The 1,134,649-nt window shown below is 33.5% G+C and overlaps 28 protein-coding genes, 7 long non-coding RNA genes and 2 other non-coding genes across 67 annotated transcripts; 22 read left to right on the forward strand and 15 right to left on the reverse strand.

The window, feature by feature from the left end:
* Positions 1 to 247: 247 nt before the first annotated feature.
* On the forward strand, positions 248 to 51,343 carry LOC135127879 (1-phosphatidylinositol 4,5-bisphosphate phosphodiesterase gamma-1). 2 transcript variants are annotated; one of them, XM_064054544.1, is made up of 13 exons: positions 248 to 459; positions 865 to 1,262; positions 8,513 to 8,814; positions 8,872 to 9,027; positions 9,075 to 9,235; positions 9,294 to 9,573; positions 17,024 to 17,865; positions 25,908 to 26,085; positions 41,150 to 41,431; positions 41,558 to 41,713; positions 41,891 to 42,533; positions 50,399 to 50,541; positions 50,652 to 51,343. In XM_064054544.1, exons 2-13 carry the CDS (start codon positions 890 to 892, stop codon positions 50,772 to 50,774), a joined length of 3,639 nt encoding a protein of 1,212 aa, XP_063910614.1. In that variant the 5' UTR covers positions 248 to 459; positions 865 to 889; the 3' UTR covers positions 50,775 to 51,343. The 2 variants fall into 2 exon arrangements, with proteins under 2 accessions (XP_063910614.1, XP_063910613.1); XM_064054543.1 differs by lacking the exon at positions 248 to 459 and having other exon boundaries at positions 580 to 1,262.
* Positions 26,128 to 33,947, reverse strand: LOC135127881 (uncharacterized). The gene is made up of 2 exons (XM_064054546.1): positions 33,495 to 33,947; positions 26,128 to 27,445 (listed from the first exon to the last, which is right to left on the reverse strand). Exons 1-2 carry the CDS (start codon positions 33,519 to 33,521, stop codon positions 26,606 to 26,608), a joined length of 867 nt encoding a protein of 288 aa, XP_063910616.1. The 5' UTR covers positions 33,522 to 33,947; the 3' UTR covers positions 26,128 to 26,605.
* Positions 51,344 to 52,318: 975 nt separating the features above from the next.
* On the forward strand, positions 52,319 to 53,785 carry LOC135127880 (aurora kinase C-like). Its single transcript, XM_064054545.1, has 2 exons — positions 52,319 to 53,030; positions 53,079 to 53,785. The coding sequence occupies exons 1-2, from the start codon at positions 52,502 to 52,504 to the stop codon at positions 53,618 to 53,620; spliced, it is 1,071 nt and encodes a 356-aa protein (XP_063910615.1). The 5' UTR covers positions 52,319 to 52,501; the 3' UTR covers positions 53,621 to 53,785.
* A 3,258-nt stretch (positions 53,786 to 57,043) lies between these two features.
* LOC135127882 (uncharacterized) lies at positions 57,044 to 58,852 on the forward strand. The gene is made up of 3 exons (XM_064054548.1): positions 57,044 to 57,171; positions 57,223 to 57,363; positions 57,412 to 58,852. Exons 2-3 carry the CDS (start codon positions 57,341 to 57,343, stop codon positions 58,772 to 58,774), a joined length of 1,386 nt encoding a protein of 461 aa, XP_063910618.1. The 5' UTR covers positions 57,044 to 57,171; positions 57,223 to 57,340; the 3' UTR covers positions 58,775 to 58,852.
* A 41-nt stretch (positions 58,853 to 58,893) lies between these two features.
* Positions 58,894 to 60,733, reverse strand: LOC135127883 (mitochondrial inner membrane protein OXA1L-like). Its single transcript, XM_064054549.1, has 7 exons — positions 60,602 to 60,733; positions 60,394 to 60,492; positions 60,265 to 60,342; positions 59,685 to 60,215; positions 59,471 to 59,635; positions 59,151 to 59,418; positions 58,894 to 59,099 (listed from the first exon to the last, which is right to left on the reverse strand). The coding sequence occupies exons 1-7, from the start codon at positions 60,665 to 60,667 to the stop codon at positions 58,942 to 58,944; spliced, it is 1,365 nt and encodes a 454-aa protein (XP_063910619.1). The 5' UTR covers positions 60,668 to 60,733; the 3' UTR covers positions 58,894 to 58,941.
* Positions 60,734 to 65,915: 5,182 nt separating this feature from the next.
* On the forward strand, positions 65,916 to 79,407 carry LOC135128383 (uncharacterized). Its single transcript, XM_064055294.1, has 5 exons — positions 65,916 to 66,022; positions 77,071 to 77,449; positions 77,497 to 77,704; positions 77,756 to 77,951; positions 78,009 to 79,407. The coding sequence occupies exons 2-5, from the start codon at positions 77,099 to 77,101 to the stop codon at positions 78,208 to 78,210; spliced, it is 957 nt and encodes a 318-aa protein (XP_063911364.1). The 5' UTR covers positions 65,916 to 66,022; positions 77,071 to 77,098; the 3' UTR covers positions 78,211 to 79,407.
* A 4,148-nt stretch (positions 79,408 to 83,555) lies between these two features.
* Positions 83,556 to 85,526, reverse strand: LOC135128384 (cytosol aminopeptidase-like). Its single transcript, XM_064055295.1, has one exon. The coding sequence runs from the start codon at positions 85,423 to 85,425 to the stop codon at positions 83,776 to 83,778; it is 1,650 nt and encodes a 549-aa protein (XP_063911365.1). The 5' UTR covers positions 85,426 to 85,526; the 3' UTR covers positions 83,556 to 83,775.
* Positions 85,527 to 99,262: 13,736 nt separating this feature from the next.
* LOC135127884 (centrosome-associated protein 350-like) lies at positions 99,263 to 124,165 on the forward strand. The gene is made up of 8 exons (XM_064054550.1): positions 99,263 to 99,330; positions 99,425 to 102,025; positions 109,057 to 109,545; positions 109,799 to 109,923; positions 110,152 to 110,583; positions 121,404 to 123,190; positions 123,250 to 123,341; positions 123,391 to 124,165. The coding sequence occupies exons 2-8, from the start codon at positions 99,494 to 99,496 to the stop codon at positions 124,096 to 124,098; spliced, it is 6,165 nt and encodes a 2,054-aa protein (XP_063910620.1). The 5' UTR covers positions 99,263 to 99,330; positions 99,425 to 99,493; the 3' UTR covers positions 124,099 to 124,165.
* LOC135127885 (kelch domain-containing protein 4-like) lies at positions 124,096 to 125,947 on the reverse strand. Its single transcript, XM_064054551.1, has 4 exons — positions 125,742 to 125,947; positions 125,522 to 125,692; positions 124,922 to 125,474; positions 124,096 to 124,872 (listed from the first exon to the last, which is right to left on the reverse strand). Exons 1-4 carry the CDS (start codon positions 125,853 to 125,855, stop codon positions 124,172 to 124,174), a joined length of 1,539 nt encoding a protein of 512 aa, XP_063910621.1. The 5' UTR covers positions 125,856 to 125,947; the 3' UTR covers positions 124,096 to 124,171.
* A 17-nt stretch (positions 125,948 to 125,964) lies between these two features.
* Positions 125,965 to 127,697, forward strand: LOC135127886 (tumor susceptibility gene 101 protein). The gene is made up of 6 exons (XM_064054552.1): positions 125,965 to 126,156; positions 126,210 to 126,294; positions 126,342 to 126,680; positions 126,732 to 127,120; positions 127,179 to 127,312; positions 127,360 to 127,697. Exons 1-6 carry the CDS (start codon positions 126,112 to 126,114, stop codon positions 127,544 to 127,546), a joined length of 1,179 nt encoding a protein of 392 aa, XP_063910622.1. The 5' UTR covers positions 125,965 to 126,111; the 3' UTR covers positions 127,547 to 127,697.
* Positions 127,698 to 129,847: 2,150 nt separating this feature from the next.
* Positions 129,848 to 132,164, reverse strand: LOC135127887 (uncharacterized). 3 transcript variants are annotated; one of them, XR_010280296.1, is made up of 6 exons: positions 131,919 to 132,164; positions 131,522 to 131,809; positions 131,260 to 131,466; positions 130,778 to 131,204; positions 130,280 to 130,697; positions 129,848 to 130,221 (listed from the first exon to the last, which is right to left on the reverse strand). It is a non-coding gene; the product is annotated as an uncharacterized LOC135127887 (long non-coding RNA). The 3 variants fall into 3 exon arrangements; XR_010280294.1 differs by having other exon boundaries at positions 130,280 to 131,204; XR_010280295.1 differs by having other exon boundaries at positions 130,280 to 131,215.
* Positions 132,165 to 145,653: 13,489 nt separating this feature from the next.
* On the reverse strand, positions 145,654 to 340,990 carry Sls (sallimus). 5 transcript variants are annotated; one of them, XM_064054558.1, is made up of 65 exons: positions 340,874 to 340,990; positions 338,633 to 338,796; positions 330,936 to 331,128; positions 321,564 to 321,677; positions 320,097 to 320,937; positions 319,681 to 320,045; positions 319,054 to 319,436; positions 303,048 to 303,318; positions 296,934 to 297,374; positions 269,203 to 269,325; positions 264,754 to 265,180; positions 264,511 to 264,699; positions 264,196 to 264,452; positions 263,711 to 264,145; positions 263,299 to 263,655; positions 258,660 to 258,836; positions 255,098 to 255,586; positions 254,772 to 255,044; positions 254,532 to 254,723; positions 252,565 to 254,482; positions 251,636 to 251,799; positions 249,590 to 251,351; positions 249,335 to 249,541; positions 249,123 to 249,283; positions 245,139 to 246,543; positions 244,665 to 245,072; positions 244,365 to 244,477; positions 244,082 to 244,262; positions 243,954 to 244,031; positions 232,475 to 232,588; positions 220,704 to 222,276; positions 220,425 to 220,654; positions 219,783 to 220,374; positions 218,961 to 219,733; positions 217,038 to 218,894; positions 216,845 to 216,988; positions 216,394 to 216,795; positions 214,741 to 216,339; positions 211,928 to 214,686; positions 209,980 to 211,867; positions 209,695 to 209,926; positions 209,285 to 209,643; positions 208,596 to 208,938; positions 207,105 to 208,539; positions 203,829 to 203,958; positions 191,453 to 199,105; positions 190,056 to 191,285; positions 189,826 to 190,000; positions 189,541 to 189,770; positions 189,301 to 189,375; positions 188,158 to 188,262; positions 186,982 to 188,108; positions 186,868 to 186,931; positions 186,675 to 186,725; positions 177,699 to 186,239; positions 160,008 to 177,445; positions 157,442 to 159,533; positions 150,671 to 157,315; positions 150,192 to 150,509; positions 149,174 to 150,142; positions 147,657 to 149,030; positions 147,293 to 147,601; positions 146,807 to 147,106; positions 146,453 to 146,758; positions 145,654 to 146,401 (listed from the first exon to the last, which is right to left on the reverse strand). In XM_064054558.1, the coding sequence occupies exons 2-65, from the start codon at positions 338,791 to 338,793 to the stop codon at positions 146,211 to 146,213; spliced, it is 75,708 nt and encodes a 25,235-aa protein (XP_063910628.1). In that variant the 5' UTR covers positions 338,794 to 338,796; positions 340,874 to 340,990; the 3' UTR covers positions 145,654 to 146,210. The 5 variants fall into 5 exon arrangements, with proteins under 5 accessions (XP_063910628.1, XP_063910624.1, XP_063910625.1 ...); XM_064054554.1 differs by lacking the exon at positions 157,442 to 159,533 and adding an exon at positions 246,760 to 249,042 and having other exon boundaries at positions 167,444 to 177,445; positions 340,874 to 340,988; XM_064054555.1 differs by lacking the exon at positions 157,442 to 159,533 and having other exon boundaries at positions 167,444 to 177,445; positions 340,874 to 340,988.
* LOC135127889 (cuticle protein 19-like) lies at positions 291,555 to 301,940 on the forward strand. The gene is made up of 3 exons (XM_064054559.1): positions 291,555 to 291,683; positions 301,369 to 301,448; positions 301,503 to 301,940. The coding sequence occupies exons 2-3, from the start codon at positions 301,434 to 301,436 to the stop codon at positions 301,833 to 301,835; spliced, it is 348 nt and encodes a 115-aa protein (XP_063910629.1). The 5' UTR covers positions 291,555 to 291,683; positions 301,369 to 301,433; the 3' UTR covers positions 301,836 to 301,940.
* LOC135127891 (uncharacterized) lies at positions 303,658 to 304,221 on the forward strand. The gene is made up of 2 exons (XR_010280298.1): positions 303,658 to 303,804; positions 303,862 to 304,221. It is a non-coding gene; the product is annotated as an uncharacterized LOC135127891 (long non-coding RNA).
* Positions 306,557 to 307,589, forward strand: LOC135127890 (uncharacterized). Its single transcript, XR_010280297.1, has 3 exons — positions 306,557 to 306,741; positions 306,838 to 307,215; positions 307,278 to 307,589. It is a non-coding gene; the product is annotated as an uncharacterized LOC135127890 (long non-coding RNA).
* A 1,016-nt stretch (positions 340,991 to 342,006) lies between the features above and the next one.
* LOC135127892 (uncharacterized) lies at positions 342,007 to 345,780 on the forward strand. The gene is made up of 2 exons (XM_064054560.1): positions 342,007 to 342,097; positions 342,159 to 345,780. The coding sequence occupies exon 2, from the start codon at positions 342,159 to 342,161 to the stop codon at positions 345,642 to 345,644; it is 3,486 nt and encodes a 1,161-aa protein (XP_063910630.1). The 5' UTR covers positions 342,007 to 342,097; the 3' UTR covers positions 345,645 to 345,780.
* Positions 345,781 to 348,119: 2,339 nt separating this feature from the next.
* LOC135127893 (uncharacterized) lies at positions 348,120 to 351,315 on the forward strand. Its single transcript, XM_064054562.1, has 2 exons — positions 348,120 to 348,191; positions 348,247 to 351,315. The coding sequence occupies exon 2, from the start codon at positions 348,247 to 348,249 to the stop codon at positions 351,181 to 351,183; it is 2,937 nt and encodes a 978-aa protein (XP_063910632.1). The 5' UTR covers positions 348,120 to 348,191; the 3' UTR covers positions 351,184 to 351,315.
* A 182-nt stretch (positions 351,316 to 351,497) lies between these two features.
* On the forward strand, positions 351,498 to 353,626 carry LOC135127894 (uncharacterized). The gene is made up of 2 exons (XM_064054563.1): positions 351,498 to 352,839; positions 352,888 to 353,626. Exons 1-2 carry the CDS (start codon positions 352,837 to 352,839, stop codon positions 353,518 to 353,520), a joined length of 636 nt encoding a protein of 211 aa, XP_063910633.1. The 5' UTR covers positions 351,498 to 352,836; the 3' UTR covers positions 353,521 to 353,626.
* Positions 353,627 to 354,023: 397 nt separating this feature from the next.
* On the forward strand, positions 354,024 to 364,640 carry LOC135127900 (muscle M-line assembly protein unc-89). Of its 2 annotated transcripts, XM_064054575.1 has the most exons (4): positions 354,024 to 354,149; positions 355,414 to 355,479; positions 360,404 to 362,362; positions 362,410 to 364,640. In XM_064054575.1, the coding sequence occupies exons 1-4, from the start codon at positions 354,080 to 354,082 to the stop codon at positions 364,623 to 364,625; spliced, it is 4,311 nt and encodes a 1,436-aa protein (XP_063910645.1). In that variant the 5' UTR covers positions 354,024 to 354,079; the 3' UTR covers positions 364,626 to 364,640. The 2 variants fall into 2 exon arrangements, with proteins under 2 accessions (XP_063910645.1, XP_063910648.1); XM_064054578.1 differs by lacking the exon at positions 355,414 to 355,479.
* A 413-nt stretch (positions 364,641 to 365,053) lies between these two features.
* Positions 365,054 to 523,902, reverse strand: LOC135127902 (epidermal growth factor receptor). 5 transcript variants are annotated; one of them, XM_064054580.1, is made up of 7 exons: positions 523,627 to 523,902; positions 438,353 to 438,737; positions 394,385 to 394,630; positions 368,463 to 369,999; positions 368,005 to 368,406; positions 366,519 to 367,950; positions 365,054 to 366,465 (listed from the first exon to the last, which is right to left on the reverse strand). In XM_064054580.1, the coding sequence occupies exons 3-7, from the start codon at positions 394,542 to 394,544 to the stop codon at positions 365,764 to 365,766; spliced, it is 4,233 nt and encodes a 1,410-aa protein (XP_063910650.1). In that variant the 5' UTR covers positions 394,545 to 394,630; positions 438,353 to 438,737; positions 523,627 to 523,902; the 3' UTR covers positions 365,054 to 365,763. The 5 variants fall into 5 exon arrangements, with proteins under 5 accessions (XP_063910650.1, XP_063910649.1, XP_063910651.1 ...); XM_064054579.1 differs by lacking the exons at positions 438,353 to 438,737; positions 523,627 to 523,902 and adding an exon at positions 429,679 to 429,889; XM_064054581.1 differs by lacking the exons at positions 394,385 to 394,630; positions 438,353 to 438,737.
* Positions 523,903 to 531,290: 7,388 nt separating this feature from the next.
* LOC135127896 (protein NDRG3) lies at positions 531,291 to 571,829 on the reverse strand. 10 transcript variants are annotated; one of them, XM_064054565.1, is made up of 10 exons: positions 571,644 to 571,829; positions 560,073 to 560,299; positions 546,486 to 546,554; positions 546,124 to 546,323; positions 545,950 to 546,070; positions 540,849 to 541,137; positions 540,527 to 540,796; positions 535,106 to 535,190; positions 533,979 to 534,023; positions 531,291 to 532,441 (listed from the first exon to the last, which is right to left on the reverse strand). In XM_064054565.1, exons 2-10 carry the CDS (start codon positions 560,282 to 560,284, stop codon positions 532,296 to 532,298), a joined length of 1,437 nt encoding a protein of 478 aa, XP_063910635.1. In that variant the 5' UTR covers positions 560,285 to 560,299; positions 571,644 to 571,829; the 3' UTR covers positions 531,291 to 532,295. The 10 variants fall into 10 exon arrangements, 7 of the variants coding, with proteins under 7 accessions (XP_063910635.1, XP_063910641.1, XP_063910636.1 ...); XR_010280299.1 differs by having other exon boundaries at positions 532,350 to 532,441; positions 533,913 to 534,023; positions 571,644 to 571,815; XM_064054570.1 differs by lacking the exon at positions 533,979 to 534,023 and adding an exon at positions 534,271 to 534,317 and having other exon boundaries at positions 532,424 to 532,441; positions 571,644 to 571,817.
* Positions 571,830 to 572,270: 441 nt separating this feature from the next.
* On the reverse strand, positions 572,271 to 572,344 carry Trnai-aau (transfer RNA isoleucine (anticodon AAU)). Its single transcript has one exon. It is a non-coding gene; the product is annotated as a tRNA-Ile (tRNA).
* Positions 572,345 to 589,597: 17,253 nt separating this feature from the next.
* Positions 589,598 to 590,954, forward strand: LOC135127897 (putative nuclease HARBI1). Its single transcript, XM_064054573.1, has 2 exons — positions 589,598 to 589,968; positions 590,025 to 590,954. Exons 1-2 carry the CDS (start codon positions 589,751 to 589,753, stop codon positions 590,896 to 590,898), a joined length of 1,092 nt encoding a protein of 363 aa, XP_063910643.1. The 5' UTR covers positions 589,598 to 589,750; the 3' UTR covers positions 590,899 to 590,954.
* Positions 590,942 to 591,908, reverse strand: LOC135127898 (uncharacterized). The gene is made up of 4 exons (XM_064054574.1): positions 591,802 to 591,908; positions 591,512 to 591,606; positions 591,368 to 591,448; positions 590,942 to 591,315 (listed from the first exon to the last, which is right to left on the reverse strand). Exons 1-4 carry the CDS (start codon positions 591,902 to 591,904, stop codon positions 590,944 to 590,946), a joined length of 651 nt encoding a protein of 216 aa, XP_063910644.1. The 5' UTR covers positions 591,905 to 591,908; the 3' UTR covers positions 590,942 to 590,943.
* Positions 591,909 to 592,124: 216 nt separating this feature from the next.
* Positions 592,125 to 593,991, forward strand: LOC135127899 (uncharacterized). 2 transcript variants are annotated; one of them, XR_010280302.1, is made up of 5 exons: positions 592,125 to 592,208; positions 592,318 to 592,605; positions 592,661 to 592,863; positions 592,919 to 593,843; positions 593,902 to 593,991. It is a non-coding gene; the product is annotated as an uncharacterized LOC135127899 (long non-coding RNA). The 2 variants fall into 2 exon arrangements; XR_010280303.1 differs by lacking the exon at positions 592,125 to 592,208 and having other exon boundaries at positions 592,513 to 592,605; positions 592,919 to 593,344; positions 593,425 to 593,843.
* A 28,152-nt stretch (positions 593,992 to 622,143) lies between these two features.
* On the forward strand, positions 622,144 to 623,493 carry LOC135128192 (uncharacterized). Its single transcript, XM_064055086.1, has one exon. It carries the CDS (start codon positions 622,144 to 622,146, stop codon positions 623,491 to 623,493), a length of 1,350 nt encoding a protein of 449 aa, XP_063911156.1.
* Positions 623,494 to 624,262: 769 nt separating this feature from the next.
* Positions 624,263 to 625,426, forward strand: LOC135128193 (uncharacterized). Its single transcript, XM_064055087.1, has one exon. The coding sequence runs from the start codon at positions 624,263 to 624,265 to the stop codon at positions 625,424 to 625,426; it is 1,164 nt and encodes a 387-aa protein (XP_063911157.1).
* Positions 625,427 to 627,138: 1,712 nt separating this feature from the next.
* LOC135128385 (uncharacterized) lies at positions 627,139 to 628,124 on the forward strand. Its single transcript, XM_064055297.1, has 4 exons — positions 627,139 to 627,445; positions 627,505 to 627,596; positions 627,648 to 627,880; positions 627,967 to 628,124. Exons 1-4 carry the CDS (start codon positions 627,436 to 627,438, stop codon positions 628,037 to 628,039), a joined length of 408 nt encoding a protein of 135 aa, XP_063911367.1. The 5' UTR covers positions 627,139 to 627,435; the 3' UTR covers positions 628,040 to 628,124.
* Positions 628,125 to 629,761: 1,637 nt separating this feature from the next.
* Positions 629,762 to 631,103, reverse strand: LOC135128386 (uncharacterized). Of its 2 annotated transcripts, none has more exons than XR_010280384.1 (5): positions 630,804 to 631,103; positions 630,660 to 630,748; positions 630,554 to 630,576; positions 630,428 to 630,496; positions 629,762 to 630,376 (listed from the first exon to the last, which is right to left on the reverse strand). It is a non-coding gene; the product is annotated as an uncharacterized LOC135128386 (long non-coding RNA). The 2 variants fall into 2 exon arrangements; XR_010280383.1 differs by having other exon boundaries at positions 629,765 to 630,376; positions 630,433 to 630,496; positions 630,804 to 631,098.
* A 12,550-nt stretch (positions 631,104 to 643,653) lies between these two features.
* On the reverse strand, positions 643,654 to 655,037 carry LOC135128387 (uncharacterized). 2 transcript variants are annotated; one of them, XM_064055299.1, is made up of 4 exons: positions 654,924 to 655,037; positions 652,133 to 652,363; positions 644,153 to 644,245; positions 643,654 to 644,101 (listed from the first exon to the last, which is right to left on the reverse strand). In XM_064055299.1, exons 3-4 carry the CDS (start codon positions 644,233 to 644,235, stop codon positions 643,948 to 643,950), a joined length of 237 nt encoding a protein of 78 aa, XP_063911369.1. In that variant the 5' UTR covers positions 644,236 to 644,245; positions 652,133 to 652,363; positions 654,924 to 655,037; the 3' UTR covers positions 643,654 to 643,947. The 2 variants fall into 2 exon arrangements, with proteins under 2 accessions (XP_063911369.1, XP_063911368.1); XM_064055298.1 differs by lacking the exon at positions 652,133 to 652,363 and having other exon boundaries at positions 654,924 to 655,034.
* A 36,823-nt stretch (positions 655,038 to 691,860) lies between these two features.
* Positions 691,861 to 806,132, forward strand: LOC135127903 (peptidyl-prolyl cis-trans isomerase FKBP2-like). The gene is made up of 3 exons (XM_064054585.1): positions 691,861 to 692,169; positions 789,997 to 790,273; positions 805,661 to 806,132. Exons 1-3 carry the CDS (start codon positions 691,964 to 691,966, stop codon positions 805,841 to 805,843), a joined length of 666 nt encoding a protein of 221 aa, XP_063910655.1. The 5' UTR covers positions 691,861 to 691,963; the 3' UTR covers positions 805,844 to 806,132.
* LOC135128388 (uncharacterized) lies at positions 797,786 to 799,867 on the reverse strand. Its single transcript, XM_064055300.1, has 2 exons — positions 799,758 to 799,867; positions 797,786 to 799,463 (listed from the first exon to the last, which is right to left on the reverse strand). The coding sequence occupies exons 1-2, from the start codon at positions 799,810 to 799,812 to the stop codon at positions 798,385 to 798,387; spliced, it is 1,134 nt and encodes a 377-aa protein (XP_063911370.1). The 5' UTR covers positions 799,813 to 799,867; the 3' UTR covers positions 797,786 to 798,384.
* Positions 806,133 to 806,179: 47 nt separating the features above from the next.
* Fhos (Formin homology 2 domain containing) lies at positions 806,180 to 1,085,650 on the reverse strand. 7 transcript variants are annotated; one of them, XM_064054590.1, is made up of 17 exons: positions 1,085,434 to 1,085,650; positions 1,049,340 to 1,049,429; positions 1,049,010 to 1,049,124; positions 1,041,989 to 1,043,722; positions 1,041,031 to 1,041,937; positions 1,039,810 to 1,039,855; positions 895,666 to 895,775; positions 839,125 to 839,183; positions 817,365 to 818,279; positions 817,168 to 817,314; positions 816,163 to 817,058; positions 814,709 to 815,305; positions 814,443 to 814,660; positions 814,199 to 814,391; positions 807,073 to 807,346; positions 806,951 to 807,013; positions 806,671 to 806,761 (listed from the first exon to the last, which is right to left on the reverse strand). In XM_064054590.1, exons 1-16 carry the CDS (start codon positions 1,085,452 to 1,085,454, stop codon positions 806,958 to 806,960), a joined length of 6,378 nt encoding a protein of 2,125 aa, XP_063910660.1. In that variant the 5' UTR covers positions 1,085,455 to 1,085,650; the 3' UTR covers positions 806,671 to 806,761; positions 806,951 to 806,957. The 7 variants fall into 7 exon arrangements, with proteins under 7 accessions (XP_063910659.1, XP_063910661.1, XP_063910663.1 ...); XM_064054589.1 differs by lacking the exon at positions 806,951 to 807,013 and having other exon boundaries at positions 806,180 to 806,761; XM_064054591.1 differs by lacking the exons at positions 806,951 to 807,013; positions 817,168 to 817,314 and having other exon boundaries at positions 806,180 to 806,761; positions 1,085,434 to 1,085,648.
* LOC135128156 (uncharacterized) lies at positions 833,582 to 836,223 on the forward strand. The gene is made up of 3 exons (XR_010280351.1): positions 833,582 to 833,665; positions 834,202 to 834,306; positions 836,093 to 836,223. It is a non-coding gene; the product is annotated as an uncharacterized LOC135128156 (long non-coding RNA).
* LOC135127494 (uncharacterized) lies at positions 885,358 to 885,941 on the forward strand. The gene is made up of 3 exons (XR_010280237.1): positions 885,358 to 885,518; positions 885,568 to 885,806; positions 885,855 to 885,941. It is a non-coding gene; the product is annotated as an uncharacterized LOC135127494 (long non-coding RNA).
* A 13,508-nt stretch (positions 1,085,651 to 1,099,158) lies between the features above and the next one.
* Trnai-aau (transfer RNA isoleucine (anticodon AAU)) lies at positions 1,099,159 to 1,099,232 on the reverse strand. Its single transcript has one exon. It is a non-coding gene; the product is annotated as a tRNA-Ile (tRNA).
* A 13,780-nt stretch (positions 1,099,233 to 1,113,012) lies between these two features.
* On the forward strand, positions 1,113,013 to 1,127,464 carry LOC135127909 (paramyosin, long form). The gene is made up of 11 exons (XM_064054597.1): positions 1,113,013 to 1,113,270; positions 1,113,413 to 1,113,469; positions 1,114,167 to 1,114,253; positions 1,114,307 to 1,114,473; positions 1,121,045 to 1,121,282; positions 1,121,925 to 1,122,686; positions 1,122,736 to 1,122,848; positions 1,125,791 to 1,126,115; positions 1,126,164 to 1,126,358; positions 1,126,412 to 1,126,789; positions 1,126,842 to 1,127,464. Exons 1-11 carry the CDS (start codon positions 1,113,157 to 1,113,159, stop codon positions 1,127,034 to 1,127,036), a joined length of 2,631 nt encoding a protein of 876 aa, XP_063910667.1. The 5' UTR covers positions 1,113,013 to 1,113,156; the 3' UTR covers positions 1,127,037 to 1,127,464.
* The last annotated feature ends 7,185 nt before the right edge of the window (positions 1,127,465 to 1,134,649 follow it).

Here is a 1,134,649-nt window from a genome sequence, read left to right on the forward strand (position 1 = left end):
TTCGTAATTAAGTGGTCATTGCAATATCTAACGACTACGTGTTTTTAACTTTAAAGCGAATTAAGTTGATGGAAAATACTTTATTGTTTAAAAATTTGTTATTATTAATTTTGAAATATTTGTTGGTTATGCAACAAATAATACAACCGAGTTGAAAACAAGGATGCCGATCTGTCAACTTCACTGTCGTCTTGTCAATGCACCGTGATCCGTGTCCTTGATTAGCTCCGCCCACCCTTCCATTCTTTTCCGCACTTGTCAAATACATGTCAGCTGTCAATTTGCAAGAGGGTTATCAATGTGGATTAAAGCAGTTAAACAAATTTATTCGCGTTATCAAACGATCCCAATTTGACAATGTTTCATATCCAAACACGTGAGAGTGCAATTTCCTGTTGCTGAAAGGGGAGAACCACTGGACATGTATTGTAACAAATAAGCCACACTTCCTGTGTAAAGGTACCCAAAATAGCATACTAATCTAATAACTGTAGGTTCACATCATGAATTAAAACGCCACATTTCCACACAACATCGTATTTACCGCCACTTTGCGCGCCTGCCAGATAATTATTATCTTATCTACCCATTTCGAATCAATTCCTTGTCTTCACTTACAGTTATTTATAACTCGCAGTATGGAAACGAGCCTTACAGCATGGAATTCACGGAATTGTGCTTTGTTTATCGTGTTGGCGTGCGGCAGGAATGATTCCTCACGTTTGTTGCTCACAGTTCCTAACAGAATCCATCCGGTTCAAATCTATTAGTCTAATAATAAAAACCGCGACGATTTTTACTGCGCGCCCCCGTTTAACTGAAAATGATGTTTCGGAACAGCCCTTTTGAGAACAATTTTCGTAGCTTGGATCAAGAGAGGATCAGCAAAATGTTCGGGATGTTCAACGGGGCCTTCTCGCCGTCGCCGGGCTCAGGATACATCCCGGAGATGGAGCAGATCATCAGTCAACTGGAAAGGGGCACTTTGGTGATGAAGTACTCTCTGAGAAAAAAAGCGGAGCATAAGACTTTGGCTATACGGAGAGAGACTCGGCAGATTGTCTGGACACGGGCCACTACTACCAACGCCAGGCCAGTCCATGATGGTGCTGTTGACTTGAGGAAGATCAAAGAAATTCGTTTAGGGAAGAATTCCAAAGACTTTGATAAATGGGCGGACGATTCAAAGAAGATTGAGAATCTCAAGTGTTTTGTGGTGTATTATGGATCTGAATTTAAGTTGAGGGTCCTCAGTATTGCTGGTGAGTCTTATGAATTTATGGCAAGATAAAGAGGTAATTAATACATAATTAATCTAGCGTGGCTAATGACTTTATTTGCATATATTAAAAAATAAATTGTTCTTGCCACATAAGCAACTAAAAAAGAAGAAACAAAACAAACAAATCTTGCTGTTTGTTTAGTTCGATTGTACAGTGGAGATAAAAGAATGATATTTTAATGTACTTTTTTATTGTATGTGATTTATGTGTATATCATTACATTGCTTTGTTATTAAAGTACATTTAGATGTTTGTTGGAATAATAAAAGTCAGTTCGCGGAAATAAAATAGTCATTTTAAATATTGCGAAATCGAATTATAATTGAAAGTTTTGCTTGATATTTTTGCGGCATACAATATTTTCCGAGGACATCTTTTTCTGAAATAAAATAAACATAGAGGCTACATATTTTATTAATAGCTATATTTGTTTATTGTTTGTTTCCTACATTCCTCATTTCTTTTGCTAGCTGAATGAGAAATTTACGAGCTGTATGTTACCACTGTGAAAAAGAAAAATGTTATATTATAATTTTATAAATTTTTAAAATTCGTCTATTAGTTCTGAAAAAGTTTTACGACCATATTTATTGTTTTCTAAGTATTTTTTTACGAAGTAACTATAAACATATACATATATTGATATTCTAACTGCCAGTGTACATTTTTTATTATTTCAAATAAACATATAATGTATTTTAAATATACATCTTAAATTTTTGGTTAAAAAAAATGACAAATAAAAATTAATGGTAACATTAAACTTAATTTTCATTGAGTCAGCTCAAAAGAAAATAATTTTCAATGTTTCTTATTCATGAATGTCCTTATTAACAAAAGTCGTAAATTATCAGTTATCTGCTCAATATTAATTTTACTACTTCATTATACCAATATAAACTAACAGAAAAATGCGATTACCTCATTAGACAGTGCTTAATTTGACACTATCAAATTTATTTGTTGTAAATTTTGTGAAATCAATGCAATCGTACCCAATATCTGGATCTGGTGCCTTCAATTTTGTTTTGCATTATTAAGTGGATTGATACGAGGTAAAAAATTTATTTCAGGGACATTTTATTATGTAATTGTCTGCTTTCATTTAACATTTCTTGGACACCCAATTCCGAGTATCGAAGAATTCTAGCGAACATTTTTTACGAATTCAGATAAATCGGCCAACTCAAAATATTTATCCACCAGTTCGTATTAGTATAGAAAAAATAAATATGAGGAAATCATAATAATAAATTCGTGTGAATACCGATCAATTAAAATTTGAGTTGCTGCTTTGGCAGTATTGTAACTTCATTAAAAACAGTAAGAAATATATTTTAAAACATTAATACTACGCTTCCACGAAATTTTGATTAATTGGTTTGGATAAATTATGGATAAATATTTTTAAAGGTTAGTGTCAATGTCGAGAATTATTTTCATATAAATCGCAGTAATACCAACAAAATTATTATATGGTGCACTTTTTGGTATTTTGAAAAATTAACTGCGCTAATATAATATTATTTATGGTTTCTTGAAATGTAAACGTTATAAATTACTTTACTGCAGACTCTGTGTTTAATGATGTTAGGATATGCATGGTTATTGGTTTTTTTATATTTGTTTATTTATTTTTTATTCTGTTTAGGATTACTAGATATATTTCAAATTTAACCAAATGGGTCCATTCAGTAGTTATGTACACTGTCAAAAATGTGAAAAGTAAAGTTAGTAAAAATTCGGTAGTGTGTTTAAAAAAAATAATCAAAACTTGTTTTAAGCCAAATACATTTCAAATGTTAATAAAAAAAACTGGACAAAGGTCCTTCTTTAGAAATGATAAAAGTGTTTTTGTTTGTGATAAGCTCTATAAATTAAAAAACGTAGCCGTTGAAAGTGAGCATGCCCGCTACAACAAGAAATAATAAGGATTTTGCAATTAAGCTCCGCCTCCTTGGCTCACGACGAATAAAAAAGTCATCACAATTGAGATAGGGCGGGTGGGCGGGGCTTATATATATATATTTTTTTTTTCTTAATATACATAGCCATATTTTCACAACAAGAAACTTAGAACGTGGGTTAAAATGGTACATTTTTGAAAGGAAATATGGATTTTGCAATTATGGGCCGGAGCCTAACTAAGTTTTCCATTTTAAACATGTTTCAAGTTTCAAGTTGTGAAAAAAAGTCTACACATATTAAAACAAAAAGCCAAAATGTAAGGCCCGCCCACCCACCCTATCTCAATTGTGATGATTTTGTTTATTCGCCATATTTTGAGTATCGTGTTGTTCAAAGAATACTAAGTATCTTCAGAAATAAAGGCAAAATAGAAACCCCGCCCACCCATCCCATCTCAATTGTGATGATTTTTTTTTCCTAGAAACTTAAAACACGTTTAAAATGATCAATTTTGGTAAAGAAATATGGATTTTATAGCCCCGCCCCTCGGTTTACGACGAGTACAAAAAAATCATCCGAATTGTGATATATTTCAGTTTGGGATTTTTCGAATTTTTGATTCTTCAATTTCTCGATTTTTTCGTTTTACGATTTTCAATTTTTGACGTTTCTAAATTAATTAATCGATTTTTTGATTTTCTCAGTTCTCGATTTCTCAACTTTTCAATATTTCGATGATTCAGTTTTTTTATTCGTTAATTTTTCAATTGTTCAGATTTTTCGACTTCGATTTTTCAGTTTTTCGATTTCTCTGTTTTGGGATTTTTCAGTTTTTCGATTCTTCAATGTTTCTTCCGTTTTTCCATTTTTATATTTTACCTTTTTTTTTCTTAATATACTTAGCCATCTTTTTTTTTAACATGAAACTTAGAACATGGTTAAAATGGTACATTTTTGCAAGGAAAAATGGATTTTGCAATTATGGGGCAGAGCCTAACTAAATTTTCCAATTTAAACATATTTTAAGTTTCATGTTATGAAAAGAAGTCTACATATATTAAAACAAAAAACCAAAATGTAGTCCCGCCCACCCCCCCTATCTCAATTGTGCCCCCTATCTCAATTGTGATGTTTTTGTTTATTCGCCGTGCACCAGGGGGCCAGAGCTTAATTTATTTCTCGATTGTTCAACTTTTCGATTTGTATTTTAATTTTTCCGTTTTTCGATTTGTCGATTTTTTAACTTTGGATTTCTCAATTTTTTTATAAGTATTAATTTTGGGATTTTTTCAGTTTTTATTCTTCAATTTTTTAATTTCTCGATGTTTCTTTCAATTTTTCAATTTCTCGATTTTAAATTTTTCGATATTTCAGTATTGGGATTATCCAATTTTTCCATTCTTCAGATTTTCAATTTCACGATTTCTCAATTTTCCTATGTTTCAGTTTTACGATTTTTCAATTTTTCGACTTTTCAGTTTGTCAATTTTTCGATTTTCAATGTGACGATTTTTTAGTTTTTTGATTGTTCTTCCATTTTTCAATATTTCAGTTTAGGATTTTTCAATGTTTCCATGGCACGATTTTTCGATGTATCGATTTTTTTTTATTTTTACCGATTGTTTTTAATGTTTCAATTTCTCGATATTCGACTTCAATTTCATTTGGACTTTTCAGCTTTTTGATCTTTCGATTTTCCAATTTTTCGTAATTTCTCTTTTGGAATTTTTAATTTCTCGATTTTCCGGTTTTTCGATTCTTCAATTTTTCGATTTTTTAATGTTTCGATTTCTCAATTTTTCGATTTGTATTTTAATTTTCTGGTTGTTGATTTTTCAGTTTTTCGATTTTTGAATTTTTGACATTTCTAAATTGATTAATCAATTTTTAATTTTCCCCATTTCACGATCTCTCAGTGTTTCGATGTTTCAGTTTTGGGATTTTTTAGTTTTTCGATTCTTCAATGTTTTCACGCCACGATTTTTCGATTTGTCGATTTTTTTTATTTTTACCAATTTTTTTAATTTCCAGTTTCCAACTTTTCAATTTTTCTTTCGATTTTTCGACTTTTCGATTTCATTTCGAATTTTCAGCTTTTTGATTTTTCGATTTTCCAATTTTTCGTAATTACAGTTTTGAAATTTTTAATTTCTCGATTTTTCAGTTTTTCGATTCTTCAATTTTTCGATTTTTTGATGTTTCGAGTTCTCAATTTTTCGATTCTTCAATTTTTTTATTTTAATTTTTCAGTTTTTAGAACTCCCAATTTTTTAACTTTCGATTTCTCAATTTTTTGATATTAGTTTTGGGTTTTTAAAATTTTTTTTTTCTTCAATTTTTCGATTTTTCAATTTTTCAAAATCTCGATTTAAATTTTTTCGATATCTCATTATTGGGATTTTTCAATTTTTCGATTCTTCAGATTTTCAATTTCTCGATTTCTTTATTCTTCGATTTATCAATTTTCCTATGTTTCCGTTTTACGATTTCTCTATCTTTCGACTCTTCAATTTTTGGATTTTTAAAATTTTCGATTTTTCAATTTTAGAATTTTTTAATTTCTCGATTTTTCAATTTTTCAGTTTCTCGATTTTAAAATTTTCGATATTTCATTGTTGGAGTTTTGGAGTTTACCAATTTTTCGATTCTTCAGATTTTCAATTTCTCGATTTCTTTATTTTTCGATTCCTCAATTTTCCGATGTTTCAGTTTTCATGATTTTTCAATCTTTCGACTCTTTAGTTTTTCAATTTTTAATTTTTGACGTTTCTAAATTTTTAATTTTTCGATTTCCCAATTACTCGATTAATTGATTTTTGAATTTTCCATTTCTCGATCTCTCGACTTTTCAGTATTTCGATTTTTGAGTTTTTCAATTTTTTGATTTTCTGGTTTTTGATTTTTCCGTTTTTCGATTTTCCAGTTTTGGAAATCTTAATTTCTCGATTTTTCAGTTTTTCGATTCTTCAATTTTTCGATTTTTTGATGTTTCGAGTTCTCATTTTTTCGATTCTTCAATTTTTGTATTTTAATTTTTCAGTTTTTCGAATTCCCGATTTTTAAACTTTCGATTTTTCAATTTTTTGATATTATTTTTGGGTTTTTTTCAATTTTTTTCTGTTCAATTTTTCGATTTTTCAATTTTTCAATTTCTCGATTTAATTTTTTCGATATTTCATTATTGGGATTTTTCAATTTTTCGATTCTTCAAATTTTCAGTTTCTCGATTTCTTTATTGTTCGATTTATCAATTTTCGTATGTTTCCGTTTTACGATTTTTCCATCTTTCGACTCTTCAATTTTTGGATTTTTTAATTTCTCGATTTTTCAATTTTTCAGTTTCTCGATTTTAAAATTTTCGATATTTCATTGTTGGAGTTTTGGAGTTTACCAATTTTACGATTCTTCAGATTTTCAATTTCTCGATTTTTTTATTTTTCGATTCCCCAATTTTCCGATGTTTCAGTTTTCACGATTTTTCAGTCTTTCGACTCTTCACTTTTTCGCTTTTCAATTTTTAATTTTTGACGTTTCTAAATTTTCTATTTTTCGATTTCCCAATTACTGGATTAATTGATTTTTGAATTTTCCATTTCTCGATCTCTCGACTTTTCAGTATTTCGATTTTTGAGTTTTTCAATTTTTCGATTTCTCAATTTTTCGGTGTTTCATTTTCTGAATTTTTTGATGTTTCGATTTCTGGGTTTTTCAATTTGTTGATTTTTAGGCTTCCGATTTTCCAGTTTTTCGATGTTTTGATTTTTCGTTATTTCAGTATTGGAATTTTTCGATTTTTTAAAATTTAGATTTTTTCAATATCCCGATTTTTAGTTCTTGGATATTTCTATTTTTCAATTTTTGGATTTTAAATTTTTGATTTTTCAATTTTTCGATATATTAGTTTTGGGATTTTTTCAGTTTTGTTATTCTTCAATTTTTCGATTTTTTAATTTCTCGATTTTTCAATTTTCCAGATTCTCGATTTTAAAATTTTAGATATTTCATTATTGGAGTTTTGGGGTTTACCAATTTTTCGATTCTTCAGATTTTCAATTTCTCGATTTCTCAATTTTCTTATGTTTCAGTTTTACGATTTTTTCATCTTTCGACTCTCCAATTTTTCGATTTCCCAATTTCTCGATTAATTGATTTTTGAATTTATCATTTCTGGATCTCTCGACTTCTCAGTATTTCGGGTTTTCAGTTTTTCAATTTTTCGATTTTCTGGTTTTTGATTTTCACTTTTTCGATTTTTTAGTTTTTGATATTTCTAAATTGATTAATCGATTTTTTAATTGTCTCATTTCTCGATTTCTTAGCTTTTCAATGTTTCGATTTTTCAGTTTTTCGTTTTCTCAATTTTAGGTGTTGCAGTTTTTGAATTTTTCGATCTTTCGATTCATAGGTTTTTCAATTTTCTGATTTTTCGGCTTTCCGATTTTCCAATTTTTCGCTGTTTTGATTTTTCGTCATTTTAGTTGTGGCATTATTCAATTTTTCAACATCGCGTTTTTTTTAGTTTTCCGATAATTCTATTTTTCAATTTTTGGAGTTTTTAAATTTTAGATTTTTCAGTTTTTTGATTTTTTTAATTCTACATTTTTCGATTTTATATCTTGACATCTCGGTTCTTCGATTTTAGAAATTTTTCGACTTTCCGATTTTTGTATTTCTCCATTTTTTTTTGTATAACACGATTACTTAAGAACATATTTCACATGGTAATTTCTCGTAGAAAAATAAGGATTTTACAATTAAGCTTCGCCCCTCGGCTTGCGACGAATAAACAAAATCATCAGAATTGAGATAGGGCGGGTGGGCGGGGCTTTAATTTTGCCTTTTTTTTTTCTTAATGTGCATAAAATCGATATTTCCTAATACAAATTTTCCATTTTCCAAGTTTCATGTTGTGAAAAGAAGTCTACACATATTAAAACAAAAAGCCGAAATGTATAGCCATATATTTTAATTATAAATCATATAAAAAAATAAACTGACTTTTTACAATATTTGTCATATTGGGTTAGTGAACTAACGAATTCAATCGATATTTTCACTGCAAGTACATGGTAAAAGATATGATTTTTTACAAATTATGAATCAATAATAAAATAAGTAAACATTGATAAGTTTAAATACTTCCGTTTTGCACTTGAGTAATCCTAATAATAGATTAGTATGACGTTATAGGTATCAGGTACCGATAGGTAAAGTCGTAAATTTTCTGTACAATTCTGACAGGAAAAGAAAAATAGTACTTAAAAAATTGACCAATATATATTTAAATTCATTTCAAAAAAATGTTACTTTCTTGGTTTTAGCACTATCCGAAAAAGAATGTGAATTGTGGGTGAAGGGTTTGCGTTACTTAGTCAAAGATACCATTAACGCCCCCTACCCTCTCCAAGTACAAGTATGGCTCAGGCGGGAGTTCTACGCCATGGAGAATTCCTCAGAAACCATAAACATTAAAGACTTAAAAGCGTTCCTACCTCGAATAAATTACAAAATTCCGACGAACAAACTTAGAGAATTATTTAACGAAGTCGATACGCGGAAACGAGCAGAGATTGGATTCGACGACTTTGCCGTTCTGTACCAGAAGATCATCTTCGACGAAAGTGTAAAGTACTGCCTACTCTAATTCACGCTTTAGCTTATTTGTTAACGGTGATTTTAGAACTGCGCCGAGATTTTTGATAAAGTCAACCTGTATTCATCGAATATGAAAACCGTCAGTCTACAAGAATTCCAAAGTTTTTTGTTAAAGGAGCAAAACGACGAGTTGAGTATCGACGACCGGGCCGTCTCCCGATTTATCTGTGATTTTTTGAAGGTGGGTAGGGTTTTTGAATTTTCCGAGTGATAGTTTTCGGCTTGCAGGACCCTCAAAGGGAGGTGCAGGAGCCCCATTTCACGATTGGTGAATTTTTGGATTTTCTTTTTTCGAAAGAGAACGACTTATGGGATCCGTCGAAAGATACGGTGTACCATGACATGTCCAGACCGCTTTCTCACTATTGGATAGCGTCTTCTCACAACACGTAAGACATCCACTTTCAAAATTCGTATCTATTCTTTATCATTTTTTTTTGTGTGAAGATATCTCACCGGTGATCAATTATCAAGCGAATCTTCAGTAGAAGCGTATGCCAGATGCTTGCGAATGGGCTGTAGATGTATAGAGTTGGACTGCTGGGATGGTCCAGATGGTATGCCGTTCATCTACCATGGTCATACTTTTACGACCAAAATCAAATTCATGGATGTGATCCGGACCATAAAAGAACACGCTTTTGCCACTTCGGAATATCCGGTGATTTTATCGATTGAAGATAATTGTTCGTTGCCCCAGCAGAGGAAAATGGCGACTGCTATGCAGGTAATCTAGAGTAAATTGATGGGATCGTTGTATATCTTTATATCAAATTTTTTATGTACATTTACATTGTTGATTTACATTTTATCGATTGGATGAATAACAAATCAAGTTTTCGTACGTTAAAAAAGGCCACGTAGATAAATAATAAAAATAAAAAATTCTTGAAAGAAGTAATAGGTCGACAAATTTACAAATACTTGAATTTTAATCATGTGCAAAATAATGTATTGTACAGGATGTTTCACAAGTTTATATTTTGTGTTTTGCTACTTTATAAATAATGTTTGCCATTTTATTCAGTGGGCCGCATTTCTCTCAATTACAACCCCTATATTTTCACTGAGGGCTAACCGACATGGCTTATTTTACAATCGCTTACTAAACCTTCATAATCATATAATTTTGAATTAAAAACTAAAATTAATGAATGCATTTGATTAGCAATTAACAACAATAAAATTCATTTAATTTTTTTTTAATTATTCATTACGCATCTATTTATTTATAGCTGTTTTAATTATTGCAATTAATTTTTAAATATTAAGTGTTGTACTATTGATGGAAAAAAGTACACTAGCAAGCTTTGAAATTTATCTTTAAAAAATTATGTTGGCAACACCAACACGCCCCTTGTTCAGTTTGACAGTTACGGTCAAATAACTAACATTATATAAAAATAAATTTCACGACTCATTAGAGTATTTTTTTCGATCACATGGTACTTAATTACGATCGTTTATAAAGTAACTAATGTAAATTATTTTGATTTAATTACACAACAGCAAAAATATAACATATTTCTGTATTTGTGGTTTATGAATCCGTGTTGATTTTTATTCTCGACATCGAGATTTTTGGAAAAAAATCAAAATATAACAATTTTTCGAATTTTTGATTTGGCGGCTTTTCGATTCCTCGATTTTTCAAACTTCGATTTCTGAAATTTTCAATTTTTTTCGATTTACGATTATCAATTTTTGACGTTTCTAAATTAATTAATCAATCGATTTTTGATTTTCTCATTTCTCGATTTCTCAAATTTTCAATATTTCGATTTTTCAGTTTTTCGATTTCTGTTTTGGGATTTTTCAGTTTTTCGATTCTTCAATTTTTCTTCCATTTTTCAATTTGTCGATATTTCAATTTGGGATTTTTCAATGTTTCCATGCTTCGATTTTGCGATTTATAGATTTTTTAAATTTTTACCGATTTTTTTTATTTCTAATTTTCACTTTTTTCAACTTTTCAGCTTTTTGATTTTTCGATTTTCCAATTTTTCGTCATTTCAGTTTTGGACTTTTTAATTTCTCGGTTTTCCAGTTTTTCATTGTTCAGTTTCTTGATTTTAAATTTTTCGATATTTCAATTTGGGATTTTTCACTGTTTCCATGCTTGGATTTTGCGATTTATAGATTTTTATATTTTTACCGATTTTTTTTTTAACTTCAATTTCCACTTTTTTTCGACTTTTCAGCTTTTTGATTTTTCGATTCTCCAATTTTTCGTCATTTCACGTTTGGAATTTTTAATTTCTAGATTTTTTGATTTTTCGATTCTTCCATTTTTCGATTTTTTGATGTTTCGATTTCTCAATTTTTCGTTTCTTCAATTTTTCAATATGTATTTTATTTTAATTTGTCAGTTTTTCGAATTTTCGATTTTTGAACTTTCGATTTAAAATTTTGTAATATTTCAGTATTGGGATTTTCCAATTTTCCGATTCTTCAGATTTTCAATTTCTGGATTGCCTAATTTTTCGATGTTTCAGTTCTACGATTCAGTTCTGTCGACCCTTGAATTTTTCGATTTTTCAATTTTTAATTTTTGACGTTCCTAAATTTTCATTTTTTCAATTTCCTAATTTCTCGATTAATTGATTTTTGAATTTTCCATTTCTCAATCTCTCGAGCTTTCAGTATTTCGATTTTTCAGTTCTCAATGTTTCGATTTTCGGGTTTTTGATTTTTCAGTTTTTCGATTTTTCAAGTTTTGGCATTTCTAAATTGACTAAACGATTTTTTAATTTTCCCATTTCAGGATTTCTCAGTTTTTCGATTTTTCAGTTTTGAGATTTTATCAATTTTTCGATTTCCCAATTTCTCGATTAATTGATTTTTGAATTTTCCCTTTCTCCATTTCAAGACTTTTCGGTATTTCGATTCTTCAATTATTCGATTTTCTGATTTTTGATTTTTCAGTTTTTCGATTTTTCAATTTTTGACATTTTTCTAACTTGATTAATCGATTTTTTAATTTCCTAATTTCAGGATTTCTCAGTTTTTGTATGTTTCAGTTTTGGGATTCTTCAGTTTTTTGATTCTTACAATTTTTTTCCATTTTTCAATTTTTCGGTTTGGGATTTTTCAGTATTTCCACGCCACGTTTTTTCGATTTATCGATTTTTTTTTATTTCCAATTTTCAATTTTTCGATTTTTCTTTCGATTTTGGCCTGATTTCGATTTTTCGACTTCTCGACATTTCGATTTCTCGATATTCGACGTCAATTTCATTTCGACTTTTCAGCTTTTTCATTTGTCTATTTTCCAATTTTTCGCAATTTCAGTTTTGAAATTTTTAATTTCTCGATTTTTCAATTTTTCGGTTCTCCATTTTAAATTTTTCGACATTTCATTATTGGGTTTTTATCCAATTTTTCGATTTTTCAGATTTTCACTCGATTTCTTTACTTTTCGATTTCTCAATTTTCCGATGTTTCAGTTTTACGATTTTTCAATCTTTCGACTCTTCAGTTTTTAGATTTTTCAATTTTTGACGTTTCTAAATTTTCAATTTTTCGATTTCCTAATTTCTCGAATAATTGATTTTTGAATTTTTCATTTCTCCATTTCTCGAGCTTTCAGTATTTCGATTTTTCAGTTCTTAATGTATAGATTTTCTGGTGTTTGATTTTTCAGTTTTTCGATTTCTCAAGTTTTCGCATTTCTAAATTGATTAAACGATTTTTTAATTTTCCCATTTCAGGATTTCTCAGTTTTTCGATGTTTCAGTTTTGGAATTTTTCAATTTTTCGTTTTCGCAACTTCTCGATTGATTTTTGACTTTTCCATTTCTCCATTTCTCGACTTTTCAGTATTTCGAGTTTTCAGTTCTTCAATTTTTCGATTTTCTGGTTTTTGATTTTTCAGTTTTTCGATTTTTCAATTTTTGACATTTTTCTAAATTGATTAATCGATTTTTTAATTTTCCCATTTCAGGATTTCACAGTTTTGGGATTTTTCAGTTTTTCGATTCTTCAATTTTTCTTCCATTTTTCAATTTTTCGGTTTGGGATTTTTCAATGTTTCCACGTCACCAATTTTCAATTTTTCGATTTTTTCGATTTTCCAATTTTTCGCAATTTCCGTTTTGAAATTTTTAATTTCTCGATTTTTCAATTTTTCGGTTCTCCATTTTCAATTTTTCGACATTACATTATTGGGATTTTATCCAATTTTTGGGTTATTCAGATTTTCAATTTCTTGATTTCTTTACTTTTCAAATTCTCAATTTTCCGATGTTTTAGTGTTACAATTTTTCAATCTTTCGACTCTTCAGTTTTTAGATTTTTCAATTTTTTTTTTGACGTTTCTAAATTTTCAATATTTAGATTTCCCAATTTCTCGATTAATTGATTTTTGAATTTTCCATTTCCCATTTCTCGATCTCTCGAATTTTTAGTATTTCGATTTTGCAATTTTTTACATTTCTAAATTGATTAATCAATTTTTCGATTTCTCGATATTCGACGTCAATTTCATTTCGACTTTTCAGCTTTTTCATTTGTCTATTTTCCAATTTTTCGCAATTTCAGTTTTGAAATTTTTAATTTCTCGATTTTTCAATTTTTCGGTTCTCCATTTTAAATTTTTCGACATTTCATTATTGGGTTTTTATCCAATTTTTCGATTTTTCAGATTTTCACTCGATTTCTTTACTTTTCGATTTCTCAATTTTCCGATGTTTCAGTTTTACGATTTTTCAATCTTTCGACTCTTCAGTTTTTAGATTTTTCAATTTTTGACGTTTCTAAATTTTCAATTTTTCGATTTCCTAATTTCTCGAATAATTGATTTTTGAATTTTTCATTTCTCCATTTCTCGAGCTTTCAGTATTTCGATTTTTCAGTTCTTAATGTATAGATTTTCTGGTGTTTGATTTTTCAGTTTTTCGATTTCTCAAGTTTTCGCATTTCTAAATTGATTAAACGATTTTTTAATTTTCCCATTTCAGGATTTCTCAGTTTTTCGATGTTTCAGTTTTGGAATTTTTCAATTTTTCGTTTTCGCAACTTCTCGATTGATTTTTGACTTTTCCATTTCTCCATTTCTCGACTTTTCAGTATTTCGAGTTTTCAGTTCTTCAATTTTTCGATTTTCTGGTTTTTGATTTTTCAGTTTTTCGATTTTTCAATTTTTGACATTTTTCTAAATTGATTAATCGATTTTTTAATTTTCCCATTTCAGGATTTCACAGTTTTGGGATTTTTCAGTTTTTCGATTCTTCAATTTTTCTTCCATTTTTCAATTTTTCGGTTTGGGATTTTTCAATGTTTCCACGTCACCAATTTTCAATTTTTCGATTTTTTCGATTTTCCAATTTTTCGCAATTTCCGTTTTGAAATTTTTAATTTCTCGATTTTTCAATTTTTCGGTTCTCCATTTTCAATTTTTCGACATTACATTATTGGGATTTTATCCAATTTTTGGGTTATTCAGATTTTCAATTTCTTGATTTCTTTACTTTTCAAATTCTCAATTTTCCGATGTTTTAGTGTTACAATTTTTCAATCTTTCGACTCTTCAGTTTTTAGATTTTTCAATTTTTTTTTTGACGTTTCTAAATTTTCAATATTTAGATTTCCCAATTTCTCGATTAATTGATTTTTGAATTTTCCATTTCCCATTTCTCGATCTCTCGAATTTTTAGTATTTCGATTTTGCAATTTTTTACATTTCTAAATTGATTAATCAATTTTTCGATTTCTCAATTTTTCGGTGTTCAGTTTTTGAACTTCTAAATTTTTCAAATTTCTGGTTTTTCATTTTTCAGTCTTTCGATTGTTCGATTTTTGAGATTTCTAAACTGATTAATCAATTTTTTAATTTTCCCATTTCTCAATTTCTTAGCTTTTCAAAGTTTCGACTTTTCAATTTTTCGGCTTTCCGATTTTCGAAGTTTTCGATGTGTTGATTTTCGTCATTTCAGTTTTGGAATTTTTCGTTTTTTCGATTCTTCAATTTTTCTTCCATTTTTCAATGTTTCCAATTTTCAACTTTTCGATTTTGGCCTGATTTCGATTTTTCGACTTCTCGATCTTTTTATGTTTTATTCGACTTCAATTTCATTTGGACTTTTCAGCTTTTTAATTTTTCGATTATCCAATTTTTCGTAATTTCCGTTTTGAAATTTTTAATTTTTTAATTTTTCAATTTTTTGATTCTTCAATTTTTCGATTTTTTGATGTTTCGATTTCTCAACTTTTTGATTCTTCAATTTTTTGATATGTATTTTAATTTTTCAGTTTTCGAATTATCAATTTTTCAACTTTCGGTGTCTCAATTTTTCTTATATATATATATTTTGGGTTTTTTTCAGTTTTTTTTATTCTTCAATTTTATGATTTTTTAATTTCACGATTTTTCAATTTCTCGATTTAAAATTTTTCGATATGTCAAGTATTGGTATTTTCCAATTTTTCTATTTATCAGGTTTTTGAATTTCTCAATTTCTCAATTTTTCGATTTCCCAATTTTTCGATTAATTGATGTTTGAATTTTCCATTTCTCGATCACTCAACTTTTCAGTATTTCGATTTTTCAATTTTTGACATTTCAAAGTTGATTAATTGATTTTTTAATTTTCCTATTTCTCGTTTTCTTAGCTTTTCAATGTTTCGATTTCTGGGTTTTTTGATTTTTTGATTTTTCGGTTTTCCGATTTTCCAATTTTTTGATGTTTTGATTTATCGTCATTTCAGTTTTGGAATTTTTCAATTTTTATTTTTTTTAAATTTTAAATTTTTTCAGTATCTCGATTTTTTAGTCCTTCCATAGTTCTGTTTTTCAATTTTTGGTATTTTGAAATTTTTGATTTTTCAATTTTCGATTTTTTTAATTCTACACTTTTCGATTTTACGATATCTTGACATCTCGCTTCTTTGATTTTAAACATTTTTCGACTTTCCGATTTTTAGATTTCTCTATTTTTCAACATTTCAATTTTGGGAACTTTTCAATTTCTGTGTTTTTCAGTTTTTGAATATTTTAATTTTTGAATTTTCGGATTTCAGTTTTTTTTTTGATTTCTCCCCGAGAAATAACGATTTAGGTTCACAATTTTTGTTGTATAAACTGTATTCTGTACGAAATTCGATACTTCAAAAATAAAATATACCGGGTGTCCCAGTTTAATATCTCAATATCATTTTGTTCTTTATGGAAATGGCTTCAACTTTTTTTATACTTTTTAAGTGTATTAAACAGATTTTTTTTTAATTTTCACTTGATTTGAATTTTTTATAATGAGTGATTTAGCAGCTTTTGAAATTTTTAAAGCATTAAATTAAACGAGTTACATACAAATTTTGCCGTATTGAAAATTAAAAAAAAAAAAACACTGAATTTGACACACTTAAAAGAGTTTTCTTTTATTTGAAAAGAAAAAGTTGATGTCATTTCCGAAAAAAATAAAAGCAGTGTAATACGTGCTGGAATTTTAATTTTGTAAATTTCAACTTTAAGCTTTGGCAACACTTGGTATAAGGAAATTTTATTGCCAAGTTACGTGATAATAAGTGGCGGCAATTTTGGCTATTTTTAGACCGATTCAGATTTCTTGATCCGTCTCTGATAAATAAAATTCTTTTATTTAGAAAAGTTCACATAAATAAAATTTGTGATCTAATAGGCGTTGGTGTGTAGGTTTATGTATTAAGAAATTGAGAATGAATCAGAATTTCCCAGATTTTACTATAGTACTTTCCTGTCTCGATTAAATAAATTCAAAATTCAGGAAAGTATTTATTTTTCTGTTTAACAAACTACAATTTTGTTAATTTGTGTGGGATTTATATCTCCTGTTTTCCCAGCCGCAGGAAGTTTTTGTTTCAGAGTTGGTTTTGTTTATTACTATAAGAGATTCTTCCTGTTGATATTCGCTAATCACATTAAAGTGACAAAAATTAGTGGCGACCTAAATTATTTCATCACACTTATTTTTAAAAGCATTGTTTCTAAAAGCTCGCTTTAAATTTCTATCTTCTACGGAACCAATCAATGTTGTAGATACAAATTTTTGATGATGTTGATAATATAGAGATTTAAAGTATGTACTTATAGAATAAATTTATTAACTGGTGTTTGAAAAAATGTTGTTCGCAACGTCAGGAAAGTGTCTTTACCGAACCCCATGTAATTTCGATGTAAATGACTCTTATTTTGACACCAACAGGAAGTCTTTGGCGAATCTCTCGTCATCCACCCCGTCGAAAAAAATGAAAAACAACTCCCCTCCCCGTACCAGCTGCGTCGCCGCATCATCCTCAAACACAAGAAACTTCCAGAAGGCCAGGACGAATCCTCCTTCCTCATCCGCAACGAGGGTAGCGAGATGGACCTGCGCAATTCTGTCCACAACGGCATCATGTACCTGGAAGACCCCGTCGACAAAGAGTGGAACCCGCACTTCTTCATCCTCACCCAGAACAAACTCTTCTACACCGACAGCTACAAGCCGGACCAGGAGTCCGAGCGCTCCGAGGACGAGGACGACAGCGCCGCCTTCCAGCGCTCCAAGTCGGACGTGCCGAACGAGGAGCTCCACTTCAGCGAGAAGTGGTTCCACGGCAAGCTGGCCAAGGGGCGCGAGGAGGCCGAGCAACTGCTGAAGACGTACTCGCACCTGGGGGACGGGACGTTCCTGGTGAGGGCGAGCGTGACGTTCGTGGGGGAGTATTGTCTGTCGTTCTGGAGGAACGGGCAGGTGAATCATTGCCGGATCAGGTCGAAGCCGGATAAGCAACACACGAAATACTATCTGACGGATGCGAAGTACTTCGACAGTTTGTACAGTCTGATAACGCACTATCGGAACTGTCCTCTAGTCACTGCGGAGTTTTCGATTACGCTGCAGGAGCCGGTGCCGCAGCCGAAGAAGCACGAGACGGAGGAGTGGTACCATCAGCATACGGGGAAGATACAGGCGGATGAGATTTTGAAGAGGGTGAAGACTGAAGGGGCTTTCTTGGTTAGGCCCAGTGAGAATGATGCAAATTGTTATACTATTAGTTTTAGGTAAGTGGATATTATTTTTATTTGTACAAAAAATAGCGGATATTCGCCGCCACTGGTCGTATTAACGTCTATTCTATGACGAGTAATAAAAATAATAGTAATAGGTCGAAAAAAAAACGTTAAACGTAGTACTCAGGTCAGATTTTTTTTTGACTACGTGGTACCCAAGATTGGAGTTTTTTTTTTGTCGGCGCTATTTATGTAAATGAAAATCTTTTCCATGACCCTTAGAATACGAAAAAATAGTCCTCCCATTTCCACCGGATTTTTATTAGACAGATAATCTCCGATTTCTATTTGTGGTTTATGAATCCGTCTTCAGTTTTTATCAGCATCCAAATTTTTGGAAAAAAAAATCAAATTTGTATAACCATATTTTACAATTTAACTGTAAAATTGCAAAATCGAGTGCTTTGAAATCTTGCAAATGTTTTAAGTTGATCAGAAAAATCGTTTTGTCGAATAAATGTTATTTAAATGTTGTGGTTTATGAAGCCGTGTTTAATTTTCACGCTAGCCATCGAGATTTTTAGGGAAAAAAAATAAATATTGTAGATGTAACAATTTTTCAGTTTCTCAATTTTCCGATGTTTCAGTTTTGGGATTTTACGATGTTTTGATTCTTAAATTTTTCGATCTTTCGATCTATCGATTGTTTTAGTTGCGAATTTTCCAAATTTTCAATATTTTTGACATACAGTAGCGTCCGGTTATAATGAACTCAAAAAATGTAACAAAACTAGTTCATTATATCCGAAGTTCACTATTAACGGAAAAATAAAAACTGCGTTTGTTTAAATTCAATTTACTTCAATTCTACGTTGGGAACAATTCAAAAAATATTTCTTGGTTTATAAACTAAAAATAAAAAAAAACATAGCTATTTATGTAATTACATATAACAAGACGTCACATAAACACAAGTCTACTTGACAAAATCAGTTATTTTTGTCTGTACATATCTATTAGAAAAGTGAATGTCACTAATATAGCGTTCGAGGTTGCAAAAGCTGTTCCATATAGGCTCCGGAACAGTGCGCGATTCTAAAAAGTTGCGAGTCTCTGCCATTTTTTGCGCCATTTCATTAAGAGAAGGAACATAAACATCAACATCTTCATCAGACTCATTTTCCTCACCCTCGGCCTCGTCACTTGTTGCCATGACTGATGTCACTGATTCTATAATCTGCTCGTCAGTTAGTCTTTCTGTTACCGTTATGTCGTTATCAATTTCCACATATTCTTCAAAATTAAATTCCCCGATTTTCTCTTGCACTGCAATTTCAATTGCATTATCCACATCTGTGAAAATAAGTCCAGGATCATCTTCATGTTTTTTTAACCATTCTGTTAGGGGAAGCTCATCGTCTGCATCAAATTCAGCACTTTTTTCAGAAAATCCTCCATGCTTGAAACAGTTTGCTATTGTATCTTTGCTAACCTTTTGCCAAGCCATGTGAATAAAATTTACAGCATCTAAAATGCTAACTGAAAATGTTTTTCCGTTGTCCATAGCCTCTATCATCTGCGCGAGTAAAATTTTCCTATAATGGCTCTTTAATGAATGAATTACACCTTGATCCATCGGTTGTAATTTTGAACTCGTATTCGGTGGCATAAAAACTAATTTAATTTGGTTTAGTTTAATCTCAGGGTGAGCTGTACAGTTATCAACTAAAAGTACAATTTTCCTATTTTTTTGTTTTAATTGTTCATCCCATTCAAGCAGTTCATTTGTGAAAATTTCAGAGGTCATCCACGCGTTACGGTTTGATTTGTATTTTACGGGCAATTGTTTATTTTTGAAACATCTAGGATTGGCAGATTTGCCTATAACCAACAATTTCCTTTTTTCTGTTCCAGACATATTGGCAGCTACTAAAACTGTAATCCTCAATTTAGATAACTTTCCTCCAGCACAACTTTCTCCCACAAATTTTAAAGTCTTATCAGGAGTCATTTGATAAAAGAGCCCTGTCTCATCAGCGTTAAAAATGTCTTCACTGTCATAGTTTTTCCGAATATGAGGCCAAACATTAGTTAACCAGTCATTAACAACATTCAAATCTACTGCTGCAGACTCACCCACAATTTTTCCTGTTCGGATATTATGTCTTCTTTTAAAACGTTCAATCCAACTTTTAGAACACTTGAAGTCTTTGTTTTCGATTTTACTACCCATTTCATTAGCTTTTTCTTGTAGAATAATACCACTTACAGGAACGTTTTCTTGTCTTTTTTGTGTAAACCACTTAAGAAGCCCTTGATCCATTTCATGGTGCTTTGATTTTCTCATTTTTTTACACGTAGAATTTCCCTGACCATACGCTGATAAAATGGCTTCTCTTTGCTTCCATATCATAGAAACAGTGGATTTTATCAAGTTCATTTCCTGGCTAACATCGCGTTGTTTAACACCACTTTGTATTTTTTGTATAATATCATACTTGTCCTTTAAGGTTAGAGCTTTACGTTTTTGTTTTTCCATTTCGAACAATGTTATTACACAAGTAAGTACTTATGTAGCGCTACTTCGACACAGTGACCAAGAATCGACTGGCACAGAAAGCAAGTTGGTGGGGAAATGCGTAGCGCGTAAATCAGGGAATCCCCGAAAAGTTCATTATAAACGGAAAACTGCACTTTATTTTGAATAATATTTAGTTCATTTTATCCGAAAGTTCATTACAAGCGGATTCAGTGATTCATTATAACCGAAAAAAAATACATTAGATATATGGAAAAAATTTCGTTACTTGAAATACAGTACACTATAGCCGGAAGTTCATTACAAGCGGGTTCATTATAACCGGACAATACTGTATTTCGATTTCTCAATTTTTCGATTAAATCGGTTTTTCGATTTTTCTATTTCGCGATATCTCGACTTTTCACTGTTTCGATTTTTCAGTTTTTCAATTCTTAGATTTTCAGATTTTTGATTTTTCAGTGTTTTGATTTTTTTAAAACTTGTCAATTTTTCGACTTTTCAGTTTTCAACTTTTTGACGTACATATTTCCAATTTTTCGTCATTTCAGTTAATTAATAATCAGTTAATTGAATTAATTCAGGTTCTCGATTTTTCATTTTTTTTTTATTCAATTTTCCTCCGATTTTTAAATTTTAGATTTTTTAATTATTAAATTTTTCGATTTTTTGATGTTTAGATTTCTCAATTTTTCAATTCTTCAATTTTTCTATATTTTAATTTTTCAATTTTTTAAATTTTTCGACTTTTAGGATTTCGATTTTTCGGTTTTTCAATTTTTCGATTTTTCGACTTCTCGATTTTTTAATTTCTCTATATTTTTGTTTCGAGTCCTCGATGTTTCAGTTTTTGAATTTTCGATTTGTCGGTTTTTTATTTTAAATTTTAGGTTTTTGAATTTTTCGATTTTTGAAGTTTCGATTTCCTCGATTTTTGAATTTTTCACTTCATTGATATGTATATCAATTTTTCGAATTTTTAAAAGTTTTTTGATTTTTTCAAGTTTTCGATTTAAAAATTTTTTCGACTTTTTCATCATTTCAAATTTCTCAATTTTTCATTTTCTGAATTTTTACATTTTTGGATTTTTTCGATGTTTCGAGCACTTTCAATTTTTCAATTTTTTACATTTCTAAATTTTTAATTTATCGATTTCTCATTTTCTCGATTAATCAGTTTTTCGATTTTACTATTTCTCGATATCTCGACTTTTCACTGTTTCGATTTTTCAGTTTTTTAATTCTTCGATTTTCAGATTTTTGTTTTTTCAGTTTTTCAATTTATATATTTTTTTTTATTGTAAATTCTTCAATTTTTCAATTTACAGCTTTTTTGACCTATTTCGATTTCTCAATTTTTTGATTTTTCGACTTCTCAACTTTTTGATTTCTCCATCTTTTTATGTTTGGAGTTTTTGATGTTGCAGTTTTTGAATCTTTCGATTTCTCGGTTTTTCGATTTTGAATTTTAGATTTTTGAATTATTCACTTTCGATTTTTGATGTTTCGATTTCTCGATTTTTCAATTCATTAAATTTTTAGAGTTTTTGATTTCTCGATTTTTCGACCAAGAGTACGATTTTTTGATGTTTCGATTTCTTGATATTTTGATGTTCCGAATTTTTGATAATTCGATTTTTCGATTTTAAACATTTTTCGACTTTTCAATTTTTAGATTTCTCGACTTTTCAATGTTTCGATTTTTCAGTTTTTCAATTCTTAGATTTTCAGGTGTTTGAATTTTCAGTTTTTCGATTTTTAAAGTTTTCAGTTTTTCGACTTATCGATTTATTTTTTTTTTTATTGTAAATTTTTCAAATTTTCGATTTACAACTTTTTTGACCCATTTCGATTTCTCAATTTTTCGATTGTTGGGCTTTTCGATTTCTCCATCTTTTTATGTTTCGAGTTTTCGATGTTTCAGTTTTTGAATTTTCGATTTCTCGGTTTTTTTATTTTAAACTTTAGATTTTTGAATTTTTCAATTTTTCGATTTTTGATGTTTCGATTTCTCGATTTTTGAATTTTTCACTTCATCGATATATCAATTTTTCGAATTTTTAAAAGTTTTTGATTTTTTCAAGTTTTCGACTTAAAAATTTGTTCGACTGTTCGGTTTTTCAAGTTTTTGATTTCTTAATTTTTCATCATTTCAAATTTGGGAATTTTTCATTTTCTGAATTTTTACATTTTTTGGATTTTTTTGGTGTTTCGAGCACTTTCAATTTTTGACATTTTTCAATTTTTAATTTATCGGCTTCTTATTTTCTCGATTAATCAGTTTTTCAATTTTTCTATTTCTTGATATCTCGACTTTTCGCTGTTTCGATTTTTCAGTTTTTCAATTCTTAGATTTTCAGATTTTTGATTTTTTAGTTTTTCGATTTTCAAAGTTTTCGGTTTTTCGACGTTTCGATTTATAGTTTTTTTTTTATTGTAAATTTTTCAAATTTTCAATTTACAACTTTTTTGACCCATTTCGATTTCTCAATTTTTCGATTGTTGGACTTTTCGATTTCTCCATCTTTTTATGTTTCGAGTGTTCGATGTTTCAGTTTTTGATTTTTCGATTTCTCGGTTTTTTGATTTTAAATTTTAGATTTTTGAATTTTTCAATTTTTCGAATTTTGATGTTTCGATTTCTCGATTTTTCAATTCATTAAATTTTTAGAGTTTTTGATTTCTCGATTTTTCAATTTTTTGAATTTTAAAATTTTCGATTTCTCGATTTTTTGATAATCCGGTTTTTCGATTTTAAAAATTTTTCGAGTTATCAATTTTTAGATTTCTCGATATTTCAGGTTTTCGATTTCTCAATTTTCCATCATTTCAATTTTGGGAATTTTTCATTTTCTGAACTTTAAAATTTTTCGATATTTTGGTTTATCGATTGCTCGACTTTCAATTTTTCAATTTTTGACATTTTTAAATTTTCAATTTTTATATTTCTCGATATCTCGACTTTTCAATGGTTCGATTTTTCAGTTTCTCAATTCTTAGATTTTCAGGTTTTTGAGTTTTCAGTTTTTCGATTTTTAAAATTTTTGATTTTGCGATTTATATTTAGGTTTTTTTTTAAGTAAATTTTTCAATTTACAATTTTTTTTTTGACCTATGTATTTCGATTTCTTCATTTTTCGATTTTTCGACTTCTCGACTTTTAGATTTCTTGGTTTTTCGATTTTAAATTTTAGACTTTTGAATTTTTCTCTTTTTCGGTTCTTCCATTTTTCGATATGTATTTTAATTTTTCAATTCTTTAAATTTTTAGATTTTTTGATTTCTCGATTTTTCAAATTTTTAAATTTTTGATCTTTTAGTTTTTCGACCAAGTATACGATTTTCTGTTGTTTCTATTTCTTGATATTTTGATCTTACAATTTCATGATATTTCGGTTTTTCTATTTTAAAAATCTTTCAATTTTTCGATTTAAAAAATTTTTCGGCTTCGATTTTTGATTTTTCAATTTTTAGATTTCTCAATTTTTCATTATCTCAATTTTGGGAATTTTTCTTTTTCCACATTTTTAAATTTTCCGATTTTTTGGTGTATCGATTGCTCGACTTCCAATTTTTCAATTTTTGACGTTTCGAAATTTTCAATTTTTCGATTTCTCAATTTCTCGATTAATCAATTTTTCGATTTTTCTATTTCTCGATATCTCGACTTTTCAAAGTTTTGATTTTTCAGTTTTTCAATTCTCAAATTTTCAGGTTTTATGTTATGTTATGTTATGTGTGTCTTCGGATTTCGGTTTTTCAATTTTTCGATTTTAAAATTTTTGATTTTTCAATTTTTTTTTACAAATTTTTTTTTAGTTTAAGTCTTGAATCTCACAGCTGAAATCGGTCAGTTATCGCTATGACGTTTTACGCAAATTTTGCTCTTTTTTAATAAAATTTAAAATGAAAATCAGGTGTTCTAGAAAATTAAGGTTTTCACTGTTGCTGTTACGTTTTTCTTCTATTTTTACTTCCCGAGAAGAAGCTGGGAGGTATTTTCGTCAATTTGTCATCTTTTTGTGTTAATAATCTGTCGTCTCTCTGACAAATAATATCCGAAACTACTGACCTAATTCTTGTGAAATAATAGGTCTGTTTTAAGAACATCCTCCAGATGATAAAACGTAAACCAATTGCCTAATTATCCCCACTAAAAATTTGATGACGTAATCTTAAAATTTTGCTAAACAAATCCCATTTAAAATGGCAAAATAGTATAATAAATAGTTGGTAAGATGCTAACCAAAATTTGTGTAATCATGAAGTTATGTGTTATGAATTTGCCTTGATTTTATTTTCTGGTATTATAATTTTTATTACTCAATATTTCTCGTAGTAACACTGGTCTTTACGTACATAATACTAACTATACGAAACATGGGGTTAGTAACAGGCGCATTAGCTTAGCATCTGGAGTGTCCAGGGTTCGATCTCCGATATGTCCTTTTTTTCCGTTACACTATAACGGGTTTACCTGTACTTTGGAGTCTATACATGTCTCTTCTTTAAATTATTAGACAGATAATGCCCGAACTTCCTGATTGATTACATTTACCTGGAAATTTTAGATGTACTTGAAGATTATCATGTAGTTGGAGATATCAAAATATTTTTAAATAAAATATGTACAATTTACAATGTGCTACAGTCTTGTCGCAAAGATTACATCAAAAATTTCTTTGAAATTTTGGTTGGATACTAACAAGGATTGCAGTGACAACAAATAAAAATACAATGGTGGTATGATTAATCTTACATTGTACACATCAGAATCGATATACTTATCTCACTAAAAAATGAATGTCATCATTGAAAAATATTAAACACATCTTTATTTAAAATAATGACATTAAGGTGGCATTTGTATAATTAAATTTGCAAATCTTTCAGGACAATATTGTTACTGAAAATATTGACAAATGAGAATAAATAATTACAACAATACATATATCAGAAAGTAACAGGTGCGGCTAAAATTCTTTTTTCGATTTTTTACATAACGCTAGCACCTTGCTTGTCATTTAAGCGTTATTATAGCATTATTTTTCGCACGAATACACTTAATTGTCGTCAGTGGCGTTTATGGTATAATTGATATCGATTCCCTGAAAGACACGGTTGATGGCGTTATCTCAGAATTTTGTTGAGTGAATTTCCTTGAAATGGACACCGCAAGCGTAAATCGTTTTTAACAAAAATAAACATTCGTGATTTTTGGGTTAATTTTATTGGTTTTGGTGCATTAGATTTGACAGGACAAAGAAAAATCAAATCGATCGAGTTATCTCATGATGATTAAACATCAGGCTTGGAATTACTTGGTGGTGATAAGCAGCGTAATAATTATTTGAGCGTAGTTCATTATCGTTAAATAACTTGCATTGTTGAAATACTGTGCTTTCTGATATATTAATTAAATCAGAGTGTATGTATTTATTTTTAAAATATTACAGGAGGTAGATAAAAAAAAATAAATGTCAACAAAATTATTTTTTAACCGAAGAGTTTAATTAAGTTTCTCTAAATTTTGTTTTTTTTTTTTTTGTTTCAGGGCAGACAGAAAAATCAAACATTGTCGAATTAAATTGGAAGGACGATTATACACAATCGGTAACGTTGAATTTGAAAGTCTGGTAGAATTAATTAATTATTATGAAAATCACCCTTTGTACAAACGAGTCAAGCTTAGTTATCCGATTAGTGAAGATGCCGTGAAGAGAATGACAATGGTAAGTTTCAGAAACTTTATTAAAAATGATTTTGAGCTGCATTTGTACATTTAATTGCACGAAACCGACCCCACTAAACTATCAACCTAAAGCCGCGCTTACACGTACAAGTTCCTTACAAGCTCGTCGATTTATTTGTCTGTTTGCATCTGAGGTTGGACTTGAAGGCAAAACTTGTACGTGTGCATAAGGCTTAAGAAGTGGTAAACACAATAATTCATTAAGTAATAATTCTTATACTAACAATAAACCTATAGTACGGGAACATTTGTACGTACACTTGGTGTAATTAATCAGTATAACAAAAAATTTGAAGTATTAAAACATTCAAAATTTTAATGTCAGTTCAAACAAATGTCATTTTTTTTCTAATTAAACACATCTTTTTGTTTTTAACAAACCTATTCCTAATCAGTCTCATCTTCGTTATAATTATTTCGAAATCAAACATGATAATAAAGTAACGCACCAAAAAAAAAATTGGTGACGTCATATGTTACTTTACCATCCATCTATCAATTTACATTCCGTCAACGGACCCACCCTCATACTGATTAGGCACCGCCACCGCCTTAATCACATGAAACGTGGGCACATATGGCACCTGCATGTTAACATTTTCCGGTTGAAGCGGCTTCGGATAATACGCGTATTGATCGATCTCCCACGGTTTCTTCACCCCCGGGTCCTCCGCCGGCACGAACGGCACCGGCACCACGAACTTCAACTGCTGCTGGTACAAGTGCATCTCTTCCGAGGTTGGCGCTTTCTCTGTTGTAGTCGCACCAACCGGTTCAGAGCCTCCAATCGAGTAAAATGACGGAAAAAAATTCCGAAAGTTATACCCGGGGGCCGGCGTCGTGGTCGTCGGGGGCGGGGTAGTGGGCGTGGCGGGAGCAAACTGGCTCGGGATGCTCTTGTGCCAGTAGTAGATGGTGCGGCCGTCGCTCATGATCGTTTTCTGCAGGATGACCGGTTCGAGCTTGATGTATTTGACGGGGGCGGGGCTCGGCTTGGGCGTGGTCGGGGGCGGCTCTTCGCTCGTTATGTAGAAGCCGGAGATGTTGCGGGGCGTGGGCGTGGTCGTGGAGATGAGGCGGGCCAAGTGTTGACACTTGATTTTTAACTCGTCGAATGGAATGGGGTCGCTCTTCTTTTGTTTGTCGTCGGGGGGGTATTTGGTGATGACGGGGTAGTCGATGTGGTGGTTGGAGATGATTTTTTTTATGGTGTCTGTCTGGCGTTGGACGAGGTCGGCGATTGTTTGGTTGTGCGTGACGGAGGTTTCGTTACGGACGAACACTCGGTCGGGTAAGGGGGTGGAGGTGGCGGTGTGTAGGGTGCTTAAAAGCACAAACACCTACAAAGAGGGAGATTATAACGTATTGTTTTAATTATATATTTTTTATTTTTGACAAATATTTTAAATATTTCAAGTGGTATCAGAGAAAAATGCGCAGTTTTTAATAATTTCCTTGACGATGTCATCAAATGTTTGGTGGGGATAAGTATATTAACGAGAATAATTTAATTATTACGTAAACCTAAATTGAAGTTTTTTTTCTTTTTTCTTTTATTATTTAGTGTTTTCTACTAAAGTCTCCAGTAAACAAAAGAATGTTGTCTTGATAACGGCTGACTATTTTTCATTTTAAGCGCTGATTACGTTAATGTAGAATGCAAAATGATAATGAACCTTAAGATTGACTGTAGTAAACACCATGAGTAATGTATTGTTGACAATTACGTCACAGAATAATCAAGAAAGTGTGTTTTCATGTCCACAGCTGGCGCCTGTTTGTGATTTTTTGTCAGGTTGGCAATATATTAAAATTTTATGATGGCATCCCTGATATGTTGGATCTTATTAGATTTTTAATCACACTCACGTCAAAATTGACAACTCTAAACTGACGTGCTAACATTGCTGCCAATAATTCAGAATTTTCAACCCAAAAATCATTAATAGTCACATTAATACTACTGTTGAATTAAGTTGGTATCAAATAAAACTCCTCTAGAGTTTACTTTTACAGTGGTAAGTTGGTAGTAAAAAACTTCAAATTTCATGACAAAAAGGTCAAAATAAAATAAATAAAAACAACGTGTTTTGCAATTTTTCAATTTTTCGAGTTGGCAATTTTTCGATTTTTGAATTTTTAAATTACATCTGTAATTTTTAAATTACAGATGTAATTACACTCAGCGCATGGTCCTCGACATGTCATTAATTATTACAAATAGAAGAAAACTCAAAGACCAAAGTTAAACGGACTATACATATTCTAAAATTATTTTTAGCTATAAAGAGTGTTCTATTTCTAAGGCGTAGCATAGCTTAGTTATTTTTTGGTGAAACACCTTGTATATTTTGACATATTTTGATTGATCCTTTCTTAGGCTTTACACATACCATGCATTACTTTTGAAATTCCGATGCCACGTTGCCTCATTATTCACAAAAAAAAAAACGCAATAGGGTTATTTTTAAAATCTGTTGTACAATATGTTAAAGAAGTATAAATAAAAATACGCGCTTTGTTGTGGCATCAACTAAATCAAATTTTAATACAATTTTCAAATATCCATATTTCAGTTTTTTCAAATGGAACACCTGTATTTTATTACTGCATCTTACTCTATTTCTTGTCCATTTCTCGATTTTTTCATGCATCAGTTTCTCAATGTTTCAATTTTACGATGTCTCGATTGTTCCATTTTTCAACTTTTAGATATTTCAGTTTTGGGATTTTTCAATTTTTCGATTTGTCAATTTTTGCGATTTTTCAATTTTTTGATTCTTCGATTTTTCTATGTTTCAATTGTTCAATTTCTCGTTTTTTTTTTTTTCAATTTTTCTATGTTTCAATTGTTCAATTTCTCGTTTTTTGTTTTTTTTTCAATTTTTTTATTACACAATTTTTCAAGGTTTCTCAATTTTCCGATATTTTAGTTTTACGATGTTTCATTATTTCGAATGCTCGATTTTTTAATTTTTCGGTTTCTCTATTTTCCGATATTTTAATTCTACGATTTCTAAATTCTTCATTTTTTCGATTTTTAAATTTTTCAGTTTTTCCATTCTTCGGTATTTCGATTTTTTGACTTTTCGATTTCTCGATTTTTTCACGTTTAATTTTCCAATGCATGTTTCAATTTTTCGATTTCCCAACTTTTCGATATTTCAGTTTTGGAATTTTTCTCAGTTTTTCGATTTTTCACTATTTGATTCTTCAATTTTTCTGTTTCAATTGTTCAATTTCTGTTTTTTTTTTATTTACCAGTTTTTCAATTTTTTGATTACACAATTTTTCTTCATTTCGGTTTTTTAATTCCTTATATTTTTTCGATTTTTAATTTTTGGGTTCTCAGTTACCCATATTCCAGCTGTATGGTTTTTCTTTTCTAATTTCCGGTAAAATTTTCAGTTTTTCAACTTTTAGATATTTCAGTTTTGGGATTTTTCAATTTTCCGATTTCTCAATTTTTGCGATTTTTCAAATTTTTGATTCTTTAATTTTTTGATCTTTTGATTTTTCGGTTCATCAATTTTTCAATTTTTTCATTTTGCGGTTTCTCAATTTTCCGATATTTTAGTTTTACGTTTTTTCTTTTTTTCGAATTCTCGATCGTGTAATTTTTCGGTTTCCCAATTTTCCGACATTCCAATTGTACGATTTTTCATTTTTTAAATTCTTCATTTTTACGATTTTTCAATTCTTCGATATTTGAATTTTTAGACTTTTCGATTTCTCGATTTTTTCATGCTTCAGTTTCCCAATATTTCAATTTTCTGGTTTCTCAATTTTTCGTTTTTTTAATTTTTTGATTTTTCAGTTTTTCAATTTTTCTTTATTTCGGCTTTTTAATTCATCAATTTTTAGATTTTTGGATTTTTTTATTTTTCGGTTCCGATATTTCAGCTGTACGATTTTTCTTTATTAACTTCTTCATTTCTTCGATTTTCCAACTTTTAGATATTTCAGTTTTGGGATTTTTCAATTTTTCTGTTTCAATTGTTGAGTTCCCCGTTTTTTTAATTTTTCGGTTTTTCAATTTTTTGGTTACTTAATTTTCGGATATTTTAGTTTTAGAAATTCCATTTTTTCGAATGCTCGATTTTTTAATTTTTTGGTTTCTAAATTTTCCGATATTTTAGCTCAACGATTTTTCATTTTTTCGATTTTGAATTTTTCAATTTTTCCATTTTTCGATATTTCGATTTTTTGACTTCGATTTCTTGATCTCTTTAATTTCTTACTTTTCAAATTTTTCAATTTTTCGATATTTCAATTTTGGAATTTTTCAATGTTCCGAATTCTCAATTTCTCGTTTTTTTGATTATCTAGTTTTTCAATTTTTCGATTACGCAATTTTTCTTCATTTCGGGTTTTGATTCTTCAATTTTTCGATTTTTAATTTTTCGGTTTCTCAGTTTCCGATATTTCAGCTGTATGATTTTCCTTTTTTAAATTCTTCGTCTTTTCAATTTTTCAACTTTTAGATATTTCAGTTTTGCGATTTTTCAATTTTTTGTTTCTTTAATTTTTTAGTTTTTCAATTTTTTGATTACTCAATTTTTCTTTATTTCGGTTTTTTGATTCTTCAATTTTTCGCTTTTTCAATTTTTCGGTTCGTCAATTTTCCAATTTTTTCATTTTTCGGTTTCTCAATTTTCCGATATTTCAATTGTACGATTTTTCATTTTTTAAATTCTTCGTTTTTTCAGTTTTTCCATTCTTCCATATTTGGATTTTTCGATTGCTCGATTTTTTCATGTTTCAGTTTCCCAATATTTCAATTTTCCGGTTTCCCAATTTTTCTATGTATCAATTGTCCAATTACTCGTTTTTTTTTGATTTTTCAGTTTTTCAATTTTTGGATTTTTCGATTTTTTAGTTTTTCCGTTTCTCAATTTTCGGCTATTGTAGTTCTACGATTTTTTATTTTTTCGATTTTTCAATTTTTCCATTCTTCGATATTTCGATTTTTTGACTTTTCGATTTCTTGATCTGTTTCATTTTTTACTTTTCCAATTTTTCAATTTCTCGGTATTTTCATGTTTCAGTTTCCCAATACATATTTCAATTTTTCGATTTCCCAACTTTTCGATATTTCAGTTTTGGGATTTTTTAATGTTCCGATTTCACGATTTCAATTTTTCTATGTTTCAATTGTTCAATTTCTCGTTTTTTTGATTTTCCAAATTTTCAATTTTTTGATTACTCAATTTTTCTTTATTTCGGTTTTTTGATTCTTCAATTTTTCGATTTTTTAATTTTTCGGTTTGTCAATTTTCCAATTTTTTCATTTTTCGGTTTCTCAATTTTCCGATATTTCAATTGTACGATTTTTCATTTTTTAAATTCTTCGTTTTTTCAGTTTTTCCATTCTTCCATATTTGGATTTTTCGATTGCTCGATTTTTTCATGTTTCAGTTTCCCAATATTTCAATTTTCCGGTTTCCCAATTTTTCTATGTATCAATTGTCCAATTACTCGTTTTTTTTTTATTTTTCAGTTTTTCAATTTTTGGATTTTTCGATTTTTTAATTTTTCGGTTTCTCAAATTTTTGATATTTCAGCTGTACGATTTTTCTTTATTAACTTCTTCATTTTTTGATTTTTCAACTTTTAGATACATATTTCAGTTTTGGGATTTTTCATTTTTCCGATTTTTCAATTTTTAGATTTCTTAATTTTTGCGATTTTTCAATTTTTCTATGTATCAATTGTTCAATTCATCAATTCCCCGTTTTTTTTATTTTTTAGTTTTTCAATTTTTTGATTACTCAATTTTTTTCCATTTCGGTTTTCTGATTCATTTTTTCGAATTTTTAATTTTTGGATTCGTCACTTTTCCGATTTTTTTTTTGGTTTCTCAATTTTCCGTATTCTTCTAATATGTATGTTGATGTGTCTTAATAAAGTAAAAAATCGGAGAAACAATCAACTTTTAATATAGAAAATACTCAGCAAAAAAGAAAGAGAACAAAAAATAAAATAAGATGCAGGAATAAGGAATAAAATGTTCTTCAGATTTTAGATTTTACCTACTTTTCAATAGTTATTTTATTTTCGAATTTTTCGTTTTTGCAATTTTTAGATATTTTAATTTTTCGTTTTTTCAACAGTGCGATTTTGCAGTTTCTCGTTTTTAAATTTGAAGTTTTTCAATTTTTCGTTTTGATAATAATAATATTGGGTTTACTTTCCAACGGATAGGTCCATATAGGAAAAAATCTGATTAATAAACAAAATAGCAGAAAATACACTATAGCGCACCTAAATACATGTTTCGAATATCAGATATTTAGAACTTTCAGCCTTTATTTTTTAGGTATTTTAATTTTTGATTTTTTCAATTTTTCGAGTTTCCAATTTTAAATTAAATTTATCAAAAATGCGATTTGCTATTTTTCGAGTTTTCTGTTCTAATTTGTGGTTTTTAACTTTCGAATTTTTCAATTTTTCGACATGCAATTTTTAGTTTTTTAAATTTCCCGTTTTTAAGTCATTTTTTCGGGTTTTCACTTTCTCAGTTTTTAATTTTCCGATATTCCAATTTTTGTTTTTTCAAATTTTCGATTGCAATTTTCGAGTTTTCGCTTCTTCGATTTTGCAATTTTTGGTTATATACAGGTGAGTCACTAAGCGAGCGGTCCTCGATATGTCATTAATTATTAAAATAGAAGAAAACGTCAAAGACCAAAGTTGAATGGATTATACTTTAATATTATTTTTAACTATACAGAGTGTTCTGTTTTTAACGAGTAACACAACTTGTTTTTTTTAAATGAATCTGTTCTTAGGCTTTACAGTTTACTTTTGGAATTCCGGTGCGACCTCGCCACCTTATTTCAATTTTCTTGAATTTTTTTGGCAATGGAAGAGTCCACAAAAAAATCGCAGTAGGGTTATTTTTAAAGTCTTTTCGACTTTCCAAATTTTGAATTTTTCATTTCTTCGATTTTGCTATTTTTTGAGTTTACAATTTTTAGTATGTTACGAATATCGTGTACATAGTAAAACTCGAATTTGGCTAATTATCCCCACCAACAATTTGATGACGTCCCCTCAATTTTTTTTAGTAATTGCTATTTAAATTTTTTAAAATAACTTACTCCTATACTTGTAGTTTATGAATCTGCTTTTTTAGCAAACAAAATCTAAGTCAGGTCATCATATTTTATACAAGTATAGAAGCACTCCGTGGGCGTGCCTCAAAAATGTTGAATTACTAATGCGGAGATTACTGGTTCGATTGACTTGTGGGTGACATTTTTTTTATTGGTTAATCAAGCCACAAAATATTAATTTTTTGTTGTTTTTAAAAGTCACCATAAACATCACGAGGACTACACACAAAAAACAAAAACTAAACAAAAAAAAAGCGTATAAAGAACTTACCAGCGTTCGCGAGAAAATCCTATCCATTCTGCAACAAATCACAGATCCCTCTTGATCATTCTGACAGCTGGCACCTCCAACCTGTTGCTTCCAGCACCTTGCACTTGACAATGAAACCGAAAAATCACTGTCTGTGACTCCCTTCGTCGTTTTTGAACCCTCGTTCGTTTGGAATGCAGATCTCCCGTCTCTGTTTCCCCATATCACTTCCGTCTCTCTCGCCTCTGAAGGGTTAATACGAGAAACAGGTCGCCTCCGAACAGGTTCTTTTGATACGCGCTGCGTCCGTCGCCCTTTAATTATCGGATTATTCTAAAAGTAGTTTTCTTCGTGTTGCGTTACGTGAGTCAGTGGGTCGAGGAACTCGGAATGTTTCGTTTTACAGATAATTTTTTCCTTTTTGATTGAGTGGAAGTAAAAAATTCTTTAGTGCTGTCCGAGAGAGATATGGAGACGAGGTGCGTTAATGGTGATGTACGGGGTGGGCCGGTTTGGGTTTTTTTTCGACGGTTTCTCACGGATTTGTTCCGGTTTAGGTGGATTATAAATTATTTATGTTGGCGGGTTATTAAGGCGCTCGCTGTGTTGAATATTTTAATTGTAATGCGGGAAGGGGGTGCCATTGTTATGCTGATTTTGTGATAATGATTCCATTTTCGGTTGTTTAACGCTTTTTTTTATCTAACTAGGTATTGTTGAAGGAGTTTACAGGAAGAGGGATATTGTGTCGTAAAGTTTAATGGTAGATAAAAATGGCTAGAAAAGGGGGGAAATGTGATGCATATTATTCGATGAGATTACTAGAAAACAGCTTTTTTACCGAACTAATTTACTGATATTGACTATTATTTTCTGTGAAGTTTAATGCTTTTAGGCTGTGATTTTATTGCTGTATGAAGTACATCAAATACAATTTTTTTTATATATGTATATAAAACAATTTGATGATGTTATCCCAAAATTTTGGATATTAAAAGCCAATTAAAATAAATAAATTTTATTTTCTAGCATTTCTATACGTGTCGTTTACGAACCCGCTTTTTACATATTTTTGGGAAAAAATAAAAAATATATGACAACATTTTACGATTTAACCTAAAAACTGCAAAATCGAATTGAAATCTTGCAAACGTTTTAAGGTTATCGTAATTAACCAAAATTGATTTGTTAATCCCCTCCCCCCAAACTTGATGACGTCATCTCAAAATTTTGCTGAATAAGTTCTAATATGTATATGTTATTTGTTCGTGTACTTCCCGGGCATATTTTTTCGACGTTTCATGACCCCTAGAGTACAAAAAAGTAGATCCCCGGTTCGACTGACGTGTGTCGATTTTTATTACATCGGTAATTTTGTCAAAATGTGTGTTAGGAATATGTTCTAGATGGTAAAACGCTAACCAAACTTTGCCGGATCATTCTCATCAACAGTGTGATGACGTCACCTCAAAATTCTGCATAGTATAAAAAAATACATGTTATTTAATTTCATAAAGTAATTCCTACACTTGTACTTTATGAATCCGTCTTAATTTTTTATCGTAAAGATCCAGATTTTTAGAAAAAAACAGTGTTTATGTCAACATTTTACAGTTTGACTTTGAAATTACCACGCACTGACTGCACATTAGAGTCTGGTTTTGCTTGTTAGTGTTTCTACTAATAGAATACAGTAATATTGTAATTAATGATCATGTATACCAAAATTAATATATTTGTTCCTTCCAAATAGTCGATGACTATTTGCCAATATAAAATCCACTTTTCGTCCACTAAAATGGTTAAAACGAAATCGGGGTGGGTGGGCGGGGCCACTTTGGATTTTTTAAGCGTAGATTTGATTACTTCACAAAATGATTTTTTAAAGTTACGGTATTGTTTAGTTACTTCAAAAATGTTTTTTATTTTCCGAGCATAAAATAAAGAAGAATAACAGGATCATTCTGACAAACTCTAATTTCATGTTTTTTTTTTTCTTTAACTACTGGACTGATTGATAACTGTGAAAATTTATGTATACTTAATGGTTATTTATGTATCAAGAAACTTATGTATTATCTCTAAACTTTGGCCCTTGAAAGCGCATAAACTTCATGTAATACACTTGGTACACACAACATTTTATGTCTTACCGTTTGTTTTTGATATTTACATCTTTGCACTTTCTTTTATTGGTTGTATTTACTCCAGAAGAACTAACTTATTTCTTCGGATTTAAACAGGGAATTAAATAGGATTTATTTATTCATTTATTTATTTGGTTTCTTGGATTTTTTAATGTTTTCAGTTTTTTGCAAGTTTGGAATTTTAGGCTTTTGGTTTTTTCATTTTTTGTATTTTCTGGATTTTTTTAGATATTTGATATTCGATTTTTTTGGATTTTTGAAACTACCGGATTTCTTGAGTTGCTTGGGTTTTTTGGATTTCTTTGGTTTTTTTTTTGGTTTTGTGGATTGTTTCCATTTTTCAGATTTATTTTTTAATTTTTATTTTTTGCTATTTCTGTTTTCAATTTTTTGGATGTTTGGGATTTTTTGGAATATTTTCGATTTTTTTAATTTTTGCAATTATTGGATTTCTTGAGTTTTTTAGTTTCTTAGGTTTCATGGATTTTTTAAATTCTTTTGAGTTTCTTTAAATTTTTTGGATGTCTTCGATTTTTTGGATTGTTGGATTTCTTGAGTACTTTTGGGTTTCTTGTAGGGATGTACCGACTAGTGGCCGACCGGTCGGATAAGCCGACTATTCGGCCGTTTTTCATCGTCGGCTGCAGTCGGCGACTAGTCGGCTAAACAGCCGATCGGTCGGCTTTTTTTATTAAAATTAAAATAGTATATAAAACAATTAAACCCGGTTTACAGAACCTCAATTAAATATTTAATAGCGATTTAATTTTTAACCCTGCGTTAAAGTACCATGTGACCGACTCTACGCCAATCAGACGTCGCTAATGGCCTTGTTAAATGCGCGATCAACTTAATCTCAGTTAAAATATTGTATAAACTGGCCCTAAATTGTGTTATTCTTTATTTTTGTACTGAGTTACTGAAAGAAATTAAATGTTAAAATTATCCAAAAAAATTTAACATATTTTTTGGAAAACAAAGGAACTTTAGTTATTCCTTTTATTAAAATAGAACAAATTAGGGATGTACCGACTAGTGGCCGACCGGTCGGATAAGCCGACTATTCGGCCATTTTTCATCGTCGGCTGCAGTCGGCGACTGGTCGGCTAAACAACCGATCGGTCGGCTTTTTTTATTAAAATTAAAATAGTATATAAAACAATTAAACCTGGTTTACAGAACCTCAATTAAATATTTAATTGCGATTTAATTTTTAACCCCGCTTTGAAGTACCATGTGACCGACTCTACGCCAATCAGACGTCGCTAATGGCCTTGTTAAATGTGCGATCAACTTAATCTCAGTTAAAATATTATATAAACTGGCCCTAAATTGTGTTATTTTTTATTTTTGTACTGAGTTACTAAAAAAAATTAAATGTTAAAATTATCCAAACAAATTTAACACATTTTTTGGAAAACAAAGGAACTTTAGTTATTCCTTTTATTAAAATAAAACAAATTTTCAAGGTAGTCAGAGAAATAGAAAAAAAAACACACTGTCTGTCGCATTTATAAACCGGTTTTAGCAAAGCCGAACAGTCGGCCGACTAGTCGGTTTTTACTGGCCGAACAATCGGCTAGTCGGTTAGTCGGCCAGACCTACAGGTAGTCAGAGAAATAGAAAAAAAAAACACCCGGGTTGTCGCATTTATAAACCGGTTTTAGCAAAGCCGAACAGTCGGCCGACTAGTCGGTTTTTACTGGCCGAACAATCGGCTAGTCGGTTAGTCGGCCAGACCTACAGTCGGTACATCTCTAGTTTCTTGCATGTTTTGGCTTTTTTCCTTTTTTAATTTTTCGATTTTTTTTTATTTTTTGCGATATTTTCGATTTTTTGGATTTCAAAAGTTTCTTGGGTTTTTGCTTTTGGGTTTTTGGATTCTTTGGGTTTTCTCAATTTTTGCATTTTGGAAATGATTGGATTTCTTAAGTTTCTTGGGTTTTTGCTTTTGAATTTTTTCGATTTTTTCGTTCGTTTGGATTTTTTGGTGTTATGGATTTTTTGAATTCTTTGGCTTTCCTCGATTTTTGGATTTTTGAAATTATTGGATTTCTTAATTTTCTTAGGTTTCATGCATTTCTTGGGTTTTTTGCTTTTGGATTTTTTCGATTTTTTTTTCGTTCTTCCGGATTTTTTCGATTTTTTGATGTTATGGATTTTTTGGATTCTCAGGATTTTCTCGATTTTTGAATTTTTGGAATTATTGCATTTTTTGAGTTTTGTGGATTGTTTGGATTTTTTAGATTTTTTTGATTTTTTTTGCCATTTTTATATTTAGATTTTTTGGATGTTTTCGATTTTTGGGATATTTTCGATTTTTTCAATTTATCGGAATTATTGGATTTCTTGAGTTTTTTTAGTTTCTTAGGTTTCATTGATTTTTTAGATTTTTTTAGATTTATTAAATTCTTTTGAGTTTTTTAAATTTTTTGAATGTCTTCGATTTATTTGGATTATTGGATTTCTTGAGTATTTTTGGGTTTCTTGCATGTTTTGGATTTTTGTTTTTTTTATTTTTTCATTTTTTTTTCTGGATTTTTGCGAAATTTTTCGTTTTTTGGATTTCTGGAATGATTGGGTTATTTGAGTTTTATTTAGTTTCTTAGGTTTCTTGGATTTTTTAGATTTTCTTGAATTGCATAAATTTTTTGATAAAAAAAAATCAGTTTCGATTTTTGGATTATTGGATTTCTTAAGTTTCTTGGGATTCTTGCACTTCTTGAGTTTTTGCTTTTGGGTTTTTTGGATTCTTTGGCTTTTCTCAATTTTTGGAATATTCGATTTTTTTATTTTTGGAAGTATTTGGATTTTTCTAGTTTCTTAGGTTTCATGGATTTTTTAGATTTTTTTGAATTTTTAAATTCTTTTGAGTGTTTTAATTTTTTTAGATGTCTTCGATTTTATCGATTTTTTTGATTTTTGTTTTTTTTGAGTTTTTTTTTTAGTTTTTTTAATTTGTTAGTTTCTTGGATATTTTCGATTTTTTTGGATTGTTTAAATTCTTTGATTTTTTTTTTTAATATCATAGTTCAGATTTTTTGGATTGTTGGATTTCTTAAGATTCTTGGATTTCTTGGGTCTTTTGCTTTTGGGTTTGTTGGATTCTTTGGGTTTTCTCGATTTTTGAAATTATCGGATTTCTTAAGTTCCCGCATTTCTTGAGTTTTTTGTTTTTGGTTTTTTCGATTTTTTTTTCGTTTTTTTTTTCGATTTTTTCGATTTTTTTGTTCTTTTGGATTCTTTGCAATTATTAGATTTCTTAAGTTTCTTGGGTTTATTGCATATCTTGGGTTTTTTGCTTTTTATTTTTTTTTTATTTTTTAATGTTATGGATTTTTTGGATTCTTTGGATTTTCTCGATTTTTTTAATTATTGGATTTCTTAAGTTTCTTGTATTTTTTGGGTTGTTTGCTTTTAGATTTTTTTTTTCGTTCTTTCGGATTTTTTGATGTTCTGGATTTTTTGAATTCTTTGGATTTTCTCGATTTTTGGGACATTCGATTTTTGGATTTTGAAATTATTGAATTTCTTAAGCGTCTTGAGTTTCTTGTATTTCTTGTATTTTTTGCGTTTGGATTTTTTGTTTGCTCTTTCGGATTTTTTCGATTTTTTGATGTTAAGGATTTTTTGGATTTTGTGGATTGTTTGGATTTTTTAGATTTTTTTTTTGATATTTTTTTTGCTATTTTTATTTTCTGATTTTTTTGGATTTTTGGGATATTTTCGATTTTTTTAATTTTTCAGAATTATTGGATCTCTTGAGTTTTTTTAGTTTCTTAGGTTTCATTGATTTTTCTTTTGAGTTTTTAAAATTTTTTGGATTTCTTCGATTTTCTGGATTATTGGATTTCTTGAGTATTTTTGGGTTTCTTGCATGTTTTGGATTTTTTGCTTTTTTATTTTTTATTTTTTTTTTGCGAAATTTTTCGTTTTTTGAATTTTTGGAATGATTAGGGTTTTAATTTTTGGAATTATTGGATTTTAGATTTTTGTGGATTTTTTAAATTCTTTTGAGTTCTTTAATTTTTTTGGATGTCTTCGATTTTTTGTATTTTTGGTTTTTTGAATTTTCTTAGTTTCAGACTTGGATTTTTTCGATTGTTTAAATTCTTCGGTTTTTTTTAATTTCGTAGTTTCGATTTTTTTGGATTATTGGATTTCGTCAAGTTTCTTGGATTTCTTGCATTTCTTGGGTCTTTTGCCTTTGGGTTTTTTTGGATTCTTTGGGTTTTCTTGATTTTTGGAATATATGATTTTTGGAATTATCGGATTTCTTAAGTTTCTTAGTTTCTAACATTTCTTGGGTTTTTTGCTTTTGGATTTTTTTCGTTTTTTTTTTTATTCTTTTGGATTTTTTCGATTTTTTCGTTCTTTTGGATTTTTTGGATTTTTGCAATTTTTTGATGTTATTGATTTTTTGGATTCTTTGGAATTATTGGATTTCTTAAGTTTCTTGGGTTTATTGCTTTTGGATTTTTTCGATTCTTTTCGTTCTTTTGGATTTTTTCGAATTTTTGAGGTTATGAATTTTTTTGAATTCTTTGGATTTTCTAGATTTTTGGAATATTCGATTTTTGAATTTTTGGTATTATCGGATTTTTTGAGGATTTGTAGATTGTTTGGATTTGTAGATTTTTTTATTTTTTTGTTTTTTCGTTTTTATTTTCTTGGATGTTTTGTTTGGTTTTGTTAGATGTATTTTGGATTAAAAACATTTTTTTTTTGATATATTTGATATTGGGATTTTTGGAATTATCGAAATCATTGGATTTCTTGTTTTTTTTTGCATTTCTTCGTTGGGGTGGAGTTAGTTTTTTAGATGTTTTTGTTTTTTTATTCATTCAATTTTTTAGATGATTTTTTGGATTGTTGGGTTTTTTTAGTTTTGAGGATTTCTGGCATTTCTTGGGTTCTTTGGATTTTTTGGTAGTTTTTTTATTTTTTTTTACAAAATAGAAATTGATTTTCTGAGCGCCTTTGACATCTTGATAAGACATCAAACCTATTTAATAATTGCAAGCAAAACAGATTTTTTTTATTTATTCATTCCTCTAGAAATTAAGTATTGTGCAGTAAGTCAAAGGTTTTTTCATAACTTTATACATTTAATTCGTAACGAATTCCCTAAAACCTCAGTAATTTACACTAATGGAATACCAGAACTGTCAGCTGTGTAGTTCACAATTGGTGTATTTTCGGTTGCATACCCACAGACACTTTAATATGTTTTTTTTTTATTTTTTGAAATTTTAGACAGAAATACACAAAAATAGACTATATTGGGGAGCAATTTATTGTAAAACGTATATAACACTACTTCACTGGGTTGTATAAATAAACTTTTAAAATTGTTAATTGTGGTATCAGCCGGTGCATTTTTGGTATGAGTTAAATTTAAATGAAAAGTGTATTTTGACAACACAGCATAAGTAATAATAAGAATTTAAGTTATAAGTTACCTAGTCATTCTATTTTTTTAACATGTCTTCTACAACGACTAACCTCTTTATTATTCGTGACAATTAGGAACAAGACGACGCTGTCGGTTACAACAGTACGCCCTCATACATGGACCCCAGTGCTTTCACCCCTCCAAAAATCACCGTCAAAGCTCTCTACGACTACCGAGCCCAACAACCCGACGAACTCTCTTTTTGCAAACATGCGATTATTACCAACGTTACCAAACCAGAAAACAGTGCGGGTTGGTGGCGAGGCGACTACGGAGGGATGAAACAACATTTCTTCCCTGCCAACTACGTCATGGAATTGGACCGAATGGATTCTCAAGACGGCAGCGACGATGGGGTGTGTATTCACTATTCAATCGTCCTCAAAAAATGACGTTAATATAAGTAAAAACGCCATTTTTTTCCGACTACGTGGTAGTACCAGAATAATTTATTTTTTATTTTATTGTTTTAACAACCAAAGTCGGGAGAATCAATGCTGCAAGGACAACTCGACATGAATGGTGCTGTTGTAGACTTGTTCCATAATCCAGAACGTCCAGGCCTTGAATGGGTGTTGAAGATAGTGACTTCGACGGCTTGTACACCGTTGGAGGTCGCAGTCCAAACGCGCGATTTGGTAAGGCCCGTTAAAGAAAACAGTTATTTTATATGTAGATACAATATTAAAGAAAAATCTTGATTAAATGTCTGTGAGCTGCATGAGTGTTCACAAAATTAACCACTAATTATCTAATAATGCAGATAGTTTTGTATTTTTGCTTACTGGACACTACTTATGTTGTAATTCCCGCAGGCTCTAGAATGGTTAATGTACATTAAAGAAGTAGCCCAACGCGCATGCGCCCTCGAAAACCAACACCGCGAAATGGAGCGCACCTTCCGCATCGCCAAGGAAATGTCCAATTTGATTATCTACTGCCGTTCCATAACGTTCAACATGGACAGAGCCCGCCAGCAGAACTTCATATTCTACGAAATGTCATCCTTCCCCGAAACCAAAGCCGAAAAGTTGATCTGTCACCAAGAGAAGAAGTTTTTCGTCAAGTACCATCAACTTCAATTCTCACGGGTGTACCCTAAGGGCCAGCGCGTGGACTCGTCGAACTATAACCCCATTAACATATGGAACATGGGCTCGCAAATGGTGGCCCTTAATTATCAGACCGGCGACAAACCCATGCAGTTGAATCAAGCGAAGTTTAGGGACAACGGAAATTGTGGGTATTTGTTGAGGCCCGATTTTATGTTCAGGGATGAGTTTGATCCGGCTGATAAGAATACGTTGGTGGGAGTGGAACCCTGGACTGTTACTTTGAGGATTATAGCGGCGAGGCACTTGTGCAGGCCGAGGAGGGGAACTGCGAGTCCGTTTGTGGAGGTCGAAGTTATTGGGGCACCGTTTGATTCGGGGGTTAAGTTGACCACAAAACCGATTGGTGAGTTTTTGAAGAGTTCGAATGGGAATAGTAACGCATTACGAAATTTGAAAGTCGTTTTTTATTATTGAGTAATCAGGGGCGACTTGTCTTATGAGGCAGGTGAGGCAATGCCCCAGCAATCAATTTGCACCCTATTATTATTTTTATTATTTCTGAAAGATACATTTCTGGCCAATAATTTTTTTTTTTTTTTTAGTATTATAAAAATATATGTGAAAAGTTATTGTTATTCTTATCTTGGTATGTGGGTATTCGCTGTTCCCATAATTAGCAACACACCACAGACAGGCAAAACTGATGCCGTTTAATATGTAGACTGTCCGTAATTCACCCATAAGCGATTTGTGTTGAAAAAATTGGTCGAACACAGCCCAACAAATACTGCTTCTCTGAAAAAATATAAAATTTGATTTTGCGGAATTTTACTTTTTCGTGATAACTTCTATGGAGTAAAAACAATATAGAAGGTACTGGTCACAGTGTTACAGAAAAATGAAGGTTTCACCTTCTTAAAAAAGACAATTGGGAGCCCCTGGAAGATCTAATATTATTAAAAAAAGACACTTGTTGCCCCCGAGAAGGTTTCACATTTAAAGAAAAAAACATTTTTGGTGCCCCCGAGAAGGTTTTACGTTAAAAAAAAAGACAATTGGGACCCACGAGAAGATTTCGCATTCTTAAAAAAATACATTTGGCCCCCGAGGTTTTATATAAAAAAAAATATATATTGGCACCTCGGAAAAGGTTTCACTTAAAAAAAAGACATTTAGCGCTCCTGAAGAGGTTTTACATTTTTATAAAAGACAGTTGGGACCCTCGAGAAGGTTTCACATTAAAAAAAGAGGTTTGGGTCCCCGGGAAGGTTTTATATTAAAAATACAAAAAAAACAGTTGGGACCTCCAAGGTTTCCCATTTTTGGGTTTTGTTTTTTTTTTAATTTTTAAATTTCTTCAATTTTTTAGATTTTTGTTTTTAATAATTTTTATTTTTTGCTATTTCTATTTTCTGATTTTTTGGTGTTATGCATTTTCTCGATTTTTAGAATATTCGATTTTTGAAATGATTGGATTTCTTGAATTCCTTGGGTTTCTTGCATTTCTTGGGCTTTTGCTTTTGAATTTTGTCGATTTTTTTCGTTCTTTTGGATTTTTTCCATTTTTTAATTATTGGATATTTTGAGCTTCTTAGGGTTTTTGGGATTTGTGGATTGTTTGGATTTTTTTATTTTTTTTTTATTTTTTGGATTCAATTTTTCCATTTTTTGGAGGCTTCTTGAATTTCTTAAGGTTTTTGTACTACTTGGGTTTTTTGGATTTTTTCGTTTTTTATTAATCTTTTTAATTTAATTTTTTTTCGGGTTTTTTTATTTTCTTGGATGTTTTGTTTGGTTTCTTTGATACTTTGGATTTTCTAGTTTGTTTTTTTATTCATTCAATTTTTTAGATGATTTTTTGGATTGCTTTTTTTTATTTCGAGGATTTTTTTGCTTTTTGGGTTCTTTTGGATTTTTTAGTATTTCTTAGATTTTTTTTACAAAAAAGAAATTGATTTATCGAGCGCCTTTGACATCTTGGTAAGACATCAAACTTGATTTAATAATTGCAAGCAAAACAGTTTTTTTATTTCTTTTATTATTGGATTTCTTAAGTTTCTTGGGATGGGGTTTTTGCTGTTTTTTTTTTCGATTTTTTTTTGTTTTTTTTTTTTTAATTTTTTTGTTATGGATTTTTGTGTTCTTTGGAGTTTTTTGTATTTTTGGAATATTCGATTTTTGGAATTATTGGATTTCCTAAATTTCTTGGGTTTCATGCATTTCTTGGGTTTCATGTATTTCTTGGGTTTTTTGCTTTTGGATGTTTTCGATCTTTTTTCTTTTGGTTTTTGGAATTATTGGATTTCTTGAGTTTCTTGCATTTCTTGGGTTTTTAGTTTTTGAATTTTATGGATTCTTTGGATTTTCTCGATTTTTGGAATATTCGATTTTTGAATTTTTGGAATTATTGGATATTTAGAGTTTCTTAAGTTTCTTGGGTTTCTTGCATTTCTTAGGTTTTTTGGATTCTTTGGGTTTTCTCAATTTTTGGATTTTTGGAATTATTGGATTTCTTAAGTTTCTTAGGTTTATTGCAATTCTTGAGCTTTTTGCTTTTAGATTTTTTCGATTTTTTTTTTGTCGTTTTGGGATTTTTTGGATTCTTTGGATTTTCTCTATTTTTGGAATATTCTATTTTTAGATTTTTGGAATTATTGGATTTCTTAAGTTTCTTGGCTTTTTTGCTTGTAGATTTTTTGGATTTTTTTTTAATTTTTTCGTTTTTACTTCCCGAGCGTAAGCAAAGGAAGTATTGTAATCGAGTCCGTCGGCCGACTCTCTACTTTTACGTTTTCTCGATCTTTCATGACCCCTAGAAGACGAAGAAATAGGTCTCCCATTTCCGTCTGTCTGTCCGTCTGTCCGTCTGTCCGTCTGTTGTCCCGGATTTTTATTAGACAGATAATCTCCGAAAGTACTCGACCGATTGTTGTGAAATTTTGTACTTATATTAAGAATATCATGTAGATGGTAAAACGCTAACCAAAATTTGTCTAATCATCCCCACCACTAAAGCGATGACGTCACTTCAAAATTGTACATAGTAAATGGGTTTTCAATTGTATAAAATAACATAGTCCTACACATGTAGTTTACAACTCTGAATCGACTTTTCACCCGAAACGTCCAGATTTTTGGAAAAAAAATCAAAATTATAAAACAACATTTTGAAATTTAATTTTTAATCTGCTAACCAGAATGCTTTGAAATGTTGCAGATGTTTTAAGGCTATAAAGAGCATCATAAATCTTTAGTCAAAAAATATTTGCTTATCCCCTCCAAAAACTTGATGACGTCAGCTCAAAAGTTTGTGGAATAAATCATATCTAAAATGTACAAAATATGATGAGTCTGTACTTGTGATCTATCACTCCATTCATATTTTTTGGATTTGCATATACAGGGTGACTCAAAAAAATTAATGAATGCGTAAATATATTTTATTGATTTAATCAGGAACTACAAAACCGAATGCTCTGACATCTTGCAGATGTTTTAAGGTCATAAAGAGCATAATAAATGTTTAGTCAAAATATATTTGCTTATCCCCTTCAAAAACTTGATGACGTCAGCTCGAAAGTTTGCCGAATAAATCATATCTAAAATGTACAAAATATGATGAGCCTGTACTTGTCATTTATCACTCCATTCATATTTTTTGGATTTGCATATACAGAGTGACTCAAAAAAATTAATGAATGCGCAAATATATTTTATTGATTTAATCAGGAACTACAAAACGGAATGCTCTGACATCTTGCAGATGTTTTAAGGTTATAAAGAGCATAATAAATGTTTAGTCAAAATATATTTGCTTATCCCCTCCAAAAACTTGATGACGTCAGCTCGAAAGTTTGCCGAATAAATCATATCTAAAATGTACAAAATATGATGAGCCTGTACTTGTCATTTATCACTCCATTCATATTTTTTGGATTTGCATATACAGAGTGACTCAAAAAAATTAATGAATGCGTAAATATATTTTATTGATTTAATCAGGAACTACAAAACGGAATGCTCTGACATCTTGCAGATGTTTTAATGTTATAAAGAGCATAATAAATGTTTAGTCAAAATATATTTGCTTATCCCCTCCAAAAACTTGATGACGTCAGCTCGAAAATTTGCCGAATAAATCATATCTAAAATGTACAAAATATGATCAGTCTGTACTTGTGATCTATCACTCCATTAATATTTTTTGGATTTGCATATGCAGGGTGACTCAAAAAAATTAATGAAGGCGTGAATTTATTTTATCGATTTAATCAGGAATTACAAAACCGAATGCTTTGAAATCTTGGGAATATTTTAAAGTTATTATAAGCATGGTAAACTTTTGTTCAAAATGTATTTGTTCATCCCTCCTAAAAAAACTGATGACGTCACCCTTAAATTTTGCTGAATAAATCCTATCTAAAATGCAAAAAATATGATGAGTTTGTACTTGTGATATATCATTCCATTCATATTTTTTAGATTTTCTTAAGAGGTGGTTCAAAAAAATTAATGAAGTCAATTTATTTTATTGATTAAATTAAAGGCAACACTTATTATTAGTATTACACCCCAACCAACCCAATTTGGTAGACACAAAATTTGTTAAAGGAAAAACTCGGTTGAAACATAAGGGTAGCACGCTTATTTACATCGACTTTAACATTACAGACCTGCATTTGTTTTATGCGCTCACTTGGTTCCGCGAATGTGAAATAGACATGTTTATAATCAACCAATTGTGAATTTCACCGTCAAGAATTAAAATAAAACCCAATGTTTTATATAATAAGCGGAAGTCGAAGCAATAAAACCGATGGTCGTTTCGTTTACAGTTTCTCTGTTTGACTCTCACGTATGCTGTTACGCTTGTCATCTTTAATTAAGAATGTTTATACATAAACGATTTTCAGTTGCCTTTCATATTACTAGACAGCGGCTTTTTGTCGGGATACGTCACGATAATAGGTGGGGACGCGCTGGATCGCCGGGACTCAGTAGCGGGTGATAGATAATCACTGAATTTAATCAGTACTAATTCCATAAATATAATTAACGATTTATTAATCAAACGGCTAAGTAAATGAAAACGGGAATTAACAGCAGAGTGCAACGAAACAGCGTTATTCTAATCTCAAATAAACGAAGTGCAGTCCGCAACCGCAATGAATTCGCATCCCGTACGAGCCATACCGAGTTTGGCCTTGCCTAGCCCGACAGAAATCCGCTCTCTAGATATTACACACCGGCGCCGTATACGTGAGTAAATTGTTTCGTTATTTTATTGATTATAAGAAATCAATATTCAAAACGACCCAATTCATTTTCCCGAAAATTTGGGAATACAATAATTTTATTCTTAGTATTACACTACATCTATCCCAACTGATATACGTGTCCTTGCAAAAATGTTGATGACGTCATCACAATTTTTTTTTAAATTCCCACTACAAAAATGTAATGAGAAAAAAACACAATAGGCATGCAGACGTCAAGTTTCCGACAGCGAGGGAAGTACTGTCTAAACTCTTTAGACCAATTTTTTTTTTTTTGTTGTGGATTTTCTAGATTTTTGAAATATTCGATTTTTGGAATTATTGGATTTCTTAAGTTTCTTAAGGTTTCACATTCTTAAAAAAAGACAGTTGAGACCCGAGGTTTTGTATTAAAAAAAAAAAAGATTTGGATCTCGGAGAAGGTTTCACATAAAAAAAAGACATTTGGCGTTCTCGAGGCGTTATATTTTTAAAAGACAGTTGGGACCCCCGAAAAGATTTCACATAAAAAAAAGACATTTGGCGCTCCCGAGGACGTTTTACATTTTTAAAAAATATAGTCGGACCCCTTAGAAGGTTTCACATTCTAAAAGAAACATTGGGCGGTCCCGAGAAGATTTTACATTTTTATAAAAGACAGTTGGGACCCTCGAGAAGGTTTTACATTTTTAAAAAGACACTCGGGACCCCGAGAAGGTTTCACATTAAAAAGATAGATTTGGGCCCCCGGGAAGGTTTTATATTTAAAATAAAAAAAAAAAAAAATAGGGGGGACCTCCAAGGTTTCCCATTTTTGGGTTTTTTTTTTTTTAATTTTTGAATTTCTTCAATTTTTTAGATTTTTTTAAATAATTTTTATTTTTTGCTATTTCTATTTTCTGATTTTTTGGATGTTTTGGATTTTTGAGATATTTTCGATTTTTTAATTTATGGAACTATGTATTGGATTTCTTGAGTTTTTTTTAGTTTCTTAGGTTTCACGGATTTTTCAAATTTTTTGGATGTCTTCGATTTTTTCGATTATTGGATTTCTTGAGTATTTTTGGGTTTCTTGCATGTTTTGGCTTTTTGGTATTTTTATTTTTTCGATTTTTTTGTATTTTTGTGATATTTTCGATTTTTTTGAGTGATTGGGTTTTTTGAGTTTTTTTACTTTGTCTCCTGGATTTTTTCGATTTTTTTGGATTGTTTAAATTCTTTGATTTTTTTCTCGATTTTTGAAATTATTGGATTTCTTAAGTTTATTGGTTTTTGCTTTTGGATTTTTTCGATTTTTTTTTTTGTTATGGATTTTTTGGGTTCTTTGGAGTTTTTTCTATTTTTTGGGAATATTCGATTTTTGGAATTATTGGATTTCCTAAATTTCTTGGGTTTCATGCATTTCTTGGGTTTCATGTATTTCTTGGGTTTTTTGCTTTTGGATGTTGTCGATCTTTTTTCTTTTGGTTTCTGGAATTATTGGATTTTTTGAGTTTCTTGGGTTTCTTGCATTTCTTGGGATTTTTGTTTTTGAATTTTTTGGATTCTTTGGATTTTCTCGATTTTTGAATTTTTTGAATTATTGGATATTTAGAGTTTCTTAAGTTCCTTGGGTTTCTTGCATTTCTTGGGTTTTTTGGGTTCTTTGGGTTTTTTCAATTTTTGGATTTTTGGAATTATTGGATTTCTTAAATTTCTTAGGTTTCTTGCAATTCTTGAGGTTTTTGCTTTTGGATTTTTTCGATTTTTTTGTTCTTTTGGGATTTTTTGGATTTTCTCTATTTTTGGAATATTCGATTTTTAGATTTTTAGAATTATTGGATTTCATAAGTTTCTTGGCTTTTTTGCTTGTGGATTTTTTGGATTTTTTTTTATTTTTTCGTTTTTTTGGTGTTATGGATTTTCTAGATTTTTGGAATTTTCGATTTTCGGAATTATTGGATTGCTTAAGTTTCTTAAGGCCCCCGGGAAGGTTTTATATTAAAAAAAAAAAACAGTTGGGACCTCCAAGGTTTCCCATTAAAAAAAAAGACATTGGTGATTCCGAGAAGGTTTTACACTTTTAAAAAAGACAGTCGAGACCCCCGAGAAGGTTCTCCATTTAAAAAAAAAGACTTTTTGGGACCCACGAGAAGGTTTCACATTCTTAAAAAAATACATTTGGGCCCCCAAGACGGTTTTATATTAAAAAAAAAACAGTTGGGACCTCCGAGAAGGTTTCTCATAAAAAAGACATTTGGCGCTCCCGAGAAGGTTTTACATTTTCAGAAACCAGTCGGGGCCCCCGAGAAGGTTTTAAACATAGAATTCTTTGAAATGACGTCATCAAATTGTTGGTGGGGATGATAAGCAAAATTTTGGTTAGCATTTAACCACCTACATGATTTTCTAATACACATAGAAAATTTGACAACAAGCGGTCCAGTAGTTTCGGAATAAAATTTAATAAAAATAGATACAGACACCAGACAGACAGACAGACGGAAACGGGAGATTACTATTTTCGTACTCATGAAACGTCGAGAAAATATAAAAGTGGCCATTCGTCCTATGAGCTCGATTACTATACTTCCTTAGCTTATGCTCGAGAAGTAAAAAGATAAAATTGAGGTTTGCCTTTGGAAGGAACAAGAGTTAGAAAACCAAAATTCGAAAATCCATCAAATTGAAAACTAGAAAATTTGAAATCGAAAAATTGGAAAATCGAAAAAGTGAAAACCAACTAACTAAAACAGAAAAATTATAAGATAAAAAATTCAAAAGTACAAAAATTTAAAACAAATTCGAAAGACTGTGAAATCTAAAAATTACATAACAAAAATCGGAAAATTAAGAAATTTTAAAAGTGGAAAACTAAAGAATTTTTAAAAATTCAAAAGTGACTGCTGTTATAAAAATTCTCAGGCAACACAATATAAATAAACGCGGTGAAAGCAGTAAAATTCGAATGAGACGGATAAGTTGAAAAATCGATTAAATGAAGAAACGAAAAATTAAAACTGCTGTTTTTCAGGCGATAACGGATTCAATCCTAGGTGGATGGACGAAGTAATCGAGTTTCCAGTGTATAATCCGTATTTTGCGCTATTAAGGTTTTTGGTTCAAGATGAAGATGTTTTCGGTGATCCAAATTTCATAGGCCAAGCTACTTATCCCGTGAGTACATATATTTTATTCTGTGAAAATGACAGTTCGCGTTGTTGTTCCTCAATTTTCGGATAGGTGGCGCTAGTTATTACAAATTAATTACTTAATTTGTGTTATAGGTGACGTGTTTGAGGACGGGTTATAGGAGCATCTGGCTGAGAAACGTCTTCAGTGAGGATTTAGAATTAGCCTCACTGCTTATTCACATTAACATAAAACAAACTTCCGTAAGTCCTCCATAATTTAAGGTTCAAGAAAACGTGTGGTGATAGAACTTCAAAGCGACTTTCTTGTAGCGCGTAGAAATTAGAACATGACAATATCAAGTAAACATTTGTTAAAAGACTTTACAATATTTTAATTGACTTTTGCAGGCATTTATATTTATACATATCATCAACAAAACAGATTTATACACCTTCTGAATCATATCATTTTAGAAAAAAAAGAGATATCTATTTTGTATGAGATAAATTATATTTTCGGAACGTCCTTCTGTTGTATCAACAGTTTTGGCTTCACTTTTTGTATCAGTATGCAAATAGGTGTGGATGCATTTTTTTATATTATCGTGTATTGAGCCAAATAATTTTATTAAAGTGTTATTTTTAGAGTTTATTGCCGCAAGAGGCGCCATGTAAACTTAGGTCATCCATTTCTCGTTAATAGTATAGCAATGTTAAAGACTAAACCGGTCTAGACTTAAGACTGTTGCGATCATTTTTACATTTATTGCAATAAATTATATACAGAAATTATATTAACAACTTGTCTTCTTGTTAATTATTGAGAATAAAATGCTTTAAGTGTTGATCTTACTTTACTTCTTCTTCCTCTTGTAAATCTGGATCTTTCTGTTCACCCAACATGATATACAAATCAGCCGGTCTTCTAAAAAAATATTCCACTAAAAGAACTGGTCTCCTTTCGGTTTTTGTCTGAATAATGTATCTATTTTCGCTCCACGGCAAAATGCTTCTTGACTCCACTTTGGAAATTTCTCCAAGATGAAAATTAAACTTGTCCTTTCCAAAAAAATAATGCCCATAATTTATACCTATATATTTATTTGTTCTAGGCACTTTATATATCCTAACAGGAGTCCTGGAAACCATCATTTGTGTTAATACAAGAATCACGGCGAAAATCGTTACATAGACAATTTCTTCGTTCTCTGAAGATTTAGCTGTTGCACTCCACTCAACGGTTTCTTTCCGGTTTCTATATTCACTTTTAAAAAACAGAGCCATCAACATCACACCCCCAGTCACTAGTGATACAATCTGGGCCCCCAGAATATAATTACTCATTGTGTTTCTATAAATCATCGCAAAAGCATCAGGAACATCGTCGGCTTCCATAAGATCTCGTTTTGAACGCCTTGTTAAAAACTTGAAGAAAAATGAGCGGGTGCCGGTTGGGGGGCTACGATCAGGAATTTTTGATAAAGAGTGGAAGCCGTTAGTCTTCATTAAAGTAACTCTGAGGCATCTTCCAACAGCGCAGAAGCCATGCAAACGTGTGAATAATGCCATTTTATCCCGATTTGTAAAACATTTGGTATCGTGAAAATTATTTTTAGGTTAACTTGAAACCTAACCTAAATTTGCCTTGCCTTGCATGACTTCCAACTTGAAAATTTTTCGGTTGAGAATGAAAGTCCCTAGAATTTAATTTCGTGGGGTATTGAAACGTGATTAAGCTCACTGGAAGTGTTTTTATCGTGATTTTTAATCCAATTTTGTGATGTTTTTTACTTTAAACTAGTCAGCAGCGAGCGCAAAATTAATTATTTTGCTGCGTCCTTGGATTGGTAACAATAAATTACCGTTAGTTCCGCGTCAGTTCATGGTTGGCAACAGTGCAAAAAACCGTTGGCCGCAAAAAGTGACGTCTTTAAATGTAATTTATCATCAGCAGTTTATTTATTCGCGAAAATCCAAAACTATCGAACCAAGTTGTTGAAGTCATGTCCCAAAGAAAACTTAGTGCGGGTGTCGTCAATCACAATAAGGAAAATGTGCCCCACAACCCTCAAAGTACAACAAATAAATGCCAAATCAAGAAAGTGCATCAGATTCAAAAGACTGGCTTAGCGGAGACCACCACACACCTCAATTTGGCCAAAAACGCTCATGTGACGCCTCCACCGACAGAGTATCCAGAAACAACCATTCCAGCACAACCCATAAAAACAGCAACTACGAACAACGACGGAAACAACTCACGCCGTTGGACTCTAGCCGACTTCGATATCGGCAAACCTTTAGGTAAAGGAAAATTCGGAAACGTGTATCTAGCACGCGAAAAGCAATCAAAGTTCGTTGTGGCGCTGAAAGTCTTGTTCAAAAGTGCAATTAAAGAGTACAACATCGAGCACCAAGTCCGCAGGGAAATCGAAATCCAGTCACATCTCAGGCACAATAATATTTTGAGGATGTATGGTTACTTCCACGACGAACAACGAGTGTATATAATTCTTGAATATGCGCCAAATGGTGGGTACTCGTTACTAAAATTCCGACTTTTTATTCTTTGTGTTGTAGGTACTTGTTATAAGGCGCTCCAAGCGAGTCCAGATAAGCGCTTCTCTGAAGAAATCAGTGCGCGTTATATTCGACAAATAGCGGATGCTTTAAGTTACTGCCATACTAAAAAAGTGATTCATAGAGACATTAAGCCTGAAAATTTGTTACTTTGTGCCAATGGTCAGATGAAAATTGCTGATTTCGGATGGTCAGTTCATGCTCCATCCTCACGCAGGACTACTCTGTGTGGAACTCTGGATTATCTGCCACCAGAAATGGTCCTTGGGAAACCTCACAATGAAAAGGTTGACTTATGGAGCTTAGGAGTTTTATGTTTTGAATTTTTGACTGGAAAGCCACCGTTTGAGTCGGCAGCTTATGAAGAGCTCTATAGAAATATCAGTAAGGCATACTACAAGTTTCCTCACTATGTTTCAGAAGGAGCCCAAGATCTGATTAAGAGACTTTTAGTGGTAAATCCCAGTGACAGGTTGGAACTGAATGAAGTTCTAAAACATCCATGGATTCTTGCTCATACTTCACATGAAGCCAGTAAATAATTGTGATTTCTATTTTAATTTATTAAGAGTGGGTTAGACTAAGCATGTGACATTGACTACCACATGCTATACTAAATGTTTACGGGAGTCGTCTTTTGGGACTCGTTATACTGTTATTCATGTGGTTTTACGTATTTACTCAATAAATGTTTTAATTAAACTTTTTTTGCTTGTTTTGTTTTGAAAACGCGACATCGGTAAAGTAGGTTTCACTTCACCACGAAAGGGGGGAGTGCGCAGAACAGTTTTGGTGTTGTGAAAGCAGTGGCAGCGGCGATTAAAATTTAAAAACATGTTAACGTTAATAAAATATCAGTTTTCTATTTTATTAACGTTGACGTTATAGAAAGCGAATTTCAAGATTTGTTAATGCCGTATTATGATATGGAATAAAATTGTTTAAAACGGAAAATACCAACAAACGGCAAAATCACGTAATAACTTTTTTTTATTTGAAAAACACCCTGTATACATAAAGTATGACGAATGTCGCCGATTTAAATACTCAAAACCAAACTTTCAACGGAGAAAAATGTGTGCACACATTTTTAGTGAATTAATAAAACATCCAGATGAAGTAAGAAAATAAAATGTAAAACTTGGGAAAAAGCTAAACGTAGTAATTCTCATCCACCCATTCTCTAATTTTTTTCTTCTGAAATAAGAAATAAATCTTATAGCAAAAATTACGATTGGCGCTTTTTCCACTTTTTTAAGCCTAGGTTCTCCTAAGTCCCACCCTCACTCTACAGAAGAACATAATTAACCCCGCCCACCCACCCCACCTCTATTTCAGTGATTAATTTTATCTGCTCTGAATGAAAGGTGCATCTTATACTGACCTGAAATAAAATTTGTCGTTACAATGAGAAGAGGGCGGGTGGGCGGGTTTAGTACTGCTAATATAAGACAGATTTTGGCAGATTTTTAAATGACATATTCTCTAAGAAAATAGACGTGTTTTATTAGAACAAAACACCCTGTGCACATAAATTGTTCAATTTGTTACACGTGTATTAAAGCAAGGCGACTAAAAAAATTATATGCAAAACTACAATCCTCCATTTTTCAAAATGGCGGAACTGAAAACAAATATCTAGAAAACTCTGAATGAAAAAAATTTTAGTTTTTATTTGTACGATGTTCAAATTATTCTTGATCATTTGATCTACAAGACAAATATTTTTAAATAATTTTCACATGCGTCCGACAAGAGAACATGCAAACATAAATCGAATGTATAATAACGTCAAGAAATATTTTTATTGGTCAGGATTAAGAAAATCTGCAGAAAATTTTGTACACAAATGTGAAGAATGTCACAGTGAACGATTTAAATATCCAAAACCCTACATTCAATAACGTCAAGAAATATTTTTATTGGTCACGATTAAGAAAATCTGTAGAGAGTTTTTACACAAGTGTGAAGAATGTCATAGTCAACGATTCAAATATGCAAAACCCAACATTCAACGGTGAAAAATGTGTACACAGATTTTAAATGAATTAATAAAACATATAGATGAAGTAAGAAAATTAAATTTAAAACTTAGGAAAAAGTTAAACGTATAATTCTCACCCCCCCCCCATTCTATTTTTTTTTTCTTCTGCAACAAGAAATAAATCTTATAGCAAATAGTACAACAAGAAAAAAATACGATTGGCGCTTTTTTCACTTTTTTTACAGCCTAGGTTCTCTTAGTACCAACCCTCACTCTATAGACGAACATATAATTAGCCCCGCCCACCCACCCTGCCTCTATTTCAGTGATTAATTTTCTCTGCTCTGAATGAAAGGTGCATCTTATACTGACCAGAAATAAAATTTGTCGTTACAATGAGAAGAGGGCGGGTGGGCGGGGTTAGTACCTGCTATGATAAGACTGATTTTGGCAGATCTTTAAATGACATTTTCTCTAAAAAAATAGAGGTGTTTTATTTGAAAAACACCCTGTATACATATAAATTGTTTAATTTCGTACACGTGTATTATGACAAGGTAACTAAAAAGTTATATGCAAAATTGCAATCTTCCATTTTTCAAAATGGCAGAACTGAAAACAAATATCTAGAAAACTGTTATGAAAAAAATTTAGGTTTTATTTGTATGATGTTCAAATTATTGTTGATCTAGAAATATGACAAATATTTTTAAATAATTTTCACATGCGTCCGACAGGAGAACATGCAGGCATAAATCGAATGTATAATAACGTCAAGAAATATTTTTATTGGTCAGGATTAAGAAAATCTGCAGAAAATTTTGTACACAAATGTGATGTCATAGAAAACGATTTAAATATCCAAAACCTAACATTCAACGGTGAAAAATGTATGCACAGATTTTAAATGAATTAATAAAACATCCAGATGAAGTAAGAAAATTAAATTTAAAACTTGGGAAAAAGTTAAACGTAGTAATTCTCACCCACCGGTTCTCTAATTTTTTTCTTCTGAAATAAAAAAATAAATCTTATAGCAAATAGTACAACAAAAAATTACGACTGACGCTTTTTTCACTTTTTTTAAGCCTAGGTTCTCTACAGTAGAACATATAATTAACCCCGCCTACCCACTAAGACTGATTTTGGCAGATGTTTAAATGGCATTTTCTCTAAAAAATTATTAGAGATGTTCCACTGGAAAAACACCTTGTGCATATAAGTTGTTTAATTTGTACTTTCAAGAAATAGCAATCCTAATGAAAATAAAAGAAACTGTCCAAACAAGTTAACGTCTCATTGCTCGTCTTCTCCTTTTGTTGTGTCCTCTCGTCTTTTTCTTCTTGTCTACATTTATCTTCCTGTGTCTCGTGCTTGTTCACTGCTTTCATTTTTAAGAAATCTGTCTTTTTCAAGACAATTTTACTTGTATTCTTTTTCTTTTGGTAAATATAATGTGTTGTAATTGTCTTACAAATTAAGAAGTGTTTTGAAAAAAAATAATCCTTCAATTTTTAGTACGTTACTGTCCTTTTTGGATTTAAATCAAGTGAGAATGTTCACTTCAAAAACTAGAGAAATAATGGCAGGGGTTATGTATTTCATGAAACAAGAAGCCAAAGAGGGAACTCCAGTTCCCATAGTAAATTGTAAAAGAGCAAGGAAAAGTCAAATCTGGGGAAAAATTAAGCTTCTCTACACCGACAAAAACAAAACCTGTGCCGAAAGTCACTAATTAAACGAAAATGTTGAGAAAACCAATCGTCAAATGTTCTACGATTTTCATGTCACTGAGTAGAGGTGGCCAACAATATCTGATCACCTTTTTATTTTTCATCGATTTTTTTATCAAACAAATTTATTTTTATTTTTTTGTAGATTTGAAAGAAATATACCTCAACACAGCCTTCCTTCTCAATACATCGACGTTACGCCACTGCTAGCCAGACCTCGCACAACTTCGCCAACATTCGGCACACATGTCATAAATGTCAATAAAATTAACAACATAACCTACTTTGAAAGTTTAGAAACATGAAAAAACCAAAGACCATTTAGCTTTCGAAAACACTCATCACCATGTCTTCGTCACAATTCCCCGAGGATCCAGTAAATCCGATTTTATTATGCAGCCACAACCGTTAATACCGTGTGTTTTAGGTCATGTCCTCTCAGTTAATCGAAGCTGTGATGAACAACGACGTCTCAACGCTGCGACGCCTGCGAGAATCGGGTGTATCGCTAGCTTGTAGGCAATACTCTTCTTCACTTGACAATAATGGCACCTGCAGATGCACCAACGTAACTTTTACTAAACTTGCAAAATCCTTATTTATTTTCCACTTGTAGGATCGACGCGTTTGATTATTTACTCACGCTGGACGAAGTCCCCAAAAACGCAGTCAATCTGCGCAACAACACCCCTTTATTTGAGGCCTTCGTCCGCGACTGGCAAATTTTCGCGATTAAACTGATAAAAGCAGGTTGCGAAATTTTTGACACTTTTAGTGACGGCAACACGGCACTGCACTGGGCCATTCAAAACGGGTGGATTGAAGTGGCCGAATTGTTGATAGAAAATGGGTTCCATGTAGATAAGTTAAATTCTCAAGGGAAAACCGCCCTAAATATTGCTTGTTGTTTCGAATTGGTGGATGAAATCTGGATGTTGCTGTTCTACGGAGCTGATCCTCACCTAGCGCGTTGTTTCGATATTTGCGCAACGAAAAGCGTGAAAGCTGAAGTTCAAGAAATATTTCTTGACCATTTAATCGGGTACAATGTAAGTTTTAATCTCATGACGTTTGCGACACTTCTTACGAATAACGACAACGTGAATTTTATTAAAGTGTTGCAGACTGCTAATGATATTAACTACACGAGTAACGACTTACGAGATTTCTGTTCTCGTATAGTGTTTTTTGACCCAACATTATTCCAGACGTTTTTAGAAAAATTTCAGGACATTGCCCACAATATATTTACGCGGCGGTATTTAATAAACGTGTTCCTTAGTGAACAACGCAAGGAAAATTTGGCAAACTATATCAAAAATTTGTTTGTTTTATTTGAAAGCCCGTTGTCGAATTTTCTTGTCGATGAGGTTCATTATTGCGTGGCGGACGAAGGAATTGAATTAGTGCCATATATGCTCTTTAGTTGCGTGGAGTATGACAAAACACCGGAAACGGCAACTTTATTGTTGTGCTTTTTGTTAAGTTTGGGGGTTGATTTAACTGTTCAATGTATGGATGTAATTTTTTTAAGTTATGGGTATTGTAATTTGTTTAAAGTGATGCTCCACATGGATATTGTTGATACGCGTGATCTACAAGTCAATTATGTGGTTCCCCACATAATTTATAATATCAAACAAACGAGTAACACGATTGCTAAAAATATCGTTCAGTTCAATTTTATAGATACCAATATTTATAAAATTTTTAATTATTTTGCGCTGCCAAAATGGATTAGGATGTATGTAATAGATCATTACGAGTATGAACCCAATAATGCGTTAAGCAATTTGAGTACTTTGACAGTAGTTCCAAGTTTGGTAGAACTGGCGAGGAATTGTCTGCACGAGTATATCGTTTATAAATTCAAAGTCAAAAACAGTAGACAGTTTTATACACTCATTAAACTACTACCAATCGCACAAATTCACAAAGAGATACTTTCATATGAGAGGCAGTTATACTTCTTAGATTAGTTTATCTCTTTTAATTTCTCATAGAAATATAATACAAATTTTTATATTTTATGTATTAAATAAAACTCTAAAATTGTTCGCTTGGTGACCTTTTTTCACCTACATTAACCACAAATGTATCAATTTGATAAACACAAACATTTATTAATAACTTCGTTATCAGATAATTACCGTTTTTTCGCATTAATTGCGGTCGGATTTGTTTGTTTTGTCGGATCATATTTGTAAGTCTTGACTACTGGACCTCTGCCGGCTTTTTGAAACTGTAATTCGTCCAATCGACGCCGGTCTTCTAATTCACGAGTGATCTTGAGATTAGTCCACGCTAAAAAAAATTAATTGTCAAAAATTTTCCAAAACGACGTATTATATTTACAGTCTTTTATTCCTTCAGTGAACCCTTTTGGCTGAACTGGCAATTTACGATGGGTGATCATTCTCTCAATCTTAAAATAATCCCTAACAGCTGGTATCCTTAATATCCCCACTTGCGCTAAAGAGATGAAGTTACTAGACACCCAGTAACACAATATAGCTCCAGGGAAATTAATTGTGAACGGCAAAATAATCAAAGGAATAGCTCTCAGAACATATTTCATAGTTTGCAAATTCTGTGATGACAACTTTGCTGTATCTGTTCCCAACTACAAAAATTACATTATTAATAATAATAACTCAATCATGTCTCTGGATTACCTCAATGGTAGCATAAAGTGTTGCACTTGTAATCAATGGCATTAAGAAATACTGATCAGGGACAGTTAAATCAGTGAACCACCACAACCCCCCCGTTCGTAAACTATCCACAGGAACATTCGCCATTTCCCTCAGCGCAATAAAAAACGATATAAACACGGGAGCCTACAATCCAACTATTACTCCAGCCAATTAATCATACCAAAAACCATACCTGTGCCAACGGCACAATCATATTTTTAAGAGGATTCAGTTGTTTCTCCTTCATGAAGAGCATCATTTCTTGAGAGTACCTTGCCGCTTCTAACTGATTTCCCGTCTGCCGCGCCTCAGTCATTTTTAACTGAAGCATTTGCAACTGCGGCATGTAGTTATTCATTTTAGCTGCATTTCTTTGCGCTACGACCACCAAAGGGAACATGCAAAAACGAATAACCAGTGTTCCAATAACCACAGCTTCCCACCACGGTATTCCTAAGGTAACGTGCAAATATTCGAAACATGTTTGCACCAAGCCTACGGGAGTTTTCCCCCCGAGCCCCAAAGAGGCGAACGTGGCTTCACCCAAGGCGTTTATTTGACTCACGACTTCCGCGGCCGCTTCAGGAGCTTCCAATGGAACTGGTGGGGGTTCAGGAATGGGTTCAATAATTACATTGGGAGTGGCAGAGGCAGCCGTTGCGACGGCAGTACTCGAAAGAAAGAATTTACTATTAAGTATCGTTCTTTGTGTGGTTTCATTTTTCTGGAAAAAGTGAGGTTAGGTTGGCTGGCTTTAACCGCAGCGGCTTTACCTTGAAGTTAAACTTGTCTTGGATGGACGTGAGGGTTCTAGAGATGGTTTGTACCAATTGTGAGTTGTTGACAATGTCCTACAACCAATTTTGTTAACTTTGAGTCTAATTTTGGCGGCGGTTACTCACTTTGCATTTTTGAAAATGTTTGTTTCTCACTGGAGGCGATTTACTCGAGTTGTGTAAAAGTTCGACTGCTTTGGTTTGTTTTGTTCGCACCAAATTTGTCTGAAAAATATAAAAAAGTAATTATGGAAAATGTGACATAACCTATAAATTTTGACACTTCGCGGAATTTAATTGTTTATAAATTATGGAGTTTAAAGGTGCTTCGTACCTGAATATTTTGGATAGACTTGGTGTAGATTCGGTACTTATATACTAAATTACTTCTGGTAAACATTTTTCTTATGTTTCTAATAAATAAATATTTGACGTTGTTTGAGTTTGTATCAAAGAGGGCGCTGAAGTCGCGCCATTTGCAAAATTTGAAATCACTCCCATATATGTACAATGAGTTGCAAAATGTATGGAATATACTGTTGTTTCTACAATAATCAACATCACAGAAAGTGGTCTTTGTATTGTTTGAAACAACAGGAGCGCACTCAAGTCAATATCGTCTCTAAGCGATTTATCTATAAGCCGACTTTCGTTAGAGCTGATATGAAACACATCCACTACGAAGAACTAACCTATTTATGGTTTATGAATCCGTGTTGAGTTTTTACCTTAGACGCTATTGAGATTTTTCGTCTTTTCGATTTTTCGATTTTTCAACTTTAGCAGATGTTTCCATTTTACAATATTTCAGTTTTGGTCTTGTTCAATTTTTCCATTGTTAAAAATTTTTGATTTCTGGATTTTTTTATTTTGCGATTTTTAAATATTTCGAATTTTCAATATTTCAAATTTTGACGTTCCTAAATTTTCAGTTTTCCGATTTCTGAACAATTTTTTTTTTATTTTCCCATTTCGTGACTTCTCAAGTTTGGATTTTTTCAATGCTAGAATTTTTCGATTTTCCAATTTTTTGTTTTTAAAATGTTTCGATTTATCAATTTCTAACTTTTCTTCTGGGGTTTCGACCCCTCTATTTCTCGATCCTCTGATTTTTTGAATTTTTCGATGGTTTGATTTTCGGATTTTTTACTTTTGGGCTTTTCAATTTTTCGAAGTTTCGATTTTCCAGTTGGCCGATTTTTCAATTTTTTAAATTCTGTAGTTTCGATTTCTCGAATTGTCGATTTTTCAATTTAAAATTTTTATTTTTTGAGTTTTTGATGTTCGGATTTATCGATTTTTCAATTTTAGCGATATTTTAATTGTTCAATGTCTTAAATTTTAGATTTTTCTATTTCTCGATTTTTTTTGATTTTTTACTTTTTCACTATTTGTATTTTTCAATTTTTCAAATTTTGACGTTGCTAAATTTTCTGTTTTCCAATTTCTCAATTAATTTATTTATGATTTTCCCATTTCTCGACTTGTCAAAGTTTCGATTTTTCAGTTCTTTAATTCTTAGATTTTTGGATTTTTCGACTTTGCTTGTTTGGTTTTTCGATTTCTCAATTTTCCAATTTTTTAATTTCTCAATTTTTGGACATTTCTTTTAGTTTTGGGATTTTTCAGTATTTCAATTCTTCGACTTTTCGATTTTTTGGATTTTTTGATTTCTCAATTTTCCAACTTTTTCATATTTTAATTTTTCAATGTTTTAAACTCTAGCTTTTTCAATTTTTCGAGTTCTTCTATATTTTAATTTTTCAATTTTCCGAATTTTTAAATTTTCGATTTTTCAATGTTTTGATTGTTCATTTTTAAATTTTCGTTTCGATTTCTCGACTTTTCGACTTCTCGATTTCTCAATTTTTTGATTTTTCAATTTCTCGATGTCTTAGTTTTTGAATTTTTCGATTTTTTACTTTTCGGATTTTCGATTTTAATTTTTCAATGTTTTAAATTTTAGATTTTTAGACTTAGATTTTTCAGTTCTTCAATATTTTTTAATTCTTGAATTCTGACGTTTCTGAATTTTCAGTTTTCCGATTTCTCAATTAATCTATTTTTTGATTTTCCCATTTCTCGACTTCCCAAAGTTTCAATTTTTCAATTTTTCGATTTTTTAAGTTTGCGATTTTTGGATTTTGCTTTTTTGACTTTTCGATTTCCCAATTTTTAAATTTTTTGATATCCTAATTTTTTGATATTTTGTTTTAATTTTTGTGATTTTTCAGTAATTCGATTCTTCAGTTTTCTTCTATTTTTCAATTTTTCGACATTTCATTTTGAGATTTTTTAATATTTCGACTTTTCCATTTTTCGAGCTCTGGATTTTTCGATTTCTCGACTTTTTACTTTTTGGATTTCCAATTTTTCGTTTTTTAACTTTGGGTTTTTCAATTTTTCGAGTTTCTAATTCTTCTATATTCCAATTTTTCAATTTTCAGAATTTTCAAATTTTGAAGTTTCTGAATTTTCAGTTTTCTGATTTTACAATTAATAAATTTTTTGATTTTCCCATTTCTCGACTTACCAAAGTTTCGATGTTTTAGTTCTTCAGTTCTTCAATTTTTCGTTTTTTCAAGTGTTTGATTTTTCAGTTTTTCGATTTTTCGACTTTGCTTTGTTGACTTTTCGATTTCCCAATTTTTCAATATTTGAATTTCCCAATTTTTGGATATTTTGTTCAATTTTGTGATTTTTCAGTTTTTCGCTTCTTCAATTTTCTTCTATTTTTCAATTTTTCGATTTTTCAGGTTTTTTGATTATTCAATTTTTCGATTTTTTAAGTATAGGATTTTTCGACTTTGCTCTTTTAGTTTTTCGATTTCTCACATTTCCAATTTTTTAATTTCTTAATTTTTTGGATATTTTTTTCATTTTTGGAATTTTTCAATATTTCGATTTTTCGACTTTTCGATTTTTGGACTCCTGTTTTTTTTTCTCAATTTTCCGATGTTTCAATGACACGATTTCTCAATTTTTGTTCTTTTCAATTGTACGATTTTTCAATTTTTCAATTTTTGACGTTTCTAAATTTTCAGGTTTCCGATTTCCACACTAATCGTTTTTTTTTTTTATTTTGCCATTTCTCGACTTACCAAAGTTTCGATGTTTTAGTTCTTCAGTTCTTCAACTTTTCGATTTTTCAAGTGGTTTATTTTTCAGTTTTTCGATTTTTCGAGTTTGCTTTGTTGACTTTTCGATTTCCCAATTTTTCAATTTTTGAATTTCCCAATTTTTGGATATTTTGTTCAATTTTGTGATTTTTCAGTTTTTCGCTTCTTCAATTTTCTTCTATTTTTCAATTTTTCGATTTTTCAGGTTTTTTGATTATTCAATTTTTCGATTTTTTAAATTTGCGATTTTTCGATTTCCCAATTTTTCAATTTTTTAATTTCCCTATTTTTCGATATTTTGTCCAGTTTTTCGATTTTTCTGTTTTTCGATTTTTCGTTTTTCCAATTTTCTCATTTAAATTTTAGATTTTCTAATTTTTATTTTTTCGATTTTTTAATGTTTTGATTTCTCCATTTTTCAATTTTAGGATCTTATAATTTTTCAATGTTTTACATTTTATATTTTTAAATTTTTCGATTTTTCAGTTTTTCAATATTATTTTATTTTCAAATTTTATACATTTCTGAATTTTCAATTTTCCGATTTCTCAATTAATCTATTTTTTTATTTTCCCATTTATCGACTTTCCAAAGTTTCGATTTTTCAGTTCTTCAGTTCTTCAATTTTTCTATTTCCCGGATTTTTGATTTTATCAATTTTTCGATTTTTTAAGTTTGCAATTTTTCGATTTCCCAATTTTTCAATATTTGAATTTCCCAATTTTTGGATATTTTGTTCAATTTTGTGATTTTTCAGTTTTTCGATTCTTCAATTTTCTTCTATTTTTCAATTTTTCGATTTTTCAGGTTTTTTGATTATTCAATTTTTCGATTTTTTAAGTATACGATTTTTCGACTTTCCTCTTTTAGTTTTTCGATTTCTCACATTTCCAATTTTTTAATTTCTCAATTTTTTGGATATTTCTTTCATTTTTGGGATTTTTCAATATTTCGATTTTTCGACTTTTCGATTTTTGGACTCCTGTTTTTTTTTTCTCAATTTTCCGATGTTTCAATAACATGATTTCTCAATTTTTGTCCTTTTCAATTGTACGATTTTTAAATATTTCGATTTTTCAATTTTTCAATTTTTGACGTTTCTAAATTTTCAGGTTTCCGATTTCCAAACTAATCTTTTTTTTTATTTTCCCATTTCTCGACTTACGAAAGTTTCGATTTTTTAGTTCTTCAGTTCTTCAATTTTTCGAGTTTTTAGGTGTTTGATTTTTCAGTTTTTCGATTTTTCGACTTTGCTTTGTTGGCTTTTCGATTTCCCAATTTTTCAATTTTTGAATTTCCCAATTTTTGGATATTTTGTTCAATTTTGTGATTTTCAGTTTTTCGATTCTTCAATTTTCTTTTATTTTTCAATTTTTCGACTTTTCGATTTTCCAATTTTTAATTTCTTAATTTCCCAATTTTTTGATATTTTGTTCAATTTTGTGGTTTTTCAGTTTTTCGATTCTTCAATTTTCTTCTGTTTTTCAATTTTTCGATATTTCTCTCATTCTCCCATTTATCACTCTCCCTCATTCTCCCATTTATCACTCTCCCTCGATGTCTCTCGAATTTTTCTGTTTCAATTTTTAAAATTTTTGGTTTTTCAATTTTTCGAGTTTTCAATTCTTCTATATTTCAATTTTTCAATTTTCGGAACTTTTAACAATTTTTGGATGTTTCGATTTTTCAATTGCCCGTTTGTTCAATTTACAATTAAAGAATTAATTTGCCTTCTTCGGAAAGCTCGAAGACATCGCATTTAACCTCATTAATTATTTTTGACACATTGTTGTAAAAGATAAATGTAATGCAATTTTTGTGCAGTTATTTTGGATCCTTTATTTCTTCTGGGAATAATAATATTTGAATGAATATGATTTAATTTTAAAAATATTTATTTCTGTTAATTTTAGAAACTACGCAATGAGGTAGAATGACGTTCCATAATATTTAAGATTTTTTTTATTGGACAGAAGAGTGTCAGTGCCGTAATCAGAAAAACATTTAATTAAAAAAATTATATTTAAATGGCACTAAAAAAACATGGAAGTAGAAAACAAATAGAATGCGATTAACTGTCACTTAGAAAAAGGAGTTCTTTCTTTAAAAATTATTAAAAAAAAAAAGATTAACTAAAATGCCCATATACGATGTTTTTGGCATTTATTCCCCTTGAGTCACTTTAAACTTGGACTATGATTTACTAAAATCCGCTAGAATTGCTATAAATAATAGTGCACTTGGAACTTTTCGACTTCCTGTTTGTAAATTACAAGAAAAGCCCGTCAGTTAAAAATATCCATTTTATGATCTACTTGAAACGGTGGCAACCGCGCGCAAATTACAGGATCACCTACTGATGGTTGTTAATCATTTCACTTCGCTTACACAATAAAAATTTATAGCAATATAATTCCTACCACAAGTCATAATCCATCGATTATCGAAGATTATAAACGCGCTATTTGTTCTCCGCCGACCCAAAAATTAAACAAATCCAATTAATTTATTTCAGCCAGGACGAATCAGAGTTGATGTTTGCGCATTCCTCTCGTCAGATCACCAGTGCAGTCGCCGTCACACCGAGGGAAAGAACGACGTCGACGTCGCGACGCCGCGTTCTGAGAAAATGTTCTGTAAGTTGCATGTATTCGCATGGGTTTTGCACATCCATCGCGTGCTTGTTAACAAAGAGATAAATCCATTTTCACCTAATTATCTCGCTCATTAATCTTTAACGGAGAGGGATTTTTCGGGTGCAGCATTCCCATTTCCTTGTGGCGCAACATCTTTAGCTTGTTAGATCGATCATCCGCCAATCTTGGTACGTGGGAATTAAGTTTATATTTAGTGCTGAAATTCAAAACATTCAGATGGATGGTGGAAGAGCGAGGTGGTCGGTATCGATTTCGGGAGATGAAAAATGCCATGCCGGCGCATCTCAGCGCTTTTCCATCAGCTGATGTTGATTTTTCAATGCTTTGAAGATTGCGAAATTGGATAAATTATACACGAGGCAGGTTTATTATTGTTTCGATGGTTTGATAAATGTTTAGAGTTGGCGTTTTAGCGAAATTTGTTTTCTTCGGAAAGCTGATTTCTGCCTCATTTTCTCTGCTTGTTCCATTTCATTTCAAATTCTATGCATACTTAACACTTGAAATTCAGAGAAGTGTACGACAGATGTGTTGCTGTGGGATTGTCTAGGGACTTTCCAAAGTGTAATCGACTTGTGTAACTTTAATTAACAGATGTAATGTGTTTTACTTCACAAACGTGAGCGTAATAGGATTCATTTGAGAAAAGGCTAATTTCACATTTCCGTCTGTCTGTCTGTCTGTCTGTCTGTTGACTATTACATTAGACATGTAGCCGTCGCAATTACTAGATCTATTTTGTGGAATTTTGGATGTATTTTAAGACCATGTGTAGACAATTTTTGTTTTATCCGTCCCCATCAACAATTTGATAATGTCATCCCAAAATTAATAAAAAAAAAAACTATATGTACAAATAGTTATAAAAGATCATACATCAAGTTAGCTTTGAAATTTCGGAAATTTTGCCGCTTTGTTGTGATGACTCATAACCACTTGTTAGATAGGCAACAAATAATTCAGCTGTTTGAGTAAAGGTAAAGAACCGTGTTAATCGTTTGTTACAAGATATGGTTACAAGTAAGTTTTTCGATTACAAAATTTTGTGTTGATGTCATCCACATTTTGGATAGATGTATTTTAATACTAATAATAAAAGTATTGTATTATTGTTATTCTTACTCTCGATTTTTCAATTTTCTTATATTTTTCAATTTTTTAGTATTTCAACTTTTCGATTTTTCGATTTTTCAATTTTCTCATTTATCACTCTCTCTTTCATTCTCCCATTTATCACTCTCTCTCATTCTCCCATTTATCACTCTCTATCAATCTCCCATTTATCACTCTCTCTCTCATTCTCCCATTTATCGCTCTTTCTCATTCTCCCATTTATCACTCTCTCTCATTCTCCCATTAAACACGTTCTCTCATTCCCCCATTTAACACGTTCTCTCATTCTCCCATTTATCACTCTCTCTCATTCTCCCATTTATCACTCTCTCTCATTCTCCCATTTATCACTCTCCCTCGATGTCTTTTGAATTTTTGTTTCGATTTTTCGATTTTTTTTGTGATTGTTCAGTTTTTAGATTTTTCAATTTTCTTATATTTTTCAATTTTTTAGTATGTCAACTTTCCGATTTTCCAGTTTTCTCATTTATCACTCTCTCTTTCATTCTCCTATTTATCACCCTCTCTCTCATTCTCCCATTTGTCACTCTCTCTCATTCTCCCATTTATTACTCGCCCTCGATGTCTTGAATTTTCCTGTTTCGATTTTTCGATTTGTCAATTTTTTGATTTTTGAATTATCCGATTTTTCAGTTCTTCAATTTTTCGATTTCCCGGGTTTTTGATTTTATCAATTTTTCGATTTTGTAAGTTTGCGATTTTTCGACTTTGCTTTTTTTACTTTTCGATTTCCCAATTTTTCAATTTTTTAATTTCCCAATTTTTGGATATTTTGTTCAATTTTGTGATTGTTCAGTTTTTCGATTTTTCAATTTTCTTGTATTTTTCCATTTTTTTGTATGTCAACTTTTCGATTTTTCGATTTTCCAATTTTCTCATTTATCACTCTCTCCTTCATTCTCCCATTTATTACCCTCTCTCTCATTCTCCCATTTGTCACTCTCTCTCATTCTCCCATTTATCACTCTCTCTCATTCTCCCATTTATCACTCTCTCATTCTCCCATTTAACACGTTCTCTCATTCTCCCATTTACCACTCTCCCTCATTCTCCCATTTATCACTTTCCCTCGATGTCTATTGAATTTTTCTGTTTCGATTTTTCGATTTGTCGGTTTTTCGATTTTTAGTTTTCGGCTTTTCCATTTTTCGATGTTTCGATTTTTGAATTATCCGATTTTTCAGTTTTCCATTTTTTTTTAATTTTTAAATTTTCGAGTTTCTATTTCTGGATTTGTTGATTTTTTAGTTTTTCAATTTTTAAATTTTAGATTTTCGAGTTTTTATTTTTTCGATTTTTTAATGTTTCGATTTCTCCATTTTTCAATTTTAGGATATAATTTTTCAATGTTTTAAATTTTAGATTTTTAAATTTTTCGATTTTTCAGTTCTTCAATATTTTTTTAATGTTTCAAATTTTAAACGTTTTTGAATTTTCAAATTTCCGATTTCTCAATTAATCTATTTTTTTATTTTCCCATTTATCGACATTCCAAAGTTTTGTTTTTTCAGTTCTTCAGTTCTTTAAGTTTTCGATTTTCCGGGTTTTTGATTTTATCAATTTTTCGATTTTTTAAGTTTGCGATTTTTCGACTTTGCTTTTTTTTACTTTTCGATTTCCCAATTTTTCCATTTTTTAATTTCCCAATTTTTCGATATTTTGTTCAACTATGTGATCGTTCAGTTTTTCGATTTTTCAATTTTCTTATATTTTTCGATTTTTTAGTATTTCAACTTTTCAATTTTTCGATTTTCCAATTTTCTCATTTATCACTCTCTCTTTCATTCTCCCATATATCACCCTCTCTCTCATTCACCCATTTGTCACCCTCTCTCGTTCTCCCATTTGTCACCCTCTCTCATTCTCCCATTTATCACTGTCTCTCATTCTCCCATTTATCACTCTCCCTCGATGTCTCTTGAATTTTTCTGTTTCGATTTGTCGGTTTTTCGATTTTTACTTTTCGGCTTTTCCATTTTTCGATGTTTCGATTTTTGAATTATCTGATTTTTCAGTTTTCCATTTTTTTTATTTTTAAATTTTCGAGTTTCGATTTCTGAATTTGTTAATTTTTTAGTTTTTAGATTTTTAAATTTTAGATTTTCCAATTTTTATTTTTTCGATTTTTTAATGTTGCGTTTTCTCCATTTTTCAATTTTACGATATTATAATTTTTCAATGTTTTAAATTTTAGATTTTTAAATTTTTCGATTTTTCAGTTCTTCAATATTTTTTAATTTTTCAAATTTTACACGTTTCTGAATTTTCAATTTTCCGATTTCTCAATTAATCTATTTTTTGATTTTCCCATTTATCGACTTTCCAAAGTTTCGATTTTTCAGTTCTTCAGTTCTTCAATTTTTCGATTTCTCGGGTTTTTGATTTTATCAATTTTTCGATTTTTTAAGTTTGCGATTTTGCGACTTTGCTTTTTTTTTACTTTTCGATTTCCCAAATTTTCAATTTTTTAATTTCCCAATTTTTCGATATTTTGTTCAATTTTGTGATCGTTCAGTTTTTCGATTTCTCAATTTTCTTGTATTTTTCCATTTTTTTGTATGTCAACTTTTCGATTTTTCGATTTTCCAATTTTCTCATTTATCACTCTCTCTTTCATTCTCCCATTTATTACCCTCTCTCTCATTCTCCCATTTGTCACTCTCTCTCATTCTCCCATTTATTACCCTCTCTCATTCTCCCATTTATTACTCTCCCTCGATGTCTCTTGAATTTTTCTGTTTCGATTTTTCGATTTGTCGGTTTTTCGATTTTTACTTTTCGGCTTTTCGATTTTTCGATTTTTGACTTATTCGATTTTTTAGTTTTCCATTTTTTTTTAATTTTTAAATTTTCGAGTTTCGATTTCTGGATTTTTTGATGTTTTAGTTTTTCGATTTTTAAATAATAGATTTTCGAATTTTTATTTTTTCGATTTTTTAATGTTTCGATTTCTCCATTTTTCAATTTTACGATATAATTTTTCAATGCTTTAAATTTTAGATTTTTAAATTTTTCGATTTTTCAGTTCTTCAATATTTTTTTAATTTTTCAAATTTTAGACGTTTCTGAATTTTCAATTTTCCGATTTCTCAATTAATCTACCTTTTGATTTTCCCATTTATCGACTTTCCAAAGTTTCGATTTTTCAGTTCTTCAGTTCTTCAATTTTTCGATTTCCCGGGTTTTTGATTTTATCAGTTTTTCGATTCTTTAAGTTTGCGATTTTTCGACTTTGCTTTTTTTTACTTTTCGATTTCCCAATTTTTCAATTTTTTAATTTCCCAATTTTTCGATATTTTGTTCAATTTTGTGATTGTTCAGTTTTTCGATTTTTCAATTTTCTTATATTTTTAATTTTTTTAGTATTTCAACTTTTCGATTTTTCGATTTTTCAATTTTCTCATTTATCACTCTCTCTTTCATTCTCCCATTTATCACCCTCTCTCTCATTCTCCTATTTATCACTCTCTCTCATTCTCCTATTTATCACTCTCTCTCTCATTCTCCCATTTATCACTCTCTCTCATTCTCCCATTTAACACGTTTTCTCATTCTGCCATTTATCACTCTCCCTCATTCTCCCATTTATCACTCTTTCTCATTCTCCCATTTATCACTCTCCCTCGATGTCTCTTGAATTTTTCTGTTTCGATTTTTCGATGTTTCGATTTTTGAATTATCCGATTTTTCAGTTTTCCATTTTTGTTTAATTCTTAAATTTTCGAGTTTCGATTTCTGGATTTGTTGATTTTTTGGTTTTTCGATTTTTAACTTTTAGATTTTCGAATTTTTATTTCTTCGATTTTTTAATGTTTCGATTTCTCCATTTTTCAATTTTTCGATATTATAATTTTTCAATGTTTTAAATTTTAGATTTTTAAATTTTTCGATTTTTCAGTTCTTCAATATTTTTTAATTTTTCAAATTTTAGACGTTTCTGAGTTTTCAATTTTCTGATTTCTCAATTAATCGATTTTTTGATTTTCCCATTTATCGACTTTCCAAAGTTTCAATTTTTCAGTTCTTCAGTTCTTCAATTTTTCGATTTCCCGGGTTTTTGATTTTATCAATTTTTCGATTTTTTAAGTTTGCGATTTTTCGACTTTGCTTTTTTTTACTTTTCGATTTCCCAATTTTATCAATTTTTTAATTTCCCAATTTTTCGATATTTTGTTCAATTTGGTGATTGTTCAGTTTTTCGATTTTCCAATTTTCTCATTTATCACTCTCTCTTTCATTCTCCCATTTATCACCCTCTCTCTTATTCTCCCATTTGTCACTCTCCCTCATTCTCCCATTTATCACTCTCTCTCATTCTCCCATTTATCACTCTCCCTCGATGTCTCTTGAATTTTTCTGTTTCGATTTTTCGATTTGTCGGTTTTTCGATTTTTACTTTTCGGATTTTCGTTTTTTCGATTTTTGACTTATTCGATTTTTCAATTTTCCATTTTTTTTTAATTTTTAAATTTTCGAGTTTCGATTTCTGGATTTGTTGATTTTTTGGTTTTTCGATTTTTAAATTTTAGATTTTCGAATTTTTATTTTTTCGATTTTTTAATGTTTCGATTTCTCCATTTTTCAATTTTCCGATATTATAATTTTTCAATGTTTTAAATTTTAGATTTTTAAATTTTTCGATTTTTCAGTTCTTCAATATTTTTTAATTTTTCAAATTTTAGACGTTTCTGAGTTTTCAATTTTCTGATTTCTCAATTAATCGATTTTTTGATTTTCCCATTTATCGACTTTCCAAAGTTTCAATTTTTCAGTTCTTCAGTTCTTCAATTTTTCGATTTCCCGGGTTTTTGATTTTATCAATTTTTCGATTTTTTAAGTTTGCGATTTTTCGACTTTGCTTTTTTTTACTTTTCGATTTCCCAATTTTTCAATTTTTTAATTTCCCAATTTTTCGATATTTTGTTCAATTTGGTCATTGTTCAGTTTTGCTTATATTTTTCAATTTTTTAGTATTTCAACTTTTCGATTTTTCGATTTTCCAATTTTCCTATTTTTCACTCTCTCTTTCATTCTCCCATTTATCACCCTCTCTCTCATTCTCCCATTTATCACTCTCTCTTTCATTCTTCCATTTATCACTCTCTCTTTCATTCTCCCATTTATCACTCTCTCTCATTCTCCCATTTAACACGTTCTCTCATTCTCTCATTTTCACTCTCCCTCATTCTCCCATTTATCACTCTCCCTCGATGTCTCTTGAATTTTTCTGTTTCGATTTTTCGATTGTCGGTTTTTCGATTTTTACTTTTCGGCTTTCCGATTTTTCAATGTTTCGATTTTTGAATTATCCGATTTTTCAGTTTTCCATTTTTTTTATTTTTAAATTTTCGGGTTTCGATTTCTGGATTTGTTGATGTTTTAGTTTTTCGATTTTTAAATTTTAGATTTTCGAATTTTTATTTTTTCGATTTTGTAATGTTTCGATTTCTCCATTTTTCAATTTTACGATATTATAATTTTTCAGTGTTTTGAATTTTAGATTTTTAAATTTTTCAACTTTTCAGTTCTTCAAAATTTTTTTAATTTTTCAAATTTTAGACGTTTCTGAATTTACAATTTTCCGATTTCTCAATTAATCTTATTTTTTGATTTTCTCATTTATCGACTTTCCAAAGTTTCGATTTTTCAGTTCTTTAGTTCTTCAATTTTTCGATTTCCCGGGTTTTTGATTTTATCAATTTTTCGATTTTTTAAGTTTGCGATTTTTCGACTTTGCTTTTTTTTACTTTTCGATTTCCTAATTTTTCAATTTTTTAATTTCCCAATTTTTCGATATTTTGTTCAATTTTGTGATTGTTCAGTTTTGCGATTTTTCAATTTTCTTATATTTTTCAATTTTTTAGTATTTCAACTTTTCGATTTTTCGATTTTCCAATTTTCTCATTTATCATTCTCTCTTTCATTCACCCATTTATCACCCTCTCTCTCATTCTCCCATTTGTCACTCTCTCTCATTCTCCCATTTGTCACTCGCTCTCATTCGCCCATTTATCACTCTCTCTCATTCTCCCATTTAACACGTTCTCTCATTCTCCCATTTATCACTCTCCCTCGTTCTTCCATTTATCACACTATCTCATTCTCCCATTTATCACTCTCTCTCTTTCTCCCATTTATCACTCTCTCTTTCTCCCATTTATCACTCTCTCTCTCATTCTCCCATTTATCACTCTCTTTCATTCTGACTTCCGCATATTGAATGAAACACTACATTTTATTTTGATTTTCAATGTAGTAATTCACATTTGATTAATTATAACTTATCTAGATCTAGCTACGACCTTGTTTAGGGGTTATGAAATATCGAGAAAATATGAAAGTACCAAATTGCCCGATGGTCTCCATTACTGTACGTCCTTAGGCTATACTCCATAAGAAAAAGAGCTTGAAAGTGTTTATGTTTATACATCGGAAGAATGTCACGTAGAAATTAGTTTGATTTGAATGAGTTCGTCACCTCAAAACAGAGGATCAAAACTATTAAGTAGTAAGCTACAATCGACAAAATGTTGTGAATATCATTATTATTTTCAAGTTTAAAATTTTCAATTTTCCAACTTTTGATTTTTTCAATTTTTATATTTTGCAATTTTTCGGTTGTTTATTTTCGTTATTTTTTCACTTATTCGACTTTCCATTGATTTTTTCCAATTTTACTTTTCCCAGTTTATCGTTTCTTCAATTTTTCGATTTGCAATTTTTCAATTTTTTTTTTTGTTTTTTCATTTTTAAGATATGCGACTCTTCGAGTTTTAATTCTTCAATTTCTCTTTTTTTTTCTTCAGTTTTTCGATTTGCAATTTTTAAAGTTTAAAATTTTCAGTTTTTCAACTTTTGATTTTTTCTATTTTTATATTTTGCAATTTTTCGGTTTTATTTTCGTTATTTTTTCACTTATTCGATTTTTCAGTGTTTCGTTTTTACTTTCTTGGTTTTTTCAATTTTAATTTTTTCAGTTTCTCGTCTCTTCAATTTTTCGATTTGCAGTTTTTTAATTTTTATTTATTTATTTTTTTTTTGTTAGTATTTGTTAACATAAGACTGATTTTAGGAAATCACATACCCTCTAAGAAAATAGAGGGCGGGTGGCGGGGCTAGTACTTGCCAAGATAAGATTGAATAATATTAAGAGTAGTCACTGGAATGAAGAGGGGGTCGTTGGACGGGGCTTGCTTATAAAACTCTTTAGAAAAACCTAAATTCAGCTCCGCCCACTTTTTGTTACCAACTTAATTCATTTAATGTAAAATTTGAATTGAAATCTATTTTAACAAGCGGTAGAATCTCCTACCCACCCTTATTCCGTTTTCATCATTCGTTCTTGTTGGCTCTGAAGAAAGAATTTCACGAGTTTTCAATTTTTAATTATTCAATTTTTCGATTTTTCAATTTTAAAATTATATAATCCAAAGAAATATTGAAAATAAAGGAATTGTAAAAAGGAAAAATTGTGCTATGAAATCGAGACACTAAAAAACAAAAAATCGAGAATATGAAAAACAAAAATCAAGAATTTGAAAAATTGATGAAACGAAAAATCGAAAAATCAAAAACGAGAAACTGAAAAATCGAAAAATGAAAAAATTGTAAAATCGAAAAATTGTTATATGGAAAATTTAAAATCGAAGAAAACTGAAAAACGAAAAATTCTAATATCAAAAAATTGATCGAAGGTAAATAAACCCCGATTTTTCAAAAAATTACAAGATTTGATTTTGCGAATTTTATTTTGAACTCCAACGGGTTGTCCAGAATCGCCAATTGAAATATCCCAATTTTTAAAAATTAAAAAAAAATCGGATTTCACTCCGAATATTTTGAAAATATTGCCCCGTGACCCTAAACACGCTATACTTTTGGAATCAGCACGTCAAAATATGTAACCTTGAATATGAAAAAAAAGAAAAAACTGGTCGAAAATTGTTATATCCGTTCTTTATGCAATTTTCTGATGACGTCATCAACATTTTTGCAAGGGCGTTAATTTTTTGAGGCGCTTATGCTTATGATAACTTTAAAACATCTCCAAGATTTCAAAGCAATCGGTTTTGCAGTTCCTGATTAACTCAATAAAATAAATTTACGCCTTTATTCATTTTTTCAGTCACCCGGTATAAACAATTCCGAAAAATATGAATGGAATGATAAATCGTACGTGTAGACTCATAATATTTTGGACATTTTAGATTTGTTCAGCAAAATTTTGGGCTGACGTTATCAATTTTTTGGAGGGGAGAAGCAAATATATTTTGATTAAAAATTTATCATGCTAAAACTTCTGCAAAATTTCAAAGCATTCGGTTTTGGAGATTCAAAATTAAATTGCAAACTGTTGTTTTATAATTAAGACAGACAAACAGACAGACAGACAGACAGACGGACGGAAAAGGGAGACCTATTGCTTTGTACTCTAGGGGTCATGAAAGGTCCAGAAAACATAAAACTACGGAGTTAGCCGACGGATTCGATTACAATACTTCAGTGTTACAATAGAAAAGTGATTAAAAATATTTGAGTCTAGTTTCCGTTTAGGTTAACCGCTAACATTTTCCTAGTACTTTTTTTTTAATTCTAAATTTAAAATCAATAACTGTTTCAATGTAAATTCAACAACACCTTTGCATCTGCTGTGGGCAAAATGCCACAAAACTTTCATTAATCCAAATCTTTGTTTTTAAGACCTAAATGTTTTTTTGTAACAATCGTTTGTTCAACTTTACTTGTGGCAGAAGTAGGTGCAATCTAAAATAACAGTGTAATATTTTAAACTCATGTTTACTTCCCGAGCGTAAGCGAATAATAAAAACTAATGAATAAGTCAATTTATTTTATTGATTAAATCAGGAACGGCTAACTCCTTTTTCCGAGAAAATTTTGGGAATACAACAATGTTATTTTTCAATTTCCATTTTACACTAAATAAAAAAAGTCAGTGAAATGGAGAAAGAAGGAGGGCGGGGCTAAATTTAGCTTTCTTCTAGTTTTATGAGCAAGCAGTAGCCCCGCCCACCCACCCCCTCTTCATTCCAGTGATTACTCTTAATATTGTTAAGTCATTTAGCAAAATCAATCTTATCTTAACTACTTAAGTACTTGTACTAGTCCCGCCCACACAATTTTTTAGAACTAGTGTAACAAACTTACGAAAATCTTGTGTTGTTTTGTCTTCAAGAAATAATTTTTTTCTTGAACTGATTTATTTTTTAAAATGATGCATCTTGTAACTGTTGTCACTTCTACAACCTTCAGAGCTAGTGATCTTTATTCACTTCTTCTCGTTCATGTTGATCTTAATCTTTATTATTTTGTATTTAATTTTTTTAAGCCAATTGAATTAGAAAGACCCAGACAGGACACATCACTTTTGGATTCGTTTTTAACCATTAGTTACATCGTCACCAAATGCGACCAAACATGGCATTACCCGGAAACCACTCAACTTGACTTTGTACTAAATTTGGTTAGTTTACCTTGTCGAAAGCACACAAATGCATGAAAAAATTGTTCTACAGCTCTCATGTATTCTATTTTGAAAATTGCTACTAATAATAATTTACGTTTAATGGGATGTTTAGTTTATTTATACTTGCTTAAGTGTAACATAACTGTCTTAGACATTGTGATGAACTGTTGGCGCTGCTGAAAAAGCTCGAACTTATTACAAACAAGTCTCGGATATGTTTACTACAGTTAGAACGTCAAAATGTTTCTAGCACAGCCGATACCAAATTACATTTCTGCATTTTTGGAAATTGTCTAAAAACGGGATACCTTGATTGATTTAATGAAATGAAAAACACTGGAAGACCAAATTACATACAGATGTTTTGCGACCAATAGCTGCTAACATTTTGATCTAGTTTTTATTTCAGGACAAGGTCTAGTAAAAGACAAATCACCATGGCTGTAGACATCCTCGATGAGGATCACTTCGCCATCAGCGCCATCGTGACCGTATGCATGCAAATTATCTTCTTCACCATCGCTGCCACCTTCCAAATGGACAAACTCACCGACTTCTGTGGAGGTATCAACTTTATAATTTTGGCACTTCTGACTTTCTTCTGCGGCCAAGGAGGAAATAAGAAAAGTTACGACAGCCGGCAACTCATGGTCACCGTGTTTGTGTGTCTGTGGGGATTACGTCTATCAGGTTACCTTCTGTACAGAATAATCAAAATCGGGCGAGACAAGCAATTCGAAGACAAGAAAAGCAACACCATTCGATTCGCTATTTTTTGGACTTTTCAGGTAAGCTAGATTTGTGGCGACTTTTCTTTGACAAGGGTAAAAATCAGGCTGTTTGGGTCTACGTGGTGAGTTTACCAGTCATCATCATTAATTCGCCAAGACACGCGATTCCTCCGGCTCCGAAGACTATGACGCCGTTGGATTCTACAGGAACTTGCTTCTTTGTGGTTGGATTTTTGGCAGAGACTTATGCTGACTTGCAGAAGTTTTCGTTTCGGCAAGATCCGGAAAATCAGGGGAAATGGTGCAACGATGGTGGGTCAAATAGTAATGTGTACCACACTGAGAGTTAATTTGATTTTGTAGGTTTGTGGAGGTTGTCAAGACATCCGAATTACTTTGGCGAAATTGTTCTTTGGTGGGGGATTTTTGTAATCTCTTTGAACGTGTTAGAAGGATTCGAATGGATCGCCATCATGTCGCCTCTTTTCACAACCCTCATCATACTGTTCTTATCAGGGATTCCAACACTGGAACGGTCTTCCGATGACAAGTACAGGGAGTACGTCTTGCTATTTTCGTGTCATTTTAAACCTTAAATAATCTTAATTTTTTACAGTATTTCAGAGTATCGTTACTACAAGTCTTCGACTAGCCCTCTGATTCCCATTCCTCCTGGTATCTACGTCGAAGTTCCGTGGTTCCTCAAATTTATTCTCTGCTGCGAGTACCCGATGTACGATTGGTTGGATGAAAAGTACAAGAGCAGCAGCATTGTCAAAGAATCCACCAGCGCTTCCTTGGCTCAGTCGCAGACATAACTATAGCTACACGCTGGTCATAATCAGATCAGCACTAGTTCGAATGACGGCAAAGTTCAGATCACAGCCTTGTAAACAGTGGGGTTATTTTTGTGGTAATTGCTTGTTATGAACCAAGTCATAAGGGGTAATTATTATTAAGAAGGAGGGTCGAATGAAGAAGTGATACCATGTTGATGCAACGTATACTTTTCGGTCAATGTTCTCTGTTCTTGTGGTGTTAATGAAGATGAGTGGCTGGATTTTTGGGGGTGTTGTAGTCAATATAATTACATTTAAATTGTTACAAATTAGAGATTATGAGACTTTAAAATGGCCTAAGAAAGTATTATTCAAAAACGGTAGGTAATAAAAATTAGTGTGTAGAAGTTCCATTTGAACTAATTCTTGGAGTAGATCTTTCTAGCATATCAAAATTAAAATGTAGGTTGCTAGAAAAAAGAAGGTACAAAATAAAATGAGTGACGAGATCAAATATACTTCGTCAATAAAGATTTCTTATGAACGACTAACTTATCATTTTAGTTAATTTACGATTCTCGCAAATTTCTGTGATTATAGCTAACAGTACTTGAATATTACGACTACTATTATACGATAAGGTAATAACAAAGTAGAGAATTTTAAAGTCGAATGTAATCAAAGTAATTCCTGGATTTCCCGTCTTTTTTTCTACCATTAAAAATCTGGTCACTTAAATTCACTTAGCAATAGATATGTTGACAATGTTTGGATGCTAAAAGTACCTACCTATTAATGTCGTTAAGTATTTTTATTAGAATACATTTAAAATTTAAGGTACTAACTGTACTGCCACAAAGTTGAAAGACGACACAAAAGCTTATGACAAAATTTCAACAGAAGGTTTCATGAGAGTTTTAAAATAGGAATTGAAGTTCGATTTTACCTAGAACTAGAAGTTGCACAGTTGGTGCAAATAGATTTTCGAGAAACAAAATTGTTTCATACGTTTCTGAAGAAGCTAAAAGTAGTTCCAACGGAAAATATGATCAAAAGTTCAGTATTTTAGGTAGAGCAATACTATACATATCTAATGTTTGAATTTAAAAACAAAAAGTATTTTAATAGCCTGTACAAAATGTCTGAAACGAGTGCAGAAAATGAGAATAATAATACTGTTATTTATTAAAGTTTATGCATGTATACAAGAGTCGAAATAAAGTATTTGCAAAGTAATTCTACTGACTGCAATGTTTGTGATTTTTTTGTCAGGTTGGCAACATATTTTATTATGGCATTCCTCATTGGCATTGTCAATTGCGAACTGACATGCTAACATGCTGCCAATGATTGAGAACTGTCAACGGTACTAGATGTGGACCAAATGTGGCTTTCCTTCCTTCTGATACCCCAAACATCCCGCCTTAAATTGACATGTGAAAAAAAATTGAAAAGCACGAGCGCAGTTTGGGGCTCCTGGTTGTGGCTGTTCTCCCCCCACGACGGTGATTCTACTCTATCGGCAAGCACATACCACTCAGGACCGCTCTATCACGAAGACACGTGTCATGCTACCAGGTATTGCAACAAAACGCGAGCGTCACGTCATCCCGACCGCTCCCCTGACCTCTATTCAAGACCTGTGTCTTTTGTACAGATGGCGCGATCGCCAGCTCGACAAGGAACCGCGCACTTCGCTTCCGCCACGTGCTCCTGTGTTATTTACCACAGTTTTATTTAAATGTTCCATTTCTATAACTCTGATATTAAATTACAACCGAACAAGTGTTAAAGTTTCAAAAGAACAATAAACAACATTTAAATTCGCCATACACTCTCGTGAAATTTGAAACAGCAAAGAAATCTCATCCGAGATTAAGATTGGACATCAGACAATTTATGTGATGGAAGCGTTAATCAACAAAATATTTACATGGTCAAAAAAACTAGCAAAGATTTATAAAACAAAAAAGATCTGGTGTGTAGTAAAACTTGTGCAAACAAAAGAAATTACGTGAGGTTAGGAACTGCAGAGCATGAAAATTTACGTTCAATAAATTATACAACAAAGAAAATTACTGAGGTGAGATAGAGAAAATTGTATGAGGTGAAAAATTGCAAAGCTAACAAAATTATATAAATTTAATATTTGCCACACTATCAACGATTCAAACAAAGAATTTACATGATGTTAAATTATGCCACACTTTATCAACGATTCAAACAAGGAATTTACAGGATGTGAAATGATGCCACACTTTATCAACGATTCAAACAAAGGATTGTGGGAACACGTTAAGTTAATTTAACTGCCGTAAATGAGTCATTAACAATCTTGTGTGAGGAACTAAGAAGTGTTATAATGTAACACTTCTTAATGTAAGCATAAGCATCCTGAAATCTTATTTATAACTTGATAGACAAATGATGAGTCGAGTCCTGACTAAATGAATTTCATGAAATCTCCTGTCAGGTGCTTTCAACTGAGCTGAAGTAAAGAAAAAATGAGCATTTGGTAATCCTTCTTGCAAAATCAGAAGTATACCAACGTACCAACAATGCTTGTGACTTTCTGAAACAGATTTTTTTGTAGATTAGCCTGACTAAAGCTAGATAATAATGTGATAATCCAAACATCCCGCCAAATTTGACGGGAACAAAATTATAAAATCCCCAAAAAATTCAAAAATTTGGCCCTTAATTGTGATCGTCAACAAATGTGGAACCCTAGGCTGTGTGTGTGTTGTCAGTGCAAATATTTGAATATCGCAATTTTAAAAATACTAAAAGTTATTACAGCAAATTTGAATTATGGTAGTCGAAAACCCAGTTTGTCACCTTCCTCGGTCATTCTACTCCATACATGGGTATAACACATACTCCACATTTCTATCCTCAAAAAATTGCCGCATATTATACTCCTTAGGTACCCAGTCTTCGCAAACTAGCCAGCAAGTTGTGCGTCTCATACCGACACGTGTCTTCCCATGCAGTCTCAATTTCAACTTCATTTGGGTAATGATAACACCGCAAACTTTACCTAGAAAGCGTGTGTTCCGTTTTCGCCAAGCGAACTTGTATCCTTTTTTTTCGAGTTCAAAAATCTCTCTCGAAATGATAACTATGACTAATTGAGTATTAAAATTACTTAAATTAATTACGTAATACTTTACAAATAATTTTACACAACAAAGAATTTACATGACGTTAAATTATGCCACACTCTATTAACAATTTTAAACAACAAAGAAGTCACCTTTTGGACCTCAACCCCCAAATCACATACAACAAAAAACAGACCCATTCGATAGGATCAAAATCAATATCAGCTGGTTTCGAAAATAATTAGACCTGTAAGGAAATATTAAACCCCTCCCGTGTTTTAGAGTCCACGAAGGTATGAATTTAATGGCAATTGTTCAAGGAAGTCAAGAAGTGGGTTACAATGTAATACTTAAGTAAAAAGATCCAGAAACTTTAGTTATAACTTGACAAACAAAAGAGTGATGTCTGAATAAGTGAATTTCCTAACACGTGGTTTTTATGAACAGCTTCATGACTGTAAAATTGTGTTGGAACTAGGAACAGTTGAAAAAAATTGGTCTAAAGAGTTTAGACAGTACTTCCCTCGCTGTCGGAAACATGACGACTGCATGCCTATTATGTTTTTTTTTTCGCAGTAGATTTCAAAGCATTCGGTTTTGTAGTTCCTGACTAAACCAATAAAATAAATTTACGCATTCATTTTTTTGAGTCACCCGGTATATGCAAATTCAAAAATTATGAATGGAATGAGTACAGACTCATCATATTTTGTATATTCTAGATAGGATTTATTCGGCAAACTTTTGAGCTGACGTCATCAGTTTTTTGGAGAAGATAACAAAATATATTTTGACTAAAAATTTATTATGTTTTATTGTAAAACATTCACCTATTTATGAAATGTGCTCCTTATATAATCAAAACTTATATGATCTGGAATTATTTCGTTAAGAAAAACTCCTCCTATCTGGGTAAAGTAGTAATCTTATAGCTACTGACATGATTTTATTTACTTTCATTGCACCTCCATCGTTACTAGTTGGTCTGTCATTGGGTTTGTTTTCAACCTGTTGACCAACTCACACATAATAATATTAATAATAATAATAATAATGCTCTTTATTACTTTAAAACATTTGCAAGATTTCAAAACATTCGGTTTTGTAGTTCCTGATTAACTCAATAAAATAAATTCACGCATTCATTAATTTTTTTGAGTCACCCTGTATATGCAAATCGAAAAAATTTGAATGGAATGATAAATCATAAGAAGAGACTCATCATATTTTGTACAGTTTAGATAGGATTTATTCGGCAAACTTTCGAGCTGACGTCATCAATTTTTTGGAGGGGATAAACAAATATATTTTGACTAAACATTTATTATGCTCTTTATAACCTTAAAACATTTGCAAAATTTCAAAGCATTCGGTTCTGTAGTTGCTGATTAACTCAATAAAACAAATTCGCGCATTCATTAATTTTTTTGAGTCACCCTGTATATGCAAATCGAAAAAATTTGAATGGAATGATAAATCACAAGAAGAGACTCACCATATTTTGTACATTTTAGATAGGATTTATTCAGCAAAATTTTGAGGTGACGTCATCAAGTTTTTGGAGGGGATAAGCAAATATATTTTGACTAAAGATTTATGATGCTCTTTATAGCCTTAAAATATCTGCAACATTTCAAAACATTTGGGTTAGTAGACTCAAAATTAAATTGCAAAATTTTATTTAAAATTTTGATTTTTTTCCAAAAATCTAGACGTTTCGGGTAAAAACTCAATTCGGAGTCGTAAACTACATGTGTAGGATATGTTATTTTATACAATTTAAAATCGATTTACTATATACAATTTTGAAGTGACGTCATCGCATTAGTGGTGGGGATGATTAGACAAATTTTGGTTAGCGTTTTACCATCTACATGATATTCCTAATATAAGTACAAAATTTCACAACAATCGGTCCAGTACTTTCGAAGATTATCTGTCTAATAAAAATCCGGGACGGCAGACAGACGGACAGACGGACAGACAGACGGAAATGGGAGACCTATTTCTTCGTCTTCTAGGGGTCATGAAAGATCGATAAAAAAGGTAAAAGTAGAGAGTCGGCCGACGGACTCGATTACAATACTTCCTTTGCTTACGCTCGGGAAGTAAAATTACAAATATTCCGGATATTTACTTGTCCAAATCCAAATTCATTTCCTTATGCTGTAAATGGGAAACAATACGATACAAAATTCCTTGTGTCCTTGTAATTGATTGTCCGTCACAAATAGGTAAGTGTGCATTAAACATAAAAATTAAAATAACAGTAGTCACTGATTTGTTTTAGTAATGTGCATGTTTGTTTATTTCGATATAGAATAAAACATTTACAGAGTAAAATTTTAAAATTACAACTCGTCTCCATTTCGAGTGACATCTAAAAGCCCGCGTCACATTCAAATTTATAATTTTGATTTTGTTATTTACATTATCGATGAATTGAAAGCTACTACCAAAATACACACAATAGCCAGATCCAGTTTTAATACAGTAATATTTATTCACGGTTGCAAACAAGCTGCGATAAGAATTCAACAAGTGTACGGGTAGGTCGTCCAGACATCCCTTCTCGTAAATATGGGTAGTCGTATCCGTTGCTGTACATCACCCCATGCGTATCCATATGCAGCCAGTCCCCACACGGAACAAACTCGTTCAAAAAGGCCGCCACCCTGCACGCTTCTCCATCCCGGGGCTTAAACCCTCTTCCGTACGTCTTCACATCTACAGAAGGATGATGCCTCGCTACTAGATGCGAAAAATGTTCCCACAGAGGAAATCGCCACACCCTATCACCAGTGTGCATAGAAGCGGCCAACATGTACTCCCACAACGCCTCCGAGTTGCTAAACACGCCACTGGCAGCCTTACCCAGCGACTTCTTCATGTCCGAGGTCATAGTTCCCACGTCGACGATAAGGCGGGGCCAGAAATTCTGGGCGTAGACGAGGGCGTCGGCTAAGCATAGCCGCCCACCCGTGTCCGTCGACTCGATCTTGATGCTCTTCCCGTTCATGGCCTTGACGATGTCCCCGGGCCGCATCGCAGCGCAGCCCGGCATGTTCTCGCAGAGGGGGATCAGCGCGCGAATGTTGAGCGGTAGCTGGAGACCGGCCACCGCCCTGCAGGCGGCGACAACGCACGCGGCCCCGCCCATATCCCCTCTCATCTTCTCTTGCTTGGGGCAGGATTTCAAGCACAGACCGCCGCTGTTGTAGGTGATGCCTTTGCCGATGAGGACGACGGGCCGTTCGTCCCTTGCCACCCCGTAGTAGCTGAGTTCCAGGAAGATGGGGGGCTCGCACGAGCCCTGGGCTACTGCTAGAAAAGCGAACATCTTCTGGGTTTCCGCCCAGCCTCTTACTTTCACCTCGACGTTGACGCCGGCTTTGCAGAGGACCTCCACGGCGTTCTGGGCGAAGGACGTGGGGGTCATGTAGTTGGCGGAGGTGTCCATTAGCTGTCTGGCTAGGTTTTGTGCGGCGGCTTTCTGTAGCCCGATCTGCCAACCGGTCCAGTCGCAGTCGTCCCACAGTTCTAGCTGGGGGATGAGAACCTGGTACTCTTTTTTCTTCTTTTCTTGGTACAGCCACACGCCTAGAGCCGAGCCTTCCGCTGAAGACTCCGCGTGGCCGAAGCTCTCCACGAAGATCTTAGTGACTCGTAGTTCCTGCAGGGCTCGACAGCCCGCCGCCGCGGCGATTCGGATGGCTTCTTTACCTTCGTCCATTTGCTCGAAGACGTCGTAGCCTTGGCATTCCCGGCCTAGACCCACCACGGCCACGGAGCTTATTTCGTTCTCGATGTTGTAGAATATGCGGACGACTCCTTTTTTTGGTGGTGGACCGGCGTACCTGAGCAGCTCCACGAGCCGATTACACACGTATTTGTTGTATCTTTCTCCCGTTGGAGTTAGCTTTCCGGGATCGAGGGGATCATCAGGATTGGTATATAAACCTAGGACTAAACCTGTGCTTAGGTGACTCTTGCATGGATCTTCTTCCACTTTTGCCGCCTTGTGGCAGCCTACTCCTGCTGAACTTCCCGCCAAACTCTTCCCAGCCGAGTCTCCTGAATATTTTCTGAGCACTGTTCGACTTAATACACATGGTGATTTTAAGACAAATCCAATGAAACGGAGTGCCATGTTTTACAATTGTTTAGCAGTTTTTTACTTGTACATTACTCACAATTTTAGTTTTTTGAAAAGATTTTTCATCAGTCAAAATTTTCAAATGAATGGTTTGTTTATCTGGTTACTTTGGAGATTTCTTTTTTATTTTAGATGGTATGATCGTTCTCGTGTACTTCGTATCTTGAACTATTTTGAAATGGTGACGCTGTAAACTAGAAAAATATTTCTTGGGATGCTAATTCGACAGTACAAAATTTATTTAGAAACTCAATTTCAGGAATATCGAAAAACCTGCATTTTTTCGTAAAATATTCTTGACATATTCCTTGTAAAATTTCGCAGTTGTGGTACATCGGAACTGAGCTGTGGAGATCTCTGATTTCTTTTTTATTCTTTATATCATGCCAACTATATAAAAATGACATTGTCTTCTTTATCGGTGTCTCAACTCAGAACCCCTAAAAATGTAGGATATTAAATGTTACTTCTGGGCCAGGACATTTGGCGTCTTAGAAAACAAGGCAGAATCTTACAAATTAGTAGCTGTTTGCCCAAAAGCAGACAACCGAAACAGACCTAAAACCTCTCAAAAAGCATTCATTTTTATGCACCCCAAAAGTATCCAAATATCTGTAGACCACCAAAAATTGGGTACATGAAAAAATCGTTGAAAATCACCCAAAATCATTCAAGAACAGTCTAAAAAAGTTACAAAATACCTTGTATTTAGAGATTCCAAAATGGCTTTCTATTTCTGGACCAGACCAATTGGCGTATGAAAAAAAAAGAAAAACAACATCAAATCAAAGAGGTGTATTTGGCGCCTTATTATTACAAAACAAGACAGAATCCTAAAAATTTGTATGTTTTCCCAAAAGTGATCAATCGAAAAAGACTTAAAATCCTTCAAAAATCATAATTTTTTATGCTCACAAAAAATACTCGAAAATCAATAGACCACCAAATGGGCACATGGGAAAACCGTTGAAAATCATCCAAAACATAATTACATTAAAAGCACCCAAAAAACCTTACACAACCTGTTGTTTTTAAAAACTCCAAAATGACTTTTTATTTCTGGACCAGGATGTTTGAGCACATTAAGAATCTAATAAAAATCATGGAAATTAGTCCCAAAGAGTTTTTAAAATTACTGAAAAAGAGGTCAAAGTCCATTTTTAGATACACTGAAATGGCTTTTCATTGATGGAGCAGGATAATAACTCGTAAAATAAAAAAATATATTGTGGTGACCGAATTTGAATCAAAATTTTGGCGCTGAAATTAATTAACAGCGGCGCGAAATCACATTTGAATAATTTGAATTTGAAAAAAAGAAACAAATCAAAAATTGTGGGCAACCAGGTGCACGGTAACGCTTGTTGGATAGTTGGACAGTTAATAGCGCTAGGGAATCATTATCGTTATATTTCGGTTCGGTGTAGTGGCTGCATTTGTGAAAGGACGCTGTAAGTAGCTAGGTTTAAATTAGCTGGTTTGGTAGTTAATATAAGGGAGGAAGCCTTTGTGTAACGACAATCAATCGTAACCGACGGCGCTCAGTTTCCCCAATCCGCGCGGCTAATTCTTGCGGCTTTTAATCGGAAAAATGTTAATTTTCGGGACCAACGCGGACCACACGTGCTGTAAATTTGTTTTTATTAGATATGAATGAGAGAGAAGAAAAATCAAGGAGATATAGAGATGGAGGAGGTCAAGAAGATGATCAGCGAACTTGCGACACAAATCAGAGAGTATATGAAAAAAAGTAATAAACAATTATTGAACGAATGGAATACACAGTTTAAAGAGGAGCTTAAAACAATAAGAGAAGAATTAAAGCAAACAAGAGATCAACTGCAGGAGCAAGATGAAGAAATTAGAGATAAGTATGAAGAATGGAAGAGAGCTAAGGAAGAAATGGGAAAGAGAGTGGGCGAAGTAGAAAGTCAACTAGATCGAATGGAGAGAGAAAAAGAGTAAAGTTAAAAGCGCCTACAAAATTGCAGAGAAAGTTTATGTAGTGGAATTCGAAAACAGAGAAGAAAAAATAAATGTAATGAAAAGCAAGAAGAACTTAAAAGGGTCGTCAATTTACATAAATGATGATCTGACGAAAACGAAAAGAAAAATTCAAAACAAGATAAAAGAAGAGGCAACAAAAGAGAGAAATAAAGGAAAAATGGTTAGAATGGGATATAAAAACTTAACTGTAGCCGGTAGAAATTTTGAATGGAATGAAGAAGAGGGCAGAGTTAAGAAGGCAGAAAATGTTTAGTAAAGAGGAAAAACGGAAGGAAACAAGGCAAAGGAAAAAGAAAAGGAATAAAAGATGCAGATAGCGAAATCGGAAAAAGGGAAGCTGGTACAAAATTAGGAGAAAAAGGGGTGAAGGTACTGTTTTAGAATGTCAAAGGGTTGCGAAAAAAGGAAAAGGAGTTCTGGGACTACGTGGGAAAATTTGATGTTGTGGGGCTAGTAGAGACTTGTGTACAAAGAGAAAACTAGGAGAAATTGGAAGAGACACTACCACAAGAATATGTGTGGGAATGTCAAGGGGCGACAAAGGAAAAGAAAAAGGGGAGAGCAAGCGGGGGAATAGTAATGGGAATTGGAAAAAGGAAGTAATAATAAAAACGGACTAATGAAGAAAGTAATACAGCTGGATAACAATCGATGGGAAATAATAACCATTTATAGCAAAAAGATAAACATAGAAAAGGAAACAAAAAAAAGGAGATGAAAAAATACTTATAGGAGGGGATTTTAACGCAAGATTGGGCGATAAGGGGACAAGAATAATAGATAAGGAAAAGCGAGAGAAAAGAGGATCAAAAGATAAAGCAAATAACAAATAAGGGAAAATATTGTGGCAGATAATAGAAGAAATGGGATGGGAAATTTTGAATGGAAACAAGGAAGGAGATGAAGAAGGAGAATGGACGTACGTAGGGGCTAGGGGAAAATCAGACCACATGCCTCTAGAAATAAAAATCAAAGGAAAATAGCAAGAGTACGAAAAACAAGAGAGAAGAAACGAAAGAAAAGGAATAGAAAAAAGAATATGGGATGAAGAGGGAATTCAAAGATACAGAAGAGAATGTAGTGAGTTGAAGAGAAAAGCAAGGGAAAAATTAAGAAAATGGAAGAATAACAAGGGAAGGAAAGAAGAGTACCTAAAAGTAAGAGAGAATTATAGGAGAAAATGGGAAGAAAGAAAAAGAGAAAAACGAGAAGAAGAAGAGAAGACAATAAAGTCGCTGAAAACAGAAGAAGAAGAAGTATGGAGATATATAAACAAGGAACGGAGAAGGAAGCCTGAAGTCAGTAGTAATACATGAATGGAAAAGACACTTTATGGAATTGTTGGGAGGTTGTGAGGAAAAATGCTGCAAAATAAATAAAGAAATCACAACGACGGAGGAAATGTGGAGAGGTTCGTAAATAACAGAAGATGAAATAGGAAGACAGATTCAAAGACTGAAAAGAGGAAAGGCACCAGAAGAGGATGGAATCCAGAACGAAGCGTGGATGTTCGGGACAGAAGGAGTGAAAGAAAGGATATGGGAAGTGGTAGATGGAGTTTGGAAGGGAAAAGGGTTTCCTCGGCAGTGGAGAGAAGGTATAATAATTCCATTGTTTAAAAAGGGGTAAAAAAGTGATGTGAAGAACTACCGAGGGATCACCTTGCTCAATACGGCTTACAAGATATACGCAATGATACTAGATGAGAGGTTACGAAAGGAGATGGAAGCAAAGGGTATGTTACCAGACGGTCAGGCAGGGTTTAGGAAAGGAAGAGGTACATCCTGCGGTATTTAGTGTGAAGAGAAATAAGGACAGAGGGTGGACGAATGTACGCATTGTTCATAGATTTCAAAGCAGCGTTTGATAGCGCGAATAGAGAGAAAATGTGGGAGTTTTTGAGGAGAGAGGGAGTAGATGCGTACTTGGTAACGAAAATGGAAGAAATATATGAAGAAACAGTAAATACGGTGAGAGTGAATGGAATAGAGAGCGAGAATTTTTATACAAATAGAGGAGCGAGACAAGGATGCCCACTTAGCCCTGCATTGTTTGCAACTTATCTAGGACATATAGATGAAATGTTCAGAAAAGCACAGACAGGAGGGGTGGTAGTCGGCAAAGAGAAAGTGTGGTCGTTGGCGTACGCAGATGATATGGTGATTGTGGCAAAGAAAAGAGAAGAAATGAAAACAATGATTAAAAGTTTGGAGAAGTACGTACAAAAAAAGGAATTGGAAGTGAATGTGGAAAAAACAAAAATGGTGGTGTTTGGGAAGAAAGTAAGAAAGGAGAAGGAAGAGTGAGCATGGAGAGGAAAAAACATTGAACAGGTGAAAGAATTCCAGTACTTAGGTTATACATTAATGAGCAATAACTCAGATAGAGCCGATATTCAAGAAATGGTGCAAAAAGTGAACAAAGTAATAGGAGTAGTATGGGGAATAGGAGAGACAAAATGTGGACATGATTATAAGAGAAGAATGATGATGTTTGATAGCTTGATCAAAAGTGTATTTATGTGCGGAGCTGAGATTTGGGGATGGAGGGAATATGAAGAAATAGAGAGAGTGCAAGAAAAATACTTGAAATGGACATTGGGATTGGAAAGTATACGCCGAGAGAGTGGGAACGGGTAAAAGAACGGTCGGATTTGAAGAGAAGTTCAGTGAGAGAGGTGATTGTAAAATATTGCAAGAATGTTGGAAAGAAATAAGAAAGGAAGGGGGAAAACATGTTTAGAACGAAAGAGGCAAGTATTATGGAGGAGAGAGATATGGAATGGGAAGGAGTATGAAAGAAGAACTGAGTGTGACAGATAAGGATATAGATAAGCAAGAACGCAGATCGAGAATATCGGATTCTAGATCTAATCAGTGGCGTAGCTAACTTCCACTGCGCCCCCCCCCCGCAGTTTATAGTAAGCGCCCCCATACACCAAATTTAAAAAGTAATATAAAATTAATATGAAATTACTGGTTTACCAGTAGTGGCGCCGAATAGCACAGATTTACAAATAATAATAATTTATACACATAATAATTTTTAAAAATTGTTAATTGATTATACTGGCTTCATTCGACGTTGTCGAGAGTTCATAAATTCGCGTATGACACTGTCGAGATCTAATTTTTGGGATCGATCACACTCAATGCTAAGTTGGTTAATCGTGTTTGACTTATCGTGCTTCCCAAATATGATTTAATTAATTTTAATTTAGAAAAAGATCTTTCTGCCGATAAAGAAGTCACCGAAATGGTTAAAAATAGAAGTAACGCAGCGCAAATATCTGGTAAACTACTCGTTAAAAAATTATTGTCCATAAACAGAAACTTAGCAATATCTGTAATTTTAGTTATTTTTTGCTGAATAATTTCACCAACAACAATGTTTTTAAAACTAACGATTTGCCCACAGATTGCACTAGAAATATCTTCTTCGTATTTATTTGCCAACTTTGATGCTGCCTCCACCAATTCTTCGTCTGTACTATTTAACATTTCCTGTGGTTCCAGAAAAGAAAAATAGTTTCTGACGTTTTTCATGCTTTCAAACCTATCTTTAATTTGAATGTTTAAAATATCAAGAGCAGGATAGAAAACGGTTGTTTTAAATTTTTCAGTGGGATCTTTCAAAACGGTATCTTCATATAATTCGTCATGAAACAGTTTTACTCTTTTCATACGTCTATTTGAAAAAGAATTGTTAATTTTCCAGGTATCAGCACATTTCCTTTATTCCTCCATTATTTGTTCAAAATTGTCACGTATACTTTAAAATTTGTCTTTTAGATGTTCCATCCATTTACAAGCCTCATCTAAAGTAATATTTGAACTCTGTAAAGTTTTTGAGACCAAATTGACATTTTCTAAAATTTTGCATTGAAATACTAATAGAGCAACAAATTCAAATGAATCCATTTTTTTACGAAGATCTATAGCTTCATCCATTTCACTTTTCTTTTTTGACAAACAGCTCATATCTGTTGAAAGATTATATCTAATAGCAATTAGAGAATCAAATTTCGATGACCAGCTGGTGGGGCATAACTTTTTTAAAGTTTTTTTTATAACACACTTATCATTTTCTTTCATCTCAATGTTAAGTTGTTGCCATCCATTCTTAACAGAATCATTAAGGACTAAATTGAGGTTATGTGTAGCGCAATGAACATATTCGGCGTAATGATGTTGTTTCAAGTTCTTCCTTTTTTTTTATATCATTTTCCCGATTTTTTAATTTTCATTTTCTGGATTTTATATCACAATTTTTCGTTTATTCAATTTTTCACATTTTCAAATCCTCGATCTTCCAATCTTCAATATTTAGATTTTACAATAATTTTCGTGTTCGACCGCAATTTTTCGATCTTTAAGTTTCTCAATTTTTAATCTTTCGATTTTTGAATTTTCCGTTTCTTCAATTTCTCAAGTTTTTAGATTTCTCGCAGCTTTCGTTTTAGAAGAACGTACACCTGATATCTTATTATTAAGCGAACATTGGCAATGCATCGACCAAATTCAGTTTATAAATTTGGAAAATTATTCTTTATGTTGTAGCTTTTGTCGGGATAAAAATAAACATGGAGGGGTAGCGATCTATACTAAGAATAATATAAGGTCTACAACTTTACTAGAATTTCAGAAACAATCGGTAGCTAACATCATTGAATGCTGTGGCATAGATATATTGGACATGAACCTTATCGTTATTGCTTTGTATAGGCCTCCTTCTGGAAATTTTAACCTATTCTTAGATCTTTTAGCGGATATGCTATCCATAATTCCCTATAACAAAACAATTATTGTTACAGGTGATTTTAATGTAGACTTCTTGAATGACTCCCCAGATAAAAAGTACTTATTAGATTTACTAATGACATTCAATTTAGTTCATCCATATCTGAACCGACTCGGAATCATGCCTGTCTTGACAACATTTTCATCTCTGCAGACACCCCCCGTTATTACACACAAGTGTTAAATCTTAGTCTAGCTGACCATCTTGCACAAGAGATAGGTATTTCCAAAAATAATTCCCCTAATCAAAATAAAAAACCACCTCACTACAAATCTATACGTAATTTCAAAGAAGAAAATTATCAACATTTTTACGATGCACTGAAAAATCAGGACTGGTCCCCATTATATGATATAACTGACACTGAAGCAGCTTTTGATTTTTTCATGTCAATCTTTAACAGACTTTTCGACTTGTCATTCTCAATAAAACAAATTAAGTGCACATCTAAGGAACACAAAAAAAAGTGGATTACACCGGAAGTCCGTAACTTAAAAAAGACTGTTTCCCTATATGCAGATCTTAGTAAACACTTTCCCATTTTTAAAGATCAATTCAAAAAAATAAATAAAGAATATCAAGAGGTGTTAATAAAATCAAAGCAAAATTACAACGAACACAGGTTACTCACATCTTCTAACAAAAACAAAACAATGTGGGAGATTATTAGAGAATCTTCAAATAAAGTAAAAACAAGGGGTGAAATACGAATCTCTGAAAATGGACATGTCTTAACTGACCTAGCTTGTGCTAATCTGTTCAATAAAAATTTCTCAGAATTGGCTCTAAATATAATTGACGATAACACAGTAAATAACTCCGATTTTCTACTTAATAACATTGATTTATCGCCCTATAGTTTAAATTTTTTACCAGTCACAGGTTCTGACATTCTTCAGATCATACACAAACTGAAGAATTCTAAATCTGCTGGACATGACGAAATACCTAATAGCGTCTTTAAAAAAGTGGGAAAAACTATTTGCGAACCTATAGCACATATTATCAATTTGTCGTTATTAAATGGTCATTTTCCCAACTCCCTAAAAAAGGCTATAGTAGTTCCACTGCATAAAAAAGGTGACGACCAACTAATCACCAATTATAGACCTATTAGTATTTTATGCAGTCTATCTAAAATTTTTGAACACGTTATTAACAATGGTATTACATCTTTTTTGACAACACATCAGTTAATAGATCCTTCGCAGCATGGCTTCACAAAAGGAAAAAATTTAGACACAGCATTGGCAGCTTATCTTTCTATAATCTCTACTTGTATAGACAAAAACATTCCCTGTCTGGGATTATTCATCGACTTCACGAAGGCCTTTGATTGTGTAAGTCATTCCCTATTACTCAAAAAATTAGAACGATACGGTGTAAGAGGTGTGGCCTTACAGCTGTTTAGGTCCTATCTATCCGGCAGAACACAAAAAGTATTGGTAAATAACACCCTTTCGGCAGAAGTAGGCATCACTGTAGGAGTGCCACAAGGATCTATTCTTGGTCCTATTCTGTTTATAATTTTCATTAATGACCTATTAATGCTCATCAAAAAGTCTTTTAACTGCTCAGTAATGTCATATGCTGACGACACTAATTTCATAATCACAGGTGGCGATACCACTGAAGTCATTAATAAGGCGACAAATATTTACACTTTGGCACAAAAATGGGTCACAAAAAATAAACTTTGTATTAACCACGAGAAAACGACATTTACTTTTTTCTCCAATACCGTAAATTGTGCTGAATTCACACTCAATTTAAATAATATAACCATTGCGTGTTCGCCGTCTATCAAACTACTGGGTATCTCCTTCGATAACCATTTAAAATGGTGTTCATATATAGACCATCTATGTTCTAAATTAGCGTCTGTCTGCTATGCTCTCAAAAACATAATGAGACAATGTAACTTCTCCACGGCAAAGCAACTTTATTTTGCTAACTTTCAGAGTCTTCTAAAGTACGGTATTACGCACTGGGGCCTTTCTCCTGATTTTAACCGTGTATTCATATTACAAAAAAGGGCAGTAAGAATTTTAGGGGGCCTAAAAAACCGACACTCTTGTAGATCAACTTTTCACCAACACGGAATCCTGACGCTGCCAAGCTTATATATATGTGAAATTTTATCATACACATACAAAAACATAAACAACTTCAAAAATAATAGAACAGAACACGAACACAATACAAGACACAAGGATTTGTTGTTACCAAGACAGCACAAGACAGCTCACTATCAGAGAAGTTTGCATTTTAATTGCTGCAAATTTTTTAACAGTCTTGACTGCAACATTAAAAATGCGTCTAATTTTCTTGTCTTTAAATCTGAAATAAAAAAATTTCTATTAAAAAAAAATTATTACGCAATTAGCGAATTTCTAATATAGCATATCCGCTATATTTTATTAAATGTATAAGTTTCTAATGTACTGTACCTTTATGTTAATTGTTTTGCTTTGACAATTCGTTCTTAAATCTATTATAATTGTTGTGTAGATTTTTCTGAAAGTTAATAAATTATTATTATTATTATTATTATTATTATTATTATACTTTTGCGTTTTTTCATTTTGAGTTTTCAATTTTACAATTTTTCTATTTTATAACTTTTCCATTTTGTTTATTCGGAAAGTAGAAACTTCGAAAAATTGAAAACATGGAAAATTAAAAAATTGGAAAAAATTGAAAAAACAAAAAATTGCAAAATCGATAAAACGGAAAATCGAATGGAATTTGTTTTTACAAATTTTTAACTTCGATTTTTTAATTTTTTTAATCTGTATTTCAATTTTTCGATTTTTGGAATTTTCTGTTTATCGATTTTTTTAGTTTTTCGATTTTTCCATTTATCTTTTTTTTAAGTAAATATTTCAATTTTGAATTTTCTGATTTCGGCCTATTTCGATTTCTCGATCTTTTGAAATCTCAAGTTTTCGATTTCGATTTCTTGGTTTTTCGATTTTCAAAATTTTCGATTTTTCTAGTATATATTTTAAATTTTCGATTTTTTAAATTTTCCATTTTGGCTTTTATAATCTTTGTTTCGATTTCCCGATTTTTATTTTTTAATGTGTTTCAATTTTTCCATTTTTGGAATCTTCGATTTCTCATTATCTCAATTTTCCAATTTAAAAAAATCTTTCGATTTCTCGATTTTTAAATTTTTGACTATCTCAATTTTTCAACATCGCAATTTTGGGAATTTTTCAATTTCTTTATTTTTCAGATTTTCCATATTTTCATTTTCCCGATTTTGTAATTTTCATTTTCTTGATTTTGTATCACAACTTTTCATTTTTCCATTACCTTTATTTTTTCAATGTTTCTTTGGATTTTATAATTTTTTGTTTATTTAATTTTTTACATTTTCAATCTTTGATTTTTTAAGTTCTTGGTTTCCAATTTTTTTATTTTTCGAAGCTTTCATTTTGCACTTTTTCAGTTTTACAATTTTTCTATTTTATAATTTTTCGATTTTGTTCATTCGAAAAGTTAACAACTCGAAAAAGTGAAAAATTGAAACAATGCAAAACTAAAAACCGAGAAACTTAAAAATCTAAAAAAATTAATGAATCGAAGAATGGGAAAGAAGAAAAACCATTCGAATTGAAAAATTGGAAAATCCAAAAATTGTAAAATCGAAAAATTATAGAATCTTGAAAACTGTCAAGTCCAAAAACTGTGACATTCAAACACCGAAAAATTGAAAAATTTCAAAAACGAAAAACTGAAAAAGTGAACAACTTTATAAATTATAATTATTAGGAGTGTTACATAATTAAAATGAAAACTAGAAAAACTGCAAATGAAAAATTAAAGAAACGGAAAATTGAAAGCCGAAAATTGAAAAAATAAAGAAAATTAAAAATCCACGCGAAAAATTGCAAATCGAAAAATTGACGAAATTAAAAACTGAAAACTCGTGAAATTTGCAAACTCTAAAATTTGAAACATCTAAAAGTTGGAAAATCAAAAACTGAAAAATCGAGAAATTGAAAATTTTCAAAACTGAAAAGTCGAAAGATTGAAAAATCGAAATTTTGGAAAATCGAAAAACCGAGGAATTCAAACTGAAAAAGATCGAGAATTCAAGATGTCGAAAAATCTAAATATCTAAAATTTAAAAAATAGAAAAATTACAATAACGAAAAATCTAACCTTAAAAAAAACACAAAATTAAAAAGTCGAAAAATCGAGAAATCGAGAAATGGAAAAATGAAAATTTAGAAAAACCAAAGATTGAAAAGCATAAAAAAATTAAAATCGGGAAATCGGAACGTAAAAAAAAATAAAATCGAAAAATTGAAAAATTTTAAATTTAAAAATTCGAAAACTTGAAAAACCGAAAAACTGGAGAAATGAAAAACTAAAAAATCGACAAATTGAAAAATCTCAAAACTGAAAAGTCGAAAAATTGAAAAACCCAAAAATCGATTTCCGGTAAGTCGAAAAATCAAAATTTAAAAAGTTGAAAAATGAAAATATCAAAAAACTGAAAAATATAAGACATTCTCAAAATTGAAATGTTGAAAAATTGGGAAATCGAAAACTTGAAAAATCCAGAAATCGAAACAAAGAACGAAAAGTAAAAACATTTTAAAATCGAAAAAACGAAAAATCAAGATGTAAGAAATCAAAAATTCTAAAATCGAAAAATTAGAATACACATTAAAAAGGTTAAAATCGGGAGATCGAAGCATAACAAATCATAAAATCGAAAAATGGAGAATTTTAAAAATCTAAAAACTTGAAGAAATAAAAAATTGAAAAATGGAAAAGCCGAGAAATCGAAATTAAAAAATTGAGACATCAAAAGATCCGAGAAATGGAGAAATCGAAATAGCCCGAAATCGAAAAACCGGAAAATTTAAAACTGAAATACACATTTAAACTTAAAAAAAAACGATAAATCAAAATATTCAACATTCGAAAAATCAGAAATTTTAAAAATCGAAACACCGAGAAATCGAAATATCAAAAAAGTGAAAAATTTTAAATTAAAAAATTGGAGATATTGAAAAATCCCAAAATTGGAACAACGAAAACTTCAAAAATCGATAAATTGGAAAGAGGAAAAATCGGAAAATCAAACAACTGATTAATAGAGAAATTGAGAAATGTAAAAATGAAAATTTAAATAAGGCAAAAATTGAAAAATTGTAAAACTGAAATATCGAAAAATTAAGTAAACTAAAAATCGAGAAATCAAGAAATCGAAAAATTGTAATTCAATTTTGTTTTATTTTTCCACAAAAATTTCGATGTCGAAGATAAAAATTCAACACGGATTCATAAACCATAGGTACACTGTCACTTTTTTTAATTTATATAACATTTATTTGACAAAACTGTAGAACTGAAGAAACGAAAAATAGAAACATTGAAAAACTAAAAATCGAGAAAAAATTAATGAATCAAAGAACGAATTAAATCGAAAAATGTAAAGTCCAAAAACTAACATTCAAAGATCGAAAAATTAAAAAATTCCAAAAACGAAAAATTGAAAAAGTGAACAACTCCAATAAAAATTATAATTATTATTACATATCTAAAATGAAAACTAGAAAACCTGCAAATCAAAACTTGAAGAAACGAAAAATTGAAAACAAAAAAAATTGAAAAATCCAAAAACTGAAAAATTTCAAATTGAGAAAAAGAAAAAATATAAAAACTCATTCCTCGCGCGTTAAAATATCTCGATTATTAATCGCCTTTATTAACAAACTTGTTCGTTAAATAGTTATTAATTTACCTGATCTCATTTTCAATTCCAATTCTTTAAAAATTGCACATTTTAAAAAAATATATCGGTTACGTTACGGTCTGCGCCCCTTTTGACGCTGCGCCCCCCCCCGCATTGCAGACTATAGAAAAATAGTAAAGGATGAAGTACCAAAGTACACACACAGAGAGAGTATAAAGGTGAAAAGAATGATGGTGAGATTTAGGTGTGGAAATGAAGAGAAAACAATAATTTTTGGATGGATGAAAATGACAGAAGGTGTAGGATATGTTGGAGAGAGGGAGAAACAATAGAGCATATGCTGGAAGGTTGTGAAGGATTGAGAGAACCAGGAAAGTAGAGAAGTATGGAAGATAAGGGAACTATGGCAAGGGGTGGACAAGTAGAAAGAATAGAACATTTATTATACATATAAAACTCGAATATTTATTTTATTTTATTTATTTTTATTTTTATTGATTTATCTGATGTAGATTAAGTTAATTTGTACCCCTACTGGGAATATTATTAAGGCTGTAAGGCAAATAATAAATTAATACTACTACATTAGATATGAATAATATTTCTTTACCTATAATACTGAATTTTTTATTATATTTGATGAAATTTGCCTGAGATATAAATGTTGCATTGCGACAAGCAGTACAATATTAAATCAAACCTTGGTATTCATGAACGTAATCAATCATCATAATATTGGATAGGGATACGCTAAAATTTGTACCTATCACTGTTGTCTGTGTAATTATAAACACTTTCAAAGATCTGTGTTAAACCAACATTAACAAAAAGCACATGAAATCGCCATGGATAACGAATACTTGAACTTTACCTCAGAAACCGAATTCAAGATTTGGAAAGGAAAGATTGAAGAAGAGACAAGATTAAAACTTATGCAGCAAAGTGTACCCCAGAAATTCCGGAAAACAAAATTTGTTTATTTTTATTGCTACAGATCTGTATATTTTAAAATAAGGCAGTTTGAGATAAATATTAGAGGTCAGAAAATGTCTTCAAATAGTCCTTTTGCCATTTTTAAAATAAAGTGTAGAGTATGCAACCCCTCTAACAGCGCAATGTCACTTTCAATTTTCAATTCAGTTCGAAATTTTGATTTTCAGTTACCCAAATACTTCTCTTCGAAACGATCGCGTTTTTTATAGGTTATTTAAGTGCTGTTTTGTATCGATTTGGACCAATCTTTTTCTTAAAGATTAATTCTCTTCATTTTCCACCTACTGTACAGTGTTTGACCTTGGCCGGCTATTTAAATTCCGGTTGTGTGGCTGTGAGGTTATGTAGTGAACGGTTGACTTTTTTAAATGTATAAAAAGGTAAAAAAATAGCAAATTTACAACAGAAACTGTTCGTTAAATTTACAAATTAAATGAATTCCACTTTATCTAATGATAATTTTTTTAATTTCAGTTGAGCGAAGAAATCACTACTCGTAATTGTGTCTCGTGAACAGTATTAACCATCGCAAATACTCAAGCAATGAACATACATTCCAACAAACCCAGTAACAAAGAAGTACAAGACGTCAGTGCACGTGTAAAGAACACAAAACTAGAAATCCAACAACTCAAGCACGAATTACAGCAACTCCTCAACTCAGGAACTCAGTCTGCGCTCATTAACAATGTCGAGCAAGACCTTGCCATTCCTGTTCCACTCACAACCCCGGAGAAACCGCGTCGTGACCCCCAACCCACCAAACACGCGCCTCCAGTGCAGAAAAAGAGCGAACCCACAAGAACCAGCCCCCCGAAAAAGGTTAAAACTTATAATGTAGCGGACGCTCGTGAGTATATAAAAAAGCAAAAGGAAAAGCGCGCTGAGGAATTGAGGGCTCAGATCCACGTTACTGACAATCAGGTAGAGTTAAAAAAGGAAAAGCTGCGGGAGCTGCACCAGAAAGCGTTAGAATTAGTCAATAAAAATGTACAGTTGAAACGTGAGCGATCGAAATCGAGGGATCGGGGGCCGCCGGTTCGACTAGACAAAAGCAACGCTCGATATAAATCTCAAGAAAATGTTGCTGGGGGGCGCCTAAACGTCCCGGCAAAATCGGCTGCAACGCGAGCTAAGTCACAAGAGGCGATTAAAATTCAAGAAAGACCGAAATCTCAAGAAAGGGTTAGTCGGACGCGTACAAGTGGTGGGGGTGTTACTGGATTGTATAGACCTGCGCAGAAAATAGATCCGAACTATTTGTACCCTCCAAAGTCTAAATCAGTAACAAGTAGAGATGTTGGAGAGTTTGACAAAACACGTTTTCCACCGTCAAATAAAGTAGAAGTGGCTATAGATCTAAATCAGGGAATGCTTATTTCAAGCAAACCACAAGAGAAACTAAAGTCGCCCTCTACATTACAAACGCGAACTAAATCAAAAGAAAAATTACAAGGTGCCAAATTTCAGAAGCCAGATGAAAGAACCAGTAGAACACGTACTAGAGGAAAACGTGTGGAAACAGTTGTTGCGCCCTCTACATCTACACAGAACCTAATTCCTTATATCACGTTCAATTCAAGCAATACAGATCTAACTGATTTTAAGGAGACAGTTTTCCTGCCTTTTCAAAGTCCAGAAGTACCTCTAGATCTCAATGAAAGAATACCGGAACGCGATTTAGCTCAAAGTAATAAAGACGACAAAACTCTCCATAAAAACATAACCCAAAGACCTAAAAAACCCAAACAGGTCTTAGAACTTTCAGTGATGACTGATGCTTGCCTTAAAGATACGAAAGAAACCCAAACCAATCGTAATTTCGAAAACGTGGCTTGGATGCAGCCCCCTCCTGCTTTGCCTTACCCCTACAATTTTATCAATACCGTGAAGAGAAAGCTGCAGCAAGCCATAAATTCGCCACGAAGTTGCGTGGATGTGGGTGTGCAAAATTCGGGTGATAATTCCGAAGAAACTCCAAATGTTGGACGTACGAAATCTAAAGAGGAAATTAAAGAAATGTTGATTAAGAGTACCGGGGGCGATTTGAGGTCGTTTGCATCACACAAGGGTCCCAATCTAGATCTTCAAGTAGTCGAAAATCTAGAATTGGTACCCAATGGCGGCGGTAAAATCAAGTCTAGTAAAGACGGAATCTCGAGGAATTTGTTCACGGGTTATGACAGCGAGTCAGATACTTCAAAGAACATTCCAGAAATTTCAAGCGAGAGTTTGGCGTCTGCGAGTTCCAAACCTCACTTGAGTTTGGATAAATTGAAGAGTTTGAAACTTCAAAAATTATCAAAGTCGTCACATATTGACGATAATAGTGGTGAAAAGGATAGTTATAGCTCTGATTTTCAGAAAGAGAGCGTCAGTACTAAAAAGTCTAAATCCACTAGCACGATTAAAACAGTCGTTAGTGAAAACAAAGCTTCTGATGTGTCTGCGTCTGACATATCTTTAGGTGGTAATTCATTTTCTGGTACCGCCACCAATTACGCAGAATCAACACACAAAACTGACAAACCAGAAAGTACTAAACACTCAATTCAAAATTTTACCAATTTTATTAACAAGTGCTTACGGGGCGACGGCAATTTTCCAAAATCTTCCAATAAGTCGTCAAGCGATAGTCAACCGTCTAAAAGTACATCTAGTTCCAAATCACAACTTGTTACAGAATCTTTGGTTCTGAAGCAACCATCCGTTTCACTAACCATCCATAACGGTCAGTCGTCGGACAGAAAAAGGGTTTTAATGAATACGATTACCATAAGATCGGGTACCGAGGACTTAAGTTTCGAGAATCTAGGAAACGGGGATGATTCACAAGGAAGTTTTAAGTCACTGTTGACAAAGGACAGATCTTCTAGAAGTAGCGCAGGATCGGTGCCAGAAATTTTGGTTGAAGACACCAGTACTAAAAGTGTCGTTTCAAATGACAAAGTTAGTACGTCTTTGAATTTAAAGCAACCGACGATGTCGTTGAAAGTTCCAAGGGGTCAGAAGCGGGGCGATGTTGTCCAAAGCCAAATGAAAAATATCACCATTAAATCTTCAAGTTTACCGAATGTAAGTATTCTGTATCTTGAAAGATTCAGATTTGTCGTTCGTTTTTATGTTTATAGTCTTGGTTGTTTATTAATTTTATAGCGAAAAATGTTTGACTTCTTAGATTTTTTTTTCGAATTATTTTCATTAATTTTATATTTTGTTATATTCTACATTTTTGTTTTTTTTTTTTAATTTTCAAAAACCGGGTTTATTTTTTACGGTCGTTACAGCGTATATCTAGAACAACAGGTCATAATTCTTTTTTTTGTTTTGAATTCAATTTGAAGAATTTGAAACCTCCGCTTTTTCGTTTTGTTGTTTCGTATTTTATATTTCTTCAAAGTTTTATTTTGTTGAGTTTATTTAGGTTTTTTTTAATCTACCGTGTTTCATTCTTGTGACATGATCATTTTTACGATTGGCTTATTTTAGTTTTTCTTGACGTGGTGGTGGGGTGAACCGTTCTTGATTTATTAAAAAAAAGGATAACCTGTCTAAAGAAGAAGAAAGTTTAAATTATAAGAATAATAGTAACGTGTAATAACAAAAACAGGGCGGATTCATAAAGTACAAATATGAGAGTATATTTTTGATAAAATTTCAATTAAGTTGAACAAATTTTGGTTTACACGATATTCATAACATGAATCATGAAACGTTGAGAAAACATGAAAGCAGCTATTAACCAAAATTTGTGAAATCATCCCCATCAACATTTTGACGACATCTTACTTATTATTTTACGTAGTAAGGATTGTCAAAATTTTATAAAATCATATATTCTTATACTCGTGGTTGATGAATCCGCCTTAAATTTTATCACAATTACTTTGTAAACGTATTGTTGGTCTGATATTTACATCAATAAATAGTGGATTTCGGACTCGTTCTCTGCCGCCCGTGATGGTTCGAATCCCATCGTTGTCTAATGTTTTTTTTACTATAGGAACTATCACAAAATAAGTAAAATTTTTCAAATTCAAATTTTTAAATTTTTCGAAACTGGATCGTAATGAAGTTCTGTCTTAAACTTTAGACAAATTTTCAAGTATAATTATTTTTCTGCTTTCTAATTATTTTTCCAGTTCGCCATATTTACTTATTTTAGATGATGTGTCATGTTTTTTCAAAGTGTGTTTTTTAATATATTTTTATATAGTTTATGGGGCGACTGGCTACTTTCATGTTTTCTCGACGTTCCATGGCCCATAAAATATGACAAAATAAGTCTCCCATTTCCGTCTGTTTGCCTGTCTGTCCGCCGTCTGTGTCGTCTGTTTTACAATTTCTTTGATGTTTCGATTTCCTGATTTTTGAATTTCCTAATATTTCAGTTTTTCGATTTTTCAACTTTCAATATTTCAGTCTGTTTTTTCAATTTTTCGATTTTTAAATTTCTCGATTTGTCAATTTTTCAGTTTCTCAATTTTCAATTTTTTGGCTACTCATGTTTCAGTTTTGGGATTTTTCAATTTCTCTATTTTTCAAATTTGCCATTTCTCGATTTCTTTATTTTTCGATTTTTTATTTTTCGATTACCCATCCCAATTTTCCGATATTTCACTTTTTCGGCTTTTCAATTTTCGATTCTTCAATTTTTCGATTTTAAATCATTTCATTTTTGGCGTTTCTAATTTTCCGATTTCTCTGTCAATGGACTTTTCTGATTTTCTCATTTCCCGGTTTCCCTGGACTTTCCGAAGTTTCGATGTTTCAACTTTCGGTTTTTCGGTTCTTTCAGGTTTTGGATTTTGCAATTTTTCAATTCTTCAATTTCTCGATTTTTCAAATTTCCCATTTCTTGATTTTTATATTTTTCGATTATTTAATTTTCCGATATTTCACTTTTTCGGTTTTTCAATTTTCGATACTTCAATTTCTCGATTTTAAATCATTTAACTTCTGACGTTTCTAAACTTTCGATTTCTCTGTTAATGGACTTTTCTTTTCGTATTTCTCGATTCCCTCGACTTCCGAAGTTTCGATTTTTCGGTTCTTCAATTTTTCGATCTTTCAGGTTTTTGATTTTTCAATTTTCCGATATTGGGATTTTTCAGTTTTTCGGTTTTTTAAACTCTGCAATTTTAGATTTTACAATTTTTTTGATGTTTCGATTTCTCGATTTTTAAATTTTTTATTATTTCAGTTTTTCGATTTCTCAATTTTTCGAATTTTCGATTTTTTGGTTTTTCGATCTTTTGATTTTTCGAGTTTTTAACTTTCAATATTTTAGTCTGATTTTTAAATTTTTCGATTTTTAAATTTCTCGACTTGTTAAATTTTCAGTTTCTCGATTTTCAATTTTTTGATTACTCAGTTTTTCGATGTCTCAGTTTTGGAATTTTTCAATTTTTCGATCTTGCAGGTTTTTGATTTTTCAATTTTTTGATGTTCCGTTTTTTCAGTTTTTTGATTTTCCAATTTTTCGTTTCTTTAATTTTTCTATTTTTTAAATCTTAGATTTTTCGATTTTCTAGTTTTTCGATTTTTTAAATTCTGCATCTTTAGGTTTTATAATTTCTTTGATGTTTCGATTTCCCGATTTTTAAATATTTCAGTTTTTCGATTTCTCAATTTTTTGAATTTTCGATTTTTCTGCTGTTCGAATTTTCGGTTTTTCGATCTTTTGATTTTTCGATTTTTGAACTTTCAATATTTTAGTCTGATTTTAAAATTTTTCGATTTTGAAATTTCTCGATTTTCAATTTTTTGATTACTTAGTTTTTTGATGTTTCAGTTTTGGGATTTTTCAGTTTTCTGATTCTTCATTTCCTCGATTATTCAAATTTCCCATTTCTCGATTTTTTTTATTTTCCGACTACCCAATTTTCCGTTATTTCACTTTTTTGGTTTTTCAATTTCCGATTCTTCAGTTTTTCGATTCTATTTAAATCATTTAATTTTTGGCGTTTCTAAATTTTCGACTTTTCTGATTTTTCCCTTTCTCGATTCCCCTCGACTTTTCGAAGTTTCGATTTGAAATATCGGTTTTTCAGTTTTTTGTTTTCGATTTTTTCGATCCCTCAGGTTTTTGATTTTTCAATTTTTCGATGTTCCAATTTTTCAGTTTTTTGATTTTTCAATTTTTCGATGTTCCAATTTTTCAGTTTTTTAATTTTGCAATTTTTCGTTTCTTCAATTTTTTTATTTTTTAAATCTTAGATTTTTTGATTTTTCAGTTTTTCAATTTTTTAAATTCTGCATTTTTAGATTTTACAATTTCTTTGATGTTTCGATTTTCCGATTTTAACATTTTCAGTTTTTCGATTTCTGAATTTTTCGAATTTTCGATTTTACTGCTTTTCGATTTTTCGGCTTTTCCATCTTTCGATTTCTCGATTTTTCAACTTTCGACATTTCAGTTTGATTTTTCAGTTTTTCGATTTTTAAATTTCTCGATTTGTCAATTTTTCAGTTTCTCGATTTTCAATTTTTTTATAAATAAGTTTTTCGATGCTTCAATTTTGGGATTTTTCAAATTTCCCATTTCTCGATTTTTCAATTTTTCAATTCTTCAATTTCTCGATTTTTCAAATTTCCCATTCCTCGATTTTTTTATTTTTCGATTCTTCAATTTTTTCGATTATAATTAATATAATTTTTGGCGTTTCTAAATTTTAGATTTCTCTGTTAATCGACTTTTCTGATTTTCTCATTTCTCGATTTCCCTCGATTTTTCGAAATTTCGATGTTTCAACTTGCTGTTTTTCAGTTTTTCGATGTTCCTATTTTTCAGTTTTTTGATTTCCCAATTTTTCGATTCTTCAATTTTTCTATTTTTTAAATCTTAGGTTTTTCGATTTTTCAGTTTTTCGATTTTTTAAATTTTGCATTTTTAGATTTTACAATTTCTTTGATGTTTCGATTTCCCAATTTTTAAATTTTTTTTGATAGTTCAAGTTTCTCAGATTTCTCAATTTTTCCAATTTTCGATTTTTCGGCTTTTCCATCTTTTGATATCTCAATTTTCAACCTTCGATATTTCACTCTGATTTTTCAATTTTTCGATTTTTAAATTTCTCGATTTGTCAATTTTTCGGTTTCTCGATTTTGAATTTATTAATTCCTTAGTTTTTCGATGTTTCTATTTTGTGATTTTTCAATTTTTCGATTCTTCAATTTCTCGATTTTCAAATTTCCCATTTCTCGATTTTTTAATTTTTCGATTACCCAATTTTCCGATATTTCACTTTTTCGGTTGTTCAATTTTCGATTCTTCAATTTTTCGATTTTAAATCATTTAATTTTTGGCGTTTCTAAATTTTAGATTTCGCTGTCAATCGACTTTTCTGATTTTCCCATTTCTCGATTTCCCTCGACTTTCTGAAGTTTCAATGTTTGAACTTTCGGTTTTTCAGTTTTTCGATGTTCCGATTTTTCAGTTTTTCGATGTTCCGATTTTTCAGTTTTTTGATTTCTCAATTTTTCTGTTCAATTTTATGATTTTTAAAATCTGGATTTTTAGATTTTACAATTTCTTTGATGTTTCGATTTCCCGATTTAAAATTTTTTTAATATTTCAGTTTTTCGATTTCTCAATTTTTCGAATTTTCGATTTTTCGGCTTTTCCATCTTTCGATTTCTCGATTTTTCAACTTTCGATATTTCAATCTGATTTTTTAAATTTCTCGATTTGTCAGTTTTTCAGTTTCTCGATTTTCAATTTTTTGATTACTCAGTTTTTTGATATTTCATTTTTTTGGTTTTTCAATTTCCGATTCTTCAATTTTTCGATTCTAAATCATTTAATTTTTGGCGTTTCTAAATTTTAGACTTTTCTGATTTTCCCCTCTCTCGATTTCCCTCGACTTTTCGAAGTTTCGATGTTTCAACTTTCGGTTTTTCAGTTTTTCGTTTTCAATTTTTCGATCTTTCAGGTTTTTGATTTTTCAATTTTTCGATGTTCCGATTTTTCAGTTTTTTGATTTTTCGTTTCTTCAATTTTTGTATTTTTTAAATCTTTGATTTTCGATTTTTCAGTTTTTCGATTTAATAAATTCTGTATTTCTAGATTTTACAATTTTTTTGATGTTTCGATTTGCCGATTTTTAAATTTTTTAATATTCCAATGTTTCTATTTCTCAATTTTTCGATTTTTCAATCTTTCGATTTTTCGATTTTTTAGCTTTCGATATTTCAGTCTGATTTTTCAATTTTTCGATTTTAAAATTTCTCGATTTTCAATTTTTTGATTACTTAGTTTTTCGATGTTTCAGTTTTGGGATTTTTCAGTTTTTCGAATCTTCTATTTCTCGAATTTTCAAATTTCCCAATTCTCGATTTTTTTTATTTTACGATTACCCAATTTTCCCATATTTCATTTTTTGGTTTTTCAATTCCCGATTCTTCAATTTTTCGATTCTAAATCATTTAATTTTTGGCGTTTCTAAATTTTCGACTTCTGTGATTTTCCTCTCTCTCGATTTCCCTCGACTTTTCGAAGTTTCGATGTTTCAACTTACGGTAAATCAGTTTTTCGTTTTCAATTTTTCGATTTTTCAGTGTTTTGACTACTGAGTTTTTCGATGTTGCAGTTTTGGGATTTTTCAGTTTTTCGATTCTTCAATTTCTCGATTTTTCAAATTTCCCATTTCTCGATATTTTATTTTTCGATTACCCAATATTCCGATATTTCACTTTTTCGGTTTTTCAATTTTCAATTCTTCAATTTTTCGATTTTAAATCATTTAATTTTTGGCGTTTCTTAATTTTAGATTTCTCTGTTGATCGACTTTTCTGATTTTCCTTCCCATTTCTCGATTTCCCTCGACTTTTCGAAGTTTCGATGTTTCAACTTTCGGTTTTTCAGTTTTTCGAATCTTAAATTTTTCGATGTCTCGATTTATCAAGATCTCGACTGTTCGGTTGTTCAATTTTTCGATTTTTTAAATCTTAGATTTTTCGTTTTTAAGTTTTTTAGATTTTACAATTTTTTTGATGTTTCGATTTCCCGATTTTTAATTTTTTGAATATTTCAGTTTTTAGATTTTTCGTGTTGTCTGTCGTCTGTCTGTCCGTCGATTTTTATTAGACATATAATTTCCGAAATTACCAAACTGTCAAATTTTATTTGTGTTTTTGGAATGTCGTGTAGATAGTAAAACGTTAACCAAAATTTGTCTGAACGCCATTTAAAGTTTATAAAATATAAATAAATAAATTCCTGTACTTGTAGTTTACGAATCCGCTTTTAGTCTTTATTCTTGGCTATATTTTTTTGAAATTTTATTGTAACATTGTACACCACATAATATACAATAACGTTAAGGTTGCAGATTCGATCCCCTCATAAGCCATTTTTTTCCTTACACTGACTTGACTGGTATTATCATTTTTTTTTTCGAAAATACTGAATTCCTGTAATTAGTATTTCAGAGGCGAGGAAAGTTCTCTAGCGTCAGCTACAGAAAGTATTGTATTTTATAATAGGATCATTTTGAGGAATGGCTAATTTTATGTTTTCGTCCTTTTTTTTGAGATCATTTTTGTTTTCATTGTTTCGGTTCTATTTTTTTTTTTTTAATAAATGATACATCTATACTTGTGGTCCATTAATCCGTCGTAATTCTTTATTTTAAACATCTAGATTTTCAGAAAAAAAATCAAAATTATACAACATTGTACAATCTGATAGAAACTATTAAACTGGCTGCTCTGAAATTTTGCAATTGTTTTTATTCTGTCAACATTTTATGAAATAATATACTCTTGTATATGTGGTTTATGAATCGGCCTTGAGTTTTTGACCCTAAGCATCTAATTTTTGCAAATACCAGTATAAGAACACTGACGTGTGGTGGACTCTATGACCGTACCGTGAAGATATTGAATTACTAACGGAAGGCCGCTGGTTCGATTGACCCATAGGTCACAATTTTTCTTGCACTGTGACTGGTATTATATGTATTTTTTATCATTAGTAGTGCGCGTGTCGGAATTCACCTACGTATCCTTGTCGAAATGTTGATCGGGACATAATGCGTTCCAATCAAAGGCAGTGGCGGTTCTTTATAGTGAATTCGGGTGTTTTATCACTTTTATTGTTTTAGAACACCGTTAACGAACTCCACCTGAAATTCGAAGCCGAAGTCCGCCTCCTCAACGACTTCAACGAATCATTCAAACAACTAAAAGCCGTCGAAGAGGCTTTCGAAAACTTGAAAAACAAACACGAAACGAACTTAGCCATGACGAAAACTCTCCAGAACGTAGACACCCAAACCTCCGTTGTCACCAAAACTTCTACCAACGTCAGCACGGAAAGATCACCCAGAGGTTCAAAAAATTCCTCCATCAATTTTTCGAGAGGATCGGAAGTGGCAGAGGAGCTGAACGATTCCATCGCGAATAACAATCGAAACACCTCCAAGTCGTTGCACAACAGCTCTTTCTCAACCGATTGGAATCTTAGCAATTTGAACGCGTCCAGTGTTACCAACGTATCCACTGACGAGGGAAGATCGAAGTTGTCTATATCTGGTTTAGATAATTTTGACTTGAAATTAAGCAACTGTGCCAGCATATTGTCTCTAAATATAGTAAGTATGGTGTTTGTCTTTATTTTTTTTTTACAAAAAAAAAATGTCCATTTTTCTACGAGTGAATTTTCTGATATCGTCGTTACAACATAATTAAACACTCATACCATACCTAAGTAAACATTAAACACGCCAAAGATAAGAATCTCCATTATTATACTTATCACTCTCTACTTGGAATGTTATTGAAATAACAAAATAATAAGGATATTGTTATCGAACTTTCGTTTGACGACAGTATTGTGGTTTCTAGTTTGATCAGCTTATCAAGGATGAGGACACTAGGATCCAACAGTTGAAAACTATAATAAAAATTCGAGAACAGGCCCTACTTGACAGAACTAAAAGCGAACTTGTGTGGCTAGATATTCAGAAAAAGTGAGTATATTATTATTACCAACACTCAAAAGTTAAATTTTTCTCCACGTTGTTATCGCGATAAATATTGCTATAATCATTGTTTACGATTTTGTTGTTGCTTTTTGATTCCTAAAATGATATTTTACATAAAAGGGTAGGTCATTAACGTAAACTAAAAATAGCAGACGTTTCAGTACACATCCCTGTGATACTCTTATTATTGTCCATTTTTCAAATTTCTTTCAGACAGCTCATAGAAACAGGCAAAATCGAAGAAGCCTCCCTCCTCAAGAAGAAACAACGCGGAATCATCCTCAAACATGAACAAGAGCGCAACGAAATCAAAAAACTGAAACAGATGCAAAAGGAAGCATCCGAACACCGGAAAAACACCCTCAAGCAGCAGAGAAACCTCATCAAGCACCAACTGTGCACGGACAATATGTTGTCTCAAATCACGGTGAAAAAGCGCAAGGAGAGACGTAGCACGGGACCACTGAGGGTGGTGCAGAGTTGCAGCGAATCCATACATTCCGAAACGTCGATTTCGCTGAAAAGTTCTGGACTCGAGGATATTCTCAGTATCACGTCCAAGTCGCTGAGAGTGTCCGAGGAGTCCGAGTACGATCTGTCGAAGGTGCTAAAAGAGGAAGAAATGCCGGTTTCTACAGCGAAAAGGTGAGGAATGATGAATGTGCTGACTCTGCGAATTGCGGAGAGTTAAGTAAGCGCATTTTTGCGGCGGGAGGTAGTCGTGGAAGTAAATGCGGTGGGTTGGCGTCGGGTGGGTTTAAGTTAAGTGAGTTGTCGGTGGGGGTTAAGTAAAGTGAGCGCTGAGTGGAGTTGCAATGTTTCGGATTTTGTTTAACGAGTATTATTAAGTATAAAAAATTCAAAAATACACAAAAATATTTTATAGCCCCACAACTTCAGTGGTTATGATGGAACTACCCATCGCGTGCACAAATTAGACAAAATTAACTATGACGAATAATTTCAATATTGACAATATTAAATATGGAACCAAATTTACCAAACAAATTAAAATACGTTGTTTTGAATTGAGTTTGTTATCTGACATAGATGATTGATAAGTAGGGAGTAATCGGAGTACGTGAACAATTCTAAAAAAATTAAAATCTCTCACTAGGCACATTTTTTGCGAATAATAAGTTTTGAGGTTATTAACTTTGCAATTGTGTTAATAAATAATGTTTAATTGTTAATGTTCATATCTTGCAGTAATTAAAAATAAACCGCGTAGATTCAAATTTGTAATCCTAAATTTCAGGTAAGACTTGTTAATAAAATTTTGAAGTGACGTCATCAACTTTTGGAAGGGATGCTGAGACAAATTTTGGTTGCCATTTCACCAACTGCACGATAAACAAATTAACCAACTACTCTTCATAAAATGTCAGTAGACGTTTAAGAATTACCACCTTTGCGACAAGAATTATTCGACATCTCATTAATTATTCGAAATAGAAAAAAAAGCCGAAGATTAAACTTGTACGGCATACAGTAAAATTATTTTCGACTATACAGTGTATTATAAAATTTTAATATACGGAGTGTTTATGAAAAATCAAGTGTACAATTTTCAAAGATCAATATTTCAGTTTTTTCAAGCAAAACTGCCCGTATTTTATTACAGTAGAACCTCGATAATCCGAATTAGTTGGGATTAGCAATTTGTTCGGATCAGCGAATTTCCCAAAAATCTGAAAGGGAATTGATTCATACACTGCTGAAAACAAACTTCAAGAAATAAACCTTACTTTTTTTAAACAGAAATAAAGTATTCTTAAGCAACAATGGATAAGAGATAGATTCGAAAAAATATCACTCCGTAACCATAGACACGCTATATTTTTGGTATCAACATGTCGGGATCTACATACAGGGTGTCTCAGAAATAAGTACATTAATTTTAATCAGTTATAGAGCTCATTGAACTCAACAACTTTTTTTAGTAGAGTTTTGTCAAGAACTTTTTAATTATCAAGTTAAAAATTGTTAAAGTTATACCCGAATTAAGGTTACCCGCCCATGGATCCTCAGTCACCCATGGACACTAATAATTATTGTAATTAATAATTTATGGTCAAAAACAGTTACTAGGATACGTGTTTTCCTAATCTTGTCAATGTGACAAACATTTAGAGAGAAATTGAAAATCCTGCTCCCTAATCGCGTACGGAATTTCATCGGCCCAAATGTGGGTGTTGAACACCTTCCCTCGTGTAACCGACCTCATCAGTTGATGGTATAAGAGATACAAAATTTGCTTGTTCGTTTATTTTTCTATTAACCCACTCACAAAAGTTTTGCCTACGTGGTAAGTGTGTTAGTTTCAATAACTGAACTTTCTGGTCCTGAAAGGGGTACATTTGTTCTCTGAGTATCCTCCAAATACTACTCTCTGATACATCACACTAGACAGTGATGCGTGCTAGTGCCCGGTCGAGCTTCGACACTCTTCAAAACAGCCTCTTCAATATTAGCAATTCTATTACTACGTAACTTACCCCGATCCTGAGGTGCAGGTTTAAAAGATCCGTACTCTCGAAAATGCTGCAACGTTCTTAAAACTGCGCACATTTGGCAGACGATTTGGGAGGTTTTCTGAAAAAATTTGTTGGGCGCGAGTGCCGTTTCCCCGAGCTTCACCGTACGTTAGTTAAAACGATATCGGTGCATTCCAGATTTGAAAACAAAGCCATTTCAACACATTTCGTCTATAAATTAGAAATCTGTACCAAACAAACTTTAAAGAGACAACGTTTAATAAAAACATTGACATAAAAATGATTGTCAGTGTCAAAACGGTTGCTATGGTACCTTCTTCATTGTTGTAGTGTTGCTATTATTTAAGTTATTATTTAAGGTGAACATAGACGGCTCGTGAATATATGGGTGGGAAAATTCGAAATTCGACTTGAGTTTTCGAAAAAATGCTAGATAAAAAAGTTGTTCCGTTTCACGAGTTCTGTTACTGGTTAAAATTAATGTACTTATTTCTGAGACACCCTGTATATCCCTGAATTTTTTTTGAATTTTTAGATGATTTTTTCAAAAATGAAATTTTCCATCATGTATTCGTATTAGGTATCCTTATGCAAATTTCGACCCATTCTCGACGATTTTCGAAATTTAACTAAATACATTTTCTTGTAGATTTTGGGCCGCAGAAGTCACTTCTGGCTTCATTTCTTCGATAGCTTAGACTGTTTTTCCAGAATCGTCCATTGAAATATCGCAATTTTTAAAAATTTCGAAAAATTCGAATTTCACACCGAATTTTCCGAAAATATTGCTCCGTTACCATCAATACGCTATATTTTTGGAATCAGCATGTCGAGATCCACGTCCCTGAATTTTTTCGTAATTTTTAGACAACTTTTTTAAAAGTGAAATTTTTTCAATGGTCTCCCCTTCTTAAAATCTCGGCCAATTTTTGACATTTTTGAAACTTCACTAAATACATTTTCTTGTAGATTTCGAGCTCTAGAACTCACTTCCGGCATCATTTCTTTTATAAGTACAACCGTTTTTCCAGAATCGACCTTTGAAATATCGCAAATTTTTAAATTTTCAAAAATTCGCATTTTATAGCGATTCTTTCGAAAATTTTGCTCGACTTCAACTAGCTTTTGTTCGGATAATCGTGGGTTCGGATTATAGAGGTTATACTATACTGCATTTTATTCTGTTTTTAAATATAGAAAAAACTTAACAAAAGCGACGAGAACAAAAACATAATAAAGTGCAGTAATAATATACAGGATGTTCCATTTGATAAAACTGAAATATCATCTTTGAAAACTATTGCTGTTATTTAATGTTTTTATAAACACTGGATATTAAAACCCGATTTTATTTATACCGCAATAATTCTTTATTTATCTCTCCACAAAATATTGTAACCTAGGTTTAAAAATTAACCCCATTGCAATTTTTTGTGGGCTCCTCCATTGCTAAAAAATTTCAAAAAAATTGGAATAATTTGACAACGTCGCAACGGAATTTCAAAAACAGAATCTATGTTGCAATATTTTATGGACTGATAAACATAGGAACCATTAATTCATTAAATACAACTTTAATATACAGAGAATATACCGGGTGTCTAGAAAATGGCGGATTAACTCTCCGTAATCAGTTGGTGAGTCTGGAAAAATAGTAAAAAAATTTCTTTTTACATTTTGGTGGAGTTATAATGATTTTAAAATTGGTTCTTTTGCTACGTTTGACAACTAAAAATGTTTGACGTAACAAAAATTGTCAAAGTTTTCAATATCCTACGTTTAAAATGGTCGTACTTAATTTTAGGTCCCTTAGTTTTTTATTTGCGGTTACATTTAAAGGAATCTGGTGTTTTGTTGTTGGATGAACTTGAAAAAAATCTTTTAAGTTTTTAGTGTCTTATTTTTTATGAATTTGAATTATTTTTTTTTTAATTCGGGAGACACTTGGGTATCCATGGTGTATTATTTTGGGAGCCCTTGAAGATTTTTTTTGTAAATTATTTAAAACAATTTTTTCGCAAATGGCATATCTTCTGAGAACATAGCGGGCGGGTGGGCGAGTTTAGTACTTGGTGAGATAAGACTGATTTTGGCAAATGACATACCTTCTGAGAAAACAAAGGGCGGGTGGGCGGGGCTAAGACAAAACTATTAATCTTGTAAAAACTTGTTAAATTTAAAAGTTGTTAAATCTGCAAATTTCGATAGTAACGAGTTAAATTCCTAGATCTACCCAATCTACCCGAAATGAGTGTTACAGGTGGCTCAAAAAAATTAATGAATGAGTCAATATATTTTATTGATTAAATTAGAAACGGCTCACTCAATTTTCCCAGAAAATTTTTGGAATAAAATACCATTATATATATTTATATACATGTCGTTGCAAAAATGTTGATGATGTCATCACAAAATTGTGTAAAGAAAAAACTCGAAAATGCTGGATATGTTTTATTGTACTTTAGGAGCGAGGGAACTTCTGTCGAAAAAACTTTAGACCAATTTTTTTAATCTTATATTAGGGGAAATTCTGAATCAAACCTGTTAAAATTTAATAAAAAATAAACAGCCAATCAGATTTAGGAACTTAACTCGTTACTATGGATATTTGCAATTTAACACTTTTAATTTAACAAGTCTTTACACGATTAATAGGGATAAAATCAGTCTAGTCCTAGCAAGTACTAGTTGTATTTTTGGAAAATTCTGATCTGACCTATTTTTGAGTTAATTTTGGGACCCGTTTTTTTTTTGAAAAATTAAAAACAATTTTGAGGTTTTAGGTATTCCTGTTTGGAAAGAATTTGAAAGTGCTTTGGTGCCTATAGTGTCTTTTCTTACAATAATTTAGTTAAATTTATTAGAGAATGTGTATGTCATCTGCCAAAATCAGTTTTATCTTAGTAGGTATTAGCCCCGCCCACCCGCCCTCTCTTTTCTTAGAGTGTATGTTATTTGCCAAAATCAGTCTTATTTTATCAGGTACTAGCCCCGCCCACCCGCCCTCTCTTTTCTTGGAGGGTATCTCATTTGCCAAAATCAGTCTTATTTTACCAGATACTAGATCCGCCCACCCGCGCTCTCTTTTCTTAGGGGGTATGTTATTTGCCAAAATCAGTCTTATCTCAGCAGCTACTAGCCCCACCCACCCACCCTCTCTTTTCTTGGAGGGTATCTCATTTGCCAAAATTAGTCATATTTTATCAGGTACTAGCCCCGCCCATCCGCCCTCTCTTTTCTTAGAGTGTATGTCGTTTGCTAAAATCAGTTTTATCTTAGAGAGTATCTCATTTGCCAAAATCAGTCTTATCTTAGCAGCTCCTAGCTCCGCCCACCCACCCTCTCTTTTCTTAGAGGGTATCTCATTTGCTTAAATTTCTCTTATCTTAGCAAGTACTACCCCGCCCACCCACCCACGTTCTCTTTTTTTGGAACTCCCGAAGGCCCCGTACATAACGTACTGAAGAGTTAATCCACCATTTTCCAGACACCCGGTATAAACTTCACGTTATTTAAATATCGATATTTTATTTTTTTCAAATAAAAGAGCCAGTATGTTGTTACTACATCTTACTCTTTTTTTCTGTTTCTTTCAATATGTTGGTGTGTCCATTAAAAAAGTAAAAAATATTAATAATTATCAACCTTAAATACAGGGTGTCCCAGAATTCGCGCCATTCCCGTGAATGACATGTTCCCTGTCCCGAACTGTGCCGTAATTCGCAAAAAGAATTGTCCAGGCTTTAACCGTGTGAGAACTGGAAGGCGATTAAGTTGACCAATAGAGAGGCTGCTTTTATATCCGAACGTTTCTATGTTCAAAGTTACCTATGCCAAGAACAAAAAATCGGGTAATACTAAAGTTGAATGAATTTTTTTCGAATCCCCCTCCGTCAACAAAAGGAAACAGAAGTGTGGTTATAAATTTAATCATTTTGACAATTGTTTGTCATAAACTGTCACGAAGTTCATCACTGACCTGAACAGACGCTTCTGCCCCCAAAGATGACTGATTAATGTACACAGAGACGTCAAGGTTTACTTTAAGGCAAGTAGCATGGCACAGAAGTTATTTCTGCTGCCATTCTAGTTAAATTGTGTTTAACTGGGCTGTACATGTCATAAGAGAAGCTGTTTCATTTCATCGTAGGCAAATAATACATTTATTACTATTCTACATAGAGTAGCTACCGAAGAGCAGGTATTAGAAGTGATTTTCTTAGAGCCCCGTGAATAATGTGTTGTTCTTTTTAACGAAAATTAGTACATTTTCAGAATGCATCATATGCCTGATATTAAGTTTATCGTTATTTCTAAAAAAGAGTACCACATGTCCATTCAAAGAACGTTATTAAGTGTATTTAAACATAAATATCGCTTTTGATTAATCAGTGATTATGATTTTCAATAAACAGTATCAATTTTTACTGAACAGCTTTGTTGCTGATACCTAATCTAAGCAACGAAAAAATAGACGAGACTCCACTTCTCTGGTGTATTAAGATCATAGGTATCTGCTGTGGTGTCAATCATGTGGGGAAGATACTGAAAACTGAGACTTATTCAAGAATAATATTGATGTTGCACATGATGATTTAAGACAGTTTCTTTAAAGTTGTGAGTACATACTTTCTAGAGATTGAAAAGATACGAATAAAAATTATAACAATAGTTGCAATTTTTTTTAAGAACAATACAAACAATTTATGGAGAATGTACACGCTATGCAGCCACTGCTGTGCGCGAATATACAGGTCTTTTCCCCAATCATCGGCTCCTTGACCAGCATGTGTTTCGTCGTTTGTTGCATCCAGCAAAAGAAGATGGATCTTTTCAGCCTATGCGGAAAGCCGTGCTGGGGCTCCACGGATTATACGCATAGACGGTGAAGAACAAGTGGCACAAATGATTGGATGCTCAAGATCGATCATGGATCGTATCCTTACAGAGAAAAATCTGCATCCTTACTATTGACGAAAGTGCAGCATCTGCGACGAGCCGACTGCGCGACGAGTGCATGTTGCTATATGGTTACTGCGACAAAATGAACTAAATCCTGATTTTTCACGGCACATTCTTTTCGCCGACGAATGTTGATTTTCCCGAAAAGGAATATTTAATGCGCACAATTCACTTCTGGGCAAACGAAAATCCACATTTCGCTAACGTGAGAGCATATCAAGAGCAATACTATTAATCTATGGGCTGGAATCGTTGTACTGTAACGTTATTAAACAATGTGCTCAAAATGACCACCATTAACTTCAATGCAAGTTCTAGCTCGTTGAATTATGTTGTGTTGTGTATTATGCAACATCTCAGGAGTAACTGTAGCGTAGGCTTCGTGCAGTCTCTCTTCCAGTTCTTCTAACATATCTAGGGGTTCTCTATATACGTAATTTTTAATTTGATTCCAAAAAAAAGTCCAAAGCAGAAAGGTCTAGAGATCTAGGAGGCCAGATATTAGTACTGCCACGCCCAATCCACCTATGACGATACTCTTTTCAATGTTCGTCGTACAAGTATCGAATTATGTGGAGGAGCGCCGTCGTGCTGAAACCACATATTCCGCCGTACATTCAAAGGAACGTCTTCCAACAATACCGGAAGCTCTAGTCGTAGAAAATTAGCATATGCATCCCCATTAAGGCGATCAGGTAATCTGATAATTTTATCAGATGCATTAAAATTTTTACCACAGTAGTACCAATGATTCCAGCCCATAGATTAATAGTAAATCGCTCCTGATATGCTCTCACCCTAGTGAGATGTGGATTTTCGTGTGCCCAGAAATGCCAATTGTGTGCATTAAACATTCCTTCTCGGGAAAATAAACATTCGTCGGTGAAAAGAATGCGCCGTGTAAAATCAGGATTTAGTTCATTTTGTCGCAGTAACCATTGAGCAAAATGTACTCGTCGCGGGTAGTCGGTTGGTCGCAGATGCTGCACTCTCGTGTAATGGTAAGGATGCAGTCTTCTCTCTTGAAGGATACGATGAGTGGTCGATCTTGAACATCCACTAATTTGCGCTACGTAGAGGACACTTCTCCTAGGATCCGCTTCCATGTTTCCTAACACTTGCTCTTCAGCACCTACACGTACATTCCGTGGAGCCCCAGCACGGCCTTTCCGACTAGGTTGAAAAGATCTTCTCTTGCTCGATGTAACAATCGGTGAAACACATGTTGGTCTGGGTGCCGACGATTATTCACGGGGCTCTAAGAAAATGACTTCTAATACCTGCTCTTCGGTAGCTACTCTATGTAGAATAGTAATAAATGTATTATTTGCCTACGATGAAATGAAACAGCTTCTCTTATGACATGTACAGCCCAGTTAAACACAATTTAACTAGAATGGCAGCAGAAATAACTTCTGTCCCATGCTACTTGCCTTAAAGTAAACCTTGACGTCTCTGTGTACATTAATCAGTCATCTTTGGCGCAGAAGCGTCTCTTCAGGTCAGTGATAAACTTCGTGACAGTTTATGACAAACAATTGTCAAAATGATTAAATTTATAACCACACTTCTGTTTCCTTTTGTTGACGGAGGGGGATTCGGAAAAAATTCATTCAACTTTAGTATTACCCGATTTTTTGTTCTTGGCATAGGTAACTTTGAACATAGAAACGTTCGGATATAAAAGCAGCCTCTCTATTGGTCAACTTAATCGCCTTCCAGTTCTCACACGGTTAAAGCCTGGACAATTCTTTTTGCGAATTACGGCACAGTTCGGGACAGGGAACATGTCATTCACGGGAATGGCGCGAATTCTGGGACACCCTGTATAAAAAAATACTCAACAAAAGAGAAGAGAACAAAAAAGAAAAAAAAATGGAATAATAATATAGCGAGGATGATGTTCTATTTGAAAAAACCGAAATATCGATATTTGAATATTGTTATTATATTTTTTGATACACACTATATTAAAACCGAATTTATACCACAATAAAGCGTGTATCTTTATTTATCTGTGAACAAAATATTCTGCCGCAGGTTTAAAAAATCACCCTATTACGATTTTTTTGTGTGCCCTTACATTGTTAAAAAATTTCAAGAAAATTGGAGTAACTTGACAATGTCGGATCGGAATTTCGAACACCTAAAATTTTCACTAAACCAAAATTAAGAAGTTTGATGAAAAAAATCGATCAATTTGACCAAAAAAATAATCATTTGACTGTTTGCCAGTGAGTGGTTTTCGGAAATCTTCGTTCGGCGTCGCGGTTCTTCGGAAAACTTCGGCTGGCGTCGAGAGTCGTTCGAGAATTTTCGGAAGATGTCGCAGTATGATAAAATAACATTAATTCAAGTATCGTCGTTTTATATCTAATTTGATTGAAAGTATTTTAGTTATTAGAGCAGTTTTAAGTAAAAAATATTTTCCGTAATAACTTTGATAACAGTGATTTTTCGGCTAAAAGTTAGAACTTTGTATTATTTTGAACAGTTTTAGTTGAATTCTTTCAAATAAATAAGGTAGTTGAAAATGAGAGAAATTTGATTATTTTCGTTGAACGCCGCTTCAACTTAAAATAAAACTGAGCCATTTGCGTGTGATTAATTTAACAGAAAAGTAGAACGCATAATATTGATAAAAATGTTTTGATTTCGTATAAGGTACAGAATTCTCACATCTTCAATTTTGTTTTTGTTGCCTACTTTTACAACCTCGGCAATTTAAAACATTAAAAACTGACCCAAATTAATGATTTAATGTTACGTTCTGCCACAGATGCTACATATTTTTTAAGTTTTTAATATTCGAGTTCAGCGAAAATATATTCTGGAATTATCAGCTAATAACTGATCGTCGTTTTTGCGAATAAATTGGCATTCTTGTGTAGCTGTACAACAAAGCCTTAAGTAGTTTATTTTTTATCAACCGTCGTAGATCAGACGGACGTTTCCTAAAAAACATTTCAGATTTATGGTCGTCGACCTCTTGTTGTTTTATAAAAATATAATAGACAAGCCAAGAGCTTTTGAAAAGGATCTAAATGTCTGGACTATTTTATATTTTTTGGCGGATGTTGAACCAAAACTTGTTTTTAATAACTTAGTTCGTTTCATTTATTTTTTATTTAAAAAAATGAAGATGCTCATTTTGAAACTGGGTTTTCAGGTTCGTAGTAGCCGTAAGTTAGTTAAGAATTGCGTCAGTTCTAGATGTCATCGCAGACTTATCGTGCTACCTTACCAGATATTTATTATAATTGCTAAATCTACTAGTTTTAAAAATAAACACACGCAAAATAGAAGTTTCTAGCCAGTGGTTTTAAAATCACGCGTATCGAAATCCTCTTCTCAATAAACAGGGCACCCGAAATAGTTGAGACCAAAGTCTGGTTCTTATTGGATGATGTCGAAGCGGTGTTGCCCCCATTGGTCGCTCCACGTAAGAAAAGCGATACCCATCAAGTGGTGATTTGCGTTTTGAAAATTTCCGGTTTACCAGTACTTGACAGCAACCTCACGTCGTCGCGTCGTGATCGTCGCCAGCCCAAGCCGTCCCCGATTTTTTAAGCACTAACCTTGGCGCCGAAAAAAGTTCAGTGGTGCTTCCGAGAGCCCAATGTTTACGAAAGTTCGCGTGTTTTTCGGCCGATTGGCGACCGGCTCAACAGAAATAGCCTTCATCAATTACGGCCGTTGAAGTCTATTATTACGAAAGAAATTAGAAATGATTAAAAACAGCCCGCCTAATATTAGATATCCTGTTGGCGGCGTTCCAGAGGCGACTTTTCTGTTCGGAAGCTTCCTATACGGAGGAAATACACGCTTCAAAATTAGTCAGCACTCCATTCAGCGCCACCGCCGCTCCTGCTCTCTGTTATTATTAAGTCCGCCCGACGTAAACAGGAGTAAAGTGCGCGCAGTTTCGTTGTTTTTCGCAAAAAAGACCATGTCCGCGTCGTAGTTGCGTAACTGGAGCGAAAAAAACGGCGGTTCGATTTTCAGGACGCTGTTGATGCGAGAGGCCGCGCTGCAGAAGCGCCGCAAGGCCGCCGAGGAGTTGCTGCGATGGCACCGGAAGCTCCTCGACGAAGAGCGCAAGATCAGCGAGCTGGAGGCGGCGGCGACGTCCGTGGTGAGGCAGGAGGGACCGAAGGACAAGTACAAGTTCAACGGCAAGCAGCTGAACCAACTATGGAGAAACATGACGGGCTGTGACGAGAAGAAGTTCGTCGAGGACAAACTCTACGTCATGTCGCAGACCACGCTGGAGCGGCTGTGCAAGAGCGCGAGGCAGCACTCCGGCAGGAATAAGAGGCCGCCGAAGCACGAACGCTCGAACGAAATGAGCGGCGTCAGCGACGCCAACAACTACTCCTCAGCGTTCGAGCCGGAGTCCGTCCAGGAGATCATCTCGCAAGAAGAAAAGACAAAGATATCGTCGATTTCGGAGCTGATTGATAATTTTAGCCGGATCGAGGACGAGATATCGACGTTGAGCAAGAAGTCGGAAGATATCGTATCGCTGAAGGAGTCCAGTCGGGTTGAGGAAGAAATACGCTTCGAGAGAGATGAGTCGGAAAAGACAGTACCTGAGGAGAGCGAAGCGAGCAGCAAAGATGTCGAGGACGAAGAAACGAGCGTCACTGAGGCGGTGGAAGAGTCGTCGATTAAGTTGTCGCCGAAGGATCTCGTTCCAAAAGAAGAAGTAGAGGCCACTCCTACACCTGAACAAGTTTCGACCAAAATTGAAGATTTGGAAGAAGCCAAGTCCATTCCAGAGGTTTCGACCACCACAGAAGACCAAGAAGAGAAATTAGAAGAACCAAGTGCTGACAAAAGTGTGGAAGAAATTTCGACACACAAAGAATCAGAACGGGAGATTCCGTCTAGACCAAAGGACCAAGACACCATAGCAGACCAAATTTCTAAAGATACTGAAGAAACGAAGCATACTCAAGAGATTCCATCTTCGCTAGAAAAGGAAGACGCGACGAACGACGATCAACTATCGATTAATGAAGACATAGAAGAACCAAAATCGCCTGAAGATCAGGCCATTCCATCAGAACACACGTCTACCAAAAGCCTGGATTTGGAAGAAATTCAAAATCTAGAAGAGTTATATCCCGTTCATGAAGTACACTTAGAAGAACCGAGTGAACATATATCAACTGAAGATGACAAATCTACCTCTGGAGAGGAAAAATCAATTAGTAAAGAAGAGCAACCAATTAGTGAAGAAAAAGATGCAGAGGTAGAACTGTCCACGAAAGAAGAAAAGCTAACATCTCGAATTTCCGTTGAAGAAGTAGAATCCGATGCAACACCCGATGAACAGACAACAGTTAGTACAGAAGAGCAACCATCGACTGAAGGCAAAGCTGGATTTATTGAAGCGAATTTCCACGAAGTAGAAACAGAACTGTCTTTGGAAGAAGCTCTAGAATCGGCATTTAAAATTGAAGAATCTCTAAGCAAACTAAATGAGAAGTTAATTAGCGTGAAGAAAGACGAACTAAGTGCGGATTCGTCCTCTGCGAAAGAAGTAGAGTCTGTGGACGAAACATCAAATAAAACCACGTCAAAAAGCTATACTTCTAGTTCTGTACACACAGACGTTGAAGAGAAGACCCCAGACAAGAAAACTAATAATCAGATTGACGTCAAAAAACGAGTTTCTGAAATTTTGGCTGATGCTAGTCCGACTAGAGGAGACAAAAGTCCTAGACTTCAAGATCTGTATGTAACAGCGTATGACGTAGGTGCTACAAATTCTTCAGAGTTCACTGGTAAGATTTGAAAGTCGTGAAGAAGAAAACGATTGATTTTGTGTTTTTTTTTTGTCTAGAATCTTACATAGATGGTCGCCCACTGCCTCCCGATATTTATGGAAGCGAAGCTGAAGAATTACGAAGGAAGCAACTAGCCATAGAACAAGAGGTAACATTTTCGTTGTAGTCTAAATCTAGCACTGACTCTCTTTCTTCAGATCAAACAAATAGAACTGCAACAGAAAGAGCAACTCCCGTACGTGTTTATGCGCGAAATCCCCAACAAACCGCCGCCTCCTTACACACCTCCCTCATCTCTTTCGTCCATTTCCCAGACAATCCTTCCCTCAGAAGTCAAAGAAATCAACGAACTCGCTTGCTACAGTTCCAAAGTCCTCTACAAAGCCTACCAGAACAACAACCTCGACAAAGTGAAATTCTCCGAAAACGGCTTCAAACTTTTTTCCAAAGTCGAAGTACCCAAAATTTGCGCCGAGTACGTTTTCGACATTTGTAGAGACGTGGCCAGGAACCACTACAAACAGTTCGAGAAGTGCGAAGAACCCACATGGCTGGCCACCAAAAAACCGCAACTAACGCGGAACAAACCACCAGACGTGACCGGTCTGGAAAAAATTTTGAACAAGAAATTGAAGGAACTGTTTGGATTCAAGAAAACTCAAATCGCCGAAAGTGCCATAATCAAGTGGGGGAGGAAGAAGCGGGACCACGTGGACGAAGTTTTAGTCATAGAATCTCAAGAGGAGGAATCTCAGTGGACCAACTTTGATAAAGACGAATTAATCGTGAAAAACCAGGTGACCGACGATATTATGAAGATGTTACTCGAAGAAACTGCAGCCGTTTTTGCCAAGATATTCTCCAAGAAGAAAGTTGTAGGTCGAGCGTGTGATAAGTCTGAATGAAGTATTTTTTTTAATGTGTATAATTGTTGATTTTCTTTTATAAGTCTGAATAAAGTATTTTTTTAAAGGTGGGTTATGAGTCGACTTCCATTTCGGCATCTGATTCTTCGCTTTCTTCACTATCGTCATCGTCGTCGTCGTCGGCGTTGTCGGATTCGTTGTCAGATCCTAACCACTCTTGTTTTGACGTATCATCAGCCACTATCGTTTTCCACTCTTCTAGTTTCTTCAAGTCAATGGAATAGAAGTCGTTGAAGGTGATTTGTTTGTCACCGTCTTCACACATTCCGCCGTATAGATATAAAACGCCGTGTTTGATTGCCAATCCGCAGTTGATTCTAGGCGAGGGTTGAAAAATTTTCGCTTGACTCTCTCCCACGACTTTTTTATCAGACGTAGAAGTCATCGCGGGACCTACAGTGACTTTAAATATCCCATCATCGGAAATTGTAGTCGTTTCCACCGTTTTTTCAATTTTTTCCATCTCCACATCTTCATTTTCCTTTTTACTACTATCTCTACTTTCTTTGTTCTTCTTCCCAGAAAGTGTGATATTTTTCCAGACAAGTTTTTCTAAATCTAGAGAGTGGAAGTCGTTGTAGAACACACCAGAGAGGTTTTCTTCATCATCTTCCACGTCGAAAACGCCTCCATAGCAATATGCCGCTGTATTATTAGGAGTGGAAGTGATGGGCATGCTGCAACGCGGCGAAAAATGGGAGCCCCCTAATTTAGTTTGAACCCACTTCCATTTTGTGCCAGTAGTGTCATTTTCTAAAAATTAACAATGAAAACAAATCAACACACAAAAAATGTTACTTACTGTCAGGCACCAACAAAAAGGCGTCAGTATAAACGTGCCCTTTATCCACATCTTTCTTAATTTTTTCTTTACTGTACCCCCCATAAATCAACACTCTTCCGTCACTTAAAGCCACCATACAACAAGCCGATCGTGGCGCAGGCGCCGTTCCCGTGGGTTCCAATTTCGTCCATTGATAACTCTCTGTATTAAAACTATAAACGTCATTGAAATATTTATAATCTCTTAAATTGTCGTGGAAGCCCCCAAACACTATGAGATTCTTCTTCACATAAACCATCCTGTGGCCACTTCTGGCAGTAGGACCATTAGGTGCCTGCACTTTCTCCCACTTTTTTGCCGCTATGTGATAAACCCACAGATCTCTATAGTGGTAAAATTGGGCTTGGGTGGGGCTTGCAAACTCTCCTCCAAACAACCACAGCTGGCCCTTGTTTGCCGAACTTGCTACCATTTGGTGGCTACAGCGCGGCGGAGGTCCTGCCGGAGCCTTAACCACAGTCCACGTGCTCGTAGCGACATTGTAAAAGAACAAGTCATTATACAGCAACGTCTAGAACGTAAATATTAACACGTGTTTGGTTTCAAAGTCGAAATTACCTTCTGTCCATTGTAAAATTCGCCCCCGAATAAAATCAGCTGCTCTTTGTCTGGATGCGCAATGAATGTGAAGTTGAGACGCCGCGTGGGGGCTTCAATCACACTTTCGACCACTTCAAGCCTCTTCTTTTCTTCTTTTTCGATTTGTGAAATGATGTTTTCAATGTCTTCCTGTAATTATTTACGGTGAACACATTGTTGACAAAAACACACGACTCACTTCTCCTATTTTTTGTAGTTCTTTTTTGATTTTAGTGGACATTTTTTTCTCGGTTTTGGCGGCGGTTTTCTCAGCGCCTTTACCCTTTTTCTTGTCTTTGGTTTTCTTACCCATTTTTGTAAAAGTCGGCACTTGTGCGAGGTTTGAGGTTATATTAACTAAGATGTTGAGGTTATGTGTAGTTGTTTTTTTAGTGGCGAAGTTGTTGTTGGCGACAGTGTTAGTTTTGGAAATGTCAAACGTCAAATGTAATTAATTAAAGAGAGAATTATTTTAATACTGATGTCATTGTGCTCATTGAACAATTAGTGTACATACAAAAGCAAGAAGTAAATAGTTGTGTGTGAGTAAATAGAAATAAGATTAAAAAATGGCTGGGGTTGACGAAAGTAGGTTGCGTGTGTGGCTCTCTAAGGTTTGTACGTTGTTTACTATTGAAATATTTTTATAAAGTTGTAACATTTACAGTACCACAACTCTGATGTAGCCGCGCGAGATATTTTAAGTGTAGTGAATCATTACCAAGGTCTTGTGCCAGTACAGGAAACATACAGTAAGTGCACATTAATAATTCAACACTTTCTCATGATTAGTTTCAAGCATTCAATGATGGGACCCCCATGGACTTAGTAAACTTAAACGGCACAATCCCGGTTTCTTACAAAGGGAACACTTATAACATCCCCATTTGCATCTGGTTGATGGACACTCACCCCAAAAACGCACCTATTTGTTATGTGAGACCCACATCTGACATGTCAATCAAACCGTCAATTTTTGTTGATCAAAACGGGAAAATATACTTGCCGTATTTACATGACTGGACATCAGGGTCCTCGGAACTATTGGGGCTTATTCAAGTGATGATTGTCACATTCGGAGACCAACCACCAGTTTTTGCTAAACCAAAGGAATCTGACATGCCTTACCCTAGTAATTGTTAGTGGAATCACAAAAGCTGACAGTTTGTGTTTATTCTGGATTTTGTAGCATTTATGCCGCAAGCTGGTGGTAATTATCTACCTCCTTACCCACCTACTTCTTATCCACCCACGTCAGGTTTTGGTGGTTACCCACCTTACCCAGCTTCGAGCAGTTTGCCATACCCTAGTTACACCCCATACCCAACGCCATACCCACCTTACAGTGGTAGCGGGTATGGGGGTCCTGCTCCCGCAGTAGGGGGCACAGGCACAATCAAAGATGAACACATCAGGGAGTCTTTGTTGACCGCTATCGAAGAAAAATTACTGAGGCGGATGAAAGAGCTGTTTCAGCAGCATCAAGCCGAACTGGAGACGCTCCAAAGGACTCATGATGAGCTCAAACAAGGAAAAGTGAAATTAAATACCATCTTGAGTCGGTTGGAGAAAGAACAGGTAGGTGTTTTTTTATTTGTTGTGTTCAATGACAAGTATCAGAATTATTTATTTACAGAGTGATCTTGACAAAAACATAACGGTGCTAAAAGACAAAGAACAAGAGCTTGATAAAGCTATAGAGAGACTTAGCAATGAGGAAGAAATTGATGTTGATGACGCGGTTACGACTACAGCGCCTTTATATAAACAGTGAGTGGGTGTGACGTGTTGTATCTTTTTTAGTGGTGGTTTTTTAGATTGTTGAATGCCTTTTCTGAAGAAGCAGCGATAGAAGATGCAATTTATTACATGGGTGAAGCCTTAAGATGTGGGGTTATTGATTTGGATGTTTTTCTTAGGCAAGTTAGGACTTTATCTAGGAAGCAGTTTATGTTGAGGGCTTTGATGCAGAAGTGCCGTCAAAAGGCTGGGTTGGCTGTTTAATATTACAGATATGAGGTTTGCTCTAATATTACTCTGTATTTTATTAAGAATGCAATTATTGTAAGTTGTAATTTTATTAGAGTATATAATTATATGAAGGCATAGTTTTAGATTATTGTTTATATTCAAATCAAATATTTAATAACTTAAATGGTTGTTTTATTGGGTTGAAAATTGACAGCGGTCACTCGAATTTGCTTCCTGTCAAAACTGACTTGGTTGTCGGCGATATTTAAATTAAATCAAAATTTGTCATTGAGAATTATTAAAGTTTCACCCTGTCAGCCTAATTTTGTTTTTTCAGAATTGGTTATTTAATTTTTTGACAACACAAACAGCATTAGGTGACCACGCTGTATAATGACGTCATTTTCATCTATAGTGACGTCATTTTCATGTCGTGACGTTTGACAGTTCGCACAATACGAAAATACGGTCTTCAGTTCCCGGATTTGTCGTCTGTTTAGTTGTTATTTCTTATCTGTATATGTGTTGACAATCTTTGGTGATAGTTTACGGAACACGGCTACGAATTTCTAGTGGAAAACGAAAACACAGTTATTTAGGTTAAGTTACTTTGCTTATTTTGTGTCGACATTTGTAAACGTGGTGCCTTCTGACTTTCTTATGTTAAAATATGTAGTTGGAAGACTTTCATTAACCCAGCTCATGGTATGAGAACCAATTTCTTATGCGAGGTACGTTTAAATTTTGAATTTTCTTGGCGCTTGCGTAAAAGTCTCTTTTGGCTCGATACTCGATAGTGATGTCATCAATTAGCCAAATACACTGACGTCATCCGAGGTCATCAAGATGGCAGCGTTTGACAAGTAGCCGGTTTTCTCATAAGAGTCAATGCTAATATTTTCGGAATTCATTTAAATTTGAGAGTGTGTCAACTATGTTTTTATAGTTTGGTAAGTTTGTTACAGTTTCTAGACTGTGTAGATATCTGTAAAACGCACCATAACGTTTGAATATTCTTAAAAAATAATGTTTTCCAATGTGATGTACAGGTTAACTTCGCTGCATCTTATATTATTTGTTTTGCAAATTAATTCTGTGTTAATGTACATCAATGTTTTTTAAATACACTAGCATCTTAATATTATAATATTTTGTATTTTAGGAGAAAATGCCTAAATTTTATGCTGTTGTGGGTTGCGCGAATCGAAGCACCAGAAATGCAGACAAATTTTATTTTCTTTTCCCAGCAATTAGCAACAATAAAGGTAAATATATACAGGATGGGGAAAAAAAGCGGAAGTTTTGGTTAAAAGCCTTGAAACGAGTACAGTAACTACCTATTAGATTTACAGTTTCTAATAAATTACTACATTGGTGCTCTTTTAGGTAAACCTGCAGATTTGTCGGATGTGGATCACCCTGATTATGTTCCATCACAAAATTTAGGATATCAAAATAAATCCACTCATAATACTTGTAATGTTGAAAGACACAGTCGTTTAAAAAAGAGAAAACTGAATAAATGCCTCTAGACTTTTGAATGCACGAATTTCATTGTGGGTTATTTTACTTATTCCAAAAATAAAAAAGTTTAGAATGGTATTCATTGTTATGATAGGGACATCGTCTAAACACAAATTAAAATCACTTGCACTCATTTTATAAGGATCTACGCCGTTTAAATTGTTTTAACTTTTGTACATATCTATTTTTCTCTTTGACGGAAAGACATCGTGCATAATCACTTAAATTATCCATACTTTAAAAACAAATCACACACCTTCACTTAAACCCGTCACATTAACCTCAAACGAAAATATTAATTTCCGATTTACCGCTTAAAACACACGGATGTATTTTGGGTGACGAGGAATTCAGACCAAAACAGCGTTCTGTATTTTTATTTTTATTATGTATTTTTAAACTCAAATCGCCAAAAAAAAAGCACCCTGATACACAGAAAAGGTATGAAAGAAGCTAGTCACATGTTTATTTTCTAGATAAATACCCACACTTTTAAATAAAATGCGAAAATGTTAACATTGTCACTTATGGAGTTTCACGGCGCTTGTCAAACGCTGAGTTCCCGCCACAGCGTGACGTCACGTGTTATTGGCTAATAGCAGAGATATGGAGAAGGAGAATGAGCTTCCCCATGCGCAGACGAAATCCTTGGTCTAAAATTGAAAGCAGCCATTTTATCAGTTGACTGTTGCCAACATAATCACAAATCACTAACAGAACTTGATATCCCTAGACAATTGCTTCATTATTGGGCGGGAAGTTTAAAATCATTAATTACAATCACCTAATAATAAATCACAACTAAAATATATTTCACCTTATACGAATAAATAAACATAATTATACTTCAATATATTTATTGATGCGAAAACAGTACTAATTATGTGTACACATGTCTAACAGAAGTGCCTTGAGCAAGACATGAAAGTCGTTTGCTCAAATTAAACATTCTTATTCGCATGTAGGCATTAATTATTTGTTTAATAAGAATATATAAATGGCCTTCATCGATGGCCACCGTCTCGAGTGCGTGGGTCTTCTAAATTAGGAAAAAGAAGGCTGGCATGCCGAAAGTTTTAAAAAATTGTTCATCGCTTGGAAGTTTATCGGTGAGTTGCAAAATTTTTCGTATTAACAGTAACAACAAGTCTTCACAACCCCAGCAAAAGGTTTAATAAGCCCACCTAAAATCAAAATTTTGTTAAGACTTAAAAAATAACTATTGTAAGTATTTTATTTTACCCATGTTTTTTTTGTCCAATAATCTGTAAAACTGTAAGTCACTTCCTCGTGTTTCAATGCAAGAAGAAATGCAGTCTGCGCGCTTAAACGTCTTCACCAGCATTTTGACAACATAGCTACCAATATATGCCACGTTTTCTGCCACTTCACTCAGCCCAATAAAATTAGACGTTCATAGTCATGATCTGCAAGTGCTTCAGTCAAAATATCGAGATCATATTTTTTCAAGACAAACACGTCAACTGATTGTTGAACATTTGTGCTCTTTTGCTTTGGGCCAATGCTAACAGAGAGCAGACAGGTGGTGCAAAGCACTTTACAATTTCCTCCTTCCCTCGTTATGTTTGTAATTGAAGCAATCTTCTAAGTTTTACAAAATCGTAGAGGAGTAGGGTTATTGTTTCACCCATTTCTCGATCTGAAAACAGAAAAATAAATACAGATTTGTGTAATTCCAGTGCATAAAAAAGTAATACAATTGTTTTTTTAAAAGCTTACCGCACTGAGCAGAAGAAAATTTCTAGATGATCTTGACTACATTTATGTTAGCAAGTCATTCAATCTCTTACTACTAACAAATTCATCAAAAATTCCCATGAACGACGTAGCGGAAATAACAAAGCCCAGAATTGACGTTTTTCGGGGCGTGCACCACAAAGGCCCGCCAGTGACATCCTTCAAATTCAGAAGATACTCACTGGTGTCGATGAGAAATGGACGCCACATTTCTTCATTGTTTTCTCTCAAAGGTGCCTTAAAATTCTTAGCACGTACACTTCGGGAATTGAGAATATCAAATAAAGAATCTATCCTTCTGATGAATTCTATTGTTGTTTGAGAACCTTGAAAGTCACTAATACCAAGATCTTTTAAAAATTCAAGTGCATCCGCAACTCTTGCTAAGAGTTTGTGCTGCTAAACTCACCTATAATAGAACTTAATTATTGTCAATAAGGAATATTGTCAGGAAAACAACTTACTTTCGATTTATGTTTCCATCACTCCAAATGTGCCTTTTTCAACTTGTTTGCAACATTTAGGAATTCATCATTTTGTAATTCATGTAGTTTCTTTATGTAACGCCAGCTTATTTTATTTATTCCCTCCTGTCAGAACTACTTTTTGAGTTCTTGCTTTTACTTCCACTTGTACTGCTACTGCTTTTTCCATGGTATCTCTGCGCAGCACTAAATAATAATTATTAACAGTAGTAAAAAATTCAATATAATAAAATATTCAAACCTTAATGTCCTCTTTACACCTTGAGGTATAATCGATGGAGACTCTTCTCAAATATCAGCTGAAGTAGCACTCACAGTACTCATTGAAGTTGAAGAAGCTTCTAGACTTTCATCTAAATTCACCCTGGGAATTGCGTTCGATTTCAATCGTTTTCTCTCATTTACAACAATGAAATCAGTTGTTGTGAAATGATCTGAGCACACCAGCTTATACTTAGTCAGTTTGAAGCTGTCATCTTTTTTCACAACAATCAGCCACTTTTTTAAAAGTTTTCAATCTTTCGGAAACCTAAAATCAGATATAATAAATATTGATCACATAGTATTGCAATAACCAATTGTTATTAATTATAAATATCTACGTATTCGATTTTAATAAGATAATGAAGAAAACTTACTGATGAAAAGATACACCTTCTGAACGAAATCGTTGACAATTTTTACAGTGAGAAACTGTACAAGACATGTTTGTTGTCAATAATAATGTCCTTTAACACTAACAAGCACGTTCACACGTACACTAACGGTAAAACAAATTAAGTAATAATTTTAACTCCAAATTACAACTGGTTCAACAACGTCGTAACCTCGTAGGTAAACAAAACTTTAAGGTTAACTGATAAAATGGCGGCCCCCATAGTGTACCGATGCGCAGAAGTCGAAACTCATTCTCCCTCTCCATATCTCTGGCTAATAGCATTGTTTAAGTATATTATAGTTGGACAACCTAATACAAATTTTACTTCGCCTAAATAGTGAGCTTTAGGACAAGGAATCCAGGGGGCGTGGGACAAATTTTTCGTCAACGCGCATTTTCACTACAGTGAGCCAACGTATTAGGTTTATTTTACTCTAAATCAGATGGCGCCATCAAACATTAGCAAAGGCAAACACCCTTTACTCTGCTCTTATACGAGGAGTTATCCATAAATCCATAATTAACATTGTTCCGTAAACAGTAATGTGTATAAACATATATGTACAAAATATGAAAATATACTTGACATAAAAAATATGAAGCAACGCGTTGTAACGTGATAAGAAAGAATTGAATTTAAATGAATTTGACGCATATTTTTATTTGACTATATCTGAAGACTGACAGAAACTTTCCAAGGGTTTTTAAACTGGTATAATTGTTTAGTTTTACAAGATTAAAGTAAAATTAGATTTTAAGTAAAATTTAGATTCGTGGTGTTACAAAAATATTAACACAAAATGAAAATATATGTTCAAAGTAAATAACAGAATGACATAAACTTTCGGCGTTAACATTACAAATAATTACAAGAGAGAAAAAAACGCATAAACAACTTAAGAGGCATGTTTGTAATATCGAGTTGTTAAAGGCTGCTTTGAAGATTGTTTGTTTCTATGAAAAACAATTGCTGTTATCGGACATTTTGGTAGATTTTGTTCCAAAAATACGAGATAACTAATTGTTTCTTGAACTAGTTTCCGTAACTTCTAAAATTTAAAAAGGATACGCCGTTCTGCTGTAATAAAATCTAGAATAAGGTCAAAATCACACTAATATTACATCTGATTTTGTTAACCACATGAATATAATTTACATTAAAATAAGTTACAGACATTGTTTGAAACGTTTATTATAGTTCGAAAACAAGATAAAATAAATAAATAAATAAATAAAATGTGCAGTTTATAAACTTCAGAATTTTAGTATAAAAATAATCATGTTTGAACCTTTATTTTGTCTGTTCCATTTTATTGGGTGTATTGGGCACCTCTCGGGACATAACACCGACATCAGTGCACCGACCCAACGTTCTTCAACCGATGGGATGATTTATTACTTCCGTTATGCTGGCCCTACACACAGCGATTTGGTTTTCGGATTTTCGGCTAGATCTGCACAGTTAACTCTTTGCGCACTGCACACTGACATAGAGTATTTTGTTCACGCGAGCATCAAAAACATTACGCCGAAAGCACTTCTTCAAGTGTTATTTTTTTAAGATGTCATATTTGTCAGTGTTTCCAAAATTTTCTTCTTTGCACAGGTCAACTAATTTTTCGTAAACCGCATTTTAAAATTTTTGTTATTGTATTTTTTACTTTTTAATTTTCTAAGGCATGAAAAAATCCCTTATAGGTTTCTATGAATTTATTAACGAAATCAACTTGTGTTAATTAATACCAATAGTGATTATGATAATTTTATAATTATCATTTTAATGAAATTGTGTTCTTCACTTCGCGAACGACAGCAAACAATTTAAAATTACCGTTAGTCAAGCACCTGAAAATCCATCTCTCCCAAATATGTCTTTCTTGGCACGATTTGTAATCCGAAGTCTCCCTCCACATGCAATTTTTCGTCGCCTGAGAACTTGTTTGATCTACAGACCAAAGCTCACTCAGGCCAATATCGGCTTTAAGCGATTTATCTATAAACCGATATTCGTTAGAGTTGATGTGATACAGTACATCCACTACGAAGAACTAACCCATTTCGACCATTGGACTTTACAACGAATAAGTGAACAAAGTTCTTGAACATCTTAACGATTTAATACATAATGTTCCCGAATGACAAAATTTACATTTCAAATTGTATTATCAAATTACACTCTCCAAAATTTGTCACGAACAATGAAATGACGCAATCTCCAAATTTTACAATAGTAAAATTGTAGTTTGGCCCCGTTTACGGTTTATGCATCCGTGTCGAGTTTTCACCTTAGACGTCAAGATTTTTGGAAAAAAAAATCAACATTTTCCAATTTATAATGTTATGTATTTAAATTTTAAAAAGTAGAATAGTCCTGATCTTGTGATTTATACCTAAATACGCTATTGGGATTTTTCGGCTTGTCGATTTCTCGATTTTTCAACTTTAAATGTCTCAATTTTTCAATATTTCAATTTTGGGCTTTTCCGATTCCTCCATGCCTTAAATTTTCTAATTCCCGATTTTTTTATTTTTCGATTTCTCAATCTTACGATGTTTCAATGATACGATTTCTCAATTTTTGTCCTCTTCAATTTTACGGTTTTTAAATATTTCGATTTTTCAATTTTTCAAATTTTCACGTTTCTAAATTTTCAGTTTGCCGATTTCTAAAGTATTTTTTTTATTTGTCCATTTCTGGATTTCCTAAAATTTCGATTTTTCACATCTTCAATTCCTCAATTTTTCGATTTTTTAAGATAACGATTTTTCAATTTTGCTTTTTTAGATTTTCGATTTCTCAATTTTCCAATTTTTTAATTTCTCAATTTTTTGAATATTTCTTTCAGTTATGAAATTGTTCAACATTTTAATGTTTCGACTTTTCGATTTTTGAATTGATGGATTTTTTTTTGATTTCTCGCCTTTTTCCTTTTTGGATTTTCATTTATTGTAAACTTTAGATTTTTCAATTCTGGGACTGTTTAATGCTTCGATTTCTCAATTTTTAAACTTTTCGATGTTTTAATATTTCATTTTTTAAAATTCTAGGTTTTTCGATATCTCGAGTTTTCAGTTCTTCTATATTTCAATTTTTCATTATTCGATTTTTTGAATTTTAATTTTTGATTTTCCAGTTTTTCTTTTTAAAAATTTTTCGATTATTCAATTTTTTAATTTCTCAATTTATCGAATTCAGATGTTTCCTTGTTTTGATTGTTCGATTTCTCAATTTTTCAATTTTTAACTTTCTTTTTCGGCTTCCGACTCCTCAATTTCTCGATCCTCCGATTTTTCGATTTCTCGAAGTCTCAGTTTTTGAATTTTTCGATGTTTCGATTTTTGGATTTCTCGGTTTTTCAATTTTTTTCTTTTGAGCTTTTCAATTTCTGGATTTTCCAATTTTTCAATGCCTCGATTTTTCAATTTTTCAAATTGAATTGGATCTCTCGATTCTTCAATTTTGCGATATTTTAATTATTCATTGTTTTAAATTTTAGTTTTTTCGATTTCTCGATTTTTTGACTTTTCAGTTCTTCAGTATTTAAATTTTTGAATTTTTCAAATTTTTGCGTTAAATTTTCAGTTTTCTGATTTCTCAATTAATCTATTTTTGATTTTCCCACTTCTCAAAGTTTCGATTTTTCAGCTCTTCAATTCTTCGATTTTTCGACTTCGCTTTATTGGTTTGTCGATTTCTCAATTTTTGGATATTTCTTTCAGTTTTGATATTTTTCAATACTTCGATTCTTTCATTTTTCGACTTCTAGATTTTTCAATTTTTTATTTTTGGATTTTCAGTTTTTTGTTTTTTATTTTAATTTCTCAATTTTTCAACTTTTTCATATTTTAATTTTTAAATTTCTAGATTTTTCAGTTTCTCGAGTTTCCAGTTCTATATTTTAATTTTTTAAATTTACGAATGTTTAAATTTTTTGAGATCTCAATTCACTGAGATTCGGATGTTTCGATGTTTTGATTATTCAATCTCGCTTTATCAATTTTTTCCATATTTAAGTTTTCGATTTTTCGATTTTGGCCTACTTCGGTTTCTCAATTTTTTGATTTTTCGACTTCTCGATTTTTCGACTCCTCGATTTTTTTTGTCTTTTGATTTTTCGATTTCTCGATGTCTCAATTTTTGAATTTTACAATGTTTTGATTTTTCGATTTGTTGGTTTTTCGATTTTTTGCTTTTCGGTTTCTCGATTTTTCGATGTTTCGATTTTTGATTTATCCGATTTTTCAATTGTCCAATTTTTAAATTCTCGACTTCTCGATTCGTTGATTTTTCAGGTTTTCGATTATTAAATTTTAGATTTTTATTTTTATTTTTGATTTTTTGATGTTTGGATTTCTCCATTTTTCAGTTTTAGGATATTTTAACTTTTCAGTGTTTTAAATTTTAGATTTTTCGATTTTTTAGTTCTTCAATATTTTTTTATTTTTCAAATTTTGACGTTTCTGAATTTTTAGTTTTTGGATTTCTCAATTAATCTATTTTTTTATATTCCCATTTTTCCACTTCCTAAAGTTTCGATTTTTCAGTTCTTCAGTTCTTCAATTTTTCGATTATTCAGGTTTTTGATTTTTCAATTTTTCGATTTTTTAAGTTTGCGATTTTTAGACACTGCTTTTTTGACTTTTCTGTTTCTCAATTTTTTAATTGCCTAATTTTTTGATATTTCGTTCAATTTTGTGATTTTTCAGTTTTTCGATTTCTCAATTTTAACTTTTCAATTTTTGAAATTATTAATTTTTTTCGATTTTTTGAGTTTTCAGTTCTCTATAATTTCAATTTTAGGAATTTTTAAATTTTCGATTGTCCATTTTTTTTTTATTTTTCGATTTTCCAATTTTTCGATCTTTCGATTTTTGAATTAACCGATTGTTCAATTTCTCGATTTTTAAATTTTAGATTTTCCAATTTTTATTTTTTTGATTTTTATATGTTTCGATTTCTCGATTTTACAATTTTCCCATATTTGAATTTTTCAGTGTTTTAAATTTTCGATTTCGAGGATTTACTGTGTTACAGTAGTCATCAGTCATTACTCATCAAGAACGATTATTGCTGTGCGTTAAAATGCCTACATACTGATCAAGCACGTACATACAAGACACATTTAAGGCTGTTTTAGTATAATTTTTGCAATTCTAAATTTATTTCTTGATGTCTAAATCGTATATATTTAAATGGTGATGAATATTTTGTGATACAATCTTAGGATAAAATGCATTTTAGTTTCAAAAATAATATGTATTTAATGATTTGACTACTGTTAATAAAAAAAATACGTAAGAAGATGTTCATATTGAATTAATTTGGTGTTCATAGTTTGATGATAATCCATGTTATTCTGGAGGCAAATTAGATGACTTGTTACTTATTAATTAAAGTAGTGGTCGTTTAATTTCGTATACCTTTAAAGTGGACGAAGGGACGCATATTTGTTAGCCATGCAGTTCATGGATAATAGGTATACCGCGATAATATTAAATTTTTGTTACCTTAACCTTGAAACAGGTATGCACTACATATACATATATTACAGTAAAGTCTTCAACACGTACGTTTACTTATTTTGTGACTGCTCCCCGTACAACGTACTGATTAATACGTCCGTTTACTACCTTATCGACATCACGTGCTTACGGACTATTTTTACCCCCTTTCGTAAGGTACCGCCACTTGATAGTGAAGCGAGTGAGATGTAAAATATATATTCATTCTTTTCTACATGGGAAAGTGATTGTCCGTATAGGTTGTCCAACTATAATATACTTAAACAATGCTAATAGGAAGCATGGGAGCATGCGACCGAAACGTGCAAAATGGCTACCGCACAAAAATTGTATTTACTTTTTTCCCCGACGTTGATTTTATTTTAAATCATTTTATAATAATTTAACTTTGCAAATTTTCCTCTTGAAAAAATAAACTTAGCAGGCGTTGAGTCGAAATGTCAAAATTTTTAAAATGACGGAAAACGAAGAGTGTCGTGAATAGGACGAAAGTGCTTGTACACAATAATTGTTGCCAAACAAATCAAAAAGCAGGTATGAGACACACTACGAGTTATTTTAATTGTTTTTTTTTTTAATTTCAAAACAGAGTTACTTTTAATAAGTCAACCATTGAGGAGGCTTTACAACTCTTCCATTTCGTGTAGCTAACATTAGTATATTACATACCGAGGCAGAAAGTATTTCATTCTCGATACAGGAATGATACTTTTGCCGAGTTTTGTATACTATTTTGTTCACAATCGTTTAATAATGCAAGCAATAATCCTACAATAATAAAAAAACCTGCCGCCATGATAATACGTGCGGTTTATTTCGGTAAGATATTAACACTTAGTAGGCGCTGGGCGATTGACATTTTGTTAAATTAGTTCATGAAAATCACAGCAAATTTGTAACCAAATTTGCATTTTCCCAGTTTTTTAACAAATAAAATGTCTGATGGTGAAAGAGAGTTGTGAGAATTTGCAGAAAAATTAAGCATCAGCCGTCACAGATTGTCGCTGAAAACTTTTAGCGACGACATGCGTCAATTGTTCACATAAACTCATTCGTAAATAATTTAACTTTGCAAATTTTCCTCTTGAAAAAATAAACTTAGCAGGCGTTGAGTCGAAACGTCAAAATTTTTAGAATGTCGGAAAACGAAGAGTGTCGTGAACAGGACGAAAGTGCTTGTACACAATTGTTGCCAAACAAATCAAAAAGCAGGTATGAGACATTTTAATTGTTTTTTTAATTTCAAAACACAATAACTTTTAATAAGTCAACCATTGATGAGGCTTTACAAACTCTTCCATTTCGTGTAGGTAACATTAGTATATTACATACCGAGGCAGAAAGTATTTCATTCTCCAGACAGGAATGATACTTTTGCCGAGGTGTGTATACTATTTTATTCACAGTCATTTAATAATGCAAGCAATAATACAATAATAAAAAACCTGCCTCCATGATAAGACGTGCGGTTTATTTCGGTAAGATATTAACACTTAGTAGGCGCTGGGCGATTGACATTTTGTTAAATTAGTTCATGAAAATCACACCAAATTTGTAACCAAATTTGCATTTTCCCAGTTTTTTAACAAATAAATTGTTTGATGGTGATAGAGAGTTGTGAGAATTTGTAGAAAAATTAAGCATCAGCCGTCACAGATTGTCGGGAAAACTTTTAGCGACGACATGCGTCAATTATTCACATACACTCATTCGTAAATAATTTAACTTTGCAAATTTTCTTCTTGAAAAAATAAACTTAGCAGGCGTTGAGTCGAAACGTCAAAATTTTTAAAATGTCGGAAAACGAAGAGTGCGTGAACAGGACGAAAGTGCTTGTACACAATTGTTGCCAAACAAATCAAAGAGCAGGTATGAGACATTTTAATTGTTTTTTAAATTTCAAAACGCAATAACTTTTAATAAGTCAGCCATTGATGAGGTTTTACAACTCTTCCATTTCGTGTAGGTATTAACATTAGTATATTACATACCGAGGCAGGAAGTATTTCACTCTCGATACAGGATACAGGAATGATACTTTTGCCGAAGTTTGTATACTATTTTATTCACAATCATTTAATAACGCAAGCAATAATCGTACAATAATAAAAAACCTGCCGCCATGATAATAATACGTGCGGTTTATTTCGGTAAGATATTAACACTTAGTAGGCGCTGGGCGATTGACATTTTGTTAAATTAGTTCATGAAAATCACACCAAATTTGTAACCAAATTTGCATTTTCCCATTTTTTTAACAAATAAAATGTCTGATGGTGAAAGAGAGACTGTCGCTGAAAACTTTTAGCTACTGCATGTGTCAATTATTCACATAAAGTCATTCGTAATAGTGCCGGTTATTTGTTTGCGTTTTGTAACGAATTTCAATGGCAAAGAAGTCGTAAGTACATTTTTAGTATATAATTCGATTTTTTGGTTAACAGTGACCATATAAATGTAACAATTAACTTTTCTATAAATTCGTATCATACAACGCTAAAACGCTATGCGTATACGACACCGATGGGAAGTATCGAAGTGACGTCATTGCTATCGAAACGGCAAAATTCAATTTGAAATTGCGTCGAATCGATTCTCCCCTAGTCTTTGGTCTTCTTTATCATTATCACAATCGCTACTTTCAGAAAAATTTGACAGACTAAAACTTGTGCGGCCGCCATTGCAATAAATAAAGGGTGTTTCAAAATGATTTTCATCTAGTTAGCTTTGAAAGCGCTTCAACTCCTATCTTTCCCTTGATGAAAATCTGTAGCCATAGGCGACTAGATGAAAATCATTTTGAAACACGTTGTACTTTCGTCTGACAATTTGACATTCAATGTTCAAATCGACAGTGCCGCAGAAAGTAGGTCATTTCTGACCGCCTAAGCGTCATTACTGACCGCTTTCAGGCTTTTCCGATTCGTTGAAAAACGTATCGTGGAATCACTGACTTTCTAACCTTTCAGGGGTCGGAAAAGCTGTATGTTACTGACTGATTGTCAATAAACATATCATCATTTGATATTTTTGGTGTTGGTGTTTTAGTAGGTGTTCGTATTGTCGTTGTACTTGTATTTATAATATATAAATATTTAGAATTTATACGAAGTACTGAATTGTTTTCTAAATTTTTGACTAAATAAGATCTTGGAAATTTCAGTTTGTTTAATATCGTTCCTTTTATCCATATCTTTTTAGAAAAATCCCAAATATACAGGGTGAGTATTATAAAATAAATTTCACTGCAACACAAAATACATATCTCATATGTAACTCTTTTTATTTCATGTTTATAAAATGTACAAATGTATAGTTATCTAGTAGTTAATTTTGACTTTCGCAATAATTCTATTTGTCAATTTTGAGCTCCGATCAGTTTTAAGTTTTTGCGATAAGATGAGGGTTAAATACACGAACGATGAAAAGGTTGATGGAGAATGCGGAAAAAATGCTGTTGTAGCAGCAAATCTCTACGAAAGAAGATATCCCGATAGCCGACATCCATCCGATTAAATCTTTAGATGCGATCTTTAGCGAAGAAAAATGTTGCTTCTCCGGTGGGAATCGAACCGCACGTTTACCGCTTGCCGGGGGGGTGACCTTACCACTAGACTACGGAGGAGCTTATCTTTCTTCGCTTACTACTACGTATTATTGTGCCGCCACAGTAGTTTAGAAAAAACGTTAAGACAAAATTGGCCGAAAAAAACAAGAAATGGAGGACTACTGGCTACTGGTGTCGAAAATGAAATTCGTGTAATTGAAGCCATAGACAATGACCCGCATGTGAGCCTAAGATTTATAACACGACACGTAGGAATATGTCGATCTTCCCTTTCAAAAATTTTGAGAGCGAATGAGTTCCATCCTTACCATGTGACATTAGTACAAGATCTAAAAGAAGACTTTCCCAGAAGAATACAATTTTGCAATTTTATGCAACATCAACTAGAGTTCAAAGTTTTGTTCAGCGATGAAGCAAGATTTGACAATAACGGGGTTGTTAATCGGCACAACTGTCACTATTACTCCCAAAATAACCCACACTGTATCAGAACAGCTCATTTTCAAAATGTTTATTCTATAAATGTGTGGACAGATTACGTAATTGACCCATATTTCTTCGAAGGCTACTTAACAGGACACAGGAATCGATAATTTTTGGAAAATTATTTTCCGGGGTTATTAGAAAATGTTCCTCTCAACTTCCGACAAGAGCTGTGGTTTCAGCAGGACGGGGCACCACTTCATTATCACAGAGTCGTTGGGGACTATCTTGATGAGACGTTTGCAAATAAGTGGATTGGCAGAGGCAGTGTGAAGGCATGCCCCCCTCGTAGTCCCGACTTAACACCTTTAGATTTCTTCCTCTGGGGGGTTGTAAAAGAACAGGTTTACCAAAGTCCTATTCGTAATTTTGAAGATTACGGTTGTCTTGCTTAAATCGCATCGAAATGTGCGTACTTACGCTATTTAAATTTATTTAATTGTTCAATTTATTTATTACATTTCTTTGAATTAATATGTTGGTGTTTTTTTTAAATACATATTTCATTTGTGAAATTTTGATTGACGACTTTCAGGAACAGTGACAACTAGTAAGGAGATTACCTACGTGGATCCTAAAATCGTATGTGTTTATTTTGGAATCTAACAATAACTGATAGATGTATATTGTGTTGCATTGAAAATTGGTCCGCACCCATTAAGTTCAAAAGTCTAGCTACTTGTACATACCTTCATCCCTTTACATCTCGTTTCAGTCGCATCAAAAAATCTCAATTTCTTGTTTAAAAATTCTAATGTTTTTCTTCAGGTTGCCGTCAAGCCTTAAAGCTGCCGACTTGTTAAAATCCATTGTAAATATTTTCTGTAATTTCTCTTCTTTTTTACTTAACTGTTCTTTACTTATTTAGTGTTCGCAACGCCATGTTTTATATTTAAATTCGTAGGTTTTCAAAAATTCTTTATTTCAAAATTTTGTCTTATTTACCTTATATTCCCTGTTTCATAGCTAACTATTTACACTTCTATCTAACTAGATTTACAATCTATATAAAAGTAAGACTAATTAATTATTACACAACAATATTAATATATCTTAATCACACCGAAAGGCGTTTTCCTACAAACACGAAATTATTAAAAATAAATCAATCTATTTAAACATTGTTAAATTAACCCCAAAAATGTGCAATTTAGTGACCAAAATATGAAAAATAATTTTGGCTTTCTCATTGTAACGTACAATGTCGTGATTATTGCGTGATCTACTCGAGTGGATGTCATGTTTTTCGATCCTTTGTGTTCACTTTTGAAGTAGCGCGTTTTCGCGTTTTTTTATTTTAATTTATTATTAATAATAATTATTATTAGTGAAAATGTGTTGTGTTCGTGCTTTGTACAGGAAGGGAAGTGTCCTCGTCGAGAATATTTTTCCATAAAGGTCCGAAAACGGTATAAGTACGTTTTGAGTTTTAATTTAGCGGGTCTTGATTCGTATTTTTGCGTTTTTGGATGAGATGGTAATTTTTCCTGTTCGTGGCGGCGTTTTAAAAGTTCCAATTTTCTTCCTATTTTTAAATTTAGTGTTAACAATTTGTGCATAAATTAGATTCGTGTTTGTAACTTTTCGTAGATTTCGATTTTTTTTCAATATTCCAATTTTCAATTTGTTTCATTGCTTTTCGATTTCTCTATTTTTCAGTTTTTCAATTCTTCGATTATTTAAATTTTTGATTGAATTTTTTCGATTCGTTGGTTTTAGATTTTTCAATTTTTTTACTTTTCGATTTTTCGATATTAAAATTTTAAATTTTTTTACCTCTCGATTTTCAATTTTTCTATTCGTCCGTTTTTCTAATTCTCAGTTATTTTGAATTTGTAAGTATTTTGATTTTTCGAATTTTCGATTTTTGATACTCGAATTTTCAATATTTCTACTTTTCGATTTTTCAAATTTTCAATTTTTTTAATTTTTATACATTCTTCAATTTTTAGATTTGTCAATTTTTTTACTTTTAGATTTCTCAAATTTTCACCTCTATTCTTCAGTTTTTCGTATTTTTATATTTTTTACTTTTCGATCATTTTATTTTTCGATTTCTCGATTTCTCGATGTTTCAGTTTTTCAATATTTCACTGTTTCGATTTTTCAACTTTTCGGCTTTTCGATTTTCCAAATTTGGAATGTCCAAGTTTTCGATTTTTCGAATTTTCGATTTTTCGATATTCTAATTTTTAAAATTTTGATTCGTCGATTTTAGAATTTTCGATTTTTCAACTTTCGGTGTTTCGTTTTTTGGAATTTTTGTTTGTTCGGTTTATCTATTTTCTACTTCATTAGATTTTCGAATTTTCGGTTTTCCGACTTCTCAGATTTTCGGATTTTCGAAGATTTGATTCATTTATTAATTTTTTAGATTTTTGAATTTTCAAATTGTTTAATTCCTTTTCGAATTCTCGATTTTCCAATTTTTCAATTCTTCGATTTTTCTAATTTCCGTTTTTCCAAATTTTCGAGTTTTGATTTTTTTAATTCTCGATTTTTCAATTTTTCCACTTTTCAGTTTTATTAGACTTTTCAATTTTATCACGTTTCATTCTTTCGATATTAATATTTTAATTTTTTTTACATTTTGATTTTCAATTTTTCCAGTCGTCCAGCTTTTCGATTTTTCATTTATTTAAGTTTTGGATTATTTAATTTCTCGAATTTTCGAGACACGAATTCTCGATTTTTCTAATTTTACATTCTTCAGGTTGTAGAGTTGTCAATTTTTTTACTTTTAGATTTCTTAGGGCCGGTTTATAGAACAGCGAGTTAAATATTTAATCCTCGATTAGTTTAACAGAGAATTAAAATGTGGAATATGAGCCCGTGATTGGTCCAAACATGCGCGTTGCCTCGCAACGGACCTCAATTAAAAGTTAATCGCGAATTAACTTTAACTTCGCTTTCTATAAATCGGGTCTTAATTTTTCGATTCCGTTGTTCAGGTTTTCGATTTTTCGTTTTTTTTACTTTCCGATTTTTTGATTTCTCGATGTTTTGTTTTTTAGTATTTCGATGTTTCGAAATCTGTTATTCGTTTTTTCGATTTTTTAACTTTTCGGTTTTTCGATTTTTATTATTTTTCTTTAATTTTAATTTTTCGATTTTTTTGATTTTTCTAAATCTCGATATTCGAATTTTTGATTTTGCGGCTTTTCGATTTTCGATTTTTAGGTTTTCGAATTTTCGGTTTCCTGGTTTCTTGGATTTTCATGTTACTGAAAATGTTTGATGCATGGAATTTTCAATTCTTTTTCGATATTCGAATTTTCAATTGGTTTCATTCGTTTTCGATTTCTCGATTTTTCAATTTTTCGGTTGTTAAACTTTGCGATTTTTTGAATTTTTGATTTTTGATTTTTTTAATTTTGGATTTTTCAATTTTCCCTTTTTTCAGTTTTAGACTTTTCAATTTTCAAATTGAAATTACTAGTGAAATCAACTCGTATAAGCGTTGCTTGTAAGTTATGGAGTTAAAAATTTATAAAGTGTGGCGTAAGAATTTACGAAGTACTGGAAACCTAGAAACTAGAAACGCTAATGTAATGTTGAATTGAACAAATTTTAAATAAAAAAGACCTGTATTACTATATTAAAATTTCAAAAGATAAACTTCTGTTGAACTAAAATTTTCTTTATTTACAGTAAGTCCGTATATTGAAGATGAGGGGAATCGCTACAAATAATAGCAGAAGAAGAAGCTATAAAGGTAGGATTTTTTTTGTAGTGAAATTTTATTAGTGAGCGTGTTAAGTCCCGAGTGCGCGTGATAATTTATCAGTTTATATAAGTTATAAACGTTGATCTATTTTGAAAGAATCGTCCAAATTTAGGTAATTAATTTTAGTTTTCATGTTGATATTTATCTGAAATACTAGATTTTCAACCCGAATGAATCAGGCTGCTTAGTTGATTGCGTCCTTTGCGGGGATGGAACTACCAGCGATTAAAACCTATGGCGCGTGTTGTGGCTATGCTCAGGATAAATAGACTTTCACGAGGGGACGCCCTTCGTCACGCTATCGCTCCTAACCTATCCTGGAATTACCCAGTTTTTAAATATTTTGATAGATACAACGAACTTGAAGTATGTTTACCAAGAATCTGGGAACATTTTGTTAAATCAAAGGCAACATATTTTTTATTCTTTAATAAATAACGGTAATTAAGTACAAGAGAATATTGAATATAATCCCCAATTTTCTGTAATCGATCTTAAAATGCACCTATATTTTCTCTCTGCGAAAATTGGCAAGTATATTTAATATCAGTTTTGGTTTACATAAACAAGTACTGTAGATAATAAATAATCATTAATAAGGCACTGCATTCGTCGTTCAAGCTTATACAACAAAAATAAAAATCAAACAAAAATCAAAAGTGTTTCGTATACAGTTGAAAAACTTGTTAGCAAATTTAAGCAACAACTCATTCATTTTTAATTCGTTTTTCGTTTCATTTGAGTAAAATCATCATCAGTATCACAGTATCCAAGTAAAACAAACAGAGCTTACATTAAAGTCGATTAGTTTGCCTCGCAATTTGCAAAATTTATTTAAGTACACTTTAATGATAAGCTCTCATTCCTAAGTCAGTTATAGTCAAAATCATTATAAAAGGTCTGGTAACAAACAATAACTAATCGTAACGAAATTATATACATCTAAAAAGTAACTTCAAATATATTACAGTTTACTTAAATAGTTTTTTGGCGTGACACCAAATCCGGAAGAAATATTCATCCTTGCGTAAGAGCTGACCTTTAGCGTAAGAACTGATGTCAGCGTCCATACTGTTTTCTCTCAGCCAAGATGTCGTCGTTTCTGTACTGTACGAAGTAGGTTCTTTGTCGGTGGCCTCTCTGAAGTCGTCTTGGTCGGCATCTGCGGGACAAAGCGGTACAAACACGACATTAAAATCAACCAAACAATTACCTCCCGAAGGAAGGACCTTGAAGGGCTCATCCGACTCCAAAGGTTCACTCAAACCTATCTCATTCTTCGCGAAAATCCTAATCATGTACTCGTGGTCTTCTTGGAGGTCTCGAATCGTGAATTTCTGCACTCCCTTGTTGACGCGCCCAATTTCCATCCACATGGTCTTCTTGGTGTCTCTAATGGCCACATTGTAACCAAGAAGAGGAGAACCGCCGTCCCATTCTGGGACACCCCATTCGATAACGATGGCGTTGGGACCGATGGTGCGGATTTCCAGTGGGGGCGTGGGAGGTGATGGTACCGCTGAAACACACGTTTTAGTGGTGGCTTCGAAGCTATACTTGGACTTACTGGCATGACTTCTGAGTTTCACGACCTCAGTAGCTGCTGGTACGCTCAAACCGATGGAATTCTCAGCGAATACTCTGAAGAGGTACTCGCTCTTCTCTTTGAGGTTCTCGAATGTGTATGTGAGGCAGTTTGCTTCTAAAGTGTACACTTTCTCCCATTTGGCGACGTATTCTAGTCGCTTTTCTACCACATAACCTGTGATTTCGGTTCCTCCGTTGTTTAGAGGAGGTTCCCATGTGAGGGTTGCACTGCGACTCTGGATGTCGGTCACAGTGAGATTGACTGGAGGCGATGGTGGAGCTGAAATGGAGGTTTTAGTCGTTGTTCGACACCAAAGTGGTACTCACTGCTTGTGGTCAGTTTAGTGGGCGGAAATATGCCTAGCAAGCAATAAAGCGTCTCGTCTGTCTTAGCAAATTCGTATTTTATCCCTAGCAAAAGCGAAAAAGCGGAAGCTGGGTTTGGTTGCAAGTGGGTGGTACTTACTGATTCTGGAACCTGCGACTATGATATCTTCGGGTAAGTAAGGGTCGCTTACACCGATGGAGTTTCTAGCAGTTATTCGGAATTTGTAACCGTGATCCTTTTCTAAGTTACTGACTGGAATGTTAGTGATATCACCTTTGGTAGCACCGACCTTCTTGAAGGCCTTCTTCGAGGTGGCTTCTTTCATTTCAACGATGTATTCGATGATGGGGGAACCACCGTCGCTTTCTGAAGGTGACCAGTTCAAAGTGAACGAAGTGGCAGACATGCCAGAAACCTCCAAAGGTCCTCTCGGAGGAGACGGTTTATCTAATTGAAAACACCAATCATGGGGATGATTTGTACAAATAAGTACTCTACTCACCTCCAATTTTGAGTTTGGACGATGTTTTGAGAGTTTCAACCGTGCAGGTGTACTCGAACAGATCTTCTTCAGTAACTTCGTGAACGACGAGTTTTCTGAACGTCTTCTCCGAGGTGAAGGTGTATTTGGAAGATTTTTTGATCTTCTTGCCTTGTTTCAGCCATTGGACTTCTGCGTCTTCTCTTGAGAGTTCCACTTCAAACTCGGCGTTGGATTTAATAGGAACTATGGTGTATTCTGGAAGAGTCTTCAAGAAAGTCACAGTTGGTACTTGGACGGTCAAGCGTGCACTGCTTTTCTGGGTACCGACTTCACAACTGTAGACACCTTCATCTTCAGGTTCCGATTTATAGATCTTCAGTTTCTGGCGTTTACCATCAATAGATAACTGAATGTGTTCTGAGAACTGAATTTCGGTACCATCTTTGAACCATCGTACTAAAGCATCTCCTTTACTTAACTCGATTTCGAAGACGGATTTTTCGCCCCTGATTACAGTTCTGTCTTGCAGAGGGGTAATGATCTCTGGTGGCAGTTCTATGACGGTTACTTCCGCTTTACTTTCTTGATCGAGCAGGGTACAACTGTATTCACCCTCATCGTGGATGGAAGTGCTTCTAATCAACAACTTCCGCACTCCTCTCTCCTTCTCGATGACATATTTAGTGTCAGTTTCTTTAATAACGGTTCCATCCTTAAACCACGTTACGTCAGCCGCATCCGAAGACACCTCAACTTCCAAAACTGCGACCTCCTTTTCGGGAATTTCTATATCTTGCAGTTCTCGTATGAATTTCGGTTTAGTTTCAATAACCTTAAGCGTAGTCTCAGTCTTTTCTTTCTTGACGGTACATCTGTAGTGACCTTCGTCTCTCGTGGTGGTCTTCTTGATTACGAGTTTGTGTATTCTGCCGTTTTGAATCACCACTCTGTGATCCATTCCACTGATTTCGACGTCATTGTGGAACCACTTGGTTTCAGTCGTCTTGTGAGAAGTTTCACATTCGAACTCGATCTTCTCAGTTTCTTTGCACTCGTAAGTCTTCTTGAGTTTCTTCGTGAAGGTAACATCAACGTCTACCGTGATTTTAGCACCATGTGAAGCTTTACCAGCTGGGTTACTCGCGATACATTTGTAATCACCGGTGTCTGTGTCAGCGTCTGCTTTCTTGATAGTGAGTTCAATATTTTCGCCATCGTACGAGATCTTCACTCTTTCTGATGGCTTCAGAGGTTTGTTGTCGCGTAACCAATAGACTTCTGGGACTGGGTTGCCGACAACACGGGCGAGTAGCTTGATGGTGTCGTGTTCAGGTACAGTTTGTTCCTCGAATCGTTCGACGAAGAGTGGCGGTTCTGCGTTGTCTGGGAATTCTGAAAAGTAAAACCATTAAAGAGTTTGTAGTGACAGCCAAAATCGAGGGATAAGTAGCCAGCGAAATAAAATTTTAATATATTTAATTGTGTTTCTTTATTTGAAAAGCGGTACAAGCGGGAAAAACGGTAAATGACTTTACCCTCAACAGTGAGTTGAGCTGTTGTTTCAGCGGTACCAACTGAGTTTTTAGCTTTCACAGTATATTCAGCTGTGTCTTCCATAGTCGTGTTAACAATGGTGATGGAATAGGTGTCGCCGTCTTTCTTAGGTGTGGGTTTCTTAACAGGTTTCCCGTTCTTGAACCAACTAATCGTGGGTGCAGGATTGCCAGCAATGGTAGTGCTAAGTATCACAGTTTCAGTTTTCCTAACAGTAATCGATTTCAAGGGTTCCAAAATTTGTGGTGCTTCCTTATCACCGGTCTTTACTTTAAGGGTGAATTGCACAGTGGATTCACCTTCTCTGTTCCTTGCTACGATCTCATATTCGCCTTCTTGGTTCTTTTCAACTTCTTTAATTTTAAGAATAGTGGTATAACTGTGCATGTCAGAATTGATGATGATAGTGACGTTATTCTTCGTGGTGATCTTTCTGCCGTTACGGAACCAAATTATTTCAGGTTCTGGTACAGCGACCAATCGGCAGTCGACAACTACATCAGATTTTTCTGGAACGTATTGGGGTTTGGGTTTACGGGAGAATGTAGGAGGGATGCCTTCCAGAATGTCTGCGAGAGATGATTCACGTGACATGCTCTTTCTCGATAAGCCGGTGATGTCGGAACCATGATCTGATAGTGGTAGTTCTACGATTAGTTCCGTGGTACTTGAAGCAAAACCAGCTGCGTTCTTGGCGACACAAGTGAAGGTTCCTGCATCTTCAGGGAACACTTCTTTAATGATCAAAGTCGCTACGTTGTCTTCGTCGTAGAACATTTGGAAGTCAATCGATGTTTTGATCACTGCGGTTTGACGGAACCATGTGATTTGAGGTCGTGGGAAACCTTCGACTTGGCATTCAAACTGGACGGTGTAGCCGTCGGGAGTGATTACGGGTTGGAGTTTTTCTATGAATCGTGGAGCTACAGATTTTTCTTCGGGTTTGGGCTCTGAAACGCACGTTTGAAGTTACAGAGTAAATGTAGGTCGAATACTCACTTTCAAAGACTGGAAGTTTGTCGATCTTTTCGTTGAGTTTCTTTTGGACGTACATGGTGTAGTTTGGTTCGTCCATGAGGATTTGTGCAGGTACCCAACCTTTCTCCTCTGTTAAATGTTTCTTAACGAGCCACCAGTCGGCGTTTGGAGTTTCTATAACGTAAACTCTTTCACCTTCAACAAGATCGATGGCTTGTTCTGCTTCCGCTACGTAAGAATGAACGGAAAAGTAGACGTCACCTTCTTGAATAATTTCTTGAATTTCTGGTGCTTCGTCGATGGTTTCTGATTCTTTTGTAATACTTAAACTTACCGCTTCTAGAAATGATAACTTTGTTACCAAACACTCCATCACTCTGGCACGTAATAAATATGGTATGCATGAAGAAAATAAAAAAATAAAAAAAATGGTGCAAATAAAGAATAAAAGCTGAAATGTGAACCAAGCGGTGCTGTAACCGAAAATATATAAATACAACCTTGATCGAATGATGGTTTCCTCTTCTGCTTCCGTTTCAAGGTTATAGATTCCTCATCAAAACCAAAGGGAATTTCTTTCTTTAAGCCAAGTTGCACCTCTTCCTCTCCTTCTTCAAGTATAGAATATTTCCTAGAAGGTCTACGTAGAGGAACATTGTAACTTTCAGATTCGTCATCGTCGTATGGTAGTTCTTCAGCGTCACTTCCTTCATCAATGATTTCTTCAATTTGTCCCTCTTCTGCTTCGATTTCTTGCGTAATTTTAATTGATTCACCTACACTTTCTTCATTGTAAGTCAGAGGCTTGGGCTTTTTCAGCTTGACCTTTCCTGACATCGATATTTCTTCTTCTGCATATGAATCAAGTGAAATCTTGAATTCTTGTTCCACATCTTCTAATCGTTTTGTTGTTTTCGGTCGGAATGTGACGTTTTCTACTTCAGTGTATTCCGGAATGTCTGTTCTGGAAGGTTTTCTAACTTTCTTTAATTTCTTAATGGTTACTTCTTGTTCGTCGTGCTCTTCAACGGATGGTACACGTGGTGGAGGTGCTTTCTTCTTTATAGTGAATTCCTGAACGACGTCCTCTGGCGGTTCTTGAACTTCGAGTTTTTTAACAGTTAGTTCAGCTTCAGCTTCGTCCTCTTCCTTCTTAGGAGCAGGTTTCTTTTTAATGGTGATGTCTTCTTCAACTGTTGGTTCTTCAGGTTTCTCTTCGGGTTCAGGAGCTTTCTTGATTGTTATTTCTGCAGCAACTTCGTCCTTTGGTTTTGGTTCTTTCTTTTTCTTCTTTGGAATCTTTATTTCTTGCTCGGTTGTGACCTCTTCTACGACCGGTTCTGGTTTCTTTGTAATTGTTATTTCTGCCTCAGGTTCTTCCTTAGGTTCTTCAGGTATCTTTGGTTTCTTCTTAAAGACAACTTCTGCGACCTCTTCCTCTTCTGTTTTTTCTTCTGGTGTCGGTTCTTTCTTGATTGTTATTTCAGCAGCTACATCTTCTACAGGCACCTCAGGTTTCTTGGGAATTTTCTTCTTCTTTACAATCGTGACCTGGTCGGTTGTAACTTCTTCTGTCGTGGGTTCTGGTTCTTTCTTAATTGTAATTTCAGCGGCTGGTTCTTCCACAGGCACCTCAGGTTTCTTGGGAATTTTCTTCTTCTTTACAATCGTGACCTGGTCGGTTGTAACTTCTTCTGTCGTGGGTTCTGGTTCTTTCTTAATTGTAATTTCAGCGGCTGGTTCTTCCACAGGCTCCTCAGGTTTCTTGACTTTCTTTTTGATGATTACTTGTTGAACCGTTGTTTCTGCTTCGTCTTCTTGTTTGGGTGGAGGTTTCTTTATTACGATCTCTGCCTCTGGCTCCTCTGGTGTTGGTTCTGGTTCTTTTGGTTTCTTTTTAATTATGACTACTTCTTCAGTGGGTGGTAATTCTTCTTCTTTCTCAGGTTCCTTCTTTATGGTTAGTTCAACCGGTGCTTCTTCTTCTGGCTCCTTAGGTTCCTTCTTCTTTTTCCGTTTAATAGTTATTTTTTCAGCATCCTTATCTTCAGCTTTCTTGGGTGGTTCCTGTTTTTTAATTTCTACTTCAGCTTCAGGTTCTTCCTTTTCTGGTTTCTTGAAAGGCTTCAACGTAATTTGTTCAGGTTCTTCCTCTGGTTTGTCTTTTTGTTTTATCCTAAACTTCACATCTTCTTCTTCTTCCGGTTCTTTCTTTTTAGGAACTCCCTTTATAATTTTAAGCTCTTTTTCTTCTGGCGTGGGTTTCTCTTTTTTCTGCCGTTCGTACTTCGACTTTTCTTCTTCAGGAATCTCTTTTTCTGGTTTTTCGAATTCTGGTTTTTCGAATTCGATCTTTTCTGGCTCTTCTCGTTCGTAATCAGTTGGTGTAAATTCAATTTTATCTTTCTTTTCTTTAGGTTCTTTTTTAACTTTCTTTATTTCTTCTTCTTCTTTCACTTTGGGCGTCTTTTCTTTAGGAGCTTCCTCTTCTTTCACTTTGTCTGGAACTTTTCTTAGCTTAATAGCTTCGTCTTCGTCTTCTGGTTTTTCAGGAACTTTTCCTTTGCCGATCTTTATAGATTCCTTAACTTCTATTTCCTCTTCTTTTGGTTTCTTTGGTTTCTTTTCAAACTTAAATGCGTCATCCACTTTTTCGAGTTCTTTCTTTTTGAGTTCTTCCATTTCAAGGTCAAGTTGTTCCAAGTCTAGCAGGGATTTGTCGGTATCTTTAGGTTTTCTTCGTTTTGTCTTGATTATTTTTTCAGCTTCCTTAACATTTCTCGATATTTGCCCTTGATCTTTCACAACTTTCTCCAGTTGCGTAATAACTGGTTTTTGTTCCGCTTCATTGGCGGGAGGAAATTCTACGTATACGATTCTACTCTTTAATCTTGGCAGCTTAGCCTTTTTAGGTTCAGGTTTTTTAATCACGGGACGCCTCTTCGGTTTGACTTCAGCTGGTTTTGGTTCTTCTTCCTTCTCTTTAGGTTTGGCTTTAACTTCGACGGGAGCCGGTTCCTCCACTTTAGGTTCATCTTTAGGTTTGGGTTTTTCTTCTTCTACTTTCTTTTCCTCTACTACGGGTTTCGGTAGCTCTTCTTCTGGTTCTTCGATAACAGGTTCTTCCTCTGGAACTTCTTCTTCTCCTGGTTTTGGTTTCTTGACTTTTATAACAGTTTTCTTGATCTTTTTAATTTTGGTAACGTCCGTTTTTTCGTCTGGTTTTTCTTCAGGTACTTGCTCTGGCTTCTCCTCAGGCTTTTCTTCGGGTTTTTCTTCAGGTTTTTCTTCAGGGACTTCTTCTTTGGGTGCAGGTATTTCTTCTTCTGGTTCTATTATTTCTTCAGGTTTTTCGTCTTCAACGGCAGGCTCCTCTGGAGCAGGCACTTCTTCTTCAGGTCCTTCTTTTGGTTTCTTTCTTTTAATAATTACCTTTTTGACTTTCTTTTCTTTCCCTGGAGTTACAGTTTCTTGGTCTTTTTCCACAGGCTTTTCTTTAGGTATCTCTCCGTCTTCAGGTTTAATTACTTTAACTACCTCGACAGGTTCTTCGGGCTTTTCTTTTGGAATTGGTTTTAGTTTTATTTCTTCAGGAACTTCCTCTGGAGGTGGTTTCTGTTTGTATGTCAGTTTTATTTCTGGTACTTCTTCCTCTTCCTGAGGTTTAGGTTTACCTTTAACCAATTTCATTTCAACCGTCTCTGGTTCTGGTTTTTCTTTCTTTGCCTTAGGTTTCTTTGGTTTTTCCTTTTCCTTTTCTTCCTCTTTCGGTTCTTCTATTTCTGTGGGCTCATATTTTAACTTTTCAGGTTTGTCGTGATCAATATCGTACGGTTTGAACGGTTCCAATTTTGGTTCTTCTTTTTCTTCTTTTTCTGGTTTCGGTTTTTCCTTCTCTGTAACCTTAGGTTTCTTTAATTCAACTTCAACTTCTTCTTCTTTTGGCTTTTGTGGCACTTTCTTCAGTGTTACAGTTTCGTCCGGCCCAAGTGGCTCTGGTATTTTGCCTTTACCAAGTTTGATTTTAACCTCTTCTTGTGGAACTGGTTCCTCTTTTTCTTTTGGTTTTCTTTCGTATTTGTATTGACTGTCTACTTTTTCTAGTTCTTTCTTTTTTATTTCCTCCATTTCTAAATCCAGCTTTTCCAGATGTGTTAAATCAATATCGCTTTCCTTGATTCTGATAGGTTTCTTCTTTTTAACTTTCTTCGCTTCTTCAACATTCCTCGATATAACGGCATTATCTCTGTAGACTGGTTCAAGTATTGTAATTTTCGGTTTCTGTAAAATTTCGTCGATTGGTGGGAAAGTAACGTGCTCAATCCTACTCTTCAGTTTTGGTTTCTTTATCTTTTCTTTGGGTACCTCTTTTTGAACAACTTTTCGTGGTTTGAGTTTGATGTCTGCTAGATTGATCGGCTTGCTTTCTGGTTCTTTGATCTTTACGTGCTGTACAGGTGGAACTTTTGTTTGTTCAATTACAATAGGTTCTGGTTTCTCTTTCTTTCGCACCTCAGGTCTCTTTTTAAACTCATCATCTACTTTTTCGAGTTCAGCCTGTTTCAGTTCTTCTACTTCTAAATCTAATTGCTTTAGTTTTTCTGTTTCTACGACCACCTTCTTCTTCTTCCTTCTCTTTACTGTTTCTGCTTCTTCTATGTTTCTTGATAAAACACCGTTCTCCCTGAACACCGGTTCCAGATCTGCGATAATTGGTTTTTGTTCTGTTTCAGATAATGGTGGGAATGTTTCATGTTTTATGCGACTCTTAAGCATTGGTAACTGAACTTTAGTCCCTTCGACTTCTTTCTTTTCAACTTTAGTTTTCTTTAATTTAATTTCAGCGAAGTTAACTTTTTCTGGTTCACTGATCTGCAGAAATTGTGCTTTTTGCGTAGATTTCTTTATAATGAACAGACGTTGTGGTTTTTCTTTCATTTCAGCTACTTGTTCTTCAGCTGGTTTAATCTCCTCTTCGTCAGGCTTTTCTTTCGGTTTCTTGATTTTGATAATTTTCTTGCGTTTTTCAGGCTCAGCCGGTTTTTCAGCTGGTTTTTCTTCGGGAACTGGTTCGGCTTCGGGTACCTCTTCGACTTCAGGTTCAAGTATTTCTTCCTGTTCAGGAGTTTTTTCTTCAACTTCAGGAATGAGTTCTTCCTCTTCTTCCGGAACTTCTTCTTCAGGTTCCTCAATTTCAGGTTCCTCTACCTTTTCGTCGACCTTACCTTTGGTTTTTGGTTTTTTGATGATGATCTTTTTCTTCTTTCTCGGTTTCTCTTTATCTTCTGGTGGCTTGAACTCAATGTCATCTTTTTCGAAATCATGAGAAGGAACGGCGTCGAGTTTAGCAGGCAATTCTTTCTCCACCTTTTGTGGTTCTTCCGGCTCTTTAGGCTTCTTGAAAGGTTTTAATTTTATTTCTTCCGGTTCTTCCTCTGGTTTTGGTTTTTGTTTAGCTTTGAATGAAACATCCGGCTCTTCTTCCTCTGTTTTAGGTTTAGGTATACCTTTCTTGATTGTAATTTCATCGACTTCGGGTTCTGGTTTTGCTTTCTTTTCTTTAGGAACCTTGACTTTCTTCTTTTCAGGTTTCTCTTTATCTGGTTCTTCCAATTCGAATTTCTCTCTTTCTATTTTTTCCGGTTTTTCATGATCAATATCGTACGGCTTGAATTTGATGCGATCATCTTCTTCCTCTGGTTTCTCAGGTTTCTTGGGTTTTTCTTCCTTGACCTCTTTCTTGGGTTTCTTTTCAGGTTCCAGTTTCTCTTCTGTTATTTTTTCAGGAACTTTTTTCAATTTAACTTGTTGGTCTTCTTCTTCAGGTTTAGGCACTTTACCGACTCCAATTTTCAGTGGTTTCGGTTCGTCTTTGGGGACGGACGGTTTTCTCTTTGGTTTTTGAACTCTGTATTGATCATCGACCTCCTCTAACACAGGTTTCTCTCTTTCGCCCATTTCGAGATCTAATGTTTCCAAGTCCTTGAATTCTTTGTCGAAGTTCTTAAGCCTTCGTTTCTTGGTTTTTGGAGCAGCTTCCGCCTCTTTGATGTTCCTTGATATAACACCATTGTCTCTATAAACTGGTTCTAATTCACTAATAACTGGAAGTTGTTCTTTCTCAGTCTGAGAGGGAAATTCTATAAATTCTATGCGACTCTTGAGTCGCATTTTTGGTATTTTGGTCTTCGGAACATCTTTCTTTGCAGGAGCCTTTGGCTTACGAAGCTTAATCTCTGCAAAATGTTGAGGAAGGTCCTTAACTGGTACGATTTTGGATTTGCTGGGTTGTTCTTGTTCCACGTGTTCAATTTTCATGAGAACGGATTTCTGTTTGCGCAAGCCCGGTTTCTTAATTTCTTCTGGAGCTTTTTCTTCAGGTTTTTCCTCTTCGACAACTGGTTCTTCCACCGGCTTTTCTTCAGGTTTAACCTTCCTTTTCTTTTTCTTTTTCTCACCAGGAACCTCTTTTTCTTCAGGAGCTTCTTCCACTGGTTTTTCTTCTTCCACCTCTTCAATTTCAGGTTCTTGAGGAACTTCTTCTTGTGGTTTAGGTTTCTTAACTTTCTTTTTGGGCTTTTCTGGTGTAGGTTCTTCTACTACAGGTTTTTCTTCTTCAGTGACATCTTCGAGCGCCTTAACTTCCTCGACTACCGCTTCTTGGAAGTGTTTTTCTTCGGTTTTGACCTTTCGAATAATAACCTTTTTCCTTCCGAATTCGTCAATAATTTCTTCGGTGACCTCCTCTTCGGGGAGTTTCTCTTCAGCTGGGACTTTGACTTTCTTCTTCGGTTTCTTTTCTTGTTTCGTTGTTATCTCCTCAACAACCGCTTCTTGGAATTCTATTTCATGTGTTTTCACTTTCCTTATTTTCTCTACTTTCCTACCAGTTTCCTTTAATTCGGTTGTTTGTTCTGGGGCAGCTTCTTCTTCTTCTTCATCGGCCACTTCTTCGATCAGGGGTTTCTCTTCTGGTTTCTTTGGTTTTGGTTTCTTTACCTTTTTCTTTTCTTTGGGAGCTTCTTTTTCTTCCGGCTTGTAACCGTCGATTGGTTTTTGGGTTTCGACAGTTTCCACAATAACTGGTTCTTTAATCTCAGTTACTACTTCTCCTTTAGCGGTAATTGCTTGTTCTGTTACCTCACCTAAAATATGTTTATAATATAGAACTGTTCATCATCAAAGGAATTTTTAGGTAATGTGTTTGTTATTTTTAATGTTTTGGGGAGTTAAGTATTGAAAGTGTGGGAGAGAATAATTGTATTTCTTACCTAGTGGTGTTTCTGTTGTATGTTCTAGCGTGTGTACTTCTGTAGTGGTTTTTGTGGTTGTGTGAGGTGTCAGACTAGGAGTTATACGTTGTGGTATACCAGGTGTTTGATCGAAGTCTGTGACAGTTTCAAGTTTCAGTGGTTCTGTGAAATTGTTGTAAGATGTGTAAATATTAACAGTTATTTCGGGTAATTTGTCATCTTCTTGTACAGTAATTACTTCTGTGATTTCAGGTTTACCGTCTACATCCCGTTTGGTGACTTGTTTCTTAATTTTTTTCTTCTTGATCTTACCGTCAACCACTTCTTCACTTACTTCGACTTTTTCCGGAAGCTCTTCAGTTGGCTTAAGTTCGATAAATTTCGGAAGTTCATCCGGAACTAATTCGATAATCGTAATTGTGGTTTTCGGTTCTTCATCGCCTTCCTGAGTGGTTTCGATGTTTGTTATTTCCTCGACAGGACCTACCTGTTTTTTGATGATCTTCTTTTTGGTAACTTTTTTAGAGGGTACGCCTTGTTGTGTTGTTATTTCAGTAACTGTAACTTCTTCAGGAAATTCAATTATTGTTGGAGTAACAGTTTCAGGTTTTGTCTTTTCTGGTTTAAACGCTTTAAGCATTTCTTCAGCTATTGGTTCAATGGTCGATGTGTCATGTAAGATAGTTGTGACAGTAGTTTGAGGTTCTTTGTTATCTTCTTCAACGGTAACAATTTCAGTAATTTGTTGTTTACCATCGGCGTTATCTTTTTTAATGATACGTTTTTTAGTCTTTACCTTTTTCACTTTGCCATCGACTACTTTTTCTTCGATATCAACTTTCTCGACTTCTTCTACAGGTTTGGCTTCGATTATTTCCGGTATGTCGTCAGATACAATTTCTTCAATTGTAACTGTAGTTTCAGGAGGTTGGTCTTCCTCGGTAGTTGTTTCAATTTTAGTGATTTCTTGTACAGGCCCAATTTGTTTTTTAATGACTCTTTTTGTTGTTACTTTCTCTATCGGTCCTCTCTCTGTAATAATTTCGGTAACTTTTACTTCTTCAGGTAGTTCGACTATCGTGGGCTGAATTTTCTTTTTCTTGATCTTTTCAGGTTCGAATGGTTGAACACTTTCTGTCAGTGGTTCTGCAGTGACAATATCGTGCGTTCTAGTCTTTACAGTAGTCTTAGGTTTTTTATCATCTTCTTGTATAGTAATAATTTCTGTAACTTCAGGTTTACCATCAACTTCTTTTGTTATGGTGCGCTTTTTAACTTTCTTTACTTTCACTTTATCACCTACCTTTTCCTTTAATACTTCGACTTCTTCCTTTTCTTCAATTACTTGAGCCTCTTTGATTTCAGGTATTTCATCTGTAATAAATTCTTCAACTGTAACAGTTGTTTCAGGCTCCTGATCCTCTATTTCTGCGGTTTCAATTTTGGTTATTTCTTGTATCGGACCGATTTGTTTTTTAATTACTCTTTTCGTGGTGACCTTTTGCACAGGCCCTTGTTCAGTTATTACTTCCGTTACTTTAACTTCCTCCGGAAGTTCAACTATTATGGGTTTAACTTTCTTTGGTTGTCTCTTATCGGGTTCAAATGAAGTGAAAGATTCTTGTTCAATTGGACCTTCTGAAGAAATATCATGGACTAAAGTAGTAACTGTAGATTTAGGTTTTTTGTCTGTTTCTTCAATGGTTACAATCTCTGTAATTTCTTGTTTACCATCTTTGTCTTTCTTTATTACCCGTTTCTTAACTTTTCTCTTTTGAATTTTATCTCCCACTATTTCTTCTACTACGTCAACTTTTTCGGGTAGTTCTTCAACGATCGTCGCTTCCGCAACGTCAGGAAGCTCTTCAGCTATAAATTCTTCAACAGTCACTTTAGTTTCAGGTTCTTTACCTTCTTCCTCAGTAGTTTCAATTTTGGTCACCTCTTGAATGGGACCCGTTTGCTTTTTGATCACTTTTTTAGTCACCGTTTTCTTTTTGGGTAAGCCTTCTTGAGTTTGTACTTCAGTAACTTCAACCTCTTCCGGTAATTCAATAATTGTTGGTTTGATTTTCTTTGGTTTGGCTTGTTCAGGTTTAAGAGGTTCTCCCTCTTCTTGAGGGATCTCTGTAGGGGAAGTGTCATGAACTAAAACATTAACTGTAACTTGAGGCTTTTTGTCATCTTCTTCAACAGTTACAATTTCTGTAATTTCTTTTTTGCCGTCTTGGTCTTTTTTGATGACTCGTTTTTTAATTTTCTTTTTAGTGATTTTGCCGTCCACTACGTCTTCAACGACTTCGACCTTTTGCGGTAGTTCTTCAATTAGTGTAGTTTCTTCGGTAACGATTGGTTCGTCAGTAATAATTTCTTCAACTGTAACAGTAGTAACAGGTTCTTCACCTTCTTCTTCCGCTGTCTCTATTTTAGTGATTTCTTGAATGGGTCCTATCTGTTTTTTGATGACTTTCCTTGTAACTGTTTTCTCGACGGGTTTTCCTTGTTTTGTGATGACTTCGGTAACTTTTACTTCAGGTAGTTCCACCACAGTAGGTTTAATTTTCTTTCGTTTTGCTTTGTCAACCTCGTGCGGTTTTGTTTCTTCCTCAAGTGGTTGAACGCTGGAAATGTCATGAATCAGTGTTGTAACAGTGGTTTGAGGTTTCTGATTATCCTCTTCAATTGTAACTATTTCTGTTATTTCTTGCTTTCCATCTTTATCTTTTTTGATAACGCGCTTTTTAACTTTCTTTGTTGTTACTTTACCCATTACAGTTTCTTCAATAACGTCAACCTTTTGTGGTAGTTCTTCAACTACTGTAGCTTCTTCCGTAACGATTGGTTCGTCTGCAATAATTTCTTCAACTGTAACAGTAGTAACAGGTTCTTCACCTTCTTCTTCTGCTGTCTCTATTTTAGTGATTTCTTGAATTGGTCCTATTTGTTTTTTGATGACTTTCTTCGTAACTGTTTTCTCAACGGGTTTTCCTTGTTTTGTGACGACTTCGGTGACCTTTACTTCAGGCAATTCCACTATAGTAGGTTTAATTTTCTTAGGCTTCGTTTTTTCAACGTCACGAGGTTTCGTTTCTTCTTCAAGCGGTTGAACGCTAGAAATGTCGTGAACCAGTGTTGTAACAGTGGTTTGAGGTTTTTGGTCATCCTCTTCAATCGTAACTATTTCTGTTATTTCTTGTCTTCCATCTTTGTCTTTTTTAAGTACGCGCTTTTTAATTTTCTTTGTTTTTATTTTACCCATTACAACTTCTTCAACAACGTCGACTTTTTCTGGTAATTCTTCAATTGCTTTAATTTCTTCGGTAACAAGGGGTTCATCCGCAATAATTTCTTCAACGGTAACAGTGGTTATAGGTTCTTCACCTGCCTCCTCTGTTGTTTCAATTTTGGTAATTTCCTGAATCGGACCGATTTGTTTCTTAATGACTTTCTTTGTAACTGTTTTCTTAACAGGTTTTCCTTCCTTTGTAGTGACTTCGGTCACTTTCACTTCAGGCATTTCCACTACAGTGGGTTTAATTTTCTTGGGTTTAGTTTTACTAGGCTCGTGAGGCTCTGTTGTTTCCTCCTCAAGCGGCTGAACAGTGGAAGTATCGTGAATTAGAGTTGTAACAGTGGTTTGGGGTAATTTATCGTCTTCTTCAACAGTTACAATTTCTGTAATTTCTTGTTTGCCATCTTTATCCGTTTTGAAAACACGTTTTTTAATTTTCTTCGTTATTTTCTTGCCTCTGTCTACTTCTTCTACAATATCTACTTTTTCTGGCAATTCCTCCACAACTGTGGCTTCTTGAAGAGGAAGCACCTCGTCGGTTACAATTTCTTCGATTGTTACAGTGGTTTTTGGCTCTTTACCTTCCACTTCGGCGGTTTCAATTTTCGTGATTTCTTGTACATTGTCCGTTTGTTTTTTAATTACCCTTGTCTTGGTAGTTTTCTTAACAGGCCCTTTCCTTGTTTTCACTTCAGTAACTTTAATTTCTTCCGGTAGTTCGACGATTACTGGTTTAGCCTGTTTAGGTTTGACCTTTTCTGGTTCAAACATTTTACTGATTTCATCTTCAATACTTTTAACGTCATGCAATTTTGTGACAATGGTCTTTGGTTTTTCGTCGTCTTCTTCTATGGTTACAATTTCAGTAACATCTGGTTTACCGTCAACAATCTTTTTCAGAATTCGCTTTTTAATTTTCTTCGTTTTGACTTTGTCACCAACTTTTTCATGTACTACTTCTTCTTTTTCGTGCTCTTCGACAGGTTGAGCTTCGATAATTTCAGATACTTCGTCTGAAATTTTTTCCTCTACAGTAATTACAGACTCGGGTTCTTTTCCTTCTTCTTCGATCGTTTCTATTTTTGTAATTTCCTCAATCGGTCCTGTTTGTTTTTTGATTATTCGAGTTTTAGTTACTTTCTTGGTAGGACCTTTCTTAGTTACTACCTCAGTAACTTTTACTTCTTCCGGTAGTTCAACTACTGTAGGTTTCACTTTTTTCTTAGGCGTTTCTTTTGTGTCAAGTGGTTTAGCCGTCTCTTCATCGATTGTTGAAACATCGGGGATTATAGTTGTGACAACCCTTTCAGGTACCTTCCCCTCTTCTTCTATTGTCACAATTTCAGTAATCTCTTTTTGACCTTGGCCATTCTCTTTTTTAATTACTTTCTTCTTGATTTTCTTTCTTTTTATTTTTCCTTCAACTATTTCTTCAACAACTTGTACTTTTTCGGGTAATTCCTCCACAGGTTTAGCTTCAACAAATTCAGGAGTTTCGTCAGCTATTATTTCTTCGATTGTAACAGTCGTTTCGGGTTCGTTATCTTCTTCAGTAGCTGTTTCAATCCTTGTAATTTCTTGAATAGGACCAATTTGCTTCTTAATTGTTCTCACTTTTTTAGTAACCTTTTTAGAGGGAGCATCTTCTATTTTGACTTCAGTAACTGTAACCTCCTCAGGCAGTTCTACAATTGTCGGGGTTACTTTCTTCGGTTTTCGTTTTTGCGGTTCAAGTGGTTTCGTTTCTTCTTCAGAAGGTTCCGTGGCAGAAATGTCGTGAACGACTGTCGTGACAGTGACTTCTGGTATTTTGTCATCCTCTTCTGTTGTAACAATTTCGGTAATTTCTTGTTTACCGTCTACATCCTTCTTGATGACTCTCTTTTTGATCTTCTTTCTTCTTATTTTACCTTTAACTTCCTCCTCAACTATTATTTCTTTTTCTGGTAATTCTTCAACAGGTTTTGCTTCAGTGATTTGAGGAATATCGTCTGCGATAATTTCCTCTATCGTAACAGAAGTCTCTGGTTCTTTACCTTCCACTTCTTCGGTTTCAATTCTAGTGATTTCCTGCATGGGGCCGATTTGTTTTTTGATAGTACGTTTTGTTTTAATTTTCTTCTTTCTGCGAATTTCAGTTATTTCAGTTTCTTCTGGAAACTCAACTATGACAGTGTTGGAGGAATCAGGGACTACGATAGAGGCTGTGATTTCAGGCTTTTCGTCATCTTCAACTGAAACGATTTCAGTAATTTCTTTCTTGCCTTCGTCGTCCTTTTTAAAGACGCGCTTTCTGATTTTCTTCTTTTTGATTTTGCCTCTAACCTCTTCCTCAACTTCCTCGACTTTTTCTGGAAGTTCTTCAATAACTACTCCTTCGGTAAGTTCAGGAAGTTCATCAGATATAACTTCTTCGACCGTTACTTTAATTTCTGGTTCTTTACCTTCTATTTCTACGGTTTCAATGTTGATCACCTCCTCGATAGGTCCTACTCGTTTTTTAATTACTTTCTTTTTAATAACTCTCTTTATTACTTTTCCCTTTTGAGTTTCCTCCTCCGTTTCTTTAATTTCCTCTGGTAATTCTATTACTATGGTTGGAATAATTCTCTTTTCAACTTTGGGAGCTTCAAGGGGTTTTTCTTCAGTGGGTTCAACTGTAGTAATAATTGTTGTTTGTGGTTTTTTATCATCCTCTTGTACTGTAACAATCTCAGTAATTTCTTTTTTATCACCTAAATCTCGTTTCAGTACTCTTGTCTTTACTCTTTTCTTTTTAGGCTTTTGGTCAACTATTTCCTCAATCACTTCTTCTTTTTCCGGAAATTCTTCAATATATGACACTTTTGGTACTTTGAATTCTATTTTATCTAACAGTTTAACTGGAGTGACTTCATCATCACGTTCCTTTTTCCACGGTTTTAGTTTAATAGTCTCTGGTTCTTCGTCAGGTTTCGGTTTTTGTTTATATTTTAATTTAATATCCTCAACTTCTTCGTCCGGTTTTTCCTTAGGTTTACCTTTAATTAACGGAGTTTCTGTTTTTTCGGGTTCCGCCTTTTCTTTCTTTTTAGGTTTATATTTACCCTTCGGTTTCTCTTTATCGTCTTTTTCTTTATCATGATCGATTTTTTCTGGTTTCTCAAGTTCCGTATCAGGCACATCAATATCATAGGGCTTAAATTTGATTCGATCAGTTTCATCTTCAGGTTTCTCCTCTTTAGGTTTCTGTTCCGGTTTGGGCTTCGGTTTAGCCTTTCCGGGTATCTCTGGTTTTTCTTCCCCAGGTTTTTCAGGTACTTTTTTGAGTTTGACGATTTCTTGTTCATCGTCTTGTTTAGGTATTTGGCCTTTGCCAATTTTTAATTTTTCCGGTTGTTCCTCGTCTTCCGGTGAGGGTTTAGGTTTTCTTTCGTATTTTTCTTTCGGTTTATCTTTTTTAATTTTTGTTTTTTCGGGAAGTTCTGTGTCCTCGGGTGTTTCCAAATCAGCAACGAATTTCTCAATATCTTTTACTTTAAATTTCTTTTTCTTTAAGACTTGTTCTGCTTCTTTCACATTTCTAGAAAGTTCGCCGTGATCTTTAAGGTCACGCTTGCGCTGAGTGATAACTGGTGTTTGTTCTTGCTCAGATTCTGGTGGGAAAGTAATTCGTACGATTCTGCTCGTTAAACGAACCTTGGGGAATTTAACAGTTTTTAGTTCTTTCTTTGGTGCCCTTTTAGGTTTCTTTAATTGACTTAATAGAGGTATTTCTTCTTTGCTGACTATTTTTACTTTTGTGGGTTCCATTTTAATAATTTCTAGTGTCATAGGTTGAGGTTTTTCTGTTGTTTCTGCACCATCCGGTTTCGGTTTGTCTTTTTTCACCTTTTTAATAATCTTTTTAGGTTTGGATGGATATTCTTTCACCGTGACTGTTTGTTCTGGCTTTTTATCGTCTTCGAGGACAGTCACAATTTCAGTAGCTTCTGTTTTCGGACCCACTTTTTTCAGCAAAGTTTTCTTTTTTGTGACCTTTTTCTTTGGCACGTTATCACTTGTACTGATTTCAATAACCTCTTCATCTTCAGGTAATTCTGTAAGGGGTACTCCAGGTTGCTGATACAATTCGTTATCTTTATCTACTTCTTCCGTACTTATAGTAGTTTCTGGAGTTTCACCCTCTTTTTCTGTTGTGACAATTTTTGTTATTTCTAGTTTATCGCCCTTTTTCTTTTTAATTGTACGTTTTTTGATTGTTTTTTGTACCGGAACCCCTTTCTTGTCGATTTCTTCAACTTGTATTACTTCCTCAGGTAATTCCTCAACGGCACTGATTTCTGGAAGTTCAATTACTTCTTCTTGTGGCCTTTCTGGTAAATCATGAGCTAATGCTTTTTTGAGGAGCTCGACTTGAATCATTCCTACAACATCTCCTTCCTGCTCTTTTTGTGCCAACGTTGGTACAAATAATATTTTTTCGCCTTCGCTTGGCTTTTCTTCTTTTGGTTTCTTTGGTTTTTTAACTTTTTTCTTCGTAGGTTTACCTGGAACTTCACTTTCTTCAATCGTTACTGTTATTTCAGGTTCTTTTCCTTCTTCCTCTACAGTAACAATTTTTGTTTGTTCTTCTTTATCACCTTTTTGCTTTTTAATAGTACGTGTTTTAACTTTTTGCTTTTTAGTTGTACCGTCAGGAGTGGTCGTTTCTATTATTTGCACTTCTTGAGGCAGTTCTTCTATCAGAACTTCGGATGGTTTAACGCTTTCTAGTAATTGTTCAGGAATTTCGGTTTCCTCCACCGATACTATAGTCTCCGTAGGTTTTCCCTCCTCCTCAACTGTCACAATTTGAGTATCCTCTTGTTTGCTGCCTCTACGCTTTCTAATTTTTCTAATTTTTACAGTTTTCTTTTTCGGTTTACCTTCTTTGGTTATAACTTCGGTAACCTTGATTTCCGTTGGAAGTTCTTCAATGTAAGTTGGTTCAAGTGGTACAATATCTGCAATTTCTTGGTATTCCTCCGGTGCGTCGATTTCTTCAACACACACAGAAAATTGTGGTTGTTTGCCTTCTTCTTCGACTGTTACAATCTCAGTGGTTTCCTGTTTGCTACCTTTGCGTTTACGGAGTTTCCGGGTTTTAACAATTTTTCGTTTAGGTTTGCCTTCCTTAGTTATAGTTTCGGTAACTTGTACCTCCGTAGGCAATTCCTCTAGGTATACAGCTTCCTCTGGTTTGATTTCAGGTATTTCTTGAACTGTTTCCGGAATTTCAGTTTCTTCCACAGTGACACTTGTCACAGGTTTTTTACCTTCTTCTTCCACTGTTACAATCTGGGTGTCCTCTTGTTTACTACCTTTGCGTTTACGCAGACGTCGCACTTTCACTGTTTTTCGAGTGGGTCTTCCATCTTTGCCTATAGATTCGGTTACTTTAATTTCAGTTGGAAGTTCTTCGATTACTGTTGGTTTTTCGGGCAAAAGTTCAATCTCTTCAGGTAGGTTTATTTCTTCAATCGCGACCGTCGTTTGCGGTTCCTTTCCTTCTTCCTCTGTTGTGACAATTGCTGTAATTTCTTCCTTGTTACCATGGCGACGTTTTATTTTTTTGGTCGTGGTTTTTCTAGGTTTGCCTTCACTACTTACCGTTTGCGTAACTGTGACTTCTATCGGTAATTTTTCAAGTGGTTTTGTGATTTCTTCCGGTTTTTCAGCAACTGGTCCTTCTTCAACAAGGATGCTAGTTACAGGTTCTTCACCTTCTTCTTCCACTGTTACAACTTTTGTTCTTTCTTCTTTCAACCCTTTGGGTTTTCTTACTTTTCTAACTGTGGTTTTTTGTCGTTTACCGTCTTTCGTGATGGTTTCAGTTACTACCACTTCAGCAGGAAGTTCTTCTATGTAATCAGGTGTTTCAAACGGAAGTGCAGGTATTTCTTGAATTTCTTCAGGAACGTCGATTTCTTCAATCGATACGGTCGTTTGCGGTTTCTCCCCTACTTCTTCTACTGTTACAGTTTGTGAAATCTCTACCTTACTTCCTCTACGTTTATTCGTCTTTTTGATTGTAGTTTTTCTAGGCTTACCTTCTTTAGTGACTGTTTCGGTGACTTCTATTTCAGTCGAAACTTTTTCCGGCTGCAATTCTTCAGGTGTTTCAGATTCTTCAACTGATACCGTAACTTCAGGTTGTTTACCTTCTTCTTCTACAGTTACTACTTTTGTTTTTTCAATTTTACTACCTTTACGCCGTTTAATGTTCTTAATAATGGTTTTTTTAGAACTACCTTCTTCAGTTACCGCTTCACTTACCTGTACCTCCACTGGTAATATTTCGATGTAGTCTGGTTTCGTTTCTGGCATTTCTTCAGTTTCATCTGGAACCTCTTCAATACATACCGTAGTTGTAGGCTTTTTACCCTCTTCTTCTACTGTCACAATTTCTGTTTTCTCAACTTTGTCACCTTTGCGTCTGCGAAGCTTTTTCACGGTCGTTTTTCTAGGCTTACCCTCTTTAGTTACCGTTTCTGTAACTTGTATTTCAACAGGCAATTCAACAATATGATCCACTTTTTCAGGTTCTAATTTTTCGATCTCTAGATCTTGGCATTCTTCGAAATCATCAACAATAACTGTTGTTTTCGGTTTCTTTCCTTCTTCTTCCACTGTCACAGTTTCGGTCTTTACCTCTTTACCATCTTTACGTTTCTTTATTTTCTTTGTGATTGTTTTCTTGGGCTTACCTTCCTCGCTGATCGTTTCCACTACTTGTATTTCAGTGGAAATTTTGGCTTCCTTTAGATCTGGTGTTTCGGGTATTTCAGTTTCTTCAATAAGAACAGTAGTCTGTGGCGTTTTACCTTCCTCTTCCACTCGCGTGACTTTTGTTTCCTCTATTTTTCCATCTTTGCGCCTCTTGATTTTCTTAACAATTGTTTTCCGGGGTTTACCCTCTTTCGTTTTGGTTTCAGTGACTTGGATTTCAACTGGGAGTTCTTCAACATATCGAGGTTCTTCTTGCTTGATCGCTGGAATTTCTTCTAATTCTTCAGGGGCTTCGATTTCTTCGACTGAAACGGTTGTCGTAGGCTTCTTGCCTACTTCTTCAGTTGTTACTATTTCAGTTTGTTCAATTTTGTCGCCTTTGCGCTTCTTCAGTTTTCTAACAATCGTCTTCTTGTGTTTACCACTGGGAGTTACGGTTTCGATAACTTGAACTTCTGCAGGTAACTCTTCTACGAAATCTGGTTTCTCTGGAACAATGGTTGGTATTTCTTCTAGCTTTTCAGGAACGTCGTACTCTTCAACAGAAACCGTAGTTTTTGGTTTCTCACCCTCTTCTTCAACTGTCACGATTTCAGTTTTTTCCACTTTAGCACCCTTATGTTTCTTTATTTTCTTAACTATGGTTTTTGTGGGTTTGCCTGTTTTACTCACAGTTTCAGTCACATGAGTTTCTGTAGAAATAGCTTCTTTAAATTCAGGAATTTCTTCAATCGCTTCTTGAATTGGAATTTCCGCCGTCGTAACTGTCGTTTCTTGAGGTTTACCTTCTTCTTCCACTGTCACGATTTCAGTTCGTTGTTCTTTGTCACCTTTACGCTTTTTAATTTTCTTTATTGTAGTTTTCTTTGCTTTACCCTCTTCAGTTACAGTCTCAAACGTTTCTGTTTCTTCCGTAGATGGCATTTCAGGCAGTTGATGCGCCAAAGCTTTTTTCAGTAGTTCGGTTTGAATCATTTCTATCACATCTCCCTGTGGTTCTTCTTCTTGTTCTTTCTTTTTCTCTTCAATCAAAGGAACGAATAATATTTTTTCTTCTTTAGGTTTCTTTACCTTTTTGATTTTCTTTTTAGGTTCCTTTGGTTCCTCTTCAGCAACTTCTGGTATTTCCGTTTCTTCTACGGAAACTGTTACTTCCGGTTCTTTACCTTCTTCCTCGACGGTGACAATTTCCGTTTTTTCTTCTTTACCATGCTTACGTTTTTTGATTTTCTTTATAATAGTTTTCACTGGTTTGCCTTCTTCAGTTACTGATTCGGTTACAACAGTTTCAGTTGATACTTGTTCAGGTTTAAACTCAGGTAATTCCTCTACTTCTTCTACAACAGGTATTTCCTGGACGGTCACTGTTGTTTTAGGTTTCTCACCTTCTTCTTCGACAGTCACAATTTCCGTCCTTTCTTCTTTACCACGCTTACGCTTCTTAATTTTCTTTACAATAGTTTTCACGGGTTTGCCTTCCTCAGTTACCGATTCGGTTACGACAGTCTCGGTTGATACTTGTTCAGGTTTAAATTCAGGTAATTCCTCTACCTCTTCTACAACAGGTATTTCTTCGACCGTCACTGTAGTTTTAGGTTTCTCACCTTCTTCTTCGACAGTCACAATTTCTGTCCTTTCTTCTTTACCACGCTTACGCTTCTTAATTTTCTTTACAATAGTTTTCACTGCTTTGCCTTCTTCAGTTACTGACTCAGTTACAAATGTCTCAGTTGATACTTGTTCAGGTTTAAACTCAGGTAATTCCTCTACTTCTTCTACAACAGGTATTTCCTCGACGGTTACTGTTGTTTTAGGTTTCTCACCTTCTTCTTCGACAGTTACAATTTCCGTCCTTTCTTCTTTACCACGCTTACGTTTTTTGATCTTCTTTACAATAGTTTTGACGGGTTTGCCTTCTTCAGTTACTGATTCGGTTACGACTGTCTCAGTTGATACTTGTTCCGGTTTGAACTCAGGTAATGCCTGTACCTCTTCGACAACAGGTACTTCTTCGACGGTCACTGTTGTTTTAGGTTTCTCACCTTCCTCTTCTACAGTCACAATTTCCGTTCTTTCTTCTTTACCACGCTTACGCTTTTTGATCTTCTTTACAATAGTTTTGACGGGTTTGCCTTCTTCAGTTACTGATTCGGTTACGACTGTCTCAGTTGATACCTGTTCAGGTTTAAATTCAGGTAATTCCTTTACCTCTTCTACAACAGGTACTTCTTCGACGGTCACTGTTGTTTTAGGCTTCTCACCTTCCTCTTCGACAGTCACAATTTCCGTTCTTTCTTCTTTACCACGCTTACGCTTTTTGATCTTCTTCACAATAGTTTTCACTGGTTTGCCTTCTTCAGTTACTGATTCGGTTACGACTGTCTCAGTTGATACCTGTTCAGGTTTAAATTCAGGTAATTCCTCTACCTCTTCTACAATAGGTACTTCTTCGACGGTCACTGTTGTTTTAGGCTTCTCACCTTCCTCTTCAACAGTCACAATTTCCGTTCTTTCTTCTTTACCACGCTTACGCTTTTTGATCTTCTTCACAATAGTTTTCACAGGTTTGCCTTCTTCAGTTACTGATTCAGTTACAAATGTCTCAGTTGATACTTGTTCAGGTTTAAACTCAGGTAACTCTTCTACTTCTTCCACAATAGGTATTTCCTCGACGGTTACTGTTGTTTTAGGTTTCTCACCTTCTTCTTCGACAGTCACAATTTCCGTTCTTTCTTCTTTACCACGCTTACGCTTTTTGATCTTCTTCACAATAGTTTTCACTGGTTTGCCTTCTTCAGTTACTGATTCGGTCACTACTGTCTCAGTTGATACTTGTTCAGGTTTGAACTCAGGTAATTCCTGTACCTCTTCTACAACAGGTACTTCTTCGACGGTCACTGTTGTTTTAGGTTTCTCACCTTCCTCTTCTACAGTCACAATTTCCGTCCTTTCTTCCTTACCACGCTTACGCTTTTTAATCTTCTTCACAATAGTTTTCACAGGTTTGCCTTCCTCAGTTACTGATTCTGTTACGAAAGTTTCAGTTGATACTTGTTCAGGTTTAAACTCTGGTAATTCCTGTACTTCTTCTATTACTGGTGTTTCTTCCACTGTTACTGTTGTAGTAGGTTCCTCACCTTCTTCTTGGACAGTTACTGTTTCTGTTTTTTCAACTTTGTCGCCTTTACGTTTTTTAACTTTCTTCACAATTGTTTTCTTAGTTTTTCCTTTATCAGTTGTACTTTCAGTGACATGAGTTTCAACAGTTTCCTCCTCTGGCTTTCGCTCTGGCAACTCGTGTCCCAATGCCTTTTTCAAAAGTTCCGCCTGTATCATGTCTAAAACATCTCCTTGCTTTTCTTTCTTTTTCTGTTCAATAAGAGGAACAAATAATATCTTCTCTGGTTCTTCTTTTTCCTCTTTCGGTTTCTTTGGTTTCTTAACTTTCTTTTTCGGTTCTTTCGGCTCCTCAACCTCCGGTTTTATTTCTTCAAGCGGAACCTCTTCAACAGAAACAGTTACCACAGGTTCTTTTCCTTCCTCCTGAACGGTTACAATTTCTGTCCTTTCTTCTTTACCATGTTGACGTTTCTTAATTTTCTTTACAATAGTTTTCTTGCCTTCTTGCGTTACTGATTCTGTAACTGAAGTTTCTGTGGAAACGCTTTCGGGCTTAAATTCAGGTAGTTCCTCCAATGGTTCTTCGATTGGAACTTCTTCTGTTGTCACAGTCTCTTTAGGTTTTTTACCTTCTTCTTCAACAGTTACAATTTCTGTCCTGTGCTCTTTACCATCTTTACGTTTCTTAATTTTCTTTACAATTGTTTTCTTTGGTTTACCGTCTTTTGTTACTGATTCTGTGACATATGTTTCAGTAGATATTTCTTCAGGTTTCATTTCTGGTAATTGCTCTGTAACTTCTTCCACAGGAATCTCCTCAATTGTTACAGTAGTTTTGGGCTCTTCGCCTTCTTTTTCCTCTGTTACAATTTTGGTCGTTTGTTGTTTGTCACCTTTACGTTTTTTGATTTTCTTAACAATTGTTTTTGTTGGTTTACCCTCGTCCGTTGTTTCTGTGACATAAGTTTCGGTTGATATTTTTTCTGGTATTTCCTCAATTTCTTCTGCTGGCACTTCGATTTCCTGTACAGAAATTTCAGTTATAGGTTCTTTACCTTCTTCTTCTACTGTAACAAATTCTGTTCGTTCTTCCTTACGTCCTTTACGTTTCTTCACTTTCCTAACGGTTGTTTTCACAGGTTTGCCTTCTTCAGAAACACTTTCTGTAACGAAAGTTTCCGTGAAAATTTTTCCTGGTTTAAAATCTGGAATTTCCTCAATTTCCTCAGGAACAATGACTTCTTCTGTAACAACTGAGGTTTTCGGTTCTTTACCTTCTTCTTCAACCGTAACAATTTTAGTTTTTTCTTCTTTTTTACCTTTGCGTTTCTTGACAGTTTTAATTGTGGTTTTAACGGCTTTGCCTTCGTCAGTGACACTCTGAACGATTTCAGTTTGTGTAGAGACTTTTTCCGGTTTAAATTCAGGTAACTCTTCAATTTCTTCAGGTACATTGACTTCCTCAACAGTAACTGATGTTTTAGGCTTTTTGCCTTCTTCTTCAACCGTAACTATTTTCGTTTTTTCTTCTTTTTTACCTTTACGTTTCTTGATGGTTTTAATTGTGGTTTTAACGGCTTTGCCTTCGTCAGTGACACTTTGAACGACTTCAGTTTGTGTAGAAACCTTTTCCGGTTTAAATTCAGGTAACTCTTCAATTTCTTCAGGAACATTGACTTCTTCAACAGTAACTGAAGTTTGAGGCTTTTTACCTTCTTCCTCAACAGTGACCGTTTGAGTCCTCTCCTCTTTTTTACCTTTGCGTTTTTTAACAGTTTTAATTGTGGTTTTGACCGCTTTACCTTCTTCAGTGACACCTTTGACCACTTCCGTTGTAGTAAAAACACTCTCAGGTTTAAATTCGGGTAGTTCTTCAACTTCTTCAGGTACATTAACTTCCTCTACAGTAACTGAACTTTGAGGTTCTTTACCTTCTTCTTCGACTGTGACCACTTTAGTTCGTTCTTCTTTTTTACCTTTACGCTTTTTGGTAGTTTTAACTGTGGTTTTAAGAAGTTTACCTTCCTCGGTTACATGTTGGACTACTTCGGTTTCGGTGGAAACTTTTTCTGGTTTAAATTCTGGCAATTCTTCTAATTGTTCCGGTTCGATGACTTCTTCAACAGTGACAGAAGTTTTAGGTTCTTTACCTGCTTCTTCAACAGTAACAATTTTGGTTTTCTCCACTTTATCACCTTTACGTTTACGAATTTTCTTAACAGTCGTTTTCTGTGGTAGTCCTTCTTCTGTTATTGTCTCAGTAACGTGAACCTCTGTAGATATCTTTTCTGGCTGTTCTAACGGTTCTGGTTTTTCTTCTTCTTCGACGACTTCCACAACTTCTTTGTCACCAATTCTGCGTTTAACCTTTTTGGTAATCTTTTTCTTACGTTTCTCTTTAACTTCTGTTTCTTCGGTAACTGGTTGCAACTCAACTTCTTCTACTTTTTCGGGTTGCAACTCAATTTCCTCGAGTGGTTCCGGCTTTTCTTCAACGATTTCTACCACTTCCTTGTCACCAACTTTACGTATGATTTTTTTGATGATTTTTTTCTTACGCTTTTCTTTTACTTCTTCTACTACAGGTTGTAGTTCGCTGATCTCAATTTGTTCAGGTTGTAATTCGATCTGTTCGAGAGGTTCTGTTTTTTCCTCCTCGATAATTTCTTCCTCCTCCTTATCACCGACTCTTCGTTTTATCTTTTTGATGATCTTCTTTTTGCGTACGCGTTTCCCTTCTTCAATGACAGGGCCGAGCTCAATTTCCTCGATTATTTCAGGTTGTAACTCAATTTGTTCTAAAGGTTCCGGTTTTTCTTCTTCTTCGACAATTTCAACTACTTCTTTGCCACCTACTTTACGTTTAATCTTCTTGATTATTTTCTTCGTGCGTTTCTCTTTTACTTCCTCTACTATAGGCTGTAGTTCGGTGATCTCAATTTGTTCAGGTTGTAATTCGATTTGTTCGAGAGGTTCCGTTTTCTCCTCCTCGACAATTTCTTCCACTTCTTGATCACCGACTCTTCGTTTTATCTTTTTGATAATCTTCTTTTTGCGTACGCGTTTTCCTTCTTCGATGACAGGGCCGAGTTCAATTTCCTCGATTATTTCAGGTTGTAACTCAAATTGTTCCAACGGTTCCGGTTTTTCTTCCTCTTCAACAACTTCAACTACTTCTTTGCCACCTACTTTACGTTTGATCTTTTTGATAATTTTCTTTGTGCGTTTTTCCTTGACTTCCTCTACTACAGGCTGTAGTTCGGTGATCTCGATTTGTTCAGGTTGTAATTCGATTTGTTCCAGAGGTTCTGTTTTTTCCTCCTCGATAATTTCTTCTTCCTCCTGATCACCGACTCTTCGTTTTATCTTTTTGATAATCTTCTTTTTGCGTACGCGTTTTCCTTCTTCGATGACGGGTCCAAGTTCAATTTCCTCGATTATTTCAGGTTGTAACTCAATTTGTTCCAAAGGTTCCGGTTTTTCTTCCTCTTCAACAACTTCAACTACTTCTTTGCCACCTACTTTACGTTTGATCTTTTTGATTATTTTCTTTGTGCGTTTTTCCTTGACTTCCTCTACTACAGGCTGTAGTTCGGTGATCTCGATTTGTTCAGGTTGTAATTCGATTTGTTCGAGAGGTTCAGTTTTCTCCTCTTCGACAATTTCTTCTTCCTCCTGATCACCGACTCTTCGTTTGATCTTTTTGATAATCTTCTTTTTGCGTACTCGTTTTCCTTCTTCGATGACAGGCCCGAGTTCAATTTCCTCGATTATTTCAGGCTGTAATTCGATTTGTTCCAAAGGTTCTGGTTTTTCTTCCTCTTCAACAACTTCAACTACTTCTTTGCCACCTACTTTACGTTTGATCTTTTTAATTATTTTCTTTGTGCGTTTTTCTTTTATTTCCTCGACTACAGGCTGCAGTTCGGTGATTTCAATTTGTTCCGGTTGTAATTCGATTTGTTCGAGAGGTTCTGTTTTCTCCTCCTCGATAATTTCTTCCTCCTCCTGATCACCCACTCTTCGTTTGATCTTTTTGATGATCTTCTTTTTACGTACACGTTTTCCTTCTTCGATGACGGGCCCAAGTTCAATTTCCTCGATAATTTCAGGCTGTAACTCGATTTGTTCCAAAGGTTCCGGTTTTTCTTTCTCTTCAACAACTTCAACTACTTCTTTGCCACCTACTTTACGTTTGATCTTTTTAATTATTTTCTTGGTCCGTTTTTCTTTTACTTCCTCTACTACAGGTTGTAGTTCGGTGATCTCGATTTGTTCAGGTTGTAATTCGATTTGTTCCAGAGGTTCTGTTTTTTCCTCCTCGATAATTTCTTCTTCCTCCTGATCACCGACTCTTCGTTTTATCTTTTTGATAACCTTCTTTTTGCGTACGCGTTTTCCTTCTTCGATGACGGGTCCAAGTTCAATTTCCTCGATTATTTCAGGTTGTAACTCAATTTGTTCCAAAGGTTCCGGTTTTTCTTCCTCTTCAACAACTTCAACTACTTCTTTGCCACCTACTTTACGTTTGATCTTTTTGATAATTTTCTTTGTGCGTTTTTCTTTTACTTCCTCTACTACAGGCTGTAGTTCGGTGATCTCAATTTGTTCCGGTTGTAACTCGATTTGTTCGAGAGGTTCAGTTTTCTCCTCTTCGACAATTTCTTCTTCCTCCTGATCACCGACTCTTCGTTTGATCTTTTTGATAATCTTCTTTTTGCGTACTCGTTTTCCTTCTTCGATGACAGGGCCGAGTTCAATTTCTTCGATTATTTCAGGCTGTAATTCGATTTGTTCCAAAGGTTCCGGTTTTTCTTCCTCTTCAACAACTTCAACTACTTCTTTGCCACCTACTTTACGTTTGATCTTTTTAATTATCTTCTTTGTGCGTTTTTCTTTTACTTCCTCGACTACAGGCTGCAGTTCGGTTATCTCAATTTGTTCAGGTTGTAATTCGATTTGTTCGAGAGGTTCTGTTTTCTCCTCCTCGATAATTTCTTCCTCCTCCTGATCACCCACTCTTCGTTTGATCTTTTTGATGATCTTCTTTTTGCGTACTCGTTTTCCTTCTTCGATGACGGGCCCAAGTTCAATTTCCTCGATAATTTCAGGCTGTAACTCGATTTGTTCCAAAGGTTCTGGTTTTTCTTCCTCTTCGACAATTTCAACTACTTCTTTGCCACCTACTTTACGTTTGATCTTTTTGATTATTTTCTTCGTGCGTTTTTCTTTCACTTCTTCTACTACAGGTTCTAATCTAGTTTCTTCAATTATTTCAGGCTCTAATTCGATTTGTTCTAGAGGTTCCGTTTTTTCTTCTTCAATAATTTCTTCCTCCTCTTTATCACCAACTCTTCGTTTGATCTTTTTGATGATCTTCTTTTTGCGTACACGTTTTCCTTCTTCGATGACGGGCCCAAGTTCAATTTCCTCTATTATTTCAGGCTGTAGCTCGATTTGTTCCAAAGGTTCCGGTTTTTCTTCCTCTTCAACAATTTCAACTACTTCTTTGCCACCTACTTTACGTTTGATCTTTTTGATTATTTTCTTCGTGCGTTTTTCTTTTACTTCCTCTACTACAGGCTCTAGTTCGGTGATCTCAATTTGTTCAGGTTGTAATTCGATTTGTTCCAAAGGTTCTGGTTTTTCTTCCTCTTCGACGATTTCCACTACTTCTTTGTCACCAACTCTTCGTTTGATCTTTTTGATAATTTTCTTTCTGCGTTTTTCTTTTACTTCCGTAACTTCCGGAATTTCGATTTCTTCAGTTACGACACTTGTTACAGGCTCTGCACCTTCTTCTTCGACGGTCACAATTTCGGTTTTTTCCTCCTTTCCGTGCTTACGGCGTCTAACTTTTTTGACGGTTGTCTTCGTCGACTTTCCTTCATCTGTAACCGATTCTGTTATGTGGACTTCTGTTGGTAGTTCTTCTACGTATTCGGGTTCAAGCGGCTGAACTTCTTCAACTGCTGGAAGCTCTTCGACTGTAACTGTAGTAACAGGTTCTTCACCTTCTTCCTCAACGGTGACAATTTCTGTATGTTCTTTCTTGTCACCTTTGCGTTTTTTGTACACTTTACGTTTGACAGTTTTTACTTTGGTGATACCATCTTGTGATGTGGTTTTTATTATCTGTGTTTCTTCGGGTGCTTCTTCTATTTGTACTTCTTCGGGTTTAAATTCTGGTAATTCTTGTACCTCTTCAGGTACTTCAATTTCTTCAACCGTGACAGTTACTTGGGGTGTTTTGCCTTCTTCTTCGATTGTTAATATTTCTGTATCTTCTTGCTTACCGCCTTTGCTCTTGCGGATCTTTCTACGTTTAATGATTTTCTTTGTGATTTTTCCATCTGTTTCTTCTTCTACTTCCTGTACTTCTTCTGGTAGTTCTTGAATTATGGGTTTCTCTTCTTCGACAACTCGTTTTTCTGTAATAACCTTCTTTTTCTTTTCGGTCTTCTTTTGTCTCTTGATTGTTATTTCCGTGTCATCTACTACTTCTGGTTTAACTTCAACGATTTCTGGCCACTCTTCTGTTACTTCTTCGATGTCGGGACTTACCTTTGCTTTTTCTTCTGGCGCAATTTCGTCTAAGACTTCTTCGATAATTACGTCACCTTCTTCTGTTTTTTTGCCGCGCTTTTTGATAATTGTTTTTTTGGTAACAGTTTGGGTAATTTCGTCGCTATCGGGTACAGATTTAAATTTGGTAATGATTTCGTGTGTTTCCTCTGTATGGCTCTTGGGTGTGTCATCTTGTTGGATAACTGAGGTGTGTTGCTCTGCTGTTTGGGTCAGAGATGTGGTTTGTGTAACTCTGGCTCGTGTTTTGTGTGGTTCTGTTTCATCCAACGGACCTGTAATTGTAACGTGTGTTTATATACAAGAAGAACATCAATGCCATGTGTCAAGTGTAATGTGTGCATTTGTGTTTGTATACATTTGTAAGTGTAACATGGCGGGAGATGTTAGGAGGTTTAATCTCTTTCTTTAAGCTCGTCTCTCATTTTAGATCATTTTTGATTACCATTTTATTTATTTATTTTATTTGATTTATTTTTATTTCGTTTAGTTTTACTCGTTTAGTCATTCGCTGAAAGGCGAACTCACCTTCTTTCTCCTGTAACTGAACTTCGCTTATCTCCAAACTCGCGGAACTATCCTCCAATACAACTTTAACAGTCTTTGAAGAAGTTTTTTCCAAATCAAACGCTTCCAAATTGCCCGTTGACTTCATTTCAGTAACTATGAGCCCGTGCTTTTCTGTCAGGTCGCTCTGAGCTTTCGTTAACTTTGGCTTTTCGGTCGTGAACTCATCACTGGTTTGAAGTGGAATAGTTTCCTCTTTCAAGGAAACCGGCCGATGGACTATTTCTTCTTGTGCTGTGGATTCCTTTGCCAGGGCTTCTGTTATTTCCTTACCTAATTGCCCTTGTGTGGTGACTTCGGTCACCGTCACACCTTCCTTCAAAAGAATGTCCACACTGGCAGTCCTGAAAGTCGTCTCTTCGGTCTTTATTTTCTCTGTAGTACCTTGAACTGTCACTTCACTCTGAACCACACCTTCTAGAGGGATAGTCAACGTAGAAGCTCTTCGTACATCTCTAGCACTTTCAGTGAACTCTTCAAACGTTTCGTAAGTTTTAACTTGAGTTTCTTGACCGACTTTTCTTCCTTCTTGCAAATCGAACTCTGCAAGTTGTGTTGACGGAACTTCGGGCTTGAATTTCCCGACATCCTCTTGCACAGTTGTTTCTTGAACTTGAGGAGCTTCTTGAGGGCTTACGGTTTTATCAGCTTTAGAAGGTGTAATACCCTTCTCTTCAAATGTGCTTTCTTTTTCTTCTACAACAACTTCGGCAGTGGAAGCTGTTTTTCGTGTTTTCTCCAATTCCAAGCCTGCCAATTGTGTCGCTGGTTTGTCTCCGGGTTTATAAACTCCTTCCTTTTCGGTTAAAGTTACTTCTGTTACGCTTACAGTTGAATGGGGTACATGTTCCGAAAGAGCTTCTCCTTTGTCTGGAACTTCCGGTTTCAGGCTGCCTAAGTCTTCTTGTACTCGAGTTTCTTCAACCAAGGGAACTTCCTGGGGACTAACTATTCTATCAGCTGTCGTTGATTTAATCTGAGTTTCTTCAAACACTGATTCTTTTTCTTGAGTGATAACTTGAGCAGTAGAAGCGGTCTTTCTAGTTTCTTCTAACTCAAACTCTGCAAGCTGTGTTGCTGGTTTATCTCCGGGTTTGAAATCCTTCTCTTTTTCAGTTGAAGTAACTTCAGTGATACTCACTGTAGAGTGAGGAATGTGCTCTTGTAACGCTTGTTCTCCTTCAGGTTTCTCTGTTGTCAGTTTTGTGGTATCTTCACTGGTGGTTACTTCCTCCACTAATGGAGCTTCTTGAGGCGTAATCGTTTTATCGGCTTTGCTAGTTTTGAAGGTTACAGTTCCTTCGAAACTACTTTCCTTTTCTTGAATAATGACTTCGGCAGTGGACGCAGTTTTTCTAGTTTCTTCCAAATCAAATTCAGCGGATTGCGTCGTAGGTTTATCACCTGGTTTATAATCGCTTTCTTTTTCCGTCGACGTTATTTCGGTGATGCTAACAGTAGTGTGTGGAATGTGTTCCGTTTGGGCTTCGACTTTATCAGGAACTTCAGTTGTTAACTTTCCGGTGTCTTCACTCGTGGTTACTTCTTCTATTAAAGGAGCTTCTTGAGGACTAATTGTTTTGTCGGCTTTCGAGGTCTTAAATTTGACGGTTTCTTCAAAGATGATTTCTTTCTCTTGAGTCAAAACTTGAGCAGTGGATGCCGTCTTTCGTGTCTCTTCTAATTCCATCTCAGCTGAGAAGGTTGTAGGTTTATCGCCTGGTTTGTAGTCGCTTTCTTTCTCAGTGGACGTGATTTCCGTAATACTGACAGTCGTGTGAGGGATATGTTCCTGAAGAGCTTGTTCTTGCTCAGGAATATCTGTTTTCAGTTTCGTTACATCTTCTTCAGTGGTGACTTCCTCAATCAGAGGAGCCTCCTGAGAAGTGATGCTCTTCTCAGCTGTTGAAGTTGTAAATTTGAAAGTCCCTTCGAAACTAATTTCCTTTTCTTGTGTGATCACTTGGGCGGTTGAAGCTGTTCTTCGGGTTTCTTCAAGCTCGAAAGCAGCCAACTGACCTGCCGGTTTTTCAAGGTCTCTGAAATCACCTTCTTTTTCAGTTGACGTAATTTCAGTAATACTGACAGTGCTGTGGGGTACATGTTCCTGTAAAGCTTGACTTTTATCGGGGACTTCTGTGGTTAGAGTAGTCACTCCTTCCTGGACCGTTGTTTCCTGGATTTGAGGTGCCTCTTGAGCACTAATTGATTGTTCAGCTGTACTCGTCTTAAATATGGCCGTTTTTTCGAATTCTGTCTCCTTATCAGTTGCTGTGATTTCAGTAATGGAAACGTGTGTTGCCGGAACTACCGTCAAGTCACCTTTTTTACCTTCGACAGGAGTTTCAGAGAACGGAACTTCCGTTTCTTGAACAGTTCGCTCTGAAATAATAACGCTTTGCTGAGTTCCTTCACTGACTTCAGCCGTTTCCGTTTTAGGTTTGTCACTGGTGAGTTGGCCGATGTTCTCATGAAGCAGTACTTCAGTTTTGGAGCTTGTAGTCAAGTCGAACGTTATATTAGAAACGCCAAACTTCTCCTCCTTTGTAAAGTCGCTGACAAGCTCTTTTTCTTTCTCCTGTGTCGTGACGTCAGTAATCGTAACTGATGCTTTTTCGTCAATGCTTGGTTTTGCCTTCTTTGTATCAAAATCAGGTACCTTATCAAACTCTTTTTCCGATTCGTGTACTATACTTTCTGAAAGAATGACGCTTTCGAGAGTACTTTGAGTTACGTTTCCAGTAGCCGACTCTTTGGCTTCAGGTTTCAACTCGGCTACGTTCTCACTAGTGAGTACTTCGGAAGCTTGCAACGGTCTCTTGGTTGCGTCGTACTCAGTTGTAGCTTTCTCAGTTTTGGCTTCGAATTTAGTAAACTCGTCTGCTTGTGCTTCTGTGAAGGTTTCACTGGTGGTGATTTCCGTCAGAGTGTCGATTTTGGTGTCCGCTGTTTTCGTTGCGGGTTTAAAGGTACCTTCGAATTGTCCGAAGGTGTCGAGGACTTCCGTCACTCTTTGTGTCAACCCTTCTAAGACATTTTGTTCGGGGACAGCAGAAGCTTCACTGGGTATAGCGGGCACGAAGTCACCCACAGTCATACTAGTTAAGATTTCTGAGCTCTGCATGGAAGTGTGACTCACTACATTAACACTAGCAGTGTTTGATTCGGGTTTGAGTTGTTCCTCCAACGAACTCTCTCGTTCAGCAGTAATTATTTCGGACGTCGATATAATCTTACCTTCTTCAAATTCAACCTCTGCTTTCTTAGTCACGTAATCTTTCTTTTGATCGAGGCTTTCCTCCTTCTCTTGAACTATCGGTATCGACTGAATTAACTCCTCGAAGGTAGTGTGTTTGACAGACGCTGTTGATGTTGTGGGAGCTTCATGACTCAATTCACCGGGGAGAGTTTGTGACTCGACTTGAGTTTGCTCGGGTACTAGTTTGGCGTCAAAGCCAGTAGTGGCTTGTTGAGACTTTGGTAAGTCAAATTCCTTCACAAGACCTTCCTTGTCTTGTGTCAAAGACTCACTTACCGAAACAACTTTCTTTCCCTCTTCCAACGATACATTCACTTTTGTTGTAGCCGGAACAAATTTGCCTTCAAATTCTGCCTCTTTCTCTTCAACTAAGTTTTCAGAAATGATCAAACTTGACAAGGCTTCTTCATTTTCAGAGGCTTGTTGTGTTTCAGGTTTGGCGGTTTCGAATTTCTTGATATCAGCAGAGGAATCTATGGTACTCTGTTCTGCAACGGCGTGAGTTACGTCGATGTTTTTAACCGCAAACTTTTCAGAAGGCATTGTGATTGGAGCTAGAGTGTCTTCCTTAACGGCCAAAGTGGCTTCAGAGATGGATATTCCTTCAACTGGTTGCACATTAATATTAGCGGTTGCTTCGCTGGGTTTAACTCCTTTTTCAAACACATCTTCTTTATCGACGATCACTTGTTCAGACTGCATTAAGGGGGTGAAAGGTACAGTTTCAGGTACCGCTGTTGTTGTATCTCGAGTTTCAGGTTTCAACTCTCCGACACCTAAATCTGCTTGGGTTTGGAAAGTGGATGCTACACTTTTCATATCAGCAAAGCTTGTCTCAGCAACTTTGGTTTCAGTTGTTTCCTTTACGAATTCTTTCTCATTTTCATTCGTAATTACAGTTTCGACTATAACGCTTTGACCTTCATTGACTGAAACGACGACGTTTCTAGTTTCAGGTGTAGCAACCTCTAGAGGCAAGTCTGATTCTGTGGCAACCGTTTCAAGATTGACAGCGGTTTTGAAGGTTGAAAATTCAGATTGAGCTGACACCGTTTCTGGTTGAGGTACTTCCAAATCTTTGAAAGTGTCATGAATGTCAGTTTCGGTTTTAACAACGAGCTCCAAAGTATCTACACCTGTCTCAGCATGTTTACCTTCCGGTTTTTCACCCGGTTTTAGAATTGTCTCTCTTTCGCTACTTTCAGTTTGAGTGATTACTACTCCGGTGTCCTCTCTGAATCCTACAGTGGCGGTTTTAGTTTCAAAAGGTGCTTGTTCAAACGATCCTTCTTTATCTTGGACCATCGATTCTGATAAGATTATGCTTTCTAAAGTAGATTGATCGACATTGGCTTGAGCTGTTGTGGGTACCACTTCTACAACGTCTTTAGTAATGTTTTCGGCCACAATAATGTTCGTTTCGGCAACGGGCTGTACGTCAAAAGCTAAAGAAGCTTGACCAGAGGTCACAGCTTCTGGTTGTTCGTAAAGTTTCTCTTTATCTCCAGTCAACGTTTCTGATACAAGAGCAGCTTTAGTTTCTTCGAATTCAACTTCCGCTGTTTTTTCTTCCGGTTTTGTGTCTTTGGTAAATTCGCCTTCAGATTCGCCAATTATAGCTTCCAGATTGATAACGCTTTGAAGCTCTGATTGAGTTTTAACAGCTGTGGCTGTAGTTGGAGAAGACCTGTCATAGGCACCGAGAGTATCATCCGGTACGGTTTCTCCTACTTGAACTTCATCTTGCGGGGTTAAAATAGGAGCAGCTGTCTCAAAGTCCGTTGCTTTTTCCGTGAAATCTGTTTCCTTGTCGCCGGCCAAAACAGAAGTTACTGAAACCCCTTCACCTAAAGTATAATCGGCCTCTGCTGATTTCAAATCAGGTTTAGACTGCGTGAAGTCAGACTCTTTTTCTTGAACGACCACTTCTCCGGTTGTTAAGCTCTCAAGCAGCGAACTTTCACACGTCGCTTGTTTGGTGCTAACTTCTGGCTGAACAAATTTATCAACGGAGTGGTCGGGTTGAACTTCCGTTTTTGTTGCTATTACGTGTGAAGAAACAGATTGCTCACCTCGAGCTTCCTCTGGTTTGGCCATTCCTTCGAATGCCTTTTCTTTGTAGTCAGAGGTGACTTCAGTGACGTTAATGCCTTCGGTTTCAAGAAATTCCACAGTGACTTTCTTTTCGTCGGGTTTGACGTCTGCAGGTTGTAGACCCTCTTTTTCGCCAGCAGTGAACTGCGTTTGAACCAGAGGATGAGATACATCTTGTGCCGCTTTGGCCAGTTGTTTTTCAGGTGATTCCCTTGAAAAGTCACCAGGACTGATTTCAGGCAAAACTTCTTCCTTCAAAGCCACCTGTGATTCTGTTACGTTGAAGTCGGCTTGCGACTCCACCGGTTTTGAATATTCAAGAGGTTGTTCTTTATGATCTGTTACTATTTCGGTAACTGATAACTCTTGGCCAGGGATGATATCTACGTTAGCAGATTTCTTATCCGGCATGATGTCTCTGGGTAGAGTTTTCTCAATATCAACGACGTTAGTTTCCGTTACTATTAGTTCTTGGAAAGGTTTTGCATACTTCTTGGCTTTACCTGTCAGTAACTCTTCTTCTATTATTTCATCAGCGTGTACGACTGTTTCGATTTCAGATTTCACGATGACCTCCTGAAGGGTCAAGTTCGGTTGTGCCAAACCGTGTTGTGGCTGAACTTCAGGTACGTATTCCTCCTCTCTTTCATTTGTAATTATCTGTGTGACATTGGGCCCTTGTCGGGCTTCCGTGATATCAACCGCCACTTGCTTTGTCTCAAATTCAATCTTTTTGATTTCATCAACTTCTTTCTCAGCTGTCTCGCATTGTGTGATTTGGACACTCTCAAGAGTGTCTTGTTCCGTTTCTGCAACAACCGTTGAAGGTTGTACAGTGTCAAGTTTCTGCGTCGAGTAGTCTGCTTGAACTTCGGTTTTACTAGCAACCTTTTGTGCATCTATATCAAAAGTAGCTTGTTGAATGAGAGGTGATTCACCTGGCACATATTCTTTCTCCTTGTCGTCTGTGAATACTTCCGAAATGTTAAGACTTTCTCTTGGTAGCACTTGAAGCTCTGCCTGTTTTCCCTCTGGTTTTTCGTAATCTTTAGTTTCAAATGTTTCTCCAGCCACAGCTTCAGAAATAACCGTTTCAGTGTGTGTGGTTTGACTGAACTCTGCTTGGGTTGGTTTAATCCCAGTTTCATCTAGTTTGCTGGCGCTGTATTCAGGATTCACCTCTTCAACAATGCCAGTTGGAAGAGTGTGACTTGTAACGGTTTTACTTTTGTGACTTTCAGGTAACTCGAACTCCTGTAGTTGCTTCTCGCTTTCCATGTAATTCAGTTCTGTGACTTCTATTTGGTCTTGAGGTCTGGTGTAATTGCTCTCAGCTGTTTTCATTTCGGGTTTGTCTTCAATATAAGACGATTCTTTCTCGTTGATGTTAGTTTCGGTGATGTGAGTAGCTTCGAGCATTTGGATGTCGCTGACAGCAGTGTCTGTTTTGAATTTGGGGTAATCCTTGAATTCATCAGGTACATCGGTGGTATGGACTTCCGAAACTGTAAGAGACTCGACAGGTCTGACTGAAGTTTCAGCGAGAGACTGTACGGGCTTCTCGCCCAGATCTAACACATTTTCAGATTCTTGAGCGGTAACAATTGACGTGTCGTTAACTTCATGACAGATGATGGTGGTATCCGCGGTTTTATAATTAGGTTTGTCTCCTGGGTGGTAGCTGCCTTCAGATTCCACTGCCAGAGTCGTCTGAGTTGAAAATGTTTCTTTTGGAAGAATCTCTACGTTTGCCACTTCTTTTGGAAAGACTTCATCAGTCAAGTCTCTTTGTGGTAACTGACTGTCTGTCACACTCACACTGACTCCTTCCGAGAGGATGATGTCCTCGCTAGCCGATGCTTTTTCGGGACTAGGTGCCTTCGCGAAGACATTTTCTTTGTCTTGAGGTTGAGTTTGCGAAACTATTACGCTTTCACCTGTTGTGACTTTAAAGTCAGCCTTTTGCGTCGGTGGTAACCGGCCTGGAACGTACTCGCCTTCAGTTTCTGGGGCGACCATTTGGGACTGAGTGAGTGATTTCTGAGGAATCACCCCCATGGTAGCAATTTCAGTCGGAACGAAAGCTTCTGGTAAATGTTTTCCTGGTTTGGTTTCAGCTTCGACTTCTTCGACAATCAGCGACTCTCTAGTGTCTATACTTACTTTGCCTGTTACGGTAGACGGTTTCATCATCTCTAAGGTACTTTCGCTTACACCATGGAAGATCTCTTCTACATTGACACTTTCTTTAGTTGTGAACGTACCGCTGGCTTGGCTAGGCTTAGGAATGGAGAATTCGTCGAGACTTTGTTCTTTAAGAGACACTTCCACTTCAGAGATTTTTGTGGCTTCTTGCGGAAGTAAAGAAAAGTCGGCTTTAAATTCTTTCGTGTCTTCTTTGATCAACGCAGTTGATGTGTCACCTAATAGCACTTCTTGTACAGTGATGCCTTCCCTAGAGGCAAATTTAGGGAACGCCGTTGATAGAGTCGGTTTGAAACTACCCTCAAACTGTCCTGGTACACTTTGCACGTCTTGTTCACTAACTTCGTAAGCTTCACGTGTATCGATTGATTTTTTGGCCACGTAAGAGGCCGAAGTGACTTTTTCACCAATGATTTCTTTCTCTTCGGCTTGAATTTGCTGTTCAACCAAAGCAGAATGTGTGAGAAGATCAACAGTAGCTTTGGTTTGCGCGATATCTCCGGATTCAATTTGAGCAACTAACCCTAGAGGTGTGGTTTCTGAATATATTCCAGGTGTGATGAGTGGAATCTGTTTCTGCTTGGTAGCATCGAAAGGTACTATTTCGTCATACTCTTCTTCGTCCATGTCATATTCACCGACTTTAGGTCTGTGTGCTTTTATTTTTCGCGCTTTTAACTCTTTCTCTACTTCTTCTTCCTCTTCTTCTTCGATTTCGATTTCGCGCTCTTTGTGTTGTTTTTCTTGCGACTTTTTGCGCCGGATTTTCTCTTCTACTTCGACTATTTGTTCGATTTTCTGTCTGCGCCAGGGCGCTTTGGACTCAAGTTCTGGCTGATCAACGGGCAATTCCGTAATCGTCAACTTTTCGTCGGTTTGTGTTTTTTCTGGTTGTGTAGTGCCTTTGATAGCTGCCGTGCTTTCTTCCTCGATTTCAACGATTTCTGTGGAAGTGTATTTATGATTGTTTGTGTTCGTCTACTGATTAGTGTGAGTTTCTCATGCCGGAAGCTTAGCTTCAGTGAAGAGATAGTGGCTTGAGTGGCATGAGTGGCACGGTTCTAAGCATAGTGTATGAGAGACTAGATCTAGATTATGAGACTACTCACCTAGAGAGAAAAAAAGAAGCAGCACACAAAGAAGAAGCCATGCCGCACAGTTCTTTTGTTAGCGTCGCCGCTAATTTGACATTTCAGCCTTTAGTCGCTCGATTTGCACTAAGTTAGAGAAGCGCGTTGGTAGACGCAAAAATTTCGCCGTGTGTCAGTAGCATGAAAGCCACTGGCACATCTAATTAAAAATAAAAAATCTTTCTCGTTTTTTGTAGGTTTTAATTTACAACATCGAAAGTCATAAAGAGCGAGAAGCTATAAACTTACCAACTTCATCTTTTTCTTTTTTACCCTTTTGCGTAACCACTTTCGTAGTGTCTAGATATAAAAACTACATCAGTCTCTTTTGATAGTTTATTGAGGCAAAAACAACAATGCGTAAAATATAGGCAGGCAATAACGTAAAGTTTTTTTTCAACAAGTATGGCACTAAAACATGCACAGCTCACACAAAACTCACCTTCCAGGACTTCGACTTCTTCTTTGATGGTTACCATTTCTTTGAACGATGATCTAGTGAAACTCTAGAAACGAGCAATTAGCAAAACGATTCAATCTAACTATGTATTCGTACTTCTGTTATTTCTGAAGTTTCCCAAGCTCTTTGTATAAAATCTTCTGGAATGAAACTGGTGATGACTTCTTCAATTGTGACGTAGTTCGATTCGACCATTTTCATAAGGGCCCTGAACCCGACGGTAGCAGCCAGTTGTTTTTCATCGATGACTGCTGTTTCAGTAAGCACTTCTGAAATTAGGGCACCATGACCTTTTCTTTCCACGACATTAACCAAGGCCGACTGCGCTTGTGGTGTAGTAAGCGAAGGGAACTTGTTCTCGTGGTACAAAACGGTGACTTCTTGAGTACTCACTCCATTTCTGAGCAAATACCCAATTTCGGCGATCTCTCGCAAGGGATGTTCTCCGGGTCCAAATTCTTTCACGTTGATGAACTCCAACATTTCTGACACCTCTTTACCCATTTTCATCTCGCTTCTTCTGATGATCTTTTCCACCCTTTGAATGACGTCTTCCAGTTTGACTTCTGTGATGTCGGCGAATTCAGAGACGACTTCTTGAATGTCGACTCTGGCTTTGCGAGTTTTGTGTTTGGTTTCCTTAAAGCCTTTTACCGTTTCACCTGGTTGGATTTCTTCGGAGATCATAGGCTCTGTCGGTGACACGAGAGCCCTTGCCATTTCTTTTTCTTCGACGAGTTCTACGGTGTCGTCGATCTTTTTGCAACTGGCGACGGCTTCGGTGGCTACGGGTTTCTGTATGTCAAACTTGGGTGTAGCCTTCTCGGGCTTGGTTTCTTCAATATCGATTTGTTCGGCTGTTTCTACTGCAGTCACTTCGCTTACTTCCACAGGCTTGGTCTCTTCTTCACGCGTCTGCACGACTCTCTTCTTCCGTTCTTCACGTTTCTTCTCAATGACGACTCTTTCTTTTCGAATCTTTTCTTCCCGCTCGTGTGCTTTCTTGATGAGAATTAGTCGTTTCTTCTCTTCTGGTATTTCTTGTACGTATAGTTTGGCTTTGGTAACGGCTAAGCCTATGTCACTCACGGCTTTACAAACATATGTACCCACATGTTCGCTGGTGACCTCAGTAATAGTACAAGAAGTTTTATTATCTTCAATACGAACTTTAACCTTGTCGGTATTTCGCACAATTTTGTCATTATGATACCAGATAATATCTAGAATTAGTAAAAATCAGAAACAATATTTTATTTAGACGATAAGTACCTGGAGTTGGTGTTCCTGAAAACAAACATTCGAATTTGATTGTTTCGGTTTCTGTGGTTCGTACATCTGTGATTTCTTGGACGAATGTTGGTGGGCTTTGAGCAGCTAAAGAGAAAATGGCAATTAGCACGTGTGGACAAAGAAGGGGCGAAATTTGACCTACCTTCATCGTTAAGTTGCCTGGCCTTATAAAACGGATTTATTGGTCTAGATTAGAGAAAACACACAAAACAGGTATTAGTGCTCACAAATTAGCATTAGTGTTACCTTTACTAGATTTTTCTGAAACATTTTCGTTGGAGTCGATAAAAGCTGAAGCTAAACCACGTCCACGGTCATTCATGCACTCGCTTTCCAACAGCAAAAATTCTTGAAGTTCTTCTTGACTATCAGCGGTATGGAGTTGTTGGAAGGCGCAAGGATCAAGCTCTCGGGGTTCTAAAGGATACATCGTTTCTTCGTTGTAGTAGTTTTTGTACAGACCCTGAGCAGCATCGTCGTTTTTAATTCTCGGAAAAGTTAAATACTTCTCTTGATAATCATAGGCTACTTTTTCGGAAGGTAGCGGATCACAAGAACTTGACAGTTTGTAGCGGTTGTCATAAGACGCCTTTCGTCTATTCTCTGAACCATTGCTGCCTCGAAAACTACTACTTCTTGTGGATGGTTCACTCTTTTCTTCTATGGGAGAAAGAATGTAGAATGGTTGAGGCGACTGTCTGCTGTGAGTTTCCGCGTACACTTCTTCCGACTCTTCGTATTCTTCTGGCTCATCTACGATTGGTTCGTTCAAAATTTCTTCGACGCTTTCATTAGTTAAAGTGCGACTTCTTTCGCTCTTGTCTATCAGTTCCATGACCGAACTCAAGGAGTGTCTGTGGGAATTGAGATAATCGGCCATGGCGCTCTCAATGAAGCTCATTTTTGATTTGGTTGCATGATTCGGTTCGCTGTATATCGAAGCAGATGAAGAAGCTTGCGATTCCGTTGGTTCGTTCAAGTAGAATGGTTTCGAAGAGCTAGTAGGTGCGTCCTCATAAGGCTTACCTTCCTCTCTCCTTTTGTGCACAGGGGTTTCAAGACTGTCAGTTGACATGTCAAACGAACGTGCATGCGACACAGAAGCCTGAACGTTTGATTTACCTTTCAGTGCAGCTTGAAGTTCCTCCATGTGAGTAACCCATTCCGGTTTTCTGTATTCTTTGGTACCAAGGATGCCTAAAAGGAGAACTTTATTAGTAGATTAACAAACGCATCGGATCAGCTGTGTCAAATTGAAAAAGTATAGTTTGAAAAAGTAACATGAGGGGGAGGAAAAGGGTTGCTGAAACTGATTAAAATTATTAAAGTGATGTCTCGGATCACTTTGTTTCTCAAGTTTACCTTCGGCGCTCTCTACGAGTAACTGTGTGGTTGTCACAGCAACACCGAGTGGATTGTGTGCTTCATAGACGATGTCTCCGGTATCGTCGGGGTACACTTCTGAAATGGTAAGAATGGAAGTGCCATCTTCAAAGTTCTCGATCAGGAAATCGCGAGATGGGATGATTTCCGTTCCTTGTTTCAACCATTTGCCTTCAGGCTTAGGTTTGCCCACAGCTCTCACTTCCAATCTAAAATAAAAAACATGTAACTGGTACTTTAATAATAATGATTTGTGTAGCGTACTTTGTAACATCGCCGTCTTTAGTCGAAACTACTTGTGGCAACTTCTTGATGATCTTAGGAGCGCATTCTGTGTCACTATCCGAAAGGAATCCTTCGCTAATTGTTCTATCCGCCAGAAGGTCTTCTTCAGAACCAGTCAAATGACCCATCTCAGAGTCCGGTATGTATTCGTATGCTGTTGAAAGAACAGCGATTACATCACCAATTCTGATACATAAACACCCACGTACCTTCAACAATGAGTGAAGATTTGCAAACCGCTTCGCCCACTTTATTCACAGCTTTGCACGTGTAAATTCCAGCATTTTCGGGGAACACTTCGGCGATAGCTAGCATGCAGACACCTTCGCTGCTCTGAGAGATAACTACATCCTTAGCTTCCTTGACAGGTAAGTCGTTGAGGTACCACTGAACCTTTGGAATGGGTTTGCCTGTGACAACGCAACTGAAAGTTACCTTCTCGCCGTCCATCACTCGGATCGGTGTCAACGGTTTGATGAATCTCGGGTACTCGAGTTCGCGTGCCTCCTCCCATTCTGTTTCTTCAACGACGTTAAGGGAGGCGGTACAAGTGACTGAACCCACCGCGTTTTCCGCCCTGCACGTGATAGTGCCTGCTTGTTCTGGTGTGACGTCAGTGAGAATCAAAGTCGATCGATTTTCTTCGGAAACGATCTTCATTTCAGGTGTAGATATAATGGGTGTGAGTTTCTGGAACCACTGGAAGGAAGCTGCAGGGAACGATTCGACTTCGGCTTCCAAGATTACGACTTCTCCAACTGTGGCGTATTGTGGATTGATGGGTTGGACGAATTTAGGTGGCTGGGCTTCTTCGCTGATGGTCTGCGTGACTGTGACCGTTCCTGATGAACGGACTTCTCCCTTTGGATTAATAGCCTGTACTTCGTATTTGCCACCCTTCTTTTTCACCTTCTTTTTGATTTTTAAGACAGTCCTTTTTTCCTCTACTTTGACGTCATACTCCTCGCCCTGTGTGATTTCTTTGTTGTTCTTTAACCATTTGATTTCAGGTGCTGGTATTCCTTCAACTACTGCCTCAAGGACAATTTCTTCGTCTGGTTTAGCAACTACGGCTTTCACCGGTTTGATGATTCTCGGTGCCTGCATGACTAAAGGTTGAGTGACTGTCACTGCTTTGGAGATGATGAGGTTGGCTCGACATTCAGCTTGACCAAACTTGTTATCTGCTTTGACAGTGAAGATTTTCTCGTCTTCGGGTGTGGGTTCTAACAATTCTAAAGTGGCAATGCCTGTTTGAGGATTATAGGTAATTTGGCGAGTTGGAGTAGGAACCACTTCTTTATTGTCCTTGAACCACTTGACATTGGGAGTTGGTTGACCCACAACTTTACACCGAAGAACTGCTGCGGATTTTTCTTCAACGATTTGAGGCTTCAGAGGTTCGACGAAGTGTGGAGCCACGCCGCTTTCTTCTTTTTCTGAAATAAAAGCCGTTTAGACAATTGTAGTCAACAACAGACAGGCAACACTTATCATGCGATAAAAACAGTAAGAAAACGATATCAATAAAAAAATAAAAATAAAAAGAAACAAGTAGAAAAATAATAATTAAAAAAACAAACGAACTCCATTTCACACCAAGTACCTAGAATGACAAGATTTGCTGTAGAAGTGGCAACTCCACCGGCGTTGGTGGCTTTGCACGAATAAATGGCGACATCCTGGGGTTCTACTTTGGCAAATTCCAAAGTGACGGTGTTTTCGACAATGTTCCAGTAGACCCTTTCGGTGGCATGCATAAGAACTTCGTTCTTATACCAAGCGATTTCGGGGAATGGCGTACCCTCTACCTGGCATATAAGTTTCGTGGGTTTATCTGGTTCTGAAACCACAGGCTCAACCCGTTGGGTAAATTTGGGAGCGACGGTTCTCTTCTTAACATGTTCACTAATTGTTTTCTGAACAATCGATTTGTGGACAGTTTTCTGTTCACGAATGTCGATATCTTCTTGAAGGGGTTCTTCGGGCAGTTTATCGATACCTTCAGTTATTCGTTTCTGCGAAATAATTTCTAGTTCAGGGATTGGCTGACCATAGTCGTCGAACCTAACGACGCGTTTTTCGCTTGTCTTCTTTTTGGAAATAATTTCAACATTTATGGCTTTTTGGAACTGCACTTGTTCGTCTTCAGTTGCTCTTTCTTCTCTTATTTGTTCCACTTGTTCGGTCTTTCTTTCAGCCAGTGTTATTTGAGCCACAGATTGCTGGGTGGTAATTGCTTCTTGAATCTTTTCAGGTACATCTTCTAATTTAGTGGGCACTAATTCAGGCTTTTCTTCTTCTGGAAGTACTTCTGCTCCTTCGTCGTCTTTTGGAAGAGGATGAGATTTCGATTTCCTAATAATCTTTTGGCCTTTAGTTTTCTTGATTTCGGCCTCTTGGGGTTCTTCAGGTTCAGCAATTTCTTCCTTTCTTGGAATAGGTTTCAAAGTAACAACTTCTTTTTCCTCTTCTACCGGCTTAGGTAATTGTTTACCTCTACGCCAGGTTTTAACTTGAGGCACAACTTCTTCTGGTTTTGCTGTTTCTTTTGGTTTCTCCTCAGGAATTTCTTCTGGAATTTCTTCAACAACAGGAACTTCTTCAGCAGCAGGAACAACTTCTTCAGGTACATCCTTTGGACGTTTCTTGTAACGCTTCTTCTTATCTTTATCTTCAGGTTCTTCACGGTCTGAAGGTTTAAATTTGATACCGTCGTCTCTTTCCTCTATTTCTGTTACAATAGGTTCTTGCATTTTGATAGTTTCTAAAACAACCTTTTGCAGTGGTTCTTCCGGTTTTTCTTTTTTGAATGGCTTTAGCTGTATCTGTTCTGGTTTCTCATCTTCTTTTGGCTTTCGTTTACCTCTGGGCCATTCCTTCACTTCGGGCACTTCTTCTTCTTTCTGTCGTGGCTGTCGTCTCCACGGTGCCGTTGCTGTTTCTTCAATCTTAGGTTCACTTGGTTTTTCTTGTGGCACCAACTCTTCTGGTTTTTCTTCTTTTGGTTTTTCTTTATCTTCTCTAGGAGTACGCTCAATCTTTTGGCGATCAAAATCTGCTGGAATAAATTCGGTGTCCTCGGGTTTGAAAGGTTTAGAAGGTTCAGATGGCTTTTCTTCTTTCGGTTTTTCTCTCTTCACCGGTTTCAGATGTACTTCTTCTTTTTTGTCTTCATCTTTTGGTATTTTACCTTTGCCTATTTTAAGTGGTGCTCTTTCTTCTTCTAGAATTTCCGGTTTCGGTTTAGGTTCCCTTCGCCATGGAACTGACGGTTTTTCTTCCACTTCTTTTGGTTTGTCCTCTATTTCTACCTTTTCGGCTTCTTCTGGAACATATTTTTCACCATCCTCAGGAAGTTCAACATCTCTGTATTTTTTCTTTGGTTGTTTCTTTTCTACGGTTGTTATTTCTGGAGTTTCAGGCTTAAACTTCAATACGGGTTTCAACGTAACGGTTTCAAGTGATTCTTCCTCTTTAGGTTTCTCAGATCTCCTAACTGGCTTCAGCGTGACTACTTCAGGTACTTCTTCTTTTCTTTCTGGTCGTATTTTTCTTGGCTTCTCTTTGTCCTCAACTTTCAGTACGACAGTGTCTTCAACTTCTGTGACAGTTTCAACAATTACTGATTCTGGTTCTTTAGATTCTTCAAGTGGTTTTTCTTCTTCAACTTCCTGTGGAGTTTCTTCTTCTTCTTCTAGTCCTGTTTCTTTTTCTGGTCTCTTCTTTGTCTTATATTTTTTGCGCGATTTTTCCATGTCCTCTAAGGTTAGCGGTAGATTTTCATCTGATTCTCCTCCGGATAGTACGGCTTGTTGCGGTTCTACCAAAGGTTTAGGAATTGGTTTTAAACTTACAGTTTCCAGTGTTTCTTCTTCAATTTGTTTTATTACTTTAGGGGTTCTCCTAAGTTCAACGCCCTTTGTCCAGGGAGCTGGTTCTGGTTCTTGTTTTTCAATAGGTGCTGGCCTTGGTTTGCGCCAAGGCTTTGGCTCTTCAACTGGTTTTTCTTCTTCTACTGGTTTCTCTTCCTCTGTCGGTTTTTCTTCTTCAACTTTCTGTGGAACCTCTTCTACTAGCCCTGTTTCTTCATCTGGTTTGTCCTTCCTCCTTTGTTTTTTGGGTTTTTTAGTTCGTACGGGTTTGTCCTCTGCTGGTTGAAATTCGTCTGATTCTTCTCCGGATAGTACGGCTTGTTGCGGTTCTACCAAAGGTTTAGGAATTGGTTTTAAAGTTACACTTTCCAGTGTTTCTTCTTCAATTTGCTTTATTACTTTCGGAGTTCTCTTAAGTTCAACGCCCTTTGTCCAGGGAGCTGGTTCTGGTTCTTGTTTTTCAATAGGTGCTGGCCTTGGTTTGCGCCAAGGCTTTGGTTCTTCAACTGGTTTTTCTTCCTCTGCTGGTTTCTCTTCCTCTGTCGGTGTTTCTTTTTCAACTTCCTGTGGAGCCTCTTCTTCTAGCCCTGTTTGTTCATCTGGTTTCCCCCTTCTCTTATGTTTTTTGGATTTTTTCACTCGCACAATTCTGTCCTCTACCGATTGAAGTTCGTCTGATTCTTCTGCGGATAGTACGGCTTCTTGTGGTTCTACCAAAGGTTTAGGAATTGGTTTTAAAGTTACACTTTCCAATGTTTCTTCTTCAATTTGTTTGATTACTTTGGGAGTTCTCTTAAGTTCAACGCCCTTTGTCCAGGGAGCTGGTTCTGGTTCTTGTTTTTCAATAGGAGTTGGCTTTGGTTTGCGCCAGGGTTTTGGCTCTTCAACTGGTTTTTCTTCCTCTGCTGGTTTCTCTTCCTCTGTCGGTTTTTCTTCTTCAACTTCTCCTGGGGCCTGTTCTTCTAGCCCTGTTTGTTCATCTGGTTTCCGCCTTCTCTTATGTTTTTTCGATTTTTTCACTCGCACGAGTTTGTCCTCTACCGATTGAACTTCATCTGATTCTTCTGAGGATAGTACGGCTTCTTGTGGTTCTACCAAAGGTTTAGGAATTGGTTTTAAAGTTACACTTTCCAGTGTTTCTTCTTCAATTTGCTTTATTACTTTGGGAGTTCTCTTAAGTTCAACGCCCTTTGTCCAGGGAGCTGGTTCTGGCTCTTGTTTTTCAATAGGGGCTGGCTTTGGTTTGCGCCAAGGCTTTGGCTCTTCAACTGGTTTTTCTTCCTCTGCTGGTTTCTCTTCCTCTGTCGGTTTTTCTTCTTCAACTTCCTGTGGAGCTTGTTCTTCTAGCCCTGTTTGTTCATCTAGTTTTCCTCTTCTCTTATGTTTTTTGGATTTTTTCACTCGCACGAGTCTGTCCTCTACCGATTGAACTTCGTCTGATTCTTCTGCGGATAGTACGGCTTCTTGTGGTTCTACCAAAGGTTTAGGAATTGGTTTTAAAGTTACACTTTCCAGTGTTTCTTCTTCAATTTGTTTTATTACTTTGGGAGTTCTCTTAAGTTCAACGCCCTTTGTCCAGGGAGCTGGTTCTGGTTCTTGTTTTTCAATAGGTGCTGGCTTTGGTTTGCGCCAAGGCTTTGGCTCTTCAACTGGTTGTTCTTCCTCCGCTGGTTTCTCTTCGTCAGTCGGTTTTTCTTCAACTTCCTGTGGAACCTGTTCTTCTAGCCCTGTTTGTTCACCCGGTTTCCGCCTTCTCTTATGTTTTTTGGATTTTTTCACTCGCACGAGTCTGTCCTCTACCGATTGAATTTCGTCTGATTCTTCTGAGGATAGTACGGCTTCTTGTGGTTCTACCAAAGGTTTAGGAATTGGTTTTAAAGTTACACTTTCCAATGTTTCTTCTTCAATTTGTTTTATTACTTTGGGAGTTCTCTTAAGTTCAACGCCCTTTGTCCAGGGAGCTGGTTCTGGCTCTTGTTTTTCAATAGGGGCTGGCTTTGGTTTGCGCCAAGGCTTTGGCTCTTCAACTGGTTTTTCTTCCTCTGCTGGTTTCTCTTCCTCTGTCGGTTTTTCTTGTTCAACTTCCTGTGGAGCCTGTTCTTCTAGCCCTGTTTGTTCATCTGGTTTCCGCCTTCTCTTTTGTTTTTTGGATTTTTTCACTCGTACGAGTCTGTCCTCTACCGACTGAACTTCGTCTGATTCTTCTGAGGATAGTACGGCTTCTTGTGGTTCTACCAAAGGTTTAGGAATTGGTTTTAAAGTTACACTTTCCAATGTTTCTTCTTCAATTTGTTTTATTACTTTGGGAGTTCTCTTAAGTTCAACGCCCTTTGTCCAGGGAGCTGGTTCTGGTTCTTGTTTTTCAATAGGTGCTGGTTTTGGTTTGCGCCAAGGCTTTGGCTCTTCAACTGGCTTTTCTTCCTCTGCTGGTTTTTGTTCATCAGTCACTTTTTCTTCTGTTCTAGGTCTTCGCCAGCCTCTGATTTCTGGCTGAGGTTGCCCTGGTTTCTCTTCAATGTATTCTTCTTCAGGAGCACTTATTAATGTAGTATCTTCAACGTGAGTGGGTCGTTCTTCTTCTGGTTTACCAGCATCTTTTCGCTCTTTTCGCCATCTCTTACTTATTTGTTGCTCGTCTTTTACTGTCTTTTCTACGTCAATATAACTTTCGTCCTCCGTATGAACTCTTTGGCTTTCTTCAGTCTTCACATCTTTCTTAACTGTTTTGAGTGTTACTTTCTCTAGCTCTTCTTTAACAACTGTTTTGTCTTCTCTTGGAGTACGTTTCAAAGTAATTTCTTGTTTGTTCCACGGAATTTCTTCCTTCTTTTCGATTACCTTAGGCTCCTGTGGTTTGTGTTCTAGTGTTTCTGGAGTTTCTTTAGGACCGCGTCTCCATCCTCTTGTTTCCAGTTTGTTTTCTTCTACTTTCTCTTGTTCCCGGATTTCTATTAATGATTTCTCTTCGGTGTGTCGTTTCTCAGTTTCTTCGGTAACGTCTACGACCTGTTCTTCATGAGTTCTTTGCTTACTTGATTTACGCCATTGTTTGATTTCGGTAGTTTCTTTAACCTGACCTTCAACGGAAGTCTCTTCCTGTATGTCTCTACTTTCTGTAAGTTTTATTGTTTCAAGAGACACCGGTTTAAGTTTCACTATTTCTAATTCTTCTGTAGGAATCACTTTGGGTTCGTGACGCGCATGTTTCAATTCTACTTCTTCAAGTTTTTGGACAGAAATTTCCTTTCTGTCTCTTTCTACTCTCTTTAACTTAATCTCTTGTTTATTCCAAGGTATTTCCTCCTGCTTGGGTTCTTGTAATTTTGGCTTTTCGTCTTCTTGCGGGATTGTTTCGTCTTCTGGTACTCTTTCTTCCTTATGTGTAGCTGTAATTGGCTCTACTCTTTCATCTACTTTCAAAGTTGTCGTATCTTCAGTGTATGCTTGTTCTAATTTGGTAGTTTCAATGTCTAGAGATTTAATTTTTTGAAGAGACACAGATTTCAAATCAACTGTTTCTAGTTCCGCTTTTTGCAGTGTTTTACTTTCAGGTTTCATTGGTTTCAGTTGTACTTCTTCTAGTTTCGGTTTTTCTACTTCTTTAGATTCATGTGGTGTCCTCTTAAGAACAATCTCTTGTTTGTTCCATGGAATGGGTTCCTTTTTCTTTTCTTCAATTATTTGTGGTTTTTCTTCTTTCTTTTCAACTTTTGGAATCTCCTCAACTTGTTCTTCATCTTCGCGTCTGGGTCTACGCCAATCTCTTACCTTCGCTTTATCTGTTTCATCCACCGTTTCATCTACTTGTAACGTAGTTGAATCTTCGATGTGTGCTGTAACCAGTTTATCGGTTTTCGTTGCTTTTATTTTTTCCAGAGACACTGATTTTAAATCTACTGTTTCTAATTCTTCTTTTTGAATAGTTTTACTTTCACGTCGTGTTGGTTTTAGTTGAACGTCTTCTATTTTCTCTTTTGGAATTTCTTTGATTTCTTTTGGTGCTTTCCTTAAAGTAATTGGTTGTTTGTTCCATGGAAGTGGTTCCTCTTTCTTTTCAATGATTTGTGGTTTTTCTTCTTTTTCTTCTTGTGTTATAATTTCTTCAGACTTTTCTTCCTCATCCTGTTTTCGTACCTTGCGCCACGGTCGTCTTTCTTCGGTTTCATCTACTTGTAATGTAGTTGATTGTTCGTCGTATGTGGTAACTAATGTATCTGTTTCTGTTGGTTTTATCTTAAGTGATACTGGTTTTAGAGTAACCGGTTCTAATTCTTCTTTGGGAATAGTTTTTGTTTCTGGTCGTGCTGATTTCAGCTGCACGTCTTCGATTTTCGGTTTAGGAATGTCTTTCCGTTCTTTTGGTGCAGGTTTTAATTTTATTTCTTGTTTGTTCCAAGGAATTTGTTCTTCCTTTGGTGCTTCCGTTACGTCTTCAACTGGTTCTTCTTTTTTCGGCCTGCGCCAACCTCTTGTTTCTAATTCTCTTGTCTCCGTGACTTTCTCTCTTTCATCAACACTAAGTAAAGTTGTATCTTCCGTCTCCTCTCGCCGTTCCACACTCGTATCATCTTTTCTAGGTCTACGCCAACCTCTAGTTTCTGTTTCTTTGGTTTGTTTTACTTTCTCCCGTTCTTCAACTGAAAGCAGTGTTGTATCTTCAACATCCCTGCGTCGTTCTAAACTCGTATCATCTTTTCTAGATCTACGCCAATCCTTGACTTCAGTCTTCTTGCTTTCTTCAGTTCTCTCTCTTTCGTCTACAGACAATAAAGTCGTGTCTTCAACTTCTCGCCTAGTATCTTTATCAGTTCGTGGCCGAGGCCCACGCCAGTCTTTCGTTTGCAAAGTATCAGTCTTTTGTACTCTTCTTCTTTCGTCAATCTCCAACAACGTAGTATCCTCACTCTCAACGCGTCTGTCCCAAGAAGTAACTTCTTCAGTCTTTTCTTCACTCGTAAATTTGGTCCTATGTTTGAGATCAACCCTTTCCAATTCAGCTCTGGGGATTTCTTTAGTTTGAGGTCTGGACGGTTTCAGCTGTACCTCTTCTACTTGTTCTTTGGTAATCTCCTTCGTTGGTCTTTGCGTCTTCTTCAAACTTATCTGCCCTTGTGTCCAAGGTTGAGCCTGTTGTGGTTTTTGCTCATCAACACCCACAACTTTCTGAGGTTTAGGTGTCCGACGCCAAGGTAAGGTTTCATCACCAAGAGGAAGTTCATCTTCATCCATTGGTTGCACGCCACCTTTTGAACCAGGTACGAATTTCTGCGTGGTTTGACCTGGACCTCCTTGTCCAGGACCGAACTGAGGTTGTTTTCCGGTTTTGGTGGCATCTTTGGAAGTGAGGTCTGTTGTTGCTGGTTTGCGGTAAGTTCCTGGACGGCCTGTAAGTTTGCCATTGGCGGTTTTTTACAACGCAAAGTAACGCAGGGACGGCACAAGCAGAGATAGGTAAGGCCTGATTGGATTCATATAGTGTTAGTAGTTTCAGTAAGTTACAATTTTTTTTTTTTTGAGGAATAATTGGAATTTCGAACATTTCAGACGTAGTCGTTCGACGTCACGCCTAATTCCACGACCAGTTGGACATCGTACATCAACTTAAGTTCAATAACAGCTGTACTTTTGTGAAAATGAAAACAGCACGTGCCAATTAGGTTGTTTGTATTGGTCTGGCTTTCCCGTTGCTTTAAGTTCAAAGTTGTTTGGAGTTTGGTTGCCAAAAACATTTGACAATGTCTTTACGTTAACTGTTACCATCTTGCACTCTTCTGCCAACTTTAATTCTGTTTTCAGCAATTTTAATCTATTGCTGGGGGTATAAATTTTAATACCGGCGCCTACGGATTATTGCCAAGAGCTGTTGCAGTAATTCACATTCAGATTCGTGGGCTTGTGCCGTGAGATCGAAAATAAAGTGAATTAGAGATAACCTTGCCCGTCAAGCTTCAATTTGACATAAATCACGTCAACTTAACCTTTAAATTATTCACAAACATTTTTTGTCGCACGTTGTTAATTTTTGAAAGTGCAATAGTACCAGCTATACGCCCTTTTTATTAACTGCGGCCATAAACTGGTCTGGGTCAACAGTTTTTGGATATTTTTTGCAAATATCAAATCTAAATTTAAAAAATCTTAAGGTAACTTCAGGTTAAAATTTCCTTTAAACTACAATAATAAGAATAGTGTGTTGTGTGGTACTTATAAAATTAACTCCTTCTGAAGTAAGTTGTCTAAATTAAAAACAGTATTTTCCATGGCACTAACACATGTGCTCCCCGAACTTAAAGAAACAGATAAACATCTCTTAAACCAGTGTCAAAATGCTTAAAATGTACAGATAAACGTCATAAGGGCTGTTAATGTTTGTGATTTTTTTGTCAGGTTTTTTTTTGGAAAATAACCGAAATGTTTTGTGTGCGAATTAAAACATTTTTTCGAGAAATTTGAGATAGTGTCAAACTGAGACCTGTAATACCACCCAAAGCCCGACATACAACGTTAACTCGAATTCATTTTATTTTCAATCACACGGTAGAAGTGTAGAAAATTTGCGTAAAAGATGTTGACAATATTACAAAAAGTGAAATACAAATGTTTCAAAAATATTAAAGTCCTCATAAATATCAAAACGTCAAAGCCTTGGAAACGACAGAGAAGTTCATAACATTGATTAACACTGCATTAATTTTAACTTTGTTTTTAATTCGCATTAATTAGAGTATATTTTATGATAATTGACATCTCAGTGTGCGTTGGAAATTCAAATTTATGTTGGCAAAATCGTCAAAAAGCGCGTCTAGTGTTTTCAAATTTACATTGATTCAGTACATAAAAACAGAAAATGACAACCATAACTGTCAATTTGTCAAATATGTATATAGATTTTCTCGATTGAAATTTTAATTCATTCATAACCTCAAAATGGGTATTGACAGTTTTATAACTAAAATCGCTAAAGCTCATTTTATATTGTTAGGGGTAGTTTATGCTATCACAGCCAACCGAGATGTCAAAAATTCTGTAACAAAACTACAAGTTATATTATAACGGTGGCTATATTTCAGAAAACGTATGTCGGTACTTTTTTAAACCCTATTTCTCTGTACCTTTAAAAAATTTTAATTTAAACTTCAAGGCTTTCACAACTCAGTAACTTTTTTCGTAATCATGACGATCAAAGGATCAAAATTTTGTCTCCAAAACCTTCTGATAACACAAATTATCTGGCTCACCCGTTATTTCTGGCATGTTTTTGGCTGTTATTAACAATGCTTTACATTAAGGTATGCTATATTCGTCTTTAATACAAGCCCTCTTTGGAATGACATTGATTTCTAATACTAATAGTTCTTGAATTTTATTTGAAAACGATAAAGCCCCAAATAATATTTGAATTAAAAAAAAATCAAGACAAAGAATTTTAATTAGGGTTAAAATTTGAGGGTTTCAAAAATGAAAAAGTTTATGGTTCAATAAAGGGTTTTTATGGTTATGATTTAAGCTCCTGTTTTCAAATCTGAACATGAGATAACTATCTGAGTCAACATAATAAAAATACAACTGTTATAAAACCATTTGGAACACCTGGGCAACTTTGACGCATGCACATGGTCATCCAACTCGGTCATTATAAAAAATGGAATAAATATGATAGAACATCAATTAAGTAGAAGTAGATATGTTATACAAAATTCTGCATTGGTTTTTTCGTATATGCCTACACCATAGCATGATCAACAAGTACTCCTTGAGTTGGCAATATAGAATTAAATTCAGTTGATGCAAAAATGCTTGGCGTTATGTCACTTTTAATAATAATAGTCAATATCTAATTTTGACATAATTAAATGTGACTGTCAACCATGTCAGTTTTGACAACAGGGAGTAAGGTGGGGTGACAGGTCTACAGTATCAAAATTCATTGATACCAACTGAAACCATTGGTACTTGTTGATCACTGTATATAGTATGAATGGTGTTGCAATTTTAAAACAGTTTGTAAACTCATGTGAATTATTTACATTTGTTAATAATTTGTCTTGTGTCAGTGATTTCATCCATTGCCAATTAAGTCATAATCGTTAAATGCAGTCACTCCTACAAATAAAGCAAAATTTAAATTTAAGAAAACTTTTTATTTTACTAGGTCTTAGGTAAAAGGTAAAAATAAGAACTGCTGGTAAATATCACTTTATAAGCTCATTTGAAAGTTGCAGCTGACTTAATAAAAAAGCAAAAATGCAAAATAATATTATGTCACCGCGCTTAATTTTGTTCATGACGTAATTAGGTAAAAGGTGAAGGTAAAGTCCGTACATGGACATAGTCGGAATTCATGTCGAGGCAAAGATGAATCCGCCGTGACCAAACTCGGCCGCAGCAAGATGTAAACGTTTCAGAAAAAGTGATGTGTTTAAGTTTAAAATAGAAAGGATAAAATAATAAGAAAATGTCTGAAATTCCAAGTAAATGACAGATTGTTTTACTCATAGTAAAATAAATATATCTCTGCTGACGTAAGAGTGAAAGACATCCAAAATCTGTTCTATGATGCAGAATAATACGCGTCCCATAAAAATAATAAATGAGTAAGTCCGTCCAACAAATTAAATGAATCGTTCCGCACTACATTTATAAAAGTTTTTTCATAACTCGGACAGTTTTCATAACCCAGAATCCGCAATACCACAAAAAAAGCGCACGTCTGCGGTATATTTAAGGCGTGACTCAACACAAACATAGGTGTGCTGCAAAATTTCTGTCGGTGTTTAAGAGGTCGATGGTATCTCCGAAAATAGCCACTTCCAAAAAGCGCTTTTTCGAGACGGTGGTCTGTGCGGTATTTTCGTCAAAAGTTGGCACGACCGGCTCATTACTGCCAATCTTGATTAGAGATGCGACAAGATTGATTACAGAAAACTCGCGCCGATTTATTTTGGTTTTTCACATCGTTCTGACCCACATTTGCGCCATTACAAAAACAAGATTTTTTTAAATCGAAGTTAATTGAAGTTTGCGTTGGCATCTGGAGCCCTCGCGCCTGATTTATGACTCAGCCAAAGTAAATATTTTTCTCTTTTTTATATTTTTACCCCTTATCGGCGCGTCACGTGACTGTGGTTTTCGGTATTTTTACCGCCGATACTCACAAATTTGTCATCGCTTTGGTCGGCTATTTTCGTCGGAAATGAATCATGACAATGCTCACGCGTTGCGTTTGTATAGTACGCACCCCCTACTACCGCCGCCACGTGAGGCGGCCGCTCGAATCACTCAAACATGTGCAGTGGTGGCGCGAGGTCCGTTTCGTGTGCTGTGTGAGCGGGCTTGGCCGCGGAGATTCGCCCCGAGCCGGCCCGAGGGCTGCAAGGGGCGAATCTCCACGGCTTTCGCCGAACAGGGGTGAAGTGGTGGCGAGTTCCAAGTGATAGGGTAAGTTCGGTGTTTGTCTACTGAAAATTGAGCGAGAGATGTTTCAGGTTTGGAGAGCGGCCAACTTCAGGCAGCAGCGATCGGTGTAATTTTTTCGAAATAAATTTTTTCCTCGAGACTTGTGTTTTTCTCTGATTATAAAAGCCATCTGGCAAGGTGCGGCTGGGTCTCCTAATTTAGATTGGTAATGTAATACAGTGGAAGTTTAAAATAGTTCGGAGCGTGTGTCATGGTGCACACGACCCTACTTAGTGACTTTTGTTTACAACTAGACCGTGATGCATGCACTGCACCTGGTCGGGCTTTGTGGAGGTCACACTTTAAACGACAACTCTTAATAATAGCAGTTTATTAAATTATGCATTTTACGATACATGGTCATAAACAATATAATAAACAATAAGCCCAGCGTTCAGCAGATTAGTGCCAAAGCTGTGTTCACTCCTAAAATATCATCACTTGGAACTCGATTTACCGAATCACCTCTTAACAAAACTACAATCTAAGGACCAAATATGAGCTGCCTTCCAGTGACACTAATGGTTAAACTTTACTCATAAAAGAGCAGCACACATTTAAAGCTAAACAATAAATAAATTTGTAAGACTAGAAATTGTTCCGGGGTGGCAATCGACTAGGGATGTGAGGGTGTAAGGGTTTATTTCTTACTTTTGACGATCAGTTTGGCGGAACGCTCCACTTGGCCTGCCGAAGAAGTCGCTCTGCATGTAAACGTGCCGGAGTCTTCTTCGTACGTCGTTGAGATCAGAAGGACTGCGTTGTTGCCCTCATGGATCATCTGGAACCAATAAAATCGCACTTAGTTGAGGGAATGTGGGGTACTACGTGTGCGGTCATTGGGCTAAATTTGTATCTTTGATTGCGTTTAATGGCTTTTAATTCGTCCAGAGTTATTGGAGTGAAACGTTTCCACGTAACGGTAATTGCTGGAATGATCATACTGTTTATTTAATTGAAGGTTTTATGGTCGCTAATTGGCGGTTTTATGGAATCGTTGTTTGGGGAAATTGAGTCGCATAAATGTATTATAGGAAACGGATTATCATTAAATGAGCCTTGCTCTAAAAATATTCTTTCATCAAGTGCAAAAAGAGAAAACTAAAACTTTATCAAAGGATTGTAACAAAAACACAAAATTGAAGAAGTGGTCTAAGTTGTTACAGTGTCCAGATATAGATTGACGCGACCAAACACAACTGGTAAAATACCTGAACCTAAACAAATACTAAGTGTGAAAAAATGTAATGCAAGTCTAAAGTACCAGTTTTACAGGCATATTTTCACCAAGCAAGTTTGGGAAATAATAATGTAATCATCGTCATTTAAACAAACACACTGCAGTGGAAGTAAGTTAAACATAAATCCAGATTTCCGTTTTTGCAACGGTGGTGGTTGGCAAAATTATAACACATCGTAAACGTCATCCATGATTTATTATTTGCTAAGCTCGATTTGGCAACCCACAGCTGTGTAATTGTGCCTAAACATTAATTATTTTTGTTAATTACGCTAGCTAAATTTAAGCCCGGAAACAATGATGCTTGTGTTTTTAGCCATTTATTTATTTTTCAAAAAATGGAATGAAGTATTTGTTCCTACTTGAATTTTAATATATATTTTATAGCTAAGTCATTCAGCGAAAATTTGTAACATGTAAACGATTTGATTCAATTAATCACCACTTATTAGAAGAGATATAAAATTTATACCCACTTTCATCTAGGTAATATCGTTTTAAGAGAGTCTGTTCTCTTTGATTGATAATAAACTCTGGTGACTCATGCAAACAAGGAAGAAAATCAAAGTTGTAACTTTCCGATTATTACACAATTCTGGAATTTTTGGGGCGACCATTTATTACAAGTTTTGAACAGTTCTCTTGGGTGAATATATATATGTGATGATTAATACGTTGGAGTTATTTCTGGAGTACATTCAAATAGTGCAATGCCTGCGCATATCTTGCTTAAAATAATTTGCAGACACTTGTGTAGATCCATTACATTTGCAATTACTTTTTCAAAATGTATATATTTTGATTTTATGTGATAATAAAGTTGTTTATGAACAATTATGCATTTTTATTGCGCCATAAATTCACCTGATTTTGTTTTGATTTTTTGGCAGTGGGTTTTTATGTTATGCAATTCTTTTACACAAGAACGTAATTTAATTCAACTGAGCAAAGTAGTCGATTTATATTTGTGTCAGTTATCCGCAATTTTATTGCAATTACTTCCTTTTTGCCAGAAGTGAAAGTTTTATTGCTTTGAAAATCGACTTATTTTTAACTGTGTTTATTAACATGCATAGATATCTAACATCTGTTAAATTTCTGGGAACTGTTGCATAAATTGTTATTAAGTTTCTATTCCGTACTGTTTTGAAAACTACGTTAAGATTATTTCCATTGATCATGTAATAATGCATTCATTATATGCCTGAGGCTTATTAGAAAATGTCGAAGCTAACAAATTCACGATCGTAAGAAGTGCCCTATAAAGCGTAGTATTCAGGTTGCACTCAAATATTTTTTTACTCATAATTATAATAATACGTGGAGAAAACTTTCATGGCTAACGACTGACTGTAATCGTAATAAGTAAAATAAGTGCATAGAATTCAGACCTTCTTCCAGTTGTTGCTCACGACCGTAAATATTCACCCAATATTATAATGTTTTTTAATATTTTTCAAAAATCCAAAAAAGTTTACCCTAAGTTATTTTGTGCAGCGATTTTTTGATCATGGATTTATATTTCGGCAGAAATTCGTTCGGTTTCACAACCGGTCTAGCCTTAAGCTACTTGAGCCAGTTGGCAGCTCTTTCCATCAATACAAGTTAAATTTAAAATCATTTAAAAAGCTAATAATTTACTTTTGTGTTTGTACAGAATCTGTTTCGCTATAAAATCCAAGACAACATTCCAGTTTTTTTCCACTCTCGTAATCGTTTACATTTAGTTACTGAGTTTTTCCCTAAAGGCAAAATTTACGGTGTAGCGTATATAAAAATCGATATATTCTAGATTTTCAAATTTGGTTTAACCAAACTGTGAAAGTACTACAATAGTTTCTATAGTGTAAATTCAAAATTGTTAGTCATTAGAAATCTCACTATAAAATAACAAATGCAATGAACGGCAAAAGAACGAAATGATATTTTCGTACGCAGAACGAAATTGGTTCGGCAACAAATTCTGGGTGCTACTTTGTTACAATCTGATATTTGTTGTACCAACTACGACAAAATTCCCCAAAAATTAAATGCTTAGAAGATCTAAAACAATAATAGGCGGTATATCGGAAATTTAATATTTCTATATGAAAATGGTGGAGGCGCCGGGTGCACTCTTCAAGACGTAGGTGGTTCCAGTTTATTGTTAATAAAATATTACGGCAATGTGGAGATATCGGTTTCAGTAACTTATACAGCGTGATCAATAAGTCCTGTTTCACTTGATATGAATAAATTTTGTTTGAAATTGGTAGAACTGTCATCCAATTTTACTTCCTGCTGTCAAAACTGACATGGTTGACAGGACATTCAATCAAAATTTGTTATTGATTGTCATTAAAATATCATAACCTAACTTTTTTGACCGCTGCAAAATAACAGCGCCAAGTATTTTGATCAGATTTGGCAATAGCAGCACAAGAAAAATTTCTCAAAAATAGTTCTTTAATTCTATACCAACTCAAACAGTACTTGCTGATCACGGTGAAGACTTAACGACATGTACCTCTTAACATTTAAAACAACTGTAGATTTGATTTTAAAATTACCGTGAGCCTTTCTAAAAATATAAAAAAGTATACTTTGTAGCGTGTGTTTTTTCACTTTTCCTATTTAACCTCTGGACGCTATGTACATTTCCACAAAAAGTCCAAAGACGTTAATAAAAAAAAAACTATTTATCTTACCTGGAAATCTGGCGAATCGGGAATCAGGAACCCTTCCCTCAACCACTGAATGGTCGGTTTGGGTTTCCCAGCAACAGTAGTTTTAAACTGAGCAGGACTTCCCTCAGGTACGATAACATCCTTCATCGGTGTCAACGAAGGTGCTACTTCTTGCGTTTCCGGTGCCAGTACTTTCAAATTAGCTTGTAAAGTGACCGTACCGGCAGGATTCGTAGCTACACACTTGTACACACCCTCATCTTCAGGGAATGCTTCTGAGATCTTCAGCGTATAATTATCCCCATCTTTGACCATTTGGAAATACTTCGACGGTTTGATGATCTTGTCGCCCTTCTGCCACTTGATCGTGGGTGCCGGTTTACCGGCGACTTTGCAACGGAAAGCCACAGCTTGGCCTTCGCGTACTTTCTGGTCCTTCAAGGGCTCCACAATGGTGGGTGCTTTCTCGCTAGTGGGAGTGGTAGGTTTAGCGGGTTTCGACGGCGTAGCGGGTCTTTGTACCACGCAATCGGCTTCACAACGGGCTTCACCTCCGCTGTTGATGGCCACACATTCGTACTTTCCGGAGTCTTCGGGTACTACTTCGATGATGAGAAGTGTGTGGACTTCGTCTTCTTCTAGAGTTTTGTAGCGGATGTCTGAGACGATCTTCTTGCCGTTCTTCAACCAGTACACATCGATGGGTTTAGTACCGTTGATGCGGGCGTCAAATCTTACTAGTTGACCTACGTTGGAAGCAGCACTTTGTATCGTGGTGACGAAGCTAGGTGGTACTACTCCTCCTCTAGCTTGGCTTCTGCGTTCTTGAACAACCAAATTGGCGCTACATTTAGCGGTACCGCCGCGATTTTCGGCGACAACGCTGAAGACACCAGAGTCTTCCACGAAGACTTGGCGCAGGACTAGAATCGACTTAGTACTGAAGGTGTAGATGGTCAAGTCTGGGGAGCTCGTAATGGGGAAGTCTTCACGGAACCATGTGATCTTAGGTAGTGGATCACCGTCGAATTCAACTTCAAATCGGGCTGATGTGTTCTCAAAAGCTAAACAAGGCTGGATCTTCTTGGTAAAGACGGGTGGGTTGCTGGGAAGTACCTGTCCTTGGACTAACCGCTCTTGCGTTTTGGCTTTGTGTTCAACGTCTGTGGTTTCGGTGGCTGTGATATGACGAGTAATTTCTGTATCTCCGACGTTTTCTTTCTGTGTTTGACGTTGTTTGGTGACGTAGACTTCACGTCCGTGGACACCGGATTCGGTGGGGTCTGGTGGATAAGCACCCCTCTTTGAATCGATGATAACTTCGCGTTCTTCTCCCATTTCTTTGCCTTTGTCGGTCCTTCTCAGCTGCACTAGATCACGGTGTGGTGTGACTTGTTGGGTTTCTTTGGGTAAGTGTGGGATGGGTCTGAGATCAACTTTTTCAGGTTTTTGTTCCCTGTAATTTAATAGGTGGTTAGACACTTGTAGAGAAAAAGTGCAAAGGTCACTTACAAGGTTTCTTGATATTTCTGTGCCATCCCTCTGGCCAACGAACTCGACACGACTTTCTCGCCCGGAATAGCAAACTGGTGTGACGATTCCCTCAGTTTGATTTCTTTGATTACTTGTTCATTTTCAAGTTCTTGCAACTTGTTGTAGTAGTCATCGGTTTTCTTAGTCTTAACCGACTTCTGCCATTCCGTTTCTGCCTCTTTGAAGTCTTTAGACTGAACGTGAACTCCCGTGACGTTAATACCTTGTTCGCGTTGCAGCGTGTTACGTTCGTCGAAAATTCGTTCGAGTTCAGTTTCAGCGCGCTCCTTTTGGTACTGAGTCAACTCGAGATCGTACCATGCTAAAGTCAAACCGACCGATTAGATCGAACCGAGTGAAAGACAAGACATACACTATATACCATCATTGTTATAATATACGATCATCTAACACATGATGCACATTTCAGGAGAGGGCCAACATGCAACATACAACGATACTTATAAACAATGGCATACCTGTCTCTTACTCCTTTTTGAATGCCGACGTTCATCGAAGCAGAAGATAGGGAAGGACTATAAAGGAGGTAGTGTATAGGTATGGAGTGTTAAAGCGAAATGTCTGACACTTTTGCATGTTTTCACGGTATATGTGCATTATGTCAAGTATATAGAAGTATGTCTGTTGAGTACTGGTGCCGCACTTACGTCTTGGCGAATTCTTAAGAACCCCTCTGTAATCATCGTGTCTAGGAACGACCTTCAGTTCTGTTTCGGCGATGGCTTCACCGACGGAGCTGCGAGCGATCACTTCTACTTTACCGGTGTCGTACTGGCGAGTCTTTGGGATGTCCATGTGGTACATGCCGTCGTAGGTAAGCTTGTAGCGCGATCCGTTAGCAACTGTGTGACCGTTGACCAACCACATGACACGTGGTCGCGGATGTCCAGTCACCCGGCAGCAGAACCTGGCCCAATCACCTTCTTGAACGGCGCAAGGTTCAGGCCTACTGACGAAGACTGGAGCGGAGCGAGGTTTGCTCTCCTCGCTAGCTTCCTCAGGTACCCTACAAGATTTTCAATCAAATTCGTTCCAAATACAAATGAAAGCAACTTACACTTGCCAAGCGGCCTCCAATTCTCTGATCTTTTCAATACTCTTCATACCTTTCGGTAATTGTGAGTCATAGATAATTCCAGGCTTGCCAGCTGTCTTAATGATGGCTCTAGTTTCGTCCATACCGTACAAATTGGTAGCGCGGCAAAGATATTCACCGCTGTCTTCGGGGTACACCCAGCCGAAGTTCATTGCAACGTAGCCAAAATCGTAAATCGGGGTGAAGCGATTTTCTGTAAAACGAAATCATGAAATCGTCATACATCGACTTACCAGTTTGACTTACTGTGTGGAAGAGGTTTCCCGTTGAAGAACCACTCCACTTTCATGTTAGGATCACCAACTGGTGCCAGCTGGCATTCGAATTTCGTAGTCTGCATTTCAACCAACGTTTCTTGATTCAGAATTTGTGTAACGAATCGTGGTGGTTGCTTCTTGTCAACGTCGTATAAGTCATCTTCAGTTAAATGAATCTCTGATGTGTATTTTTTAATAGCAGCTTCCATCTGCATGAGAGTTTCTGATCTCTTCATGCCCTTAGGCACTTGGTTCTGGAGAATGATATTGGGCAACTTTTTGCACGTAACATTTGCTTTGGTGAAGTCTTCGCCGTAGTCATTAACAGCTCGGCACACATATTCTCCAGAATCCTCTGCGTATACGTATAATATCTCAAGGGAAACGAATCCCATGTCGTACACAGTTCTGTAACGGTGTCCAGACGGTAACAGTTTTCCGTTCCTGTACCATTCAATACGCAGTTTGGGATCATCTTTTGGTTCAACGCGGCATTCAAAACGAACCGATTCTGATTCTTCGATCGTCGTCGATTCAATTTGTGTAATAAACTTAGGCGGAGAATAAGTCTTGTCTTCTTGTGGTTTCTCAGAAACTTTACCACGTTCCAGTTCTTTGAGTTTCTCGGCGCTCATGCCCGCTGGAAGTTGAGACTCGTAGTCAATGTTACGTTTGGACTTTGAGGTTACGGTTGCTTTGGTGGTAGCGGAGCCCCACTTGTTGGTGGCTCTGCAAATGTATTCTCCTGCATCTCTGGAGTAAGTGTAGTCAATATCTAACGAAATGAAGCCAAAGTCGTTGATTTGGTGAACTCTGGAACCAGTGGCAAAAGGTCGTCCATTGTGGAACCAATCAATACGCATGGTCGGATCATTCGTGGGTTCCACGCGGCAGTCAAAGTGCACTGGACCGCCTTCAGGAACATCGACGTTGTCCTTAATTTCAACAATAAACCTCGGAGGATTTGGTTTCTCTTCTTCAGTTGTGATTTCCTCGCGTTTGTAAAGCGTCTCTTCAAGTTTTTGAATGCTTTCAGTTCCGGATTTGAAGTTCGATGGTAATTGAGGTTCTAAGATGATGCCCGTGCGACCTCTTACTTGCAACTTACATGAAACTGTAGCCTCGCCATGCCTGTTGGTGGCTTTGCAAGTGTACAACCCGGAATCTCTCTGATAAACACCGGATACTTCAAGAATTACGAAACCGAAGTCGTTGATGGTCTTGATTCTAGAACCTGCCCACAAAGCTTTACCATTGTGGAACCACTCCACTCTCATACTCTGGTCGTTGACTGGGATCAGCTTGCATTCGAAGTGAGCCAACGCATTTTCACCGAGAGTCAAGTCAGAGGGCGTAGTTATGAATTCTGGTGGCCTGCCTGTGTCGTCGTCAGGTGTAGCCTGAGATGGAATCACTCCAAGCCCTTCAAGTTCCGCGATTTTATCAATAGTGCCTTCCATGCCCTTTGGTAGTTGGGATTCAAGGATAATGCTTCTCTTTCCTTGAACTTTCATGGAGGCGGTAGTAACAGCCTCACCGTAGTCGTTAAAGGCACGGCATGAGTACTCCCCAGAGTCCTCGGGGTAAACAGGCGAGATTTCCAAAATAACAAAACCAAAATCGCAGAAGGTACGGAACCTGGAACCAGTTCTCAACGGTTTGCCATTCCAGAACCATTCGACTTTCAGTTTAGGATCGTCGGTTGGAATAAGTCGGGCTTCGAAGTGAGCACTCTCACCCTCTCTTAGGTTGTCCACGTTGGAGAGTGGTACCGTAAAAACGGGGGCTCTGCCTTTTTCTTCCGTTACTTTTTCGTCTCTTTGACGAGTTAGAGAATCTTCCAAAGTTTGAATCTTCTCTAATCCGCCTTCCATGCCCTGTAACAATTGTTATGTTAAATACAATATTGATGTTATGTTTAGAGTTAGACGACTTACCCGCGGCAGTTGCGAGTCCAGGATCAAATTAGCCTTAGAGACGCATTTCAAGTTGGCTTTTGTGCTATCTTCGCCATATTTATTATAGGCCCTGCATTCATAAATACCGGAATTTTCTTCGTAGCAGTACAAAATATCTAGAATCACGATGCCGAAATCGTGGAAAGTACGATATCTGTGTCCATGTGGTAACTTTTTGCCATTGTAGTACCATTCTACGACCAAGTCGGGGTCAGTCACTGGTGTCAGTCTGGCCTCAAAGTGGGCACTTTGTCCTTCAACGAGTTTAGTCACATCTTGTATTTGTGTTATGAATTTAGGTGGTTCTGTTACTGGAGTGGTAGGTACTTGAGCTTGTTGTCCCTGCAGACTTTCCAGCTCTCTAATCTTTGCGAGAGAGTCAGGTTGTAGAGTCTCTGAGAATACTCCACCTTTGCCATGTGCAGAGATAGTGGCTCTTGTGAAATCTTCGCCGTATTTGTTGTAAGCTCTACAGACATATTCACCAGAATCGTGGTCTTGGATGTACGAGATGTCCATCACCACGAAACCAAAGTCAGAAACGGTCTTAATCCTCGAGGATTGAAGGATCTGTTGCTCATTATGGTACCACTCGACTTTCAAGTCAGGATCGTTAACAGGTACCAAAGTACATTCAAAGTGCGCGGATTGACCGTCTTTGAGACCAACAATATCTTGAATCTGGGTCGTAAATTTGGGTTTCTGTCCCTTGATCTTTTCGGTACACTCGAGAGTGACGCTTTGTTCAGCAACGCCCCATTTGTTGGTAGCTTTGCAAGTGTAAGTACCAGAATCTTCAATTTTGCATCCTAAAACTTCCAACACCACCATTCCAAAAGCGTGAACGGTTCTGAAACGATGGGAGGCTTCGATGGTTTTGCCGTTGTAGAACCACTCAACCACCATAGTTTGGTCCCCGATGGGTGTTAAACCAGCTTCAACATGAGCAATTTCGCCTTCACTAAGATTAGTGAGGTGAGTAAACTCTGAAGTAAACACAGGTGCGTGTCCTTCATCCTTCTCCGGAATTTGGGCTTCAGGTCTGTTGAGAGAATCCTCAAGATCTTGTATTTTCTCCAATCCTTCTTGTCCTTTCGGGTGTTGAGTGCGTTCGATCAGGTTGGCTTTGCTTGTGCAGTAGATCGTGGTAGAAGTGAAAGCCTCACCGACTTTGTTGGACGCTTTGCAGGTGTAAATGCCTTGGTCTCTTTCGTAGACATCGGTGAGGTCAAGAGTGACAAAACCGAAGTCGCTGGTGAGTTTGAATCTAGTACCATGGTCCAAAGATTTGCCGTTGAAGAACCATTCGATCTTAAGATTAGGATCATTTTTAGGTTCTACGACACCCTCTAAGTGTAAAGCTTGGCCTTCTACAAGTCTAAATTCAGGGTTCAGTGGGGTAGTCCAGATCGGTTTAGCGAAATCGTGCTCAGGTGCGCTGTCTGCACGTCTGTATTTAGCAGCGAATGCCTCTTCAGTGTCCAAGATGGCTTCTAAACCAGCTTTTCCTTGTGGATGCTGGGTGTCAAGATAAATGTTGGTTTTTGACGTAACGCGGAGTGAACCAGAAGTGGTTGCTGAACCCTTGCTGTTGGTGGCCTTGCAAGTATAGATTCCGGCATCGTGCTCATAGACATGATTTAAGTCAAGTGCTACGTATCCAAAGTCGTAAGTCGACTTATATTTTGTACCAGACGGTAGAGGTTTCCCGTTGACGAACCACTCGATTTTGAGAGTGGGGTCCTTGGAAGGTTCCACGTTGCATTCGAAGTGAACGTTATCCCCTTCCATACACTCGACATTGTTCAAATGGCTGATGAATATCGGAAGCTCGTATGTTGGTTCTGCTTGTTCAGCACGAGGTTCTTGCGGTCTTTCCAAAGCCTCAAGTTTCGGGATAGCATCTGGGTGAAGAGTCTGGCCGAGTAGCCAATGACGGTCTTCAATTTTGAGCGTGCAAGTTGAAATGGCTTCACCCAACAAATTGGTAGCCTTGCAGGTGTAAATTGCCGAGTCATCATCTCTCAATCCATTAATGGACAAAGTCACCAAACCAAAATCGAATGTACTACGCAATCTCGTTCCGGTGGTTAAGGTGACACCATTCTTGAACCATTCGATTCTAAGATTTGGATCAGCTCTGGGTTCGACTTGAGCTTCGAGATACACGTGTTGTCCCTCAACCAGTTTATCGTAACTTTGAAGATGGGTAGTGAAAACTGGAGGTTGCTGGGGGGTGGTGTCCACGAACATTTCAGGTACTTTGTTCATTTCAGCCTCTTTGAGCTGGATCTTCTGCCATGCGTCGGGCTGTAGTGTATCTCCTACAATGTTGGATTTAGACTTAACTTTCATCGAGATTGACGACACGGCTTCTCCGGACTTGTTAATAGCTTTGCACATGTAAACTCCAGAGTCTTCTGGTACCGTAGACATAATGTCGAGTGTGACAAAACCGAAGTCGTGGGTTACTTTAAATCTGGAACCCAGCTTGAGCTCAACTCCATTGACGTACCATTCGAAGCGCAAATTGGGGTCACCAACTGGTACGACTCTAGCTTCGAAGTGGGCATGTTGTCCTTCCCACAATTCTGTAGGCCCAGTGAGAATTTGAGTAAAGATGGGTTTCTCGAAATGTCTTTCTGGTTCTTCTGGGCGTGGAGCGAGAGGTTGCTCGAGCTGAGCAATCTTGCGTTGAGCTTCTGGGTGTTGAGTTTCCAACTGGATGCTGGCTTTGGCTGTAAAAACGATTTTTATAATTTTACTAAATTGCTTTAATCAAATGTACTTACTTCTAATTTTCATAGAAGCAGTCGTGACAGCTTCTCCCAGAGGATTGGAAGCCCGACAGATGTAGACACCTTCGTCTTCATCACGAACGTGTGTGATGTCAAGGGAGACGAAACCAAAGTCATGCACCTTTGTGATTCTGGAACTATCCTCCAAAGGTTTTTCGTTGCGGAACCATTCCACTTTGAGTGTAGGATCACCAACTGGGATAAGGCGGCATTCAAAGTGAGCCGTTTGACCTTCTGGAATAGAGTCGATGTTCTGAAGAGGTTGGGTAAAGACTGGTCTTTGCCTTGTGGCTGGTTCCTCATGTTCAGGTCTCTTGTAAGGCACGTGTTCTTCTAACTGTCTGATTTTATCTAAACCTTCAGGTCGCTGAGACTCTAAGATGATGTTATCTTTAGCGATGACCTTCAAGTTGATTGAAGATGTGCACTGTCCTAGATTATTGATGGCTTTGACTGAGTATTCACCAGCATCTTCGGGTACCACATGTCCGATATCCAAAGCGATGTAACCAAAATCGAAGGTAATGTGGAATCTGGCGGCAGAAGGTAGAGGTTTGCCGTTGTGATAAAATTCAATTCTGAGGTTAGGATCATGGATTGGTTCCACTTGCGCTTCAAAGTGCGCAGTTTGGCCTTCATATATTTCGGTGGTGCCGCGTAGTTCTGTTACCAAACGAGGAGGCGTTGGGATAGGTTCCTCGACCTCCAATCGAGTAGGACGACCTTGGGCCTCTAGTTCTCTTATTTTTTCAAGACCTTCAGGATGGTGAGTTTCCAGCAGGATATTCTTCCTACCACCGACTTTAATAGTGCATGTATTAACAGCTTCTCCTACTAAATTAGTGGCTTTGCATATGTAAGTGCCACTATCTTCGGCGTAAGTGTACAATATGTCCAAAGCAACGTAACCAAAGTCGTGGGTTGTCCTAAACCTGTGACCTGCTTTCAGTTTAACGCCGTTGACGAACCAATCTATCTTGAGGTTAGGATCGTTGACTGGTTCCACTCTACATTCTAAATGTGCGTGGTCACCTTCTTTTAGATTTTCGAGGCTGACCAATGGCGTAAGGAAGACCGGACGTTGTTGTGGGGCTTCCACTTCTTCCTTTTTGGGGCGCTCGTAGCTTTCAAGATCACGGATCTTCTTAAGTCTTTGTTCATCCATGGTGTCAAGGTACAGTCCGGATTTGGCAATTACTTCAACGTTGGCTGTGGTAACAGCCTCACCGGCTGCGTTTCTTGCCCTGCACATGTAAGTTCCTGAATCTTCAGCATAAGCGTAAAGAATATCAAGGGCTACGAAACCAAAGTCGTAGGTGGTTTTGAAACGATGACCAGTTTGAATGGGACGGCCGTTACAGAACCATTCTACTCTCATTGTAGGATCATTGACTGGTGTTAAGGTGGCCTCCAAATGGGCACTAGAACCTTCAGGTAGGTTCTCAATGGTTTTTAAGCCACGACCAAATTGCGGCTTCTCTAGTAAAATAGCTTCCTCTTGAGTTACTTTCTTGTAGCGAGATTCATCTTCAAGGTGTTGAATCTTTTGTAAAGCTTCTTCGTGTTGAGTTTCACGAATTATAGATGACTTAGCTACAATGAAGGAGTGTTAGTAAAAGTAAGACATGTTTTTTTTCTAAGGCTTACATTTAACGTTGGTATTTACTGACGACTGTGCTTGACCCAAGCGGTTGGTCACTCTGCAGGTATATTCTCCAGAGTCTTCAGCATAGACTGTGAGAATGTCAAGACTGGCAAAACCAAAGTCGTATGCTGTTCTGAACCTATGTCCAGTTGTTAAAGGTTGTCCGTTATGCAACCATTCAACCTTCATGCTTGGGTCAGGGTATGGTTCAATGCGGCACTCGTAGTGAGCGCTTTGTCCTTCAATTAGATCAGTTGGTCCATTCAGTTGGACACTGAATTTAGGAGCTTGAGTTACAATGACTTCTTCTTCTTCACGGCGCTGGTACTTGGTGGAGTCTTCCAGTTGGCGGAGTTTTTGCAAAGCGCCTTCGTGCTGTGATTCCAATTGAAGGGAAGCTTTGGCTACAAAATGTGAATTAGTGGTGTTCTAATAACGTCTTTGTTAACTTACATTGGACGAACAAGGTGGCTGAAGTTACAGCTTCACCTAAATCGTTGACAGCGCGGCAAGTGTAGGTACCTGAGTCTTCAGGATTGACGTATTTCATATTAAGGGCTACGTAACCGAAATCGTGCATGGTGGTGAGTCGGTTAGCTGAAACGAATTGTTAAAAGTAATGCTTTCCAAAGAACACACAACTTACAAGCTTGAATTGGTACTCCATTACGAAGCCACTCAACCTTGAGTCTTGCATCTCCGACTGGAATTAATCTGGCTTCGAAATGACCAGCTTGATTTTCAGCGACTCTCAAGTCCTTGATCGGTAAAGTAAAAACTGGTGCTTGATTAACGACTTCTTCTTGAACGACTTGTCTCTGGTATCGAGAAGCATCTTCCAATTGAGTCAAACGTTGAAGAGCGCCCTCGTGGACGGATTCTGAATAAATAGATTTCTTCGAATGGACGTTGCAGACGGCTGAGGTTACAGCTTCTCCCAAAATATTGGTAGCTCTGCACGTGTAAGTACCGGAATCTTCTGGATACGCGTACAAAATATCTAAGGCGACGAAACCAAAGTTGTTAGTTTCAGTAAACCTTGAACCAGATTTTAATGGTTGCCCGTTGTGGAACCACTCGACTTTCATCGTAGCATCGGACACTGGGATCAACCTGCACTCAAAATGGGCCCTCTGACCTTCTTTAATGTCAATGTTTTTCAGAGAAGTAGTGAAGATTGGAGCTTGAGTAGTGCGCTCTTCTATTTCTTCAGCGCGATGGTATTTGGAGCGATCTTCCAAATGTTGGATTTGTTGCAGACCTATTTCATTCTGAGTGCTTGTAATAATTTGACCGGAAGCTCTACATCTAAGAACGCATGTAGTTTCGTCGACACCCATCATATTGGTGGCTCTGCAGGTGTAAGTACCAGAGTCTTCGGCAATCAAGTCGACGATGTCTAAAGCGACGTATCCAAAATCATGGATCGGTCTAAATCTGTGTCCAATCGTAATCTGTCGTCCGTTTTTGAACCACTCGACTTTCAAATTTGGGTCAGTGACGGGTTCCAGTTTGCACTCAAAGTGTGCATGATGGCCTTCAACCATGTTTTCTAGGTTCTTAGGACGGGTGACAAATTTGGGTTTAACTGTGACCTGTTCGTCAACAAATTCAGTACGCTTGTATCTGGAAGCGTCTTCAAGGTATTGTATTTTCTCAAGACCTGCTGGATGTTGCGTCTCCAGAAGCAAATCCTTTTTTGCGATAACTTTTACCGAGCATGATGTTACAGCTTCGCCTAGTTGGTTGCGAGCTTGGCAAGTATATATTCCGGAATCTGATGGATAAACGCTAAGGAGATCGAGGGCGACGTAGTCAAAATCGTAGGCTGGACGGAATCTGTGACCGGTTTTTACGGGTACTCCGTTACAAAACCAATCCACTCTCATGCTGGGGTCACCGATTGGTTGAAGACGACATTCCATATGGACGTTAGTGCCTTCAACGGTTTCAATGTTATGCAAAGAACGGGTGAACTGAGGAGCTTGTGAAACTGTAACGTCCTCATTCACGTGTTTACGGTATCTGGACGAATCTTCAAGCATTTGAATTTGTTCAAGTGATTGTTCATGTTGGGTTTCGGTTATGATGTCGGATCGTTCGATTACTCGAACACAGGCAGAGGTATGAGCAGAGCCGAGTTGATTGACAGCTCGTACTGTATATTCTCCAGAATCTAGAGCGGTGGCGTGGATAATATCGAGAGCGACGAATCCAAAGTCGTTGTATGTTCTGAATCTAGAACCTACGGTGATAGGTCTTCCATTCCAGAACCACTCAACTCTCATGGTGGGGTCTCCCATTGGTTCCAAGCGACATTCTAAATGAACGTTGCGTCCCTCACTTAGAGGTTGTGGGTCAGAGAGAGGTACGACGAAAATGGGTTTAGATTTTGATGTTTCAACAATGTCGTAGTGTGGTTCTACGAATTTGGATTCTTCAAGTCTTTGTGTCTTGTCGAAAGCCGAGCGGTGCATGCTTCTAGTGTCAATGCTGGCACGTGCTGTAATTAAACGGATAACGATTAATTATTATTTGACAAGGTACGGTGTTTGTGGTGATGACTTACTTTCAACAACCATGCTGGCTGACAACTGTGCTTCACCTAAAGCATTTCTTGCAACGACTGTGTAAGTTCCGGAATCTTCTTCCCTCACACTAGTGATGTCGAGTGCCACGTACCCGAAATCATGATATGTTTGTATTCTATTAGCACTCTGTATGGGTTTGCCATTAAAGTACCATTCAATTTTCAAAGTCAAATCACTTTGAGGCTCAACACGTGCCTCAAAATGCGCACGTTGGCCCTCAACTATCTTATTAGTACCTTTAAGTGGTCCCAAAAACCTTGGTTTTTGTGTAACTGTGACCTCTTCTTTAGAGGTGCGACTGAAGCGGCTCGTATCTTCAAGATACTGAATTTTTTCAAGGCCGCCAGGATGTTGCGAGTCGAAAATGATATCTTTCTTGCTCACCACACTCAGTTGCGCGTTGGTGACGGCTTGGCCGAGAGCGTTATACGCCCTGCAAGTGTAATTACCCACATCGTGGATCGTTACGTCTTTGATGGTCAACGCGACGTAACCGAAATTGAAGAAACTGGTGATTCTCGAACTCGCTTCTACAGGTCGACCATCCTTAAGCCATTCAACCTTAAGAGTGGAGTCTCCCACGGGTTCCAGTCTGGCTTCAAAATGCGCGAAACCTCCTTCGCGGATACCTATCTGGTCTTTAATTGGCGTTTTAAATTCTGGAGGTTGGGAACTTTCGGGCGTTTCTAAAACGTATTTTTGGTGTTGTTGTTGTTGGTAAGCTTCCAACTCTTCGACTTTTTCGATGTATCTGTAACCCACAAATGTAGTGAAAAGTTGTATGAATTCGTCAGTGTTACCTTTGTTGTTCCGGAATTCCCAAATCTCCGGTGACTGTAGACCTGGCATAAACTTGCAGTGTACTACTGCTGATAGCTTCCCCGAGCCTATTCACAGCTCGCACAGTGTAAGAACCTGCATCTTCGGCCCGTAGGTGCATTATGTTGAGAGAGACGTAGCCGAAGTTGAAGATGGTAGTGATTCTTGAACTGGCAGTGATTGGTCGGCCATCTTTGTACCACTCCACTTTCATCGTGGGGTCACTGACTGGGGTAAGTTGCGCTTCGAAATGCGCGTTGCGTCCCTCCTGCAGTTCGCCAAGATCTTGGAGTGGACGGATGAAGTGAGGTTTCTGGTTGATTGACTCCTCGAGGCTTTCGCTTCGTTGGTATTTGGAGTAATCTTCAAGTTGTTGGATGTATTTCAGACTGTCTGGGTGCTGACTCGTCTGTTCAATAGAAGCGCGGGGATTAACGCTGAGCATAGCTCTGGATTCCACGCAGCCGGTCGCGGTAGTCACGCGGCAAACGTACTCGCCGCTATCTCTTAAAACAAGACTGATGAGGTCTAAGGCGATGAAGCCGAAACGGAACACTATAGTGGCTCGGGAACCTGGAATTGAGCGGTTACCGAAAGTTCGTTTGTGTTTTTCAAGTACTTACTAGCTTCTAGGGGTCTTCCATTAACGAACCATTCCACACGCATGGTGGGATCTCCAACTGGTTCAATCCTGGCCTCGAAATGAATTTTGCCTCCTTCAAACTGAACTGCGTCCTGTAACGGAATAATAAACTGGGGTGGGGGATACACCCTATCTTCTTCGGGAGCCGCAGCGTGCGGCTTCGCGCGTTCAACATGACGGAGGTAGATCACTTCTGGACCAGGTTCGGGTCTGCAAACATTTCGTAAAAACTGATTCATGAAAAATAAAGATTTCTTACTCAGGTTCGATGACTTTCGTCGGTCGGGGTAGATGTAAGCGTCTCGGTTCTTGTGCGGGACCTTGAGGTGTCTCTATAAACAACCTGGCGCGAGTCGCGGTGGAGCCGGCCACATTCTGTGCGGTACATTGGTACCAACCAGCATCCGACGCCTTGGCCCTTGGAATATCCAAGGAAGAGGCTCCACCGTCAATCGCGATTCTGATTTCATGACTACTAGACAAAGGGACACCGTCCTTCTGCCAAGTGATTCGTGGGGTGGGGGTGCCAACGGCTCTGGCGTTAAGCAAAACGGGTTCTCCTTCTCTTACATTGACAGTGGTGAACCGTTCAACAAACTTAGGCGCTACCACTTGCTCCTTCTCGATAACATTCAAATTGCACTGGAAGGATGTCTCTCCGGTTTTATTGCGGGCCACGCAAGTGACCACACCGGAATCTATGCGACTAACCGTAGTGATCATGAGGGCGTGATTGCCTGACTCGTTGACGAGAATTTTGTGGTTGTGGTCATCAGTGACCTGGCGACCATTAATGTACCACGTAACCTCCGGATAAGGTCTTCCGGTGACTCGACAATCAAAACGGGTCATTTTTCCTTCGGTGACATCTCTGTCGCCACAAACTCGCACGAAGTTGGGGGCTAAGGTCTTTCCAGTATCAGTTTGTTCGCTTTCGGTTTGCTGGCTCTTGAAGGTGGATTCATGGATCAAGCCTTCTTGGGTGGTGACTGGTTCGATGGCCAAGTAAGCCGAAGAAACGATACACCCTTGTGGATTTTCTGCCAACAAGGTGTAATGTCCGGAGTCTTCAGAAGTGGCCTGTTTGACTCTCAACGTCGCTTGGTTATTCGAGAAACTAGACTCGTATTTGGACGTTTCTGTGATTCTTTGGCCATTTCTGAACCAGGTGATCCTGGGTCTCGGATTGGCGGATACTTTGGCGGAAAATACCGCATCTGACCCTTCAAGCAGCTTGGAATTCCTCGGCTTCTGCGAGATTTGTGGTGGAGCGGGTGGACCCAACGACCTCTCGACTGTCGTCGACAACTGGTAATCACTCTCGCCGACGAACCGTCTCGTTATCGATTCCCTGAAGGACACTTCTCGGAGCAGTCTGTACTCGAAAGTATCAATTTTAAAGTCTTCTTGGACGAAAGTCCCATTCGAGTAGGTCGTGGTTTGTTCGTGTCGTTGGAAGGCCTGCCTCTGAGGCATCGGGAAGCCTTCCGGTTGAATGAATACCGAGCATATGGCGGCGCCATACTGGTTTTTGGCCGTACAGACGTATTCGCCTTCGTCGCCTGGGCCGATTTGGTTTATCTGGAACGTAATGTCTCCAGTCGTTTCGTTGTAGGTTAGTCGGTGCTTATTGGATGAGAGAAGGGGGGCGCCTTTGCGGGCCCAAGTTACTTCCGGTTGCGGTTTGCCGGTGACGCGACCTTCGAAGGATGCCACGCCTCCTTGGGCAAAACGAGCATTGCTAAAGACCTTCTCGAAAACAGGGGGTTGGGCGTTGGGGCCGAATCCGGCAATCTGCTGATAGCCCTGTTGCTGGATCTGGCCGCCTTGCACTGAAAGAAGTAAAAGAGTTTTAGTCAAGGGTTGAGCTTCCATAGATTCAGTCTTTTAATGTTTGGTTAAGAAAGCCGGAAAATCGGAAGATTGAGAGCTAGGTCCGTTTTACATGCGACTTAATTTTATAAATTCTTTGTAACTTGGCTTTGAAGAAATCATGCTAGCTAAGATGGCGTTACTTGCTTTTCTTTAACATGCGGGTGTATTAGAAGATGCACCACCCAACCCCAATCGGTACTACGATTTGGTGGGTTGGTTTGAGGCAAGAATTTGCTAAATCTCTTCTAAATAACTCAAATTCCAGCAATCACACCGGACGAGTTCGTACCAAGTCCGCAATTGGATTTATAAAGGGTTTAAATTTGGCCACTGGCGGCACCTTATGTACGTTATGTAACGTTATTTTCGCAGCATATCACCTTGATTTTTTGAGACGGTTAAGTTCAAGCTCCTCTTATATTTTTAATCGTTATCAGCCGCTCTCAAGTGATTTGGCGCGAAAAGCCTAAACAAAAGTTGGATGTCCCCATAAACCACCCAAGGTTATGTTTTGACTTTCCCGCTTTCCCCTAAACCTCGGAAAAAGAAATTGTCTGCCTGCTAGCGGCATTTTTCGGATGACAGAGTCGGAGTGAGGCGACTGGACGACCGGGCAGCGACTATTTTCGACTTGGATCGCGTTACACCGTCCATTTTAGGAGCACCTATTTTTATCGTGCCAATGGGAGCACTCGATGAGATGCTAGCGCGCTTCATAAATTATGTAAATTTATCGGGCGCAGGCCAGGATTAAGAATTTTTCACGTGCTTTCCCAGCTGACGAATTTTTGCGACTTTTATGTTGGAAATTTTTCCCAGTTCCGTTAGAATCGGCACAAACATGTAATGACGGTAATTGGGCTTACGGTATTTTGACAGGAGTTGAGTGAGCACTCAGTACGTTATTCTCCGGTTCAATTGCGTCCGGTTTATAGGTGTTTCGGTTAGTTGGTTGTTTGAGGAAACGTAACAAGCTATAATGATAATGTTTACTTAATTAGTTCATTAATAGTGTTAATGTTATGCAATTGCGAGAGAGAGTGATCTGACGTCGGTATTGTCTACGGTTGTTGTTTTTTTTTTGCGCTTATTACTGAGCGATGGAGTTGGAACAGATGGGTTCAACATGGTGATTTCAGGGGTCCGAGATTGGAAAAGTATGCTCAAAAAAACTACTTTGTTACGAAAATAAAAACAGATGTAGGGTCAACGTCTGAGGATTTGTGCCATCTTCATTTGATAAGATCTTTGATTTTTATCATTTTTTCTTGAATTCTGCCGAAATATAAATAGCTGCAAAATCTTATCGAAAAACTTTTACACTTTTACATAATGCAGATACTTTTTCTTGACTATTTTTTTTTCATTTAGTTGCTATCATCGACGTCCATTTTAAAAAACGTATCCAGTGAACTGAGTGTTAATTAACATATAGTGCAAAATTATGGTGAGTGATTTATCATAACAATCATTAAAAACAGTGGTTATTTTGAGAGACTATAAACATGATGTTAGATGTATTGTGTAAATTATAATTCATACAGAGTGTACACTAATAATTGTCCCATCACTCCAGTATTTCAGCTCACTTTGTGACTGCAATTAACATATATCATGAAGTGATACTTATTTTTATTTGACGTCACAGTACCAATAGGCCTATATGTGAAAAGGCCGTTTTAAGGTCGTGTTAAGGCAACCTAATAATGTCAACAGAAATGACAAATTTTCTCCAATACGAGAAAAACGTTTTAAGTGACACCCCCTTCCGTTCAGCTGTTGAAGAAAAGCTCGTTTTATCCATTTGTTTGACATTGTGACGAAAATTAAGACTTACTTTGACCAAGCAAGGCTGTCATTTATATTATGACATATGTTTTGATAGTATGAAAGATATAAGTTGAAAATGTGATGCATGACAGCAAATGTCATAAAAAAAATCTGCAAAAGTATTTATTCTATTTGCTACCAGAATGTATTCTCAAATAATCCAGGTCAAGATTAACTAATAACTAATTAATTGAGGTGACACTTGTTGCCTTTTAGTTTAAAATTAGTTTTAATTTGAGAAAAAACAAAAGTTAAAATTAGTAAGAATCACCGTATTTTACAAAACCTGTTCAAATCAAATTTTATCAGTGTTGAGCATAGTCTCTCTAGATCACATTTTTTCTTACGTATTTCAATTCGGTCATTTTATAAAGGATAACCTCTTCATTCAACAATTAAGTTAATCAAACTTTCACGACTTAGACAATTCCAGCCAGTGGAAAAACATCACGATGCTTTTTTATAGCCATTGGTGATAAAACACTCTCATATATTTATTTTCACAGCGATGCAACAACGTGGTGGTCTTTTATCACCTGCAATGCACTGCGACTGACGTAAATTTAGTTATATTTTTTTAAATGACGTCTTATGATGTGTCCTCCAAAGAAGCGAATTTCTGCGAGATTTTATGCTCGACGTTCTTAAAGTAAAATTTTTACCAGTACAAAGTGGTTACTGCAGACAAAAACCCTCAAGTTAAAGTCCTCAAGTGTTCAACAGATAGATAATTACTTTACTTTACTAATAAAACCTCTAAGTTTTGTGATAGTATATTAGCACCTTCATTGTTTTCCATAAAAAAATTTAAACCTGTCATCAATGGGAACCTGTTCTCCTAGGGTAACGATATTTCAAAAAACAGTGTCTATACACAGTTGTTATACTTAAATAACAATTAATAATTAACCATATTTAAATTTTCCGCTTAGCTTTATAGTGACATGCAGTTAGTTGTCAACGACTACTAGTTCGATTCTCATTTTTGACAAGCTGCCAAAAGATAATTGCAGTTGTGATAAGTTACAGACATCCTGTACATGTCTTCGAACCTTCGATTAATTATAACAAAATATCAAATATAATATCAGGTAAATTTTGGATATTTCATTTGTTGTTGTTATAATTGTATTTTTTCCCAAATGAACACGAATATTTTCTAGAACTTCGTTTTCAAATACTGAAGACTCAAATTCGTTGTCGAAAATATTTTTTCCAAAAATTTTTGATTTTAAATATTAGGGAGACAATTTGAACGACAATGACCATTTATTATTTGAGTATGCTATAGATACATAATTCTACTTTTTTTTAATTGTATCTTTTTAATTATATCACTTAAAATTTTTGCTGTAAACAGATTGGTAACATATTTAAAGTTTTATGGTGGCATATCTGATGTCAAATTCAAATTCTGGGCATGAATGTCAAAACTGACAACTGTCAAATGACATCTAAATATTGCTGCCAATAATTCAGAATTGCCAACCCAAAAATTTGCTTCAATCGTAAAGTCTAATGAGTAAGTGTATAAACAAGTTCAGATCACAACTTCATTTTAAGTTGATAATTATCAAATGAATTTAGTTAAAATTCTGAAAATCCTGAAAATAGTATTAGACTACTGGTGTTTGACTGATTAAGCTTGTGTCAAAAACTGTCAAAAGTTTATGACAGACTGTATGACGCTAAAATTTTGACAGTGTTAAGCAAATAAAACCCATCTATTTACACAAAATAATTACTCCTAACTTTGTTGCTTTCATACAGCCAATGAACTTCTACTTCTGATATTTGAGACACAACCAAAAAAATACGAAATCAGTCATAATTAATACCGAACGAGTTTGTGTTTTTTTTTGTCAGGTTGGCAACATATTTAAAATTTTATGATGCCACACCTGATGTAAAATTGAACTTTTGGGCACCAATTCACGAGTTGCCATTTTCTCATTGGCTTTTTAGGCGCGCTCATGTCAAAATTGACAACTCTGAACTGGCATGCCAACACTCCTGCTTATAATTCAGAATTGCCAACCCAAAAATTTGCTTCAGTCATTAATAATCACCCGGAATTTAATGTTGATTAATAGTATAGCTTTCGATGCGACAGTGGAATCTGAACATCGCACATTTAGACTTCTTGGTTTACTAAATTTAGGATTCAAAACACTATATTTTTTCAGGAGAAATACAGAGTTGAAAAATGAGGTATTTGCTCCATGGTATGTTGTTAGGAAGGCTCTGAAGAACTTGAAAAAACTCTGAACCAAATTTTTAAAAATATTAAACTTCAAAATTTTTTAATTTGAATTTAACTGAAAATTTAAAATCGCAATAAAAATTGTCACAAATGCATCTGTCAACAGTAAAAAATGAATTGTTTAACTGTCTATGCAGTTCATTGAAGCAAATCAGAATTACGAAGTTAATTTTTCAGCTTTGACGTTCAATATTTTCAAAAGTTTGCTGCAGGGATTTTTTTGACCATTTTTTTCGAGTTCTACAAAGCCTTCTTAACAATGTTCCATCGAGCAGATACGTCATTTTTTCATCACCCTGTATGTTTATCATTTTGTATCCTGCTATATTTCACTTTTTTTTGTCTTTCATTTTTGGTACTCCTAAACAACTTAATTTTAAGAATTTTCCTTATGTATCAGATAAAAGTGAAGTTGAATTCTTGAAAATCGAACTAAATATGTATTTAAAATTTCCTAAAATGCCAATTTTCATTTTTTTTTTTAGATGCTTCTGAAACAACTGAAAACATTTCGCCAAAATTTGATATTTTACCGCCAAATTTACAGGATGTTCGAAAGTGCTCGTTAAAAATATTCGTCTTTTCCATGCTACGTGCCAAATTCCGATCCAATTGAAACGGAAATGCTCCCACTGAAATTTTTAAATAAAGCTTTTCGCAAAAAGATGCTGTTTTCTGTTTCTTCGCAAACACCAGTTTCGCATAAATATTTGCAAGTGAAATTGCGCAACACGAATCATGTCCGTGTTTATAAAACAAAATCCAAAAACAGAACTGAAAATTTCTTCCAACGCGCGCAATTTCGCAACTTATTTTTAACGGTGATTGATACGACTTTTCCAAAAGGCGGCTTGCCAAGGTTTGGCAAAACACTTACAAGAAGATTTTGAGAGCCAAACGCCAACATTAAAAAAAATACCATTAATCCTGACCGTGCTGGCGCAAGCCGCCTTTGCCATCCCCTGGTGGTCGAGTTTTGCACCCCAAAAAGCAGGACTGGATTAAGCAGGTCAGGAATCAGGTGTCTAGTGGGTCATGTGACTACAGGCTCGCGCTAGTCAGTTCGCTACTTTTGGTCCATACGTCGTTTCGTGTTTGGTTTAGGTAGTGTTATTTCGTGGCTGCAGCGATTTTGGCACCGTTTCCACAAAAATAAATAATAGGCCCGCTGAGAGCACTCCTGCTAAATATAGGCTGTCCTACAGGTCTCGCCCAGCATGCACTTATGCAAAATGAAAGCCAATGAGCATCGCGTCTTGCTGATGAGGATGAATCGGTAGCAAAGCATGAAATGAAAATCCTAACCTGTCGTATGACCGGTGACTTGTCTCGTGACGTGCTGCTCAGTCCTGACCACCCTCTGCTGAGTCTGCTGGGTCTGCTGCACCTGCTGGTGCGTCTGCGAGACCTGCTGCTGCTGCTGTCGATTCATCTCGTCACCACAAAAATCCGCACAAACACAAAAATCAAAATTTCAGAAAAAATCAAATCTGCACAAAATCACTATTGTAAAAGTAGTCTATGTCGCGTTTTCGGTGCCTTCCACGGCTTCAGTTAGCAGAAGTTCAAGTCATCATCCCCGATTCTTTACCAAGACGTCGGTCGTTTGCGAATTGCGAGCGAAGAATGCAGGAGGCTCTCCCACTGCGGACGCCACTGCCGCACTGGTGGGGGCTAAGGGGGCTATTTTCAGCGCGATGATACGCGATACGTGACGGCTGCTGCCCTGGTTAGCGCTTCTCTGACTCAATTTTGTTAATTCGGATGATAATTAGCCGTGCTCTTGTTGGCTGGAAAAGTTCGAGAGGGGGCTTTCGAGAATTGGCCCACTCTCGAGGAAATTGTCTTGCTAAGACTCAAGACGTTTTATTGCCTGGACACTTTTTTTTTGATAGCGCTAAAAATAAAGTGCGTTGGGAGAGGAGCTGCCGAACAATGGGGGACACCAGGTGCTAGGAAAACTTTTTTTTTTAATTCAGCTACATTCATTGTAGAAGTCGCCGAAGAAGTTCAAGAGCGTCGCTGTTTTGATATTTTTTTTTTGCAATAATTTATCGCATTTTCTGAAAAGAAAAAATGGGGAGCTAAATGCGGCCGCTTTTGCTAAAAATATACCGGTCTGATGTTTTCAGCTGAATCATTATTTACATATTTTTTTTATATTTATATAAAATAAATTATTTATTTATTTTATTTGAGGTGAGGATTTTGTTTTCTCTCGAGTAATTTTGTCGAGATGTGCTCATTATGATTTTTTTAAACAAACATCGCCGCTTCTACGGTAGTGAGGATTGAAGCTTGTCTAAATTTCTCTAGTTTATACCTAGTTAACTTTATCAACATTTGGTTAACAAACTTTTGTATTACAATAAATAAAAGTTGTAATTCTTTTCATTTAACAATGTGACAGTTTAGTTTTGTTGTAAAATTTCAAAATTTTGTGTTACTAATTTGTTAAGTATTAGCAATACAGTTGTTTTAGAACCACGATATAAATATTTCTTGCATTACGACTGAAGTTCTAGAAGTAGTGAGCTGCAGGTGAGATCATAAAAATCTATCTTTAGAAATTTTTTGTGCCCATTTTTGTCATTTTTAAAGTAACATTAGATTATTATATTGTGACAAAAATAGAGCAGAATGCAAAGATCTGAAAGCAAAAAAAAATTAGAGAGTTTTTACTATGTATTGGATCAGACAAACACTCTATTGCAAACAAGCTTTTTGCAAAAATTTTAATCATAATTTGTATTTTTTCAAATATTACTTTTATTTCAAATTTATGTCCCAAAACACTACTACCTTCTATACAAAGTGACTACGTATTCCAGTTACATATTACGCGGTAATTATGTCTAACCTAGAAAAAATTTGGCGGTAAATTAAGAATAAATTAAATTTATTTTTAAACTATGCAAATTATTACACTCGATCTACGTTTAAGCCTGTAGTAAATACCAGCATAAATTTTATGTAAGAGTTAAATCAAAAATTAATTAAAACATTTGTATTTTTGGAAAATTTTGTGAATATTATTTGGCAGTCATTTTGAATTACATTTTATGATGTGTCACATTTATTCTATTTTTTCGTAATTACGTTACCAATTTTTTCTATCGACCGATTCATTAGAAATTAAGATTATTGGCGCATCGAAGTGAGCGGTGCTTTTGCAGCTTTCTAGAAATATGGATGGCAAATTTATATTTTCGGTAATATACAGGGTGAGCTATTAATTATTTGAAATAGAAAAAAATGAAAGATTAAAATTGTAGGGTTCTTTTAAGACCATGTTTTAAGATTATTTTTCCAACTGTACAGTGTGTACATTCAGATTAACCTCTTCTTAGACTTTATAATCATAGATTATTTTTTAAATTCCGATGTAATATTGACGTTATTCCAATTTCCGTGAAATATATAATAAATAAAACGGAGTGTTAATGTACAAATAGGACACCTGTATTTTACTATTGCACATCTTTTATATTTTTTGTTCTCTTTGTTTTCTGTAATTAAAGTTCATCTTTATTGCGATTTTTTACATCTTTACGAGACATAGCGACATAGTGAGAAAAAAAAGAACAAAAAACAGTAAGATGGAGTAATAAAATATAGGGTGTTGTAGTTGAAAATTGTAATGGTTTAGATTTTTTATAAACACTCTGTATATTAAAATTTGTTTTAATCAATATCTCAAAAAAAAACTCGTAACTCTGTTTCTCTTCATAAAACTTTGTAAGACAGATTTGAAAATAACTTCATTGCGATTTTTTTGTAAATGCTTCCAGTGTTAAAAAATTTCAATAATAAACTATAGTTAAAGACCCTAGGAAAAATTAATCAGAATATCTACCAATATATAGGGTGTTCTATTTAAAAAACTAAAAAGTACTGTGCTATGCCTCAGAAACGAAACACTATATTATCGAAAATAATTTTAATGTACTATACTTAAAGAACAAATTTAGTCTGCGACTTTTTTCTATTATCTCTAATAATATAAAGAAAAGATATCAAGGCCGCGCACTTGGTGACTCACCCTGTATATGAAATATATGACAAACATTTATAATCACTGTATACAGGTGTTACAAAAATGACGCATAAGATCAAAGGTACATTGTTAAGAAGGCTTTGAAGAACTCGCAAAAAAAAATAAATAAAAAATTCGTGAACCAAATTTTTGGATGTATTAAACTTCAATACTAAGAATTAACTTCGTAATTCTGACATGTTTTAATGTGACAGTCTTAAATTCCTGTCAAAATTGATCTGTCAACAGTTAAAAATGATGTGTAAATTCTATGAAATTATTGTTAAATTATTAATAAATAATTATTTAATTGGCTATTAGACATGCAGATCATTAAAACAAATCAGCTTTCAAACTTAATATCTTAAAAAATTTGGTTCAGGCATTTTTTTAGAGTTATTCAGAGCGTTCTTGATAACGCACCATCGAGTTTATGCGGCCTTTTTGGAACATAAAATAATAATGTATAAAATCTGAACTATTATAACTTTTTGTAGTTTACAGTCATATATCTGGAATGACTCGTATTTTTGGTATATTTTTTACTAATGTAATTATTATTTTCAGGAAAGAATATAATGGTTATAGTACCACAGAAATGGGATGGGATGAAAGCATTATTATCGTGCGAATGTGAGGTTTGCTGACAGCGAGGCGTTAGCTGAGTTGTGTACTCACACGTGTGTGAAAATAATGCGGTAGGCTGTATACAAAATTTCACTTATGACAGCTTCCATGGCGCTTTAATTGCGCTAAAATAAGTAATACATTACTACACTAGTGCGGAAATGTAACTTTTTGCGGAATTCAAATGATAATGATCAGTGAAATTTGTGTAGACAAAATATTACACTGTGGCGATGCGATGGATGAAAAATTTGGAACATGAGTTTTAAATTGGTCAGAATTAATTCCTAATTTTTCCTTCATATAATTTCTATATATAAAGGTGAATTAAAAATACGATCTTTCGCCTAAGGGGGTGAAAAATTCAGCTTATTTAAAATTTTCTTAATTCATTAAAGAGGAAATGTGTTTTCCATCACAATAATTTAAAGATATGAGAATATACACGGTTTCTAAATTTATACAATATTATAATACTTACTATATAACCAAACTACATTTAATAAATTTTATAACTCAGTAAATATTTACTTTTACATTTTATCCATGGTATTTTATTTAATAATTACTTTTTTCTAAGATTTATAGTTAAAAAAATACGATCAAAGGCAGCCATGACTTTTTGAAAATTTGAGTCCATAGCTGCCTTTGATCATGATTTATATTGAAGAAAATGTGTAATTAAAGATATAAATCTGGTGATAAATACAATGATTTTTCTACAAAATTTGTGTACCAGGATCTAAAAATAGTTTATAAAAATTTAGATAATTTTGATTTGGATAAAAAATTCTGCGGAATTTGGATTTTGGGTACTCTTAACAGCAAATAATTTACGTAACGATGCAGTAGTTAGATCATAGCATAATAATAAACCTTAATTTTTTATCATACGGTGGACATTAAGCTCAGACGTTTTACAGCTTTTACGAAGCACTTTCTCGCAAATTCCGAACTTTTATTTATAGTGTCATCTAAACGTCATTGTACCTGATGTAAAAGGTGCACAAAATCCATTCTAAGTTTGATTATTACCTATGCTATACTCGTAGACGTGGTTTGAAGCAAGCAAGTAACATTATTTTGATCAGAATCTCGTTTTTGACTTAAAGATTCAACTTGTATTGCACTTAAGAGCTAAAAGTTCTTTGGTTTTCGAATACTAATTAAAAATCCTTTAAAATAACAAAATTTTATTAGTGAAATCTAGTAAGTCCATATAATAGTATAATATTTACAAAATTTTAGTACTTTTAGTTGGCAATCATGATATATGGCAAAGTTAATCATTAATAGTAATAGTAACTGTATGCATTTCTAGTAATGAACGACCCCACTCTCTATCTTTTTCAGTTGTAATAAGTGTTATCAAGCCCGCAACGAGGTCCATTCGACTTACCAGCTGAAGAATTTTGAGGAGATTCAGGACGCTTGTAGAATTCTAATTCAGGTGAAGCGCTCCTTCGACCGGTTTTCAGCTGACGATACGTTCCATACATATGAGATGGTACTCCTGAAATGTTCATAAAAAAAATGAAAAATGGCTTTAATAATGCATTAAGCTCTTCGATATAAACTCACACGAGTTTATTATTTACTTTTGCTCTAAAAATAGCGGATTAATGCCACTAAAAGCGTGATTCAAATGTGTTTATGTCGTACCGTTTTTATTGCCCTTGCTTGGTTGAGGGCATTTTTAATTGATTTGCGAATTAAAAAATAAAAAGAAACGCGGCCACGCTGCTAAAGTTAGAAGTGGCGTAATTTTATCTCAATGCACAAATCAAGATAATTTGGAAAATTTGAGGTATTGAGGTTTTTGGGTATTTTTAGCCCTGGTTGCTAGAGAAGAAGTTATGATATTAGATAAAGTCATTTTTTGTTCACAGGGAAAACCAAATATTTTTTTAGTGTTGTTATTATAGCGCCCACTTGAGTCCTCCCACATCAAATTATTTCGTAAACGGATTATTTCCAACTATTCCATTTATTTTCGATTTATTTTTGTAGCGCTTGCAACGAGCGAAAAGCGTCAGACTGTTACTTTTCTTTTATCTTCGTAACGGTGTTTTTCGCTACGGTTTTCATGTGACTTCTTCTTTTTCAGAAATAATAAATAGCACTGTCACATTAAATTTCGCAATGGATTTTACTTCTCTTTCTTTCCCTCTCTCTCTCTCTCCACTATTTTTTTTTTGAGCGGACATAAAATGAGACAAACGCTTCTTGTTTGCCATTATCACAAAATTAACACAAACTGATTGCCCACACTTTCGATTTCAGTGTTTGCCAACGCCGTAAAATTTAATTACTATTCGTTTTTTCCTGAAAAGTGTCCAATTATGCGAACACTTCAGCAAAGCTTTCTGCAATCAGACGCTAGAAATAAACAACATTACTCTCACAATAAGGAATTCGCGCTGAAAATATGCGCTTCCAATTTTAGAACATCCTGAGTGTAACAATTACCACGCAACACGTGGGAAACAATTCGCCAATAAAATCCCGAAAAACAGACTTTTCTAGAAGAAACACATTTTTTTGATTTGTTGAAACCGATCCAGATTGGCGTGATCCAAATTCGTAAACAGCCTCAATATCAAATAAATGTCATCATGCGTGATTTCACTGAAAGTATCATCCTCATATTCAGGCTCGAAGTGTGTAAACAATGTGCGGTTTTGACAAACTGAGCTTGCACTAGCCAAGTTTTGAGACGGGGGCTATTATTAGGTTGGAAATTCAGAGGATGAGTCAGGGGGTGAATTTTTTTGAGCTGTTACTCATTGCATTCGCCACATATGCTTGCACAGGTATGCTTTGAAAGTGAAGCCTGGAGCGAGCATTTTAACTTTCAAGGTGTATTTCGGTGATCTAAATTTATTGCTGCATACTTCTAAAAAAAGGACAGATAGAATATATTCTGCCAACAGATTTTCATATTTCAGAGGAACATATTTCGCTCATTTATTTTCCTAATTGGCTATTATGTGGATGCAGTTGTGGGTAAAACGTACCCATTTATCAAAAATTGAGTAACATGTGTCCACACTATAACGAAAAAGTGATTGCAGTTCAGTTAGTATTTATTTTATTTGTAACGACTGAAAAATATGTTAAATACAACATATAAGCTTGTTAGCGGTAAATTAACAACTTGAAGTTCCATATCATTAAGTTTTAAAACACAAGGCAAGCCAATTTTATTTTTTAAATGACATTCACAGTTAAATTTAACATAATTAAAAACAGAATTTTTTATATCAGTGACACACATGTCACATCCATGTCTCCTTTTTTTTTCAATTTAAAAAATCCACATCTAAGCAGTTTCGTTCAATTCGTTTATTATTGGCCACAAATACATCAAGAGCAATTTTTTGTAAAATCAAAATACGAAAATGGACGAGTAATATTATGATTTAATCTGCAACGGAGCAAACGTTCTGGATATTATTTTGCTTAAGTAGCATTTGCTGCTGCTATGATAATTTTTATTTTATTATTATCAAGTATAGGCGGGGGCAACATTACTGTATTCTCAGGTTTTCTAGAAAATGGGGTGAATCCTGACTTGGACAATAAAAAAATTGTTCGTGTTAGTAATTCAACATTTTTACTAGCGAATACCACACGTCAAGTGCCCTTATACGGGTTTAAAATTTGATGATACAATCTGGATTTTTTTGCGAAAATCTGCATGCCGACGGTAAAAAATCAAGGCGGACTCATGAACCACAAGTACAGGAGTATGTTATTAAATTTAAAGAGGGAATGAATAAATAAATTTTAATTGTTCTGCAGCATTTAATCAATGTTAGTATTTTGTCAATATTACAAAAATTTGGTTTCGCGGATTCAAAGACAAATTACGAGCCATATATGTACAAACAAATTTCAAGCAAGAATTCTGATTGTTTACGATAACATTAAAGTGCGTGCAAAGTTTCAGGATACCTGATTTTTTAGTTTTTCAGTTAAACTTTTGTTTAAAAAAGGGATAGATTTATTTATTTAGCAAAAATTTTGGCTTGTCACCTAGATGATATTACAACATTCAGTGTAGTAATTTCGGAAATTAGTTGTCTGATAAAATCGTCAAGGGTGAGTAGACAGACGGAAACGGGAGTCCTACTTTTGCCAGAGTCTACTAATTATAAAACGTCAAAAAAGTATGAAATTATAAAATATATAAAACAGACTCTCTTGAAGTAAGTAAATAACAACAAAAATTATAGATTAAGAAAAATTAAAACAGTTTACAGGTGCCATGTAATAATAATATAAGGACATCATTAAATTAATTTGTGTCTATCCTCAGTCTGTCATCTGTGTCGATTTTTATTAGACAGATAATAATAATCTTCGAAACTAATGGGCCAATTGTTCTCACATTTTATACGTATGTTAGGAATTATATGTAGATGGTAAAACGCTAACCAAAATTGGTCTAATCACCCCCGCATTTTTTTCCCAGTAAGCGCGAGTTGAATTTTTTAATTAACATACTCTTGTACTTATGATTTATGAATCCACATTTATTTTTCCCAGCTGTATAACAAGCTCTTTTAAGCGACGGTGAATAGGACGATTCCGCCTCAGTCTTTTCTTTTTTTTCCTTATACTGTTAATGCTATTATCTATAGTTTCACTTTCTGAACGTAAGCTAAGGAAGTATTGTAATCGACTCCATTGAACGATTGACTGCTTTTACTTTTTCTGGAACCCTAGACTACGAAAAAATCTGTCGGCCGGTGTAATATTGTATTTTACAAGTTAACTTCGAAATAGTAAAAACCGAATGCTCTGAAATCTTGCAAATGTTTTAAGTTTAGAGGAAACACGATAAATTGTTTATCAAAATTTATTTGTTAATGGCCTCGCTTAAAAATGATAGCGTCATCTTACAACTCTGGCCGAATAATAATCTTTAAATTTTATAAAATAACATGCTCTTGAAGATGTGATTTATGAATCCGTGTTGAGTGTTTTACCCTTGGCATCCAGATTTTTGGGAAAAACATCTAAATTGTATAACAATATTTAAAATTTAAACTGAAACTTCAAAATCCGAATTCTGTGAAATCTTACAAATATCGTAACTGAGTGTAGTTAATTATCAAATTTCATGTTCTTTTAACCGCTGATGTTTGTAATCTCAACCTGCTGATAGTTTAATTCTTTCGAACTATAAACATAAACAGTCGAAGTTAAGCTTGTACTGAGAAATTGAAAATATCTATATTTTTCCCCGTTGGTTATCTGCTTTACATATATATCACTTCATGTTGTCCACACTTGTGCGGGGTGTTAATTACGCCATTGGTTTTTACTTTATAGAGGTTATCAATTTTATAATTTTTTAAAGAAGCGAGATTTGTTGTATTATATTTCAAGGATGAGGGAAGTTCTATCGAAATAACCTGATACCATGTTTAGGCTCTTGTAAAAATAAGTGAACATATGTGTATGAAATCACTATCCTCTCTAAGAACTGTACTTTTCAATAATAATTGATACTTTAAAAGTCAAGAAAAATTAATTTTAGTTAACACCCTGTACCTAATTTATAAATTAATGTGTTTTAATGGAATCCCTTATGTAAATACCTGGTGACCATTAATGATTGAAGCAAATTTTTGGGTTGGCAATTTTGAATAATTGGCATCCATGCCAGTACGTCGGTTCACAGTTGTCAATTTTGACATGACCACGCCTAACAAATGTGTTGATTGGTTGAGGCGATGGAAGCTGTCATAAATGTCACTTTGAAAATCAGGAATGCCATCATAAATGTTTAAATAGGTTGCCAAACTGACTACGTATTATGAACATTTTTTATTACTTAATACAACGAACGTTTTACTGAATTTGTAAGTTAGCGGTCCAGTAGTTTCGAAGATGACTTCTTTAAACATTTTTCACAGAAATTGTTTGCCTAACAGACAACAGAAGATAGGCAATCGGAAACGAGCCAAGAAACGCAAAAACAGATCAAATTAAGACATTCGTCAAAAGTACCGTATTTAATCATCGCAAGTTGTGAATTACACCATGAAAAATTAAAATCAAATCCAATGTTTTATATAAGAAGTGGAAGTGGAAGCAATAAAAAAGTCTGGGTAACCATCGGTATTGTTTGCAATTTCTCTGTTTGACTCCCACGTGTACAATCTCAACAAGTGTTACCGCTTGTTGTCTTAAATTAAGAATGCTTATACATAAATGATTTTGCGTCGTCTCTGCTAATGCACACATGAGTAAACTGTTTCGTTATTTTATTGATTATAAATCAATATTCAAGACGACCCAATTCATTTTCCCGAAAATTCGGGAATACAGTACTTTTATTTTTATTATTTCACTACATCTATCCAAACTGATATACGTGTCCTTGCAAAAATCTTGATGACGTCATCGCATTTTTTTTTTAAATTGCCCCGCCACAGAAAAAACATAATAGGCATGCAGGCGTCATGTTTCCGACAGCGAGGGAAGTACTGTCTAAACTCTTTAGACTACTTTTTTTTGTATCTGTGGAAAGTTTACAATTTTATTAGAACTCGAGGAAGTTTGACAAATTTTGATTTTTCATATTGATTAAAAAATCGTACAGGTTGGGTCATCCTGACTTTGGACTACTGTTGATTCTGAATAGGAAATACTACCGAATACAAAATATTTAGAATGTATATTAAATAGAAATTCAAAATTTCCCACGCTCCGGAAGTACAGTCAAAGATTTCCAATTTAAAAAAAAAAACAAATAGATGATTAGATAATACTAGTCACAGTGTCAGAAAAAATGGTCCATGAGAGACTCGACTTAGCGACCTTCGCGTTATTAGCACGGAGCTTATAAACCTTTCGTCAACTTTCCGTTAAGTATTGCTATAAAAGATTGCTCTACAATTTTGTTTTTTTTTGCGAAAATCTTAATGTTTCCGGAAAAAACTCAAGGTGGTTTCATAAACCATAATACAGGAGTATGTGATTTTATAAAATTTGACGTCTTCGCATTGTTGATGAGCCTAATTAGATTTATTTTGATTAACGTTTTACCATCTAGACGATATTCCTAAAAACAGTACATACAAAATTTTAATTTTTTTTTTACAATCAGTCCAGCAGTTCCGGAGATTAGCTGATTAGACGAAGACGACAGACGGCAGAAAGATGACAGATGACAGACGACAGGCAGACGGAAGACAGACCGCCGGAAATGGAGACCTACTCGTATTTTTCATACACTAGGGGTCATGAAACGTCGAGAAAACATGAAATAGCCGTTCCTTAGCTTACGCTCGGGAAGTAAAAAATTATGTATTTTCTATATATTATCTGTTGGAAATGTTTTAATTTTCTAAACATTGTCTATCTATCACATTATGTAAAGTGGTCACGGTTTTTTCTCTCCAGAAAAATATTTCAACATTTGATTTATTGTCTTATTACAGTCAACCAGTTTCGGAGAAGTTCTTCAGGGCTTCGAGCGACGAAACATTCAAGAACGAATTCGGAAAACAAGAAAATCGTCCTCAATTAACAATTCAATTATTCGATTAAATAATAAGAATAAGTGACCACACCTCCACGAAATTTCTCATACAAAATGCATTGCTCATAGGTTTTGTATGTTGCCAAGTTAACCTGCATTGCACAATGATAATCTATTTCCAGTCGGTTTATTTTACTGACATTTGAGGTTAAAAGTTGATCTCTATCAAGAAAGTAATCTGTATTTTTAAGCCTTGTGTAAAAAATACGATTTTTCCGCCTACGGTTGTTAATATTGTCAGAAACATTCGTTACAGCAACACTTAGAAATATTTAAGAGTCACCGTACAATAAAAATAAATAATTTAAAAAGTTTATGGTCTAAAATAAGCGGACTCATTTTTGTGAACTTTTTAAGTACATAGTAAAACGCTAACTAAAATTTGTTTGATCATCCTCTCCAACAATAACGTCAAATCGAATTTTGCATGGTAAAATAACCCCTATTTAAATTTCATAAAATAACTACTCTTGTAGTTGTAGTTTATGAATCCGCCTTGATTTTTTAAATTATTGTTTTAATTTTTATTGTTTAATCCTACTAATAGTAAAGTTCATTTAAAACATATGCGTAGCATGCTTCTTCACAGGTACTTTAACCGTCCACAATTACGTTTATTTTGACTTATAAATGTTATCATAAAAAATAAAGTTCGATCTAAATAAGCTTAGGCCAATCTTTCTATCTAATCTGTTCTTGGCTCAGATTTATATTGACTTGGCCTAATATTTGTAAAGCTGGCTCAATTGTCTTACATAAAATTTGTGTAGTATTTATAATGATCACAAATTATTAAAAAGTAAAATTAAATTAAATTACTTTTATTACATAAATGGTAGAAAAATAATACGTTTCTAAAGAAATGCGTGGGAGTCTATTCATGCCTCACAATCTGTGCACAAATTTTATATTTAATTAATTTTTATGCCAAAGAAAAATCGAAAAATTAAGTGTAACAAAACAACCGGAAACCAATTTTATTTCTTAAAATTAGCGCAATTCAACTGCAAAAAGTTTGTTTGCAAGAAATATAATTAGGTCGAATTTTATTCTTAGAACTCACATGCCATGGCTTCCATTGGTTTCAATGCTACTTTTGAAATGTCATGATTTATATATATTACCCAATGCTAACTTCACAAGACAAACAATAATAAAACCCAGAAAACAAAATTTTTCGATATATCTAGACTTTCCAACACTAATAAAATGTGGAACTCGTTAAACTTTTCAAACAAAAAGTGTTCCTTTAACCATAAACTTCTCCATACATAGCGTTAGCAACAATAAACCATTACTTTCCAAACTAGGTGCTGGTACAATCGATCTCTTCATCCCTCGTTCAGATATCCGCTGTTAACACTCCAAATAAATCGAATTAACGCAAGATGCCTCACATACGTTTCTATTTTCGGACCACTTTGGGCAAGTTTCCATCATACGTGTAACCCATCTCCTGATTCAATTGTTTACATATGTACTTCGGATTAATTGCATCTATGCTTTCACCAGAAATAAAAAATGTCATCGCTATCCTCGGAGAATTGTGGTGGTCGTCAATGTGTCGACCATGACAAAAATACAAAGAATCCGATTTAGAAAATGTGAGTAATACCTGGGCGCAAATTGTGCCAAATCATTCATTCAGAGGCTAAAGTTAGCAGTGTTTATTGCTTTCCGAACAGGTTGGATTTCATTTTCATAACACGAAATACATGCAGATTTTAAATGAATCACGGTGTATTTCGAAAATTTGACTATTGTAATTTTAGCCAAGAATTAAATTTATTTGGCACGGGTGGGGCACACTGAACTCGGAAGAGTTTTTGGTTTATTTTTGACGAGTAGAATTAATTTGCTTCGGGAAGTTTTTCAAAATCGTTTTTCATTTTATGTTTAGATGTATACACTGTGCAATATTTCAGGTGTACGTGTTGGTGTTTTTTATTTATGTTGTCTATTTATATGTTTCCTGGTGCGAAAGGTTGTGCATTGCGGATAAATTGGAAATTTTTTTGTTCGAGTTGTTTTGTAGCACGGCGATTTTCGCATTTTTCTGTCAACGTAGACATCTATCGAGAAAGATTGAAACTTGAATTCTGTGTTTTAATTTTAGTGCAAAACATGAATCATCTAGAGTTATTTTTTAAGTTTGTCGGAGATGTTTTGTACTTAGTGATTTTTATTGCGGTGCTACGACATGATCATAAATTTATAAATACGTAAAAAATATTTTCCTCAATGTGTTGTTGGCGGTGTTTTGCAAGGAGGAATTTTTAGCTCGAAAAATTTAGGGTTATTTCCAGCTTAGATTTTATTGTGGAAGTTGCACTAATCTTACTTAACAACAATTTGATGACCTCAAAATTTAGCTTGGTAAACACCAGTTAAATATTATAAAATAACTCCTATTTATTAATCCATCTTGACTTTTTACCAAATTATATAATAACATTTTATTAGCGTACTCGAAATCGCATTGAACATAGCGAAGGTCTCCGGTTCGATCTCCTCATGCGACAGTTTTTTTTCTTACACTGTGACTTTTATTTTTATTTTATATTTATATATAATCTTGCAAATTTCAATCCCTTAAAAAAATGAAGTCAAAAAAATCTAATATAACTGAAATTTGGTTTCTAGACTAATTTTGCACCGCTAAGTTCTTTACTGGTACCAGTTATTGAATATTTTCACTGTTTGAAACGAAATCTTTCTTAAACTCATACTCAAAATCCAAGTTTAAAATTTGACGGTCCATAAGTCCAGAATGGCGTAAGATTCCGGATTCCGGTTTCCACTACTCGATTTCTTGAAGTCTTTTAGTCGTATTGATTCATTTTCAAGTCAGATTCCACGTTTGTTCGAAATCGATAAACGGATTTATCGGACGATGTCGTTTTTCGGAAATGTCGAGTATTTAAAAAAATCAAAAACAAATCTGTAGGTTCCGCAGACCTCTTTTGAGTTCGGAATCTTATTCAGGAAGGTCAAATTGCTAAAGAAAGCAATTTTCAGGCAAAGCGGCATCCATTTAAACGAGATAGCTTCACAAAACTTAAATCCTGAAAATGTCACAATACGATCTCTTTGAAAAAATAAAGTCAAAAGGAAAAACTCCGACTTAACTGAAATTCGGTGTCTATATATACCACTGAGCCCGTTACTGGCATCAGTTGTTAAATATTTTCACTGTTTTAAAAGAAATTTCTCTTTAACTCATATTCAAAAACCAAATTTTAAATTTGACGATACTTAAGTCCAGAACGACATAAGATTCCGGGTTCCGGTTTTCAAGTTCGATTTCTTGAAGTTTTTTAGTCACATTGGTTGATTTTCAGGCCGGATTTTACGCTCGTTTGGAAGCGACAAAACGATTTATCGGACGATGACTTTTTGCGCATTTTACAAAATCAAAAAAAAAATTTGGAGATCCGGGAGACATCTTCTGACTTCGTATTCTTGTTTAGGAGGGTTATATTACTAAAAAGGGCAATTTTCGGGCAAATCGGCGTCCATTTAAGCAAAATAGCTTGACAAAGCTTACTTGCTGAAAGTGTAACAATACGAACCCTTAGACACAATGAAGTCAAAAGAAAAAATTCCAATCTGACTAAAATTCGATTTCCAGACCAATATTGTACGACTGGCATCAGTTGTTGATTATTTTCACTATTTAAAGCGAAATCTTTCAAACTTAAAAATCAAATTTATCTTTCTGAGATTCAGATGGGAGATGATGAATGAGTGTTGCTGAAGTCTGTAGCTCTCTTTGTTACGACATTTTGGCAGATGATACTTTTCTGATCCCATTAAAAAAAGGTTTTCAAGTTCATTTTCGTTAGTTTTTTAGTCACATTGGTTGATTTTCAGGCCGGATTCTACGTTCGTTTGGAATCGAGAAATTAATTTATCGGACGGGGTCAATTTTCGGAGGTGTGGAAGTCCCGTAAACATTTTTTGCGTTCATTTTTTTGTTCGGGAGGGTCAAATTACCAAAGAAAGGAATTTTCAGGCAAATTGGTGTCCCTGTCCATTTAAGGGAGATAGCTTAACACAGCTTAAATCCTAAAAATGTCACAATACGATCCCTTTGAAAAAATCAAGTCAAAAAAATCCGATCCGACTAAAATTCGGTTTCTAGATTAATTTTGCACCGCTGAGTTCGTTTCTGACATTAGTTGTTGAATATTTTCACTATTTTAAGCGAAATTTTTCTTTGGCTGATACTCGAAAACCACATTTAAAATTTGACGGCCTATAATTCCGAAACGGCAGAAGATTTTGGGTTCCGGTTTTCACGATTAGACTTTTTGAAGTTTCCTAGTCGCATTGGTTGATTTTTAAAGCGGTTTCTGAATTCGTTTGGAATTTATAAACGGATTTATCAGATGGTGTCATTTTTTAAAAGTGTCGAGGATTTAAAAAATTAATGAAAAATAGAGACATATTTTGAGGGTTAAATTATTTAAGAGAACAATTTTTAAGCAAATCAGGGTCCATTTAAGCGAGATAATTGAATTAAATCCTGAAAATGCCACAATATGCTCCCCTATATTCGTAGTTTATGAATCCACCTTCATCTGTATCACAATTCTTTTAAAAACTTTTTGTTTGTGCAATATTTTACATTAAACACAACTTACTAAAACGTATCTGTGGAAGACGAAGAATTATTAAATTGTAAAACAACAGTATTTAGTGTAGTTTCTAAACAGATACTACTATTACATAGAAAGTGCATTATGTGATAACAGTTAAAAGACATTAGCTAAATAACACGTAGTTATACTTACCGTATTGCACCACCACAATATTAGTAACCTAGAGTTCATTGGTTATTAACTCGCTTAACTATAACCACTACGTCCCAACAAATATTTTGTCACTGTGTACTCCCAAAACCACCTGTGAGCACTGATAGGAAAAAATAAGGAAAGGAACCCAACACAATTAAAGAAGTGCTACTGCAGAAAAGCTTTAATGTCGATTATATAACAGACACAACAAATAAATGTAATAAATAATCGAATAGGTAACAAATACAGTCAATAGCAAGACTATAACTAGACATGACCAGAAAAGTTGTATATAGGTAACGATACCAAAAAAGGGTAAGTACTCAAATACATACAAAGCATCAAATCGTATGAAAGAAACCAGTCGTGAAGCAAATTTTCACAAAACTAATCTACATTAACGCACTTATTCACATATTATATCTCTTGGGATTCGTTTTGGCAGTGTCTGAAGCGTCGTTTCGAAATGAGCATGTTAGAGTACCACCACCCTACTTAAATGTAAGCCGAACGGCGCTCACCTGGCACCTGGAGAGTCGCTGTGGTGTTGGTCGAACCCACGGAGTTGGTGGCCGTGCAACTGTAGGTCCCTGCGTCCTCTGAAAACACTGTGGGTTAGCGGAAGCGGAAAAAGGACGAGGAGTACTACCAGGGTACGCTTGCGAGATGGTCAGTCGGCACACTCCGTTGCGGTAATGAAGCTGGTAGTCGTTTGAGTTTTCGATGATTCGGCCGTTCTTCGACCATAGGATGTGTGGGGGCGGCTCTGACTGCACGATGCACTCGAATTTGGCGGGTTGGCCGCTCACGACGGCAATGTTGCGGAGGGGCTAGAAAAATATAATAAATAAAGCACCAACAGCTTTAGAAGTATTTGGACTTCCTCGAGATCTCGTAAACAAAGGTTGTTAGTAGTAAGACAGGACACTAACCGTTATGAACATAGGTGCGCGGGCTTGTGCCGCATTTTGCGAAACTTTGCCGTGGGTACTTCCCGGGGTGCTAGGGCAGCTAGGCGGAGTCTCGGCTCCCTTTCTCCCCGAGGCTGCAAACATAAAACAATAATAAATAAATGCAGACGCACAGGGACAACAAACACCAAACAACCACAAGGCCACAAATTTTAGCTAAAACCAAAAACGTATCACACTCAAAAGCAACGAAAACTCCTTCAACGCTAGCGAAAGCCGTTCAAACCTGTCCAAGCCAAGCCAAACCGGCACACCAAGTACCTGCAAGTGCACTATTAAAAGCCGGAGATGTACTAGGTAAACTAGGTGATAGAGATACAGGGCTACAAGAAGACTGGTCCCATCTCGAACCTTGCAAGGTAGCACCACGCTTCCTATTTTCGCCTTCGTACTCTGACATCTCGCTTTCGGAGGTCGGTTCCCACTTGACATTTTTACTGGAAGGAGTAAACTTCTTCGGGCGGAATTGAGGAGTCGAATCTTTCTTAGAACTTTCGTGATACACCGGCATTTCAATATCACCAGTGCGTTTCGGAGGCTCGATTATGGTCTTTTTAGGGACCGGGATCTCCCCTTGCTTGCTTTCACCGGGAAGAATAATACCGAACTCGTAACCAAAATCGTACTTGAAATAGATGAGGCCTGTATCGGGATCTACGTGTTTCGTACCTGGAGGTGTTAACAGTTAGAAACCCTCACACCTTCTAATTACTAGAACTGTTTTTGACTACTCACCGTATTGAGCTGCTCTGGTTTCTTCCCGATACACTTGAGCGTCACCGTCTTCCACTTTCACAACAGGTTTCGGCTGGGGTTGCTTATTGACGTCACCCATTATGTCTCTGGCGAACTTTTGGGTCGTCGATTTGAACGCATGGGTCATGCTATCCATATGGTGCGAGGCCATTTTCGTTGCTTGAGCTTTCGTAATTTTATTATCGGCGATAAATCCATACTCTGGAGGACTTCCCGGATGCAAATCGTGCCTAACTGGAGGCTCGAAAGACCTACTCCTAGTCACAACCTTCCCTGATTTACTCTCCGTAAATCTCTTGTAACTGCTTTCGTGTCTCTTGTGTACTTCGCCGTCTGTCACATCAGTGGTTGTAACAGTAGACGGCATCAAAGGCGGCTGATCAAATTCCAAAGGCGACAAAACCCGCTCTTGTCGGCTCGGTAGACTTAAAGAACGATGAGAAGCAGGTGGTGCCTTCACCGGCCTGTAATGATACCCTTCTGAGTCGCTACCACTCGGAGCCCACTTGGGTTTAATCCGAGCACTTTCAACTTCACTCTCATAATCGCTTTCTCGGAATTCTCCCGGAACGAACTTCGTAGGTTTGGGAGGAGGAGGACCCCGACTACGCCTCTGTCGTTCAGGCTCCGCCTTAAACGGAAACGGCTCCAACTTAGACTCCTCCCTCCTTTGATCCCCAAATTTAATCACCTTGGTGGTCTGCTGCAGACTCACCGTTCTCCTACAATTCTCACTAGCTTCGTTAAAATGTACGACGTTGGAAGTCTCCGTTTGAATCGCATTGTGATAAGGAGCACTCGTTATCGACCTATAGTACTGCGTTTTTTGAGGCGGAACGTACCCCATTTCGGGGGGTGTTCCCGGCTGTATTAGCACCACCTCTTTTCGGACAGCGGGCGTGGCCACAATAGTCTCTGCCGGTAATGGTCTGGGCTTGACTGGCTGAGGGGCGGGCTTGATGATCTCTTCAAGTTTAACGCTAGGCTTGACTTTATCGATTGGTTCGAATTTGGGGCGAGGCGGGCCTTCGATATGAGGCGGCTTATCGAACTCGGTGGGGGGAGTCGGGGTACGACCCGACTGCTGTGAGTGTCGGCCACTGGGTGTTAAAAGGGGTCGAACGGGTCTATAAGCCGGTGCGCCGTCTTGGTCTGTGGGACGCCATACTGGTGGGATGCGTCCTTCATAGTCGCTTTCGTAATCACTCTCGCGAAATTCGCCTTTGACGAATTTCGAAGGACTAGGTGGTGGAGGACCGTGCGGTTTCTTGGAGCGTGGAGGTTCGGGTTTGTAGGGGAATGGCTCGAGTTTGGTGTGTTTTTCTTGTTGTTCGATATGTTGTTCGGAGGAGACGCTGGTGATGATGGGTGTGGCCACCAGTTCCTTTAAAAAACATTTTTTTATTTAACTGATTTTTGTTATAACGCTCTAAAAGTATATTTAAACAAAAAAAGTATCTTATCATATAAAACAAAAAAAAAAATGTGCGCATGCAATCTTGGATATTATTGCTGATGCTTGTTAAAACCACAAAAGAAATAAAGAGTCACAAATTAGTGGGGTCCCAATTAAAAAGCAGTACGTATAACACAACCGAACCTTCTTTGCCGAAGACACCGACGACGTGACGTGTTTCTTATGTTGGGAAATTCTAGGAGTGTGGGTTTTGGGAACAATGACCTTTTGTTGGGAGCTTTCCAAAATTCTTTCACTGCTCTGTGAAGTATGTTTATATTCCGATCTTTCCTCGTGCTTGTATTCCGTCTTAACAGATTTCTTCTGTTGAAAGAACGGTTCGTCTGTATCTGCCATATACCCATCGACACTCAGCTTGTGTTTAATTTTCGGCGACTCAGGTTTAGTTTTCTTCTCGGGAGCTGGCGCTTCCGCAAAAACCGGTGGCGATCCAGGTTTAATTTCCAGTGGCGGAGGAACTTCCTTCTTAACCTCGTGACTCCTTGTATAGTGTTTAGTGGTTTTTTTCACTTGTTGCACGGTCTCTTTCTTCCGTCTTGCCGCTTCCAGATTAATATCGGGCCTTGGAGGTCCTTGGAATTGCGGCGGGTGGTCAAATTTGGAAGGAGGAAGCGGTTCGGGTTCAGCTGATCGTGATCTGCTGCTTGCTACAAACTTTGGGGCTCTTACTTTCCGGTAGCTAGGCTCTTCGGTGTCACTGGCTGATGGCTTCCACTTTGGATGTATTCGGACTGCTTCAAAGTCGCTCTCATAATCGCTATCGGTAAATTTTCCTTTAATAAACTTGGACGGTGTTGGAGGAGGGCCGACTTTAGGTGGCTTAGGTTTTGCGGGTTCTGCCACAAAAGGGAAAGGTTCCAAGTCGGGGAATCGTTCGAAAGGTTTCGACGGTATTACAGGTGTGACTGCTTTGACAGGTTTAGCAGGTATTGGAGGCGCTTTTGGTTGCTCCTTTTTTGGCGGGAGAGGTGGCGGAATCGTCCGAACAGCACCAGGAGGAACTTTGGCTGGAATCCTCTCTAAATTCTTCTCTAAATCCTGCTCCATCATCTCCACGTAAGACTGACTTCGCTCGCGGGGAGGAGGTTGCGCGAAAGCTATTTCCGGCGGTGGACCTGGCTCCAAATACACTTCATCTGTAATATCTTGTACAGAAACCGGTCTAATCGGAATCAGGGTTTCGATACTCGGAACTGGCTGAATAGGAGGTGGAGGTACCCACGTTTTGATAACCTCAGACGGCCTCACATTCCTCTCTTCAGTGACTTCGCGTTTTTCCGTGGTCGTTTGATACTGAGACTGTACGAAAGAGCTATGTTGAACGTCCGTTACCTTACCGATGTAATGAGTAACCACAGGAGGCGGCGCTTCCGTTACGATTTCAGTCTTTTTGATAATTTGCTGAAAAGGGGTCTTTTCAATAACCGTCTTTGTTTCTTTGGTGACGTGCTCCGTTTTTTTCACTTCGGGAGTCCACTTTTTTTCGAGAGTGCTTTGCACTGACCATGATGGTTGAACTTTGGGTTCTTCTGGTTGTGGCGGAGGCCACGCTTTTTCTACCTGTGTTTCGGAAAATTTATGTGCCCAGGCTTTTTCCATCTGAAGAGCGTGAGGTGAGGGCTCGACACCTTTCACTTCGGTTTCTACGTGGCGGCTGAAACTCGACGAAGTCGAAGATTGGTAGGATTTTTCAATTTTCTCGGAAAAACTTTGCTGGGGTTTTTCTTCAATCACTTTCACTCTTTCTTGGACTTTGGAAATTGGTGGGTGGGATGGGTATATGATTTCTGCTGGTGGTTCCGGTGTGAGACTGATCTCTTCACGAGTGAATGATTTGTATTGTTGTACAATAGGTTCAGGGGCTTTAATTTCGTGTGTAAATGACTTGAATTCTTGGACGAGTGGTTCAGGTTTGGTTTCGATTTTTATGGGGATTGGAGTTTCTGTTTTTGATACTTCTTCAAATTTTTTGTAAACTTCAGATTTGATTGGCGTCGGAACAGAAATCTCCTTTGGGGGGACGGGAGCAGGTTCTTCCCCTTCTTTAATTTTTTTAACAAAATACTGAAGAGACGATTGTTTGGAAATGGAACTAGTTTCAATTCCAGTCTCTTGAGTCTCTACTTTTTTTTCTTCGAATATCTGACTTGACGGTTGGCAGATCTCAAACTCCGTCTCTCGCCTGAACTGCGGAGATGGCGTTCTTATAATCGGTTGGGGCATAGGTATTTCTGGCACAGTGTGCTCTAATTTGATGGTTTTCGACTCTTTAGAAATCTCCTGTTTGGTCATTGAGGTAAATTCGGATTTAGAGGACACCTGGGGAGGTTCTGTAATAATTTTAGGTACTTCGATAGGTTTGGGTGACGTAGAAACTGTAGAAGTCACTTTATCAGCAGCTGACGTCTACGTGTACAGAAAAAAGATGAAATAAACGAGAGTTCCACCTTCACCAAAATAATTAAAAATAAAAACACAAAACTCACCAAAGTTTCGTGCTTTCTCACATCTTCAAACACCACGGTTTTAACTACTTCTACCATAGTATCAGGTGTTGGTTCGAACACAGCTATGTCGGCAATACTCTGAGCTTCACCTCCGGAGTTCACAGCTCTCACCATGTACCGTCCAGTCATGTTCATCTCAGCTAATTGAAAAACAAAATACAGTGATATAATAGCACTAAAAACAAGCTTACCTTTTTCGATGACCAATGTGTGTGAATTTCCTAGCGACCTAACTCTGCCTTTGTCTCCAAGAGCTTCACCGATAGGTATGCCGTCTTTGTACCACGTAACCGTCGGGTCTGGAGTACCTGTAACCTCTACTTCCATAATTACGCGATCACCCTTTTTGATGACCTGTGCTTGAAGGCGGCGCCCAAAAACTGGAGGGAAGATGGTTTCTGCAACCACTCAATCACTAACCATTCAACACCCAAATATGAACTTACTTCTTACTACTAAATCCGCGGTACTAATAGCTTTACCCGCTTCGTTCACAGCAGTGCAAGTATATCTTCCAGCGTCGTCAATACTTGCACTTTTAATGATTATGGTAGCCTTATTCCGGTCAAGAATTATTGTCAAACCTGGACCTTGGCGAAGTTCTTCGCCGTTTTTAGTCCAAGTGACTTCAGGAGTGGGTTGTCCATCTATGATACCCTCTAGAACAACATCTACGTTTTGGTCCACGATTTTACCCATAACGGGTGTGACGAATTTCGGTGGTCTTGCTCTTATCACAGGTTTTTGTATCACATGTTCGATTGTTTTCTGTTTGGTTTCTTCCAAGCTACCAGAAGTGAACAGCGAAGATGATTTCTCGATGATCGTAGGTGCTTGCTTTCCCACTTGGTGGAACTCTTCGATTTTGTGGGACTCGCTGATTTGAGGTGCTTGTTGATTGATTTGTTTGAAAGTTTGTTGATCCTGAGAAGAAAAACTGTGAACTTGGACTTGTGGTTCTTGAATTCCAGTTGATGTGGTGATTTTTCGTGCAGTGGAAGTTGACGATTGAGTGTGGACTTCCCGATTTACCATGTAGGATGATTCAACGTGCTGAGTAATGTCACGGCCAAATTCAGGGAGGGTAATGGCTGAAACGCTCTGGACAGACAAAGTGGAGGCACAGCTAGCTTTACCCGCTTCGTTTTCGGCAACGCAGGTGATGGTACCTTCTAGATCTTTGCTGACTTCCGGTATTGTGAGCACCTGACGATCTCCGGAAGTGGAAATTAGTATTTTCTTGCCAGAAATGGGTTCGCCGTTGAACAACCACTTTACTTTAGGAGTGGGTTTTCCAACTACGATACACTCAAATTTAGTCGAGGTTCCGTCAAAAGCGACGCGGTCATTGAACATTTCTTTAAACACAGGTGCGGACTTGACTTCTTCGTGTTTGATGATCTCGGGAGGCTTCATGGATTTGACAATGAGTTGAGAAAAGCATTTAGCATCTCCCGAAGAGTTAGTAGCCTTTACGGTGTAAACACCTTTATCTTCGGGACGTACTGCATCTATTTCAAGCCTAATAGTACCATCTGTATCATGGACGATTTTGATATGGTCGGAAGCGGTAATTGGCTGGTTGTTGAGTAACCATTTGACCTCCGGCCTTGGTTCTCCTGTAACGATACCTTCAAAGGTCACTTTTTCCCCTTCTGATACCAACACATCTGAGAGCAGTTTTGTAAATTTAGGAGGTGTTCCTGGGGGTTCTTCGGGCTCTGGTGGTTTGGTGACCGCTTCTGGAGTCACCATCAGGGAGCACTTGCTTGAAGCTTCACCAGCTGAGTTGAGAGCTACCACTTTGTACACTCCTGCGTCTTCGGAGAGAGCTTCTTGAATAACCAGAGAGCAGCGATCTCCTTGGAAGAGTAACTGGAAGTCTGGGGACTCTTTCACTGGGCGATCGTCGTGGTACCAAATGACTTCCGGTTCCGGCTGGCCTACGATAACGCAGTCTAAGCGCACTCGGTTGCCTTCGGTAACCGTAACATTCGTTAACGGTAACTGGATAGACGGTTTGACAGGTTCCATATCACTAGCCAATTCTGAGTCGGATGTTTCCGTGGGAAGTCGTCCTTTGACCGATACACTGCACGCACTGGAGGCTTCACCTGCTATGTTCTTCGCGTTGACTATATACGTGCCGGCATCCTTCGGGAAAGCTTCAAACACTAATAACGTGGCCTTATTCCCCTCAAACTGCAACTAAAATGAAATTATATTTAGAGGAGTTGCAGCTGCGTCCGGGTCATGTACGATTCGCGGGGAGGGTAAACACCATCCGACGAAATTGCATTCTCTTCGACAAAAATGTGAGAGTCTCAGTAATTCGGAACTGTGCCAAGACGGAAAAAAGCAAAACCCACGTGTTTGTCGGTAAAAATAATGCGTTTACCGTGCGTAACTGCATTACTCATCGAAAGTCGATTACACAGGCGTAAAATCGAAATTGGAAATTAATAGTTAGTAAGGAAATGATTGCCGCTTACCTTCAGCTCGCGCGTTTCCTTTACAGCCTTGCCGTTGTGTGACCAAGTCAGGATTGGTGGGGGCAATCCAGAAACTTCACATTCCAATTTTATTTTCTGTCCGGCCCTCGCCATCACGTTGGACAGAGGCAAGATAAACTTGGGTGCTTCGATGGGCTCCAGAGCTGTATACATAAATTCGGTCGTGTTGTGAAATTGATCTAATTCAGATTAAGTGGGTTCGATGTATTTTTAATTTTTTCCTATTATTTAGAGAGCCCTCGTTCGTTTGTCAACAAGTCTCGATCTGCTGTTCGTTTTTCTTTTAAAAGCAATAAGGAAAAGTGTGGGATTAAACTGTTTATTCACATACAAGAAATATTTTTACAACACAACATGTAAAAATAGTACATTCTGGCAATTATTTCCGCAGTTTCATTCCAACGCAACGAACTACGTGAGATGATATCTAGTGTGATTTGTCGCGCTTGCAAAATTCAGAAACGAAAACGAAGGATACTTGCCAAGGTGCAATAAACTACGCCTTTGAACAGATCAAATTTAATCTCCTCTATCTAAACTTATTATTTTCTTTGCCAATAGTAAACAAAAATAAATAAATAAAAATCTGTAACCAAACCAATATAAAAAATCTATTTATAGAAAAGAAAAATGCTTACAATTAAATGCGGTTTATATTATTAGCTTTGGCATCATTTTTAGTTAAATCTTCTATTATTAGTTTCTTTTTGATCGTGCCTTTTTTATTAGGTCGAAGGTCCAGACATTATCGTCACCACAACTGTATTACCTCCTTATTTAAAAATTTTTGATCAACACGAGAAAATTTAAAATCATTCTTCAACTTGCCGCTCTATATAATTCGCATAGCACGGTGAGTATTATTACGAACCACAGAAGCAACGAAAAAGAAACGTAATCGGACTTACGTGTTACTGAAAGACTGGCAGTGCTCTGCGCGATCCCCAGTTGATTGGATGCCTTACAGGTATATTCCGCCTTGTCTTCTAAGTAAACTTTCTCAAACTTCAAAATGGCTTCCCCATTGTTATACGTGATGACGTAGTCCGGTGAGTTATCGATACAATCATAATTTTTAAACCACTGCACGGTAGGTAAAGGATTTCCTTCCACCTTGCAATGAAACTGAAAACTCGCCCCTTCACGCGCGTTTCCTGGCTCCAACAACTTCACGAAACTAGGAGGAGACAATTGTTCTTCAGGTTCCGTTTCTTTCACAGACAAACACGCATTCGTTTCTGCCGCACCCGCTGCATTGATTGCTTTACAAGTATACATTGCTGAGTCTTCGGCAAAAGTTTCTTCGATGGTCAACGTACACAAACCTTGGTCGAACGTGGTTTGATAATCGGGATTGTTTTGGATAGATATACCATCCTTGAACCATGTGACCACAGGAACAGGGCTTCCCGTTACTTGACAGATGAAAGTAAATCGGGAACCTTCTTGGATAATAGCGTCACTGAGAGGTGACGTGAAGACCGGAGCTTCTAGCTTTTCAGGAGGTTTTTGTTGAACGAGTATTTGGTGCACGCGAGTCACTTCGCTGGTTTGAATCCTTTGTGCTTCTAAGGCTCTAATTCTAGCTTCTTCTTCCGCTCGGAGTCTAGCTTCTTCCGCAGCTCTGGCCCGTGCTTCTTCTTCGGCCTTTCGTCGGGCTTCTTCGGCTGCTGTTGCTCTAGCTTCCTCCTCAGCTCGTCGTCGGGCCTCTTCTTCGGCTTTGCGTCTGGCTTCTTCCTCAGCTCTGAGTCTCGCTTCTTCTTCAGCTTTGAGCCTCGCTTCTAATTCTGCTTTTCGCCTAGCCTCTTCTACCGCTCTGAGTCTCGCTTCTTCTTCAGCTTTGAGTCTCGCTTCTTCTGCTCTTCTCCTAGCCTCTTCCTCAGCTCTGAGTCTCGCCTCTTCTTCAGCTTTGCGTCTTGCTTCTAATTCTGCTAATCGCCTAGCTTCTGCCTCAGCTCTAAGTCTCGCTTCTTCTTCAGCTTTGCGTCTAGCTTCTTCTGCTCTTCGTCTAGCCTCTTCCTCAGCTCTGAGTCGGGCTTCTTCTTCAGCCTTTCGTCTAGCTTCTTCGGCAGCTCTGAGTCTAGCTTCTTCCTCAGCTTTACGCCTTGCTTCTTCGGCAGCTCTAGCGCGAGCTTCTTCCTCAGCTTTACGTCTTGCTTCTTCGGCAGCTCTAGCGCGAGCTTCTTCCTCAGCTTTACGTCTTGCTTCTTCCTCAGCTATACGTCTTGCTTCTTCCTCAGCTTTACGTCTTGCTTCTTCCTCAGCTCTGCGTCTGGCCTCTTCTTCGGCTTTACGTTTGGCTTCAGCTTCAGCGATTCGCCTAGCCTCTTCTTCAGCTTTTCTTCTGGCTTCTTCTTCCGCCGCTTTTCTCCTAGCTTCTTCTTCAGCACGTCGTCTGGCTTCTTCTTCGGCTTTGCGTCGTGCCTCTTCTTCGGCTTTACGTCTAGCCTCTTCCTCTGCCCGTCTTCGGGCCTCCTCTTCCGCTCTAAGTCTAGCTTCTTCAATTTCTCGTAGTCTTTGTTCTTCAGCTAGCCTCAAATTCTCAGCTAATTGATTAATTTCGTTACTAATGCTGGTAAACGACTCGAGCATGCCTCTGTTTTCTTGTAGGACTTGATCAATTTGCGAGGTTTGCTGTGGGCCGAAGATTCTAGTCGCAAGTTCTGTTATTTTACGGATTCTTTCGTTCTGTTTTTGTTCTCCCGGTTTAAGGAAAACTTCAATTTCGTTTAGCAGTTCTTGGGCTTCTTGTGGTTTTTTAACGAGATTTGATTTTCGGGCAATGGTGATTAAAAGGCGGCTGCCCTCACGGAACCATTCGTTAGCCTACAAAATAAATATACAAAATTCATTATTTTCGCTACGCTATATTTACCTCCTCAACCAGTTCGAAGAACTGAATACTAAGGTCGATCAAATTTCTTGTTTCTTGTACTTGTTTCTTGAATGTATTCCATCGATCTTGCAACTGGGAAATTTGCTTTTGAATGTGCGGAGACTGAGCGTGGCGTTCGGCCAACAATTTCTCACCAGTGTTCAAGAAGGTTTGGATTCGTTGTTGCAGCATCTACAAGAAAAAAGTAAAAAGGGAACAATAAGACCGAAATAATCTTACGTCTACGGTTTTCTCAAAGTAAACGAACGCTTGGGAGGTGGCTTTTGCGGCGGCTAGAGATTCTCCGTATTTGCCCTTCATGTCGTCCAACTGATTGCTGAGGTCATCTAGAGTATCATTGATTTGATGCAAATCTGTATCAAATTGACATAATTGTCTTTGGGCTTCCAAAGAATCTCGTCGTTGGCGCCACTGGTTTTCCCAGTTGTCTCTCTTCAGTTCTAAGATGTGTTGGAGCTTCTGGATGTCGCTATCGGCAGGTTGGGGCGGTTCCTTAAATGTAAAATATTTCGTATACCTCATTGAAGCAAAAATAATTCACAAACCTGTTTGGTGATCCTGTGAACGAGGTTCTCGCATTCATTTCTGGCCCTGTTGAAGATTTGCAGTACGGTTTGTTTGGAAGCTTCATGGTCCCTGATAAGAGACTCAACCCCACTCAGATCGTTCACAACTCTAGTTGTTTGATTATTGAAATCTTCAACTTTCCTATCCAAGTCGACCAAGTTTTTGAAATAAGAAATTAACATCTCCAGGAGTATTTGATACTCGTTGCCAATATCGGACAACCGCCTGTGCAATTCCGATAGTTTATTCTTAACGCTGATGGTCTTCTCATCGCCGCTCTGCGCCCTGGCTATAAGACCTTCAGCTGTTTTTAACCTCTGCTCCACTTCATTCTGTGCTCGCCTAATGTCTGGCAGCACTTTTTCTAATTTAGCACACAAATGTGTCACTATTTCTTTCGGATTCGTCGAATTCGTCGTTATTACCGGATATAATTGTTCGTCGAGTTTCGTCACCCAGTTTATAGTCTGGAAATAAGAGGAAAACAGAGATGGAATGAGTTCTTGCAGCTACCCTCGCTCTATTTTAGAACAAGTGCCTAATAATAAAACGTGTCGTGATGGAGGGATAGTGTGGCTGGATTGCGGTTAGGAATGACGGGAAGAGGGTTCTTTGAGGTTTCGGTAAGTTTTCTTTGAACGTCGTAAAGAAAGTTTTAGGTGGGACGGCCTGGGTGGCTGAAAATTTGCGGGAAAACCGACAGTTTAATCTGGATTGGATTTACGTCTTAGTTGCATTTTATTACTGTTTTATTGTTTGTTATTTTGGGACTTTATGTCCGCTGATTAAACAATTAAAACTGATTTAAGACCGCAAATGTTCGAAATGTCGCAATGAAAATAATCGTCTGCAAGGATTTCATGACTTCAAGTTGGCAAAAAAGTGTTCTTGAGAAACATGTTTTAGAGTAGTTAAAAGAGCAACTAACTTACAGTTTAGCAAATCGCCACAGCAACTTATTGAATACCTACTAAATATAACTTTTGTGATCTCATTGAAAGTATTTTCTCATGTCGTGGTGATCAAGTTTCGGTTCTATTTTAACAATATTGTTTAACTTCTGTTATTTTACTTGGACTTAAATTTTTGTTAAATATTATGGTACTTCTTTACAAATACCAATGCTGCTAATTGTTATAGCAATAGCAAATAAAAAATCATAGAAGAAATTTTTCGATTACAAACTAGATTTAAGAAATATCAGGAAATATCACACTGAAAAAACAATTCAATAAAAATCATTGATCTGGCGCGGAGTGCGGGGAAATTGGGTGAACGATCAAACAATTGGACACAAGACACAGAGGGAAATTGGCGACCTACTTTTTCGTATTCTAAGAGTCATGAAACGTCGAGAAAACATGAAAGTAGTGAGTAGTAAAAGCCAGGTTTGATGACATCTGAAATAGTATGCCCAAACAAAGTCTATCTTCCTAAGTTACTGTTTTTAAATACACAGTTAACACGTTTTCCTTTAAAACCAGAAGAACTTATATTTATACCGAGCGTAAACCAAGGAAGTACTGTAATAGAATCCATCCGCCGAACGGCTAACTTCATGTTTTCTACATGTTTCGTGACCTAGAGTACGAAAAAATGGGTTGCCGTTTCCGTCTGTCCGTCGTCTGTGTCAATTTTCATTAGACAGGTACTGTTCGAAACTACCGGACCGATATTTGTCAAATTTTAGATATAGGTACGTTAGTAACATCGTGCAGATGGTAAAACGTAGACTAAAATTTATCTAACCCTACCCACAAACAAGTTGACGACGTGATCTCAAAATTTTATGTGGTAAATACTGCTAAATCATAAAAAATAACATACTCTATATTTGTGGATTATGAATCCACCTTGGTTTTTGTCATAATTATTTTACAGAAATTTGTATGCAATATTGTGCCTCTACTTTTTATTAGGAAGATATTGACAAGGAAACGATGTCTATTCAAAACACAAATCATTATTTGGCCGCTAAAACTACCCCGAAATTTTAATTTTTACTAAATTATAAAAGCGAAATTCAACTTGAATATAACAAATAATTTGAAAACAAAACTAAAATGTTTAAAGAAATAAAAAGCCAAAATTAAAACATTGTAGGAGACTATGCTATAAAGAATAGTTACTAAGCTTGGGTTTTTTTTCAAACACACGTTTTATGAAGAAATATATTCCAAAAAATGTTTAATTAATTAATTAATTAATTAGTCTCCTCTGCGTTGAAGAGACAAAATCTATCAAATTTCATTTTCTATTAACACAAATCCCGCAGATGATGTTTCTTATCTGAATGCACCAATATTCGAATTTTTTCGAAGTATGAACATAAACACTCCAAGTTAAGCATGTACTGAGAAGCTGACAATGGATTTTTTCCCGTTGGTTATCTGTTTTAAATATATTTCACATTTTACTTCAAGAGCGAGGGACGTGGAAATAACCGTCGAAAAATTTTTTCGGAAGAAAAATACTTTGGTTTCATATTCTGGAAGACAAATACACTGAATTTTTAAGTACTTTCTTGTGGATTTCTGAATCGGCTGAATATCGCTGTGACGTCACGTGCATATTTCGAGTCACTTTAAATATTAATTTTGAAAGAATAAATAACCGAAAGCTGAGAAATTTTTCTAATTTTGTTTTTTTTTATATATATAAAAACTTCAAATTCTGGCCTATCTAAATGAATAAAATAAGTAAAAGAAAATTTCACGCTGTTTAATATCAGATGTAGTTGAAATATCGCGAAAAATAGTGTTATTAAATACAGAAAATAAATAACCGCAAATTTTTATTAGATGTTTTTTTATGTTGCAAGTCTGTTTACTCAAGCATATTTTCCTTCTAAATTTACGGTGTTTATTTTTTTAAATCTTTTGTTACGCGTATGCCTGTATTTAAATATAGCCTACATATTACTAATTTATACAGTTAGGTAGTTCAAAATTAATTCGAGTTAACATGCTATTCTTGTCAGCACATGTTGAAAATGTAAAACTAGAATGTAAGTATAAACAAGCATTAGACTTGAGCGATTAAATGACGTTTCCATAAATAAAAGAAAAATATTAATTTTTCGAAGCTTCTACCGAAATTATGGCTGCGTAGTAACATAATCACCGTACTTTTTAAAAATTTAAACCGCACTCAATACAATTTTACACGATTTTCTTTCTAGAATACAATTACGAAAGTGCAATTCTCATTACCCTAAAAGACATCCAACAGAACATAATTTTGTCCATGATGTATAGTACCACTAATTACAAATTTCTCCAACAATTTAATCATCACCTAGTTTCTCACAACACGAGAAAATCACATCTCGTCACACAAAACGAGACAAATCATGTAAATTTACCCACTGGCTCAGCTTCTGCCCAACCCAACAATAAATTGTTTGGAAATAAATGTTTCGCCGCACGGATCACAGTTATATTTAGGGCACCAATTTTTAATCACGATCACGCAAAACGGAAATCATCAACGAAAATATACCATGGAAGATCAACAGAGAAAGAAACTCAAAACACTGACCTTGGTACTCTCAGCCATGGTTTGCTCCAGCCTGACCAGCACTTCCCTCTTCTCCACGACTTCGGCATGGAAGGTCTGCCAATTTCTGGTCACAAGTAGCTGTCGTCCCGACAGCCGTTCCAGCACGGACTCCACGCACAGACAAGCACGTTTCGTGTCGAGATACGGTTCAGATACCTACAAGATAAATTTAGCATAAGAAAAACCGCCACAACGGCTCTTTCCTGCTCGCTGGAAAGCGCGTGCATCAGATGGTCGATGGCTAATTGCACGGTACCACTGCTCATTACGGCCGTGTATGAAGAGGTACCGTGTTGATGGAAGATAAGAGCGGGATTGTTACGGAGGAATTAGCTGTGAACGGTCGGACGAGGTGCTTCTAGGAGGCTTAATTGGAAGTGGTTGGAAGTAATTAGAGGGTTATTAGAGGAATGAAATCTGTTTTGGGTTTAAAGACCAAAACTTACGAGGAGACGGTTAAGGTAATTGGAACAACTGATTTAAATGAATAATGAGATAAAATGAGGACACGAAAGGACCATAATAATTTTATCAGATGATGCTCATTTTGCCATAAATGCAATAATTACAGTTTTACTACACTTTAATGTGTTCCTATTATACCGGGTGATTCACAAGTAATGATCGTAACCGAGATGAAGATACATTTTCCGAGGTTTCATACATTTATTTCTAAATTTATCAAAAACATTAAACATATTATATAGTATATAGTCATTTAAAAGGCTCTAAGTTGTGCCTATTGACTTGTGCCATCCTGCACTCATTTGACCTAGCACCCCAATTACTTTCTATGGACAGGTCCTTGACTTGCCCTAAAACCCCCGTGGTTTTCTGTCGACCAATTTGACCTGTATTAGGACCGTTATCATTTTTTGTTGCCTATTTGGCCTGTCTTAGGACCTCCATCTTTTTTTGTCAACCAAATTGAGTTGTCTTAGGACCCTCATCATTTTTTGTAGATCAATTTGACCTGTCTTAGGACCCCCATGACTTTTGTCGGCCAGTTTGACTTGTCCTCAGTACCGGTATCATTTTTTTGACGACCAATTTGAGGGTCTTAGAATCCCCATCACTTTTTGTGGATCATTCAACTCAAGTTTCATCAGATGTGCCTCCGGGCTCCGGTATCGGCCCAATTTTCTTTATTTTATATGTTAGTGATGCCGTAAATATTATAAAGAATTGAATCTTTGAAGCTTCATTCTTCATTCCATTAAAAATTGTTTGGTGTGTTTTAAATAACCTTGACTTGGACGAATATTGTTACATGCAAGATCTGGGATTTTATAACGTAAGAATTATTAGCTGTTTTAATTATTTTAGTTGCAATAATAATTTAGAAAATATATAGATCTACGAATCCTTTGGAAATTGTATTCTGGGTTGCATTTCATATTCTGTCGGACTTATTATTACTCGGACTCACATAGCCCAAAATGTATTTTTCACACCTTAAAAGTTTTTGACAGAAAAATTGACAAGAATTCAGATTAAAAACAGGCTTTCGGCAAAATTTTAGTACTTTAAATAATTTCTCTCTTCTCATTTTGTCTTTTGGTCCAGTGCAGCCTAAAACAGGCTGAGCTATACGTGTGACGTCATACAAACATCCGACCTACTATAGAAATCTAAACTTTAAATGTGCGAATTTTGAATTCAATTATCATTCAAATATAAATACTAAAACCAAGTATGTCACTTGTCAAAATCTGTCATATCTTAGCAAGTACTAACCCCGCCCACCCACCCACGCTCTTCTTATTCTAAGGACTAATTTTACCTCTGTTCATTATGGATCCACTTTCTAGCAGACCAGATAAAATAAATCACTGAAAAGGCGGTGGGGTGGGTGGGCCTGGTTAATTATATTTTCTTCTGTAGAATGACAGTGGGGCTGTTAAAAATCAAGAAAAAAGGCTAACCGTATTTTTTTTGTTATACTATTTATTTTAAGATTCATTTCTAATTTGAAAAGAAAAAATGAGAGAACGGGTGGGTGGGCGGGGCTAAGTTTGATTTTTTTCTGTAAAGTCTTTTATAAGCAAGCAATAGCCCCGACCATCGGCGCCTACTCTCCATTCTAGTGACTACCCTTAATATGGTTTATTTAAGATATATTTAATTTATTAAAAAAATATCAAAAATTGCGAAATGGGCCAAGATTAAAAATGAAAATTTTTAGAATCGTTACACTGTACTTTAGAAGCTTCTTTTGGATTTTTGATAGTATTTACTTACATTAATTTTTTTTTTTTGTCGAACCTTTGAAAAAAGCATAAAATTGAATCACTGACCTAGCAATAACAACGCCGCCAAACCGCATTTGAAATATAAAAAAAGATTCCATAACGTAGGCAACCACGCGGCTTTGGGTAAGAGGATTGGAATGCAGGACAACGCAGGTAATTTTTAAGAAGTGTTTCTTGGCCAATTCTTGCTTAGTGAGTGCAATGTAAAGATGTGTTAAAAATAAGGATATGTAAAATTTAGTTTGTAATTTCACAAAGAGGTAACTGTTTACACTAAATGAATCGCATTCGATGCCACAGTCCTCAACAAGTAGAATTAATGTAATATCAGTTTATTAGCGATTTTCTATTCTGAAATATATACAATTTTGACTATATATAATTAGTTTCTGTAACAGGAACGCTTGCTGTACTACTTTGAGGATAACTCAATCAAAAACAAACTTTCTACGAAGAATTTTAATTCATTTTGTGAAAAAAATTACAATTCTTTAAGATTCACAGTCAGGTGATCCTAAATTAAAAATTTTAATATTCAAATTTTATAAAAAAAATACAAAATTCATTCTAACATTTCGTAAGATCCATTAAAAAATAATAAAGAAGTGTAGGTAGCACACAAGGGGAGATTCTTCTCACTCGAGATTTAGAATAGTTTAGTATGCCATTTAAAGTAATCTATTTTGAAAGAAAGGACCTTGGAAATTATCATCCGTCAAATTAACAACATCGAGGGAATGTGGGGTTTAACTTGTGTTTTTTTGGGATGTTATTATTTGTTATTTGTATCATTTTTCGAAAAGCTGAATGTTGAGATTTTATTGCTGAGACTTGATGAACTTCATCATATGAATGTTTATCTGCAATACCGGATTTCCAAATCTAGTGAATCAGGCTGCCTAGTTGGCTGGGTCTTCTGCGGAAATGCACGTAAACCTCAGGAATGCGAATGGTTAAAATCCATAACGCGTGTTGTGGGTGTAATTAGGGCAAATAAATGCTCACGAGGAGTGGGTTTAACAGCTGGTTTCCAGATTTACCCTCTCCAGAATGGAGGAATAAACGATTTCCCTCCATATTTTGGATTTTTCGCGAGTTTTATAATTTTGTTCACACAGAAGTAACTGTGGCGGGATGTTTTTGGGTCACCAGAATCTGGACAAGAGATTGATTGTATTTGTACATAACGTAAATTAAATTTTACAATTTTTAACATATGTATGACAATACGGCGAATCAACGTCTGCACAGATCACTTTCTTCATGAAATCTAAATTTAATTTTTTTTTCGTTAAACTAAACTTTTTTAAGAAAAGTTCAATATATGTAGTTCTATAGTATGTAAGAAATTTTCGGAATGTTGATTCTATAATAATCCATTTGTAAAAGAAATTATTATTATTATTTTAGTTAACGACATGTATATAAATCAGATTTGTACAGACAGTTTTTTTTTCCAAATTACTAATTAAAACCTTGGCTACTAGAAGTGTTCTTTATCAATGAGTATTCAGAAATTGAAAAATTTTGTAGTTGTAGTTGGGAACAAAAACTGAGAGAACACAATGACTTCGTTCAGATCGCGGAACAGAATACATTAACCGTATCTTCGCAGAATTTTTGCAAAAAAATGGTTCTCCGAAAATAATTGCTGTCAATTATAATCCTCTATAAAATGCAGTTAGTAAATGGAAAAAAGGCACTCTAGTTGACATGGCACGTTTCGGGTAATTCAAGCGAATCTACATCGTCATTTTAACCAGAAACTGTGAATACAATAAATTGCATTTGAAATGGTGCCTCAGTTTGTGAATTCAGATGCGTGTTGAACAAAAATCCAAATCAATACTGTATGTCGAGATATGTCATTAGTTTTCACTAGTCCAGTACCGGAAATATACATTTTGTAGCTTTTTTATAAGGAATTATGAACAATCAATAAATTTCATGAGATAAACTTACGCATTTTCGTTCGTCTATTAACTAATTTTATAAAATTCTTGTAAATTTTGGATCCACATTTTTACAGTTCATTTTTAAGTGCCCAGAACAAAATTTTTACAAAATTTAATAAGACTAATATCATATCACAGCTTACCGGTTCTTTAGAATCAATTTTTGGACTACAAAAACCCGGTGTGTCAAGTAAAAGATTTCACATGTTGTTCTAGGGCATTAGAAAACAATACAACACCACTGATGCACCACTTACAAAGTAAAAGTTTGTCTACATTCACAATAGAAAATTAGTGACAAATTTCACTCATTATTGTCCGGATCTTCACATCACGGAAAATGCTGTAATTAAGTTTCCTTACAAAGCAATTGCTTGTACCTAGAAATTGAAAACAATCGTTTCTCTTTACCTTGTTAGCCTGATCCATAAACGTCAGTCCCGTGTTCTTAGCAGACTGATAAAGTGGCACGAGCGACTCCCACTTTTCCTCCAAATTCCTCAACAGCTCATCCGTAACCCTATCCCTATTCTGCAACAAATCACTCTCCAAATGATCCATCTCTTTATTGACAATGTCCGCCTCCATATGAAATTTGACATAAATCCTCGCCAAATCCAACCTATTCTCCAGAATATTCTTCAACTGAATCCACCTTTCGTGCATCTCTTCAACTTTCGAATCGACTTCTTTGCGTTGATTATCCTCCAAAAATTCGAGTATTGGCGGTAGTGTTAGTATCAAAGCGTTAATTTCGTTTCCTTTAGTCTGTAAATAAGGTAAACAATAAACCACAACTACCAATTAAAAAACCCGTAAGTACCTGTAAATCGTTAAGCAGCTGGTTGTGTAAATCCAGAAAGTCTTTGGCTAGAGGAAGATTGTCGCCCATGTTTCTGTGCTCTTGGAGAAAAGCTTCGGCCACGCTTACCAACCAACCGCAAATTTCGTGGTGCTTTTCCAAGAAATTGTTGAGGGCTTTGTTTATTCGAATGTTTTCTTCGCGATGAGCCACACATAGTCGGTCCAAAGCGATCTTCCTGTTTTCTAACTCTTCAACCTTTTGTTTCACGCCGTCCGTACCCGCCCTTCCCCTTCCTACAAGATCTAGAATTGCGTGTCCTTCTGCGATTGGCGCACCTGTGATGTCTTCGATGGCTTTGGAGGTTTGGGCGTGGAGTTGGATCAGCTGTTGGGAGGTGGACGGCAATTTGGACGTCTTTAGTTGGTTTTCGAGTTGGTCTAATTGGTTCAGGGCCTGCAACAAGAAATTTACTGAAAAGAACTCAAATTGTGGTCTTTACTGACACTTTGGGCCGATTTGAAGAAAGCCAACACCCTTTCCAAGAGTCCCTCTCGGTTTTGTAATTCCGTGTAATAGTCTGACGTGGCCGAGAGAATTTCGTAAGCTTGCCCAGCCGCTTGCTCTCCCGCGAAACACCCGGAAGCAACGAGTTGTTCAGTGGCTTTGGTTATTTTTAGGGCTCGCTCTTGAAGTTGTTTGGCTTCCGGTAATAACTTCTTATGTTCATTAAGCAATAATTCCGCACTTGATGTGGAATCGCCTAAAATTAGAGTTTAACGTGACCATAAAATCGAACAATTCAGAATTTAATATCTTACCCAGTTGGTCGGTGCTGGATAACAGCTGACTCCTTTCGTGTACGATGTCATCGAGTTCGTGCAGGTCAGCCGCTAGAATCGCCAAAGCGAGACACTGTTCTAGCTGAGTCTTCCGTCTGTTGAAAGTCGCCTCTAGAACTTGTCTCTTCAGGTGCAGTTGGTCCATCCAACCTTGTACTTGTGAAATTGCTGCAAAAATTTTTTCGTTTAACTGAAACCAGACTTGATACCTGCAGTACCTACCTCGATTTACAGAACTTCGGATTCGATCGGGTCGCGAGTCGAGTGTGCCTTCGGCCCCCAGTTCTTTTAGCTTCCCCAAAAGTGTATTCCCCGCCTGCAGAGCCCCCATTAACGACTCCAGCAATGCCCTCCTCAAGTCATGGATCATGTTCAAGAACTCCTTTACCGCGTCTATCTCGATGGGTACCACTTTATCCGTGCAGGACGCCTCTAGCTCGTCTGATCTCTGGAAAAACTCTTGCGCTTTCGTGTGGTAGAGCACGTTCAAGTCCAGGATGTCCTTGCGCATCTCCAGCAGGCCGTTGATGTCCTTCCAGGCCCTCCCCAAGGACTCTGCCATGGCCGCGTAGACCTCAGCACGCGGTCTTTGGGTCGCGATGAGTTGGTCGGCTTGTCGAAGAAGCTCTTCCACTGGGCTTTGTTTGTTCTGCAATTACCGGAATTACAGAAGGAGTGTTAATTAATGCGGAGGTGCATGTTTATTAGTCCAGAAAAGTAAATAATAGGAGTATTTACATTCAATTAAGTTGCAAGAAGTGTGCCCGGGAATTATGTTTGCGTTAATGCACTGTAATTACAGGATGTTTGTATTCAAATTTGGCTGGAATTTTGGGTATTCTTATGCTGGTGAGGAGCGTGCTTGACCTTTGGAGGTACTATTTTAGGAATTTGGTGGCTTGAATGGATGGGAGTTCTCGTGGTTTGTGAACAAATTTTATTAATATGTGTAATGTGTTTGCTCTTGTAACGCCAAGGTTTATTTGTTTACTAGTGTTTAGATTTTTATGTTCGAAGTGGAAGGTTTTTTAATGGACTTTTTAGAACTTTCACTTACTGATATGAAGTTGCTCAACTGTGTTGTAGAATATGACATTTATTTCAAAGATCAATAAAGTAGTACCACTTAATCATCAAAATAAACTTTGTTTACTAAATCAGAAATGCTACGGTCAATTGTATAACCTTTATACTAATCTATGGCCCAACTTGTTTTAACGAAAGAGATGAAAAAGGGGGCGAATATTATTTGCATAGAAATCAAATTCCTAGGGACAGTTATTTTAGAGCTACCACTTTCGCCCTTTTTTGTAATAGTACCACATGATCGAAAAAAGCCCTCCAGTAAGTCATGAAATTTATTTTTAAAACAACGATGTTGGCAATACTAAAGCGTTCCTTGTTTAATGTGAGAATTTCGGACAAATTACTATCAAATAAAGTGTCAAATAATCATTATTTTAAAAATTAATTCCATGGCCTACTAGAAATAGTAATAAGTATAGTAGAATTTCACAGTCAGTTGAACCGTAATTTAAATGGCTTTCAGATTCAGCTTCACCAGTGTCAAATTATGCACAACGAAAGTTTCTACAATTAAATGTAATTATACAATGGAGAAAGTTTTTTAATTTACTTTCAATATCATTATTAGTTTCAATTGTCACCTTGTTGACATTATTTCTATTATATTCAGCAAATTTTTCTTTGTTTTGATTTATTTTCCAGTGCCAGTAACTTCCTAAGAATTTTTTTACCACAACATAACTATAAAAAATTTTGAAGTCAACTCTGTTCAAAAAAATAATAATATTGATTTGATATATGATATTTGTTTACCGTTTTACCAACTACTATTCCTAACATATATAATAACCATATAAAGTTTGACAACAATCGGTACAGTAGTTTCGGAGATTATCTTTTTAATGAAAATCTACACAGACGACAGACAGACAACAACAAGACAGACGATAGAAAAGCAGACAACAGAAGGACAGACGACAGAAGAACCAACGATAGAAGGACAGACGACAGAGAGACAATGAACGGAAGACAAACAGATGACAGATAGAAGACAGACGACAGAAAGATACACGACAGAGGGACAGACGACAAATATCAGACATACAGGCAGCCAGCCACACAGACATACAAACAAACGGGCAAACAGACACACGATAGAAGAACAGACGACAGAAGGACACAGGACAGAAGGACAGACGACAGAGAGACGACGGATAGAAATGAAACAGACGACAGATAAACGACAAAAGGGCAAATGTCAGAAGGGCAAACAATAGAAGAACAGATGACAGAAGGACAGACGATAGAGGGACGACAGACAGACGATACACAGATGATAAATAGATGAAAGACAAACAACGGATAAACGACAGAAGGATCCACGACAGAGGAACAAACGACAAATGTCAGACATATGTATAGGCAGACAGACAGACAGACGTCAAAAAGACAGACGACAGACAGACAGACAGATAAAATTAATTAATTTTTTGAAACATCCTTTGTAAGCACTGATAAACCATAATTGTTATTTTATACTTATCTGTAAAATTCTAGGATAACGTCGGCAAATTTAATATAAAATAGAATTGTGATTAGCGATTGACCATATTTAGGCTAACTTTAAAGCGCTTGCAAAATTTCGGGGTCTTCGTTTTTTTTATTTTCAACTTAAATTTTTAAATTTAATATATAAAATTCTCGTGTCACAGTGTTTGTAACCAAACTCGTCCGAAACGGCTTAACCGATTTTTATGAAATTTTTTGTGTATATTCGGTAGGTCTAAGAATAGGTCGTAAACTATCTTTTATACCCCTAAGTGATAAGGGTCGCCCATCCAAAAAATTTTTTGACAATTTGTTTTACAGTTATTTGACCAAAACTATCAAACTAAACAAGCAACGCGTTAGTATTGCCAACATATTTTTTTAACGACATTTTTCTCGTTTATAGGCTTATGATTATGACAAATTTAATTTAAAAAACTGATGTTGGCAACAACAACAACAATATTGGTTTGGTTTAACAAGAAATTTCATGGCCCACTAGAACACTTTTTTTTCGATCATATGGTATTTCATCTATTGAAGTTTAAAGCTAATGTAAATATTTATTATCTACTTATTAAGATCAAAAAATGCATTACTAAATTTAATTTTGATTCTCTATTGTCACTTAAATGTTACAATCACTGATTCAAGGTGTACATAAAATTAAGACGTTGTGGAAAACAAAAGAAACCCGGAACACTTTCAGTCGTGTCATTTAACTTCAAAAGTAATTTATGATTATCGTGAAGATAGTGAACATTCGTTTATTCATTCTCTCCAAAAATTTGATGCTATCTTTTCAAAACATTGTTTAGTAATTCTCTTGAAACACGATTTAATAATCGGATTAAGCTCGGCCATGAAATTTTACAACTGACTTGAGGGGTTACGTAAGGGATTAACGGATTTGTTAAATATTTAGGAAATATTAACATTTATTTATTTATGCTATCCGAAAAGTTGATGACGTCATTGTAGAGATTACACGTATTAAATAAATATTTACTGAAACGTATGTGACACTCGTTGGGCTTCAGAAGCAACGAAACTTACTCATTTGATAACACAAATAAAAATGTTTACTGCAGTTTATGGTTCCAGAATAAACCTGTCGTCTGATTAAAGCAGTTGATTTTTCTTTATCTCTTTGTGTAGCTACAAAGTTGCAACCAAAATGCGGTTCCTGCAGTGAATACGGAATAAAGCCGTTGAAAAACGCTTCTTTATGCGACACAACGTCACCTTCTGCCATCCCAAAAGACCTCAATATATTAAACGAGCAATACAATGTTGCGTTCACGGCATTCCATTCAACATCATAAACACAAAATAGCCAATCAAGAGATACCACCATTCAGATGCAAATTTCCCGAAGCATCTACATTCGCTTCTTTCTCTCAACATCTTGTTACAGTTTTATTCTTCCGAGCAACTTCACAGCAGCTATGAATACACACCTTTTTTAGCTTTAATAATAGAAATCCTTAACAATACTTCCATTCGTGTTAACAAGATCCTTATCTGAATTATTTCCGAGACATTATGCTCTGACAACAATACAATCGTAGACAATCGTAGAACATCTTTGTGTGTAAATTTACCAGGCGCTCATTAATAATCGTGAGATATGAATTGAAAATTGCTTACGTTGTGCATATCCCGGAATGGAACCGAAGGAAATTCAAAACCGGGGCTGTGCCTATTTTTAGTTCAATCTCGAAGTTAGTACTTAAATCTAAATAAATATGCGGCATGTTAACCAAAGCCGAATTATAGCGAGTTATTGAAAGGCGTTGGTTGCGTGGGTTGGAATATTGCGTGATGTGGAGTGGATTCTTGACCAAGGTGGTCTTCGGCTCATTCGCGAGCAAAAAGTGTGTCCTTTTTGACTCAAGTCAACGAACTAAAAGGAAAAATTTGACACTGGAGGTGTACATTATTTGTAACCAAATCTCACAACGTATAGATTTCCTCATGAAATCTGAGCCAGCCGACTGTCAAGACAGGTAGCTCGAATTTCTCTTTGTTGTTGCTAATAAACACATAATAGCTGTCACCTGATCCACTTACAGTTCAAACGTGCAAACCACTTACTTTTAACTGGCGAAGAACTTCATCATGGGCCCTTTGTAATTCCTGTGCTTCTGCGAGAGTGTCACCCAAAGTGGTCAGTTCGGGGGTGATTTCTAGGATTTTCAGGTTGATCCAGTCGCCACACTGAAAAAAACATCTCTTTAGTTTGGTAACTGCTGAAAGTCACGCTAAACGTTGCTGAAAAAACTGGCTAGACATCAGCAAATATCGTTTGGTGATTAATTTCCACCCGGGGCGAGGAACTAAATAAACTACCACACCCGTGTTTTTATTCTGTAATTGATAGGATTTTCGTAGGGGAGTTTAAGGAATTTGAGTAGTTGACTGTTGGGTCAACAAAGAAATACAAATTTGTTTAAAATACAGCATCTGCCAGTTTTTTCATTACGTGAATTATAAAGCTTATTTTTATAAAATTTCTCTAGTAAGTAGTCATTTTCCGACGAGGTGTAGTGGACTTGTAAAGTCATTATTCGGTTGATTTAGACACCTGTAAATGAGTTAGCACAAATTCTCCCCCAGGGGAATCCAAATTACAAGCCATATATAACTTACTGTTATATGTATATACAACAGATTTTTTTTTTATTTATTTACATAGCGGTTTACCACAATGTAACACGGAAGTGCAAAACGATGTGCAAAAATCACGATCATTCAGAAACTCGAAAAATAATAAAGGCATTGTATTCACGTGCGTGCAATAATATTTACCAAGATAACACCACGATCAGATAATTTTTCGCGAGACTTGATTTTGTAATATTTATCGGTTTTTGCTTTGTAAACAATCAAAACTGCGTAATTTTCTAGGGCAAACTGTGACATAATTGACATAATTAACAATAAAAATAAAATTATAAAGCACACTGGTGTGAGATTAGTTGGGCAAACTAATACGAAAAAAGAGCGCTACATAAGTTAGCACACAACGACTTGTTTTGGCAATAAATATAATCTGTAACAATTAATGATGTCATTATAGTTGATACGGCATCGCCGCTCTAGATTATTTCGTCCGATACTAAACGCGCTGAATTTGTGTCACCACATGTTGACTTGGAGTATGAAAATACGATGACAATAATTTTAACTCTGAAGCTCAATAAAACACCTTTTTTTACCGTTACGAATAATGTTTGCGGTGACATATTTACTAGGTTTTTGACGTTATGGATTACAATTTGGTTACATGAGAGGTCGTAAATTCGATGTCAAAAAGAACCGAATTGAGAGAAACTATGTACCTCCAAATATATAATATTAACGAAATATGGTACAATCGTGCAGGTGTGTCAATCGGGTTTAAGTTCCAAATATACCACATTTCAGGTTAAAAGTAATTAGCTGAACAACTAGACCATAATTCAATCACTGTCGGTGATACAAAGTGATAATACAGAAAAATATAAAATAATCTTAGAGAGTGTAATAATAAAAATTGGTCCAAAGTTACTTATACAGAATTTCCCATGCTCCTGAAGTACAGTCAAATAAATTTATTTTATTTATTTTGTGATAAATTGATAAGCCCTGTAAGTTAAAAAATATAAATAACACCAGTCACAGTGTAAGAAAAAAAGTGGTCCATGACCGTTGGTTGCCTTGCTCTTAAACTGTTATAAAATGTTACCCATTATATAATTTGGATTTTTTTTTCGAAAATTCAAGGTGGATTCATAAACCACAAATACATGAGTACGTTATTTTAAAAAACATTTATCAAACAAAATTTTGAGGTGACGCTATCACATTGTTGGTGGTGATTTGACAACAATCGGTCCGGTAGTTTTGGAGATTATTTGTTTAATAAATAGCGATATAGACGACACATGTTTTCTCGACTTCATGACTGACCCGTAGTAAGTCAAGAAACGTCGAAAAAACATGAAAATAGTCATTCGCTTAATTACTTTAAAACTGTACCGTAGTGAAAAACTGTCGAATTAACAAATGGCTTGGAATCTTCAAATCTTGCGTTTTAAAAGTAAAAAGATGTTTTAAATGTCGCTCCAAAATTAAAAAAAAAATCCATTATGTGGATAAAATCTGCGATTTTGTTAGTAGTTTTATGAATTCGAATGGTTTTTATGATTGCGGATGGTTTCACAATCAGTCCAACACAAGATTTTTTGGCCTAACCTAAATCTTAATTTTTTTGATAAAATTGTTCTATGAAGATAATAATATAATTATAGAAAATGAAATTCCTCTGAGTTTTGTAATAATTTCAGTGAAAGCAAAAAGTCTTCTTCCTGCGACTTTTGGCATAAAAAATTACCATATCAAACTGCTTAAATATATAGAAGAAAAATATAGAAAGACTTAGACCGATATAGAAATATGTAGACTGATATCGAAGGATATAGTTGAATATATATACAAAGATATAGAAGGAAATAGGGGAATACAGAAGGATATAGATATACATAGAAGGATATAAAAGAATATAGACGGATATAGAAGCATAGATTTGTAAATCTGAAAAAATTTCCGATAAGATAGATGCCCTGTCACGGCGGACCGATGTAGTCGAATGTAGAAAGATGTAGAAGGATGTAGAAGGAAATAGAGGGATATAGAAGCATGTAGAAGAATAGAGACGGATATGGAAAGATATAGAAAAGACATAGACGGATATAGAAAGATATAGACGGATATAGAAAGATATAGACGGATATCGAAAGATATAGATGGATATAGAAGAATATATTTTTATACAGGGCAAATCTCACACCGCGCAGTCCTCGATATCTCATTAATTATTAGAAATAGAATAAAAAGTCTAAGATCAAAGTTGTACTGTTCTTTAAGGACATTAAAATTAATTTAACTATACAGAGTATTCTGTTTTTGAGGCTCGACACATAACTTAGTTTTTTCAAATGGAATACCTATGTATTCTTACACATTCTAATTAACCGTTTCTTGGGCTTTATAGTCACATTTATTTTTGAAATTTCGATTTTCTTGAATTTTTTCCACCAATGAAAAGGTTCACCAAAAAAATCGCAATAGGGCCATATTTAAAATCTGTTACAATATTTTGTAGAGAGATAAATAAAGGTACGTTCTTTATTGTAGCATAAATAAAATTAAGTCTTAATATACAGAGTGTTTACAAGAAATTATGAATACTACTTCCAAAAATCGATATTTCAGTTTTTCTTATTCTGTTCTTTCTTTGTTAACTTTCTATACTCAAAGTTGATATAGTTGTTACGATTTAATGCAAGAGAACAAAAAAATTGAAACTCAATAAAATACAGGGTATTATATTTGAATAAACTGAAATATCGATATTTCTAAATTGTCACGTTTTAGATTTTTTTATAAACCATTGTATATTTAAATTCGATATAATTAATACCACAACAAAAATCGTATCTCTGTTTATCTCCGTACAAAAATTAAAACACAGATTTTAATAAAATAACAAAATTGTAAAAACTAGGCTATGCTGCATAAAGATTATTTAAAGATAATTTTATGGAAAAAATGGTTTTATTTATAAATTTGGAGATCCACTATTTTAAATTCAGAAGGATTAAAAAGTCCAGCTTGTTTATACCGAGTGATAAAATTTACAAAGTGTCGGTTTTTTCATGCTGATAAACGGAACACCTGTATTTTATGCCACGTGTAATCAGAATGACCTTTAAATACACATTCTTTCGATTCCAGGTTTCTTGAGGTTTATACTTACCATCGAAATTCCACAGAAACTATTAGAATAAACTTCAACAAGTTTGGTAGCAAAAGAAAGTTTACTTGAAGATAAAATCAATAATGTTAAAAATACAGGGTGCTTCATTTGAATAACATATGAAACCTGAGGATCTGCAAATTTAATCAGCTTATTACTTAAATAAGCTTAAGTATTGTTCGGCTTTTTATATGTATACCAATATAACTGGACAATTTCGTATAAAATTTCACCCCAAATAACAGAACTGTGAATTTTTATGTATGACTATTTTTTCCCATATAATTATATGAGATATTTCTTTAAAAAATGTGCAATATATAAAAGAAACAGCCGGTATATTTGAAAATGATTTTAGACTGCAAGGGTAAATGAGACTGCTTCAAGAATTGTTGTTTTCAATAATTCACGGAAAATGTGTACTTTTCCATCGCCAGACCTTTGGGACACCTATATACATTACGTATATTAAAATGGAATCTAATCTCTAACACCGAAATACAATCTACATTTCACACTCACAAATCTTTTTTTTAATATTTATGACTTTCGGACTAAAGTAGGTTAATTTTCTTGTCTGCTATTGTTGTTAGATATATTTTGTTTGTATTTTATTTACCTCAACATTAACAAGATTTTATTATTCTGACACCTTCGCGCTGTACGTGCTTTCATGAACGTTCATCTGAACCTTTTATCCATTTCAAATTAAATAGAGAAAGGCAAAATTCCAAGTATCCAAGTCATGACAGGGTGTGGCAAAATTTTCACATTATTTTAAAAAATTCGGTTTCACAGTCAAATCTAAAAAAATAAACCTTAGGTCATTAGCCCCAGGACAGATAATGCACTCCTATAACATTGCTAAAAACGTTTCAACATCGACGGATATGACCATCTAAACTGATAATAATAGAAAATATTGAGATTAAGTAAAGTAACAAAATGACATAAGTGTAAAAGACTCAGTTTTGAAATTCAGAGAAATACGAACTAAGTTATGAGCTACGTTGAAAACCACTAAAAAGTGTTTTGCAAAAACCAGCACTCAGTAGAGAGCATTAGCTTAATTTCTTCTTCCCAAGAAACGCAGGAACGCTGCATTAGCATAATTGGCACCCAACTGGGATCCATTGGTTTCCATCAGCAGGAAATTAGAAAGTGAAAGAAGTGGCCGGCAGGATACTAATAGCTCAAGTGTAAATATTCCTTTCAAAACATTCAAACATAACATCACTGGCTATTTATAGCACCTGGCAGACAGTCGATGGCACATTTCGGGACACCCACACGACGGATTATAACAACAATAACAAAATTGGGGTTTCAAAGATCTATAGCACTTTTATTAGGAGATAATCGGCCCAATTGTGTAACCCGTGTTGTTGCGGACGCAATAATTACTCGTTTCCATTCGAATGTTGAAATGTGGAGCGTTAATTTTCAGCTGTCAGTCATATGTTAAATTTGGAAGGAAAAGTCAATGTTGGCAGAAATAACATCATTAATATACTATTAAGTTCCAATAGAATTTTTCCTTGGCACTGGACCCCCATTCAGCTTCCAAACTGTTGCATCACCCACTTTTATACAACTATGTCGCAAAACCACAGGGCCCGAATCTGAACCCTGCGATAAAGAAAATGGAAAGTCTACCATCCACCCAGCAAGATCAATGTCTTGCAGCGCTCACGCTCACGACAAGCCACCCATCAACCGCCTACTCCAAGGCCGCCTCAACCCACAACACATCAATTGGACCAATAACCAGCTACTCGCCGGGCTGTTCCTCACCGGCTAATTTTGAATCTACCAAAACTTTGCACGGTTTCCAGTCAATGCCTACCGCAATATTGCCGGCATTATCTGGAACGGTTCAAGCGTGCAAGAAACTGTTATGCAACGTATTCAATTCAAATCGCACAGCGATTCGGACATGTCCAGTGGAAGTGATAATGTCGTTTTAATTCTATTAAAGCGTGATCTTTGTGTTGGTTTTGGCTTATTTGTTAGTCCAAAGGAGAGGACAGTTGGTCTTCACGCCTACAACGCTATGATTGTGTAACAACCGGTTTCTAAGGCAGTAATATGCACGAAGAGAGGATTCGCGGCGTGATTCGGAGTTGAAGTTTTGCCCATAAAAAGGAGAGGTTGAGAAATTGAGGGTGGAGGACCATTTGCTAAGTTTTTACTGTATATGGCAGCTAGCTGCACGAAAAGGTTGAAGAGATTCATAATCTGGAAGTAAAATATGAATTCTGAGTTTTCTAGGGTCTAGTTGGTATAAAGATTAATCTTTAAAAAGTCAAAATATTTTTTCAAAAATATCACTTAGAAGACCATCGTTTGCATTTTGCCCTACCAAATTTTTGTCATATTCTAAGTACACAGTTTTTATCATTTCTAATAGAAATAGAGTAATGACTAACAACTAAACACAAAACAAAATCCTGCAACATATCTAAAAATATTTCCTTGAATGTCAATGCCGGGAACCGAAAAATATTAATATCACTACTTCTTGAAATAAACACTGAATGGAGTTATTTAAACCGAACTTTTTAATGCTGTTTCCAGTAAAGACTTATTGAATAACTTTCTGGAACGATACTATCAAATTTTCGAGATAAACATACATATCTATAGTCTCTGATATATCAATAACGATAACGCGCTTTGTTTGGAAAATTTCAAAAAAATCGGATTACTTGTTTTTGGTGATATGTAAGATAAGACTTTAAATACTTTCCTTTTTGGGGAAGACCCTACAAATATTTTTCAATTAAAAAACTAACATTACTATTGTCAATCAAATGTGTAAAAAATGATATAGGTTTTTTTTTTATTCTCCTCGCTTGTATTATTTTGTTAATTGTGGAGTTTATTTCTGAAGCCGAAAATTTCTTTTTTGGAGAAGCAACCTTAGCTAGTTTCTCTTTTAATTTAATTTCCTCTACTTTCGCTTGATCTATAGCTCCAATTTCGGCTGGGATTTTGGGAGTGACAGATTTGTCTTTTAGAAGAACCATCTTTTCTTCTTTCTCAACAACGTCGGTTACTGTTATTTTCTCCTTTAACTTACGTCTCTACCTATGCCTCTTTGTGACATTAATTTCAGTTGGGATTTCAGAAGTGGAAGATTTATCTTTTGGAGAAGGAACGCTTTCCTCTTTTTTTCACAACCTCCTTTACTCCTAATTGATGCTTGAATGCAATTTCCTGTCCTTCAGACTCTTTTATGATCGATTTTAGTCTGGATTTTAGGAGTAAGAAACTTATCTTTCAGGAAAAGAACCATTTCTCCTTTCTCAACATCTCCTTCAACTGGTGATTTCTTTTTCAGCTTTATTTGCTCTACTTTTGCTTCTTCTATGCCCCAGATTTTATTTCGGATTTCTTTCTTCTTAGCAAATTTTTTTTCTGCTATTTCCTCTTTTATTTTAATTGCTTCTACTTTTAATTTTCTTTTGAATTTGAATGATTTTCGCTGGAATTTTGGGAATAGGAGATTCGTCTTTTGGAGTAGTGAGAATTTCACTTTTGGAGGAATTTTTTCTTCTTTCTTAACAACTTCTAGTATTGCTAATTCCTCCATTAATTTAATTTCTGCTACTACGACTTCTTGCACTTTGAGTTTCGTCGGAATTTCACGAGTGGTAGATTTATATTTTCTAGATCTTCTTATCTTCTTATTTTTTTAAATAACTTCCTGTACTGCTTGCTCCTTGATTTCTATTCTTCTGCGTTTTGTAATATTTTCCATGAAAGCAAAAAGCCTTCTTCCTGCGACTTTTGGCATAAAACATTACCATATCAAACTGCTGAAATATATAGAAGAGAAGTATAGCAAGACATAGACCCATACAGAAATATATAGACTGATATCGAAGGATATAGTCGAATATAGAAAGATATAGAAGGAAATAGAGGGATATAGAAGCATACAAAAGAATAGAGACGGGTATGGAAAGATGTAGAAAAGATATAGACGGATATCGAAGGGTATCGCCATATATCGACGAACACAGAAGAGTACTGACAGATATTGACGAATATAGACGGATGTAGAAAGATATAGACGGGAATAGCAGGGTATCGACTCATGTGAACGAAGTGGAAAATTATAGCCGGATCTAGGATATAAAATATATACATAGAAAGGCATAGACGAATATAGAATAAGGATATAAACGGATATTGAAAGATGTAGATGGATATAGAAGAATATAGAGCTTTTACGAAATGTATCTTCTTATTTTTTTCAAAAACTTCTTTTATTGCTTGCTCCTTGGTTTCTATTTTCTTTATTCTAGACTCTTTTATGAAGCTGGGATTTTAGGAGTGAGAGATGTAATTTTTGAAGAAGGTACCATTACTCCTTTCTCAACATCCCCTTTAACTGGTGATTTCTCCTTCAACTTTATTTTCTCTACTTTTACTTCTTCTATCCTGCTTCCAGTTGGGAATTCAGGAGTGAGAGATTTGAATTTTGGAGAAGTAAACTTTTTCTTCTTCTTAACAAACTTTATCACTTATTTTTCCTTCTTTATTTTAATTGCTTCTACTTTTACTGCTTCTTTTACTTTGATTTCCGCTAGAATTTCGGGGATGAGAGGTTCCTTTCCTGGAGGAAAAATCTTTTTTTTTTTGTTTGTCAGCATCCTCTTTAATTGGTGTTGTTCCTTGTTTTCTTTCTTTTGCTCTCTTCTCTTTGACGCTAATCTCGGGTGGCATTTCGGGAATGGGAATTTCACTTTTGAAGAAAAAACTTTTTGTTATTTCTCAACAACTTCTGTTACTTATATTTCCTCCTTTAATTAATTTCTGCTACTAATACTTTTTTGACTTCAACCGGAATTTCATGAGTGGTCGATTAATCTTTTGAGAAGAAGACCTATGTTCGTTCTCAACATCTTCATCTATTGGTGAGTCGGATTTCTTCTTTAGTGTAATTTGCTCCTCTTTAGTCTCTTCTATGCTTCTAAGTCTGGGAGATTTGTGTTTCACGGGTAGAATATTTCCTTCTCTTTCACCAACCTTTTTTACTGTATTTTCTTCGGCTTTTACTTATTTTTCTATTTTGATTTCCATTGGAACTTCGCGATCACTTTTACTGGTCAATCGTCCTTCAGTTTAATTTCCTCTAGTTTAACTGCTTCTTTGTCTTTGGTCTCCGTTAAAATTTTGGGAGTAGGAGATTTGTCTTCCTTTTGTTTAAATAAAAAGATTTTTTTTCTTTCTCAACAATCCTTTTTACCTGTGTTTTCTCCGTCAATTTAATTTTCTTTTCTTTATCTTCTATTGGTTTGATTTCCGTTGGAACTTCAAATTTCAAAAGTGGGAAATTTATCCTTTGGAGAAGGAATCTTTGCTGTTACTATGGTTTTCTCCTTTAATTTTCGGTTTTTACAACTTCTTTGATTATTATTTCCGTTGCAATTTTAAGCGTGGGAAGTTTGTCCTTTGTAGAAGGACTTTCTTAACAAAGTCTTTTACTAGTGATTCCTCTACTTTAATTTCTTCTGTGAGTTTGATTGCCTTTGGAATTTCAGGAGTAGGGAAGTTTTTTGGAGAAGGAATCCTTTCTTCTTTCTCAACAACTTCTTTTATTTGTGATGCCTCGAAAAAAAAGCTGTATGTGTAACTTGGAGAAAAAGCCTTTCTTTTGACTCGAATGGATAGCTCGAGGGACGCCACACTTAAGCACAACCTTATCAGAAAGTCTTCCAGTTGTCCTGGTAGTTATTTTGATTAAAAAAAAATATATTTATTTAAAAATTTTTAAATTTCACATTTCCCAATTTTACAAATTTATGAACTGAAAAACTTTTTCAAAATTTTGTCATTACAAAAATTATACAAAAAAATCTAGCATCGACCACTGAAAGTATTCGTATAGTTTCCCCAGTTCTAATTCGGTTTTATGATGTATTACAGTTAACTTGCTTAACGATAGATTACTTCTGCCGGCGATGAGACAGTCATAAATAAGGATTTAACCATTATACTGTATAATGGTTTCTGCACTTTTACATAATGGGGTACTATCATAAAACCGAATTAGAACTGGGGAAACCATACAATTTGACGGTATTGAACACAAAAGACTAGGTAACAAGTCTGCATTTTCGAACAGATGTATTAATTTCGTCACAAAACTGATGCTATTTAAATATCATTCATTTATCACTTGTTACAAAAGGCTATATTGTTTCCACTGAAAAAATGTATTACAGTTTTAGACTAATTGTTGTTTGCTTCATTACTAACAAAATATGTATCACCACCGCCACAGATATTTTAGGGCGTTTTGTTCAGCCGAAATTTAGACAGTCCTGATTCATCCAGTCTATATCCAGTGAACACTTTCCATATCATTGATGTAATTGATAAAATAAATCAGTTAAGTCAGAACAAAATAATATTGTTGAAACACATGCAGTATCATATCTCACGTTTTTTTTATCAATATTTAGATAATAATTTTTTAGATGGCATCATTAACTTCCTGGGAAAGATAAATACATTAATTTTAGGTAATCTTCTGTAATCATAATTCAGTCTAAGAGTATAAAATTCTAAAATTTCAAAGAAGCCAGTATCTAATCTACCTACTTGTTACCGATAAATTATAAAAAAAATAACTGCACAAATTGTATTCTTTCTTTGCAGATGAAGTTTGACTTTGGCAAAATTACGCTATTACAAGAATTTCCTTAGCTATTGCTGGAAAAGAAACTGTAAGCAGACCAAGTTTGCTACATAATCATTAATCAAAATTAGCAGTCGTAGTTGACATAAATGTTTTTCCTTAGAAACAAAATAAAATGTTTAATTTATCTTCGAGATTTATATGGTGAATCCCACCATATTTTTTCCTAAAGAGAAGTAATAAATTAACGATATTCTCAAAAAAATAAACTGTAACTTGTGGTCACATATTTACTTGATACACAAATTTTCTAAAATGACAGCTGTGACACAAGCATTCATTGTAATTTTGAGTTGAATTCAGTGTTGTATAAAACAGGTGTCATAAATTTTACCATTCTTTGTTAGTTATTTATTACTTTCATGGTAATTGTTAAATTTTCCATTGTTGTTAAATGTCAATAAACCATGAAATTATGCACACTATAATGTCAGTTGCATTAATTGACCCATATAAGTAATTTTTAAAAATAACAATCTTGTCGGGTTGATTAAAATCATTTTAATAATTATTGGTTGTGAAAGCCTGATTTAATTGGATTTTTATATTATCACATAGTATGCATATCAATTGCTCTGAAGAAGTACCTACATAAAATTTTAAACTTCTATTACTTATAAAACTAGTATAATACAAAAGAAAAACCAAAAGACCCAATTAAAAAAATCCTGTATAATTTTTGTGTGAACTTAAAATTTATTTTATTGTCTGCACATATTGATAACTTCACGTACCTAAACATTTAAAACTTCAAAAATTTTAAATTTTATTTATTTACTTACCGTTTTATGATAATCATATTAAAATTTACTCTTTACACCGAATTATTTATATAGCTATATATATGTGGCGTTTACATTTTCTGAATGATGAACCAGACGTGTATTTGCCAGAGCTAAATATTCTTAGAAATTAAAGCATTAAATTTGGTGTGAATTTAAAAACCAACACCAATCGCTGCAAGATGACCAAACCCGTTGCACTCTTGGCCCTCGTCTCCCCTACCATCCAGACTACAAAAATGATAATTATACCCTAGCGCAGACGAGCAAAACCGTATATGGCGATCGACCTTATTCACAGTGTAAATGCAAATTCACCGCTGGCATGGTTTATTTAAAGGTGTTATTAATTTCAGACTAGCACCATTAACAATGGATAAATATTTAGCGTCAGAGATTATAACATTATTTCCTTCAAGGTTTCTTGTCTAATGACTCACTCCTTTTTTTTTAAGACTAAATAAGGTACAGCAGCGTTGTTGTGACATAATAGAGAACGTAACAGGCTATTTTTTCGCCTTTTATTGATTTGTTTTAATCAAATTCCTTGTTATCTGTCATAATTGCTGAGCATAAAAACACGTGCTGATGTCATTCGGTTATATAAATAGTAAATATACAAGTAGCTCGTAGCCGGCTGATATTTAAAAAATGTAAATGTGAATAGTTCGTTTTCTTAATGCAATTTTCAAAGAGACTACCAACCAAATTATGTCACAAATTTACTAAAATGTCATCGTGTCGCTTTGAAATTTAATTTTGAAAAAGTTGTCCATGGTATGTGTTCTTTTAAGTGTATCTTGATAAGGTCTGTCAATAAAATCTCTGCGGTTGGTAAATGAAAATTAATTGGTACTCTCCCGTGGAGACGCACAATTTCATTAATTTTATTACAGTGTGTTAGCTTGAAGATACAGTTATTGCCGACAACGCTTGTAAAATATACAAAGAACTCAATAAAAATAAATTATACACAAACATGACATTAAATTACATACACAAGCACGTCATAAAATTATTAAGTGTCATTATACGAGAGTCGTGTTAGTAAATTTCCTCTATATTAAGTTTTGCTATTTGTGTGGAACTGTGGATCTGTCGTCGAACTTAGCCGCAGTTGTGGGAACTTAATGAAGTTGTTATCTTACTTTCCCACTCTTTGTGATTTCCGTTTCCATCGGAACAACAAGCAGTAATAAAGCTGTAAACAGTACTTGATAAATGCAGTAATTTGCAATTAAGTGAACTCGTAAAAACCAAATGCACTTGGTAGTAGACAATGTCGCGAAACGTCACAGTAAGCTTACTTGAAACTTTTTCACTCCATAGCTTCCAGCATTTGTGCTATACTATTAACTATTATACACCTAAATAAAAAGAAACGAAATGAATTTAAAAAACCAAAAACACAGCGATAAATAACAGACTGACATTTTAATGCAACGTGCGTCGATTGTCTAAACCACGAGAGGCCGTCCTGAATATAAATGAGCTTTCATCCAACTATTTCGACATTAGTTTCATTTCGAATGAGATAAAATTAATGACTCAAATTTCATTAAAGCGCTTCTAATCTAATTAATTATAAACCATGGGATTTCTGGTGGCCCATTTATCAACACGAACAATGGAAATAAGAGAGTTGTTTTAAGATAAAAATTGTTACAAATTGCACGATTCACATACATCATTACTGAATATTTTTCTAATATATCAAATGGTCCTAAAGATTCTAGTTTTTTCATTTGTGTAATTTTACGTAATGAAAAGTTCCAATAGTGCAATTTCTTGATTTCCCTTGTGGCTCTAATGAATTAATGCTGAAACTGGAAACGACTCAGTTATTAGAGTTTTCTATTTCAGTCCTGGAGGGGTAAAAACGAGCCACAAGCGTTGTAATTTGTAGCAATGTTCCTTTAAAATTACATAATTTAGATAAAATAGAAGCTTTTTTTAAAACAGTTACAGTAGAAATATTTTTTTGTATTGATTCAATTCACAAGATTGATGATGTTGTCTAAAATGCGATATAACGAGGCATTTACTACGCAAAATTTTGTGATGGCGTCATCAAATTGTTGGTGGGGATGATCAGACAAATCTTTGTTGGTATTTTACAATTCACACGATAAAATATAGATTTTTTTTTCATAAATTTTACAACAGTAACGCTTACGTCAGGGGTTTCAATTACACTGCTGACGTACGTTTTTGGTATTTTTTTCAAAAAGTTTTGTTTTATTTCTTTTTTTAGGCAACAAAATGGGTGTTAAATTCTCAATATATGTTCATCTTTTTCTTGTATGAAGTGCAACATTCGCTTATACTCGGGGTACAAAATGTAAACATTTAATGTGAAAATGAATATCATGTTCGTTGTAAAATATAACGTTATTGCAGAAAAATAACTGTTGACATTATAGTGTTTAAAGTCAGTGTGGAGACATAAATTCCTCTTTACAGTAAAATATAGTTTCGCTTTTAAATAACTGAATAATTCATTTACTGTTCTACATTTTCGAGCATCGTCCATAAGTCTACTATGGAATATCTGCTAAACTTAGAAAATGACTTAATGGAAGTTTAGCTTCATTTTAAATGCACATAAATTCTTAAATTAATTAATTTTCCTTGTTGTCTGACTAACACATAATTACTTACAATTAAATTCAGTCTGTAGTTTAACCGAAATTAAAAGCCTAATACTAGTTGTAAGTAATTCTATTGACTGAATGGATATGATAATTAGTGTTTTTTCATAACATGTGTATGTTAATTTTCTCAAAACCGAAGCGTGAAATTACGTGCTGAAATCTCGTAGTTCCACTTTCAGTGACATTTAGGTTTAGGTTACGTTATGAATTATGTTGGCAGCTGTCAATGCCATTGATATGCAGTCAAAGTGTAATGTAATTATGCAAAATGTCACGTAATTAAAATAATTAAATCGATGCAAATCCTGCAACCGTCTTCATAATTTTCTATTTTTAGTTCCACGATTTATTTTAGTTTTTATTTAATTTCCCACATAGTGAAAACTCTATTTTTACGAATCATGTGAACACAAAACACGTAATATTGCCAAAAATTAATTGCTGCGCCCGTAATAGTGTCAGGTATCTATTTCAGGCATTATTTCCAGTCCCCATGACGCAACCTCCTCCATAAAACGAATTATTATTATTTCCGCTCTTTTCATAAGTTGTTCGCCCACACAAATCGAGATTTTCCACAACTGCATTTTCTGCATTCATCGGTGACAAGATCTTGGCAATCCCACTCCTGACATTAACCCAATCATAAAAGTGTGCATTTATAAATTTCATGCAATCTTGGATTTCCACCACAAATTAGACCAGAATAGTGAATTACACTATTAATAAACCAAACGTAACGCTAACGTCTAAGCTACGTAAACTGAGCCAGTGCCAAGTAAGTCACATGGTAGATGCACTCGGTGCCATGTAAAAGCAACCAGGTGGAATTTTCAGGTTGGCTTTTTTTCCTAGTGGTGTTACGAGAGAACAGTCACATGATTGGTTATGAACACGATAATTGTCATTAAAAAGCAAGAGAGCTGAGAGAAATTGCGCAAATGGTCGTCTGACCCACATTGGCCAGGTATGCTCACAGGTGTTGGCTGCGACTTGTTTCTTTTATTGGTAAATGCGCATGCTGAAGTTTATTGGTGACATGAACTTGAACAAAGGGCAGCTATGTCTTTACGTTTCTTCAGTCGTCAAGTTTTGCAGAAAAGTCAAATTTTGACACGTGGATTCCTGAGTCGTGACGTCAAGGTTAAATTTGCGCTTAAGTTAAGTGATGCGAGCTCACCACTGACACGAAAACATCGAAAATCTGTTAACATTGTGAGAATGTGGTTGTGGGTTATGAAATATTTAAGTAAAAAATGCGATTTGTTATTTTGCAATTTTAAGCACGTATAATAAATGTCAGGAGTTAATGACGATGTCACTAGAACAATAAACGGTTTACCATAAATGTATGTACAGATTTTAGTGGAGTGGAATGGAATTATCTATGTTTCGTCAATGTCACTGGGATTGCAAAAACACTACAAACAGAGGAAATTTAACTGAAAATGATTCTTCGAATTCATTTAAACGTTCTTTGAAGAAACCTAAATTACGTTACAAAAATTTTCATATAGGTTTGTGTGGAAGTTGAGGATAAATATTACATTATGTATTTCTATGCAAGCAAAAAACAAATATTTTTGTTTTAGTGTGGTTTAAGCGTTATAAAAGCAACTGATAAGTCGTCTCATAAGATCTTCTTTTAATACTGAATCAATATTTGTTTTTGTTTAATAAACAATTGACAATATATATATTGTTCTAAATATTACTATCAAAAGTGGGCTTGACCATATAGGGGCCAGTTTTATAAAAACATTTGGTCAAAGGTGATTTCGACAGAACTTCTCTCACCCTGAAATACAGTCCAACAATTATCACATCTTTGAAACCTCTATAAAATAAAAGCCGGTGGCGGAAATAATAATACGGTCCACACGAGAAAAATGCACTCTCAGGACATACTTAACTTCAACCGTTTATGTTCCAAAATATTATAAAATTTTGATTTTATAATATTTAATAATTCTTCCCCACCAACAATTTTACAACGGCAACTCAACATTTTACGCAGTAAAGAATATTTGAATTTTTATAAAATAACGTAGCTGTAGTTTATGAATCCACCTTGATTTTGTTTTACTAATTCTTCCTCTACTTTAGATACGTAGATAATACGAAATTTGGCAGGCGGGTCACGTGGAGTAGGCAATCGAGCACCAACTTTGCAAGTGAAAGGCCGAAATTCGAACTCGATCCCCGAGTATTTCCAATTTTTTTCAATTAAATCAGGAATGATTCATTTGCTCGAAAATGAAAGAATACGGTAATGTCGCGCCCGCCTAGATTAAATAATAATAAAATAATAATTATCACTATAACTAACTCACTCAAAATAATATTCGGATCGTTTTGCTCCAATACTTTGCTCTCTTATATTTTGAAGAAGCAAGATCAATCATATGTCATTTTCTTTTAGTACAAATGAATAATTTAATCCGCTGCCTCTAACACTTGTTATCAGAACGTGCTAATAGTCGAATTCTTTCGAAGTAGAAACATAAACAGTCGAAGTTAACTGTACTGAGAATACATTTTTTCCGTTAGTTATCTATTTTAAATTACGTTGTTATTTACGCCACTCTATAATATGCTTTATTTTAAATCAAAAAAACCATATCCAAACTATCACATATAGGTTCCACACATGATACCAAAGTTTAAAAAATGTTTATCAATGCAAAAAAATTAATGAATAATTTTCCAACATTCTTGACAAAATGGGTGCATTAATTATATGACCTTATTATCTTCAAAATGGATTTCTTCAACACATTCGGTTCAAATAAAGCAGATAACAGGTTATACTGCTATCAAGAGATACAAGTGGTCAAGCATTAAAAAAAAAATTAAATAAATATGTTTGTTGCACTGTATAACTCTAATACTAGATTCACTTAATATATATTTTTTGTTAGTTAACAACTCCAAATTTCAAATGTCTTTTTAAAAAACTGAGGCATTAAACTGTACATCCTGTATATTAAAAAAAATATTATGGATCAGTAAGCTGTAATTGAAGTTGTAGTTTCTTTTTTTTTTTTTATTATTATTATTTTTTTTTATTTTTATTACGTTCCCCTACAGGCCGGTGGCCCAATTACAGGGGAACGGGGGACATACACAACACCCAGAGCTGGGCGGGAATCGAACCCACGACCCAAGGTGTAGCAGGCATGCACGAAGCTACCTAACCCATCCGGGTCCTCTTCTTTCTTATGAAATATAACCTAATTAACCTTGTTTTTTTATCATTAAGGACATGGCCTTTAGTCTGTCTAAATGTTCCATGGAGCATTTAAAAAATTTGTGTTTGTGAACATTATTATACAGGGTCATTATAAAATATTGTAGTCAACTCACCTATGAAAAACAAATGAAATTTTTCTCGTGCCGCTAATCACCAAAATGATTTGAACTGTTTTGAAATGTCACGAACGTCCAAACAAATCTGTCAGATGTGTCAAAAATTGAAATGCCCGGTTCGCGGTTTAATTTCATTTTAAATAGACACGAAAAGACGCCAGACCAGAGCATTAAGGGTTGCAGTGTTATCGAGCATTTGTGAACGCCACTGCAATACATTTCAGTTTCAAAAATTGTAAATTGTCAGAAAAACGTTTAAGGGCTTTGTCATGAATTACACCTTGGAAAGTCGATTGGTGTTGAACAGAATAAATCATCTGGTCTGTTTTGCAAAGAAGCAATAATTTTTCAAATAATGAAATCCAAAAAGTGAGGTTAAGTTTGTCGAAACCAATGAACACGGTAATTATTTAAAAAATTACATTTTTATAGGTACCCTGAAGGTAAAAATTGTGAAAAATCACGTAATGGACAATGGCAGAGCAAGTCTTATCACAGTTAACGAACACTATGAGTACCTAATGAGTTTTTGCAGTAAATAATTTTGCCAAAGTTGTGATCCCGCGAAAGTTCTGTTTGTAAATTGTAAGGAATCGTCAAAATATTGGTGCAAACATGGTTTGTGACCGGTGCTTTTCTCTTGAAAAAACACAACTGAAATCCTTGATCTTCATCCCTACAATAGGTGAAAACTGCTATGTCCAAACATTACCTTCAGCTTTGCAGTTTCTAGATATCTGAAACATGCCAGATCTGCATAACAGGAATGTCAAAGAGGTTCTACCCAAAACACGCCCACATGGCCATCCTAATATCAAGATTTTTCAAAATTTCTATAAGAAAAAAGATGAAAAAACCAATAAAATTTCAGGAGCATAGTGTTAAGAGTTCTGTAGCTGATTATGAGATCTCTTGAAACAACAGAATGTTTAATAAAGATTTTTAACTTTCCTAATAGTAAAATTACAATTATTACTAAACAGTAAGTTGAAGTAAGTTTTAAATTAAGAGAATGCAACTAACACCGAAAGAAAAATGAAAGTTACTGAAAATAAAAAACTTTATTGGAGTACCTACATACACTTTCTACATCTAATTTTGTTTATTGATCACATTCATTTACTTGAAAAAGTATCAGGCCTATGAATCGTCGTCTGCTAACCACACACCAACCTTCATTGCGTGTGATGGTGTTTCTTCAAAAGCGTGAGTATTTTCTATACACCAAATTCTGAAGTTCTGTCAGTTGACATAATAGCCTAACAGATGAAACCAGGCTTCATCAGAAAAGAACGACAAATCGAGAATCCCGTTATCGTCCATATCAGCTTGAAACCAACTACACTACCCAACGCGGCAAGGAAAATCAGCTGGTTGCAGCTCCTGAACCAACAAAATCTTGTACGGATGCATATGTAACTTCTCTTTTACGATTTTCTGACATGGGCTGTATGGTACTCCGAACAGTAAAGATTTTTGACAAAGCTTTATTCGGACTTTGTTCCATTCTCATCCTTAAATCTTCAACAACGTATTCACTAACTTGAGGTCTCCCCGTCGGTTTTCACTTAGAAATGCTACCAGTGTCGTTAAATCTGGCCATAATTCGCCATATAGCGTCTTCAAAGATTCTTCATCAATGACAACAGAACATTTCACTAGATACTCGTTTTTAGACGCCTCCACAGAGTACACTCCATCCCCATCCTCATTTAACACCCCATTACGGTAATAGGCATGATGATTGCGCCAAAGAACTAAAAAAATCATTTGTAACACTGACCATAGTTATTCCTCTCTGTTCATTACCTGAGATTATTCCACAATGATCTGTAGTTTTGATAAAAACTGTTTTTTGAGACACTTATTAAAGTTCTAACAAAGGGGAAGACAGCAAAAATGAAAACAAGACAAGTCAATTAACGCACAAAATGAGGGAAAACGTACCAGTACAAACGAAAAAATTATTGACATCTGACAGAATTTGATGAAGCGTTGAAACAGTGCAGCCGCTAATGTCAACTAATGTGGCGCTAAAAATAAAAATTCCAATATTAGTGTAATCCTTTCCACAAAACTGAAAAAGGCGGCACAAAATGTCACCAAAATCATGGCCTTCTTCGACTACAATATTTTATAATGACCCTGTACGAATTGTTAAATACTAGCAACTTTAATAAACAAATGTCCAAAATACCTTGTGTTTTAAATTTTGACAATTTGGCAGTAGATAACTTAAAAACTGCATTAATTTCGTTCAAATATGGCGGACAACATTTGACCTTTAGTGAAGACGTACCAACGGAATCTTGTGTAGGGATTTTTAATAACAGTGCAATTTCTCGAAAAACCCGTTTTGAAACACCGAAAGACAAGATTTCTCGTCATTTTGCACGTCATCACGTCATCTGGTACATTAATAACTGAAAATGAATCGTAGTTATTAGGTTTCTTTGAAATAATAATGAATTTTAATTATTTAATTAGGCAATTATTTATATATACAGTGGAAACTCTGGAAACAGGATCCAAAACATAGATAGTTTTATTTACAAAAAATGATTTGACATATATTCCGCGTAAATTTCAGGGTTGTATTCAGGAATATAGTTGCGTTTAAGGTTTCTACTTACACTCAGAAGGTTATTTTTGTATTCGCTAATTTTATTTCTCTGTATTCGGAATGACACTGCATCAGGAGCAGTAGAATCCCGTACCAGGGACGTACTTTTAAAATTTTAGTGTATTTAATATTTGGATTTTCACCCAGAACTGATTTCTCGTAATTTTTTTAAATAACTAATTTCCAAACTTCGACCAGAGAGTTGTGATTTATGGTTTTACGAATTAGGTGCTTTGACTCTTTAGCTTTTAAGTAGTAAAGTTTTATTAGTAGACAAATAGTGTTTGTTATTTTTTTTTTCAAGTACGAAACAATTCGCAATAAAATTTTCGTTAAACCAATCTTGTTAACAATAAAGTTACAACTGTTATGACTGTATTTGTTTCTGTTTTATAGACTGTATATTAGTTTATGCTAATTAGTCTACCGGCTGTTTTGTAATTGAATTAATTTTAATCTTTTGCATAAATATTTAGAAATAACAACTTTCGTGGGCCGATAGATTAAGGCGAATTTACCTTTCTTGCTTTCTTCTGTCTATGTCATACATGTTTTACCACCAGGTTTCTGTGCCAAATAATACTGAAGTTATGAATTTCATATAAAGCAATTATTTCTGAAAAATCTTTTGGTAAAATTTCAAAAAATTTGTAATTTTAAAATCATATGTACAATAATTTTTCAAAAATTGGAAAAAATGAATAATTTAGAGAATAAATGTGTCGTTACTAAATTGTACATGAAACCATACATACACTTTATCGGATTATAACTGAGTTAAGTGGCTGAAATTTCAAAGCCATCATCTTATTTAGTAATGGTGACACAAATCTCAGGTTATAGGATTAGGTATTACAGCGTAACGATATTATCTGGTGATCTTTCATTTACATAGTGGTTTCTGGTTATAATAAACTGGATTTGGTATCAGATAAACCCCCGGAACTTCTTCAAGTTTAGTGTAGGACTGTAGTTTAAAATACTCAATTTAATATGAAATATAAAAATATTTGAGCATTAATATTCATGAGTTTTAATACACTAAAGTATTAATAGCAGTGATACTCACTGAAAATAATTACTCCAAAAGCTCGCTATTACTGTGTAAATAAATACTGAAGCTTCTGTTTAATCTGTTTATCTTTGGTCTTTAATAGTTTAATTTTCTGTTTTTCTCAACTATTTCTGTTTCAAATCCGTTATTGTTTTTTTTCGGACTACTAAAATTTTAAATTTTAAATAATCACTTCTCGGCATCTTGACGCGATGTGCTGTCCGCCACCACCAGTTGTATTTTCTTTCAAAACACCAATGGAACTTCGATCCTGTTTTCCCGCTTTATGTTTCTTTAACATTCATCAAGGTTAGAATGGGATTGCAGTCAATGTTTGTATAAATATATCTATATCTCAAAATTTTAAAAATGCAAATAAATAAATAATTTAAAAGTGTTTACAAACGCAGAACAGCAGTTATTTCTACCTTCTTGTTATTCATCAAGTATAACAACCATTCCCCGAAATAATCTACGGTGGTTTGATGTGGCGTAAATCAGACATTTCGTATTTTTAGATACGCCAATCTAAACAAACTGCAGCATTGAGGTTGTGACCCAAAATACTTCCAGTATGCTTGATCTAGGGCATACTCCGCCAGAAGTTTCAATTCCAGAAAAATGGCGAAAATTTTGGCCAACTCAATGTCAAGAGTCGAGTATACTTAAGGAATTCACTGATAATGTTTATGCAACTACGTTATCTGCGACTTCCAGTTAAGGAATACTCAAAATAAAATTTACATAGATAAGTGTTATAAATAGAACACTTAGCAATTCACAACATTCGGTTGCCCACAAAAACCAAACAAAGCTGCCGTTCCAACTCAAACCCACAACGACGCCGCGGATTATTCATAATTCTGCATAAACAAAAAACCAGAACAAGGATGCCGCACATCGCGAATTAAAAAATAAGAACAATAAACACACATGCTACGCTCAGAATTTATTTTCACAAATTCGAAAAAATAAAAAAGTCAAAACAAACCGTCACAAATCAACACGCAAAACCGGCACGACACCAAAAGGACCGAAGAATTTATGTAAATGCAGCACCGAACCTGGCAATAAATTTGATTATTAATTAAGATAATTATGCCAAAATCACCAGTTTAAATTTTACAGAGCTCATAAATCCATTACTCGATGATGTACAAGGTGAGTCGGTTATTAAAACACGACGAACACCCTCCAACTTGTCCACAGTTTCGCCATTTTTGCCAGAGGAACGAAAGCGGACTTCAGTTAGTAGTCAATCATCATAAAATGTGGTAAACAAACGGGAATTATTGCTCAATCGCAAAAAAAGACCGGGGAAGAGAGACAGACGCCGGTCCGATATCTGTAAAATGGGCTATAAATACAAAAATACTTGCTTCTGGCACTAGTCCAGCGCGAATTTTCTTCGCAACAATTCGGGTATTAAGTATGAACGTTTTTATTAAAATCAAGTGGGTCAGATCGGGTCGATCGGGTGGCGCTTACTCAGGCGAGCCTTGAACAGATTTAATTTTGAGTCATTTTGTATGCACACTTAAAAATAGCGAAATCGTGTTTGCGCGCTTGAAAATACAGCAGGTGAGAGGAAATTCGCAATTAATGGATTCGCGTGGTACCAAAAAAACCTTCATGGTCTTTGCACAAAGGGCACTTTTAAACACCGGGTCAAAATAAGGTCGAACGTTTCATTAACTGCGTCTTTTTCTGGATACCAAGACTTCTACAACCCAAAATTAGCTAAACAAAGTTTTGGTCACTTTGAGTGTACGTTGGTCAAAATTTTTGGTATGACTACCAGACAAGTTTATCTTTTGCTTCATCTTCAAGTCCAAAAATAGCCGTATAAACAAACACCGCTCTGAAACGAATTTTGCAAAAGTGTCTTTTTGGCACCTACATGTAGCAAGGCAATGACGATCCTTGTTTTCCCGCTTTGCACCGCGATGGTACTGATGGTGGTGGTCTTGGCCATGGCCGAAGAAGTGGACGTTTCGTCTTTGGTATCCATTTGAATTTTTTTTTTTTTTTTTTTGATCACAGACACATGTCACACGCGCAACGTCGCGTCAATGGGCCTCAAATCCGTGCGATTTGGTGGCGTGTCGGTTATTTTCGTTCGCTGGGAACCTCGTCGACGGAGCCGCGAAAACACACTGAACCAAAATGTTGGTCGGCTTCATAACTGCAGCGTTACGATGACCACATCGTGTCTGTTCCCTTCTGTTTGGCCTGTTTGTTTAGCGTGTGTGAGTGTGTATGTGTGGCTATGACGTCGGGCGATCAACAATTGGTTGCATACGGATTTCGTACGTGATAAGGATTATCGGCTTTTTAAGTGGGAACGGTTGACCCAAGTTGAACTTGTGAAAATGCAGTAAGATGCGGCGGGTTTGTCATGGGCGTTGATTGTGATAAGAGTGTGTATGGGGTGATGGGTGTGGGTGGCGAATGGGTTTCTCAGTGGGTGCTAAATGAGGTGGTGACTCTCTATTTGTTATTTTGTTACCCTGGCACGCGTTATTAAATCAGATTTATGGTTCCGAATGTACCTAGAAGCAGGATTGCGGTCGGGACTTTATAAACAAACAATTGGATTTTAAACAAAAGGGAAGAGCGAGTCAGTCGACTAAAGAATCTAAAGTATTTTTGCCACAAGTGAGAAGTTTTACAGGGTCATCCTAATGTTGGCGAAGAAGTAGCAGATCATTCGACAAGATTGTATAATCGTATCATTTTTTAAAGATAAAATTATTTATGGGAACAGATGAAACGCTTAAAAATGCGGTCATTCAATAGAAATAACAAAAATATTGATTACCGAGCCGGGTGATAGGTTCGGCCTGGGAACTTCTCCGAATGGTTACTTTAGTGTTTTTTCGACGTTTCATGACGCTAGAGTATGAAAAAATAGATCTTTTAGTCCATCATGTGGATAGTAAAACGCTAATTCAAATTTGACTAATCGTCCCCACCAACAATTTTATGACGTCAGCTCAACATTTTGCACAACAAAGGATATTTAAATTTTATAAAATAAAATGGTCTTGTACCTGTGGTTAATGAATCCAGCTTGATTTTGTTTATTTTTAATATTCTTAGACCAATTTTTTGAAAATTGCAACATGTCACTTAGACGTTTCAAAATAATTTTTAGTAATCCTTGACACTACTTCAAATAGCAACAACGCCCTAAATTTATTATCGTGTTCACAACCTGCGTTATTTTTTTTTATACTGCAGATTTCCTCTAGACCTACTTTAGAACATATGTATTCATAATTTCATCTTCACACTCGCTTACTTTGACGCGCCAAATTTTCAGAATTTTAATATTTTGTTGCAGCAAAACGCACACATTGTCAATATGAAGAAATTTTAATGAAAAAAAAAAAATAGTATACGCTCCCAAAAATAGTTTACGGACTCATTTTACTCTGTTTTTATTTTCCATATAAGGCTTGACAGATTTATACCAAATTTTACTTCTAAGACTTGTAAGATTTTTGCAAAAATAAAAAAAAATTGAACTTAAAGATACGAAATGGTGGAAATGTAAATGTAAAAACCTCGAAATTGCTAATACATTTCTACCCTATAGTGTATTCTCTAATTTTGAATAACTTTTTTAGCAAAATATTTGGATTTTGAAAATTTGGAGTGTTTTCAAAAGTAGATTTAAAAGACACGTTAAAATATAAAAACGTCTTGTAAACAAATAATGGAATTAATGGAGTGTTGCCAGTTGAAGTGACACCGTAGTAAAGAAGTTTTAAGAATTGGCAAATTCATTTCCAAACTTATTTATGCGAAAATTTTTGGTTCATGACGAATTTTTCAAAAATAAACCATTGTACAATAAATTGCACAAAGAGAAAATTCCGTGATTATGTTTCTGATTTTAAAATTTGGTTTTAATTTTTAGAGTCTCCTTACCCAGTTTAATTTCTAACACATGACGTGAATATTAATGATTGAAGCAAATTTTAGGGTTGGTAATTCTGAATTATTGTCAACTATGTTAATATGTCAGTTCACAGTTGTCAATTTTAAAATTAGCGTGGCTAAAAACCGATGGTACCCAAAATTTAAATCTGATTTAAGGGATGCCGCCATAAAATTTTAAATATGTTGCCAACCTGACAAAAAATCACCAACATTAACAATGGTCACTCAGTGTTAACATACATTATTCCTATAAAAAAAAAACAGTTTTATCATTATCAAATTCTAATATTTTATTTAAATTTTGAGTCTTAATTTTTCCAATAACATTTTTTTAAAACTGGTGCTAGATAAATGTTCTGTGAAAAAATGTCTTTGGTTAAATTTCGAAAATTGTCGAAATTGAGGAAACTTTGATTGAAACATTTTGTTTTTGAAAAAGTAGAAAAAAAATCCCTAAAAATTTTGGGTTGTAAATTTCGTTGTGCTGATTCCAAAAAAGGGTGTTTATGCTCCTGGTGCGAGATATTAGGTCAAGTCAAAATGCGTATTTTTTTGACTTTTTTCAGTAAAATAACAATTAAAAAAAATTCCTCTCAATTCATTTTTATTCCAAATATGTTATCAACAATGATTTTCCTTAGGTCAAAATTACATTAGGATGAACATTTTCTTCTACCACCAATAATACACTCAATTGTACTTTGTATTGCAGGATATTTATTATAAGAAAGATTCCGAATGTTTTATTTATTATTGACTTATCATCTGAAAAGCCGAAATTTTGTTTTGTTTTGAAGTACTTTGAAAGAATGTCTGGGATCCTTTGCCTTGTTTTTAAAATAAATTTAAAGAATCTCGAGCACTCCTTGCGTTTTGTTTTTGAACTAGTTTGAAAGACCTCGAAGTCCCATCTTGACTTTGAAGTAATCTGGAAGGATTTCGAGAATCTTTCGATGTTTTGCTTTTGAAGCAATTTATTAGAATCTCGGGAACCCCTTGTATCTTATTTTTGAAGTAATTTAAAAGAATATCGGCTTTTTAATTTTTTCTGTCCGTACTTAACAAATTTTAATATTTTATTTATATGTTTTCCAAAAATGGACCAGTGTCCATTTGAATAACGAGTCAAAAATAAAGCTAAACATAAATGACAACGTAATAATACGCCAAAAATAAACAACAAAATCTAAAAAAATACCGACATTTTAAAAGTGGTTTGATTCTAAAGTTGCGTCGAACTAACAACATTTTTACGAGGAAGATTTTCGGAAATTGGTTCTATAGTTAAAATTCGGCTGTAAAAAAGGTGTATGTAATTTTAGTAAATATTAGTGACTTACCTTGTAATAAAGTCTTCTTTGAACTTCGATGTATATTTATGCATTATGTTTGTTATAAACTGTGATTCATTCCCACATACATTAAACATCCATTTCCTTCCATCAAAGAAAAAAATAAAAGTGAAATATCAGCGAAATAGCTCATATTTTCCGCCAGAATTTTTTTTAAATTATTTATTCTATTAAGAAATGTCATCACATTTCAAACCGTCGTTTGATTTAGTGACACCTCAAACCTTAAAATTCGCCGATAAACTCTCTCTACTTGTCTGTGCTGCAATTCTAATGATTAATCGCACATCTGGTTGCATACATCAACACAGCAACAAATCCACCATCGGGCAATTATTATTACCGCCACTCGCGCTCGTTTTATTTCTTTTCAAGTCAAAATTGATTTAGAACATAACTGACCCATTTAATTTAGCGCTGGTTTTAAGATTTTTGGCATCGATTCACCAGCATTTATCGCCCATAACTCGCGATAAATTTTAATGTGTCCTAAAATATAATACTGTATTTCGAAATAAAATACCCACTTCGGATATTAAAAACTGTATAAACACCTGTTGGAATTATGTCATGTTTGTTTATGTTCTATTTTCACGTGCGTTGTGAAACCCAAAAACAAGCAAAAAACGAAAGGTCGCTCGGAACGTCACACATTCGTTTTTCTTTCTTTTAAAAAGACGATGATTTTCTAAAAATACCCTTTTCTATCAGAGACGTCCCACTGCTAGTTGAATAAAATGTCCAGCTTTAAATTTATCGCAAAACAGAATTTGGCCGCTCACGCCACATGGAGACAAAATTAGATCAGGTCGGAGGCAAGCGCATGCAAATCAAACACACAAGTGAGAAAAACACATATATTAATAAAATTATAATAAAATAAAAAATAATCAAAATCAACACCTCTATATACATGACTGCACTCACAGCGACATAAAACATTTTTCCCTGATCTGGTTGTTGGGTAACGCTCGTACAGGGCAGGCGAAAAAATATTTTCTATCGCATTAGTAATAAGATTATTAATTATTATATAACAAGTACATATGTAAATACGGCACGCGCATAATGCACTAGCTTTCTATGGCAGACATGGGTTAAAATATTTCTTCGAGTAACTACTTTCTGCAGCTGTAATGAGCTAAAAGTACACAATCAGCGCTCCACTTGTTAATTAAGCTTAATTACGAAACAACAGTGGCACGGGACTGATCACAAATCGGCCAAAATCGGGCCAAAACTACATAATCTTACACAACACAGAAAAGTCACAGAGGCATTTTCGAAAAAATCGTCAAAATGACCCAAAAAAGGTACCTACGAACAACCACTTCATTCTGGTTCAGCGTGTAGGTTTTACAAAAAGCAAAATAACCCTATACAGCTTACAACCAAAAAACAGTTACACAATTTAACTTCACTCTAAAAAATAAAAGTTAAAAGACTTAAAAACACAAAGCAAGCCTCAGAAACATCCCTTGATGGCCTGTTTAGCAGTGCACAATCTCCACTCCTCCTCAAACCCACTTACCTCCTTCACTCTTTTCTCGAAGCCCTCGAGTTCCGGAGCCACAGAGACGACTTCTTCCCTCACGACGGCTCCGTCTGTTTTCTTCTCTCGGACGGTTTCAGATGTCAAAACGAAGGATGCCACGCCCAGGGTGTGTGAATGCTGGACTTTAATGTGGGTGGTTTCGGTGACCTCGTGGACTATTTTGCCGGGAGGTACCTCGGGGGAGGGTTTCAGGACGGCTTTGGCTGGAGGGAGTTCCGGGAGGCCCACCGCAAGGACCATTTTTTCCTTGCTGATGTCTTCGTTGATGGATTTGTCGTACTCCCACCAGGGGGAGTAGCGGTGTTCGCATTCTGAGGCAGTGTTGTAGGAGGAGGATCTGGAGTGCTGGAGGGTGCATTCGGAGGCGGTTAGGAATTCGTCGTCGGATTTGAAGTCGTCGGGTTTGGAAGGCTTGTGCTGAAAATACAGAATAGTAGCAATGAGACATTTTATTTTGAGGTTGAATCGATAATAATTGTATTGTGGTTCTTTTCTAGAAGTGTGACGAGAAATTTTAAAAGTCTCCGGGTTCAATATTTTTTGAAAATCGAATATTTTACATTAAGTATGTAATAATCATAAATTGAGGAAAAAACTGAAATTCTACTAATAAAATCTTGTATTTTTAGGTTAATAATAAATCTGTTATTTTTAACAATTTCATGAGTCATCAAAATTTCTCCGAATGTGTAAAGAATTAATCCTTAATAATATCCTATATGCACAAAAAATTTTCAAAAGTACAATCACGACAACATTTTTTTATTGATCTAGAAATTAAAAAAAGGCTCAAAGATAATTTACAAAAAGCATACATTATTTTAAAAGCTCCAGAATTTTCAGAACAAAGTAGTCGCAAATTGAACTCCTTTTTTAGAAATATGAATACTTATTATCATAAATAAATAAGAAAAAGAAATTAAATTATGCCTAAGGAATTCTTCTATTTTTACTTGACCAATTTATACAAAAAAAGTTTCAAAAATAAAAGTACTAGAACTATTTTTTTGACTTAGAAATTGAAAAAATTATTCAAGACTTGAAACTGTCCCAAAAATACTTTATCAAAAACCTACATTATTTTAAAAGCTCCGGAATTTTCAAGGCAAAACAAAATTATATTCAAAATGGCTCGATAGCGGCCTTCATTTTTTAAAAATCTGTTATATTAAATTTTGAAGGTTCTCCAAAATCAAGTGTTTGAAAAAATTTTGAAGATATTGCCATAAACCAAGTAATAACCATTGATTAAGAAAAGAAACTGAAATTCTATCAAGGACGTATTCTATTTTTACTGTAACAATTTCAAGAATGATCAAAGTTTGCCCTAATACCGGAGAGTTAAACAATTTGTGACTGTCGAACCATTTTGGATTTTTTCTGTTTTGAAAATTCTGGTCCTTTTATTTTTGAAACTTTTGTACGTATATTGCATATTTTTTTACAAATGTGAAATGCTAAATTTTGAAAATTCTCCAAATTCAAAGCTGTTTGAAAATCAAATTTTTCAAAAATATTATTGTCATTAACTAGAAATAAAACTACAAATTAAGAAAAAAAAAATTAAATTCAACAATTTCAAGAAGGATCAAAATTTCTGCTAATATCCTAGAATTAGACAATTTGTCATTGTCGAACCATTTTGATTTTTTTTAGATTAAAATAATGTAGACTTAAGGTAAATTATTCAAGCCTTGATTTTTTTTATTTCTAGATTAACGAAAAATTGTTTTAGTCCTTTTTTGATACGTTTGTACATTTAGTGCATTTTTTACAAATGTGTAACGCTAAACATTAAAAGTTCTCCAATTTCAAAACTTTTTGAAAATCAAATATTTCAAAAATATCATCATAAATGAAATAATTACTGCAAATTAAAAAAAAATGAAATTATGCATAAAGAAGCCTTGTGTTTTTAGCTAAATAATTTCAAGAAGGATCAAAATTTCTTCTAATATTAAAGAATTAAACTTGAAAAATATACAAAAAATACAAAATAGTTTAAAAAATAAAAGCATATGAAGAAATTTTGATGATATAGAAATTAAAAAAATTATTGAAGACTTGAAGCTGTTCCAAAAATAATTTACCAAAAACCTACATTATTTTAAAAGCTCCAGAATTTTCAAGACAAAACAAAATTATATCAAAAATAGCTCGATAGAGGCATATTGTCCTTTTTTGAGAAATTTGTTATGTTAAATTTTGAAAGTTCTCCAAGTTCAAAGCCCTTTGAAAACCAAATATTTTGAAAATATTGTAATAAACCAAGTCATGACGATAGATTAACAAAACAAACTGAAATTCTACCAGGAAAATCGTCTATTTTTAGATTATCCAAATTTCTCCTACTACCCGAGAATTAAGCAATTTGCGACTGTCCAATCATTTTGATTTTTTTTTATTTTGAAAATTCTGGAACTTTTAAAATAAGGTGGGCTTTTAGTAATTTTTTTTGTTTTTTTTTATTTCTAAAAAACTTTTTTGTATTTCAAAAGTTCTCCAAATTTTTAGTGATCTAGACATTAAAAAAATTATTATGTTAAATTTTTTAATTCTCCAAATTCAAATATGAAAATCAAATATTTTGAAAATATTGTCATAAACTAAATAATGACCATAGATTAAGGAAAGAAATTGAAATTCTACCAGGGAATTTTCTATTTTTAGTTTAACAATTTCAAAAATGATCAAAATTTCTCTTAATATCCCAGAATTAAACAATTTGAGATTGTCGAACCATTTTGATTTTTTTAATATTGAAAATTCTGGAGCTTTTTAAAATAATGGAGGTTTTTTTAAATTATCTTTGGAACATCTTTAAGCCTTTTTTTATTCCTAAATCAACGAAAAATGTTTTTACTGCTTTTATTTTTGAATCTCATTTGTATATGTAGCATATTTCTTTTTTACAAATGTGAAATGCTAAATTTCAAAAGTTTTCCAAATTCAAAACCATTTGGAAATCAAATATTTCAAAAATAAACATAAACTAAACAATAACTACAAATCAAAAAAAAGTAAATGAAATTATGCCGAAAGAAGTCTGCTATTTTTACTTCAACAGTTTCAAGAAGCACCAAAATTTCTTTTAATATCCAAAATATAAATTGTACAAAAAAGTTTAAAAAAAAAGCATAGAAAAATTGTTGATGATGTAGACATTAAAAAAATTTATTACATTATTTTAAAAGCTCCAGAATTTTCGAGGCAAAACAAAATTATAGATGAAGGCATATTGTCCTGTTTTTAGAATCTCTTACGTTAAATTTTGAAGGTTTTCCAAATTTAAAACTGTCTGAAAATAAACTATTTTGAAAATATTGTCATAAACCAAGTAATGACCACAGAACAACAAAACAAACTGAAATACTCCAGGGAAGTCTTCTATTTTTAGTTAAACAATTCAAGGATAATCAAATTTTTTTCTAATATCCGAGAATTAAACAATTTGCGACTGTCGAACCATTTTGATTTTTTCATTTTGAAAATTCTGGAGCTCTTTAAAATAATATACGCTTTTCATAAATCACGAACATGTACAAAATAGTTTCAAAAAAGAAAATCAATTTTTTTTTTAATTTTCAAAACTTTGAGATGTGTCAAAAATAATTTATCAAAAACCAAAAAAGTATTCGAAATTAGAATCTAAACTGTTCAAATCAATACAATTATTTTTGGATGATACCATTGTCTTCAATTTAACGTAAATCACTGTCAACATAACCTTAAATTAATCACTTTGGTCACTTGGTGTTGACAGAATACGTACATGTGCTTAATTTTGACACAGTACACCTGTCAGCTGACAAAAGGGTATGATGTGTCAGTCATGCAGTAGTACCATCTGCATAACTGGTGTCAGAGACATCATTTAACTCCTAAATATTTTTTTATCAATCAAATTTAAAGAGTGCGGAAATATCAAGTAAAAAAATTTTTAAAATGATTAACAGCCGGAAATATTTTAAGTTACAAATATCACAAAATTTTTAAAAATAAACCAAGTAAAGCAACAAAGAATTAACGTTGTCTAACATTCCTACACAGAACAAGCTTAAAAAAGCACATGTTTTCTAAAATTAACACAAACTCAGTCAGGTGTTACATTGTGTTTTTGTTACGTTAACATGATTAATGATTATATATCATGTACAATAACAATAATTTAAAACAATAAAGTGAATTAAAAAACTGCTTTTATTCAAAGCCGTAAAATGATGAAGAACTCCCTCTAATATTAACCCCCCTCTCTACTCGATCTTTTACAAATGAAAAATTTGAAGCCGTCTGGTACCATAGTAGGCCCTTTAAAATAAAAATCATTGCCATTATCATTTCATTAATACTAATTACGCATAAGGAAATGCAAAACAGGACCTCCTTTCACAAACAAAATCTGTTTAAATAGCCGCAAAACGCTGCGATTGTCAGTCAACTCAGGTCCAGCATCCAACAACAAACACATAGGCCAAAATGCAAGGTGGAGCAGTAAGTATCCGCATTTAATTAAAAACCCAAACAACTAACACTCAAAATTTCCAGGTTCTAGCCCTTCTAGTCGTCGCTGTAGCAGCAGTGTCCGCCCAAGGTGGTGAAGGATACGGCCACCATCACCTCGAGGAATACGTTGACTACAGGGCACACCCTCGCTACCACTATGACTACCATGTGCACGATCCTCATACCCACGATTTCAAGAACCAATGGGAACACAGGGACGGAAAGGAAACCAAGGGACATTACAGTCTTCTTCAGCCCGATGGAAGAAAGAGGATTGTGGAATACCGTGCCGGTAAACATGGGGCTGACTACAGAATAAAGTATGAAGGACACAGCGAACATGGTGGAATAGGATCTTTTGGAATTGGTTATTAGAGAAGGAACAGTATTATAGAGGGTTTGATCGAATGGTTTGATAATGCTCTGCTGCCTATGTTGTATATTGTTGTTGTATATTTTTATTTGTTCGCAATAAAACATGTTGACTTTTAGTTTAACTTGGCATTTTTTGTGACCAGCAACTGGTAATCCTGATAAACCTTAAGTCAATAATACCCTCTAAATTTTGCTGAAATGACCGCTATACCAGTACCATATATTTGTACCGATAACCGACAAAATAACACTGGTCAACAGCTAAGCTCTAACTTTTATTATAGCAGTCAATTATTATTTAATTAACAATTTTAAATGATATTATAAAGCGCTAAACCAAAACTTAGCTCTCATTTAAAAGAAATCTTAAAATATTATCCTTTGAAAAATACAAAAATCGTACTATTAAGTAATAGGAAACTTTCTATAAGGTGTATTTTTTTGTTATCAAATTGCTACAAACTTCTTGGGAAGCAATAAGAAAACTACGTTTAGTAAGTAGAAAACATGTTATCGTCATATAAAAAATTTAAAATTAACATATTCTTAAAAGTGCATTTTATGCATTTGCACTTTGATTATTGTCCCAAAAATTGTGACGACATAAGTGACCAACATGGAGAACGCTTTAATCTGGGCATTTTGTCGATAGAAAAACGTTACCAAGATCGATGGAACACCTAAATGCTCGCAGAATACTGCGGGGCCATCAAGCGAGAAATCTCCAATGAAATCTATCGGAGGCAACCGAAAAAACGTCGGTCTTAGCTGTTTCTTTTGTTTTTTTCGTTTTTTTGAACGACATTCGCTTTTTTTTCTTAATTATGGTTGTTTTTTTTTGTTAATACTACACTTTTTGCCGTTAAAGATACAAAAATTAAATTGTTTTACCTGATTTTGTGTTTCTAACATCACATATGCATATTTTTTTTAATTGAGCTAAGTTATAAGATTTATGCTCTTTGTTACAAACACAAAGACAAATTAAACGAAAACATTTCAATTATGTCAAAGTTAGAGAGAAAAAATTAAATTTTGTTGACCAGTGTAATCTAAAACTACTTATCAAAACTTATGCGCTCCCCAAACACTAAGGTCTTTACTTAAAATGTTTTAAAGTTTAAGAATAGGTAGAATCAAACAAAATTTAGTATCAGACAGTTGCACATTACGGTTAAAGTCCACAAACACCAATATTTCCCGAGTACTTACTTCCGGATTAGTAGGAGCATCCATGACGGTGTTCACCGACACGACGGTTTCCGGTTCCGAAGAAGTGACAGAGGCAAAGGTAGCTGATGACGTCAGAACGGAACAATCTTGCTGAGCACTGTGCAGAGCCTGGTCCAGCTCTTCAGCGAGTCCTGTGACTTCAGTCAGTCTTTCAGAAATGGCTTCAATGGCGATCTCGTTGTCGCCTGCTGATCCAGTACTCTCGCCTTCTTCAGAGCCTAAATCGGTGTCGATGGAAGGACTTGACGCACTAAGGGGCAAAAATAGAAAAAGTCATTAAAGAAACAAATGGAGTGGAACTAGGATTTTAATTTTTTAACGTGGGCAAGATACGTGGTGACAGTGTCTGTTAAATGACTTTGTTAATGGTATTAACGATTTTAAACCGTTTTGAAGAGTATCCAATTAATATGTTTTTCATAAAATTAAATTAATTTAAATCAGTGTAATATTATTTCTGAAATCAAGAACTGTAGTAAACACACTGGTTATCTTATCACTACAATGACATATCTATTGATAACAAAAAGAATCATTATAACTTTGACACATTCTTTGCGACTTCACAATATATTAGGTAACATATAAATCTAGATTAATTTTCTATATAAGTAGTATAAATCTTCAAATTCCGTTTGTGATTCGCAATAAAGCTTAAATCAGGTCACGTTTTTTCAAAATGTCTTAAGTACCCATCGAACTCTTTCACTTCCTGTGATTAAACACAAATCAACAAGTAAGTCTGTGTTAATTATAATATTACAATATACAGTTAATGCATTTTTATTTACAGATGATGTCGAACATTCAAATTTTCTTGTTTGTCGTGGTCGCCTTTTTAAAAAATATTTCAAATATTAATGCACAGTGCTGTATCAATAGTATGGACCTTTGGGGTATCGACAGTAGTTTGAGTCAGCTCAAAAATATAAATGACAAATTACAGTACATTGCTGATTCGAAATACCGGGAATTTGATCAAATAAAGAACGTATATATCCCACTTCTAGGCGCCTGTTGCGGTTTACTTGCATTCGTATTGTTAGCTTTGTTGTATATAATATATCAGATTCATAAAAAACAAAAATAGCTAAGTGTATAATTTGTATTTATTATCTATAAATATAATAAAATAGAGAATATTTTAAACAAATGTTCTGTTTTGCAAACTTTATATATAACATAGCGCTATTATTTATTTGTAGTACATATCAATTTTCTTTATCAAGTATATTGTCAACCAAGTGGATGAAATATGAACTCTCTTAGACAAAATCCAATATTTTGGGAAAATTAGATAATGTCAGATAATAATTTAATCTCAACAAAATTTTGTATATACTTTATCAACGATTCTGAAAAAAAAATCTTTAGTAAAGTATTTTACTTCTCTCTCGACTTTTCATGACCCTAGAGTATGAATAAATGGGTCTCTCGTTTCCGTTTGTCTGTTTTCCGTCGTTTCTCGCCTTTTTTGTTGTCAAATTTTGTATGTATATTAAAAATATCATATAGATAGTAAAACGCTAGCCAAAATTTGTCTAATCATCCCCACCAACAACTTGATGACGTCATCTAGCTAGAACTTGCTAAGATAAGAATAAGACTGATTTTGCCATTTTTGACATTTTCGACCATTTTTCAACTATATGCAAAAATTAGTTGAAGTTGAATTAGTTTTTGTAGATTTCGATATCCAGAAGTCATTTTCGGCTTCGTTTCTTCGGAAATTTCTACTATTTTTCTAAAATCGTTAATTGAAATACAGCAATTTTTAGAGTTTCGTCAAAATAATAGCTCTCGATAAAATTTTTTTAGATAAAAAAGGAAATTATTATTTTTTGTTCCATTATTCTAGTATTAGTTTCCACTCCCACTCGACAGAAGAACATAATTATACCCGCCCACCCACCCTATCTCCTTTGACTGATTTTGGCAAATGACGTACCTTCCAAGAAAATAGAGGGCGGGTGGGCCGGGCTAGTTTAGAAAAGAATGATTTTGGCACACGACATATTTTCCAAAAAGAGAGAGGGCGGGTAGGTGGGGCTAGTACTTGCTAAGATAAGACTGATTTTAACAAAAAAATTACGATTAGCGCTTTTTTTTACTTTTTTCACACCTTAGATTCTATTATTATTAGTTTCCACTCCCATTCGACAGAAGAATATAATTAACCCCGCCCACCCACCCTATCTCCTTTTCAGTGATTGATTTTATCCGATCTGAATAAAATGAATGATCTAATAAAATTAGTCGTTAGAATGAGAAGAGGGGGCTAGTACTTGCTAAGATAAGACTTATTTTGCCATTTTTGACATTTTCGACCATTTTTCAACTATGTACATCCAAAAATTAGTTGAAGTTGAATTATTTCTTGTAGATTTCGATATCCAGAAGTCATTTTCGGCTTCGTGTTTTCAGAAATTTCTACTGTTTTTCTAAAATCGCTAATTGAAATACAGCAATTTTTAGAGTTTCGTCAAAATAGCTCTCTATAAAAATTTTGTAGATAAAAAAGGAAATTATTATTAATTTTGGTTTCATTATTCCATTATTAGTTTCCACTCCCACTCGACAGAAGAACATAATTAGACCCGCCCACCCACCCTGTCTCCTTTGACTGATTTTGGCAAATGACATACCTTCCAAGAAAATAGAGGGCGGGTGGGCGGGGCTAGTACTTGTTTAGATAAGAATGATTTTGGCAAACGACATATTTTCCAAGAAAATAGAGGGCGGGTGGGTGGGGCTAGTACTTGCTAAGATAAGACTGATTTTAACAAACAAAAATTACGATTAGCGTTTTTTTTTACATTTCAAATCCTAGACTCTGTAATTTGTTTCCATTCCCACTCGACAGAAGAACATAATTAGCCCCTCCCACCCACCCTGTCTTCTTTTCGGTGACTGATTTTATCCGATTTGAATGAAATGAATGATCTTATACTGAACAGAAATAAAATTAATGACATATCTTCCAAGAACATATAGGGCGGTGGGCGGGGCTAGTACTTGCTAAGATAAGACTGATTTTAACAAAAAAAGTTACGATTAGCACTTTTTTTCGACTTTTTTCACATTCTAAATTCTATTACTAGTTTCCATTCCCATTCGACAGAAGAACATATTTAGCCCCGCCCACCCACCTTTGACTGATTTTGGCAAATTTTACAGGAAATAATATTTAAATTTTATAAAATAACATACTCCTATAATGTTAATAAGAAGATTCCAGTATAGTACATTTTAATGTTTTGCAACAATATTGATGAGTTTCGCTTTATGCCAAAACCTATATATGTGAAATGATGCCTCGTATGAACAAATTTGAGTTAATGTTTTTTCTATAGTTTCCTTTCACATTCCTTATTGTCAATTTACAAGACTCTCCCCTATGGGACACTGATTGGCTTATCACTATTGTGACATCTACTGATAATAATAAAAATGTGCGTGATAATTTTACACGTTGTTTAGCTATTTGACATTATATTTGGTAACCTATAAATCAGGACTGTTTCACTTCTTGCGTTAAAAAATATTTCAAGTATTGGTGCACAAAACTGTTGTCTCAGCCCTTGGGCCATCAGTGTGATCACGGACAGTTTGCCACGCCTAGCTTATCTGAAGGATATTCACTCAGTGTACAACACTAACACCATTATTTTAGGTATATGTTGCGGTTTACTATTTTTTTTTTTCAAACAACTGCGTTCCACTTTGTAAATTTTACTAATTATAATACGTAAATTGTACATTTTGGCAGGGCTTGCTTAATCCTCACCACTCTGAGTACGAATTGCACTTATGTCGAAGGACACAATTCCTTCTACGACGAGCGGATGACGCAGAGAGACACAATTATACACCACCCGTTGCGAGTGGACTGCCCGAGCGGCACATTACCCTCGCCCCACGAAGCTGTAGCAACTGTGTCGTCAACAACTTTATATATAACGTGCAAAGACGATGAAGACGAATGATGAACACACGAAATACAAAATTCCGCTTGCATTCCTTCAAAGTACTTAAAGATAGCTCTTATCACGCTTTTAATAATGATGAAAACAACTACTTTCGTTTTTATTTCATACTTTTTAGCTGGAGTGTGTGAATCTGTGCTTTCGTGTTATCTACCAAACAAGTGAGTACGTCTACGTTCGTTCTATATATTATTATAATTAATTATTGTGTTTTTATTTACAGATGATTTCAAGTACTCAAATTTTCTTGCTTGTCATGGTGGCATTTTTAAAAAATATTTCGAATAGTAATGCAGAAAGTTGCTGTGTTACCGGTACGGACATTTATGATATCAGGGAGAGTTTGCGTGATCTCAGATCTATAAGTTACGAATTAAGTGTTATTCGTTCCATAAAATCCAATGAATTTTATAAAATGGACAACATATACGTTCCACTTTTAGGGGCCTGTTGCGGTTTTCTTGCAGCCGTATTGTTAGCTTTGTTGTATATAATATGGAAAATTAATAAAAACAGAAATTAGCTAAGTGTATAATTTGTATCTATTTACAAAGTGTAATAATTGACCAAACTTGTTTCTATTCTAAATTTTGGAGATGACATCATCAAATTGTTGGTGGGGATGATTAGCCAAATTTTGGTTAGCGTTTAACCATCTACATGATAATCCTAATATATACATACAAAATTTGACATCGGTCTGATAGTTTCGGAGAATATCTACCTAATAAAAATCAACATAGATGGACAAGCAGACAGACAGGCAAACACACGCAAACGGGAGACCACTTTTTTCGTACTCTAAGCGTCATAACACATCAAGAAAACATGAAACTGGCAAGTCGCCCGATCGACTTGATTAGCCTAGGCTCAGGAAGTAACAAAAAAGTAGTTTTAGAAATTTGCGAAAATGAAGTCTACAGTTCTTGATTTCATCAACAAAATTAATAGAATTATGCATTTTTACTTCCCGAGCGAAGGACGTGGTTTTTCGACGTTTTATGGAAGCTACAGTGAGAAAAAATAGGTCACCGTTTCCGTTTGTGTGTGTCGATGATCGTATAGATGATAAAATCTCAACCAAAATTTGTCTAATTACACTTTGACGAGTAACTGTTATTGAAATTTTATAAAATAATATTCTCCTGTACTTGTGGTTGATGAATCCGCCTTGAGTTTTTTTTTTCACATTTAAAGTGTTATACCTAGTCGTCAAATTGACATTTATGGCAAGTCAGTAGCTGCAATCTTCTTAACACGGTTATTAGGTACCCTCATGTCAAAATTGACAACTATGAACTGACATACCAGCATTGTTATCAATACTTTTTCGTAATCTAGGAGCTATTAAACATCGAAAAAACAGAAAATTTGACGATATTGCAGTGCTTTTCCGATTTACACTCTCGTAATATTTAGAATTAAGAGAAATTCTTAGTAGTTTTATTTTTGATTACTGAAGAAAAGTTGTCAACTTGTACTCGACTTATGTTTGATAAAATCTCAGATATCTGTTGTACTTTATGTGAACTTAATGAGGTAAAAAGCAGGCGAAGATTTTTATGAGTGAGATAAAACTACTGTTTTTCATCTTAAGATTAATAAATAAATCTCTAAACATATAAATAAATTTGTAGTTAGGTTTAGCTGCCGTTTAATACAATATGTAGAAAGCCTGTTTTGCCATGCCATTAGTAATTATGTAGTGGGGGTTCTAGTTCATTTTTGGGGTGGAAAATTTGAACTCGTGCAGAGATTCGGGTTCTAACTCACTTCGGACACTATTGTCAATTGTGTCAACATAAATAAACTATTTTGAAATTGAACCAAAGCGCTTGAACATTTCACAACATTTTCACAACAGGCTATTTTGGCACGTAATTTGAGAAATTTTGACTTTCAGAGTGAAGACGTTCAACTTTTTTCTAAAATAGAACGAGAAAATGTTTAACTAGTTCAAGTTTTTTACTAAATTATTTAATATTGATATTTAATTACTTTTTAAAGAACTTGTTCAATATTTTACGGCGACAATGTACATCTCACAATCTGATTAAACAAACAATAGATTTAGTCTTCTTAAATATTTAAAACTTGTCACTTAACTGTGAGTTACAAACACATTTTCACTTTTGACAGCCTTTATTTGACGTTTGCCAAACAGAGCCATCTACTGGTTTCAAAAAGCATATAAATCACTATATTTGTGAAAAATGTACAAAAGCACTTGCTAAACACAGCAATACTAAATGTCTAATTAAATAAAATTAATTATGTATAACAAATATAATGGATTTAGAGCATTTTTATTTCAAACAATGTTCTTCAAACCAAGCAAATGTTTTAAAACTTTGCAAAATATTACCATAACTTTCGTATCATATTTTTTGAACGACGACAAGTGTTACTAAATGTATAAACAGATGTTATCGACACGTAAATATTCTGTGACATCTTCATCGAACAGATTCGCAATCGATCAGATAAGATAAAAAAATCCTAGTAATTAATTTATGAACGGATAAGTCTATTGCAACATTTTCCGAATTCACCACGACTGTACCTCATATCTAATTTAATCTTCGAAAATCACGCACAATAAAATATTTTGCTTTATTTTAAAAAAACATGAAAATTGCGTGGGCGTAGCTAAAGTGGGCTCGAAGGTGGCATCACGAGAATAAATATCAAACCCGATAATAAATTCCTACAATAAAAAAACATTAGTATCACGTTAGAATTAAAAATTATCCAACTCCACACACTCCGTGTTAATTTATTATTAGTACAGTTACCAAGAGCTTAGGGCCACTTTTCAAATAAATTTTTCTCACCAGAAGATGTTGAACTCGGGCCGGTCCGGCCGCCACTGGCGTAACTGCCGGCCCCACCACTTAAAATTCAAAATTAGAATTCAAAGCACATAAACGTGAGAATATACGTAAGATTTTGCGAGAAAATGAAGTTCGTTTGTGGAAACGGTCGAAATGATTGACACCGCGGAAAACGAAATTTCGCCTATTTTCAGGGGTTTTCTTCTGGAAGGTCTGCCAGAGTGCACTCGGCCAAGCCGACGTGCACGTCAAACAAAAATAGATTTCTCAATTGCCTGATGTTTTGAAATGGGAAAGCGAGTTTTCCGTCTGGCTAAAAATATTGTTTCATATCCACTTCGGTGCATCGTCTATTCTTTCTGTTTATCTTTAGGTAAAGAATTAATGGCACTAGGCCGTTTTAAATATAGATAAGCAGTGGGTAATCTTTTTTTTTAAGAAAGTGAATCAACAAGCGATTATGATCGTGCAATTAACGGACCTCAAATGAATCAAGATGTGGTCAGCGGTTTTGTTTTTAAACTCCTTTGTGATCTTTTATCTTTGTTAAAAAGCCAAGGTTAGAACGAAAATACAAGATCGTTATGAAAAAAAAAATGAAAAACAAAACAGACGAAGATCCAAAATAAATTTAAGAAACTTGCTTTGAATTGTTGAAATTATATTTAGATATTGTAACGATCAGTCGTTATTATAGCTTACAATAAGATCTCAGTACTTGCACTTAATTTACAACCTCAAAGGAAACATCGACTATGGTGATTTAATGATTTGTGTAATTAACGTTACGGTTGGCTAACTAAGCCAATTTGATAGTTTTGTTTGCCAAGACGTGCAAAATATCAAATCTATAATTTTTTTAAATGTAGAGTGAGATCATACCCTTAACACGGGATCCCTCTTGATACCAAAAAAACGCAGCTTTTCGGAAACCTTCACTCGAAAGCTCTAAACCTACGCAAGGTTATTACCATTCCAAAAACATTCCGAGCTTCCAACAGATTTAGGAATTTTTGTCAAACTTACAATAAAGCTTTTTCGATTTTCAGAGGTAGAAGTTTACGTTAATTTATGTTATAAAATTATAGATCTGCACACGTTCTGTTCCGTCATAAGTCATAGGTCAATTTAAACAGACGGTATTAATTGCAGATAACGACCGGAAACTAAGCAATCTTTTTCTATAAATACTTATAGGTACTAGAGATTAGCTAAAACTTAACGAAAATATCTCAAACAACAAGAGCGATAATTTTTGCAATTGTACTTGAAGTGTTTACAATTAAAATCTACGGTGAAAATAGCTTTGAATTGGCAATTGATATCGATGACGTCACAGACAATGTAGTATGTCAGTAAGAATGGATCTGCAAAGTAGAGAAAAAAGAACCAAAGCAAATAATTGGAAGTACGACCAATTTCCTATTCAATATTATATTATTACTCAAAAGAAAGCAGTAGGTACTTCAATAAAACATACTCCTATTTGTTTATCTATCAGAAGAATTATATTATAAAACCATTTCTTTTTTTTTTACTTCTCACTTGAAATTTAAAAAGGGTTCATTTATGGCATTTAAACTAATCTTCAACATTGATCTATTGAATTAAATTAATATAATCGTAGACCCGAAACGAAGCCATCGGGTTTGCTTTTGACTTAACCATTAACTTGAATTGCATATTTTAAAGTCATGTAAATTATTTGTTGTTTAATTCTTGATAGAGTTTGGTAATTTTGTTCCTCGTACAGTTACCATTTTAAGTTCGAGAAATATTGAATTTGAATTGAAAAAAGCGCAAAATTTCGTGGAGAAAGCGGAATACACGGTTTGTGCTTAAAACTGACGGTTTTTCTCAGATGTCATTTGCCCTAATATATGTTAAATTATACATTTGATGATTTTAATAGTTGGATCTTTTACGAAGATGGGGTACAGAAGATAATATGCGGCAGGTTTTTTAGGCATAGAAATATGAGTGTATAGTGTGTGTTATATCTGATAAATAGAATAAAATGATCGAGAAGGGGTCACAGACTGCCTATACTTAAGTTTCACAGCTTTTCCCTCTCCAAAATAGAGGAATAAACAATGTACCATTCATATTTTGCATTTTGATATAAGGGCACTTTTCCAACCATCAAAAAATACTAAATAGGGTGTAGTGTCCCGGTTCAAGTTATATTTAGCGGCAGAAAGAAGGCGTTTTTTTGTAATGTAGATTTTTTTTCTTGTGGAAATCTAACAGAAGGGCAAATTCACAATAGATTAACGGGACACCATGGTTACCCCCATGTGTAAGTAAAGTTTACCATGATTTTTAATTGATAATTCGTCGATCTCACGTATTGCAACGGTGGTGAGACGCGACATTCAGAAATTCGACACATTTTGCGTCATTTATTGTTTAGACTAACGTTGATTGGGCAGCTCCTGGATTTCCCGGAACGCGCTCGGGCTTGTTAAAAGCGATAAAATTGTTATTTAATTTCACCAAATCTCTAGAAATTACACATTTTATTTTCTTGTATTGTATTGTATAGAGCATTATGTACATTTAAGAACAACCTGTGTTTATGTGTTTAAAATTTGTAATTTTGTACTTGAAAAGAACGAGATTTTTTGTAACTGGAAAATACAGCCCAAAAAAAGAGAGAGAGAGAAAGAACTTAATAAAATTATTCCCACCATATTTTTGTGCCGTTAATTCAAGGTCACTCTTCTACCTTTGCATCAGAACACATTCCGCCATTTCAAAACACAACGTAGGGTCCCATCTTGTTGACGATCACAGTTATTGGCCATTTTTTCAAATTTTCGCGGATTTTTCAAATTTCGTGCGCATGTCTTAATTTTGGCGGAATGTTTGGGTTATTACAAGGGTTCCATTTTGTTGATGATCACAGTTCAAGGCCAAATTTACAAAGCGCGCGGTCCTCGACATCTTATTAAGTATCAGAAAGATAAAGTAATAAAACACAAAGTTTTCCATTTTGAAAAAATTGAAATATAGATAAGTATTTGAAAATGGTACAGTTGTAGAATTTTTATGAACACTCTGTATATTAAAATTTGATTAATTTGATACCATAACAAAGCGCGTATCTTTCTTTATCCATCCACAAAATATTATAAGGCATGCTTTAAAAATAACCCTGCGGCGATTTTTTGTGAAGCCTTCCATTGCCAAAAAATTTTAAGAACATTGGAATACCGTGGTACCATCGTTTCATTTTAAAAAAACCAATTTGTATGTTACGTCTTAGAAAACGAACACTCTGTATAGTTAAAAATAATTTTAGAATATAGTCCTCAAAGAACAGTACAACTTTGTTCTTTGACTTTTTTTCTATTTCAAGTATTAATGAGAAATCGACAAACGCGCGGTAAGTGATTCACCCTGTATATCATATCCGGAATTCAAAATTGCCAACACAAAAATTTACTTCAATCTTTAATAGTCACCCGGTATTAGAACACATTTACCTTCACAACACAATCTTTTCATTTTGTTTCTATGTCAATAGATCGAAAGTAATTGAACTACAATGGAAATTATACAGAGTTTCTATAAATGATTATAGGGTCGAAGTAGGTCATGGATGTGTGCCGCCTATCAATTTATGCTAATGTTACTAAACCCTCAAGGATTCACGACCGATACGAGACCTGCATAACTGGTTGCCTAAATTCTTCTTATCTCAAAAAAATTAAATTAAATTAATTCATTAAAATAAAAAGAAAGAAATTTATTGTGGTGAAACGTCACAGTTTGCCATTTTCTTCAGGGCATATATTCACTTTTTTTTTTATTTCAAAATGTTCTGTAATATCCTTTCGTCAATGCTTTGGACCCATTGTCCAATTTCATGTTACAACAGAAACTCTTGACTGTTGAGATCATCTTCTTAGGTTAGTCAAGTTATTTATCAGTATGCGTTATTAGCTAACCTTCTGTACTTGTGCAATAAACTTATCTTTTGACATTATTGTTTATTGAATGTCATTCTTTCATAAACTGGTATATACTATGTTTTATTTCATTAATTGCTATTACAGATAGAAAAAAAGTCAAAGACCGAAGTTGCACGATTCTTTGAAAACTATACTTTCAATTATTTTTAACTATACAGAGGTTCTGTTTTTAAGGCATAACACACATCTTAGTTTATTTTTAACTAGCTGACCCCGTGAACTCCGTTTCACCTACAATTTAATTTTGAATCTGCAAAATCGAATGCTTTGAAATCTTGCAGATGTTTTAAACATATGATAAGCATAATAAATTTTTATTCAAAATATATTTACTTATCCCCTCCAAAAAATTGATGGCGTCAACCCAAACTTTTGCCAAATGAATCATATCTAAAATGTCCAAAATAGGATGAGACTATACTTGTGATTTATCATTCCATTCATATTTTTTAGTTTTGCTTATAGGGGGTGTCTCAAAAAAATTAATCACTGACGGGCCAATTTCAAGTTGGTTTGCAATTAATTGCAAGCTGCGTTACTATGGTAACCTCGCAAAAATATAATGGTTTGTATTAAGAGTTCTACGAGATCACCATAGCAACGGAGCTTGCAATTAATTGCAAACCAACTTGAAATTGGCCCCTGAGTCAATTTATTTTATTGATTGAATCAAGAATTGCAAAACTGAATTTTGAAATATTGCAGACGTTTTGAAGTTACTGTTTGACATGGTAGGTTTTCAATCAAAATATATCTGTTTATCAAGCCCAAAAACTTGAAGACGTCATCTCAAGATTTTGCCGAATAAATCCTATCTAAAATGTGGAAAATATCATCAGTATATTTTCGTAATTTATCATTGCATTCATATTTTTTAGATTTGCTTTTACAGTGACTCAAAAAAATATATGGATCAGTCAATTTATTTTAGTGAATAACTCAAGAGTTGCAAAAATGAATACTTTGAGATCTTGCAGACGTTTTAAAGTTATTGTAGGCATGGTAAATTGTTAAGAATATTTATTTATTCCCCCCAAAAAATTGATGGAATGGCTCACTCGATTTTCGCAGATAATTTTGGGAATACAATACAGTTATTTTTAGTATTACACTGCACCAATCCAAGGTGGTATACCTACGTGTTGATAGTAAATGTTGTTTAGGTCATCACAAAATTGTGTGAAGAAAAGACTCAACTCGAAAATGCTGAATATGTTTCATTATACTTTTGGTGCGAAGGAAGTTCTGTCGAAACAACGTTCGATCAATTTTTTGACAATGGTTGATATAAATAAAACTCAGTAGATGCTCATACTCGAAATATGAAGTATCTACTCGAATATCAAATCAAAATATTTCTAGTTTTTCTAGATGATACTAATACTTCAGTAAGTAACAGTTGATGCTCAAGTAGCATCTCGATACAACAAAAAAGGACAACAATGACAGTGTTCAACCATCAAGGCAAAAATCGAGTCACCAAAATATAAGTTAGTATGGGGTAGACACCTTGAGATGGGAATCTCTATGGCCAGTGTTAGAAAAAACGCACTGCACAATTTATGCATAAATAAAAGTTAATTACATGAAAAGTTTTCGATATTCCTGCTCCTAATGTGTTTTTCAAACTGAATGCACCTTTTGACGACGGTCCACATTCATGAAAGTCACCATGTTTAGTTAAAATTCACTCTTACAACGATCCTACTGGTTTTCTAAGCTACTTTACAGACAGCTCAGTTATTTGCCACGCCGATGCTCATTTCTAGATTAAATGCTCACAAAACGCGTAGATGTTCAGTTTGTGGCCGGGGAGATACAATGTTTCCCAGTAGGTACTCAGTACATAGAGTAGATGTTCAGGTATATAAGAGTAATAATGAAGTAGGTACTTCGTACTTCGAATATAAGTATCTACTCAGTTTTATTCATACCACCCAATGTCTCGCTTCAATGTTTGACTATTATGTTGATTATGAGCACAACGCTGATCAACTTCCATATCCGTTTTTTTACGAAAAAACAAAGAACGATTTGAAATGCAATATACTTTTCACAATCGCACGATAGAATTAGTTTTGTATGACACTTCAGTTAGACGACAACCATTGAAATTAATTTGAAGTGGCGATTCCCATACAAAATTTTTAGGATTTTTTGATTTTTTAGCTGTTCTTTTAAGTTTCCCCTATTTTTTTAATTTATAAACAATCCCCGTAATATAAAAATTTCTTCAAATCGGTCAAGCCGTTTTTGAGTCTTAGCGAGACTAATAGGAACAGCAATTGATTTTTATTTTATAGATGACTAATAAATGGGGGTTGGTGGTAGAAAGGTGAAAATTTAGGGTTATGTGTATTTTTTGATGCCAAATCTTAGAAATATAAAAATAAAAAAAATTGTCAAAAAAATAGACAAAAATTTTTTAGGGTGGGCCACCCTTATCACTTAGGGGTTTAAAAAATAGTTTACAACCTATTGTCAGACCTACCGAATAGACATAAAAAATTTCATACAAATCGGTCTACTCATTTCGGAGAAGTTCGGTTACAAACATTGTGACGCGAGAATTTTATACATAATGCATTATTATTTTAGAACAAATTTCATTACCATAAAAAAGGCTATACTGACTCGACCTTAAAAGATAGACATATGCTGTCGCGGACTTTTCTTTAGAACTTTTAGAGGGGAACAATTTCGTCATACATGGTTTTTACGTAACTTTAACCGTTTAAGCAGCGTAAGCAACAGAAGCTGTCAAAGGAGGAATAATTTTCCCGTTTTTCCGAATTTTTCATTGCTACTTCGCTCCTAATGATCGTAGCGTGATTTTATATAGCCTATATGTAGATATGATACATGGACTATCCAACACAAAAAGATTTTTTGAATTTGAACCAGTAGTTTATGAGATTAGCGTGTTCAAATAAACAACAGCTTCAGCTTTATTATATTATAAGTATAGATTAAGCACACTATATATTTTTACATATTTTGATTGACCTCTTCAGTTTTCTTGAAATCTTTTGACAATGGAAGGTTATTAGGTAAGCTAAGGAAGTACGAGTATAGTAATCGAGTCCATCGGATGAATGGCCACTTTTATGTTTTCTTGACGTTTCATGACCTCCAGAGTACGCAAAAGTAGTCACCCATTTCCGTCATTACTCATTAGACACGTAATCTTCGAAACTACTGAACCGATGTTGTCAATTTTGTATGTGTATGAGGATTAGGAATTAGATGTAGATAGTAAAGCGCTAACCAAAATTTGACCATTCATTCCCACCAACAATTTGAAAATAATTGGAATAACGTCCTATTATAATTTCAAAAATAAATCATGATTGTAAAGCCTAAGAAGACAGCAATTAAAATACGTCAAGATATATATGGTGTTTTATATAAAAAACTAAGTTGTGTGTTACGCCTTAAAAACAGAACATTCTGTATATTTAAGAATAATTTTAGAATATAGTCCTCAAATAACCCTACAACTTTATTCTTTGACTTTTTTCTGTTTCAAATAAGAAATGAGAAATCGTGCTCTGTGCGCTAAATGACTCATCATGTTGGCATGTTTGGGTTATGAAGAACGTCTATTTTCAAACATTTTACTAAACTGGGGGACAGTATAGCAGTAGTAAACTTAGTAATGACCGTGAGATAAGTTATATGTACACAACAACTTACTTACAAGTCGGGTAATTACATACGTGAAAAAAAAGATATTTCAGTAAGTCACTGACTGCCCACATATTTATGTAGTGGGCATGTCATATTATGTACAACTTTTAATCTTTCTTGTATTTGATAAAGTAATAGATAAAAAGACGTTAACTAACTTGAAAATTTGACTAACAGGTGTAAGCGTCAGTTTAAACCATATAGCTAAATATCAAAAATTGTCGTTAAATAACGTAAAACTCATTTACTTATAATTTCCATTCGATATCTTATGAAAAAATATTTGTTTACTGAGTTCGGTATTCCTCTCAACAATAATTAGAAATAAAAAAAAAATGTTGTCCCACTGAAATACCTCGATATCAAATATTCGACCTGAATTAATGGTTGCCTATCTATCAGCCAACAAACATCGAAAAAACAATGACTTGATGTATAGTTTTGAAAACTTCATTCTACCCTATAAAATTTTATTGACAATAACGAGATGGACAATATTTATGGCTCAAACTAGTTCACCCGAATTTGTCGGAGAACATTAGTTGTATTCATAAAATAAAACGATGGTCCCTGTCCGAACTTGGATCATTCTGCTTTCTAACATCTGGGGATTATCGGCACGCGACAACTTCAAGTTGTAAATATCTTTTGCTATTGTACTACTGTCGGTCTCGCTATTGCTAATAAAATTTTATAGTGTAGAATGAAATTTCCAAAACTATACATCTTTTATAATCACGTTGTATATAAATATCGAGTGACTATTAATTTTTGTGATTTTTTTGTCAAGTTGGCGACATATTCAAAGTGTTGTGATGGCATACGGATTGTCAAATTGAAATTTATGGCACCAAATCAGTAGTTGCCATCTTCCCATCGTATTTGTTTGGCGAACTTATGACAAAAATAACAGGTGTGAATTGACAGTCCGGAATTGCTGTCATGAATTCAGAATTAGAGCACATTCACCTTCACAGCAGTACACTACACAATACTGTATTACTGGTTGCCTACAATCCAAAATAAAGTTAAATCCACTGACCAAACTTGTACGAGTACCATTTATAGAAGTTAAGCAAGTCGTAACTACCTAATACCGTATGATTGAAGAAAACTCCTCTAGTGGGCCGTGCAATTTATTTTTAACATACTTAATGTTGGCAACACTAACGCGTTATTTATTCAATTTGGCAGTTACGATCAAATAACTGTCAAATGAAGGGTCAATTAGCCAACATAGTTATTTTAAAAATAAAATGTACTATCTAACTATACGATTTTTTTCATCATACACTATTAGTTCTCTGAGAAAATATAATGCCTGTAAAATTACAATTAAAGTGGCGAAAATAATGTATACAATAATTAACAAAACGGACAATTATAAATAACGGAACCTGTTGGACTTGAAAAAAATCAACACTTATTTTTTACATTTTTATAACATAAACAAACGAGTAAAATTTTGGTACTAAATAAATTTTAGCAAAGTACTTACATGTCGCTGTAATACAAAGGTTCCTTCAATCTACTTCTTAACAATCGCCCTAACCTAACCATTCTTCCAACTTCAACCATCAGTTTCTCTCTTACACCAAAGTAATGTTTAACTCTTGCCTTCTTCTTCACCAAATCCATGAACGGAATTGTAGCCACAGCCTCTCTTAGATCCCTCAGTTGATTGCAGTGGTCCTCCACGGAACGGTGAAACACTGCGCTTACTCTTAATCTGGTCATTTGTTCTTGTGAAACGCTCAACAATCGTTGCCACGAGAATTTTAGTCCCCTATTAAGACCCTCGTGGTCCTCAAGGGGCAATTTGCATGATTGACGTAGCTGGAAGGAGGCGTAAAGAAGCTGACACCCATAATTGTAAGTATCCTGGAAGAAAATTACAAATATACTAAAACACAATTACAACACTACAGAATTAAATCATTCACAAAAAAGTGGGCCTGCAGCGGTTTTAAATGCATATTTCATTCATAATTGTTGCCCACAAGTGACATGGGTTAACAACATGTTTTACGGTACTTATGGAAGCAGTTTTTAATTTACATCTTAGTAAAAGCTTTTCCAAGTATCGGTATTACTGGTTGCCTGAAAACAGAAAAAATATACACACCTTTGCCGTTTCTTGAAAAGCCTGATGTTCATCCTTCTGGCCCTGAATTTCATATACCGTGCAGCCAACATGTCCGTGATCTTTGAGTAAAACTTGGAACAGTTCATCCAGCCACTGTATAGCTTGCGTTACATCCTTTTCATAATTGTAAATATGTGTAATTTGTTCCAGAGTCAACTTTTGCAACTCAACACTATCACTGAAGATATTTTTCCGCGCAGTAGTGGCGTCTAGTATGTCCCGAACGTTAACAATGTCTTCAGCATAATCCACATAAATTTCGCGTCCTAAAGCATCTTTGATGGGCATGGAGAGCATATCCGACAACTTTTCGCCTTCTTTGACCAACTCTCGTTCAACAGCATCTGCAAAACAAACGAAAGAACTCAACAACACAACAAAAGTTTGATCCCCACCTAGACTAGCTTGGCTTTCTTGCAATTGCTTCAACTTCTGACCTGCAGTTGTAAAATCAACAACTTTACTCCCCATCACCAACGAATCAAACACCTCCCCTGTCCTATCAAAGTACTCCGAAACCAACCGGAAAAACCTCAACGAAGTAATCAACACATTCCTCCTCTTCTCTAACCTCAAAGCAAAACTTCGACACACAAAATCCATGAAGTCCTTCTGCGACAACAGATCTTTGTACTGAAACGTCACCAACTCGCTCTTCGGGAACTGCTCAATCTTGTGCAACAATTCCGCGTACGCCCCATAGGTGTCCCAGCACTGCAACTCGATAGCTTCGTGCTCCCTCCTCAGCTCCTCAGCTGAAGCCACATCATAACCCACTTTCTGCTTAGAGTTCAAGAGATTCTCCGCAGGACCCAGAATCCAATTGGTTACTTTGACCACGCCGTCTTCCAGAAGACTCAAGTCTTTGGTGTCGATCACCGTTTTCTGGAGCTTCAACCATTCGTCTTCGATCTGCTGCTGTTTGGTCTTCATAGTGACGAGAAGGTGGTCGATGCGGTTAATGGTGTCGAGGATTTCTTGAGGAGTGGACATGGATTCGAATTCTGAGGCGAATTTGCGGGTCCGGTTGGCGTGCTCGATGGTCTGGAGGAGCTGCTGGCCGGTGTCTGTGAGGTTGTGCACCAGGAGTCGGGTCGCTTCGGCCATGTCGGTGCTAGCGGTGAGGACATCCTCCAGGTCGGAAGAGCGAAGCGTTTTGCAGGAGTTGAGGTACTGGAGGAGTTCGTCCAAGTCGCGAAGAGCCGTAGTGGTGTTGGAGTAGAAGTCTTCAACTTTCTGTAATTAAACAGGAAGACATTTTTTATCATTTTTTTCTGCATTATTACTTTTTTAATTTATTCCGCTTATGTGACCAATTATACGTTGAATGATTATGATTGACTAACGTGTCGATTGTAAAAAGCTCGTAACGTAGATTTACTTTTTTTTGAAACCAGCTGTATATGTAACGCGCGCGCTGTTGCCGTGGCAATATAACTCAATAAGCTTCCCGCCCAATTTCCAAAAATCCGCCTTATCCGCAACCCGGTCGTCCGCGCCAATCCCATTCGCAAATCGAGGTCACGAGGCCCGCCACACGTGACCCGTAACGCCGTGCCACATTTCGTCAAAGCCACCTGTCGTCAAACGCTTCCGCAACCAGCTGTGATCACGCCGAGATAACAAAACGCCAATTCTACGGTTTTATGGTCTTTTGATTAGACCATCGGCCGTTCCCGCCCACGACCATTGATTCGATCGACCCATGCATTCTTGCAAAGGCCATCGCGCCCATCCCACGCCGACTGTTGACTTCTTCGGCCGCCGAATTTACGATGATATCATCGCGAGGCCTCTTTTGGCTCTTATCGCCAAAATAAAACCGCGAAAGTAGCAAGGCCTGTCGAAAGAAGAGATCGTACCTGTCTGTTCTCGATCCACTTGTCGTGGTCGTAGATGAAGGTGCCGCCGAGCTCGAGAGGAAGCTGCGACTGGTCCACGAACTTGTTCAGGCGACATCTTGGAATGAAGATGACCTGTTAATGAAGAGAGATTTTTATTGGATTGCAAAAGAGTTGAGCGGTAGAGGGCAAGCGGTTGTGCGTGGAGAAAGAGCTACTCGGACTTTTCCTCGTGTTGGGTCAATGCTTTCGTGAAACTGGCGAAAAGCAATCTACATAAAATAACTATAATTCAAAATTAATTTGTAGTTGCTGCTAAATGCAAGAGGGATTTTAGTTTTTTGAACATCTGGTGTAAAAGCATTCGTGAGCTAAATTGATGCGGGTGGTCACTTGTTTTTGAAATTGAAATAAACGGCCACGTTTTATCTCTTGAGCTAAGTCATAAAAGGAAAAATTGAATGATTACAGAGAATTAAAAAATGTTTTCAAAGGCACTGTTACCTTTGGGGTGATTTCTTAGTATAATGTCAGAAACAAATCTTTCGAAAAACAACTTCTTAATCTAGGAGAAATTGTTAACCTTTGATTTCCAGCGGCTTTCAATTCTTTCAAACCTATATAGATTCTATACGAGTACAGAAGGTCATGCAAATAAAGTCAATGGAGTCAAGTCTGGCGACCTTGCAGGTCAATGAATTGTTCCAGTACGATCTATGCAATAATTTGGGAGTACAGCGTCTCGGACTTCCTGGATAAAATACCCAGGAAAATATCGTTTACACCAGTGATTTTCACTACTGATCGTTCACTAAATTGTTGTTTAGTTTGAGTTTTTAACTGAAGTTGATCCTGCCAGTGTTCAGTTACACACAGAAAATCAATCACACACCTCCCTATTAAGTAAATGTTCTAGTTGTAGTACACGTTAATTATAGATTGAACATTTTGGTAAATGATCCTAAGGCTGTTCAGATGGAATTTAGACCTTTCAGTTTTATGTTCATTTCCAATACAAATTTGGTGTTCTTATTTCAAAATTGTGTTTTGGTATTTGAATAACGCATGTAAGTTTTTGGAAAAAAAAAAACAAAATTGTCCGAGATTTTACAATTTAACTTAGAAATTGCACAAATGAATGCTCTGAATTTTTTCATACGTTTTAATGTTGTCGTAAATGTAGTAAATCGCTGATCAAAATTCGTCTGTTCGTTCCACCCAAAAATATGGGATAACCTCATATTAAAATTCCGTGAATTAAATTGGCTTGCACTTTATAATTTGACACTATCATTAAAAACTCCAAATTTTACAGTATTAGATATAATTTAAATTTTATATCCTCCGTTTATAGTTTATGAATCCGTGTTGAGTTTTTACCTTAGACGTCAAGATTTTTGGAAAAAATCAACATTTTCCAATTTTGTCGAATAAATGTTATTTAAATGTTAAAAAGTAGCATAGGCCTGAACTTGTGGTTTATAAATACGCTTATTGAGATTTTTCAGCTGTAGATGTCTCAATTTTTCAATGTTTACAATTTCAAATTTTCGATTTCTCAATTTTTTATTTTATTTCAAATTTTGACGTTTCTCAAGTTTCAGTTTTCCGATTTCTAAACTAATCTTTTTTTAATTTTACATTTTCTCGACTTCCCAAAGTTTCGATTTGTTTCAATTTTTCAATTTTTCGATTTTTCAGGTTTTTTAATTTTTCAATTTTTTAAGCTTACGATTTTTCGACTGTGCTTTTTAATTTTTCGATTTCTCACTTTTCAAATTTTTTAAATTCTCAATTTTTTGGATATTTCTTTCAGTATTTCAATTTTTCGACTTTTCGATTTTTGGACTCTTGGATTTTTTAATCTTTTGATTTTGAATTTTTCGTTAAACTTTAGATTTTTCAATTTTTGACTGTTTTATACTTCGATTTCTCAATCTTTCAATTTTTCGATGTTTTAATTTTCACTTTTAAAAATTCTAGGTTTTTCCATTTCTCGAGTTTTCAGTTCTTCTATATTTCCATTTCTAATTTTCAAAATTTTTGAATTTTCGATTTTTCCAATTTTTTTTTTCAGTTTTTCGATTTTTAACTTTTTCTTCACAGCTTTCCACTCCTCGACTTCTCGATCCTCTGCTTTTTCGATTTCTCGATGTCTCAGTTTTTTCATTTCTCGATGTTTCGATTTTTGGATTTCTCGGTTTTTCGATTTTTTACTTTTGGGCTTTTCAATTTTTCGATGTTTCGATTTTTCAGTTATCCGATTTTTCAATTTTTCAATTTTTTAAATTCTGGAGTTCGATTTCTCGATTTTCAGTTTTTCGAATTTTAAATTTTAGATTTTAGAATTTCTATGTTTTGATTTGTTGACGTTTGGAAAAATTTGGATTCGTTTTTCAATTTGGGATATTTTAATAGTTCAATGTTTTATATTTTAGAATTTTCGATTTCTCGATTTTTTGATTTTTCAGTTTTTCAGTATTTCTATTTTTCAGTTTTTCAAATTTTGACGTTGCTAAACATTCAGTTTTCCGATTTCTCAATTAATCTATTTTTGATTTTCCCATTTCTCGACTCCTCGAAGTTTGGATTTTTCAGTTCTACAATTCTCCGATTTTTCGATTTTTTGACTTTGGTTTTTTGGTTTTTCGATTTTTCAATTTTCCAATTTTTTCATTTCTGAATTTTTGGATATTTCTTTCAGTTTCGGCATTTTCCAGTATTTTGACTCTCCGAATTTTCGGTTTTTCGTTTTTTAAACTTTAGATTTTTCAATTTTTCGACTGTTTTATATTTCAATTTCACAAATTTTCAACTTTTCGATATTTTAATTTTTCAATTTTTCGAGTTTTCAGTTCTTCTATAATTTAATTTTTCAATTTTCTGAATTTTAAAATCTTCAATTTTTCAATTTCTTGAGACTTTTCGACTCCTCGATTTCTCGACCTTTTGATTTTTCGATCTTTTACTTTTCGGTTTTTCGATTTTTGAATTATACGATTTTTCAATTACTCAATTTTTTAAATTTTCGAGTTTTGTATTCTCGATTTGTTGAATTTTCAATTTTTCGAGTTTCTATTTCTCGATTTGGTGATTTTTCAGGTTTTGATTTTTAAATTTTAGATTTCGAATTTTTAATTTTTTAAATTTTTTGATGTTTCTATTTCTCCATTTTTCAATTTTAGGTTATTTTAATTTTTCAGTGTTTTAAATTTTAGATTTTTCGATTTTTCGGTTCTTCAGTATTTTTTAATCTTTCAAATTTTGACGTTTCTGACCTTTCAGTTTTCCAATTTCTCAATTAATCTATTTTTTGATTTTTCCATTTCCCAACTTCCCAAAATTTCGATTTTTCAGTTCTTCAGTTCTTCGATTCGATTTTTCAGGTTTTTGATTTTTCAATTTATCGATTTTATAAGTTTGCGATTTTTCGACTTTGATTTTTTGACTTTTCGATTTCCCAATTTTTCATTTTTTCGATTCTTCAATTTTTTTTCTATTTTTCTATTTTTCGATTTTTAATTTTTCGCATTTTCAGTTTATCGTTTTTTAAACTTTAGATTTTTCAATTTTTCGATTGTTTTATATTTCAATTTCTCAAATTTTTAACTCTTCTGTAATTTAATTTTTCAATTTTCCGAATTTTTCAATCGCATTTTAATTTTTTTTAATTTTTTGATGTTTCGATTTCTTCATTTTTCAATTTTACGATTTTTTCATTTCTCAAATTTTGACGTTTCTGAATTTCAGTTTTCCGATTTCTCAATTAATCTATTTTTCATTTTCCCATTTCCCGACTTCCCAAAATTTAGATTTTTCAGTTCTTCAGTTCTTCAATTTTTCGATTTTTCAGGTTTTTGATTTTTCAATTTTTCCATTTTTAAGTTTGTGATTTTTCGACTTTGATTTTTGGCTTTTCGATTTCCCAATTGTTCAGTTTTTTAATTTCCCAATTTTTATTATATTTTTGAATTTTTCGATATTTCAGTTTTGGGATTTTTTAGTAGTTCGACTTTTTACTTTTTGGATTTATAATTTGTCGTTTTTTAAACTTTAGATTTTTTAATTTTTCGACTGTTTTATACTTCAATTTCGAAAATTTTCAACTTTTCGATATTTTAACTTTTCAATTTTTAAAATTTTGTTTTTCGATTTTCTCAAAATAGTTTGTCAAAATCGAGTGAAACATGTGAAATGTGATATTGTGTTTGTAAATAAAAACATCTAAATAATAACTATTTCCCCCAGAAATTCTAAACGCTTAGAGTCGACATTGGCGTGAGCGCGCTGGGGTCTGTCGATCCAACAAGTTCTCAGGCAACGAGTTTTCCACGTGCTGATTTTAAAAATATCCCTACAAGTCCAGTAATCAGGCTTATTAGCTACGTATCATGTGACTAGAGAAGAAGAAGAAGGTTCAAATGATAAAAATTATAACAAAGAACAAAATCGAAATATATTATTTTATAAAATTTAAATGATATTGAATAAGGAAAATTCTAAAGTGAAGTGATTACAGTGTTGGTGGGGATGATCAGACAAAAAATTCCTTTTAACGTTTTACCTTCTAATATAAAAAGAGACTCTAGAAACACTTCAGCAAAATTTTGTCTCAGCAGGCAAAAATCAAAACTTAAACTTGGTTTAAATCAGTTTTGATTTGTTTTTCAAGCTGCCACACAAATTACAAACAACTTAGACAAGTATGTAACTGTATAGTTGTGAAAAGGTTGATTAAAACTCTAAAAACTCAACTTAATTAAAATCTTATTACAAAAATTTCACCAAACAGTATAAATCACAAACAAAGATTTATTACACGCATAGTTCTCATTAAGAAAAATTTCTCCGAAAGTTGTCCCAAAAAAATATAGCTTGCAGCATCAAATTTCACCTAATCTAAGACATTGTATAACATACTTCTTCAGAGTTTGGGTAGACTTTTTTATGCTTTTAATACTGACTGTGGAAAAGTAATTAGAAAGCATTAGCTAATATTTAATGGTTTTTTAAATGGTTAAACAGGATATTAAACTTAAGTTAAAAAATTATATGAATGAATAAATTTCATTTAAAGATTAATTTCCCTAAATTGAATGAATAATTATTTATTTTTTGTGCACTGTTTATTGTAACAAGATTATTATTTTTAAGATGTGAAAATTCATTTTGTGATTTTTGATTATTATTAAGCTAAGTTACTTTTTTTTATTACAGAACTATCAACTTTACAAAATATATAAAATGTTCAAGATGTTTTAAAAATGTCGAGAAAAATTCCTGCCTTACTGCTCTTATTAATAACTTTGGCCGTTTTGAACTTTAACAAATCTTTAAATGCAAAGATCCTTACTTAGTCGTCTATAATTCACTCAGGATTCCCCTCAACAATAATAATTGATAAAATGGAGAATGAAAAAGTTTTAACAAAAAAGTAACGATAAAATCTAAACCACAGCTGGCAATACACATAGGTACGTTATCGATTTAATATCTCCTGTTGCCATAGAAAAGCGTATTTAATATTAAACTATTCTGGAGGCCACATTTGATGATATCTTTGCTACTATATTAATTTTCAATTAAGGTGCTGCTTCTGTTTGATTATTATTTTCTAAAAACATTTGGAACATTATTTTCGTTATTAATTCTTAGGCAAGTTTTTATTTTTATAAGTCCAAATTAAATAAAACTATATATTACAAACAATGAAGAAATGATTTACTCTGTTTTCAGTCCTTAAATCACCGAAACATTATTTAAGATAAATTATAAATTTACCGTTTCTTTCATTTTTTGTTTAACATAATAAACAAAAATTGCCACATGTCTTTGGATTTCCCATGGAAGGTAATTATTACGATTTTTAAACTTCTGTATGCGATTTTTAAATAGTGGTTATTAAGATATCTGCAGACTGTGTTTATTTATTTAATTAATTTATTAATATTGTACGTTGCTATGGTCGTATCAACACACAACATGTTAAAAATAAACTACCTACTTGTTAAGCCAGATAAAATCACTGACTGATTAAAACACCTGGCATTTACACAAACTTATTGAGCTTTGTGGCTGGTCATTTTTTTTACACACACAATCGAAAAACATTGGTAGATATGACGGAAAGATACAAAAAAGATAAAACATAAAGAGAGAAAGATCTATGTTTACAAAGAGGAAAGAACCTATCTCCGAAACAATTAAAGCTTGAAAGCTTTTCATAGGTCAGTATGTTCTTATTTTCAGTATGGAGTGGACATCGAAATTATTGGAACTATTTTTCGGATGCGTTAATGACCTATTGTACTCAGAAAGACACCATTATGTAGTGCGAAACATTTTCCAAATCATTAAATCACTTTAGAAGATAAATTCTATTTCAACAAGTCTAATACAAATTTAAAAAAATGTCTGCAGTGTTGGTTTGAGTTGGTGAACAGTTATCTGTGTAACTAGTGTGTAAAGTGGCACTTTATCACACAAAAGTGAAGTGAAAAAAGTTTCGCGAACGAGTTACACACATAAACTGTGTGCTGTCAGGATGATTTTAACAATTAAAACTGAAAAATTGATTTAGTTACGTTGATCTAGCAATGAAAACTTGTTTTTCGTATCTGAATAAAGCACTTCTTAAAAAATTGCTGCGTTTTCCACTTTTTAGCTTGCAACCAAAATAATCGTTAAATATAATAATATTTAGAACTTTGGTTTTCATATAAATTATTCGCAAAAATCTTAAGTGAAATGGAAGACCTACTTTTGCATATTTCAAGCTTTTTGCATCTTATTGAAAATTTTGATAAAACAGTAATTTAGATAGAATTTAACTAAACTTGATTGGCCCTCAAGCTTGAAAAGTGAAAAACTAATGTACGTTGAAAGTACTACATAGTACGTGGTAATTAGTGCTATTTTACAGCCATCTAAATTAATATAATTTATCTATAAAAACAATTGGGAGTGTCGTTTCGTTGCACTTTCAATTTAATTAATATTTTATTGTTTCAAAGCATTACCATATTATTTATAACGTATTTTTCTAAGTATCGCAGTAAGCATTGATTTGATTTCAATAAAATTTTTGAAATACATTGCCAAATTTTCTGATGACGTCAAAAATTTTTTCGAATGAAGAAACTTATATGGTTCTTGCTCAAGCAGGCAAGGTTTGAAATTTTTTAATAAACAAACAATTTACATCAGTCGTTAAAAACGCAAAAGTTACGATCACTTTTTTTGGAAGATCTACATAAACAACTATCCACACACGACCATATATAAAATTATTATGAATAAAGAAAGATTCATAAATATGTATTAGTCGAAATTAATAAATTTTAATATCACCCTACAAAAATTTGCAAATTTGGAGGCTAAAAGGCTGTAGTCGAATTGTGGATTTCACCGATATGTAGCGGATTTCACTGAAAATTAGAACCACATGCCACTAGTTTATCCCAGGAAGTTTATTTAATTATAGCCTTAATTAAATGTTTTTCAAAAAATCCAAACTACTGGAAAGTCTCGTTGTACGACTACCTGTTTACGCAATGGTTTCCGTTTTATTGCTACAAAGAAGACATCGTTGAAAGTGTATAATTATATGTAATAACTTTTATAATTAACAATCAGTAACAAGTTCATACGAGATTACTAGTTCTCATGGAAAGTACTAGTATTTTTTAGACATGAAAAGCACCGAGATCTGATTTTAAGATATTTTCATTAAACTTTGACCTAAATAAAGTGTGTCAAAATTTCAGCCAAAGTCCACCCACAAAGTTCAAGTGTTTGAGAACGTCATGGAAATAAATGTACGTCAACGCGAAGAAACATAAACTGTTAAAGCATGAAAATTATTGTTTACTTATCTGAATTATGCAATAGCCTTGATGGAGCACTTTTGCTGTTTTACAGTTATGAAAGCAACAATTACCAACAACGAGTAATAAATCAATAAACTCTTTAATGCGACAATGACAATGGAGTAATTAAAAAATTGTTTCATGGTAGCTAGATAACATTAATGGTAATAATGGAAAATAACGCATTGACTAGAAACTATCTCAATGTGAAATAAAACCAGAAACTTCCAAAAATGTTAAAATTTTCTGCAGCCACTTCTCTAGGAAAGCAATTTCATTGAACACGTCACCGCTGAAAAATGTCACCACCATAAAATATCTCTATCTGGGTAAATTATGACCATGATACGTGCATAAACAGCAAAGCACTTTTAAAAACATACTGCGCATTCACACAAGTGTTTTTTAACAATAGTTTTTCTGATTAATTAGCTGCATAAGTTAATAAGATTCAAATCTTAACACCTTGATCGAAATCATTTGAGTACTACTTGTATGTTCACCGATAACATAAACACATTAGTTTATCTAAAGTGAAAACATACATTCAATATATATATTTTTAAACGATCGAAACAAGTGGAAACAAATTTGAAAGATCTAGAAGTTTTCGTTTTTAAATATGCGTAAAAGATTGATCTACTCCTATTTATGATAATTTTCATTGTTCGTACTCGTCACAACTGTTGAAAGATCATTTATATTCTCCACAATAATTGCCCCATTTGTGTTATACGAAAGTCAAAGTAACCGGAGTCTTCAAGCGAGTTACGAAAACAATGATGCGTGACTGAAATCAGCAGTTTCCTGAATTAATTCATAGACTTGTGTGTATTTTACAGTATTTATGAGTGAAAGTGGAAAATATGGTACAAGAATTGATGAGAAATAATCGTTCTTTCAACTCGGTTTTCAACATAATAATGCCAGTAATTAACACGTTACGAGAACGCTCCCAAAAGGTCCGAAGCTAAAACCAGTTTCAAAACTAGTGACTTTCGAACCGTTACTTGGAGTAAGTAGGTTGCATCATTTCTACAGATGTATCTTTAGAAAATTTTGCCCAAATATGGAGCAACAGTAGGAGTGTTGGCCGAGATTTATAAGATTTAATCGTCTCGCTGTTATTCATGTAAAAGAACAAAGTATATCAAATTTCTTACTTGAAAATTATAAACATTTGCATTATCCTCTTTTAAACCATGGACTCAAAGGTTAGCAGAATTAGCCAAACCGTGACTAATTTTTTTACAAACAACATTTATTTATGACCCCCTTTAGGAAAATTTTGTACCCACATCTCACATCCAAAATCCCCCTAAGCTCCCTCTCGAATTGTACCTTGAACATCTCCATTCCACTGTTGCTAACGCCAGTAACCCAATTAGTCCAGAATTATTGTTCAAAGTGTAATCTACAGGTATTATATGAAGTGCTTTATTTTCGCTTGTTTTTTTTAGATTAAAGGTTGATGCAACTTCACACTCGAGCACCGTAATTTAATCCTATCGGTTATTATTTTTACCTGGCCGTCGGTTTGCGTACAATTTTCCACTCGCTGCTTGTCCCAAAAGGCGTCCGGACGCAGTACTATGGTTTGAGCGGGCTCTTCCTGGGCGAATACGGTGCTGACTTGGCGAATGCAGGACCGGGCCACGCGCCAAGGACCCTTCCGGGCGTCGATCAGGACGGTGACGCCGCGGGTCCGACTGGATTCGCTTTAAAAACCAAAAAATAAAAATTAACCAACTGAAATGTGTTTTTGTCGTTTTTTATTTGTGATGGATGAGGTTTCTAATGTGTCTGTACGTGACACAATTTCAGATAATGAGGTGGTACTTAATGCATTGTAGTTATTTCTTTTTTGCAAACAAGTGGCACTTATGGTTTTTTTTGACCCGATTTCTCTCTGCTTTTTTTCGTAACTGGTTCTAATTGGAACAGATTTTTGTAGCAGTTGTAACATGTTTTTCAAATGGAGTATCATTAGTGTTTTTTTTTATTTCATTAATAATAATAACTTCGACCCATTTTTTCCTATAATACATACTTATTTTTACAGGAACTATAATTCAAGAGTTAATCTGACATTGGGTTTGTTCCACAATAGAAGAACATATAATTAGTAATAGTAAGATAGAATAAAAAATATCATCTGAAGGGTGAGCAATGAAAAATAACTGACTTATTGCAAAATCCCCATTACTATCACAAAAAGTTGAATTAATTTGCAAAAAGATAATTAATTATGGTCACTCTACACAGTTATATCTACTAGTTTAATTTAAATACTTAATGCACGCTATTAATAAATGATTTACATCTAGAGGGCCGTGAGTACGGTTTGACCTTTCCCCGAGAACTTTCGAAAATTCCTACTATTTTTCAGAATAGAATAAATTAATGTTTCGGATATTTTAAAAATATGGTTTCTAAGAGGAATATTTCGAAAATCTTGATCAGAGATCATCAACGCGATGTTTTTTGACTTAGCTCGTCGAGATCCCAGACTTTTTGTTGATTTTTGGCAACTTAGCCAGAAACTCAATTTTTCAATAACCGCCTGTATGAAATTTGTGACATTTCCCCAAGAATTTTCTAAAATTGCCAAAAGAGATTATTTTGTTAATTCGGATTTCAACAAGTTTTTTTGGCTTCATTTCATCAAAAATTCCTACTATTTTTCCAAAATAGTCAAAATGGAAAAAAATAATGTTCCGGATATTTTAAAAATGTTACTTTTAAATCAAATATTTCGAAAATCTTGATTAGGGATTCAGTTCGTCGAGATCTATATCCCAGAATTTTTGGAGATTTTTTGCAACTTCGCCAAAAGCTCAATGGTTCAGCATGTATGAACTTTCGAAAATTGCCGAAAGAGATTATTTTGTTGATTTCGACCTCTACAAGTTTTTTCGGCTTTATTTCTTCTAAAATTCCTATTCTTCCAGAACACCCAGCACGTTGTGTTTTTCGATTCAGGTCGAGTTCCATATCCCAGAATGTTTTCTAAATTTTTTTGCAACGTTGCCAAAAGCTCAATTTTTCAGCCTGTAAGAAATTTTTGAACTTTCCTAGAAAACTTTCGAAAATTTCCAAACGAGGTTCTTTTGTTGATTTCGATTTTTACAAGTTTCTTCGACTTTATTTCCTCGACGATTCCTAATATTTTTCCAAAATAGCAAAATGAAATAAATTAATTTTTGGGATATTTCAAAAATTTTAATTTGAAATTGAACAGTATTTCGAAAATCTTGGTCCGGTATCCTGAACACGTTGGTTTTCAATTCAACACATCGAGATCTATATCTCAGAATTTTTTGTAGATATTTTAACAACTTCGCCAGAAGCTTAATTTTTCCATAACCGCCTGTATGAAATTTTTAACATTTCCCCAAGAATTTTCGAAAATTGCTAAAAGGGATTATGTTGTTAATTCGGATTTCAACAAGTTTTTTCGGCTTCATTTCATCGAAAATTCCTACTATTATTCCAAAATAGTCAAAATGGAAAAAATTAATGTTTCGGATATTTTAAAAGTGTTGCTTTTAAATCAAATATTTCGAAAATCTTGATTAGAGATTCAGTTGTCGAGATCTATATCCCAGAATTTTTGAGATTGTTTTGTAACTTCGCCAAAAGCTCAATGGTTCAGCATGTATGAACTTTCGAAAATTGCCCAAAGAGATTATTTTGTTGATTTCGACTTCTACAAGTTTTTTCGGCTTTATTTCTTCGAAAATTTCTACTATTTTTCCAGAATACCCAGCACGTTGTGTTTTTCGATTCAGGTCGAGTTCAATATCCCAGAATTTTTTCTACATTTTTTTGCAACTTCGCCAAAAGCTCAATTCTTCAGTCTGTAAGAAATTTTTGAACTTTCCTCGAAAACTTTCGAAAATTTCCAAACGAGGTTCTTTTGTTGATTTCGATTTTTACAAGTTTCTTCGACTTTATTTCCTCGACGATTCCTAATATTTTTCCAAAATAGCCAAAATGAAATAAATTAATTTTTGGGATATTTCAAAAATTTTAATTTGAAATTGAACAGTATTTCGAAAATCTTGGTCCGGTATCCTGAACACGTTGGTTTTCAATTCAGCTCATCGAGATGTATATCTCAGAATTTTTTGTAGATATTTTAACAACTTCGCCAGAAGCTCAATTTTTCCATAACCGCCTGTATGAAATTTTTAACATTTCCCCAAGAATTTTCAAAAATTGCTAAAAGGGATTATGCTGTTAATTCGGATTTCAACAAGTTTTTTCGGCTTCATTTCATCGAAAATTCCTACTATTATTCCAAAATAGTCAAAATGGAAAAAATTAATGTTTCGGATATTTTAAAAGTGTTGCTTTTAAATCAAATATTTCGAAAATCTTGATTAGAGATTCAGTTCGTCGAGATCTTTATCCCAGAATTTTTGAGATTGTTTTGTAACTTCGCCAAAAGCTCAATGGTTCAGCATGTATGAACTTTCGAAAATTGCCCAAAGAGATTATTTTGTTGATTTCGACTTCTACAAGTTTTTTCGGCTTTATTTCTTCGAAAATTCCTACTATTTTCCAGAATACCCAGCACGTTGTGTTTTTCGATTCAGGTCGAGTTCAATATCCCAGAATTTTTCCTAAATTTTTTTGCAACTTCGCCAAAAGCTCAATTTTTCAGCCTGCAAGAAATTTTTGAACTTTCCTCGAAAACTTTCGAAAATTTCCAAACGAGGTTCTTTTGTTGATTTCGATTTTTACAAGTTTCTTCGACTTTATTTCCTCGAAGATTCCTACTATTTTACCAAAATAGCCAAAATGAAATAAATGAATTTTTGGAATATTTCTAAACTTTTAATTTGAAATTGAACAGTATTTCGAGAATCTTGATCCGAGATCATGAACACGTTGGTTTTCGATTCAACTCGTCGAGATCTATATCTCAGAATTTTTTGTAGATATTTTAACAACTGCGCAAGAAGCTCAATTTTTCCATAACCGTCTGTATGAAATTTTTGACATTTCCCCAAGAATTTTCGAAAATTGCCAAAAGAGATTATTTTGTTAATTCGGATTTCAACAAGTTTTTTGGGCTCTATTTCATCGAAAATTCCTACTATTATTCCAAAATAGTCAAAATGGAAGAAATTAATGTTTCGAATATTTTAAAAATGTTGCTTTTAAATCAAATATTTCGAAAATCTTGATTAGGGATTCAGTTCGTCGAGATCTATATCCCACAATTTTTGGAGATTTTTTTGTAGCTTCGCCAAAAGCTCAATGGTTCAGCATGTATGAACTTTCGAAAATTGCCGAAAGAGCTTATTTTGTTGATTTCGACTTTTACAAGTTTTTTCGGCTTTATTTCTTCGAAAATTCCTACTGTTTTTCCAGAATACCAAGCACGTTGTGTTTTTCGATTCAGGTCGAGTTCCATATCCTAGGATTTTTTCTAAATTTTTTTGAAATTTCGCCAAAAGCTCAATTTTTCAGCCTATAAGAAATTTTTGAACTTTCCTCGAGAACTTTCGAAAATTTCCAAACGAGGTTCTTTTGTTGATTTCGATTTTTACAAGTCTCTTCGACTTTATTTCCTCGACGATTCCTAATATTTTTCCAAAATAGCCAAAATGAAATAAATTAATTTTTGGAATATTTCAAAAAATTTAATTTGAAATTGAACAGTATTTCGAAAATCTTGGTCCTGTATCCTGAACACGTTGGTTTTCAATTCAGCTCATCGAGATCTATATCTCAGAATTGTTTGTAGATATTTTAACAACTTCGCCAGAAGTTCAATTTTTCCATGACCGCCTGTATGAAATTTTTGACATTTTCCCTAAGAATTTTCGAAAATTTCCAAAAGAGGTTATTTTGTTAATTAGGATTTCAACAAGTTTTTTCGGCTTCATTTCATCGAAAATTCCTACTATTTCTCCAAAATATTTAGTCAAAATGGAAGAAATTAATGTTTCAGATATTTTAAAAATGTTGCTTTTAAATCAAATATTTCGAAAATCTTGATTAGGGATTCAGTTCGTCGAGATCTATATCCCAGAATTTTTGGAGATTTTTTGTAACTTCGCCAAAAGCTCAATGGTTCAGCATGTATGAACTTTCGAAAATTCCCGAAAGAGATTATTTTGTTGATTTCGACTTCTACAAGTTTTTTCGGCTTTATTTTTTCGAAGATTCCTAGTATTTTTGCAAAATAGCTAAAATAAAATCAATGAATTTTTAGGACATTTGAAAAATCTTAATTTGAGAATTTTTTGTTGATATTTTAACAACTACGCCAAAAGCTCACTTTTACAATAATCGCCTTTTTGAAATTTTTTATCTTTCCCGGAGAACTTTCGAAAATTGCCAAAACAGATCTTTCGTTGATTTCTACAAATTTATTTCGGGTTTATTTTTTCGAAAATTCCTGCTGTTTTTCCAAAATATGAAATTAACATTTTTTTGGGATATTTTAAAAATGTTACTTCTAAATCCACTATACTTCGAAAATCGTAATCAGGGATCATCAACGCGTTATATTTTTCGATTCAGCTGATCGTACCTATATCCAAGAATTTTTAGCAATTTCTCCAAAAGCTCAATTTTTCAGCAACAAACTGAAATTTTTACGTCTTCCCGAGAACTTTCGAAAATTGCCAGAATTTTTTTCGACCTTATTTCGTCAAAAATTTCTATTTTTCTAGAACTGCGAAAATGAAATAAATTAATTTGACACTTTCGAAAAATACAGTTTTTTGGCACTAGAACTTGAATAAAATCTCTTATTAGATATATCGAAATTCTGGAGTCCACATTTTTAGATATCCTTTGTGCTTTAAAGAAATAAACGTTAAAATTTGATTCAAAGTTTGACAATTAATTGACAGATTAATTAATTTAGCAAAAATTCAAATGAAGCGGTTGATCTCGCCTGACAATTCTTTAGATCTGTCACTTGTCAAATTTGACACTTGTCAACATTGTGAAAATTTTTTATCACATTACTAAAGTTGGTCAAGGCGAATCATATTTGTACCAAGAGTTTATATTTTTGTTCAGAAAGAAAGAAAAATACGTTATTATTTTTTATATAGATATTTGTCAGCATTTTTGTTCAATTTCACTACTATTTTTAAAAATTACATCATTAAAAATATAAAATTGTGCAACTGGTACAATTCGATTATAATGTGGCTCTAAAACATCTATACATATCAAAAAAGGTATCTTTAAGAATATAGTATACAGGGTGAGTCACTAAAAAGCGATATTTCACTAATTATAGAGAATAAACAAAAAGTCACAGACTAACGTTGTAGGGTCCTCTGAGTAGCATACATTTAAAAATTATTTTCGTCTGTATAGAATGTTCTAGGTTTGATGCATAAATGCACAAATTAGTTTTTTTTTTAATGATACAGCCTACATATTTTTTACATATTCTAATTGACCCCTTCGTAATCTTTATTTTTGAAATTCCAATGCAACGTTCCACGTTATTCCAATATTCTTGAAGTTTCGTATAATGGAAGTGTTTATAAAAAAAAGCAAACACTTGGATTATTTTTAAAACCTGTGTACAATATTTTGTACACAGACGCGCTTTGGTGTGCTATAAATGAAATTGGCTCTTAATTTGTAGATAGTGTTTATAAATTTTTTTTTTAAATGTTCAAATATTTTATCGCTGGATCTTGTTTCCTTTCTCTATTTTTTAAGTATTTTCTATATTTAATGTTGATAGTTATTTTGATTTTCACATTGAAAAAGAGAGAACAAATATTAAGTAAAAGTAAAAAGCAATAATAAAGTACAGGTGTCCTATTTGAAAAAACTGAAAAATCAAAATTTAATTCAGTTGATACCCCCAACAACGCGCGCATCTCTGTTTATTTTTCTATAAAATATTGTAATAGAGGTTTTAAAAACCCTACTAATGAACAAACGAAAGTTTTTTTTATTTCCTGATACCACCATATTTAAAAATGGAATCTGGAATTTTGCACAAAAACTTTTAGTTATGTTATTTGATAAACAAAAAATGAACAGTGTTTTAACATATTTATATAGGGTGATTGAATTTGCAAACTGTCGGTTTTTTATTTTATTTAGATGAGACACCTGTATTTATCTCTAAGTAAGCTATAAAATGTTATATAAAATCCAAACGTCTATCTTTAAAAATGGTAAAGCTGTGAATCTTTAAAAGTAACCTATTGTTCCTTAGAAACGTACTTCAATATCTTGTTAACCTTTACATCTGCCGTCGTTTTTTCTCTTTTATCATAATCTAAATCTGTAAAAATATATAGGGTGTTTCCTTTCAAAAAAATACTAAACTGGTATTATAAATTGTGGCTGGAAGTCAGTTCTGTCACAGTGTATCAAGATAATTTTTATGGTAACACTGTTTTTGAAAGGAAGTAAAATTTAGCTTAACACCTAAAAAAAATTTTTAATTTTTCCTTTTAACGTGTACAATTTGTACTAATTTAATAACTAACCATTCGAAGCAAATATACAAACAAAAATGACCAAACACATTTATTTCAAAGTGTGATAAAGTGTTTATTAATGCATAATTAATTAAGTTCAATTGTTAGTTTCAGACAATAAAGTACCCACTTTTTTCAAAACCAAAACCGATAATCACCGATTTTTAGTTATTATCAGCGGCATCGCGATAAAGGTGTCATAGCCCTATTCAAAATTGAAGTTCGAAAACACTTTCTTTGTCTGTGCCAATGTCTAGATTCCTATTTTGACCAAATTTTGCAAAATAATAGTAAACACTTCAGACTTAGCCCCACGTCAAAATTCGTCACAGTTCGTATTTTCTTATCGATTAGATTTTTATAAAATGGAATGACTCGACAGTTTTTGGCACACAGGCGTAAATGCTCATTATTTTGAAGCTGTTGTCATCTCAATTGCCACTTATTGCAGAATAAACACTTAAATAAATTGGTGTAATTTTCCAAAAACAAGCACGATATTAACCACATCGCGAACAAAATTCTAAAAAAGAAACTATTATGTGTCAGTGAATAAGAAAACTATAAAACCGCCTACATTTTTCATTGAACTTCACACTCAATGAATCGATTTTGCTGTTTTTGGGCAAGTTCAACACTCGTTTAATGTACGATCGATTCATAAATAATGCAGTAGTTGCAAAATACCTCACCGAGGACAACTTCTTGTTTCATAGATAAACAAACACATTTTCATTACCTGAATATCGAAAGAAGGTACTGAAGAGACGGAACGATGTTGGGGGGCCGACTTTCAGTCGGCAGGTTGACCAGGAAAATGGGGCGCCCTTCCTTATCATGCCCTCCGGGTAGCACGACAGTACGCCCCTGCAGACATGATATACCGGGTCTCAGTTCCATGACCTTGACAATAAAAATTATTTTTAGCGGTTGTATATTCAAAATGTCACAAAGAGATTAATCGTTTAGATAAAAGTGATACAGAACACTCGAGATGTCAAAGTGTATTTTTTATCTCTAAATGTGTATGGAGATTTTTCGAATTGTGTAGATCGATAAATTTACGATCTGGTCTAAATCGGGAAAATTACTAGATAATGTTGTAACGACGGGTATTTTTAGAGGTTCTGTCACATTTGGAGAACCTCTTCTGTATACTTAGTAAAAGTTCAAGTTTAGTGTCTGACAATTTAATAAAACACGTTCTAATAGAATATGTACTAAATTCATTAAGTGTTCATTAAAATCGTAGTGGGAGATGTATTGGATTCAAATTTTAAAAAATGGTACAGACTAAAGTACTTGTGTGTTATGAATCCGCTTTGTTTATTACTTATAATTTATTAGTTGCATGCACTGTTTTTTAACTGCTTTAAATAAAATTCCTTTGAATCGTTATACGTAAACAATTTACAAAAAGATCCCTACTAGACAAACACGTCAAATACCATATGATCGAAAACAGTCGTAAAAATAACGATATTGGCATTAATAACTATGGGTTCTTCCCCAGAAATACGTCAATATATGTGGTCACACAACAAACATAACGTTTAAAAATTATACACCTCTTCCTTTTACTCTAGAAATGTGAACCATTTTAGAACCTTCTTTCCACACCTTAATGTTTTTCCGCTTTAAGTAGTTCGTTCCTCTTGTTGCTTGAATGATTCTTTTTTACTGCTTCTATCTGTTTGCAAGCGGAAAATTGTAGGTTAAGTGTCCGGAAGGGAGATAATCTGACGACGATATTCCAAGGAGATAAAAAAAATCGTTTATCTTAATGACAATGAAGTAACCATGAAATTAGTTCTGACTAAACGTCACACAATGAGAAATTGCATGAAATTTTCAAAATACTTGTCTTGGGTTATTTTTGAGAATCTTACAAAATTGTCATTCAAAAGAAATAAATAAAATTTTCTATTCAATTTTTTAATATGAAACAAAGGGCATTGCTGAATAAACATACATTTTTAACTGTTATAATCATCTAACTGGAACTATATATATACACACATGTACAGTGTATTCTATCAAATTACTTTATAACCGTTACCTATTTAGGAAGCAAATTATGCGATGGAGAATATTATACAAAAAAAAGTTCACTTACGAACATAATAAATTTAATAGTAGTGCTTCCGGTTTCAAAATCCTGTAATGCAAACTTGTATCAGATAGTGTAACAAAAATTTTAGAAAATGCCACTTGACAATACAGTTGCTGATTACTATTGAACAAGAAATTATAAGAAAATTTTTAAATCTACACACTGTTGGGTGAAATTATAACCGGTACCCGTTGATAAAAAATTGAAAAAAAAAAAGCCCAAGTAGACTTTAAGCTACTATATTCAAATGAAAGTTAATATACTTAATTGGAATGTGTAGAATATACAGTTACCAACAAAAAAGTAAACTGATACTTTGTCAGTGAACTGTCCACATAATTTTATCCGCTCTGTTAGGCATCAAGTTCATAAATTCGATCATGTTTTCAATCAAACATTTCCCTATTTCTGCTTCACCGTAGTAAACCGGCGTGAGCACACAATTAAGAATTTTATTTCGCCAGACACGCAACCGATTCGTAAAAATTAAACCTTGATAATATTATAAGCCGAAGGTTTATTTATTACTCAATGTTCCAACATTTCCTTTCGTAGCAACACAAATTTTTCCCCAAAAAATAGTAAACACTTCATGACTCACGGTAAGACGTCTCGTACTCACTGCTAATCCCGGAGCCGTGAGTAATTATAACTCCAAAAATCTCCATACGCTATTTTCGGCAAATGCAAGATAATAAAAATTAACGAAAAACAAGTGTTTGCGACACCACAGCGTATTGTTCTCACTATCAGTTTTTACATATTTCACAAACCCTTTTGATTCAAATCAATTACACACAAGTGGTTTGTTATTATCATTATTATCACAAAGCACACTCGGCGGTTAATTTCTTTTGCATTGCTTACCGGCAAATGCCACCAACTACCCAACGATCCCAATCTTCGTGTCACATTCTTGCACTGTTATTATGGGCACGTCAGCTCGCGCGGTACCACCGTCATGGTACTGCCAGTGGTTCGCTCGATGCTAGACATTTACAAGACCGGACCCAGAGTATGTCACGGTATTTGACCAATGCGCGCGAGAGATCGCTGCTTGGGCGAGAACACCAATAAATATTGATTCGTCGGTAGTTGAATGCCAACTTAGTTGACATTAATCCGTCAGAAAATCGGACAAGGAGTATGAAACCCCTAAAAGTCTTTTCAGGAAAAATGGTAGAATGTCTAGGCAAAGTACCAGCGACTGCCTGCGGCATTCCAACGGTACCTCGACACCGATCACGCAGCATTGCAATACACAACCATCGATATGCGATTCAATGGTACCACACCAATACGAAAGTAGCACAGCCTTGTCAACCCCAGGGGGTACTGACGGTGTTTAGTACCTCTAAATCACTAATTATGCAGGCTGAAACGCCGTATTCTTGGCAATGAACTTCGAAAGCTATCTTAACTAAAAATTAATAATTTTGGGCCGCGGAATCACCTAATCGGAGAATCTAAAGTTCTAACCGGGTTCTACTCGAAAAGATCTTGTTCAATAAAGAACAGAGGTCAAAGTATGGATGTACATCTGGTTTTTAAAATTTGTCATAAACACTCGAGATAATAATGTGTTACCATAATTAGCAGCCAGGTGACACCTGAATTCATAAGGGTCATGGTTCTTATCTCTACTTGAGGATCTAACTATCTAACCAAATGTTCGTAATATAAGTGGTTTCTAAAATTGATCTTTTGTCTGAAGTACTTCGAATAAGTGAAATTGATTCTGAAAAATGGACATGAAAAATTAATGCATTCAAAACACACATATTTAACCTTTACAGAAGGAACATATAAAAATATATATTTTAGAAAAAAAAAATGAAGCTCACTGGTAGTACTATTCAATCGCAACTATCACATGCATAGATAGTGTTTGAAGTGTGTTTATTAAGATCACTGCAATTTTTCAAGTACCACTTGAGATTGCCTAATTCCAGATTATTGGGAAAAAATGATGGCTTAGTTTAATTATGCACATGATCAAAGTACGAAGTACTATCATTTACAGCAAAAATGGGCCTATAAAAACTGCACGTCTCAAACCAATTTATCAGTGCGACTTCAAAGCTAGCAAAGGTAACAAATGAAATTAAAACAAAAAACATAAATTAATAAATAATTCCTGTTTCTTTCACAGATGAAGACGATTTTTGTGTTCCTTGCGCTTGTTGGTCTTAGCTTTGGTGCTCCTAGACCCCATAGTCCGGTGCACCACAAGCATGTCCCCAGAAGCCTGATTGACGACCTGCAAGACTTTTTGGACCTCCTGCCACTTGACGACATCAAAGCCATTGCTGACGATCATCTGCAAACCGATGGTGCTTTTGCCGCTGTTGTTATCTACCTTCAAGGACCTGAATGGGAAGCCCTCGTCGACGAAGTCGGCTCCAAGCCTGCCGTTCAAGACTTTATCCAATACCTTACCGATGCTGGTCTCCCAGTGACAGACATCATTGCTTGGATCCACGATCTCATTGCTGGAGCCGCTCCTGGAATTGAACCTGATGAAGATGGATCTCTCAGACCTCTCCTTGACGAAATCGAAGCCATCCTCCCTGTTGACGATCTCATTGCTTTGTTGAACGACAAACTCCAAAACAGCCCTGACTTCCAAGCTTTGTACACTGAAGTGTCCAGTGAGGAAGCTCATGCTCTCGTTGAAGAAGTCCGTGCCATCGATGAAGTTCAACGCCTTGCTCAACGTCTCAGAGATTTCGGTGTCAAAGTCGACGAAACTTTGGCTGTCATCTACGAATTCTTGGGTTGGGGTGAACCAGTTGTTAAAAAATCCCCCAGAAGCTTGATTGATGACCTCCAAGATTTTTTGGACCTTCTGCCACTCGACGACATCAAAGCCATTGCTGACGATCATCTGCAAACCGATGGTGCTTTTGCCGCTGTTGTTATCTACCTTCAAGGACCTGAATGGGAAGCCCTCGTTGACGAAGTCGGCTCCAAGCCTGCCGTTCAAGACTTTATCCAATACCTTACCGATGCTGGTCTCCCAGTGACAGACATCATTGCTTGGATCCACGATCTCATTGCTGGTGCCGCTCCTGGAATCGAACCTGATGAAAATGGATCTCTCAGACCTCTCCTTGACGAAATCGAAGCCATTATTCCTGTTGACGATCTCATCGCTTTGTTGAACGACAAACTCCAAAACAGCCCCGACTTCCAAGCTTTGTACACTGAAGTGTCCAGTGAGGAAGCTCATGCTCTCGTTGAAGAAGTTCGTGCCATCGATGAAGTTCAACGCCTTGCTCAACGTCTCAGAGATTTCGGTGTCAAAGTCGACGAAACTTTGGCTGTCATCTACGAATTCTTGGGTTGGGGTGAACCAGTTGTTAAAAAATCCCCCAGAAGCTTGATTGATGATCTCCAAGATTTTTTGGACCTTCTGCCCCTTGACGACATCAAAGCCATTGCTGACGATCATCTGCAAACCGATGGTGCTTTTGCCGCTGTTGTTATCTACCTTCAAGGACCTGAATGGGAAGCCCTCGTCGACGAAGTCGGCTCCAAGCCTGCCGTTCAAGACTTTATCCAATACCTTACCGATGCTGGTCTCCCAGTGACAGACATCATTGATTGGATCCACAATCTCATTGCTGGTGCCGCTCCTGGAATCGAACCTGATGAAAATGGATCTCTCAGACCTCTCCTTGACGAAATCGAAGCCATTATTCCTGTTGACGATCTCATCGCTTTGTTGAACGACAAACTCCAAAACAGCCCCGACTTCCAAGCTTTGTACACTGAAGTGTCCAGTGAGGAAGCTCATGCTCTCGTTGAAGAAGTTCGTGCCATCGATGAAGTCCAACGCCTTGCTCAACGTCTCAGAGATTTCGGTGTCAAAGTCGACGAAACCTTGGCTGTCATCTACGAATTCTTGGGTTGGGGTGAACCAGTTGTTAAAAAATCCCCCAGAAGCTTGATTGATGACCTCCAAGACTTTTTGGACCTTCTGCCACTTGACGACATCAAAGCCATTGCTGACGATCACCTGCAAACCGATGGTGCTTTTGCCGCTGTTGTTATCTATCTTCAAGGACCTGAATGGGAAGCCCTCGTCGACGAAGTCGGCTCCAAGCCTGCCGTTCAAGACTTTATCCAATACCTTACCGATGCTGGTCTCCCAGTGACAGACATCATTGATTGGATCCACAATCTCATTGCTGGTGCCGCTCCTGGAATCGAACCTGATGAAAATGGATCTCTCAGACCTCTCCTTGACGAAATCGAAGCCATTATTCCTGTTGACGATCTCATCGCTTTGTTGAACGACAAACTCCAAAACAGCCCCGACTTCCAAGCTTTGTACACTGAAGTGTCCAGTGAGGAAGCTCATGCTCTCGTTGAAGAAGTTCGTGCCATCGATGAAGTTCAACGCCTTGCTCAACGTCTCAGAGATTTCGGTGTCAAAGTCGACGAAACTTTGGCTGTCATCTACGAATTCTTGGGTTGGGGTGAACCAGTTGTTAAAAAATCCCCCAGAAGCTTGATTGATGATCTCCAAGATTTTTTGGACCTTCTGCCCCTTGACGACATCAAAGCCATTGCTGACGATCATCTGCAAACCGATGGTGCTTTTGCCGCTGTTGTTATCTACCTTCAAGGACCTGAATGGGAAGCCCTCGTCGACGAAGTCGGCTCCAAGCCTGCCGTTCAAGACTTTATCCAATACCTTACCGATGCTGGTCTCCCAGTGACAGACATCATTGATTGGATCCACAATCTCATTGCTGGTGCCGCTCCTGGAATCGAACCTGATGAAAATGGATCTCTCAGACCTCTCCTTGACGAAATCGAAGCCATTATTCCTGTTGACGATCTCATCGCTTTGTTGAACGACAAACTCCAAAACAGCCCCGACTTCCAAGCTTTGTACACTGAAGTGTCCAGTGAGGAAGCTCATGCTCTCGTTGAAGAAGTTCGTGCCATCGATGAAGTCCAACGCCTTGCTCAACGTCTCAGAGATTTCGGTGTCAAAGTCGACGAAACCTTGGCTGTCATCTACGAATTCTTGGGTTGGGGTGAACCAGTTGTTAAAAAATCCCCCAGAAGCTTGATTGATGACCTCCAAGACTTTTTGGACCTTCTGCCACTTGACGACATCAAAGCCATTGCTGACGATCACCTGCAAACCGATGGTGCTTTTGCCGCTGTTGTTATCTATCTTCAAGGACCTGAATGGGAAGCCCTTGTTGACGAAGTCGGCTCCAAGCCTGCCGTTCAAGACTTTATCCAATACCTTACCGATGCTGGTCTCCCAGTGACAGACATCATTGATTGGATCCACAATCTCATTGCTGGTGCCGCTCCTGGAATCGAACCTGATGAAAATGGATCTCTCAGACCTCTCCTTGACGAAATCGAAGCCATTATTCCTGTTGACGATCTCATCGCTTTGTTGAACGACAAACTCCAAAACAGCCCCGACTTCCAAGCTTTGTACACTGAAGTGTCCAGTGAGGAAGCTCATGCTCTCGTTGAAGAAGTTCGTGCCATCGATGAAGTTCAACGCCTTGCTCAACGTCTCAGAGATTTCGGTGTCAAAGTCGACGAAACTTTGGCTGTCATCTACGAATTCTTGGGATGGGGCGAACCAAAACATTTCTAAATTAGAAATTGTTGTTTGTAAATAATTGTAATTATGTTTATAAATAATTATTATGTACAGTGTTTTGAAAAATTTGTGATTTAAGATATCAGAAAATCGTTTCCTTATTAAACTAAATAATTTTTTTTTCAAAAAATCTGTTTTTATATCGGTAACGAGACGCTCTCCTGGTATTAATGGGTACCGTCTGCGTACATTGCTGCACACAAAAAACACATGAGTACAAGAAGTAGAACTGTAATTTTATCCATCAAAGCACCAAATATAGTAACAGCTTTCCTTTTCTATACAAAAAATTTTTATGATAGTTTAAGCCAATTAACTTCACAGTGGGTCATACCCATCATAAACTGCAATTTTAAAACTGGACAGACAGAAGACCAGTAATCCGAGCGGTTCTTCGCTACCCTTCTTCTAGTTGGATAGAAGCGACGCATGCCAGGCCGGTGGGATACTCAGTGGGCGTACAGCTTAGCCAACCCTTTGTGATGACATTGTAAAATTTTATTGTATACAAATCGACCGTTTTTACTATATGATCTAGCACTGAGATTATCATTGCAAGCGTTTATTGAACGCGAAAACGAAAACGTAGATCCTTTGTACTTGCCGAGCGTCAGGTCCGAAAATATTATAATAGGGTCTCTTTAACTAAGGGCTAATTTCGTGCTTTCCAAATGTCTCGTATAGTAAACCAAAAGGTATTAGGTTATATGGTCATCTTAAAATTATCCCATTGTGTCGAAGTTAAGTTGTTTACAATAGAAAAGGTTTTAGGTTCTTAAATAACTTGTCTACTGCAGTTCGACCGACTGCTGTCGTTTCGTTCAGGCGCGACTTTCACTAAATATCTAATTCTAAGCAAGAAATGTTTAGAAGACTATTTATTGCCAACCGGTAAGCTTAGTGCGAACCACACAAAGAGGGTATTTATTTGCGGTCAACTACTTTTATGATGGTCATAGTTATAACCTTATAGCTCTTGGGCTACTTTGCCTCCTAGGATCGGAGAAAGTAGGTTCCCATCTCCGTATGCTCGTCTGTCGTCTGTTGACGATTTTATTGGACTAGTAATGTCCGAAACTAAAGTACAGATTGGTAGTTTTTCCAGAAACAGTAGCGATTGTAGACGACAGGGCAGTTGACGTAACAGTTTCTGTGGCAAAAATTTGAGCCAAGTTAATTTTCCGTAATCTTTTTGCGATTGAAGATTATATTTATTTAAAACGTACAGCATTCGAAACAAAGAGAAAGATGCACACATATGAGTAAAATGTGCCGTCAAGGATTGTGCTTCTTGTAATTATAATGAGTAACCGAAAGTACATGTTTTCAAAAGGAACCCGTTTAGTTTTTTGCAACAATATTATTATTTCTTCTTTATTTTTTAGTTTGAGGTTAAATTTTGTTCACTTTGTGTTGTAAAGCAGCCATAAGTGCTACTTACACAATTATTTACGAATCAGATAGGCATAACATCTATTTACAAAACTGAATTAAAAATATTATTAAAACTATAATTCGATAGAATTACATGAACTAACACAGCTATTGTTCTGTTATAAAAAGTCTTGTAACTGGTTTTAATATTAATAATAAATAATAATAATAACGTTTATTACCCAACAGTCATAAGTAAATAAAATAAAATAAAATCAATATCAATAATGATTATATTAGTAACGAAATTAAATCTACAGATCTATAATGACTGCATGGTAAATTCGTCTAATAGAAAAGGATCAATAATGCCCCGTACTGAATAAACACCATGTTTTTTGAAATACAAATACTTTAAGAATCTTTTTGGCAATTTTTGAATATTTCTCTTATGGATTTTATACCACGGGACCATACTACCGAAGCATATTATAATCAACCCGAATATCTTGATGAAGCTATTTACTATCCCGGCTACACGTTTATTAAAAAAAACTAAGGCAGCTATCAAAGAGAACTCCAAGATCATTCATATTGTAAGTCTTGGCAAGCGATTCATTAGAAATTTTATACTCATATAATAACCAATTCCATTTTCTTGTGCACGTCAATCACATTGCACTTCATGTCATTAAGTACATTTAAGTTTATTTTCATACACTACAAAATGTTCTTTTGCAGTTTGAAATAGTCTTCATAAAAACGCTTGTAGTTCTGGATTTGTAAATTATTTAGAAAAAAAAACAAAGATTTCGATTGTTTTCACAAAAGTGAATCAAACTGATTTAAATTAAACAGATTACGTGTTTCTTGGTAATCACTCTAGCACTCTGTTTATTCGATATGTGATCAGAAAGATAAGCAAAAGAAACAATGATACAAGAAAATAATGTATTTTTAATTTGGATGGACCAGCTGTCAAAATGATAAATTAACCCACTTCTTTAACGTTATCTATAAGATTAACAATTATTTTGTTCTCAAGTAATTTAAAAATAGTTATCTAATTCAAAAATCGTCAATTGTTTACGATCATTTTGCTATAAAATCAATGCTTACTCCCTCCGAAATCAGTTTCCTTGGTGTTCCGGTGAAATCAAGACTAAGGTAAGCACTAAATATTTCATACCCTAAATTATTAAAATATTACTTCTCTGCTTAGATGAAACTGTTGTTGGTGTTCTTGGCGTGCCTGGGAGTCGGCTTTGCCGCTCCTAGTGTTCACCGTCCGGTAAAAGAAATTAGCCACAGAGACCTTCTGTCAGATTTCCTAGAAATCGTTGCCCTCCTTCCTCTCGATGACATTCTTGCCATCCTTGATGAACACGTCGCCAGTGACCCTGCGGTCGCCGCTGTCATCACCTACCTGCAAAGTGATGCTTGGAACGGTCTCGTGGATGAGGTTCTCGCCAAACCCACGGCTGTAGAATTCATCGATTATCTCAACAATGCTGGAATCCCAGTCGATATGCTCATTTCTGCCATCAAGGGCATCATCGATGGTGCCGTTCCTGGTGTTGATCCCGATGAAACCGCAAGTCTCAGACCTTTCCTAGACGAAGTCATTGCTATTATCCCTCTTGACGATCTTCTTGCTTTGGTCAACGACAAACTCCAAAACAGTCCTGATTTCCAAGACTTGTACACCACCATCGCCAGCGAAGATGGCAAAGCTTTGGTTGACGAAGTCCTCCAGATGCCTGAAGCTGTCCACATTCAAGAATTGCTCACCGCTCAAGAAGTTGACGTAGCCGGAGTTTTGGCCGCAGTTTACGAATTTTTCGGATGGGGTGCTCCACCAACAGCCAGAAAAATCAGCCACAGAGACCTTCTGTCAGATTTCCTAGAAATCGTTGCCCTCCTTCCTCTCGATGACATTCTTGCCATCCTTGATGAACACGTCGCCAGTGACCCTGCGGTCGCCGCTGTCATCACCTACCTGCAAAGTGATGCTTGGAACGGTCTCGTGGATGAGGTTCTCGCCAAACCCACGGCTGTAGAATTCATCGATTATCTCAACAATGCTGGAATCCCAGTCGATATGCTCATTTCTGCCATCAAGGGCATCATCGATGGTGCCGTTCCTGGTGTTGATCCCGATGAAACCGCAAGTCTCAGACCTTTCCTAGACGAAGTCATTGCTATTATCCCTCTTGACGATCTTCTTGCTTTGGTCAACGACAAACTCCAAAACAGTCCTGATTTCCAAGACTTGTACACCACCATCGCCAGCGAAGATGGCAAAGCTTTGGTTGACGAAGTCCTCCAGATGCCTGAAGCTGTCCACATTCAAGAATTGCTCACCGCTCAAGAAGTTGACGTAGCCGGAGTTTTGGCCGCAGTTTACGAATTTTTCGGATGGGGTGCTCCACCAACAGCCAGAAAAATCAGCCACAGAGACCTTCTGTCAGATTTCCTAGAAATCGTTGCCCTCCTTCCTCTCGATGACATTCTTGCCATCCTTGATGAACACGTCGCCAGTGACCCTGCGGTCGCCGCTGTCATCACCTACCTGCAAAGTGATGCTTGGAACGGTCTCGTGGATGAGGTTCTCGCCAAACCCACGGCTGTAGAATTCATCGATTATCTCAACAATGCTGGAATCCCAGTCGATATGCTCATTTCTGCCATCAAGGGCATCATCGATGGTGCCGTTCCTGGTGTTGATCCCGATGAAACCGCAAGTCTCAGACCTTTCCTAGACGAAGTCATTGCTATTATCCCTCTTGACGATCTTCTTGCTTTGGTCAACGACAAACTCCAAAACAGTCCTGATTTCCAAGACTTGTACACCACCATCGCCAGCGAAGATGGCAAAGCTTTGGTTGACGAAGTCCTCCAGATGCCGGAAGCTGTCCACATTCAAGAATTGCTCACCGCTCAAGAAGTTGACGTAGCCGGAGTTTTGGCCGCAGTTTACGAATTTTTCGGATGGGGTGCTCCACCAACAGCCAGAAAAATCAGCCACAGAGACCTTCTGTCAGATTTCCTAGAAATCGTTGCCCTCCTTCCTCTCGATGACATTCTTGCCATCCTTGATGAACACGTCGCCAGTGACCCTGCGGTCGCCGCTGTCATCACCTACCTGCAAAGTGATGCTTGGAACGGTCTCGTGGATGAGGTTCTCGCCAAACCCACGGCTGTAGAATTCATCGATTATCTCAACAATGCTGGAATCCCAGTCGATATGCTCATTTCTGCCATCAAGGGCATCATCGATGGTGCCGTTCCTGGTGTTGATCCCGATGAAACCGCAAGTCTCAGACCTTTCCTAGACGAAGTCATTGCTATTATCCCTCTTGACGATCTTCTTGCTTTGGTCAACGACAAACTCCAAAACAGTCCTGATTTCCAAGACTTGTACACCACCATCGCCAGCGAAGATGGCAAAGCTTTGGTTGACGAAGTCCTCCAGATGCCTGAAGCTGTCCACATTCAAGAATTGCTCACCGCTCAAGAAGTTGACGTAGCCGGAGTTTTGGCCGCAGTTTACGAATTTTTCGGATGGGGTGCTCCACCAACAGCCAGAAAAATCAGCCACAGGGACCTTCTGTCAGATTTCCTAGAAATCGTTGCCCTCCTTCCTATCGATGACATTCTTGCCATCCTTGATGAACACGTCGCCAGTGACCCTGCGGTCGCCGCTGTCATCACCTACCTGCAAAGTGATGCTTGGAACGGTCTCGTGGATGAGGTTCTCGCCAAACCCACAGCTGTAGAATTCATCGATTATCTCAACAACGCTGGAATCCCAGTCGATATGCTCATTTCTGCCATCAAGGGCATCATCGATGGTGCCGTTCCTGGTGTTGATCCCGATGAAACCGCAAGTCTCAGACCTTTCCTAGACGAAGTCATTGCTATTATCCCTCTTGACGATCTTCTTGCTTTGGTCAACGACAAACTCCAAAACAGTCCTGATTTTCAAGACTTGTACACTACCATCGCCAGCGAAGATGGCAAAGCTTTGGTTGACGAAGTCCTCCAGATGCCGGAAGCTGTCCACATTCAAGAATTGCTCACCGCTCAAGAAGTTGACGTAGCTGGAGTTTTGGCCGCAGTCTACGAATTCTTCGGTTGGGGCGCACCACCAAAATAACTTTTTTTTTGATAAAAATGTTTATTTGACACGAATCCCACTTCTACAATAAAGTGTCATGATATTTTGATTTATTTTGACATTATTATTTTAGAATTCCTTTATTTTAATAAACCAATGTAATACATAGTACCTACATATTTCTTATTTTGTTTTGAAAGAGAAGTATACTGAACCCACCATTTTATGTCCTTCTAACTTTGGACAACTTTAAAGTTAAAGATTCTCAACCTCTCGTCATTAAAGCCATAAACCACCAGCTTAACTCTGTAATTCAAGTAAATTTCAAAGTGTCACGCTTATGATTATCATTTTGACGAGGATTCCCACCGCCTGTGTTGTTATGACATTATTCGTCTAAATGAGTCTAAGTGGTCATAAAACTTTGTTAGGACCAAGAAATGGTGAGTTTATGTATAATTGTAAACAAAAAGGCAGTTGATTTAATTATCATTTTGTTGATTAAAAAACTCGGACGAAGTTAATTGCTGTAGAATTCAACGATTATCTCAACAATGCCGGAATCCCAGTCGAATTCATTACTGCCTGGACCAAGGACATCATCAATGATGAATGATGACACTCCAGGAGTTAAACCCGATGAAACTGGAAGTCTTAGGCCGTACCTTGATGATTCTGCATCTATCATGCTATAGAGGGGTATAAAGCTTTGATAAACGATAAACTTCACAATGACCCCTATTTCTAAAATTTTTACCTTACCGTTGCTAGTGAAAAAGTCCAAGCTTTGGCTGATGCAGTCCTCCCGATGCCTGAAGCTGTAAACATTCAGAAAAAACTAACCACCCAAGAAGTTGACGTAGCCAGAGAACTGGACGCAATTTACGAGTCCTTCGGATAGGGTTCTCCACCCACGCCCAGCAACAGTTCTCTTTTGCTAGAAATTTTTGCTGCGGGCCCTCTAGGTGATCTTCTTGCGGTCTTCTATGGACACGTCGGCTATGACCCTGCGGTCGTATCTGTCTTCGTGGCGCTTGGAATACTCTTGTCGATGAAGTTCTCGCCAAACCCACTGCTCAAGGATTCATTGATTATCTCAAAAATTCCGGAATCTCAACGGATTTGGTTATTTTTACCATCAAGAGTATCATCGATGTCACTCCAGGAATTGAACCCGATGAAATTTCAACTCTTAGATCTTTCCTCGACGAAAGTGAAGCCATAATCCCTGTTGACGATATCCTCCTTGTATTAACTGAAAAATCCCTACATAGTCCGTATTTCCAAGATTTCTACACCACCAAGATATCAAAGCTTTGGTTGATGAAGTCCTTCAGACGCCTGAAGTTGTAGATATTAAAAAAAAAAACTAACCAAGCAAGAAATTGACGTAACCGAAGTATTGAATGCTATCTACGAATTCTTAGGTTGGGGCGCACCACCAAAATAACTCTTTTGTTCTAAAAATGTCGAGTTTGACTTTGTTATTGATTGAATATCAATCTTTCTCTAAACTGTTATTTTGTTCCGATATTTTTTCTGCACGTTCTTATTCCACAAATTGTTTAAAAAAATCAACCTTGCAGTTTCCGATTGCCTTAGCAACCACTAAACAAACCCTAAACAGACGAAAAAACACACAAGACAAACCCTCCTTCTGAATTTCCTCAAACTCGAACCTTGTATACCAAAATGGTAAGTCGACTAACCCAAAACGACTTCTTTAACCCCCAAATTATCCAGGTTTTATTCGCTTATGTCGTATTTGCAATCTTGCAAACATCGTTCTCTCTTCCTGTTATGGAAAATGCCAGTCCTTTTGACGACCTCAAGGACTTCCTTCCTGTGAAGGAAATACAGGAACTGAAAACGAGACATCTTCAAAACGATCCGAGCTTCCAGGCTACTGTAACATACTTCAAATCTCCGGAGTGGATCGCCATGGTCGAAGACGTCCGCAACAACCCCGAGTGGATCGAGTACAAGAACTTTCTCAAAGAAGCCGGACTCGACTTCGACGTCATGATTAAACAGTTAAACGTTTGCGTTAACGATACAGATGTCACAGGTTTTAAAATAGAAGGGGTGCAGCCGAGTCTTGCTAGTTTCATCCAGGATGTGAAAGCTACTTACGGAATCCAGATTTTAAAAGGGTTGCAGGAATATCTGGAGAAGAGTGGCCAGAATGAAGCTAACAAAAAGCTGAGAGAAAAACTTTCAAGCCCCACTTCTAGGGATCTGTTGGAGAAGGCTTTGGCACAACCTGCTTTGCAGAAGATCATGATGAAATTGAAAGAAATTGGTGTTGATATTGACTATTTTCTCCAGATGATATACGGTTTTAGCGGATGGGAGATGACCACTATTAAACCTTGAACGTGTTAATTTTTATTTCTGTTTTCTATTTATGTTCTCTAGACTGGTTTTGTATGTATTCTTTGTGTAGTAATTGTTTTATTCAATAAAGAATTATTTTTGTGTATTATGTAGTTTCAGGTCTGTCAAACCAGTCAAACTAATTCAGCTGATCATATTTTTAAAACCTCAAAACACTGTGAATATGCACAAATGTAAAAATTAATAATTCATTGACAACTCAAGATAGGTATATCACTACAGTTTAGACGAGTAAGTAACCGCCCTTAATAAAATTATTAACGTAATGTTTTATCTGTTATAAATGCGTAATTTTACATGACTGATATGAATATTTCTTCACGAAAATAACATTATTAGAAATCTATTATCCATAATGAGGATCAGTAAGCCCCTAACTACAATTTTAATTCTTTCAAAGATTCAAATCCCGTGTTTTGTTGGTTCCTGACTATACGTCTCATTTCAGCATTTTCCTCATGGATATTGTAGCAGGTTCGTTCTATATTTATCTGGTGCTGGCACAGTGGTGACGGTCTTGCGAAGATGATAGTGTGCTATGGGGAACACTCACGCTAAGCCCCATCCTCGACCAAGAAACAAGAAACAAGTACACTGGAAAGCTGCAGGTAGTTGTGGTTTTTTGAAAATTCCATGTCAAGTTTGGCGGTGCTAGATCGGGCCGGACGATGGCTTTTGTAGATTTATAGCTGAAATTTGGTGTTATTTCTGTACGCGCTGTTTTTACTGTGTGGCTTATTTTTATCTGCGGCAACGCTGCATAGTCGGTATGTCATTGTTATTAAAATTTACTCTTGGATGAGGGGGCTTGAGATAGGAAAAGTAGAATACTGTAGGAGTTACTTGTACATGACAGATTTCGAAACTGTTTTTGTTGCTATTGCGACAAATAATAGCATCATAATTTGTCAGTGAGGAGCTATTGTTAATACTGACAGGTCTATAGAATGACAACAATGGAAAGATAACCGTAGAAGTGAACAAGTTTTGAAAATCCCCGTTTCTAAAAATAACGATTGCATGAACCAATAAAGTAAGCAAATTGATATCGTTAATAAGAAGTTTTATGGTGTAGTAAATTTATGAAAACAAAATAGCGTTTAACGACTTACCTGATTTCTTTATTTTGATTATCCCCCCTTGTTTTTTAAAGTCTGTTTTAGGTTTTCTTTTTTATAAATTTGGCACACACATGTAAAGAATTCTTCAAAAATGCTTGTTGGCTGTTTGTCAACTCAACTTTGCTTCAGATTAAAAGAAAACCGTTTTAACTTTCAGTTTGATGAATATTTTAATGTTGAAAAACAGTGGCGTAACGAAGCATGCGGGCTGAAACTTTTTGACTCTCATGATTTTTTTTTCTATAAAATTTGCGCTTTTGATATTCCTTTTTTTACGCCACTAATTCTAAAAGTATGAGCAGTTTGCGAATGTTCGGTCTATTTACGGCTGATTTAAAAAAAAATCTCAAGTAGTACGCTCTAGGTTATTTTTCAGCAAAATAACTCGCACGATGATGCCTTTTGCACTTTACAAGCAAGCTGCACCTCTGCATATTTTAATTTTTTAAATCTGGAATGAACTCTTGCACTGGCGTCTGGCACATTAGCTGCAGTAGAAGATGAAATTCTTAATACAGTGCCTTATTGGATACCACTTTTTTTCTTGTAAGGAATCACTTATCATTCCTTTCATTAATCTTTTTTTTTGACATTTTCATTTTCAAATTGTCTTGGGGAGTGAGTCTACACGACAGTAAGACAATTATACAGATGATACCCCATAGAAGCTTCGTTAAAAAGCAGGAAATAATCTTTGTACGGCACTGTGTTACCACAATCTTTAGATCATGATAAATTTAAAGATTGGCAGTTTCAGATGTTCAAGAAATTCAGGCAAATGTGGACAATAAAAGCCCTGAGCCTTTCAAGAGTTGTGGTAAGAAAGTAGAATTCCTAGAAAATTTCTAGCAGCTAGTTACATTATTAGACACGAGTGACTTGTACTAAGTGTCCAAAAGTTTGTTTAAAAGCAATAGTTGCCTAATTGGTGGAATTTCGATATGTGGCAACAACCAAATTTAATGACAATTTGAATGGGTTCAGATCTGAATACTTGTTTGAAAACACAGGAAGTGTAATCGAAATTAAAGTTTACCACGTGTAAAATTATGTTTTGGGGTAAGTCAACAATCATCTATGTGTTTGTACTATTTTCTGATTTAGCATGTGCTGGTTACATGAACAAAGTAAACCAATCAATTATGTTTAAAACAAACCATCACCTAATGGAATGATCTCTATCGATAAAATTTCTAATAATTGTACATTTTTAAAAAAAACATAAAAACAACAAAAATCCATTATCTTTTGTATTACACTTGAGTATTTAATAGTCCGTACTTAAGTGACATGTGTTAATAAGTGTAATGTATTATTAAAGATGCCATTAAATTTGGATTTTACTGCTGTAATCTTTCTATTAATAGGAAAATATTGCCTCTTGGACACAAAGGGACACCTAGTATAATCCACGGCGAAAATTGTGAAAAATTATCAATTATTATCCGTTGCAACCCGTGATTACTGAAGCATAGGTCTAACATTGCTTTTTTCTGATCTAGAGATAACGTTTACCAAGTAGGTAGGGATTTGGAGATTGTAAACACTTCACGCGAATTCAGCTTATTACCAGAAAAAAACTGAGAAACACCAACTTCACCATCAATAACAGGCGACTATGATTCTTATCGCAGATGCAAAGTACTTTGTTTTCGGATGGAGTTAATTAGTTAATACTACGTCGGTACTTATAATTTTACCTTGGTATTGTAGCTTAGTAATAATGTTTGTGTTAACTTGACCTGATGCACAGATCTCGTGAAAGTCGCATGAACAGCCTGCGCTAAAACCAACTGAGTCGACGTCCAGTTTACACAGGTAAAATCAAAAGAAGTGCGCCATATTCAAGTCATAATTTGCGTAAAGCGATAAAAACTTGTTGCTTAAAAATACCTAGTCTTTAACAGAAAATTGTAAGAGATAAAAACAACTTTCGTAAATACCTACCCACATTAAATTAAGATTCTTTGTATGGTTGTGTAACGCAGCATTAATTATTATTAATGTTGAAATTTCCATACATTCATTCATTGTATGGAAAATAATTATGTAGGTTACAGATTCGTATTTAATTAATCCCTCTTAAGAAAAACATATGTACTTACGTGTGAGACGAAAAATTGTATTATTGACAAAAATATACCAACATCGAATTCGTAATGCTTGCAGCATATTTAAATATAAATAAAACCATGCGTTTAGTTCTTGAGTTGTTTTCGTATTCATTCATTCATGCTGATTCATATTTTGACACGACGAAGTTATAGTTATTTTACGTTTTTGACGACATCATCTAGATGTTTTTTTAATTCTTATTTTCCGTCTTCCGCACAAAACAGGTCTTGCCGTTTCAAAACCAACTGAAAACGTCAATAAAAAAGTAAATAACATATTTTTTAGTTAGTGCTCGTGGGAGTTTGGCAACAGAATCCTACATCTGATTTTTGAATTATTTGTGTACATTAACACTATATGTAGATGCCTACACTTTTTATTTTTGTTTTGGCTGTATTTCCAGTAGGGGAACGTGGGGCAAGTCAATGTACTTAAGATTTAACTGTTTGTTCAACTTGAAGGCAAGAAAATATTACAACGAGAAACACTTTTTATTTTGGTGGTGTCATAATATCGGTATTTCGGTTCAAAAATCTGAGAAAGAATCAAAGATAATTTAGAGTTAAATTTAAATAGTCGCTAACGTTGATTATGAAAGGTATGGTCATTTCAACGTACTCAATTTTGTCCCTTACTGTTATGAGATCACTCGACTATAATTTCTATTTCAACAAGGCGGCAAAAGCATTTCAATGTAAAATCACGGTATTTACAAAAATCGTTTCATAAACATATGTTATTGGGTTTTTTCATTCGTTTAACATTACTTAAATGATCACTGAGATATCTTCAACCATCCGAAATTTTATGTCTTGTTTTTGAAGTAATTTGAAAGAATCTCGGATACACCTTGCGTTTTGTTTTTAAAGTACATAGTTTGAAAGAATCTCAGGGACCACTTTTGTTTTGTTTTTGAACTGGTTTAAAATAATCTCTGATTTTTTAAGTAATTTTAAAGAATCTCGGGGATCCCTTTTGTTTTGTTTTTGAAATAATTTTAAAGAATCTCGGGGGCCTCTCATGTTTTGTTTTTGAAATAGTTTTAAAGAATCTCAAGGACATCCTGTGTCTGGTTTTTGAAGTAGTTTTAACGAATCTCGCAGACCCCCTTTCTTCTGGTTTTGAAGTAATTTGAAAGAATCTCGGAGACCCCTTCTGTTTTGTTTTTGAAGTAGTCTGAAAGAATCTCGTGCACCTCTTGTGTCTGGTTTCAGAAGTAGATCGAAAGATTCTTGGGGGCACCCCCTGTTTTGCTTTTAAAGCAGTTTTAAAGAGTCTGGGGCACCTCTTGTGTCTAGTTTTTGAAAAAATTTGAAAAAATCTCGGGCACACATTGCGTTTTGTTTTTGAAGTAGTTTGAAAGAATCTCAGGGGCTACTTCTGTTTTCTTTTTGAAGTGCTTTAAAACAATCTCAGAGACCTCTTGCATCTGATTTTTGAAGTAGTTTGACAGAAACTTAGGCACCTCTTGTGTCTGGTTTTAGAAGTATTTTGAAAGAATCTTACGAACACCCTCTATTTTACTTTTGAAACAGTTTGAAAGAGTCTCGAGCACTTCTTGTGTCTAGTTATTGAAGTAGTTTTAATGAATCTCGAGGATCCCTTTTATTTTGTTTTTGAAATAAATTTAAAGAATCTCGGGGACCCCTTCTATTTTGTTTTTGAAGTAGTCTGAAAGAATCTCCGGCACTTCTTGTGTCTGGTTTTAGAAGTAATTTAAAAGAATCGGGCACACCTTGCGTTTTGTTTTTGAAGTACTTTGAAAGGATCTCGGGGGCCACTTATGTTTTGTTTTTGAAGTGATTTAACAGAATCTCGGAGACCTCTTTTGTCTGGTTTTTGAAGTATTTTTAAAGAATCTTGGGGATCCCTTTTGTGTTGTTTTTGAAATAATTTTAAAGAATCTCGGGAACCACTCATGTTTTATTTTTGAAATACTTTGAAAGAATCTCAAGGACATCCTATGTCTGCTTTTGAAGTAGTTTAACGAATCTCGGGGATCACTTTTGTTCTGGTTTTGAAGCAGTTTGAAAGAGTCTCGGGTACTTCTTGTGTCTAGTTTAGGAAGTAGTTTGAAAGAATGTCGGGGACCCCTTTTGTTTTTGAAGTGGTTTGAAAGAATCTCGGGGACCTTTTATATCTGGTTCCTCGAGTAGTTTTAAAGAATCATGGGTACCACTTTTGCTTTGATTTTGAAGTAGTTTTAACGAATCTCAGGGACCCCTTGTGCCTGATTTTTGAAGTGGTTTAAAAGAATCTCGGGGATCCCTTTTGTTTTGATTTTGAAATAGTTTGAAAGAATCTCGAGCACTGGTTTTTGATAGATAGATAAAGATAGATAGATAAGTTTATTGCACAACAGTACAAACGGTTAGTTAACAGTGTATACCTACTGATAATTAACTTAACTAACCTAAGAATAAAACAAATAAAATCATACATCAAACACAATAAAAAAGGAACACAAATTTAAAATTTATTAAAAGAAATGCCTAAGTCGGTACCTCGTAAAATATCAAAAATTAGCTGCTTTTTAATGACTTAGCTGGACATATCAAGAAATTGATCTAAGTGATTCACAATATTTTTGAAGTAGTTTTAAAGAATTTTGGAGACCCCTTCTGTTTTGTTTTTGAAGTACATATTTTAAAGAAATCTCGGGACTCTCTTGTGTCTGGTTTTTGAAGTTGGTATATAGTTTGAAAGAATCATGGGCATCTCGTTTGTCTGGTTTTTGAAGTAGTTTGAAAAAATCTCGCGGATCCCTTTGGTTTTGGTTTTGAAGTAGTTTGAAAGAATCTCGGGGACACCTTGTGTCTGGTTTTTGAATAAAAAAATCTGATACGTTAAACTTAGGTGTATTAAACACGGACTCTGAAATTTTTGGAACTATACGATAGCATTAAAAATTTTCTTTTAACTGTCCTCCAAAATATTTATGAAAATTTTGAATTAATTAAAAAATTACTAGTCTTTCCAATATTCCTTTCAAACATATAAAGACCTTTTAATAAAGACATCGGTTAATATGTCGAAATACTAGTATATACATGGTGCTTAAAAATGGGTATACTCAGAACGTTATTTTTTAGTTACTAACATTTTTTGGTGTTTTTTGCGTGGTTGGTGTACTACGTAAAAGTATTGAGACTCACAAAAATAAATTTCAACAAATTATTTACAGAGTACCAAAACATAAAATACTTTAACTTTTTTTACTAGTACATATCAGGTATTCAATTGAAAAAGTCATCAAGTTGACGTTGATTTTTTGTAAACATTGTGAAGTATGCAATAAACCTACAATTTAATAACGCCAACTTGATGACTTTTTCATAACAGATTATAATTAAGAGAATTTAAATAAGTAATTTGCTGAAAATTCAGCCGTGTAAGAAAAAAACGTTTTAAACCTGAATGTGAAGTCCCTGAAACTTTTTATAAATCAGAAAGCCCTTTTGACTACCTTTTTTTTTAAAGCACCCTTGGCAAATCTTGCATTTCCACCTCTAACACAAATAGTGATGTACCTATTTTAAGTCTTCGTCAGAGAGAAACCCTGACATATACACTTTACAACCAACCTATAGTCAATTTTGTTAGTTTCTAATACTACAATGTTTTAGACCGCCCCTCACCACCCGGCAAACCGCGCCTCTCATCCGACAGCGACTTAACACCCGACCTAGTGACCATCGTCTGGTTAAAACCCATCCGTGATGGCGGCTCTCCAATCACCGGCTACCTCGTGGAACACCGTCGAACAGGTTCACCCCATTGGGTCCGCGCTGCTCCAGTTCTTAGTCCTATCCCAGAACTTACCCTAAGTGGACTTGAACCCGGCTGGCGGTACCAATTTCGGGTACGCGCAGAAAATGCCGTCGGCTTATCAGACCCCAGCGAGATATCCGAACCCCTTACAGTCACTCTCCAAAAATTTGCAATCACCGCCCCCAAGTTCACCGAAGAATTGAAAGATGTGACGGTGCTGGAAAACGACAAGGTGGAGTTCATTGTCCACTTTCTGGGACAACCTCCGCCTAAAGTCTGCTGGTTCAAGGACGGGTTTGAGATATTCAGTAGTCGCAGGACGAGGATTTTTACAGAGAATGATAAAAGTATTTTGACTATACACCAAAGTGCGTTATCGGATGAAGGAGAGATTAAATGTACAGCCACAAATAAAGCTGGACATGCTTCCACGAAAGCTAGATTGTCTTTGGAAGCACCACCCAGTATACGATTGCCGCGGCAGTATGAAGATGGATTGTTGTTCGAAATTGGTGAAGTTTTACGATTGAAAGTGTCTGTTGCTGGACGTCCGACTCCTCTGGTTTTTTGGAGCCACGATGGAGAAACGATTCAAAATAACGATCGATATGAAATCGAATACGTCGATAAATGCTCGATTTTGAAGGTTGGGGAAGCTTCAAGAACCGATAGGGGAGAGTACCAAATTAAGGCTGTCAATAAAATAGGGGAAGATATTACTTCGTTCTTAGTTACAATAACCGACAAGCCGTCTCCTCCTGGTAAAGCCAGGGTTGTTATGACTCTCGGAAGATCAGTTACTTTGTCTTGGAGCATCCCTGACGATGACGGTGGTTGCAAAATCGGTAACTATATTATAGAATATTACAGGTTAGGGTGGAACGTTTGGCTTAAAGCAGCCACCAGTAGGCAACTAACCACGATCTTGGGAGACTTGATTGAAGGGAGCGAGTACAAATTTAGAGTGAAAGCAGAAAGTCCATATGGAGTGAGTGAACCTAGCGAAGAATCTGATATTGTTTTTATACCAGATCCCAAGAGAGGCATAACTTCGCCCCAAGCACGTAGCAGAAGTCAACCCAAAGACATTATTGATGAAATTGCAGCCCCTATTGCCGCCAGGAGAAAGAAAACTCAACCCAGATCCCAATCTTCTACCGCCAAAGTCGAAGCTTTTACTACCATGTGTGATGAAACTCCAAAACGACCAGACAGGAATCGAATTAAAAGTCCACCTAAAACGCCTGATCTTTCTCCTAAAGCTACTAGGAAAGAGTTCAGTCAACAAACTCTTATTGACAGAGCGTCTTTAGCCCGTGAACTAGCTTACGGAAGCCCGGAAATCAAGGTCAAGAAAACCGAAGTAGATTTACCAAAATCGAACTATATCAGAACTAGCCCTCCTGAAAGACCGCCTCCTGCTCCTGCTGTTGTTAAATCTCTAAGTCCCCCACCTGCACTTAAACCTAAAAGTCCTAGTCCGTCACCACAACCCAAAACACCAAGCCCGAGTCCCTCGCCTCAACCTAAAACACCCAGCCCAAGCCTTTCGCCCCAACCTAGAACTCCCAGTCCCAGTCCTTCTCCTTACCCTAGAACTCCTAGTCCAATCTCTCCACCTCCACCTAAATCACCTAGTCCAAGTCCCGCACCCGTCGCTAAAACCCCCAGCCCCAAATCGTCTCTCGTAAACGAAGACAAAAACAAAACACCAAGCCCCAAAGACAAGCGCAGCTTTCTTCGTGAAAAATCGGAAACTTTCGAAGAAAGTTCCGAGTTTATGTTAGTTCTGTATCCGGACCGTCAAGAAAAAGGTACCCATTTTTTTAATACCGTACAAAATAATCAAACTATATTTCAGGTTCAGGCCAACGGAGGTCTTCTCAAAACATAGCGTTTGATTTTGACGAATTCGATATTCCACCTCCGATTTCCTTATCTGCACCAGAACTGGGAGTGGAACCACCAATTTTCGAAAATCTCAAACCTTCAGCAAGTTCCACCGAGTTGTTACACGAGCGCGCCATGATGAGGTTCAACGAAGCTGCAGCCGCTGAAGAAGAAGAACTACGGAAACGCAGGAAGTTCAGTTATGACGGTCAACACACTATTGAAATACCGAAAATACAAATCAACTCGAAGGATGATACGGATATCGTTGGACTTGAACGGAAACCATCCCGGCGAAGATCTTCAGGAAGTGTCGTCCAACAACAACTTCTATGGGCGCAAAAAAGGTTCAGTTTGAAGAATTCGGGCGACTTGACTGAAATGGTAGAAAACAAACGACAAAAGTCGCCGAAACCTAACACCAGTCCAGACTCGACGAAAAAAGAAATGGTGCGGCAAAGATCCGAATCCGAAGAACGCGAAGAAGAAGAGTTCGAAAAAGTGAGAACTAAAATGGCACTCAAAGGTCAGTCGAGTTTTGAAAAACGCAGCATCGAAGTCGTGGATGAAGACAAGTGGATGGAAGATTACGAAGAGAGTTTATCGGAATCGGAAACTGAATCTTCGGAGGATGAACGAAACTATGAAGAAAAGCCGCCACCACGAGCGTACAGCGATGAAGATGAAGATACGTACCATCCAGGGTTCATGACTGGACCACGACAGCTTTCAGCAAAAGACGAACCTTTTGAAATCTTAACAAAACGCAACAAACTGCCTGACCCGAATTTTGTTCCAAAACCTATTTTGAAGAGAACGGAAGAAAAGGTGGAACCCGTTATTAAAGAAACACCGAAGGAGGTAGTGAAAGAAACACCAAAGGAGATACTTAAGGAAACAGCTTCTGCAAAAACGCGTTCTCACTCTCCTAGACCACAATTTAGACAGCCGCAGGATATCACAAGAGAACGGTCCCAGTCATTAGCGCAGCCAACACTGGGACCAGGAGTATCGAATAAAATTTTCCAAAGATCGTTTTCAGTTAGTGAGACGGAAAAGGCTAACATACCGCAAAACTTAATGCCTTCGTCTAATATTGCACCGGGTCAAAACATATCAGCGGTAGCTACACTTTGTGGAATCACGGCTGCAAGTATCGTAATTCCACAGGAACTATTACGGAAGAAAACAGACGAAGAGGAAGCCAAAGTTGTCGTCGATCATTATATGGATATTGTGAGAAATTATGGACAAAGAAAGAGGAGCAATCCGCAAATTATCACTAACTGGAAAACTATTGATGAACCAAAGTCGACTCAGAGAAGTTGGGACGCTCTTGAAGACACAGAAGACAAAGAAGATACAACTCCATTAAATAAGACAATGGAAGAACCTAAACCAGTCCAGCAACCTTGGAAAGCGCCTGAAGAAATCCCCAAACCTGTTCAGACACCGTGGAGAAGTTCCGACATTAAAGAACAAGTACCATTAAGACCCATGCAACCTACATGGTTAAATCTCCAGGAAAAAGAACCTTCTCCACCACCAGTCAAGCAAGAACCACTACAAATATCAAACACTATTAAACCTTATAAACCTGAAACGGTTCAAAAAAGAAGCGACAGAAGTCCGTCGCGTTCACCTTCTCCTCACAGAGTCCTTCCAAGTCAGCAGCGTGGCAGAAGTATGCAGGAAGGACGTCGTAGAATTTCCACAAGATCAAAAACACCCACAAAATCCCCGTCAAGACTAGAAAATTGGTCCGGACGTTCGCAGAGAAAATCTTCACCTTCTCCCATGAAAGTAAAGACCACCACTAGAAGAACACCATCGCCGTCTCCAATTCCACTCGCTAAACCTAAACCGAAATTGAAGGAAATCATGACGCAAACCTCTATCGGACTGGAATTAAATTATTCCAGTGATTCCAGAACGTCGACCCCGAACGACAAGCGCCAAGAAGAATTGCTGGCAAAAGCAGAGTTTAAAGTCAAGAGTTTCGTTGATTATCTTACAGATTTGGCAATGTTTGCTGTTGCTTGCTGGTTGTATTTATTCAGTAACGAACTTTTGGCAATCCCTGTTTTGTTGGTTATGGTTTACAGACAGTTGAAGAATGAAATTGGAAAGCGAATACCCAAATGGATTGTGCGACGGTTCAATAAAACAAAAACGACAAAAAAATAAATGTCTTTTCGAAAATTGTTACATTTTCTTTAGTCTTTGTACTCACTCCAGTTAATGCACTCCTATATTGTTATTTAGATTTTTGTGTAGTTGTATTTTTACTTTAAGGTTGTGTGAGAATCTTCGTCGATTTTAATCCTCTATCGTGTGCAAAATATTACGAGGATACAGTGTTATACGATATGTATGAAATCTATGATTTCAATTATGAATTATTTACTTATTTACCTTCCGGGGAACGAATGTATGTACATTAAAATAAACGATGTATATACTTCTTGCCAGTAACACTGTCTTTCAGTTGATATCACTAAAGTCAGCCTTTCCAAAGGGAGTTTGTTTTTTCCTGGACGGTTACTGAGGTATTATAGTTACGCTTTACCTTATATTCAGCATGTGCATAAAAAGGGGAAACAGAAACACTCCACTTATTAAATATATGTATTTATTAAAAATTTTTATAAACATACTACTATGGAAAAATAACAAGGCACATGTTCACATGAATGGCACAAGTCTAGTGCATACAGTAACAAAAATAATCTATTTCTACATAAATAAAATTATGTACAAATGAGATTTTGTTTTGAGACCGAACGTTTTAAGATCTTTCCCAGAATAACTAACAACTACAGGAATTCATTTCATATGGAATAAACAAAAAACAAAAATAATGAAAAAACAATAACTGGGCTTGTTCTAACCCTGACCCTGACGTTAAGTTGTTGAACCTCTTCTTGGTCAGAGAATAAAAAAAATATTTCTTTTCGTATTCACACTCTCTACGTAAGTTACAACGTTATTAAATTTATCACAGATACGATTGGGCAAGAATACATAGGACAGGCGCATCCGCAACTCACCCAACTGGTTATTTATTCGTATTCTTAAAAACTACTAAAAAATACGTTTTAGGTATATACAAGATCTTATAGACTCATTTTGTAATATGTATATACAAAAACCATGCCATATGCAATTAATGGCACCAATTATTGTCATAATTTTGACATTAGTTCCTAATATTAAACCTATGGGAATTAAGTAGCAATATGCAGTAGAACACAGCCTCATCCCCTCTTATATAACAAAAGTACGAAAGGCCGTTACTTGTTTGTACATCATTCACATCAGTCCGTCAGACGATAGCGCCATCTTTGTTCCGCTGCAGCGGCTGCAGCTCCCTCTGCAGCCTATCGAAGTCGTTGTAGTACTCGTGATCCGACTCCTCCTCGGAACTGCGCTGCGGCTGGAACGGCGGGAAATTCGTATTCTCAGGAATGGCAGGAAGACCTACAGTTTGGCTGGGAGCCGCTTCATTGCTCATAAGATACTCCGGATTGTCGATGTTGTTCTTATAAAAGTCTAAAGATCTAAACACACCACTTTGACTCGGATTGTCCGTGTTTTGGGAGTCGATTAGATCGACGTACGTAGACGCCCCTTGCGTCTGCTGCGGCGAAGGCATGAGGTAGTCGTCCTCGTCGACCGGCAAGTCCAACTTCAAACTCCCCACCTGGGCCTTGGAAGGACCCGAGTCGTACTCGTCAGACGAGACGTCGTCGCGAACCTTCATTCCATTCGGGAACGGAGGAGCGCTTGGAGGGTACTTGAGCAATTTCCGATTCAAATGGTTTTGGTACTGAGGGTTACAACTCCCGTCGGAGTTGGTCTGAGACGCCGACTTCCAGTACTTGTCCGGGGTCGGAGAAGGATACATCGAGGAACTCCAACCCATCGGGTGAAGAGGCGCCCGGGATTTGGGTTGAAGACACTCGTCGAACTCAGATTGGCTACCCGAGGTTTCAAGAGTTGACGCTAAATTGCGCAAGTCCTCCTCCTGCACAAACACAAAATTACACTCAAATCATTTTCCATGTTGTTTTAACGTACCTGAGTTGAGTAATTTCGGTCCCCTGGGGCTGCTAAATATCTTCCGGGTTCGCGCGACATTTTGCTGAAGTCTTCGGCTAACTCTTTAAAGCTGGGTCTGCCTTCGGCATCCAGGATCCAACACTTCACGAGGATCATGTAGACGTCGATACTGCATCCTTCGGGTTGTGGCAGCCTTTCCCCTTTTTCCAACAATTCGGGAACGTCTTTGGCATGCACGTTCTCGTAGGGTTTGCCTCCAAAGGTTAACAATTCCCAGATTGTTACGCCGAACGCCCAAACGTCGGATTTGTGTGTGAATATCCTGTGCTGAATACATTCCAAAGCCAACCACTTGATGGGCATTTTCCCTCCAGCCGCCTTGTACTCGTCTTCATTCACATCTAGTAATTTGGCTAAACCGAAGTCTGTGATTTTAACGGTTGAGGAACTTTGAACTAACACATTTCTCGCCGCCAAATCCCGATGGACTAAACGTTTTTCTTCCAAATATGCCATCCCTCGGGCGATTTGTGTGGACCACCGCAGGAGCTCTTTCGCGCCGATATTGTCACGATTTTTCCTCACGAAGTCCAATAAGCATCCCATGGGCATCAACTGCGTGACGAGCATGATCTCGGAAGTCATACAGACACCCAATAGTTGAAGCAAATTTGGGTGTTCCATGCTCGCCATAATGAAGGCTTCGTCCAAAAACTCTTGACTACTATTTCTACCCTGACTTGTGTTTTTGCTGTCATTCAAGACTTTGATCGCCACTGGGATTTTGTTCGTTTTGGAGTTCTCTCCTTCCAGTATCCAGAACCCTTTATACACTATACCGAAGGCTCCTTGTCCCAAGACGTTACCTCGTCTGAGTTCCGTCTCTTTGATTGTTCTTAGTCTCTTACAATTAGGAGCAACATTCGTTTGTCTCAAGGGTTCATCTTCAAGACCCGTCAACGCCATCGTCATTTTCAACGTATTCTCTTCGTTCTTAACTTTCTTGCGACAGATCCAGATAATCAAGAATCCCACTATTAACGTGATTACGGCCAAGACAATGCCGACCGTGGTTACAATGATGGTGGAATTGTTGTCTCCGAAACTCGTTGATGACATGGTAAGAGGTCTGTCAGAACAATAGGCGTTGGCGTTATCCGGAAATGCCCGGTGGGGGAATTCTGGCGGGCAAGTAGACATGCAACGGAACGACGAATTACTTAAAGGGTCTCCATTATCGTAGACTTTGTAATTTTCGCATAATACGCAGTTTTCGGGTCCCGGGCCTGTACACCCACGACATTCTGGATCGCATGGTTTGCATTCTTGAACTTCGTTATCGGCGTAGTCGTTGTATGGACATTCGTCTTCGCACTGTTCGCCCTTTTTGTAGTGAGTACATTTTTGACAAACTAGTTCGTGGAAGCCGTAGCCGGTGCAGAGTTTGCATCTGTAAAGACGGATTAAATAACAAAGCTATGAGAGTGTGGTGTGCGGTACTTACCTAGGGTGACATTTACGACAAATTGCTTTCCCGGCCATTGACTTCAGGGACTCGTGCTCTTGAGGTCCCAAGTATTCGTAGTAGTACCCATTAGGGCAATTCTCGTTTTTGTCCAAGCAATAATCGATGGTGGCGTTTTCGTTCATTATTGCTTTCTCACAGGAGTTGCAGCCGTTTATTCCGACCGTGTTTGAGGGTCCCATACAACCTCCAACGCAGTTCTGGTGGCAGCTCTTGCATTGTCCGTTCTCAGCGTACTTGTTAGTAGGGCATTCAGGAACGCAGTAAGGGCCGTCCTGGAAATGCTTGCAGGTGTTGCATTTGTCCGCACCAGGACCTTTACACGAAGAACCGCATTCCTCGTGGCAACGCTTGCACAAAGTGTGGCTTGCTTGATAAATCCTGAAAAGGAGTGACACTAAGAAGATGAACTTTGAGACAAACCGCGATTTACTCACCCCGGCAAGACTGAACAGTTGGCAATACATCGGCCTTCTATGTCTAGTTGGAAATGGGCGCACGATAAGCACTGTTCTGGCCCCGAGCCCCAACAACCATCGCTGCTACACTCGCTATCACAAACCAAACCCGCCTTTTCGCATTCCTTCGGATCGTTGTTGTTCGACAGCATCAACACATTTTCCCTGGTTTTACGTATCTTGTTCCAATTAATTCCCTCCGCGAAACACAAGTGCTTGTTTTCCAGGATAGCAACCGTCCCTGCGTTGAGTCGTCTCAGCGATCTGAGCTCAAGCGACCGTAAAGACGTCTTCACGATGTATAACGAAGTGAAATACTCGTGCAGTGACCTCCCACCTATCACTTCCAAGTTTCTGAAGTACGACAAGTTCGTGAACTTTTCGTGGTAGGCTTGGATGTTGATGTGCCCGGTTATTTCTTTGAGGGTACTAAACACTTCCAGCCTGTCTGGATCCATCTGAGTATATCGTTCCCCGAAAGTGTAATTCGGGTAAATGTGTTGGAACCCATCGAAAGTATTCTGAAGAATCATAATATCTCCTTCTATCACAGTACACCCTTTGAAACTATCGATGTTCCCCGAATTTATGGAAGTATCACTGGTACAAGTTTTCGGACAGGGTCCATCGCACGGAACGCACGCCCCTTCATGCGCTTTTTTGTGGGGTGGACACGCCCGAACGCACGCTCCATTATCCTTGAGCAAGTGTTCCGGACAGTTCTTCACACACGTAGCACCATATGCGTATTTCCCTTTCGGATTATTCTCCCACGAATACGTTATGGGATTGTAAATCTGCATGGGAGGACACTCCTGCGTGCACACCCCATCATCGTAAAAGTTTCTGCATGCTATGCAATCGCTTTGCTTAGGTCCCGTACACCCCCCGGCACAAAACAGATGACAACACTCGCGCGGGTTCGGCCCGAAACAACGTCCTTGGTAGCACTGGGGGCTGCAGTTCTCTTTGGAGAACTTCTGACAGTTCCTTTCGCCCTCGCCCCAACACCCTTTCTCGCAATTCTTGTGGCACGGAGGACATTCGCGCTCCGGCGACGTGAAATTATAAACGAAGAGGTAACGGCCCACGGGATCCGTGATGATCTCCTTCCAGTTGATAGTCTTCACGTGGCAGAGGTTGTAGTTGTTGAAGAGGCCAATGCTACCTTTGAGAACGTCGCGCAGTGCGGGTAGTTCCAGAGTGAACATCTTGGAGAGGGTGACCAAGAGGGCGAAATCCTCTTCGCGCACGTTCATTCTGAAGAGGGTTCTTCCCCGGATGATTTGCAGCCGGGGTAGGACGATCCGCTGGATGTCGACGTGGGAGATGAGGACGTACCCCGTCACTTCCCGAATGGAGTGGAGGAAGCTCAAGTCGAGGTTCTCGTCCTGGAGCCATGTTAGCTCGAGGTTGCCATCAACGTAGGTGCAGTTGCCGTAGCGGTCTTTAAGGTTCCGATAATGATGGTCGCGATTGGATGGGACGGACATGCGGCCATTTGTCCCGATGCAGACTGGAAAGGCAAAAAAGATGTTAGATTTGAGCACGCTGGAGAAAGAGTGCATTGACACTGTACTGGATGATGGATGCGTTGTAAGCGTGGAAGATGTCGTTAGGTGATTTGAACAGATGTTCAAAAACAAACAATCGAATGGTGTTGTTATTGACATTTGGAATGAAATTTACATTGGACATTTGCGCTCCGCAGGCCCGATTCGGTGTTGCTTAGGCTTGAATCGGGGTCACGTATGTGTTGTTTTCGGACTTATTCAACGTACGACGATTTGTTTTGAGGGGTACTATCTCGGAATTAAACCAACCGAGATATTTCGAAAGCGTGATAAGCAATTTAAATATTTAAATATCTTGTTGGTATTTAAATCTTTGTTGACACGAGAAAACGTTTCTGTTGGAGATTTTCCCGCGCTTACGCGTACGGTACCAACAACAGCGTACTTTTTCTCGAAACCTCCTGGCGCCAAAAATGGAAACAAAAACCCTTGCTTCCCTCAAAAAATCGCATGAATCTTGGACTGCATGTACGGCAAACTACTTGTTAATGCGGCGCCACCAACTCGTTCCTAACGGGAACCGGCACCCCGCACCCCCTCCAGGAGGTGCAACTTTCCTTACCTGGCGTGCGATTAGTACCGTACTCGAGAGCAGGTAAATTCCATGAAAAAAGACCAACAAAGCAAGGGCCACTTGAGCGACAATCGACGCGCACAAAAGAAAAGGAACACCGTTAGATTAATAAAACGACGTAATGGGTCTAGGCTGCATTCGGCAACAGGTCCTCCCACGCCGCCTACCGGCGGCTCCCCAAACCATTGCAAATTAATTACCTTAAATGGTCATCGGTTTTGCAACTTTACCGTTACGGGGCGTCCTGGGAATGGCCTTCGATTGTCGCTGTCCCATCGGAGTCACGTGACCGCGAAAGTAAAACCAGATCAAGCGGCGATGGGTTTTTTGTTTGTGGCCTAGTACGAAAAGGTCGCAACCACGATTTTCTAGGGGGAGTTTCACGGTGGAGAGTTGTGATCGTAAAAATGGTGAGGAATCCCACGCAACGCCCACTGGATATTGTCGACCGGATTATAAATAAACAAATGTTATAATGCGCGTTATTAATGGTAATTTCTGTGGCCATTTAAGCAGTTGCAATCATACGTCATTCGCGTTTCTTTTGCCTGTCTAAATGAAGGCATTGTAGGTTGATTGATTGCCGAAAGAAAGCGCAACAAAGGCTCTTTGTTGAGAGATAAAATCGAGACCTGATTTACACGATAAGGGCTGGTTTTTACCTGTTCCACACGGGCTACTTGGAGGGGAGTGATCTTGCTTGCGCTACCAAATGTTAAATAAGAAAACGCTAATTAATTTATTCGGAATGATTTGTGGTTCCGGCGAATTCTCACATTTTAGGTACGACTTTCACCACTTAGTTTCAACGAGCCGACAAAAAAGGTCAAAATTATTAATTGAGTAACACATTGCAGTTAATGCAACTGTAAATTGCGAAAATATTAGAAAACTGCAAAACCCAGTCACGTAAAAACATTTCAAAAGGTCAAGCAAGTGCATCGAAACAACAAACTTTTTTATTCCAAGACAGATCCAAGATTTAGGTCTATCGTAATCTATCTATCGTTTTCCACGTTTCTATGGATGACCTGGGACCAATAAAAGCTCACCGCACTCGAGAGTAGGGGAAGGCTCCACAAGGCAATGACAGACTGGCAACATATTTTGAATTCTATTTTTATGAAGTGGCCGTTAAAGCTACAAGTTCTCTGACAGATACCCTGGCTTTTTTATTGACTACTATGTATGGTTTTCGTTAAATGATTTAAGTACGATTTGAGTGGTTTTTGATAACTCAACCTTATCTAACCTAGAAAGAATCAAAGTTGGTGTCCTGCAAGGATCTATTTTAGGGTCCAGAGACTTTATTATGTTTACTAATAATCTTGTCCGTAATATTGAGACATCTTGGCAGTACTTGGTCGTGCGCATGGGCACCGACAATGAAATGAAACCCAGCCGTATTATTACAACTGTATAACAGCCAGATTGTCGAGAATGATAATAGCATGGAAGCAATTACAATGCTTCAAAGTCAAGCCCCTGATCCATCTCTTCGTTAAAGAACAATCATCCTTATCACAGCTTCGCGCTCTTATTACACGTAACCTACCCGATTCCGCGCGCCATCTGCCGTGTGATAGCGTACCATATGGTAGTCGCGTACGGTCTCCATTGGAAGTATCTCCATTATCGTAATTATTATCATCATCAATAATAATAAGGCAATCAAGTGGCCGCTGTTTAGGCCGCGTCCATATCGCTTTGTCTCGCTCGTGCTCACGGCCGCCTAATTGGTCCGCGTGCTTTTCACGATATCATCAGTACGCGGCTTTCTGGGAGTTCGGTTCATTTATTCCAGGACAAAAGAACTAATCAACGACAGACTGCAAGTCACTCTTCAATTTGTTGGCAACCTTGATGAAGGGCAACGGTCACTACGGGAAAATATGTAAAACGAAAATTAGTACTGCCGTGGTCGAATGCCTGACGGCGGAGTCACCATGCCTTATATGAAGATTTATTAACGAGTTTACGGCGCAAAAAATGCGTAATGAGATGGTACGACCAGATTGCCGAGGTGGTACCGTTTGATGCGGAATCGTTTGATCGAGCGTTTTGCGTTTCGACTTTCTACAGTGATTCTGCGGGCCTTTCACATCAGGTGGTGCTTCGGTACTGCGGTTTTGAGCGAAAATACGTATTTGGAGGCGTTATCGACCAAAAATGGAAGCTCTAGAACTCGTTAAATCACTCATGTGCTGCTTTTTGTAAGAATCTATTAGTAAATCCTTGCGCTACAAGTTTTTTGTCGTGTAAAGGATACAAGGAAACGGTTCGAATGGGATTGACATGGAGAATTAAAGCGGAGATCTGATGGTACTACTTTGGATGGATGCCGATGAACAACGGCGATTCACACACTGGCGAATGGCAACTTCGTGACGTTACATCACCTGCATGGTACCGAACTCGACTGGTATTCGTTTCATCCGCAAAAAATTGATATTTTAATCGATTTGGTATGACTCATAATAATTAATTTTTTTAAACTAGTCTTCCAGCTACACATGAAACGACTTTTTAATATACGGTTTGCACAAAAGAAATAGCTAATTTTACGGTACGAATTGATATTTGAACATTGTAGCCGAAAATTTTTTAAACGTTGGTCCAATTTTGTAACTTTCTAATGTCCTTCTGAAACCTGTCGATTCTTAGAAACACTAAGCACTTTTGTTACTAAATTAGTACCAGGTCCTAATGCACGTATTTTTTTACATACGGGGCTAATCTGATTCTATGAAGCAGACATTATTAACCGGTACTACCTTGACTTAAATTGGAATTTCCAAACAAAGTGTTCTAATAACAAGCATGAAGAGTCCAGATCGAGTTATTAATACACAGATTAATAAATTAAGTAGCTTATTTAATGGTACCATATAAAGCAACCGGCGAAAATGCGTGTAAGCAACTTTAATTAAAATATAAATAGGCATATTCTCGGTAGTACCAACAACGTACTTTGACACCCCAGCTTTTAATTTTTTTGGGCAGATTTATTGAAGTATTTGTGAATAAAATAATCGAAATGCGGCGATAAATCTTAACGTGCAGCGTTAGATTCCTAGTGCCCCGCTGAGAACAAAATGGCTTTTTTCATGGTACCACTTCTAACCCGACGAGGGTACACGCGACTGCCTGCCCGCATAAATAATCGCACCGTTTATAAAATTTATGTGTGACGGGGTTTTAGTAGAAAATCAATTAGTACCATTTACACGGAATGGGAGCAGATGAGATTTACGGTACCACTTTTCAATAATTACGGCTGGCGTATCCGTAAACATCGCGGCTGGCTAATGGCGCGATTATTCAGGTGATGGCGAAGGTACCATTTGGAATAAACAGCCCAGCCGTCTCGTCGTCAAATTATTGATAATCAGTACTCGTCCGTACCATTAGTGTCGGCAATTACGTGAGCTATTAATCGTGTTGACAATGACCAAGACAATATTGATTCTTTGTGAAATTCCCCAAGACCACGTACCACAAATATTTGAACGAAAAGGCCACGAGAGCAGTACCATCAATATTTGTTGGAAACTGTCGTCGACAATAAATTAAATCGTTGTATCAGGTGTGTCAACACGTTCTTCTTGAAAATTTGTCTTTACACGTCGGCACACAACATTAGCGAATCACGTGACCAGTACTGCCTATGGTACGACTTTCAAACAATTACACATGCGACTCGATGAAGATTTCGTTTCCCAGACAATTACCACGTCTGGAATATTTTTCGATTGTTTTGAAGAATTTTGCTTTTCTTATTGAGATCGGCACGCTCGAATATGGCGGCCATTAACATACATCAAGTGCATATCTCGAGGACGATTAAGGTCGAGGACCGTAAGCGTGACAGCTAATTTTTAAGAGCTCGCGGTCAGTAACGAATTTTCCCACAGAAGCGTAATCTGGACGATTTCGACGCCATTTTTCCACCTGTCAACGCAACTGCATGTAACTTAAGTAAGCGTAAAATTGTAATTTTAGAGTCAACGAAGAGTCCTTTATTTGGGTGTCGAGATGAGTCGGGATCCGATTACCTTACACAAAAAGCGGTCACTCTTTAGAAAGAGCGGTACCAACCGCAGCCTCCATCTTATATTCCTAGCAGGCACTTTGAATACCCTCGAAACAAAAAAATGCTAAATTGAGCGAAACATTGTCCATAAACTACCAACAAGATTAAGTTTATTGTTTTTGCGGTCAAGTGGGAATAGCATACTGTCTATGTTATGTGTCCGATACATCAAGGTTGCAAGCGCAGCGCTGGGACGTTACATCTGGGAGTACGCGTACTGGTTCGAACCCATGTAACGAACCCGTGTAATGATCAGGACCAGACACGACTGCCTATCGGCCGGACCGATTGTTCCAATGATGTAACAATCAAGCATGCGGGGGTAGTACTTATCAGACCGATTTATATTAGTCGCGGCCAGAGCCGTATTGTAAAACAAAAAGTGGCCGCATGAAGTCCGGGCACGTCATTAATCAAGATCAAGTCGTCTGGGTGCATGTGGAGCCTGAATAATCTACGACGTATCCCGTCCACGTACGTGTTTCTCCATGGAAAGGTACAAACCATCGAAAATCGGTACTACCGCACCGGTAACATTGTAACGTTAAGTTACGTCATTTTCATAATTCCGATTGGTCGAGGGGTGTTATCACGTGAGTTGCATGTAAGTGTTCGGTTGGTCATTTGCATAATTTCGATTCGCTTCGGGAAACGTGGAAACGTTCGTGGACTCACGATCGGTCACAAATTTAATTATGTGTAAGCGAACGGTGTTATTTGTTGAACAGGGACAGATTTAGGCGGCGATCGTGGATTAGAAAGCGACAGACGGAATTCTTGGCTGTGTTTCGGTATTTCGGTTGCTCGAAAATGTGGCTGCTGCGGATTGTGATTAAAGCAATCAATCACGGCCTAGGAGATTTTGATCGTTGAACACCTGCGTTTCTACAAACTTTAAAACCTGCAATTAATTTAACATTTTGTGTACTTTATACCGTAATTAAGATGTTTGCTGCTTTGCGGCTGCAAAAAGACTGATCCGTTAGGCGGCTGAAATTGCTGAGAGGAGAAATTTCTTGGTTTGTCCTTTGACTCTGCAATTTGTCGGATAAAGTTGTAGACTCGGAGTCAGTTGAATAATGAGTCGTAAATTAATCCAGTCGTGGATTTTTGAAAAAGCGTGAGAGGCGGGTTTACGACTCGTAGTCCAAAATTAAAATAACACGCGAGGTTTATAAACTCGCCGTTTACCGTTTAGTTGATTTTTTTCATTTCATAAGAATGTTAATTACTGATATAACAAGATTGCGAACATAAAGTTGTACATACGTATGAACTATATATAGACAAAAATTAACAATTTCTAGTAGTTACTAACGAATATGCTAATATAGTAAATTGATATTTATTATTGTGATAATTAATAGAAGACTTGTTTATATCACGACAGACTGTATAATAGTAGTTGTACTTGTAGTTGTAATTGTACAGACGGACTTTCTTGTTTTCGTAATGTTTCTGATTTTGTCAGACAATGGAAATAACCTGAGGCAATGGTATTAAGCGACCGCAACATGGACACAAAATTGTGTTTTAATTTCGGTCTTTTTTTAAGCATTATGTCAGCACACCGAAAATCGTACTATAATAGTAATATAATTTACAATAATAAACTTCAACGCATTTATTTATTACGTTTAATATTTTGCTTTCTCAGTTTTCACATTTTTTGTCCCGAAAAAAAAACTGACGTAGTTTGCTAATTAACCAGATGGGTTTCCTGAAAGTCTCAATAGTTAATTAACACGGAAATTAAATTAATTAAATAAGAGCAACAACAATGGTGTGACGTCCGTAATATGTCGCAGTTTCAAAGGTTTGTTTATAGTGCAACCTATGTACATTTCAATTGCAAATGTCCAACATAACATACTAAAGTTCAAGCTATAATACCTATCGAAATATTTTACTATGGATCAATTAGATGTCAGAAAAAATTAAACTATTTTTTTTTCGTAATGTATTGCCTTTTTTAAGACCTACTAAGTCTAATCGTCACTTTGTTATTTAGTTTCACTGTATTTATTCTCTATTAACTTAAGTTTTTATCATTAGCACTTTCCCGGATCGCTTTTTCCTGGACAATTTATTTTTTCTTAATTAAGGCAATTTTAGAGCGAGAGAGCTATCGAGATCTCATCTGTCAAAAAATGTAGATTTTTTTCATACTTTCCTTGTACTCTGATGTTCTTGTTGCTTTTTGTATTCTTACTTCCTGGTTTTTCAAATATAAGTACGTTTATATTTACATATAATATATTTGTAGATATTCTTATCTACGGTTTTTTTACTTATCTTTCAAGCTGTAGTTAAATTTTGTTTCTCAAACGAGAAATTTTGTATTTTCGTTCACGAGTTCTTTGACTTCATTCCATTTTTCCTTGTTGCTTCCTTGTCCAAATCTAATAATTGCCAAGTGTGTTTCTTCTCGTCCTTTCCATCTCTGGCTACCACCTACACACCAATTATTACCAAAATCGTTATTTACATTGTTTTCCTTAATTTGCCAACTATTGGGATTCTTACAGCCCAAGGTCTATTTTTTATTTTGTGTCCTTATTTACATAAATGTTTCCACTTCATGAACTTCTTCATAGTAATTGTTTTCGTTTTAGACTTGTTTGTTCTTGCACAGCGAGTTTTCTGTTCTTTGTTATTTCATAACCTGTTAGAACTACATTTGATTTCTTTTCGGTCTGAAAATCGATTTCAAATTAATCCTTGTTATTTACCTACACAAAGTTTCCTCTCTAAATAATACAAAATGCACACTCTTTAGCAATGCAAAAGTGATTATATGGCAAAATCAAATTTCATTTTCTTTTATGCGGACGCCGATGCTTATATAAATACTCAATTAACCATGTAATTACTAAGAGTTCATTTTCTCGTTGGTTATCTGATTTAAATATATTTTCTATCGTGCGATATAAGTGCGATTGTGCACAAAACAAAAATCGCAAAATCAAATTTTAGAGTTTTTCAAAGTAAATTACTTTCAGGGTCAGGTAAGTTCTGTCGAAATAAACTTCGACCAGTTTTTTGATATTCTGGGGTTACGATCATGAAATGTCGATAAAACATTAAAGTAGCCAAATAGATTCAATACTTTGGAACACCCCGTACCAATTTATTTTATGTATATTGGTAGAAATGGTGAAAAAAAATTAATTCTGTGTTGGGTCATTAACTGTTGAAAATTAAAATATTTTCCTAAGCAAAAATGACGTTCTGCTAATGAATAATGTTGCAGTATTTTAATTACGATTCGTCTAGTGTGCGACGCATCGATGAGAAAAAACTGCAAGAAATATCTGATAAGTAGACAGCGGATTTCTGTCGGGCTACGTCACGATTTTAGTGGGGACGCGCTGCATCGCCGGGACTCAGTAGCGGGTGATAGGTAATCACTGAATTTAATTGTCACTTGATTCCATAAATACAATTAACGATTTATTAATCAAACGGCTAACTAAATGAGAACTGGAATTAACAGCAGAGTGCAACGAAGCAGCGTTATTCTAATCTCAAACAAACGAAGTGCAGCCGGTAACTGCAATGAATTCCCATCCCGTACGAGCCGTACCGAGTTTGGCCTTGTCTAGCCCGACAGAAATCCGCTCTCTACTGATAAGCCATTGGCGAGAATTTTTTGTTCAATGGCGTGGTACGCAGAGGATTTCTGTCGGTTTTGATTTTGTCGAGGTCGTATGCGGTGTGCAAATTAGTTTGTTTAAGTGGTTTATTTTTGTTAAAAATAGTTTAATTTCGGGCTTAAAGTGAGAGGTGAGTGTTGTGATGTGCCCATGAGGAAGGAGTCTGCAAGAATCGGCGCGGAAGGAAAGGAAATCTGGATTTAAAGGGTAAGTATTGCGGTTAAATTTTACAAAACCCAATTCTCGATTTCGCATAATCTGTTTGCACAAAACTCTTCTGCAGCACCTCGTGATCACGTTCCTCACCGTCAAATGTGTAAATTCTTCCTTTTGCCACAAGAAAATTGTCAATTTCGCATTCGTGCACTGTGTTGCTAACATAACCTAACTTTTTATATTTCGCTTCGCATCCTGCACCCCCTTACAAACATACTCCTAAACGTGGAATTTCTTGCTCCGTGAATAATTTAGTTATTGGAATTTGTATGAATGAAATTGGGTGTGTATTTGGTTGCCTACCACAGAGCGAACAGTAGATATTTTTTTCTAACACACTGTAGAAGAGTTTTGTGTAAATCGTTTGTGCGAAATCAAAAAGTGCGTTCTGTAAAATTTTACCTAGGTTTTTATTGTTAATTATTTAGAAATTAAATCCAATTTTCATTGTTATCTCATTACGGATGATCTTTACGTTTACGGATCGTCTTTACGTTTACGCATGACTACAATTAGTAATATTGTTCATTCCAATTATCTTTATTGTTTTGTGAAACATTTAAATTTCAGAATTGTTTTGAAAACATTCTTGTAAGGTATTTGGGACAAACTTAACTACTACAACTAAAAGAAGTTCACTAAATTAGCAAAACTTTTTGAGTTTATCGGAAAGTATTTACTGAAGTTTGGGTTAAATTACTTTAGAATGTATTTCCAAACGTAGTCTAGCAGAGCTATTTTTATTAAACTTTCATTTCTTATTTTCTGGACATTCCCCTCTTTATGGAGCGAGTGAAAATAATGATCTTTAGTTTCCGTCTAGCTGTTTGTAGAGAATTTTTAGGTAAATATTCTCCGAAATTCTTTTTTTGGGTGTATTTTGAGTCTGTTGTGTAGATTTTTTCTCTTCACTTTGACCAAGAATTGCATGATGTAAATGTAAAATTTTGCTGAGAATTTATATTGTGATTTCGAAACTTTTTCTAATTAGTATTTTTTAAATCTTTTAATGTTGAACTGCACCGTTATTAAAAATTAGTATATGTATATACAGTTGTTAACTTTTGTGCTATTTTTCTTTGTGTACACAAAAATTTCATGTGTTTTTTGTTGCAGTGGGTTCATAAATGAAGACGAGTGAATTCGCTAAATTGTAGCAGAAGAAGAAGCCAAAAGGTTAGAATTTTGCATTAATTTTAAAGTGGGTGTTGTTCCTTAACATTTTTTTATCTTTCATGAAGGATATTTTGATCGGTAATTTTGTCTTATTTTTGTTTCATCAAAAATCTTTTTGACGCCTTTTTATATATTTTCTAGGTATTTTATTTTATTTTTTATGCACTATCTTTTCCTTAGGTGCGTATGTTCAAACAATTTTTTCCTTTCGATTTTTCGTGCAGAAAAAATGACTTTTTGTTCCAAGAATATTTAAAATATAGATTCATTATTATTGATTATAAACCGTTTTATTTATTGTTTGATTCTGTTCACAAGCTATTTTGAACATTTTATTAAACTACATATATGTAATAATGAAACGACTGGCCTTTGATACGTGTCAAGAATACGTCCTCATTTTAACCTCTATTTTTTGACTGACGTGTAGATGTAAGGTTTTTTAAATTTCGGTATTCAAAGTGATCAATTTTTTTCATGTATACCGGGTGTCTGAAAAATGGCGGATTAACTAGTCTCTGAAAAAGTAAAAAAATTCCTTCTCACATTTTCGAGGAGTTATAATGATTTTAAAATTGGTTCTTTTGCTACGTTTAATAACTAAACAACAGATTCATTGTTACAATAACTAGTAATAAAACTTAGTTAATATTTCTCTCGCAAATGACCATGTTTACCATTTCAGTTAGAATGTACAAAGACATGGTTGTGTTATTTTTGTAATAGTTTGATAAAATTCCATTCGACAACAATGTTTCCCTGATATAAAGCAAAAATCGAGTAAGCAGTTAAAAATGTTTGACGTATCAAAAAATCCTACGTTTAAAATGTTCACATTTAATTTTAAGTCCCCTGATGTTTTATTTTCGGGAAAATTTAAAGGAACCTAGTGTTTTGTTCCTGAATAAACTTGAAAAAATCTTTTGAGCTTTTAGTGTTTTTTGAATTTGAAAAATTCTTGAGTGCTAGTGTTTTTTTTTAATTGGGTGTTATTTTCGGGGGACATGGAGATTTTTTTAAATTATTTAAAACATTTTGTGGGACTTTGGTGTTCTATTTTCGGAACATTCGGACCTGACCTGTTTTCGAGTGAATTTTGAGACCCCGTTTTTTTTCTTTTTTTAATTTAAAACAATCTTCAGGTTCTAGGTATTCCTGTTTGGAAAAAATTTGAAAGTGCTTTGGAGCCTCTAGTGTCTTTGCTTATAAACATTTTTATAAAATTTCATTTGCTAAAAAAGACTCGAGCTACTAGCCCCGCCCACCCACCCTCTATTTTTTTAGAGGGTGTGGCATTTGCCAAAATCCAGTTTTATCTCAGCAGGTACTAGCCTCGACCACCCGCCCTCTCTTCTCTTAAAGGCTATCTCATTTGTCAAAATCAGTATTATATTGTCAGCCCCGCCCACCCACCCTTTCATTTCTTAGAGGGTATAACATCTGCCAAAATCACTCTCATCTTGGAAGCTACTAGCCCCACCCACCCACCCTCTCTTTTCTTAGAGGGTATGTCTTTTGTCAAAATCAGTCTTATATTGACAGCCCCGCCCACCTACCCATTCATTTCTTAGAGGGTATGACATCTGCCAAAATCACTCTTATCTTGGAAGCTACTAGCCCCACCCACCCACCCTCCCTTTTCTTAGAGGCTGTCTCTTGCCAAAATCAGTTTTATATTAGAAGGTACTAGCCCCGCCCACCCACCCTCTCTTCTCTTAAAGGGTATATCATTTGCCACAATCAGTCTTATCTTGGCAGCTACTAGCACAGTCCACCCAGCCTGTCTTTTCTTAGAGAGTATGTTATTTACCAAAATCGGTCTTATTTTAGCAGCTAGTAGCTCCGCTCACCCACCATCTCTTTTCTTAGAGGGTATGTCATTTACCAAAATCAGTTTTGTGTTAGCAGGTACTAGGCCCGCCCACCCGCCCTCTTTTCTCTTAGAAGGTATCTCATTTGCCAAAATCAGTCTTATCTTGACAGTTACTAGCCCCGCCCACCCACCCTCTCTTTTCATAGAGAGTATGTCATCTGCCAAAATCGGTTAGGACAGGAATTTTGAACATCTTCTCTAGTATTTAGTGGTTATGCTTTAATGGATTTTTCTTTTGATGGTTTTGTTTTTGTTTATAATTTTTAAATGACTACTGGTTCTTATGGTTTTGTCCTAAAAAAATAAAAGGGGGATTTCGGTCACCATCGTTACTTAGAAGTCAGAAAGTAAGCCGGAGGTATTCACGTATTAGGTACGTGCAGTGTTGCCAATTTTACTTTTATAAAATTACGTTTTTTTGTAATCTACATCATGAAGAATTTTTTGATAATTTTTTTGGGACTTCCTAACTCCCTGTACATAACATACTGAACCGTTAATCTGCCATTTTCCAGACACTCGGTATATACAAAAATTGAATACTCAATAAAAATTTCTTTCACACTAAATGTTATCGAATTCTTTTTATTTTACTTCATCCACCGCTTCTTTAACACACGTTTTTCTTTTCTTTGGTTAAACACCAATCTGCTATACTGTGTCAGGGTAAACTCGTTTTGGAATTAAATTTTCCAAATTTTTTCTATTCTTGATTTATCCCATTTTTGTTTTCACATTAATACCTGCTCGGGGGTCGAAATTTTAACACATTTTTCTGTCTTTAATTAAAATTCTTATTTCATAAATAAGATACATAAGATATAATATTAAAATACACTTTTTTTTTTAAATACAACCCTCCAGTTGAAACCGCAGCCAACATTGCCAATTAATGACGTGGGGCTGAAGCAGGCAAACTATTTCAAGCGTTTTGTTCACCGACTGACGATCATTTTGGAATCTCTCATTAAATTTATAGCTCCAAAATCCTTAAAATTCCAGTATTAAAGTTCAATATTTCAAGTATGCAATTATAAAATTTTTAAAAGGATAGATAATTTGAAAAACCAGAAAAGCTATCGTTAACAGAAAAAATGCGTAACTAAAGAGGCACTTTATAATATAATTGATGTCAATCCTACGTCATTCCAGGTTAGATGTCTGTAACGGAATATCATGTATTCTGGCGGCGTTTTAACAAGACAGAACGAAGAAATGGCTGAAGTACGCATTAATGCAAGTGCTCTAAACAAACCCCAAAATTCTGTCCAGCCAGAGTCGCCAAATTCAGAGTCGTATAATCGCACCTTTAGAAAAAACCAGTTTAAAATCGGAACCAACGTCACGACATAACGGCAACAGTTAGATTTCCTACAAAAAGTCTCCTGCGTATCATATCAGCACTCCTGGGGCCCCTTTTCCTTTCCACGTTCCACCACCACAAACATTTTCCTCGTTTTTCCTCCGAATTCCGAAAGTATAAGCAGCTCTTTATTACCGCAAACGGTCACTACTTTCCCTAAGTCCGTTCAAATCGTCGATTTAGGTCGTTTACACCGAGTCAAGTGTCTAGTTTGGAATGTCGAAAACACGTAAAACGTGAGCCAGCCGCACAAGACCCGGTCGATAAATTATCGAATTAAATTATGACAAGTGGTCCCCGGTAATGATAGCATCAATTAATTTTTTCCGCGGCTGAATTATTCACGATTAAACGGATTTTAAATTCGATCGGTATCTGGCCGTTTTGTCCCCCACAATGGGGTTATCTCTGCGTAATTTACGATTTATTGACTGTGAATTTTTACGGCTTAAATTAATGTCACGAGCCGTGTTTGCGCCGCTAATGCAATCGCTCATTGTGAGACACTTTTTTGTTTTGTGTTTTTTAAGACATATTTATGGTGTGGCCACATTGTTGTTGAATTAATTTATGCTCGGGTGTGCTGCAGGTATGGTGTGACGAAATCTTTGTGTACATCTGTGACGTAACAATGTGGTTCGAGAGACAAAAGACGAGAGGGTTGGCTGCGTGCTGTACATATTTACATAATGTGCAGTGTGTTGAGTGGAACGAAATTGTGGAGAGTGGGTATCTAAAGGTAACCCACTTACGGGTTTAAAAATGTGTTGTCAAATATTTCAAAATGAAGGACAGGAAATGTTGAAAACATCGGAAGGTGATCAACATGCCACAGATGCTTGCAGTTTCATATTTTAAGAAAAAAAATATTTATATAAAACTAATAAAGATAAGCATATAAGAAAACACAACAATAAATATTACACGCAAAAATACTAGAATCCTTATGATCCCTAGAATGTTCAACAAACAAAGTTAATCTATGTCACTGAAATTAGTAGAAATCTGAAGAGATAACAGTTACTGGAAAATAGAATTAAGAACATAAAATACACATCTCAACCGTAGTTTACTACTACCGAAAAGACGGTATTATGAGATAACTGTTATTTATTTAACATCAAAAGAAATTATAAAAAATATAAAATGACAAAGAAGAAACATAATTTTTCCGTATAAAATAAAGCAGAATTACGAAGGAAAACGATACAATTAGTGACATTTTATAATATTTTAAAGTTAGCCAGAAAGAATTAGTATATATGTAATTTATTCCAGAATCAAAAATTCACCACATGTTGAATTATGTTAAAAAACCTAACTATTACATAGTTTCATTTTTCTAAAATTGGTACTAGAAAGTTTACGCACTCCTTGAGGTTTAAAAATGGAAAGAAACTGTCAATGAAATGAAATGAAACATGAGCTTAGATTATTACTTCACCCTATAGTAAACCAAAAAAACTGCCATTGGCAACGTTGCCAGTTATATTTTCGAAGAAATTGCGGTGTTGGTTGATTGCTTTTGGAATAACATACACAAGTGTTCCATTCACGATTTTTTCGACGTAGGGTGCCATGAAAATTTAGTGTGTCGGCAGTCAGTACAGAATAATCAAAATTCCCTCAATTTTCCTTGTTAGGTTATGTTGTTTTAAATGTAAGGTTAGGAAACAAAAACATTGTTCCCACAAAATCATAAGAAACATCTTTTTACTGCTCCCTTTGTTAAACAACTCTCAAAATTCGATATATACTTCCTGTTCTGAAATAATGAATCCTGATAAATTTCAGTTACTCAGCTAATAACTTAGAGCTCTGGTAGCCTGTTACTATTACATAATTTTTATCAATGTATGGGTTTTCTATGAGACGACGTTCACAGGTAAAAACACCTTGACGAATCTTGTGATATTTATATACACTTCTTCAAAACTGGATGTATAAATAATGTTAGAGTACTCGTACTCGTCGGTATATCTCATTAATTATTATATGTAAATAGAAAAAAAAAGGTAAGGACGAAACTTATACGGTTCTTTGCGCAGCGTCTTCTACTTATTTTAAAGGAGTAACCCAACTTAGTTTTTTCAAATGGAACACCTGCATAGTTTTAGATATTGTAATTTTTTTTTATGGCCACAATTTATTTTTTAAATTCCATTGCGACCTTGTCACGTTATTAAAATTTTCTTGAAATTTTTTACCAATGGAAGAAAAAGTTCACAAAAAAATAGCAGTAGAGTTATTTTTAAAATCTGTGATGCAATAATTTGTGGAGAAATAAATAAAAATGTGGGCTCTGTCGTGACATAAATAAAATTGAGTTATATTGTACAGAATGTTTATAAAAAAAATTGAATTTATTACAATGTTCAAATATCGGTATATCAATTTTTTCAAATACATTCAAATATTTTATTTATCACTGCATCTTATTGTTGACATTTATTGCTATTTTTTATATACATACTTTTTTTAGAGATACACTGACTTGTCAAAAGAAAGAACAAAAAGTAGAGTAAGATGCAGCAATAAAATACAGGATGTTCTACTAAAAAAACTCAAATAACGATATTTGAAAATTATAAGGGTTTATATTTTTTTATAAATATGTACCTATATATCAAAATTTAAAATTTTATTTAATATAATAAATACCACAATAAAACGTGTACCTCTGTTCATCTCTTTATTAAATATTGCAACAGATTTTAAAAATTAGACCCTTGCAATTTCTTATAAACCCTTGCATTATTAAAATATATAGAATTGGTTGAAAAATTAAAGGTTTCAAAATAATTACTAGGAAAAATAAAAATTATTCGATTCTTTAAATACGCGAAAAAGTACAATAATAGCCATAGAAAAAAATTGGTCGAAGGTTATGTCGACAAAACTTCCCTCGCCCCTGAAGGAAAACATATCCAGTTTCAAATATATTTTGATTAAAAATTTACCATGCTCACGATAACTTCAAAACGTTTACAGACTTAAAATTAAGTTGTAAAATATTGTTATACAATTTTGACTTTTTTCCAAAAATCTGGATGTCTCGGGCAAAAACTCAACACGGATTCATAAACTACACCTGCAGGAGTATGTTATTTTATAAAATTTAAAACCCATTTACTATGTACAATTTTCAGGTAATGTCATCACATTGTTTTTTTTTAATTACCGATTTGTTTTACTTTATGAAATTTTGAAAATGTAATATTGTAACTTCGAAAACAATTTTTTCTAGGCCTACAAATGATACACAACCATCAAACACTGTAATGTTTAGATCGTGTTTAAAAAAAATGGTTTCTTCGCTCCTAAAACAATAAAACTACTAGTTCGATTTCTTAGGCAAATTATAAAAGTTAATTGTGCATTTTTTTTTATATTAAAATAAACTTATTGTGTTGTTAGGTACGTATTGTGTTCCCAAAATTGTAGAAAAATTAGATAAGCCTTTTTTTATTAAAAAAATTAAATTAACATTTAACATCCTGTACCCATAAACAATTCTAAAAAATTAAAATATATGACTAAAATCGAAACAATGTCGCATTTCGAAGCACACTTTTTAACATTATTTAATTTAATAACAATTGATATTGGCATTATGCCCAAATTTCGAAAAATTGGTTTGTAGATTCTAGGACAATCTGTAAAATTTGCTTTTACTTTTTTTCTTAGGATCAGAACTCGTAACATTTGAAAATATCGATCCATTAAAATAATACAAATAAAACAGCAAACCATACTACAAATTTCAAGCGAAATATACTCAACAAAATTTTAAGATGACGTCATCAAGTTTTTGGAATAGAAGAACAATTAAATTATGATTCATTAGCGATTTACTTATGTCTACGATAAGCTTAAGGCGTTTTGTAGTTTTTGCATTAAAATGGAAAGTTTTGTGGTATAATTTGATTTTTTTTTCCAAAAACCACTCGCATGCATAATTCTACAAAAATATAAATAAATATTATTTTGCAAATTTTTAGTTCAGGAAGTAAACAATTTTAAGTTCAAAAAAAACAAGGAAAATATGAATTTTAAGACAAAAGTCACTTGTTAGTAATTAAAATCAAACATCATTCAAAATTCACAGATATTTCTAGAATTTCGAGGGATAAAATCTCTTGGTGGTTCATTTAATTTTTTTCCTACGATTTTTTTAAATGAAAATCATTGAATTATAAATTTGCACTGAATTATTATAATTTGTTAACCAACCATATGAACGAGAAAAAAAATCGTGTAGCAACCTTTGAAATTTAACGTTAAAAAAATTATGTTCGTAAAGATTGTCCAGAATTATATGAATTTTATGGACTCCCAAAGTTAATTTGTTTTACAGCCCTGTTGTCAGTTTTATTGTTTAGCTGAAGAGCGGGGCGAACTCAGGTACAGAAAAGATCGGCTTTCCCCTGACAGGCTCTTTACCTATACAATAGAATTGACGCCTGAGCTGTGAAACAAACTAACATTGGGAGTCCATAAAATTCTTATAATTCTGGACAAACTTTAACACCAACGCGTTCTTCTGTCGTGTTAATCAGTTTGACGGCCAAATAACTGTCAAATAAAGTGTCAAGTAATTGCAATACCAAGATCATTATTTTAAAAATAAATGTCGTGATTTATTACACGACTTTAGGTTTTTTGTTAATAATAATAAGGCAAAGTCACATCTAAACTTTATAAATAAAATTTCGTCACGTAATATAGCCTACCGGGTCAGCTGAAGTACTTCGGTCTCTTATTATAAAATTAAACTTGTATTAATCTGTTTTATATTGTGGGGTGTTGCGGGGATAACAACACTGATGACCCAAGACAAGTAGAAAATGAATATGCTAAAAAAAACGGTATATTTATCCCACACTAGTCGAAGATTCGTCCAGTATTTCAACCGAGCTTGTAAATTTTTCCAAAATTTGGCGCCAATAAAAAAACATGTTCGAAGCGCACTCGGTTTCGACCACGCCGAATAAAATTTCCATAGGCACATGTTCCAATGTTTCGATCTCACAATTAAGTTTTTTCTTGTAGGATGGAGGCGTAACTAACTATGCGCTCGTCATTTTCACCGAATCCATTAATCCGCTTTGACCACCTGTTCGCTTTTTGGTAGTTTTCCGCGACGAACGCCACTGTTCCTTCGAAAAACATCGCCGAACCGCCACAGCGAACAAGGGGCCTAAACATAACCCGATACCATCTGGCCTTGAGATGTCCTTCCAGCTAGGCTAATTAAAAACACAACTGGCCGCATTATATAAGGGTCTATCTTCGATCTAACATGCTATTAAAGTTATTACAACGGTCATCTTTGAGTGACGTGCATTAAAAATACACGTCACGATTTTTGATTCGGTTTTAATGTGGAGCTTCGATTGGCGAAGGCTCGGTGCTTAGTATGGCATACCTTTCTCACAAATTGGTAATTAAAAGGACGTGATAATGCGGTGGAAGTAACGAGCCGGGATTTTTGAGAGCTGGCGAGGTGAAAGGGCGGATTTAAGACTCATTGTGTGCGGACGTTGTGTTCTGGCTTTTTGTTTTGAAAGTTGGGGCTTTTACATACGAATTTACGAGCAAAAAGTGAAGCGTGTACGAAAGTTTGTTGTCACCACATCGCCGCCAAAATTAATGGGCAGAAACGGCCGCATGGCAAAGGCGGTGGGTGCGGTTTTTTGCAATCATTAAATTCCAGGTTCGGAATCCCGATGACACAAAAACAATAATAATTCAGGCTTATGTCCTGTTGGCAGGATGTCTGATTAAAAACCAGAGGTGTACACAAAACATTTCGTTTGTTGAAAATTTTCAAACTAAAAACTAGGAGTATTTTGAAAACAAATAATTAAGAAAAAAATACTACGGTAGTTCTGTGCTCACAAAGTAAGTTAGATGTGGTCTGATTAGTGTCAAATAAATGTTTCTCGTCGTTTTTTCAAAAACAAACAAAAATGCTAAAACTTGCATATAGAAGCTTCTGGATTTCAAATTTGCATAATCTTCAAAACATGTTATCTACTGATTTGAAGATGTTGCACGACTTGTTATATTTGCACGACTTAATAAATGACTTCAGTGACCAGACTTTAAAATTCAGGCACTCCTCAAGACTTTTAATGCGAAAACATTTATTATACAGCACGTTTTACAGTTTAAAAACAATGCGATAAATTTTCGAACAAGAACTTTTAGGCATTGCATACACGTTCAAGGATATAGTACGTCTTTTTTAGTGAAATGTATACAGGGTGGTGCCTAGGTTTTGCACTGGAAACTCTTAACAGGCTTTTTCAATATATTTGTAAAATGAAAAGTTAAAAAATGTATTAATTTTATAGTCAGGGAGCTGTCTGATTGAAAACTCCATATATAGTGCAGATCCAGTCAAATTGTAATCGGCCTTGTAATGGAGACAAGTAACAAGAATCTGTTAATTTCTCGGAATTATTATGTAATTTATTAAATTTTATAAAACTGGTAACATTTTATGACGTCATTATGAGGATTTGAATGGCAATTACAGGGTTAGTGACGATTGTAAAAATGTTAACCTTCGGTGAAAATATGAGGTATGAGAATTGCGACCCACAGGAAAGAAACGAGACAGATTTATTTACAGTTCTAAGAATAAAGACACTCCTGTATATGTAATGTACGTGAAAAAATGTAATTATCTGATGCAAATATCATCTGATCACTGGGCTACTGCTTGTTTTAATTGGTTAAATATACCAGGTGTTCGTTCCACTCTAGTTATTATTTTAATGTAAGCAATAGATAAATACCGCGGCTACTAAAACATGACGAAACGGATGTTCATAATCACAAGGCTCAAATTAAACGCTAAAAATACTCCGATTTTCTGATCCCTTAATATTCTAAAATTTATCAGAAGTTTAATATTTTTTTTAGTAGAAATGTATTCTTTTATTCTCCAGATTCGTCATTCTTAATCTTTTCTCACATAAAGTTCTTTTATATTTGGGTTTGACTGTGATCTTCGGATTTATAAAACAATGCTTCTACAAATATTTTGAATAAAATTTATTTCATGTTTATTTTTAGTAGAAATTTGCTTTTTTTGATTCTTCAGATTGCTCAATTGTTCTTAATTTTTTCTCGAATGAGGTTCTTTTGTATTTGGGTTTAACTGTCATCGTAGGGCTTTATAAAACAATGTAGATGTGTTTAAGACCGCAAACAATGAAACATCAACGCATGAACTAAGCGATCTTCTTAAAGGATTATTTTCGATTCATATTTTTGTTTGATTTATATTTCTGGTATTTTCTTTAAATTTCCACGATGATGTAAAATTTATTTTTTTATTTATTTTTCTACATAGGGGCAGGCACGTCACTTTTGATGCCTACAATGTTATATTAACAAAAACAGCAGTGTTTCCAAGATTTCATGAAAATTTATTAAGCCTTTTGTTATTTCATCAATGAAGTAAATTACTTGTAATTCCCCAGATAAATTGTACAATTTCGAGTTTTTCAAAAAATCTACATCTACATATTACATCTTTTGCACATCTCAGGCAGCAATTACTTGGCAAAATTTTTAAGTGACGTCATCAGATTTTTAGTGATGGCTAACAAATTTGATTAGTTTTATCATTTACATAATATTCTTACGATAAATCAAACATTTCACAACAATCTGCAGTACTTTGGATTTAGGTAATGAAATTGCCAACAGAGGACAGATTAACAAACGGAAACGGGGAACCTACTTTTTACATCCTAGGACTCTATTATTGAATTTGCATCTGTATTCAGAAAAAGTTTATCACGTTGGGAAAAAAGATACAATAATCAAACTCCTCAGTGTATTATTTCCGAAATTTTAATGAAATCTTAGTGAAGATGCTCAACTTTAGTCATCGTTTATGAAAGTCCAATTTTTATTACTACTGTTGTCTTTGATTCGTTCGGACAAGCAAAAGCAGGCAGTTTATTCTGGGTTTCCAGTAAGCCCTTCTTCCTGACTACATTTACAATATTTCTCTAGATTATGCTACGCTAAAAAAGCAGGATCGTGTCATTAAACTCAACTTTGCCGTATGCCGACACCTCAATTAATAATAAGGGTCAACTTCCTGAGAAACAAAACCTGAGACACAGGTATAAGACGTCCCAAACCTCCGAACTAATTCAAAAATTGAAATCTGCGGTTTCTACTGTTCCCTTTTTTTTTCTGTGTAATTTTAAATCCAAACTTTAGGTCACTGGCCATTTAATTCCGGGTACAGTTTAAATCTAATAAAAGGATGGTTTTTATCCCACCAAAATAACGTCCGTCGTTTAAATAGAAACGTGGAATGTCAAATACGTATCCAAGGTATTGTTTATTCTAACTTTATTTGGTATTATGTTATTTTCGTATTTGGTACAGCAAGAGAAAATATTTTGCTTACTTAATTATAAAAACAAATAAAAAAAAGTACCTACGTAAGACTTTTTTAAAGCAAGACATGCGTCGTACGTTAGAGAAGAAACAACTCAATCGAAATTCTCGTATCACGATGAGCATATTTTCTTGAAACCAGCTGTTTACCTTTCGATATGAAGCCACAAAGATACAGGATAATTGACAGTCATTATGACAATTGAATAAACAATGAAAATACCAATTTTTTCGATAATGTACTTTTAAGTGGACAACATTTTAAAGAAAGTTCCATTCTACTACCTCAGGCCAATAAATAGTAAATGATCGTATTTTATTACTTCCCGAGCGTAAGCAAAGGAAGTATTGTAATCGAGTCCGTCGGCCGACTCTCTACTTTTACGTTTTCTCGATCTTTCATGACCCCTAGAAGACGAAGAAATAGGTCTCCCATTTCCGTCTGTCTGTCCGTCTGTCCGTCTGTCCGTCTGTCCGTCTGTCCGTCTGTCCGTCTGTCCGTCTGTTGTCACGGATTTTTATTAGACAGATAATCTCCGAAAGTACTCGACCGATTGTTGTGAAATTTTGTACTTATATTAAGAATATCATGTAGATGGTAAAACGCTAACCAAAATTTGTCGAATCATCCCCACCACTAAAGCGATGACGTCACTTCAAAATTGTACATAGTAAATGGGTTTTCAATTGTATAAAATAACATAGTCCTACACATGTAGTTTACAACTCTGAATCGACTTTTCACCCGAAACGTCCAGATTTTTGGAAAAAAAATCAAAATTATAAAACAACATTTTGAAATTTAATTTTTAATCTGCTAACCAGAATGCTTTGAAATGTTGCAGATGTTTTAAGGCTATAAAGAGCATCATAAATCTTTAGTCAAAAAATATTTGCTTATCCCCTCCAAAAACTTGATGACGTCAGCTCAAAAGTTTGTGGAATAAATCATATCTAAAATGTACAAAATATGATGAGTCTGTACTTGTGAACTATCACTACATTAATATTTTTTGGATTTACATATACAGGGTGACTCAAAAAAATTAATGAATGCGTAAATATATTTTATTGATTTAATCAGGAACTACAAAACCGAATGCTCTGAAATCTTGCAGATGTTTTAAGGTCATAAAGAGCATAATAAATGTTTAGTCAAAATATATTTGCTTATCCCCTCCAAAAACTTGATGACGTCAGCTCGAAAGTTTGCCGAATAAATCATATCTAAAATGTACAAAAAATGATGAGCCTGTACTTGTCATTTATCACTCCATTCATATTTTTTGGATTTGCATATACAGAGTGACTCAAAAAAATTAATGAATGCGTAAATTTATTTTATTGATTTAATCAGGAACTACAAAACCGAATGCTTTGAAATCTTGCAGATGTTTTAAGGTTATAAAGAGCATAATAAATTTTTAGTCAAAATATATTTGGTTATCTTCTACAAAAAACTGATGACGTTAGCTCAAAAGTTTTCCGAATAAATCGTATCTAAAATGTACAAAATATGATGAGTCTGTACTTGTGATTTATCATTCCATTCATATTTTTGGATTTGCATATGCAGGGTGACTCAAAAAAATTAATGAAGGCGTGAATTTATTTTATCGATTTAATCAGGAATTACAAAACCGAATGCTTTGAAATCTTGGGAATATTTTAAAGTTATTATAAGCATGGTAAACTTTTGTTCAAAATGTATTTGTTCATCCCTCCTAAAAAAATTGATGACGTCACCCTTAAATTTTGCTGAATAAATCCTATCTAAAATGCAAAAAATATGATGAGTTTGTACTTGTGATTTATCATTCCATTCATATTTTTTAGATTTTCTTAAGAGGTGGTTCAAAAAAATTAATGAAGTCAATTTATTTTATTGATTAAATTAAAGGCAACACTTATTATTAGTATTACACCCCAACCAACCCAATTTGGTAGACACAAAATTTGTTAAAGGAAAAACTCGGTTGAAACATAAAGGTAGCACGCTTATTTACATCGACTTTAACATTACAGACCTGCATTTGTTTTATGCGTTCACTTGATTCCGCGAATGTGAAATAGACATGTTTATAATCAACCAATTGTGAATTTCACCGTCAAGAATTAAAATAAAACCCAATGTTTTATATAATAAGCGGAAGTCGAAGCAATAAAACCGACGGTCGTTTTGTTTACAGTTTCTGTGTTTGGCTCTCACGTATGCTGTTACGCCTGTCATCTTAAATTAACAATGTTTATACATACACGATTTTCAGTTGCCTCTGATACGTAGGTATACGTGAGTAAATTGTTTCGTTATTTTATTGATTATTACAAATCAATATTCAAACGACCCAATTCATTTTCCCGAAAATTTGAGAATATAATAATTTTATTCTTAGTATTACACTACATCTATCCCAACTGATATACGTGTCCTTGCAAAAATGTTGATGACGTCATCGCAATTTTTTTTTAAATTCCCACTACAAAAATGTAATGAGAAAAAAAACACAATAGGCATGCAGTCGTCAAGTTTCCGACAGCGAGGGAAGTACTGTCTAAACTCTTTAGACCAATTTTTTTTTTATGGAGTCAGTTCAACAATTAAGAAAAGAAAGTCAAATACTGGTAACCAATCTTGGATTCACCATCTCCCATTGTTGTCACCAGTTCTTTCACCCATTAAATGTGTACCTATTTCCGAACCTCTTTACCTTCTATTATATTTACCTAAGATAAAGCCACAAACTTTCGTAAATCACGTTTTAAGATAAAGCCAGAATTTTCACCACACACTTTTTGAACCGAACCAAAACATGATCCTATCAAGCCCTATCGGCCCAAATTGAGTCGTAAATCCTTCAGTACCCTCCATTGTCCGACTTTTTCGCCACACTCGCAAAAACCCCAACAATCCCATCGCTCTTCCACGAACCGCGCTCGACTTACTCTTTCCCTTGATGGAGAACTCGTTATCCTGATGATGGTGGACGATCGGCGCCTTGTCCTTGGCGCCGCCGCCCTTGCGCCTGCTCCTGTACTGATGTCCTCCACATTCGCACAACACAAACAGTGCCAACAACACCAGGAGGTGGCGACCGGTGTCCATGGTGCTGGCACGGGTGAAACCCTCACATGGCGCAAGCTCCTCACCAGCTCGCGCCCAACGACAAACTGACTCTCTCTTCCATGGTTCTGAAACACACACCGGTTAGTTTACCTGGACTAAGGCTACAGGTGGGTACGCGGGGCGCTATCGAAGCCGAGCGGCACAAGAGCGCGCCAAGCGGAGAGCGTCTTGCCGGAGATGACCGATAGAAGATTGTTTGTGTTTGTTTTGTTTAGATTGTGATAATTTGTTCTCGGATTTGTTCAATTTGGTAGACCTAAATTACAAGCCGCATGTTAAGTGTCTTGGGGCTACTTTTCAGACAAAAATAACAACACTTGACACTTAAAACTACCTTTAGTAGAAGGTACAACAACTACTAATTGATTTCCGGGTTATTCTTAAGATTGTATCAATTGTATTTCTTATTTGAATTTAGTTTTTCTCATTGAAACATTTTGGCCCTCACTTTACACATACAGGGCGATAACTTTGCTTCAAAAAATTAATAATAATAAAATAAAAAATCATGCAAGTTTTTCAAAATAACTATTGAGAAAAGTCAAAATTATCCTATTGTTGAATTGCGCAAAAAAATACAATAATGCCGATAAGAAAAAACAACGTTAGTTACTCAACTCGAAATCCAGAAAGGGGTTGATTTGTTATAATTTGTTTTCGGATTTGTTCAATTTCGTGAACCTAAATTGCAAGCCGATTGTATACATCCCCTAAGGCTACTTTTTAGGTAAAACAAACAAAACTTGACATTTAAAATTATCTTTACTAGAACATATAAACGATTTCTAGATTATTTTTAATACCGTATGAGTGTTGTTTCTTGGAACGACCTTTTTTTTGTGACAAATTTTGGTCCTCAAATTTGAATTTAATTTTTTGTATCTACAAATTTTTGTCCGAAAATTATGTACATATACAGGGTGATGCATCTGTATTTTGTCATACTATTCCTATGTCTGAAACTGTAAGAGACAAAGTTGTATTATTTTTTGCTGTTGAAAAATCTTCCCAAAAAAAAGTACATGATTTTTTTCATTACTGTAACTCGAAATCTAGAAGAAGTTTAATTTGTTATAATTTGTTCTCGGATTTGATCAGTTTGGTGGACCTAAATTATAAGCCGTATATTTAGTTATCTTAAGGCTACTTTTTAGACAAAATAAACAAAACTTAACACTTAAAATTATCTTTACTAAACCTACAACATATCCCGATTGATTTACAGATTATTTTTAAGATCGTATGAATTGTGTTTCTTAGAATTATTTTTTCTTTAGTGACAAATTTTGATCCTCAATTTATTTATATATACAGGGTGATGCATCTACATTTTCTTACTCTTCTCATATTTGAAATTGTAAGAGACAAAGTTGTATTAATTTTTGTTGTTGAAAAATCTTTAAAAAAAATTACCAAGTCTTTTCAAATTAAGTATTAACAAAAATCAAAATTATACGATTCTTAAATTCTGTGAAAAAGTACAATAATACAGGTAAGAAAAAACAACTTTAATCAAACTCGAAATCTCCAAGACGTTTATTTTGTTATAATTTGTTCTCAAATTTGTTCAATTTGATGGACAGTTTTTAAATTACGTGCGAAAAAGTGCAAACATTTTGACAAGAAAAAAAAACTTTGATTTCTATAACGCGAAACTAACAAACCTTGACATTTAAAATTTTCTAGTTATGACTTTCAATAACTGCAGGTTATCATTACATCATTATAAAATATACTAAATAATAGTGGACCTAAATTCTACCCTTGGCTTACACCACTATTAACATTATAGATAAATGATTTCAATTCATTAAAAAAATGTTGTCTCCCTTTTATGGGCAACTTAACAACCGACACTAGTTTATTACAGCTTTCAGAATAATCTAATATCTGTAACAGAATACAATAAAGCACGTTTTCGAATACTTTTGATAAATCTGTATAAAATGTGGCAATATTTACAAGAATTTTCACATTTATCACAGATGTGGGGCAAAATGTCTAGTGACGGCAAAAATTAGAAAGGTGGGAAATCTATAATTATTTTATAACATTAACGACGTATTGTACTCTCAGTTTAAAGTGGTTTTTATGACAAGATAATAAACATTATCACCTCATTATTACCCCACGATGGAATAACAAAGTACAGCCCTCCAAGAAACCGACCACTTTCTTATTTATGACTGGGGATTTACTCCATTGTCCCCATCATCAACTTCGACATAATGGACCTATCATAAAAACCTCTTTAACCTGGGAAGACATTACTTTTAGCCATCCAAAATTTAAAAATTTTGAAAACATCACAATCAATCAAGCTAATTAATATTAAAAATTTAATTTAATTGAATTTGGAAACTGATACAATACAAATACACTACAGAGTGTGTAGAAACGTCAAAATCTGGAAAAGTAATAATACACTGAAGCCGTGACTCAAATCCCGGCAGCTTTGTTGAGATGATGGCAGGGTCTGGCATATTTTAAAGAATAAGGCACGAGATGTAATGGAAGTGGTCAAGATAAAAGCGGCCGGCTGTAAGAGGTTGTTGATGGTAAAGTGGAGATTTTGACGCAAGGTCGAGAAAGGGGCTTGACATTTACAAGACGGTGGCAAAATCGTACGTGTTGTTGCCATATTGGTTCAATTTGGTTATTAACATTTTCTTGTTTAATTAAGTCATTTACCGATGCGCGGTTATCTAAGCGGTAAGTTTAACCTTTCTTTACCATTTACGGACAGTAATTACCGGTTCATGAAATTGTATTGATATTTTGCGGTTTGGTAATTGACAATGACGTGACAATTTCTCACTAAAACAGGCTCTCAGGTAATTGAATTTGACTAAGTTAACAAATCGTCACGTGGAAAAAACGGTCCGTGGAAATGAAGACGTTGACAGGAGGACGTCCAATATTTCCCAACGACTATTTCTTTATTAGTGAACCATTTATACAACTAGTGTAATGTAAATCCAACTCAGCCTCGAAAACATTCCACTAGCAAAATTAATTCAGACCGATTCGTCTTAACCACGAAAAAAATCCCCCCGAAGCTCCTTCCACTTCGCCCGGATTTTTCTCCGTGCTCCGGTCAGCCGCCCTGGAACTCGTGACGCGTCTCCGAGTCGAAGATTCGAGATTTTGCGGGCGTGGTCGCCCCGGCCTGTATTATTACCGAGATAATAATTTCCAATTCTCATTCCACCTAACGATTCTCCGAACTCGTGATTAGCGATTGCTGCTGGAAGCTCCGATTCGTGATCCGGCGATCTATCCGGGATCCCGATTCCGGAGCACCGGGCCGTGACCACCGCGATAATTGCTGGAGCGCATTCCGTGCCATTGTGAAGATGTCCACGCTTAGAAAAACTAACAGAATTCATTATTAATCAACGAATTCGATTCACGTCCATTACAACCACCCAACACTTGCTTTCGAACCGTTCGACGTGTACGAACGGCTGAAGAGAATGCTAAAGAGGACGACTGCGAGGCCGCAGATAATCTATTTGTTATTAGCAAGCGGCCGGCTGAATTTTAACTAATTTCGGAGATGATTGCTGAATAAATATGTTTCTGCACGAAGAGGCGAAGATTTTTACGTGGAAAAGCTCGAACAACGTACGGTAAATATAATAATGCTTGAACAAATTCAAGAAATGCAGTGTTCACTATGTCGCGGACTCTAATTTACAACGAATTTTCCAATTTTTTAACCACCACTATACAACGATCAATCCAAAACGCAAAACTAAACGTGTCTGAATAAAAGGGATTGTGGTCAAGGGCACATCACCCTTGTTTCTCCGTTTCATAAATTACACACTCCAGGGAACCCCAACGGCTTTTGATTTAGAAGTTTGACCTTCTGGGTGGAATAAGAATGCAACTACGGCATTCTTCGGATAGAATTTTCATAATTAATGCAGAAATGGTCGCAGCAGTGATTAAATCTAGAGGAGCGACCTTCGGGCATGGTCACCGCTCATCGGCACAGAAATCATAATTTTACCATATACAGCGGGTTCCGAGAAGTGTGATTTGTTTTACCGTAGGGTTTAAGCCATTAGCGGTTTTTTCTAAGCGATCCATTAAATCTCAAACCTTCCACTTACCAATTACCATAAAACATTGGCTGTAAAGTTTTAAAAGGTCGATTTTCTATGGTGTTTTACCGAGTCATCATGCAGGTTAACAAATCGCTGTATGGGGTCAGATTCCGGGCACGGCGGCTGTCAGACCTTTTTCTTCTATCGTATGGGATCTAACAGACTACTAATTGTTAACAACGACCATATGGAGAAGGTAGCTCGAAACGTCGAGAAGTTAGCCACAAAAAGGGAATGCTCTTGCTGGTATTGGAAGTTTTGAAATTTTTATATAGTTGTTTTGGGCTTTACGAGCGTTTTTGTTACATTTCAATTCCGAGGAACTAATGGGTTAATAGCCACAAAGCCATAGTTTATGGTGCCATGAATAGAAATGAGCATACGATGTGGAATAGTCTTTTTTATGGCATTTTGTAGACGCAAATGACGATTTCTTAACTTTTTAACATTCTAGAAGGATACCTCAATATTGCTGAGGAGTGGAGCATAAACTGTCCACAGTGAAAAATTGAGCTCACAATTAACTTCATTTACGAATAATCAAATCGCTTATTACCAAAAGTAAATTATCCTTAACAACTATTATTATGCTGCATGTTTATTGCGCAGCTGTTTTTACCTCATTATAATTTCGGCTGTAAAATGCCACTCGCCATGCACTTCAACATTAATTAATCATTTTTAAGGATACATAAATTCGACAACATTTACTTCTTGAAAGTTGGCAGTCGCACTCCAAACAGGAAACAAACACTAGGAAAGTTATTGCAAATTTGTATGTGACATTCTATAGAAGCTATAAATGTCTTGAAATTTTTTTAACCTATCGCAACGAAAGTTTATAACTGATGTTGTTATTAAAACAATGTTTATTGCTACGGCATGTAAACGTTCTTGAGATTAGATTCTTCTGTGCCGTTGTCATACACGTTTGGAAAACGTTTTCAATGGAGTTGAAATTTTATTATATTGAAAAAATAAGGATCGCTCTAGTTTTGGTTAAAACTTTTGTGTAATTTTGCTATTTTGTCCAATTCGCTGATATTTTCCATTTTATTGATGTACACAGGGTGAGCCAAAAAGAACACGTTCCTCGATATATCACCAATGAGTACAAATAAAAACAAAATTAACTTAAAAGTTAAAACAGATAGTCACAGTGTAAGAAAAAAATACCGCATAACGTAAACGAACCCAGGTCCACGAGAAAAAGAAAAAGCAAAGCACAATCAACCAGTACAGGCGTATGTGTTTTTATAACCTTTAAATGATATTTATTATGAAATAATAATACAGCGTGTGCAACTATTTTTTTTTAATGAAACACCCCTATATATTTTTGCATAAATCGTCTATTGTTGTTGTGCTTTACAAGTAAATTGTATTTTTGAAATTCCGATACAAAGTTATTCCAATTTTATTGAAAATTTTTAATCATATAAAGGTTGACAGAAAAATCGCAATAAGGTCATTTTTGCTGCCTGTTGTGCAATATAGTAAATAGTGCTGAATAATAAAAAATATGTGATTTGTTATAGTACCAATAAAACTTAATATACAGAGTGTTCAGAAGAAAATTAATAATAAGAATGATAAGTTGACAGTTTCTGTATAATTTCTGATTTTGCTTGTTACAGACTCACCAAAATATGGGGAAAAATAAAGTAGAAAAAAGAGTTCGATTTAATAATAATATACAGAGCATTGAATTTGAAAATTATCATGTTTAAGATTTTTTTAACACTGTACAACATAGTAAGATTCAATTATTACACCCTGTACATTGATCACTTTATATAAAAAAATAACTTACGTTATCTGAGTTTCATATCTTATTCAAATTCCGAATCCACACAACCGTTCATCTATGGGTCAATTGCGCACCGCGGTAAAAAAAAATCTGGGGGTGGTCTTAATTCCAGAGGGCAGTTGTTCGCAACTACCTTTGAGGCAAGGGTCAATTGCGCGCTGTTCTTATAGTTTAAAAATAAATAAATACTAGCAGAAACAGCTGAAAGACCGCAGCGCGCAAGTGATCAACATCCCTATGAATAACGCCATTCTTATTCACAGAAAAATATCTGAGTATTAAGTTCTTGTAAACTGGTCAAAAGTTAGAATTTTTCTGGAACTTTTTAAATTGACGTCCACTAGCGAATTGAAAATCGAAATTCTGAATCTCTCCTTTTGTGGATAGAAACTTTCCAGAATTTACTTAAACTCCACCGTCATAAATCATAATACAGACAAATAACGAGCGTTCAAAAACTTCAGTATTTTCTCCTTTCTCGTTTCCAAATTATTTGTTTTTATTATTTTATAACTTTCTTCAATTCATGTATTGTTAAATTTTTAGTAGAAGTTCTCCACAATTTCCTAATATTCCAGTTACCCACTGCAGTCTTAATTATTCTGTCGTTTCTAAATAGAAGAATTATTTTTTTCAAGTGTAGTCCTCTAGTTTTTGAACTTCAAGCGTATACTGTGGTCGTAAATCTTCTTTTTCTTCTCATTTTCCAATACAATTTTATTTGAACTTTTTGAATTCATTGCAACTAATCCCTTTCGTCAAGTGTAAGTTCAACTGAAGTCGAAATTCTCTAACTCTTTAAGGTCTTCTTTCATTTCTTATTCCGGATTATAGAATTTCCTTAAAGTTCACTGGTGTACTATTTTAGAATCATTCTTCTTTCTTATCCCATTGCGGAACAGAATTCTTTTAATCTTTTTGTATTAAACGTTAGCTAATTTCTTTCTTTGAGAATAACGTGCTGAAGTCAAAAACTTTTTGGGAATTAGAATTTTGGCAAGTGACTCATGGAAAAATATCAGAGTATTAAATGTACTACTCAAAAGTTAAAATTTTTATAGAACTTCTTCATTTAACCAGATTGGCAATTTTTAATTTTATTTTAAGTACTTCAGCCAACGTTTTGAATAAGTTTTCTCAAAAACGAACTAATATATTTGTTCAAACACGTAATGATAAGTGATTTTTTGCTTTTTCTACTATAATCGCCAACATTTTCAGAAACAATCTCAAAATAGATTTCTGCTTGTTTTCAAAATAATACGAAAGCGCCAAAAACATAAAGCCTGAACACATTTTTGGTTATAACAGTTAACGACAAAACACAAAACCTTGATTCCTTCGAACAACGCAAATCACAAGTCAATTTCATTATCTGGCGGACCCTACTTTACATCACAATATACGATCATAAAAATATTTGCGCAAATTACTAGAATAACTGCGGAAAAGAATAAAAGAATTTTTTATTTTAACTATTTTGCTAGAATTAACCGTGTCGCGGTATTATATTCTACACAATACGATCAAAGATTTGCTAGAACCGGAGAAATTTACATTACCATGGTTATTACCATAATGAAAATCAAAACCGCATAAACGTTACTATGTTTATAGTGGTGGTATGACTACACAATTGAGTTGTAGGATGTCGTATAACTATAAATAATAAAATGGTAAAGATTGCTGATCCTGTTGATCATTCTGCGAGACGTCAACTCGCCTTAAGCTAAATCGCAGATCGTTAAACATCACCTACGTTGTGTTGTAGTTACACCTATAGACCATACCCTTCCATACTATTTCTTCTCTGTTTTTATCCAATCCATCTCGTTTATTACTATTACAACTTTAAAAACCACGCTTTTGCATAACTAAACGAATAATTACATACAACTAAGCGCAATGAAGCCGAACGCCAATTACGAGGAAGTTGACAACGACAAAACACCGAAAGAAAGCAGTTCCCAAGAGAAAAGCAAGCAAACCGCTAGACACAAATAAATGATCCGAGATCGAACCAACTATTGAAAACCCAACCGAATAAATTCCTCCACCCTGTGAACCCCCCACGGCCCTGCTATTAAAACCTCGCCGTGGGTGTAAACACCAACAATGGTCGAAAATTATCGGTTACAGGTCGATCGTCTCCGATTAGCCTCTCACCTCCAGCACTTTTTCCGATTCGTCGAACTTGAAAATTTGTTCCAGTCCGGCCCCGAGCGTACGAACGCAATTATCGACAATTTCCATCACGAAAGTCCCGACAATTATTCAAATGTGGGGACGCGTGCTCGCTTTTTTTTTATTGGTGAGGTCGTAAATTCGGCCGCATTTTATTCGCACGGATTTAAATCGAAATTGCGGAATAAATAAGACACGTAAGACTGGCTTTCGCTAAATATGGCGAGAACGACTTCCACTAATGCATAGATGCCGTACAACTACCAAACAAATTAGTAAGCACGGTATGTTTCCTTTTGTATCGTAATTTAAGGTTAGGTGGCGCCACGGCGGTGCTACAGTATTTATTGTGGAGGTTACACCCCTCACACGGCGTGATTGGGGGTTTTTTGTTCGGGTTTGATTTGTGGTGAGCGGAGAGAACGGTAATTAGGTGATGGTGAACGTGTAATTAAATGGCGTGTTGGCCGCTTTGTTCTTTGAGGTGGTGCCGTGCTGAGTCAGGGATGGGTTTTTGGGTGCACCGAAGGGGGCAAATGGTTTCCATTATAACATTGTGTAAAATTTCACAGTATCATTTCTAATATCAAAATTATCAGACGACTACGGAAATGGAACTCCTACTTTTTCATATTCTGGAGATCTACGAGGTGTCGAGAAAAAATTAAATTGGCATTCGTCAAATGTACTCTACTACAACAGAAACTGAGTATATAACTAAAGCCCTTGTCAGATATTGAATAGATTAAAGAAATTTATTAATAAAAAAAAGGTAGTTTTTATCCAGGAATAATAAACTTGCAGTTTTGGATACTTCTTAATGGGAAATTTAATATAAAACTAAATAGTCCAAAGTTATTTAGACTTCCCTTGCCTCTGAAGTGCATTTGAAAAAATATACTTTCTTCGAAAAATGAAAATTTGATTTTGCGAATTTGCGTTCTCAATATTATTTTGGAAAAAAGTTGTTGTTACTATTAATTCTTATTTTATTATTATTAGATACAGGTGCGCACAGCATGTTCCAGAATCTAATCCTTATTTTAATTCCATATGATCGTTTTTTTATTTTCTTTAATTTTTCAATTTCTCCATTTTTCTATGTTTCGATTTCATAATTTTTCGATTTGCAATTTTTCAATTTTGCCATTTTTGATATCACAATTTTTCAGTTTCTCAATTTTTAATTTTTCGATTTTTCAATTTTCCATTTCCTCCATTTTTCACGTTTTTGATTTTTATTTTTCATTTTCCCAATTTTTTAATTTCCTTTTTGTCGATTTTATTTTTTATTTTTTCAATGCCTCTTTTTTATAATTTTTCATTTATTCGATTATTCAAATTTTCAATCCTTGATTTTTCAGTTCCTCGGTGTTCCACTTTTTAAATTTCTCAATGATCCGATTTTCTGATTTCTTTAATTTTCAGTATTTCGATTTTACAATACATAAGGTATTTCGTTTTTTTCAAAGTTCCCCAATTTCTCAAAATCTTTCTATTTTTGAATTTTAATTTCATCAATTTTTCAATGTTCTTCATTTCCAATTTTTAGATTTTTCAAAGTTTACATTTTATACGTTTTGGTTTTTTTATGTTTGATTTTTCAACTTTACAATTATTCAATTTTTCCATTTTTTTGATTCAAAAAATTGAATATGGGAAAAATTGAAAAAATAAAAAATTGGAAAAAACTGAAAAATCAAAAAACTGAAAAAATTGCAAAATCGAAAAAGTGGAAAATCAAAAGACTGCAAATCGAAGGACTGAAGATAAGAAAAATTGAAACCAAAAATCGAGAACCTTGGAAATCGAAAAATTGAAAAATCCAAAAATTATAAAATCGTCAAAATTGTAAGGTCAAAAAACTAAAACACTGAAAGATCGAAAATTTGAAAAATTAAATATGTATCGAAAAATTGAAAAATTAAAAATTGAAAATTCGATTAAATGAAAAAGTTTTAAAATCCATTAGTTGAAAAATGCAAAAACTCTAAAACGGTAGAATTGAAAACGTGAAAAAAGGAAAAATGAATTTCACATTTAAAAAAAGAAAAATTACAAAATCGAAAAACCGAAAGATTTTAAAAATAAAGAAAATAAAAGACCGAAACGAAAAACTGCAAACTGAAAAATTGATAAATTGAAAAAACAAAAAATCGGAAAAAACTGAAAATTGTAAAATCGAAAAACGGAAGAATGCAAATCGAAGGCCCGAAGGAAAGACAAATTGAAACCAAAAATCTAGAAATTTAGAAATCGAAAAATTGGAAAATCCAAAAAGAGTCGTCAAAATTGTAAGGTCAAAAAACTAACATTGAAATATCGAGAACCTGAAAAATTAAAAATCGAAAAATTGAAAATTCGAATAAATGAAAAAGTTTTAAAATCCATTTAGTTGAAAAATGGAAAAATTCTAAAACAGTAGAATTTAAAAAGTAAAAAAAAAATGAAAAATTTAAAAATTTCGCATTGAACAAAAGAAAAATTATAAAATCAGAACATCGAAAAACTGAAAAATTGAAAAAATAAAGACAATAAAAACCGAAATGAAAAACTGCAAATTGAAAAATTGAAAAATCAAAATATGGAAAAATTAAAAATTTGAACATCCAAAAGTTGGAAAATCAAAAAAGTGGGCAATTCAAAAATGAAGAATCGAAAAATTGAAAAATTAAAAATCGAAAAACTGAAAAGTCGAATATTGAAAAAGTTTTAAAATCCAATAATAGAACAACTGAAAAATTATAAAATCGTAAAAATGAAAAAGTGAAATAGTTTTACCATTATTTTTACATATGTATTTAAAATGAAAACAAGAAAATTTGCAAATCAAAAATTGAAGAAACAAAAAATTGGAAAACAATGAAACTGAAAACTCTAAAACTGAAAAACGAAAAATTGAAGTGTCTAAAAAAAGTATCGAAAAATTGGAAACCAAAAAATTGCAAATCGAAAAACTGAAAAATCCAAAATGAAAAATTTCGCATTGACAAGTAAGAAAAATTACAAAATCAGCATAATGAAACCGTAAAATTGAAATATAGAAAAATAAAAAACCGAAACGACAAATTACAAATTGAAAAATTTAAGACACGAAAATTGAAAAATTGATAAATCAAAAATTTAAAAACTACTGAAATTGTAATTCCAAAAATTGCAAAATCTAAAAGTTGAAACATCCAGAAGTTGGAAAATCGAAAAACTGAATAATTTAAAAATGAAATTCGAAGAGTTGCGTATCGTAAAATTGAGTAAACAAAAAAAAATGAAAAACTGAAAAATTGCATATCGAATAATTGAAGAAACAAAAACTGAAAACGTTGAAAATGAAAAAATAAAATTTTTTTAAGTCAGATCATTGAAAAATCGAAAATTTGTAAAAATAAAGAAAATAGAACACCGAAAGGAAAAATTGAAATATTAAAAATTGAAAATTCGCGACATTTAAAACAAAAAGTTGCATAACCTACAGCTTGAAGAAACAAATAACGAAAAATTTTAAAGGTTAGAATTGAAAAAAATAAAGAAAATAAAAAAACAAAACGAAAAATTGCAAATGGAAAAATTGAAAAAATATAAACTCGAGTAACTAAAGTTGAAAATTTGCAAAATGTACACATTGAAAAATTCAAAGTTTGGAAAATTGAAGAAACAAAATAGAATAAATTTCAAAGCGTGGTAAAAGGTTTTCTTTCAATTATGTGGTGCCTGTAGTGCATTTATTTTTTACCTTGGATATTCAGGTTTAAAAAAAAATAAAAAATACATTTTACAAATTTAACTGAGAAACTGCAAAACCGAATGTTTTGCAACTTGCACATTGTTTAAGCCTATCGTACGTATGATAGATCCCTAATAAAAATTTAGCTGTTTATCCTCGTTTATCCTCCCTGAAAACTTAATGACGTCATCGCATTCATGTTTTTTAGAATTGCTTATACAGAATGACTGAAATAAATTAATGAATGAGGCAATTAATTTTATTGATGAAATTCAAAACTTACCTCATTTTTCCAAAAATTTCGGAATACAATTCAAACTGTTGTCATTATTATTATTACCTTGTCACAAAATTTTATTATAAAAAACTCATTTGAAACATAAATACCACTTTTTACCTGTACATATATTTTTGATTTGTGGGGGTTGTCAGAACAATTTAAATTTACAAAATCTAATTTTATAATCCATCTATCAAAGAAGCTCAATTTGTTTGAATGTATTTCGTTGCCTAAATAACTTTAGACCTCTTAGTTAAAAAATAGTGATTTCATTCAGAAACGAAAAATTGTTTTCATTTCTTGCAAAACCGGAAGTGTCACTACCAAATTCATCACTTCTCCACAATGACGTGGTTTTGTAGTTGACGGAAAATTTTCGACATGTACATTGTTGAGATACTCTGTTGAGATGTAACACCCTGTATGTGTTGTAACCTCGAGCTTGGGCGACTTCCAAAATTCACTAGACCCATAAACAAAAACACTTGACCATCGATGTGACCTTGTTATTGCATAACATCGAAACCGTTGGTTGGTTCGTTATTTCGAATTAGTTTCGGATGATTGTCTAAGGCTGCATGAAAAAGCGTAGAACAATGGAGCTGATATTAATTTTTTGTCTAGCTAATGAATGCAGAATAAAAATAGATTTGTTGTTTGCGTACCGGTTGATTAAGTCAGATGTCGTGTTTGAAATAATGGAATTATTCAATTAACTGTAAACGTGTAAGTTTGTTCGTAGTTTCAGGTTTCGATGTGGCGGGTATTTTGTTACTTGGACCGGTGCGCATTGACAACAATGTATTATGATAATTTATAATTTGACATGTTGTATTTGTTAGTGATCGGATGATTAATGACAATTTATTCTTGTCGTGGCTGTGTTTATTACTTATTCCAATTTCTCTTTTGTTATTTTGTCTTTGGCTATTGATTTCTAATGATGTTGCTGGCTCGCGTTGAAAAAAAAGCTACTGGGTACTACCTAGTTGCTGAATTTGATTAAGTTTTAGCCGCGGGAGATTTATTTATGAGGCTTTCAGTGTATTGATATTTGATTTTACCTTTACAAATGTCAATGTTGTTTTTGTCTTTGTTTCAAGCATTTTTGGGAGTGAGCAAGAAACGGAAATTTATCAAAATCGATGTGGTGGTACCACTTTTTCTTAAATGATGGATGTTAATGTCTTATTGTTTTGCAATGAAAGTAATAAACAATTTCTTTGTCCTCGATACAACATAGGCGTTCCTTCGACACATTAGAAGAATTGACTTTCGTCTATGACGATTTCGCAAAACTCGTTTCTATTCTAGTATTAATAACTTTTATACCGCATCGTCGTTATTGTTACCGATTTTTTAAACTCCGTATTTGCCGCTTGGTCGAAACAGCGATCACTTGTCAACTTGCCAAACTGATTCTGCCAATTTATGGAATGTGCTGAAGGTCGTTATGAAAGTCCGCAGAAAAATTTAAAGATTGTAAATTTTCGATGTAAACGTGACGGCACATTATTCATGGGCACTTTGAATATGTAGGAAGTATGTTGCGTGTGTATACTTAAATTTCATACAATTTAAGATAATTGAAATTCTGCGTTCGTGCGTTCACGCTATTGTCTGCGATTCTCACCCTAGCTTCCTTGGCCTAGATTTAAAAATGTGTTTTTCAGCAAAAATGCGTTTTTTAAATTTTTTGAGAGGTGACGTCATTGATTTTTTGGTGGGGTTGAACGTATTAGATTCGACGGGTTAATTTTTTTTGATCATGTCGATCTGGTGACAAGTCGGTTAAACATTAATATTTTTAAGACGTCGTGTGTAAACAGCAATTCTAAGAAATGAAAAGAGTACTCAAGCATAAACAATAAAGCGTCTCAGTGGTATTTTTTAATAAAAACATATTTAATAATTTCTTCACGCGACGTTATCAAACATTTTTGAAAAGAATAAATAAATTTTAAATAATCTGCATTTCTTGGACTTGTGTTTAGTACGTAGGTGCTTGCAATTTTTTGTTTCGGTTTTTTCAGTTAATCCACTTTATAACGTTTCGGTTTTATAATTTTTTATTTTTTCAATTTTTCGATTCCTTAATTTTTCATGTTTTCAAAATTTTATTTACATTTTTTTTTTTTGCAATTTTATACTTTTTTGTGTCTTCAATTTCAATTGTATTTGTATGTAATTTTATAAGTAATTCTAAAGACTACGAATCCATTCATAACCCACAAGTATAGAGTCATGATATTTTACATATTTCAGAGAGCATTTATTGGGCAAAATTTTGACATATTGACTCGATGACTATACTTCTTTAGCTTACGCTCAGGAAGTCTAAACACCCATAAATATATTTTTTTCCAGAATCGTGTCCTACTAAAATTTCGCTTTCCTTTAAACCCCGCTTGTCATTGTTTCCCCGAACTGCCTCCACGCACCTCCCGCATCTCACATCATTTCAAAAGCTTTCCCAGTAATCCGTCGGAATATTTATAAACCCAGCACTCTTACGAAACCTCCTGCCTTCGGACGCCGAGCACCTGTCAGCGTTTTTGTTTTGAAAGTTGATTAACAGCAATTAAACAGTAAAAAGCCCGTTTCACACCGCATCACGATAAATAACGACAGCCTCCTTTCACGTGCCGCCCCGTACCCATCGCAATTACCCATAAATCGTGGCGTGTGGTCCGATTAGCCGCGATTAAAAAACAAATGAACGCCGATCGTATCTGCCAACTGTCAGAATCCGTGAAATATGCGCGCCACCGGCGGCCATTAATCCGTTCGAATTTTTGCGCCACAACCCCCGACCAATCGGCCGGGCCGCGTCACGTGACGCAACCGCGCGGCCGCGTAGGCGGCGAATTTCACCGGCTCCTACGACGCGTATTCTAGGCCGGCCTACGCCGTCTACGATTATGGTGCACGTGCCACTCGACCCCCGAATCGCGGCCGGCCTTGGAAGATGCATGGCCCACTTGACGAAACGGGGTGCGTTCGAGTCGATAACCTCGATCTCGGGGGCCGGGCGCGATCCAGAGACTTACTGTCACTTGGTTTTAGTAATAACAATAATGATAATGTTAACAATGGGTTTATTAATAAAGATTATTTTAAGTGAAAATAATATTAATGTTGTTTGGTTATTTGATTGTTTGTGTTTGATGGGTTGGGAAACTTCATTCACAAATCATTTCATCATTTTAAATGCACTGCAACTGCAATATGTGGTAATTTGTAATCGTACGGTAAAAATTTAATGCGTGGGAGGTAGCTTTCGCATCGTTTAATGTTACATGTTTAAAATCAATTGGCCGAAGGTCATTTCGACAGAACTTCCCTCCCCCCTAAAATGCAACCCATCAAATCTTGCTTTTTTGAAAAATTATAAAAAAAAATGGAATTTTGTTTTCTGTTAATCTCTATAAATTAATAACCAGGAGCCTAAACTACAAGTGAAAAAACAACGAAAAAAATGCTTATCGAAAAATTAAACAATCAATAATTTTAAAACGAAAAGTCGTAAGATTGGGCAAACGAAACATCAAAAAATCGAAAGATCTAAGAAATAAAAATTTCGTGACAAACCGAAAAATCTAAAATTTAAAAAATCCAAAAATTAAAATATCGAAAATTGAAATGTTGAAAAATGGAAAAACCGAAAAAATTACCGGGATGTCGAGAAATCGAAAAATTGAAATGAAAAAATATATAAAAATCGGGAAATCGAAACATCGAAAAATGTATAATTTAAAAAATCGAAAATTGAAGAATACAAAAATTTTAATCTAGAAATTGATAAATCCCAAATTCGAAACGTCGAAAAACTGGACAATCGAATAGTCGCAAAATGGAAAAGCCTAGAATTGAAAAGTGTTAAAATATGAAAAAATCATTAAATCAAAAAATCGAAAAATGTAAAATTTAAAAAATCGAAAAATTGAAGTATCGGAAAATTGAAAATTTAGAAATTGATAAACTCTAAAATCAAAACGTCGAAAAACAATCGAATAGACGAAAAATTGAAAAAGCTAGTGAAGAAATCGAAAAAGCGAAATATAGAAATTGAATCATTTTTAAAACTGGATGAATCGAAAGACTGAAAAATTTAAAAACCGGGAAAATCGACAAGCCCAAAAACATGAAACTTAAAAATTCGAAAAATTTAAAATATCAATAACTCCCCACAATTTAAATGTTGAAAAATTGAGAAATCAAAAACCTGAAAAACGGAGAAATCGAAAAACTCACCGGGATATCGAAAAATCGAAAATATAGAAATTGATAATTCCCAAACTCAAAACGTCGAAAAACTGGGCAATCGAAAAACTGAAAAACATAGCGGAGAAATTGAATTGGCCCAAAATTGAAAAAGCGAAAGATTAAAAATTGAATAATTTTTAATACTCGATGAATCGAAAAACTGAAAAATCGAAATCCGAAAAGTAAAAAAATCGAAGATCTAAAATTTAAAAAACAGAAAAATTGAGAAATCGACAAGCGGAAAAACCTGAAACGTAAAAGATCGAAAAATTAAGATATCGAGAACATTACAAAATTGAAAAGTTGAAAAATTGACAAATCGAAAACTTGAAAAATGTAGAAATCGAAAACATAACCGGGATTGAAATTGAATTGAAATTATAAGAATTAAAAAATCGGAAATCTAAAATTACAAAAATCGAAAAATTGAAGAACTGAAGAGCTAGAAATTGATATACATATACCAAAATTAAAACTCAAAAAGTCAAAAAATCGAAAAACCGAGAAATTGGAAAGTGGAGAAATCTAAATGTCTCAAAATCAAAAACGGGAAAAATTAAAAATTGAAAAATTAAAAAAAGGTAAATCGAAAAATTTAAAAATCCAAAAATCAGGAAAATGAACAATCAAAAAATCAAAACATTGAAATCTCGGTAAATTGAGTAATCGAAAAATTGAAAAATCAAAAAATTTAAAACCGGAAAGTCCAAAAATCAAAAGATCCATCCATAAATCGAAATTGAAAAATAGAAAAATCGATGAACTGAAAAATTGATAAATCTAGAAATCAATAAGCCTAAAATTTATGAAATCAAAAAACTAAAATGTCGCTAAATAAAATTGAAAAATCCACAATTTAAAAAATCCAAAAATTGGAGACTCAAAATATGGAAAAACCTCTAAAGTGAGATATTGAAAAATTAATAAATGAACAAATGGAAAAATTCAAAAATCAAAAACAAATTGAAGAATCGAAAAAATGAAAACTCCCAAAATTAAAACATCGAAATCTCAAGAAATCTAAAAATTTAAAAATCAAAAACCCGAAAAATTGACAACTGATGAATTGAAAAAGTGAAAAATCGATATGATATGATATGATATGGGAAATTGGATAAATCTAAAAGTCCAAAAATTGAAAAATCAAAAATTTATAAACGTCAAAATTTGAAAAATTGGAGAAATCGAAAAATTAAAAATTGGGACTGATATAAGATTTTAATTTCTTAGGTACATATTTTGGAAATTATACATATTAATAATAAATACATATTAATATTTAAGGCTGTTGTTGCGCTAAAATCGATTCCATAAGAATCAACGGTAAAATAAGCCATGTTTATGTAATGTTATACTTTGTTATAACAATCACCAAATGCGGCAAAATATTCGTCTAAAATTTAACACTCAGTAACAATATTAATTTACTTTCGAAAAATGTGTTTCTTCTATAAAGTCTTTATACGATCCTTCCCCTTTCAACATTACAAAACACACATATGAAAACCTATGAACAGTAAAGCAATCAATTTTTTACGTAGTCGTGACCAAGCACCATTTTACCTCTGATTATTTATTATGGAGTTGAGGTAGATACTATTTCTTTCCCGGTTCATCGTAGCAATAGCCTTAAGTATTTAATCATTATCGTTGATTTGAAAATGCGATGATACCACGTACATGGTTCGAAAGTGTTTTTTGACGTTTGAACATTTTGCATTATCCATAATTACACAGCAACGGCAGACAAAGCAGATTACAAGTTTAAAACTGTGTCGGTCTTGACGTCAAATTCGTTTTTTGAGGTACGTTACAACAAATGCTCAAGTTTTGATAACTGATTTGATTTGATTTGCCAAAATTAGTTCAAAACTACTACCTGTGTGGGAGATTAGTTTGACAAGCGAGTGTTATATCTTATTGTAAATTGTTTATGTTTTGTTTAATATATGTTTATTAATCGTATATAATATTTCAAAAGTCGTCTCATAAAATTCTTACATATAGCTATACCTAACTGATTAAAAATTACGACTGTGAATCAGTATAAAAAAATGACATTTTCATTCGCAGCTGATTTACATTATTTAATAATTGGAAACAAATTTAGAGACATTAATTTTAATTGAAGTAGTTATTATTCGCATGGACTTATTATATTTTTCCGGTGACTGTCAAACGTGTGATGAAATATACTTATTTTGCTTTTTAAGTAGCCAAAATTATGAGATTTTGTATGAATTATATCAAATTTACCACACAACTAATTATGTGGGTAATAAACCGTGTTTTTAATTTTATAATATTTAAACGTAAATTAAAAATGTAATTTGAATACATTATTTATTATTTATTGCAATAAAAAAATACAAATGAATATGAATAATTATTAAAATTTTACATTTTCTTTGACATGAATTGTACATTTTATTGTAAATGTTAAAATAGTTTTCCGCAACCGAAAATATTTTGATTCAGAGTTAGCTACAGTTTTACCACTTCGTAGTGCACAAGCACTGTTTATTAACGAACAAAAAATCCCAATACTCCGTATTGAGGCGAAATTATTTCCATATCGCCTTGGAACTAATAAATATGTTTTTATTTATTTTATTTAAAAGAAACTGTAGAACCTCGTGGGTTCCATGGCCCACTAAGTGGAAAGTCAAACACCGTCCGAAATATGGGTAATTAGAAGCGCCATCGCAGCTGAGCATTCCTGGGCTTTTTTAAACATTTAGTAGGAATTTTTCGAGATGCCGTTGAGAAGATTGTTTGTCCGGCAAACAAAGATAACCCGCGCTGGGTTCTTCGAATGGGTGAAGAATGGGCGCGTTGGTTCTTTGTTTCTCCTTTTTCTTTCTTCATTTAATAATGAACTAATCAACTCGCCGTAATAAAGGCCGGGTTTGAGGTGTTTTTAATTGCGGCACATCGGCTTTGTAAGTAACACTTCGTGATGGCAGCAGTGAATTATAACTTTCATGGTTGGCTTTTTTTCGGCGAGGTTGTTATTTTTAATTTCGGTTATTGGTTGGATTAAAGCGGCGAGTGAAAGGAACTTAAATTATGTTCGGCGATTTCGATGTTCAACGTATAAAGCTTATTTAGGACATCAATAAAGATGTTTGTCAATTTTGTCATACATTCCGCGGAAAGATTGCCGATTTATACGCTTCTTTTTGTAAAAGTTTGGCCTTTTTTGTCAATTAGCACGGAGCGGTTTTTATTGATTAATGAGAGGTATTTGGTTCGTGTCGTTAAATAATTTGTTGGAGATCGGGCTGAAAGATGGGAGATAAAAGAGTTCTTGACGCGCATTTTTAAAAACTGAAAAATGTGCGCTCGTACTTCATAAATTCCTCAAATCTCGTGTCTAACGCGCAGATTATATCTCTCTTCGCATAACAGAAACATTTTTCTGTGGGACGGTTTTGTTTATTTTTACCTGGTTCGGCCGTTTATCTTGCTGAAATTCTCTCAGGCGGAACGTTTTCTGTTCGTAAGCCCTAAAACAGCAAGACATCTTTTTTGTGCGGGAATTATTTTACCGGGCAACGATGTTCTAAAAAGGTTTGGGGGATTTCAAGCATTGGTAATGCTTTCGAAGAAACAGCAAGGGTTGAAATAAGACGAATACGTTTGCAGAAATAAGTTTTCGGTTGAAATTCACAATATTTAAAGTGTTGATTCTCCCTAAAGTTGCTGTATTTCCAGAATTTCAAATAAATTGGAATTGAGATAATTTTTGAGACATAATATGTGTCAATTTAAAAAAAGAGTCTTATAAAAAACAAGCACTATTTAAACTGATAATTATTGCGTATTTTTTTTAACATCTTCAAATTCCAGGTCATCATGAATAAATGGACAATCTCACAAGTAAATTTTAAAAGCCTGTTTTTACTGCAATTTATACATCCAGCGTCAAAAAATAAAAAAGCATAACTAAACTACAAGTTTCCAATTAAATTATTATTTTGACATGACGTCCTGAATTCTTTGTGGAGGATAAAATTAAAAAATCTTACGGTTTATACATATTCACAATTTGAATGTAGTTCATATTTTTAATTGACCAGAAAACCTACATTTTTGTAATTTTTGATCTGTGAAACAAAAGTAATAGTAGATGGCTCAAAGTAGTCACAAAATGATAAAGGGTTGTAAAAAAATAGGCTTTAAAACAAATCAAAAATCAATGATTTAAAAAATCACATTTTTTAATCTTTTGATTTTTTTGGTTTTCCAATTATTTTATATCAAAACGTGAAAAGTATCGAGAAAGGTCAAAAGTCACAAATTTTAATTCGTTTATTCAATTTTGTTATTAAGTTATGAATTGTCACTTTATAAAATTTACTACGCAAATTTTTTAGGTCACGTCATCAAATTGTTGGTGGGGAATGATCAGACAAATTTTGGTTATCATTTTACCATCTGCACGATATTCCCAAATATAAATAAAACGTGATGTCAATCGTTCAAATAGTTTTGGAGATTAAAATTGTCTAATAAAATCGACTCAGATGACTGGAAACCTATTTTTTAGTCACTAGTCATGAAACTTCTACAAAACAAAACCTTATGCTCAGGAAGTTAAAAATCGAAAATTTGCCTTTCATTTTTTTTTTTTTTTAATATGTTATAGTCAGGTTCAATTTACTCGATTTAAATTGCATTTAAAAAGGCCGTGATATGATTTATAGCTGGGTAATTTGAAAAGAAACTTTAAAAAAACAAGAATCATTTAAGTCAGTGATTTAAATCACGGTAAGATATTTTATTGTATGCGCTCGTATGTTGCCAATTCGTTTAAACAGCCCGAATTAATAGTATTAATAAAGCAGTTTTTCGTGATTTAATATACTTACATGTTTTGTTACATTCAAATAGCGGATTTTCGTGAAATTATACAGGGTGTAGACCTGGCTATCTCATTAAAATATTGGAAAAAAGTCAAAGACTATACAGACGAGTATTCTGTTTTTAAGGCGTAATGCACGTAATTAAATTAAACGCCCTTTATATTTTTACATATTCTTATTAGCCTCTTCTTAGGTTTTATAAATGTAGTTTATTTTTGATTAATTAATTATTAATCCTCAAAATGTTGAAAATTTCTATTTCACAAAATATTTCCAAATAAAAAAATTATAAATATTTGCCTAAGAACTCTTCCCGTTAAGTATTAAATTAATCGTGAATTCGTAATTGTATTTTGCAATTTTTCGGTTTTCAGTTTTTCGAATTTTCAATTTTTAGATTTTTTAACTTTTCACTTCTTCAATTTTTGACTTGCAATTTTTCAGTTTTACGATTTTAGAATTTTTCTATCTGGCAGTTATTGGATTTTAAAACTTTTCTATTTATTTAACTTTTGAATTTTTCGATTCTTCAATTTTTCACATCTTCAAATTTTCGATTTGCATTTTTCGTTTCGTATCTCTTATTTTCTCAATTTTACAACTTTCCGATTTTAGAATTTTTAATTTTTTCAATTTTAGTTTGTTCAATTTTTCGATTTGGAATTTTTCAATTTTTTTTTTTTGGTTCTTCAATTTTATGATATGCAGTTTTCCGAGTTTTCATTTTCAGTAATTTTTAATTTTCAATTTTTAAGTTTTCTCATTTTTCAAATTCTCATGTCTTCAATTTTTTCAATTTTTCGTTTGTTTTTTTTTGTCTTTATTTTTTCAAGTTTTCCGTTTTCCCGAGTTCTGATTTTATGTAATTTTTCTTTTTTTCAATGTAAAATTTTTCAATTTTTCGATTTGAAATTTTTCGGTTTTCCATGTTTCGATTTTTTAACTTTTAGATTTTAGAATTTTTCGTTTCTTCAATTTTTGATTTGCAATTTTTCTAATTTTTATTTTGAATATGGAACGATAATTATACTTTTTATAAATTTTCATTTTTTTAATTTTAGGGTTTTAGAAATTTTTCATCTTCAGTTATTGGATTTTAAAACTTCATTTATTCGATTTTTTCATTTTTCGATCTTTCAGTGTTAAAGTTTTTATAATTCACAATTTTGACGATTCCATAATTTTTTGATTTTAGAATTTTTGGGTTTACCATTTTTTCAATTCATTTTTTTTTTTAAATTTCTGGATAATAGTTTTTCAATTTTTTGTTTCTTTAGTTCTTCGATCTGCAGTTTTCGATTTTGCAATTTTTGGTTTCTTCAGTTTTTCGATTTTTTAATTTTTGAACTTTTCGACTAAAAACAATGGAAAAATATTAGAAATCAAGAACTTGAAAAATTGAAGAAACGAAAATTGAAAAACTTAAAAATCGAAGAAACGAAATACATGTATACTGTAAAATCGAAAATTAAAGAAATCGGAATATCGGATAATTGGAAACTCAAAATTGTAAAACTGAAAAAGTTAAACATTTGAAAATCGAGACATTCAAAGATTGAAATTTTGAAAAACTGAATAAACGAATAATTATAAAATTGAAAAAATAAAAGAAATGGAAAACTAAAAATTGCGGTATAAAATCGAGAAAATGAAACATAGAAATTAAGAACCCGAGAAATTGAGGAAACAAAAATTAAAAATTGAAAATTAAAAAACTGAAAAATTCAAATATCGAAAAATTGCAAAATTAAAAAACTGCAAAATTAAAGTTGAAAAAGCGGGAACATTGAAAATGGAAACCTTGAAAAATGAACGAAAAGCCTTGGGATATCAAAAAATTCGTCCAAGGTAAAAAAATTCAGATTTTTCGAAAACACTTGATTTTGCTAATTTTATTTTTTTCTGATATCCCCTATAAGTTAAAAGAAAGGTATCAAAATTTTTGTAAGGACATGTACATATATCAATTTGGATGATATATAACGGTACTGTATTCCCAAATTTTCGGGAAAATTGAGCGAAGTTGTTGTTGATATAAGTAATTCTAAAAACTACGAATCCATTCATAAACCACAAGTATAAAATCATATTTTACATATTTGGCAAAATTTTGAGATGACCTCATTAATTCTTTTGAGGGAATAAACGAATAAATTTTCACTAACAATTTACCATGATTACAGAAACCTTAAAACGTTTGCAAGATTTCATAGCATGAGGCTTTGGAGTTTCAAAGTTAACTTGCAAAAATATTACGCAATTTTAATTTTTTCCCAAAAATCTGGCTGTCTAGGGTGAAAATTCATCACGGATTCATACACCACAAGTACAGGAGTATCCTATTTTATAAAAACAAGTTAGTTAGGAAAAAGTCTTTAATCGGCGCAGTTGAGATATAATGTGCCACTTCGCTACAGGTTGACTAACAATTCTCAGTAATTAAAAAATTACTTCTTAAAAATTTAGAAACTCGTTTTATGCAAGAGCAAACGAACGAGTATCTTTCGGAGAATTATAAGCAATTTAGTTTAAAAATAAAAGCTCTGATCTCAACAATAGTAACATATTCGTTTTAAGATTTCGTAGTGCTTTTAACAAATTGGCAACAACGCCGAGCTAGAATAGAGTATGGAGTTGTGTTTAAACCCGTCACCATTTAAACACATGTTGTTAAATTTGTGACGTGCTGTATAGTCGAGTCGAATATTTTCCCATCTCCGCTCCTTTTGATCTTTCTTGTACAAAAATAACCGCGAATTCCAAGAATTTCACACACATATCTGCCACAGCATCACCTAAAATTCTCGAAATACCTAACCCGCATTAACATCCTTTTACGACAGCGCGTACAAATTACGTATAACCGTTCAAGCTCTCTGCCATACCAAAAGTGGGTTGATCGTAATGAAAAAACCCGCTGGCGCCACAAATTGCGATGTAATATCATTGGCCAACACCTACGCAATTAATTTCAGCAGCGGCGAATTGCATCTAATAAATAAATAATTGACATTTACCGATGAACGTCGTTATTGTCGGCCAGCACACGATCCGATCAGAAAATATTTTAATGCCGAACGCTATATGGAAACAATCCCGCCGATTGCAGGCTGGCATTCGGCACGAATGAGAAATCCAAACGCAAATGTCAATGTCCCTATAAATACATATTTCTCACGATTAACCGAGATAAAGAATGTACACAGTTAATGGACCAATCGTGTCGGTGCGATAATTCAAATATTCCAATCGCTCACGAAGATGCCTCCAAGGTCACGAGCGACGAAAACAATAGTAAAAGAGGAAAAACGAGCCGCTCCGGCGGAGACTTGAACGGTGAGTGACAACGGGAACCCGAACGTCCGTCGTCGTGCTTTTGTCGGATCGATCATCCTTCGACGGACGGCCGAGCACGTGAAAGATAAGAATAGAAAGCCGGCTGTGGACGCCCACGAGACGTAATTGTCGTTACCGTAGTCAAGGATGGCCGTGGTGGGCAGAATAATGCACCTAACAGGCTGTTCCGAGTTGTCGTCGCCATTTAAAACGACCGCGACGTCATCAAAACACGGGCTTCATGTGGGATCGCGGTTGGCCGAGATCCAGCAGCATTCGGTGTGGTTATGGACAATGTGACGAAACCGCACGGTCTGTCACCACTGTTTTGATTTTGAAGTGTCGTAGGTTTCATAAATGGACTGAGATACCTACTATATCATTGCAAAGCAAAAATGCGTCACAAATAATTTATTAAACTGACCAGTCATGGAATAGAGTAGATTCCTTCTGTGGGTGAAGGTTCCAATATTTTATTTAATTATTATAAAGAAAAAAATACCGAAATTCGATACATACATTACTTATTATCATTATTATTTATATTGTCAAGTTGTAAGTAATAGAAACTGAAGGTATAAATCGTTCTGAATTTTTGAAAAATGTTTAAAATTTTTGAAAATCTTTTTGTGGAAAATCGTAGTACACAAGGTCATGTTAAAAAATATCAAGGCGTCTGGTTGTGAACGAATTTCACATTTATAGGTAATAATGGTTTCATCTACTCGTAACGTAAATAGTTATTCCTACTATTATCTAGCACCGGGAGCTAAATTTAACTTGTCTCATTCAAATGAGCCGAAAATTACATACTCCTGTATGTGTGATTCATGAATCCGTGTTGAGTTTTTACCCTTGACGTCGATTTTTGGAAAAAAAATAAGAATTGTATAACATTTTACAATTTAGCTTTGAAATTGCAAAATCTAGTGCTCTGAAATCATGAAAGCGTTTGAGGTTATAGGAAGAATTTTTTATTTTTGATTTTTCGAACATTTGATTAATCGAAAATTCGATTTTCGATTGATCGGGTTTTTTTTTTTCGATTTTTGGAATCTCTGATTTTTGGTTTTTCGATTTTCGTTTGTTTATTTTTCAAAATTCGAAATTTCAGTTTTTTTACTTTTAGCTTTTCAATTTCTCAATTTTTAATTTTTCGACTTCTCGATTTTTGGAATTTTCAATTTTTCAGTTTACCATTTTTCGACTTTTCGGTTTTTCATTTTTTCTGCCTTTCGATTCTTGGATTTTTCAATTTTTTAGACTTTTTAATTATTTTACTCTTGTACTTTTCGATATTCGGATTTTCAACTTTTTTTACTTACCGTTTTTTTCAATTTTTTAAAATTTTCGACTTCCCAATTTTTGGATTTTTCCATTTTTCGAATATTTGGATAAATCGTATTTTTGATTTTTTAATATTCGAATTTTCAAATTATTTCCTTATTGATTTTTCGATTTTTCAATTTTTCAATTCTTCGATTTTCCAAATTTTCGATTTTCCATTCGTAAGTTTTTAGACTTTTCAATTATTTTACTCTTGTACTTTTTGATATTCAGATTTTCAACTTTTTTTACTTTTCGATTTTTCAGTTTTCGATTTTTCGAATTTTAAATTTTTCATTTTTCCAATTATTTAAATTTTTCGTGTTTAGAATGTTCGGTTTCTTACCTTTCGATATTTCGTTTTTTTTTAAAGTTGCTTCCTTTTCGATTTTCCAATTTTTCAATTCTTCGATTTTCAAAATTTCCGATTTTCCGAATTTTTGATTTTTCATTCTTTTAGACTTTTTAATTATTTTACTTTTCGACTTTTCGATATTCGAGTTTTCGACTTTCAATGCCCGAATTTTCAATTTTCCCATTCTTCAGTTTTTCGATTTTATTCATTTTTTTTATTTCTCGGTTTTTCAATTCTTCGATTTTCAATTTTTTAATTTTTGGGCTTTTTAATTATTTGACTTTTGGACTTTTCGATATTCGAATTTTCAATTTTTTTACATTTCGATTTTTTGATTTCTTGGTTTTTCGATTTTTGATTTGTTCACTTTTCGAAATTCGAAATTTAATTTTTTTTTTTAATTTTTGGCTTTTTCAATTTCTCAACTTTTATCTTTTCGACTTTCCGATTTTTCGAATTTCGGTTTTCCAGTTTTCGATTTTTCGAATTTTTTTATTCATCAAATTTTAGATTTCGAATTTTTCATGTTTTTAGAATTTTCAGTTTCACCTTTCGATATTTCATTTTTTCTGCATTTCGATTCTTGGATTTTTTGAATTTTTCGAATATTTGATTCATGGAAATTTCAATTTTTTAATATTCGAATTTTCAAATTGTTTCCTTTTCGATTTCTCGATTTTTCATTGTTTAGTTTTTAGACTTTTTGGTTATTTTACTTTTCGACTTTTCGATGCTCGAGTTTTCAATTTTTTTAGTTCTCGATTTTTTGATTTCTCGAGTTTTCAATTTTCAATGCCCGAATATTCAATCTTTGTACTTTTCGTTTTTTGATTTATCGAATTTTCAATTTTTCCATTCTTCAGTTTTTCGATTTTTAAATTTTTTTACTTTTTTATTTCTAATTTTTTCGAATTTTCGTTTTTTCCATTTTCGTGTTTTTGTAAATATAGAGATTCATTATTTTCAATTTTTTTAATTGCAATTTCTCGATTTTTGAATTTTTCCATTTTTCGACTATTCGACGCCGACGTTTCGATTTTAGAATTTTCGATTATTCTACTACTTTCCATATTCCGTGTTTTCAATACAGATTTCGTTTCTTGGATGTTTCGAAATCTCGATTATCGAATTTTTGATTTTTCGGTTTCTCGATTCCGATTTTTATATTTTCGAATTTTCGTTTTTCGAATATTTAATTCATTGAATATTGGATTTTTTAATATTTGAATTTACAATTTTTTTATTTTCGATTTTGAACTTCTTCATTCTTCGGTTTTTCGATTTTTCATTTTTTTTCAATTTTTTGATTTCTGAAATTCTCATTTTTCGAATTTTCAATTTTCTGCTTTTTGACTTTCTGGAAGATTTTTCTATTTTTTCGATTCTCGAACTTTCGATTTTTCGGAGTTGTTATAGAGGTTATCACAAAGCAAAAATCTCAAAATCATATCTTATAATTTGCTAAAGAAGTAAAATTATTGGGCTTTACTTTAAGGGCGGTGGAAGTTCAGTCGACATTTTTTTTTAATATTTTTAAAAAAGTTAAAATTATATACATCAAACCTAATTTAAATATTGATACCACCCTAGCAACCGAAACGAGAAATTTTTTAAAATATCTGCGACCACGCAGCTGTCACTAATATTTTATTTATTTTATTAAATTTGTTATTCTCGAGGGTAAGTTAAGGAAGTATTGCAATCTGGCTAATGGCTACTTTCATGTTTTAACGACATTTCATGACCTCCAAGAATATGAAAAAATAGGTCTTCTGTTTCTGTGGTCTGTGTTGATTTTTATTCGACAGATTATTTCTGAAACTACCGGACTGATTGTCAAATTTTATACATATGTTAGGAATATCGTGTCAATGGTAAAACGCTAACCAAAATTTGATGACATCTCAGAATTTTAGTTAGTAAATGGTACTTAAATTTTACAAAAGGAGGTAGGATTTTCGCAAAAAAAAATCAATATTGCATAACATTTTATGGTCAGACGAATGTTCACGAACTGCTTTGGTTAGGCGTGTGGTAAGAACACAAAGGTTCGAACCCTTCATGGGCCACTTTTGTTTTTCTTTCAATGTGACTGATATTATCTAAGTGTCAATTTTTATAAAAATTCCGTCAAAAACAGTTTATTTAAAGCAACTAGTGTGTACACCTAATTTATTTTGACAAATTGACGTGTAAAATTGATTAAGTTTTATTTTCCTCTTATAATTGATTAAAAGTTTATAATTTTCGACGTTCGCTTTGAGCGTCCTCTCCACTTAACATTACCGGAGTGTCATCACCTTCGGACGTGTAAGCTGCGCTTAAGTTTTTTGACAGTTGCGCCTCGTCTCCGAACAAAGGGGTCGCAGAAATTCCCGGTAAATAATTGGGCATTGTGCGCGTTCCTTTTTTTACCATTTTCGCTCCATATGGTCGCCAGTTTCCAATTTAGCGAATCCGCGAACCATTTATCTTAAGTCTCGACTTTAAAGCCTTGTATTGTGTTTCTTTGGTCGAAATTCCGTTCGAAAAACGCACGGAATTTTCTGTAATGACCACCGCCCCAACCCCCGATCGCGAAAACCGCCATTGTGCAGCGCATAGCCGCGTAATTGCGGTAAATAAAATATAATTGCCTCTTGATATGTACAGGAATCTTGACAGGATGAAATATGGCCGGGTTCCGCGCCGGCTAACTGCCGACAGTCGAGCCACTTTCAAAATTAAAAACTGTCCATCGGCGACGGCTTGTCGCATTGCGATATTGAAATTTTTGAGTTACGTCGAAAACAAGAGGATCGATGACAAGGTCGGTTGGCCCACCTGCTGAAAGAAACAAAAACAGGTATGTAAAGGTTGTAAATTCCTACACAATGGCTTTTTGTGTTGGGGGGTCGTAAGCCCTCGAAGTTATCAACTCCGGCTGTGCGACAGGTAGATTTTACAGTTGTCCAAACAGGTACTTGAAAGGGGGCGCTTCGGGGGTGCGATTAAAGTCAAGTGGGCGACAATTTGTTAAGTGGTGTAACAGACAAGTGCTTCGGCGCCACCAAGTTTTAATTTTGTTGCGCTGTGATGCATAGAAGATTTTTTCTAACTACCGTGTGTCTATGGTGCATTGAATCGGACCACAAATCAATGTTGCGTTTGTTTACTAAAATAATTATGTGGAATCAGAGCAACTATTTTTAAATATTAGTCAGAAAATCTGCACGGATCAATAAAAACGAAGGTTTAACTGTTTACTACTGTTTGATACGGTTTGTTTATTAAAAAAAATGCCAATAAACTACTGAGCTATACCTACACTAAAATAAAATTTGACACTAATTTATCGTGGTGTGGCTAATTTTATCGAGTGTGACGCTTTTTTTTATTTTCCAAGAGTAGGTCAACCGATACCCACTCGGTTAAATGGACAAATTTTGAAGTGAAAAGTTTTTTTCAAACGTACAAAATAAAGGCAGGTTCATAAACCATAGGTACAAAATTGTCTTATTTTATAAACAACAACAATAATATAATAAGAAAAGTATTAACAGATAACAGACGCTAGAAAGACGGCAGACACGAAAACGGAAACCTAATTTTCATACTTTAGGGGTTATAGAACGTCGAGAAAACACAAAATTAGAGCTTACGCTCGAGAAATAAAAATGTGAAATACTCAACGGAAGTATTTACACATTGTAATAATAATAGCATTATCTATATTTTTACCTCTTGAGTGATAAGCGACCGCAAATGTGGTAACAGGATCATTTTGATGAATGTCTATTTTCGCGCTTCCTTACTGATTCATAGTTCATACATTACCAAAATAAAATTTCCCACTTACGTCTATTGTCTATTATAAACTTATTTATCTTTAAATTTTACATACACTTTATTAACATTTACGTCAAAAATAGGTTTGTTTATTCGCTTCAAACAAATTGATGAAATTTTTCAAAGGCCGTTTCTGGAGAAAAAAGATCATAGCTTGTGCACAAAAAAATTAAAAAGTATACACAGTGCTCGACCTCGCTTTGCTGTCCTTTAACGAATTACCAGTAATTTAGTTTTGCTTTTTACGAGTATCCCTTCACAAAATGCACCAGACTGTGACATTAAAATAACTCGAAACATTTAAATTTCAAAGTTTTAAACAATTATCTTTTATTATAAAGAAAACGGAAAAAATATAATTAAAATACTAAAATATTAAATACACGTTAAATAAGGCTTTTTCAAAAAAATATTCTGCTTAAGGAGAGGTATCTAGTAAAAATTAAGTAGCATGTATCACATGTGATGAGTGATAAACCTTAAACAGCAAATCATTTCTTTTATTTTTTTTTCGTTTGTAAAACACAAAAACAAGATTAGAGAAAATACGTTTAAGGTTGGCTGCGCATTTAAAATTTCAGTTGGTATTTCTTCATGGATTGTCCAACTAATTTCAAATTAAAATTAATTGACACATCAAATCCAAATGACACATATACGATGTTTGCATGTCAACACAATTAATGTAGCACGTTGGCAGCATAATTATCACATTCACAAAGCAAAATCCCCAATGAAGTTTGATGAACACAATCGTATATAATTCCCAATGTCAGAAAGCCGTTACTTTGGTGCCACTATCTATATTTACTTTTAGTAATTCATTTACATTTCAATTACTTCTTACCAAATTTACACATGCTTATTCCAAAAAAGTACAAATTAGTACGTCTTCAATTCTAAAATTTCTGCATGTACAAAATATTCACGTACTTGTTTTATCATCTGCTAAAAGCCATTGGAGTCTGCTGTAAAATGAATATGTATTAGATGGCCACACTAAAAATATTAAAAGTGTAGTGTGATTTATAATTACAAGGTATTTAGGTATTTAACATAACAGATGTGTCAGTTAATACCGAAATTTTAATTCTATATTGCGACTTGAATTTTTTTTATTGGCAGTAATTTTTGGTCACAAGATTCACGTACATTTTTCAAGTGGCATTTCACTTTTTTTCAGGTGGAAACGGGAGGCCTACTTTTTCATATTCCAGGAGTTACAAAACGTTGAGAAAACGAAACCTATTCTATCTTACACGCGGAAAAAAAATACATTCCACTTTCAAAAAATCATGCAAAAAGTCACAAGTCAAAATTAGGTTAGATTATTTTTCAACAGTGTTAAAAAAATGTTAGACTTTTGTGATCTGATACCGCCTGCATTACACTGAAATAAAATATTCAAACTCTCACACAATCGCCAGTGTACTATTAATAGAAGCAACAAACAGATGAAACATAAAGAAACATTCTTCTACCATACGTGTAGTATTTTATAATGACAGACTGTTGTATCATTACCATGTTATTGCATATAATTAAAACAAGATAATTATTATTTCAGTGATATACAACAGAACGTACTTAATACATGGTTACTAAACAGCATTACGACAAAGGATTAAGGGAAAGTTAAATAACATGTAAAAAAGCAAGCTTTATAGTATAACATAACCAGGCGAAAATTTGTATCAATCAGTTCTTATACTCTGGTTTTCGAAATTGCAATCGGAGACAATCACCCTGTATATCGAAATTTATTTGACTCACACAATTCTATGCAGTACTTAAGCAATGAAGGCATAAATTTCATGTAACACTGTTATGTCATATCTGACTATTAATCGTCGAAAAACACCAACTATATCATAAACTTTCAAGTTTAATATTTATATTAACTTTAGGTTTAACCACGTGTGAGTTCCTAGAACTAACTGATTTTGTAGTAAGTTTTCCAAATTTCCAAGGAAAAAATTGATTATACATTATTCAGTCGGCAAATATTTGTACATTGATTAACATTAACATTCATAAAATGAGCGCCACAACAACATCGATAAATTATTCACTACAACATTAAAAATATGAAAAAACGATCAGAAATTTATTCAACACGCCAAACAAACGTAGTCTTACAATCGTTATCAACGTAATCTTGTTTACTTAATTAATTATGGCCTGGAAAATTTTTAATTAGTAATTACAGACTGAAAATAAATTTTCTGAGATTTCAAAAATTTCGAAAAGATATATTTCTACCTCGATATGGCGTCAAATAACTCTCTAACCATTGATTAACACTTCTCGTATATTACTATAAAACGTTATACAATTTTTTTGCGAAAATCTGGACGCCTAGGGTGTTAAACTCAAGGCGGATTCATAAACCACATATATAGTATGTTATTTCATAAAATTGAATTCGCATTTACCACGCACAATTCTCAGGTGACGTGACGTCATTAAATTGGTGGTGTGGACAATTAGGCAAATTTTTGTCAGCGTTTTACCATATATGTATAGTATAGTCGTTCCATAGGAATGAGAAACTTTGACGAAGATTATAATTATAAATGATAAGAATTATATAACATAAGGAGTTCGATCAAACAAATACCTGAGTACTGTAATTCGCCCCATCCGTCTATATATAAACAGTCGCATTACTATAAAATATTTTTTGCAAAAATCTGGACGCCTGGGGTTTTAAACTCAAGGCGGATTTATAAACCACAAATACAAGCCTATGTTATTTTATAAAATTGAAACATCATTTACCATGCAAAATTCTGAGGTGACGTGACATGATTAAAATGGTGGTGTGGGTGATTAGACGAATTTTGGTTAGCATTTTACCATCTATAGTCGTTCCACAGAAATAATACCTGGGATTCTATAATCCGCCCAATCTGTTTATATATGAACAATTAGGTAAGATAATAATGAAGCTGTGGAAATGTGGCGCAAGGTTTCTTTGTCCTTATCATAAATTATAACTTTAGTCAAAGTGTCTTATTCCTGTGGAACGACTATACTTATATATCTCACGATCTTTTTATTAGCACGCGTTCTAACCAACTGGGCTAATGGCGGTTGATCAACACACTTCTCTTACATTACTATAAAATATTTACACAATTTTGATTTGTTCTTGCGAAAATCTGGAAGCCTTTGAAAATTTTTTTTTCAAATATCTCGAAAGATCAAAAAATGGACAAAAAAAATCAGACGTGTATCCATTGAAAAATTAAGATTTTTGAAAACTTGGCAAAAAAATCCTCAAAAAATCTCGACGGGCTGGATCGAAAAACTTAAATGATTTTTTTTTTTAATATTTCGAAATTTAGAAAAAAAGTTAAACTGATACGAGGAGGCATTGAAGATTTGATACTTTTAAAAGTTCTCTCTAACCAACTGGGCTTCTTTTATATTACTAGACAATGTTATACAATTTTGATTTTTTTTTTGCGAAAATACAAACGCCCAAGGAATTAACCTAGGGTATTAAACTCAAGGCGAATCATAAACCACCAGTATAGGAGTATGTTAAGTTATAAAATTGAAATAGCATTTACCACGCAAAATTGTGAGGTGAGGCGACGTCATTAAATTGGTGGTGTGGATGATTCGATTAATTTTGGTTAGCGTTTTACGAACTGTAGTTCGTAAACTTTAACGAATCATAACGATCATAACGTAAAAAGTACTATAATCCGTCCCTTCGTTTATATATATGTAAACAGTTAGCTGATATGAACTATGTATAACATCAAAGTGTCTTATTATTCTAAAATTTTACCAACAATCGGTATAGTAGTTTCGGAGATTGTCTCTCTAATAACTATCAACACAGAGGACAAACAGACTCTTCATAATCTAGTCTATAGAGTCATGAAACGTCGAGAAAACATGAAACTAGCCGGATGGCCCTACAATATTTTTTTTAGCTTACATCGGGGAAGTAAAAAGTAAATAAAGTCAGCAATTGAACAGAATTTCGAGAACTACGAAGAATGAAATTATGACAGTTTTGACTTCAATTTTCTGAAAATGACGTCATCAATTATCTTTCTAATTTTAAAACGTATTTTCATGACGTCTCGAATAAACTCAAATGTAAAAATCCATTTTGGAAGTTTAGTAAATTATCTAACTGAATCGTCAAAACAGGTGCACAGACGGGCATACGGAAAACAGACAGACAAACGGAAAATGAAAACATTGAAAATAAATTAGTACCCGGAAAAAAGTACGATTAATGTTGACAACGGGACTTCGAATTTTAATTTCTAGACTTGGCACTTAAAAGGAACGCCACGAATTTGGTGGAATAATCAAAGAAGGGTTAGTCCAGTTTGAATAGTACAATTTTGAAATTCCGCTCTGTGAAGAACTTGTCTGGTTCTCTTTGGGACCGCCTGAGTTACGTGGTAAACCCGACCTGCAGACACTGATTTGAAGTTTCATAAAATACTCGTAAAATTTCCAATTTGAAAAAGACGAGCTCTTGAACATCTCTTGTTTTCGCCTTATCTCCGCCGAATATCTATCAGATCTTGTCTTGTTAAGGGCCGAGTGTTCGAAATTCGGTTGGTACCCGTGTTCGGCGGTTGTTCCGCATAATGTAACCATCGTCCAGATTGATGTAAACCAGATAGTATTGTCTGGCGATGACAGTTACTTGTTTTATCGCCCGCCGAAACAAGAAGAACCATGTAGGCCGTGGTTAAGGCAAAATTCGCCCACATGGAATTTTTTCCACCACCAAACAGGAAATGGCAAAGCTACAACGAATTTGTGAAAGAAACCGCCCACGGCCCACGACTTGTCCCACTTCGCTTTCTATTGTTTATTCAAGAAATACTACACGGCCTCATTAACGAAAAAATCACACAAAGGTCTGCCACATGCGAGGGCGTTCAATTAAAAGCCAGCATCGAGTCGGCGCCGACAGACGCTCGCAAGTTTCGAAATTTGAATTTGACATAGTGCGAGTTGCGCATTTTTAATTGTTGACATACCTGTGTGCACTAATTTCGCTCTTAGTCCCCACACAGGTGGTCCACGGCCTGTTGGATGACACTACACCACCACAGCCACCAAAAGTCGCATCACTGACCACTCGATTGCCGATTTCACGTGATTTTGTTTTGGTTTTTAGTGTTTTTGTTGGGAAACAAAAGTTGGTAAAACCTGCGCACAGGCGACTTGATCTCCGGTTTCTTAGCAACTGGTTGGTGGACTTGTCTCGGAACTGGGAACAATGTGAGAGGTGGTAAAGGTAAGATTGTGTGTATCTAACTCTGTTTTTCGTTGGTCGCGTTATCGCGTGTGGGTATCAGAGTGTGCTGTGGTTTCATTTCCATGTGCGTAGGGATGCCGAGAACCGGGGATCCCCGAGGGGATTGAGCAAGTGTACCAACGCACGGTGCAAATAAACAAGCAAATAAGCACAAGTGCTTTTTTAATTGTGGGAGGTCAGATATGTAATTTCTCTGGAATAATGATTAAAAACTGACTATATAAAAATGAAGAAATTAAAAAACGAATAAATGATTGCGTGATTACTACTACGACAACCGTGATAATGATAACTACTTTTTTAAAATTATAATTAATGGCGTTTTTTACAGTAATCAAGGCACAATTTAAAAAATACTAATTTTAATGGTTGTAGTAAAATTAGTAAACACACAGTACGTCGCAAGTTGAAAACAAATAAAATACATACATAATATGTAATTTTATATAAGAAATCAATTTAATTAAATTAATACGAGGGCAAATATAAAACTGTCCTTTGTTATAATATCTTCGATATTTATTTATTAATGAGGCTCCATGTTTTTATACATGTTAAAAAAAAGAAAATATCGCTAAAAATATTAAGCGTTGATACCAGCTGACACTAGGAATCAATATCCAGAACAAACGGATCGAATTGCCATAAGTCGCCGTTTTTCGGGTTTTCGAGACATTTATTTTAAAAATCTCATTTTTTTTTTAAGGTTTTTAGGCAACTTCCAAAAATCTCAAATTTTGAATACCACCCCATACAAATTTATTGAGTTTTTGAAATTTTTAAATTAAAATCATTTCAAATTGCATTTTTCGAAAATGTTGGTAATCTTAGTAGGTATACTTTATATTTTTCGAATTAGCTCATTGAGATCCACACCCCAGAATTTTTGAAGGATTTTTGGGCAACTTTTCGAGAATCTCAATTTTTCGAGCTTGAAATATATGTGTTTGAAAAAACTAAAAATTTTTCTGGGATCGAGATATTTAAAAAACCAGTTTTCCAAATAGAATTTTTCGAAAATCTTGACCTGGGACCAATAACACTAACTTTTCGGATTAACTCGTTTAGATCTATATTCCAGATTTTTTTCTTTCTTTTTTTGATAATTTATAGGCAACAAAAATTAAAATTTTGCAATTGTATGCATTTATGGCCGTTTTTCGAGATATGGATTTTAAAAAATCTCCTTTTTAAACCGAATTTTTCGCGACCGTTAACACTTTAGTTTGGGAATTAGCTCGTCAAAATCTGTTTCCTAGAATTTTTTAACCTCTCCCGTATGAATTTATTAACCGTTTTTCGGAATTCCAAAATATTTAAAAAACACCATTTTCAAACAGAATTTTTCGAAAATCTTGGTCCGGCACGATTAACGGTTTATAATTTTCGAATCAATTCGTCGAAACGTATAACCTAGAATTTTTTTGTGATTTTTGGCCATCTTTTGAAAAATCTTAATTTTAGAATTACATATGTAGTTATGATTTTTTTTGCGTTTTTGGAGATTTCGAGATATTTAAAAAAATCTCATTTTCAAACCAATTTTCCCAAGATCTTGATGCGGGATCATAAACATTTTATGTTTTTAAAATCAGCTCATCCAGATTACGTCCTGGAATTTTTTGGCAACTTTTCAAAAATTTCAATTTTTCAGTGGGGCCGCCTATGAATTTTTTGTTCGTTTTCCAAATTTATATTTAGAAAAATTCTCATTTTCATACCTAATTTTTCGAAAATCTTTGTTCTGGACCATTAAAACTTTAAGATTTTTTAAATTTCTCAATGTTAAATTTCGCCCCGTATGAATTTTTTGACGGTTTTCTGAGATTTCGAGATATTTGAAAAAAATCTCTTTCAAATAAAATTTTTCGAAAATCTTGGTCCAGGACGATTAATACTTATATTTTTCAAATGAGCTCACCGAAATCTATACCCAGAATTTTTTCATGACTTTTGGGCAACTTTCGAAAATCTAAATTTTGGAAATTTTGACGGTTTTTCGAGATTTTGAGATATTTCAAAAATTCCCATTTTCACACCAAATTTTTCTAAAATCATGGTTCGGAATCATAAATATTTTGTTTTTTGAATCGAGCTCTACATTTTAAAATTGTTTGAGGATTTTTTGGCAATTTTCCAAAAATCTCAATTTTTCACCAAGCCCACGTATGAATTTTTTGATCGTTTTTCGAGATTTATATTTAATATGTATACGTATGTACATCTCATTTCCAAATCTAATTTTTCGAAAATCTTTCTCCTTGGCCATTAAAAATTTCTCAATTTTCAAAACTGCCCCGCATGATTTTTTAACATTTTTCTGGGATTTCAAGATACTTTTTTTCAAATAGAGTTTTAAGAAAATCTTGGTCCGGGACCTTCAATACTTAATATTTTTCGAATCAAGTTGTGGATATCTATATCTATATATATATGGAATTATGAATGTTTTGACCGTCCATTTTCAAACAGAATTTTTCAAACATCTTGATCCGGGATCATAAAGATTTTAGGTTTTTTGAATCAGCTCATCGAGATCTACCTCCCAAAATTCTTTAAGGATTTTTTGACAATTTTTTAAAAACCTCAATTTTTAAATGGGCCCGCCTATCAATTTTTTGGTCGTTTTTCGAGATTTGTATTTAATAAGTTGCATTTTCAAACCTAATTTTTTGAAAATTTTTGTTTTCGGCCATTGAAACTTTAAAATTTTTCAAATTTCTCAGTTTCCAATACTACCCCGTATAAACTTTTTGGCGGTTTTCCAAGATTTCGAGATATTTAAAAGATCTCTTTTTCAAATAGAGTTTTTCGAAAATATTGGTTCGGAACCATTAATACTTTATGTTTTTCGAATCAGCTCATCGAGATCTATATCCCAGAATTCTCAGATTTTTTTGTGAATTTTTGTCAACTTTTCAAAAATCTCAATTTTTCAATGAGCCCGCGTATGAATTGTTTGTTAGTTTTTCGAAATTCATATTTAAAAAAATCACATTTTCAAACTTAATTTTTCGAAAATCTTTGTCCTGGGCCATTAAGAATTTAAAAGTTTTTCTAATTTCTCAATTATCAATACCAGTTTTTTGAGATTTCGAGATATGAAAAATTCTCTTTTTTCTAATATAATTTTTCGAAAATCTTGGCCCAGGACCATGAACACTTGATATTTTTCAAACCAGCTCGTCCAGACCTATATCCCAGAATTTCTCGGTGATTTTTTTCAAAAATCACAATTTTGGAATTTTTTGACCGTTTTTGAAATTTCAAGATGTTTAAAATCCCATTTTCAAACAGATTTTTTTGAAAATCTTGGCTCAGGGTCATAAACAATTTATGTTTTTCGAATCAGCTCATCGAATCCAGAATTTTTTAACGATTTTTTGGTAACTTTCCAAAAATCCCAATTTTTCAGTAGCCCCGCGTTTGAATTTTTTGTCCGTTTTTCAAGATTTAGTGATATTTAGATAACTCCCACAAGATACATGTGGGAGTACTCAACTGCACTTAATTTACTTATCTTAAAGGGAATAAATCACCTTTAGACATACGTTCTAACCAAAGCAAAGCAACAATCCAGAAAAACCGCCTGCTAGTTCCGTTCACCATCCACAAGCACCGACTCCCAGCCATGAAATGTCGGTTAATGTTCCTCACCGCGACAGAAAGTAAAAATTTTTGATTTAGATAGACGCCGATGGGCACCTTTACCCCTCTGACCCTACTCCTCTCATTCCAAGCTCGCCGATGGTGCATTGTTCGAAACACAAGAACGTCGTCCTTTGTGCGCTCGCCTTCTTGATACTTAGATAGCTTTGGCACAGCCGGTAAGTCCGATGCGCCTTCTAGTCACGATGATTGCTGATAACAGTCCTGTAGAAGCAAAGTCGCCACCCCGCCGCCCCTCCACCCAAACGGCACTCCATCTAGATCGGCCGGTCACGAAGTGCACGCCATGCGTGATCACATCCACAACAAATATACGCGGTGATGGTCTTCGTGGCAAAATTCCACGCTCTGGGAGCACGTTCGGGGATAATTTAGGGCCGGCGATGGTGTTTTGTCTGCTGGAGGGGCCGCATGACCGCCAATTAGGGCCCGATGTCGTGGACAGGGCAAACTCGGTAATTGCCGAACGGAACCACTAGATTCGAATACGTGGTATATAATGTAAAGTAGAGAATTGGACCCAAAACTGACTCTTGAGGTACGCCCAAATGGTGTTTCAAAGTTGACGTGTGTGTGTCGATTCCAATTAGAGATTTGCGAAAAAATAAAATATTGGCCTGCAAGCGGGGCCTTGTGCTGCGTCCCAAAACGCGTTGGCCAAAGCGTTAAATTAACCGATATCCGATATTTGCATACCGCTAATGCCATATGATGGAAGGCCTTGTCGATTTAAGAAAATTTACGGCTCCTCCTAAATTCCTCGACAATTTATTAAAACGAATTTACAGCCACGGACGAAAAATCCAACATCGAAATGCGGCCCTATCAAGGCTGTAAATCTCGTTCCGCCGGAGAATATTTCAACGGCCGCATTCACAGCAGCATTTTTGGTTAAAAGCGGCTCCACACACGAATTTTCGGTGACGACGCGTCGAGAAAAAAATAACGCGTATGGCAGGTGACCGGAGTAATTTGTTTAAGTAACCTTGTTGGAGCCTACTTCGCTCCTTGCGAAAAACATTTTCTACAAATGTTCAAGGACGACCTAGAGTCAATCCCACTTGTGGTTGTGGAGGAATTAATTACGGTGGGTTTCCGTTAAGTCGTCGAGAGGTATTTTCGGCGAGGAATTTTTTTGAGATTTGAGCCTGTTTCGCGCTGCTGGAGCCCCGTGGAGGTTCTCCGGGCGAGCTAATTACAGATTTATTAACTAGTTTTGTCGGTATTGACACCGCGTGCATGCCTATGGCGAGGAGATGTTTCAGAGATGTTATCTCGCTGTTCTCGGGGAGATAAAAATTTGTTGTTGATTTTATGTGTAATATTTATTTCAGCGGAGGAAATTGATACGGGTTGTGATAAAATATGACGAATTTTTAGGAAAAGGACAAAAAACGTTGTGGCAGGATGTATTTATTTATTTGTGTAGTTTACAGTAATGTTAGATTTTGATGTAATCCTAGGGAAATACATTTGCGTTATTTGCCATTTCAAAATTATTTGGCTCAGTTTGGTCACAATAACGCTTAAAACGCATGCGGAAACAAAATAGCAAAATATCATGACATCTTGCTTTTGTTTTAATACACATAAATATTTACTGCTCTTGCAACATATTTTTTTGTAGAAAAATGCGAGTTTTAAATATTGAACTGAAATTTTAGGAGTACGTTCCTGATGCAAGATTCTATCTGCTAGTGGTACAGTATCATTTAGGCTCTGTTTTACTATTTTTGAGTTCTTATATATATAAAAAAAAACCTACTCTATATGTAGTGTTTTTGTGTTTCATACACAAAAGAGGTTCTGTGTAAATAATTACAGAGGTGTTTTATTTTCCGAGCGTAGCCAACCTAAATTCAATTTTTCATAGCTCCTAGGATTTGAAAAAGTAGGACTCCCATTTTTATAGAAGTAATTTTTTAAACTATGGGACAGATTATTGTGAAAGTGTAGATATAAGTATTTTAAGAATATCGTGCAGATTGTAAAACGATAACCGAAATATGTGTTAATCCCACAAAATTGTGATGACGTTATCTCAGAATTTTCCTTATAAATCGTATCTAAAATGTAAAAAATACTGTGTTTTCATAGCTGAAGTTTATAAAATTCAAAATAGTACAACAAAATTTACATTTTATTTTAAGAACTACGAACGTCATTATGTATCTTGAAATCTTAACGTTACCGTGAAAATGGAGTTATACCCGGTGTTTGGAAAATGGCGCATTAATTTTTCAGTACGTTATGTTTTTGGGAGTCCAAAAAAATTATACAAAAATTCTTTACGATGTAGATTACAAAAACAAAGTAATTTTATAAAAGTAAGCTCGTAATATTTCCAAATTTTGATAATTTTTTGTAAAAGTTGGTAATCGCCACTTGCTAGGGTAAAACTAATTTTGGCAAATGACATACTCTCTAAGAAAAGAGAGGGTGGGTGGGTGGGGCTAGTAATTGTCAAGATAATACTGATTTTGGCAAATGCCATATCCTCTAAGAAACGAGAGGGTGGGTGGGCGGGGCTAGTAACTGTCAAGATAATACTGATTTTGGCAAATGCTATATCCTCTAAGAAACGAGAAGCTGGGTGGGCGGGGCTAGTTGCTGCTAAGATAAGACTGATTTTGGCTAATGAAATACCTTCGAACAGAGGGTCGGTGGGCGGATTTAGTAGCTGCCAAGATAAGACTGATTTTGGTAAATGTCATACCCTCTAAGGAAAGGGAGGGTGGGTGGGTGGGGCCAGTGGCTGCCAAGATAAGACTGATTTTAGAAAATGAAATACCCTCTAAGAGAGGGTGGGTGGGCGGGGCTAGTATTCTGTCAAGATAATACTGATTTTGGCAAATACCATATCCTCCAAGAAAAGAGAGTGTGGGTGGGCGGTGTTAGTAGCTACTACGATAATACTGATAAGGGATCTCATTTGCCAAAATCCGTCTTATCTTCGAAGGTACTAGAGCTCCCACCCACCCTCTGTTTTCTTAGGGGGTATTTCAGTTGCCAAAATCTTTATCTTAGCAGCCACTGGCCCTGCCCACCCACCCTCTCTTTTCTTGTAGGATATTTCATTTGCCAAAATCAGTTTTAGCTTAGCACCTACTAGTTAGGATAAGACTGATTTCGGTGGGTGAGTTATTTAATTTTAGATCTTCGAAATTTTCATTTTTAAGTGTCAGCGACATAATAAAGACAACTTATCAATCATATTATAGTTTTCAATTTTTATTCAATCTGTTAAAAATGAGACTACCGAAAAGATTGCTTATATATATTAATTTCTTGTAAAAATTGAAAAATAAATATACAGGATGATCAAAAATCAGGATAAACTCGATGGTACGTTGTTGGGAAAATTTCTGGACCAAAGTTTTAAAAGTATTAAATTTCAACATAACTTCGTAATTCTAATCTGTTTGAGTGTACTGCCAAATAAATATTTAGTTATTAGTAAATTAATAATTTGCAGCTTATCCGTCATTTTTTGATCACTCTGTATAATTTCCTGGAAAGCAACACATAACGTCACAACCCAAAGCTAGTGGTATCAAAAACAAAAGAACTATATTTTTATAATCTTACACATTTCATGAAAAAAATACAAACTGGATCTGATCTCACTAGTCCAGACCAGACTTGACTTGACTTGACTTGATCTGACTAGACCTAACCTGACCTGACCCGATCTGATAACTTTTTACATAAAAAAGTATTGATAAAAAAATTATTTAATAATGATAATAATAATAATTTTAAGTATTTAATTTCAAGACTTTAATGAATACGTACTATCAGACAGTCAAAAGAATTTTGTCTTTCGCTGCCAGAGAGTTGGAACACCCTGTATAAATTATTTTATACCGAAAACAACCCAACAATTTAATAATCAAATTTATGAGATGAATTACGATCTTAATTATATGTTAAAAGTTTTTGCGGGCTTTTGTGAATTACAAAATCAACCATAAAGAATATAGGAAATGTGTTACAACAAATTAAATGAGACATTGCATAATATTTTAGAAATATCTTGCAATGAAAAATAAACTGATTGTCTCAGCAAAAAATAAGCAAATTGCTTACTAGAAATATTACACGATCTGCAGAAAAATAGGTATTACAAAACAGCAGATTTAATTTGTTGTTGAAACAAGTATTATAATAAATACGTTCGAAAGTAACACTTGCTAGTAATGATAACAAACAAACAAGTCATTTAATAATAATAGGCACAATAAATATTACACAAGTCTTAATTTTTCTTTGTTCATTATTTGTCTTCTCGGAAATAGAGTATACATGCAAAGTGCATGAAATTTAGAGAGTTACGCATTTTAGAGCGATTGTATTTTTTCGGCATTAACTCGAAAATATGAAAAAAATGCCGATGTTTCTAGTGTTTTTAAATCAGTCTTATTTTTTTTATTATTATTTAATTTAATGACCCTGTATATATATTTTTTTCTTTAAATTGGAGCAGTAACTCTTGAGATGAAACAACAAACCATCTATTATAACAAATACTAAGTAGTAGTACTTTTTTTTGTTACCGTCCATGTTTTGTAATTTGTATGTCGTAAACTCTTCACACCAAATAGTATATACTCAGAAAGACTTAATAAATTTTATTGTCACGAATTCCGGTCTATTACATTTATGTTTTCGGAAATGGCAAGACGCTCCACCGCCTAAAAAACAATAACAAAAACAAAACTCACCGTCACAACAATCCACAGCTTCCTAGATCCGCTCCTCCTTTGATGTCCCGCGCTTCTCTCCATCGCCGCTTCTCAGAATCTCCAATATTCAAGCTATAAAACGTCTCCAAAACGCAACATAAAGAAATAAAACATCCAGCATTGTCTAGCTGATAATAAAGAAAGGAATGCCACACGTGCACCGGCACCAATTAAAAACATAACCTAACGTAAAAAGGGCTCCGTTTGTCATATGATCCCTCGTTGAAAGGTATTTTTATGAATTTTTTTAATGAACGTCACATCCATCGCACCTCGTCTTAAGTCAAAACGTTTTACGGTGTCCCAACGCAGTCCATCATCCGAGGACGTCTTGATTGTAGTGATAAAAACGCGGTCAGCTTACCTGGAACAAAAACAAGCATGTTAACAGCATTACACAACGACTCACAAATTTCTGTGTCTCGAGCCACCACTATCATAAAAAATCGAGTTTGTGGTGGTAATGGAATATGGGTTTTATGGGTGTATGTACAGATCGTTGGTTCGCAATACGGCTGGAACAATGGAGAAGGAATGCGATTTGGTGGATTTATGGCGGTGGTTAGAGTATGAAAAGTGGACGTGAAAAGGTGCAGAATTTTAAGACAAAGAAAGAACAATGTGGCCGTTCTGGTCATCTGGCTGCAAAAATTGTAATTGTTACCGAGAGAAAAAAAGGAGGCATGGGATTGTTGTCTTAAACACCAGGCGCGATTGTGACCAGGTGTGTGGTATTGTCTACGATATTGATTTCATGTTATTTTGACTTTTATTTGACTCAAATGTCGACGCGTTTTGTCAACTATGTTGTTACGTGTTGAAGAGAAAATGGCCTACATTTGGAAAATTGCCTGTTGAACTGAAAAACGTCTTCTTTCATATACAAATAAAAAAAAAGTTGTTATTATTTTTCAAAAATACATTCTTTTCAAATTACCAAACCAAAGCTGGAAACGAAGACAAAGACAACGCAAGCTAAAACTTGTTTAACATTTTTAAAATTTAAAAAACTTCTTTATAATGCAGAATGAAATTCCGAACGCCCCTCAAAAATGAATATTTACAATACTGAACCAAAGACTGATAAGAATTGAGTTTCTGGCACATTATGGCCTGCCTTCGCGTCTTTACGACAAACCCAATCTTTTATTCATCAGCGTTTCTTCAAATTTATCGATGTCGTGCATTTGTCATTGTTATACCTCTCCATTTTAATGTTTTCATTTGAAAAATCTCTTCGTGTTTTTCTTGGATGTTAAGCTGGTCTCCAACAAGTTTTTGGACAGAAATAACCGCGTTAACCTGTGACCTCTACACTTAGGATGTTGATTCATTAGCACTCATGCACCTGATTTTCCTAAAACTTATATATTGCTTGCGGTTTTGTCAAAGAAAATTACGAAAAATATTTCTTACTCTTAAAACGTACACTTGTGTTTATAATATATGGTTTCCGAAGCAACACTTGGTGTCGAGGATGAAAAAACTTTCATTAATCACAAATGCTAATGAAATTACGTGATTTAAATAGTAAACGGTTTGAATTTTCGTCCGACTCGTGTTGCAGTGCAACTAAGTTGTTAGTGAACAAATTTGTTTTGTTCACTCGTGCCATAAATAACCATTATACTGGATTGTCATCGAATTTGATTTGTGTGTCTCGTCAACTGTAAATTTCACCTACTTCTCCACAAAACCTGAATCCAAACAAACACCTTCGAATTCACACCTCCGCTAAAAATAGCAGAAAACTACTCAAAACATCGCAAATTAACCTGAAAAACAACCCGACCCGTGCCCAGACCACAAACGTCAAGCTCCAGCGCCCACAGTAAATCACCCGAAGCCCATTCTTCTAAAAATGACCACATATGGTAACGCCTCTAATTAGTAATCACGTAGGCGTCCCGATCATTCCCTGACTTAAGTCACCTGAATTAGCCAATCGCCGCCTTGTATGGGCAATGCCCTAGCAGAAAGCAACTCATCTTTGCTTCTCTTACGTTTTATTATTTTATGCGTTCGCACAAGGCACGACTGCAGCGTTGCACATTATGTAAGTGTTAAAATTTCCAAGAATAACAACACCTCGTACGTATGTTATTACGAAATCGCCTCTTGGAAGGTATTTTTCTTCTTCTCCTTGTTACCGGCGAGTAATTAAATAACAGGATTCTTCAACGTTCTCTTCGCATAGCACGAAGATGATTCACGGCTTTGGAAGATGGACGAAGCCTTAAGGTCTTGGCAAGATCACGGAATATCGAAATGTGTACTCGTTGGAGATTGAAGGGCAAGTGTGAAGTGATTCATCCGGTAATTACTTCATGCAGAAGTGAAAGGATAACCTGTGTTCACCCACAATGTTGCCATAATCTCAGTGGTTTACTGTTGCTGAGTAGAAAAATGACGCTCGAAGAAGAGAGAAAATTGAAGATGCTACAGAAAACTAAAGCTAAATTTTAAACTACATTTTTAGTAACCCGTAGATAAGATTGAATTATTATTTTCACAAACAACACAAACCAGGAATTTTCCTGTTTCTACAGTTCTAAGCACAACAAATTCTTCCCATTTTCCAAGAATCAACAATAGCCGATATTTGTCGTAGAAGAACTTTTTATTTACACGATCGATAAGTTATCACGGAATTTTTCCCACCGCCGATCACATAATGACGTCTTTCACTGGTGAGAAAATGATACACACCTGACTCAATATCTTAAAATTACAAGTAATTATTGCCAACCGCAATTAGTTTCCTAAATAACAGTACTTAAGACGTGCCCCGGCGAAGTTTCACCTTTCAGCGAGAATCTTCCAAGACCACTTCGAGCTCTTCCATTGTTTACATTCGCTCAATTGCGTTTTAGTGTGAAAAGTCTAACGTTTGTTATTTTTATCACACTTTTCGAAGGTTGGCCCTAAATCAATACCGATAAGAGATGTAAATAAAATCGAAGAATTTTTTTTATCTCAGCAGATGTTGGTTGTAAATGCAGACAGTCAATATTTGATCGGAACTTTTTTCAAATTCGGAAGAACGCAGATATTGTGGTGTTGGATGATAAAACAAATACTGAATCGGAACTTGCAATCTCCGGGACAAGTTTTAATAAATTCAATCAAGATAGAGGATTAATTGTTTAGGTTTTATATCAATTAATCGTTCCAGATTGAGATCTAAGATATTAGAGTGGAACAAGTAAACAGGGATGTTGTTGATAATTTTTTTGAAGCAATAAACTAACTAGACAGTGTGACACCACTGACAAAATAAAAAATAATCTATTAACACACTTTAAAAAACACACGTTTTTCTAAATATTTGTACAAAATAACTTCAAACAACTACGATATTACAGTAGAACCAGACAAACTGCAATACCTACAAGCTACAAGCCAAAAAATTGTTGGAAATTACTTTTAATTACATTTTGATGTGATAATTCAAGTTTTCAAAATTCTAGAAAAAATCAAAAACTTATTTCTCTTTGTAAAAATGTTCCACAATATCCAGAAAATAACAAGCTGTTTGGGGTTTGAAAACGGATTATTTGTCACATGAGAAAATATTATGGCGCCACCCTGTATACTTATACATGTTATCAATTTACAGAAAACAATATCTAATGACATTTTAGAGTTATGCTAGTTGAACTTTATTTGATATTTAACGCAAAACTAAGAAGGCACGAAAGAATGTTAATGTTCACCCATTTTATTAAAGAATGGTAACTATATTTAGAAAGTAATGTCCGATTTTAGAAAAAAAATATTTTAAACACGATATCAAGGATTGGTAATATTATTTAAATTATTCTTTTTTTTATGATTTCTGAACTTAAGTTCGATTTGTCACACGAACGCTTTATACTTTTTAAATCGTCGCTTGGTTGGCACGAGACTTAAATACATAGTATGATATTCGAATATTACCTTTGTAGGTGGAAGATGCCAAAGTTTTCACGAATTTTTAAAATATGTGGTTATTTGCATCCAACTTTCCTCACCTCCGAAGCACAACTAACGCACTGGTACTGACTTCAGCAGCGAGGGGTTCGACGTAAATAAATTTGGACTTTTTTCCAATTTTAGGCGAATGACGTCATCACTTTTTCTTGTTGAGGTCTCCAGTGGCGTTTCGAAAATTTTAATAAAAAAAAACTGGTTTTAGCTTAATATGTAGTTTATTAAACAAACATATTATGTTTTAGGAGGTAGGTAGGGTGCGGCATTGAAGACAAGTATATATATTTTAATTTTGATACGGACAATGTGACACTAATTTCCACCCGTAACTGTGTTTCCAGATATTCAGGGAAATTAAATGAGCTATTTAAGAGCCAGTAGATAAAACAAACTAATTCATACTACAAACTTTTTTAACAAAATTTAGAAATGATTTTACCATTTTTTTGGAATTGATAAGTTATAGAATACAGTTCTGGAATTAATTATTATCGATACATGGATCACAAAAAGCGAATTTTGAAGGGTATATTGAAATTTCAGTTAAAATTAGAAATGTCTAAAATCTATTTTTAAATTCCATAATTCCGAATGTGAACTACTTTCATTCCTGAATTTCCGGGAAATTAGACGAGTTGTTTCTGAGATTTGATAAAATAAATCAATATGTTTTTAAACATCCGCTGAAAGTATGCCAAGTGTATTAGTCTAAAGTTTGTCTAGAATTATAAGATTTTTATGGACTCCCAAAGTTAATTTGTACAGCTGAAGAGCGTTTCGCCACGCTCTTCAGCTGTACAAATTAACTTTGGGAGTCCATAAAAATCTTTCAGGTACAGAAAACATTGGCTTTCTCCTGACAGGCTCTTTACCTGTACAATAGAATTGATGACAGGGTTGTAAAACGCATTAACGTTGGGAGTCCATAAAATTCTTATAATTCTGGACAAACTTTAACATTTCTTCCAACAACGATTCATTTAATCATTGTTTAAAGAAATCAATCTTAGCCAACGTATTGCAATCTCTGAATTACTATTAGTGCTTTGCTGAAAATATGAAGAACGTGTACAGGGTGAATAAAAAATGACGGATAAGCGTGATACTACATTGTTAAAAATGGTTAAAAAAATCCCTGAACCAAATTTTTTAAAATATTAAATTTCATAGTTGGCTAAGAGAGTTAATTCTACAAATTTGAAGTTTAATATTTTGAAAAGTTTGGTGTAAAAATTTTTTTAGCCATTTTTCTCGAGTTCTTCAGAGCCTTCTTAACAACGTACCATCGAGTTTATCAGTCGTTTTTTGATCACCCTGTATATCTGAACTTATTTTTTTAAGACAAACCAACTACACCAAGCAAAAAATTGAAACGAATTGTTAAAACAACAAACAAGAAGCATGAAGTTTCACATTTACAGAGAGATTTCTTTAAAATATTTTGAAGTGACGTCACCAGTTTCTTCCAAGGGGCAAATTAATAACTGTAAAAGTTATAGCGTGGATATTTACACAAAAACCTTAGGACACACCGTTAAAATAATTCGCTTTTGTTCAACAACTAAATGTCTACTTACTAAATAGCTGTCACTCCATCAAGAGCTCCAAGCTCCAGTGCTGTGGTTTTTATTTTGAAATTTTCAATGTTTTTTCTAAAAATCTATTTTTTCAAAAATTTCAAGAAGTGTTTTTTTAATTGTTTTAATTTATGATACACTATACAGGATGATACATAAATGACACACTATGACACATGTTCAGCACTGTTTATTCAGTAAAAAAAAATTTCAAGAATCTTTGGGCCCAAAATCTTGAAAACAGATCTTCAGAATTTAATTTTTCTTTCGATATTTCACCCATTTTTTAACTCACTAATTAATGTGGTGAACATGAAATCGATCGATTTTCATTATCCAAAATAATTTCGGAAATACCATGTCTTTCCCCATCGTTTTCTTCATTTTATAATATCACAAAAAAAACTTTAAAATTGGTCAGAATGAATCTGACAACATCTTGTCCTTTTCACATTTTGGTGGAATTATTTAATTTGCCAAAATCGATCTTATTTTAGCAGGTACCAGCCCCGCCCACCCACCCTCTCTTTTCTTAGAGGGTATCTCATTTTCCAAAATCAATTTTATCTTAGCAAGTACTAGCCCCGCCCACCCATCCTCTCTTTTTTTAGAGGGTATCTCATTTGCCAAAATCACTCTTATTTTAACAAGTACTAGCCCCGCCCACCCACCCTCTATTTTCTTAAAGGGATCTCATTTGCCAAAATCAGTCGTATTTTAGCAGGTTCTAGCCCGTGTTATCCACATAAGATGAATTCGAGCTGGCGTTGGCTACGCAATTGTTAGATCGGCAACCTGTCACTGTCAAAAATGAAAGATATGGGGCAATTAACGATTGATTCTTCCTTATTGTAATAAAATGAATATTGATGTACTTTGAGGAAAAGCCTTGAAAACGTACGTTGTGCTACTTTAACTAAGGTTTTAGCCAACTCAGAACATCGTTATTACATAATGAAGACTGATAATGAGTAAAAATAATAATAAATTAACCAATTAAAATCAAAACGGTGTAACAACGAACAATTACTCTCAAACGTCAAATTTACATTGGTGACCCTGTTGGTGACATTTTTCTAACATCGATCACTACACTGCAAGCGGCAAATCGATCAATCTAAAATTTGTTTGAGCCACCTACGATGTAAGAAACATTGATAATAAAATAACCCTTTTCAGTGTTGTTGGCATTTGAGTGCGATCATTTATTTTCTGATTTGCAGCAGGCTGTACCTAATGATCCGTGATTGGCATCATTGCTTTGAGAGTTACTTAACTTCATATGCGTTTGTTCATCAAAGGGGTCACACCCTGACATGACATGACATGACGTGAAAAGTCGCGACAAGCAGATGACATCTTTGTCAAGTAACCCCTCCGACGAACAAACGCATTGGTGCCAACCGCAAATTTACCAGACCTTCGAAGAATCCATCCGGAAACGCTCCGTCCCAGATTCTCCGCACGGTAAAAAAAGGAAAAGGCACCGCTGCGTCCTCAACATCCGCTCCAGCAATTTGGATCAAAGTGGGCGTTGTCACCGAGACTACTCATAGTAAAAGAGCAAGCGCGTGCGCTCGAGGAAATGTAAACAAGTTTTTTTTCCCTATCGGTGACAGTCGAAACTGGTTTGCGGAGATTTCGGCCCCGGCCTGCGGACGCCACTGGCGCGCAAGAATGTTCATTAGCGATCAGCCGGTTTATGCTTTGTTTGACCTCGCCGGAGATATCACCGCTGCGGCAAACGCGAAACCCGCGGTAATTTCGACGCCAGGCCTAGCGACCAGCGGGAAAAATGCGAATTCTTGGCGGACAGGGCCGTAGCGGGGATTTGATTAAAAAGTAATTTTTATATTTATTTATTTTTACAGGGCGAATTTTTAAATATTATTTCCACTGATAATAATAATAATAATAATATTAAGTTTACTGATCAACAGTGTAAGTCATTTACAGAGCAATATACCTAATACCTACCTGATAACAAGTAATAATAACGAAATTAACTGAATATTTTGTTTACATATATATCAGTAGCAGTCAAAAGATTTAGTGCTACGCATTACAAAGTCTAATAAGAATGACGTAGTTGAAACTAATTCGTAGACTTGGTAATTAAAATTAGGTAAAATTTACATTAAAATAAATACCTAAATCCGTAATCTGGTCGGTTCGAGTTAGCGTGTTGTTATACATGGTGTAATTGAAATACGTTTTTTGTGACTGAAGGAAACAATTTTACTTTTTCGATAATAATAATTGATGGCTAATTTGTTTACTTATTTAACTCCAATTCACTACTTGACTGAAAAGTTTTTGTACGTGAACTGCGTTCTCCAGTGAAACAATACATTTTAATAATTAGATACCGACGAAGAAAGGTCATTTATTAAAGTAAGAAACATCAAGGAACCGAGGTTTGACCCTTGTGCTATTCCTGATCTTCCTACGGAAACAAGTTAAACCAAAACCAAGTTTTTGTGATCTGCTTACGCCAAATTCATGCAGTTTAGATAAAATTAATCCATAATCTATTTGGTCAAGTTGTATCAATTTGATTTTTTGACAGCAGGTATTTTTTGCTGCTATTATGGCGTTCCTGTATACTTGTAATTAGGGTGCATTTTTTTTACAGTTCGATATTGATACCAGCCATACGGCAAAGAAATTACTCTTCTCGTACTATCCTTCTTTGGCACATACGTTATATTCCTCTCTTTCCAAATACAGGCCAGGTAATTTGCCAAGTTTTTTAAACTAATAATAGATCTACCTAGTCACTTTAAGGCGCCCAAATGACTACTTCCATCTGTGATTTGTTAATAAAAGCACATGTGCTTCTTAAAAATTAGAGACAGTGTAGAGACCTTCTGAAATAATTGGCACCTAACCTCACAAATTTCACGCTCAAGAGTAGAATCTTGTTCTGCTTATTTCAGATGGAGAAAAAAATTTTTATAGTGAAGAAATACATAATCATCGTCGAGTGAATCACCACAATGTTGATGAATTTTTTTACCTCAGAGCATAATTATTTAAAATTACAAATTGGTGAGAGGGCTGTAAGATTTAGATACAGAGTGTGGAGACAAAATCAATCGAATTTTATTTTCTATTAACGCAGATTCTTGTTATCGGAACGTGCTAATAGTCGATGTAACATTTGTGCACCTCGACCAAACATGAGTTACAGTAATCCCAGCAAAATTACAACGGTTTATCATATAGGTCTTTTAGAAGGATGTAACTTTTTATTTAATCCCAAAAGTAACTCCAGAGATTACCACAAATCGATGAATGGGAGACTCTTTCAAAATTGCATGGTTAATCAACTTGTTCCCGCTTGAACAATTTACAACAAAAACGTATGGTGGTAAGGTATACAACAGGGGTGAATGGGACTTGTTGAACCAGCGTGGGAAAAATTTAGACCTATTCCTGATATAAAATCTGGATTTTACCACGGCTACTGGCTGCTTTGTAAAATTCCAGATTTCCTGATAGCCCTACCCATGATGACATGTCTTTAAAATATTTTGAAAGTATCTCAGGGAACCCTTGTGTCTGGTTTTTGAAATACAGTTTGAAAGAATCTTGGGGATCCCTTGTGTTTAGTTTTTGAAGCAGTTTGAAAGAATGTCGGGGACCCCTTGTGTCCTGGTTTTTAAATTAGTTTGAAAGATCTCGGGGACACATTTTTTTTTGTCTTTGAAGTAGTTTGAAAGGATCTTGGGCATCCCTTATATGGTTTTTGAAGTAATTTAGAAGAATCCCGGGAAACCCTCGTGTTCTGCATTTGTGAAGTAGATTGAAATAATTTCGGAAACCCCTTGTACCTGGTTTTTAAAGTAGTTTGAAAGAATCTCGGGGACCACTTTTGTTTTATTTTCAAAGTAGTTTAAAAAAAATCTCGGGGCCCCTTGTTGCTGGTTTTTGAAGTAGTTAAAAAAAAATTCAGGAACCTCTTTTGTTTTGTTTTTGATGTAGATTAAAAGAACCTTGGGAATCCCTTATCTGGTTTTTGAAGTAATTTGAAAGAATTTCGCAGACCCTTGTGTTTTGTTTTTGAAGTATGTAGTTTGAAAGCATCCTGGGGACCCTTTGTGTCTGGTTTTTTAACTAGTTTGGAAGAATCTTGGAAATCCCTTTGTTTTATTTTTTAATAGTTTGGAAACATTTCGGGGGTATTTTTTGTTTTGTTTTTGAAATGGTTTGAAAGCGATACGAGGAGCCCTTGTGTTTTGTTTTTGAAGTAATTTGAAAGAATCTCCGGGATCACTTGTTTTTGAAGTAGTTCGAAAGAATCTCGGGGAACGCTTGTGCCTTGGTTTTTGAAGTAGTGTGAAGGATCTCGGGGACCCATTTCTTTGTTTTGTCTTTGAAGTAGTTGAAAGAATCTTGGGGATCCCTTGTCTGGTTTTTGAAGTAATTTGAAAAAATCTTGGGGATCTCTTGTCACGTTTTTAAAGTAATTTCAAATAATCTCGGAGAAATGTGATTAGGGGCAGGTGGGACCTCCTCAACAAGCGCGGAAAAATTTAGACAGGCGCTTGAGAGGCCCAAATTTTCCAATTTGGATTCGGGCACCGACGCTCTAATGTACCACGGCTCTGGAATATTCCCGATTTCCAGAGGGTCCCATCCGCGCCTGATAATTTATAAGTTTTGTATAAATATTCGCCAAAATTATCAATTTCTGAATAAGTTTAATACTCCAAATAAATAATGTTTCTTTATGATCTTTTTGGCAACAATGACCTTAAATAGACACATTGACGTCCGAAAATGCCACTTTCATGGTAAGTTATATTTAATGATACATAATAATTAATAAAAATAAATCATTTTAGAAATAGTTTGACAACTAAACAAGATATTCGTGTGGTTAAATCCGGCCCTGCGAGGGAGAGCTTGGTCGTGTAATGGACGTGTGAGGAGATAGACGGAAGAGATGATGGAGCGTTCGGACCGACCGTCCGTGACCTTCCTTCCGCACCGCGTCCCCCCGACGCACGCTGAGGATGGCTTTACTCACTACAAGAACTGAACGCTACTTACTACTGACCATTGGAGGAATTTATTGAGGTTTTAATGCGGGGTTATTCGCGCTGTGGTTTGCTTTTGTTGGGTTGTAAAAGCCGCATTCCGAGGAGTTCGCAACATCAGATAGGAGAAAGGACTTTTCTATTGTTGCTATCAAGTTTCGAGTAATAAAACGAAAAAATATGGGCATAAAAATCGTCCTTGGGCTATATGTCCGACATTATTTGCAAATTTGTGGTTTTGGACACATGTTGAATAAAAAATAGGAGCATCAGTGTATCACGAAGCTGGCTGTGTAAGCTGCACGGGGTGCTCCATCTAGCGACGATCGTTCGAACTTTAAAAGCACAACGGTAACGAATGTAACGATGACGCTCCTATTTTGAAGATGATTCGCGTTTCAGAGAAGAATGATGTGTCTGTAAATTTACTGAAGTAAGTTGGTCCTGTATTGTAAATGTTTGAGAAAATTACACACTCTAGCCTTCAAATCTGCCAAGCTGGACAGCGGCACGTAGGTTAAATACTTTCCAGAGAAGTTTATCTTAAGTTGGATTTTCATAGTTTTAGATAAACACTTGTAATGTATTAACAGAAATCAATTCAGTGGTCTCAACGATATCTAATAAAATCGCCAACAGACGGACAACACATGATACAAGACAAATATAACGGAAATGGGTGACCGACATTTTAATTTAACTACTACTTTGGAATGTGTTTCTCGTAAATTAACAAAAATCATAAATATTATGTCGCTATGGTAGGACTATTGGACAACGAAAGAGGATACTTTTCTGAACACTCATAAACAACCCGCTTAATTAAAATAATTACGTACTCATACCTGAAAGGTTTTAACTACATATTTATTCAGTTTTCATAATTAATGCAATTAATTGTTTATTTTTAAAGGCATATTTGCATACCACCCGTAAGGTTATTTTTAACTTAGTTACGCGACGACTACAAAATGAGTAAACACTACCATGCATTTATAATTATTATAACACGAAGCAATAAATAACACAGTAGAAGTTTTTTCTTCGCACAACATTTAAACATCTATTACTCCTTTGTACATCCCCGTTTTATGTACCTATCCATGTTGACACGACTTTTTCCCTTATCAGTGTCTACAATACTTCATGTGAAACTCAATCCTGCAACAGTTGCAAGAAGGTAAGATCGTGTAATAACACCATTTTTCGCGACGTTATCATCTACAAAGACACGACGGAGGTTCAAGACTCCAGTAAGAGCATAATTTCGCAAACATTCCTCTTAGTACTATTCAAACAACGCTGCTTTGCATTTTCTGCGAGTACTGTTTTAAAATATCGTTATTTCTTCAGGGTAAGTGTAAATTGCTCAATTACACTTCTTGGAATCACGCGAACAACCAGTCTCTGACAAACACAATTTTTATTGAAACAGGTGTTGTACCTGCCGTTAGGAATGCTCGCCAGCACCTCTATCCTTGAACCGCGCCGTAAAAAATAATAATTAGTAAATTTTAGGAATTCATTTGCACAAATTCCTCATCGTTCGCTAATTGGCGAAAAATATCCGTCGTAAGATCGACGGTTTACATCGAGCTTATGATGTATCCGTCAAGTTTTGTGGATAGGCTTTCATTAGTTTGGATGATTTTACGGCTGCCATAAAGTTGGGTGAAGAGATTATGATTTGATGGTATTCGTAATTGAGAGACAAAAAATTATTTGCTTGGCAAACTGGTCAAAATTAAAACCGAGCGTCATACACTTACTTATCTGAGTTGATAGCTATTTTCGCTAACTGAAAATAATTTTTAGTAAAAGCGATTTCTTAAAGAAAAGCGCAATTATTTTGAATTGGTTGCCCAAAGGATCATATTGACCTTGTTTAGATATACAGGTGAGTCACTCTAAGCGCGTGGTCCTCGAGATCTCATTAAATAAGTATTTAAAATAAAAAAAGCACACAGAGCAAAGTTTGTACGGTTGTTTGAGTAGAACACCCTATATATTTTTAAATATTCTCATCGGCCTGTTCATAAGCTTTAAACTAGCTATTTTTGAAATTCCAATGCGACGTCGCCGCGCTATTCAAATTTTCAATTCCAAAGGGAGTATCTCTGGTGTATATCTCCATAAAAATATTGTAACACAGATTGTAAAAATAACCTCATAGCTAAAAAAATAACGTGGCAGCGTCGCAAAAGTGAATTATGATTGTAAAACCTACAACGCGGCCACTAATAATATATAGGCTGCTCCATTAAAAACATTGTTGTTTATATGTTGCGGAACAAAAATAGCACACTCTGTATAGTTGAAAACGTTCATGAGTTCGCCAGTTTGGTTTATAATGATTATTTTTTAAATCTCTGTATTTACATAAAATAAATAACTTCATTATCACATAGAGGAACATAGATGTATCATATATCATACTCAACAGTTGCAATACCTGACTGTCACGTCATATGTCAAAAATGAAAGGTAATTCAATAAACGTCATCTTTGACATAATTAAATCCTAACTCCTTTTTGTCTACAGTTCTCAATATTTATCACTAAAGCTACTACTTTTCCACGCATATTTTTGATAGAAATTGCATTGGTGAACTTTTTGAAAAAAGTACTTTAAATGTGGCGACAATTTATATGAAATTTTCAATAACTAATATTTCAAAAAAAGTAAACGACATATTTTTTTTAAACAAAGTACATTTTCGAAACTTTTGTTGCAGTTACCTGACTCTAGGTGTTAAAGACTTAATAAAGTCAATCTTCGATTTTTGACAGATGACAATTTTGACATATTAGTACAAATTATTTTTTTTTTAATTTCAACTAATGACAAAGCTTTTCATTTAAAATAGTATTTGTGATTCTCACTTTTAAAATTTCTAATAATTGACATATATATGAGGTTTTTGAATACCGTGTGACTTTTCTTGCGTTTATGTTGGTATAACAGAGTTTATTCTGTGGCATTTCAAAATGTCAACACTGTCAATCTTGACAGCTAATAACCGGAAATTATAGAAAACATCATGATACCAATTTTAACTAAAAATCCAGGATTGCCAACAGACTCAGTCATTTCCAATCACGCGGTATTTACAGACTTTGACATATACCATTTTTTCACAATTTAAATTTCATATTTTCAAAAAACTGGCATGTCAGATAGTAAACAGATTAGAAAAAATTGGTTGGTCCAGTGTTATTTCAGCAAAACTTCTCTACCCTTTGAAGCTTTTTTGAAAAATTTTACAATTGGATTCTGCGACATTTTATTTGTGATAATCTCTATCAATAAAAAAGAATATACATAATACCATATGATCGAAAAAAGCTTGTCAAGTGTGCTTTGGAATAAAAAAAAAATGAAACTTGTCAAGTGTGCTTTGGAATTTGTTTAAAAAAAGATGTTGGCAATATCATTACTTTTGAATGACTGGCGTTATTTAAATTGTCAATTTGATATTATGTTTGATACAGAATGAGTTATCATTAACACTGGTTTACGTAGCCTCAAAATATAAACGCGACACTTACGTAAAATGAGAAAAATCGCCAATGCTAGCAATAAAATTAAAAAAAATCCAAAGCACACTTGACAGGTTTTTTTTCGGTCACATGATACAATGCATATCGATATAGGCAACAGACAGACGGCAACGGGAGAGCACTTTTCAGTTATACAGAGTGTTTTCTTTTCGGGCGCAATATACATTTTTTTTCAATGGAATCCCTGTGTATTTTTGTATTATTTTTAAAATCTATGTTACAATCAGCATTTTATTGACACATAAACAAAGGTATGCATTTTGTCGTGGTATCAATAAAATTGAATCTTAGCATACAGGGTGTTTATAAAATTATTCTAAAACATTATAATTTTCAAATAATCATATCTCAATAGTTTCTCAATGGATCAGTATGTATTTTATTTCTGCGTTTTAACTTGCTTCCGCATTTTAATGCGTTTATTAAAAAAAAAAACGAAAAATCAACTTTAAAATAAACACACTTCGACGCGGTAATTTTGGGTTATTAAGATATTAAGTAACTCAAAATCTTTATTTTTGGTCGGTGATTTTTTCCTATCCCGATAATCAATGAGCGTTGATTCGCCCTGTATATAAAGTTTAATTAATTCCATTAATTTAGATTTTAATCCACCTTCAGGTTGTTTTTATTTTACATTTAAAAAATTTAATATTCAACACATTTTTTGTAAATTTGCATTTTTTTTAACGAATGTGCATATTATTTGAATTGAGGTGTTTAGTAATTTTACGTGTGTGGTTGCATACGACATTTTTGACATTTTTAATATTTCACACGAGTTATAAATTGTTTTTGACAAGTTGGAGATGTATATGTTTTGTTATTCTGTCATTTTTTGACACTCGACTATTTGCCGTTTGTCGTAAGTCGCATTTGAAGTATGACAGATAATATTTAATATTCTTGATTTTTTTTTTAGAACAGTGATCTGGTTGCAAATACACTCTCATTTTACCATTTTAAATTTAAACTGACACGATATTGACATTTAACATAAATATCTTCGGACCTCTAGAACAATAACTCACGTATTATATTTAATCTTAAAATATAAATCCTCTCATGGCGAAAACTAAAAAATTAATTAACCAAACCTGCTGTGAACTTTTACCTTTGAAGTACAATAACACTGGTCGTTTAGCATTACTAATCGACAAATTAAAATTGTAAAATAAAATCTCAAGCTACAATTTCCTACTTTTGCATATTGCAATTATTTACACAACAACATAATCCACTTTCAGTGGAAAAACTTTCTAATCGAGTTACAAAATCTCAAAATAATTATTAATAGTTTAAATAAAAACATCTAACACATAATGACCACATTGCATAGCCAACTAATGAGCATAACATTTTACATGCCCCCTCTTTTCCCTCTTTATTAACTTACACGTAAAAAAGTCGTTTAAAGTAACGAACTTAATTAGAAAAAAAGAACATAAAATAACCGAATAACCGTTATGCAACGACATAATTTCATATTCGATTAATAACAACCTTGACTCTTACGCGCCATCTGTATCTAACACGTCGAACTAGAATAACCGTCGGTAATACAGAACCCAACGATGTCCATCATCAAATCCTGTATTACCGACACAATATAACCTTCGCCTTCTCAACACGAGAGGGCGCCTGACTCTCAAACTTGGGAATTAAACTTTTAAATTTAAATTGCTTGAGATGAGGATTATCGACAATCAGCGATTAGTTCCGATTAGCGCTAATTGATTAAATTTATTGCATTTGATATAACGCGCTCACTTAAACTGGAAAAGCAGCCAGTTGTGTCATTTCCTTGAAGTTTCCACACGTTTCAACACTTCCTTGTATTTACTATTACTCGCGAATGTGAACACAAAAAGTCCGGACAAACCTTGTGGGGCCGTCAAGCGTAAATTTAAGTACACTTTCTCATCACAGTGTTGCCACGACTCCCATTGTTTTTGAGACAATGGCACATCGGCGATGAACCCGAACCTTAGAATCAGAAGTGGGATAGTAAAGGATGATTGTCACTTTTTCTAATTGCGAACGATAGAAATGTGAAGGACAAAGACGTAACGGTAGAAGCTTTTATCTGGTTACTTGAGATTGCGTTGCAAAATGCTGCATTACCTTGCATTAAATCCGTTGTTTGTAAACGAAGGAGGATGATAAGGTGGAAAGTGGTGCGAAAGCGAAGATAATGACCTATCAAGTTGGCTGCGTATTTTTGGAATTTTGTCGTGACTTTTGGTTTTTTTGATTCCACCGACCGCCGAACTCACTTTTTCCCCAAGTCGACCGCGATCACGTGATCTAATCATCCATCAACAATGTATGATATTTCAATCACAAAAGCCGCAGCATCGTTTCTTTCTTTTCTCGGCCATTGTTGGCCCGGACTAAATCGTTCACGGATTTGAATTTTTGCATAGATCTTTCGATTATGGCACTTTATTAAAAACGTACATAACAGAACTTCCATTGTTCGGCCGTTGATGAACTTTTGATGGCCGCTGGGACGCAAAGAAGTTCGTTAAGACCATGTGAAAGGCGCGCTCAAGACGTTCACTGGAGATAGAAGACACAAACCAGACCCCAGTCGAAAAAAGAGTCGAGTGGTTCACTAGGGTCAAAAGACGTTTTAATAACACCCATCTAAACCCCTTGAGAAAATGGAGAAATGCAAGAATTGGGCCATAATTTAGGGCCGTATGGGAAAGTAGCGCTGGAAAAAATGCGTGTGGGAACGACATGTGGCGGGTTTTTGTGGATTTCAGTCACGTTCGGAGAGGAACGAAAGGAGGCTTTGGTTTTTTTAATAATTTGTTGGGGAGTCTGGCTGGGACGTGCTAGTGCTATATAGAAAGATATTCGTTAACAAGAAGATGGACGAACTAAAAGCAAGGAAAGATAAATTGGCGGCAACTATTATTGCATATTTTGGAAAAAAGTTTACAGCTATTTTTTATACAAATACAGAACAGTTAAGCAAATCAAAAATCCAGATCTATGAATAATAAACTGCTTGAACAGATTTCCACTACTTCCTATTTACTCAAAAAAGTTATTGAATTTTGTCGTTATACAAAAGTGTTGTCTTCATATGTGCTACAGTTAAATATTCATAACAAATAAACAGTCGCTTGTTATTATACAACATATGGACAAATAGAATTCCATTTAATATAGGCGTTGTCTGACAGTGGAAAATGTGTTACACTTGTGTCGCATGCTGAGTTCAAACCGTTACATCACTAATCAAAGTCTAAAGTTTAAAAATCCATCCGTACAATAAGTGTACGAAGTAAAACCTGCTATTGTTTTATACGCCTTAACTGGACAGATTAAAGTCTGAAAAGCAAGGGTAAACTGCGCCGTCGTGCGTTTTGAATTTATTACCATGCTTGGAACTTCAAATTAATACGGAATTCCGTTAATGTTACTGTGGCTAGGAATATTTAACAAAAGTTTGGATCATCTTTTAAAAATTTGTGATTGCCGTTTTAAAATCATGGCGTCACAGAAAAATAATATCGAGAAAAGGTTTCTAAAACATTACTAATTTTATTAAATAGCAAAGAAAGATAATAATAAAACCAAACACAAAAAATAATAACAGCAGGTCTGAAGTTATTTAAACCTGCAACATAGGTAATAAAATATGTTCAAATTCTTATAGGGTTTTTCAAATTACAAAAATAAGTATAATGTATACTGTGGCCTTTTAAATGCAGTTTTAATCAAAATAAATTGAACTCTGACTAAAATATAATATTTTTAAAAACAAAAAAGCCAATTTTCTTTTTATTTTAAGAAGAGGTATAACAAAACATTTATTAGCAATATTAAAATGTAAACATTAGAAACAGAATTAACATTATTACTGTTTACCAATGTAAATAAAAATGAAAAGATGACACACACGGATTTCCATAGTTGTGGACGTTTTAAAATCCTTGAAAAAGGAAGATTATAAAAAACTGAGTAAATATAATTAAAATTCACAACTTAAGGTAATTGAAAAATTAAAGAAAACAAAAAAGTGATTAAAAAAATTATTGAATTTTTATTATTTTTTCTAAATGCGTTTTTTTTTAGTCTTATTTGTTTATTTTCATGTCGAAGAACATGAATAAACTATAAAAACTGCTATATTTCAATTGGCGATTTTGGAAAAACGATAGGAATTTCCGGAGAAACGAAGCCGAAAATGACTTCTGGATCTCCAACTAACAAATTTTTGGAAATCGTTGAAAAATGGTGGAAAATGTCAAAAGTGCCAAAATCAGTCTTACTTTACCAAATACTAGCCCCGCCCACCCGCCCGCTATCTTCTTCAAGGATATGTCATCTGCCAAAATCAATCCTAACTTTGCAAATACTAGGCCCGCCCACCCTCCCTCTTCCCATTCTGGGGACTAATTTTATTTCTGTTCAGTATAAGATCATCCATTTTATTCAGATCGGATCAAATTAATCACTGAGAAGAAGACAGGGTGGGTGGGTAGGGCTAATGATGTTCTTCTGTCGGGTGGGAGTGGAAAGTTATAAAAAATTTAGATAATAAATGAAGCCGAAAATTACTTCTGGATATAGAAAACTACAAGAAAATATCTTCAACTAGTTTTCGAAAGTAGCGGAAAAACGGTCGAAAATGTCATATGTGCCAAAATCAGTCTTACCTTAACAAATACTAGCCCCGCCCACATACCCTCTATTTTTTTAGCGGGTATGCCATAAAAAAATTTATACCGAGCGATTTTGACGGAAGTTTAAAAATAATTGTATTTCAATTGGCGACTTTGGAATAACCGGTTGGAATTCCGAAGAAACGAAGCCGAAAATGTCTTCAACTAATTTTCGAAAATAGTTGAAAAATGGTGAAAAATGTTAAAAGTGCCAAAATCAGTCTTATCTTTTCAAATACTAATCCCGACTACCCACGGTCTATTCTCTTAGAGAGTATATCATGTGCTAAAATCCGTCTTACCTTAGCAAATACTATGCTTTAAGTCTGCATTTTTTTTATTATGACACCTCTCCGAAGTTTATATAAAAAAGAGGCCACGAACCCTCAAATTTTTTGAAACTGTTTTCAATTTGTTGCAAAAAAAAACAAGGGGTTCCTGAGAATTTTTCAAATTCTGTCAAATGTACAACATAACAAAACACCAGAGGCTTAGGAGGTTTTCTCAAATTATTTAAAAAATATAACACAAGGGGCTCTCACAAGGTTCATATTATTATCGAGTACTAATACTTAAAAACTCCCGAACAAAAAATAAACCCCTAAAAGTCTGAAATTGGTTAACATTTGCTGCAACGGACGACGCACGAACCATATTATAATGATCTCGCAAGTCATTATCATCAAACATGGCTAAGAACCATTTCGATTAAACCAGCTGTCAAACAAGAAAAAAATCGCATCGAAGTCGGTTCATGCGTTTGAGAGCCCCAATGCCATAGGGGTTAATAAAAGCAAACACTAAATAGGTGCCTACAAGATTCTTTCAAACTTTTTCAAAAACAAAAACCAGGGTTCCCGATATTTTGTCAAAATCTGTGAAAAATAAAACACAAGATTTTAAAGTTCTTTCATATTCTGAAAAAACAAACACACTAGAAGCCTTCAAGATTCTTTGAAACGCTTGTAAAAACAAAACAACCAAGGTATCCGAGATTTTTTTCAAGTTGTTTCCAAAATTTAACACTAGCTCGAGAAGTCAGGAAGAGGGAGTTAAAGTAGGAACCAAAAAAAACTGCCAAAATGTTCCACACAATTTTTTTAAATAAAATTTTGCGTCAAAAATAAGAAAGGCATTAAAATAAGCACCCTATGTTTTTGAAATTAGTACAATGAAATCTATATCCCAAAATTATTTGGGATTTTTTTGACAACTTTTTCGAAATTTAACTACAAACATTTTCTTAAGATTTTGGACTGCAGATGTTGGTTTTGAGCTCATTTCTTCGACAGCTTCTACAATTTTGCCCTTTGAAATATTGTAATTTTTTTTTGATTAAAAAAAAAGATCGAACCGTATACTTTTAAATTTTGCATAAATACGCTACGTTTCTGGAATCTATACGACAAAATCTATATCTCACTATTTTTTGGGAACTTTCTGGCAATTTTACAAACGCAAAATTTTTCAGTGACAATTTCGTCCAATTTTCGACAATTTCCGAAATTTAACTAAAGATATTAGCACCTCCTAAGATAAGATTGATTTTGACAAATGACATACCCTCTAAGAAAATAGAGGGCGGGTGGGCGGGGCTAGTACCTGCTTGATAAAACTGATTTTGGCAAATGACATACCCTCTAAGGAAATAGAGGGCGGGTGGGCGGGGCTAGTACCTGTTAAGATAAGACTGATTTTGGCAAGTGACGTACTCTCTAAAAAATTGAGGTGTTTGAGGAATGTCATTACATTATTTTATAGATTTCGACTTCCAGAAGTTAGTTTAGAGCTCATGTCTTCGATAGCTCCTACTATTTTCCCAGAATTATTTTTTGGAATCATCTTAAGCTCTGAATACAATTTAAGACAAAAAATATGAATAATTTTTTTGTCCAGATTTTGTTAATATAACACTATTCACTATAGTATCAGTTCCCACATTATTGTGAAAATTATGCCAATCGTTTCGTGTCTGGTCAATTATATTCTTGTCTTCTATTTTTTTGGGCAATAAAAATCAAAGAAGAAAAAGAGACAATTTTTCTGAAAACAGCTATTTTTCAAAAAACTATATCTATAAACATTTTTACTACAAACACTTTCACATTTCAATAAAAGTTTATTCAACAATTTTTGGAAAAGATACGATTATTAGGGTCTTAATAAAATTTTCAAGTAGTGTGCCACATTAACGCTAAACTCATTTTTTTTTATGTAAAGTAAAAAATAGAGATGGATTATTAAACCACAAGTAAGTAAAGGTAGAGATAAGCAAAGAAATTTTGATCAACGTACACCTAATTTGACACCACTTTTACAGACAGACAGACGGAAATAGAAACTTCCATGTTTCTAAACCGCCAACAAAACATGATGGACCTTCATCAAAGTGACACCTATACGCCCAAGAAATAAAGTAGAGTTTTAACCGTAAATACCGAATGAATTTTTTTGTGATTCTTTTTGTCAGGTTGGCAGCATATTTAAAATTTAATGGTGACGTGCCTTAATGTCAAAATGAAATTTTTCATTGTTTGATCATGTTTGTAACACTCTTTCATGTCAAAATTGCCAATTGTGACCTGACATGCTATCACTGTTGCCAATAATTCAGAATTGCCAACACAAAAATTTGCTTCAATCATTAATAATAATAATCACCCATTATTAAACAGCATTGCACTTTTTTAAATTTGATGGGTATTCTACTTTATAAGTATGTCAAGGAATATGGTGATTACGAAAACATTGTTACTGTTGTTTTCAAGATAAATAAATCAAAATATCGACGTCAAAATAACCACCACCTCTAAACTCATGTAGTTGCTTTATATTCATAAACGATGTTGTTAATAAACGTGACAAAAATTAAACAACAACAACACTAAACCAAAGGTCTTATCTTCTTTAAGAATATTTTAACCTTTAGTTTGAAAATATTTTATTATCAGCACGTCATCTATAATTTTATGAATACAAGACGATGGTATTGAAAAGAAATTAAAACTTGAATGTTTCTCGTAGTAAATATAGCAGATAATCGCGCAAAATTTTCAAAAAGGTAACTTTTATAACAGAAAATAATACGCTTGAATTAACGATCTTCACTCTTTGAGTATTTGAAAAATAAATTCTATCTATTGAAATATTTACACACCACTACCTACATACCTCCACACACACTAATAAAAACAGTACGTAAACACAATGTTATCAATTTGTAAACTAAATAATCACGTACAAATTTCCAAGAAGTATTGTTAACCTTAACCATGCCGTAATATTTCTTTTCTCTCCAGTAACTTCATTAAAAATAATAATAGTAATAATAATCTAATTTCCACACGTATTCACATAATAACCAAGCATAAAGAAAAACATGAAAAAATGACAAAGACGAAAGACAAGGTCTCGAGATCAGCATTCTTTATTCTTCGCAGATAAGGCCTCATATACTTCCATTGTGTCCATTGCATTACGAATCTATTCAATCTCTGCTTTATTGTTAGTTCTTCTACCTGTAATTTCCAATCAGACTATGGTGGGAGAACGCATAAAAGACAGGTGAGACGGGAATAAAGCAGTGTGAGAATGAATGATGGACTAGATGGTTACCATTCTCCGAGAAAATAAAACTAGAGAAAAGTTTGAGCGAAAAAGATGCAGAATATTTCGCTTTGGTATTTGCTCGAGTATTCATATAATCAACTTTAATGACAATAATTCATCAAACTGGTTCCTGACTTGTCGATTCGCTTTGGTATAACAAGTGAGAGAATTAAAATTCTAGACTGTAGCACGTCGTATATCAAAGTTATTTTTAGTAGCGGGGAAAATCATTAATAACACACATCCAGATAACCGAGTTTATTAAATTCCAGTAGCTATTAATTAAATCAAAAATTTATCAACCGATAATTCGACCAGTTAATTAAAATAAATCAAATTTGTAATCAAGCGACCACTTCATCAATATTCATTCACCCCTTCGCGCTCAAGAAGCTTCTTCATTACAAAAATTCTTTGTGTCCGTGCCAATAGCGTCAATAAGTGCACTTATGTCGAGTGGTTGGACGCATTCCCACCCTCTGGACACAAGTGGCTTCATCCTAATCTCGGATCTCATCCGCCAATGTAAAAATGAATAGATGAGGGCAGGATAAGATTCTCGTCTGGAAAATGCTGGTATCGCAGCATCTCTTCGAGAGATTTTATCACAAAACCAACAAATTGCATTGTTTCATCACGTACGAGCCATGGACGTAATTGGTTGACGTCCAGACCATAAAACCACAAGCCTAGATTGGACTGATATGGGAGAGAATGGCGGATTCTTGTTTTTCTTGAAAATTTTGTCGAGCCTGTTCGAGAAGTCGGTTTAAGGATGTGGTTGGTTTGATTAAATTTTTCGCACTGGAAACTGGATCGAGTCATTTTTACTTTTTATTTTCAAAATAAATGAGTATGATTTGGAATTTATAGATGAGGTTTGCGTTTATTTTAAACTCGACGAGTTATTAATTTATGCATCATCATTTTGAATAAGTGGAGCGAAATATGTTGCGAAATTCTTGGAAGATCTTGAAGTCAAGGTTTAGCTTAAAGCGGTTTGGTTTTTAAGTTTTTCTCAAAGTCTGCTACAGATAAAACTTATAACCTCTACAAATAATAAAGCTGAGTTTGACACCATTGGATTCAAAATTAACTATAATCGAAGAAACAGACCACATGATGAATCAGTAATTTTAGTTTAAACCAGTTTTAATTTAAACTAAATTAAAAGTACATTTGGTTTACGACAAATTTGTTTGTAACATTATAAAGGTTTCAGAGCTTTAGAGCTTAAAAAAGGGTCAACTTATTCAGAATAACTGAATAATCTTTCAAAAACGCTATGCTAAAAGTAAGATTTTAATAAATTTTGTGGTGACGTCATCAATTTTTTAGTGGGGATAATTGCATTGATTTTGATATGTACTGTACATCTGGAATTTCGGGGTCTTTGGTTTCATCAATAACATTTACTAATTTTCTGAAACGTTCTCTATAACAGTTCTGAAAAATCAACATCGTATATAAATTCTAAGTGAGATGTATTTATCTGATTTTAAAATGACGTGATCAGGTTTTGGGAAGGGTTGAATAGATGATTACAGAGAGACTAACAAATCACAGATCTAGAGATATATTATTTTACATATTTTAAATTATATTCACTTGTCAAAATTTTGAAATGACGTCATGAAGTTTTTGGTGGAGACGAATACACAAATTTTGGTTTATGCTTTACCATATATTAGATTTCTGACATCAGTTGAGAATGTCACAATAATCAGTCTCGTAGTTTTGGATCTCTCTAATAAAATCTCATGAGTTAAAACAAATAAATATATTACCAATCACAGTGTAAGAAAAAAGCTGCATATACAATTTGGATAAGGGTAAAAAATCAAGGCGGATTCATAAACCATAAGTAGAGCAGTTATTTATAAAATTTTGGATTTACTATGAAGCAATTTGAGTAGACGTCATCAAGTTGTTAATGAGGATGATTAGACATATTTTGGTTAGGGTTTTATCACATGCACGATACTGCTAACAGACATATAAAATTTAACAACAATGGGTCTAGTAGTTTCGGAGTTATATGTCTAATAAAAATCTACAGACAGCCAGACAGACGGAAACGGTAGACCTAATTTATTTTAATCGTTACAGTTAAAGCGTATATGAATATTATAAATAAGAATTAATTATTTAAAGTTTTGAAAAAAACGAGGTTAAACTGTTTCATGTTTGGTTAAATATGAACACACTGACTATCGATACATACAGGGTGAGTCAATACGTGCGCAATCCTTGATATATTACTAATTATTAAAGATATCAAAAAAGTTAAAGACCAAAGCTAAGCGGTTCCTCAAGGACTATAAAATTAGTTTTAACTACACAGAGTGTTGTTTATAAGGCGTAACTTGTTTTTTTTTTAAGAAATACTGTCTATTTTTACATATTCTGATTAGTTTTTTTCGAGGCCTTATAATCACAGTATTATTTATAAAAAAGTCTAAAACTTTACGACTTTTAAGTATCAATATTTCAGTTTTTTTAATCAGAATGCCCTGTATTTTACTACTGCATTTTACCTTGTTTATTGTTCTTTTTTTTTTTCAATATATAGGAGGTGTCCCTTAAAAAAAAAGTAAAACATTTCAATTTCAACTGTAAATATAGAACATACGTAACAAAAAACAATGAGAACAAAAAGCAGAATAACATACAGTAATAAACTACAGAGTGTTTTATTTGAAAAAACTGAAATATCGATATTTCAAAATTGTAATAAGTATTTTTTTATAAACACTGTACATGAAGACTCAATTTGATTTATACCACTACAAATTTATTCCTTTATTTATATCTCCACGAAATGCTGTAACCCAGATTTTAAGCATATACATAGTACGATTTTTTTTGTGAAGCCTTCCACTCTCAGAAAATTAAAAAAAAATGGAACAACATGGCAACGTCGTATTGGAATTTCAAAAATAAACTGTGGAAGTAAAACCCAAAAGGATTTAAATCAAAATACATAATGTAAAATTATTTAATGTGATTAATAAAAAAAAAATTATATATAGTTAAATTAATTTCAGAGTGCACTCCCCAAATAATCGTACAATATGGCCTTTGACTTTTTTTCTACCGCATAATCAAAAATGAATCTGTTGGTAGTACTTTTTAAACAAAAAGTGAACTTTTCTTGCGTTTACGTTGGCATGACGGAAGTAATTGTATGACAAATATGTCAATCCTGACGTGTGATAATAATAATACCATTTATTGCAACCAACAGACACCAAGTCCAGTTATAGGATACAATATGAAACAAACAACTTTCTTACATATAATTAGGAAACAAAATAAATTAAATGATTCTGAAATACAAATAATTTTAACATAAATTAAATTAGAAATTAGTGATAAAATTAGGTTATGTTTTGGATTCATTTTGCATATTAAAAATGTCAACAATCTGTCAATCTCGACGTCTGATAATCGGAAATTATAGAAAACATCATAACACCAACTAAAAATCCAGGATTGCCAACAGACTCAGTCATTTCTGATCACGTGTTATTTCTAATAATTAATAAGACATATCTGTGTAGATAAGAAATATATTTGTCAAAATTTAAACGTTTTGAGTCTACAATAGAAACAAAATTTAATCGATGACAGCTGACAACGCGAAAATGCAAATTATACACACAAGTATGGATTAATAAAACACATGCATTTTTTGCAACGCCAACTTGATAACTTTTTCAGTTGAACACCCGTCATCTTAGTCACATAAGTACATATACACAATGGATGCTGTTTGTCTTTCTCTCAAAAAGAATATTTTGGGGACATACACAAAATTGCATTTTTGTGTATGACCCAATTTGTCATTAAACTTACGTTTTAAATCACACACCCATATTTTAATTAAAACCATTTCGTATAAAACAAAATCTTGAACACCCAAAATATTTTGGAGATATAAAATTTCTTGAAAATCTTGTAAAATTTCTGAAGTTTCCAAAAACTGATGATATTGAAGGATTCAAGCGCCAATAGATAATGGCTTATTAATATCATTATAAGATAATGCTGATAAAATTAAGCCCCCGGTACATAACACAAATTCCTTGATTACTTCAGTTAAATTTATTTATTAATATTATTATTATTATTAGATAAATGATTAAAAAAAAGTATTTTGCAATTTTATACAGTTTTTTAAACAAAGTCTAATAAACATTATGGGTGATTTTAAAACAAATTAAAAAATTCTTGGAACCAAAATATTTCAGAACCATTTTTTTTAAATATACCTATGTACTAAACTTAACTTTTACAATTAAAACCTTTTTGAGCTGTGTTCTCATACACAATACCTATTATTTAATTTTTATTCGTAAAAAGTCACCACGAAATTCCGACCGCTACGCCACTGGTTTTCCAAATAAACCCATCTCAACAGCCAAGTTCAAGAAACTTCCACCTCGTACCACCGACATCCCGCCCCCTACGCCACTGCCCGCGATTCAGCGTAGATTGATGACTCAGCCGAAATCCAAACTTTTTTCTGACTTGTAATAAGAACGTCATCAGGACACGCAATCGAAGGGCGCCTCGTGTCAAAATCGTTGTTCTGCTCTGGCGGTTGTTAAAAAACTCCGATCACAGCCGTTAAGACTCAACCATCCGACGACGCATCGTCGTAAATTTGTCGAGGTTAAAGCCTGAGTTGACATTTCAACTTTTTAATCGATATAACATTGGCCATTAAGGCTGGCGTTTCGTTAATTGGTTTGATGGTTGTCGCAGGAAAAAAGCGGATTGCGTATGCAGGAGCGGAACGAGCGAGATTGCTCAGGATTTCGGGATTGATTGCTCACCAAACGAGTGACGAGATGATGGTCTGGAACGTACCTGGAATAAAAAAGCACATTAGTTTTGAAAAACGTGAAGCGGACGAACGATGAAGAGACTCATTCGTGTTCTATAATTCTATTTTAATGACAATGACGAAGACAAATCGATTGTCTAGGATCTATTTTAGTACGGATGGTTGTTTCCATTTGGCGAATGTACATATTTTTTGATAAAACATCAAGACGACTTTTTTCGTTTGTAGAAATCAATCTACAATTTTATTTTTATGGCATTTTAATCGAAGTTGTTTAATAAGAAATCCGCCTACATTATAATTTTTTTTAAATTAGTAATGGATTTTTTTTCCAGATCCTCAACACCGGAGCCAACCACTCACTAGCTTCTGAAATACGCGTGGTAATTGGTAAAGCGGTAAGTTTAACAAGTTCTATTGTCGAGCTGTCACATACAACTACATGAAACTTGAAAAGCTTGTAACGTAATGTACTTTTGTGTGTTGTAGTTACTTACAACGCAAATGATTAACTTGTTTACTTACAAATAACAAAGGATGAACGCAATTTTCCTTGTTTTTGTCGATAAACGTAGGATTATTTACAATTTTATCAGCTTCATTAATGCGTTTCTGAAGTTTATCATTTTATTTAAATACGACACTCGTATTGTTTGTAAAGGAAAACAATTCAGCTGTTGCTGGTAATTGTTTAAAAAAAATCTGGGGGTATTTAATAGACTTTTTTGTAATTCTTGGGAATGATCATAATCTATTTTTTGATTGTGTAAAATAAGTATATCAGTTTTCATATCTACGAGTGCAGTAACATAATAATAATGTAATTGTGCTATGAGGTATAATCATAAAATACGGTTCATGCACAAGATTTTTGTTCTCCGAGCGGAAACTAGGAAATATTGTAACAGGGCCCATCCGACGAACGGTACTTTCATGTTTTCTCGATGTTTCATGTCCTTTTGTATGTCGTATGTTTTTAAGAAGACATTTACTCGGGCATTTTCTTATACAAGTATGTCAAAATCTAGAAGTTTGGAAACTTTTTCAAAAGCAAAAAATTTTTCAATGGAAATGGCAATTTTCGTAATTTAAGCAAAAATATTTTCTTATAGATTTCGACTTCCAGTAGTTGGTTTCGAACTCGTTTCTTCGATATTTATCATTTTTCAAAAATCGCCCATAAAGTATTTCTTTTTTTTTGGATTTAAAAAAATATATATTTTTAAACCGAATATTTTTAAGTTTTACATCTGGACTATAAACACGCTATGTATTTGAAATCAACATGACGAAATTTATATATCCCGAAATTTTTTGGTAATTTTTTGGAAACTTTTTCAAAAGCAAAAACTTTTCAGAGAAATAACATTCAATGAAAATTTCGGCCAGATTTCGATCTCCTCAATTGATTTCGGACTCACTTCTTCCGTAAGTTCTACCATTTTTCCAGAATCGGCCTCTCAGATATTGCAATTTTTTGGAATAAAAAAATTATCAAACCGAATATTTTTAAATCTTGCACCAGGAACATAAGTATGCTATGTTTTTGGAATCAGCACGACGAAATCTACTGCATTCGAAATTTTTTTGACAACTTTTTCGAAAGCAAAATTTTTCAATGAAAGAAAATTTCGAAATTTGACGAAATATATTTTCTTATAGATTTTCTGACTCCTACCATTTTCCTGAATCGCCCACTGAAATATTGCAACTTATTGGAGTAAAAAAAATTCAAACCAAATATTTTTAAATCTTGCACCGGGAAACCCTTTGTTTTTCGAATAAGTACGACGACATTTATATCCCAGATTTTCAATGAACATTTTGGACTATTTTCGAAATTTATCCGAAGTCATTTTTTTATAGATTTCGATTTCCAGAAGTTGTTTGCGAACTCCTTTCTTCGATATTTCTATCAGTTTTCAAGAGTCGCCCACAAAGAATTTCATTTTTTTTGGATTTAAAAAAAATACATTTTCAAACCGAATAGTTTTAAATTTTGCATCTGGACCATAAACACGCTATATATTTGTAATCCGAATGACGAAATTTATATATATCCCGGAATTTTTAGGCAAGTTTTTCATGGGAATAAAATTCAATGAAAATTTCGACCAATTTTTGTCAATTTTCGAAATTTAACAACAGATAGTAACAGATTTCGATCTCCTGAAATTGGTTTCGGATTCACTTCTTTCATAACTCCTACCATTTTTCCAGAATCGTCTTCTCAAATATTGCAATGTTTTGGATTAAAAAAATTATTTTCTAGCCGAATATTTTTAAATGTTGCACCCAGGAACATAAACGCGCTATGTTTTTGGATTCAGCACGACGAAATCTACATCCCTAATTTTTTTTGTAATTTTTTGGCAAGTTTTTCAAAAACAAAATTTTCAATGAAATAAATAAAATTCAATGAAAATTTCGGACAATTTTTGAAATTTAACCAGAGATATTTTCTTAGAGATTTCGACGTTCAGAAGTTAGTTCCAGACACATTTCTTCGATAACTTCTACTTTTTTTCAGAATCGCGCTTTGAAATATTGCAATTTTTTTGATTAAAAAAAAATTCAAATCGAATATTTTTAAATCTTGCACCGATACCATAAGCACGCAGTTTTTGGAATCAGCAGGACGAAATCTATATCCCAGAATTTTTTGGGAATTTCTGGCAACTTTTCCAAAAGCGAAAATTTTTCAATGAAATAAAATTCAATGAAAATTTGGAGCAATTTTCAACAATTTTTGAAATTTATCGAAAGACATTTTGTTATAGATTTCGACCTTCAGTTCAGTTAGTTTCGGACTCATTTCTTCGATAACTCCTACTATTTTTCTAGATTTGTCCACTGAAATTTTAGATAGACAATCGTCGAAACTACTGGACTGACTGTTGTAAATTTTACATGTATGTAAATGGTAAAATGCTGACCAGAATCATCCCCACTAACAACTTGATGACGTCACCTCAAAATTTTGCGTAGTAAATATTATTTAAATTTCATACAATAACATACCTACTTCTACAGGATAATTCAGAGCACAACTGCATATATGGTCAATTATATCGAAAAAAATAAGTCAGAACTTCCACCAAAACTATAATCATTTCCCAAAAACAGAAAAGATATAGAATTTTTTAATTTGCTGCAGTCAATTTTATTAGCAAAAAAAAAATGCGTCAGTACCTTATCTTGGAAATGCCATTATTACATATTTCTTTAGTAACGTCGAAAGACTGAATGAACTATTACAATAAAAGTTTTAAGATTCTATCATCGGCATGTTTTAAAAAATTTACCATGCTGTCATAATCATTGTTTACAGATTTTTTGCCACATAATTCGCCATTAAAATTATGCAGTCGTGCTCTGAATCGTTCTGTGTACTTGTGGTTTATGAATCCGCCTTTATTTCTTAGGAGGCCATGAAATTTATTTTTAAAATAACGATTTTTTGCAAAGAAGAAAAGTTTCATCCAATAACGTAAGGACCATTGTTTTGGTGTGCTAGCAATTTTAAAATATAAACATTGACCTAAAGCTATTTAATTACGAATTCACTTGCCTCTGAAACACAGTCAAATTTGATTTGACAAAAATTGTATTTTTTTCAAAAATCCGTGCATAAAACTTGGTTTTGTATTTTCAAAGACAAATTTTCTTGCACAATTTTATTTGTTTTCCAAAAACCTAAATATCTAAGGAAAAAGTAAAAACGAATTGATACATCACAAACATTTTATAAAACTTCAAGATAATTTACCACACAGAATTGTGAGACGACGTCATCAAATTATTGGTGGGAATGAACAAACAACTTTTGGTTAACGTTTAATCCACAGCAATCGGTCCACTAGTTTCTAAAATTACGTCTCTAATAAAATCACCAACACCAGACAAGCGGAAACGGAAAACCGACCTTTTCGTATTGTACAAGCCGTAAAACGTAACGGAAACATGAAATTAGCCATACATGCTCGCTCTGCGGAAGTAAAAACATCTTGCAAGGATGCTTCCATTAGTTTTTGCTCGCACTGTATATTTAATCGTGTATATAAAACTTAGTGTTTTCTTAACCCAGATACATATATTTAGACCCAACTCGCTGCAGGAAGAATTGCACTCTAAAGTGTTGCAATAAATGTAAACACAGCTGCGTGATTTACTCGAAAATGAAAAAAAATCGCACGATTTAAAACCACGCGACAAAGAAACTTTACATAAAAGAAAATTTCTAAAAGTGGTTCGAATGTGCCATGTACCTAATTTTATTAAGGAATATTTTATTGGATATAACGCAGAATTTTATCATCACCCGTGTAATCAGTAATGAATTAGTAGCTAATGGAATTCTAATGTGACAAGAAAAACTGTGCTTTCAATATGCACACACACTACCTTTTACAAATTTTTCCTACAAATTACTTACATTGTTGTGTCTAATCCCAGTAATTTACCTTAATGTTTTTAGCAAATTATATGTTTAGTAAGTTACCATAGTATAAAAACAAACAGTTTAAAAAAAATCAAATTTATTCTCTCTCTTGAACTCGCGAAATAAAAATTCATTTCTTGAAGCAATTCGAAGAACGAAAATCTATTCCCGAAGCTCGAGTTCATTAAATATTAAAATTTGTTTACGATGACATCATCAACTTTTTAGAAATAATTGCGTTCTGTGTAATCTTACCTCCATATCAATGGTACTACTAAATCTTTTACCAAAAATTTCGTAAACATGTTGAATTTATTTACCACAGATAAAGGGCAAGTAATGTAGTCCATTACCATCTTCATGATAATCTTAAAATGGACCTGACATTCCAAAGCAATCAGTTCTGTAGTTTCGGTGATTATCTATCTAATAAACGAGTCTTCAGACGACGGAAACAAAAAACCCGCAGTTCTACAGCGTCAAGGAAATACGAAACTTGATACTTGAACCAATTTTGAAACCTTCTGGCAAAATCCAGCTTCCACTTTCATGTATTTTAAAAAAGCGCTTAGAATAACCACAGTCTGTAATTTGCACAATTTTTATTTAATTTGGTTTCTGCGGTTAATGTTTTCTGTAATTTCACTTTTTCGTGTCGTTCGTTTCTCGGAAGACGTTGAAAAATTCGTACGGCGATACCTTTACTTGTTTTACTTTTTGGTACCAAGTAACATTTTTAAATTTGTTTAGAGTGACGTGATGAATTTATTCAAACTTGTTTCTTTAGCTTTTTTGTGTTCATTAAAAACAAACACTCAATTTGCATTCAAGATCACTCCTTGAATTAATTCGTTCCTCGTTACAGCTCATTTGTGCCTTTAGGGTAGTGCCAACTACGTGAAAAAACATTCACTATGCCATAAATGGGAAAATAACAACAACTTTTTCATCAAAGTAAACACTCCAAACCTTCTCAATTATCAGCGCTCTTCCTCTCCAATGCGGAATTTCCATCTATAATAAACTCTCAGCTATGAATGTAATTACCACTGATTACAGCCTTCAAAATGTCGTTACCAATAACGGAAACGATAATCAGCACATCATAATCTATCTAATCATATCTAACAGAAACCTTCTTATCATCATTCAGTTTCCGCAAACCATTGCCGACCTTTCCTCACTCGTCCATACCACCATCATCCTCACCCACATCGGACCCAAACGACAAACATCTGTTAAATTTCAACCAACATGAGCATCAAATTCCGAAACTTTTCTTATCTGAACCGTATAAGTTACAAAACCGCCCAAGCAAATCTTGCCCGGCTTTCAGCCCATTGTGCCCATCCTCCCATGGTCCGACTCCAAGATTGATGACCATCGCGCCAACAATCGCCGACAAAATGCACAATGACAGCCCTGTTTCCAAGGGCGGTTCGGCTTTCAGGTGGACCACTTCAGAATTCGCAATACTGTCGTACTTTCGGTACTCGCGAAATTTTTTCGCAAATGCGAGTGTTTGTGACCCCCGCTGCCTGATAAATTACACAGAGCAAGAATTTTAATAATGAGAGTCCTCGATCAAATTGTGCTTTTTTTCGAGCAAGCGGTTGGCCCTCCTGCTGTCTTGTTCGCCCACGCGGACTTGAGGAATCACGATGTGCGAAACGTAACGTGCTGCGTTACGTAAATTATGTGTGGCGTGAATTTAAATTTAGAGTTGTGGAACTGGAATCGAAGCGGCTTTCGAAAAAACAAATTGACAAAAAATATAGAGCGGGCACGAAATTCGCGGGAAATATACGGCGAGAGTGGGAAGGTGGTGCTATTTGTCAAAGGTATTATTTTCGGTTTTGGGTAAATAACGAAGCAGCAATTTAAAAGAAAAGAGACAGTCGTAATTTATTGGAATTTTTTGAAGATAGATTTCGAATGTTTGTTCAGCGAGGTTGGCTGTGAATTTTGCGCTTCGTTCTGATGGTGGATTTGATTAGTCAGCAAATCTAGTAAATTTCAGGTGCGTAAGTTAACTATGAATTAAATTCCCCTAATCAACCTACAACAGATAGTTTGATAAAAAGAAATTATCATTGTTTTACTCGTCATGTGTACTGGATAAAAGATACTAAATCGAAATTAAAAAATCCTTCTATTATTATGAACAAGGCGGCACAGGTGCAATAACACGGTTTACTCTTTCTTATTATAACAGCAACGCTGTGAAATTTTCAGTGCTTTTTTAATTTTTTTAACTGCTGCTTCTTGGTAAATATAAAAATAAACTTAATCACACACTGTGATATAATGGATCACAACGCAGATGCTGCAAATATTTAATATTTTTATTTTAACTGTATATCCATAATTCGTTACATATTGAATATTATTTAGCTTTGAAACTATGACTAAGTTTACAAATGGCCACCAATGCAAGATGTTTAAGATTCGCAGAATTTCCAAGGTGAATAAATTAATTTGTAATGTTTTTTGTTTACTGACAATAAATCTAAGAAGATATTAATTCTTGGAAAAATTTCTATTGAAATTTCTGTGTACATATTATGTTTCAAACAAACTCAACATAACTAAGTATATTATGCACATTGAAAGTTTCGCACAAATTCTACTGGTGTTAATTTTGCACTTGATTTTCACAAATTTTGCTACTACAAGAATAATAAAAGGGTTAGTTGTGTGCTGCGGTCAAAAAGCTTTGCATATAATTTCAAAGGTGTTTACCATAAACAGCTATTACCAGCCATAATAGTTTACATCGATGTTAGTCACTTTAAAATAAGTTAGTAGTTACAGAAATAATATCAGATAAACAGCACATATATTTTTTATTAATCACTAGATATGTAGATATATAAAGGTTCATTTTTTAAAAAATAAAACAGTTTGTTGCGAAATGACTTGTTACTGTTACTTTTACACTGATTATAAAAGCAAATCTGCCGATTTTTAATTATGTTTTAGTATATTACTATGAACTTCGATGAAAAGCTAAACTAGGTACCTTTAGGTAATAATAACTCTTATAATACTCCATTTGCGCGCAAGTGTCCTATGATAATTTTGGAAATTAGACCAGCCACGAGGTGTAAATTGAGCCCCGCGTGCAAGTGACCAACACCCATTAAATTGCAGTAAAAGAACACGGCCATTTTTTTATTGACATAAACATACTAATTTAGATGTATTCAAAATAACACTAATTAGCACCCATATTAGTTTTCCACTTTTCAAGATAACGTTATTGAGCATATGAACAAATCAATTTGGGATGATTTTCTGTACTTCCTAAATCACTGTTTTATCAAAATTTTGAAAGAGATTTACCGTAGAATTTAATAAATAATAATAATAATTAATAATTAATTTAATAATTAATAATTAATTTAATAATTAATTTAATAATAATTTTAATAAAGCAGCTTTAAAAGAAAATTACTAGCACGGTGTACACAATAAGTCATATAAGTTGTTCTGGATTTTATATTTTAAGTTTAATTTAATTTAATCGTATATGCATTGTCATGTCCACGAACGTCTGTTGAAATTAAAGTTTATGTTATTATGAAAACGAAAATCAGACGTTGCGTAAAATTTATTTTTCCTAAAACTTACCTAAAGCGCTTATTTTGCCATTTTTCGGGCCTAAATACCCCCTTTTATCGTCTATTTTAGCTTTATTTTAGCCTAAAATCCCCTGTTTAGTCATCAGTTTTTAGGGGGTCGTAAACGGATAAAATTTGATTAACGATTTGCCATGTTTCCGATAAGTTTAAAACGTTTGGAAGGTTTCAAGCATTCGGTTTTGCATTTCAGAATCGAAATCTACAAGAAAATCTCTAGCTCAATTTCGAAAATATGTCAAATCTTATAAAATGCTATCCCCGCCCACCCGCCCGCTATTTCCTTGGAAGATATGATTTGCTAGAACAGTCTTATCTTAGCAAATACTAGCCCCGCCCACCCGCCCTCTATTTTCTTGGAAGGTATGTCATTTGCCAAAATCAGCTTTATCTTAGCAAGTACTAGTCCCGCCCACCTACTCTTCTCATTCTAACGACTAATTTGATTTCTGTTTAATATAAGGTCATTCATTCATTTCATTCAGAGCGGTCAAAATCAATCACTGAAATGGAGGCAGGGTGGGTGGGCGGGCATAATTATGTTCTTGTGTGGAGCGAGAGAGGAAACTAATAGAATCTAAGATGTGAAAAAAAAAGATGCGAGTCGCAACTTTTTGTTATACTATTTGCTATCAGATTTATTTCTTGTTTCGTGCACTTGACATGACTTTGGTGGTATTTAAAAAAAAAAACTGCCATATTTCAATTGGCGATATTGGAAAAACGGTAAAAATTTCCAAAAAAAAAAAAAAAACAAGGCCGAAAATTAATTCTGGATGTCGAAATCTACAAGAAAATCTCTAACTCAATTTCGGAAATGTGTCAAAATCAGTCATATCTTATAAAATGCTGGCCCCGCCCAACCGCCCTCTATTTTCTTGGAAGATATGTGATTTGCTAAAAACGTCTTATCTTAGCAAATTGATTGTTTAGATCAAGTTTTTATTGTAATATCTATTTTTCCAATGGCTAATTTCATGTGTTCTCGACGGTTCATAACACCTGGAATATGAAAAAGTAGTCCCTCCCGTGTCCCCATTTTTGTTTGACATGTGTTGACAAAATTTTAATACTATTTTAGGAATTTTGTATAGACGGTAAACGATATCCAAAATTAGCCTGATCCTGCCTATCAAAATTTTATTAAGCACATCTTATTTAAAATTTGCTTCTCTACTTGTGATTTATTAACCCGTTTTCATTTTCAACATTCTAAATGTAGACTTTTGAAAAAAAAAAAAACTGTCAAGGTTAATTCGCCCTTGAAGCATAGTCCAACTAATCCCATTTTTTTTACAAAAAAATAAAATTCAATTTTGCGATTTTGATTTTAAGACAAACTATATAAATTAAGCAGACTCCGTTTTTTTTTCCAAAAAACTGTATGCCCAAACTTGTAAAATGACGTAATCATTTTTTGGGCGCACAAACGAAAAAATGTTGATTAACGATTTTTTTTATGCAAGATTTCAGAAAATTTGGTTTTTGCAGTTTCAAAGTTAAATTGGAAAATGTTGTTATACAATAATTTTGATTTTTTTCCGAGAATCTCGATATCTAGGGCAAAAACTCAACACGGATTCATAAACCGCGAGTGCAGGAGTATCATATAAAATTTAAATAACATTGCTAATCGTAAATTTTGAAGACGACGTCATCCTATTGTTGGTGGGGATGATTAGGCAAATTTTGGTTAACGTTTTACCATCAACATGATATTCCTAATACACATATAAAATGTGACAACAATTGGTCCAGTAGTTTTGGGGATTATCTGTCTAATAAAAATCCCGAGAGACAGCAGACAGACAGACAGACAAACAGGCAGACGGGCGGACGGAAACGGGAGACCTATATTTCCGTATTGTAGGGGTCATGAAATTGTTAAAAGTAATAATAATAATAATAATAAAAGACTCAATTAATTTGTCTGGTTTATCTAGACTTCACAAACTCAATCATAATCTATCTACAAAACTGCAAGCGTTTGATTGTGCTTCAGGGGCGAGGCAAGTTTTGTCTACATGACTTGATATATAATAAGTAAAAATGTCTTATTCACGTGAAAGAAGAAATCATTAAATAATCACGTTCTAGCATTAATGAAAGTAAAACTAAATGTTAATCATGATTAAAATAAAATTTTACGGCGACGACTGTAATTATTCCAAAGTTACATAGACAAAACTTGAAGAACCTGAAGTCAAACATTCAAATAAATTCATTGTATTCGAAAAAAAAAAGTCGACAAGGATGGGATTCGAACCCGTTTGGGTTCATCCTTGTTATGTGCGTAAGGACACCCATGTGAAACACGTGCCAAATATTGCACACATTTTTTTGTAAAATAATTGCGACAAAAATCAAGACGGATTCATACACCACAAGTACAGTAGTATGGATTTTAAGAAATTTAAATATTTGATCAGCGTTTTACCGTAATATAATATTCTTGACATACAACTAAAATTTGATGGGTCCAGTACGCACGACACAGACGACAGACAGACAGACAGACGAAATGGGAAATTCATTTTTTCGTACTCTAAGGGTCATGAAACGTTGAGAAAACAAGAAAGTAGTAATTTTTTTGTTCGATATATGTAGCAGACAATTAATATATACACAGAGGGGTATTCAGAAAAAAAACAGCGGGATGCAACTTAAATAATGGCTGTCTCTATAGAGCATTCAAACTTCAAATAAAACAGGTTTTATTAATGAAGGCGTTTCAGATTTATAGCTGGCCAATTTTGAATTATAGAATTTTTATGCGTACTGTGTAGGTGAATAATTTTATGCAGTTATTTAATTGTCACCGATTTGTACTACAATTAACATACACGGTGTTTCATTTGCATTGATTTCTCAAGAGTATTTCAAAACTACTACCTGCAGGGACAAATCTATAAGTACAGTTTATTTTGGAATATCATAGTAACATTTTTACGTTCGCCAGAAGTGAAAACAACATGTTTTTTAAGTTAGGCTATTTTTCTATTTTTCAATAGTTAATAAACATTAAATGATATTCAACAAACGTTTCTAGTAAATATTGTTTCGACGATTGTTGAAAAAGAATTTTAAATTCCAAGTTCTTCGAAAATATCGTTATGTAAAGCGATCCGAGTGTTTGTTATTTCATTTAAAAAATAATAAACTTTTCATAAATTGATTTTATTTTTAACCATAATAATATGAAATTGGTATCGAGCTAATAACAACATTTTTTAATAAACAATTAAATATCGATTAAAACTTCCTTTCAACGCATACAATGCTATTACAAATCGACAAATTTAATATTGAACAAGAAAATAATTACTTCATATAAAACCAAAGTCATAGCTGAAGTTGCGAAATTTATCCTGAATTCACTATAGACTATACTATAGGATCCACGTGCCATGTTTATGACATTTTAAAACCGAAGGTTAAACAACAGTTTTAACATTTACAACATTTTACTAAAATATGTGTTTATAGAACCAAAACACAACTATATGTTAAAACAAAACAAAAATGCAGTAACTAACGTTGTTAAAAAATCTTTTGTTCCGCGGTATGTCACTCCAAAAGTTTAAAGGCCAAATTCTCATAATAAAACAAATAACCAAGACAGAACTAAATACCGCATTCCGCCTCGTAGTTCAACCAACAATTTCCCAGCTTTGTCTATTTTTCCCCAAGTTTCCGGCCCTTTCTCCGGCGCACGGTGCACGCGAATAACGACCTGGAAAGCACCAATAATGTAAAAATATTGTGAAATTTTGTTTGGGTTCGTTGGCTGCTTTGTAACACACTGTCACGGTCTACGTCCCAAGTATGCACTTAAAAATTATGTTAATTCTTTGTAATAGTGCTCACAAACCATAACTCGGCCGACTCGATCGCTCCCCTTGTGTGCAAAAAGGGCCACTATACAGGGTGCTCCTCGATATGTCATTAATTATTAGAAATAGCAACAAAGTTGAAGACCAAAGTTATATGGTTCTCTGAGTAACATTATTTTGAACAAAATAGAGAACACTTTGTATCTGTTAGCTAAAAATCATTTTAGTCTGTAATTCGCAAAGAACCAGTACCAATTAACGAGACATCGATGACCTCACCCTGTATATAGTATAATATACATTTAACAGTTCGAAGCGTTGTCAGCGCCATTAGCGCATCTTCGGTATGCAAAGGAGTGGCCGCATATGCACACAATCACGACTTCTTTCCATCGAAAATCACACTCGAACAATAGCCTCCGCAAGAAAATAACCAATTTTTTCGTCGCGTTGGAATTTCATTATCCGACATAATAGCTTAGAAAAACGAAGCGTAAAAAATTGCTGATTGAACTGTATAGCTTAAGTCGAGAGCTGTACCGTGAAGAAAATTGACCCCATGTATGCCGTTGCGACCACTTCTTCATCTTGCTCGTGGGATTTCAACTTCTTTCTTCTTCGAAATATGTAAAACGAAACCGATTGGAATTGCTGGCTGTTCGTGCCAAATCAATTTCTTCTGCCTGAAGTGATTCTCTGGCGGTTTTGCGCTTTTTTTGGCTGCTTCGTTTATGAATGGAATTGCGTGTGCAGAACAGGTTGGCGGGGTCCTGCGATCCTGCGGAACCAGTGCCCGCGGTAATTACGATGGTAACCGAACGGCTTATGCAGATTTCGGTGAAATGTATGCTTACATGTTTGCCAGCGATAACGGTGTTGAGCACTTTGTAACGAGCCTTTGTTTGACTGGTGCGGATGTTATGCAGGCGGTTGTATCTCTTTAAACTGGGAAGTTTGAAGTGACCATAACGGGGATTTTTTTTCACACTCGGCGAAACTGAGTTTTTTGCGTGGCTTGGTAAAAATTTGCATATTTTTGTGAAGATGACTAATTCTTAATGGAGTTTTTGCGTAATGCTGTTTTCAAAATTTATGAATGGTGTTCTAGTAGCTTGGAACGAAAGCTCAGATATGTTTTGATTTTGACGGGGTTTGTTTGAGATTAGAAATGTAAAAAAATATATAAAACTAACAAACTGTTAAAACTGTGTTTAATACAATCTGTTTCAGTTTTATTGAGCTTTTGAGTCATATCGTAAATTTCCCGACGTTGGACTTTATGATAACAAGACTAAGTTTTTATAAGCGTGTACTTTGAACCACCATTATCTAATTTTTTTCTTGATAACGGCTGAAATAATTGTTGGTTATGAGAAAAAGACGGTTTAAATGATTCATCTACCAATACATACAACAATTCGAATACTATTTTAAAACTGATAAATTTAAACTTTACTTAAGTTATTTCCCGATAGAAGAATATTTTCTGATTACTTTCAACAAAATACGTTTTGTAAAATTTGTTAAAAGTTTTATATCTACACGATATTCTTAAAACACATATAAAATTTTGTGAACTATCAGTCCAGTAGTTTCGAGATTATCTGTGTAATAAAAATCGACACAGACGGGCGACACACAGACAAACAGAGGGAAATGGGAGTCTTATTTTTTCCTACTCTAGGGGTCATGTAACGTCAAGAAATCATGAAAGCAGCCATTCGCCGGCTGAACCTAAAACGTCCTTAGCTTAGCTCGGGAATTAAAAAGAAAAAACTGTAACCAATCTGTCAGATTTCAACATTCAAGTGACTGAGGTCTAAATCAGCACTTTTCAGGCATTAAAGATAACTGTCGAACTATCGAATCAATTACTTTGAAAATATGCCCGAAATGCTACTGAAATGATAAATTTTGTCTGAAGGTATTATTTTTACCTGTTTCAGATAGGAATCAAAAATTGAGAAAAGGGCATCTGGAGGTTAATTGTTCTTATTTTTGCAAACAGATCCAGCTTAACGTTTCACTGTCTAATTTGTTGATTTGTTGATCCCGAAATCTAAAAAATTTGTGTCATTACATATTTTTCGACGTGTTCAAATTTTAAATGATGACGATAAAAAGAGGCTTTGACTGGTATCGGAACAAAGTTATACTTTGATTAAATGAGGTTTTTCTTTGCAGCTGGCTGTTATGCGTTAATTACAATTAATCATTAATTAACCTACTGAAAAAGTTTTTATTTTATGAAAAATGTTCAAACGTTCAGTGTCCTTAACGTATTTTTGTAAATATCAAATTGGCCGAAACAAAATTTTAAATCTTTTTACTTACCTGCACTTGGTTCATGAATTTGTGTTGAATTTTTACCCAAATTTTTGGAAAAAAATCAAGAATGTGTAACAACATTTTGTAATTTAATTTTGAAACTGTTAAACTGAATCCTGCAAAAACTTGCAAACATTGTAAGTTCTATGTAACATTGTAAATCGTTAATCGAAATTTATCCGTTTATCCCCTTCCCAAAAAATTGATGACGCCATCTCAAAATTTTGCCGCATAAATCCTGTCTAAAACATAAAATATTATAAATCTATACTTGTAGTTTATGAATGCGTTCATATTTTCAAAAATTACTTATACAGTGTGACCCAAAAGAACTCACGAATGAGGCAACTTCTTTTATTGATCAAATTAACGAACTGTTGATGACGTGATGACTTTTTTTGTAAAAGTTTGGATGCCCAAGGTAAAAACACAAGGCTAAATTTACTAAAAAAAAGGGAACGTTGATGTATAAAAAAATATGTATAAAATAATTAAGAGATAAATATATAACATAAATCGACACAAAGAGAATTTTTTGAATTTTTTTATTTTTCGATTCGCAATTTTTCGGTTTTCAATTTTTCGAATTTTAGATTTTTCAGTTTTCGTTTCTTCAATTTTTTCAATGCATTTCGATTTTAAAACTTTTTCACTTGTGCGACTTTTCAATTTTTCGATTTTTAATTTTCCAATTTTTCATTTCTTCAAATTTTCATTTGCGATTTTTCGAGTTTTTAAGTTTAAATTTTTCAGTTTTTCAATTTTACAACTTTTAAGTGTTTCAATTCTTACCTTTTGCTTTTTTTCGATTTGTTGGTTCACGAGTTTTCAATTTTTTTTTCAGTTTTTTATTTTCTGTATTTTTTCAATTTACGGATTTTATAATTTTTCGATTTACAATTTTTTGGTTTTCAGTTTTCCGATTTTTCAGTTTTTCAATGTTCTGATTTTAGAATTTTTCTTTTTTCGATTAGGAATTTTTTGGTTTTCAATTTTTTAATTTTCATTTGTAAATAATAATTTTTAAAATTTTTCACTTTTTCCTTTATTTAACTTTTCAATTTTTCGATTTTTAATTTTTCGATATATCAATTATTCAATTTTTCATTTCTTCAAATTTTCGATTTACAATTTTCAGTTTTCATTTTATTTTTATTTCTTCAATTTTATGACTTGTAACTTTTGAGTTTTCATTTTTCAATTTTTCAGTTTTTCGTTTTCCAATTTCTAGATGTTTCAATTTTTAGATTTATATTTCCATTTGCAACTTCACGAGTTTTCGATTTTTCGTTTCAGTTTTTTTGTTTTTTTTTATTTTTTCAAATATTCGGCTTTCCAGTATTTTTTTTCTCTTTTTCTGTATGAAATTTTTCAATTTTTGAATGTTTTTAGCTTTTGATTCGCAATTTTTCGGTTTTAAATTTTTCGAATTTTAGATTTTTCAGTTTTCGTTTCTTCAATTTTTGATTTGCAATTCCTCTAGTTTTCATTTTAAATATGTAATAACAATAATTTTTAAAATTTTTCACTGTATGTTTTTAGATTTTAAAACTTTTTCACTTGTGCGACTTTTCAATTTTTCGATTTTTAATTTTCCAATTTTTCTGATATTCAATTTTTCATTTCTTCAAATTTTCATTTGCGATTTTTCGAGTTTTTAAATTTAAATTTTTCAGTTTTTCAACTTTTGAATGTTTCAATGTTTACATTTTGCAATTTTTCGATTTGCTGGGTCACGAGTTTTCAGTTTTACGTTTCAGTTTTTTATTTTCTGTATTTTTTCAATTTATGGATTTTACAATTTTTCGGTTTTCAATTTTCCGATTTTTCAGTTCCTCGATTTTTCACTTTTTCGATTTTTGAGTTTTTCCCGTCTTCAATTTTCGATTCGCAATTTTTCGGTTTTCAATTTTTCGAATTTTAGATTTTTTAGTTTTCGTTTCTTCAATTTTTGATTTGCAATTTCTCTAGTTTTCATTTTAAATATGTAATAATAATTTTTAAATTTTTCAATGTATTTCGATTTTAAAATTTTTTCACTGGTGCGACTTTCGATTTTTCGATTTTAATTTTCCAATTTTTCAAATCGACCGACAGACAGACAGACGGAAAGGGGAGACATACTTTTTATACTTTATGAAACGTCGAGAAACCACGAACGCAACCTCGCCCGATCGTTGCATTCTTTGTATGTATAAACATAAACAATCGAAGTTAAGCATGTACTGATAATACATGTCTTTATTTTAGTTTATAACGGTTATCACAAAAAAATAACCTTCTCAAAACCAAATCTTACAAGTTTTCGAAAAATATGGTTTTACTGTACCGGAGCGGGAGAAGTTCTGCCAAAATAGCCTTCGATCAACTTTTGTGTTAGCAACATTCCGGACGACCTCCACATATAAATTCAGAATAATCCAAAACGGATCCAAAATTTCAGTTATTCTAATTATATTTCTGCTTCACGGATTTCAAATTGTAGTTCAATTTCCATGCATTCAGTCAGATTCAACGCATTTACATAACACTCGATATGAACCGGTAATAATAAATCTGCATTATTTATTGCTATCTTCCGGCCTTGAAATGCGTCTATGACACTATAAATATGTACATTAAAATTTCTGCGAACAAAATATAATAAGTTCTTTGATTGCAATTCCTTGCATTCATCCTTACATCATTTCCATTTTCTCACTTGAGTGCAGCAGCATTTTTTTATTTTATTTTTTTTTACCCACCATAAGCACATGCACAATCTATGTATATAGTACACACCTATATTGTCACTTAGGCAAAATTTACTTTACGTTTTTTCGTCTTTTCACTTCACTTGTCATTATTTCATGGCAAGTTTTTACAACCTTCGACCAGATCACCACACCTTCAACAATTGTCCTTTCTTCCTATCAAAATTGTGCGTTTATCTTCTTATCTTTACGCTGCTTTTAGTACATGTAGAATTATTTGTCACAGGGTGTATACTTGAGCATTTGTTGTGATAGAAAAATCGGATAAAATATTAGATAAGGTGTGAATGTTGCTTATGTATTTTTTTAATATAAACCAAGAGATTTTAATTTTTTTTGATCATTGTTTAATTTAATTTCCATGGGTATTTTCCTGTTTCGCATTATTTAGTCTCTTCGCTTCTCACAGTGTAAAAGTTTCCTATCAAAATCTAAAAACCTCACGAATGGGTGAAATCAGCACCACATAACCCAAATAGCCTAGCGTCTACATAACAACTGTACCTTGAAATTATATCTTTCCCAACACATTCCCATACTTCAGGATCCACATTCGCCGATTTTTTCCGTCCACGCAATTATTTAGTGTGATTCCACCATTTAGATTTTCCCATGAAATTTTAATGAGTCTCCATGAGAACCCGCGCTAATTGTCCGAGATCCGTTGCGAAAAACCTCCAAAATTCCACCCAGCGATATTTTCGGGCGACCGAGAGGAAGCTCCATCCACCCGTCATCGGTCGGATGCGGATCTTGTTTTGTCTTGAACAGGATGGGAGACGGTGCTGGGACGCACGACATCCGCTCCCAATTTTTACCAGCACCCATATGCATGGATTATCGCGGCTTGAAATTGAGTTATGACGTTTTATGCGTTAAGCAGATGGTAATTATTACCGTTTGTGAAAAAAGTGAGGAGAGATGGTTTTGATTTATTTCGTCGTGGAAATTAAATTAATGGCAGGAGCTGCTGGGAGATTAGAGATAACACCTAACACGCGTTCGGGATGCGAAGTTAATTAAAAATCGATGATTGATTGGGTACAGGAGCGCGATTTTTTTGGAGGTTGGTAGCAATGAAAAGGGTATGGCGGATTTCCCGCCTGAAATTGACAGTTTTGAATTGATTGTACTGGAATGTTAAGTCTGTTGGTTATTTATGAAGTTGGCTAGATTTATGCACTATAATCAGAAGATTTTAGTAAAAATGGAAAATTGTTTCCAATTAAATATGCATTAAATTATGCTTTTTTTCGTTTTGTAAAACTTGGAATTATAAGAGAAAAAGATGAATGGATCAAGTGGAAAAAACTAATTTGTAATGATGTTTTAACTTATTGATTTCAGGAGAGATTAAAACCGCTTTTTTAGTAGCCAACAGGTGTGCAACTCAAAACAAGTGAATGCTTGATTTGCTACATTCAGCACTGTTGTGTTTACGTAACGGACTTCATGCAACTACTACGTACTAAAGAGCAATTTATTTACGGCATTTAGCAGAAATTAATATAACAGTAATAGTGCTCATTACGGAACAATAAATAACGTGTCAGGAAAATCGGAAAAATTTGCAACTATTTTATTTATGTACTTACGTACACAACGAAATATAAACTTAAAATTTTAGGAATGTGATTCATAGTGATTCAGTGAATAAAATGAAGTTGACCTTAGTGGAAATAGCCGTTGCCAACGAGATCTTAAAAAGTTCTGACTCTTTCAAACCATACACAGGAAACTGTTAATTGTTTTTTCAAGAAAAAATTTGAAAAGCAATACTACAAACAAAAAGCAAAAATTCGTAATCGCTTAAAATTTCCATTCAAATATTTGATACCAAGAGATAAATAGGTTAAGAGTTTAAAAAGTATCGCCATACGTTTTCTGAAGCACAGCCAACTGCGATCATAAATTATGTTGCTCACCAGATACTATAGTACCTGAAGAGCTTTAATCTTTTACTAAACGGAAATTAAATATTTCCATGTGGATACAGAATTTGCGATTTGATGAAACTGTCGAAATTTCTATCAAAAAATGTTCCTATAGAGACTAAAAAGACTTTATTTTTGAACTTGAATATCTTAACCATAAAATACCGGGTGACTATTAATGACTGAAGCAAATTTTTATGTTTGGAATACTTAATTATTGGCAGCAATGTTCACATGTCAATTCATAGCTGTCACCTTTGACAGGAGTGCGCCTGATTCGCCTCACAAATTGATGAGAAAATGACTTCGTGTCCTAAATATCATTTTGACAATCAGGTAAAACCATCATAAAATTTTAAATGCTACCAACCTGACAAAAAATCACAAACATTTAATAGTCACCTGGTATTGAAAACAAGCACTACATTTCTAAATATTATAGCTGTTTTTGATACTGAACTTTTTAATTTAATAACATGGGCGGTTTTGACGAGAAAAATCGAAAATAATGAAAAACTACAACGCACTTTTTCAAAAATTACCATATTTTTTTATATTTTGTATATTTTTACTTTCAGAGCATAAGCTAAGGAAGTATTGTAATAGTGTTCATCCGGCGAATGGCTGCTTTCATGTTTTCTCGACCCATAACGTACAATAGAATAGGACAGATAATCTCCGAAGCTCCGATTGTTGTCGAATTTTATTTGTGTTAGGAATATCGTGCAGATGGTAAAATGCTGACCAAACTTTTTCTAATCATCCCCACTAACATTCTGATGACGTCAGCTAAAAATTGTGCGTAGTAAACGTACTTTAAATTTTATAAAACAACATACTGCTACACTTATGATTTATGAAAACAAAACTATCGTAAGCATGCTAAATTGGTAATCAAAATTTGTCCTATACGATCTTACTTAAAACGTGTAAAATATTATGTAATATATTGATATCTTCATTTTTTTTAGAATTACTGATACAGGCTGTCCAAAAAAAATTGTTATATTTTTGTCGAAATCTGTTCGAGATTTTGTTTTGATAATTAAATTTCCATAAATTTAGACTTTATATGCATAAAATATAACGTGCGGTTCTTTAAATTTTTAATCTAGATAGGCTGGTTGTTTAGAAACGTATGTCCATACGGGGTGCATATACTTGTCAATATTAAGTCAAATTAAATGCGAAACAATAACCTCTAACCCCAATAAAAAAACGAACACGCTGAAAACTGGTGTTATCAACGACATGACTTTTTATTACAAAGACAACCTAGACTAGAAATTTAAAGTTTCGCACATTATAAACCAAAAACCCCAATACTCCACCGATGGAAAACGTGGTTGAAGAAAAAAAGTAGTCAACTTAAAAAAATCCACTTGATCATGAATCTTGTAAGATTGGGTCAAAAATAAATTAGCCCCCAAAATAATGTTGGATTTTGAAATTTAAAATTTGCAATTATCTGTTAATTTTGGAGACAAATTATGAAGAAGAAAATTCTTAAACGCTCTAGGAAAGATGAATGGGTAACTCATAATTTTTTATATTTTCCAGCAAAGTGCTAATCTGAGCTTTTGCAATAAATGAGAAAAATTTTGAGTCTTGATATTTTGAAAACTTTGAAATTGATTTAAAATTTAAAATACGTATCAATACGAGTGAACGCTTAGACATCGGGTGTTGCATTAAAAAAGTCATCAAGTTGGCCTTGAAAATTAAATACAACTATGTAAACAACTCTGTCAAATGTGAATTATACATAAGAGTACGGATTAATAAAACACGTGCGTTTTTCGCTACAGAAAAACAAACCCAACTTGATAACTTTTTAAACTGAACTTATTATATTACATTATACACGCGCGGATCCCCCTGACACACGACCGAGCTACTTTATTTTGACCAATTTCAAAATTTTGAAATCGCATTTCATTTTGTAAATACAGTACAACCTCTATAATCCGAATTCACGATTATCTGAACATCCAGTAATCCGAACAGAGGCTATTTGAAGTCGATGCTTCTTTAATCCGAACAAAAACTCTGCAATCCGAACTGAACTTGGAAACACTACTTGCAAAAATGACGCAAGGTCTTTCTGCATACCTATGTTGTATGGAATATTTTGAAATTTTTACTGATACTGAATTAATAAACCAATTCTGGAAAAAAGGTTGAAGTTATCGAAGAAATGAGGCCCGAAATTTACAAGAAAAAGTATTTAGTTAAATTTCGAAAATCGTCGAAAATGGGTCGAAATTTACATGAGGAAAATCTCGTTTTTGAAAAAATTTCCTAAAAATTCTGAAAAAATTCAGGGAGATATGCATATTCCGACGCGAAATTTCGAAAACCGTCGAGAATGGGTCGAAATTTGCATAATGGAGGTAATATATAATGGAAAATATCATTTTTGAAAAATTCATCTAAAAATTCGGAAAAAATTCAGGGTTTACATCCCGGCGTGTTGATTCCAAAAAGATAACGTGTTTATGGTCACGGAGTAATATTTTTTTAGAATGTATCTATTAACCATTGTTGCTTAATAATTTTGTTTAATAAAATTAAGGTTTATTTCTTGAAGCTTGTTCTCAGCTGTGTATGAAGTTGGTATTCAATTCCCTTTCAGATTTTTGGGAAAATCGCTGATCCGAACAAATCGTAATCCGTCTTTTTCCCAATTAATTAAAATTAATAAAAACAACCAAATGTCACCCATGTTATTGTGAAAAAGAGTATACTAGCTAAAATGTTATAAATTTTTTTGTTTAGAACGAATTTCTGCGATAGGTAAAATCGCACCAAAATTGCCATACTGGAAAATCATTTTCAATTCTTAAGAAATTCGTTCTTTAGTAGTTAATGACGGTTTTCTTTTTGATTACATGACTGGAATCATATTGAATCCTTTTGCAACGGATTTCTCTTAAAAAAATTGAACGAGTAAGTTTTCAAAATTTAAATTTGTAACAATTCAAATTTTTGGGTTTTTAATACATAATTAAAAAGAGAATTGAATTCACTTATTTATCAAACTGTAATCAACCTTACGCCGCCACTGCCTTCGATTCGAATGCCTTATGTTTCGACAACCCTGTATCGACTTGTTTATATTTGGTTTGGCGCCTTCGCACCTCTCCACTAATGATAGGAAGGCAATTACATATTATGTGACTAAAGAAGAACGCTTACACAGTCAAAATTATAATAATAATAATAAATAAAAATAAGGCGAATTCATAAAGCATAAATACAGGACTTTTATAAAATTATTAAGTTAGTAGTTGGTAGTTTCGTAGATTGTTTGTATTATAAAAATTGACACAGATGGCAGACAGACAGATGATGGGCGACGTACTGTTTCATACTCTAGGAGTCATAAAACGTCTAGAAAACATTAACTTACACTCGAGAATTAAAAAAGGAATTCAATATTCAAAATACAACTGCTGTACATTTTCAAGTTAATTGTGAATCATGGTCACCCAAGAACATGTAGATATAATAGGTACAGATTTCCAAAAAGTGTTTTACCATATAGGTGATCATCTAGCATTCCACAGGGATCAAATCTTGGTCCTTTAAAATTTGTATTATTTATCAATGATAATAGAAACTATAACGTGGCAGATATTCACAGACTACTAAAAAATCTTCTGGGAAATGTATTCCAGGGAAGACTGTTTGTCCCTTCAAAAGGATTTAGAAACAATTTTAAAATGGTATTATATTAAACCGATTTTTTTTTAATTCTCACATGGAATTTGAGTTTATTTACAGAAATTTGAACGAATTTGAAATTTTTATGTAATTGACTACTGTTTTCTACTAAGCCAGATTAAATATATGAGTAATAATAATAATAATGTTGATGTTCCTTATCACTTCCTCAAATCTCCAGTAATAGCTATATAACTATGAACAAATGTAGACATTTCAAGATAAATTTTATGCTCGATCCAAGCAAACAAGCAACGACCTACAGAGCAACTCTACTCAAAAACCACAAAACCAAAATCCCATCGTAAACTTTTTATTACTAAACCCTCAGCTTTCTGATTATTATTCACTCCCAAATAAAATAACGTCGGCAACCAGCTTTGTTCTGCCAACATTTGCAAAGCACGTCTTGCGAAACACCTGCTGCCACCATCTGAACAAACTCAATACACATATGTGGTGCCACACCCCCCGAGAAAAGCCCTTCTCACGGTGTGGCCACAAGTCGCATTTCCAGCACCCAAGTAAAATCATCCGATTCGAGTTATTAAGTTTGATTATGGTCGCAGTCCTCGACGTTTCTTGCTCGAGCGTCGTTGAAATTTATACGGACAGTACATATGTGCCAAAGGGAGCCTTCGTACTGTTCAACAGATGTCTTCGAGGCGTGGGAAACGTAGAAGAGGTTAGTCTAGTCGCATTGTCAAACAATTAGGAACGATTACGACTCGTGTCACCGCGTACACGGGAGTACAATATCGTATGATGGGCTATTTTAATGGTTGACCACCAATTGGGAAAAAGCCGGAGAAGACGGATAGGGGTTCCAATAAAAAATGGATAAATTTTGAGAGTGAAATAGTAGTAGGGAGTGCGGCTGGTGGCTGAGTAAAGATTAATTAGTGGGTTTGTGTACTGTCGGCAATAACGAGACAGAAATAATTAAGGATTTAATTTCTATAATTAGAAAGGGAGTAATTTTTTTAATAATAGTACAGTTTTGGTCGCATTGCGTTGTACAGCTTTGGAGTGACTTTGGATCCTAACAAAAACTATCTTTGATGTCATACATGACCTGGTTTAATATATACCTTGTCTTACATTTTTTACAACTAGTTTTTGAGTCAGAATAGAGATGAAAATCAATAATGTAAGTAGCGTTATTCAAATAATTATTTTTGAAATTATTTTTATGTTACACCTAAAATAAGACTGTTTATAATAAAGCGTTCATCAAGAAGCTTTAAAGCTTGTTTTTGAAAAAATTCTCCACATCGCCGTCGCGCCAACAAAATTTAAGAATACTATAGATAGACTATCGATGAAGACAAGAGCTTTGTATTGAGTCCGTTAGGAAACTTTGTCGACATATTTGAACACAAAACTATTTCAAATTTCTAAAAAAATTACAAATTCTGTTTCAGAAACAAACCCAATGAAGATTATGATGCATTTTTTGCCAATATTTTTAATGAAATTAAACTATGTTTGATTACTATTTTCTCAAAATTCAAAATCGTATGCAATACCATAAATTTATTGAAAATCTTGCAAAATAATGTAAACAAAATTTTTGTTAAAAAAATAGATAAAGGCACGTTTAAAAATTAATTTCTCCAACCTACAACGTATTTAAAAAAAACAAATATACTGGGTGAATCACTAAGCGCGCACCTTCTCGAAAACGATCATGTATTGATTCCGACCGTGGAGCCTCCGAAATTAATCCCATTAATTATTAGAAATACAAATGTACAACTTTCTTCCTTGCCTTTTTTCGTATCTCTAATAATCTCACCCTGTATATGACGAATGTTCAAAATTCGTGCAAATTTATCTATCAATTTTTCAGTGTCCAAAGTAACGAAAAACTAGACAAATTTTTGAAAGCAAGTTGATCATCAAATCACACATAATTTTCAAAACTTTGGTGTGTAAAAAGCTTGTGAAGTTTGTACAATTAAAATTAGAACTTAAAAACTGGGAGCCACTTTTGCAATATGAAACAATACTTTGGTTCTTGATACCACATGATCGAAAAAAAGTCGTCTAGCAAGCACTGAAATTTAATGTTAAAAAAATTGTGTTTCGCTTTCGTTCTTCAAATTGCCAGATGCGGTCAAATAGCTGTCAAATAGCGGCACACCAACATCATTATTATTTTAAAAATAAATTTCATAGCCTACTAGACCGATTTTTTATAGTTAAAACTATATTAAGTATCCATTAATCTGCAAAATCATGGATATTTTTTACATGGGACCGACTAAATATTTTTTGTTTAAGATTCTCGCACAAATTTGATTAGCTATTTTAATTTGAAGGTTTTATCATTAATTCTCTTATAGACATTATAAGTATGTGGATATTTAACATTCCAAATTCTGGATTTTTTCACAGACAAGTTTACGCATTCCGTGTAAATTATTGAAAACATTCTTTGACACATTTCCAGGCTGACTAAGCTCATTTAACGCTACAACAAAATGATTTTCATTTCTCATATGTACAGGATGTTTCACTGAAAAACTGCACACTATACAGCTGCATTTTTCCAACGCAACAAATTTTGGCATATTTAAAATTCCCAATTCCACCACATTCATTTTAAAGATAAAGACATTACATACAACGTGTGAAGCAAAGAAGAATATTTTAATTAATGTATGCAGAGTGATTAAATTTTCAAATTTTCATTTTTCGAATATTTTTGAAATCAGACAGGACATTTTTGAGTTTATCTACAGGTTTTGATGCCAAATTTGTCGAAAAGTATCGTAATATATTTTTTTAATTATTGTTAGAAAAAAGCCAGGAAATCAAAAGAAAACCTAACTAGAGATGAATTCAAAAAAATTATAAAATACACAGTGACTCACTTGAAAAACAGAGAAAACAATTTTACAGGTGTGCTAAGGCAAAATGTCTAAAATGTTTTGTGTAACCTTCATCTTGAAATACAGGGTGTCCCAGTTAAAAACTCCACGGTCTTGTATCTTGAGAACGGATAGAGATATCGAAATTCTGTAAACGCCAGTGTTGTTAGCTTGAAAAGGAAAGCTTAAATTAGTGCATTGCAAATATGACGCACATATGGCGTCGGCGTGGCGACGCATACCCATATTTTTTCTAATTGCAATGTGGTTTTTTACGGATTTGATGGACCATGAAATTGCGATTACAGTAATATAAGACATTCGCATTTGTATTTCATTTTCAGTTGGAAAAAATAAAACAAAAATAATTACGAAAAATACCTACTTATACAAATTTCATTCTTTAGTGCTTAAACATATAATTGTTTTTATCAAATGAAAATAAATAAACAATAAATAAATAAATAAATAAATAAATAAATAAGATGCTGTAAAACTGTACCAATCATGACATCTGGTAGGTTTCTATTTCTGTCTTCGTTCGACATACTGTAATTTATACAGGTAAAGAAGTCCGCTCTTCTCTTTATGGGTAAAAACATATTCTATAAATACAGTGTGTCGAAGACAACAGAAACATACCGTGCTAAAACTAAATGAAGCGTTCCCCTTCAAGCCAAAATTATTGGCGTTTAAAGAATTTCAATTTCTCCAAATGTTCTCAAGATATAAAGCCGTGGAGTTTTAGCTGAGACACACTGTATACCTGAGTTGAGAATTTTTAATTTAACAAATTTTTTCAATAAAAATGCAAACATATTGAAAGCTGTTTATCAAATAACCCTAAAATCTCCAGATCTCTAGAATTATACAGTGGGTTCTAGTAAAAACAAATGACAATGGAACTTTTAAACGAAACACCTTCTTATTTGGAATTAAATGTAAATGGTGGCCCTACCTGGCTTCTATTAGTCTAGGTCAATGAATTTTGTAGTTATATATTATGTACTGGTCTTTCACGAGCAAAATCCTTGGGACATCCTGTATAAGTAATTATTGAAATATTATGTGTGTAACAATTTAGCAAAACTGCGCAATATTAAATTAATTAATTATCAATTAATTATTATATAAGCATACTAGGACCTAGAATCCAACTGTCGAAAATTACTAGGACTAACATACGAACTTTTAGTCCTAGAACGTAGAATCTAAAAAGGATTTATATTACTTGTCTGAGATGTCTATCTTATGTAATGTCGATTGAACAAGAATTAACCAACCCACGATTACGTTTTCATTACCAGACCGCTCAACTCTGGTGTCATCGACATGAAACACAATTCTAAAAAATAAAAAATACCATTGAAGCAATAGCAGAACGACAATTAAAAGCATAGCTCAATAAATACTTAGATTTTTTTAATGACGTAAGCAATATTTTGGTGGGGATAAGTATACATTAATTTTAATATTTATAATACAACCTTCTCACGACCTCACTTTGTTTGATACTATAGGTCAATGATTTCCGAGTAATTTCAAAAAAGTAAAATATAAAACATTAACATTAATCTCTCATTTAATCGAAAGTGTACTATAGTACATACATGTATAAATCATAAAACGATGAGAAAGCAGCCTGTTCGTCCAGTGCCAACTATAGAGCGTTTTTTGTTGCAATAAAACACCCACACAGTGAAGCTTAAAATATTTTAATTGGTACAACACTCCTTACGTGTTCAGGGTACAGTACCTTTATAAGATACATAACTAGATGACACATTTATATTTTATACCATTATCTTAATTAAGACTTTAATTGTCAAAAATAACAGATAATTTAAATAGTTTCGTTTTTACAATCGAATACCCATTCTGCCAACATCATGTTCCAAGATTAAAATTTCACGCTGATACAGTTAGAAGAACGTTAGAAAAACTTACTACAAATTTTAAGCCAAATCTTTTGTGCTCCCTTTGGTGTGTTTTACGTGGCCTGAAGTCCGGCCCTGAATCCAACTTAAGCTAAACTACCCTATTTTAAAGTTAAACTAGTGTTTGTAACATTTATTTGTTTCAGTCTATTTCTTCTCGAGCATGTTTATCTATTTAAATCCTGTGTAAACTACAAAAACCCAGTAGAAAGCACGAAACATCGCCTCCTGCATGATGTTGCTGCAATTAAACTAAAATTCTGCACGCTTTTTTAATTCGTCGCTATTTGCAAGCTAGCGTGACATCGTGACGCAAATTCGTCACGTGATCGTATTTTTGACGTACGAACGTCATCCCCGTTCGCATGAGAAAATGATCAAAAGACAACAAATCAAGTTGGCGTGTGATAGTACCAACGCGAGTTATGTAATCCCCAAACGAATAAGTTGGCAATTAGCGAGCAAAACATCGAAAAACTTGTGCAGGAAGTCGTAAATGATCCTGTCCTCCAATAACAATAAATTACAACAACCACAGTTTCATATTATAAAAAAGCTAGAGATGCGCGCGTTTAATATGAATGAAATTCCTGGCGATAAATAAAGCAGAGGTAGTAAAGCGCGGAGTTATAAATTAGACGCCCTCTGAGGTAAGGCTTGTGAAATTTCGCCGTCCGAAGATTTACTATGTGGATCACGTCAGGTTGGTAACAGGTATCATTCTAAGGTTGGCGTCGTGTAAACGCGTGTTTTACATAAGTAATTTCTGTTTTGTGCTCGGAACAGGTTCATTGTAATTTGCTTCTCTGCCAAGAAAATATCGATAATACAGGTTTCGTAACGAAATTTCTTATTGAATGTGTAATTTAGGTGTTTGTTTTATTCATGTGCTAGCCGAAGGCCGCTGTGCGTGACTTTATCATGCTAGATGGTGGACGAGTGCGGAATTTTGAAAGATGGCGCTTGTTTTTGCTTTTTTGGAGGTTGGTGCGACTGGCTTTCTTGGAAGAGTTCGACTAAACGGGAGATTTATGGCCAGGGAGCCTTGTATGGAACGTTCGCTTTGCCGAGAAAAGCAAGTTTTTATGGTGGTTCCAGTGTCGCTGGGGAATTTACAAGTTGTTATTTCGAAAAAAATTGACACGGGCATGTGGGTGATTTATTAAAAATGGAGACTTTTGAAGCCCTAATGACTAAAGTGCACGCATGAAGTACCAAAGAAAAGGAAACTTTTTTATTCTTGAAAGTGTTGAGGGAGGATCTTCTTTCTAAACGGCTTAAAAAATATGCAGTAGAAGTCGTTGGAGAGCTAAATTATGTCTACAAAAAATCTCTGACGTAAAATTGTCAGTGTTGACTGATATACTCGTACTTCCAGTTCAGAATTTGTGAATATTAACCAAATGGCCTTTACGCCTTTTAGATAGTTTTCTGGAGTGTAAAGTATGAAACTATTTTGTCAAAGCATCCCTAAATAGAGATTTCTATAAAACCACACCCATCAAGTCCTGTAGTTAGTGTGCACTATTTCAGAACTAGAGGTATAAGTAAAATCTCCAACTGACAAGAAAAGGGTATTACGATAACATAAGTTACAAGTATAACGAAGTATGTAGTTAAGAATTTTGTTTCTAAATTTGACAGTTGACGCATATTAAACAAAAATTTTGTAATTCACAATCATCACTGACTATAATCTTGTTGTAAAATTAACCAAAACTAAATGGAGCATGAAGAAGGATTAGTTGACTGCTTCTTATAAGTCAAATTTTAAGCTAGCGCTGAAAAAAATATCACGGTAGCATCATACATAATTATTTTATCCATTGTTTTACAACTCGCAAAATACGAAAATGCAAATTTCTGTTGCCGTCTGCTGTCTGTGCCCTTCTGCTATTATACGGTTGATTTTTCAAAAACTTATTCATTCATCCTTTGAGAAAGTTGGTAGTTGTCATTTATAAACAATTGGCCTCATGTTTTTAGATAGAACTTTCCACGTTTCGGAAGTTCCTCGCTTCAGAAGTACAATCAAACAAATCCAGTTTCTTTTTTTTTTTTGAAAAAGTTAATACCAGTCACAGCATAAGAAAACAAAATTACCAATTAGGCGATCACACTGGTGACCATGTTAGCATAACATGTTGTTAAAGAATGTTAAATTTTTTCTGAAAATCTAGATGCTTAGGGTAACAAATCAGGCGGATTCATAAACCACAAATACAGGAATATATTATTTTATTAAACCATTTACTATGTAAAATTGTGAGGTGACGTCATCAAATTGTTGATAGGGATTATCACACACATTTTCATTACTGTTTCTTAAAATAAAATTTGACAAAAATCAGTCCAGTACGTTCGGAGAACTGTCTAATAAGTATTGACACAGCGACATACGGACAGATAGATGTAAAATGGGTACGTATTTTTTCATTTTCTAGGCATCGATTACAATACTTCCTTGGCTTAGACTTGAGAAGTTAAACTATATGTTATACCGGGTGTCTGAAAAATGGCGGATTAACTCTTCAGTATGAAATGTTTCCAAATTTTGATCATTTTTTGTAAAAGGTGGTCATCAGTACTTGCTAAGATAAAACTGATTTTGGCAATGACATATACTCTAATAAAAGAAAGGGTGGGTGGGCGGGGCTAGTAGTTGTCAAAATAAGACTAATTTTGGCAAATGAGATACCCTCCAAGAAAAGAGAGGGTGGGTGGGCGGGGCTAGAGCCTGCTAGGATAGGACTAATTTTGGCAAATGTGATACCCTCAAACAAAAATGAGCGCGGGTGGGCTACCAAGATAAGACTGATTTTGGCAGATGACATACCCTCCAAGAAAAAAAAGGGTGGGTGGGCGGGGCTAGTAGTTGCCAAGTTAAGACTAATTTTGGCAAATGAGATACCCTCTAAGAAAAGTGAGGGCGGGTGGGCGGGGCTAGTACCTGCTAAGATAAAGCTGATTTTGGCAAATGACATACCATCTAAGAAAAGAGAGGGTGGGTGGGCGGTGTTAGTAGCTGCTAACGTAAGACTGATTTTGGCAAATGACACTGTTTTTGTAAATTTTTGTTATATAGTATTTAAATATTTATAACTTTATACATTTTGTGCTAATTGATAATACAGAATTTCAGGTGTTACTTTTATCAAAATGGGCGAAAAATCAAGGAGATATGCAATTCAAAAGTTTGTTTTTAAATGTAGTTTAGCATCTTTTTCTGACAGTTGAGACGTCAAGAATGACGATAATGAGATGTGTAAAGTGAGATTATTAACAAATTAGTGATAATAACCACTAAATGGAATCTTGCAATAAAAGTAAGGTACATATAAGAAATAAAGTGTATTTTTATTGGTTTTGTATTTCTAACTTATAACTTATTACATTTTTCATCTGTCATGTAAGGTAAACTCTATTTTGTGCGGGTTGTGATCTCGACTAACTACACTGGAAATATACATATATTGTAATCCAGCAAATGACTAGTTTAATCTTTTCTGGATGTTTTATGACCTCTAGAATACGGCATTCCCGTTTCCGTCCGTCTGTCAATTTGCTGTCTGCGTCGATTTTTATTAGACAGAATTCCCGAAACTATCGGACCGCTTTTTGTCAAATTTTACACGTATGTCGTGAATATCGTGCAGATAGAACACTACCCAAAGTTTGTCTAATGTTCGCCGCCAACCCTTTCATGGCGTCACCTCAAAATTTTATAAAGTAATATACTTCTACACTTGTGGTTTATGAATCCGCCTGGGTTTTGAATCATAAATACTTTTGAAATTTTTGTGTAGTATATATTTTTTTCATGTAACCGGTATCTCGCGCATGGAAGAGACAAGTGGGTCGTGGTCGGATGATGTGAGGACTCGACATTTTTTTTTAACACTATTTGAATATTTGACTTTATGTGCGAAGAAAGTTCTGTTTAACTGTTTAAATAACTTTGGATCAATTTTTTAGTGTCTATAAAATTCAATCAAATACCACAACCTCAGGATATATCTTTTCAAATAATGTTTTATAGTTTTTGATATATTTCCTTGCCACATTTCACGACTTAAACATTAACGGTCTCAATTCTATTTTAAAACTGTCGAGAGGTTTTAGAAAAAATCGCGTTGAATAATTTTTTTCAACGCTGTCAAAAGGTAAAAAACCAGCTCGATTTAGTAACTAAATATCAAGAATGTCATATTCACTTAATCATGGTTGTTGATAGGATCTGAATAAATAAATTTTGACTTGGTCTTAATCTATTTTCAAATAAAAACAAATATGAAATATTGTACCAATATTTCAGCACACGCATTTTCTTACATAATTTTTTTTAACGCAGTATCGAATCCGAAAAGTCACCTTTCACTCCAGTCACTCAAAATTTGCTTTCGCCTTTATTCTACAAAAAGTGACATTAAATGTTAATATCGTAGGTTCAAATCCAACGTGCATCACATTTTTCTCGCCGTTTGTGAAAGCATCATGAATTATAAAATCCCATGCGAAACGTCCTCTGCGATTCAATATTCCTTACGATAGGAAAATGCAAATAAGAATTCGCGATTAAGAGAATTTAACGGTACACATTACGAATTCCCTACACGACCCAACATACACTGTTGTCGCTCCGTTTATAGCGCGTGACTGACCCTAGACCCTAGGTGAAAATGCAGTGTTTGTAGAGACCGGTTTCGTTTGTCCAAAATTCGTTACCCTGGCGTCATTTATTATCAAAAATGTGGGTAAATATGATTAAATGTGTAGGGCGTTTTTGACGCTTCGTTCCGATAATGAACTCGCTTAGTTACGAATTTGACACATGTCAAATTTACGTGTACACACAGTTTAAATCCCCTATCTAAAAAAGGTGGCAAATGTCGTTCTTTAGTGAAGTCACACTGTGTGGTTAAATAATGAAGAATAGCACGTTTTGTGCAATATCCATTTTCACTTTTATGCAATTGGAGCGACGAACTAAATAAATTGAATTGAGACCTCGGGAGTGCTAACGAATGACGTCAGCCCAGAGAAAATAAAAGCGGCCGTTACTTTTCAGCCTTAATTAACCCTCTCCAAGCCTTAATTATTTAGTAATATCCCCCATAAGTGAATAATGTTAAGAGTTAAGCGCATCTAGTCCATAATTAACATTACTAGCTGTAAACACACATAATAACACAAATGGTTAATAGAAGTACCCATTAAACGGTGAAAATATTCTTAATTAACTCCGCAGCGGCCTTTTAATCAGCTAAAAAAACGCAGTCCACATGTTCAGAAATAATTATCAACTTCCAATAAATTATCGAACCGTTAAAAGTTGGAGCAAAATTTAAATTCAAACATTTTTTATTCTTAATTTCCTGTCAACATAATTGGAGGCTCCGCTTCATTTGAATATAAATATACCTTTTCGTTCTCGCATGAGCTGAGAGTGCGACTTTTCGAGCAGCCCTTCTTCACCGGACGAAGAACTTGTAACAATTTGCAACACAAATGCGAATCCGGGCTTTTACCCATGGGAAGCGGATCATCTTTCCGAGGTACTAATTAAAATGGCCGAAATTTCTTGTAAACGGGTTAGTCGGTGAATTTGGTACATTGTTGTTGTTAATTTATTATTTCCGGATATGTGCTACAAGATGTAAAGGGAAAGACGAGGTGCGGAGGATATCCGTTCCTGCGAGATGTAATTAGGTGGCTGCCATTCTTCTTTTTGGGAGCGATGAAGGGTTGTGCAGCAGAGATGGGGTGCCATATGGTGAGATATCGGTCGTTGGCCAAAAAGTTCAGGCAAATTGGTCAAGGTTATCTCACACTATAAATTCTTTCTTGAACAAAAAGCTACACCTGGAGAAGTACAAAACATGGAACTCTTCGCGCAAACAAATTTGAAACAACAGACCAGGACCGCCCAATACGCGCAAAAATTAACATAAATGCTAATTGGGTTAAGGTGAACTCAGATCACATCCCACTTGAAATAATACAAAAGAAATAAAAGCAAATATGGAATGAAGAAGAAACAAAGAAGATCGAGACAGGGCAAAAATGTGGAATTTAAAGCAACAGAAAACATTACAGAAATGTTGGAATAATCTTCTTCAATCACTCGGCAGAGAAACGTTATAATCACGACAGAGAAATTTCAACAAAGCATTGACGCGTTTCAACAGTTACGCTGTCAGTTTTTCCGACTTGACTATAGTCTAATGATGAGAACATGACAGCGTAGCTGTCAAAAGAAGACAAGCGTCTGGGAGCAGAAGTAAATTTCAAAAAGAAATATGAGGACACAAAAACTAGAGGAGTATTTTCCTGAATTCAAGATATACAATATATACGACCGTGTTGGAAGAGAGTACTAATGGAAATAAATTGTGATACACTAATGGAATATACATTGCAAAATAAGTACGAACAGAGAATTACATTGGTAAGACAAAAACTGATGGAAAATATAAGCACTAAAAACAATAAGTCAAATACTGAAGTATACATGAAATGGCTTGACAGCCGAATAAATTATAAACAAAAATAAAACCAAAAAAAAAATCCATTAAAGCATAACCAACTAAACACTAGAGAAGGTGTTCAAAATTGCTGCCTTGTGCATATAAGTAAGCTCGTAATGTTTCCAAATTTTGATAATTTTTTGTAAATGTTATCAGGACTTGCTAAGATAAAACTGATTTTGGCAAATCACATATCCTCTAAAAAAAGAGAGGGTGGGTGGGCGGGGCTAGTAACTGCTAAGATAAGACTGATTTTGGCAAATCACATATCCTCTAAAAAAAGAGAGGGTGGGTGGGCGGGGCTAGAACCTGCTACGATAAAACTGATTTTGGCAAATGGCATACCCTCTAAGAAAAGAGAGGGTGGGTGGGAGGGGCTAGTATTATTGATTGTAAAGAGCGTAGCAGAGAATTAATCCGCCATTTGTCAGGCACCCGGTATATTAAGGAAAATTTATAATGAAGAACTAAATATATAAATCAAGAACCACGGAAATCAGAACCAAGAAAACGTTAAAAAATAAGATTGTGGTTCGCTGATGGCTAACCAGGCATATCAGTACCAGTCATGAAATGAAACAAGTACTACGAAGACGAATATACATTGTGGAATGATCAAGGAGGAACTTCATAGGAAAGAAAAATTTAATGAAAAATACAAGTGCTAGAAGAAATATTGAATACAAATACAGAAGAATACATGAAATGGACGAATAGTACCAACAATCTCTTCTCAGTTCTCAGTTACGACATCTAATAAACACTTCCGCTTCATCTATGTCTTGAATACTTCTTAACAACAAACAGCATCTTAATTATTTTCTAATAAAGAACCAGTAGTAATCCTTCTAGCTACTTGGAATGATTAAGATGCTTTTTCTCGTATTGGCTTATAATTGGACTTAAGTCTGTTAGCCAATAATAACAATGTAATGGAAGGTTTTCTAAAACTCGGGTCATAAAATCTGCAACAAAAATCTAAAAAAATATATATAGAAAAAAATTAGGTACCACAAGCTTCTAAAAATTCAGAATTAATTCCGCGAATAAGGAATAAATTTTATTTTGAGAAAAAAAAAACCTCAAAATAGTAAAAGGTAACAAAAAGAAAAAAAATCATAATATCTAAGGCAAAACTAATTTTGAGATAAATAACAAAAAAAAAATACGTTTGAAAAAAGTACATCCTGTGTGCACTGTGCAAGTTTTAGAATGGCACCCCCAATAAACTGATTTTACGAGAAAATGTAAACGCCGAAACAACAAAATACGTTAGATAAACACAATTAAATTTTAGAATCATACCGCCAACTAAAAAAAAAAAAAATAGAAGCTAATAAAGCTCCAGCAAGTGACCAGCTTCATTCGCCTCCCAGCTTTTTATGTGGTCGGTCTTTAAAATCGTTAAAATACCTCCTCGATACCTTAAACATACAAGAATTCACACAAAAATCTACACATTAATTAGAATCTTAATTAACATTATAAACAAAGTAAAAGCGATCTGCAACAACTGACACTCGGTTTTACTACATCGTAAATCAACGGCACGTACACAACATAATCCGTGTTAGGAGATGAGTGAATTTGGAAAATAACGGCCAAGCCGTTAATTTGTTTTAAAACGGTATGTAACTGAATCGAATCCAGAATTCCACTTTCAACATAAAATTTTTCAATATTACTGAGTCACAAAATATTTTCGTCGGTTATTTGCAGCGATATTTTCGATATTAACTGTTCTTAGAAAACAAACCACCAGATTACCGTTATTATTAGAAAATTGACGGATGTTGCACTCATCAATCTGAGTCTAAACACATATTTTTCAATAATTAAGTAATTTTGTAGAATAGAATTACCTTAATTTATAAACGCAAGTACTTTTTCGTTATGTTTTTCAAATAAAGCACTAGCAAACTGTGTCATGCGTGCTTTTGACCGTAAGCGAAATACATTGTTTCACATTCCCGCGAGTACCGAAGTACTAAATGTCAAGCACTATACAAGATATAGAATACAACGAGCGGCAAAACTGCAACAACAAAGTAAATCTTTCTGGAAGCAGTTGTTATTTTTTTGGTAAAGAACGGTAATTTACTACGCAATAACAAAGATTGTGTATACATGGAATCCGTAGTATACTGTTATGTTTATATTATTTATAATGGAAACAAACAAGTTATCGCCAATAAAAAGTGCAGAAGACCTCGATATACTTTATAATACATCTGCCACAATTACCAATTAAAACGAATTTAAAAACCAAACACAATTACTAACCCAGTTACAGATCTGCGGTCTAATTTTATTCGTTACATTAACTTTGCACTAACACAAACTGTGCCGCCAAAATCCGAGCAACCTTTTTTAAAACATCATAAATATCTACAAACAACAGATAAAGAGCACCTCCTTATTTAGCCAAACATTTGCTTACATTATTCCATATTTACATATCTCGATTGCTACCTACATTGTTGCTCAGTTTATTTAATACAAGTGTCAAGCCTGATTCGAGTCCACTCATTCACCCGTAGTACCTACACTGACGTGCTAACTAAAATTTAAAAACAATTAGCAGACTACGCCCACACTAATTAATACTTTCGGTCAAATCATTATTGCCACCAATTATCTGCTACTAAGCGTTAAATGAAGAGTCTTCCACTTCTGTTCACCTTGAGACCGGGCCGACTTGTTCGTTAATCAAAACCAAATCGGCAAAAATCCGTGCTTGTCTACATCGCCTCGCCGACCCATAAATTCACTTCTAATCTCCCATTACCATCATCAACAAGTATTTTTCCCAAGATTTTACACTTTATTACCAGCGAGATAATCAACCATCATTAGATGTCGCCCACGCTCACCATAAAGGTAAACATACGGGTGCAAACGAACGGGGAATCAATTATTCAACCAGACGCAACTAGAAACTCAGCTACAAGACTTACCATAACCAATTAAACAGTTTATTAACTGTGATCTCTTCTTGGAATTTTTAATTCCTTGCGTGTGGCAGCGCGTTCCCATCGCTTCTATTCCATCACCGACAGGTTACCATAGGGCCGTATTTGGTTACGTTGGCAACAAGAAGCACAGTTCTTGCGGAGATGAATCAACTTTGCAACGATCCGTCGTCCATTTTCTCTGACATTTACACAAGTTGCGGTTTATTGACCCTCAACTATCACAAGAACAAGACGGCTTTGAAGATTATGGTTTTTTGGCGCGAAGTTTGAAATTTGTTTGGCGTGAGATTGACGGCTCGTATGACGTGTTTATTCATCCACATTAAGACTTCAGACGGATTGCATTCAATTAAATATACAAACGCGGCGACTGCTCTTTATCAAAATAAACAAACAGTGCAGGAATTTCAGTCAAAAGGAGCGGAAAATAGCTTGACGATCGAATTTTTTGGGCGGCGCTGGGATTGATCTGAGCCGTTGACTGACCGCCACAAATAATCTGGAGGTTTGCTTTGCATAATTTACATCACAATGGCTCATAAAACTTAAATAAAAGTCGCCATAAGTTATTCAAGAAAAAACGATACGGTTGTCGAAAATTTCCCTTGTAGTTTGAGTTCCATCAAAGTCAATCTTCCTTTGTCGAGTTCCTCAAAATGTAGGGCACCTTCATCGCAAATCGTAACTCTTTCTTAGCGGAATCCCGGCGGTACTTCGCGTACCGCCTGGTTAATAACACTTTCACCTCTCTCTAGCCCACCTCATCACGATATTTAAATGTCACGGATTGGATATCTTCATCGCTTTTTTTCCTCCCAATAATTAATATTTATGATTACACCAATCGGGTTTCCTCTTCCAATCAGTACCGCAATCGGCTCGTCAATATGGCTGTTCTTCTATCGAACTGGATTGACGAGTTCAACTTAAGACTGTATATAGAACTAAAAAAACAATGTTCATTCATTACGCGACACTCCTTACATCCTGTTGACGATGGCTTTCTGATCGCTAATTATGCAAACCGTAACAAGATGGTACCGAAACAGTACCGAGAACGCGACAAGAAGAGTGTCACAACATGCAACTGCAATTTGTCTAATGATGGAGGATCGTAGATGATGGTATCTAAATCTAAACCCGCACGGTCACATGCAAACAAAAAAGCTCTCCTAAGGTCGTACCACTCAAAGTACTTCACTAAGAAAACTCATAAAACAACACCCGAAAGCGCTTCCGCTTCTTGAGATCATCCATTAACATATGTAAGTCTCAACTCAAATAGTTGGCGGACTGGAGCGTGATGGTACCGTTCGTACGTGGATTAGACTGTGATAATGCGGCGCGACCATTTGTACACGAGATTAGTCTTTGTATAGTATAAAAGCATAACATCATCCATTAAAGAAGTAAAAAGCGTAATTAATGCTTTTGGCCGTTTCCTGTCCGAGGATTTCTACAGTTCGCTCAAAAATTGCAGTTTCCTTGAAATCTGGGTCATGCTGATGCGTTCTTTTGTTAATTGCTCACCAAAATGTCGGTTTAATTAATTTTATCCTGTCGTAATTAATTAATTCCATAAAGGTTGGATGATATCCGCTGAAAATGTTTAAATGCATTTGTGATGGAGTCGTGGTTTTATCACTAATTGGAGCCATAAAGGGGTCACGTGTAACAAATTGGAGGAATTCTTTGCGTTTGTTGTGCACTGGTAATAACTACAGTTTGATAAGAATGGGTAAGAGGGAAAATGACAACTGGAGGTCGTTCAACTTCGTTAAAATGGTAATTTTTGATAGTTGAGAAGTACCACTTTTGATATTTTCATTTTCTAGACGTAGTACTTTTGTTTAAGATATCGCAATTGACATGATCAAACATCTATAAGTGTACGTTATTGCAAAACTTCATTATAATATTTAACAAATAACAACGGAAATGTTTATCATCAGTTAAAAAAATTCTAGTATTTGTACAGGATGATTGCTGACATATAGGTCTTCACTGTTTTGATAACCTTTAGTTCCTGTTAATTCATATCAAGCGAACAACATTTCGTAGATGCCACTGATTTTGGGCATTGTGTAACTGTGTTTTTTTTTCAAGATAATGTATTATGAATGAAATGTTAAATTTTATTTATACTATGACGGATATGACATGCATTTATCGTGAATTTAAGGCCAACATGTCACGTAAACAAAAATTAAAATATAATAAGTGATACCGAAAATAGAATAATTAATTTAATTGTCATTCATGAATAAAATAATTTCGTATTTTTATGATAACCTTTAGACAAATTTGCTCAAGTGATATCATTGTTGCAAAAATAACATTAAACAATCATAGCTGGGTACTTCCTCTTACAAAATTGTAAACATATTTGGAAAATCACGTATGATAAAGCAGCAATGCATTCTGTGAAGTACCGGGGGAAAATCATCAAGTTGGCGTTGGTTTTTTGACAGAAGAAAACGTCGCGAGAAACGTATGTGACATTTGTTAATTTTATTACACGAATAAGTGAGGTTAAATTGAAGCGTTACCCGTTGTCATCCATTAAATTTTAGGTTTCTCATTGTTTCTAAAAATCAAAGCCAACTAAAAAGCTATAAAATTGTTTTCTGTATTGTCATGAAGCCGACTTCAAATTGGTTTTTTTCTAAAACCGTTCAAATTGAGCCAAGGCGCTTAAATTTACTTGATGAGCTAATTGTCATGGGATATCTTTACAAGCATTTATTATTTGAGAAGATACGTCACTGTGGCAGAACTCAATTGAAATTATTGCACACAGTGGCCATAAAAAAAAAACCTTCAAGGAAAAACTAATGAAAGCTCCAAATTCTTAATTAAAGTAAGCGTATTGGAAACTGGCAACGGATTATTTTCATAATTGCGATGGTTTCAGAAAAATCTGCAAGGTCACTTGTACTCGTGGTTTATGAATTCGCCTTGAAGCTCCAAATTTTCGCAAAAAATAGAAGTTGTATAGCAACATGCCTTTTTTTCCTCTGCTACCATTATTATCTTTATTTTCTTTTTAAGTAGTCTCCGTCGTCTGTGTCGATTTTTATTAGAGACATAATCTCCGAAACTACTGGACTGAACGTTGTCGAATTTTGTGTATATATAAGAGATATCATGTAGATAGTAAAACGTTAACCAAAATTTGAGCAATCATTCCCACCAACAATTCGACACATAGCAGCTCTCTCTTTCTTTTTTAATCACATCAGGAACGGTTCGCCCCCTTGTCCCGAAAATGTAAGAATAAGTAATGTCATGCCCGTCTAAATATAATAATAAAATGCTCGCCTAAAATTTTATTCTCCATTATAGCTGGATTAAATAGTCCTCTCCTCTGTCTTGAGGAGCCGAAATCAATTAAATTTCATTTTCTTTTAACCCATATGCTTGTTATCGGAACATGCTAATAGTCGAGTTTTTCCGAAATATAAATGTAAACAATTGAAATTACGCAAGTATTGAGGCATTAAGAAAACTTGTTGGTTATCTCTTTAAAATATATCTCATATTAGTCGCATTTGTGTGGACTGCGCCCCCTTAGGGCAGCGGGTATATTATTTAGGACACTGCGTTAAATTTCTGCTCTAGTTGGCTACGATGCATACGTCAACAGTGAAATTCAAATGACGACGTTAGCATCATGGCCCACTAGAACAGAAATTGAAAACCAATATTTTTTCGGTATTACAAAAAAGTAAAATTTCGCAAAATCAAATTTTTGAATTTTTCAAAGAAGCAGGACTTGTTCGATTGTTCTTCAGGTGCGCGGGAAATTTTGCTGTTATTTGATTCTAATTTTTTGCTCTGAGTTTTGTTAGTTCTTTTCTAAACCCGAAAATTAGTAACTTTTCCAAAAAAATGTACTTAAACTGAAAGTGGATTCATAAACCACAAGTACAGAAGTGTGTTATTTTTTCGCTTGTAAGTACAATATTTTCTCAGCTCACGCTTGAGAAGTAAAAATGGGAAATTTAAGACAATTTCATGGAAAAAAAAGAACAATATTTTACCATTTTTGTATTTAATTTAAAAAGTCAAGTGTACGAAGTTATGTTAAATTTTAAACATTAATAAAAGAATGAAGAAAAGGTTTAAAAGATTATAAACCACTTTGCCTCTTCACCAATAGCTCCCTTATCTTCATTAGACAAGATTTCGGGATGCGGTAAAAGCTAGTTTTGAAGGCAAAGTGACTAGTATACAAAAATGGCGCCAAAAGTATTATGAAAATTGCGATATTTACATGTAGTGGCTCGTCTTTACCGACTTTGTTTAAAAAGTGAATAATGTACCACAAAATTGAAAGTAGATGTCAGACAGACGTTCAATAAAAGTATTATTTATTATAAAATGCTGTGCAAAAAAAAAAAAATACAAAATTAAAACGAGCTAAAATTGACGAAACGTTTGTGTTCTAGAAAAAAAAACGACTTTTCTGCGCTATTTTGTATCAGAATTTGAGGACAATTCTTAAATTTACGACCTTTTGTTTTAATTTCTAAAAGCACGATTTTCAGAATCAAGTAAATATTACTTTATGGATTTCTATTAATGTTACAAGCAGTTCCAAGACCAAGTAAATCGATAACATTTTCGTTTATATTGTGGCCTTAAAAACAGAAAATTAAAACTAAATTTAGGACAAATACGACTTGTAGCACAGAATCAAAAACGAAAGTCATGAAATTGGTCTTTCCATGGTATACATCATAGTCGATTTTTTTTCTGGATTTCTAGACTAAAAGTCAAAACGGATGCATAAACCACAAGTCTAGAAGTATGTCATTTTATAAAATTAAAATAATATTTACTATGCAAAATTTTGAGATGACATCACTACATTGTTGGTGGGAATGATTAGACAAGCTTTTTATTTTTAATTTTTTTCAGAAAACTCTAGTATAATTATTTCCAGAAAAATACTAGAAACATTTGTGTACAGTCAAAATTTTAACTATTTTGACATAATTAGAGCTTTCAAACGACATTTTTCAATAATAACTTACTCTCAGTAGCTACACATTTTATAAATTCAATTTAATTTTTTCTTTGCAGATGGGCAAAAACCAGTAACATTCCCACAACTTTTGTTTATATCGTGTATAGTTTTCAATAAACATATTCCGCTAACAATACTTAAGTATGTGTCAAAACAAACAAACAAACAAACACGCTGTAATTGATCCATAATGTTTAATTTTAAATTAACGTCTTTGATATCTTTGCAAAAAGAGAAATTTAAATTTTATTCACAACATTCCACCATTTAAGTAAACTTTCCAAGTAAACAAAAACCACTTGTTTTCGCGCAACAGACACTCCTAGAGAGTTAAGTTCTATCAGTCAACGTCTTCATGACTCCGATAACTCTACAATTCTTCCTATCACCGTGAGTAATAAACAATAAATGCAGCACAACAGTAAATTATAATCTTTATCGCCTGTTATCAAATTTCCAATTCAACCAAGCTGGTTGCCCGCTAAACCAGCCCGTGAGTAACTTTGTTATTTTAAAAGAAATTATATGAAATGTGAATCATTCATTAAAAACAATTTTGCCATGATAAAGCCGGGGCGATGTCAAGGCCTGCCATAAACATTTTGCGATCGTATAAATAATTTCTGAATTATGACTCTATATGGACTACGTCTGCTCTCACGTCTCCTTTTGGGCGATGACCATATTCGCGCATCCAGAGCCGGACTCGCCCATCAATCATCCTAATTTGCGGAACCAGGGACGTTTCCGGCTCTGTGATGGATGAGGAACTTCCTGCGCGCAGCCAAAATCTAACTCCACTAAAATATGTAAATAATAAAGCCGGTTTTATCATCGGTTTAATAAAGTTGTTTGCTTTTGTTTCGATGATAATCGCGGAATGATGGAGACGCTGATAACCGAAACACGGAATGCGATTAATGCAAAATTGGCGTTTTCGGGTTTTTGGGGTTTATTAAGAGATTTGGGTGCTAATTGGCTGATTTTGGGCATTCTTTGTCCATTTCTCCTCATTATAAAGTCAAATCGGATTTTAGCGTTATCTCGTTATGTCTTGTGGACATGGGTTTATGTGAATTTTTTGATGGTTTTAAAATTCTGATTGCCAAAACCTGTACGACATCCGGTTGAAAAAAGTGATGTCACGGAGCGGAGTTATGAGTTTTGTGAAAAATGCTATTAGGACGAACATTCTTAATAATCGATTAATATCTTTAATGGGCTGCAACTAGCTATAACCATTACTAATTATTTTGATGGCATTTTTTAGATCGCTGTGGACTTGATGTGGGCAGTAATTAATTTCTTAGCCGCAAAAATTGAAAAAAAAGTTGGACACACAAACATGTGAAAATTCCAGCAGTGTGATAAGTACTTCTAGAACATATCACAGTTGGTTGGTTACTTAGCAATTGTCGTTTAGATACTCCTTCCTCGAAAAGGTCAATACATTACAATACAATCAAAGTTCGTCAAGCACACGACATTCTTTATTTATTAAATATGACTTCGATTCTTGTTTAAATTTACTCAGTGACGTTAAAGGTATTTGTACAAGCGATAATTTTTTATATACTTACTTTGAAAATAAACAAAAACTTGGAAATGAGTATTTTAAAAATGCTGAACAAATATTTTCTTATAGTCTTAACACGAGGACTTCATGTAATTTTTCGTGGAACATGTGGAAAATATTTGCAGTTTTTTATCAACGCTTATAAGGGAAATGAAACTATGGCGGAATTACAAAATACCGCTGGCCGTAGATCGACCTATTTCCTCCCCTCGATAAATTCGCAAGTGGACTCGTCTGGACGCCTTTACGTTAACTGCGATGTCATATTAGCACATATTTTCACACTGCATTGCCAATGTCTCTTCACCGAAAAAGGAAGTAAACATAAAAATTAATCGAAGGTTATTTCGAACTTTCGTCGCCCCTGAAGTACAATCCAACAAATCCTGTTTCTTTGAAAAATTATAAAACTTGATTTTATGAAATTTATTGACAACCTTTATAAATTAAAAAAATGTCGACGGTGATGAATTGTAACTCGCGCAAACTCAAGTTACTCAAAGTCAACGCCTTAGATCATCCTGCCACGACCTACTTGTCTCTTACGTGCGCAAGATATCAGTTACATGAAATACGCAGCAAATAAATGCACACATATTTTTGTGATTTCAAATAACGATTAAAATTTTAATAATCTTTGCACGTACAAAATTTTCAGCGAACGTCATCAAATTGTTGCTGGGAATGATTACAGAAATTTTGGTTAGCGTTTCACCATCTATAAGATATTCATAACATATACCTAAAATTTGACAAGAATCTGTCCAATAAAAATCGACACAGTGACCAGACAAACAGACGGAAACGGACCTATTGTTTCGTATTCCTGGGGATCATGAAACGTCAAAAAAACGTGAAACTAGCCACTCGTCGGATGGATTCTATTACAATACTTCCTTAGTTTACACGCTTGGAAAGTAAAAATAAATAAAAGTTTAATTAAAAAAAACAATGGCGGTGAAAGTGAGAGAAAATAAATTAAAATAAAAAAATAATAAAAAGAAAGGTACGTTTTCTCAAGAAAATCGACATGGTAACACCATATCTAGTAAGTCATAAAATTTATATTTAAAATAATGATATTGGCATTACATCTATTTGACAGTTTATTTAACAGTTATTTGACCGCAACTGTAAAACTAAATAAGGGACCACTCTGTATTCTATATTAAAAATAAAAATTACGGCGTTAGTCTCTTATTATAAAGTACACAGTTTAAAATGGATTTTAAGTGTTGCCTTCGTCGTTCATAAAGTATAAGTTCGTACACAGAGCTTATTTGAAATTAAAAAAAAAAACCTAGATGCCTAAAATAAAAAGTAAAAGCTGTTTCATAAACCACAAGTATAAAAGTATACTATTTTATGAAATTTAAATAACATTCACTATGCAAGATTTTGAGGGACATCATCACAATATTGGCGGGGAGAATTAGATAAATTTTGGTTAGCGTTTCTAAAATAAGTATAAAATTTGGCAACAATCGGTTCAGTAGTTTCGGAGATTATGTGTCTACTATAATCGACACAGACGACTGACAGAAACGGGGGACTCATTGTTTCATACTGTAGAGATCATGCAACGTCAAGAATACACGAAATTAACCGTTCGCCAGATTATTTTACTATTACAATATTTCCCATTTTTTAATATAAATTTAAAATATTTTCAAGAAAATCTTCTGAAGAGGGCTGTACATTCTACAGCTAAAACAATAAGCACGCTAGTTTGGGAGCAAAGATAAGCCGGTTCTGTTTAGGAAAAACGTACTAACCAATCACAACAAAGAACTGTTATAATTTGAAAGGGTGGTGGAGGAGACAAAACCGTACAACCACTATTTTCGTTGATGCACTATATGTCCATAAAACCACAATAGACACCTTTGTTAAATTCCAAAATTTCGAAATATGAAAAACTATTCGAAACTGTGATCGAATTCAAATATATCTATACTTTAAAGTAGAGTCCGCCACCTTTGATTGGCTTTTTGTTTATATAAAGACACCAATAAACAACTTAGGATTAGGGTAATGCTAGTTCAAGTGAGTACTCTTGATATTGTTCAGTTTTATCTTAGCAAACTTGAGCCCCGCCCACCCACCCTATATTTTCATGGAGGGTATATCATTGGCCAAAATCCGTATTATCTTAGCAAATATTAGCCCCACCCACCCGCCCTCTATTATCTTAAAGACTATCCAAAATCAGTAATATCTTAGGCATAACCAACCCCGCCCTCTATTTTCTTAGAGGGTATATGATTTGCCACAATCAGTCTTATCTTAGCAAGTATTAGCCCCGCCTACCCACACTCTATTTTCCTAGAGGCTTCATCATCTTCCAAAATCAGTCATATCCTAGGAAGTGCCAGCCCCGCCCACCCGCCCTCTATTTTCTCAGAGAGTATATCATTTGCCAAAATCAGTCATATCTGAGCAAGTACTAATATTTGCCAAGATAAAACTGATTTTCACAAATAACATATAGTTTCCAAAAAAAGAGAGGGTGGGTGGGTGGGGCTAGTACCTGCTCATATAAGACTGAATTTGGCAAATGAGATACCTTCTAAGAAAAGAAAGGGAGGGGTGGGTGGGCTGGGCTAGTACCTAGTGAAATAAGTCCGACTTTGACAAATGGCATACCCACTAAGAAAAGAGAGGGCGGGTGGGTGGGGCTAATACCTGTTAAGACGGATTTTGGCAAATGACATATTCTCTAGGAAAATAGAGGGCGTGCGTGTGGGGCTCGTACCTGCTAAGATAAGACTCATTTTGGCAAATGAGATACCCTCGAACAAAAATGAGCGCGGGTGAGTTGTCAAGATACGACTGATTTTGGCAAATGAGATACCATCCAAGAAAAGAGAGGGTGGGTGGGCGGGGCTAATAGTTGCCAAGATAAGACTAATTTTTGAGAATGAGATACTTTCTAAGAAAAGTGAAGGCGGGTGGGCGGGGCTAGTACCTGCTAAGATAGGGCTAATTTTGGCAAATCAGATACCCTCGAACCAAAATGAGCGCGGGTGGGCTGCCACGATACGACTGATTTTGGCAAATGAGATACCCTCCAAGAAAAGAGTGGGTGGGTGGGCGGGGCTAGTAGTTGCCAAGATAAGACTAATTTTGGCAAATGAGATACCTTCTAAGAAAAGTGATGTATCTTCTAAGAATTTCCATCTCTCCGATTGGTATATAATGGTTCATTATTTGACGGATTCTATATACTTTAGCAGCATATTTTTGACATCATTAACTAGTGCACGCAATTTATCAGTAACTTTGAATTCAGCATTAAAAATAAATATAAAAGTGACAAAAAAATTGATAAGAATAGATTAAAATTGTGTTGCTTAATATCAAACACAACAAATTCACTAACGAATATGATGAACTTTATATCACTTTTAACGCTGGCAAGGGAAATATATTACTACGTATTTACAAGAAAAAATACATTAACAAAATGAATAAGTTATTAGGTACTCAAAACACCAATATTTAACAAAAAAGTGCAAAACAATAAACATCAAAATCATTAAAAACAGGCAAGGTAATCATTGGAAAAACAACAATAACATATACAAACAATTAACTTGTCACAACACAACAATAACGCTAAATAATCGAATGTAACCCTGAAGAGGAACAGGAAAATAGTGTTCGAAACATTAAGAAATGAATAAAATGAAAATAATGGTGCTTTTTTTCCAAGGAGTTCGACGTCATATAGTTTACATTTTAATTGTCTTTGGACAAAAGTGCTACTGTAAGATTATATCAGGTGTTGAATTAAAAAGTCATCAAATTGGCGCTGTTTTTTTGTAAACATGAAATATGTCTGCCAAAAGACACTGCCAACTTGAAGACTTTTTTAACTGAACACCCGTTATGTAACGTACTTGTATTTACTGAACCCTATGTCCTATATGTACTTTAAACATGCACCATTCTGTAAAAATATCTCTTCCCACAATGGCCGGCCTCAGCCATATGATGCTCCACATGCCCCCCAGACAACACCCTCGCTCATAACCTTTCCCAACGTATAAAGTTTCATTTGTTTATCATTATAATTTTTCACCCACTCCAGGTAAAAAATCCGCTCCACCTGTCCACTTTCCCAGCATCGCCTCGACTAAATCAATAGAAAATGAGAAATTCGAGAGCAATTCGAAAAAAATTATTTCCTCGAAGCACCATGTTTGCCTACCTGGCCGTATTCACATGGCCCTCGTCGCCATAAAAAATCTTAATGCGAGAGGGGGTGGGAACGCCGGTCTCGACCAAAAGAGGAATTATTACTTTATCGGATTCTGGAGTGTTTAAATTAGGCTGGAGCCGCCTAGATGATTTATTGCTAGTAAAATCGGGTCTAGCCCTAAAAGAGGGTGGATTCGGAGTGGTCAGGGCCGGATTGTAAATATGCACACATTCTTGACGGTTGTGGTTAACCCAAGTATGTACTTCACGGTGTTTGCACACCAATGCCGTTGCAGCTTCGCCTCGCTCGCCTTCCGCACCGAAAACTCCGGACAATGGGGAACTGCGCCGATGTACTTGACTACCACACTCACAACATCAAAATAGTGTGTTTTTTAACTTATTTATTCGTTCCTAAAACGCGCGTTTATTAATTTATATTTTAAAGGGAAATTCAGATTTGTTTGTAAGATCAGAAAGTAAAATTCAAAATTTCTGGCGGCGCAGTTTGGTCCTATTCTCCGGGTAAACGATCCCGTCGGCGCAGTTGGAGTACCCCGAGAACTCGGACGTGACCTTCTGGTAGATTAATAAAGTGAGAAGGATAACGGCCTTGGGCTCGATGTCGAGGAAAAATGTTTATTACCGAGAAAGGAAAGATAATGCAAAATAGGTTTTGTTGTGACCGGAGTTTAATCAACTGGGAGTGCTTGCATAGTGTAAAAGCCACGAAGTTTTAATTTCTAATGAGATTAATGACGTCTGTTCGGCAAGACGGATTAGATTAGTTTTCAATTGTGAGTTTTTTATTGGTTTTTTCATTGTCTGTTAACTTTTAATTCGTTATTTGTATTCTTTATATTCTTAAAATGGCATAAGTCTTAAGCTGCTTATTCAGGATAATTATTACTAAGCCACCTCAACTTGAAAAATGTATGGGGAGTTCGGGGTCATAAAACGTAGTTTATTCGTAATTTCTCAGAGGAAGGTTATGCAACAAAAAAAGTTAAATTGCTACATAAATTTACCCAAGAGGAAAAAAATGTTACACAAGAAGAATGCCTCATAAATTCCATAAAATTATTTTTATTATAATCAAGGATTAAAAAAAGATACAGGTGTTTGCATTCATTGTGAATATTGAATGACGCAGTCTGGTAGAACTCACTTAAACATAATTTAAAATTATTCTCAGAAGATATACCGGGTGTTTCGTTTGGAAATTAAACATCATAGTTGCATTTTTTAACGCAACATACTGTGAATTTTTGTCGGATTTTGATTCCTTATTATATTATAAAGCTTTCTTGACCAACAGTCTTCCACATATGTATTTGCATTTTAATGTATATAAAAAATGTCATGTATATATTTAAACGTTTTCAACTCCGCCATATTTAAAGATGGACGTCTGGAATTTCGCCGAAAGCTTTTTATCAATCGAAAAATTTCATTTGCAAATCGAATTTTTCAAAAATCTTGGTTTGTGACAATTAACACGTTATGTTTCTCGAGTTAGCTCGTGGAGATTTATATCCCTGAATTTTTTGACGATTTTTTTGCGATTTTTCAAAAATTTTAAATTTTTATTTTATCAAATTTCAAAACAATAAGATTTTTTTACCGTTTTTGAGCATCCTTAATCTAAAAACGTTTTCTTGTAGATTTAGACTTGTAGAAGTTATTTTGGAATTTATTTCTTCAAAGATTCCAGCAATTTTTTCAAAAATGACAATTCTCGAAATGTTAAAAAAAAATATTTTTAACAAAATTTTTCTAAAATATTGGTCTGGCACTATTAACACATTTTGTTTTCGAATCAGCTCGTCAAGATCTAAATATCTATGAATTTTTGACTTCGAAAATTACCCAAAGATATTTCCTTATATATTCTGACTTGTAGAAGTTATTTTCGGCTTCATTTCTTCGAAGATCCGAGCGATTTTTCCAGAATTCATAGTTTGAAAACAACAATTTTTGAAGTATTAAAAAAGATACATTTTCAAGCTGAAATTTTCAAAAATCTTGGTCTTTGACCATTAATTAACGTGTTAAGTTTTCTTGATCTCTATATCACAAATTTTTTGAGGAGTTTTTAGAAGCAAAAATCTCAATTTTTCAACATTCCGTTTTTTTGGAGGGTCATTCGAAAATAACCTACAGACATTTTCTTGTGCACTTCCACTTGTAGAAATTATTTTTCAAAAATCTTGCAGCTCATTGAGATCTATATCTCAGATTTTTTTGAACTTTTTTGGTAAATTTTCAAAAATCTCAATTTTTCAATTCCCCGGGAAAATTAGACATTTTCTTATACATTTCGACTTGTAGAACCTACTTTCCGCTTCATTTCTTTGAAAATTTCAGCAATTTTTTTAGAATCGATAAAATAAAAACCAACAATTTTGGAAATATAAAAGATATAATTTTCAAATGAATTTTTCGAAAATCTTGATGCCAGGACCATTAGCACGTTATCTTTTTAGAATCAGTTATGTTTTTCGAATCAACTCGTCGAGATCTATTTCCCATAATTTTTTCGAGATTTTTTTTGCAACGTTTCAAAAATTTCAAAAAATATGAATTTTTACCGTTTTTGAGCACCCTTTGAAAATTATCCAAAAACATTTTCTTGTGGATTCCGATTTGTAGAAGTTATTTTGGACTTCATTTCTTCAAACACTGCAGCAATTTTTCCAAATTCGATAAAATGAAAAATTACAATTTTCGAATTATTAAAAAAAATGCTATTCGATGTTTTGGAAATTTTGGTCTGGGACCATTAACGCGTTATGTTTTAGAATCAGCTCGTCGAGATCTATATATATCACAGAGTTTTTGAACATTTTTTGGCAATTTATCAAAAATCTCAATTTTTTAATACCCCGGGTATGAATTTTTTGACTTATCTGAGCACCCTTTGAAAATTACCAAAAGACATTTTCTTGTAGATTTCGATTGTAGAACCTATTTTCCGCTTCATTTCTTTAAAAATTCAAGCTATTTTTCCAGAATCGATAAAACGGAAAACGACACTTTTGGAAATATTTAAAAAAATTCATTTTCAAACAGATTTATTCGAAAATCGTGGTCTGGGTGCATTAGCACGTAATATTTTTAGGATCAGTTATGTTTTGCGCATCAGCTCGTCGAGATCTATTTCCCAGATTTTTTTTTGAGGATTTTTTGCAACTTTTCACAAATCTCAAATTGTCAATTGTTTCAAGTTTCAAACAATATGATTTTTTTTACCGTTTTTGAGCACCCTTCGAAAATTATTTAAAAACTATTTTCTTATGGATTTCGACTTGTAGTTTAGTTAGTTATTTTGGAGTTCATTTCTTCGAAGATTCCAGCAATTTTTCCAAATTCGATAAAATGAAAAACTACAATTTTCGAAACATCAAAAAAAAATTTTTAATTGATTTTTGAAAATCTTGGTCTTGACCATTGTTATGTTTTAGAATCAGCTGGTTGAGATCTACATATCTCAAATTTTTTTGAGGATTTTGTGGCAACTTTTCAAAAATTTCAATTTTTTTAATACCCACGAGTATGAATTTTTGACCGTTCGAAAATTATCCAAAGACTTTTTCTTGTGTTCGATTTGTAGAAGTTATTTTCGGCTTCATTTCGCCGAAATTTCAGCTTTTTTTTTTTTAAATGACAATTTTCTAAATGATTCATTTTCAAGCGGATTTTTTCGAAAATCTTGCTCCGGCACCAGTAACACGCTATGTTTGTAGAATCAGCTCGTCGAGATATCAGAATTTTTTGAAGATTTTTTGGCAATTTTTCAAAAATCTCAATTTTGTAGTATAAGTGTGTATGAATCTTTTTATCGTTTTTTAATCAATCTTCGAAAATTGTCTAGACATTTTCTTGTAGATTAAAAAGTTATTTTCGAGTCCATTTCTTTGAAAATTACAGCAATTAAAAAATAAACATTTTCAAACAGAATTTTTCGAAAATCCTGGTCCTCAATTTTGGAATAAAGTATGGATTTTTTTGAACACTCTTCGAAAATTGCCGAAAGATATTTACTCAGATTTAGACTTGTAGAAGTTATTTTCGGGTTAATTTTTTTGAAAATTCCAACAATTCTTGCAGAATCGATAAAATATTTAGAATTTTCTAAATATAAACATTTTCAAACAGAATTTTTCGAAAATCTTACCCCGGGACAATTATCATGTTATTTTTTCAGACTCAATTCGACGAGGTCTATATCTCAGGATTTTTTTTTAAGATTTGATCGGCAGCTTTTCAAAAATCTCAATTTTTCAAGTATGAATTTTTTGACCGTTTTTTAAGCACTTTTCTAAAATTATCCACAGACATTTTCTTATAGATTCCGACTTGTAGAAATTATTTTTGGAGTCGTTTCTTCGAAAATTCCAGCAATTTTTCCGTAATGGATAAAATGAAAAATGCCAATTTTCTAAATACAAACATATTTACAAAAATCCATTGTCAAAGGGGATTTTTCGAAAATCTTGGTCCGGGACCATCAAGACGATACCTTTTTCTCAGTTTTTTAGGATTTGTTTGGTAACTTTTCAAAAATCTCAATTCAAGTATGAATTTTTTGACCGTTTGTTGAGCTCTATCGAAACTTGCCCAAAGATATTTTCTTATAGATTTCGACTTCTAGAAGTTATTTTTGGATTCATTTCTTCGAAAATTCCAGAAATTTTTCAGAATCGACAAATTAAAAAATGACAATTTTCTAAATATTAAATTTTTTGATAAATGATTAAATTGTCATATTATTCATAAAACGGATTTTATTATGACTATTACTACATATTAGGTACATGTATAAAAAACATAAAATTTAATCACTGTTTCCCCTCCGTTAGAACACATTTCTGACACGCATCTCGGATGTAACAAAAATAATTGTTTGTCTCACTGCAAGTCATCAAACGTCGTACTATTTAAAATATGTATTAAGCGTTCAGCTCTTTTGCAAAACACTGTACAACATCGCCACTCCACTTCCCGCCCATCCTTTCCAGCTCTTCTCCTAAAAACCACACATCATCTTACACAATCCGTTAATTTCCTAGTTCTTTTTTATTTTGCTAATTAATCTCTCCTCAGTCGAATTCCTCGCCGGCTGCACTGTCCAGAAAGCACGCTGCAGTGCTGCCAATTGACCTCCGACCCGCTTGGCCCTTGGCCCGGCTCTCTCTGATACATTTACATCCAAACCTCGAATAATTACAAGAAAAATAAACCCAAACGTCCGGAACCCATTCCGCCGGGCTTTTCGCTCGATTCCAGCATTTTTCGTTCCCGGCAGGTGTTCATTGACCGGATCGAAATTTGCTTTGGCCCCACGGAGTAGGAATTCGTGGCGAGCGAACACAATGACAACTAATGTATTTTTTGCGTCTTGGAGCGATTGAAATATATATTTAGTTGGTAATTTATTTTGATATAATTTACCGGAAATTGCGCTAGTTTTTTCCGAGTCAGCGTTTTGATTCGCAGTTGGAAATTGAGCTCGCTGCGGCAATTCGCTTGTCATCGCTTTTGATGTGTACTCTTGCTTTGGTGACCTTTGGTGGCTGGCTGCGTAATGAGGAATTTGCAAATTGCAGCAGAAAGGAATTGATAATATGGAATTATGTATAATTTTTTTGCTGGAAATGCAAAGTATGCGGCAGTTGGAGCTAAATCATGTAAGAAACTGTGATACTTTGAGAAACGTAGTAGCTGGTGCTAAGTTAGTGTGGTGTTAAAATCACAGCAAGGAACGACTACCAGTTAATTAATTTACTTTCACAAATATATTTTGAAAACAAAAATATTAAAACATAAAATTGAGCAAAAATAATACTGTTTTAATAAGCGTTAATTTTCTACTAGTTACGCATATTTTAATTTATATTAGACGACAAATTTTTACGTCTGAAGTGTTTAAGTGGCTGCAGCATCAAAATTTAATTATTCATCCCCCACCAATAATTTGACTACGTCACATCAAAGTTTTGCTGGGCATATAAATTATATAAAATAAAATAATCACATATAATACACTCGTGATTTATTTTTTATTAATAAGTATTACATATCTTCAGTATTCGAATAGGTCCTCCTCTAGAACTTCATTAACACTATAATGGCATTTATTAAGTAAAATGGTGAAAACTTTGTTTTGAAAATGTTTTAAATATAAACATTGAGTGAACAGTCTATGCAAACGCTCGACTTTGATTAGAGTTTGAACGAAGTTGTGCACGCCTGTGAATTTAAACGGCCTCGCTGATAACCTGGTTAATCAATTTCTGATTTAGACCGTAGTTTGATTTTTATAGATACTCGATATACTGATAATTTTGTGTCATTATAATTAAGTCTAAATGACGAATGGCTATAAAAACTTCCAATAAAATATCAAATAAAGATAAAGATAAATAGATGAAACTTTAATTTTTTGTAGAAGTAATCAATCCAATTTAAAAAAGTAGAATTATCTACATTTTTATCGGAAAGTACATCAAATTAAAAATAATTCTAACCCAAGCAAGTAGTATATACTAAATGAGTTATAATCTAGTAATCAGGTAGTTATGTTTTAAATTATTTGTTTATAACGTACCTAATTGTAATTGCTAACATGTAATCACTGTAAAGCAGAAAACAAGTGTTTCAATAAACGATATCACATATAGGTGTTCCAAGCAAATGAGATTTTTGGTGACACTCTGTATGTACCCCACAACTTGTGAATAAATTAAAATTAAACCCAAAGTATAGTGAAAAAACGTGGCAACAAATGTTAATAAAACACTGAATAAAAAAGAAAAACCTGAAAACATATAGGTGGCATTTTAACATTAACAATTAATTCCGCTTCTTGAAAAGTTATAAAACTTTATTTTACTACATTTTATTTGTGATGACATGTATATATAAAAATGTAGACAATACCAGTAATAGTGTAAGAAAAAAAGAAGTCCGAGGTCGGTGACCATGTTAATCGTCGCTTGTAAAAGTTTATTATACAGTTTGTAAAAACTTTGAAGTCTACCAGAAAATTCAAAGCAAATTCATAAACCACAAGTATAAAATTATATATGTACATTATTTTATGAAATTTAAATAATATTTGGTGTAGAAAACTTTGAAGGGCCGTCATCAAATGGCTGTTTTACTATCTACACGATATCCCCAACCTATGTATAAAATTTGACAACAATCGATGTAGTAGTTTTGGAGATTGTCCGTTTAATAACAATCGACACAGACACACAACAAATAGACACAGAGATAAGAGCCCAATTTTTCAAAATGAGGTTTTATGAAATTTTTGACTTTTTTCAAGCTTCAAAATTTACTTCCGGCTTCATTTCTTCGAAAATTTCTACTCTTTTGGGGAATCGCCGAAATTAAATGTGGTAATTTTAGAAATTTAACTTTGAAAACGATTACCTCGAAGATCTTCATCTGAGACCGTCAACACGCTATGTTTTCGAATTATCTTGTCAAAATCTATGTTCCACAAATTTTGATGAATTTTCAGGCAACTTTTCCAAAAGCTCAATTTTTCAAAATGAAATTTTATGAAAATTTTGAGTTTTTTCGAGCACAATCGAATATTATCTAGAAAGAATTTTACAAATTTCGACCTCTAGAAGTTAATTTTGGTTTCATTTATGAGAAAGCTCGTACCTTTTTTTGGGAACTGCCAAATGCAATATAGAATAGAACAATTGTAGAAGCAAACACTTGAAAATTCAAAAAATCAAATGATATTGAAAAATTGAAAAATCAAGAAATCGTGAAATTAAAAAATCGAACAGTCGTAAAATCGAAAAATTGAGAAATTGAAATACGGAAAAATTGAGAAATCGAAATCCCAAAAATTAAAAACCTGAAAAATCGGAAAAATTAACGAATTGAAAAACTGAACAATCGAAAAATCGAGATATCCAAAAGTCGAGAAATCCAGATATGGAAAAATCAATCAATCGAATTGAAAATTGGAAAAACGAAAAATTTGAAAAATGAAAAAATTTATAAATCGAAAAATTAAAGAACCGAAAACTGCTGAACCGATAAAAAAAACTAAAAAATTGTTGAAAATGTTCAGCAAGGACACATTTTCAGGACTTTGAAAAATCGATAAATCGAAAAAGTAGGAACGCAAAAAATTTAAAATTTTAAAATAGAAAAATTTTAAAATCGAAAAATTGAAAAACTGAAAAACCAAAAAACAAGAAATCGGAAAATCTAAAATAAAAAATATTACCGAAATAAAAAAATTGAAAAATTGAAAATTATATAAACTGAAAAATCCCAAAACTGAAATGGTGAAAAATTGAAAAGTCGAAACATACTGTAGACATAATAATTCGCTTGCGTTCGAGAGTAAAAATATTTTAATAAAAATTTGCCGCTTCCTCGAGATGCGTACTGAATCTATCATTCCTACTGGATTATATTGGTTTCCTATCTGTCAGGTAGCAAACACCAAACACCGCGAAAAAGATTGATATTTGTTACAGACAACCAACGAGTAGTTATCGATCATCACAACGAGGCGGCAAAATCTGCGAAATTTCAAAGCCAACTTGATCCACAATCTTTTATAACCACTCGTAATATCGTGTGTATGTCATATCAAAAATAGTTCTATAATTTAAGTAAATTCTAAATCAAACGTCCTTGTCTTCCATTGTCTTGTTTATGACGTACTTTTAACCTTCAAAAATGGAAGAGCAAAACGAGCCTGATAAAAAAAATCTGATTCAAATAAATTGTTGTTTAAATGTTTTATTTACGTTTATTTTAGTTGTCAACAAATTTTATAGGAAAACAGAGTCAATTTCAAAATGAAGTTATTTTGTCACGTTTATTTCTCGCTTTAATTCTTGGTATTAAACATTAAACTGAGTTACGGCAGTAAAAAGAAATTACGAATTTTCATTGTCAAGCCCATGTGATTCATTTTATTGTTAAATTTAAATTGTTAAACGATATTAATCCTGTAATGATGGTGACTACTTTTATTTCTCACTGTTTATAATTTGTAATGTGATTGTAACATGAAAACAAGAATATCAGTAACGCCCAGATTGTAACTGACTGCAGTCAAGGTGATCATAGTCATTTTTTGATTGATTTGAATATTCAATATTTTGTTCATAGCACTATAGTCAGTCAAAACAATGAAATAAGCATAGTCATAGAATAATTAAAAAATGGTAAAGCTCTCTTAACTTCTCACTATATTGTTTGTGGCTTTCAGGCTCATCAAGTACATTAAAATTTTGAAGCTTAAAGCTGTCAATCTAATACTAAATAAGTCTTTACATGACTTGGATCGAAGCTACTCTGAAACCAATACAATATTTCTTGATCAGAGAGAAACAAATGTCTATAACCAATATTTTGCATTTCAAGCAAAGTTGAACTATCAACATATTTTTTTATGCTATTGATATTGTATGTAAAAATTAAGTTCATAATATGAACACTACAATGTGAAAAAAACAACGGAATTACGAATTTTCATGTCCAAGTTTGTATCCTGTTTATTATAAAATTTAAATTGTTAAACGGGCTTAAGTAGCGTGGATTATTTTTAGTTTTTCGCTAAATGGTTTGTGATTCTCAGGTTCATGAAAAATTCACGACCCGACTCTTTATTTTTAATGATAGTCAAAGAACATTATTCGTTGTTTCTCAGACAACTTTTCTGTTAATTATATAGGAAACTCGAATAAAAGATTTTTAAAATGTGACATTTGAAAGACCCCATGAAGACCAGTCGGAATGCGGTCTTCTATTTAAATGGACCAAGCGTCTTTCCCTTTACATTCAAGACCTCAGACGTGAATAATAGAAGAAAAATCTTTAGAATTAATTTGGAAAATTGTTATAAAAATCATAAAATAAGCTAGACAATTTTAAATTATCTAATTTCTTTGTCTTCCAAACAACACCATTAATAACAAAAACAATTAATGTCAACAATAACCTGAACAACAATAATTTATATCTCAATTCCTGAGATAATAATTAAGAAAACCATCTGGGTATCATTACGGTTCCATTTAATAAATACGGTTCTATTCCACTGCATCCATGAGTAATCTTCCGAAATAAATTAAATAAGACGTTCTTCGAGCTAACAGCTTGTAAAAACCCCAAACTCACCTCTAACAGCCATGTCCGAGTTACACCCCCCGAAGGGAGCCAAAGCCAGGAGGACTAACCCCAAAAACAAAATATCCATGTTGCTAATTAACTCAGTTCTCATAAACAAAGTCCACTCATTACATCACAAACACACCAAAAACACAACACAGACACCGACTTAACTTAAGTCATCATACTCATCCACTGTCAAAAAAAATAAAAACAAAGTAAGTACGAACGCAACAACCTGTTGCACGCAACCACGACGAGCAGCGACACCACCTCTCGGCGACTCGCAACCGAATGACAATTGAACGTCGCGCTCAGCAGCGACGGCGGCGAGAGCGGCCGAAGACGGCCGAAGTGTCACAGGTAGATTAGTGACCTTGGAATCAACAGGTAACCCCCCTGGGAGAGACGGAGACGGAGCTATTGTGTTCTTGCGTATAGAATGTTGATCTGTATTATTGTTGAGAAAAGATGAAAAAGCCATGGAGGATGCATGGTGGGGCCGACCAGTGGGCTGATGGTCGCTGGGGGCAGGACCGAGGGTGACGGGTTGGCTGGGTGGCTGGATTTACGTAATGCGGTAGCGCGCTGGGTTTAGGAATTTTTAATTGTGGAGAGATGTGGATTATGGTCTTTTTCGTTGTGGGGGATGGGTGCGATGTCGGGTGGATCAATGAACCCATTGATGAGATGGTCGAGTTGGTAGTGTGTAACTGGAAATTTATTAGTGCAATTAGCGGTTGTTTGCGTTTTTCTTCTGGCGAACTCGTGTAGGTACGAGTTGCATGGCAGGTGAATGGAGTTAATTGCGTTTCTTGTGAGATGAAGTTGGCCACTTTTTCGAAAATAAGTTTATAGAGCAGAACTTATTAGTTTTCATAAATATAAAAATTAGATGCGGGTATACATATTTTATTTTTTTGTAGATACGGCAGACAAAAAAGGTGGAGAAAACGAATAATTTAAGAGAAAATTTGTATTTAAACACCTTTTTTACTTTAATTCTAAAGCGCACGGTTTCTTAATTTGTCCGTTTAAAAGCATCCTATTTCAGACTGATTGTTTTAAAGGTGATGTAAAGATATCGTCTACAGGGCAATTAAATTTACACACTACCTCATTAGTAGAGTGTTAGAATGGTTTATGTTTATTAGAATCTCAAGGAGAAAATTACCGAAGTGATACAAGCAGAATAAAGATCTATGGACTTCATCCCAAGTTATTCACTGTAGTTGAATAAATTATCCGCAGAATTAAGACAGATTACACATTAAAAAATATATATTTCAGTGATCGTCTAACATTGGACAGTATTTTACCAGATGAACAGACAGACATACAGAAAGACAGTGCTGCGTACTAACAAAATTTTACGGTTCTGTATTTAGACCAAAAATTTAGGGCTGTAACTCGGATAAAATTATTTCATCATGTTGAACGCGGATCTGTAATTTATGGGTTCACGGATTAGTATTTTTACTGTACACCAGGATCAAAGTAAAAAATTTAATTTGAGTGATTTATTGGAAGCTACCAATAAACCGCTTAGGATTATGGAAGTGATAAGATAATTTACAGTCCTGACCTCCTCTCCTCAAAGGAATAAAGGTCTATTGCAGTAACACATTTTTTGTCACCAAGTAACCCAAACTCGTTGTAAATCATCACCATTGTAATATTGAGCAATTTAGCTTACAACAAGCACCTTTTTGAAAACAAAGTCATTGTTCACTATTTGGTGGACTCTATTTTACCACTGTAAAAATAGTTTATTTTATTTCATAAAATTTGGTTTAAGGTTATTTAGACAGAATTCGCCTCGAAAATACATTTAATTTTTGATGATAACGCCTATAAATCAAATAAAGATATCTCTGCAGTGTAAGAGTACAGGTAAAGATGCGTGCTAACCAATGGACATGCTTAACTTCGCCTGTTTATGTCTATACTTCGAAAGAATTCAACTATTAAGCACGTTAAGCTATAATTAAGCAAAACGAGCCGATATTATTTTGGGTGAGCAGCTATTATTATGATAATTATTATTTTATTGTTACTAAATGTAGCGTGGCGCGACATTAATGTATTATCACATTATCGAAAAAATTAGGTAAACCGTTTTTGATTTGATCAATAAATTGTTGGTTAGCATTTTCCATCTACATGATGTTCTTAATATACCTACATATAAAATTTGACATCAATCACTTTAGTAATTTCGGAGATTATGTTTATGTCTAATAAAAATCGACGGCCAGATGGAGACGGAAGACATATTTTTTTTGTACTCTAGGGGTGATGTAACCAGGCGCGGATACAGGATTTCGTTGGGGGGGGGGGGGGGCAATTTTTGTGGGATTTTACCTATCCCCCAGAAATTCGTTCTAAACAAAAAAAATTATAAAATTTTAGCAAGTATACTCTTTTTCACATAACATGGGTGACATTTGGTTGTTTTCCTTACACGTAGAGTGTACAGTAGAACCTCGATAATCCTAATAATTGGGAAAAAGTTGTGTTCAGATTAACGATTTGTTCGTATCAGCGATTTTTCCAAAAATCGGAAAGGGAATTGAATAACAGCTTCATACACAACTGAAAACAAATTTCAAGAAATAAACTTAAATTTTATTACACAAAATTAAAGAATTCTTAAGCAACAATGGATAATAATATACATGATTTCTAAAAAAATATTACTCCGTGACCATAAACACGTAATTTTTTTGGAATAAACACGACGGGATCTAGACCCTGAATTTTTTCAGAATGTTTAGATGAATTTTTGAAAAAGGAAATTTTCCATTATGTATTCGTCCAGTTCAAATATCGCAATTTTTAAACATTTCGAAAAATTCGAATTTTAAAGCGAATTTTCCGAAAATATTGCTCCGTTACCATAAACATGCTATATTTCTGGAATCAGCACGTCGGAATATATATCCCTGAATTTTTTCAGAATTTTTAGGAAGTTTTTTCAAAAATTAAATTTTCCTCATGCAAATTTCGACCCATTTTCGACGATTTTCGAAACTTAACTAAATATTTTCTCTTACAGACTTCGGGTCTCATTTTTTCGATAATTTCAACCTTTTTTCCAGAATTAGTTAATCAATTCAGTGCATTGAAATATCGCAATTTTTAAAAATTTCAAAATATTCCATACAACATGTGCAGAAAGATCTTGCGTCATTTTTTCAAGTAGGTGCATGTTTTCAAGTTCAGTTCGGATTGCAGAGTTTTTCTTCGGATTAAAGAGGTATCGACTTCAAATAGCCTCGGTTCGGATTGCTGGATGTTCAGATAATAATGAGTTCGGATTATAGAGATTGTACTGTAATTACAAAAGGAAATGCGATTTCAAAATTTTGAAATTGGTCAAATTAAAGTAACTCGATCGTGTCAGGGGGGGGGGGTAATTGCACCCATTGCCCCCCCCCTAGATCCGCGCCTGGATGTAACGTCGAAAAAGCATGAAAGTAGTCAATCGCCTGATGGATCCAATTACAATACTTCCTTAACTTATGCTCGGGAACTAAAACATATACAGCAGGTAACGATCTTCTGAACAAAAGTCTTAAAAGAGATACAAAAAAAAGAGTGCGTCGACCCAGGGAGGCACGGATGGAGTTTTAACTCTGCGTTGTCAATTTATATAAATTACATTTCTTTATCATATAGAAATATAATAATTAATTATTATAATAATAGACAGCGGATGGCCGTCGGGTTAAGCAAGGTCAAACTCGGTACGGTATGTACGGGATGGCGGGATGGATTCATTGCAGTTACGGGCTGCACTTCGTTTATTTGAGAATAGAATAACGTTGTTTCGTTGCACTCTGCTGTTAATTCCCGTTCTCATTTAGTTAGCTTACTAATTAGGTTTTCGTTAATTGTATTTAAAGCGACGATTAAATTCAGTGATTATCACCCGCTACTGACTCCCGGCGAGCCAGGGCGTCATGATTACATTTGTGGCGGCACAATGAGCTGGATAAGCGAAGTAAAGATCAGCCGCTCTGTACCCTAGTGGTCAAGGCACCTGCCCGGCAAGCGGGATATGTGCGGTTCGATTCGGAACCGGAGCAGCAAACATTTTTTCTTCGCTTACCTGCACATTCACAGCAGTTTATCTTTCTATAGTGCGGCGTTATATGTCTATGTTCAGATTCAGTTCAGACTGGTGTCTGTGTCGGTACGGAAAAACGTTAGCTCGTACCTCGAACTCGACATCCTATTCCGGCGCGCGTCGTATACGTGTTCTGTAATACGAAAAGAGAGGACTTAAAACTCTAAAAATATTATACAAATTTTTAATAATTAGTCCCAGTCGTCCTTCAGTGTAGACCAGTGTTAAGAAAAATAAGTCTTAAACTTCTTGGTTCAGGCAGAGTTCCGCTTAGTTTTTTTGGTTTTTCAAAAACTAGTTCGTTTTCGCCTAGAACTAACATTATTTTTGCCCTGGGAAAATATGTTGTATTCCATTAAACAATTTTATCAGTCGATTAACGTAATATTTAACATATCTTTCCACTAAGTCCATATAGTCTGAAACCATTTCGCTAAAAATTCAACTTTGTAACGTGAATACACTTAGTACTGGACCTTTTCGAGGGTGTTGATCAGAGTGTTGCTTGACTGGACTAATACAATTCCAACCCCGTTCCCAGCAGCGGATTACGCTTGGCAAGCACTTACGGTCACTGCCGCGAGTGACACAATTCCGTCTACGACGAGCGGATCACACAGAGAGCCGCAATTCGACTCGATCCGTGACGAGAACACAAGCGATGCTGGAGATTGGGTGAAGATTTGGCGCCCAACGTGAAGCCTATACAACTTGATTTAATTTACGTGAAATACATTTTAATAACAACTTTGATATTGTGGGAGCGGGGGTAACGCCAAAGCCACGATGTCATCAATATTTTATGAAGATCCTAGAATTTTGAGAAGTAACAAAAAATAGACACTGTGGTTCAGTCTATGCATAAAATGTGTGTCATGCAGGAATAGAAACAACATTTTAAACAACAATTTAAAATTATCAATTTGGTAGATATCTGCTTGTATAGAAATAGATACTCACAACAATAAGATACGATGACAGAATACATACCTACCAAATTATTTATGTTTCCTATGCAGATCGCCTAACTGTATCCCACGATCAACATTCAATAAAATAAATATAACATTTAAAGAGGCACGTTCAGGCTGGATATCCGGCATTACAAGAACAGGTACCTACAACTGGATCTACTACTAGGAACATAAGAAAATCCGCATGCAAATACTTGTCACTTTACATTAGCTCTTCCTGCATTGATAAAATATTCAGAATTAGTACGTACGTATAATTTGCACTTAGAACGACGACGCCAACAGACTTGTCAGCAAAACTATTTTTTTCATGACACTGTTTTTACGTTCAATGGTTCAGACAAAACTCTAGTTACCAAGTTGATGGATGCACCAGTCCTAATTTAAATCCAACAGGATTATTATCTTAGACTCTTTTAACATGTTGGATTTCTTTTTGTGAGGTTACTTTATGGTTTATACTAAGTATAACTTATCCGTCGAAATAATTAGGGTGAAGGTTTTATACAACACATTGTGGTGTCCCAGTTTGAATTCAAATTTTGCGCTGAGAAAACAAAACAACGTCGCGAAACCGCATTTGAAAAATTTGAATTTGAAAAGTAAATTAAGAAAAATCGTTTAACGTAGGCAACCATGTGCAATCTCAGTTTGGTAGCTCATCTAAGTAATTAGTGAATGTCAATCATTAAACTAATAGTGGTGAAGGGTTGGAAATGGCAGTTTAGGCATGAGAGTAGATGCGTCACTTGTTTGTCTCGTGTGTGTAAACACGTGCTGAGCCTGAGGTACCTAGATTAAGTTTAGTTGGTTTGGTAGTTTCATAAAATCCCCCACAAGCGTAATTAATTATTTATTATTAATGAAATGAAATCTCATCTTAATTCATAACCTGAAATGTTGTGAAGTTTTGCCCGTGGTCTCAATGTTTGTTTATTGTTTGTAAATTCATAGTTCATGTTAAGATTTTCAACTGTTCCTGGTTTTACCGTTAGGAAATTTACTTAGTCAGGCTTCATTCTTTATTTATCAAGTTATAATTAAAGTTTCTAAATGTGGTTGCTTAAGTAATACACACATCTTAATTACTCACTTGAAACTGCAATAGTTCATTACTTCATCTAAACGTTGCTCCACTTTGAGAAAAAGGACCTTGAAAAACTGCGGTTAAATTCGAACTCTCGTGGACTTGAAAAACGTAAGTGCTTTAATATTTTCGTAGAGATTTAATTATTTTCTTGCGGCTTGAATTTGAACATTTATTCTCGAAAGTACCTCAAAGCTTTGCGAGACCAGTTTATTTATTGAATATATATTTTTTTGTTTGTTTGTATGTCTCTGTCAACTCTTCTGTTAGTTAATGTTGGGATTAACTTAAGAAAATGTAAGCATGTCATAATTAACATTCAAAAAGCTACATTCCGTGTACACATGAAAATGCAAACTCGGTACAAATACTCCACGTGCATTTATAACCACCACCTTTGGGACTGGATTCTGTCAAGTAAAAAACGCTCCTACGCATTTGGTTAAACCTTAGGTTTCACTTTACTCTCCAGAGAGATCTCGGTCGCAATATCACTATAATTTAAATTTCACTCCGTAAATCTTATTTCATAGCTCAATTGTATATCATATTGTTCTAAAAACAGTGAAGCATGTGTTTACCACCTTCAAATAGATATGAATTTTATAAAACCAGAATAAATTATGTTGTGGTATATTTCACAAGAGAACATCGAGTAGGTACGACCATTATAGCAAAAATTTTTAACACATCTTCAGAATGGATCCAACCATTGCTACGAAATTATAAATATAACCTGTCCAAAACTTTTCCCATATAACTTAGGGGCGTTTTTGTCATTTCTGTATAAATAAGAAAATTTAGAATAACCAAATTGAACTAAATAACTTTATAATCGAAAATTACCAAACAATGTACTTCCCAGGGTTGTAATCAAAATGTAAAATACCGTCAACTAGATTAAATAAATATACATCCTGCACAAAGTTTTTCCTTTTAAAAATTTAAATTCGTCGTATTTTATCTCAACGCCTATTAATTTCCTGCGCTGAAATAAATACTACACATAAAATCAACAACAAATTTTTATCTCACCGAGACTACCGAGAAAAACCCCCTCAGTACATCTCAATATCTGTGTGGGAAATGATCCACAAAATAATGATAAACTTTTAGACCTGATAATTGGATTTTTCCATACACAACAAAAAAAGTGACACTTTCCACCTTGGTTATATCTACATAGGTAATTATCGATAACTTTCAGTCTGATTTGAATTAAGAACGTATCGTGCATTTAATTTCACTTCCTGTGATTCGAAATATTAAAATTCAAAATTTATTTCGTCGCTTGTAAAGTTCGTATTAATAATGCAAATGAAGCAGTTAACTTTCTACATTTATGTTAATCGTCATCAACAATGTGTAGTTTATGGAAAGACTTATTTTCATACAAAGATAAAAAATACCGTAACCTGAACCACAATGACCTCTTTCGCTACAAAAACAAAGAAAAAACTTGATGATGAAAACAACAAGGAACGTTTTAAACATTTTATTAAAATTAAATAGTGCTTAACTTAAACCATTAACAAAGTGAGGCACAATACGATTATTCATCACATTTCAAAACATAAAACTACATCGCAACAATATAAAAACCGAACAGCATCCAACGACACCGATCAATCATTTTACATAACCTTAAAAAATAATAAAAACTATACTGTTCCGTGAGGGGTTCTCGTTAAATTCATTAAATATTATCTTCATTTAGGCTTTCTATCAACAAGTAAAGCTCAACCTACAACTATTTATTTAATATCATTTAATAAATGTCAACTAATCACAACAGAAATCATACAAGAAAAACACTGTTGTCAAGGTCCTATGTTAAGCGCACCTAGTTCTTTTACTTTTGTCAACAAGTCGCTAGGCTGTCGATACGGCGTGATTAAATTTCGTTGCAATGATCAAAAGTGGCCCATAGGCCTCGAAATAACTCAATCCGGGCCTGGTCAACTCAGACTAACTAGGATATGTGCTTCTGAAGGGCAGTGGCCAACGAAGTATCTGTATTGAAATTTATCACAACACACCCTCTATGTACAGGAAAAAAATTATCGCGACGCCTATGGTTCAAATGACATTTCCACCGACCGTTTTCACACTAAAGCAGCCCAACTCATAAGCTCATTTTGATATTAACCCAGTGGCGTGCCTGGAGATTTCGCCGATTCTGATTACTTTTTTTCAGCCGCCATCTTGTAACCCCGGCCTACTAACTACACAACAGTTACAAAGATATCTCTTTAAAAAATTCGTTAATCTAACCTACTTTAGCGCTTTATTTTTGAGAACATCACATGCTTAATGCGTCCCGCTTGATACTATATATCCAGGGAGATTCCTCGAAGCGTCCGCCATCTTGTCACTTCGACAAATCCACCTGATAAATTTCAATACAGTGTCAAAATACGTGTGTGAATGTGTTTATATGTGATTGTGTGTGAGCAGTGGCGGCGGTTCTTTAAAATGTTTGTTTTTAACAGACGACGGCCGATATAGGGTTTTCAGTGATATGGATGACGTTCGTTGGCCACTGGCCGCCATTGGGCAACTTCGATTTGAGCAGTTCCTCCAACGATGTTTTGCGGAAAAGGGCCATTTTTGTAGGCGATAGGGGAGCCACTGCAAACATCAAACAAATTGTCAAATTGTCGGAGGCGGCGGCACGGCGATGCGAAGCAACTAAAACCACCAGAAAAGTTAAACTCCGTGGCGGCGCCACTGCAGGTGTTTTCAATTTGTAAAAAATTTTGAGAAATGTACATCAGGATGCAAATTTTCTACCTGACAAGTGTGTACTGTGGAGTGCAAAAATAAGAGAACTTTAACTAAAAGCCACATCATGCGACAAGCGACTTAAAAATATTTATGTAGATTAAAATATAAACACAACTATTGTTAATTAAAGTAATTCAATTGGACAGTGATCCAGTGGCGTAAGGATTTAAATTGGTTACGTCACTGGTTGAGTGTTTAATGGGGTGCTTCAGGCACACAATCACGACTCACAATACACGACAGATGAGGATCATGCCATTGCCAACCTATAAAACTACAAAAAAATATAACTCGCATCATCTTCAAGACAACGTTGGTTAGTTCGTTTACTTTCTTACGTGACCAGGGAATCTATGTGGAGTGTTCTGCTTCTCAAATTTATACTTCACAACTTACTCTAGCTACGTCAAACACATCAATTGTTTTTAATTTAATTTTTCAAAACAGGCAACAGTGCATTTTGGGTAGGTACGGATTTTCTTTTTGAGTTTAATGTAAAACTGAGGTTTTGGCTGCCATCTTGAAAATAGAGATGGAATTATTTGCTTCATTATAGAGGGTTTAAACAGTCCCATTTTCCATTCTCCAAGTATCTACTTTTTCTAAATTTTCCGATAAATATTCTTCAAAAATTAAAAATTTGATTTCGTGATTTTCGTTTTGTGTGGACAATATGAAATACCTATATTGAGAAAAGTAACCAACGATAAAAATGTAGATAGTCTCAATTGCTCAATAAAAAAATTGCATTCTTATTTTCAAGATGGCGCCGAATGACTTCACAATCAAAACTAAAATTACTTCAGTGGTTAGTAAATCGGAATCTGATATGTCATACATGAACATCATTGGGTGGTGGTTAATAGCACATAACAAAGGGTAAAAGTCATTCAAAAGTCCATGTAGATATTATTATAAACTTCCTATGTAAATTTCAAGACAAAAACACACAGGGCCATATTTACGAACTTGGTAATAAATTAAACAATACGATAATGCAATGCTATATACAACTTGCTTCAGTTCATTTAATTTTCAAGTTTAAATTTCGCTGATTTACCGCGTTGCGAATTTCCGATTCTGATTGGCTGATATTTGAAATCCGCGCCAAATCGTGACGTCAGTCTTATTATTTCTCTACTTATGACACGTTTGCTGTATATAAATAGGGCCCTGGACATAAAAATTGGTTATCAAACGTTTAAAAAATATCTGAAGAAATAGAACACCCCACTTTGAGTGTATATCTGTTATATTTACATTATCTGCCTGTGTTTCGTGTTGTTTAGTGTCAATGTAGGCCGTGTGGACTTACGTGTGAATTTTTCGGGTTTTTTCGGGGCCGCTCTACAACGACAGGCCAGGCTTTAAAAAGATTTACCTTCTATTGACACGCTGCTACTGGCCCGTCGGCGCACTTGTACGGCTAAAACAACACGACATAGCGATGATAAGAGTCAGTGACTATAAAAAAAAAAACAACAATAAAAAAAAATAAAGTCACCCCAACGACTGCTAACCAATCAAAAACAAAAACGAAAAAAAATCACACACACTAACAATGAAAATGAATTAATTTATTACATTAATAATAATAATTAATATAAAACACACAAACTATGAAAGCACAGAACAATGTTAAAAATACTAATCAAACGAAACCTAAGACTAACTTCCTAATTTTTGGATTAGCAAGGCGTGGGGCACTTGACATGTATGGCTGAAAAGAAAAGAATAAAAAATTAAAACGAAATTATAAACGGCTTGCTTATGGGTAATGAGTGTCTAAAAATCTATAAAAAAAAATCGTACTGTCTACGGTAGAATGAATTGCGATATGGAGGCTCCATGGGTACAGGTACAGCCCTGAACAACACAATGTCACATAAATACAGCCTCCCTCTCTAAATAAATTTTATTCATTATTTTTTTTTTGTCATAACATCGCGTCAACGTCAAGATTACATAAGCCAATTGTAATATTGTCAAGCAAAACTGAGCCATTATGTACACAATACAAGAAGAATTGAAAAATTTAAATCTTCGTCTCTAATACTTCTCCAACACCGGCTCTATTTTCGGACATTGCTTCACTGACTTTGCTGCGTTCCAAAGAAAAATGAAACAGAACACAAATTATTTTGAACAATACATACCATTCGCGCATATCCAACCAACGCAAACAATGTAAAATAAAATAAACTCAGTGTATGTTCGTGTTTTCTTTTTTTCTAATCTAGACAAGTTAGGGTACAGGGGGAGCAATCGTCGACACATTGACGCTGTCACGCTAGGAAGAGGGGGGCAGATTATAGTCTGCCGCCCTCTGCCTGCTGGACTATCCTTAACATTTAACTCTACTTGGCAAAGCAGTGTTCTGAGCGTGTTACAAAAGCCTGCGCTCTTTTGGTACATTCTTATTGTTTTGATTCTTTTGGCCGGTCTTAATGTTAGGTTATGTTTGTTGAAGACGGGTCGAACGGAAGATGGCGTCGGGGTTTCACTTACCGTAGCCTTCGCCTTGCAGAAATAATCTGAAAGCTTCGCTCACTTTGCCGGGTTGCTCCTCCAAAACCATTCCACAGTCTGAGATCTAAAAAAAATATCATTTGTAGATTTCGACTTTCGTTTTTAATTTAACGTTCACGAGAACCCAACACACAAAAATTATTTTCGGGGTCCTTGAAACTAGTGTTGTGATTTATTAGGCTATTATTGTGAATAATCACCGTGTTATAATTTTGCTTTTAAATGCTGTCTCATCATTTCTGATTTCTCCCGAAAATGAAATAACTACTTTCTATTTATAGCTATCATCTATCATTCACTCTATTATTCTGATGGTCTGTCAAAGTTACAACACAAGAACAAAAAGTTGTTAGCAAGTCAATAAAGCAGTCAAAGTATGGTTTATTATGTTCATGGTCGTTGGGTTATTGATTGGTTTACTGGCTGCTGCGCGTTGTCTGTATTTTTATTTTTATTGCTTGTAGACAACACATTTTAGTACCTGTTTACTGTTATTTAAGGCGATGAGAAAAGTTTGGTAGAAGGAAAAACATTGTTTTTATGATGTAAGCGAAGCAAAAAGTTTGCTAACAACGACCAAAGTTTACAGAATAAAATTAACATTAAATCATCACGAACACTAAACTAAACCAACGAGAATTATAAAATTTAAGAAACCAAGATTATTTTTTTGGTTGTATAGGCAACAAATTATACATTGTATTTTGGACAGCTTGTACCGTGCGATTGAAAATAAAACGAATTAGAGATGGCTGCAATACTAATTGTATGTACAGGTGGCACTACTGCATAACTCACGTCACATATGTCCATCACGTGCAGTAGACAGGTTATGTTGACAGTGATTTAGGTTAAATTGGGGTTCCATTTATGGTATTTGTAACAGATCGCTCTAAATAATTTTTAGAATCGTCTGCCTCCATTTTTCACCGCATTCTTGATATATGTGCTACTTTTCTTCCTCCGGAGGATCAGCGCCTGTCAAACATTCTCCGAGTATTATGTTTTATTCAGAATTCTGCTTTAACACCAGTTTCGGATCCTTTCCGGTGAAAGTTTGACACACCTTTTCTGGTTGACTTTTCTTAAGCTTTATTAGGATTCGTCTGGTCTAAGGGTCATGGAAGTGAATTTCAAATTTAGTAAAATATTTTTCGTAAACAAACAGATAGCTTGGAAATTCTTTCAGTCTGTAGGTTTTTTGTGTTATTAAAATATTCAGTTTATGTTTATTGTACGGTTGCTACATTCTATTTATTAAATATCGAACTTCGTGGTTTCCCCTTTTTTATACCCTCTCATCCATTTCCACACTATTGAATAGGAAATTTTTATGGCCCTCCAATTTAGGACGCGAGGTCTTTTCCCGAATGCGATCCAGTTTCCCGGAACGAATCGTCCATATTTTTATTATTGTTATTGGAGTTGCTTTCACTTTTCACCTCAATCTAGCTTTGCTCCATCCCTTTGCAAATAAATGGCACAATTTCATTGTGCTCAGGACCGTCGAAATCAATTGTCGATTCATTAATAACGCTATGACATGCCACTTCACGGATCTAAATTTAAACGACCTATTTAGCTGTCAGTCACTGTTGGCAACAATGATAAAGTGTCAGAATAATTTTGCATAAAATTGCTTTTAACGTTGGTATATGTTAAATTTAAATTAAGTCCAAAGTTAATGTGAATGTAGCGGGTATATTTTAAATGTTGGGGAATAGTAAAAAATCATTTCGTTTTTTTGACGCTTATTTACAAGTTTCATGAAACATTATTTGAAACATAAATTCCAAAAGTAGAAAACGAGTCGTCAGACGAGTTTTCAAAGGGGTGAGTGCGCTAAAATGTCTCATGAAGTGTTTTCTTTTTAATACTTTTTTTTTCAACTACGCATCTTTTTTCCATTTCTAAATAAAAATTGAAACTTTCATAATTTTGGGGAATTTTGTGTTGGTTGGTATGACAAATGTCGGTCAGATTGTATCATTTGAAGTTTAAATTTTCACAATAATTTTCCGAAATACGGAAAACTGCCCAAAACGGCACCAAGAATATATTGCCGAATAAATCTCGTCTTCCCCACAAAAATATTACTTCGTCCTTTTGACGTTTATTTTATTTGTTATTTAATAGTGACATGTAATATAGATAAACTTGAAAACAGAAATTACATCGGTTGTTAAGAAAACGGGCAAAATATATGCCCCGCCCACCCGCCCGATCTCAATTGTGATGATTTTTTTTAACTGCAAAATTTTTATTACATATTTACTTAGAAGAAATTACCACGTAACACTTGTTTTTGAGTATCGTGTTATTCAAAAAATACTATGTACATATATTAAGAAAAAATTAAAGCCAAAGATTAAGCCTCACCCATACTTGCCTTGATCTAAATAGTAATCAAGTTTTCATTCGTTGGTAGACCTAGGGGCAGAACCTAATTGCAAAATCCATATTTCGTTACAAAAATTTATCATTTTAAACGTGTTTTAAGATTCTGAGAATAAAAAAAATCATCACATTTGAGCTTGGGTGGGTGGGCGGAGTTTATATTTTGCCTTTTTTCTTAATGTACATTATATTCTTTGAACAACACGATACTCAAAAACATGTTTTTAATTTCTTGTAAAGAAATAGGTATTTTTTACGTTCTGCTCCCTTAGTTCTCGGCGAATAAAAAAAATCGTCACAACTGAGATAGGGCGGGTGGGCGGACATACATTTTGCCTTTTTGTTTTAATATGTGAAGACTTCTTTTCGCAACGAAAAACTTAAAACATGTTTAAAATGGAAAATTTGTATAAAGAAATATAGATTTTGCCATTAGGCTCTGCCCTATAATTGGAAAATCCATATTTCCTTGCAAAAATGTACCATTTTAACCACGTTTTAAGTTTTTTGTTGTGAAAAGATGGCTATGTATATTAAGAAAACAAGGCAAAATATAAGCCCCTCCCACCCACCCCATCTCAATTCTGATGATTTTTTTTTATTCGTCGTAAGCGGAGGGGCGGAGCTTAATTGTAAAATCCTTATTTTTCAACGAGAAATTACCATGTGAAATATGTGCTGAAGTAACCGTGTTGTAGAAAGAAAACTAAGGACCGGTTTGTAGAAAGTGAATGTAATATTTAATCCTCGATCAATTTAACACAGGACTAAAATGAAGAATTTGAGCCCGTGATTGGTTAAAACATACACGTTACCTAGCAACGGACTTCAATTAAAAGTCAATCGCGAATTAACTTTAATTCGCTTTCTATAAATCGCGTCTGAATGTATTAATTAAAAAAGCAAACGAAAAGAGAAGCCCCACCCATCCTTCTGGATCAAAATCATAAAGAATTTTTCATTCGTTGTCAGACCGAGGGGCGGAGCCTAATTTCGGTACAAAAATTTACCATTCTAAACGTGTTTTAAATGTCTAAGAATAAAAAAAAAAAATGATCACAATTGAGATGGGGAGGGTGGACGGGGTTTATATTTTGCCCCTTTTTTTTAATATATATATAGTATTTTTTGAACAAGACGATACTCAAAAATATGTTTTTCATTTCTTGTAAAGAAATAAGTATTTGCAGTTAAATTTCGCCCCCTTGGTTCTCGGCAAATAAAAAAAAATCATCACAATTGAGACAGGGCGGGTGGGCGGGCTTATATTTTGCTTTTTTGTTTTAATACGTGTAGACTTATTTTCACGACGAGAAACTTAAAACATGCTTAAAATGGAAAATTTGTATGAAGAAATCGATTTATTATTATTATGCTCCGCCTCATAATCGCAAAATCCATATTTCCTTGCAAAAATGTACCATTATAACTATGTTTTAAGTTTCTTGTTGTGAAAAGATGGCTATGTATATTAAAAAAAAAAGGCAAAATATAAGCCCCACCCACCCGCTCTACCACAATTCTGATGATTTTTTTTTTATTTGTCGTAAGCTGAGGGGCGGAGCTTAATTATAAAATCCTTATTTTTCTAGGAGAAATTACCATGTGAAACATGTTCTTAAATAATCGTGTTATACAAAGAAAAGTAAATGTATTATTAATTAAAAAAGAAAACCAAAAGACAAGCCCCACCCATCCGTCTCGATCTCAATCGTGATGAATTTTTCATTCGTTGTCAGACCGAGGGGCGGATGGTAATTGGAAAATCGATATTTCCCTATACAAATTTACCATTTTAAACATGTTTTAAGTTTCTTGTTGTGAAAAGATGACTGCACATCTTAAGAAAGAAAGGCAAAATATAAGCCCCGCCCACCCACCCTATCTCAATTGTGATGAATTTTTCATTCGTTGTCAGACCGAGGGGCGGAGACTAATTGCAAAATCGATAATTTTCTACAAAAAAATTACCATCTTAAACATGTTTTACCATTCTTGTGGTGAAAAAAGATTAAATTACATATCTTAAGAAAAAAGGGCTAAATATAAACCCTTGTAGTTATAACACCTAATCTTTTTTTGAGATGAATAGCAATAAATCTCAAAAATGTCCCCCCTAATTCAGGAGATTTTCCTTCAAATTGGCAGCACTGTACACTACCGCAATTTGATTGGTTGAAAACCCAACGTCAACGGCAACGTCAGCGGATGATATAAACGACGCATACTTTCGCTGCGTATTTATCTTACAAGGGCAACGTCAACGGCGAACAGCAGAGTCAGCGACAAGTTTATAAATCGACCTTTACGACTTCATAAGATTTTTTTCTACGCATATTTTTCCATTTTTAAACAAAAATTGAGATTTTTATAATTGTGGGGAATTTTGTGGTGGTTGGTATGACAAATGTCACTTTGTAACATTCGAAGTTTAAATTTTCACAATAATTTTCTGAAATACGGGAAACTGCCCAAAGCAGCACCCAGAATCTATTGCCGAATAAATCTCGTTCTCCCTACGAAAATATCACTTCGTTCTTTTGACATTTATTTACAAGTTTCATAAGACATTATTTTAGAACATAATTTCCAAACTTAGAAAACGAGTCGTCAGATGAGTGAGCTAAAATGTCTTTTAAAACAATTGAAATTTTATAATTTTTGTCGCAGTTGGTATAACAAATGTCAGAAGTGTAAATTTTCACCAAAATAACAATTATTAACAATGTATGAAGCTGAAGACAATTTTACGTCCGCCAAAATAATTGCTTCATTTCGTTTTTTTTTTGACGTTTATTTTATTTACTATTTAACAGTAACTTTTGAAATGACCATCAGAAACGACTAAATATACAAATGTTAAAGAAAAGTACACACTGCAGTAATTGTAAAATTTCTACAGCATGTTTCACCCATTATCATCTAACTGTCCCCCATTGTTTGCGATTTTACCAAACAAACCCAACTTAGATTTCACCTACAACAAACCCAGAACAATCATACCTTCATCCACGACGAGTTGGTAGGATCCAAGCGTCCATTAAAAGTAACCGTATCGTCGACATGTGGACTCAAAGACCCCGTAATATTCATCACCGGCATCTTCAACGTAGCAGATTCTTTTCGTTTCGTAGGATCGAGCTCCCTCTGTATATTGAGATCAGTACGACGCACGTAACTGTCGATGAACAAAGCGAGATTCGTAGGGTTGACGTTGCGTTCGAAGTAGCTTTTGTACACTTGCACCAGGTCGTGATTCCTCTCTTCTGTGTTCTAGACATAACCTCACTTACACTTTTTTAAATAACGACGAAAGACTATTTACCCTGCCGAAGTGGTGCCACATCAGGTAGTCCAAGACTCCTTGTGTCATACCCTTCGACCGGAGATGCCTCGCGTTCAGTTTCTGGTAGCCCCATTCGATCCAGCCAGCCTGCGTGCTGACGCAGTTGATGAGGCAGAGGGCGGTCACTTGGTTGGGGTTGTTTAGGGCGAAACGGGCCAGAATGTTTGCTCCAGCGCCGACTCCGAAGCCGATGAACTGCTTGAGACCGAAGTGGGTGAGCACGAAGCTCAGCTGGTTAGCGAGTTCGTCCATGGTGGGGTAAATGTAGCTGGAGTAAGGCAAGAATGAGATAGTGGTGGCATTTAGAAGATGGAGTAATTTATTTTTGTATCCACTAAAATTGTATCAGACACGATAACATTTGTAGAAACAGATTTCTAAATGACACTGTATTAGTAGCAGGTAGAATCCCGTGCCAGGGACCTACTTTTAAAGTTTCAGTGGGCTGTCAAACATCTAAAATTTGTATTTCATATATACATAAGAAATCAATTTTATCACTTCTCACGTATAAAACATATTCATGGAAGTTCAATTACTTTTTTATAAAATAGCATAGCTTTGATTGATTTGAAAGATCTCTTTCACTTCTGGAACCGCCTGTTTTAATTTTAAACAACGCCACAAAAAGCAATTTTTGGGTATTCAGGCCGCACATTTCAAGCTATTTTTCAAAAAAACGTACGTGATGGATAGTGCGAGTGATTCCGACACAGACAGTATTCCATCGGATGTAGATCCGACAGTGAAAAACATCGTGGTCCGCTGCTGCCTGGGAAATCAAAAACGTCTTAGAAGAAAACTATTCAAAGTTTGAAGAAACGTGCAAAATTGAAAAAGTTAAGAAGATTTATCACGAAAAGGTACACATTTTGAGAACCTTTCGAATCAGCGAAAACTTTCTTCGTTATGGATATATTATTCAATGTTAATATTATTACTATTATTAAGTAAATATAAGCATTTTGACTATATTTTAGGGCACGGTTTGTTTTCTAATCGTCATTAACCTTGGTACGTTCAACTCCTCATAATTACGTTATGTTATAAAATTTTAGTGGATAAAAAAATAACGTTACATCTACATCTGAGCTTTCTGATGGTCTCTGATATAAAATTTAACACCGTAATTGTTTTATATACATATATTTCAAAAATCAAGAACTAGTTTTTTAAGTACTGATTACAACCACTATTGATGTGTCATTAAATCCTTGGATATGTATCACTTTACCCTACAGCATGTAAATGCTTGTTCAGTCACCGTAACATGAATAATGTGCGTGTTGACGTTCACGTAAATAACCAATATGCGGGCACATTATCCCATTCAGTGTTTATCCAATTACAGATAGGTGTTGTAACATTTCAGTTAAGAGGGTAGGAAGATACAATCTCATCAAAGACCAAAAATAACTAAATTTATGGAAGAGGTGTCCGTTGCTTAGAGGTTCAACCTGTACTGGATTACACTCATATAGGTCAAGGTTCTCGAAACAGGAAAAGACATAAATAATGAATGCCCTTTGTAAAATCGACGACCAGATGCCCGGAGTCTGATAACGTTTCTTGGTTACAAAACTCTCAACGAATATTCTCGGGTGTTCCCTGTCACCAAATTGGTAAATATGTGAAAATGTATGTAACAAGGAGGAAATGAATGGCAGTAAGGAGAAGACTCAAGAAAGAAGGCACGGAACTATTACGCTCCAAACTCAAATGTAAAAGTTTGTTATCACCGGAAACTACATGTTCCTGGTGGCGGCACCGTGAAAGCGAATTGGTTCATTATGTTTCTTCAGATAACTTGCTAATATATTGCTGCGATATTTTTAAAATTATGTATATCTTGATATACCTTTAGTTCAAAGAATCGTCTAAACAGAATTTTGGTGAAATATTAAATTATACATATCATAGTTGCATTATGTATACTCATTCTGAAGTAATAGGGCTGGTTCTGTATTTAATAATAATAATCTGAATACACAAAAATAACTTGCTTTTTATGTGAACTGTTTGGTAAAGAGAAAGAAAATTGGTTTTAATTAGGCAGAGTCTGATCACTCCGGATATCTCTCTCAAATTAGGATGGAAAAATATCAAAGAAAAAGTATCTTGTAAAGCAGTACACAGACATTAAATATGGAAGGAAATTGTTTGGAATAATTGGTTCTAAATTTACATATTTTTTTTGTTTAATCCGAGAATCAAAGATTTATGTTACACATAGAAAACAATCAATAATAATAATAAGTCTAAATATTGTCCTTTTACTGTAACTAAAAATCACTTAAGTATGGACAGAAACAATTTCGAAACGTGGTTCAAGACAGTTAGTTCCAAATTTAATAATAAGACTTCCTTCTCAAAATTTTAAAACTTCCGCCCTATCATTGTCATTTCAATGCTCTTGTGACGGTATGGAGCCAGTGTAAGCGAAAATACGACCAATTTCATTCTTCTTTTGCTCCTGATTACTTTGGCGATTAGTTTTACAAGTACATTTTGATTCTTTCTGCATCTACTTTTACTTTTACCAAAGTTTATAGGGAGCTTTGTTTGATATCTAGTAGGCCATGCATTTTGTTTCTAAGTTGGTACGACTGACGATTGTCCAGTTCACTTTGAAATCTGATGTTTGATCTAAAGTCGCGCGTTGCTACTGAGTGACTATTAATGGTTGTGTTTTTTTTTCATATTGGTAATATATTAACTTTTTATGATGGCATATCTAGTTGTCAAATTAACATACAGGGTTATTCAGCTAAAATGACCCACCTGATCCTTTTAGAGCGGCGACCCAAAATGCCGATTACAGTTGTTTCTGAATTTCAACAAATATTTTAAGATGGTCATTTTGACGGTAACTAAATTCTCATAGTAATTTAACAAAAAACAAAAAAAATTTGTGTCAAAATTACCAACTGTGAAATGACATCGTAGCATTACTGCCAATAATTCAAAATTGCCAACACAACAATTTGCTTCAATCACCCGGTAATCCCGGTATTATTGTGGTATTTGACGTATTAGGATTCTAGGTTAAGCAGTGCGTAGCAATGCGCAGGAAGTGTGAACTGATTTTAAAAATCCAAGGCCTACTAGATATCAAATATTAACGAAAGCCCTGTATAGTTTTTGCCAAAATAAAAAACCGCTACCTGTTGATTACAGTTAGTAACAAAAAACCTCCAGTGGTGATTTTTTTATTCTTAAAGCGGGATTACGTTTTATACCGTTGAACCTCGACCGGAGCATCAAAATTGTCATCACAAAACACGTAAGTAACGCCTGATCAGAAATGACCGAGTCTGTTGACAGTACTTTTTAAATAATAAAAATGTGAACTTTTAGGTTATGTTGTGGATACATTTTGCAAATTTAAAAATGTCAACAATCTGTCAATCTTGACAGCTGACAATCAGAAATTTTAGAAAACGTCATGATACCAATTTCAACTAAAAATCCAGGATTGCTAACAGACTCAGTCATTATTCACGCGGTAGTTTTGTACTGAATATTTTTTTTTGAGGAAAAATGTATTTTTAATAAATTTGAACCAAGCAAGTCAAAATTTACAACAATTTGAATTTCACCACTACAAGAAATTGACATTTCTAATGCAAATTTACTTTAGCATAATTTAATTAATCACTGATAAAAACGTGAAATAAATTTTCAAGTTCTGACGAATGATTAGAAAGAACAGCGTGTTTTATTTTTGTGACGTCACTGTAAAAGAATAATTTCGAGTGACTATTAACGTTAGTGTTATTTTTATTCGATTGGCAATACATTTAAAATTTTATAATGACATACGTAATGTCAAATTCAAAATTTGGACACCAATTTCGTATCTGTCATCTTCTCAGCGGTTTTTAGGCGCGCTCGTGTCAAAATTGAGAACTGTGAACGGATATGTTAACATTGTTGCCAATAATTCAGAATTGCCAACCCAAAAATTTGCTTCAATGATTAATAGTCACCCGGTATTTAAACTTGATCAACCAACTTCCTAAATTTCCAGGGTTTGCTGCGGTCTTATAATAAGGTTTATACTTTAGTCTCCTGTAGTGTAGGGTTAAATTTACAAAATACAATGTCAGTTCATAGTTGTCAACTTTGACAGAAGAACACCTATCGCGCCTTACAAATGTGATGAGATGACTTGGTGCCCTAAATTTCATTCTGACAATCAAGTATGCCCTCATAAAATTTTAAATATGTTGCCAACCTGATGTTTCTTTACTAGACATGACCCACACTCGCCTCAAAATCACAGAGTATATGTCTACTTTTGTGTAAAATTTATCCATCATCAAAAATACAGGCCATTTCAATGAAAGGGCACAACCGTAAGGAACTCATGTGTTTTATTTTGAGAAAAATCGTTAATTTGTTTAGCTATCTAACGCTACTTGTTTTTTTTTATAAGGGTGCTTTAAGTCAATTTTCGGAAAATACTAATAATACACTAAAAAAAATCAAATCAAAAAATTGTGGAAACTCAAAAACGGGACAAAATAACATTAACGGTATTTAGTCAGTTCAGAAATACACATACGACTTTATTGTTAGTTTATGTCCTCAAACAAAACTGTTATCTACAAAGCCGTAATTACCTTGTTTATAATGACAATGATTTATAGACATATGTACATTTTCCTACGGTGCTTATACTGGGTCGTTAAAGAATAAAAATAAAACGGTATTACTAAAACACAAATAACATTTAACAATAATATTTCAGGGTATAGCTTTCAAAGAAGAATTTATTTAGCAAATTTTGAATGACGTACAAGGCGCCAGGAAGAGGCTGATTAGATGAATTTTAGCGAAGGTGAATGCTCTACTAAAAATGCGAAAAGTTTATTAGTTAAACTGTAAAATTTAACTTCGACCCTGAAATGTGTATCATTTTAATATTCATTAGAACCACACATGCATGTGGAGTTTAAAAGTCGCATGATAGACCACAAATGAGACGTTGTGCACCTATAAAACTTACTTAACAAGATTTGCGATGATTAGAGAAAAAGTAACGTAAAAAATCTGTGCAGATGGTAAAACGACTTACTCTTCGGGTAATGTGGGAGCCCCCTCCTCCTGCCCTGGAGCGTTGACGTGGTAAACGCAAAAGTTCTCCAATAACGCCCTCATGTCAATGTAATTAAAGAAGGCTTGGAAACTAGAAACATCTGCAACAGATTTCGTTAATCGTCCGCCATCTTGAACCAAAATGGAGTCGTACAATTGAGGCCCAAGTCGTGATAGGTTAGAATGGCTGGCTTATTCCTAGATCCCTGTACCGCTACCACCAAATTTCCACGATCAGTCTCGACAATTTCCTCTTGAGCTGAAGAATCATCACGTGACAACGAACGCGCCGAAGGGAATTGTAATTGGATGTTTTTTAGTTCGATGTCGTCCATACTGTCCGATGGCATCGTACTGCGAAAAAAGTTATCACGTCAAACTGATCGTTGCCTACTACAATAACCTTTTGTTTTTGTCCCCAATACCAAATTAAATATCGACCGCTAAATTTAATTAAGCTTCAAAGGAAGCTACATGAATGCGGAAAAGTACTCAAAAGCGTATAAAGTCGCTTACCCCAAAAGGGCCGCCTCTTCAGCAACACCGGAAGCGGGCATTTTCCTGTTACTATTCGAGCTTTCTGTCCTAAAACAAAGAATTCATTGAAAACTGCATGGGGTGCATTGCCAAGCTCCGCCCGGCCGGGCGGAGCCAAACCTAATGACACTAAACGGTCTATACGCTACTCGGGTTAGTAATTTTGTCAGCGGATGAGCCATTTCCGGCTTCTTGACCGGAAAACGACTTGCGGGCTAGAAGCTCATGTGATCACCATGTTTATTGAAAAAAGCACATCACATGCACCATGCCAACTTACCTTATTTCCTATTCCTGAGAGGTACAATGGCGTTGACCTCGTCATGGATCGATTCAAAACGGAAAAAATCAACAACGCAAAACATATATATGCAACATCGAACTGATTTCGCTTGTTCTGATTTCGGTACAGACGCAATTTGCTAAAATCAATGAAAAGCAATTTGTTTAATGGAAGACGCGTTGCTCCATAATCTAATAACGGCCAGCAACGACGCAATTCCTTAACAAGTTCCCCTGACCTTAGTCACGTAGTGCGTGTTGTCGCCGGATATTTTCATTAAAATGTTTCGAACGCCTCTGTGCTTTTTTTAGAAACGGAGGACGCTTGTGTGTTTTGATACTCGATCTGCTGCTGTTTACTCACAACATGTGGCTGAAACGAAATATCGCCGACCAGGGAGTCGTAAAGGTTATAGAATCCAGAACTGCATTACAGTCCTCGCAATCATGGTCGAATGTCCTTCGCTCGCTGTGGTCTTGGCTAGAGTAAAGTCGCCGCATGTGGAATATTGCTTTGACTTACTTAATTCAAAATAAACATAAAGAATAATTTTTTGGCTTAGTTTTCTGCACATGATACGCGTCAACTATTTTTAGAATCTACTAATTCACCTGCATTTGGAGTCGATAGATGAGTTTAGCTTTTCTAGTTTTTCTTTCCAGAATTTCTGTTTTCTTTTTATCGGCTTTACTAGTTTTGAAGGTTACAGTTCCTTCGAAACTACTTTCTTTTGCTGGTTTATAATCACTTTCTTTTTCCGTCGACGTTGTTTCGGTGATACTAACAGTAGTATGTGGAATGTGTTCCCTTTGGGCTTCAACCGTATCAGGAACTTCAGCTGTTAACTTTCCGGTGTCTTCACTGGTGGTTACTTCTTCTATTAAAGGAGCTTTTTGAGGACTAATTGTTTTGTCGGCTTTCGATGTCTTACATTTGACGGCTTCTTCAAAGATGATTTCTTTTTCTTGAGTCAAAACTTGAGCAGTGGATGCTGTCTTTCGTGTCTCTTCTAATTCTAACTCAGCTGAGAATGTTGTAGGTTTATCGCCTGGCTTGTAGTTGCTTTCTTTCTCAGTGGAAGTGATTTCCGTAATACTGACAGTCCTGTGAGGTATATGTTCCTGAAGAGATTGTTTTTGCTCAGGAATAGCTGTTTTCAGTTTCGTTACATCTTCTTCAGTGGTGACTTCCTCAATCAGAGGAGCCTCCTGAGAAATGATGCTCTTCTCAGCTGTTGAAGTTGTAAATTTGAATGTCCCTTCGAAACTAATTTCCTTTTCTTGTGTGATCACTTGAGCGGTTGAAGGGGTTCTTCGGGTTTCTTCGAGTTCGAAAGCAGCCAACTGACTTGTCATCTTTCAAGGTATCTGAAATCACCTTCTTTTTCAGTTGACGTAATTTCAGTAATACTGACAGTGCTGTGGGGTACATGTTCCTGTAAAGCTTGACTTTTATCGGGGACTTCTGTGGTTAGTGTAGTCACTCCTTCCTGGACCGTCGTTTCCTGGATTTGAGGTCTTGAGCACTAATTGATTGTTCAGCTGTACTCGTCTTAAATATGACTGTTTTTTCGAATTCTGTCTCCTTATCAGTTGCTGTGATTTCAGTAATGGAAACGTGTGTTGGCGGAACTACCGTCAAGTCACCTTTTTTACCTTCGACAGGAGTTTCAGAGAACGGAACTTCCGTTTCTTGAACAGTTCGCTCCGAAATAATAACGCTTTGCTGAGTTCCTTCACTGATTTCAGCCGTTTCCGTTTTGGGTTTTTCGCTGGTGAGTTGGCCGATGTTCTCATGAAGCAGTACCTCAGTTTTCGAGCTTGTAGTCAAGTCGGACGTTATATTGGAAACGCCAAAGTTCTTTTGCTTTGTAAAGTCGCTGACGAGCTCTTTTTCGTTTTCTGGTGTCGTGACGTCAGTAATCGTAACTGATGCTCTTTGGGCAATACTCGGTTTTGCCTTCTTTGTATCAAAATCGAGTACCTTTTCAAACTCTTTTTCCGATTCGTGTATTCTGCTTTCTGAAAGAATGAGACTTTTGAGAGTACTTTGAGTTAGGTTTCCAGTAGCCCACTCTTTGGTTTCTGGTTTCAACTCGGCTACGTTCTCACTAGTGAGTACTTCAGAAGCTTGCAACGGTCTCTTAGTTGCGTCGTACTCAGTTGTAGCTTTCTGAGTTTTGGCTTCGAATTTAGTAAGCTCGTCTGCTTGTGCTTCTGTGAAGGTTTCACTGGTGGTGATTTCAGTCAGAGTGTTGATTTTGGTGTCCGCTGTTTTCGTTGCGAGTTTAAAGGTATCTTCGAATTGTTCGAAGGTGTCGAGGATTTCCGTCACTCTTTGTGTCAACCCTTCTAAGACATTTTGTTCGGCGACAGCAGAAGCTTCACTGGGTTTAGCGGGCACGAAGTCACCCACAGACATACTAGTTAAGATTTCTGAGCTCTGCATGGAAGTGTGACTAACAACATTAACACTAGCTGGGTTTGATTCGGGTTTGAGTTGTTCCTCCAACGAACTCTCTCTTTCAGCGGTAATAATTTCGGTCGTCGATCTAATCTTACCTTCTTCAAATTCAACCTCTGCTTTCTTAGTCACATAATCTTTCTTTTGATTGAGACTTTCCTCCTTCTCTTGAACTATCGGTATAGACTGAATCAACTCCTCGAAGGTAGTGTGTTTGACGGACGTTGTTGATGTTGTGGGAGCTTCGTGACTCAACTCACCAGGAAGTTTGTGATTCCACTTGAGTTTACTCGGGTACTAGTTTGGCGTCAAAGCCAGTAGTGGCTTGTTGCGATTTTGGTAAGTCAAATTCCTTCAAAAGACCTTTCTTGTCTTGTGTCAAAGATTCATTTACCGAAACAACCTCCTTTCCTTCTTCCAACGTTACATTCACTTTTGTTGTAGCCGGAACAAATTTGCCTTCAAATTCTGCCTCTTTCTCTTCAACTAAGTTTTCAGAAATGATCACACTTGACAAGGCTTCTTTGTTTTCGAAGGCTCGTTGTGTTTCAGGTTTGGCGGTTTCGAATCTCTTCATGTCAGCAGAGGAGTCTGTGGTACTCTGTTCTGCAACTGCGTAAGTTACGTCGATGTTTTTAATCGCAAACTTTTCTGAATGCATTGTGATTGGAGCTAGAGTATGTTCCTTAACGACCAAAGTGGCTTCAGAGCTGGATATTCCTTCAACTCGTTGCACATTAATATTAGCCATTGCTTCACTGGGTTTAACTCCTTTTTCAAACACATCTTCTTTATCGACGATCACTTGTTCAGACTGCATTAAGGGGGTGAAAGGTACAGTTTCAGGTACCGCTGTTGTTGTATCTCGAGTTTCAGGTTTAAAATCTCCGACATCTAAATCTGCTTGGGTTTAGAAAGTGGATGCTACACTTTTCATATCAGCAAAGCTTGTCTCAGCAACTTTGGTTTCAGTTGTTTCCTTTACGAATTCTTTCTCATTTTCATTCGTAATTACAGTCTCGACTATAATGCTTTGATCTTCATTGACTGAAACGACGACGTTTCTAGTTTCAGGTGTAGCAACCTCTAGAGGCAAGTCTGATTCTGTGGCAACCGTTTCAAGATTGACAGCGGTTTTGAAGGTTGAAAATTCGGATTGAGCTCACAGCGTTTCTGGTTGAGGTACTTCCAAATCTTTGAAAGTGTCATGAATGTCAGTTTCGGTTTTAACAACGAGCTCCAAAGTGGCTACACCTGTCTCAGCATGTTTCCATTCCGGTTTTTCACCCGGTTTTAGAATTGTCTCTCTTTCGCTACTTTCAGTTTGAGTGATTACTACTCCGGTGTCCTCTCTAAATCCTACAGTGGCGCTTTTAGTTTCAAGAGGTGCTTGTTCGAATGATCCTTCTTTATCTTGGACCATCGATTCTGATAAGATTATGCTTTCTAAAGTAGATTGGTCGACATTGGCTTGAGCTGTTGTGGGTACCACTTCTACAATGTCACAACAATGTTAGTTTCGGCAACGGGCTGTACGTCAAAAGCTAAAGAAGCTTGACCAGAGGTCACAGCTTCTGGTTGTTCGTAAAGTTTCTCTTTATCTCCAGTCAACGTTTCTGATACAAGAGCAGCTTTAATTTCTTCGAATTCTACTTCCGCAGTTTTTTCTTCCGGTTTTGTGTCTTTGGTAAATGCGCCTTCAGATTCACCAATTATAGCTTCCAAATTGACAACGCTTTGAAGCTCTGATTGAGTTTTAACAGCTGTGGCTCTAGTTGGAGAAGACTTGTCATAGGCACCTAGAGTATCATCCGGTACGGTTTCTCCTACTTGAACTTCATCTGGCGGGGTTAGAATAGAAGCAGCTGTTTCAAAGTCGCTTGCTTTTTCCGTGAAATATTTTTCCTTATCGCCGGCCAAAATGGAAGTTACTGAAATCGCTCTCTCTGGTCTTGGCTGGAGTAAGCCAAATTGTGGTTCCGATTGTATTAAAGGATGAAAGGTACGGTTTCAGGTACCGCTGCCATTATGTTATATAAATATACAGGATGATTCACGTGTACTAATACTTAATAATAATAAGCCTGCTTGAATTGGGGACGCAACTCAGAATAAATTCGTTGCTGTATTTATTTATTTATAGAGATATTAATCGCAGAAATCTCATACATTATCATAAATTCAACAAAAACATCAAGAATTAACTGACTCCTTTTCGAACCCCCTAGTACGGAAGCGCACATCAAGGTAAGCCCGCACCCTTCTATAACACAGGCCTGCGATGGTTTTCCCCCAACAAAATAAAGTAGTAATTTCGGTAGGTCTCAGATACTCATGTATAAAAAAAAAATGCAAAAATTTCTATCACGTACAGTTTCTGCAAAAAATATTTTTTTCAGTTTTGTTCTTAGTACTATAAAAACTAACTTCTAGATTTTGTGGTAATAATATGTATGGATAATGGTGTTGATATTTCATTTCGTGTTCAGCTTAGTAAGAGTTATTTGTGTCGACTATGCGCTTACTACCCTGAATTTAAACAAAAATTACTAATGTCTTCTCGGAAATGGGTTAATTCTTCAGATAAGTTTGCTGACACCAATGATTTGGATGGAGCCACAAAATCATACAGACGATTGTTACTTTTGCTGTTCAAATATAAAATGATATAATGCGAAAAATGTAACAGCAATAACATAATCCTATCGTGAATACAAGAGAAAACGCTTAAATAAGAGCTTTGAAGACAGAAAAAAGGAAGCTTCTTGATTTATTTGTTTTTTTAAATTCTTGTTTATAACTAATTTAGTTCATTTAATAAATAAACATTCAATTTTATATTCTTTATATTTTATTTTTTCTCAAAGCATACATAAATACCTAAAAAAAAAAAAAACAATATTATTTAAAAGGGAAATTAAAAGTTATATTTCGCAGGCCTGTGTAATCTATGTTTTGTGGAAACCGAACATTTTGTCGTATGTCCAAATTAACAATTTCGAGTAGGAATGGTAAATTAGTTTGAATAAAATTTAAATAAGAATTCTCACTTAAACTGTTCCAAAAAAGTAGGGACTAATTATTTTGTTCCCGAGGATCCCACACCAAACGTTTATGAAGTAGACTGTCTGAAAATATCCTTCTCTAATCCAATGTGGGTGTCTTGGCAGTAATAATGAGAGTTACGCTTGTTAACTCGACCATTATTGAAAATTTTGCTTCATCCGAATAACGAACCAAATCGTAAAAGAGGTGATTAAACTGATTAAATTTTTTATCTTCTCTAAAAAAGACGCAAAGGGCTAATGTTTACTCGCTTATAATGTGTTTGCCGCCAGACTAATACCTGTTATTCTTTAGCTCACACGAGAATTATTGTCCATCAATTTCAAAACCCTATTTCATTTATCACCCATACTTTTTCTTTCTCAAGGTTTTTCAGAGGTGGGTCAATTTTCTCTCAAACAAGTTTCTAGGAAGGGGATCACGCAGAGAACCGCAATTTATGTCCACCCGAGACGAGAAGACTGTCCCGAGCGACGCATTTATCCCCGCCCCGCGAACCTATAGATACATTGTCCATAAAATTTTAAATATGTATGTTGCCAACCTGACAAAACAATCATTTGGCAATAAAATCTTTGTTTCGTTCGTTCAAAATGGACGCATTCCACATACGGCGACTTTCCTTGTTTTGCGTTTGGTATTCGTCTTCCATCACCTGATGAGGATGTCAATTTGGCAGATGCGCGCCATCCAATATTCACTTTTATCTAAATCATCTGTGTCTTTATCCACGACTCGATAACACCTCCACCTTCCCAAACCCCGAAAATGCCATTTCCTTTCTCTTGATGTACTCACTTCAGACAAACCTGCCTCCCTGAACCAATAAAGAAAACATACAAAATTCCCTTTAACGCCCTCCTTTAAATTCCACGAACGTCGGGCGAGCACCGCAACTCCTGTATTTTCGAGCTTTCGTAGATCGGATTTTTGTGCAGTAAGCTGGTTCGTAATCATTCCGGATTAGAACGCAGTCCAGACGTAATACCCTTCCGGGGCAAATCGGCGAATCCATAAAAACTGTGTACTTTCGTGCTCGGCCGCCTCGCCACATGCTTAATCACTATGCAAATTTAATTCCGCCCTCGTATCTTGCATTAAACACCCACCGCAAATAAAATGTGATCGATGCTTGACCCAGCCGAAAGCGACCATTTCGAAAGTCGAACGAGCGAAACCTTGTCTAGTACACACAAAAGAAGCAGTGTATTATACAGAACCCTCACCACACGTACCCAAAACCGGGTGAGAATAGTCCACGGCGCTGTATTATGTAATCTCGCTTTTGTTTCATTTTAAACGGGATGGTGGGTTATTTGATTAATGCTATGGGTTTTAATAGAGTGAAACTTGGTATAAATTTAACAGGAAGTAGTTTCCGAAAACAACTAGGTTTTAATTTTGTAACTGAATGAAATAGAAACGGTAATTTAAAGATCATTAATGTTGTAATACAGGATCTTACTCATTTGTTTTTAATTGGAATACACAATTTTAACACTTTTTGACGAGTTTTAATCTTTTTATGGCTTTATTGAAGTATGACCTTCCTTTCAGGAAAGCAATAGGCTGTAAATTATTATTATCACACATCATAAGCTTCATGGTTTTCATTAAACAGAAAGTCCCTGTTCACTATTTGGGAGACTCTATTATACAAGTAGTTGCCGGAGACCATATGACCATAAAGTTGTAACCAAAAATAAAAAAAATCTGTTGATAAAATAAATAAGAAAATCTAGTAATAAAAAGATTTTTGACATATTTTCCACCAAAAGGCAAAACTACTTTTTAGAAAACTATTATCTTGTCTCCATTTCCATCATTTTATATTTTTCGATTCAGTTTACAGAAGCATATAATCACGTTATAAGTTTAATCGCGCAATTAACCGATCACGTCATCAAATTCAACAAATTATGAGTCTCGAATTTACGAGTTGATGGATGGCACATTGATTTTAATCCGAATTAATTTCACATGTCATAAACTGACTCTTACAAAAGCTCAATCCAATGTTTCATTGGAATTAAATTGAACTGAATTTTAGTGTAAGCACACTATTTTTGTATAGTAATAAAATTTTCCGATCTTTATATAAAATGTGCTACATTCACAACAACGTATCGGTAAAATTCATACTTATGCAAAGATTCAAATTGTGTCAAAATTGGTACTTTTTTAAATTTTGCGTTAACCCGGTATGTAGACGTAAGTAAAATTATGTTGTCGTCAGCACTCTAAAAATTATATACAGTTCCTGTACGTTAACTTTTCCGACAATTTGCACTCGATATGAACGTCCCGTTAACTACTAATTTTGCGTAGAATAATTTTCCTATTGTGAATGTACAATAACCGTAACAATTCTCTTGTTGCTCTGACATAAAAGTGTTAAAAGCATAAACAATAGCCCCCTTTATCATTTTGGTATTTACGACGGGCTGTGACGGATGCTGAAGGTTGATTACAAAATTAGGAGTGAGTCATGAATGTAAAGTAAGCTTTAGCATTTTTGTGAGTAGAATCGTAATAAAAGCATTTCGTGGAGGTCCCAAAAAAACGTATCTACTTTGTTCAGTAGTTAATGAAATTTTTTTAAGTTTTACTATTATTGTGTGTCGAAACAAAAAAATTGAAAAATCTAATTTAATACAGAATAGGTAAATCATATTATTCAAACCGGCGTCAGAATTCCCGTAAGCACGACACCCACCATTTGTTCTGTGTCTGCCATTCAGAGTTAATTTTCACCTTTACACATGATTCCTGCTGATAAACTTGATTAAAAGTTAGTGCGTGCACTGGCAATATGTCAATCCCTCCTGGGGTTTTCAAGCCACCAGATTCTCGTAGTTCTACGGAGGCTTTAAACGACAGGCTGTTGTTTACATTTACGTTGCATCGCTGAGCCGGATTAAGGTTATTAATGTTGGTGTGAAGTACATAATGCACCATTAAATTTTAAGATTAGTCACGGGTTTTACGCTATCTACTTTTTAAAGTGTTTCGTATTCATTCTTATTAAAAATATAAGAATAATAAAAAAAAAATAAGTAAAAGTAAAATCCGAAACACAACAGGTTATGGGCCCAGACAAGTACTAAGACAGAAAAACTAGAAGCAAAACTCGAAAACGGAAAAAACGTAACGATGAAATCACGTGTCATTTATGGAAACTTCAAATAATAGTAACATTTAAAGCTTTTGATTTGTTTGAAACAGAAATAAATGAAGACAAGACAGAGCAATGATATTTAAGAGCAAATTAAGTGAAGGATTTTGGCCCGAAGCTGCCAAAAACACCTATAGAATACAGGACCAAAATAAAATCTGATCTGTCCAGATACTTGACTCTGGCACTAAAAAGTATCTTTTGTAGGATACGGACCAAATGGTTATCACTTACGGTACGAAAATTCTAAGAAAATAGTAATATACCAACATGTTATCTTTAAAAAAACAGACAGTCAATCCATAGCCGCTTATAGAAGACCTAGCATAATAAATGTAATAGAAAGCGAATAAGAAAATCAGAAACAGAATTCAGAACCAGAAGACAATACAGATGAAAAATTAGAAGCCGAAAATGGACAAATATTAAATTGAAAAATCGAAAACTCCAAAGATCGAATGACAGAAATATAGAAAGATCGAAATTTTGCAGGACCACAAATGAAATCCAAAAAATCGAAAAGATCAAATGCTTCACATACAAAAAGATCGAAAAATGGAAAAAGATGAAATGGAAAATATAAAGATCTGAAAATCAAACAACCGAAAAGGTCGAAAACAGGTCATAAGATCGACTGTAAAAATTTTAAATTGAAACATCGAAATACAGAAAGATCAAAATTTCGAAGTATCGAATAATGAGAAATATCAAACTGAAATTTCTAAAAAGACAAAAAATTGAAAGATCGAAAATTTGAAAAATGCAAAAACATTCAACTGAAAAATTTAAAAATTCAAAGATGAAAAATCGAAAAATTCAAAAATAAAAAAGTCGAATGATCAAAAGATGGAAAGATCGAAATATAGAAACAACAAATGATCGAAGTAAAAAAAGATCCAAAAATTGAGAGACTGAAAAGTCGAAAAATGGAAAAATCAAAAAATGGAAAAATATTTAACCGAAAAATCAAAAATTTAAAAATGAATTATCGTAAATTTCGAAAATAAAAAAACGAAAGGTGGAAATATGGATCGAATGATGGAATGGCCGAAATACAGAAAACCTGAAAAATGGAACAATATTAAATCGAAGAATCGAATGATCGAAATAACTATTGAAAGTTCAAAAAATGATAAAATTTCAAATTGAAAATGAAATCCAAAAATGCAAAAATTCAAAAAAATAGAAAAATGGAAAAATATGAAATGGAAACTTTAAAAATCCGAAAATCGAACGATTGAATAGGTCGAAAACAGGTCATAAGATCGACTGAACAAATGATAGAAATATCCAGAGATCGAAAAATGTAAAAATTTGAAATTAAAACATCGAAAAATCCGAAAATCCAAAAATCGAAACATTAAATGATCGAAATACAGAAAGATCAAAATTTCGAAGTATCGAAAAATGGAAAAGCAAGATTCAACTGCAAAATTTAAAAATCCAAAAATGAATCGAAAAATTCGAAAATAAAAAATCGAAAGATGGATGGAAACATCGCAGGACTGAATGGAAAAATATTCACTTTAAAAACCTAAAAATTCAAAAATGAAAAATTGAAATATTCGAAAATAAAAAAGTCGAATGATCGAAATATAGAACGATCGAAAAATCGAAAATATTAAATTGAAAACTCGAAAAATTGAAAGATCAAGCAATCGAGAAAAGAAAAATCAAAAAATGGTAAAATATTCAACCGAAAAATCTAAAAATTAAAAATGAATTATCGTAAAATACGAAAATAAAAAAATAAAAAAACGAGAGGTTGAAATGTCTATCGCATGAACGAAAGATTGAACGATCGAAAGATCCAATGATTGAAAAATCAAAAAATAGGAAAATATTCAACTGAAAAATCGGAAAATGAGGAATCCAAAAGTCGAAAGATCGAATGAGCCAAATACAAAAAAGATCGAAAAATGGAAAATTTTTAAATTGAAATATCAAAAAATTCGAAAATCCAAAAATCGAAACCTTGAATACTCGAAATATAGGAAGATCACAATTTCGAACTATCAAAAGTCGAAAAATTGTAAAATGAAAAAAACTGAAAAATAATAAAAAAAACAAGAAATCGAAATCTCAAAAAATCCAACCTTTAAAAAACCGAAAAATTGAAAATTGGATCATTGAAATTCGAAAAGTTGAATAATCGAGAAATTGAAAAATTCGAAAACTAAAATGTGGAAAAATAGGGAAATCGATAAATTGAAAACTCGAATCATCGAATAATTGGAAAAACGAAAAACCCAGACTCCTAAAAACCGAGATACCCAAAAATCGAGATATCGAAAGTCGAGAACTCGAAAAATTAAGAAATCGAAATAGCCCAAAATTGAAAAATCCGAAAAATTAAAATTTCGAAATCTCGGTAAATCGAGAATACGAAAAATTGAAAAATCGAATAATTGAAAAACCGAAAAATCTATCTCCGAGAAGTCGAAAAATCAAAAAATCGAGAAATCAAAATATACAACTGAAAAATCTAAAATTTAAAAATTTAAAAAATAAATTATCAAAAAATTGAAAAGTTGAAATATTTAAAATTTAAAAATCCAAAATCGAGAAATCGGAAAGTCGAAAAATCGAAGAAAAATTGATGAATCGAAATTATTAAAAATCCCAAAACTGAAACATGGAAAAAATGATAATCCTAAAAACTGAATAATTGAAAAATTGAAAAATCGAGAAATCCAAACATTGAAAAGTCGAAAAATCGAGAAACAGGAAAATCAAAAAATGAAAAATCCAAAATTTGAAAGATCGAAATTAAGAAACATGACCTGGAAAAACTAAAATTTCGAAAATCTAACGATTGAATAGCTTGAAAACAAATCATAAGAGAGATCGAAAAATGTCGAAATTTTAAATTGAAACATCGAAAAATTCGAAAATCTAAAATTTTGGCAATTGGAATTCAAAAACTTACTGGAAAAATCACAAGACTATGTACAACCAACTTTAGTAAAATTTAATATACAAAACGCCAAACCCGTACCTATCCCATGGTGAGACAAGGTGTAAGTTCACGAAATAAAATTGTGAAAATTAATTATCAATTCAAAAAAGCTGTTGGAACTTTATTATATCTAAACAACAAAACCAGATCATGTTAAATTTGAAAACCTGAAAGAAAAATGTATGACAAGTAACATAACCTTAAAATTTGGAGGTGTTGATGGAAGTAAATAATGCACCATTAGATTATCTGCTATCTAGTTTTTAAAATATTTCATACTCATTTTTATTAGAAAGTACGAAGCAGCAGTAAAAGTAAAAGCCGAAAGCTCAATAGAGTGTCTACAAATCACCGTAGTGGGTGTTGACTTTGCCGGGTTGTCGAAACCTGAATTATAATCCCATTGTCAAACTGATGTTAATTCCTTGAAAGTAAAATTAAGCACAACATTTTAAAGTATTATGAAGTCACGTTGAATTTGAATAGAATGAATCAGAATTGGCTATGACACCAACTGTGTAGGTGGTACGACTGCACAACTGAAACATCACACTGTGACAGAAACTGATTAGCTAACGGTTATGTTGGCACTGATTTACATTAAACTGAGAGCAGTAGTACCACCAGTTCTTTTCGATAGTCTCCTTGGGAATTAAGAAAGGTCCTTTTATCTCACTGCATACCGCCAAAGAGATATTAAAAAGCTAGTTATTTATTTCAGTCTTGAATTCAGTACGGTCTACATATGAAAATATTTTTAGTGTCACATCATTGATAAATTATTTTTGTAAACAAAAGACTCACAAGTTCGTCCTACGTATACTAAAATTATTGTAATAAATTGCATTAGTGTATTAATTTCAATGAAATTAGCTTATTTATAATATCAGCTCATATACCACTCTGAACTGGTGAAACTGTAGAAGACAATGTGAGCTAGCAAGCAGTAAAAATTAAGAAAGTTGGGTTATGATTAAGCTTGTAACGGACAACGACGATTAGTCATCAATCATCACAACGAAGCAGTAAAATTCACGAAATTTCAAAGCCAACTTGATGTACGATCTTTTATAATTAGTAAGCAGCTAATAAAGACTTACCCCATATATTATCGACGCTTCAACACACAGCGAAACTTGTTTCGTGTTAGAAATAGTTTTCAAGTAGAATTTTACTAAAAACTTCTTTGTTTTCAATTAAAATTTAACCGCTATTTTATAGTTTTACTACTAATTAATTCTCTATCAGCAACAGTAATAATTCAACTCTTGTCAACCATTGTACACTAAAATTAATTGCCTTCTAATGATTTATAATAGCTCATTATGCAACGTAGTGACGTCTGTTTGTCAACAAACAGGGGCCCCAACCCCCAAAACTAAGTAAAACTTGTTTTTTAACTTTTGCTTACACCTATCGTTAACGGAAACATTCCTGAAAAACCTCTTGTTAATACTTTTAGCCAAAATCGTGTGGGTTATCACATTTAAAATCACAAAAACTTCCTGAATTATCTACACACTACCCTTCCGACACTCAATACAGCCCATGCACCACCCACCCCCGGTTTTCCGGTGCACCCAAGCCGCCGCCACCGCCAAGCCGCCCCTTTCACAGTACCTGGATGAGATGACGACCGGGCCGCCTCCGGCGACCCTCTCGATCAGCTTTTGGTCCTTGGATGTCCCCCCTGCCATGAAACTAAAAGCTTTCTTCATGCCTTCGATGATCCCGGCGGCGGCATTCCCGCCGCCACCTGCAACCGTGGTCGAGCGGTACACGTCGCTCGAGCCCGACAAGGAGCGGTACGAGCCGCTGAGGCTCGCCGGCATCGTCGGTTAGGAGGCCTGATCATGAGCACCATATTTTGGTCATTCGATTCAACGTAGGGGATTTAGGGGAAAGTCTGATTTTATGGCGAGAGCGCACGAACGTGACCGGAATCGTACGAGATGTTTGGGAGAAGTTAAATTGTGTTGGGAGAACAGTAGAGGCGGGTTTGTAACGAAGTAAGTAAAATAAGAGTAAACGAGTTTGGAGAGAGAATTTTTGAAGTGACGGAAGAAAATTGATGTTGTTGCTACTGATGTTGAACACGGAACTTTTTCTGTCGATGTTGTGCAATTAGTTTTAAATTTGTGACTTTTTCAAAATGTGAATTTTCAAGTATTAATATTTCAGTCCTGTATCGTCTTGTATTTTTTTTTTCTTATTTTTATCGATGTCGATAGAAAGAGAATAAAAATAGAATTAGATGCAGTAATAAAATACAAGTGTTCTATTTGAAAAAAACTGAAATATCCATATTTGAAGATTACAATAATACACATACATATATGTAATGATTAGGGGTTGATAAGGGTAAACGACCACTTGTTTAAACTTCTTTATTGCTCGGATCTTTTGTACGCGCTAATGGCTGTCTCAACCAACAACATGACTACTGTTTTTCCGCGCAGACGCACTCGTTCGGCTGTTCTCGGCTGTCCTGCGCCTTACACTCTCGCCAGTGTTGGTGATTCAGGTCAAACCCTCTTGTGAACCCCTTCTGTCACTAGGGGAACTAAAGGCATCCCTAACATATATAAACACTCAGTATATAAATATTCAGTTTTATTTATACCACAACAAAGTGCGTGTCTTTATTAATCTTTCCACAAAATATTGTAAGATAGGTTTTAAAAATAATCCAACAGTGACTTTTTTTGTGAATCATTGCTAAAAAAATTCAAGAAATTTGGAATAACGTGGCAACGTCGCATCGAAATTTCAAAGCTGAACTGTGGGTGTAAAGTCTAAGAAGAGCTAACCAAATATGTAAAAATAAATATATGTTCATTTAACAAACCAAGAAAAACAGAATACTCTGTATAGTCAAAAATAATTTTAACATATAATGCACAACCAACCGTAGAATTTTGGTTTTTGGCTTTCTTCTATTTCTCAAAATTAATTAAACATCGAGAAACACGCTATTAGTAATTCATCCTGTACATATTAAAAAGAGTACAATTATACGGTTATTTATAATATATAAATATATATTATACCAAAATTATTTATAACTAAGTGTTCTGTTTTTAAGGCGTAACACAAAACTGTTACAGTTTTTTAAATAGAATATATTTTTGTATGTACATATTTTAACTGATCTCTCATTACGCTTTATAACTACAGTTTACTACTTTATAAACTCCGATGCGACGTTGCCATGTTATTCCAATTTTCTTCAAATTTTTTGGCAATGGAAGGGTCCAGAAAAAAATCACAGTATGTATTATGAACTGATAATTTTCTAAAGGCTGAAGCGATGATCATCAAACATAGCTAAGAACCGCCACGATTAAACCAGCTTTCAGAAAAAAGAAGTCGCAGTGAAATCGGTTTAGCGGTTTGGAAGTTACGATGCCACAGACAGACAAAAATTTCAAACTTACAATACCCCTTTTTGGTCCGAAGGTTAAAAAGGGTTATAATGTTTCAAATTCAAAGTTTTAGTATTACAACTTCAGGTTAACGTAAATGTTTATCATGAATTAAATAGAATACCGCTATTAAAAAAAAAAATCATTTTATTTTTATTTTTTGTTATATTATTATTTAATGCAACCCCATCCAGACTCTACGCTCCCCTGGAGTTTAATAATCAAAAGTAATTAAATTTCACTTTTATTTCAATTCAGGTAATTTTTATCTAATCTATTTGTATAATTATGTACATACAAAATATTGGACAAAAATAATAACAGCTACTTATCAAACACACAGTCATATTTATTTCCAACAATATTAGGCGTCAAAATTATTATACAGTTGTTCTAATGGTCTGATTCTAAAAAACATATTTCACCCTGTATAATTTGCGGTTATCATTTACAATTATTTTCAAATATACGAAGTGTTTAATTTCAGGATCACACACGAAGGTTTTACTTTTTCAAATATAACGTCCTACGTGTTTTTATAACATAACAAAAAAAAAAAAAAATTAAATTGGATATCTAGGAGAAAAACTCAAGGCTAGTTCATAAACCACAAGTATATGAGTATATTATTTTATAATCTTTAAATAAAATCTAATAAGAATCGACATAGACGAAAGACAGACAGACTGAAACGGAAGACCTATTTTTTCACACTGTAGGGGGTCATGAAACGTGTAGAAAATTCGTCGAATGAACATTTGGCTTACGCTTCTGAAGTAAAAATCATAGCAAATAAGTTAAAACACTGAATTTTCACTTCCCGAGCGTAAGCTAAGGAAGTATTGAAATAGAGTCCATCCGGCGAATGGCTACTTCCATGTTTTCTCGACGTTTCATGACCCCAAGAGTACAAAAAATAGGTCTTTCATTTCCGTCTATTTATCTGTCACCGTCTATGTCGATTTTTATTAAACAGATAATCTCCGAAACTACTGAACCGATTGTTGTTAAATTTTAGAATTGTGTTACGAATTTCGTGTAGATGGTAAAACGCTAACTAAAATTTATCTAATCATTCACCTGAACAATTTAATGAAATCTTCTAAAAATTTTGTACATCAAACATTTAAATTTGATAAAATAATATGCTCCTATGTGTGTGGTTTATGAATACGCCTTACTTTTCAAAAATGTTTGTGCAACATTTGCAGCGTGTTTTATGTTCAGGACAGAGAATAATTTCAATTTCAAAAGCCTTTATGTATATGATATATTTTTCTTCTTTTTTAAAGAAATATTTAGAGGTACAGAGTATTAAATTAAAAAAAAAACAAATAAGCAATTCCTAAATATTGTAATAATCGGTTTACAATAAATTAATAAATCCTTTATTCGTCCTTTTCCTGCTAAATATGTTACAAAAAAAAATTAGTTAAGCTACCGAATCCCGTAGGGTAGCTAAAGTTAAGTCTTACTATAAAATATTTAGGAGGAAAAAGCACGAATAAAGAATTTATTAATACATATATTATAAAAATCAATAACTTCCTACCGGCGCCGGAAATTGTGGGTAACAAGCTAAGAAATCTATTTACATGTGTATTCAACACTAAATTAAACCTGTGACTTCTCTGAGTATCCCGAATGTACCTAATAAATTTTACAATTTCGAAAAAAAATTAAATCTGGCATTCCCTGAACATTTTCTCATGTTTCTTAGTAAAATTTTGTAGCCAGAAGATTTGAGGATTCTCTCTTAGTTACACGCATTTAATAATCTTATTAAAATTTTAAAATTGTAATCAGGATTGCGGTGAACGTACTAAGCAATCTGACACACTCAGGTGTACCTAATCGTCTCAAATTTCAAAAAGGAAACGATTTGTATAAATTTCCATGTTATGCCTGCTAATACAGTTTTAGTACAAGTGGTTACAACCGTGGAAAATCCTAGTCGCTGCTTTCTCGGCACGTTTTCTAACATCCAAGTATTGGCACGAAATATCCTGAAAACGCTGAAACTTCCGCTACAATTTAGTTTTTTTTGCCACATTTTTGGGTTTCCCAAACGCTCGCACATGTGCCAAATCGCCTCAATTACGAAAAAGCAAATTTGTGTAAGTTTAAAACTCCATATTGTCGTAGGTTTGGCATAGTAATGTTAGTTCTGCTAACTCTCGATAAGTTTCGCAATATTTAATACCTTCAGGCACGCAAACGCCGAAGATACGATCAAATTTTCGCCGAATTTCGATAATTGAGCGGCACAGTTCTATTTCCACCAGAGTGAAACAAATTTTAGATTTTTAAAATACTGTGTAAATCATGTTTTCATGTCGTCCATAAAATCTCCTATAAATCTTTGATAAAATGACGTTTCATTAATTGATAATAATATGCGAATATGTTTGATCTAGACAAGACCAGTTTTATTGTGATTTTAGCCACGTTTTTGGTTACATTTTATGATTACAATTTAAATTCTTCTCGTGTTATTCACAGGGGTAATTATTTTTGGTTGTAATATTTTTTAATTTAATAGTTCATTGGCTGTGATAACTGTGAACAAAGACCACGTAGATCGTGTTTTCGGCATCATCTGTTCCATTGGTTTTTTTTTTTAATTATGATTATTATAATTTTCATTTTTGCTTCAAATTTTTTGTCCACCAATAAGATGAGAATAAGTGATTTTTGTGTCAATTTTAAGTGTCAAATAATTCAAATGTGAAGTAGCTCCGGAACACTGTAACTCTTTATGCACATAATAACTGCAGAATTTACTTTAAGTTATTGAACGATGAAGTTTGTTATGCAGCTTTATTGATCCAGAATGGGGTGTATCTAAGTTGATTGGCACGCTACAGTAGTTTGACAAAATAAACATCCTGTATGATGACTACAGCTAAATGAAAATGGCGTAAATACCAATCTCTATTTACAGATTTTTGAAAAATAACATTTGAAAAAATTTTGAGGTCGAGTAAACTTTGGAATCCCTACGTATAATGCTTTAACAAAAAACGGCGATTAAAAGTCTGTGGAATGTAATTGCAGGTATCAAGTGGCAAAAGGCTGTGTAAAATTGATTGTAAACACAATATACTCATAATAAAGGAAACACATAAATCGGTACCAAAAAGTCATTACTAAGAAATAATTGACTGACCTCGATATTTTTTTGCGAATTTATTAACTCGATATTGAGTACAATCAACACAAGGTTTAATGCATAAATGAAGAGTTATACACGCAAAGCATGCAAGCTTTGCGTCTACCATATAAATAAGCTGACCATACAATCATCGCTTCATCACAAATTAAGATACGATATGATACACAATTCGAAACTTTTCTCAGTTATAGTTTCCAAAATTTTGGAACCTTGAAAACTCCAAATTTTGGAAAAAAGTGTTATTGAAACAAATATTCTATTTAGTAATTGCATTCTTGAAGAGAAACTATGGAACTTAAAAACTCCGAGCCATTATTCAAAAGAGATTAACTGTTAACAGTAATCTACAATTAAATAGTAAATTAATTACATTCAATAGTGTTCCATGTTGTGGCTATTTCACCAATAACAGCCGCCTGTCGGAGGACTAATTACCCAACACAATAATTAATCACACTGATGATAAGCAAATATATGCACCTGACTGTCACAACTTCGGATACGGAAACGTAAACTAAATGAACGTTTGCAATGACAACAGTGATAAATAGCGTCTAGGAGACATAATTTATGTTCATTTGAGTAAATGCTAGTCCAAGCAAACCCCAACCACCTTTCTGTGCATCGATAACATCATTCAACTCTCAAGAGAATACATTGGACGCTATTTTAGGCGTTCGTTGGGGACTTTCTTGGCGTAGATATTGCCAACGTCACACATCGTTAGCTCGAGAAGTTAAGACCACCAATGCTTGGTAAAGGATTTTTATTTTCTACGGTGAAGGAAAATATATCCTCTGTAAATGAGGACAGCTACGTTTTCAAGAAATTACTGTTGAGTCTAGCGAAAATGAATAATCCGTTTAAGTACTTTTGTGGCTTGTTTACAGCTGTTTCCAGCCACATTGCTTGTTACTCAAGATGGGTCGATAACACGAAGCAGATTCGTACTTTTCGTTCTCTGAAAGAGTGTCTAGCTCGCTTTGGAAAGTCCGCGGTTGAAAAAAATCCCATTTAACAGTAAGAGAACTCAACAAAATAACAGAATGATTCATAAAAGAGTTCGTCGGGATTATCTCTGTGGCAGTTAGCATTATATGTATTTTTGACAACAACTGGATTTCGTTGTTCGATATGAACGCGAAGAGAACGAAACCCCACTGAGGGTTCTACAATTTATAAAACTGGCGTTCGCTACAGATAAGATAAAAAAATGGGTACACCACAACACACTGCTTCTGATGATTATAGATAATCGTGTTATTGTAATGGATAATGTCAATTATCAGCCGAAAAAAAATGAAAGTTCCAGACAATTCAAATATGAAATGAAATTGTATGTCTCATATCATACAAAAGAATTAGAAAATAGTGTATTATCGACGACCCTGCCAAATTGAATATTCGACCCGATAAGTTAATATGGGTGGGACCGAAATCACATATTCGACGTAACCACTAATCTAAAAGTCATTAGGGAAACATTCACTGTTGCAGCGAAAAAAGAACAATCTCATCAACATATTTGGAATACCGATATTTTCTGCCTTCAGTCATTTACTCAAACGTTACATTTTGCCCTAGGGACTAAATTAAATACATATTTAAAGCCCATTCGACCGAGCTTTGACTAACGATCTTCCAAAAATACGTCCTGTATATGATTTAAGTTTTCAAGCTCAAGAAAAGTGGCCATTTCAAAGGACCAATAATAGTTACTTTTTTGTAACCTTTAGTGATTTTTTTGGCGTTATATTGGTGATTATTTTGTATTATTTATTGCTGGTGGCCCATTTACTTTTTTATCACGTATGTGGAATATTTCACCTTTTTCTGGGTCATATTCATGTCGTGCTTCCATATTCTGCTCATTTAGTATTTTATCTAGTAGTTGTGATAGTTTGAAAGTGCATATTATTGACTTATATTTGGATTTTTCTATCGTTTTCGTTCAGTTTTGGATTATATCTGCAATATTTTTACTTTCTTCTTTTTGATTTTTCTGTTATCCTGCGTTCGTTACCTCTTCTACATCTTCTTTCTGCTTTCAAAGGGCTCTCACCCCAAAGTTAAAGCGGGTGTTGTAGATGATTATACATGCTTAACTTCGACTGTTTATGTTCATATAATTCAAAAACCAGAAGTTTGGGAGTACATATCTTATATTTAAAAATTAAATCATTTGCTTTTGTAAGTTTTAGAGATGACGTGATACCATTGTTGGTAGGGATGATTAGACAAATTCTGCTTAGCGTTTTACCATGTAGGTGCACGATATTCAAAACATTCATATAAAATTTGACAACATTTAGTTCACTATAGTTTCACGAAGTAAAAGTTAAGCTTTTTTTTATGATAACTTTGTTTTATTTTACCTAGTTTTCAATTATTTACAATTATAACTCAAAAAGCAGCAAAAAAAACGAAAAGTTACGTTCATTAAGTCTTTGATAGCGCTTTATATATTTTTGAGTTCTTTTAATTTTAATTTGCCAAATATTTTAATACACATTTCAAATATGCGACCCCGTATCAGGTTTGAATTGTTTTTGCAAGTTTTGAGCAATAAAGAAAATGTATTTTCATTTAGTTTGCCAAACAGTAATGTTATTTACGTTTACAAAATTTATAAGAATATTTATAACTAATATTTTATTACACCTGTTCTTAAAATAAAAAATTGGTCCCCATATTTTTAGCTTTTACTGTTTTATTTTTTACGATTTTGAAACTCTTGAGTGCCGCAGTGTTTGGGTAACCGAGGTGTATCATTTTGGGAACCGATTTTTTTTGTAAGTTATTTAAAAGCATTTTGGAGGACTTTTGGTGTTCTATGTTTGGAAAATTCTGAACTGGCCTGTTTTTGAATTAAGTTTGGGACCTTTCTTTTTTGAAAATTTAAAACAATCTAGGTTCGACTAAATGATCTGTGGCGCTTTGGTGTGGGTTCTTAACAATGGACTAAAATTGTAAAGTTTTTTGGCTCCGATAAGATAACTACAAATTTATTAGTCAACTTGTAATTATTTAAATAATGATTCATTTATTAATAAAATGATCAAAAAATGGCATCTAATTTTGGAACATGTTGTTAAGGTCTCTCTATTGAGTAGAGAAAAAATAATTTAAAAAATCCTGAGCCCAAATGCAGGAGATATAGATCTTCAAAGTTTAATTTTTCTTTTAGATACTTGACCATATTTTAATTCACTACTTAGTGTTGACAACACGAATTGATCGGACTTTCATTACTAAAAATAATGTTGGAATTGTTCATAACGAACCTGGCAACAGTAGCTAATTTCATGTTTTCTCGACGTGTCATGATCCCTACAGAATGAAAAAAATGGGTCTCCCATTTCCATCTGTCTGTCGTCTGTGTCGATATTTATTAGGCAAATAATCTCCTCACCCACAACGTAATAACGTTACCTCAAAGTTTTGCATAGTAAATGTTATTTAGATTTCACAAAAGAACATACTTTTATGTTTATGGTTCATGAATCCGCCTTTACTTTTTACTCTAAGGTTCTAAGTATTCCTGTTTGGAAAAAATTTGAAAGTGTTTTGCAGACTCTAGTGTCTTTTGTTATAATAATTTAATTAAATTTCTTAGAGGATATGTACGTCATTTGCCAAAATCAGTCTTATCGTAGCAGTTACTACCCCCGCCCACCCACCCTCCCTTTTCTTAGAGGGTCTGTCATTTGCCAAAGGCGGTCTTATTTTAGCAGCTACTAGCCCCGCCCACCCACCCTCGCTTTTCTTAGAAGGTATGTCATTTGCCAAAATCAGTCTTATCTTAGCAGCTACTAGCCCCGCCCACCCACCCTCTCTTTTCTTAGACAGTTTATTATTTGCCAAAATCAGTCTTATCTTAGCAGCTACTAGCCCCGCCCACCCGCCCTCTGTCTTTTCTTAGAGAGTATCTCATCTGCCAAAAACAGTCTTATCTTAGCAGCTACTAGCAATAGACAAAATTTTCCTCACCCCAACACTATATTCCAACAAATACAGATTCTTCGAAAAATGAAAAAATCTATTTTGTAAATTATGCTTTTTCAAGATAACTCTTATAAATTGAATAAACCGAGGCGGATTCATAAACCATAAATAGCATTTACTCTGGAAAATTTTTTGGCGACGTCATCTACATATTTGTGGGGATAATGAGACAAAATTTTGGTTACCGTTTTACCATCTACACGATATTTCGAGAATACAAATAAAATTTGACAAACAATCGGTCCAACAGTTTCGGAATTGTCTAATGACATCGACGCAGATGACAGATGATAGACAAACAGACGGAAACGGAAAAATTAGTTTTATTTTGTTGTAAATATTTTGTTCTAGACAGTGTTCTTTAATTTGGAAAGAAATTAAAAAAAAAAACAAGAATGATTTAAATCAGTGACTTTTTTGAAAAAAAAAAGTTATGTGAACTTCAGCACATAAACGTTCAAAGTCCCACAGGGTTCCACTTTATTGTCAATTTTGTTTTTAATCTATACAACGAATTTAAAATTTTGTAAAAGTTGTGTTTCTGCCATTCAAAAAATTCAAATTTACTCTCATTTTGATACTTATCTTATATTTAAAAATCCTCGTAATATTATCAATTTTGATCTCGTTAAAAATTTGGGTCTGACAGTAGATGAAAGAAACCCTTATTTGTCATTGTTGTTCCTAAAAATTATCCGATCTTAGAATATAAATTATAAATGATGCTTAGTGAAGCTTTCACCAAATACAGCTAGCAGAAAATCCAGAACAGTAGTAGATTGATTTGTCCTTTATAGAAATTGATCACGTTGAAAATTTTTTTCAATGCCATTTGTCGGCTCTCAATTTAAAATATATCTGCTTCCTCACACTTCTTGGCAAAAAATTAATTAAGAAGAAACCTTCAGAACGCACAACTTCGACATGTCACAATGTGTCAATGTCACAACACTATAGAAATTTTTTCTTAAAATAGTTCACCTTTAAGATATAACAATCCATAATCTAATTGGTCTTTTTAGAACTTGTTAATCAGTAAACAACTTCCTTTAGGAAATTAAACCTTGGTTCCTTTTTTTTTTTCTTATTCTATAGTGTACGGTTTCTCCACATGTGGCTAATCAATATCGCTCCTTTTTTCTTTTCTTTTTCTCTTTGTTAACTGTTGGAGGAAAAGTACAAAAGCTTATTATGCTAGCCTTCGCCCCAATTGTAGTTTATTTTATCCTTATTGCTATTAATATTAACTTTTGAAAATTCCAAATTCAAGTTTATCCTTTGTCCATGTCTCCTTAACCAGTTCTACTTGTTACTGTTAAATGGTGTACTTGTAGAATACTTCGAATCCTTCTTTTTCAAACCATAACCCCATTTGGCAATATATCTATTGTTTTTAAATTTATTTTGCATTTATCACTTTTTTGGTTTCATTTTTCGCTTAATATTTTGTTAAAGGAGATAAATTTTCTTGAATGCCAACTGTTTTTCACTCAACGATGTTTGTAATAAAAGATATCGGTAAACACGATGAGGAAGTAATAAAAGTGTCTCGGAGTTAAATACTCGCTGGGGGAGTATTTAACTTCATTTCTGTTGATCCATACATCTTTATACGTCTTTTATTCCTACATCTAAATGTCATCTGGTTTCAATTCAATATAATAAGGAATGTCAAAAACAAGTTTATATTTAATATTTTATTGTCTCCTGGAATAGCCTATTTCGCGCGCTTGTCTGACGTTCCAAAATTAGTAATGCAATTACAATTATGTAATTAAATTAATACAATTTCTTTGTACTAGTATGTACATAACTATAAAATTATATGGTATAAAGTTTTCGCTCGGAGGAGCTCTGAATATCGATAAATGTCATTTATTTACCTCACAATTTTTGACTACAAAATATTGACCTTGGTGGAAATAAATAAGCACGTAATTAAGAGAAGCGATTACATTCCTACACATGCAAAACAAGCAATAAACTACGACATACTCTTGATAAATTTATAACAACCTAAATGTTTTCGTGGTAAATTACAAAGGCATCACTTAATACTTAATCAGTAGCAAACACTCGAAGTGTTAATTTCTCGTCACTACCAAAGAATATATTGTTATCTGGTAGAATCTGATTTCAACCGGACTCCATCGCCTCAGGAATTAAGGACAATTATTTAAACAATAATTGCAAGAAAACAAGTCCTCTCCCGGTCACTCGGTGGATCGATTCTTGCAGCGGTCGCCCCATAAAATCAGTTTTTCACTCAAAAACATGCACAAAGCGCACATCCAGCTAAGCTAAACAGTAAAAATCATATCTGGAACAGTCCTGAGTCTACATGCAAAATGGCTTAGGCGGAACTTGCCACTGAAATCAGCGTAGGCCGTGACAGGAACAACTGAGTAATCGTCGCAGTGACAGTCCTAGCCTCCTGAGCTTATTACTTTAATTTGGATAAAAGACACAAAGCGGCTGCTGTCAAAGAAGTACTATTGATTTTCACGCAGATTTATGGGCCGGTCGAGCGACAACACCCCATTAATTATCTCTCAAGGTTGGTCTAATTATCTAATCGTTTCTTACCGTTAAATGTGGCAGTTTTGTTTTATCAATTTACAAAAACACAACACAGACACAGTTTTCGACCAAGCCAGTACAGCTTCCACTTATTCGAATGACGTTTATGCACTCGCACTAATGTTGTAATGCAAAATGAGGTCTGATTGGTTGTTAGGCGTTCACGTGACCGGGGTTCAAGTGAATTCTGGATGAAAATCAGGGACGGAGGTTAGGTGTTTTGACGGTTTTACAACCTCAACAGACAAGGCCGAGTGGCGTAATGCGACACGGTTAGGGTACATGTGATGGAAATGGAATGTGGTGGAAGATTTATGCTTTTGTAGGATTAATTAGTAGGGTTATGTGTGAGGGGGTAGTTGAGGACGGTACGCCCCTGGAATAAGAACAGGTAATAGAATTGGGAACAGTGTATTGATTTTGGAAGTTCGAAGTGTTTCGAAGACAGTGGTGCCCTCTTTTGAACAAATAAGTAAATGCGACTAAGTTGGTAGAAATCTATTTTCCAGTTATAAAAGTATTTTACAAATATCCAAAATAATATATAACAGAGTATAACATATTACTTTTTAGAAAATAATAATGCTGCTGTATGTGATCTGAATAAAAAGATTGTGAAATGAAAAAAAAAGTTGGCCCATGAGGGGATCGAACCCGCGACCTTCGCGTTATTAGCACGACGCTCTAACCAACTGAGCTAATGGGCCAGATAACTTCACGCCTTAATTCTCCGTTTTTCAAATAAATCTCATCTTGGACAATAGTTTTATATAATTATGTTAAAAATTAAAAAAAATCTCTTATTTCAGATCTAAACTGACTCTACTGTTTAAATAAAATACAACCATTATGTTATTATTATTATTATTATTTTTAAATATTAATAAATCCGTAATCCTACATATATTTAGGTATTTAAGAATTCAAATTGTGTTATAGAGTACAGAAACACAAGTCAGAAGGTAATTACGGTAGTTAAATAAAATTTTAAATTTAAATAGTGTTGATGTCTGCAACCAGTAATACACACGTGCATAGACGCATATCTATCAACATACAAAATCTTTTAATTTTTTTTGTGTGGTATTTTACATTTTGAAGCATAAACTTCTGTTTGGAGAAGTGCTTTTAAACGATATTTTTTGTGTCAGAAACTAGTTCATTCACTTGGACACTAATTTTAAATTCATTGTTATAATTTCAGCTAAATAAATGTAAATTTTGTACTTCCTGAAGACGATACTGTGTACTGAAACACGTCGTTTTCAGCTGCCATCGATAAATTTTAGGTTAATTGTAGACATACTTCACAATGTTTTCAAAAAATCATGGCCACCTTGACGACTTTTTAAATTGTACGATGTGCATTTGATAATAATAATTTTTTTTAGAAGATTGTACTAAGTCAATTATTAATTAACTCCTCACCTTATTTGTTGCTAACTTCCACAGTGTGCGGGAAATAATAATCTACATATATGTGAATGTAGAAACTTAAGTTTGAACGTTATCCGACAGTTTATTTACTGGAAATCAGTAAAACTGGATATCGACGCTGCGTCAAAGCCACATCCATCCAACAGTTGTCGAATTTTTTTGTTCCAGACATACTCTTTTTTTCGCTTTTGCTTTACAACGTCGCGCTTGGAATTTTTTTAAAGCTTTGAAACAATTTTCACAATGACTTTGACCAAGCGCTTAATCCAATTTGTTATATATATGTGAATAAAGAATATTTTCGTGGAATCGGCGAGATAAATCATGCTACATTTCTCCACTCGACTTGTACTTGGTATAATGTTCAGCTGTAGGTAATTATTAGAGAGCGGATTTCTAGGTTTAATGCTTTTTGTGAAAATTGTAAGCACTTCAAAACTTTTTTATATCTGTAACTACGATACAATTTGGAGTCATTTGACACATTTTTTTATGCTTATTTGCTTTTTTTCAATTTTATGCATATTAAAACTTATATGCTTATTTAATGCTTTTTTCGACGAATATTAGTTTTAATGCATATTTTGTTCAAATGCCGGCCTTGTTAGTTAGCCGTATCGTATCGTATGCATTTTACCTGGACTTGACCAGTGAAGTACACTTACTCAAGACCCTTTCTGTGAATAGGTTCCGGTCGTTTGGGTAATAAAATTTTATTATAGGATTGGAAAAATACTCCATAGATTTTATGACTTTAAATCCTTACTTCCGTTGATAATGAATTAAAGCTTTTAACCAGATGTTCTTTTTCGGCATTTTGCGGCAAGACCGTTGAAGATTTTCTAGAAAAAAGGATTACCCAGCTACCTACCTTAAATTTTTTCTAATGGAAACTTTTAAGTAAATGAACCGCTTATTTCACAACCATCAGTCTATCGCATCTGTCATAGTACAGTGTTATACGTGGTTCTCCCTTGTTACATGTTGAGTTCTTTTTGGTAATATTACTAATATTTTAAAAGAATGCCGAAAGTAAAATCGACGCCGGATGAGTGGATAAGGGATTTTCCAGAATTAAAATTAGAAAACAACAAAATATTCTGCAGAGCTTGTGTGAAAACCGTAAGCCCACTATTTTTTTTTTATCTATTTTTCTTTGTTAATCCTGTATATGTACGTTGTTTTAGATTCAAAGTGATAAAAAATATAACGTAACGCAACATGCCTGAACGACTCTTCATGTAGAAAGGAAGAAAATGTTTGAAGTTTCTAAAATTAAACAGCAGACCATATATGAATTTGTTGCATCTACTTCTACAAGAGATGAGCAGTTTCAGTTTAATTTAGATTTATGTAAAAAAAAAAAAATAGTATTTGATAAGGTAAGACTGATTTTGGCACTTTTAACATTTTCCATTTTTCAACTATTTTTGAAAATAGTGCAATACATTTTCTTCTAGCTTTCGATATCCAGATGTCATTTTCGGCTTCATTTCTTCAGAAATTCCTACCATTTTTCGAAAATCGCTAATTGAAATATAGCAATTTTTACAGTGGCGTCAAAATTGCTCTGTATACAATTTTTGTAGATAAAAAGGGAAATTTTTATTAACATTTGCTTCACAAAATACAATTATTTTGAAAATGTACTTTGTGGTTTTATAATATTCACAGAATTGTTTAAAATCCTAGGTTCTATTACTAGTGCCACTACCATTTGACAGAAGAACATGATTAGCCCCGCCCACCCACCCTGTCTCATTTCAGTGATTAATTTTATCTGATCTGATTGAAATGAATGATCTTCAACTGAACATAAATAAAATTAGTCGTGAGAATGAGAAGAGGGGGGGTGGGCGGGGCTACTACTTAGTAAGATAAGACTGATTTTGGCAGATGACATACTTTCTAAGAAAATAGAGGGTGGGTGGGCGGGGCTAGTATTTGATAAGGTAAGACTGATTTTGGCACTTTTAACATTTTCCATTTTTCAACTATTTTTGAAAATAGTTCAATACATTTTCTTCTAGCTTTCGATATCCAGATGTCATTTTCGGATTCATTTCTTCAGAAATTCCTACCATTTTTCGAAAATCGCTAATTGAAATATAGCAATTTTTACAGTGGCGTCAAAATTGCTCTGTATAAAATTTTTGTAGATAAAAAGGGAAATTTTTATTAACATTTGTTTCACAAAATACAATTATTTTGAAAATGTACTTTGTGGTTTTTATAATATTTACAGAATTGTTTAAAATCCTAGGTTCTATTACTAGTGCCACTACCACTTGACAGAAGAACATGATTAGTCCCGCCCACCCACCCTGTCTCATTTCAGTGATTAATTTTATCTAATCTGATTGAAATGAATGATCTTCAACTGAACATAAATAAAATTAGTCGTGAGAATCAGGAGAGGAGGGGGATGAGGGGGGGGGGCTAGTACTATTAAGATAAGACTAATTTTGGCACTTTTGACATTTTCCACTATTTTTTAACTATTTTCGAAAATTAGTTCAATACATTTTCTTCTAAATTTCGATATCCAGAAGTCATTTTTGACTTCGTTTCTTCGGAAATTTCTACCGTTTTACCAAAATCGTGAATTGAACTATGGCAATTTTGACAGTGGCATCAAAATCGCTCTGTATAAAATTTTTGTAGATAAAAAGGGAAATTTTTATTAATTTTTGTTTCACAAAATACAATTATTTTAAAAATGTACTTTGTGGTTTTTATATATTCACAGAAATGTTTAAAATCCTAGGTTCTATTACTAGTGTGACTCCCCCTTGACAGAAGAACATGATTAGCCCCGCCCACCCACTCTGTCTCATTTCAGTGATTAATTTTAACTGATGTGATTGAAATAAATGATCTTATATTGAACAGAAATTAAGTTAGTCGTTAGAACGGGAAGAGAGGGGGTGGGCGGGACTACTACTTGGTAAGATAAGACTGATTTTGGCAGATGACATGATTTCTAAGAAAATAGAGGGTGGGTGGGCGGGGCTAGTATTTGATAAGATAAGACTGATTTTGTCACTTTTAACATTTTTCAACTATTTTCGAAAATTAGTTGAATACATTTTCTTCTAGACTTCGATATCCAGAAGTCAATTTCGGCTTCAGTTCTTCAAAAATTCCTACCGTTTATCGAAAATTGCTAATTTATATATAGCAATTTTTACAGTGGCATCAAAATCGCACTGTATAAAATTTTTGTAGATAAAAAGGGAAATTTTTATTAATTTTTTCTTCACAAAAAACAATTATTTTAAAAATGTACTTTGTGGTTTTTATATACTCACAGAAACCTTTAAAATCCTAGGTTCTATTTCTAGTGCCACTCCCACTTGACGGAAAACATGATTAGCCCCGTCCACCCACCCTGTCTTATTTCAGTGATTAATTTTATCTGATCTGATTGAAATGAATGATCTTATACTGAAGAGAAATAAAATTAGACGTGAGAGTGAGAAGAGGTGGGGGTGGGCGGCGCTAGTACTTGGTAAGATAAGACGGATTTTGGCAAATCACATACTTTCCAAGAAAATAGAGGGTGGGTGGGCGGGGCTAGTATTTGATAAGATCAGACTGATTTTGGCACTTGTGACATTTTCCGCCATTTTTCAACCATTTTCGAAAATTAGTTCAATACGTTTTCTTCTAAATTTCGATATCCAGATGTCATTTTCGACTTCGTTTCTTTAAAAATTCCTACCGTTTTTCCAAAATCTCTAATTGAACTATAGCAATTTTTATAGTGGCGTCAAAATTGCTCTGTATAAAATTTTTGTAGATAAAAAGGGAAATTTTATTAATTTTTGTTTCACAAAATACAATTATTTTAAAAATGTACAAAAAAAAATTGGAGAAAGGCCCTCTTCAAGAATTCCTTGAAAAACACTGCAATCGACATATTCCGGTTGAAAGTACTCTCCGAAAAAATTATATAGGCCCAGTGTTTCAGCAAGTTTACAACGAAATTAAACATCGCATTGGAGATAATTATTTATGGTTCGCTGTCGACGAAAAAACCGATAGTTGTGGAAGATACGTGCAAGTTTAATTGTTGGAATCTTAAATGAAAATTTCCCTAGTCGAGGGTATGTAGTAAGTTTTAAAATGTTAGATAAAACAAATGGCAATACGATTACCAGATTTGTAAATGACACTCTTACGTCACTATTTTTGCCAAATACCGTACCGGCGAATAAAATTTTATTGATGATCTAGGATGCAGCTCCTTATATGTTGAAAGCAGGGAATAATCTAAAAATATTGTATCCCAATTTAATTCACTCTACTTGCATTGCCCACGGTTTAAACAGAGTGGTTAAAGGAATACGTTTGCAGTTTCCTATTGTTAATAAATTAGTGGCAAATGGTAAAAAGATTTTTGTTAAAGCCCCACTAAGAGTGCAACATTTTAAGGAAAAATTTCCAAACATTTTATTATGACAAATATATCAAAGAATTTGAGGAAGTAGTTACGAAGTTTAGCGAAGGTTCTTCTCAATCGATTAAAGATTGCATAAATATTTTGGAAAACAAAGATTTGCGACAAGATCTAGCTTTTCTAAGAAGCAATTATCAATTCGTATGTGAGGTAATAGAAAAGTTAGAAAAACCCAACATTTTGTTGGTAGATGCCATAACCTTAGTGAAAGAATTTAAATAACAAGCAAACGCAGTAAGGGGTGATATTGGTACTGGAGTATCTCAAAAACTTGACGAAGTGTTAAATAAAAATGCAATTTTCGGTGTTCTTTCCGACGTTGCTCGTGTTTTACAAGGCCAGAAGGTGGAAAATTTGGAGTTAGATTCAACATTAGTTGCAAAATTAAAATTTGCGCCAACAACGAGTGTGGATGTTGAACGCACATTCTCCAATTTTAAACACATTTTAAATGATCGGCGAAAAAATTTTACAATGGACAACTTGGAACATATTACAATCATAAATTGTTTTAAAGAAAACTGAAATACGTGTGTAAAATATAAAGTCTAGGATTATTGTAATAATATTTTATCCAAAGTTCTAAGAAGTGTTCTTTGATTTGTAATATGATTATGTTTTTAATGCATTTTTGCTTAAAATAAAACTTTTTTAATGAAAGTGTTATGCTTATTTAATGCTTTTTTGCTTAAAATAAAACATTTTTATTGAAAATGTTGTGCTTATTTAAGCGCTTAATCTTATTTTTTTTGTGCTTATAAATCCGTTCTCTAGTAATTATCCAAAATAACACAAAAATCAACAGAATCGTGTCAAAACCTCTACATACCTATTAATGTTCCAGTCACATTCAGATTTCTATGTTACGCTGGTACACATCATATTGAACTGCTTCCAACAGAACTTTCGTGTTATCGTTAGTTTCTTTTATGTGTCTCGAATGAACAATAGGATTGGAAAATTTTGAATTTCCCGTGATAAATCGGTGGAATGGGTCGTAATTTCAATTTATTAAACAGACAAAAAACTATAGAACTACCACCTATAAAACTACCTTGAGGCCATTATTTTGTGAACAATTTTAGCAAAATCGAGCATCAGGTAGAAGATTTGTTTTTTTAAATCGAAATGCAGGAAGTCTTTTACATTTATGTATTATACATTACGTCAAGTGATTTAAAATATAATTTTTTATTCTTATAAAAGTAGTAAATATTTCTTCACGGGTATTTGTTGATAAGAAGATTCACTACCTGGGGCTCCTATAAAATATTCAATACATTTTCATTAAGACCCACCACTGACCCGGAAATGACCGGCATTCAGGCAAGACTTCTATCATTACGGGTACTAAGACCAAGTAATGATATGCATTGATTAGATTAACAGAACAACTTTCGAGATTCTAGAATTACATAGTAATATCTCCATTATTATTAATAGACTTATTATTGTTATAAAATTTTAAATACAACCTGTCCACAACTTTCAATTCAATATCTCAATTATTTACATAAATTTCGGAGCACGGTTTTCGCCACTCTTTTCGTTGTATCTCATTTCGGACGAAAAACTCAATGAAAAAAAAAAAATTTAAATTTGGTTTCGAAAATGGAAAAAAAATTGCGAAGTAGAAATAATAGTATAAAGTATGCTTTCATAAGACATTTTAGAGCACTCATCCCTTAAAAAACTCGTCTCGTTTCCTTTTTTGGGATTCGTACTTTAAAATAACATCTTATGAATTTTTGATGCCAGTATAGGTTGAATTAAACGTCGCGGAAAATTTTATTTTCTTAAGGATTTAATGATGTTTCGTACACATTTTTTTTCATTCTCCTCCATAATTACAAGGAATATGATCTCTGGAAAATTCAGTTCGCAGTTCCACGAAATCAATTTCAAATAGGGTTTCAAGCCCACAAATTTGGAAAACGATTAAATAGAAAGAAAAATGCGCTTTCCATTAATTAAAATAAAACAGTCATGATTAAAAAGGCACAACTTTTGTGTTAAAAGGGCTGCTCAAAGAGCTCGCAATTTACTTTGTAGCAGTAACGAAGGGTTGAATAAATAAATAATAATAAGTTTTCTGTGGATCTCACATTTTAAGGTGCAATGACATTTTGATTGATGCTGAATTATAGTTGTAAAAATTTATTTAACCGAAAATTTAAAAAATAGTTCAGAGACTTTCATAAGGTATTCTAGCTACAGGGGATATTGCTGGTCGTGCCAGTTGCAATAGCCATCAAATTCGTATTCCCATGGCAGTTCAGTTTCATTTTAAATATTTAACAACAGTCGGATTTAAAATAATTTAATTAGTCGATCATTGCTCCATATAGACGTTACACAGGACCCAGTTTAAATTCATCGGTCTGATGACAATGGCGTTATTAATTATTTAGTGTAGGTATTCTAAATAATCTATACCTAACCTATTTAGTTTTAACATTGCAGGTCTTTACTCTAGTTAAGTAATTCTTTCATATGTTTATTGCGGTTAGTATTATATTATTAGCAGCAAAAGAATTAACATACTTAGGTCATTACCTCATGAACTGCACTACTGCTTTAAATTCAGCGATAATTTCGTTGTCAGGTAACGGTAATTTCTAATTCGCTTCAGCAGGACCTTTATTAGTGCTTACTTATCAGTCGAAGTAATTATAATACGGTTGTTGTTAAATGGGGGGTATAGTTTTCGCGACGCATAATTAAAAGTGTTAAATACATATTATTTTGAAATAACGGTAACTGTTATTTGCGCTGACTCATAGGCATATTTTTTTCATATTTATCGACTTAATGCTGATGTTGATACCACAGTCATTATTTCTTTCCTCTAAACACCAAATCAGTTACAATAACATTTTGATTAGAGACACTTTCTTGTAGGTAGAAACTGCAGTGTTACTAGATTTTTAAATGCAAATAGATGTTTAACTCTCTAAATATTGTTTTTCAAATTTTTTTCATTCCCTTTTCGCATTTTTTCAGACAAAATAGTCCAGATTTTCTAGCCAGATGAAATATAAAACCTACACAAATAAATATCAAAAAATACTGGCCTAAAACTCTATAGCATTGTAGTGATATATTTTCCGTATAATTTTTTTGCAAATCGTAAATATACATTATTTATTTACGTTCTCCTTGATCTGACTTTTCCCCTTTTTACCAATGCAAATCGATTACGCAAAAGTATAATTAATTAATTATTGTTGTTTGTGGAGTGATTATTTTTTAATCTTGAAATTTGCTGCAAATGATTAGTTTTTAGCTAAAAATTCAGAAACTAAAAGTATTTTCATACTAAATAAACTCAGAATGCATTGTGATCGACATCATGCTATTAATAGGGCCTCATCTTTACAACTTTTCCTTCAATTTTGAAGATACCATAAGTTTATCTCAATTGCAGAGAGATCAATCTTTTGAAAAGTTTAAATTACGAATTATAATAAATATAGGCTGAATTTTATTTATTTCTTAACTATCTCAGGAACATATAGGTACTAAAAAAGTGTATTTAACACATTTATGATTTCAGTTTTCGTCTGTCTGTGGTAGTTTTTATTTTAATTATATATATACATAGACGGTAAAGTTTTAACCAAAATTTACTCATTTTTTCCTGCCAAATATGTGGGAATAACTTTAAATAAATCTCACTTTAAATGTGTAACATACCACAGTAGTTTTACTACCTCTATGAAATGGATGACGTCATCTAAAAAATTATTAAATAATTATCTAGTTTTTCGGAAATTTTATGAAAACTAACGTAATATTTGATTATATTTAGACATTTTATAACTTTATATATTTTTTTTCAAATCGGCCATTTGTTGAGCTTATTAGATGGTAGTCGATTTGAAAAATTTGAGTGGTTGTCGACGAATTCAATTTTTTTCAATATTAGCAATACAGTGACAGTCATTCAAAACCCAAAAATTTTTTCTTTGTTTTATTGAGAAAAGTTACATAGATATATGGCTACCTAAAGAAATTTTTGCTAGCACACCTTGTTTATGTAGATCATTACAAAATACAGAAATACATCAATAAAATAAAGTGTGCTTTTCCTTCTACCAAAAACTGCCGTATTTTTTGTAACGACTGTATTTTTTGAATTGGCGATGATTATTATTTTCATTTCATCCCCAGGACCCTGCCATATCCTACTTTTACCTCGAACAATTAAAAATTTGATTTTGGGAAATTTTATTTTTGTGGTAACCCCTATTTTCTAAAAAATATAGATAATACTAGGCACATTGTAAGAAAAAAAAACCGTATAAATAAACTAACTCATGGCCTTCGGGACATTTAAATCGATAAACAATCGGACGAGCGTACGTAAGCAGTTCGCTTATATTAGTTTAAAAGGCGGATTCATAAACCACAAATATAGGAGTATTTTATAAAATTGAAATGATTATGTACAAAAGTATGTTATTTTATAAAATTTAAACAGCATTTTGAAGTGACGCAATTAAATTGCTAGTGGGGATAATTAGACAAATTTTGGTTGATGTTTTACCATCTACACGATTTTTCTGAAATAGATATACCGGGTGTCTCAGCGTACCTGTCCCACTCAAATATCTCAATTGTTTTAAAACAAAAAATTGAACTTAGACATGTTCAATATAATGTAATACAATCTATTAAATGAGTAGACTATTGCCATCGTATTAGCTTCGGATTCGCCGGAAATGACATCAACTTTTTTTTCTAGATCTAAAAGAGTACAGTTTGTAGTACTATAAAACAGCGTTTTTTTCTCCTTTCAATGATATGTAAACTCGGTGTAACAGTATTGTACACGTCTAGATTAAAATAAATAAAATATTGTTGTGCCAAAAAATGGAAAACGAAAGATTCAGCAATGCCGAAAATTTAGATATGATCTTATTTACAGAAAGTGTAAGCGAAATAGAAGATAATCCAGATTCGCAATATTAGCAAAAAATTTAGAACAATCTGGCTCTTTCAAAAAGGAACGTATAGAATTTTTTCAAAAAACGGCAACAGAATAAAGAACATACAGTAGCTGTCTTGGGGTTAATGTAGATGCAAATATGTGAAGAAATGAATATTTCAAAATCCTCTATACAAAGAATTTAAAAAACGGCCAAATGTTATGATTACAAAATTCATTTACATTAAGACTTAGTACCACCTGATTTTGAAAGAAGATTGGCTTTTATTGCTTGGACGCAGGTACGTGAAAAAAGTATCATAAGTAATATTTTTTAGGCCCCGATGAAACTCGGTTTAATAATAATGGAATTGTGAATCCACATAATTGTCATTATTGCCTAAATGTTACGAAGGAAATCTAAATTCGCAAAATTATTTGGAATTTCTTCTAAACGAACTTCCAGTGGTATTAGAAGATGTTCCACTAGCGAATAATAACAGTATTATTATTATTTCTCATTCATAGATTGACAAAAATGGAGCAATTCATTGGCCTGCCAGATCTCCAGATCTAACACCCCTCGATTTTTTTTGTGAGGCCATTTAAAAGATAGGGTGTATCAGCAATATCGTTTTATTTTGTTTTAAACTTCGATTTTATTAACATACTTAGTTGCATATGATCGTTTTAAATTCCTTTTTTTTGTATTTTAAAGGCATTTTATAAGATTCATGTAAATAACACCCTACCATGTGATATATCGTTGCAAAAACAGAAAAGGGCACTATTTAATGTATTTAAAAATTATACCCTCTTGTATTAAAAAAAAAAGAAAATTGATGTCATTTTCGGCGAAACTGAAACTAATACAACGCCAGTTGTCGTTCCATTTAATAGACTGTGTCATATATATTGAACATGCCAAATTTCAGTTTTTTATATTTTAAATTAATTGAGATATTTGAGTGGAATAGGACACCTGGTATAATTTGACAACAATCGGTCCTGTAGTTTTAGACAAAGGGAAACGAGAGTCATATTTTTTCATATTTTAGGGATGGACCCTGGAGAAGTAAACACATATATTTTAAATGATTCCCATAAAAATAACACTCCCTAATACTTATTAAAATGTATGGAATTGGTTTAAAATTGATATACCATATGATAAAAAAAATCCTCTAGTAGGCCATACAATTTATTTGTAAAATAATATGTTAGCAACACTAACGCCTTCCTGGTTCAGTTTGACAGTTATGGTCAAATAACTGTCAAATAAAGGATCGAATAGCTGAAATGCCAACATCATTATTTTATGAACAAATTGCACGGTCTACTAGAGGAGTTACTACGAAACTGAGAGTATTTTAGTTGCACATACAACGAAATATTCTTAGCATTTCGAAACAAATAGCTCCATAATAAAATATAACCAAAACAATTTTGTTACTAAAAAAAATTTCAGTGAAGAAATCGTCTTACGTAATGCCAGAACACAGCTTTTCCTGGTAAGCAAAAACAGAAATCAAATCTTTGAACTTATTTCATTTTAACAATCCGCAAAAAATTAGTAATTGATTATAATCTTACCTTAAACTGTCCAAGGTTCAATTCAAGTCACGGAAATGTTAAAATCTGACTTAGGTAACTATACGTAGCGCATTCTCCGAAGCAACATTTTTACGTACTGATTAAATTCTGCGATGTGCGGTTACGGCTAATCCAAGACTTTGAATTCGTTTAAAAAAGCTTTCCACGGACGATTAACACACCTATCGTGATTTGTATGTTTTTGTCAATAAATTGGGGCCACATTTATTAAAATTGACAATCCACGACTGGTAAATGTTTGCATTAACAATTGTCCTGTCAGGAAATACTATGTGTTTGCTGTGTCCAGACTCAAAAAACGCCCTGTGGTCACTTTAAAACAAATCCGTGCTGTGTAAATTTAACAACCCAATAAAATTTTTCGCTTTCCACGGTTGCATCTAAACAAACTTGTTAACTTAAAATTAGCCACAATTTATTCATGTGACTCATGCATTGTTCAGCGATTAGTGGTTATACACATTACTTCAAAAATACTTGCGTATGACCGGCTGTCTTTGGAATATTATCTTTATTAATAAATCGAATGATTAATAACGTACGTCTTCATTAAACCTGAAATTCCGACACATTAATAAAAAACTATACCACACATATCGATCACATTTAATTAAATTTACTTTTGAGTACCTTTCCTCTCTAGCTTTAACAATGTGACGAAAATTAACTTACCTATCGGTCGCCACAAACCCATAATTGACACAGCCATTTTTGCAGTTCCCACCCCGAAAGAACACTGCTTGGTAAGATTTTACAGATGCCGTCGATCCGGAAACTGAATTTTTTAACATTATATGAGTTGGATGCAGTGGGGGTTTTCGTGTTATGTCGACTGTCCTGGAAAAGCCGATTAAGTAATTAATTGTAAACTCATCCGAATGATTTAAATTATTGCGGTAATTCGAAGTAATTTATCGCTGTTGCACGCGCCTCGATTTTGCTGTTAACAAATGGCTGAAAACAGATGGAAAGAGCGAAAATTTCTAATTAATAATAAACTAACGACAGCAGAAATCTGTACAGTTTTTAAATAGAGCAATTAAATGATTTTGCTTGTAATATTTATTGTTTTTTGAGAACAGTCTAAATAAAAAAAAAAAAACAGAAATTAATCCGTTCATTGTTTCTCTGAAATTTTTATTATACACATTTTCTTGGATCTAAACTTCATATTTAACCGGTAATATTACGTAAAGTGTATTATTTGTGTTGTTTAACTGTACAATTTAATTATTGGTAATTGGCAGAACAAATTACCGAGAAATATATGTCTGTATATTAAACGCAACCATATATATAGGGTGTTTCACCCAGAAAAATTTCCCTCACTACTCCTCGATTTTTTTGTTTTCAAAATACAATGATGCTATGAACGCACATGTAAATTAAATATTAGTAAACCATATTATAGCATTATTAAAAGCCTATTTCTTTAACTAATGGACAAAATAGTGCTTTAGCACACTACAATGACGTCACCGTTAAAGTCGTTCCTTGTACAAGTTATATGCATTCTAACGAAAAGATATTGAAAACTGTCATGTTTGTGTCGTCTTTTAAATAACCTAAAATCATTTCTTCAGTTATCCTACAGTTGAATAAAATTTGTTCAAACAAATTCAATGTCTTCGAAAAAAAAAATGAAGTGAGATATCGATAACATGAAACACGTGACAAATATTGCACAACCATTTTCCAAAAGTAATAGTAATTAAAATTCATAAACCACAAGTACCTGAGTGTGTTATTTTATAAATTTAAATAGTAATTGCCAAGAAAAATGTTGACGTGGTATTATCAAGTTGTTGTTTTTGAACTCTACGGATCTTGAAACGTCAAGAAAACGTGAAAGAAGCCATTCTTGGACGGACTCTATTACAATACTTTCTTAGTTTTCGAATTCAATGGTAACAACATTGTATGACACTGACACACTCAGTACTTAATGTGTTAAATCTTAAGCATTCAGCGGATTAAAACTTTCTGAAGAAGACTGATTTGTAAAAATTATATTTTTTATGTGAAGGTTAAATTTTACAAAGTGTTACATTATTTTATATTTGAATAATAAGTTTTTTCACTTTAATTGCAAACTTGAGATAACGAAATGTCCACCATTGTTATGATTGTTATAAGTAAAAGTGGAGTGAATTGCGACCTTGAGTATGACTGTTACACATAAAATGTTTGTTTTTTTTTTTGAAATTTAACTTATTTTGGTTACTACAGTTTTCGAATTTTAAATTCATTAAGAAATGGACAAACAGAACTGAAATTTACCAAGAAATAAAATTTTGCACTTTTCTCAAAAATTCTGTATGTTTGCGATTTTTGTATGTTTGCATCAGTGGATTTTTAAATTTTCGTGACTTTTATGTTTTCTAGACGTTTCATGACCCCTACAGTACGAAAAAATAGGTTTTCCGTTTTCGTCTGTAAAACACTAATCAAAATTTGGCTAGTCATCCCCACCAACAACGGGATGACGTCATCTCCAAAATTTACAATAGTAAATCTTAATGAAATTTTATATAATAAGATACTCCTGAACTTGTGGTTTATGAATCTGTGTTAAGTTTGTGCCCTAAACGTACAGATTTTTGGAAAAAAAACAACATTTTTCAATTTAATTTTGAATAAATCAATAAATTCTCGTAAAGTTTATAGTTCTAAAAGTTATTAGGCCAAACAATCATCAAATTAACTGTAGAACTATAGATTGTTTAAGTTAGATCTCCAAAAATCTGGGTAAAAAAAACACAGGAAAAAGAATTTGTTACAAAATTTAACAAAAAGTGTGACAAACAAAATGTTTATTTTATGTGAAATTACCAGAGATATAGACCAGACTGGTTATTAATATTTATCATTTATTATAATTTTTATATGCACGATGTACTCCGAACGTTAGCACATTTTCAAAATACGGGCAAAGAGAACACCGGTTCGGACAATATTTTGTTATATTATTTGTACGTAATTCTAAAATATAGAAGCATATTTAGATTTCTTAATTGAATAGAATTTTTTAATTTTTGAAAAAAATGTTTAAAAGTTGCACAAAGTTTAGAAAACATTGGTTCGGTAGTTCCGGAGATTTATCTGTGTAATAAAGTAACAACAGTGACAGACGACAGACAGACAGACGGAAACCAGAATGCACTTTATGAAAGCACGTAGATTACATTCTACGTGGTGTAAATTTCCGAGCAAACGTGAAACTCTTCAAAATAACAATGTATCCCTTGGCTTTCGCTCTACGGTAAAAATAACGTATCAGTTCCACATTTACAAGAAAAGTGTGACATACCACTGCATAGTAATTGTATCGGATCGATGAACAGATCACTGTGTATCTACAAAGACCACAGCTTTCCCAAATCTTTACTTTTATTAAAACTTGCGGTTACAAATTTTGACTAAGGATTTTTGAGTTTATCTTACTTAATTTTGTCATACAGTTACAACATAATTACACAATAGTTGTAACTGTGAAATTAATGTCCACATAATTTACCCAAATTTACAAAAATTTAAATAACGTTGGACGAAATTTCGCAAATATTACTTACTTGTGTACGTTGGTCAACAAATCGTTAGCACTTAACTCCTTCATTTCTTCGAACAAGCGCACTTCACTCGATGTCTACACACGACTGCTCGTTGTAACTGCACTGTACAGAATGCAAGTGAAATAAAAATTATTATCCTGATTGTGGAAGAATGTTTAAATAATTGAGTAGCAAGGACGTGTATTCAGAGTGGATAAAGGGCTTTAGGTGGTACTGTAGGTGCGGCAGGGACTTCCTCTAATAACAATGGCTTCATCATCGAGCCATTTTAACGACGAATGCTGGCTTGCAGATGACCACAGGTGAAAAAAGATTAGCTGTACACATAATTAGTGTAAATATTTAGCCCTGCTCAGGTTGTAACATAATATTAGCATAAAAATGATAACAAAAGTATGTTTTCTATGGCGATAAAGGATGAAAAATGTTTGTCGATACTGGTAAAGTTTCGATATTCGCGACGTTAGTCACAGCATTACGGGAAAAGACGTGGACATTGTAAAATTCTTTGTAGCGCGTTGCGGACATACAAACGAGATTCTGCAGTGGAAAGGACTTGAAAAGAAGTAATAATCTAATTGTGAAATTTTCTAGTCTAGGTGCAATGGAAATTGTGCAAAAGTTGATAAAACTAGCTGTGTTATAAAAATATACATGCATTTGGCCCACGATGTCCTTTACTGTAAAAGGGCTTTCATGATTTTGTGACCCTTAAAGTATGAAATAATAGATCTCCTGTTCGGTTGTCGTCTGATAATTTGATGATGTCGCCCCAAATAACATATTCCTGTACTTGTGGTTCATGAGTGCCCCTTGATTTTTTTAACGATTAATTTAATTTTTATTGTTTAATTCTCCTAATAGTGAAACTCCAGCAAAAAAGTTACACTATTTATAAAGCATGCAAGGACATCAATAGATACGATAACCTTACCAAGGTAATAGGAAATGTATGTGAAAATTTTTGAAAACATTGATTACTGTAAATTTTTCATATCCGTATAAAAAATAAGCTTACTATTATTAACGAACGAAATATTCATTGGCACCTAACTTGTTTCCCCTATCCTGGATCCTCAGAGCGGTTTTTTTTTTTAATGTGGAAAAACAAACAACACAAAGTAAAAAACGTCAGTAAAATAGATAAACTGTTTCAATTATGAAATTTTTTGGAGACTTGAAATGAAATTTTCACTTTTCTATTAGAAAAGTTTTTGTATTCTATTAGTTTATGTCTAGACAGCAAAAATCCTTACAAAATAAATTGTTTTAATACAGATTTAGCTATTTTTAATTGGCGTTCTTCCTTTTTGACGTAAATATATTCGTTTAGGTTTTTATTAATTCACATTTCCCGTTGTAGCATTTTAGGTGAATTAGATGATTCATTAATTATTGTGGGGTAATGGATAAAATAATGAGTTCATGTTTTGTTTTCAGACATCATGTTTAAAAAATAAAAGAATGTTATTGAAACACAAGCAGCAAATTCTTTTAAACGACGTAAAAGTTTTTCACCGGGGATGACAAAGTAAATTTTAATTAATGTAAGCAATATTCCCTAAAGCCAGTGTTTCAACAAGATTACGATGAAACCTCAGATCTAAGTAGTTCTGACAACAATAAAATTTGTTGGTCTAAATTTATATTATTTTGTCAGGAAAACAGTTTTTGTACGTTTAAAAATATCTGGTTCGTTTTCAAAATTAATCTAATGAATAAATAAAGTTACCACTTTGAATAGAATTTTAGAGTTCGTTTAAAATCAAAATGTTTCTACTAGAATAATAGGGCCGGTCTTTTCATGTCCCAGATAAAGTGTCCGATAACTATCATCCCGATAACTTTACCTGGCGGTCTTATCTTCTAAATAAGCTCGTACCGTCTTTTCATTTTGCAACTGTTAGACATGGGTTTCCGATAACAATCAGCTAGTCCAGCTGTAAGCGAGAGAGTGGGAGCTATTGGTATTCTAACATGAATAAGAGAGAAAGACTATTTGCAACTGGGTTTGCAACAGTTTTTGACGTTCGAAGTCGTACCGTTGCTAACATAACCTCATTTACTTGGTATATTATCGTTTTGTTTTGATAACGCTATGGATGTCTATGAAGATATCGACATATTATTTGATGCAGATTTAATAAATGTGATCGAAGAAATAAATCCACATCGAACATATACTGTTCGCGAAAGGAGAGATCATTTCAACTTTTGGAATGACCAAGAGTTTTTCAATCGTTTTCGCCTTTCAAAAGCCACAGTAGAATTATTATTTAACGAAATTCAAGAGCATTTACATCATCGGACCGGAAGGTAAAAATAAATAGGAAATATTAGACGTACTATTAATTTGTGTTAATTTAAAACAGGAATTTAGATCGAGCTATTCGTCCTATGGATCAACTACTTTTAACGTTGCGATTTCTGGCCACCGGAGATTTTTATATTTGTACAGGTGATTTTCTGGGAGTCCATAAATCAACAGCAGCAAAAATAGTTCAACGTGTGGTAACAGCAATTTGTACGTTAAGAAGGATTTATATTTTTATGCCGAATACTGAGGAACAAAGACACGAGAAAATTATTAAATTTCATAATTTGGCTCAATTTCCACGAGTGATCGGGGCAATAGACTGTACGCACATAAAGTTACAATCTCCAGGAGGTGAGCGTGCGGAATTATTTCGATGTCGAAAGGGCTTTTTTTCATTGAATGTCCAAGTTATTTGTGATGCCAGTCATAAAATTTTGGATGTAGTGACACGTTGGCCAGGTTCGACACATGATGCCCACATATTTCAAAATTCATCTGTATATATGAGGTTTGAAAATGGCGAGATGGGCAATGGAATTTTATTAGGAGATAGTGGCTATCCTTCTCGAAGGTATCTTTTAACTCCGATTCATAATCCTGAAGGACAGGCAGAAAATCTTTATAATGAATCACAAATAAGAACTAGGAATGTTGTGGAGAGAACATTTGGAATCTGGAAGCGTAGATTTCCGGTGCTAAGTGTGGGTATAAGGTGTCGGCTGAATTTAGCACAGAGAATTGTGGTGGCATGTGCCATTTTACACAACATTGCCTGTCAACAAAATGAAGAAGTTTTTGAAGGGGATGATGAAGAGGATCAGCCCGTGGTATATAATGGTGTAGAAAATAACGATGGTGGTGTTGAAGAAAGGGAAACAATAATTGATTATTTTCGAAATATGTTGACTGCAGGTGGATTTATAATTTAGTACATGCATATGTATTATTTGTTTCATGCAAAATAAAAAAATGTTTTATTTTTCTAGCAACTCTAGTGTTTTTTTTTTAATCGATAATTCACATTCTAGTAACTCCATTTTTTTTAAATACAGTTTCTGTTCCCTCTCGATTTCTAAATCCAAAGCGGCTAATTTCTGTTTCTGAATTGCCATTTTTAATTCATGTTCTTCAACTCGACGAAGCTCCTCGTTTTCCAGGTACTTCTTCTGCAATTCTACAAGGTTATGACGTGAGTTCACCACATTCTCCACTTTCACGTTTAATTGGTCCTTGGTACAGTGCCCCTTTGCCTTTTTTTGATTTAGGAGAGGATGTTTTTTTGTTTTTAGTTGTGCAGGAGACCATCCCGTCCATTTAATATTTGAGTTCACTCCTGTACTTGAACCCTACAATCATTGCAACTGTTAAATGCTATTTTACCGAGTATAGGCTCCTTACCTCTCCTCCGTCCTTTGAGCAAACCTGCAAAAGTCCCGGGACGATGGATTCCTCTGTTTCAGATGGATCAACATGTGCCTCCTGCAAATGCAAGTTAACGATTAGCAAAAAGAGTCAAATGACTAATTAAAGCAGAACTTATACATCAATTATTATTTGTGGCACTTGAGCATCTGATGTTGGATCCTCATTGACTCCAATTTCAATGTTCGGGTTATCTGATGTTTCACCATTCATTGCTAAAACATTGAAACAATTGTTTATATTTCAAAATTAATATCTATTTATATAATATCCATATTTTTACTGTGATTTTATGAAGAAAAAATTGATGTAGAGCAATAAACTTGCATATTTTGAAGGAATGTTTGATACTTTTGCTTAAATTAGCGATAGTGACAGTAAAAATGTGAATGCAGCCCATGTATTCTCACCCATAGGAATCAATCCCTCATCTGAATCAAATTCGGATGGAAGTCCATTGACAGGCACTGTTAGGGACTCTAACAGTTCGGTCTCATAATCTTCAAAACTCATATACTGGGAAGATCAGAGATATGGAGAAGGAGAATGAGCTTCGACTTCTGCGCATCGGTACACTATGGGGGCCGCCATTTTATCAGTTAACCTTAAAGTTTTGTTTACCTACGAGGTTAGGACGTTGTTGAACCAGTTGTAATTTGGAGTTAAAATTATTACTTAATTTGTTTTACCGTTAGTGTACGTGTGAACGTGCTTGTTAGTGTTAAAGGACATTATTATTGACAACAAACATGTCTTGTACAGTTTCTCACTGTAAAAATTGTCAACGATTTCGTTCAGAAGGTGTATCTTTTCATCAGTAAGTTTTCTTCATTATCTTATTAAAATCGAATACGTAGATATTTATAATTAATAACAATTGGTTATTGCAATACTATGTGATCAATATTTATTATATCTGATTTTAGGTTTCCGAAAGATCGAAAACTTTTAAAAAAGTGGCTGATTGTTGTGAAAAAAGATGACAGCTTCAAACTGACTAAGTATAAGCTGGTGTGCTCAGATCATTTCACAACAACTGATTTCATTGTTGTAAATGAGTGAAAACGATTGAAATCGAACGCAATTCCCAGTGTGAATTTAGATGAAAGTCTAGAAGCTTCTTCAACTTCAATGAGTACTGTGAGTGCTACTTCAGCTGATATTTGAGAAGAGTCTCCATCGATTATACCTCAAGGTGTAAAGAGGACATTAAGGTTTGAATATTTTATTATATTGAATTTTTTACTACTGTTAATAATTATTATTTAGTGCTGCGCAGAGATACCATGGAAAAAGCAGTAGCAGTACAAGTGGAAGTAAAAGCAAGAACTCAAAAAGTAGTTCTGACAGTAGGGAAGGTGATAAGCTGGCGTTACATAAAGAAACTACATGAATTACAAAATGATGAATTCCTAAATGTTGCAAATAAGTTGAAAAAGGCACATTTGGAGTGATGGAAACATAAAATGAAAGTAAGTTGTTTTCCTTACAATATTCCTTATTGACAATAATTAAGTTCTATTATAGGTGAGTTTAGCAGCACAAACTCTTAGCAAGAGTTGCGGATGCACTTGAATTTTTAAAACATCTTGGTATTAGTGACTTTCAAGGTTGTGAAACAACAATAGAATTCATCAGAAGGATAGATTCTTTATTTGATATTCTCAATTCCTGAAGTGTACGTGCTAGAATTTTAAGGCACCTTTGAGAGAAAACAATGAAGAAATGTGGCGTCCATTTCTCATCGACACCAGTGAGTATCTTCTGAATTTGAAGGATGTCACTGGCGGGCCTTTGTGGTGCACGCCCCGAAAAACGTCAATTCTGGGCTTTGTTATTTCCGCTACGTCGTTCATGGGAATTTTTGATGAATTTGTTAGTAGTAAGAGGTTGAATGACTTGCTAACATAAATGTAGTCAAGATCATCTAGAAATTTTCTTCTGCTCAGTGCGGTAAGCTTTTAAAAAAACAATTGTATTACTTTTTTATGCACTGGAATTACACAAATCTGTATTTATTTTTCTGTTTTCAGATCGAGAAATGGGTGAAACAATAACCCTACTCCTCTACGATTTTGTAAAACTTAGAAGATTGCTTCTATTTACAAACATAACGAGGGAAGGAGGAAATTGTAAAGTGCTTTGCACCACCTGTCTGCTCTCTGTTAGCATTGGCCCAAAGCAAAAGAGCACAAATGTTCAACAATCAGTTGACGTGTTTGTCTTGAAAAAATATGATCTCGATATTTTGACTGAAGCACTTGCAGATCATGACTATGAACGTCTAATTTTATTGGGCAGAGTGAAGTGGCAGAAAACGTGGCATATATTGGTAGCTATGTTGTCAAAATGCTGGTGAAGACGTTTAAGTGCGCAGACTGCATTTCTTCTTGCATTGAAACACGAGGAAGTGACTTACAGTTTTACAGATTATTGGACAAAAAAAACATGGGTAAAATAAAATACTTACAATAGTTATTTTTTAAGTCTTAACAAAATTTTGATTTTAGGTGGGCTTATTAAACCTTTTGCTGGGGTTGTGAAGACTTGTTGTTACTGTTAATACGAAAAATTTTGCAACTCACCGATAAACTTCCAAGCGATGAACAATTTTTTAAAACTTTCGGCATGCCAGCATTCTTTTTCCTAATTTAGAAGACCCACGCACTCGAGACGGTGGCCATCGATGAAGGCCATTTATATATTCTTATTAAACAAATAATAATTAATGCCTACATGCGAATAAGAATGTTTAATTTGAGCAAAAGACTTTCATGTCTTGCTCAAGGCACTTCTGTTAGACATGTGTACACATAATTAGTACTGTTTTCGCATCAATAAATATATTGAAGTATAATTATGTTTATTTATTCGTTTAAGGTGAAATATATTTTAGTTGTGATTTATTATTAGGTGATTGTAATTAATGATTTTAAACTTCCCGCCCAATAATGAAGCAATTGTCTAGGGATATCAAGTTCTGTTAGTGATTTGTGATTATGTTGGCAACAGTCAACTGATAAAATGGCTGCTTTCAATTTTAGACCAAGGATTTCGTCTGCGCATGGGGAAGCTCATTCTCCTTCTCCATATCTCTGGGGAAGATCCGCCACCAGTTTTGTACGTTTCTTTTTTATTGAACGCAACTTTCCGTTTTATATCTCTCTTTGTCGCTTCGTACTTTTGACGAATCCTTTCTGGTGTTCGGATTACATTTCCTATTTTTAATTACAATATATAATAAAAATATAATTTATATAACATGTAAAATAAATAACTTGCCTGTTATTGCATTGTATTCGGCAGCAATTTCTTTCCACGTCTCCTCTTTCTGCTTCCACGTGACGGAATCGGTTCTTTTATTTTCAATAATATGCGCCCTAGTAGCAATAATTTTTAAAAGCCGCCTTGTTTCAGCCTTCGTGTAATTTGGCTCCCTCTTCCGTTTTTCTTCATTTTCAATTTTTCGTTTGCCCATTTTTTTTAAATAATAAAATCACTCACGATTCAAATAAAAACAACACCTACACCACATAACCTATAACGGTCTTTGGCAGAAATGGCACGTCATCGACAAGTGAGCAATCGCGTAAGTTCGCTGCGCCATCGGCTGTCGCCGTCAGATATCTGTAGGAATCGGCGACTATTCGGAACTCAAAGTTCCGAATAGTGTATCTGCCGAATAAGAGCTATTTATCTGGGAGATAATTTTGTCAGGTGGTGAAAAGACACCATTTGACGTTATCCAGCAGATAAAAATTATCAGGAACTTTATCAGGAGGTGAAAAGACCGGCCCTAAGTCTTTCTATTGGCTGTTGGGATATAAAATTTTTAGTTCTTTGTGGAGATTTCTGTGCATGTTTTTATTGAAGGAAGACTGTTATATCGGCATCAAAAAAGCTTACCTTTAGAAAAAAGTGGTCATAAAATTAGTTACAGACTGAAGATCAAGTAACCTACATTATTGCAAAAATCCTATCAATCCTATTGTTTGAACAAAAGATACTTAGATAAACTACAAAAATGTTCAAATGTGTACACAGACAAAATTTGAGATCCTTAAAATTAGCTTGCAATTTATTTCGAATCAGGAACTTTCTCAAAAGTTCAATTTTTCAATTCTTGTCTTATGAGAAAATTTAGACCCTTTTTTAATCACTTACGAAACTTATCTAAAGACATTTTCTTGTAGATTTAGACCTCCAGATAATTTCGTCCTCATTTCTTGGATAACTCCGATCATTTTTCCAGGATCGCCCATTGAAATATCCCAATTTTTATAAGCCAGAAAAGTCTTTTACGAATTTATTTGAAAATATAAACGATTAACAACGTGCTCAGCTTGTGTCCGAAGTGGTACTGACGTCCTCTCATTCCCCTCCAGCGTCGCCCAAGGCGGTGATGTCATCACCACCGTCGCGGAGGTCGGGGAACTACTGGCGTCAGCATAAACGGTTGCCGCTTACAGCTCGGCCACGCGCCATCCACCACGTCCTCGTGGAGATGCATCCTAAGAGAAACACAATAGTATCAATAAATGTTCAATATATGAAACACCATCAATAGAGTTCGTTGTTGTAGTAAGTCACAAGTGTCAGATGGTCAACGTCATTACTCGTTAATAAATCGACTTAGATAGTACATACTTGGGTAAATCGATTAATTACTTTGGCAATGTGTCGGATATGATCGTGTCATATCGTCCACGAGCCACGTATAGGTAGCGTTTAGTGCTAACTCGTAATAGCACTGTTTTGTAACAACGTACTTGCCACAACATATGCAGCTAACTTGTATCGGGACGGTGTGTTAACAACGTGTTTGTTAGCTCGTATCAGCAACGTATTTGCTATTCATATCAAACAAATGATAGAAACGTATGCCAGCAACCTATTAGCAACGTATTTGCTAGCTTGTATAAAAGTAAATGATTTTCGTATTAGCAACGTATTTGCTATTCGTATCAAACAAATGATAGAAACCTATTAGCAACGTATTTGCTAGCTTGTATAAAAGTAAATGATTTTCGTATTAGCAACGTATTTGCTATTCGTATCAAACAAATGATAGAAACGTATACAAGCAACGTATTAGCAACGTATTTGCTATTCGTATCAAACAAATGATAGAAACGTATACAAGCAACGTATTAGCAACGTATTTGCTATTCGTATCAAACAAATGATAGAAACGTATACAAGCAACGTATTAGCAACGTATTTGCTATTCGTATCAAACGAATGATAGAAACGTATACAAGCAACCTATTAGCAACGTATTTGCTAGCTTGTATAAAAGTAAATGATTTTCGTATCAGCAACGTATTTGCTATTCGTATCAAACGAATGATAGAAACGTATACAAGCAACCTATTAGCAACGTATTTGCTAGCTTGTATAAAAGTAAATGATTTTCGTATCAGCAACGTATTTGCTATTCGTATCAAACGAATGATAGAAACGTATACAAGCGACCTATTAGCAACGTATTTGCTAGCTTGTATAGAAGCAAATAATTTTGCCCCTCTTCTGCTGTACGGGCTGCGTCCAGCACGTCATCAGATTCATCGCCATCGCTACGACTCTCGTCTGTTTCTGTTAACGTTTCGTATAACTTAAGTTTGTCAACAGAAATATGTCATGTGTCTCATATGGTCGCCGCGAGCGTGTTGAGCCAGGGAGCTCACGTACCACATAGTGATCGGAATCTAGTCTTTTCAAAATCTCGTATGGGCCACTGTACTTTTGTAGCAACTTTCTACTTTTCCCATCGTTTGCCGGGATTACTTTCCGAACTAGAACTCGTTGCCCAACTCGGAACTCCGGGGCTGCCTTTCGTTTTGCATCGTATTGCATTTTTTGTTGATCTTGCTTGTCAACAATTCGTTGACTGGTCTTTTCTCTTGTCTTGGTTAGATCGCTATCATAATTTGTTGTGCAGACTTCAGCACTGAGAAATGAGTCGTTAGCTTGTCGAGGTCTGTACCCCAAAAGTAATTCATAAGGAGTCTTATTGGTCGTTTTATTGATGGTCGTATTTAAACCAAACTGGATCTGCCAATGGTTTGGTCCCATTTAGTTTCATCATCCGAAGAAGTAGATAAGGCGCTTAAAATGGTTCTGTTATGCCTCTCGGCTTGAGCATTCGCTCGTGAGGTTGCTGTAGCGTCATGATTAATTTTTATGCCCAATGACCGGCAATATTCGACAAATCGTTTGCTCGTAAAACAACCTCCCCTATCACAAACAATTCGTTGGGGTACACCAAACAAGTTAAAGATTTCGTTTTAAAACGTCAACACCGGACCTACCGATGTATTTCGGACCGCCTTGAGAAAAGCAAACTTTGTGAACCCATCGATAGCCATAATCAGTTGAGTGTTCTTGCGAGAGCTAGTAACAAAAGGACCCAGATGGTCTATGTGGACGGTATGCATCGGTACATCAAATTTCGGAATTGGATGTAAGAATCCTGGTTGTCTTTCGGTCGGTTCCTTGTTATACATACAGGCCAGACAACAGGATATATAGCGCTTAACGTACTTTCTCATTTTGGAAAACCAATATTTTTGACTTACGAGTTTCAACGTCTTTTCCGCACCAGGATGTCCCAAGATTGTCGTGATGGTAGAAAATGATCTGACTTCGTGCTGTTTTAGGAACAACCCATCTATTGCCTTCGTTTGTCCGCTTAAACACTCGATTGTTTTGTAAAACATACTCTGCGTGTATTCGTTTTCCTTCTCTGTCGACTGGTTCGCGTGTCAGTAGCTGATGAATATTCTTACAGCTCTCATCGTTTAGCTGGGCAGCTAGAATCCAATCGTCGTCACTTAAACTTATATTATAAACATGGGGATCGTCGTCAGCATGTGCCCCTGCCAAACTATTGCGACTTAGTGCATCAACGTGAGCCATCTTCAACCCTGCGTGATATTCTACTTTAAAATCATACTCCTGAATGAGTAGCCACCAACGTCCGATTCGAGGGATCAAATCACGCTTTGTCATTGCTGTTCTTCGAGCATTACAATCCATGACTACAGTAAACGGCAGACCCAACAAATACACTCGAAAACGCCTAATCGAATCAACTACCGCTAAGGTTTCCAACACGTACGAGTGGTAGTTTTCTTTGGTCCGGGTAGTCTGGTCTACTGTAGTAGCAAATTGGTCGTAAGGATCCATCGTATTGTCGCTGTAGCAGCACTCCTCCAAGACCATGTTTAGAGGCGTCAGTGTGCAACTCGGTAATGGCTTCTCTGTTGTACAAGGCCAGGACCGGCCGTTCAACTAGTTTGCGCTTCAGGGTTTGAAAAGCGTCTTCTTGTTGCTCTGTCCACGAAAAGGGTACGTCCTTCTTGGTCAGGTTAGTCAAAGGTTTAGCTATTGTTGCAAAACCTTTGATGAACCGTCGAAAATATGATGTCAACCCAATAAACTGCCGAATTTGGTGCACGTTTCGCGGTTTAGGATATTCACTTACAGTCTGAATCTTTACTTGGCCAGGTTGAACGCCTCTACAACTCAACTCGTGTCCTAGATATTCAAGCTTATCATAAAAAAAATGACATTTAGTAAGCCGAAATGTGATCCCAGCATTTCGAAACAAGGAGAGTACTTCTCGTAAAGATTCTAGACCCTTTGTAAAAGTCTGCGATGGTATAAGAATATCATCCAGGTACGCAAAAGCAGTTTTGAACCGCATTTGTCCAAGAATACTGTTAATTGCGCGTTGGAAAACTGCAGGAGCGTTTGCTAGGCCAAATGGCATTCTCAAATATTCGTAGTGTCCATCCGGAGTTATGAATGCGGTTTTAGGAATGGAATCATCGGCTACCTTTACTTGATGATATCCATGAGCAAGGTCTACTGTCGTAAAATAAGTACTATTGCGCATTTGTTCCAAATATAATCATCAACTCGTGGCAATACATCGTTTAACTGGAAGGGTTGTAGGTTACATGCATAAATAGTCAAATTGCTTACCCCTTCTAGAAGAACTTCTTCTTCTGCTGGCACACCACGAGCCAATAGCTGATCTTGCTTGAATTCTAAGGCGTTCTGCGAGTAGTTGTGAATGGGAACCACTCCAGCAATGGACGTCACACAACAAGGTATCGTGTATTCGAATCCTGGTTGCTGCCTCATTGTCGGTTCCAAGTAAACATCACCAGAGTGATCTTCCTCACTGAGTGGATATGGACAGTTTCAGATTCAATTGAGTCGCTGTAGTTTCTCTAATTGTCACAATGCTGCAACCGGTGTCGATAAATCCTTGTACCAGAACGTCATTGACTTTGCATTCAACAAAGTAGCATTCTTGATTGGCCTTCGTTGAGTCTACTATCTTAACTTCTGACCTAGAACCCTGCTTTGAACTCTTTGTCTTTCGACATTTGCTGGTATCGTGACCCAGCAAGTTACAATTTCTACATTCTACTTTTGGCTTGGGACAATTTGTGGCAATATGCCCCACAGCATGCCAGTTATAACATTTTACTGAACGGGACGACGTAGAAGTTGGTTTTGAATTCATTTTTGGTCCCAATCTTTTCTTATCAAATTTAGTGGATTTTTCTTTTTCCACGTTTGAAGGTTCATTTTTGCTGTCTGTTCTGTCCGTTCCCAGCAATGAAAGAAATTCACTGTATAACTCCTCAGGGGCCGTGTACCTCCCTGCTTTTGCACCGTTCTGCAAAGTACGATCACCTAAACCGTCAATTAGGCACGAAACTGCATCTCGGCCGCTAATATTACACGCTTGTAATAAATTCATTTTATCGAAGTAATATTGCGTCATCGGTTCGTCAAGCCGTTTTTCGCGTTGAACCAGATTGCGCAATGTTATAGCAAAATCGTGTTGATCGGGAAACGTTTTCACAAGGAGCGCTTTCCATTCGTTCTAAGAGTACGTATAAGTGGTCAAATTTTCATACCATGTACGGGCGAGTCCCGCTAAACGGTTCTGCATCAGCTGAACTGTGGTGCTTTCGTCCCATCTATTGACTTGAGCGAGCTGATCGATTTTATTGACCCACTTAGTGCTTTATTGGTTCGGTTTTCCTGGTGTAAATTCTGGGATGCAATCACTCTTGACCGTCATCCTCACCAGCGTTTGACTGGATTCACTGCTTGTGGAACCACGTCGCAATAAATTCTCTATCATCGTCTCCAACTTCTGAAGTCGGGCGGTATTTTCGGCGACTTCTCTATGCGAGCTATTGGGACGCCGTCTTGATCGAGATTTTGACGGAGATCTTGACCGGGATCGCCGACGGGACGTTTCCTCGTTGCGATAATCCGATCGACGCGTTCGGTTTCGTTTTTCTGCGTACTGGCGGCTCATTGTCGCACAAACACGCACAAAATAATAATCGTAGTTTTACACTAACCAAACTTTGTCACTTAACGCACCAGATACTTCGGATAAAGCGGAAGGCTATCCCACCGCTGCTCTATAAGCCAGAAAAGTCTTTTACGAATTTATTTGAAAATATAAACGATTAACAACGTGCTCAGCTTGTGTCCGAAGTGGTACTGACGTCCTCTCATTCCCCTCCAGCGTCGCCCAAGGCGGTGATGTCATCACCACCGTCGCGGAGGACGGGGAACTACTGGCGTCAGCATAAACGGTTGCCGCTTACATTTTTAACAATTTCAAAAACATCGAATTTCGCTCTCCGTGACCCTAAAACCGCCATATTTTTTTTAATCAGCACGTCAAGATCTATAACCCTGAATTTGATGAGAATTTTTAGACGACTTTTTCAAAAATTAAATTTTCCACCATGTAAATGCAAAACCTCGACGATTCTCGAAATTTAACTGAACACATTTTCTTGGAGATTGTGGGGCCCAGATGTCACTTCCGGTCTCATTTCTTTGATAATTCCAACCGTTTTTCGAGAATCGCCCACTGAAATTTCACAATTTTTAAAAATTTCAAAAAATTCGAGTTTCACTCCGAATATTTCGAAAATATTGCTCCGTAACCTTAAAGGCGCCATTTTTTAAAAAGTTTTAAAAAATTCGAATTTTACTCTGAACATTTCGAAAATATTGCTCCGTGACCCTATAGACGCCATATTTTTGGAATCAGCACGTCAAGATCTATAACCCCGAATTTTGTGAGAATTTTTAGACGACTCTTTGCAAAATTAAATTTTTCACCATGTATATGCAAAACCTTATGAAAATTTCCACCCATTTTCGACGATTCTCGAAATTTAAATAAACACATTTTCTTGTAGATTTCGGGCCCCAAAAGTCACTTCTTCGATAACTCCAACCGTTTTTCTAGAATGGCCCAATGAAATATCGCAATTTATAAAAATTGGTCTAAAGAGTTTAGACAGTACTTCCCTCGCTGTCGGAAACTTGACGACTGCATGCCTATTGCGTTTTTTTTTCTCATTACATTTTTGTAGTGGGAATTTAAAAAAAAATTGTGATGACGTCATCAACATTTTTGCAAGGACACGTATATCAGTTGGGATAGATGTAGTGTAATACTAAGAATAAAATTATTGTATTCCCAAATTTTCGGGAAAATGAATTGGGTCGTTTTGAATATTGATTTCTTATAATCAATAAAATAACGAAACAATTTACTCAGGTATACGGCGCCGGTGTGTAATATCTAGAGAGCGGATTTCTGTGGGGCTAGGCAAGGCCAAACTCGGTACGGCTCGTAGGGGATGCGAATTCATTGCGATTGAGGACTGCACTTCGTTTATTTGAGATTAGAATAAAGCTGTTTCGTTGCACTCTGCTGCTAATTCCCGTTCTCATTTACTTAGCCGTTTGATTAATAAATCGTTAATTATATTTATGGAATTAGTACCGATTAAACGTGACGTAGCCCGACAAAAATCCGCTGTCTGGTAATATGAAAGGCAACTGAAAATCGTTTATGTATAAACATTCTTAATTTAAGATGACAAGCGTAACAGCATACGTGAGAGTCAAACAGACAAACTGTAAACAAAACGACCATCGGTTTTATTGCTTCGACTTCCGCTTATTATATAAAACATTGGGTTTTATTTTAATTCTTGACGGTGAAATTCACAATTGGTTGATTATAAACATGTCTATTCCACATTCGCGGAACCAAGTGACGGCATAAAACAAATGCAGGTCTGTAATGTTAAAGTCGATGTAAATAAGCGTGCTACCCTTATGTTTCAACCGAGTTTTTCCTTTAACAAATTTTGTGTCTACCAAATTGGGTTGGTTGGGGTGTAATACTAATAATAAGTGTTGCCTTTAATTTAATCAATAAAATAAATTGACTTCATTAATTTTTTTTAACCAGCTCTTAAGAAAATCTAAAAAATATGAATGGAATGATAAATCACAAGTACAAACTCATCATATTTTTTGCATTTTAGATAGGATTTATTCAGCAAAATTTAAGGGTGACGTCATCAATTTTTTTAGGAGGGATGAACAAATACATTTTGAACAAAAGTTTACCATGCTTATAATAACTTTAAAATATTCCCAAGATTTCAAAGCATTCGGTTTTGTAATTCCTGATTAAATCGATAAAATAAATTCACGCCTTCATTAATTTTTTTGAGTCACCCTGCATATGCAAATCCAAAAATATGAATGGAATGATAAATCACAAGTACAGACTCATCATATTTTGTACATTTTAGATACGATTTATTCGGCAAACTTTTGAGCTGACGTCATCAGTTTTTTGTAGAAGATAACCAAATATATTTTGACTAAAAATTTATTATGCTCTTTATAACCTTAAAACATCTGCAAGATTTCAAAGCATTCGGTTTTGTAGTTCCTGATTAAATCAATAAAATAAATTTACGCATTCATTAATTTTTTTGAGTCACCCTGTATATGCAAATCGAAAAAATTTGAATGGAATGATAAATCACAAGAAGAGACTCACCATATTTTGTACATTTTAGATAGGATTTTTTCAGCAAAATTTTGTGGTGACATCATAAATTTTTTAGGGGGGACGACCAAATACGTTTTGATCAAAAATTTACCATGCTTATGATAATTTTAAAATGTCTTCAAGATTTCGAAGCATTCGGTTTTGTAGTTCCTGAGTAAATCAGTAAAATAAATTTACGCTTTCATTTATTTTCTTGAATCACCCTGTATATGCAAATCCAAAAAATATGAATGGAGTGATAGATCACAAGTACAGACTGATCATATTTTGTACATTTTAGATATGATTTATTCGGCAAATTTTCGAGCTGACGTCATCAAGTTTTTGGAGGGGATAAGCAAATATATTTTGACTAAACATTTATTATGCCCTTTATAACCTTAAAACATCTGCAAGATGTCGGAGCATTCCGTTTGGTAGTTCCTGATTAAATCAATAAAATATATTTACGCATTCATTAATTTTTTTGAGTCACTCTGTATATGCAAATCCAAAAAATATGAATTGAGTGATAAATGACAAGTACAGGCTCATCATATTTTGTACATTTTAGATATGATTTATTCGGCAAACTTTCGAGCTGACGTCATCAAGTTTTTGGAGGGGATAAGCAAATATATTTTGACTAAACATTTATTATGCTCTTTATGACCTTAAAACATCTGCAAGATTTCAGAGCATTCGGTTTTGTAGTTCCTGATTAAATCTATAAAATATATTTACGCATTCATTAATTTTTTTGAGTCACCCTGTATATGCAAATCCAAAAAATATGAATGGAGTGATAGATCACAAGTACAGGCTCATCATATTTTGTACATTTTAGATATGATTTATTCCACAAACTTTTGAGCTGACGTCATCAAGTTTTTGGAGGGGATAAGCAAATATTTTTTGACTAAAGATTTATGATGCTCTTTATAGCCTTAAAACATCTGCAACATTTCAAAGCATTCTGGTTAGCAGATTAAAAATTAAATTTCAAAATGTTGTTTTTTAATTTTGATTTTTTTTCCAAAAATCTGGACGTTTCGGGTGAAAAGTCGATTCAGAGTTGTAAACTACATGTGTAGGACTATGTTATTTTATACAATTGAAAACCCATTTACTATGTACAATTTTGAGGTGACGTCATCGCATTAGTGGTGGGGATGATTAGACAAATTTTGGTTAGCGTTTTACCATCTACATGATATTCTTAATATAAGTACAAAATTTCACAACAATCGGTCGAGTACTTTCGGAGATTATCTGTCTAATAAAAATCCGGGACGGCAGTCGGACAGACGGACGGACAGACGGACGGACAGACGGACGGACAGACGGACGGACAGACGGACAGACGGACAGACAGACGGAAATGGGAGACCTATTTCTTCGTCTTCTAGGGGTCATGAAAGATCGAGAAAACGTAAAAGTAGAGAGTCGGCCGACGGACTCGATTACAATACTTCCTTTGCTTACGCTCGGGAAGTAAAAAGTCAAAATTCGGACAAAGTCCTCATGAGCGAAGCGAATTTTAAGAAATATATCTTGTTTATCAAACGTGAATACGGTTTCGTACAAACATTTCCCTTTTAAAAAACACTTAAAATTCGTCTTTTGTCCTGTTTTTCTGTTGGGCTACTTCAGAACAAAAATGAATATTGTTTCGGCCAAGAAAATGAAATGGAAAAAAAGACTTTTACTAATACAGACGTTGAATCAGTTTTATTATTTGATCGATAAGACCACATTTAAATCCAAAAACTGTCAAGTCAAATTTATCAGATTTAACTAATGTATTCGAAATATCATCAAATTCATAATACATTTTATCTTTAAAGAAATATAAATTTCTATATCTGAATGCTCCGCTTATATTTGGAGGTATTCCAGCAAATAATTCTAAAATAAGGCCATTTTTCTTTGATCTAAACAGACACTCATCAAACTCAATGTACAAGACTTTATCATAAAATATATATGTTTTTCCAGAATAAGTTCTAAATATTGCATCAATTCTTTTTCCTTTTGATATTCCTAAATTTTCAATAGATTGACCATTATATCCACTTTTAACATTAAAACTTGGAAAATCAATTAAATAATATAAATTTTTGACAACTATTAAAACATCACCTGAAGGTCTTTGATAAATATGTGAAATTTCTTGAAAATCAACTGGCAAACAATATAAATAATCTTTAATTAATTTCGGTTCTTTATCATAAGTCATGTCTTTTAAATTGAGCAACCAAACATATTTCTTATAAAAAATATACATATGATGATTTGCAATTAAGAATGTATCAATTTCTTTATTAAAATCACATAAATTACTAAATATACCTTCGACTTCGGCTTCACCTCTAGGCTGACCTTCAGGGACGCTTTGCCTTACAGTAGGTTTAACTGGTTTTGTTGTTGGTATTAATTCATATTTTAATCGTTCAGGTCTTCCATATAAATACTGAATTGCCCACATATCGTCTTGAGTTAATTTATCAATATCACCTTTATAATAGGCGTACATAATTGAATTATTATTTGCAGAATTTTCAATACCTAATGTGTGTCCGATTTCATGTAATAATACTGTATAAAAATTAGTTTGGCCATCAGGTGTATTGCCTGATTCACCAAAATACCAATTTTCTGATTTATCAAAATGAATTCCTAAGCATTCATCATTATTTGGAAAGAAGCCATGTGCTAAAACATTACCTTTTCCATCAAAACTGCTAGAACATATTCCTTTTTGACACCGTGAATTATGATTATGTTGAAACAGCGTATTAGAAAATGAAATAAGTATGTCCGGTTTAACGCTATTGTAATTAAACTTTAAATTTGAAACAGATTCCCATTGATCAAAGGCTTTTTGTGCTAATTCTTTCATTTCGTTTGTAGCTAACGAAAAATACCATTTAAGATTTGTTTTATTCCATTTTTATCAGTCTGATCATCTTGAAACTTTGCACACGTCTCAAGGATCGATGACAATGCAATAATTTGATAACAGTTTCCCATTATCCTTATTAGGAGCGCCAGGATTTATAAATTCTTTTATGGATCCTGTGTAGTGGAGTAAAAGAGATAAAGCTAGCGCGCGATCTGCGCATGCCTGTAGTATCTGGTTTACTCTTCGTTGTAATTATAGTCTTGATTAAAATACAAATAACGGATATTAAATGAAAAAAACAAGAACGGACTTTTAATTAACTAAACGTGTGCAAAAATGGCTGATCGCATCTTAATTGTGTCAGTATATTATATACCACGGTTATCTCTCTCCGTGTCGATTATACCGATCTATACCGATTATTTCTGTTTCAAGGACAATTTCTGCATAGCTTTGGTTTTACAGTCGGTAAAGAAGGAATTAATTATAATTAAAACATATCTAATCATGAATTCTCACCAACTTAAATAAAGATAACAAATTTTGATTCAGAAATACAAACATGGAGGAAAATTAACCATTTGGGGGGTAAAACTAACCACAATGATGAATTGTGTCCCGTTGGTCCGTGAGGGCGATTGATTTCGAACTAATTCCCGTTGATCGATCATACGGAGACCACTGAGTGGTTCTTTCTAGAAAAATCTAAATAAGTAATTAATTCCCCAATTTATGAATTTGTCGCAGACTAAAAAATGAAAAATAAATAATAGTTTAAAAAACTAAAAAAACACGCTTTTATTGCTAATCGAACTAAAAACTAGAAAATAATTTTTAATGACACAGTTTAGTATTACAGTAGTAGAAGATCAAACAATCAATCATAATAAATCACCTCAAATTAAAATTATAATAAAATTTAAGTTATTAACAGAATAATTCAATTCAGAGTAAAAAGCGTGGGGTGCTTGATATTTTAAATATTACAATAATTCTATTGGCAACTATCTATGAGAGGATAGTTATGAACCGCAGTAAAATGCACCCCACGCTTTTTACTCTGAATTGAATTATTCTGTTAATAACTTAAATTTTATTATAATTTTAATTTGAGGTGATTTATTATGATTGATTGTTTGATCTTCTACTACTGTAATATTAAACTCTGTCATTAAAAATTATTTTCTAGTTTTTAGTTCGATTAGCAATAAAAGCGTGTTTTTTTAGTTTTTTAAACTATTATTTATTGATAATGAACTCTATAAGCTGTTGGATTATCTTTGACACCACATCTAGGTTTACTGATCAAAGTAAGTGTTTCACTGTTTCTTGATTTAATGTTCCATCCGTTGGTAAATTATAGAATTCTTGAAACTTTAATAATGCCTCGACTTCGCCTTCGTTTTGTGTTAATGATGAACTATTAGTAGACGCAGATGCTAAGTAACCAAATTGTTCTAAATAACTTGCAACATTAACTTCTATCTTTGTCTTTGACTCTGCCTTGGTCCTACCAGACTTCACAGTAGTGAAAAATAACAAAATAATAATATATTTCGGCGAAGCCCTCATGTGCGAACCGTATTTCATTTATTAAAGTAAATTTTCTACACTTCCAAATTCAGGAAGATTTTCAAAAATATTTATATTGCAAAAACAATCTTCATATCTAGACTTGAAGATCATATGTTCTCTTTGCATGGTGATTTTTTGTTTTTTATCAAGAAAGTGTGAAATAGCGTCATATAACTCATTAATTTTTTGTGGATCTGAAAATAAATCAACATCGGATAAATATAACTTCAACTTTCCATCCAAAATTAAGAATAAGGCATTATCTGATTTACTTATAGCAGTTATATCATAGTACTTATTAGCCTTTAAATCAAATTATTTAATTTCTTTTGGTTCTGTCATCGTCCTCGACTCCGGGATTTTTAAATCCCCTCGTGAACCGTCTTTGACTTGTGCTCCGCACCCTTTGGTGAACTCTGGGCTTGCCTTGCCAGTCATTTATTACAAACAAAAATCATTAATTACCGTTTAAGTGAACTTTTTCTAGGTATTTCTCTCTGGGGAAATAATTAAAATTACTGACAAATTCCTCTTCACGTATATTTATTTCTTTTTCATTTATTTTATCAGCCTTATATAAATGCAATAACTGTCTATAAAATTTATAAATCAACTTATATTCTTCAATTCTTTCTGATATTTTTAATCTCTTATCTAATATTTCTATAACCCCTGCACCAAGAGATAAACAAACTAGTGGAGGAAGGGCTAACGAAGATAATCCCGATGCACTAAATAATAATTTACTAATAGATAATCCGTTTCCAATTTTATAAAAATATATGTAACTTTTTCTGTATACATACAAGCGTTTTTGTAGATATTTTTTCATTTATAACATACAAATATTCTGAATCAAAGATTCATCATGAAGACATAGCCGAATATTGAAATAGCATTTCATTGAATTCGCCTTCGCCTCATGAGTGGACTATGTCCACGAATTTTTTCTCATTGAAGCTACACGGTATCTGTTTAAAAGAATATAATATATCATAAAAATCTTTGCCTCTGTTTACATTAATTATTGCGTAGGTATATACAGTAATGGCCACATGAAACAGAAGAATTCATTTGCAATTGTGTGCTGTTCCACGCAATATTTTTTCCGCTACTTAATAAATATGTTTTATTTTTTTCTGGTGGAGATATACCAAAACTGTCAAAATATAAAATATTTCTTAAATATGGTTTGTTTACATAACATACCCAGTGTGAGCCGTAACAATTAGAGGGTTGAAAATTAATTATTCCTGATTCATCTTTTCTAATTTTTTTTGGTATCATGTCAATTGCAAAAACACCTCGAAAATTTCGCGTAGCTTCATGAATTTTCTCATTTTTCATAATATCAGATATTTCTATATTACTTAACCCCCTTTTCCTATCAATTTTATTCCTTGTCCATATGTCTCCGACTTGTTCGGCTTCTTCGACTTTGCCTCTGGGCTCGCCCTGCCAGTCTTCGTTTTTTTTTATTCTTTTTTAAACCATCTCCGAAGGCTTTTTGTGCTAATTTAGTACCTGCATATCCAGCTGCACCTAATCCCAATGCTTTGGCTACAGCTATTGCTGCAGGAATTAAAGCAGGCAAAAATCCACCTATTTGTGTTGGAGAAAATTTGATATCACAGTATTTCTTCTTGTCTTTTTTACATTTTTTAATTTCATCAATCTGTTTTTCTCTTAATTTAATAGTTTTATTAGCTCTTTCTGTTAAATCAAATCTTATATTACAATCTATCCTTTTATCTTTGCAACTTTGGAGTTTCTTTATTTGATTAGGTGATAAATATACTTTATAATCAGTCATTTATTTAATTAAAAACTCGGCACAGCCTCGTGAGCGTCCCTAAAAGGGACTACTGCTCCGCTGGCCAAAGGCGAACTCAGCGAAGTGTGAGGCAGGCTACTTCATTTCCAAGTAAATCTTTTCATCTATGATATTCATATTTGCAATTCTTTGAGATTCAACTACAGCATATATATAGTAATTAACATTTTGATAATCTTTTAATGTCCAATTAACTTCTAGTTCAGAAGATTTTGTTTTACTAAATAAATTTTCATCATTTTCTTTTGTTACATCAAAAGCAACAACTAAATATCGGTTACAAAAATCTTTATAGCTAACACACGTACCGTCATCCAAATCTTTTTTATAATTACATGAAAGGAATGCGGCATACAAACGTTGTAAATCCTCATTATTCACCAGATATTCATAAGTAGGATGTTGGGTACCATTGATTTTAATATTTATTCTTTCTAAATTCATATTATCAAAAATCATCATTGTCTTGGTAAAATTATCATTTCGTTCAGCTCTAGAAAAAACTATAAAAACTCTAGATATTTTATTTTGATTATTTACAACGCGCCAGTTTCCACTTCCAGAAGACCACAAATTACTACGGTAACAGTTCAGTGCATTCCATCCACAAAGAAAGCTAGAATTGCTAACTAATAATGAAGATAATATTTTTTCAGTTTCTAGTGAGGGTTTTACTATTGGGATCCACAAACTAATATCAGATATTTCATAATCATAATTTCCATCAACTTTAGCATGTAATATATTTTTCACTCGATTTTTACGTAATTCAATGCGAATTTTTCCATTCAAAACTTTGTTACAGTCTCGTACAAATCGGAAAATTTTAGATAAAGGAATAAATTTTGTAATAGTTTTTTCATCTTTTGTTAATAACCATCTTTCTAAATATCCTTTATTGAATACAGAATTATTCGTGATTTTGGAAATAATAGTTTTTATATCAACGTCTAAATCTTTAAATTTTTCAGATTTATTTTGCGCATCATATTTATATTGAGATGTATCTGCTGAATCTGCTGTGTCTGGATACCAACATAATTGTGATGCTGAAGTGTCAGGCACATCGCCTGAAAATTCAATTAGATTTGAAATTAACGTAGCAACACCCACATAATTTGTTTCTTCTATTAATACATCTTCATAGAATAGCCTCACATAGTCAAAATCATTTATTCCATTGTTTGATATAGTTGCATAATTATTTGGATCGTTTTTAATTTTAGATTTGACAAAAATATAAGCACCTGATAAATGTTTCCAACCGCTTATGTTAGTTTCGAGCGTATACTGTTCAAGTTCTTTCACATTGACATTACTTTCTCTTATTTCATTGTAAGTATAACTTTTTGTTGATTCATCAATTACAGGCATTTCATCAATACGCCATAAATTGTCTACAACGTTTTCCATTTATTTAAATAAAAAGAAGGCTGATGGAACTGTCTTTTAGGAAACTTCAGCCTTCAGCAGATTTTTAATGATATCCTTTGATTTTTTAGTCAATCGATTCGGTTTGCCCATGAGGCCCTTTTTTATTCCATCACCTCGTAAATGTTCATTCAACGATTTTTCTTTCATTTTGTTTAGAACGGGATTTATAATTTCTTCTTTATATGTAGAAAATGGCGGTGATTTTACGTATGTAGACGCTATATTTTTAAGCCCTGAAGTTACGCCTTGAATGATATCCTCTTTATTATTTTTCCAAAAAGGTTTTAGTATATTGCGATATAAGAAGCCTAATGCTGGTATAGCAAATTTTTTTATAGATTGAAAAATATTTCCACCTCTAATATCTCTGTGATATTTAAGACCAAACCCATATTGTTTCGGAAATAATTGTTTTCTATGAACGACAAGTACCATTTATTCTACAAGAAAGACCAGCAAGGCATCCCCATAGGGGACTACTGAATGTCTAGAACAAAATTTAAGCACTCTCCATTAAAATTTATCAATCGATTTAGCTGATTTGTAACCGAAATGCGAATATGAAATATATAATCCGTACGATTAATTGGTAAATATTTTGGATGCGTTGGCTCAATATTAATTAAAGATCTAGGTGAAATATTTGGAGTAAAAGCGTATATAACATCACTTTTAAGATTGTTTTGATAACTAGATGAAATTAAGGATTAAGGAACAGTGAATCAAAATTTGATCAATATCTTTGGTGATATTACCAATTTTTGTTGCATAGTTTATCCTTGTTTATATATTTTTTTATCAAATCCTAAAAGCTCATGTATCTTTCCGTGGGAAAAGTCAATTTCATAATCTATGTCGCGTATAATTAGCATAAAACGATTAGTTGCATAATTTACATCAAAATAAAAAGGAGGTGTTTCAAACGTTCCAAAATATTCTTGGATATAATTATTTAATTCATTTTCATCGTACAGACCGTTTGGTAATTTTAATATTTTCCACTCCGATTCATTTCTAACGTCTTCTTTCTTGATTTCGTTATTTTTGGCAGACATACGGGGCACTAGTCCCTTTAGGGACGACCTGTATTTTATTTCATTATTTTTATACTCTTCAGTAATGTTATCCCAACTATACCAGAGACTTGCTGTTTTTAAAGCAATTTCACCTTTTAATCCGGATAAATTAATAGGATTTTCAGAATAACTTATTTCAAAATCATTTTCTTTAGATCTGATGTGTATAAGGCTCATTTATTAATTTAAAAAATAACTTGAAAACATCCTTTTGTGATCTGACTTTTTTATAAGTTTCATTTTAAACAATTTATCAAGTATTTCTACGCATTCATTATATACCTACTTCAATTGAATCATTTCCAGCATTTTTTGACGCAATTAATAGATCAAGACGTTCTACCATTTCATTTGGATCTGAAAAAATACTGCTTCCTGTTTGCTGTCTTTCATAGAAAGGAATTTTTCGAATATCTTCTAAAACACTTTTATATTTTTTCAACTGTGAATACACATATTGTAAATTATCAATTTTTTCTTGTTCTTGTGATTTCTTTGCGTTTGTAATGTATGCATTTAATGATTTTAATTTAGTTGATATTTCGGGTATCGTTGTATCAATTTTTGCATTTCGATTTCTAATGTCTAACGATAATAAATGTGAAGGCTTTTCAAATTTAAATTGTTTTTCAATAATATCAAAATTTAAGTCTTTCTTCGGATCTAAACTCAGAATCTTTGATTCTTCGTGAGGCTTCGCTGAACTTGAGGAAGCGGGTGAAGGTGAATTCGCTTCGCTCATGAGGGCTTCGCCTGCATTCGGTAATGATAATATATGATCCGATTCGCCTGCGGAGCCGTAGTCCCTTTCAGGGACGCTTACATCATCGCCTTTGGCCTGCGGACCGTTCTTTGATACATTTTCCTCGATTGCTAAAACATTGTTTTTGTCCAAATTCGCTTCGCCCGAATTATGAATGAGCGAAGCTAATTCAGTAATATTATCAAGTTTGTCAGTTATAGGCTTCTGTAGTTTTTTAATTTCTTCCTTTGTTAAATGATCTTTAAATTGCTTTAAATAGATCCTGTTTTTTATTATTTTACGATTTTTTAAAATAGCGTCAATTATTTCAGCATGTGAAGCACTAGTCCGCTTTGGGGACGCTTTGCCAGGCTTTGTAGACGTTTTACTATCAGTGCTAGTCATTTATATACAGTGAAAATAAAACCTCATTATATGGTTTTTATTTTATCTGTTGCATATTGTCAATATAAGTTAGTAAACACCAGCGCCATCTTGAATTATTTGCATCGACTATTTATAGAAACCTGTCTGCTACTAATCATAAGGCCATTCAAAATTTTTTACTTCCTCTTGTCTTGTTAAAGCTCGTTTACTGTCGTCTGAACTAACTCGGTAAATTAGCCTTTACACGCACCCTGCCTGTAAAGCGTTACCGTGGCAGCTTTACAGGCACCGTGCCTGTAAAACGTTGTCATGACAGCACCGGAATCAAACACACATTCGCTGCGTCGGCCTTTTTCTTAATCTCACTAATACTGTGCTAATACTAACGTTAAAATCACCTTCAAACTCTTCATCTTCATCGAATTCCAGAATTAACAGAGCTCAGAAACAAAATTAAACTATTTAAATTATTAATCGAATTTACAAAATTGACAGTCCCGTTATTTTCAAACAATTCAATTTTCCATAGTTACCGGAGCAAACTATGAAAAATGACTATAATTTCTATGACTGTAATTTCAAGTAAAATTTCTAGAGATGCCAAAGTTGTTCATTTTCAGGATTTTCAGCAAGAGGAAGTAAAACGTTGTACGCGGCTCGCTTGCAACTAGCCTTTACTGGGGCTCACCGGATTACAGAGCTCGCTCCTACGTCGCTCGCCCTGCAAACATTCCGGCTCGCCCGTAAAGGCTAATTTACTAAGCTTGCCACGTAAATAACTATTTTGGATACGTTTTGAATTTATTGATTCGTTTTGAAATTCGCCTCGCTCATGAGGGCTTCGCCCGAATTTTATTTTAAAAAAACGTTTCGCTGTAATTCCCTTCGGTCATGAGCGCTTTGCGAGAATTTCGCACCGGTGTCTTATTTAATCGGGATTCGAACACTTTGCGAAAGCGTGTGCACATGTTCAGAGAGCGACGCTTTAACTTTTGCGCTAACGCGGTTTAGCGATAAGTGTCCGCGGTTTGCATTATTTGTGTTAAATAAATAAATGGATTCTTTGCCTATTCATTTTATTAAAGCAGATGAAAAAGAATATTATAACATTAATGAATTAGCGCCAAAATGGCCTTTTATATTAATAATTATAGGACGAAGTGGTTCTGGTAAAACAAATACTGTTGTCAATCTTTTAAAATATTTATTTTTTGATACTTTTTATTTGTATGCAAAAGATTTAGAAGAACCGTATTATCAATTATTACAAAATGTATTTGATGATGAAAAAATTCGTGGACAATCGTACTTTTCATCAGATATAGAAGACATTGTCGATGTAGACGAACTAGATAGAGATAAACAAAATTTGATTGTTGTTGATGATTTCGTAACGGAAAAAGATCAAAAGAAACTGATAGATTTAGCTATACGCGGAAGAAAAATGAATGCTTCAATGATTTATATAACGCAGGATTGGTATAGAGTACCAAAATCAATTCGTTTACAATGTAATTATATTTCAATATTTCCATCCTGTGATGGAAATGATATAAGTTTAATATTTAGAGAAAAGGGATTGGATAAGAAACTTAGGGAATATTATGAAAATAACATCAAAAGTTTTGATTGCTTAACTGTTGATTTTAAAACTCCTGAAATGAAATATAGGAAGAATTTTACGCCCATAAATGACATCTGAATACGCTCCGATCATGAGGGCTTCGCCTGAATACGTTCTTAGAAAAAATAGAAAAAAAGGGGTAAATCAACAAGAGGGCCACCTGGTATAGGATTTAATCTAACAGAAAATGGTGATTATGATATTGCAGGACACAAATTAGTTAATGTAAAGCAACCAGAAAATCCTGGCGATGTTGTTAATTTACAATATTTAACGTCAGCGTCCACAAAGTGGAATAGTTCGCGCGAAGCACTAGTCCATGAAATGGACGCTTTGCATACTGCTGTGGATAAAGTCAACGATAATATGATTAAAAAAGATGATTCTCAAAGTATTCTAAAAATTGTTAAACCTGAACTCAGTAATATGATTAAAAAAGATGATGCAGAAACTATTGTAAATATTGTTAAACCTGAATTAGAAAATAAAATATTTTGCAAAAACTTTTTTCTTATAAATGGAAATACAGAAAGATCAACTTCTTAAAATGAGTCTTGAGGAAATTGTAAAACTTACTAAAGGGGATTTAAAAAAAGTGGGTGAAATAATTGAACAAATTAATAAAGATGTCGAACCAGAATCGTCTTCTAGTTCATCTTCAACTCATAAATCGTCTTGGATGGATAAATATTTTTTACCACTACCGTCAAATAATGAATCTGTACTAAATAAGCTAAGCTTAAAAAAATTAAAATCTATTGCAAAAAAACAGGGCTTAAAGAACTATTCAAAATATAACTCAAAGACTAAATCAGTTCTTATACGGCTAATTCTAAAAGAAGAGTCGGATGCTGGAGATTGGCATAGAAAATTAAGCAGGGTTAGTATTAAAAAATTAAAATCAATTGCTACCAAACTAAACTTAAAGATAAAGAGAAATAGTAAACAAATAGATCTATTGAAACAAATTTCAGATAATGTAAACAATGATAATTTAAACACACTTCTTAATGAAATTGAATTGCCAAGTTTAGAAGAAATATTGAAGGAAATATTAGAGAAATCGACTCAAAATAAAACGTTGAAAGAACTAAGAAAACTTGCCAAAGAAAAGAATATCAAAGGTTACTCAAAAATGAAGAAGGCAGAATTATTACAAAAAATTGGTGAGGAACCTTTTGCAATCGAAGATGATTATTTTACAGAGTTTTCAAAAAAACCTAAATTTAAAATAATAGAAACAAAAGCTGAATACAGCAAAAAATGGAATACACATAAAGTTTACTATAAAATTATATTATTGAAAGATGAAGAAGAATCGTTAGAGTCCGATGTTTCTGACATAATTATGAAAAAAATTAGTATCATTAGAGAAGGATTGAATGATATGATTAAAACAGTAAAAGAGAAAACAAAATTTAAACAAGGAGACTTATTAAATATAGTAGTTAACCACACCCATCTTTGGACACCTATTTCCACCGGATTATCAAGAACGACTGATGTTGATAATTTATTAAACAAAATTCAACGTATCTTAACTTCAAATGAAGATTTAGATATATACACTTGTACATTTAATGTAGAAGTAGTTAATATGCCTAGAGGTGCCACTAATGCGAAAAGATTGTTAAATATAGCAGAAGACTCAAGAACAAAGAAAAGTATAACACAAATAAAAAATAAAGATAGATTATGTTGTCCAAGAGCCGTTATTGTTGGATTAACTTATCATACAAACATTATATATACTCGGTAAGGAATATAATGACAATGAATTAAAATATATAAGAATGGGAAGAAATTTACAAACAACTTTAGCTCAAGAGCTATGTAATCAGCTTGGAGAATATAATGAAGAGTATTTTACCTTACATGATATTGCAAGTATAGAAAAAGTATTAAATATTCAAATAAAAGTCGTAGCAGCGGAATGCTTTAATTCCATAATATATTCGGGGCCTGAAAAAGATGTAAAAATATATTTATATAAAAATGGAAATCATTTTGATACAATTGGTAGTATGACAGCTTTCTATGGTCAATCTTATTATTGTAAAAAATGTGATAAACCATATCAAAACAAAGATAAACATAAATGCAAAACAAAGGATAAAATATGCATAATGTGTTTCAAATCTAATCACAAAGAAGACTCTGCTAAAAGAATATATTGCGAAAAATGCAATAGATACTGTTTTAATCAAGAATGTTTAGAAAATCATTCTGAAGTTTGTGAAAGATTTCATAAATGCTTAAAGTGTAATAAAATACTCAAAAGAGGTGATAAAATGGTTGACGAAGGTAAAAAAATGATTAAAGAAGGAAATAGATTAATTTGTACAAAACCGAAAATGATCCAAAAATGTAATAAAATCGTTGAAAGAGGTAATAAAATGATAAAAAAAGGTAACAAAATGATAGAAGAGGGTAGTAAAGAACACAAATGTGGCTGGGAAAAATGTAGAAATTGTTATAAAAAGGTTGAAATACGTAAACATAAATGTTATATGCAATGGAAGCGGCAAAAAGGTGGAATCTGTCAAACAAAAATAAAAGACGGTGGTAAAGAATACAAACTAAAAGGTTGTAAAAATTGTGATAGAAAAGGTTGTACAGTAACTTTTCCTGATAAAACCAACAAAAGAATAAAATATCACATTTATCAATGTAAAGAATGTAAAAATTGTGTTAAAATACCAAGAAAGACTGGCAGGGCCAGCCCAGAGTCGAAGACGAAGAACGAAAACGGTTATCAATGTCTTAATTGCGGATGTTCATTTAATACAACTAAATGCTCTTACACACAAAAATATTTATTCTTTGATTATGAGGCGATGCAAGAAACGGGCAAACACGTACCTAATTTAGTTATAGCTCACGATTTTTACGGTAATGTTGATTCTTTTAAGACTAACAAAGATTTCTGTAAATGGTTAGTTTCTAGAGATCATAAAGGATACACAGCTATTGCACATTATGGCAAAGGTTATGATTCTTACTTTATTCTAAAATATTGCGTTGAAAACGGTATTAAACCTTTCTGCATATATAATGGATCTAAAATAATGTTAATGGAAATAAAATCAATTAATTTAAGAATTATTGATAGTAGTAATTTTGTTCAAGGACCTTTAAAAAACTTCCCCAAAACATTCGGCCTAAACGAACTTAAAAAAGGTTATTTTCCACATTTTTTCAATACAACAAAAAATCAGAACTATATTGGAAAAATACCAAATACAAAATACTATGGTATTAATTCTATGAAAATAAAAGATAGGCAAGAGTTTTTAGAATGGCATAAACAAAAAAGAAAAGAAAATTATTTATTTGATTTTAAAAATGAACTTTATGATTATTGTAATTCTGATGTGGATATTATGATAACCCAAACTTCCCGCCTCAAAATTTGACCTTGAAACAGTTTGAAAGGCCCGCGAAAAATTTAAAAATCCAAAGTTTGGCCTTGGCTGTGATCGTCTAACAAATAGGAACCTACGTTGTGTTTTTTTTTTTGTTTTGAAAAATGGCGGGAAGACGTTCTTTCATACAAGTGCATACACTGTCGAGAGCGCAAGAAATAATAGACAAAAATTGGTTTGGAGGGAGAGTACGGCACCCCTCACAGGGGGAAAGACGCTTCGAAGATTTACTCCTCAGCGCAAAAACCCCCTTTGGTTTTTATTCCCGGACGACATATTACATTTCAAACACCTTAAGATATATGAAAGAAAAACACTCGCGAATTGACAGACACACATATGAAAAACGAACAAACGGAAATTCTGTACATCTGTTTGGAATCAATGCAAATATTTGAATATCACAAATTTAATAAAACAAAGCAAAAGCTGAATCAAGTAACTGGATGCAAATTCACAAGTTATTACAGGCGTGTGGCGGCCGATCTCTTTTCCTTTTTTTTTTTTTAAGTTACGGCAGTTAACAGGAGCACAACAAAATACCCAGAGGGGGCGTCGTAGCGTGAGCGAAGTTTGGGGCTCTCGGTCTGGGCTGGTTTCCCCCGCGACGGTGATTCTATCTACACCAAAGCCTGCCGCACAGCACCCCTCCATGACGAACATGCCGTCCAAGCAGGCCGTTTCGGCCTAAAACTAGAGGTGAAGTCTGGTCAACTACTACCCCGTCGTCAAGACCGTTCCCACTGAAATCTGATTCAAAGCCTGCACATCTTGTACAGACAGCTCGATACATTCCGCTACCTCAACTAGGTACCGCGCCCATCGCAGACACTACGTGATATTTTGTTATTTACCTTCAATTCTATTTAAATGTTTAAACTCAATGACTCTAATATTAAATGACAACCGAAGAAGTGTTAAAGTTTCAAAAAAGAGCAATACACAACATTTAAATTCGCCATACAATCTTGTGAAATTTTAAACAAGAAATAATTCTTATGTGAGATTAAAGTCGGACATCAAATAATTTATACGATAGAAACATTCATCAACAAAGTATTTACAAAACAAAACTTAGCAAGGATTTATGCAACAAAAGATCTGGTGTGAAATAAACTTGTACAAATAGAAACATTATGAGAGGTTAAAACTGTAGAACATGAAATTTACGTTCAATTAAAATTATACAATAATAGTTATTTATATTACAAGTGGGATAGAGGCATCATTATAATTACGAGTGCAATGAGTTACCAGACGAGGGCGTTAGCCCGAGTCAAGTAAGAGCACGAGTATTATAAGGCCACTATCCCACGTGTAATATACAACGTTTTATCTACGACTTCTTAAAAGTAGATTTTTTTAATTTTTTCATTCAAATTTGAAACATTTCCGGAGCTTGCAAAATAAAAATCATAATAGTAGGTATTCATTACCACGGTAACCAAACAATTTAGTTGTAAACAATGTGTCATATTTTGCAATTTTTGTGGTGCGTTGAGAAAAACATTACAAATGAAGCTAATGAGAAGGTACTATTAGTTTATTTTGAGTATTTATCCAAGCGTTATAAATGTGCCAGCCTTTGGACATTATTCAATGATAAGAGCGATGATATCTATGAAAAGAAATGTACCCAACTTGTTACATTTCTCAAGAGGAAGTCGGAAGGATATAAACTCAAAAAATTTTCTCTAAAAAGGATTCCCGCAAGAATGTGAAGATGAATAATGGTTACTAACGAAGGTATTAAAATTTTCCTGATATATTCATATACTTAGAAATTAATTTTCAGGGGGTTCTGATTATTATCGGACTTGCGGGTGCATGTAGGAAGGAGGAATGAACTAATTTGCTGTTTGAAAACGTGAAAGATGAAGGACATGTTTTCAAAGTTAGAATACCGAACACAAAAACGAAAATTTCTAAAGATTTTTTCATAACTTCGGGGAACATTGAAGGGCTTAATTTGGTGGAACTGTCGAAATTAATAATACAAATGCAGTAAATTTTATAAATAATTAAATATTGTCAATAAATTAAGTTTTCATGGTTGACTGTTATTATAACACTAGTTATATAATGAAACATCATTATAGCACTAGTTACATAATGAACATCATTATGTAACTCATAATCAGTTATATAAGAGTAACTTTATTAACAAGTCGTAGATAAATAAAATTACTGAGGTTAAAATTGTGAGATTAAAGAAATATAGTATGAGGTGAAAATTTGCAGAGTTAACAAAATTTACAGGAGATTAATATTTGCCACACTTTATCAACGGTTCAAACAAAGAGTTTACATTATGCCAAATTATATCATGATCTAAATGATTGGTTACTTCAAAAATAATTTACTTCGAGAGTTTAAAATACTACGAACTGGTTACCCCAACAAAACACATAATAAACAAATACAAAAATATCCAATCATCGCTCCGAGGAAAAAGCGTCTCGGGGATGTAAATTCCAAAATCGTTGCGAGGAAAAAGCGTCTCGGTAATGTAACTTCCAAAATCGTTGCGAGGAAAAAGCGTCTCGGTAATGTAAATTCCAAAATCGTTGCGAGGAAAAAGCGTCTCGGTAATGCGAATTTTCTGTAGCGTTGGGGGGCATGCATTGATTAATTAATCAATCTGGCGTCGTGAAGCATGCCCCGATGAATTAATCGTGATAACGATGATAACCACCTAAGGGGAGAAAATATCATAACCCCCCGCCAGTTCGCAGTATAATGAACTTGTTTAACTGCCGTAAATGAACTATTAGCAATCTTGTGTGAAGAATTTAGAAGTGTTATAATGTAACACTTACGTATATGCATCCAGAGACCTATTCGTAATTAAACATAAGGTGTTTTTCCTGACTAAGTGAATTTCATGAAATCTTCTAGCAAATGGTTAATTTAAATAGTCCTGGTTGTTAAATTGTGTTTGCACTAGCTGACTATTAAAAAAAACTAACTTGATTGGTGAATTTACAAACAAAGAAACAGATTCACAACACGTGTTCGCGTCCGACCGGAAGTCTGCAATTTTCGATTAAAGGGCGCAAGAATTTACCGCGCGGGTTGGGGACAACTGTATCATTATGAAAAAATACGTTTGATCGTCGTTAAACAAAGGCTTCCTCCCGTTTTATTAACTACCAAACCAACTAATTTAAACCTAGTTCTTACCACGTTGTTACACTCTCACCGCCACTATCATAATCACCTACCATGCCGTTTTTCTACCAACCCTCTAACTGCAATTACCCTAGCGCTACGTGCTGCCATCTAACCCAAAGATCATGCATTAACCCAGCCATGTGTCTATTTGGTTGCCTATGTTTAACGATTCCCTTTTTGTGATTGAAATTTCTTTTTTTCAAATTCAAATTATTTAAATGTGATTTCGCGCCGCTGTTAATTAATTTCAGCGCGAAAAGTTTGATTTTAAATTCGGTCACCACAATATATTAAGAAGAGGATGTCTTGAATTAAGAAAACAATTTCTAGAAATAGCTAACATAGATCCTTTTAGATACATTACAATTGCTGGTGTTTGTATGGCTATATATAGATCAAAATATATTAAGAAAGATACAATTGCAGTTGTTGATAATCTAAAAAAAGATCAATATTCTCAACAATCAATTTCTTGGTTGAATAGTTTTCATAATCCAAATATAAAACATGCATTAAACGATGGTGAAGTGAGAATATGTAGATCAAAAGTTGATGGCTTTGATGAAAAAACTAATACAGTCTATCAATATCCCGGTTGTTTTTGGCATGGTTGTACAAAATGTTATAGTTCAGATTTTATTAATAATAAGAATAAAACAACTATGGAAGATCTTTATGAACAAACAATAGAAAGAAGCGAGCAAATAAAAAAAGCTGGCTATAATTTAATAGAAATGTGGGAATGCAATTGGATTAAATCTAAAGAATATAAAGAAGAAATGAAACAAATTAAAAGCAAATATAAAGAAATTAAAGAACTTAATCCTAGAAATGCGTTCTTCGGAGGAAGAACTAATGCTACAAAACTAAAAGTTAATGGAAAGAAAATGAAATATATAGATATTTGTAGTTTATATCCAACAGTACAATGTTATGATGATTATCCAGTTGGACATCCTACTAAAATATTCAAACCTCCTACATATAATTCAAAATGGTATGGTTTAATAAAATGTGCAATTTTACCACCAAGAGGTTTGTATCACCCTATTTTACCTGTTAAAAATAAAAGGAAATCTGGCGATGAAAAACTAACATTCCCATTATGTCAATTGTGTGCAAAATTAAATAATCAAAAAGATAAGTGTACTCATACGGAATCTCAAAGAATTATCAGAGGAACCTGGTGTACAAACGAAGTAAGAAAAGCAATTGAAAAAGGATACAAAATAATAACTATTGATGAAGTTTGGCATTTTGAACAAAAATCGAGTTATTTGTTTAAAGGATATGTAAAAGCATTTATGAAAATAAAGATAGAGACAAGTGAATGGAGAAATGATTTTGAATCAGAAGAAGAATATAGAAAAGCCGTAAAAGAAAATCTAGGTATTGAATTGGGTAAAATAGAAAATAATCCTGGAAAGAGAGCTGTTGCAAAAATCTGTTTAAATTCCTTATGGGGTAAATTTGGTCAAAGACAAAATATGGGGGCAACAGAGTATGTTACAGATATTAAGAGATTTTATGAGATCTTATTAGACGACAGACTTGATAATATACATATCAATGAATTAAACGAAAATATGTTACAAATTGATTACAAGTATAAAGGTTGCTATGTAGAAAATGATTTCACTACCAATATATTCATAGCGGCTTTTACAACCGCAAATGCTAGACTAAGATTGTACGAAATGTTAGACATATTAGGAGAAAGTGTAATATATTATGATACAGATAGCATTGTATATATAGATAATGGTAAAAACACTGTTAAAACAGGTTGTCTATTGGGAGATTGGACCGATGAATTAGGTAAGGACGTATGGATTGCTGATTGGGTATCAACAGGTCCAAAAAGTTATTGTTATAAAACTAACACAGGTAAAGTTGTTTGCAAAATTAAAGGATTTACATTAAACTATGAAACGTCCGAAAAGATTAATTCCGATAGCATGAATAATATTTTAGAACACAAAGACAGTAAAATCGGTACACAATACATATAATCGAATTACCAGAGATACTAAAACTAAAGAACTTTTAAATAAAATAGAAACAAAAGAATTTGGTTTTGTTTATGACAAGAGAGTTATTCTGGAAAACTTTGATACAATACCATTTGGATTTTAATACTTTTAATTGTTATATCTATAATTAAAATTAAACCAATCAATTAATAACAGATTTATGCAACACAATATAGGGAAGAATGGGCCACCTTAAGACACGCGCACCATGAGACAAGGGTTGTCATTTCAAAGTTCGCGCGTATTTTAATTTGTCAGTAGGTGGTGTCGAATGTGGTAGACAGTCTTCTTGCGCAAATCACAAGTTGTCGTATTAAAATTCTGTAGTTTACCGAAAATATATTAATTTTTATTTTTGTGGGCAAGGTAAGTTTCTCGCGGATATTACTTTGAAGTAAAAATTTGGTAACTTTGTATAATATTTATACGTTGCCGTAATGTGGTCAAACATCAAGGTTATACATGTGTTGATTCTTGTAAAATCCAAGGTGATACAAACATGAGGTAGTATCATAACTGTCGTTTCAAAGAAGCACGTCTTTAGGCTTCCTTGAGACACACATGAATGGGCCACTATGAGACTGTCTCACAGTGGCCCATGTGGTTGGTATATGTGTGCATGCTAACATTATTCTATCTAGGTACGTGTTTTTGGATAATATATTGCATGCAACTATTAAATTTCAGAATAAAAATGTCCAGGGGAAGAAAAAGAAAAAGTACTAAGGGACTTTTCACTGAGGCTGCAATGAAAAATGCCGTTAAAGATGTAATATCAAACCACATGAGTTTAAGAGAAGCTGCAGAGCGAAATGATGTAAAGTTTCAAACTCTGGCACGTTATGTAAACAAACAGAAAAAATCTCCAAATGAATCAATACACATGAAACCAAAATATGATACAAGAAGAATTTTTACCGATGAGCAGGAAAGTTCGTTGGTTAATTATGTCTTACAGTGTTCAAAGATGTGCTACGGAAAATCGACAAAAGATGTGAGAATCTTGGCTTATGAATTAGCTATTGCTAATAACGTAAATGTTCCTAAGTCATGGAAGGACAACAAAAAAGCTGGCGTAGATTGGTTAAATGCTTTTATAAAACGTCACTCCAATATAAGTATTCGGCAACCAGAAGGATGCAGCTTATCACGAGCAACATCTTTTAATCATCATAAGGTAAATGCTTTTTTTGATAATTTAGAACGTGTCATGCAACGATGTGATAGTTTTTCCGATGGAAGTCGGGTGTATAACATAGATGAGACCGCAACAACGACGGTCCAACGATCCAATAAAATTTTAGCACAGAAGGGTGTAAAACAAATAAGCAAATGTACGAGTGGTGAACGTGGTAGTTTAGTAACCACTTGCTGTATTATAAACGCTCTAGGAAACACAGTACCTCCAGTTATGGTGTTCCCAAGAACTCATTTTAAAACCCATATGATACAAGGGGCTCCTGCAGGAACACTAGGGTTAGCTAATCCCAGTGGATGGATGACGAGTGAACTGTTTGTTGATGTCATACAACATTTCATTAAACACACCTCAAGTTCTGTTGATAGACCGACATTACTTATCATGGATAACCATGAAAGCCATTTATCCATTGATTGTATAAATTTAGCAAAAGAACACGGAATTACACTTTTAACGCTGCCACCGCACTGTTCGAACAGACTCCAACCCCTAGACGTATCAGTTTATGCCTCCTTCAAAGCTTTCTATAACGCAGCGATAGATTCATGGATGTTAAGACATCCTGGAGTACCATTCACAATATACCAAGTCGCCGAATGTGTAGGTGTCGCATTTGAAAAATCTATGACGCCGGCTAATATCAAATCAGGCTTCAAAAATGTGGGATTTACCCATTTGATAGAAACATCTTCACCGAGGACGATTTTTTAATAAGCAACGTCACGGATAGGCAAGTTCCTACCACGTCAACAAACATGGGTCATGGGGAAATTGGAAGAGACAAAACGGACGAAATGATTGAAGATGAATTCAGCTGTCAAAAAGAGCAAAATCTACATACGACAAAAGAAAATAATTCAGGTTTTATTTCTCCTGAACAACTTCTTGGGTACCCAAAGGCAGCACCAAGAAAATTCAGCCAAAATAACAGAAGAAAGAAGAGCAGTAAAATCGTAACGGACACTCCAGAAAAACTAGCTCTAGAAGAAAAACAAAAAGACAGAGAACGAAAATCTAGTATGAAAAAATCTAAAGCTACAAAAAGACAGTTATCAAAACTATTAGAAGATACAGATACAGATGAAGAAAACGCAGAATCTTTTGTTTCCGACGCTTCATCTGACAAGTGGGATCCTCTGGAGGATTTAGAAAATCAGCAAGAATTTTTAGGGCGACCAGACACAGATTCTTATGTCCTTGTAAAATTTAACAAAAATGTATTTTATATTGGAAAGGTCATACAAGTGTTCAAGGATGAAAAGGAATTTGAAATTAGCTTTTTACGTAGAGGTGAAAAAAACAGAAATTTTTTTGTGTTTCCCAATCGTCCGGACATATCTTCCATAACGGATGATGACATAAAATATGTTTTACCAACACCAAGAAGTGTCGGTGCTACCAAAAGACAGAATCGATTTCTGGATTTTGGCATCAGTTTTGATAATCTAGATGTTCGTTGAAATAAAATTAATTATTTTTTACTTTTATATTTTAAGAATTGTTAAATTTATCAAAATAAACAAATATATTACTGTTCAGTTTGTTGTGTAATTTCAATAAACTATTGTCTCAGAGAGGCCCAGGTAATGGGCCACTTTGATACAAAATGAGGATTTTTTAAAAAAATCAGAGATTTTTGTTTTAATAACTCAGGCTCAAAGTTGTTTCATAAATGAAGACGATATGAGTCGCCATAAGTACTGCAGGTAATAGACACTAACTGCCCATTCACAATGGACATAAAGACATAAGAACGAGCGCATAACATAATTTACGTTTTTGGTTTGTGTCTGGCTTATGCTTATCTACGTCCACAGTGGACAGAGTGAACTCTGTAAGAATTGTTACAGTATCTGCCCATTCACAATGGACATAAGGCATAACAAGTACATAAAGCTTACATAAATGCATAAAGTTGAAACGATGGAAAACGCGTACCCCTGTTCACAGTGGACGAACGTAATTCTTATGCTTATGAACGTTTTATGTAATCCTTGTGTGCGTACACAAAGTTGAAACAAGTTCAACTTTGTGCACGAATTATGTCAAAATTATGTTAAAATCTAGGGACTTTTGAATGCTGCTATTGAATTCCCTTTGACAGTTGGCACTTGGCACTTCACACCTTTGATTATATTATATAAATTATAATCAAAGCTTCACACTGCGAGTCTGTTCTGTACTGCGAGTTGTCAAGTTCGAATATCGTATGAAATTGTAGGTTAGATATTTTGATTGACACAGTTTGAGGTTAGCCGTTTCTATGTTTAGCCGGGAGTTATTCCGTTCTGCGTTTGCGCAGTTTAACAATTCTTACAGAGTTCACTCTGTCCACTGTGAACGTAGATAAGCATAAGCCAGACACAAACCAAAAACGTAAATTATGTTATGCGCTCGTTCTTATGTCTTATGTCCATTGTGAATGGGCAGTATTGATTAAAATTTTGTTTACAACAAGATTGAAAATCGTCTCAAAGTGGCCCATCCTCCCCTACCGATCGTCCAAACATGTATTGGTATTTTAGATTTTAACTTGCTGGCAACGTGGCAACACTGACTGTTAACTCACTATGTCAATCAATGTCTTAAGTGGTAAAGTGCTATGATAATTAATTATCAGTAAGATCTGGAGACCCTAAGAAACAGAAGAAGAAGAAGAAGAATTTTGTTGTGTGGTTAAATTTAATCCATAGAACACCGATCAGTCGTCGTTGTCCGAAATGGCAAGAGGTATCTTGTATTCTTGAATTGTAAACAAGAGAAAAAAAAATGTTTTTTTTAATTTTCAGATAAGATAGCAGTACTTTTAAGCAGTTGGATAGAAACACAGCATTGTCGATTTAAAAAAATGGTTAAATTTCATGGGAGAGTTAATTTGGAGGTAATTTAGTATGTATGTATATACATTTGATATTTAATGAATTAATTTAAGGGCTCCACATTCTATGCCTCTTTGATAATCAATAAAGACTACCTAATAATTGACCCGGACGATGAAACAAAGAATATCCATACTTTTAACGCATCTCGTCTTAACGGTACCCATGAATTCAGGACAAAAGGCATTAAAGTCACAAGGGGATTTAGAAAATCTAGTTTCTATATTAGGTTGAAATCAACCAGAGTTCGGGACATTCTTATTCAAAAACTTCGAACCTTGATAGGGTAAGAAAACATTCTAATCGGTTTTATAATTTTTGATTTACATAGTTCAAATGAAAATTGCATAATTAATATTTGTGTTTTTGCAGGGACGAATCCACAGGCTCATCTGAATCTACAGGTACGCCTGAATCCACAGAGTCTCAAGACCAAGATAACTAATTTCATTATAAATGTAGACATTCAAATAACGACGCTATTTTTATAAAATGTATTAGACTTTTATCAATATAGGTATTTAACTATATCGTTTTTTGCCTAAACTCTAAATCTATAAGGAACTAACCAAATTTTAACTTTTAACAAACGGGGTAAAATCATCAAAAAAACAAAGTGTGTTCTGAGGGGGCCTGCTAGTACAAAATTCAAAACAGGGTAAAATCTTTGAAAACCAGGTAAAATTCCTAATTTTAAATGTTTTTAGATTGGAAAACTTTATCAATTGAAGGAATTTATAAACACGGAGATGTTTTTACTCTTCTAATGGGATCATAAATAATTACATCTTAAAGTATCATTATTATCTTATTTTATTTATTTTTACATGCTCTAATATTCTGACGATTGGACGAAACCGTATTCATTTTTGTGCTGAAGTGCCCCCAACAGAAAAACAGGGTTAAAAGACGAATTTTTAGTGTTTTTAAAAGGGGAATTTGTTTGGGTCAAACTGTATTCTTGTTTGAAAAAACGGTGTATTTTCCTTGAAATGTTGACTTTTTTGAAAAAGCGCGAGTTCGAAAACTCTGGCAAATTCTTTAAAAAATTTAACTTTTTACAAGTTACTTTGAAAACCAGGTTAAAAGCATTAAAAATGTATTGTGTTCTGAGGGGGCCTTATTAGTAGTCTTTAAAATTTAGTTTTAAGTAAAATCATATGAAAAAATCTGTCTGTTTATGACTGAATAAAATTAGAAAAAAAGAGCATTCATTCATAAACTTTTATTCTAAAGATCTTGTGTTTATAAGAAATCTTGTGAAACATTTTTTAAATTAAAATAAAATTTAAAGTACTGCTGAAAAGAAAATTTAATCATTATCTAAGCTTAATTGGGTGCTAATTCAGTCCAGATAAATTAGGATAATGAAAAGGACTAACCTGAATAAAAGAAAGAAAAACCAATCACTTATTTGCATTTTATTAAACAAATGTAATGAGGTAACAAATTAGACATTTGTAAGAATGGTTACAATTTATCACAAAACAATTTGAGGCGAAAACAGTAGTAACTTTTATAGGTCAAATTAACGATTGTAAACTGTTTTTGTTAACTTTAATTTCTTTGTTTTCTACCAGTTTTATGTGAAAAAAAGCGTTGTTGTTTGAAAAATATTGCTGACACCGTAACTTATTATTATTAGACAACAGAAACCAAAACTTTTCGACTATGTTTCTAGTATGTGATTTATATAAAATAACGCTTGTCAAATCGTGCATACTGCCATAGTCATTAGTCTTGTTTTGATCGAATTTGTTCTATATAACTAATAGACTCACGTATTTAACACTTAAACATCGGGTATCAAGATTGTCTTAATTATAGTTATTGACAAAAAAGCTCCAGAATTAGTTTTCTATGCTTATCATGATAAATTTCTTTGTAAATTACATAGTTATTTAACAGTATAATTGCGCTACGTTAAAATAAATGATATGGTGTTAGAATATACAGAATGTACCCACGGTATTTTACCGCAATTAATTCATACATTCGTCCTTATCATAAAAGTGATGCCCCCAGTAACATTTTATATGTAATCAATATTGAAGTTCTAACATTTAAATAATATGGGTAACGACAGATTTTTTTTTTTAAAATCAATATTGGTTTTAAATATTGAATATATATTTATTTTCAATGTTTAATACTTATTTAGTTCAGAACATTTAATAAATGTTCTTCATATGAAAGGGGGTATGGATATAAAAAAAAACTTGTATGGAATACAATATAATATTTATTAAATACAAAAATACATTGTCACTGGAAATAACAGTGTATTTGAAACGTTGCGGCAATATTTATACATTTAAAAATTATTTGTCCTAGAACCAATTCGTTGAAAATTTGTACCGGGTGATTTTTTTTTTAATTTCTGCTTTTTTTTCAGTTTCACTGCTTATGTCAGCAGTGAAACTGAAACTGCTGGCATAAGCTTCATGGGCAGAAATTTAAAAAATCACCTGATGTGAAACACAATATAAATTTTTTAAACATAAAAATACACTGCCAACTTACAATGAAATAAAAATACATTGTCAATGGAAATAACAATGTTCTGCTACATTTCAATCGTTATACAGAAATATTTATTTAATAATTATTTGCTCTATAACCGATTCATTGAAAAGCGATATAATTAATTAAAATAAAAAAAATCATACCTCATGTTTTTTTCGATGAGAATTCACTCTTGCTTTTGTCTGCGCTTAATGAGGTCCTACCATTTTTTAAATTTCAGCAGTTGTGGCGTTTTTGTGACGTTTCCGTGTGGTACCTACAATTAAATTAACTTACAAATTTCGTAATTTTTAAAAAATCACATAACTTTACATATTGTAGCCTTGTTAATTGTGAGTTTACTAAAAGAGAGCTTATTTTTTCCTTGCCCTGAAAACTTGAAAGCAATTTGGTTCATTATTAATAATTTCTTCAAAATTGCATAGGTACCTACATGTTTTTTTACATCTTCTCTTCCTGGAAAATAAACATTATTATCAGTCTGAAACTAACTAGTTTATAAATACTAGGAGTTAATAATAAGAATAATAAATGCTTACCAATTCATTCAATTTCTGCGTATCTCCCGCAATTTCTAACTGGATTTCTTCTTTTTTTTGGTTGCGCCCGGACATTCATCATTTTGTTTCTACATTCATAATGTGCTTATATTCAGGAATATTAAACCTCTTAAATATACTTACGTGTTGAGAAATTGCATTTTCTGCATTGCTTGTAGAAGTGAGGTTATGTAGAATTAGTACTGTTTTCTTGACAAAACGGTATTTACTACACTATTCTGAATTTATCGCAGTACCGATAATCACAATTCACAATAGAACAAACACCATGAACTTACAGAAAATACTTTTTGAACCACCAACAACAACAGAAAATATGTATATGTTGCACATTGCGCAAACGCGTTCCAGCAGAGCAAGCGCAAATTTAAGTAAGTTTTACAAAAATGATGAATAAAATTATTATTTTTTGTTCGCAAAAATAAAAAAAATATTACTTTTTAATGAGCAATTAATAGTATGCAACACGATATTTTGAATAGTGTCAATTTCACAATAGGTGGTATTTTTTCAAATCAATTTTTAATATTGCTCCGATAAAAACCCTATGACATAAATTACCTACAAGTTGTCCCAACATGGTACTTTTTTTTCATTTTTGTTGTTCGGTATCTTGATAAAAAGACATTTCATAAATATGTAATATATGTTGAAATTCATATATAAATTTATAAATATAAAATGAATATTATATAAATATTTGTAATATCTAATCAACATTTAATATTATATCAATCTTATATAAATATTAGAAAAATATTGCTTGCTACTGGGGATGGTGTTAAACAATGTTTTACTTGTAGGCAATATTTTTTGTGTTTTATAGTGAGGGATTTTTTTTGTAGTCAAACGTATATGATATATTGCAAAAAATATATTTTCAGTACTTAGTATGTATACTTAATTACTTAAAATGATTGTGAGGCACGGAGGTAGAAGAGAGTCTCTTCTACCTCCGTGTTGTGAGGCAACACTGCATGTGAAAAGTACGTTGTTATATTGGTTGCATATGTTAGAAACTGGATCCAAACATAAAAGTGCAAATTAACTTTTTAAAAATCTGATTTGTTTTAGTTTAGTGTTATTTAGGTTTAGGTTTATTTATTTTACGAAAACTCCATTTTACAAAAAATTAACTTGATACAAAAAAAAAGAAAAAAATATAAATGAAATTAATATACATAAAATTAAATAATTCAACATAAATAGTATTCGTGGTATACAACTTAATTATAATTGTTATAAAACAACAAAACGTTATGCCTAAAACTAGAAAGTGTCGAATCAAAAATAGAAATCTCCCTACGCCCTGTTAAATCATTGGCAGCGAGCATCATTCTACGTAGAGGGTGATTCTTGACTAATTAAATAAACGACTTCTGAAGCTTAAAAAATACTTCAGGGCATTTGACAGAAAATCAGTAAATTATTAGGTATTATATCTTTTCAAACGTGTCAGGGAATCAGAACAAAAATGTAATTTTCTCTAATTAATACCTACGTAAATTTTGTAATGAAGCTCCAAAATTTGGGAACCAATCAATAACAATGAAAATTTTGTTGCTTTTATTCTCGCGTATTGTGCAAGCACACTATATGTGTTGCGTGATCCATAAAAAATGACAACTATTTGAAAAATTTGTGTGGGATATGTTGACCAATAATTGTCTTTTACTGCAGCTAGTGATAAGATTTACGACACAACTGTAATAATAAAGCAATCAAGCATTAGCTGAAGTCTGAAACTCTCACCTCGTTTACCCGTTTCCATTTAAATTTCCCTGGCATCGTTTCAAAGAAACTGCGGCCTTGTTGGCACACCAAGCCTTCCATTACTGTTAAGACGTATCTTCCAACATAATAAAGTTTTACCCAAGTCTTATCTCCATACCTACCTTTACATATTTAAGTCTAGGACGCTCCACCTGAAACATCGTCTGCTACGTACCTACAATGTATCTTATATGTAATAAAATCCCGAAAGTACCCGTCTGGGAGCCGTTTTGCTTCTTTCAAGTCAATTTCCAATCTCCTTCCTAAAATCAAGCGCTGGCATAAATATTGAGAAATTTATAAGACCTTAAGGCACACCGGCCGACCGTCCGACCCTTTCATCAATCAACAAGCCGGAAAAGAAAATTAACAGAAACAACCAGTGGCGTGGACATTTCATCAACATCACGCTAATTGGAAGCTAATTATTCGTGAATTACGACCGCGTTTCACGTACATTAGGTTTTATCGGGTGGATGTGGTAAAGTATTGTGGTGTACATTTAAGAAATGGGGAAAATAACTGTTTGTAGAGGGGTTTTCTTTAAAATAAAGCAACAAATTTAAGACATATGTGGATCTGACCATTTAATTACGAAATAACGTAATTGAAATGGTTAAAACTTAAAACTTAGGGAAATAATTAAAATCAATAACATCCTTAACAAAACTTTGCCATTCGTCTGTTATTAGTTTCTATTAAAAAAAATTGTACATCAAAACTGGCAATTAACTCTTGAAGAATAGAATTTTAACAACTGCCGAAAAATAAAATGTTTTCGAAAGACGTATTTAAACTTAGTTTTTTAGTTTGTTTTTGCCAAATTGTATGTAAAATTCGTAATTTCTTATTCATCCCCACAGCGCGATAATTATGTTCTGAATGTGTAATGTTGCAGTATTTTAATTAAGATTCATTTACTTTGCCATGCATCGATGAATAAAAACTCTGCAAAAAATGTCTGAATTGCTATCGGCGAGAATTTTTTGTTTATTTTTTTCGTGTTACGCAAAGGAGTTGAGTCGCAGTCGGTTCTAACTTTATTGAGAGCGTATGCGGTGTGGAAATTAGTTTGTTTAAGTGGTTTATTTTTATTAAAATAATTTGGTTTCGAGCTTAAAATGAAAGGTGAGTGTTGTGATGTGCCCTTGAGGAAGGAGTCTGCAAGGATCGGCGCAGAAGGAAATGAAATCAGGATTTAAAGGGTAATTGTTGCTATTAGGCTTTATGTATCGGTTTATTATTCAATGTATTGTGCTTCATTTTTTCAGTTATTCTAAATTGATATAAAAATACAGATGTTAAGGAGAAGTTGTTGTATTGTACAAATCGTTATTAATAAATATGTTTGTCTCAACAAGAACTCAAACGTTAATTAACATCTCCTCAGGTATTTATTCTTTAAAACTGGCCTTTTTGGCTGAAATAATTTGGAATATTTAATGAGTTTTTATCAATGTTAATTATTAAAAAATTAAATCTAATTTTGATTTTTCTCTCATTACGGACCGTTTACGTTTGACACATCAATGCAACTAAAAATATTATTATTTAACTACAACTAAAGGAAATTCACGAACTCAGCAAAACGTCAATCATTTTAATTGAGAACAGTTGTTGTTTTCAATGTTTGAGTCTATTGGGAAGTGTTTATTGAAGTTTCGGTTTAATTAACTTTAGAATGTTCTTAATTTCCAAACGTAGTGTAGCAGGGTTATTTTTATTAAACTTTCAGTTCTTGTTTTCTGGACATTCCCCACTTTATGGAGTGAAAATATCGATTTTCTGTTTCCTTCTGTCTGTTTTTTACAGAATTTTTAGGCAAATATTCTCTGAAATTCTTTTTGTTTATATTATGAGTCTGTTATATAGATTTTTTCCTGTTCATCTTCACCATGAATCGCGTGATGTAAATGTAAAATTTTGCTTTAAATTTATGTTGTGATTTAAAAACTTTTTCTGTTTAGTATTTTTTAAGTTTTATCTAAGTACTTATTAAACCTGTGTAATGTTGTACCGTTATTAAAAATTAGTATGTACAAAGTTGATGTTAAGTTCTACGGTATTTTTCTTTGTGTACCCAAAAATTTGCATGTGTCTTTTTGTTGCAGTGGGTTCGTAAATGAAGATGAGGGAATTCGCTAAATTGTAGCAGAAGAAGAAGCCTAAAGGTTAGAATTTTGCATTAATTTTAAATTGGGTTTTTTTGTTGTTACATTTTTTTATCATTTATGACGTCCTTTTGTTACATATGTATTTTGTAAGTATTTTATTTTATCTTTGATGCATTCTTTTCCTAATGTGCGTATGTTCAGACAATTTTTTCCTTTCGATTTTTCGTGCAGGAGAAAAAAAAATTCAATTTTTTTCCCACAAATATTTTATATTTAAATATTTATTTTTTTATTTTTTGGAGGATTTGCCATTTGTAAAATCAGTCTTATCTTAGCAAGTACTAGCCCCACCCACCCACCCTCTATTTTCTTACAGTGTACGTCATTCTCCAAAATCAGTCTTATCTTGCCAAGTATTACCCTATTCACCCTCTACTTTCTTAGAGGGTACATCATTTGCCAAATTAGTCTGACTTTAGCAAGTACAACCCCGCCCACTCGCTCTACAAAATATAAGCCCCACCCACCCGCCCTATCTCAATTCTGGTGATTTTTTTAATTCATCGTAAGACGAGGGACGAAGCTTAATTGTTAAATCCTTATTTTTCCACCAGAAATTACCATATGTTCTTAAGTATTTTTTTGTTTGTTTCTCTATCACGTATTACTTATTTTTTAATGACACGCTATATATATTTTAGAAAACTTGTAGAGCTTGTTTTTTTTTGAGTTCATTAGTATATCACATTTTAATCACCCATACCCCGCTACTGTCCACTGTCTAGCATTCCAACACATTATGTTACGAAAAGACACTTGCTCCAAGAATATGGAATAAAAAAAATATATTTAAATATTTTGTATTTTTAAATTATATATTATTTATTGTTTATAAACCGTTTTAGTTAGTGTTTGATTGTGTTCAGAATCTACTTAAACATTTCTTTAACCTATGTAAGGTATAAAATAAAGTTTGCCGTTTTTCTCACAATCGACATGCCGGTATGAGTCCATTTTAGCCTCTATTTTTAGAATTACATGTATGGTAGTCCAAGAGCTATAAGGTTATATGGCCATCATAAAATTATCCCATTGTGTCGAAGTTAAGTTGCTTACAATAGAAACGGTTTTAGGGTCGTAAATAACGTGTCCATTGCAGCTTGACCGGGTGTTGTCATTTGGTTCAGGGGCGATTTATTACCAACTGGTAAGCTTAGGGCGAACCACACAAAAGGGCTATTTATTTGCGGTCAACTACTTTTATGATGGTCATATAACCTTATAGCTCTTGGACTACTTTAGACATAAGATTTTTAAAATGTCCGTGTTCTAAGTAATAAATTTCTTTTCATGTATACAAAGATTGAATACTGAATAGGAATTTCTTCCACACTAAACATTATCGAATTTTTTTTATTTTACTTCATCTACTGCTTCTTTAATACACGATTTTCTTTTCTTTGTTTAAACATCAACCTGCTGTACTGTGTCAGGACAAACTGGTTTTGGATTTAAATTTTTCAGAATTTTTCGATTCTTGATTTATCCAATTTTAAGTTTCCACATCTTTAATTAATTCTCATTTCATAAATAAGATATAACCATAACCATTCAACCATTAGTTTTGGTAATTTAAGGAGGAATTCTGGGACGTGTAAAACGGCTCTAATATAAAAGTTAAAAAGTCTATATATCTAAGGTAAAGAATTAAAGATTCATAATCTACAAGTATAGAAATATGTTATTTTATGAAATTTGAATGGCATTTACTCTGCAAGATTTCAAGATGACCTAGAAAAAGTCTAGTTAAAGTTTTACTATGTGCATTATATTCCGAAAATACAATCATGTAAAATTTTACAACAATCAGTTCAGTAGTTTCGGAGATTATCTGTCTAATAAATTCGCCAACAGACTAGAGGCATACGGAAACGAGGACCTACGTAGGCTCGGAAAGTAAAAACTGTTAGCAATTGTTTGAATATAAATGCTAAGAGTACTTCAAAACAAAGAAAATGCTTAAAAGTGAAGATTAATCAAGTAGTGATGAAAGTTTTTTCTATTTAAATATATTCTCATTTCAAAATTTTGCCTCATCTAGCTACTCTCGTTTTTGTCAACATTCTGCTTCTACACTTGTAGTTTATCAGTACACCTTTATTTTTAGAATCGCTTATACAGGATGTCTACAAAAATTGAAACAATTTACGTATAGTGGGTGTTTTTTTTTATATGGAAGATCTGCCAAAATCAGTCTTAACTTAGAAAGCACTAGCTCCACCCAACCCGCCCTCTTCTCATTCTAACGACTAATTTTATTCCTCTTCAGTAGGGGGTCCACCTTTCGTTGGGAGCAAATAAAATGAATCACTGTAACGGAGACTGGGTGGGTGGGTGAGGTTAATTATATTCTTCCAATGTGAAAAAAATAAAAAAGGCGCTAATCGTATTTTTTTTGGTTGTACTAATTGCTAGAAGATTTTATTTTTTATTTCAAGAGAGAAAAAAAAAGAAAATACGGTTGGGTGGGTGGGGCTAAGTTTAACTCTTTTTTAATCTGTTAAACCGTTGGTGAGAAAGTATTAAGCTGGTGTTAAAAAAGCATACCAGATGTGAAAATCATATTTAAAAAGCAATATTACCGGTGCTCCTCCCACTAGCACAAGCTCCACCTTAATAAATTATTTCATTGGCCCGGAGAAGAGGGGCGGCGTTTAAAATTGTTTACCTCATTGTGTGTTCTTCTGTGATTTTTTATTGTTTAGAAGTTGACGGCAGTGTCGTTTTTAGAATAAAAATTACTCTAAAATTTAATACAAATAAAATTTTATTCAAAAAAATTGTAATCCTAGATTCTATTGTTTATCAATATAGATCCAACTTGTCTTCAGGGCCAGTAAAAATGAGTGATCAAAACGGAAAAAATTGTGACAGTTTGTGCCACTGATTTTAAATTTTATAAAGGACTGTAAATGTAATACATAATGATGAAAATAAAGTACTTGATGCTGTTAAGAAACTCAAATAATATTCAAGGTCCTAATGTATACTGGAAATTTTTTATCAAAGATTGTACAAACGTATTTATCTCAAACATTACCCATTATTTTTAATTTGAGTGTTTTAGCTGAAATATATCCAGATCAATGGAAGCTTTCTAAAATATATAATTCCAGTCTATAAGAGTAACTAAGAATCGTGATGTTATAGAAAATTATCGACCTGTCTATACGATTAATATCTTTTGTAAGATTTTCGATTTATAAACAATTATTTTTTCAAGTATCTAATCTCATTTCTCAGAATCAACGTGGGTCGTTCAACACTTCAGATCTTTTTTGTGTAACTCACTTTATTTCGAACTCAACTGAGTGGACTATAAACTTATATTCTACTTACTTACACTAGCTTTTTCTCACAATATGATTCGTTATTTTATCTTACATGATGTAACATAAAGCAATATGTACACTAATTTGTAGACGATCTTAATTACATAAGCGGGCTGTCAGATCTTCCACAAGGCTAAGTCTTGCGACCACTTCTCTTTTTGTTATTTATTAACGATGTCACAACTGGTGTTCAGTGCAAATTTATCTCTATTTGCCGGTTGTTTCAAAATGTATAATACAATCATATCAATAATGAATTGTTTTAAGTTACAAAGTAATAAACTTTCTTTACTTATCATTTATTTTGTATACTTATGAGCTAGTTATTATAAACAGACCAGAAACATTCTGACCTCATCGGTCAAATAAAATCGCACAGACAAAAACAAGAAACTTGCATTTTCGTGTACGACAACATCAGCAAAACACTACATTCGTTTTTACCAAAGTAATCCGATTGCGATACTCTAACCGGAAGTAAAAATTCCATCCAAATAATTGTGCTTAAAAATTGAAAAATCCCATTCTCTTGTACACGTTTCACTGTTGCTTATTTGACGTAACAGACTTGAATTTTTCCAATTTTTTAGAAACATTTTTAAATTATTAACTCAGCCGTCACTACCGATTTGCCATAAAATGTCAATTTTGCCATAACCGTGCATTATTCGCACCGAAGGCACGAGCAGTAAATAAATCCGAATAAATCTTGCATAGCTTTTCGAAGCAAAGTTTAAACCCACCATTTCCTGCAATACCATGAAAAATGCATCCGTCGGCATCCCTCCAAAGCCGCTTAACTACAAAATTAAATTATTACTCTAATACTGCACAACCGATCTGTAAACATTTAAATGCATGTTTACACTGCCAGCGGCCATTTCCAGCACAGAATCACACACAAACTAAAACGGATCAACAATAAATTTTAATGAAAGTCACCACGAAAAATTAATGATAATGATGCAAACTGATTATTATTTGCGCTGAAAATGGACAATGTTTCATTAGCTGCTTAATGAGCATCCCTGTGAATAATTCATGGAGTTGAGATAACGAAAAAACTTAAAAAGATTTGGGTGTTTTCGTGGAAATGCCTGAATTGGCATGATGTGAAGCAAATGCCGATTGAGACAGTGGCACAGTTGTAAAATTTATCTTAAAATACTTTTATTTAGTATACAGGGTTAACCCGGAGAATTTACGGCCGCCGGGCTCCGGAATATTTCATAAGTGCGACTCCGGGGCTTTAGTTCTTTTATTCTAGAGCGGATTGATCGTGCCCGGAGTTTCAGTATAACCAAATTCAGGGAGTCGTGTCGAATCGGAGGTGATTTCATAGTAAATGGTACTCGTGTAATCACTTCCGTCTAGAAATTGTGTCATTGTTAGCGGCTCTAATTGGAAAAGATATTAAACCGATTTGTTTTTACTTCGCGAGAGAAGGCTAAGCTAATTAACGATTTTTTTTATAAGTCACCTCTGATTTTAAATTTACATCTTAATGTTATTAAAAAACTGATCTAAGGTTATGTAGACAGAATTTCCCTAGCCCGTGAAGTATAATAATAATAAAACATATCCAGTTTTTTCGAAAGATGATTAAATTTGATTTTGCGAAATTTTATTTATTTTATGATATCCCCTATAAGTTACAAAATGCACATAACACCAGCCACCGTATAAAACAAAGTAGGCCATGCGTACTTGACATTTTTTTGATAAATTTTGGATTCATAGAATAAACACTTAAGGCGCATTCATAAACGACAAGTGCATGAGTATTCTATTTTATAAAATTTCAACATCATTTATAAAACAAAATTTTGAGGTGAACTTTTGTAAACCTTGTGAACTATGTCTACAATTAACCTCAAATGTAATCTATAACAGTGGACAAGCAATCAAAAGTTCTTTTAAATTCAAAAAAATGGGTTAGGAAAAAGTTTCTGCCCACGCTGTCAATGGTAATTGAAGATGTGTTCAGCAATGTTTTTTAATAGACATTATCGAAGAAATGATATCAATCTGTCATTCCTAATAGTACCATCCAGGTTATCTTTCTTATGTTCTGAGTCAACATAGTTGTTTTAAGACGATCAGGAAATTAGCTTTCATAAATGTATTTATAAGTTTATCAGTTTATGAGTAACTGGCGATATTAAATTATCTTAAAAGGAATTAATAAGAGACACTATCAACTATGTCTATACAAATATTTATTAGTTTACAAAAAGTTGCTAAAAATATCACGTAGGAAAATATGAATTACATAATGCTTTCAGTAACATCGGGAAAGAAGTTTTTGAATTTATTAAGTGTTAATACAGAACTTTCTTTAGGCCAATTTTTAATTTTCATCGGTCCCCACATGATTTTAATTTGTATTGCTATTTACTTGAATATACTTATTATTTTAATTAGATTTAACTTAATTTCTAAACTTGTAGTAAATTTCCGAAAAAACAAATTAAGCTGTTCACTGATAAATAAGTCGTATAATGCTGGAAAACAATTATTATTATCCAGCATTGTTTTCTAAGAAAAATTAACGAAATAGTGAAAGGAGATAGTGTTCAAAAATATACTAAACTTGTTATTGATATCTATGTCGCAATTTATAAAAACTCAAGTACATATCAGATTAAAAAATAACAAGTTTCTCTAATCAATTAGAGGTCTAATACTTTAAAAGAAATAGTACCAAGCTCTCAAGAACTAAACACAATTAACATAAAATTATATCCATGGAACTTCACATTAAATGAACGTAAAAGCGAAATGTTTATCATTCTGAACAAAGATTGTGTTCTGGTATTTATATTGCACGAAATTACGTTGTTCATGTAACCTACAAATCGAGTTATGAAAACCTTTATGAAAAACATTTCTGCAACACAACCGTATGAAACATTAACATAATAAAGTTTGAACAAAAGCTCAGGATCTTACATCGGAAGTAATACTGTTTGCATTTTAATAAAGGGTGGTTATGAAAAACAAAATCTGAAACGCGTCCTATTTGTGGAATACTTGGAGTCAAAAAGCGACCTTAAAATGTCGCATTTTTCCTCTGTTCATGCAATTCGTCTGGAAAACAAAATAGTACTTCGTATTAGAGTTTTTATAAAAGGACGAAAATGGATTGTGTTAGGTAGTAATCCTTTTTTAGAATTTTTACTTCCCGAGCGTAAGCAAAGGAAGTATTGTAATCGAGTCCGTCGGCCGACTCTCTACTTTTACGTTTTCTCGATCTTTCATGACCCCTAGAAGACGAAGAAATAGGTCTCCCATTTCCGTCTGTCTGTCCGTCTGTCCGTCTGTCCGTCTGTCCGTCTGTCCGTCTGTCCGTCTGTCCGTCTGTCCGTCTGTCCGTCTGTCCGTCTGTCCGTCTGTCCGTCTGTCCGTCTGTCCGTCTGTCCGTCTGTTGTCACGGATTTTTATTAGACAGATAATCTCCGAAAGTACTCGACCGATTGTTGTGAAATTTTGTACTTATATTAAGAATATCATGTAGATGGTAAAACGCTAACCAAAATTTGTCGAATCATCCCCACCACTAAAGCGATGACGTCACTTCAAAATTGTACATAGTAAATGGGTTTTTAATTGTATAAAATAACATAGTCCTACACATGTAGTTTACAACTCTGAATCGACTTTTCACCCGAAACGTCCAGATTTTTGGAAAAAAAATCAAAATTATAAAACAACATTTTGAAATTTAATTTTTAATCTGCTAACCAGAATGCTTTGAAATGTTGCAGATGTTTTAAGGCTATAAAGAGCATCATAAATCTTTAGTCAAAAAATATTTGCTTATCCCCTCCAAAAACTTGATGACGTCAGCTCAAAAGTTTGTGGAATAAATCATATCTAAAATGTACAAAATATGATGAGTCTGTACTTGTGAACTATCACTCCATTAATATTTTTTGGATTTGCATATACAGGGTGACTCAAAAAAATTAATGAATGCGTAAATATATTTTATTGATTTAATCAAAAACTACAAAACCGAATGCTCTGAAATCTTGCAGATGTTTTAAGGTCATAAAGAGCATAATAAATGTTTAGTCAAAATATATTTGCTTATCCCCTCCAAAAACTTGATGACGTCAGCTCGAAAGTTTGCCGAATAAATCATATCTAAAATGTACAAAATATGATGAGCCTGTACTTGTCATTTATCACTCAATTCATATTTTTTGGATTTGCATATACAGAGTGACTCAAAAAAATTAATGAATGCGTAAATTTATTAATTTATTTTATTGATTTAATCAGGAACTACAAAACCGAATGCTTTGAAATCTTGCAGATGTTTTAAGGTTATAAAGAGCATAATAAATTTTTAGTCAAAATATATTTGGTTATCTTCTACAAAAAACTGATGACGTCAGCTCAAAAGTTTTCCGAATAAATCGCATCTAAAATGTACAAAATATGATGAGTCTGTACTTGTGATTTATCATTCCATTCATATTTTTGGATTTGCATATGCAGGGTGACTGAAAAAAATTAATGAAGGCGTGAATTTATTTTATCGATTTAATCAGGAATTACAAAACCGAATGCTTTGAAATCTTGGGAATATTTTAAAGTTATTATAAGCATGGTAAACTTTTGTTCAAAATGTATTTGTTCATCCCTCCTAAAAAAATTGATGACGTCACCCTTAAATTTTGCTGAATAAATCCTATCTAAAATGCAAAAAATATGATGAGTTTGTACTTGTGATTTATCATTCCATTCATATTTTTTAGATTTTCTTAAGAGGTGGTTCAAAAAAATTAATGAAGTCAATTTATTTTATTGATTAAATTAAAGGCAACACTTATTATTAGTATTACACCCCAACCAACCCAATTTAGTAGACACAAAATTTGTTAAAGGAAAAACTCGGTTGAAACATAAGGGTAGCACGCTTATTTACATCGACTTTAACGTTACAGATCTGCATTTGTTTTATGCGGTCACTTGGTTCCGCGAATGCGAAATAGACATGTTTATAATCAACCAATTGTGAATTTCACCGTCAAGAATTAAAATAAAACCCAATGTTTTATATAATAAGCGGAAGTCGAAGCAATAAAACCGACGGTCGTTTTGTTTACAGTTTCTGTGTTTGGCTCTCACGTATGCTGTTACGCCTGTCATCTTAAATTAACAATGTTTATACATACACGATTTTTAGTTGCCTCTGATACGTAGGTATACGTGAGTAAATTGTTTCGTTATTTTATTGATTATTACAAATCAATATTCAAACGACCCAATTCATTTTCCCGAAAATTTGAGAATATAATAATTTTATTCTTAGTATTACACTACATCTATCCCAACTGATATACGTGTCCTTGCAAAAATGTTGATGACGTCATCGCAATTTTTTTTTAAATTCCCACTACAAAAATGTAATGAGAAAAAAAACACAATAGGCATGCAGTCGTCAAGTTTCCGACAGCGAGGGAAGTACTGTCTAAACTCTTTAGACCAATTTTTTTTCTCTGTGTTATTAACCTGTCTTTTTTTTCTAAAAAATCTATATTTATATTTTAAAAACAAATTTGAAATTTTCAGTCAATAGTATTAGAGCTGTGACATACAAACAATACTTCGTTTTTATTTTTTAAGGTTAATTAATAAACTGAACATTTATCATTTAAATATAAAATAATTGAGAGACAACAATAACATTCATAGTTTTATTCACATACAAATGTTCTTGTTAAAATCATCGATACATAGTGTTCACGTATAAAACTGAGTAACAACGTAACTAATAATTCTTTTTTTTACTTGAATTGTAACTACTTGATAACTCTACAACCTTATTAACATAATAAAGTGTAGGATTAACTTAACATTTGTACTATTTATATTACAACGGAATAAATTATTATTTTTTTAATAGGTACCTTAACCTAAATACGCAATAAATAATTGTTATGAAAATCTTCCTATTAGGTACTCTTGCGACACGCGTCATTGGTTACTTGAAGTATCTGGTTTATCTCCTTCTGCCCCCATTTCCATTGCCGCTTTTACTTGGTCTTCAGACACAAAACCCGTACTCCTCCTGTTGGATAGGCGATTTCGGGCACGTTTTTTCCTCTGCGTCTCGCTGGTATCTGTGGGACTACAGTTTGTCTTTTAGAACTAGATCGATTAAATGACAGTCACCACTTACCTCTTTTGTCTGAGTTGCACTTCTGGATACCTGGGCGATTTGTTGCAGTTTTCGTAGGATTTTTCCATCACTAGACTGGTCATTGCTTCTTGTCTGTAATCAGAATGAAGAATGGTTGAGTAACGAACAGTGTTAATAAATGGTTGTCAATTACATTAATTCATATAGTAAACTGTTCACAGAAGTTCTTTGTTAAGAAGAATGTTTGTTAAGAATTGATAAACATAGTGTAAACATGGAAAAATAATTTGGCTATGTACTCATTGTTAGGAATAACACATGTGTGTAATCGCAAAACAGAAGGTTGATGGGTTGGGGGAAAATGGTTAGTGTAGCTAGAGCATGAACTTATTCCATGGTAAATTTACAATGAAGAATTCAAACCGGGAGAAGTCTGTAACCACAGACACTCTAAATATAATATGCATTTCTAACTAACAAATATTTGGAGAAAAGAGTTAAAAAATTTCTGGAAAACCAATTTAACATTGTCTGCGATACATTAAATTCTATCTTGTTTGAAAATGTTGAAAAATAATCCACTTTTTGTATTGAATAAAGAAAGTTGGGTAAAAGGTAAGGGTGAAAGAACTGCGTACCATGGACTCATAACGAACGTCATTACAAATTGAAAATATTTTACACTGTGCATTTAACGTCTGAGTATGTATATGAAACATAATGTTCAAAATATATTTTCTTCAGAGCATAGTTTATAGCAGTTTTACTTAAAGTAACGTAAGAATGTGTGTATAATTGTGTGCCTATATCTCACGATGTATACACATCCAGTGAGTCTAACATTAAATTAAATATTGCTACTATCAATTATTATATTTCTATTCCTTTGCAGGCCAAAATAACTTGAAAATCTGTCATTAAACTGATAAAGTGTTTTTGTAAAACCTGGAGCAGTTTTAATTTGTTATAATTATATTTTAAAAGAGTTTGATAATTAGAGTATCTACAGCAAAATTTAATTTTTAACACTTTCTCCAGATTTTTGTTACCAAATTTCTGAATCTAGATAAATTTAGAGCGTTCTTGACATTGTTTCCAAATTTTCCAAACATATTAATTTGATATTTAGATATAAAATTTCAGGTTTTAAATTATTAATTTCCTCTATCGTGTTCCACAAGCAGTTTTTGTTTGTTACTTTGCTGATTTTTTAAGTTAGACACTTTATTCTTTAAACAGCTGACTTCTTCTTTAAGAATTTGTAGTTCTAGAATTTCTTGATTAGGTAGTACTTCTTGTTTAAAATCGTGTTTAAGACAATGGGGTTTTTATTTTGAAAATCATCCGCAAAAACATGTACTGGAACAGCGTCATCGTTGAACCTCAAATCTACAGAGAAGTAAAAGCTGCACTCTTGAAAATGAAGCTAAATAACAATAAAATGTATAATGCTAAAATAAAGTTATTAATTGGGGCTCTCCACTAGTATCCTCCCAGCGATGCAATTACTTGTACGACGAGCGGATTACACAGTCAGCCGCAATTCCACTCCAACCGTGACGAGATAAATGCCCCGAGCTACTCACTGACGGTCATCCCTCTATTTAACTTGTACATATATAGCAACAAATTGCTTGTATTACCCCGTATAAAAACTGTCAGTCGTCAAGGTCAATTGTTTTAACGGCGAAAAAGTTACACAAGTCACAGCGGAAAGTGTGTCCTCACTTTTGATAATAGTTCGTATCAAGTACTCTAGTTTTAGATAAAGGAGACGTCACAGCTTCTCCCACTGCTCCCTCTTTTCTAAAAGCAACCATTTGTCAACAATTTCAATTTAAAAAAAATAATCGACGGTTTTTGTATTTGTGCAATTTTGCTTAGACTGAGATTTAGTATACCGTTCAAGAAAGTTAAAAGTGGTTTTACTGTTGAAGAAAGAGCGTATTTATAAGACTATTATTTTTAAAACAGAGTAATAAATAAATAAAATAATTAATTTGCATATTTTATAGCTGAAAGATTTTTCGCTTAGCACTTGATTAGGTCAGGTACTGACTTTTTGTGAGGGGAAGCCCATCATGGGCACCCGGAGCTTTGGTCGTATGCTCCGGGTATTGCCGGACTTCCATCGGTTAAAACCTCTCCTGTGGAATGTTTTCCCACCTTGGTGCCCTTATTTTGACATTTCTTCAGGATGGCATTTGATTTCTTCATATAGTGCAATTTCGTGAGATATCTTTTGCTCCTGTTTCTAGTCTCTCACTATTTTTCATTATTTCCGTAATAAATCTATTCCATTATCTTCTTCCATTTCTCTTCATTCTCCAGCATGATATCAATTAAGATTTCCTTTTCCAGATCATGACCAAGTTCCACCTCTAGATTTCTTTTTTCTCTTTACCTAAATATCTGTAGTCTTCTATTTCTTTTCCTACTTGCTTTAGATACAATACACTCGCTATTCATAATAGTGCCTTTTTTCCAAAACTGACCGGTATTTGGCATATTTACAAGCTTCCTACTAGACTAGACTAGCACCTGTCTTAGAGGAAAAGTTGTCTACGCAGCAAATCATTCATTACTTTTGAACTACCCTCGGTATTTCTTGGAACGGTATTTTGAAGGCTTTGGGGATGGTTGTCACCCAGTCCTGCTGTTTTCCTGCTTTTCATCTTTTGACTGGGTATCACTAATTTTTCCTCCGTGAATTCATCTACTTCTGACTGCATTGCTTGTTTTTTCCATGCATTTGACCTGACCTAACCTGACCTAACCGAAACTGACCTGACATTACCTGCCATAACTGACCTGACCTCTACTTTGTTTCAAGTAAACAAACTATAAACATTTCTGTCAATACGTAAAAACTAAACAGTACAGAGTCATCAAAATTGATTGAGAGAGTTGGTACTCCCTGTTTTTGTCGTGAAGTTTGTCAACCTTATGACAGATTTGTTTAAGGTTAGGTGGCAATGAATTCAGTGGCGTGACAAGAGAACTGGGGGTTGATTGTCGAACTCATAAGCATAAGTGGATTCTGAAGAATAATTCCACGCCCCAAATTCGTCTTGAGTACCACTCCGGAACAAATGTAAAATTCGAAACTTCAAATCTGACAACTAATATTTTTTACCAAAAAAAATCGAAAAAAGAAGCCACTGTTTGTTTGGCTCTATTGTTTCAGTGTTTCAATGTTTAATTAATCTTTTTGAAAATAGGAAAAAAGAATTCGACTTTCTTTAGAATATGTTAGACATTTTGAATAAATTTAGTAAATTTTAACAAAGTTTATTTTACGAACAAATACACTGTCAGACAAAATAATATTTAGTGTTATACATTTTTTTACTTTTACTTCCCGAGCGTAAGCAAAGGAAGTATTGTAATCGAGTCCGTCGGTCGACTCTCTACTTTTACGTTTTCTCGATCTTTCATGACCCCTAGAAGACGAAGAAATAGGTCTCCCATTTCCGTCTGTCTGTCCGTCTGTCCGTCTGTCCGTCCGTCTGCCGTCCCGGATTTTTATTAGACAGATAATCTCCGAAAGTACTCGACCGATTGTTGTGAAATTTTGTACTTATATTAAGAATATCATGTAGATGGTAAAACGCTAACCAAAATTTGTCTAATCATCCCCACCACTAATGTGATGACGTCACTTCAAAATTGTACATAGTAAATGGGTTTTCAATTGTATAAAATAACATAGTCCTACACATGTAGTTTACAACTCTGAATCGACTTTTCACCCGAAACGTCCAGATTTTTGGAAAAAAAATCAAAATTATAAAACATTTTGAAATTTAATTTTTAATCTGCTAACCAGAATGCTTTGAAATGTTGCAGATGTTTTAAGGCTATAAAGAGCATAATAAATTTTTAGTCAAAAAATATTTGCTTATCCCCTCCAAAAACTTGATGACGTCAGCTCAAAAGTTTGTGGAATAAATCATATCTAAAATGTACAAAATATGATGAGTCTGTACTTGTAATTTATCACTCCATTCATATTTTTTGGATTTGCATATACAGGGTGACTCAAAAAAATTAATGAATGCGTAAATATATTTTATTGATTTAATCAGGAACTACAAAACCGAATGCTCTGAAATCTTGCAGATGTTTTAAGGTCATAAAGAGCATAATAAATGTTTAGTCAAAATATATTTGCTTATCCCCTCCAAAAACTTGATGACGTCAGCTCGAAAGTTTGCCGAATAAATCATATCTAAAATCTACAAAATATGATGAGTCTGTACTTGTCATTTATCATTCCATTCATATTTTTTGGATTTGCATATACAGAGTGACTCAAAAAAATTAATGAATGCGTAAATATATTTTATTGATTTAATCAGGAACTACAAAACGGAATGCTCTGACATCTTGAAGATGTTTTAAGGTTATAAAGAGCATAATAAATGTTTAGTCAAAATATATTTGCTTATCCCCTCCAAAAACTTGATGACGTCAGCTCGAAAATTTGCCGAATAAATCATATCTAAAATGTACAAAATATGATCAGTCTGTACTTGTGATCTATCACTCCATTCATATTTTTTGGATTTGCATATACAGGGTGATTCAAGAAAATAAATGAAAGCGTAAATTTATTTTACTGATTTACTCAGGAACTACAAAACCGAATGCTTCGAAATCTTGAAGATATTTTAAAATTATCATAAGCATGGTAAATTTTTGATCAAAATGTATTTGGTCGTCCCCCCTAAAAAATTTATGACGCCACCACAAAATTTTGCTGAATAAATCCTATCTAAAATGTACAAAATATGGTGAGTCTCTTCTTGTGATTTATCATTCCATTCAAATTTTTTCGATTTGCATATACAGGGTGACTCAAAAAAATTAATGAATGCGTAAATTTATTTTATTGATTTAATCAGGAACTACAAAACCAAATGCTTTGAAATCTTGCAGATGTTTCAAGGTTATAAAGAGCATAATAAATTTTTAGTCAAAATATATTTGGTTATCTTCTACAAAAAACTGATGACGTCAGCTCAAAAGTTTGCCGAATAAATCGTATCTAAATTGTACAAAATATGATGAGTCTGTACTTGTGATTTATCATTCCATTCATATTTTTGGATTTGCATATGCAGGGTGACTCAAAAAAATTAATGAAGGCGTGAATTTATTTTATCGATTTAATCAGGAATTACAAAACCGAATGCTTTGAAATCTTGGGAATATTTTAAAGTTATTATAAGCATGGTAAACTTTTGTTCAAAATGTATTTGTTCATCCCTCCTAAAAAAATTGATGACGTCACCCTTAAATTTTGCTGAATAAATCCTATCTAAAATGCAAAAAATATGATGAGTTTGTACTTGTGATATATCATTCCATTCATATTTTTTAGATTTTCTTAAGAGGTGGTTCAAAAAAAGGCGCCGTATACCTGAGTAAATTGTTTCGTTATTTTATTGATTATAAGAAATCAATATTCAAAACGACCCAATTCATTTTCCCGAAAATTTGGGAATACAATAATTTTATTCTTAGTATTACACTACATCTATCTCAACTGATATACGTGTCCTTGCAAAAATGTTGATGACGTCATCACAATTTTTTTTTAAATTCCCACTACAAAAATGTAATGAGAAAAAAAAACACAATAGGCATGCAGTCGTCAAGTTTCCGACAGCGAGGGAAGTACTGTCTAAACTCTTTAGACCAATTTTTTCATTTGTAACGATTTTTCTTTGTTCATCGTGAGCCAAGGGAGGCGGAGCTTAATTACAAAATCTTTGTCTACAAGAATTACCACGTGATCGTATTGCTCAAAGAAAACTATATGTATTAAACAAAAAACCTAAAAAATAAGCCCCACCTATCCGTCTGGATCTCAATCGTGATGGATTTTCCATCCGTTGTCAGACCGAGGGACGGAGCGTAACTGCAAAATCCATATTTCCTGTTTTAAACATGTCTCGTTTCTTGTTGTGAAAAGAAGACTACATGTATTAAGAAAAAAAGGCAACGTATAAGCCCCACTCCCCACCCTATTTCAGTTGTAATGTTTTTTTTATTTGTCATGAACCAAGAGGGCGGATTTTCGTTTCTCTGCAAAAAATTACCATCTGAAAGATCTTTTGTTATTGTTGACAGATGTAGTAGGGGAGAGAGGGTTATACAGTCTCCTTTATCACAAAATAATCTATTTTAAACAATATGATAATACGTAAAACATGTTTTGATGAAAAATTCATCACAACTGAAATAAGGGTGGGTGGGTGGGGCTTTCTTTTTGCTTCCTTTTTTTTATTCTAAATATATACAGGTTTCTTTCAACACCATACTTAAAAACATGTTTTAGACGATAATTTCTTGTACAGAAATAAGGATTTTGCAATTAAAGTCCGCCCCCAGGCTCATCATCAACTGAGATGGCGGTGGGTAGGTAGGGCTTAAATTTTGCCTTTTTGTTAGATATATATATAATGATCTTTTCACACAAAGATATTTAAAACGTTTGAAATGGTAAATTTTTTGTTTTGGGAAACGTCGATTTTACAATTATGCTCCGCCACTCGGTCTGACAACGAATGAAAAATTCATCACATTTGAGATTCGGGTGGGTGGGCGGGACTTAATTTGTGTCTCCTTTCTTCTTGACATATACAGCGTGTTATTGAAAGCTACGTGCAACAAAATAGACGGTTCTTCGCGAAGTCCAAGAAGTCGGAAAAACTTATTTTGTGTTATCAAAATTATAAGGGGAAAATTAACTCTTATCCAACCTTTTCAGACGCTGCTGAAGGATAAATAGGTAAAATTAATTTATTTTTGTAAATCCTAGCAACTGTAACAACAAAACTTTTGTCAAGACTAAATGTTGCTATAGAAACGAAAGATGATCTATTTATCAAATTTGGACATAAATTTTAATAATTTTTATCTGTAAAATGAGAACATTTTTACCTGAACTTTTTTTAACTTTTAGCACCCATACACTTCGAGACCAATTGCCGATTTTATTTTGTTCGTACCTTTCAATAACAGGCTGTATAGTTTTCTTTCAAGAACATGATGCTTAAAAACATGTTTCACATGGTAGTTTCTTGTAGAGAAATAAGCATTTTGCAATTAAGCTCCTCCTCTCGAGTCACGACGAATAAAAACAGTTATCACAATTGAGAAAGGGGCGGGTGGGCGGGGTTTGTATTATGCCTTCCTTTTTCGAATATGAGTACATAGTTTTCTTTTCACGACAATAAATTGAAAACGTGTTTAAAAGGGTAAATTTTTAGAGAAGTGTTGGGGATAAAATTTACCATTTTAAGCATGTTTCAGTTTTTTGTTGTAAAGGAAAACTATGTACATTAAAAAAAATGCAAAATATAAATAAACCCCGCCCACCCACCCTATCTCATTTGTAACGATTTTTCTTTGTCCATCGTGAGCCAAATTACAAAATCCATATTTTTGTATAAGAATTACCATGTGAAACAGTGATTGTTGGTTGTCAAACAGAGAGGCAAAAACTGCAAAATCCATATTTCCTGTTTTAAACATGTTTTAAGTTTCTTGTTGTGAAAAGAAGGCTACATATATTAAGAAAGTATAAGCCCCACCCGACCACCCTATCTCAGTTGTAGTGATTTTTTTTATTCGTCGTGAGCCAAGAGGGCGGAGCTTAATTGCAAAATCTATGTTTCTGTAGAAAAAGTTACCATGTGAAACATCTTTTATTATTGTTGACATAGTAGGAGAGAGAGAGTTACACAGTCTCCTTTATCTCAAAATGGTGAAAAAGTCATCACAAGTGAGATGGGTGGGTGGGGTTTTCTTTTTTTTTATTCTAAATACATATATACAACACCATAGTTAAAAACATGTTTTAGAGGATAAGTTCTTATAAAGAAAAAAGGATTTTGCGATTAAACTCCTCCCCCGGGCTCATAAGGAATAACATCATTACAACTGAGATGGCGGTGGGTAGGCGGGGCTTGAATTTTGCCTTTTTTCTAAATATCACAAAACACTCACCTATTTATGAAATGTGCACCCAGTACAACACTCACCAGAATGATTTTGATATTTTTAGGTAGTTACTTTAGACTTCTTTAATTTGGTATGTGGTTATATAGTATGCGTATTTCTAAATCCGCTGTGTCTCTGTATCCCAATGGGTACTGCAGTAATATTAGCTGTTGTTAACAGAGTTGTTTCATCTGAAGCCAAAGTTTTTCCCGTTGGTCTGTAATTGGGTTGTAATACCTGTTGGCCAACGTAACTAATAATAATAATAATAATAATAATAATAATAATAATGATCTTTTCACGCCAAGATATTTAAAACGATTAAAATTGAAAATTTTTCTTTTGGGAAACATGGATTTTACAATAAAGCTATTTTTTACAAAAATGTCAAGTGTCCGGATTTTTTTGTCTGGCAATGTATTTTTCCAAAGTAAAGTGAAGTGAATGCATAATATCATGTTTTCTAGTATTCCACAGCTCGTAAAATACGGAAACGCACGTTTTCTGTTACATTTGTCGGCTGTTGGAAACGTTTTCAATACATAATCTTAGGGACAAAAATACTAATATACCATGTTGTAAAGTAGTCCAAGCTATAAGGCTATAAGCTATATTACAATAATAAAAGTAGTTGACCGCAAATAAATACGCCTTTTGTGTGGTTTGCACTAAAGTTACCGGTTAGCACTAAAACGTCTTCTAAACATTTTTTGCTTAGATTTAGATATTTAGTGAAAGCCGCTCCTAAACGAAACGACAACACCCGGTCGACTGCAGTGGACACGTTATTTACGGCACTAAAACCTTTTCTGTTGTAAACAACTTAATTTCGACAAAATGGGATTATTTTATGAGGGCCATATACCCTTATAGCTTTTGGACTACTATACAATACATTAAGAATATCGTGAATATGGTAAAATCTTAATGAAAATTGGTCTATATATTCTTTCCCAAAATTTGACTCAGAAATTAGATGACATCATTTTAATAATTTAGTTGCATTGTGAGTTGTGGTATTGATGATGAAATATAAATATTATAGTAGATATTTTCGGTTAAAAGAAGGGAAGTAGGGAAAATCACACATATTAGCACTTGAATTTTTCACGGTACAGAAATTACGTCATAGCGACGTGGGACCAACTCGAGATGTGAGACATGGAACCCAATAAAATAACTCTCCTTTGATTACGCTTTGCGAGATCGACCGAAAGTGCTCCCTGTATTATACGAATTTTTGTGTCTTGGATAGATGTGCACCAAAAAACAACTAAGAATAGGAAACCACATCAAGCCGTAATTTTATACATTCATAATAACACTACAAACATTCATTTCAAACTTTATCGCTTCGTTCTCAAAGCAAGTAACCTAATATATTTACATAGTTTCGCTTTTAATTAACAAATGTATCCGCCATAAGTTCTCGTGTTTTAAAAAGTTCTAAATGTCTAATTGCTCTTTAGTTGGCTGCAAGAACAGTTTGAACAACACCAACATGCGAAATGCTTTAAATGAAGCCATTGAAGCTTTAGAACGAAATGCTCAAACGACGATTAATTTTCCCAACAGCCAACAATTTTTCAGTTCTTATTTGTTTTCGTATTCGGTGTCCTGGCACGGGGTCAAAATGGCCGAGTGCAACTATAACTCGTCCAATGTGTGTCGCCAAACAAGATTACGCCACAAAATGGCGACCCAATTGTTTTATTTTCTTACATCTGCACTGTCAAAACACCATAAGGTTGGCTGCACTGTCAACTTTCATTTAATAATTTTCGAGCTATCAGATTATTTTCATTATCGAAATTTAGTGGCTTCTTTTGACGTCTCTATCTTGATTGTTTATCACTAGTTTCGTCAAATTGATTTGTACAGTCTAAGAAAAAATAACAATCTGTCAAAAACTAAATATCCGCTACATTAATTTAAAGTATAAATATGCGGAGTAGAAAACAAATATTAGATAATAATTTAAGTACGCGAATACGTGTAGGTAGACCATAGCTTATCTGACGAAAACATTTTAAGATAAAAGTACACTTTACTTAGCTACAGATTTTGGTGTGACAAGTGACACTTTAATGTCAAAAATTACTAGATTAATAGTAAATTAAGGTAACGCTTTGAGATCAAAGCAAACCGAGCCAATGTCAAACGATAAAAATTAGATATTAAACGGAAAATCCTGTAGTACTTAGTTACATTGGTTACTACCATCCTCGCAAATTATTTTACTCTGTAGAAAAATATAAACTGATTTGAGTATATGCACTAATTTCAATGCGCTGTACTAACAATTAATTACCCATTAATTGTTAGTACAGTTTAACCCATGATTGATGTTTCCAGTGAAGAACCAACAATGACTAAATAAAAGTTTTATGTGAAAGAAACTGCCGATAAAACAAACAGGAAGCAATTGTGACCTAATAAACTTACATGAATAACATTTTAAACAAGTTTTATAAGCAACTCATTATCAAACTGTCACTGATAAAGCCTAAGAAAAAATGGAACATAATCAGGACATCAAACATTTGGTCATTAAATTTATGGCAACGTGTTAAAAAATGTTTACACTTTCGTGACACAGTTTCAAAATCTACGCGAATTTTGACATCTTTTTGTTTTTATTTTTGTTCTAAATAACACAACGAGCTATTATATTCAAAAAGCGTACTAAAAGATAAGTGTATACGTAATGGACTTTCGAACCCTTAAAAATGGCGTCATACTACTTAAGCCATATATTATTGGACCTTTTTTATTAAAGCAACTTAGCGCTACTGACCTGATTATATTAGCTTCAACTTCAGCCTTTTCTGCACTAAAGCTAAAATTTGGCACAGTTCACGACATCACTAGCAGCATCTGCGGAATGAGACAGAGTAATACCGTATGTAATCATTCCCTATTTTATCTTTATACTTCGAGATAAGGAATCGACTATTGGGTATTTTTGTTATTATCGAAAGTTGAAGGCCGAAAGCAAAATCCATTGAACACGAACAACACTGTTGATTTGTTTATCTCTGGGGAGAAATATGTTTACATAAAGATACGGAAGATGTGATTGTGTTCTTCTAGTTTCCATTTTTCATAATTTCCTAGTAAATTATCTTGTTTATCCTTGCTGAGTCAAATCTGGCAAACACATGACGACAACTTTCTTGCATTTTAATTACCAGTAATTGCACCGTTTTTCCGCTATCTGTGGGTGTCTGTTTTCCTTCATGACCTACCTCGTTTGCATATTTTTAAATTTTAGTTTTCTCCGGTGTGTTGAAACACCGTGTATAGTATGCGAACCACGTGACGTAGTAGGCAATCATCAATACACGTTCTCCCCACAGGAGCCAGCGCCGCTCGAAACAGTGAAAACCGCTGAATAATGATGTGTTCCAGGTATGCGAGTGATGTGTTTATTTCAATAATGTGCCTTTGAGATGTATGAAATGACACGTGGATTTAAAATGTCGCACGTGGAGCGAATGAAATTGCGACTGTTCCATGATTACGACTCCATTTTTGTTCGTCTCATTTTATGCAGATTTTACTTTTTGTTCAAGGCATGCTATTTAATTAACTTTTCGCTATACACCTTCGCAAAGTTTGTTCTTTTATTGATAAAATCGATAATTATGTCTCCCCGTCTTGCATACCTACGTGGATGCCAGCGCACGGAGGAGGTTATTTGATAAGCTCCGATCCCATAAAATCCCATGTAGTAATTTCTAATTTCGGCGACTGATTTATAAGGTCGTTTCGACTTCATGAAAAATTTAAAAACGACCAAGTTGCCTGGTTTTAAAAACATCCAGATGCGCAGTCCACGGGATCGAATATCGAAGGAGCAAGAGGCGGAGATTCCCTGAAAGAGACATTGAGCAGAGTTTTTTTTAGTTCTGCGCGGACTCATGAATAAATTTTGAAATTTTTGCCAAGGAAGAGTCGTTATGTTAATTTATCCGTAACTTTAACTTAATTACGGCGAATTAATTTCGGAGGGGACGAGAAAGCCTTTTTAAATATTGATGATACTCAAAGGATCCTGCAGTCGAGTGCAAGATCAGTGATAAAGTGTGCTTGATGCGCTTTGAAATCATTTAAAAAATAAGTGTCACAAGTTGTAATACATATTTTTAGAATTTTTTCTTAAAAATTCCAGAAAAAAATGGCATTAGGAAAATGAATTAATGGTTTACACAATACTTCCCTCTGTGTGAAAAGGTTATGTTATCAATCGGGTTTATGTTTTGTGGACGAAATTATCGGACCAATTATTGTCACATTTTGTGTGTACATTGTATTGTATGTATCATGTAGACGGTAAAACGCTTAGCAAAATTTGGCTAATCATTCCCACCAACAATTTGATGACGTCACGTCAGAATTGCACATAATAAATGTGTTTTAAATTGTCTTAAAAAAAAACGTTGTCCTATACGTGTAGTTTATGAATCCGTCTTGAGTTTTGACCGACAAATTTTTGTAAATGTAGCGTGTTAAATTTTTAATCAAAATACATCTATTTATCCCCTCCAAAAAATCTATGTCATCATCTCAAAATTTTATCGATTTTCTTTCAAAAATTATTTAAATCTAAAATAATATCAAGTACCTATTTATTTACAGGGACGGACATATTTTTGTATACAAACTTATTTAATAATTATTTGAGACATCAATTTTAGTGTTTATTAAAAGTTCAAGCTGAATAACAAAATCAGAAAAAATAAGCATTGATTGTGATTTTCAAAATGTTTTGAAACTAAAACAATATTTGACCAGACTTCATGCATGTATTTTTAATACAAATCTAGTTCATACATTTTTTTGAGATGATGTCATCAATCATTTGAAAGGGAAAGAAAAACTGCATTTGATGTCTCCTAATCTAGAATTTAGTTTAGTGTTTCAAATGCTGACAATATATCGTCGCTGAGAACTTATTTGATCTACAGACCGGAGCGCGCTCATGGCAATGTCGACTCTAAACGTTCAGAATTTCTGCGGGGAATAGTTATTATTTAGATGCTTTTGTTTACAAACATATATCACATCTGACATGTTTCACTCGATTTTGACATGCAACTATTTTTTTGTTTAACTAAGAATTAATTCTTTGATACTAACAAAACTTCCTAATTTAGCAATAATAGCGGAACCGTAATCATGCAATAGTTTTTCTTCGGGAAAGTGCGATTATTTTTACATATTTTTAATATATAAAAATAACTACCAAAATGACAATATTGGTAGTTATTTTTTACTTTTACTTCTAGTAATAGCTCTCAGTGATCGAAAAACTGAAAAAAATAAAAAACTGAATTATCGAAGAATTAAAAATTTTAAAAATCGAAAAACCAAGATGGTAAAATTGAAAACTCGAAAAATTGAAAAATAAAAATATTAAAATCGAGAAATCGAAATATCTAAAATCTGCAATTGAAAAATTCAAATATCGAAAAATTGTAAAATCGAGAAATCCAAATATGAAAAAATCGAAAAAATAAAAATTGGAAATTAAAATTATATAATCGAGAAATTGAACAATCGGATAATTGAAAAATCGAAACAACGAAAATAGGAAAATCGAAAATTTAAAATATCCGAAAATTGAAAATTTTAAATACAGAATAAATCTAGAGTTTAAACAATGAAAAACTGAAAATTCAAAAAATAAAAAATTAAAAAATATTGAAGAACTGAAAAATTGAAAACTCGAAAAATCTAAAATTTAAAACATTGAAAAATCAAGACATCAAAAAATCAAAAAAATGAAAATTCGAAAATCTAAAATTTAAAAATCGCAAAACTGACAAATTAACAAATCGAAAAGTCAAAACTCGACAATAATTAAAAAAATTCGAAAATCAAAAAATCGAAACATCGAAAAATTAAAAAACTGAGACATCGAGAAATCGAAACATCAAAAGAACGAGAAATCGAGGAGTCGAAAAGTCGAGAAGTCGAAAAGTTAAAAATATAATATAAATCGAGAGATCGAACAATCAAAACATCGAAACATTCGAATCTCCATAAATAGAGATTTCAAAAAATTGAAAAATCGGAAATGAAAAATTCGGAAAATTGAAAAATTAAAATATAGAAAAACTGAAAACTCGAGGAATCGAAAAATCTAGAATTTTAAAAATTGAAAAATTAAAATATCGAAAAGTTGGAAAATTGAGAAATCAAAATATAAAAAAAGTCGAAATTGAAAAATCTAGAGTTTAAACAATGAAAAACTGAAAATCCAAAAAATAAAAAATTGAAAAATCGAAAAATCCAGAAGTCGAAAGATCGAAAAGTCGCAGAAACGAAATATTGAAAAATCCCAAAACTGAAAGAAATCCAAAAATTGGAAAATTGAGAAATCGACAAACCAAAAAAGCAAAGTCGAAAAATCGAAGAATTGAAGGACTGAAAAATAGAAACTTGGAGAAGTCGAGAAATGGGAAAATCAAAAATTGATTGATTGAGAAATCAGAAAACTGACAATTTAGCAACGTCAAAATCTGAAAAATAGTAATATGTACTGAAGAACAGAATAATCAAAACATCCAGAAATCGAAAAATCTAAAATTTAAAACATTGAACAGTTAAAATATCGCAAAATTGAAATATCGAGAAATCCAAACACCAAAAAATCAAAAAATAAAAATTCGAATATTTAAAATTTAAAAATCGAAAAACTGACAAATCAACAAATCGAGAAATCGAAACTCCAGAATTTAAAAAATTGAGAAACTGAAAAATCGAAACATGGAAAAATTCAAACACATACATCGAGGAATCGAAAAATCATAGGATCGAGAAATAGAGGCGCCGAAAGCCGAGAAGAAAAGTTAAAAATTGAAAAATTGGCGAATTGAGAATCATGAAACATGAAAACATTTGAATTTGATAAATCGAGCAATCAAAAAATTGAAAAATCGGAAAATTTGAAAAAAGAAAAATTGGAAAATCGAAACATTGAAAAATCCAAAGATTAACAAGAAATCGAAAATTCAAGAAGTAAAAAATCGAGAAATCAAAAAGTTCAGGTGTCCAAAACTCGAAAATTCGAAAAAACGAAATATTGAAAAATACCAAAACTGAAACAAATTTCCAAAAAATTGAAAAATTAAAAAATTGGAAAATTGGGAAATCGAAAAACTGAAAAAGCAAAGTCGAAAAATCGTAAGCTTAAAAAAGCGAAAAATTGAAGCTTCAAAAGAGGTGAAACATCGAAACTTTAGGAAGTCGGGAAATGGGCAAATAAAAAAAAAGATTATTTCAGCAATCGGAAAACTCAAAATATAGAAATATAAAAAATTTGAAAAATTGAAAAATCGAAATATTTAGAAATCATAAAATTGAAGAGGACAAAAATTGAAAAAGCGAAAATTTGAAGAATGGAAAAATCGAAAAAGCCGAAAATTGAAATGTTGAACAATTGAAACATCTAAAGTTGAAAAATTGAGAAATCGAAAATCCGAACGAAACAATCTTCCACCAATTTTTTGTCTAAGATTCTCCTTTCAGATTTACATACTTCATAAAAAATTTTGAGATATTCAATGCCACGTACACTTTTTCTACAAGACGAACAGAGACTTGCTTTATGAATACGAAATTCGTCTTTATGTATATGTGGCATAGTGAATTGTTCAATAATTTTCTCACGTAAAATGGAATTCAATTGACCGTGACTAATTCTGAATGGTGCATTTTTTGAAATAGGACGTTTATTTCGTTCAAATAACACAAAAATCTAAAGCTTTTTCGACTTCAGAAACCTATGTTAAATATGTATAAATTTCTCAAATGTCCGTACTTGCGGAATACATTTGTAATATTTTCAGTGTCCTTTCGAGATTGTTAAATTTCACAAAAGTCACGTTTTATTTAAAGCTAATTTTTCGAAATATGGAAAACTGAGTTGAAAAATTTCGGTAAAACTTTTTTTATAAGAGTGGAAGTTCTTCGAAATTTGTGAAATGACTTTTTTTTTAATGTAATTCTAGGCAATGTGAGTAAATTATTTCTACAACAAATACATATATTAAACATTTTTCGCTTAAATATTATTGTTTCTTAGAAATTGTAGCATAAATTAAATGCATAAAAAATATCACTAAATTTTCTTGAAACAGTAAACTTTGATAGTGTTGCCAGACGATATTTTTTACATTCTATGTTCGTTATCGTTCAAAAAATGATATAGCAAAAGCCAGTTTTTTCTCAAAACTTAACACATAACCCCAAATTTTGAAAAATGATTCCATGATTTTAAATGTAAATTGTTAAATTTAGCTTGTTATACAATCGATTTTTATAGTTAGCTTACGTTGAAGCCAAATTAGCGGCAGGACTATCCCAAATTTTTTTCTCTTGACGTAACTAACTGTAATCATTTGTCCGTTTTAGGTTAGTCGGCATCAATGAGGTCACATTTTTGTCGACAACATTTTCCAAAATGATAAGACTGACGTTTTTATGGCTTCATTAATTTTAACTGACGTAACCCTGACATTGACATTTACGGAAATGTAGTCGCGTTAACAGAAGAAATGTATAACTGTAAAAAATTATCTAAATCTTTATTTTGAAAGTGGTTGTTAATGTAATGAATTAATTAACCAACGACAAAAAAAAAAAAGAAACGAGGACCTACTTTTTCACAGTGTAGGAACTATTTATTAAACCTCTTAAACACCTAATAACAATGATAATAATCCTGTTTATTAGTACCTTAATTACAAGGCGTCAAAAAATATTAACAAAAATAACAGTGCACCTAGTCCAAGGTAATCAATATTTTTAAGTTTTTCTTTAAAAATGTATCGTATTCAAGAATTTTTTTAATGATTGTATAATTTCTTGCAGCTAATAATTTATTGGTCTAAAAATAATAATTCAGGAAACAAATATTACTAGAGAGCTAATTACTGGTTGCCTAATCATTTGAACGAACTACAAAAAAAGATTGTACACCTTTATCTTTAAAAATACTTTTTCCCTCTGTAGACAAGTAAATATATTCGTAAAAATTAAATATTTAAATTTATATTGCGCTCGTTTTAAAAACGAAGTGAGAGAAAATAGAGTACTTTAATAAAACATGTTATGCTTTTAATGCATGCTCTACAGAAGTTTTTCTTCCATCTCTGTGTTTTTAATATAATAAAATTTATTAGTCTTCGTATAAACGCGTCTAGACGCATTCAAAATTTAAAATTTTATCATTAACCAATAATTTAGAGCTTTTTCGGATTTCTGTGTCGCAAAATTTGTCGACAGCTTTAGTCCGACACATTAGAGAATTAAAAGACGGTGTCACAAGCAATAAAGATTTGACACAAACATAGGGTCATAGGGACCCTTCCAAAAGATTTAATTCCGAACGAACTGACTCTTAGGGAATTCGTATCTAAAGTTAAGGACAAACCCAACAATGCGTCAACATTTACAACAAATACACTTTGTGAAAAAACATTATATATAGTCGATTTTGGGAAAGAATAGAAACTTTAACCTCAAAATACTTTGAACATGATCGATTCAACAAATTTCCAACAGACAATGAGAAACAGTTGACAATGAAACCTATATTTTTGATGCTGCGATTATTTTCACTAGGAAACACAAAAATTGCAAACAATTACATAAACTGATAAAAAAATCTATACTTATTTGATGTTAAGGTAAATACACAGTAGTCATAAGCATGTAGTCTACAAAGAATTCCGGGTGTTATGATTATGTTATATATAATGTTAAAAGTCTATTAACACAGATTTTACCCAGTCTTTCAGTCGGTTTATTATTAGCGATGACAGTCTCCTAATTTGTTACCAAACACAACAATTTCTATTACACTAATGTCTTTACCTGTTTCCTGACCTACCCTGTAACTTCCTTGTCCGCAAAGAAAAGTGATTAGAAAGCAGTTGAGGTCGAATTCCCAAAGGTCAATCTCTTCCATCAAGAAGAAAGTGCACAGACATATTCACTGTCAAATTGTTATAAGCACGTAACGCACAGTCACTAAACCGCAGCACTTTTAACTTTCATTTTCTCGGAGATACTTGCTAATAATGAGTCAACGAGAGACCATTAGAAACGGTCACTTGTAGGTCGACATTTCCGTATATGATCTGCTCATGTGACTGTTATGCAGATTTGTGAAGTCTATTGATTTATCATCGTTGGGCCTCCACGGTGGAAGCCAGAAATGGTAATGGTATCAATGACATCGTAAATGGTGAGATGCTTGGATTTGGAGCGACGAGTTCTGGATTGCGGACTATTGAGTCACTGAGAGTGGAAAATCGAGACGGATTTGGAAAAAACGGAAGATTTTGGATTTGCGTCAAGAGAGTTGGGTTGGAATTAAAAGGACGTGTTAAGAGATCCATTTAACTAACTGCTTCCACCGGTGTTGATGGAATTGCGGCGTTTTAACACGATGTTGTTTAGTTTGTGTATTGCTATTTAGCATTCCATCTCCTCATAATTAGAACTGACAGTTGTTAATCATTCGTTGAAATTTTGCTGATAGACAAAAATGCGATATAAAAAGATGGTCAGATCGAAGGTGGTCTTGACTTTGCCGCTTTGTCGAAACATGAATTATAATCGGGGTGTCAAACTGACGCCACTGGTGAGTATCAAAAGTAAGCGGCAAGTTTAGACATTTAGTTATTTTTATTTTTTCTCTTTCTTTCGTGTACTTTCTTTAACCAACGCCTAGTATTAAAAAATATTACGACAAATATAATGTAAGTTAATTTCTGAGGTTTGTACAAAGCATGTCAAGACAGCCAACAGCGTTTAGGTCAAGTGAAATTTGGGCTCTTTGTTGTTGCTAAAATCTGGAATTCTTTGTGACTTTCATATAACATGACGAAGGCAATTGAAAAATACCTACACACATGCCAGCTTTAAAGCGTAATTGCATTGTTGTGTGCTGCTTTTAATTCGAGAACAAAACGAAATTCTCACAACATGGAATAGCGCGATTCGTTTATTTCTTTTTGTTTAGTAACTTTTTTATATAAAAATACCTTATCTGGCTAATGTTAAATGTTTTTGCTGAGTAATTTAGTGCTATTTGGTGAAATACGATCAGTATTGACTATTTGCTTGTAGTTTGTATCTTGTTATCAGTGTATTATTGAAAAACATTGTCACTAAGCATTAATTCTGCAAATAAATATTTTTATATTTTCTAAAAACCTTGTTCTCGTCCTAGACAATTTTGTTTTAATTTATCTTAATAGTCATTAGTGTAAGAAACCAACTGAACTTGTACGTGTCGTGTTGCTAATAATTATATTTTATTATTTGTTGTTGTTTAATTAATATTTCTTTGAAGGATTATTATTCAAAGATTTTATATACTTTTATATTTTCTTCTTAAAATTAACCTTTGGAAAGGCAAACATTTTTGGGAAATTTTGTTGCTGACACGTTTTCACATTTATATTGCGGATTTTTTTAATAAGTTATTTTAAAGCGACAAAGTCTTATTAACAACGCAATGACAAATTTCCTACAGTCAACTTGATGTACGATATTTTATAATCACTCTGTATATCTACTATAAAATTAAATTTTAATTTTAACGAAACACGTTCTATTAACACGTACAAGGATACGCAAAAATAATAAAGGAAGTAGTAAGTAGGAGCGAAAATTGGTATTACATTTTGTTATGGTAAATAATATAATTAATTCAAAGAAAAATGAAGGATACCAGGATAAGAAGTTAACAAGTAGCGGAAGTAAAAAATAAAAACAGAACATAGGCAAGCCAAAAATAGGAGAGAACAGAAAAGAGAATGGTGATAAAGGCATATGAGTTTAGAAAAGAGAAACAGCTGAAAGATATATGGAAGGAAAAGTGAAAGATTCGAAAACTATGAAAGAAAATAGAGAAAGCTATATTTTGGGGACATTATGGACAATATAAAAAAAAAAACACTAAATGGTAGAACAACGAATTAAAAGAAAATATCAAGCTATTAATAAACAGAAATAAAAAAATACATATCTTACACATAAGGAGTAAAAGAAAAAAGTTAAAAAAAATATTAAAGGACGAAATATAGGATATGGGATAGAAAGATGACAAACAAGAAGTACAGAAGAATGAATGACGGAACAGGAAATATTCGAAACATGTATATTAGCAGAAGTTGTAAAAATGCTAAAACTGTAGAATGGGTTTTTAAAAATCTGTTTTTTAACGACAAGCCTTAAGCGTGTCGTTAAAAATATGTTGAAATTACGTCATCAAGCCTTTGAAAGGGACAAACACATGATTTATGATGAGTGATTTTCCGTGTTCACAATAACCTTAAAGAATGCGCAAAAATTCAAAGTCGTAGGTGGAGTTCGAAGTTAATTAGCATAATTTGGATTTTTTCTTCCAAAAACCTTAAGTAAGGTTAAATCATAGACATAAAAGTAAATTATTTTGCACAGTTTACTAGGATTTATTTAGTGAAATTCTGAGACGACGTCATCATATTCGTGGTGGGTATGAATTGAGAAATTTTGGGTAGCGTTTTACCACCCATTCGATACTTTTAAAATTCATATAAAATTTCATGAAAAATGTAGTTTCAGTAGTTTTTGAGGTAACAAAAAATAGAGAGAGGGAAATGAGAGACCTATTTTTTCATATTCTAGAAGGTACGAAACGTCTAGAAAACATGGAATTAGCATTTCATTAAATTTAACTTACTAAAATTAAGTACTGTTACGTTTATCGGGTGATTAAAATCGGCGTATGTTTAACTCAACAATTCATTTCTCGATAAATCAAATTTACACGTCTAATTATTACACAGCGATTATGTACAAAATAATTCCGGCGCAACTTGACTGTACTCTCGTGGACTCGATTGACTGAATAATAATCGTTCCCGACGGTGGCCTCTATTTAAACCGGGTTTCCATCGCGACTTCCGCTTCCAGGCGTTTGTTTAGCGATCACCGGTCGCCGTCCTCGATGATGAGTCACCATTGGCGTACGTACGAGAAACTTATAGTACTATTTTTCTTAACGTTTTATGAAAAAAAAAAAAAAATTAATTTCTTCATCAACAGCCAGGATATATAAAAATATTTTTATTCGTATGTGCGGAAAAACTTCCCTCACCCCTGAAGGATAGTATAACATATCCAGCTTTTTCGGAAAATGATAAAATGTGATTTTGCGAATTGGATTTATTTTTTTTTGGATAGTCCCTATAAATATGGTCACATCATCAATATTTTAGTACAGACACGTATATAAATTTGGATAGGCGCAATATACTCAATACTAAAAATAACAGTATTGTACATATTTCCAAAATTTTAGGAAAAAATAGGGCGAACTGTTCTTAATTTGGTCATTAAAGTAAACTGTCTCATGCATGAATTGTTTTCAGTCACTCACAACAAAAATACACATCTGCTATCAAGAGGTTCGAGAAACCGATTTTATTCTAAAAAACCATAAACTCAGAACAACTTGTTTCATAGCTTGTCTAATTCTTTCAGTGCAAAAAAATTTCTTGGCATTTTGCAATTAAACTAAAAACTAGATTTTCTTAATACAAAAAAATCATGCAGTGCATATGTTTCGAGTGAGTTTTCCAGAGCAAAATTTTGTTATATCATCAGCATTTTAATTTGCGTAGGTGTAATATAAAATAATAGTAATTAATAACAGTACTGATTTCTCAAATTTCCTGAAAAATAAGATGAACCGTTGTTGATTTGATTAATAAAAAAAAATTGGGGCCCGGCCCCGAGGGGCTCTCGTCTGTGAAGTTGATGCGTTATTTCTTGACCACTCCAGAGGTAATGGAAGATCGTATTATGTGTCTAAAGAACAAGACGGATTAAACAATGAAAACAAAATAAAGTAATAATAAACAAAATCAAGGTAGATTCATAAACCACAAATACAGGAGTATTTTGTTTCATTAAATTTAGATAACCTTAACCACGCATAAAATGAGGAGATGTCATCAAATTGTTAGTGGGGATGACTAGATAAAATTTGGTCGGAGTTTTACCATCTACACGGTACTCTTAAAATACGTATAAAATCTGACGACAATCGATCTAGTAGTTCCCTGTCTATTAAAAATTACACCACTTTTTTTGCACTCTCGGGGTCATAAAACGTCGAGAAAACAAATCTTTCGCCAAAATCGATATACTATGGAAGTAAAAAGCAGCGCAAAAATCGATTTTGTATAAGCTTTGAAAAAACTGGAGATATATTATCAAAATCTGACACAGAATTAAACCACCCTGTACTAAAATATATATTATAATTCTAACGCTGTGTTTGAATTCTTGCTATTCTCTTAGTTATTAGAACTACTTGCAGATACAAATAAAATAATATAAAGACATTCATTTGATAAATTCTTTTGGGATGTATAATTTTAGAGTTAATAAAAATCAAAACTCTTGGTTTACATTCTGTGTAAAAATTGGGGATGTCGATGTCAAGTTTCAGATGCTTCGTATAAATTATATGTGTTTAAAGAACAGTTATACTAAGTAGTAGAAATATTATACAATAAAATGATATAAATAATAATAATCCAAATCAAGGCGGATTCATAAACCACAAGTACAGGAGTGTTATTTTATAAAATTTGAAAACATTTACCAAGAAAAATTTTTAGGTGACGTCATCAAATTGTTGGTGGGGATGATTAAACAAATTTTCGTTAGTATTTTACCGTCAACATGAAATTCCGGGTATGCATATAAAATTTAACAACAATCGGTTCGATAGTGGCGAATATTTATCTCATAAAAATTAGCACAAAATATTCTGAAAATCTAGCGAATATTTGTGGGTTCTTGGTTGTTGAATATTAGAGTGAACATTCTTGTAAAGTTATGTGCACCTGGTAAGCAGAATAATCGATCTGGACATCGCGTGTAATGTTTATAATAAAACGATCTCCGATGAATATTCATATTTTCAGATTGTATAAGCGTCTCCTTAAATTCACGGTCGTTAGGAATAGAGTGGTTTTAGAAAAAAAAGAGGAAATAACAAAGTTACTGTAAAGTTTATAGTTCTTAAAAAAGTTTTCGAGAGCGCACCAAGAAACGAAAGGTGGAAGAGTATGACGAGAAGAGGACAACAGAACAACAATAAACAATTTTAGAAACAATCATAAACACGCAAGAAACTAACATATGTTCGGACAAATAACATAGAATCGAGAGAATTCGAAACCAGAGAAGGATTGAGGCAGGGTGGAGTATTAAGTCCAGCTTCATTTAATAAAATAAATGTGCTATAGTGTCTATAAAAAAAGTAAATTCGACGTTTGTAATTTTTGCAATCAAATAATATTAGAATTTTGTTCAGGACGGATATTAATCAAAACGTAATAACGCGACTGTTTTCTAACTTAATCCACCTCGTATCATTTACGACTTCCGAGATCACAATAGTGAGGCGATAAAAATTTATCACCCTGTGTACCCTCGACTCTACAGATGCTCCGTTCCATTTGGGGAAGTTCGTTTTTCCGGGCAAAAAACACCCAAACCAAATGAAAATTTCTGTTTTACTGAACATAAAAAATTAAGTATTCCATCTTGTCCCACCATTCCCTAATTTTCAGTTTTACAACTGCCATAATTTTTCGACATTTTTGAATGCACGCCTTGCAAAATGGGACACAATTCCCTCTTTCATAAATAACGCGAACTTAATTACTCACTACATATACGGCATTTTCAGCCCATAAAGTCATGCAGTCTTTTGCTAGTTTCCATCGTAAAACTTTATTTTCTCTGTTTTAACCTTATTCATGGTTCTTGAAAGTCATTAACACCAAGCGGATGTCCTGAACATTTCAGCCTTGTTAAAACGTCAAGATATGAATTATTACCGCACATATTACGGCACAGACAGCACGGCGTCTTGCTAATTTTTCTTACCTGGCATATATTCCTAATTACGTGACGAATATTTCATCCCTTCAAACTGCATTACGGTTTTCCCTTCAGCAAACGCATAATTCATGAGCACAGTGAAAATCCATTTCATTATCATAATACGGGCAATAAAGCAAACTGCGATGATACAGCTTCAAACTCTCTCTTTGTGTACAAACTGAATGCGTAAAAGCACAATGAGCACACTATCGTCATATAAATTACAAAATTAATTCAACTTAGGTCTATCTTATCACGGAAATCTTTACGCGAACTTGAAGAAGTACCAACCTGTATAGTTTAACACAATTTCTGGTTAATAAACACCCACGTGCACGTCAATATTAGCCGATTTTGGAATCAGATAACCAATGAATTTTTAAAAGCGATCATTGGATTGTCCTTAATTAATTTGCATTCGTTGCTTTGGGCCGCGTTGCGGAGTTCGATGTCAACGGTTCTTTTAAAAAAATTTATAACCCACGCAGTTTAATTATAAAACACGTCGGCTGAGATAATTAAGTTGTTGGATTTAATTACATTTTTTATTCAATAGCTTTGATGTAGGTACACATAACTGTGCTGTCACTTTGTCCACGCTTTTATTATTATTTTATCAGTTCAGATTGATTATTATTTGCATAGTCGATTGTTGAAAGGCACCTTTTCATATTTGTTTGCTCACGTCAAAGGCATGCTGTTAGCTATCATAGTTCATGATTGAGAAAAAAAGGCGTCTAGCAAGCTTTGAAATTTGATGTTAATAAAGTTATGGTGGCAACACTAACGAGTTTCTTGTTCGTATGAATCATTTTGACAGTTTCAGTCGAATAATTATCAAAAAAAGTGTCAAATATTTACGATGTCAACATCAACATATTAAAAATGATTTTTTTTTCGATCATATGGTAATTACTAATTAAATAGATAGAATACAAATTTTTCAAGAACAATAACATTAATTAAACTAAATTAAAAATACTATCTAGCGTGCTATATCTAAATTGTAAATTTTTTTTCACACTTTTTGATGATGTAATTTATTCATACATACGTATGTACATTCAAACGAATTCAATGTCTTTTCATTTTACTAAAGTATTTGTGATTACATATCAAGAAGGATTCATAAACCACAAGTAGGATGTTTTGTAAAATGTAAATAGTATTTACTATGCAAAATGTTGATGCGACGTTATCACACTATTGGTGGAGAATGGACATAATTTGACAAAGACAAGTTTGACATTCAAACTGATATTTCTTTTAAAACCGCTTGTCGAGTTCTATACCGTGATTTTTTTTGTGAATTTTTAGGTTAAAAATTCAATTTTTCATTAACACCCCTTAAGAAATTTTGACCTTTTTTTTAGCATTTTCGAAAATTACCAAACCAAATTTGTAGATTTCGAACCTCATGAAGTTATTCTTCGTTTTTGAAAATTCCTAGTTTTTATTCAGAATCTCCAAAATGAAACGTGGCAATTTTTAAAATTTTCAAAAAATTGTATTTTCAAATCGAATATTTCGAAAATTTTGGCCCAGGATCATAATCTACACGTCACGTTTTTCGAATCAGCTCGTCAAGATGTACTCGTCATCAATGGTTTATTTTTCCGGAATTTTAGGCAATTTTTCAATACCTAGAAGTCGAAACAATCTCCGAACTTTTGGTGTTTTATTTTTGGAAGAAGTTAAAAGACTCTTAGAGTCCCAGGAGGTTTATTTTAAGAAGAATTTGAAGGAATCTCGGCGCCCGTGGTGTTTTATATTTTGAACAAGTTGAAAGAATCTCGGAGGACTTGGTGTTTCATACTTGAAGAAGTTGCACGAATCTTCGTGTTTTATATTTTAAAATGTTGAAAGAATCTCGGGGTCCCTGGTGTTTTGTATTTTGAAGAAATTGAGAGAATTTAATAATAATAGAGTTTTTAATAATAATAGAGTTTATTTCCAACAGACTGTTAGTCTATAGTGGATACATTCAAAACATAAATTTCATATATAGTATACATTATTAAGATAAAAGAAAATAAATGCATGTACTAAAATACTGACAATTGGATCATAACAATAAACAAGTATATAAGTTAAAACACAAGGTAATAGAATTAAATACAGTGATGTGCAAAAATCTGTGATTAGATTATTGGAGGAGCAGCAACTTGTTTTTCATAGACTTAGACTTAAACGAGTCAAAGAAAATGTCAATATTCTGATTGCAGAGATTGTTATATAATCTAAAACATCGGTATAACGGTGAGTTGAAGTGATGGTATGTATTGGGAATAATAAATTGAAATGTGTGTGGATTCCGACCTGCCATACGCGGTATTACAATATTTATTTGCGACAATAAGTTGGTACTCCCGAGACTGCCATGTAACAGTCTTTGGATGAAGATTAGAGAAGCTAAATTTCTTCTGCTTTCAAGAGAATGCTCATTAGTCTGCTGTAAAAGATCTTGTTGGTCACAGTGTGTTACCGGGTAAACCCCAAACATTTTAAAGTACAAATATTTAATAAACTTCCTGAGAACTCTTTCCAACGTATAAATGTGGCATTGATGATATGGGGACCAAATTACGCAACCATATTCCAACCTTGAACGAACAAGAGTATAAAATAACCTTTTGATACATTCTACATTTGTGAAGAGTTTAGTGTTTCTGACAATAAATCCAAGAGATCTTAATGCTAAAGATGTGACACGTTCGATGTGCGGAATGAAAGTTAGGGCGCTGTCAATTAAAATACCCAAGTCCAGTATTTCACTGCAATTAGTTAGAGCGAGTCCCTTAATATTGTAATTGTACGATATAGGCTCAGATTTTCTAGAAAAGGTTATTTTTTTACATTTCATCTTGTTTAGCTCTAGCCTATTTAAATCACACCAAGAGACCAATGAATCTAAGCTATCTTGCAAGATTAAACAATCATCAAATGAGTTAATGATACGCGCCATTTTGAGATCATCAGCTAGAATAAATACCCTACAGTTTAAATTGTCAACAACATCATTGTAATATATCAAGAAAAGCAGGGGTCCAAGAGTGGACCCTTGTGTCACACCGCTCTTGGCATGGAATAAATCTGATTTGGTACCACTACATTCAACAAATTGATATCGACTAAACATAAATGATTTCATTAGGTCACCCATTGCATCACAAAAGCCATATTGTTTCAATTTCTTCAACAGTATACAATGATGCACTCTGTCAAACGCTTTTGTGAGGTCTGTGTATACAGCGTCCACTTGCTGGCGATTGTCTAGTGCTGAAGAAACAAACTGGGTAAATTCCATTAGGTTAGTTGTAGTGGACCGACCTTGGACAAATCCGTGTTGATTAACGTTAATCATAGGTAACATATGGGCATACATAGCTTTGGATACAATACATTCAAATATTTTAGAAAAATTTGGAATGAGCGCAATAGGTCTGTAATTATGGATGTGTGATCTATTATCAGATTTAAATACTGGTATTATACGCGACGTTTTCCATACCTTGGGGAAGGTTGATGTTAATATAATAAGGTTATAGATATGGCATAACGGACTTAAGAAACTAGTGATGCAGTCTCTGATAATAAAGGCTGGAATATTATCAGAGCCGCAGACTTTGTTTGGGTTGGTCTTCTTCACTGCTGAGAGGATGTCAGCGTTAGAAATTGACATCTTATGAAAAACGGATGTGTTAACGCCACAATTAATCGAAGTTGATAACGACGGGCAACACATCTTATCACAGTAATCACAGCTGGTCAAGACCTGGGCGCTTGATGGTATAACACAGGTACAATTAATAGCACAGGTACAATCACAATTAGGCAAATAAACACTAGAAAAATGGTGTGAAAAAGCATTAACAATGTCTTGCTGATTGCTCAATGTCTGGTCGCCAAATTTCATAACCCCCGGCATGACTGTACTTTTATTCTTTTGGTGGATAAAAGACCAAAATTTGTTAGGGTCATTTTTTAGTGATTCCTCCATAGATCTAATATAGGCACTGAAAGCTTGACGGACTTCTTTATTGATGTCACGACGTATGTTCTTTATCGCATCTAAGTAGTACAGAAGTTTGGATTTTCTGTATTTGTCATTAAGCTGTCTCTTCGTTCTTATCAAACTAATTATTTGATTAGTATACCAGATTGGATATGTAGACGACTTAAGATGAACTTTTTGTCGGGGCACATACTTGTCTAAAGTGTCATATAAGATAGAATAAAAATTGGAGCAGGATAGCTCGACAGTAGTTGATGACAAGACGGAGGACCAATCCACTGAAACTAAAGCATCATAAAGTTCAGGGTAGTTCGCTTTTCGAAAGTTATATTTGTGTTCGTCTGCTACCCTTTCAAATGGCCTAGACATATCCTGCTTTAAAGAAATGTTTAATTCAAGACAGGGATGACGGTGGTCTTCTGAAATTAGAGGGGGGAAGTGTCTATTAACCTCAACGTTAAAGTCCTTGGTGCTCATAATTAAATCTAGCGTTCTACCATTCCGATTGACCACACTGTTGTGTTGAGCCAGATTATTAAAAGATTGAAATTGCAACAGTGCTCTAACAACCGAAGAAGCTTTAATCCCCTGAACCAAAGGCAGTTCTGGTAAGTTGAAATCACCAGCAATTAATACTGGAGACGAATAATCCAATTGCGTATCAAGGAAGTCAAGTCAAGTCAAGTCAAGTCAAGAATTCTGGGACTCATGGTGTTTTATATTTTAAAGAAGTTGAAAGAATCTCGGCGCCCCTGGTCTTTTATATTTTAAAAACGTTGAAAGAATTTACGGGTTCCTGGTGTTTTATATGTTGAAGAAGTTGAAAGAATCTTGGGGCTCCTAGTGTTTTATATTTGAAGAAATTGAAAGAATCTCAGAGCTTCTGGTGTTTTACATTTTCAAGAAATCGAAATAATTTCCGAGACCCTCGTATTTTATATTTTTAAAAGATTGAAAGAAGTTCGGAGACCCTGGTGTTTTATAATTTGAAGAAGTTGAAAGAATTTTGGGAATCATGGTGTTATATATTCTGAAGAAGTTGAGAAGTCTCGGGGTCTCTGTTGTTTTATATTCGAAAAAAATGAAAGAATTTTGGAGACTCTAGTGTTTTACATTTGAAGAAGTTGAAAGAATCTCGGAGTCCCTGGTGTTTTATATTTTTAAAAAGTTAAAGGACTCTTTGGGTACCTGGTGTTTTCTATTTTGAAAAAGTTGAAAGAATTTCGGGGTTCCTGCTGGTTTGTGTTTTGACGAAGCTGAAAGATTCTCGGAACCTCTTTATGTTTCATACTTGAAAAAGTTTAAAGAATTTACGGGTCCCTGGTGTTTTATATTTTGAAGAAGTTCAAAATATCTTGGGGTTCTGGTGTTTTATATCTTGAAGAAATCCAAAATATCTTGGGGTTTTGGTGTTGTAGATTCTGAAGAAATTGAGATAATTTCGGAGCTCCTGCTGTTTTATATTTTGAAAGGTTGAAAAAATATCGGGGCGCCTAGTGTTGAAGTAATCTTGGGAATCTGGGTGTTATATCTTTTGGAGAAGTTGAAAAATGTCGAGGTCCCTGATATTTATATTTGAAGAAGTTAAAAGAATATTGCGGATCCTCATGTCTTATATTTTGAAGATGTTGAGAGAATTTTGGAGCCCCTAGTGTTTTACATTTGAAGAAATTGAAAGAATTGCGGGTGTCCCTGGTGTTTCATATTTTGAAAAATTTGAAAGAATCTCGGGATTATTGATGGTTTTGTATATTAACGAAGTTGAAAGAATCTCGGTGCCTCTTATGTATCATACTTGAAGAACATGGAGGAATCTTGGTGTTTCATATTTTGAAAAAGTTGAAAGAATCTAGGGGTCCTTGGTGTTTAATATTTTGAAGAAGTCGAAAGAATTTTGGGATCCGTAGTGTTTTATATTTTGAAGAAATTGAAGGAATCTCAGAGCCGCTGGTGTTTTATATTTAAAGAAGTTCAAAATATGTATCTTGGGGTTCTGATGTTTTATATTTTGAAGAAATCGAAATTATTTCGGAGTCGCTGGTGTTTTATTTTTGAAGAAGTTCAAAATATCTTGGGGTTCTGGTGTTTTATATATATTGAAGAAGTTGAGAAAATGTCGGAGTCCCTGGTGTTTTATATTTTGAAAAAGTTGAAAGAATCTCTGGGTTTCTAGTGGTTTGTATTTTGACGAAGTTGAAAGAATCTCGGAGCCTCTCATATTTAGTACTTGAAGAAGTTGGAGGAATCTTGGTGTTTCATATTTTTAAAAAGTTGAAAGAATCTAGGGGTCCCTGGTATTTTATATTTTGAAGAAGTTGAAAGAATCTTGGGGCTTTTGGTGATTTATATTTCGAAGAAATTGAAGGAATCTCAGAGCCGCTGGTGTTTTATATTTGAAGAAGTAAAAAATATCTTGGCGTTATGTGTTTTATATTTTGAAGAAATCGAAATAATTTCGGAGCCACTGGTGTTTTATTTTTGAAGAAGTTCAAAATATTTTGAGGTTCTGGTGTTTAATACATTGAAGAAGTTGAGGAAATGTCGGAGTCCCTGGTGTTTTATATTTTGAAAAAGTTGAAAGGATCTCGGGGTTTCTGGTGGTTTGTATTTTGACGAAGTTGAAAGAATCTCGGAGCCTCTTATGTTTCATACTTGAAGAAGGTGGAGGAATCTTGGTGTTTCATATTATGAAAAACTTGAAAGAATCTAGAGGTTCTTGGTATTTTATATTTTGAAGAAGTTGAAAGAATCTTAGGGCTTTTGGTGATTTATATTTCGAAGAAATTGAAGGAATCTCAGAGCCGCTGGTGTTTTAAATATTTGAAGAAGTCCAAAATATATTGGTGTTCTAGATAGATAGATAAATAGACAGATAGATAAGTTTATTGCACAACAGTACAAACGGTTAGTTAACAGCGTATACCTACTGATAATTAACTTAACTAATCTAAGAATAAAACAAATAAAATCATACATCAAACACAATAAAAAAGGAACACAAATTTAAAATTTAATTTTAAAGTCTTCTGGTGTTTTAGATTTTGAAGAAATCGAAATAATTTTGGAGCCGCTGGTGTTTTATATTTAAAGAAGTTCAAAATATGTATCTTGAGGTTCTGATGTTTTATATTTTGAAGAAATCGAAATAATTTCGGAGTCGCTGGTGTTTTATTTTTTAAAGAAGTTCAAAATATCTTGGGGTTCTGGTGTTTTATATATTGAAGAAGTTGAGAAAATATCGGAGTCCCTGGTGTTTTATATTTTGAAAAAGTTGAAAGAATCTCGGGGTTTCTGGTGGTTTGTATTTTGACAAAGTTGAAAGAATCTCGGAGCCTCTCATGTTTAATACTTGAGGAAGTTGGAGGAATCTTGGTGTTTCATATTTTGAAAAAGTTGAAAGAATCTAGGGGTCCCTGGTATTTTATATTTTGAAGAAGTTGAAAGAATCTTGAGGCTCTTAGTTATTTATATTTTGAAGAAATTGAAGGAATCTCAGAGCCGCTGGTGTTTTATATTTGAAGAACTTAAAAATATCTTGGGGTTCTGGTGTTTGTATTTTGATGAAATCGAAATAATTTCGGAGCCATTGGCGTTTTATATTTGAAGAAGTTCAAAATCTCTTGGGATTCTGGTGTTTTATATATTGAAGAAGTTGAGGAAATGTCGGAGTTCCCTGGTATTTTATATTTTGAAGAAGTTGAAAGAATTTTGGGGTTTCTGGTGGTTTGTATTTTGACTAAGTTGAAAGAATCTCGGAGCCTCTTATGTATCATACTTGAAGAACTTGGAGGAATCTTGGTGTTTCATATTTTGAAAAAGTTGAAAGAATCTAGGGGTCCCTGGTGTTTAATATTTTGAAGAAATTGCAAAAATCTTAGGGCTCCTAGTGTTTTATATTTTGAAGAAATTGAAGGAATCTCAGAGCTGTTGGTGTTTTATATTTGAAGAAGTTCAAAAAATCTTGGGGGTTCTGGTGTTTTATATTTTGAAGAAATCGAAATAAATTCGGAGTCACCTGGTGTTTTATGGTATATTTTGAAGAAGTTAAAAGAATTTTCGGAATCTTGGGCTTATGTATTTTGAAGAAGTTGAGAAAATCTCGGGGTCCCTAGTGTTTTATATTTGAAGAAATTAAAAGAATCTTGGGGGTTATGGTGTTTTATAGATTGAGGAAGTTGAAAGAATATTGGAGTCCCCAGTGTTTTACATTTGAAGAAGTTGAAAAAATCTCGAAACTATTTTTGGTTCCATTTCTTCGAAAATTTCTAGCACCGTTGCAAAATCACCAAAATGATGATATGATTTTTTTAAATTTTATGTTCAAATCCAATAAGTATTCAGAAAATCGTGGTCCGGGACCAACATTACAGTATGATTTTAGATTTAGTGATTTATCTCCCAAAATTTTGTTCGGATTTTTAAATAACTTTTCCAAAATTTTCGTCTCTACCCCTTTCGAGCACCTTTGAAAATTACCTCAAGCCATTTATTTATAAATTTGGACCTCCAAAGTTATTTTCGGTTCCAGTGCTTCGAAAATTTCTAGCATTTTCCCAAAATTGCCAACATAAAATATGGCAATTTTTAGGATTTCAAAAAAAATATATTTTTAGACAAAATACGCTATATTCTTAGATTCAGTGCTGCGAAATCTATCTATCGATTTTTTTTTTGGATTTTTAAGCAACTTTTTTACCAAAAGCTCAATTTCATGTGTTTTTAATGCTTTAGTATTTGGCTAATGAAAAATTTCTTACAGTAGAAAGATAATAGATATTGCCTTGATAATCATTTTAAAGATGACACTTTTATCAACAGTAGCAAAAAATGTATTAAAATATACATATTTTCCTAAACTGGCGGTCGTCAGATGATGAACAAGGACGGATTTTTTTATTCTGTAACGAATTTAATGAGACGTGATTCGATTGTATAGAGGTCGGCTATAATTGTGGTAATTGATTTTTAACGACTGCAGTGTCTCATGGTTTGCTTCTGAGAGAAATTGTTAAAATTTCAAGACAGTTAGACCGTTTTCAATTTTTTTAAGCGCTTCTTGATTGTATAATGAAGTGTCTTTTAGTTTACAATTTTTGAATATTTAGGTAACTAACTTTAACAGAAAATAATTTGACGAACAAATCGTTAAAAATAGTAAAAATAAGATAAACACATTTTCGGTATGTGAAAATTTCGACAGTGAAACTAATTAAGACCTTAATTAGAACCTTTGCAGCATAACAAAGCTCTGCATTATATGTAGCACCGTTATAGATAATTTTTGAAGAAGATTTTTGCTTCAACACCTTGTTACAAAAGTTTAAAATTACAAAGTTGCCCCATTCAAAGTTTTCCAACACAAGTGTGGAACTTCAAGCACAACAAACTCTCTCCTTGTTAAAACAAGTTTTAAAGTTTATATTGATTTGACTTGATTGTAGGATCATTATATCAGTAACGTTTTTAACGTTCGTGTTTGCTCAATAAGCTAAGCGTGTAATTTCCAACAATTAATTTCATTTTTAATGAGAAAATTTCGTTGCACGCAAAAACATGACGCCACAAGAACACCACTCTAAATGAAATAAATAACCAAATTACTAAATTAATAGACGTACATACTACATATAGAAAAAGTTGTATCTGTCACTCTCACCGAGAAAAGCGAAACTTTTAATTATATGAGGTCTGGTGGGTGGACGAAAAGCAGTTTAAAATTATTGTCGATTAATATAAAAAGACGCGGCAATTTTCAGACAATTACCTCGCACACCGCTTTTATTAAACTTTTTCAGGAACGAATAAATCCTGTAACATTATCCAGGTGCTTAAGGAAGTTCTAATACTACCTAATAAAAATAATCCTTGTAAAAAATTCAGCAGAGACGGGAAAATTCCCCGCCTAAAAAAATAACCGCAAAACACCATATTTACTGGGTCATGAGAAGAAGAAGGTGTATTTGATGTATCTGGAGACTTCTCGAACCATTAATTTCTGCACTCGCGTTCTAATGCATACCTATAATTTTGTGAGATCTTTTATTCATATTTTATGTTAGCGTTTGCTCTGTTAATAATGACTGTTTTAAAGGCGGTGTGTGCTGTAATGTAAGTGTCAAGCAACCTCACTTACTTCCCCTTTTAAATATTTTACAATTTCAAAACCAATGATCCAAGCAGGAGTTCAAACGACAGCAACTGCAGATATATTGCTTTTTTTGCTCTCATATCCATGATATACATATTGTAATTTTGCTCTGAGGACGAAATTTCAAGAACAAAGTGTTTCGCGTTTTGTTTTGTTTCCTATATTCAAAGCGGGCGTTTGTGTTTGGTTTGTTCAAACTTTCTTTCTGACATCATAGCTAAAATGAAAGCGATTTAATTCATGAAAGTCTACACTGTTGGAGGCGCATCGCATCAAGAAGAAATTGCATATGAAACTTTAATTTTGGATGGTACTGGGGCGATAAGAAATGTAACAATACGAGGAGAAATTTAGTTTCTAATTAGAGCTGTTTTGATGATTATGATTTTGTTTATGGATCAGCATATGGAGCAAGTGTGTCAGATTCTGTACGCAACACGGTAGTGCAAATTACACTAGTTTACAAATTTAAACTTTTTTTCGTATCCAAAAATAAAAAAAATATTTTTTACTTCTAAATTACTTACTGATACCAAATCCAAAAACGGATTATCCTTATCACGTCAGGTTTTTTCATAAATCAAAAATAATGAACTTTGCCCTTACCTTCACGTTATTGTCAAACTGATTCATGTTAATGCACCATTGTCGCATAAAAAATGTCTTCGAGATCGTGCAAAGTAAGTGCAAATCAGTTTTGTTACGTTTATGGTAAAATTATAGTACCTGAAACAAGACCTGTTCAAATATGCTTAAAAAGAAGGTATCAAGGATTTTGGTACGAAAATGTGTTACTGTTGGTCTATTATAAAAGAAACTGTCAGTACTGTCAATAAAAGAAACTCTACTGTTTATCATTTTTAATTTTCAGTCATAATGTTTATAATATATACTGGGTGTTGCTTTTATTTGATACAACCCCTGTAACTTCTTTATTCTTAAAGATAAACCTGTATTTCTTTGAGCAAATTTGTATCATTTTAAAAGATCTTCGTGAGGCCAACCTCACATTTTTATTATCACTTCCCGTAGAAAAATCAAAAGCGACCAATTATTCTAAAATCAATACTTGAAAAATTTTAAATAAAACATTGATGACAATCTAGTAGTTTGAAAAATTGACATTCATGTTATTTATTTACGTAAATGATCTTTTAAAATGATACAAATTTGCTCAAAGAACTATACGTTCTTATATATTTAAAAATAAAAACGTTACAAGAGTTGTATAAAAGAAAATAAATACGGGGTATGTTTATATAAATATCTCAGAAACCTGACGTGATAGATTTTTTCTGCTTTCAGATTTGAATTTCCCGAACCCAAATCCTTTAGATTCAACTATTTTTGTCTTTGGATATAAAACCTTGTAAACTAGTGTTATTTTTAATGGTAACTAAAATTAGTCACGGCTTCTGTTTGTGCCATATGCCAGTCGGGAAGAAATTAATGTAAATTTCAAAAGAAAACAAATGAAGACAAAAAAAACTTTGTATTTTTAATTGAAAATTGATGTTAAAAAAGCGAAATTTTCAGAGATGGATCAGCTTTTAATTAAACAGACAGCTTTTTGATGAGGTTTCACAATGGATTTTATAGGTCTTCTAATAATATTTGACTCGTTGTTCCTGTTACAAATAAATAACATTTATTTTGCTTTTTGATTAATCGTTTTAAAATTGGGGTTTCCAGTGACCACACAAGAGTAAACAGAAATCGATGCGTGTTGGAAATTAAGGACATGTTATTTTTCAATAAACTTTTTATTAGTTTGTTGTGTGATTCATTTGACATCTGCGAATTTGGTTGCAGATTTTTATTACGATTTTTTTTTATACTTTAAAAAAGTGACGTATCATCCGTGATCACACACTTACTAGATATAAGAGCGTATTTTTTCATTAATTCCAAATTTTATTGACTTAAGTGTCGTTTAATCGTATTATTTTTTTTAAATATCTGCAGAAAATTGTATATAGTGTTAAACACACAAATGAACAAGAAATTTTATGACCATGAACTTGCACGCAAACGACATCAAATCTTGATATAGCTTGCTATAATTGCCGACTAAGAAATTCACTTTAAAACATAAGTGAAAAATGACAGGACACTTTTTTGTGGAGTATCAAGATAAATCGTATCTATATGTGCCATCGAATCTAATGTTTCGAACCACAATGCGGATTCTTGTGCTTTTTGGAATGACACTTTCCTACATAGGTATTTGCCATTTCATCCTAAACTGACCAAGTTTTGGGTCCAAAAATTTGCCCACAGAACTAGAAAGTTCCAAAAAATCGAATAGTTGAAACCACAGTGAAGATTCTTGTGCCATTTTGGAATTATGTCTTGTTAAATTTGAAAAAATATTGTTTTAACTCAAAAATGACACATTTCTACTTATATTGAAATCATTAAATTTGAAAAAACGTTGTTTTATAATTAACTCACAAATGACATCTTCCTATGTATTTAGTCCATACATATTAACAGCTCGAGCTCGAGCGTCCGGTCTAAAAATGTACCCACAGAAGTAAAAAGCTCCAAAGAATAGAATGCTTAAAACCACAATGCGGATTCTTGTGCCATTTTACAGTTCTGTTCCGTTATATTTGAAAAAAAAGTTTTGTAATTCACAAATTTCAAATCCTCATATATTTATTTGTCTTTACACACTAAAGAGATTGAGTATCCGGCCTAAAAATTTGCGCACAGATCTAGAAAACTCCAGAGAATCAAATGCTTCAAACCGGAATGCCAGTTTTTACATATTCATCATTCCACACTAAACGGATCGAATATCCGTCCTGAAAATTTGCTCATATACCTACAAAGCTTTAAAGAATCAAAATCTTGAAATGCAATGCTTATTCTTATGGGGTTTTGAAGTTCAGCATCGCTGCATTTGAAAAAACGCGTTTTAAACTCAAAAATAACACCTTCGTACATCATTACACACTAAACGGATAGAGTATCCGTTCTGAAAGTTTAGTCATAGAACTAGAAAGCTTTAAGGAATCAAGTGCTTCAAATTTGAAAAAATGATGTGTTGTAACTCACAAATGACATCTTTCCATACATTCGTCTTTACAATCCAAAAGGATTGAGAATTTGATCCAAACATTTACGCACAGCGATAGAAAGCTCCTGAGAATAGATTGCTTCAAAAAACTACAATTTTTATTCTTGTGTCGTTTTGGAGTTATGACGCTAAATTTGAAACAAGACGATTTTAAATTCTAAAATAATACCTTCCGACATTCGTATTTCCACACTCAACGGATCGAACATCTGTTTTGAAAATTTGCTCATATAGAAAGCTTTGGCCAGCAGTGTGAATTTTCGTGCTGTTTTGGAGTTATATTTTGTTAAATTTGAAAAAAAAAGCTGTTTTGTAGCTCAGAAAAGACCTCATCCCATTTATTCTTCTTTACACACTAAAAACTTGCACACAAATCTAGAAAGTTCCAGAGAATTCAATGTTTCAAACCGCTGTGCGTTAAATTTGAAAAAAAGTTTTTTTTTTAACTCAAAAATACGACATTCCTACATATTTGTCATTCTATGGAATATATTCGGTCTGAAAATTTGCTAAAACGCTTCAAGGAATTAAATACTTCCGTCTTGATGTTATGCCTCGTTAAATTTGAAAACAGGCTGTTTTTTTAATTCACAAATGTCATATTCCTGTACTTGTAGTTTATAAATCCACCTTGATTTCCAGTGTTGTTATTATATTTTTTTTTATATAATTCCAGTATTAGAGCTGTTTTTTAAATATGTACATAATACAAAATATCTAAAATGTGGTAAGAACGTTCATATTTGAAACCCCAGGTTAGATCTCCGACATCTCCACCAGTGAGACTGGTTTACTTTTGGTTATATCATTTTTCGAAGAAGCTGGATTTGTTGGGTGAGACAAGTTTTGTTTAAATAAGTTTGGACCATTCTTTTTGCTAAAAAACGCGATTTGTTTCATTGTACTTCAGGGGTGAGGGACGATATATCTAAAAACGTGAGACTAATTTTTACATTCTTACTATTTGGGTTATGTATATTGGCGAACATTTAAACAGATCTTTAGACAGATCTCTACACACTGATTTTATCATTACTTATCATTTTCAAAAATCTGAAAGAATCTTGGAGCTCCTAGTGTTTTATATTTTGAAGAAGGCGAAAGAATCTTGGGAATCTTTATGTCTTAGATTTGAAGAAGTTCAGAGGAAAACTCGGAGTCCCAGGTGTTTTATATTAGAAGAAGTTGAAAGAATCTTGAGGGGCCTAGTGTTTTATATTTGAAGGAGTTCAAGAAATCTTGGGAGTCCTGGTGTTTTATATTTTGAAAAAGGTGAAAGAATCTCAGGGTCCTGGTGTTTTATATTTTGAAGAAGTTGAAAGAATCTTGAAGGTCCTAGTGTTTTATATTTTGAAGAAACTGAAAGAATCTCAGGCCTCTAGTGTTTTATATTTGAAGAAGTTCAAGGAATCTTGAGAGTCCTGGTGTTTTATATTTTGAAAAAGTCTAACGAATTTCGGAGCCTCTAGTGTTTTATGTTTTGAAAAGATCGAAAGAACTTCGGGGACTCTGATGTTTTATATTTTGAAGAAGTTGAAAGAATCTTGGTGTTTTATATTTGAAGAAGTTGAAAGTATCTTGGGGGTCCAGGTATTTTGAAGAAGTCGAAAGAATCTTTGAGCCCCTAATGTTTTACATTTGAAGAAGTTTAAAGAATCTCGAAACACTCGGTGTTTTATGTTTTGAAAAAGTTGAAAGAATCTCGGGGTCCAGTGTTATACAGTATGTCCCCGGATTGAGTTCACAAGAGGAAAAAAACTGTATTTTCTATTTTACAAAAAAATGACATAGGAATAACATTTTTTGCTTAATTCAAAACGAATAAATCTGCAATTAAAACTTCAATATTCCTGGTCTGTACTCTTAAATTAATTTTTTCATATTTCAAAGTCCTTCGTTACTTTTAAGTTTTTTCGATTTTAAGTATACAGCCTGATAATATTAAAATTTTAATTGCAGATTTATTCGTTTTGAATTAAGCAAAAAATGTTATTCCTATGTCGTTTTTTTGTAAAATAGAAAATACAGTTTTTTTTCCTCTTGTGAACTCAATCCGGGGACATACTGTATATCTGAAGAAGTTCAAGCAATCTTGGGAGTTCTGGTATTTTATATTTTGAAGAAGTCGAAAGAATTTCGGGGCTCCCAGTGTCTTATATTTTGAAAAGATTGAAAGAACTTCGGGGTCGCTGGTGTTTTATATTTGAAGAAGTTGAAAGAATCTTTGAGCCCCTAATGTTTTTTTACATTTCAAGAAGTTGAAAGAATCTTGAAGCACTCGGTGTTTTATATTTTGAAAAAGTTGAAAAAATCTCGGGGTTCCTAATGTTATATATCTGAAGAAGTTCAAGCAATCTTGGGAGTTCTGGTATTTTATATTTTGAAGATCCCGAAAGAATTTCGGAGCCCCCAGTGTTTTATATTTTGAAAAGACTGAAAGAACTTCGGGGCCGCTGGTGTTTTATATCTGAAGAAGTTGAAAGAATCTTTCAGCCCCTAATATTTTACATTTGAATAAGTCGAAAGAATCTTGAAACACTCGGTGTTTTATATTTTTAAAAAGTTGAAAAAATTTCGGGGTTCCTAATGTTATATATCTGAAGAAGTTCAAGCAACCTTGGGAGTTCCGGTATTTTATATTTTGAAGATCCCGAAAGAATTTCGGAGCCCCCAGTGTTTTATATTTTGAAAAGACTGAAAAAACTTCGGGGTCGCTGGTGTTTTATATTTGAAGAAGTTGAAACAAACCTTGAGCCCCTAATGTTTTACATTTCAAGAAGTTGAAAGAATCTTGAAGCACTCCGTATTTTATATTTTGATAATGTTGAAAGAATCTCGGGGTCTCTGATGTTTTATATTTGAAGAAGTTCAAGGAATCTTGGGGGTCTGGTGTTTTATATTTTGAAAGAGGTGAAAGAATCTCGGGCTCCCTGGTGTTTTGTATTTTGAAGAAGTTCAAGCAATCTTGGGAGTTTTAGTATTTTATATTTCGAAAAAGTCTAAAGAATTTCGGAGCCCCCAGTGTTTTATATTTTGAAAAGATTGAAAGAACTTCGGGGCCGCTGGTGTTTTATATTTGAAGAAGTTGAAAGAATCTTTGAGCCCCTAATGTTTTACATTTGAAGAAGTTGAAAGAATCTCTGGGTCCCTGATGTTTTGTACTTGAAGAAGTTCAAGGAATCTTGGGAGTCTGTTGATTTATATTTTGAAAAAGGTGAAAGAATCTCGGGGTCCTTGGTGTTTTTTATTTTGAAGAAGTTGAAAGGATCTTGAAGGTCTTAATGTTTCATCTTTTAAAGAAGTTGAAATAATCTTAGGAACGCTAATGTTTTACATTTGGAGGAAGCTGAAAGAATCTTAGGGGACCTTTTTGTCGTATTTTTGAAAAAAATCGAGAAGACCTGTGATGTTTTATTTTGAAAGAGTTCATAGTACCAAATGTCGCAGTCTTGTTCAGTAAGAGTACACAGTTTTGTTAAATACGTGTACTAATTAACCATTTAATGGTCTTTGGGAAGTAGGAAAAAATTGAGCTCTCGTTTCTGTCTGCCTGTCTGTTGTATGTGTCGTTTTTTATTAGACAGACAATATCTAAAACCGAAATTTGTCTCATCATCCTCATAAACAATTTGTTGACATCACCTGCAAATTTTGCATGGCAAATGCTATTTAAATTTTAGAAAATAACATACTTTTGTACTTGTGGTTTATCAATCCGCCCCGAGTTTTTACCATAACATTCTGTACTAATGTACGAGGAACGTTCAAAATTTTTTATAATTTTTCTTATTTAATAATTCCAGCATAGAGCTGTTTTTTAAATATGTACATAATACGAAATATCTAAAACGTGGTAAAAACGTTCATATTTGAAAGCCCAGGGGTTCGATCTCCGACGTCACCACTTTTTTTCTTACACTGCGACTGGTTTACCCTTGGTTATATAATTTTTCGAAGAAGTTGGAATTGTTGAGTGAGGGAAGTTTTGTCTAAATAAGCTTGGACCATTCATTTTCCTAAAAAACGCGATTTGTTCGGGGGTGAGGAACGATATATCTAAAAACGTGAGACCAATTTTACCGTCGTTTATTGTTTACTACATTTGGTTTATGTATAATATAGTCACTTATTGGTAACATTTAGAGAGATTTTTAGACAGGTCTCTGCACACTCATTTCATTATTATTTATCTTTTCAAAAATCTGATGACGTCATCTCCAAATTGTGCTAGATAACAAGTAATATCTAAAATATGCAGATATTTCTTGTTATCTAATTAGTGCACATAATTTTTTATTTGTACATGATATCTTATATAAAATCTTACACAACAAAATTTGGAGCTCATAACTGATCTTCTAATTTTCGGTGGTAATGTCAACAATTTTACCGTGTTATAACTTTTTATATTTTCACGCAATTTTCCTGGCCAACGAATAAAAGTGGTTTCGCGTCTCCGGTTCGCTTCTGTTGCAAAAAATTAGACTGCAAAGACATTTGAAAGCTAGGTTAATGATGCACACGAGTGACAAAAGAATTGTTCTGAATCAACACCTAATTTAGCAAGCAGAACGCACGCAACATTTATTGCGGTATTTATTAATTAACAATAATAATATATTTTAACTTATTTTTTATTTGCCCTACTTATACAAGGTGTTCTAGAATTCGATCAGGAAAAACCGTTGACGTAAATGATCAACAAGTTAAAAAAGGCTTTCGTCGTCCTAACGGTATTGTAAATTAATAATTAATTAAATTAATTTTTTATTATTAGCGAGTATATAATCTCCAGACTTTCAAACGATTTTAAATGTTCATATTATAAGAAAAATTGCCATTGTTCTTGAAACCAACTGATGTTTTGTTAGACCTCATTTACTTCAATGAAATGATCTTGTATAATATTTAACATCGCAATTGGATGGTATATCAAGTCGTCATAACCTCGTGTTTTTTTTTAACTAACTGAATTTGTGTGTAGTGTAGAATCGAGCTTATAGAGGATAAGTTAAAAATTAATCTTTTTGTTGATTTCGAAATAATGAAACCATTTATTTCATGGTCAATGGGTTCACCGGAAAATTTCGCGTCATATTCTTTTCTTGTGTGCACGAGGCCGTGAACAGTCTTGTACACTATATCGCAAAAGAATAAGTCTCGAAAAAATGGTAACAATGCTGGAAATAAATTAAAAAAGAGAAAGAGGTAAGCATAACTGAAATAACGTCAACAAATTTTAATACTGAGGATGAAAGAAAAAATAATAAACGTCTTTGTTATACAGAATTGAAGAAAGCTTTAAACATGTCGACAAGCACCATCTGTTGGCAATTCATACAAGAAGGACATACCAATCCATATTAGGAGCACTATATCTTTATTATATTTGTGCACGTTTCTATATGTTGTTCACTATATTAAGCATTTACTTCAAGTTTAGAAGCGGTTTAGCAAGTTCTTTAATTCCAGACATGTAATATTTCGTAACTACAGTGAGTTAATTATTCAAATTTTATTAATAATTTCAATTCCTGTTGAATTACTGGATTTGAATTTTTAGACTCTCTGTCTGGAACTCTTTGTGTTCAGTTTCTCTTATTTAGTTTTGCGTAAGGCTGGTAAATCAACAAATAACCAATATAGAACCATTTAAATTTAAAAGGTTGACGAAAAAACATGAGAACCTTGACTTACAAATCAAACCTGTTATGAATGGTAATACAAAATCACTTTTTTCTTCTATATATATATATATTCTACAAACTTTCTGTGCCTAATTTACATTTAATTTTAGTAATTTAAAGCAAATTCAAGGTAATTCACGGTAATTCATTTAATTTCCGTCCAATTTATCAATTCTATACTAAATCCAACAAATTGGTTCGACCAAGTTATCGTTTCCTTGTAAAGAAATCTTTGTGTAGAAAAAAACAGACCAGATTTTCGCTATGCAACTTTTTGGTAAAGCCGTCAAGCATATGTAGATTCCTGCGGTTGTTCTTTATAATTGTAATATTATTTGTTCAAATTAATTTGAGCCACAATTAATAATGGTTTTCTTTAATCTTGGCAAAATTTTTGGGTTTAGACTCCACTTTCTACTTGACTCTGGGTTCCAGCAAACTGAGTTGCCACATAGCAACACCGTTCGGGTATGAATGTGAACTGTGTTACATAAAAAAACATCATATCCACGTTGAGCTTCAGCCACTAGTCGAAGAATTTTTTTTTTAATTATGTGCAGTATAGGTATACTGCATTTTATTAAATTTTGTAAAATCTGTATAAAATTTCAGATAGTTAACAAAAACAATTTTTGAAATCTTTCAAGGGTTCCAACTTTTGCTTCACTTTGTACATTTGGCTTTTTCTGCTCAAAGTAATTAGATGTACTAAAGTTGACTTATGTGACTCAGATTTATCAAGGTGTTAAAGGAGTTCGTTACTCACTTACTTTCTAAGACGGCTAATTTAATCTGTTCCAGACGTTTTATAAGAGCTGGGTATGAAAAAGTAGGTCACATATTTCCGTGTGTCTGGCGTCTGTTGGTGCTTGTATTAGATCGATATTCGTTAAAACTACTAGACAGATTGTTCAAAAATTTGATATGTACTTTTCATTTCTGGATCGGAGAAAAAAGGGCTAGAAAAAAAGGGTGAAAAAGGCTTAAAATGTAACCCAAAAGTAAAAAAAAGTTGACGATCTATGGCGATATCTCAACCCTGTGCTAAATTTCAGAGCAATCAATTTTTTCAGTTTTTCGATTTGCGAATTTTCAATTTTACAATTTATAGTTTTTTTTTTGTTTACAATATTATTTGTTTTTGATTTTTCAACTTTTGATTTTTTCAATGTTTCGATTTTGGAATTTTGTGATTTTCCAATTTTTCAAAATTTCAGTTTGAATAGATGTGCTTTTTTTTTGAAAAATGAAAAATCGAAAAATATAAATACATATTAAAACAATTGCTAAATTGTAAAATCAAAAAATCAAGAATAACAAAATCGAAAAAACAAAAAATTGAAAAATTAAAAAGTAGAAGTGGATAATTTACAAAACGGCAATTTCGATTTTACAATTTAAGATTTGCAATTTTTCGATTTTTCAGTTTTGCAATTTTTGAGTATCAAAGAATTGAAAATTTGAAGAATAGAAAAATGGAAAACCTGAAAAATTGAAAAATCTAAAAATCGATAATTTGCAAAATCGTAAAATTGAAAATTTGATTAATATTGTGAAAAATGACTTGTGATTTAAATAAAAGACTCGACAAATCGACAAACGGATGAATAAGAAGACGGAGAAATCGAAAAATTTAAAAATTTAAAATTTAAAAATTATAAGCTCGTATTATATTACACATTTTAAATATGGTTAACTTAGCAAACTTTTGTAATAACGTCATCAAAATTTTGACTAAAAAAGAAATAATTTTTGTTAACGACCTGTGACGATATCTCAACCCTGTGCTTAAAGTTCAGAACAATCAATTTTACGGTTTTCCTATTTGGGAATTTTCGATTTTACAATTTATGTATTTTTTTTGTTTACAATTTTATTTGTTTTTGAGTTCCTCGATTTTTCAATTTTTGAATTTTTCAATGTTTAGACTTTTGAATTTTGTGATTTTCAATTAAAAAATTTAAATTTAAAAAAAATTGCTAAATTGTAAAATTAAAAAATCAAGAATAAAAAAATCGAAGAATAAAAATATCGAAGAACCAAAAAATTGAAAAATTAAGAGATTGAAGTGGATAATTTGCAAAACAGCAATTCCGATTTTACAATTTAAGAATTGAAAATTTGAAGAATAGAAAAATGGAAAAAACGAAAAATTGTAAAATCTAAAAATCGATAATTTGCAAAATTGTAAAATTGAAAATTCGATTGAAATTGTGAAAAATGAATTGTGTTTGAAATAAGACTCAAGAAATGGACAAATGGAAGAACAAGTAGATGGGAAAATCGAAAAATTGAAAAATTAAACATTCAAAAATTCAAAATTCAAAAATTGAAAAATTAAAAATTGAAAAATTAAAACTTGGATAATTAAAATTTGAAAAATTAAAATTTGAAAAATAAAAAAAAATTAAAACTGAAAATTCGATTGAAACTGTGAAGAATGGATATAGATTCAAATAAAAGACTTGAAAAATCGATAAATCGGAGAATGAGAAGACAGGAAACTAAAAAATTGAAAACTTAAAAATTGACAAATCTAAAAATCGATAAATTCCAGAATTCTCCAGTTTTTTAATTTTTAGATTTTTCAATTTTTCGTTTATCCGTTTAGCCAATTGTGTTTTTTCAATTTTGCGTTTTTGCAATTTATCGATTTTTAGGTTTTTCAATTTTCAATGAATGTATTTCTCAGATTTTCGATTTTTCAATTTTTCAAAACAAAAAAAGCAAATCTATTCAAACTGAAATTTTGAAAAATTCAAAAATCGTAAAACTAAATCATCGAAAAAACCAAAAAATCGAAAGATTTTTAAATTGGAAAATCAGGAAATTGTGAAACTGAAAAATCAAAAACTGAAAATTTTTAAATCGAAAAATTTAAAAATTGTAAAATTGAAAAATGGCATATCGAAAAATTGATGAACATTGAAAAATTTAAAAATTGCTAAATAGGAGTAGCAAATTTGAAAAATTGAAAAATAGAAAGTGAAAATCGAAAAATTTAAAAATCGTAAAATTACAAAATTGTTAAGTGAAAAATTGTTGATAAGTTGAAAAATTGAAAAAACAGAAGAATCTATAGATTGAAAAATTAAAAATTAAGAAATTGGAAGATGGAAAAATTGAACTATCGAAAAATTAAAAAAATAAAATTTTGCTTCATAAATCCTATCTAGAATGTGCAAAATATTAAGTTTGCACCTGTAGTTGATGAAGGAATTCATATTTTTTTTAGAACCATCTAAAAACAGGATGACCAATTTATTTTTAAACAACCTATATACAAAACTCACTTGACATACAACTTGTAAAAATTTTACCTTTATAAGTCAAACTGGCTTTTATATAACTTAACTCAGTTCACATATACCTAGTAAAACTTTACAGCTCCATTATGACAACGATGAACAGTAAAATAATCCTTGCGGTTCGGGTTTATAAAGCTTACAATAGCCAGTTTGTGTTATAAGGGTGGTTTGGCTTAATCCGCTTAAGTCATAAAAGTTTTATAAGGTGTGTGTCAAGTGAGTTTTGTATATAAAAATATAAAATGTAATTTTACACAATTCAAACGTATGTAACAACATTTTATGATGAATTTAATTAATATATTCTATATTATTCATTTAACGTTAGATAGTGCCTTAGTCTTACTAAATATTTTACAGAAGTTTGAAATCTGATTTATTAGATATTTCGTAAATTATGATTATGTTGACATTATTACTTTGAAATAACTTACATGTATTACTAAATATGTATGTAGTCGTTAAAATTAAAATTTTTAAAATATTAGATAAGGATTCCAAAAAATAATATATTACAAAAACTTAAGTACTAAATATTTATAGTAGACTATTATTACTAGAATATTTTTTAACAGACATTTCATATTCGTGGAAAACACATGAACACATTTTTGTCACTGTTCTACAGGCTCTGGATAAAGCTTAGTGGGTAATCAAAATGTCAAATGGTTCTAAACCTCTTCTAAAATTGTATTTTACATTGTTTTATAATAACTTGATAACGCATAAGCCATATAAATATTTCAGAAACCTAAAACAAAGATTTTTCTGTGAGGTACGTAAAACTCTGTTTTGACTTGACAGAGGTGTCATATAGTAATAATAAACAAAATCAAATTAGATTAGTAAAGTACAAGTACGGTAGAGATGTCAGACTGACAGACAGACCGACGGACAGACACTAAAAATTAATTGTTTTAGTTTGAATGTAAATCTATCTGCAATATTCACTTCACGGTTTAATTATTATTTAACAACCACATCACCAGTTTAAATAATTTCTCCTTTTCGTACCAAGCTCTACCGGTATTCCAGCGTCAGTGCTATACTGTGTAATACAAGGCTTTTATACATATTTCGTACATCTAGTGACATGTGAAATTTACAGTGCTGGAGATTTGCCACTTCGTTGTAATGGTGGACATTTCAAAACTTTGATTAATTAATATATCAGAATAATTATGACACTGACATGAATGTTACCAAGCGGAACAACAAATCGGCGTCCACTTCGACGTACGAATAATTTATGAAAAACCCTGTATTACGCAACAAGCTCGAACACATCAAGGAGTTTTGCTTTCCTATACGTAAGCGATCACACTTATATCCGTCTGCAAAGTTGCGTATTTGCCTATTTGCGGAGATTAAAAATCCCAATTTCCGTCGCATCCAACTTTCGCTCAACTCTTGAACATCGCGGTAGAACTAGGCCATACGCGCAATCACGTGTACCCCTCCGCCAATCAGCGCCAGACCTGTGGCTTTCGAATCGTCTGTCCCGCTCAATCCGCACCGGTAAAACAAAAACAGAACAGTGACGTCGCCGAAACATCGTGGCAGTCTCGTGGCGGCCTTCTTGATCGCGTTCCATTCACCAGTACTGTAGTGTTGGTAGTCGCGTCATGTCCAAGTTCACGTTCACGTTCGTCGCGCTGGCCCTCGCGGCCAATCTAGTCGCCTGCGACGACAAAAATAAAAACGGATCGGAAAAACTGAAAATTGACGTGATCAGCGTGCCGGAGGGCTGTGATGTGAAGTCCAAAAGCGGGGATATGCTGACCATGCACTACACGGGGACGCTGACGGACGGCACCAAGTTCGACTCCAGGTTGGTATTTTTATTTTTGCGAGATTGAGGCATTATCGCAGGTGGCTGCGGAACGAGACGGTGACTTGTTTACGAGATTGACGCCGAGGCTTCTCGTTTTTTAGCGGTTGGCGACCAGATGGCCGTGAAAGTGATATGCTTTTGTTTACGATTTGGCACGCCTACTTTTCGATAGCGGATGACACTCGTGGCCTGTGATGACTTTCGGTTTTTTTTAATCGAAATTAGTAAAACGAATGTGAAATGTCATTGTTCGGAAGCGCGGTGTTTATGGTTTTTGCGGCACGTCGATTTGCCACGTCTCGTGCCGCTAACAAGCAGCGAGAAATTGGTTGGGTGCTAATTGTTCATGCTTTGTCAGTCGCGGCTTAATTGGCCGAAGAAGTGCCAATAAAGTATTGTTCCTCTAAATTTTACCCACTCTTTGTTATTCGAGTTTTGTCTTCCTTTCAAACCCTCTTTAAATGAATTTAATCTCGTAATTGTGCCCGAATACCACGATTTGTTAAAAATTGTAGGTTAATGTTTGAGGCTGAAAAAACTGCTTTTGCAGCCAAAGTAGTTTCGTAATTTTTTCTCAAAAAAAAGTGCTCTTGTTGGTAATAAAGTGAATGCTTTCGACTAGCGGATTTTGTAACACTTTTATGGCCGAATTATAGAGATTCTTCATCCATGTAGGTTATTTTGATAAAAACTTGGCAAGGTGTGTAATTTCCACGGCAATTTAGTACCACTGCACCAAATAAGGATATGTTATTTCTCGGTAGGTGTCGTTTTCAGTTGCTGCTGCAATAAACAGATGCAATAAGTATAAAATCTTGCGCTAGAAGTTTTATGAATAATATACACGATCGTTCATACACTTCCATCCAGTGCCGGCTCGTTAAAAGCGGTATGTGAAACCGATACCTTAGTGGAAACGCTGTAGTTTCATGTTTGCTTATGTTGCGGTGTAAGTTATAGTTTTTGTTTGTAGTGGCTCACTGGGAGGTATAGTAGAGTCCGCCAAATCGTGAACGTGGATTTTGTGCTTATTGGAAGCCACCAATAAACCGCTTAGGACTAGGAACAAAAGTTCTATGAATCAAATGTGCGTTATAATTAAAGCTCGGAATTACCTATATGCAGAAAAAACATGTAAATATGCGCATATATGTGCAGAGAAATTTGGCATTACATGCAAAAAATTCATCATTACTTACAACACTTACAATACATTTACAAATTAAAACTAACTATATCGGTGTATTCTCTTACTTTGTTAACTGGCTATTTTATTGACCAACAGTTACTCTCTTGAAAAAAAATATTTTTTTATTTATTATAATGTTTTTCTAGATTTTCCATTTTAAATGAATGCCATATTTAATCTTAATATTTGTAGTGTAGTCTATGTTCACAACAAGAAGAGTAAAACATGTTTAAAATGGTACATTTTTGTAGAAAAGTATCGATTTTACAATTAGGCTCCGCCTCTCGGTCTGACAACGAATGAAAAATTTAACACAAGTGAACTTGGGATGGATATGGGTACGGCTTAATTTTTTGCTTATATACATAGTATTCTTTGAACAACACTATTCTCAAAAATATGTTTCTTATTTCTTGTAGAGAAATAACGATTTTGCAATAAAGCTCCGCCCCCTTGGCTTGTTCACAAATGAAATTTCCCACTCTAACCGTTTTTCTAGAATCGGCCAGTGAAATATCGCAATTTTTAAAAATTAAAAAAAAAAAACTAATTTCACACCCAATTTTTCGAACATATTGCTCACGATTTATTTTTGGAATCATCACGTCAAGATCTATAACCCTTAATTTTTTGAGAGTTTTTGGACGACATTTTCAAAAATGAAATTTTCCACTATGTATACCGGATGTAGTACCTGCTAAGGTAAGAGTGATTTTGGCAAATAATATATCGCCTAAGAAAAGAGAGGGCGGGTGGGCGAGGCTAGTACCTACTATGATAAAATTGATTCTAGTAAATGACGTATCCTCTAAGAAATTTAATTAAATTATTATAAGACTGGAGACTCCAAAGCACTTTCAAATTCTGTCCAAACCTCAAGATTGTTTAACATTTAAAAAAAAGGTGGTCTCAAAATTAACTCAAAAACAGGTCAGGTCAGAATTTTCCATAAATACAACACCAAATTCCCCCAAAATTGTTCTAAATAATTTACAAAAAAATCTCCATGGGCTCCCAAACTAATGAATCCAAGAGCCTCCCGTGTGGATTTTTCGTTACATGGAAGTGAAATTTTGAAAAATTTGACATTTCCTCACACTATATTTCGTGTTTCACATAGCAATTTCTCGAACAAAAATGAGGATTTTGTAATTATGCTCCACCCGACGACTTAACGACGGGTAAAAAAAATCATGACGATTGAGATAGGGTGGGTGGGTGGGGCCTATATTATTCCTTTTTTTTAATATACGCAGTCATCTGTTTTAAGTTTTTGTTGTGAAAAAATTACTACGTATATTAAGAAAAAAAAGGCAAAAGGTAAACCCCGCCCACCCACCCTACCTCAATTCTGATGATTTTTTTATTCGTCGAGAGCCAAGAGGGCGGAGCTTAATTGCAAAATCCTTATTTTTCTACAAGAAATTACCACGTAAGACACGTTTCTGAATATCGTGTTGTTCAAAAAATACTAGGTATATTAAGTAAAAATTAAAGCCAGATTGATATCGAGATGGATAGGCGGGGTTTATCTTTTGGTTTTCTTTTCACTTAATAAATACATATATGTAGTTTGTTTAAATAACACGATTACACAAGAAAATGTTTCACATACCAATTTCTCGTGGAAAAACAAGGATTTTGCAATTAATCTTCGCCCCACGACTTACAACTGGTAGAAAAAAATCATCACGATTTAGACCGGGTGGGCGGGCGGGGCTTATATTATGTCATTTTTTTGTTAACATATGTAGTCATCTGTTTTAAGTTTTTGTTGTGAAAAGACGACTACGTATATTGAGAAAAATAAGGCAACGTGTAAGCCCCGCCCACCCACCCTACCTCAATTCTGATGATTTCTTTTTTATTCGTTGTGAGCCAACAGGGCGGGGTTTAATTGCAAAATCCTTATTTTTCTACAAGAAATTACCACGTAAGACACGTTTCTGAATATCGTGTTGTTCAAAAAATACTAGGTATATTGAGTAAAAATTAACGCCAGATTGAGATCGAGACGGATGGGTGGGACTTATCTTTTGGTTTTCTTTTTTAATTAATAAGTACATATAGTTTGCTTTAAATAACACGATTACACAAGGAAATGTTTCACATACCAATTTCTCGTGGAAAAACAAGGATTTTGCAATTAATCTTCGCCCCACGACTTACAACTGGTAGAAAAAAATCATCACGATTGAGACCGGGTGGGTGGGCGGGGCTTGTATTATGCCATTTTTTCTCAATATACGTAGTCATCTCTTTTAAGTTTTTCTTGTGAAAAGACGACTACATTCTATTAAGAAAAAAAAGGCAACGTGTAAGCCCCGCCCACCCACCCTATCTCAATTCTGATGACTTTTTTTATTCGCCGTAAGTCAAGAGGGCGGAGCTTAATTGCAAAATCCTTACTTATCTACAAGAAATTACCACGTAAGACATGTTTTTGAGTATAGTATTATTCAAAAAATACTAGGTATATTAAGTAAAAATTAAGGCCAGATTGAGATCGAGACGGATGGGTGGGGCTTATCTTTTGTATATCTTTTTTACTTAATAAGTAAGTACATACAGTTTACTTTAATCAACACGATTATTCGAGAAAATGTTTCACATAGCAATTTCTCGTAGAAAAACAAGGATTTTGCAATTAAGCTTCGCCCCACGACTTACGACGGGTAAAAAAAAATCATATACGTAGTATATTATATATTTTGCCTTTTTTCCTTAATAAGTGTAGTCATCTTTTCACAACAAGAAACTTAAACATGTTTAAAATGGTAAATTTGTATAGGGAAATAACAATTTTGCAATTATGCTCGGCCCCTCCTCGGTCTGGCAACGAATGACAAATTCATCACGATTGAGATCGAGACGGATGGGTGGGGCTTCTCTTTTGGTTTTCTTTTTTAATTAAGACATTTAGTGTTCTTGGATAACACGATTACTTAAGAACATAAGTATTTCACATGGCAATTTCTCCTAGAAAAATAAGGATTTTACAATTAAACTCCTCCCCTCGGCTTACGACGAATAAAAAAAATCATCAGAATTGAGATAGGGCGGGTGGGCGGGGTTTTTATTTTGACTTTTTATTTTCTTAATATACATATCCATCTTTTCACACCAAGAAACTTAGAACATGATTAAAATGTTACATTTTTGGAAGGAAATATGAGTTTTGGAATTATGGGGCAGAACCTAATTGCAAAATCGATATTATACAAACTTTCCATTTTAAACATGTTTTAAGTTTCATGTTCTGAAAAGAAGTCTACATATATTAAAAACAAATAGACAAAATATAAGCCCGCCCACCCGCCCCATCTCAATTGTGATGATTTATTTATTCGCCGTGTACCAAGGTGTAGAGCTTAACTCCAAAATACTTATTTCTTTACAAGAAATTAAAAACATGTTTTTAAGTATCCTGTTGTTCAAAGAATACTATTTATGTGTTCTTGAAAGGTACGTACAACAAAATTGACAGTTCTTCGCGAAATCTAAGAAATCTGAAAAATTTATTTTGTGTTAGCAATTAACCCTTATCCAACCTTTTTAGACGCTACTAAAGGATAAATAGGTAAAATTAATTAATTTTAGTAAATCCTAGCAAGTGGAACAAAAAAACTTTTGTCAAGACTAAATGTTGCTATCGAAACGAGAGATGATCTTTTTATTAGAGGCGTACAAGGAATTTGGACAAAATTTTATTAATAATTTTTACCTGTAAAAGGAGAACAATTTTACCTGAACTTTTTTTAACTTTTGGCACCCATACTTCGAGACCAATTGCCGATTTTATTTTGTACGTACTTTTCAATAACACGCTGTATTAAGAAATAAAATCAAAATATAAAAACCCCGCCCACCCCCCCATCTCAATTGTCCGCATTAATAGAAAATGTCGGAACTTATTTATTTGCATACTGCCAATAACCAACTGTATTAAATTGCACGAAAAATGCCGCAAAAATTTTAAAATATGCATAAAAATGCATTTTGCATATTATCCGAGCCTTAGTTATACTAGTGACCAGTTTATTTTGGGCTTCATTAAGCACTTTTGGAAACTTTTTAAAGTCATTGTTGACTATGTGGCGGACTCTCTCTCTTTATAGGATCGGTTGGGAAAAAAGTTACCAAGTCTGTATCAAAAACTAGTTCAAGCGCCAATTACCATTCCAATTTGATAAAACAACACACTCCCGTACTTGTAGTTCATGAATCCGCCTATAATATTTTTCTAAAAATAAAAAACTGGATTGGAGCTTTCAGTGATGTCTGGACCGTAAAGCTCTCACAATTGGTACTACATTTTGAAAACGCGATCGTATAATACGGACGGGTTTAAAACGCCGGATCCAATTCTCTCACGTTTCTTTGTTTTCACATCATTTACAACAGAAAATATTAGCTCTGTTTCAGTGTTGCTGTGAGCTCAAACTAAAGCAAAAAGTAAGACTAGATGTATTCACGAGTAGAAAATTTCCTTTTGCATTTTGTAATTGTCAGGAGTGGAGTCGAAATAAAAGTTGTTCTGGCGGCCTGGATTGAAGTTCTTTATTTAAACCTTTGGAAGTGTTTCTCGGTAAGACGTATTCTGTTCAGCTCGATTACCCTTATCTATGCAGGGTTTTTCATTAAGGTCGACACCCCCATTTTAACTTTGTGATTTATAAATGTACCGTACCGTATTTGATAAAGAATTATCTATTAGGCTGAAAAATACTGTTTGTATTTTTTCTTTAAAGAGTGTAAACTTTGTAAAAGTGTTTCGACAATTTTGTCTCTGTGTATCACACTATTTAAATTTTCTTATACAAACTGGTTTTTATCAACCATCAGAGAATTTGTTTCAGGAAAATTCAGGATGATTTACTTAATGTATGAATAATTCAAGAACGGAAAATAACATTTGAGATAAACATCGTTTAAGTATTAATGTGTTTTTGACCGACTTTATTTTGCCGTCGACATAATTCACTTAAAAATAATAAAGTTTCTAAAGGTTCTAAACTTTTCAGGCGATTAACATTCTGTCACCATTGTTCTGTGTGTGACTAGTTTTTTTTAGGTTAGATTTAAAAATTTTGCAAGAACCACAAGTTTTTTAATCATTATACAGGGTGATTCAGTTAAAAATTGAAACGTCGGACAATACTTTTATGTATGAACCTATGTATGTTAGTTTATAAATAAAGAAGAACCAGTGCTTTATAAATTTTGATCGCTTTATAAACACAGAACTAAAGTTTTATTAGAGCATTTCAAATTTTTAACTGTCGATAATGTAATGTCTGTTTGAAAAACAATAAGCCACTATGTATATGTTCGTGTAACCAACCAAGTATTCGTCCCAAAGAACTAGCAAAATTCGATTAAAAAGTTCTTGTGTAATTGCTTCCGATAACTTATTCATGCGCGAAAATCCATGATTCTTTTGCTACTCCAACAGCGGGTAAAGTTCTGCACGACTTTAAAAACGGATAAAAACTTATTCACTTTTGATTGTGCGACATTTAAACTTTGTAGAGTATCGCATTGGAATAATATACTTAATTTTTCTTTCTTCTAATAAACTTTATAAAGGTAATTTAGTATTATTACACAGGAACATAAATTTGTAATTGGCACTAGTGATTTGGGGACTTAGGTCAATTGCAAATAGGTGGGTCAACCCAACACCTGTCATGTCATACATGTCACGTGGGGGTGTGAATCGTCTGATGCATAAATGGAAATTGACGTAATGCCGTTAACAAATCAATGATACCAACTGTGAGGCGTGGGACACAGCCCACTACAAATCTGAAAGTAAACGATTCAATGGTATTTTTAAACAGATGTCGAACAATTTGAAACGGACCCAGTAATGTGTTCTTCCTGTTATTGGCGTAGTTTACGACATTGTATAATGTATATGATACATAATTAAAAGTTTAAGTAAAACACAAAACATTAGCGTGGTTCTAATTTTAAGCTGAAAATATTTACACAAATCGTAATTTAATCTCTAATTGGTAATAAATTAATATAATCCAAATTAAATGCACGTCACCAGTCGGTCGATGGTAAATTAGTCTACACAGCCACTTTAAAGTTATATTTGTTTTATGACAAGTGACAATTAATCCACTTTAAATTTTGAGTGTTAATCCTGATTCAGTAGTGGCTTCGTTGCATATTCAGTTTTGATCACATTTTAATTATACATTGTAATAAAATTTGTAGTTCATGTTGCTCCATTTAATTTTATAACAATTGTTATTCTCGCTTGTGCGGATGAAATTAGTTGTTGTTATCGCAACACCAAATAAGGTAATAAACGCTGTTTGTAATGTGGAATAAATGTTAACGGTACGCAGAATTTTATTTCTACGTATAATAAATTTGCCACTTTTTGTATAAATAAATTCATGGTGTTTTGTACTCCAACGCAAAAAGTTAAAAAAAATTAATTTAACTCACTGTAAATTAAATTTTTTTATTGTGTGGAACACACAGAGGGATCAAGTGCCGCTTGTTACTTCCCGAGCGTAAGCTATACTGTTACGAAAAGAGTAGTCTCCCGTTTCCGTCTGTCTGTCTGTCTGTCGTCTGTATACATTTTTATTAAATCTTCTCTGAAATATGTAAAATACTATGACTATACTTGGTTTATCAATGCACTCACAGTTTTTAGAATTACTTATACAGGGTGATTAAAATTCGCAAAATCAGATCTTACAATTTTTAGAAAAATCTGGGTTTTTCGTTTTTCCTTTCTCTTCGATTTTACAATTTTTTTGGTATCACTTTTCAAAGTTAATGTTTTCAATTTTTCAATTTTTCGCCTTCCAGAGTTTTTAATTTTTTGTTTCCTCAATGTTTCGACTTGCAATTTTTCAATTTCACAATTTTCCGTTTTTTCGTTTTCTTCGATTTCACAAAATTTTGTCTATTCATTTTCTTTATTTTTAAAATTTGTCGGCTATTCAGTGCTTCGGTTTTACCATTTTTCTTTTTTTAAGCTTTGATTTTTTCAATTTTCCAGTTTCTCGACTTCCAAATTTTTTAACTTTTCGTTTCTTCAGTTTTTCGATTTGCAATTTTTCAGTTTAGCAGTTTTTCGATTTTACAATTTTTCGGTTTCTCAACTTTTAATTTTTCGATTTTTCAATTTTTCGTTTCTTCAGTTTTTCAGGTTCACAATTTTTATTTTTCATTTCTCAATGTTACAATTTTTTGATTTCAGAATTTTTCGTTTTCTTCGATTTCATGATTTTTTAATTCCATAATTTTTTGGTTTTTGAATTTTCTTATTTTTTTAATTTTTTGTTTTTTCAACGTTTCGGTTTTGTGTTTTTTTCAATTTTAATTTTTTAATTTTTCAATTTCTTTAATTTTTCGATTTGAAATTTTTCAATTTAACAAAAAAATTCGCTTTTTCGTTGTCCTCGATTTTATCATTTTTTGATTTTACAATTGAGTAATTTTTCGATTTAGCAATTTTTGGATTTTCCAATTTTTCGATTTTTTGGTTTCTCAGTTTTTAATTTTTTTACTTATCGATTTTTGGTTTCTTCAGTTTTTCAAGTTCCCAATTTTAATTTTTCGTTTCTCAATTTTATATTTTCAGTTTTTCGTTTCAATTTTTTGATTTCACAATTTTTCGTTTTTTCGATTTCTTGGATTTTATCATTTTTTAATTTCACAATTTTTCGTTTTTTATTTTTTATTTTTTCAATTTTCGGTTTTTCAATTTCTCAATTTTTAATCTTTCGATTTTTCAATTTTTCGCTTCCCCAATTTTTCATTTTTTCGATTCCTCTATTTATGAAGTTCATGATTTTTATTCTTTATTTTCCATCTTTTTTAATTTTCATTTTCTAGATCAAAGTTTTTCGTCTTTTCGTTTCCTGTATTTATTCCATATTTATTCCAATTTTATAATTTTGAAGTTTTCCAATTTTGCAATTTTTGGGTGTCTCAGTGTGGCCGATTTTCTGATTTATTTAACTTTTAATATTTCGATTTTTAAATTTTAAAATTCTTCAATTTTCAAGTTTTTAGATCTTTCAAAAGTTCCATACTTGTTCTTTTTTTTTATTTTTGAGTTATCAGTTTTACAATTTTGCAATGTTTCTATTTTTATTTTTGATGTGAACAGTCGAAAAATCAAAAATTGAAAAATTAAAAATCTAAAAATTTCAAATCGAAGAACTGAAGAAACGCAAAGAAAAAACACGACAGCCAAAAGTTGGAAAAACGAATAATCGTAGAATCGTCAAAATTATAAACTCGAAAAACTAACATTGAAAGATCGAAAATTGAAAAATTAATTACCTATCGAGAAATAGAAAAATTAAAAATTGAAAAAGTGAAAAATTTTAAAAACCGTAATTAATGCGTATTTAAAACGAACTAGAACTATTACAAATCAAAAATTGAAGAAACAAAAAATTGAAAAATCGATAAACTTAAAAATCTAAAACTAAAGAAACGATAAATTAAAAAATCTAAAAGTTGGAAAACCGAAAAGTTGAAAATCGAAAAATTGAAGAAATTTCGCATTGAAAAAAAAAGAAAAATTATAAAATCAGAACATTGAAAATTCGACAAATTGAAAAAGTAAAGAAAATAAAAAACTCAAAGGAAGAATTGAAGAATGAAAAATTGAAAACTCACGAAATTGCAAATCAAAGAATCAATGCATGCTGTAAAATTGAAGAAACCAAAAAAATGAATAATCGAAAAATTGCAAATTCAATAATTGAAGAAACGAAAAATTGAAATGACAAAAAATTATAAAATTGAACAATCGAAAAATTTTAGAAATCAAGAAAATGAAAAACCGAAACGAAAAATTGCAAATCGAAAATTATAAGAAATGAAAACTTAAGTCGAAAAATTAAAAATTAAAAAAAATTAAACCTTGAGAAATTGTAAAGTAAAAAATTGGAAAATCAAAGAATTGAAGAAACAAAAAAAAACGAAAAATTTGTCAAAAACAAAAAATTGGAAAATCGAAACATTGCATACTCCAAAAATTGAAAAATTCGGAAATCTGAAAAATTTAAACATAAAAACTCAAAGCTGAAGAAACAAAAAATTAAACATTGAAAAATTGAAGTTAAATATTTGCGCTAGTGTAATAATATCACTGCTTTTTCCTTTATAGAAACAAAAATCGCGTAAGATTTTTATAATTTTTCAGAAAAGCGGGTTTTCTTGGGCTGCACAGGGCGAAGGAAGTTCTGTCTAAATAACCTTCGACCAAATTTTTAAATCATTATATAGTGTGCAGATTTGTCTGCAAAATTTGTGTGATCATCCCCATCAACAGTTTGATGACGTCACCTCAAAATTTTGCATGTAAATGCTATTTAAATTTTAGAAAATGACATACTACGGTAGTTGTCTGTACAAGAATGAGAGACATGTAATATAACTGATTAAAATCGTTTAAAAGACATTAGTAGGTTAAATAGGCGTCTGCGTCTGTCAAAATATCCAAAATTGTGCAGTTATTAACAATCGATTGTATTTAAAAAATTAAAAATTTAAATCCAGCAGAAAGCAAATTAAATATTAACGCTGTGTTAAATTGTTGAATATTTAAAGACGCATTACGGCTCGCTATCGCAATTTAATTTGTTGAATTTCCGCGATCATTAATCACACTATTCGCTTATTAAGTTTCCGTTCTTTATCCACGGGCCTTAAAACCTCCCAAACTCCTTCCGCGTATTAAAAATAAAACAAATCCGTCTGCGTTTTGCGGTTATTGCTTGTTTCGTAATCGTTCGTTAACGTTTGCTGTGAGCATAAACATCGCGACGAAATTGCAAATTTTCTCATATCCTCCACATGACGTGCGTTTGCCGCAAAAGAGATTTCCCTCTGATGAATTTGTCGCTGTTTCTCGATCCGCCTCATAATTTTTCTCGTTTTTCATCATCCCGAACACGTATTAATCCTGACGTCCCCGAAATGAATAAATATGGCCGAATTGGAAAACGCGTCCGTGCCATCGTGGGACAAATCACAATTTGCATGGAAACGACGCAGGTACAGCACAAATAAAAAAATAAATATTCATCCATCCATGAAGTCGTAAACCGAAGCTGCAAACTCGCCGTTATCAGATTATCCACCTCCCCAAACTCCGGTCGGACGCAGAGCCGTAATTGGCTTTTATTGGACACGCTCGATCCGATCCAGGGTCGGACCGCGCGCCTCAGGCTGTTTCCGCTCATTGCTTTTTCGGTCAAAGAACTTGAAAGATTTTTACTTATACACTCAAGGAACCTCAAAACACGACGATTTGTCGAAATTGCGAAATTTTAGAAATACGGAACGAGAGTGGCCCTTGACGAACGGATCGGACTCCGGGCCGTCGTCATGAGCTCCGCTCCGGACCCGGAAAATTCGTAGTAAATAATTTAATGGTGATACATCACGATTAGCCGGACGGGGATTATATAACTGTCTGTTTGGAATTTATACATTTTTCGGCTGGTGGATTTGTCGCGATGTAGTTGTTTATTGTGTGGAAGGCTTTATTGCCGCTCGTTAATCCTTGCTTATTGGATGATCCTTAGTGGTGTGGTCCGACGTTATCCTTATGGATGACGACGCAAAGTGGCTAATTTAATATCAGCTGCTCCCGAGAAAGGACAGTTTTGTGGATTGGACAACTTCTTTAGTTTCGTTTCGGGTTTGTCATGTACGGAAGACGAGTGTGAATTGCGGCAGATTATTGTTGTGTGTGAAACTGTAGTAAAAGGTTTTTTTTTTATTAGGGGAAAATTGTTTTAGCGGAGTTTTGCTAGATAATATAAAAAATAAAAGCTCGTGTGTTAAACAAATACTGTAGGTATAACTTTGATCTAAAAAATTTTGATCTTTTATAAAATCAAAAACTGACTCGGGTACGATACTTTCTGGCATGATTTACACTACTGACTACTTTTCAAAATCCTTCACTCCCAATAATGCGCACCGAATCTATTCCTCCCCAAATCTGATCAGGAATACCCTTTACGTCAAGTCTGTGTCCGAATCGGAAGTTTTAATCGCTATTAAAGGGTTAAAACCGACTATGACATGTGGACCTGATCAGATACCTGCGTTTATTATCAGGTAATGCATGTCTGTCTTTTGTCAGCCGCTATGCATTATATATAACTTAATCCTAAAAACTAATGTATTTCCCAGTCAATGGAAAATTTCTCAGATCTGTCCTGTAAATAAAAAATTTAATAAAACGGATTTGAAAAGTTATCGTTCCGCTGCTCATATTTCCAAGTTTGCTAAGATCTTTGAAACTCTTTTACACGTTCCTCTTTTTTGCAAATGATCTTAAGATCTATAGTGTAATTAATTCCATTGCTGACTCGTTGAAATTACAAAGAAACTTAGATGCTGTGGATAACTGGTGCTCTAAAAACAACTTTTATCTCAATTCCGACAAAACTTTCTTTCAATTACCATGTAAATCAGGTAGTAGATTCGGCCTACAAGACACTAGGTTTTCTCATTCGCAGCGGTCGAGAATTCTCTGACCCAGATACTTTAAAACTCTTTTTTACCACAAATGTCAGGTCAAAGCTTGAATTTCCAAATTGTTTTCTTTGATTATAAAATTTTCTTTAGTGTCAAAAAATGGATAAGCATTAACGTTAAGCTTCTTCATTAGTGATAAATCAACAGTTTCATAAGAATGGTCATTGATTTTCCACTTTTCAAACAGTTCAGGTTATTCATTAAATAAATAATCTAATTTCTCTCTATAGTTTAGATCTTTATCAGCCAGAATTTCATCTCTTACAAAAAGGATGAAACTGCGAACGTTCAATGATCGATAAGATAAGAGCATTAAATTTTTTTTTTGCAAAGTTTATCCTGTAATTCTTTAATTTGAATGCCAATTCTTTTATTTGAAGTTCTTGGACTTTATTTTGTATCACCTGATCTTTATTTTGTATCACCTGATCTTTATTTTATATCACCTGATCTTTATTTTGTATCACCTGATCTTTATTTTGTGTCACCTGATCTTTATTTTATATTACCTGATCTTTATTTTGTATCACCTGATCTTTATTTTGTATTACCTGATCTTTATTTTGTATCACCTGATCTTTATTTTGTATCACCTGATCCAAAGAACAATTGTTGAGTTACACACTTTTACTTTTGCTTTTACTCAAGTCAGCTTGACAAATGGCTAATTCGACGAATACTCGAAGCAAAAGTGCTTTTCATATTCCTACGTCCAAATGTTGGGGTTGCTTCACCAATTGCTCAGATGATACGTAATTATGCTGATATCAAACGTTTCATTGATATCTTTTCTTGCAGTCCTGTTGATATTCGTAATCATCTCATAAGATCTTCTAACTAATTTATGCTATACCCCATGCTGTGTAAATAAATAAATAAATAATATTCCAAAAAAATGAATCCGGTAGATCTTATCCGATATTGTTTAACAGGGATCTTACAAATTTGTGCCACCAAAAAAGGCTAGCGTTTTAAATAAGTACATCTGGCAAATAGTAGATTATCTTCATTTCAAATCGAATCGATCTCGCTTTAATTTCCGTTAATGAAAATTTATATTCTTCAATTGCTCAAGTTGATGTTAGTGTTACATCTAACCGAAATTATTTTTGGAAATATATTCGTGATAAGAACAATGATAATGGGGTTCCTAAGTACATATCATTTAAAGATAAGAAAGCAATGGAGCAGATATTTCCAATCTGTTTGTGGAATATTTTTCTACAGTCTATGTTACTGATTCCATAATAAATTTAGAAAATAACAATTTAAAAGTCTTTGATACTGGATCAAAGGTCACATTATTCGATGTTTTTCAAAACATTAGCAATCTTAAATCCTCTTATTCTTATAAAAAACTGTATTTGTATTTTGACTGCTCCATTGTTCCTGTTGTTTGAATCATCTCTCATGGAATCAAAATTTTCTGATATTTGGAAGTGTAGTTATGTGTCTCCGATTTTTAAATCGGGCACACGAACCAAAGTACAAACTACTCGATTTTATCTACTCATCAACGTGGGTTTTGTAAATATAAATCTTCTCTTACAAACTTATTGTCTTACTACGTGTTTCTTAATAATGCATTTCAAGAAAGGTCTCAAGTGGATTCCATTTCGACTTCGCAAAGGCCTTTGATAGGGTTAATCCTAAAAACTAATCTATTTCCCAGTCAATGGAAAATTTATCAGATCTGTCCTGTATATAAAAAATTTAATAAAACGGATTTGAAAAATTATAGTTCCGTTGCTCATATATCCAACTTTGCTAAGATCTTCGAAACTCTTCTACATGTTCCTCTTTACCGCCATACAATGCAAGCATTGGTCAATACTTTTCCAAAGCGTTTGACTGTATCGATCATAGCCTCTTCTTCAGCAAACTGTAACACTTCGGTTTTTCCCACAGAATATGCAAGTTACTTGGGTCCTATTTACAGTATAGGTATTCATTTGTCTATGTCAGGGATTTCAAATCCAAAAGCTTCAAACAGAAGACCGGTGTTCCTCAGGGATCCATATTTGGTCTCCTGCTCTTTGACATCTTTATTGATGATGTTTCAGATGTTTCTTATCTCTTGTTTGCAGATGATCTTAAGATCTATAGTGTAATTAATTCCATTGCAGACTCGTTGAAATTACAAAGAAACTTAGATGCTGTGGATAATTGGTGCTCTAAAAACAACTTTTATCTCAATTTTGACAAAACTTTCTTTCAATTACCATGTAAATCAGGTAGTAGATTCGGCCTACAAGACACTAGGTTTTCTCATTCGCAGCGGTCGAGAATTCTCTGATCCAGATACTTTAAAACTCCTTTTTACCACATATGTCAGGTCAAAGCTTGAATTTCCAAATTGTTTTCATTGATTATAAAATTTTCTTTAGTGTCAAAAAATGGATGATCATTAACGTTAAGCTTCTTCATTAGCGATAAATCAACAGTTTCATAAGAATTGTCATCGATTTTCCACTTTTCAAACAGTTCAGGTTGTTCATTAAATAAATAATCTAATTTCTCTCTATAGTTTAGACCTTTATCAGCCAGAATTTCATCTCTTACAAAAACGATGAAACTGCGAACGTTCAATGATTGATAAAATAAGAGCATTTTAAAATTTGTTTTGCATTGTTTATCCTCCAATTCTTTCAGCTTTAATTTGAATTCCAATTCTTTTATTTGGAGTTCTTGGACTTTATTTTGTATCACCTGATCTTTATTTTGTATCATCTGATCTTTATTTTCTAGTACGTCATTTTTATTCTGGATAAATAGAGATAACATGCATTTTTGCTCTTTGGGCAAATGCTGGTATAGCGACGCTGGTAGCGTAGAAAAATCCATCAAAGAAAAATTGTTGAGTTACACACTTTTACTCAAGTCAGCTTGACAAATGGCTAATTCGGCGAATACTCGAAGCAAAAGTGCTTTTCATATTCCTACGTCCAAATCTTGGGGTTGCTTCACCAATTGCTCAGATGATCCGTAATTATGCTGATATCAAACGTTTCATTGATATCTTTTCTTGCAGTCCTGCTGATATTCGTAATCATCTCATAAGATCTTCTAACTAATTTATACTATACCCCATGCTCTGTAAATAAATAAATAAATAAATAAATAAATAAATATTCCAAAAAAATGAATCCGGTAGATCTTATTCGATATTGTTTAACAGGGATCTTACAAATTTGTGCTACCAAAAAAGGCTAGCATTTTAAATAAGTACATATAAATTTTTTGGCAAATAGTAGATTATCTTCACTTCAAGTCGAATCGATCTCGCTTTAATTTCCTTTAATGAAAATTTATATTCTTCGTACATTGCTCAAGTTGATGTTAGTGTTACATCTAACCCAAATTATTTTTGGAAATATATTCGTAATAAGAGCAATGATAAGTACATATCATTTAAAGATAAGAAAGCAATGGAGCAGATATTTCCAATCTGTTTGCCGAAAATTTTTTTACAGTCTATGTTACTGATTCCTTAACAAATTTAGAAAATAACAATTCATCTAAAAGTCTTGGATACTAGATCAAAGGTCACATTATTGGATGCTTTTCAAAATATTAGCAATCTTAAATCTTCCTATTGTTTGAATCATCCCTCATGGAATCCAAATTTCCTGATGTTCGGAAGTGTAGTTATGTGTCTCCGATTTTGAAATCAGGCACACGAACCAAAGTACAAAACTACTCGATTTTATCTACTCATCAACATGGGTTTTGTAAAGGTAAATCTTCTCTTACAAACTTATTGTCTTACTACTTGTTTCGTAATAATGCATTTCAAGACAGGTCTCAAGTGGATTCCATTTACACCGACTTCGCAAAGGCCTTTGACTGAGCCAATTAGGGTTTAACAATTCCACTGTAGATTGGTTGTTCGTTTTTCTCGGGCAATTTTATATCCCGCAGTCTCGAAGTCACTTCAGGTGTACCTCAGGGATCACACTGTGGTTCAATATTATTGTCAATGATCTACAATTTTGTTTCAAGTATTCTAATTTTCTTTTTTACGCCGATGACTTGAAAACCTTTTTTCTCTGCATACAAGGAGGATACTGTCGGATGGTCCCTTTTACATGGTTCCATTGATTGCCCTGAAATATGTATTATCGCAATTGAATTGTTCCCGTGTTTTGCTTTTAATAATGCAATTAATAGATTGATGCAACTTGGAAAGAATTTTGCATCCATAGAAAATTTTGATCTTTTCTAGAATTCAAAACATGTATTCACACGTGAATTCTTTTCTATTCTGAACAATTGTCGTTAATTTTGCTAATAAATTATTTCAGAGTCAGTGTGTTAAGTTAGATATAGGTTAGATATAAGTACATAAGTATATGTTCCAGTCTTTTTAACATTTATTTAGTTTATCTTTGTAAATTGGAGTATGTAATTCGTAATATGATTAATAATAATAATAATAAAAATCTGCAAATGAAAAAAGATAGTCCTCAACTCAAGCTTAAAGAGTTAATGATGAAAATAGTGAACATGTTTTCTCTGACTTTTAAAGTTTTTAAATACATATTTGTATCTCCAACAACTAATTTGGCAGTACAACGAAAATATAAATACTTTATAACAGACGCACTTTTGACTGATTCGCGAATACATTTGTATTTTAGCAGCTACTAGCCTCACCGACCCACCCTCTCTTTTGTTAGAGGGTATGTCATTTGCCAAAATCAGTTTTATCTTAACAACTCCTAGCCTCACCCACCGACCCACCCTCTCTTTTCTTAGAGGATATATCATTTGCCAAAATCGGTCTTATTTTAGCAGATATTAGCCCCACCCACCCACCCTGTCTTTTCTTAGAGGTTATCTCATTTGCCAAAATCACTCTTATCTTAGCAGGTACTAGCCCCGCCCACCCACCCTCTCTTTTCTTAGGAGGTATGTCATTTGCCAAAATCGGTCTTATTTTAGCAGATACTAGCCCCGCCCGCCCACCCTCTCTTTTCTTAGAGGTTATGTCATTTGCCAAAATCACTCTTATCTTAGCAGGTACTAGCCCCGCCCACCCACCCTCTCTTCTCTTAGAGGGTATCTCATTTGCCAAAATCAGTCTTATCGTGGTTTATAAATGGAAAATAACAGTTTGTTTTATTAATAATAATGCATAACGATTAATGACTGCTGGTTGCTATGGTTATTGTCCTAAAAAAAAGGGTGGATTTCAGTAACCATTTATTATTTTTTTGGGACTCCCGAAACACCCGTACCTAATGTACTGAAGGGTTAACCCGCCATTTTCAAGACACCCGGTATAATTGCGAGGGCAGTTTTTTAAACAGTTTATTTTCACATATTTTTTTAATTTTATTGAAATTTTTGCATGACGTATTTTTAAAAATCAATATTTCAGTTATTTATGGAAATTTTGGAACGCGGTTTTTCCGACTATTTTCAACTTACAAAACTTTAGAAATCGTACCAGATCCATTTTCGAGTGTATTTGTTTTAACTGAGATATAGTAAAAATAAACGTTTAGCAGCTCACGACACGAACTTTTTTTACTGTGTATCGTTTGTAACAAAAGAAGTCGGCGATATATCTGCTATAATTTCTGGAGTTTTGTTAAACAGTGGTGAAGACCGTATTCCGAAATTCCCTTAAATAATCGAGATTTTTAAAAATAAGTTAAAAAATTTCACTATAATTAAAAGTATGGTTACAAACTTTTTTTAACAAAATTTCCTTTTCGTTATATATAAATTTTAAATATATGCTAGCCAAAAGCTATGGCTAGCATATATTTAAAATTTCACGACCATGTGCACAAATGGTTAATGGAATCCCAACATGGATTCATAAGTGGTCGTTCTACTGTAACGAATTTGAGTTGTTTCACCCAATTCGTAGCCAATAGTTTCAATGCTAAACAGCAGGTGGACGTGATATATACTGATTTTTCCAGGGCGTTTGACAAACTAAACCACAGAATTCTACTGATAAAATTACGCAACTTTGGCTTCTCCGATTGTTTACTGAAATTAATGGAATCTTACCTAACTGGTAGATATCAATGCGTGAAGTACTTTCAACACCAATCCGAAAAAATTTTGGTCCCGTCCGGCGTCCCACAGGGCTCTGTTCTAGGACCGCTACTTTTCAATGTCTACATCAACGATGTTATTAAAAACATTAGTTCTCAGGTTTTAATTTAATCTGACGACCTAAAAATCTTTGGATTCCTTCAGAGATCTTGGAATAATGTTTGATTCTAAAGTCACGTTTTCTCTACATATTAGTAATATAATTGCTGAAGCGTTTAAACCCCTTGGGTTTATCATCAGATCGGCCAGTTCTTTCAAAAACATCACTACTTTTAATACGTTATATTGTGCTTTCGTAAGATCAGAACTTGAATACGACAGTATTGTATGGGCTCCTTCAGCTCAATTTTACATTCAATCTATAGAAAAAATCCAGACGCGTTTTCTCAAGTTTTTAGCATTCAAAATAGACGCTAATTATCCTCCTAGAGGCCTACCCCTATCTGACCTTTTGATCAGATTTGGATATAACGACTTAAAGACTAGACGTATCAGAGCTTCTCTATATTTCCTTAAAAAACTAATACATTATGGCATCGATTGTCCAGAGCTTTTGGAACAGCTTAACTTTTGGGTTCCCAGGCCATCATCGCGCCTTCAATAACTTTTCTATCTGCCGACGCCAAGGATTGACATTCAGAAATACTCTCCTCTACATGAAATGTGCTCTAACTATAACTGCCATCAAAACATGTTAGATTTCTTTAAGTAAAAATTCCTTGCTGCTCTTTAATTATTAATTTCTAATTACGCGTTAACTTTAGATCTCACCTTGTGTAGGGACAAGAGTAATTTATAGCTGTTGTTTGAGAGAAATCAATTTGATGATCCGCTAACCGTTGGTCTATAATTGGGTATTACCTGTTGACCAACTTACACACATAATAATAATAATAATAATAATTAGTGATAAATCAACAGTTTCATAAGAATGTTCATCGGTTTTCCACTTTTCAAACAGTTCAGGTTGTTCATTAAATAAATAATCTAATTTCTCTCTATAGTTTAGACCTTTATCAGCCAGAATTTCATCTTTTACAAAAACGATGCAACTGCGAACGTTTAATAATTGATAAAATAAGAGCATTTTAAAATTTGTTTTGCATAGTTTATCCTCTAATTCTTTCATCTTTAACTTGAATTCCAATTCTTTTATTTGGAGTTACACAATTGTTGAGTTACACACTTTTACTTCTGCTTTTACTCAAGTCAGCTTGACAAATGGCTAATTCGGCGAATACTCGAAGCAAAAGTGCTTTTCATATTCCTACGTCCAAATGTTGGGGTTGCTTCACCAATTGCTCAGATGATACGTAATTATGCTGATATCAAACGTTTCATTGATATCTTTTCTTGCAGTCCTGTTGATAATCATCTCATAAGATCTTCTAACTAATTTATGCTATACCCCATGCTGTGTAAATAAATAAATAAATAATATTCCAAAAAAATGAATCCGGTAGATCTTATCCGATATTGTTTAACAGGGATCTTACAAATTTGTGCTACCAAAAAAAGGCTAGCGTTTTAAATAAGTACATCTGGCAAATAGTAGATTATCTTCATTTCAAATCGAATCGATCTCGCTTTAATTTCCTTTAATGAAAATTTATATTCTTCAATTGATCAAGTTGATGTTAGTGTTACATCTAACCGAAATTATTTTTGGAAATATATTCGTGATAAGAACAATGATAATGGGGTTCCTAAGTACATATCATTTAAAGATAAGAAAGCAATGGAGCAGATATTTCCAATCTGTTTGTGGAATATTTTTCTACAGTCTATGTTACTGATTCCATAATAAATTTAGAAAATAACAATTTAAAAGTCTTTGATACTGGATCAAAGGTCACATTATTGGATGTTTTTTAAAACATTAGCAATCTTAAATCCTCTTATTCTTATAAAAAACTGGATTTGTATTTTGACTGCTCCATTGTTCCTGTTGTTTGAATCATCTCTCATGGAATCAAAATTTTCTGATATTTGGAAGTGTAGTTATGTGTCTCCGATTTTTAAATCGGGCACACGAACCAAAGTACAAAACTACTCTATTTTATCTACTCATCAACGTGGGTTTTGCAAAGATAAATCTTCTCTTACAAACTTATTGTCTTACTACGTGTTTCTTAATAATGCATTTCAAGAAAGGTCTCAAGTGGATTCCATTTCGACTTCGCAAAGGTCTTTGATAGAGTCAATCATGACATTCTGATCCCTAAACTGAGCCAACTAGGGTTTTCCTGTAGATTGGTTGTTTTCGTTTTTAATCGGACGATTTTATATCCCGCAGTTTCGAAGTCACTTCAGGTCTACCTCAGGGATCACACTGTGGTCCAATATTATTGTTGCTGTTTGTCAATGATCTACAATTTTGTTTCAAGTATTCTAATTTCCTTTTTTACGCTGATGACTTGAAAACCTGCTTTCTCTGCATACAAGGGGGATACTGTCGGATAGTCTCTTTTACATGGTTCAATTGATTGCCCTGAAATATGTATTATCGCAATTGGATTTCTATGTTCCCGTTCCTTCGGCTTGTAATACACGCAGTGTAATTTTTTTTATAGTGCATCAACAAATTTTGCTTTTAATAATGCAATTAATAGATTGTTGGAATTTGGAAAGAAATTTGCATCCATAGAAAAATTGTGATCTTTTCCAGAATTCGAAACATGTATTCAGACGAGAATTCTTTTATCTTCTGAACAATCGTCGTTAATTTTGCTAATAAGTTATTTCAGAGTCAGTGTGTTAAGTTAGCATATAGGTTAGATATAAGTACGTAAGTATATGTTCCAGTCTTTTTAACATTTATTTAGTTTATCTTTGTAAATTGGAGTATGTAATTCGTAGTATGATTAATAATAATAATAATAAAAATCTGCAAATGAAAAAAGCTAGTCCTCAACTCAAACTTGAAGAGTTAATGATGAAAATAGTGAGTATGTTTTCTCTGACTTTTAAAGTTTTTAAATATTTGTATCTCCAACAACTAATTTGGCAGTACAACGAAAATATGAATACTTTACAACAGACGCACTTTTGACTGATTCGTGAAAACATTTGTATTTTAGCAGCTACTAGCCCCGCCCACCCACCCTTTCTTTTTTTAGAGGGTATGTCATTTCCCAATATCACTCTTATCTTAGCAGGTACTAGCCCCGCCCACCCTCCCTCTGTTTTCTTAGAGGGTACTTCATTTGCCAAAATCAGTTTTATTTTAACAGCTCCTAGCCCCACCCACCCACCCTCTCTTTTCTTAGAGGATATATCATTTGCCAAAATCATCTTTATCTTAGCAGGTTGTCATTTGCCAAAATCACTCTTATCTTAGCAGGTACTAGCCCCGCCCACCCGCCCTCTCTTCTCTTACAGGGTATCTCATTTGCCAAAATCAATCTTATTGTGGTTTATAAATGTCTTATCAAATGTTTTTTTTTGTTTGTTTATAAATGGAAAATAATAGTTTGTTTCATTAATAATAATGACTACTGGTTGCTATGGTTATTGTCCTAAATTTACAGTTTATTTTCACATATTTTTTAAATTTTGTTGAAATTTTTGCATGACTTATTTTAAAAAAATTATATTTCATTTATTTATGGAAATTTTGGAACGCGGTTTTTCCGACTATTTTTAGCAGCTTTACGACACGAGCTTTTTTTACTGTGTATCGTTTCTAACAAAAGAAGTCGGCGATTGCTACAATTTCTGGGGTTTTGTTAAGCTGAAAACAGTGGTGAAGACCGTATTCCGAAATTTCCTTAAATAATCGAGATTTTTAAAAATAAGTTATGCAAAAATTTCACTAAAATTAAAAAAAGTATGATTACAAACTGTTTTTAATAAAACTATGGCTAGCGTATATTCAAAATTTCATAACCATAAGTCTGTTAATAAAGGAGATATTACATTCTGGAAATGAATTTAATTATTTAATATAATCAAAAATGTTGATACGGATTATTAAAGTAATAACTTAATTATTACTTAATCAAATTAGAATTTTAAATTTGATTATATTTGCTTATTAAATAATGAAATAAAATGCTTTGAATCGTATTTATTGGAATGGAAAATACAAAGTGTGAAATTACTAGCAACAGTGTCACAGTTTTTGTCAGATTTTCTAACCTTACATTAAAAACAACATAACCTAATATGATAAGTTTAATTTTTCATTAGGGATTTTTGCATATACGAAATGTTTGCCCACCAGTTTACAAGATTCAAATGACCTACTTTTGTCTAAAAACATCCTGAATTTGTAATATTTTGACTTTTTCTTGTATGAGTTATAAGAACTTTACTAGAGCAAATTGCTTTCGGCAGATTGGTGTGAGTTTAAGCAATTAGTTAACCAATTAACCGAAATTCAAGACAGATGGTGATATCAAATTATACAATTAGACTACACAAGCCTTGGTCGCTACTATGATCGATTTCAGTTTGACTACAATAAATATTATTTGACCCTCTGCGATTCGTTCTAAATCGACATATTTTCGAATTTTATTTGAGCGAAATGAACACTGCATTTTTTATTGTAGACTCTAAAATTCTATTAAGCACTTAATGCAAAATGGACACGGAAATATATTAAACCGAGCGCACCTATTAATATTCATTATTAAATTAAACAGCGACGCAAAATTATATTTGCCATAACAGGAATTTAATTTAGAGCGTAGATGCCCCTTGATTTGGAATTCCCGGAAGTTGCAGCAGCACGTTCGGATGTGCACGGTTTTTAAATTTTTTATTTGATTACACAGTGTGGGGTGAAAGATTACAATGAATCTTTATTAACTCTATCTGCGTTTTTAATTCAATATTCCGACTTGGTTTGCGGTGGGATGTTTACAGTTTGAGCAAAATGTGTAATAAAGGATGAAATGGAAAATTTCGTGAAAGGAAACACGAGTGCGTTATGAATTGGCGAAATAAGTTTTTAAATGTGAAAAGGAAACGACAAATTTGTCCATCATAATTTGATTGACGTAAAATCAGAGATTCAGTAAATGGAGTTGACGTACAATCAACGAGCGTTGTAAATAAATACTCAATAAAATTCAGTTTTTGCATTATGTTTAATTGAATGACTTTTAGGTCAAACATAGAAGGGTAAAACTGCTAGTTTTGTTTAGACACTTTTGAGTGCTTTTTGAATGAAATTAAAATCAGTTTCTGGGGCCACTCTGTATATTGTTGTTTAGCACGTAATTGCTGTTTATCCGGTTTAATCGAATTATGGCGAGAAATTCCCCATGAACGGCTCCAAATTTCCGTAAACAATGACTTTGTTGGTTTAGGTCTAAATCAAAAATATTTGTTTCACTTTTTCGTTGTTGCCGCATTTTACATAAATTGGGTTTGTTTATTTTTGTTTCCTCCAGTTCGAAAGTTGGCGGTGTGTTAACTAAACGAAAATATTTCACAAAAAACCTCCTTCCCACTTATTTGTCTATCTTTTCTCTCTTTATTACCCGAGGCCCGAACTTTCCCCCGAAAATTCCGCTACCTAAAAACAAATTTATAATGGTCTGTTCGCTATTTATCCCCTGTTCGAAACCGAGCTCATTACACCCTTGTTATTTATATTTTTTTTCCGGAAGACCGGCTACCCCACCACCGGAATATTTCAATCTGTCATGGCCTACTTTACAACTCGTCCTTTCAGGATTTGTAAGTTGCCGCCAGGGAAATGTAATGGGGTTTTCCTGTAACGTCGGCATATTCATCGTTTTTCGGGCCCGAAACACTCCGTATTGTGCAAACACGTCTCGCTTGTTTTTCTTTATGTAATTTCCACATTTGCTGTTGTCTCACCAAACCAAATATATGCAGAAGAAAATGCTTTATTGCGGTGGTTTTCGCTCAATTAAATTGTTGAGGGGAAAACGCAAAATATGCTATTTAATTTTCGTGTCTAGACGATGCAGAGATACAATTTTTTATGTGTTGTAATGTGGTGCTCGTGGCAGCTTCTGAGGAGCGTTTTTAATGCGTAATTTCTTATGAATGTTTTCGTAGGAGTATCTCGTTCTAAATGAAATTGAAAAATCAAACGTAATGGGGTTTTTCACCGTACGGTTGGACGTGTTGTGTTGTTTGTTTTATGTATTGATTTAAGATTAAAATGTGGAACGAAGTGTATAATACTTTACATTGACTGATAAATGTATTTCTAAAAATTGTCGCCAACACTTCGCAGCGTTAGAATTTTTACTTCTTGAGCGTACGATAAGGACATACATAAAATAGTTCATCGGTCGACTTGCCACTTTCATGTTTTTTCGACGTTTCATGATCTCCAGAGTACGAAAAAAGTGGTCGATCGTTGCCGTCTGTCTATCTGTCTGTCTGTCTGTCTGTCTGTCTGTATGTCTGTATGTCATGGGTATCGATTTTTATGAGACACATAATCTCCGAAACCACTAGACTCCTGCACTTGTGATGTATGAATCCATGTTGAGACATTAAGATTTTTGGGTAAAAAAAAATTGTATAACCACATTTTGCAAATTAACTTTGAAACTGCATATCTTGCAAACGTTTTAAGGTTATCGTCATTGTGGTAAATCGTTAATTGAAATTTTTATCCCTTCCCAAAAAATTGACGACTTGATTTCAAATTTTGCCCAATAAATTCTCTGTTAAATATGTAAAATTATATCATGACTATATTTGTGCAATTTGTTCCGATTTCATGATTTTTCGTTTCTTCAATTTTAATTTTTCCAAATTTTTAAATTTTTCGATTTGCAATTTTTCAGTGGTGCAATTTTTCGATATTATAATGTTCCTTTTTTCGATTTTTTGTTTCCTCAATTTTCAAGTTCTTGATTTTTATTTTACATTTTTCCCATTTTTCAATTTTCATTTTTTCGATTTTACATCACAGTTTTTCGTTTTTTCATTTCTTTTATTTTTTCAATGTTTCTTCCGGTTTTATAATTTCTCGTTTATTCAATTTTTCAAATTTTCAAAATTTCAATCTGTGATTTTACAGTTCGTCATTTTTTTTTAATTTTCGATTTTGCCCTTTTTCGATTTTGAGGATTCTACAATTTTTCGATTTTACAATTTTTGGGTTTTCCAGTTTTTCGATTCGATTCGTTTTTTCCTTTTTTTCGATTTTTCAGTTTCTCGATTTTCAATTTTCCAATGTTTCAATTTTTCGTTTCTTCAGTTCTTCAATTTTAATTTTTTCTGTTTTCCACTTTTTAAAATTTTTCCGATATTTTGTTTTTCGATTTTTCGAATTTCCGAATCAAAAAAATAGAAAAATTGTAAAATTGTAAAAACCTGAAAAAACCAAAATGAAAAAACGAAGAAGTATTAAATGAAAACTTTGAAAAATTTAAAAATTGTAAAGCAAAATCTTGAAAGATTGAAGCAACAAAAAATTCACAAATCGAAAGATTAAAAAATTGTGTTAATAACTCAAAAATAAAAAACTAAAAAACTGGAAAAAATTAAAAAAGCGGAAAAGCGAAAAATTGAAAATCAAAGAACTGTAGAAAGCAAAAATTTACACATCGAAAAACAGAAGATCGAGAACCTTGACGATGGAAAAAATTAACGTATAAAAAATCGCATCGAAAAATTGGAAAGCCGAAAAATTATAGAATCGTCAAAATTGTAAAGCAGAAAACTGTTGAAAATCGAAGAACCGAAGAAACCAAAAATTTAAACATTGAAAAACTGAAAATCCAGAACCTTATAGATCGAAAAAATTAATACATAAATAGAAAATTGGAAAACGAAAAATGAATTAAATCGCAAAATTGGAAAGTTGAAAATCGAGGAACTGAAGAAATGAAAAATTGAAACATTGAACTAAAAATCGAGAAACTTAAAAATCGAAAAAAAAAAAATTAGAAAATTGGGAAATATAAAAAACGAATCCAATCGAAAAACTGGAAAAGCCAAAAATCGTAGAATCGAAAAATTATAGAGTCGTCAAAATTGTAAAGTCGGAAAACTGTTGAAAATCGAAGAACTGAAGAACCGAAAAGTTGAAACGTTGGACTGAACGAAAATCGAGAAAAGTAAAAAATCGAAAAAAACTAATGAATAGAAAATTGGGAAAAAGAAAACACGAATCGAATTGAAACATTGGAAAAGCCAAAAATTATAGATTCGTCAAAATTGCAAAGTCGGAAAACTGTTGAAAATCGAAGAACTAAAGAAACGAAAAATTGAAACATTGAACTGAAAATCGAGAGACTTAAAATCGAAAAAATTAATGAATAGAAAATAGAGAAAAAGAAAAAATGATTTCGAATCGAAAATTGAAAAAGCCAAAAACTATAGAATCGTCAAAATTGTAAAATCGGAAAACTGTTGAAAATCGAAGAACTGAAGAATCGAAAAGTTGAAACGTTGGACTGAATGAAAATCGAGAAAAGTAAAAAATCGAAAAAAAGTAATGAATAGAAAATTGGGAAAAAGAAAACACGAATCGAATCGAAAAATTAGAAAAGCCAAAAATTATAGATTCATAAAAATTGCAAAGTCGGAAAACTGTTGAAAATCGAAGAACTAAAGAAACGAAAAATTGAAACATTGAACTGAAAATCGATAGACTTAAAATGAAAAAATTAATGAATAGAAAATAGAGAAAAAGAAAAAACGATTTCGAATCGAAAATTGAAAAAGCCAAAAATTATAGAATCGTCAAAATTGTAAAATCGGAAAACTGTTGAAAATCGAAGAACTGAAGAACCGAAAAGTTGAAACGTTGGACTGAATGAAAATCGAGAAAAGTAAAAAATCGAAAAAAAGTAATGAATAGAAAATTGGGAAAAAGAAAACACGAATCGATTCGAAAAATTGGAAAAGCCAAAAATTATAGATTCATCAAAATTGCAAAGTCGGAAAACTGTTGAAAATCGAAGAACTAAAGAAACGAAAAATTGAAACATTGAACCGAAAATCGAGAGGCTTAAAATCGAAAAAAATAATGAATAGAAAATAGAGAAAAAAAAACGATTTCGAATCGAAAATTGGAAAAGCCAAAAATTATAGAATCGTCAAAATTGTAAAATCGGAAAACTGTTGAAAATCGAAGAACTGAAGAACCGAAAAGTTGAAACGTTGGACTGAATGAAAATCGAGAAAAGTAAAAAATCGAAAAAAAGTAATGAATAGAAAATTGGGAAAAAGAAAACACGAATCGAATCGAAAAATTGGAAAAGCCAAAAATTATAGATTCATCAAAATTGCAAAGTCGGAAAACTGTTGAAAATCGAAGAACTAAAGAAACGAAAAATTGAAACATTGAACTGAAAATCGAGAGACTTAAAATCGAAAAAATTAATGAATAGAAAATAGAGAAAAAGAAAAAACGATTTCGAATCGAAAATTGGAAAAGCCAAAAATTATAGAATCGTGAAAATTGTAAAATCGGGAAACTGTTGAAAATCGAAGAACTGAAGAACCGAAAAGTTGAAACGTTGGACTGAATGAAAATCGAGAAAAGTAAAAAATCGAAAAAAGTAATGAATAGAAAATTGGGAAAAAGAAAACACGAATCGAATCGAAAAATTGGAAAAGCCAAAAATGATAGATTCATAAAAATTGCAAAGTCGGAAAACTGTTGAAAATCGAAGAACTAAAGAAACGAAAAATTGAAACATTGAACTGAAAGTCGAGAGACTTAAAATCTAAAAAATTAATGAATAGAAAATAGAGAAAAAGAAAAAACGATTTCGAATCGAAAATTGGAAAAGCCAAAAATTATAGAATCGTCAAAATTGTAAAATCGGAAAACTGTTGAAAATCGAAGAACTGAAGAACCGAAAAGTTGAAACGTTGGACTGAATGAAAATCGAGAAAAGTAAAAAATCGAAAAAAAGTAATGAATAGAAAATTGGGAAAAAGAAAACACGAATCGAATCGAAAAATTGGAAAAGCCAACAATTATAGAATCGTCAAAATTGTAAAATCGGAAAACTGTTGAAAATCGAAGAACTGAAGAAACGAAAAATTGAAACATTAAACTGAAAATCGAGAACCTTGAAGATCGAAAAAATTAATGAACAGAAAATTGGGAAAAAGAAAAAACGTTTTCGAACCGAAAATTGGAAAAGCCAAAAATTATAGAATCGTCAAAATTGTAAAGTCTGAAAACTGTTGAAAATCGAAGAACTGAAGAAACGAAAAATTGAAACATTGAACTGAAAAGATCGAGAACATTAAAGATCGAAAAAAAAATTAATGAATAAAAAATTGGAAAGACCAAAAATTGTAAAATCAGAAAATTATAGAATCGTCAAAAGTGTAAAGTCGGAAAACACTATTGAAAATCGAAGAACTGAAGAACCAAAAAATTTATACATTGAAAAACTGAAGATCGAGAACCTTGAAGATTGAAAAAAAAATAATGAATATGGCAAATTCTAAAAACGTAAAATTGAAAAGTGAAATATTTTAAAAATTATTATGTATTATTGTTACATATTTAAAATGGAAACTAGAAAAAAAAAACAAAAATTGGAGACACGAAAAATTCAAAAATCTAAAAAATTTCACAGTGAAAAAAAGAAAAATTATAAAACCAGAATACTAAAAAACCAAAAAAATTGGAAAAATAAAGAAAATAAAAACCGCAACGAAAAATTGCAAATCGAAAAATTGAAGACATGAAAAACTAAAAACAAAAAATTAAAAACTAAAAACTCGTGAAATTTAAATGTCTCTAGGTAAACACTGACGGTAAAGTCGTTTTTCGAATAAAAATTAAAATTTTATTTAAAAAAATGTACTAGATTCTGTTATTTGTCAATATAAAATCCAAGTTACGTCTCAGACCCAATAAAATGTGTTATGAAAACGGACTATAGGTAGGTGGGCACTTTTAACTTTGATTTAAATCTTAGATTTTACCACTTGTCATACCAGAATTCAATTCCTATTTAACAGTAAATAAAATATTAAGTCAGTGAAATGGAGAAGGAAGGAGGGTGGGCGGAGCTAAGTTTATCTTTTTTCTACATAGTCTTATAACCAAAAAATAGTAACGCCCACCCGCCCCGCTCTTGTTTCTGGTGACTACTCTTAATAATGTTAATTAATGACAACTATAATATCTTATTGGAATGTCAGATAATTCTGTTAAATCACTGGCGAGGAAATTGATAAAAATTGAAACAGAAACTTAAATCGAAAAATTGTAAACCTAAAAATTGAAAAATTCAAAAGTTGGAAAATTCAAAAACTGAAAAACTTAAACTTAAAAGCTCGAAAAATTGCAATCGAAAAGCTCAGAAAATAAAAAAATAAAATAAAAATTGAAGAACTGAAAAATTCAAGTCAAAAAAGCTGCTGGAGTGTTATTTAGGCCACTGGTTTTTACTTTATGGAGGTTATCAGAAAACAAAAATCGCACAAAAGTTAAATAAATTTTCGAAGAAGCGGAATTTGTTGAGTCGAAGGAAATTTCGTGGAAATAGCTTTCGACCATTTTTTAAATTTTAATTTGTGGTCTTGAACAAATTTCTATTTATTGTGGCCGGCGCTGTATTGATTTTTTGGTTTTATTGTCTTGATTCGGTGACTGGTTCACTTTCACTTTGTGCTTTCTCTGCATTCCATACGTGCCACAGATTTGTTGTCCAGGATGTGTGTTATGAGGCTATTTTAGTGTTGTTAAATTTGACGTCATAAGCAGGGTTAGTGACGATTATACAACCTCTTAAAACCCCCCTATAAAATTGTCGCTCAAACCGAATAAAATTACTTCGCACTTCATAATTGAACTTTAGATCCGTAAAAACAATTAAAAGTCATTCGCTGTGGCAACCTTGCATAATCGTTCAGGTTAACCATGAGCTGAATGTGAACAAAGCTACATCAAATAAACAGTCATCTCAACGACGACATGAAAATATTTATGACAGCAACCACCAGTAAACGAGCTTGAACACAGCAACCCTTCTCTACTTCAGCGTCATTCGAGCATTTCTTCAAACCGCGGCTTTAATTCCATCGTGCAATTAAACTTTCAAGCTCAATATGTATGTACATATGTGTGTGATGCAAACACGATGTCTTGGTGGAATTGCAGGAGGGTGCTTGTCGCCCCCGGTGTACTGTAGCGAAAATTCTAGCGCATCTAAATTGGTTTTTCTCGTTAAAAAAGAATATCGTGTAGTGAGTAGCAGTGGTTGGGGTTAAAGTTGTAGAGGATGCTTATAATTAGCAAGTTGGCGAGGAAATTTCCTTCCCCCAAAAATATAAATTATATACAGTGGCGGCGCGCGAGTTTGGAGTGCTGGAGATTGTGATGATAAGTAACCACTAAGTAAATTTTCGTAAAACAGCTTCTTGGTTTGTCGCACTACAATATTTGATGCTAATATTACAAAATTTAGGTTCAATCTAAGATAAATCGAAAATTTTGACTGAATTAATGCGCAGGCGGTCATTTTATTTTAAAAGCTGAAATCGTCAGGATATGTTGTTTTGAACTTTTACTTTTTCGTCAAGGTTTAACCTAGAAAAGTTTTCGTATTTAGTAGCAGCATCATTTTTATCAAATGCAAATATTTTCGTCGCATCTGTAAACAAACACACATCAGATCGATGACCTAATTTTCACTGCATTTATTGAAGTTAGAGGATGAACGTCTAACTTTTATGAAAAACTCCGTGGTGATTAGTTCGTTCAAATTTGATTTATCTTTCAGCGAATTTTTTTTTATGATAACTCATATTACAGTTAAAGGAGCATGCTATGCGTATGTTTCAAGTGAGTTTTTCCATATAAAAATTCAGATGATGTCATGAGCACTACATTAATTTGAATAGTTACAGTGTAATATCAATAACAACACTACTGTATGCTCAAATTTTCTAGAAAATGGGGTAAGCGGTTCTTCATTTTATCAATAAAATAGATTGCCTCATTAATTAATTTTATGTGTCACCATCTATACGTAATTCTAAATGATATGAATACATTTATATAAATTCATAATATTTTACATATTATTTAGATTAAATTTAATGCTTACGATAACCTTACAATGCTTGCAAGATTTCAGAGCATTTGGTGTAGAGTCGTCCCATTGGTGATGGGAATGATCAGATAAATTTTGGTTAGCGTTTTACCATCTATACGATATTCCTACGTGTAAAATCTCACGACAAGCGGTCCAGTAGTTTCGGAGGTATAATCTAATAAAAATTGACACAGATGACAGAGAAACTTATAGACAGACAATAGACAGACGGAAACGCGAGACCTACTTTTTTTGTACTGTAGGGGTCATCAAACGTCGAGAAAACATGAAAGGAGCCATTCATCGGATGGATCCTATTAAAATACTCCTACTTCGTTAGCTTCTTGGTTTAAGGGAGTGTATTACAGTTGCTTATTTAAGTTCTAATTTCCGTAATCATGTGAAATGATGCCATCAGTTTTTTGAAATAAATGGATTAACAAATTTTGTTGTATTCTTTATTTTATTTTCTACGATTTTTAACATACCCGCGGCGAAAAATGTTGGGAAACGGAAACTTGTATTTTCGTATCCTACAAAGTGAACTTGGTCAAGTGGTTGCCGTTCGTCTATTTAATACTACTTTACTTCGTTATTGCTGGGAAAGTTAAAAGTACATTTTTTGTTGACAGTAAATTTACATTTTTACAGATTTTAGTTTTTACCTCCCGAGATGTTTCATTACTCCTAGAGTACGTAAATACAGATCCACCATTTAGGTCTGTCTGACGTCAGTCGTCTGTGTTTATTAGACAAATAATCTCCAAACTATTAACCTATCGTTGTCCAATTTTAGATATGTGATTTTTTTTAATACCGGGTCGATGGAGAACACTATCAAAAATTTGTTTAATGATCCCCACCAACAATTTGATGACGTCATCTCAAAGGAATGCACATTGTAATTGTATACAATAATATACTCCCAAACGTGTGGATTATGAATCCGTTTTGAGTTTTTCCCATAGGTATTATAAATAAGAAATACTGTAATAGGGTCCATCGGGCAAATGACCAGTTTCATATTTTCTCGACGTTCCATAACTCCAAGTGTACGAACAAATAGGTATCCCGTTTCCGTCTGTCGTCTATCCAGATTTTTATTAGACAGATTTTCTCCCCAACTACCGGATTGTTGTCAAATTTTATATGCGTGAAGGAGTATCGTGTAGATGGTAGACCGCTAACCAAAATTTTTCTGATCATCACAACTATAATCATCTCACCTTAAATTTTTTCTCAGTCAACACGACTTAAATTTTATAAAATAATATACTCCTACTTGTAGTTTATGAATCCACCTCGATGTTGTTTATTATAATTGTTTTGTTGTGTCATTCTTCGTGTTCGTAAGACACATAATACGAACATGCTTAATCGTCGAACTCTTTCAATGTATTACAGTGTAATAAGAAATAAAATTCGCAAAATACGATTTTATAATTTTTCGAAGATGTATTTGTTTGTGTACTTAGGGGAACGAGGGAAATTTTTTGCAAGTCATTCTTGATGGACTTTTTAGATGAGCTAAATGTTAATCCATCCGAGATATAGCTAAATTTCTGTTGGTTCCACTCCATGGTGGACGGAATTTCCAACATAATTTTTCGCTGGATTAATAAGAAAAACTGTCGTCGTTCTCGTAATTTTTTGTGTACAAATGTAATCTTAAATGTTGAAGCAATTGCTACGGAGTTTATTTTTTTTACACGCCTTAGAAATTTTCATTATCTTAGAGACGTGGAAAATTGTTATTGTTAATATAAAAAATTTATGAAATACCTTGTAAATGATTTTTTTTTTAATTTCACTGGCAGATTGTTGGGTTGTTTTGTTGAAGAACCGCCTTCGTTGTGTCTTATAAATATTCATTGTTACTTCCCGAGCGTAAACTAAGGAAGTATTGTAATAGGGTTTCATGAGCCCAAGAGTATGAAAAAACAGGTCTCCCGTTTCCGTCTGTCGTCCGTGTCGACTTTTATTAGACAGAAAATCTCCGAAATTACTCCGACTGTTGTAAAATTTTTTATATACATATTTTAGGAACATCGCGTAGATGCTAAAACGCTAACCAAACCTTGTCTAATCATCCCCACTAACAATTTAATGACGCCACCTCAAAATTTTGCATGGTAAATGCCATTTAAATTTCATAAAAAACATACTCCTGTATTTAACCACTATTTTGACATATTGCCTTAACGTCCTGTGGTGCACGTTTTCAGGCCTGAAAGTTTCGCCGGGAGGGACAGCAGCTTCCGTTATCCGTCATTGAACCCGACAATGTCCATATAGCACTTCTGCTCTAATTCGCTGATAATAAAACCGCTAGTTGTACGGTTAGTTACGGGCATACACCGTGGATACGTGAAAAATTTATTGTTTGGGTAGCGCAACTACGACCCGATTATATTGCTCGAGGATAATTTGCAGCTGCTAACAAAGAGACAGTGAGAAATGAAAAATTCCGCCTACAGTTAGCTTTAATTAAATTATTTTGATGCTCCGCGCTGTGAAGACAGTGATTTAAATAATTGTTCTTCATTCAATTTAGTTCCTTGACTAAATAAAGTGAGGAAAGTACTATTTGGACGTATTTTTCAGTTTTTCTACGTTTTTATTGCAGCACGTTTTACGGGGACATGAAAGTTTGAAGGAATTTTGCCAACGAATTTTATGCACCATTCGAACCGGTAAAATGGCTGCCGTTGTAAATAAATCAGGTGACCGGTGAATGTACTGGGTGTTTTACTAAAAAGAGAGAAAAGTTTTGATCCACAAAAAAAAATAATGTGTTCTATTGTCAACGAGAAGGTTTTGATATTAATATTTTAATAACAGTCTATTTTATCGAAAGCTTCCAGTACCTGAACGTAGTGGAGTTGAAAGAATTGTGAGCTTTCCAAACTTTTCAAAACTTCGCGTCTGTTTTATACTCAAGCAGTTACAATTTTTCCACTGAAGGGTCGTCAAATTGAATCAAACGAGAAACATTTGCTGTGAAAGGGCTGTTTAAAGATGTCGATCGATACGCTATAATACATTTTTCTTACTTATCAATCTGTCTTTCGTTCTCTTATAATACAGTCGACGCTGGGAGCAAGTACATTTATTATTTGTTCCACTTTGTTCGATGATGAATTGATGAACGTCGATTTTTTAGAATTTAATTCAATGCAATTCAAAAATGTGTTGTTGAAACATAAATTTGCAAATTAATGAGTTTGTAAACACGGCATTTATTAAAAATATTCAGATTTTTGTGTTTGGCGAATTTAAATTGGGTTGCAGTAAAACAGTTGTTTGTTTAAATTTTGCAACGATCAATGATCGAGTTTGTTTTTATTGAGTTCATTTATTATTTTTTGTCTTGATAGGTTCTCTGGAAGAGAATGCCGTCGTGGTGTATCAAGCAAATCAACAAAACAAAGTTCTGAAATATAAAACTTGACGAAGTTGGTCTGATGATACCAATCTCGCTACTGAAACGTTTGGGTTTTTTATCAGATTTGAAGTTTTAAGAAGTGTTTATATTTTGTTCGTGAGTTGTACCAAGGGGCGGAAAATTCTTCGAAGCGACCGAAACTTTAAAAATATTGTTATTAAGCGACTGAAAACTAGGTGCTTATAAATCGTAGAACAAAATTTGAAAATACGTGGAAAGTAAAATATGGAAATATTACAATATCACGCAATGTTTTGGCTGGATGTATTCGCTGAAACGCTGTTATTTTAAAATCACAAATTGCTGAAAATTGTACAGTTTTCCACTGAGGAAATTCTAACTACGTGTAAATGGTAAAACATATAAAAACGCTGTTTTTGAAAATTTCGGACTAATAAATTTATTAAATTTTTGTATTTGCGAGAATTTTTGACACCCACAAAGTAAAAATGACAACTATTCAAACGGTAGAAATTTTTAAACCCATCTTGAAAATAACTAAATTTAATATGACGTGTATTATCCAAAATATCAAAGTTTTGAAATAGTTGAGGCATGATTTAAAGTAGTAAAAATTTTCAGCGACCGACGCCAAACACGCACTCAGCTGGGCAAAATTAGTCCAGAAACTTAATTTGAGGCAGATTGAAGTACATACATTTATTTTTTGGGTAATTTTTCCAGAGGCATCCTGGTCAAAATGTTTGAATTTAAGCCATATCAAGCTAGCTCGGTTAAATGTACCTCGATTTCTCTGAAAATTACTCCTTTTCCTAATTCGAACCCCTTGAATAAGAATCTGGGACCAAAAAAATTGTAGAAGAGCATTTGATTTTTTTGTAATTTTTTAATATTCGAGCCTCCCGAAAATGACACCTTCCGAAAACTGTGTATATTTTGCCTTTTCCTTCTTAATATAGGTAGTCATCTTTTCACAACACAACACACAACATGTTTTAAGTTTCTTGTTCTGAAAAGATGACTACGTATATTAAGAAAAAAAGGAAAAATATAAGTCCCGCCCACCCGCCCTATCGCAATTGTGATGATTTTTTTTAACTCGTCGTAGGCCGTGGGGCGGAGCTTATTTGCAAAATTCTTATTTTTCGACAAGAAATTGCTATGTGAAACATGTATTAAGTACCAAAGAATGCGAAAACATAAGCCCCACCCATTCGTCTCGATCTCAACCTGGCTTTAATTTTTACTTAATATACATGGTATTGTTTAAACAACACGATACTCAAATATATCTTACGCAGTAATTTCTTGTAGAGAAATAAGGATTTTGCAGTTAAGTTCCGCCCTCTTGAGTCACAACGAATAAAAAAGATCATCAGAATTGAGATAGGGCGGGTGGGCGGGGCTTATATTTTGCCTTTTCCTTCTTAATATAGGTAGTCATCTTTTCACAATACAACACACAACATCTTTTAAGTTTCTTGTCGTGAAAAGATGACTACGTATATTAAGAAAAAGGCAAAATATAAGCCCCGCCCACCCGCCCTATCGCAATTGTGATGATTTTTTTTTATCCGTCGTAAGCCGTTGGGCGGAGCGCAATTGCAAAATCCATATTCTCCTACAAAAATTTACCATTTTAAACATGTTTTATGTTTCTTGTTGTGAAAAGATGACTACGTATATTAAGAAAAACAGGCAAAATAGAAACCCCGCCCACCCGCCCGATCTTAATCGTGATGATTTTTTTTATTCGTCGTATGCCTAACTGGATATAGATACGTCACTGAAAGTCGCTGCCAATATCCAGAAAACTATAGTCAATTAAATGGTAAAAACCGTAATATGCTGTCTATGTTCATTCAAAAGTTTTGGACTGTCAAACTCACAATTTGGCTTTTTGAGTTTTGGTTGAAGACGGATTTCGTTTAAAATAGTGAACATTTTCAACAGCCGATGCCAAAAACGCACTCACTGGGCAAAGTTAGTGTAGAAACCTAATTTAAAGCTAATTCAAACTTGTTTATTTTTTGGGCAATTTTTTCGGAGATATTCCGGTCAAAATTTTGGAATTTAGGTTAAAAGTACCTCGGTTTGTTTGAAAATTCTCTTTTCCCTAAATGGAACCTTCTAAATGAGAATATAGGACTAAAAGAATTGTAGGAGAATTTTTGTTTTTTTTTAAATTTTTTAATATTCGAGTCTTGAAAATGACACCATCCGATAAGTGTGTCCCTAGATCCTAAACAGACATAGATGCTTAGCTGAAAATATACCCTTGTACCCAGAAAACTATAGGGAATCGAATGATAATAACCGGAATATGCTCTGTTTGACCGTTCAAAAGTTATGGACCGTCAAATTCACTTTGTTTTTTTGAGTTTTGGTTAAGGGAGGATTTCGTTTAGAATAGTGAAAATTTTCAACAACCGATGCGAAAAACGCACTCAAATGCGCAAAGTTGGTCTAGAATTAATTTCAGGTGGATTGAAACATTTATTTTTTTGGGCAATTTTTCGGAAATTTTCGAATTTAGGTGATATCGAGATATCTCGGTTAAAAGTACCTCAATTTGTCTGAAAATTACCCCTTTTCCTAATTGGAACCTCCTCAATAAGAATCTGGGACCAAGCAAAATGTAGGAGAGCCTTGATTTGTCATTTTCGAAAATCAGTGTTAATAGGTACTACACACGCCCTCTTTTTTCTTAACGGATATGGCATTTGCCAAAACCCATCTTATTTTATAAGGTACTAGCCCCGCCCACCCGCCCTCTCTTTTCTTCGAGGGTATCTCATTTGCCAAAATCATGTTTATGTTAGCACGTACTAGCCCCACCCACTCGCCCTCTCTTTTCTTAGAGGAATCTGATTTGCCAAAATCAGTCTTATCCTAGCAGGTACTTGGTAATTTCTTGGAGAAAAATGAGGATTGCAAATAAGCTCCACTCCTCGACTCACGACGAATAAAAAAATCATCAGAACGCAAATAGGGCGGGTGGGCGGGGTTTATACTTTGCCTTTTTTTCTTAATATACGCAGTCTTCTTTTCGCAACAAGAAACTTAAATCATGTTTAAAAAGGTAAATTTTTGTGGTTAAGATTGTTTCACTTGATAATTTCTTGGAGAAAAGTGAGGATTGAAACTAAGCTCCACCCCTCGGCTCAGGACGAATAAAAAAATCATTACAATTGACATCGGGTGGGTGGGTGGGGCATATATTTTGTTTTTTTTTTTATATAGGCAGTCTTCTTTTCGCAACAAGAAATTTAAAACATGTTTACAATGGTAAATTTTTGTTGGAAAATATCAATTTCGCAATTAGGCCCCACCTCTCCCTCTGCCCATGAATGAAAAGTTCTTCGCAATTGAGATAATATTATATAATTTGGATTTTTTTCAAGGCGGATTCATAAACTACAAATACAGGAATACGGTATTATATAAAATTTAATAAATATTTATCCAGCAAAGTTTCGAGATGGTATTATCAAGTTGTTGACGGGGATGATTGGACAAATTTGTGTTAGTGTTCACCATCTACATCATATTTCTATTATTCTATTATACATATAAAATTTCGGAGATTATTCGTCTAATATATATCGACACCACAGCAGACGACAGTCAGACGGACGGAAAGGGGAGATCCATTTTTTTATCCTCTACAATAAAGGCCATGAAACGTCAAACATTCATATTGAAAATTGAGATTTTTGAAAAGTTGCCTAAAAATGCTCAAAAAAATTCTGTGAAATGCAATTTCGACGATTTGATTCGAAAAACATAATGTGGTATATGATAGTCCGGGACCAAGATTTTAGAAAATTTTAATTGAAAATGGCATTTTTTCATTCGGCGGTGGATCCCATTAAAATACTTTACTCAATAAAATATGTATTAAGATGACGTCATCTGTTTTTTAAGGGAGTAAATAACCCAATTTTCATTCCCGTTTTACGAGTACGTTTGAAATTTCCAATTACTCGTTTTCTAGTTTCTATCTAATAAATTTTTAACAGACTACAGACCGTCGGAAATAAAATTTCTATTTATGTTCTCTGCGAAACGCTAAGAAAAAATTAAATTGGATTTGTGTCAATATGAGCTGTCGTAAAATCAGTAAAACATATTTTGTTCTCGTAGCGTTTTATACTTCCTAGAATACGAAAATGCAAATTTTCCGTTTACGTCTGTCTGTGGGCGACTTTATTACATTTGAAACTACCAAATCGATCACTCTGAAATTTTGTAGATATATTCTTCAATTTTTGAAAACAAAGAAAATTATCGTGAAAACTTTAAGCTGGAGCCCATACATAGAGTTACCGGCCTGATGACCGAGCTATCCTGGCAAAAGAGCCTTCATATTTCGTCCCAATTTTTCTTTCCGTATATTAATTCCGCTTTTTAAATTCAATTTTGTTTGCTTTCAAATTTAAAAGAATTTTTCCCTCATCCCTTTGACAGTTCGTAAAGCCGACCAAACGACCCGAATAATCCAATAACCTGCCCCAATAAACCAATTCATGAAGAAAACATAAAACCTCCCATTGTTTCTCCTCATCCAAGCCAACAAACCCATAATTTCCCACTCAATAAGCCAATTGTGACGTCACGTTCGCAATTATGTGCTTATCAGCGACCGACCGCATTTTGTTTGCACGGCCCCTGCGACTAGACACAGTCATCATATGGAAATTAATAATCGACGGGGGAGCCGGAGCCAACTCCTCCGGAATACAACGTATCAATTTTCTTTCATCGACATTTCGCGTTTATTGAATCTCGGTCGTATTAAGTGCCCTCCATCATCTCTGTTGCTCCGAAGGAATCAAAGGATACGTCGGGATAGTCAGGGGGTGTTCTTTTAAGCCGCAATCTGGAGACGATAATCCCTGGAGAAGATATTCTGATTGAAGTTCAATCGGAGATTATGTTGGCTGATGTTTGCTTTGATTGTTTCAATTGCATCCCTAAAGATGAGTCGTGACAGATCCGAAGCGCGTTTAATTCCCCGGGATGGAATAATATCAAGTCGTAAACCCGATTATCTGTTTCCATATACAGCGCTCGTGTAATTTTTAGGTTTTATGATGGAGGGAGTAATAAACGTGGACTAATTTCGAGTAGAAATGGGGCAGGTTGGAAGGTTAAACAAGCTGTGTAAATAACTGTGTCAATAATGTTTGCTGGTTGACTTCGTAGAATTGATATGGAACGGTGGAGGGCGTTTTCGAAGCCGTGGGAAATTGCAATGATTCGGTGGAGCATCGATAATGAGAAAAAAATTCCGTCGATGGACTGCCGCCCCCGAGCTGGACCTTTTCCCATGCGTGATTTCCGATATTTGTGAAAACAACAGTTTAACTCGGACCGTGAAACCGCTAGATGGCGCCATCGGGAAAGATATGGGGAGATAAAGTGTCTGATCAAACAGCAAAATGTTGGGATGCTACCATCAGCAAGTTGTATAGATAAGAGTTCAGTACTCTTCACTGACACATTTTGTGGCAATCAGTTATCTTTTGCAGACCTAACCCATTTTTGTGACACCTAAACAAGGTTATCTTGATAAAATTTTTATTCATTCTTTTCAAAAATGTGGCGACGTCATCGTTGTCAATTTCTAATAGACGGAACCGGAAACCTGAATTTTTGGGTTTTGTGATAAATCCAGAAGCCTTGAAACCAAAATGAAATTTTTTTTAACGTAATGTAACATATATGTTACAAATGTTAATAATCGAAACTAAGTTGTTATTAGAAGAGGTGTTTTGATTGTCCGGAAATTGGCACAAACACCGTTAAATGCGAGGAAATAGGGCACGGAGATTTGAGCTTGTTTGCCTAATCTTGATGAGTTTGCGTACAGAATTCAAAATTATCAACTATTTGCACCCAAAAACTGGTTATTTGAAAATACGCCATGTTAAAATCGATGCCTCTCTCGATTTATTTCGAGCCCCAATCGTGGGCTAGCAAAAAGAAAAGTAAATGTAGAATTGAATTCCATTTGAATTTTAATGCACTGGGCTATTTTAAACACCATTTCTGTTAGCTCTAAAATTTAAAAACAGTAGATTCATTTCAATTCAAATGGGACTAATTTTAGTTGACGTCATAAAAACATCCAGTGTGTATTGAAAAACGTCAGGACGTCTGTCATATGTCGTGCGTTGGCGATTTTATTAGAGAGATAATTTCCGAAACTACTGGAATGATTGTTGTGAAATTTTAGGTGTATTTTAGGAAACTAAATTTTGACTGATTATTCTCAGCGACAATGAGACCTATGATCTATGAATCGCCTTTATTTTTAACCTTCGAATTTTGTTTTTTTTAACTTAAAAACGACAAAACTGAATATTATGAAATATTGCAAACGTTCAAGGTAAGTTGATAACGTCATCACAAAATTTTATTATGTATATATTTTTATTTGAACTTACAGGGATTGTCATATAAAACAATAATAAAATTCGCAGAGTCTTCTTTTATAATTTATTTAAGAAGCTGTTATATTTTATATTAACATTTGCAATTTTATTTCCCGAGTGTAAGTCCTCTGTCGTTTGTTGACGATTTTATTAGACAGGTTATCTCTGAAACTACTCGAATTATTTTTGTGAAAATTTAGGTGTATTGTAGGAATAATTGTAAAACGGTGAACACATTTTTTTTATCATCCCTACCAAGAATTTGATGACGTTACCTCAAAATTTTGCAAAGTACATCTCATTTAACATTTATATAATAACGTACCTGCCATTTGTTAATCGGCCTTAATTTTTTGCTTTAGACATGTACATTTTTGGAAAAAATCAAAATTCTATAAGATATAAGATTTTACAATTTGAATTAAAGTCGCAAAACTCAATCTAAATTTTGGAAAATATCATGAGTATACTTATGGGTTATGAATCCTTTCATATTGTTTTGAATTGCTATAGGTATAGGTGATTAAAAAATATACAGATGTACATATAGGAAGGAAAATTTTTTCAAGGACACGTATATCAACTTGGATTGGTGAAGCGTAATACTTGTTAAGATAAGACTGATTGTGGCAAATTACATACCCTCTAAGGAAATACAGGGCGGTTGGGCGGAGCTAGTTTTTGTTAAAATAAGACTGCTTTTGGTAAATGACTCAACAATATTAAGAATAATCGCTGAAATGAAGAAGGGGTGGGTGGGCGGGGCTATTGCTTTCTTATAAAATATTCTGCAGGTAAAAATTAAATTTAACCCCGCCCACCCACCCGTTCTTTAATTTTTTTCTTCAGCAATAAGACTTTCTTAACATATGTACTTTTTTTTCAACAACCTCATAGTTAGAAACATGTTTCACATGGTAGTTTCTTGTGCAGAAATAAGCATTTTCCAATTAAGCGCCGTCCCTCGGCTCACGACGAATAAGAAAATTCATCACAATTGAGATGAGGGCGGATGGGCGGGGTTTGTATTTTGCCTTTGTTTTCTTATATGTCCGTAGTTTTCTATTCACGACAAGAAACTGAAAACTTGCTTAAAATGGTAAATTTGTAACCAAATGTGTGAGATAAAATTTACCATTTTAAACATGTTTTCAGTCTTTTGTTGTGAAGAGTATGTATATTAAGAAGAAAAAAAAGTCACATTATATGCCCCGCCCACCCGCCCTGTCTCAGTTGTGACTATTTTTCTTTATACGTTGTGAGCAAGAAGGCGGAGCTTAATTGCAAATTCCTTATTTTTCGACGAGAAATTACCATGTGAAAAATGTTTTTAAGTAAACGTATTGTTCAAAAAAAAGTTTTAAGTAATAAAGAAAGCCAAAATTAAGCTTCGCCCCTCGAGTCACGATGAATAAGAAAATTCATCACAATTGAGATGACGGCGGGTGGGCGGGGTTTGCATTTTGCCTTTTTTTTCTTATGTGTGCGTAGTTTTCTGTTCACGATAAGAAACTCAAAACTTGTTTAAAATGGTAAATTTGTAGAGAAATGTGGACGATAAAATTTACCATTTTAAACATGTTTGCAGTCGTTTGTTGTGAAGAGTATGTATATTAAGGAGAAAAAAAAAGGCAAATCATAAGCCCCGCCCACCCACCCCCTGTCTCATTTGTGACGATTTTTCTTTATATGTTGTTAACAAGAAGGCGGAGCTTAATGCAAAGTCCTTATTTTTCTACGAGAAATTACCATTTGAAAAAGATTCTTAAGTAAACGGATTGTTCAAAGAAAAAGTTTTAAGTAAAAAAGAAATCCAAAATTAAGCTCCGCCCCTCGGCTTACGACGAATAAGAAAATTCATCACAATTGAGATGAGGGTGGGTGGGCGGGGTTTGCATTTTGCCTTGTTTTTTCTTATGTGTGCGTAGTTTTCTATTCACGACAAGAAACTGAAAACATGTTTAAAATGGTAAATTTGTAGAGAAGTGTGGGAGATAAAATTTACCATTTTAAACATGTTTTCAGTCGTTTGTTGTAAAGAGTATGTATATTAAGGAGAAAAAAAAGGAAAATCCTAAGGTGATTAAAAAATATACACAAGATGTTTGCAAGGACACGTATATCAACTTGGATTGGTGCAGTGTAATACTTAAGATAAGACTGATTTTGGTAAATGACTGAACAATATTAAGAGTAATCACTGGAATGAAGAGAGGGTGGGTGGGCGGGGCTATTGCTTTCTTATAAAAGATTCTGTAGGTAAAAATTAAATTTAACCCCGCCCACCTACCCGTTCAATCATTTTTTTCTTCAGAAATAAGAAATAAATGTTATGACAAATAATAATTAGTATAACAAAAAAATTACGATTAACGCTTTCTTTAACACCCTACGTTCTGTTAGTCCTATTTTCACTTTACAAAAGAACGTATAATTCATCACGCCCACCCACCCCGCCTCCATTTCAATGATTCATTTTGCCTAGGATCTCAATTGAAGAGAGATCAAATCGTCAGAATGAGAACAGTGTGTGTGGGTGGGGCTAATATCTGCTAAGATAAGATTGCTTTTGGTAAATGACATTCCTTCTAAAAAAAAAGGGTGGGTGGGCGGTACTAAAACATGCTAGGATAGGACTGAACAATTAAGAGTATTTTTGGTTGGCGTTTCACCATCTACATGAGATACCTAATATAGACACAAAATTTGACAACAATCGTCCCAGTTCTTTCGGAGATTATGTGAAACCTATTTCCCGAATGTCAGTTGTCTGTCGCCTGTTGGCGATTTTATTAGACAAAATCATAATCTTCGAAACTACCTGATTAGTAAAATGGTGAACGCGAACCAAAATTTGTCTGATCATCCCCATCAACAACTTGGTGACGTCACCTCAAAATTTTCCAAGTAAATCCAATTTATTAGAAAATAACTTAGTTTTACACCTGTGATTTATGAATCGGCCTTAATTTTTCATTTTGGACATTTCGATTTTTGGAAAAAAATTTAAATTCTATGACAGTTTTCAACTGAACATAGAAATGCAAAACTGAGTGCTCTGAAGTCTTGCAACCGTTTTAAGGTTGTCGTAAACATGGTAAATCACTGATCAAAATTTACCGGTTCTTTCAAAAAATTCGGTGACTTCATCTCAAAATTTAATCCTATATACAAAATATTGAGTCTACACTTATGGTGTATCAATGCATTCATAATTTTTTTAACTTCTTATACACGGTGGCGCAACAATTGTACATCTGAATGAATTAAATAAAAAACGACTTATCTCATTTTCTCAAAATTTTGAAAATACAGTATTTTTATTGATATTACGTTATACCTATCCGAATATGTGTCCATGTTAAAAAGTTGATGATGTCATTACAAAACATTATTATCGATTTTTTTAACTTCACGGTTATCTTAAAAAAAATCACAAAATCAAATTTTATAATTTATCTAAGAAACTGGATTTGTTGTCAGGAAAACTTTTATATTTTACATAAACATTTGAAGTGTTTACTTCCCGAGTGTAAGTCGTGTGTCGTCTGCGGCGATTTTATTTACACAGATAACCTCTGAAACTACTGGAATGATTATCAAATGTTTGGTGTATTTTAAGAATATTGTCTAGATGGTAAAACGCTAACCAAAATTTGTCTGCTCATCTCCACCAAGAATTTGATGACGTCACTTCAAAATTTTGCAAAGTAAACCCTATTTAAAATTTACAAAATAACATATTTTTACAACTGCGATTATTAACCGATCTTAGAAATTTACTTTAGAAAAAATCAACATGTAACATTTTACGAGTTAATTTAGAAACCACACAACTAAATGTTCTGAAATCTTGCCAACATTTTAAGGTCATCGCGAGCATGGTAAATCACTAATCAAAATTTGTCCACTTATTCTTTCCAAAAATTTGGTAACGTCATTTCAAAATTTTACTGGATAAATTTTATCTAAAATGTAAAATTAATTGATATTCTTTATAGAATTACTCATACAGGCTTTTTTCAAAATTTTGGGAATACAGTATTTTTGTTATTAGTTATTAGTATTACATTATGTATCCAAATTGAAATATCTGTCCTTGCTAAAAATTTAAGTACAAAATTAAATTATAAAGACAATTATCTGTCATTATTTTGGCTTATGGGGCTTATCAGGAAAAAATATGTGAATAAATACATCGAAAAAGTTTAAGAAAGTTAGGTTATGATTGGCATTTTTGACGGGCGATGAGTATAGTCGTCAATCATCACAATGAAGCGACAAATTCACGAAATTTCAAAGTCAACTTGATGTACAATCTTTTATAATCACCTTGTAGTTTTAAGCTTGACAGTGATAGAGTTTTCGGAAGTTGCGAGGTTTATCAAGATCTTTTAAGGGCAAATGTAGAAAGAAAGAATCAAAACAGCGAAAAATGTTACCTCCATGTAGTCGATTATAGTTGTATTTGTTTGATAATATTATATTAAAATCATTATTTTGTGTTTACACAGTTAATAACCTTATTGAATTTAACAAGTGTTGGTTAAACATGAAAATAACTGTTTCAAACTCTTGTGTAAAGTATTTTCGAAACTTGATTAAATAATATTTGTTTGCCAATATTTCATGTTCCGCAGTTGCTTATACACCACTAAAAGCATATTGCTGATTTTTTGCTCGTATCCATTAGTCCTCTAATTGAATCTAATACCCATTCAATTCAAGAATTCCATTCCGTTCAATTTATCTTCACCCGAATTCATGAATTGTCGAACTGACCGTTTGCAGCTCGTCGCCCGCGGCACCCAGGCTATCTTTAGTTCTCCCCAAAAAACCTCCCTGAGGCCCTAAAGCGTCACTAACCACCATCAACAATAGATTAGATAACCGTGGCTCGTTCAGTGCTGCCAACACAGCGTCTATGTCGTTTGAATTACGAGTGTGACGGCGGCGGCGTTAACCGAGTGCATTATTCGGAGGCATGGGGCATTTTGACAGATCGGCCGTATTTCCCTCAGGTCCCGTACATTATCGGAGTCCGGCTCCGGGAATTCCGGATGTATGCCATACAGTGCTGGAATTAAGCGGCCCGGACCCGGTCGGTGCGCATGCAATCTAAACTCGCACAGCCAACCCAATCCATGAATAAATATATGTTTAGCTTACAAATTTAACAAATTTACAAGATAGCATGGCGAGGGAACGCACGCCGGGACCGGAAACGAAATTGACTTGTTATCGCCCGCTATACATATTAAATAGACGGCTCGACGTGTTTATATTTACTTTAAGTACAATGACAGGGGTGAAATTACACGACGGCGATGTCTGGCGGGCAAAAAACACGTGGTTGGTATACAAGAGAGGGAGATGGAGATATTGGTGGGATAAAGGGGTGGCAACGGTTGATTCGACGAGGAAGCGAGGACTTAATGCTCGGCAAAAAAACTGGTCGAAGGTTATTTTCACAGAACTTTCCTGAAATACAACTCAACAAATCTCGCTTCTTTGTAAAATTATAAAAAAATTGCGCTATTTTTGTTTTCTGATAAGTGATAACCTCTATAAAGTAAAAACCAGGGGCTAAATAACACTCGTATAGCTTTTTTGATTTGAATTTTCGATTACAATTGTCCAACTTTCGATTTTTTCGATTTGCAATTTTTCGTTTCGGTTTTTTATTTCCTTTATGTTTCCAATGATTCGATTTTCCAATGTTTCGATTTTATCATTTTTTGTTTTTCCAATTTTCCGTTTCTCCAGTTTTTCGAGTTGCAATTTTTCGATTCTTTAATGTTCCATTTATTCAAATTTTCGTTCTGCAATTTTTCATTTCGATTTTTTATTTTCGTTATTGTCACAGTTTTTCCATTTTTCCATGTTCCGATTTTTTCTGTTTTTTTCAATTTCAATTTTTCATTTCTTCAATTTTTGATTTGCAATTTTTCAGTCTTTCATTTTTTCGTGTCGGTTTGTCAATTTCTTTATTTTTACAATTTTTTTATTTAGAATTTTCGGAGTTTTCAATTTTCAGATTTTTCAGTTGTTTATTTGACCCATTTTTTGATTTGCAATTTTTCGTTCTGGATTTTTATTTGCTTTAATTTTTCGATTTTTCGGTTTTACGATGTTCTGATTTTCTAATTTTCCTTTTTTTTTCTGTAAAATTTTTGAATTTTTGAATTTACAATTTTTAGATTTGAGTATCTTCAGCTTTCAGTTTTTAATTTTTCAACTTCTCGATTTGGCATTTTTCGTTTCGGTTTTCTATTTTCTTTATCTATTCAATTATTCGATTTTTCAATGTTTGGATTTTATAATTTTTTGTTTTTCCAATTTTTCGTTTCTTCAGTTTTTCAATTTGCGATTTTTCAATTTTTCATTTTTCTTGTTTCTTCAGTTTTTAGATTTTGCAATTTTCCGGTTCTTTAATCTTTCATTTATTCAAATTTTCGCTCTGCAATTTTTCACTTCCGTTTTTATTTTTCTAATTTTCACAGCTTTTCGATTTTTCACTTTTACGATGTTCTGATTTTTTAATTTTCATCTTTTTGTGTAAAATTTTTCAATTTTTAGATTTTTCAATTTTTCAATCTGCAATTTTTGGATTTGGAGATTTTTAATTTTTTAATTTTTGCCACTTTTGGTTCGGTTTTTTACTTTTTTATATTCGATTTTTCAATGTTTGGATTTTATATTTTTTGTCTTTGCAATTTTTCGTTTCTTCAGTTTCCTATTTTCAGTTTTTCAATTTTTCGTTTCAAATTTTGATTTGCAATTTTTCAATCTTTCATTTTTTCGTTTCGGTTTTCAATTTTTTATTTTTACAATTTTTTGATTTAGAATTTCAGGAGTTTTCAATTTTTAATTTTTCAGTTTTTCATTTCATCCATTTTTCGATTTGCAATTTTCCTTTTCGGATTTTTCTGATTTTGTAATTTTTCGATTTGCATTTTTTCGGTTTTCAAATTTTTGATCTTTCAGATTTTTTAATTTTTCGCATTTTCAGTTTTAAATTTTTCAGTTTCTGGTTTTTTCCATTTTCCGTTTCTTCAATTTTATGTTTACGATGAGCATTTCTTCAAATTTTCATTATTAAATTTTACCATTTTTCGATTTGCTAACTTTTGGATGTTCAGTCTTTCGGTTTTCCAATTTTTCGATTTTCATTTTCACCAGTTTTCAATTTTTAATTTCTCAAATATTAATTTCCCAATTTTTCATTTCTTCAATTTTTTGATTTTTCAATTTTTTTATTTGGAGTTTATCGATTTTTCAACTTTTACATTCTTAATTTTTCGTTTTTTCAATTTTAGATTTTTCAGTTTTCCGTTGTTCTTTTGGATCTTTCAATTTTTGCAGTTTGAATTTTTTCAATTCTACAATTTTTCGTGTTGGTTTTTAAATTTTTTTAGTTTTACAATTTTTGGATTTGGAATTTCAGGAGTTTTGATTTAAACATTTTTCAGTTTTTCATTTCTTTCTTCAGGGTTTTTATTTACTTCTTTTTTCCGTTTTTCGATTTTACATTGTTCTGATTTTCTATTTTTCCTTTTTTTTAAAGTGAAATTTTTTAGTTTTTGGATTTTTCAATTTTTCGATTTACAATTTTCCGGTTTTCATTTTTTCGACTTTTCAAGTTTTGAATTTTAATTTTTCGTTTTTTCAGTCTGAGATTTTTAGTTTCCCGATTTTTCCATTTTTCGTTTCATCAATATTGTTTTTGCAATTTTTCATATTTTTTTTATTTCGTTAATTTTACGTTTACGATGAGCATCTTTTCGATTTTTCATTATTAAATTTTTCAGTTTTCCGATTTTCCAACTTTTGAATGTTCGATTTTTAAATTGTCCAATTTTTCATTTCTTCAATTTTTCGATTTGCAGTTTTTCATTTCGCTTTTTTATCTTCTTAATTTTTTTAATTTTTTCGGTTTTTTCGATTTTCTAATTTTCTAATTGTCCTCTTTTTCATGTGAAATTTTTCAATTTTTGGATTTTTCAATTTTTCTATATTTAATAATTTTTCAGTTTTTCGATCTTCAGTGTTACAATTTTTCGACAGTTTGACCATTCTATGGATTTTCGATTTTACAATTCTTGAGATTTCTAATTTTTCGATTCCATTCGTTTTTTCTTCTTTCCAATTTTCCTTGTTTTGGTTTTTTAGTATCTCGCTTTTTTATTTTTTCAGTTCTTCAAGTTGTAATTTTTTGATTTTCCCATTTTTCGATTTGGCAATTTTCGTTTTTTCAATTTATCGATTTTTGAAATTTTTCCAATTTTTTAATTTTGCGATTTTTCAAATTTTCGAATAAGAAAGAATGGAAAAATTGCAAAAATCAAAGCCGAGAAAACTGAAAATTTTAAAAATTGTGAAACTTAAAAATCGAAAAACTACAAAATCGGAAAATCGGATAATAAGAAAGGAAATAAAAAAACGAAAAATTGTGATATAAAGTCGACAAACTGTCATTTAAAAAAATCGGGAAAATGAAAATTAAAAGACTGAGAACTTGAAATATTGAGGAAACGAGAAATTGAATTGAATTGAATTGCTCAGACAGCCCGCTTTATTGTACATACCATACCATAGAACAAATTATGGTAAATATAATGTTCTATCTAGGCTCTGTTTACTTGTGAATAAGTACTGCAATAAAGTGGATATTTTTGGTAGCACCCTAAACAAATTTAAGCGTGATGTTAAAACTACACTTAAAATATAAGTTTTTATGTAATTGTATTCAGGGAAATTCCGTCAATAAAGCATTATTATTATTATTATTATTAAAAATGAAAAATTGTAATATAGGAAAATTGAAAATTGCAAATCGAAAAATTGAAGAAACACAAAATTATGAAACTGAATTATTTAAAAAACAAAAAATTAGTTCATAAATCCTGATTTTTCGAAATATTGCGAGATTTGATTTTGCGAATGTATTATTTTTATGATAATAATTAAGACAATAAACTGTTTCATTCATTAATTTTTGAATCACCCTATAAGGTCTAAGTAATTCTAAAACTGTAAGTGTATTGAAAACCAGAAGAATCGAGTTATAATATTTTTCATATTTCAGAGAGGACTTATTAGGCAAAATGTTGAGATGACGTCATCAATTTTTTGGGAGGGTCTAGACGAATAAATTTTGATTAACAATTTACCATGCTTACGATAACCTTCAGACCATTCGATTTTGTAATTTCAAAGTTAAATTGCAAATTGTTATACAATTTTGATTTTTTTTCCAAAAATCTGGATGTGTAAAGTGAAAAATCAACACGGATTCAGACACCATAAATGTAGCAGTATATTATTATATAAAAATTAAAATAAATTTACTATTGTAAATTTTGCCGACAGATAGCGGTAAACGGGGACCTATTTTTTCGTACTTTAGGGATCATGAAACGTCGAAAAAAGACAAGATTGGTACTGTGACGATTAATTAGTTTCTTTTGGTTATTGATATTTCTTAAAATGTCAACTGAAACTGTTCGATTTCTCAAACAGGCGTGTCTCGGAGCAGTTAAGTGGTGCCGTGACCAGGATGCAAAGTTTAAGATCAACCGAGCAAACTAGATAAACTTGAATGTTCAGAGAATTTGCTTTTCACCTTGCGACATACGTCAAAAAATAGCCATTAGTATTACATTATACTTAAGTACGTACAAAATTTACGACCGAAGTTTATATTCTTTATAACATGGATTGCCTGTGCTTCGCAGGTGAGGGAACTTATAATAAATATATCTCGTTATTTTCCGGATTTTTCTTTTTCGTTTCGAGACACTTCTAAGCCGAATACCAATGTTTAAAAGGCAAAAATTCCCGACGCGTCTACTTACATCTACAATATGCAAAGGTTTTCAGCCTCCTACTCCGAGAATAACTCTTAAGGAAAACCAGGGGTGGTTGCATTTCAGACAACACGCCACTGCAAGTAAGTAAACCTCCGAGACTAAGAATTACGAGCCGGAGTTGCGGAATTGGCGTTACGGTGCGTGCGTGTTGCTCCACTTTAATATGTATTTTTAGGGGGTGGAGGTCGGCCTTTAAAGTTTTAATGGGCGCGGGGCGGCATCTTAATTCTTTTTATTGCACCCGGAATACCGAAACATAGGCGGACGTGCGAGCATTCATTAAAGTTTTCTAAGGTGGGGAACGCCGGAAAAGGTGAAAGAGAGAATTATAGCGATTTGATTATGTGGGCGTACGAATCTGATTTTTGAAATTGTGTTCGTTGATATATTGCCGTTAAATTTCCGGCTAATTGCTGTGCTATAATTAATTTTTAATAGGGTTATTATCGCTTTTAGGTGGGGAGTATTGTTATGGCTCATTTGAACTTTTATGTTTAATTTGAAATTTTATGTTTTCGCTGCTATGTGTGGTCGTGATTTTATTAGACAAATTAACGGCAATTAAAATTTTATTCGCCTCACAAAATTTATCGGAAATAAATTGCAATGGAACAAGTTTATGACTCGCCACAACTATGTTTTACATTGTTCATTATATTAAGTTCGAAACGAATTTGAAACAACGTCAAACCTTTTATTTTAAATACACTCAGTTCTGGGAAACTCATAAATCAAATTGATTTAAATATGCGCAATATGAAAATATTTGGTTCTGTTCATTTTATATATTTTAATTAAAGTGACAGATAGCGAATTAGTGAAATAATTTATTAGATAAATCGATTCATTAGATGATCAGTTTTTAATTTACTTGAATCTTGATATTTAAATTGTGTATAATTGACTTTCATTAAAAAGAATCGTATTTGACGGGGAGTTGGGTTGCATTTAACCAAAGCTGGCATGATTAACGTGACAATCAATTAACACTGTTGAAATACCTGGGTTTAATAATAATTGAATGTTGTTGTTTCCGCAACTGCCACTCTCTTTATTGGTCATTATTTTTATTAATGTGTTGTTTTGCTGTTTAAATATGACTGTTCTTGCTATTGGATTGAAAGAGGGCTAGATTTAATTTAAACAATAGAGTTGGTGCTAAAAGTCGAAACATAAAAGCAACATACGTGCGTTCTTTTAAAAAAGCAAGAGTAAGTAAAAGTAATAAAGTCCATTCACATTGCTTAAAGCTTTCAAGCTTTGGTTTTATGATGTGTTGAAATACATCGCTCACGGCTGGGTTCGAGATTACTGTGTTTGTGTGTTTGAAATTTTATGTGCTTCTTTGTCGAGAAAATGTTGGTGGTAATTGCCTCTATATACTTAAAACGAAATTTGTAACTTTCACACTGGTGCTTTATTATAACAAAAAATGAGGAGATTCGAGAATTTCTTAGATCAGTTGTTTTGTGTACGTTGTACCAAGTTTACTCAATTACGACCAACAATTTTATGATTAGCAAATACCATTTAAATTTTATAAAATAACATACTCCTGTACTTGTGGTTCATGAATCCACCTTGAGTTTGTGATCTAGCGATCCAAATTATATAATAATGGATGTTAATGATTCCAGTATAAATTTTTTATTATTCTTATGTCTTTTTTAACAATGTTTTCTAATGTTTCTATTTTTGTGTATTTTTCTTTGGCCTTTTATTTTTTGTCTAATATTTGCGTTCATTTGTTTGTTTTGCTTTACATTTCTGATGTATTTCTTTCTTCTATTCATTAAATTTACTTCTTTCGTCATCCATTAGTTGTGTATTTCTTTGTGTCAGTTTTTAAGAGTTTTTAAATGCTTCATGTCTATTTTTGGTGGTTTGTTCTTTTCTTTGTCTACTTTTGGCTTAAAATGACCCAAAAGTGAAATGATTTCTTAGTTTTTTAATTGCCGAGTGTAATAAGCTAAGGAAATATTATAATCGGGCGACTGGCTACTTTCATAAATTTTCTCGACGTTTCATGACCCCTACCGTACGCAAAAATAGGTCTCCCGTTTCCGTCTGTCTATTTGTCTGTTGTTTTAAACTTATTGAAATTTCATTTTCTTGTAACATAAAAAGATGCAGCCACTGATGCTTGTAATGTGAACGTGCTTAAAGTCGAATTCTTTCGAAGTATAACCATTTAAACATTTGAAGTTAGTGAGTGTGAGTACTAAGAGTACATTTTTCCGTTGGTTGTCTGGTTTAAATATATTTCATATCACCCGCACTTTTGTTCTTCGCGCTACTGTTTTTACATTATAGAGAAGTATGAATTTTGCTCCGCCCCTTACCTCATAATAAATAAAAAAATTATCATAATTGAGATAGGGCGGGTAAACGGGGCTATATTTTTAAATGTAATGTATGTGTCAACAATTTTTTGAGACAATTTTTGGAAAACATTTTCCAATTTTTGTTCATTATTTGAACAGCTGTAGCAAAAATGGCTTCAAAGTGATAATCTGCAAATAATTCTTCATAAAATTGTGATTTTTTTTAGAATAGAGTTCGTTTCAACATTTTTTTTTGGAAAATTTTTGTGTTTTTTTTTCTATTTTTCTCAGTTATTTGAAGTTTTTTCTGTTCGAGTAAAGTCGAAATTTTTTAAAGTTTTTTTCAATTTTTAAAAATATTCTTCGATTTTTCTCCATTATTTGAACAGATGCAGCAAAAATGGCTTCAAATTTATAATCTGCAGATAATTCTTTATAAACCAACAATTTGTGTGTTGGAATATAGTTCGTTTCAACTTTTTTTTTTGGAAAAATTTAGAAAATTATTTTTCTATTTTTTTCAATTATTTGAAGACCTATAATAGAATGGTCTTCAAGTTAGTAAAATCTGCTTCAAGAATTTTTTTTGATAATTTTTGGAAAATATTTTGAAATTTTTCTGCTTTATTTGAACAACTGTCCCAAAAAATGACTTCAAAGTAATAATCTGCAAATAATTCTATATAAAATTGTGATTCTTGTTTTAGAATAGAGTTCGTTTCAACATTTTTTTTTGGATTTTTGTTTTCTATTTTTCTCAGTTATTTGAAGTTTTTTCTGTTCGAGTAAAGTCGAAATTTTTTAAAGTTTTTTCAATTTTTAAAAATATTCTTCGATTTTTCTCTATTATTTGAACAGATGTAGCAAAAATGGCTTCAACTTTATAATCTGCAGATAATTCTTTATAAACCAACAATTTGTGTGTTGGAATATAGTTCGTTTCAACTTTTTTTTTTGGAAAAATTTAGAAAATTATTTTTCTATTTTTTTCAATTATTTCAAGACCTATAATAGAATGGTCTTCAAGTTAGTAAAATCTGCTTCAAGAATTTTTTTTGATAATTTTTGGAAAATATTTTGAAATTTTTCTGGTTTATTTGAACAGCTGTCGCAAAAAATGGCTTCAAAGTGACAGTCTACAAGTATTTTTTTATGTAATAGTTATTTTGTAGTGGAATAGTTTCTTTTACGTAATATTTTTTTAGAAAACTTTTGAAAATTATTTTTCTATTTTTCTCAATTATTTGAAGAGCTGCAGCCAAATTTTCTTCATGTTCGTCGTCTCCGAAAAATTTACAATAAAGTAAATATTTCAAAATAAAAAGTAGAATTTGTTTCCGGATTTTTTTTGGAACATTTTTGGAAAATATGGTCCAATTTTTCTCCATTATTCAAACAGCTGTAACAAAAATGCAAACAAATCGTCGTAAAAAAAATTTTAGAAATTGTGTTTGTATTTTTCGCAATTATCTTGAAGAGTTATAGTAAAATTGCGTTCAAGTTTGTTATGTTCCAAAAATTCACAATAAACTAACGCTTTTTCCACTCCACTAACTTTTTTGGACAATTATTATAAAATCGTCTCCAATTTTTCTCCACTATTTGAAAAAAGTATATATTTATAGCAAAAATTAATATCTGCAGTTAATTTTTGATAAAATAATGACTTTTGTATTGGAATAAAGTTCGTTTCAACATTTTTTTGGAAAACTTTTGAAAATAACTTTTCTATTTTTCAAAATTATTTGTGCAATTAGAATAGAATTATTATAGAAAAATTCACGATAAACTAACCTCTTCTTTATTTGAGTAGTCCGTTTCATCAATTTTTGGAGAATTTTTGGGGAATATTTTCCAATTTTTCTCCATTATTTGAACACCTGTAGCAAATTTGACTTCAAAGTGATAATCTGCAAATAATACTTGATAAAATAGTGACTTCTGTATTGAAATAGATTTCATTTCAACTTTTTTTTGGAAAACTTTCTTCAAAATTATTAGAACTATTTTTTGGACAATTTTTGGAAACTATTTTCCAATTTTGATCGATAATTTTAACATCTGTAGCCAAAATGGCTTCAATGTGATAATTCTCCATAAAACAGTGATTTTTGTAATGGAATAAACATTTTTTGGGAAAACTCTTTCTAATTTATTTTTCTATTTTACTCAATTATTTGAAGAGTTGTAGTCAAATTGTTCTCAAATTCATTGTTTTGAAAAATTCACGATGGGCAATTTTTGGAAAATATTCTTCTTTTTTTCTCCATTGTTTGAATAGCTGTAGCAAAAATAACTTCAAAGCGATGATCTGCAAATAATTCTTCATAAAATTTTATTTTTTTTTTTGAGTAGAGTTCGTTTTAACATTTTTTTGGAAAAGTTTTGGAAATTAGTTTTCAATTTTTCTCCATTTATTTGAACACCTGTAGCAAAAATGGCTTCAAAGTGACAATCTGCAAGTATTTTTCTATGTAATAGTTATTTTGTATTGGAATAGAGTTCCTTTAAATATTTTTTTTAGAAAACTTTTCAATTATTTGAAGAGCTGTAGCCAAATTCTCTTCATGTTCGTTGTCTCCGAAAAATTCACGATAAAGTAAGGCCCTTTTCAAAATAAAAAAAAGTCTGTTTCTAGATTTTTTTTTAACAATTTTGGAAAATATGGTCCAATTTTTCTCCATTATTCAAACAGCTGTAACAAAAGTGCAAATAAATCGCCATAAAAAAAATTGGAAATTGTGTTTGTATTTTTCTCAATTATTTTAAAGAGTTATAGTAAAATTGCGTTCAAGTTTGTTATGTTCCAAAAATTCACAATAAACTAACGCTTTTTCCACTCCACTAATTTTTTTGGACAATTATTATAAAATCGTCTCCAATTTTTCTCTACTATTTGAACAGTTATAGCAAAAATTATCATCTGCGGATAATTTTTGATAAAATAATGACTATTGTATTGGAATAAAGTTCATTTCCACATTATTTTGGAAAACTTTTCTATTTTTCAAAATTGTTTGAACAACTATAGTGGAATTATTATAGAATTCGTTATATGTGAAAAATTCACGATAAACTAACCTCTTTTTTATTTCAGTAGTCCGTTTCAACAATTTTTGGAGAATTTTTGGGGAATATTTTCCAATTTTTCTCCATTATTGGAACACCTGTAGCATATTTGACGTCAGAGTGATAATCTGCAAATAGTTCTTGATAAAATAGTGATTTCTGTATTGAAATAGATTTCATTTCAACTTTTTTTTGGAAAACTTTTGAAAATGCCGTTTCTATTCTTCAAAATTATCGGAACTATGCTAGAATTTTTTTCTACGAAGTCCGTTTCAACAATTTTTTGGACAATTTTTGGAAACTGTTTTCTAATTTTCATCGATAAATTTAACATCTGTAGCCAAAATGGCTTCAATGTGATAATTTTCCATAAAATAGTAATTTTTGTAATGGAATAAACATTTTTTGGGAAAATTTTTTCTAATTTATTTTTCCATTTAACTCAATTATTTGAAGAGTTATAGTCAAATTGTTCTCAAATTTGTAGTTCTCAAAAATTCAAGATGGACAATTTTTGGAAAATATTCTCCTATTTTTCTTCATTGTTCGAATAGTTTGAATAGTTGTAGCAAAAACAACTTCAAAGTGATCTGTAAATAATTCTTCATAAAATTTTAATTTTTTTTTGAATAGAGTTCGTTTTAACATTTTTTTGGAAAACTTTTGGAAAGTAGTTTTCAATTTTTCTCCATTTATTTGAACACCTGCAGAAAAAATGGCTTCAAAGCGATAATCTGTATATAGTTCTTTATAAACTAGAGATTTTTATAATGTAATAGAGTTCGTTTTAAAAATTTTTTTTCGACAATTTTTGAAAAATATTTTGCAGTTTTTCTCCATTATTTCAAGAGTTGTAGCAAAAATGCCTTCAAAGTGATAATCAGTCAATGATAATTCGTAATGAAATAGTGACTTTTATATCGGACTAGACCTCGTTTCAACATTTTTTTGGAAAACTTTTCTAAATCATTTTCTTATTCTTCTCGATTATTAGAAGAGCTATAGTCAAATTGTCTTGAAATTCGTTACATCCGAAAAACATTCACGATGAACAAACGCATTTTTCTATTCGAGTAAAATCTGTTTCAGGACATTTCTTGGACAATTTTTGGAAAATGTTTCCCATTTTTCGCCATTATGCACACAGCGGTAGCAAAAATGGCTTCAAAGTGATAATTGGCAGATACCGCGTTATGAAATAGTGTTTTTTTACTGGAATAGAGTTCCTTTCAACAGTTTCCTTGGAAAACTTTTGGAATTGAAATATTTTTGTATTTTTCTCAATTATTTGACGGGCTACGGTGACAAAGAATTCTTTTCGATAATTTTTAAAAATATTTTATTGTTTAGTAAATTTCTGAAGTGTTTTTCCCATATTTTACCCTCGATTTGTATCTTGTGACCTTCTGGTCTGCTTTTTATGTATGTGTACTACCTATATCTAAAGTAAAACGTAAAGGCAGGTTAATAAATCACAAGTATAGAAGCCTTGTTATTTTATAAAATTTATTTTTTACGTACACAAATTTAGAGATGGCGACATCAAATATATGTAGCTTCCAAACGGGGGATCCGATTTCGATGCGAGTTTTCTTCTTTGAAAACTGGTTTAATCGGGAAGGTTCTTAGCTATGTTTCCTGATATTCATTTCAGCCATTAATAATATCTGTATGTCTGTGTGGGGCACTGTAGCTTCCAAACGAATGAATCGATATCAAGCCGTTTTTTTTTTTGTTTAAAAGCTGGTTTAACCGGAATTATTTTTAGCTCATAACACAGTCCAAAATTCTACATATGTTCAGAAATTAAAAAAACGCGGTATACGAATCTACAATAAATAATCCTGTAATTATTAGCATTCCATAAGCAACTCTTTTTTATCGTTTGTTACTTTGAACAAAGGTCGGTAAGTGTGTTTTTACAGCGCACTTTTCTCAATTCCCAAGAGATACAAGGAAATCATGTACTTTCGATGTGCTTAGCAACGGGCTATCCTTGACATAACGTCAACTTGTTTATCAGAACGACGTATTAATAGAATCCTTACCCTGTGGACAATGAAAAAAATTACATTTATTTTCCTCTAGGTTATTTATACTTTTTACCTCTGGAGTATTAGTTGTTCTTTGCAGACGAAGGAAGTTCAATGCAAGAATATACATACACAATACTTAATTCATAATTTTCATTCTTGAATGCTAATTCAGCAAACTTGACTTGTGCTAAAAATGAGCTTTCGCCACGCTCAATTCTAAAATCTGCGTTAATAAAATCGGCTATAGCGCCCGTAAATTATCATTAATGTCAGAAAATCCCCTGTCATTGTACACCACCGCCCCATTTGCATAAGTCCCGAAATTCTCACAACAGTTTGAAACATAATCAAGCACTAAGCACGCTTGATCTCGCCGAATTAGAATCAACGTTTAGAATCCTCCGTCTCTTCGGTCTTCGCTTCCGAATCCAGCAAAGTTCCTTTAACGTTGACATGTGTGTGAGCTTAACGCCGAAAGCTCGAGCTTTGCTGCGGTTCGCTTGTTTCGCGTGCGGGATGTATCAAAGGGTGCCATAGATTAGGGTGTCGAAAGTCGAACAAGTGAATCCCGTTTTGTCTCGAGCCAATTGCCGGGAACGTCTCCGCCTGCGTAAGGTAATTTCTTCCGCCAACGAAAAATAGAATAAGCAACCGACGTGAGGTGGAATACACGAGTGTACTTTTAAAATATTCATCTTATTTTTCAAGCGTGCCACTGACAACTCTCATTATAATACGGAGAAATGTAATGTGCCCAAGACAAGATGTTGGATTATGAGACTGTCGCGTTTCATCTGTTTCGTAGTTAGTTTTCCGGTTGGAAATGGGAATTTTTATGGGATGCGGACACGGACGTGACTCAAAAAAGGGTTGGCGAGGGCACGGGCGGGATTACAGGGAGCGGCTGCAGCTACAAATGTAACCTTTGTAAATAGCGAAAATTACTATTGGGGTGTATTATTTGATTCGAAGTGATCACGAATTTTGCCGTTTGGATTTTCTAGCAACTCGAGAAAAGTGGTCTCCGTTTCCGTCTCCCTGTCATCTGTGTAGATATTCATTAGAGGGATAATCTCCTCAGCTACTAGACCAATTCTTGTGATTTTTTTTAAGTGCTAGAAATATCGTGTAGATGGTGAAACTCTAACCAAAATTTGTCAGATCAAATCCACCAACAATTTGATTACCTCACCTCAAAATTTTGCATAGCAAAGACCATTTAAATTTTATAAAATAACATACTTCTGTACGTGTGTTTTATGAATCCACCTTGATTTTGTACTTTATTATCAATTTATCATAATTCTTTATGAAAAGCAACAGAACGAAATATGTTTCCGACAAAGGATTAAGGATGTCATTTACGTTGTCTTTTATTTATTCCGTTGAACTGTATTTGACTCTTCGCCTTCCTTTATTAGTACTTAGTGACTGCAATTTTATGCATTTTATTATAAATTCCCTATAATTACATACCCCTTTATCCTGACTTGCGTTATCTTGAATTTTTTTGCTAATTAAAATATTTTCCGTATATTTTCTTTTCTTATCACATTTTTTATTGCTCCGTGACGTGACCTTACTTTATGTTAGTGCAAAACATGTACCATAGTGATAACAACCAACTTCAGTCATTATCTGTGTTGTTACTTATATTTCTTCCAATGCGATTACTTATAGTACTTATTTTCTTGTTCAACTTTTTTTTTCACAAAATCAGTGTCGTTCTATCGGATCAAAATTTTTTTGAGAAAACGCCATTTAAATTTTATAAAATAGCATACTCCTTGATTGTTTAGTATAGGCATCCAAATTTTCGCATAAAAATCCAAATAGCAAATAGGGAGGACTCATGCTTGATGGACTCATGGGTTACAATTTTTCAGTGATCAAATAGAGAACGATTTTTTCGAAAATTTGATAATTATCTAATCAGCTACTTATCCAAAATAACATCCAGAACGTTTTTTGCTCTGTTATAGCTTAATTAAAACTTTTAGTCGCTTCCTCTGTTGTTTGCTAAGTGCTTAATCGTCGCATTCTTTCGACGTATCAACACAAACAATGGAATTTAAGCATGTATTGATAATGTATTTTTCTCCCATTGGTTATCTGTTTTAAATATAATTAACATTATTGTTGTTAATTTCATCAGGAAATGCCCTACAAAATTAGAAAAATGTTCAGAATTTTCTGTACGCCATCACGAAAATTACAAGTTTCTTCCAATCCAAGAACTTTGACTTGGATGTTTCAGTGGTTCTTCCAATTTTGCAACAGATATTCAATTTTTTTTGTCAAGTACCCAAAAACCTGTCAATTTGTGTTCAGATATGGTTTTGACGAAGCGATTGACCAGTGCAAGGGTTATTTGTAAAGGAGAATATGTTATGCTTAGCTTACCATATTTTGTACCGTATAGTTAGCCTGAAGGTTAAGTGTTCCAACGCGAGGTTCAGGTGCATGTGATAATAAGGAATAATCATGGGAGAAATTTTAGAAATGACTTTTGTGCCAATTCTAAGCACTGAACATGTATCTGACATGTACATATATAGACAACCAAGCCAACGTTTTGACCTAACTAATGAAAGAAGAGGGTAGGTGTTAAGTTCCAATTTCAGAAAATTATTTGTAATTCTTATAAATGAATTCGTAATTTTTGAAAACTTTTGCGACAAAGTTGTTAATCCCTTATATTCTATGAAAGTAAATTTTGCTTCGAATAAAACTCCAAAGCCCAAATCTCTGGAAAAATCTTTCTATTTTACGTGACCATACATATCTGATGACGTTGAGAAAAAGTCGATTTTTCATGCATTACTTTGTAATGGCAATCAGGTTGGCTTGAGAAATGTTACAGTCGCCGATAGAGCGTAGGTACAGGGTTTCTATAAATTGTTATAGGATCGACGTAGATCATGAAAACGTGCCGCCTCTCAGTTTTAAACTTTACTAAATGCCCAAGGACGCATGAAAATCTTGTCAAAGATGTCGTCTTATATCATCAACAACTTCCTCAGATGCTGAAGGTCTTCGACGAGACTTCCCTTTGTTGACACTGCCAATTCGAACAAATCTGTTGATTACAGCTCTAATGTGAGAGATCTAACGATGTTTCTAGAATTATTAAATTACGGTTGTGTTGTTCAACAGAATAAACCATTTTCACGGTCTTCGTTTCGTAGCACAAAAACAAAATTTTCGTGCGGAAGCACCAAGAGTTTTGAAAACGACTGTTTTGTTGTTTTGAGCTTGGATCAACGACAATTACTGCAACTCACGCTTGAAAAACGTTAAAATAATATAAACTACGACTTTAAATGACATAATTTCAGCGAAGCGGGATTTTTGAAATCCGTGGCCAACTATGCCTTTAGAATCACTTATAAAAACCCTGTATGACTTAAATAGTTTCAAGTCGTCGGCAAATAGCAATTTTTCTGACGAAATCGTGTCTAGAATATCGTTTACAAATAAAAGAAATAAAAGGGGGTCCGAAGTGAACCCTTGCGGCACTCCAGAACTTGATCTAGTTACCTTAGCTAGGTACGATTTAAACAAATCGAGTAAAGAATCAGAAAATCTATAATGACACAATTTCTAATGAACTTGATGATCACTGTGGTTAAAAGCTTTTTGGAAATTCAAATATATAACATCAACTTGTTACTTGTGCCAAATTGGTAGCGGTGGAACGATTTTTCATGAAACTGTCTGATGTGGAGTAATCTATTGCTTAGTCTTACAGTAAATATTTTTGGGTAAAGTCGATTCAAACACTTAAAAAAAATAATAATAACGAGGTAGTAGGGTAATTTGTGACTTCAGCGGGATTTCCTTTCTTGAGAATAAAAGACAAACTGAAAGAAAAATATGAAGGAAAACCTAAACCCACACTGGAAGACGAAGAACTGGAAAATTAAAAATGGGCAAGGGTCAAATCCCTAAACAAGACGATGAACAAGAAATCGTCAAACTCAAAAAGACCGCGGGGATGATAAACTACTGTGGAAAGGTTAAGTCGGAACCCAAACTAGACCGGAAACCAAAAAAGGAAAAAGTTGAAAATGAAACTGATGATCATGATAACGGAAAAAACGATACAGGGATACCGAAAGGTAAATATAAGAAGAATAAAAAGAAGGAAAAAGCGGTTCCCGAAAAAAGAGAAACTCCTTTAATTAAAGGGAAAGACCTGACGAAGAAGATGAGGACATTAAATGAAAATATAAACAAAAACAGAAACCTGAAGAAGGACCAGAGACTATTAAACTAAAACTGAGGAAAAAGGAACGTGATGATGAAGGTGGACTGTCAGATAAAATAGAATTCAAAGTACCAAAAGTGTCATATATTGAAGAGTTTCCGGAAAAAGAAGAACTGGTTGAGGAAATAATTGACCAAAAGCCTAAAAAGAAAAGAGTCAAGACAAGAGTACTGAAACCAGAATTAGGTGATAAAAAAGAAATAACTGAGATTGTTACAGTTCAAGAGGAAGATAAGAAACCACAAGCAACAATTACTATTACAATTGAGGCCACTGAAGAATTGAAATTGCTACTGAGGAAGATAACGAACCTGAAACGATTGTTACAATCGAAGAAATAATAACCGACGAAACTGCTAAAAGTGTTGAATCTAAACCTGTGGAGAAGTTACCTGAAAAAGTACAAGTTGTTGAAGAAATAGTTGAAAATAAAAATAAAGAAAATTAAGAAGAAAGTGACTAAAAGGGAAAATGACCAAGGACAAAAAGAGATTACTGAAATTGTCACAATTGAAGAAGAGGGAAAGGAAACTGAAAGGGTTGTGACAAAAAACGTGCCAAATTTGTGTTGGTGAAGCGATTTTTGATAAAACACTGCTGATGGAGTAATCTACTGCTTAGTCCTATACTAAATATTCTTGACTATAATATGTCGAACGCTTCGTATACGTCTTTCGATTTGAAGGGCAACAACTTCTCCCTAGCTACTTTTTATTTTTCAGCATCCATATAAAAAGTATAACGTATGCACTTTTCACAATAGAATCATATTTTATGGACTTGTCCGGCTTGCTGCGGTTATTCCAAGCGAAACTTCTGGTCCACATACGCAATATATTAATATTGTATCGTCCCCTAAATGCATTAAGAATCGCGTTATTGGCCACCATAACATTATACTCCTACGTGCGGAAAATTTTCGGTTGTTGTTTTTAACTTCCGGGACAAAATTAAGTTAATTGTGTAGAAAAGTAGTCGCTGAACGTTGTGCTAATTGCATAGTGAAAACGTAATGCTGAAATGGGCACTATAAGAAAGTGTAGCAAAAGGAAAATAAAATTAATGTCAAGCAACGTGCTCTTTTTTTAGTATCGTCGAGACGCGCAGTGCTAATAATCCCATCAAAATTTATAAGTAAGTTTCAGGTGTTGAATAAGTTTCCCATTTGCAACTTAGATGCCAATTTAATTGGTCTTGCACTAAATAAAAATGCAGTAGAATATGTCCAATATTCAAAGTGAAGATAGAGGATATTATAAAACTAATGAATTTTTGACATTTCCATTAAAATTTAGAGTAGGGTCAGCCAGAGTAAATTTGTTTTCGAAAGTTATATCCAAATTTGTAACACTACGATATCGTTGCTACGGAACAGATTTAATGAACTCAAGTTATGACTAACGACAAACATTAGACTTAAACAGAATATATTTAAATTTATTCAGTTAGCACCACTTACGAGTCTCGTTCAAACTTTTTAGCAAGTCTGGGATGCTCTAACACACAAAGTCGTTCATATACAACAAAAATAAAAAAAGGCCAAGCGTTGAGCCTTTTGATTTAAAATTTAATAATAATTTTCCAAATATAGGCACTTCCACTTTTTAGAGTTACAGTGTGACGTAGTGGTGCAAAAAATACGGGGGTTGTGATTGAAACAAGACCTGAAAATAATGTGGGAAGCGATATAAACACTTGAAAAAGTATCCTCAGGAGTGGAGAATTCCTGATTGTCTAATTTAATTACACCCGGGGTGCAACTGTTGACTTATATCTTTTATATAATGCTTAGGAGTTTTGGGGTTCACTGTTAATGAAGATCAAATAATGGACATATAGCGGTTACAATATATATTTTTATATATTATCTCTCTTAACTAATGTACTTAACACTGACATTTATTTTATTTGACGTAGGTGTTTATTATAACAGTCTACAGATTGAAAAAAAAATGCTTCCATGTGTGTACTGATAACAATCTGTTGAGTTTGTTCAGCTTGATACAATGTACCAACGGGTAAACACATTTCGTTCTCTTATTGATTAAATTTGTATGAATTGTTAATTCGCGCATTGAAACGAGGGCATTGTGGCAATATTTAACTGAACAAACCGACTTATTGTATATTGGATCTGAAAGCATGTGGTAGCGGCTCCTATTGTTAAAAGTAAAGAGAGGAGGAGAGATAAATATATAAATGTGGTCAGTTTCGGAAATAATGCCAATTTATTGGCTAGAATTAAAGGATAGGTGAAATTGACATGTCATAACCATATGGACTTGACTCAGTGAATAAGTAATAGAAAGATAGTTTTATGTTTAGACATTAATTCCGCCATACTCTGTTGACTTGTTTTGGTTTGGTCTGGCGCGGAGTGTCAGTTCGCACTTCTCCACTGATGGTAGCAAACTGCTACGTAATTTGGTGACATAGTGGGCAGCGAAACCTGTTTTCGAGTCCATGATGTTATTAATTTATTTGATTAAAATGTTTCCTTCTCAACGTTTAGGATCATTTTACATTTATGACATTTCATAAATGAACTATTTCAAATCTCGGGTGAGAAGTTAGGAAGTGTGTTCGTAAGCGAATTTCCTGCCACGTGTTTTACGAGGACATTCCATTATTGCAGTTAAATTGTATTAGAACCATGAACAGTTAAAAATATCAGGAACTATGAATTTACAAACAATAAAACGAAAATAGCACGAATGTTGACGCATTCACATCACTCTCCCACTCGAACTAATATTTACTTAGCAACATTTTGAGATGACGTCATCTCATTAATGGTGGGGCTGCGTAACAAATCTTAGTGAACTCTGCCATCTACACAGAATAAAAAATCGCGCAATTGTGGCTGTCACAATTAACATAATTGTTTGTATGCAACCCACTATGCGTATAAAGCTCCATTTTGCGCACATCCATCAAAAAGTCACGATTTTTCTACAACAGACTTACGAATTCAAATATTTACAAAACGAATCCTGCTTTTCACGTGACACATGCGAACATCTGATCAAGTTAGCGGCTGCCTTTTGCTGCGCTTATGAATAAAACAGGCTCACATCTCTGAGCAGAACAGTGGCGTAGCCGCAGACGGGATAAATGGATCGTTTCCCAGTGTTCACTTGTGGTTTCTGCATAGATCGCAACTAAATCGGTAGAACAGAGTGCAAGATTACAACACGCAGACAAAATATTCTTATCGTAGCACGAATAAAAGCAAAAGTTTAGAGATAAGTTTACTTTTCCATTAACTTGGTCGGAAGCTATTTCTGTTTACTAGGCGAAATAGAAACTTAAATATTTCACCCATAAGGAGATTTTATGGTCGTGTGGCGAAGCCAGTCCAAGAGCTCTTTAGCTGATTTCGATTCATGAAAATTTAAAAGAGAAGTCAACTAACTCGAGACTCGTTAAAAACCGCGCTCTACTCGTGAATTAATGAAATTCCCGCGCTCCACAGAAACCGGATACGGTTTCCCACAACACGCACCTATTCTATTAAATAATCTAACCCTCCTCCGCCCCCGGGAAGGGTGTACACCTATATGAAAAATAATCATCCATCTCGTCGAAAGTAACGTGTGCCTGCAGCCACTCTCCATCACCTGCTTGCTTACACTTGTGAAACTTTAAAGGTATTTCTCACATTCAAAATTCACAAAAACCATTAATATTTGAGGGAGCGAACCAGCTTAAGCCGCCAGTGAGAAAACGGCCACACTTGGAGGCGGCAAGGTTACGAATAAATGCCATAAACAATTCAGAAGTGGGATATATACGATGAAAGTTGACTGACAACTTCATGCGCGCCGCGACGCCCGTATACGGCGCGGACGTCGGTTTTTACAGACGGAAAATTAATTTATCATTCGGATGTTGGGTTTATTTCATCGACAGATGTGCCGACGGGATGCAGGATGTGTTGACATACGCGAATATGAGCTATTGTTTACCTGTTGTTCGGGATGTTATGGGGAGCTAAATGATTGAAGCTTTTATGCGTCCATTCAACAAATGGAAGTGGATGACAATGGAAGCTCCCTGAAGTTGTTGGAAAATATTGACATTTGTATTGTTCTGCTATTTCCGGGATAATAGATACACAGAGTGTCCCGAATTTAGGTTACAGGCAAGTCATTCACAGAGAGGGAAACTTTATGCATGAATTTGTATCAAAATATGCGTATTATATGGATCAAATTGTACAAATTTGCTGTGGTAGGTTGCGTTTAATGTAGTAACATTGTGCACGTATAGAAGTACACAGATGAATCAGTTATTACCCCTAATTGGTTGAATTCCCTTTAGTGAAAGAAGAATTGCCGACTAAATGAATTTTATTGTTTTTACTCAGAAAAGTTTATCGTCTGTTAGTAAGATTTATGCGTTGAAAAAGTTCGTTCGACATTAACGGATGTTATCGGTGCGATAATGCTGATTACGTTCACATTTAAACCAGCTTCAACATCCTCAACTGCTGTAGTCAAACCGTTGCACAATGGGACAGAATAAAAAATATATATGTGACCAAAAAACAATCAAAACAAAGATATAATAACCGTACTTAAAAGAAATATATAATATACTTGTATGATATTCAAGAATGTAGAAACTAATAATAAATATAGAAAATAAAATATAATGATGAAATACAGTTATAAAAAAGTAATAACCCTTATAAATGATTATATTTGATATTACAAATCACTAGTCAGTAATCATTTTCGAAACTCATCTTTACTATTTCATCATTGTATGAAATTGTAGATTCCGATTCGTCGATGTCACTTCCTTCCATTACATTTTTCGAAAGTTGACGAATGTCGGGTAGTATTTTTTATAATTTTTTGGTGCAGAATTCCTTTAAAGTGCTATTAAGGGATCAAAAAACAGAAAAAGCCCATTTAAAAGGTCCTGGTCTATTCTAGAAGATTTAACGTATATGATATTGCTGGTATTTCCAAATATCTTTATTTCTAGCTTCTTGTGGCTCCTCTATCAACTGTCCAATACGAAGCAAAGATAATCAAATAATAATTATTCTATGAATGATAACTTGTATATATTGTCTAATTTTATTTCTTTTCCACAAGAAATTGCTCTTAAAATCACATTTTCTTAGAAGGTATATCATTTGCCAAAATCAGTCTTATCTTAGCAAGAACTAGCCCCGCCCACCCGCCATTTATTGTCTTAGTGGACCTCTTTCACCAAAATCAGTCTTATCTTACGTAATTTTATAAAATAAATAAATTAAGAAATACCCCAAAAATGAGACATTTATAAATCATAAACAAAAACAAAGCCAACAAAAGAAGAATCCATTAAAGCATAACCAACTAAACACTAGAGAAGATGTTCAAAATTCCTGCCTTGTGCATATAAGTAAGCTCAATATTACCAAATTTTGATCATTTTTTTGTAAAAGTTAGTCATCAGTACCTACTTGTTAAGATAAAACTGATTTTGGCAAATGACATACTCTCTAAGAAAATAGAGGGTGAATGGGCGGGGCTAATAGCTGACAAGATAAGACTGATTTCGGCAAATGAGATACCCTCTAAGAAAAGAGAGGGTGGGTGGGGGGGCTAGTAGCTGCTAGGATAAGATTGACTTTAGCAAATGAGATCTCTATAGGAAAATAGAGGGCGGGTGGGCGGGGTTAGTACCTGCTAAAATCAGTTTTATCTTAGCAGCTACTAGCCCGGCCCACCTACCCACCCTCTCTTTTTTTCGAGGATATGTGATTTGCCAAAATCAGTTTTATCTTAACGGATACTAGCCCCGCCCACCCACCCTATCTTTTCTTAAAGGCTATGGCATGTGCCAAAATCGATCTTATTTTAGCAGGTGCTAGCCCCGCCCACCCACCCTCTATGTTCCTAGAGGGATCTCATTTGCCAAAAGCAGTCTTATCTTAGCAAGTACTAGCTCTGCCCACCCGTCCTCTATTTTCCTAGAGGGTATATAATTTGCCAAAATCTTTCTTACTTTAGCAAGTAGTGTAGCCCCACCCACCCGCCCTTTATTTTCTTAGAGGGTGTGTCATTGGCCAAAATTAGTCTTACTTTCGCAAGTAATAGCCCGCTCACCCGCCCTTTATTTTCTTAGAGGGTATTTCATTGGCCAAAATCAGTTTTATCTTAGCAAATACTGGCCCCACCCACCCACCCTCTATTTTCTTAGAGGATATGGCATTCGCCAAAATCAGTCTTATTTTCGCAAGTGCTAGCCCCGCCCACCCACCCTCTATTTTCTTAGAGGGTATATAATTTGCCAAAATCAGTCAGCAAATACTATAGCCCCACCCACCCGCCCGGTGTTCTGATGAAATTTTGGGATTATCGAAAAATCTTCGTGCAGTGTTGCCACCATTAGAGAATAATTTCACCCTGAAGGGCATATTAACTTCAAATGTATCTGAAAAACACATTAATGAGTCTAAATTAAAGCATATATATTTTCTACTAACTTTTACGGCCTTTGTAGGAGGAAGAGGTGCGTTTGGCTCATGGGATTTTCAAAACATTTTCAGAATGTAATGCATGGGCAGTTTTTAAAAACAGTTTTTCATTTTTGTTTTTGTTTTAAAACTCAATGTCTCAATTATTTATGGAAATTTCGGAACGTAGTTTTCACCACTGTTGTCAGCTCACAAAACCTTATAAATCACAGAGGAAACATTATCGACTTTTTTTGTTGGTAATTGTATACTGTAAAAAGTAGCTTCCTCGACACATCTGCTTTTACTCTCATTTCTTCTGATTTTGAAAACAGTGGTGAAAACTGCGTTTCGAAATTTCTGTAAATAATTGATATTTTGATTTTTTAAAGAAAAATTCAAAGAAAATTGAAAAAGGTGATCATATACTATTGTTAAAAAAAACTGCTCTTACATCGAGAAAGTTGTCGATGGGTTATATATATTTAACACGACGTCTGTTAATAAAAAGAGCACGGTAACTCAACATGTCAAAAAAAACCTCAATTAACAAGGTTCCAACGCAGAAAACGATCATGTATTGATTCCGACCGTGGAGACCTCTGAAATTAGAAATAGTGGTACGCACCATGCACTAAAAAATAAAGAGAAAAGTTAGAAAAATTGTAGAAACAGTAAAATAAAACACTTGGAAACAATTCGGGTAAAAAACGATGCAAGGCAGACACGGAAATCAGCGTTTCTACAAAACACCAAAGGCACTCAAAAAAAGGGGTGTTTTATTCTTATTTTGTCTTATATTTATGCATTATTTTGTTACAGCCTGAATTTGAAATTTCAGAATGCGATTTTCACCACTGTTGTCACCTCACAAAACCCTATAAATCACAAGAGAAACATTGTCGAATTTATTTGTTGGAAATGAGAGTCAGAACTAGCTTCTTCAAGACAACCTGCGTTTACTCATTTCCCACGAAAAAGTCCGCTGTATTTTTCTTATGATTTACAGAGTTTTGGAAGCTGAAAACAGTGGTAAAAGCGCCCTCCGAAACTTCCATAAATAATAATTGAGATGTTGATTTTTCAAAGATATGTGACGGAAAATTTCAACAAAACTAGGAAAAGGTGATCATTCACTTTGTTAAAAATTGCTCTCACATTATGTAGAGAAAGTTGACGATATTTAACAAGACGTCTGTTAATAAATGGATTGATTCAAGATATATTCTTACTTTGGACATAAATTCAAAATTTGCAGTGAGAACGTGTAAGCTCAGACAATAAGAAACTACAGAAAGATGTATGAAATGAATAGAAAAAGAATGGGAAATAAAGTGGTTCAAGAAGAAACATAGTTTAAGAAAAAGAAATAAAAATTTCCAAAAATTATAGAAAAAGTAAAACAAAACCCGGGGAACAAGGGAAATAAAGGAGCAAGACAGACGGAAGCCAGCGTCTCTACAAAACACCAAAGGCACTCAAAAACGGGTATTTTATGTTTATTTTGTCTTATATTTATGAATTATTTTCTGACAGCTTGAATTTGAACATTTATTCCTTTTGTTGTGTTTATTTCATATACGCTTTGCTCTGTGTGATAGAGGATTCAATCAATAACTGCAATTAATGCATAATTCAACGTCTCATATCATTTGCTCTAACGGATTTATATCTATTCATGGGAAGACCCGCATCCACGTTTGGGAGTAGCTGGCTGTTTTTGGAAGACAGGGTAGAGCGTATAATATGCGGCAGCTTTTTCTGGGCATAAAAATCTGATGTGTGTCTGTCAATAGAGTAAAATCAGCGAGGAAGAGTGACAACTGGGTAATAAGTTCGTTCATTTCACAGCTTTTTTTCTCCCCAGAATGAAGGAATAAACAATTTGCCCTCTATATTTTTACATTTTTCAAATTTTTAATTTTTCGTCAAAATTTGTTGACATGTCTCATTTTGATGGAATATTTGGGTGCTACAAAGTTAAAAGTAATCAACGAACATATTTTGGGAATATTGATTTCACCCCTGATGACGTTAATAATTTCTTTTCATCGATTCGTAACCTTTTAATAATTGTGTGGAGAGGTAAAACAAATTATTGGTAATAAGTTCAGTCAATTAAAAATTAGTTTGTCTTTATGTGTAATCTAATAAAACAAATTGAATCTTTGGAATATTGTAAATAACTATTTTCTCCGTGTGGTTAAACACTGTTTTACTTTACCAGAAGTAAATGATTATATTTTGAGAACGGGCTATTTATGAACAAGTGTGTCAAAAAAGATAAATTCTTGCAATCAGCCAGGTTATCACAAAGGCTATAGTTTAGAACTGCATCTGTGCTATCTACAATTGTAGATGATATTTTTAGATCTCTGATCTCTTGATAAAAATGATGCTACTGTGTTAGTTTTATTAGATTATTCAAAGGCTTATGATAAATGGTAAATTAATGTTATTTATAACTTTGTACAAAATTGCATTTTAATGAATTCGATCAAATATCAATTTTTTTGGGGTACCCCAAGGGTCAGATTTGGAACCCCTTCTGTTTCCTATTTACGGACCGAAATTACTAATGTTATCAAATAAAACTAAAAACACGCTATGCAGATGGTTCTCAAGTCTAATTTAACAATATAATGCTCAGAATTTTGAAAATTGTCTACGTCGTTTTTTATGCACGTTCTGTGATAATAAAATTGTCGGTGTAATTCTTTTAGAAAAAGCTCTGGCCCGTACGCGAAAACAAATTTCCTCGACTGTTTTTAAAAGCAGGCTTTCGCCTGTTGATATAGCCAAAAATAAACAATTTAATTTTCGCCGAGTTCATTTGTACACACGTCGGAATAAGTACGTAAACGTAAAAAGAATACACGGCAAGGTGTACAACTTACAAGCTTTCTGTGCTTATATGTTTACGCGAAAGCTCACTGCGTGTAATTTCAACATTACAGTTTAATAAATGTCGGCTACTTTTTGTGGGATTTTCGTACGTGCGCAGGGTGTACGTGTTTTACAAAAAAAGTTAAAACGACGAACTATAAATAGAATTTAATTTTTGTGGCGAAGTTGTGCGCCATCTGAAATTTCAGGCGAATCTGCCAAGGGTCGGTTCGACTCACTCCTCAAAACTCGGGGGAATTTTATGAGCAGCGTTATAAAAAATTTGTTATTGAATTAAGTAAAGGAACGTTAACTATAATTAAATCAGTTATTTCGAAAAGGGGCATGTCCGAAACAGTAAACTTTTCGTGAGCCGTGTAAGAAATTTCCTTTGTAGCTAAGTGTTTACCCACAGGATAAATTTTTCGTTTATAATTTAAAATCGTTTTTTCTGATTATAAGAACGGTGTAAAAGAGTTAACGTCAATTACATTGGCTTTTGTGTTGTTCGTGAAGGAAAATTTTGGCATATTTTTGTTAAAATAATCAAAAATAAATAGAAACCAACGAAGATGGGTGGTACGTTGCGCTAGAAAGTTTTCAGAAGACGGATGTTAAAAATAGCGCTAAAAGACACCAGTCATCTTTTATTTCTCATCAAGTTACTTAGAAAATTGTGTACGTCGTTTTTAATGCACGTTCTGTGAAAAATCCCGTTGGTAAGAAGTTTCTTGCTTTAAAAAACCTTACAGATGGAGCTTAATGAACTCCAACGTATTTGTAAAACCGAGCTTTTAGAATGTTTGTTCTAGTAAAAAGTTGCAGGGAGGAGTTGTTTGGTGCAGGACTACGATCGATTAGTGCATATATTTGACTATAAATTAGTTCAATCGAGTGCTGGTATTAGAAACAACGTTCAGGTACAATTTCTTGCATAAATTATATCTGCATACATAGTTTTTCTTCGTATACATTAATATAAAAACTATCAGGCTTTAGCAAAGTTGTCGGCACAAATAAAACTCGTCGACCAGGTTTTCAAACTTTGTTAACTTTATACTTAATTAGTCAGTCGCAACACTTTGGCGAACTTGGTTAATAAATAAATGCGATTAATGATTCGTTTATACAGATACTCTAGCTCTCTAAAACTACTGGAAGTGACATGAAAAATTCAGTATTTTTAGAAAATTTTTATATTTTTACGTTTTCTGAAACATATTGGTAGTTGGACATTTATCTATTAAATAATAGGAAGGTGTTGAAACTGAGGATAGAATTGAATAGAGTTCCTTCTACTGTGAAATAACTGCCACTGCACTAATAAAGAATAATTTATTATGTCGAATGATATATAAGGAAACTGAAGTTATTCTAAATTTTTGAAACTCCTTCACTTTTAATGATGCTGTCGTTCAATTTTGTTTTAGCTTTCCTGAATATTTAATTTTATTATCATTTATGCAGAAATGTGCATGACTGTCCATGTCACATGCTTAAATTGATAGCGCTTATGTCAGTCATGCTATAACACAAATAGGTGTTTGACAAAATGAATAAACATAAAACGACAAAATGGAATCAACTGCCACATAGTTAATCTAACGGCATGAAACTGTTATTTGAATTAGGAATTTTATTAATACTAAAATAATAACTTAATCTTCAATAAACATTGCTGCTTGTTGAACAATGCAGCCATATTTGCATTTCACATTTCCATCATTTAGAATTGCAAACCAGGCAATTGTCATTCGTTATTTATAAGGGGGTTCTCAAAATGTCGCCTTACTTGGAAATGATATTAATTTAAACTTGTTTTATGTATGTTTACGTCTGATTACGACATTGGTTAAGGTCATTAATTTTTCATATGTTTTTCTAAACATTGGATAGATTTCAACTCCGTAGTATAAATATACACTTCATTGTAGTTTGACGGTTTTCTATATATAAGGTGTCTGCAGATGAAGTTGGCCGTATTTGAATGACAGTGATTAAATAAAATAATTTGCGTTCTTCTATTTGGAAAGACAGAACTTTCCTTCATTTCTTGGTGCAAATTTACCTTATTGATAAACTATTTGTGTTGCGTTATCTGTCTCAAAATGAGGTTACACATGAACGGAACTTCAGCGTATTGTATTTGACATTTTTATGTGTCGTAAATTCCAGTGTCCCGAATTGTTATCTACACCACTACATTTCTCCGTCTTTTTTAATTCCGCTTCCTTATTTTTAAATTCTTCTTACTTTTCGCTTTTCAGCAATTTGTAGTAATGACTAGATTTATCAGTGTTATTTGGTATTGTCATATTGTGGCCAATTTTTGTATATAAGTAGTTTTCAAAGAGGATCTCGACACTACTTGTTGTTTGTTACGGGTGTAAACACGTGTTGAAAACTGGTGCGTAGAATTTTGTTTGTAATTTCACCAAAAAATCGCATTCGACGCCACAGTCCCCCTCAAGAGTAATTAGTGTAATATCAGTTTATTAAGAATTTTCTGATCTGAAATATTTCTTCGATATTTCAATTTTATAGTTTCTCGATTTTTCTAATTTTCGCTTTCTCAATTTTTTATTTTTCAATTTTTCGAATTTTAAATTTTGTAAATTTTAAATTTTTCCATTTTTCTAATTTTCAGTTATTGTCGTCTCTAACTTTTCGATATGTGGATTTTTCGAATTTTCGACTTTTTAGTTATTCAGTTCTTCAATTTTTCACTTTTTCCATTTTTCAATTCTTCAATGTCTCAGTTTTGGGATTTTGCAATTTTTCGACATTTCGATTTTTCAATTTTTCGACTTGGTGATATTTCGATTTCCCGAAATTTTAAGTTTTGTTTTTTTAATTTTTCGAATTTTTAAATTTTCGACCTTCGATTTTTCGATTTCTCAGTTTTTTGTAATTTTAAATCTTTCCACATTTCGAATTTTTGATGTTTCAATTTCTCTATTCTTCAGTTTTACGAATTATTTAATTTTGGATCTTAAAATTTCTTGATGTTTCGACTTCCCTGTTTTAGAATAATCAGTTATTCAATTGTTCGATTTTTAAAATTTTTGAATTTTCAAGTTTTCAGTTTTTCGATTTTTCTATTGTTCCAATGTTTACCAATTTTTCAATTTTTGCGATTTGTCTATTTTTTTTTAAATTTAAATTTTTTCAATTTTTAATTTTTCATTTGGGCTATTTCGATTTCTCAGTTTCTCGATCTTTTCATGTTTTGATTTCTCGATGTTATAATTTTTCAATTATTCGATTTCTCGATTTTCGCCTATTGATTTCTCAATTTTTCGATATTTTGTTTTGAGATTTTAGTTTTTTGATTCTTCATTATTTGGATTTTTTTAATTCCCGATTTTTCAAATTTTTGATTTCTCGTTTTTTCTAATTTTCCATTTTTCAATTTTTTATTTTTCAATTTTTTGATTTTTAATTCTTTCCATTTTTCAAATTTTCAGTTACTGGCGACCCTAAGTTTTCGATTTGTCGGTTTTTCGAATTTTCGATTTCATGATTAATCGATTTTTTAGCATTTCGTCTTTTCGATTTCCCGAATTTTCAACTTTTCCATTTTTTCATTTTCCGATTTCTCGGTTTGTTGACTCTTCGATGATTCGATGTTTCGATTTTTCGTTTTTTCAGTTCGTCAATTCTTCAATTTTTTACTTTTTCCATTTTTGGATTTGTCAATGTTTCGATTTCCCGATTTTTCAATTTTTCGACTTTCTGATATTTCGATTTGGTTATTCAATGTCCCGATATTTCAATTCTTGTTTTTTAATTTTTTCGAATTTTTGATTTCTCTGTTCCTCAATCTTTTGATTTTTGAAATTTTAGATGTACCTATTTTTAAATTTTTTGACGTTTCAATTTCTCGATTTTTCAGTTTTTCGGTATTTTAAATTTTAGATTTTTCGATTTCTCGATTTTACAATTTTTCGAATTGTTTAATTTTAGATTTTTTAATTTTTCGATGTTTCAATGTCTTGATTTTTCGACTTCCCTATTTTAGAATATCCAATTTTTCAATTGTTCGATTTTTAAAATTTTTGGTTTTCAGTTTTCCAGTTTTTAGATTTCTCGATTATTCAAGTTTACCGATTTTTCAGCTTTTCGATTTACCGATTTTCCGGCTTCTTGATTTTTGAAATTTTTGATGTTTCGGTTTCTCCATTCTTCAGTTTTTCAACATTTTAAATTTTAGATTTTTTGATTTCTCGATTGTTCAGTCTTTCGATTTTTCCATTTTTCAATTTTTCGAATGATTTAATTTTAGATTTTCCAATTTTCTGATGTTTCGATTTCTCGATTTTTTTGTCCTCCCGGTTTTAGAATATTCAGTTTTTCAGTTGTTCGATTTTGCAAATTTTTTGTTTTCAATTCTCCATATTTTCGATTGTTTGTTCAAATTACCGATTTTTCAGTTTTTCGACGTATCGTTTTTTTTTCAGATTTAAATTTTTTCAATTATTATTAGTTTTTTCGTTTGGGCTATTTCGGTTTCTCAATTTCTCGATTTATCAAATTTTCGATTTCTCATTTTTTTATTTAAAAATTTTTCAGATATTGGCGTCTCTTGAGCCTTCGATTTGCCGATTTTTCGATTTTTCGTTTTCTTGATTAATCGATTTTTCGACTTTTCGCCTTTTGGATTTCTAGAATTTCTGGAATTTTCAACTGTTCCAGTTTTTCATTTTCCTATTTCTCTCTTTGAGGATTCGATGTTTCGATTTTTCCATTTTTCGATTTTTCAGTTTTTCGATTTCTCAATTTTTCAATATTTCCGTTTTGGGATTTTTCAATTTTCCCATTTTTTGATGTCTCGATTTTTCGACTTCCCGGTTTAAGAACATTCAGTTTTTCGATTGCTCAGTTTACCGAGTTTTCACTTTTTCGATGTATCAATTTTTTTTAGATTCAAATTTTTTCAATTTTTAATTTTCCATTTGAGCTATTTTTCAATTGTTCGATTTTTCGATTTCCCTGTTTTTCAATTTTTTGACTTTTCGGCTTTTAGATTTTTAGATTTTCCAATTTTTCAACATTCCTGTTATGGGATTTTTTTGTTTTTTCAATTTCAGTTTTATAAATTTTAATTTTGATTTTGTAAATTCCAGAATTTTCGATTTCTCGATTTTTTAGTACTTTCGATTTGAGAATTTTTTAATTTTTCGATATCTTAATTTTACTATTTTTTAATTAAATATATCTCAGTTGCCCGAATTTTCGATTCTTCGACTTTCCGGACTTCGATTTTTCGGTTTTTGATTTTTTTTTCAAAATTTAAAATGTTTGATTTTTCAAATTTCCAGGTTTTCGATTTTTTGTTGAGTTTTTCGATTTATGGATTTGTTTAATTTCATTTTTTTTGGATTTTTAATTTTTCATTTAGTCTATTTCGATTTCTCAATTGCTCAATTTTTAACATTTTCGATTTCTCAATTTTTTTTTCAATTTTTGATTTTTCCATTTTTCAAATTTTCAGATTTTGGCATGTCTCTAAGTTTTCTATTTGCCGATTTTTCGACTTTTCGTCTTTTCGATTTCTCGAATTTGTTGAGTCAATGTTTCGATTTTTCCGTTTTTCGATTTCTCAATTTTTTAATACTTCAGTTTTGGGATTTTTCAATTTTTCGGCTTTTGGATTTTTCGATTTCCCGATTTTTCATTTTTTCGACTTTTTGATATTTCGATTTCTCGATTTTTCAAATTCCGGATATTTTAGTTTTTGTTTTTTAATTTTTCCAATTTTTACATTTTCTACATTCGATTCTTCGTTTTCTCGATTTCTCAATTTTTTGATTTTTGAAATTTCAGATGTTTTCATTTTTCGATTTATTGATAGTTCGATTTTTCGCTTCTTCAGTTTTTCGATATTTTAAATAGTAGATTTTTGGATTTCTCGATTTTCCTGTTTTTCGAATTATTTAATTTGAGATTTTTCAATTTTTTTGATGTTTCGGTTTCTCGATTTTCTGACTTTCTGGTTGTAGAACATTCAGTTTCTCAGTTGTTTTTAGGTCATGAAAATTTTTCATTTTTGGATTTTTAGTTTTTCGATTGTTAGTTTACCGATTTTTCAATTTTTTGATTTATCCATTTTTTGGATTTTCGAATTTTTTGATGTTTAGATTCTTCAGTTTTTCAACATTTGAGTTATAGGATTTTTCAATTTTTCGATTCTTCAATTTTTCCGTTTTTCACTTTCGATTTTGTAAATTTTAGATTTTTAAATTTCTAGATTTATCGTTTTTTTTTTCGATTTTACGATTTTTTGATGTTATGAATTTTCGATTTCTCAATTGTGCAGTATTTCAGTTCTGAGAATTTTTTAATTTTCTCGATAGTTTCAGTTTTCCTTTTTTTAAAAATTAGATTTTTGATTTTTTAATATTTTAGTTGCCCGATTTTTCGATTCTTCGACTTTCCGGACTTCGATTTTTCGGTTTTGCATTTTTTTGGATTTTGAAAATGTTTGATTTTTCCAATTTTTCAGTTTTCCGATTTTTAAAGTTTCATGGTTCAATCGAAAAAATCGTCGACATTTTTTAATGACATGTGATGAAAAATTTCAGCAAAATTTTACAAAAGTTAAATTTAAAATAAGAGCCAAAGTTGGCGACTCCTCTTCATAGGTTCCTCTTCAACCTAGAGGAAGGTGGCAAGAATTGAATGAGGCTCAATGTACATTTTTTTGTTCTAAAAAAAAGTTTAAAGCAATTTTACAATTTGTGTTTCCAATGACAACGAAATTGTGTGATGTTCTAGGAAATAGAAAAAAATGGCGTACCAAGTGCTTTATTTTATAAATTGTCTCAGAACAATCTAATAAATTAAAAATTGGAGAAACTTCCTTCAAAGACCTTCAAAATAATAGCGCCCCCAAAAAAATCCTCATTTTCAAGGATTATGACCCAAACTAATGGCAAATGAATCCTGGAATCCTTGTAGATTTTGAAGTGGCATTATTTGTGGTTCGAATCCGGACATGATTTGCTTCCAGTCGTAGACTCCTCCGATTCCCATCCTAAGATCCACACATCAAGATCAGGGGCAAATTAGGATTTATTGCGCCTCCCTTAATTCTATTAAACCCCGTCCGGCGCAGTCGAGTCATCCTTTTGAATTTTTAATTTCTCACCCCTGCTTCGCCACCCCCTCACCAGCAATTAGACAACAGAACAAATATTTGCCGTAATTGATCACCCGACAATACCCACCGATAATGACCGGAATTGGAAATGAACATCCCTTTCGCATTTATCGATGCGTCCCGTAATGGATGATTTAATTCCTTTTTGTACTCGAAATTTTCCATTAGTCCTTTGTGCATTTCTTGCTACAGATGGAGACACGGGCGGTCTTTGATAAAAAAGGCAGAAACAGGAAGCTCGAGTGTATGCGACGTACCGCGTCCTAATAAACTGGATAAATTCACTACACGGGAACGTTCCCGATAGCGCTGGCGAATGAATTATAAATCGAGATGGATGGGGGTGCCATCCGCCGAGGGGTGGTTTAAAGTCGCACCCCACGAACGGGAATTTATAGCAATGATTGGTTAAGTGGAGGAAAAATTTCATTTGGAAGTTTCTTTGCCGGAAAACGGGGACGGATGGAGTTTTAACGATGTTAGTTATATGTTAAGTCGGGTAAACTTGTTATGGAGGGGAATTGAGAAAAATGGAAATGTGGCGAGCTTAAGGGCGGCTACGTGACCTTTTTAAGGGAAAGCGAGCTGGATTTTTTAATGGCGACGATGGCAGGTGGAGTTTTTCAATTTGATTTTGTGGGGTTTATACCATCCGGAGCTTAATCACGAGTACACGGTGATAAATATCGTGTTTATGTCAAAAGCCGAACGACGGGAATGTAAGCCAAAATGTCTGTATTTAACACGTTTTCAAGTATTGTGTTAATTCGGATTTGATCTGTGGACTGGTAACAATGTTATACAAACTTATTCGACCCATGTTTTCGAAAATTTGAGAATACAGTAATGTTGCACCCACCTATATTTAACAATAATAAATTAATAATTATCTTATCAACTGCCACTTACCGAAAATAATATTCAGAAAGTTTTCCTCCATTGTATATAAATAATAAGGATCTAACACAGATAGAACTACAGGGAGAATGGTTTTCGAAAATCAAATATCGAAAGATCGAAAAATTGAAAAATCCAGAAATTCAAATGGTGAAAAATTGGGAGATCGAAAACTTGAAAAACCGAGAAATGTAAAAATCGAAAAATTGAAAAATCGAATAGTGTAAAATTTCAAAAATCCAAAAATTTAAAAATTCAAAACTGAAAAATTCAATTATCTAAACTTTAAAATTTGAACAAATCAAAAAATCGAAGAGTCGAAAGGTCGAATAGCCGAGAAACTAAGAAATCAAAAATCCAAAAAAATTGCTAAAATTTGAAAATTGGAAAATTGAAGAATCGAATACTTGAGAAGTCGAAAAATTGAAAAATTCCCAAACTGAAATGACGAAAAATTGGGAAATCGAAAAACTTAAAAATCAAAACATCGAAAAACTGGAAAATCGAAAAGTCTAAAAATTTAAAAATAGATAAATTGAACATTCAAAAGATCGAAACATCGAAATCACGATAAATCGACAAATCTAAAAGCGAAAAGAAAAATCGAAAGATCGAGAAATCGAACCATCAAAAAGTTGAAAAATCTAAAATTTGAAAATTCGAAAAAATTATCGAAGAATTGAAAAATCTAAAACCGGGAAGTTTAGAAATCGATTGATGGAGGAATCGAAAAATCGAAGTATTGAAAAATTCCAAAACATAAAATTGGAAAATTGAAAAATCGAAAAATCGAGAAATTGAACAATCAAAAAATCGAACCATCGAAAACTCGGGAAATCGAAAAACCGAAAGACCGATAAATCGAAATATTAAAAAACTGAAAAATCAGAAATTTGAAAATTAAAAAAAAATTATCAAAGAATTGCGATTAATGGAGGAATCAAAAAACTGAAAAATCGTAAAATTGATTAATGGAGGAATCGAAAAGTCAAAATAAGGAAAAATCTCAAACCATAAAATTCGAAAAATTGAAAAATTCAAAAACCGAAACATCGAGAAATTGAACAACTGAAAAATCAAAACATCGAAAAACTGGAAAATCGAAAAGACGAAAAGTCGAAAAATTTAAAAATCGATAAATTGAACATTCAAAAGATCGAAACATCGAAATCACGATAAATCGACAAATCTAAAAGCGAAAAATTTTAAATCGAGAAGTCGAAAAATCGAAAGATCGAGAAATCGAACCATCAAAAAGCTGAAAAATCTAAAATTTGAAAATTCGAAAAAATCATCAAAGAATTGAAAAATCTACAACCGAGAAGTTTATAAATCGAAGGATCGCGGAATCGAAACATCAAAGAATTGAAAAATCGATTAATGGAGGAATCGAAACATCAAAAAACTGAAAAATCGTAAAATCGATTAATGGAGGAATCGAAAAATCAAAGTAATGAAAAATCCCAAACCATAAAATTCGAAAAATTGAAAAATTCAAAAACCGAAACATCGATAAATTGAACAACTGAAAAATCAAAACATCGAAAAACTGGAAAATCGAAAAATTTAAAAATCGATAAATTGAACATTCAAAAGATCGGAACATCGAAATCACGATAAATCGACAAATCTAAAAGCGAAAAATTTTAAATCGAGAAGTCGAAAAATCGAAAGATCGAGAAATCGAACCATCAAAAAGCTGAAAAATCTAAAATCTGAAGATTCGAAAAAATCATCAAAGAATTGAAAAATCTACAACTGAGAAGTTTAGAAATCGAAGGATCGCGGAATCGAAACATCAAAAAACTGAAAAATAGATTAATGGAGGAATCGAAAAATCGAAGTATTGAAAAAACCCAAAACATAAAATTCGAAAATTCATCAAAGAATTGAAAATAGAAAAATCGATTAATGAAGGAATCGAAAAACCGAAAAATCTAAAACCGAGAAGATGGAAAATCGAAGGATCGAGAAATCGAAACATCAAAAAACTGAAAAATTGTAAAATCAACTAATGGAAGAATCGAAAAATCAAAGTATTGAAAAATCCCAAAACATAAAATTCGAAAAATTAAAAAATTCAAAAACCGGAACATCTAGAAATTGGAACATCGAAGTATCAACAAATTGGGAAGTCGAAAAGTCGAGAAGTCGCAAAATCGAAAAATCGAGAAATTGAACAATAAAAAAATCGAACCATTGAAAACTTGAGAAATCTAAAAACCAAAAGACCGATAAAATGAGGAATGTCAAAAAACTGAAAAATCAAGAATTTGAAAATGAAAAAAAATCATCAAAGAATTGAAAATAGAAAAATCGATTAAAGGAGGAATCGAAAAACCGAAAAATCTAAAACCGAGAAGTTGAAAAATCGAAGGATCGAGAAATCGAAACATCAAAAAACTGAAAAATCGTAAAATTGACTAATGGAGGAATCGAAAATTCGAAGTATTGAAAAATCCCAAAACAAAAAAATTCGAAACATTAAAAAATTCAAAAACCGGAACATCTAGAAATTGGAACATCGAAGTATCGACAAATTAGGAAGTCGAAAAGTCGAGAAGTCGCAAAATCGAAAAATCGAGAAATTGAACAATAAAAAAATCGAACCATTGAAAACGTGAGAAATCGAAAAACTGAAAGACCGATAAATTGAGAAATGTCAAAAAACTGGAAAATCAAAAAATCAATTAATTGAGGAATCGAAAAACTTTTAAAAATTGAAAAATTAAAATATCAGAAAACTGAAAATTCGATAAAATAAAAAATCCAGAAATCGAAGTATCGAAAAATGCCAAATCTAAAATATCGAAAAATTTAAAAAATAAAAAATCGAAAAAAGTTGAAAAATCGAAATCTCGGTAAATCGAGAAATCGAAAAATTGAAAAGTCGAAAAATCCAGAAATTTAAAAATTCAAAAACCGATAGGTAAATTCAAAAATCTAAACTTTCAAAATCGAAAGTCAAAAAATGGAAAGTCGAAAAACCGGGAAATCGAAAAGTTACGAAACTGAAATGACGAAAAATTGAGAAATTGAAAAATTGAAAAATCAAAACATCGGAAAATTGAAAAATCGACAATCCGAAAAGTCGAAAAACTGAAAAACCGAGTAGTTTATCGAAGAATCAGAACGTCGAAAAATTCAAAAACTGAAACATTGAGAAATATTTATAAACATCAAAGGATCGACAAATCCAGAAATCGAAAAATTGAGAAATCGAAATAGGCAAAAACTGAAAAATTTAAGATTTGAGAAATCGAGTAATAAAAAATCTAAGACTGAGAGGTCGAAAAATCGAAAGATCCAGAAATCAAAATTTCCGAAATTTCAAAATCGGAAAAATTGAAAAATTAAAATATCGAAAACGTAAAATATCCAGAAATCCAAGTATTGAAAAATCTCTAAACTGAAATATCGAATCATTGAAAATGGAAGAAAAATTGGAGAATCTAGAAATCGAAAAATCGGAAAATTGAAAAATCCTAAACGCAAAATTCGTAAAATTGAAAAATTTAAAAACCGAAATACATATCGAGAAATTGAGGAATCCAAATGGGCCAAAATCGATAATTCGAAAAATCGAGAATATGAACAATAGAAAAAATCGAAACATCGATAAATCGAGAAATCGCAAAATTGAAAAACCAAAAAATCTAAATTTGAGTAGTCGAAAGATCGAAACATCAAACAACTGAAAAATGTGAAACTTGAGAATTCAAAAAAAAAAAAATATCGACGAGGTGAAAAATCGAAAAATCGATTAATTGAGGAATCGGAAAATGTAAATATCGAAATAGTGAAAAATGGAAGAAAAAGTGGAGAATCGAAAAACTGGAAATCCGAAAACTGGAATATCGAAAAATTGAAAAATTGAGAAATCGAGAAGTCGAAAAATTGGAAAATTAAAAAATGCAAGATCCAAAAATTCGAGAAATTGAAAAATTCAAAAACCGAAACATTGAAGGATGGAAAAATCGAAATATCTTGATAAATCGAGAAATCGAAATATTGAAACATTTTAAAAATCAAAAAATCTAAAGATCGAGAATTGAAAATATCAAAAAACGAAATGTAAAAAGTTTAAGAATTGAAAATCGAAACATTGAAAATGCGAGAAATCAAGAATTGGGAAAAAATCGATATACTGGGAAATTCAGAAATCGAAAAAAGAAGAAATTTAAAAATGGAAAAGTGAAGAAATCGAGAAATTGAAAAATTGAGGAATCGAGAAATTAGGGATTCGAAAAATTGAAAAATTTCAACTCTAAAATATCGAAAAATTAAAAAACTAGAACTTGAAAATTTGAGAAATCGAAAAATTGAAGAATAAAAGAACTGAAAAATTCCAAAACTGAAATATCGAAAAATGAGAAAACGGAAACTGAAACATCGAGAAATCGAAAAGTCCAAAAATCGAAAGTTCCAATAATTAAAAAATCGGAATCAAAAAATTGAAAAATGGAAGAATCGAAAATGTGAAAAATCCCAGATGTGACATCGAAAAATTACAAATCGAAAAGTCGTAAAATTGAAATATGTATTGAGAAATCGAAAAATTGAATTATGAAATAAAAAGGTCCCAAAACTGAAATATCGAAAAATTGAGAAAACGAAAGTTGAAACATCGAAAATTCGAAAAATTGAAAAATCAAAAACCCGAAAAATCGCAAAAATTGAAGAATTGAAAACTGAAAAATCGAAGCATTGAAAAGTCGGAAACTCGACAAAAGATAAATTTAAAAATCGAAAGATTGAAGGGTCTGAACTGAAAAATCCCAAGTATTAAAAAATTGAGTAATCGACAGATTGAAAATCGAGAAATTGGGAAATCTAAAAATACAAAAACACAATTTTTACTTTTTTCCCAAAAATTTCGATGCCCAAGTTAAAAATTCAACACTGATTCATAAACCCCAAAAGGAGGACTACGTTATTTCTTTAGGGGAAACGTCGAAAAACATGAAAGTAGCCAGTCACCAGATTTTTTCATCAATAAAAATAATACGTCTGAAAATAAATCGGTACATTTTGTAATTTTGGCTGTGGCCAAAGACGCGGGAAAATCGCCACTTCGTGTTTTTCTAATAATTAAAGTCAATATTTTCTTACTTAAAACTTAAACATTATTCTTGATTCTGCTGATCTGGGTTAAGATTGTTTGACTTTCCACCTTTTCCGGCTACGTCTTTAAGAGTTATATCGAATTTTCTTCTAGACATCCTTTTGTCTTTTGTGGCGTTTTTTCATGCATGGTTTCATACAGAACTGTAAAACTTTTTAAAATGATGGCAAACAAAAATCTTCAAAACAATAAACGAACTATGAAAACCTACAATAAAATTAACATATTAAAAAAAATATCCTTGTCGGTTTTTCATGTTACAAAGATCTCTGACCATCATTTCATTAGTCGTGATGACTTTATTTTCCATTGTTTCAGTTTCCCTGAAGCTACGAAGACCTTTTTAATTAAATTTTTATGCTTTTTTTGTCTACATCCATTACGACATACACGACATGCTGACATTTACATTTGTGACAATTTATTCAATTTCTGTTTGTCTTTCCATGCGGAATATTTACTACGGCCAGATGATTTTGTTTGCTTTGATAAATAACGTCTACGCAGTCTTTTTATTTAACTATTGTTTAAAAAGTAGGACTAAATCACTTTTCAGTCCGACAAAATCATTTAACATCTCGTGTACTGCAAACAATTCTGATTTTCTAGAAAGTATCAAATTTAATTTTAAATTTTAAAATTAACTTCAAAGGAACAACTTTGCCTTTCTTCAAAAAATTAAATACTCCACGTCAGTAAATTCTGGGGGAAATTAGGTAACGAAATCCTGGATTAACGAGTGGAAATGCGTTTGTGTGTTGCTTTTTTCAATGGTTGGTGAATGAACTTCGTAAATATCGGAAGGAGAGCGAACATGTGGGGGTGAATATACAGGCAAAGTTTTATTTCCTGTTTACTTATGGCGTTTTTGTGTATAGAAAGGACCAAATATCAGAGTGAAAATGGTTTTTTAAAGGTCATTATTGTGTGCTTTTACTGAGAAACTGAATTGATTGAACTCTTGTTGTTCGATTTCGTTGTAATAAAAAGTATGGACATACGTTGATGTTTATCGTTTCATCAAGTATGACATTTTTGTTTTGTCAAAAAAACAATCAGTTCGGTAGTTTCGGAGATTATTTGTCTAATAAAAATCGACACAGATTGAGAGACGATAGATGACAGACAGACGATAGACGACAAGCAGACGACTGACAGAGGGAAACGGGAGACCTATTCTTTCGTATCTTAGGGGCCATGAAACGTCGAGAAATTTTAAAACTTGTATTATATATTACACACAATTGTACATATTGAAACATTTAGAAACTTGATCTTCCAACTTTCATCGATTAATCACGATAATTTCTTGCTCCTTGGACTTGTACCGCTGAAAATATACGACTGGTTTAAAATTACAAATCGTCCTCTTTTCGCATGCACCTGTCCCACATTTAGCCCCCAATCCCCATCGGAATTTCTCAATTAATCGCTTTCGGACCACGCTGTCGACATCGAACACGTCTAACCACTTTCGTAACCGGGCCAGCTAATGGTCAGGGCCGAACTCTTCCACTACATCAATAAACTAAGCTCTCGTCTCCGACTCTCTGCATTTGAATTTTTCAACGTGATGTAGTACGGCACATCTTCGGAGACCCGTTCGAGCTCGCCGACTTTCCAAAGCAAACATCTAAAGTAATGTTCATCGGGTATTAAGCTGGAGCTTGAACGCTGTCGTATCGGCGAATTAGCCTGTTATATCTGGGAGAATTTTTTCCTATGCATGACATCGTGAATATTTAAAACCTTTTGTCTTGTCGCTGGCGAGATAGCGACTGCCAAAAACCACCCCCGAACGCACAGCGCGACGCACTTAAATATTAATCGCAGTAAGCGCTGTGGGTTTCCTTTTTTTAAGGCAAAAGTTCGTCTCTGTCGTGTCGTTACATTGCGCCGCGATCTTAAAAAGTTTCGTTATTATAAGAACGGCAAGGGCGGCGAGGACATTATAAATAACGCGGAATCGCGTAAGGTTAGAGGGCGAGAGGGCAGTTTAGGGAATTTTAAGGGCGGCGGTGAAAACCGCAACTCGGTGGGACTGCTGCCAAGGAAAATGCAACAGTTTGGAATATCTTTCTTCAAACTTCAAATTTATGATTAACACATTTTCGGAAGTTTATTTTTAACGAGATTTTGGTATCGTGGATATGGAAATGTAAGCTGGTAGCTAAATTTCGTCTTACACGACTACTTTTTTGATGAAGACAGAAATTCCTCCAGTCAACTATTTGCGAACCGTTCAGGAGAGCTTTCGAGAATATCACTTCACTAAGTTTGTTAAAACCATAGAAATAATATTATATGGAAATAACTTAGAGAGAGATGCGCGTTGTCAACACAGTCGGACAGAGATGGGTTTCTTTGGGTGGCAACACATTGGCGCGAAACTGCCCGGCAATGTGTTTCTGGGAGGTTTCTTTCGTGTTCTCGCATGGTGTGTGAAGGTGGTTTGTTTGCAAAATTACGTTAGTGGACTCAAGTTACAATTATTCAAATTAGTAGTGTTCTTAGGTTGCATTTTATCGAACTATTTGTTAAATATGGTGAAATCGTGTTGTGCATATAACTGCACGGAACGTGCAAACGGAAGCAATTTTATTTCATTTCACAGGTAGTAATTACATGTTGTATACAAACGAAGGATTTCGCATAATATAAAAATTTTGTTAGATTCCCTAAACATCCCGAATTACGAAAAAAATGGATTATAGCTACAAAAAGGGAGGATTTTATACCTACTGAAAATACTCGTATTTGTGGAAAACATTTTCTAGAATCAGATTTCATAATCCATTTTGGTAAAAGACAATTGAAGAAAGATGTTATTCCCAGCGTCTTTAATTTTCCTGAACATTTATGCAAAAATAAAAAACCAGAAGAATACTTAAGCGAAGGCGTTCATTTCCAACAAGGTACCTAAACACACTTACTTTACTCATTAATCAATATTATTATTTTTTAACTCATTTTTGGTTATTGTGTTAGTTAATTGTACGTGAATTTAAAAAATTGATCTTGGTAGAGAATTCACACAATTTAATATGTTTAATTAAATTAGTCAAACTGTTAGTTTTTCCGAAAGTTTAATTACCTTTATCCTAAAAATTCAGATTTCCAAATGTTAGCTTGAAAAAACAATTATTGTACACTATTAGATTTCGGTAACTTGTAGAAGATTGTTGTATTAACTGAATTCGTAATGTATTGTAGATTCTGCACACATTTCATTTTATTAAAAGAGGATTTCCATCGCTTAACACGATTTCTGTTATTTTAGATTATATATAATTATAATGTAAGCTGTGAAAATATAGTTTTCATTAATAAACGTTTGTTATAATAATTTGTTTGAACAAATTCGGAAGAAAACGTATTAATTCCCGTGCAAATGAAGCGTTTCTTGCCACTCAGCACGTGACACCCAGTCAGCCGTCCTTTCCCCACTGACGCATAACCGGTCTAGCTATTTCTCTCTTATGTTGATTACACTCGCCTGCGTATGGAAACGTATACAAGGCTCCATCCACTCCTTTATTATATCAATGGTTAAAACACTTTACCGGACCCTGTGATTCTATTGACAGTAGTACTTCGTCGCTTGAGAACTTGTTTGATCTACAGACCAGAGCGCGCTCAGGCCAGTGTCGACTCTAAGAGCATTCAGAACCGATTTGGTTGGTTTTATTATGTCACATGTTTCACTCGATTTTGACATGCAACTAGTTTTTGTTTAACTAAGAATTAATTCCTTAGTTGTGTTTTATACTAGCAAAACGTCTTAAACTAAGAAGATTTTTTTCGGGAAAATGTAGTTGTTTTTATGTTTTGGAAACATTGTGTTCTACTTTGTATGAATTTTTAAATGTTTTTAGTGACAATTTTTGTGGTTATTTTCGACACACTGTATGATATTAACACTGAGAAAAAAAATGAAAAATTAAAATAAGTAATCGAAAATTCGAAAAAACGGGAAATCTAAAAATCGAAACATTAAAAATTCGTAAAACCGAAAAATTGAACAATCGAAATATCGAAGAACTGAAAATCAAAAAATGAAACATCAGAAAATCGAAAAAATGTAAAATTCAAAAATCTAAAATTTAAAAATTGGATAACTGAAAAAGCGAAATATCGAAAAACTGGAAAATCGAAAAGTTAAAAATTGAAAAATTGAGAAACTGACAATCAAAATATCGAAAACTCCAAATCTCGATAAATCGAGAAATCAAAAAATTGAAAAATTCCAAAAATTGAAAAATTGAAATACTGAGAAATCAAAAGGTCAAAAATCGAGAAATCGAAAAATCATGAAGTCGAAAAATCGAAAAATTGAGAAATCGAAAGAACAAAAAGTTAAATGTTGAAAAATTGGAAAAGCAGAAAAATAACAAAACGAAAAAGTGGAAAACTGGAAAAAACTGAGAAACTGAAATAGACCACAATAAAAAATCAAAAGTTATAAATTGAAAAACTGATTGATCGAAAAGCTGAAAAAACGAAAAATTGAAGAATTAAAATATCAAAAGATTGAAAAATCTAAAATTCAAAACTCGATACATTATAAAATCGTAAAACCGAAAAATCGAACAATCGAAATATCGAAGAACTGAAAGCCGAAAAATGAAACATCAGAAAATCGAAAAAATGTAAAATTCAAAAATCTAAAATATAAAAACCGAATAAAGAAAAATCGAGAAATCGAAACTCCCAAATTTAAAAAATCGAAAAATTGAAAAATCGAATAACTGAAAAAGTGAAACATCGAAAAACTGGAAAATCGAAAAACCAAAAAATGAAAAAATCAAAATTTTCAAGAGATCGAGAAGTCGAAAAGTCGAATAATTGGGAAACCGAAATCGGCCAAAATCGAAAAATCGAACAATTAAAAATTGAAAAATTGAGAAATTGACAATTAAAGAAAATTTAAAAATTCCAAAAATTGAAAAATTGAAATCCTGAGAAATCGAAACGTCAAAAGATCGAGAAATCGAAAAGTCATGAAGTCGAAAAATCGAAAATTGAGAAATCGAAAGAACAAAAACTTAAAAGTTGAAAAATTGGAAAAGCAGAAAAATAACAAAACGAAAAAATGGAAAACTGGAAAAAACTGAGAAACTGAAGTATGCCACAATAAAAAATCAAAAGTTATAAATTGAAAAACTGATAAATCGAAAAGCTGAAAAAACGAAAAATTGAAAAATTAAAATATCAGAAGATTGAAAAATCCAAAATTTAAAAATCGATACATTAAAAAATCGTAAAACCGAAAAATTGAACAATCGAAATATCGAAGAACTGAAAACCGAAAAATGAAACATACGAAAAATCGAGAAATCAAAACTCTCAAATATAAAAAATCGAAAAATTCAAAAATCGGATAACTGAAAAAGCGAAACATCAAAAAACTGAAAAATCGAAAAACCAAAAAATTAAAAAATCAAAGGTTCGAGAGATCGAGGGGGCGAAAAGTCGAACAATTGGGAAACCGAAATCGGCCAAAATCGAAAAATCGAACAGTTAAAAATTGAAAAATTGAGAAATTGACAATCAAAATATTGAAAACTCCAAATCTCGATAAATCGAGAAATCAAAAAATTTAAAAATTCCAAAAATTGAAAAATTGAAATACTGAGAAATCGATACGTCAAAAGATCGAGAAATCGAAAAATCATGAAGTCGAAAAATCGAAAATTTGAGAACTCGAAAGAACAAAAAGTTAAAAGTTGAAAAATTGGAAAAAGAGAGAAATGACAAAACGAAAAAATGGAAAACTGGAAAAGACTGAGAAACCGAAATAGGCCACAATAAAATCAAAAGTTATAAATTGAAAAACTGATAAATCGAAAAGCTGAAAAAACGAAAAATTGAATAATTAAAATATCAAAGGATTGAAAAATTTAAAATTCAAAAATCGATACATTAAAAAATCGTAAAACCGAAGAATTGAACAATCGAAATATCGAAGAACTGAAAACCGAAAAATGAAACATCAGAAAATCGAAAAAATGTAAAATTCAAAAATCTAAAATATAAAAACCGAATAACGGAGAATGGAGAAATCGAAACTCTCAAATTTAAAAAAGCGAAACATCGAAAAACTGGAAAATCGAAAAACCAAAAAATGAAACAATCAAAAAATCAAAAGTTCAAGAGATCGAGGAGTCGAAAAGTCGAAAATTGGGAAACCGAAATCGGCCAAAATCGAAAAATCAAACAGTTAAAAATTGAAAAATTGAGAAATTGACAATCAAAATATCGAAAATTCTAAATCTCGATAATCGAGAAATCAAAAAATTTTAAAATTCCAAAAATTGAAAAATTGAAGTACTGAGAAATCGAAAGTTCAAAAGATCGAGAAATCGAAAAATCATGAAGTCGAAAAATTGAGAAATCGAAAGAACAAAAAGTTAAAAGTTGAAAAATTGGAAAAGCAGAAAAATAACAAAACGAAAAAATGGAAAACTGGAAAAAACTGATAAATTGAAAAGTTGAAAAAACGAAAAATTAAAAAATCGAAAAATAAAAAGATAGACACATCGACAAATCCAGAAGTTAAAAATCGATATCGTTTATAAAAGTTAAATTTGAAAAATTGAAAAATCGAAAATTTAAAAATACGACAATTGAAAAACAGAAAATCTAAAACTGAGAAACCAAAAAATCGATAGATTAAGAAATCGAAACATTTGAAAAATTCGAAAACTGTAATATAGTACTGAAATGTAAAATTAAAACATCAAGAAATTGAAAAATCTAAAATTTGAAAATCGAAAAATTGAAAAATGAAAGTAAAGCTGAAAAATGGAAAAACTGAAAAATCTGAAAACTGAAATATCCAAAAACTCAGAGTCTAAAAAACTGAAAAATTGAGAAATCGAAAAATCAAAAAAGTGAAGTCGAAGTATCTAAATCTTAAAAAATCGAAAAAATGAAAAATCAAAAACCTGAAAAATCGAAAAACAAAGAATTGAAGAACAGGAAGATTAAAATACTCGAAAGTCAAGAAATGGGAAAATCAAAACATCGATTATTTGAAAAATCGAAAAATTGAGAGTTTATTAAAAGTCAAATTTGCAAAATTGAAAAATCGAAATTTTGAAAAATCGGCAACTGAAAAACAGGAAATCTAAAACATGAAGAAATCGAAACATTTGAAAAATTAAAAACTTGAAAAATTGAGATACCGAAGAACTAAAATGAAAAATCGGGAAATCGAAAAATAGAAAATTTTATATATTGAAAAATTAAAATATCAAAAAATTGAAAAATTTAAAATTCAAAAACCGAAAAATTGTAAAATCCAGAAGTCAAAAATAAAAAAGTCGAAGAATGCAAATATTGAAAAATCCCAATTGAAAAATCGAAAGATTAAAAATCGTAAAATTTAAGAGGAGAAAAATTGAAAGAACGTGAAATTGAACATGGGAAAATTGAAAATCGTGGAACTGAAAAATTGAGAAATTTTAAAATAGAAAAATTGAGAAATCGAAAAATCAAAAAAGTGAAGTCGAAGTATCTAAACCTTAAAAAGTCGAAAAAATGAAAAATCAAAAACCTGAAAAATCGAAAAATTAAAGAATTGAAGAACAGGAAAATCGAAACACTCGAAAGTCAAAAAATGGGAAAATCAAAACATCGATTATTTAAAAAATCGAAAAATTGAGAGTTTATTGAAAGTCAAAAAATTTGAAAAAACTTAACCGAAATATTTCAAAAAACTTAACCGAAATATTTCAAAATCGTAAAATTGAAAGGGAGAAAAATTGGAAAACGCAGAATTGAAACATCGGAAAATTGAGAAATCGAAAAATTGATAAATAAAAGAAAAACTGAAGAATGTAAAAACTGAAAAATCTCAAAACTGAAATGTCCAAGAACTGAGAAATTAAAAAATTGAACAAAATTGAGAAATCAAAAAGTCAATAAAGTGAAGTCGAAACATTAAAACTTTAAAGAATTGAAAAACTCAAAAATCAAAAACCTAAAAAAATTGAAAAATTGAAAAATCGAAAGATGAAAGAACGTGAAATTGAACATGGGAAAATTGAAAATCCTGGAACTGAAAAATTGAGAAATTTTAAAATAGAAAAATTGAATAATAAATAAACTGAAAAATCCCAAAACTGCAATGTCCAAAAATTGAGAAATAAAGAAATTGGAAAATTGAGAAATCGAAAAATCAAAAAGTATCTAAACCTTAAAAAGTCGAAAAAATGAAAAATCAAAAATCTGAAAAATCTCAAAATTAAAGAATTGAAGAACAGGAAAATCGGAACACTCGAAAGTCAAGAAATGGGAAAATCAAAACATCGATTATTTAAAAAATCGAAAAATCGAGAGTTTATTAAAAGTCAAATTTGAAAAATTGAAAAATCGAAATTTTGAAAAAACGGCAACTGAAAAAAACAGAAAATCTAAAACCGGGAAGTCCAAAAATCGAAAATTCTAAATATTGAAAAATTAAAATATCAAAAAATTTAATTTAATAAATCTAAAATTTAAAAACCGAAAAATTGTAAAATCGAAAAAGTAAAAAAATCGACACATCGAAAAATCCAGAAGTCAAAAATAAAAAAGTCGAAGAATGCAAATATTGAAAAATCCCAAAACTGAAATATCGAAAAACTGAAAAATGAAAGAAAAACTGACGAATGGAACAACTAAAAAATCCCAAAAATTGAAATATCAAAGAACTCAGAATCTAAAAAATTGAAAAAAATTTGGAAACCGAAAAATCAAAAAAGTGAAGCCGAAGTATCGAAAGTAATTGAAAAATCGTAAAATTGTAAAGGAGAAAAAATGGAAAACGCAAAATTGAAACATCGGAAAATTGAGAAATCGAAAAATTGAATAATAAATAATCTGAAAAATCCCTGAACTCAAATTTGGAACAATTTAAAAATAAAAGAAAAACTGAAAAATGTAAAAACTGAAAAATCTCAAAACTGAAGTGTCCAAAAACTGAGAAATTAAAAAATTGAAAAATTGAGAAGTCAAAAAGCCAATAAAGTGGTCGAAAAATTAAAACTCTAAAAAATTGAAAATCTCAAAAATTAAAAACCAAAAAAATTGGTAAACTGAAATGAAAAACCGAAAAACTGAGAGTTTATAAAATTAAATTTGAAAAATTGAAAAATCGAAAGATTTAAAAATCGTAAAATTGAAGAGGAGAAAAATTGGAAGAACATGAAATTGAACATGGGAAAATTGAGAAATCGAAAAATTGAAAATCGTGGAGTTGAAAAATTGAGAAATTGTAAAATAGAAAAATTGAATAATAAATTAACTGAAAAATCCCAAAATTGAAATTTGGAGAAATTGAAAAATGAAAGAAAAACTGAAAAATCCCAAAACTGCAATGTCCAAAAGCTGAGAAACAAAAAAACTGAAAAATTGAGAAATCGTAAAATCAAAAAAGGAAAGTTGATCGAAAGTCGATCCATTTAGTTTGGAGACGAAAATATAGGACGGTGTCATTTTTGGGTTAAAAATGGCCTTTTTTCAATTTCAACTAGACCTAACTTCAAAACGACAAAAAATTCAGTACTTCAGTTTGAAGCATTGGATTCCTTGAGGCTTTTTATTTTCGTAAGCCAATTTTCAGAACCGATAGTCGATCCGTTTGGTTTGGGGAGACGAATTATGGAAAGGTGTCATTTTTGGCTTAGAAAAGAGTTTTTTAAAATTCGATTATACCTTACTTCAAAACAGCACGAGATTCCGCACTGTGGTTGGAGCATTCAATTTGTTGAGGGTTTTCAGTTCCGTGGGCCAATTTTCAGATCGGATAGTCGATCCATTTATTTTGAGGAGATGAATTATCATTTTTGTCTTAAAAACAGAAATAAGGATATCAAAAGATTCGAAGTCGGGGCAATATTACGGACAAGAGAACTTGCAATATTTACAGGGGTATCGGAGTATCCCAGGAAAAATCTTGGCGAAAATAGTGGAAAGAAGAATAAGAGAAAATAGTAAAACCACTATAGAAGACACTCGGCAAAAAAAAATTTAAACAACAAAAATTGTAAAAGAAATGTACAGAAGAATAAAATGAACAACCAAATAAATGTAGATCCATAGCACTTTATTTAAGTATTATTTATTGGTCAGTTTTTGCAGGCGTTTAGATTCGTCATGATCTGAACCATAACATTGCATTTGAGATGCAATAATTCGCACTAGAAATTTGTCCAGTGAGAAGTTTTTTTTTATCACACTGTACGATGTTCTGTGGCATATTTTAGCCAGAATAATTAAATAACTGCCTGTAATTAAGATGGAAGAGCGTAATTCATTTGCGTAGGTACTTAAAAAATGTAATGTAAATTTTAGCTACTAATTTTTTTTCGACCGTTGATTATATTAATTTTTATTTTAATTCCCGCGTTTTGCCAACTTAATAGGACTAATTTTAGACAAAAATTATCCGCTTCGAACATAACTTGCCATAAGCTACGGCGTTGTTCCAAATATGTATTTTATTACTTCGACACCAAGTTTCTTAATTCATGTTGTAAGTTGGATAACGTTTCATTGTGGATCTCGTGTTCCAACTGTACCAATTTAAGTTTCAAAGCTTGTATTAAAGACGGCTTTCAAAAGTCAAAATTAAGGACATAAATCTTAAATTAAACTAACACCCAAAAAATCGCACAAAGGTCTCAATTTAATTGAGACAGTAAAAAAATCACAATTATTAAAAAAAATAACTGAAGTCGTCTTCATTTGAGAAAACTAAGATTAATTTTAGCACGTCTCTTTCGTTGGAATTTATTAGACAAGTTGTGATTTATTCACTCATTGAGAACTTTTAGTCTCTATACATAAATAATAAGCAACTTGTGATTTATTTACTTGTTGAGAATTTTTAGCCTCTATAAATAAGTGCAAAAATAAACGTAAATGCGGTGTTCGTTGCGCCGGATAGTAGATAAAACAGTGTAAAATGAAACAGTAAATTGCTTTGGAAAGCGGCTAGAGAAAACGAATAACCACGTATCAAACGTTTTATGAAGTTTTTAATTTACTTTGCTGTGATTAATTTACTTGCAAATATTTCGTCAGTTTTTTTGGACATTTCACGACTTGTAGAGTGCGCAACTGTAGGATCCCCGTTTCCGTTTTTGCTGCCTTGTGCTCGCAGAGTTAAAACGTAATTCAAAGTGTGATATTGCTCGTATGTACACCTACTCGAAGAGAATGGCCAAAAAAAAATACCACGATGATTTATCTTCTCAGTTTTCTCCAAGTGATGATGTCATCTGCAAAATATTTAAATTAACTTTTCTTCTACTGCAACTTTTACTTAGTCGATTTTACCGTGGGTTATGAAATTTAAATGTGCTAATAGCGGTGTTTTCATTCATTTCTAGTCGCAGCAAAAACGCTTTTAATCAGTTCTGTCCACATTCTAGCCTAATACATAAACCATAAGACACACCAAATACCAAATGTATCTCGCATCAAATATTCAAACGTTAATCTGCGGCAGTGATTAGTAGGAATAGAAACCCGTCTTTAAATTTTAAATCAAGTCAGTGTTCATCCATATTAGTACCGCCAACCAACTTTTAACAGCCGTGTTATCTCCGTAAAATTGTAATGTACAATTAATCACGCTTTTACGCTCATTAACCAAATTGAATTCCCGCCGAATTGTTTCCAACCCCAGCCAAATCGTCTCAGTTTTTCCAAAAACATTTTTCTTCGGCTATTATTTGCATAAAAGCTCTTCGTAAAGCCACTGCTTCGGGCTGAAAATTCCCAATCGTTTAATATTTGGCGATGCGGAAAGTTCGCGTTAATCGGAAACGATTCGTCCTTGTTTTAATCGCGTTACTTTCCGGAAGCTCGTGCGAGAATCGGCACAGCAATTTGATGACGTATTCGTGAACTTTCAGTGGTGAAAGTGTACGACTGACCTCGTTCATCACGCGTCGTACGCATGGGCGACTCGTCGGGAATTCCCGACGGGGACAAAAAATATTTCGAAAATTTTTCGTTTTGTCGAACCGAATTTATTTGCTAATTTAATTATTTTGTTACAGTTTGGACCGCGAGCAACCCTTCAGTTTTCAGTTGGGTGTCGGACAAGTAATTAAGGGTTGGGACCAAGGCCTACTCGATATGTGTGTAGGCGAGAAGCGAAAACTGACCATTCCTCCAAGCTTAGGTTATGGCGACCGTGGCGCCGGAAACGTCATTCCAGGTGGCGCCACACTTATGTTCGAAGTAGAACTAATTAATATTGGGGATTCACCACCAACTACCAACGTGTTCAAAGAAATCGATTTTGATAAGGATAACCAGCTGAGTAGAGAAGAGGTGAGGTCATGTGTGCTATACCGTGTGTTTGGATTTCGCTGACGTATTGTTAGTGAAAAATTCATGTACGGTATTAAATTTCTAATAAGAATGAGCTTCGAGCAGTCAGTTTTTAAGTGATTTTTTTTCTGCTGCAATATTTAGAAGAGCTAAAAAAACTTTTTCAACGCTTTCATTATTGGCCAACGGTAAACAACGAGCATTTTTTATTAAATAAAACCGTTTTCATAATTTAAATGTCGGCAGTTGAACATTAGTTATTTATTTTAATTAATTAAAGGCGTATTTAATTGTTTTCTTTTTTCATAGATGACTAAATTTGTCGGTTCAGTTGATAATAATCAAGGCACATTTCAGTGTTCGATAAAAACGTCAATTAATTAAAAAAAAATCTCTTCAGTGTTATTAATTTAGCGGTCATTTAAAAAATTGGAAATTGGCTTTGAAATGGAAAATTAGTCAAGATAAACAATATTTGAAAAAAAAAAACCTAAAGTTATTTAAACAGAACTTTCCTCGCCCCTGAAATACAATTAATGTCTTATCAAAAGTTTTAAGAGGTCCAATGTTTTAGATAAACCATAAAATATGATTCTTCAGATATGATTATCTATACGTTTAAACAAAAATAGATAACTTTTTAGGTAATGTTTATCGTTGAAGTGTAGGACCCACTTATTACTCATTGAAAACACTGGAAAATTCCGTTCGTTAATTTCATAATTTATTAATTAAAAATTATTAAATGTGCAGTAGTGTTCAGGATCATTCTATTAAATCACCCGAGAGTTATTAAAAAAAAAAACACGATCAAAGGTTTCCATGAATTTTTTGGAGATTTGTCTTTGATCATTCCATGTTGAACTTAAATATTCGAATTGACGGAACTCTGACAAGACGAAAATTCTATAAAAGACAAATTTTGAAAAATGACTGATGATTATTTAGTATCTGGATCCTACATTATTTTTATTTTTTTTATACTCAAATTTAAGCCTTTGTTTCTTGGCAGAAATCCTTTTTCCAGCATTGTTTAACAAATTTATTTGTTTCTTGGCATTGACGATTTTCATAAATTTGCCATGAAATTTCAGATTTGAATTTTTTTTTACTACCAACTTAGTAGTATAGAAAATAAATCTGTTTATTCCCCCCAAAAAATTGATGACGTTATCTCAAAATTTTGCCGAATAAATTCTTCTACCCAAAAATAACCAATGCACAATATGATGAATTTTTGCTTATGATTCATCATTGCATTCATATTTTTTATTGATCAAATTAAGAATGAGGCGCCCCATTTTCTTGAAAATGTGAAAATACAAACGTCTTTATTTAGTAAGAATTATAACAATGATATTCAGTACATTTTGTCGATTGTAGCTTACCACTTCATAGTTTTTGATCCTCCGTTTTGAGGGTACATCGGAAAAATGTTACCTAGAATTTTTTTTTGATTTGAATGAGTTTGTCGCCTCAAAACAGAGGACTAAAATTATTAATTCTTCCGAATATTATTATTCCATTAAGAAAAAATTGCAAATCGAAAAATTGAAGAACCCAAAAATTGAAAAATGGAAATTAAGAAATCGTGAAATTGAAAAAATGAAAAATTTTAAAAATTAGAATTATTAGATACATATTTAAAAGTGAAAACTTAAAAATCTAAAATTGAAAAAAACGAAAAATTAAGAAATCCAAATATTGAAAAGTTTCACATTGAAAAAAAGAAAAATCGGAAAATCAAAACATTGAAAAATTAAAAATCGATAACTCGTGAAATTGCAAATCGAAAAATTTAAAAATCTAATAACTGAAACATTCAAAAGTTGAAAAATCGGAAAACTGAAAATTTTTAAAATGAAAGCTCAGAGATGCACATCGTAAAATTGAAGAATCAAAAAAATTAAAAATTGAAATTGAAAAACAAAATCGGGACATTGAAAACGAAAAATTGGTCTAAAGTGTTTAGACAGTACTTCCCTCGCTGTCGGAAACGTGACGACTGCATGTCTATTATGTTTTTTTTCGCAGTAGATTTCTTTTTTTTTTTGAGTCACCCGGTATATGCAAATTCAAAAAATGTGAATGGAATGCTAAATTACAAGTACAGACTCATCATATTTTGTATATTCTAGATAGGATTTATTCGGCAAACTTTTGAGCTGACGTCATCAGTTTCTTGTAGAAGATAACAAAATATATTTTAACTAAAAATTTATTATGCTCTTGATAACCTTAAAACATTTGCAAGATTTCAAAGCATTCGGTTTTGTAGTTCCTCATTAAATCAATAAAATACATTTACCCATTCATTAATTTTTTTGGGTCACCTGTGTGTGGAAATCGAAAAAATTTGAATGAAATGATAAATGACAAGAAGAGACTCACCATATTTTGTACATTTTAGATAGGATTTATTCGGCAAAATTTTGTGGTGACGTCATAAATTTTTTAGGGGGGATGAGCAAATACATTTTGATCAAAAACTTACCATGCTTATGATAACTTTAAAACACCTTCAAGATTTCAAAGCATTCGGTTTTGTAGTTCCTGAGTAAATCAGTAAAATAAATTTACGCATTCATTAATTTTTTTGAGTCACCCTGTATATGCGAATCCAAAAAATACGAATGGTGATATATCACAAGCACAGACTCATCATATTTTGTACATTTTACATAGGATTTATTTGGCAAACTTTTGAGCTGACGTCATCAAGTTTTTGGAGGGGATAACCAAATATATTTTGAGTAAAGATTTATGATGCTCTTTATAGCCTTAAAACATCTGCAACATTTCAAAACATTCGGATTAGCAGATTCAAAATTAAATTGTAAAATGTTGTTTTATGATTTTGATTTTTTTTCCAAAAATCTGGAAGTTTCGGGTAAAAACTCAATTCGGAGTCGTAAACTACATGTTTAGGACTATATTATTTTATACAATTTAAAACACATTTACTATGTACAATTTTGAAGTGACGTCATCACATTAGTGGTGGGGATGATTAGACAAATTTTGGTTAGCGTTTTACCATCTACATGATATTCCTAATATAACTATAAAATTTCACAACAATCGGTCCAGTACTTTCGGAGATTATCTGTCTAATAAAAATCCGGGACGGCAGACAGACGGACAGACGGACGGACAGACGGACGGACAGACGGACGGACAGACGGAACAGACGGACCGACAGACGGAAATGGGAGATCTATTTCTTCGTCTTCTAGGGGTCATGAAAGATCGAGAAAACGTAAAAGTAGAGAGTCGGCCGACGGACTCGATTACAATACTTCCTTTGCTTACGCTCGGGAAGTAAAAATTGAAAAGTCGAAAAGTTGTAAATTGAAAAATTGCAAAATCTAAAAATTTAAGAAACGAGAAAAACAAAAAAATTGAAAAATTGCAAAAACTGAAAACTGTAAACTTGAAAATTAGAAAAATTGTAAATGCAAAAGTTGAAAATTCCAAAAATCGACAAGTTTCACATGGAAAAAATAATCATTAAAAAATCAGAACATTGAAAAAATAAAGAAAATATGAAACCGAAACGAAAAATTGCAAATAGAAAAATTCCAAAATCTAATAATTGAACATCCAAAAATTGAAAAATCACAAAACTGAGAATTTAAAAAGTGAGAACTCAAAGAGATACACATCGTAAAATTGAAGAAACAAAAAAAAAGTAAAATTGAAAGAATTAAAATTGGAAATCGAAAATTTGCAAAATCTAAAAACTGAAACATCCAATTTAAACATGAAAACTCGAAGAGATGCATATCATAAAATTGGAGAAGTAGAAAAAATGAAAAATTCTTGCAAAATGATATTAATATAGCTGTATTATACATCAAGCTGCAACTTTTTTCATGTTCTAAGCACCTAGAAACAATTCAATCAACCAAAAAAAATTCAGAAAGAAATGTCGTAAAAAAGCACCATCGTCTTCTGTTTTTTTCTGTTTTTTAGGTGTTAAATATCATAGAATCGTTTGAAAATCCTCACACTGACGTAGTAATGTATTTCAAAGACCCCTGTCACATTAAATATTTGGTAGTAGTACAGTTTATTTCAATATTAATATCTTTCTCAAAATCAAAATATACCATAAATTAATTACTTAATATGTAATTCAAACTGCATCCAAAATGATTTTAATTAAACTAGTGGAAAATTAGTGATAAAATCCTTAGCAGAGTTTTTAACAAAAACTAACAATTATTGGAAAAATGGGTTTGAATTCAACACTTTATTCTATCTAAGTGTTTAGGGATAACTGAAACCTGCAATGAGGAGGTGGAGCATCTAATACCCTCGCTCTGGGTACCGACAATAGTTTTGTGTGCGAAAGTATTTTCCGACAAGAATAATAAAAGATTTTCTGTCAATAAAAAGTATAAACATATTTTATTCACATTCTTAAAAGAAACAAGTTGCAGTTAAAAAAATGTTGAATACCGATTTATTTTTTTTTTTTCTCAATAAAAACCTAATAATAATAATAATAGTGTATCTATCTTCTCCACTTAAGTGACAAGTTTGATCGCGCGGTTATTAATACAAATTTACTTCACTGATGTGCCTTTTTTACATAATTCAGTACACAGAGCAACAATTTACAATTTAATATTTAAATAAATGTATATAAATAAATAAAAATCAAGTAGATTTTAGGAACAATTGCTGGTTGAATTTAGGATAGCAGATGATTGCTAATTCAAACTTGCCTGTTCCATTTTAACTGTCTGACGGTAGTCTTAAAGTACGTCCAAAATTACAGCAGTCGGACTAGTAGTTTCGGAGATTATATTTCTAATAATAAAGTCACCAACAAACAGAGGACAGATCGACGGAAAAGGGAACTTACGCCCGGGAATTCTAGTACAAAAAATGGCAGTTGTAGAAAAATAGAATACCACCTTGAGACAATTGTATGTATTTAAAAATTCTGATTAATATCACTGGCGGCTCGTGGTGATTTTTGATGGGTGGGCAAAGCATTATAGGTAGGTTATAACATGTATATATATATATATATATATAATCTGTTACCCTCTTTTACCCATTGGGTGTCGAGGGGGGAGACGCACCGAGCCGCTCAGATAGGTACGGCGATCTTGGCCACCCAACCACAAAGTGACTGCGGACAGCGTTGCTTCATGAGCATTATCGCTGTGCCGCGCTAGGGGCTATCTGAGCCGTACTGCTCCCTATAACATGTATTAAAAAGATATATATATATATATAATTAATCATCTTTGTGAGAACGTGTTTTTGTTTTGGTGCTGCATGTCAATCAATATAATGTAACAAAGATTTTATGTAAGTATATTACATATATATTATTTTATAAATATTACTTACAATGCCGTTCAGCAAGAACCAACGAGAACGTCGAAGATTCTTACTAGAAGAGGAAAGAGGAACAAAAAAAGGTTCAGCACTTAAATGGATTTGTTAGGAGTTTCTAGAACTATAAACTCAAATAATTATTCCAACATGTAAAGATTTTGAAATAACATGACGAGAAAACGTTAAATTTTAAACCTTTAAAATAAGCTACACTTGGAAAAAGCAGCAATTTGGAAAATTATTGTAAAAGCAAAATTAAAAATGCCAAATGAAACAAAAAAATAAATTCTCAAAATACTAACAAAGTTAACAATAACAAATAAAATAAAAATAATTCCAAAATAATCGTTCTGATTGGTTTTAGAAAGACCACTAATTACCAAAGACCCCTCCAAAAATTTTTTAAATTTATCATCGAAGTTACTTTAAGAGAAATTTGCGATTCATCTTGTCCCCGAAACGTATGTTTTTGTGTAGCCAAGAAAATTATCATATCGAATAAACGCCGAATTTAAGAGAATTTTCTATAGTTTCACTTCGTTTTCCAAGTAATTTTCGTTTATTCAGATTGGTCATGTTTTTGTAAGGCTGTAGCGATATATTTTATATCGCTCTTCTTGTGGAATTCTAAAGTGTTCGTAATTTAAGTAATTTTATGTTAAATAACAGACAATTCGAACAGTTTTGTTTGTTGTTTCACTACCGATCAGCCAATAGGTAATATTTATTGTTCGAATTTTGATTAAAGCCTTTATTACTGCCACAAGAGTTTGTGATGACTAATTGTTTCATTTCGGGACATGATCTTAATTTATAAACAAATAATTCATAAACATCAAGTTCCATGCTACTGAATTTATTTATTAAAAACAAAAACTCAATGTCTTTAATACCTTCTTTACCACTTCTCTAATATTATTTGCACAGCTTACTTGCCATTAAAAAAAATTGCTAAAAATTACCTACTTTGGTACCCGCCTAACGGTTTGGTAATTTGAATAAGCTACATTTTATAATGGGTCGTAATTAAGTGTGCATTATTTTTAATACTTTGTGCATTAAATTTTATACTATGCGCAATAACATTTGTGCATTAAATTTACTATGTTGCGCCATAAGTTTTTGCATTTTGTGCATTATATTAAGTGCAAATTGGAATAATAAAATTATTGTTTTGGGCAATGATTTTCTGTACTGCGTGCATTATTGAAACTGTATAGAAAATAACAAACAAAAATAGACCTGCTGTATTAAAATGTGTTTTATGAATGCATTCAAAATTAACAAAAACATAAGACATTCATAGCAAAAAAATAGCTAAACAAATTAAAAGTTTTGAAAAAATTAACAAAGAAACTTAAAATAAATATTCTTTCATCAAAAAACTGAATTACTAAACATTATTAATTTATTGAATAATAATAATTAATGCTTTTTTGGCTTTAGAAGGGCGGATTCCTTCCCTGCCGAACTGGCGCGAAATGAAGCACATGACACGTCCTTTAAAGAGTGGGAGTGTAATGCCCACTTTACTGTGAACTAATGCACATTTTAGTAATTTAAGGAACATTTGAAATGCTCGTTTATTTTTTCTCAAATACAAATTGATTTATTAAAGAAACAGTGATTTTAACGAATGAGCAAATTTAATTAAATAATTCTAAATTGCATTATTTATTGCGCAGATAGAAAAAATAATCTGCCATTATTTTATTTATTGCCCTTTCAGTTTTACAAATGCTGAAATAGTTTCTTCTGTGCTAAAATGTTTTTAATAATGCTGTGAGTTATTTCACATATCATTAAAACTAATGCGCATTTAAATTGTTCTCTTTTATAATCAAATGCACTATCCAGAATGCAGTTTCTGATCTGACTGAATTCAATTGAGTCGTGTCTCCGACGAGGACGAACCATGACGATTTTCAGGGTGGATTTACCCATCTGAATTAAATAATAAATTAAGCGTATATTTAACTTTTGTTGACTCTGTTACAGTTAACAAAGCATTCATTTTATGAAACAAAAATGCATATGTAATAATAAAAAAATACACATGTCACATACGTACTACAATAATAAATGTATTACTTATTCTCATCATTGGTTATTCGGATTTTTAAATTTATAATTCATTATAAAGTTTACACGGTGTTATAATACAAGAATATGGTTATTACAAATTTTCATTTGATATGAAAAAGTATTTATTAATTGATATGGTGTTGCTCTGTTCTATAAGAATATTATTTAAGAATTTTCGCATAACATTATTTTCCTTACCACCTTACCCATATTTCAATAGAGTAATAAAAACAATTACCTCTATACTTTTACAATACAAAAGAAGTAAAAAAATCGAAATTAATTTATTGAATCCTTGAATCGAATATCTGAGATCCGATTCTGCAGCGTTTGGGATATACGTTGACGCCCGGGCGTCCTGCCCCGCTTGAAGCAAGAAAACACGGATATGCAAAGAAGTGCGTTTCGAATTCTTTACTCTCAATCACGTTTCACGTACATAGAAAACCGAATGTATGTCGTTGCTTATAATCAGGAGGGTGGACAAGGGTGGACTAGCCCATCCTCACATGAACCGTATAACGCCGAGATCTGACGCACTCTGTTGCAACTGCAATTTCTCAGTTGCGGAATCTGCGGGATGTAATGAAGAAAATCCGTTGGCTTAAATGATGTTTATGACGATAATTATTTGTGTATACATATAAAATAATTTAAAAAAGAAAAAATCAATAATTTACTTCGTATCGTAAACAATCAAATAGGGTGGGCATTGCCCACCCTGCCCACCCCGAGGAGCCGCCACTGTATGATATACTATTTACAAAATTTTTTAATTGTGAATGAATAATGCCAGTTACGGAACAACTTCCCTCCATCAAACCACTCACATGACTGTGGGTTAAGCTAGTAGAGGGGCAGATTTTCGACCACGAATCGGCAGCAGTACTATCAGTGCGCATAATATCTATAAAAGAAAACATTCCGTCGGTTTTCGGGTTGTTTTTATAGGAAAAACACCAAGACCATTGTGGAATGGGTACTTTGTTGCCGTATAAATAAAGTTCAACTAATGTTCCAGCAGAATTTTTTACAGACGCGACATCCAACACGCCAACATAAGACAGCAAAGAATCATGATCAACACATTGTTTTTCATAACCCAACGTACTTGCGTCCATGGGAAACGTGTTGACAATATCCTCTTGCATTTTTTTAAGTTTCACATCAGGAAAGTCGCTTCTGGCTAAATGACCAGCATATTGTAAATTTCGTTGGTAATCCAGAAGGTGAAGTAATATTTCGGACGAATTATAGTAAATAGCATCCATATTCACATTGTACACATTTTCGCCAACAGTGAATGACTTAGAAGCGTCTTCTTTAGACGCCGACGTATTTGTCAAAATCGCATAAAACGGTGTTAGCTTTTGTTCATCGAAGCACACCGTAATCACCGGGGCAAACTGTCCGTAAATCGGTACTCCTATTTCAAAGAAAGTGAAGTCGTTTGCGCATTTCGTGCTGAGCTTCCTCAGTGATGTGATCGATGATTTCGGTTTACACGCAATTCTATCAAACTCCACAGTATCCGTCGTTCTGGTATTGATAAATTTGTCGGATTCCACACATATGCACAAGTCACCGTCTTCAGCGAGAAGAAAACTCGAAGTTCCTTCGCGACATTTCACGTAAAAAAACTCGCTTTGTTCAAAATCAACTGTTCCATTTTCGTTAGTTACTGGAATACTAAAATCTGCCCGAAACACAAACGGAGCTCTATCGGTTGAAACTTTGAATTCGCAGCCTGAAATGAGAATTACTTATTAAAAACGCACGATAAGTATAGTTTTTGCAAACTAGCACCGGACAGGGAAGATCATAAAATTTAGGCAACAATTAAGTGTTTAGAAAGACGGCAGATACCAAGACAATAGAACAAATAGAACAGAGTGCCCTGAGTATTGTTTCTAGGATTTTCTAGTGTCATAAATTTCGGTACGTAGTAATCCGATTAGGGTCGTCTTTGTTGCTTAATTTTTTTGATCTTCCCTGTCCGGTGCTAGTTTGCAAAAACTATACCGAAATAATTATTACGTACCGGATTTCACGCTGCCGACGAAGAGCACCACCAGAAAAATATTGTAGTTAAACATGTCGACGTCTTATCGAGTGACGAGTGATGTGATTTCTGATGTTTGAAATAAATTTCGATTATTATGGTTGCAAAACTGCCTTGGAAAGATAACGTTCTGATATAATCTGGCCTTTGTTGAAAAATTTACGTTTGAAGTGTTTACATGAAAGTAAGATCAGTTAAATAAAAATTTACGCAGCTGCTGAGATCGTGCTTAGTCGTGTCTTTATGTGTCGCAAAATCAATTTCTAGGTTTTACTTGCAATTGAAGTTTCGCTCTTTTTACTTCCCGAGCGTAAGCTAAGGAAGTATTGTAATTGGGTACATCGGACGAATGGCTCTTTCCATATTTGAAAAAATAGGTCGTTATTTCCATCTGTCTGAATCCGAGTTGAGTTTTTATCCTAAACAGCTAAATTTATCCATTTATGCCCTCGAAAAAATTGATGACGTCATCTCAAAATTTCGTCGAATAAATCTTCTACAAAATATGCAAAATATTATCAGTCTTGTGGTTTATCAATGCATTCATTTTTTTAGAATTACTTATAGGGTGACTCAAAAAAATTAATGAAGGAGGAAACCATTTTATTGGTCAAACAAGAACGCCCACTCCATTTTTCCCAAAATTTGAGTATACTGTACTGTTATTATTAGTATCATACTCCACCTATTCAAATTGATATGTGTTGAAAAAATTTTGGGGGAGGACATTCATTTCATTAATTTAGTTACAATGAAACAAATTAATGCTATGCGTCTGTTTCAAGTGCGTTTTTCCTTAACAAAAATGTGTGATGGTGTCATCAACATAGTTAATACTAGTCACACCGCAAGAAAAAAAATGGTGTAAATAATTATACGGTACTTCCCTCACACTTAGTGTGATTATTGTCAGGTCACTAATTTTTTTTAATAACATATATAAAAAATTCTACTTATAAAATATGTAAGTAAAAACAAATCAGACTCTAGCGACTTACACGCTTGCCGATTTTTTTTAGAACAATTTAGCTTTACAGGAACGCCTATAGGATTATTATAATAAAACAAATTCGTAGGCGTTCTTATGAAACCGCATTGCTTTAAAAAAGAATATCAAGAATGCGAGCGCAGCGAGCACGTTTAGGTGTTATTAAAAATTACTCGTCAGTATCCCTGAGAAGCTAAATTGTAAAAGAATTTTTTGTTGCTTGAAAAAGGTGAATCCTAAAATGTGATTATCTATTAAAGTTGGGTAGACTAGCAATCTGTACGTCCAAACGTGCTCGCTGTGCTCCTATTGTAAGGATGTGTTTAATTTAAAATCTAAAGATTTATTCTTACAATAGAACCCAAACAACTTCGGTAAGACTCTTTCCTGCACACTTCTATGACAACAAAGTTAAAAAAAAGAAGTTTAAAATGCGAGCGCAGCGAGCACGTTCAGGTGTAATAAGAAAAATATATTTATTGGTGACCCTGAGAAGCTAAATTGTTAACAACATTTTGTTTGTTATTATTAATGTCTGTGGGACTGAAACATCCTGAATGTGCACTGCAAAATACTTATTTCTTTACAAGAAAATAAAAACATGTTTTTGAGTATCGCTTGTTCAAAGAATGCCATGTGTATTAAGAAAAAACGGCAAAATATAAACCCCGCCCACCCACCCTATCTTAATTGTAATAATTTTTTTATTCTTAAGAAACTTGAAAGACGTTTAAAATGGCAAATTTTTGTAAGTAAATATGGATGTTGCAATTAAGCCCCGCCCCTCGATCTGACAACGAATAAAATATTCATCACAATTGAGAATTGAGATCGGGGCGGGTATGGGCCTAATCTTTGGCTTTATTTTTTTTTTAATATACCTAGTATTCTTTGCCTCTTTTTTCTAAATATGTGTAGTCATCTTTTCACAACAAGAAAGTTAAAATATGTTTAAAATGGTAAATTTGTATAGGGAAATATCGGTTTTACAATTAAGCTCCACCCCTCGGCTTACGACCAATAAAAAAATCATCAGAATTGAGACAGGGTGGGTGGGCGGGGCTACATTTTGCCTTTTTTCTTAATATTTGTAGACTTAATTCGGCAACAAGAAACTTAAAACATGTCTAAAATGAATTAATTAAGTTGAGACCTATAATATAATTCTTACCCTTCTTTTTATTAATATACATAACCATCTTTTCGCAACAAGAAACTTAAAACATTTTGCCTTTTTGTTTTAATATATCTAGACTTCTTTTCACAACATGAAACTTAAAATATATTTAAAATGGTAGATTTTTGGAAGGAAATATGGATTTTGCAATTATGGGGCGGAGCCTAATTGCAAAATCGATATTTCCTTATACAAATTTTCCATTTTAAACATATTTTAAGTTTCATGTTGTGAAAAGAAGTCTACACATATTAAAACAAAAAGGCAAAATATAAGCCCACCCACCCGCCCGATCTCAATTGTGATGATTTTTTTTTATTCGTCGTTAACCAAGAGGGCGGAGCTTAACTGCAAAATACTTATTTCTTTACAAGAAAATAAAAACATGTTTTTGAGTCTCGCTTATACAAAGAATACCATGTGTATTAAGAAAAAAAAAAACAATATAAACCCCGCCCACCCACCCCGTCTCAATTGTGATGATTTTTATATTCTTAGAAACGTTTAAAGTGGTAAATTTTTGTAGAGAAATATGGATTTTGCAATTAGGTTCCGCCCCTAGGTCTGCCAACGAATGAAAACTACTATTTAGATCAGGGCAGGTATGGGTGGGGCCTAATCTTTGGCTTTATTTTTCTTAATATACATGGTATTCTTTGAACAGCACGATACTCAAAAACAATATTTTAATTTCTCGTAGAGAAATAAGGATTTTGCAGTTAAGCTCCGCCTTCTTGGCGCACGACGAATAAAAAAAATCATCACAATAGAGATAGGGCGGGTGGGCGGGACTACATTTTCCTTTTTTTCTTAGTATGTGTAGACCTATTTCGGCAACAAGAAACTTAAAACATGTCTAACTCCACTTTTCCAGCAACTGCAATGCGGAACTTCAACATCAACAGCAAGTTTATAAATCCTAATTAATTTATTTACGTTGACAAGGAGATTTCGAGAATTATTATAATAGAAACTAAGTACCTTTGCTGACCGTTCATTCGTCAATTGTTACGACATTATTTTAATTAAAATAGAACAGTCAGAATGCGAGCGCAGCGAGCACGTTCAGGAGTAATTTAAAAAAATGTTGATTGGTGTCCCTGAGAAGCTAAATTATTAAGAATAATTTTCTTGTTTTTTAAAAATGTGAGTTTAACGATTGTTTGTTACTACAGTTCTCCCAGAGACGTTATATAGTGATCACAAAGAATCTTTAAACTGTTAGTTTTAAATAGCAACAAAAATCTTCATTAATTTATCTTCTCAGGGACACCTGTAGATAATTTTTTAAATTACACCTGAACGTGCTCGCTGCGCTCGCATTCTGACTGGTCTTTTTTGACTAATTTAGAGTCAAAAACATTTACGAATGGATGGTCAACAAGGCTACTTAGTTTTTATTATTACAATTCCCAAGATCTCCCTGTGAAAGTATTTTACTTCGAAAAAATCATTATTTCAAATGCGAGCGTAGCGAGCACGATCAGGATATTTCAGTCCCAGAGATATTACATTTAGTGATTACAAGTAATCTTTAAACTCACATTTTTAACTAACAACAAAATTTTTCTTAATTATTTAGCTTCTCAGGGACGCAAATGATAATTTTTTAAATTACACCTAAACGTGCTCGCTGCGCTCGCGTTCTGATTGTCCTTTTTTAATTACTTTAGTGTCATAAAATGACAGACAAATAAACCGTCAGCAAAGGTACTTAGTTTTTATTAAAATAAGTAATTCTCGAGGTCTCCTTGTGAAGGTAAATTACTCTGAAAAGATCAAAAATAAAATGCGAGCGTAGCGCACTTTTTTACAGTAAATTACCTTCACAGGGAGATCTTGAGAATTATTATAATAAAAACTAAATAGCCTTGTTAACTAATTCGTAAATGTTTTTAGGACACTAAATTAATTAAAACAAGAATGTTCAGAAGATGAGTGCAGCGAGCACAGTAATAAAAAATATTCGTTATTTCAAGATTTTACAAAATTGTTTCATTAATATGAACAATTTAGAAGCTAAACTATTAATGAGAGAATTTTGTAATCTCCAAAAAATGTGAATCTTGAAAACATTTATGAATACTGGTTGGAGACACTCTAGTAACTTGAACATGCTCGCTGCGCTCGCATTCTAAATATTTGTTTTTTGTTAAGTAACAAAGACAAGAGATTTATTACTGCCGCAAAACCTAGACAATTTGACTGAGATTATTTCTTAATAATTTTTGTGAAAGCCGCAAAAAAGAACGCTTAGAATGCGAGTGCAGCGAGTATGTCTAGGTGTTATTAAAAATAATTCACTGCTGTCCTGGAGAAGCTAAATTATTAATAGAAAAATGTATTTATCATCTACAAAAAAGTGAATCTTTAAAAACAGTTGTGATTACCAAAGTTAGGAGACTTCAACATTCTGGCTCTGCTTGGGTTATTTATTTATTATTACAATTGAACCCAAACAACTTCGCTAAGACATTTCTTGAATACTTCTGAGACTAAACTTTAAAAAAAGAACGTTTAGAAAGAAAAAAATTGATCTAAAGTTATACATACAATTTTCAAGAAAACGAGTTTGTTGGTTACTCAGTAAATTAGATTGATTAACTCTGTATAAGTAATTATTAAAAATCGGGGCGGCAAACAGATAGATGGACGGACAGACGGACTTGAGAAAACGTAAAAGTAGGGAGTCGACGGACGAACTCGATTACAATACTACAAAACAAATAAATTTTGATTAACGATTTATCATGATTGTTAACCTTAAAACAGTTTCAGAGTTAAATTGCAAAATATTGTCACACAATTTTAATTTTTTGGTTCTGGTTAGCGTTTAACTATCTACACGATATTCACAAATTCATAACAGGCATATAAAATTTGACAATTTAATAAAAATTGTAATTTTTTTTCCGGAATTTGGCCGTTTAAAAAACTTAAAGCGGAGTCATACATCACTAGTATATGAGTAAATTTTTATATAACGTTTAAATTATTTTAATTTAGAATCCTTTAACAAGACACCATCAAATTGTTGGTGGGGATGATCGGGTAAAGTTTGTTAACGTTTTAATGGTAAATGTATATATATGGCTTGATGATATTCCTGTTATATTTACATGCATCTGTCTAATAAAAATCCACAGACGAAAATGGGAAATCTAATTTTTCGTACTCTAAGGGTCATGAAACGTCAAGAAAACATGAAATTGACAAGTCGTTCAAGGGGTTCGATTACTATACTTCCTTATCTTACGTTCGGGAAGTAAAAATACAACTCAAGAAAAAGAAATATACAAATTGAAAAAAAAAAGATCAAATTAGAAAGGTTGTCGAAGTTTATTTCGACAGAACTGGAGGTCGGAAGAACAGGCAAAACCAGTTATTGCTGTGTAGGTAAGCGAAGAAAAATGTTGCTGCCTCGGTGGAATCAAACCACACGCCCCCCGCTTGCCGGGCAGGTATCCTGACCACTAGACCACGAGGCCGCTTATCTTTCTTCGCTTACTACTACTTATTATTGTGTCAGCACAACTCTTCAAAAGTAATCGAGCTCAAAGTTGAGATGCAAGCGATTGCTATTGTTGTCCGGAACAACCTCTTACAAAATGTGTGACACCTGTCATACATTTAAAATCCTTGATCTTGTAATACAGCCATGGGTAAAATTGTGTATAAATTTTTGGAAAACGATTATTTCATCGGCTTTCTTTTCAGGTTAGCGAATACCTAAAGAAGCAAATGGTGGCCGCCGAAGGCGAGACGCCGAGCGAAGAAATGAAAAACATGTTGGCCGACCATGACAAGCTCGTCGAAGAGATCTTCCAGCACGAAGACAAAGACAAGAACGGATTCATATCACACGATGAGTTCTCCGGTCCCAAACACGACGAATTGTGAACGACTGACGACGTAGTTTATAGCAAACGCGGTGCGAGGTTATAGACTGCAACTTCTTTTTTTACTTTTTATACAGTGTGTTGCGGACAACGAAATTGGGAATTTTACTTTGTTTTTTTCAGAATTATGTTCGCTCGACAACACATTCCTGGGAAAACGTAATTTATTTTGAATTTTGTTTCGGCTTACAATTGTTATATTCATTCACTATAGATACAAGTTAATTTTAGTGCAATCTATTGTATGTTGTTATACTATTAAAGTTAATAAACGTGTTTCTAATAAATAAGATTTTTGTGTGTATAATTAGGTGGGGGCGGTTAATGAAACTCGGTGTGTAATAACAAAATTTATTTATTATCGGTAAATTCTTTAGTGATCTACCTAGTAACATAAACACAGCAATGGAAAAAAGAAATTAAAAAAAGTCCATAGAAACTTTACCAATACAGTAATAGTCTTGATAACCTCAAAATGAGTCGCAAACAAAATCCACTCACGCCTAAAGAAAAAACAAAAACTAATTTACGATAAAACCAAGACTAGTGTGGTGTGTGGCCATTTTGAATAAGGCACGTTATAAAAACAATACATTCAAACAGCGCTGTCCTCATCCCTCACTATGATTAATAGAAAATAAATAAAACCTAACCTCTAAATGTGCTCCTAACTAGCTCTTTCTTCTTTTTTCATAAACAATACAAAAAAACAACAAAGATGAGTGAGCAGCTACTTTATCACATAACAAAGTCAGTTGTAAATAGTATACATTGAACATCTCACAGATGCGCTAAATAAATTAAAAGAAAATTTCCCTAGTTGCAGGATTTGGCACCAGGCAGATCTAGTAGCCTTTGATGTAAGCCGACAGGTGCTTCTTCTCCTCTTCTGACAGGCCGTTCTTCAGGGTCCTTCGCACTAAACAGAAACAAAAATTAATTGATGAAGTCAAACAAAAATCGACCACACACAATTAAAAATCCACCAAAAAACACACCTAACTAAAACGGAAAAATAATAGTGGATCATGAACGAGTAAATTAAAATCTACCCTAAACTCTCAGATCTAAACAAACATGCACATGCTATCGCAAGCGCACCACATACCCCCATTTTAGGGCGAATCTCTGCTACCGAAGGGATTGTTCTCTCTTGTGCGAGAGCGCTTCACTGTTTACCACCAAACAAAGAATCTATACATTTAGCTCATTGGGGGGTTTTCTACTTACGCGATTTCCTGTCAGCGTGTCTCGTTCGCTTCCGTTCGCGGGGTGCCGTCCTGGTGGGTCCCTTAGTAGCAGTCTTGACGAGAGTTTCCAGGATTTCGTCGTCGCCGTCGGTGAGGTTACCGTTTGCTTGGCCTAGGAACGAACGGTTGGAGTCTCTTCGGGTGCGGCGCCAGGGCAACGTGCCTTGGAGACTCTCCACGTCGGAAATGTCGCTACCCAAGAGTTGGCGAAGTTCGGCATCGGCGCGGTCTTCCTTGGTGCGGAATTTGCCGATCTGTTAAACGAAGTTATTATTTACTTCTCAATCGAGATTTTGAGAGAAACAAATAAACTATTTCTGCGTGTTACTTGGCTTAAATAATGCATTCATGTTCCCGTTGTTAGTTCCGCGGTAGTCATTACTCGTTTAATTTTATTGCAGTTACTGGGACACGTATTGTGATGTTGTGCTGGAAATTTAGAGGGTTGAAAGTTCATTTAAATTCCCAATAGTGGTGCAGAAGTTCTGACATCATATTGCCCCGTAGGGTCGCCACAACATTATCCTACACTGAATTACGAGTTGAACGCAGCGAGATGCATACAAAATAGGGGTCATTAAATGTACAATAATTCTAAGTAATTACCCGGTGGTTAAACAGATAAAATCCGGCATACAAAACGTGTGCTTTTGTGGTGTTGGTGGCGTAATGGATATTTTTTATTTACATTTATATGGGGATATCTTTTAATTAATAACGGGCACAGTGAAAACGGTATTTGTTTTTTTATTACGAAAAATTCATTATTGCGACACACGTTGGGTATAAATTTGGCGAAAACGATTCATGTAATTTATCAACAATCAATAATTTCAACGATAACACGATTGAGCTGAACACTGAAGCGTAATAAACAAAACGAAAGCTGGAAACACTCGGACTGGTCAAACTTTGTTCACGCGATTTATGCTTTGGGGACAAGTTTGAAATTTTATAGTGAATGGTGTGGACGTGATCGATACTTTCAAATGATACCCGGCCATGGTTGCGTATTTTAAAACGCAAAAAAATTACTACATAATGACGCCATCAATTTTTTGGTGGGGATAAATATTAATATCGCAATACATCCAGAGACATGCATAATATGAGATAAACTGTAAAATTAGTTTGAATACTATAAAAAAATCTGTATTTAAAGATCAAAGGCAACCCGGATTTTTGACGATTTGTCTTTGATAGAAGATAGATCAAAGACAAACTTTCAAAAATCCACAGCTTGCTGCCTTTTGATCGTAATTTTTGTTGCTCTCTCGGTACCAATAATAATATTACTGTCACAGTTTCAAGAGTTAATCTATAAAGCAAAATTTTACTAATTTTAATAAATAAACAAAGTAATGCTGAATCTCGGGGTCTAATTTTTCTCATGATGTCATTAATTTTCTTAATAGGGTAAATAAATAAATGTAGGTTCTAAAATAAAGTACCTATAAGAACTCAGTATGGAACTAAACTAAACAGTAATTTTCAATATTTAGTAAATTATCTGCAAGTTTGTGTCATAATTATGAAAACTAATTTTTTATCTCGCTCCATTTGTATTAAATGTATGAAAACATTGTATCGTTGGCAAGGTCTCGATAAAAACGCAGACCCAATCATGACTCATTTCGACTTTTTGTTTACACCGTTGTCTTGGAAACCACGCCTTTACTCGGTGTGTTTGGCTGCAATCGAGTCGCAGTAATTTAAGTACGGGAGGTTATTTTCATTCTGCGCGACTGAAATTGTTTGATATTAAATAATAATAATGAATTCAGTTGAATATTTAATAAAATAAAGTGTTCATGGCAAAACGAGAGACTTTCGTAAATATTTTAATATTCATAACACGTAAGATAAATTTTTGTGATGTGCGGTTGTAAAAACTAAATTGTTTTGATTTGTGTGCCTCCTCAGTAATGATTTACAACTAAAGGTATGTCGACAAATACTCTTTTAGGTTTATTGAATGTATTTTCGTCACACAATTTCGTCTATTAATCGGTAATAACAGCCCGTTTTATATCTTCATATTTAATTTATCAATCAAATTGTGTCCGTTGATCAATGTTGAGAGAAAAACCTTTCGAAATTATCATTCGTTAAATTAATTTCTTCGGAATGGGAGCGGTATTTAATGTTTATTTTGTCTTATATTTGCGTATTATTTTCGTACAGTTTGAGTTTGAACATTTATTCTTGATTCTAGATTAATATTGGTTGCTTATCTCCTGGTAATTCTAGAACTCGTTCAGTTATCGTTCTAAATTCTACAGATTACATAAATTTGTTCTAGATCTTATGCACGAGTTGTACGCCCGCGAAATATACAGGGTGTGCGAAAGTTCTAGTACCGTCAATTATCTTATTTTTGAAATATTATCTTATTATTTGAAAATTTAGTGATGACATCTTCAGTTTTTTTACACTTTCAGTTTAACCGGAAGTGTTATCTATATTATATTTTTAAAATTAAGCACCCCGTACTTATGTATTGTTTCATTTTTAGATGCGAAATAAAACATTACGTTCAATTTGAATATTATTTATAACTAATATTTAATGTTAACATCCGACACCAATGGATTGTGTATTATTCTATTTATTGAAAAAAAAAAAATTAACTTGAGTATCATGAGTAAGTAAGATAACAATCAAAGATGTTTCCAAAGACAATTAATTATTACTTATAAATTATAATTAATTTTGATAATATATAAGATATGCCATGTGATTTTTTAAATTTTTGCTGTAGTTAGCCATGATGTTTACGTCGGTCGTTTCAATTGCACTGCTGACGTACGCGTCATGGCCATCTAGGACAGAAATTTAAATTTTTTAAGAAATCACACGGTACATTAGTTATTTGGGAAGAAAGTTTCTAAATTATTGTCTAAACAGCAGACATTGGACTTAAAAATGGTGGTAGTTAATTTTGTAGATAAATAAACATGGAAAAACATTTAACATTATCAAAAAATTGTTGGTAATTCTGAAATTATTGGCAATCAATTCACAGTTGTCAACTTTGACAGGAGCGCGCTTTATAAGCGTGATGACATGTCTTGGTGTCCTAAATTTCATCTTGACAATCAGGTATGCCATAATAAAATTTTAAATATGTTGTCAACGTGACCAAAAAAAAAAAGTGAATGTTAAAAATTATATGAAAATAGAGCATCCATACACAATTACTAAACTTGTTTTTGCCATATTTTAAATTTGGTGCTACGAAATCCACCAATCGAATCTGGTGCTTGACTTAAAAGTTTCACTGTTGCCAACTTAAATGTGAGCTGGTGTTTAATTAATGTTTTACTCGCAATGTATTATTGTTTTTCTTATTATTATTTATTTGAATTATACCTAGTGTATTACTGATCTTTACGCTTTAAATAATACTTTTTTATCGGACGAATGGCCACTTTTAAATTATCTCGACGTTTCATGATCCCCAAAATACGAAAAAAGTAGTCTCCCGTTTCCGACTCTCTATCTGTCTGGTGTCTATCGATTTTTATTAGACACGTAATCTCCGAAACTGTTGTCAAATTTTGTATGTATATATATTAGATGATATATGAAGAAGGTTAAATGCTAATTAAAATTTTGCTAAACATCCCCACCAACAGTTTGATGACGTGATTTCAAAGAATTCTATGTTTATTTGATTTAACTATTATACAATAATATAGTCCCGTAAGTGTGCTGCACAAGTCCGTTTTGAGTTTTTCCCTAACCGCCCAAATTTTTGCTCAAACATAATGCACGATTTACCATTGCAAATTTGGCCTTTCGTTTTTTTCTTTTTTCTTCTCTTTTTTTCTCGCATCGTGTATTATCTATGTTTATGACAAATGAACAAATTTTTTATTGATTTTATTTCTCGAAAACGTGATAAAACGTCCCTCTATATTTCAAAATGTAAAATCTTCTTGGGGGTGACAAACGTCTTTTTTAAAAATGTAAAACCTTCTCGGGGGTCCCAATTTTCTTTTTAAAAAAATATAAAACCTTCTCGAGGGCGCCAAATCTTTTTTTAGAATGTGAAACCTTCTCGGGGATCCCAATTGTCTTTTTTAAAAATGTAAAATCTTCTCTGGGGCGTTTAATGTTTTTTTTTAAGAATGTGAAACTTTCTCAGGTGTTCCAACTGTCTTTTTTTAAAATGTAAAACCTTCTCGGGGGCGCTAAATGTCTTTTTTTAAGAATGCGAAACCTTCTCGGGGGTCCCAACTGTCTTTTTTTCAAAATGTAAAACCTTCTCGGGGGCGCCAAATGTTTTTTTTTTTAATACGAAACCTTCTCGGAGGTCCCAACTGTCTTTTTTAAAAATGTAAAACGTTCTCTGGGGCGCTAAATGTCTTTTTTTAATGTAAAAACTTCTCGGGGACGCCAAATGCCTTTTTTTTAATGTGAAACCGCCTCGGGGGTCCCAACTGCCTATTTTAAAAATGCAAAACCTTCTCGGGAACCCCAAATGTATGAAACCTTCTCGGGAACCCCAAATGTATGAAACCTTCTCGGGGACTTCAAGTTTCTTTTTTTTAATGTTAAACCTTCTCGGGGGTACCATCTGTCTTTTAAAAATGTAAAACCTCGGGAAATCCAAATGTATTTTTTTAAGAATGTGGAACCTTCTCGGTGGTCCCAATTGTATTTTTTAAAAATATAAAACCTCGGGGTCCCAACTGTCTTTTTAAAAATGTAAAACCTTCTTGGAGGCTAAATGTCTCTTTTTTTTAATGCAAAACCTTCTCGGGGGTCCCAATTTTCTTTTTTAGAAATATAAAGCCTTCTTAGGGGCGCCCAATGTTTTTTTTTTAAATGTGAAACCTTCTCGGAGGTCCCAACTGTACTTTTTAAAAATGTAAAACGCTCTCGGGAGCGCTAAATGTCTTTTTTTAATGTAAAACCTCCTCGGAGGTCCCAAATGCCTTTTTTAAAAAGGTAAAACCTCGAGATTTCCAAATGTATTTTTTTAAGAATGTGAAACCTTCTTGGTGGTCCCAATTGTATTTTATTAAAAATATAAAACCTTCTCGGGGTCCCAACTGTCTTTTTTAAAAATGTAAAACCTTCTCGCGGGCGCTAAATGTCTTGTTTTTTTTAATGTAAAACCTTCTCGGGGACGCCAAATGTCTTTTTTTTAATGTGAAACCACCTCAGGGGTCCCAACTGTCTTTTTTTAAAAATGTAAAACTTTCTCGGGAACCCCAAATGTATTGTTTTAAGAATGTGAAATATTCTCGGTTGTCCCAATTGTCTTTTTAAAAAAATATAAAACCTTCTCGAGGGCGCCAATTTTTTTTTAGAATGTGAAACCTTCTCGGGGATCCCAATTGTCTTTTTTAAAAATGTAAAATCTTCTCAGGGGCGTTTAATGTTTTTTTTTTAAGAATGTGTGTTCCAACTGTCTTTTTTAAAAATGTAAAACCTCGGGGACCTCAACTTTCTTTTTTTTAATATGAAACCTTCTCGGGGGTCCCAACTATCTTTTAAAAATGTAAAACCTTCTCGGGGGCGTTAAATGTCTTTTTTTTAAGAATGCGAAACCTTTTCGGGGGCCCCAAATGTCTTTTTTTAAGAATGTAAAACCTTCTCGGGGGTCCCAACTGTCATTTTTAAAAATGTAAAACCTTCTCGGAGGTCCCAACTATCTTTTTTAAAAATGTAATACGTTCTCGTGGGCGCTAAATGTCTTTTTTTTTAATGTAAAACCTTCTCGGGAACCACAAATGTATTTTTTTAGGAATGTGAAACTTTCTCAATGGTCCCTATTGTCTTTTTTAAAAATGTAAAATCTTCTCGGGGGCGCTAAATGTCTTTTTTTAAGAATGTGAAACCTTCTCGGGGACCTCAAGTTTCTTTTTTTTAATATGAAACCTTCTCGGGGGTCCCAACTATCTTTTAAAAATGTAAAACCTTCTCGGGGGCGTTAAATGTCTTTTTTTTAAGAATGCGAAACCTTTTCGGGGGCCCCAAATGTCTTTTTTTAAGAATGTAAAACCTAATCGGGGGTCCCAACTGTCATTTTTCAAAATGTAAAACCTTCTCGGGGGCGCCAAATGTTTTTTTTTTAAATACGAAACCTTCTCGGAGGTCCCAACTATCTTCTTTAAAAATGTAATACGTTCTCGGGGGCGCTAAATGTCTTTTTTTAAGAATGCGAAACCTTCTCGGGGGCCCCAAATGTCTTTTTTTAAGAATGTAAAACCTAATCGGGGGTCCCAACTGTCATTTTTCAAAATGTAAAACCTTCTCGGGGGCGCCAAATGTTTTTTTTTTTTAATACGAAACCTTCTCGGAGGTCCCAACTATCTTTTTTAAAAATGTAATACGTTCTCGGGGGCGCTAAATGTCTTTTTTTTTAATGTAAAAGCTTCTCGGTGACGCGAAATGTCTTTTTTTTAATGTAAGACCTTCTCGGGAACCACAAATGTATTTTTTTAGGAATGTGAAACTTTCTCAATGGTCCCTATTGTCTTTTTTAAAAATGTAAAATCTTCTCGGGGGCGCTAAATGTCTTTTTTTAAGAATGTGAAACCTTCTCGGGGACCCCAAGTTTCTTTTTTTTAATGTTAAACCTTCTCGGGGACCTCAAGTATCTTTTTTTTTAATGTTAAACCTTCTCGGGGGTCCCAAATGTCTTTTTTTCTATTACACGCGACGGAAGTTTTGTCGAAATAACTTTCGATCAATTTTTTTGATAAACAAAGAACTCTGTTTTTCTTTTATAAATTTTTGGTGTAATCAATTTTAGATTATAAATTACGGCTAGGGTTGTTTACTATCGGTGCTACGGTAACGTATAAAACTGGCACAGCATAAGTATTACATGTTTTTGTTTTGGACCCCACTTTCAAGCGTTATGCGACTTTTTAATGAAAACTTTCAGTATAAGCGATATATTGGAACAAAAGTAATAACACTATTTCACATTTAGTCATAATTTTTTTAAATTTTGAATGAAAAACGCATTTAGTCCAGTATGCACCACTGTCAGTTAAATTGAAATGAAACATAACCTTAAATTATTTCACTAACTAATTGTCAACTCGAAAAATGTAATTAACTCGAACAAGAACACTTATACGTACATCTGTTATCATTTTCCCTCTGGTCTTATTCCTCTCTCTATGATTGGCTTTCTTCTCCAACTGCTGCAAAACCCGTTCTCTCGTAGTCCGATACTCCAAAGCGAACTCCGACACTATTCTGCAGAACTCGTTAGGCTTAGTATCAGATATTTGATGCAAAGGAATCCCTAACCATAGTAGGAACTTATGAAATCTGCAAAAACCAAAATTAACCAAAACAACACCAAACACCCCCTCATCAAACCTGTTCATAACTCTTCTGTGTATAATTCCAACAAGAATAATCCTCTCGGCACAATCCGCTAGAAAATCGGACATCTTCACTTTCATCATAGTGGATCCATCGTGTTTGGCGATTAGTTTCAAATGGTCCCATGATGCTTTGCAGTCTGCTTCTAGTCTTTGTATATTAAGAGAAAGCTCATCGAAATCGATTTTGGAAGCTCTGGTGATAGCACCAATCTAAAACCCCCTATAAAATTTCAACATTCCAAAAATAGTAAAACGTACCTCTGAATACAAGTCGGTGGCATCCGGAAACTTCTCCATCACAATATGGCATAAATGATGCAGCAAAGAGTGCTTGTGCACCGTGTCCTTGACTTCAGGTACTTTGGCAAGATAATCAATTTGGAATCCCTTCACCTCATTCCCGTTCAAAAAATTCCCCACCGAGAGTAACGTACTCAAAATCCCCCTAAACGTCTTATTCGCCCTCAAGATCTCTATTCCGTGCTTGAGATCCATCAACGGCTCTGCGATCTCCCTCTCCGAGTTCTCGAAGTCTAGCTTGAAAGCCCACAGTTTGAGCCTCGCCGGTAATTCCGAAATTGACGCTAAAGTCAAAAGGAACTGTTCGGCGCTACCTAAAGGCAAGTCTGGATTGGCAGCTTGAGCCTCTTGGATTTTCGACCTCTCCTCTTCCGTCGGCAGCATGGTGAGGAGCTTCTCGATACCTTCGCGGTTCATGATGGTGGCGTCCATTTTCAAGATGGCGGTCTTGATGGAACGTGGAGGGGGTAACTTGGTCATGCCTATATTGATAGCGTTGGAACGTTTCGGATCGAGCACGATGATTTCTTTGTTTTTGTTCATTTCTTGTTGTTTCTGAAGGGGTTTGAGTGTTAATATTGTGATAGTTTTGGGGGGTGAATAGAAAGGGTGACCACAACCATTTACCATGCTCTAGACTAGTTCAAGACAGTTCGTTCAGTCTGGAGAGATTATAATTAACAATAGAGTGGCCCAAAAAGCAAATTTTGTCCCTAGATTTTGCTAAATTTTTGATCAAGCACACCAATGTAAATGCAATGCCACAACCTGACATTCTGGTAGCACTACTGCAAGAATGTAAGGTTAAGTTTAAGAGTTCCCCTAGTAAAGAAGTAGAAATAAAGGGAGGTGTCAAGGGCCAGTATACGATATCTACGACAGTGCTGCCAACTACTTGTTGACTTTACGAAGCGTAAATTAAAAGTATATTTTTACAGAGCACACACACATTGAAGTTTTCGTTTAATTTCACATTAACAAATAAAAACGTCAAAAACACGTAAACTTGATACAGGGGGTGACGCGTTTCGCCAACGACGTTGCCACCATTAGGTTACTTTATTACAGAAATTGTTTGTTTCGTCAGCGAAACGCCTGAGTTATATTTTGGGTTTTTTAAATCATGAAACACATTTTCTGTCATAAAAAATCACTATTAGGGGAATGTTTAAATTACGCTTCGTTTTGTTGGTAACACTGTAACAGCCAGGGTAGTGCAAAAAACAAAATGCATAACTATGCCATCACCACCCAACTGAATGACTCACCTCCTGAGGCCATGCCAGGTGCGGATCACCAAAGAAAAAAAGAAATAATTACATAAAATGAAGCTTCAAATTCGTAGAAATGCTTCCACCAAAGAAATGATTGGAAGATCTCCTGTACCAGAAAACCCTAACTCTATACCTTACCTTCGTGATCAGATCCTTGGCCCTCGATTCGAACAAATGTTCCAACTTCTGTGTATCAACAGTAACAGGCTTCAGCTCATCCCAGATAAACCCAGTTTTCAATTTAGCAACACATAAAGCATCCTCCCGAACCTCCTTCCAGAAAAGTTTAACCGTTTTCTTATTCTTCTTTATCGGTATCTTTGTCTCCGACTGTTTATTCACCCTTGGTAAAGTGATCCCGAATACCGGGGGATTAGGCACAGGTGGCGGTCCCTTATTGGTCAGCGGCGCCGAAAGAGGGGGAGGAGGCGGGGCCCCGTTCTCCTTCAACGGAGGTGGGGGTGGCGGAATTCCGTTTACCACAGCCACCGGCGTCAGAATATCGTTCTCGTCATCGCTCACTAGATCAGTAAAATCCATATCACACAAATTCAGCGGTCTATTCAAATTCGCAACCAACTCCTCCCATCTGAGCTCATTCTCGGACTTCTTCACTTCTAACTTCGGAACATTCTCCGAGGTGGGACTCTTAATCACGTCGGCTTTGGACTTGGACTTGGCAAGGCCTTCTTTGGCTTTGGAGATGAGTCCCGTCATGTCGCCTATCCTGTTTGGCTTGTTTTCGTCGGAGGGACTGTGGAGGATGTTTTGGTTGGCGAGTTTCTGGGTTAGATCTTTCACTGTGTTCTCCCGCTTCAGTTGGAGGAGCACGTTTCGGTCGTTTTCGTTCGTGTTTTCGGTGTTATCGTCGATGGGGGGTTTACCATCGTCGTTGTAAAGGATCCACGGTTGTTTAGTGAGGTTTTCTTCGGAGTCGAGCTTGTTGACTGCGTTCATCAAAGGAGTAATGTCTTTGCGGCTGAGGTTGAGGTTGCCGTTGGTGATGCGTTGCTGGAGGGCGTTGGTGTAGTTCCCTAAAAGTTTTATTAGTATACAAAAACCCTACTCGAAGCTGAATTCCAATCAAAAATAAGCAAACAAAAATTTTAGACGTGTTTGAAAAGCCAAGCTAAGCCTACTCACCCAGCTCGTTCTCATTTTTGTCTTCCTCGTTCTGCGACGGCCCTCTCAAAAGCGCCGCAGACTCCTGCTGCTCCCTCATGAAACTCCTCTGTCTCTCCGCCCTCTCCCTCCTCCTTCGTAAAGCAGGCGTGACGCCAGCGTCAGTTGCTAAGCAAAGCCACACGTGAGCACACCGCCACAGCACGCACGAAACTCACCTTTAATACTATCCTTATAACAGCCATTAAGTTGAGAAGTGTTAACTTCAGAAGACTGAGAACTAGAAGACTCATTATCATCCTCCCTGTTCATCTGGACGGACCTATTATTCTTGTTCCTACTCAAAGGGGGATGATTATTAGGGGCCGTACCAGTAGAATGTCTTCGACTCTTCCTTCTTTCGTTAGCCTCAGACATGGACTTCCTGTTTCTCAAGGTCTTTCTTATACTTTCGTCCAAATGCCGAATGGGAGTCCCTCCGCTTTCTTCGCCGTCTTCGTACTGAAGAACGGCCTCATAAATCTGGAACTGCTGTAGCAAATCCAAGTCAGTTCCAGGTTTAGACATGTATCGCTGGATAATTCGCTCGATTTCTTGCTCCTCCAAAGCGTCGGTTTGGTCGTAGTAGGTGTCTTGGTCTGGGACACCATTCAGCACTTTGTTGATCAAAGTGGTGGCGTAAATCAACAGCTCGGTATCAGCGGAGTCGAAGTCTTTAAGCAGCTTCATGATGTTATACCACGGTAAAACTCCCTGCGCGTAGTCCACAGTTTGGATAGCTTTGATTAAAAGCATGCAGTTGGAGTCTGTGTACTCCACGAAGACCAGCAAGAGTTTCAGGGCTGTTTTGACCACCAGTCTGAATTTAGACGAGATGAGGCTGTACAACCATTGGATGGTTTGGTTGTGTTCCATTACTCCGTTCATCCCATCGACGTACAACATCACCTGACCTAAAGCCCTCAAGATGTAGTTTTGGTAGTTCTGGTCGGCTTCTGAGCCGACTTTGATTAAGCATGATAATCCGTCGTTTTGGACGAACTCGTGCACGAGGTCTTTATCCTCTTGGAAGATTTGTTTGAGGGAGAAAAGGGCGCGTCGTAATTCTCGGCCCTCAGATGTAAGAAGTTTTTCTGTAAAAAAAAAATAGAAGTTGATTTAAAAGGGTTTGGGTGATATTCTGACTTCAATAAATCACAAAACTTTTTTGAATGATATTTTAGCACACTTGTGGAGATTTTAGAAATACATTATTTTATAAAAATTTAAATAATATTTACTACGCCAAATTGTTAGTGGAGATGAAATACACGACAAATTTACATGATATCCCTACAACACACGTAAAATTTTGCAACAATGAATCCAGCAGTTTTAGAGATTAGGAGACCTATTTTTTCCATACTCTAGAGGTCATGAAACATCAAGACAACATTCAGGTAGTTCTTCGTCAAATGGATCCTGTTATAATACGCTTGGGAATTAATAAACAAGAAAAAAATCAATAAACTGAATTTTCAGATTGATCAACGCCAAAGTTTTTTCCTATTCCCGTCTCTAAATCCTTGTTTAACTAACGAACGTAAATGCACGACGCTAAACGATGTTTTAATCATAGTTTCATAATCCGTGGCCTTGGACTCATTAAACACGGGCCGAAGATGCGTTTGGGTTCATTAGTCATGTCTTGAGTGCGTTCAGTAGTTTTCGTGTTCATTAAACACGGCTTTGCTAAAAATAGTCTGAAATCTTGTCATGTCAAACCGGTATCGGGGAGCGCTCAAATTTTTTTAAACACTCGCTTCGCTTCTCCAGTGATTAAAAAATAATAAACTTGTGTTTAAATAATTGTTTTTGAATAATTTAATGTTACAACTGTTTTTTAATATATGAAGATTTTTAGGGTGCAACACTGGTAAATAGCTCCTCCTTTCAAAAATAATTGTTGGTCTACAATGCTACCGGTGGTCGATTCAAAAATCTTCACTGATAAAGAAAACCCGCTTGGTAAAAATTGGGGACCACGGTTTCGTAACAAAAGAAGATTTTTTTTAGTAAATTGGAAAATATAGTAAAATTACATTATTAGAATATCCAGTAGAAATAAAAATAGATTTATTGCCCGAAATACGGGCAAGTCAGAATAAAAAGTGAGTTACTCCTTACATATACAGGAGGGCTCGAAAAAAATGGTTAAAAAAATCCCTGCACCAAACTTTTGAACTGCTGTGTAAATTTAATATAACTTACTAGAATACGATCCACTTTGTCATTTTTAACATTATTTATCGAAATTTAAATTGGCAATTAAATTCATATTAAAACATAACAGAATTTTCTTAATTAATTAAGTTGATTCTTCAACTTTGAAGTTTAATACTTTGAAAAATTTGGTTCAAGGATCTTTACTTCCCGAGCGCAAGCTCAGGAAGTACAGTAATCGAGTCCACCGCACCCTCGGCCACTTTTATATTTTCTCGACGTTTCATGACCTCTAGAGTAAGAAAAAAGTAGTCTCCCGTTTGCGTCTGCCTGTTTGTCTGTCTGTATCCAATTTTTATTAGACACGTAATCTCCAGAACTACCGGACCGATTGTGGCCAAATTTTGTATGTATATTGTGGATGGTTAAATGCTAACAAAAATTTATCTAATTATCCTCACTAAAAACGGGATGCCATTTTCTTAAAATTTTTAACAATAAATATTTTTTAAATTTTATAAAATCACATACTTCTACACTTACAGTTTAAGAATCCGCGCTTAGTTATAATCACAATTTTTTTACAAAAATGCGCTAGGGAGGTTCCAATGTCATTCCCATCCTCGTTACATTTTTTTTAGCAAATCAAGTTCACCTCATTTACTCGAAAATTATAGCCATATCACACCGCAAATAATTCGAATTCTTTTGAACTATAAACATAAATACTCAAAGTTGACCGTGTAATTCCTATGAGTTAAACTGTTCGTTAAATATATTTTATGTCGTTCGAATTTTTCAAATTTATAATTGTTCAAAGACGCGCGATTTCTTTAAGGAGCCCATTTCTCGAAAATGTGAAGAACACGTCTTTATAATAATAATGACAAAATAATAATGACAAATAAAGAATTTTTAGGACATTGTGTTCGATTGCGGTTTAATTAATAATCTGTTTTGAGAAGATAAACTCATTCAAATTAAACTAATTTCTACGTGACATTCTTTCAATGTATAAACATAAATAAACACTTGAGCTTCAGACTGCTATTACCTAGTGCTGAAGGATAAGGGGTGTTATTTATACCTCTGGTTTTTACTTTACAGCGGTTATCACAAAACGAAAATCGTAAAATCAATTGTAATAATTTTTTTGAAGAGCTGGATTTGTTTGTCGGATTATACTTACAGCCTTCTACCAATTTTTTATTGAGCAAATTAAGAACCTCATTTTCTAGAAAATTTGGGAATACCCACGTATTTATTTAATTATGATCAAATAAGAATAAAAATAATAATATTGTGGCTTAAATTAGAAATGTTAGTCTTCTATTTTGAGGAGATAACTCATTCAAATTAAACAAATTTCCACGTGACATTCTTTCCATGTATAAACATTAGGGTGATTCAAAAAAAAAAAATAATTTTTTTTTTCGTGTCAAAGAGGTTCAAAAGTTTCTTTTCAACGTAAAAAAATACCAGTTAAAAGTTGAGCTCTTAATATTAATATTAAGACCGTCCGCATCGCGTTTTTCTATTTCCCATAAGAATAACATGGGAAAATTTTTGTTTGCACCTTCTGATTTTTATTGCTAGCCCGTCGTGTGTCGTGAAAAAAATTCAATCACATATTTTTATAGAGAATTGAACGCTCTACAAAAAGTGTCTCCTATGATTTTGCGAGAAACCTGACTATGATTTTTTAACCCACTGATGCTGAAAATGTTCGGAAAGAGTTTTACTGGCCTTATTATAGCATAAAATTATAAACAATTATTGTTTAAAAAACTAAATTTAAAATGTGTATAAATTTTTGTGGTGATTTATTCCAATAAGACCATCAAATTTATTGTAATGCATCAAAAACGTCAAAATTTGGATAAATTTAACTTTAGCCTAAAATAACTCTTCAACTATCAGGTTTCTCGCACAATCATAGGAGACACTTTTTGTAGAGCGTTCAATTCTCTATAAAAATATGTGATTGAATTTTTTTCACGACACACGACGGGCTAGCAATAAAAATCAGAAGGTGCAAACAAAAATTTTCCCATGTTATTCTTATGGGAAATAGAAAAACGCGATGCGGACGGTCTTAATATTAATATTAAGAGCTCAAATTTTAACTGGTATTTTTTTACGTTGAAAAGAAACTTTTGAACCTCTTTGCACGAAAAAAAAAAATTATTTTTTTTTTTGAATCACCCTAATAAACATACAATTTTTTTCAAAATGTTTTATAAAATTTAAAAATCCACATAAGAGGAAAAGAGTTGTAAAAATGTATTACACAATTTTCCGACTTCTTAAGCTTTCTCGCATCTCGGAGAACGTCAGATATGTAGAAATCTCTTTCTTTACAGATAAAGTAATTTTTTATTGTCTATCACAGAGAATAATGTCATTATTTTGTTGTATTTTAGATTTAATTTACTGCAGATGTTTTTAACATGTTAACTCCAGAAACAGCGGCTTTTAAAGTGTAAACCTGAGAACCTAATCTTTATTTTGTTCATTTCCTCTTCAATGCCATGTTACAATTTTGGAATTTCTTACTTCCCGCTTTTCCTTTGTTTATAAAACTAATTTGTTAGCTGCAGACCAGTGACTTGCCAATTCTACTTTATTACGTGATCCTCATTTTCTTTCTTACCTACTTTAACACAAAACGAGGTGTCGTCGGCGTACATTACAGCCAGCTGGCTTTTCTGCGGAATATTAATTGCCAAATCGCTAAGAAAGTATGTTATTGTTAAAAAACTGAAACAAAATTTCGAACAGATTCTGAAACTACTCGTGAAAAACAGTTTAAAGATTTGTATTGATGAGGCTGATACGTGTTTAAACTCCATATTAATTTTAATAATAATGAAAAAACTTTCAGAGTTTAAATAATATATTCGTGAATTTGTACCTGATTTAACAATAGTGTTTACAAATTTATGTTAAGTAAGGGAAATTTGTTTATTTCGGTTTGGTCGTTCATTAGTGTATTAAATCTATTGTACCTATTTATTTCCAGACATTAAAACCCCAGTATCTCTTCTGTCTGAAGACGGTACTGTGTACCGAAACACGTGTAGCAGTGACTACGAATATATTATTTAAACTCTGAAAGTTTTTTCATTATTATTAAAATTACAGTTTAAAGAGTTTGAAAATTCAGAAAAATGATTTTTAACAGCACAGAGACTCAAGGAGTTAACTAATTTTTTAAACCAATTTTTCACACATAGTACGACGAAATTTATAGCTGAATACCACATAAAATTTTACAGTAAATAAAAGGGCACAAGTACAAGCACACTGGCCATAAGAAAAGAATAATGTTCAATATTTAAAAAATTCACCGAAGTTACATCTAATGATCTTGTATTGTTGATAAGGTCTCGATAAAAACAGACAGCCAATCATGACTCATTTGGAGTTTTTGTCTACACCGGTGCCATTAGAATCGAGTCGCATTTGAAACAGTGACCGCTAGCAATAATTCAACCACGGGAGTTCATTTTGTAGTGTTGTAGTGGTTAATTTAAGGAGAGCCACCCCTGATTTATTAATAAAACAATGTATTCATGGCAAAACGGGAGACTTTCATACATATTTTAATAGACATAGCACGTATGATAAATTTTTGTGGACGTGTGGTTGTGAAAAAAATAATAAATTGTTGTTTTGTGTGTTTCCTCACTCCTCAGCAATGAGTTAAAACCAAAGGTATGTCGACAAATACTTTCTTACTTTTCTGGATATATTTTTGACAGTAATTGTTCCTTGAAAAAAATAGCTATGATTCAAGTTTTACATGAAATCTAGAAAATGCTATAAATTATTATCCGTTCACGATCTTTATATAGTAGAGTTGGCCATGAAAATCTAGTGAGTTTGTTGGTATTCGGCGCAGAAGAATAAACATTCCCTGAACTTTTTTCGTTAGGTTATGTTTTATTAAATTAGAGGTTAAAAAATATGCCAGAAATATAAACATTGTTGCCAATACTTTCAGTTTTCAGTAGCAATGACCAAGTCAACGGTATCCATTTCTTAGAAAGCATAAAACTCTACGCTATTTAAAAAGTTATTCGGCTTTTTGTAAGTGTTTATTTCATATGTAAGGAACAAGTACTAAAATTTCACTTAAACATTGTTTTTATATGAATGGGGGTTCTACATACGACTATTGTCGCATGCCACATTTAGCATCTTATCTTTAATTCTCAATCATCAGTTCGTTCTGCTCGCCCACTCTTCTTAGAAATGGAAATTTCGACCTTTGTGAATAGCCTATTTCCAGATCTTCCAACTTCTTTTTCACTTTTCTAAGATTACTAAAAGGGTTGGTAAAAGACAACAACCTTGCTCTAGTGGTTTGGTGGGTTTAGCTTTCCTGAAACATTTTTCCGGACTTAAATTGAACGATTTATCTAGATAGCTGTTACTAATGCTTACGTAAGTGCTCTTTATTTGCTTTTACTAAGTACTTCCAAACGTTTATTAATAAGAACGTTACTATACGCCTTCTCCAGGTCCATGGAGAGTTACAAAAAAAAATGAAAATGCTTAAAATTTGGTACAAAGTAACAACGTAGATGATCTAACTAAAATTATACTTATTTTGTTGTACGTCAGGTAGTTTTTCACATAAGACGAAACATGCGTAAAAAGATCACCCCCCGACAAGCTACAATTCACTCCATTTCCATTATTTCGCTGTGAAAATCTGTATCATCACCGTCATTTTCAAATTCAGATTCTGAATCGGATTCACCTAGCGAAATAATGAAAGGAGGTATAGATTCGTACGAAAAATTTCCCAGATTTTTTTCCCAATCTGCCAAAATAAGTTTTTCACAATGTTTACAAAAATTTTGCCACATGTTTGAAGTACATTTAGAAAGCGCCTCAAGCCATAAATTCTCCACCCTATTTTTTAATGAAGGTTGAGAATTTATATGCTTGTTGTAATAGTTCTTACAAAATCCCCACGCCAAATATCTTTTTTTTTCTATTGTTTCTGAAGAGTTTAATTAAATCCCACAACTGTTTCTTCGAAATTTTTTTGTCAAATTCAAGATTATGTTTAAAGAGCCATTCCTGCATTTCACATTTTTTACTAGAAAAAGTGGGTGGTTTATCCAACTGAACCGAATGATACGGTGCATTGTCTAAAACCACCACACATTTTTGGTTCAATTTTGCCAAAGCAGGAATTAGCTGATTAACCACCCAATTTTGAAAAATTGTCCCGTCCGTCGTTTTATGATGGTCTCTATCGTTATTTTTTGAACTTAAAAAATTGTCACAACCATCCAAAAACCCCGTTGAACAACCCGCGTGGAGAATAGTAAACCTTGATCCTTCAGTTTTAATTTTGGTGGGATTGCTTTTTAGATCAGTATCGTGAACCCAGCGACGAATGGACGAACCATTTTGATAGATCCATGTTTCATCCAAATACACGAAAGTCAAATTTTCACAAGAATTTAGAAACTGTAAATATGTTCTCAAAAGAGTAATTTTTACTGCAACGACATGTTTTTGTTCACATAGAATTTTGCGACCATTTACTTCTCTGTGTTTATAACCCATTGACTTAAGAATTTTGTATCATGTGGTTCGCCCCCCTTTAAATTCCAACTGTTCCCTAGAATATACCAAAAGAGTATCTACAGTGAAATATATTCGGTTTTTTTTTTCATTAAGTTGCCAAATTTGTCGTTGGAGGTCTTTCCGAAACATATAATTTGTAAATAAATCCGTTGGTTTTCGCTTGGCAGATAGTGATGTTTTTAAATTTTGTTCCCCTGTTGATAAAATTTTCGCCACAGTTGATGTTCCCACTTATGAGAAAAAAAAATAAAAAATATTTTGCAGCGCATTTTTACATTACAGAAAATATGTTCGAGACCCTCATAGTTACTTCTTCGAAAGTAAGATCGGGCCTGTCTTTTCGAAACTCCAAAAAATATCTTTTTATTGCAATTTTTTGTTGCAGTAGAACTATTTTAGGCATTTTCTTTTTAAATAATGTCGCAATGATCTGTGAATCTGTCATGACAAATTATCTATGCTGACAAAATTAAAACATTTGTTTGCTTGATTAAAAAATTTGCCTCTAATAATTCTGATCTAATAAATGAAGTAGAAAAGTGGCAATCCAGCTCAAAGCAAATGTCAATCAGACTACTGACAGACAAAAAACTAAATCTTCAAATCAGTTTATCCAACTTAAAAAAAATATATCAAAGCGTACTTTACTATATAAAGATCGTGAATGGATAATACGCGAAAAAATGATAAAAAATGACTCGATGTTTAAAACTATCATCTGGATTGTCTTTTAGAACTCAAAACATCCAGTAATTGTGATTTTCATGGTAATAATAACAGCAATTAGAAAACTTTATAGTTCTATTCAAATTCAGCGCAATTGTTATTTTGATAGAAGCACGGTGTTTTATTTCACCTAACACAATTGTGTTAACTGTTAATTCACCTTCCTTTGGGACCGCAATACAAGAAAACTTAAATCTGACAACAAAAACACAACCTATTTATTATCAATTACTACTTACGGCTACGTTAATAGCATATGCTGGAAGTGATTTCAATTTAACTAATAGATATGTTAGGCATGTAAATTTTAACAGGCTCTTTAAAATCCCCAAATTAGTTAAAATATTTATAAACCAGAAATGAACAGTAAAAGTTTTCCCTTTTTTGGGTGTCTAATATTTTATGTTACTTATGTCAAAAAATGTCAAAATGGTGTCATTCGTTAGAAAATACATCGTGATTTTAGGCCTTATGCAAATAACATTCACTATGCAGTCTGTTCTTTTTAGGTTAATATACAGATGGAAACATTAGAATTTGCATCTTAATTCTTCCGATAGTCAAAAGAATGAATGTTTAGTCCTACTTTACACAATTTAAATTTCCTCACTGACGGAGGTTTGTACACTTCATATATTCGTTACAAATTGAAGAAAACTGTAACACCTGAAACGACTTTGAACAGCTTCCACATTTCGCTGACGTGTTTAATACCCGTTTTTTAATCTCAATTCAGTTATAATGTGACCACCTATTGAGTTTTGTCCTGAACTCAGTCTTTTCGCATTCAACGGTTTAATTAGTTACCATCAGTGAACTAGCTGCACCGAACTGAATTTCCTCATCTACATTTGAGGACAACCTCGACGCCAACGGTTAACCCGAACGTTTATTGCACATTCGTTCGCAAAAACGTCGTTTTCTGCATATCACACCGAATTTTATTTGCATTGTTGTACCGTAAGAATGATGGGCTCCTTTCATTCTTCGCTAACATTATCTGCCTCTATGCTTTTGATGCAAATATAAACAACAATCTTCAATTGACAGTGGACTTTTTCATGGAGCGTGGTAGCAGGAAGCAACCGTAGAAGTATGGGAACCTAACGGTCTGGAAACACTATGCTGTGATTTATGCGTTGCTAATATCGTGTCAATCAAGTCGTATTGTTGGCAGTATTGAGGTTGGCGCCGTGACCAATATCGCGATTTTTTATAAGTGTAATGCTTCCCTCGACCTGTGAAATGCGATCACTAGTTCTCGTGCATAGCAGGGCGTGTTTTTTTGATATTAACTGTTATTTTTTTACTCAAAGTACAGCTAACAGCTACATCGCCGTAAATTGAACTAACCACATAGCAACACCAGTCAGATTGTTGCAGCCGTCACAAATTTTCGTTGACGCAAGTTAAGTCAAGATTTTTATTCGATGAAAATAAAAAAACTTTGGTTTTTCAGTTTTTTCGAAAATTATAAAATTTGGTTTTGCTAAATTTTATTTATTCAATGTGAACAGAAATATACATAACATAAGTCACAATTAAAAAAAACCTCGGTAAGAATGAGATTCGAACCGATACGAGGTAGACCAGAAGTCGGAAAAATCATTCATCAATCCCACTCGGCTACGAAGCATTTGATGCAGAAACGGGATATCGGGTATATGAACCACGTGGAAAATAACATTTAATTAACCGTTGCTACGCAGTATGATCAAATTGTTGGTGGGGATTATCAGACAAATTTTGGTTAGCATTTTACCACCTACACGATATTCTTGACATACGTATAAAATGTGACAACAATCGGTCCGTAATTTCGGAGATTATCTGTCTAAGGAAAATCAATGCATACAGACGGTTAATTAAAATAAATCTAAGAAATGAATATTAGCATTATATCTGCCTTTGTTTTTTTTCCAAAATGACATCAACTTTTTCTATAGGAATAAAATAAGTTTTAAATCTATTAAACCAAATTTTTTCGGGGATCCAATACTTGCTCTTAAATTACAACTTTTCCATTTAGCATGGCGTAAGTTGCATTTTTTTAACAGTAATTCAACACATTTGTTTTTGTCTTACGACGATAAAATTGTAGCGAAAAATTTAGGGGGATTTATTAATAAAAGATTGTTCATGGCAAAACGAAAGGTATGTGGACAAATACTTTTTTACTTTCATGGAATGTATTTATGTATTTATTTCCGTCATACAATTTCGTCCAATAATAATAATAATAACAGCCTATTTTATATCTTCATATTTAACTCATTGCCGCCACTCTCTAATATAACACTTAAAAAAGTAGGGATTCGGCCGATGGACTTAATGTGACTCGATCTTGAAATGTGTGGCAATTAGTAACTTTTATGAAATAGAAATATATCTGTGTCTTTGTTATGCTCCGTCTTTTCGACAGCAGGTATTTTTTGCTTCCAGTATGGCGATCCTGTTACTGTCATTTGGCCGTCAATTGCCTTGGTGGTAACACGTCTTCCACGACTGTTTGCTGGTTACCGGTGACACTTTCTCGTTGAATAGGGCTGGAGTTACTTTGGGACTGGAATAGTGTTCTTTCCGGTCCGTTAACTCAATAATTCTAGTACAGTCTGTCGTAACCTCAAATCGTAAACACATCAAACTTTCGTTGACAGATAGCGAAAATTACTAGCCTCGCGCTATCTTTGTTTAACACATAGGTTAGGTTCCTCTCTGTCGAATTCCGACCACAGGCAGTTTGCCGTACTTTCTAAAAGTAATAGTAGATCTAGTGACTTTAGATGGACTCGATTACAATACTTCCTTAGTTTATGCTCAGTAAGTAAAAATCTAGATTTTGAAAGTAAAAAATTAAGGCGGATTCATAAACCACAACTATAAAAATATATTATTTTGTAAATTATGTATGCAGGATTTACTTAGAAAAATGTTGAGCTCAAATTATTAGTGGAGATGACTAAACAAATTCTCGTTAGCGTTTTATCATCCTAAAATATAGATACAGGGAAAATATAAGTCCCGCCGACCCACCCTATCTCAATTGTGATGATTTTTTTTTTAATTGTCGAGAGTTACAGTAGCGAAATTTAATTGCAAAATCCTTATTATTTTTCTACAAGAAATTACCATGTAAGACATGTGTTTGAGTATCGTATTATTCAAAGAATACTTACTATGTATATTATGAAAAAATTAGACCCAAAGATTAAGCCCCGCCCATACCTGCCCTACCATATTTCCTAACAAAAATTTATCATTTTAGATGTGTTTTAAGTATCTTAGAATAAAAAAAATCATCACAATCGAGATGGGGTGGGTGGGCGGGGTTTATGGTTTGTCTTTTCATAAGGTACATAATATTCTTTGAACAAACACGATGCTCAAAAATCTGTTTTTAATTTCTTGTAAAGAAATAAGTATTTTGCAGTTAAGCTTCGCCCCCTTGGTTAACGGCGAATAAAAAAATCGTTACAATTGAGATCGGGCGGGTGGGCGGGCTCATATTTCATCTTTTTGTTTTAATATGTGTAGACTTCTTCATGAAACTTAAAATATGTTTAAAATGAAAATTTTTGTAAGAAAATATCAAATTTGCAATTAGTCTCCATGCCATAATTATAAAATCCACATTTGCTTGCAAAAATGTAGCATTTTAAACATGTTTTAAGTTTCTTGTTATGAAAACATGGCTATGTATATTAAGAAAAAAAAGCACAGATGGAGGAAACGGAGGACCTAAAACCAAAAATTTTACATTTGTGTTTTTTTTTTTTTTTTGGTTAATTTAGCATTACAAATTTGAAACTTGTGCTTAACACTGGCATCGAATCAGTAAACTCAGATTATAATTTTTGAAATCACATAAAAACATAATCTATTCTGTTTGAAAATAAAAAGTTAATGTCACAAAAAACTAAAAGCGTTAAAAATATTTTGTATACTTTTTTGTATTAATCGACCTTCTAAATTTTAAATTTGCAACCTGAATTGCAACTTTCACGTTTTCTTTCTCGACGTTTCATAACCCCTAGAGTACGAAAAAATAGGTCGCCCGTTTCCGTCTGTCTGTGTCGATTTTTATTAGATTATTATAGTCTCCGAAACTACTGGATTGGAATATGTGATTTAAGAATAACGTGTATATGGTAGAACGCTAACTAAAATTTGTCTAATCATCCCTATCAACAACTTGACGACGTCCATCATTACTTTGCGTGGTAATGGGCATCTAAATTTTATAAAATAAAGTACTGCTGTATTTGTGGTTTATAAATCTACCTTGATTTTTATCACAATTACGTTACATTTTTTTTTGTACAATATTTTGCGCGTCTTTCGTGTAGCTAATAGATCAAATATTCATGGGTAACTTGGTTAAGTAAGTTTGGAAAAATCAAATTTTATAATTTTTTGAAAAATAAAACTGGATTTGTTCGATTCTATTAAAGGGAAGTTCTGCTTACAACTTTGAACCAATTTTTATTTTTTCAAGTATCTGAAATAGTACAATGGCATTATACCGGTACAGTTTTAGATAAATTGTAAATTTTGATTTTGTTTTATTTTTCTAGAGTAACCCTTATGTTACAATAATCTAGGGGTCAATTATTCTGTAAACAGAACGTATTGAGATTTTTGAAGGGAGGAAATATAAATTTTGATTTATACAGGGTGAATAATGACTGGGTGCGGTACTCGATATCTGATTAATTAATTATACAAGTTGAAGACCAAAGTTCTTATACTATAAAATTATTTTTAGCTATACAGTGTTGTGTTTTTAAGGTGTAACACACCTAACGAAACACCGTATATATTTTTACATATTCCCATTAGCCTCTTCCTAGGCTTTATAACTATAGTTTAATTTTGAAATTCCGATGAAATGTTGACACGGTATTTGAATTTTCTTGAATTTTTTTGGCAATGGAAGGGTTCGCAGAGAAATTCCTAATATGGTTATTTTTAAATTTTTGTGGAAATATAAATAAAAAATAATGAAAAAACTAAAATATCTATAATTGAAAATTCTAATATGTAATTAAAATAAAAATTTAGAAGCACTCTGTATATGAAAGTTTAATTTCAATTGCACCACAACAAAGAAGCGTATATACATATTCTCCACAAAATATTATAAGGTACAGACCCTACTGCGATTTTTTTATGAACCCTTCCATTGCTAATAGATTTCAAGAAAATTGGAGTAACGTGGCAACGTCGCATCGGTCTGCAAAAAATAAACTGTAGATGTAAAGCCTGAGAAGAGGCCAATCGAACTTCACATTTTTCTTCCATTTTAAATAATTAAATAATGAGATCTCGAAAAACGTGTGCCTAGTGACTCACCCTTTACAATAATAAAAAATTGGTCGAAGGTTATTTCAACAGAACTTCCCTCGCCTCTGAAGTGCAGTCAAATAAATCCCAGTTTTTCGAAGTTTTATTTTTTTTGCAATTTTTGTTTCCTGTTTTCTTTTTTGACTTGAATTTTTCAGTTCTTCAATCTTTCATTTTTTTTGTTTCAAATTTTTCGAGTTTTCAACTGTTCAATTTTTCAATTTATAGATTTTGCAATTTTTCGAATTGAGTTTCTCGAGTTTTCAATGTTTCGTTTCAGTTTTTAATTTTCTTTATTTAAAAAATTTTTCAATTTTACATTTTTTTTTTTAATTTTTTGTTTTTATTTTCTACAATTCTGCGATCTCTTCGAGTTTTCACTTTTAAATTTTCAGTTTCAGTTTTAGATTTTGCAGTTTTTCGATTTGAAATTTCACGAGTTTTGAACTTTTAATTTTTACATTTTTTCAGTTTTTCGAGAGAAAAACGAGAAAGTACAAGTTATTTAACCTGGCTTACATTAGAAGTACAGTCCAAACTTATTGAATAATTTATTGACGCTATGATTTTAATTATAATATCTCTTTTTCTTTGTGCTAAAAAGTTGTTGAAAGAAAACTAAGCACATAAAGAAAAAAAAATAAGCCCCACCCACCCGCCCCGATCTCAATTGTGATGATTTTTTTACCCTTTTAAAAACATATTTCATATGGTAATTTCTTGTAGAGAAGTGAGGATTTTACTACTAAGCTCCACCGTTCAACTCTCTTTTCCCAAAAGAAACTAAAAACATGTTTCACTATCTTGTTGTTGAAAGAAAACTCTATATATTCAAAAAAACAAAGATTAAGCCCCACCCACCGGCCCCAATCTCAGTTGTGATGAATTTCATATGATGATTTCTTGTAGAGAAATGAAAATTTTGCAACTAAACTCCGCCCTTTAGCTCACAATGAATAAAATCTTCACCACAATTGAGAAAGGGTGGGTGGGCGGGGTTTATATTTTGTCCATTTTTTCTTAATATACGAAGTCTTCTTTCCCCAACAAGAAACTAAAAACATGTTTGACTATCTTGTTGTTGCAAGAAAACTCTATATATTAAAAAAAAACAAAGATTAAGCCCCACCCGCCCCAATCTCAGTTGTGATGAATTTCTAGGAAAGAAATGAAAATTTTGCAACTAAACTCCGACCTTTAGCTCACAATGAATAAAATCTTCATCACAATTGAGCAGGGGTGGGTGGGCGGGGTTTATAGTTTGTCCATTTTTTCTTAATATACGAAGTCTTTTTTCCCAACAAAAAGCTGAAAACATGTTAACTATCCTGCTGTTCCAAGAAAACTCTATATTAAAAAAAAACAAAGATTAAATCAATAAATTAATTCATAAATTAAATTAATAAGTTCAGCTGACGTCATCAAATTTTCGGTGAGAATTTCACATCAAGCAGCTGTTGTAATTTGAATAACAACAATTTCCGCCATTTTTAGACTTTTATTGAATATATGTATTTTACGTAATTTTAAACGTTGGTGGTGATTCGCCCTGTATATTTTTGAATTAGTGAAATACTAAGCAATTTTTGATTTTTCAATAAACTGAAATTTTCGAATACGTATCTGAAAGATCTAATTTTTATAAAATTCAATATTCAAATTTTAGATAGACTTTTTTGTGAGAACTGTGGAACTAAATTCTAAGGAGGTGCAGACATACGGACAATATGAAATATATTCAAAGCAATTAACCACCGGATGAATGTATTATTTTCTCAGTGTACATGTTTAACTTCGATTGTTTATGTTTAGAATGTCACATAGAAATAGATTTAATTTGAGTAAATTGTCTTCCCAAACAGAGGAGTAAAATTATTAATTAAAGCACAATGGTACAAAATGTTGCTCCTTGACCATAAACACGCTAGATTAATGGAATCAATGCACGTCGAGATCTAGGTTCCAGATTTTTTTTGAGAATTTTTAGACAACTTTTTTAAGGAAAAAACTTTACAATATGTACTATAACCCCCCTTATACAAATTTCGAAATTTAAATAAGTACATTTTCTTGTAAATTTCGGGCCGCAGAAGTCACTTCCGGTTTCATTCCTTCGATCACTCTAATCGTTTTTCCAAAATCGCCCATCGAAATATTGCAAATTTTAAAAATTTCAAAAAATTCTTTTTTCACACCGAATATTTCGAAAATATTGCTCCGTGACCATAAATAAACATGTTATATTTAAGATCTACATCCCAGATTTTTTTGAGAATTTTTAGACAACTTTTTTAAACAATAATAAAAATAGTCAGGGGATATACAATAGATTTTTTTGTCACTTGAATGTTTTCAACGCCAAAAATTCTGACACTATCTATTTAAACTCAATACACTTTATATCCCAATGTAGCCAACTTTCAAAAAAATACTAATACACCTGTTACGCAGCCAGTGTGAAGGGGGCCTCATCGGTGTGTGCATAATCTAACGTTCTGTGCACGACCGACCGATTAGGCATCATGTTAACCTGTTATTATCGGCGTTTTTTCTAGTGCATGCAAATTGGTTGCATGGTTTTAGAGTGGTGAGCCGATAGTTGCAGGTTGCAACACGCGGTTATGCAAATGGATTGCCGGTAAGTGGAGGCATCGCGGAGATGAATTACGGTGTATGTTTACGGTTGTGCTGGTATAACACCTACTAATCAATAAAGTCAGGACGACGATGATTAATATTCACTTGGTGGTAAGGAACGCTCGAATATCGTAGGAAAATATGTACGTTCGAACGGAAAAAGTTGTTTTGAACAGAATACATAACTGTGCGGGGTCAGAGTTCGCACACGATTATAATAAACTATGAAGTTACAGAATACGAAAATGTAAGTTTCCGGTTTGTGGGGAACTGAACTGTCAATTTTAAATCGGTGGGCTGAAACTACGTTTCATAAATCAGCCGATCTGACAACACAATAAAGAAATCCGAGTTATGAGGCTTAAAAAGGTCTCAGGAGTGGGAAAGGTTAGATTCTTTTTGAGAAAAGGTGCTGTCGTGGTGCGATGGGCTTGGAAATCGTCGGATGTTTGACACAACAAAAGTTATAAAAAATGACGATTTAAGCACGATACTTTCATTAAATTAAAGTAACACTTGGTTTCTCTATTTTTTCAGGTTCAAGATGCTCAAAAGTACGAAGTTGACGGTTGTTGCTAAACTTCAAAAATCCCACATCTTCGGATACGCTGAGTGTGAGACTGAGAACAGCGCTAGGATACGGTAAGCTTCATTTTCGACCAATTAGATCAAAATTGGGATAGTTGCACACAAGAGATAATTGCTTACTCTCATATGCTATCAATATTGCCAAATTATCTCGGTTTTTCACAAATTGTTGCAACTTTTTTTCTATTTCGTTTATTTTCGACGATCACAGTGAAAGCGTCATATAAATTGTGTTTTATTGCATTTAATTTCCGCGTTTTTGTTTTTTCTTTTTTTTTCCGGTGTAAGCTAAGGAAGTATAGTAATCCATTCCATCGAACGAATGTACACTTTTATATTTTCTCGACGTTTCATGACCCCTACAGAACGAAAAAATTGGTCGTAAGTTGTTTCGACAGAACTTCCCTCGCACTTAAAGCACAATGAAACATATCCAGCATTTTCGGGTTGAGTTTTTCCTTTACATAATTTTGTGATGACGGCATCAATATTTTTGCAAAAATACGTTACTTACGGGCCAATTTCAAGTTGGATTTACGAGTTCGCAAGTCAATGTTGCCATGGAAGATGCGATGACAGCAGTCGCGAGGACGAATCAAATCGCGAATGGCAACAACTGTCATCGAAATTACCATAGCAACGGCACTTGCGATTTTGCAAATCCTACTTGAAATTACCCCCTTAGATTGGTGCAGTGTAACACTAAAAATAAAGTATTGTATTCCTAAAATTTTCTGGGAAAATCCTGATTAATAAAGTTTTATTTGACAAAATTTTGAGATATCACTTTTTTGGGGGGAATAAACAGATATATTTTGATTAACAATTTAATTACAAGTCTAGACATTTTAGGATTTATCCGGCAAAATTTTGAGATGACGTACCTAATCAATTTTTTGGGGCTGATAAACAGATACATTTTAATTAAAAATTTACCATTAACTTTAGAATAACTTCAAAACGTCTGCAATATTTCAAAGTATTCATAGTTATGTAATTCTTGATTTAATTAATCAAATAAATTGACTGACGGGCCAATTTCAAGTTGGATTTACAATTTCGCAAGTCCTCGTTGCCATGGCAGATGCGATGACAGCAGTCGCGAGGACGAACTGTCATCGAAATTACCATAGCAACGGCACTTGCGATTTCGCAAATCCAACTTGAAATTACCCCATCAGTCACTAATTTTTTTGAGACACGGACTCATAAACTACATGTGTAGAACTATATTATTTTATACAATTTAAAAGCCATTGACTATGTACAATTTTGAATTAACGTCATCACATTATTATAGGTGGGGAAGATTAAGCAAATTTTGGTTAGCGTTTACCATTACATGATAATGATATTCCTAATATAAATAGAAAACTTGACAACAATCGGCGCAATATTATCTGTTTAATAAAAACTGGGACGGCAGACAGACAGACAAACGGAAACTGGGAGACCTATTTAATTCTCGTAGTCTAGGGGTCATGAAAGGTCGAGAAAACGCTTACGCTCCGGAAGTAAAAACGAAATTTTGAGATGAAAAAACAAATCTTGACCGTAATTCGATGAGATAATTTAACTAATTACGCTGAGAAATCTTAGTTTATTTAAAAATTGCAATTATTGAAAACAGTAAAAATATTTTTGTTTTCACGATCACAATTTCGAATTCTCTTTACAAATAAAAAACAGAAGTTGTTTCAAACTTATTATTTTTCCTGGAGCATTTTGGCCGTGGTATTCCAAATCGTCTTCACAACGTATTCCTTGTAGTCACTTCCGTTGGTTTTTTCCATGTTAAAAACTTTCAATACGGTGAAGCTCATAATTTCTCTCCTTGCAGAAAGAAGCAAGTGGATTGGCTCCAAACTGATACTTTTTTATCTCATCTTATAGAAGATTGAAGATATAGAATTTTGAAGATATAGAATTTTGAAGACATAGAAGATTGAAGATATAGAAGATTGAAGATATAGAAGATTGAAGATATAGAATTTTGAAGATATAGGATTTTGAAGATTGAAGATATAGAATTTTGAAGATATAGAATTTTGAAGATTGTATGAACGTTGTTTTTGTTATTCTATGCAAAATTGAAGCATTGTAACTGAATAAAGCACAACTACATTTTCATTTTTGGTTTTATTTGTTATTCATACATACACATGTTAGTCAGCAAACTACAAAAAAAAAGTAAAAGAAAGAAGAAAAGTATATATCCTATAAGCACATCCTAAAGTGAAGGAGAAAATATGTAAACGCTCGCCGGGGCCGCAGCAAAAAAAGCAAAACAGACGATAACACAAAGGCGACAAATGCGGCGATCTAAAAAAAAAACAAAAATAAAAAAATCAAAGGATGATAAAGACCTCTTAAAAAAAGTCAGTGAAAAAAGTCGACACAAAAAAAGAAAAGCTAAAAAAAAAAAGACGAAAACAAATGATCCAAAAATGTCAAACGGAAAATGAGAATAAAAACATGATCAAGACCTCTTAAAAAAAGTCAGTGATAAAAGTCTACACAAAAAAAAAACTAAAAAAAAAGACGAAACAAATGGTCGAAAATATCAAACGGAAAATGGGGATAAAAACATTGGTTCCAAGGTTTCTACGACAAAACTTCCCTCGCCCTTCAAGAATAGTCCAACAAATCCCGCAAATTCCAAGGGGGTGCCGTCCACAGACATACAATCTCTAAAGCTCAAGTGTTTATTTATGTTTATATTAAAGAAGATTAACAAAATTTGAACAAGATGCGACACTTCGATCTTTTGCTAGTCAATTTTGGTGAGAATCAGTCATTTTGTTGGGGTGCTTTGACGCGGGAATATTAAGTCATTTTTATAAAAAGTTGTATGTTGGTATATTAACTTGTCTGTCATTTATGTCGGGAAAATGAGTCGCACGTAAATTTGTCGCATCACAAAGCAATTTGTTTTCATAAAATCAAAATTTTTTTATTTAAATTTTTGAGTTACAATAAATTTCAAAAATACTATTATTATTGATTAAAACAAAAGGGGCAAGATGAGCAAATCAAGTTCTCGTAGATCAATAAAAAGCAATGGGAGTAAGACATTAATGTCATTTGTTCTTTTTGATTAAACCACTTGCAGTAGGCCGGAGAAAAAAATCAAAAAACCTCAATTTATATTGATTTTTAACGTGTAAATTTGGCTAGCATTGGTGACAAAATAAACTTAAAGTACCAAAATTTGCGATTTATTTTCAAACGTCAGTCAGAATAATAATAGGGGGCCACTAACAAAGATGGATTTTAAAATAAGGGAAACTTGTTTGAAATTTTTTGTCCGGCATGGTTAGAACGGTTAGAAATGAAAATGTGTGTATGAAATAAGTGGCGACAAACGTCTGATTTAAGAAATGCGATATAAGCCTACAATAAACAAAGATAGAACAGTGCGATACAGCTTTACTAAACACAGTCTGTACACTTTGGTGAACCTGCGCACTAGAGATCGGTTTCTCCATTTGGTGACAGTGACGCTTTTTGTTCAAATTTTGTTAATCTTCTTTGTTTATACATCAAAAGAATCTCATGTAGAAATTAGTTTGATTTGAAAGAGTGTATTCTTTTTGACCAATAAAAAATTTGTGATGAAGTCATCAACATGGATAATAGTCACAGCACAAAAGAAACGTAGATACAGCGCATTATCAGTGCAACAAAAAAAAAAAAAATCGTGTGTACATGTAGGTAAGTAGGTATGGCATTCAGAATTTAAAAAGTACGTCGTCGGTCGTTTATAAAGTACGCCGTTCAAAATTTGTAAAATACGATGTCAAAATTTTCAAATTCAGAAAATCTGGACGTATAAGGTAAAAAATTAAGACCGATTCATAAACCACAAATTTTAGAAGTATGGTATTAATGTCAAATTTAATACTCTTAATTAACATGACTATGGAAGAGTTTGAGACTGCGGCATCAAATTTTATTGGGGATAACTAGAAAAAATTTGTTTAATTTTTAGCATCTACATGATATTCCTAAAATACATGTAAGACGTTAGGAACAATCAGCCTACTTTTTCAGAAATAAAATCGTCAAGAAACTACAGACGATTTAAATGTGGACCTATTTTTTGACACTTTAGGGGTTATGAAACATCGAAAAAACATTGAAGTAGTCTATGTCGGGACCACGTGGTATAAATAAGCCAAAACACTCTTCAACTTTGTAAACATTTTGTCAAAATGGCAATTTTTACTGTTAGTAAAAAAATGTAATAATGTTGAAAACTGCTGATCAAAAAAACTTTGCCTTATAGGTTGTGTCTGTGAATCGAAATACCGTTATTAAGATTAAGGTTCTTGACGTAGATTTAAAACGAGAAATTTCAAAAACATAATAATTTTTTATTTGGCAACCAAAAATTAGATGGCTAGCCTAAACTCATCCAAATAAGAGTGTTGAAGAAAGTATTAAAAAATTATGACACAACTCATATCTATTTTTTTTTGTATCACATATTTAGCATGTGAATATACATATAAAAAAATTAGACGTGAGGTATTTGTACCTTTTACTTCGTACATGCTGCCTCTAATTGTGTAAATTGATCGAGAAAGTACCTTTCGACCTATTCATTCGTAAAATAGTCCCGCCGTAACAATGTAATAATTTAATACTAGCAAAATGTTATTGAACATTCAATCCACGAATTTCACGTAACCTAACATCGAAAGTAATTTCCCATTGTTAAAAAAAGCCCATTACCAAACACAATAGAACAATTATGGTACCGATACAGACAAATGACATTCAAACTCTTCTTCACTTTTCCTCACGTACTTAATAAAATTAAAGACCCCATCTCACAAAAGTGAACAAAAATATAAAAACGTTACTCACCGATGATGGTGTGGACCCTGACCGACAACTGCGTCCGTAGAACAATCGAATTCTTCTTACTGCAACAAACCAATCAGCAATTAGTCTCGCCGAAGAATCCGGAAGCGTCCGTCAAACCGGCCAATCGAAATCAATTGGACACGAATCCGCTCGGCCAGGTGTCACTTCATTAAGGCCGTTTCGCGATTTTTTCGAGTGGTGCCGTTCGAATTCTGCGGTTTTGCGCTCAATCAACGTATTCAAAACATTCCTTTGTTACATCTTCGCGAAACCAGGCAACGGTACTAGATGATGATGGTCTAACCGACCGGATAAATGTTTTGTTTTAATCGATTTTTTGCAAAAATCGCTGGACTTTCTCGAGAGGAAGATGGAAGTGTCACACATGGAAGACCTGGGGAACAATGGAAAAGCGGCCCGATTCACGCGGGGAAATGTGCTCTGGGTCATGGGCAATGTCAGAATTCGCTCTAATTGAGGCTTAATAAATTGCGTTGGTTGCTATTATCGCGGTAATGGCTATCATTAAGGAACTTTCTTGACGGATGGAGGTTAGGAGCTATGGGCGTAGAGGTGGCGATTTAGAAAAATAAACAACAGTTTTTTGCGGCGTGAAATTGCCATTATTAGGACGGAGAGGAGAAAATGTCGCGAGATGTGTTCTTAGAAAACATAATTCAGCGGCGTTTATAAAGACATCTACTTTTTCGAGAATTAATTACTATTTCATGAATAATAACCAGCCTATAAATTCGAGCCTGACAACAAAGGAAATTAAGACACAAAATTTCCAGCGGGGATAAATCGCGACAGAGAAAGCCCACGTCGATAAATCCCGAGGACGAATTTGGGCAAATATACAGACAAACCGTAAATCCACTCTCTCTCAACTTTTTTGGACCACTGACTTTTCAGTGCGAATTTTAATGAATCTAAGTAGGCGTCGATTGCAATGTCAACGCGTGGGCCTGCAAAATTTATGATTATGCAATGGAAACAAACGAAAGAGAAATTAACCTGGTCAATCGATTTTACGGCTGTGTACAAAGTGACTCAAAAAGATAAATGGTGCAACGACTTAAATTGATTACAGTTTTTTAATCTAGATTTGGAGGTAAACGTCAAAGTTGAGGCGAATACGCGTCAGACCCAGGTACAAGTTACAAATAAGTAACTTAATAACATATTATGTCATAGAAAACTAGCTACGTTTTTTTTTGTTTGTTTTAAGGCGGATGCCCACCGTGTTTGCTCCATTTATACCATTTAGTCAACAAAACAAGTTGTGTTTTTATAGCCCGGCGCGCCTCTAATATCTCGTTAAATCAGCCACTAAAACAAAAACTCTGAAAGGAAAAAAAGCGGTTGACTTATCTAAAAATGCTTGGTTTGGAAAAATAATTGTTAATTTTTGCTCCAAATGTAAATCATTTCTGGTAAGGCAAGAATGTTTATTCTGGATTATTTACTGTAATGGTACACAGCGAGCACACCTAACAATAGTCAAGTAGGTGTTGTATGATTTAAACAGTACATGGTTTGCGAACATGCACAAAAACAAATGATGACTCATAAAATGGGAGCAACTCTACACAAATCACATTATGTTATGATTAAATAAATTATCTTAAAATTTTAGCTCCGTCTCAAAATAGAGTTCTAACTAATCTAATAAAATATTTCATCTTAATTATACATAAAAGGTGACCTGAAAGCGATAATGATCGATCCAACTTGTTTAAAAGTATCTAGTCCGCTGAGACACAGGAAAGTGTTGGAGCATCATTAGTAATAAAAGAATTATACAAAAAAATGAGATGGAAAAGAAAGTGTAAATATAATGTCACTAAATATGGAAAAAACGGAGAATTTGACATAAATATTATTGATATCTTCAGTTTAAAACAGGATGAAGTTTTTTAATTATTCTATTTTATCGCAATAATTTTAAATTAAAAATTCTGCTAATTTCACAACCTTTTACTTTCCGTGCAACGAAAAAACGGCTAAATGGGGCCTGTTATGATTTAAAACCGATGTTATCTCTTTTGAGGTTAAAATTATTGTAATTAGCATTGTTTACCTTTCAGGACCACTGTTTTTAATAATATTTCAAGTTTGTAGATTACCTGTTGTAAGTGTTGAGATAATTCTTCACAGTTTAATAGCAAACTTAATAACCGATCATTAAATCATAAACAAAAAATACATTCATTTATCAATTTTTTTTTTAAGAAATTAAAGTAATAATTTATCGGATAGAATTTGCATCACGTAACTGTCAGTTGTGTCAAATTTGACACGTCTTAAACTGATGGATGGTTGTTCAAGAGTCAAGACTAAATTAATAATTCGTGCTTGGTCACATGACAAAAAATTCAACCAATGAATGGGTTCCATTACAAAGTATAATTTGTATAAATGATGGACGCTAATAGTCAAATTAGTAGGGAAAGAGGTTACAAAACAGGTGTTTTATGAGTGCGATTTTATTTCAAATACTGGAGTTTTAAAGAATTCTAAATTCCACCGCAATACAGATCTGAGAAAACCATTGAAAACAACGCTAAAAGGTCTACAAAAATATTTTCACAACGAATTACTTTAGCCACAATAATTAAAACGTAAATTACTTGAAAATTCATTATTTCTGTTAATGCCCGTTCTTAAAATTTAGGTTCTGTAGTCCCACTAGCAGGAAATTTAAAAAAAACCTCCAATTTGTATGTTATATGCAGGTCATTTTAAGTGACTCGTGAGCATTTACAGTTAATGAAACGGCAGCAATTTATTATTCATCTTTAGTTTTTTTTTAATTTGTATTTGATAACGTTGTAAACATAAAACAGAACGTCTTGTAAAAAAATGCCTAAAACCGGTAGTGCAAACTACAGTTTTCTACAGCACTTACTGTTTTTGGCAGTTTGGTTAAAATTTACTATGATTATAATACCTGTTTTTGTTTAAAAAAAGTGACGCAAAGGTAGACAAATTACGGGAAGTACTAGATGTAATTAAATCGTCTCTTTTTCGTCTCTTTTCCTATCTTCTATTCTTAGTAGACTAGAAAACAAACCCTAAATTCCAATTTTACACGAACGTCGCTAAAAATCTGCATTTTTAATGGATCTGAAGCATATAAACTAAGAGTTACAACGGTAATGTAAATATTTTTTTTTCAAATCTTAAGATTATCTTATTAAGAAAAATGCTGCTATTATACCAATATCATGCCGATCACTGTCCTACTACATTGTTTTCTAAAAAAATTATTTCAAAGATTTTTTAAATTCACATGTGTGTATTATGACGATGCTATGAGTTAAAAAAAAAAAAAAACGAAATGGTCCGTGTAGTTAACTGAAATAATAGTTTCTGAAGTAAGATATAACACATTGTCTGGTCAGTCTGAGAAATAAGTTTCAATAGACTCATACGTCATTCAGCTCCAATGAAAAAAATTGAAAAATTTATCTATATTTTATGTTAACATTTGCAGTTTTTACTTCCTGTCTGTAAGTGAAATTAATGGTCAGATAATCTCTGAAAATACTGGAATGTTTGTTGTCAAATTTCAGGGGTATTTTAAGAATATCGAGTAGATTGCCAAACGGTAATCAAAATTTGTCTAATCATCTCCACCAAGAATTTAATGACATCACCTCAAAATTTTGCAAAGTAAATCCTATTTAAAATTTGCAAAATAACAAAACTTTTTTACACCCGTGATTTATGAGCCATGTCTTCGGCATTTTGGATTTTTGGAAAAAAAGACCAAAATTCTGTCACAAGCCAACTATGAAACCACACAAAACTAAGTCTTCTGAAATCTTGCAGACATTTTAACGTTAGTTTAACATGCTTAAATTGACCTGTTTATTCTTGCCAAAAACTAGGTGACGTCATTTCAAAATTTTGCCGAATAATCCTATCTAAAATGTTGAAAATACTGTGAGTCTACGCTTATATTTTATGAATGCACTCATATTTTTTTTTGAACTGCTTATTATAGCGTGATTCAAAAAAATACACATACAAATCAATGAATTAAATAAAAAACGGCTTATCTCATTTTCTTAAAATTTTGAAAAAAATGTTTCATTATTTGAACTTGATGAAGTCCCGCCAAAATTTTAAAATTTTGCAAAGTAAATCCTGTTTAATATATATAAAATAACATACTTTTACACCTGTGGCTTCTGAGTCGATTTTTTTATTTTAGACATTTGAATTTTTGGAAAAAAAATCTATAACATTCTACAATTTAATTTAAAAATCGGAAAACTGACATCGTACAAACGTTTTAAGGTTACCGTAAGCATGGTAGATCACTAATCAAAATTTGTCCATTTATCTTCTCCAAAAACTTGGTAACGTCATCTTAAAATTTTCCTGGATAAATTCTATCCTAAACGTAGACAATTATATGTTGTGCTTGACGAATTAATTTATATTATTTAAACCAGCTTACCTCGTTTTCTCGAAATTTTTCTAAGAAACTGGATTTGTTTGACTGTGAGAGAATTTCTGTCTAACAACTTTAGACCTTTTTTTTGCAATGTTACTGCATATTCCTTAACACAAGATGATTATAAAATATCGTACATCAAGTTGGCTTTGGAAAATCTGTCACTGATTATTTAATATGAATTTGTCGCTTCCATGAGGTACGTAGAAATTAATCATGGACCTGAATCGTGGGTTGTCTAACCAGCAGGTGACAAACACCAAAAAAGTTTACAAAGGTAATGTTATGATTCGACATTTTACAAAGAAGCGGCAACATTTACGAAATTTCAAAGTCAACTTGACGTACACTATTTTGTAACCAATTTTACTTTTTGCTTGACAGTGAATAAGTTTTCAGAAATTGCGAGTTTTATCAAGATTTTTTAAAGGCAAATGTAGAAGTAAAACGGCGAATAAATGAATAATTTTAGTGTATTTGTTTGGCAATATTAATACTTCTATCTGCAACGCGTACAGTCTCATTTAAGGTCTGTTCACACTGTTATTATCGTGCCGAATTTGACAAGGCCCCTATAAAAAGTTATACAGTTGGGATTTTTTGCAAAAATTTTAACGTCTAGGGTAAAAAATCAATGCCGATTCATAAACCACGCATACAAAGTATGGTATTTTATAAAATTTAACTACGCTTACAACATTTTGAGGGGACGTCATAAAATTTTTGGTCTAAATTACTAGACAAATTTCAGTTAGCGTTTTACCATGTAAATGACATTCTAATACACGTACTAAATTTGGCAACAATCGTTCCAGTAGTTTTAGAGACCTGTTTTGCCAAGATAAAAGAGTTGACTATCATGAACACGCAGTTTAAGTTACATCTCACAAGGTTACGAGTATAAACGTGGAAAGCACTTGTGGATGGTAAAAAAAAAATATCGTTAGAAATCAAATAGAATAAAAATAAAAAAGTATTTGTACACATACCTTTAGTTTTAACCCATTACTGAGTAGACCCACAAAACAAAATCCGTGTTATGTCTATTCAAATATTAATGGAAGTATCTCGTTTTGCCATTTTATTAATAAATGGAGCGGCTCTCCCTAAATTTTTCACTACAGTTTTATCGTCGTACGACACAAGATAATTTTTTATTAAATATTCAACTGAACTCATTATTTTTACCTCAAATCAAACAATTTCACTCGCGTAGAATGAAAATGAACTCCCGTAATTGAATTACTGCGAGCGGTCACTGTTTCAAATGTGATTCGAATCAGCCAAATACATCGACGGGGGGCGTGGTTTCCAAAGCAACAGTGTAAACAAAAAGTCTAAAGGAGACATGATTGGGTCTCCGTTTTTATCGCGACCTTACCAACAACACAATATCTTTTGATACATTTGATACGAATGGAGCGAGATAAAAAAAATAGTTTTGACATAAAATTTTTAAATATTGAAAATTACTATTTTGCTATGACCAATGTGTTAGATCAATTATAATCCGGCTCGAAGGACCAATGTTCCGACTTGAAGTACTTCTGTAACCGTCCTATATTAAACATCAAAACCGAACGTTGTCCATTATTTCAATTATAACAAACAAAGGTCCTTCGAGCAATATCAAGGTACAATTCGGAAGACCATACATGGTCGTATCAATCGGATTACAAAAAACGTTGGTACTACGATTCGGATTGTACGAAACATTTTGACTAGTATTAAACCAAAAAGATGAGAAAATTAGGTCGACGGACACCACGTAAGTTATGGTTTTATTACAGTAATAACGGCTGACATGTTTCGGTATCTATTGGTACCGTCATCAGGGCTAAATTATGAATAGAAATTAGGTTGCAAAAAACATGATTAAAATTATTACACTAACCCAAAGTACAAAACTTGGCGATTACATAATTACGTAAGTTGAGAGATGCTGTTAACAGCAACCTCAAGATCTAACTATGAAATGAAAGAAACCAAACAAGAAATACAAAAGTAAACTAAAAATATCTACAAGAATGTTGTAGAATTAAAAGCGTAAGAAGCGCCATCCATCGGATATTCTAAAAATAGGAATGGTAATAGGTGTCATCTGTCGAGTGTTTCACAAACAGCCAGTAGAAAAATATAGTTATTATTAAAAAATTAAAAATGTTTTAAGAAAATGAATCATCAGAACGTCCCTCGCCCTTGAAGTGCAGCCCAACTTCTCTGAAAAGTTATCATTTTTTTGCAATTTTTGTTTTCTCTATAAAGTAAAAACCAGTGGCGTATATAACGCTCCCGCAGCTTATTTCACTTAAATTGTATCTTCAATTTTTCATTTTTTTTTGTTCCTTCATTTTTTCGAGTTTTCAAGTTTAAATTTTTCAATTTTTCAACTTCTATTCAACTTCTAGATTTTGCAATTTTTAATATCTTCTTCTTCTAGAGTTTTCTTTCAACAACAGGATAGTTCACATGTTTTCAGTTTCTAGTTGGGAAAAAAGACTTCGTATATTAAGAAAAAATTTACAAAATAGAAGCCCCGCCCACCCACCCCTTCTCAATTATGATGAATTTTTTATTTATTGTGTGTTGAACAGTGAGGCTTAGTTGTAAAATCCTCATTTCTCTACAAGAAATTACCATATGAAATATGTTTTTATAAGGGTAGAATTTTCTAGAGAAATTTTGATGTCACAATTAAAGTCCACCCCTCGGTCTAATTAGGAATGAAAAGTTCATCACAATTGAGATCGGGGCGGGTGGGTGGGGCTAAATCTTTGTTTTTTTCTTTGTGCATGGTATTCTTTCAACAATTTTTTGTCACAAAAAACAATAAAAAACATAGTGTCAGTGTATTATTCAAAATTTTGGACTGTACTTCTAATGTAAGCCACGTAGAATGGCTTGTACTTTCTCGTTTTTCTCGAAAAACGGAAGAAATGAAAAACTAAAAATTGTAAAAATTAAAAAGTTAAAAATTTAAACCTCATGAAATTTCAAATCGGAAAATTGGAAAATTTTAAAATGAAATCTTCAAGAGACATCGCAGAATTGTAGAGAAGATAAACAAAAAATTGAAAAATTGCGATTGGAAAAATTGATGAAACGAAAAATTGAAAAAAAGTTAAACTGAAAAAACAAAAAATTATAAAATCGGAACCTTGAAAAATTGAAAACTTGTAAAAATAAAGAAAATAAAAAAACTGAAACAAAAAATTGCAAAACCTATACATTGAAAAATTCAAAAGTTGAAACCGCGAAAAATTTGAAATCGAAAAAATGAAGAAAAAAAAAATGACAGATTGAAGAACTGAAAAACTCAAGTCAAGAAAGCTGTGGGACGTTATTTACGCCACTGGATTTTACTTTATAGAGGTTATCAGAAAACAAAAATTGCAAAAAAAAATAAAATTTTCTGAAGAAGTGAGATCTATTTGGCTGCACTGTTGAAATGGCTTTCTACATTTTTTTTTAATTTTACGATATTTCTTAATCTTTTCATTTTTTGATTTTCAAGCTTTTCGATTTTCCAACTTTTGGACGTTTAAAATTTTAGATTTTGTAGTTTTTCGATTTGACACAAGATTTCAATTTTTAGATTTTTCAGTTTTTATTTCTTCAGTTTTTCAAGAAAAACGAGAAAGTACAAGTTATTCTAGGTGACTTACATTAGGAGTACAGTCCAAAATGATTGAATAATAGATTGATTTTATGTGTTTTATTATAATATCTCTTGTTCTTTGCGCCAAAAAATTGTTGAAAGATTAAGCCCCACCCACCCGCCCCAATCTCAATTGTGATGAGTTTTAATAAGATAATTTCTAGTAGAGAAATGAAGATTTTGCAACTAAACTCCGCCCTTTGGCTCACAATGAATAAAACATTCATCACAATTGAGAAGGGGTGGGTGGGCGGGGTTTATATTTTGTCCATTTTTTCTTAACCTACGAAGTTTTCTTTTCCCAACAAGAAACTGAAAACGTGTTTGACTATCTTGTTGTTGCAAGAAAACTGTATATATTAAAAAAAAACAAAGATTAAGCCCCACCCACCCGCCCCAATCTTAATTGTGATGAGTTTCATATGAAAATTTCTTGTAGAGACATGAAGATTTTGCAGCTAAACTCCGCCCTTTAGCTCACAATGAATAAAACATTCATCACAATTGAGAAGGGGTGGGTGGGCGGGGTTTATATTTTGTCCATTTTTTCTTTATATAGGAAGTCTTCTTTTCCCAACAAGAAACTGAAAACACGTTTGACTATCTTGTTGTTGCAAGAAAACTGTATATATTAAAAAAAAAAAAACAAATATTAAGCCCCACCCACCCGGCCTAATCTCAATTGTGATGAGTTTTATATGATAATTTCTAGTAGAGAAATAAGAATTTTGCAACTAAACTCCGTCCTTCAGCTTATAATGAATAAAACATTCATCACAATTGAGAAAGGGTGGGTGGGCGGAGTTTATATTTTGTCCATTTTTTCTAACATACGAAGTCTTCTTTTCCCAAAAGAAACTGAAAACATGTTTAACTATCTTGATGTTGAAAGAAAACTATATATTAAAAAAAACAATGATTAAGCCCCACCCACCCGCCCCAATCTCAGTTGTAATGAATTTCATATGATAATTTCTTGTGGAGAAATGAAGATTTTGCAACTAAACTCCGCCCTTTGGCTCACAATGAATAAAACATTCATCACAATTGAGAAGGGGTGGGTGGGCGGTGTTTATATTTTGTCCATTTTTTTCTTAACATACGAAGTCTTCTTTTCGCAACAAGAAACTGAAAACATGTTTGACTATCTTGTTGTTGCAAGAAAACTGCATATATAAAAAACACACAAAGATTAAGCCCCACCCGCCCGCCCCAATTTTAATTGTGATGAGTTTCATATAGAGATGTACCGACTGCAGATCTGGCCGACTAACCGACTAGCCGATTGTTCGGCCAGTAAAAACCGACTAGTCGGCCGACTGTTCGGCTTTGTTAAAACCGGTTTATAAATGCGACAGACAGTGTGTTTTTTTACTATCTTAAAAAATTGTTTTATTTTAATAAAAGGAATAACTAAAGTTCCTTTGTTTTCCAAAAAATTTATTAAATTTTTTTAGATAATAATTTTAACATTTAAATTTTTGTAGTAACTCGGTACAAAAAGAAAGAATAACACAATTTAGGGCCAGTTTATACAATACTTTAACTGAGATTAAGTTGATCGCGCATTTAACAAGGCCATTAGCGACGTCTGATTGGCGTAGAGTCGGTCACATGGTACTTTAACGCGATGTTAAAAATTAAATCGCAATTAAATATTTAATTGGGGTTCTGTAAACCGGGTTTAACTGTTTTATACACTATTTTTATTTTAATAAAAAAAGCCGACCGATCGGCTGTTTAGCCGACCAGTCGCCGACTGGCAGCTGACGATGAAAAACGGCCGAATAGTCGGCTTATCCGACCGGTCGGCCAGTAGTCGGTACATCCCTAGTTTCATATGATAATTTCTAGTTGAGTAATGAAGATTTTATAACTAAACTCCACCCTTTGGTTCACAATGAATAAAACACTCAACACAATTGAGAAGGGGTGGGTGGGCGGAGTTTATATTTTGTCCATTTTTTCCTAATATACGAAATCTTGTTTTCCCAACAAGAAACTGAAAACATGTTTAACTGTCCTGTTGTTGAAAGAAAACTCTATATATTAAAAAAAAAATTTGTCCCACCCACCCGCCCCGATCTCAACTGTGATGAATTTTTTATTCTTTGTTAGACCTAGGGCCGGAGCGTAATTGCAAAATACATATTTCTCTATTGATTTGAATGAGTTTGTTTTCTCAAAGCAGAGGACTCAAATTATTAATTAAACCACAATCGAACAAAATGTTATAAACATTGTAATTCTTATTTTATCATTATTATATAAAGACGTGCGTTTTCTCACATTTTCGAGAAAATGGGTTGACCTGACCTGACTGGTTTTTAATTTGACCAATAAAAAATTTGTCTAATAAAAATGGGTACAGGCACCAGACAGACAGACAGATGGACGGAAATGGGAGACTATTTTTTTTATACTGTAGGAGTCATGAACCGTTGAGAAGAAAGGAAAGGGGTACTGCAACCAGAAACAAAGAAGAAAGCTTGAAGGAAGTCTTAAAGTCAACGTTATATTTTAGTTTTTTGAAAATTTTGAAAATGGACAGCGAAGGAAAACCAAAGAGCTAGAGGGTAAAGCAAGGGATAGTCTCTGATTGAAAATTAGTATGAATTTAAGGGAGAGTTTATGTAGATATAGGGTTTTATAGACGATTTTCTTAACTAGTGTAAGGGAAATTTATTATTAATGGTAATTTGTTTAATGATACGAAGTTCACGACTTATTAAAATTATAAGAAAGTTAATGATTGGACATGGACGTTTTTGTAATGTGTAAGTGTAAAAATGAAATAGAATTATCATTTTCGATTTCGTATGTGAATTTGATTTTCTCTGTAAATTGAGAATTTGGGAAGATTTTTGTTTCGATATTGTTCATGAAAATTTCTGCTAAAAAGGGATAGAGGGAAGATCCCATTGCTAAACCAGAGTAAAAAAAGTATTGTTGAAGTTGAAGGAATTCGGTTTCAAAACTAACTCACATAATGTGATCAGGTTAAGGAAATGCGTAAGAGGTAAATCTTATGCGAATAAAAGGTCACTAATTAATTTAAGGGAATTAGAAAGGGAAGCCGAAGGGGAGAGATTAGAAATGTCAAAAGAGACGAGGAACGAACCTGGAGGGATGATTACATGTTTAAATTTTCAACTAGGTCAAAATTATTTTTGATGGCATATTTGTTGTATCTTCTTAACTACTATTAGGCCATTTAGACAGATGGTAAGATGGAGAATTTACAAAAGAAACTACCAGTCTAATCGGGCAATCAGGTTTATGAATTTTGAGGAGGCCATACAGACCAGGGATTGAAGAATTCATTGGTAGGAGCCACGGTTTATGTGTCAAAAAATTTAAGTGTGTTGGAGGTATCTTCCAAGATGGAACGTAAAATAGACATGAAATTAGAGGTTATTTTGAATTGTAAGAACTTTCTAGAAGGGAGTTCAACTTTTGAGTTATTATTACTATTAGCGATTTTATAGTTATTCAGAAGCTTTTGTAGGAGATAATTTATTTTCTGAATTACTAAAGCTTTATGGTCATTATCAGAAACAATACAATTTCGCTGGTTCAGTTAACTCACACTTCACACAATCAAATCCACATTAGTCCGATTCCTTAGCCCACTCACATCGCCAATGGATTCGAAACGAATAAAGTGTAGGCTTGGCGTTATAATATTGATTACTCATCTCTCGAAACGAATTTTTTCATTACCTGCAAAAATAGCACACAGGCCCCAGCGTGCAATTCTCCGTTAACGCCAACAGCAAATCCGACTCCCTGTGGGCAATACTGCGGCACGTGGGTGCGAAAATGTCGTCGTCGGCGTCCAAGTAGTCGTCCATATGATCAGCGTCTGTGTCTTCGCTGGTCGACGCTTCCGTCGACTCCAGCGAGTTGGCGCGTTTGTCGTCATCGTCGATATAGTGCAACCAGAACAGCGATCTCGTCTCCAAAGAGTTCAACCACTGGGTCAACAGGCCGTCGGCGGGCGTCGTCACGTGGTAGTCACGTGCTTTCAAGTCCATTGTGCGCGTTATTTTGACATTTATAGGGATTGATGGCCGTTGAAGAGCTTAAGTGGCTTGATTGGGATCTGAGATTAGGAGTTTACACTTTCAATTGGAGTAATTAGCGTTAAGGAGGATGGCTCCATTGTTTTGTCTGGGTTGGGTAATACATTGATCGAATTAGTATTAGTTCGAAAAAGCGTTAACGCTTTTTGTGGTCCCACCTAGCGGAATCAACTCTGCCGACTATAGCATGTATGTAAATTAATCGTCCTACATACATCTGACAAAAAACGTCATTTTGTCGCCCTAATTACCACCTACAAGGCCACAATCGTCGAACATGCACATTTCGGTTCTTAATTCTTGTTTCGCTGTCACTTGGAAATAATCGATTAGCGATTAAAAATTCGATTACTTCATTACTGTTAGAAAATAATAATTTGGACGCACGACATGGCATACTTCGAGCCGACTCGGTTCTAATCTTCTAATTGAAATAGCGACCTTATTGTTGTAAAATTGACCTAAAACCGTGTTATTGTTGCGATTTTTTTCATCTTTTGTGTATTATTTAAAGTACTAAACGCAGCCCGTGGGAAACAGCCTGATTTTCGAAGAATTTCCGTACTTTCACTCCAGATTGTAATCGGCGAGGCATTTTTAATATCCTGCATAATGTTAGATATGAACAGGTAAACGAAACGGAAGAGGATTTTGCAACCTGTTATACCATGGATGACTAATATTGAGTTAGGTCGTATTAAAAATTAAAATATTTATTTATGTATTTCTCTAATCTCGCAAAAGTTGCATATCACATTAAAAGAATAATGTTAAAAGTAAATGTTAATTGGTTTCTGCGATGGTAAACTTTAGGAATGTTCGCTTTCTATGATACCCTTAACGATAACAAGTAACATAATTAAGTTATTGTTTGCGTGCTTCCGCAACTATTAATGCAGATTCGTTTGAATTGTAACAAATTAGTAACAAGATTATTTTAATCGCATAATTTCATCGTACACGCAATGAACAAAATTTGTTTCTAACAATTACTGTAAAGCTCGTAATATATTTTTGCTACTACTTATTACTATTACGGTACTTTTCTAAGATCGTTTAATATATTTCAATATTGAGTGGTGTTTTAAATTAGTCGAAATCTCGATTGGCCAGTTGTGTGTGATTTTATTGTCGTAAAACAAGCCGATACAGTCCAGGTGAGAATTATACAGGAAATTAAAATCGACACGAAATAGATTAGCGCGAAAATCGAATTTTATGCGTGTTTTAAACAGTGTTGATATTTCATTTCATAATAAGTATGAAATTAAAAGACAAAAACCATTACTAATAGCATTTTTTAAGAACCAGTCCCTTAAAACCTTTAAAAGTTCAAAATTGAAACCATCTCGATTAAACCAACTTTCAAAAAAATATATTTTTATTGTAAATTTGATTCAGAGATAAAGTATGCGTCAGTCCAAAATATGCTGTCAACACTATATATTTTATTGTTAAAAAAATTTCCAAGGATCATTTTTTGCTTGAAGACGTACAAAATAAACGAAACAAATTTTCAGTCCAATAAATTCTAACGCAACTTATTTATTATGTACAAGACTGTTCAAATGTACTTTGATCTGAAAATATCAACACTAGCACGCTTTCCACATCCTACTGAATATATTAAAATATGCATTGAATATTTGCCAAAAAAAGTCGTAAGGTCGTTTCGGTTGTTGGAAAATTACAACTTAGTTCCTAGTAAGACCATCCTATTTTTGGTTTTTGTGATTTACTTGCTTTGTGAAAATGTTATTTTCATTTTTAATGAATGTTTAAGTTTTTTCTGTAGACGTGAAAACGCACAAATTTTAATTGCTTGAAGAAAATAAATTTATTAATTAAAACAGCTAATTTCCCAAATTACTGGGCTGATTGTTGTGCCATTTTAGATCAATTTTAAAACTTTTGAGCTTTTGGTGTTGTGTTTTACTTTACGAATTTGAAAAAGTCGTTTGTGTATTTTGGAAGCCCATGGAGATTTTTTTTGTAAATTATTTACAAGAATTTTCGGTGACTTTGGTGTTCTATTTTTTGGGAAATTCTGACCTAATTAAAAAAAGAAAAAAGCGCCAATCGTAATTTTTTGTTGCACTATATGACATAAAATTTATTTCTTACTTCAGGAAACAAAAAATTGGAGAACGGGTGGGCGGGCGGGGCAAATTTCGACTTTTTTTTACAGTCTTTTATAAGCAGGCAACATCATGTGAGCAAAAATTTAAATTTTTAATTTAAATAAAAAGTATGTAATCCTAGATTCTATTAAGTGTAAATATAAAATTCAACTTTTGCAGGACCAATAAAATGAGTGACCAAAAACGGAATAAAATAGTGGGCGGCCACATTTGACTTTGTTTTAAATTTTAGATTCTACCGCTTACCAAAATAGAATTCAATTCCCATTTTACAGTAAATATTAAAATAAGTTGTTGAAATGGAGAAATGCGGTGGGCGGGGTTGAGTTTAGTTTTTCTCTATAGTCTTAGAAGCAACCCGTAGCCCCGCCCACCCACCTCCTCTTCATTCTAGTAACTACCCATAATATTGTTCAATTTTATCTCAGCAAGTAATGGAAAATTTCACTTTTGAAAAAGTCGTCTAAAAATCCTCAAAAAATTCGGGGATATAGATCTCGACATGGTGATTTAAAAAAAATATGGCGCGTTTGTGTAATGGAGCAATATTTTCGAAATATTCGGTTTGAAAATACAATTTTTTAAAAACTCTAAAATTTGCGATAATTCCATGAGGCATCTTCGACAAACGGTTGGAGTTGTCCAAGAAACGAGTCCGGAAGTGATTTCTGAAGACCGAGATTTACAAAAAAATGTTAGTTAAATTTCGAAAATTGTCAAAAATTGGTCGAAATATGTATTTGAAAATTTCACTTTTGATCCTCAAAATATTCTGGGTTATAGATCTCGTCGTGTTGATTTCAAAAATATAGCGAGTTTATGATAACGGAGCAATATTTTTGAAATATTTGGTGTAAAAATCAAAATTCTCCAAAATTCTAAAAATTGCAGTAATTCAATGGGCGATTTTGGAAAAACGTTTGGAGCTATCAAGGATGTGAGTCCAAATCTACAAGAAAATGTATTTAGTTGAATTTCGAAAATCGTCAAAAATGGGTCGTGGTGAAAAATTTCATTTTAGAAAAAGTCGTCTGAAAATTCTCAAAATTCAGGGATGTAGGTCTCGAGGTGCTGATTCCAAAAATATGGTCACGGAATAATATTTTCGGAATATTCGGTGAGATGCGCGATCATGAAAAAACGATTGGAGTTAGTGAAGAAATGACGCCGGAAAATATAATTAAAACTTTAGATATTTCTTTATTGAAGCCTTGAAGTACAATGCAGTTATGATAATAAAATGTAGAGAAATATCAAGTTTCATTGAATTAATTTCTTATCAAAACAAAAACTGATACCAAAAAAGAAGCGTGAAATTTATTAAAAAAAACTGTCAAATGTAAAATATCCCGACCGCTTAAATTTTAAAGTGGATTACGTTGAAGCATAATTAATACTTAAATTTTTACTTCTCGAGCATAAGCGATGACTTTGAAATAGCAAATTTTCAATATAAGATCATTCATTTCATTCTGACCGGATAAAATCAATCACTGAAATGAAGGCAGGTGGGTGGGCGGGGCTAATTATGTTCTTCTGTCGAGTGGGACTGGAAACTAATAGAATCTAGGATGTGAAAAAAGTGAAGAAAGCGCTAATCGTAATTTTTTTATGATACTATTTACTACAAAATTTATTTCTTATTTCATGCATCTGAGCAGACTCTGGATAATTTTCGAAAATAGTCGAAAAATTGTCAAAAATTGGTCGAAATTTGTATTTGAAAATTTCACTTTTGAAAAAGTCGTCTAAAAATCCTCAAAAAATTCGGGGATATAGATCTCGACATGGTGATTTAAAAAAAATATGGCGCGTTTGTGTAATGGAGCAATATTTTCGAAATATTCGGTTTGAAAATACAATTTTTTAAAAATCTAAAATTTGCGATAATTCCATGAGGCATCTTCGAGAAACGGTTGGAGTTGTCCAAGAAACGAGTCCGGAAGTGATTTCTGAAGACCGAGATTTACAAAAAAGTGTTAGTTAAATTTCGAAAATTGTCAAAAATTGGTCGAAATATGTATTTGAAAATTTCACTTTTGAAAAAGCCGTCAAAAATCCTCAAAATATTCTGGGTTATAGATCTCGTCTTGTTGATTTCAAAAATACAACGAGTTTATAGTAACGGAGCAATATTTTTGAAATAGTTGGTTTAAAAATTAAAATTTTCCAAAATTCTAAAAATTGCAGTAATTCAATGGGCGATTTTGGAAAAACGGTTGGAGCTATCAAGGATGTGAATCCGGAATCTACAAGAAAATGTGTTTAGTCGAATTTCGAAAATCGTCAAAAGTGGGTGGTGGTGAAAAATTTCATTTTAGAAAAAGTCGTCTGAAAATTCTCAAAATTCAGGGATATAGGTCTCGACGTGCTGATTCCAAAAATATGGTCACGGAATAATATTTTCGGAATATTCGGTGACATGCGCGATCATGAAAAAACGATTGGAGTTAGTGAAGAAATGACGCTGGAAAATATAATTAAAACTTTAGATATTTCTTTAACGAAGCCTTGAAGTACAATGCAGTTATGATAATAAAATGTAGAGAAATATCAAGTTTCATTGAATTAATTTCTTATCAAAACAAAAACTGATACCAAAAAAGAAGCGTGAAATTATTAAAAAAAACTGTCAAATGTAAAATATCCCGACCGCTTAAATTTTAAAGTGGATTACGTTGAAGCATAATTAATACTTAAATTTTTACTTCTCGAGCATAAGCGATGACTTTGAAATAGCAAATTGTCAATATAAGATCATTTATTTCATTCTGACCGGATAAAATCAATCACTGAAATTAAGGCAGGGTGGGTGGGAGGGGCTAATTATGTTCTTCTGTCGGGTGGGTTGGAAACTAATAGAATCTAGGATGTGAAAAAAATGAAGATAGCGCTAATCGTAATTTTTATTTTATGATACTATTCACTACAAAATTTATTTCTTATTTTATGTATCTGACCAGACTCTGGACAATTTTCGAAAATAGTCGAAAAATTGTCAAAAATTGGTCGAAATTTGTATTTGAAAATTTCACTTTTGAAAGAGTCGTCTAAAAATCCTCAAAAAATTCTGGGATATAGATCTCGACGTGGTTATTTAAAAAAATATGGCGCGTTTGTGGTAATGGAGCAATATTTCCGAAATATTCGGTTTCAAAATGCAATTTTTAAAAAATTCTAAAATTTGCGATATTTCCATGAGGTATCTTAGAGAAACGGTTGGAATTGTCGAAGAAACGAGTCCGGAAGTGACTTCTGGAGACCGAGATTTACAAAAAAATATTAGTTAAATTTCGATAATTGTCAAAAATTGGTCGAAATTTGTATTTGAAAATTTCACTTTTGAAAAAGCCGTCTAAAAATCCTCAAAATATTCCGGGCTATAGATCTCGTCTTGGTGATTTCAAAAATATAGCGAGTTTATAATAACGGAGCAATATTTTTTAAATAATTGGTTTAAAAATCAAAATTCTCCAAAATTCTAAAAACTGCAGTAATTCTATGGGCGATTTTGGAAAAACGGTTAGAGCTATCAAGGATGTGAGTCCGGAATCTACAAGAAAATGTCTTTAGTTGAATTTCGAAAATCGTCAAAAATGAGTCGTGACTACGTTGAAGCATAATTAATACTTAAATTTTTACTTCTCGAGCATAAGCGATGACTTTGAAATAGCAAATTTTCAATATAGGATCATTCATTTCATTCTGACCGGATAAAATCAATCACTAAAATGAAGGCAGGGTGGGTGGGCGGGGCTAATTATGTTCTTCTGTCGAGTGGGACTGGAAACTAATAGAATCTAGGATGTGAAAAAAGTGAAGAAAGACTAATCGTAATTTGTCATTTGCCAAAATCGGTCTTACCTTAGCAAGAACTAGCCCCGCCCACCCACCCCCTATTTTCTTAGAGGATTCGTGATTTGCCAAAATCAGTCTTATCTTAGCAGGAACTAGCCCCGCCCACCCACCCTCTCTTTTCTTAGAGGGTATCTCATTTGCCAAAGTCAGTTTTAATTATTACATAGAACGTACAGCATCCATCCATATTGTTATTTTAACACATAGGGAGTGTCTTAAAAAATAGTCGAAGGTTCTATTGACAGAACTTCCTTCGCCCCAGAAGTACAAGCCAACAAATCCTGTATTTTTGGAAAATTCTAAAATTTGATTTTACAATTTTTCTTTTGTATAAATTGAAAGCCAGTGCTGTAAATGATGCCGCCTGTGACGCTCTAAGGGGTGCGAACAATATGAAATTTAAACCAACCAAGATAACCCACGAAAGAAATGTATTCTCAGACTAATTCAAATTAACCTACAATGGAGCAAAACACGATATTCTTAACATACACATAAAATTTGACAACAATCGGTCCAGTAGTTTCCGAGCTTATCTATGTCATGAAAATCGACACAAACAGACGGATAGACAGACAAACAAACATACAGAAGACAGATGGAAACGCGAAACCTACTTTTTCCTGCTCTAGGGGTCATGCAATTTCGAGAACACATTAAAGTATCCATTCGTCCAATGAACCCTCTTTCAATTTTTCCTTAGCTTACGCTCGGGAAATAATAAAACCACATATGTACATATTCCACGTTAAGAATTACGAACTAAGATGGAGCTTGAGTGACTTTGTTAATATTCTAACGTCAGTAAAACTCAAATGACTTTTAAAACGAACTTTTTTTGCCGTAATAATTTCTATAACAACAATAAAGCCCCCAGAATGGAGTCTTGAGATACACTACATTTTATTTTTGCCTTCTCTAATATAACCTCATGTATCAAAGTAAAATGTTCTCTATCTTTAAAAGGTAAAAAAGTGGTCTTCTCAAATCCAAAATAAAGTGGTCTATTAGAAGATCGAACCCGCTGATCTAAGCAACTGAGTACCTCTTATATTAGTATAAATGATCGTTGTACAATTTGATTTTTTTGCGAAAATATGGATACCTAGGGTACAAAATCAAGGCGGATTCATAAACCACAAGTATAGATATGTGTTAATTTATAAAAGTTAAATAGCATTTACCGTGCAAAATTTTGAAGTTTCGAAAATTATCTGTCAAATAAAAATCGGCACGGACAAACGGAAACGGGAGACTTATTTCGTCATACTGTAGAGATTAAGAAACGTAGAAAAAATGTGAAATTAACCATTGCAAATTTTGTTAAGATTGTTGTTACAATGAGGTGCACGAGACTAGTGACCATTTAAAAGTGTTTTTTGCTTTGAAAGCACTTGAAAGATTCAACAACATTTATACGATTTTTTTTTTCTGAAAGACAACATTTTTAACAATTTAGCGTCAAATTTTGAAAAATTTATTTATTGTTATTAGAAAAGTACTAATTTTTAAAATCTTTAAAAACTCCCATCGAAAAAATAATAATCTGATTTTCCGCAAGTGCTGCAAGTCATAATTTCAAGACTAACTCTTGGAGTCAACTAGGCACTATTTCTAGACGATTTTAGCGCAGCAACAGCCTTAAATCGTCGAATCCTCAACTATAGATAGGCCACCGTTAAGATCTTAATTATTCCAACGCACATAATAAAACTTATGTGGAAAATAATTCCTTAATTTGCAATTTAGAAATTACAAAAAGGTGACAAAGTGACAAACGTCTTTCTTATTTAAACCTATCAAATTCACGAAAAATCTTCATGTCAATGTAAAATGTCCACATTTTTCAGAAATATTTTTTGAACAAATCGTCTTTTTAAGGACAATTTTGCATGGTAACTGAGAAATATTTCTTACTTGAGTACCCACATCACTTAAGGAGTAAATAAAGTTTGGTCTACTTATAAAATTAACATTTCACTGTAAAATAAGGTATTTTGCAAATTAGAACATCTATTTTAATTTTGCAGTTTAGCTTTCGAAGGGCTTTTGAAATAACCTTTTAAAGTGGCAGTTGTTTGATAATAATTTGAGGTGACGTCATAATTTTCGTAGAGGCAATGAACAACCAAATTTTGTTTACATTTTCTTTTTTTTTTAACAATCTCAAAGTTCTTGTCTATTTAATATAGTCAATTAATCGCCAAAAGACGACAGACGGTCGGAGAAAGACATTTCCATTTTCACATTCTTCTAGAGTCTATGAAAGCAAGCAAACAGAAAATACGTAATTATACAGTTGTCAAAATGACCCTATTACAATTCCCCGTTCGGAAACTAAAAATTACCTAACAGAACAATAATGATACGGCTCCAATCTAGTTAGGTCGTTATGTTTTTATTTCGCCTTAAGTAATTAACAAGCATAAAATCCGGATTGAAATTCAGCCGGCATCTGTTTCCTGCCTCGCCGATCTGCGATAACGCCCGTCTCATTACCGGCGATCAACGCGCCAAAACTGCGTAAAATGATCCATTGTGAATGTTTAAAAATCGAATGAAGTAATCTCGACGTTACTTAATCGAATGGTCCATATAAGGCGCACCGAACGGTACATCAGGGAACAAAAAAAGCCGGACTCATCCTCCCTGGCCGAAAATCTCATCGTCGACACCTGTTCGGAGCGGATCGGGGCCAGCAGGCATAGGTAACCCAGTGACCGGAGTTGTTCTGCTGTGCGAGAAGCAAGATATTTATGCAATTATGTGCCCAGCCCCATTCAACTTTACCATCGATTCGATCGGGTCAGGTACGCGACACGGAAATGAAGATGCAGTGGGAACGTTCTGGCGGCTGGTGGCGGCGCCGGGGCGGCGGACGGCTGCATTTGGCGGCGTGGTCGATCCTGCGGAAACGCCAAACTGCGCTCTGTGGTCGGGTAATTGATGGAATTTGCGATAAGTGGTTAATTAATTGGGGGAACAGGATCTGCACTTATCGTGAACTTGAAAACACCCACGAAGTAGTTTTGTTTTCGAAAAAAAATTGCAGTTCTTAAGTGGACATATTTAAGTATTTTCGGAAATTTTACTTCCCAATTTAAAAGTGTTTACAATTTTTGCCCATTTGTCGCCTCTTCGTTGTTTGATATCTCATTCTTTGAATAATTGTGATTTTCTCGATGTCTAACGAATAGTTCTGTAGACTATCTAATATTTTAGCTATATTTATAATTTAGGTCTATTTTTATTTTCTTCTACTTTGTTCCATAGGGTTTGGTGTACAGTCTTTAAAAAGACCTAGTTTGAACTATTGTTTAATTTAGTATTAGGTATCCGTATCATTAATTTTGGCTCCTGTAAAAACCTAATTAGTATAGTATACAGTTGAAGTTACAATAACAATGACTAAGCCTTATTTCTCCAGTTAATTTTTACTTTAGATTTATAAGTATAAGTTTTATATTAAGTTATTTTATACCTTCCTATTGGAAAATAAATGTTATTATTATTATTATTACTCGAAAAAAAAACATATTTCTATATCGAAAACTGTCAAAGTTTAAATAAATATTTGAAACTGCAAAAATACAATCTGTATTTCAAGTGTCCACTTTTGCTTTTTCTCCGAGCTATGGTTTTCACCTCTGTTTTGTAACTTTAGATTATCAAATTGTACTAAAGATGTATTTAATGATGTACTCTCTCCGGGCAATTCTGGAAAAATTGTAGGAACTATCGAAAAAATGAATCCGAAATTACCGCTACAACATTGTCGAAAATGATCCGAAATTTTCGACAATTTTACTTTAAATACTGAAAAATTTTACTTTTGAAAAAATTGCCAAAAAAATTCCAAAAAATTCTGGGAATTAGATTTCGTCATGCTGATTCCAAAAACATAGCGTGGTACAAGAATTAAAAATATTCGGTTTAAACATGTTTTTTTTTCTACCTTGATTTTGAAATAGAGTTATTAAAGCACCCAAATGGCGTCAAAGCGATTCGTTAATAGCGGAAAGGGGTTCTGATATAGATCTGGTGTAATGTAGATAGGTAAGGTTGGTAGCCATATAATGTCAGTGGCAAATGTCAAATTAAATAAAGTAAATAAACGTCAAAAGAAAGTTAATGAGATTTGTTTGGCAATAAATTTTGTATACTATTCTGTGCAAATTCCCGTATTTCGGGAGGCGTAAGGACTTCACTAACTTCTTCACAAGACATTCTAAAATGACCAATTTTTAACTTACAAAAACTCGAATTGGTTCGAATTACAATTGTTGTTGTGAAAATCCGAACTTCAAATGTTTCGTGGTTCGTGTCATACCAACCCATCACCAACCACGACAAAATTCCCCAGATTAAAAAAAAAACTCAAATGAGTCCGAAATTAACTTCTGTAGATCGAAATCTATAAGAAAATTGTCCAAAATTGTCATGGGGGTGGGGATTAAAAAATTTTGCTTTTGAAAAAATTGCCAAAAAATTCTGGGAAAACCATGGACAGATTTCGTCGTGCTGAACACAAAAAACAGATATTCCTAGACAAAAAAAACCCGGACGCTCGAATTTTTTGTGATTACCTGCAATTGGTCGAACTTTTGTAAAAGATATTCCAAAAAGCAAAACATTAATGTATTCATTAACAGAAAACAACTTTATTCTAAAACATTTGGAAACAGAAAACAGTAAAAAAGACTTAACATAAAGTTATAAATATTCAAGTGTCCGAGTTTTTTGTCCGACAGTGTATTTTTTTAATCCAAAAAATCGCAATATTATTAGTACGAGTTATCGAAGAATTTTTAATTTTAGTACTTTTCTTATACAGGGTGGCTGGAAAATGGCGGATTAATTCTTCAGTACGTTATGGACGGGGGTTTCTGGAGTTCCATAAAAATAATTAAAAAATTCTTTATGATGTACATTACGAAAAAATCTAATTTTATAACAGTCGAATTGGCAACACTGCACGCACCTGCCTATCTCCGGCTTACTCTCTAATTTCTTAGTATGGTATGGATGGTGACATCCACCTTTAATTTTTCTAGGACAATAACTCAATCCTTGTGTGTTATTATAAATAAAACGAGCTGTTATTTTTCACTAATAAATAAACAAAAAAACATTTAATAAGACGGGACTAGTAGCTGCTAAGATAAAACTGAGTTTGGTTGATGAGATAACTGCTAAGAAAAGAGAGAGTGGGTGGGTGGGGCTAGTACCTGATAAGATAAGAGTGATTTTGGCAAATCATATATCCTCTAAGAAAAGAGAGGGTGGGCGGGCGGGCCTAGTACCTGATAAGATAAGAGTGATTTTGGCAAATCATATATCCTCTAAGAAAAGAGAGGGTGGGTGGGCGGGCCTAGTACCTGCTAAGATAAGACTGATTTTGGCAAATGATATATCCTCTAAGAAAAGAGAGGGTGGGTGGGCGGGGCTAATACCTGCTAAGATAAGACTGATTTTGGCAAAGGATATATGCTCTAAAAAAAGAAAGGGTGGATGGGCGGGGCTACTACCTGTTAAAATAAGACCGATTTTGGTAAACAACGCGTTCACCTTTTTGTATATATCATATTGTTTTTAAAAAAAAAATTGATCTAATATTATCAGACAGAACTGAATTTCCTCACCTCAAAAGTACAATTAAAGCCAATTTTTTAGGAAAAATAAAAGATAAAACCAGTCACAGAGTAAGAAAAAAGTGTCAATCAATCCATTTCTGATGTTTTCGAACGAATTTCTTGAATCTACAAACAAACGCCAAAACTTATGAACTTCAACAGAAATGATTTCTAGTTGAAATTTGAAGCTTTTTTTGGCATTTTTGGGTGCGCAAAAACACTAGAAACTAAAACAGACACGTTAAAAGTCACATTTGTAAAGTTTTAAACGAATTTCTTGATCCTACAAACACCAGAACTCACAAATTTCAACAGAAATATGATTTTTAGCTATAATGTGAAGTTTTCTTGGCATTTCCGGGCCAATTAGTGGCAGAAAACCCTGGAAATCACACCAGAAAGCGTCAAAAGTAACATTTCTGCAGTTTTCCAATCAATTTCATGAACATACAAACACCAGAACTCAAATTTTACGAGAAACATAATTTTTAGCTAAGAAAGAAAAATTATATGCATAATTTAGATTTTAGATAGGACACACAAAGTATCAAAATAAACTATAATATGTTTTTTTATGTATCAAAAAAGAAAAGGAAACTCCAAATTGATCCCTAAATTTTGTTACTATTGATTTGTGTGTAATTTTTTGTGAAAAAGTAAAAAAAAAAGATAATCAGGAAACCAAAACCAGTTACCACAAATCCGACTAAAAGAATTTGTAACTCGCATATTAAAACTACCAAAAACTAAGTACTTGATTCTCCATCTACAACCTCTACATAAAAATAAAATCAAGCAAGAAACCATTTATTATCTCATAATCCAAAATTGAACTAAATATTAGATTTTGTGAACTGAAATCTTACAATTCCAGAATAACAACTCATGTTAATATGGAATAAAAAAAGCCAAGAATCGGTTATACAGGGTGTTACCCAACGCGTGCTCGTTAATATCTCATTAATTATTAGAATGTAGACCATACCCTCAAATTATTTTCAAGTATACTGAATGTTTTGTTTTTAATGCATATTACACGGCTTAGTTTTTTCAAAGGAAATCCATCTAAAAGTATTGTTTATGTATTTAGATATTCTGATTTACCTCTTCTTGGGTTTTATAAGCATAATTTATTTTTAATTTTTTGTCACTGAAAACGTACACAAAAAAAAATGCAGTGAGATTATATTTAATATTTGTGTTAATCCGTGCAGAGATAAATAAGGGCAGGCACTTTGTGGTCTAAATAAAATAGAGTCTTAATATACCGAGTGTTTATAATTTTCTTTCAATAACAATTTTCAAACATTCATTTCTCTTCTATTTTTGTTAAGTCGATAGTTATTGTGATTGTTTTATTTCATTAAAAGTTAAAAGAAAGACAACCAAAAATAAAGTAAAATGCAGTAATAATATACAGCTGTTCTATTAAAAAAAAAAAACTGAAATGTGGATATTTGAAAATAACAACGTTTTAGAATTATGTCTATTAAAATTGTATTAATTTAAGAAAACTGCAACAACGTGGCAGAGGTTATAATGACAATACGTAAAAATTCGTATAGCCGAAAATTTTAACATATACTTCTCAAAGAACAGTACAACTTTGGTTTTTAACTTTTTTTCCAACTATCTGTATTTCTGATACTACATAAATACTTTATTTTGTTTGCTTACTTTCCCTCTGTCATATTTTAAGTCAACACGCTATAATTTCTAACAAACTAAACTCACCTGCTTCTAAAAATTTTGAAAATTTGTGTATACAGGTTGTTTAATTTTCAATAAACTTCAAAATAACTGCCTGTATTGGAAATTAAGAGCATAATAAAAAGTGAATGAAAAGTCGATATTGAAACAATATTAATTATCTGGTGAACTCAACATGAAGACGACTCTTTTTGCTCAAAAAAAAGTTCAGAGACAAAAAATATAAATACCAACAATGTGGTTACTAGAATTTTATAGAAAATGTGTTTGATCGTTAAAAATACAATGTTTTTGAAAAAAATTAAAAAAGCTAAATTGTGTGACATAAGCTATTTCTTTTGTGGGTACTAGTTTTAACGTAGTATGATTGTTTAATTGAGATGGAACATCCTGTATAAATAACGCAAGGTTTTTAACCGAAATATTAACAAAGTAGTAAATCAGTTAAATAATAAATATTTAATCCTCTATCCAAATAAATTAATTTAAATTTATAAGCAGAAATTACAAAAAAATATATCACTTGTCTGAATAATAACTTTTCTGTAAACAATGTTTCTACTAAAACAAAAATTTCATAACTGGCAGTGACATTCCCATTTATGTCAATCGACAAACATTTCTTTTCCATTATTCCTCACAAGTTAACCTTTTTGTTGATTCAAAATAAGTTCCAATTTACATATTCCACACCACTTTAGAAACACCGCATAAAGCACTTTCAAAAATTCGGTTTTGCATCCTCGGAAATTCCACTCTCCTTTCTTTGAACAAACAGTTCACTTACTTTTGCATATTTGTTTGTCCAACCGTTTATTTACACAATGTGTATAAAAAATGAAAGCACAAAAATTGATAATTATTATTATTAAATTAGTACTTTTACTATATGTATGTTAATAACGTTGTTAGGACTTTTTCAAGGCCATAAAAGTTTTACTTTTACTTAAATATATTTATTAATATGTTCAATACACCAAAACATATTCTAACATAACAGATTCATCTGGTTCGACAAGCCATAAAAATATGTTTTCGATGTTTTATAGAACGTTTAATTTACATCCACATTTGGTTTAAAATGTGTCGCAAACGATGTATTTTCTACAACCAGTGATTTATTTTTAATAGTTTGACAACTGTCAGTAAAATTTTATTACGACACTAGTTATAAATTTCCACTGTGGTTATTATCATAAAAGCTTAACGTTGCAAAAGGGTGGTTGTTTTAAAAAACAAAAGTTGTCTTACTTTCTAGTGAAAGCAGAAAATCTATTATACAGTTTGTGACAATATTCCTAAAATAAATAAACACTTTTTAAGTTTTCTAAAATAGAAACTCTATAAATATAATTTTATAGATGGAGGAGTAATACTTGCAATCATAATAATAAACCAGAATTGAACTTTCATTTAATAAAATACAAGAAAAATATCTAAGATCGACGGTGAAAATCGTAGCTTTTTCTCTATACGTGATGTCACGAACAGATCCAACCGATTCGGGATGTGATCTCCGCATTATTAGCGAATAAGAATACAAAATAAATGTCTAGTTTAGATTTTGTTGAAGATATTCAACAAAAATGGTTTTAGAGCGGTCACATCATCAAATAATTTATTAAAAATTATTATTGATTCTCGAAATAAAACGTAACAATGCAGTAGGATTGACTTTTTGTTAAAAGGTTTTTTCGGCAGATGGTTGCATATTGATGCATACTTATTAATATTAATTTATGTATTGCTCTATGCACTAAAAATTTCTTCTAAGTTTAACATTTAAGAAGTTAAGAAACCCGACGTTTCTCTTGTGGAATTTTTACGAAAGCTTTATGAAACATGTCTTACAAAGTGTATACTGTTTGGAAGACATTTGATAAGTTTTTGAATTAATTTATATTATTAAAAGAGTTTTCAGGTAAATATCTTTGAACAGATTAACATTTTAAAATTTTCAGTAAAAAAATAAATAAATACTCCGCCGGTTCAACAAAATTTCAAAAATTCGATGGAATAATTTTAATACCACCCATCAAGCGATATGACAAAGAAATAAAATTTTGGTTCTTCGTTTAATCAAACGAATTACCACTCTGTATAAAATCGTGTTTCTTTAGAATTGAAAGTTTCAAAAAAATAATTGTGTTAATGAAACGTTGTTCTAGTCAGTTTCTGGCAGAAGAACGAAGACTTTTTTCATGAAAGAGAAATTTTATTAATTACTTATGTCAACCTAGAACATACTTTATTTTTATTTCTCTGTATGAACACTGAAATACGACTAATGCAGCAATGAAACCTAAATATTTACTTTTCATTGTCTACAATTTTGAAACCCGTTTAAAATCGTTGTAAACAGTAAACCACACACTGAATAAAAACAAAAGTTGCACAACACGTTTTAAAAAATAAACAAAGATTATTTAAAAAGACAAAAAATGGACCATTGTTGAATACTCTCACAGTTTACATCTCAAAATCTAAAAATAATTAACCATTTTATATGCGCAATTATCCAACAAATTTTTATCTAACATGTCGTAATTTTATAATTTCATAACTACAATATTATAATTTTATTCCTGACTGATGCCTGTTACATACAATGAAATACCACAACCTTCGCATAAAATAAAAAATGTATCAAACGTGCTCAAATAACGTACCTATTCTCGTTAATGCTCGTTAACTTTACGATCGTGGCTTCATTTTCAACTTTTATTGCAGTCAATATTGTCTCTAAATAGTTTCAACGTTGTAAACTTTACTGAAAGTTAACCTACAACCGAAAACCTGTGCTAAAAAATATTTACAGTGTGAGTACCGGTAACCCGATAGGAAGTCCACCACAATAAATAACACGATTAATCAGATTAGCGCTCGCAAAAAATTCATTAACCTAATTAACTCGTTCGCCATTTTTAAAAAACCAATTAAAAATATGTACCACAACGTCATCATCACAAGCTTTTTTGCAAAATTTTCGACCACCAGTATATCAACCCAATCAGACAAAACAAATAGATCCGTTTTTCGAAAATTAAGTAATCACCCTGTACAGATGCAAAACCACTCCAATCACTTCACACTCCCACACAGCCTGCCACTGCACATCACAAACTAACACAGGTGCAAGAACACAAGTCCACTCTGCAAGAAGTCGGCCGCAATAGTAAGAGAGAAACGATCCATTCAAGAATATAGACGCCTCCGCCGAGAGACTGCGTTGTTCTTCTGTTTGCTGCATCGGTGACACGATTCGTGGACCCACATTCGAAGTCCAGATGACGATCGACCAACGAGTTCACAGGAATTGGAAAAATTCGCGTTTTTGGGAAGATATATGGGATACGGGGTCAATTTGCTATATGGGTCGAGATCCTCCGACAATGGCCATGCTTAATGACCCGAAAAGGTCATATCTCACAGAGCTGTTCCGCATCGTTGTTGCCAGTATTGTTATTAGCATTTTGGCACACCCTGTATAATGTCGGGCGGGGTTGAGAAGTTCGATAATTTGAAAACTTTGTTTTAGTTTGTTTCGAATTCGTGGACGAGCAACTATTGTCTGATTTATGACCCAAGCTGATAAAAGTCTAAAGTTGCTGCGGCAGGTTCGCAGGTTTGAGGTTGATAGTTCTTCGAGAACCATCACGAGACATACCGTTACTCCCAACAGACTTGACTACTCACTTAATTATTATTCAATCGGGTATAATTATAAAATTCACGGTCGATATTGTGGCTGATCATTTATGCTGAAAGGAAACGCCCCACTTTTTTTGTTTATCTTGGCTCAAAAAACGTGCTTGTGGAAATTTGAAAAAGGGGAAATTGCAATTAACATTTTTCTTTTTGCGTACAGTTATTTCTCTTTTCCTGAACCGATCATTATATATAATTGATTCTTGGCTAAACATGGTATCTATTCTGACTTTTTTCTGGCGTAGATATTTGAGTTCTTTCAAGTTAGAGTTCGTAAAAAGCTAACCAGTCGCTATGCGTAAATCTGAACGGCATGACTGAGTTATTTTTTACTTGTGTGTTGGAATTTGAAAAGTCTAGAGATTAGATTTGAATTGCTTTTGTGTTGGATTTTACAATCGACTGATGTAGTGGCCACAATTAAATTTGTTCTTGTGGCTGGCCATGAAATATATACTTGTACTTGATTACGGTGCGTATCTCCGAGAATCCAAAAATGTAATAATATTCTTCTGTCGAATGGGAATTGAAACTAGTAGAATCTAGGATGTGAAGAACGTAAAAAAGCGCTAATCGTAATCGTTTTATATAAAACAGTAAAAAAAAAATATTTCTCGTCTAAAAAATTTATTTCTAATTTCAGAAGAAAAAAAAAACGGGTGGGTGGGCGGTACCACGTTTAACTTTTTCTTACCGAGTCTTATAGGCAAACAATAGCAACACCCGCCCACCCACCCCAGCTTCATTTTAGTGACTGACTAGTCTTAATAGTGTTAATTAATAACATTATTATTTTATCAGAATCTTAGACAAATTAAACCGTTTGTGAGAAAACAGATCAGTTGTTAGCCAAAGTTTCTTGAAATAAATAAGTATAGCAGATGTGAGCATCATATTATGTATCATATTATGTATCATATTATTCCGCCTCTATTCGTGTCAAAATGTGATTTTTATATATTATTATATCATAGTAAATCGAATTATTTCTTGAATTTTCATAATTTTAAAATTGCGTTTTTTGGTTCTTTATCACGTAATTTTTCCAAAACTATTCAAAATTTTGTCCAAATTTTTTAATTTTTTCACAAATCGGTAAGTTTTTGGATCATTGAGAACACTGCGGCGAATTCTCCCATGTAAAATATAAATTGCCACCATAAAACAACGCTTATTCGTCAGGTGGTGCAAGTGCTCAAGCCCTAGCCAAAACGCCGTCGACAGATGCCCGAACCCGTCCCTGTAGCCGATCCAGCTCTTTTGACCAATTTTTTGATGTCACAATTTTTCGTTTTTAATTTTTTTCAGTTTTCCATTTTTCTATTTTTCAATATTACAGTTTCAAAATTTTTCGTTATTTCAGCTTTAATTTTTTAATTTTTCAATTTTTCGTTTCCCCAATTTTTCAAGTTCGTGATTTTTGATTTTCTTTTTCCTGATTTTCTACCACAATTTCTCATTTTATCATTTACCCTTTTTATTTTTTCAATGTTTGTTTCGGTTTCATAATTTTTCTTTATTTCAGCTTCAATTTTTTCAATTTAGATTTATAATACGACATATGGTTTACTAATACATCTCTAATTAACCTTATGCATACTGAATATGTTAAAAAATTATCTACAGTTATCTCAAAATATGTACCAGTTTAAATTACACATACCACACTATAAATTTCAATCTACATTACTCAATAAAATTTTGGAAGTCTAGATTTTCCTGATTAGTGATGATAAGCTTAAAACATCTAAAAAATATCAAAGCAGTCGGTTTTTTTATATTTTTCCTAAAACCTATACATGTGCACTGTTAAAAAATAGTGGAGTAACAAATCATATTATTTACCTTTAGTTAGCAAAATTTTGCGATGACGTCATCAAATATTTGGTGGGGTTGATCACACAAATTTTTGTTAGAATTTTACCACATGTCTACCAGATATTCTCAAAATTCGCCTAAAATTTTACAACAATCACTCCCCTAGTTTTGGATATTAATAAAATTGAAAGACGACAAATGACAGACAGGAATAAAGTTCCAATTTAAATTTATAGTGCGACATGTTTTGATACAAGATTATTTCAATTTAACTTTTCTTGTCACAATCAAACCACTTACTTAATAAATTGCAAAAGTTATTTTATTTCCCGAGGGTAAGCTAAGGAAGTATTGTAAAAATTGGTCTTTGGTTTTTGTCTGTCTGCCGCCTGCCCAGATTTTAATTAGACAGATCTCCGAAACTACTGTATCGATTGTTGTCAAATTTTGTACATGTATTAGGAACATCGTGTAGCAAAATTTGACTAATCATCCTCAACAAACAATACGATGACGTCATCTTCAAATTGACAACAATAAATGTTATTTAAATTTTATAAAATACCAGACTCCTACACTTGTGGTTTATAAATCCCTGTTGAGTTTTTCTCCTAGACATCTAAATTTTTTGAAAAAAAAATCAAAATCGTATCATGACATGTTGCAATTTAACTTTGAAATTGCAAAACCGAATGTTTTGAAATCTTGCAGACGTTTTAAAGTTATCGCATGTGTCAGTTTATCCTCTCCAAAAAATCGATGACGTCATCGCAAAATTTTGCCAATTAAATTCTACCTAAAATATGCAAAATAATATCAATCTATACTTGCGGTTTCAATCCATTCATATTTTTAGAATTATTTATACAGAGTCACTCGAAAAATTAATGAATGAGCCAATTTATTTTATTTATCAAATCAAGAACGGGTCACTTGAAATATACGCATACTATGCATCATTCCTGTACTTTAACAGGCCACACTATCTTTTTTTAACTTAGGATTTACCAGAAAAAGAATAAAATTCCCAAAACTAAGTTTTATATTTTTTTATCTGTACTTCAGGGGCGAGGGAAGTTCTGTCTAAATAATTTTAGAATATTTTTTTATGGTGGCCCTTATATTTTACATTAAAAATGTACATGCATTATTAAATTACAAATGTTAGAAGCATATCACACCATAAATTTCAATAAACATTTGCTTAACAAAATTTTGAAATGACGTCATAAAGTTTTTACAAGGGATGAGGAACCGGTTTTCTAGTTTCTAAAATCGGGTGATCTTTTAAATTTCTGCTCTAGTTACCCATCACCCGGTATAAATCGTGAAATTTGATTACACTATTTCGATTATTTTTCTAAAAACTATTTGCATGAAGTCAAAAAATACGGATCAATAAATCACAGCACATTATTTTGCACGTTTTATGGAAGATTTTGTTAATAAAATTTAGAGGGGATATTCAATCAAATTTCGTTGGAGTCTTACCATATACAAGATATTGTCAAAATTCTTCTAAAATCGTATTTTATTTTTTCTTTTTAAATTTTGTATCTAATAAAATTGCCAAGACAAAAGACGATAAAAATAGACATAGGGAATAGGGGGTCCTATTTTTTCATATTCTAGAAAATATGAAACGTCTAGAAAAATAATCAAAACTCTTAGAATCCACTTTTACAATAAGACACATTTTAATTTTGTTTTAAACTCTTTCAAAAATGATTCATTAATTATTATCGCTAATTTACAATTTACAATCATTAGTTATTAACATTATACAAGATTTTCCAAAACAATTTAACTGAGTAAAACAAAAATTAATTACAGTTTTTAATTTTCTAATCTAGTCAGTAATATTAAGTTCGCACAACCAAATTTTATTTAAAGAAAACCCCTTCAAAATTTTCGCAAAATTTAAACAATGATTTAATGCTCGCCAATATTTTTTTTTACTACGCAGCTTACTCAAAAATGTTAAAAAATTGATCAAAGAAGGACAGTGGAACAAACGAAGATTTAAAAAATTGTATATCATTTTTCAAAAAATAAATAAAATCAAGGTGGATTCATACACCACAAGTATAAAAATATGTTATTTTACAAACATTGAATAACTTTTCCTAAAAACATTTTGCGTGGATGTCATCAAATTGTTAGTGGGGGTGACACACACAATAGACAGGGGGAAACGGGAGACCTATTTTTTCGTACTCTAGGAGTCATGAAACGTCGACCAAAGATGAGAGATTAAAGTAAAAGTTATAAAGTATCTGAGAGAATTATTTGCAACGAACTTTCTTCGCCTTTAAAGCAAAATCAGTGCGGTAATTAATGTCCTTCTAAAGCGAGGGGATTTTTTTTTAGTCACAGCCCCTAAATAAATATATTAATTTTTGAAAATTACGTTCCCCAATAGAAAAAACTCGGTTCTTATCTTACACAATGATGAGATTAAAATTTAAACGATTTCTAAAATTTCGAACATATGAATTTAAATTTGTCTAAATACATATAACCATAATATGTATAATTTATTAGTGCAAACAATGATTTACAAAAAAACTACGGGGACAATTAAACCTATAAAATGATGTAAACAAAAAAGATTTTCAAAAAAAAGTCAAGATCTTGGTTGGCATTTAAAGACTGTGTTAATTCTGAATTAATAACACTCAAGAATGGTTTGCATTTTAATTAGAAAATGTTATTTTGCATGTTAACACGAAATAGTTAATTACCCACCGGTCAAAAAAAAACCCTATATGTGTCAAAACATTACAGTTAGATGTTATACTCGCCTCTAATATCATTTATACTATTCACCTTTCGTAATCGTTTAAATTATGTCCATATGGGTTCGTAATTTCGCCAGCGACAATCGCAGCAAGAAAATAATGAATAATTTAAACAACTTTTTCTTTCTTTTTTTCCAATCACAACAAACATTATTAAACTGTAAAATGTTCACCTATTTAAGTATTTATTGCGTATTTGGAACACGTTTCTGAACATTTTCTTTTTATTTATATCTATTAGGTGACGCTTCAAGCTTAGCGATATATCTGCAGAAGTAAAAGGTATGCATAGCTTAGATAATATCCTCTTTTTTGCAATAAAACGCAAATAATGTTGTTTGGTCGAGATTGATGAGATCGATTAAATTTTTATTAGCTAATTAAAAATGAATACACGTCACAAATGGTAATTTATGAAATTAATTAATATGTTCAGTATACATAAACATGTTTTATTTTCTCAATCTATGATCTTTATGTCTCCATAATAAATAATAATCGCGACCTGCGATCTAAAAATTAACACTATTATTAATGATGGTTTGTTTAAACCAGATCGTCCAGACAGGGTGTCTATTTTTTTTCTTTTTATAAAAACTCTTTCTTGAAAGTTATTTCAGTAGAATATTGCCATATAAACACGAATGGATGTTCTATATTTGTTTTAGTTGTTTTAAAATTTATGTTATACTTAATTTTACATGAGAGACTTCTTCAAATCTTTTGAACACATCGCCAAGTTATCCAATAAAATTAAGTTTGTTCTTCCTTGTACAGTTCATTTTACGGAGAAATGAGGAATTATTACACTTCACACCGACTATTCATAATCGTGTCTATCTTTCGACAGCTCCGTATCTCATGAATTATTAATAAAAACAAACCCGGAAAGAAACACTGACTCTCGTCCATTTTTCCGAAAAACTCAAAACCATTTCCCACCGAAATTACTTCCTTTATCCTTATTTGTATGTCTTAAACGCGATAAATACGCTCCTCGATAAAAACCCACTTTCCATCATCTCCTAACTTCCTCTAATTACTTCAGCGAAATCGCGAAAACCGCCAACATTCTCCGCCACTGTTTTAGTCCATTTTCATCAATTCCGCAACAATTTTAATTACAGGCGTCGTTTTTCTAATCTAACCTTGAGACATGGGAATTATGATTTTAATTAAGCATGTCCATACATAATCTCTTTGTCTTGATAATCCGTAAAGTTCGCCATGTCCCAAAAAACAGAATAGAAACTTGCACTTTTAATGCAAATTTTCACCTCTGCATAATAAAAAGGCGATTAGAATGCGTCGAGCTACTGGAAAGTATGGTTCGTTTTAAACGTTTTAAGTAGTGCGGCGTCACGTTCTAACCTATTTAAATAAATAAGAATTTATTTATTGTGAACTTATGGCAAATCATTCCGGTCGTGACTGATACGATCGCTCGGAAAACGGGAGAATTTGCAATAAGGCACGTGTTTCCGTAATTTTTTCAAAAAATTTAATTAGCGCGGTTTATAAGGTATGTGTTTTCCAATTCAAGCAAACTAGTGATTCATTCAAAAAGTACTAAAAAGTGTTGAAGATGTTTCGCAAACAAGTTATATACACGGTTTGGATAAAAATGTTGTGAATTATTATGTTTCGCCTTTTGAATAAAACATGGATTAGTATTTCTTAATAAATTACTTTGATTTGTACTCTGGCTTGAAACATGAGCGGTTGATGTTGTAATTATTAACGATATTAAAATGAATTCGTGTCGCTTTACAAAAACCACTACAAATGGAGGTCCTATTTTTGACGATTTTAGAAAAAACTCATGGAAATATATATACTGAGATGAATTTGGGTAAAACAAAAAAATCCTAGTGCGAATTATGTGCTTCCACTACTCCGTAGGAACTTTCCCTATTTACCAGTAAACTCTTGGTGGCTGCTGGCATTGATCAAACTGCAATTCATTAAATTTCATGGCTGTCTATTTTTACTGAATTAAAATAAACAGTTTTTCTAACTAGAAGCTTTATTATTCCGCAATAATTTGTAGCCAATTGGTAATTCAGAGTAATGGGGAACACCTTGAAAACACCAATCTTTGTACGAGGTGATAAAAGAAGATCGTACATCAAGTTAGCTTTGAACTTTCGCGAAATTTGCCGCTTCGTTGCAATGATTGATGACTGCTCGTCGCCTGTCACAAATGTCAATCATAACCTAACTTTCTTAAATGTGAGAATGTGCTTACAGGAAAACAGGCGCCACATCGATATTTTCTTTTCTTTCACGTCGCGTCGTAATACCCACGTAATATTCTGATTTATGATATTTGATGATTTAAGTTCTATTGCATTGTTTGGTGAAATAAGGAAGCGGCACATTTTCTAAAACAAACTTGATGTACATTACCATACCGTAGCTTCATGAAAATGTTTAAATAAAAATGAATCGCATTTGATGCCACAGTCCTTAACGACATAATTAGTGTAAGAACAGCTGATTAATGATTTTTTGCGTGTGTATGGTTGAAATATAATTTAAATATAATAACGGCGAATTAACTCTCTGCTACGCTCTTAACAATCAACTGGTGAGTCTGGGAGAAATGTATAGTAAAAAAATTCCTTCTAACATATTGGGGGAGTTATAATGATTCCACATTCATTATCACAATAACTAGTAATAAAACTTTTAGTTAATATTTCGTCGCCTGAGAACTTGTTTGATTTACAGACCAGCGGGCACTCAGGCCAATATCGACTCTAAGCAAGGAACGAACTGGTTTCGACCATCTGGTCGGACTTTATAAGGAATCGAATGACAAAAATTTACATTTCAAAAATGTATTATCAAATGGTAAAGTGTTCATCAAAATTTGTCTTCTCATCCCCACCAATGAAATAACGTAATTTCCAAATTTTACAGTAGTTAATGTTATTTAAATTTTATATCCTCCGTTTATGGTTTATGAACCCGTGTTGAGTTTTTATCTTAAACATGAATATTTTTGCAAAAAAATCAACATTTTACAATTGGAAGTAGGTTAAATCGTTAGTTAAAATTTATCCGTTCATGCCTCCCATGAATTGATGACGTCATCTTTGTAAGTTTGTCGAATAAATGTTATTTAAATGTAACAGAGTAGCGTAATCCTGAACTTGTGGTTTATGAATACGCGTTGGATTTTTATCTTCGATATTGGGGTTTCTCAATTTTTCAATATTTCAATTTTGGGCTTTTTCAATTTCCTCATTCTTAAAATTTTCGATTTCTGAATTTTACGATGTTTCAGTTTTACGATTTCTCAATTTTTCTCCTCTTCAGTTGTATGATTTTTAAATATTTTGATTTTTCAATTTTGACGTTTCTAAATTTCAGTTCTTCAATTTTTTGATTTTTCAGTTCTTCGATCTTTTCGATTTAGCATTTTCCAGTATTTCGAATCTTCGACTTCGATTTTTCGATTTCTGGACTTTTTACTTTCTGGATTTTCAGTTTTTCGTTTTTTAAATTTTAGATTTTTCAGTTTTTTGACTGTTTAATATTTAGATTTTTCAGTTTTCCAATTTTTAAAAGTAAACCTTTTGATTTCTCGACTTATCAGTTCTTCTATATTTCAATTTTTCAATTTTCCGAATTTTTAAATTTTCGATTTTACAATGTTTCTTTTTTAATATTTTTTCTTTATACATATTTCGATTTTTGGATATTTCCTCCAGTTTTGGGATTTTCACAATTTTTCGATTCTTTAGTTTTTCTTACATTTTTTAATTTTTCAATATTTCAATTTTGAAATTCGGTATAGTAATTTTGAGCATTTCGATTCTTCGACTTTTCAATTTTTTGACTTCTGGATTTTTTGATTGCTCGATTTGGTACATTTCGAATTTTCAATTTTTCGTTTTTTAAACTTTAGATTTTTCATTTTTTCGATTGTTTTATACTTCGATTTCTTAATTTTTCAACTTTCAAAATTCTGGATATTTCGTTTTCTCCAGCTTTCAATTCTTCTATATTTAAATTTTTCAATTTTCCGAATTTTTTAATTTTCAATTTTTAAATTTTTAGCTTTTCGATTTTGGCCTATTTCGATTTCTTAATTTTTCTACTTCTTGACTTTTCGACTCCTCTATTTCTCGATTATTTGATTTTTTGATTTCTCGATTTCTGGACTTTTTACTTTCAGGATTTTCAGGTTTTCGTGTTTTAATTTTAGATTTTTCGGTTTTTCGACTGTTTAATATTTAGATTTCTCAGTTTTTCAATTTTTAAAAATAGATTTTTTGATTTCTCGACTTTTCAGTTCTTCTATATTTCAATTTTTCAATTTTCCGAATTTTTAAATTTTCGATTTTTCAATTTTTTATTTTTTATTTTCAGAATTTTTAAATTTTCGATTTTACACTGTTTCTTTTTTAATGTACATATTTCGATTTTTGGATATTTCCTCCAGTTTTGGGATTTTCACAATTTTTCGATTCTTTAGTTTTTCTTACATTTTTTAATTTTTCAATATTTCAATTTTGAGATTCGTTATAGTAATTTTTGAGTATTTCGATTCTTCGACTTTTCAATTTTTTGACTTCTGGATTTTTTGATTGCTCGATTTGGTACATTTTGAATTTTCAATTTTTCGTTTTTTAAACTTTGGATTTTTCATTTTTTCGATTGTTTTATACTTCGATTTCTTAATTTTTCAACTTACAAAATTATTGATTTTTCGTTTTCTCCAGCTTTCAATTCTTCTATATTTCAATTTTTCAATTTTCCGAATTTTTTCATTTTCAATTTTTCAATTTTTAACTTTTCGATTTTGGGCTATTTCGATTTCTTAATTTTTCTACTTCTCGACTTTTCGACTCCTCTATTTCTCGATCCTTTGATTTTTCGATTTCTCGATTTCTGGACTTTTTACTTTCAGGATTTTCAGTTTTTCGTGTTTTAAGTTTAGATTTTTCGGTTTTTCGACTGTTCAATATTCAGATTTCTCAGTTTTTCAATTTTTAAAAGTAGATTTTTTGATTTTTCTTCTTTTCAGTTCTTCTATATTTCAATTTTTCAATTTTTCGAATTTTTAAATTTTCGATTTTCCAATGTTTCTTTTTTAATATACATACATACTTCAATTTTTAGATATTTCTTCCAGTTTTGGGATTTTTTTAATTTTCGATTCTTCAGTTACATTTTTTAATTTTTCAATTTTTCGATTGTTTTATACTTCGATTTCTTAATTTTTCAACTTTTAAAATTCTGAGCTTTCAATTCTTCTATATTTCAATTTTTCAATTTTCCGAATTTTTAATTTTGAATTTTCCAAATACTTATTTGATGTCTAGATTTATCAATTTTTCAATTTTTAAGTACATATTTCGGTTTCTTAATTTTTCTACTTCTCGACTTTTCGACTCCTCTATTTCTCGATCCTTTGATTTTTTGATTCTCGATGTCTCTGTTTTCGATTTTTTTAATTTTTCGATTTTTCGATTTAGGCCTTTTTCGGTTTCTCAATTTTTCGACTTCTCTAGTTCTTGATCCATTCATTTTTTGAATTCTCGGTATTTCTATTTTTTAATTTTTACTTCCAATTTTTTGTTATTGTTCAATTATCAGATTTTTCATTTTTTTTAATTTTGGTGTCTGAATTTCTGATTTTTCGATTTTTCAATTTTTCTAAATTTTAGGTATCTGAATTTGTTTTTTTTTTGTTTGTATTTCTCGATTTTTCAATGTTGCAGTTTTATTAATCTTTTGTGTCCATTTTTTGCCATTTTGGTTTTTCGATTTTTAAAATATGTATATTTCAACTTCACAATTTTTAAAATTCTGGATTTTGCGATTTCTCGAGTTTTCAGTTCTGCTATATTTCAATTTTTTGACTTTCCGATTTTTCAAATTTTCGATTTTCCAATTTTTCCTTTGTAGAATTTTTCGATTTTTCAATTTCTTGATTTTTAAAATTTTAAAATTTTTAACTTTTCGATTTTTTGATTTTTGTCTATTTCGGTTTCAGTTTTTCGATTTTTCGGCTTCTCAACTTTGCGACTTCTGGATTTCTCGATCCGCTTATTTTTCGATTCCTGGATGTCTCAGTTTTTTAATTTTTCGATTTTCCAATTTTGCGGTTTTACGTTTTTTTTTTGTTGTTTCGATTTCTTGCCATCTTGGTTTTTCGATTTCAAAAACTTTTCGACTTTCCAATTTTCAGATTTCTAGATTTCTCAAGTTTTCCATTTTTCAATTTCTGGTTTTTTCTATTTTTCAGTTTCTCCATCGCTGAGGGCTTTTTAGACATGTCGTGTTACTGCCGAAACTTTTCCCATTGCTTATATCACACAATGTATGGAAAATAACTAAAAAAATCGTCACTAATGATAGGTAAAAATTAATACAAAGTAGAACACAATACATATTTCTGAAACATTAAAATGCACTTTTCCGAAAAAAATAACTATAATACATTATTAAATCTTAGTTATACAAAAAAAATTGTTGGATGTATATCCCGCAGAAATTCTGGGTAAGCAGTTAAAAATTGTCAAAGTTTCCAAAACCCTACGTTTAAAATGTTCCCAGTTAATTTTAGGTCCTATGGTGTATACACATATTTTGGGATAAATTTAAAGAAATCTGGTATTTTGTTGCTCGATGAACTTGGAAAAATCTTTTGAGCTTTTAGTGTTTTATTTTTTACGAATTTGAAAAAGTCTTGAGTGTCGCAGTGTTTTTTTTTAATTCGGGAGACTCTTGAGTGTTCAATTTTTGGAAAATTCTGAAGACAAAACAATTCGCAAAGACCAAAATTACGAAAATAACAAAACACAAAATTACAAAAGTGTACCCACAAAAAAGAAAAACATTAATAAATAAATGAAAGTTACTTACAATTTTGGGAAACCAACGAAGAAAAAATCTGGATTGGTTTAGTTTTTCTACTTTCGATATTTATTATAATCATTAAAAACAGTTTGTAAAAACAGTTTAATAAACTGTGAACTACGACGATAATACTCTTTTCACATCATTAGTCTGAAACAACAGCTTCATTACAGCATGAAATCCGCATTTAGTGTTTAAATTTAGATAATTAAAACATTCCTTTGTTGTGTCTAAATTCTTATCCTTCTTGTTGACGGCCAAAATTTAATACTATTATTGTTCTGAGACTTCCCAGTTTTTTTTTAAGTAACAGATTTAAGTGAAACTTGTTCAGGTTCAAAGTTTTTTCATGTTTTGTCGACGTTTCATGATCCCAAAAGTATGAAAAAATACCAACAATTCGCACGGTGAATGCTATTTAAATCTTATAAAATAACATAATCCTGTACTTTTGATTTATGAATCGGCCTTCCAAATTTCAAATTTTGTAAATTTTAGCAAAAAATACATAATACTTCTTCATAGGAAAATAACAATACGATGTTGAGGCATCAAAAAATTCATGTTTCATTTTAGTTTTCTTTATTTAGTATTTATTACCGCTAGAGAACCTTGATTGATATTGTCTGAAACGGCTCTAAAACGCATGTAATTATGATTGTAATAACTCTTTCACATCATTACTCTGAGAAACCACAAATGTTTCAGTCGACGCGAATCAACATTTACAGTCTGCACAGAATAAAATTTCCTTTGTTGTCTGTGAACTGTTGCCTTTTCTTAGTGCTACTAAAAATTGCGAACAATCATTTTTAATTTTTTTAAACATGGCATTTCATTAGTAGATTCTAACCTCACACTTTAGTTGTTAACCATGTTTACATAACTAATCGTTCAAGTGTCATTAAAGTTAGTGTCACAGTACAGTGTCAAAATTGAATTGAAAATGATTTAAAAAATATATAAAAACTTGTTTGAAAGCTAATTGCCAAACTTTGACTGCTTTATTAGAATGAAAAAAAAACTTGGCCTGCATCTCCAAAGACAACCAGTTAGAAGCTATTAATGTTGATGAAAATATTAAAACTAATAAAATTATCATAATCGCATTTATCTAATAAAAAATCTATCATTATAGATACAGAAGCCCATAGCTAATCAAAGTCTGATGAATATAAATAAGCTATTATCTTACACAATATATTGTATATTGACCGTGCTTTAGTAGAACACGTGTGAAGTAAATTTTAATATTTTCATAGCTTAGGTTAAGACAATCGAGTCACCCTTGTTACACAGGTGCTCCAGAAACATCTAATAAATACGGTAGGAATTCCACGTAGAGAAATTTAACCAAATGCCTCAGTCGTGTGCAATTTATTTTCAGTTAAGATTGATCGTTACTGTTAAAGTTTAGAAACCTATATCAAGCGAACTTGCGCTTTCAATCCTAGTAATTTTCAGGTGTGTGTTGCGAGCCAAGCTGGGACTAATGGGATATAAATTTCGTCCTGTTTATATACAGCTCACGTAATTTAGTATTTATTTTAATTCAAAACGTCAGCACAACGCAACACTTCCAGTAAACATAAACGCAAAACAAAATTTTCTAAAAGGCGTATTTTTTTATTAGTTCAGCTAATTTTAGGCACCACGGCCATTTTGTGCCACATCAAGGTCAAATCAGTTTTTTACTTAATATATCAAATAATGTTCTGTCCAATAATCGTTCCATTGTGCAAGCCCTCCATAACAAAGAATCATTAAACTTATGTACTTTATGAATAGAGAACAAATTACAAATGCTGAGACAAATAAATCTCTTTGTGATCTTTGTAGACACAAGCATTATTGGCAAAGAAAACAATATTCTGTGTCTAGTATTCCTTTTTGAATTCTGTTTTCTATGCCACAAGAAAACTCAAGACTGTAATTTAATGAAGTAATTAAATCTGGTAGCCTTTAATTACCCTATTCATCCATAATAAACCACACCTTAACCCAAAATTAAGAAAAAATGTCGTGAAATCAAAGCCACGCGCGATTGTTCACCCGTTCCACGGTTGCCAACACCTGGAAAGCGAACCGTGAGAAACGTCATAATTTTCGAAACGTGGCGTTTTAATTGACAGTGACCTTGAACACGATCCGATATCAATCGTATCATAACTTTCCAAGCGTTAAATTGTTTACGGTCATCACGATTTTCACTTTTTTAATTGAACGGAAACAATTATCCGAAGAAAGTGAAGCGAAATATGTGTCTACCCAAAACAAAAATGGAGACGTAATAAGGCCAGCGACGCCACGCGAATACGGGATGCCTCGATTTCGACGTTCGAACGAAAATGGAGATTAGATGGAGTAATGTAATTTCCCTGTACACTGCAAAAACTCTACACTTTTTCCGCCGAGGAATGTCAGGCCGCCAGATGGCGCTGCGTTTTGGCGGTTTTCTTCACCGCTATCGCGATTATCGTGCACAGTTAGGCCATTTTTTGTCTTCGACACGCCAAGTTCGCGTAATTGCGAAGATCGATCTGTGTTTGTGTGAGACGGGTTTTTGTGCAAGATGACTACTGTTAAAGCACCGGTAAATGATCCTAATTATGGCGACCGGTTTCTTTAGATTTTGAAAAATGGCGGTGAAAGTTGTTACGATAATCCTTTGTTTTTTTGGTGTACGTACCGATTGTTGTAGGCGATGAGGTCGTGTAGCAGATAGCCCATTTTGAAGGGTGGATTTGGTGCTACCTCACTAAAAAATACCGTGGATCTGGTGAAATTCCGCGGATAAACTGGCACTGGTGGAAGGCTATGAGACGGTTGAGGTAGACACTAATAATAACACCGGTGAATAAATGAATTAGTACATGGTGCGAAGGACTGGGCCAAGAAATTTTAGTTAGCGGAAAAATTTTAACAAAAATGAGTGATATTATTGTCACTCTTGATATTATCAAAGGGATTTTTATTAACAAAAAAAACTTTTAAACTGCTCTTTGTTTCATAAATTCATGATTACACACATAAGACTGTCTCATGCCATGCCTGTAATGACTGTAATTACACATTTCGTTCTGAGTAGGCAACCAAAAATACACTCCACTCTCATTACTTTACAATTGAACTCCCACGCTTAATCATACCGTGATGTTTCTTAACTAAGAAACTTTTGGAGTGGATCCAGATATTAGTGTTCGGTATGACTCATATTGTCAACTTTTGTGAAAATTGGGGCTTCTAAATCTAAACACGTCAACGTTGCAATTAAATGGGATCAGGCCAGCTGTGTTATTATTGTCAAGAAGCCAGCAGGTTTAGTTATATAAAAGAAAAATTGGGTACTTGTGTGTCCATCATCACGTGTGAACGTCAATTAAAGTCGCGTGATGACAAAAAAGGGAAACTAAAGCGGCTGAACGTTGAAAAGGATTGTTAAAAAATGATGGAAAATTAGGTGATTTTTTTAACGTGAAAACTTGCACCTATTTATATTTTTTCGATGTAAAAGTATCCAACCTGAATGTTGACTAAGGTTGAATGAATCATGTACTGGATAGCAACACGATACTAAAAATTGCTAGTTTATTTTCACTATTTTTAAATATAATGCAATGTGAAATCATGAAAGGAGAAAATCTGTAGGTACCTGTTACGCCGAACTGCTCTAGGCACTTATTTATTAGTGATTTGGTGGTTTATAGGCGATATTTGGTTTTCCTCACCCTTGTAATTATATTGCAAGGTTGGCGGTAAGCTTTAAGACAAATTTTCAGAACAATAATCGTCAACGTAAACTCCTGGCCTTCATGTTCGCAGCCCAAGATTCGCACGTTTGTGAATTACGCCGCGGTGTCCGAGCTCCAGAAATAGTAGTGACAAAGGGATTTTAAAATCAGTACAGTTTTAATTTATGAACAATTTAGGCAACTTTAGAAGATTTAAGCTTTAATAGTTAAACTGTAAAATTGTGTACTAATTTTTGACTTTTTTTCCAAAAACCGACAAATATTACGACATATATTACTTTGCACATTCTAAATACGACTTACTCGGCAAAATTTTGAAATATAGTCATCAAATTTGTTATGATTAACATTAGATAATTGTTGGGTGAACAATTAGTCCAGTAGTTTTATCCCTCCTATAAAATCGCCAACAGACGATAGACAAACGAAAACAAAAGCTACTTTTTCATATTCTAGAAAGTATTGTGGTTACCAAATTTGAATTAGAATTTTGCCCTGAAAAAAACAATGGTGCAAAATCGAATTTGAATAATTTGAATTTGAAAAAAAAAATGCAGTTAAGAAAATCGTTAAATATAGGCAACCATGTGCACGTTCAGTTCTTTTTGGGTAGTTGGTAGCTCTCCTAGGGAATTTTCTGTTGAGAGGGTTGGTAGAAGTTGATTTGGTTGCTGGAGCCGCTAGAGGTGTCACTTTTAGTTTGTTTGGTGTGAGTGAAACCACGTGGTGAGTTAGCTAGGTTAAGTTTAATTGGTTTGGTAGTTAGAGCACGCATAACTAATTCTTACTGTTTTTCCAAGTGGAAATATGAATTTTCAACCGACGCTAACACGTGGTGTAAATTTGTTTTATTGTTTGTAAATTCACAGTTCATGTTAGGAGTTTAACCGTTAACTGGTTCTAACACAATTTAACGGTCCTGAGATTTGTTCAGATAAAGCACTTGCTAGGAGATTTTATGAAATTCACTTAGACAGGACTCATCCTTTGTTTATCAAGTTATATATGAGGTTTCTGGATACTTATACTCAAGTGTTACATTATAACCCTTCTTAATACAAGATTGTTAATAGTTCTTTTACGGCAGTTAAATTAACCTAGCATTGCCCCATGTTGGAAAAAAGGCCGTGAAAATTCGGTAGAATTCATAATATCGTGGACTGACATTGGTCAGTCAATGGTGGGGATTAAAAATTTTTCCCCTTAGGCAGTTATCATGGTTCTCCTCATCACATCATGGAGACAACGTGGAAAATTATATCACCGAGACGCATATTTCTCGCAACGCAGGATGCATTTTGTGTTTATTTATCACGTAATTTTGTTGGCTTTGTAATTTTTCACCTCATACAATTTTTCTCTATCTCGCAATTTTAGCCTCAGTAATTTTCTTTGCTGTATAATCGCTCTGTAGTTCCTAACCTCACGAAATATTTTTATCTACAAAAGTTTTACTTCACACCAAACTGTTTTTTTTTTGTTTTATAAATCTTTGCTAGTTTTTTTTTTCATGTAAATATTTTGATTAATGCTTCCATCATATAAATTGTGTTAATCTCAGATAAGAAATCTTTGCTGTTTAAAATTTCACGAGAATGTATGGCGAATTTAAATGTTGTTTATTGCTCTTTTTGAAACTTTAACACTTGTTCAATTGTAGTTTAATACCAGAGTTATAGAAAGTGAACATTTAAATGGAATTGAGGTAAATAATACTGAAACACGTGGCAGAAGGGGAGGGCGCGGTTCCTAGTCGAGCTGGCGGGATTTATCGCGTCATCTGCACAAAAAACGCAGACCTAGAATAGAAGTTACGGGCGGTCGGGCAAGTCAGGTCAGGTCAAAGTAGACCCTGTTACAATACTGCCATATCTCACGTTCAGGAAGTAAGAAAAAAAAATCTTTAGTACTACAGAAGAACTAATTATTTTAAAGTTTGTGGTTTAATATCGGTGTTATAGAAAATGTACATTTAAATGGAATTGAGGTAAACAATACTGAAACACGTGGCAGAAGCGGAGGGCGCGGTTCCTAGTTGAGCTGGCGGGATTTATCGCGTCATCTGCACAAAAAACGCAGACCTAGAATAGAAGTCAGGGGCGGTCGGGTCGGGTCAGGTCAGGTCAGGTCAAAGTAGACCCTGTTACAATACTGCCATATCTCACGTTCAGGAAGTAAGGAAAAAAAGCTTTAATACCACAGAAGAACTAATTATTTTACAGTTTGTAGTTTAATATCAGTGTTATAGAAAGTGTACATTTAAATGGAATAATTGAGGTAAACAATACTGAAACATGTGGCAGAAGCGGAGGGCGCGTTCTTAGTCGAGCTGGCTGGATTTATCGCGTCACCTGCACAAAAAACGCAGACCTAGAATAGAAGTCAGGGGCGGTCGAGTCAGGTCAGGTCAGGTCAGATCAAATTTATTTCTAAAATAAAGATGTTGACATTTGACACAACTGAACAAGGAACGCGTTGGTGTGTTATTGTCATTATTTTAAAAATTTCATTGCCAGATCTTTTTTTCGATCCTTTGGTACCTCGTTTTGTTAAATTCTAAACTATTTTTCACATAACGTATAGTTTATTTTAATACAAAATCAGTTCAAAGTTATTTAGACAGAATTTCCCTCACAGCTGAACGCAAACATTCAACCAAATTCAATGTGTTTGGAAAAAACATGGCGACGAGGATGGGATTTGAACCAACGCCAACGCGTTCTCTAAGACCAAAAAAATCCACGAGTTTGTTATGAGCGTAAACCCAATATGCTGAAATATTGCACAAACATTTTTCTAACTGTTATAAAAATCAAAGTGGATTCATAAATTACAAGTAACAAAGAAATAGGAGTTACATACTTTGAGAAAAAATATTACTTTACGTCATTCCATTATTGATGGGGATGTTTAAACTAATTTTGAGTAGCGATTTCCCTTTGCACGATATTCTTAATCACATGTAAAATTTGACGACAATCGGTCCAGTAGTTTTATCTTTTACAATAAAATCGCCACAAACGAAAACGGAAATTTTCATATTCTAGTAGGTATGAAACATCAAAAAAACATGAAATTAGCCATTCATTAAATTGAGTCTGGTAATACTTCCTTCGATATCTCACGTTCAGGAAGTAAGAAAATAAATTTTATTTTGAGTGTATTACAGAAGAACGAATTATTTTACAGTCTCATATTTCGTTAGAAAAGCTGTGTTTATTCTAACACGACTGTCAAAAGAAGAAAAAAAATGTCAGAATTGTTCTCAAAGCACAAAGTTTGGGAAGTGTACCATATGATCGAAAAAAAGTTGTCTAGTAGGCCATGAAATTTATTTTTATAATAAGGATATTGGCACTGCAGATATTTTACACTGTTATGTAACTGTCAAACTGAAAAACGAACGCATTGGTGTTGCCAACATCATTTTTTTTTAAATAAATTTCATGGCCTACTGGAGGACCTTTTTTTCGATCTTATTCTTATGGTACATCGTTTTGCTAAATTCTAAACTGGTTTACTTTGTTACAACATGGTCCGAAGTTATTTAAACAAATATCAGCTGCGTGACACTCGAGGCGAAAATTTTTGTAAAATAATTGTGATGAAAATCAAGACGGATTCATAAACTACAAGTAGAAGAGTATGTTTTTTTACAAAATGTAAATGGGAGTTGTATACTATAAAAAAATTCAGGTTACATCATTTAATTGTTAGTAGCGATGATTAGACAAATTTTCGTTAGCGTTTTCACGCTATTCTTAAATCACATATAAAATTTGGCACAAGCAGATGACGGATGGACGGAAACTTAGTTTTTCGTCCCAGTTATTTCTATCTGTCCACTTGATAAAATGTAAGGTTGGTTACACTGCCCTGGGTTTTTTGTTCAATGCGGTTGATAGCAACGAGATTTGACGTTTTAATGACAAGCGTATTAATTAATTAATTCAGCGGGTAATTTTCAGTTGGTGCGTTTTTTTTTTTTAATATATACAAAATTCCATTTTTGCGGGCCATTACGTTCAAGTTCTTTGGCATTAAAAAAAATATGACGTTTTAACCTAACTCAAGTTTCCCCCTTGGAGTCCCAAGAAACACCGTACATCCAGCAATTTCCCAAAATTTACACCGGGGGTGGGCAAATAGAAATCAAAATTTCCTAAATTTTTCTTGTTATATTGTTGTTTTAATTAAATGTAAGGTTAGGAAATGTGTTAGAAATATCTTTTTATTACATTTTTTTGTAATAAGATGATTAATGTGAGAAATGAAGCAGAAAACTGGCAAACCAACTCGAAGTAAATGCCGAAATGATTATGTCAAACTTTAACAGACAAAAAACTATACCATCGATTCAGTTTGTCCAACATGAAGAAAAAATAACAATGACTACTTTACATCGAAACGATCGTGAATTGTTGGCAATAGCAACGCGTTCATTGTTCAGTTTGACAGTTTCGATCAAATACTGTCAAATAAATTGTCAAATAGCTACAATGCCAACATTATCATTTTTAAATTAAATTTCATGGCCTACTAGATGATTTTTTTTTTCGACCGTATGTACAGCACTCAAATTGGCGTTGTTTGTTTGATAGAATAAAACGTAGGAAAAACCGTGTATGTTTTATTAATCCATAGTTCACAGCAGACCCAAAACAATTACGAGCCAGTCATTAACTCACTTAACATTTAATGAGTGTTATCCAAATAGACAAACATTATTATCACAATGTGTAACTGTTGCACGCACAACAACCCAACACGCTGTTAATTATAACTGGTGTTTAATCATGATTATCAAAGATATCGTTTTGAAACCAAGTCCACAAGCCGCTGTTCAGTGAGCATGGAAAAGAATTTTTCCGCATGATTCAGCGACTCAAAAGTGATCACATTTTCAGTCCATCCCGTCTAAAAAAAGGCCCCTTTCGGGTTGCTCAATCTATTTTTTCCGTCTCGTAATTACAACCAATGATCATATCAATCTGTTAAAAAAATACGACCATAATTGAAACAAAGCCCAATATAATAATCGACAAAAATTAATGAGCCTCGATTGAACTCTTCGTCTCTTGTTTAACCTTCAAAAGAACTACGCACGACTTGTAGCAAATCGCATTTGATCCTGATTCACTAATTTCAATAAATAATCAGTGCTAACAAATTTATTGCAAACACTTGCACGCAGTTGGATCTCCGGCGGAATTGATTTATTAACGCTGCTGCTGGAATGATTAGCGAAAATGACGAACGCAAATGTCATTACGAGAAAAGAAGGAAGAAAAGACGAAAAAGAAAGCACTGTTAGACGAGGTTTCGTAATTACGACGTGGTCTGCTCGTTAAGGCTGTTTCACGGCGTAACAATATCGATTTGTCAAAATGTCGCAACAAAGCGATGGTTTTGCAAGAAAACTTGGACGTTTTTGACTTATGAGTGGTTGCGGACTGTCAACTGCGAAAATTTAGAGTGTAGCCAAAGGGTAGGTATTGCAGAAGTGTTCGTTATTTGCCCGACTTTTCAACCGGCGACCGGAAAACAGAAAAACTGATTGGTGCGACCTTCAACGAATCACCACTGAGCCGTGGAATCGTGTAATTGGTTTATGGTTTTATAAATCAGTGAACATTAAAAATTAGTCATCTGAGATGATTTTAAGGAATTTCAATCATGGTGAAGGAAGCTGGCATTTTTTGGCGATTATGCAAGGAGCAGGCTTGACCCCGAAAGAACAATAGACCTGAATGGAAGACAGAACGAACTGAAACGTAAAGACCTAAAAATAATGTGGCAAATAATTTATGACAAGAAGATGATGTAATTATTTAAAGCTGTTGAATAAATGATTGCTATAAGTGACATTTGCCCCAAAATGGCGCCACTAATCAACGAGACAGTCACTTTTATTTGAGAAAAATTTAAACCAGTCGGGTTATTTTAAAACGAAGAAACGTTTGCGCATTTCATAAATTCAGAATATGATCAGATAAAACGAAACGTAATGATCATCTTACTTATCATATTTCTAATGACTGGTTTATTTAAAAAATGCTTTGACGTACCAATTATGCTAATTTTACGATGTTTCATCTTCTCGAGTAACCTTTCTAATAAGCAGTTAAACGTCATATGAATCCTCCGTGTGAAATCAACTTTGCCTAACAATCATTTTTACGATTTCAGTACGGCATTACATACATTTTATGGCTGCAGTCGGACAAACTCCTGCTGCTATGGAATAATGTAAACAAAAATATTGACATTTATGTGAATATTTTTGTGCATTTTTACTTAGTTACAAAAAAATTAATATTAGCTATAAAATTCAATATTTGTTGAAAAAATGGAAGACCTACTTTTTCATACTCAAGGGATCATGGAACGTCGATGTATTTTGAATTTTCCGCGCTACTTAAAACGGCTAACAATTTCTACGCGTTTTTTTTTTTTTTGTTTCAATTATTTATCTAAGGGGTGATAATCATAAAACGTCCTCAAATTGGCACTAGATGGGCAAACTGTTTTTCCCATGGTCCACTCCGCCCAACTAAATTAACTAAAAATCGCACGATATAAATAATAATCGAAAAACACGTTTAGCATGTGTTTATCAACAATCACAAAGAGGAAGAAAATTTTCAAAATCATAATTTCTAATAATGGGATACTAAACGTACCGAATCCGAATGGAGTTATAAAATTTTACGATCTTATTCGGTCCATAAAAACATGAATTCTCAACAAACACACACTATTAACAGGACACATTCAACGAAATTGTAGTTTACATGTAATAAAATCTAGAAACCTGCTATGGTTTTGATTATTTTTAACTTGAATATAAAAAAAAAATCAATAATGTAGGCCATCAGGAATAAAAATGCAACTGTTTAAACAAAAATGAATCGTATTCGACGCCATGGTCCCCATTCAATGAGAGTAATTAGCGTAATATCAGGATACTGAAAATACTATTCCTTCAGGACGTGTTCTTTTGGTTTTATTGTTTGTAAATTCACAGGTCAAATTAACATTTATTCATGGTTCTTACAATTTAACTACAATAATGCAAAATGTTTCCGTAAAACACGTGGCGAGAAATTCACTCATTCAGGTTCAACTTATTGTGGTGTCCCATTCTGAATTAAAATTTCAAGCGTAATTAATTTTTATTTTTTTTTTTAATCTGAAATGTGAAGTTTCCCCGATGTTAACACGTGGTGTCAATTTTCTGTTTATAGTTTGTACATTCACAGTTCAAGTTAAGATTTTCAATGGTCCCTGATTCTAATAAAATTTAAGTCATGAAATTGTTCACATAAACCATGTGTTAGGGAATTCACTTATTAAGTATTACCCTATAATAACCTTCTTAACTTCTGACTCGATAATAGTTCATCTATGGCATTCAAACTGATCAAAACGTTGGTCCATTCTGAAAATTTGAACGTAAATTCATACCCTCGTGGGCTTAATTCTTAATTATTCTAATAATAATTAAGACTAAATTTTGAATTTTTTGTGGGTTTTAAAAATTTGTTCACCTGTCACACATTATTTAAATTAACAATATATATAAAAGTTGCAAATGTTTTGTTTAAGTTATTATAACACACTTACAAATATTTATTTAGCCTTAAAATCGGAGCATTTATGTATATAAAAAATATTTTTATAAACACTGGATGTAATAAACCAGCACCAAAAAATTTGATCTGTTAAAAAAGTAGAAAAATTAGAATAACTAATAATTCAATCAAGAAAATCGTTAAACATAAGCAACCATGTGCACGTTTAGTTATTTTTCTGGTAGTTGGTAGTTCTGCTTGGAATTTTAGTTAGAGGGTTGGTAGTGAGAAGAGTGCTTGCTTTGTAGAGGTTGGGAGATCGTCACTTTTGGTTTGTTGTTGTGAGTGAAAACCACGTGGTGAGTTAGCTAGGTTAAGTTTACTTGGTTTGGTTGTTAATAAAAAAGAAGAAGCCTTGTTTAACGACAATTAATCGTAACGACGACGACGCCACAGTTTCCCAAACACACATAGCTAATTCTTGCGGCTTTCGACGCGGAAATTGCGAATTTTCGGTCGATGGTAACACTTGTTGTAAATTTGTTTTATTGTTTGTAAATTCACAGTTCATGTTAGGATTTTAATCCTCACCTAACACAATTTAACGGTCCTGAGATTACTTAGATAGCGCATTTGCCAGGAGATTTCATGAAATTCACTTAGTCAGGACTCTTTCTTTGTTTATCTAATTATGAATAACGTTTCTGGATGCTTATAGTTAAGTACTACATTATAACACTTCTTAATTCTTCACACAAGATCGCTAATAGTTCATTTACGGCAATAAAATCAATCTAACGTTGCCCCACTCTGGAAAAGGACTCTGAAAGCTGAGGACAGTCCACGATATAAACTCTCAAAGCTAATGGTTTTAAATGGCCAGTGACTTGGATCAAGACATCATTTAACATAATGTAAACTCTTTGTTTGTATCGTTGATAAAGTGTGGCACAATTGAACATAATGTAAATTGTTTGTTTCAATCGTTGATAAAGTGTGGCATAATTTAACGTAACGTAAATTCTTTGTTTGAACCGTTGATAAAGTGTGGCATAATTTAACATTTTGTAAATTCTTTATTCTGGTAGCGGCCACGTTGAAACAGTATTTTCAAACCGAGCACATGTTTGAACTGTAAAATCTCGTTGAACAAATTAACAACATTGTGATTGATCACATTTCTGGGAGACATAATGTCCTACAATGCAGCTGAATCACTTTACTTTTAAAATTTAAGCAATAACTCGAATGGACATAAAATATTAACCTCATGTGATTTTGTTAGCCTTGCAATTTTTCTCTATCTCACAATTTTGGCCTCAGTAATTTTCTTTATTGTATAATTTATATTACACGTAAATTTTCATGCTCTGAAGTTTCTAACCTCACGTATTTTTTTTTGCCTGCACAAGTTTTTAGATCTTTTTAATCCCCGAGCGTAAGCAGAGGAAGTATTGTAATCGAGTCCGTCGGCCGACTCTCTACTTTTACATTTTCTGGATCTTTCATGACCCCTAGAAGATGAAGAAATAGGTCTCCCATTTCCGTCTGTCTGTCCGTCTGTCTGCCGTCCCGGATTTTTATTAGACAGATAATCTCCGAAAGTACTGGGCCGATTGTTGTGAAATTTTGTACCTATATTAGGAATATCATGTAGATGGTAAAACGCTAACCAAAATTTGTGTAATCATCCCCACCACTAATGCGATGACGTAACTAGAAAATTGTACATAGTAAATGGGTTTTAAATTGTATAAAATAACATAGTCCTACACATGTAGTTTACGACTCCGAATTGAGTTTTTACCCGAAGCGTCCAGATTTTTGGAAAAAAATCAAAATTAAAAAACAATATTTTGCAATTTAATTTTGAATCTGCTAACCCGAATGCTTTGAAATGTTGCAGATGTTTTAAGGCTATAAAGAGCATCATAAATGTTTAGTCAAAATATATTTGGTTATTCCCTCCAAAAACTTGATGACGTCAGCTCAAAAGTTTGCCGAATAAATCCGATCTAAAATGTACAAAATATGATGAATCTGTACTTGTGATCTATCACTCCGTTCATATTTTTTGCATCTGCATATACAGGGTGACTCAAATAAATTAATGAATGCGTAAATTTATTTTACTGATTTACTCAGGAACTAAAAAATCGAATGCTTTGAAATTTTGCAGATGTTTTAAGGTTATAAAGAGGATAATAAATTTTTGATCAAAATATATTTGGCTATCTTCTCCAAAAAACTGATAACGTCAACTCAAAAGTTTGCCGAATAAACGCTATCTAGAATGTACAAAATATGATGAGTTTGTACTTGTAATTTATCGTCCCATTCATATTTTTTGAATTTGCATATACCGGGTGACTCAAAAAAAATAATGAATGGATAAATTTATTTTATTGATTTACTCAGGAACTACAAAACGAATGCTTTGAAATCTATGAGTTTCCGACAGCGAGGGAAGTACTGTCTAAACTCTTTAGACCAATTTTTGTTTTTATAAATCTTTGCCAGTTTTTTTTTTGTAAATATTTTGTTGGTTAATGCTTCCATCATAAAATTGTCTGCTGTCCAATCTTAATCTCAGATAAGAATTCTTTGCCGTTTCAAATTTCACAAGAGTGTATGCCGAATTTAAATGTGGTTTATTGCTCTTTTTGAAACTTTAACATTTGTTCAGTTGTAGTTTAATGTCAGAGTTATAGAAATTGAACATTTAAATGGAATTGATGTTAAATAACACAGAAGCAGAGTGCGCGGTTCCGTGTCGAGCTGGCGGCCGCACTATTTATAGCCGTGATTTCCAACCACGAGTTTGTGACCGTAACGGCCTGTGCTGGGTGGTAGTGCTTGTCGATAGAATAGAATCACCGTCGCAGTTTTTTTTTGTCAATGAAGGAATAAATAATTTTGTGTCCTCCATATATTTGGTGTTTTATTTAGCAGTACTTTTCCAACCTTGGGGTCCACCACTAGAATCTGAACGCATTACGCCACAAAAAAAAAAAAACAACCAACGTAGGTTCCGTTTTGTTAGACGATCACAGCCAAGGCCAAATTTTTGAATTTTTCGCGGGCTTTCAATTTTTTTTTCCACATGTCAATTTAAGGCGGGATGTTTGGGTTATCACAATATACTTAAGTAGTTGGAAATAATTTTGATGTTATGCGCATCAAAACCCGTACAATTTGTACTCAGTCTATATTTTAGTAAAATTCGGAAAAACCTACAATGTATACAGGACATTTCATTTACACTTACTTTCTTTATTTATTTTGTTTAAGTTATTCTTGGGAAAACTTTTCCCAAATGCCATTTTGTTTAGTAGATTTATTAACATTACGTATAAACCTATGCAGTTAATGCATGGGCAGAAAATTTACTTCTTTCCAAAGCGAATCTGTTATTACATAACCTATTTTTCCACCTTCATCTAAAAATATAACTTTAACTAAAATTTAAATATTTTTTTGAACTGCTTATGAGAATTTGTTGGTTATGGTGACAGCTGTGGCTAAAATCACTCACACGGGTTTCATTTAGTCACTTCCATTACATTTGAATATAGTTATTAATAATTTCTACTGTCCTTTAAACACCTCAAAAGTTGAATGTTAAAATCGAAAAGACCCAAAATGATAGAATATTATTACTTTAAATCTAAAATTAACTAATATTAATTTTGTAAATAAAAATTACAAATTTTAATCACCGTGTATTTCAAGTAAAACACCTATTGGTGGGAATGTTGATTGTTAATTTAATTTCTCAATATTTGCTTTTCTCTTAGAAACACAACATTCCTAAAGATGTTGTATTAATTAATTAACAATTAACAATATAATTAAATAATTGACACTTGTTAAGAACATATTTATATTTAGAAACCTACATGTTAGAATGCAATTACCCGTTGCTTAAGACATTAAATTACCACTGGTTGTCATAAAAATCTCAGGAATTGAGAAACCTTTGCAGTCTTAATAAATTATTGTTATTTCGAAATATATTTACAATTACAATTAACAAACCCGTGAGTGCAGACACTAACAAGATTTACTTCCATCATGTAGCTTTAATTAAAACGTCATATTTTAGCTTAGCGACTTAACTAGATAATGAATCAAAATCAACAACTCTTGACTTAGTGTTAAAGCTGAAGATTAAATTCACGTAAATATAGCGAACATTCAGCTGTAACGCTCCGGCAACCCACAATACACATGTAAATATCCGGTAGCATACCGTCCAACACTCAACTGCAATTTATCGCAGCCCATCATCAACTCTCAAATATACATAATACCAATGACTAATCACGAATCCGACACTTTAAATTAGATTTTTTCCGTAACCACAAGAAAAAAGCTCTTCAAGAACGAAAGCACCAAATGACGGGCGTGACGTAATAACACGACGTCGTTAATTTAAGTGACTATACATCATACTCACTTTGATTGAAAACCCTCAAACTCCTCTTGTTGTTCACTGATAGAAGCTTCGAGGTCAAGGTAAGATCCATAATCCCCATCTTTGTACAACTGAAGTGCCGCATCATCCAACTGTAACAAATACAAGCCATTATTTTTCTACACCGGATCGGAAACATCTTCAACTGACATTTTCACAAGCGCCCAAATAAAAAGCTCTCGAAGAAGCGAAAAGCGAAACCGGTGATGTAACATAATCCGGATTTATTATTTCATAAAAAATCTAAAGATAGCGGTTTTATTCGTCCATCAATTATGGACTTTTATTGGTCTTAACTCATAGTCGTGGCTGTAGTGAAAATAAAAATCGTAACTAGGCTGAAAAGTAAAAATGTCGGTGATGGTTTACAACACTGCCAAGTGCAACGATAGTGACATCAATCACGTGTTAATTGAACGAGAAAATAAAAGGAGTGAAAACGGCGATTTATCACGTGTCCAGTCCGCGACTGTCAATTTTTCAGCCGAAGGTGAGTTGATGGGATTTGTTATTGCGACGGCCTTGGCTATGCGCAGCCTTGAGTGAACGACGAGAAATTGATGAAAAATGCGAGATAAAAGAATAAATGGGAAAATAATGTCAAACAGGAATTCGTTGCAAGAAACGCTGTCCATCACTGGCTTATTCCAATTATTTGCATGCGAGGTGTATGATGTTATCACCCTGGATGTGGTCGCTAAAAATGTGAGAAATTTCAAAACAAGGTGATTTATTCGGAGGTGGTGTGAATACATTGATGCAAATGCAATACAAGACGGGTTTATGTTATTGTTTGTTGCCTAGTTAGATTTAGCTGGCGGAATATAAAGACTGTAAACGATGGGTTTTACATGGGAGATTCCGCGGTGATATTGCCAGCTCGTTAAAAGCACCCCGAATTCCACAAAGAGTCGGTATGTGTATAATTTATCAGAGTTTTAAAGTTTACTTAGTGAGGGTGCTTTGACGACCTGGCAACATCATTGTTAAGGTATCAACACAATAATGATAAAAAATTCTAAGATGTGTACAGACGTGCTTGACATTTTTTGTGATAAATTTTTTAACTAATGAACGTGAGATTAACATATATGAAGTCATTCGCGGACTTGATTTTTTCCCGTTACAAAGCCTTGAATTTTGTAATAATATGCACCTTTGTAAAACCAATAATTGACTTTAAGTTTAAATTTACGTTAAACTCATAGTCAAGAATTTAATAAAAAGTATTCTTCGACGTGATAATGAAGGCCGACTTTTTTCACTAATTTTTTTATTGTCCTGAAAAGCATGGAATCCAGAATACATTAAATTCATAACATATTTGTTAGTAAAAGGAATAATAAAATACCATATCATAGCATAGATATCTTCTTTAAAATGGCCTGCCAAGGTTCATATTATGCAGAATGATTGAGTGTTTTTACCGAACGATAGCTAAGATTCGTGATTTCCTATTCTGCGGTCAGTTTTCCAGTTATTTCGAAAAGTAAACATCAAATTCTTTGAAGCACATGAGAAATAAATACCACAGGTATACATTACATACATTTGAATCAAGAATAAATGTTCAAGTTATTTCATTCAAACTGCAATAAATGTACTATTTTAAATATCGAGTGAAAAGTATATAATAACTTAGGTAAAATCATCCACAAGAATTTACGTGATGTTAAATTATGCACTCATTCAAGCAAATCGTTAAATGAAAGTGAGTACACAAATGTTAGATTGTGTACTATAAACGAATTGCCATATTACAAGTGAAATAAACTCACGCAAGCATACATTAAATACGGTCAAATAATATAATATAATTAATAAATGATTTTCAAATTCAAGCTTAAAGAAAATAATTAAACCTCTAAGAAAATACCAGGTGATTTTTTCTTCCTGGCCATAAGCTAAAAAAGTATAGTAATTGAGTCCTTGCTAGATATGTTTTGTCGACATTTCATGGCCCCTAAAGCACGAAAAAGTGGTCTCCCATTTCCGTCTGTCTGTCGTCTAACTGTCACGACACGAAATCTACGAAACTACGAAACCGATTTTTGTCAAATTTTGTGTGTATAATAGAACTATCATCTCCACCAACAATTTGATGACGCCATTTCAAAGAAGTCTATTTTAAAATAATTTAAATATTATACAATAATGTAACCGACCGAATGTTCACAAAAAAATTAGCAACTTAAACTTGGGAATTTCTTTTTTTTTTTCTCGCGCTGAGTATTATCTATGTCATAACAATTTTCAGAACATTGTGTTCGATTGTGGGTGAATTAATGATTTTAGTTCTTTCAAATCAAACAAATTTCTACGTGACATTCTTTCGATGTATAAACATAAACACTTGAAGGTAAGCTTGTTATTACTGCTGAGAGGCGATTTTTTCCCGTTGGTTATCTGCTTTAAATTGAATTAACATAGTTCATATTTGTACTGCGTCCCCTAGGAATTTACGGGCGCAGGGGCTCCGAGGGTGTTATTTATGCTGCTGGTTTTTATTTTATAGAGGTTATCACAAAACTAAAATTACAAAATCTACTTTTATAATTTTTTAAAGAAGCGAGATTTGTTGGATTATACTTCAAGAGCGAGGGAAGTACTTTCAAAATAAATTGATGATTTTTTTTGGTTTGTGATCTAATTACCCAAACTCGGCCGAAAAGTAGCCGTAAGTTCACGAAGTTTTTAATTTTAAAAAATTATAAAATTTTAATGTATTTAGCACGTACTTCTTCTTAAAAATGTGATCTATTATGATAAATTTGTTTAAAAACAGTGTTCTTCAAACTCGGGAACAAGAAATACTCTAAAGATGTCAAATCGGGTGATTGCGTTGGGTAGATATGGTCTGTATGGGAGCTAATTTTTAAATGAATCGTCATACGATTCATTTAAAAAAAATCAAACTTTTTTGAGCTGTATGAGCTGTTGCGCTGTCCTGCTGAAAATATCGATTCTGCAATGTTCAAAACTACCCGAAACAAATTTTTTATTGATGAAATTGCCCCATTTTCCCGAAAAGGTGAGAATACGCCCGTCTTTATTTAAAAATGTAAAAACTTTCTGGAAGGCGCCAAATGTCTTTTTTTAAGAATGTGAAACTTTCTCGGGATCCCAATTGTCTTTTTTTTTAATGTAAAACCTTCTCGGGGGCGCCAAATATCTTTTTAAGAATGTGAAAGCTTCTCGGGGGTCCTCACTGTCTTTTTTTTTAATCTAAAACCTTCTAGGAAGCTCCAAATGTATTTTTTTAATGTGAAACATTCTCGGGGGTCCCAACTATCTTTCTTTTAAATGTAAAACCTTCTTGAGAGTGCCACCAAATGTCTTTTTTTAAGAATGTGAAACCTTCTCGGGGTCGCAATTGTCTTTTTTTAAAATGCAAAACCTTCTCGGGACGCCAAATGTCTTTTTTTAAGAATGTGAAACCTTCTCGGGGTCCCAATTGTCTTTTTTTAAAATGCAAAACCTTCTCGGGGCGCCAAATGTCTTTTTTTAAGAATGTGAAACCTTCTCGGGGTCCCAATTGTCTTTTTAAAAATGTAAAACCTTCTCGGGGGCGTCAAATTTATTTTTTTTTTATGTAAAACCTTCTCGGGAGCCCCAAATGTCTCTTTTTTTTTAATGTGTAAGACCTTGTCGGGGGCGCCAAATGTCTTTTTTTAATGTAAAACCTTCTCGGAAGCGCCGAATGTCTTTTTTAAGAATGTGAGACCTTCTTGCAAAATCAAATTTTATACTTTTTGAGAATTTTTTTTAATATATACATATACACAAAGCCCTATTAAATTTTACATTTAGTTCTAAATATTTTTGTTTCATAAGTTTATTGGTAGTGGTGAAGGTCATTCCTAATTACAATTTCACTTTCACCATTTTAATTAGCCGCAGGGCATTAATTATTAGTCATGATCAGTGTTGAAATTCCAATTTATGTCAAAAAAATTTTGAAAAAAGCCACTATGTAACATATACATAAAGACGAATTTCGTATACAATACTAGATTTTTGTTTTTGAGACATCTACATTTTATAAACAATCTGTCTCTCTTCCTCTTACGGAAATAAGTAATAAACGATGATCTAATTGATACTAAAATCGATAATTAGTGGAATTTTGATAAATAACGATTGCCGATTTGAGTTCGACTTTGTTTAGAACATGATGGAGGCAACCAGTAATACTCAACAGCAAAAACTCTCTTTGATTAAAATTCATCTGGACCGCACGGTATAAATATTTGAGTTGTGAAAACACTCCAAACTAGGATAATTTGTATCAAAAAAATCATCATCTGCCACAATGGCCACTGACCATCTGCGTACCAGTGTACAAAAACTTTGGAAAAAATGTGCAACTATCCTTCTTTGACTTAATAAACCCTTTCGATTGCGTGTCGCGTGAAAGACTGGTCGAGAAGCTCCATATATACGGATTTAGAGATAACAGTACTAAAGCTGATTAACTCCTATTAAGCAACCGTCAGCAATACGTACGTGCGTGTACACGAATGTCTGAATTAGAGTTCCTCAGGACTCCATCCTGGAGCCAACTTCAGTTTTAATATTTATAAACGGGGTGAGCAGCTGTTGGACAAACCAAAATAATGCTGGAGCTCACCAGAATGTTGGAGACACGCAGTCTGGACTATAAAATTGGTTTATTACTAACAAACTTGCAGCAATATGTCCAAAACGCAAACAATCCATTTTGGTCTTCGTCGACACGAACTGTCAAGCCAGTTCGTGAATATCTCGTGTTTACTTGGTTATATTCTAAATTCACTGGGGGAATGACGGAACGTGTAAACACATAGACTACTAAAATCAATAACACAAAAAATGTCTTAATTTGTATCACTTGTGTGCGAATGTAAATTTATTGTTAATTATTAAAAAAAAAATCTCCGAATGTTTACACCCGTCATTAGCAGCGACCCGTGTATAACTTCCACAAGAAACGTGAAACTCATGTCAAGTGTGAAAACTGTCAGACATGCTAAAACAAAATAAATTCAATGTAATTTACGAGTACCCGACTTGTTCTGTACACATTCATTAGTGTTCATTTGTCTGCTCTTTATCAAAGCATCATTTTTCCCACGTCTCCTTAATTAAGGTAATAACCATCCGAGGTGGCTGCGCCACCATCACGATCTTCTCCCCGCGTTTTTGTTTAAGTCACCGTGAAGACTGTGCACAGTCGCATTGTTGTCTGCCCACCGACCCATGACAGACGACCTGCAAAGGTCTTGGGGTCACTGTCACGACCACTTGCCCAACGCGAGAAAGGGAAATCCGCCCTAGAGCTCAAAGCTCAACTGAAGCCTTCAAGCTTGACCAGACTTCGAACCCTTAGTAAGGTTATTTCGACAGAACTTCCCTCCCCATATTTCAATTTCAACAGATTTTAAGTTTTAGCATGTCATGAAGTTCCACGTGCATGCTTACAATGACGTTTCCATGTGTAGTCAGACCTTTTGACCTCCACCTAACCCCACTTTTTAACACCATTAAACAAGCAAACATACGATTGAAAATTTTAAACCTCCTGGTGAAACTCAAGCGGAACCGCTTCATTTTTTCAATTAAATTGAATCGTATGGCTGGAGTTTCTTGAGAAAACCCCTCCGGCGCGACCACCCGAAGCACCATATCAAAACAATCGCCGAGCGCTAGATGCAAAAGGAAAACGTGCAACCGACTCCGCAGGAAACGTTTGCCGAGGATTTATTGCAATGAATCTCGATTCCCATTTCGTAGATTAATCGCAGCCATTATTAATGGATTTGGGCTGCGGACGCCTCTGGGTACGGATTTTTGCGTTACGGTCCATCACTGACGGATCGAGGTGGTGCTGAAGAATGCGCCATGGACGGTAAGCGTGGATCGGAATAATGAAGATATGGGTTGATGGAGCGAGTTTGCAGTTCTCATGGGTTGAAGCGAACAATTATTTAATTACTGAAGAGGTCACGTTTTAGATGTGGTCTAGATACGCCTATCTTGGTTGTTCTTTGAGTGGGTTACGACTTGCAACGATAGCAACAGTACCATTGGTCCACACCAAAAATTTTGAAGACTAATAAATTTTTTGCCCCACCCTTGTCTCTATCCGCTGAAAACCCTGTCGATAAAGGAGTTATTGACGCATCAAGGACAGCATTCCGTTGTCTTGTTTATCTTATAAAGGCGGATGTACCGGAAATATTTTAATGGGATTAAAATAGTCTCGCCAGGTAGGCATCGCAGGACCTTGACCGTCGCAATTTCAACAATCAATATCGCATCAGCGGATGCCTCGGATCACCATATTTAAGAAACCACAAGTGTGTAGAATTTCAAATGAGATTTTCTCCACGCCGTACACGTGTAATTACACATTTATTGTAACAACACGTGTAGAATCAATCCAATTAACCGGTCTTAGAAAATTCCAGGGAATTATCCTGAACGCATCGGGTACTCTCCGTCCACTTACAGGTGGTCTCAATAATCTCGGTTCTATGTCTGGCTGCAGTTCCGGCTGTTTTAAGAAGATTTTGTCGCATTTTTTGGTATTCTAAGATATCAGCAATGTATATCTGCAGTTATAATGATGTACAATAATTTACTTCGTTAGCGGTACTACCATTATTGTGGAATGCAAGAGTTTTTTGAATAAATCATTAAACAAACGGAGGTTAAAGATGAAAACGTGGTTTAATGTCCACCAATGTTAAAATTCAAATGATTACATTTTTTAGTAATTTTTAAGCTTTTATGTAGTTTCATGGACAATATTTTATTTAGATATTGATCACATTCATACTGAATTAAATAAAATGAATTAAAGTTGGTTATGTTTTTCGAAACAATTTATAACCCTGTGACAAAAAGTGATTAGTTCAAGGTTATGTTGGTACTTATTGACATTAAGTGGCGGCCAATCAACGCTTGATAGCCAACGCTTACTCTAAATTAATTTATTTTCAATGGCAGGGGGGCATGAAACACTGCGTGAACAAACTTTATTCCACTCAAAATGATGGTACTCACAAACTTTTTTCACATACAAATTACTGCATTGGCATTATAGATCACCTGATTTTTTAAGAATCGAAAATTTATATTATTTACCACAGCCACCAAACATGTGGAAAGAAAAACTTACATTAATAGCTGCAGCAAACTTTGTAGGAAGTATAAACTCATGCAGAGAGAGAACGTTAGAAATGTCCGCCCCGAATTAATTCCAGCAATTATTTGCATCCAAGCATATAATTATTGACTTAAACTTACATGAGATCTCTGTATTTTACCCAAAAATCAATTTACAACAAAGTACTTCGTGTTCATGTAACGACCAAGTTAAATTATACTGATCGACGAGGCTTTCCTTTTCGTTTTTATTTGAAAAAATATCGTGACAGCGTTTTCGGATTTGGAATTAGCGGATGATTATTTACAATTTGACACCAATTTTGAGTGGTTTAAAGCTATTTTAACCATTTTTTTGGAAAATTTTTGAAAATTTCGAAATCACTTTTCACGTTTATTTGAAAAAATATCTTGACAGCGGTGTCGGATTTGTAATCGGTGGATGATTATCTACAATTTGACACCAACTTTGATTCGATTAAAGCCATTTTACGAACTTTTTGGAAAATTTTTGAAAATTTTAAACCTATTTTTCAAGATTATTTGAAATGATATCGTCACGGCGTTCTCGGATTTGCAATTGACGAATGATTATATTAATCGACTCAAAATTTGACATAAATTTTGAGTCGATTGAAGCTATTTTAAATATTGAAACGGTCTTTGAATTCAGAATCAAATGAATTCGAAGACCGTTAAAACTACCTGGAAAACTGACTTGACTTTTAGGGTTTTCCAACCCTAAGCGATAGGTGGGCCAATTGGAATGATTGACAGCTTGTACCAAGTATAATGGATTAAGCTTATGGCCCTATTATGATATCCTAAAAGTCAAGTCAGTTTTCTAGGTAGTTTTACTCTCTTATTTTCAAAAAATTTTGGATTTGCAATTTTTCAATTTTTGCAGTTTCTAAATTCACAAAGTGCTATAGTTTTTGTATTTTTCAATTTCCCATTTTCTAGATTAATGGATTTTTTAATTTTGTCGAATTTTCGATTTTTCGTCTTTCCGATTTCGTGATTTTTCAATTTTTCGATTTTCAAATTTTCAATGTTTTAAGTTTTGGGATTTTTCAATTTTTTGATTTTTCGATTCGTTGATGTTTTGATTTCACCATATGTATTGTAAGTAAATCTTCAATTTTTCGATTTTTTAAATTTTAGATTGTTCACTTTTTTGTTGTTTCGATTTTTCAGCTTTCGATTTTTTGCCTTCTCATTTTCCGATTTTTCAATTTTTTTGAATTAATTTTTCAGTTTATCGATATTTCGATTTTTCAAATTTTCGATTTAACGGGTTTATTAAGTTTACATTTTTAAATTTTGAATTTTCCCATTTTTCGTTTTTGCAGAATCGTCCTTTGAAATATTCAAAAATATGCAAAATACGCCCAATTTTCGACCAATTTTCAACAAAATTTCACAAAATACTTTTTCTTGTAGAATTCGGGCCGCAGAAGTCATATCCGTTTTCATTTCTTCGATAACTCCAATGGTTTTTCCAGAATCGTCCTTTGAAACATTAAAAAATATGCAAAATACCCCAATTTTCGACCAATTTTCAACAAAATTTTCCAAATTTCACTAAGTACATTTTCTTCTAGATTTCGGGCCGAACGCGAATGAAAACAAATACTAATGAATTTAAAACGTAGAAGAAACAAGTTGATGCCACAAGTATTTTATTTAAACTGGTAACATGTTTCTATACAAATGAGTATCATCATCAGAACTATTTATGTTGAAAACAGGAAATTAGGTAACAAACAACAAAAATATGTGAACAGGATTCACGAAACAGAATTTACATTATGTTTAAACGTTCAAATGGGAATCAAGAAGGAATGATTAACAAATTCTAGGAAAAACAGATGAATCTCAAAATAAATCAACAACAAGTCGAAGTAGTGGAATCGGGTAATATAGACAAAAAGCTAAAACTAACCCCATCCACGTCCACTTTTGAATTTCATTGGTTTTTTAATTAGATGAAAACTGAATTTAATTCTGGCAAATGGTTGAATCTGACATTTTCGACCATTTTTCAACTATATGCGAAAATTAATTGAAGACATTTTCTTCGATGTCCAGAAGTCATTTTCGCCCTCGTTTATTCGAAAATTTCTACCGTTTTTCTAAAATCGCTAATCGAAATGCAGCAATTTTTAGAATTCAGATATTAATACAGAGGAGCAAGAAGTAAACGATCTATTTTAGAAAAATTACCATACCGCCGTCACCGTTTTTCTTCCGTTACCGCAAGAAGCCGAAACCGTGAAACACGTCCCCGTGCGATTTCCCGTTCCAGGGTTGTCGCCCATAGGACCAGGAGGAACCCGTCCTGAAGGAAATCACCGTCCAGGAGGGAACTACCGTGTCGGACGTTTAATTCTTTTTTTTTGTACAACTGATCTGTAGTTATTTAAGATTATTTTAGCCATGTAGCTAGTGGCAGGAAATAAAACCCGATTATTGTTTAAAATTTTCCTCCGTTTTATTTTATTTCTTGTTTCCGCAGGCGCTCGCCAAACCACTTGGAGATCCGTGCCTCTGGCTTTAGAACAACCCCGCGCCCGAGCACTGTCGCTCCCGACCGAAGGCGCTACCGTCGGTGGCGTGAAGGTGACCTCGTAAGCCTTGTCAGCCGTACTAGTCGGCCCAAGGCTTAGTACCGAGGCACGCCACCCCCACGCGTTATCGGCGAAATACCGGTCGGTCATTGAAATTCTACAAAATACAAAAAATTTACTTCCTAGAATAAATCTAACCCAGAGTAGTTCTAATCCATGATGGGGAATGCTTGGGAAAAAAAACAGAGAAGGAAAAGGGAAAGGTGTAGGAAGTTGGGAAGCGTTTTAGAGTTTCTTCCGGCTGTCAGTTAAAAATATGACAAAATTCCCACACTAAGCTATCACTTTGTATACATTAAAATATGTTTATACTCTCTTGAACTAGTAGCGTGTATATTTAGAAACACAGTTTTTAGTTATTTTACAAATTCTGTTTAGTAGTCAATAAAACAAATTTAATGACTTTCTTGTTTATTTAGTTGGGAAACTAGTTTCAAAAATGAAATTAATTTTGCGTAAATTATAGACGCTGACCTATATATTTTCAAAATATGAAAATCCTCTACATGGACGTTATTATTATAACCATAATAGTTAAAATTCGTCCGAAATTTCAAAAAAACTAACGCAATAGAAAAAAATCAGTTTTTGTATTCGAGTTCAGATCAAAAGAACTGACGAACTCTCCGCAGAACGGCGAAAATGAATTTCAAATTAGTCGGCTGGCTTTATAATCAAAAGGGCAAACGACTGCGGATAATTGCGTCTAAACTCTAATGTAACCCATTAATCCTGAAATATTCAGCGGATTTAATAAAGCCGCCAAAACGCTTCATACTGGTATTCTCATTAATCCTCTTTGCCATTAATCAGATTATTTATGGTCCGCTAACGGTAGCCACGGAATTTCCTCTAAAATTGTTATGTTTTCACTTTACTTGGCTTGTTTCACCTCAAGAACACACGGCAGTTAGTTGCGAACTATCTTTATTGTTAAAAACGTACTGCGCATATACAACTCCCATAGACTTCTAACTACTAGATACACCACATTTCCTTCCCCTTAAAATAAAACATAATAAAAACTTCTAGTACAAAAATCATTATGTACACTATGGATTGTTGAACCTTACTTAACTCTATTTCTTAAAAAATATCTATGCCTAACAACTGAGTTTGGCGATACATTAACATTATCCTGATTAGCTATAACATTGTCTTGGTTAGGTATAACATTGTCTTGGTTAGGTATAATATTGTCTTGGTTAGGTATAATATTTACATCATCATTTCCCCTAGCTACAGATGAAATTGGTACAGTGATGTCCCTACTAGTAGCTGTAACTACTGAATTTTTAACATTTTGTTGTTCGTTACATGGATCAGTGGACGTTGAGCAAGAACCCTGTAGTCTGATTTGGTTTGAATGTCTTTTAACTATTTTACCTTGTTCAACTTCCACTTCACAGATGACATTACCAGATTTTTGTCTTATTATTCCTGGCGACCAAGTAGGTTTGGCAGGTACAGCATAATCTTTGACTAAAACCTTGTCGCCAATTTCGAAAGTTCTGTTCACCCCTTTATAATTGTCTATTTGCCTTTGAGTCTGTCTATTATTAATATTTACTTGAGAAGGCCTCAGTAGTGACAAACGTGATTTTAAATGTCTACCAAACATTATTTCTGCTGGACTCACACCTGTTGTCGAATGAGGAACGTTTCTATAACTAAACAAAAAGTGTAATAAAGCTTGTCCAATATTTTCTTTTTCTAAATGAGCTTTAATAATTCTACGTTTTACTGTCTTGACACTACTTTCGGCAGCACCATTACTTGCTGGATGATAAGGTGGACTAAATAATTGTATTATTCCATTATTCTGAAGAAATTTCGAAAATTCGTTTGAACTAAACGGTTGCCCATTATCTGAGACTACGGTATCTGGAAGTCCAAAAATTGAAAATAAGTATGTCAAATAATTAATAACCGCCGAAGCATTTGAATTATTCATCGTTTTAACTTCCAACCACTTTGAATGTGAATCAATTACCACTAAATATTTCTGACCATAAATTGGGCCTACAAAATCAAGATGGATTCTTGACCAAACTTTATTCGTTTGAGGCCATGGTTGCAGAATTGTTTTCTGTGGATTGCACTGTAACTGTGAACAAGCGCTACAATTTTTACACACATTCATTATGTCATTATCAATATACGGCCAATAACAGTATGACCTTGCAAGTGACTTGCACTTATTTATACCTAGATGACTAGAATGAATCTCTTCCAAAATCTTTGCTTGTAGATTTTTCGGAACAATAACCCTTAAACCCCAAATAATACAACCATGCTCTATGTGCAACTGGTCTTTTCTGTTAAAATATGGCTTCAGCTCGATAGGTATATTCAACGGCCAGCCATCCACGCAATACCTAAAAACTTCTCTTAACATTGGATCTCTTTGAGTTTCTTTTGCAAGCAACTTATGATCAATCGCTAACGTTTCCGTCACATGTAAGATATGTCCAAAATCTGTATTCTCGCATGGAGTCTCCTGTAAAGATAAACGTGAAAGCGCGTCCGCATAATTATGTTTCGATTTGACATATTTAAGTTCATAGTCCAAACTTGCTAAAATAATGGCCCATCGTTGCAAACGACTAGCCGTTAATTGAGGTATTTGCTTATTTTCACCGAAAATCGCTAATAACGGTTTGTGGTCACTATAAAGAAAAAACTTACGTCCAAATAAATAATCGTTAAATCGTTTAACTCCAAAAATTATTGCCAGCGCTTCTTTATCTATCTGCGAGTAATTCTTTTCAGCGCTATTTAACGATCTTGAAGCAAATGCTATAGGTCTTCTATCCCCATTCTCAAAAATGTGAAAAATACAAGCTCCAACCCCTGTGGAACTAGCGTCACATGCTAAACCTAAAGGCAGTTTCTGATTATAGTGCATTAGTACTTTTGCTGACTTAATTTCCCCTTTTATCCACTCAAAAGATTTCTGACACTGTTTGTTCCAATGCCATCTACTGTTTTTTCGTAAAAGTTTATATAAAGGATTCGCCCTACTACTTAAATTTGGAATAAACTTACCATAAAAGTTTACAAACCCAAGAAATGATTGTAGCTCTACTTTGTTTGTAGGCTGCTTCATCTGTGTTAAAGCTTTTACCTTATCATTAGACGGATGTAGTCCCTCAGCATCAATTGTGTACCCTAAGTATGAAACAGATTTTTGAAAGAAGCTACACTTTGACAAATTAATTTTCAAACCCGACTCTTGAATTTTATTAAATAACAACTTCAAATTCTCTAAATGTTCCTTTTCGGTTGCTCCTGTCACTAAAATGTCATCCATGAACGCGATAACTCCTTTTAACTTGTAACACAGAGAATCAATTATTCTTTGAAAAATTGCTGGGCTTGAGGATATACCGTACGGAAGTCTATTATAACTGAATAATCCTTTATGAGTATTAATTGTAACTAACTCTCGCGATTCACTATCTAATTCAATTTGTGCATATGCTTGGGATAAATCTATTTTACTAAAGTGAGTACCTTCGCCCAAATGAGCTAATAAATTGTCAACTTTTGGTATGTGATAACGTTCCGTGTTCAAATTCCTATTTACAGCCACTTTAAAATCTCCACAAATACGAATATCCCCATTTTTCTTAAGTACTGGTACTATAGGACTTGCCCATTGACTATACTCAACTGGAGTTAAAATATTTTCATTTACCAACCTATTTAATTCATCTTCTACCTTAGACTTAATATTAATTGGCAATGATCGCGATTTACAAAAAACTGGAACAGCCTCAGCTTTCAAATGTAATTTTGCCTTAAAATTTTTTAACAGACCCAACTTGTTATCAAAAATATCACCATATTCCTCGATTAGCTTTTCTAACTTCATATTTTCAGTCACCTTATTCACTCTAACCTCATTATCTATTACATTAATTCCCAAATTTTGCATCCAATTTCGCCCTACCAAACATGGTCCTCCTTCTGGTACGACATATAACTTCAAACGCTTTGAATTATTGGTGAATTGTACATTTACCATAATAAACCCTGCTGTACCTACTGGTGTACCAGTATAACCCGACAACCTTATGTTACTTTTTGAGATATTCAAATGTGAGAAGTACCTGTTATAAACTTTCCCTGATATTAAGGAATATTCACACCCTGTGTCTACTTCCATATTTAACCATGCATTTTCCACTTTAACTTTAACATAAATTGGATATGCCTTAATATCAGTTGTGTTGTCCTTAATATTAAATAAATTATTATCTGTATCCTCATCAAAAACACGATTACAGTCTTCCTTCTCAACCGACTGTACATATGACATTTTTTCCTTTGTCGTGTCCTTCCTCTTCACTTTTTCGTTATTTCGACACACGTATTTTAAATGCCCTTTACCACCACAATTATCACACACCGCATTTTTAAAGAAACACTCACCCTTGGTGTGGTTCTTTCGACCACAACACCAGCAATACCTTTCCTGCTTTTCTTTCCCCCGTGAAGCTGTCTCCGCTCTTAATTTTTGATGACCTTTATGCTGCGACCAATTTCTTCCCGCCTGTCTTTCTTTGGCCCTGACCTTGTGCACCTCAGACGTCGCCTCGAAAGCCGCCACGTCTTTTTCTGCCATTTCCATTCTTCTGGCAATTCCTACAGCTTTCTGAAACGTCAAAACTCTCTCTGATAACAACTGCTGCTTAATTTTATCATTTCTTAGACCAGCCACTAGCGCGTCTCTTAAGTTGTCATCCAGTGCCTCTTGGAACTTGCAAAATTTTGCTAAACTCTTCAACGCTGCCACAAATTGCGCAATATCCTCACCGCTCTCCTGCCTCCTGCTGCGGAATTTATATCTTTCAGCTATAATCGACGGCTCAGGATTTAAATGCTGCGACACCACTTTTACTAGATTTTCATAAGTTAGCGTCGCTGGATCCTCGGGGCTGACTAAATCTACCATCAGTTCGTACGTTTCATCTCCAACTACTGCAATTAAGGTGGGAACCTTGACCTCTTCCTTGACCCCATTGGCAATAAAATACTGCTCTAGCCTTGCGATGTAGGTCTTCCAACTTTTTTTTCCCGGCTCAAATTCACCGATCTTTCCAACCGCCATTTTCTTTACCGGTACTTCTTACCACCGCCAACTGTTTTCCGATGAGAACACCCCTGGTTCTTCTCGATTCTTAGGAGTTCGCCTGCTTCTGCGAATTCCTTGCCGTTCTCTGGATTGCTTTTAATACTTTTCAAATCCTCTTTTAATCCTCGTCGCCACTTTGTTATGTTTTCACTTTACTTGGCTTGTTTCACCTCAAGAACACACGGCAGTTAGTTGCGAACTATCTTTATTGTTAAAAACGTACTGCGCATATACAACTCCCATAGACTTCTAACTACTAGATACACCACAAAAATGATACCTACTCTTATTAAATTATGAGAAAATAACTCGGATTCGTCACTCCCACGATGCCCCCGCCGAATTAAAAAACCTCAAAACAATGATCAACATTCCGACTAACGCATTTCCAAGTACGAACGACACACTTCCAAGAATTTATTCTCGGGCATCCTGAGGTGCACATATGCATATTGCATAAACCGCATTTTTACATCTCGGTGCAAATGAATTGCTTTAGCCTACGTAATTTATGTTGGAGGAAAGCGTACAAACACCGGGCCTACGCGACGTGATGGAATGGAACATGCAGATGCCGTTTTTGAGGAAATTGGTCGTTGGAGAACACGAGGAAACTGTTATTGCGTTGTTGTTCTGCTGGCTTTTGGTGCAGCCAAAAATAAAGGAAAAGTGGGTGGAGAGAGGCTGTAGGTATAAGATGAGATCATTTCCAGAGCGAGAGTGGTATTGTTTTATTTGAATTGGTTTGTTTGTTTGAGGGAAATAGCAGGGAAATGGAGCAGTTTCGGGGAACTGCCGGAAGATACGAGCTGGAGAAGCAAATCAAATTGGATTTTCAGTGGGAACAACTCGTCTGATTTTAGCCAATTTTGGGTCAAATTGTGTTACTTAACATTTGTTACAGTCTTTTGTCAAAGCCACACGATTTCTTTGTTACAAACATTACCTACTGCGTTATTGAAGCGAAAGTCTGACGCGATCAAAAAATTCAAAACTGGAAAATGTGTAAATCAGCCAGTGGGTATTAGTATGTTTGGAAAAATGCCAACAGTTGCTTGTTTTTTGAACCTTCCCAAATTTCAAGAGTATACAGGACATTGTTTCCGACGGTCATATGCGTCATTGTTATTAATATTTTTTAGTCATTGATTACAATACAACTCAATACAAAAGACATCGTAAATTTTTATGGCCATTTTTTGTTTTTAAAAGCCAAAAAAGTTCTTATCAGTACCAGTGAATAATTTTTTTGTATTTTAATCTCTACAGTTATTTACATAACATCTTAATCTTGTCGTACTGAAACATCTGACACAAAAACGTCATTGTTACTTAACTATAAATTTTAATTTTTCCCACGCATGAACCACAAATAAATAACAATAGCTTCTCTGATAAGACGATAAATAAATATTCTACGTTATAAATAGCGTCAACGTGGTGGATAACACACGTTGAAATTGCTTATACGCGAATAAACACGCAGAAGAATAAAATAAGATATGCTACGTTTTATACTAATCTAGTAAAAGATTAACTCAACGTTTCTTAAGTTGAAGTATTCTGACATTATTTATCTTCCGACTTCTAAAATGAATAATCTACATTATTTTACTAACATAAAGAAAGAAATAGTAATAGTTTGCAATATATATATATATTTTTTTTTTAAAATTTCAATTATGCAAATATGAGTTTGATAGCAGAAAAAAGCTTACACAAAAAAGATTCGAAAATGCGACTGAATCTACTACAAACAAAATCAATACGTTTTAAAAATTTCCACTTGGTCTTGTGTTTACAAGTTTCAACTGAAACCGCTTAGTTTTATAACAATTTCCGAGATTACTCGTCTAATAAAATCGTCAATAGAGTATAGAGAACAGGGAACAAATGACAGATAAACAAATCTAAAGACACAAATGGAAGGAAATCTGTGATCTACTTTTTCAAATTTTAGAAACTAAATTTTCGAAAAAACATGAAATTAACCATTGTCTAAGAAAATCACCAATAGGAAACAGAGAAAATGAGGACAGAAGATGGAGGATTAAGTATTCAGGACACAGGAGAGGAACGTAAGATAGAGAATCGAGGATAGAGGACACAGGACAGAGGACAGAGAATTAAGAAGCGAGGACAGAGGACAGAGAACTAAAAACTGAGGACAGAAGACAAGGGACAGAGGAGAACGGAGGGCAGCCGATAGAGGGTAAAAAACAGGAAATCGAGAACTGAACGTAACGGACAGAGAACGAAGAACTGTGGACAAAAAACAGAGGATACAGAATAGATGACCGATGATCGAGATTAGAGAACAAAGACCGAGGAAAACAAATGACAAAGAACTGAGGACTTAGGAGAGAAGACAGAAGACCGAGAAGAACGAAGAGCAGATGACACAAAACTGAGGATTGTGGATAGAATACAGACAATAAAGAACAAAGGATCGATGATCGAGGATAGAGAAAGGACCATAGATAGAAGACAAAGGACAGAGGAAAACGAAGGACAAAAGACAGATGGATGACAAAGAACTTAGGACTGAAGATAAAAGACAGTGCAAGACGGAGGGCAGAACACAGGAGATAGAGAACTTAAAACTGAAGACAGAGAAGTACGATGTTACCAGACAAAAAGCAGGAAACAGTGGCCAGAGAAATGAAAACAATGGACACATGGCAGAAAACAGGGAACAGATGATCCAGAATATTGGACAGAAGACAAAGAACTGAGAACTGATAAAAGAAGAATAAGAAGAACAAATGACAAACAACAAGGCACTCAAGACGACGGAAAAAGAACTGACAACAAAAGATAGAGAACACAGATCCGAAAACGGAGGACCAAGGTCAGAAGACAGAAAAGGACGAAGAACAGAGGACTGAGAAGAACGAGGGACACAGAGTAAAGGACAAGGAAAGATAAGGGAGTACTGATGACAAAAATTAAGGAGTAGAGAACCGAGGAAAGAGAACCGAGGAGAACCAAGGACAAAAGATGGAGTATAAAGAACATAAGACAGAAGACAGACGACCGAAGATAAAAAAGAGCGAACCGAGTACAAAAAATCGGGAAAAAAGGACAGAGAACAGGATAAATAATAGGGGATCGAGAGCAGAGAACAGAGAGAGGAGACAGCAAATTGCAGCAGTACAGATGACAAATATTGAAAACCGGAAGACCTTGATATGGTTATGAAACATTGAGCAAATATAAAATTAATAATTGTCTAATAAAATCAGCAACAAAGCACAGAATAGAGTTCAAGGACTATGGACCGAATACAGACGATAGAAAACAAGAAATTGAGGACTGAGGGCAGAGGACAAAGAACTGCAAACTGAGGACAGAAGAGAGCGGAGGGCAGAGGACATAGGATAAAAAACAGAGAATCGAGGACCGAACATAACGGACAGAAGACAAAGAACTAAGAACTGTGATAGAACACAGAGGATAAACAAAGGACAAAAGATAGATGACAAAGAACTGAGGACTGAAGACAGAAGACAGAGCAAGAAAAATCAAAAGTACAGACCAAGAACAGAGGACAAAAAATTGCGCAGGGCAGGGTACGGAGGGCAGAGGACAGAATATCGAGAACTGAACACAGAGAAGTACGAAAACTATAAGATAAAGAACAAGGAACAGTGGACAGACAATTGAAAACAATGGACAGATGGCAGAAAACAGGGAACAGATGATCCAGAATATTGGACAGAAGACAAAGAACTGAGAACTGATAAAAGAAGAATAAGAAGAACAAAGGACAAACAGCAAAGCACACAAGACGAGGGAAAAAGAACCGAGAACAAAAGATAGAGAACACAGATCCGAGAACTGAGGACCAATATTAGAAGACAGAAGAGGACGAAGAACAGAGCACTGAAAAGATCGAGGGACAAAGAGCAAACGACAAGGGACAGAGAACTAAGTACTAATGACAAAAAATAGGTGGTAGAGAACTGAGGACAGAGGACGGAGGAGAACCAAGGACAAAGGATGAAGGATAAGGAACATAAGACTGAAGGCAGGCGACGGAAGACCGAGAAAAGCGAACCGAGTACACAAAATCGAGAAAAGGGGACAGAGGACAGTGAATAAAGGACAGAACAGGATAAATAATAGAGGATCGAGGACAGAGAACAGAGAGGAGACAGAGGGCAAATTTCAGGAATACAGATGACATATATCGAAAAAATGGAAGACCTTCATGTTGTTATACCGAGAATAGCGGACAGATGACAAGAAACTGAGGACTGAGGATAGAGGAAGACCAAGAACAGCAACAAAAAAAAAGTACAGAGGATTAAAAGAACAAGACCGAGGATCAAGGATAGAGGAGTCAAATCTCTTTTAGGCCAATTAGCATATTTAGTTTACCCTACATTTTTAACTTAATAGGAAGATGTATTTACTGTGTTAACAAAAAATGCTTTAAGCTTTCTGCAACAAACCGAAGATAGAAAGTTCCAGAATACGATATTAAAGTTCACACATTTCAACTTTCTTAAAAAACTTTTAAAACGTTGATAAGATAACACCGACTTTGGCAAATGACATATCCTCCAAGACAACAGAGGGTGGGTGGGCGGGGCTAATATTGATAAGATAAGACTTTTGACATTTTACACCATTTTTCAACTATTTTCCGAAAATTAGTTGAAGAAATTTTCTTGTACATTTCGATATCCAAAAATCATTTTCGGCTACGTTTCTTTGAAAATTCCTACAGTTTTTCGAAATTCGCCAATTGAAATACACTTATTTTAAATATTTGCGCTTTTTTTACTTTGTTCACATCCTAGATTCCATTATAAATTGCCACTCCCACTCGACAGAAAAAAATAATTTGCCCCGCCCACCCACCCTGTCTCCTTTTCAGTGATCGACTTCATCTGATCTGAATGAAATGAATCAACTTATCCTGAAAAAAACAAAAATTAGTCGTTAGAATGAGAAGACGGGTGGGTGGGTGGGGCTAGTATTTGCTAAAATAAGACTGATTTTGGCAAATGACATGTCCTCATAACAGGTTCAAATTGAAAAAATCGAAATTAAAAAAATTTTAAATTTTAAAAATGGACAATACGAAATGTCGATTAATCGGAAATAAGAAAAATAAAAAAATTGAAACAGGTATTAAACAATTTTAAAATCAGGAAATCGAAAAATCAAAAAATTGTAAAATCCAAAGACTGAAAAATTTTCAAAAATCGAAAAATAGAAAAATTGAAAAATCAAAGAAAACAACGAGACAGCGAATAATGCAACATTTAAAAAATCCAAATTGAAAAATCGAATAGCTAATTGGAGGATCGAAAAAATGAAAAATAGATCATTTGAAAAATCCTAAAGCTTGAAATGTCGAAGAATTGAAAATTGAAATAGTCCAAAGGAAAAATTTAAAATTGAAAAATCCGTAAATCGAAAAATTGAAAATTCAAAAAATGGAGAGATCGAGAAATTGAGAAACAGAGAAACCAATTAAAAATTCGAAAAACAGAAATAAAATTAGTCGTTAGAATGAGAAGATAAGACTGACTTTGGCAAATGACATATCCCCTAAGAAAATAGAGGGTGGGTGGGCGGGGCTAGTATTGATAAGATAAGACTGATTTTGGCACTTTTGACAATTTCCGAAAATTAGAGAAGTCATTTTTGGCTTCGTTCCTTCGGAAATTGCTACCGTTTTTCCAAAATCGCCAATTGAAGTATGGTTCGCTTCACCCCACATTTTTGTTTCATCTATTTAAACTTTTTTACGTGTTTTTCATCTATTTTAAGGTACTTTATCATGTTTTAAGCAAACAGGCCAATTTTGACATTGAAGTTACAGTTTTTTATAAAATAAAATATGTCAATTATTGACGTTTTTTTAATGTATTTTTTTAACGTTATTTTCTTAAAAGTTGTGGACTTCTAAAGATTTTGACCATAATTTCAGCGGATCCATAGTATAGAAACCGCTTACCTTGAGATTTTTGTAAAAACAAAAAAAAACGCTTGATCTTACACTTGTGCGAATTTCTTCAAATTTGTTCTGAAATTATCACTGTAATTCAAATATAATCATCACCAATGTTGTCAAATTTTGTTTGTAGGTATATTTGGAACGTCATGTAGATCGTAAAACTCTAACGAAAATTTGAATCATCACCACCAAGAATTTGATCACGTCATCTCAAAATATTATATGTTAAAGTAAGTTAAATATTATACAATAATATTCTCCTGCATTTATGGTGTACAAATTCATTTTTTTTTATTTTTAAAGAAACAGGATTTGTTGAACTGTACTTAAGGGGCGAGGGAAATCAGAATAATGTTCAACTAATTAGTACAGTCCAATAAATTCCGCATTTTGGAAAAGTGGTAAAATTATGATGATAACGCCTAACTTAAAATTACATACATAACACAGCGTAAGAAAAAAAAATGGCACCGAAGTGTGTGTGGTCCGCTTATATCAGAATAAAAGAAAGGGCGTCTAGGGGAAAAACTCAAGGCGGATTCATAAACCACAAGTACAGGAGTACGTTATTTTATAAAATGTAGATATTATTTATGATAAAAACATTTAAGGTGAAGTGATCAAATTGCTGGTAGGGTGATTAGACAAATCTTGGTTACCGTTTTATCATCTACACATGATTATGTGTAGATGATAAAACGGTAACCAAGATTTGTGTCGGTTTGATTAGACAGATTTGTCTAATCAAACCGACACACACGAGAGACGAGAGACAGACAGACGACGGGCATACGAAAACAATAGACTACGACGACAAAACATGAAAGTAGCCATTCGCCGGACGGACTCTTTTACAATGCTTCCTTAGCTTATGCTCGGAAAGCAATTTACAAAAATAGTTTCTTTGTTGAAGATCCGGGAAATTAAAAATGCATACATTATACATAAAATTCAACCACTACAGACTTAAAACAGGAATCTAAGCACCGCTGCAATACCTAAAACTGTTGTTTCCTTTCCACACCAATTAAAATCAAACCATAAAACTTCGTAAGATCAATATTTTCATACTAAAAGCTTTGAAGGGTGAAAATTAATTATCAAATGAGTAAACCAAAGAAACCTGTAAGAATAAACCTATATTCAAAAACAATGTTAATCCGATAGTTTAGTTTAGAAATTTATTGGAATTTGATATTGCAAAATGAAAAACTTAATCTTAATTGAATTGAATGAATCTAAAAATCATACCGTTCATATCCTTTATACTTAAGTCTGAAAAAATAGGAAACTATTTGTCTTTTAATTTATTTTTTATTGTTTCTTCCTGTTCCTCGTTGAATGAATTTTGAATTTATAGATCCAATAACTGTTAATTATAGCAAACCTCTCTGTATCGAGCACGGAATAATCTCCAACCAGGATGTTCCACAAAGCCAAGAGTGAAACAAGGAACAGCCTGATACATCATCAGCATTGCTTTTAAGCAACAATTAATCCCGCACCTATAAATAATTCACAAAGGAATGCAAGACGGACTAACAGTACAAATTTGAGATTAATTCTTCATACTTTACGACACGCAATAATTTATCCTGGCGTCCCATAAATTTCACTAATTAAGAACATTGTTGCTTTTTTTCCGTCTCCTATGTACTCGTGCACAGTTAACGGACATCATTGTTCCGAATGTCACCAAATCAAGTCCAACGAAATTAATGAACACCCGAGGCTCTTCCTCCACAATCAAACCGTCCCCTCAAGCCGATAATTGCGACGTTTTGAAAGCAACACAAAAGGTGAGTCTGGCGAAATTTTGCATAAATCTCGATGCAGATCTGTGGGAAACTATGCACTCGGGCACAATCAAGAGTAAATGACAGCATATTTCAATGCGCATTTGTGCCATTTATCGGATCATAACATCCTGCGAAGTAACGAAGCCAACAGAAACCAGAATAACTTTCCCGCAATCTCCTTCGTTTGTTTGTACAAGTCAAAACATTGCCGCTGGGCGAGCATAACGTTTCGCAGGTAGAGGTATACGCGTGGATGAGCGGAAACCCTCGCAGAAAATTCACCTTTCTAAAAAAGGTTCGGATTAATTATCACTTCCATTCGAATGATAATGCAGAAACGGCATTATCGACACGGACAATGCTATAACCCACGGTCATGCAGTCATTATGCTGAACCATTTCAAGGAAACTGGGGCATGGTAGCGTCATTTTTAAATCGATGGAGATTAATCGGTTCTTTGGACTGAGTGGGAGGCGGTGGCGTAATGTCGCCCTTCTAGATACCATGGCCATGGGCGTAGGTGCATGGGGGTGGTCAGGATTGCCAAAAATTAAATGCTTGTATGGTACAACGTCAAAACTTTTAAAGGTTCACGATTTTATAAAAATATTAGAAAATTCGATTTTGCATCACATGACATGTTTATACTGTTTGGTTTCCACCCGAGTATTTGAAGATTGATTTATTGTAGAAAATAATGCAATTAATGCTAATAAATTTTGCAGATTCAAGGATAATGTACCAAGCAAACTTCAAAGTATGTTACAATTTATAATACTGACCTAAAAACCTTGACAAAAAGTGATAAAAATGTTAAATATTATATTAAACCTTGATCCGATACTTTTAATTTTAGAAAAATTTGCTTAGCTTACATTTTTCTCAAATTACAACTTCTTGGAATATTCCCAGTACATACACGTATTGTGACTTCTTTTACATGTTTTGTAAAAATTTGCCAATTGTGTTAGAAAAAAAAAAGCAACAAGTGTAATTTTAGTGCTTCAAAATTATTCAAAACTGCCTCCAAACTCTCTAACATATTTCAAAAGATAAAATATATTCAAAATTAGATAGTTCAAATTATTTGAGAAGATTTTACGGTTTTAAACTCTTTGTGGAGACTTCTAAATGAAAAATTATTTTTCATGCAGTGAAATTTGAAAATTGTCATTGGTTTCTAGTCCTCTAGTCCGCTATTCATTAATTTTTACTTTCCAATTTTTAAAATACTGTAACGTTTTGTTTAAAGATATATTTTAATGATATCGTGTAAATAACGGTAGTCAAACTTCGTTTGAGCGTCCCAGACAAAATTTGACTACTACTAAAACTGTGATGACGTCATCTTACAATTTAAATTAAAATCCTGAATATAAGAGGAAATAATGTTTTCATACTTGTCATGTTTTAACACAATGAATGTATCGAATAATCAAAAAATTGAAACATGGAATATCGATCAATCGAGAAATTTAAAAATCAAAATTAAATTGAAAAATCCAGAAATTGAAAAGATCCAAAAATTGAAAAGATCCAAAAATTGAAATGTCGAAGAATTGACAAATCCAAAACTTGAGAAATCGAGAATCTAAAAATATAAAAGTCGAAAAATTTTAAAAATCCAATAACCGATATGTCAAAAAATCGTAAAATCGAAAAATTGGAGAATCGAAAAATGTAAAATTTAAACAATCGAAAATTTGAAACATCAAACAAGTGAAAAAATAGTTTTGAAAAATTAAAAAATATCGAAGAATTAAAGAATCGAGAAAATGAAAAATCGAGAAATCAAAAATCAAAAAATGAAAATTTCAAAAATCAAAAATTTAAAAATTGCAAAATTCCAAAACTGAAATGACGAAAAATCGGAAAATCGAAAAACTTAAAAATTGAAACATTGAAAAATTGGAACACCGTAAAGCCAGAAAGTCGAAATATCGAAAAGCCGAGAAATCGAAAAATCGAAACATCGAAAAATTCAAGAACTGAAATCGAACAATCGAAACATCAAAAAATCGAGAAATCGAAAAATCAAAAAGTCGAGAAGTCGAAAAATCGAAATATGTATTGAGAAATAGAAATAGGCCAAAATCGACAAGTTAAAGACTGAAAAATTAAAAAAAAAGTCGATAAATGGAAAAATTGAAAAAACGAATTTGGAAATTGGACAATGAAAATTCGAAACATCGAAACCTCGAGAAGTCGAGAAATAGAAAAAGTGAAAAATTGAAAAACCAAAAATTTTAGAAATCCAAAAGCTGAAAAACCTAAAAATCAAAGACCGACAAGTTGAAAAAAAAAAAAGAAATCGAAACATTCAAAAACTGAAAAATCTAAAATTTAAAAATTCGGGAAAAGCGAAAAATCTACAATTTCAAAAATTGAAAAATGCAAATATCGAAAAATTGAAACATTAAAACATCAAAAAATCGAGAAGTCGAAAAATCGAAAAGTCGAAAAATCGAAAAATCGAAAAGTCGAACAATCGAAAAGTCGAACAATCAAAAAGTCGAACAATCGAAAAGTCGAACAATCGAAAAGTCTAGAAGTCGAAAAATCGAAAATTGAGAAATCGAAATAGGCCAAAATCGAAAAATCGAAAAAACTGAAAAATTTTAAAACATGAATGTCGATAGATGGAAAAATTTAAAAATCGAATCAAGAAATTGGACAATAAAAATTCGAAACATCGAAATCTCCAGCAATCAAGAAATAGAAAAAGTGCATACCTAATCGCAAAATTTTAAAACCGTAAATTTGAAAAATCGGAAAATCAAAGGCCGGGAAGTTGAATAAAATCGAAAAACTGAAAAATTTAAAATTTAAAAGTTCGAATAATTGAAAAATCGGCGAACTGAAAAATAAAAAAATCGGAAAAGCGAAAAATCTAACATTTTAAAATTGAAAAATGCAAATATCGAATCGAAAAATCAAAAAATCGAGAAATCGAAAATTGAGAAATCGATATAGGCCAAAATCGAAATGAAAAACCGAAAAATTGAAAAACTCAAATATCGAAAAATTAAAATACCGAAAAATTGTAAAATCGAGAAATCGAAAAATTAAAAAATCGAGACATTCAAAAGTCGAGAGTCGCAAAATTTAAAAATCGTAAAACTGAAACATCGGAAAATTGTGAAATAGCAAAATGAAGAAATCGAGAAATCGAAAATTTGAACAACCGAGAAGAAACTAAAAAACCGAAAAATTGAAAATCGAGATATTGAAAAATTGAAAATCGAAGAAATTGATAACCGAAAAATTAAAGAATCGAGAAATTGAGGAGTCGCAAAATTTTAAAAATCGTAAAATTGAAACAACGAAAAATTGAAAATTCGAAAAATGAACAAACGAGAAATCGAAAATTTGAAGAATCAAGGAATTGAAAAATCGAAAAATTGAAAATCGAGACACTGAAAAATTGAAAAACGAACAAAAATCGAAAAATTAAAGAATAAAAAACTTGAAAATTCCAAAACCGAAATATCGAAAAATTAAGAAAAACAAAAGTCGAAAAATCGAAAAACTGAAGAATCGAGAAATCGAAAAATCTAAAAATGAAGATTCCAACACTGAAATTTCGAAAAATTGGGTAATCGAAAAAAAACTGAAATTTCCAAAATTTAAGAAATCGAAAGTTGAAAAATCGAGAAATCCAAAGCTGAAAAATGGCAATTTGTAAAATTGAGAAAGCGAAAAATTGAGATTCCAATGGGTAAATTTTGATTAACCATTTACCATGCTTCCGACAACCGCAAACATTTGCAAGATTTCAAAGCATTCGATTTTGCATTTTTAAAGTTAAATTGTAAAATGTTATACAATTTTGATTTATAAAATTTAAATAACATTTGCTATTGTAAAATTGAGAGTTGATATTCCATTGTTGGTGGGAATGAACAGACGAATTTTGGTTAGCGTTTTACAATCTACATGATATTCCTAACATACGGACAAAATTTGACAACAATCGGTCTGGTAGTTTCGGAGATTATCTGTCTAATGAAAATCCGGACAGACACAGACGGCAGGCAGAAAGACACAGAGAGAGAGAGACGGAAACGGGAAACCTATTTTTTCGTACACTAGGGCTCATGAAACGTCGAGAAAACACCAAAGTATCCAGTCGCCCGATGAACTCGATTTATATAATGCGATTTAAAAAATTAATTTTAATGAAGTAAAATGTTAACATTGTAATTGCACGTTTAAACCCTTCAAAAAGTTGGCATTGACTTTCAATGTTTTAAAAATAGTTTCTGACATATTAGAGAATTTAAGGAGTCATGTGAATTTTCAGAACTGATAAAAAGTTCAAGTAGTAAATTTCAAACATAATTTTTAAAATTAAAAAAAAAAAATGAAAAGCCTGAAGCTCAACAGAAAAAAAAAATACGAATCTGACTTAAAATTGAACATCTGGTCTGATTTAAATTTTTTTTTTTTGAAAAATAGAAAATTAACATTTACTTACAATGTTTACTCAATCTGGAGTTTATTTTTTCTGACAATCAATGGATGATTTTGAAAGAACTCTGAACTGTTCTTCTTGTCTATGATTTCTACTTAAATATTTCAAGATATTTGGTAGACAATATTATCACTTTATAGAATATAAAGTCATTATGAGATCATCTTATACGAGTAAAAAACCAACCTTCTAACTTCTTATTTACAATGCAAAACCATTTTTTAAATGAAGTTTAAATTCACTTTTCTCCACTTCTGCAACCCGAAACCACCTACGCCCATGACTTTCTGCAGCCTCTCCTCCGCCGGCCATCACGGACCACCCTCCCCTTTTCCGCCACTTCAGCGCACACGTCGCCGACAATCATCGTAATTCTATTTATAAATGCGATCTTTGTTGCGATCGATATTGATCGATTTCCTGGATCGAAATCTCGAAATCGAATTGTGGGTGGAGGCGCTTTCCCACTCGCTTGACTTTCGTGTCAAGGTCAAGGCTCTTTTGTCCTTTGGTGATGGTGACTTAAAATTTTTCCAAGCCGATCGAAATTGTTCCGGTCTGGCCCAAAAACCGTGTTATCTCTTAACGATCTATTATTCGCCTTAATTGAAAAGTTACAAGGCATTTTTGTGCACTGGCGTCTCTGCTTGTATTACGTCCATTATGTGTCGACCCTAATGAGATTTCTTCAGACGTTTGTTCTTGGTGAAAGTACAAGTTATTGAAGCTTTGGACGAAATTCCTAGGGAGCATATAATAGCCAATTAGGGAGGAGCACGAAGTCTATAGAGATCTTGTTTGAAAGAAATCGAATGAAGCATAATATAAGCGGAGTGATCGTTTATCGGCAAGGTAAGGTGGGGTAAGTGTGAAATATGAATGTGTGCTATTTAGCATACATCATACAGTTATTTGCTAACTTCGTCACGTAACATTACCTAGTATCTATACGTGTTTTGAACGTATACCTCAAGACATAAATAATCGGATAAATGGTAATTAAAATCGTTAGATATACCGCAATGGTCTTCAGAATATGTATTATTTAACAGCATATAACAAATTTAATGCGAAAGTTAATAAAATTTACCCCCTACGTGGAAAATACTTGCAGAAAATAAAACAAAGAAATTGGTTCAAAGTTACTTCGACAGAACTTCCCTCGCCCCTAAAGTGCGTCCCAACAAATCCCTCTTCTTTGAAAAATCATAAAAATTATTGCGACTTTTGTTTTATTCTGATAACCTCCATAAAGTAAAAACGAGTGACCTAAATAACACTCCACTTTTTTTGACTTGAATTTTTCAATTTTTTTTTTTTTTTGGTTCTTCAGATTTTCGATTTGCAGTGCATACTTCATTCGAATTTTTAACTTTAAATTTTCAGTTTTTCAAGTATCCAACTTTATAATTTTTCACTTTTTAGATTTTGCAAATTTTTCATTTGAGTTATTCGAGTTTTCAATTTGCAATTTTTCGATTTTCAATTTTTCGTTCCGGTTTTTTATTTTTTTTTTTCAAATATTCAATTTTTCAGTGTTTTGATTTTATAATTGTTTGCTTTTTTAATTTTAATTTTGGCACTTTTTCGATTTGAATTTTTCATTTTTTTGTTTCGCCAATTTCTGGAATTTGTAATTTTTTTATTTCAAACTTCTCGATTTCTCTTAATTTTTGGATTTTTTACGTTTTCGATTTTTTAATTTTTCGTTTTTTCAGTTTCAGATTTTTCAGTTTCTCGATTTTTCAATTTTTCGTTTCTCCAATTTTTTATTTGTAATTTTTCTAGTTTTCATTTTAAATATGTAATATGTAATTATTATAACTTTTACAATGTTTTGTTTTTTCAATTTTACCATTTTAGAATTTAATTTTGCATTTTTCTAATTTTCATTTTAAATATGTACATAATAATAATTAGAATTTTTTCATTTTTCAATTATGTATTGGATTTTTTATTTACTAGATTTTTCAATTTTTCTATTTTTAAGTTAATTTCTCTCTATTGAGTTTTTCAATCTTTCAATTTTTCGTTTCTTCAGTTTTTCGATTTTATAATTTTTCGTTTTTTCAGTTTGCGATTTTTCTACTTTACGAATAAAAAGATGGAAAAATTGCAAAACTGTAAAACTCAAAAATCAAAAATGTCAAAAATGGAATGTGTAAAATGAAAACTTTGAAAAATTCTAAAAATTGAAAAGCAGGAACTGGAAAAATTTGAAGTAACGAAAAATTCAAAAATCGAAACATTATTGAGAAACTCAAAAATCGAAAAAGTGCAAAATAGAAAAAACGAATATCGAAACTGGACATCCAAAAATTGCGAAACTGAAAAATTTAAAAATTGGTAAACCGAGAACTGAAAAATCTCATTAAAATTTTAGAATTTTTAGATTTTTAATTTTTCAATTTCTCAAGAAGCGTAAAATTAAAAAAACGAAATATTAAAAATTAAAGAAATCGGAAAAACGTATAATTGAGAAAACGAAAAACTGCGAAATAGGAATACTTTAAAACTGGAAAATAGAGACTGAAAATTTGAAAAACTGAATAAACGATAAATTATAAAATCGACAGAAACATTGAAAAATAAAGGAAATAAAAAAACGAAAAACTGTGATATACAACCGAGAAAATGAAAATTAACAAATAAGGAAAATGAGAAATAAAAATCAAATACATACTAAAAAAATTGTGAAAACGAAAAAATGAAAAATCGAAAAATTAAAAATTGAGAAAGTGAAAAATCAATTTCATTTTAAATATGTAATAATAATTATAATTTTGAAAATGTTTCACTTTTTCAATTTTAGGATTTTAGAATTTTTCTATATTTAATTTTTCAATTTCTCGATATTTATTTCTTGTTTCGATCTTTCACTGTTACAATTTTTCGACTTCACAATTTTGACGATTCTAAATTTTCCCGAATTTTATTTCGTTTTTCCGGTGTTTCGACTCTTCAACTTTTCGAGTAAAAAGATGGAAAAATTGCAAAATTGTAAAACTGAAAAATCAAAAATAAAAAAAACGAAAATATGTAGAATGAAAATTTTGGAGATTCTAAAAATTGTGAATCAAAAACCTAACAATGGGAAAAGTGCAAAATCGAAAAAAACGAAATATGTATTTTAAAATAGAAATATTGAAAATAAGAGAAATCGAAAAATTTAAAAATTGGTAAACCGAGGACTGAAAAATCCAAGATTCAAAATTTTAAAATTTTTCGATTTTTATTTTTTTAATTTCTGAAGAAGCGTAAAATTAAAAAAACCAAATATTAAAAATTAAAGAAATCGGAAAAAACGTATAATTGAGAAAACCAAAAACTGCAAAATAAGGATACTTAAAAATTGTAAAATCGAAGAATTGAAAAATCAAACATTGAAAATTTGAAAAATAAAGGAAGTGAAAAAAATAAAAATTGTGATATACAATCGAGCAAATGAAAATTAACAAACAGGGAAAACGAGAAATGAAAACCAAGAACTTGAAAAACCGAAAAAACGATAAAATGAAAAATCGAAAAATTAAAAATTGAGAAACTGAAAAATCGAAAAATGAAAGGTTATGAAATCGAAAAATTGAAGAAACGTAAAATTGAAAAATAAATTTTTGTTTAGCAATTTTTCTAGTTCTCATTTTAAATATGTAATAATAATTATAATTTTTAAAATCTTTCACTTTTTCAACTTTACGATCTTAGAATTTTTCTAGTTTTAATATTTCAATTTCTGGATATTTATTTTTTTTTTCGGTCTTTCAGTGTTACAATTTTTCGGCTTCCCAATTTTGACGATTCTATATTTTTCCGATTTTTATTTCGTGTCTTCAGTTTTTCGTTTTTTCGGTTTTTCGACTCTTGAACTTTTCGTGTAAAAAGATGGAAAAAATTCAAAATTGTAAAACTGAAAAATCAAAAATAAAAAAAACGAAAACGTATAAAATGAAAAAACTTTCGAAATTCTAAAAATTGGAAATCAAGAACTTAAAAATAGAAAAAGTGCAAAATCGAAAAAACCAAATATGTATTGTAAAATCAAAATATTGAAAATTTAGAAAATCGTATAACTAAAAATACAAGAAGTGCAAACCCGAAAAATTAAAAAGTTGGAAAACCGAAGTATTCAAAAATCTAAAATTGAAAATTTTAAAATGTCTCAATTTCTGGATGTTTTAATGTTACAGTTTTTCCACGATTTTATAATTATTGTAGTATTTGTAGATGTTCCAATTTTTTCGCTTTCGTTTTCTTTTTTCGTTTTAATTTTTCGATTCATTATTTTTTTTCAATTTTCAAGTTTCTCGTTTCTTTTATTTCAATTTTTCGTCTCTTCAGTTCTTCAAGTTGCAATATTTCGATTCTCCACTTTATCGGTTTTGTAATTTATCGTTTTTTCAGTTTTCAACTTTTCGAATTTTATAATTGAAAAATCAATAATGAAAAAACGAAAAAGTATTAAATGAACAAATCTAAAAACTGGAAACTAAAAACTTGAAAATAGAAGAACCGAAAAATTGAAACATCCAAGGATTCAAATTGTAAAATCGAAATACTTACTGAAAATTAATAAAATCGGAAAAACGGATAATTGGGAAAACCAAAAATTGCAAAATAGGGAAACTTAAAAACCGGACAATTTATTGTGGAATTGAAAAATGAAACACTGAAAATTTGAAAAACTGAATAATCGAAAAATTATAAAATCGAAACAAACCTTCGAAAAATAGAGAAAATGAAAAGGCGAAATATTGTGATATAAAATGGAGAAAATGAAAAGCACAAAATCCGGAAAATGAAAAATAAAAAAAGAACTCGAAAAATTGAGAAACTGAAAAGTCGAAAAATTAAAGAAACGAAAAATAAATTTTTGATTTGCAATGTTTATAATTTTCGTTTTAAATAGGTAATAATTATTATTATAATTTTTAAAATGTTTAACTTTTTCAATTTTACAATTTTGGAATTTTTCTATTTTTAATTTTTCAATTTCTAGATCTTTCAATGTCACAGTTTTTCGACTTTATAATTTTGAGGAATCTATAATTACTCGATTCTTGAATTTTTGTGTTCGAAATTTTCGCTTTGGCTTTTTTTTTAATTTTTGGATTTTTAATTTTTTCAATTTTTAAGATTCTAGTTTTTTTTCTATTTCAATTTTTCGTTTAGCTCATTGTAGATATAGGTATATATCCATAATTGACGTTTATCACATGGCAACTCGAATTCGTTTTTTTAGTTTTTCGATTTTTCAACTTGTCCAATAAAAAAATGTAAAAATTGGAAAATTATATAATTGAAAAATCAAAAATGAAAAACGAAAACTTTGAAAAATCTAAAAACTGGAAACCAATCAAACTTAAAAAAATGAGAAATTTAAAAATCGAAAAAGTGCAAAATTGAAAAAACGAAATATTATAAAATCGAAATATTAAAATTAAAGAAATCGGAAAATCGGATAATTCAGAAATTCAAAAATGAAAAATCTTAAAATTGGAAAATAGAGGAATTGATAAATCAAAGATTGACTATTGAAACATTGAAAAAAATAAAGGAAAGGAAAAAACCGGAAAATTTTGAAATAAAATCGAGAAAATGGAAATTACAAAGAAAATGGAAATTACAAAATTGGGAAAATGAAAAATTCAAAAATCGAAAAACTAAAAACTGCGAAACTGAAAAATCGAAAAATTGAAGAAACAGTAAACTGAAAAATTTGGAAGGTCGGGAACTTGAACAAGTGAAAAAATTTAAAAATTGCAAAAACGGAAAATTATGAAACCGAAACATTGAAAGATGGAAAAATTGAAAAAATAAAGAAAATGGAAAAAGAAAAATTGGTCGAAGGTAAATAAATCCAGATTTTCAAAAAATTATAAGATGTGAAGCATGCTATGCTTTTGTTTCAAGTGAGTTTATATACCTGAATATAAACGGTGTAATACTAGTAATAACAGTACTGTATTCCCAAATTTCCGGGAAAATTCAGTGAGTCTTTCTTGATTTAATTAACACAATAAACTTGTCATTCATAATTTTTTTTTGAGTCACCATGAATAAGTAATTCTAAAAACTATGAATGCACTGTTAAACCACAAGGATAGAGTCCTAATATTTTGCATATTTCAGAAAGGTTTTATTGGACAAAATTTTGACATGACGTCATCAATTTTTTGGGAGGGGATAAACGACTAAAATTAGTCAAATTTTGGTTAGCTTTCAACTATCTAGCATACGCTCAGGAAGTAATAATGCAATTAATATACCCATGCGTTGTCCATGACCATGCTTAACAATAGTGAATGTCGAGAGCGTTCTGGAAACGACAGAATTACGAAAGATCTAGCGATAGACAGTTGTTACAATTAATTTCAAATAAAATCAGACACTCCACCTTCCATACCTCTACGATTTCCACTCAACGACAAACTCGTGCGTGAACAAAACTACCATAAACCCAATCCGAGCAAAAACTTAACATTCATGACCCCTTATCCATTCACCTCTTATCTAATCCAAAATACCAATTCCGGAATAATGCACCATTTTCACAATCCACATTATCGATTGTTCTCGCATTTCCTTATTTAAATGCAAATAAGCATGACTGTCGTATCGATTACGACCGAAAAGTAGGGCAAAAGACTCACATATCACCTGTTTGAAATGTCACATGTGCTCCACCTAACGGCTGACCGCAACAAGCGATCTCTTCCTCTAGGCGCGGCACGCTAGCGTGAAAATAAGAGTCCAATTAGCCCGCCAATATACGGCCGACCATTCAACCATATGGGTCTGTCCGGCTCATTAACTCGGATGGATTTATTCGGCACACATCGACAAACTGTTGCGAGAGGAAATCACGGTAAATATTAATTCATTTGCTCAAGTGCGAGCAGATGCGTACGGCAAACAGCGTCACCGTTACGTGTCGCCCGTACCAGGAGACTTCGATGAGGGCCAGGTCCGGTCGGCAAGGGACACAATTAATGTCCATGTAATAACAATTGGCTAATCCGGGATTTTGCAACGGTGCCTCCATAATTCATAGCCGCATACTGTGCGTATTTGCAAGGAGAAAACCACAATTAATCATATTTTGACGCCTACAACTGATTGGAAATAATAATTCAATAGCGTCGTTAATTGTTTGTAATTAATCTCGAGACTGCGTGGTGGAAATTTGTTTTATTTGGGTTCAGTCGGAAGCGAAAAATTGGGTTGGGGTTATTTTTAGCGAAACTGTTCTTTTTCTTTTCTAGCTTCCGATTCACACTTCTGTGAAATTTCATTTTTATTAACGGCTATTTATGTTTTGGAGAGCTTCCAAACTAAGGCTAGTTTTCGATACATGATTTAGCTGTCATTTGGTTTACATCCAGGAGGTGAACTGCACAATTTTGAAAAGCAGAAATAGATTCGTGGAGTGACAAGAATGAAAGATTTGCGAAATCTGCTCTGGCTCTCGGACAGTTCAAATTTTTTCGGTGTTTACGTTATTAGGTGATTTGAAATTTTCGCTGTTAGTGGTGTTGGTTCTGATAAATTTGATGTGTCATGCTAATTTACAATTAATTTTGAGGTTTATCATCTAGCATAAAAAATAATTTCGTGGAAATCGACGACCTTAGAAAGGCCAACAAAATAAACGCTGTTACTCATTTGCTTTTTTCCTGTCGTGTTAATAATGTAGACATAATAACTAATCAACAAACAAAAATAAAACAGCAACAAAAAACGACATTTTTAAAATGTAAGTCATCAAACTTTGGTAATACTTTCCGTATAAAGATGACTTGAATTTACATACTGACGGTGTCATGGTGACCTTAAACTGTCATAATAATGACAAAAAAATAAACAACACTTCACTTCTCACAAATTATGACTTGTTTGAAATAATTCACTAAAAGAACAAATAAATGGCTTTTTTTGCTTCAAACGTGGATCATTGAATAAGTTCTACAAAAAGTTGTGCATTGTAACCAAAATCAGATTTACTTGGTAAACTACAGTGTGCCCAATCCCTTTTGTTAGCTTTATACAGAATAACCTCGATAATCCGAATTAATTGGGGAAAAGTGTGGTCGGATTAGCGATTTGTTCGGATCAGAGAATTTCCCAAAAAGCTGAAAAGCAATTGAACAACCACTTCATATACTGCTGAAAACAAATTAAAAAAAAAAAAAAATGGATCACAGATACATTGGAAAAAAATATTACTCCGTGACCATAACCACCCTATATTTTTGAAATCAACACGTCGGGAACTATATCCCTGAATTTGATCAGAATTTTTAGATGACTTTTTCAAAAATGAAATTTCCCATTATGTATTCGTATTATCTCCCTTATGCAAATTTCGACCCATTGTCAACATTTTCGAAATTTAACTTCCATTCCAGAATCTTCCATCGCAATTTTAAAAAATTTCAAAAAATTCGAATATCACACAGAATTTTCCGAAAATATTGCTCCGTTGCCAAAAACACGCTATATTTTTGGAATCAGCACGTCGGGATATATACTGGCCCCGCCCACCCACCCTTTGATTTCTTAGAAGAGTAGGTCATCTGCCAAAATCATCTTATCTTGGCAAGTATAAGACTAATTTTTGCAAATCACAGATCCTCTAAGAAAATTAGGGTGGGTGGGCGGGGCTAGTACTTATCAAATTGAGACTGATTTTGGCAAATGACATATCCTCTAAGAAAATAAGGGAGGGTGGGTGGGGCTTGTACTTGCTACAAATAAAAAAAAAAATAAAAAAAATGACAAATTGAAAAATCAGATAAATGAGAAATCGGAAAATCAAAAACTAAAATATCAAAAAAGAAATCTTATAAAATGGAATTCGAAATTTTTCCTGTTTTCATTTTTTTTTAGTTTTTAAGTTTTTCAACTTTTGAATATTTCATTTGATAATGTTTTTGACAATTTGCAGTTTTTAATTCCAATCTTTTGATTTTTAATTTTTCAGGTTCTCAAGTTAAAATTTTTCCTTTTCACGATTTGTCATTTTTCGATTTTTTACTAAAAGAACTAATTTATTCGAACCTAAATTTTGAAAATTCGAAAAATCCAAAAATTTAAAATTAGAAACATTTTCAGATGTTTTAAAGTTACAATAAACATGGCAATCCCTGATCAAAATTACTTTTTACTCCCTTGCAAAAACACGGTGACAAAAAATCAAAAATCGAAAATTTGAAAAAACAATTATTTTCTCGATATTTTTAAAAATCAAATAGTAATTGAGAAATCGGAAAACTGCCACAATTGTAAAAAATCGAAAGACAGATCAAAAAATTGAAAATTTAAAAAGCGAGAAATTGAAAAATTCGAAAGTTGAAAAATCGAAAAACCGAAAAACCTAGTAGTACTCGCTACGATAAGACTGATTTTGGCAAATAACCTACCCTCTAAGAAAATAAAAGTCGGGTGGGCTGAGCTAGTATTTGCCAAAATAAGACTCATTTTGGCCAATCACCTACTCTTCTAAGAAAATAAAGAATAGGTCATCTACTAAAATCAGTCTTATCTACGCAAGTATGATTTTTGCAAATGACATATCCTCTAAGAAAATAAGGGTGGGTGGGCGGGGCTAGTACTTGTAAAAATATGACTGATTGTGATGGCAGATGACCCACTCTTTTAAGAAAATAAAAGGTGGGCGGGCGGGGCGGGTACTTGCTAAAGATAAAAAAAATTAAAATCAAAAAATGACAAATTGAAAAATCAGATAAATGAGAAATCGGAAAATGTACAACTGTATAATCGGGAAATCAAAACCTAAAATATCGAAAACTTGAAAAAAAAAACAAATCTTATAAAATCGAATTCGAAATTTTTCCTGTGTTCATTTTTTTAGTTTTTAGACTTTTCAACTTTTGAATATTTCATTTGATAATTTTTTTGACAATTGTGCAGTTTTTAATTTCAATCTTTTGATTTTTCAAGTTTTAACTTTACAATTTTGAAATTTTTTGATTTTTAAATTTTCAGGTTCTCAAGTTAAAATTTTTCCTTTTCACGAGATGTCATTTTTCGATTTTTTACTAAAAGAACAAATTTATTCGAACCGAAATTTTGAAAAATCGAAAAATACAAAAATTGAAAATTAGAAACAAAATTTTCACATGTTTTAAAGTTACGGTAAACATGGCAATCGCTGATCAAAATTACTGTTTACTCCCTTCCAAAAACACGGTGACAAAAAATCAAAAATCGAAAATTTAAAAAAACATCTATTTTCCCGATATTTTTAAAAATCAAATAATTGAGAAATCGGAAAACTGCCATAATTGTAAAATTAAATAAAAAGTCGAAAGTTTTTTTCAGTTGCTCAAAGAAACCAAAAATCAAAAGACAGATCAAAAAATTGAAAAATTCGAAAGTTGAAAAATCGAAAAACTGAAAAACCTAGTAGTACTCGCTATGATAAGACTGATTTTGGCAAATGATCTACTCTCTAAGAAAACAAAGGACGGGTTGTTGGGGCTAGTATTTATCAAGTTGACACTGATTTTGGCAAATGACATATCCTCTAAAAAAATAAGGGTGGGTGGGCGGGGATAGTAATTGTTAAAATATGACTGATTTTGGCAGATGACCGACTCTTTTAAGAAAACAAAGGGTGGGGGGCGGGGCTAGTACTTGCTAAAAATAAAAAAATGACAAATTGAAAAATCAGATAAATGAGAAATCGGAAAATTGTACAAGTGTATAATCGGAAAATCAACAACTAAATTATCGAAAAATTGAAAAAAAAACCAAATCTTATCAAATCGAATTCGAAATTTTTCCTGTTTTCATTTTTTTTTTTTAGTTTAGATTTTTCAACTTTTGAATATTTCATTTGATAATTTTTTTGACAATTTTGCAATTTTTAATTCCAATCTTTTGATTTTTCAAGTTTCAACTTTACAATTTTGGAATTTTTTGATTTTTAATTTTTCAGGTTCTCAAGCTACAATTTTTCCTTTTCACGATTTGTCATTTTTCGATTTTTTACTAAAAAAACAAATTTATTCGAACCGAAATTTTGAAAAATCGAAAAATCCAAAAATTGAAAATTAGAAAGAAAATTTTCAGATGTTTTGAAGTTACGATAAACATGGAAATCGCTGGTCAAAATTACTCTTTATTCCCTTCCAAAAACACGGTGACAAAAAATCAAAAATCGAACATTTAAAAAAATATACATATATTTTCTCGATAATTTTAAAAATCAAGTAATTGAGAAATCGGAAAACTGCCACAATTGTAAAATTAAATAAAAAATTGAAAGTTTTTTTCAGTAGCCCAGAGAAATCAAAACTCGAAAGACAGATCAAAAAATTGAAAAATTCGAAAATTGAAAAATGGAAAAACTGAAAAATTTAGTAGTACTCGCTACGATAAGACTGATTTTGGCAAATGATCTACTCTCTAAGAAAACAAAGGGCGGGTGGGTGGGGCTAGCACTTGTTAAATAACCTATCCTCTAAGAAAATAAAAGGCGGGTGGGCCGGGCTAGTATTTGCCAAAATAAGACTCATTTTGGGCAATCACTTAGTCTTCTAAGAAAATAAAGAATAGGTCATCTACCAAAATCAGTCATATCTTGGCAAGTATGAGACTGATTTTTGCAAATAACATATCCTCTAAGAAAATAAGGGTGGGTGGGCGGGGCTAGTACATTTTCTTAGATGAGTAGATCATTTGCCAAAATGAGTCTTATTTTTTTTCCGGAATTAGTTAATCAATACAATTGAAATATCACGATTTTTAAAAATTTCAAAAAATTCAATACAACTTATCGGATTATAAAATTTATACTGCCTATGAGAAATGTACAATAAAACACTGCAGTTTATCTGAAAAACTACATGAACGAACTACATTAATCAAATTGTGTCACGAGCCGCCACTGACAAATCTCCAATCAAATGTATCAAATATCAAATCGTAAACCATTGACACTGTGACAAGGTTTCTTTTGAAATTCCAAAATCAAAAAATCCGATAAGACTCATGAACAGTTTGTAACTTCTTTAGATTACCTTGAGATTGCAAGCAATCTGTAGAGGGTTACCGGATCTTATCGAGCTTCTTGAATTACCCTTTGGCGACAAAATAATGACCAGTTTTATATATAATACATTGCAACTTTATAAAAAATTGCATAATATTCCACTATGCATTTATTCAAAACTTGAATAACTTCATATCTTTTTTTTTTCATTTTAAAAACCGATTATTTGCTCAACCTGTTCACGCATGGATGCCGTTGCCAACGACCTACCAAAAACCTCCTTATTAATAATCGCACCAATTTGCTTCCTGCCATCGAACACTCCATCACCCGAACCAAATTCCCATTTTTATTATCTATTTACGACTTCCGGCCATACTGTTCCATCCAAAAATACCCGTCGCCGCCTCACCGATCCACCACAATCCGTCCAGACCCACCCATCTCGTGCCAAAATCTAGCACGCCATGGAAATGACAAGTGGCTCCAGAGCCGCCTTAATAAAAGCCAAGTGCAACAGGAAGGCCGTCGACCCATCGAATCTTGCTATTTCCGTAGTGTCACCTGTCCGTTGCGTAAATCCGCGCTTCGAGTAAATTTAACAGTGGGACGAAGTCAAAAATATGCGACCAAAATTGAACCTAATAATACTAATCCTGACACCAAACTGACAGTAAAAGTTAGAGTAAATCGGTGAACATTTTAACATGAAGACAAGTGGTCGCCAATAAAACCCCCAGAAGGCGCTCTCTTTTCAAAAAAGTTTGGGAACCACAGCCCAGAGCGTCACCTGTCCGTTGCGTAAATCCGCGCTTCGTGTAAATTTAACATGTGACGATCGGTGGTGGGGGATGTCGGCGACGATGGCGCGCGGCGGGGAGGTTCGCTTTATCTTCGCCGGATTTCTTCGAACTAATTAGCGCCGATTTAATGGTCACGGTGTAAATTATTCACAAATGCTATCGACAGTCCATTAGACGTTGTAATTATTTAATTACGCCCATTTACCTTCTAATATCGGAGGAGGCTGGGTGTGTGATGGAAACGCGGACGGGGAAATGGGCGCTCGGCTGTCATGAGCGAGGATCGAACACATAAGAGCACGCATATTTAATGCACATTTACCTTGATGGTAGTTGAGACCGACACGCTCCAAGGATATGGAGGTTAATTAGTGTTAAAGCTGGTTAAGCTGGCGTTTGGGTTGGCGATGGGTGCGGGGGAAGGTTTTTTTGGAAAGATGGGTAATTGAGGGGGATTGTGGGAAAAATGCTTCCGTGGTTTCTGATTTGTGTTGTGTGGAGGTGTGGGGAAAGCGCGGTAAATTATTGCTTTTCAAATAAGTACGGTTACCATAATTTAATATTAATAACAATAACTATAATAATCATTTGCTGACATCGGCAAGTAGGAGCACTTTATAATCATGCAATAAATAGAAAGCAGGAATAAAATGATAATATAACCAACCTGTGCAACAAGTGACTCTTTGAAATAAGTAGTTGCAAAAAATAATGCCTGTAGGTGTATTATTTACAGGTGTTCCACAATTATATGCAAATCTTTCGACGTTTGATAAGAGTATGACAAGATAAGCTTGTCTTTGCAGAACTACAACTGTTCAAATGGTTTTCTTATCTATGCATCTTTTAAGAAATTCTTAAAATTTTTTTGAAAACTAATAAATGGAGTGCAGTTAAGCTTACACAAAAAATTACCGACAAAATCTATTAAATTTAATTTTGTTAACCTCTAGTAGATCACTCTACTTGATTTAGGCAGTTAGTCAGAGATCTTGAAATTCTGCAAACGTCATTATTTTTAGCTTCAATGAGGAAGTTCCATTTAGCATGACGCATGTCGATATCGACGCAAACTTTTTTTTTAACTGCAATTAAATAAGTTCAATAGTTCCGGAATAATTTTGTACCAATAGACTCGACGACAGACAAGCGGAAACGGGTTACACTCGGGAAATAAGTAGAAAAATTATAATAATATTTGCTCAGGACTTCCTTCGCCTTTGAAGTAGAACTTTTTAAGATAATATACAGTTCCTTGATATCGCATTAATTTATCAGGAATAAAAAAGACCCAAGTTGTTTAATTCTTTGAGAACTCCATTCTAAAATTATTTTTAACTATGAAGATATAAAACACGCTGTTATTACCAATTAATAGATGAAATTGTGTAACGGAAATAAATACAAAAATAGATTCAATAAAAGTAAAAAAGTATTTGTCCACAAACCTTTAGTTTTAAGTCATTACTGAGGAGACACAACACAGAACTTTTTTTATCAATAAATCGAGGGTGGCTCTGCCTAAATTTTTCACTACGATTTTATCGTCATAAGACAGAGGACGATTTTTTAATAAATATTCAACTGAATTCATTATTTTTATTTAAAATCAAACACTTCTACTTGCGCAGAATGAAAATGAATTCCCGTAGTGGAATACTCTAGCGATCGCTGTTTCAAATGTGACCCGATTTCATGGTCACGGTTTCCATGACAACAGTGTAAACAAAAAGTCTAAATGAGTCACGATTGGGTGTCCGTTTTTATCAAGGCCTTGCCAACAATACAATATCTTTAGATATAAGTTTTGACACATTTGATACAAATGGGGCGAGATAAAAAAAATACTACTAAATAAAATTATGACACAAATTTCTACATAATTTTTTCAATATTGAAAATTACTATTTGTATATGTGTCTATAGACGTGTTTATGAAGTAAAAACCAGTGGCCTAAATAACAATTCGGAAAAACAGAAAATTTAAAAATCAAAAAATTGAAGAATGGAATTAAAAATTTGAGAAACCGAAAAGTAAAAAAAATTGGGAAAAGTCTAAAAACTGAAAAATGGAAAGAAAAATTGAAAAATTGAAAATTTTGAAAATCAACGGACTGAGAAATTGGAAAATCGAGAAATTGAATAGCAAACAAATTGAAAATTCAAAAATGGAAAAATCGAAAATTCAATTAATCAAATTTCGAAAGAACAAAAATCCAAGAAACCGGAAAACCTAAAATTCGAAAATCTAAAAATCGAAGATCGAAAAATCGAAATAGCCCAAAATCGAATACTCTAAAAATTAAAGTTTGAAAAAATGAAAAATTTGAATTTAAAAATCGAAAAATTGAAAAACTGAAAAATTTAAACAAAAAGAAAGTAAAATCGGAAAATTGGAAAATCCCGATAAATCGAATAATCGAAATATTGGTAAAACTGAAACATCGAAAAATGTAAAATTTAAAAAACAGAAAAACAAAAAAAATAAAAAAAATGAGAAGACGACAAATTAAAAATTTTAAATCTAAGAAATCAAAAAATTGACAAATCACAAACACAAATATCAAAAAATTGAAAAATCCCAAAACTAAAACATCGGAAAAACGAGATACCAAAAAATTTAAAAATCGATACATAGAAATGTCGAAAAATCGAAAAATTGGAAAATCAAAAACCTGAAAAATCGAAAAATTGAAGCATTGCATATCTGATAATCAAAAAATCCAGAAATCGAGAATAGGGAAAAACAAAATATCCAATAATCTAAAAGTCAAATTGTCGAGAAATCAAAAAATCGACAAATCGAAAAATCGATTAAGCGAAAAATAATCAAAAATTTAGAAACGCCAAGAACTGAAATACTGTAAAATCGAAAAAATTTAAATTCGAAAAACTGAATCGAAAAATTGAAAAATCGTAAAATGAAATGTGGGAAAATAGAAATCGAAAAACAAAAAAAATCGAGAAATTTCGAAACATCGAAAAATTGAAAAATTGAAAATTTTGAATATCAAAGGACTGAGAAATTGAAAAATCGAGAAATCGAACAGCAAACAAATTGAAAATTCAAAAATGGAAAAATCGAAAATTCAATGAATCAAGTTTCGAAAGAACAAAAATCCAAGAAATCTGAAAACCTAAAATTCGAGAATCTAAAAATCCAGAATATCGAAATCCTGAAAAATCGAAAAATTGAAGCATTGAATATGTGATAATTAAAAAATCGAGAAATCGAAAACAGGAAAAATCAAAATATCGAATAATTTATAAGTCAAATTGTCGAGAAATCCAAAAATCGACAAATCGAAAAATCGATTAAGCGAAAAATAATCAAAAATTTAGAAACGCCAAAAACTGAAATACTGTAAAATCGAAAAAATTTAAATTCGAAAAACTGAATCGAAAAATTGAAAAATCGAAACACTGAAAAACCGAGAAATCGAAACATCGAAAAATTGAAATTTTGAAACAGAGAATTCAATAGATTCCGAAATCGTGAAATCGAATAGTCGAAAAGTCGAGAAATCGACAAACCGAAAAATCTAAAATATAAAAATATAAAATATCGAAAATTTTAAAAATCCAAAAACGAAAATTCCCGAAAGTGAAATATGTATTGAAAAGTTGAGAAATCGAAAAATTGTTATATTAAAAATTAAAAAAAAATCGAATAATTGAAAAATCGAAGAACTAAAAATTAGCCTAAAAATTCTGGAAAAATTCTGGGAAATGCATTTCGACAAGTTGATTCTAAAAATATGAAGGGTTGATGGTCCCGTACCAAGATTTTTGAAAAATTCGACTTCTTTTTTTTCAATATCTTGAAAATTGTCGTTCTTTTTCATTTTACGTTTCTACAAAAATTATTGGAATTTTACAAGTAATGAAGCCAAGCATAATTTCTACAAGTGGATTTTACAGCATTGGGTTTTACAATTTCAAAGTTAAATTGCAAAATATTGTTATACAATTTTGTTGTTTTTTTTTTTTTTTCAAAAATATGAAAGCGTGTAGTAAAAACTCAACACAGATTCATATTTATTATTTTATAAAATTTTAATTTTAATAATTTTTTATTAGTGTAAATCTTGGAGATGATGTCATCCTATTTGTTGGTGGGGATGATCGGCCAAATTTTGATTAGCGTTTTACCTTTTACGCGATATTCCTGATACACGTATAAAATTTGACAACAATCTGTCCAGTAGTTTCGGAGATTTCCGTCTAATAATATGACGACTACGTAATTATAGGTGCAGGATTAGGAGAAAAAGGAGGAAGAATAGGCACTGCAGAAGATCTAAAGATAAAAATGAAAATAAGGAGGGAAAACAACAGTTGGAATTAGTCAAAGAGATTGAAACAGAAGAATTTGACAAAACAGAAAAAAGGGTAACAACAAGAGAAGAGTTTCTCAAAGCCATAGAAACATAGAAGTAAATGCAGAGACCGAAAAAAGCACGCAATGAAGGAAGAAACACAAAAGATAAAAAAAATGCATTCCTTGGCCAATTATATAGGTATATCCGGAAATTATTTTTCCATTTCGCACTGTTACAACAGACGTCTGCCCACTTAACGAGCAAAGGTAAACTGTGTAGCAAGCGCAGTTATTTCACGGTTTCACTAAATTTCGTCTTTCTCCGGGCCACGAATTCGGCAACTACTTATTATAAAAAATTCGGTGTTTTCTACAAAAACTTGAAAAAGAAATTACAGTAATTGCCTAGCCGGAACCGTTAAACGCCAACATGTTAATCATAGGTCTATAACACGTTAAACTCTCCATCGAATTACATCAAACTAAAACAAACACGTTCATTTCGAGCGTTTAATTGAACGGAAAACGTCGCGTGTTGAAACTATCAAAGCTAACCTACGATGTTGGAGCTACCGAATAAACACTATAAACGCTTGGAGTAGTTCGAGTGGTTCTCAACTAATAACAAATGGAGAGAGAACGGTACAGTATCATATTATATAGACACTTGTAGAAAACAAGCAGTTTTCAGACGGTAATTAACCCGGAGAATAAACATCAACATAGTTGCTGAATCCGGAAGCATAGCGTTTGTTTTTGTTATCTCGTGGAGCGGATTTTGTGTTGCGTGTTGGCAACCCTTACGAAATTGGGTATGTGATTGGGGATACAGTTATGACTATGAGAAATTAAGAAAACAATGCATTAAAATAATTACAGCCATAAGAAGAACGAACGGATTTTAATTAATGTCAGGAATATTTGGAGTCTTTTTTTTCCATGTCAAAGTGTATACATATTTTTACCTCCCGAGCGTACGCTAAGGAAAAAAATTGATCTCCGTTTCCGTCTGTCTGACTGTCTATCGTCTGTCTCGATTTTTATAAGGCAGATAATCTTCGCAACTCGTTGTCGAATTTTATATGTGTATTAGGATTATCGTATAGATGGTCACACGCTAATCAAATTTGGCTAATCATCTCTACAACAATCGGATGACGTAATCTTCAAAATTGACACTAGTAAATGTTATTTACATTTTATAAAATACTCCTGCACTTGTTGTTTATGAATCATTTTGAGTTTTTATTCAGATTCGTGGAAAAAAAAATTGTGTACAGTTTTCCAGTTTATCATCATTGATAAATCAGAATTTATTCGTTCATGAAGCCCCCCCAAGAATTGATATCATGTTACAATCTTGTCGAATAAATTTTTAACATAGCCTCGCAATTGTGGTGTATGGATTCGTGTTGAATTTTTATCCTACACGTGGAGATTTTTGGAAAAAGTCAAAATTGTACAATTTTTCGGTTTTTCAATTTTTCAAACTTGTTTTTTGGCTTATCGATGTTTCCATTTCTCGATTTTTGAAGTTCCGATTTTTAAATTTTTCGATATTTCAGTGTTAGAAATTTTCAGTTTTTTAAATTTGTCAATTTGCCAACTCCTCGATTTTCTAATTTTTCAAGTTTTCGATTTCTCAAATTTTCGATTTCTATTTTCCCACATTTCACTTTTACGATTTTTCAATTTTTCGATTCAGTTTTCCGAATTTAAGTTTTTTCAATTTTACAGTATTTCAGTTTTTGCGTTTTTGGCGTTTCTAAATTTTTGATTATTTTTTGATTTTGTGATTTTTGGACTTTTCGATTCGTCGATTTTTCAACTTCTCGACCTTTTGACTTCTAGATTTTTCGATATGTATTTTGATTTTCCGATTTCTCTATTCCTGGATTTTTTTATTTTCAGATGTTTCCAGTGCTTCAATTTTTCGATATTTCAGGTTTTTGATTTTACAATTTTTCGATTTTCCTGTCGGAAAATTATCGATTTTTTTAAATTTTACATTTTTCGATTTTTCGGTTTTTAAATTTTTCAATGTTTCAGTGTTACCAACTTTTTGAATTCTCGATTTATCGAGATTTCGAATTTTCCGATTTTACATTTTTTTTAATTTAAATTTTTAATTTCTCAACTTTTAGATTTTTCGATTTTGGGCTATTTCGATTTTTCAATTTTTAGGTTTCTGGATTTTTCATTTTTTCGATTTCTCGATGTTTTAATGTTCGATTTTTCGATGTTTCAATTTTCCGATCTTTCTGTTTTTCAAGTTTTTAAATTTTAGCATTTTCCATTTTTCGTTTTTTTGTTTCTTCAAAAATCTTAATTTTTCAGAACTCACTCAATTTTTGACCGTCCACCGAAAAACGGATCCAGGTCAAAGGACGGTAAATTGTATGGAACCGAAAATTTAATTACCTGTACAAAAATCTAAAATCGTTGCTAAAAAAAAATGTATGTTTAAAATATAGTCTGAGAAAAAAAGATTGAATTTCTGGATCATCTTTATGGTTCCTTTTTGTTTTTCCTATTTATACGACAATAAATATAGGTAAGGTTTAATGAGGGCATCGCTTTTAATTTGGAATAATCTTTAATGCTATAATTAAATTGTAGTAGGCATCCAGATTTTTGGAAAAAAAATCAAAATTCTATAACGTTTTGTAATTTAACTTTGAAACTGAAGCATGAAAAATCGTTAATCAATTTTTTTTTCGTTTATGCCTCCAAAATTGTAAAATGTACCTTAAATTTTATAAAATCATATACTCCTACATGTGTGATTTATGAATCCGTCTTGAGTTTGTACCCTTGGCATCCAAATGTTTGTGAAAAAAATAAAAATTATATAACTACGTTTTACAATGTAACTTTGACATCGCGAAATAGTGAACATATTTTAAGCTTATTGCCGAATAAATGTACCTCAAAGTTTAGTGTTTCGGGTCAAAAAACTGAGAAAAATGGCGAGGGAAGTTTTGTCGGAAAAAATCAAGGCGAATTCATAAACCACAGGTGTATAAGTATGTTATGATATCAAATTTAAATAGCATTTATAATATGCAAAAACCTGGGACGTTAAAAACTAAATAATAACACATACCTCACACGCAATTTTAAAATCTCAAGAATTTAAAAAACCCTAAAAAAATTGTAAAATCTGCTCTTTCATTGTCTCACAACTGATTGGCTGCAGATGTTTTCGTGTGTGTTTACCTCGTCAATTATGTACTTTTTTGAGAGTAATATCATAATTACCTCAAGATAATTACCAAATAAAAGAAACTAACAACAATCTTACAACTCGTTTGGTTAAGTGAGTGCTGTTTCTCCACACATGCGTACACACAATAAAAGAATTTCTGAAAAAACCTGGCACAAAATTACAGTTCTACCATCTCAAAAACCTTATAATTTACTATTTTTCCGCCAGTAATTGACAAAGTGACTCGTCGTTTCTTCAGAAAACTCACACTAAATTAATACATATAGGGGAAGGTGGGTAAAATAGGGTAGTAGTGCTAGAGGGCACATTTGTTTTTGATTATTCTTAAAATGTGTTAAATTAATTTTAAAAAACGATAAGAAGAACAATGGTTCTCTTAAGACAAACTAAGATTGATTGAAAAAAAATGGTGGAACAATAGTCAACGTTATGGTCCATCTAGATCTAAAACTGTAGTTTACCGATTTTGACGACTCTAACTTTCTGGTTTTTATTTTTCGTAAAGTTAATTGTAAAAAAAATTGAGCGCCATCTGGCCCCACCCTCCCTTAGCCGACCGTGCAGTTTCCAGTAAGTGCCGTATACCTTTCAAAAGTCAAGTTTATCTAGTTTTTGCCTTGTCTCGAGCTACATCAACCTCCGTCGGCAGGAAAAAATTCCCAGCCGTAATTACAAAGTAATTAAATTATGCAAGCTTAGAAAGGTGGGTAACGCAAAGTCGTGACATTTCAGATTCCTGATTTTGAGTCAGTTTCGAGAAAAGCCGAAGACTCGGCGGCGAAGCGTGGGAACAGAAGCACCGGAAAGGCACTTTTCTGCCTTGATCCAGACTCATTTGTATTCATCGCCGGATTCGTTACGGGCTAGTTGCGGTTTGGGACGGCATGCAAATCGCCCGGAGGAGAACTACTTGGTGGGTTAATAAATCAGGAAATTTGGACATTAAATATGGACGAGACGTCGCAGACGGCGCGGCTTGTTTTCAGGTGCTAACTAGAAAAATCCGGCGGGAATTTTTGATTAATTTGGGTATGACAGGCCAAAATGATACCGCACAACAACCGCAACTGCTGTAGGTGGTGGGTGAAAATGTTGCTTAGTAACGATTTGACGATAACCTCTGGTGACGTCACGGGAAAAAACGTCCGTTAAGTTGCGTAAGCCCAGTTCAGGTTAGTGGCACATCAAATCCTTACAAGCTGTTTGGTAATTTTAATATGTAGCACTACTTGTTACCTGTACCTCGCACATGCATCACATCTATCGTTAGAACGTCAAAACTGCTACAAACCTGGAACAATAACCATTATTAAGTTCTAATCGTGCTGTAGACAACATTACAAACTAAAAAAATCGGAATTTTATAGGAGCATTATTTTTGATACAACAGGTGAACCTCACACGGAAATTGCAAATTAAAACGGTGCTAGCTAATATTGATAAATGTCACTCTATTGGACAACTTGTGTAGAGCTTCGAGTCTCTTGAAATAATATCCGCCGAAGCTGCATAAATCCACTACTAGTTAGGTTAATTAAAACCTCGCAACCCGTTTAGTTTTAATGAGATAATTAATATTGGTAGCCCTACTTGTTACCCATGCCGACACCTATGTTGTCACACATCTGCTACAACAATTATCAGAAGGTCAGTACACAACAAGAAAAATAACAAAATGAAAATCGAACAAGACTTGGTGTAATAAAAGAATTAAAATGGTAATTGTAAAGTACACAGAAAATTTAACTTGTATTTTATGTTGCCGTACATTTGTTTACATAGTATGGACAAATATGTTGGTCTATTATTTATTTGTATATTTTACATAATTGCAACATCTACCGACTACACATTTTTTGACAGATGTCTGATTTTACTACGGACTGCAAAACCGGACGATGTGAAATCTTGCAGACGTTTTAAAGTTATCGTAAGCATGGTAAATCGTCAATCAAAATTTATCCATTTATCCCTCCCAAAAAACAGACGACGTCATGCCAAAATTTTACTCCATAAATCATACAAAATATTAAGAGTCTATGCTTGTTGTTTATGAGTGCATTCATAATTTTTTACCATTTTTACAGTACGGGGTGACTCAAAATAAATGAGAAATTTATCTTATTGATCAAATTGCCCCATTCCCCCGAAAATTTAGAAATATAGTACTGTTATTATTTTTTATTGTGTTTACCTCGACTTTAACACTGTATACACATATTTATTCTGAGTTATGGAGGTCATAAAAAAAAGAAAGTAAAATCAAGTTTTATGATTTTTTGAAAAAGCTGGACAGTACTGTACTTCAGACGTTAGGGAAGTTCTGTCTAAACAACCCTAGACCATTTTTTAACAATGGAATGACGAAATTTCCAAATTTACAACAGTAAATGTAATTTAAATTTTATAAAATATCGGACCTGTAGTTTGAGTTTTAAGCCTAGGCGTCCAGATTTTTGGGAAAAATAAAACTATATAACATTTTACAATTTAACTTTTTTAAATGTTAAAAAGTAGCATAGTCCTGAACGTGTGGTTTATGAATTTTTATCCTAGACATCGAGATTTTTGAAAAAAAAAATCCAAATTGTGTATGACACTTTGTCGATTTCTCAACTTTTCGGATATTCGATTTTGTGGTTTCCCGATTTTTCAGTTTATTAAACTCTGTATTATTCAAACTTTCATTCTCGATTTCTCATTTTTTTTATTTTTCGATTTTCTCGTATTTCAGTATTGATTTTTCAATTTTTTGATTCTAAAAATCTCTGATTTTAAATTTTTCCATTTTTCAAATTTTCAATATTTGGCGTTTCTAAGTTTTCGATTTATCGATTTTTCGAATTCTCGCTGATTCGATTTTTTACCACACATATTTTTTTAAAAAAACAAATACAAAATTGAATAAGAATATTTCGCATTTTAACTTTAAAACTGCAAAACCCAATGCTGTAAAATCGACTTGTAGAAATTATTTTTGGCTTCATTACTTGGAAAATTCTAACATTTTTTGAAGAAACGTAAAATGAAGAACGACAGTTTTCAAAATATCAGCCCTTTACGTTCTTAGAATCAGCTCGATGAAATTAATTCCCAAAATTTTTTCAGAAATTTTAGGCCACAAGTGTATACTTACCCCTCGAAATTTACCTAAAGTTATTTTGTTGTAAACTTCGACTTGTACTAGTTATTTTCGGCTCCACTTCTACGAAAATTTCAATAATTTTTCCAGAATTGATAAACGGAAGTTTTCAAGATACTTAAACATTTTCAAGCCAAATTTTTCAAAAATCTTATTCCGGGACCATCAATTCCTTTTCCAGAAATCTGATTTCTTTTTGTTTTTCAAGTATATACCCTTCGAAAATTACCTAAAAACATTTTGTTGAAGACTTCCGACTTCTAAAAGTTATTTTCGGCTTCATTTGTTCGAAAATTTCAATAACTTTTCCAGAACTAATAAAATAAAGAATTGAAGTTTTCAAAATCTTAAAAAAAAAACATTTTCAAGCCAAATTTTTCAAAAATCTTGGTCTGGGACCATCAACCCTTCATATTTTTAGAATTTTATAAAATAACGTACATATGGTTCGAGTCTTTCGCCTAGGCGTCCAGATTTTTGAAAAAAAAACCAAAACTGTACTTATAGTATTTTACAATTTAACTTTGACGCTGACTGCAAAACCCAATGCTGTAAAATCCACTTGTACAAATTACTTTTGACTTCATTACTTGGAAAATTCCAACAATTTTGTAGAAACGTAAAATGAAGGACAGTTTTGAAGATATTGAAAAAAAATCAAGTCGAATTTTTAAAAAATCTTGGTCCGGGACTAGCAGCCCTTTACGTTCTTAGATTCAGCTCGTTGAAGTTGAAATGAATTCCCAAAATTTTTTCAGAAATTTTAAGCCACTTTTTAAAAATTTTCGAAACAAATTCTTTGACAATTTTTCAAGTGTATACCCCTCGAAATTTACCCAAAGTTATTTTGTTGTAAACCTCGACTTGTACTAGTTATTTTCGGCTCCAGTTCTACGAAAATTTCAATAATTTTTCCAGAATTGATAAACGAAAGTTTTCAAGATACTTAAACATTTTCAAGCCAAATTTTTCAAAAATCTTGGTCCGGGACCATCAATCCCTTTTCCAAAAATCTGATTTTTTTATTGTTTTTCGAGTATATACCCTTCGAAAAACACCTAAAGATATTTTATTGAAGACTTCGACTTCTAAAAGTTAATTTCGGCTTCATTTGGCCGAAAATTTCAATAACTTTTCCAGAACTAATAAAATAAAGAATGGAAGTTTTCAAAATCTTAAAAAAAACATTTTCAAGCTAAATTTTTCAAAAATCAACCCTTCATATTTTTAGAATTTTATAAAATAACGTACTTGTGGTTTGAGTCTTTAGCCTAGGCGTCCAGATTTTTGGGAAAAAAAACAAAACTGTACTTATAGTATTTTACAATTTAACTTTGAAATTCCAAAATCGAATACTCTGAAATCTTGCAATTTTGTCCCATAAATATTATTTAAATGTTAAAAAGGAACACAGTCCTGAACGTGTGGTTTATGAATACGTGTTGAATTTTTTTCTTTGACATCGAGATTTTTGAAAAAAAAAATTAAATTGTGTATGACACTTTTTCGATTTCTCAACTTTTCGAATACTCGCTTTTTCAGTTTCCCGATTTTTTTTATTTTTCGATTTTCCCGTATTTCAATTTTTTACGATTTTTCAATTTTTTGATTCTTCAAATTTCTGATTTTAAATATTTAACTTTTAAATTTTTTGATTTTTGGCGTTTCTAAGTTTTCAATTTGTAGATTTTTTGACTTTCCGATTGTTAGATTTTCGCATTTCTGGGTTGCTCAACTTTTCAATGATTCCATTCCTCGATTTTTCAGTTATTCAATTTTTCAAGTTTTTGATTTTACTTCCCGAACGTAAACTAGTCCATCGGACGAATGTTCACTTTATATTTTCTCGACGTTTCATGATCTCTCCTGTTTTCGTCTCTCTGTCTGTCTGTCTGTCTATCTGTCTGATGTCTGTATCTATTTTTATTAGACACGTAATATCCGAAACTGCTGGACCGATTGTGGTCAAATTTTCTATGTATATTAGAAATATTATGTAGATGGTTAAATGCTAACCAAAATTTTGTTAGTGATCCCCACCAACAATTTGATGACGTCATTTCAAAGAATTCTATGTTTATTTAATTTAACTGTTATATAGGAATATAGTCCTATAAATTTTTTAAATTTACGATGTTTCAACTTTTGTATTTTTCGACCTTTTCATTGTCCGATTTTCCAGTTTTTCGATTTCTCCATTTTTTGATGTTTCAACTGAGCTTTCGTTTTTCCGATTTTTCAATTTCTCAATTTTTAATTTTTTTTATTTTTCAATTTTATTTTATTTTTTGCTTTATAAATTTTAATATGCCTTAGACCTTAGATCATTTTTCAGAGTGCTCTCATCTTAGACCGCAAATAGATATACTTCTCACGGTGTTTTTACTGTACTACATACGAATTAAAATTTTCATGTAGATTATTTATACGGGGTGATTTTTAGACCGAAAAGTACAACAAACCACAATTTAGGTTATGTTAAAACGCGAAGAAACCAAAACACAAATCGTATGTTCTAAAAGTGAGTTTACAATATATGATTTTCTGTGCGATTTTTAAGCTGATTTACTCTTAAGAAAATAATATTTTGTTTACACTCTGACTTTCCTTAAAATTTGTCCGAAAAGAAAACATCTGAAGTTATTTTGCAGACTGTTTGCAATATTTTTACTTGTTTAGCAAGCCTAAGCTAGTGATTCTTGAGCATGAAAATATAGATCTTCTTTTGAAATTTTAGGAATGTTTTAGGAACAAATTGATGACATGATTCCAAAATTTTACTCAGAAAATCTTCTTTAAATGTTATAAATGTTGTTATATTTGTGGTTTATTAATTCGTTTTTAATTTGTCTTAGTCAAAGGTTTTATTATGAAAAACTCATTTGAAACATACAGCATGCTGTGTTTAACCTGTTTTTAAGTTAACTTAGAATAAAATAAAATTTGTACAACCTTTGTAATTTATCTAGGAAACTGGATTTATTAGATTATGCTTCAGAGATGAGGAAAGTTCTGTCCAGGGAAGTTTAAACCAATTGTTTTAATCCATTGTTCACAATAAAATTATACTGTTGTTTCGACGTTTGACAGTATTTTGACCGTTATGTTTTAAATTTGACGTTTCAGTCACATGGTGTAAATCTGACAAAAACAAATCATCTGGTTTTCCTAGATCTATGATTTTCAACATGTTTTGACCGACTTTAATAAGAGACGACCGATGTAATTTGGTGGCGTAATGGGCAAACGAAACTAGTTCTGGGTGGTTTTGACTTCAAAACAACACTCGAAGATTTAAATTAATATTTTAACTATACTTTTGAAGTAATTCAATCATTTAGAATCTATTTAACTTTCTAATTCATGAAAATTCACAACTTAACTTCACTTTTTCGTATAATGAAAATTAATATCACAAAAAAAGTAGCTATTTTTATTACTTATTGAAAGACCAAACCTCCTTCTAGCCCCGTCACTGTTGTTCAGGTAAACCCACAATCTTTACCTGTACTTTCAACAATGCAATAATACCTCAAGAAATTCGTCACAGCTGTAAAGTCAAGTTTACCTAATCACTGCTGCATAATCTAAGACTCAACAATATGTCTTCAATGTATGCATACGTGACAACACAAAGCAATCTTCACTCTTAACCAACAAAGAGAAAAATGTTTAATTTGAGATTCAGTTGCACAATCTGTACGCCATATCTACCAAACCTAACATGAACATGATGTGCAGTTATCCTTTTAAACATTCTTCCAACTGTATACAAAAATCAACATCTAATATCTCCTGATCCTATTTCAAAATGTCAATCAGATCGAAAGTTTTTCAACTTAATAGACATTTAATTATAAAGACCATGAACTAATCAAAAGGATGATGTCTGGTGGGTGTGGTGTGTTAATTTGTTATCAGCATCAAATGCCGTGTAGATGAACACAGCTCGCGTAGGTGGCAGCACTGGAATAACATCTTACTGTTAAAGAGTATTGATTTCGAGTTAAATAAATAAAACCTTGGAGAGTTTACAAAAGCAGCTCGTAACTCAAATCATTTCGTTTTAACGTGGATACACCGGTAATGAAAAATAATCTTCCGTAAACGCAACGAGCTTCAAATGGACATCTCAAGCGTATCAGCTTTTAGGTAATTAACACGGTGGCGGCACCTTTATGCAAAAATTGTCCTGCAATGAGCGTTGAAAGTGTTGGTCATTAAAGGGTGGATTTTTATTTCAAATATCCTTGACGAGTTTCAGCGTTTCGCACGAGGTTGAATAATTGTTTTTTAGATTTCTTTCATTTTTGTAAGTACATTTTATTGGATATTATAATACAATAAAAATAAAGTTGTTCCAACACAAATTTGAATTTATATGACATCACCGATTTAGGTTGGAAATAGGAACACACTTTTCGTTTGTCTCTCTCTCTCGTATTTTGAGAAAGCGATATCACGTATCTAAGATATATCATAAAGTTGTTCATTCCAACATCCGCTATTTTTATACCTACACGAACTAGGTGTACATTACAATTTTATTGAAGACCTTGAACATTTTGCTCAATTGGGTGAAATGGAGTGTTAAACAAGCCATTGTGTGAAGTTACCATAAAATTCGACAAGTTTAATTACTCTTAGTAATAACCTAAACACAAAAGAAATATTGAAAAATAAAGACTTTTAATTATACGAACCATTTAACCTTAAATTGGAACTACGTCTGTCTGTCCGCTGTCTGTGTAGATTTTTATTAGACAGATAATATCAGAAATTACTTAATTAATTAAATTAATTGACAATGGAATGACGTATTCTCCCAATTTTACAATAGTAACTGTTTATTAAAATTTTTTAAATAACGTACTTGTGGTTTGAGTTTTTAGCCTAGGCGTCCAGATTTTTGGAAAAAACTGTACAATTGTATATCATCAATGTTAAAAAGCAAAATATTCTTGAATTTGTGGTTTACCTGTTGAATTCCTTATCCTAGAGGTTTTCGGAAAAAAAATCAAAATTGTATAATACTTTTTCGACTTCTCGACTTTTCGGATATTCGATTTTTCAATTCTTCAATTTCTCGATTTTTTTATTTTTAGATTTTTAGATTTTCCCGTATTTCAGTTCGATGATTCTTTGATTTCTTGATTCTTCAATTTTTCGATTTTAAATTTTTTTGATTTTTCAAATTTTCAATTTAATTTTTGGCGTTCATAAGTTTCCCATTTGTCGGTTTTTCGAATTCTCGATTTCTCGATTCATAGATTTTTCGACTTTTCCATTCATCGATTTTTCAACTTCTTGGTTTTAGATTTTTTAGTTTTTGGCTTTTTGTTTTTCATTGATACTTCAGTTTTGGGATTTTTCGATTTCTCGATTTATGAATTTTTCGACTTTCTGGTGTTTCTGTTTTTTAATTTTTCTATTTTCGATTCAATTTCAATTTTCGATTATTAAATTTTTTGAAGTTTCGATTTCTTAATTTTTCGATTTCTCGATTTTTCAATATTTTCAATTTTTCGACTTTTGTTGTTTCGATTTCACGAAAATTGAAGAATTAGAAAAATAAATCTAATTCTTCAATTTTTCAATATTTTAACTTTTCATTTTATAAATCTAAAGATTTTTCGATCTCTCGACGTTTCTCTCCTTCAATTTTTCTGTTTTTTAATTTTTCAAATTTTTTAGTATTTGCTTTCGATTTTTTGATTTCTGGATTGTTCAGTTTTTCGATTTTTTTATTTTTACCGTTCAATTTCAATTTTTAATTTTTCAATTTTTCGATTTTTTTATGTTTATTTTTCTTAATTTTTGGATTTTTTATTTTTTGGTCTTCTGATTTTGACTGATGTTTCACTTTTAGGATTTTTCGACTTTTCGGTTATTCGATTTTTCAATTTTTCGACTTTTTGATGTTTCGATTTTACTATTTTTCAATTTTTTGATTCTTCAACTTTCCAATATTTTGATTTTTCGTTTTATAAAGTTTACATTTTTCGATTTGTCGATGTTTCAGTGTTTCAATTTTTCAAATTTTTTAATTTTCGACTTCGACTTTTTGATTTTTGTATTTTTCAGTTTTTCGATTCAATTCCAATTTTAGATTTTTCAATTTTTTGATGTATTGATATGTCGACCTTGGATTTTTCGACTTCTCGGTTTCAGATTTTTCAGTTTTCAATTTTTCGATTTTTTGTTGAATGTTTGAATTTCGTAATGTTTTGACTTTTTTTTGGCTTTCTGATTCAGATTTATGCTTCAGTTTTGGAATTTTTCGATTTATCGATTTATCAATTTTCGTTTTTTTGTTTTTCTGTTTTTTAATTTTTTGATTTTTGATGCATCAATTTCTTAATTTTTCGACTTTTTTATTTTTTGGCTTTTGATTTTTATTGATGCTTCAGTTTTGGGATTTTTCGTTTTCTCGATTTATCAATTTTTCAACTTTTCGTTGTTTCGATTTCAGGATTTTTCAATTTTCTAATTCTTCAACTTCCGAATATTTTAATTTTTCGTGTTATAAATATAAAGATTTTCTTTCAATTTTTCTGTTTTTTAATTTTTCAAATTTTTAACATTTCCGATTTTTTGATTTCTGGATTTTTCCGTTTTTCGATTCAATTTCAATTTTTGATTATTCAATTTTTTGATGTTTCGATTTTGCGGCTTTTAGGTTTTAGATTTTTCAGTTTTTCAATGTTTCCATTTTTTAAATTTATGAATTTTCAATTTTTCGATTTTTTGATGTTTCAATTTCTTCATTTTTCAACTTTTTTATTTTAGGCATTTTGATTTCGACTGATGCTTCAGTTTTTGGGGTTTTGGTATTTTTCGATTTTTCGTTTTTTCAATTTTTCGACGTTGAGTTGAATTGAAGAGTCACAATTTTTCAATTTTTTGACTCTTCAATTTCCAAATATTTTGATTTGATGTTTCAATTTTTTGATTTATCAAGGTTTCGATAAATTCGAATTCGATTGTTCGATTTCCCGAATTTATCAGTTATTTGATTTTTCTATTTTTCCATTTTTCGGCATTTCGGCTTTGCGATTTTTCAATTTTTCTATTTTTCAGTTTTTCGATTCATCAATTCTTCAATTTTTGAATTTCGGTTTTATTACTTTTAGATTTTTAAATTTCTCGATTTCTCGTTTTTCTCGATTTTTCAATTTTCTATTTTTTGATTTATTGATACATATGTCAATTTCTTACTTTTTAAACTTTTTTATTTTTTGGTCTTTTGATTTTGACTAATGCTTCAGTTTTGGGAATTCTCGATTTTTCGACTTGCAATTTTTTTTCAATTTTTCGACGTTTTGGTGTTTCAGTTTCACGATTTTTCAATTTTTTGATTCCGCAAGTTCCCAATATTTTGATTTTTCGTTTTATAAATTTTAGATTTTTCGATCTCTGGATGTGTCAGGCCTTTGATTTTTCTATTTTTTAATTTTTCAAATTTTTAAATTTTCGACTCTCGATTTTTTGATTTATAGATTTTTCAATTTTTCTATTTTTCAATTCAATATCAATTTTAGATTTTCCAAATTTTTGATGTTTCGATTTCTCGATTTTTCAATTTATCGAGGTTTCGATGATTGGATTGTTTAATTTCCCAAATTTATCAGTTATTCTCTTTCTCGATTTTTCCATTTTTCGATTTTTCAATTTATCTATTTTTCAATTTGGATTTTTATACTTTTAGATTTTTCAATTTCTCGATTTCTTAAATTTTACATTTTTCGATTTTTCAGTTTTTCTTCTATAATTTTTTGATACTTCAATTTCTTAATTTTTCAACTTTTTTATTTTTTGGCCTTTTGACTTCAATTTTGGGATTTTTCGATTTTTCGTTTTTCCAATTTTTCAAAGCGTTGATGTTTCAATTTCACGATATTTCAATTTTTCGATTCTTCAATTTGCCAATATTTTGATTTGATGATGTTTCAATTTCACGATTTTCCAATTTTTTGATTCGTCAATTTCCCAATATTTTGATTTTTCGTTTCATAAATTTCAGAATTTCGATCCCTCGATGTTTCAGGCCTTCAATTTTTCTATTTTTTAATTTTTCAAATTTTTAAATTTTTCACTTTCGATTTTTTGATTTATAGATTTTTCAATTTTCCGATTTTTTTATTTTCCGATTCAATTTCAATTTTAGATTTTCCAAATTTTTGATGTTTCGATTTCTCGATTTTCCGACTATTTGATTTTTGAAATTTTTGATTTCTCGATTTTTCAGTTTTTCAATTTATCGAGGTTTCGATGATTGGATTGTTTAATTTCCCAAATTTATCAGTTATTCGCTTTTTCGATTTTTCCATTTTTCGATTTTTCAGTTTTTCCATTTTTCAATTTAGATTTTATTACTTTTAGATTTTTGAATTTCTCGTGTTCTTAAATTTTACATTTTTCGATTTTTCAATTTTCCTTCTATGATTTTTTGATACTTCAATGTCTTAATTTTTCAACTTTTTTATTTTTTAGCCCTTTGACTTCAATTTTAGGATTTTTCTACTTGCAATTTTTCGATTTTTCGTTTTTCCAATTTTTCGACGTGTTGATGTTTCGATTTCACAATTTTTCAGTTTTTTGATTCTTCAATTTCCCAGTATTTTGATTTTTCGTTTCATAAATTTTTCATTTTCCGATCTCTCGATGTTTCAGGCCTTCAATTTTTCTATTTATTTTTTAATTTTTCAAATTTTAAAATTTTCAACTCTCGATTTTTTTATTTCTAGATTTTTCAGTTTTTCTATTTTTCAATTCGATTTCAATTTTACAATTTTCAATTTTTTGGTTCCGATTTCTCGATTTTTCGACTTCTGGATTTTTACAATTTTTGATTTTTCAATTTTTCGATTTACGGAGAGTTCGATGTTTCGATTGTTCAATTTCTCGATTTTTCAATTTATCTATTTTTCAGTTTCCCAATTTATCGTTTTTTTTTTCTCAATTTCTGAAATCGTTACCACAATTCGGCGCCAAAAGAATATATTGTATTACATATAAAATACATGGTGGCTTATAAACTAAAATTCTGATATGACACTAACAAATTTGTAGCTGACACATTTCACAAAATTATATCCAAAAATTTCTTATATTTATGTTGAACAATCTTTGATACTTTAAATATCTGTCTACGAACCACATCCTTGTCGTTTTTATGCCAAAATTTCAGTTTATTGTTTCAGTCTAAAAAGGATCAAGAACGAACCGCAATTCGGTATTTCGGTCAGAAGTATCCATATAACCCGACTACCTGATATTTCAGCAAAATTTGCACCGCAGTTCGGATACGACCAAATTTAGAACGGGAACTGGGGAAGATTAGAGACCGGATCAATTGTGGCACAGTCTACATATGCACCTATATTTAATACTAGCTGACCCCGTGAACTTCGTTTCACCTACAATTTAATTTTGAATCTGCAAAATCGAATGCTTTGAAATCTTGCAGATGTTTTAAACATATGATAAGCATAATAAATTTTTATTCATAATACTTATCCCCTCCAAAAATTGATGACGTCAGCCCAAAATTTTGCCAAATGAATCCTATCTAAAATGTCCAAAATAGGATGAGACTATACTTGTGATTTATCATTCCATTCATATTTTTTAGTTTTGCTAATGGGGGGTGTCTCAAAAAAATTAATCACTGAGTCAATTTATTTTATTGATTGAATCAAGAATTGCAAGACTGAATTTTGAAATATTGCAGACGTTTGGAAGTTAATGTTTGACATGGTAGGTTTTCAATCAAAATATATCTGTTTATCAAGCCCAAAAACTTGAAGACGTCATCTCAAGATTTTGTCGAATAAATCCTATCTAAAATGTGGAAAATATCATCAGTATATTTTCGTAATTTATCATTGCATTCATATTTTTTAGATTTGCTTTTACAGTGTCTTAAAAAAATATATGGATCAGTCAATTTATTTTAGTGAATAACTCAAGAGTTCCAAAAATGAATACTTTGAGATCTTGCAGACGTTTTAAAGTTATTGTAAGCATGGTAAATTGTTAAGAATATTTATTTATTTATTGCCCCCAAAAAATTGATGAAATGGCTCACTCGATTTTCGCAGATAATTTTGGGAATACAATACAGTTATTTTTAGTATTGCACTGCACCAATCCAAGGTGGTATACGTGTTGATCGTAAATGTTGATTAGGTCATCACAAAATTGTGTGAAGAAAAGACTCAACTCAGTACATAGAGTAGATGCTCAGGTGTATAAGAGTAATAATGAAGTAGGTACTTCGTATTTCGAATATTAGTTTCTACTCAGTTTTATTCATACCACCCAATGTCTCGGTTCAATGTTTGATTATGTTGATTATGAGCACAACGCTGATCAACTTCCATATCCGAATTACCCATGAAATAAATCATTGCGGTTTGCAATGTTGTCTTCTCGGCATTTTAATGAACTTCATAAAACGACACAGAATTATTTTCACAGTCAATCAAATCTGTAAATTTTGTCTTGAGAATTTTAAAATATTGAAAACTTCAAATTAAATCCTCGAATAACGGTAAAGTTTGAGGTTTTATCGAAACCAACAAAGTGAATATAGGTAAATAAAGTAGCAGATCAAAATTAATAAGAAACTTTCGCAATGTGTAATTAAATTCACTTTAACCAAGACTTTTCTTAAATAAATAAACGACGTTTTTTTTTTTACGAAAAAACAAAGAACGATTTGAAATGCAATATACTTTTCACCATACAAAATTTTTAGAATTTTTTTATTTTTTAACTGTTCTTTTAAGTTTTCCTTATGTTTTTATTTATAAACCATCCATAAAAAATTCTTCAAATCGGTCAAGCCGTTTTTGAATCTTAGCGAGACTAACAGGAACAGCAATTGATTTTTATTATATATAATAATAATAATAATAATAATAGGACTTTATTAAATAATAATAGGCGAAGTCTAGCCATAGGCTATTCCACTTAACCTTAGCTTAACGATTAAAAAATGGGGGTTGGTGGTAGAAAGGTGAAAATTTAGGGTTATGTGTATTTTGTGATGCCAGTTCTTAAAAAAATAAAAATAAAAAATTTTGTCCAAAAAATTGACAAAAATTTTTTAGGCTGGGCCACCCTTATCACTTAGGGGTTTAAAAAATAGTTTACAACCTATTCTCAGACCTACCGAATATACGTAAAAAATTTCATACAAATCGGTCAACCCATTTCGGAGAAATTCGGTTACAAACACCGTGACGCGAGAATTTTATACATAATGCATTATTATTTTAGAACAAATTTCATTACCATAAAAAAGGTTATACTGACTCGACCTTAAAAGATAGACATATGCTGTCGCGGACTTTTCTTTAGAACTTTTAGAGAGGAACAATTTCGTCATACATGATTTTTACGTAACTTTAACCGTTTAAGCAGCGGAAGCTGTCAAAGGAGGAATAATTTTCCCGTTTTTCCGAATTTTTCATTGGTACTTCGCTCCTAATGATCGTAGCGTGATTTTATATAGCCTATATGTAGATAGGATACATGGACTATCCAACACAAAAAGATTTTTTGAATTTGAACCAGTAGTTTCTGAGATTAACGTGTTCAAATAAACAAAAGCTTCAGCTTTATTATATAAGTATAGATTAGCACAAACAGATCATTATAGATCCAACACTGTCCTTGAAATGAGTAGGTAGCATTCAGGCAAGCTTTCTATTATGAAGGTTACCAACAAAAAAATCAAAATAATAATAATTTGTATTATCATTAACATAAATATTATTAATAATAAACTAAATACAGTAATAATGCAGACGTAGTCCGAATCACGAAGTGGGACCTGAAAGGATTGGTAACACGACGGTACAATACTCTTTGATTTATTGCCTAATTTCGTGCCAAAACGGAACCGCACAAAAGAAGCCTACTTTTTACAGTTATCATCAGATTTACTGGTGCCATATTACCTTATTACAGAATCTGAAACTGCATATGGAAAAAATTTAGCATTTAAGAACATCGATAAATTGGAATTTAGAACTGACAAAATAAATGAAAGAAATTTGCAAAAAATCTGACGTGAACCACCACACTTTCGTCTGGACAGATTACTTCCAAGCAGCACATATTAGTGGCTATTCTGTAACGCATCCGTTAAATTTAAGGGTGCTTTAAAATTGTCTATTTTACCGGGGTGTTAAATGTACGATTTAAAGATGCTATTCTGTAACACGAAAATAACGGACGCCGACAAAAATCCAACTTTTAAAGCACGTCCGTTAAATGCATTGTGAACCACCCACATCTGTAGGCAGTGTGTCCTCATCGTAGACTGGATGCACATGTTTACGCAGAAACTTTGACAGTTAAGCATATGAGTGTGTGAGGTTAAGTTAAACATCATACGAAATTCGCATGTTATATTCAAAAAATGTGGTCTTAACTGAAATTATTTGAAATATTTAACATTAATGAATATTAAATGTTTAAAAAATTGGTCTAAAGAGTTCAGACAGTACTTCCCTCGCTGTCGGAAACTTGACGACTGCATGCCTATTGTGTTTTTTTTCTCATTACATATTTGTAGTGGGAATTTAAAAAAAAATTGCGATGACGTCATCAACATTTTTGCAAGGACACGTATGTCAGTTGGGATAGATGTAGTAGTGTAATACTAAGAATAAAATTATTGTATTCCCAAATTTTCGGGAAAATGAATTGGGTCGTTTTGAATATTGATTTGTTATAATCATATATCTAATAGTACTATATTGCTAACTGGCCTCAAAAGATTCCGAAAACATAACGGCAGAGCAATATATCGGACCTCTCTGTCTCTCTGTGGTACTAAAGAGTACTATTCTTATTTGAGTGCAATCAATAACTCCAATCAAATCAGAAAAACGTGGCTCTATTGCACTAAAGTTTCGTTCATTATTCTGCCTGGTTTGTGGAGAGTTCGGAAATTTTATCCACTGATTTAGTAAATGAGCCACAACGCAATTGGACACTTCTGCAATGCAACGACTCACACTTGGGTGACTTAATGCGAATGAAAAACCATGTCCAGTTCCCACCTGGCAATTTCCGTGCCCAAAAAAATGCTTAATTTAATCCTGATCAGAAAAAAATTATATTTTTTACCTTTGCACACGCTCACGTCTTTCTTCCATAAGTGCCAAATTAATAATTAACCTATCTAATGCCATACTTAATTAAAGATTAATTGTTACCACCAAAGCTTTTAAATTGAATGAATTATTAATGCAAGTTAAAAAAACACAGAAAACAACTATAGGTTATATCCAAACCCTGCTTTAAATTTTAACGGTTGCTTTGGCCTAGCCGATAAAAATTCTCTCTTAAACGCTTATTTTAACCCACCTAACGTTAAATTTTAACGCACCTACCAGATACAGAATAGGTTTTTATTTTAAAATAACGCACGGTTAAAATTTTAAGGGTACGGTAAAACTAAAAACCTATTCTGTATCTGGTAGGTGCGTTAAAATTTAACGTTAGGTGGGTTAAAATAGGCGTTTAAGAGAGAATTTTTATCGGCTACGCCAAAGCAACCGTTAAAATTTAAAGCAGGGTTTTGATATAACCTATAGTTGTTTTCTGTGTTTTTTTAACTTGTATTAACAATTCATTCAATTTAAAAGCTTTGGTGGTAACAATTAATCTTTAATTAAGTATGACATTAGATGGGTTAATTAATTTGGCACTTATGGAAGAAAGACGTGAACGTTTGCAAAGGTAAAAATATAGATTTTTTTCTGATCAGGATTAAATTAAGCATTGCTTACTTTTCTAGAAATGAAATTCGAATCAAGCATCGCCAATTACGAGATGCTAGTGATCCATTTAGTCTACCAAATAGAATGTTCCTCAAATTATTTAGACTGGACAAACGATGCAATTTAGATTTAATTGAAAGTTTAAGACCACATATGGCAAATGTCCGACGTGCAACAGGAATTCCTGTACATCTTAAGAGAGAACAATTTAAATGCGCACTAGTTTTAATGAAATGTGAAATAAGTCACAGCATTATTAAAAACATTTCAGCACAGAAGAAACTATTTCAGCATTTGTAAAACTGAAAGGGCAATAAATAAAATAATGACAGATTATTTTTTCTATTTCCGCAATAAATAATGCAATTTAGAATTATTTAATTAAATTTGCTCATTCGTTAAAATAAGTGTTTCTTTAATAAATCAATTTGTATTTGAGAAAAAATAAACGAGCATTTCAAATGTTCCGTAAATTACTAAAATGTGCATTAGTTCACAGTAAAGTGGGCATTACACTGCCACTCTTTAAAAGACGTGTCATGTGCTTCATTTCGCGTCAGTTCGGCAGGGGGGGAATTCGACATTCTAAAGCCAAAAAAGCATTAGTATTCAATAAATTAATAATGTTTAGTAATTGAGATTTTTGATGAAAGAATGTTTATTTTAAGTTTCTTTGCTAATTTTTTCAAAACTTTTAATTTGTTTAGCTACTTTTTTGCTATGAATATCTTATGTTTTTGTTAATTTTGTATGCATTCATAAAATACATTTTAATACAGCAGGTCTATTTTTGTTTGTTATTTTCTATAGTTTCAATAATACACGTAGTACAGAAAATCATTGCCCAAAACAATAATTTTATTATTCCAATTTTCACTTAATATAATGCACAAAATGAAAAAACTTATGGCGCAATATAGTAAATTTAATGCACAAATGTTATTCCGCATAGTATAAAATGTAATGCACAAAGTATTAAAAATAATGCACACTTAATTACGACCCATCTTAAAATATTGGCTGCTCTTCATATTTTTGGGCACGGAAATTACCAGGTGGGAACTGGACATAGCTTTTCATTCGCATTAAGTCAACCAAATGTGAGTCGTTGCATTACAGAAGTGTGAAATTGCGTTGTGGCTCACTTATTAAATCAGTGGATAAAATTTCCGAACTTTCCACAAACCAGGCAGAATAATAAACGAATAAAAAAAAATATTTAAAATTTAACAATCTTATCTCTTTATTAACTTTATTTTTTGAATATAACATGCGACACACTCATATGCTTAACTGTCAAAGTTTCTGCGTAAAGATGTGCATCCAGTCTACGATGAGGACACACTGCCTACAGATGTGGGTGGTTCACAATGCATTTAACGGACGTGCTTTAAAAGTTGGATTTTTGTCGGTGTCCGTTATTTTCGCGTTACAGAATAGCATCTTTAAATCGTACATTTAACACCCCGGTAAAATAGACCATTTTAAAGCACCCTTAAATTTAACGGATGCGTTACAGAATAGCCACTATTGAGCCATTTCCAAAAAACAGCACCAATTCGTGCAAAGCCAAACCGCACGTAGAGAATCCACTGTCAACAATAGTTTTTCCGCCGTTGTGAAAAAACCTCTTCTATAAATAATAGCGAGGTCATCGGAACTGCCGTTGGGTGTTATTCGAAGGGAAACACGAACGAAGAGGAGTCATTGTGCTCGTCGAAGCTGCTCGTTCTCCTGGTACAAGATCAGCGACTCCCACGCTTAGTTATAATTAATAATGTGCCATTGTTCATTTACGTCCCCAACGCCGGTGCTATTGAAACATCAGTGCCAGTCTGCCCGCCTGTCCCCTACGACTTGCAAACCCAGATTTGTCAAATTCCGGTAATTTAAGCGGATTAGTTTACCGGTTGCCACCCACTCTGGTAACTGAATAGGTGGTGTACTTGTGGTGATTCCTTCTACACCTGATTTCGAAGTTTTTCGTTTTGTATAAGTTTGCAGACAATCGAGAGGCCTTGGTGCAAATTCCTATCGCAAACATGCACTTCTGCAAATGTTTAGCCGCGCAGTTTCCATTATCGGAGGAGGCCGTGAGCGGAGCTTGATATTGTGATATGGGCTGAGGTGGACGTCTGCGTTAGTGGACAAGAACATGGGTTGGTGGAAAGGTTGCGTTGCAAGGAATTGATTATTTATTGTTAAATATTCCAGAATTTTATTCGGGTTGGTGACGCGAAATGCGTAAATGACACTTCACTTACTCGGTGAGGTCAACCACAATAAATATATTATATGTATGTACTAAGTTTGTTACCGCTGTTATTATAATTGTAGCAGTTTTTCAGCCTACTTCTTTGAAACTTAGATGTTTTCTCCTTGGAAGTATCTATAGATTGTTCGGGATTCATATTTTTTAAATTGCTTATACAGGGTGATTCAAAAAAGTTTATTGAATAAATCAAGAATTGTAAAACTGAAACACCGAAAAATTGAAAAATCGAAAAATCGGAAAGTCGTAAAATTGAAAAATCGAACAACTGAAGAATTGATAAATTAAAAATTCCAGAAATCGACCTCAACTAATCGAAACATTGAAAAAAAAGGCCGAAAATTGAAAACTCGAAAAGTTGAATCGAAAAATCGAGAAATCTTAAAACTAAAATTTCAGCAAATTGAAAAATCGAAAAATGAAATATCGAAAAATTGTACAATCGAAATATCGAAAAATAAAAAAATGGGAGCCATGGAATAATTAAAAAGTTGAAAAAAGTAAAATTAAAAAAACAGAAAACTAGAGAGAAGCAGAGAAATCGAAAAATCTAAAAATTAAAATTGAAGAATTAAAAAATTGGAAAATTCCAAAACCCAAATTGATAAATCGGTAACGAAAAATGGAAAGAATCCAGAAACTGAAAACTCCTAAAACTGAAAAATCGAGACATCGAAAAGCCGAAAAATCGAAAAATTGAAGAACTGATAAATTGAAGTACCGAGAAACCTAGAAACAAGTAGGGAAACTGAATCATCGAAAAGTCAAGAAACTGAGAAATGGAAAAATCAGAAAATCAAAAGTCGAAAAATCGAGTATTCTAAAAGTAGAAAAATGGATTAAGCGAGAAATAGAAAACTAAGAAACGCCAAAAATTGAAAAATTGAAAAATTTAAACCTCGAAAAAACGATAAATCGATAAATCGAAAAATTGAAAATTCAAAGAAACATTCAATCGAAAAATTGAAAAATCCCAAAACTAAATCATCGAAAAACTGAGACATTGGAAATTTGAAAAATTGAAAAACTGAATTGAGAAACTGAAATTAACAAATGGGAAAATCACAAAATGGAAGTATCTATAGATCGTTCGGGATTCATATTTTTTAAATTGCTTATACAGGTGACTCAAAAAAATGTATTGAATAAATCAAAAATTGTAAAACTGAATGCTTTGAAATCTTGCAGACGTTTTAAAGTCATTGTAAGCATGGTAAATTGTTATCAAAATAAATCTGTTTATCCCCCCCAAAAAAACTGATGACGTTATCTCAAAATTTTGCCGAATAAACTCCACCCAAAATGTGCAAAATATGATGAGATTTTACTTACATCATTGCGTTCATATTTTTTATTGATCAAATTAAGAACGAGTCACCCCATTTTCCCGAAAATGTGATAATACAAAAGTCTTTGTTTAATAAGAATTATAATAATGATGTTCAGAACATTTTGTCGATTGTAGCTACTTAATAGGTTTGATCCTCTGTTTTGAGAGGACGAACTCATTCAAATCAAACTAATTTCGACGTGACATTCTTCCGATGTATAAACATATACACTTTCAAGTCGTTTTTCTTATCGATGATAACCCAAGGACGTACACTAATGGAGTCCATCAGGCAATTTGGTGCTTTCATATTTTCTCCATATTTCATAACCCCTAGATAAGGCCGTAGCTAGAGGGAGGCTAAGGGATGCTGAGCGTCATCTAGATCTAGACAAGTTATAATTAACCAAATATGAATTACAACATCGAAAATCAAAATAAAATCTAGTGTTTTATTCAATAAGCGGAAGTCAGAGCAATCAAAAAGTCTGGACCGTCGGCATTATGTTCCGGTTATTGCAATTCGTAGAAAACATCCTTTAGTTTAGTTTCTGTTTCACTCTCACGTCTACAGGTTGATAAGTGTTATCGCTATTTTTCTTAAATTACAACTACCATAAATGATTTTCAGTTCAGTCTTCAGTCGCACCTCTGTTATTACATACCGCAAACGTGATTAAATTGTTTCGTTATTTTATTGATTATAAATCACGATTCAATAATAACAATAATACAATACTTTTATTATTAGTATTACAATGAATCTATCCAAACTGATATATGCGTCCTTGCAAAAATGTGGATGACTTTAACACAAATTTTGTAATAGAAAAACTCATTTGTAACAAACTGTTGGCACGTTTCTTTACCCTTACTCAAATATATAGATTCTTTGTTGTTTATAGATTTTGTGAATGATGCGGTCAATTATGTAACAGTCAGAGAGTAAGTACCTCTTGAATCTCGTAACACAACATAATGCCGAAAATTGAGGAGAGCTTGATCGCCTTTATCAGAGTCGTCGGTCCCGTAACCATAACCTATGAATTGGATTCAGCATCACCATCGTAATAACTTGTATCTTACCATCCAATTAGATTTTTTGTGTTTAAATTTGTGATGTTCAAATATTTGCATTGATTTCTAACATTTGACTTCATTATTTCCCTCATCAGAATGGGGGAATAATAATTTGGATTTTGCATTTTGATTTAAGGGCACTTTTCCAACGCTTGGACCTCACCACTTTGCATTTGCACTCCACCAAACAAAAAAACGCACAACATAGGCGCCCATTTTTTTGACGATTACACCTTGAGGCCAACTTTTGAATTTTTCGTGGGTTATCAGTGTTTTAGCGATTTTATCACAGATAATTTCAAAAACTAGTGGATTTATTGTTGTGAAATTTATATTTCCAATATCAGGTGATTTTTTTTAATTTCTACCCTAGTTGGCCATGGCGCCAGCCAAAATGTGTGTGATTACTGATTATCCACTGAAAAAATTTAAATAAAATGAAACTTCATTTGCAATTTACACAACAGTGTGTGTAGCAAACGGTGACGGTTACAAATTTTGGTACATATAACACATAAAATTAAATAAACAGACAGACACGAACACCTGCCAAAAATTCAAAGACGTCATCTTAAAATTTTGCTAAGTAAATCCTATTTAAAATATGTAAAATATTGTTTCTATAACTGCAATTTATTAATCCACCTTTACTATTAAGTGTATTCAAAATCCATATTTCTCTTCAAAAATTTACCATTTTGAATGTGTATTAAGTTTCTTGTTGTGAAAAGAAGACTACGTATATTAAGAAAAAGAGGCAAAATATAAGCCCCGCCCACCCGCCCTATCTCAATTGTGATGATTTTTTATTGGTCGTGAGCCGACAGGCGGAGCTTAACTGCCAAATCCTCTAAGAAAATAGAGGGTGGGTGGGTGAGGCTAGTACTTGCAACGATAAGACTGAACAATATCAAGAGTAGTAACTGGAATGAAATGGGTGAGGGTGGGCGGGGCTATTGCTTGCCTGAAAGGAGTCTAGGAAAAAGTTAAACTTAGCCCCACCCACCCACCCGTTCTTTCATTTTTTTTTCCTTTTGAAATAGGAAATAAATCTTATGACAAAAACAACAAAAAAATTACGATTAGGGCCCTTTTTACAACCTAATTTCGATCGATACACCTAAACCCCGCCCACCCACCCGGCTCCATTTCGGTGATTAATTTTATCTGCTCTGAATGAAAGGTAGATCTTATGCAGAAATAAAGTTAGTCGCTAGAATGAGAAGAGGGGGGTGGGCGGAGCTAGTACTTGTTAAGATAAGACTGATTTTGGCAAATGACATAGCCACGAAAAAATAACGGGTGGGTGGGCGGGGCTAGTACTTACCAAGATAAGACTGAACAATATTAAAGTAGAAAAAGGGGGTGCAGAGAAAACTAAACCCAACCCCCCTCCCTCCATCTTTTTTCTCCATTTCACTGACTCATTTTATTTACTGTAAAATGGTCGAATCTAAGATTTTAAACAAAGTCAAACTTCTTATCCAAAAATTCTAAAACTTTACAATTTTCAAATATCGATATTTCAGTTTTTTTTAAATAAACATACTTTATTACTATAGCTTACTCTATTTTTTGTTCCCATTCTTCTAATATGTCCATGTCTTTTAAAAAATTACAAAATTGCCTCGACAAAAATCAGAATCAGATGCAGTAACAAAATATAGGGTGTACTATTTAAAAAAACTAAAATATCGATATTTAAAAATTGTAATAACAAAAAAAATGTTAAACACTCTGTGTATGGCAATGTCATTTCATTTATACCACAACAAAACGCGTAATTTTATTTATCGCTTCACAAAATATTATAACACAGATTTTAAAAATAACCCTGTTGCGATTTTTTGTGAACTCTTCCACTGCTAAAAAATTAAAGAAAATAAAAATAAGGTAGCAACGTCGCATTGTAATTTAAAAAATAAATTAAGGTCGTAAAGCCCAAGAAGATCAATTAAACATTCATTTAAAAAAACTAATTTGTGTGTTATGCCTTAAAAACAGAACTCTGTATAGTTAAAAATAATTTAGAGTATAGTCCTCAAAGAACCATACCACTTTGGTTTTGGCCTTTGACTTTTTACTTCCTGAGCGTAAGCAAAGGAAGTATTGTAATCGAGTCCATCGGCTGACTCTCTACTTGACCTTTCATGACTCCTAGACTACGAAGAAATAGGTCTCCCGTTTCCGTCTGTCTGTCCGTCTGTCTGCCGTCCCTGAAAGACAGATAATCTCCGAAAGTACTGGGCCGATTGTTCTCAAATTTTATATTTATATTAGGAATATCATGTAGATGGTAAAACGCAAACGCGCTAACCAAAATTTGTCTAATTATCCCCACCACTCATGCGATTACGTCACTTCAAAATTGTACGTGGTAAATGAGTTTTAAATTGTATGAAATAACATAGTCCTACACATGTAGTTTATGACTCCGAATTGAGTTTTTACCCGAAACGTCCAAATTTTTGGAAAAAAATCAAAATCATGAAACACCATTTTGTAATTTAATTTTGAATCTGCAAAACCGAATGCTTTGATTTTCTTTGATTGGTTGATTTGGTTTCTGGGGTACTAAGGATTTAATTAATTTCATATCAATTATGATCCCCAAATGCTTTCAAATCTTGCAGATGGTTTACAGTTATGATAAGCATGATAAATTTTTAATCAAAATATATTTAGTTATCCTCTCCAAAAAATTGATGACGTCAGCTGAAAAATTTGCCGAATAAATCTAAAATGTACAAAATATGATGAGTCTGTAATTGTAATTGATCATTCCATTCAAATTTTATGGATTTGCATACACAGGGTGACTCAAAAAAATTATCATTTTATTCCAGGAGCGAGGAAGGTTCTGTCGAAGTAGCATTCTAAGTTGCTCTTATTTTTGTTCTAATAACCAATGTGGAATCGTTGTGGCATGGACCAAACATTCGTCAGAATAAAAAATCGATCACCATGAAGCATTACCAAAAATCGGTCCTTCTCAGGGCCACCATTTGTTTGTACAACTAACAGTATTTCGCAATGACCTTTAACAATGAATGAATACATAAATGAATAAATGATAGTAACCAGCATATATTTCGAAATCACCCTGTATATTAATTTTTGACAATGACTTAAAAAAAATCTGTAAAAACTAAATCCATCAGGCATTGACCATGTTCACTATTTCCCCATTCGAACCATAGTCATTTGACCATAGTCCTTTTGGTTAGCACTAAGCCGATTTTTACAAAAAATGCCAAAACGAACTTTTCTTATCGTCCAACTTTTTTATTATCGAGGATATCCAAGGTCCTGAACACGCACCAACGACCAACTTGCTGGATCTCAGCGCCGAAGCGCAGTTCTCGAAACTCTCTTTTTATCTTTCAATTTTAATGCACCGTTGTCACATCATCCGATTATCAGAGAATTATTACATTTATGGCCTCGGAGTGGCTCAATTTGAATCAATTAAAAAGCGATCATGTCTCCGAATATCTCGATGGAGCATCTACATAAAGCGCATCGGCGTCACTTAACCATGAACATTACGAAATTCCCAACGTCATCTTGCTGCAGTGTTACCAACTTCATAACGATAAATCATCGACGCCGTGGCCGCGCAAAAAATTATCGCCATTTAAAATCTGCATTTTACAACTTTAATACAATTTGATAAACATCACCGAAAAAGAAATATATACGACTGCGTATTTAAAGTTGGCAATAAACGTCGGGTTCACTCGAGCATGGCGTGAATTATTTGAAGCAAATAATAAAGCCATTTACGAACACAATTGCTCTTCCAAATCGATTTCGACGGAGAGGGAGAGGAACGATTTTAATGATGTTTCCACGAGAAGTGCGAATTTGATGACGGCACGAAAAAATATTTTGAAGCTGATTGTTATTAATTAATGTAATTAACTAGGAAAGCCAAAGCTTGCTAGCAATTTAGTTAACAAATAGGGAGTATTTTGAAACCTTAATTAGTTATCTTTATGCGTTTTTGATAATTTTAAACTCTCTATCATTTTCACCCATTGTGGTTCATTTTTTAACTGATATTTTTTTATTGTTCTATATGTTTATTGCAAAAATTAATTAAATTAATAAATTAATCGTGAACCGAAAAATTTAAAAATCGAAAAAAGGGGAAATCGAAAAATCTAAAATTTAAAAATTCTAAAAAATTTAAAAATCGCGAAATTGAAAAATGCTAAAACTGAAATGTCAAAGGCTTGGGAAATCGCAAAATCGAATTATCGAAAAATTTAAACATGGAGAAATCGGAACATCAAAAGGTGGAGAAATCAAGAAGTCGAAAAATTGAGAAATCGGTTGGCCCAAAATCGAAAAATTGAAGAATTAAAAATAGAGAACGTGAACAACGAAATATCAATAAATTTAGAAAAAGAAAAATCTAAAATTTAAAAAATCGAATAACGATAGTATCAGCAAAACGGAAAGGCGGGAAATAGAAAAAACTTTAAATCTAAAAAAATCGAAAAATTAAGTTATCGAAACATTGAAAAATCGAAAAACTGGAAATTTCCAAAACTGAAACAAAAATTGAAAAATCGAAAATATGATAAACTCAGAAATCGACATATCGAAAAATGGGAAACCCAAAAAATCAAAAATCAAAAAATCGAAAATAAAAAAATCGAAAATCAAAAAAAAATCAAAAAAACCAAAATCAAAAAATCGAAAATCAAAGAATCAAAAAACAAAAAATTAAAAATCAAAAAATCAAAAACCAGAAATTAAATCAAATATAAAAACGTTAAAAAATTGAAAGATCTTAAAATTTTAATGTCAGTAAATTTGAAAAGCAAAAAGTGAAACCGAGAAATCGAAAATTTGAAAAATTGAGAAATTAAGGAATCGAAAAACTGAAACATCAAAAGTTGGAGAAATCGAGAAGTCGAAAAATCGAGAAATCGGTGTAGCCCAAAATTGAAAATTTGAAAAATTAAAAAATCGAAAAATCCGGAAACTGGATAATCGAAATACGAATAAATCGAGAAAAAGAAAAATCCAAAATTTAAAAAATTGAATTACCAAAGTATCAAAAAAAAAACGGAAAGGCGGGAAATCAAAAAAACTTTAAATCTAAAAAAAAATTCCATTATAGAAAAATTTAAAAATCTAAAAACTGAAAAATTACAAAACTGAGACACAAAAAATTAAAACATCGAAAAATTGAAAAATCGAATAATGAAAGATTTTAGAAATTATTAGAAAATCTGAAAATCGAAAAGTGAAATCGAGAAATCGAAAATTGGAAAAATCGAGAAATTGTGGGATCGAAAAACTGAAAAGTCAAAAATCTAGGAAATCGAAAAACTGAAAAATCGAAACATCGAGAAATCGAATCATCAAAAGATCGAAAGATTGAGACGTCGAAAAATAGAGAAATCAGTATAGTCCAAATTTGAAAAATCGAAAAATTAAAAAATCGAAAAGTTGAAGAATCGAAAAATTGAAAAATCGAAAAATCGGAAAGTTGTAAAATTGAAAAATCGAACAACTGAAGAACTGATAAATTAAAAATTCGAGAAATCGAAATCAATTAATCGAAACATCGAAAAATTGAGAAATTAAGAAATCAAAAAATCAAAATTCGGAAATTTAAAGATCGAAAAGTTGAATCAAAAATCGAGAAATCTTAAAGCTGAAACATCGACAAATTGAGAAATCGAAAATTTGAAAAATCGAGAAACTGAAAAATCCTAAAACTGAAACATCGAGAAATCGAAGCATCAAAAGATCTAGACATCGAGAAATCGAGAAGATGAAAAATTCGAAAAATCGGTATAGCGCAAAATCGAAAAATCGAAAAATTAAAAAATCGAAAAATCGGGAAACTGAACAATCGAAAAACTGAAAAATTAAAGTCGAGAAATCGAAAAATTTTAAATTTAAAAAATCGAAAAATTAAAATATCCAAAAATTGAAGAATCGTAAAACACCGAAAATTTGAAAAACCGGAAAGTCGTAAAATTGAAAAATCGAACAACTGAAGAACTGATAAATTAAAAAATCTAGAAATCCAAGTCAACTAATCGAAACATCGAAAAATTAGGAAATTAAGAAATGGGAATATAAAAAAAATCAAAAATCGAAAAATCAAAAAGTCGTAAATGAAAAAATCGAAAAGTTGAATCGAAAAATTGAGAAATCTTAAAACTGAAACATCGGCAAAGTGAGAAATTGAAAAACGAAATCGAGAAATCGAAAAATTAAAAAAATGAAAAGTTCCAAAGCCCAAATATCGCAAAATTGATAAATCGATAACGAATCATGGAAGAAAAATTAAAGAATCGAGAAACTGAAAACTCCTAAAACTGAAACATCGAAAAATTGAAAAGTCGAAAAATTGAAGAACTGATGAAATGAAAAATCGGTAAACCCAGAAAGAAGCAGGGAAATTGAAACATCGAAAAGTCAAGAAATTGAGAAATGGAACAATCAGAAAATCAAAAGTCGAAAAATCGAGGATTCGGAAATTCGAAAATTTAAAAACGTTACAAATTGAAACATTGAAAAATTTACACCTCGAAAAATTGATAAATTGAAAAACTGAAAAATCTAAAAACTGAAAAATCGAAGAAACGATAAACTGATAAATCGAAAAATTGAAAATTCGAAGAAAAATTTAATCGATTCAATTTAGAAATCGAGAAATACGTATAACCTAAAATCGAAAAATCGAAAAATTAAAAAATCGGAGTCAGAATAATTGAAAAGAAGAAAAAAGTAAAATTTAAAAAACAGAAAATCGAAAAATCTAAAATTTAAAATATTGAAGAATTGTAGAATTAAAAAACTGAAAAAATCCAAAACTCAAATACTCATTGAAAAATTGATAAATCTATAACGAAAAATCAAAGAAAAATTAAAGAATCGAGAAACTGAAAACTCCCAAAACTGAAAAATAAAAAAATTAAAAAATCGAAAAATCGAGAAACTGCACAATCGAAAAGCTGAAAAATTAAAATGGCGAAAAATCCGAAAATCTAAAATTTAAAAAAATCGAAAAATTAAAATATCCAAAAATTGAAGAATTGTAAAACTGAAGCACCGAAAAATCGGAAAGTCGTAAAATTGAAAAATCGAACAAATGAAGAATTGATAAATTAAAAATTCGAGAAATCGAAGTCAACCACTCGAAACATCGAAAAATTAAGAAATTACGAAATGGGAAAATCAATAAATCAAAAATCGAAAAAAAAAGGTCGAAAATTGAAAAATCGAAAAGTTGAATCGAAAAATCGAGAAACCTTAAAACTAAAATTTCAACAAATTGAAAAATTGAAAAATGAAATCGAGAAACCGGAAAATGAAATCAACAAACGAAAATTTGAAAAAATGAGAAACGGAAGAATCGGAAAGTTGTAAAATCCCAAAACTGAAATATCTAAAAATCGAAAAATTAAAAAATGGGAGTCATGGAATGATTAAAAAGTTGAAAAAAGTTAAATTAAAAAAACAGAAAACTTATAAATCAAAAAACGAGAAGTAGAGAAATCTAAAAATCTAAAATTTAAAATATTGAAGAATTAAAAAATTGAAAAATTCCAAAATCCAAATATCGAAAAATTGATAAATCGGTAACGAAAAATGGAAGAACAATTAAAGAATCCAGAAACTGAAAACTCCTAAAACTGAAAATTCGAGACATCGAAAAGCCGAAAAATCGAAAAATTGAAGAACTGATAAATTGAAAAATCGAGAAACCTAGAAAAAAGTAAGGAAACTGAAATATAGAAAAGTCAAGAAATTGAGAAATGGAAAATTCAGAAAATTAAAGTCGAAAAATCGAGTATTCTAAAAGTCGAAAAATGAATTAGAGAAATATAAAAGATAGAAACGCCAAAAAATTTAAACCTGGAAAAATTGATAAATCGAAAAACTGAACAATCTAAAAACTGAAAAACCGAAAAATCGATGAATCGAAAAATTGAAAATTCAAAGAAACATTCAACCGAAAAATTGAAGCATCCCAAAACTGAAACATCGAAAAATTGAAACATTGGAAATTTGAAAAATTGAAAAACTGAATTGAGAAACCGAAATTAACAAATGGGAAAATCAAAAAATGTAGAAAGCGACAAGTCGAAACATTAAAAAATTGAAAAGTCGAAAAATCGAAAATTTTGAAACACCAAAAATTGAAAAATTGCAAACTTAAAAAATTGTACAGCTGAAATTACGGAAAATTAAGAAATTGAAGATTCGAAAAAGTGAAACAAAAATTGAGAAATCGGAAGCTTACGCTCGGGAAGTAAAGATTGTTATTTACTTTGGTAATAGTGATATTTTTTTCAACTCCTGCAATAAACTTAAAAAATTTCCCTGTTAATGCCATGAAAAAAAGTCGTTTGGTAAGCTATGAAATTTACATATTTTCAAAATAATGACACAATTTTATACACGCAGCAAGACAACTTTTTTACTTTTTACTTTTGTTTAGTTTTCAGTAGTGGCAAATACAGAAGTGTCCATAAATATGTATTAATTAAGTATTTGATACTGTATATAGCATAGAAACAAAGCAGTTTTTTTATCGAAACCATCAAATTTGTGACGTTGTCGTCATGTCCTCCGTATTATTTATGAGTATTCTATAGAAAAATATCAAACCAGCTCCAACAGAGTAAAATTTAGGATGATAAAAAAATTCTCCACCAAAGTCAAGGCATATTGGCAGCAAAAAGTTAGGACACTGCATCTGTAAACGTAGTAAAAATTCCATTAAGACAGAAAGTAAAAATCGATTCAATCGGCAACCTTGATCACTTTTAAAACATGTCACAATAATAAAGATCTGTGGAGAAATAAAATGTCTTTTTATTGTGTACCTTTATGAACAGAAAAAACTGTTTACTTCAGTGTGTATAACGTATACCTATAATTTACATTCAGATAACACTGAAAAAATCTATAGATTATATTATTCATTGCATTCTTTATATTCATGACTTGTAGAATATTAGGTAGCTGGAAGAAATTGACATTTATGTTATTAGAATAAATTAGTTAATCTATTTTTTGTCACGTTGGTACTTATTACATAATTACGCAATTCCACTTCTGCAGACATATAATTTCGAGATATTATTAATGATTAAATAATTAATGAACAACTATGTAGTTTTTTTCAATACTTATACGCAGTTTTCAGCATCATTGAACCAAAAAAAGCTTGACATCATTTAAACAAAACTTATGACCTAATTCAATTTTATGTGAATGTAATGGCTATTTCCCGTGTTACAAATGGCAGAATGTAACAATCACAGAGCAATTTATACCGGAAAAATAAAAAATATAGATGAACATCTGGTTAAGCCAAAACATCGAATCGTTCCAATAATTACAGTTAACTTCCAAATAAAAACAAATTATTATGGAAAGGATTCACATAAAACTAGAATATTAAGACTGTTAAAGCACGAAGCCTTGTGGTGTCCTTATCGACATTATTTTGCTGCAATTAGCTCCATTTTGAGCCCAACCCTACAAGATTCATGTATCATGACTAAAGGGGTGTTCCCATTGTAATTTACCACAATGTTATCATATACCTCCAAGAGCATAAAGTATGAAACATGAACGTTGCATGACTCAGGGAACCTACAATTTGCCAAAAGAATGCAAAAAGTGCGACATTCCAGACGTACTGTCATGCTCCAAGTGTGAATCGACCTTAACTCAACCGGTACACAGTAGTCAAACTCCGTTTTTAATATTTCACTAATTGTACCTGGAATAGTTCATAGCTTCATGGCCTTCGCTCATAGTAATTTACGGCATTCTCTACTGATATGAAACGTCACTAAGAATGAAACAATAAACAATTAAACAAGCCCTGGGCTGAATCGACAGAGAACTCAATAGGCTTTGTATTCCCGAGTTTGCTTACACTTTTATTCCATTAAAATTAAATGGGATTTGAGCAAAGTGGATTAAATTTCAAATCGGAAGATAACAATGGGTTTAAACCCCTATTTAGAGGGAAAGCGCACGAATAAATTGGTTGATTTCGTGACTCAATGGCGAACTCGTGTGCCGCAAGAATGGGAATTTTGTCCAAAGGGTCCATTTGAATGGGCGACAGATGGTCGTGAATGACCTACCGTAACAATGGGCCCTTGATAGTGGAAGGGAGAAGTGTGCTGGGTCAGGCGAAGGGATACATATTTGGTTTATTTATAGTCGGCTTTCCAAAATAATGAATAAAACGTGATCCAAATAAACTGCAGACTTATCACGTTTTTGGAAAATCATTTGGAACATCTACAATTTATTCATTTTTATGCAATACTTTATAATTTTTAATATTATACCAATAAAATTAGACAATTTTCAAAAGTATCATTTTATTATCAGATATCTTGTTTAATTGTTTTAAGATGACATAACTAAAAATTTCTTCACTCAGGAAATCTCTCTGCCTATTATGAAGTGTAGAAAGAATTAAATTAATTACATTAAATGCTAGTTCTATTCATTCCGGAAGGAAACAACGCACAATATTGGTCTCATATAGAACGTCCCTCAACTATGGAGTACAATTAAACAAATACAATTGTTTAGAAAAAATAAAGTAGATAATACCAATCGCAGTGTAAAAAAAACAATGTCGGCGGGGGTGGGATTCGAACCCACGCGGGCAGACCTCGAGGCCAACAGCCATTTGGCCATCGTGAACTCGTTGCGGGCGTAAGCCAAAGATAGCGACTACATGAAACACTTGGCAGATACATAACAAAATTTTTGTAAACTAATTATGATAAAAATCAAAGTCACGATATTCCTAACATGCAAATAAAATTTGACAATAATCAATACATGCTATAAACGACAAACTGACAGACAGACGGAAACTGGGGACATATTTTTCGTACTCTTGGGGTCATGAAACGTCAAGAAAACAATAAAGCAACTTGCTCTCAAAAATCTTCAAATTTTTCTAGTTATTTTCTAAAATAGATTTCATTAATCCCATGTTGCATTAAGATGATATTTTTTTTAATTATTCTAAAATTCATATAAATTGAAAAATCGTTTCACATGTCAATGTCCATTTGATGAGTGGCTAATTTCATGTTTTCTCCATGTTTTACGGTTTACTTATATCACTATCGGCAAAAACTCAATTTCTCAAAAAGGAAAAAAACGAATTTACGACCGTTTCTAGAGTACCGTAGAAAATTTTAATTACCAAAAATTTTTTCTGCTTTGTTTTTATAAAAAACTCCTACCATTTTTCCAAAATCGATAAAATGAATCTGGCAATTTTCGAGATATATTAAAAATTTAATTTTGAAGCCGAATATTTCGAAAAGTAGTCATCGTATCGAGCTTGGATTGTTTTCTCTGATAGACGTATCATTCCTCCACAAAACATTTTTTTTTCTAATTTCTACCTTCAAGAAATTTTGGTGGAGTTTTAAGTAAGTTCAATTTTTCAAAAAAAAAATTAAATTTATGATATTTTCCTCGAACACCGTCGAAAATTGCGAAGAGTTTCTTCCGTTGATTTCGATCTTCAGAAGTTTTTACTGCTTTCTATCTGTTAACATTACTATCGTTTTTTTCAGAAACGGAAAAAGAAATTTGACAAATTTTGAAATACTTTTAAAAATTTATTTTGAGCCTGAATATTTCGAAAGTCCGTCGAAAAATCGACTAGGGATTATTTTCCTTATTAGACGTATCATTCCTGCACAAACACATTTTTTCCCAATTTTTCGTCAACTAGCTTTTCCGGAATTGCGCTAAATTAGTCCTTAATAAAAGTGCTCCGGAATTTTCGATGTTCGCCTGGAATCTTGTTTCCGGATCATCAACATTTTGAGTTTTTTTGGATTCAGCTCATTAAAATCTAAGACTGAAGACGAAGACGATAAGACTGATTTTGCCAAATGACATACCCTCTAAGAAAATAAAGGGCGGGTGGGCGGGGCTAGTACTCGTCAAGATAAGATTGATTTTGGCAAAGGGCCTATTCGATAAGAAAATAATGGGTGAGTGAACGGGATTGGTACTTGCTAAGATAAGACTGATTTTGCCAAATGGCATATCCTCTAAGAAAATAGAGGGCGGGTGGGCGGGGCTAGTATTTGCCAAGATATGACTGATTTTGCCAAATGTACTTTCTAGGCAACTTAGAAAAAATGTATTAGCTTTTCCCGAACAGTCGAAAAATACCAAAAGAATTTCTTCTGTTGATTTCAACATCCAGAAGCTTTTACTGTTTTATTTCTGCAAAAATTCCCCCTATTTGCTCCATAATCGCCAAATGAAATGTGACAAATTTTGATATTTTAAAAATTTAAATTTGAATCTGAATATTGCAAAAACCAGTTATCACATCGAGCTTGGATTGTTTTCCCTGATAGACGGATCATTTCTGCATGAACACAATTTTTTTTCGTAATTTTTGGTCAACCAGCTTTTCTAGAATTGCGCGAAATTTGTCTTTAGTAAAAATGCCACGATTGTTCCCGAATTTTCGATGTTCGTATGCAAATCTTGTCAAGGAGCCAGGACCATAAAATTTATTGACAGCTACCTACAAGAATTTGTGTATTTTGAGGCAACTTCTAAGCTCAATTTTTCAAAAAAAATTACTAAATAAATAAATTTATGACTTTTTCACGAATATCGTTGAAAATTATCAATAGAATTTCATCTAATGATTTCTGTCCAGAAGTTTTAATTGCTGCTTTGTTTCTACAAAAATGCCTCCCATTTTTGCCAAATCGCCAAAATGAAATATGACAAATTTTGATTTTTTAAAAATTCAACTTTGAATCTGAATATTTCGAAAACCAGTCATCATAACGAGCTTGGAGTTATTTTCCCTGACAGACGTATCATTTCTGCACAAACACAATTTCTTCTCGTAATTTTTGGTCAACCAGTTTTTCTAGAATTGCGTTAATTTCTCTTTAGTAAAAATGCCACGATTGTTCCGGAATTTTCGATGTTCCTGTGCAATCTTGTCCAGGCCCATTAAACATACCTACTAGAATTTTTTATGGATTTTTAGGCAACTTCATGAAGAGCTCAATTTTTCAAAAAAATAAATAAATAATTTTAGACCTTTTCCCAAATATCGCTGAAAATTACCAAAAGAATTTCTTGTGTTGATTTCGATGCTAAAGTCTTTATTACTGCTTTGTTTCTACAAAAAATCCTCCTATTTCTCCAGAATCGCCAAAATAAAGTGTGACAAATTTTGATATTTTGAAAATTTGACTTTGAATCCGAATATTTCGAAAACCAGTCATCATATCGAGCTTGGATTGTTTTCCCTGATTGGCGTATCATCGCTGCACAAACACAATTTTTTTCGTAATTTTTGGTCAACCAGCTTTGCCAAAATTTTTTTAGTTCGACGTTCGTCTGCGATCTTCCGGGAGCATCTACCAATTTTTTTTTAATTCAATTCATTGAAATCTACCTTCAAGAATTTTTAGTGGAGTTTTTTAGGTTAAGTTCACAATTTTTCAAAAAAATAAAAATAAATAAATTTATGATATTTTCCCCAAACATCGTCGAAAATTACCAACGAATGTCTTCCGTTGATCTTAATCTCCAGAAGTTTTTACTGCTTTCTTTCTGAAAACATTGCTACCATTTTTTCAGAAACGGCAAAATGAAATTTGACAAATTTTGAAACATTTTAAACTTTTTATTTTGAACCCGAATATTTCGAAAGCCCGTCGAGGCATAGAGTTTGGATTATTTTCCGGAATTTTCGATGTTGGCCTGGAATCTTGTTCCCGGACCATCAACATTTTGAGTTTTTTTGGATGCAGCTCATTAAAATCTACCCTCAAGAATTTTTTTGTGAATTCTTAGTATTTTTTAGGCAACTTAATTAAAACAATGAAATGTCACAAATCTCGATACTAAATGTAAGACGATTCCTGGCCAGATAGCGGCTTTAGCGCAAATTATCAACAAATATTCATTATCAATGACGGTCAAACGGCTACAGCCAATTGCAAACTACAGATTCACTCACCCCTTACATGTGACGCTCTAGTACAGGTCCGGCCCCGCGACAATTCGGCCCCAATCACGAATATGAAAACAGACACACCTGACTTATCTGTCGCTAAGGATTAAGAATGGGGTCACTCACCGGGGGGTCTCCACCCCCTAGCCCACTCCTTGTCGATCAGCGGTTCCAACTCACGGCGTCATCTTCAGCGCGCAATCTTCTGATGATGTTGTCGAGTTATCTGAAATCGCCCTAGCCGTACAGTTTGGGATGTACTGCCCGCCCACAGCCCCCTCAGAAGGAGCGCTGTCTCGGCCAAAGTGGAGAGGACACCTCCACGTTCATACGTCACTATGTTTCCTCCAGAAACCGGGTTAATCTCCCAACCTAACCAGCAAACGTATTCTCTGTTGCATTCGGTTGCCACCACCGCCACCACCGGTCGGTCAACAGCCAGGACACCCCTTTCACGGCTTTCGCCAACCTGCTGTGTCATGAGCCAAAGGCGCCCCACCTGAGTACGCCCTCAGTGCTCAGGTACATACCATGGTATCTGCCGGAGATTTTACGCGTTCACATTACTCTCGTGGCCCCAGGTTCACCCTAACCTGCCACCTTCTCTTATCAACACCTTAACACACAACTCTTTGCCCTTAACACTCAACCCGAGTCCGGCCCTGTCACCACACAGCTGGGCCTTCACGCCCACCGCTATTTTACACACTCTCACGGACTCTGACTAACTCGGACTAACTGCCCTCAAAATGCACCCTCTGCATCTGAGATATGTCTTAAGTGGGGGTTAATTATTAAATCTGATTGGTTTTGTCGCCTTAAAGACCTGCACTAAAAAAATTCCGCTTACAATATATATCATCATATCGAGTTTAGATTGTTTTACCTGATAGGCGTATCATTTCGACACAAACACATTTTTTTTCATAATTTTTGGTCAATCAAAAACCTACCTACAAGAATTTTTTGTGGATTTTTAGGCAACTTTACGAAAAGCTCAATTTTTCAAAAAAATAAATAAACCTTTTCCCGAATATCGCTGAAAATTACTGTTGATTTCGATCCAAAATCTTTTATTACTGCTATATTTCTACAAAAATTCCTCCCATTTTTCCAAAACCGCCAAAATAAAATATGACAAATTTTGAGATATTTTAAAAATTTGAATTCAAATCTGAAAATTTCGAAAATCAGTCATCGTATCGAGCTTGAATTATTTTTCCTGATAGACGTATCATTCCTACATAATCACAATTTTTTGCGAAATTTTTGGTCAACCAGGTTTTCCAGAATTACGCTAAATTAGTCTTTAGTAAAAATATCGCGATTACTCCGGAATTTTCGATGTTCGCATGCAAATCTTGTCCAGGAGCCAGGACCATCAAATTTATTGAGTTTTTGCGTTGAGCTCATTGAAACCTACCTACAAGAATTTGTGTATTTTTAGGCAACTTCTAAGCTCAATTTTCCACAAAAAAATTAATAAATAAATAATTTATTACTTCTTCACGAATATCGTTGAAAATTATCAATAGAATTTCATCTGTTGATTTCTGTCCAGAAGTTTTAATTACTGCTTTGTTTACACAAAAATTCCTCCCATTTTTCCAAAATCGCCAAAATGAAATATGACAAATTTTGATTTTTTAAAAATTCAACTTTGAATCTGAATATTTCGAAAACCAGTCATCATAACGAGCTTGAATTATTTTCCCTGATAGACGTATCATTCCTACATAATCACAATTTTTTGCGAAATTTTTGGTCAACCAGGTTTTCCAGAATTACGCTAAATTAGTCTTTAGTAAAAATATCGCGATTACTCCGGAATTTTCCATGTTCGCCTAGAATTTTGACGCGAACCATCAACATGTTCTGTTTTTCGATTTGGGGTGTCGTCAAGAATTTTTTTGGATTTTTAGGTAACGTCACCAAAAGTTCAATTTTTCAAAAAAAAAAAACAAGATTTAGACGTCCAAAAATTTTTACTGCTTTATTTCTACCATTTTTCCAGAACTGCGATATGAAATGTGACAAATGTAGAGATATTTTAAAAATTCGTCTTTGAACCTGAATATTTCGAAAGCCAAACGTAGTATAAAGTTTGGAATATTTTCTCTTATAGAGGCATTATTATTTCTGCACAAACACAAATATATATTAGGCCTTCCTTTTCTGTCTGTCTCTTGGCGATTTTCTTAAGCGCAATTTCCGGTAATTTTACTTGACCGATTGCTGTATTTGTTCATCTCCACCAATAATCTGATGACGTCATTTGAAAATTTTGCTAAGTAAATGAAATTTAATTTTGTATAACAATACATTTCTACACTTAGAATTACTAACCAGCCATTATTTATATGTTTATGAACTTTAAATTTTCTGGAAAAACATTAAATTGTACCAGGTTTTATCTTAAAAAATACAAAAATCGACTGAATCCTTGGGAGTCGAAAAAATAGGTCTTCCGTTTCCGTCTGTCTTTTCATCTGTCTGTTCGAAACTAGCGGACCGATGTTGTGGTAAAACGCTAACCAAAATTTAGCTAATCAGCTCCACCAATAATTTAATGACACAATTTAAACCGTACTTGTGGTTTATGAATCTACCTTGATTTTGTTCATTAATATTACATTTTTTTAATGTTTAAACCGCATTGTTCTTTAGCACCGTTTTACAAGTCACACAATTTTTCCAAAAATTACCACGAAAACTACTACCAAAGAGTTATAATAGAAATTGCACAGACGTTCAAAACGTACACAAATGGTCATGTGTTGAACATATCCACAATTTCTTGTGCACTTTAATAAACAATATAGAATATTTTTCTTGCAAAATTTTCAACAATTTTGGTAGTAATTTTCGGAGTAATTCTGTGACGTGTAAAAGGGCTCTTAAACACATAATAGAAACCTCCATAAGAACAGTAGTAGTCCAGTAGCAGCGCACTCGCTTCGCAGAAGAAAGGTCCGGGGATCAATGTCGGGGCGTAGCTTTTTTTTTTACTAACTTTGAAAAGGGTAATGTCAAGGTGAGTACGAGGAACGTATTTTATTATAAAGCTAGTAAGAACAAGGACTCCTTAAGGTAGATTTAAGAAGGTTCCAGAAGGATTCAACGACGAAATCCAAAAAAACATTATTTTAGTAAAGTTTTGGAAAAATCAAAGCAATAAAAGCCAATCCAAAGATCACCCAAAAGGTCATTTAGGTTGATTTGGGGAAAAAGAAAGCTAAAGAGGGGAAAGTTCAAGTGTTAAAACGATCGTCCATAACAAACCGCAAGAAGGCTTAACGAAAAGCGTCTTATGAGTCAGAGGTCAGAGTATGTGATGTCACTGGATGAAGCATGGTACTACTGTAAAGGGAAACGCAAGATTTGTTGCGTCAAGGATCGTGAAATCATGGTCCGAAACTTGGTTTTGCGTAACCAAGGAGAGATTCGGTTCATAATAGTTCAAAGCCGTCGAAATCATTTCGGGAGAAAGACCCTTTGACCTTATCTTCGACAAAAATCTGTGTCGAAAATGTATTGCAGGCTTTAGTGGAAGAAAGAATTCCAAAGGTTTATCCTCTGAACCAGGAAAACATAGATATTAACTAATTATTCTTATTATTACAAATTTTTGACGCAGAACTATACCTTGTCGTTAAGTTAATTAACCGAACCCCATAAAAGCTCAATTTGAATTTAGTTTGAAATAAATAAAGTAAGACCCTTTACTCACCCTATGCGGTGACTTCAGCAACCTGTGTACCGCCGCCAGCTGGTTGATCAAGGGAAGCGTCACACTGAAAGTGTGCAGGGGCGGCCTGGCCGGATCCGGAAAATTGGTGGAATACGAGAAGGGGTCGATGTCGTTCAAATACTGGACTCGACATGTCAGAGACATCGTGGAGGCCGCACTTCACAATACCCAAGTACATCACACTGTATATGCTACACTGAGACGTTGTGAAAACAGCCTAAAACAGCGGCGACACGTCAGTCGGGGGCTCGCCGAAATGCCGGATATCGTCCGATTGCTGTTTCTCATCAATGCCATTAATGTTCTTATCGTCACTTGACACTCCGAGCAATAAATTATTTAAATCCAAAACCGTAAAACGCCCACGGCTCAGATAATAATGAAAATAATAAGTGTGCGATTGTTTTTTTCAACGGCGATGGGAAAAGCTCTACGATTTATGCATAATTTTCGACGTATTTTATGGGAAGAAGCGATCGGGGAATTTATTGGAATATTTTGAGAAGATTTGAGGTTGTGTAGGTGTGGTGTCTACAGCTTGTCTGGTCATTGTCACCTGGAACCGGATCTATTTTTTTGGTATGGAACGTTTAACGATTTTTGGCAAATATGGAAAAGTACAAGGTATTGTGTAATTTTTTATTGATGTTTAAATTATCTGGCGGGCACTTTTTTCTCTTTTCAAGAACAAACCAATCAAAAGATTACCAAAGTATTCTATCGTTGACGGGCAAAGTTTACGTGTTACAACCACATTGACACATATACATATTACAATATTTGAAAGTACTTGCAAAAAATAAATAATTGTCCCAATAAATCACTTACGAAAGTGAAAAAAAAACATTTTCATTCAGAAAAAAATAATTTAAGATTATCGTGAAGATGATAAGACGTTAATGAAAATTTCTAGTAGTCTTTTCGAGTAACAGTGTAAATATCTTAAGACAATACTATTTCCACTATTATACTCAGTAGTAATACGACAAACCAATGTGTTTGTAATGGTTCGTTCAACTGTTTGTCACACCTATACCCACCGTCCTGGACTTTCACAATACTGTTCAAACAGTGTATTCATGAGTAAAGTAACGTGAGTTGAGTAGTGTTTTGCTTTCATTACGGTAAGATGTTTAGGAAGAAGGCTGACAATTCCACAAATGACGACACTAATACTTAAATGTACACCAGTAAATGGCTCTTTAGACAAAGAAGGTGATGTTTTTGCGACCTTGAAATGTAAAACTGTTACATGCTTGGATGAATAGGGGAGATAAAGGCGAAAACTCTCTACAAGTGGTGTTAAACTATGTTCTAGTAAAATTAGTTTTCTAGTTGTTCAAATTCCAACTTCAAACAATGACGTTTAAAGAGAAGCGGAAATGAACATTTTACGGTGGTGCAAACTAAAAAACTTTAAACACAGCTAACAAAAGCCATTTATGTAGGTAGTGTCTAAAGTGCCACTGTTTTGCTACGCCTACCTAATCGAGAAAAATTTCAGATCGCCCGCTCTTAAAATACGATTCCATTAAATTTTAATGATAAGTGAGCATTATATGGTTTGATTTTTGGGTGTGATAACAACACATAAAACGGCCATTTTAAATTATGTTCGATTGTTTTTGTAATTTAATCTAAAATTCCGTCAAACTCAATTTGAGCTGGAAGGTTAACTGAAGTTTTGCAATAGCAATTACAACCCACAGAACGTAGTTTCACTAATTTAATTAGGTTGGTGACGAGTGGATTTTAAAAAGCTTTATTAATTTGGAGTCACAAATATTTGCAAAATTTTACTTTGTTCAAGAGTTTCAACTGTGTTTTGTATTTTACCCGTAATTTTACAAAAGTGGATTAAATGTGAGCATTAATGTTTTTTTTAGAAGAGCGACATACACGTATATATTTTTATACGTTACAAATGATCTGTTTTTAGATTTTACAAATATATTTTACTTTTGAAATTCCAATCCAGTATTGTCAAATTACTCAATTTTCTTGATTTTTTTTAATACTGTTTTAGTACGTCAAAAATTGTATACGGGTTATTTTTAAGATCTTTCTTGTAATATTAGATGACAGATAAATAAAGGGATGCGTTTTATTGGAGAGTTTTTTACACATTGACATACTATATTTTTTGCATCTAAAATCAGAAATTTGAAAATATTAGTTCCCCTAATTTTCAAATTTCTATTTTTTAAACGGATACTTATCTTATCACTTAATATTTGTAAAGCTAAACTAGCAGTCAAAAACATTTTGCTTTTGAGTAAGCCTTGATTACAGTGCTAGATTTGGTATTATCGATGTATAACAACACGGTAACAATAAGGCAATGAAATTTAACTACTGACCTGACCTGACCAAAAAAATACAGTTTTGAGGTTAAAATTTTATTGTAAAAACAGGTCCAACCAATTTGGGTAATTTTTATTTCAATTTACATTAGCTACCAACTGTATTCATTTATGAAGCACAAAGGTAAGGTGAGAATTGGCAAACGAACTAAGAATATTTTATTATTATTAGAAAAATTATTTTCTATACAAAATAATATCTATTTCATGTACTATAAATAATAATAATTCATCATTTTGCTGTCATAACGTCTGTGGAAAATATTCGTTTGTAAATTTTTAGGAACGCAAAAAACGAAATATCTAATATACCGGGTGTCTGGAAAGTGGGGGATTAACCGTACGCTACGCTCTTAACAATCAACTGGTAAGTCTGGGAAAAATGGTAAAGTTATAATGATTTTAAAATTGGTTCTTTTGCTACGTTTAACAACTAAACAACATATTCAATATCACAGTAACTTGTAATAACACCTTTAGTTAATATTTGTCTTGCCCATGACCATCTTTAATTACATCATTTCATTCAGAATATACAAAACTATGGTTGTGTTATTTTTCTAATAATTTGATAGAATTCCATTTGACAACAATGTTTGCTTGATATAAGGCGAAAGTTCAAATCAGCAAAAATCGAGTAAGCAGTTAAAAATGTTTGCCGTTTTCAAAACCCTACGTTTAAAAAGTTCGCAGTTAATTTTAGGTCCTCTGGTGTTTTATGTTTTATTTTCGGATAAATTTAAAGGAATCTGGTGTTTTGTTGCTGTATAAACTCTTGGGTACCCATGGTGTATTATTTTGGGAGCCCATTGGGATTTTTTTTGTAAATTATTTAAATAATTTTCGGGGACTTTGGTGTTCTATTTTTGGAAAATTCTGACCTGGCCTGTTTTTGAGTTAATTTTGGGACCCCGTTTTTTTTTTTTGGAAAATTTAAAACAATCTTGACGTTCTAGGTATTCCTGTTTGGAAAGAATTTGAAAGTGCTTTAGGCTCTAGTGTCTTTTTTATAATAATTTAATTAAATTTCTTAGAGGATACGTCATTTGCCAAAATCGGTCTGATTTTAACAGGTACTAGCCCCGCCCACTTTTTTCTTTGAGGGTATCTCATTTGCCAAAATCGGTCTTATCTTAGCAAGTATTAGTCCTCTATGAAAATTAAGGCGGGCGGATGGGACTACTATTTGCCAAAATAAGACTGATTTTGCCAAATCGCATACCTTTGAAAAAAATAAAGGGTGGGTGGGCGGGGTCAATACTTACCAAGATAGGACTGATTTTGCCAAATGATATACCCTCTACCCTTCATTTTCTTAGAGGGTATTTCATTTGGTAAAATCAGTCTTATCTTAGAAAGTACCAGCCCTGTCCACTCGCCCTTCATTTTCTTAAAGAGTAGGTCATGTGCGAACATCAGTCTTATCTTAGCAGGTACTAGCCCCGCCCACCCACCCCCTTTTTTCTTAAAGGATATGTCATTTGCGAAAATCAGTTTTAACTTAGCAGGTACTAACCCCGCCCACCCGCCCTCGATTTCCTTAGAGCGGTCTCATTAGCCGAAATCAGCCTTATCTTAGCAGGTACTAGTCCTCTAAGAAAATAAAGGGCGGGTGGGTGGGTGGGGATAGTACTTGCCAGAATAAGATTAATTTTGGCAAATGGCCTACTCTCTTAGAAAATAAAGAGCGGGTGGGCGGGGCAAATATTTGCTAAGATAAAACTGATACTGCCAAATACCTTCGAAGAAAATAAGGGGTGGGCGGGCGGGGCCAATACTTGCCAAGATAAGACTGATTTTGTCAAATGATATACCCTCTACCTTTCATTTTCTTAGAGGGTATGTTATTTGTGAAAAACGATTTTATACTAGCAGGCACTAACCCCGCCCACCCGCCCTCTAAGTTGTTACAGGGATCTCATTTGCCAAAATCAGTCTTTCTTAGCAGGACTGGCCCCGCCCACCTACCTTCTCTTTTCTTAGAGGGTATGTCAATTCCAAAATCAGTTTTCTTAGCAACTGCTGATGATTAAGGCAGATTTTGAACATCTTCTCTAATATTTAGTTGGTTATGTTTCAATAGATTTTTTTTGCTGGTTCTGCTTTTGTTTATAATTTATAAATTTCTTATTAAATTTTTTTCAAAAAAAATTTTATTATTTTTTTGGAACTCCCGAAACCCCCGTACATGAGGTACTGAGTTAATCCGCCATTTTCCAGACACCCAGTTTAATAGGTGTTCAATTGAAAAACTCCAGTTATTTTTTTTTTTTTCAATAGAAGAAAACGTACAAAAAATCAAGACCAACTTGATGATTTTTTCAACCAACACCCGATATTGAAATTCCGCTTTAACTTATGTAATTGACATCTACGTGTTTTAAATTTTAAATAAATTTCAAAATTTTCAAAATAACACTCAAAAATCAAAAATTTCAAAATATCAAAACTCAAAATTTTACTAAAAAGCTCAGATTTAGTATTTTTCTGGAAACAACAGTTATGAAGCACTTATTCACTTTTCCTAAAACGGTTGAGAATATTTTTTTCACAATCTATCTTCAGAATTAACAGATTATTGCAAGTTTCAAAATTCAGTATTATTTTGAGTTCATTTTTTTTAATTTTATTCAGTTTTCAGTATAAAACTAGGACTTTTCACGTTTTCACCTTGTAGTAATTGTTGGTACCTACCGGACTACCGGTGGAATTTCGTTTTTTTTTTGTGCGATACTTTAAATTTCGAATCTAGGTTGTCTTTCCACAAAAATTCATGAAAGAATCGCACCTTATATTTTATTTATACAAAGTCTAAATTTAAGGTAGTATCATTATCAGATAAAATATCAACAAACTTCGACCAAAATACAATAAATTGCCTATTTTTTTTGAGTCGCCCTGTATAAGTAACTCTAGAACATATTAATGCACTGATACATCACAAGTATATTTGCACATTTTAGATACAATTTTGAGATGACGTGTAGTTTCAAAGTAGAATTGGAAATGTTAAACAATTTTGATTTTCTTTTCCAAAAATGTAGATGTCTAGGGTAAAAACTCAAGACAAGTGTTTAAAATTTTCATTTTTAAGTACTTGCAGTTCAAAATGTTGAAACGAAAGTTCAAATTTTTTGCAGAAGTGGGATTAGATATTTGCTGTAAGTGGTACAATTTTTGAAAATGAGCAATACACATTTTTCGAAATGTAATCGCATTATTTTCGATTTTTCTAGTCAAAATTCTATTAAAAAATAACCAATTGATTGTTTCGCTTCAAAATACTTTGTCTAATCAAAAATAATTTTAATTTGATGCTTAAAGAACCGTGTAAGTTTGTCTTTACTAACGAGACATCGGGGACTCACCCTGTATAGTTTAGATTGCAAAAAACATGTTTAGAAATTATGTAAAAATAATATAACTTCCTTGTTACAACATATTTTCTCACGTTTTTATTACGATTTTACTTTTTTATTATTTATTATATTTTTGAAACCGCCATTTTTCTATAATTTTAATATGCGAGATTATACATTCCTTTTTAATTAATTAATTAACATTTGTCTGGGTCATTGACATTCTGTAACCATGCTGCTACAAAGTATTTCTAATCTTCAAACTTTACTCAGTACCGACAAAAGAATGGAAATGTTAAGTCAAAAATGTAAAGATTAGCATGTATCTCTAAGATACAAATTTCTTATTGCTTATAATAAGCAATAAATTACGCTATCGAAACATGGCTAATTAAAAATTATAATTTCGTTCTATACTAATTATTCTTATTTGTAAAACACCTACTCTCTATAACCAATTATGAAAACGTTCGTCGTCATTTTGTAGCGATATTACGTTACTGGAAATTATTAGTTATTGCTAACAGCATCTACTATTTTTAACAACTTATATCATATTTGATAAAATAACGATCGAAAAATAGTTATTAGATCGTTACTCGATATAGTTGTTATATAAATCCTTAGCATCTGATGCTTCACGCTTGGCTATACAAAATATGGGCTAGACTTTCTCCAAGTTGGCATTCTTGCTCCAACACGATAACCAAAATGCTGGAGTAAAATTTACATATCTGACCCGAAAAAAATCGGCAACATGTCGAGTCCTACTTTAGCACCTCAGCCATTTGCGTCCCAGTTTGAAATTCTCCGCGCTTTTAATTTTATTCCACATTAATTATCTTTAATTACATAATAAAACTCAAGTGTCAATGCCATCGGAAACCAAAAAATGTTTACAGCACCACTTCCCAGAGCCGTTCCATCTCCATCCATTACCTCACCTTTGTGGTATTCACGTAATAAAAAACCACACATAATAGGTACTAGACTGACACATTATACACACACCACAACACACAAAAAGTCCGTCTTTTGTCGACGGGAAGCTCGTTTTTACAAATATTCATCAACGAACGTTTTAATTTAAAAAGTCTACGGTGTTTTAACGGGCGAGATGATGTAGACATGGACTACCGCCTTGTCCATCTTTCATTAGAAATTCAAATAGAGATAACAAAATTTGGGAAATTTATTTGTTTTAGCGGCTTTTAAACTCGATGGTTATGGATGAGCCTGTGGTGTGGAACTGAATCAGATGGTATCGGCGCGAACAGAATCGGGCCTTGAATTTATGGCAATTAGCCATGGTGAATTTATTATTTTGGGTAATTGCCGCGTACATGGGCGGTGTTTACGGAAAAAATCGACGAAAAAGTGTGGAATGAAAGCGGACGATGACACGGAACTGAGAACGGTGCGAAGTTAAAACGGTGGCGGGTTTTAAACGCCCGGCTGATAACGTGAAGAGTGGCATGAAGGTGTGTTAAACGAAGAGTATTTTACCATGTTGGGCGATTCCGTTTTAACGCGACAAGAGTGTTAAGGAGATGTTAAGCCTTTTTCTTTTTACTTTATGCAACAAGCGGGAATTTATTGCTTTGGTCAATATCCCCATTCTTAAAAAAAAGCGCTTGTACGAAAACGCTATCAATTTGGAAGACAGTTGGTCTCTTACTCATCAACACATATTCCGTTAACAAAGCCGTTTGCTTATTACGCCACCTCCTTTCTGGACTTTCTCTCTGATAAACCAAATGTCATCAAACATTTTGCAAAAAATGCACCACACTGTTCCGCATTAAACTCTTGCTAAGTCTGCCAATCAATCTACAAATCCACTTTCCTCACGACACTAATCTGCTGGTGTGTACAGACGTTACGTATCCAAAATCACGATCGCATGCTTGTGACCAGAATTATTCAACATATTAGCCTTGCTTCTGTTTCTTGTCGCGACCTGTCAGTATTTAAATCCGCGTTTTTTCTTGCATCAATGAAAAGGCTGTATTGTGAAGGACGGTTCTTGAAATAATTGTAAAATTTAAAAAACAATATAATCGTTACTTCACGGTGTTCGTGCTGATTTGTAGCAGCATGAATCTTCAAAGAACTGTTTTAAATTTCTTGTATTTACGTTGCCGGAAAAAGTTTTACGAGTGTATTTTTCTGCCACGAAAATAACTATTCAATTTTTTTTTATCAGCGACTTGATTGATTATCCCTTACACAAATATAAACAAATGTGGCATTATGAAACTGTTCAGATTACAGCTACTTACTAATCGGTGTAATTTATCTACGATCTTTATCGTCAAGTGATTGGGAAAAAATTCCAAGCGTTTAGTAGAGTTTTTCGAAGCCATCTATTACACCGAGAATCTAAACCTTGTTTCTATGGCCAAGGTTCATCCTATCAAAATTTGAAAAAAAAGTGTTTACCTGTTAATACACACAGCAAACACTAAGAAACAAATTCTAACTACGACCAATAAATACTATTACTATTACAACCAGAGAGACTGAAAAAAGTTACAATCAAATGTCAAAAAAAAAAAGAAATAGCCCGCGCTCTGATCACCTGATCGTGGCTCTGATATTCATATATAACACTAGTATACTGGCTTCACCAGCAAACCCCATAAATGAAAAATCGCCAAAAAAAGACAAAGATTGGGGCCAGCACAGTCAACAAATTGTTACTCTTGAATTTGTAGATTTTGTGTCAACGTTTGGCCTTAACGTCAATAGCAAACCTACTCGTCTCAAAAATTGTCTCGACAATATCCTAAGTAGATTCAACGTAAATGAAGTAAAGACAATGGTCCCAGAAACTCACTTATCTATAGGGCGTTTGCTGTCCTAATACCATATCCAAAAGAGATCTAAGTAAATCTTATCACACTCAGACCTATAATAATAGGCCAGTGTCGAAGCCTTTGAAAATGGTAAAAAGTGAAAAAAAATTAGAACAGGATGATACCCATTGAAAAAGGAAGAAAATATAACAAAAATAAAAGGAAAAATAATTTAAGTGCGATTTGAGGTCGGGAAGTGGAAAAGGGTGAGCTTTTAAGGGTAGAAAACGGTTTATCACGATTTTCGGCAAAACTACAAGTCCTATCGCAAAAAGTTAAATGGCAAAGTTGTAAGTAATAAAAAGATCTACAACTTTTGTATTTACACTTTCTTTATCTCCCACAAAAAAATTTTTTTCACGAAAAAAAACTTACCTATTTATGTCCCAAACCCACTGTAATTTTTTTGATTCAAAATGTTTATTTTTCCCGCTTATTTTGATTTAATATCGAAAAACCACCCTAATTTTCAATCGAAAATTTCTCACGTCAAAATATTTGCTTTTTTAAAAACTCGGTGTGCTTTTTGTTCGTTGGAATCTCTACTTTCTGACTGCGTAAAAAAAATTATACATTACTATGGCAAATTTTCACAGGGAATGCAACAAAACGAAAAAACTCGAATTCAAAAATTTGAAAACGAACCGGCTTGTCTGATTTTTATGAAATTTTCTGTCTATATTCGGTAGGTCTGAGAATAAGTCGTAGACTATTTTTTATAGCCCTAGGTGATAAAGGTGGCCCACCCAAAAAATGTTTTTTTTATTTTTCGGACAAAATTTTTATTTTTATTTTTTAAGATTTGGCATCAAAAAATACCACGAACCCCCATTTTGTAGTAACGATATTAGTATCTTTACTTACATCCACAGATGCGCAATAGGGTTGCAAGATGGCTGTTGAATATAATCATTGTCGTACGATAAAATTTTATGCATAATTTATAATTTAATTTAATTATAATTTATTTATTTTAATTTAATTTTTTATTTAACTATGTACTAAAATATTCACTAGAAATAATTTATATGGCAAAACAACGTTTGCTGGGTCTGCTAGTTAGACGATCAAAATTTGTCAAAAAATGGATTACAATTAATCAAGTATATTTATAAATGCAAAAATGACAATATAACGCTCAATCAATTAAGATTTCGAAAATCAATTGGCAAGAATTAAATCATCTTTCATATTGACAAATCTCCCACCAACAGAAAGCGTTTGTTTCATAGATTTTCAATTTTTTAGTTTATCAACTTAACATGGAATCTTACTTTTTTCGAGTAATTAAAATGTAAATTTTGATAAATAGCTCAAATTTTTACTTGATTAAAAAAAAAATACGAATTCGAATGTTTTCGTTTTTTTGCATTTCCTGTGAAAATTTGCCATAGTAATGTATACTTTTCTTTACACCATCAGAAAGTCGAGATTTTAACGAACAAAAAACACAACGATTTTTTTAAAAACGCAAACATTTTGACGTGAGAATTTTAGATTGAAAATTAGGGTGGTTTTTCAATATTCAATCAAAATAACATGGAAAAATAAATATTTTGAATAAAAAAAAAATACAGTGAGTTTGGAACATAAATAGGTAAGTTTTCACCAAATTTGGTGATTTTTTTTTTGTGAGAGATAAAAATAAAAAACCAAAAACTCGGTTATTTGCATTTTTCGCATAAATTTTGAGGTTATGTAAAAAAAGTCTAAATACAAAAGTTGTAGATCCTTTTATTACCTAGAACTTTGCTTTTTAACTTTTTTCGATAGGACTTGTAGTTTTGCCGGAAATCGTGATAAACCGTTTTCTACCCTTAAAACCTCACCCTTTTCCATTTCCCGACCTCAGATCTCCCTTAAATTATTTTTCCTTTTATTTTTGTTATATTTTCTTCCTTTTCCAATGGGTATCATCCTGTTCTAATTTTTTTTTGTTCTCAAAAATTATTATCGGCCCTGGCCTATAACACAAACTGGTCTCTTCAACTTTTTCAATGACTTTATAAACATAGATCTCAAGTTTATTGATGACCAAACAAATGTAGACATAAATGGAAAAATGGAAAAACTCACCACATATTTGTGGGCTTAATATACAAAAATTTCCCGCAGATAACAAAGAGGACGATAAAAAATAAACCCAAAATTACCTGGTAATTGTATTGACCAATGTGCAAATCAGTTTTACCGTAAAATCTATAAAGAAAAAATTCTATACTACTAAAGACTCAGGCATGACAACTACCTAAAACGATCTGATAATTCATCAAAAAGTGCCTAGAAAATAATAAATATCCAAAATAAACTGAATAACTTGCCAAAAGTACCGACGACTTTAATCAATATTTTGTACAAGTATGCAAAAATAGTAACTCAAGAGACTGTGTCAACTCCCAAGAAAGCTAAAATAGCAAGAAATTTGTCATATGAATTCCGGGAAACTACTTTCATTGAGGTGAGAGATCCATTAAAAACACTGTAACACCTGACCACCGTGGTATAAACATCATACTGATCAAAAACATACAGAACCAAAAAGTAATTCCTCTCACGAAACTTTTTAACCAGTGTATAAAAAACAAATGTCTCCCGGACACCCTAAAATTATCGCGGTTAGTACCCACATTTAAAGGTAGCGGAAGTCACAATGAAATGGCAAATTATCGTCCGATCCCGAAAAATTTTCGAAAAAATCTTCCATAAACAACTAATAAACTATTTTGAATCGGAAAATATCTTAGGATCAAATGAATATGGATTTAAAAGAAAAAAAAGTACACTAGATGCTATAAATCACCTAATCAATATCATAACAAAAGCTTACGAAGAGAAACGGTACGTGGGTGACTGAGCGTTTGACTACGTGGACTTTGACATTCTCTTAAAAAAACTGAAATTTTGTGGATTAAGCAACAGTGCAATTGTGTTCCTACGATAGTATCTTCAGGATCGTCAGCAAATAACATACCTGACTGGGAATACTTCTAAACCACTTTATGTAAAATATGGGGTCCCACAGGGGTCGGTTTTACGACCCCTACTTTTCAAATCTAAATCAGTGACTTCTCAAATTGCATACTTGACGCCTTGGGCACCCATTTTGCTGACGACACTACAATGACACTATGAATCAGGCTAAAAACTGGTTCAGGGAAAACAAACCATCATTGAAGGACACAAAAAGACTTGATATGATATTTACCCTAAGATCGTTAAATATAGTAAACCACAACCAAGACAAATTTTTGGGTATTGTCCTAGATCAAGATCTCACATGGAATCAAAGTGTGGACCATGTTTAAAAAAAATTAGCCTCAGTCATCTTTATCATTTAAATTACAAAGGAGAGTAATGAGAATAATGTCAGGACTAAAATATAGGGAAGACGTTAAGGCTAAATTTAAGGAATAGGGAAATATAAAAAATCACCTAGGAAGTTACAAATACCATAGAGACCCACATGATCTTACACCAGACACCAAAATGACATTGCTCTGGAGTACAGTAGGTTAATACGAACGAGAAACGCCAGAAACTATTACGGACTGAAGTTCTTCAATCAATTACCCAAAGATATAGCAACGTTACCCATCAACAAATTCAAAACAAAGATAAAAACTATGTTAACAGATGCCTCATTCTACTCATTTTATGAATTCGAAAGATTCAATTTTCAACAATACTTGAAAATTTAATTTTAAATGTACATATATATTTTTGGACCTTTATCAAGCCTTCGGGCAAATTCAATAAACTTCATTTTTCATTTTTTTCTTTATACAATGGTGACTTTTTTGCAAAAATTTAGATTCCTAGGGTAAAAACTTAAATCGGATTCATAACCTACAAGTAGATGAGTGTTATTTTTAATATTTTTCCACCGGTCTGACTCTCTGAGATCTTATTACCTGTTACACTAGATTGACCATACATGTCTATAATTTCCTGGTTAGTTCGTATTTTTTATACCTCCAAAAATTTTCGTAAGTATTATTATCCCCCCCCCCCCACTTGTAATTTCTTCTCGTTATTTTGAATTAAGGTCTAAGACCTCATCCATATATATTACACCTTAACCTTATTACTGTTCCGCATATCCTTGACTTGGTTTTTCGTGCTATTAAGTTTGACTTCATCATGTTTTGTAAACTTCCTAACGCCCTACTTCCTTTGAGTAATCTTTTATCTATTTCTACATCTTCATCCTTCACTGTTACAATTATCCCTAGGTATTCGAATTGTTCTACACTCTCGAATACCTAAATAGTTTTTTCCTTCTTCTGTCTTTATTTTCATATTCCTGTTTATTATACTGCTAGCTGTTTTCATACTTTGATATTTCGTCTTATTTTCATTCATCGTAAGACCGTATTCCCTTGACTTACTGGAATATCATCTGCATTTGTTATTATTTGATGTTTGTTGTAAAAGATTACTCCTTTCGCTTGTACGTACATAGCATTTCCGCAATCAACAATTGTTTCTGATTCTATATTTCTCTGACAACCTGTTGAATTTTTTCTCGCTTGCTTGTATTCTTCACAATTCTCTTCAGTCTTTTTTCCCAGCCACTTTGTTCCTGTTATTTTCCTTTTCTCTACCGCCATCTCACATTGTTCTTCAAACCAATCTTTATTTTTTCCTTTTCTCGTTTTCTTAAGTCATCTTCGCCGTATGGACTATCGCAGTTTCAAAAGCTACCCATTCGGTTTCAATGTTCCCTTCTGAGTTTCTTTTTTTAAAATTTGCTTTCAACTCTGTTTCAAATGCCTCTTTTTTCCTTTCATCCTACGATCCTACCGTATTTAAGTGTTTTTCTGCATTTACTTTTTCATCTGTAGCGTTTTTGCTCTAATTTCATTATTTCCAAGAGATATAACTATAACTTTGGACACCTTTTACTAGCTTGGCATGCTTATTCTCAATTAAAACAGGGTCTAGTAGACAGTATCAGTTTTAAGCTTTTATCGCTACATACTTTATATTTACTTTTCTCTTGCGTTGTTTTCTTATACACCTGTTCTCTACCAATTTCTGCATTGAAATGTCCTAATACTATCTTCAAATCATATTTTGGCAACTGGTCTATGTATTTGCTTGTAGAAATCTTCTTTCATTTTCATATCTTTCTCTTCTCCTACCTAACTCCTGAGCTTTTCTTCTTCATGTACATTTCGCACTTTCTAAGTTGAAACTTTTGTTTCTGTATTTTCTAGCTTACCAACATTTTTCTTTTGAAAAGATGGCTATGTATATTAAGAAAAAAAAGCAAACTATAAGCACCACCCACCCACCCTATCTCAATTCTGATGATTTCTTTTTATTCATCGTGAGCCGAGGGGCGGAGCTTACTTGTAAATTCCTTATTTTTCTACGAGAAATTACCATGTGAAGTATGTTCTTAAGTAATCGTGTTATACAAAGAAAACTAAATGTATTAATTGAAAAAGAAAACCAAATACAATTTTACCATTTTAAACATGTTTTAAGTTTCTTGTTCTGAAAAGACGACTACGTATATTAAGAAAAAAGCAAACTATAGCCCCGCCCAGCTCAATTGTGATGATTTTTTTATTTGTCGTAAAATTATAATATCGTAATTGCAAAATCCTTATTTCTCTGCAAGAAATAAAAACCATGTTTTTGAGTGTCGTGTTGTTCAAAGAAAAAACAAGCTAAAAATTAAGCCCCACCCATATCCATCCCAAGATCAATTGTGATGAATTTTTCATTGGTTGTCAGACCGAAGGGCGGAGTCTAATTGCAAAATCGATACTTTCCTACAAAATTTACCATTTTAAACATCTTTTACATTTCTTGTTGTGAAAAGAAGACTGCACATATTAAGGAAAAAGGGCAAAATGTAAGCCCTTGTAGTTATAATAGTAATCTGTTTTTGATCAAACATGTTTTTTCGCCTGGTTTGTTGGCGATTTAACTTAGAACTCTCAGAAAATTCTCTTCTTTTAGTGTTTTCGGTTCGCTTGCATTTATTCCCAGGCCAGTAATTATTACATTATTTTTATTGCTTTCCCTATTAGTCCATTCCACCGAATCTTGATCTTTTGCAAATTTTCCTTTATTTTAAGGTTTCCGATTTTTTTAACTTCTTCATGAAAACTTTGCTGTTTTCGTTCACATTTTATGTCTTTCTGCTGCATCTAGATATCTTTCATCACTCTTGATATACAGTCTGTCTTGTCATCTTTTCTTCTAATGATAAAATTTTGAGATGATGTCATCAAATTGTTGTTGAGGATGTTAAACAGGCGGAAACAAGAGACCTATTTTTTATACTCGAGGGGTTATGAAACGTCTAAAAAATATAATAGCCATTCGCCGGATGGACCCCATTGCAATACTTTCTCAACTTACGTTCGGGAAGTAACAATTTTTAAAAATTCTGTGGAATTTAGTACACAACGTTCGAACATGGTGTCATGATATGTAAAGAATGTCTTCCGTCACGTTATCTACTCAAAGGTATAATTATGTTTCAATTTTTGTAATTTGATTCTTCCTGCGTAAACACCGTTCAATTCCTGCTAAAATACAACAATTTTTGAGTCATCGTTGACAAACAAATTACTAAAGACAACTTATATTCAAATTGTAAAAATCTGTTGAAATAATCATAGGCAAAATAAGTATTAGCTCCACTAAATTAAAAAGGACATTTAAACTTTTTTTTTTGATAACAGAAATATTAAACAAAAATGACGTCATTAAATATACGTACTAAAACTACGAAAGTAATTTGAGATATTAAAGCCAGCTTAAGAAATCTAGAAAAAATTAATGTTTGTTTAATATACAGTTGACAGGGCATTGACGGTTAATTTAAGAGCTTAATTTTCGAAATTTGATAGCATAATTAATTTAAAAACGTATGCTGTCTGCTGCCAGTTAACCATACAAGGAATTGTGTAAGTGAGAAGGTGAAGTTGCACAAGCGTGAAAATTAAATTTGACAGTTGTTTCGGTGATTACGTTAATTTGTAGTGGATAGAAGAATAGAACATAAATTTTCCTGGAGATATTTTCCGCAATTTATCTTTTTCCTCAGTCAAATCCTAAAATTCCAAAGTATATTTATCACCGTGTTGTTTCGGTGCATAAAAATTACATTAAACTGAAATACTGTTACCAAAAAAAAAAATTGGGTGCAATTAGGCGTGCAAACACGTTTATCATTACTAAGGTAAACAGAATGCAAAATTTGACTAAGCAACTATAAGTGTAAACATATTTTTCACTATTATCGTCTTATCTTGTCATTTAGACATGCAAATAATATTCTTTATGTAAAATAAAAGTCGAAGGAATGTCTTTTTTCAAACGATAACGCCAAAATTGATCATAAAATTTCAATAATCGACGAAATAAATTATTTTGGAAAAAAGTTTAACTGTGTGTAACAAAATCTATTTTCAAGATTAGACACGACAAATTAATTCGCTGGTTATCAAAATGAATGCGTGATGAATATTAATGTGCAAAAATACGACCATTGCATTTTGAATCCTCTGGGATTTTTCGGAAGATCTGTCATCACAAAAACTATGGCCGGAAAGAATAGTAAATAGATGACGAAATTATTTGAGTAATCTACTTCTGCATTTTTTTGAGCATGAGGTCCCTCCGAGTCTTAACAGAACGTGACACTTTATATGTGAAATATAGGCATTGGATCTAAAAAAATTCACTATTTATCTTATCAGCGAACGTAAAATTATTTTTTCTGTTATCGTATAGTTTAACTATTGAATATTCAAATGACGAGTCCATGTTTACTTCTACATTTGTACTTAGTGTTAGCGAAAAAACCTCACTGCTTAAAAAACTTCAAATATCAACACCGTCTGTTCTTGTGCGGTCTCTACCAAGAAAAACAACGTGCATTTATATCGTCATAATTAAATACAACTTTAAAGGCAATATTCTTAAATATATACCTGGAACATGACGAATTAATTCAATTGTTTTTTATCAAAACAAATGCCCCCTGAATACAAATGTCGAACAAACCGCTGTTGAATCTTGATTTCATTGAGATTTTTCGTGACAACATCTGTCATCGCAAGAACTGTCACCGACTGGAATAACAAATGAATTACTTACGAACATCTAAATGCGAATTAAGTATTTCCCCCATAGATTTAAACAGCAATTGAGTTCCCCCTTGTATAAATCAAGCAGTCGTCTGTCAACTTGAAACCCCGAACCAGGAAGACCAAACAGGTGGTACCTGTACCTGTTCTCCGTGGACCAGGTTGTCACAATTGAACGCAATTCATTAACTAAATATTTTCGCTGTGGACAAGATTTTACTTAATTTAAGTAATTAAATAAAGTCGATTCAGCGACAAGGAGATATATTCGACAATCTAAGGTTCACTGTAATAACAATTTATGCAAATCACTGTTTGTGCAAATCTACAGGATTGAGTCAAAAGTTCCCACTGAACTATGTAATCTAGTGATCAATTTAACACTACTGTTATAAAAACGTTCGACATTTTTAGCGTCTGTTATAAAGTTTTTAATTGCAGATTTTTCACAAAGAAAATGGAATTTCTTGCCAGAACAATAAGGTGGAAAAACACTAAATCACAAAAATGTCATACCTAAATGCAAACTACATATTTAAAATAATTTTTTGACTTTTCATTTGAAATTTTCTGTGATAAAATCTGCATATTTTGAAAGAATTTTCAAGCAAACATATTACATTCAAAAACTTTACCTTTGATGTATGTACAATTGTTTAATTTTTACTTTCACAACCTTAGTAAGACAAAACTAGTTACCGTTGAACCTTAAAATAAATAAATTATCGTTATTCTTTATTAATATTTGAGATAAGACGAGTGGTTCCTTGTATTTTGACTTACGCGAATTTTGTGATAAGATCTTGACTTCTCTCAATGATACTTTTACTTGCACATTTATATTTAATAACGTTTTCGCAAGTGAAGATTAGAGTGAAGTGGTCATTTTGACATTTTCTTGTAGTCATTACCCACGCATTCTAAAATTTTTGAGTTATATAAAATGCAAATATCTGAAGAAGAAAAGACAGCAAGACCATATTTAAAGTCTGGGAACTATGCTATCAAGATTGTAATAACAACCACACCGACAAAATTTAATTCAACAAAAAAATCCGCAGTTATTCACGCAGTTCTTCACTTCTCGGGAACAATTAGCACTGTATTTATCAGAGTGGTTTTTCAACAAAAGATTTAACTTTTTTTCAGCCAATATCATCAACTTTTTATAGAGAATGAATAAAAACATTTTGATGAGTACAATGAAGTATACTCATGCAGCGTCTACTACGTTTACTTTGATAAAATGTTATGATGACGTCATCATGTTTTAGAAATTAAGGTACCATAGATTAAATTTTAGATTTATTGTAAACATACTTTACAATATTTAGAAGAAGTCAATGCCAACTTGATGACCCTTCCCCTTGAGCATGCGATATAGATATATATATATATATATGATGCCAACACAAAAGCTGGATCTAGTCAAATTTCCACTGCTTTTTCATAATAAAAATAATATTAGCCATCTAGATTTTTGGAAAAAAAAAAATGTCAAACCTGTAAAAAAATTCATTATTAAACTAAATTTTTCGAAAATTTTAGTCCGGGGACACTTTCTGATTTTTAAATAAAAACATGTTTTGAGTATTTTTAAGCAACTTTTCAAAAACCTCAAATTTTCAATACCTCCTTCACCATATAAATTTTTTCAGGGTTTTTCGAGTATTGTTCAAAGACATTTTCTTGTAGATTTCAACTGGTTCTTGTAGATTACAAGTTTGGACTTCACATCTTCAAAAGTTTCAATAATTTTTTCAGAACTGATAAAATGAAAAATGGTAATTTTCAATATGCATATTTGAAAAATTTCATTCAGACTGAATTTTTCGAAAATTTTGGTTCGGGACCATCAACACGTTATGTTTTTGAATCACTTCAAATTTTGATCATTTACTTCTATTGCCGTAATAAGCACGTATATCAAGAATTATTAAAATATGCTTACTATTACTGGGTGTTCTGAATTACATGTTATTGAGTATAGTTAATAATAAATATTCTTTAAATTTTATAAAATTATGTCCCCCTGCATGTGTAATTCATGAATCCGTGTCGAGTTTTTTTACCCTAAACATCCAAATTTTCGGGGAAAAATCAAAAATGTATAAGAACACTTTAGAATTTAACTTTGAAATTACAAAAACCCAATGCTCTGAGAACTTGCAAGCGGTTTATGATTATCGTAAACATGGTAAATCATTAATCAAAGTTTTTCGTTTATGCCCCCCTAAAAATGACGTGATTTTATGATTTTGCCAAATTAAATTTTATAAAATTACATATTCCTGCATGTGTGATTTATAAATCCGTATTGAGTTTTTATTCCTGGCATCTAGATTTATGTGAAAAAAATTGAAATTATATAACAATATTTACAACGAAAATAGCAAAATTAAATTTTATAATTTTTCAAAAAATCGGGATTTGTCGGCCTATACTTCAAAGGCAAGCGAAGTTTTTCCCAAGACGTATCTTTTACAATACCCATAGGGCTTGAGAAATGTAACCTACGTAAGCTAAGGAAGTATTGTAATAAAAGGTACATACCATTTGACAAATTACCTAATAATTTCATGTTTCTCCAATACGAAAAGTAGGTACGCCATTTTCGTCTGTCTGTCGTCTATTGACGATTTTATTTGATAGATAATTCTTTTCCACAATATTTATGTAGCACTTTTTCAAGGTGACGTCATCAAAATTATAGATGGATAGGTGGATAAACTTTATCAATGTTCTTTAATCAAATCACTAGTTCAAACTTAGAATCTTAGCAGTAAATCAGAGAAGTTCATTATGCAGTTTGTCACATAAGTTGTAAAATTCATTTTACAATTTTTTTGAAAAAATCTGTGTGTCCAAACGAAATTTAGTTACCAAAATTTTAAAACTTTAGGTTTGCACTTAATCATGTATCCAATGATCTTAAATTTCAGCCAAAATTTCACAACATTAATTAATCCAGTGGTTTCAAAAATTGCCAACAAACACAACAGACAGATTGAAATGAAACACCGGCGTTTTCGTATTCTACGAGCTGTGAAACGTCTACAATGAAACCAGATAACCATCCAAATAACCCTTCTTCTTAGTTCCAACTCGGGAAATAATAGAATTCATATTCTTATCTTGTCAGCGTTATTGAACCGGCCAAACGTGAAATTGTATATTTCTGTGTTATTTTCTGATGTTTAAACATTTAGATAAGGAATTTAACTGCAAAATGCGCGTAAAACCGATCGCCCACAATTGGTAATTGATTACAGTACAGAGTTGGACTCGATGTATAATTTTACATTTTAATTTAAATTAAAGATTTACTGTTTTTGCAGTACCTCAGTATTTTTTGTTTGTTATTGCTAAACTTGAAAGGTCGAGGTAGATATTAGAGAGTACTCAAGCCATAAATCTCGTCAAAATGAGAGCACTATCAACCATTAAATTTTATGAAGCACGAATAAAACGGGCAGAGTATGCTTCAGAACTGTATAGTTGAAACATGATTACTTTAATGTTTTCTAAATGGGTGGCTGCACGATTTTCGATTCAGATCAAAAAATTGAAGGTGGGCATTTAGGTGACAAATTGAAAAATTTGGCTATTTTTGAAAATTTTTTTGCAAGAAAATGATAGTTCCTAAGTTACTTTTTCAAAGTACCACGTGATGGATATAATTTGAATCATAATACCTGAGAAAACAATTCGACTGGATCGTAGATTAGTTCATACTATTGCACGAACGTCAAATTCCACAATAATTAGTAATGTCTTAAATATGACAAAAAGAATACCTTAGTTTTCAAAAAATGAACACCCTTTATTAAAAAAAGAAACTTGTTCTTATCAAAAGTAATGTAACTCTCTTTTGTTTTATTTATGCTATTATAATTTGAAATCTGAGGTTCCTGTGTATCACTATGAATCAAACTACGATCCACTTAATTATTTTCTCTGGTACTGTGATCGCAAATTCATCACACTGTATATAATTTGTCTCAACTACAACAATAAAGGAAAATTATATGTATAGTCACTTACAAGGCAACTAAGGAATTTTAAAATTTTAAACCCTCGACCAGAGAGCCCAAACAGGTGGTGCCCCTACCTGTTCATCATTAAAACCAACACCTTGTCACAACCAAATCATCGTAATTTATTATCCATTTTCGTCGGTCAGTCCTACCAACCAACAACTTTTCAATCAAAATAGACAAATTAGTCGAATTGTTCGCCATCACAGCCGCCCCCGATCGCCCGCTCCACTCCACACACCTCCACTGCACAGGTGAACAGCGGACCGTTAACCACCGGCTAACGTCCCCAAACCGGCGGTTAACCTACTCAAAACCACATGTAGCACCAACAAAACGTTGAAATCGAAACCGAACCTGTCAAGTAACAACGGAACCGGCCGGGTAAGAAAAACAGTGTCAATAAAAGTGAATCCAATCCGGACGATATCCGGCACAGGTGACCAATCCGCGGCCGGAAAAAGCCGGTTATCTGTGAAAACCGGCGCCGTGATAAGGGCTGCGATTGGTCTAACCACAAAAGAAACAAAACACTGTCACGCTACCTGGTGCGATTATCATAGTTGGCACTGGAGAGCTCTCGGACCGTCTACTTTTCGACGCGATCGTTTCACGACTGTTCACGGCGACCGGCAAGTGTTTCGATGTCGGCAGCGCCACCGCAGATAAACAAGAGACGAAGAAGAACTACACCTGGATGCGGCGGTGTGCACTTTTTTCGGTTGCTAGGGAGAAAAAATTCGAAAATCGGCCGCGGTCGGGCAATGAGCGCTAACAAAAAAAGGAAAGGAGGCGGCTGTCGGAGGAGCGCCGAAGAGGGACACCAGGAAAAGAATTCGGCGACGTATCGATTTTATTTAAAGGTCTAAGCAAGGTGGCTTGTTTTCATGGGTGAGGTTATGTAACGTAAAGCCGGATTTCCACAAATGGATAAAACTGCAACAAGGAGAGTGCAGTTTTGACAGAACAGCAACTCGTGTTTCGGAAACCAGAAACAGTTCGGAGACTTGGAGTCGCCGGTGATTTACCAAGACATGAAATTCCATTTCGTGGCCGAAAGATTGATTATAAAGCGACATAAATTTCTTGTTTTTTTTTTTTTTAGTTTCAAGGAGTTTAATTTCATGTTTAGTTGACGTTTCATACTATGTATTATTATTATAGTTCGTAGAAAATGAAAGTACAGGTTCCTCGTTTCCGTCTGTCTGTCTTCGGTCTCTGTCGGAGATTTTATTATATTCAGGAAATGTTTACTTCCGGAATGTAACCTAAAATGAGGTTTATTTGACGAATGGCCAATTTTTCCGTTTCGGTCAGTTTGTCGTAAATCATCTGCTGGTGATGTTACTGTGAAATTTTAGATTTGATGATTCATAGTTCGTAGAAAGTGAAAATACAGGTCCCTCGTTTTAATTTACTTATCGACTGTAATTACACAAGAGCTATTCATGTAGCCGGATAAATTTTTATTCGTGACATTTAGAATCAAGTTAATAATAATAATAATAATTTGTGGCTACGCAAAATTCTGGAATTATACAAAGTTGATCCTAAAATAAGTACTCTTCTCAAATATTCAACAGAATTTTGGAAAACCACCCTTTAAATAACCTTAAACGATCAAACTATTCAGTCAGATCCAATAATGATCAGAAAAGAGAAACATGGTATATTTTGTTTCAAAACACTTCATTTTTGCGAGAAATGAAACTACCAAATGTCAAATTTTTATTTTTTGAAACAATGAGAATATTTTAGTGCTCTTACGATTCAAGAAAACTGGGCTACGGTTGGATGAAAGTATTATATAAACGTAAAATTAAAAAAGTATTGCGCCTAACCCATCTAAAAACATATCTACCGCATTCTTTTCGGAAAAAGAAATTGATATCATTTCCGGAAAAGCCATGGAATATAAAGCTAAAGCTACACACACTTGATACCATTTTTGTGTGTTGATTTACTGTTTCAACTTTCTGACTGAAAGAATGAATGTATTTATCAATTAGCTTTTTCCTGCAATTCTAGTAACAGAAGAGCGCTATTAATACATGAAAGATGCATATCAAAGCTAATTTATTCACCCTAACTAAAAGTTGGTGATGTCATGAGTCAAGAATAATTTAATCCACCCTGAGATGCATGTGGTATGCTTCGTTCTCTAGAGACAAGGGGAGTTCAGTGCATATCAATGCGTTCGTTTTCCCACTAAACAAACAGAGTGGTTTTTTTAATAAGTTGGGATGATTTAAAAACGATAATGAATAAGGACTAGATCTTTTTACTTCCCGAGCGTAAGCTAAGGAAGTATTGTAATAGGATCCATCTCCGAACTCTATTACATATTCCAAAAAAAACAAGAGGTATATATTATGTTCTAAATATAATCGTCACTAACCCTCTATTGCACTGTTCGAGTGCTTATACTGACATCAGAAAATTGCACACAACAATAACGTTTTGAGTATTTTTAAATTAATATGGAAAAAGATGTTTTATGGTAGAATTAGTTAGAGCTTGGAACACATAAATAGCATCACATTTTTTTCGGCCATCAGGCAATCAAAAAAGACCCATCAAGGTAAGCATTTCTGGATATTCTAGACAGTCCATTCCGAAACGCTGAATCACTTTTAACTGCTTGATGTATGTGTAGTTAATAGAAGAGACCAAACACCAAAAATTTGGTCTAACATACACCTAATACAATTGGACAACTGTACTAACATTTGCTTTAAGAAGAGATTAACTGAGTGGGAATACCATTCTGTGTTTTTTTAATACCTGGACAATCTCGATAGAACAACAGAGGGCCCAAAACCGAACCTTGCAGGACCCCATTTAAAACCTGACCAAAAAAAATAGGGTCAGATGGGTAATTGTAAAGTAAGGGTAATTGTAAACGCCGTTTTTATTTTCCTCCGTTTTAAAAGTTGGTAGCACTGTGTGTGGTATTTAGTTACTGAAAAATCTTGTTTTCGGTGTGGTGAAATGTTACGGAGTTGATTTTCACGCCATAAAGGTATGCAATGTTTAATCTACGTACTCTGTCTTGAGAAATACGGTGCTTGCAATTGTAACTCCTAAACGTGTGAATTTCTCAAAGTTAAGAAAGAATGTCCATCGTCGTTTACAATTACCCCACGTAAAAGAACTACTATATTTACGGATTTGTCAGCCACTTCAGGCAATATTTTGCCCTTAGGATGCACAGAAATTACAAGAAGAAGACACTTGGTCCATCGGACAACTAAGAAGATTTAGCCAGAGCAGTGTCAAATGTAGAAAATAAAAAAAAACTTTCCGACAAGCCGAATAATTTGATGGAATACCAAAAGCAGTCAATCTATCATATCTAGAAATAAAGGTCGAAAAGGGCTTGTCTTTTAAGAAACCAGAATTCCTTCAGAAATCTCGTTATGACGCAATGAAATATCAAGTGTTCTCAATAAATACAAAATTTGATGAAACCAACAAGAACTAAAGAACTTAGCAAGTAAAAAAAGTAAGAGTGGGCAAGGACGCGTTCAAAAACATAAAAGCTAAGAAAGAAGGCGTTAATGAAAACGAGAAGAGAAAGACTGTTGGAAATAGACAAAGTAAAAGCAAGAAAATCTCTCAAAATATAAGTGACGATGAAAGTGATTATACAATGGAGTACCGGAAGTTTTTTTTATGAAACCCCTACCTGGACAACAACATCTAAACATTGCAGTTGGAAATTTTCTTTTAGTCGCCTTCATGAGTAGTCATAGGAAAAACCCACTACAGATATCTCTGTAGAGTACAAGAGATTGACGATGACGAAGGAGAGATTATACAAGGTTATACCAAACGGAACAATATGTGCAATGAATTTTCTACCATTCCAAGGGACGTATCAACTATTTCGTTTGAGATGGTTAAGGATGTTTTACCTAAGCCTGAATCTAAGGAACAAAATGGGGAAGTTGTACAAGTTTTTCCGGGTCGGGTGGAAGTCCAACAGAAGTAGTTTTATTCCATGATTCAGTATTTTTTTATTTTTATACTGAATAAAAGTTTAAAAACCCGCATGTTACATATTATTTTTGTGAGAGTAAATAATTAACTGGGGTAATTGTAAACACAAATATTCCAATATAGATTTGTATGGTACAACTTCCTAATAAAGATTGTTCACATTACCCCCTCAAAACTTTCACTGCAATTCCAATCAGGTGCGGAACCACTGACACACAGGACCGAGGTACTTTATTTTGACCTATTTCAAAATTTTGAAATCGCATTTCATTTTGTAAATACTCTATAATCGGAATTCACGATTATCCGAACATCCAGTAATCCGAACAGAGGCTATTTGAAGTCGATACTTCTTTAATCCGAACAAAAACTCTGCAATCCGAACTGAACTTGGAAACACGCACCTACTTGCAAAAATGACGCAAGATCTTTCTGCATATGTTGTATGGAATATTTTGAAATTTTTAAAAATTGCGATATTTCAGTGCACTAATTCTGGAAAAAAGGTTGAAGTTATCGAAGAAACGAGGCCCGAAATCAACCAGAAAAAGTATTTAGTTAAATTTCGAAAATCGTCGAAAATGGGTCGAAATTTGCATGTGGAAAATTCGATTTTTTCGAAATTTTTAAAAATTGCGATATTTCAACTGGACGAATCTGGAAAAATGGTTTAAGTTATCGAAGAAATGAAGCCAGAAGTGACTTCTGAGGCCCAAAATCTACAAGAAAACGTATTTAGTTAAATTTCGAAAATCGTCGAGAATGGGTCGAAATTTCTGAAAAAATTCAGGGTATAGATCGCGGCGTGTTGAGTCCAAAAAGATAGCGCGTTTATGGTCACGGAGTAATATTTTTTTAGAATGTATCTATTGTTGCTTAAGAATTCTTTGATTTTGTTTAATAAAATTAAGGTTTATTTCTTGAAGTTTGTTTCGGATTATCGAGGTTCTACTGTACACTATACGTGTAACGAAAACAACCAAATGTCATCCATGTTATGTGAAAAAGAGAATACTAGCTAAAATTTTACATTTTTTTTTTTTTTGTACAAAGTATGCAAAATGCGTTCACAATTACCCCATCTGCCAACTTTAACTTTAAAAACACGTTCAATTCTTTAGGTGAAAACTTTCTATAGGGAAAAATTATCGCATGAGCACACATAGAGATCCAGAAAAAAAATTGTTGAATAAGAACGTCGCCAAAATTCAACATCAAAGATGATCTAGGAATGAAATAAATTTTCTTGTAAAATGACGGACTTCTAATTATTGCAACAATTCTAAATAAAATTTAAAAAAAGTGAAAGATTATTAACTACTTGATAATGAAATACAGTGCAAAATTTGTTATCGATAATGCGAATACAAAATCCCTGCAGTTAATTTAAACTGCTAAGTTCTGTCTCCACGTTTTTGTTAGTCTTTATCAGTCCCAACCATGTAATTTTTAATAATTTTCCATTGAAAAAATAGCCAAAATCGGAGAAAATTAAGTATTTAATTACGACTTTAGAAAGAGCTAATACGTCAGATACTACAAATTCCACACTATTGCAGCTACATAGCTTTTGAAAATACCCAATATTGAGTATGAAGCATGCAAAAAATTTTTGTATCAAAACTTACTTCCACTTGCATCTAAAGATGTGTCTTGGATACATGATATGTTATTTCTGATAAAAACCGGGCACAGAGACCGAATCATGGCTGATTTAGATGTTTTGTTTACACCTGTGTGACAAATTGAAAAATCGTAAAATTGTAGAACTGTAGAATCGGAAAATCAAAAACTGAAATATCGAAAAATTAAAAAAAAATCGACTTCGAAATATGTATCTACCGGTTTTCATTTTTTTTAGTTTTTAAATTTTTCAACTTTTGAATATTTCATTTGATAATTTGTATGACAATTTTGGAATTTTTTGATTTTTAATTTTTCAAGTTCTCAAGTTAAAATTTTTCCTTTTCATGATTTGTCGTTTTTCGATTTTTTAACTAAAAGAACAAATTTATTCGAACTGAAATTTTGAAAACCCGTAAAATCCAAAAATTGAAAATTAGAAAAAATAAACATCTATTTTCTCGATATTTTTAAAAATCAAATAATTGAGAAATGGGAAAATTGCCAAAATTGTAAAATTAAAAAATCGAAAGATAGATCAAAAAATTGACAATTTAAAAAGCGAGAAATTGAAAAATTCGTAAGTTGAAAAATCGAAAAACTGAGAAATCTAGTAGTATTCGCCACGATAAGACTGATTTTGGCAAATCCTCTACTCTCTAAGCACACAAAGGGCGGATGGGTGGGGCTAGCACTTGCCAAATAACCTACCCTCTAAGAGAATAAAAGGCGGGTGGGCTGGGCTAGTATTTGCCAAAATAAGTCTTATTTTAATAAGTACTAGCCCCGCCCACCCACTCTTATTTTCTTAGAGGATATGTTATCTGCCAAAATCAGCCTTATCTTGGCAAGTATTAGACTGATTTTTGCAAATGACAGATCCCTTAAAAAAATAAGGGTGGGTGGGCGGGGCTAATACCTACTTGCCAAGATAAGACTGATTTTGGCAGATGACTTATTCTTCTAAGAAAATAAAGGCTGCGTGGGTGGGGCAGTGCTTGCTAAAAATAAAAAAATGACATATTGAAAAATCGGATAAATGAGAAATCGGAAAATTGTACAACTGTAGAATCGGAAATTCAAAAACTGAAATATCGAAAAATGAAAAAAAAAATCGAATTCGCAATTCCGGTTTTCATTTTTTTTTTTTAGAAAAATCCAAAAATTGGAAATTAGAAACAAAATTTTCAGATGTTTTAAACATGTCAGATCGCTACGGTACGCATGTCAGATCGCTGATCAAAATTACTTTTTATTCCCTTCCAAAAACCCGGTAACAAAAAACCAAAAATCGAAAATTTAAAAAAGTAAAAATTATTTTCTCGATATTTTTAAAAATCAAATAATTGAGAAATAGGAAAATTGCCAAAACTGTGAAATTAAAAAATCGAAAGTTTTTTTCAGTTGCCCAGAGAAATCAAAAATCGAAAGATAGATCAAAAGATTGAAAATATAAAACGCGAGAAATTGAAAAATTCGAAAGTTGAAAAATCGAAAAACTGAAAAATCTAGTAGTACTTACTAGGATAAGACTGATTTTGGCAAATGATCTACTCTCTAAGAAAATAAAAGGCGGGTGGACCGAGTTAGTATTTGCCAAAATCAGTCTTATTTTAACAAGTACTAGCCCCGCCCACCCACCCTTATTTTCTTAGAGGATATGTCATCTGCCAAAATCAGTCTTATCTTGGCAAGTATGAGGTTGATTTTTGCGAATGAGATACCCTCTAAGAAAATAAGGGTGGGTGGGCGGGGCTATAACCTGTTAAATTAAGATTAATTTTGGCAGATGACCCACTCTTCTAAGAAAATAAAGGGTGGGTGGGCGGGGCTAGTACCTTTTCTTAGAAGAGTAGGTCATTTGCCAAAATTAGAGGGTAGGTTATTTGGCAAGTACTAGCAAATATTTAATTACGACTTTAGAAAGAGCTGATTCGTCAAATACTACAAATTCCACACTATTGCAGCTACATACCTTTTGAAAATACCCAATATTGAGTATGAAGCATGAAAAAAATCTTCGTATCAAACCTTACTTCCACTTGCATGCAAAGATGTGTGTTGGATACATGATATGCTATTTCTGATAAAAGTCGGGCACAGAGACCGAATCATGGCTAATTTAGATGTTTTATTTGCACCGTTGCCATGGAAACTACACATCGTAGCCGCCTGATATGCGCCTGATACAACTGGACTGTGGTCCCGTTCCGACAGTGCTCGGGAGGATTGAGTTACTATCGCGGGTTTTAATTTTCATTCTGCGTGAACACGTATGATAAATATTCTTGGATAATCTTCTCGGTAATACAGACATTCGGAAACAACTCAACACCGCCTATATTAATAATATTCGGTCACATAACGCATAAAATTTTGTGGACTGTTTGAATTTGCTTTACGTGGACATGACGAAAGTAGGGAATCACAAAATCCAGGTATATTTCTAGGTCTGATTGATTTTATGGCTGAATTGGACTTTATCAGATCATTTGAAAGAAGCAACGGTTTTTAAAGGAACGCCTAAAACTGTCCAAAATGAACTTTTAGATGCCATGAACGTAAAATTTTGATCGAAGGCAAAAAGTATGTGGAGAAATCCTTTTTTATTTTTATTGAATGTATTTTTGTAGTTATTTCCGTATATTTAACTCATCAATCAACTTGTGTCCCCCCATTTCAAAAGATCACGAGCCGCCACTGATTTTTTGGTAGGTTGGCAACATATTTAAAATTTGATGATGGCACACTTGATTGTCAAATTGATTTTTATGACACTAAGCCAGTAGCTGCCATCTTCTCAACAGATTATTCCTATCAAAAGTGACAACTGTGAACTGACATACTAGCATTGCTGCCAATAATTCAGAATTGCCAACACAAAAATTTGGCTCAATCATTAACACTCATTTTTTCGCCATTTATCAAAGTTTGCGCTGGTTTCCTACTGATGCTAATGAAAACGCATATCAGTCCCAAGAACTACCAATAAAAGTAGATAAACTTGTACACGTCGTAAAATCATTAAATATTAATAATTCTGATTAAAATGATGTCATATTGTTTGCTACGTTTATCAACCAATACTTGGTAAAACTAACATACGATGGAAAAAATAAAAAATTAATTTTACGAGTAATTTATTTTATATGACAACCTATAGAAGTTAAAATAAAGATATATCTGGACTCTTAAAATACTGGTGAAGACAATAGCACGTAACAAGCTCTCTGGTTACGTCTCCTCAAAACAGAGAACACGACTGAAATTATTAAATGCGCTAATTAAGTTAAATTAAGTATAGGCGGGCGCAACATTTCTGTATTCTCCAATTTTAGAGAAAATTGAGAAAGGATTATCGGATAAATGTAAGAAGGTGATCTAAGCAAAACGGAGACCAATAACACACGGTTTTTTACAACTCCATTTGTTCGGTAAACAGAATATAAAGAAAACTAGCAAATTACCATAAAGCGGACTGATAATAATTAGGCCTTTGGTCAGTTGAACCAAAGTAATGAAGCATTAAACCATCATAAACAGGTTTATTGGGGGGTGATTTTATAGCTTTATGCGGCTTCTTCGGCGGTTTTAAAGACTGCACATGACACGACTAAATTTAAATTTAAATTAACGACAATTGCCTTGTTACTAAGCGTAACTACGAAGAAGGCGTTTAAAATTTGGACTGTATTATTGTTAGTAACAAGCTGTTACTTAGCCATTTCTCAGAAACGTTGAGATTTCGCAGAAGACTAAACATACACGTAAACATGATAAATCCGCCTGTAAAATACACCTTTGTGGAAAAACCTACACCACTGTGGTGTAGATAGCGCGCCAATGCACTGCAATCGTCACCTCGCCCATCCACTCCCAGAATATTAATTTTATTTACTTTTACCGATAAAAAACTTCTTCGACGTGTACCCATCGATCTTCAGAACAGACCGCGAACCGAACTAGACTGAACGCTGACGTCACGCCGAAGTCTGCCATTCGGCAATAAAAAAGAACTGTTTTGAAAACAGAATGGTAATGTGTCGTTTATGGGATGTTGTTATCTGATGATGTTTGCTAAAATGGTCTTATTTTGTGCTCAGTCGGAACCATAAAGATCTTTGAAATCTAAATATGGGCATTTTATGAGAGAAGAATTGTTGGCATCTGATTGTTATGCTGAAAATGGCGGCGCGGATGGCCAAACAATAGGTAACCGGGTTTTGCCACCCAGATGGTCGGAGTATGGGAACGTGGTCGAAAACAAGGGAAATTTTTCTAATTATGGCGCCACTCGGTACAGTAGTACAAGATAATTTTATTCATAAAACTGGTTCAACTAAAGGAAAATATATGGGCAGGCTATGGCAGAATCCACAAAAGCGAATCAACAGGTAACAAATTTCAAGGTAAGAGAAGGAACCGTCTTCATGATATGAAGGTTTCAAATACATAAAACATTTTGTGTAACACTGTGTCTGTTAAAATCGAACCATTAAATGCCATTTCTGCGACTGGTGTTTTTTCCTTTTAACAGAAAAGTGATTTTTTTTTAACAAAAACATAAATCTTTCTAATGCATTCAGTGATACGAAATGTTAACTTTCTCGTTTTTGTGAAAATCTTTCGGTTTTTATTTTAGTTTAGTTAGTTGATAAAACCGGTAACTTTTACTTCTCTGTTTAAATTATATTTAAGATAACACAGTTTTCGTTTCTCTCGTGTATTGTGCTTTCTAACATTTTGAAATTTTGAAAATTTTGCATAAAATGAGTAGAATGCAGTAACGATGAACCTCAGCTCCTTCGAAGGATATAAACACGTCACTGTCAAATTATTATACAGAATTAATGTCTTATATCCTGTTACTGAAGAGGAAACAGGAAAGTAATCATCGCAAACACCCGCTTCACTATTTAATAATTACAATTAATAATACCACCATACCCAAAGTATGAAATCACTTTGAAACTTGACAGAATCCGCAGAAAGTTCTCACTCTTTTTTTATTTTGCCCATAGCAACATATAAACAGTTATTTATATATCTATAAGTGTCATTTTTCGTGGCTAAATTGCAGTTTGTCATAATTTATGCATTGGAAACCACGCCTTGACATTTAAATAGTCCTAATGGGCTTGCTGATAGCAATGGAAATAATACATATTCGTCATCGTATATAAAGTACGTTTGTACCCGTTTTTGGATATAACGAAATCTATTATAAAAAATAAATTGTCCGTGTGCTTTACGCAAATTTATTAATTAATTATAACCGACCCTATATGACAATAGGTACAATTAAACGCACTGCTATGGTGAAGAAGCCATGGATACACTCTAGAGGAGTGTCCGATATTACCAATTTATCTAAGCGAATGCTGATAAGAAAAGTTTTCTTTTAATTTATTTTAATGGGAACTCCTGGGACATTCAACGAAACCAATTTTGTAAAATAACGTGTACATACATAACGAGTGACCAAAAAGTTTTCAGATTAGAGTTGGCCATGGGAATATTTGTCATGTCTTGTGTGATATTTACAGTTTAATCAAAGATATGACAAATATTTCCATAGCCAACTCTAATCTGAAAACTTTTTGATCACCTCTTATACATATGTAGCGAGTTTTTCATAAATTATTATATATTAAAAATTTCTTACTATCTGGTTTCTTGAAATCTTAAAATTTGCAGTAGATATACGGGTGTTCAACTGAAAAGTCATCAAATCGCCGTCGTCTTTTTAATAGAAGGAAACGTAGCGAAAAACGCATGTGTGTTATCAATCGATACTGTGGCGTATAATTAACATTCATTTGACAGAATTGTTGGAAAGGTTAATTTTATTATACGAAAAAAGAGGTTAGATTGTAGCATTCCATTGTCAGTTGTCGTCAATTCATTTTACGTTATATTTCACAATGCCAACTCGATGCCTTTTTCAGTTGCAATACAGTCTCTACAACCTTCTTTAAATGTTTTAAAAGTGAAGAAAAATTTAGTGACTATAACATAATCGAATTTTTGACGCAGTCTAATAGATTTAAAGCTATAATTTACACTTATTTCCAAATATACAGGGGTATTTTTTTTAATGGAACACCCTACATAGTTTTTTCGATTTAAGTAATTTGTGAAAATGCAATATATCTGCATTTTTTATGAGAGAAATATTTAAAAATCACATTTTTCTTAACGCTGTACTTTCATAATTAAATTTGAAAATTATTATTTGTCCCATACCTTAAAGAAATAATGAAACATTCTGTATTTTATAATATGTATTTCACAAATTTGTAACTTATCAGTTTTATATCACAAGGAAGTTCGAAAAAATAACCGTTTAAAAAACACAAGGAAACAAACAATTATTTCAAATTTAATTTATGCATTCTGTATTAAGTTATAATTTTGGAATTTTTTACACATTTGTAAGGCAAGGTACCAAAAATGTTTGCAAAATTACAGGACCACCAGCTTTAAATATGGCAGAGATGAGAATTTTTAAATAACAATAATTTTTACTTCACATACGTAGACTCGAGAAACGGCTACTTTCATGTTTTCTTAATGTTTCATGGATCTCTAGGGTATATTGGCGATTTTATTAGACTGATAATATCCGAAACTACCGGACTTTGTTTTAAAATTTTCCGAATATCATTTTCATAGTAAATATTATTTAAATTTCATAAAATAACATATTTCTATAGATGCGGTTTATGAATCCGCCTTTATTTTTAACTGTAGACAGGTTTTGTAAATTCTAAAGCTGTATTTTATGAATGTTGAACGTTCTACTTCAAATATAAGACCAATTTTTGTATGCAGCGTATCTATAGATAGATAATCTTGGTATCAAGAGTGGCTCTGAATTTTTTTTTTGGTAATTATTGTTGTCACGATGGGATACATTTTTTCACATTTCAAAGCCGCCCTTGATACCAGAATTATTTATAGATACGTAGATATGTTTCACGACAGTACAAATATGTTATATATTTTTTTCTATCCCACTAAAGACGATTCCGAGAATTTCTTTCAATTTTTTTTACCCAACCAAAAGAAAAATTATGAATTTTTCAAAAAAATGGCCCCTTTTTAAAAAAACTAAGTTTTTAAAAAATTGAGCTATCGGGACGTCTTTTTTTCAAAATTTTTGTCTTTAAATGCACTTTTTAGAACAAAATTGAAAAAAGAATGATGTGAGGTTCTATGAGATCTTTCAATTTTTGGAAAAAAAAACCGTCAGTTTCTCGAAGTCCGACATTTTTGATTTTTTTTCTTAAAAAAAAACTTTAATTTTTTCTGGACATAACCCCGTAATTACGGGAGTAGGCCCAATTTGCGTTCTTTTTTTTCAATTAAAAAGATAAATTTTTTACTCGATTTTTAACTTTTTTATTTTAAAAAATATTGTAAAATTACAGATTTAAAATAATTTTAGTGTATATAGTTTAAAAAAAAGTTAAAAATGTTTCTAAAAAAAAGAACGCAAATTCGGCTCACTCCAAAAATCAAAAATGTCGAACTTCGAGAAATTGACAGTTTTTCTCAAAAAAAATTAAAAATCTTATAGAACCACACATCAAATTTTTTTTTAATTTTTTTTTTTGGAAAGTATATTTAAAGACAAAAATTTTGAAAACAAAAAAACGTTCCGATAACACAATTTTTGAACAAGTTACGGTTTTTTGAAAAAAAAAGAACCATTTTTTTGAAAAATTCATAACTTACTTTTGGTTGGGTAAAAAAATTTGAAAAAATTCTCAGGAACGTCTTTAGTGGGGTAGAAAAAAATATAAAAATTTCAACAAACTCGAAAGGGGTCGGGTTCAAAAGTGGTCGATTTGGCATGGAGTATATAAGAAACAAATAGCTATTTGAAGAAATTCGGAAAATCATATATTTTTACACATTAAAATAAAAGAATAAACACAGCTTCCCCGCAAATGACAACAGGAAAAATATTAACGGTAACGCTTAGCTTCTATTGTTTATGTTTGTACATTGAAAGAATGCGACGATTAAACACGTGGTAAGTGGCCTGATATATATAATTATTTAAAATTGTTAATTAAGGTACAGTGGAGCAAAACGTTCTGAATATTATTATGGATAAGTAGCTTTTATTAATCTTATCTTCATCCCATCTTATTTAATTTTTATTAAATAGAGATGGGCGCAACATTACTGTATTCTAAAATTTTCGAAAAATAGTACTCCTTAAGATATTACTGAATTTGGAAAATGACAGCCTCTAAGAAAATAGAGGGCGAGTGGGTGTGGCGATAAGATAAGACTCATTTTGGACAATGATATACCTTCCTAGAAAATATAGGGTGGGTGGGCGGATCTCAGTTTTGCTAAGATAAAACTGAACAATATGAAGAGTAGTCACTAGAATGAAGAAAGGGTGAGTGGGCGGGGCTACTTCTTGCTTATAAGAATTTAAAAAATAGAAAAATTGCTAGTACCTGCTAAAATAAGACTGATTTTGGCAAATGAACTACCTTCTACGAAAAGAGAGGGTGGGTGGGCGGGTCTAGTATCTCCTAAGATAAGAGTGATTTTGGCAAATGACATACCCACTATGAAAATAGAGGGCGGGTGGGTGGGGCTAGTATTGCCTAAGATATTACTGATTTTGAAAAATAGACATACATGTGGCTAGTACTTGCTAAGATAAGACTCATTTTGGACAATGGAGATGATATACCCTCCATGAAAATATAGGGTGGGTGGCCGGGGCTCAAATTTGCTAAGATAAAACTGAACAACATCAAGAGTAGTCACTAGAATGGAGAAGGGGTGAATGGGCAGGGCTGCTTCATGCTTATAAGAATTTAAAAAATTGAAAAATCGGATAGCTGAAAAATCAAAATATCGAAAAATTGGAAAATTGAAAAATTGAATAATCAAAAACCTGCAAAATCGAAAAATTGAACTTCTGTCTTTACATTCAACCTTACGAAGATCGCATTTTGAAAGTTATTTGTCTAATAACATGTTAAAGACAGATGAAAATGGAAGACGTACTTTTTGATGTCCTAAGAATTATAAAAGATCTAGAAAATTTGTTGTTTATTTGATCAATAAAAAAATTGCTACCTGTGAGTCAATTGAACCAGCGACCTTTGCCTTAGTAATTCAACATTTTTATTGCACAACCATCGATTTTGATTTTTCCCGGATACCTAGGGTAAAAAATCAAAGCAGAATCATAAACCACAAGTATAGGAGTAGAAGTTATTTCATAAAATTTAAAAGCGTTCACTAAAAAAAAAATGAGGGGACAGACGTCATCAAGTTGTTGGCGTGGATGATTCTGCACGACATTCACAACGTCCATATAAAATTGGACCACAATCGGTCGACTGGTTTCGGAGATTATCTGTCCAATAAAATTGACTCAGACGACAGACGACACACGGCAGCTGACGCAAACACGGGACCTACTTTTTCGTATTCTAGGGCTTATGAAACGTTGAGAAGTCATGAAAGTGGCCATGAACCTCGGAAAGTAAAAATTATGTAGGTACGTAACTCACTTTATCAAAATATGTACAGAAATAAAATATATATATATATATTTTTTTTATTTTTCCCAAAAAAGCTGTTTTTGACTCTCATTATATATCAAACAAATTAGCATCTTTTGAGCTATACTTATAACAATACAAAATACAATAAATAATAAGAAAACTACTTAAATTAACACCAGATTGTGACCACTGATTCTGACGTTGTTTTGATGATTTTTTTCATTTGAATGGGAAGACTAATAGTGTAAATTAAAACTTTCAATTGGTGATGACACTTATTTCAAAGACCACTGATTATTGTATGGTATTTATCGATCATCAATTTTTTTTTGTGACCAAATATATTACAATTTTGATTTTATTTCAATCAAATACCCAAAAAATAGAAAACACCTATCCATAAAATACTAGCGACTTTTGACAAAATGATAAATAATCCATTTAGCCTACATCTGTCATAAGCTTCCAATCTTCGACCTCACAACTTATCGATCACCATCCCATTACGAACCCAGCATGTGGAACAAGTACTTCCTGCCCTTGACCGCCGTAATAAATTATTCCATCCACAGTAGCATCTAATTAATAATTTTCTTTCACTCGATCCTCCTTCCCTCCATCCATCCCGCACCCGCTAAATGGGGCAAGGTAATATCTGGCGTACCGAACTTTCCTCACTCGTAACGAGTTAATATACGACCAGTCGATTACCATCAGATTTTACCAATAATGGGCGTAACGGTCCAGAATATGGGCCATCGAATGGCCAGTAAATATAATTTTAGAGGCGCCAGTATGGCAACTTTCCACGTTTTTGTTTAACGTGCACATCCAGCTGCAGCAGACGTGATTTAAACGCCGGTGTTAAATATACTCACGCACTGGAAAAAAGTCCGCACACGCACTTGCGTTATGCAACTCTCAGCTGTTGACGCCCTTCTGGTGGATTAATTGCGACGGCTGGAATGGGTTTCTAGCCCACACAACGCTGGATATATGGGACAGGTGGGTATTTTCGGATCGGGTGAGGCGATGGGCGAAATTTTCCTAATAGTCGAGATTAAAATAGTCGTTTGTGTAAATCAGACAATGAAAATTCAACGCACTAGAACGAACTAACAGTGAAATTTGAAAAGCATTTCAGATTCTAAAGACATTTTATGACCCCTGGAGAATGAGAAAATAGGTCTCCCGCTTTCGTCTGCCTCTGTCATGTGTCGTCTATGTCGATATTTATTTATTAGATAGTGTTGAAAACCAGAGAATGGCGCAAAATATGACAGTTCTTTGAATTGTTGGGATTCAATTGTTAAATACTAATGCAAAAAATTGGTCTCATGTTATTAGATAATCCAGTGTTTCAGAAAAAAATGTAAATAATACCAGTCACACTTCCCTAAACTTGGATTAAAAGTAGGGCGTTCAGAATGTACAAAGTTCGCGTCTGCCGTTTATAAAGTACGGCGTTTGTCGTTCAGGTCTACACGGTAATTCTACGTAAACCAGTTGCGGCGGGAAATTTAAAAGATTTTAAACTTTTTTTGAAATTTTAAAATTCCAATTTTCTTAATCTCCGGTTTAATTAGGAATGATGTCAACTACTGCAAAATGTATGTTTTGTTTAAATCTTAAATCTGAAAAAAATTAAATTTCAAGAGACAAAAATAGGACTTTATTACAAGCCTAAAGGCAGTATTTGTATAGCAAGGGATGTGAAAGAAATTTGAAAAAAATATCAAAACAAATTGTTGTTTCAAAGGCGAGGGAAGATCTGTCTGAATAATTTTATTTTTTTTGAGTTTGAAAGAGAAAAGTCTTGCAGGCGCCTACTGTTTTTTTAATATAAAAAAATCTTCGGGGCTTCTTGTGTTTTGTATTTAAAATATATTTAAAAAATCTCAAGGATCCATGGAGTTCTTTTTTTTTTTTTTTTTAAATGTAAATGTTTATTGTCACATCAACCACGAAGGGTTATTAGTGACAAGGCGGTACAATTCAAGATGTATAATACAATTTGCAATCCTTAAATTAACTGCAGAAGGCCGGCTGTTGTGAGGAACTGCAATAGCTTTTCCACAGCTGGGAGATCACCCAGAACTTCGGTAAGGGATGGTGCCAGTGACCAGCGGATGCGGTTCTGTTGAAATGTTGTACAGTGGAGTAGAATGTGTTCCACTGTTAGTACTGTGGAGGCAAATAATAGAAGGTCGAGTTTGAGTAGTTAAAATTTGCAGATACGGTAGTCGGGCATATAGCCCATTGAGGTTCCATTGCAGGATGAATTTTAAAATAAACTTTGTTGGGACGACGAATCAGAATCGTCGTCCGTTTTAAAAGACTCCGCAGAAAGGCCCAGTTGATTTTTAAGCCTTTTCTGGATCCGAGTAAAACGATTTTTCATACTTCGATTATCAAGGGTGGGGTATAGGTCATATAGCATATTAAGAAGGCCCCTAATGTCATCCGTATAATCCTTTGAAACTGATAGTGGGTCAGAATTTCCAGAGACATTGGTCATAAAGTCGCAGAATTGAATGAAATTGAGCACATAGTGGTTATTATCATTGTCCAACAGGGATTTTACACATTCCAGTCTTTCGGAAACAGTACTAGGAAGTATACTATCCGTTGAGTCATAGCGTTGTAAGGAGTCTAATCTTTTTTCTTTGGACGCTTTCTTTCTTTTTGCTCGCTCTTCAGGTCTTTTAAATTTTGTTGCTTGTAATTCGTCTGTATGCATCTGCGCTGTTATGGACGTTGAGGGGTCAGAAGTTTCAGAGTCAGCTGGTCGTTTTTTGGACTGTACCTTAGGGTCTAAAATTCCCTCCAAGGAAGAATTCTGGCTTGGTTGGTCTTCTTCTGAAATAGGGTTTGGTATGTTCTTGCACTGACTTGCTATATGACCAGATTGTTTACATAGAAAACAAGTAAGGTCATCAAAATTCAAAAAAATTCTATAATCGGTTTCATCATATTTTACGACTACCGAGGATGTTAATTCTAGGGCTGGATCGGGTAGGATATACACTTGACGTCGGAAGCTTAAAACATGTCGAAATTCTGCGTCGGGAACACCCGTCCTAAGGAAATTTATTGGGGACACGATTTTAAAACCCATGGTTTGAATAACATTTTCAATTACTTCGTGTGGAATTGATGGGCACACGTTGGAGATTATGATTCTTTTGGCGGGAGTAATTAACCGACGGATATCTATATTCACGTTATTAACAGTGATAGTTGCGTGTTCTGAAACGATTTTGTCTACTAACTCCACAGTTGCCAGATAGACACAAATTCTCCCGTTAGATATTCGTGACGCAAAAATAATATTTTTGGGGTCCACAATGGGACCTAATGCTAGCAAGTAATCTCTTAGTTTTAAGTCTGCAACGACGTTCATAATGATGGCTTGTTCTTTCTTGGGAAAACTGTTTTGAACATTTGTGGAAGTTTGACTTTGTGATTGCGACATTGTAACCCCTGTAGTCAGAAGTTACAAATACAAATTTGCGTAAAAAGTGGTCGTCAAGGAGATAACGTAACGATAGATTGCATTTTGTGCTGGTTAAAGAAGCGCTGATAACGGCGCCTCCTTGTCTTCTTGTGCGATAAGCACGAGATAACAAAAAGTTATCACAATTGATGTAGTGTTCACTTTCACTAGCACAAGAAAATGATTAACACTTCAAACACTAGCAATCGTCAAAAGTTGAAGGAAATTAACGGAGACTCGGGAACACGTCAGCGCGCTTCGATGTCTCGTCGGAAACTCTCATGGAGTTCTTTATTTGGAAAGAATTTTACAAAATCTTAGGGACTTTTGGCGTCTTTTTTTAAATATGTGATGTTTCGTTATTGAAGGTGAAATCAAAATATTGTCAAAACCGAAAAATTGAAAAATCGAGTAAGTAAAAAATCCAAAAAAAAAAACAGAAGGGCGAAAAATAAAAATCGAAATCTTGAAAAATGCCCAAATTGAAAAATCCCAAAACTTAAACAGAAATCGAGAAATTGAGAAATCTAAAAAATCAAAAATTTAGAAACGCCAAAATTGAAAAATGGAAAAATTTAAATACATAAATCCCAAAACTGAAACGTCGAAAAATTGGGAACTCGAATAATCGAAAAGACGATTAATCGAAAAACTGAGAAATCGAGAAATCGAAATCGAAAAATCGCGAAATCGAAACTGAAATTTCGAAAATTATGTTGAAAATTGGTCGAAAATTAAGCGTATTGTGCTAATTTTTGAATATTTCAAAGGACGATTCTAGAAAAACCATTGGATTTATTGAAGAAATGAAAGCGGATATGACTTCAACGGCCCGAAATCTACAAGAAAATGTATTTAGTGAAATTTCGAAAATTATGATGAAAATTGGCAGAAAATTGGGCGTATTTGGCATATTTTTGAATATTTCAAAGGACGATTCTGCAAAAATCATTAGAGTTATCGAAGAAATGAAAGCGGATATGACTTCTACGGCCCGAAATCTACAAGAAAATGTATTTAGTGAAATTTCGAAAATTTTGTTGAAAAATGGGCGTATTTTGCATATTTTTGAATATTTCAGAGGACGATTCTGGAAAAACCATTGGAGTTATCGAAGAAATGAAAGCGGATATAACTTCTGCGGCCCGAAATCTACAAGAAAATATATTTAGTGAAATTTCGAAAATTTTGTTGAAGATTGGTCGAAAATTGCGCGTCTCGTAATTACATTTTTGTATAATTCAAAGGACGATTCTGGAAAAACCATTGGAGTTATCGAAGAAATGAAAGCGGATATGACTTCTACCGCCGAAACCTACAAGAAAATGTATTTAGTGAAATTTCGAAAATTTTGTTGACAATTGGTCGAAAATTGGGGTATTTTACATATTTTTGAATATTTCAAAGGACGATTCTGGAAAAACCATTGGAGTTATCGAAGAAATGAAAGCGGATATGACTTCTAGGGCCCGAAATCTACAAGAAAATGTATTTAGCGAAACTTTGAAAATTTTGTTGAAAATTGGTCGAAAATTGGGCGTATTTTGCATATTTTTGAATATTTCAAAGGACGATTCTGGAAAAACCATTGGGTTTATTGAAGAAATGAAAGCGGATATGACCTCTGTGCCCCGAAATCTACAAGAAAATGTATTTAGTGAAATTTCGAAAGTTTTGTTGAAAACTGGTCGAAAATTGGGCGTATTTTGCATATTTTTGAATATTTCAAAGGACGATTCTGGAAAAACCATTGGAGTTATCGAAGAAATGAAAGCGGATATGACTTCTAGGGCCCGAAATCTACAAGAAAATGTATTTAGTGAAATTTCGAAAATTTTGTTGAAAATTGGTCGAAAATTGCGCGTATTTTGTTACATTTTTGAATATTCCAAATGACGATTCTGGAAAAACCATTGGAGTTATCGAAGAAATGAAAGCGGATATGACTTCTACGGCCCGAAATCTACAAGAAAATGTATTTAGTGAAATTTCAAAAATTTTGTTGAAAAGTGGTCGAAAATTGCGCATATTTTGCATATTTTTTAATATTTCAAAGGACGATTCTGGAAAAACCATTGGAGTTATTGAAGAAATGAAAGCGGATATGACTTCTGCGGCCCGAAATCTACAAGAAAATGTATTTAGTGAAATTTCGAAAATTTTGTTGAAAATGGTTCGAAAAGTGGGCGTATTTTGTATATTTTTGAATATTTCAGAGGACGATTCTGGAAAAACCTAAAATGGGAAAATTCAAAATTTAAAAATGTAAACTTAAAAACCCCTTGAATCGAAAAATTGAAAAATTGAAATATCGATAAACTGAAAAATTAGTTCAAAAAAATTGAAAAATCGAAAAATGAAAAGGAAAAATTCGAAAGCTGAGAAATTGAAACAACAAAAAAGTGTACAATCTAAAATTTAAAAAATCGAAAAATTGAAAATTTACTTACAATACATATCGAGAAATCAAAACATCAACGAATCGAAAAATCAAAAAATAGAAAAATCGCAAAAATGTAAGATTTAAAAAAAGCGCAAAATAAAAAAATCGCGAAATCGGAAAGACGAAAAATTGAAAAGTCGGCAAAATTAAAAAATCCATTAATCTGGAAATTGGGAAATTGAAAAATACAAAAATTATAGTACTTTTTGCTGTGAATTTAGAAACAACAAAAATTGAAAAGTTGCAAAATCCAAAAATTTAAATATGTACATAAATCCCAAAACTGAAACGTTGAAAAATTGGAAAATCGAAAAATCAAAAAGATGAATTATCGAAAAACTGAGAAATCGAGAAACCGAAATTGAAAAATTGAAAAATCGCAAAATCGAAACATCAAAATATCGAAAGTTCGAGAAGTCGAAAAATCGAAAAATCGAGAAATGAAGTGGCTAAAAATTAAAAATTGAAAAATTGTATCTTAAAAAAAGTGAAAAATCGAAACATCGATAAACTGAAAAATTAATTCCGAAAAACTGAAAAACCGGAAAATCTAAATACGAGAGCGCAAAAAATTAAAAGATTGGGAAATCGAAAAATAAAAAAACTGAAAAATCGAAAAATGAAAGATTTAAAAAGTCGAAGTACATATTTAAAAGTCCCATAATTGAAATAGATAGAAGGTAAATCGAAAATAATTTTTATATATTTCATTCCGAAGTTTCATCTTGTTTTATTTTCGAATTGTCAATATTCGTCAGTTTATTCGATTTCTCGCTAAGTCAGGTCAGGTCAGGTCAAAAAAACACCACTTCCCATTTAAAATCTACTCATGATAAATTTAAATATTCATTTTTGTTAAAAAAAATGATTTGTACGGATGTGGCGATTACTTACTTGTTTAATTAATTAATCCATTAATTCACTTTTACTTAAGAAAAGTACTTTCTGGGTTGAACATACTTTATTGTGTGATAACTACAACACACTTTCTACCTGAAAAAGATACAGTGTAATCAATATCTGTAATCAAGTAAGGGAACTGTAGTATTTGCTCATTTTAGTAGTTTCAGATATATTTTTTTAGAGTTATTTATTTATTTATTTATTATTTTTTCGTATCTCCATGTGTCCTAGGTTACAAGTTGGTGAAATATCATAATATACAGGGTGTTTTATTATTTATTTAAGGTACCTAGAAGACAAATAAAAATTTACAATGATCTTTTTAAATAAATGTCAATTAAATACAGTAGTATGGATTTAAAACACTAGCCTTTTTGGCTAAGTTTTCTTCAATCAAAAAATCAACATCAACTGCTTGATGAATACCCGTTACATGTAAGTAAATAATGTTATTTTACAAAATTAGTTACATTGAATGCCCCTGGAATCCCTATTAAAATAAATTAAACAATTATTTTTAACAAATCTTATCAGCATTCATTTCGATAAGATTACAACCAATCCAGTTTTTTTTGGAAAAATTATAAGCCTTGATTTTGAGATTTTAAGTTAAAATTCTATTACAAAATTTTGTGATGATGTCAACATTTTTGCAAAGTTTCTTGATTTAATTAATAAAATGAATTGCCTCATTCATTATTTTTTTTTAATCAATCTGTAGAACTAATTCTAAAAACTATCAGTGTATTGATAAACCACAGACAGACAGACGGAAACAGAGGATCTATTTTTCGTAGCTTTCTTATCTTCGCTCGAGGAGTAAAAAAATAATTTAATTTGCTAATTTTCGCCAATTTGTCTGGTTCAACAACCGATTCACCTGCTATCTTTATTATATAACAAACACATAAAAACGCGTCTAACCATTGCGCGGACTTCCTATTGATTTAAAAAATTCAATCCATGTCAACTTCTGCTAAACGTTTCAACATTCTCTACTATCCTAAAGCACAATCTCTGGCGATAACCGAGATACGAAATCGGCTGAGCAAACAGGTATGTGTACCAAAGTCCGTCTGGAATTAACACAACCAGTCAAAAATACATAGAACCAACAAAAATCTTCTAATTACCAACACAGTAATGTAAACTGTAAATAATAACACGGCTGAAGATGCGCAGGTATGCAGTTCCCAAGGAATTAACTTCCATAGTTTTTCAAGACGAAGTCAGCTGGTAATTTTTTATTTGTCTATTGTTTTATTTGATGAGGTTTCACTGGCATATATTCATTACAGTTTAAGAATTTATCTGCATACACGTTAACGACAGAGCAGGAGAGTGAATGCAGGTCAGTGTGATAATAAAAAGGAAAATTGTGCAGTAAACAGAGTAAAAAATGTATGATTGTATGGAGTGGACTAGTTTCAAGACGTTAGTGCCTCATAATACGTACCCATTACAGTATATATAGCTTTCAAGATTTTGAAATTACTTTAACTCTCAAGCAGGAAAAGTTAAAGAGTTTATAAAGGAATTCGGAGCTTTGGCTAAGAAAGTCTATAAGAGGTAAAGATAAATACCCACAAAAACAAAAATAAAAAGTTGCTCAATTTTGCCATTGGGACATCATAAACCTCTATTAATTAACGTCGTCTTTGTGGTACTTTACGACTATTATGATAAATGAAAGATAATCGGTTTCTACCGAGTTACGACAATTCGTCTCCTAATTAAAATGTCCATTATCCTTTTCCCATTATTCTAATGATCCGCGTGTCCTTTACGACCACGAAGGCCAATTTTTACGTAACAGCAGACGCAACACCGTTGCAAATTGGAACCGCCACAGTTTCCAGATACATCTGCTAATTGCTCGCTAAACAAACGGAAAATAATTCGCTCGATTCAAGGCTGTCAGTTTCACATTTTAGAGTAGACAACGTCCAATTTGTGTCTATGCTTATTATCACACCTTTTCTTTTGATTAAATCCGGTGACGGCGTCAAGTTTGGATTAAAAATAACGAGAGCAATCCAGAAATTAAGTTGGCGGATTTTTTCATAATTGGTTACAAATGTTCAGTCTCTGCCTAAAGTTCGTCAAGTCTAATATAACAAAAAAAGAAATGTAAACTATTTCCGTTTATTTTCATTACGTAAAGTTGTTAAATATTCAGGAGATAAATAATTAATATGTTTAGAACCCTGAAAAATTATCACTAATTTCTCTTGACAACTAATTAACCTACAGATGAATTTTGCTGAATGAACGATATAAAATAGAAAGTAATATTATTGTCGGCTGCTTTTCGACAAGAAGTGCATTCATTATAATAAATAAATTTTAATAAATTGAAATATACACATAAATAGTTGATCTTGAAGGTATGGCACATTTCCAAGTACTTGTGCAAAAGACGTCACTGTATGCTACTATCAGATCACACTATAATTTAATAAATGCATTGCATCCAGCAGACATTTAGTTTTATTTTTGCATAGTCAGATACCTAAAATAAACGAAAATGATGCATTGAAAATATATGTTAATTTTCTTTATTTCCTTAGACTGATAGCCAGGACCTATGGTATAGTAGAGTCCGTCAAATAGTGAACGTTGACCTTCTGTTTATTGGAAACCCCAATAGACAGCCTGGCATTTCTTCACTAAAACTTTAGTTGTCATTAAGGATATTTTGAGCTTGATAACATAAAATATAAATGGGGATACCCTCCTTTATTTGCGTTTTAACCATAAATCTAGTTTTGCCTTTACGTTTATCTAAGTCATTGTAAAAATGACGATATTTGGATAATTAATATACTGTTACGAAATACACCCTTACGCCGCCCCAGTACGACGCCTATGGCGGTCGAGAGCCTTCTGGACGTACGCACGGCGCTGATGGGTGAATCATCGCTGTTGACGGCCGAGAGGCGGGCGCATAAAGACAGGTCTGGAGCGTCTCGAAGCGGCGTCCAGGGGAGTCTCGAAGCGGAGTCGCGATGGATGTTCGTGAAGGATCTCGATCAGAGACTATGGGTTTAAATAGAGGCGACCGTAGGTAATGGATTCATTCATCCAGTGAAGACAGTCGAGAGCGCCGGAATAATTTCTGTACATATTCGTTGCAATAGATAGTGTTGTAATTCGACCTGAAGAAATAAATTTTTGAGTTTTACCAACGCCCGATTTATTATTCGTCCGTCAATCGTAACACTGGTGTCAGAAGTGGGATTAATAGTGAAATAAATCGGGATTCAAATTTGGTTGGTGCTACTAGGGGAGACCGGAACAAAGTGAACTTTCGAGAAAATTCTCTCCCGCGGTAAGAGTGGAATAACGGAATTAGACTTTCATCACCTGACATTGGCTTCGAAAATTGACATCTGTCAAGACTCTAGAAGTTTCTAGAAGAAAATTTTATGCCGACTACCACAAGAGCGCAAACAGCCAACATGGAGGAACAACTGACAAAAATGATGAAAATGTTGAGCGAAAATCAAAGAATAATGGAAGAAAGTAGAAAAGAAAATCGAAGAATAATGGAAGAAAATAGAAAAGAAGATCGCAGAATAATGGAAGAAAATCAAAGAATAATGGAAGAAAGTAGAAAAGAAGAGCGAAGAATAATGGAAGAAAATTTAAAAGCTATGCAAACTACACTTTTGAACAGCCGAAGCGAAATCCTCCAAGTCGTGCGAAATGAAGTGGACGAGGTGAGAAATGAAATGGAAAACAAGATCAAGGAGCTCGAAGAAAGGTTGCAAACACCACGACCTACAATTACGACTCCTGCAGAATTCAGTCCGGTGAGAGTTCAACCCCCTATTTTCGATGGGCAGACGTCGTGGACTACTTATAAGAAGCAATTTGAAGCTGCGGCCTTGTCGAATAGCTGGAATGACCAACAGAAAGCGACCGCTTTGGTAGTAGCACTACGAGGTGCGGCCCTGGAGATTCTACGGACATTATCAGAAGAGAACCAGAAGGACTATACCGCCTTGACGACCGCCCTCGAACTCAGATTTGGAGATGAACACCTCCGGCAAGTTTTCGTAGCGCAGCTTAAATCTAGGATTCAGAAGAGTAGTGAATCTCTTCAGGAGTTTGCGGCTGATGTTAAACGTTTGGTACACCTCGCCTATCCTGAAGCTCCGCAAGACTTCCAAGACAGACTGGCAGCAGAAACCTTCGTAAACGGCGTAAGAGATAGTGAGGTAAGAAGAGTCCTGCAAATCTCCGGGTTCAAGAAACCATCCGAGGCGCTGATTCGAGCGTTAGAAGTGGACGCCGCATACAACAGCTCACCTCGTTCCAACGTTAAGATACGAGGCATTGGGGTTGAGGGCGAAGTAAAACCTATTCAAGAGAGTCTCGACAAAATGAGCGAGAACTTTGAGAAACTCGCCCGCGAAATAATTGCCGAAATCAAGACGGGCAGTTCTAGACAACATGGAGGGCACCTAGAATGTTACAGGTGTGGGCGTCAAGGGCATGTTAGGAGGGATTGCCGTGTTAGATCGCCAGGGCCGATGAGGAGATCGCAGCCGCGACCTCGTCTATATCAGGAGCAGGAAAACTAAAGGCAGTCGGTATCTCGGGGCGCGTACTGGCTGCTAAAAGAGAAGCCCCAACAACTGTAATGGTTAGAAGTATCGCGGGGAGCGTCGACAGTCCGACAATCAGCGGAAAAATCAATGGACGGGAATCGAAGATCATCATCGACACAGGAGCCGAAGTGTCCCTTGCACGCAGATCCAGGTTACAAAATTGCCAAATTAAATCAGTATATACCGCCACGAATGTAAAGACGGTCACAGGAGAAACAACACCGGTTCTGGGTACAGCGGTGGTGAATGTAGAGCTCGGTCGACTCCGAATAAGGCATGAAGTTCTGGTGGCGGAAATCGCTGACGATTTCATTCTGGGTATGGACCTAATCAGCCGGTATGGTTTAATGATCGACCCAGAACAGAAAATTCTGCGTTTTGGAGCCGAAGAATTTGTGCTGGGACGTCCGAATGTGGAAGCTGCAACGGTCAGACTAGTGGTCTGTCAGGCAACGAAGGTAGATGGTAATGCAGAAGTCATCGTTCCCGCCAGAGTAGAGACAAACCCCGGATACAGTTTGGGGATGGTGCAGCCGGCAAGTGACTCGACCCACAAGCTCCTGATCGCGAGCACCCTAGTCAAAACCGACCGTGACATACCCATACGTGTGGCAAACGTGTTTCCCAATGCAGTCAATATTAGAAAAGGGGAGATTATTGGAATGTGTGAGCCAGTCGCCCGAGTGTTGAACTGCGAGGAAGAAGACGTTGAGAATGAGTCTAAGGACGGGGATACCAAAGGCTTGGAGGTCAACTGGGACCAGCTGTCTGCTCGTGAGAGAAAACTGGCCAAAGGACTCATTCGTAGGCACCGTAATGTCTTCGCCTCAGAGGAGGAACCATTCGGGAAGACCAACATCGTAGAACACCGAATAAACACTGGTGACACGCAACCGATCCGTCAGGCTCCTCGAAGACTACCCCTAGCCAAACAAGAAGAAGCTACAAGACTCGTGGACAACATGTTGAGAGATGGGGTAATCGAAGAATCCAACAGCGCGTGGTCATCTCCAGTAGTCTTGGTTACCAAGAAGGACGGGACTACCCGATTTTGCGTCGATTACAGGAAACTGAACGACGTCACGAAGAAAGACAGTTACCCCCTTCCTCGAATAGACGATACCTTGACGACCTTATCCGGCTCGGCGTGGTTTTCGACCTTGGACTTGAAGAGTGGCTACTGGCAAGTAGGCTTGCACCCGGACGACAAAGAAAAGACTGCGTTCTCCACCGGAAGTGGCCTCTATCACTTCACCGTTATGCCCTTCGGGTTATGTAATGCGCCAGCAACATTCGAGCGGCTGATGGAGATGGTGCTAAAAGGACTGACATGGAAGACCTGTCTGGTATACCTCGACGACGTCATGATTATGGGCAAAACGTTTGACGACCATCTGAAGAATCTCGAGGAGGTGCTAGAACGAATGGAAAAGGCTCGTTTGAAACTAAATCCCAAGAAATGCTCGCTCTTCCAGAAAAGAGTCGAATTCCTGGGCCATATCGTGTCGGAGAAAGGAATAGAAACCAACCCGACGAAAGTTCTTGCTATCCGGGATTGGCCCATACCAAGAGACACGCATGAACTACGAAGCTTCTTGGGACTCTGCACATATTACCGACGATTTGTAGAAGGGTATGCCGACATCGCAGCACCGTTACACCAACTGACGGAGCAGAAGGCGACTTTCAAGTGGAGCAGTACATGTGAGATGGCCTTTAAGAGACTGAAGACGGCTTTGTGCACCAGCCCCATTTTGGCTTACCCCAGGGACAAAGGAAGGTTCGTCCTCGATACCGATGCGAGTAACTCGGGAGTTGGGGCCGTATTGTCGCAGATACAAGATGGGGAGGAAAGGGTTATCGAATATTTTAGCAAATTACATTCCAAGCCAGAAAGAAATTACTGTGCCACAAGGAAGGAACTGCTAGCCATTGTCAAAGCCGTCAACCACTTCCACAAGTATCTATACGGACAGGAGTTTCTGATCAGGACCGACCACGCTGCCCTCTCGTGGCTACTGCAGATAAAGAATCCCGAGGGCCAAGTAGCGCGTTGGCTGGAACGACTACAGCAGTACCACTTTAGGATCAAACACCGAGCGGGTCGACTTCACAACAACGCTGACGCTTTGTCAAGACGTCCGTGTGGAGAGTGCAAGCACTGCGACAGGATCGACGCGGAAGAAGGGAACCTGCCCGTTCGTCGGACGATTTTTGAGCAAGATGAAGAATGGACAACGGCGCGGTTAAAGCGTGAGCAAGAAGCAGACGACATAATCGGACCAATACTAAAGTGGAAGGAGGAAGGAGTCGAACGACCCGGCTGGGCAGAATTGTCCGACCAATCCCCCAGTTTGAAGGCATTATGGGCCCAATGGGATTCCTTGGTCATGGAAAATGGGCTCTTGAAGCGAAAGTGGGAAAGTCCTGATGGGCGTACCTCTAAGACGATGCTGGTCCTCCCCAAGGTAAAGGTTTCCAAGGTCTTAGAGGAAGTTCATGCCGGAACATCTGGAGCCCACTTCGGAGTGAACAAAACTTTGTCGAAAATCCGGGAGAGGTTTTATTGGGTAGGTCATCGTGACGATGTCGAAAGTTGGTGTCGCAAGTGTACGACGTGTGCGGCCAGCCAAGGTCCTCATACCAGGGCGAGGGGAAAGATGAAGAAATATAATGTTGGGGCACCTTTCGAAAGAATCGCCATCGATGTGGCCGGTCCGTTCCCTGTAACAAACGACGGCAACAAGTTTATCCTGGTGGCTAGCGACTACTTCAGCAAGTGGCCAGATGCCTATGCCATTCCAAATCAGGAAGCCGTCACGGTCGCGAAAGTACTGGTTGACAATTGGATCAGTAGGTTTGGCGTCCCCTTGGAACTTCACTCAGACCAGGGACGCAATTTCGAATCCAACGTCTTCCAAAGAGTGATGCAGCTACTGGGAATACGTAAGACAAGGACAACGCCACTACACCCACAGTCCGACGGCATGGTGGAAAGGTTCAATCGGACTATGGAGCAACACCTTTCGAAAGTGGTAGAAGAGCACCAAAGGGATTGGGACCAGCACCTTCCACTATTCCTGCTGGCCTACCGCGCAGCTATCCACGACACCACGGGCCAAACACCTGCTCACGTTGTATTTGGGAAGGAACTGCGGCTGCCCTGTGACCTAGTCTTTGGATTGCCATCCGAAGAACCAATGGAAGTACGTGACTACGTGGACGAAGTGAAAGAGAAGTTGGTCAACGTGCATGAACTAGTGAGGGGCCGGATCAAGATTGCCAGTGACCGAATGAAGACCCGTTATGATGTGAAGGCCAACTGTGGCGGATTCCAGGAAGATGACTTAGTGTGGCTGTATAATCCCCGACGGAAGAAGGGACGTTGCCCAAAACTGGCTCCTGACTGGGAAGGTCCATACACTATCGTCACTAGAATAAATGACGTAGTTTATCGGATCCAACGTGGACCAAAGACGAAGATGAAGATCGTTCATCTCGATCGACTAAAACGGTACGAAGGAAACAACGAAGACGCTTCCGATCGGGACGATCGGATTTGAAGAGGGGGGCAGTGTTACGAAATACACCCTTACGCCGCCCCAGTACGACGCCTATGGCGGTCGAGAGCCTTCTGGACGTACGCACGGCGCTGATGGGTGAATCATCGCTGTTGACGGCCGAGAGGCGGGCGCATAAAGACAGGTCTGGAGCGTCTCGAAGCGGCGTCCAGGGGAGTCTCGAAGCGGAGTCGCGATGGATGTTCGTGAAGGATCTCGATCAGAGACTATGGGTTTAAATAGAGGCGACCGTAGGTAATGGATTCATTCATCCAGTGAAGACAGTCGAGAGCGCCGGAATAATTTCTGTACATATTCGTTGCAATAGATAGTGTTGTAATTCGACCTGAAGAAATAAATTTTTGAGTTTTACCAACGCCCGATTTATTATTCGTCCGTCAATCGTAACAATACATATGCTTTGTCTTAGATTAGATTAGATTATGTCCGAAAGAATTCCTCTAATTTTCCTGAAATTCTCATAGGATAGTGTCGTTAAAATATTATATTTTCAGGAAATAATCAAATAGAGCAAGGTGAGAAACCTGAGTTCTTGTTCTCTTTGAACTGTGAAACGCTAGGAGACATGAATTTAGAGGTTCGTCAAAATAACTATTTATCATTTTCATATTTTATACAAGTAACAGTAAACTAACAATAGAATTGCCGATCCCTTGAAACAGTCTATTGAAATCAATTTTCAGTGGCGATGATGTGATTTTTATCTTTAAATAGATTGCTGTACCTTGTAATATTCTGGCTTAACGTTTGTTAAAATGTTATTTCCGTCACCGTAAGCCATTACCTTATCGCTGACATAAATTGTTTGTTTGTTGCTAACTGAAAAGATTAAAGTGGAAAAGAAGGCAAATATTGGTGGTTTATATGTACGTGAGTTCTGGACTCCCATATTTTCTTCAATTAGTTGACTGTTCTCATAAATCAAGTAGTTAATTGATTAATTAAATAATTTGTACTTAGTCATACAATTATCTGCAATTAAGTAGGGTGACAATACTTAAACGTAATTAAACAAAATTAATAGTGGATTAATTATTATTACTAATTAATGACTTAATTATATACATGGTGAGTTTTTAAGCGCGGTCCTCGATATTTCACTATTTGTGCTATCAACCAAATCAAATTTTAATATACAGAGTGTTTATAAAAAACGTAAAACTTTACAATTTTCGAATATCGATATTTCTGTTTTTTCATAAGGAAAACCTCTATTTTATCACTGTTTCTTACTCTCTTATTTGTCCTCATTCTTCTAAAGTCAGTTGTCAATGTGTCTCTTAAAAAAGTAAAAAATTGCAGTGATTATCAAATTAAGGTATAAAAAATACTCAGCAAAAAAAAAAATAGAAAGAAAAATGGATTAAGATGCAGTAATAAAATATAGGGTGTTATATTTGAAAAAACTGAAATATCCATATTTGAAAATTGTAATAATTAAAACATTTTTATAAACACCCTGTATACAAAAATTTAATCACATCCTGCCTCTGTAGTGTACACAAAACTGATGTCGTTTAATGTGTAGGCTGTCCCTAATGCAATTCTTCAAATTTTTCAATAAATCCATTTTTCGATTAGCAACTTTTTGAGTTTTCAATGTTCGGATTTTTACTTTTTCAGTTTTTTCAGTGTATCGAATTTTCTGTTCCTCGATTTTTTCTTTTCTCCAATATTTTGATTTTCCACTTTAATTTTTCTGTATTTGAATTTTTTTTGTTTCCAGTTTAAATTTTTTCATTACACTTTGGGATTTTTCGATTTTTCAATATTTCGTTGCTCCACCTTTTAGATTGGGTCTTTCTATTATTATTTTTGAATTTCTCAATTTCTCAATTTTTCGATATTTTATTTTTTCATCTTTTCGCTTGTTGATTTTTTGTTTTGGATATTTCCATTTTTCGAAGAAACACATCGAAAATATAAGAGCAAAATGAAAAAAATTCCTGTCTTATAGTTTTTCAAAATTTCAGTTTGAATAAACTTGTTCTTTTTGTCCAAAATTTAAAAATGCAAAAATGAAAACTTGAGTAATTAAAAACTAAAATTTGAAAAGACTAAAAATTGAAAACTAGAAAAAGTGAAATAAAATAATTGAAGACATGAAAGTTTGAATTGTCGCTTAATTCAAATAAAGGAAAATTAAAATATATACGAACTAAAAAACCGAAAAACCGAAGAAACGAAAAATTGAAAAACCAGAAACTTAAAAAATCGACATATCCGAGAAACGAAAAATTGCAGATCGAAAATCTAAAAGAACGAAAATTTACTTAAAACAAATTCGAAAAATTGTAAAATCTAACAAAAATCGGAAAATCGAGAAATTGCAACATCGGGAAACTAAAGAATTTTATATGGGTACTATTAAAAAAATGCTTAGTCAAGACAATATAAATAAACGCGGTGAAAGCAATTAAAAAATAATTAGTTGAAAAAAATTTAAATAAAGAAATTGAAAAATCCAAAAACTGTAAAATCGTTAAAATTTCAGTCTTAACAAATTTGTGCTTTTTGAATTATTTACATTAAAAATTAGAATCTGGGAAAATAAAACAGTAAAAATTTGAGGAGAACTTGAAAAATTGAAAAGCTAAATTACAAATTGAAATTTCGATTAATTGAAATGAGGAAAAATTAAAATATCTACAAATTGAATAATTGAGGAAGTGGAAAATTGAAATATCTACAAAAAAAAAAAAAAAATCCAAAAATTCTAAAATTGAAAAATTGAAGATTGAAAACTTAAAAAGCTATAATCGGAAAACTGTAAAGTCGAAAAATTGAAGAAACAAAAATTCACAAATGGAAAATATGAAAATCGGAATATTAAAAATCGAGAAACTGGAAAATCCAAAAACTGAATAACAATCTAGAAATTGACTGTAAATCGAAAAGCTGTAAATTAAAAAAGTGAAAAAAATCGAACGACGATAAATCAACATTGAAAAACTTAACATTGAAAACTCTAAAAATTTGCAAATCAAAACATTGTACAATTAAAAAAATTGAAAAAGAAAAATCGAAGAACTGAGAAATTCAAGAGTAGATAAGTTATACAAACCATAAAAAACTTAAAACAAATTCGAAAAATTGCAAATCGAAAAATTGTAAAATCTAACAAAAATCGGAAAATCAAGAAATTGCAAAATCGGGAAACTAAAGAACTTTATATGGGTGCTATTAAAAAAATGCTCAGTCAAGACAATATAAATAAACGCGGTGAAAGCAATTAAAAAATTATTAGTTGAAAAAAATTTAAATAAAGAAATTGAAAAATCCAAAAACTGCAAAATCGTTAAAATTTCAGTCTTAACAAATTTGTGCTTTTTGAATTATTTACATTAAAAATGAGAATCTGGGAAAATAAAATAGTAAAAATTTGAGAACTTGAAAAATTGAAAAGCTAAACTAAAAATTGAAATTTCGATTAATTGAAATGAGGGAAAATTAAAATATCTACAAATTGAATAATTGAGGAAGTGAAAAATTGAATTATCTACAAAAAATAAAAAATTCCAAAAATTCTAAAATTGAAAAATTAAAGATTGAAAACTTAAAAAGCTAAAATCGGAAAACTGTAAAGTCGAAAAATTGAAGAAACAAAAATGTACAAATGGAAAATATGAAAATCGGAATATTAAAAATGGAGAAACTGGAAAATCCAAAAACTGAGAAACAATCTAGAAATTGACAAATCCAGCTAACTGTAAATCGAAAAGCTGTAAATTAAAAAATTGAAAAAAATCGGACGATAGATCAACATTGAAAAACTTAAAATTGACAACTCTAAAACCTTGCAAAACAAAACATTGTACAATTAAAAAATTGAAAAAGAAAAATCGAAAAATTGAGAAATTCAAGAGTATATAAGTTATACAAACCATGAGAAACTTAGAACAAATTCGAAAAATTGCAAATCGAAAAATTGTAAAATCGAACAAAAATCGGAAAATCGAGAAATTGCAAAATCGGGAAACTAAAGAATTTTATATGGCTGGTATTAAAAAAATGCAATATAAATAAAAGCGGTGAAAGCAATTAAAAAATTATTAGTTGAAAAAAATTTAAATAAAGAAATTGAAAAATCCAAAAATTGTAAAATCGTTAAAATTTCAGTCTTAACAAATTTGTTCTTTTTGAATTATTTACATTAAAAATTAGAATCTGGGAAAATAAAACAGTAAAAATTTGAGAACTTGAAAAATTGAAAAGCTAAATTAAAAATTGATATTTCGATTAATTGAAAAAAAAAAAATTAAAATATCTACAAAGTGAATAATTGCGGAAGTGAGAAATTGAATTATCTACAAAAAATAAAAAATTCCAGAAATTCTAAAATTGAAAAATTAAAGATTGAAAACTTAAAACGCTAAAATCGGAAAACTGTAACGTCGAAAAATTTAAGAAACAAAAATTCACAAATGGAAAATATGAAAATCGGAATATTAAAACCGAGAAACTGGAAAATCCAAAAACTGAATAACAATCTAGAAATTGACAAATCCAGCTAACTGTAATTCGAATGACACCGATGTGCTTTGTTGTCATTGTCGAAATCAGTAGATACATACCCTCAATTAAAAATCACAAACTTAAAAAAAAATTAATCTAAAAACTGCAAAACTAAAAACGATAAAATCATACGACTGAAAAATTCAAAAGTTATTGTATTATTCAAAATTATTTTCTAACATTTTCGAATTTTTCTCTAAGATATTTTGATACCAAATTTGTTGAGGTTCATTCTAATAGTTTTTTTGGAATTATGTTTACGATCAACAAACCTCAACAAACGGGTGAAAAACACGTTCCATTTGGAAAAGGTGAGAAAACCGACAATTTGTGAAAATCACTCCGTATAAATAAGTTTAAACCTTGTTCGATTCTTACACGTGTATTAAGGCAAGGTGATTAAAAAGTTTTAAGTAAAATTCCAAAGTTGCATCTTTAAAAATGATGGAGAATTTTTATCGTTATTTTCCATTTTGAGTAAAAACTAGTTAAATTTGGAAAATACATGGAATGTTCCATAAATTACGATGTTGGTCTGCAACTTTCAAATTGAACACTCTGTATATTTGAAACCAGGCTTTTGGGACACCTGTAGAAACAACCACAGTTAATATATTTATTTGCGGTCAACTACTTTTATGATGGCCATATAACCTTATAGGTCTTGGTTCACTATAACTAAATGGTTGGTTTTTGATTTACGTAATTCAGCGTCATGAATAGTACTTTGACAAATTAATTAATCCGTATTAATTACACATAATTGATAAAGTATTAACAATAATTAATATTAATACTCAATAGCAATTGATTGTGAAGACTCCCCTATTTGATTAGATTTATACACAACAAATTACACTTAAAAATTAATTAATGACGGAATAATTGTGGTTAATTATAGACATTTAATGAGAATTAATCACAAAACGACAACAAAAGAATCGAAATATTTTGTAGATACCGTAATAATTATTTCCCATTATTAACTGATACACTGATTTATGTTAATTAATTATAATTGTAGAACTGTTTATTGTAAACTGTGTCCCTACGGCAGATGGATATTTTACTTTTATTTCGGTCCTAGAAACGGGGTAACTCGGTGGAAATGAGCCTATTTCGTACGGATGCGGTAATAATTATTTCCTGTAATTAATTGGCACGTTGATTTGTAAACTGTATCGCTGCCATTATTCTAGTGGTAGAAACTAGGTGGCTCGTAGGAAATGAGTTTATTTCGTACGCCCCGGTAAAGTGAAGCAGCATAGACAATGTTTTGTTTACCTACCTTTCAGTAACCGATAAATCAGTAGTCCTTTTGTTCTGGTTGCACAAAAATAAATTTACATTTAACCTTAAAAAATATTTGTAAAATTTGAATACTAAGTACACTAAATTGGCTTTGTGGTAGCAAGTGCATCCCACTACTGCCATCCTGCCCAGTCAACTTACATCCTCTGAGACCCAATAAATTCATAATAAAAAAAGGCTGATAGATAACGGTAACACAACGTAAATGCAGTTTTACGACACGGCGTAAATCAGCCATTATGCCATTAAATATTACGTTATCGAAGAGTCTGATGATGAAAAAGTCAGCTGAATGGACGTCACGGATGATTATTCATAAAGTCGAGATTTTTCCGTTGCGTTATGTGCGCTCATAAGGCGATTAAAATGCAAATGGCGAGGGGTCATTAAACAACAAATTGCCTACCTTTCCGTACGGCGAAAAAGTCTTCGGGAAACCACCGATGTTGTCACTGGAACGGAACATACATTTGAGTGTCATTAAGTGCGTTTCATTCGAACCGGCGACCAGGAATTAATGGCATGGGAACGTCGAATATTATTTACGGCGGCCGTTTTTCCGGCGAATATCTAATTGGAATTAATTTGTTGGCATGTGCGTAAATACTGTCAACGTGAAAAAATTATTGAGACGGGAACTCGAGAACATAACTTTCCATTTCGCTCGGGAACGGTTTTTATTATGCAAAGTAGTGAATATCTTAACGAGTGTCGTAGTTTTTCAATGGTTTAATGGGCGAGACGTGGCGTTTTTTATCAGCTGTCGTATTCCGCAATCATGGTACAGTTGCATTCGTCGAGTTGTTTTAGCGAACATGAAAAAAATCCGGTTTTGGAATGTTCCGGATTTTTCGGTTTTTTATTTTCCGAAATTTTTGCAAGCGCTTGTACGACGGCCATTATGTTTTTTTGGTCACCCATTCGAATAAAATAGCGTGTTGACTTCGCAAAAAGCAATCAAAAATGCGGACAAGCTGATCCGACGATCTTGGCTAACGCTTTTTTGCTTTTTTATTTGATGAAGATAAACAATTTATTATTAGCAATCAAAGTTATAGGAGTTTATTGTTCATTGTTTCACCATTATTGGCTAAGATCCATTGCACATTATTTATTACATCAATTGGAAAAGTAAAATGAGTAAAACCATTTTCTTATTAAATCCAGTAGAATGCAAAGTATTTGTTACATAATTACGTTATTGACATGCGGCGTGTTTAGTAATTTATTGTTTAAAATATTTTTAAAACTGGATCGATTTTGTATTTGAAAATGTAGCTACCGGTGTAGCGAAATAGCCTTGTATTTACAAGTAGTTTTAATTTTACTTACGCAATGTTAATTATTACTTCGATCAACACTATATTATTTATGAGATGAAGCGATTATATTTATAATCGAACAAATGATTTCTAATTAAGAATTTTTGTCAGTAATTACTATCACTTTTTACGAATCGATTATAAACTTATTGCTTTAGATGCTTATCTCCAACTAACTATAGTTTATAGCGTAAATGTCAATAATAATTAACACCTACTTTCCATTCTTAGTACGAGTTAACTCAACTTCAAATTTTATATTATCTTACATTTTTTTTGACATACCCACAGTTTAAAATACTTACATCCTATTGGGTTGGATCACCCCCCTCTGGGCCGTGCTGTCGTGTATTCTCACCTCCTTGGCATCAACCTCCATGCACTTATCATCCCCACCTTTATCCTTATATTCAAAAATCTTCTCCATTAAAGGACTCCACATAGGTCCGCACCCTCCCAAAATCTCATCAATATCACAATGCTTCGAAATAAACAACTTCTCCAATTTCTTCCCCTTACTCTCACTCCTGCTTTGCACAGGCACATTATCGTACGGACTTAACCTCCCTTGCTCACTCTCCTTCGGCATTTCAACCCCCTCCGGACTCGCCCGATCCCCCAAAGGAGCATGCGTCGCGTCAAACTCATGATCTTCAGAATGACTATTCGACTTCAACCACCACGCCTTATCACCCGACTCTTGATGCCTAATCGCATATTTAGGCTTCTCGGTTTTAGTTTCCTGAGCTTGGACCATCTCAGGAATGTTCTCGGAGCTGGTAAGCCACCAGGACCTCTCACCAGAGTCTATATGTCTGATTTTGTGGCGTTCCAAGTACTCAGGGTCCATGATGTTGTTAGTCTCGGCGCTGTCGCTGCTTTCCAAACGGAAGATCTTGATTTTGGCTTCTTCGGGGAAGGTTTCGACGCCTTCGGGGACTTCGGCGGCTTTGTCTAACCACCAAGGTAGCTCTCCGGACTCGACGTGACGCAAGAGTAACTTAGGTTTGAGTTTGAGGCTCTTTTCTGAGTCTAAAGGTAGCGAAGTGGAAGCCGAAGTGTCGTCGAGCCACCATGCGCGTTCGCCGGATTCAGACTTCTTGAAGTGTTTGGTTGGTTTCTGGTCGGATTTGGATTTGTCGAGTGGCGGAGTTGCCGCGTTTGGAAGACTCTCGGAAGGGGAGTCCATCCAGTTAACCTTGTCATTATTATCTGAAAATGTGTACTTAGTTAGAAGAATATCTTGGACGGAAAAAAACTTACCGGAGATCTTGTTTGTCTTGAACAAGTTGGTGACCGGAGCTAAAGCACGCATCAAAAACGACTTGGCTTCAGCTTCCGACTTAACTCTAGGACTTGGTGGCGGCTTTGGCGATTTATCAACCGACAATTCATCGGCCGAAGACACAGCGATAGAAGTCCGAGACGAAGTCACCTTCAAATCATTTTTCTTCTCTTCTTCACTGGCTGACGAAGAACTCGTGCTAGCGTCAGAACTAGGTGATCGTCTACTCCTTTGTGACATCTTATCACTAACCACCCTCTGCGGCAACTTAGAAGCCGGAGAGTTACTTTTGTGAAACGAAGGACAACTGGTTAAGTTTTCCGAAACGTCAGTCGCTTCTGACGCTTGTACATCCGTTTCCGATTCAGCAGAACTTCCAGAGTTACTCCTCCTCCCAACTTTCTTTTTCGTACCACCTTCAGTACACATATTCAGTACTGACTTTCTAAAATCTTTGTTCGTTGTGTTTATGGAATGTAAGGACGTTGATTTTGAACTATCGCTTTTGGGGATTTGAGGAGGAAGCGCTTGTTTTGGAGGGGATGCTTTGGTCTTCGGCGGAGACTTCTTCTCTTGACTCAAACTTTTATTGGAGTTGTTCCTCGAGATGGTTTTCGGACTTGTATCACCCTTTTTAGTTGGTTTATCATTAGGACTTGAAAACTTCATATCGAGGAAATTAGTCCAAGGGGTGGCTGTCATCCTGGACGATCCTGAAAATCGAGAAGACTTGGTGGTGTCATCTAGACGATCTGATTGGACTTCTTTGTCGATGCCAATGCGATGTTTGGGACGAGTCACTTGTTTTTCAACAGTCTTAGCAATGTCGGTACGGCGAGATCTAGCAATGTTGGAAGTGGTGGGAGAAGGAGAAGTTCCTCTTGTAATTGTAGCAACTGTTTCCGTTTCAAAAGCAACTTCTTCCTCTTCTGGAGGTGTGAGAGGCGGTGGAGATTTCACACCACGGTCATCCGGAGTAATAGACGAACATCGACTACTTGGTCGACTCGTCCTTTCCTGGTCTTGTTGAGCATGTAAAGCATTAAGTAACTCCCTATTTTTCCTAATCGTTTCATGAGATCTAATCGAAGACGGTCTACTATACGCCGTGTAACTCTTCTCTATGCTATTTTTCGGAAGAAACCTACTATTTATGTACTTCTGAGACCCTGAAGATAGCGACAAATCCTCACGAGACGGCGCCCGACTCGTTGGTTTGTACTTTAATAAGTCCTCTTTCGTCAAAGAGCTCCTTCCACTGTACTTAGGAACCAAGTCTTCTTTATTAAGTGACGATCGTCCCGAGTATCTGGGAACATCGTCTTTCGTGATCGACGACCTTCCGCTGTATTTGGACACTACATCGTCTTTGGTGATGGAAGATCTTCCGCCGTACTTTAACGCCGCTGGGGTTAAGTCCTCACGACTGATTGACGAGCGTCGACTTAAAGGTTCATCTTTGTTAAGAGATGACCGTCCTGCATATTTTGGAATTGTGGTAGGAGGTTCCAGTTCTCTGCTTGCCGAGCGGGTGTAGGGTCTAGTGGGGTAAAGTTTGTTGTAGTTGTAACTGAGGGATGACGACGAACTTTTGTCAGGGCTGGGGTCACGTGAGCGGGGGGTGGTGCGGGAGAGTCCTCTGTAGGAGACGGGAGGGTGACTGGTTGCATCCTTCTTTTCCAGGGACGGTTTGAGCCGGTTTGAATAGGAACCTAAAAATGTTTTTATTATAGTACGTGATTTTTAAGCTACAAAAGTTGCTTCTCTAGTAGCCGATGAAGAAGTTGATTAAAGAATATACTTGTCTTGAAAGAGTCCAATTAAAATTCATTGGCTACTGAGAACAAAATATAAAAAAGAAAAAAATATATAAATAGGTTGAAAAAACATTGCGTTCATTGTTTGGACGGTATTATTTGTTCTGGAACGTTTGATATTTGGATAAGGGCCATTTATGCAAGTGGTGGGGAAAAGAATCGCTTGCTTGTCTAAAAGTAATCATAAATAATCAAGGTCAATTCTATTTTTGTGCAAAAATTTAAAAAAATATTAATTTTTGCTAAAAAATCGCCTTTTCACTAATACAAAATTATGAATAATAGTGGACGAGGCCAAGTCGAGGGCATAAATATGCGAGGGATCAGGAGATAATCTGCTCATGTACTAGTTACATAACTATCAAAAAATTCGTTATTACGTGTCAATTTCTATTGACGCATTATTACAATTAAGTTATGTAATGAATATTAATTACATGTTTAGTTAAATTGTTCCTATATAATTCGAATTATTTACTCATTATTCATTTATTTGTTTATTAAAATTTTGGTTAACTACTCTTATTTAGTCATTAATTTACTGCCACATTTGGATAATTACAATTAATTACAATAATGACGTAACCGTAACTTCTAATTTTAATAATATAATAATAGCTAGTTCTCTTTAATTATTCTTAAATATTAGTTCATAAGTTATCTTCTTTTTAACTAACCACCATTAATTACTAACTATCAACTATCAACTATTAATTTTGCTTAATAAGCCCATTCCAATCAATTGTACCAAAAATTTAATTATCTAATTAATTACATAATTTTAAAAAGCTTAGTTATCTTTTGGTTTATACAGCGTGTTATTGAAAGGTACGTACAAAATAAAATCGGCAATTGGTCTCGAAGTATGGGTGCTAAAATTTAAAAAAAGTTCAGGTAAAAGTGTTCTCCTTTTAGAGATAAATATTATTAAAATTTATGTCCAAATTCGTTGTACGCCTCTGATAAAAAGGTCATCTTTCGTTTCTATCGCAAGAAAAGGGTTTCTTATTTTTTATTATTGTTACAGTTGCTAGGTTTTACTAAAATAAATTAATTTTACCTATTTATTCTTCAGTAGCGTCTAAAACGGTTGGATAAGGGTTAATTTTCCCCTTAAAATTTTGATAACACAAAATAAGTTTTTCAAACTTCTTAGACTCCGCGAAGAACTGTCAATTTTGTTGTACGTACCTTTCAATAACACCCTGTAATGGCCAGAAAAAACACATGCAGATCCAAGCTCAGATACAAGTTAATTAATAGTTAATTAACTAAATTGTTTTGAGAAACTCAATAACAGTATACAATTAATTACAACTATTAACTGTCAATTTAACTTCATTCGAGTCAGTTATAATTAAAAAGACATTCATTAACAAATTAATTAATTACTCTCCTATATAATTTTAAAGCTGTAAGGCCTTTAGAATTAACCACTTTTACTTACTGCTAGTTATGTATTAACTACTCATATTAATTTTTGTTAATTACACACAATTCTAATTAATTTTGTTCAACAAAACAATGATTAATTAGTTAATTAACTAAATTAACTTTAAGAAACTTAATAACAATATATTTTTTAAAGCAGAAAATTATGTATATCCCAATACAATCACACGTATATTATTTCGCATATTTAACTAGAGGCAATTAATTACAACAATGACCTAACTGGTACTTCTAATTAGTTAAGTTTAATAACATCTAGTTCCCATTAATTGTTCTTAAATGTTAGTTCATAAGTTATTACTTTAATTGCTTACTATTAACTATCAATTTTAATTAATTACCTCATTCTAGCCAGTTAAGTTAAGAAGACATATTAATCAGTTTTTTTTTTGTTATGGTCGGGAAAACACATGTATACCCCAACACAACCGCATGTATATTATTCCAGTTTCAGTTACAATTAATTTAAGTACGTACAATGAATTACAATAATGAATTTTGACTGTAAGTAGTTAAGGTTCATAATACGTAATTATCTTGAATTATTCTTAAATTTTAGTGCTTAAATTATTAGTTTTAGCAAATTACGCTTCAACATGGATACTAATAATATGTTCACTTCATAAGTATTAACAACATTTAATTGCTCTTAGTTATTAACTATTAATTTTGCTTAGTTACTCCAAATTATAGTTAAGGTTCATCATAACCAATTACCTTCAACTATTCTTAAATATTAGTCTTTAAGTAATTTGTTTTGATAAATTACAATTAAAACTGGTTATTTTACAATTGACATCCTTTAACTACACCCAATTAATTAATTTTTTTGAACTTTAACATTCATTAATTAGTTAATTTATTAACAATTTTAATAAGCATAGTAGGAATTTAACTTTTTAACGTTATGGTCGGAAAATATGTATACCTCAACACAAGCACATGTACCAATATTATCACTTAGTTTTATTTATATATAATTAATTACAACAATAAATTAACCATTGACTAAATTAGTTAAGCTTCATAACAACTATTTAATAACTACCTTCAGTTATTCTTAAATATTAGTTAATTTATTTGTTTTGGTGAATTATACTTAAATATTGTTACTCCAGAATTAACAACCTTGAATTACTGTTAGTTATATACTTTTAATTTTGCTTAATTACACCCAACTAAAGTTAATTTTATTGAACAAAACATTAATTAATTAGTTAATTAACTAAATCGTTTTGAGAAGCTTAATAACAATTTATTTTTTTAAATTCACAAATGGAAAAATTGTCATGTATATTACCTCATTCGAGTCAGTTATAAATAAAAAGACATTCATTAACAAATTAATTAATTAATTAATTTTAAAGCTTAGTAAGGTTTTTAGAATTAACCACTTTTAATTACTGCTAGTTATTAACGACTCGTATTAATTTTGGTTAATTACACACAATTATAGTTAATTTTGTTGAACAAAACCATGATTAATTAGTTAAATAACTAAATGACTTTAAGAAGCTTAATAACAATATATTTTTTTTAAGTTACTGGCGGAAAAATATGTATATTGCAATACAAACACTACAACACAATTAATTACAACAATGACCTAACTGGCGCTTCTAATTAGTTAAATTTAATAATATCTAGTTACCATTAATTCTCCTTAAATCTTACTTCGTAATATATTAATTTTAGTAAAGCATACTTAAACATGAGTGTACTTGTTATTAACCACCTTTAATTGCTAACTATTAACTATCAATTTTAATTAATTACCGCATTCTAGCCAGCTAAGTTATAAAGAGCTTAATAATCGTTTTTTTAAAAACATGTATACCCCAACACAACCGTATGTACATATATTATTCCGAAGTTTTAGTTATAATTAATTTAAGTACATTGAATTACAATAATTTTGACTGTAATTAGTCAAGGTTCATAATACCTAATTATCTTCAATTATTCTTAAATATTAGTGCTTAAGTTATTTAGCAATTCAACATGGATAACAAGTATTAACAACATTTAATTGCTGTTAGTTATTAACTATTAATTTTGGTTAGTTACTCCAAATTATAGTTAAGGTTCATAATAACCAATTACCTTGAATTATTCTTAAATATTAGGCCTTAAGTACCTGTTTTACTAAATTAATGCTTAGTGAGGCTTTTTGAAATTACAACTTTTAATTACTGTTAGTTATTAACTACTCCTATTAATTCTGGCCAATTACACCCAATTATAATTAATTTTGTTGAACGAAACAATGAATAATTAGTTAATTAACTAAATAACTTTAAGAAGCTTAATAACAATATATTCGCATGTATATTATTCTACATATTTAATTAAGGACAATTAATTACAACAATGACCTAACTGGTACTCTAATTAGTTAAGTTCCCTAGTTCCCTTAAATTGTCCTTAAATATTAGTTCGTTAATTTAAGTAAATCATACTTAAACATCAGTATACTTGTAATTAACCACTTTTAATTACTAACTATTAACTATCAATTTTAATTAATTACCCCAATCTAGCCAGTTATAATTAAGAAGACATATTAATCAGTTATTTAATTACATAATTTTAAGAAGCTTACTAATCGTTTTTTTTTTTGTGATGGTCGGGGAAACACAGCCTAACTATTAATTTTGCTTAGAAACACCAAATTATAGTTAATTTTATTCAACAAGACATTCACTAATCAGTCAATTACCTAAATAATTTTAAGAAGCAAAGGAAAAAAATATGTGAGCTTGATAACATTTATCTTATAATCGTTTCAATAAATTGTATTAACTGCAAATGCTCAAAAATATTATGAAATAATTTATGTTCAACGACTCTTGCTTTTCTATGATTCCATTTAAAAATAAACACGGGCTTTATTTTCCAGTAAGCTAGAATAGCTACAATAAATTTTATGGTTCAAAATAGATTTTCATGTTGATTTTTGTCTGCGTAACTACATTTTATTTTCCAATAAATCCGTATATTTTCCTGAATTCCGTAATGTATTAATTTATCAATTTCCATTAAAACATTTCTGAATAATATAAACAGGCAAACAGAAATGAATAACTCAAGGTAGAATTAAGGGATGTGTAACCGTCATTTTATCACGTAGTTTGTTAATTTTAGGACTGTGAGATTGAATTCGGCGTATTTCATTTATCCCACTCGTTGGCGTTAGGTAAAGAGTTGCATTACAGCACGTGTGAATGGGATAATTTAGATAAAAATATCTTTTTGATTTACTGAAATTGATTTTACAAAAAATTCTGAAGTTATAGATAAAAATTTGTAGGTTATACGTACGTTAACGCATTATAATCATACTTGCGGGTAATAATGGTTTTATTTCACTTGTAATGCATAAAACAGCTATTAAATCTTTGTGAACAGTCTAGATGTCAACGTCTACCAAATTCAAAATTGTTAAATTTTCCAATTTTTTTCTTTCTTTTTACTTGTTCTTTGGTCTGTTTTCCAAAAGATTTTAATTACTAACAATTTCTGTATTTTAAGTCGAAACAGATAACAATAGATATGTTAAACGTTAGTACACGACATGACCATTTATTTTCTTACAGATGATCCTTAACACATATTGCGTCCAGTGGTCCATCACTAATTAAAATGTTATTAATAACATTATCAGAGTCGGAAAATTAATTATCATTTGGAAATTAGAACTAGAACTTTACTTCTGTTGAATATACCGTACCCGACGCACTGCTGTCACGTTGGTAGCCTGCACCATAAGAGCCATACTTGTTGGCAATTCTCGTGGTGGCACTTTTATCGTCCTCTTGCTTCTTCTTGCCAAAGCCCGAATCGTACTGCAACAACATACAACAATGGCATTATTGAAAGTCACACTAAGAATGCCTATTACGCAAAGGGGCGCCACGACGCTAAATACCGACTTTAAAACACATCATTAAAGCTGTTAATGAATTGTGGTAATTGGCAGCGATGAGACACGAACTTAAAACACTTCCAATTCTTTTTTTCCACTGTAGATATAAATAAATCGTCGGGTGATTGTTCTTACTTTGGCTGAAGTCGTCGGCGTGCTTTCTTTTTTGCAGGTGGGTGCCGAATAGCTCGAGGAAGAGGAATTAGATGATTTGTTCCAAGGCACCTGGAAAAGAGATTTAGGGAATTAGTTGGACGTTTCGAATGGTTGTGTTTTACATTTTCCTTGATAACATGAATTAATCGTTGTATTTACAAAATAATGAGTTCGTCGAGTTTTGTCAGAATGCATGCGCTCTGGTTCTATGGAATGTGGGAATTTGAGTTTAACGTGAATTTCATTTTCGATTTTTAAGGTATTGTCTCCTGAGAGTGTAGAACGAAAAGTAACGGTGCAAGGCAGATTGAAACTTTGAGCCATGTATAATCAAGTAAGATACGCTTTTGCTAATTATGCACTCTGGTAACTGTACTCGCAAATGAAAGATTCTCATCTCTCATTCTGTTGTCCCAATTTCTGCCAAACAATGCCCAATTAACGAATTTTTTGCTAAATAATTCGGCTTCATAATAAACCTGCAATTAAAACAAAATGTTTTCTTTGGTTAACACTCCTGTAAATAAAGCGATAGGTTTAATGAAGGACCAAAAGTACAATGCAAGTATATTTGGTGTTACAAATTGCCAAATGTTTTTCAATTCATTATTTTGAGGCAAGAAAAAATAAAAGTTTGAGCTTTAATGAGCGAAATCAATGCTGTTTTCTAATAGCACCAGAAGACTCAGTTTTTCCAAATACCATATCCATATTGGTTTGTTTTCGTGTTGCTATATGTAGATTGTAGATATTTCTTCTTCGACTAACATAGTACATAATGTAATTAATTCTAATTATTTAAATTAGAATGTAATAGTAAATAACATGCTCCTGTATTTGTGGTTAATGAATCCGCCTTGATTTTTTATCCTAGACACCCAGTTTTTCGCAAAGAAATAAAAATTGCACAATAGCATTTTCTACAAGCATAAGAAGGCTGTCCAAGTCGTCGCTTGGTTAATCGAGGAAGAGTCGTCCTAATAACGCAAAGTTCAATCCCTTGATGGACAACTTTTTTTCTTACACTATGACTGGTAATATTGTCCATAATTTTTTAGCGTATAATTGATATTTCGAAAAATATAATTTTATAATTGTACTTCAGGGGCGAAGGAAGTTCTGTCGTAATAACCTTACACCAATTTTTTTTCATATTGACAAAACATGTCTTTCAAAATGTGGATTGATTATTAAATCACAGAACATGTTACAATATAAATTTCAACGAGATTTAGTTTGTAAAATTTTAAATGATGTCTAACAAATTTTCTTCAATTATACAATAATCTTAAAATCGATGTTAAATCAGTATAATCATCAGTCTAGTAGTGTAAACAATTATTATTTGTATAACACAATCGCTATTAGACAGACACTTATGCAGACCATATATAAGCGGAAACTGTTGAGTGATGACTGACGTTTTCGTGTTCTACAAGTTGTGAAACACTAAGAAAATTTGAAAATAGACACTCGTCAAAATGACTTTTCAATATTTCTCTGTGGTTTGGCAAATTAAATATAATGTTTAAATAATTTTTATGTAGACACTTTTGAGATGACGTCATCAAATTGTTGGTGGGGATGATTATCCAAATTTTGGTTAGCATATTACTATATAAATGGTAGTCCTAATACAAACAGGATATTAAAAAAATATAAGATAAGAGTGATTTTGGCAAATCAGATATCCTCCAAGAAAAGAGAGGGTGGGTGGGCGGGGCTAGTATACCTGCTAAGATAAAAGTGATTATGGCAAATGAGATACCCTTTAAGAAAACAGAAGGGAGGGTGGGTGGGGTTAGTATCTCTTACGAAGAAAATATTTTGGAAGTACAAAAGAATAAATATACAACATTCACTAAAATTTTCCTAAATAATTAAAAATAAATACAACATCCTTAATCGTAAACCCTAAAATTCTATAATGATTACTCAATTCTGGATTTCAATTTAGTTCTATTACAATCAAATAATAAAAATTTATATTCACCCTGCACAAGAACAATGAATGGAGAAGATTGTAAAAAAGAAAAATATATGTTTTCAGTGCAAAAACCTTGGACGCTTTTTATGAATTACCATTGTGGAAAATCCGGAAAAAATTACAGAGTAAGAAAACAGACATTACTAGAAAAGAATGCATTTATAAATCGGAGTGACTATTCGTACACACAGTATGTACGAATAGTACAAGAGCTATTGATACACACGGTGTGTACGAATAACTACAGCGCTAATCGTACATACAGTGTGTATGAATAGTACGCGCGCTGTTCATACTCACATGTAGGTACGTCCACATTACAAATGATACAAACATCTGTTCACACCATTTTACTCTCTTTACTGTGAATAATCTGTAGTTCGATTACGTTGAATATTTCATGATCATCAGATCATCAGATGGATAGAGATTTTGTATATAGGTATCACTCAGTAATTAGGCGTACTAACACAAGTTGAAAGGTTTTGGCGCCATAAATCTTCGATTTACCTTCAAACTCCAGTTCAAATTTAATGATTTTTACGACCGTTGTACGTCTTTTCTAAAACTATATGGTATACTTATGCTTTTACAAATCTGTGGCTATAAATCGCAAAATGGGTATAAGTGATAAAGAAGAAAAAGCTGTATTATGTCAAATACAAGCAAACCGTAACAGGCATTAGAAATAAATCCAAGAGACTAAGTGGTAGGTAGGGTGTTATTGAAAGGTACGTACAACAAAATTGACAGTTCTTCACGAAGTCTAAGAAGTCTAAAAAACTTATTTTGTGTTGTCAAAATTATAAGGGGAAAATCAACCCTTATCCAACCTTTTTAGACGCTACTGAAGGATAAATAGGTAAAATTAATTTATTTTAGTAAATCCTAGCAACTGTAACAATAAAACTTTTGTCAAGACTAAATGTTGCTATAGAAACGAGAGATGATCTTTTTATCAGAGGCGTACAACGAATTTGGACATAAATTTTAATAATTTTTATCTCTAAAAGGAGAACACTTTTACCTGAAATTTTTGTAACTTTTAGCACCCATACTTCGAGACCAACTGCCGATTTTATTTTGTACGTACCTTTCAATAACACTCTGTATATTAACATAAGAAACAAAACACAACAAAACAGTGCTAACAGACTTAACTTTTATTTTTTGTACTTTTTTTTTTTCAAAAAAACTTTAAAACAAAACAATGGAACTATTTTTAAGAAGATTATAAGAACTAAAAAAAGATAGTTTAATAATAATTAATAGAACATCTCCAAGTGTTCAGTATCATACTAAAGATTCTCGCTTTCACTGTAAACAGTACAAAACCAATCACCTTTCAGTTTTCGCTTGATATTGGCACATTTCTTTTGTACTGATTCCATTCGACATCTTGTTACAAATTCTGCAGTGCAAGTTCTTGATTTTTTTCGCAGTTATCAAAAAACGAAGTAGAGCAGAATAACCGGGTGCTGCAAAATCTTTTTGGACTAAAGATACATGCACTTCATTTTAAAAAAATTCTGATTTGATTAATTTTGGCTCAGTAGGTAAATGGGAAGTAGTATATTTAATAGTGGATTCGTAAGATAAACCAATCCATTCAAAGATCAACTTCTTTTTTTCATAATCTGATTTTAAGCTGTATTTTACTGGAACCCCAAAAGTTTGTTTTTTTCTTTTTACTTCCACAGCCGTTGACATGTGACCTTTAGGGCGCCCACAACGAATCATTTTTTTAGGAAGTTTAGTTGCTTTTAATTCAAACAAAAATTCTTCATTTAGGTTGGTTTTGGATGATGAAACAATAGTTTTTTTTGCCGGAGTAGGCTCGTTCATTTTTTGTAAAGAGCAACTAGGTAAAATATGATATTTTTCACTTTGATTCTACGAGATGGTATTACTAGTAGATTTCTGTCTATAGACTTCACTGTTAGCAAATATTTTTGCAAACGTTAATTGAACAGCATTCCCTACAGCATCTTAGATGTGCCAATCACAGCCTTAATTTTGAGGGATTAGTTTTTCTATTCTTTCCTCATTTGTCTTTGTTGCAGTTTCTTGGTGTTCATTATCCTGATGTTTATTATGTACCACTGCATTTTTCATATTGGTTTCGAGTATTTTCTATTAGTTTTTTGTTGTTATTGTTTATTTCTTCCAATGAATTACTTTGATTCAAGTCTTCAACGTAAATAATCTATCCCAGTAAACACAGTTACGTCGTAGCGATGTTAATGCCACTTAACTCTGTCTACGATCTTGTTAGCTGTTACATCCCAAACTGCGTACATTTGCTTTCCCTGTGCTATGTAATGTAATCAACAGTGACCCATGCTTGTAACATACTGGTGACATCCACATTGTTTCAGACTAGGGACGTGCTCGCTGGTACATCATCAAAACGTTGTGTTAGTATGTCGCTAGATTCTCTATATTTTGATGTATCTGTTACGTTTTATTTTAAACGTCAATATAACGTATTAAATGGACATAGACGTTACGTATATATCGCAACATCGTAAACATATAACTCTCAGTATATTTTATTAACATGATCTATGCGATATGAATAGGCATTTCAAAAAGTCTAGTTACCATTTAGGGATATGGATATGGAGAGTAAAATTTAGAGCCTACAGTAAATTATTATTTTATTCAATGTTTGAAAAAATATAATATGTAATAAGTAATAAAATACAAAAATTAATATAAATTCATAATATAAATAAATAAATATACCTATATATAATTTCCTAATTCGAAAATAATACAATATAATTTACACTTAAAAAAAGACATAGAAACTATAAACTGTCGTTGTTTTTCCTTTCTTCAGGCGTTGACTAGAATGCCGTAGCCACTCTGAGCAGCGTTGTTCTACTTCTTTTTCTATTGCGGAATGGGTCTTCATTGTAATTTCTTCAAAAATAAAAATTGTAATAAATATATTTATTGCAAAAAAAAAAATACCTTTCATAATATTCATTGTTTTTGTCCCAGCCATTTTGGAATTTTCCTACCGAACAAACAAGCTACAGCAAATTCGCTGAATTTTTTTTTTTAATATACGGCCCACATTGTTCTTTTTCCCATTACCACCTATCTGGGACAATAGCAGTTCCTGAAATAAGAAAAGAAGAAAATATTTTTATGTGTATATATCGAGTGACTCTGAAATAAGTTCGGAAAATAAAACCACAACATCACGAAGTAGAGAAAATTTTAAGTAATTTCTTTTATCTAGTCCTAATTCAGGGGAAAAAATATCAAGATCTACACCTCATTCAGTGCCATTTGTTTTCATCTAAGCAACACACAGCAAAAATAAAGAAAAAATTTAGTCACAATGGATTTAACAAGATGTTCCGTATTTGTTTCTTGAAACTGGAGCAGCAATTTAATTACTTTGAATCCGTGTGACAATTAAAGGATTTTTTTTCCGAATTTATTTGGAAGTCACCGCGTATGTATAACATACAGGGTGCTTCACTATAAGACTTTTCTGCAACCCACTATGTATGTAACGTGTTAAGCGAAATGTGTCATGTTTAGTAGATTCCTAAAAAGTGTTATAGTATTACAGGCATCTACCTGTATATAATATCCAAAATTATGTTATATGTAAGTACATATAAATATATTTAGTCCAGTCATTTTAGCATAAAAAAGGGATCAACCTCGGAATGAGAGACAATAAGCTCAATTTTTGTATACGCCTTAATTTTGGCGTTCTAAAAGTTGTCTCAAAAATTTCATAAAATCTCGTGTCTGCGTCGTAAGTTATTCAAGGTCAAAGGTCAAGAAAAACAGTTTTTTGCAATTATCTCAGTTTCTATTGCTCCAATGATGTTAACAATTATTATCATAATTGTAGAGCACAAAATTTGGGACAAATTTTATTTGAAATATTTTTTCATGCGCTCAATCGTTTTTGAGATAGAGGACAGTGAGCGCGTAGCGCTCGTCCATACGTACTGTAATGCAATCAACTGAGGATCTGTGAATACTACCTTGAATTTTGAATAATTTGTTTATTAATCAATTAATAGATTAATACATTGTATTTAATAACATTTTACATATTTTCAATATATTCATAGAATAATACTTACCTACTTTGTGTAATTAAAAACTCATTTAATGAAATATTTATTGTATATCTCAATTTATTTATATCTTTAAAATGTGTAAGTTTTTAAATACTTATTTTTCTATCATGATTATAACTGGAAGGTCTGGAAACAACAATTCAGGGCACCGAAGATGACGACTATGAAACAGAAATTCCCGAACGTCCAGAAGATGACGGTGAAGAAGAAGAAAATTGATACTTTTGTTCTTTAAATTATTAAAAATTTATAGATTTTCACTGCAATTCAATTTCAATCGTAAGAAATGTACAGCTGCTGAATAAAGATAAAATTAAAATATATTAACTCGTTTTACTTCCTTAAAATTTACTTTGAAAAAATTAATATAACTTTAAGATATATAATAATCTAACCTAAGATATACCTACAATAAATATGTCATTTAAAGAGTTTTTAATTACACAAAGTAGGTAAGTATCATTAAATAAATGTATTGAAAATATGCCAAATGTTATTAAATGCGATGTATTAACTGATAAATAATACAAATTTTTCAAAATTCAAGGTAGTATTCACGGTTGATTGCATTACAGTATGTATGGATGAACGCTGCGCGCCCACTGCCCTCTATCTCAAAAACGATTAAGTGTATCAAAAAATGTTTCAAATAAAATTTGTCCCAAATTTTGTGCTCTACAATTATGATAACAGGTGTTAACATCGTTAGAGCAATAGAAACCGAGATAATCGCAAAATAATGTTCTTCTTGACCTTTGACCTTGAATAACTTACGACGCAGATACGAGATTTTATGAGACTTTTGAGACAACTTTTAGAACGCTAAAATGAAGGTATATACGAAAATTCAGCTTATTATCTCTCATTGCGAGGTTGATCGCTAATTTGACTGGACTAATTGTATTTTTTTAACTTACAAAGAAACCTGGTTGTTGTAGTAGGCAGAGATAATCTTCTAATTCCTCAAAATTTGTTTATCTGTGGTCTTGGCGACATATCTTCTATTACTGTTTTCTTTTTGATTTGTCACATTTGATGACGTTTTCTTATTGGAGATTTGTTCACTCGTTTCCTTTAAAATTTATTTTGCTTCGCACATATTTTTTGTATTTGTTTCAAGTCTAGAGTAAAATTATGTTCATTAGCACCTAGTTCATAAAAAATTGCAGTAACATACCTTTGCAACATGTTATGGCAAAGCGCCTCACTTTCAAAAACAATCACCGTAAGTTCTTCAAAATCAGCGGGAGTATCTTCAGTGATTAATGGTGGTATTTCCAGCTTGTCTGAAAAAACTGTTGTTGTTATTTACGTACAGTTATCAAAAACAACAGAAGCATGTAAAAATTAAAATGGTTACTTCATTAGAATTATATTAACTTACCTAGTGTAAATTCAACCCACACAATTTTCACAAAACTGCATTAAAAATGAAGTGAGTTACGGATTCACGAGAAAGGTTCGGTGGTTGTGAACCAAATGGCCAAATGGAATTCGACAGCTTCACTGTGAGTGTGAAGTGCAATAACCATAAATACGGAAAAAAGGGATCGTCCGACTCATAGACAAACCAAACTAACAAACGTCCGACTGCACCCCCCAAACATCTGGTGGATAGTAAATGCAGAAGTTGAGCGTTATTTTTTCATTAGATAAAATAAATTTAATAAAATCAAAATTAACCACTCTCTAGTTTTTTTGCTACCCATCATCGCTTTATAAACGTCTTTATAAAATCAAAATTCGACGAATGAACTCTTCAAAACCTTGTCCCGTTTCAGGGACAATGGGCAAAGAATTTTTATGGCTTTGTTTGTGTCGTTGGGTCTTCCCTATATTACCCCAGATGTTTAAGGTGACCAGACGTTCGGATTTGATCGGAACTGTACCGATTTCAATAGTCTAATAATTCCGATTTCAAATTTCCTCCAATAAATGTTCCGATTAAAACATTCGTTCTGTGAATGTTCCGATTTCTATAAATCTGATAAGAATAAAGATAAATCCTCGGATAAATCACTAATTTTCATGAATAGTAATTTTATTTTGTGAAAAATTGGGAACAAAACTTGTATCGATACGGTTGTCAGCACTGTTTTAAATATCAGCAGATGTCAGTACTGTTAGTATATTACAACTAAAAATTTTCAAAGCAGTTATATATCAGATTACGATGGAAATGGAAACTAATGTTCCGATTTCGGACTTTTGAAATCTGGTCACCTTACAGATGTTCTATTTATAATTTGCCAAGCAGGTACTTACAAAATAACATTTCAAGTCAACAAGTTTACAGAAATAATTCTTAAAAATTATTACAATGAAAAAATACTTGTCTTTGGTATATTTCTAATAAAGCCGTTGTATTTTTCGCTCTGAATATAATTATTAATTAAGCATTACGAACTCACTGACGAAGGTCACTTTTTAAAGAATACGACGACCCACATCTAATTGACCATATAATCTTTAACAATAAATTTCAAATAATACCATAGTGGTTTTTTTAAATTTTGATAAGGTGTTGTAAAACTATTTCTGTTTCTGTTTTCATTCCAGGTACTGTATTTACGTAGGCAAAGGATGCCGTACGTGGGATTTTAGGGGCGGAAACGTATACCTGCTTAAATACTGTAAATACAGTGGTGTCGAACGAAGACAACAACAGAAACACACCCGATGAATTGGTTATTATTAGAGAGCGGATTTTATGAAATTTGCATATCCGTTATTTTTTGCATATAAGTCTTGATATTTAATATGTGAACGAATCATGCTAATTAAAAATGAATACAGCTATAAAAAAATTGCATATTTGCATATATTTGCCTTCTGCTGCATATTTCATGTAACGGGTCCATATTTTGCATTTTTATCAATTTTTGTGCTACTTTGAAAAAAAAAATGCCATTCGATCGGCATTTTTCTAGAAAAACGAAATTTCATGAATCATATTGCAAATATTGTCCTGAGCTTCAAATAACTGGGAAAGGTTTGGGTATTATAGTAGTTTGGAGGAACCACTGGGTGTTAAGCCATCCTTCCAGGTAAATTCGGGTCCTAATTACTTTTGGAAATACCGTTCATTTCAATATTTTTGTTCCTTACTTAAGTGTATTAATGGTATGTTTTATGGTGGTCGAAGGGACGTTATCCTATTATTTTTCATCGTGAGTTTGCATTTAAGTGTTTAAAGCGATAGAGATGTGTGTCTATATGTAGATAACTCAAGTTAATTTATGAATTAAACCTTTTCCTGAACTTATTCTTCAAGAAGGAACTGTGTTTTGTTGTGCCTGCTCTAATCCGATAAGTATTTTTACATCTGTGGACGCAGTACGCAGTTTTTCTATTTACAAATACATACTTTAGAATCACCGGAAAAATTTTTGTTAGAATATTTCAAAAAATATTTAAAAATAAATTGTTACCAAAATAGTAATTAAATAGTCGATTACTACTATTTTTTAATTCGTTCTGTTTACCTATATTTATTTTTGAGTATAAGAATATTATCTTAAAAAATGTCATTTATTTGTCAGTGAGATCTAATTAAACACTTTGCAATGTGATTTATGTATTTTTTGTAATAAAAGGTAAGGTGTTTTTGCAATTTGTAAATAAATTTTGTTCGGTTATTACGCTTTTTTTTATTTTTGGAGCATATGCAACTGCATATCTCTGCATATATTAAGAAAGTTATTGCATATTTGCATAAATTTGATGCATGTCATATGGTCATATTTCCCAAAATTTTGCTGCATATTTTCCGCTCTCTAGTTATTATACATACATTCTATTACCGACATTAAAAAAAGTCTACACTATTTCGTCATATCTGCTGCTTTATTATCAGTTTTCAGTTAGTTACATATTGGATATGAAATTAAGTGAATTTTTTGAATAAATAATAATTTAAAGATCAACCACGAAAATACTCAATTATAATTATACATTATACATTACCAGTTTATTTTAGAGCCCAAGATTACATTGGAAAAATCTAAACTTTTGAAAATTTAATGTTAAACAGATATACCTATAACTGAGTGCGAAAGTCAATACACAAAACTCGATGATCAATTATTGTTTCGTATTCAAATTATTATTTGTTTCCCTTACGATCAAAGTGAAGAAATTATTTAATTCATTTTTATTTAAGAACGATATCGCTGACCTTGAAATAGATTAGTTTTTTAATTTCGATTTTTTTCTTTTTGTTGCTTTTAATTAATTAATGGTTTATTAACGGAAAACTCCAATTACATAAGAAAAGAAATATAAATAATTTTTAAATAACTTAACATATAACTAAAAAAAAAAAAACAAATACAAAATATTTTTTTGTTGCCGATCAACATATTTTGCATTAGAATTAATAAAATAAGGAAATATATCATTTTATTTTTCGAGCTCATTTCAAAATTCTGTATATGTATAATTGTTTTTGGCAGTGACGTATAGGCAGAGGTTAAAAAATAATGTCTCATTACTAGTCTTAATTCGTATTACCTGTTAGATGGGACATTTTTTAATTCTGATCATTAACTATGTGCATTAAGTCTCTTGTTCTGTTTTATAAAGCGCAGGTCCTTATGGACATATAAAAATAAAATTATAAATAAATATACATAATTACAGGAAATATAATATTAAAAAAAAATTAAGAGCAACTCACTATTGGCGTCATCTCGCTTGTGCAAGATTTAAGACAGGGAAGAAATTTCTTTTTTTAAGACTCAGCATCTTTTGTTTATGAATATGCTATTTACTTGCAACACAAACATAAATAATAAATATAAAATAGAGCTATATAATACTCGATATGTATGTTTTTAAATATTTTTTGCTGTTGCCCTGTCAGAAACGTTAATTTTCGATTTAACATGCCATTTTGTAAAGTCAACTGAAAAACACTTTGCATAATTAACTAATAAAAATAAAACATTCCGAAGCATGTATATATATATATATTGATCAGATATCTAGTAACTACAGTTAACATTACTTATTGGTTACATAACTCCATTGTGATGTTACAAGGCTTACCTGTCAACTATATCGCTGCGACACAATAATGAGATATCTAGTAAATGCAGTTAACATTAGGTGTTAGTTACATAACAAGAGTACCACAGTTTGTTGTTTAAATGCTTATATGCAAGCTATATTGCTGCGACATAATAATGAGATATCTAGTAAATGTAGTCAACATTACGTGTTTGTTACATAGCATGAGTACTCCATTGTGATGTTATATAGCTTACGTTCTAGTTATATCGTTAAGACATAATCATGCGATGTACTTATTGTTCTTTTGTGAGTACGTACCTGTCACGTCAACATCACAACTGTGTTTACTGGGATTCTTCCACATTTTTTCACAGTGTGATTAAACATTTTCCTCTGTGAAATTCATTTCAATTTCTTCAATACCTGTATCAAGCACTTCGTTTTGTTAGTGACTGCATTTTTAGACGAACTTGCCAGTTCACATATAAGTACCTCTATATTCATTTCGTAATAATTGAGAAGCAATTTGGCGTCTTGCATTTTTTGCTTATATTTTTCAGTCCCAAACTCGGATATAACAATAGCAAATCTGGAACATAATTTTGCTGCTTATTCATATTTTCTGTTAGCTCTAACAGCTGTAGGTGTTGGAGATGCGAAATCCAATATTGTTACTTGTTGGCATGCATCATTTGCATACAGATTTTCCATATTGCTTGACGCTCTGTGATAACTTAAATAAAAATTCTTCTTCCAACGATTAAGCATCAACTTTTCGTCAGACGGATTCAAACCCATTTTTTCTTTTAAAGCCAAAATGTGGCAACATAGCAATAGCATTTGGTTAGAAAGCTGCAGTCACATTTGTCATTTTTCGTTTAGTTCTAGGTTTTCCTTAATTTTGTATCTTACCATAAAAGAAAATTGCTGCAGTAAAGATTTCCAAGCAAAAGGAGTAATTAAGTTGTGATATTTCCATTGATAAGTATCCCGTTTAAATTTAATTATTTCCTACTTAAGGAGTAAATCGTGAACTTCTTTCTCTTTCAATTGGTGATGAAGAAAACACCTTCTTGAAGTCAGTGAAAAACTGGTCCAAAGAAGACAGTTTTTCAATACCTGCTTTCAGCATTTGATTAATATTTTCTAATCTACTGGTTGTATTGTTTCCAAATGTTAGGCAGTGATGACGATATGCACAGACCCACTGCTCCTTTATGTCGTGCCAATTTTTCTTATAATATGCCGTAACTTTGGGAAAATTGAAACTTATTCAATTCTAGTTCTATATACTCTCCGTCACTATGGCTGTATGTTATCCTCTGTATCAAATTCAGGCACTGTTCTTTGTGGGCAGACGAAATCTTCATTTTATCCACAGTAATTTTCCTGCGAAACGTCTTTAGAGTGTAGTATAAGCATAATAACAGCCTAGCATCTGGAAATTCCTGATTGAAAATGTGAAGGTCCTTCATATCCTTATCAGTGAAAGTAGTTTTTGTTGCCTCCCAGTTAGCATTTTCTTTTTTGAATAACTGAGTCACTTCGCCTAAAGTAATTTCGTCCTCATCAATCAACAAAAAAGAACATATAATTTCACTATGTCCATTTTCATCAACAGTGAGTACAACGACATTCTCAGGTTATTGAGTTTGTAGGTGCCATCGCATATTAATATTTCCGGAAAGTACTTGAACATTTGTTTCATTGTCTTACTTTGGTAGTAAATTGCTCTTAGATTTTTGTCGCCATTTCGGAAAATTTTTACTGAGTCTCCTTCTTGAATAAGTTTTGGGATAATCTCTTCGAGTTTGTGTTTAATAGTGCTTTAGCAATTGACTTTATATTTCTTTCAGGGTTACGATTTTGTTTGTTTTTGACATAATATAGTTTTGTGCGTCTTTCGAATTGGCTTTCATTTGCATAAGATGCACCATTTCTTCTTTGTCGCTTGGATCCAGTTTGCAATTTCTAGCCATAAATTTGTAAGAGGATTCTTCAAGTCTGTGATTATGCATTTCTGTAATGCATAACTGATGATTATCGTTAATACTTATTTTTATACTAGCTGGACAATTATCTTGCATCGTTTTGTGTCTTCTTTAATTTACTCTTAAAATGTTTACCTCTTTTGGCACATGCATAATCAATTTTATAATATTGCACGTCATCACTACAGTTAGCGGCCTGTTTTTTCTTTCCTTCGGAAATTGTTACACTAATTCTTTTGTAAAAATATATATAATTCATGTCTTCGTAATTTTTTAAAGTTAGCGCCACTCTTCGTAAGTTTCGAAAGTTTTTCCGACTGTTAACATATTGTAACTTTATTATCTTGTTATAGAAAAGATGTGCAGTACTTGTAAAAATTATTAAACTCGATCTGGAATGTCTGGAGTTTGAAGGTACGTTGGGAACATTTGTGGCGGCTAAAGTTTGAAGTTATGCTTATATCTGCAAAGCTATGATTGGACTTATGTTAGTACACGTAATTACTGAATGATACTGATATACATACACGTACCTTTTATCTATTTGATGATGGTCACTAAATATTTAACGAAATCAAACTGAAAAATAGGCACAGTCAGAATCATTCGTGTGTGGGCGTACAATTGTGTGTACGAATAGCGCTGTAGTTATTCGTACACACTGGATGTATGAATAGCTCTTGTACTATTCGTACATACTGTGTGTACGAATAGTCACTCCGTTTATAAATTTACAGGATTTGAAGAATACAACAGGCATTCTTTTAGACGAAGCTCAACAATGCGTAAAAATGGCAAGTCTCGTGTGAATTGTTTGTAAGAAGCTGTTACACTCTGCCATAGGCCATAGAACAACGAAGAATGTAAAGTATGGAGTGTGTAAAACTCAACATTACACACCGCCACACTGAAGAAGTAATCAATCAAGTTTTGTGTTAGGTTACAAGACATAATCACACCCAACTATGTTTATTGGTGCTGCAATTTGCAGACCATGTAACTTTCACAATTCAGAATTTCAACGACACAGGTGCAAATCCTGAAACTCCAGTTCACTCCCACAATTGTACTTTGAAATTATAAAATTTCTTTAGTAAAGATGAATGACGTAATAAATTTTGTTTTTATAACTGTCACCAGTCTCCAGTCTGACACCTTTTACTACGTTTGTTTTAATTTGTCAACATATTAAATGTCTTCTGATTTTGCTTGTGGTTAAAATTACAAGTGTAAGTTCGAGAAAAATCATAAAAAAAAATATTTACGTCAATTTAACCTTCACTTGCAAAAACAAAATATCGATTTAGATAAATACAATAAGTGCATATATAAAAACGTGAAAATTTAGTCACTGTCGTCAGATTCAATCTAAACAATTTTTAAGTTTTTTGTAATGTTATAAAATGAAAAAGTCTATGGATAAAAACAAGATGCTTTCAAAATTGTTGTTCAAACTTTAAAGAATTATTTTTTCTCTGCTCCATAAATGGTTCTGAACAACGTGTCATAGAGTTGGTGCACCATTTTTTGAACACCTGCTTACATACAAAATTTTACAACAATCGGTTCAGTAGTTGTCTAATCAAAATCAACACAGACGACAGAGAGACGAAAACCGGAGGTCAATTTTTTTGTACGTAGGAGATGGAAATTTCTAGAAAACATGAAAGTAACTAGTCGCCCGATGTTTACGCCCTGGAAGTAAAAATTATAAAAATATATGTCAATTCAAAATCAAAAAATCGACCAAGAGCGCAATTTTTTTCATTTTCATTGACAGTGTACTTCCATTTTTACGTAAACTAAGGAAGTATTGTTACAGGGTCCATTCGACGAATGGCCACTTTCAGGTTTTCTCAACGTTTTATGATCCCAAGAGTACAAAAAATTGGGTGTCCCGTTTCCGTCTGTCTGTGTCGATTTTTAGATGTTATTTAAGAATATGTAGGTAGATCGTAAAAATCTAACCAAAATTAGTCCAATATGCCCCACAACAATTAAATTACGCAAGCTCAATTTTTTTCATAGTAATTTCTATTTAAATTTTAAAACATATGTTTCTGTATTTGTAGTTTATGAATCCGCCTTGATTTGCTTGCATCAGTTTAATCCCATCTTCGTCGACCTTTTTGTCTAACAATTTCAATTTATTTGAATACTAGATTTCAGGTGCTAAGGGAGTCCTACCTAAGTAACTTTAGACCAAATTTTAAACTTAAGACGCTTTCAAACAACTTAGAATAATGAAACTGTCTAATCAGGTTTTTTTACCTGAATTCAACAAGTGGTGGATTTTGGAATAAATTATACAAGCACTGATTTTAGAAAACAACAACTAAACGACTTTTTGAAAATGAGTTTGTCTTATTTGGGAGTGCGATAGTCTTGAATTTATTATAATTTTTCTAATATTAACCAAGAATTCTTTGGAAAAGTATCACAGAGTTCTATCTGTACAAATAAGTACACAAATTTTCTTAAATATGATCCTAATGCGAATGTAAGTACGAATGTCTTAAGAAGGTTAATTTATCTAGATATGTACTTAGTGTTTTATAATATTGTTACGAAATAAACCCATACGCCGCCTATGGGTTTTCTAGTATGTCGGCCGGGCGGCGTCCACTAAAGGAAAGCCTGGAAGCGGATGTTGCGACGAGTATTCCAGAAAGACCTCGATCAAGATTCCACTTTCGGGAACGATTATTCAGTCGAGTCGAGTCCAGCGAATGTTGAGAGAAGCCACTTGCGCCGGAATTATTTTGTACATAATCGCTGTGCAGTTTGTCGTGTAAATTGGAGTTAGTAAGGGCCGACTCATCTAAAAGGGAGATCTCGAATATTTTTTTTTAGTTATTATTAGCCAACATTAAAATTGCAAACATGCATGCGTAAATTCACTGTTTTAAAAAAGCAATGTAAAAATATCTATAGGTATTGCAGAAATACTATTGAACTTTTTTTTCCAAATTTTGCAGTTTTTTTTATTTCAAAAAATTTATTCCGAATCGAACAAAACCACTTTTTACGAAAACTTATAAAATTTGATTTTACAACATTTTATTTATTTTATGATAACCACTATAAGTAAAAAAATATATAGATAGTGTAAATTACAATGAAAAAAAAGAATCCAAATATTGCATAAAAATTGTATATAAAATAATTGTGATACACATCAAGGCGGATTCATGAACCACACGTATGGGAGTATATAATTTCATAAAATTTAGATAACCTTAAACACGCAAAATGATGAGAGGACGTCATCAAATTGTTGATGGGATGATTAGACAAATTTTGTTTGGAGTTTTACTATTTACACGATATTCTAACACACATACAATTTGACAACAGTCCGTCAGTAGTTTCCTAGATTATCTGTCTAATAAAAATATACACAGACAGTCAGACGCCACACAGACGGAAATACGAACATTTATACTCTAGGGATAAATCAAACGTCGAAAAAATAAGAAAGTAGCCATTCGTCAAATGCACCCTAGTACAAAATTGCATTGTTTCTAGAAAAAAAAAACAAATTTTCTTACTGACGTTCTTTATTCGTCACTTTATCTAAAATTTGATAAAATATTGGACTAAATAATTTAATCAATTTCAGAAATACATGTTTTTATTACAAATTACATAAAAATGTATTTTGTAAAACAAAACGCAGAAAATGCTTCAAGAAAATAGTATTTTAAAATGTGTAAATGTAAAACCCCACAACGTATTTTTTCTCCCTTTTATAGTAAAATAAAAATTCAAGTAAATTATCTTTTTTGTTATGATTTCTTTGTACTTCCCGAGCGTAAGCTAAGGAAGTATTGTAATCAAGTCCATCGGCCGAATTGCCATTTTCATATTTTCTCGACGTGTCATGACCTCTATAGTACGAAAAAGTAGTCTCCCGTTTCCGTCTGTCTGCCTGTATGTCTGTATGTCTGTTTGTTTGTCTGTCTGTCTGTCTGTCTGTCTGTCTGTCTGTCTGTATCCATTTTTATTAGTAATCTCCGAACCTATTGGACAGATTATTTTGTATGTATATTAGGAATATCATGTAGATGGTTAAACGCTAACTAAAATTTGGATAATCATCCCCACCACCAATGGGATGACGTCATCTCGAAAATTTATAATAAAAATTTTTTTTTTAATCTTATAGAATGCACTCGTGGTGTGTGAATCCGTGGCGAATTTTCACCCTAGACAGAATTTTTGGAAAAAATTATAAGGATTCTCAAAAAAAAAATCAAATTTTATCATTTTTCGAAAAGATGGATTTGTTTTATTGTATTTCAGGGGCGAGGGAAGTTCTGTCGAAATAACTTTGGACCCATTTTTTTTTATTGTGTTGTCTATTAGATATTTCATGTTAATGAAGTGATGTATACATAGAACTCATTCTTCTTTATTTATAGACCAGATTCAATTAACATAGCTTCATAAATGAAACAAAAAAATCGAAACCTTTGTGAAATCTAAAATCTAACGCTCTGTATATTGAAAAATATTTCTGGATGATGTCTTTCCGTAATGTTTTACAATATCATCATGACTTAATATCTCACTGATTTTTGAAATTTTAGCAAAGTTAGAATTTTTGAAAATACCCATTCGCGTTCTAGGAATGAAATTTCCGAACATAAACTGTAAAAGCACCTTTAGCACCTTAGACTTACCTATAAAAGTTTAAAATTTGGAAACATTTACACAGTTTTGTCTAGATAATGCCAACATGGTTGGCGAAATGCGTCGACATTTTGTGTTTTCGGTGTTGTGAAAAATAAACGTCATAGTTTATATCTTTTGTTCAAACGCAATTTTAATGCATTTACTTAATTTTAATTTTTTTAATTTTAAACTTTTTTTTCTAAACATGTACTCCTAGAGTTTTTTGCAAAAATTCTGAACTTTTTGTATAGAGTTTAAAGCTTTATTAACATGTTTTTTCTTGGGATTTTAATATTTTTTTGTTCATTTTTTTTAACATATCGCTTTTAAAAATACAAGTGTTAATTTTGTAAAACTGTTTAAAAGGACAAATAAAAATGCCTTAAGTGCTAAGATAGAATTCAGTGTGCGATCTTTAAAAACAATAAAAGAATAGTTTATTAAATATGAGCATCAGTGATTCAGTGATTTGTTGACAAGAACTAATCATCCACGATCCATTCTAATTAAAATTTGGTGCATATATCAAGCCTGACCTACCTAATAAATGAGGTCAAAATTGAACCTAATTTTGATTTCAAAGAACACAAAAAAATATGTCGTGCTTATTTTTGTTAATTAAGAAAAAATACACATAAATAACGATATTATCCATATAAAAATTCTTAAAGTTTGTGGTGGCAGCATCATAGACTGAACTATCAAATTAAATCTTTCGAATCGAATATTTTCAAAAAATTCTAGAAATTTTTGTAAATTTTCATTCCGGAAGAGGTAGCCGGAAAGGAGAATGGTCTCTAACAGTGACTAAGTATTCAATTATTGGAATTGATTAGGATGGTCGTGTCAGGCCGAAACAAGAACCGGAAACTGCTCCAGACAGGAAGTTACTAATAGTGTTGGTACGGTATGCGTTTCACTTTCGCTCCCAAATGAGGCGTTGGGAAAAACAGAAAAACTGGATGGAGTTTATGGCCATAGATAAAACTGAAAAATAAATATTAATGAGGTATATTTAGAATTTATATAGTGCCGGCTCATGTTTTATCGGATTGGGAGGTTATGTTGCGGTATAAATAGCCGCGATACTATGCGGTAGTCGAAAAAAATGATTTCAAACTGTCGTGTTTCTCTTCCAAAATTTTCTTCTGATCATGTTTTCGTTTCCCTTGGCAGCTGCGAATGCCAAGGTTGTGTTGTATTAGCTGTGTTGTGTTTGGTTTCTGTTTCTGCTCGATTTGACGATTGTTTTAACATGCGCTGTTCTAAAAGCGGAACTGTAGTTTACAGTAATCCATATCTTTTATTTCGAATCGTTTGCGCTCCGATTTCGATGAAATCTCACCATTCAACAATCGAGATATTTTTGCTTCACTACCTATATGTTAAATAATCGCTCAACGCTCTGTACAGTTATTATTTATTTCGTTTTGGTTAAATGCCAACAGCTCTATTTCAGCGAAATGACGCGCGACGTCGGCATAGTTTATATAAATCGAAGACCAGACGTTTTTAAAATACAGTATGTCCACGAAATAAAAAACAGCGCTTTTCCGCAGATTAATTGAGTTGTCTGTAAAAGATTCCTCCTGTCCTCAAACAAGCCGATACTGGCGAAACAATCCAAAAAATGTGTTTGCAGTCAATAGAGGGCGTCACTTAAAAATAACCCTAAGCCATACATTACTTAGCAGGAAAAGTAAACTCGGTTGACAGTTTTATAAGCTTTCTTTAGAGATGGGAGATTTTACATATTGGATTCATTATCTTTTGGGTAATTATAGAACCGAAGCTTTCCGGTATAAACGTCAGGTAGAGTTTCATGGGTGTGTTGTTATTGTAAACAGCAAAAACAAAAGTTATTGTTGTAGTGATGTTTTACAGCAATTATGTTACGAATGCTGGCTATAAATTTTCTGTAGTAAACTTGTTGACTATAAAAACTGAATAAAATATGTATTTAAGTTTAAGTTTATAGGTAACAGCTACAAGTACGCACACTTATTAAACATTAGAAGCTTGCTGGACTCTCGTAAACAATTTATAGTCCTGGTAGTAATGTCGTAACAAGAACGTACAGTTTTAAAGTTAAAAAAATCAGTTTTATTGTGACATATACGTGATTTTGAGAAAACAGATTCGTGTTTAATGTTACATTGTTTTGGGATGCAAGTGGTTCTGGTTCTGCGTCAGAGGCGAGGTAAGCTCGGTGCAAATAACTCCTCGATTTTTTTAGACACTTGTACCTACTACCTACACACCGCGACAAAATCTTTAATTTTAGAATCCGACAGTTCCACAATCATTAACCTGTTTTCTGCAGTTCCTAAACAAACTATTTCTGTATGTTGGACAGCCTCTGATTATGTCTCTATGGAAATCGACACGCCGATCAGGGCTGCCACAACAAGAAATGTGTTGGCGTTGTTCTGTTGGAGATATCTAGGTTAGATAAACTGTGGCGGATCTTTTCGGAAGTGAGACTGAGGTTTATTTGTTTGTTGAGAAAAAGCAATAGACTGATGGATAATTACGGAAGATGTAATTTACAAATTAACACTACCATAAATATTCAAACGATGGGGACGCTAAATCTGACAAGACTTGCTGTCCATTAAGGTTAAAATCAATGTAAACTGAAGCTGTTTGGTGGATAAATTACAAGGCTATTATTAGGTACTGCCATTTCATGATATGTTTATGTGTGTAATTTAAAAAAGGGGAACGCACTGGACACGTTGACAGCTCGATCGGTTTCATAAACCGATAAAGAATTTTAAACAGTTAGCTGATTTTGGTTTACAGATTTAATTTTTGACAGTTAAAACAAATTTTGATCTAACTTAAGGTCGTCCCTCAACACTAGTTTGACCAACGTTGATTTTTGAAGGAAATGCTCCAAAAGTTGCGTGCTTGTAACAATATACTTAGAAAGCAGTGATGTATTTTAACTTCATAAAATAATAAAATCTGAAGATGGATACGGCCGTTTCCGAAACGTCAAAAAAGTGCATCGTTCCTATGTAACTAAAGTTTCGTAAAAATAAAAAAATGGCGGAATAAATTACCAGAAAAAACGAATTAAATTCCTTTAAAAGCAGATAGTAACTGTGACTCTAAAGCTAATGAAGTTTTGCAATAAGACCCCCCTAGAGTAGGAAAAGTAGGTTTCCCGTTTCAGTCTTTCAGTTTGTCCATCTGTCAGTCGTATGTCATCTGTCCTTCTGTGTCAATTTTTATTAGACAGAATTTCCGAAACAAATGAACCTATTGTTGTCAAATTCTAGAAGTATTTTAAAAATATCCCCACAGACAAACAACATACCCGGATACTTATGGTTTATGAATCTGCCTTGAGGTTTTACCCTAGGAGTGCAATGAGTATGATGGGGGTGCGCTAAGACAGTGTGACCTAATTTGACTTGCCTTGGAACCCCTATTATTTTTTGTCAAATGGTCAACAAAAATATATAAGGGTCCTAAGACAGGTTCAATGAGGTCAAACTCGCTTAGAACCCCCACTATATAACTAATAGCTATCCAAATTTTTGCAAAAAAGTCAAAATTGTATAACAATATTTTATACAAGTATAAACGGCACTGTAATCTGTCTCTAATGCCTGGTAACAGAAGTTTTGTACTTTTATCTTAGTAATATTATTAAAAATAAAACAAAATGTAGAAATCGGCAAATTATTATTTTAACATGCTAAAATTTAATTTATTTAAAAATAGCTTGGCGATGACGACTTTTCCCTTAATTTTTTCTTCTTGGTAAGAATTTTCTTAATTATCCAAAGGACTAAAAAAGTAGGTTTAGTGGAACATCGTTCTTCAATTATAATCACAAAAAACACGTCGCAAAAAAATACAAAAGTCACCAAATTTTATTTCAATAAAACTGCTAAATATGTTGTTTAGAATGTAGAATTTAAAAATTAGCAAATTAAATTACTTTTAATTTTAATTTCTTATTTGAATACCCAACTTTTGTAAAACTGTGACCTCTTTTATTTTGATTTCATTGTTTTTTAAATCTCGTCTGAAAAATTTTCTGGCCACTTTATTTCACTTCTCTTCTTCTCTTATTCTCTATTTTGCACAACATTGTAACCTGTGATTTTTTAAATTTCTGCTCTAGTTGGCCATGACACATCCGTCAACAATGCAGTTGAAATTTAAAAAAATCACCCAATGCAATTAACTTGCTTATATTGTCCGGATTTTAACAAACTTGGACAAATTAACGACTTTTCTTATGAAATTTTCCTAAAAATTCCTGTAATTTTACTTCTTAGTTTTTACTTTTTTTCCTTCACCAGCGCTGTTTACAATATTTTACTTTCCGCGCTTAAACTAAGAAAGTATTGTAATACTTTACACACGGACACTCGTGGTACGACTACTTTATGTTTTGTAACGTTTCATGACCTCTAGAAACTGAAAAATATATACGTCTCCCGTTTTCGTCTGTCTGCCGTGTGTCGGTCGTCTTTCTGTCGTCTATGGTGAGTCCCGATATTTATCAGACAATTAATTTCCGAAACTACTGGACCGATTGTTAACAGATTTTTTATAATTACTTTTATCGTCTATACCTCGAAGTTTTGCCTGATAAATCCTATTTAAATTTTATAAAATGACATATTCCTCTACTTGTGAGTTATAAATCCGTCTTGATTTTTTCCCAAGGCAGTCAGAATTTCGCAAGAAATTTAAATTGTATCGTGTTACAATAATATAAAAGGAACGTGCAGATCGCGGTCGAGTTTGATCTCCTCATGGATTTTTTTCTTACACTGTGACTTGTTTGTTATTCACATGTTTTCCCAAAAAATTGCATTTATTTGTTTGTATTTTTGGGGCGAGAGGAACTTTGTCTAATAACATGAGACCAATTTTTGAATATAGCTTGAATCACACGACCTTGACCAAAAGAGATTCTTTTTTAATTTCACTTTAGGAGTTAAAATTATATCTGAATTTAGCTTCCAAGGTGAAATCAAGAAATGGTGGTGAAGAATGTGCACAATAATAAACTGCTGAACCGATTGCTGTAAAATTTTGGATGTACTTTAAGACCATCGTGACGTTAACCAAAATTTATTGCTTCATCCGTGCCAACAATTTGATTACAGAATTTCAAAATTTGTGTTGATATGTTTTACTTCCCGGGCGTAAGTGAAGGAAGTATTGTAATCGAGTCGGCCGACTCTCTACTTTTACGTTTTCTCGACATTTCAGACCACTAGAGTACCAAGAAATAGGTCTCCCTTTTCTGTCTGTCCGTCTGTCTATCTGCCTGATAATCTTCGAAAGTACTGAGCCGATTGTTGTCAAATTTTGTATTTATATTAGGAATATCATGTAATGGTAAAACGCTCACCAAAATTTGTCTAATCATCCCCACCAATAATGTGATGACGTCACTTCAAAATTGTATATAGTAAATGGGTTTTAAATTGTACAAAATAACATAGTCCTATACATGTAGTTTATGACTCCATGTTGAGTTTTTACTCGAAACCTCCAAATTTTTGGAAAAAAAAACAAAATCATAAAACAACATTTTGCAATTTAATTTTGGATCTGCAAAACCGAATGCTTTGAAATCTTGCAGATGTTTTAATGGTGTGATCATGTTGGATGTATGATTGTTATTCATACATACGTACCGAAAAAGATTGATATAAATGATACACAAACATGTGCTGTGTAACACTGTATTTACTTGTTGTTGACAGTTCGGAGTCTATGTACAAAGTGGTTAAAATCGGAAGTGATACATTGCAGGTAAAAGAGAAAGTTGGGGACGCTTGTTGACAAGGGTTGCGGTTGGTAGGTAAAACCGAAACCCGAACAGATCAGCATGATAAATTTTTAATCAGAATATATTTGCTTATTCCCTCCAAAAAATTGATGACGTCAGCTCAAAATTTTGCCGAATAAATCCTATCTAGAATGTACAAAATATGATAAGTCTGTACTTGTAATTTATCATTTCATTCATGTTTTTTGGATTTGCTTACACAGGGTGTCTCAAAAAAATAATGAATGGGTCAATTTATTTTATTGCGGCTCACTTCATTTTCTCACGAAATTTTGGAAATACAATACCGTTATTTTTCAATTTCCATTTTACGCTAAATAAAATAAGTCAGTGAAATGGAGAAAGAATGTGGGCGGGGCTAAAGTTACCTTTTTTCTAGTTTTATGAGCAAGCATTAATATTGTTCAGTCCTAACATAGCAAGTTTTAGCCCCGCTCACCCACCCTTTTGTTCTTAGAAGATATGTCATCTACCAAAATCAATCTTATCTTAACAAATACTAGCCCCGCCCACCCGCCCTCTATTTTCTTAAAGGGTATGTGGTCTTCCACAATCAATCTTACCTTAGCAAGTACTAGCCCCTCCCACCCACCCTCTATTTTCTTATAGGGTATGTCATTTACCAAAATCAATCTTATTTTAGTAGATACTAGCCCCGCCCACACACGCTGTTCTCATTATAACGATTTTATCTCTCTTCAATTGAGAACCACCTCTCAATCGGAGTAGACAAAATGAATCACTGAAATGGAGACAGGGTGGATGGGCGGGGTATGTTCTTTTGTAAAGTGAAAAGGAGAACTAATAGAAATTAGGCTGTTAAAAAAAAAGCGTTAATCGTAATTTTTGTTGTAATATTACTTACTTGCTATAACATTTAAATATTTCTTATTTCTGAAGAAAAAATGAGAGAACGGGTGGGTGGGCGGGCTAAGTTTAACTTTTTCTTCCGAGTGTAAGCTAAGGAAGAATAGTAATCGAGTCCATCGGGCGAATTGCCACTTTCATATTTTCTCGACGTGTCATGACCTCTAGTGTACGAAAAAAGTGGTATCTCATTTCCTGTCTGTCTGTTTGTCTGTCTGTATCCAATTTTATTAGATAAGTATTTTCGAAACTACTGGACCGATTATTGTCAAATTCTGTATGTATATTACCGTGTAGATGATTAAATGCTAACTAAAATTTGGCCAATCATCCCCATCACCAATGGGATGACGTCATGTAACGAATTTATAATAAACAGTTTTTTGAAACTTCATAAGATAAAATAGTCCTGCACTTGTGGTGCATGAATCAGTGTTTAATTTTCACCCTACATATCCTGAATTTTTGGAAAAAATTCAAAATTGAATAACAATATTTTGTAATATAATTTTGAAACTGCAAAACTGAATGCTCTGAAACTTTGTAAATATTTTAATGTTATCGTAATCATGGTAAATCGTTACTCAAAATTTATTCGTTTATCCCTTCCCAAAAAATTTATGACGTCATCTCAAAATTTTGCCGAATAGATCCTATCCAAAATATGCAGAATATGATGAGTCTATGCTTGTGATTTATGACTGGATTAAAAGTTTTTAAATTTCTTAAACAGGGTGACCCATAAAAATTAGTGAAGGAGTCAATTTATTTTATTTATTAAATCGGGTCACTCCGTTTTCCAGTGAAATTCTGGAAGCCTATGGGAACAATTCTGGACGGATTCTTAAACTATAAGTACAGGAATATGTTATTTTATAAAATTTTGGTAAAAGTTACTATATACAATTTATACTTGACGTCATCAAAGTGTTGGTGGGGATGATTAGACATATTTTGGTTAGCGTGTTACCATTTACACGATATTCGTATAAAATTTGATCACAATTGGTTCAGCAGTTTGGAAAATTATCTTTCTCATAAAAAACGAAATAAACAGACTGACAGAAACACGGAAACGGAAGGCTTATTTTTTCGTACTCTAGAGGTGAAACGTCGAGAAATTCATTCTTCCGGTGAACCCTATTACAAAACTTCTGTAGCTTACACTCGGGAAGTATCGCCAATAGTAAATTTTTTGTTATACTGTTTGCTGCTGCCATTGTAAAAATTCCTATATTTCAACTGATGATTTTGGTAGAACGATAGAAATTTTCGAAGAAATGAGGCCGAAAATGATTTCTGGATTTCAAAATCAGTCTTATCTTACCAAGAACTAGCCCCGCCCACCCCCAGTCTTTTCATTCTAATGACTAATTTAATTTCTGCTCAGCATAAAATCATTCGTTTCATTCAAACTGGATAAAATAAATCACTGAAATAAAGGTAGGGTGGGTGGGCGGGGCTTATTGTGTTCTTCTGTGGAGTGCGAGTGGAAAGTAATAACAAGAATCTAGGCTGTGAAAAAAGAAAAAAAACTCTTTACGTAATTTTTTTGTTAAACTATTTGCCACAAAATACAATGGCGATACTGGAAAAACGTTGGGAATTTCCGAAAAACCAAGCCGAAAATGAATTTTGGATATCGAAATCAACAAGAAAATGTTTGGCTCAATTTCGAATATGCTTGAAAAATGGTCGAAAATGTCAAGTGTCAAAATCTGTCATATATTATAAAATGCTAGCAAGGATAACAAAACCAACTGCTCTGACATCATTTTAAACTTTTTGTAGACATAGTAAATCGCTGATGAAAATGTTTCTGATTATTCTCCCCTAAAACCTGCTGACATCATCTTAAAATTTTGCCAAACAAATTCTATCTAAAGGGCGCATACATATGTAAGATCTCCCCAAAAATTCTAAGTTGTCGAATTGTGTCTGCTATGTTGTAACTAAACTTGTTTAAAATTTTCCTGGATTATAGATAAAATAAGATTGTGCTTTTTGTTGGAAAATTTTGAAAACTTCTTGTTTGCCAAAGCAGGATACCTTGAAAGGATTTAAAGCTTGTGTCTAAAAGTAACAAAGTGTAAGTTTATCGTAACACCATTTGTCAGAAAAAATGTAAGGTCGAGTTATATTTGACAAGACAAATGCTCAAGGGGACTATTCAAACAACAGCGTTACAAACCAAATTCAATAACAAAAAAGTTATTTAGAATCTTAAGCAAAACAAAAATGTTATTTTTACGAAAATTAGTATCTTAAGATACTATTTTTTTATAGTACCAGAGTACATTAAAAATTAAATTAACTCTAGCTACTTTCTAGAAATTCAGTGTGCTATTTTTAACCGATGCAGCTTCGCCACTCACAGATCTATAATTTTTGTCAGAGAACAATTCATCGGGCACGCCGGACTGTCTGCAATTTATCGCCTAATGGACCAGGCTCTCTGAAAAAGCTTTCAAAAATAGCTCCTGGACCAGGAACGAAAGAGTAACAACCTGCACTTGACAATAATAGCCCAGGGATCACGCGAATAGATAAAACTCTGTCCTAGTGGAAGCAAAACCTCCTAGACGAATCGTCAAAGCAGCGTAACATCAATAAAACACCAACATCCTGTCCAATAAATCCATTGGCGTAGATTCGGCTCGTAAAAAGCACCATCGTAAAATTTTGAAAAGTCATTAAAGTTGTTATCACTGGAAATATTACAACATCCTCCCTTAAACTTGTCAATTAATTCGCGTTCGCGCTCACGGTCTGAAGAAGTTATTTATGTTTCTCCTATTTGTACAGACGCTAAAATATGTGTGGCCGCTCTCGATCTGACAGTCTGCTAACTTCAGTCCTTAAAATACTCAAAGTGGTGGCTAAGGCTTTGATCTTGAGATTTGACTTATGCACTTTGGTCGGACTCGCAAAGACGAAAGTCTTGCATTACGTAACGATTTTGATGCTAAAAAATGATATATTCATTTGTGCTTTTGTCTTCGACTCAATGCTGCTTGAAAATCGTTTGTTGATGACTGAGACGCATCAGACTACATCTGTTAAAAATTTAAAGAGTTGGAGGCTTGAAATAGCTCGATGGGATGAAGGTGTCGAAGGCATATTATCATATTCTGAAGGAGACGGTATTGAGAAAGTCGTGCCAACACATGCGTTACGTGGATGAATTTTTATTGCCTGACACGTGTCTTTAAATATTAGGGGGTTGGGTTTAAGTGGAAGGAAGTTTTAACTGGTTGTAATAGCGGAGTTATTCACCGGATAACTAATGTAGGGTGGGATCGAGATGTTAAAATTAGATTTATTTAGTATTTTTGTAATTATGTGAACACAGCATATTTAATGCATTACTACGTGTATGTTTCACGTTTGTCACAACATCTCACAAGACACAAATGAATGTTTATTTGTATTGTGTGAAAGCTGAACCGTTGTCCTCTTTGTGCTTTTTTATATTTATTTATTTGTAAAATAGGGTCTCTTTTTTAACAAATTTGCTTTGATAACACGATTTCCACGAGTACTTACATGTTTGGATAAAAATGATAAAATTCGTTGTTCCGTAGAAGAATTAATTTTCATGCTTCGAACCACAAAGATAGGAACATATTAAATAAGATTTATCTAGCAAAACTTGTGACGTCATCAAATTGCTGAAATAAATATAAAATTTGACAATAAAATAGTTTTAGTTTCGGAGATTATTTGTCTAATAAAACGACAGACAGACAGACAAAACGGGAGACCTATTTTTGATACTCATTTTTGGGGGTCAAGAAGAAAACTTGAAAGTAGCCATTAGTTTACGCTGAAGAAGGAGAAAAAGAAATAAACACCCTACTTTTAAAAACAACAATATTTTGAATATTGTAGAACATAGACATTAAAATATGATGAAATTAAATATGTATACAAAACGAAATATTAATAAATAATAAAAACAATCATGGGATGAAAATGTTTCCTAGATATCCCTTTCTCACATTACATTTTTTGAAATTTAACAGGTCATCCAGAACTTATGTCACCCTTTAAGGGGAAGGGAGAGGGTACACAAATTGTGAGATAGTATATGGCAGGAGAAAAATATGCATGAATATACAGTGTGAACTCGATTCATTGAATAAATTGACTATTTCACAACTATCGATATTTGTCTGAAATGCTGAAATCATTCAATTTTTAATTGTAATAACTCTCTTTTTAAGTTTCTTTACTTGTTCATGACGTCACCTATTTTTGCGTTATGACGTCATATGATTTTTTTTAATAGATTGCATTCGTTACCGTACTTTCAAGGGTTCCTGAGATTATAACATTTTAACGCTCAATTCAAATGGTGTACATACATGATTTCAAAAAAAGTTAGAAGCATGTCAAAAGTTGCTGATTTCTTGATAATATCAAAATTCGACAATTTTTTTTTGTTATTATTTAAGACATTTTTACAAGTTTCTTGATTTTTATCCACATATAATATTTTTTGTCCAAATAAAACGTGTATTTCAAAAACTTTTGTATCCAGGATTTGTTAAAAAGGTCCTTAAGGATACTATCTAAAACTGAAACAAAAAATATATATTTTTATAAAAAATATAATGACGTTATAGCTCAAAAGTGAATACATTAAAAAAAAAACGTAATTAGAAATAAAAATTAGTTCCAACATTTTTGACAAATACCATTAGCTTTGCAATTAATGAATTTATTCCATAAATAGTTTCCACGCTGTATATTAATGCACACAATCACACAAATAAGGATGCTTAATTTGTTTAATAATAATAACTAATGAAAATGTTAAAAAAAATATTTTTTGTTTTGTTTAAGTTCATTATTTGGATTATTTTATATCAGTTTATAGTCTGATTGGCGTAGTCGGTCCCGTGGTTCTTTAATGCCCTGTAAAAAATTTAATCACAATCAAATATTTAATTGAGCTTCTGTGAATCGGTTCTAAAAATTGCAAAATATGTGATGTCACGTCAGACGACACATGGAAATGGAGGACCTATTTTTTCATATTCTAGCAACTAGGAAATGTCGAAAAAACAACTTTGGTCAAATGGATCCTATATTTCCTTTGCTTACGCTGGAGAAGTAAAATATGTCTTGTAGAGAAGATTTTTGTAGAAGTAAAAGGACAAACTAGAAAGGAAGAAAAATGTAAATATAATTTTTTGAATAGATACATTCCGACATATGTATTTTGTATAAACAATAATTCTTTGTTAAGGTACTTACGGACGTGGAAATTATTGTCAGATATACAAGATCATTCAAAAATAGCGCATTAATTAAATCTGTGACACGTTGTTAGGTCTGTTTATGGAGCAGAGAAAAAATAGTTTAAAAAATCCTTGGGTACAAATGTAGAAGAGGCCTTCAAAGTTCAATTTTTCTTTTAGATATTTCACTATGTTTTAAATTCACTACTTACTGTAGGACACATGAAATCGACTGGACTTTTATCATTTAAAATAATTTTGGAAGTATCGTGTCGGTGTCCGCAATTTTTTTTCATTTTATACTACGTATTACAAAAAACTTTAAAAAAATTTCACAATGAATCTGACAACAGTGGCTAATTTTCCCCCTTGTATAAGTAGACAAAAAAGGGGGAAAGAAATATGGAAAAAGAGAAAAAATTTGATAACAGAACCAAAATTGGACAGAAAAAAGAGATTAAAAAAAATGAACCAGGTAATTGACATCAGTTTTATCAAAAATTGGAAGAAATAAGAACAAAGGCAAAAGTAAATTTCTACATATTTAGCACCTTTTTTAAATAAATTAGGAGAGTACCGTCTTTCTGGTGAGTGACTACTTTCATGTGATTCTCGACAATTCATGACCCCTAGTGTGAAATTTTATATGTATGCTAGAAATATCATATAGATGGTAAAATGCTATCCAAAATTTGTCTAGTCATCATCACAAATTATTTGAAGAAATCACCTAAAAGTTAGGCTTGGTACAGTCCATCTGTTTTATTTTTTACATGATATCGTAAAACTCATTCTCGTTTTTTCCACCACCGATGCTTTGCGTTATGCTGTGAGAAACAAGAACAACAAAGCGCTATCTCATTTTAACTGATGTGCGAGAGAGAAAACACATAGCTCCACTGTTGGAGTGATACCCGAAATTTGACAGAGGTTCTCAAACAGTTATGTATCTCAAAATTTGCATTTTATCTGTTGCATTAGACATCTTCTTTTCAAGTTAAACAGTTTTTTATTTGAGAACTTCTGCTTTGCACGAACGTTCCGGTAAATCTTTAGGACCGCCCCTAAAATGCTAGGCAATACGTATAGTGTTCCCAGTTTAAAGTGGTTTTTATGACAAGAAAATAAACATTATCACTCCATTATTACCCCACGCCGGACAATATGAATAACAAAGTACGGCCCTGTAAGAAACCAACCACTTTTTTATTTATGGCTAGGGATTTACTCCATTGTCCCCACCATCAACTTCGCCTATCATAAAAACCACTTTAAACTGGAAAGACAATACCATCTCAACCGCAATGAGAGAAAGTGAGACAAAAATAGTAACGTTTGAGAAGTATTATTTGTTACAGTTTTATACTAAGATCCCTTTAAATACGTACTAATAATATTTTACAACTTTAGTCAAAGAACTCAACCCGCAAAACTCTAAAACCATAAATGATACAGGTACGACCACCAAAGACCGTCTGGTTGGGCCAACATAGGAAATTCTGTAGACACGTGACATGGCTTACAAGTTTACAAGGACCCTAATGCGAAAAGCTGATTCGGCAATGTCAACTAAATAATCCTAATTATGTCATAAAATTTTATCAGTATGCTTTTAGTGATCTAATTACAATACAAGACTATGAAATTCTTATAACAACTGATGGACTGTAAACACCATTTAACTTTTATAAAATATAATACCCTTGTATTGTGGCTATGAATCCGCTTTGAATTTTTGTCCTAGATATCCATATTTTCTTAGAAAAAATTCAAATTATATATTAATAGGATTCTATATCAGTACAGGAGCAACTCGAACATTGCGCTAAAATGACTTGCTAATCGCATCGAACTATAGTTTTGGAAATTTCATTCCTATAAAATACCATATAAAATTTTATTGTCAATAACGAGACCTAGCAAGAGACAATAGCAAGAGATATTTACAACTTAAAGTTGTCGGGTGCCGGTAATCCCTACTTAATTTATGAGTACAACTACCTGCTAAATGTTCTCCGACAAATTCTGGTGAACTGATGTCAGCCATAAATATTTCTTACCATTATACTACTGTCCGCCTCGTCATTGTCAATAAAATTTTATAGGGTAGAATGAAATTTCCAAAACTATAATAACGTAGTGGTCGCCTGTTCGATCTCCTCATGGGTAATTTTTTTTCTTACGCTTGATTGGTATTATATACAGTTTTTTATAGATTCGCAAAATCAAATTTTACATTTTTTTGAAATAACTGGATTTTGTTGAACTGGATTTCAAAGGAGAAGAAAATTCTGTCTGAATACCCGTAGACCAATTTTTATAAGTACATATATACATTTATATATAAATAACACTTTTCCACTAAACCTAGTTTAATGGTTCTTTCGACATTTAATTAAAAATTTCACCGACAAGAAAAAATTAAGGGAAAAAGGATACATAATTTGTTGATTCTTGCATTTTGTTACACTTTTTTTTTAATAATTTTAGTACGATTAAAGTATAAAACTGACTTTTTGCACATTTTTGTGTCGCAATATAAACTATTTTGTAATTTTTACTTTCTGAGCGTAAGCTAAGGAAGTATTGTAATCGAGTCTATAGGCGAATTCCCTACTATTATGTTTTTTCGACTTTTCATGACCCCTATAGTACGAAAAAATAGGTCTCCCGTTTTCGTCTGTCTGTCTGCCGTCTGTCCGGATTTTTACTACTGAGCCGATTGTTATCGGATTTTGGATGAACATTAGGAATATCATGTAAATGGTAAAACGGTCACAAAAATTTGACTACCAAATCGAATGACGTCATCTCAAAAATTTACAATAATATTTTTTTCTAATTTTATAAAATAAGATACTTTTGCATTTGTGGTGTATGAATCCGTGTTGAGTTTTCACTCTAAACATTCAGATTTTTGGGGAAAATATCAAAATTGTATAACAATATTTCGCAGTTTAACTTTAAAATTTGCAAAACCGAATGCTCTGAAATCTTGCAAAACATTTTAAAGTTATTGTGAGCATGGTAAATTTTTAATAATATATGTGCTTATCCCCTCCAAAAATTTCAAAATTTTGTCGAATACATCCTCTCGCAAATGTACAAAACTACTTGTAAATTCCATTCATATTTTTTAGAATTGCTTATACAGTAGTATCTTAGGAAGTACTAACCCCACCCACCCGCCCTCTTGTCATTCTAGCGACAAGTTTTATTCAAAGCAGATAAAATTAATCACTAAAATGGAGACGGGTGGGTGGGCGGGGTTAATTTTAACTTTTTATATTTTATAGGCAAGCAATAAAAAAATTACAAAAAAAATCTAGGATATATTCCAAGTGTTGGCTCACGACGAATAAAAAAAATCTTCACAATTGAGAGAGGGCGGGTGGGCGAGGCTTATATATTGCCTTTTTTTTCTTAATATACATAGTCATCTTATCACAACAAGAAACTTAAAACATGTTTAAAATGGTAAATTTGTATAGGGAAACATTGGTTTTTCAATTACGCTCCACCCCTCGGTCTAATAACTAGTGAAAAATTCGTCACGAATGAGACGGATGGGTGGGGCTTATCTTCTTGTTTTATTTTTTAATTAATAAGTACATTTAGTTTTCTTTGTATAACACGATAACTGAAGAACACATTTCACATGGTAATTTCTCGTAGAAAAATAAGGATTTTACAATTAAGCTTCGTTCCTCGGCTTACGACGAATAAAAAAAATCATCACAATTGCGACAGGGCGGGTGGGTGGGGCTTATATTTTGCCTTTATTTTCTTGATATACATAGCCATGTTTGCATAACAAGAAACTTAAAACATGGTTAAAATGATACATTTTGCAAGGAAATATGGATTTTGAATCATGGGGCGGAGCCTAAATGTAAAATCGATATTTCCTTATACCAATTTTCTATTTTAAACATGTTTTAAGTGTTAGGTTGTGAAAAGAAGTCTACATATATCAAAACCAAAAGGCAAAATGTATGCCCGCCCACCCGCCCTATCGCAATTGTGATGATTTTTTTTATTCAATGTGAACCAGGAGGGCGGAGCTTAACTGCAAAATACTTCATTCTTTACAAGAAATTAAAAAATGTTTTTGAGTATCGTGTTGTTCAAACACTAGTACGCATATTAAGAAAAAAAAGCAATGTATAATATATTGCTTATACAGGTGACTCAAAAAAAATGAACGAGTCAATTTATTTTATTGATTAAACCAGGAACGAGTCACTCCATTTTCCAGAAAATTTGAAAATACAATACTGTTATTATTACACTCCACCGATGCAAATTGATATACTTGTGCTTGCAAAAATATTGACGACGTCATCACAAAATTTTATAAACGAAAAACTTTTTTAAACATGCCCGTAACACGCTTCTTTACATTTATTTTAACATTACATACATATCTTTATTCTAGCTTCTAGGAGTAAAGAAATTAAATTTGCAAAATCAAATTTTACAATTTTTCGAAGGAGTTGGATATGTTTCATTTATACTTCCTTCGACCAATTTTTAACATTCGTTTTCCCAAATATCACAATAAACACAAAGTGTGATCTAAAATTTAACTTCGAGCTCAAATCAGAAGACCGAAGAGAAAATTAAGAGTCAAATACGGAAACTTTTGATTTTGAGAAATCGTGATTCTTTCTGCAGACTTTCTTTCGTACTGGTAGTTCTAAGAATACCCGAACAGCAATGTATTGTTTCATTTTGGTAACATTAAGACCTTGTGCTAAACTAAATCGTGCTTAGATCTATTTGGAGACCTGACCCTAACATGTGGTTGTCCATCGAACCGGCACGAGTCACTGAAATCTGGCTCACAAAAGTCCTAAGTGTGTCTTTTTCCTTCAGGTTTTTTTACACTATTGTTATTCTTGTTGTTATTGTTGTTTTTTATGTATGTTGTTAATATAAAATTATTTAATAAAATAAAATAAAATAAATAAATAAATAAATATAAAGATAACCCTTCTTTATTAAGTGCCCGTCACAAGAACAACAAATGAATTTACCTTCCGATTAAGAAATTGACAAACTTATTATGATCAAAAACTGCCATTTTCTGAGGGCTAATTTTAAAATGTATACTATATTAATCACTGACATGATAGATATTTAGATATCCTTCTCCCCTACCTATTCAGGCCTGTCTGTGTTGACAATATTGATTATGCTTTCACTCCATCAGGATATTAGTAGAAGAAAAGTAACAAATTCTAACTTTGTGTGGATCACGTAACCGACTTCAATACAGCGCAAATTTGTTTTAGCTCTTATTTCTTACGTAGGTGTTATTTTGCATCCGTGAGAAGAATACCTATCAAAGAGGGAGTTCTTTACTTTTCAGCCTTCGATATCTAACTAGAATACAAGCCTATCTTCATTATTAAACAATCCAAGGTATTTGTTAAAAAAAAAAGAAATGGAAGAATATGACATTTTCTAATTTCCGATTTTGAAGTATTGCCACAACTCCTTGTTCTCTTCTTTTAGTTTCATTATAGTGAATTTAAAACAACAATTAAACAACAAAATATTACTACTAAACATTTCAATGGAACGTTTGATTTGTATTTTTCTCATGTTCTTGTAAGGATTTTAATGTTTAGTAGATAACTTGCAACCTTTCCAGTGTTTTTTTTTAATATCTTTGACCTTTAAAATATGTGTAGCTAGTGCATAAGCAGCTCCACCAAAAACAAACACCCACTGAATAAGTGACGACAGAAATAAAATGTCGCTGAAGCACATAATCGCAACAACTTTGAGTTTTGCAAATAACATGTTTATTCCAGACCCCATAAAACGTGGGTCTCCATGCATTCTAAAAATGTTTTTTTAAAACGGATTTTACAGAAGACATTAGAGTCTATTTTTGTGAAATCTATGCTTAGTTTACACCATTTCGTGTGAGTTTCAGAAAACAATTTCCGCGTAGCGCCAAATTTACAACGCACAAACAGCGTGTGTAATGTTCTATTTAGGTCAATTTTCCTCTCTGCCCCCAAATTTATGTTATAGTAGCAACTCTGTTTGGACAAGTCCAGACATAAAATTGAAATTTCCTCACACTAACTTCCATTATTTGCTTCGCCTGGCACATCATTTCCAAACAGCTGATCACACCAACGCACTCTAAATCCCCCATAAAAAACCAGTCAAACCGGTTTCCCAACAAACTCCCAAATCCAAAAAAACTCAAAACTATCATTGCTTTGCGCCAAGATTCCACCTTTATGTAACTGATGTATTTATTAGCATCTCAATGTCACCGAAAATTACAAAAAGCCGCCAATCATTTTTTCAAAAACACTTACGTAGTTTCTGTAGCTGCTCATTATTTGAAAATAGATCACTTCACTTTCAGCATATTAGTCAGTGCAATTAGTAGCCAAAACCGGTTAAGTTTACATGGCACACGCTATGACTCGGAACCTGAAGAAACCAATCGGACGAAACGTCGGCGGGTAGATAAGCGCAAAATCATTCAACACAAACACGAAACGAAAATGGAAACACCAATTAAAAAAACTAGCACGAAATCGATAAAATTGTAGAGTCTAACCTCGCACTATTCTAACCACTAAGTCAAACGTGGATTCCGGCGCTTAGCGCCCTCGGCGTCGCCGCGGCTTAAGTCGAGAACTGCCGACAAGGGTCGAGCGACTATTTAAAGAACAAATTGTTTAATTTGTATAAAGTCTCATTAGGCGTGATTTGGTATTGTTAAATTGTAATAATAGAAACGCGGTAATTGGTGTGTAAGTCACAAAGGTGGTAATAATTCACATCGGTGCTAATAATAAACAACGCTGAGTTCTTTTGAGGGATTTGATGTGTTGATAAATGTGAGAGACCTTGCTTTTGAAAGAAATGAGTTAATATTTTTAAGGAATTACTGCCGGTAAATTTTTTTGGTTTTTTATTAGCGTCTTCACTTTAACTAGTTCCTAATTTGAATAATTGTATGTTACTTTATTTATTCGCTTACATATCTCCTTCGTATACAGGTTATGCACAAAATTCATAAAAAGCGCAGTGTTTGTTTTTAAAAAATATGCAAAAATATGTCAAGCTTTTCATTTTCGTTTCCATCTTTTGACACTTGTTAAAAAAAATTAATTAATAATTTTTTTTAATGAAATGCTATAATTTTGATCAGATTATTTGATAAAGCTCATTTTTCTACATATGAAAATGTAGCTTGATGTTGGGATTGCGTAATAAAAAAATGAAATAAACATGCGATGAACATAAAACAAAATGAAATCCAAATAACTAAAAATTAGAACAAAAACCTGTCAAAGAAAATCGCTTTTGTCAGTTTCTTAAGTGCTTTAATAAAATACCGATAATTTAGACGACTTGAAAGCACAAATTCGTCCCCAGAGTATTAAAAATTCCGTCAATCAGGTCTACCGTGTGCCGGATAATGCATGGGGAACAGTTTGAACAATTTCTGTAGCATAAATTTTTACTCCAACGTATTGTTTATAATTACAATCAAGTTTATTTTGTTTGCTGTTAATTTTCTCATTTTTTTTTATTTTGCAACTCCTACATCAGACTACATTTTCATATGCAGAAAAATAAGCTTTATCAATTAAAGTATCAAAATTATACCTTCCTATTTAAAAAAAAATCAATGATGACGTCATAACTTTTACAAATTTGACGTAAAATTTTGTTGACATATGTCAAAAGATGTAGAGGACAATAAAAAGCTTGACAGGTTTTTGACTTTTTTTCGAAAACAAATGCTACGCTTTTTATGAATTTTCTGCATTACTTTTATCATAACCCTGTATATAATGGATGCTGGAACTGTTCTAAAGGGCTTTTATTAATGTTTGATATCTAGTAGGCCATAGTTGGCCTCTCCCTACGTTTTATAAATATTGTTTATTTTTGAAATTCAGATGCGACGTTGCCACGTTATTCCAATTTTCTTGAATTTCTTTGCCAATGGAACGGTTCACAAATAAAATCGCAATAGTGTTATTTTTAAAGTAAGTCTTACAATATTTTGTAGGAGGATAAATAAAGGTACGCGCTTTGTCATCAAATTTTTAGGGGGGATGAGCAAATAGATTTCGATCAAAATTTTACCATGCTTACGATAAATTTAAAACATCTCCAAGATTTCAAAGCATTCGGTTTTGTAGTTCCTGATTAAATCAATAAAATAAATTCACACTTTCATTAATTTTTTTTGAGTCACCCTGTATATGCAAATCCAAAAAATATGAATGGAATGATAAATCACAACTACAGACTCATCATATTTTGCACATTTAAGATAGGACTTATTCAGCAAAATTTTGAGGTGATGTCATCAATTTTTTAGGGGGGGTGAGCAAATACATTTTGACTATAAATTTATCATGCCTATGACAACTTTAAAACATCTCCAAGATTTCAAAGCACTCGGTTTTGTAGTTCCTGATTAAATCAATAAAATAAATTCATGCATTCATTAATTTTTTTGTCACCCTGTATACGCAAATCCAAAAAATATGAATGAAATGATCACAAGTACACACATCATATTTTGTACATTTTAGATAGGGTTTATTCGGCAAACTTTTGAGCTGACGTCATCAATTTTTTGGAGGGGATAAGTAAATATATTTTGATTTTAGAGTATTTTCCTCAAAGAACCGTACAACCTTTGGCGTTTGACTTTTTTAATTTTTAAGGAACGCGCGTTTAGTGACTCACCCTGTATATATTTGTATGTACAGTCTCATTAATTACTAGATATAGAAGAAATCTACGAACTAAAGTTGTACGGCTATTTGAGTAGCATTCATTAAAATTATCTTCTACTATACCGAGTGTTTTCTTTTCAGGGCATAGCACACAGTTTAGTTTTTTTTTACACAGAATACCCTATACATTTTTACACATTCTTATTACCTTTTTCCTAGATATTATAACCATAGTTTATTTTTGAAATTTCGTTGTTTCAGTTTTTTTCAAATAGAACAAAAAACACTCGGTATTGTATTACTATTATCTATTTTTTTGTTCTCTTTCTTTCAATACATCGATGTGTTCTTTAAAACAGTAAAAAATCTAAATAACTATCAACTTTAAAAAATATAGTAAATACTAGGAAACCTAAAAAACAGAATCAGACGCAATAATAAAATTTCGGAATCTGTCATTTGAAAAAAACTGAAATTCAAATTGTTACTTTTAATTTTTTTATAAACACTCTGTATACTAAAACCACATTTAATTTACACCACAATAAAGCCCTTATTTTTATTTATCTCTCGACAAAATATAGTAATCCAGGTTTTAAAAATAACCCTGCTGTGATTTTTTTGTGAACCCTTTAATTCCTAAAAAATTCAAGAAAATTGGAATAACTTGGCAACGTTACATTAGAATTTCGAAAATATAGATAAAAATATACAGGGTATTCCATTTGAAAAACTAAGTTGTGTGTTACCCTAGAACACTGTATGTGTTTCAAAATAATTTTGGTTTTTGGATGTCAAAGAACTTACAATTTTGCTCTTTTTCTCTATTTCTATACGTGTGTATATCTGTATATCTTATGTAATATTGTAATATACCTTGGTACATATTTTAAAACTAGTTTCTAATATTAATGTACAGATAGTACAAGAAAGTACAAAAAAAAGTGAACATTTTCTCCCATTAAACAATACGAAGAGTTTAAATCTAATAATTCAGATTTTTTTCTCAACGTGGTCATAATTACTGTAATACCAAAAAGATTACTAAAACTAAAAATTTTAAAGATCAAAAATGTTAAAAATCTAGAAATTGAAAAACCGAAAAATTGAGGTCCGAAAAGTTGAAACATATAAAGAACGGGCAATCGAAGCATCAAAAAACTAAAAAATCTAAAATTTAAAAGTCCGAAAAATTGACATAGAAAAAGCGAAGAACTGAAAATTCAAATCATCAAAAAACTGATAAATCGAGAAATTGAAAAATCCCAAAAACGAAATGTCAAAAAATTGAAAAATCGAAAAATTGGAAAATCGAAATATTGAAAAACCGCCAATCGAAATTGAAACACTGAAACAATGAGAAATCAGAACATCAAAAGAACGAGAAATCGAGAAACCGAGATGTCGAAAAATCGAAAAATTGAGAAATCGAAAAATTCGAAATTGAAACATTTAAACTTAAAAAACCGATATATCGAAAAATTGAAAAATTAAAAGCTCGAAACATCTTAAATTCAATAAGCCGAGGAAACAAATAATGGAAAAATCGGGATACTAAAACATAAATCAAGAAAATGTGAAATCGAAAAATCGAAAATTAGAGATGTCAAAAATTGAAAAATCGAAAGTTGAAAAATCCCAAATAAAAGTAACGAAAAATTGAAAACCGAGAAATCTAAAAGATGAAAAGAAACATTTCTATTCCATTTTGTTTTTTTTTCAAAAATCTCGATGCCTAGGATTTATTTAAATTTAACACGGATTCATAAGTTTTGTACATTTTAGATTTAGAATTTATTCAGTGAAATTTTGAAATGACAAGATTCAGAGCGCAATTTCTAAATTAAATTATGTTGTAAAATTTTTATTTTTTTTACGGAAATCTGAATCCTTAGGTTATAAAATCATGGCGGGTTCATAAACTACAAGTACAGGAGTATATTATTTCATATAAAATGGGTAAAGTTAATTATGCCATATAATGAGCGGACGTCATCAAACGGTTACTGGAGATGACTATCCAAATTTTGGTTAGCGTTTTACCTTCTACATGATACTCTTAATAGACAATCAGTCTAGTAGTTTCGGAGATTATCTATCTGATAAAATTTCGAACAGACGACAGATAGACAGACACAGACAGACAGACAGATAGACAGACAGACAGACAGAAACGGGAGACCTATTGCAATACTTTCGTCGCTTACGCTAGGGAAGTAAAAGTAAGGAAAATTTTGAGATGATCTCATCAAGTTTTTCGCTGAGATAAACAGTTAAATTTAGTGATTGATAATGTTTACGATAATCTTAAAGCGTTTGAAAAATTTCAAAGTACATATGTATTCGATTTTGCATTTTCAAAGTTAAATTGAACAAGTTGTCATACAATTTTGGCTTTTTTTTAAAATTTGGATGTCTAGGGTAAAAAATCAAGACGAATTCTAAACCATCATAAGTATAGAAGTCTATTATTTTATAAGTTTTAAAAAACATTTACTACGTAAAATTTTAAGATGACGTCATCAAACTGTCGGTGGGGATAAACCAACAAAATTTGGCCAGCCGCTAGCTCTCGATCTATCTGTGCAGGTCGGTTTAGTAATTTCGGAGATTAGATACGTGTAATAAAATAGCCAACAGACGGAAACAGGAAATCTACTTGTTCATATTTCAGGAGCTATAAAACGTCAAGAAAATCGCTGAAACACATCAAATGATTTTTCATAGGGAGGATATTAAAAAAAATCTCGAACATTTTAATATTACCGAATTTAATTATTTTTCGTGAAATCAAACCTTAAACTTGAAACAACAAATAAATTGGTGTTAGCGTTTTGACATGTGTGTGATGGAGATGTTAATGAAACTCTGCGTAAACAACATTCCAGATGTAATTTTTTTAAATCAAACTGTTTAGCTGAAGCTATCCGAACACTTCCTTTTTATTAGATATAGAACTAAGAGAAGTACTGCAGCAGTGCCATTTTGGTGAGTATTTTTTTGGCGTTTGATAGTAGATGGAATACGAAAATGTAAGTTGCTAAATTATATCAGTCTGTCTGAAACTGCTACTATCAATTAACACTACTACTTTATTTTTATTATTATTACTACATATTTATTATATAATAATGTTAAGTAAATCTCCCAACAGTTTTAAATTTTATAGAAATTATATAACCTTCTTGCATATTTTGGCAAGATATTAACATTGATTTAGAGATCACAGAAATAAAATGCAGTTATTCATTGGCTCCAAAGTTGTTGAATTCGTCTTTAAAAAATGTAAGTACATACAGCTTGATTTAATTTTTAGAACTGTTTACGAAAGTTGTCAAAAAATGAATAACATTTTTATTTAAATTCCTCGACTATCTAAAAAACATTTATTTATTTATCCTAAAATAATTATAGAGGAAGTGTAATACATATTATGATTTACGTGTACACTCTACATGTCAAAATAACACATTTATCCTCATCAAAAAATCAATAACGTCAAAAATATTACTTGAACTTTTATTGGAAAATACGCTCTTTTGCATACATTATTTGAACTTTCGAGATTCGTTTATTTATTTTTTCTGCAGTATAATAGTAATTATTTTTATTTCACGGAAACTGCTCTATACTTTACGTAAAACCTTCACCATATCGCATACTTAAGATAGTAAAAACGTTCGATTTCCTTTGAACCCAAATAATTCCAACCGCTTGTACCAATAATCCTGACATTGAAATTACACCAACGTGCAACTGCTTCAAATAAATCTTATTTATTTTGATAAAATTTCAAGTTGTTTTTATGAAAAAAATCGTTGAACCGAGCTGCTAAACCGAAATTAATCGCCTCCCAGTCGCGTCTGGCGCTCGCTTTCATGGCCATGTGTGCGGAAATCGGCGATTGTTGATAAAAGAAAAAATACGGAAGGTAATAAAAAATCCCGGGTTCGCCAAACTTTTTTCAACATAAATAAAAATAGGCGATTTTTGAGCGGGTAGTCTTTTCGGATTTCAGGTTGACTGACCGTGACGGGAGATTGATGATGTCGGATGCGTTTAATAGTCGCGAATCTGTAAAGAAATGTCATTAAGTTGGTGAAAATTTTGGTTGATTTGTTGTATTTTCGTCTTTTTTGAAGTGCGAGACGCGAGGTCGTTAGTTTTTACTTTGTGGGAGGCGAAACAGTGACTAATAATTTCGGAAAATTATGCGTAAAGTCTGGGAAGTTGAACAAGCGGGGAAATTTATGTAGGAAAAGCAGCTGCTTATAATACGTTATGACCGAATTACAAAAAAGGGTTGTCTATTTTTACAATGAGAATTTACCGCATATCCAAAAATAGAGTTGAAACAGTTTAAAATGAACACTGGCACGAAGAATAGGGTTATACTTATATATGTGAGGGTGAGGGGTTAGGTTCAAAAATGATATAAACAGAAATTCCGCAACTTTGCCTTTAGAACTACTCTGATTTATAGATGCACGAGTTCTTAGCAAAAACGACTCTTTTATGGTTAATTATAGAGTTGAAATGTATGACTGGTTCTAGGAAAAAAGAACTTGTTAATAACACAGAAGGCAACAAGTAATAGAAAATACGCTAAAAAACCTTTTGACTTTGCTTTTAAACGTTTTTGCACGAATTATAATTATCCCTTGATGATATGTAATTTATCAGAGCACATTGCTACTTGAGAATTAACTGCTAAAGTAGAAGCTGCTGTAAATGTAAATTAATCATAGACACTGATTATTATGACTAATATTAGATTAATTTTGTTTTTAGTAACACGTTTTAGCCTTAAAATTATGCAAGGATGTTAAAAATAAAAAAATAATTTACTAGGATGAGACCTGGTTTCGGGAACAGCTATTGACTTCTTTACCGCCAAATTCGATGGTAGTTATGGACAATGCTAAATAACATTCCAAAGATAACAATATCGAAATTCTAGAAGGGAAAGTAACAAAAAGAGATATTTTGAAAATTATCAAAATTATCCCCCGAAATATATTCCATTTATCAAGTTCTTTCGATATTCGAATTTTTTTAATTTCGATCTAACCTAACCTGATCTGATTCGTTGAATTTTCGATTTTTCAATATTCGAATTTTCAGTTAATTTCTTTTCCGATTTTTCGACTTTCGCTTTTTTCAGTTTTTCGATTTTTGATACTTTCGAATTTTCGCATTCTCGATTTTGCAATTTTTACATCTTAAGTTCTTAGACTTTTTAATTTCTTTGCTTTTCGAATTTTCAATTATTTATTTTTCGATTTTCAGTTTTTCCATTCTTTAGTTTTTAAGTCAAAAAATTGAAAAACCTAAAATCTAAAAATCGAAACATCGAAATCTGGATAATTTGAAAAATCGAAAAATGATAAAACTGGGAAATTTACAAATTTAAAAACCAAAAAATTAAAACTTCGAAAAACCGAAAAATCAAAATACGAGAAATCGAAATTTCTAAAATTAAGAAACCAAAAAAATTGAAACATCAAAAACCGAAAAATTAAAAAAAGGAGAAATCGAGAAATTGAAGAAATTAACATAATAAAAAATTGAAGAATCATAATAATTGAAAAATCCCAAAATTCGATCAATCGATAAATTGGAAAATCCCAAAAATTGATAAAGAAAAACTGAGATATCGAAAAATTGCAAAATCGAGAAATCGAAAAGTTGAGGAAGAATCGAGAGATCGAAAAGTCGAGGAAGAATTGAAAATATGAAAATGGAAAAATTGGGAAATCGCGAAATTGAAAAGCCTGATACATCGAAAAATTAAGCAATGGAGAACGGTGAAAATCAAAATATCCAAAACTCGAAAAATTTAATAGTCAAAAGGTGGAGAAGTCGAAATATCGAAAAACTGAAAAGTCGAGAAGTCGGAAAAGTCACAAATGGAAAAATCGAAAAATCACAAAATCGAAAAATCAATTGATCGAAAAATCGAAAATTTAGAAACACCCAAAACTGTAATATTAAAAAATTATTAATTAGAAATCGAATATTCGAAAATTAAAAAATCGTAAAACTCGAATATCGGAAAATTTTAAAATCGAAGAAAAATTGAAGAATAGAAAATTGAAAAATCTCAAAACTGGGACATCAAAAAACTGAGATAGGGGAAACTTAAAAAATCGAAAAATCGAAAAGTTGAGAAACAATCGAAATTATAAAAATCGAAAAATTGAAAAGTCGAGACACCGAAACAGGGAAAAATTGAGTAATCGAGAAATGGGAAACTCAAAATATCGAAAAATCAAAACATCTAATAGTCGAAAAGTCGAGAAGTCGAAAATTCGAGGAATCGAAAAATCAAAAATCGATTGATAGAAAATTAAAAAATTTAGAAACACGAAACACTGGGATATTAAACAATCGAAAAATTTAAAAATCGAGGGACGGAAAAATCGAGAAATTGAAAAATCGTAAAACTGAAATATTGGAAAATAGAGAAATCGAAAAATAAAATAATCGAGAAATGAAAAATTGGAAAAATCGAGAAATTTAATATCGAAAAATTGAAAAATTCCAAAACCCAAAAATTGAAAAATTGATCAATCGATAAATCAAAAAATTGGTTGTAAGTTGTACACTTTGACTAAAAAGTTACCATGCTTACAATAACTACAAGTATTCAGCTTTGTAATTTTTGAGTTAAACAATAAAATAAATTAATTCAGTCATTCATTTTTTTGAGACATCTTGTATAAGCAAATCTAAAAAATATTAATGCAGTGATAAATCACAAGTAATAGAATTTTTTGCACATTTAAGATAGGATTTATTCAGCAAAATCAATTTTTTAGGGGGGATGAGCAAATACATTTTGATCAAAAATTTACCATGCTTATGATAACTTTAAAACGTCTGCAAGATTTCGAAGTATGTATTCGATTTATTCAATAAAATAAATTCACACATTCATTAATTGTTTTGAGTCACCCTGTATCAACAAATCCAAAAACTATGAATGGAATCATAAATGATAATTTATAGACTCATTGTATTTTGACGATTTTAATTTATTTTATTAATTAAATCAAGAACGACTCACACCATTTACAACAATTATTAAAATCACTTAAGTAGTCAATTTTAGTCAGTTTTGATTCTTAGTGAAATCAATTCACATCTTAGAAAATTCTTTAAAAGATATGTTAAGCGGCCTTCGTTTTCTAACATTTCTGAATCTTTCGTGTTTAGAATTTTTGAAAAATAGGTTCTGGATTTCCCAATTTGTAACTCTGAAAGTTTAAGAATAGATGTTTATTTAAATGAGGTACCAAAAGAAGAGCAATATTTGGAAGTTCTAAAATTTCCAATACTTGAAACATATCCTATAATATAGATATTTCGGCAAAACGTCATGTTCTAAAATTTTAAAAATCCAAAAATTGAAACCGAAAAATCGAGATCCGAAAAGTCGAAAAATATGAAGATCAAGCAATCGAAACATCAAAAAATCTAGAATTTAAGAATCCGAAAAATTGATAGAAAAATTGGAGAAAATCGAAATATCTAAAATTTAAAAAAATCGAAAATTAAAATATGGAAGATCAAAAATTTTAAAAATCTAAAAATTGAAAAACCGAAAAATCGAAATCCGAAAAGTCGAAAAATATGAAGATCAAACAATCGAAACATCAAAAAATCTAAAATTTAAGGATTCGAAAAATTGACACAGAAACACTGAAGAATTGAAAAATTGAAATATCTAAAATTTAAAAAAGCGGAAATTAAAATATGGAAAAATTGAAGAATCAAAATTTCGATTTTTCAATTTTTGGATATAATCGAGAAATCAAAAAATCGAAAAATCGAAAATCTAAAAAGTCGAAAAATTGAAGAACTGAGAAACTAAAAAAACTATCGAAAAATCGAACAACAGAAACTAAAACATGAAAATATCGCTAAATTAAAGAATGGAGAAATAAAAAAATCCAGGGCATAGAACGAAAATTAGGTAAGGTAATACGAAAAACTACTTTTATGTTCAGGACCATTTAATCTTAACACAATCAATTTGTCCTTCCCTACAACCACACACAACCACAATATTCCCAGGTATTTGAGTTTCCTGAGTGCTTTACTTTGTGGACAAACCTGACTGCGCAAAAACTGGTTAAATATATAATTGTAATTTTGTTTCGAATTTTCTTCCTCATCGGGTTTTTGTTTTATACCCTCGAATTTTAAATATCCAAAAATTGAAAAACCCAAAAATCGAGATCTGAAAAGTCGATCGAGCAACTAAAACATCAAAAAAACAAAAATCTAAAATTTAAAAATTCTAAAAATTGAAGTAAAAAATCAAAGAACTGAACAATCGAAAAATCGAGAATGATCTCAAATTTAAAATATCGAAAATTTGAAAAATCGAAACTTCAAAAAAACGAAAAATCTAAAATTTAAAAAGTAAAAAAATTGAACAATCGAAAAACTGAAAAATCGAGAAATCGAAAAATCTCAAAAGTGAAATGTCAAAAAAGTGAAAAATAAAAATTGGAAAATCGCAAACTTGAAAAACCGACAAACATTGAAACATTGAAACGGAAATCAGAACATCAAAAGATCGAGAAATCGAGAAATCGAGATGTCGAACAATCGAAAATTTAGAAATCGAAATAAACCTAAATCGGAAACTCGAAACTGAAACATTTAGGGCCGTTTTATAGAAAAGCGAATTAAATATTTAATCCTCGATTAATTTAACACAGGATTAAAATGTGGTATATGAGCCCGTGATTGGTTAAAACCTGCACGTTGCCTAGCGACGAACCTCAATTAAAAGTTAATTGCGAATTAGGTCTTAAACTTAAAAATCCAAAAATTGAAAATTAGAAACATCTAAAATTCAATAAACTGAGAAAACGAAAAATTGAAACATCGAAAAACCGAAAAATCGAGAAATCAAAACATAAATCAAGAAATTGAGAAATCGAAAAATCGAAAGTTACAGACGTCAAAAATTGAAAAATTGAAAAATCGAAAGTTTTAAAAGTCGAAAAATTGAAGAATCGAAAACCGAAAACTCGGGAAATTGAAGAGTGGACAAGTTGAAAAAGCCCAAACTAAAATATCGAAAAATTTAAATCCGAGAAATCTAAAAGATGAAAAATAAAAAAATTCAAACGGATTCATACACTACATGTTCTGCGCATTTTAGATTTAGTATTTATTAAGTGAAATTTTGAGATGACCTCGTCAGAATTTACTAGGCTCACGATAATCTTAAAACGTTTGCAAGATTTCAGAGCATTCGGTTTGAAGTTTCTAAATTAAATTATAAAATGTCATAAATTTTTTTTTTAATATCGAAGCTTCGTCATTTCAGAAAATCATTACATTTTTACAAAATTATTGAAGATTCTGGACTTCTCAATTTGTAATTCTAATTTAAAAGTTTAAGAATAAATTTTTATTTAAATGAGGTACAAAAAGAAGAGCAATATTTGGACGTTCTAAAATTTCTAATCCTTCAAAAATCCTATAATACAGATATTTTGGCAGAACGTCATAATCAAAAATTTATTTGAAAAATCGTACAACCAAAAATTTTAACAATCTAAAAATTGAAAAGTCGAAAAACTGAGGTCCGAAAAGTCGAAAAATATAAAGATCGGGCAATCGAAACATCAAAAAATCAAAAAATCTAAAATTTAAAAATCCGACATAGAAAAAGCAAAGAACTGGAAAATCGAAATATGTATCTAAAATTTAAAAAATCGAAAAATTACACTATCGAAAAATCAAAACATCAAAAAATCGACAAGTTGAAAAATGGAAAAATCGAGTAATTGAAGAATTGAAAAACTGAAAAGTTGAGAAATTAAAACATCAAAAAATCGAAAAATCTAGAATACCTAGAAGTCGAAAAATTGAAAAATCGAAAAATTGGAAGATCGAAAAATCGAAAAACCTACAAATCGAAATTGAAACATTGAAACAACGACAAATCGGAACATCAAAAGATCGAGAAATCGAGAAGCCGAGATCTTGAAAAATCGAAAAATTCAAAATTGAAATATTTAAACTTAAAAATCCGATAAATCGAAAAATTGAAAAAGTCAAAACTCGAAACATCTAAAATTCAATAAACTGAGAAAACAAAGAATGGAAAAATCTGGAAACCAAAGAAGAAATCAAAAAATTGTGAAATTGAAAAATCGAAAATTAGAGACGCCAAAAATTGAAAAAATGAAAAATCGAAAGTTTTAAAAATCCAGGAATTAAAGAATCGAAAAACCTAAAAATCGAGAATCTACAAGTTGAAAAATCCAAAATTAAAATGACGAAAAATTGAAAACCGAAAAATCTAAAAGCTGAAAAGAAGCATTTTTATTCATTTTTTTTTTGTTTTTTCAAAAATCTCGATGTCTAGGATTTATTTAAATTTAGCACGGATTCATAAACCACAAGTTTTGCACATTTTAGATTTAGAATTTATTCAGTGAAATTTTGATATGACACGATGTCCGAGCATTCAGTTTTGCAGTTTCTAAATTAAAGTATACAATGTTGTAAAATTTTGATTTTTTTGCGGAAATCTGAACCCCTATGTTATAACATCATGGCGAATTCATAAACCGCAAGTACAGAACTATGTTATTTCATAAAATTTAAATAACATTTACTGCGAAAAATTTTGTGGTAACGTCACCAAATTGTGGTGATTTATGATCAAAAAAATTTTGATTTGCGTCCAGTAATTTCGGAGATTACCTGTCTAGTGAACGGGGAACCTATTTTTTCATTCTCTAGGTGTCATGAAACCTCAAAAAGCATGAAAATAGCCTGCAACGGATGGATCCTCTTGCAATTTTTCCTTAGCTTAGGCTCGGGGAGTATAAAGCCTCATTTTACTCGATCTCCTATAAGAATAAACAGAATTCGACGTAGTAACTGAGACCTCTGTTTGTAGCTATCTCATTTCCAACAGGGGTAATATAATGCCGATTTTGTTACTTTTAATATTTTTTACACAATACAAAAACACTATATTTTATTAATTTGTTCTTATTTCAGTAAATAATATTTATTTATACTAATGAACAAACGTCCCTACTTCTGTCATAATTTTAGAACCTAATGAATTCAATTATCATCATTGAAAAAAAATTCTTTTGGGTCTGCCGAAAGTTGATTCAAACGTGTGTAGTGACCAATATGTATAGGCAACCAAGAATACCGGACTGTGCAAAAAATAAGAGATAATTTATAAATATGTAGTGAAATGTTAATGTTCACTCCGTAGTTTGTTATATACATATAGCCAAAATAAAAATAACATATAGGGATAAAACGAAAAAAAAAAGTTGGCCCATGAGGGGATCGAACCCGCGACCTTCGCGTTATTAGCACGACGCTCTAACCAACTGAGCTAATGGGCCAGTTGCTTAGCATCCCGTTTTCACTGTTATCGTCGTTCGGCAACCGTAATAAAGCAATGTTATTCGACGTACATTTAGCCGTAATAAATCATTAAAAATATCTTCATAAAGCTTATTAATGAAGTGTAGATAAACTATAATAACTGTAATATAATAATTGATAACAGTATCACGTCTTAATTACAGAAATCTACACATTAATACCGTAGTAATGAAGATTGCCAATAGAGGCGCTATCCGACAAAGTTCAAATTTTCCCGAGACCTACTAACGAAATCCCCACAATCAAAAATAAATTTTCAGGCAACACGTTGCACATTGTCGACATCTCACATCTTAAGAATTTTTAAATTTAAACCTTGCACTAGTTACAGTTTTTCTGCGAATCATGATCTCTTTTCTAATTATTTTTAGAACAGAATATGAGTTCAAATTTAACAACACAGAAACAAACAAATAAATGAACAGAATAGCTAAAACTAGAAATATAAGAGTGACAATCAGAATTATATTCAGAGAAACCTGTGTTTTTTTTAATAAAAAAATGAATCTTCAATCATCGTTGAATTGAAGCTAAGAAAGTCCTCACCGGTGAAAACATTTGAGTCATAACCTAAATATTTTAACCAAGGTGGGTGTTGGAACTGCGCCAGAGTCTCCAAGTTTGTGAGATTCAACCATCAGGAAATACTGGTCGTTTCAAGCATTCGAATATGTATTTTCACACATTTTAAACTTGCTAGATATAAATTCTGGAAGATGATACTTCGCTCTTGTTCTCTAAATAAAAAAGGGGCGGATTTTGGGTTCGAAAAAGTAAAGAAAGCGTATGCTCGTTTGGTAAGTATATGTAATGAAGCACCTCGTTAAATGTCAATTATGCATCTAATTAGCTTCGTTCGCTTGTTTGAAAACGGTTTCTGAAAGTAGTTATCTAATCGTTATTTTTTTAAGTGAGTTTTGAGGCAATATTTTTGGAAGGAGGATATTTGATTTATTTTAAACAAGTGTACTAAAAATAATCCAGAATTATCAAATACCAACTGGCGAACAGTGCAAAACCAATCTGTCAAAAGATTTTTAGGTAAATAAATATTCCACTAATTTTGGATTGCTGTCAAAAATTTTTGTTACTTGATTACTGATAGTAAAAATTTTGCGAAAAGTTTATTTATTATTAATTAGAAACTATGTATTTTTTCTGTATATTTTGTAAAATATAATTTAGCACAATTCTATTCAACACCTAAAAATGAATTTATTTATCATGTATGAAATTTGTAAATAATTATATTTTAGTTAACACATTATAAAATACAAGTGTGAGCTCATGGATTTTCGCAGGTATAAATAAACTCTCAGATATGAATTTCTGAATTTAGCCTCCAAGTCTTTGTTGTTACATTATAGTCTGGTACACAGTTGCACTGATCCGGTATCTTAATTCTGTTAAGTATTTTTGTAGTCAGAAAGCAATAAATTATAGAGGTCCTTGCCAGGAGGATTATCGCCATTTATCCTCAGTGCACATATTTGACGAAGAAAGAGACAATACACCACAATGTATAAATTATAAACAGTAAATACATTTGGTACCAAAATAGTACACTTTCTAAAAATTCATCTTTGCCTTTCCTTAATCCAAGTCACAGAACCATAAATTATTTCACAAATTTTAAGCAAGGTTTACTTAGCAAAATTTCAAGATGACGTCACCAATTGTTTGGGGGGATTGAACAATTCACGTTTGGAACGTAAAATCTACTTTTTAGAATAACGATAGTTGTATGTAGTGCTTAAAATAAAGGTATTTTGAAAATGCTGGTAGATAAGTTTGTAACACGGCATATTTTAACTGACATTTACTTAAGAAAATTCCGAGATCACGTCATCAATTTCTTGAAAGAAGCGAATAGAAAAATCTTGCTAATAAAATGTAGAAGAAGAAAATCGAATTTGGGTATTCTACAAGCTCAAAAGCCATAAAAATATGGAACTAAATAAAAAAATCTTTAACCGTTACAGTCGCAAATTCATGGTTGGAAATCACGGCTATAAATAAGCTGACAGCGTCACGTCATCCCGACTGCTCCCGTGACTTCTATCCTACATCTGACAGCTCGACCAGGAACCGCACACTCCGTTTCCACCAAGTGTTACGATGTTATTTCTATTTACCTCAATTCCATTTAAATGTCCAATTTCTATAACCCCGATATTAAACTACAACTGAATCAACAAAATATTTACAAAACAAAGACTAGCAAAGATTTATAAAAACAAAAAGATCTGGCTTGAACTAGAACTTATTCAGACAAAAAGACTACGTGAGGTTAGAAACTGCAGAGTATGAAAATTTACGTTCAATTTAAATTATACAACAGAGAAAATTACTGAAGTCAAAATTGTGAGATAGAAAAAAAAATGTATAAGGTGAAAAATTGCAAAGTTAACAAAATCATATGAGTTTAATATTTTATGTCCATTCGAGTTATTGGTTAAATTTTAAAGGTGAAGATATTCCGCTGCATTGTGGGACATCGTTTTACATTTCCCCGAACAAACACAAACAAAAAACACACAATGTTGTTAATTTGTTCAATAAAATTTTTCAGTTCAAACATGTGCTCGGTTTAAAAATACTCTTTCTAAGAATGCCACACGTTACCAACGATTCAAACAAAGAATTTACAATTCTGTAAATTATGCCACACTTTATCAACGATTCAAACAAAGAATTTACATTATGTTAAATTATGCCCTGATCTAAATGACTACATAAAACCATTAATTGAGAGCTTATATTATCATGAATTGTTTATCCCAAACAAAACGCATGATAAATAATCACAAAATGCGTCCTGCGTTGCGAGGAAAATGCGTTTGGGCGATGTGATGATGATAACGATGATAATAACTGCCTAATGGTGAAAATTAATCGCTCAGTCCACGATATCATGAATTCTGCCCCAATTTTCACTGTGGAGCAACGTTAGGTTAGTTTAACTGCAGTAAATGAACTATTAGCAATCTTGTGTGAGGAATTAAGAAGTGTTATAATGTAACATTTAAGTACAAGCATCCAGAAAGTTCATTCAGAACCTCATATACAAAAGATTAGTCCTGACTAAGTGAATTTCATGAAATCTTCTAGCAGGTGATTGATTTCAACAATCTTATGACTGTTAAATTGTGTTAGAAGCAGTTAGCGATTAAAATCCTAACATGAACTGTGAATTTACAAACAATGAATCAACATTTCATCATTTCGGTCGAAAATTCACTTGTTTCCGCTTGGAAAAAACCGCAAGAATTAACTACGCGTGTTGGGGAAAACTGTGGCGTCGTCGCCGTTACGATTAATTGTCGTTAAACAAAAGCTCTAATATATTTAATGTTTGACAACAATAGGTCCAGTAATTTCGGAGATTATAGTCCAAAAATCGACACAAACGACAGACAAACCACAAACGATAGGCGGAAATGGAAGACCCACTTTTTTACACTTTACAGGTCATAAAACGTGATTACAATACTCCCTTAGGTCACGGGAAGTAAAAATTAGATTTAATTATTACAGAACGGTCTTCAAACAACTGTTTCGTTTTTTACTACTTGATCATTTCAGCCTATAAATTGTAGTTAGTAATGACTTGTTCTTACGTATTTTGATTTCCCTATGTCACTATTTGCCACATAAAAATAATAATAACGTGAATATTGATTGTAACTTCTGAACATTTATTCAAGGTGATTATAAAAGATCGTACATACAGCTGGCTTTAAAATTTTGTGAAATTTGCCACCTTGAACTGTCAAATATAACCTAACTTTTTTCTACCTGTAATCAGTAATGCCAGTCCAAATGGTAGATTGTTCCTCATTTCAAGAATGCGGTAAATTCTTGTTAAAAATGGAGCGAATAATTTTCCAAAGCCAACTCAATGTACGATATTTTATACTTAATCACCCTGTATATTTTGAAGGCAATTTTTGTAAAGTTAAGTGTTCTTCCTCTATACGAATATGAAGCCTGTACTAAATATTTGTGTGATGCAGTTGAAAATTGCATTGAGTTCCAAATTTATACTGATTTATTTTTAGTATTTCTTTAAAGAAATCTGGATAGATTATTTTATCAGCACAGTGTTTATTTTCTTCTCGTGGAATCGACATTTGCAGATGTTTTTCTTCGAAAAACAAATTATATTTCATGTGTTTGATCAAAATAAAATTAATTACATTACCAAAGTAATAATACTACAAATTGATTGTGTTTTTTTTTGGAAACAGATTACGGAATCTTTTAGTATTAGAGTTTCTTTTTTTAGAAATTTTATTGAGGCTATCACAGAGTGGACAAGAAATAAGAATGACAAATTAATGCTTTGTAGTGAATACAATCACAAAAAAAGAAGCATACTTCAAGTAAAATTACTCAGCAAAATTTGAAGCTGACGTCATCACTTGTTTAGAAGGGATGAACATCTTACGTGTTTTTATCTTGCGGGTGTAAGCTAAGAAAGTATTGTAATATAGACTTCATTCGGTGAATGGCTACTTTAATATTATCTCGACGTTTTATGAAAAATAAGTTTCCCGTTTCCGTCTGCCTGTCTTCTGTTTGTGTTGATTTTTATAAGACAAATAATCTCCAGATCACCAATAATCTGAAGATGTCACCTCAAAATTTTGAATAGCAAATGCTACTTAAATTTTATAAAATAACATATTTCTGTACTTGCGCTTTATGAATCCGTTTTAATTTTTTACCCGAGGTATCCAGATTTTCGCAAAAAAAAATCCAAATTGTAAACTATATAACCAGTTTGCTGTTAACACGAATGTTGTGATTCAGGTCCCATGGCTGATCTCTTCATTTTTTCTTCTACTGTGACTGGTATTATATACATATTTTTTCTAAACCACTGGATTCGTTTGATTGTATTTCAATGGCGAGGGAAGTTCTCTCTAATAACAGATTTTTCATCTGTCATAAAGTCATTATATATTAAGAACTGGTTAAATTAGAACTACATTGCTTAGAATCATTCGATCATAAAACAACAAAAATTTTGGCTGCGAGATCTAAAAAAATCTTTGTGGACAACCACATTTTTTGAAAAATGTGTATGTCATACTGAAACGTAATTTGTTCTAGCGGCATCCTTAAAATTTCGCAATAAACTTCGTCCCTAATTTAGAAACGTGTAAACTTAAATAAAAAATGTGGAATTAATGGATTTCTGTTACCAAGCCGCAGTTCCGGTCACTACCAAGATACATGGATATTAACACCCACGCACCCATCAAAAACATATCGCTTCCAATATTAGCAGTCCTAACAAATTTTTAAAAACCTGACGTTGAAAAGTGTTTATGATTTGTGTTCAAAGCAAGTAGCCATTCGCTCCAAGTTCACACAAACAAAAATAGAAGAACACTTTTAGAATGAATCAAATCGGCAAAATCTCTAGAAAGCTATAAACACCTCCTCGCAGTCACAAATAGACATCCATTTCGAAAAAAACAAATTGTCAATGACAAACCCCAAAAAATTGTGCTGAGCCAGCAAGCCGTGCAGAACCGAGTCCAATTTGTTTCGCCATACGCCAAATCATATCAACAATTAATTGATCTCGATTTGAGTCGGAATGCTCGTATCTTGGCCATCGTTCCAAGTAGTGTTGCTGGAGTACCGGCCGACGGTGGCCGAGCGTCGCCGAAGTTATATTTGTGCTAGGGTCGTGCAGACGCTGGCGTCGCGTAGCTCAGATTACCTGTAGAGGGGCGTCGTCCTTTTATAGACACGGCGTCCTCACTCGACGGAGGAGGCGACGCCGTCAATCTACCTGGCAAAACTATTCTTCATTCACAAAATGATGATATTTTGGAGGTGGGAGGGTTGAACAGAGGTTAGTTTTGAAAAATTTCCGGGGTTTTGATGAGTGAACACGGAGAAGGCGGCTGGTGATAGTTTCTAAAGAACAGACACGGATTGTCATAAAATGAAAAATTATTGTTTTGGGTTTTCTGCAAACTATAGGTTTTTGTTAAAACAAGTTTTTTTTAGAAACAACATTTAAAAATATGTGTCAGTATTTATGGGATATCTAACCCCGCTGCGAACATCAACTTTCAATTTAACTTCTTGTTTTTGATTAAGGAAATAAAATTTTAGAGCAAAACATTTCAACACAAACTTATGGTTGAATGTGTTGAAAAACGGCATACACATTATATAAAAAGCAAAGTTCGGATTTTAGTGGGTTTGAAGTTTTGAGGTCTGTGGAATATGCTTATGCTATTTTTAAAACGATTCCTCTCTCTTATATGCTTGTTCTCGCGTTGGTTACTCAAACTTCTGACTAATTCCTCGTGAAATCATATCGGGTTGGTGGCTCATATATCAACAAAGATTTTTCCCGATATGTGACTTGTCTCATTTATTCGATTTTTCCAGAAGACCAGGATTTAGTCACATGGTTGAGAAGGTCAAAAATTACATTCATGTAAAAATTCTAGTTTTAGCAAAGCAGATTCCAGGCTTCATAAAATTAATTATTTTTGTATTTTTTATCTACTAAGAGGGTGCAAACAAAAACCGCATTTTTCCTTCAGTTATTTATATCATTCAAATAAATTACGAAAAATGGGTTTTCTCTATTTTTGTCTAGGAATTTGTCTAAAACCGTACAAAACACAAAAAGGATTTTCTAACTCAAATGTTTGTACTTAGTTCGCTGCTTTTCTTTGAGATTGTTCTTCCTGAGTAGAAAACTGTCCATCTGAGGCAGATGTTATTGATTTTAATTTAGAAAATAATCTCTCGGCAGAAGTAACACTAACAGTTCAGTAATAAATTCTTAAAGCTATTATAAAAATGCATCTGTGTATATAATCAATACTTTTAGAAGTCGGTCAATTAAACAAATTGATTGACCTGATTTTTTTCAAAGAGATTCAGAGGTCATATCGACATTACTTTCTTTTGAAATGTTGTTAGTCAATGGTGAGTGTAAATGTTGATAATGTGCTAACAGTTTTTCCAACATACTTTTTTAACCCCCGACGAAAAAAGAGGCGCGTTATAACTCTGAAATCTTTGAGAGTAATAGGTTTAATTGGAATGGTTCTTAGCTATGTTTGATGACCGTCACTTCAATCAGTTTTAGATATTTCAAGAGTTAACTTTTCGCGTCGGGGTTTTTTGAATTTTCTCACTTGTTGTTTGGCGAAATATTCTAAAAAGAGATTACTATAGCTTATAAAAAGTCAACAAGTTTTTACCCTCTTTTAGCCCCATTTACAACAAATTATGCAGAGGACGGTGTAGAGTGGTACCAAATCCATGGGCACCTAAAATAATAACCCTTTTAGTTGTTCGTATTCCAGAAAAATTCAAAAATGACACCTTCTTACATATTCGTTACCCCATCCTAAACGTATCTTGGAGTTATGTCTCATTAAATTTGAAAAAAAGCTGTTCTTTTATTAAAAAATGACACCTTCCTATATATATTAGTTTTTCCAAAACAAATAGTACAAGTATCTGGGATGGACATTTGCTAATAGAACTAGAAAATTTCAAGCAATCGAATGGTTTAAACCGCAAGGTACTATCTTGTGCCGTTTTGGGGTTATCTGTCGTTAAATTTGAAAAAAGGCTATTTCTTAAGTCAAAAATGACACCTTCTTAGGTATTCGTTACTCCATACTAAATGCATCGAGAATCCCGTTTGAAAATTTACTTACAGAGCTAGAAAATTTCAAAGAATCGAATGTTTTAAACCGCAAGGTGATATCTTGTACCGTTTGGGGGTTATTTCTGGTTAAACTTGAAAAAAAGGTGTTTCTTAATTAAAAACGACACCTTTTTACGTGTTTGTCACTCTATACTATATGTAACGATTTTCTGGTTTGAAAATTTATTTACAGAACTAGAAAATTTCAAGGAAAGATTATATCTTGTGCCGTATTGGGGTTATCTCCCGTTAAATTTGAAAAAAGGCTGTTTCTTAAGCCAAAAATTACACCCCTTTACATATTTGCCACTCCGTACTAAACGAATCGAGCATCTGATCTGAAAATTTGCTCATAGGACCAGAATGGTTCAAGAAATTGAATGGTTGAAACCGCAATGAGATATATTGTGCCGTTTAGGAGTTATGTCTCATTAAATTTGAAAAAAGGCTGTTCTTTTATTCAAAAATGACACCGTCCTGTATATTAGTTTTTCCAAAACAAATAGATCAAGTATCTGGGATGAACATTTGCTAATAGAACTAGAAAATTTCAAGCAATCGAATGGTTTAAACCGCAAGGTGATATCTTGTGGCGTTTTGGGGTTATCTCTCGTTAAAGTTGAAAAAAGGCTATTTTTAAGTCGAAAATGACACATTTTTAGGTGTTCGTCACTCCATACTAAATGGATCGAGAATCCGGTTTGAAAATTTACTTACAGAACGAGGAAATTTCAAAGAATCGAATGTTTTAAACCGCAAGGTGAATTCTTGTACCGTTTGGGGGTTATTCTCGTTAAACTTGAAAAAAAATGGTGTTTCTTAAGTAAAAAATGATCCCCTTTTACGTGTTCGTCTCTCCTTACTAAATGGAACGATTTTCCGGTCTGAAAATTTACTTATAGAACTAGAAAATTTCAAGGAAATATTATATCTTGTGACGTTTTGGGGTTATCTCCCGTTAAATTTGAAAAAAGGCTGTTTCTTAAGTCAAAAATGACACCCCCTTACATATTTGCCACTCCGTGCTAAACGAATCGAGTATCTGATCTGAAAATTTGCTCATAGGACCAGAACGGTTCAAGAAATTGAATGCTTGAACCGCAATGCGATATATTGTGCCGTTTAGGAGTTATGTCTCATTAAATTTGAAAAAACGCTGTTCTTTTATTAAAAAAATGACACCTTCCTATATATTAGTTTTTCCAAAACAAATAGATCAAGTATCTGGGATGAACATTTGCTAATAGAACTAGAAAATTTCAAGCAATCGAATGTTTTAAACCGCAAGGTGATATCTTGTGCCGTTTTGGGGTTATCTGTCGTTAAACTTGAAAATAGGCTATTTCTTAAGTCAAAAATGACACCTTCTTTGGTATTCGATACTCCATACTAAATGGATCGAGAATCCGGTTTGAAAATTTATTTACAGAACTAGAAAATTTCAAAGAATCGAATGTTTTAAACCCCAAGGTGAGATCTTGTATCGTTTGGAGGTTATTTCTCGTTAAACTTGAAAAAAAAGGTGTTTCTTAAGTCAAAAATGATACCTTTTCACATGTTCGTCACTCCTTACTAAATGGAACGATTTTCCGGTTTGAAAATTTACTTATAGAGCTAAAAAATTCAAGGAAAGATTATATCTTGTACTGTTTTGGGGATTTCTCCCGTTAAATTTGAAAAAAGGCTGTTTCTTAAGCCAAAAATGACACCCCTTTACATATTTGCCACTCCGTACTAAACGAATCGAGTATCTGAAAATTTGCTCATAGAACCAAATAGGTTCAAGAAATTGAATGCTTAAAACTGCAGTGCGGTATGTGGTGCCGTTTTGGAGTTATATTTTATTAAATTTGAAAAAAGGCTGTTCTTTTAGTCAAAAATGACACCTTCCTATATATTAGTCTTTCCAAAATCAATGGATCAAGTATCAAGTATATATGCCGTTTTGGGGTCATCTCTCGTTAAATATGAAAAAGGGCTGTGTCTTAAGCCAAAAATGACACATTTTAATATATTCGTCAATCCGTACTAAAAAATCGAGTATTTGATCTGAAGATTTGCTCATATTGTGTCATTTTGGAGTGAATTTTGAAAGAAGACCGTTCTTTTACTCAAAAATAACACCATCTAATATACAAGCCTGTTCAGTTGCTTTTTTTTAATTTCAGATTCATCAAAATTGTTAAGTCTCTTTTTTATTTATTTCACATTATTCTTATTGTTCTGCGCGTGAAGTTGAATACGATTTCTTTCCCAACCCCAAACCTAACGCTGAAAAGCAAAACAGCAAGGAAGTACGTAAAAACGGATAACGGTACTGTATCGATTTCTGCTTGGACATGCGGCAAATCAGCACTGAATCTAAACTATGTTTCGCTTCGCCCAAGTGCGACATGCGGCAAATCTGCACCAAACAGTAGAGGCGAAAATCCCTCGGACGCGATCTGGATATGCGGCAAACCAGTTCTAAGGTGACGAAATGCAACATACAAATTCATTTTTGTCCGAATAAATTTACCAGAATACTTCATTTTTAGCAGTTTTTCAAAACAATGCTTGTGAAGCTGAATTATCGCTGACTGCCCTTGGATTTTCCGTTTCCTGTTCTCATTTTTCCATCTTTCTTTTTTTACTGAGGAGATAAATTCACATCAAATCTAAGAGATTTTTATTTGGAAAATATTGGCAAACGGATGGTTAATAAAATAAAGAAATGCTACAAATTCCGTTTCTTTGAGGTTTAAGTTCTAACTCATTAAATTGTTATAACTAATTAGACCCGGACCGTTGAGGGTAACCTTCAAGTCGCCCACAGGCTCGTATCCTCGCTGCATTTAGTGAGGGTTAAGGCCAATCGCTACGTTTTCTGAGGAGAATTTTCGGTCTATTTATTTTCAGAAAATAATATCTCCGTTATTAACAGACCTATGGTTTTGAAATTTTAAATATATGTTGCCGATAACTTTCTTTATATAACGCAAGGGCATTTTTGTCAAAAACAGTTTGTGATCATATTTTTCATTTAATTTTAGTGAAATTTTTGTATGACATATTTTTAAAAATCAATATCTCAATTATTAAATGAAACTTCAGAATACGGTTTTCAACGCTGTTTTCAGCTTACAAAACTCCAGAAATCGTACCAAATATATCGTCGATTTTTTTTGTTAGAAACGATCCACATTAAAAAAGAAGCTTGTGTCATAGAAGTTGCTAACTTTTATTTTTACTATATCTCAGTCCCAACAAATAAATTCAAAAATAAACCTAGTACGATTTCTAAAGTTTTGCAAGCTGAAAACAGTGGTGACAACCCCGTTCCAAAATTTCCATAAATAACTGAAATATTGATTTTTTAAAATACGCGATGCGAAAATTTCAACAAAATTTAAAAAATATATGACAATAAATTATCAAAAAAAAAACACCTTAAGAGCCAAACGTAACGACTCCTCTTAAGGCCCAGTTTAAGTAACTAGTAGGATCCATCGTGCGAATAGCAACTTTTATGTTTTCTGGACATTTCATAATCCATAGAGTACGAAAAATAGGTCCAATTGTAAAATTTTACATGTTGAATGTCATGTAGATAGTAACATTCCCATACTTAAGGTTTAGGAATATTACTTTATAAAATTTAAATGACGTTTACTAAAAAAATCCCATATGTACTTATGATTTTCGAAGTAGAAACTTTCAAATCCTTAGGAATACTGATTAACAGGACGAATGAAAAACTAGATTTAAAGATGTATTGTACATAAATAAAAGGATATTTAAAGATAAACAGGAACACAACAATGAAAATGTATGGCGCAGAAACTAGTAACTTAACGACATAGGAAGAAGAACAGTTGAGAATTTTTGAACGGAAGATAATAAAAATGATAGTAGGACCGAAAATAATTATTATTAATTAATAAAGAAAAAGGCAGACCCAGGATGGATTACAAACTACAAGAATGGATGGAACATGAGGACATACTTCGTCAAAGTAATAAAAGTCCAGAGAATAAAAAGAGAAGAGAAAAGAAAAAATCCGTTAAAAGTAATAACAGAGTGGATACCACCCGGAAAAACAGCAAAGGGAAGACCAAAACTAAGATGGCAGAACAGGCGTATAGCCTATCATATATACTTATGGTTTATGAATCCGCCTTTATTTCTTACCCTAGGCATTCAGATTTTCCAAAAAAAAAAGTCTAAATCGTATCGTCGCATTTTATACCGGTATAAGAGCACTGACGTTAGGTTGAATTATTAACACAAAGGACAATGATTTTTTTTTTAAATCAAGAACCCCATTTTCCGAAAATTTTGAGAATACAGTTGGGGTCGCCTATATTAAAAATAATAAAATAAGAATTATCCAAAATAACATTCCGAACGGTTTGCTTCATTGAAGCTTAATTAATAATTTAAAATCTCTTAGGCCACCTCACAATATTATTTATATTTATTTATAACAGTTTGTTGGCGCAAAATCTTCAAGTCGTGAGGGAATAACAATATGTTACGATTACTTTTGATATATTATTATTAATGAATAATAAAAACTCAAGGGAATTACATTTGAGGCCTACGATACTCAGAATTGGGGTAAAATAATTTGAATTAAAATTATTGTGATGACACATTGGGATCAAAGCTCTGAAGTTTCAGAATTCATGACCAATCTTTTCTTTAACAACTTTGCTCAACACCTGTAATAAAAAATTTCTGAAAGCTTCAATCCAAAATTAATTTTAATATAAAAAAAATGCTCTAAAGTTTATGTAGCAGAAAAGTTTTGACAACATCTTTCCTTATACAATTCTGCTATCTGTAACATAAGACCAATCAAAATCTTATCGTGTTCTAAGACTTGTTAAACACCGTCTTACTCTTTGAGCACATTTCAGAAGCTTCTACATTTTCAAGTTCTTTATAAAACAATTATTTGTTTATTTTTTTCTACTTCAACCTCAGAATATCAGACGTTCAATGAAAAAAAAAAAAAATCTGACGAATGTCCAAGTAGTCTAATATGATGTTTTCTTACATTTCACACCTCCCACTGCTACGTGTTTGTCGTTTGTCATCGAATATCTGTTGGAAAACTCATTCAAAGTGTTCATCTTGATATGATTTTTTACTTGTGGTTTAATAATAATCTATCTCTATTTCTGATATCCCGTGGGTACATATACAAATAAAAAATAATATTTGTATAATTCAATTTTTTTGACGTATTTTGGAACTTACGTAACGTGTTTCTTTAAAGTTTTGATAATAATAATGTCGTTCTGGTGATGATAGAACACTCATAAAAGTCACTTATTTAGTTAGAACGCCGATGAAGATGATGTCAAGATTACTAAATTTTTAATTGAAAAACAAGTCCTGAGTGCATATTGTAGCAGTTGTATTTCTCAGGCGAGGAAACTTCAACAAGAATAATTATGTAGCTTTTTTTCTATTTTATCGCTACACATTTGAGTTAATTATATATCATTTTTTAATCATTTACAGTGGTTCAACTACGAATAATGTTGATATATGTTATTACGGAAGAACAATACTCGGTAACCTCAATCTACATGTAAGGAAGTACAAAAATGACAAATGGAAGTCATATTTTTTCCTTTGTGCTCACCGAGGAGGCATGAACACCCCATATTTCAAAAAACCCTTAAACCTAAAAGACGGAAGACGACATCTTGTCCTATTATAAATTTCCTCGTTGAAAGTTAAAACATGTTATTCATCCAGCGATTTACTTCGTGACGTTTGGCCAAAACAACCGTGACAAATTGGAGAAGCATCTGATGAAAAATGACTAAAGCCCAAAGTGGGCCAAAATTCGTATGAATAAGGAATAAAATCATCGTCGATGAAGCATGCCACTTAGTCCCGTATCAACATGCACAAAAACTGCATAAACAATCGCCAAAAATACCCCTGCGTCCTTCCAGAAATATGTTGGTCGCTTGAGTCAGAGCTGCGCAAGACGGTGCGCGTCGCTAAAACGCAGGCGCCGCCTCCGCGTCGCACTTTATTTCGGCTTTCGCCGTCGCGACGCTCATACGAACGACTTAGCCACCACTGTCAGGCGGCGCAGCACGCGGGTTTCTTACACTGAAATTTCGACGGTCAGTGCACCAAACCAAAACGAACCAGGAAATACCTAAGAAATCGCAATGTCTTCCTCAGTAGCGAAGACCTCCAAGTACACCTACCGCTCCACCGGGGGCGGTGCCGCCGACGTCAGCATCGAATACAGCGCCGACCTGAGCGCCCTTACCAGATTAGAGGTAACAAAGTGGCCAGTGCGCGAAATTGTGGTATTTTTGTGATTTTCCTGTGCAGTGCCAAGTGCAAACGTACTCAGTGACCACACACACAAAATCACAAAGTACCACCACGATATACACACTTCTAATACATTTTTTACAGGACAAAATCCGGCTCCTCAATGAAGATCTCGAAATCGAGAGGGAACTCAGACAGAGGGTGAGTAACTCCAAGTTACCTAATCGTTACGCAAAGCACCGCTTTTAGACCACTTTATTTAGGTTACGCTTTGCTTTAACCCATCTATTTTCGATTTTTGGCAAGGTGCAACCGGTGTCGGATTTTCGCTTTTCCGAGCCAAAAATAGCCCTACGCATTCACGAGAAAAACCCACGTCCAAATTACCCAATCGAATACCCACTTTTACCCTCAATTACCCTGCGCATACTTGGCTCCGTTCCAACCTCGACACCAAGCGAAATGAAGAAACCCGAATTTTTTCGCAAAAATTTGACTGAAATCTCGCCAAAAAACCATACATCGTGTCCACTCGCTCACGCTCGTATGGACCGGGTCTATTTTCGGGCCTCTTCGTTGCGAAAAGCCCGTTCAATGGGGTTATAAAATTGCCAAGGTTAAAGCTCTAAATTAGTGGTCAGCGGAACCAAACGCCATTTTGAGTCACGCGGAAATGGCGGGTTATGCAAATTCGGGATTTTTGATTCTGACACCGGTCAACACTTACAATACAATATATAACATAAACAAATGGAAATGTGAATCATGACTATAACGTAAACACAGTCAACATCGAGACATAGTGTCAAATCACAAAAGAAACCTTCTTCACAATATCGCTTGGCCTTGCATAAAAAACCCTAGTGACTTAATTTAAAAACTTTTCGCGCTCTTCCAGATTGAGAGAGAAAAGGCCGACCTCAGCGTGCAAGTAATCCAGCTGTCCGAACGTCTCGAAGAAGCGGAAGGTGGCGCTGAAAGTCAGGTAACGCCGCCACCTATCGGTCCGCCGCGTCACTAATTTCCCGGATTTTGTAGTTTGAGATCAACAAAAAGCGCGACACTGAACTTCTCAAGTTGCGCAAACTTCTCGAGGACGTCCATTTGGAGTCCGAAGAGACCGCCGCCATCTTGAAGAGGAAGCACCAAGAAATTGTTGTCGATTTCCAGGAACAGATCGATTCGGTTACCAAGGCTAAATCCAGGTTAGGTTATGTAGTTTTTTGTGGTGTCGATACATTTTTAATTAGATTGGTTGTTTTGGAACGTCGCCAGGTTGCTCTGGCGCAGACAATGTGTTTAAAATACCAGAAAATTGGGTTTTGTTTGGAATTTGAGAGGAGATGGGTGAAGCGATGAGGGATTTATGACAGGAATGTGGCGGTCAACAACATTCGAAATATGTCGCGACGGGGAAATGCGGCTTTAGATTGGTGTATAAAGGCGGGGTATTGATTGGGTTGCACGGGATTTTGAAAGGACCAGAGGGAATTGCTAGTTTATCTAATGGGGTGTTAGAGTTCGCTTAAGTGGTTGTACTCGATTAATTATGAGCAACCAATTAAGTAGGAGTTAGTGAGGCGAGAGCGACTATAAACTGAAGTGCTAGGAACCACTCGGGCAAGATGTGTTGAATTTAACTTTAACTGTTCGGGTCTAGCGCTAGAATTTAAAACTATTCTTTTCCTAGATTGAAAAATTGCAAAAAGATCGAAATTTTGCTTTGAAATTTGAACTAGCATTCAGATTATCGGGAACATGGTTAAAAACCAATCAAAATTTGTGTCTGCTTATCCATTAAAAAAAAAAAAGATGACGGCATATGAAAAAAATGTATATACAGATTTAGAAATTTCATACAATTTTTTATTACAAACATAGAAGATCCTCAAGAAAGCTTTATTCTTAAAGCCGGGAAAACTAAGAAAGAGGACTTCCAAAAATCAGTTTTTAAATAAATATCCACATTTTTGACAAAATTAAAAATATTTTCCTTAAAATTTAAAATCTAAACAAAGAAGAAATATTCTTTTCAGAAGTTTTCGTATTTTCAACGCTGGAATGTTCAACAAATACTATCTATATCAATTAAAACTAGAGAAATTTCGAAAATCCTAAGAATATCTAAGATTGTAGAAAATACAAAAATATCAAGACAAGACTCAAAGGTGGATACCGGAGAATGTTTGAGGATATTAGATGATATCTAGAGATTATCGATCAATATTATAAGAGATATCAGAAGAAATTTTGGCTTAAAATGAAATTTAGTATACACAGTTTTATTGCCATATATTTAGTTAATCTTTGTTGTGTACGAAAAAAAAGTGGGGGTCTGAGTGTAACATAGATGATATAAATAGATATAAAATATCGGTGAAAAATTGTATAAGGTTGAGTCATGAGTTCGTATTAATTTTTTTTCGCTATAAATAAAATCTCTCTTGGAGCAAACAAACAACAACTGACGTTAATGTGTTGTATATCATTTAACAGCTTATTAACTACTCTTTAATTTAATGTGTGTTAAAATGAGTGACCTAGTGACCAATAGGTCATAAATTATAAAAAATAATGACTAATTTGGAATTTAGAGCATTTATTAACGTGACAGAATTGATTTGAATCCTGTACTATTTTACAGTTATATAAGGAATTGTTATTATATTAATTATTATTGATTTTTTTAACTGATATTCTATTTTATTTTAATTTTACAGTCAGAATTTTATACGAATTTATGACTCAATTTAATGTCATTTTCAACTTGTTTATTTTTTGAAAATATTTTTATAACTCTTAAACGTTATTATGATTTGCAATGTAATTTAAGTTATTAAATTTTGGAAAATATTTATAAATAGTTATTGAGTAACAAATCGTATATTTATTGTAGATTAATTTTCTTAATTACTTATAAATTTTATTTTAAAACTTGCCTCAACTATATTTAATTTATATTAATTTACTTTTTTTTTTCAAGCGTAAGCTAAGGAAGTATTGTAATGTCCGCCGAATGTTTACTTTCATGTTTTCTATACGGATGATTTATACACTTATAGAATGAAACAATAGGTCTCCCTTTTCCGTCCGTCTGTCTGTGTCGCATTTTCAAAGACAGATAATCATCAAAACCACCAGACCAACCCTAACCTTTTGCTTAGTAAACCATTTCATTTTGATAAAATAATGCATATAATATATATATAATAATAATACTCCTGTACATACATACTTGTGATCCATGAATCAGCCTTGTTTTTATTTATTAGTGCAATAATTTTTATTGTTTAAACCTTCTCCTTTAGTCACATAATACGTGGCTCCGTAAGCCTAACTGATAGACGGCCGTTCCAATTTTTATTTTTTTTTTATTAGAATCACAGTGCACGTGTCGGAAATGACATACATTCCGTCCCGGACCAAATATAAACAATATGATTGAATAAGGTTCTTTTTCTAGTTCGTTTAAATTTGAACAGATACAGTATTGTTTGAGTTTTTAATGTTAAATTCAGTTTATAATAATCGTATAATAGGTTTGGGAAAAATTAAAAACGATATGAGCTGATGAAGGCTATGGCCGAAACCGGTACCTGACATAACAACTAATAGCTGCTAAGATAAAACGGATTTTGGCAAATGACATACCCTCTAAGAAAAGAGAGGGTGGGTGGGCGGGGCTAGTAGCTGCTAAGATAAGACTGATTTTGGTTAATGAGATACCTTCTAAGAAAAGAGAGGGTGGGTGGGCGGGGCTAGTTTTTGCTAAGATAAGATCGATTTTTTTCAAATGACATACGTTCCAAAAAAAAAGGGTGGGTGGGCGGGGCTACTACTTGCCAAGAGTGATTTTGGCAAATAAAATACACTCTAAGAAAGATAGGGCGGGCGGGCGGGGCTAGTACCTGTTAAGAGTCATTTTGACAAAAAACATATCTTCTAAGAAATTTAATTAAATTATTATAAAAAAAGACACTAGAGGTTCCAAAGTACTTTCAAATTCTTTCCAAACAGGAATACCTAGAACCTCAAGATTGTTTTAAATTTTTCAAAAAAAAAACGGGGTCTCAAAATTAACTCAAGAACAGGTAGATCAGAACACCAAAGTTCCTCAAAATTGTTTTAAATAATTTACAAAAAAAATCTCCATGGGCTCCCAAAATAATACACTATGGGTACCTAAGTCTCTCGAATTAAAAAAAAACACTGCGGCACTCAAGACTTTTTAAAATTCGTAAAAAATAAAACACCAAAAGCTCAAAAGATTTTTTCAAGTTCATCCAGCAGGAAAACACCAGGGTTTTGAAAATTTTGACAATTTTTGATACGTCAAACATTTTTAACTATTTCAGGCAAATGTTGTCAAATGGAATTTTATCAAATTATTACAAAAACAAGACGACCAAACGACCATATCTTTGTACATTCTAACTGAAATGGTAATTAAACATGGTCATGGGCGAGAGAAATATTAACTAAAAATTTTATTACTAGTTATTGTGATAATGAATGTGTTATTTAGTTGTTAAACGTAGCAAAAGAACCAATTTTAAATCTATTATAACTCCACCAAAATGTGAGAAGGATTTTTTTTTACTATTTTTTCCCAGACTCACCAGTTGATTGTTAAGAGCGTAGCGGAGAGTTAATCCGCCATATTTCAGACACCCGGTATAAACAAGCCAACAGAATGTATATCTGTAACACAATGTGTTCGAATCAAAGGTAGTGGCGGCATATGGCACATTAATGAATTCAGGAAAACAAGCTCTATATTTTTATCTTACACTGTAATAGGTATTATCTGCATTGTTTTTTCTAAATACTTGAATTTATATAATTGTATTTCAGGGGTGAGGGAAGTTTGTCTAATAATATAAGACCAATTGAACGATGTTTAACCAAAAACGTACTAAGCGCCAAATCGCAAAAAATGAGTTAAACATGCTATCAGTCAGAATTTATTGTCAAAAACTAATTTGTAAAAATACTTTATTTTTCTTAATTATTTTTATACCAAATTTTGAGGTAGAACTATGCGCCTTTAATAAATCTGGGATTATGTTTTAATCAAAAAGGTACCAACCAACACAGCACTTTTTTTAATTGGTTGTGCAGTGCTTTGTTTCCTTGTAACTATCCTACAAATTTAGTGTTTTATAAGCGCCAATTTTGGTTTTATAACGAGGGTATTTACGCCGGTAAAACAAGGAAAGGACACTATTTTATTTAGAAAAAAAGAAAATAGGTCGTGGCGTACAAAAGGTGGGATCTTGTCTTAAGAGCTTAATACCTACTGAAAATTTTACCAAAAAGGATATAACAGAACTAACTCTGTGGTTTGACTCTTGTGGGCGTCAAAATAGTAATATAAAAACTGTATTCATGTTAAAATCAATATTATAGCAACATTCTACTTAACAAACGATTTATTTGAAATTTTTTGTTTCGGATCATAGTTTTTTACCTAATGACAAAGATTTTGAAGTCATTAAGTATATACGCCACAAGATTACGCCAATATTATGTTAAATTGTAGAAAGAAAAATCCACTTATTGTTTAGTTTATGCAGAGAGAAAATTTTTGTAGTGAAGCCGATTTAGAGTCTAGTGTCTCAAATAGAAGGCGTACATGAACAAAAAATTAGATGCTTGAAAACAAGAGTCACTAAACTTACTAAAGATAAACCGCTTTCTATTTTTATGAAAAGTAATCAGGAAAATGAGATCTACATAAAAGGAAAAGACTTCTAAAAATTTTAGAAAATTGTCTGCATTATGGCCCAATGGAAAAGCAATATCGCGTAAAAAGTTGGCAGATCTAAAAACATTATGTCCTTTTATTCCCGAGGATGCAAAACTCTTTTACAAAAACTTACGGGGATAAAGTGTGAATTTTATGTGGAGGGTTTTTCAGATGATATCGATTTCGAGTTAGGCGAAACAAATTTAACTTAATCATTTTTGTTTTTGTTTCATGGCATACGTTCCCTTTTATAGCAGGTCGTTAAATCAATATAAATATATATAATATTTTTCAAAAAATTACTTAGTGCCTTTTTACGGAATAATAAATTTAATATCATGGTTTTCTCAAAAAAGAACCAAGCGCCAAAATGCTTCTTTAAAACTGTAAAGGACCGGGTGTTTTTGATGCCATTATCAAAATAGACTACATTTATAAAGTCATGTATTCTTAAGGCAAAAATTTTATTCCGACATTAATACAAATTTTTAGTTTTTAATGAAAATTTATTCTAGTATTACGCAAATTGCAATGTTGTCGGTTAGTACGTTTTTGGTTAACATGGTCCAATTGTTTGAAATATGTGGAAATTAACAAAATGAAAATACTAAAATATATGTAAAAAATATTCTCGCTCCTCAACTGAAAGCCAAAACATCCTATATTTTAATTTAGAAGATTTTATTTTGTCATTTTAGAGACAAAAAATGGTGTCATTATGAAACAAAGATCTACCGGTCTTAGAACATCAAATGTTATGTCCTTAAATTTATTTTTTCAGGATTATTCATAAAATTAAAACAGAGAAAAAGAAATTCATACATTTTTTTTTTCTAAAAATAAGTGACAAATTTGGAAGCATTAGACGTTGTAAATATTACAGGATGGACAATATTCAACAAAATCGAGTGACCATTAATGACTAAATCAACTTTTTGTGTTGGCAATTCTGAATCATGCTAGTATGGCAGTTCATAATTGTCAATTTTGACATGAGTACCCCTAACAAACGTATTGATTGGTTGAGATGATGCCAGCTGACTTGGTGTCATAAATGTCACTTTGATAATCAGGTATACCAACCTGATGGTCACACAACACTATTTCATTTTAGTTTGATAATTTTTATAAGTGTCGGATCATAAAATACACCATTTTTGTACAACTGAAAATAGAGAGGTAATAATAATAAAACACAACACATTATCATCACTTAATGGTTCTTTTCAGAAACGTTTGCTCAGATCCTAATTATGTCAGAATTATAAACACATCACCAGAACTCATATTCCAGTAATAACTCCTACCAACGTCTGCGTAACTCACAGTAAATATAAATTTAACCAAATCAAACGAGTCCAAACAAAACGAGGATTTGCACATCCTCAAAGTGTACACTTCCTTTGAACTGAATTTAGCAGTTTTATTACTGACGCAGTAGTCGACGTACCCATAATTCTGCAGAACATAACAATCCAAAATAGAATTAATTAACTTAAATAATGTAGGTGCATGTGTTTAGAATCAATTTGAATTTATGACTTCCGCAGAAATAATTTATTTACGAATTCACCCGGCGCATCCACCAATTTTTCAAAGTTCTAAAATTGTGATAAAATAATTGTCAAACTGTCAGACAACAACAAATAATTGAGTAGGATTATAAATTAGTATACAATTCGTCACGATCGTTTTAGATAGACACACAATTTAAAGAATAAATATTTTTCGCCAGTGAGTAATGCACTCGCATTCGCTCATCTCCGTTCAACTCCGCTTGTTATATTTAGCTCTTTGCTCATCCATACCATATTAGTCGTGCCAGATCTAAATTCCTCTCATGCGAATTATGAATTAGGAAAAATTCCAAAGCGACTAAAATGAGCGTTATACGATCAGCTGCAGTTTCGACCTGTTACCGATCTAATTATAAGCTTTGTATTTGGAGCGTATCTTATTTTCTAAAAATACACTACCTACGGTTTCAATGGTTATTTCTCACTAACAATAACTTCGTGTTTGTTTAGAGCCGAGAAGGAGAAGAGCAAATTCCAAGCGGAAGTCTACGAATTGTTGTCACAAGTCGAGAGCTTGAACAAGGAACGTTTGATCTCCATTAAACATGTCGAAAAGTTGGAAATTTCCATCACAGAGTTGAATGTTAGGATCGAGGAACTCAACCGCACCATTGTTGATATCACATCGCATAAGACCCGTTTGGCCCAGGAGAATGTCGAACTCACCAAGGAGGTTCAAGATATTAAGGTGGGTAATAAATGGAAGGTCTGGAAGCACAGTTGTGTTTATTTCAATTTATGGGTGTTTGTTTAGTGTCACTTTATTGCTGCTACTCCAAAACGAAAGTAATGGATGTTGGAAGTAAGAAATAACCCGGCTAACCGACAATAAATCTGGTTAAAAAACGGTTATAGATGTTTAATGCTGTCGGGTTAGAACAACAATAAAAAGGTTTCATTCTCAGTGAAGGTGATAAAAATTCCGTTCTATCTGTTCTTTTTTCGGCTTGTTTGTAACAGATTTCAGTATCTTCTTAGAATATAACACCACTTCTTGTTGTTGTTTTCTTTCTCCACGTGTCTTATCTTTTCGATAGTTCAGTACATCCTTGAATAGAATTTTTCCCGAATGTTACCTTCAATTAATTCATGAAGATCTATATCTTCTGGGGACTTTTAGTTTTCACAATTGTTTTTAAATGACTTGATTTATTTGATACCAGTTCAGAAAACCTTAGTAGAACTCCCTTAGTTCGTTTCTAAACAGAATTCTTCTGGAACCTTCTCGAAATCAAATGAAGTAACTGAGGCCAAATCTTTAGAACCTTTTCTAGTTCCAAAGTTTTCTAAAATCACTTTCTGCTGTGACTAATACATATTTCTTCTCTAGATCACCCTCGAGAACGCCAACTACTTGAAGAGCCAACTCGCCAGCCAGCTCGAAGATGCCCGCCGCCGCGCCGAGGATGACGAACGCCGCCGTTCCCTCCTCGAAGCCCAGCTCCACCAGGTCGAAATCGAGCTCGAATCCGTCCGCGTCCAACTCGAAGAGGAGAGCGAAGCTCGCCTCGACCTCGAACGTCAGCTAGTCAAAGCCAACGGCGAAGTCCAAGTGTTCAAGTCCAAATACGAGGCCGAATGCCACGCCCGCGCCGAAGAAGTCGAGGAACTCCGCCGCAAATTCACCGCCAGGATCACCGAACAAGAGGAACACATCGAGAGTCTTTTGATCAAGATCAACAACCTCGAGAAGCAGAAGTCCCGTCTCCAGTCCGAAGTCGAAGTCCTCATCATCGACTTGGAGAAGGCCAACACCACCGCCAGGGAGCTGCAGAAGAGAGTCGAACAGTTGGAAAGGATCAACATCGACTTGAAGACCAGACTCGAAGAGACTGTCAACTTATACGAACAGACCCAGCGGGATTTGCGCAACAAGCAGCAGGAGTTGCAGAGGACTGTGCACGAATTGGACAAGACCCGCGAGCAGAAGGATCAGCTGGCTAGGGAGAACAAGAAGTTGGCCGACGATTTGGGCGATGCTAGGAACACCATTACGGAGCTGACCAGGCGCCTTCATGAGTTGGAGTTGGAACTGCGCAGGTTGGAGAACGAGCGCGATGAGCTTACTGCTGCTTACAAAGAGGCTGAAGCTGTAAGTAGGTGCGGTTGAGGTAGTTTTGGGGATTGATTGGTGGTTTTAGGGTCGCAAAGCTGAGGAATTGCGTTCTCAACGCTTGGCTTCCGAGTTTGGACAGTACCGTCATGAGGCCGAGAAGCGTCTTCAAGAGAAGGATGAGGAGATTGAAGCTATTCGGTAGGTACCGGTTTATTTTTGTTTGTATTAGTAAACAGTACTAAAAAAGACTTCGATCTTTGGAACTTAGCAACGAACGAAAATACACCAATTATTGAGGTACCAAAGGAAGGTTTAAAAAAAGATCTACGTACTACCGAATATTTAAAAATTAAATGTTACAGTTTTTTGAATGTTCGACCGTCAGGGCAAAAATGGCAATTATTTTTTTGATTTATCTCCGTAACTGTGAGTTTGACAAAAAAATGTACAAAAAACAAATAGGGGACGACAAACCTTGAGGTGACATAACTCTAAAATTAGGGGTACAAAACGGATTAGTTTGGTTTGACATTTTTGGGAATTTCCAAATGTAGTAGATGTGGATTCTATAGTGTAATAGCCCAAACATCACGTCAAAATTTGACATGTGAACAAAATTTTAAAACCCGCGAGAAATTCAAAATTAGGCCTTGAACTGTAATCGTCTACAAAATGGAATCCTTCTGTGTGTTTTTGAAAAATGACGGTACACGTTTGTCCATTAAATTAGGGCAGTGCGGAGTAGGAAGAGTGAAGGAATTAAAAACACTAAATAGAAAAAAAAACGAGGAAAAATGAGTGCTTATTTCTTAGAACAAAAAAAAAACTTTATTCCATTTCGAACCTGCGAACAGAGAACGAATATTAAAAACATCTCAAGTAATGTACAAAATAAAGAAGGTAAAAATAAATTCATATAAAAGAATTCACATGATATTAAATTATGCCACACTTTACCAATATCTAGAAAAGAGCCATCCAAAAACTATTGACATAAAGAAGCCAGAATAACTACGTGATTACCGAGCTTTCGCCTTTGGATTCCTCGATAGAGAGGTCCTGATGGCTTCAGAGGAGAAACAATAATGAACAAGACCGGTAACTTCTTCTCATCTAGTCCGGTTTCAAATTCAAATGTGATTTCGCGGCGTTCATAATTTCTTTGCCTAAAATTTAAATTCGAATCGGGATACTACAATAGGAAGAAAGTTAAGGTTTTTAATATATTTTTCATCAGATTTGTTCATCTCTTAGTTGAAAACTTATGAACACAAGTTGTAGATAATTGTATTATCTAGAAAAATCCTCTTTGCAAAATTTTTGCCAGACTCACGATTACGGAATTAAACGGAAAAATAACTGCACACTTATTTTGAAGAGGGCCGCCAAATAACAATAGCTCCAGCCCTGAAAATTTAATTTTACATTAATAACTGGGCCCGCTATTAAATAAAGCTGAAAAGAAAATTGTGGTTTTCCCAAAGTGCAGAGTTATCTATTTTTGAACACCGAACTGGAATAAAGCTGAAAAGAAAATTGTGGCTTTCCCAAAGTGCACAGTTATCTATTTTTGAACACCGAACTGGACTAAGGTACCACAGGAAAATTTAAAAAAAGATCTCGGTATAGGCCGAAAACTTAAAATAAACTAAATACGCATCCATTGCGATGTCAATTGATGTCCTCTGTCCCTATAAAAATAAGAAATTTCAGAAAAGTACTGACATGAATGTATCTGGGGTGGGATTTGGTTTCTACCGATACGATACGAAGCGATAAATGACAAGGATGAAAATATAAATTTCAGGTGCGAAAGAAAAAGACGATCACATTTTATCGGTACCGATATTTTATCGTTATATGAAACAAAATCCCACCCCTGATCTCTTAGTACCTTTGCAGTACCAGTTTTTTCTGTCGACAATAAATTTCGCATTGAGCAGACAATTAACTCCAGATGCACTCTAATTATGAAGATCACGAACAAAGCAGAGACCTCTAAACATCCCGAGACATCCTTGTCTTCGAAAATTACATCACGTTTATAAAAGTACGACGGACTAAATATACCCTGATGTTTCCATTTGAATCGCTCTCATGTGCAACCTTCGCGCTTTTATCTCCTGAACAAATTGCATTTCTGGCACGCTCTCCACCTATAAATACATCAAACTGACGTTGCAAGACTTTATTGGCTGGACCCTAGGGGTATGCATCATACATGGTATAAAAGAGCCTTCCGATCGACCTAATTTCGTAGTACATCATTAATTTTTATCGACACATGGCTGCTCCGAAAAAATCAAGATGGCAGCCATTGACAGCTTGTTACGACTACAACTACGGCGTCGGGATCAATTTCTACCAGCCAATGATCGACTACATCGAAGAGAAAGAGAGAGGAGGTAGATCGAGGTATCCCCACCTCCCCTGGACAGATGAACGAGGTTTGCGCCAATACGATCCCAGAAAGATAGTCAAGAGTTATTCAAGCAGCGCTCTTGATAGTATCGCCAGGCGGACGGAAGCCAGTGCCAAAGAGCGTCTGCGTGACTTTAAAGCCACAACGAAAAGTTCGTTTCAGTTGAGTAAATCGGTGTCGGCGGCTAGTATTACAGAGAAGATTCACGTGAAGAAGAAGAAGGAAATCGTGAAGCAGATCAAGATGTTGAAGTCGAGGGTGGTGGAGGATTTGGGGTATGACCGTGAGGCGGACAGAGATGTTGAGAGGACGCTAAGAGCGGCACAGAAGCACTTGAAGGGTCGGTCGGCGAAAGCCATAGCGGCGTATCTTCACTCTGAAAGCCAGAGGAATATAGCGCAAGGAGTAGACTTCGATTTGAGCGAAATCAGTAAGTTTCAGAAACACCAACTGGTGGACAGTCATAGTTATGCTCAACACATGAGAGTGATGGATAAGAGGCTGCTGACGCAGATGGAACAGAAGTGCGTGGAGCCTCTGACGTTGCTAAGTAGAGAGCTCAAAGGGTTTGATAAGAGGACGGCCGAACACTTCTACGATACAAGGTGAAAACAATGCGTTTACGTAACTAGGTTATAAATAGTTGGGAGAAGCGCCAGATTATTTTTTTCGGATTGTGACGCAGTATCACTTGTTTGTAATTATGTTTTGTTTGCAGCAAGGCCACCAGCATCGAAATTGAACAACTTAACGCTCGTGTGGTCGAGGCCGAGACTAGGCTCAAGACCGAGGTCACCCGCATCAAGAAGAAGCTCCAAATCCAGATCACCGAGCTTGAGATGTCCTTGGACTCCGCCAACAAGCTCAACATCGACTTGCAGAAGACCATCAAGAAGCAGTCCCTTCAACTTACCGAAATCAGTGCCCACTACGACGAGGTTCAGAGGCAACTCCAAGTTACCTTGGATCAACTCAGTGCATCGCAGAGGAAAATCCAAGCTCTTACTGCTGAGGTTGAGGAGATCAGGGGCAACTATGAATCTGTGAGTGGAAGAAGTGGCGTGTTTTCGGGGTGACGGTTTTGCTTGTAGGCTCTTCGCGGTAAGAGGGTTGCTGAACAAGTCGCTGAAGAAGCCGGTACCAGGATCAACGAACTCACCACCATCAACATTAATCTGGCGTCCAGCAAGAGCAAAATCGAACAAGAACTGTCCACTCTCGTTGCTGACTACGAGGAAATTAACAAGGAATTGCGCATTTCTGACGAACGCTACCAGCGCGTCCAGGTACTGTCACACCATTGATTATTACGGTAATTTTTACAAAAATGTTTTGCTAGACCGAGTTGAAGCACACCGTCGAAATCCTGCACGAAGAACAAGAACGCGTCGTCAAGATCGAAGCCATCAAGAAGTCTCTCGAGATCGAAGTCAAGAACTTGTCCGTCCGCCTGGAGGAGGTCGAAGCCAACGCCATCGTCGGAGGCAAACGCATCATCAGCAAACTCGAAGCCCGTCTCCGTGACTTGGAGGTCGAGCTCGACGAGGAGAAGAGACGCCACTCTGAGACCATCAAGATCTTGCGCAAGAAGGAACGCACTGTCAAGGAAGTTATGATTCAGTGTGAGGAGGATCAGAAGAACATCGCTTTGTTGAGCGAATCTTTGGAGAAGGCCAACGTTAAGATTTCTGCCTTCAAGAGACAGCTTCAAGAACAGGTATTTTTAGCCAGATAGGTTGTGTGTTTTGGTGCTTACTGTTTTTCCACAGGAGGGTGTTTCCGTTCAGAACGTAACCCGCGTGCGCCGCTTCCAGAGAGAGCTGGAGGCTGCTGAAGACCGCGCCGATACTGCTGAAAGCAGTTTGTCATTGATTCGAGCCAAACACCGCACTTTCGTCACCACCAGTTCCGTGCCCGGCTCTCAGGTCTACCTGGTCCAGGAGACCCGATCCGAGCAAATCTAACTGCCTTTAGCACACTAATAGCCGATTCGTCTGTCAAAAGCCACTTAAACTTACCATCGTGACACGCGAACCGGTCCACGTTGTTCATTATTTAATTCATTTTTTATTTTTTCTTTTGTTCGTGCACATGATGTTGAGAAAATTATACATACATATAACTACCACTCTCTTTTAAAGATTGTTGTTATGTAAGTTATTAACATGCAAGAAACATACACATTTCATACGCATTAAACGAACATGAGCGATTTATATTTATTTCGTGTATCGCGACGTGTCTCTTTACGTAACTCGAGAAGGCTGTAAGGAAATCTGTAGGTTTCAAGATGTTAGTTATCATCTGTTAACTTCTACAAGGATGCAGGAGTATTGACAATGTAATATGTAAGTTTGAATGTACCGTGTAAGAATAAATTGCTTGTATACAAGTTGTGTGTCATTTCGCAATCCCACTTACTGCGCCAAAAATTCTTCATTAAAAAAAACAACGTTGAAGAATTACGACATTGTTAAAAATGACTCTGCTTTGGCCTCACACCAATTTTTCTTATGGTGTGCTAATAATAATAATTAGAATGTTTATTTAAAACCTCAGCACAGAATTATCATAGAGGCACCCAAATTTAAATACACAATACACTAATACACATCGGAGAAAAAAAAAAATAAACAATACATTTTCAAAAATTGAATTTAAATTAACTTTCAACTTGACTCGCAAATTAAAATGTGTTCATATTTTTAAGAATTGGTTCTTTTTTGGGAAAAGAAAATTGTTTAAGTATTGTTGAAATTAACGAACACAATTGTGTTATTTGAGCAAAGATAACGCGCCCAGGATTAGAGGACATTTTCAAACAGTCTACTCTGCAAACGTTTGGCGTCGGGTCCTCGGAAAGCAAATTATTGGTCCCTATTTCTTTAGACAATTTAAAGGGAATTGTTCATTTAAATTTTATTCAAACTGATAATTTACCGTTAACTATTGAAAAATGTTGATTTTATAATTTTAAGACGGTGCTCTTGCGCATTATCATGGAAGGGTGCGGGATTACCTCGATTGAATGTACCCTTCCCCAATAGGTGGATCTGGAGATGGTCTGTTCAGGCTTGTTTTTCCAGAAGTCCGGATATTACACCTTTAGTTTTTTCCTACGGGATATACTTAATTACAAAATTAACTAGTTTAATAAACTCCAATTAACAGCGTGGAACATTTGGAAAATAAAAAAAAAGTCACAGAATCTATCTCATCAGGTTTTGGGACAGTATTGGAACGTGTGAAAGAAATAAAGGGACAGGGTACACATTTTTGTTGTAAACTTCAAATATCCCTATTTCAATGGGTGATTCTGGAGAAAAGTAGTTATCTAAAATTTCTTGAGGTCGGAATCCACAAGAAAATGCCTTTGACGTCTTCGTTGTAGTTTTGATTTTTTTCCTAGAAAAAATTACATAAATACACTAGTTTACAAATTTAAACTTTTTTTCGTATCCAAAAATAAAAAAAATATTTTTTACTTCTAAATTACTTACTGATAACAAATCCTAAAACGGATTATCCTTATCACGGCAGGTTTTTTCATAAATCAAAAATAATGAACTTTGCTCTTACCTTCACGTTAGTGTCAAAGTGATTCATGTTAATACACCATTGTCACATAAAAAACGTCTTCGAGATCGTGCAAAGTAAGTGCAAATCAGTTTTGTTACGTTTATGGTAAAATTATAGTACCTAAAGCAAGACCTGTTCAAATATGCTTAAAAAGAAGGTATCAAGGATTTTGGGACGAAAATGTGTTACTGTTGGTCAATTACAAGGGAAACTGTCAGTACTGTCAATAAAAGAAAAGCTACTGTTTATAATTTTTAATTTTCAGTCATAATGTTTATAATATATACTGGGTGTTGCTTTTATTTGATACAACCCCTGTAACTTCTTTATTCTTAAAGATAAACCTGTATTTCTTTGAGCAAATTTGTATCATTTTAAAAGATCTTTGTGAGGCCAACCTCACATTTTTATTATCACTTCCCGTAGAAAAATCAAAAGCAACCAATTATTCTAAAATCAATACTTGAAAAATTTTAAATAAAACATTGATGACAATCTAGTAGCTTGAAAAATTGACACTCATGTTATTTATTTACGTAAATGATCTTTTAAAATGATACAAATTTGCTCAAAGAACTATATGTTCATATATATTTAAAAATAAAAACGTTACAAGAGTTGTATAAAAGAAAAGAAATACGGGGTATGTTTATATAAATATCTCAAAAACCTGACGTGATAGATTTTTTCTGCTTTCACATTTAAATTTCCCGAGCCCAAATCCTTAAGATTCAGCTATTTTTGTCTTTGGATATAAAACCTTGTAAACTAGTGTAATAAGAGACATGTGCCTACATACCTTTTATAGAGCTGAAGGTAAGCGAAGAAAAATATTGCTGCCCCAGTGGGGAATCGAACCAAACGTCTCCCACTAGCCGGGCGGGCGTCTCTACCACTAGACCATAGAGCTGCTTATCTTTCTTCGCTTACCGACCTGTTAGTACCGCCACAGATCTGTTACAACTGTAATAAGTAAAACTTTTCCACTTTTCTTCGTTTAGACATAATTACAGACATGCGATGATTCAGTTGCATTTTTCTAAAATAAATATTAGAAATGAATAATGATTCATACTAATTTTATTTCACACTCATCTCTTATATTTGAAAACACAAATTCTTCTGGATTTTCAAAATGTAGCATATGCAGTCCGAAATGAACAATTACATTTTCTGCCGTCGTCACTTTTCAAACATTTAAAATTTCAAACTGATATATTGTATGACAGGTGTTGGTTCACGTTTGTGAAAGTTCTTTATTTTACGACGCCTATGGGTTCTAGTATATACGGCGACGATAACTCATTGTCCGTGACGGCGGCGGGAGAACAGTCTGGAAGCGGATGTCGCGACGGGTGTTCGAGAATAAGCCTAGAAGCGGTGACGGAGACCTTCGAGAAGGACGGCGCGGCTGTTTAAATAGGAACTACCGTCGGGAACAGTTAATGTAATCCAGACAATGAGAGCTGAATTCAGTTAACAAATCGAGTCCAACGAGTGTCGAGAAAACCCAGTGAATGTTGCGCCGTAATTAGTCGTGTAAATCAGAGTTACTAAGAAATATATTGTTGAGTTTAACCCACGACGATTTTAATACCCATTCAACGTAGCAATATTTAGGAAATTTAAAATTTGAAATTAGTATTTTACCGCACAGGTAGGTACGATCATGTGCCAACCCAGTAGGTATTCAATAAGACGTACCCATACAAAACCCTACAAAAGGGAGGATATTCTATGGACGAACCGTAAGCCGGTAATACAAGTATTACAAGTTAGTTTTTCATTTTATTATGAACTTTACTAGGTTAATAAACGAAGTATTTTATGATTGGTAAAGTGTGCAAGAAATTAAATAAATTTTTAAATAATTAATTATAATAAAACAAACTTCGTTTATGTTTTTTATGGATAAATATATATGAATGAATATAATTTGACTTGTGCCTCTAATAATGCTAATATAATAGGCGCTCTTGCGTTGTACTAGTTCTTTTTAAAGTTTATAAAACTTTCGATTTAAAAATTGTTTATTCAAAAAAAAAAAAATGGAGGGTACGACTATCGAAGAAATGAGGCCGAAAGTACCTTCTGGGGTTCGAAATCGACAAGAAAATGACTCAAGTTCCCAAGGTGTTGGAAAATTGGACGAAATTTTTGAAGGGGAAGGGGATTGAAAAATTTTGCTTTTGAAAAAGTTGTCAAAATATCAAAAAAATTCTGGGATAGATTTCGATGTGCTGATTCTAAAAATATAGCGTGTATCTATAGATATACTGCGTTTGAAAATCAATCTGTAAAAATGTAGTCATAGGAGAAATGAGATTGAAACCAACTTCTGAAAGTTGGAATCTACAAGAGAATGTTTTTAGGTAACTTTGGAAGGTGGTCGAAATTAAGCGTGTTTATGGTCCCGGAGCAAGATTTTAGAATACCTATTCTATTTGAAAACCACTTTTTTTTTAATAAAAAAAAAATATTAACAGTAATATTGAAGACATGAGGCCGAAACTTTAGGTCGAAATCTGCAAGAAATATTTTTAGATAAACTTCGAACGTGTAAGAAAAATAGTAAAAATTTTCTTTTTGAAAATATTGCCTACAAATTCACAAAAAATTTTGGGACATAGATTTTGACCTGCTGTTTCCCAGAATATAATTTGTTGATTCGAAGTATGTTTCTAGAAACATTCGCTTTGGAATTCAATTTTTATTTTTAATCCAAAAATTGCCATTTTCAATAGGCGATTCTAGAAAATGGTAGTTAACGAAGAGGTGAGGCCAGAAGTAACTTCTGGAGGTGGAAATCTATAAGAAAATGTCTACTTAAGTTTCGAATGTGGTGGAAATTTTCCAAACGGGAGAAAATTTTTGTTTTTGAAAGTTGCCAAAAAATTCCAGGATATAAATTTCGACGTTCTAATTCCAAAATTAAGCGTGTTTATGGTTCCTGGGCAATATTTTAGAATATTCGATTTAAAAATCTTTTTTTCCACTAGTAGCATTACAATGGCTAATTGTCGACTTGTCTAGAGGTCTGTAATTTGGAAAATTGTGAACCTTGGTCAATAATGTAAACGTGAAGTTGGCCACCTAATGTGACAACTGTCCACAACTGTCAGAAAAACTGAGACATAACCTGAAAACGATCATTTTGGAAAATTTGCTTTTAAATTATGCCCTGGAATGATTTCCAAACCCTGAATTGATTATAAATTGAGGATAAATTGGTGAAACAAAGTTGATGAAGTTGATGGGAGTGAAAATGAAGTTTACGGGACTGAAACTGAATCATGGTTCCGATTTGGTTTGACTTGATTTGCCGTAGATGAGCTTTGGACGATTTCGGCGATTTTTTTTTTATTGAAGATCGAGCCGTCGTTGTATCCTTCTGCTATGCTGGAGGATTTCCATTCCCCGTGTCGCTTTAACGATAAAAGGTCCATACCTTTTTCAGCAAAATTTGTCGCGGTCGCGTAAGTACGACGGAATGAGGAGGGGTACATGATGGTTCACTTTACAACATTTTTCACACAAAAATTTATTAAAAACGGGAAATATGGAGGAAATTAAAACAAAAGTTCTGGACCATTTCTGGATTGTCAAAAAATAATAAAATTCCAAAGCTTACTAAAATGACGTGAGTACACATTTTTATTGATGCACTTCAGAAAAAACATTTTGAAAATTCGCAAACCTCAAATGGGCTACTAGTGGAAAAAATAGTATATTAACCACGTTTGTGAAGCCAATTCTAGACCTCGCGCTTTAGAGCCCTCGACGCTGCGCGTCTCAGGTTCTAATTTGCGCTCGGTCTAGAATGTCTGTCTTCACAACCTTAGTTAATAATATACTATTATTTGAATCCAAAAAATTGCCATTGCGTGAGATGTCGAATAAAGCCGAATGTGACTTTAGGAGGTCGGAATCTACAAGAAAATGTCTTGGTTATGTTTCCAGGATGGTCGAAAATTGAACGAAATATTCAAGGATCCAAAATTTTGCTTTTGAAAAAATTTTCAAAAAATCCAAAAGAATTCTGGGATATAAATTTCGACGTGCTGATTTTAGACATATAGCGTAAATCTAAAGAAATATTTGGTTTGTTTCTTTTTTTTTAATAAATAAAATCAATGGGCGAAGTTGCAGAAAAATGCGCCCGAAAGCAACTTTTGGACGTCGAAATCTGGAAGGTCATGTGAGTTTCAAACGTGGTGAAAAATTAGCCGAAATTTTCCTGGGGAAGAGGGGGTATTGAAAAATTTTGCTCTGGAAAGTTGCCAAAAAATTCTGAGATTAAAATTTTGATGTCCTAATTCCAAAAATAAGCGTGTTTAGGGTTCCGGAGCAATATTTTATATTTGATCTGAAAAATCTTTTTTTTAAATCCCAAAAATTGGATAGTACGACATATTGTAGAAATGAGGCCGAAAGTAACTTCTAGAGGTCGAAATTTACAAGAAAATGCCTTTGGTTAAGTTTTCAAGGTGGTCGAAAATTTAGATGAAATTTTCAAAAATTTTGCTTTTGAAACAAAAAAATTCTGGGATATAGATTTCGACGTGCCGATTTTAGAAATATAGCGTGTATCTTGTGGTGACCGAATTTGAATAAAATTTTCGCGCTGAAATTAATTAACAGCGGCGCGAAATCACATTTGAATAATTTGAATTTGAAAAAAAATCGTTAAACATAAGGCAACCATGTGCACGTTAGCGATTGGGGGTAGTTGGTAGTTCTGCTTGTTAGTTAAAGGGCGGTAGTGGTAAACAAGATAACGGAATGATGAAAAAGACGCTGTAAGTTAGCTAGGTTAAATTAGTTGGTTTGGTAGTTAATAAAAGGGAGAAAGCTTAACTACGCTACTTGTGTTGTTTGTAAATTCACCGATCAGGTTAGGATTTTAATCGTTAACTGATTCTAACACAATTTAACAGACACTTACTAGGAGATTTCATGAAATTCACTTAGAATAACACCCTTTGTTTGTTTAATTACGAATGAGGTTTCTGGATGCATATACGTAAGTGTTACATTATAACACTTCTTAATTTATCGCACAAGATCGCGAATAGTTCATTAACGGCAGAAAATTCATAATTTCGTGAAATGGCGGGGATTTAAAATATTTCTTCCCTTTGGCAGTTATCATCGTTATTAGAGTCGTTATCATCATTACATCGACATATTTCCTCGCAACGTTAAAGATTGATTACATCATCGAGGCATTTCCTCGCAACGTTAAAAATTACATCACCGAGACCATTGTCTCGCAACGTTAAAATTTACATCATCGAGACGATTTTTCCTTGCAACGCTGACTGGATACTTTTGTTTATTTATTATATGTTTTGTTGAGGAAACCAGTTGACGATAAACTCTCAAAGTTAATTATTTTAAGTAACCAATCACTGGGAGCATAGCATAATGTAACATAATATGAATTCTTTGTTTGAATCGTTGATAAAGTGTGGCAAATATTAATCTCATGTAAATTTGTTAGCTTTGCAATTTTTCACCTCGGACAATATTTCTCTATCTCACAATTTTAACTTCAGTAATTTTCTTTGCTGTATAATTTAAATTGAACGTAAATTTTCATGTTCTGCACACGAGATCTTTTGTTTTCATACATCTTTGCTAGTTTTTTTAAGTAAATGTTGTGTTGATGAATATTTCCATTATACAAATTATCTGATACCCAATTTTAATGTCAAATAAGAATTATTTGTTGTTTAAAATTTCACAAGATTGTATGGCGAATTTAAATGTTGTTTATTGTTCTTTTTGAAATTTTGACACTTGTTCAGTTGTAGTCTAATATCAGAGTTGTAAGAATTGAACATATACATGGAATTGAGGTTAAATAATGCGATAAACCGTGGCGGAAGCGGAGTGCGCGGTTCCTAGTCAAGCTGGTGGGATTTATCTCGCCATATGCACAAAAGATGCAGATTAGAATAGAATTCAGAGGCGATCGAGATGACGTAACCCTGTC

This window comes from Zophobas morio, unplaced genomic scaffold (assembly GCF_036711695.1).
Source record: "Zophobas morio isolate AGI-343-1 ecotype UQ-CSIRO unplaced genomic scaffold, CSIRO_AGI_Zmor_V1 ptg000012l, whole genome shotgun sequence".
NCBI lineage: Eukaryota > Metazoa > Arthropoda > Insecta > Coleoptera > Tenebrionidae > Zophobas > Zophobas morio.

What these genes read in the sequence shown, in the direction of transcription:
- LOC135127883 (XM_064054549.1), bottom strand. Translation starts at nt 60,667, where the DNA reads ATGTTTACCAGAAGTAATTTAGTATATAAGTACCGAATCTACACCAAG. An exon ending in AACATTTTCAAAAATGCAAA is followed by an intron (nt 60,343 to 60,393) that starts GTGAGTAACCGC and finishes AATTGGTTGTAG; the next exon opens with GACATTGTCAACAACTCACA. An exon ending in CACTTTATGCTACCATTGAG is followed by an intron (nt 59,419 to 59,470) that starts GTAATCCAGAGA and finishes TAATTTTTGTAG; the next exon opens with TTGGGAACAGATACAGCAAA.
- LOC135127886 (XM_064054552.1), top strand. Translation starts at nt 126,112, where the DNA reads ATGGCTGGGGTTGACGAAAGTAGGTTGCGTGTGTGGCTCTCTAAG. An exon ending in GCCAGTACAGGAAACATACA is followed by an intron (nt 126,295 to 126,341) that starts GTAAGTGCACAT and finishes ATTAGTTTCAAG; the next exon opens with CATTCAATGATGGGACCCCC. An exon ending in CATGCCTTACCCTAGTAATT is followed by an intron (nt 126,681 to 126,731) that starts GTTAGTGGAATC and finishes TGGATTTTGTAG; the next exon opens with CATTTATGCCGCAAGCTGGT.
- LOC135128384 (XM_064055295.1), bottom strand. Translation starts at nt 85,425, where the DNA reads ATGGCACTCCGTTTCATTGGATTTGTCTTAAAATCACCATGTGTATTA.
- LOC135127884 (XM_064054550.1), top strand. Translation starts at nt 99,494, where the DNA reads ATGAACATACATTCCAACAAACCCAGTAACAAAGAAGTACAAGACGTC. An exon ending in TGGCTAGATATTCAGAAAAA is followed by an intron (nt 109,924 to 110,151) that starts GTGAGTATATTA and finishes AATTTCTTTCAG; the next exon opens with ACAGCTCATAGAAACAGGCA. An exon ending in AAATTCTTCAGAGTTCACTG is followed by an intron (nt 123,191 to 123,249) that starts GTAAGATTTGAA and finishes TTTTTTGTCTAG; the next exon opens with AATCTTACATAGATGGTCGC.
- LOC135127909 (XM_064054597.1), top strand. Translation starts at nt 1,113,157, where the DNA reads ATGTCTTCCTCAGTAGCGAAGACCTCCAAGTACACCTACCGCTCCACC. An exon ending in GTTACCAAGGCTAAATCCAG is followed by an intron (nt 1,114,474 to 1,121,044) that starts GTTAGGTTATGT and finishes GTGTTTGTTTAG; the next exon opens with AGCCGAGAAGGAGAAGAGCA. An exon ending in AGAGACAGCTTCAAGAACAG is followed by an intron (nt 1,126,790 to 1,126,841) that starts GTATTTTTAGCC and finishes GTTTTTCCACAG; the next exon opens with GAGGGTGTTTCCGTTCAGAA.
- LOC135128383 (XM_064055294.1), top strand. Translation starts at nt 77,099, where the DNA reads ATGGCTGTAGACATCCTCGATGAGGATCACTTCGCCATCAGCGCCATC. An exon ending in CTATTTTTTGGACTTTTCAG is followed by an intron (nt 77,450 to 77,496) that starts GTAAGCTAGATT and finishes GGTAAAAATCAG; the next exon opens with GCTGTTTGGGTCTACGTGGT. An exon ending in GGGGAAATGGTGCAACGATG is followed by an intron (nt 77,705 to 77,755) that starts GTGGGTCAAATA and finishes TTGATTTTGTAG; the next exon opens with GTTTGTGGAGGTTGTCAAGA.
- Fhos (XM_064054589.1), bottom strand. Translation starts at nt 1,085,454, where the DNA reads ATGAGCAGCTACAGAAACTAC. An exon ending in TTTGAGGGTTTTCAATCAAA is followed by an intron (nt 839,184 to 895,665) that starts GTGAGTATGATG and finishes GGTTTGTTGCAG; the next exon opens with TAAGAAGAATTCGATTGTTC. An exon ending in CAAAAATGAGAACGAGCTGG is followed by an intron (nt 817,059 to 817,167) that starts GTGAGTAGGCTT and finishes TAAAACTTTTAG; the next exon opens with GGAACTACACCAACGCCCTC.
- LOC135128387 (XM_064055299.1), bottom strand. Translation starts at nt 644,235, where the DNA reads ATGACCAGTCTAGTGATGGAAAAATCCTACGAAAACTGCAACAAATCG. An exon ending in GTGCAACTCAGACAAAAGAG is followed by an intron (nt 644,102 to 644,152) that starts GTAAGTGGTGAC and finishes GACAAACTGTAG; the next exon opens with TCCCACAGATACCAGCGAGA.
- LOC135128388 (XM_064055300.1), bottom strand. Translation starts at nt 799,812, where the DNA reads ATGTTTAACTACAATATTTTTCTGGTGGTGCTCTTCGTCGGCAGCGTG. An exon ending in CGTCGGCAGCGTGAAATCCG is followed by an intron (nt 799,464 to 799,757) that starts GTACGTAATAAT and finishes TTCTCATTTCAG; the next exon opens with GCTGCGAATTCAAAGTTTCA.
- LOC135127881 (XM_064054546.1), bottom strand. Translation starts at nt 33,521, where the DNA reads ATGGATAGGATTTTCTCGCGAACGCTG. An exon ending in GGATTTTCTCGCGAACGCTG is followed by an intron (nt 27,446 to 33,494) that starts GTAAGTTCTTTA and finishes CCCTCTTTGTAG; the next exon opens with GTGTTTGTGCTTTTAAGCAC.
- LOC135127892 (XM_064054560.1), top strand. Translation starts at nt 342,159, where the DNA reads ATGAAGACGATTTTTGTGTTCCTTGCGCTTGTTGGTCTTAGCTTTGGT.
- LOC135127903 (XM_064054585.1), top strand. Translation starts at nt 691,964, where the DNA reads ATGTCCAAGTTCACGTTCACGTTCGTCGCGCTGGCCCTCGCGGCCAAT. An exon ending in GGCACCAAGTTCGACTCCAG is followed by an intron (nt 692,170 to 789,996) that starts GTTGGTATTTTT and finishes ATTTTGTTACAG; the next exon opens with TTTGGACCGCGAGCAACCCT. An exon ending in ACCAGCTGAGTAGAGAAGAG is followed by an intron (nt 790,274 to 805,660) that starts GTGAGGTCATGT and finishes CTTTCTTTTCAG; the next exon opens with GTTAGCGAATACCTAAAGAA.
- LOC135127880 (XM_064054545.1), top strand. Translation starts at nt 52,502, where the DNA reads ATGTCCCAAAGAAAACTTAGTGCGGGTGTCGTCAATCACAATAAGGAA. An exon ending in TCTTGAATATGCGCCAAATG is followed by an intron (nt 53,031 to 53,078) that starts GTGGGTACTCGT and finishes TTTGTGTTGTAG; the next exon opens with GTACTTGTTATAAGGCGCTC.
- LOC135127900 (XM_064054575.1), top strand. Translation starts at nt 354,080, where the DNA reads ATGGGGAACACTCACGCTAAGCCCCATCCTCGACCAAGAAACAAGAAA. An exon ending in AGTACACTGGAAAGCTGCAG is followed by an intron (nt 354,150 to 355,413) that starts GTAGTTGTGGTT and finishes AAAGATTGGCAG; the next exon opens with TTTCAGATGTTCAAGAAATT. An exon ending in TGAGCCTTTCAAGAGTTGTG is followed by an intron (nt 355,480 to 360,403) that starts GTAAGAAAGTAG and finishes ACAATGTTTTAG; the next exon opens with ACCGCCCCTCACCACCCGGC.
- LOC135128192 (XM_064055086.1), top strand. Translation starts at nt 622,144, where the DNA reads ATGGAAGATCTTTATGAACAAACAATAGAAAGAAGCGAGCAAATAAAA.
- LOC135127879 (XM_064054543.1), top strand. Translation starts at nt 824, where the DNA reads ATGATGTTTCGGAACAGCCCTTTTGAGAACAATTTTCGTAGCTTGGAT. An exon ending in CCGTGAAGAGAATGACAATG is followed by an intron (nt 26,086 to 41,149) that starts GTAAGTTTCAGA and finishes CGTGACAATTAG; the next exon opens with GAACAAGACGACGCTGTCGG. An exon ending in AAGACGGCAGCGACGATGGG is followed by an intron (nt 41,432 to 41,557) that starts GTGTGTATTCAC and finishes TAACAACCAAAG; the next exon opens with TCGGGAGAATCAATGCTGCA.
- LOC135128193 (XM_064055087.1), top strand. Translation starts at nt 624,263, where the DNA reads ATGAAAAATGCCGTTAAAGATGTAATATCAAACCACATGAGTTTAAGA.
- LOC135128385 (XM_064055297.1), top strand. An exon ending in ATGGGAGAGTTAATTTGGAG is followed by an intron (nt 627,597 to 627,647) that starts GTAATTTAGTAT and finishes AATTAATTTAAG; the next exon opens with GGCTCCACATTCTATGCCTC. An exon ending in AAACTTCGAACCTTGATAGG is followed by an intron (nt 627,881 to 627,966) that starts GTAAGAAAACAT and finishes GTGTTTTTGCAG; the next exon opens with GGACGAATCCACAGGCTCAT.
- LOC135127897 (XM_064054573.1), top strand. Translation starts at nt 589,751, where the DNA reads ATGGATGTCTATGAAGATATCGACATATTATTTGATGCAGATTTAATA. An exon ending in TTACATCATCGGACCGGAAG is followed by an intron (nt 589,969 to 590,024) that starts GTAAAAATAAAT and finishes AATTTAAAACAG; the next exon opens with GAATTTAGATCGAGCTATTC.
- LOC135127885 (XM_064054551.1), bottom strand. Translation starts at nt 125,855, where the DNA reads ATGGGTAAGAAAACCAAAGACAAGAAAAAGGGTAAAGGCGCTGAGAAA. An exon ending in AACTACAAAAAATAGGAGAA is followed by an intron (nt 125,693 to 125,741) that starts GTGAGTCGTGTG and finishes AAATAATTACAG; the next exon opens with GAAGACATTGAAAACATCAT. An exon ending in CTTTTTGTTGGTGCCTGACA is followed by an intron (nt 124,873 to 124,921) that starts GTAAGTAACATT and finishes GTTAATTTTTAG; the next exon opens with AAAATGACACTACTGGCACA.
- Sls (XM_064054558.1), bottom strand. Translation starts at nt 338,793, where the DNA reads ATGGAACTGAGACCCGGTATATCATGTCTGCAGGGGCGTACTGTCGTG. An exon ending in AGCTGCTTAACGATTTACAG is followed by an intron (nt 263,656 to 263,710) that starts GTACTTACGGGT and finishes CCTTATTTACAG; the next exon opens with ACTAAAGGAAACGAAATTAA. An exon ending in GAAACCATCATTCGATCAAG is followed by an intron (nt 150,510 to 150,670) that starts GTTGTATTTATA and finishes TATCATTTCTAG; the next exon opens with AAGCGGTAAGTTTAAGTATT.
- LOC135127902 (XM_064054580.1), bottom strand. Translation starts at nt 394,544, where the DNA reads ATGGACACCGGTCGCCACCTCCTGGTGTTGTTGGCACTGTTTGTGTTG. An exon ending in TGTCGTAAATGTCACCCTAG is followed by an intron (nt 367,951 to 368,004) that starts GTAAGTACCGCA and finishes CCGTCTTTACAG; the next exon opens with ATGCAAACTCTGCACCGGCT. An exon ending in ACCGAAATTACTCAACTCAG is followed by an intron (nt 366,466 to 366,518) that starts GTACGTTAAAAC and finishes GTGTTTGTGCAG; the next exon opens with GAGGAGGACTTGCGCAATTT.
- LOC135127893 (XM_064054562.1), top strand. Translation starts at nt 348,247, where the DNA reads ATGAAACTGTTGTTGGTGTTCTTGGCGTGCCTGGGAGTCGGCTTTGCC.
- LOC135127896 (XM_064054565.1), bottom strand. Translation starts at nt 560,284, where the DNA reads ATGCCGGCGAGCCTCAGCGGCTCGTACCGCTCCTTGTCGGGCTCGAGC. An exon ending in TCACGACTTGGGCCTCAATT is followed by an intron (nt 546,071 to 546,123) that starts GTACGACTCCAT and finishes AATCTGTTGCAG; the next exon opens with ATGTTTCTAGTTTCCAAGCC. An exon ending in TGTGGCACCACTTCGGCAGG is followed by an intron (nt 540,797 to 540,848) that starts GTAAATAGTCTT and finishes GGTTATGTCTAG; the next exon opens with AACACAGAAGAGAGGAATCA.
- LOC135127882 (XM_064054548.1), top strand. Translation starts at nt 57,341, where the DNA reads ATGGCACCTGCAGATGCACCAAC. An exon ending in GCACCTGCAGATGCACCAAC is followed by an intron (nt 57,364 to 57,411) that starts GTAACTTTTACT and finishes TTCCACTTGTAG; the next exon opens with GATCGACGCGTTTGATTATT.
- LOC135127898 (XM_064054574.1), bottom strand. Translation starts at nt 591,904, where the DNA reads ATGAGTTTTGAAGATTATGAGACCGAACTGTTAGAGTCCCTAACAGTG. An exon ending in TGAGGGATTGATTCCTATGG is followed by an intron (nt 591,607 to 591,801) that starts GTGAGAATACAT and finishes TCAATGTTTTAG; the next exon opens with CAATGAATGGTGAAACATCA. An exon ending in TGCCACAAATAATAATTGAT is followed by an intron (nt 591,449 to 591,511) that starts GTATAAGTTCTG and finishes TTGCATTTGCAG; the next exon opens with GAGGCACATGTTGATCCATC.